The sequence below is a fragment of the Lachancea thermotolerans genome (assembly GCF_000142805.1).
Source record: "Lachancea thermotolerans CBS 6340 chromosome G complete sequence".
In the NCBI taxonomy this organism is placed as follows: Eukaryota; Fungi; Ascomycota; class Saccharomycetes; order Saccharomycetales; family Saccharomycetaceae; genus Lachancea; species Lachancea thermotolerans.
Window position 1 is genome coordinate 1 of NC_013083.1, and position 1,039,732 is coordinate 1,039,732.

At 47.4% G+C, this 1,039,732-nt stretch overlaps 510 protein-coding genes and 27 non-coding genes across 537 annotated transcripts in view, besides 7 other annotated features; 275 read left to right on the forward strand and 262 right to left on the reverse strand.

Moving 5' to 3' along the window:
• Window positions 1-2,466: 2,466 nt before the first annotated feature.
• Window positions 2,467-2,880: a long terminal repeat.
• Window positions 2,881-5,907: 3,027 nt separating this feature from the next.
• Window positions 5,908-7,284, forward strand: ENB1 (Enb1p; the record flags this gene model as incomplete). Its single annotated transcript, XM_002555009.1, has 1 exon — window positions 5,908-7,284. The coding sequence occupies one exon, from the start codon at window positions 5,908-5,910 to the stop codon at window positions 7,282-7,284; it is 1,377 nt and encodes a 458-aa protein (XP_002555055.1).
• A 256-nt stretch (window positions 7,285-7,540) lies between these two features.
• Window positions 7,541-7,756: a long terminal repeat.
• A 273-nt stretch (window positions 7,757-8,029) lies between these two features.
• Window positions 8,030-11,474: a mobile genetic element (DNA transposon of KLTH part of the newly discovered ROVER DNA transposon family of the Kluyveromyces:degenerate copy).
• A 4,826-nt stretch (window positions 11,475-16,300) lies between these two features.
• Window positions 16,301-16,565: a long terminal repeat.
• Window positions 16,566-16,890: 325 nt separating this feature from the next.
• KLTH0G00308r lies at window positions 16,891-16,963 on the reverse strand. The gene has a single exon. It is a non-coding gene; the product is annotated as a tRNA-Lys (tRNA).
• Window positions 16,964-18,022: 1,059 nt separating this feature from the next.
• Window positions 18,023-18,096, forward strand: KLTH0G00330r. The gene has a single exon. It is a non-coding gene; the product is annotated as a tRNA-Ile (tRNA).
• Window positions 18,097-18,838: 742 nt separating this feature from the next.
• Window positions 18,839-19,255: a long terminal repeat.
• A 1,085-nt stretch (window positions 19,256-20,340) lies between these two features.
• On the forward strand, window positions 20,341-20,422 carry KLTH0G00374r. Its single transcript has one exon. It is a non-coding gene; the product is annotated as a tRNA-Ser (tRNA).
• A 787-nt stretch (window positions 20,423-21,209) lies between these two features.
• On the reverse strand, window positions 21,210-22,325 carry KLTH0G00396g (KLTH0G00396p; the record flags this gene model as incomplete). The annotated part of the gene is made up of 1 exon (XM_002555010.1): window positions 21,210-22,325. The coding sequence occupies one exon, from the start codon at window positions 22,323-22,325 to the stop codon at window positions 21,210-21,212; it is 1,116 nt and encodes a 371-aa protein (XP_002555056.1).
• An 804-nt stretch (window positions 22,326-23,129) lies between these two features.
• On the reverse strand, window positions 23,130-24,836 carry HSU1 (cystathionine gamma-synthase; the record flags this gene model as incomplete). Its single annotated transcript, XM_002555011.1, has 1 exon — window positions 23,130-24,836. The coding sequence occupies one exon, from the start codon at window positions 24,834-24,836 to the stop codon at window positions 23,130-23,132; it is 1,707 nt and encodes a 568-aa protein (XP_002555057.1).
• Window positions 24,837-28,631: 3,795 nt separating this feature from the next.
• On the forward strand, window positions 28,632-30,089 carry HXK2 (hexokinase 2; the record flags this gene model as incomplete). The annotated part of the gene is made up of 1 exon (XM_002555012.1): window positions 28,632-30,089. The coding sequence occupies one exon, from the start codon at window positions 28,632-28,634 to the stop codon at window positions 30,087-30,089; it is 1,458 nt and encodes a 485-aa protein (XP_002555058.1).
• Window positions 30,090-30,406: 317 nt separating this feature from the next.
• RPN12 (proteasome regulatory particle lid subunit RPN12) lies at window positions 30,407-31,204 on the reverse strand (the record flags this gene model as incomplete). The annotated part of the gene is made up of 1 exon (XM_002555013.1): window positions 30,407-31,204. The coding sequence occupies one exon, from the start codon at window positions 31,202-31,204 to the stop codon at window positions 30,407-30,409; it is 798 nt and encodes a 265-aa protein (XP_002555059.1).
• A 1,090-nt stretch (window positions 31,205-32,294) lies between these two features.
• RTG2 (Rtg2p) lies at window positions 32,295-34,040 on the reverse strand (the record flags this gene model as incomplete). The annotated part of the gene is made up of 1 exon (XM_002555014.1): window positions 32,295-34,040. One exon carries the CDS (start codon window positions 34,038-34,040, stop codon window positions 32,295-32,297), a length of 1,746 nt encoding a protein of 581 aa, XP_002555060.1.
• A 1,038-nt stretch (window positions 34,041-35,078) lies between these two features.
• On the forward strand, window positions 35,079-36,386 carry RMR1 (Rmr1p; the record flags this gene model as incomplete). The annotated part of the gene is made up of 1 exon (XM_002555015.1): window positions 35,079-36,386. One exon carries the CDS (start codon window positions 35,079-35,081, stop codon window positions 36,384-36,386), a length of 1,308 nt encoding a protein of 435 aa, XP_002555061.1.
• Window positions 36,387-36,583: 197 nt separating this feature from the next.
• Window positions 36,584-38,485, forward strand: RET2 (coatomer subunit delta; the record flags this gene model as incomplete). The annotated part of the gene is made up of 1 exon (XM_002555016.1): window positions 36,584-38,485. One exon carries the CDS (start codon window positions 36,584-36,586, stop codon window positions 38,483-38,485), a length of 1,902 nt encoding a protein of 633 aa, XP_002555062.1.
• A 229-nt stretch (window positions 38,486-38,714) lies between these two features.
• Window positions 38,715-39,512, forward strand: PRE4 (proteasome core particle subunit beta 7; the record flags this gene model as incomplete). The annotated part of the gene is made up of 1 exon (XM_002555017.1): window positions 38,715-39,512. The coding sequence occupies one exon, from the start codon at window positions 38,715-38,717 to the stop codon at window positions 39,510-39,512; it is 798 nt and encodes a 265-aa protein (XP_002555063.1).
• A 767-nt stretch (window positions 39,513-40,279) lies between these two features.
• Window positions 40,280-41,368, forward strand: PDE1 (3',5'-cyclic-nucleotide phosphodiesterase PDE1; the record flags this gene model as incomplete). The annotated part of the gene is made up of 1 exon (XM_002555018.1): window positions 40,280-41,368. The coding sequence occupies one exon, from the start codon at window positions 40,280-40,282 to the stop codon at window positions 41,366-41,368; it is 1,089 nt and encodes a 362-aa protein (XP_002555064.1).
• Window positions 41,369-41,444: 76 nt separating this feature from the next.
• Window positions 41,445-41,825, reverse strand: KGD4 (alpha-ketoglutarate dehydrogenase subunit KGD4; the record flags this gene model as incomplete). Its single annotated transcript, XM_002555019.1, has 1 exon — window positions 41,445-41,825. The coding sequence occupies one exon, from the start codon at window positions 41,823-41,825 to the stop codon at window positions 41,445-41,447; it is 381 nt and encodes a 126-aa protein (XP_002555065.1).
• Window positions 41,826-42,538: 713 nt separating this feature from the next.
• Window positions 42,539-43,120, forward strand: BRR6 (Brr6p; the record flags this gene model as incomplete). Its single annotated transcript, XM_002555020.1, has 1 exon — window positions 42,539-43,120. The coding sequence occupies one exon, from the start codon at window positions 42,539-42,541 to the stop codon at window positions 43,118-43,120; it is 582 nt and encodes a 193-aa protein (XP_002555066.1).
• A 159-nt stretch (window positions 43,121-43,279) lies between these two features.
• KLTH0G00638g (aldo-keto reductase superfamily protein) lies at window positions 43,280-44,221 on the forward strand (the record flags this gene model as incomplete). Its single annotated transcript, XM_002555021.1, has 1 exon — window positions 43,280-44,221. One exon carries the CDS (start codon window positions 43,280-43,282, stop codon window positions 44,219-44,221), a length of 942 nt encoding a protein of 313 aa, XP_002555067.1.
• Window positions 44,222-44,242: 21 nt separating this feature from the next.
• RAI1 (decapping nuclease) lies at window positions 44,243-45,394 on the reverse strand (the record flags this gene model as incomplete). The annotated part of the gene is made up of 1 exon (XM_002555022.1): window positions 44,243-45,394. The coding sequence occupies one exon, from the start codon at window positions 45,392-45,394 to the stop codon at window positions 44,243-44,245; it is 1,152 nt and encodes a 383-aa protein (XP_002555068.1).
• Window positions 45,395-45,679: 285 nt separating this feature from the next.
• GUS1 (glutamate--tRNA ligase GUS1) lies at window positions 45,680-47,794 on the forward strand (the record flags this gene model as incomplete). The annotated part of the gene is made up of 1 exon (XM_002555023.1): window positions 45,680-47,794. One exon carries the CDS (start codon window positions 45,680-45,682, stop codon window positions 47,792-47,794), a length of 2,115 nt encoding a protein of 704 aa, XP_002555069.1.
• Window positions 47,795-47,864: 70 nt separating this feature from the next.
• On the reverse strand, window positions 47,865-49,712 carry RMD8 (Rmd8p; the record flags this gene model as incomplete). The annotated part of the gene is made up of 1 exon (XM_002555024.1): window positions 47,865-49,712. The coding sequence occupies one exon, from the start codon at window positions 49,710-49,712 to the stop codon at window positions 47,865-47,867; it is 1,848 nt and encodes a 615-aa protein (XP_002555070.1).
• A 197-nt stretch (window positions 49,713-49,909) lies between these two features.
• Window positions 49,910-51,595, forward strand: RTF1 (RNA polymerase-associated protein; the record flags this gene model as incomplete). The annotated part of the gene is made up of 1 exon (XM_002555025.1): window positions 49,910-51,595. The coding sequence occupies one exon, from the start codon at window positions 49,910-49,912 to the stop codon at window positions 51,593-51,595; it is 1,686 nt and encodes a 561-aa protein (XP_002555071.1).
• A 155-nt stretch (window positions 51,596-51,750) lies between these two features.
• TAD1 (tRNA-specific adenosine deaminase) lies at window positions 51,751-52,908 on the forward strand (the record flags this gene model as incomplete). Its single annotated transcript, XM_002555026.1, has 1 exon — window positions 51,751-52,908. The coding sequence occupies one exon, from the start codon at window positions 51,751-51,753 to the stop codon at window positions 52,906-52,908; it is 1,158 nt and encodes a 385-aa protein (XP_002555072.1).
• A 49-nt stretch (window positions 52,909-52,957) lies between these two features.
• On the reverse strand, window positions 52,958-53,473 carry ANK1 (ankyrin repeat-containing protein ANK1; the record flags this gene model as incomplete). The annotated part of the gene is made up of 1 exon (XM_002555027.1): window positions 52,958-53,473. The coding sequence occupies one exon, from the start codon at window positions 53,471-53,473 to the stop codon at window positions 52,958-52,960; it is 516 nt and encodes a 171-aa protein (XP_002555073.1).
• Window positions 53,474-53,587: 114 nt separating this feature from the next.
• KAP114 (karyopherin KAP114) lies at window positions 53,588-56,653 on the forward strand (the record flags this gene model as incomplete). Its single annotated transcript, XM_002555028.1, has 1 exon — window positions 53,588-56,653. The coding sequence occupies one exon, from the start codon at window positions 53,588-53,590 to the stop codon at window positions 56,651-56,653; it is 3,066 nt and encodes a 1,021-aa protein (XP_002555074.1).
• Window positions 56,654-56,851: 198 nt separating this feature from the next.
• Window positions 56,852-57,739, forward strand: BNA6 (nicotinate-nucleotide diphosphorylase (carboxylating); the record flags this gene model as incomplete). The annotated part of the gene is made up of 1 exon (XM_002555029.1): window positions 56,852-57,739. The coding sequence occupies one exon, from the start codon at window positions 56,852-56,854 to the stop codon at window positions 57,737-57,739; it is 888 nt and encodes a 295-aa protein (XP_002555075.1).
• A 727-nt stretch (window positions 57,740-58,466) lies between these two features.
• Window positions 58,467-59,195, forward strand: DOC1 (anaphase promoting complex subunit DOC1; the record flags this gene model as incomplete). Its single annotated transcript, XM_002555030.1, has 1 exon — window positions 58,467-59,195. The coding sequence occupies one exon, from the start codon at window positions 58,467-58,469 to the stop codon at window positions 59,193-59,195; it is 729 nt and encodes a 242-aa protein (XP_002555076.1).
• A 144-nt stretch (window positions 59,196-59,339) lies between these two features.
• On the forward strand, window positions 59,340-62,219 carry CSE1 (importin-alpha export receptor; the record flags this gene model as incomplete). The annotated part of the gene is made up of 1 exon (XM_002555031.1): window positions 59,340-62,219. The coding sequence occupies one exon, from the start codon at window positions 59,340-59,342 to the stop codon at window positions 62,217-62,219; it is 2,880 nt and encodes a 959-aa protein (XP_002555077.1).
• A 107-nt stretch (window positions 62,220-62,326) lies between these two features.
• Window positions 62,327-63,253, reverse strand: HAP2 (transcription activator HAP2; the record flags this gene model as incomplete). Its single annotated transcript, XM_002555032.1, has 1 exon — window positions 62,327-63,253. One exon carries the CDS (start codon window positions 63,251-63,253, stop codon window positions 62,327-62,329), a length of 927 nt encoding a protein of 308 aa, XP_002555078.1.
• A 220-nt stretch (window positions 63,254-63,473) lies between these two features.
• Window positions 63,474-64,391, forward strand: KLTH0G00902g (KLTH0G00902p; the record flags this gene model as incomplete). The annotated part of the gene is made up of 1 exon (XM_002555033.1): window positions 63,474-64,391. The coding sequence occupies one exon, from the start codon at window positions 63,474-63,476 to the stop codon at window positions 64,389-64,391; it is 918 nt and encodes a 305-aa protein (XP_002555079.1).
• A 62-nt stretch (window positions 64,392-64,453) lies between these two features.
• MTO1 (tRNA modification protein MTO1) lies at window positions 64,454-66,502 on the reverse strand (the record flags this gene model as incomplete). The annotated part of the gene is made up of 1 exon (XM_002555034.1): window positions 64,454-66,502. One exon carries the CDS (start codon window positions 66,500-66,502, stop codon window positions 64,454-64,456), a length of 2,049 nt encoding a protein of 682 aa, XP_002555080.1.
• A 1,054-nt stretch (window positions 66,503-67,556) lies between these two features.
• On the forward strand, window positions 67,557-69,944 carry ADE57 (bifunctional aminoimidazole ribotide synthase/glycinamide ribotide synthase; the record flags this gene model as incomplete). Its single annotated transcript, XM_002555035.1, has 1 exon — window positions 67,557-69,944. One exon carries the CDS (start codon window positions 67,557-67,559, stop codon window positions 69,942-69,944), a length of 2,388 nt encoding a protein of 795 aa, XP_002555081.1.
• A 67-nt stretch (window positions 69,945-70,011) lies between these two features.
• On the reverse strand, window positions 70,012-71,049 carry MRX20 (Mrx20p; the record flags this gene model as incomplete). Its single annotated transcript, XM_002555036.1, has 1 exon — window positions 70,012-71,049. The coding sequence occupies one exon, from the start codon at window positions 71,047-71,049 to the stop codon at window positions 70,012-70,014; it is 1,038 nt and encodes a 345-aa protein (XP_002555082.1).
• A 483-nt stretch (window positions 71,050-71,532) lies between these two features.
• DUG1 (metallodipeptidase) lies at window positions 71,533-73,131 on the forward strand (the record flags this gene model as incomplete). The annotated part of the gene is made up of 1 exon (XM_002555037.1): window positions 71,533-73,131. The coding sequence occupies one exon, from the start codon at window positions 71,533-71,535 to the stop codon at window positions 73,129-73,131; it is 1,599 nt and encodes a 532-aa protein (XP_002555083.1).
• Window positions 73,132-73,387: 256 nt separating this feature from the next.
• SEC15 (Rab GTPase-binding exocyst subunit SEC15) lies at window positions 73,388-76,018 on the forward strand (the record flags this gene model as incomplete). The annotated part of the gene is made up of 1 exon (XM_002555038.1): window positions 73,388-76,018. The coding sequence occupies one exon, from the start codon at window positions 73,388-73,390 to the stop codon at window positions 76,016-76,018; it is 2,631 nt and encodes an 876-aa protein (XP_002555084.1).
• A 527-nt stretch (window positions 76,019-76,545) lies between these two features.
• TAN1 (putative tRNA acetyltransferase) lies at window positions 76,546-77,376 on the forward strand (the record flags this gene model as incomplete). The annotated part of the gene is made up of 1 exon (XM_002555039.1): window positions 76,546-77,376. The coding sequence occupies one exon, from the start codon at window positions 76,546-76,548 to the stop codon at window positions 77,374-77,376; it is 831 nt and encodes a 276-aa protein (XP_002555085.1).
• An 11-nt stretch (window positions 77,377-77,387) lies between these two features.
• Window positions 77,388-77,933, reverse strand: EMC4 (chaperone EMC4; the record flags this gene model as incomplete). Its single annotated transcript, XM_002555040.1, has 1 exon — window positions 77,388-77,933. One exon carries the CDS (start codon window positions 77,931-77,933, stop codon window positions 77,388-77,390), a length of 546 nt encoding a protein of 181 aa, XP_002555086.1.
• A 265-nt stretch (window positions 77,934-78,198) lies between these two features.
• KLTH0G01078g (KLTH0G01078p) lies at window positions 78,199-78,660 on the reverse strand (the record flags this gene model as incomplete). The annotated part of the gene is made up of 1 exon (XM_002555041.1): window positions 78,199-78,660. One exon carries the CDS (start codon window positions 78,658-78,660, stop codon window positions 78,199-78,201), a length of 462 nt encoding a protein of 153 aa, XP_002555087.1.
• Window positions 78,661-78,893: 233 nt separating this feature from the next.
• On the forward strand, window positions 78,894-79,649 carry IRC6 (Irc6p; the record flags this gene model as incomplete). Its single annotated transcript, XM_002555042.1, has 1 exon — window positions 78,894-79,649. One exon carries the CDS (start codon window positions 78,894-78,896, stop codon window positions 79,647-79,649), a length of 756 nt encoding a protein of 251 aa, XP_002555088.1.
• A 783-nt stretch (window positions 79,650-80,432) lies between these two features.
• On the forward strand, window positions 80,433-81,317 carry ERJ5 (Erj5p; the record flags this gene model as incomplete). The annotated part of the gene is made up of 1 exon (XM_002555043.1): window positions 80,433-81,317. The coding sequence occupies one exon, from the start codon at window positions 80,433-80,435 to the stop codon at window positions 81,315-81,317; it is 885 nt and encodes a 294-aa protein (XP_002555089.1).
• Window positions 81,318-81,485: 168 nt separating this feature from the next.
• KLTH0G01144g (SAPS family protein) lies at window positions 81,486-83,888 on the reverse strand (the record flags this gene model as incomplete). The annotated part of the gene is made up of 1 exon (XM_002555044.1): window positions 81,486-83,888. One exon carries the CDS (start codon window positions 83,886-83,888, stop codon window positions 81,486-81,488), a length of 2,403 nt encoding a protein of 800 aa, XP_002555090.1.
• A 340-nt stretch (window positions 83,889-84,228) lies between these two features.
• On the forward strand, window positions 84,229-86,250 carry KLTH0G01166g (KLTH0G01166p; the record flags this gene model as incomplete). The annotated part of the gene is made up of 1 exon (XM_002555045.1): window positions 84,229-86,250. One exon carries the CDS (start codon window positions 84,229-84,231, stop codon window positions 86,248-86,250), a length of 2,022 nt encoding a protein of 673 aa, XP_002555091.1.
• A 220-nt stretch (window positions 86,251-86,470) lies between these two features.
• On the forward strand, window positions 86,471-87,820 carry SAH1 (adenosylhomocysteinase; the record flags this gene model as incomplete). Its single annotated transcript, XM_002555046.1, has 1 exon — window positions 86,471-87,820. The coding sequence occupies one exon, from the start codon at window positions 86,471-86,473 to the stop codon at window positions 87,818-87,820; it is 1,350 nt and encodes a 449-aa protein (XP_002555092.1).
• Window positions 87,821-88,488: 668 nt separating this feature from the next.
• On the forward strand, window positions 88,489-90,960 carry VID30 (glucose-induced degradation complex subunit VID30; the record flags this gene model as incomplete). The annotated part of the gene is made up of 1 exon (XM_002555047.1): window positions 88,489-90,960. The coding sequence occupies one exon, from the start codon at window positions 88,489-88,491 to the stop codon at window positions 90,958-90,960; it is 2,472 nt and encodes an 823-aa protein (XP_002555093.1).
• Window positions 90,961-91,022: 62 nt separating this feature from the next.
• Window positions 91,023-91,350, reverse strand: OST5 (dolichyl-diphosphooligosaccharide--protein glycotransferase subunit; the record flags this gene model as incomplete). The annotated part of the gene is made up of 2 exons (XM_002555048.1): window positions 91,023-91,268; window positions 91,327-91,350. 2 exons carry the CDS (start codon window positions 91,348-91,350, stop codon window positions 91,023-91,025), a joined length of 270 nt encoding a protein of 89 aa, XP_002555094.1.
• A 138-nt stretch (window positions 91,351-91,488) lies between these two features.
• Window positions 91,489-91,938, forward strand: MTC3 (Mtc3p; the record flags this gene model as incomplete). The annotated part of the gene is made up of 1 exon (XM_002555049.1): window positions 91,489-91,938. The coding sequence occupies one exon, from the start codon at window positions 91,489-91,491 to the stop codon at window positions 91,936-91,938; it is 450 nt and encodes a 149-aa protein (XP_002555095.1).
• Window positions 91,939-91,955: 17 nt separating this feature from the next.
• On the reverse strand, window positions 91,956-92,510 carry MXR1 (peptide-methionine-S-sulfoxide reductase; the record flags this gene model as incomplete). The annotated part of the gene is made up of 1 exon (XM_002555050.1): window positions 91,956-92,510. One exon carries the CDS (start codon window positions 92,508-92,510, stop codon window positions 91,956-91,958), a length of 555 nt encoding a protein of 184 aa, XP_002555096.1.
• Window positions 92,511-92,807: 297 nt separating this feature from the next.
• On the reverse strand, window positions 92,808-94,835 carry YEN1 (crossover junction endodeoxyribonuclease; the record flags this gene model as incomplete). Its single annotated transcript, XM_002555051.1, has 1 exon — window positions 92,808-94,835. The coding sequence occupies one exon, from the start codon at window positions 94,833-94,835 to the stop codon at window positions 92,808-92,810; it is 2,028 nt and encodes a 675-aa protein (XP_002555097.1).
• Window positions 94,836-95,196: 361 nt separating this feature from the next.
• Window positions 95,197-97,431, reverse strand: GLN3 (nitrogen-responsive transcriptional regulator GLN3; the record flags this gene model as incomplete). The annotated part of the gene is made up of 1 exon (XM_002555052.1): window positions 95,197-97,431. The coding sequence occupies one exon, from the start codon at window positions 97,429-97,431 to the stop codon at window positions 95,197-95,199; it is 2,235 nt and encodes a 744-aa protein (XP_002555098.1).
• A 669-nt stretch (window positions 97,432-98,100) lies between these two features.
• Window positions 98,101-99,108, forward strand: VRG4 (GDP-mannose transporter; the record flags this gene model as incomplete). Its single annotated transcript, XM_002555053.1, has 1 exon — window positions 98,101-99,108. The coding sequence occupies one exon, from the start codon at window positions 98,101-98,103 to the stop codon at window positions 99,106-99,108; it is 1,008 nt and encodes a 335-aa protein (XP_002555099.1).
• Window positions 99,109-99,119: 11 nt separating this feature from the next.
• On the forward strand, window positions 99,120-100,518 carry KRE29 (Smc5-Smc6 complex subunit KRE29; the record flags this gene model as incomplete). The annotated part of the gene is made up of 2 exons (XM_002555054.1): window positions 99,120-99,191; window positions 99,325-100,518. 2 exons carry the CDS (start codon window positions 99,120-99,122, stop codon window positions 100,516-100,518), a joined length of 1,266 nt encoding a protein of 421 aa, XP_002555100.1.
• On the reverse strand, window positions 100,515-101,414 carry SDT1 (nucleotidase; the record flags this gene model as incomplete). The annotated part of the gene is made up of 1 exon (XM_002555055.1): window positions 100,515-101,414. One exon carries the CDS (start codon window positions 101,412-101,414, stop codon window positions 100,515-100,517), a length of 900 nt encoding a protein of 299 aa, XP_002555101.1.
• A 106-nt stretch (window positions 101,415-101,520) lies between these two features.
• COG1 (Golgi transport complex subunit COG1) lies at window positions 101,521-103,356 on the reverse strand (the record flags this gene model as incomplete). Its single annotated transcript, XM_002555056.1, has 1 exon — window positions 101,521-103,356. One exon carries the CDS (start codon window positions 103,354-103,356, stop codon window positions 101,521-101,523), a length of 1,836 nt encoding a protein of 611 aa, XP_002555102.1.
• A 1,148-nt stretch (window positions 103,357-104,504) lies between these two features.
• Window positions 104,505-105,005, reverse strand: KLTH0G01430g (KLTH0G01430p; the record flags this gene model as incomplete). Its single annotated transcript, XM_002555057.1, has 1 exon — window positions 104,505-105,005. The coding sequence occupies one exon, from the start codon at window positions 105,003-105,005 to the stop codon at window positions 104,505-104,507; it is 501 nt and encodes a 166-aa protein (XP_002555103.1).
• A 735-nt stretch (window positions 105,006-105,740) lies between these two features.
• Window positions 105,741-107,564, forward strand: ARB1 (ATP-binding cassette family ATPase ARB1; the record flags this gene model as incomplete). Its single annotated transcript, XM_002555058.1, has 1 exon — window positions 105,741-107,564. One exon carries the CDS (start codon window positions 105,741-105,743, stop codon window positions 107,562-107,564), a length of 1,824 nt encoding a protein of 607 aa, XP_002555104.1.
• A 1,106-nt stretch (window positions 107,565-108,670) lies between these two features.
• EDC1 (Edc1p) lies at window positions 108,671-109,738 on the reverse strand (the record flags this gene model as incomplete). The annotated part of the gene is made up of 1 exon (XM_002555059.1): window positions 108,671-109,738. One exon carries the CDS (start codon window positions 109,736-109,738, stop codon window positions 108,671-108,673), a length of 1,068 nt encoding a protein of 355 aa, XP_002555105.1.
• A 321-nt stretch (window positions 109,739-110,059) lies between these two features.
• On the reverse strand, window positions 110,060-110,593 carry KLTH0G01496g (uncharacterized protein; the record flags this gene model as incomplete). The annotated part of the gene is made up of 1 exon (XM_002555060.1): window positions 110,060-110,593. The coding sequence occupies one exon, from the start codon at window positions 110,591-110,593 to the stop codon at window positions 110,060-110,062; it is 534 nt and encodes a 177-aa protein (XP_002555106.1).
• A 99-nt stretch (window positions 110,594-110,692) lies between these two features.
• Window positions 110,693-111,550, reverse strand: NIF3 (uncharacterized protein; the record flags this gene model as incomplete). Its single annotated transcript, XM_002555061.1, has 1 exon — window positions 110,693-111,550. The coding sequence occupies one exon, from the start codon at window positions 111,548-111,550 to the stop codon at window positions 110,693-110,695; it is 858 nt and encodes a 285-aa protein (XP_002555107.1).
• A 152-nt stretch (window positions 111,551-111,702) lies between these two features.
• On the forward strand, window positions 111,703-111,960 carry BOL2 (Bol2p; the record flags this gene model as incomplete). Its single annotated transcript, XM_002555062.1, has 1 exon — window positions 111,703-111,960. The coding sequence occupies one exon, from the start codon at window positions 111,703-111,705 to the stop codon at window positions 111,958-111,960; it is 258 nt and encodes an 85-aa protein (XP_002555108.1).
• An 89-nt stretch (window positions 111,961-112,049) lies between these two features.
• MDM34 (ERMES complex subunit MDM34) lies at window positions 112,050-113,678 on the reverse strand (the record flags this gene model as incomplete). Its single annotated transcript, XM_002555063.1, has 1 exon — window positions 112,050-113,678. The coding sequence occupies one exon, from the start codon at window positions 113,676-113,678 to the stop codon at window positions 112,050-112,052; it is 1,629 nt and encodes a 542-aa protein (XP_002555109.1).
• Window positions 113,679-114,327: 649 nt separating this feature from the next.
• On the reverse strand, window positions 114,328-115,530 carry KLTH0G01584g (alkene reductase; the record flags this gene model as incomplete). The annotated part of the gene is made up of 1 exon (XM_002555064.1): window positions 114,328-115,530. The coding sequence occupies one exon, from the start codon at window positions 115,528-115,530 to the stop codon at window positions 114,328-114,330; it is 1,203 nt and encodes a 400-aa protein (XP_002555110.1).
• Window positions 115,531-116,363: 833 nt separating this feature from the next.
• On the forward strand, window positions 116,364-118,823 carry KIP3 (tubulin-dependent ATPase KIP3; the record flags this gene model as incomplete). Its single annotated transcript, XM_002555065.1, has 1 exon — window positions 116,364-118,823. The coding sequence occupies one exon, from the start codon at window positions 116,364-116,366 to the stop codon at window positions 118,821-118,823; it is 2,460 nt and encodes an 819-aa protein (XP_002555111.1).
• An 838-nt stretch (window positions 118,824-119,661) lies between these two features.
• On the forward strand, window positions 119,662-120,873 carry CLG1 (Clg1p; the record flags this gene model as incomplete). The annotated part of the gene is made up of 1 exon (XM_002555066.1): window positions 119,662-120,873. One exon carries the CDS (start codon window positions 119,662-119,664, stop codon window positions 120,871-120,873), a length of 1,212 nt encoding a protein of 403 aa, XP_002555112.1.
• Window positions 120,874-121,278: 405 nt separating this feature from the next.
• SKI8 (SKI complex subunit WD repeat protein SKI8) lies at window positions 121,279-122,556 on the reverse strand (the record flags this gene model as incomplete). The annotated part of the gene is made up of 2 exons (XM_002555067.1): window positions 121,279-122,466; window positions 122,554-122,556. 2 exons carry the CDS (start codon window positions 122,554-122,556, stop codon window positions 121,279-121,281), a joined length of 1,191 nt encoding a protein of 396 aa, XP_002555113.1.
• Window positions 122,557-122,725: 169 nt separating this feature from the next.
• On the forward strand, window positions 122,726-123,775 carry VAM7 (Vam7p; the record flags this gene model as incomplete). Its single annotated transcript, XM_002555068.1, has 1 exon — window positions 122,726-123,775. One exon carries the CDS (start codon window positions 122,726-122,728, stop codon window positions 123,773-123,775), a length of 1,050 nt encoding a protein of 349 aa, XP_002555114.1.
• A 277-nt stretch (window positions 123,776-124,052) lies between these two features.
• Window positions 124,053-125,174, forward strand: NCS6 (Ncs6p; the record flags this gene model as incomplete). Its single annotated transcript, XM_002555069.1, has 1 exon — window positions 124,053-125,174. The coding sequence occupies one exon, from the start codon at window positions 124,053-124,055 to the stop codon at window positions 125,172-125,174; it is 1,122 nt and encodes a 373-aa protein (XP_002555115.1).
• A 797-nt stretch (window positions 125,175-125,971) lies between these two features.
• ZRG8 (Zrg8p) lies at window positions 125,972-128,509 on the forward strand (the record flags this gene model as incomplete). The annotated part of the gene is made up of 1 exon (XM_002555070.1): window positions 125,972-128,509. The coding sequence occupies one exon, from the start codon at window positions 125,972-125,974 to the stop codon at window positions 128,507-128,509; it is 2,538 nt and encodes an 845-aa protein (XP_002555116.1).
• A 231-nt stretch (window positions 128,510-128,740) lies between these two features.
• FIR1 (Fir1p) lies at window positions 128,741-131,494 on the reverse strand (the record flags this gene model as incomplete). The annotated part of the gene is made up of 1 exon (XM_002555071.1): window positions 128,741-131,494. The coding sequence occupies one exon, from the start codon at window positions 131,492-131,494 to the stop codon at window positions 128,741-128,743; it is 2,754 nt and encodes a 917-aa protein (XP_002555117.1).
• A 626-nt stretch (window positions 131,495-132,120) lies between these two features.
• Window positions 132,121-132,917, forward strand: KLTH0G01760g (Rab family GTPase; the record flags this gene model as incomplete). Its single annotated transcript, XM_002555072.1, has 2 exons — window positions 132,121-132,166; window positions 132,307-132,917. The coding sequence occupies 2 exons, from the start codon at window positions 132,121-132,123 to the stop codon at window positions 132,915-132,917; spliced, it is 657 nt and encodes a 218-aa protein (XP_002555118.1).
• A 77-nt stretch (window positions 132,918-132,994) lies between these two features.
• On the reverse strand, window positions 132,995-133,435 carry CHZ1 (Chz1p; the record flags this gene model as incomplete). Its single annotated transcript, XM_002555073.1, has 1 exon — window positions 132,995-133,435. One exon carries the CDS (start codon window positions 133,433-133,435, stop codon window positions 132,995-132,997), a length of 441 nt encoding a protein of 146 aa, XP_002555119.1.
• A 30-nt stretch (window positions 133,436-133,465) lies between these two features.
• SMB1 (mRNA splicing protein SMB1) lies at window positions 133,466-134,044 on the forward strand (the record flags this gene model as incomplete). Its single annotated transcript, XM_002555074.1, has 1 exon — window positions 133,466-134,044. One exon carries the CDS (start codon window positions 133,466-133,468, stop codon window positions 134,042-134,044), a length of 579 nt encoding a protein of 192 aa, XP_002555120.1.
• Window positions 134,045-135,375: 1,331 nt separating this feature from the next.
• MIG2 (Mig2p) lies at window positions 135,376-136,299 on the forward strand (the record flags this gene model as incomplete). Its single annotated transcript, XM_002555075.1, has 1 exon — window positions 135,376-136,299. The coding sequence occupies one exon, from the start codon at window positions 135,376-135,378 to the stop codon at window positions 136,297-136,299; it is 924 nt and encodes a 307-aa protein (XP_002555121.1).
• Window positions 136,300-136,779: 480 nt separating this feature from the next.
• On the forward strand, window positions 136,780-138,030 carry SIP2 (Sip2p; the record flags this gene model as incomplete). The annotated part of the gene is made up of 1 exon (XM_002555076.1): window positions 136,780-138,030. The coding sequence occupies one exon, from the start codon at window positions 136,780-136,782 to the stop codon at window positions 138,028-138,030; it is 1,251 nt and encodes a 416-aa protein (XP_002555122.1).
• A 330-nt stretch (window positions 138,031-138,360) lies between these two features.
• On the forward strand, window positions 138,361-141,459 carry SPT16 (chromatin-remodeling protein SPT16; the record flags this gene model as incomplete). The annotated part of the gene is made up of 1 exon (XM_002555077.1): window positions 138,361-141,459. One exon carries the CDS (start codon window positions 138,361-138,363, stop codon window positions 141,457-141,459), a length of 3,099 nt encoding a protein of 1,032 aa, XP_002555123.1.
• Window positions 141,460-142,142: 683 nt separating this feature from the next.
• On the reverse strand, window positions 142,143-147,116 carry CHC1 (clathrin heavy chain; the record flags this gene model as incomplete). Its single annotated transcript, XM_002555078.1, has 1 exon — window positions 142,143-147,116. The coding sequence occupies one exon, from the start codon at window positions 147,114-147,116 to the stop codon at window positions 142,143-142,145; it is 4,974 nt and encodes a 1,657-aa protein (XP_002555124.1).
• Window positions 147,117-148,463: 1,347 nt separating this feature from the next.
• On the forward strand, window positions 148,464-150,680 carry POX1 (acyl-CoA oxidase; the record flags this gene model as incomplete). The annotated part of the gene is made up of 1 exon (XM_002555079.1): window positions 148,464-150,680. The coding sequence occupies one exon, from the start codon at window positions 148,464-148,466 to the stop codon at window positions 150,678-150,680; it is 2,217 nt and encodes a 738-aa protein (XP_002555125.1).
• Window positions 150,681-151,116: 436 nt separating this feature from the next.
• CHO1 (CDP-diacylglycerol-serine O-phosphatidyltransferase) lies at window positions 151,117-151,929 on the forward strand (the record flags this gene model as incomplete). Its single annotated transcript, XM_002555080.1, has 1 exon — window positions 151,117-151,929. The coding sequence occupies one exon, from the start codon at window positions 151,117-151,119 to the stop codon at window positions 151,927-151,929; it is 813 nt and encodes a 270-aa protein (XP_002555126.1).
• Window positions 151,930-152,103: 174 nt separating this feature from the next.
• Window positions 152,104-152,175, reverse strand: KLTH0G01958r. The gene has a single exon. It is a non-coding gene; the product is annotated as a tRNA-His (tRNA).
• Window positions 152,176-152,312: 137 nt separating this feature from the next.
• Window positions 152,313-154,550, reverse strand: KEX1 (serine-type carboxypeptidase; the record flags this gene model as incomplete). The annotated part of the gene is made up of 1 exon (XM_002555081.1): window positions 152,313-154,550. One exon carries the CDS (start codon window positions 154,548-154,550, stop codon window positions 152,313-152,315), a length of 2,238 nt encoding a protein of 745 aa, XP_002555127.1.
• Window positions 154,551-155,218: 668 nt separating this feature from the next.
• On the forward strand, window positions 155,219-156,709 carry ARO8 (bifunctional 2-aminoadipate transaminase/aromatic-amino-acid:2-oxoglutarate transaminase; the record flags this gene model as incomplete). The annotated part of the gene is made up of 1 exon (XM_002555082.1): window positions 155,219-156,709. One exon carries the CDS (start codon window positions 155,219-155,221, stop codon window positions 156,707-156,709), a length of 1,491 nt encoding a protein of 496 aa, XP_002555128.1.
• A 68-nt stretch (window positions 156,710-156,777) lies between these two features.
• Window positions 156,778-158,406, reverse strand: JEN1 (monocarboxylate/H+ symporter; the record flags this gene model as incomplete). Its single annotated transcript, XM_002555083.1, has 1 exon — window positions 156,778-158,406. The coding sequence occupies one exon, from the start codon at window positions 158,404-158,406 to the stop codon at window positions 156,778-156,780; it is 1,629 nt and encodes a 542-aa protein (XP_002555129.1).
• Window positions 158,407-158,827: 421 nt separating this feature from the next.
• On the reverse strand, window positions 158,828-161,563 carry GPH1 (glycogen phosphorylase; the record flags this gene model as incomplete). Its single annotated transcript, XM_002555084.1, has 1 exon — window positions 158,828-161,563. One exon carries the CDS (start codon window positions 161,561-161,563, stop codon window positions 158,828-158,830), a length of 2,736 nt encoding a protein of 911 aa, XP_002555130.1.
• Window positions 161,564-162,460: 897 nt separating this feature from the next.
• MCM6 (MCM DNA helicase complex subunit MCM6) lies at window positions 162,461-165,571 on the reverse strand (the record flags this gene model as incomplete). The annotated part of the gene is made up of 1 exon (XM_002555085.1): window positions 162,461-165,571. The coding sequence occupies one exon, from the start codon at window positions 165,569-165,571 to the stop codon at window positions 162,461-162,463; it is 3,111 nt and encodes a 1,036-aa protein (XP_002555131.1).
• A 239-nt stretch (window positions 165,572-165,810) lies between these two features.
• Window positions 165,811-165,881, reverse strand: KLTH0G02090r. Its single transcript has one exon. It is a non-coding gene; the product is annotated as a tRNA-Gly (tRNA).
• Window positions 165,882-166,537: 656 nt separating this feature from the next.
• KRE6 (beta-glucan synthesis-associated protein KRE6) lies at window positions 166,538-168,667 on the reverse strand (the record flags this gene model as incomplete). The annotated part of the gene is made up of 1 exon (XM_002555086.1): window positions 166,538-168,667. One exon carries the CDS (start codon window positions 168,665-168,667, stop codon window positions 166,538-166,540), a length of 2,130 nt encoding a protein of 709 aa, XP_002555132.1.
• Window positions 168,668-169,261: 594 nt separating this feature from the next.
• KLTH0G02134r lies at window positions 169,262-169,342 on the reverse strand. The gene has a single exon. It is a non-coding gene; the product is annotated as a tRNA-Leu (tRNA).
• A 327-nt stretch (window positions 169,343-169,669) lies between these two features.
• Window positions 169,670-170,752, reverse strand: KLTH0G02156g (KLTH0G02156p; the record flags this gene model as incomplete). The annotated part of the gene is made up of 1 exon (XM_002555087.1): window positions 169,670-170,752. The coding sequence occupies one exon, from the start codon at window positions 170,750-170,752 to the stop codon at window positions 169,670-169,672; it is 1,083 nt and encodes a 360-aa protein (XP_002555133.1).
• Window positions 170,753-170,897: 145 nt separating this feature from the next.
• On the reverse strand, window positions 170,898-170,970 carry KLTH0G02178r. Its single transcript has one exon. It is a non-coding gene; the product is annotated as a tRNA-Ala (tRNA).
• Window positions 170,971-171,669: 699 nt separating this feature from the next.
• KLTH0G02200g (KLTH0G02200p) lies at window positions 171,670-172,959 on the reverse strand (the record flags this gene model as incomplete). The annotated part of the gene is made up of 1 exon (XM_002555088.1): window positions 171,670-172,959. The coding sequence occupies one exon, from the start codon at window positions 172,957-172,959 to the stop codon at window positions 171,670-171,672; it is 1,290 nt and encodes a 429-aa protein (XP_002555134.1).
• Window positions 172,960-173,532: 573 nt separating this feature from the next.
• Window positions 173,533-174,849, reverse strand: KLTH0G02222g (KLTH0G02222p; the record flags this gene model as incomplete). The annotated part of the gene is made up of 1 exon (XM_002555089.1): window positions 173,533-174,849. The coding sequence occupies one exon, from the start codon at window positions 174,847-174,849 to the stop codon at window positions 173,533-173,535; it is 1,317 nt and encodes a 438-aa protein (XP_002555135.1).
• Window positions 174,850-175,050: 201 nt separating this feature from the next.
• Window positions 175,051-177,507, reverse strand: CBF2 (Cbf2p; the record flags this gene model as incomplete). The annotated part of the gene is made up of 1 exon (XM_002555090.1): window positions 175,051-177,507. One exon carries the CDS (start codon window positions 177,505-177,507, stop codon window positions 175,051-175,053), a length of 2,457 nt encoding a protein of 818 aa, XP_002555136.1.
• A 1,155-nt stretch (window positions 177,508-178,662) lies between these two features.
• On the forward strand, window positions 178,663-180,597 carry KLTH0G02266g (MFS transporter; the record flags this gene model as incomplete). The annotated part of the gene is made up of 1 exon (XM_002555091.1): window positions 178,663-180,597. The coding sequence occupies one exon, from the start codon at window positions 178,663-178,665 to the stop codon at window positions 180,595-180,597; it is 1,935 nt and encodes a 644-aa protein (XP_002555137.1).
• A 1,049-nt stretch (window positions 180,598-181,646) lies between these two features.
• On the forward strand, window positions 181,647-182,219 carry KLTH0G02288g (KLTH0G02288p; the record flags this gene model as incomplete). The annotated part of the gene is made up of 1 exon (XM_002555092.1): window positions 181,647-182,219. The coding sequence occupies one exon, from the start codon at window positions 181,647-181,649 to the stop codon at window positions 182,217-182,219; it is 573 nt and encodes a 190-aa protein (XP_002555138.1).
• Window positions 182,220-182,449: 230 nt separating this feature from the next.
• NCA2 (Nca2p) lies at window positions 182,450-184,267 on the forward strand (the record flags this gene model as incomplete). The annotated part of the gene is made up of 1 exon (XM_002555093.1): window positions 182,450-184,267. One exon carries the CDS (start codon window positions 182,450-182,452, stop codon window positions 184,265-184,267), a length of 1,818 nt encoding a protein of 605 aa, XP_002555139.1.
• Window positions 184,268-184,382: 115 nt separating this feature from the next.
• Window positions 184,383-185,084, reverse strand: KLTH0G02332g (SH3 domain-containing protein; the record flags this gene model as incomplete). Its single annotated transcript, XM_002555094.1, has 1 exon — window positions 184,383-185,084. One exon carries the CDS (start codon window positions 185,082-185,084, stop codon window positions 184,383-184,385), a length of 702 nt encoding a protein of 233 aa, XP_002555140.1.
• Window positions 185,085-185,219: 135 nt separating this feature from the next.
• On the reverse strand, window positions 185,220-185,769 carry MAY24 (May24p; the record flags this gene model as incomplete). Its single annotated transcript, XM_002555095.1, has 3 exons — window positions 185,220-185,343; window positions 185,400-185,693; window positions 185,765-185,769. The coding sequence occupies 3 exons, from the start codon at window positions 185,767-185,769 to the stop codon at window positions 185,220-185,222; spliced, it is 423 nt and encodes a 140-aa protein (XP_002555141.1).
• A 191-nt stretch (window positions 185,770-185,960) lies between these two features.
• Window positions 185,961-186,716, reverse strand: PRE9 (proteasome core particle subunit alpha 3; the record flags this gene model as incomplete). The annotated part of the gene is made up of 1 exon (XM_002555096.1): window positions 185,961-186,716. One exon carries the CDS (start codon window positions 186,714-186,716, stop codon window positions 185,961-185,963), a length of 756 nt encoding a protein of 251 aa, XP_002555142.1.
• A 269-nt stretch (window positions 186,717-186,985) lies between these two features.
• URN1 (Urn1p) lies at window positions 186,986-188,374 on the forward strand (the record flags this gene model as incomplete). Its single annotated transcript, XM_002555097.1, has 1 exon — window positions 186,986-188,374. The coding sequence occupies one exon, from the start codon at window positions 186,986-186,988 to the stop codon at window positions 188,372-188,374; it is 1,389 nt and encodes a 462-aa protein (XP_002555143.1).
• Window positions 188,375-188,766: 392 nt separating this feature from the next.
• KLTH0G02420g (aldo/keto reductase family protein) lies at window positions 188,767-189,636 on the reverse strand (the record flags this gene model as incomplete). Its single annotated transcript, XM_002555098.1, has 1 exon — window positions 188,767-189,636. The coding sequence occupies one exon, from the start codon at window positions 189,634-189,636 to the stop codon at window positions 188,767-188,769; it is 870 nt and encodes a 289-aa protein (XP_002555144.1).
• Window positions 189,637-189,818: 182 nt separating this feature from the next.
• CAF130 (CCR4-NOT core subunit CAF130) lies at window positions 189,819-193,160 on the reverse strand (the record flags this gene model as incomplete). The annotated part of the gene is made up of 1 exon (XM_002555099.1): window positions 189,819-193,160. The coding sequence occupies one exon, from the start codon at window positions 193,158-193,160 to the stop codon at window positions 189,819-189,821; it is 3,342 nt and encodes a 1,113-aa protein (XP_002555145.1).
• A 992-nt stretch (window positions 193,161-194,152) lies between these two features.
• LSC1 (succinate--CoA ligase (GDP-forming) subunit alpha) lies at window positions 194,153-195,133 on the forward strand (the record flags this gene model as incomplete). Its single annotated transcript, XM_002555100.1, has 1 exon — window positions 194,153-195,133. The coding sequence occupies one exon, from the start codon at window positions 194,153-194,155 to the stop codon at window positions 195,131-195,133; it is 981 nt and encodes a 326-aa protein (XP_002555146.1).
• Window positions 195,134-195,830: 697 nt separating this feature from the next.
• Window positions 195,831-195,901, reverse strand: KLTH0G02486r. The gene has a single exon. It is a non-coding gene; the product is annotated as a tRNA-Gly (tRNA).
• A 756-nt stretch (window positions 195,902-196,657) lies between these two features.
• THI80 (thiamine diphosphokinase) lies at window positions 196,658-197,587 on the reverse strand (the record flags this gene model as incomplete). Its single annotated transcript, XM_002555101.1, has 1 exon — window positions 196,658-197,587. The coding sequence occupies one exon, from the start codon at window positions 197,585-197,587 to the stop codon at window positions 196,658-196,660; it is 930 nt and encodes a 309-aa protein (XP_002555147.1).
• Window positions 197,588-197,768: 181 nt separating this feature from the next.
• Window positions 197,769-198,761, forward strand: SPT3 (transcriptional regulator SPT3; the record flags this gene model as incomplete). Its single annotated transcript, XM_002555102.1, has 1 exon — window positions 197,769-198,761. The coding sequence occupies one exon, from the start codon at window positions 197,769-197,771 to the stop codon at window positions 198,759-198,761; it is 993 nt and encodes a 330-aa protein (XP_002555148.1).
• Window positions 198,762-198,793: 32 nt separating this feature from the next.
• ELG1 (Elg1p) lies at window positions 198,794-201,187 on the reverse strand (the record flags this gene model as incomplete). Its single annotated transcript, XM_002555103.1, has 1 exon — window positions 198,794-201,187. The coding sequence occupies one exon, from the start codon at window positions 201,185-201,187 to the stop codon at window positions 198,794-198,796; it is 2,394 nt and encodes a 797-aa protein (XP_002555149.1).
• A 202-nt stretch (window positions 201,188-201,389) lies between these two features.
• PNO1 (Pno1p) lies at window positions 201,390-202,205 on the reverse strand (the record flags this gene model as incomplete). Its single annotated transcript, XM_002555104.1, has 1 exon — window positions 201,390-202,205. The coding sequence occupies one exon, from the start codon at window positions 202,203-202,205 to the stop codon at window positions 201,390-201,392; it is 816 nt and encodes a 271-aa protein (XP_002555150.1).
• Window positions 202,206-202,424: 219 nt separating this feature from the next.
• On the forward strand, window positions 202,425-204,206 carry MDM32 (Mdm32p; the record flags this gene model as incomplete). Its single annotated transcript, XM_002555105.1, has 1 exon — window positions 202,425-204,206. One exon carries the CDS (start codon window positions 202,425-202,427, stop codon window positions 204,204-204,206), a length of 1,782 nt encoding a protein of 593 aa, XP_002555151.1.
• Window positions 204,207-204,284: 78 nt separating this feature from the next.
• On the reverse strand, window positions 204,285-204,941 carry SPP2 (spliceosome ATPase-activating subunit SPP2; the record flags this gene model as incomplete). Its single annotated transcript, XM_002555106.1, has 1 exon — window positions 204,285-204,941. One exon carries the CDS (start codon window positions 204,939-204,941, stop codon window positions 204,285-204,287), a length of 657 nt encoding a protein of 218 aa, XP_002555152.1.
• A 128-nt stretch (window positions 204,942-205,069) lies between these two features.
• On the forward strand, window positions 205,070-206,398 carry SHE9 (She9p; the record flags this gene model as incomplete). Its single annotated transcript, XM_002555107.1, has 1 exon — window positions 205,070-206,398. The coding sequence occupies one exon, from the start codon at window positions 205,070-205,072 to the stop codon at window positions 206,396-206,398; it is 1,329 nt and encodes a 442-aa protein (XP_002555153.1).
• A 151-nt stretch (window positions 206,399-206,549) lies between these two features.
• On the forward strand, window positions 206,550-207,827 carry RPT3 (proteasome regulatory particle base subunit RPT3; the record flags this gene model as incomplete). Its single annotated transcript, XM_002555108.1, has 1 exon — window positions 206,550-207,827. One exon carries the CDS (start codon window positions 206,550-206,552, stop codon window positions 207,825-207,827), a length of 1,278 nt encoding a protein of 425 aa, XP_002555154.1.
• A 62-nt stretch (window positions 207,828-207,889) lies between these two features.
• On the reverse strand, window positions 207,890-209,416 carry SMP3 (glycosylphosphatidylinositol-alpha 1,2 mannosyltransferase; the record flags this gene model as incomplete). Its single annotated transcript, XM_002555109.1, has 1 exon — window positions 207,890-209,416. One exon carries the CDS (start codon window positions 209,414-209,416, stop codon window positions 207,890-207,892), a length of 1,527 nt encoding a protein of 508 aa, XP_002555155.1.
• Window positions 209,417-209,655: 239 nt separating this feature from the next.
• On the forward strand, window positions 209,656-212,508 carry SXM1 (Sxm1p; the record flags this gene model as incomplete). Its single annotated transcript, XM_002555110.1, has 1 exon — window positions 209,656-212,508. The coding sequence occupies one exon, from the start codon at window positions 209,656-209,658 to the stop codon at window positions 212,506-212,508; it is 2,853 nt and encodes a 950-aa protein (XP_002555156.1).
• Window positions 212,509-212,645: 137 nt separating this feature from the next.
• NCB2 (negative cofactor 2 transcription regulator complex subunit NCB2) lies at window positions 212,646-213,140 on the reverse strand (the record flags this gene model as incomplete). Its single annotated transcript, XM_002555111.1, has 1 exon — window positions 212,646-213,140. The coding sequence occupies one exon, from the start codon at window positions 213,138-213,140 to the stop codon at window positions 212,646-212,648; it is 495 nt and encodes a 164-aa protein (XP_002555157.1).
• Window positions 213,141-214,404: 1,264 nt separating this feature from the next.
• KLTH0G02750g (KLTH0G02750p) lies at window positions 214,405-214,860 on the forward strand (the record flags this gene model as incomplete). The annotated part of the gene is made up of 1 exon (XM_002555112.1): window positions 214,405-214,860. The coding sequence occupies one exon, from the start codon at window positions 214,405-214,407 to the stop codon at window positions 214,858-214,860; it is 456 nt and encodes a 151-aa protein (XP_002555158.1).
• Window positions 214,861-214,897: 37 nt separating this feature from the next.
• On the forward strand, window positions 214,898-216,805 carry UTP5 (Utp5p; the record flags this gene model as incomplete). The annotated part of the gene is made up of 1 exon (XM_002555113.1): window positions 214,898-216,805. One exon carries the CDS (start codon window positions 214,898-214,900, stop codon window positions 216,803-216,805), a length of 1,908 nt encoding a protein of 635 aa, XP_002555159.1.
• Window positions 216,806-217,592: 787 nt separating this feature from the next.
• HPT1 (hypoxanthine phosphoribosyltransferase) lies at window positions 217,593-218,237 on the forward strand (the record flags this gene model as incomplete). Its single annotated transcript, XM_002555114.1, has 1 exon — window positions 217,593-218,237. The coding sequence occupies one exon, from the start codon at window positions 217,593-217,595 to the stop codon at window positions 218,235-218,237; it is 645 nt and encodes a 214-aa protein (XP_002555160.1).
• A 912-nt stretch (window positions 218,238-219,149) lies between these two features.
• Window positions 219,150-220,559, reverse strand: MCH2 (Mch2p; the record flags this gene model as incomplete). Its single annotated transcript, XM_002555115.1, has 1 exon — window positions 219,150-220,559. One exon carries the CDS (start codon window positions 220,557-220,559, stop codon window positions 219,150-219,152), a length of 1,410 nt encoding a protein of 469 aa, XP_002555161.1.
• Window positions 220,560-221,832: 1,273 nt separating this feature from the next.
• Window positions 221,833-222,288, forward strand: KLTH0G02838g (KLTH0G02838p; the record flags this gene model as incomplete). The annotated part of the gene is made up of 1 exon (XM_002555116.1): window positions 221,833-222,288. One exon carries the CDS (start codon window positions 221,833-221,835, stop codon window positions 222,286-222,288), a length of 456 nt encoding a protein of 151 aa, XP_002555162.1.
• Window positions 222,289-222,427: 139 nt separating this feature from the next.
• On the forward strand, window positions 222,428-223,459 carry URH1 (trifunctional uridine nucleosidase/nicotinamide riboside hydrolase/nicotinic acid riboside hydrolase; the record flags this gene model as incomplete). The annotated part of the gene is made up of 1 exon (XM_002555117.1): window positions 222,428-223,459. The coding sequence occupies one exon, from the start codon at window positions 222,428-222,430 to the stop codon at window positions 223,457-223,459; it is 1,032 nt and encodes a 343-aa protein (XP_002555163.1).
• Window positions 223,460-223,473: 14 nt separating this feature from the next.
• Window positions 223,474-224,994, reverse strand: DIT2 (putative cytochrome P450; the record flags this gene model as incomplete). The annotated part of the gene is made up of 1 exon (XM_002555118.1): window positions 223,474-224,994. The coding sequence occupies one exon, from the start codon at window positions 224,992-224,994 to the stop codon at window positions 223,474-223,476; it is 1,521 nt and encodes a 506-aa protein (XP_002555164.1).
• A 928-nt stretch (window positions 224,995-225,922) lies between these two features.
• Window positions 225,923-227,479, forward strand: DIT1 (Dit1p; the record flags this gene model as incomplete). Its single annotated transcript, XM_002555119.1, has 1 exon — window positions 225,923-227,479. One exon carries the CDS (start codon window positions 225,923-225,925, stop codon window positions 227,477-227,479), a length of 1,557 nt encoding a protein of 518 aa, XP_002555165.1.
• A 222-nt stretch (window positions 227,480-227,701) lies between these two features.
• Window positions 227,702-228,217, reverse strand: RPB7 (DNA-directed RNA polymerase II subunit RPB7; the record flags this gene model as incomplete). Its single annotated transcript, XM_002555120.1, has 1 exon — window positions 227,702-228,217. The coding sequence occupies one exon, from the start codon at window positions 228,215-228,217 to the stop codon at window positions 227,702-227,704; it is 516 nt and encodes a 171-aa protein (XP_002555166.1).
• Window positions 228,218-228,481: 264 nt separating this feature from the next.
• MRPL23 (mitochondrial 54S ribosomal protein uL13m) lies at window positions 228,482-228,964 on the forward strand (the record flags this gene model as incomplete). Its single annotated transcript, XM_002555121.1, has 1 exon — window positions 228,482-228,964. One exon carries the CDS (start codon window positions 228,482-228,484, stop codon window positions 228,962-228,964), a length of 483 nt encoding a protein of 160 aa, XP_002555167.1.
• A 166-nt stretch (window positions 228,965-229,130) lies between these two features.
• RPB2 (DNA-directed RNA polymerase II subunit RPB2) lies at window positions 229,131-232,793 on the reverse strand (the record flags this gene model as incomplete). Its single annotated transcript, XM_002555122.1, has 1 exon — window positions 229,131-232,793. One exon carries the CDS (start codon window positions 232,791-232,793, stop codon window positions 229,131-229,133), a length of 3,663 nt encoding a protein of 1,220 aa, XP_002555168.1.
• A 198-nt stretch (window positions 232,794-232,991) lies between these two features.
• MRP20 (mitochondrial 54S ribosomal protein uL23m) lies at window positions 232,992-233,831 on the forward strand (the record flags this gene model as incomplete). Its single annotated transcript, XM_002555123.1, has 1 exon — window positions 232,992-233,831. The coding sequence occupies one exon, from the start codon at window positions 232,992-232,994 to the stop codon at window positions 233,829-233,831; it is 840 nt and encodes a 279-aa protein (XP_002555169.1).
• An 85-nt stretch (window positions 233,832-233,916) lies between these two features.
• KLTH0G03014g (KLTH0G03014p) lies at window positions 233,917-234,399 on the reverse strand (the record flags this gene model as incomplete). Its single annotated transcript, XM_002555124.1, has 1 exon — window positions 233,917-234,399. One exon carries the CDS (start codon window positions 234,397-234,399, stop codon window positions 233,917-233,919), a length of 483 nt encoding a protein of 160 aa, XP_002555170.1.
• Window positions 234,400-234,880: 481 nt separating this feature from the next.
• On the reverse strand, window positions 234,881-236,179 carry ISN1 (IMP 5'-nucleotidase; the record flags this gene model as incomplete). The annotated part of the gene is made up of 1 exon (XM_002555125.1): window positions 234,881-236,179. The coding sequence occupies one exon, from the start codon at window positions 236,177-236,179 to the stop codon at window positions 234,881-234,883; it is 1,299 nt and encodes a 432-aa protein (XP_002555171.1).
• Window positions 236,180-237,156: 977 nt separating this feature from the next.
• On the forward strand, window positions 237,157-238,761 carry PNS1 (Pns1p; the record flags this gene model as incomplete). The annotated part of the gene is made up of 1 exon (XM_002555126.1): window positions 237,157-238,761. One exon carries the CDS (start codon window positions 237,157-237,159, stop codon window positions 238,759-238,761), a length of 1,605 nt encoding a protein of 534 aa, XP_002555172.1.
• Window positions 238,762-238,994: 233 nt separating this feature from the next.
• MTR10 (mRNA transport regulator MTR10) lies at window positions 238,995-241,895 on the reverse strand (the record flags this gene model as incomplete). Its single annotated transcript, XM_002555127.1, has 1 exon — window positions 238,995-241,895. The coding sequence occupies one exon, from the start codon at window positions 241,893-241,895 to the stop codon at window positions 238,995-238,997; it is 2,901 nt and encodes a 966-aa protein (XP_002555173.1).
• Window positions 241,896-243,530: 1,635 nt separating this feature from the next.
• SME1 (mRNA splicing protein SME1) lies at window positions 243,531-243,815 on the forward strand (the record flags this gene model as incomplete). Its single annotated transcript, XM_002555128.1, has 1 exon — window positions 243,531-243,815. The coding sequence occupies one exon, from the start codon at window positions 243,531-243,533 to the stop codon at window positions 243,813-243,815; it is 285 nt and encodes a 94-aa protein (XP_002555174.1).
• Window positions 243,816-243,930: 115 nt separating this feature from the next.
• PET123 (mitochondrial 37S ribosomal protein PET123) lies at window positions 243,931-244,845 on the reverse strand (the record flags this gene model as incomplete). The annotated part of the gene is made up of 1 exon (XM_002555129.1): window positions 243,931-244,845. One exon carries the CDS (start codon window positions 244,843-244,845, stop codon window positions 243,931-243,933), a length of 915 nt encoding a protein of 304 aa, XP_002555175.1.
• A 117-nt stretch (window positions 244,846-244,962) lies between these two features.
• TRS120 (TRAPPII-specific subunit TRS120) lies at window positions 244,963-248,622 on the reverse strand (the record flags this gene model as incomplete). Its single annotated transcript, XM_002555130.1, has 1 exon — window positions 244,963-248,622. The coding sequence occupies one exon, from the start codon at window positions 248,620-248,622 to the stop codon at window positions 244,963-244,965; it is 3,660 nt and encodes a 1,219-aa protein (XP_002555176.1).
• Window positions 248,623-249,620: 998 nt separating this feature from the next.
• PUP1 (proteasome core particle subunit beta 2) lies at window positions 249,621-250,412 on the forward strand (the record flags this gene model as incomplete). Its single annotated transcript, XM_002555131.1, has 1 exon — window positions 249,621-250,412. The coding sequence occupies one exon, from the start codon at window positions 249,621-249,623 to the stop codon at window positions 250,410-250,412; it is 792 nt and encodes a 263-aa protein (XP_002555177.1).
• A 47-nt stretch (window positions 250,413-250,459) lies between these two features.
• On the reverse strand, window positions 250,460-251,125 carry ADE8 (phosphoribosylglycinamide formyltransferase; the record flags this gene model as incomplete). The annotated part of the gene is made up of 1 exon (XM_002555132.1): window positions 250,460-251,125. The coding sequence occupies one exon, from the start codon at window positions 251,123-251,125 to the stop codon at window positions 250,460-250,462; it is 666 nt and encodes a 221-aa protein (XP_002555178.1).
• A 421-nt stretch (window positions 251,126-251,546) lies between these two features.
• On the forward strand, window positions 251,547-254,195 carry SIZ1 (SUMO ligase SIZ1; the record flags this gene model as incomplete). The annotated part of the gene is made up of 1 exon (XM_002555133.1): window positions 251,547-254,195. The coding sequence occupies one exon, from the start codon at window positions 251,547-251,549 to the stop codon at window positions 254,193-254,195; it is 2,649 nt and encodes an 882-aa protein (XP_002555179.1).
• A 61-nt stretch (window positions 254,196-254,256) lies between these two features.
• Window positions 254,257-255,051, reverse strand: STE14 (protein-S-isoprenylcysteine carboxyl O-methyltransferase; the record flags this gene model as incomplete). The annotated part of the gene is made up of 1 exon (XM_002555134.1): window positions 254,257-255,051. One exon carries the CDS (start codon window positions 255,049-255,051, stop codon window positions 254,257-254,259), a length of 795 nt encoding a protein of 264 aa, XP_002555180.1.
• A 264-nt stretch (window positions 255,052-255,315) lies between these two features.
• On the reverse strand, window positions 255,316-256,092 carry VPS71 (Vps71p; the record flags this gene model as incomplete). The annotated part of the gene is made up of 1 exon (XM_002555135.1): window positions 255,316-256,092. One exon carries the CDS (start codon window positions 256,090-256,092, stop codon window positions 255,316-255,318), a length of 777 nt encoding a protein of 258 aa, XP_002555181.1.
• A 157-nt stretch (window positions 256,093-256,249) lies between these two features.
• Window positions 256,250-256,323, forward strand: KLTH0G03278r. The gene has a single exon. It is a non-coding gene; the product is annotated as a tRNA-Val (tRNA).
• A 134-nt stretch (window positions 256,324-256,457) lies between these two features.
• On the reverse strand, window positions 256,458-258,407 carry CAT2 (carnitine O-acetyltransferase CAT2; the record flags this gene model as incomplete). The annotated part of the gene is made up of 1 exon (XM_002555136.1): window positions 256,458-258,407. The coding sequence occupies one exon, from the start codon at window positions 258,405-258,407 to the stop codon at window positions 256,458-256,460; it is 1,950 nt and encodes a 649-aa protein (XP_002555182.1).
• Window positions 258,408-258,856: 449 nt separating this feature from the next.
• Window positions 258,857-259,906, reverse strand: DFM1 (Dfm1p; the record flags this gene model as incomplete). Its single annotated transcript, XM_002555137.1, has 1 exon — window positions 258,857-259,906. The coding sequence occupies one exon, from the start codon at window positions 259,904-259,906 to the stop codon at window positions 258,857-258,859; it is 1,050 nt and encodes a 349-aa protein (XP_002555183.1).
• Window positions 259,907-260,348: 442 nt separating this feature from the next.
• RRP17 (rRNA-processing protein RRP17) lies at window positions 260,349-261,050 on the forward strand (the record flags this gene model as incomplete). The annotated part of the gene is made up of 1 exon (XM_002555138.1): window positions 260,349-261,050. One exon carries the CDS (start codon window positions 260,349-260,351, stop codon window positions 261,048-261,050), a length of 702 nt encoding a protein of 233 aa, XP_002555184.1.
• Window positions 261,051-261,182: 132 nt separating this feature from the next.
• On the reverse strand, window positions 261,183-262,337 carry ERD1 (Erd1p; the record flags this gene model as incomplete). Its single annotated transcript, XM_002555139.1, has 1 exon — window positions 261,183-262,337. One exon carries the CDS (start codon window positions 262,335-262,337, stop codon window positions 261,183-261,185), a length of 1,155 nt encoding a protein of 384 aa, XP_002555185.1.
• Window positions 262,338-262,579: 242 nt separating this feature from the next.
• Window positions 262,580-262,711, reverse strand: SNR53. Its single transcript, XR_002432209.1, has one exon. It is a non-coding gene; the product is annotated as a snR53 (small nucleolar RNA).
• Window positions 262,712-262,808: 97 nt separating this feature from the next.
• On the reverse strand, window positions 262,809-262,930 carry SNR67. Its single transcript, XR_002432210.1, has one exon. It is a non-coding gene; the product is annotated as a snR67 (small nucleolar RNA).
• A 457-nt stretch (window positions 262,931-263,387) lies between these two features.
• KLTH0G03432g (nucleobase cation symporter-1 family protein) lies at window positions 263,388-265,202 on the reverse strand (the record flags this gene model as incomplete). Its single annotated transcript, XM_002555140.1, has 1 exon — window positions 263,388-265,202. One exon carries the CDS (start codon window positions 265,200-265,202, stop codon window positions 263,388-263,390), a length of 1,815 nt encoding a protein of 604 aa, XP_002555186.1.
• A 1,287-nt stretch (window positions 265,203-266,489) lies between these two features.
• On the reverse strand, window positions 266,490-268,082 carry KLTH0G03454g (KLTH0G03454p; the record flags this gene model as incomplete). The annotated part of the gene is made up of 1 exon (XM_002555141.1): window positions 266,490-268,082. The coding sequence occupies one exon, from the start codon at window positions 268,080-268,082 to the stop codon at window positions 266,490-266,492; it is 1,593 nt and encodes a 530-aa protein (XP_002555187.1).
• Window positions 268,083-269,141: 1,059 nt separating this feature from the next.
• RML2 (mitochondrial 54S ribosomal protein uL2m) lies at window positions 269,142-270,296 on the forward strand (the record flags this gene model as incomplete). The annotated part of the gene is made up of 1 exon (XM_002555142.1): window positions 269,142-270,296. The coding sequence occupies one exon, from the start codon at window positions 269,142-269,144 to the stop codon at window positions 270,294-270,296; it is 1,155 nt and encodes a 384-aa protein (XP_002555188.1).
• Window positions 270,297-271,088: 792 nt separating this feature from the next.
• Window positions 271,089-271,919, reverse strand: VMA8 (H(+)-transporting V1 sector ATPase subunit D; the record flags this gene model as incomplete). Its single annotated transcript, XM_002555143.1, has 1 exon — window positions 271,089-271,919. One exon carries the CDS (start codon window positions 271,917-271,919, stop codon window positions 271,089-271,091), a length of 831 nt encoding a protein of 276 aa, XP_002555189.1.
• A 256-nt stretch (window positions 271,920-272,175) lies between these two features.
• Window positions 272,176-274,626, forward strand: SYF1 (mRNA splicing protein SYF1; the record flags this gene model as incomplete). The annotated part of the gene is made up of 1 exon (XM_002555144.1): window positions 272,176-274,626. The coding sequence occupies one exon, from the start codon at window positions 272,176-272,178 to the stop codon at window positions 274,624-274,626; it is 2,451 nt and encodes an 816-aa protein (XP_002555190.1).
• A 132-nt stretch (window positions 274,627-274,758) lies between these two features.
• Window positions 274,759-274,840, reverse strand: KLTH0G03542r. Its single transcript has one exon. It is a non-coding gene; the product is annotated as a tRNA-Ser (tRNA).
• Window positions 274,841-274,899: 59 nt separating this feature from the next.
• Window positions 274,900-275,161: a long terminal repeat.
• Window positions 275,162-275,720: 559 nt separating this feature from the next.
• Window positions 275,721-277,586, reverse strand: RAD30 (DNA-directed DNA polymerase eta; the record flags this gene model as incomplete). The annotated part of the gene is made up of 1 exon (XM_002555145.1): window positions 275,721-277,586. One exon carries the CDS (start codon window positions 277,584-277,586, stop codon window positions 275,721-275,723), a length of 1,866 nt encoding a protein of 621 aa, XP_002555191.1.
• Window positions 277,587-277,903: 317 nt separating this feature from the next.
• Window positions 277,904-278,785, reverse strand: KLTH0G03608g (acyl-CoA-binding domain-containing protein; the record flags this gene model as incomplete). Its single annotated transcript, XM_002555146.1, has 1 exon — window positions 277,904-278,785. One exon carries the CDS (start codon window positions 278,783-278,785, stop codon window positions 277,904-277,906), a length of 882 nt encoding a protein of 293 aa, XP_002555192.1.
• A 733-nt stretch (window positions 278,786-279,518) lies between these two features.
• On the reverse strand, window positions 279,519-280,016 carry RPL12B (60S ribosomal protein uL11; the record flags this gene model as incomplete). Its single annotated transcript, XM_002555147.1, has 1 exon — window positions 279,519-280,016. One exon carries the CDS (start codon window positions 280,014-280,016, stop codon window positions 279,519-279,521), a length of 498 nt encoding a protein of 165 aa, XP_002555193.1.
• Window positions 280,017-280,756: 740 nt separating this feature from the next.
• Window positions 280,757-282,958, reverse strand: MAK10 (Mak10p; the record flags this gene model as incomplete). The annotated part of the gene is made up of 1 exon (XM_002555148.1): window positions 280,757-282,958. One exon carries the CDS (start codon window positions 282,956-282,958, stop codon window positions 280,757-280,759), a length of 2,202 nt encoding a protein of 733 aa, XP_002555194.1.
• A 1,166-nt stretch (window positions 282,959-284,124) lies between these two features.
• On the forward strand, window positions 284,125-285,540 carry AFG1 (Afg1p; the record flags this gene model as incomplete). The annotated part of the gene is made up of 1 exon (XM_002555149.1): window positions 284,125-285,540. One exon carries the CDS (start codon window positions 284,125-284,127, stop codon window positions 285,538-285,540), a length of 1,416 nt encoding a protein of 471 aa, XP_002555195.1.
• An 800-nt stretch (window positions 285,541-286,340) lies between these two features.
• Window positions 286,341-292,598, forward strand: HKR1 (Hkr1p; the record flags this gene model as incomplete). The annotated part of the gene is made up of 1 exon (XM_002555150.1): window positions 286,341-292,598. The coding sequence occupies one exon, from the start codon at window positions 286,341-286,343 to the stop codon at window positions 292,596-292,598; it is 6,258 nt and encodes a 2,085-aa protein (XP_002555196.1).
• Window positions 292,599-292,857: 259 nt separating this feature from the next.
• Window positions 292,858-295,431, forward strand: ARO80 (Aro80p; the record flags this gene model as incomplete). The annotated part of the gene is made up of 1 exon (XM_002555151.1): window positions 292,858-295,431. One exon carries the CDS (start codon window positions 292,858-292,860, stop codon window positions 295,429-295,431), a length of 2,574 nt encoding a protein of 857 aa, XP_002555197.1.
• Window positions 295,432-295,984: 553 nt separating this feature from the next.
• On the forward strand, window positions 295,985-297,880 carry GIS4 (Gis4p; the record flags this gene model as incomplete). The annotated part of the gene is made up of 1 exon (XM_002555152.1): window positions 295,985-297,880. One exon carries the CDS (start codon window positions 295,985-295,987, stop codon window positions 297,878-297,880), a length of 1,896 nt encoding a protein of 631 aa, XP_002555198.1.
• A 54-nt stretch (window positions 297,881-297,934) lies between these two features.
• SIP1 (Sip1p) lies at window positions 297,935-300,064 on the reverse strand (the record flags this gene model as incomplete). Its single annotated transcript, XM_002555153.1, has 1 exon — window positions 297,935-300,064. The coding sequence occupies one exon, from the start codon at window positions 300,062-300,064 to the stop codon at window positions 297,935-297,937; it is 2,130 nt and encodes a 709-aa protein (XP_002555199.1).
• Window positions 300,065-300,733: 669 nt separating this feature from the next.
• Window positions 300,734-302,443, reverse strand: KLTH0G03784g (KLTH0G03784p; the record flags this gene model as incomplete). Its single annotated transcript, XM_002555154.1, has 1 exon — window positions 300,734-302,443. One exon carries the CDS (start codon window positions 302,441-302,443, stop codon window positions 300,734-300,736), a length of 1,710 nt encoding a protein of 569 aa, XP_002555200.1.
• Window positions 302,444-304,241: 1,798 nt separating this feature from the next.
• On the forward strand, window positions 304,242-305,396 carry ERG6 (sterol 24-C-methyltransferase; the record flags this gene model as incomplete). The annotated part of the gene is made up of 1 exon (XM_002555155.1): window positions 304,242-305,396. The coding sequence occupies one exon, from the start codon at window positions 304,242-304,244 to the stop codon at window positions 305,394-305,396; it is 1,155 nt and encodes a 384-aa protein (XP_002555201.1).
• A 668-nt stretch (window positions 305,397-306,064) lies between these two features.
• Window positions 306,065-307,747, forward strand: KLTH0G03828g (KLTH0G03828p; the record flags this gene model as incomplete). The annotated part of the gene is made up of 1 exon (XM_002555156.1): window positions 306,065-307,747. The coding sequence occupies one exon, from the start codon at window positions 306,065-306,067 to the stop codon at window positions 307,745-307,747; it is 1,683 nt and encodes a 560-aa protein (XP_002555202.1).
• Window positions 307,748-308,052: 305 nt separating this feature from the next.
• KLTH0G03850g (kinesin family protein) lies at window positions 308,053-309,474 on the forward strand (the record flags this gene model as incomplete). The annotated part of the gene is made up of 1 exon (XM_002555157.1): window positions 308,053-309,474. One exon carries the CDS (start codon window positions 308,053-308,055, stop codon window positions 309,472-309,474), a length of 1,422 nt encoding a protein of 473 aa, XP_002555203.1.
• A 32-nt stretch (window positions 309,475-309,506) lies between these two features.
• Window positions 309,507-309,907, reverse strand: DYN2 (dynein light chain; the record flags this gene model as incomplete). The annotated part of the gene is made up of 3 exons (XM_002555158.1): window positions 309,507-309,737; window positions 309,800-309,822; window positions 309,895-309,907. 3 exons carry the CDS (start codon window positions 309,905-309,907, stop codon window positions 309,507-309,509), a joined length of 267 nt encoding a protein of 88 aa, XP_002555204.1.
• A 122-nt stretch (window positions 309,908-310,029) lies between these two features.
• SNX41 (Snx41p) lies at window positions 310,030-311,811 on the forward strand (the record flags this gene model as incomplete). Its single annotated transcript, XM_002555159.1, has 1 exon — window positions 310,030-311,811. One exon carries the CDS (start codon window positions 310,030-310,032, stop codon window positions 311,809-311,811), a length of 1,782 nt encoding a protein of 593 aa, XP_002555205.1.
• Window positions 311,812-312,024: 213 nt separating this feature from the next.
• RPN9 (proteasome regulatory particle lid subunit RPN9) lies at window positions 312,025-313,209 on the forward strand (the record flags this gene model as incomplete). Its single annotated transcript, XM_002555160.1, has 1 exon — window positions 312,025-313,209. One exon carries the CDS (start codon window positions 312,025-312,027, stop codon window positions 313,207-313,209), a length of 1,185 nt encoding a protein of 394 aa, XP_002555206.1.
• A 67-nt stretch (window positions 313,210-313,276) lies between these two features.
• BNA7 (arylformamidase) lies at window positions 313,277-314,026 on the reverse strand (the record flags this gene model as incomplete). Its single annotated transcript, XM_002555161.1, has 1 exon — window positions 313,277-314,026. One exon carries the CDS (start codon window positions 314,024-314,026, stop codon window positions 313,277-313,279), a length of 750 nt encoding a protein of 249 aa, XP_002555207.1.
• A 140-nt stretch (window positions 314,027-314,166) lies between these two features.
• On the reverse strand, window positions 314,167-315,009 carry TIF35 (translation initiation factor eIF3 core subunit g; the record flags this gene model as incomplete). The annotated part of the gene is made up of 1 exon (XM_002555162.1): window positions 314,167-315,009. The coding sequence occupies one exon, from the start codon at window positions 315,007-315,009 to the stop codon at window positions 314,167-314,169; it is 843 nt and encodes a 280-aa protein (XP_002555208.1).
• Window positions 315,010-316,269: 1,260 nt separating this feature from the next.
• MRPL39 (mitochondrial 54S ribosomal protein bL33m) lies at window positions 316,270-316,482 on the forward strand (the record flags this gene model as incomplete). The annotated part of the gene is made up of 1 exon (XM_002555163.1): window positions 316,270-316,482. The coding sequence occupies one exon, from the start codon at window positions 316,270-316,272 to the stop codon at window positions 316,480-316,482; it is 213 nt and encodes a 70-aa protein (XP_002555209.1).
• Window positions 316,483-316,664: 182 nt separating this feature from the next.
• On the reverse strand, window positions 316,665-319,922 carry SPT5 (transcription elongation factor SPT5; the record flags this gene model as incomplete). The annotated part of the gene is made up of 1 exon (XM_002555164.1): window positions 316,665-319,922. One exon carries the CDS (start codon window positions 319,920-319,922, stop codon window positions 316,665-316,667), a length of 3,258 nt encoding a protein of 1,085 aa, XP_002555210.1.
• A 912-nt stretch (window positions 319,923-320,834) lies between these two features.
• Window positions 320,835-321,644, reverse strand: KLTH0G04026g (KLTH0G04026p; the record flags this gene model as incomplete). The annotated part of the gene is made up of 1 exon (XM_002555165.1): window positions 320,835-321,644. The coding sequence occupies one exon, from the start codon at window positions 321,642-321,644 to the stop codon at window positions 320,835-320,837; it is 810 nt and encodes a 269-aa protein (XP_002555211.1).
• A 1,943-nt stretch (window positions 321,645-323,587) lies between these two features.
• RAD33 (Rad33p) lies at window positions 323,588-324,118 on the forward strand (the record flags this gene model as incomplete). Its single annotated transcript, XM_002555166.1, has 1 exon — window positions 323,588-324,118. The coding sequence occupies one exon, from the start codon at window positions 323,588-323,590 to the stop codon at window positions 324,116-324,118; it is 531 nt and encodes a 176-aa protein (XP_002555212.1).
• A 49-nt stretch (window positions 324,119-324,167) lies between these two features.
• On the reverse strand, window positions 324,168-324,797 carry ERV25 (Erv25p; the record flags this gene model as incomplete). Its single annotated transcript, XM_002555167.1, has 1 exon — window positions 324,168-324,797. The coding sequence occupies one exon, from the start codon at window positions 324,795-324,797 to the stop codon at window positions 324,168-324,170; it is 630 nt and encodes a 209-aa protein (XP_002555213.1).
• A 278-nt stretch (window positions 324,798-325,075) lies between these two features.
• CYM1 (pitrilysin family metalloprotease) lies at window positions 325,076-328,048 on the reverse strand (the record flags this gene model as incomplete). Its single annotated transcript, XM_002555168.1, has 1 exon — window positions 325,076-328,048. One exon carries the CDS (start codon window positions 328,046-328,048, stop codon window positions 325,076-325,078), a length of 2,973 nt encoding a protein of 990 aa, XP_002555214.1.
• Window positions 328,049-328,844: 796 nt separating this feature from the next.
• Window positions 328,845-330,074, forward strand: NPL3 (mRNA-binding protein NPL3; the record flags this gene model as incomplete). The annotated part of the gene is made up of 1 exon (XM_002555169.1): window positions 328,845-330,074. The coding sequence occupies one exon, from the start codon at window positions 328,845-328,847 to the stop codon at window positions 330,072-330,074; it is 1,230 nt and encodes a 409-aa protein (XP_002555215.1).
• A 573-nt stretch (window positions 330,075-330,647) lies between these two features.
• UBX2 (Ubx2p) lies at window positions 330,648-332,408 on the reverse strand (the record flags this gene model as incomplete). The annotated part of the gene is made up of 1 exon (XM_002555170.1): window positions 330,648-332,408. One exon carries the CDS (start codon window positions 332,406-332,408, stop codon window positions 330,648-330,650), a length of 1,761 nt encoding a protein of 586 aa, XP_002555216.1.
• A 128-nt stretch (window positions 332,409-332,536) lies between these two features.
• Window positions 332,537-333,367, reverse strand: TRM9 (tRNA (carboxymethyluridine(34)-5-O)-methyltransferase; the record flags this gene model as incomplete). Its single annotated transcript, XM_002555171.1, has 1 exon — window positions 332,537-333,367. One exon carries the CDS (start codon window positions 333,365-333,367, stop codon window positions 332,537-332,539), a length of 831 nt encoding a protein of 276 aa, XP_002555217.1.
• A 583-nt stretch (window positions 333,368-333,950) lies between these two features.
• Window positions 333,951-335,507, forward strand: GPI17 (GPI-anchor transamidase GPI17; the record flags this gene model as incomplete). Its single annotated transcript, XM_002555172.1, has 1 exon — window positions 333,951-335,507. The coding sequence occupies one exon, from the start codon at window positions 333,951-333,953 to the stop codon at window positions 335,505-335,507; it is 1,557 nt and encodes a 518-aa protein (XP_002555218.1).
• Window positions 335,508-335,807: 300 nt separating this feature from the next.
• On the forward strand, window positions 335,808-336,875 carry TAF11 (TATA-binding protein-associated factor TAF11; the record flags this gene model as incomplete). The annotated part of the gene is made up of 1 exon (XM_002555173.1): window positions 335,808-336,875. One exon carries the CDS (start codon window positions 335,808-335,810, stop codon window positions 336,873-336,875), a length of 1,068 nt encoding a protein of 355 aa, XP_002555219.1.
• Window positions 336,876-336,900: 25 nt separating this feature from the next.
• On the reverse strand, window positions 336,901-337,896 carry PPM1 (leucine carboxy methyltransferase; the record flags this gene model as incomplete). The annotated part of the gene is made up of 1 exon (XM_002555174.1): window positions 336,901-337,896. The coding sequence occupies one exon, from the start codon at window positions 337,894-337,896 to the stop codon at window positions 336,901-336,903; it is 996 nt and encodes a 331-aa protein (XP_002555220.1).
• Window positions 337,897-338,412: 516 nt separating this feature from the next.
• On the forward strand, window positions 338,413-340,404 carry PPZ1 (salt homeostasis regulator; the record flags this gene model as incomplete). Its single annotated transcript, XM_002555175.1, has 1 exon — window positions 338,413-340,404. One exon carries the CDS (start codon window positions 338,413-338,415, stop codon window positions 340,402-340,404), a length of 1,992 nt encoding a protein of 663 aa, XP_002555221.1.
• A 189-nt stretch (window positions 340,405-340,593) lies between these two features.
• GPI19 (phosphatidylinositol N-acetylglucosaminyltransferase GPI19) lies at window positions 340,594-341,034 on the forward strand (the record flags this gene model as incomplete). Its single annotated transcript, XM_002555176.1, has 1 exon — window positions 340,594-341,034. One exon carries the CDS (start codon window positions 340,594-340,596, stop codon window positions 341,032-341,034), a length of 441 nt encoding a protein of 146 aa, XP_002555222.1.
• Window positions 341,035-341,186: 152 nt separating this feature from the next.
• PSP2 (Psp2p) lies at window positions 341,187-342,656 on the reverse strand (the record flags this gene model as incomplete). Its single annotated transcript, XM_002555177.1, has 1 exon — window positions 341,187-342,656. The coding sequence occupies one exon, from the start codon at window positions 342,654-342,656 to the stop codon at window positions 341,187-341,189; it is 1,470 nt and encodes a 489-aa protein (XP_002555223.1).
• Window positions 342,657-343,551: 895 nt separating this feature from the next.
• On the forward strand, window positions 343,552-344,778 carry KLTH0G04312g (KLTH0G04312p; the record flags this gene model as incomplete). The annotated part of the gene is made up of 1 exon (XM_002555178.1): window positions 343,552-344,778. One exon carries the CDS (start codon window positions 343,552-343,554, stop codon window positions 344,776-344,778), a length of 1,227 nt encoding a protein of 408 aa, XP_002555224.1.
• A 50-nt stretch (window positions 344,779-344,828) lies between these two features.
• Window positions 344,829-345,806, reverse strand: OST6 (dolichyl-diphosphooligosaccharide--protein glycotransferase; the record flags this gene model as incomplete). The annotated part of the gene is made up of 1 exon (XM_002555179.1): window positions 344,829-345,806. The coding sequence occupies one exon, from the start codon at window positions 345,804-345,806 to the stop codon at window positions 344,829-344,831; it is 978 nt and encodes a 325-aa protein (XP_002555225.1).
• A 115-nt stretch (window positions 345,807-345,921) lies between these two features.
• Window positions 345,922-346,668, forward strand: LRS4 (Lrs4p; the record flags this gene model as incomplete). The annotated part of the gene is made up of 1 exon (XM_002555180.1): window positions 345,922-346,668. One exon carries the CDS (start codon window positions 345,922-345,924, stop codon window positions 346,666-346,668), a length of 747 nt encoding a protein of 248 aa, XP_002555226.1.
• A 47-nt stretch (window positions 346,669-346,715) lies between these two features.
• Window positions 346,716-348,611, reverse strand: KLTH0G04378g (uncharacterized protein; the record flags this gene model as incomplete). The annotated part of the gene is made up of 1 exon (XM_002555181.1): window positions 346,716-348,611. One exon carries the CDS (start codon window positions 348,609-348,611, stop codon window positions 346,716-346,718), a length of 1,896 nt encoding a protein of 631 aa, XP_002555227.1.
• Window positions 348,612-348,853: 242 nt separating this feature from the next.
• UNG1 (uracil-DNA glycosylase) lies at window positions 348,854-349,879 on the forward strand (the record flags this gene model as incomplete). Its single annotated transcript, XM_002555182.1, has 1 exon — window positions 348,854-349,879. The coding sequence occupies one exon, from the start codon at window positions 348,854-348,856 to the stop codon at window positions 349,877-349,879; it is 1,026 nt and encodes a 341-aa protein (XP_002555228.1).
• Window positions 349,880-350,034: 155 nt separating this feature from the next.
• Window positions 350,035-351,798, forward strand: DOT1 (histone methyltransferase DOT1; the record flags this gene model as incomplete). Its single annotated transcript, XM_002555183.1, has 1 exon — window positions 350,035-351,798. The coding sequence occupies one exon, from the start codon at window positions 350,035-350,037 to the stop codon at window positions 351,796-351,798; it is 1,764 nt and encodes a 587-aa protein (XP_002555229.1).
• A 170-nt stretch (window positions 351,799-351,968) lies between these two features.
• APT2 (adenine phosphoribosyltransferase APT2) lies at window positions 351,969-352,529 on the reverse strand (the record flags this gene model as incomplete). Its single annotated transcript, XM_002555184.1, has 1 exon — window positions 351,969-352,529. One exon carries the CDS (start codon window positions 352,527-352,529, stop codon window positions 351,969-351,971), a length of 561 nt encoding a protein of 186 aa, XP_002555230.1.
• Window positions 352,530-352,697: 168 nt separating this feature from the next.
• On the forward strand, window positions 352,698-354,323 carry NSE5 (Smc5-Smc6 complex subunit NSE5; the record flags this gene model as incomplete). Its single annotated transcript, XM_002555185.1, has 1 exon — window positions 352,698-354,323. The coding sequence occupies one exon, from the start codon at window positions 352,698-352,700 to the stop codon at window positions 354,321-354,323; it is 1,626 nt and encodes a 541-aa protein (XP_002555231.1).
• Window positions 354,324-354,358: 35 nt separating this feature from the next.
• SSN2 (Ssn2p) lies at window positions 354,359-358,429 on the reverse strand (the record flags this gene model as incomplete). Its single annotated transcript, XM_002555186.1, has 1 exon — window positions 354,359-358,429. The coding sequence occupies one exon, from the start codon at window positions 358,427-358,429 to the stop codon at window positions 354,359-354,361; it is 4,071 nt and encodes a 1,356-aa protein (XP_002555232.1).
• A 134-nt stretch (window positions 358,430-358,563) lies between these two features.
• Window positions 358,564-360,450, forward strand: KLTH0G04510g (putative hydrolase; the record flags this gene model as incomplete). Its single annotated transcript, XM_002555187.1, has 1 exon — window positions 358,564-360,450. One exon carries the CDS (start codon window positions 358,564-358,566, stop codon window positions 360,448-360,450), a length of 1,887 nt encoding a protein of 628 aa, XP_002555233.1.
• Window positions 360,451-360,503: 53 nt separating this feature from the next.
• On the reverse strand, window positions 360,504-362,222 carry KLTH0G04532g (FAD-binding oxidoreductase; the record flags this gene model as incomplete). The annotated part of the gene is made up of 1 exon (XM_002555188.1): window positions 360,504-362,222. One exon carries the CDS (start codon window positions 362,220-362,222, stop codon window positions 360,504-360,506), a length of 1,719 nt encoding a protein of 572 aa, XP_002555234.1.
• Window positions 362,223-363,046: 824 nt separating this feature from the next.
• ECM11 (Ecm11p) lies at window positions 363,047-363,904 on the forward strand (the record flags this gene model as incomplete). The annotated part of the gene is made up of 1 exon (XM_002555189.1): window positions 363,047-363,904. The coding sequence occupies one exon, from the start codon at window positions 363,047-363,049 to the stop codon at window positions 363,902-363,904; it is 858 nt and encodes a 285-aa protein (XP_002555235.1).
• A 134-nt stretch (window positions 363,905-364,038) lies between these two features.
• RPS17B (40S ribosomal protein eS17) lies at window positions 364,039-364,744 on the reverse strand (the record flags this gene model as incomplete). The annotated part of the gene is made up of 2 exons (XM_002555190.1): window positions 364,039-364,446; window positions 364,742-364,744. The coding sequence occupies 2 exons, from the start codon at window positions 364,742-364,744 to the stop codon at window positions 364,039-364,041; spliced, it is 411 nt and encodes a 136-aa protein (XP_002555236.1).
• A 928-nt stretch (window positions 364,745-365,672) lies between these two features.
• On the forward strand, window positions 365,673-366,980 carry ADA2 (chromatin-binding transcription regulator ADA2; the record flags this gene model as incomplete). The annotated part of the gene is made up of 1 exon (XM_002555191.1): window positions 365,673-366,980. The coding sequence occupies one exon, from the start codon at window positions 365,673-365,675 to the stop codon at window positions 366,978-366,980; it is 1,308 nt and encodes a 435-aa protein (XP_002555237.1).
• A 47-nt stretch (window positions 366,981-367,027) lies between these two features.
• On the reverse strand, window positions 367,028-368,365 carry UTP6 (snoRNA-binding rRNA-processing protein UTP6; the record flags this gene model as incomplete). Its single annotated transcript, XM_002555192.1, has 1 exon — window positions 367,028-368,365. One exon carries the CDS (start codon window positions 368,363-368,365, stop codon window positions 367,028-367,030), a length of 1,338 nt encoding a protein of 445 aa, XP_002555238.1.
• A 519-nt stretch (window positions 368,366-368,884) lies between these two features.
• Window positions 368,885-369,649, forward strand: YML6 (mitochondrial 54S ribosomal protein uL4m; the record flags this gene model as incomplete). The annotated part of the gene is made up of 1 exon (XM_002555193.1): window positions 368,885-369,649. The coding sequence occupies one exon, from the start codon at window positions 368,885-368,887 to the stop codon at window positions 369,647-369,649; it is 765 nt and encodes a 254-aa protein (XP_002555239.1).
• Window positions 369,650-370,303: 654 nt separating this feature from the next.
• Window positions 370,304-370,954, forward strand: RPS18A (40S ribosomal protein uS13; the record flags this gene model as incomplete). The annotated part of the gene is made up of 2 exons (XM_002555194.1): window positions 370,304-370,350; window positions 370,561-370,954. The coding sequence occupies 2 exons, from the start codon at window positions 370,304-370,306 to the stop codon at window positions 370,952-370,954; spliced, it is 441 nt and encodes a 146-aa protein (XP_002555240.1).
• Window positions 370,955-371,251: 297 nt separating this feature from the next.
• Window positions 371,252-372,379, reverse strand: YHP1 (Yhp1p; the record flags this gene model as incomplete). Its single annotated transcript, XM_002555195.1, has 1 exon — window positions 371,252-372,379. One exon carries the CDS (start codon window positions 372,377-372,379, stop codon window positions 371,252-371,254), a length of 1,128 nt encoding a protein of 375 aa, XP_002555241.1.
• Window positions 372,380-373,468: 1,089 nt separating this feature from the next.
• On the forward strand, window positions 373,469-375,484 carry PPN1 (endopolyphosphatase; the record flags this gene model as incomplete). The annotated part of the gene is made up of 1 exon (XM_002555196.1): window positions 373,469-375,484. The coding sequence occupies one exon, from the start codon at window positions 373,469-373,471 to the stop codon at window positions 375,482-375,484; it is 2,016 nt and encodes a 671-aa protein (XP_002555242.1).
• Window positions 375,485-375,575: 91 nt separating this feature from the next.
• Window positions 375,576-376,166, reverse strand: TSA2 (thioredoxin peroxidase TSA2; the record flags this gene model as incomplete). The annotated part of the gene is made up of 1 exon (XM_002555197.1): window positions 375,576-376,166. One exon carries the CDS (start codon window positions 376,164-376,166, stop codon window positions 375,576-375,578), a length of 591 nt encoding a protein of 196 aa, XP_002555243.1.
• Window positions 376,167-377,983: 1,817 nt separating this feature from the next.
• USA1 (Usa1p) lies at window positions 377,984-380,380 on the reverse strand (the record flags this gene model as incomplete). The annotated part of the gene is made up of 1 exon (XM_002555198.1): window positions 377,984-380,380. One exon carries the CDS (start codon window positions 380,378-380,380, stop codon window positions 377,984-377,986), a length of 2,397 nt encoding a protein of 798 aa, XP_002555244.1.
• A 360-nt stretch (window positions 380,381-380,740) lies between these two features.
• RCF1 (respiratory supercomplex assembly factor RCF1) lies at window positions 380,741-381,223 on the reverse strand (the record flags this gene model as incomplete). Its single annotated transcript, XM_002555199.1, has 1 exon — window positions 380,741-381,223. The coding sequence occupies one exon, from the start codon at window positions 381,221-381,223 to the stop codon at window positions 380,741-380,743; it is 483 nt and encodes a 160-aa protein (XP_002555245.1).
• Window positions 381,224-381,433: 210 nt separating this feature from the next.
• Window positions 381,434-381,991, reverse strand: GUK1 (guanylate kinase; the record flags this gene model as incomplete). The annotated part of the gene is made up of 1 exon (XM_002555200.1): window positions 381,434-381,991. The coding sequence occupies one exon, from the start codon at window positions 381,989-381,991 to the stop codon at window positions 381,434-381,436; it is 558 nt and encodes a 185-aa protein (XP_002555246.1).
• A 1,530-nt stretch (window positions 381,992-383,521) lies between these two features.
• Window positions 383,522-385,360, forward strand: NHX1 (bifunctional K:H/Na:H antiporter NHX1; the record flags this gene model as incomplete). The annotated part of the gene is made up of 1 exon (XM_002555201.1): window positions 383,522-385,360. The coding sequence occupies one exon, from the start codon at window positions 383,522-383,524 to the stop codon at window positions 385,358-385,360; it is 1,839 nt and encodes a 612-aa protein (XP_002555247.1).
• Window positions 385,361-385,458: 98 nt separating this feature from the next.
• NDC1 (Ndc1p) lies at window positions 385,459-387,246 on the reverse strand (the record flags this gene model as incomplete). The annotated part of the gene is made up of 1 exon (XM_002555202.1): window positions 385,459-387,246. One exon carries the CDS (start codon window positions 387,244-387,246, stop codon window positions 385,459-385,461), a length of 1,788 nt encoding a protein of 595 aa, XP_002555248.1.
• A 125-nt stretch (window positions 387,247-387,371) lies between these two features.
• Window positions 387,372-388,811, forward strand: RAD52 (recombinase RAD52; the record flags this gene model as incomplete). The annotated part of the gene is made up of 1 exon (XM_002555203.1): window positions 387,372-388,811. One exon carries the CDS (start codon window positions 387,372-387,374, stop codon window positions 388,809-388,811), a length of 1,440 nt encoding a protein of 479 aa, XP_002555249.1.
• A 408-nt stretch (window positions 388,812-389,219) lies between these two features.
• Window positions 389,220-398,984, forward strand: TOM1 (E3 ubiquitin-protein ligase TOM1; the record flags this gene model as incomplete). Its single annotated transcript, XM_002555204.1, has 1 exon — window positions 389,220-398,984. The coding sequence occupies one exon, from the start codon at window positions 389,220-389,222 to the stop codon at window positions 398,982-398,984; it is 9,765 nt and encodes a 3,254-aa protein (XP_002555250.1).
• A 261-nt stretch (window positions 398,985-399,245) lies between these two features.
• Window positions 399,246-399,485, reverse strand: KLTH0G04906g (KLTH0G04906p; the record flags this gene model as incomplete). The annotated part of the gene is made up of 1 exon (XM_002555205.1): window positions 399,246-399,485. The coding sequence occupies one exon, from the start codon at window positions 399,483-399,485 to the stop codon at window positions 399,246-399,248; it is 240 nt and encodes a 79-aa protein (XP_002555251.1).
• Window positions 399,486-399,806: 321 nt separating this feature from the next.
• KLTH0G04928g (KLTH0G04928p) lies at window positions 399,807-402,215 on the reverse strand (the record flags this gene model as incomplete). The annotated part of the gene is made up of 2 exons (XM_002555206.1): window positions 399,807-400,323; window positions 400,504-402,215. The coding sequence occupies 2 exons, from the start codon at window positions 402,213-402,215 to the stop codon at window positions 399,807-399,809; spliced, it is 2,229 nt and encodes a 742-aa protein (XP_002555252.1).
• A 256-nt stretch (window positions 402,216-402,471) lies between these two features.
• Window positions 402,472-404,772, forward strand: AMD1 (AMP deaminase; the record flags this gene model as incomplete). The annotated part of the gene is made up of 1 exon (XM_002555207.1): window positions 402,472-404,772. One exon carries the CDS (start codon window positions 402,472-402,474, stop codon window positions 404,770-404,772), a length of 2,301 nt encoding a protein of 766 aa, XP_002555253.1.
• A 14-nt stretch (window positions 404,773-404,786) lies between these two features.
• Window positions 404,787-405,890, reverse strand: PFA5 (palmitoyltransferase PFA5; the record flags this gene model as incomplete). Its single annotated transcript, XM_002555208.1, has 1 exon — window positions 404,787-405,890. One exon carries the CDS (start codon window positions 405,888-405,890, stop codon window positions 404,787-404,789), a length of 1,104 nt encoding a protein of 367 aa, XP_002555254.1.
• Window positions 405,891-406,085: 195 nt separating this feature from the next.
• TFB3 (TFIIH/NER complex subunit TFB3) lies at window positions 406,086-407,054 on the forward strand (the record flags this gene model as incomplete). The annotated part of the gene is made up of 1 exon (XM_002555209.1): window positions 406,086-407,054. The coding sequence occupies one exon, from the start codon at window positions 406,086-406,088 to the stop codon at window positions 407,052-407,054; it is 969 nt and encodes a 322-aa protein (XP_002555255.1).
• A 132-nt stretch (window positions 407,055-407,186) lies between these two features.
• On the reverse strand, window positions 407,187-407,651 carry CGI121 (Cgi121p; the record flags this gene model as incomplete). The annotated part of the gene is made up of 1 exon (XM_002555210.1): window positions 407,187-407,651. One exon carries the CDS (start codon window positions 407,649-407,651, stop codon window positions 407,187-407,189), a length of 465 nt encoding a protein of 154 aa, XP_002555256.1.
• Window positions 407,652-407,808: 157 nt separating this feature from the next.
• On the forward strand, window positions 407,809-408,963 carry LFT1 (Lft1p; the record flags this gene model as incomplete). The annotated part of the gene is made up of 1 exon (XM_002555211.1): window positions 407,809-408,963. The coding sequence occupies one exon, from the start codon at window positions 407,809-407,811 to the stop codon at window positions 408,961-408,963; it is 1,155 nt and encodes a 384-aa protein (XP_002555257.1).
• Window positions 408,964-409,562: 599 nt separating this feature from the next.
• On the forward strand, window positions 409,563-410,006 carry MRPL28 (mitochondrial 54S ribosomal protein mL40; the record flags this gene model as incomplete). Its single annotated transcript, XM_002555212.1, has 1 exon — window positions 409,563-410,006. One exon carries the CDS (start codon window positions 409,563-409,565, stop codon window positions 410,004-410,006), a length of 444 nt encoding a protein of 147 aa, XP_002555258.1.
• Window positions 410,007-410,388: 382 nt separating this feature from the next.
• On the forward strand, window positions 410,389-411,501 carry YMD8 (Ymd8p; the record flags this gene model as incomplete). The annotated part of the gene is made up of 1 exon (XM_002555213.1): window positions 410,389-411,501. The coding sequence occupies one exon, from the start codon at window positions 410,389-410,391 to the stop codon at window positions 411,499-411,501; it is 1,113 nt and encodes a 370-aa protein (XP_002555259.1).
• An 802-nt stretch (window positions 411,502-412,303) lies between these two features.
• Window positions 412,304-413,920, forward strand: STP1 (Stp1p; the record flags this gene model as incomplete). The annotated part of the gene is made up of 1 exon (XM_002555214.1): window positions 412,304-413,920. One exon carries the CDS (start codon window positions 412,304-412,306, stop codon window positions 413,918-413,920), a length of 1,617 nt encoding a protein of 538 aa, XP_002555260.1.
• A 484-nt stretch (window positions 413,921-414,404) lies between these two features.
• On the forward strand, window positions 414,405-419,042 carry SPP41 (Spp41p; the record flags this gene model as incomplete). The annotated part of the gene is made up of 1 exon (XM_002555215.1): window positions 414,405-419,042. One exon carries the CDS (start codon window positions 414,405-414,407, stop codon window positions 419,040-419,042), a length of 4,638 nt encoding a protein of 1,545 aa, XP_002555261.1.
• A 133-nt stretch (window positions 419,043-419,175) lies between these two features.
• ERG11 (sterol 14-demethylase) lies at window positions 419,176-420,786 on the reverse strand (the record flags this gene model as incomplete). Its single annotated transcript, XM_002555216.1, has 1 exon — window positions 419,176-420,786. One exon carries the CDS (start codon window positions 420,784-420,786, stop codon window positions 419,176-419,178), a length of 1,611 nt encoding a protein of 536 aa, XP_002555262.1.
• Window positions 420,787-421,412: 626 nt separating this feature from the next.
• On the reverse strand, window positions 421,413-422,624 carry RMT2 (protein-arginine N5-methyltransferase; the record flags this gene model as incomplete). Its single annotated transcript, XM_002555217.1, has 1 exon — window positions 421,413-422,624. One exon carries the CDS (start codon window positions 422,622-422,624, stop codon window positions 421,413-421,415), a length of 1,212 nt encoding a protein of 403 aa, XP_002555263.1.
• Window positions 422,625-422,843: 219 nt separating this feature from the next.
• On the reverse strand, window positions 422,844-423,530 carry SOD2 (superoxide dismutase SOD2; the record flags this gene model as incomplete). The annotated part of the gene is made up of 1 exon (XM_002555218.1): window positions 422,844-423,530. One exon carries the CDS (start codon window positions 423,528-423,530, stop codon window positions 422,844-422,846), a length of 687 nt encoding a protein of 228 aa, XP_002555264.1.
• Window positions 423,531-423,792: 262 nt separating this feature from the next.
• PKH3 (protein kinase PKH3) lies at window positions 423,793-425,754 on the forward strand (the record flags this gene model as incomplete). The annotated part of the gene is made up of 1 exon (XM_002555219.1): window positions 423,793-425,754. One exon carries the CDS (start codon window positions 423,793-423,795, stop codon window positions 425,752-425,754), a length of 1,962 nt encoding a protein of 653 aa, XP_002555265.1.
• A 158-nt stretch (window positions 425,755-425,912) lies between these two features.
• TDA3 (Tda3p) lies at window positions 425,913-427,391 on the reverse strand (the record flags this gene model as incomplete). Its single annotated transcript, XM_002555220.1, has 1 exon — window positions 425,913-427,391. The coding sequence occupies one exon, from the start codon at window positions 427,389-427,391 to the stop codon at window positions 425,913-425,915; it is 1,479 nt and encodes a 492-aa protein (XP_002555266.1).
• Window positions 427,392-428,401: 1,010 nt separating this feature from the next.
• On the reverse strand, window positions 428,402-429,025 carry TLG1 (Tlg1p; the record flags this gene model as incomplete). Its single annotated transcript, XM_002555221.1, has 1 exon — window positions 428,402-429,025. One exon carries the CDS (start codon window positions 429,023-429,025, stop codon window positions 428,402-428,404), a length of 624 nt encoding a protein of 207 aa, XP_002555267.1.
• A 501-nt stretch (window positions 429,026-429,526) lies between these two features.
• On the forward strand, window positions 429,527-429,799 carry SDC1 (Sdc1p; the record flags this gene model as incomplete). Its single annotated transcript, XM_002555222.1, has 1 exon — window positions 429,527-429,799. The coding sequence occupies one exon, from the start codon at window positions 429,527-429,529 to the stop codon at window positions 429,797-429,799; it is 273 nt and encodes a 90-aa protein (XP_002555268.1).
• Window positions 429,800-429,871: 72 nt separating this feature from the next.
• UGO1 (mitofusin complex protein UGO1) lies at window positions 429,872-431,287 on the reverse strand (the record flags this gene model as incomplete). The annotated part of the gene is made up of 1 exon (XM_002555223.1): window positions 429,872-431,287. The coding sequence occupies one exon, from the start codon at window positions 431,285-431,287 to the stop codon at window positions 429,872-429,874; it is 1,416 nt and encodes a 471-aa protein (XP_002555269.1).
• Window positions 431,288-431,555: 268 nt separating this feature from the next.
• KLTH0G05324g (KLTH0G05324p) lies at window positions 431,556-432,425 on the reverse strand (the record flags this gene model as incomplete). Its single annotated transcript, XM_002555224.1, has 1 exon — window positions 431,556-432,425. The coding sequence occupies one exon, from the start codon at window positions 432,423-432,425 to the stop codon at window positions 431,556-431,558; it is 870 nt and encodes a 289-aa protein (XP_002555270.1).
• A 648-nt stretch (window positions 432,426-433,073) lies between these two features.
• Window positions 433,074-433,824, forward strand: KLTH0G05346g (60S ribosomal protein eL27; the record flags this gene model as incomplete). The annotated part of the gene is made up of 2 exons (XM_002555225.1): window positions 433,074-433,104; window positions 433,445-433,824. 2 exons carry the CDS (start codon window positions 433,074-433,076, stop codon window positions 433,822-433,824), a joined length of 411 nt encoding a protein of 136 aa, XP_002555271.1.
• A 261-nt stretch (window positions 433,825-434,085) lies between these two features.
• Window positions 434,086-435,414, forward strand: DIA4 (putative serine--tRNA ligase DIA4; the record flags this gene model as incomplete). Its single annotated transcript, XM_002555226.1, has 1 exon — window positions 434,086-435,414. One exon carries the CDS (start codon window positions 434,086-434,088, stop codon window positions 435,412-435,414), a length of 1,329 nt encoding a protein of 442 aa, XP_002555272.1.
• A 188-nt stretch (window positions 435,415-435,602) lies between these two features.
• On the forward strand, window positions 435,603-436,429 carry VPS29 (retromer subunit VPS29; the record flags this gene model as incomplete). Its single annotated transcript, XM_002555227.1, has 2 exons — window positions 435,603-435,650; window positions 435,707-436,429. The coding sequence occupies 2 exons, from the start codon at window positions 435,603-435,605 to the stop codon at window positions 436,427-436,429; spliced, it is 771 nt and encodes a 256-aa protein (XP_002555273.1).
• A 327-nt stretch (window positions 436,430-436,756) lies between these two features.
• Window positions 436,757-436,863, forward strand: SNR13. Its single transcript, XR_002432211.1, has one exon. It is a non-coding gene; the product is annotated as a snR13 (small nucleolar RNA).
• Window positions 436,864-437,129: 266 nt separating this feature from the next.
• ARD1 (peptide alpha-N-acetyltransferase complex A subunit ARD1) lies at window positions 437,130-437,813 on the reverse strand (the record flags this gene model as incomplete). The annotated part of the gene is made up of 1 exon (XM_002555228.1): window positions 437,130-437,813. One exon carries the CDS (start codon window positions 437,811-437,813, stop codon window positions 437,130-437,132), a length of 684 nt encoding a protein of 227 aa, XP_002555274.1.
• A 27-nt stretch (window positions 437,814-437,840) lies between these two features.
• TRS31 (TRAPP subunit TRS31) lies at window positions 437,841-438,806 on the forward strand (the record flags this gene model as incomplete). The annotated part of the gene is made up of 1 exon (XM_002555229.1): window positions 437,841-438,806. One exon carries the CDS (start codon window positions 437,841-437,843, stop codon window positions 438,804-438,806), a length of 966 nt encoding a protein of 321 aa, XP_002555275.1.
• Window positions 438,807-440,160: 1,354 nt separating this feature from the next.
• KLTH0G05478r lies at window positions 440,161-440,242 on the reverse strand. The gene has a single exon. It is a non-coding gene; the product is annotated as a tRNA-Ser (tRNA).
• Window positions 440,243-440,282: 40 nt separating this feature from the next.
• Window positions 440,283-442,022, forward strand: AHC1 (Ahc1p; the record flags this gene model as incomplete). Its single annotated transcript, XM_002555230.1, has 1 exon — window positions 440,283-442,022. One exon carries the CDS (start codon window positions 440,283-440,285, stop codon window positions 442,020-442,022), a length of 1,740 nt encoding a protein of 579 aa, XP_002555276.1.
• A 133-nt stretch (window positions 442,023-442,155) lies between these two features.
• Window positions 442,156-444,135, forward strand: DDL1 (putative carboxylic ester hydrolase; the record flags this gene model as incomplete). Its single annotated transcript, XM_002555231.1, has 1 exon — window positions 442,156-444,135. The coding sequence occupies one exon, from the start codon at window positions 442,156-442,158 to the stop codon at window positions 444,133-444,135; it is 1,980 nt and encodes a 659-aa protein (XP_002555277.1).
• A 108-nt stretch (window positions 444,136-444,243) lies between these two features.
• Window positions 444,244-444,882, forward strand: SFM1 (protein-arginine N-methyltransferase SFM1; the record flags this gene model as incomplete). Its single annotated transcript, XM_002555232.1, has 1 exon — window positions 444,244-444,882. The coding sequence occupies one exon, from the start codon at window positions 444,244-444,246 to the stop codon at window positions 444,880-444,882; it is 639 nt and encodes a 212-aa protein (XP_002555278.1).
• A 79-nt stretch (window positions 444,883-444,961) lies between these two features.
• MCO10 (Mco10p) lies at window positions 444,962-445,453 on the reverse strand (the record flags this gene model as incomplete). The annotated part of the gene is made up of 2 exons (XM_002555233.1): window positions 444,962-445,151; window positions 445,380-445,453. The coding sequence occupies 2 exons, from the start codon at window positions 445,451-445,453 to the stop codon at window positions 444,962-444,964; spliced, it is 264 nt and encodes an 87-aa protein (XP_002555279.1).
• Window positions 445,454-446,143: 690 nt separating this feature from the next.
• HSP10 (Hsp10p) lies at window positions 446,144-446,461 on the forward strand (the record flags this gene model as incomplete). Its single annotated transcript, XM_002555234.1, has 1 exon — window positions 446,144-446,461. The coding sequence occupies one exon, from the start codon at window positions 446,144-446,146 to the stop codon at window positions 446,459-446,461; it is 318 nt and encodes a 105-aa protein (XP_002555280.1).
• A 79-nt stretch (window positions 446,462-446,540) lies between these two features.
• PRP3 (U4/U6-U5 snRNP complex subunit PRP3) lies at window positions 446,541-447,809 on the reverse strand (the record flags this gene model as incomplete). The annotated part of the gene is made up of 1 exon (XM_002555235.1): window positions 446,541-447,809. One exon carries the CDS (start codon window positions 447,807-447,809, stop codon window positions 446,541-446,543), a length of 1,269 nt encoding a protein of 422 aa, XP_002555281.1.
• Window positions 447,810-447,985: 176 nt separating this feature from the next.
• JIP4 (Jip4p) lies at window positions 447,986-450,211 on the reverse strand (the record flags this gene model as incomplete). The annotated part of the gene is made up of 1 exon (XM_002555236.1): window positions 447,986-450,211. The coding sequence occupies one exon, from the start codon at window positions 450,209-450,211 to the stop codon at window positions 447,986-447,988; it is 2,226 nt and encodes a 741-aa protein (XP_002555282.1).
• A 198-nt stretch (window positions 450,212-450,409) lies between these two features.
• On the reverse strand, window positions 450,410-451,244 carry KLTH0G05654g (KLTH0G05654p; the record flags this gene model as incomplete). Its single annotated transcript, XM_002555237.1, has 2 exons — window positions 450,410-451,090; window positions 451,167-451,244. 2 exons carry the CDS (start codon window positions 451,242-451,244, stop codon window positions 450,410-450,412), a joined length of 759 nt encoding a protein of 252 aa, XP_002555283.1.
• Window positions 451,245-451,457: 213 nt separating this feature from the next.
• KLTH0G05676g (uncharacterized protein) lies at window positions 451,458-452,087 on the reverse strand (the record flags this gene model as incomplete). Its single annotated transcript, XM_002555238.1, has 1 exon — window positions 451,458-452,087. The coding sequence occupies one exon, from the start codon at window positions 452,085-452,087 to the stop codon at window positions 451,458-451,460; it is 630 nt and encodes a 209-aa protein (XP_002555284.1).
• Window positions 452,088-453,529: 1,442 nt separating this feature from the next.
• Window positions 453,530-455,323, forward strand: SNF1 (AMP-activated serine/threonine-protein kinase catalytic subunit SNF1; the record flags this gene model as incomplete). Its single annotated transcript, XM_002555239.1, has 1 exon — window positions 453,530-455,323. One exon carries the CDS (start codon window positions 453,530-453,532, stop codon window positions 455,321-455,323), a length of 1,794 nt encoding a protein of 597 aa, XP_002555285.1.
• Window positions 455,324-455,629: 306 nt separating this feature from the next.
• Window positions 455,630-457,123, forward strand: HST3 (NAD-dependent histone deacetylase HST3; the record flags this gene model as incomplete). The annotated part of the gene is made up of 1 exon (XM_002555240.1): window positions 455,630-457,123. One exon carries the CDS (start codon window positions 455,630-455,632, stop codon window positions 457,121-457,123), a length of 1,494 nt encoding a protein of 497 aa, XP_002555286.1.
• A 122-nt stretch (window positions 457,124-457,245) lies between these two features.
• Window positions 457,246-458,775, reverse strand: KLTH0G05742g (KLTH0G05742p; the record flags this gene model as incomplete). The annotated part of the gene is made up of 1 exon (XM_002555241.1): window positions 457,246-458,775. One exon carries the CDS (start codon window positions 458,773-458,775, stop codon window positions 457,246-457,248), a length of 1,530 nt encoding a protein of 509 aa, XP_002555287.1.
• A 640-nt stretch (window positions 458,776-459,415) lies between these two features.
• On the forward strand, window positions 459,416-459,970 carry KLTH0G05764g (KLTH0G05764p; the record flags this gene model as incomplete). The annotated part of the gene is made up of 1 exon (XM_002555242.1): window positions 459,416-459,970. One exon carries the CDS (start codon window positions 459,416-459,418, stop codon window positions 459,968-459,970), a length of 555 nt encoding a protein of 184 aa, XP_002555288.1.
• A 164-nt stretch (window positions 459,971-460,134) lies between these two features.
• Window positions 460,135-460,995, reverse strand: KLTH0G05786g (aldo-keto reductase superfamily protein; the record flags this gene model as incomplete). The annotated part of the gene is made up of 1 exon (XM_002555243.1): window positions 460,135-460,995. The coding sequence occupies one exon, from the start codon at window positions 460,993-460,995 to the stop codon at window positions 460,135-460,137; it is 861 nt and encodes a 286-aa protein (XP_002555289.1).
• Window positions 460,996-461,329: 334 nt separating this feature from the next.
• On the reverse strand, window positions 461,330-462,355 carry SFC1 (Sfc1p; the record flags this gene model as incomplete). The annotated part of the gene is made up of 1 exon (XM_002555244.1): window positions 461,330-462,355. The coding sequence occupies one exon, from the start codon at window positions 462,353-462,355 to the stop codon at window positions 461,330-461,332; it is 1,026 nt and encodes a 341-aa protein (XP_002555290.1).
• A 533-nt stretch (window positions 462,356-462,888) lies between these two features.
• RPL43B (60S ribosomal protein eL43) lies at window positions 462,889-463,567 on the reverse strand (the record flags this gene model as incomplete). The annotated part of the gene is made up of 2 exons (XM_002555245.1): window positions 462,889-463,165; window positions 463,566-463,567. Coding segments are annotated over 2 exons (279 nt in total).
• A 553-nt stretch (window positions 463,568-464,120) lies between these two features.
• KLTH0G05852r lies at window positions 464,121-464,193 on the forward strand. The gene has a single exon. It is a non-coding gene; the product is annotated as a tRNA-Lys (tRNA).
• Window positions 464,194-464,596: 403 nt separating this feature from the next.
• On the forward strand, window positions 464,597-465,337 carry IME1 (transcription factor IME1; the record flags this gene model as incomplete). Its single annotated transcript, XM_002555246.1, has 1 exon — window positions 464,597-465,337. The coding sequence occupies one exon, from the start codon at window positions 464,597-464,599 to the stop codon at window positions 465,335-465,337; it is 741 nt and encodes a 246-aa protein (XP_002555292.1).
• Window positions 465,338-465,706: 369 nt separating this feature from the next.
• On the forward strand, window positions 465,707-466,480 carry MED6 (mediator complex subunit MED6; the record flags this gene model as incomplete). Its single annotated transcript, XM_002555247.1, has 1 exon — window positions 465,707-466,480. One exon carries the CDS (start codon window positions 465,707-465,709, stop codon window positions 466,478-466,480), a length of 774 nt encoding a protein of 257 aa, XP_002555293.1.
• A 248-nt stretch (window positions 466,481-466,728) lies between these two features.
• Window positions 466,729-467,355, forward strand: KLTH0G05918g (KLTH0G05918p; the record flags this gene model as incomplete). Its single annotated transcript, XM_002555248.1, has 1 exon — window positions 466,729-467,355. One exon carries the CDS (start codon window positions 466,729-466,731, stop codon window positions 467,353-467,355), a length of 627 nt encoding a protein of 208 aa, XP_002555294.1.
• Window positions 467,356-467,677: 322 nt separating this feature from the next.
• Window positions 467,678-468,493, forward strand: KLTH0G05940g (AIM24 family protein; the record flags this gene model as incomplete). The annotated part of the gene is made up of 1 exon (XM_002555249.1): window positions 467,678-468,493. One exon carries the CDS (start codon window positions 467,678-467,680, stop codon window positions 468,491-468,493), a length of 816 nt encoding a protein of 271 aa, XP_002555295.1.
• Window positions 468,494-468,536: 43 nt separating this feature from the next.
• On the reverse strand, window positions 468,537-469,193 carry GPI11 (mannose-ethanolamine phosphotransferase GPI11; the record flags this gene model as incomplete). The annotated part of the gene is made up of 1 exon (XM_002555250.1): window positions 468,537-469,193. One exon carries the CDS (start codon window positions 469,191-469,193, stop codon window positions 468,537-468,539), a length of 657 nt encoding a protein of 218 aa, XP_002555296.1.
• A 525-nt stretch (window positions 469,194-469,718) lies between these two features.
• On the reverse strand, window positions 469,719-473,642 carry CFT1 (cleavage/polyadenylation factor CFT1; the record flags this gene model as incomplete). Its single annotated transcript, XM_002555251.1, has 1 exon — window positions 469,719-473,642. The coding sequence occupies one exon, from the start codon at window positions 473,640-473,642 to the stop codon at window positions 469,719-469,721; it is 3,924 nt and encodes a 1,307-aa protein (XP_002555297.1).
• A 703-nt stretch (window positions 473,643-474,345) lies between these two features.
• Window positions 474,346-475,611, forward strand: PRO1 (glutamate 5-kinase; the record flags this gene model as incomplete). Its single annotated transcript, XM_002555252.1, has 1 exon — window positions 474,346-475,611. One exon carries the CDS (start codon window positions 474,346-474,348, stop codon window positions 475,609-475,611), a length of 1,266 nt encoding a protein of 421 aa, XP_002555298.1.
• A 363-nt stretch (window positions 475,612-475,974) lies between these two features.
• PIH1 (Pih1p) lies at window positions 475,975-477,033 on the reverse strand (the record flags this gene model as incomplete). The annotated part of the gene is made up of 1 exon (XM_002555253.1): window positions 475,975-477,033. One exon carries the CDS (start codon window positions 477,031-477,033, stop codon window positions 475,975-475,977), a length of 1,059 nt encoding a protein of 352 aa, XP_002555299.1.
• A 1,721-nt stretch (window positions 477,034-478,754) lies between these two features.
• Window positions 478,755-480,350, reverse strand: BFR2 (rRNA-processing protein BFR2; the record flags this gene model as incomplete). The annotated part of the gene is made up of 1 exon (XM_002555254.1): window positions 478,755-480,350. One exon carries the CDS (start codon window positions 480,348-480,350, stop codon window positions 478,755-478,757), a length of 1,596 nt encoding a protein of 531 aa, XP_002555300.1.
• Window positions 480,351-480,648: 298 nt separating this feature from the next.
• On the forward strand, window positions 480,649-481,269 carry ATP5 (F1F0 ATP synthase subunit 5; the record flags this gene model as incomplete). Its single annotated transcript, XM_002555255.1, has 1 exon — window positions 480,649-481,269. The coding sequence occupies one exon, from the start codon at window positions 480,649-480,651 to the stop codon at window positions 481,267-481,269; it is 621 nt and encodes a 206-aa protein (XP_002555301.1).
• Window positions 481,270-481,475: 206 nt separating this feature from the next.
• On the reverse strand, window positions 481,476-482,489 carry SUR2 (sphingosine hydroxylase; the record flags this gene model as incomplete). Its single annotated transcript, XM_002555256.1, has 1 exon — window positions 481,476-482,489. The coding sequence occupies one exon, from the start codon at window positions 482,487-482,489 to the stop codon at window positions 481,476-481,478; it is 1,014 nt and encodes a 337-aa protein (XP_002555302.1).
• Window positions 482,490-482,873: 384 nt separating this feature from the next.
• MHR1 (mitochondrial 54S ribosomal protein mL67) lies at window positions 482,874-483,518 on the reverse strand (the record flags this gene model as incomplete). The annotated part of the gene is made up of 1 exon (XM_002555257.1): window positions 482,874-483,518. The coding sequence occupies one exon, from the start codon at window positions 483,516-483,518 to the stop codon at window positions 482,874-482,876; it is 645 nt and encodes a 214-aa protein (XP_002555303.1).
• Window positions 483,519-483,714: 196 nt separating this feature from the next.
• On the forward strand, window positions 483,715-485,712 carry NEL1 (GTPase-activating protein NEL1; the record flags this gene model as incomplete). Its single annotated transcript, XM_002555258.1, has 1 exon — window positions 483,715-485,712. The coding sequence occupies one exon, from the start codon at window positions 483,715-483,717 to the stop codon at window positions 485,710-485,712; it is 1,998 nt and encodes a 665-aa protein (XP_002555304.1).
• Window positions 485,713-485,949: 237 nt separating this feature from the next.
• On the forward strand, window positions 485,950-487,806 carry HDA2 (Hda2p; the record flags this gene model as incomplete). Its single annotated transcript, XM_002555259.1, has 1 exon — window positions 485,950-487,806. The coding sequence occupies one exon, from the start codon at window positions 485,950-485,952 to the stop codon at window positions 487,804-487,806; it is 1,857 nt and encodes a 618-aa protein (XP_002555305.1).
• Window positions 487,807-488,095: 289 nt separating this feature from the next.
• DPL1 (sphinganine-1-phosphate aldolase DPL1) lies at window positions 488,096-489,781 on the forward strand (the record flags this gene model as incomplete). The annotated part of the gene is made up of 1 exon (XM_002555260.1): window positions 488,096-489,781. The coding sequence occupies one exon, from the start codon at window positions 488,096-488,098 to the stop codon at window positions 489,779-489,781; it is 1,686 nt and encodes a 561-aa protein (XP_002555306.1).
• Window positions 489,782-490,064: 283 nt separating this feature from the next.
• BRL1 (Brl1p) lies at window positions 490,065-491,297 on the forward strand (the record flags this gene model as incomplete). The annotated part of the gene is made up of 1 exon (XM_002555261.1): window positions 490,065-491,297. One exon carries the CDS (start codon window positions 490,065-490,067, stop codon window positions 491,295-491,297), a length of 1,233 nt encoding a protein of 410 aa, XP_002555307.1.
• Window positions 491,298-491,935: 638 nt separating this feature from the next.
• Window positions 491,936-493,657, forward strand: PUT2 (1-pyrroline-5-carboxylate dehydrogenase; the record flags this gene model as incomplete). The annotated part of the gene is made up of 1 exon (XM_002555262.1): window positions 491,936-493,657. One exon carries the CDS (start codon window positions 491,936-491,938, stop codon window positions 493,655-493,657), a length of 1,722 nt encoding a protein of 573 aa, XP_002555308.1.
• Window positions 493,658-494,463: 806 nt separating this feature from the next.
• Window positions 494,464-498,141, forward strand: SSD1 (mRNA-binding translational repressor SSD1; the record flags this gene model as incomplete). The annotated part of the gene is made up of 1 exon (XM_002555263.1): window positions 494,464-498,141. The coding sequence occupies one exon, from the start codon at window positions 494,464-494,466 to the stop codon at window positions 498,139-498,141; it is 3,678 nt and encodes a 1,225-aa protein (XP_002555309.1).
• Window positions 498,142-498,403: 262 nt separating this feature from the next.
• Window positions 498,404-499,123, forward strand: RRF1 (Rrf1p; the record flags this gene model as incomplete). Its single annotated transcript, XM_002555264.1, has 1 exon — window positions 498,404-499,123. One exon carries the CDS (start codon window positions 498,404-498,406, stop codon window positions 499,121-499,123), a length of 720 nt encoding a protein of 239 aa, XP_002555310.1.
• A 65-nt stretch (window positions 499,124-499,188) lies between these two features.
• Window positions 499,189-501,111, reverse strand: MSC7 (meiotic recombination directing protein; the record flags this gene model as incomplete). The annotated part of the gene is made up of 1 exon (XM_002555265.1): window positions 499,189-501,111. One exon carries the CDS (start codon window positions 501,109-501,111, stop codon window positions 499,189-499,191), a length of 1,923 nt encoding a protein of 640 aa, XP_002555311.1.
• A 259-nt stretch (window positions 501,112-501,370) lies between these two features.
• Window positions 501,371-501,807, reverse strand: VMA10 (H(+)-transporting V1 sector ATPase subunit G; the record flags this gene model as incomplete). Its single annotated transcript, XM_002555266.1, has 2 exons — window positions 501,371-501,712; window positions 501,805-501,807. The coding sequence occupies 2 exons, from the start codon at window positions 501,805-501,807 to the stop codon at window positions 501,371-501,373; spliced, it is 345 nt and encodes a 114-aa protein (XP_002555312.1).
• A 270-nt stretch (window positions 501,808-502,077) lies between these two features.
• On the forward strand, window positions 502,078-503,202 carry BCD1 (Bcd1p; the record flags this gene model as incomplete). Its single annotated transcript, XM_002555267.1, has 1 exon — window positions 502,078-503,202. The coding sequence occupies one exon, from the start codon at window positions 502,078-502,080 to the stop codon at window positions 503,200-503,202; it is 1,125 nt and encodes a 374-aa protein (XP_002555313.1).
• Window positions 503,203-503,324: 122 nt separating this feature from the next.
• KLTH0G06358g (KLTH0G06358p) lies at window positions 503,325-504,866 on the reverse strand (the record flags this gene model as incomplete). The annotated part of the gene is made up of 1 exon (XM_002555268.1): window positions 503,325-504,866. The coding sequence occupies one exon, from the start codon at window positions 504,864-504,866 to the stop codon at window positions 503,325-503,327; it is 1,542 nt and encodes a 513-aa protein (XP_002555314.1).
• A 544-nt stretch (window positions 504,867-505,410) lies between these two features.
• On the forward strand, window positions 505,411-507,171 carry SRP101 (Signal recognition particle receptor subunit alpha; the record flags this gene model as incomplete). The annotated part of the gene is made up of 1 exon (XM_002555269.1): window positions 505,411-507,171. The coding sequence occupies one exon, from the start codon at window positions 505,411-505,413 to the stop codon at window positions 507,169-507,171; it is 1,761 nt and encodes a 586-aa protein (XP_002555315.1).
• A 37-nt stretch (window positions 507,172-507,208) lies between these two features.
• HRQ1 (ATP-dependent 3'-5' DNA helicase) lies at window positions 507,209-510,427 on the reverse strand (the record flags this gene model as incomplete). The annotated part of the gene is made up of 1 exon (XM_002555270.1): window positions 507,209-510,427. One exon carries the CDS (start codon window positions 510,425-510,427, stop codon window positions 507,209-507,211), a length of 3,219 nt encoding a protein of 1,072 aa, XP_002555316.1.
• A 133-nt stretch (window positions 510,428-510,560) lies between these two features.
• Window positions 510,561-511,622, forward strand: RTT103 (Rtt103p; the record flags this gene model as incomplete). Its single annotated transcript, XM_002555271.1, has 1 exon — window positions 510,561-511,622. One exon carries the CDS (start codon window positions 510,561-510,563, stop codon window positions 511,620-511,622), a length of 1,062 nt encoding a protein of 353 aa, XP_002555317.1.
• Window positions 511,623-511,651: 29 nt separating this feature from the next.
• Window positions 511,652-512,361, reverse strand: SRB2 (Srb2p; the record flags this gene model as incomplete). The annotated part of the gene is made up of 2 exons (XM_002555272.1): window positions 511,652-512,279; window positions 512,351-512,361. 2 exons carry the CDS (start codon window positions 512,359-512,361, stop codon window positions 511,652-511,654), a joined length of 639 nt encoding a protein of 212 aa, XP_002555318.1.
• A 757-nt stretch (window positions 512,362-513,118) lies between these two features.
• Window positions 513,119-518,251, reverse strand: GCN2 (serine/threonine-protein kinase GCN2; the record flags this gene model as incomplete). The annotated part of the gene is made up of 1 exon (XM_002555273.1): window positions 513,119-518,251. The coding sequence occupies one exon, from the start codon at window positions 518,249-518,251 to the stop codon at window positions 513,119-513,121; it is 5,133 nt and encodes a 1,710-aa protein (XP_002555319.1).
• A 258-nt stretch (window positions 518,252-518,509) lies between these two features.
• Window positions 518,510-519,388, reverse strand: DPP1 (bifunctional diacylglycerol diphosphate phosphatase/phosphatidate phosphatase; the record flags this gene model as incomplete). The annotated part of the gene is made up of 1 exon (XM_002555274.1): window positions 518,510-519,388. The coding sequence occupies one exon, from the start codon at window positions 519,386-519,388 to the stop codon at window positions 518,510-518,512; it is 879 nt and encodes a 292-aa protein (XP_002555320.1).
• Window positions 519,389-522,209: 2,821 nt separating this feature from the next.
• Window positions 522,210-522,536, reverse strand: MGP12 (Mgp12p; the record flags this gene model as incomplete). Its single annotated transcript, XM_002555275.1, has 1 exon — window positions 522,210-522,536. One exon carries the CDS (start codon window positions 522,534-522,536, stop codon window positions 522,210-522,212), a length of 327 nt encoding a protein of 108 aa, XP_002555321.1.
• A 500-nt stretch (window positions 522,537-523,036) lies between these two features.
• On the forward strand, window positions 523,037-523,927 carry INM2 (inositol monophosphate 1-phosphatase INM2; the record flags this gene model as incomplete). Its single annotated transcript, XM_002555276.1, has 1 exon — window positions 523,037-523,927. One exon carries the CDS (start codon window positions 523,037-523,039, stop codon window positions 523,925-523,927), a length of 891 nt encoding a protein of 296 aa, XP_002555322.1.
• Window positions 523,928-524,219: 292 nt separating this feature from the next.
• NSE3 (Smc5-Smc6 complex subunit NSE3) lies at window positions 524,220-525,146 on the forward strand (the record flags this gene model as incomplete). The annotated part of the gene is made up of 1 exon (XM_002555277.1): window positions 524,220-525,146. The coding sequence occupies one exon, from the start codon at window positions 524,220-524,222 to the stop codon at window positions 525,144-525,146; it is 927 nt and encodes a 308-aa protein (XP_002555323.1).
• Window positions 525,147-525,646: 500 nt separating this feature from the next.
• On the forward strand, window positions 525,647-527,719 carry NCP1 (NADPH--hemoprotein reductase; the record flags this gene model as incomplete). Its single annotated transcript, XM_002555278.1, has 1 exon — window positions 525,647-527,719. The coding sequence occupies one exon, from the start codon at window positions 525,647-525,649 to the stop codon at window positions 527,717-527,719; it is 2,073 nt and encodes a 690-aa protein (XP_002555324.1).
• A 150-nt stretch (window positions 527,720-527,869) lies between these two features.
• On the forward strand, window positions 527,870-529,048 carry MRX10 (Mrx10p; the record flags this gene model as incomplete). Its single annotated transcript, XM_002555279.1, has 1 exon — window positions 527,870-529,048. One exon carries the CDS (start codon window positions 527,870-527,872, stop codon window positions 529,046-529,048), a length of 1,179 nt encoding a protein of 392 aa, XP_002555325.1.
• Window positions 529,049-530,733: 1,685 nt separating this feature from the next.
• On the reverse strand, window positions 530,734-531,651 carry RRP45 (exosome non-catalytic core subunit RRP45; the record flags this gene model as incomplete). Its single annotated transcript, XM_002555280.1, has 1 exon — window positions 530,734-531,651. One exon carries the CDS (start codon window positions 531,649-531,651, stop codon window positions 530,734-530,736), a length of 918 nt encoding a protein of 305 aa, XP_002555326.1.
• Window positions 531,652-532,419: 768 nt separating this feature from the next.
• Window positions 532,420-533,409, reverse strand: RNH202 (Rnh202p; the record flags this gene model as incomplete). The annotated part of the gene is made up of 1 exon (XM_002555281.1): window positions 532,420-533,409. The coding sequence occupies one exon, from the start codon at window positions 533,407-533,409 to the stop codon at window positions 532,420-532,422; it is 990 nt and encodes a 329-aa protein (XP_002555327.1).
• A 345-nt stretch (window positions 533,410-533,754) lies between these two features.
• Window positions 533,755-535,428, forward strand: DDE1 (Dde1p; the record flags this gene model as incomplete). The annotated part of the gene is made up of 1 exon (XM_002555282.1): window positions 533,755-535,428. One exon carries the CDS (start codon window positions 533,755-533,757, stop codon window positions 535,426-535,428), a length of 1,674 nt encoding a protein of 557 aa, XP_002555328.1.
• Window positions 535,429-535,473: 45 nt separating this feature from the next.
• Window positions 535,474-536,352, reverse strand: INM1 (inositol monophosphate 1-phosphatase INM1; the record flags this gene model as incomplete). Its single annotated transcript, XM_002555283.1, has 1 exon — window positions 535,474-536,352. One exon carries the CDS (start codon window positions 536,350-536,352, stop codon window positions 535,474-535,476), a length of 879 nt encoding a protein of 292 aa, XP_002555329.1.
• A 194-nt stretch (window positions 536,353-536,546) lies between these two features.
• On the reverse strand, window positions 536,547-539,135 carry AAP1 (arginine/alanine aminopeptidase; the record flags this gene model as incomplete). The annotated part of the gene is made up of 1 exon (XM_002555284.1): window positions 536,547-539,135. The coding sequence occupies one exon, from the start codon at window positions 539,133-539,135 to the stop codon at window positions 536,547-536,549; it is 2,589 nt and encodes an 862-aa protein (XP_002555330.1).
• Window positions 539,136-541,018: 1,883 nt separating this feature from the next.
• Window positions 541,019-542,461, forward strand: YHK8 (Yhk8p; the record flags this gene model as incomplete). Its single annotated transcript, XM_002555285.1, has 1 exon — window positions 541,019-542,461. The coding sequence occupies one exon, from the start codon at window positions 541,019-541,021 to the stop codon at window positions 542,459-542,461; it is 1,443 nt and encodes a 480-aa protein (XP_002555331.1).
• Window positions 542,462-543,395: 934 nt separating this feature from the next.
• On the forward strand, window positions 543,396-544,106 carry FSH1 (putative serine hydrolase; the record flags this gene model as incomplete). The annotated part of the gene is made up of 1 exon (XM_002555286.1): window positions 543,396-544,106. One exon carries the CDS (start codon window positions 543,396-543,398, stop codon window positions 544,104-544,106), a length of 711 nt encoding a protein of 236 aa, XP_002555332.1.
• Window positions 544,107-544,396: 290 nt separating this feature from the next.
• Window positions 544,397-545,965, forward strand: SMF2 (divalent metal ion transporter SMF2; the record flags this gene model as incomplete). Its single annotated transcript, XM_002555287.1, has 1 exon — window positions 544,397-545,965. The coding sequence occupies one exon, from the start codon at window positions 544,397-544,399 to the stop codon at window positions 545,963-545,965; it is 1,569 nt and encodes a 522-aa protein (XP_002555333.1).
• Window positions 545,966-546,218: 253 nt separating this feature from the next.
• Window positions 546,219-546,851, forward strand: RCN1 (Rcn1p; the record flags this gene model as incomplete). Its single annotated transcript, XM_002555288.1, has 1 exon — window positions 546,219-546,851. One exon carries the CDS (start codon window positions 546,219-546,221, stop codon window positions 546,849-546,851), a length of 633 nt encoding a protein of 210 aa, XP_002555334.1.
• Window positions 546,852-547,157: 306 nt separating this feature from the next.
• COX6 (cytochrome c oxidase subunit VI) lies at window positions 547,158-547,610 on the forward strand (the record flags this gene model as incomplete). The annotated part of the gene is made up of 1 exon (XM_002555289.1): window positions 547,158-547,610. The coding sequence occupies one exon, from the start codon at window positions 547,158-547,160 to the stop codon at window positions 547,608-547,610; it is 453 nt and encodes a 150-aa protein (XP_002555335.1).
• A 300-nt stretch (window positions 547,611-547,910) lies between these two features.
• ELF1 (Elf1p) lies at window positions 547,911-548,354 on the reverse strand (the record flags this gene model as incomplete). Its single annotated transcript, XM_002555290.1, has 1 exon — window positions 547,911-548,354. One exon carries the CDS (start codon window positions 548,352-548,354, stop codon window positions 547,911-547,913), a length of 444 nt encoding a protein of 147 aa, XP_002555336.1.
• A 325-nt stretch (window positions 548,355-548,679) lies between these two features.
• CIC1 (Cic1p) lies at window positions 548,680-549,906 on the forward strand (the record flags this gene model as incomplete). The annotated part of the gene is made up of 1 exon (XM_002555291.1): window positions 548,680-549,906. The coding sequence occupies one exon, from the start codon at window positions 548,680-548,682 to the stop codon at window positions 549,904-549,906; it is 1,227 nt and encodes a 408-aa protein (XP_002555337.1).
• A 532-nt stretch (window positions 549,907-550,438) lies between these two features.
• KLTH0G06908g (transcription activator GCR1-like domain-containing protein) lies at window positions 550,439-551,524 on the forward strand (the record flags this gene model as incomplete). The annotated part of the gene is made up of 1 exon (XM_002555292.1): window positions 550,439-551,524. One exon carries the CDS (start codon window positions 550,439-550,441, stop codon window positions 551,522-551,524), a length of 1,086 nt encoding a protein of 361 aa, XP_002555338.1.
• Window positions 551,525-551,718: 194 nt separating this feature from the next.
• On the reverse strand, window positions 551,719-553,536 carry ERC1 (Erc1p; the record flags this gene model as incomplete). The annotated part of the gene is made up of 1 exon (XM_002555293.1): window positions 551,719-553,536. One exon carries the CDS (start codon window positions 553,534-553,536, stop codon window positions 551,719-551,721), a length of 1,818 nt encoding a protein of 605 aa, XP_002555339.1.
• A 444-nt stretch (window positions 553,537-553,980) lies between these two features.
• Window positions 553,981-556,062, forward strand: RRM3 (DNA helicase; the record flags this gene model as incomplete). Its single annotated transcript, XM_002555294.1, has 1 exon — window positions 553,981-556,062. The coding sequence occupies one exon, from the start codon at window positions 553,981-553,983 to the stop codon at window positions 556,060-556,062; it is 2,082 nt and encodes a 693-aa protein (XP_002555340.1).
• A 563-nt stretch (window positions 556,063-556,625) lies between these two features.
• On the forward strand, window positions 556,626-558,125 carry SLT2 (mitogen-activated serine/threonine-protein kinase SLT2; the record flags this gene model as incomplete). The annotated part of the gene is made up of 1 exon (XM_002555295.1): window positions 556,626-558,125. One exon carries the CDS (start codon window positions 556,626-556,628, stop codon window positions 558,123-558,125), a length of 1,500 nt encoding a protein of 499 aa, XP_002555341.1.
• Window positions 558,126-558,368: 243 nt separating this feature from the next.
• On the forward strand, window positions 558,369-559,241 carry YHI9 (Yhi9p; the record flags this gene model as incomplete). The annotated part of the gene is made up of 1 exon (XM_002555296.1): window positions 558,369-559,241. One exon carries the CDS (start codon window positions 558,369-558,371, stop codon window positions 559,239-559,241), a length of 873 nt encoding a protein of 290 aa, XP_002555342.1.
• Window positions 559,242-559,863: 622 nt separating this feature from the next.
• On the forward strand, window positions 559,864-562,326 carry DAP2 (dipeptidyl aminopeptidase; the record flags this gene model as incomplete). The annotated part of the gene is made up of 1 exon (XM_002555297.1): window positions 559,864-562,326. One exon carries the CDS (start codon window positions 559,864-559,866, stop codon window positions 562,324-562,326), a length of 2,463 nt encoding a protein of 820 aa, XP_002555343.1.
• Window positions 562,327-562,721: 395 nt separating this feature from the next.
• Window positions 562,722-565,646, forward strand: RPN1 (proteasome regulatory particle base subunit RPN1; the record flags this gene model as incomplete). Its single annotated transcript, XM_002555298.1, has 1 exon — window positions 562,722-565,646. The coding sequence occupies one exon, from the start codon at window positions 562,722-562,724 to the stop codon at window positions 565,644-565,646; it is 2,925 nt and encodes a 974-aa protein (XP_002555344.1).
• A 162-nt stretch (window positions 565,647-565,808) lies between these two features.
• Window positions 565,809-566,447, reverse strand: VMA16 (H(+)-transporting V0 sector ATPase subunit c''; the record flags this gene model as incomplete). The annotated part of the gene is made up of 1 exon (XM_002555299.1): window positions 565,809-566,447. One exon carries the CDS (start codon window positions 566,445-566,447, stop codon window positions 565,809-565,811), a length of 639 nt encoding a protein of 212 aa, XP_002555345.1.
• A 300-nt stretch (window positions 566,448-566,747) lies between these two features.
• On the reverse strand, window positions 566,748-567,821 carry THR1 (homoserine kinase; the record flags this gene model as incomplete). The annotated part of the gene is made up of 1 exon (XM_002555300.1): window positions 566,748-567,821. The coding sequence occupies one exon, from the start codon at window positions 567,819-567,821 to the stop codon at window positions 566,748-566,750; it is 1,074 nt and encodes a 357-aa protein (XP_002555346.1).
• A 190-nt stretch (window positions 567,822-568,011) lies between these two features.
• Window positions 568,012-569,487, forward strand: MAS2 (mitochondrial-processing protease subunit alpha; the record flags this gene model as incomplete). The annotated part of the gene is made up of 1 exon (XM_002555301.1): window positions 568,012-569,487. One exon carries the CDS (start codon window positions 568,012-568,014, stop codon window positions 569,485-569,487), a length of 1,476 nt encoding a protein of 491 aa, XP_002555347.1.
• A 75-nt stretch (window positions 569,488-569,562) lies between these two features.
• On the reverse strand, window positions 569,563-575,151 carry MYO1 (myosin 1; the record flags this gene model as incomplete). Its single annotated transcript, XM_002555302.1, has 1 exon — window positions 569,563-575,151. One exon carries the CDS (start codon window positions 575,149-575,151, stop codon window positions 569,563-569,565), a length of 5,589 nt encoding a protein of 1,862 aa, XP_002555348.1.
• An 819-nt stretch (window positions 575,152-575,970) lies between these two features.
• On the forward strand, window positions 575,971-577,893 carry KLTH0G07150g (KLTH0G07150p; the record flags this gene model as incomplete). The annotated part of the gene is made up of 1 exon (XM_002555303.1): window positions 575,971-577,893. The coding sequence occupies one exon, from the start codon at window positions 575,971-575,973 to the stop codon at window positions 577,891-577,893; it is 1,923 nt and encodes a 640-aa protein (XP_002555349.1).
• Window positions 577,894-578,556: 663 nt separating this feature from the next.
• Window positions 578,557-579,714, forward strand: KLTH0G07172g (uncharacterized protein; the record flags this gene model as incomplete). Its single annotated transcript, XM_002555304.1, has 1 exon — window positions 578,557-579,714. One exon carries the CDS (start codon window positions 578,557-578,559, stop codon window positions 579,712-579,714), a length of 1,158 nt encoding a protein of 385 aa, XP_002555350.1.
• Window positions 579,715-579,917: 203 nt separating this feature from the next.
• Window positions 579,918-580,442, reverse strand: KLTH0G07194g (KLTH0G07194p; the record flags this gene model as incomplete). Its single annotated transcript, XM_002555305.1, has 1 exon — window positions 579,918-580,442. The coding sequence occupies one exon, from the start codon at window positions 580,440-580,442 to the stop codon at window positions 579,918-579,920; it is 525 nt and encodes a 174-aa protein (XP_002555351.1).
• A 647-nt stretch (window positions 580,443-581,089) lies between these two features.
• Window positions 581,090-581,806, forward strand: KLTH0G07216g (40S ribosomal protein eS27; the record flags this gene model as incomplete). The annotated part of the gene is made up of 2 exons (XM_002555306.1): window positions 581,090-581,092; window positions 581,561-581,806. 2 exons carry the CDS (start codon window positions 581,090-581,092, stop codon window positions 581,804-581,806), a joined length of 249 nt encoding a protein of 82 aa, XP_002555352.1.
• A 294-nt stretch (window positions 581,807-582,100) lies between these two features.
• RSM22 (tRNA methyltransferase RSM22) lies at window positions 582,101-584,224 on the reverse strand (the record flags this gene model as incomplete). Its single annotated transcript, XM_002555307.1, has 1 exon — window positions 582,101-584,224. The coding sequence occupies one exon, from the start codon at window positions 584,222-584,224 to the stop codon at window positions 582,101-582,103; it is 2,124 nt and encodes a 707-aa protein (XP_002555353.1).
• A 134-nt stretch (window positions 584,225-584,358) lies between these two features.
• SRP102 (Signal recognition particle receptor subunit beta) lies at window positions 584,359-585,205 on the forward strand (the record flags this gene model as incomplete). Its single annotated transcript, XM_002555308.1, has 2 exons — window positions 584,359-584,541; window positions 584,609-585,205. The coding sequence occupies 2 exons, from the start codon at window positions 584,359-584,361 to the stop codon at window positions 585,203-585,205; spliced, it is 780 nt and encodes a 259-aa protein (XP_002555354.1).
• A 464-nt stretch (window positions 585,206-585,669) lies between these two features.
• On the forward strand, window positions 585,670-585,741 carry KLTH0G07282r. The gene has a single exon. It is a non-coding gene; the product is annotated as a tRNA-Arg (tRNA).
• A 241-nt stretch (window positions 585,742-585,982) lies between these two features.
• Window positions 585,983-591,001, forward strand: NUP192 (Nup192p; the record flags this gene model as incomplete). The annotated part of the gene is made up of 1 exon (XM_002555309.1): window positions 585,983-591,001. The coding sequence occupies one exon, from the start codon at window positions 585,983-585,985 to the stop codon at window positions 590,999-591,001; it is 5,019 nt and encodes a 1,672-aa protein (XP_002555355.1).
• Window positions 591,002-591,048: 47 nt separating this feature from the next.
• Window positions 591,049-593,816, reverse strand: NSP1 (FG-nucleoporin NSP1; the record flags this gene model as incomplete). The annotated part of the gene is made up of 2 exons (XM_002555310.1): window positions 591,049-593,741; window position 593,816. Coding segments are annotated over 2 exons (2,694 nt in total).
• A 283-nt stretch (window positions 593,817-594,099) lies between these two features.
• MHP1 (Mhp1p) lies at window positions 594,100-598,065 on the reverse strand (the record flags this gene model as incomplete). Its single annotated transcript, XM_002555311.1, has 1 exon — window positions 594,100-598,065. The coding sequence occupies one exon, from the start codon at window positions 598,063-598,065 to the stop codon at window positions 594,100-594,102; it is 3,966 nt and encodes a 1,321-aa protein (XP_002555357.1).
• Window positions 598,066-598,518: 453 nt separating this feature from the next.
• Window positions 598,519-599,649, forward strand: GYP6 (GTPase-activating protein GYP6; the record flags this gene model as incomplete). The annotated part of the gene is made up of 1 exon (XM_002555312.1): window positions 598,519-599,649. The coding sequence occupies one exon, from the start codon at window positions 598,519-598,521 to the stop codon at window positions 599,647-599,649; it is 1,131 nt and encodes a 376-aa protein (XP_002555358.1).
• Window positions 599,650-599,732: 83 nt separating this feature from the next.
• Window positions 599,733-600,476, reverse strand: GPM1 (phosphoglycerate mutase GPM1; the record flags this gene model as incomplete). The annotated part of the gene is made up of 1 exon (XM_002555313.1): window positions 599,733-600,476. One exon carries the CDS (start codon window positions 600,474-600,476, stop codon window positions 599,733-599,735), a length of 744 nt encoding a protein of 247 aa, XP_002555359.1.
• Window positions 600,477-601,375: 899 nt separating this feature from the next.
• Window positions 601,376-602,332, reverse strand: NNR2 (NADHX dehydratase; the record flags this gene model as incomplete). Its single annotated transcript, XM_002555314.1, has 1 exon — window positions 601,376-602,332. The coding sequence occupies one exon, from the start codon at window positions 602,330-602,332 to the stop codon at window positions 601,376-601,378; it is 957 nt and encodes a 318-aa protein (XP_002555360.1).
• Window positions 602,333-603,005: 673 nt separating this feature from the next.
• MCR1 (cytochrome-b5 reductase) lies at window positions 603,006-603,884 on the forward strand (the record flags this gene model as incomplete). The annotated part of the gene is made up of 1 exon (XM_002555315.1): window positions 603,006-603,884. One exon carries the CDS (start codon window positions 603,006-603,008, stop codon window positions 603,882-603,884), a length of 879 nt encoding a protein of 292 aa, XP_002555361.1.
• Window positions 603,885-603,958: 74 nt separating this feature from the next.
• On the reverse strand, window positions 603,959-605,119 carry DBR1 (RNA lariat debranching enzyme; the record flags this gene model as incomplete). The annotated part of the gene is made up of 1 exon (XM_002555316.1): window positions 603,959-605,119. The coding sequence occupies one exon, from the start codon at window positions 605,117-605,119 to the stop codon at window positions 603,959-603,961; it is 1,161 nt and encodes a 386-aa protein (XP_002555362.1).
• Window positions 605,120-605,252: 133 nt separating this feature from the next.
• SDH1 (succinate dehydrogenase flavoprotein subunit SDH1) lies at window positions 605,253-607,166 on the reverse strand (the record flags this gene model as incomplete). The annotated part of the gene is made up of 1 exon (XM_002555317.1): window positions 605,253-607,166. The coding sequence occupies one exon, from the start codon at window positions 607,164-607,166 to the stop codon at window positions 605,253-605,255; it is 1,914 nt and encodes a 637-aa protein (XP_002555363.1).
• A 1,461-nt stretch (window positions 607,167-608,627) lies between these two features.
• AVT3 (Avt3p) lies at window positions 608,628-610,433 on the forward strand (the record flags this gene model as incomplete). The annotated part of the gene is made up of 1 exon (XM_002555318.1): window positions 608,628-610,433. One exon carries the CDS (start codon window positions 608,628-608,630, stop codon window positions 610,431-610,433), a length of 1,806 nt encoding a protein of 601 aa, XP_002555364.1.
• Window positions 610,434-610,688: 255 nt separating this feature from the next.
• Window positions 610,689-612,260, forward strand: RPT1 (proteasome regulatory particle base subunit RPT1; the record flags this gene model as incomplete). Its single annotated transcript, XM_002555319.1, has 2 exons — window positions 610,689-610,802; window positions 611,037-612,260. The coding sequence occupies 2 exons, from the start codon at window positions 610,689-610,691 to the stop codon at window positions 612,258-612,260; spliced, it is 1,338 nt and encodes a 445-aa protein (XP_002555365.1).
• A 157-nt stretch (window positions 612,261-612,417) lies between these two features.
• On the reverse strand, window positions 612,418-613,044 carry RPC25 (DNA-directed RNA polymerase III subunit RPC25; the record flags this gene model as incomplete). Its single annotated transcript, XM_002555320.1, has 1 exon — window positions 612,418-613,044. One exon carries the CDS (start codon window positions 613,042-613,044, stop codon window positions 612,418-612,420), a length of 627 nt encoding a protein of 208 aa, XP_002555366.1.
• A 415-nt stretch (window positions 613,045-613,459) lies between these two features.
• On the forward strand, window positions 613,460-614,911 carry LTV1 (ribosome biogenesis protein LTV1; the record flags this gene model as incomplete). The annotated part of the gene is made up of 1 exon (XM_002555321.1): window positions 613,460-614,911. One exon carries the CDS (start codon window positions 613,460-613,462, stop codon window positions 614,909-614,911), a length of 1,452 nt encoding a protein of 483 aa, XP_002555367.1.
• A 244-nt stretch (window positions 614,912-615,155) lies between these two features.
• Window positions 615,156-615,812, forward strand: MRP8 (Mrp8p; the record flags this gene model as incomplete). The annotated part of the gene is made up of 1 exon (XM_002555322.1): window positions 615,156-615,812. The coding sequence occupies one exon, from the start codon at window positions 615,156-615,158 to the stop codon at window positions 615,810-615,812; it is 657 nt and encodes a 218-aa protein (XP_002555368.1).
• A 138-nt stretch (window positions 615,813-615,950) lies between these two features.
• NOP9 (RNA-binding RNA processing protein NOP9) lies at window positions 615,951-617,963 on the reverse strand (the record flags this gene model as incomplete). Its single annotated transcript, XM_002555323.1, has 1 exon — window positions 615,951-617,963. The coding sequence occupies one exon, from the start codon at window positions 617,961-617,963 to the stop codon at window positions 615,951-615,953; it is 2,013 nt and encodes a 670-aa protein (XP_002555369.1).
• Window positions 617,964-618,183: 220 nt separating this feature from the next.
• On the reverse strand, window positions 618,184-619,878 carry CCT8 (chaperonin-containing T-complex subunit CCT8; the record flags this gene model as incomplete). Its single annotated transcript, XM_002555324.1, has 1 exon — window positions 618,184-619,878. One exon carries the CDS (start codon window positions 619,876-619,878, stop codon window positions 618,184-618,186), a length of 1,695 nt encoding a protein of 564 aa, XP_002555370.1.
• A 331-nt stretch (window positions 619,879-620,209) lies between these two features.
• Window positions 620,210-620,282, forward strand: KLTH0G07656r. Its single transcript has one exon. It is a non-coding gene; the product is annotated as a tRNA-Met (tRNA).
• Window positions 620,283-620,404: 122 nt separating this feature from the next.
• Window positions 620,405-622,822, forward strand: VPS53 (Vps53p; the record flags this gene model as incomplete). Its single annotated transcript, XM_002555325.1, has 1 exon — window positions 620,405-622,822. The coding sequence occupies one exon, from the start codon at window positions 620,405-620,407 to the stop codon at window positions 622,820-622,822; it is 2,418 nt and encodes an 805-aa protein (XP_002555371.1).
• An 81-nt stretch (window positions 622,823-622,903) lies between these two features.
• On the reverse strand, window positions 622,904-623,503 carry MAD2 (spindle checkpoint protein MAD2; the record flags this gene model as incomplete). The annotated part of the gene is made up of 1 exon (XM_002555326.1): window positions 622,904-623,503. The coding sequence occupies one exon, from the start codon at window positions 623,501-623,503 to the stop codon at window positions 622,904-622,906; it is 600 nt and encodes a 199-aa protein (XP_002555372.1).
• Window positions 623,504-624,766: 1,263 nt separating this feature from the next.
• CTK2 (Ctk2p) lies at window positions 624,767-625,741 on the reverse strand (the record flags this gene model as incomplete). Its single annotated transcript, XM_002555327.1, has 1 exon — window positions 624,767-625,741. The coding sequence occupies one exon, from the start codon at window positions 625,739-625,741 to the stop codon at window positions 624,767-624,769; it is 975 nt and encodes a 324-aa protein (XP_002555373.1).
• Window positions 625,742-626,093: 352 nt separating this feature from the next.
• Window positions 626,094-628,388, reverse strand: HCA4 (RNA-dependent ATPase HCA4; the record flags this gene model as incomplete). The annotated part of the gene is made up of 1 exon (XM_002555328.1): window positions 626,094-628,388. The coding sequence occupies one exon, from the start codon at window positions 628,386-628,388 to the stop codon at window positions 626,094-626,096; it is 2,295 nt and encodes a 764-aa protein (XP_002555374.1).
• A 359-nt stretch (window positions 628,389-628,747) lies between these two features.
• Window positions 628,748-629,386, forward strand: PML1 (Pml1p; the record flags this gene model as incomplete). The annotated part of the gene is made up of 1 exon (XM_002555329.1): window positions 628,748-629,386. The coding sequence occupies one exon, from the start codon at window positions 628,748-628,750 to the stop codon at window positions 629,384-629,386; it is 639 nt and encodes a 212-aa protein (XP_002555375.1).
• Window positions 629,387-629,596: 210 nt separating this feature from the next.
• KAR2 (Hsp70 family ATPase KAR2) lies at window positions 629,597-631,633 on the reverse strand (the record flags this gene model as incomplete). Its single annotated transcript, XM_002555330.1, has 1 exon — window positions 629,597-631,633. The coding sequence occupies one exon, from the start codon at window positions 631,631-631,633 to the stop codon at window positions 629,597-629,599; it is 2,037 nt and encodes a 678-aa protein (XP_002555376.1).
• Window positions 631,634-632,432: 799 nt separating this feature from the next.
• TAD2 (tRNA(adenine34) deaminase) lies at window positions 632,433-633,185 on the forward strand (the record flags this gene model as incomplete). The annotated part of the gene is made up of 1 exon (XM_002555331.1): window positions 632,433-633,185. One exon carries the CDS (start codon window positions 632,433-632,435, stop codon window positions 633,183-633,185), a length of 753 nt encoding a protein of 250 aa, XP_002555377.1.
• A 35-nt stretch (window positions 633,186-633,220) lies between these two features.
• Window positions 633,221-634,486, reverse strand: SNX4 (Snx4p; the record flags this gene model as incomplete). Its single annotated transcript, XM_002555332.1, has 1 exon — window positions 633,221-634,486. The coding sequence occupies one exon, from the start codon at window positions 634,484-634,486 to the stop codon at window positions 633,221-633,223; it is 1,266 nt and encodes a 421-aa protein (XP_002555378.1).
• A 783-nt stretch (window positions 634,487-635,269) lies between these two features.
• BRE2 (Bre2p) lies at window positions 635,270-636,652 on the reverse strand (the record flags this gene model as incomplete). Its single annotated transcript, XM_002555333.1, has 1 exon — window positions 635,270-636,652. The coding sequence occupies one exon, from the start codon at window positions 636,650-636,652 to the stop codon at window positions 635,270-635,272; it is 1,383 nt and encodes a 460-aa protein (XP_002555379.1).
• Window positions 636,653-636,889: 237 nt separating this feature from the next.
• PPR1 (Ppr1p) lies at window positions 636,890-639,490 on the forward strand (the record flags this gene model as incomplete). The annotated part of the gene is made up of 1 exon (XM_002555334.1): window positions 636,890-639,490. One exon carries the CDS (start codon window positions 636,890-636,892, stop codon window positions 639,488-639,490), a length of 2,601 nt encoding a protein of 866 aa, XP_002555380.1.
• A 598-nt stretch (window positions 639,491-640,088) lies between these two features.
• CRC1 (carnitine:acyl carnitine antiporter) lies at window positions 640,089-641,063 on the forward strand (the record flags this gene model as incomplete). Its single annotated transcript, XM_002555335.1, has 1 exon — window positions 640,089-641,063. One exon carries the CDS (start codon window positions 640,089-640,091, stop codon window positions 641,061-641,063), a length of 975 nt encoding a protein of 324 aa, XP_002555381.1.
• Window positions 641,064-641,316: 253 nt separating this feature from the next.
• On the reverse strand, window positions 641,317-642,480 carry KTR1 (alpha-1,2-mannosyltransferase KTR1; the record flags this gene model as incomplete). Its single annotated transcript, XM_002555336.1, has 1 exon — window positions 641,317-642,480. The coding sequence occupies one exon, from the start codon at window positions 642,478-642,480 to the stop codon at window positions 641,317-641,319; it is 1,164 nt and encodes a 387-aa protein (XP_002555382.1).
• Window positions 642,481-643,558: 1,078 nt separating this feature from the next.
• NUP1 (FG-nucleoporin NUP1) lies at window positions 643,559-646,180 on the forward strand (the record flags this gene model as incomplete). Its single annotated transcript, XM_002555337.1, has 1 exon — window positions 643,559-646,180. The coding sequence occupies one exon, from the start codon at window positions 643,559-643,561 to the stop codon at window positions 646,178-646,180; it is 2,622 nt and encodes an 873-aa protein (XP_002555383.1).
• Window positions 646,181-646,651: 471 nt separating this feature from the next.
• Window positions 646,652-648,361, reverse strand: KLTH0G07986g (alpha-mannosyltransferase; the record flags this gene model as incomplete). Its single annotated transcript, XM_002555338.1, has 1 exon — window positions 646,652-648,361. One exon carries the CDS (start codon window positions 648,359-648,361, stop codon window positions 646,652-646,654), a length of 1,710 nt encoding a protein of 569 aa, XP_002555384.1.
• A 192-nt stretch (window positions 648,362-648,553) lies between these two features.
• KLTH0G08008g (uncharacterized protein) lies at window positions 648,554-648,991 on the forward strand (the record flags this gene model as incomplete). Its single annotated transcript, XM_002555339.1, has 1 exon — window positions 648,554-648,991. The coding sequence occupies one exon, from the start codon at window positions 648,554-648,556 to the stop codon at window positions 648,989-648,991; it is 438 nt and encodes a 145-aa protein (XP_002555385.1).
• A 187-nt stretch (window positions 648,992-649,178) lies between these two features.
• RPS7A (40S ribosomal protein eS7) lies at window positions 649,179-649,909 on the reverse strand (the record flags this gene model as incomplete). Its single annotated transcript, XM_002555340.1, has 2 exons — window positions 649,179-649,607; window positions 649,769-649,909. 2 exons carry the CDS (start codon window positions 649,907-649,909, stop codon window positions 649,179-649,181), a joined length of 570 nt encoding a protein of 189 aa, XP_002555386.1.
• Window positions 649,910-650,855: 946 nt separating this feature from the next.
• Window positions 650,856-651,683, forward strand: RKI1 (ribose-5-phosphate isomerase RKI1; the record flags this gene model as incomplete). Its single annotated transcript, XM_002555341.1, has 1 exon — window positions 650,856-651,683. One exon carries the CDS (start codon window positions 650,856-650,858, stop codon window positions 651,681-651,683), a length of 828 nt encoding a protein of 275 aa, XP_002555387.1.
• A 299-nt stretch (window positions 651,684-651,982) lies between these two features.
• ARF3 (Arf family GTPase ARF3) lies at window positions 651,983-652,537 on the reverse strand (the record flags this gene model as incomplete). Its single annotated transcript, XM_002555342.1, has 1 exon — window positions 651,983-652,537. One exon carries the CDS (start codon window positions 652,535-652,537, stop codon window positions 651,983-651,985), a length of 555 nt encoding a protein of 184 aa, XP_002555388.1.
• A 1,404-nt stretch (window positions 652,538-653,941) lies between these two features.
• On the forward strand, window positions 653,942-658,783 carry CMR2 (Cmr2p; the record flags this gene model as incomplete). Its single annotated transcript, XM_002555343.1, has 1 exon — window positions 653,942-658,783. One exon carries the CDS (start codon window positions 653,942-653,944, stop codon window positions 658,781-658,783), a length of 4,842 nt encoding a protein of 1,613 aa, XP_002555389.1.
• A 366-nt stretch (window positions 658,784-659,149) lies between these two features.
• ECM3 (putative ATPase ECM3) lies at window positions 659,150-660,802 on the forward strand (the record flags this gene model as incomplete). Its single annotated transcript, XM_002555344.1, has 1 exon — window positions 659,150-660,802. The coding sequence occupies one exon, from the start codon at window positions 659,150-659,152 to the stop codon at window positions 660,800-660,802; it is 1,653 nt and encodes a 550-aa protein (XP_002555390.1).
• A 361-nt stretch (window positions 660,803-661,163) lies between these two features.
• APP1 (phosphatidate phosphatase APP1) lies at window positions 661,164-662,909 on the forward strand (the record flags this gene model as incomplete). Its single annotated transcript, XM_002555345.1, has 1 exon — window positions 661,164-662,909. The coding sequence occupies one exon, from the start codon at window positions 661,164-661,166 to the stop codon at window positions 662,907-662,909; it is 1,746 nt and encodes a 581-aa protein (XP_002555391.1).
• A 151-nt stretch (window positions 662,910-663,060) lies between these two features.
• On the reverse strand, window positions 663,061-664,086 carry TMA46 (translation machinery-associated protein TMA46; the record flags this gene model as incomplete). The annotated part of the gene is made up of 1 exon (XM_002555346.1): window positions 663,061-664,086. The coding sequence occupies one exon, from the start codon at window positions 664,084-664,086 to the stop codon at window positions 663,061-663,063; it is 1,026 nt and encodes a 341-aa protein (XP_002555392.1).
• A 194-nt stretch (window positions 664,087-664,280) lies between these two features.
• On the forward strand, window positions 664,281-665,942 carry PTC5 (type 2C protein phosphatase PTC5; the record flags this gene model as incomplete). The annotated part of the gene is made up of 1 exon (XM_002555347.1): window positions 664,281-665,942. The coding sequence occupies one exon, from the start codon at window positions 664,281-664,283 to the stop codon at window positions 665,940-665,942; it is 1,662 nt and encodes a 553-aa protein (XP_002555393.1).
• A 184-nt stretch (window positions 665,943-666,126) lies between these two features.
• KLTH0G08206g (Rab family GTPase) lies at window positions 666,127-666,765 on the forward strand (the record flags this gene model as incomplete). Its single annotated transcript, XM_002555348.1, has 1 exon — window positions 666,127-666,765. One exon carries the CDS (start codon window positions 666,127-666,129, stop codon window positions 666,763-666,765), a length of 639 nt encoding a protein of 212 aa, XP_002555394.1.
• A 181-nt stretch (window positions 666,766-666,946) lies between these two features.
• On the reverse strand, window positions 666,947-668,986 carry YVC1 (Yvc1p; the record flags this gene model as incomplete). The annotated part of the gene is made up of 1 exon (XM_002555349.1): window positions 666,947-668,986. The coding sequence occupies one exon, from the start codon at window positions 668,984-668,986 to the stop codon at window positions 666,947-666,949; it is 2,040 nt and encodes a 679-aa protein (XP_002555395.1).
• A 3,025-nt stretch (window positions 668,987-672,011) lies between these two features.
• On the forward strand, window positions 672,012-675,770 carry NST1 (Nst1p; the record flags this gene model as incomplete). Its single annotated transcript, XM_002555350.1, has 1 exon — window positions 672,012-675,770. One exon carries the CDS (start codon window positions 672,012-672,014, stop codon window positions 675,768-675,770), a length of 3,759 nt encoding a protein of 1,252 aa, XP_002555396.1.
• An 871-nt stretch (window positions 675,771-676,641) lies between these two features.
• On the forward strand, window positions 676,642-676,743 carry KLTH0G08272r. The gene is made up of 2 exons: window positions 676,642-676,677; window positions 676,708-676,743. It is a non-coding gene; the product is annotated as a tRNA-Trp (tRNA).
• A 1,614-nt stretch (window positions 676,744-678,357) lies between these two features.
• On the forward strand, window positions 678,358-678,921 carry RHO2 (Rho family GTPase RHO2; the record flags this gene model as incomplete). Its single annotated transcript, XM_002555351.1, has 1 exon — window positions 678,358-678,921. One exon carries the CDS (start codon window positions 678,358-678,360, stop codon window positions 678,919-678,921), a length of 564 nt encoding a protein of 187 aa, XP_002555397.1.
• A 232-nt stretch (window positions 678,922-679,153) lies between these two features.
• Window positions 679,154-679,227, reverse strand: KLTH0G08316r. Its single transcript has one exon. It is a non-coding gene; the product is annotated as a tRNA-Asn (tRNA).
• A 226-nt stretch (window positions 679,228-679,453) lies between these two features.
• Window positions 679,454-683,764, forward strand: TOP2 (DNA topoisomerase 2; the record flags this gene model as incomplete). Its single annotated transcript, XM_002555352.1, has 1 exon — window positions 679,454-683,764. The coding sequence occupies one exon, from the start codon at window positions 679,454-679,456 to the stop codon at window positions 683,762-683,764; it is 4,311 nt and encodes a 1,436-aa protein (XP_002555398.1).
• A 388-nt stretch (window positions 683,765-684,152) lies between these two features.
• On the forward strand, window positions 684,153-687,683 carry TCB2 (tricalbin; the record flags this gene model as incomplete). The annotated part of the gene is made up of 1 exon (XM_002555353.1): window positions 684,153-687,683. One exon carries the CDS (start codon window positions 684,153-684,155, stop codon window positions 687,681-687,683), a length of 3,531 nt encoding a protein of 1,176 aa, XP_002555399.1.
• Window positions 687,684-687,893: 210 nt separating this feature from the next.
• On the forward strand, window positions 687,894-688,187 carry SNN1 (Snn1p; the record flags this gene model as incomplete). Its single annotated transcript, XM_002555354.1, has 1 exon — window positions 687,894-688,187. One exon carries the CDS (start codon window positions 687,894-687,896, stop codon window positions 688,185-688,187), a length of 294 nt encoding a protein of 97 aa, XP_002555400.1.
• Window positions 688,188-688,209: 22 nt separating this feature from the next.
• On the reverse strand, window positions 688,210-689,253 carry OST3 (dolichyl-diphosphooligosaccharide--protein glycotransferase OST3; the record flags this gene model as incomplete). The annotated part of the gene is made up of 1 exon (XM_002555355.1): window positions 688,210-689,253. One exon carries the CDS (start codon window positions 689,251-689,253, stop codon window positions 688,210-688,212), a length of 1,044 nt encoding a protein of 347 aa, XP_002555401.1.
• Window positions 689,254-690,274: 1,021 nt separating this feature from the next.
• MKT1 (Mkt1p) lies at window positions 690,275-692,689 on the forward strand (the record flags this gene model as incomplete). Its single annotated transcript, XM_002555356.1, has 1 exon — window positions 690,275-692,689. The coding sequence occupies one exon, from the start codon at window positions 690,275-690,277 to the stop codon at window positions 692,687-692,689; it is 2,415 nt and encodes an 804-aa protein (XP_002555402.1).
• A 1,094-nt stretch (window positions 692,690-693,783) lies between these two features.
• On the forward strand, window positions 693,784-693,856 carry KLTH0G08448r. Its single transcript has one exon. It is a non-coding gene; the product is annotated as a tRNA-Thr (tRNA).
• Window positions 693,857-694,233: 377 nt separating this feature from the next.
• Window positions 694,234-695,820, forward strand: CCT2 (chaperonin-containing T-complex subunit CCT2; the record flags this gene model as incomplete). Its single annotated transcript, XM_002555357.1, has 1 exon — window positions 694,234-695,820. The coding sequence occupies one exon, from the start codon at window positions 694,234-694,236 to the stop codon at window positions 695,818-695,820; it is 1,587 nt and encodes a 528-aa protein (XP_002555403.1).
• A 115-nt stretch (window positions 695,821-695,935) lies between these two features.
• END3 (End3p) lies at window positions 695,936-697,150 on the reverse strand (the record flags this gene model as incomplete). The annotated part of the gene is made up of 1 exon (XM_002555358.1): window positions 695,936-697,150. The coding sequence occupies one exon, from the start codon at window positions 697,148-697,150 to the stop codon at window positions 695,936-695,938; it is 1,215 nt and encodes a 404-aa protein (XP_002555404.1).
• Window positions 697,151-697,856: 706 nt separating this feature from the next.
• Window positions 697,857-700,331, forward strand: AXL2 (Axl2p; the record flags this gene model as incomplete). The annotated part of the gene is made up of 1 exon (XM_002555359.1): window positions 697,857-700,331. The coding sequence occupies one exon, from the start codon at window positions 697,857-697,859 to the stop codon at window positions 700,329-700,331; it is 2,475 nt and encodes an 824-aa protein (XP_002555405.1).
• A 159-nt stretch (window positions 700,332-700,490) lies between these two features.
• KLTH0G08536g (KLTH0G08536p) lies at window positions 700,491-702,065 on the reverse strand (the record flags this gene model as incomplete). Its single annotated transcript, XM_002555360.1, has 1 exon — window positions 700,491-702,065. One exon carries the CDS (start codon window positions 702,063-702,065, stop codon window positions 700,491-700,493), a length of 1,575 nt encoding a protein of 524 aa, XP_002555406.1.
• A 364-nt stretch (window positions 702,066-702,429) lies between these two features.
• KLTH0G08558r lies at window positions 702,430-702,502 on the reverse strand. Its single transcript has one exon. It is a non-coding gene; the product is annotated as a tRNA-Thr (tRNA).
• A 943-nt stretch (window positions 702,503-703,445) lies between these two features.
• SAL1 (Ca(2+)-binding ATP:ADP antiporter SAL1) lies at window positions 703,446-704,993 on the forward strand (the record flags this gene model as incomplete). Its single annotated transcript, XM_002555361.1, has 1 exon — window positions 703,446-704,993. One exon carries the CDS (start codon window positions 703,446-703,448, stop codon window positions 704,991-704,993), a length of 1,548 nt encoding a protein of 515 aa, XP_002555407.1.
• Window positions 704,994-705,082: 89 nt separating this feature from the next.
• REV7 (Rev7p) lies at window positions 705,083-705,814 on the reverse strand (the record flags this gene model as incomplete). Its single annotated transcript, XM_002555362.1, has 1 exon — window positions 705,083-705,814. The coding sequence occupies one exon, from the start codon at window positions 705,812-705,814 to the stop codon at window positions 705,083-705,085; it is 732 nt and encodes a 243-aa protein (XP_002555408.1).
• A 104-nt stretch (window positions 705,815-705,918) lies between these two features.
• PMS1 (ATP-binding mismatch repair protein) lies at window positions 705,919-708,639 on the forward strand (the record flags this gene model as incomplete). Its single annotated transcript, XM_002555363.1, has 1 exon — window positions 705,919-708,639. One exon carries the CDS (start codon window positions 705,919-705,921, stop codon window positions 708,637-708,639), a length of 2,721 nt encoding a protein of 906 aa, XP_002555409.1.
• Window positions 708,640-708,703: 64 nt separating this feature from the next.
• On the reverse strand, window positions 708,704-709,153 carry SWS2 (mitochondrial 37S ribosomal protein uS13m; the record flags this gene model as incomplete). The annotated part of the gene is made up of 1 exon (XM_002555364.1): window positions 708,704-709,153. One exon carries the CDS (start codon window positions 709,151-709,153, stop codon window positions 708,704-708,706), a length of 450 nt encoding a protein of 149 aa, XP_002555410.1.
• Window positions 709,154-709,392: 239 nt separating this feature from the next.
• Window positions 709,393-710,451, reverse strand: EOS1 (Eos1p; the record flags this gene model as incomplete). The annotated part of the gene is made up of 1 exon (XM_002555365.1): window positions 709,393-710,451. The coding sequence occupies one exon, from the start codon at window positions 710,449-710,451 to the stop codon at window positions 709,393-709,395; it is 1,059 nt and encodes a 352-aa protein (XP_002555411.1).
• A 574-nt stretch (window positions 710,452-711,025) lies between these two features.
• Window positions 711,026-711,937, reverse strand: COQ5 (2-hexaprenyl-6-methoxy-1,4-benzoquinone methyltransferase; the record flags this gene model as incomplete). The annotated part of the gene is made up of 1 exon (XM_002555366.1): window positions 711,026-711,937. One exon carries the CDS (start codon window positions 711,935-711,937, stop codon window positions 711,026-711,028), a length of 912 nt encoding a protein of 303 aa, XP_002555412.1.
• A 781-nt stretch (window positions 711,938-712,718) lies between these two features.
• On the reverse strand, window positions 712,719-712,828 carry KLTH0G08712r. Its single transcript has 2 exons — window positions 712,793-712,828; window positions 712,719-712,754 (listed from the first exon to the last, which is right to left on the reverse strand). It is a non-coding gene; the product is annotated as a tRNA-Pro (tRNA).
• Window positions 712,829-713,922: 1,094 nt separating this feature from the next.
• TPM1 (tropomyosin TPM1) lies at window positions 713,923-714,511 on the reverse strand (the record flags this gene model as incomplete). The annotated part of the gene is made up of 2 exons (XM_002555367.1): window positions 713,923-714,390; window positions 714,494-714,511. 2 exons carry the CDS (start codon window positions 714,509-714,511, stop codon window positions 713,923-713,925), a joined length of 486 nt encoding a protein of 161 aa, XP_002555413.1.
• A 995-nt stretch (window positions 714,512-715,506) lies between these two features.
• On the reverse strand, window positions 715,507-716,895 carry APJ1 (Apj1p; the record flags this gene model as incomplete). The annotated part of the gene is made up of 1 exon (XM_002555368.1): window positions 715,507-716,895. One exon carries the CDS (start codon window positions 716,893-716,895, stop codon window positions 715,507-715,509), a length of 1,389 nt encoding a protein of 462 aa, XP_002555414.1.
• A 756-nt stretch (window positions 716,896-717,651) lies between these two features.
• On the forward strand, window positions 717,652-720,354 carry TMA108 (Tma108p; the record flags this gene model as incomplete). Its single annotated transcript, XM_002555369.1, has 1 exon — window positions 717,652-720,354. The coding sequence occupies one exon, from the start codon at window positions 717,652-717,654 to the stop codon at window positions 720,352-720,354; it is 2,703 nt and encodes a 900-aa protein (XP_002555415.1).
• A 258-nt stretch (window positions 720,355-720,612) lies between these two features.
• On the reverse strand, window positions 720,613-721,986 carry NIS1 (Nis1p; the record flags this gene model as incomplete). The annotated part of the gene is made up of 1 exon (XM_002555370.1): window positions 720,613-721,986. One exon carries the CDS (start codon window positions 721,984-721,986, stop codon window positions 720,613-720,615), a length of 1,374 nt encoding a protein of 457 aa, XP_002555416.1.
• A 1,414-nt stretch (window positions 721,987-723,400) lies between these two features.
• OM45 (Om45p) lies at window positions 723,401-725,035 on the forward strand (the record flags this gene model as incomplete). The annotated part of the gene is made up of 1 exon (XM_002555371.1): window positions 723,401-725,035. The coding sequence occupies one exon, from the start codon at window positions 723,401-723,403 to the stop codon at window positions 725,033-725,035; it is 1,635 nt and encodes a 544-aa protein (XP_002555417.1).
• Window positions 725,036-725,515: 480 nt separating this feature from the next.
• MKS1 (Mks1p) lies at window positions 725,516-727,264 on the forward strand (the record flags this gene model as incomplete). Its single annotated transcript, XM_002555372.1, has 1 exon — window positions 725,516-727,264. The coding sequence occupies one exon, from the start codon at window positions 725,516-725,518 to the stop codon at window positions 727,262-727,264; it is 1,749 nt and encodes a 582-aa protein (XP_002555418.1).
• A 375-nt stretch (window positions 727,265-727,639) lies between these two features.
• IMP4 (snoRNA-binding rRNA-processing protein IMP4) lies at window positions 727,640-728,491 on the forward strand (the record flags this gene model as incomplete). Its single annotated transcript, XM_002555373.1, has 1 exon — window positions 727,640-728,491. The coding sequence occupies one exon, from the start codon at window positions 727,640-727,642 to the stop codon at window positions 728,489-728,491; it is 852 nt and encodes a 283-aa protein (XP_002555419.1).
• Window positions 728,492-728,864: 373 nt separating this feature from the next.
• Window positions 728,865-730,604, reverse strand: KLTH0G08888g (KLTH0G08888p; the record flags this gene model as incomplete). The annotated part of the gene is made up of 1 exon (XM_002555374.1): window positions 728,865-730,604. One exon carries the CDS (start codon window positions 730,602-730,604, stop codon window positions 728,865-728,867), a length of 1,740 nt encoding a protein of 579 aa, XP_002555420.1.
• Window positions 730,605-730,766: 162 nt separating this feature from the next.
• Window positions 730,767-730,838, forward strand: KLTH0G08910r. Its single transcript has one exon. It is a non-coding gene; the product is annotated as a tRNA-Gln (tRNA).
• A 296-nt stretch (window positions 730,839-731,134) lies between these two features.
• On the forward strand, window positions 731,135-731,247 carry SNR68. Its single transcript, XR_002432212.1, has one exon. It is a non-coding gene; the product is annotated as a snR68 (small nucleolar RNA).
• Window positions 731,248-731,431: 184 nt separating this feature from the next.
• Window positions 731,432-733,006, forward strand: MSK1 (lysine--tRNA ligase MSK1; the record flags this gene model as incomplete). The annotated part of the gene is made up of 1 exon (XM_002555375.1): window positions 731,432-733,006. One exon carries the CDS (start codon window positions 731,432-731,434, stop codon window positions 733,004-733,006), a length of 1,575 nt encoding a protein of 524 aa, XP_002555421.1.
• Window positions 733,007-733,112: 106 nt separating this feature from the next.
• Window positions 733,113-734,141, forward strand: RNH201 (ribonuclease H2 catalytic subunit RNH201; the record flags this gene model as incomplete). Its single annotated transcript, XM_002555376.1, has 1 exon — window positions 733,113-734,141. One exon carries the CDS (start codon window positions 733,113-733,115, stop codon window positions 734,139-734,141), a length of 1,029 nt encoding a protein of 342 aa, XP_002555422.1.
• A 529-nt stretch (window positions 734,142-734,670) lies between these two features.
• LAT1 (dihydrolipoyllysine-residue acetyltransferase) lies at window positions 734,671-736,086 on the forward strand (the record flags this gene model as incomplete). The annotated part of the gene is made up of 1 exon (XM_002555377.1): window positions 734,671-736,086. The coding sequence occupies one exon, from the start codon at window positions 734,671-734,673 to the stop codon at window positions 736,084-736,086; it is 1,416 nt and encodes a 471-aa protein (XP_002555423.1).
• Window positions 736,087-736,936: 850 nt separating this feature from the next.
• On the forward strand, window positions 736,937-737,866 carry FLX1 (flavin adenine dinucleotide transporter FLX1; the record flags this gene model as incomplete). The annotated part of the gene is made up of 1 exon (XM_002555378.1): window positions 736,937-737,866. One exon carries the CDS (start codon window positions 736,937-736,939, stop codon window positions 737,864-737,866), a length of 930 nt encoding a protein of 309 aa, XP_002555424.1.
• Window positions 737,867-738,009: 143 nt separating this feature from the next.
• Window positions 738,010-738,847, reverse strand: KLTH0G09042g (60S ribosomal protein uL13; the record flags this gene model as incomplete). The annotated part of the gene is made up of 2 exons (XM_002555379.1): window positions 738,010-738,578; window positions 738,814-738,847. The coding sequence occupies 2 exons, from the start codon at window positions 738,845-738,847 to the stop codon at window positions 738,010-738,012; spliced, it is 603 nt and encodes a 200-aa protein (XP_002555425.1).
• A 529-nt stretch (window positions 738,848-739,376) lies between these two features.
• Window positions 739,377-740,039, reverse strand: CSM2 (Csm2p; the record flags this gene model as incomplete). The annotated part of the gene is made up of 1 exon (XM_002555380.1): window positions 739,377-740,039. One exon carries the CDS (start codon window positions 740,037-740,039, stop codon window positions 739,377-739,379), a length of 663 nt encoding a protein of 220 aa, XP_002555426.1.
• Window positions 740,040-741,017: 978 nt separating this feature from the next.
• KLTH0G09086g (KLTH0G09086p) lies at window positions 741,018-743,542 on the reverse strand (the record flags this gene model as incomplete). Its single annotated transcript, XM_002555381.1, has 2 exons — window positions 741,018-743,258; window positions 743,495-743,542. 2 exons carry the CDS (start codon window positions 743,540-743,542, stop codon window positions 741,018-741,020), a joined length of 2,289 nt encoding a protein of 762 aa, XP_002555427.1.
• Window positions 743,543-744,061: 519 nt separating this feature from the next.
• ASG1 (Asg1p) lies at window positions 744,062-746,410 on the forward strand (the record flags this gene model as incomplete). Its single annotated transcript, XM_002555382.1, has 1 exon — window positions 744,062-746,410. One exon carries the CDS (start codon window positions 744,062-744,064, stop codon window positions 746,408-746,410), a length of 2,349 nt encoding a protein of 782 aa, XP_002555428.1.
• A 161-nt stretch (window positions 746,411-746,571) lies between these two features.
• Window positions 746,572-754,329, reverse strand: TAO3 (Tao3p; the record flags this gene model as incomplete). Its single annotated transcript, XM_002555383.1, has 1 exon — window positions 746,572-754,329. One exon carries the CDS (start codon window positions 754,327-754,329, stop codon window positions 746,572-746,574), a length of 7,758 nt encoding a protein of 2,585 aa, XP_002555429.1.
• Window positions 754,330-755,458: 1,129 nt separating this feature from the next.
• On the forward strand, window positions 755,459-758,518 carry MET18 (Met18p; the record flags this gene model as incomplete). The annotated part of the gene is made up of 1 exon (XM_002555384.1): window positions 755,459-758,518. The coding sequence occupies one exon, from the start codon at window positions 755,459-755,461 to the stop codon at window positions 758,516-758,518; it is 3,060 nt and encodes a 1,019-aa protein (XP_002555430.1).
• Window positions 758,519-758,601: 83 nt separating this feature from the next.
• RRT14 (Rrt14p) lies at window positions 758,602-759,195 on the reverse strand (the record flags this gene model as incomplete). The annotated part of the gene is made up of 1 exon (XM_002555385.1): window positions 758,602-759,195. One exon carries the CDS (start codon window positions 759,193-759,195, stop codon window positions 758,602-758,604), a length of 594 nt encoding a protein of 197 aa, XP_002555431.1.
• Window positions 759,196-759,593: 398 nt separating this feature from the next.
• STH1 (RSC chromatin remodeling complex ATPase subunit STH1) lies at window positions 759,594-763,520 on the forward strand (the record flags this gene model as incomplete). Its single annotated transcript, XM_002555386.1, has 1 exon — window positions 759,594-763,520. One exon carries the CDS (start codon window positions 759,594-759,596, stop codon window positions 763,518-763,520), a length of 3,927 nt encoding a protein of 1,308 aa, XP_002555432.1.
• Window positions 763,521-763,753: 233 nt separating this feature from the next.
• On the forward strand, window positions 763,754-764,329 carry RPL9B (60S ribosomal protein uL6; the record flags this gene model as incomplete). Its single annotated transcript, XM_002555387.1, has 1 exon — window positions 763,754-764,329. The coding sequence occupies one exon, from the start codon at window positions 763,754-763,756 to the stop codon at window positions 764,327-764,329; it is 576 nt and encodes a 191-aa protein (XP_002555433.1).
• A 422-nt stretch (window positions 764,330-764,751) lies between these two features.
• Window positions 764,752-766,188, reverse strand: KLTH0G09240g (KLTH0G09240p; the record flags this gene model as incomplete). The annotated part of the gene is made up of 1 exon (XM_002555388.1): window positions 764,752-766,188. The coding sequence occupies one exon, from the start codon at window positions 766,186-766,188 to the stop codon at window positions 764,752-764,754; it is 1,437 nt and encodes a 478-aa protein (XP_002555434.1).
• Window positions 766,189-767,499: 1,311 nt separating this feature from the next.
• On the forward strand, window positions 767,500-770,541 carry KGD1 (alpha-ketoglutarate dehydrogenase KGD1; the record flags this gene model as incomplete). Its single annotated transcript, XM_002555389.1, has 1 exon — window positions 767,500-770,541. The coding sequence occupies one exon, from the start codon at window positions 767,500-767,502 to the stop codon at window positions 770,539-770,541; it is 3,042 nt and encodes a 1,013-aa protein (XP_002555435.1).
• Window positions 770,542-771,060: 519 nt separating this feature from the next.
• On the forward strand, window positions 771,061-771,927 carry AYR1 (acylglycerone-phosphate reductase; the record flags this gene model as incomplete). The annotated part of the gene is made up of 1 exon (XM_002555390.1): window positions 771,061-771,927. The coding sequence occupies one exon, from the start codon at window positions 771,061-771,063 to the stop codon at window positions 771,925-771,927; it is 867 nt and encodes a 288-aa protein (XP_002555436.1).
• Window positions 771,928-773,327: 1,400 nt separating this feature from the next.
• Window positions 773,328-774,662, forward strand: KLTH0G09306g (SUN domain-containing protein; the record flags this gene model as incomplete). Its single annotated transcript, XM_002555391.1, has 1 exon — window positions 773,328-774,662. The coding sequence occupies one exon, from the start codon at window positions 773,328-773,330 to the stop codon at window positions 774,660-774,662; it is 1,335 nt and encodes a 444-aa protein (XP_002555437.1).
• Window positions 774,663-778,061: 3,399 nt separating this feature from the next.
• Window positions 778,062-779,753, forward strand: QDR2 (cation transporter; the record flags this gene model as incomplete). Its single annotated transcript, XM_002555392.1, has 1 exon — window positions 778,062-779,753. The coding sequence occupies one exon, from the start codon at window positions 778,062-778,064 to the stop codon at window positions 779,751-779,753; it is 1,692 nt and encodes a 563-aa protein (XP_002555438.1).
• A 430-nt stretch (window positions 779,754-780,183) lies between these two features.
• On the forward strand, window positions 780,184-781,839 carry AQR1 (Aqr1p; the record flags this gene model as incomplete). Its single annotated transcript, XM_002555393.1, has 1 exon — window positions 780,184-781,839. One exon carries the CDS (start codon window positions 780,184-780,186, stop codon window positions 781,837-781,839), a length of 1,656 nt encoding a protein of 551 aa, XP_002555439.1.
• A 371-nt stretch (window positions 781,840-782,210) lies between these two features.
• Window positions 782,211-783,446, reverse strand: YDJ1 (type I HSP40 co-chaperone YDJ1; the record flags this gene model as incomplete). Its single annotated transcript, XM_002555394.1, has 1 exon — window positions 782,211-783,446. The coding sequence occupies one exon, from the start codon at window positions 783,444-783,446 to the stop codon at window positions 782,211-782,213; it is 1,236 nt and encodes a 411-aa protein (XP_002555440.1).
• Window positions 783,447-784,396: 950 nt separating this feature from the next.
• MTQ1 (S-adenosylmethionine-dependent methyltransferase) lies at window positions 784,397-785,278 on the forward strand (the record flags this gene model as incomplete). Its single annotated transcript, XM_002555395.1, has 1 exon — window positions 784,397-785,278. One exon carries the CDS (start codon window positions 784,397-784,399, stop codon window positions 785,276-785,278), a length of 882 nt encoding a protein of 293 aa, XP_002555441.1.
• A 21-nt stretch (window positions 785,279-785,299) lies between these two features.
• On the reverse strand, window positions 785,300-786,763 carry GCD10 (tRNA 1-methyladenosine methyltransferase subunit GCD10; the record flags this gene model as incomplete). The annotated part of the gene is made up of 1 exon (XM_002555396.1): window positions 785,300-786,763. The coding sequence occupies one exon, from the start codon at window positions 786,761-786,763 to the stop codon at window positions 785,300-785,302; it is 1,464 nt and encodes a 487-aa protein (XP_002555442.1).
• Window positions 786,764-787,196: 433 nt separating this feature from the next.
• On the forward strand, window positions 787,197-789,110 carry NOP2 (rRNA (cytosine-C5-)-methyltransferase NOP2; the record flags this gene model as incomplete). Its single annotated transcript, XM_002555397.1, has 1 exon — window positions 787,197-789,110. One exon carries the CDS (start codon window positions 787,197-787,199, stop codon window positions 789,108-789,110), a length of 1,914 nt encoding a protein of 637 aa, XP_002555443.1.
• A 122-nt stretch (window positions 789,111-789,232) lies between these two features.
• ARP5 (actin-related protein ARP5) lies at window positions 789,233-791,470 on the reverse strand (the record flags this gene model as incomplete). Its single annotated transcript, XM_002555398.1, has 1 exon — window positions 789,233-791,470. The coding sequence occupies one exon, from the start codon at window positions 791,468-791,470 to the stop codon at window positions 789,233-789,235; it is 2,238 nt and encodes a 745-aa protein (XP_002555444.1).
• A 731-nt stretch (window positions 791,471-792,201) lies between these two features.
• KLTH0G09504g (KLTH0G09504p) lies at window positions 792,202-794,076 on the reverse strand (the record flags this gene model as incomplete). Its single annotated transcript, XM_002555399.1, has 1 exon — window positions 792,202-794,076. The coding sequence occupies one exon, from the start codon at window positions 794,074-794,076 to the stop codon at window positions 792,202-792,204; it is 1,875 nt and encodes a 624-aa protein (XP_002555445.1).
• An 854-nt stretch (window positions 794,077-794,930) lies between these two features.
• KLTH0G09526g (KLTH0G09526p) lies at window positions 794,931-800,147 on the reverse strand (the record flags this gene model as incomplete). Its single annotated transcript, XM_002555400.1, has 1 exon — window positions 794,931-800,147. The coding sequence occupies one exon, from the start codon at window positions 800,145-800,147 to the stop codon at window positions 794,931-794,933; it is 5,217 nt and encodes a 1,738-aa protein (XP_002555446.1).
• A 1,853-nt stretch (window positions 800,148-802,000) lies between these two features.
• RHO3 (Rho family GTPase RHO3) lies at window positions 802,001-802,696 on the forward strand (the record flags this gene model as incomplete). The annotated part of the gene is made up of 1 exon (XM_002555401.1): window positions 802,001-802,696. The coding sequence occupies one exon, from the start codon at window positions 802,001-802,003 to the stop codon at window positions 802,694-802,696; it is 696 nt and encodes a 231-aa protein (XP_002555447.1).
• A 109-nt stretch (window positions 802,697-802,805) lies between these two features.
• On the reverse strand, window positions 802,806-803,702 carry KLTH0G09570g (KLTH0G09570p; the record flags this gene model as incomplete). Its single annotated transcript, XM_002555402.1, has 1 exon — window positions 802,806-803,702. The coding sequence occupies one exon, from the start codon at window positions 803,700-803,702 to the stop codon at window positions 802,806-802,808; it is 897 nt and encodes a 298-aa protein (XP_002555448.1).
• A 185-nt stretch (window positions 803,703-803,887) lies between these two features.
• On the forward strand, window positions 803,888-804,397 carry OCA2 (Oca2p; the record flags this gene model as incomplete). The annotated part of the gene is made up of 1 exon (XM_002555403.1): window positions 803,888-804,397. The coding sequence occupies one exon, from the start codon at window positions 803,888-803,890 to the stop codon at window positions 804,395-804,397; it is 510 nt and encodes a 169-aa protein (XP_002555449.1).
• A 541-nt stretch (window positions 804,398-804,938) lies between these two features.
• Window positions 804,939-806,108, forward strand: HIS5 (histidinol-phosphate transaminase; the record flags this gene model as incomplete). Its single annotated transcript, XM_002555404.1, has 1 exon — window positions 804,939-806,108. One exon carries the CDS (start codon window positions 804,939-804,941, stop codon window positions 806,106-806,108), a length of 1,170 nt encoding a protein of 389 aa, XP_002555450.1.
• A 55-nt stretch (window positions 806,109-806,163) lies between these two features.
• Window positions 806,164-810,963, reverse strand: NUP159 (FG-nucleoporin NUP159; the record flags this gene model as incomplete). Its single annotated transcript, XM_002555405.1, has 1 exon — window positions 806,164-810,963. One exon carries the CDS (start codon window positions 810,961-810,963, stop codon window positions 806,164-806,166), a length of 4,800 nt encoding a protein of 1,599 aa, XP_002555451.1.
• A 92-nt stretch (window positions 810,964-811,055) lies between these two features.
• Window positions 811,056-811,901, reverse strand: KLTH0G09658g (porin; the record flags this gene model as incomplete). The annotated part of the gene is made up of 1 exon (XM_002555406.1): window positions 811,056-811,901. The coding sequence occupies one exon, from the start codon at window positions 811,899-811,901 to the stop codon at window positions 811,056-811,058; it is 846 nt and encodes a 281-aa protein (XP_002555452.1).
• Window positions 811,902-813,510: 1,609 nt separating this feature from the next.
• VAC7 (Vac7p) lies at window positions 813,511-815,556 on the forward strand (the record flags this gene model as incomplete). The annotated part of the gene is made up of 1 exon (XM_002555407.1): window positions 813,511-815,556. The coding sequence occupies one exon, from the start codon at window positions 813,511-813,513 to the stop codon at window positions 815,554-815,556; it is 2,046 nt and encodes a 681-aa protein (XP_002555453.1).
• Window positions 815,557-816,433: 877 nt separating this feature from the next.
• Window positions 816,434-817,804, forward strand: SDP1 (mitogen-activated protein kinase tyrosine protein phosphatase SDP1; the record flags this gene model as incomplete). The annotated part of the gene is made up of 1 exon (XM_002555408.1): window positions 816,434-817,804. One exon carries the CDS (start codon window positions 816,434-816,436, stop codon window positions 817,802-817,804), a length of 1,371 nt encoding a protein of 456 aa, XP_002555454.1.
• Window positions 817,805-818,248: 444 nt separating this feature from the next.
• Window positions 818,249-821,470, forward strand: HOS4 (Hos4p; the record flags this gene model as incomplete). Its single annotated transcript, XM_002555409.1, has 1 exon — window positions 818,249-821,470. One exon carries the CDS (start codon window positions 818,249-818,251, stop codon window positions 821,468-821,470), a length of 3,222 nt encoding a protein of 1,073 aa, XP_002555455.1.
• Window positions 821,471-821,735: 265 nt separating this feature from the next.
• Window positions 821,736-822,519, forward strand: KLTH0G09746g (cytochrome c oxidase subunit IV family protein; the record flags this gene model as incomplete). The annotated part of the gene is made up of 2 exons (XM_002555410.1): window position 821,736; window positions 822,068-822,519. Coding segments are annotated over 2 exons (453 nt in total).
• A 964-nt stretch (window positions 822,520-823,483) lies between these two features.
• Window positions 823,484-824,611, forward strand: HPM1 (protein-histidine N-methyltransferase; the record flags this gene model as incomplete). The annotated part of the gene is made up of 1 exon (XM_002555411.1): window positions 823,484-824,611. One exon carries the CDS (start codon window positions 823,484-823,486, stop codon window positions 824,609-824,611), a length of 1,128 nt encoding a protein of 375 aa, XP_002555457.1.
• Window positions 824,612-824,748: 137 nt separating this feature from the next.
• On the forward strand, window positions 824,749-825,912 carry COG5 (Golgi transport complex subunit COG5; the record flags this gene model as incomplete). The annotated part of the gene is made up of 1 exon (XM_002555412.1): window positions 824,749-825,912. The coding sequence occupies one exon, from the start codon at window positions 824,749-824,751 to the stop codon at window positions 825,910-825,912; it is 1,164 nt and encodes a 387-aa protein (XP_002555458.1).
• Window positions 825,913-825,944: 32 nt separating this feature from the next.
• On the reverse strand, window positions 825,945-826,723 carry KLTH0G09812g (uncharacterized protein; the record flags this gene model as incomplete). The annotated part of the gene is made up of 2 exons (XM_002555413.1): window positions 825,945-826,638; window positions 826,707-826,723. The coding sequence occupies 2 exons, from the start codon at window positions 826,721-826,723 to the stop codon at window positions 825,945-825,947; spliced, it is 711 nt and encodes a 236-aa protein (XP_002555459.1).
• Window positions 826,724-827,018: 295 nt separating this feature from the next.
• Window positions 827,019-829,712, reverse strand: KLTH0G09834g (KLTH0G09834p; the record flags this gene model as incomplete). The annotated part of the gene is made up of 1 exon (XM_002555414.1): window positions 827,019-829,712. The coding sequence occupies one exon, from the start codon at window positions 829,710-829,712 to the stop codon at window positions 827,019-827,021; it is 2,694 nt and encodes an 897-aa protein (XP_002555460.1).
• Window positions 829,713-830,049: 337 nt separating this feature from the next.
• On the forward strand, window positions 830,050-832,122 carry KLTH0G09856g (putative metalloendopeptidase; the record flags this gene model as incomplete). Its single annotated transcript, XM_002555415.1, has 1 exon — window positions 830,050-832,122. The coding sequence occupies one exon, from the start codon at window positions 830,050-830,052 to the stop codon at window positions 832,120-832,122; it is 2,073 nt and encodes a 690-aa protein (XP_002555461.1).
• A 132-nt stretch (window positions 832,123-832,254) lies between these two features.
• Window positions 832,255-834,468, reverse strand: PFK26 (6-phosphofructo-2-kinase; the record flags this gene model as incomplete). The annotated part of the gene is made up of 1 exon (XM_002555416.1): window positions 832,255-834,468. One exon carries the CDS (start codon window positions 834,466-834,468, stop codon window positions 832,255-832,257), a length of 2,214 nt encoding a protein of 737 aa, XP_002555462.1.
• A 1,423-nt stretch (window positions 834,469-835,891) lies between these two features.
• MOB1 (Mob1p) lies at window positions 835,892-836,809 on the forward strand (the record flags this gene model as incomplete). The annotated part of the gene is made up of 2 exons (XM_002555417.1): window positions 835,892-835,911; window positions 836,014-836,809. The coding sequence occupies 2 exons, from the start codon at window positions 835,892-835,894 to the stop codon at window positions 836,807-836,809; spliced, it is 816 nt and encodes a 271-aa protein (XP_002555463.1).
• A 276-nt stretch (window positions 836,810-837,085) lies between these two features.
• Window positions 837,086-838,807, forward strand: ALG11 (alpha-1,2-mannosyltransferase ALG11; the record flags this gene model as incomplete). Its single annotated transcript, XM_002555418.1, has 1 exon — window positions 837,086-838,807. The coding sequence occupies one exon, from the start codon at window positions 837,086-837,088 to the stop codon at window positions 838,805-838,807; it is 1,722 nt and encodes a 573-aa protein (XP_002555464.1).
• Window positions 838,808-838,993: 186 nt separating this feature from the next.
• Window positions 838,994-840,952, reverse strand: SLM1 (phosphatidylinositol 4,5-bisphosphate-binding protein; the record flags this gene model as incomplete). Its single annotated transcript, XM_002555419.1, has 1 exon — window positions 838,994-840,952. One exon carries the CDS (start codon window positions 840,950-840,952, stop codon window positions 838,994-838,996), a length of 1,959 nt encoding a protein of 652 aa, XP_002555465.1.
• Window positions 840,953-841,107: 155 nt separating this feature from the next.
• Window positions 841,108-841,497, forward strand: KLTH0G09966g (KLTH0G09966p; the record flags this gene model as incomplete). Its single annotated transcript, XM_002555420.1, has 1 exon — window positions 841,108-841,497. One exon carries the CDS (start codon window positions 841,108-841,110, stop codon window positions 841,495-841,497), a length of 390 nt encoding a protein of 129 aa, XP_002555466.1.
• Window positions 841,498-845,175: 3,678 nt separating this feature from the next.
• Window positions 845,176-845,832, forward strand: YIP3 (Yip3p; the record flags this gene model as incomplete). The annotated part of the gene is made up of 2 exons (XM_002555421.1): window positions 845,176-845,199; window positions 845,326-845,832. 2 exons carry the CDS (start codon window positions 845,176-845,178, stop codon window positions 845,830-845,832), a joined length of 531 nt encoding a protein of 176 aa, XP_002555467.1.
• A 246-nt stretch (window positions 845,833-846,078) lies between these two features.
• Window positions 846,079-847,041, forward strand: BOP3 (Bop3p; the record flags this gene model as incomplete). The annotated part of the gene is made up of 1 exon (XM_002555422.1): window positions 846,079-847,041. One exon carries the CDS (start codon window positions 846,079-846,081, stop codon window positions 847,039-847,041), a length of 963 nt encoding a protein of 320 aa, XP_002555468.1.
• A 36-nt stretch (window positions 847,042-847,077) lies between these two features.
• SHQ1 (Hsp90 cochaperone SHQ1) lies at window positions 847,078-848,544 on the reverse strand (the record flags this gene model as incomplete). The annotated part of the gene is made up of 1 exon (XM_002555423.1): window positions 847,078-848,544. The coding sequence occupies one exon, from the start codon at window positions 848,542-848,544 to the stop codon at window positions 847,078-847,080; it is 1,467 nt and encodes a 488-aa protein (XP_002555469.1).
• A 181-nt stretch (window positions 848,545-848,725) lies between these two features.
• On the forward strand, window positions 848,726-849,997 carry DPH1 (2-(3-amino-3-carboxypropyl)histidine synthase; the record flags this gene model as incomplete). The annotated part of the gene is made up of 1 exon (XM_002555424.1): window positions 848,726-849,997. One exon carries the CDS (start codon window positions 848,726-848,728, stop codon window positions 849,995-849,997), a length of 1,272 nt encoding a protein of 423 aa, XP_002555470.1.
• Window positions 849,998-850,021: 24 nt separating this feature from the next.
• COG6 (Golgi transport complex subunit COG6) lies at window positions 850,022-852,463 on the reverse strand (the record flags this gene model as incomplete). Its single annotated transcript, XM_002555425.1, has 1 exon — window positions 850,022-852,463. One exon carries the CDS (start codon window positions 852,461-852,463, stop codon window positions 850,022-850,024), a length of 2,442 nt encoding a protein of 813 aa, XP_002555471.1.
• Window positions 852,464-853,504: 1,041 nt separating this feature from the next.
• XBP1 (Xbp1p) lies at window positions 853,505-855,454 on the reverse strand (the record flags this gene model as incomplete). The annotated part of the gene is made up of 1 exon (XM_002555426.1): window positions 853,505-855,454. One exon carries the CDS (start codon window positions 855,452-855,454, stop codon window positions 853,505-853,507), a length of 1,950 nt encoding a protein of 649 aa, XP_002555472.1.
• Window positions 855,455-857,049: 1,595 nt separating this feature from the next.
• NCE103 (carbonate dehydratase NCE103) lies at window positions 857,050-857,694 on the reverse strand (the record flags this gene model as incomplete). Its single annotated transcript, XM_002555427.1, has 1 exon — window positions 857,050-857,694. One exon carries the CDS (start codon window positions 857,692-857,694, stop codon window positions 857,050-857,052), a length of 645 nt encoding a protein of 214 aa, XP_002555473.1.
• A 1,049-nt stretch (window positions 857,695-858,743) lies between these two features.
• On the forward strand, window positions 858,744-860,582 carry SGA1 (glucan 1,4-alpha-glucosidase; the record flags this gene model as incomplete). The annotated part of the gene is made up of 1 exon (XM_002555428.1): window positions 858,744-860,582. One exon carries the CDS (start codon window positions 858,744-858,746, stop codon window positions 860,580-860,582), a length of 1,839 nt encoding a protein of 612 aa, XP_002555474.1.
• A 98-nt stretch (window positions 860,583-860,680) lies between these two features.
• FMC1 (Fmc1p) lies at window positions 860,681-861,178 on the reverse strand (the record flags this gene model as incomplete). Its single annotated transcript, XM_002555429.1, has 1 exon — window positions 860,681-861,178. The coding sequence occupies one exon, from the start codon at window positions 861,176-861,178 to the stop codon at window positions 860,681-860,683; it is 498 nt and encodes a 165-aa protein (XP_002555475.1).
• Window positions 861,179-863,150: 1,972 nt separating this feature from the next.
• IDH1 (isocitrate dehydrogenase (NAD(+)) IDH1) lies at window positions 863,151-864,233 on the forward strand (the record flags this gene model as incomplete). The annotated part of the gene is made up of 1 exon (XM_002555430.1): window positions 863,151-864,233. One exon carries the CDS (start codon window positions 863,151-863,153, stop codon window positions 864,231-864,233), a length of 1,083 nt encoding a protein of 360 aa, XP_002555476.1.
• Window positions 864,234-864,734: 501 nt separating this feature from the next.
• Window positions 864,735-866,234, forward strand: FYV10 (glucose-induced degradation complex subunit FYV10; the record flags this gene model as incomplete). Its single annotated transcript, XM_002555431.1, has 1 exon — window positions 864,735-866,234. The coding sequence occupies one exon, from the start codon at window positions 864,735-864,737 to the stop codon at window positions 866,232-866,234; it is 1,500 nt and encodes a 499-aa protein (XP_002555477.1).
• Window positions 866,235-866,252: 18 nt separating this feature from the next.
• On the reverse strand, window positions 866,253-867,242 carry BMT5 (25S rRNA (uracil2634-N3)-methyltransferase; the record flags this gene model as incomplete). The annotated part of the gene is made up of 1 exon (XM_002555432.1): window positions 866,253-867,242. One exon carries the CDS (start codon window positions 867,240-867,242, stop codon window positions 866,253-866,255), a length of 990 nt encoding a protein of 329 aa, XP_002555478.1.
• Window positions 867,243-867,464: 222 nt separating this feature from the next.
• On the reverse strand, window positions 867,465-867,953 carry GPI15 (phosphatidylinositol N-acetylglucosaminyltransferase GPI15; the record flags this gene model as incomplete). Its single annotated transcript, XM_002555433.1, has 1 exon — window positions 867,465-867,953. The coding sequence occupies one exon, from the start codon at window positions 867,951-867,953 to the stop codon at window positions 867,465-867,467; it is 489 nt and encodes a 162-aa protein (XP_002555479.1).
• A 154-nt stretch (window positions 867,954-868,107) lies between these two features.
• Window positions 868,108-869,787, reverse strand: BDP1 (transcription factor TFIIIB subunit BDP1; the record flags this gene model as incomplete). Its single annotated transcript, XM_002555434.1, has 1 exon — window positions 868,108-869,787. One exon carries the CDS (start codon window positions 869,785-869,787, stop codon window positions 868,108-868,110), a length of 1,680 nt encoding a protein of 559 aa, XP_002555480.1.
• Window positions 869,788-869,989: 202 nt separating this feature from the next.
• On the reverse strand, window positions 869,990-871,270 carry KLTH0G10296g (uncharacterized protein; the record flags this gene model as incomplete). Its single annotated transcript, XM_002555435.1, has 1 exon — window positions 869,990-871,270. The coding sequence occupies one exon, from the start codon at window positions 871,268-871,270 to the stop codon at window positions 869,990-869,992; it is 1,281 nt and encodes a 426-aa protein (XP_002555481.1).
• An 858-nt stretch (window positions 871,271-872,128) lies between these two features.
• Window positions 872,129-874,501, forward strand: KLTH0G10318g (Ark/Prk/Nak family serine/threonine-protein kinase; the record flags this gene model as incomplete). The annotated part of the gene is made up of 1 exon (XM_002555436.1): window positions 872,129-874,501. The coding sequence occupies one exon, from the start codon at window positions 872,129-872,131 to the stop codon at window positions 874,499-874,501; it is 2,373 nt and encodes a 790-aa protein (XP_002555482.1).
• A 64-nt stretch (window positions 874,502-874,565) lies between these two features.
• HDA1 (histone deacetylase HDA1) lies at window positions 874,566-876,692 on the reverse strand (the record flags this gene model as incomplete). Its single annotated transcript, XM_002555437.1, has 1 exon — window positions 874,566-876,692. The coding sequence occupies one exon, from the start codon at window positions 876,690-876,692 to the stop codon at window positions 874,566-874,568; it is 2,127 nt and encodes a 708-aa protein (XP_002555483.1).
• Window positions 876,693-876,755: 63 nt separating this feature from the next.
• RCM1 (rRNA (cytosine-C5-)-methyltransferase RCM1) lies at window positions 876,756-878,345 on the forward strand (the record flags this gene model as incomplete). The annotated part of the gene is made up of 1 exon (XM_002555438.1): window positions 876,756-878,345. The coding sequence occupies one exon, from the start codon at window positions 876,756-876,758 to the stop codon at window positions 878,343-878,345; it is 1,590 nt and encodes a 529-aa protein (XP_002555484.1).
• Window positions 878,346-878,374: 29 nt separating this feature from the next.
• LYS12 (homoisocitrate dehydrogenase) lies at window positions 878,375-879,478 on the reverse strand (the record flags this gene model as incomplete). The annotated part of the gene is made up of 1 exon (XM_002555439.1): window positions 878,375-879,478. One exon carries the CDS (start codon window positions 879,476-879,478, stop codon window positions 878,375-878,377), a length of 1,104 nt encoding a protein of 367 aa, XP_002555485.1.
• Window positions 879,479-880,041: 563 nt separating this feature from the next.
• On the forward strand, window positions 880,042-882,933 carry FAP1 (Fap1p; the record flags this gene model as incomplete). The annotated part of the gene is made up of 1 exon (XM_002555440.1): window positions 880,042-882,933. One exon carries the CDS (start codon window positions 880,042-880,044, stop codon window positions 882,931-882,933), a length of 2,892 nt encoding a protein of 963 aa, XP_002555486.1.
• Window positions 882,934-883,190: 257 nt separating this feature from the next.
• EFM6 (putative protein-lysine N-methyltransferase) lies at window positions 883,191-883,946 on the forward strand (the record flags this gene model as incomplete). Its single annotated transcript, XM_002555441.1, has 1 exon — window positions 883,191-883,946. The coding sequence occupies one exon, from the start codon at window positions 883,191-883,193 to the stop codon at window positions 883,944-883,946; it is 756 nt and encodes a 251-aa protein (XP_002555487.1).
• A 90-nt stretch (window positions 883,947-884,036) lies between these two features.
• RSM25 (mitochondrial 37S ribosomal protein mS23) lies at window positions 884,037-884,822 on the reverse strand (the record flags this gene model as incomplete). The annotated part of the gene is made up of 1 exon (XM_002555442.1): window positions 884,037-884,822. One exon carries the CDS (start codon window positions 884,820-884,822, stop codon window positions 884,037-884,039), a length of 786 nt encoding a protein of 261 aa, XP_002555488.1.
• Window positions 884,823-885,261: 439 nt separating this feature from the next.
• On the forward strand, window positions 885,262-885,480 carry KSH1 (Ksh1p; the record flags this gene model as incomplete). The annotated part of the gene is made up of 1 exon (XM_002555443.1): window positions 885,262-885,480. One exon carries the CDS (start codon window positions 885,262-885,264, stop codon window positions 885,478-885,480), a length of 219 nt encoding a protein of 72 aa, XP_002555489.1.
• Window positions 885,481-885,734: 254 nt separating this feature from the next.
• Window positions 885,735-887,978, reverse strand: UTP25 (rRNA-binding ribosome biosynthesis protein UTP25; the record flags this gene model as incomplete). The annotated part of the gene is made up of 1 exon (XM_002555444.1): window positions 885,735-887,978. The coding sequence occupies one exon, from the start codon at window positions 887,976-887,978 to the stop codon at window positions 885,735-885,737; it is 2,244 nt and encodes a 747-aa protein (XP_002555490.1).
• A 1,489-nt stretch (window positions 887,979-889,467) lies between these two features.
• Window positions 889,468-890,892, forward strand: ICE2 (Ice2p; the record flags this gene model as incomplete). Its single annotated transcript, XM_002555445.1, has 1 exon — window positions 889,468-890,892. The coding sequence occupies one exon, from the start codon at window positions 889,468-889,470 to the stop codon at window positions 890,890-890,892; it is 1,425 nt and encodes a 474-aa protein (XP_002555491.1).
• Window positions 890,893-891,103: 211 nt separating this feature from the next.
• SNR66 lies at window positions 891,104-891,198 on the reverse strand. The gene has a single exon (XR_002432213.1). It is a non-coding gene; the product is annotated as a snR66 (small nucleolar RNA).
• A 1,472-nt stretch (window positions 891,199-892,670) lies between these two features.
• SSN8 (cyclin-dependent protein serine/threonine kinase regulator SSN8) lies at window positions 892,671-893,570 on the forward strand (the record flags this gene model as incomplete). Its single annotated transcript, XM_002555446.1, has 1 exon — window positions 892,671-893,570. The coding sequence occupies one exon, from the start codon at window positions 892,671-892,673 to the stop codon at window positions 893,568-893,570; it is 900 nt and encodes a 299-aa protein (XP_002555492.1).
• Window positions 893,571-893,698: 128 nt separating this feature from the next.
• On the forward strand, window positions 893,699-895,000 carry KLTH0G10582g (KLTH0G10582p; the record flags this gene model as incomplete). Its single annotated transcript, XM_002555447.1, has 1 exon — window positions 893,699-895,000. One exon carries the CDS (start codon window positions 893,699-893,701, stop codon window positions 894,998-895,000), a length of 1,302 nt encoding a protein of 433 aa, XP_002555493.1.
• A 161-nt stretch (window positions 895,001-895,161) lies between these two features.
• Window positions 895,162-896,568, reverse strand: AVT7 (Avt7p; the record flags this gene model as incomplete). The annotated part of the gene is made up of 1 exon (XM_002555448.1): window positions 895,162-896,568. The coding sequence occupies one exon, from the start codon at window positions 896,566-896,568 to the stop codon at window positions 895,162-895,164; it is 1,407 nt and encodes a 468-aa protein (XP_002555494.1).
• Window positions 896,569-896,732: 164 nt separating this feature from the next.
• On the forward strand, window positions 896,733-897,644 carry SIW14 (putative tyrosine protein phosphatase SIW14; the record flags this gene model as incomplete). The annotated part of the gene is made up of 1 exon (XM_002555449.1): window positions 896,733-897,644. The coding sequence occupies one exon, from the start codon at window positions 896,733-896,735 to the stop codon at window positions 897,642-897,644; it is 912 nt and encodes a 303-aa protein (XP_002555495.1).
• Window positions 897,645-897,702: 58 nt separating this feature from the next.
• AIM19 (Aim19p) lies at window positions 897,703-898,131 on the reverse strand (the record flags this gene model as incomplete). Its single annotated transcript, XM_002555450.1, has 1 exon — window positions 897,703-898,131. The coding sequence occupies one exon, from the start codon at window positions 898,129-898,131 to the stop codon at window positions 897,703-897,705; it is 429 nt and encodes a 142-aa protein (XP_002555496.1).
• A 184-nt stretch (window positions 898,132-898,315) lies between these two features.
• On the reverse strand, window positions 898,316-898,726 carry HHT2 (histone H3; the record flags this gene model as incomplete). Its single annotated transcript, XM_002555451.1, has 1 exon — window positions 898,316-898,726. One exon carries the CDS (start codon window positions 898,724-898,726, stop codon window positions 898,316-898,318), a length of 411 nt encoding a protein of 136 aa, XP_002555497.1.
• Window positions 898,727-899,310: 584 nt separating this feature from the next.
• HHF2 (histone H4) lies at window positions 899,311-899,622 on the forward strand (the record flags this gene model as incomplete). The annotated part of the gene is made up of 1 exon (XM_002555452.1): window positions 899,311-899,622. The coding sequence occupies one exon, from the start codon at window positions 899,311-899,313 to the stop codon at window positions 899,620-899,622; it is 312 nt and encodes a 103-aa protein (XP_002555498.1).
• Window positions 899,623-899,863: 241 nt separating this feature from the next.
• On the reverse strand, window positions 899,864-901,414 carry KLTH0G10714g (glycosyltransferase family 15 protein; the record flags this gene model as incomplete). Its single annotated transcript, XM_002555453.1, has 1 exon — window positions 899,864-901,414. One exon carries the CDS (start codon window positions 901,412-901,414, stop codon window positions 899,864-899,866), a length of 1,551 nt encoding a protein of 516 aa, XP_002555499.1.
• A 1,484-nt stretch (window positions 901,415-902,898) lies between these two features.
• Window positions 902,899-904,605, reverse strand: KLTH0G10736g (KLTH0G10736p; the record flags this gene model as incomplete). Its single annotated transcript, XM_002555454.1, has 1 exon — window positions 902,899-904,605. One exon carries the CDS (start codon window positions 904,603-904,605, stop codon window positions 902,899-902,901), a length of 1,707 nt encoding a protein of 568 aa, XP_002555500.1.
• Window positions 904,606-905,695: 1,090 nt separating this feature from the next.
• Window positions 905,696-906,700, reverse strand: SDS3 (Sds3p; the record flags this gene model as incomplete). The annotated part of the gene is made up of 1 exon (XM_002555455.1): window positions 905,696-906,700. The coding sequence occupies one exon, from the start codon at window positions 906,698-906,700 to the stop codon at window positions 905,696-905,698; it is 1,005 nt and encodes a 334-aa protein (XP_002555501.1).
• Window positions 906,701-906,877: 177 nt separating this feature from the next.
• TRM12 (tRNA(Phe) (4-demethylwyosine(37)-C(7)) aminocarboxypropyltransferase) lies at window positions 906,878-908,110 on the forward strand (the record flags this gene model as incomplete). The annotated part of the gene is made up of 1 exon (XM_002555456.1): window positions 906,878-908,110. The coding sequence occupies one exon, from the start codon at window positions 906,878-906,880 to the stop codon at window positions 908,108-908,110; it is 1,233 nt and encodes a 410-aa protein (XP_002555502.1).
• Window positions 908,111-908,385: 275 nt separating this feature from the next.
• CRZ1 (DNA-binding transcription factor CRZ1) lies at window positions 908,386-909,966 on the forward strand (the record flags this gene model as incomplete). The annotated part of the gene is made up of 1 exon (XM_002555457.1): window positions 908,386-909,966. One exon carries the CDS (start codon window positions 908,386-908,388, stop codon window positions 909,964-909,966), a length of 1,581 nt encoding a protein of 526 aa, XP_002555503.1.
• Window positions 909,967-910,132: 166 nt separating this feature from the next.
• Window positions 910,133-911,620, forward strand: SAM50 (SAM complex subunit SAM50; the record flags this gene model as incomplete). Its single annotated transcript, XM_002555458.1, has 1 exon — window positions 910,133-911,620. The coding sequence occupies one exon, from the start codon at window positions 910,133-910,135 to the stop codon at window positions 911,618-911,620; it is 1,488 nt and encodes a 495-aa protein (XP_002555504.1).
• A 66-nt stretch (window positions 911,621-911,686) lies between these two features.
• CAB2 (phosphopantothenate--cysteine ligase CAB2) lies at window positions 911,687-912,736 on the reverse strand (the record flags this gene model as incomplete). The annotated part of the gene is made up of 1 exon (XM_002555459.1): window positions 911,687-912,736. One exon carries the CDS (start codon window positions 912,734-912,736, stop codon window positions 911,687-911,689), a length of 1,050 nt encoding a protein of 349 aa, XP_002555505.1.
• A 506-nt stretch (window positions 912,737-913,242) lies between these two features.
• On the forward strand, window positions 913,243-915,762 carry KLTH0G10868g (KLTH0G10868p; the record flags this gene model as incomplete). The annotated part of the gene is made up of 1 exon (XM_002555460.1): window positions 913,243-915,762. The coding sequence occupies one exon, from the start codon at window positions 913,243-913,245 to the stop codon at window positions 915,760-915,762; it is 2,520 nt and encodes an 839-aa protein (XP_002555506.1).
• A 1,354-nt stretch (window positions 915,763-917,116) lies between these two features.
• Window positions 917,117-917,190, forward strand: KLTH0G10890r. The gene has a single exon. It is a non-coding gene; the product is annotated as a tRNA-Ile (tRNA).
• Window positions 917,191-917,603: 413 nt separating this feature from the next.
• Window positions 917,604-918,914, forward strand: PUB1 (Pub1p; the record flags this gene model as incomplete). The annotated part of the gene is made up of 1 exon (XM_002555461.1): window positions 917,604-918,914. The coding sequence occupies one exon, from the start codon at window positions 917,604-917,606 to the stop codon at window positions 918,912-918,914; it is 1,311 nt and encodes a 436-aa protein (XP_002555507.1).
• A 389-nt stretch (window positions 918,915-919,303) lies between these two features.
• Window positions 919,304-921,580, forward strand: UBP1 (ubiquitin-specific protease UBP1; the record flags this gene model as incomplete). The annotated part of the gene is made up of 1 exon (XM_002555462.1): window positions 919,304-921,580. The coding sequence occupies one exon, from the start codon at window positions 919,304-919,306 to the stop codon at window positions 921,578-921,580; it is 2,277 nt and encodes a 758-aa protein (XP_002555508.1).
• Window positions 921,581-921,703: 123 nt separating this feature from the next.
• Window positions 921,704-922,135, reverse strand: EXP1 (Exp1p; the record flags this gene model as incomplete). Its single annotated transcript, XM_002555463.1, has 1 exon — window positions 921,704-922,135. One exon carries the CDS (start codon window positions 922,133-922,135, stop codon window positions 921,704-921,706), a length of 432 nt encoding a protein of 143 aa, XP_002555509.1.
• A 145-nt stretch (window positions 922,136-922,280) lies between these two features.
• YFH1 (ferroxidase) lies at window positions 922,281-922,793 on the forward strand (the record flags this gene model as incomplete). Its single annotated transcript, XM_002555464.1, has 1 exon — window positions 922,281-922,793. The coding sequence occupies one exon, from the start codon at window positions 922,281-922,283 to the stop codon at window positions 922,791-922,793; it is 513 nt and encodes a 170-aa protein (XP_002555510.1).
• Window positions 922,794-923,619: 826 nt separating this feature from the next.
• AMS1 (alpha-mannosidase) lies at window positions 923,620-926,868 on the forward strand (the record flags this gene model as incomplete). Its single annotated transcript, XM_002555465.1, has 1 exon — window positions 923,620-926,868. One exon carries the CDS (start codon window positions 923,620-923,622, stop codon window positions 926,866-926,868), a length of 3,249 nt encoding a protein of 1,082 aa, XP_002555511.1.
• A 121-nt stretch (window positions 926,869-926,989) lies between these two features.
• On the forward strand, window positions 926,990-928,120 carry CDC43 (protein geranylgeranyltransferase type I subunit CDC43; the record flags this gene model as incomplete). Its single annotated transcript, XM_002555466.1, has 1 exon — window positions 926,990-928,120. One exon carries the CDS (start codon window positions 926,990-926,992, stop codon window positions 928,118-928,120), a length of 1,131 nt encoding a protein of 376 aa, XP_002555512.1.
• Window positions 928,121-928,160: 40 nt separating this feature from the next.
• On the reverse strand, window positions 928,161-929,057 carry HEM25 (Hem25p; the record flags this gene model as incomplete). The annotated part of the gene is made up of 1 exon (XM_002555467.1): window positions 928,161-929,057. The coding sequence occupies one exon, from the start codon at window positions 929,055-929,057 to the stop codon at window positions 928,161-928,163; it is 897 nt and encodes a 298-aa protein (XP_002555513.1).
• Window positions 929,058-929,173: 116 nt separating this feature from the next.
• LYS5 (holo-[acyl-carrier-protein] synthase) lies at window positions 929,174-930,136 on the reverse strand (the record flags this gene model as incomplete). Its single annotated transcript, XM_002555468.1, has 1 exon — window positions 929,174-930,136. The coding sequence occupies one exon, from the start codon at window positions 930,134-930,136 to the stop codon at window positions 929,174-929,176; it is 963 nt and encodes a 320-aa protein (XP_002555514.1).
• Window positions 930,082-931,080, forward strand: PEX14 (Pex14p; the record flags this gene model as incomplete). Its single annotated transcript, XM_002555469.1, has 1 exon — window positions 930,082-931,080. One exon carries the CDS (start codon window positions 930,082-930,084, stop codon window positions 931,078-931,080), a length of 999 nt encoding a protein of 332 aa, XP_002555515.1.
• Window positions 931,081-931,286: 206 nt separating this feature from the next.
• NUT1 (Nut1p) lies at window positions 931,287-934,514 on the forward strand (the record flags this gene model as incomplete). Its single annotated transcript, XM_002555470.1, has 1 exon — window positions 931,287-934,514. One exon carries the CDS (start codon window positions 931,287-931,289, stop codon window positions 934,512-934,514), a length of 3,228 nt encoding a protein of 1,075 aa, XP_002555516.1.
• Window positions 934,515-934,625: 111 nt separating this feature from the next.
• INO80 (chromatin-remodeling ATPase INO80) lies at window positions 934,626-938,645 on the reverse strand (the record flags this gene model as incomplete). The annotated part of the gene is made up of 1 exon (XM_002555471.1): window positions 934,626-938,645. One exon carries the CDS (start codon window positions 938,643-938,645, stop codon window positions 934,626-934,628), a length of 4,020 nt encoding a protein of 1,339 aa, XP_002555517.1.
• A 1,511-nt stretch (window positions 938,646-940,156) lies between these two features.
• KLTH0G11154g (sugar porter family MFS transporter) lies at window positions 940,157-941,875 on the reverse strand (the record flags this gene model as incomplete). The annotated part of the gene is made up of 1 exon (XM_002555472.1): window positions 940,157-941,875. The coding sequence occupies one exon, from the start codon at window positions 941,873-941,875 to the stop codon at window positions 940,157-940,159; it is 1,719 nt and encodes a 572-aa protein (XP_002555518.1).
• A 337-nt stretch (window positions 941,876-942,212) lies between these two features.
• On the forward strand, window positions 942,213-942,788 carry KLTH0G11176g (KLTH0G11176p; the record flags this gene model as incomplete). The annotated part of the gene is made up of 1 exon (XM_002555473.1): window positions 942,213-942,788. One exon carries the CDS (start codon window positions 942,213-942,215, stop codon window positions 942,786-942,788), a length of 576 nt encoding a protein of 191 aa, XP_002555519.1.
• Window positions 942,789-944,285: 1,497 nt separating this feature from the next.
• ACS2 (acetate--CoA ligase ACS2) lies at window positions 944,286-946,334 on the forward strand (the record flags this gene model as incomplete). The annotated part of the gene is made up of 1 exon (XM_002555474.1): window positions 944,286-946,334. One exon carries the CDS (start codon window positions 944,286-944,288, stop codon window positions 946,332-946,334), a length of 2,049 nt encoding a protein of 682 aa, XP_002555520.1.
• Window positions 946,335-947,395: 1,061 nt separating this feature from the next.
• On the forward strand, window positions 947,396-949,255 carry KLTH0G11220g (uncharacterized protein; the record flags this gene model as incomplete). Its single annotated transcript, XM_002555475.1, has 1 exon — window positions 947,396-949,255. One exon carries the CDS (start codon window positions 947,396-947,398, stop codon window positions 949,253-949,255), a length of 1,860 nt encoding a protein of 619 aa, XP_002555521.1.
• A 131-nt stretch (window positions 949,256-949,386) lies between these two features.
• On the forward strand, window positions 949,387-950,352 carry PCD1 (8-oxo-dGTP diphosphatase; the record flags this gene model as incomplete). The annotated part of the gene is made up of 1 exon (XM_002555476.1): window positions 949,387-950,352. One exon carries the CDS (start codon window positions 949,387-949,389, stop codon window positions 950,350-950,352), a length of 966 nt encoding a protein of 321 aa, XP_002555522.1.
• A 171-nt stretch (window positions 950,353-950,523) lies between these two features.
• Window positions 950,524-951,666, reverse strand: STM1 (Stm1p; the record flags this gene model as incomplete). Its single annotated transcript, XM_002555477.1, has 2 exons — window positions 950,524-951,297; window positions 951,661-951,666. 2 exons carry the CDS (start codon window positions 951,664-951,666, stop codon window positions 950,524-950,526), a joined length of 780 nt encoding a protein of 259 aa, XP_002555523.1.
• Window positions 951,667-952,540: 874 nt separating this feature from the next.
• Window positions 952,541-953,929, forward strand: STB3 (Stb3p; the record flags this gene model as incomplete). The annotated part of the gene is made up of 1 exon (XM_002555478.1): window positions 952,541-953,929. One exon carries the CDS (start codon window positions 952,541-952,543, stop codon window positions 953,927-953,929), a length of 1,389 nt encoding a protein of 462 aa, XP_002555524.1.
• Window positions 953,930-954,330: 401 nt separating this feature from the next.
• On the forward strand, window positions 954,331-956,385 carry GID11 (Gid11p; the record flags this gene model as incomplete). Its single annotated transcript, XM_002555479.1, has 1 exon — window positions 954,331-956,385. The coding sequence occupies one exon, from the start codon at window positions 954,331-954,333 to the stop codon at window positions 956,383-956,385; it is 2,055 nt and encodes a 684-aa protein (XP_002555525.1).
• A 109-nt stretch (window positions 956,386-956,494) lies between these two features.
• On the reverse strand, window positions 956,495-958,000 carry CDC37 (Hsp90 co-chaperone CDC37; the record flags this gene model as incomplete). Its single annotated transcript, XM_002555480.1, has 1 exon — window positions 956,495-958,000. One exon carries the CDS (start codon window positions 957,998-958,000, stop codon window positions 956,495-956,497), a length of 1,506 nt encoding a protein of 501 aa, XP_002555526.1.
• A 146-nt stretch (window positions 958,001-958,146) lies between these two features.
• On the reverse strand, window positions 958,147-958,743 carry TAF10 (Taf10p; the record flags this gene model as incomplete). Its single annotated transcript, XM_002555481.1, has 1 exon — window positions 958,147-958,743. One exon carries the CDS (start codon window positions 958,741-958,743, stop codon window positions 958,147-958,149), a length of 597 nt encoding a protein of 198 aa, XP_002555527.1.
• A 166-nt stretch (window positions 958,744-958,909) lies between these two features.
• On the reverse strand, window positions 958,910-961,720 carry PEP3 (tethering complex subunit PEP3; the record flags this gene model as incomplete). Its single annotated transcript, XM_002555482.1, has 1 exon — window positions 958,910-961,720. The coding sequence occupies one exon, from the start codon at window positions 961,718-961,720 to the stop codon at window positions 958,910-958,912; it is 2,811 nt and encodes a 936-aa protein (XP_002555528.1).
• A 35-nt stretch (window positions 961,721-961,755) lies between these two features.
• SMD3 (mRNA splicing protein SMD3) lies at window positions 961,756-962,064 on the forward strand (the record flags this gene model as incomplete). Its single annotated transcript, XM_002555483.1, has 1 exon — window positions 961,756-962,064. The coding sequence occupies one exon, from the start codon at window positions 961,756-961,758 to the stop codon at window positions 962,062-962,064; it is 309 nt and encodes a 102-aa protein (XP_002555529.1).
• A 202-nt stretch (window positions 962,065-962,266) lies between these two features.
• SEC5 (exocyst subunit SEC5) lies at window positions 962,267-964,960 on the forward strand (the record flags this gene model as incomplete). The annotated part of the gene is made up of 1 exon (XM_002555484.1): window positions 962,267-964,960. The coding sequence occupies one exon, from the start codon at window positions 962,267-962,269 to the stop codon at window positions 964,958-964,960; it is 2,694 nt and encodes an 897-aa protein (XP_002555530.1).
• Window positions 964,961-964,977: 17 nt separating this feature from the next.
• Window positions 964,978-965,271, reverse strand: KLTH0G11440g (uncharacterized protein; the record flags this gene model as incomplete). The annotated part of the gene is made up of 1 exon (XM_002555485.1): window positions 964,978-965,271. The coding sequence occupies one exon, from the start codon at window positions 965,269-965,271 to the stop codon at window positions 964,978-964,980; it is 294 nt and encodes a 97-aa protein (XP_002555531.1).
• A 272-nt stretch (window positions 965,272-965,543) lies between these two features.
• TRM82 (Trm82p) lies at window positions 965,544-966,875 on the reverse strand (the record flags this gene model as incomplete). Its single annotated transcript, XM_002555486.1, has 1 exon — window positions 965,544-966,875. One exon carries the CDS (start codon window positions 966,873-966,875, stop codon window positions 965,544-965,546), a length of 1,332 nt encoding a protein of 443 aa, XP_002555532.1.
• Window positions 966,876-967,262: 387 nt separating this feature from the next.
• SPE4 (spermine synthase) lies at window positions 967,263-968,144 on the forward strand (the record flags this gene model as incomplete). The annotated part of the gene is made up of 1 exon (XM_002555487.1): window positions 967,263-968,144. One exon carries the CDS (start codon window positions 967,263-967,265, stop codon window positions 968,142-968,144), a length of 882 nt encoding a protein of 293 aa, XP_002555533.1.
• A 28-nt stretch (window positions 968,145-968,172) lies between these two features.
• On the reverse strand, window positions 968,173-968,775 carry RMP1 (Rmp1p; the record flags this gene model as incomplete). The annotated part of the gene is made up of 1 exon (XM_002555488.1): window positions 968,173-968,775. One exon carries the CDS (start codon window positions 968,773-968,775, stop codon window positions 968,173-968,175), a length of 603 nt encoding a protein of 200 aa, XP_002555534.1.
• A 376-nt stretch (window positions 968,776-969,151) lies between these two features.
• Window positions 969,152-971,461, forward strand: ACF2 (endo-1,3(4)-beta-glucanase; the record flags this gene model as incomplete). The annotated part of the gene is made up of 1 exon (XM_002555489.1): window positions 969,152-971,461. One exon carries the CDS (start codon window positions 969,152-969,154, stop codon window positions 971,459-971,461), a length of 2,310 nt encoding a protein of 769 aa, XP_002555535.1.
• Window positions 971,462-971,802: 341 nt separating this feature from the next.
• Window positions 971,803-973,976, forward strand: SEC1 (Sec1p; the record flags this gene model as incomplete). The annotated part of the gene is made up of 2 exons (XM_002555490.1): window positions 971,803-971,833; window positions 971,902-973,976. 2 exons carry the CDS (start codon window positions 971,803-971,805, stop codon window positions 973,974-973,976), a joined length of 2,106 nt encoding a protein of 701 aa, XP_002555536.1.
• A 56-nt stretch (window positions 973,977-974,032) lies between these two features.
• Window positions 974,033-974,980, reverse strand: KLTH0G11572g (KLTH0G11572p; the record flags this gene model as incomplete). Its single annotated transcript, XM_002555491.1, has 1 exon — window positions 974,033-974,980. The coding sequence occupies one exon, from the start codon at window positions 974,978-974,980 to the stop codon at window positions 974,033-974,035; it is 948 nt and encodes a 315-aa protein (XP_002555537.1).
• Window positions 974,981-975,377: 397 nt separating this feature from the next.
• On the reverse strand, window positions 975,378-977,432 carry DPH6 (diphthine--ammonia ligase; the record flags this gene model as incomplete). The annotated part of the gene is made up of 1 exon (XM_002555492.1): window positions 975,378-977,432. The coding sequence occupies one exon, from the start codon at window positions 977,430-977,432 to the stop codon at window positions 975,378-975,380; it is 2,055 nt and encodes a 684-aa protein (XP_002555538.1).
• A 222-nt stretch (window positions 977,433-977,654) lies between these two features.
• PUT1 (proline dehydrogenase) lies at window positions 977,655-979,091 on the reverse strand (the record flags this gene model as incomplete). Its single annotated transcript, XM_002555493.1, has 1 exon — window positions 977,655-979,091. The coding sequence occupies one exon, from the start codon at window positions 979,089-979,091 to the stop codon at window positions 977,655-977,657; it is 1,437 nt and encodes a 478-aa protein (XP_002555539.1).
• A 470-nt stretch (window positions 979,092-979,561) lies between these two features.
• On the reverse strand, window positions 979,562-981,067 carry RRN5 (Rrn5p; the record flags this gene model as incomplete). Its single annotated transcript, XM_002555494.1, has 1 exon — window positions 979,562-981,067. One exon carries the CDS (start codon window positions 981,065-981,067, stop codon window positions 979,562-979,564), a length of 1,506 nt encoding a protein of 501 aa, XP_002555540.1.
• Window positions 981,068-981,213: 146 nt separating this feature from the next.
• Window positions 981,214-983,310, forward strand: SLS1 (Sls1p; the record flags this gene model as incomplete). The annotated part of the gene is made up of 1 exon (XM_002555495.1): window positions 981,214-983,310. One exon carries the CDS (start codon window positions 981,214-981,216, stop codon window positions 983,308-983,310), a length of 2,097 nt encoding a protein of 698 aa, XP_002555541.1.
• Window positions 983,311-984,810: 1,500 nt separating this feature from the next.
• On the forward strand, window positions 984,811-985,374 carry NBP2 (adaptor protein NBP2; the record flags this gene model as incomplete). Its single annotated transcript, XM_002555496.1, has 1 exon — window positions 984,811-985,374. One exon carries the CDS (start codon window positions 984,811-984,813, stop codon window positions 985,372-985,374), a length of 564 nt encoding a protein of 187 aa, XP_002555542.1.
• A 218-nt stretch (window positions 985,375-985,592) lies between these two features.
• Window positions 985,593-986,729, reverse strand: ACL4 (Acl4p; the record flags this gene model as incomplete). Its single annotated transcript, XM_002555497.1, has 1 exon — window positions 985,593-986,729. The coding sequence occupies one exon, from the start codon at window positions 986,727-986,729 to the stop codon at window positions 985,593-985,595; it is 1,137 nt and encodes a 378-aa protein (XP_002555543.1).
• A 107-nt stretch (window positions 986,730-986,836) lies between these two features.
• SSY1 (Ssy1p) lies at window positions 986,837-989,311 on the reverse strand (the record flags this gene model as incomplete). The annotated part of the gene is made up of 1 exon (XM_002555498.1): window positions 986,837-989,311. One exon carries the CDS (start codon window positions 989,309-989,311, stop codon window positions 986,837-986,839), a length of 2,475 nt encoding a protein of 824 aa, XP_002555544.1.
• A 529-nt stretch (window positions 989,312-989,840) lies between these two features.
• On the reverse strand, window positions 989,841-992,941 carry NHA1 (Nha1p; the record flags this gene model as incomplete). Its single annotated transcript, XM_002555499.1, has 2 exons — window positions 989,841-992,789; window positions 992,918-992,941. The coding sequence occupies 2 exons, from the start codon at window positions 992,939-992,941 to the stop codon at window positions 989,841-989,843; spliced, it is 2,973 nt and encodes a 990-aa protein (XP_002555545.1).
• Window positions 992,942-993,341: 400 nt separating this feature from the next.
• SAC3 (Sac3p) lies at window positions 993,342-997,166 on the reverse strand (the record flags this gene model as incomplete). The annotated part of the gene is made up of 1 exon (XM_002555500.1): window positions 993,342-997,166. One exon carries the CDS (start codon window positions 997,164-997,166, stop codon window positions 993,342-993,344), a length of 3,825 nt encoding a protein of 1,274 aa, XP_002555546.1.
• A 180-nt stretch (window positions 997,167-997,346) lies between these two features.
• RKM5 (S-adenosylmethionine-dependent methyltransferase) lies at window positions 997,347-998,351 on the reverse strand (the record flags this gene model as incomplete). The annotated part of the gene is made up of 1 exon (XM_002555501.1): window positions 997,347-998,351. The coding sequence occupies one exon, from the start codon at window positions 998,349-998,351 to the stop codon at window positions 997,347-997,349; it is 1,005 nt and encodes a 334-aa protein (XP_002555547.1).
• Window positions 998,352-998,448: 97 nt separating this feature from the next.
• On the reverse strand, window positions 998,449-999,546 carry HOM2 (aspartate-semialdehyde dehydrogenase; the record flags this gene model as incomplete). Its single annotated transcript, XM_002555502.1, has 1 exon — window positions 998,449-999,546. The coding sequence occupies one exon, from the start codon at window positions 999,544-999,546 to the stop codon at window positions 998,449-998,451; it is 1,098 nt and encodes a 365-aa protein (XP_002555548.1).
• A 392-nt stretch (window positions 999,547-999,938) lies between these two features.
• Window positions 999,939-1,000,163, reverse strand: RPA14 (DNA-directed RNA polymerase I subunit RPA14; the record flags this gene model as incomplete). Its single annotated transcript, XM_002555503.1, has 1 exon — window positions 999,939-1,000,163. One exon carries the CDS (start codon window positions 1,000,161-1,000,163, stop codon window positions 999,939-999,941), a length of 225 nt encoding a protein of 74 aa, XP_002555549.1.
• Window positions 1,000,164-1,000,483: 320 nt separating this feature from the next.
• KLTH0G11858r lies at window positions 1,000,484-1,000,554 on the reverse strand. The gene has a single exon. It is a non-coding gene; the product is annotated as a tRNA-Gly (tRNA).
• Window positions 1,000,555-1,001,788: 1,234 nt separating this feature from the next.
• CPR1 (peptidylprolyl isomerase CPR1) lies at window positions 1,001,789-1,002,277 on the forward strand (the record flags this gene model as incomplete). The annotated part of the gene is made up of 1 exon (XM_002555504.1): window positions 1,001,789-1,002,277. One exon carries the CDS (start codon window positions 1,001,789-1,001,791, stop codon window positions 1,002,275-1,002,277), a length of 489 nt encoding a protein of 162 aa, XP_002555550.1.
• Window positions 1,002,278-1,002,587: 310 nt separating this feature from the next.
• Window positions 1,002,588-1,003,787, forward strand: ENT5 (Ent5p; the record flags this gene model as incomplete). The annotated part of the gene is made up of 1 exon (XM_002555505.1): window positions 1,002,588-1,003,787. The coding sequence occupies one exon, from the start codon at window positions 1,002,588-1,002,590 to the stop codon at window positions 1,003,785-1,003,787; it is 1,200 nt and encodes a 399-aa protein (XP_002555551.1).
• A 99-nt stretch (window positions 1,003,788-1,003,886) lies between these two features.
• GIR2 (Gir2p) lies at window positions 1,003,887-1,004,639 on the reverse strand (the record flags this gene model as incomplete). Its single annotated transcript, XM_002555506.1, has 1 exon — window positions 1,003,887-1,004,639. The coding sequence occupies one exon, from the start codon at window positions 1,004,637-1,004,639 to the stop codon at window positions 1,003,887-1,003,889; it is 753 nt and encodes a 250-aa protein (XP_002555552.1).
• A 756-nt stretch (window positions 1,004,640-1,005,395) lies between these two features.
• Window positions 1,005,396-1,005,811: a long terminal repeat.
• A 16-nt stretch (window positions 1,005,812-1,005,827) lies between these two features.
• Window positions 1,005,828-1,007,309, reverse strand: KLTH0G11968g (KLTH0G11968p; the record flags this gene model as incomplete). Its single annotated transcript, XM_002555507.1, has 1 exon — window positions 1,005,828-1,007,309. The coding sequence occupies one exon, from the start codon at window positions 1,007,307-1,007,309 to the stop codon at window positions 1,005,828-1,005,830; it is 1,482 nt and encodes a 493-aa protein (XP_002555553.1).
• A 1,158-nt stretch (window positions 1,007,310-1,008,467) lies between these two features.
• On the reverse strand, window positions 1,008,468-1,010,303 carry KLTH0G11990g (KLTH0G11990p; the record flags this gene model as incomplete). Its single annotated transcript, XM_002555508.1, has 1 exon — window positions 1,008,468-1,010,303. The coding sequence occupies one exon, from the start codon at window positions 1,010,301-1,010,303 to the stop codon at window positions 1,008,468-1,008,470; it is 1,836 nt and encodes a 611-aa protein (XP_002555554.1).
• Window positions 1,010,304-1,011,772: 1,469 nt separating this feature from the next.
• Window positions 1,011,773-1,012,615, reverse strand: KLTH0G12034g (KLTH0G12034p; the record flags this gene model as incomplete). Its single annotated transcript, XM_002555509.1, has 1 exon — window positions 1,011,773-1,012,615. One exon carries the CDS (start codon window positions 1,012,613-1,012,615, stop codon window positions 1,011,773-1,011,775), a length of 843 nt encoding a protein of 280 aa, XP_002555555.1.
• A 324-nt stretch (window positions 1,012,616-1,012,939) lies between these two features.
• KLTH0G12056g (KLTH0G12056p) lies at window positions 1,012,940-1,014,760 on the reverse strand (the record flags this gene model as incomplete). Its single annotated transcript, XM_002555510.1, has 1 exon — window positions 1,012,940-1,014,760. One exon carries the CDS (start codon window positions 1,014,758-1,014,760, stop codon window positions 1,012,940-1,012,942), a length of 1,821 nt encoding a protein of 606 aa, XP_002555556.1.
• A 634-nt stretch (window positions 1,014,761-1,015,394) lies between these two features.
• Window positions 1,015,395-1,016,090, reverse strand: KLTH0G12078g (KLTH0G12078p; the record flags this gene model as incomplete). The annotated part of the gene is made up of 1 exon (XM_002555511.1): window positions 1,015,395-1,016,090. The coding sequence occupies one exon, from the start codon at window positions 1,016,088-1,016,090 to the stop codon at window positions 1,015,395-1,015,397; it is 696 nt and encodes a 231-aa protein (XP_002555557.1).
• A 644-nt stretch (window positions 1,016,091-1,016,734) lies between these two features.
• On the forward strand, window positions 1,016,735-1,017,574 carry CTH1 (putative mRNA-binding protein CTH1; the record flags this gene model as incomplete). The annotated part of the gene is made up of 1 exon (XM_002555512.1): window positions 1,016,735-1,017,574. One exon carries the CDS (start codon window positions 1,016,735-1,016,737, stop codon window positions 1,017,572-1,017,574), a length of 840 nt encoding a protein of 279 aa, XP_002555558.1.
• Window positions 1,017,575-1,017,757: 183 nt separating this feature from the next.
• On the reverse strand, window positions 1,017,758-1,020,035 carry KLTH0G12122g (M28 family metallopeptidase; the record flags this gene model as incomplete). Its single annotated transcript, XM_002555513.1, has 2 exons — window positions 1,017,758-1,019,860; window positions 1,019,904-1,020,035. The coding sequence occupies 2 exons, from the start codon at window positions 1,020,033-1,020,035 to the stop codon at window positions 1,017,758-1,017,760; spliced, it is 2,235 nt and encodes a 744-aa protein (XP_002555559.1).
• Window positions 1,020,036-1,020,200: 165 nt separating this feature from the next.
• NUM1 (Num1p) lies at window positions 1,020,201-1,030,949 on the reverse strand (the record flags this gene model as incomplete). Its single annotated transcript, XM_002555514.1, has 1 exon — window positions 1,020,201-1,030,949. The coding sequence occupies one exon, from the start codon at window positions 1,030,947-1,030,949 to the stop codon at window positions 1,020,201-1,020,203; it is 10,749 nt and encodes a 3,582-aa protein (XP_002555560.1).
• Window positions 1,030,950-1,031,600: 651 nt separating this feature from the next.
• SLX4 (Slx4p) lies at window positions 1,031,601-1,033,577 on the reverse strand (the record flags this gene model as incomplete). Its single annotated transcript, XM_002555515.1, has 1 exon — window positions 1,031,601-1,033,577. One exon carries the CDS (start codon window positions 1,033,575-1,033,577, stop codon window positions 1,031,601-1,031,603), a length of 1,977 nt encoding a protein of 658 aa, XP_002555561.1.
• Window positions 1,033,578-1,035,433: 1,856 nt separating this feature from the next.
• On the forward strand, window positions 1,035,434-1,036,759 carry KGD2 (dihydrolipoyl transsuccinylase; the record flags this gene model as incomplete). The annotated part of the gene is made up of 1 exon (XM_002555516.1): window positions 1,035,434-1,036,759. One exon carries the CDS (start codon window positions 1,035,434-1,035,436, stop codon window positions 1,036,757-1,036,759), a length of 1,326 nt encoding a protein of 441 aa, XP_002555562.1.
• Window positions 1,036,760-1,036,984: 225 nt separating this feature from the next.
• Window positions 1,036,985-1,038,592, reverse strand: KLTH0G12210g (choline/ethanolamine kinase; the record flags this gene model as incomplete). Its single annotated transcript, XM_002555517.1, has 1 exon — window positions 1,036,985-1,038,592. One exon carries the CDS (start codon window positions 1,038,590-1,038,592, stop codon window positions 1,036,985-1,036,987), a length of 1,608 nt encoding a protein of 535 aa, XP_002555563.1.
• Window positions 1,038,593-1,038,847: 255 nt separating this feature from the next.
• USB1 (phosphoric diester hydrolase) overlaps window positions 1,038,848-1,039,732 on the forward strand; it is a gene marked incomplete at both ends in the record, with an annotated part of 909 nt that continues 24 nt past the window's right edge. The window contains one exon of the mRNA XM_002555518.1: window positions 1,038,848-1,039,732. This exon is cut by the window's right edge and continues 24 nt beyond it. Coding sequence (XP_002555564.1) covers window positions 1,038,848-1,039,732 — 885 coding nt within the window.

A 1,039,732-nucleotide genomic window follows, 5' to 3' on the forward strand; every position in this document is an offset into this window, starting at 1 on the left:
AAGAACATGATGGCAGATGACTCTGTGGGAGACGGCACTCCAGGACCCATTACTGCCTACCTCATATCTGACTACACCCTCACGTATTCAGTGATTACTGGTGCTGTAGACGGTATAGACACAGTTAGAGCACTTCCACAATGAGGGTGTCAGGACACTAGTACTACGCTCACTGCACGAGCTCTACAGCTCCTAGTTGAGGACTTGGGAAATGATTCTTTTAATCCTTCAGTGAAGTCAATCTACGAGCCCACTTTTCATATTTAGGTGTCAGAATATATTTTTCAACGTCCATTTGTCTCGATATAGGAACAACTATAAATGCTAGACAGGAAATGAACACACCGCAGTACTCCCTCATCACCCCTCTTCCATGTGAAGTTTGTCTGCATCCGCTCATAGTCCTTCTTGCCGCGCTCATTCGTAAACCTACCCATACATCTCACGCCCGTACAACCATCTCTACACCATGTGAACCTTCTACAGCCCTCCCCGCAGCTCCTACTCGCATCACCGGCAGTTTGCGCACCGCCCAGTCCTCCGACTTTGGCACCGGTCTGTTGCGGCTATTAACAAATATCAGGTAGCCGTCCAAGTGGTTTGCGGCCTTCTGCATCTCTGCCTTTTGCTCTATGAACTTCCGTAAGAGATGATGTGGTCCCTCGCTCTCAAACACCGAGTGCCGGAGCAGGAGGGGAAACTACGGATATCCAAAACAGGAGTATTTCTAATTAGTGGAGGTGACATTTGGTGGGAGAGGAGTAGGAGGTTTATAGTGAGAGGAGAAGGAGGATCAGGAGGAGAAGGAGGATGAGGAAAAGACCTTTTATTACAGCAGGCAGCACTCCAAGATAAGCCAATTGTTTATCGATAGATATGATTTGTGCAGCCCATATCGCGATCAAGAATGTGCAGTACTTAACGAAATCCACGCGGGGGGAATGGCAAATGGCAAATGGCAAATGGCAAATTACCCAAAAGCGAAAGAATATGAGTCGGGATGGCACCCGGAGTAATCAAGGCACGTGACAGGTGACAGGTGACAGGAGACAGAAGCATGTGACGAGAGACTAGCACGTGACTGAAAAGAGACGCACGTGACGCAGGGACAAGCCACGCCACGCTGTATAAGCTCTACAGGCTCTACAAGCCAAACTCGAGCTCACGCTCTCGCGAGCTTTTCATCAAGGAGTACACAGCTTTGGGTATTCTCAAGAATATACATTACGGAAGGATCCCCCCAAGGGCTGGGCAAAAATACAAGAAAACCCACCACACTCCCCCACTCACCGGCTCGCGCGCACTTATCAGCTGTAAAATCCTTGCTTCTGGGCGGCTAGATATAGCTTGCCAAAGTCTGAGGAGCTACGTTTAAACCTAAAATACGGGCGGCAGCAGCGAAGTACAGACTAAAGCTGTTTCCTAGCACTAGACACAAGAAGGATACCTGGTATCTTGGCAGGCCTTTTTGGATATCTTTCAGCTAGTTCTTCGACGATTAATTGAACTGCTCGGTCTTTTTCCTCATCTGTAAGCGATTGGAAGACGGCAGACATTTCAGGTATCCCAGAACGGACCAAAAGAGTTGCGAGTGGAAGAGAATCATCTAGCTCGACGTAAACTTCCATAGGCTCGATCTTTATATCAATAAAATTTGCTTTCTCAAGTTGTCCCCTGATCCATTCTTCAGACGCCCATTCAGCAGGTAAAGGTGCTGGTTAGACAAAAAAGTCGTTTGAATGTTGACTGTCAGATTGTAGTCAGGTTACCGATGTGTGATAGTGTCAAGTTGCATAATGCCACATTAGTAGGGACGATTTGAAAATCGATAAGCTGTGACCGCAGTGAAAAACCAAACAAGGGAAGAGACAACATTATGACCAGAGGATTATAATTGAACATAGCTAAGATAGATTAATAATAATTGAAGCCACTGCTGCACCTTCAACCTCATAGAAAAGCCCCATCTGCACCTGAGAGACTTGTATAAAGCCCCGATGGTTTAATCAAAGGACAGAACTTTTATCTTGGACAAGAGAAGCCTTGGGGAGATACATAGTGCCATCGCCAACGAATTAGTTGACTGATTTTATCATGGAAAACCTATTCAACGAAATTCGCAGCATCTGAATCAACTTACCAGGCGGCCTATTTAGCTGCTTATACTTGCCAAGGAGTCTGAGGACCGGCAGGGTAGTAATTTTCTCTCATGTTCTGCTTCTTGCAAGGTCCCCTGCCAAGAGACACCGCCCAATATAACTTTGAAATTAGCCACGTCTGCCATACCACTTATGACTTTAAAATCCGAAAATAGTAATTTGCCAATGAAATCCCAAATCAAGAGCAAATGCAGATATTTGTTGGAAAATGCTCATAGTAAACCTCTTCGAGTTACGGTAGGGGACGAAAGAAGCACATTTTCATTCACAGGTGCCAATATAGTCGAAATCCTTTGGAAATTCTTACTGAGGCGAGTCTGGGTCATTGGTCGAAAGGGTCTCAAATTCCTTGGCTAGGGTTTCCATTATGATCTAATTAAACTACTTCGTGGATGATGGTACTAAATATCTCCCCCGTCTTTCTTCAGTCCAAGATTCATGTCTTGCAAACCAAAGAAATCATTCGGATTTATAGAAAATTTCTGGGACGTGGCTGAGCCTTAATCATAAGGTGATAATCGTACTGGTGGTACCACTCCTTACCTTCTCCAAGCCACTGTGGTCTGATCTCGACTATGAACGGTTAATGTGGACCTTCTATGGTACTTAGTTGGGTATCCGTCGTATATATGATATGTCCATGTGCCATATCATTTCATACCAATGTGGCATTATGCAACTTGACACTATCACACACCAACGAACCGATCACAATCTGACAAATCTGTATCAGCCGCAAGATCGCGATGTAGTATAACAAGTATCTGGGTGTTGTGGCACCCAAGCGCTTCGTAAGTGGCTTTATCGATGCGTTCTTACTGTAAGTGGTGAACAGTAACAGACACTTGGTCTCGTCATCTATGAACACGTTGCGGTGTGGACCCGCGAACGTGACTCCTGCAAGCTCTGGGAACCGATAAGAATAGCCACATCCAAAGTATACCATCCAGATTAGGGGCTCCACTACTTCGTCAATAATCCCTAAAATCTCTGCTACTTGATCAGGCGTCAATGTTTCAAGCCGAGTATGCGGCGGTAACAAGCTCTGAAGATACTCGGCAGACAAAAAGGCCAAACAAGGAGCCTCTGGGCTGTAATCGGTTTTTTCTATCAGGGAAACTTCGGAGCAGTGCAGCAGATCAGTTGCAAGTTCATCAACAGAGGGTAAGTGAAAACAGTCCTGTAGCTCCAGCAAGAAATTGTCAAAGTGCGTCTTCATGGTGGCATAAAAATACTTGATTTTTTCTCGCTTCAACAACTTGCCCGATACAGAAACACCATCGGGGCATTTCAGATTGACGCGATAGTTTGTATACGCGTCCCACATAGCGTCATGCACCGCTAGAGGTGAAAAGGGACAATGAGGATAGGCGTCGGTGTGAGTTTAAGCGGCGCGATTGTGGGTGTGATGGACGTGATCGTAGAGTGGCATGGTTGAGACATTGGGAATAATCATCACTCTCGCCATCGCTATCACTATTTTTACTGTCGTCATCATCTTCATTGCCATCATCACAACCACCACCAGCCAGGTCCCCAGCGCACAGTATAGTGTTTATAAGAAAAAAAATTCAAAGAGTCTAGTGTGCGGCGAATCTTATTCATATAATTGAGCTGCGGCTTAAAGTGGCGGCCTCCGTGAACAGGTTCAGACCAGTTGAAAACCGTGAGTTTTACCAAAGCCTCAAGTACTGACGCCAAGCGATCGTAGTCAGTCAACAGATCTTGGCACAGTTTAGAAAGTGCTCTCAGCTTTGTATTGTTGAGAAGCACCTCGAGCGATAAGGGCTGCAGACGTTCCTGCAGATATTCCTTGCTTTCATACACGAAGAAAAACAGTTCGTGAGCATGCAAGAGCAGGAAGTAAAAGTTTGTGAAAATCATGGCATAACTGATAATGGTGACGGCCTTATACCTCTTAAAAAGTGATTTCGGCCGGGAACAATCAAAGTTGGAGGTCTTCATGTATCTAGAGTTCTGATAAGCAATGGTCATCTTATTAAGACATTACGAATATCTTGCGACACTCATTTCGATACCTATCTTTGACGCGATAAAGATTCTGCAGCACTTTTAAGTCAGACTGTTGATTGAATTGGGACGTATCTGCCATAAAGATGGTTTTCAAAGTAGAATTGGTTTTTTCAGCAGCAAGGTCTTGGTGTGGATATTTTAACCGGTCTTGCTCCACTTGGGTACCAGCTGAGACAATGGATAGTAGCGATTTCAACTGCAACTGAGGGTATGCTCTTTCTAAATGTGCTGGCACGTAAATGAGAAACTTTCCACAGACGTTGTGGTATGCAAGAGGAATCACATCCAATATATAAACCGGAAGCTTGGCATTTGTAACAGGATCTCTTGGAATTGAACGGCCCCAGTGCGAAGCTTTGAACCCTACCTTGCCAAACAAACCTGGCCTTTATAGAAGGCACTGCATCAAACAAGTTCTTGAAAGTACAACTAAAAAGGTCACCTGGCTCTTTATAGTATTCAAATATGTTTTTGAGGTTTTGAGTCTCCAAGAACACACGCGCTTAGGCTTGGATGGTCCACAGCACTGGAAAGGGTCGATGGCCGAAACGCGGTGTCTCTGGCGACTAGGGTTCTCGTCAATGATGACAATGTTGCCGTTTACCACGGCAATGCCAGAGCAGGAGGGAAAAGTATGGATATCCAAAATAGGAGTGTTTCTAATTAGTGGAGGTGACATTTGGTACGAGAGAGAACGAGGATGAGCAGGATGAGGAGGAGGAGGAGAGCTTCTTTTATCACCGCAGACAGCTCTTCAAGATAAGCCAATTGTTTACCGATAGATAAGGTTGGTGCAGCCCATATCGCCATCAAGAGTGTGCAGTACTGTAACGAAACCCACGCGGGGGGATGGCAAATGGCAAATTACCCAATAGCGTAAGAATATGAGCCGCGACAGCACCCGGAGTGATCGGAGCATGTGACGGGTGAGAGTAGCAAGTTATAGGAGCACTTGAGCATGTGACGAAGAATAGGGGCAAGCAGACACACACACCCCACACTCTTTGGCTTGCGCACACTTATCAGAAATATTCAAGGAAACAATACGAAAAAACGTCTAAATGCACCATTGCGCTTTCCTTAAATGTTATGCACATGCGGACTTCTCCCAACCAATTAAGTGCCTATTTCCGCACCTTCGTATGTAACTTGGAAACAAAACAGAACTTCGTTTCTTTTTGTTTTAATTCTACTTACACTGACCAGAGGATTCGGGTGCACTTATTTCAGACGCCAAAAGAGCTTGGAAGTGCGCTATCGGGTGCTATATAAGTTGCTTATTGGTAAAAGCTCGCAGCTCTGGCCGTCTGTTCTGATTGGTGGAAAACCGATTATTCATAAATTTAATATGATAAAATCAAAAGGCCAAAATCTTGGTACTTTTCCGAGGCGCGGCTTCTTGAGAGAGTTCCTACGCAATTACAGAGACGAAATGATGCGAAAGTGTCCCATAGTTTTGAATCAAAATCTTCGACACGAAACTCAGCTTCAGTTTCTCCAGCAAGCGAAGAAAAAGTTCACTATTCGAAATTAAAAGAATGCGAGATAATAAAAGAAGTTTGCAGCAGCAATACTTATAAAGTACTGCTGATTACATCGGCTTTTTGCTGTGGTTTTGCCTATTATCTAGACTACAGCATTCGTTCAGTATTCACCAGTTATGCAACAGCATCTTTTGAACTGCATTCACTACTTTCAACCATCATGGTTCTGAATGCAGTTGATTTTGGCTCGTTTATCTGACTATTTTGGAAGATTAGAGATATTTTTGACTTCTACCGTTCTCTATATTGCACGTTCAATAGTAGAGTCGCCGGCTTACAACATAAGTGCTTATGGCGCAGGTGCCGTTCTCTATAACGTTGGGTTCTGTTGTGTTAATATTGTCCTGCTTGTTGTTATGTCTGACTTCTCATCTCTTAAGTGGAGAGTGCTCTACCAGTTCGCACCAACATGGGGTTGTGTAGTGATTCCATGGATATCTGGTGATGTTGTAAATTCCATAGGCCCTATCAAACATTGGTCTTGGGGAATAGGGTTTTGGGCTTTTTCTTTTCCTTTAGCGTCTCTGCCCTTCATTTGCTGCATGGTATACATGATATACACAACTAGAAAGTCAGACCAGTGGAAGTTGTTCAATCAAGAAAAACCACTGAATGAGGCAAAACTACTCACTCGAGTGATGAGGATATTTCACCAAGTTGATTTCATAGGAACATTAATCTTTAGCGTCGCCTTAGGCTGCGTTTTGGTACCATTAACTTTGGCTGGGGGTTATTCAAGTAAGTGGTCACACAGCGATTCCATTGTTCCCCTGGTAGTGGGTAGCGTTCTGTTCGTTTTTTACATTGTTTGGGAAAGTTTTATGGCTTCCTACCCAGCTTTGCCTTTCAAGTTGTTAAAAGACCGTGGAATTTGGATCCCAATTCTAGCAGGCTTTCTGATGGACTTGGTATATTATTTTTCATGTGACTACATGTACCCTGTGCTTATGGTGGCTATTAATGAGTCTACTAAGTCTGCCACCAATATTGCATCCCTTCCTCTTTTTGTCACCACAGTGGCCTCGCCATTCTTTGCCGTGCTATTGAGATGGACTGGAAGATTAAAATGGTATGCTATTGGGGGATTTGCAATTTGGATGGTTTCGCTTGGTCTTTTTTTCAGATACAGATGTGGAGAAGGCTCACACGACGGCATGGTCGCAGCTGTTGTATTGCTGGGGCTAGGACGAACATTTACTCAGTTCCCGCTGCTTACGACTATGCAAGCGAGAGCACCGCACACAAAAATGGCCACAGTTACTGGTTTGTTCCATGTTTGGGGATCTGTAGGAAGTGTCGTAGGCGCTTCTATCTCAGGGGCTGTTTGGACGCAGAAAATGCCTAAGAAACTTCTCAAAATGTTGGGCAGCAATGGACTAGCCACTGCAGCATATGCTTCACCGTACACATTTATAATCTCGTACCCATGGGGAACTTCCGAAAGATTAGCGGTTGTTTTGGCTTACAAAAATGTTCAGAAAGATACCCCATTAAAATCCAAAATTGATAACGATGCTGAAATAGAAATGACTACAAGCGAGGTATGATTGAGTTCAAGCGGATCGGATAATAAAAGTAAAGCTCAACTCAAAGGTTGTCAAATCGTAACCGAATCGCTGATATGTGATAGTGCCAAGTTGCATAATGTTGCATTAGGACAAAGTGACTTAACACGAGAGAAGTTGTGACAACAGTACGACCCAAACAGAACATGATGCACAATTGTGACCAGGAGACAGAACCAGTAGAGACTAGGAAGAGAGAGAGATAATTGACGCCACGGGTGTAGCTAAGCCACGGGTGCAATTCTCATCTTATGGTTAAGCTCAGCCACGTCCCAGAAAATTTGTATAAATCTGGATGATTTCTTTGGTTTCCAAGGTATAAATCTTGGACTGAAGAAAGACGGGGGAGATATTTAGTATCATCATCCACGAAGTAGTTTACGTAGATCATAATGGAAACCCTAGCCAAGGAATTTGAGACCCTTTCGACCAATGACCCAGACACGCCTCAATATTATTGATGTATGTTTTCCTTCCCAAACCGTCCTGCGGAGATCTCAACGTTGAAAAAGAGGCCCCGTAACTTTTCTAATATAAAACATTAGACATGAAGTGCAATGTAAGGATTAATTATGTGCTTGTTGTGAAAGAGGCCGGTCTGCCTGAATACCTCGCGTAGACCTCCGTAGTGCGCATCAAGGCTCACGTGTTACTTTCAAGGGCCATGGAACGTACATAAACTTGTATCGAAAGAAAAATGGTATTCAAAGTCAGCACTGGGGACGAATCACGAATCCAGTCACGAATCCGATCCGTTTTTGATGATTACTGGATTCAAATCCGCTTGTATAAGATGATTTAAAACGGCGAAACCAGTTACGAATCCAGACGATATCAATTCATTAAAGGCGCTATGTTTACGATTCTTTCGTGTTCTGCCATCAAACTTCTAACTAGCCATGCCATTAGCAACCAACAGCTTAAACTCTTGACGGTATATCATAGGGCAATGCACTACCTGCGGGCTAAACGCAGAAAGAACTATAGAGAATTGCACAATGGCTTCCCAAAACGCAAAAAAATTGAAAGAACAGCGTCTGTTGGAGATCTCAGCTCCGCTGACACTCTTGTGGATGAGGGCGTCGAGGACTTGTTTGAAGAAAGAGGACCTGAAGCTCAAGCATGCATCTCCACCGAGGAAGGCAATGAGTAATAGGTTAGAACTAGCGAGGATGAAGAAGAAGCCATGATTTCTTCTGAAGAAGGCGAGGATGAGCCTAGCAACGAGATGAGTGAAACGCAAGGCCAATGTAATACAAGAGAGGAATTTGATATTATTCCGATAGCTGCGCGGCAACGTTTTAGCAGGAGTTCAACTGATAATTCAACTCCAGTAATAAGCCAGACACTGCAACTTCTCCCTTCAAACAACACTGAACCAATAGTGCGCCAGGAAATGACGGGACTTCCTATTCAAAGAGCCAGCACAGCAACCATCAATCAGGTCGTTTCATTCCCTATTCAGAGCCTGCGGTACACTAGCACAAACAAAAGAGTGGTTCATGACCCTAACGTCCAGTCTAACCAGTTTCATCACCATAGTAGCTCAAGTGACTCCGATAGTCGTTCCGAAGCAGATTCCCGAGAAGTATCAGGCAGCGTCCTCAAGCGGAACCTACGCAAAGCTTTGGAAACTGAGGAATCTTTTAGAGAAGAGTTCGGATTTGGTTTCGAAAAATTTTCCATGAACCCTTTGATAAACCATTCATAGATCCCACTTCTCGTTACCATGAGACAAGCGAAATTCAAAATAGGAAATTTAGTTCTTGGCTGGTTACTTCACCTTACGGAATCTGGGTTACAAAGGTAAATAGTCCAGAGCCTTTTGCAGTGTGCAAATTTGAGAAATGTGGCCACAAATTTTCTCTACGGAGAAACCCCACTTCCTCAAATATAATTCGACATTTCAGGCGGCAACACAAAAGCGACTATGATTTATTTCAATGGCGGTTGCATTATGAACAGAAGCCTCTAGACAGTTTCTCAACAGTTCGCTCAGTTAACAAAAAGCCATTCCCTTTACTAAGAGATTCATGTCATTTCTCACCTTAAACATAAAAAAAATTCACCTTCTGAATGTCTTTATTGAGGGCTTCATTCCATTTAGCTTTGTGGAGACATCGGTACTGAAAACGCTACTTAACGCTCACGATGTAAAAGGAAACATGGTAATTTCATCGCGGAAGGGGCTGGTGAGGCTCTTAGCCCAATTTGAAGAGGAATTTAATCAGCATTTAATGCATGCATTGCGATACTCACACAACATGAACCTTTTGCTGGATATGTAGACTTCAACCAGTCAAAAAAGCTATCTTGCGGTGATTGTTTCTTTCTGTCCCAACTTAGATAGAAAGTCACCGCTAATGTTGGAAGACATCACTACAGGCCGAAATCCCAACACCCACATTCTGGATTTCGTGGATCTGAGCGATGAGCGGCATACCGCTGATAATATAAAGACAGCTTTACTGAGATGTCTTTCGAGATATTCAATTAGCCACAAGATAGGTAGCGTCACCTTGGATAATGGCTCAAACAACATCGCTATGCTTGAGGCTCTGGACAAAGATCTTCAGAAGGGCATTGGAACCAGCTCCGAGGGAGGTCTCGTAAAAATCAGGTGCATGCATCATTTTTTGAACCGTGTTTTTCTTGACTTGCTGAAACCTTTCGAAAAACATTACAGCGAATTGTTATCAAGGATCGACAAGCTCACATACTATTTGAAAAGTAATGTCTACATGAGAGGAAAAGTGCGGTCATACATCCCACTCACGATTCCTAAGCATAATAATACGCGGTTTCTCTCGCGCCATCGCCAGCTCGAAGCTTTTCTCAAAGTTTCTAAAGGAGTAAAGGCATTTTTCTTTGACAATCGGTTTGATCCCGATTATCCGCTATCCCAAGAGGATGGCTCAATATTCTGTTATGGGCAAGATGAGGTGGATTCTATCTTATTCTTTGTGCGGCTCACTCGTATTTTTTTCAGGAGTTTACAATGATGCTACAAGATGATTCTATGAACAATCTCCCTGGGGGAATTGAGCATTACTTGCACATTAACCAGTACTTTGAAGCTTGCGAAGCCTTGAAAAATGCCTCGGCCAGTAGTCAGCAGCTGCAAGACATTGGACTCAAACAGTCACATCTATCTATCCCCAGGGAAACACATCATGTCCTGCTATCTGCTGTTTTAAGTGCAAGGTCAAAGTTTAACAAATAAGGGATATAGTGTATGCTGAACCTGACTTCTGGGCTGCACATATCCTACAACCAACTGTTAAAATATGCGTATTGACTAACAGTTCTGATGAGCCATTCCAAAAAGAAGTTTTGCAATCAGTTGACAGATACGTCAATCTTTGGTTCCAGGATTTTAGAGAGAAATATCTTTTTTCTTCTAACCGTACGCATCTAACGTCACCTACAGCCAACTCTCATGGCACCGGAGGCAACAAGTTCAGAGTACCCAAAAACCTTGAAAGATCCCGTGTGAGGAACGTCGCCATGCGTAATGCTACAGTTAGAAGTGAATGACAAATATATTTAGACGAGCCTGTGGAAACTGGAAGTGATTATTTGGGGCACTGGCTCAGTAACAAGTCACGCTTTCGGGCTCTTTGTTCGCTGGCCTTATCTTTCTATCACACGAAGCTTTCGACTGCAGATGTCGAGAGATGCTTTTTCTATCAGCAAGCGAGTCCTTGAGAACAGATTTTCGCTTGCGAGCGAAAACTTAAGGCGAATTATGATAATTCGAAACCGAATGAAATTTTTTGACTTGAGTTCAAGGATGAATAAGGTCAAAGGTCTCCCATTGGAATTTATGGATCAGCGAAGACGAAGAATCTGATTATAACGCCTCAGATTTCACAATAAGGTCAGAATCCCAGCCTGGCCAAATCATAACAATTCCGCCTAACGACTCTAGTGATAGTTCTGAAAACTAACAATAAGGGTGAAGGTTGATTTAATCGCCAAATCCCAAATCTACACAAACCCCAAGTAGCTAACGAACGCACGTTACCATCATCATTGTCCAATGCATCTTCGTACAAAAGTAGTGATTCGCCAGAATTGACGAATCAGGTCCCGTGTAACGTTACTGGATTCGCGAATTCCCGCATTCGCGGTCAAAAAAAGTCGGATTCGCCGGATTCGTCCCTAGTGCTTGTTTATCTGCTATGAGGGCATTAGTTACGGTTACGAAGTTACTGCAGAGGGATGACACTTCCGACGATGGGCCAGGGAGAGGATTATTTACGGTCCTCGGAGATTTGCGCTTAGCCACACTTGTTCCTGTTCATCAATCGAAATTGAAATGGTAACAAGATGTGTAACTAACCATGGTTAGAGCTATATTATGCCAGGCAGATCGAAGCGACTTGTTACATGTAACAATGTCCTAAAATTCGTAGCGAATTCACCTGTTAATACAAGAAACCGCCATTTTATTGTCTCAAAACCGTATAGAAATGAGCCCCAAGGACACAGTGCCAGTGTCTCTAAGCATATTCTCGGCTATTGTTCTAATGCGCGAATAGCAACAAATAGGCATACCAAAAATGCAGAAGTTAACATACCCAGGAAAAGAGCATCTAGGTAAGGAGCAGGTGAGAAAAGTTGACGAAAAGAATAAAGAAGTTCAACAAAGTCTCGCAAAAAAGAAGAGCAGCGACCGGCCAGCATACTGGTTATCAAGGAATGAAGCTGATTTGTTTCTTTCCTTATTCCCGTATTTAGAACCCATTGACAAGCATCTTAGCTACTAAAGAACCTGCCAATATGGGGAGCCAAAAAGAGTACTTCAGAATTTTGTAAAATGCGAATACTGAAACTTTTGATAAAATTGAGCCGCAACCCGGTGCAGGGTTATCAAGGCATTATGAAGGTCTCTGTATAGTTAATACAGTATCTGCTAAAACAGCTCGCATGTTTCATGCGAATCTCTTATTAGCAAGAGAACTGCTTTTACTTTAAAAGTGCCTTTATAGGTCTTGGCATTCATCAACTTGAAGGAGCATGTTCAAATTCAAATTTTAATGGTCGATTACTTCTCAAACAAATTATGTATAAGAATAAAGTTTTATGAATAAAACTTTTATGGTATCCAGTTCATTTTTATTGTCTTTTAGGGCATGAAAACAACTCATTTGATCAACGTGTGCTCTTTCCAGATCCTTGAACAAAACTCATAAACCTTCAACACAGTTTTCGTTTTTTGGCATATATTAATCGCGCTCAAAAATTGGTCACAACACTCCACGGAAGGTGGTCTGAAAATACCGGAGCTTCACTTAAATGCATACATTGTTGGGCAAGTAATGAGCTCAACATGTGTTTTTAGTGGCGCCCCTTTTATTCCACAATATAGTTACAGTTTCTTGCAAAAATCTTAAAAACGGGCGAAAACAGCTTGAAGGTTGCCACGGTTAATTGTTGTGGGACTCTAACCCTCGATCGAAATAGTCACATGAACTGGTACCTATATTACGTGACACCCTAGAAACGATTCGACTTTTCCGTCTTAGAGCCTTCTTTCTAGCCAAGGAAAGAGAGTGGAAAGTTGCTGGGGGTTTCAAAAACTGTACAGTGTTTCTAGGAAACACAGCTTGGCGACAATAGGGTGCTAATACGGCGCTAATACGGAGCTAACGAGGGGATAACGAGGGGATAACGCAGCCGCGTTAAATCCGCGTTAAAGCCGCGCTCTTGGCTGCTTAGCGCCTCGCCGCTTGTAACCATGAGCCTAACTTCAAGAAAGCTCTTCTATATAAGAGTAAGTATGAGATATGGAATTGAAACCCAAACTTTTTTCGGGCTTTAAGCTCAAAGTGTATGAAAGTGCTTATTACAGGTGGATCAGGTTTCATTGGATCTGGTGTGGTTTCTGAGCTCCTCAGTTCAGACCACGCAGTCATAGCTTTGGCGAGGTCTGAAGAGCCTGCCAGGAAGTTGAGATCATTAGGTTCTGGCGTAGAAGTGCTCTACGGTGATTTAAAAGATTTAGAGTCTCAGGAAAGGAGCCGTGTTATCTGAAGGCATCATTCACCTTGGGTTCATCCATAACTTTAATAACTTTAGTGAATTCTGCGCAATTGATCAAAAAGCTGTCGTTTGCATGCTAGATTCAATACAAGGAACAAACAAACCTTTTATTTATGCAAATGGTACACTATGGTTGCCGCAAGGTCGAGTTTGCGACGAGAACGAGAGAAGGAATCCAAAAGTCCACAATGTTCGCGCTCTAACGGAGGATTTAGTTTTGAACTCCCAATACAAGGGCAGTAAAGCAATTGTTGTAAGATTAGGAGCAAGTGTTCATGATAAGAAGAATCATGGATTTGTTACAATCCTTGCTCAAATTGCAAAGTCTTCAGGAAAATCGGCCTACATAGGAAGTGGACAAAACGTTTGGCCGGCCGTGCATCGTCTTGATGCTGCAGTCTTGTTTAGATTAGCTCTTGAACACGGAAGCGCAGGAAAGATTTATCATGCTGTTGCCGAAAGCGTTGCGTTCAAAAGCATAGCTCACGGTATTGCTAAGGGTTTGAATGTTCCTGCAGTTTCTGTGCCTTTGGAGGAATGGCCAGAACAATTCAAGTTCATAACAATGTTTGTAACAAAAGATTTCCAGACTTTTAGCAGACAGACACGAATCGAGCTTAATTGGGAACCAAAGAATTTGAGCCTTCTGGAAGACATTTGTACAAACTACTTTTAGCTGAATATGTATATTTGATTGGAAAAACAAAACCAAAAAAGATATGTCACTTTCATCTCAATACAAACAGTTTTGCCCATTAATAACCTACTTCCGCTCTATACAACAAAAGTGACTCAATTTGGTTTATGTACTTATTCTCTAATAAAGACGTTGATATCAAATCTAGTGTTGCTCAGTACACAACAGTCCAAGATAGATCCAACACGTCGAGTTATGTATACCAATAGTAATAAGGCTTTGGCGCATTTCCCCAAGAATTTTTGAGTTTAAAGCGTCCTTTCTGTAGCTTCGATGTAGTTTCTCCTTCCGTGAGGTGCACAAAGAACAAGAAGTAACATAAAAAAAGCCTCTCTCGCACTTATGGAGGCAAGCCAAAAATGATGAAAAAACAGATTTGAATCTTCTGGAAAATGAAGTTCTAAAGGTTTTAAGATGAAAAAGAATTACGCACATGGTGCAGATTATTATAGCTTAAACGAAAACCATTACATCTTTGCCTCAATCGTTAAATTAAACAACAATCATACAATCAATCTGGCGACCTGGCAAAAATATAGATACAAGTTACTAGATTTCTCTAAAAAGGCATATGTTACAATAATTGGAGGTTAAAGTCTCAAGTCATATCAGATTTATGATCGGCGACAGGCTTAAAGCATAATTTTATATCTGGATTATGATTTGACGGGACGTATTGAAACTCTGATTTACAGAAATTTTTACGGAACAAGGCTGCATAACATCATAATCACAAATCGCTCAAAAATATTCTCATCAATACTCCACAAGACATAAAAGTGCTTGTTCACTGTTTTTATCAAGTTTTGGACACTTGAACACTGGGCCCGTCAGAGGTCAACATGGAATCTTTCAGTTCAACGGGTTTAGGAAACCTCTTATTTGGTACAAATTTCCCTCAATAAATCCTTCACAACAGAAATCGGATCCCTGGCCACTATTCATGTACAGAAATTCTTGCAGTATCGAAACATAGACTTTATTATGGATTTTGTATATATTTATACTTTTAGACTAGTTTTATCTCCAAACTACTCGCCAATGACTTTTACGCATAATAGGCAATCCTTGAAAATCTATTAAATTAGGCAGCGTCATACAATTTTGTTTTTTGCATAAGTACTGACGCATTTTCCTCCCATTTCACTGGTAGCACACTCAAAATATTTTTGTACACTTTGTGAAATCAGTAAAAAAACATTCCACTGTTATTTTACGAAACTAATTAATTTTTTGAAAGCCTTTTTCCCCTTCTGATAATTGCTTTCATAGTCCTACTGGATCCGCTTCACAAAACATAGCTTTTATAGCAATTAAAGAATCGTTTGTTCTCAAAATTCGAGGCCACACAGCCATTCCTTACCAGTAAGCCATCATACGTGTAACAAGAATTCATGCCGCAACAGGGGTTCAACCCAAGTTTATTGGATGCCATTGACCCTATCAAACACAGTTCTGGGGGTGAAGCCAGAAGTAGTAACAAAATCCATTACATAATCGAGTTTCAACAAATTTGGGTATCATTATTGTTCTACTGTCATCTAGGTTCTAACACTCTGGAATAGGGAATACTAAAGGCAGCCCTAAACATTTTCATTTGTTTATAGGAGGTTGCGCGAACAAAAGAATAAAACCTCGTATGAAAACAGAACGTGTTATCTAGTTCCTCCAAATTAGCATACTAATGATAAGCAATAAATCTAGGCCAGCTTGACATGGCCCTATAAAATCGGAAAAAGTCGCTAAATCCACAGAGTAGTATTTTTTTTTAGTTTTTTATGTCCTTAAGGCTGACACTGACGTATTATGTGCTAACTTTATTTTCAGGAGAGTTTGGAGGGTTCTTTTGTTCTTGTTTTCTTGAACCTAAAACTAGCACCGTGCATGGAAAGAACCTTTTAACCTTGAACTAAGTGTACTCAATTTCTATGGAGCACACAAAGTTTCAGAGCCGGACCTTTCTTCACATGATCAAAGTTCCATTCACAGTAATTCCTAAAACCAATGTTTTTTTCAAATAGATCAATTTTTGCTGTTGGAGCGTTCTCCTGCCACCTGTTGTTGAGCTGAAACTAAGTCATTGTGGGTAACACATGTACCTCCGCGTGCAATGACAATTACAACGTCTTCTTCGCCAAGTTCAGACCCAAGAGCCTCTTTCAAGATGCCGGGATGATAGCAAAAGTGTATAGAGGCACCGCATGCCGATTCAATAATAAATCCTGTATCATCTGCAAATCTCAAGCATGTTTGTATTTGAGCGAGTCTGGGTCATTGGTCGAGAGGATCTCAAATTCCTTGGCTAGGTTTTCCATAATGATCTAAGTAAACTACTTCGTGGATGATGGTACCACTTTACATCATATCTGAGCCACTATGGTCTGATCTGGACTATGAACGGTCAATGTGGACTTTCTATGTGCCTTAGTTGGGTATCCGTCGTATTTATGATATGTCCATGTGCCATATCATTTCATACCAATGTGGCATTATGCAACTTGGCACTAATACACACCAATGATGCGGTCGAATTCTGACATTATTGATTAGTACGGATTTTTTTTATAGCATTTCAACTTAACTTCCTCAGGCTTATGAAGATAATTCCGGCTGGCTCAACCTTTCCAGGACATTTCTGAACGAAGTTATTTAAGTTTGAGGGCCCCCTACTAAGGGGTTTTTAATTTTTTGTGCCATCGTTAACGTTGCCCAAAATCTTGAAGTATTTCACAAATGTAAGGTATCAAAAGAGACTTCTTCTTTTGTGTCACACCATATTTGATAGACCATAACCGTTTCAAAAAAATGTGTCAGAGATGGTTTTGTTGATTGAATGAAAATAGAGCCCTGTAGGGGGCTCGAACCCCTAACCTTATGATTAAGAGTCATACGCGCTACCGATTGCGCCAACAAGGCTATCAACGATGTACGAACTTACATAATATGCTACCTGCTTCGCTGTAGTCCCATGACTTGTCGTCATGAAGCAGTAATGTCTGAGACACGGAAGAAACTGCGCCAGAGATAATGAGGCTTGCTATAAGCATCCAGATCTACAACAATAAGTACTACTAAGATCTAGGCGTAACCTGAGATTAAGAGGAAGAGAGAAGAATAAGGATCTTTGGGAAGGATAATCATAATCATATCGGGTCAACGAACCGCCAACTTTATATAGTCCGGAGCTCCAAACCAAGGTACGACACATTTACTTAGTTTATCATGCGAGGCCACGATTCAGTCTTACCAAACCATGAATGTTACAAGATGGAACTAATATCCTAGCTATTTTATAGGCGTATCATTAGTTGTGGACTATACCTTAGGCCAACTGTAGCTAGGGCCATCAATCAGGTCATTGATGCATGCTAATTTGCACCAAAAATCGCAATTAATTAAACTAGCAATACAATTGTTTGCTCACTCTCATTGTACTTCATATTAATTATGGAAGACGGAGTTATATCAACTTTTGCGTATTGCGGTTTCATATATAGATCATCTGACATTTGAAGAATTAGTCTTCCCCTCTTTCTTCGCATTTAGCAAGCTATCTTTAAGCGAGTTTAGTAGTACTAAAATATCACATTTGCTTTTGAAGCATTCACCTTTGACACCCAAATGGAACACCTTTTCTACATATATAAATCATTGTTGTGCTTCCGTCCCAGGTAAACGATTTGAAATTGAGTGGAAGCAAGCACGAACTTCTATTGTTCGGCTATAACAATAAATATGCCAATTTCTATTTAGCATATCTTAATAGCTTAATTCGTGACGCTAGCTGGGTAAGTCTCATCTTTAGACTTTACCCAATAGTCAGCTTTTAACATCACAACTGGGATGCCAGTTTTATCTTGTAACATTCATAACTTATGTAAGGTTTGCTTAGAGTTTCACTTTATAAATTGACTACGAGTCATGAGCGCATTACAAAGCTTGTGGTGTACAATTTCCAGGGAAATTGTCGCTAGTGGTCTCTTGGCCCAGTTGGTTAAGGCACCGTGCTAATAACGCGGGGATCAGCGGTTCGATCCCGCTAGAGACCATATTTTTGGCTTTCAATTATTAGAATTTCACTTATTCCTGACCTGTTTATTAAAACTACTAATGTCGAAAATAGGTTATTCCGACGATATTGTAGACTAAAAGAGCCGAAATTCATTTTTTTGTCCCTATAAAAATATTATGAAAAAAATTGTATGAGAAAAGAACGCCATAATGATGCTAAACACACCAAAATCGTCGATTTTCCTTAGTAGAACGCAACTTTCGTAACAGTGAGTTATAGAGGTTGAACAATGTTTTACGCAATACAACTTTCTAGAGATAATAATTCATTAGTTAATCAAGTGGTTAGTATTGAAAGGATAGTATAATAAAGAAAAATGCAGTTTATGAGCCAGGGAATTAAAGAGAGGGAAAGGTCGCCTGTTTTCGTCAACAAACATAAATAATAGAGATTAGCATTAATGGGCAACTTCAAAAATATATCGTGAGTGGTGTTTTACTCTTGATGTCAGGTCAGCTTTTGAGCGAGGTTTGACATCATGGAAATAGTCAGGAAAGCCAGTATGCGTTTCAATCAGAAAATAAGGAAATTCTGCATGGCTGCTTCAAACCACCTTGCTCAAAAGAGGATAACAGTCTTGGGTAGAAATAAAAGTGTTAAGTTCAAAAATCTTTTTCTTTCTAAGCTTCTTGGATAAATCGAGATTTTGATGCACATTTACTGCATCTGCTGTCAAAATTACTCTAGGACTTGAACACAGTTTTTGTTGCATAAAAATGTATTGAGGCGAGTCTGGGTCATTGGTCGAAAGGGTCTCAAATTCCTTGGCTAGGGTTTCTATTATGATCTAAGTAAACTACTTCGTGGATGATGGTACTAAATATCTCCCCCGTCTTTCTTCAGTCCAAGATTCATGTCTTGCAAACCAAAGAAATCATTCGGATTTATAGAAAATTTCTGGGACGTGGCTGAGCCTTAATCATAAGGTGATAATCGTACTGGTGGTACCACCCCTTACCTTCTCCAAGCCACTGTGGTCTGCCTTGGACTATGAACGGTTAATGTTGACCTTGTATGGTACTTAGTTGGGTATCCGTCGTATATATGATATGTCCATGTGCCATATCATTTCATACCAATGTGTCATTATGCAACTTGGCACTATCACACACCAACGAACCGATCACAATCTGACAATTTTATCCTAATACCTCTCTATAGCTTTTGAAACTTTTAAAAGATTTTTGAGCTAAACCCCTGGATTGTGAAAACACCAGAGCAGGACTGAGGCTGTTTTCATCGAATTGCGAAATCTTTAAGTTGAAATAAATTCGATTATAATCAAAAGGTGAATCAGCCATATTCAACATAAGGTATTTTTAATTGACGCAATATTTTTTAACCCGCCCCCGATCTTAGTTAGATGTTTGCATCTAAGATTTTTTAGCAGAAACATCTTCGCATTTATCTCTTGGCGTGTAATCAGATTGAACATGGAATTGGCTTGAAAAAAAACTCAGGGTCATTGATCTAACAATTTCCACTTTATTTACAAAGACCAATACTTCAAGCCACGATATTTAGTTACCCACATTATTATTACAAACTCACGTCACCTTGAAAGTTATGTTAACTGATCGTGATTATATACCAAATTCTTGGCTTTTTATCACCTCGTCTCTGTGTTGGCAGCCTTTTTGTACTATAGTGAAATGACACACCATTGTGTTCAAGCACGCCTCCTCAAAAAACATTTTCTCTGTCATATCTGTTATGCCGGGACATTAGGGGTAACCCTATATTACACCCCTAAACACTAGGCTTCCCATGAAAAAATTTACGAATTAAGCTATCATCGGCACAAACTAAATCAAAAAAAATAACCTTATCAAACTTACCAAAAAAATTTCCGCTTGCTCGTACTTTTCTTTAGATCCTGCCTCCCGGGCAAAATTACAACATACTGCAATCTTACATAAATAATCAAAAGCGGGGTTAGAGTAAACAGGAAATTCTGTTGTTCAGTTTCAACAATAAAAATGTCAAATTATAATTAGCGCATCCTAATATATTAACCTTGACTTCAGCATTTACACACAAATTTTATAGCCTTTAACTAAGCGTTGGCTTGCAGTATCTTAATAAAAACGTTAATTTTACCCTGTAACATTGGAACTCGGAGACTCAAAGTCAAAAGAGCAAGATGATAGAAAAACAACGCAAGGTCATGTGCCTCTTATAGCGTGTATAGGATATGTTTTGCAAGGTACTAATATCAAAAGGCAATTTGGCCGAGTGGTTAAGGCGTAAGATTAGAAATCTTTTGGGCTCTGCCCGCGCAGGTTCGAATCCTGCAGTTGTCGATTTTTTAAAATTTTTTGATGTCTGCGGCGGATCTTAACAGTGAACTCAATGACTTGACTCTCTGACGTATGTTACGTTTACGAGCAGCTTCAAGCTACCAATCAATAAACTAGTCCTCTTTATGTTAAGCTAAAAAATAATTGCAAATATACTTTCAAACCCACTTAATATTTAATTACCGCCGGCTTACTGAAGCGAATTTTACAAATGTTATGGCCGGAGCCTGAATGCCTGCCTTGTGTGTGAGACGCATATCTTGTCATCGCTGATCTAAGAGGTCTTCGGAAATGAAAATGCATAGAATAAAAACACCTCATACAATGTCATTCTTGTTTTAAGTTATATTCCAAAACTAAGATTTGACGAAAAAGATTGTCCTAGCATTTGGCTTATATAACTGGAAAACTTTCAACGTGCTCATAACTATTTTCACTCCAACAGTCATTACGCGATGTCCGATATAACATGCCTGTATTTCAGAAGACTGAATTCCGAACTTTTACTGATAACCTTTTAAAATCCGGAAATTTCAAGTAAGGTCCAAGAAGCTGCCAAGCACCTATCAATCAAAAATACATAGGTTCGATTAATATTAAATTAAGCTTCTGGCAAATTGCTGAGTAAGCCATTGAGAAGAATAAGCAAGCATTGCTACGAAGAAATACCACATATAGGTTTCATCATTGTGTGCGTTCATATGTGCATGAGTGAGCTGAGCGTTATGTTCAAAAAAAAAAGAATTAGCGGCACACGCAGCGGCATTTTGTAGAAAAAATCCGCATTTCGTTAAGTATCGCACTGTGCCTTGACTTTTTGGTAAACTCTTATCAAGCTTTTTAGGCTTGAATTGTGCTTACAATTAGCGGAGGATATCACGCTGTCAGCGCTTTCCGCAAAGACTGCGTAACCAATCCAAATAATAAGAGCAGCCAGTCTGTTGCAAAAATCCCCAGCTTCTCTAACTTCTAAGATTTGGCTAGGATCTGAGTATTCATCTGTTCGAAAAGCTAAAATTTGAAGGAGTAGGCATATTAAGCCGTCCATTTCATAGCTTTGTATATCACTCTGAAATAGCTTTCCCAGATACCTAGATTTGACTTCTAGATTATAGGATCGACCTATCCGGCTACGAATCGGTGCTCCACTTAGTTTTCCCAAAAAAGGCGAATGCCCGAATGAAAAAATGCCAATATTAACCAACACAAAGTGAAGAAGAGCCACAGTATCTGTGATCTTGTTCATAATGCAATGATCAAGATCAAAATTCTTCAGGTTTTTGTCAAATATAGGGAGCGCGGTTTCAAGGGTCAATACATCTTGGCTGCTCATTTTTGTTTTTGTTTGAAAAAAGGAGAGAAGAGAAAAACACTCTTGTGCATAAAGATCTTGATCAATTTTATAGCACCTTAAAACGTCCAGATCATGGATTGAAAACTTGGGCTTTTTCAGTTCCAGGTTAGTGAACAAGTCCTCTCTTTCCTCAACGAGTGGTCTTGTTGGAGTGTCGCCAGTTTGAAACTGCAGCCCTTTACTGCCCTGACTGAAAAAAAAATACTTTTTAACGTCACTGAAAAAAAAGGCAGGGATAACAAGCAGGCTTTGGGTGTATTTTATATTATTCCCTTTGTTGGCTTCTCTAGTATAGTTGCTGTTCTGAATAAACACTTGAGGGGCTGCGGTCACAATCTCAAATAGTAGCTGGGACTCACACGCAACTAACTTGCTTTTACTTTTCCTGTATCGAGAAAGGTCGCGTAATTTTTTTGCACTTATTAGATCTTTCTCCGCCTTGTTGAGTGACAAGCAACAAGTTTCATGGTCAATAATTACTTTCGTTCCATTCTGTTGGCTAGCAATCAAGAATCCGTCCACAACAGAATATCTGCTTGATATTAACTCCATGCACTATATGAGACCTGGAACAAACTATCATTCAAGCTAGATTGTTGGGTTTAAAATGTTCACTAAGATAAAACCTCATAAGTTCATTAGTGGTGGATTGTGAGAACTCCACAATCCATATCACAATATACGATACGCGCAACATCTTTCTATTACGTTGGAAGTGCCTCTACGCATTGTCAGCCAATATTGATTCAACAGTGGCCAAGAGTTTTGAAGTTTAGGTAACCTCCGTGGTTTCATTTTAGAACATAATTGAAGCGCAAGCTGAACCTTGTGTTGCCTGCCAAAGAAGGCACTGGTTCAATTAGAAGTAAGTTTGAATATGTTGCTTTCTTGTAGTTGACAAACCATCTGGCTACTTAAGTTTACGCGATAAAAACAAGTTTTACCATATTCGAACCCCTTCAGCAGCGCCATTTTCAAATTTTCATTGTTTAGAGCATTGCCGGGAAGGAGGTACGTTGTCACCTTATTAAGGAGAAAAACCGTGAACGAGTATTCGAAGCAACGAAAACAACATGGTTTTTTGACACAGACTAGCCTCTTTCTCTATGGTCCCAAACCAATATTGAATCGGGTCCGTTCTGCAACTATAGTCCCGCCAAATCCCACGTCGGCTGAAATAATGAGTAATATCCCCTCGGTATAATTGGATATCTAATAGATCTTTTGAGAATTCTAAGCCGACTATACCTCTGGAATTATAACAAAATAGAATATTCAAAGCAAAACAGATTCAAGCCAGATTTCAAGCCTTCAAGGTTTCCAGTAAACTCTAATAATCCTTATTTAAGTGTTTATTCATTTCCTAAGAAGATTTATAACGCTCGAGAAGGCGTTCAACAGCCACTGGGTGTTTTCTAGGCCAACGCTAACCCTAACAAGGCTTGAATGGGCTCCAAATGTTGAAACTTCTTCGAGCTCAAAGTGATGTGCCAGGTGAACGTAAGGGCATGCTAATGTGAAGTTTGTGCCATTTGAAGGCCCTTTGAAAACAGTTAAGGAATTATAAAATTTCTTAGCATCTTCTTCGTTGAAGAAAGACAATGAAAACAGGCTACCGTAACCGCCCCCATTTGTACGAACAGATTCGAAATTCTTGAAGGTCTCCTTTGAACTGACTGTTGGATAGTAGACTTTCTTGAATATCTTTCCTTCTTCTGGCAAAAGAACTTCTTGGATAAGTTTCATGGTATTTTCATTGGTCCGAGTTGTTCTCTCTTCAAAGTCTCTAGAATTGGCCTCGAGGATGATAGCATCCTCTAGCCAAAGTAACTCTTCAAATTCGCCGCCTCGAAAGTACTGAAGGGCGCATGAGTATAGGGCAGATTTGGGGTTGAGAATGATGGAGCCTCCCATAACATTACTAGACCCGCTGAAAAGTTTAGTGAGTGAAGTGCACACAATGTCTGCATAAGGCAAAACATCGACGTTTAGGCCTCCTATAGTGTCATCGACTACTATGAAAAAGCCGTATTCATTCGCCATATTTCGAAGTTGTTTAAGGTCGGGCATATTCAGCATAGGATTCGAGGGAGTTTCCAGAAAGACGCCTAGGATGCGTTCTTTACCGCCTTTCAGAAGAGACCTTAATCCAGCTAAATCTCTTGAATCTCCAAATCCAAAAAATTGGCATTTTCCAAATTTTTCCATGATCACCTTGGTATCTTTGAATGGGAATCCGAAAACGGCTGCAGTCTCACAGACTGGATGTTGTTTGTCATGAAAATCTCTGTTTTTGTGTGATAAGGGTTTGCGATTTTTGTTTTTCTCCCAATGAGTAAGTAACTTACGCGCAGTGAAAACGGCAGACATGCCGCTTGAAACCAAGTAGACATCTTTTGTTGCATCAAGTATTGGTCGTTTATCTACGACTTCTCTCTTTTCGCCAAAAGGATTGCAGTGATTATTCGCTATTCTATTTCTCAACAAAACTTTTGCTTCTTCTCCTGTTCTTTTCAAAAGTTGGATATCAGTTCCCGTTTCATTTTGAGAAAGCTTAGAATCAGCTGGTAATTTTTCCAAAAACTTGTTCACAAAAACTGCTAGCCGGCTTGACACGCATTCTCCTGTCAATTTCCAATACTCTTTGACAGTTTCGAGTTCATCTTCAGATGCAAAAATGGCTGCTATTGTTATAGCCAATTGGTAAGAATCCTCACCAGCATCTTTCCCATTGTCATTAAGGTAAAATGTCTCAACTTCCATGCGGGCTTTGCTCTGGGGCCCACTTACCGACTTCACATATTCTAGACAGTTCGAGGCTGATTTCGCGGAAGGAAAAGGGCGACAACCCTCCGAGCCTTCCCCAAACTTTTGCAAAAAATGATCACAAAGTTTTTGTATAGCGGGCTGAGGAAAGTATCTAGGATATCCTGTGACCATCTTGCTGATATAATCTGGGTTCTTCTCCACGTACCCAATGGCAGACTCCCAAGTGGGGATACCGAATGAAACTGCATATTCTAAGTTACTAGGAAGGGGTTGACCAAACTCAATTTCCGTCATGCTGCGCCTTTCGAGTTTATCTTTCGTAGCAGCTAATTTCAGATGTTGTAATGCGCTTTATTGAACTTCTTGAATACATAAATCAAGAAAGTCCGAAAGGTTACAGAGCATAAATATAAAGTTTCTTGGTAGTTCTCTGCCAAGTGTGGCACAAATAACAGTGGCGTTTCCAAGTAAGGCGTTTCTGCGTAAGGCATTCCCTTCAAAACATCCCAGCCTACACTAGAGTCATCATCGGGGTTAACTTTCGTTTAGATGCTCGTTTATAACTTATCTCATGATCGTGTGAAGCGATCATTTGCAATTAGTTCTCTTACTCACTTTATAGAACACTGTGGCATTTTCTTCTTTTTTGAGTGCCGTAAGTTGCTTAGTAACTGGTTTTCCAGACTTTTCCGGAAGGCTCTTTGTCTTTTCACCAGCGACATAAATACCTCCTTTTTATTTCGAGATTGCAGCATGGAAACTTGATCCTCGGAAGTTCATAAAAATAATAGAGGTAATCAGGTGATCAGCTGCGTTTTTTTTGCTCAAGGTAGAGTTGGATCTGAAAATTGAAGAGATCGACGGATATGAACGAGAACGCTACGAACAAGAATCTATTTAATTACGGGGCAACTTTTTGTTAAAAGACATACTTGAAAATTTTAGATAATTTTTCGGTCTCTATTTTTAGCCCATGGTCTGTCACCGAGGCGCTGCCTAATTATGTGGGCATTCTCGATCAGAAATAAAAGAGTATCGGTTGGCAAAATTCTCATGGCCAGTTGTCTGGGGGATGACTTGCATTGATTCCTTGATCTAAGGGAAGATTAGAATTCGGTAAAGCTGCGAGTTGCTTTAATCGCAAATTCCCGGAAGATCTCACATATATTGTATTAACAACTTGAATTTAAAAGAGCTTCCATGACGCTCATGTGAAATGGAGAAGTTATTAAAGTTTTCAACATAATTTGCACAGAACCCAAACCAAAAAAGGATTTTAAAAACAAATTGTTTTATGAAAAAACCTGTAGTTGCTTAATCAATGGTAGTATTTATTCCATGTATCGGACGCTTTCGAAGCCACTTATTCAATGGTTTGTTCAAAGCTTTGTGGGTTCACGTTGGCGTCAACTGAATGATAAAATGATCAACTTTTTATACAAGAAGACTGGACATGTAAAATGATGGCGGATTGTCACGGCAAAAAAGCCATGAAATTTATGATGAGTTTTCCATTATTGCCAGTGTCCTTAAAAAAACTTCAAAATGATATTTTTGACCAGAGTGTATTGTAAAGTAACTCTTTAATACCTCATTTTATGATATAGCCACTTCAACAATTACAAACTAATACTACAATATGTGTATTGTTCTAAAAAGCTTCCCAAAAAAGCTTTCTTCTCTCAAATAAATAAAGATTCTCCCGTTTAAATTGCCTCTTGTTTACGTTAGAACCAATTTCTTTGAAGCTTCGTGACGTCAAGGGTTAATAAAACACTTTGTTTTTCAGACATTGGACTTAAGTCACATAAACATACTCTTTTGTATTGAGGCAATTTAGAATGAATTGGAATTTGAGCATATTTGTCGGTATCACCTTAATAGAGAAATTAGATTTGAAGCCTAAGCCACAATTGTATCAAACGTAAGTTTCTGTAGTTGTTCTTTCAATTATTCAGTAGTTGATTTCAAAAACTGATAACGGTAATTGCGGTCAAGGCAAGTGTGCTTCTCCTCATTGCATGATACGTACGTGAGCTTTTGGGATTTTTTTCGCGAAAGCAACTTTCTAATGAACATGTCCTGACTTTGACCTGCAGGTAGTTATCTCGCCTCATTGTGTTAATTATTGATAGATATATTTATAGACACTGAATCTTAAAAGGCAGTGAAAAAGACAAGGACGCTTACCTTTTCCATAATAACAGAGGGGCAAGTTTTGTTCATACGGGAGCTATCAAAATATAAAAAATTTCTCTTGAACATCCTATGGCCTTACACCGTGCGTAGCTTCAAATAACTCTCAAGTTTCAACCCCCACACAGGCGGAAACATTCATGATTTTTATTATTATGTAGTGAACAATGTAATAACAGTGTTCAAAATGCAATTCCACAGTTTTGAGAAAACTGTTGAACACCCTTTTCCCCTCGAATTGCTGCTCAGTAGCAAATGTGCGTATACACTGGGCCATTTTTTTACATTGGTATGTTTCCAAACAAACTCGTAGCATTCGAGAGTCCTCTGGCATCATAACTTTGATACCAACAATCGAACTACCTCCCCCCATTTTTTCCCTCCTACCGCTTACAAAAGCTCTGTTCCAGTTTTTTGACAGCCTAATGCTTGGAGGTTGAGAACGCGACGACTTAGGCGCCGATAATTCAGCACTAAGAAGAGAGCAAAGAAAATGTCGCACAATCATCAAAAACGTTAGTTGTCTTGAGCACACGAGGAAGAGTCGTGAAACTGGGCACTCTCATTAGAAATTGCTCTCACCCCGTGGACCGCTTTGCGAACATTACTTAAAGAACAAGCATTTTGTAACAACATTGAGGCTGTAACCCCATGAGGTCCTGATTGATTCTGTCTTCGCCTCTCAAACGTAATGCAAACTGGCATAAAAAATCAAATTACGGTCTTTGGGAAACAAAAAATTTACGAAAACAATTTCCGAAGTTCAAACTAACAGCAATGTAGCATTCGGGACTTTCCAAGTGGGCCCAACCAGCATTCATGAATCTTTGTGACCGATATAAAAAGTTTTCCTTGAGTTTGCAGCTACCGACCATCATTTAACAATGCAGGAGTCTTCCCTTTCAAGATTTGATTTTTGAGTAGTCTTGTGCCTCTATAAATATAAGAGATACCCCGATAGCTTTTGCCCCCGCTTAACCGCTGAAGATGCTGCAAACATAGTCACAATTTTATACATGGCACCAAAAACCATTGAAGCAGCTTCACTCGCGGAAAGAATTGTGAAAAAAAAAAGCCTGCCTGAAGAACATACAGACAAGAGAACTCGTGTCTCCAGACCCGGCTGCGTTTCCGGAGCGTTGCCCCAGATTCGCCCCACAATCGGCAACCCCGCATCTGCGCCTGTACGCAACGAGTGATCACCGTTTGCATGAGGATCTCACCATCCGTCTCGCGACGCAACACCCCGGAAAATCAGCAGCATCCGTTGGAATGGCCGGAAAAATGCGGGGAGCCGAAAAAAAGCACGATAATTTTGGGGACGCGGATAAGCCGGAAGAATTTTTCCTCCAACATTTTCTTGGAAGCAATGGAGCTCTATTGACAAAGGTTTGATTTCTGTTAATTCCTTAGGTTTTTGCCGCGTCCGAAATACTGCGACCTTCCCTGGATAACATGCCATATTCAAGTTAAGTTTTGTTTCATGACGTGTTATTTTTTTAGGCGGGTGGGGCATGTTCCTCTCCCCCGGAAAAATTTTCAAGTATCGGAAAAAACCGTCAGTACCTTCCGAGAAAACTCGTACGGAAGAAAGATATTCCGAAAACGGACACCTTAGATCGTACGCATGTTTTCGAAGGCAAAAAGCTGCATCATGCCACTGCGAAGCGAGTAAGCGGAAGTCAAGGGTAAAGGGGAAGCCAGCACTAAAATTTTTCAAAACGTCAGCCGGGTGAGAGGTTCAAGGTATATAAAGCGAAACGCGACTCACGACGGAAATCAAGTTTCTTCCACAACAGATTCGGAATCGCGCAAGATTTGATTAGTTGTTCCCCGATTGTCAAATTTTGAACACTTGATCTTCAAAAGCACTCACTACAGAAAACTAAAACAATGGTTCACCTAGGTCCCAAGAAGCCTCCTATGAGAAAGGGGTCTATGATCGACGTCCCAAAGAACTTGATGGAACAAATTCAATCCCTTGAAGAACAGTTCACTGTTAGCGGTGAGAAATTGAAGGAAGTCACCAAGCACTTTGTGGGTGAGCTAAACAAGGGTCTCTCCAAGAAAGGTGGTAACATCCCTATGATTCCAGGCTGGGTTATGGAATTCCCCACCGGCCAAGAAACTGGTGACTACCTAGCTATTGACCTCGGTGGTACTAACTTGAGAGTTGTTTTGGTCAGACTATTGGGTAACCACAAGTTTGACACTACTCAATCTAAGTACAAGCTTCCTGACCACATCAGGACTTCTTCTTCCGAAGAACTCTTCTCATTCATCGCTGACAGTCTTAAGACTTTCGTTGATGAGGAGTTCCCAGAGGGCGTTACAGAGCCTTTGCCTCTAGGTTTCACTTTCTCTTACCCATGCTCCCAGGACAAGGTTAACGAAGGTTTCTTGCAGAGATGGACCAAGGGTTTCGACATTGAAGGTGTTGAAGGTGAAGACGTTGTGCCAATGTTGCAGGAGCAATTGGTCAAGAGGAAGATCCCAATTGACGTTGTTGCTTTGATCAACGACACTACCGGTACTTTGGTTGCTTCCATGTACACTGATGCCGAGACCAGAATGGGTTGCATCTTTGGTACAGGTGTGAACGGTGCGTACTTCGATGTCGTTTCCGACATTGAGAAGTTAGAGGGAAGATTGCCTTCTGACATCACAAGTGACCTGCCAATGGCCATCAACTGTGAATACGGTTCTTTTGACAACGAGTTAGTTGTTCTACCAAGAACAAAGTACGACATCATCGTTGACAAACAATCTCCTAGACCCGGCCAACAAAGTTTCGAGAAGATGACCTCCGGTTACTACTTGGGTGAACTTTTGAGATTGATTCTTTTGGACCTGCAGCAACAAGGCCTAATCTTCGAAGGGCAAGACCTAACTAAGCTGCAGAAGCCTTACGTTATGGACACCTCTTACCCAGCCAGAATTGAGGAGGACCCATTCGAGAACTTGGAAGACACTTACGATATTTTCAAGAACGAACTCGGAGTCGAGACCACTGGCGGAGAGCGTAAGTTGATTAGAAGAGCTTGCGAGCTGATTGGTACTAGAGCCTCTAGAATGTCTATGTGCGGTATTGGTGCCGTGTGCACCAAAAGAGGTTACAAGACCGCTCACATTGCTGCCGATGGCTCCGTTTTCAACAAATACCCAGAGTTTAAGGAGAGAGCCGCTGCTGGCTTGAGAGACATCTTTGACTGGGAGCCTCGTCAGAACATTGAAGAGTACCCTATTGTCATTGTTGCCGCCGAGGATGGATCCGGTGCTGGTGCCGCCATCATTGCTGCTTTGACTCAAAAGAGACTGGCTGCTGGCAAGTCTGTGGGTGTTGCCAAGTAAGAATCTGGCACTAACGATTGACGAACTTTTTTTCAGTTCATTCAAACGACCGCCTATATGTTATAGTGATGCGTGCATGACTGATGAGTATCTATCAAAGATTTGATATATTATTAAGTAGTTATTATGATAGATATTACGAGACCATCTTTAGACGACACGAAGGCTAATCAGTTTTATAGTTGGGGTTGTATTATGTTAGAGATCAAACTCCTGGCGAGGCTCAAAACGCTACAGCCGGTTCGTTGAAGAAACCTGGAGCAGAGACGCATTTTGCCTCGCTAGTATATGTTTGCCCTGGATGTGCACTCAAATTATTAAACAATACTTTCTAAGTTAATAGCGTAATCTAAAGCCTTTTCAACGATGCTTGTTTGATGATGATCGTCGGCAACCTCTTCTTCGTCAAATACAATGCAACCTCCAGAGACCTTCCACCCTCGAGCTAGCGCAAACTGCTCAGTGTCCTTTTCACTCTCGAAAAAGAGCAGAGCCTTCACGTTAAAAAGTGGCAGCTTATGGTATGCTAGCTCAGTGTTACGTCCTATTTCCTCCCGTATCGCATCCATTAGGGTTTGTGTGAAAACGTTAAATTCTTCAATCTTTGATTCGCTCTTGAGGAGATCCCATGCCCTTTGGTATGAGCCCTCCATCAACCACTTCTCTACTTTTATTGGGTAGGACAAAAACGCATCTTCCTCGAGACTTCCAAGGCGCTTACCCAAAAATTCTAGCTCAGAGTGAAACTTAGTCACGTCGCCTTGCGATAGCAGCAACAGTAGGTAAAGACTGATTAGCTTTGATTTGTTTTCTGATTCAGCCAGTCTTGGAATGCCAGAGAAATAAAACACCCTCAATTGTGAAAAGAAGTTTTCGTACGCTTCAAAATCCGCATTTCTCAAGCTGCATAAGGCGCCAATTTCCAAAACCCTTTTGGCAACATTCAAGTCCTCTAAGTACCTCTCATTCTCTTGTGCTTTGGAAAAGTCGGGTACTAAGAGATGTGATTTAATCAACTCGATCTTAACGGGGCTGAGAAGTTTTTGACAGCTAGAGTTATCCCCATTAACAAAAGCAGTATTCAGGCTTTTAACTAGTTCTAATAAAGTGGGCATAGCTGTCAATTTTGTCCGTGCTTAATGTCTGAAACGTTCATAATGTCTGCCCGCATCTAAGTGGCAAATCAACTAAAGAACAAGTCCTTAATTCAGTATCACTTTATACGTCTATCTTGTTAAATCTACACTTTTACGAATGTTTGGTTACCAAGCCCACGCATGGGTAAAAGAAACCCCAGTATTGACATGAATGACTGTACGCTATAGTTTTTAGTCACATATCGTTCAAAAACCCTAAGACTCTGTCATTTTCGTTTAAGCTTATAAAATCAAGCACTGATCCAGCTTGAAGTAGTTCTCTATTTTGTATTTCTATTCTCTCTGAAATACGGCAAAAGTTAAGCTGAAAAGTGTTTGAGTGAAACCTGTAACCCGAGCTTGGACTCAGCTTAAGAATTCGAGAAATTCCCATACTTTTCCCGTTCTGGATTACCCTGTGGGTTAAAATCATTGCTAGAACACAGGCACAGCATACATGGCAGGTTTTCGACCTTTCAAATGGCTCAAATGCGCTACCGCTTTTTTTTGATTGAGAAGGGGAAAATAGGGTTGAGGGTCTTTCAATAATATCCTTTAACGCGCATCCTCAAATCAAAATAGTATCATAACGAAATGATAAGGCACTAACACCGAAGAAATCATTTCCATGTGCCAAGCAAAGTACTTGAATAAACATGCCTTTTGAGAGTGTGCCCGGTCAACCGTGAATTCTATAGAAGCTAAAGGAACATTCGACGGTTTTTCAATGCAATACGAATAACCAATGCGAACTGGGGATATGTTCTTCTAACAAAAAATTGGATTTGACGGTTGGCTTATTTGAGTTTTAGGCTTCTAATGAAAACATTCGTATATCCCACTGAAATCGCAGCGATTAATGGAAACAAAACAAGAGTGCCCATTTGCAACAGAAGCACAAGATCGGAACGATAATGGCCTAAATACGCAAAATGTTAAACGCGTCCTCCGATCTACGCTCTTTTTGACTTCAAAACGTAATGTTAATTAACAAATACTGAGTTACCAAAATGCATCAAAGCTTCTTTAGCTGGTGTCTCACTATCATTTGAGGTCATACAAGTAAACTCTAAGCGTCCTCATAAAACTGTACGCCTATCTTGACCTTCTCTGAGCTCCCTCGAGAGAGCTTCCGAATTTTTTTTTGTAGAGTAATTATCCTTGCCCTTACCGAAGCACTAGTCTTCAAATCGTCTTTGCTAATTCGAACAATCACTTCAAATTCCCGTTTCTTTGAATTGCTAGAAGCAATTCTCTCGTCAAGGCTGAGGTTTTGAAGCTCTTTATCAGAATCACCTTTTTGCTCAATGTTGAAGTTGAACAAACCATCCCTTATGTTGCCACCTGGGTGAACACCACAAATAACGTACATGATAGTTCCAATATATTGGGTCCACCAAACAATTCTCTCTCTCTCAACCTTGTTGCCGTCCCGAAGCACGACGTCTTCAAGCAGTTTTTTATGCTCTAGCTCTTGTTCAGGAACGTCGCCACCCCATCTGTTACAGAGCGCAATCCCTATCAGCGCTCTGGCCCTATGAGAAAGTCCATGACATCCCGCGATGATTCCAGTTGTTGCAACATGAAGAGCAGCAGTCGGTTGCAACTCTTTAGGGTAAGAAGCATGTACAAACGCCAAGTTGCACAATGCTGGTGCGATTCGAGAATACACAATCTTAGGAACATCCTTTTCCGGAATCGCAGCTCTGAGAAGCTCGAGGTATTTGGGAGCTAGTAGAGGTGCATATGGGCGTGTTGCGACGTGCAAAGGGTCCTGAGCTCTGATTTCACGAGGCAAAATGGAGTACAATGTGCCTTCTCTTACACCTCCTTCACTGAAATGAACAGTCTTGACTTGTGGAAGGGATTCAAACGCAGCGCTCATTAAAAGACCAACAGCAGGCAATTGTTGCGCTCTTCTTTCAGATACTTTAAAGATCTTCTTAGGGCCCGGTAAAGATCCTTTCAAGAACAAGTAGTCGGCCACGCTAGAGAACTCTTCGAATGAACATGAAAAGCCGTTTATAATAGTTTGAATTGGATACTCTTTGATCTTTGACAAAAGCAGATGGCCCATTCCCCTCAGACCTCCGCCACATGTGAACAGATCGAATCCGCCCTTTTGGCGAGCTTCTTCGATCATTTCCTGAGGAATGTCTATTTTGGAAATAGCATTTTTGTACGCTTCCTTAATTTCAAGAAAGAGCTCTCGCTTATCCTCGAGTTTCATTCTTCTAGACAACGCCCCTGCGCCATATGGAAGCGACACTGGAGTGTCCGACATCTTGATCTGGCCGTCAATGCAACTTATCCAAGATATTTGAGTACTTCCCCCTCCAAGATCCATATAAAGCCCTGAAACAGAATTGAACGAGGAGATAACTCCATAAGCGCCTATTTTTCCCTCTTCTTCTTTTGTTAAAAGCTCGACCTCCCATTCGGTGGATTCAAATACAGCACTAATGAATTCCTTTGAATTGATAGCTTCGCGTGTTGCCTCGGTGGCAACAACGCGGACACCGGTCTCTGGAACGCCAAAATCGTCACAAATTAGCTTGAACCTCTTCATGGCTGCGCTAACCTCCTTAATGGTGTCTTCCGGGATAGGGGCCTTATCCAATGAATTGGCTGCATACTGAACTTCAAATAGTGAAATACCAATGCGGTCTTTGAACACGCACGGCATGATTCTAGCATGGTGGGAGGCCTTGGAGGATATACTGAAGCGGATGCCGTTCGATCCTATGTCGACTACTCCACAAAGGTTTCTAGAAACAACCTCCGTTTCGCTATCGCTATCAGAAATGGCAGACATCTTATTGCCAATAACTAGTATTCTGATCAACAGGCAGTCTTGAAAAGCGCAAGTTGACCGTCTATACGCACCCTTAGCTTTCTACCACTTCGACTGGCCCGTATCGAAAATTTTTGATTTCATGAGATACACGCGTAACTAGTGATCTATATTTTTGGGCTTGGCGCCCAATTGGAGGGGGCTAAGGGGGCTTTCCATGGAGGGCCCAGTCTTGCCATGTCCGCCAAATTCATGCTATAAGTGAGTGTTGAGCTGCACAAATCTTGGTGTTTACTAACATGACAACCAAAGTGTAATTGAAGGAAAGACTTCAAACGCCAGAGCTTCTGATGGAAATTTAGTATGTGAGTAGAAACAACCTCCTTCCACTCTTCTTAAGAAGAAATCGCGTTTTTATTTGTATTTCTAAAAGCTATGGTTAGTTGGATTTACGCACTCACGTAATTCTCTCAGTACGCAACGGAGTGTTCTAAACCAAATCTGAAAGAGTTCATAGGAATCTGCGTCGCTGCTCGATATTCCCCAGTGGCTGCATAAATTTATCATTTGCAATTATGTATCTCTCACTGACTGCTCACGCAATAGTCATGTGGAGGTGTTTCAGGTCTTGATACCTCCTTGAACGTTAATTTATTTGAGAACTTTAATTAGCCCTTAGAAGAAGAACCGAGGGGGAGCAGACTATAATTAATATAATTACTGGATCTTGTGAGCGGCAACCTCAAGTTGCTAAAAGAATGGCAGCTAATCGCGTCCTCGTGCACTGGGATGAACCAGCTTGATGTCTTCCGAAGTGTATTCCATCGCACGCGCTACATTGAGTTGGGCGCTACTTCAATAATAAACAATATTTTGTAAGTTTTACGCTTTCTTCAACTGGGTGTCACAGTTTGCGTCAAAATTGGTTACTGTGTATTTTTGTTTATATTGCACTTTGGTGAAAGGGTAACATCTAAATATTTCACATACATTCAGATATACATCAAATTTGTAAGAAACCCCTACCGATTAATTACAGATTTTACCAAAGGAGTCTGTATGGTGGAGGCTTCAGATAGCCCAGCCGTTGTTTCTGAAACCGAGGTTTCTCTAAAAAAAGCTCCGGAAGTGATTGTTGGTTCTTCGCGTTCCCATGCAGAAGCTCTGAGCACCTTTGAGAAAAAGCAGCGAGCCATGGATGGGCCGCAAAAATCCCCAGAAGGGAGCCGCCATCAATCGCCAGAACCAAACTACTTCTCCCTTCAAAGCCCAGAACCACACTCCGAGCGCGAGGTAACTGTGGACAATGATGACAGCAGTAAAATCAATGGTGAAGAACGCAGTAAATTAAAACAGGGATATCAGAGCGATGATGACAATGACTCTATTATAGACATCGTATCAGAAAGTGAGGTTTATGAAGCAGCAAAGCAGCTACTTAGCTCAAAACCCCCTCAAATAAGAGTGAATTACCAAGGAGAATCATACCTTCTACTTGGAGAGTACGACGGAGACAATGCTAAAGAATGGAGCAGCGACAAAATCATCTGTACTGACTCAGCAGATCTACATCGTGGCTGTAATGTTGCATTTGGACGAATGAGGCTTTTTTTTCAACAAGTTCATGGAGGACTAGAGTTACTTTCCAAAGAGCTTTCCTTTGAATTCCCTGACCTTGACTTAGTCATGGAAGAAGATAACATGTACAACAAAGATATTACCGTAAACGATGTGGTATCGATATTCAAAATTATAAAGGACAACTCCATAAAGAAGTGCGAACCTGATGTCTCGAATCATTTGACAATCAATGTCAGCACAAAACCAAGATTTGTGTCCCGCTACAATTCTTTAGTGGAAATGCTCAATGGAGATGCTACTTTCTCCAACATCAAAGTTTTCACCAACGACCGCAGCCATCCCGTTGTCCTAGATGAGTCTGAACAGACACCCAACTCGAAAGATGCTGAGGTGATAATAATGTCCTCTGAGGGGGAAGAGGCTGACGAAAATGAAGAGGCTGACGACAATGAGGCTGACGATGATGAGACTGGCGGCGAAAAGGTCAACGATGAAGAGGCGGGTGACGAAGAGCCTCGTAAAATTGAGCTTGATGGGATGGAGCGTGATGGGAAAGAATCTTTCGGCGTCCACAGAGATGGGCTCACCCCTGGAAATGGAACATCAGTTAGCAATCCAGCTGTATTGAGTGAAGAGCTTGGCCAACACAACGCCTTCAGTCCCAAGAGAGGAGCAGAGAAACCTGAGCATTCGGGAATTCAAATGGCAGAAGTTGATAATTCAGAGTCTGGAGACTCACTAAAAAGGAGAAGGGATTCGGTGTCTGATGGCGACTTATTTGTGTAATAGTTTATGGAACGCGGCAAATGTGATCGTCACATGATCATTTTAATGTATTTACCTAAAAATGTGCTTTAACGTTTAAAATATCATATGAAACTGGAAGTCATATTCCTCACAAGATCGGTTCTCCGCCGAAGTCTTAAATACCATCCTGCGAGGCAGTAGACAATTTGAGCCTTCCCTTCTCAGCCAAATCTTTAATGGTTGAAAAACCCGCCCAAGAATCTGCGTTTCGAAAAAAACGCGATCACCAAAAGGATCGACACACCCCTCAACTAGCTCGGAGAGTTTCTTTGGTCCTCCGGGCTGAGAGTTGTACCTTCTCCGACTTCATCTATAGTCATTCTTTTGCAGAGTCAGGCTCTTTGTTATTCCTCGCTTGTTACACATCACTACATACGCGAAACATATATTTTTTAAACAAACCAAAAGGGACACATATCAGACAGAACTCTCAATTGATCGTATTGAGATTTAGCAAACACAAGATGGTTGTTATAGCGGTTTCTATCGTCACTCGCCAAGGCAAGCCCTTGCTTTCGAGGCAATTCAGGGATATAAGCAAAGATAGAGTTACGGAACTTCTCTCTAACTTCCAAGGACTCGTGGCAAAATCCTCCTCGCAACACACATTTGTCGAGGACGAACATGTTCGATATGTTTACAAACCATTCGACGATTACTACATCATTCTAATTACGAACCGGCAGTCTAATATCATTCAAGACTTAGACACTTTGAAGCTTTTCTCACAGAGCATGAACACATACCTCAGTAGTTTTGATGAGAACGAAATATTTGAAAACGCATTTGAGATTTTGAGCTCTTTCGATGAGGTAATTACCATGGGGTATAAGGAGAACTTATCAATTTCTCAAATCAACACATATCTTTCCATGGAGTCTCATGAAGAAAAGATTCAAGAGATCATTGAACGCAACAAAGAGTTCGAAGCGGCAGAAGAACGGAAGCGTAGGGCTAAGGAGATTTCCAGGAAAGAGCAAGAACGTAAAATGGGCGTTTCCCCAATGGGCCTTGATGCGACAAGATTCCAAGCTTCAAATGACCCAAATATTTCGAATGCGTACAATAGCTATTATAGCCAGGCTTCTGCAGCTGCCCAACAATCATACCTGCAGTCTCAACAAAAGGCCGTAAGCCCAGAGCAGGTTGCAAGCATCGGGACAGAAGTTTCTTCCTCTCTGGGGCTCGGTGGAAGAGGAATGAAGCTAGGTAGGAAAAAGAGCCTCGGCTCACACTTACAGCCTACAAAGCAAGCTCCTGCCCCTGCTGCTTCATTCCAGATCGAAGAGTCTGAAAAGCCCGCCAACAACGGGATTTTGGTATGCGTGAAAGAAGTTGTTAGTGCAGAGATCTCTCGGGAGGGCAATGTGTCAAGTTCAGAGCTCAAAGGGAGCCTTGAATTGCGTGTTAACGACAAGAACCTTGCCCACGCCATAATCCGTCTCGCTTCTCATGTTGACGTGAAGGACAAAGCCTTTCAATTTAAGACACATCCTAATATTGATAAAAATATGTTTTTATCTTCAGGAGTTGTTGGTTTACGTGATCAAAAGAAGGCCTTCCCCTTCAACGACCAAAGTCTGGCTGTACTCAGATGGAGAAAGGTTGGTGGCGCAGATGATAATAGCCTTGTCCCAATGGGTGTATCATCCTGGGTTTCTCCCTCTGACTCTAACACAGGTATGTTTGATGTCACCTTGGAAATTGAAATGAATGAAAACTACGAAAATCCCCTTAACGATGTTCGCTTTTGCATTCCTGTTTACACCGAAAACGTCCATATCAACGATGATTTTAACGATCTGGGTGCCTCAATCGAGAGCGTGGATGATGAGAACGGAATAATCGTGAAGATTGAGACCATAGCGCCCGGTACTACAGCAGCTGTTGGGCTTGCCTTAGAAGCTGAGTACGAGGATGCCCTCTTCCCCATGACTGTTCATTTCAGCAACCATGCCGCATTGTCATCATTTTCAAAGGTTGAGGTGGCCGACGTGATTAGCACAAGCGAGGAAGCGAGCCAGCTGCAATTTGATACAATTTCCAGCATTAGAACTGATGACTACACTATTACCTGAGAAATTTAATTACGAGACAGTAAGATTGTAATGCAAAGGAAGTCCACCGTCAGAGTTACGGGTCTTCCAGACTCCTAGCCTTTAAATTCGTAAAAAGTTATTTTGTAGCTTCAAGTATTTCATTAGTGGAAAGGTTCGCATTCTAGAGGGAACTCACAATTGATGATTTGCCACCCTTTTTCCTGAATACACAAAGGCCCACACCGCAACTTGAATACTACGAGAAGACATGAATCACGATCCACTACAGTGGGGAAGGCCCTCAGATGAACACTATGGTACATATAACAAGAGCATTGCCTCTGCATCCCCATATCCAAGCATGCACACGCAACAACCCATCGTGACCGGTACTTCTGTCATATCAATGAAGTATAAGGACGGCGTTATCATTGCCGCGGACAGATTGGGTTCTTATGGGTCACTTCTGCGTTTTAGTGATGTAGAAAGGCTTTTCCCTGTGGGGAGAAACACCGTGGTTGGTATTTCTGGCGATATTTCGGACATGCAACATTTAGAGAACTTGCTGGATGAAATGCAGACAGAAAACAATTACGACAATGAATACGCAGAGGACGAAGAAGCTTTGAAACCTAGCTACGTTTTCGAGTACCTAGCCAATGTCATGTACAACCGCAGATCAAAAATGAACCCACTCTGGAACGCTTTGATAGTTGCAGGTTTGGAAGATGGTAAACCGTTTTTGAAGTACGTTAATTTACTCGGTGTAACATACTCGGCCCCCTCGCTTGCAACAGGGTTCGGCGCACACCTTGCTTTGCCCTTGCTGAGGAAGATCGTGGATTCTGAATCTGATGTGAAAAAAACCAGTGCTGAAGACGCTGAAAAGTCTATAAAAGAAGCAATGAAAGTCCTTTTTTACCGAGACGCTCGCTCTTCGAGGAATTATTCTATTGCAATTGTTGACAGCAAAAAGGGTTTGGTACTAAACAAAGATGCAGTTGTTGAGGACATGGTATGGGGATTTGCCAAAGACATTAAAGGCTATGGCACGCAAAATGTGTAGGTAAAGTTTTTTAGCAGGCTTCAAGAGTCGTCACCTGTATTTTATAAACTGATGCTAAGCAACGACTGCCGTGTCAAACGGAACTTCAAGCTGTTATGCTCGAGGGGGACAAATCATGACATTTGTGCCCAAGAAACCAAACCCCAGAGTTCAAAGGCCACAGCAGCCCATTCGATGCAGTGCCTGAACACCTTAGTAACCCCATTTTCACCTGCGCTGTGCGCACTAAGTAAAACTCAAAGGAAAACGTATATACAACCGGGATGCGTCGCCGTCCTTACATATTATATACTATAGAGCAGGAAGGAAACTTGGAAGTACTTGAAGCGGACAAGCGAAGCGCTTCAAAAAAAGCGTTTTTTTGTCAAACCAGGGGTTTCTCGAATAGTAAGAAGATATCATGCTTGGTACAAATTAGAAATCTAAAGTTGGAATTGATACTTAAACGGAACTTTACTTCATCCATCTTACGATTCCCAGCAGTGCATTTTCTGTAAAAGGGTTAATGTTATTCGCTTGTCTTAAGAAGTATCCACTGTTGAGCTACATGGGCTTTCCAATCTGCGCGCGATTGAATAGGACTGTTCCTTTGCGAACCCCGAGTTAGGCTGTTCAATTGGTGATACGACATCAACTACCGGAGTTGTGACCAGATCTGAATACTCCATCGTCAACAACGATTCGCATTGTATCGTTCTAGCATTTTGAGATTTCTTAGTACATCTGTTTACCAATTGCGGAGACCTACAGGGAATAAAGAGAAGGGTATGTCAGCTTTCGAGATTAATATACTTGGTGCTTCTGGTGGTCCACTAGATGGAGGTAATCAGGGAATATTGCTATCGAAAGCTGGGAGTGATGCCTTAAAGAAGTATATCTGCATTGACGCAGGGTCCGGGCTTCGACAGATAACATCAATGCTGATAAAAAACGCCAAAATGAAAAATGCACGTCAAGAGTTTCTCTGTCAAGATGATATGACAGAAAGTCTGTTCGAGAACCTGGAGGAGCCTGTGGGCTGCTTTGTGGATAAAAGCAGTAGTATAATGCGGGGACTTGGGCCCAGCGCGACCCCACAAGATGGAGAATCGGTCATGACGTTGGCACTGCGGATATTCAACAAAGTTGAAGAGTGCTACATTACTCATCCTCACTTAGACCATGTGGCAGCACTTGCTATCAACACCCCAGCATGCAACTCAAACGGCAAATCGATATGGGGCCTCCGTCCTACCGTAGAAGCTTTAAAAAAACACATTTTTAATGATGTGATATGGCCCAATCTACTGGAAGAACCCAGAATGAAGCTAAGGGTTAACTCACTGGATGAAGCTCAGCGCCACAGAGTCTCGTGTATACCTAACTGGTTCATAACCCCGTTAAGGTTGATGCACGGAGTAACAGTTCACGGAAGCAACCCTTGCCCCAGTACTGCATATCTGGTTGAAGACGATACTACCAAAGATGCAATCTTGGTTTTTGGGGACTTAGAATCTGACCTTATATCTCGTAGAAGATTCGTTTCCAATATTTGGAGGCATTTGTCGAAGACTGTAGCCTTCGAAAAATTAAAGGCTATCGTGATCGAATGTTCTTGTCCAAACGCAACGAAAGATGAACATCTTTTTGGGCACCTTTCTCCAAAATACTTAGTTCACGAGTTGAAATCGCTAAGCAAGGTGTATGGCCGACCGCTTGACGGGCTTCACGTTATCATAGTACATGTCAAAATGGCCTCTGGAGGAAGGGACCCTCGTCTTGTAATTTTGGATGAAGTCAGGCAGCTTGCTGCTGCCGAAGGTTTGGGCAAAATAGTCATCTCAATTGCAATTGAGGGATACACATTTGTAGTTTAGTAAAAATAATAGTAGTAATAAAACCTGCTGGTTCATGGAGTCATATACATAGGAGTTAAGGCAGCTAAAATTTAACTCAACGAGCACCACCTGCATTGATAACATCGATCTCTGGGTCCTCGAGAGGCCGCACTCTAAATCTCTTAGGCAAATCCAAAACCGATGCGACTTCGTTTTCATGTAGCGCCCTATCCGTAAACGTAAGACGGCGTTTGTCAGTTTCACTGACACCCTTTTTCGGAGTATTCTTAACCTTGTAAGAGACAACTTCAAATGGTTTTAGCTTGCTGAGGTATTCTGCAGCGGGTAAACACTGCGAGGACCCGGGTGCAATACCATCCAACGCACAGGCGTGGGCTCCAGCACCACCAGTGTGCTGAACTACCGGGTGTCTCGCACCCACAAATTTGATCATAGGGGTGTAGCTCTTGGCAAGCCTGACTACTGTTTGGCGCATTTCTTCAGGGTTTGCAGTGGCAGGGTTTTGTCGCGGGGATGGAGGAGTTCTAAGTCTTCCGAGGTATTTGAAAACCGAATTCCGCAAGTTATCGAGCAGTCTCACTTTGGGTTGAGATGGGACCTGGACCTAGCACGATTATCGGTTCTGCTAAATGCCGTATCAGTAACTCAAACTTTGTTTAATTGCATTTCTTACCCTTTAACCAAGATCAATTAATATTTTATCGGAACCGAGATTTGTACGTGACAGAACCAGAACTAAAGTCCAAAATACCCATATAGCGAGGAAAGCCTTCGTGCTACTTCGACAAAGGCGAATAAATGGATAGGAAGGAAGGTCAAAATACTCATGTGGGGTCGCCTACAAGTCTTTTGAGTTATGTTAAGATATATTCAAGAGAGAGCTGAATCTTAAACAAACCTAAAGTCATTTAATATGTTTTGCTTTGTACAATCGGTGAGAAGAAGAGGACGGAAGCATGTCAACCTCTAACTTGGCACTCACGTCTGAGCCGTCCCAAGCTTCGGGAGCTCGAGTGTTTCTCACAGATTATGGGCCTCTGCACACCGAATTTGATTTTTGGATAGCCCTCGTCGAACATCACTATGTACTAGGGAGCTTCATCTTTAATGCTCTCTTCCGGCACAACTTAACAGGAAACTACAGGGCTCCAGCTTGAGAGCCGTAAAAGCCATCGAGCTTCGAAGACCATGTACGATCAGCTGGTGACGAGTCAGAAGAAGAGATCTGTCAGTTCTGCTGCTTCGTCATCGAAAGAGTCGAAGCGTCACTGGTCTGATCCTAAAACTCTCGCCGCATATATACAACTTTTCGTCAATACGGTTATTATATCTGGCCTCTTGTACCTGTGTGTACGCTTCTTACGGCTAGTGAATCGCGATGTTGAATGCAAGTTCAGAAACAAAGTCGCGCTAGCCGCCAAGGCTGCACTTGAGTGCCGAGCCAATTACGAGACCAATCGTTGCGAACCAGAAGAACGAGCGCCTGCTCTCGAGGCCCAATGTGCCGAGTGGGCACACTGCATGAGTCGCAGTCAGGAGCTTTGGGATTTGCAGCACTCGGCTGTTCTTTGGGCTGAAACTCTAGCAGAGATCATTAATGGATTTTTCAAACCCATTAGCATCAAATCTCTAATCATACTATTGACGTTCACTTTTGGCGTTATCATTGTTTCCAACATTGCGTTTGGTTCCTACAGGGTCCATTACTACGGAGCTCTTAATAGTCCACAAAATTCAGACCTTTCCTCGAGAGGTCCGCGACCATTGTAATGTTATTAGAGGCGCCACACAACGCTGTCATTTTGTTATCTTTGTTGTATTTTGAAAAAGATAGTTGTTAATGAGTAACTCTAATCAAAACGCAAGCATAAAAGAGAGGAGCCGAGTCTCAAAACGGGTCTTCCGCAGATAATTTCACAGTGTTAAGACATGGTTGCTGACATCCCCACAGTCGAATTGAAAGGTTCAGGCGACAAGCTTCCAGTGATAGGGTTTGGCTCGGGAACCAAGTGGAGAATCGCGAAAGCAGAGGGCGAGAAGAAGGACCAGTTCATCCAAGAACTGGCCGACCAAGTTTCAAATGCTATTAAAGCGGGCTTCAATCACATTGATGCCGCGGAAGCTTACAAAACTCACCCAGAGGTGGGCGCGGGTATAGCAAACTCTGGTGTTCCCAGGGAGAAGCTTTGGGTCACAGATAAGTACACACCATGGTCTTGGACTTGGAGAAAAGGAAAAGGGCCCTTGGAGTCTTTGGAGCTGTCGCTTGGAAAAATGCAGATGCAGTACGTGGATCTTTATCTTGTACACGTCCCTTTTATCAATCCCGAGACAGCAGGTATCGATTTGAAAGAGGCATGGAGGCAAATGGAAGAGATTTACGATCGTGGGTGGGCCAAAAACATTGGGGTCTCAAATTTCGATGTCGAGAGCCTTGAATATATCCGCACTATCGGGAAATATCAACCTGTTGTAAATCAGATAGAATTCAGCGCATACATGCAGCAACAATCACCAGGAATAATCTCATACTGCAAGAAGCATGGGATAGCTATCGAAGGATATTCTCCACTTGTTCCATTGACGAAGGGAAAACCTGGTCCCTTAGATGACATCCTTCCTTTGATGGCGAAGAAATACGGAAAATCAGAGCTTCAAATTCTTTTAAGATGGGTTGTACAGAATGGTGTTATTGCGATAACAACATCTGCGCAACAGAAGAGAATTGATGAATCTCTTGACATTTTCGACTTCGAGTTGTCCAGCGAGGACTTCACTTCCATTACCGAAGTTGGTAAAACCAAAATCTTCCGAAACTTCATGACTGACCTGTATGGCAAATATGATAGTATACTCTACAAAGACCTATAGTATATTAGGTACAGAATTCTCTTAAAGAGACTTGTTTAAACTTTTCCTCCATTCTCTAAACTCCGAAGTCAAAATGCCTTCTCCATTCACTAGCTGGTCGTATTCAGTATCACTTTTTTCAATCTCGACAAGTTTGAGGTGATTGTTCTCAAAGGTCAATCTGTAAGCTCTTATGTGTTCAGCTGACTCTTCTCGAGGAATACTAGACAGCAGCCACTCTGTGAGTGCACCGTACCACCTAACGGCATCCATACACGCGTTTGTCAACTGAGGGTTGTTGTTCTTAAGTAAAAGGGGAACTTCTTGGGTGGAATACTCTTCAACACTTCGTAAAATGAAATTCTCGTCTCTAAACCCATAAATGACCCGGTTAATTCCAACTAGAAAACATTGTAGCCATGTTTTGAACATTTTTCTTTCAAAAGCGCGCGCTTCTGCAAAAGTTGATACGCCCTTAGTGCACTTTAACTCCGCGTAGTGTTTGAGGTTGTCAGAAGAATCTTCAGTGAAATCAAATACGCAATCCACTTCTGCTCCAAGGACTAGCTTACAGTGTCCAACACCGGACCTCACAACCGTAATGTACTGATCACCATTGCAACATATCCTCTTATGCCTTTTCTCCAAACTGTTTCTCGTGACCTGTGGGAGCGGTTTCGATATGGTTGAAAGAGTCTCAAATTTATAGCCACTGTAGTATGAGCGGTATTCCATCGAACTTGTATTAGCTGGAGGTGGATGTGCTTGATTTGGCTCTCGAATGAAAAGCTGTCCATTAAAAGATAAGACCCGCAGATCGACGCGATTATATTTTGGACTATCGAATGCTGCTGATATCAACTTCCTCATGATTCCCCTGAAAGTTATGATATCAGCTGGAACTTTCTTGTTTTTACGTTCTTCATAGGCCTGTATTGTTTTTAAAAGTCCGCTAAGCGTACATGCATCAACATCGGGGTTCCCAAAGCACTCTTTGAACTTTTTAATCCCGCTACAAAGGTCCAAATTCCTCTCAAGCTCTGTGTCTGGGAGATAGTAGTAACTGAGTTTGGAGCTATCATTCACAAGAAATTGCCCCTCTTGTGTTTTGGAGTAAAAGCCAAGCTCTTTAGGCTGCTTCAAGCTACTAGCCGCGCTTCTTTTCTGCACAAACAAATCTGCAGACAGGCCCATTATAGCTGCCGACGTTTCGCAACAGAAATTCCTGAGGATATTAAAAAAGCTCGAATGTGAAACTATTGAAATCGGAAAGCTTGATAATTTTGAAACTGGAGCTTCAGGAAAGGGAGTATGTGATTCGCCGCTCTTCTTCGCCGGTCAAACGAGCTCACGAGTGGTGGTGACTTGTTTGGCGTATGAAAAGAGCTCTTGACGAAGTTCAATTTGAAAAAAAAAAATTTGATATCTAGTCATAACTCGCCAACAGAAGGGGCAAACATAATTGACCACATAAAAAGAATGGCCAAGCTCATCATTGCCAGTAAGGCGCCTGTTGTGGCTTATTCTGAATTGATTGCTGCCCGCCTTGTTAACAGTGCAAAAACAGATGCTATCGAAATTGAGTTTGTTGAAGACAAAAAAAGCTCTCCTGCTACCTTTGAGGACAGCTGCGATGATGTCCTAAAGAGAATTGTCCAGACTTATCCTGAGGTTTTTAAGCACGGTTTTGAGAACTGTGACGAGTGGGCCAAACTAGCGTCGGAAGAGCTGACAGTCAAGAACTTCCAAAAGCTTTCCGTATCGCTCGCCAAATTAGATGCCTGTTTAAACTTTAGAACCTTCATCCTAGGAGGCACTACCTTTTCTGCGGCAGACATTGCGTGCTGGGGGTCACTTAGATCAAACGGTATGGTCGGGTCAATCATTAAGAACAAGGTCTATGTCAATGTTTCTCGTTGGTACACGCTTTTGGAGCAGATCCCAGAGTTTGGGTCTGCTCACGAGTTCCTTGTCAAGACCTTGCAAGAGTTGAAGAAGGCTTCCACTTCGAACAAGAAGAAAGAGACTCACAAAGCGAACTTCGAGATTGACTTGCAGGACGCTAAAGTCGGAGAAGTGGTTACACGTTTCCCACCAGAACCATCTGGATACTTGCATATTGGCCATGCTAAAGCTGCTATTTTAAACCAGTACTTTGCTCAAGAGTATAAGGGTAAACTCATCATTAGATTCGATGACACAAACCCTTCAAAAGAGAAAGAAGAGTTTCAGGACTCTATCTTGGAAGATTTGGAGCTTTTAGGAATCAAGGGTGATAGAGTCACTTATTCTTCTGATTACTTTCAAGAAATGTATGACTTGTGTGTCAAGATGATCGAAGAAGGAAATGCATACTGTGACGACACTCCAACGGACAAGATGAGGGAGGAGCGTATGGATGGTCTAGCTTCTGCCAGAAGAGATCGCAGCGTTGAAGAAAATTTGAGGATCTTCACTCAAGAAATGAAGAATGGCACTGAAGAGGGATTGAAAAACTGTGTTCGTGCTAAAATTGACTACAAAGCTCTTAATAAGACACTGAGAGACCCTGTCATCTATAGATGTAACCTCACTCCACACCACAGAACTGGCTCTACTTGGAAAATTTACCCAACTTACGACTTTTGCGTCCCCATTGTTGATGCATTAGAAGGAGTCACTCACGCATTGCGTACTATTGAATACAGAGATAGAAATGCTCAATACCAATGGATGCTTGACGCTCTTCATCTAAGAAAGGTTCATATCTGGGATTTTGCTCGTGTTAACTTTGTTAGAACCCTCCTCTCTAAGAGAAAATTGCAATGGATGGTTGACAAGGACCTAGTCTCCAACTGGGATGACCCAAGGTTCCCCACTGTGAGGGGTGTTAGAAGAAGAGGTATGACTGTCGAAGGTTTGAGAAACTTTGTGCTGTCTCAAGGGCCCTCCAGAAATGTCATTAACTTGGAATGGAACCTAATTTGGGCATTTAACAAAAAGGTTATTGATCCTGTTGCTCCTAGACATACCGCGATCGTTAAGCCTGTTAAGTTCCATGTTGAAGGCGCTCCTCAAACGCCTGATGTTCAAATCAAACTGAAGCACAAGAAAAACCCAGCGGTTGGAGAGAAGAAGGTTATCTACTATGCTGACATTCTGATTGACCAGGATGATGCTGACGCCGTAACCGAAGGGGAAGAGCTCACTCTGATGGACTGGGGTAACGCAATTGTCACTAAGAAGAATGCCGATGGATCTTTGACCGGTAAGTTGCACCTTGAGGGTGACTTCAAAAAGACAAAATTGAAGCTGACCTGGTTGGCTGACACTGACGACAAGGTTGATGTCGATTTGGTTGACTTCGACCACCTTATCACCAAGGACAAGCTTGAGGAAGGAGAAGACTTCGCGGACTACTTGACTCCTCAAACCGAATTCCACGTTTCAGCTGTTGCGGATTTGAATGTCAAGGACATGAAGAAGGGCGACATCATCCAGTTTGAAAGGAAGGGTTACTACAGACTCGACTCTTTCGCGACAGCTGACAAACCATATGTCTTCTTCGCCATCCCAGATGGCAAATCCGTCAACAAATACGGTGCTAAAAAATAACTTTAGTGTTAACTTGTTAGCTTTTGTATTGCAATAATATACATTTGTATAGACGAATCACAGAATTATTCTACTCACTGTTTTTGAGCTGCCTTATGATAAAAGACCTGACAATTATTTCGCAAATTGATACTAAAACGCTCACAAAAATGACTGCAATAAACCACCAGGTGATTCTTGCCATATTTCGTTCGGCTACAGAATCAACGCAGATATCAAAAAACTCAAGGAAAACTTTGCACCGGTCATTCAAAACTTGCACTCTCTGATCAATTTCCAAATATTCACGCATTGCCAAATATAGTGGGTGAAGGCTTGGCTCAAAAGACCAAAAGAACTCCGGGGTATCTAGAACGCTTGAAGAGAGGTTTACATCAACTCTCAGCTTAAAAAGCTTACCGGATTTCTTGAGCAGCTGTTCTCTTTTTAGGCCTAACGTCCCATATAAAGCAAGTCTCTTAGGCAGCTTGGACACGGTGCCCAAAATAGGAGATATTCTGGATTCAAACCTTGACAATTTGGTAGATTGGGCGATTGAGTGTGATAGAGTCAATTTTATAATGTGATCACCGGAGCGGAGAGTCACTATATCATTGAAAATACGAGGCCTTTCAACATTCATATCGTACTCAAAATGAAATTGCTCAGTTTCAATGTCTTGCTCGTCTAACGGCCTAATGATCATATTGTCGTGCTCTGCAAACGCAATATCGCCAAGTATATTCTTTTCTTGGATTTCTGTAAAATTCCAAAAAACTACTACACCGTAACTGAAAATGAAGATCTCTGCATGTTGCTGCTTACTGGATCCATAATTTTCGAGTGACTGACTCTCCATATACGGATTTTGAGATCTATTGCCCACAGCGCTTATGTTCTTGCTTTGGTCCGTATCCCGCCCCTCTTCGGCGAAAAACTGAGGTTCACTGGGATCAAAAGAAGCAGTATTATTGCTCGAGTTATTTGGGAGATGATCCGGTGTCGGCAGCGAATCATTTCTTTCATTGTCCTTCCCTGCAGTGTCACTAAGCTCAAAGTTGTTGTTCATGTCTTCGACTGTTTCAACCCCCGAGTAGTATTCATAATGGTGGTCTCTCTGTTCACTCTTGTCAATGAGCCGATCTATGAGTGTTTTACCACCAATGGTCTTTTTTGAAACGTTGGATTTTATCCTAAAGCCATCCTTGCCAGGGAGCAGCGGCAGGCAATAGGGAACATATAGACATTCATCATAGAGCCGCGGCGAGACATCATGAGTGTATCTCAAGAAGTCAGAAGTTGAGCTCATCTCAAAACCCTCCGCAACATTGTAAGCTGTAATCCGCGACATTTCTTCGTCGTAGTTCTCTTGGCCGTCAGGGTCATGTCTATTATATTTGAGCGGCCGTCGTCTTTCCATCTGAAGAGCATTATTTTTACGATCCGAGTCCTCCGGAATCAGCACTAGCTTTTTTGAAGTTTTAGAAGTTCTTGGAGGGAGAGGGTTTATCAACTTAGTATACTGTCCGGGTGAACTATGGTGAGCAAATGGGGCCATTTCATGAGATGATATCGAAAGTCGTTCTTCCCGCCTACCAGAGGGCACATCAGAGACGTCTGAGAGGATGTTATCGATTGAGATATCGCTGAATTTACCTTGTTGTCGTAGCTTAGCCCTGCTTCGACGCATGGGGCCTAGGTCGGAACCGCTTGCAGAATTTCCTCGCATGCTTCCTCTGCTAGAAGCAGAAAACCCTTGATATGTGTCAGATTTCTCTCTCGCTGCTCTGCCGCCACGAAGACCTGCTGCATGGCCAGCAAATGGCGCACCAATCCGCTTCTTACTAGACCGCGCATCAGTCACTAAAATCGAAGGAGACCTCCGAGACATGGAGGTTCTCCTGCCAGGTCCTTCCTGGAATCCCAAGGAGCTTTGCATGCCCGCAATATATCAGTTCTATCGTTATTGAGTTCGACTTACAGCTTGAAGATCGACGAAACCCGTCAGCTTGAGGGAGCTCACCACAAACGAGGGTCTAATTTTTCAAAATCAATTTGTTATTTCCTTCATGATTCTGGAAGCTCTTGACTTTAAGATGGATGCGTGAATAATTAAGCAGATCTTTAACTTCTTTAATGTCTGATATCGATGAGGATCTATTAGCACTGGCTGGTGCCAGTAGTGGCGAAGAAGAAGAAGAGGATGTCCAAATAGGCTCATCAAAAAAAAGGTCGCGGTCGGATCATCAATCGTCGAGTAAAAGGAGAATTGTTGACGAGGACGAGGAGCAAGATGACGACGAAGAAGAGGGAGAAGAGGACGACTATAACCCCGAAGCAGCCTCCTACGATATGGATAGTGAAGAAGACGAGGACGAAGAACCAAATCCTTTTCCCTTGGAGGGCAAATATAAAAACGAGGAGGATCGGAGCTACTTGGAGTCTCTTCCTGAAATGGAGCGCGAAACAATGCTTTTCGAAAGATCACAAACAATGCAAAAGTACCAAGAAAGGCGTGTTTTGAAAGAAAGAGCCAAAAACATTAGAGATCAGCAACAAAAGCGACAGCTGCAGCAAGAAGGAAAGAAGACGCGGTCTTCTACCAGGTCTACACGTACTACAGGACACAGCGATCTAAAGGAATCAAGGCTTTCTGAACTTAAAAAGCAGAGAGCTAAGAAAAAAGGCACCTACGAATATAGCGAAGAAGAAGAGGAAGAAGGCCAAAATGAAGAGGACGAGTATGGGTATCAGGACCAGGAAGATGAAAGCGAAGACGATTATGAGCCCATGTACAAAAAAGGTAAAACAGAAGATGAGGAGGAGCTTAAGTGGGCAGAAGATGAAGATCTTGACCGAGAGCCCGAGCTTGGAGATTTCAACAGAATAAAGATTGGGCGCTCGTTTGTTGCGAAGTTTTGCTTTTACCCCGAGTTTAATGATATGATCAAGGGATGCTATGGGAGAGTCAACGTTGGTGTTGACAAGCGGAGCGGCCAGACCTTATATCGTATGGTCAAAATTGAAAAAGTGTTTTTACAAAAGCCATACAATATGGGCAAGTTTTTCACTAACCAATACTTTGGTGTCACTCAAGGAAAAAATCGAAAAGTGTTTCAGATGAACTTTTTCAGCGATGGTGCTATAACACAACCTGAGTTTGAAAGATATTTGAGGTCTCTTGAAACCTCAGAGATAAACAAGCCCTCACTTTATATTATAAACAACAAATCGAACGAGATCAACAGTTTTGTGTCTCAACCGGTGACATCCAAGTTAACAGACGAGCTGGTTCGTAATAGGATGATCTTTAACAAGAAATTGTCGGGAACCAATGCTGTTCTCGAAAAAACAATACTCAAAGATAAGTTACAGTACGCTAAGGAAAGCGGGAGTGAGCGCGATGTTGCAAAGTATTCATCTCAGTTGAGAAACCTCGAAAAACGTCTTTCCTCCTATGAAAAGCATCATGAAAATGACCAAGCCGGATCTAAAAAGCTTGGCGCATTAACTTCAAAAAATAGAAGAGTCAACCTTGATAAAGGTAAAAACGTCGAGGTCACCAAGAAAGAAGACACGCCTTTTGATGCTAAGACTGATCCATTTAGCAGACTCAAAACCAGGACAAAGATATATTACCAGGAAATCCAAAGAGAAGAGAACGAAAAGGCCAAAGAGCTGGCTAGACAAGAGCAACTTCAAAAAGACGACCTGAACCTAGTAGAGAAAGAACGCAAGCTTTTGTTGGCTAAATTTAAAAACTTGGGCGGGCTGGAGGACATTATTAGCAACATGGACTTCCAGGTAAGCTTAGATGTGTAATACGCCAGCTTCTACCAACATCGCGCAAGTCCGTGATTTTGTTTAAACTTGATATGGCTACCTCTGATCTTTGTAATTTTGTAATTCTAGTATAGTTTTTTTCACTTCTTTGTTGACAATGCTACTAATCACGTATCCTCGACGCTGCAACATCAATGGAAGTCAATGAAGAAGTTGCCGATAAGATAGCAGAGTTGGCTTCCGAGTACTATAGGAAGCTAAAACCCTCGGCAAAGCCTACTGTTCGGTCAAATGGTACCAAAGAATGGAATGTCTTAGCTTGCGTGGTGGCCATTAATCGTGCAAATGAAGACTTAAGATTGGTGTCTTTAGCAACCGGAGTCAAGGCAGCTCCCAACGAGGACTTAAAAAGAAGCAACGGAAGGATTCTTCATGACTGTCATGCAGAAATTTTGGCACTCCGCGGCTTCAATGCTGTGCTTTTGAAGCAGATACAGCTTTTGAAAGATTCACAGTCGCACCCAGTCCCCGATTTGGTTTCATCGTCCAGCGACAATTCGGGCATCTACAGACTTAACGAAGAATGGTCATTTGCGCTATATATATCCAGAGCTCCCTGCGGAGACGCAAGCATGGGGCTGCTGTATGATGAAGGTTGCATTTCGTTTACGGACGATGACCGTTGCCAGTATGTTGATGACAACAATAAAACTATTATACGGGGGAGATTCAATTATGCAAAAAAAGGCTACGTGAGAACTAAGCCTGGCCGGAAGGACTCTAAAGTAACTTTATCAAAGTCTTGCACCGATAAACTTTGCTCGAAACAAGTTTTATCCATTTTGAACTCGTTAACCTGGGACCTACTCGAGGCTCCGGTGTTCCTTGAATACATAGTTATTCCACAATTGCCCCGCGTGGCTGAAGCGGATTTTGAACGCGCATTTGACACCAGAATAAAAGATTCCGTTCCGATGGAAAAAGTGCAAATACTCTCGTGCTCACAACGCTTTGATGATGACAAGACTTACGAAAATCAGCCGCCTTCACTGATGAGTAGTATTCTGCTCAACATTATTGAGGGCCAGGTAACACAACAGCAGTCAATATTAAATGGCGTGAAGTGTGGAGCGTTTGTTAAGCCGCCCAATCCTCTAAAGAAAAACTGCGAGACGGTAGTAAGTCGAGCATCACAGTGGAGCTTGTTTAAACAGATAAAAGGGGGCGTCGACTCTCAAACTTACCGAGAGTTCAAAAGTCAGCAAACCGACAGAAACGCTCTAAAAGAAAGGATACGTCTAGCTCTTTCCAAAGACGGGTGGGTGGGCACAGAATCAGATGATTGTGGTTAACTTTGTATGTCCGGTATATATATGTCTCAGGCCTTTACGAATGTAGGACTCAATCATCATCGGGGCCATCGTCTATAACTTCAGCATCTTCTTCGTTTACGGCGCCCTGGTTCTCTGCCGCCAACTCGGCTCCTTGCAACAAGTCAATCAGGTCATCGAGTTCGTCACCATGTACTAAATCTATGGGCTTTTGGCCAGCTTGATTTACAATTCGGGGATCAGCTCCAACTTCAATAAGGTTTCTCGCAATGAAAGTTCCATGCTCTGGTTCCTCAATCGCATACCTTACTGCACAATGAAGCGGAGTGTCTCCTTCGACTTTGTTCTTGGAGTCAATCTCGATTCCACCTTCTTGGTCGAGGATTACATCTAGCACATCCCATGACCCATACATGCAACACAAATGCAAACCTGAGTTGCCCATTGGATCGTGAGCTGTATTGATCAGATCTGCAATTTGTGCTTCATTATTTCCCAGTTCTTGAAAAACTGTTTCGAGCAGGTCAACGTTGTTTCGCCTCGACGCGTCTAATAGCTGTTCTCGTAACGAGGCTCCGTCACTCATTTTACTTCTTTAACTGATATGTTCAGCACAATTTCTCAATCTTGTTAGTTGAAATAGGGTTTTCCCTTACCTGTAATTTTCCCTCATGATGTGCAAAAAGTTCAAACTTCCGTGATGATTTGCAACTCAGAAAGAACTTTAGCCAAGATGAAGGAAAAGCTCAAAGAAGCTATAGTTGGTGCGCAGTCTACTAATGGCCAAGTAAGAGAAAATTCTGAGAATGCTTTATGGAGCCTGTGCTCGGAAAATCCCAGTGCAACCTGTACATCTCTAATGCAGCTAGCTTGCGGTATTGAAAATGCGGTAGAAGACCGAATCTTTAGCCTGTTGTCCTTAAGGAAACTAATCACTATGTATTGGAGTGCAGGGTTTGAATCTTATAGAGGTCCGCCGGGTATTGGAGACGAAGGGAAACGAATGATTAGAGAATCATTATTGAATTTGGGCCTCGACGACAGCCAGGATACGAGACTGAAAAACTGCTCTTCTTATTGCATTGTCCAAATTGCCGCAGTTGATTTTCCTGATGAGTGGCCTACCCTTGTCGATTCAATCTTTGACGCGATACTGCAGCGCCAATCTCTTAGTGCCCTATATGTGCTCAATGAAATTTTTGATGATGTAGTATCAGAGGAGATGTTTTTCCATCGCGGTATTGGATGGCAGACGATACAGCTCATTTTCAGGATTTTGAGCAACTCAGATAGTTCCACACAGGCCAAAACAGCTTCTGCTAAACTCTATCAAGCGTGTCTTTTACAATTACAATCCCCGATGGCAACTTCAACGCAGGACTACAAATACGCGCTCTCTAACCATATCCAAGAATCAGTTCTCTTACTCATAAAGGTATTAAAAGAACATCACATCGCCAAAGGGATCAACACAAGTGCTCTCAATCTCCAACAAGTTTTACTAAGCTGTCTTAATACCATCAAAACTGGGTTTTCAAAGAAGCTTTTTACTATAGAATCGGCACAGGAACTCATAGAATTTTTGTTCGAGAATTTCAGGAAAATCGCAGAACTTTGTATCGATGTAACGATTGACCCTGATATGAAGCTTGCTGCTAACGAAGTTGGGATCCAGATGGTTTCCCTTTTTGCGACTTTAATGGATACTTTGACAGAGAATCAAAATTGGAACTTTATAGTGGAGAGCTTTGTGATTGCTGGAATGATAAGCGACGAGGACGCAGAGTGCTGGGATAATGACTTTAATGTTTTCGCGAGCAAGGAAACCGGCCTCTCAACATCTTTCACTGTCAGAGACGAATGTGAACAGTTTATGCAGGGACTCTCTGGCTTCGCATATAATTCAGTTTTCAATGCCCTCACTTCAGCCCTAATCTACAACGAATCCCCCAATTGGAAGGTTCAGGAGTCGATACTGTTTTTTATCCAGGCTCTCTGCGGAAATGAAGATGATGAAGTCTCTTTTAATTTTGAGAAAACTCAATCTTTGCTTAACACACTGCGACAGATACTGGAGCTGGAAGACTCGCATATACTCGTCAAGACAAGGAGTTTGATTGCCTTGCCAAAGGTTATAGAAAGGTTTATGGAGACTTTGGAAAGCGTCAAAGCACTAGTGAAGGATTCTTTATTTCACTCTTTTTCATTGGCTCGTCAGACACCTAGTTATACAGTCAAGATAGGCTGCTTAATATCTTTTACTTACTACGCAAGTTTTGCGGAATTGGATTCGGTCTTGGGTCCTGGATTTTATGGGGAAGCCCAGAGATCTGTGTCCGCCATTATTCAAGAACTCCTGGAGGAAGCTGAAGAAGATACACCCAGCATTTTGTTAGAGGCCTTAGCGCCCACTCTATCTTCAAACCACAAAACTACAGAAACAATCTCGTTTTATCAGCTGGCGTTACAACTGATACTTAAAATTTCCTCCAAACATCCTTCCAACATTCAAGTTGGTTTAGAAGCTCAAGATTGTTTGTCTAATCTTCTCAAGAGTACTAGCACGGAGGAATATGTCACATACTCAAAGACTTGCATTCCGTTATTCGCAAATGTTCTCAACGGTATGATAGAGAACAAGTTTGCTTATGCCCCGATAGTTTGCCTTTCCCTAGAAATGCTTACAGTCTTTATAAAAAGAAAACCAAGGGATGGCTGCTTGCCCAGCGATATCACATCATATGTCTTCAATCCTTTATCTGACATTCTTATCAACTCCTCTGATGATGAGATAATGCAGCTTACATCTGATGCCCTAGTGTATCTTATAAGCAATTCTGAGCCACACCAACTTTTTCCTCACCTTAACGTGGTTCTATGCGACCTGGAAAAACTTCTTTCGGCTGAAACTTCTGACTCAGGTGCAATACATGTTGGAAACCTTGTTGTTGTCGTATTAGAAAAGTTTTCAAAGCAGCTTCAGGAAATCTATCCCAGAATACTTGAAGCTGCCACCAAAAAATTTCTTGGCGCGCATAATGTGTTTACAACAGAAAACTTGGCTAATGTGTTTTGCTATCTGGTGTCCCTCAACCCTGCTGAAGTAATAAATTTCTTATCTTCTTTCTCGATTGATCAACAAGAACAAAGTGTACTTTGCCCCGTGCTGTCCAAGTGGCTAGAGTCATTTGAAGTTCTTCGAGGTGAAAAACGTATAAAAGAAAATATTATGGCTCTCTCGAAGCTATTTTTCCAAGCCGACAGCAGAATTGATAAAATTTACGTGAATGGAGATCCTATTCCATACTCTGGGGATATGATTATAACAAGATCGATGGCAAAAAGCATGCCTGAGAAATACACGAGGATTACAGCATACCAAAAGATTGTTAAGCTGTTTGTTGCCGAACTTGACTTTCAAACGTCTCAAACAGACCTTGAAAAGTACATACCTATGAGCGCTAAAAAGACTGAATGCTCCACAATAGCAAACGCTGAAGCTGGTCAAGAAGAGAGTGACTGGGAGGATGTTGATGATGTTCTAGAATACGAGCAGCTTCAACACTTTGTAGACCAGGATACTTTTTCCAGTGACCGAGACGAAGAGGATGTTATCCCTGGAATTAAAAACGTTCAACAAAGCACTCGCGAACTTTTAATTAGCTTCTTCAAAGAAGCTGCCTCTCAGAATATAAATGACTTCAAGACAATCTATGATAATTTGTCTGAAAATGAGAAAAGGATTTTATCAGAGAATCTTGTTTGACCCCAGAAGCTATTGTACACACAAAGTGGCAGTAGAATCAATTCAAGTTCAGAAGTCCTTTTCTAAAAAAAAGGCATCCCATGTTTGTCGCGCTGCTTCTGTTATTCATACATATCACTTTCGTTTACGAAACCATAAATATTTTTCCTCTAAAAGTGGCATTGTACTGACAGTATATCCTGACAAACACGGTAGACAATGCCAGAATTCCAGCACTTGCTTCCCGCAAGCGGTTTGTGGAGACAAGATGTCACCAATTGGCTCCAAGAAGATGTTCCAGCATTCGACTTTGGCGGATTCGTGGTAGGCTCAGATGCTAAGATGGCAACACTGTTATGCAAACAAGCGGGTGTTTTAAGTGGAGTGCCTTTCGCACAAGAAGTTTTTGACCAGTGTCAATTGAACGTGGAGTGGCTGTACAAAGAAGGTGACTTCCTTGATCCAGCATCCACAGCTAATGGGAAACTCGCGGTTGCCAAAGTATCAGGAGAGGCAAGAAACATTTTACTTGCAGAAAGAACGGCTCTGAATTTGTTGAGCAGATGCTCAGGAATTGCCACCGCTTCGAGGGAGCTAGTTAGTACTGCAAGAAAAACTGGGTATCAGGGAATAATAGCAGGTACAAGGAAGACAACACCTGGTCTGCGTAGACTTGAGAAGTATTCAATGTTGGTGGGGGGTTGTGACACCCACAGATACGACCTATCTTCAATGGTGATGCTGAAGGACAACCATATTTGGTCTACAGGTTCCATCACGAATGCGGTGAAGAATGCAAGATCTGTGTGTGGTTTTGCGGTTAAAATCGAGGTTGAGTGCCAATCTGAGGAGGAAGCTGATGAAGCCATTGAAGCAGGCGCAGATGTGATCATGCTGGACAATTTCAGCGGGAATTCACTCAAATCGGCAGCTCAGAGCCTAAAGCAGAAATGGGATGGCAAAAAGCAGTTCATGCTTGAATGTAGCGGAGGCTTGAAGCTGAGTAACATCTCTGAATTCTTATGCCATGATATTGATATATACAGCACGAGCAGTATACATCAAGGCACAGGTGTGATCGACTTCTCTTTGAAGATCAATGTCTGAGAATAGCAGTTTGTGATGAGAAAGATATTTCCCGCAAATGCAAATGCCTTGATGTTTTTAGAGACGCGTATATAAGAGTAGCTCAATGGCAGCGAGACAGCTTCTATTGACTTCCGGCCCATACAAGACAGGGGTACTTACGATTCACACAAATCAAAAAGTTATAACGAAACTCATGTTTCCAACGCATCTATGAAGTACTGAAAGGCTGATTGGTTAGGACATGGATACTGATAGAGGTCCAGCATCTTTCTCAACTAAAAACGAATCGTTATCTAAAATGGAATACCCAAGAGCAGAATCTTCTCCAAGGCGTGAATAAAAGGAGCATTAGCATGATGAAAAATTTTAAAGCTAATGAAGGATCTTTCGAAGACCAACATGGGGTATATCTTTAGAATTTGAGTTAAATATCTACAAAAATAGTGGCCTCCTCTCTTTTTAGGGTTTTTACAGAGTGCTTTCGGTCAAAGTATGCAATAATTTCCATGTTCGCTTAAGAAGGGTTCCTCTCATCCTTTAACAGAAAGCTTACTTTTCAACACGTATTACCTTAGCAAACAGTAGTACATAGCGGTCTTGATAGCCTGCTCCTTAGTTACTACTCACAAAATGCTTTATTGTGCACGTCTTTAAGCTTTCGCAGCTCATGAAAAAACAGCTCTCGATGTAACGTGAAGATCACCATCTTTGTGCACAGCATTTCGAGAACCAAAACAAGCTAATTATGTTAGATAGGTGGCAGGGACTTGTTCCCGATGCTGAAGGCAGGTCTTTTCCAGTGAAGCCCAACCAATACCTTGTATTAGACGATAAGCAAGAAGACTTCGATTCTAATGGCGTCACGTACATCGGGAGACCTAGTGAAGAGTACGATGATGAAGTCGCCACAGAAGCATACTTGGAAAGGTACACACAAGGCTTGGAACTTATGAGTTCCCAGGGCCATATAGACATCACGAACCTAGCATACTGGAAAGCATCATCTCAGAAAGATGGTAATCCTGTTTCTCAAGCTTTAGACGACAATCCAACCACTTTTTGGCAAAGCGATGGGCTGCAACCCCACAAAATCGAAATTAGTTTTAGCAAGCGTGTCGACATAGTACAGTTTGCACTTTTTTTATCTTTGGTTGTGGATGAGTCCTACACCCCACAGATTATAAAAATTTATGCAGGGCACAGCGCATCTGATGCCACGTTGTACAAGACATTAGAAGTCCGTAATGTCAACTGCTGGGTAGCTCTAACTTTTGAAGATAATAGGCCCGAAGACAACTTGCTCAAGTGCCAGTATATCCGAATGATTATTCCAGTAAATCATGAAAATGGAAAGGATACCCACTTGCGAGGCGCTAGAATATACGCACTTTCATTGAAGCCACCTGTCGATAATTCTGGTGTATTGGATAGCTTCCCAATGGGTACGCTCCTATCAGGCTTCAGTGTTCGCTAAGCGCCCTTCACTGTCGTATATCGCAACAGTGTTTGGCATGTGCCCCTCTAGCACCTTAAAAATTTTAAACAAAGTGATCAAAAGACTGCTATCACTTAATTGCAGACTAACTTCAATAAATAAGGAAGGATTTCTGAAACACGGATGGCAGAACTGGAGTCAATTGCACAGCTTCTAGATCAGTCACTTGAGGCTTCTACTGCGAAAAGCGCGGAAGCTAACCTTAAGGCAGTAGAGAACCAACCGGGGTTTGTTTTGACGCTTATGCATGTTGTGGCATCGCGCAACCTTCCAGCTGCCACACGGTTGGCGGGTTCTCTATTCTTCAAAAACTTCGTCAAAAGAAAGTGGATAGATGAAAATGGGGCCTATTTGATTCCGGAAGACGATGTTGTGGCTGTTAAGAGAGAAATTGTCCCGCTCATGATTGCGCTACCGGGCAACCTCCAGGTACAAATTGGAGAAGCTATTTCGGTGATTGCAGACTCAGATTTTCCTCATAGATGGCCCGACTTGCTTGACGAGTTGATAGCGAGGTTGTCAACCGACGACTTCGTCACCAACCGAGGAGTGCTGACGGTGGCCCACTCGATATTTAAAAGATGGCGTCCGCTCTTCAGATCCGATGACTTGTTTTTGGAGATCAAAATGGTTCTTGACAAGTTTGCTGCTCCATTTATGAGTTTACTTCAAAATGTGGACGAACACATTTCTAATAGCGATAATGATCCTGCGAAACTAACCTTGCTTTTCGATGTTCTTTTGATCTTAGTAAAGCTGTATTACGACCTGAACTGTCAGGATATCCCCGAGTTCTTTGAGGACAACGTACAGATAGGAATGGGCATAATGCACAAGTACCTGGCTTACCAGAATCTGGCCCTGGAGGATGCTGATGAAGAAGATCAGCCCAGCATAGTGACTAGAACAAAATCTTGTATTCAAGAATTAGTTCAGCTTTACACTACTAGATATGACGATGTTTTTGGCCCCATGGTTAACGAATTTATACAAACCACCTGGGGTTTGCTAACTACGGTTTCCTTGCAGCCCAAGAACGATGTGCTAATTTCAAAATCATTTAATTTCATGACCGCTGTTACAAAGATACCAAAGTATTTCGAGGTTTTCAACAGCGAGGCTGCTTTGAACAACATCACGGTACAAATTATACTGCCTAATATTACATTGCGCGAGTCTGATGAAGAACTTTTCGAAGATGATCCTATAGAGTACATTAGAAGAGATTTGGAAGGATCTGACTCCGATACCAGGCGGAGGGGATGTACGGACTTCTTGAAAGAACTCAAAGAAAAAAACGAAAGTCTTGTTATTCCAATTGTTCTCGCGCACATCAAAGCTTTCTTTGCGGAATATGCGGCAGACCCCTCTGCTAATTGGAAATGCAAGGACTTATGCATCTACCTCTTTTCTACATTAGCAATACGCGGTACTATCGGTAATCCTGGCGTTTCGTCAACGAGCAATCTCTTGGATGTGGTTGATTTTTTCACAAAGGAGATCACGCCAGATTTAATGGGCCCTGCCGCACACCCTATCCTGAAAGTCGACGCAATCAAATATATTTACACGTTTCGCAACCAATTGAACAAAAGCCAACTCATTGAAATTCTGCCGGTTTTAGCGAACCTCTTACAGGCCGATGAATTCGTGGTTTATACTTACGCTGCAATTACTATCGAGCGCATTCTCTCCATTAGAGAATCAAATTCATCATCAGACTTTATTTTCAAAAAGGCAGATTTAGCAGGAAGTTCCCATGTTTTACTACAAAACTTGTTCAATTTAATATTCAAACAAGGAAACTCGCCTGAAAAACTGGCGGAAAATGAGTTCCTCATGAAAACTGTCTACCGTGTTCTTTTGACCTCAGAAGAACTGACAGCACCTTTCGCTCATGAAATTGCTAAGCAGCTTCTCCACATTATCTCAATTATCTCGAAAAACCCTTCAAACCCCAGGTTCTCTCATTATTGCTTTGAATCGCTCGGTGTTGTGGTAAAATTCAACAAGCAATCTATGAGTGAATTTATGGAGATGATGATGCCTCAGTTTTTGGAGATTCTGTCGGAAGATGTCCAAGAGTTTACGCCCTATAGCATTCAGATTATTGCATATTGTATCGAGCAACTGCCAGCCGCAAGTTCACTGCCTCCTTCAGTTTCCCAATTGTGTCAGCCAATTCTCTCTCCAGCGGTCTGGGAACTTAAAGGAAACATTCCCGCCCTCACCAGGCTTCTCAAAGACATTTTGCGCGTAGATCCAACCGCATATCCTGATTTAGTCCCAGTCTTGGGGGTCTTCCAGCGCCTTATAGCTTCTAAAACCTACGACGAAAATGGCTTTGAGCTTTTGGAATATATTGTGACTTACTTGCCCTTAGATTCCATCGTTCCGTATGTGAAGCAAATTGCAGTGCTTCTTTTGCAGCGGTTACAAAACTCCAGGACCGAAAAGTACGTTAAAAAGTTTGTTGTGTTTCTGAGTATTGTTGCTTACAAGCGTGGATCTGATTTTGTGGTGGATTTTATCGACGGGGTTCAGGTTGGGCTTTTCCGCCAAATTTGGTCCAATTTTGTTATTAACACTCTTCCAACTATGGGTAACCTTTTGGACCGCAAGATTGCAATCATTGGTATTCTAGCAGTTTTGACTACTGGTACAAAATTTTCTGCCAACTACTCGGATCTTTTAGCTCCATCATTGGAAGTTCTAGTTGAGACAGCCACGTCTGATAGCATTGTCAACTTGAACAGCGACTACGTTGACCTTGAGAATTTAGAAGAAATAACAACCTTCGGGTCCAGCTTTAGTAGGCTGACATCCATATCTGAAAAGAGTTTTGACCCTCTTCCCGAGGTCGATCTCACTTCAGGCGTGCGCAGCTACGTGAGGGAAGCGCTTGCAGCTTTCAATGATAAAACCAACAATGGGCTCGCAAGTTTGGCACCACAGCTTTCAGAGAGCGCCAAGAGTGCATTGCATAACCTGGGTTTCAACTAAAGCCGATCTCGAGCCCATTCACGAATTCAATTTAGAATATATTGTTGTTAGCCGACCCAAGAATTTGAATATAAAATTTAACTATCTTCTGCATATATCAGTGTGTCCTATTGTCGTACTACTTCGCTCATGTGCTTCCCGGATGAACGCTTGGCGGTTTGTGACTTCGGTTCTTCAGTTGTTTCCTCTTCAACGTTTTTTGAGCTTTGATCTGCAGGGTCCTGCTGTTTTATGTCGAGGTTCAATTGTAGCTCCTTATGTTGTTTGAGCTCTGCAATTTCAGCTGCAGTTAAAAACCTTCCACCTTGTCCTCTGGGCCTTCGCATGGCGTGTTTGTGCCGCGACTCGTGTAAATATGGCTTGCGTTCCCTTGAGATTTTCAGATTCTCTTCAAGCTTAGCTCTAGCATACCTCCTTTTCAAGATTCGGTAATATTGCTTAGCATTGACGTAAAAAGGCTGCTCAGTGGGTTCCGATAAAGATCCAATTGTCGATCCTGCGACTTGTTCAATCTCTGATTCTGCTTGCGATACGATGGAACCGTCTCCACCCTGCTGTTGTGAGCCATCTCTGGCGCCAATTTTCGAATCTACAGGATATTTCGGTTGCTCAACCGGTTTGATTGATACACCCGAGACCTCAGTCTCCGGGAACTGTACTTCCAAGCTTGCATGATGATCAACCGAAGTGCTCAAGTCTTCCTCATTTAAAGCAGTAGGATCAACATGGCTCTCTGTCTGGCTTTCGTTTCTCGATGCGTTTGTCTGCGGCTGATCGTACAGGTACATATTTGTAGGGCTTTGCTCATCTTCATACGGTACTTCCACGTTCTGCCTCCCCAGAGAACTTCCAATAATATTTGGATTCAGCTCTTCTTTTCCGTTAACATCGCGCCTCTGGCAGGGTTGAGCGTCTGACTCTAAAGGTGGAAATTCTTTCGTAGCATCCATGTCCAAAATGACGCTAGCTTTGATTGCCGCGGTGTCACACTTCTCGCCAGCGCTGTGGTTTCCTCTGGCGTTGTCCATTGTCATTCTCTTCTCTAATTGGACAACTCAGATTTTTGAAGATTTCGTTGAAAAAGATGGAACACCTCATATATACAATGTCAATAGTATCTAGGGAGAAATTCCGTGGTATAGGGTTCATATCAACGATAGAAAGCATTAAACTCATCTCAGATGCTGGTGTAAAAAACTGTCAGCGAGGTGAGCCTATTGACCGCACTGAAACTGCTTTTTCCAGGCCCCGCTAATGAGTTTAGGAAAATCAGATGCGTTAAAACAGCAGTTAAGAGAGCTGAGTTTCCTACTCGCAAAAAATCGCTTGCAAGAACGACAAGATACCTCCTCGATCAATTCTATTAAAAGTTTTCTGTCCACGGAGGTATCGTCTACTGAAAGCTCTCGAGCAAATGATGCAGTGATTCTCAGTGAAGGTGTCGACTGCGGGAAGAGGCCCCTCTCCCAAACACTGGAGCTTTCAATCGACTTTCAACAGAGGAAACACCACAAGCCATCTTACAGAGAATTGGAACTTGAAATTCACGACTTTCCTGTAATAGAAACTGTAGCAGGTGACTTGTATGAATCAGAGGGACAGCTCCATACTCAGGCCGTAAATTCCCTTTCCTATCTTGATTCCGAGGTAGAGTGGTCAGAAAATGCAAGACCAGCTCGGTCAGAGGGCATGGAAACAGGCCAGGTGTTAGCTGAAAACATAAGTGAAGTTGTTGACCGTCAAGATAATTCCTATAAAAACACATCAACCTCGATATCCAATCTGGAAGATAGCAACATAACTAAGAGTGAACAAACAGTCACAAAATCCAATGACACAAGCTCTACCCTACTTCAAGCAAAGCCACTAGAAATCAAAACACTTAAAAGCATTATCAAGCCATTATTAGATAAGGCTGAATTTGAAATGTCCCACGACTCATGGGATTCGCTAAGGAGTTTTTCCGGCTCACTAACCGACGTTGTAGGAAAAATGTTTAAAGATAGTTCCGCAAGCAAAACCAAGCGACTCAATCGGAGATTTTTTATTTCATTATTTCAAGAATGTAGAGTGCTGTCTCAGGGTTCTGACATCAATGACATTTTTTGCGTGTGCTCCGAATCCCTTTGCGCTGAAGAGCTTAGTGAGCTTGAGATTGCGCTTTTCAAGTGAATTATATATTTACAAGTAATACTACCCATACGTTCTCTTTTGTGTAATCCTTAAAATTGCAATCACGGTTCTTGACATTCCATCCGTGTTTCGGCTGATAGATCATTCTGTTTAAACCTGACAAGCTTATAAAGCTCAAAAAGTGATGCTGGAGTTATTCCCTGAATCCGCCTTGCTTGCCCGATAGTTGACGGCTGCACAAGGTTGAGGATGGTTTTACATTCTGAACTCAAAGAAGGTAGGATGGAGTAGTCAAAGTTTGGGGGCAACAGCATCCCTTCGTCTGCCTGAAAAGCTTTTATGAATTGATTTTGTTTTTTGATGAACGGTGCGTATTTTCCTTCAACATCAATTTTGAGTAAGACATGCTTAGGTATTTGAGATGGGTCTATGCCAAGTTCCGGAAATTTGTCACCCAAGGTATTTAAGTCAATGCCATTGAACCTAAGCATTTCCCACGCACTTCTGTTTTTTGCTCCATCTGCAACTGGAACACCTAAGCTTCCATTCCATCTCTTTGCACTGAGTTCGAAGTTCAACAGCTTCGTTACGATTTCAGAGTATAAGGCCTTTTGATTGATATATGATGCATATCGATTGTCACTTACTACTCCCGCTGCATGGCCCAGAGGAGTTAACCTAAAATCCGCGTTATCAGCCCTTACACTGATGCGAAACTCTGAACGAGAAGTAAACATTCTGTAAGGCTCTTCGACACCTTTTGTTATTAGGTCGTCGATCAAGACTCCCAAATAAGCGTCGGACCGCAAAATTTCAAGTGGGGGCTTCCCTTGGTGAGCCAACCCCGCATTAATCCCCGCGAATATGCCTTGAGCACAGGCTTCCTCGTAGCCAGTTGTACCATTAATTTGCCCTGCCAAATACAAGCCCTTTACAGGTTTCGCCTCTAAACTCTTAGCTAAAGATCTTGGGTCAATATAGTCATACTCGACCCCGTAAGCTGGTTGTAAAATTTCAACTTGCTCAAGCCCCGGGATCATTCGCATGAATTTGAGCTGTACATTTTCTGGCATGGAATTTGATATCCCATTTGGGTAAACTACATGAGAGTCCAAACCTTCAGGTTCCAGCCATATCCTATGGGAACTTTTGTCCGCAAACCTGATTATTTTTGCCTCGATTGATGGGCAGTAACGAGGGCCTTTAATGGTTTCTCTGATATGCGGAGCCTGATGCAGATTCGATCTAAGATATTCATGAACCTCGGGCGTTGTGTGCGTACCATAACATAGCACTTGGTCTTTGATAGCAACATCTTCATTCATAAAACTCATAGGATTGGGGGGAGTGTCGCCATATTGCTTCTCTAAACTTTCAAAATTTATTGTTCTGCCATCGAGACGGGCTGGAGTGCCTGTTTTCAGCCGGCCAAGTTTGAATCCCGCCTCGTCCAGGGTTTTGCTCAAGCCATAAGAGGCACCTTCTCCTATCCGGCCTGCTGGAATCGACTTTGCGCCTATGTGGATCTCTGCACTCAGAAAAGTGCCTGTAGTAATAACAACTTTTGAAGCTTTAAGGAGTGTGCCGTCTTCCAGAATCACACCAACGACCGTGCTGTGTTTTTGGTGTGAATCCTTTCCCTCTCCAGCAACTTGCCTGTCAATAACTAAGTCTTGAACCTTTCCTTGATAAAGAGTCAAATTTGCGTAACTTTTCAGCACCTTCTGCATTTCTCGTAAGTATATTTCCCTATCGATTTGTGCTCGGGGCCCCCAAACCGCAGCCCCTCGACTCCTGTTTAGCATTTTGAATTGAATACCAGCCAAATCTGTTACCTTCGGGGCCACGCCATCAAGGGCATCGACTTCCCGAAGCAAAGTGCCTTTTCCCACACCGCCCATAGATGGGTTGCAAGAGCACGTTCCTATTTTATCCAAAAACGGCGTCACTAGAACTGTTGGGGCTCCTGAGCGGGCTGCACCAGCCGCTGCTTCGCAGCCAGCATGTCCACCACCAACCACGACCACGCCTGAATCTGGTAATTTGTCTAGAGCGCTTCGCAGCTCAATATTTAAACATATACTTCGCTGCGCAAGCTTGAAAATAGAGCCCAAAGTTCGCTTGTTTGTGTTAAGGGACGCGGAGAGCATTTTCTTCCGCTACCAGACGAGGAACTCAAAGATCCTGGTACTCAGCTTGCGCGATGAGCTTGCCCGCAGATTTTTTCCAACGTCTGAAAATCAATGCTGCTGTTTCTTGCGGGGGACCAAAACCGAAAAACCAGACTTAAAATCTGTTACCTAGACCTAACCTCGAACGCAACGATCTATTGCAAAATTCCTATGCAGGCTCGCAGGTTAGCGGGCTAATTATGTTCTATAGTCGAAGATAGGAAGTTACACGCAAGTTGTGACTTTCCGGCATCCGGAGTCGAGAATGAAGGTTTCAAACTAGTCGAAAACGCGCTTCAATCAAAGGCATGTTGCTAAGCGTATGATTTGACTTGAATTACAGAGTGGGCGTGCCAGCTCGAACAGTTGCTTAGTACTGAAACAGAGCGAAGATTATAGTAAGCTCCGGCGAGTATCATGCCCGATAAAACCTATTAGTTCTTTTTCAATGGCTCTGCACTAGCTTCGCGGTACCTTTTACAGTGGTCGTTGCAGGGGTTGGTTGACAATGCAATTTACGCACTATGGAACAATGAAACCATAACGTTTATGCCGACACTACTCATGATGATTTTTCAAGACATCCAAGCTTTTGTTATTAATTGCAGAGGATTATGCGTATTCCTGAGTTTTTCTTGAGTTAGATTGGAATCGCTGGCGGCTTTCGCTATTGTTTCAATTTTTGATAAAGATAACCGCCGTCGCCTATTCGAGTCCAGCGCTGCGCTTCTTTCCGATATTCCGAAAAAATTTTCAAATGTGACTCGTTGCTGAGAATTATGAAAGTCATCGTGAAAACTTAAGGTTTATGAGTTAGTATGGTAATAATTCAAGATTTTTAATTGTTTTAGCATCAATATTAAAAAGTGGTCATCACGTAAGTTGTTTGAAGTTTAGCTTGTATTCTTATTTAATTAGCAAGCTACCCCAGCTGTAGTTGTGTGAGAATTGCACCAGTCGACCACTGGAGATTCAGATAAACAGGATTGCATCGACAGCAGTCGTGATATAAAACAAAATTTATCAAGGAAGCATGTCTTTCAACGTTTTAGTGCTAGGAAACGGAGGAAGAGAGCACGCTCTAGCGTGGAAGCTGGCGGCCTCCAATTCCGTAGGTACAGTTTATGTGGCACCGGGAAATGGTGGTACTGCCGATCTAGGCGGGAAGGTCGTGAATGTGTGTGACCTCAGCCCTTCGCCAGCCCACTTCGAGGCCCTCCAGAAATTTGCAGTAGAGAATTCTATTGGCTTAGTGGTCCCTGGTCCAGAACAGCCTCTGGTTGACGGGATCTCTGACGTTTTCGCAAAGGTTGGTATCCCTGTGTTTGGACCTTCTGCCAAGGCTGCAATTTTTGAGGGCTCCAAAACGTTCTCGAAAGACTTCATGGCTAAGCACAACATCCCAACAGCCCGCTATGCGAACTTCGATAACTACGAAGAAGCGAAAGCTTATTTACAGAAAGTGGATTACCAAATTGTTCTCAAGGCCGATGGTATCGCCGGCGGTAAGGGCGTACTGATCCCCACTTCTCAGCAGGAAGCTCAAGAAGCTTTGAAAGCTCTCATGGTTGAAAGGCAGTTTGGGTCTGCCGGTGACTCCATTGTCATCGAGGAGTTCCTAGAAGGCGACGAAATATCGATCCTAACTATTTCCGACGGTTATTCGTACTTCAACCTTCCACCAGCCCAAGACCATAAGAGAATCGGCGAGAATGACACCGGCTTGAACACTGGAGGTATGGGCGCATACGCCCCAGCGCCCGCTGCCACACCTCAACTGATGCAAAGGATGGATCAGGAGGCCATTAAGCCAACTATCGATGGTATGAGAAAAGATGGTCTTCCTTTTGTTGGCGTATTATTCACTGGCTTCATCTTGACAGCTGACGGTCCAAAGGTTCTTGAGTACAACGTCAGATTTGGTGATCCTGAAACTCAAACTGTTCTACCTCTGTTGGACGATGAAACGGACCTAGCCCAAGTTTTCTTGGCTGCTGCTGAGCACAGACTAGACTCCGTTGACATCAAGCTGAAAGAAAACTACTTCTCAACTACTGTTGTTCTGGCAGCTGGGGGGTATCCAGAATCTTACGCAAAAGGGGACGTCATCACTATTGACACCGAGGCTCTTCCTGAAAACGCCCACATTTTCCACGCCGGTACTGTTAAGAAAAACGGCCAAATTCTCACCGCTGGTGGCAGAGTTATCGCTTCTTCTGCTGTGGCGTCAACGCTCAGAGAAGCTGTTGACAAAGCCTACCAAGGAGTTGAGTGTATCAAATTTGATAACTGCTATTTCAGAAAGGACATTGCTCATCGTGCTTTCAAAGCTGCTGAGAAGTCTGCGGCTAACTCTAAATCTATCACATACGCAGAAGCTGGTGTCTCTGTCGACAATGGTAATTTGCTGGTCCAAAAAATTAAGCAGAAAGTTAAGTCCACCAGAAGAGCTGGCGCTGATTCCGACATTGGCGGTTTTGGTGGTCTGTTCGACCTGAAAGCTGCGGGTTATAAAACAGACGAAACTCTTTTAGTTGCTGCGACTGACGGTGTTGGAACCAAGCTAATGATTGCTCAGGAAACTGGAATCCACGACACCGTGGGTATTGACTTGGTTGCCATGAATGTCAATGACCTTGTTGTTCAAGGTGCTGAGCCATTAATATTTTTGGACTACTTCGCCACTGGAGCTCTGGATATTAAGGTTGCAACTGATTTTGTATCTGGTGTTGCAGACGGCTGCATTGCTGCTGGGTGTGCCTTAGTTGGCGGAGAAACTTCAGAGATGCCGGGTATGTATCCCGCAGGCCACTACGATACCAACGGTACCGCTGTAGGCGCTGTTGGTAGAAACGCTATTCTTCCTAAAATTGAGCGTATGAGCTCTGGTAATGTGCTGCTTGGCCTGGCTTCTGATGGGCTACATTCTAACGGTTTCTCCCTTGTAAGGAAAATTATAGAAACAGTTGATGTGCAATGGAGCGACAAATGCCCTTGGGACTCTTCTAAAACCGTCGGCGAAGCCACTCTTGTTCCCACTAGAATTTATGTCAAGCAACTTCTGCCCTCCATAAGGGAAAATCTGCTGCTGGGTTTGGCTCACATCACAGGCGGCGGTTTGGTTGAAAACATACCACGTGCGCTACCAAAGAATCTCCAAGCTAAAGTTGACATGAACACATGGGAAGTTCCAGAAGTTTTCAAGTGGTTCGGAAAGGCAGGTAACGTTCCCACCGAAGATATTTTGAAAACTTTCAACATGGGCATTGGTATGGTCTTGATCGTTGAAAAACAAAACGTGGCAAGAGTAAAGGAACTGCTGGCTGAAGCGAATGAAACAGTATATGAAATCGGTGTTCTGTGTGAGAAGCCAGACGGCGCGCCTGGATGTGTTGTCGAGAATGCTTCAAACCTGTATTGAACCTTAGTGAAAATATCTAGTGTCATTAAAATTTGTACAATAAACACCAATATACATAGAAGGAATATCAATCGTGGCCCATCTCTTGAGGGCCAGCATAAGCTTTCATCAAATTATCAACATATTGATAGACTCCAAATGAAACGCCACCAGAAAGCCCAACTTTCATTAACCTGGGGGCCCATCCCTTCCAGAACTTTGTAAAGCCCTCCTCTACAAAAATCCGGTAAGCGCAGTTTAGAGAGTTTTTGTAATTAACCCAAGTGTACTTAGACTGCATTCTTGTTTTCACCACGTCAATGGGTTGCGTAACTGCCACAACGGCGCAAGAGGAAACGAAGCCCAGAGCAAACGCGTAATATTCATTGATAGGTCCATCGGGAGAAAAAACTTGCTTCAAAGAGGTGTAAGATGTGAACCGTACAGCTGAGTTCGCGGTTTGGCGGATGATTGTCGGTGCGGTTCCTTGCACGAAGCCGCGGAGCCCTCTTGTGCGAAACATCTCCTGAATTGTGGTAAATAGCTGCCGAGAGGGGTGCTCATCGTAGTAAATGGCCCATTTTTGACGGGGGTGCAAAGCTTGTTCTTTGCGCGCATGAAATGTGGGTCTAGACTGTCCTGTCATACTAGTGTGCGCATATGGCACAGTTCGCGATCCTTTTAAAGCCTGAGGATTGTGCGACGATTTAGCCTCACTTCTGGAAAGTTCTAACCTCGATTTTTCAGATAGAGCTAATGCATTTTCAATCATAGTAGTTTTGATGTTCTCGAATGGAATTATAAGTAAGCTTTCCATAAATCCTGTAATCATCCCGGCTGCCAGCAGTCTGGGACCTGAGATTGCAGCTCCTTGCGGCAACTCAGGATCGTGCAACAGCTGGCACGCGCGGTCAAAAGTTGTGAAACGTGTAGCTGTTTTCAGTAGAGTCCCTGCATTCAGAGCGCTGCAACCCGCAAAGTAAACCTTAATTTGGTGCATCATATTGAAAGGAGCCATGTTCGGTAGCGCTCTATGCAGTTGCAGCCCTGTTTTCAAGAACTCAAAAGGGTATGAAACCGTTGTCTGGAAAACTGCCGCTGCGCTGCCAGCAACAATCGAGTTCATTAATGGCTGCCATGATTATTGATTTCTGTTAGTAAAACGGGAGATCCAATACAATAACGTGCGATCATTGTCTCACTTACGTCTGACATAATAGAGACTCCTTGCGAATTGACTGTCTAGGGGCTTAATAAGTGACTTATTACTACTCCTGTCGCTCTGTGTTCACCACTTCTTTTTTGGCGCAATGTGGATTCTTGAATTATTTCAGATTTGTTTCCAAGTTGTTTCCAGATTGTTTCCAAGTTTTTGTTTCTAAAATTCAATCCTGCACCCGAAAAGACAAATCATGTTTTTTTGGACTTCTCTGATAAGGAGATTGACTTCGACCAACACTCCGACAGGAAAACAAGTACTTATCGCACTGTTAATAAGTAAGTACAGCGCATGATGTCGTGCCGCTTGCAGGGTCGGGTATTTTTGTGTCGAAAAATTGTTTTATCTAACTCCGCACTCCAGATTTTAAGTTTTAACAGTTGCAATTGAATGCTTCCAGGGCTCTCAAGCAAAAAAAGTTCAGGTTGTCGATTATTATCAATTGCTAAAAGGTTGAATATAACACATTTCTCATCTGGAATCAGTCACCGGTTGCCGCAAGCATATTACCTTCGAAGATTTCATATTTATCGCAAAATGAGCACAGAAGCCAATTTTCAACAGCTGTTTAATAAGATTGACGAGCTAAAGCCCCGCTTCATCGAGCGTCTTGCTAAAGCCATCGAGATCCCTGCGGTTTCTTCAGACGAAAGTTTGAGACCGCAGGTTATCAAGAAGGCCCAGTTTATTGCCGGAGAGCTTCAAAAGCTGGGCTTTTCTGACATTCAAATGAAGGAGCTAGGGGCGCAGCCCCCTCCAGTGGCTGACCCAAATCTACCACTACCCCCTGTTGTTTTAGCCCGCTACGGCTCTGATCCTGCCAAGAAAACTGTTCTGGTTTATGGTCACTATGATGTGCAACCCGCTGCTCTGGAGGACGGCTGGGCCACAGAACCCTTCAAATTAATTATCGACGAGGAAAAGCAGTTGATGCGTGCGAGAGGTGCTTCAGATGATACTGGTCCTTTGAAGGGCTGGCTCAACGTTGTTGAAGCCCATCGTGAGCTTGGGCTCGATCTGCCTGTGAACTTAGTGACATGTTTCGAAGGTATGGAAGAGTCAGGGTCCATTGGATTGGATGGCTTGATCGCTGAAGAAGCTGGCAAATACTTTAAGGAAGTGGACGCTGTTTGCATTTCGGACAATTACTGGTTAGGCACCAAGAAGCCTGTGCTGACGTATGGTCTACGGGGTTGCAACTACTTCCAGATCACAATTGAGGGGCCTGCTGCTGATTTGCACTCAGGTATTTTCGGTGGTGTGATTTCAGAACCCATGATCGATCTCACCAAAGTTTTCAGCTCTTTGGTCGACTCTCGGGGGCGCATTCTTATCGACGGTGTCAACGAAATGGTCGCTCCTGTTACTGAAAAGGAGAAAGAACTTTACGAAAAGATCGACTTTACTCTTGACGAAATGAATGCGGCGTCCGGATCTCAGACATGCCTTTACGAGAGCAAAGCGGATATTTTGATGCACAGGTGGAGGTACCCTTCTCTGTCCATCCATGGTCTGGAGGGGGCGTTTTCTGCTCAGGGAGCCAAAACTGTTATTCCTTCCAAAGTTGTTGGAAAATTCTCTATTAGAACTGTTCCCGATATGGATTCTGCTAAGCTTGATAAGTTTGTGATTGACCACTGTGACAAAGTGTTCGCATCTTTGAACTCTCCAAATAGGTGTAAGACCGAGCTTATCCATGATGGCAACTATTGGATTTCTGACCCTTTCAATGCATCTTTCACTGCGGCCGCCAAGGCAACCAAAGCTGTTTACGGCGTTGAACCCGATTTCACAAGGGAGGGTGGCTCCATCCCAATTACCTTAACGTTCGAGAAGGAATTGAAGACAAGCGTTATGCTTTTGCCTATGGGGAGAGGAGACGATGGTGCTCATTCTATTAATGAGAAGCTGGACATAAGCAACTACATGCAAGGTATGAAAACAATGGCAGCCTACCTACATTACTACGCAGCATCGAAGGAAAAATGAATTCGGTCCGTGAATCCCCAAATTTAGTCTCGTCATCTAAACTAGGTATTGGTGGTATCTTGTTATCAGGAACTTAGAATTCATGAGTTGGCGCTCTGTTTAGACGAACTGTGGTGCAAGTAACCCACCCACCTTTTGTTGATAGTACTACATATGTCTATATGCTTGTTACCCGGTCAAAATTTAGATCCGTAAATTAAGTGTCAAAAGCTCCAAAGGTGTATATAACAGACTTCAAAAGCCGTTACAGCTATCAATGGAAACTGATGCGCAGAATGTGGTGTCTGGGGAGTTGCAGCAGGTTCTGCTCTCTACCGACTTATCATTCCTGAAGTCGGTTCACATGGACGAGGGCCAAGGTGCATCGTTTTCGGGTGAACATGAGGAAGAGCTTGATTTAGACGAACACACCTTTAATAGGTGGACCCCCTTATTGAGGACAGCCATTGAGACAGACTCGCTTCCTCTTGTGGTAGATGACCTTTTCAGTTCCGTGGAAGAAAATTTCGAGAATCTTGAAGCCCAAATTTTACAAGATTCGCAACTTAGTGACAATCTGGCCGCATCCGTCAGCCAAATTGCGTCTATCAAAGACATCATTGAAGGCTCGCTACTTCATGAAACGGAAGACCTACAAGTACAGCTGGCTCACGCTACCAATGACGTTATTTCCAGGAAACAGAACTATCTCAGTAATAAAAAAACCTCCACCAAAATATCCGAGTCCATCATACTAATAACGAAAGTTTTGCAAATTCTTGAACTTTCCAATAAGTGCCAAGATTTGATAAAAGACTCGAACTTCTATAAGGCTTTACAAAGCTTAGGGGCCCTTGAGAAGATCTATGTGCAAGACTTCAAAAACTACAATTTTGAATTTCTAAAAAAAATATACGCTTCAATCCCTATCTTGAAGTCCAAAATCAAAGATGAGAGCATCAATTTGGTGAAGAGCTCGTTCAATTCCAACCTCGAGAAGAAGTTACTGACAGTGGGCAAAACCTTCTTCGAATTTTACAATAATTTATTACTTCCGGACTGGTTGGAATCTAAAAATGAGCTGAAGCTGAGCAGTTTTAAGTTTAATTCTCCAGTTGAAATCTCTTTAAGAGATTCAGAAAAGCTTGAGTCCCTCAACGTTGAGAAGCTCTACCCCTTGAACGAGTTTTATGACTCAATTCTCATTTTTCAAAATCTCAAGGAGACTGATTATTTACGCAAAGAGTTCAAAAAGGAATACGACTTCAGAATATCAAAAGTTGTTTACCCCTTGGAGATCAAAATTAGCGGCTCGGCCAGCCTTTCGGACCTCAAGAAGAAAACCACAACGTTGTTTGGAGATGACTTCTCGTTGGAGGAATTGAAAGAATACATGCTTAGAATTTTGGGTTTTGTCATTTACGACAGACATCTGAATAGGTCAACCGAATATGTGTTGTCTCAAAATGACTTAAGCGCCAATGAAGATTTTTGGGAGGTGTTTATAGGCAGGTTCTCACCTTTTTTGGAACATTTTGTTAGCAAAATCTGCACTTCCGAAGAAATGCTAACAGAGCTTAAGGACTTTTTGGGGATCTACATATCCATTCTAGAGAATGTGGGCGCTAATATCGAACGGATTTATGAAATTAATGTTCTTGTTTTCAAGAAGTACGCTGCGTTACTTGTTGAGCTTTTCAATAAGGAATTCTCAACTCTTTTGGATGATGATGATTTTATGCCTTTAACTATAAACGACGAGTCCCTCTATGAGAAGGTGCTGAAGATATGCTGGCTGAGAACTGATGAACTGGAAGCGCTGCACTCTCGAGAAAAAACGCCCGATGAATCTTTTTTTGCAACTTTACCATTTTCCCCACTGTATCCAATGACCTGCACCTTGGTCAAGAAAACCTATAACAAAGTTGTGGCATGCCTGAGTGAATTTTATCAATATGATCTGGGCGAGCTAAACAACATCATAGTCAAGACTGTCGATGACATATTTGGGAAGATTGTCGATGCCAAGATAGCTTCAAAGCTAGATACAACATCAAGAGAAGAAATTGCGCAAATTTTGATCAATCTTGATTATTTCATTGTGGCAGTGGGCGAGTTCAGCAAAATTCTAGCCAGAGAAAATATAACACACAGCACTGATGTTGAACTTGGCTTGCAGTCTGCCAAGCTCTTGTCAAAAACCAGAGGCCTTACTGAGACGAAATTGATCGAGCTTATCGACTCCAAGGTTTCGGACTTGATGGAGTTTGTGGAATTTGAGTGGTCTTCAACCGAGGTTTTAAAAGAACCAGATTATTCGATAAAAGATATTTCCCAGTTTTTAGAGATGATGTTCACCTCCACACTTGTCAACCTTCCCGACAGCGTAAAAACACTGCTAATTTTTCGTGAGTTTGACGCCTTGACTCGGAGGTTTCTTGATGTTCTTTTAAACTCTAGTCCTCCTTCCATAAGTCCTCAAAGCGTGCTGAACTTTGAACTGAACATGAACTTCTTGGAATCAATAATTTCAAAGTTATTTCCTAATGATGAAAGCATTCCCTCTACACCGACGTCCCCCGACACTGCATCCATACAACCTTTAGATAACACACGCTCCTCGAACTTGATAGACAACACGATCAGGTCGCTCCACTCAACTTTTTCTGACCTTAAACAGCATATACAATTTTTGAAGTGTCCTGATATGGAAGAGTACAAGGACTCCGGCATTAGAATGAGAAAATACCCGCGCATCAAACCAGAAGTTGCACAAATGCTTCACAACAAAATGGTCCCTCCCTCTTCGGCTGGCACTGACAGCGATAACTCGGCTTCGATAGACCAAAGCTTTGCTGACTCCATCACTTCACACAGGCGGATTGCGAAGTTCTTTAACAGAGCCTGATTTTTTAACGAAAGTCAAGAGGTTGTCTTGAGCTGAATCCTCATGTTGTGTATTACTTAAGGCAAAGATGGTGCTATCGTCTCAACTTAGTTATTTGCGTAAGCCACAAAGTGGCGGGTGCACTGACAGAATTCAAGGGCGCTTGAGCGTGCCCTACCGGAGTAGATAGTTAATCTAATTCCCTAAAACTAATGTATAGACAAACATAGAAATTATTGGGGCCTCTGTCTCGGTTAACCCGGATCAAATAGTACTGTTAGGCATATTTAAACAATTATGCGAACCTTTGGGAAATTTGTTTTTTTAATGTTGACTGTGGTTCGGTACGCAATATTTCAAGATTGGAAAAATAGAGCGATGAGATGAGTATGCAATTAACTGAAGTTATAGCCTAGAATTAAACAAGATTGAGAGGGAAACGATATCATGAGTAAGAGAACAAGGGAAGGCGACAAAAGCGGCTCAAAAAAGAAAGTATGTCCGGACATTTCTAAAAGCGGTTTGTGGGCAATGATGGGCTTTTTCGTATGTTACTAACATCCGCTCAAAAGTACAAATTTTCGACTGGTATCATCGAGCCGTGCGTTTCCGGCATTTATGCGACCTGTGCCCGGAAGCACGAAAAGCAGGCTGCTCAGGAGCTGACACAATTGTTTCAGGAAAAACTCGAAGAATGGTATGGTGACGAACTGCGAGAGTTAGGCCATGGCGAGAGCGACGACGAGTCCGATAATGACGCCTCTGTGGAAGATAAGATCAAGAAGGAGTTAGAAGCTCTTCATGCAAAGAACAATGGGCCAAAGAGCAAAGAGATTTTGAGGTTTGTTGACCTCAACTGTGAATGCGTTGTGTTTTGTAAGACACGTAAGCCCATTGATCCTGAGAAATTTGTTCATCAATTGATGCAGGAATTTGCAAACCCCAAAGAATCTCAAAAGAGGACCAGGTACGTGCAAAAACTAACTCCTGTCACATTCTCTTGTAATGCTTCCCTCCCGGAGCTAACGAAATTGTCACAACGAGTTCTGAAGCCTCATTTTCATGAAGAGGGCACTAAACCTCTTAAATTCGCAATCGAAGTCACCCGCAGAAATTTCAATACGCTTGACAAAATGGACATCATCAAAGAAGTGGCTAGAGTCGCAGGTAATGGAGGGCAGTTGCCGCATAAAGTCGACCTAAAAAACTATGACAAACTGATACTAGTTGAGTGCTTCAAAAACAATATCGGAATGTCTGTAGTGAATAGTGAGTACCGCGACGACTTCAAAAAATACAATATACAACAGATATTTGAGTCTAAAATCAAAGCTCAAGCAGCCAACGCGACTCAAGATGTTAAACTGGAGCCTAAATAAGTCTTTTTTAATCAAAATGCATACGATTTTCCTTTGTAAACGGCTGGTTGCTCCAACAAGAGCCAGTCGCTTCTAGTATTAGGTATCAAACCCATAGAGTTGAGCTTGTGAATACCAATGCCCATGAGGATAATTTGAAAGAAGACGAACATAACCATCGCGACGACAACCTGGGGCTGCGCTTCCGCATTTCCCATCACCGGTTTAAAGGTTTGTCTCATATTCGCAATGCTTTTCACGGGATTAGACACGAACATGAGAGCTGTCATAATCGAAATGATTTGTAACGACGTTCCGGACATGTAAGACATGATCATGTTCATAGGAATTGACTTTGCGGGCTGGAACGCAATTTGCCACGCCTTTTGTACTATTAGGGCAGCAACATCTTGCCGCTGGCCGCTTGCTAATGATGCTTTTGTGTCTTTTGAAGAAGACCCTGAAAGAGACTTGAAGCCCGGGGGAGAGGGAAGAGACTTTGAATTAACCGCAGGCGCTTTTTTTGGATGATTAGGGTCACATAAAGTGTGAGCCCACTCTGGAATAATGTCTGACATATCGACAGCGTTTGACTTCCCCGCTTGCCGTAGAGACCTTTCTGAAAGGAACCGAAAACCTAAGTGATCATTATTTAACTATCAACATGTATCATGTGACTCTGAACAATGTTAGGTCTCTGTAGAAGGGAGTCGTGTCGTGACGAGACAAAATGGACATTCTTCGCTGTGTTCCATCTAGGTATGGATGCCTTTCGTGCAAAAATTGGAGCGCTGCTGTCAATTTGCGAATGGGAAGAGCTTCGATGGCCTTTTTCAAAATGCGCTAAACTTGTGGGATACACTGGGCAAAAAAACTGTAGTCGACGCACTCATCGGGAATTACGCTCGAAGAATACAGGATTCCTTTGCCCACCATTTCCCTTTTTATTATGACAGGGTATATGCATTTGATCGAAAATACAATCAGGAGCAACTGGATCAGAAAAAGAATGATGAACGAGTACTCGTAAACAGCCAAATCCAGCCTAGCAAATATGTGCAGAGAATGGCGGACCTTCTTTTTACAGAAGTCATATCTCGGATGCTTTACGGCCGTAGCGACACCTTTTGTTCCGATTTTGTCTCGAGCGGAGCAGTATTCCTGGCCAACTTCGGAGTCAGCGACGGTTGAAATTGGCATGCAGGATAGCTTTTTTTCAGCTCCTTCAAATGACTCAGTTTCATGAAATTTGCTGCTGTTATTCATTGTTCTTGGTGTTCGACAGTTATTGTCAAACTTCGACATGATCTAAATCACTAAAAACCGTGTTGTTGGCGACCACTAATGTACTAATTCCAAGTCATTGCTCTAAGTACCGTAAGCGAAACCTTGAGCACTTTTCTTGCAGCTTTTGTTGCCGGAAACCTTTTTGATCTTTTTTTAGTTCTTTGAAGGGGATAATTGACAAAACTGAATACTCTGCTAGTTTCACCGGCAACTGATAACTCGATCGACGGACTACCGTTCAGAATATCTCCATGACCACTGGGTTAAGCTTAGATGAGGGGAAAGTTATTGAGGGCCGGCCAAAAGCCCTGAGGGACAAAGTCCTTATTGTTTTCTCTAATAAAGTCTTTAACCGAGAAGAAATTCTCTTCGAAGTATTTGGGGTAGAAGACAACGCAGGCAAGCAAGTTCACCGGGGAGTTGATTGGACCACTAAATATTATACCGTGACTATCGATGTCTATGTCGATAGTTTCTCCAACTTAGAAGACTGGACAAACGAATTCTGCGATCCAGATTTTGATGAGCTGCGGGATGTAATAGCGGGCTGGATAATAGTCTTACCGTTCAGTGGAAATATAGAAGAAGAAACAAAAGCGCTTTCACGACTGGTGAATAATGCGACAAGCGAGGATTTCTTTACAGCGATACTAGCTACAGAATTAAATGTTGGCAAAAATGAAAGGGCGTTTTTGGAGTATAACGTTCTGGCAGGTGCAGTCGAGCTTGTTCACAATGAGTTAGATTCAGATGGCGAGCTCAAAGAAGTCAACGGTGTTGACCGTGTAAAAGAGATCATAGACACTTGTGACTGGCATCCGCGGCTTCTGAGAACCGCACACTTGGAATCAGAGACTGGCATGGAAAGCGCATGCACGGGCATATCGCTAGCACAGATTATGGGAAGTTTGCGAGAAGCAAGGACCAAGTACATGGCAATGGATCCCGGCCTTGACAGAGAGGAATTTGCGAATGAGATGGCAAATGAACTGAGTAAGCTTTTATGAAGGTAGCGCAGAGTCGGTTCACCACAACGCAACTTCTTTTTTTAGGGCATGAAGGCATACTGGGATGAAGACTACTAAAACAATTTTGTTGAGGGTTTCGAGCCAGGGAAATGAGTGGAAGTTTGGTGTTTGGACGTTTAACAAAAGCAAATAAAACTCGCTTAGGTATAGGATTGGCAACGTGGCAAATGTGTCCGCGATTGAGAGAAACGTTTTGCGCTTCTTGCCCGAGCCTTTGAAGAGCTTGCACCAATGGCAGTACGCTTGGCTGGCGCCTAATGTGAGAATAAAACTCGAGTAGCAAATACTTCTAAGCACTAATGCATGTTCGTAATCGTCGTAGAAATGCAGGTTAGCCACGAAATAGAGGAAATTAACGTCTTTCAAGAAAGTTCTTGAGAATAACGTCTTTTTGAAACCTCTGAAAGCCAAAGTCCATACAATTTCAAACAGACCCGCATATATCATTAAGTAGCACAGAAATTCATGAATTCCACCGGGCAAAAACTTGGCACCTACCAATGGGAAAAGAGCAACCCATCTAGCAGCTAAGGAAACGAATAGAAGGGAAGACGACAGTCTAAAGTACTGGTACAGTCTTGACTTTAATGGTGATATCTTTTTGCCACTTTCTGGGGTAGCCCCGCGTGTTTGCGCCTTCTTACTCGCCATTCTTGTTTTTTGTTCTGACTTGTTTTTACGCAATTTGAGAAGATCTTCAATGTACTTTTGGAATATAACAATCTTCTGAGGCCATTCTAAAAATTGATTTTATCTCACATAATGCTTCATTTGCAATGGAAAGCTCTGGTGCTTATTCTGGTGAGTCTGGTGTCACTTTCGATTGCATTCACGCCTGAGGAGGTTCAAATTTTCCAGCTTCACCAAGAGATTCAGAAGTATGGAAAGAATGTTGACTTCTACAAGCTTCTTAAGCTTCCCAAGCTGAAAGAATCGACATCTCAAGAGATTCGCAAGAACTTCAGACAGCTGTCCAAGAAGTATCACCCTGACAAAAACCAAAAGTACAGGAAACTGTATGAACGTCTCAATCTTGCAACCAAGATATTGAGCAATGACTCTCAGAGAAAGACGTATGACTACTATCTCAAAAACGGGTTTCCAAAATATGACTTCAACAAAGGCGGATTCTTCTTTTCTAGGGTCCGGCCTAGCACCTGGTTCACTCTCGCCTTTATTTACATCGCGTGCGGGCTGATACACTACGTGTTGTTGAGATTACAGAACGATGGCAACAAGGCAAGAATTGAAAGGTTTTTGAGAGAGGTTAAGGCTCAGGATGATACTAATGGCCTTGGCGAAAAACAGCTACTTTTAAGACAATCTGAAAATGACGAGGGCAAGAAGATCATTGTGAGATTAGGTGACGTGTTTGTTCTTCAACCAGACGGAACCGAAGCTCTCGTTTCAACCAAGGAGATCAAGAATCCAGGTATTTCCGAAAGCATACTAGTCAGCCTACCTTTTTGGCTCTGGAGCAAGTCTGTTGGAAAATTGACAGGCGGCTTCACAGGTCCTAAGGATAGCTCAAATCCAAGCACTTCTCGCGCATTTTCAAATAAAAGAGCTACACGTAACAAGGGTCCCGGGGCTACTATGGATCTACCCAACGGTAAGGTTCTACATTCTAGAAAGAAAGCGCAATAGAGGCGCGCTTTTTTGTGCATGCTGCTTTCACAACACTGCCATTAAAATGAAATAGTTTCGTAACACATTTAGTACATCTACATTTCTTGCGTTAAGTCATAATTGCCCAAATACTTAAGGCTTGCCCATAACTCATTAGTTCCTTTACGATCCCTCCTCGTGATCCACTCAATTATCCTCTGGCGCCATTCCTAAAATGATTACGCCGTTTTCTTCATTTCGCCGATCAACATCTTCTCGTGACCGGTCTATCAATTTCTTCCTTAGCTTGTTGTGTAAGTCACTAGTAGTTGGAAAGTTAGAAGGATTTGCGGACTGGTCCTGGTCCAGATTACCAACATTTATCAATGACCCTCCCAGCTCAGGATTTTCATTTCTGTTACTATCATTATTGAAGTTGTCGCCATTGGCTTCGTATCCGTTTTCTTCTTCAAGATAATCATTGCCTCCTAAGATCTTAGAATACATGATTCTGGTGTCGTTCAAGACATCTTCCGAATAAAATATCCATTCTTCATCTTGGAATGCTGCCTGTATTTTAGGTGATATGAGTTCAACTTTGTAAACCTTGGAAAATTTCACAATCTCTTCAGCAATTAACACAAGGTGGCCCATAAAACCTAACGCTGTATTGTGCTTCTCATAAAAAGCATATGAGTCTTTGTATCCCTTCAATATCAGGTCGCGCGTGATTTGAAAGTCGCAAATATCCACACGCGAATCCCGCGGCATAAACTCGCTCGCTGACCCATTATTAAAAAGAGAGTAGACCAAAAACGAATTGTACGAAAAGTCCATTCTTCCATTGAACAGTTGTTGGATAATATCGAACACCACATTATGCCAAAAATTATTCCACGGATATTTCAAGAATAAATATATGATCCGGGGAAGGATCTGATTATCATAGAGGCTGATCTTGAACCGATCCCCTATCGTTGGATTTTCCCTCAATTTTGAATTTTGTTTTGGGTTGACATAAGGGATTTCAAATGATTCATCAACATCTTCATCATAAGCGTCGCTGCGGCTTTCAGCAGAGTGGGTATTATCATTATCTTGCACATCGAGATCGGCCAACGCATCCTGTAGACTCTTAGCGACCATTTCTCTGGCCTTGTTGCGCTCGCTAACAATGCGTTCCGCCTTTTTTGAGTTAAGCAGGCCCATATTTGAACAATGCAGAAGCTCAGCAATCAGCTCAACGACTTTGAAACGTTCAAATCCCAAGGGCTTGTACTTCTCGCCAAGCTGGTTTTCAAGTACTTTCGCCGAATTGTTTCGCTCGATGTCGACAAGTATTTGAAAAACATAGGTTAGTTTTTCGGTGAACTTTCTTAACATCACCCCCAAATATATGGGATCCCTCATAGAAGGTGGATGAGAGCTCAAGGTCGTCGACAGTAGGTTGACTTGGTCGTAGTCGGAGTTGTTCTTTCGTATCAGCTCTATTACGATAGATACGGCGTTTATCAGTGCGTTGCTTCTCTTGTTTATTATCGCATCCAACAAATGGTCAATGCATTCTTCGGATGCTAAATCCCTGGTTAAGGAATTGGGCCCGATTGACATATCGTCCAGAGGCGCATTAGCCGATATTGCAATGATCGCTTTAAGCACGTCTGCAGCGCATGCCTGGATATCCGGCTCATGTTTATCGTTATCCAGGTAACACAAAAGTTTGCGAGTGAGCCGCTGCTCGTGGACGAGCTCAATGATACCAGTTGGTGATTCTTGTTTATCAGTCGATATAATCTTCAAAAGCAGATCCATTAGAACAGAAATTTGTATGTGCTTGAGCAGGTCATCGACTAGCGTTGGTTTAGATCTAATGAAGTTGAGATACTGGTCCTGCCGGGTAGAAAGCAGGTTTTGATTGATTTTGAGAAAAATTGGAATTAACGGTGATTTTTCCGATGGAAAGTTTGGGTGGTAAATGATGGACCATATTTTGTTCAGATAGCTGCTGTTTTTGACTAAGGATTCTGAAATTAGCCAGATGTCGAGAGCGAATATTTCTGATATGATAGTAGCCTTGTTCAAGTATGTTTGCTGTGGTCTGGGCGAGTTGTCTGGCGAAGCTGAGCCGCTAATACAATCATCGTCGTCGAATTCGTGCAACGAGCCTCGAGAAGAACGGCCACTCCCTGAAGTGGCAGCATCAAACTCGTTTGCGTCTATGTGACCGACACACTCTATCAACTGGTCGATCAAATATTCAATGTTCTGCACCTTGACGCCATCTGCGGTGTAAAAGTAGCCGAAGCATATAAAGTCCAGAAGTGTATTGTTTTGGCGTGTCAGCTCATTTAGTAGCTCGCTTTCCTCGAGGATTCCATCAATGAATGAGTTGTTTAGCATCTGTATGCTCGGTATACCATCTAAACATTTCTCCAACGCCTCCTGTGCTGGTCCTGGGTCGTGCGGCGTGCCGCCTTCTTCCTCCCTTGTCGCTTGTGTCTCCGCCCCGTTTTCATTGTGTTTCTCCACTGAATGCAGCACCTGGAAGTATTCTTCCAGAAGCCTATTGATATTAGAGTGCTCGCTCTGCCCGAAAGGCCAGAATGACATCCTTCTAGTGCTTCAACCAACGCCTGTGCTCCTCTAAGTCCTTATATTTGTAGACTTAACCATCGCACATTTTATACTTTAAAAACTTTATAAGCTTCTTCTACCGCATCATGTACGAAGGGCATCAAATCTCGATGTTCTTCAAGTCCCGAAATTTTTGAGTGAAGATCATAGTCCCCTCAGAAGATAAAAGGCGAAAGCTCGAGGCCTTGGACGAGATACCTCTAAAAGTCTCGTGTCCGATTCTAACGGGAGACTACGTATTTGTTCTGATATCGTCTAAGATAGGGCGAAGAGCAGAAGTTTCTGGCTGAAATTAAGGAAACACAGACAGCTGAAAATGCGAAGAGTGAGAGGAGTCGGGAACCTGCTTGTGACAATTTTGGTTGTTTTGATTGGCTTCAAGCAAGCAAGGAAATACTGTGAGTCCAACGAAGCAGAATTTTGTAGGCTTACTTCTCTGTCGCGGGCCAGCCCTTGGTGGAATGAGCATATTGACCCTTACTGGGACAGCTATGTGAGTCCGTGCGTGACAAAGATCCACGACTATGAGCACAAACTCGATGAATGGGCAGCTCCCCGTATAGATCGCGCATACTATCAGGTCCAAGATATCGTAGAGACTAAAGTGGTCCCAGTTACGTACAAGTGGTACAAAACCGTCCAGTTCAAGACGCAGGTTTACTACAACGGCCATTTTGTTCCCTTCCTCGGGCATGCGCGAATTTTGGCCAAGCAATGGCTTGCATCCGAAGGCTTTTTCCAGCGGCTGTATCTGCATGTCCAGCAAGGCCTTTTCTGCTTGAGAAACTGGTCGCTTTGGGTCTGGAATGGCTCCTTGGAGGCATTCAACGAAATTCACTCATGGAGCGGCCATGCTTTACAAGAAATTTCGAACAAATTCTCGGTCACTGAGAACCAAAGCGGCGAACCTGTCACAGACGAGGACCCTAGCGACACCGACGAGTCAAAATATTATGATGCCGAATATTTTGAGGGAGAACAGGGTGACTATAACGAAGACGACGAAACAGTGTACTTGACTTCAACTATTATCGAAACTGTTACTCTATCGGACGAGAAGCAGCTTGACAAGTCAACTTCTGCAGCGAACGGCGATGATGGATCATCATTGGATGTTCCTCTCAGAGATCTTGTCCAGGACGAATTCCAAGCATGGTCTAACACTGTGGAGCAAAAAGCATCAAACACCCTAACTCAGTTCGATTCGGAGGTCGAAGAGCTTGTTGAGGCAAAACTGAGCAAAGCGCAGCCTAACATAACTGGTTTACTGCAAGGGATTTCCGAAAGCTTTCAAAGCCATTACCGCATCATTAATCGGGCAATCTTAGACGTTGATTGTACTATGGAGCTTGATCCTGAAACGGGAGAGCAGCTTTACTTTAACAAGGACGGCACTCAGCTACGCAAGTATGTGACGAGGCCTTTGATGCGCGAATTCTTTTCCAGTGCGCATGCGCATGTTGACGAGAGACTTGAAATGGTGCGCGCGAGGCTGGAGAAATTCGTCGCTGCCGTAAACAAGGAAGTTGAACAGGTTAGACAAGAACATTTGGAAGTTTACGAAGAATGGGGGGACGTAATGGTGAGCGAGTGGTCAAAACGTATGGCTTATGTTGATGTGGTGGCTGCAATGGGTGCGGAAGACATGAATCAACAACAACACGACAATTGGAAGAGGTTCTTGAAACTCAAGAAGCAGGTTGTTAACACTCGCGATCTTCTCATGCAGCATCCGGCGAAGCTTGAAAGACTTCAAAAATTCCTTAATGACATTCAGTTCACTCTGATGGCCCTCCAGCGTGACGCTGGCGAATACCTTTTCATTTTGAGAAGCCAAGCAAACATAGCTTTCCAGACACGCGAGAAGCTTGAACGGGAACGCGAAGAAGAGGAGCGCAGAAAGCTGGAGCAAGAGCGTCAGATACAAGAGCAGAAAGAGCGCGAGCAACAGGAGCTTGCCGAGAACGAAGCTCGTGCAGCGCGCGAACGTCTTGCATTGGAGCAAGGACAGGGGCAAGAACAGTTGGAGCAAAATTCTGACGAAGCTTTCTTCTCAATGGAAGATATCACTGCAACACCCCTGGGAGCCGATGATAATACAGACTACGAAAACGCCCTTGACGACGCTGATAGCCAACTTTCTGAGAGCGGAGATAGTGAGGACAATTTCTACGATAGTTACGAGGGTGACGAAGAAGATGCGAGTCGTGAGCTCGAGCGCCTCGAGCGTGAAAGTGCTGAGCGTGAAACTCTCGATCGCTTGGAGCTTGGGCAGCGCCAGAAATTACAGGAGGAACAACATCGAGACGAGCTCCATCATTCATCCCAAGCCAACTAAATAGTTTTTAAAGCATCAAATTATTCCTGGAATCACCTTTAAGCGGCCCCGCCCGTCAATTACCTGTACGAGAGCTCATCGCTTAATACTTATTACATTCACATGGTGAAAATTTTTTTCTGAAGTATAAAAAGTCAGTGGGCATCTACTACTGGAAATCATGATAGTAATACGTATCCTCAAGACCTAAAGACACTTCTTAGATCTCAAACACCCTACAATGTCTTCCCCAGCCCAAAACTGTAAAGTCGCCGACATTTCCCTGGCTGCCTTCGGCAGAAAGGAAATCGAGCTGGCTGAACACGAAATGCCAGGTTTGATGGCCATCAGAGCCGCTTACGCTGACGCTCAACCTTTGAAGGGTGCCCGTATTGCTGGCTGTCTGCACATGACTATCCAGACTGCTGTTTTGATCGAGACCTTGGTCGCCCTTGGCGCTGAGGTTACCTGGTCTTCATGTAACATTTACTCCACTCAGGACCACGCTGCTGCTGCTATCGCTGCTGCCGGTGTCCCTGTTTTCGCCTGGAAGGGTGAGACCGAGGAGGAGTACCTGTGGTGTATCGAGCAGCAATTGTTTGCTTTCAAGGACAACAAGAAGTTGAACTTGATCTTGGACGACGGTGGTGACTTGACTACCTTGGTTCATGAGAAGCACCCTGAAATGTTGAAGGACTGCTTCGGTTTGTCTGAGGAGACCACTACTGGTGTTCACCACTTGTACAGAATGGTCAAGGACGCTAAGCTAAAGGTCCCAGCCATCAATGTTAACGACTCCGTCACCAAGTCTAAGTTCGACAACTTGTACGGTTGCAGAGAGTCTTTGATCGATGGTATCAAGAGAGCCACCGACGTTATGTTGGCCGGTAAGGTCTCCGTTGTTGCTGGTTACGGTGACGTCGGCAAGGGTTGTGCCGCTGCCTTGAGAGGCATGGGTGCTCGTGTCATTGTCACCGAAATTGACCCTATCAACGCTTTGCAAGCCGCTATGGAGGGCTACCAGGTATGCCCAATGGAGGAGGCTGCTTCGATCGGTCAGGTCTTCGTTACCACTACCGGTTGCAGAGACATCATCACTTCCGAGCACTTCTTGGCCATGCCAGAGGATGCCATTGTTTGCAACATCGGTCACTTCGACATTGAGATTGACGTCGCTTGGTTGAAGGCCAATGCTAAGGAGTGTGTCAACATTAAACCTCAGGTTGACCGTTACTTGCTATCTTCTGGTAAGCACATCATCTTGCTTGCCGATGGTAGACTAGTCAACTTGGGTTGTGCTACCGGTCACTCTTCCTTCGTTATGTCGTGCTCCTTCTCGAACCAAGTTCTAGCTCAGATCGCTTTGTTCAAGGCTCACGACAACGAGTTCAGACAAAAGTACATCGAATTCCAGAAGACTGGTCCATTCGAAATCGGCGTCCACGTTCTACCAAAGATCTTGGACGAGGCTGTCGCTAAGTTCCATTTGGACAAGTTGGGCGTGCGTTTGACCCAGCTTTCTAACGTCCAGTCCGAGTACTTGGGTATCCCAAGTGAGGGTCCTTACAAGGCTGACCACTACAGATACTAATCTGTTTGTGAAAGTCTCGCTGTATTCTCACCTCATTGTTCAAGCACTCAACTGTTTGCATTGATCAACAAATCACTTCAATTAAATTCTCTTCTGGGTATGTAAATATACTATCATGGATATATGATAATAAAGAATCTTCAACGGTTAAAGACACTCCGATTGAGCTATGTCTAGAGCTGGCTTGGCTCAATGGCGCGATAGTTGACAATAAAAGATCTTATTGTCGTAGGGCTTTCTCCAAGAAATGAAAGTTAAGCTTAAATAACTTCCTCGCAGATTTTTGTGAGCTAAGCGTGCAAGCCTGCGAATTAAATCGAGATGTGTATCTACATTCGCTTGCTTCAGTACTAGATGATACTGACCCGCTCCTCAAATGGCGCGCTTTTACTGAGGAGTCGAATCTTGGACTGAGGCAGCAGTTTTGAGCCTCATGGCACGATCTAGAGAGGTTACAAAACTACAGTCCTAGACCTTCGTCTTTCTTTAACATTCAGGTTTGTTTTCATAATTAAGATAGGTCTAGATTGTTTCAATTAAGTCTTTGATAGTCTTCCGTTGGCGGTGAGATTAAAAGTTCATAAAGCTGGGAAGTGTTAAGGGTTGGTCTTCTTATCAACTTAAGACGCACAACGCTGGCAACTAGACAGCCTTGACGTGAGTAAGGTATGTCTTTTTGCATGGATCAGGTCGATTGTGCATACGTAAGGGCATTGTTCCCTGCCTACCTGCTTGAACAACCCATTGGACATGAACTGTGGAAGATTTACCTTCGTAATCGGAAGCTCTTTCACAAGCTTAAGAACAAAGGACAGAGTGTACCTGTGCTGAAAGAGGCTCGGCTTCACAAGTTGAAGCCCAATGTTAGTCATGCCACCCGAAAAGAAATTTGGGAAAAGCTGATGAATTTGGGGGTCTTAGGCACCGTCCCATATAATTCAGTAGGGGATGAGTATTTGATGCAGGTCTATCAGTACTTTTACCCAGACATAGACCAAGACTCATTCGGCGACTCAAGACGTAATGAGGCCGCTGATGAGATGCAAATTGATAGTGATTCAGCCGATTTAACTAAGCCGGTCGACCCGATTGCTCATTTGGTTAGACGCTTGGGAGAAGATGACGACGGAGAGGACGATGATGAAGATCTTGATGATGATGACGATGACGATGATGATGATGAAGACGTTACTCAAGCCGCAGAGCGCGATGATCAAGTGGGCGATGATGAAGATGAGGAGGACGATGACGACAATATTGAAGACATTCATCAAACAGAGGAACATCGCGGGGCCTCAGATCAAAAACTTCAAGACTCAGAAAAGGACCAATATTTTTCGCCGCTTACTGAAAGCTCCCATCAAAATAGGCCCAAAAAGAACTATGTGTCTATGGATATTTACAAACTTTTGGGCTACCCTCTTCCCCACGCATGGGACGCGCAGTCTAGCAATAGCATGATGGTTTCCTCGGATGGCAGTAACCAGCTTAAACCAAACCCGTCGTTGGAAGGATTTCCTAGAAGGAGCGATTCGATTGTTGGAAGCGGCTTCTCCGTAAGTTATTCGAGTTACAGCGCTAAGTTTGAGTACGTTAGTGCAAGGGCAAACAATTCCATCTTGTCTAAGAAAATGGCCATCTTCTATTATGAAATCAGGGTTTTATCTGTGACAAGTTCCCAGTCTGGCCAAAACTGCAACATTAAAGTCGGCTTCAAAGACTTGTCGAAATTTCAGGCCGGGTCTGCATCGCCATCAAGAACAGACTTACATGCTGGCGATCCCGTCTCGATAAATCGGCAGTCTGCAAGCATAATGAGGTCGACTGTTGAATCAAGTTCAACCACCTCTACCAAAAGCCGCGGAGATGGTTTTGATAAGGGTAGTTTTGGTTATTGCGGCCAAGATGGTTACATAACTGATGGCACTCAGTACAAAATCTATGGTAAGCAATATGGGCGTGGAGATGTTATCGGCTGTGGTGTAAATTTCGTGGATGGCACAATCTTTTTCACGAAAAACGGTATAAATCTAGGGACTGCTTTCACGGATGTCCATGATCTGGATCTGGTTCCGTTTATTGCTTTGAAACCTGGGAATATGGTTCGAACAAACTTCGGTCTCCATGAAGAGTTTGTATTTGACATATTGAACTACCAACGCATGCTCAAGTCTAAGGCTTACCATCATATTTACAAGAGTATCGATGGCCATGACGGTCGCAATGATTTTGAAAGTAGTATTCATAGTGACCAAGATGATTTTGACGATGACCCTCCTTTAAGTGGTGACAACAGAGGAGGGTTTCTACTCCAAAATGATGAGCGGTTCAGTGGGGATAAGCTCTACCGCCCCGAGGTCGAAAAGCTGAATAATCTCAGCACCGATGATGACTCAATACCGTGTGCTATGCATGCCATGATCAATGACCATCTCATACACGAAGGCCTTATAGATGTTGCAAAGGGGTTTTTGAAAGATCTTCAAAAAGACTGTATTCCCAACAGCGACGAAGAACGCGCTAGACTAGTTATAAGACACAACGAGAGACAAATCATAAAAGAGGAAAACAACTTGAAGTTAAGGCAAAGTATTAGGCGTTTCATCAACGAAGGTGACATAGCGCAATGTTTGGTTTTTATTAATAGCCAATATCCCGGCTTGATCGAAAAAAACGTCGACCTTCTATTCGAGTTAAAAGTCGCTGAGTATCTTCTCATGTTTGTCCAGTTCAAGAGCCATTCCATCGATGAAATTCTTCGAAAGGGCCAAGAACTTACTTCTGAGTTTGTTTATAGCCAGCAAGTGCCCGCGGACTACAAAGATGGCTTTCGGAACCACCTGAATGACATATCCTCGCTTCTTGCATATGACAATCCATTGAGAGAGTGCAATGAGGACCTCGCAATATACCTAACACCAGCATATCTGCAGGATCGGCTTTTCCAACTTGTCAACTCCAGAGTTTTAGCTTTCTTGGAGAAGAAAAGCGAAAGCTCGCTAGAAAGCATGGTGAGCTACACGCGAGCCATGATAGACACCTTGATGGAATATGGAGAAGGAAGTTCTTTGGTGCACAACGATTCAGAATTGCGCTTCCACAAGCTGGTAAATATTGATGAGGATCTTCTTAACATGTGAGAGCAATGAGCTTTGCTTCTTGTTATCACTTTATGCTGGCAGCGATTTTCTAAAACAGATATTTAGGCATATACACCGAAGGAGTTTGTAAGGAATATAGTTGCCAACCCGAAGAATGCACTTCCGGCTAAACTGAGGAAACTGTATTGAACAAACTGAAGCCCCAAAGGCAGGCCCGCTGCCTTAGAAATTGATGACAATGCCAGTGCAATGAATACCAATGCAAGAACTGCGGTGATAGTCCCGTACATAGGCTGAGATTCTAGAGCGACGACTCCCTCAAATTCAGACGCTTGATGGTAAAGTTTCTGGTTGACGGGCTGTTAGTATAGCACGAGAGGTTATCCGTTGGCTGTTGCGACATACGTAAACCTCTTGGTAAGACGACATCTTATCACTTTTTAGTTCTTCACAGGCAGACACGACTTTAGTTTTAAACGTTCAACTTTTAAAAGGCGAAAATCTATGTATGATTAGAAGGTCGTGGAGCGAAAAAGCTACAACTCACCAAACTCTGTATTTTGAGAGATGAGTACATCTTTGAGAAGCTTAAGGCGGAATCTGGGGTGTTTGAGACGTGGTACCTCCCATGTTCCAGCTTGCTTGAGAAGCCTGAGCCATACTAGCTACGAACCGCCTCGGATTGATGATTTGACAGGCGAAAAATGGATAAAGCTTGAAAAAGACGTGAAAGAGGAGATTATGGAGTACTTGGATTGGAAAATGGAAGGCGACTGGAGAGAAATGCCTGCTAATGAAAAGAGGGCTTCATACTTTGTATCTTTTGGCCAATGGGGCCCGCGAGCAAAACCCGGTTCCAAAGAAGCGCAGCTGCAAATGACAGGCGCAGAGATCATCCTCAGGGGGGTATTTAGTGGAGTTTTGTTCATGGCAGTAGCAGTCAGCTTCATGAACTACCAGAACGATAAACGAGTACAAAAGAACCTTAAAAAGCTAGAAGATAGTGCTGAACGCTAATCGCATTTGCATTGAATTTACAAGTCCCTCACGTAATGGGTTGGGCAAGCATAGCCTTGAGGGTTATTGTCTAGATACAACTGGTGATATTCCTCGGCATCGTAGAAGTTGGTGCACATAGTGACCTCTGTTACAATCTTGTTACCCCACTTTGGCTGCCATTGTTCTTTTAGTCGGCGGCACTCTTCCAAATCTTCCTGCGTATGTGTGAGAATTGCGCTGCGATATTGCGTACCGACATCTGGACCTTGAGAGTTCACAGTTGTTGGGTCATGGATGCGAAAGAAGAAGTCCACCAGTTCTTTCAGAGAGACTGTCTTGGGGTCAAATGATATCTGTAAGACTTCAGCGAACTGCGTCTCTCCACTACAGACACGTTTGTACGACACGGAGTCACTCGAGTCTTTCTTAGTCTCGTCACCGTTAGCATAACCGACCTTATAATCTTTGATCCTGTTTCCAAAGTACTTTCTGTAAATGTGCTCGGTGCCCCAGAAGCACCCCGCAGCCACTGTCAGAAGCTTTTCGCTTTGAGGGGAGAACTTAATGCTCTTGGAGACTGCTGATACCATTGTTGCGTTGTTTTTGAAGCACGATGTGCGTGAAGGATATGGAAAGAGACGCAGGGAATACAGGTTCTTATGGATTTGGTGTTACTAATGTATATAAATAGGGCTTCGTTATGCAGCCCAGTACGAGCTCATCGTAGGTCACGTGCGTAACGCCACACCCTGTAAATACTCTGGATCGCGGCAAGCTTCTTTTATTGTATTCTTTGGCGCGCATACCACCACTTCTTCAACTCGCTTGTAAGTTTGGAGTTATGTCCTGTACCCTCTGTCCCCTTGGATTGCAGGCGCGCTGTTATATTAGCCACTCTCTATGGTCAAGTCCACGAAATTGTCAGGAAGTAGTTTTCTTGGGGTAGGTAGCTGTGACTCGGCGGTAGCAGCGTTTTTCTTTAATTTCTTCAATGGTGATTCTTCTGATCCCGCGCTGGCTTCGAGATCCTCTTCTTCACTAGTAGCAATAAAAAGATCTAGTGCCCGCTTCGGGGAAGTGTGCAATATATCGTGGTTGCACTCTCTCTCTGATACAAGTATCAGGGAGCTGGAATTTCCAGGCTCAGGATTATCGAGGTCTTCTTCTACAAACAGCTTTCTCTTGGTATTCATAGGCTCAGTTTCCGGTTCAAGTTTTTCATGTAGCGCTTTAGGGGAATCGTGCTTTCTTGGAGTTCCATATTTCTTCAGAAACCCATCTAAGTTACTCTTTTGGTTTGCTACTTTCCGCGGCGACCCGCGTCTTGGGCGCTTATCACCTTCGGAAGCTGTGCGTTTTTCCAGGTGATAGTTTTTAACTAAAGAGTTGTTCTCTGGAATCAGGCCTTTAGGAATAGATGTCATAAACTTGTGAGAAGCCTTCTCTGATTGTTTTTTACTCGGGCTCCCACTCCTTTTGTTTGGGCTTGAATGAGCAACGATGGAGTCCTCTGTGTCCTGCGGGCTAGCCTCATTTCCAGTTGTTAGAAACGAATTATAACGTATTCGCCAGCAGGGAACTCGAAACTTATTCTGACAAATGCCCGCACACCATTCTTCAGTTATTTTGACAAGCCGTGTCAGTTCTTCGCGCGTTCGGTTGCCGTAGAGAATCTCCTTGAGCAGGAAGGTCGAATGGACCATTTCGTGAAACCATCTTCCAAAGTCCGTTATCCCTTTGAACTCTAACTCTTCTAGCAAATTCATAAGATCAGCAACATCGCCTTTCATGAAATTAGAGTTTCCACTCACATTGATATAATGCACACCCAGGCTTTCTCTATTGACACGCGGGGATAAAATGGGGTGGAAATAGTGCATTATTGCAACATCAGACGGCCAACCTTGAAAGCCAGCACTATTAGACGAAAAGTAGTTCCGGCCGAAAAGCTCTTTACTATGGATGAAGCAGTGTTCAAATAATGCTTTTTGGAATTCCAGGTAACGTTTTCGCCTAAGTTCTGACGGCTGAGAGTGATCCTCGAATATGTCTTTGAAAGTCTCAGCGAAATTTGGCGTTGTAAGCTGGGCTAGCTTCGCTGCTTTTTTAGAACCTAGTCCCCTAATGCCCTGGTTGTAGTCAGCACCCAGTAATGTACAATACAAAACAAGGGAGCTCCGGTTCCAGTTCCTGATCTGCTGCATATCCACAACCGTGATAAACATTTCTTTGTGGTCCTTCTTCTTCAAAGGTCCCGTATAAGTAGCTGGAACGTCTTCCCAGAACCGCGAAAAGTTGCGTAAGACCCTCGTAGCCCCGAAAACTAATGTGTCAGAGTCGTTTGAAAGAACGTAGTCCACAAGGCCTTCTCTTTGCAATCTAGCGCATTCTGCTTCGCCTTCACCGCACGTTTCTATAAAGGAAATGTTCATTGTTTTCAATAGTCTCTTCACAAAGCTCAAGCCGCCCAATTCTTCTGACACCAGTGTAGTGGTACAGGTACCGTGGATCTCATGTTGCTTGCGATGTTCGTTGTATATTGAAACGTATTCTTCGTCATCAGAGGCCAGCTCGCAATGGTCGTTGCTTAACGTCTTGGATGAAAACTTGTTTTTGAATGAAGGCTTCATCGGCCCATCGAAGACTAGCACAAACGTCACGTCAAGGGATAGCAAGCATTTCAGTCGATTCAGTAGTATTAGTGTTGACTGTGCATCAGTCCTGTAACCCTTCTCTGAAAGGCGCTCGCAGTCATTACTGATAAAGCCGCTTTCAAACAGCCAGGTAAAGGCATCAATTGCAAGACGAAGCGGCCTATTGAAGTTGTTCCTAAATTCAACAACAAACTGTTTTAAGGGCAGCCTTCTAAGAGACTCATCACTTTTGATAAGGTCCCAAAATGCAGGGACTCCCATCGATTTTCCATGAGATCTTAAATTTTAGCAGTTTTAATGTTTAACATTTCGAAAGGGCCTTTCGATCATGAATTCCGATAGAATTGGTCAAAATAATACAAAAGAACAAATGACCAACAAATGAGATGAGCCAAGAAGCTCAGAGAAGTAGTATAGAGCTACAAAGCACTTTGAAGCTCAAGATGTTCTAATAATAGCTCAGTATGTAAAATGCAACCTGTGCAGTTGAACTAGATACTTTGAGAAAGTCCATGAAGCATCGGACAATCACTTGAATTGAATCGATTACCAAAAATGCAGAAAATGAGTAGGAAAATAACATCAAATAAGCCTGCGCCCTCCATGTATTCCTTGCATGAACTCATAAGCCAAACTTTAACCACTCCAGATCATCCATAAAAGCGTCTTTTTGCCTCTGCGAACTGGGTGCATTTGCAGCGATGCCGGTAGCATTATTGGCCTCAGCCCTCAAGGATGTGGTCCTCCGGACGCCCGTATCCGAGTGCAGCCCGCGTTGTTGCTGAATAGAATCCATGTAGCTGTTTCTTGGGGAGGCAGTCATAGGCGACCTCTTCAATGATGCGGGCTGCGGAGTGACCGAGCTCGAAAGGCTGCTACTTTGAAAGGTGGCCGGTGTCTGAAATTGAGAAGGAGACTGCGGATTCTGCGGGGAAGCCGTCGCCTGCTGAAGCTGCTGTGATAATAGGGATGTGTGCGTTTTTCGAGAAGCCGGCCTAGACTGGGGCTCTTGCGAGGAGGAGGAAGAAGAAAACAGGTCGAAAGGGGAGCGTGGCGACCTCCCGGATTTTGGGGACGGCGCTGCAATGGTATTGGAGTTCCAGGAATTAGAATGGGCTGAGATGGTCGACGAAGAGCTCCCAGCGGTGTTAGACTGAAAACCTCCTTGCTGGGAATGTTGAGACTGGGGCTGAGGCTGGGGCTGCTGTTGCTGATGGTGCTGGTGCTGTTGCAAGGACGCAGCCATGAATGAGGAGGAGGAGGAAGTGTGCGCTTGACGGGACGATTTGCGTCGCGTGATAGTCATGCCGGGGCGACCTGCGGAGGACGACAGTGTCTGGCCGGCAGAGGTCGGCAGAGGACTAGTAGCAGAAGCTGGGCGCGGTGAGTTCGAGAAGCGTGGCGAAGAGGCCGCGCTGTTGCCGGCGCTACCAGGGAAGCCTGCGAGCTGGAACTGGTTTCGCGCCGAGGAAGTGCCGCCCGGTGAGGGCTTAGGCAGTATAGGGACCATCGAGCGCGATGACGAGGACCGGTTGCTTGAGTTCGAGGCGGAACTGGAAGAACTGGAGCGTCTCGACTTCTTTGAAACGCCCAGGCCAGACGTTGGCAGCATGCGGTGGTTGTGGTTCATAAGTACATTAGAGCTCAGCTGCGTAGTAGTAGAAGAGGAGGATGAGGAGGTGAAGGTGCCATTAACGCTGAGGTTCGTGGACGAGTTGGTGCGTGACTTCGACAGCGTAGACGGAAACGTGGTTGCGGATCCATTGGTGTGAGACTGCCCGCCAGCCACCGGCGTTGACGGCAGCCGAGTTTGTGGAATGGAGGACCCAGAATCCTGTTTGCCACGTACTGGCCGCGTGGTGGCTGTAGCGGCGGCGCCCGTAGCGGAAGAATCCTTATCCTTGTCTTTGGCGGCGTCTGCCTTCTTGCCGCGCTTCTTGGTGTTACGCTTGCGGATCACGTCACTCTTTAGCGACAGCGGCCGCATCGTGCCATGCAGCTTCTGGAACAGACCGCATGCGTTGCACATGGTGTTGCCCTGCGCGTCCCGACGCCAAAGCGGCGTCTTGAATGTTTTGCAGTTAAAGCACTGCACCTGGGGCTTTTTCGGCAGCTCCGGTACCGAGTTCTGGCGATACGAGGACAGCGACGAGGACGAGAGCGGCCTCGTCATAGAGTTCTTGCGCACGGAGTTCGCAGTCGTCGAGTGCGCCAGCGGCAGCCCGCCGTCGTCGGCCATCGCTGCCTTGCTCAACTGCGAAGACGACCGCCTGGTCGGCAGCGTAGGGCGAAAGGCCGCCGCAGACACGCTGCCCGGCGCATCATCCGCAAGCAGCGCGCTCGGCGATGCGAATAGCGGCTGCTGCGAGCCGGGCTCCGAGTGGAACGGCGCGCCCAGCAGGTGGCCCCAGTTGTGCGAGGCCGCCGGCGTACCGGCGCCGAAGGTGCCCGCAAAAGCGCCACCACCGCCGTAGCCGCCCAGCTGCCCTGGGTGCTCCGAGTTGAAACTGTTCGGCGCGCTAATTGTCGCCGAGTCGCTGGACCCGCTCGGCGTCATCATGAACTCGTCCACATTGAAGTCCCACAGTTGTGCGATCTCACCGTTCTGCTGGTCAACCACGTCGATTGGCGGCGTTGCCTCGAAAAGTGTCTCAACGTGTGCGGCTCCACCGCTCGCGGCCCGCACGGGCCCGGCGCTGGCCTCACGCGCCTCGCTCGAGAACCCTTCCACGAAACTCACGTCGATCTCCTCGGGCAGGATCTCCAGCATCGCATCAAACCCTCCGCCGACGCCGCTGCCGGTGCTCCCGCCACCCTCTGCAAGCATATCGAATATATTAGCGCCGCCTTCTGTCATCGATGCCCTTCTTCATGGGTTCGGGAAAACTTTTCCCAGCTGACTTCTGATGACGGAGAACTCTTGAAAGTTTGGCGAAGGAAAAGTGTTGATGTCATTACACACGGCGGACCGTCTGAAGGCGCGTGGCTGGGCCCATGCACGCCTTTGAAAGAGCACCCCCAGTCGGCGGCAATAATGCTAGCAGCGCGTGTCAATGTGGTGCCTTTTGGACTCAATTTCGCGGTGTTCTTAGATATTTGTTTTCCAATCTCGAAAATCAATCCGGGCGCTGGACGTAACGCTTTCGTTGGGCCACAAGGAGGTCCCAGATGACCCTGAACTGCTTGGGACTGAGCATGGGGCCCTTCAAGCCACATAAGGATGCTTGCGGGGCGTGCAATGCGCCGTAAACACTGTTTTGAGTACCGATCGGTGGTGATCGCCGCGGGGCCACGCGCGCCGCGCGCTGACCATGTTTTCCATATAGAAGAGCATTAGCTTGGCATGTGAAGCATGTGTGTGAGCGGTTCGTGGCACTCCGCGTGCGCGGTGTGGTTTTGGCTATATCTTGATTCCAAGGATTCGCACGCGTATCAAAAATTTTAACCTTCTAATGTTTACTTGTCCAAACTTTCCCCAAAGCAACAAGACAAGTACGCTCGCAGATCTGGGTTAGAACGGCGAAAGATGTCTGAACTGAAAGTTGACAACGGCGGGATGTCGCAAATGGCCAACTCCGGGCCGCTATCGATCCTTGCGTACTGCGGTTCGTCGATCCTGATGACGGTGACCAACAAGTTTGTAGTTAACGTGGAGAACTTCAACATGAACTTCGTGATGCTGTTCGTGCAGTCTTTCGTGTGCTCGCTGGCTCTAGTGGTGCTACGGGCGCTCGGGTACGCCAAGTTCCGTCCGCTCAACAAGACGGACGTCAAGAACTGGTTCCCAATCTCCGTGCTGCTGGTGGCGATGATCTACACGTCGTCTAAGGCGCTACAGTTCCTGGCCGTGCCCATCTACACGATCTTCAAGAACCTGACTATTATCCTGATCGCGTACGGCGAAGTGCTGTTTTTCGGCGGACGCGTTACTGCCATGGAGTTGTCGGCGTTTTTGCTAATGGTGCTGTCGTCCGTGGTTGCGACCATGGGTGACCGCCAGGCGCTAGCGAAGAAGGCCAGTGAGCTCGCCGCCGCGGCCACCTCCGAGGAGGCCATGGATCCCACTGCGGGCTACATCTGGATGTTCGCCAACTGCATCTCGTCCGCGTTGTTCGTGCTGATCATGCGCAAGCGCATCAAGCTCACCAACTTCAAGGACTACGACACCATGTTCTACAACAACGCGCTGGCCATGCCTATCCTGTTGATCTCCTCCTTTGTGCTTGAGGACTGGTCCCCAGAAAACCTCACCACTAACTTCACCCGCAACACCTTCACCGCCTTGATCATCTCGGGTCTGGCCTCGGTTGGAATTTCCTACTGCTCTGGCTGGTGTGTCAGAGTCACCTCCTCAACCACCTACTCCATGGTCGGTGCTCTGAACAAGTTGCCTATCGCGCTTTCGGGCCTAGTCTTCTTTGACGCCCCCAAGAACTTCTTGTCCATTTTCTCTATCTTCCTAGGGTTCTTGGCCGGTCTTGTCTACGTCGTGGCCAAACAAAAGAAGCAGCAGCAGCCCGCTGCCAAGGCCTGAGCGCCGCTTCCATGCGCCTGCACTCTTATAGACCGAGCTACGCGCGCGTTGGCACTGCATGCATACATAGGTGTAGTCAAGGTGTTTGGTGCTCTTGTTGTACATATGTAAATGCAAGTATATGTGCATATACATAAATATATATATATATAAAGTGCTTCAAAACCGTCGCTATAGTCCTTTTTTTTAGCCGACATAATAACAACGCGTACCTAGGCGTACGCCAGTGCCAGCATCAGCGACGAACACTCGCAAGCAGAGCCCCGTGCGGCAGACGCCGACGTCGTTTACGACTCCCAGGACTCCGGCGGCGGATCTCCAATAGTCAAAAACCAGTTCCATTACGATGCCGATGATCTCAGTGACTCGGAGCTCAGCAGCGAGCCATCCGATGACGACGAAGCTGGGATTTCCGCACTGATCCATTTGGAAGCACCGGAACAGGCACCCGCACCGCCTCCCAGCGGCTTCGAGGCACCTCAGTTCCGTGAGTTCGACGTTCACTGCAATGGTTTTGACGAACAGCTGCTCTCTCGAACTGCCAAGCTCAGAGAGCTCTCCAGGGAGCTTGAGCCTGAGCCCGCTGTATCAGCTGCTAGCGCTAGCGACAAAAAACCTCCTCTGCGTAAACAGGTTGCTAGCTCGTTCAAGCAAAAGGTTCCGAGGGCCTACCTAGACATGATACTGGCGGAAAACTCGTCACGTAAATTCCAGGATTGGTACTTCATGACCGAGAATGCGCAACCGGCGGAGATCGATCCATGGGCCACGTTTTTAGGCGCCAAGAAGCCAAAAAAGCAGAGTCTCAAAGAACTGCTGAAGTCCCTCGGAGTGCCCTCCCAGCATCTTTCCCCGCAGCTCCAACATATCACGGTTGATATGTACGATACTGTGAACCTTCTGCAGCCCGTGCACGTCATGTGCAAGCAACTACAGCGGTACTACAAGTGCAGGGGATTCGCGCAATCCTTCATCTGCTTCATCCTGGACCGGAACGTGTTCAACTCCCCGGAGTGCACCTCTGCATGGTGTGAAGACGTCTACAGTCGACTGGACGCAAATCATTTCACGGATACATACCTTCAGCTGGTTGCCGGCGACAGTTACCTGCTACACTTGCGAGTTTCGCGGCAGATCCCGGAATTCCACGAGTTGTTGCTTGAAAAGCTGTTTCCGCAACATACTTATGAAACGCTACTGGGCGAATTCGATCGGCTTCTGAAGGCTAAAGAGCACCAGAAGCTGCTTTACTTTACGCTTTTCATTTACGGAACCGCGACCATGCCCTTTGGGGACACAGCGGCGTCGCAACGACTGCGGGACAGCGTCTACGGCGCAGGAAACGACGGGAACCATGTGGAACTGGTCATTATCAGAAGCTATATAAACTTTTTCATTAAAATCGTCTAACGCTGAAATAATTCTGGAATAGCCTTCGGTAGGTCTTCTATGTTGCGAATTACGATGGAGCCCGCGGGTGTCTGGCCCAAGTTGGGGTCCACCTCATCCTCTATCAAATGAACGCACTTCTTGATCCCCAAGGAAATCCCAGTCTTGACGTTGCTGCCGCTATCATCGACAAAATAAGCATTTTTGTAGTCGCCTAGGCCACTTTGGGCCTTGGCCCGCTGGAAAGCCGCGGGGTCCGGCTTGCAAACGAGATTGTCTTTCTGCGAATAGTCGCAATACGTTATTCCATCGAACATGTCTGCGATACCCAACAGGCGCACACATCTAATTCCATGCGTTTTATATGCGTTGGTAAACAGCCATAGCTTATCGACAGCGCCAGACTCCTTCAAGCGGCTGAGCATTGACCGTAGCCCGGCGTCTGGTTTAAGAATGCGCTGCAGCGGTAGCGCGTCATCCACCATGCGATTGTACTCGAGTGCATCTATGTCATGGTGCATAACGAGCCCGCGAATCGCCAGGCCGTACTCTCTGTAGTAAGTGTGATGTAGTTTCCAGGCCTCGTCGTCATCAATATTCAGCTCATTTTTGAAGTACTCGTGGATGGAAACCTGCATGAGATCGTGGATGCGGGTCGATCTTTTGTACAAGCAGTTGTCGATGTCGAAGAAGAAAACCTTCAAGTCCGGATTTGGTTTGGGAGTTTCCGGTGGATCTATTTCGAACGTGACCTGTGAACCGGTGTGTGTAAGGTTGTCGAGACTCTCTTGATTAGCCTTGAGTTGCGCCTCTACCTGATCTCTATAATGCGCGCGCGCGGATGCTGTTGTCGATATTGTCATCTTGCCAATTTTGCTACCGATGGTTGATCCAACTCTCGAGAAATGGCTTTGCATAAGGCTTCCAGCTCGCTTGCGTGTATTGTTTAAATACCTCCTTGAGCCATGCAACGTGGATTATCATATCTGGAGTGGCCCTACGTCGGAAGTGATTAATTTGCAGTTAGAATGAGTCAACCTGGGCGATTTGGCCGCCCAGATACGCGAGTAAGTTATCAGTGTTGAGCTTTTGGACCGCGGCTCGCACGATGTCCCTGGTGAGAGGCAGACTCTCTACAGGTTGCCAGATGTTGCCTTTGTGCATTGTTTTCTCGTAGTTATTGTTCTCTGCACTTGGAGGTTGAGTTTGAGCGCTGGTAGCTTCGGCCTCTGCACTTGGAGTTTGAGTCTCAGTCTCTGCACTTGGAGTTTGAGTCTCAGTCTCTGCACTTGGAGTTTGAGTCTCAGTCTCTGCACTTGGAGTTTGAGTCTCAGTCTCTGCGCTTGGAGTCACAACCTCAGTCTCTGCACTTGTAGTCTCAGTTTCTGCACCAGGAGCTTCAGTCTCTGTGCTGGAAGCCCCGGTGTCCGAATCGTGAGCCTCAGCCTCTGCGTCTGTAGATACCACAGGAGTTTTACGGGCTGCGTTGCCAACGACATCAGTTGATTCTCCCTTCTGTGCCGCTGTCACGCTATCTAAAGGCGCATCCTTATGCTTTAGCTCAGGCCCAGCATCTCCTTGCTGTGATGTCCCGAATTCCGTGTCACCCTTCTTTTGCAGTGCTTCGAGCTGCAGAACACTGTTATCTGATGGCGCCTCGACAACTTCCTTCCTCCGTTCAATAAGCACCTCAGAAAGTCTCTCTTTGACTTTGCTGATAACAGCAGAGTCCGCCTGAGAGCGCTGCAGTTTGCGCACCAGGGCTGTAATGTTTTCCACAAGCGCGTAGAGCGCGCGGTCGCGCGGCGAAATAGCGCCCGAACAGTAAAGATTGGCCTCCGTAACAAGCGCCAGGAGTGACCCGTCATCGAAGTTCATTCTGTAGAGCTCGGGGGTGGGGGCCGAGCCGGCGGCCGCCTCCTCCAGTGCCTGGAACTCCGCGTCCACATCTTGAAGCACGCGCTCCACAAACTTCAGCTTGAAAGGCTCGCCCTCCAGAAACGCCTGCACATCAGCGTCAACTCCGGCGGCGCGTAGGGGCTCCTCGTTGGCCAGCAGGAAGCTAAAGACAAGCGCGTCAAGCTCGTCCACCCTCTTGAAGGGAAACACCTCCGCGTGCGAGTGCACCAGGCGGTGTAGCTTGACCCACTGGGACGCGCTGAACTCAGCTTGCTGCTCCAGAATCGTGTCCTCGAGCGCACGGCAATTGCGCGCCAGCACGGACGCGTACCGTGAGACGTCGTGCAGGCTCAGCACTGTGTGGAAGCCCTGGACCAGCGAATCGAAATGCTTCTGCAACGCGGGCTCACGCGCAAAATCCTTGACGGCGAGCACCCATTCGGATACGGCTAGCGTGGCTTCAATGCCGGCGAGGTCGGGCTGTGCGCCCGGGCCCAGCTCAGGGTCCGCGGTGGCTGCGGCGGGCGCGGCCGCGTGGAACGCAGCGGGGTCGGGCAGCGCCGCTAGCTTGAACTTGGCGTCGTTGAAGCAGAGCTCCATCAGATCTGCGTCGGCGGTCCGCGCCTGCTGCAACAGCTCGTCGACCTGGTCGGTGACCGCGAGCATGTCGGTGTACCTCCGGCCCAGCTCCGTCTCGAAGCGATCTTTGGCCTTGGCGATGTCATGCGACAGCTGCAGGCGGTAGTTCCGAAGCTCGCCTACGGGCTTTTCGCGGAAAAGAGCATCGGCGGTGGTGGCCATGGCAGCTGGTGGGTCGGGGTTCTGTTGTCCGTGGGAAGACGTGCTGGTAGAGGTGGTGCACCGGCAATTTGGCGAGGAAGCGCGGGCTACGCGGGCTGCGCGTGCGAAGTGACAGACAGATGCGCGTACGTAGTGACGAATCCCAATGCCGTGGCACATGACATGGGTCACGTGACTAAACAGCTTTCCCACTCACGCGACCAGAGATCCGCCTCCGAGCACGTGGCAGGTGCGCATCACGCGCCACGGCGCCTCCTCGTAAATGCGGCAGCCTTCGTTTAGCCTCGGCTGCCGCGCTCCTCCCACCGCATTCCCGACTTTGGACCGTCCGCGATCTGCGCCGGCGTGCACAGCCGCGAGCACCGCAGTGCGGATCCCGACATAACCAGCGACTCGCCGGCCTTCAGCCCAGCACGCGCCGCCAGCGCCCTCGGCAGGGCCCCGTGACCTGCAGGAACCGTTTGAAACCGTTGCGTTCCCTCGTGCTGCGCCAAAGCCACGGCCCTCCGCGGCACGCTCCCCGGTCTCCAGCGTCGCGCCCATCAACCTGGACGCGGGCGGCCCCTGCGACCGCCGTTATCTGCACAAGGGTCACGGCTGCTCGGCTTCGGCGCGCCATCTCGTGACGCGCCCACCGAACGTTCCCGTGCGCCCTGCGTGATTTGCCGCCGATCGCCATTGTTCAGGACAAGTGGCCACCTGCACCATAACCGCGCACACACGCAAAGCCCGTTTTGCGTTCCTTGTCTGCGCCAGCATACCCAGCAGAACGGGCGACATACTTCGCAATACATCAGCTGCGGCGGCAAACACCGCTTTCACCGCATGTTTCAAACCTAAAGTTTCGGCTTTCGGGACACATCGTCGAAAAACTGCTCCGTCGGCGTTTAGCGCTTCCTTTTTTTCCAAACACAACAACGGTTTCGCTGCCATACAATGGCGTCACAGTGCCAGCTTTCCTTCTTGTTAGTGCGGGAGCACGCGTATCTTTGCAGGATAATCCCGTTTTTAGGAATGCTCGCGCAGGCAACAGTGCCAGCAATGTGCATTGTCCCAGTCTACACAAGCCGCAGATTTTCGCGCTGATCCGTGCCTTCGGCTTCTAAAACACCTTGTCCCATTCTAGATGCGCGCAGCAATGCGCATCTGCAGCTCAGAAGTGACGCGAAGGCATGCGTCAGTCTGCGGCAGCCTGCAGCAGAAAGCGGCGGTATGTCCGTTCAATGGCGCAGACGCCGCCATTGAGCAGCGATCTTGGGTGCACGCAGGCACCTCACTCATCATGTGTTGCAAGCCTTCTGGAAAGATCAGCCGCCGTGCGCGCGCGGCACACGCCGCACAACATTCTTCCTCGGGCGACTAAACTGCAGAATGCCTCGCTGGCTGCGCAACGGCCTCGGGAATGTTGCGCAGAGAGACCACAAAGAACTGCAGTGCCTGCTCGACGGCGGGGCTTTTCGCATGTTCTTGCACTTTATCCGCTTGTCAGGCCGCAGATCCTTGGCAACGGGGCGTCGGCGGGGGTACAAAGCAGACACGGTTGCAACATCCGAAGAGGAACCTCGGCTGTAAGCCCAGCACCGCGGCAAATCTCGGCTACAAGGTGCGGCACCACACGAGAGCGCGCTGGCGAACGGTTCGCGCTTGCACGGGGCCCTGCGGGCCCCGCGGGGAGCCGCTGAAGCCGGGGCGCGGAAGCTGGGGGACGCTGAAGTTGGGGGTTTACGAGCAGGGAGCGTTGGAGTGTCGGGCGTACCGTTCAGGCGTGCAGCCGAGGGTGCAGCCGGGGGAGAAGCCGAGGGCGGCATGCGAGAGCCGTACGCGAGGGCGAGCGCGGGGTGCGCGCGAGGGGTATAAGAGCATGGCGGGCAGGAGGGGCGCGGGTCACGTGCCACGAAGGTCTACGAGAGTAATGTGGGAGCGCGTGATGTGAGAGTGGCACGTGACTGGGAAACCACGCGCACGTGACATCGCTATACACGGACCGAACGTCGACTACGTACCACCAGGGACGAGAAGCACTACGCACGGACATCACTCTGTACTTGAATCACGTGTGAGCGGTCACGTCCTACGAATGTCCCTACATACGGCGCGACGCCCGCTTTGCGCTCGGACCCTCGATGACGTAACCTTCCTCAAGCCTTTTCCAGCCCGCCCAGCGTGCGTGCACGTGACACCGCCGTCGTCCTCCGCCGCAATAACGGCCGCCGCGTCCCGCAGAAGAAACAAGGCGGCAGCGAAGGCGTGAGAAAAAAATCGAGAAAAAAGAGCAGTCACCCGGCACGGAGGTCAAATTTTTTTATCTTAACACGCCGGTACAGTCCAAGTACAAGAAACCGCCCTCTCTGCAGCTCCCCATCGCAAGCGAACCAGTGCACATTCTCCGTGGACTGAACAAACACAGACCAGCTACATCTCCGGAATCTTCCTCCCCCAAGGACTAATTCCATTCGAGCCCACCCCGCATCGATAGCAGAGACCCGCTTGCATCTAGTTTCGACCGCCTCGCGCACCGCACAGCTCGCAGTACAACCGCCATCATGCCTCCAGCGTCCGCTTCCAAAGCCAAGAGAGAAGCCAAGAAGGCTGAGAGAGAGGCCAAGAGACTCGCAGAGGGTAAGACCGTGCGCTCTTCCAAGAAGAAGGAGGGCACCGAGGACGAGGCCGAGGCCGCCGCCAAGGAGATCGCGCAGATGAAGCTCCAGCTCGACAAGGACGGTATCTCCGACCGTGTCGTGACCGGTGTGCTCGACTCCCTGGAGACCTCGCGAGACGTCAAGATGTCCTCTGTCTCGCTGCTTTTCCACGGTAAGGTGCTGATCCAGGACTCGCAGCTGGAACTCAACTACGGCCGTCGTTACGGTCTGCTGGGTGAGAACGGCTGCGGTAAGTCCACCTTCCTGAAGTCGCTCGCCACTAGAGAGTACCCCATCCCCGAGCACATCGACGTCTACCTATTGGACGAGCCCGCCGAGCCTTCCGAGTTCTCGGCTCTGGACTACGTCGTCAACGAGGCCCAAAACGAGCTGAAGCGTCTAGAGGACCTCGTCGAGAAGACCATCCTGGATGAGGGCCCCGAGTCCGACGTCCTCGAGGGTCTGTACGAGAGAATGGACTCCCTGGATCCAAGCACCTTCGAGAGCAGAGCCGCCGTCATCCTGATCGGTCTGGGTTTCAACTCTCAGACCATCAAAAAGAAGACCAAGGACATGTCCGGTGGTTGGAAAATGCGTGTCGCCCTGGCCAAGGCCCTGTTCGTCAAGCCTACCCTCTTGTTGCTCGACGACCCAACTGCCCATTTGGACTTGGAAGCCTGTGTCTGGCTGGAAGAATACTTGAAGAGATTTGATAGAACTCTGGTGTTGGTTTCCCACTCCCAGGATTTCTTGAACGGTGTTTGTACCAACATGATCGACATGAGACTGCAGAAGCTGATTGCCTACGGTGGTAACTTCGACTCTTACGTCAAGACCCGTACCGAACAGGAGACCAATCAGATGAAGCAGTACGCTAAGCAGCAAGAAGAAATCGCCCACATCAAGAAGTTCATTGCCTCCGCCGGTACTTACGCGAACTTGGTCAGACAGGCCAAGTCCAGACAAAAGATTCTAGATAAGATGGAGGCCGACGGTCTGATCGAGCCCGTCGTTCCAGACAAGGTCTTCTCTTTCCGTTTCCCAGAAGTCGAGAGATTGCCTCCTCCAGTGTTGGCTTTCGACGATATCTCCTTCGCCTACGACGGCAAGGCCGAGAACAACCTGTACGAACACTTGAACTTCGGTGTTGACATGGACTCCAGAGTCGCTTTGGTCGGTCCTAACGGTGTGGGTAAATCCACTCTGTTGAAAATCATGACCGGTGAGCTGTCAGCGCAGTCCGGTCGTGTCTCGCGTCACACCCACGTCAAACTAGGCGTGTATTCTCAGCATTCTCAGGAACAACTGGACTTGAACAAGTCTCCTCTAGAGTTTGTTCGTGACAAATTCCCCCACATTTCTCAGGACTTTCAGTACTGGAGAGGCCAGCTAGGCCGCTACGGTTTGACTGGTGAAGGCCAAACTTCCCAGATGGGTACTTTGTCCGAGGGTCAGCGTTCCCGTGTCGTCTTCGCTCTTTTGGCTCTACAAGCCCCTAATGTGCTACTGCTCGACGAACCTACTAACGGTCTGGATATCGCAACCATTGACTCTCTGGCCGAGGCCATCAACGACTTTAACGGTGGTGTCGTTGTCGTCTCCCACGACTTCAGGCTGCTAGATAAAATCGCCAAGGACATTTTCGTTGTGGAGAACAAGACTGCCACTAGATGGGACGGCTCTATTTTGGACTACAAGAACAAGCTGGCCAAGAATGTTGTATTGTAAACTCACCCATATATATTATATAATAACTGCACCCGAGTTAATTTCCGTAAGCTGTTGTGAGCCTTGTCTGCCGCGCCAGCCCCCCTATGGCAAGATAGTATTGATTATATTGTAACCGCTTTTGCGTGCATTGATCGTTCGGGTCCCAAGAATTCCGTTTGGCCCCAAATACACTCATTATATTTTGTAGTTACCGCGTTTGTCCCGTGCCATAACTAGGACAGGGTGTCTAATCGGACATGAAATTAGACAGTGCATGGAAAGCGAACGAAAAGAAAATTGCTGGCGCGCCAGGAAGGGATAGAACAAGAACTATCACCTGGCTGCCACAACTATAGCTGCCTGAGAAAGCATGGCATGGCGCTTTTTCCCAGCCAAACTTCGCACCTCTCTTGATGCTGCTTCCTCACTATACGGCTAGGTTTGCCCCGCATCATATCGCGTTTTTTGTAGTCATAACGCATCAGCTTCTGTCACAAACTCTGGTAAGTCTGTGGCACTATCGATGCCAAGAATCTACTTTCATTGGATGTTCTGCATGTAAAATTTCGCCGCGACGATACAGTTCACATCTACCGTTAAATTGGCACAGCACAACGAGGCGCAAAAAATAGTTGCGCAGCATCCCGCCGTAGTCCTTCCAATAATTTGTGAGCGTATAAATGGTGCAACGTTTGAATGTCCCATGCAATCTCTCGCATTCTTTACAGCTAACCCATTCACGATTCTAACACTGCCAAGAAATTTCAATTCCGATGACGTGTAATGTCTAATAATGAAAACCACGGAGCTCCAGCTTTCTAAACTATTTTTGGGATTCCCAGGTTCTTCCAATAAATTTTTACCTGTCGAACGGTGGGTAAATACAAGAGTTTGGCCATCAGAGGAAAGCAACCAGCTTCCCTAGAATTAGAATAAAACTTTGAAAAGGTTACTACCGAAGCGTATGCGCGCAGCACATGAAATAGAGTTTTCAAAATCAGCTAGGCGCAGTTCTTAAATAGTGCTATAAAGGTCAAACTAAGTAAGGCAGTGCGACCCCGCAAAAAAAAAATCCAAAAAAAAAAAAAAATCCAAAAAAACCCAAATACGAAGATGCCAGATCTTCAAGTAAAGCTTGGTTTGGGAAGGTTTGTAATTGAGGGTAAGCTTGTGGCAAACGAAGCACCAGCATAACCGCCGCGTCCAAGTTTCCCGCTTGTGCGAGTTTTCTTGGAAGGCTTCTTGGAGCCCGATGCGCCCGTAGAAGAGGAAGTAGAATTGGAAGTAGCACTAGAGCTTCTTGGCTCCTCTGGAAGTGCTGTCACAGGCCCGCTGCATTCCGTTGAGCTTGAAATAGAAGTTGGCGCAGAAGCAGGTGAGAAAGTCTGTTGAAACATCTGAGGTGGAGGAACGTTGTTGAGAGATGGCGGGGTATGAGGGAAATGACCGGGCATTATCGTCACAGGTGGCGGTGGGTGAGGCATACCAAAGAAAGGAGGAGCCTGCTGTGCCGGAAGGCCCATAAGAGGGGCCTGGGGCGACGTAAAGTAAGGCATGGCACCTGTAGACAGGGCATAATTGGGTTGGTGTGCGCCCGCAGGTAGCGGCAACGAGGAAAACTGAGGATGGTGATAAGGATAGCCTGCGTTGAACTGCTGATGTTGCTGGTACTGGTTCTGCTGAAACTGATTCTGCTGATGTTGTTGTTGATAAAGTCCGGGTTGGTGGGGAAGCGGCGAGATTGTCAGCGGCGCGGCCATCGAAAGCGGCAGCGGTGATACCACAGGTGATGCGTTAGCCACTGACTGCGGCGTCAGCTGGCGCACGGCCGAACGCTCAAGAACGCTCGGAGATTTCGCCGGCGTGGTGTCCACGTGACTAGGGCTGCTGTCTTTGCTGCGGTTCTTTTTCTGTGCGCTCTCGCGAGCTTCGTACGGCCTCGGGGCGCTGGAGCTCTCGTGGTTCTTCCTGCCGTACTGCTTCTTGCTAGAGTTGCCAAAGTCAGGCTTTTCGCCGTTGGGCAGTGTCTGCGGCTTTGGTAACACTTCAGCTGCTGAGGCCTCCTGCCGGGTCCGGTTCTTTCGAGTGCTCCTTGTCTGTTTTTTCTCAGGCTTCTGCAGTTGGCTGGACTTGTTCTTTCCAGCTGCAGGCAGCCGCCGCGAGCTGTTGAGGTACATCGTATCCGTGGACATTCTGCTTCGAGCGATAATCCTTTCAGTTTCGCAAATGTGTCAACAAGAAAACGAAAATAACACGCGGAGAATGGCGATTGTAGTACAGTTAAAGTAGGAAGAGTCTGTGCGGAAGTGCGAAAAAACTTGTTATAGGCGTTTGTTCGTGCTTTCCTTTGTGATAATAAGCTTATCTTGCTGTAGTGCATGGAAAGGAGGAGCTTCTTGGAAAGGTAAAGTTATTTTAATTAAAAATTTTTGTGATATCGAACCACGTGATATATACCTAGTTGATAACACCCCTTCAAGCGTTCGAGCCTACGATGGAATAGCCCCGCCATGTCAAATGAGTTCGTCGAGAAAGTTCTGCTCAGACTCAAGCTCGGCTGGCACAGCTGAAGGCTGTGGTTTCGTAGTGCCGCTTGTATTTCCGCCACTCTTCACGGCACTCGATTTGACTGCTGAATTTGGCGCTGAGGAATTCGGCGCCTGTGCCGGCTTGGCGTCCGCATTAGGAACGACATCTCTTTGTAGTAGGCTGTTGAGTTCGGCTACCGTCATTGAATCGAGATTCTTGCGCGTCATTGGCAACACGCTTTTGGCTGCAGATCCGCTCTCAACATCCCTACCTTTCAGTACTTCTTTGAGTTTCTTATTAACGTTCTGCGCGTCGAAATCGTCTTGCCCATGGGCCATGGAGATGTCCTCATGGTACCTGTAGTCATTGGCCTGCAGCTCTGGCTCTGGGGGCGGCAGCTCCTCAGACTTGTTGAGGGCGCGATATTTACGATCACTTGGAGTCGCATGTTTGCGCTTAAGCTTCTCCTTATCGAAGAACTTCTTCCTGTTGTCCCTCTTAAGAGCGTATGGATCCATGCTCTTCGATTCCCGGATACAGCGTTGGACTCGTTAAGCCAAAACGACCATTAGAATTTAGGTATAACTGGTACTTGTATACGGCCTTGCACGCAAGCTTCAAACCACCACCAGCGGGTCGGAGTCGGTGGCGCTCACGATGCATTCCACGCCTGCACGAGCTAGTTCATGCTGCATAACGTGCTTCAAGAAACCGCGCTCGGTGTTTGAGTGATTACACACAATCACGGCTTTGCCCATTTCTTTGAGCCTGAGAACCTCATGATGCGACATCTCACCGGTGAAGTATAGGTCCACATCTTGCTTTAGGGCCTTGAACACACCAGAACCACTGCCAGCACAAAGCGCGACGCTGCGGACTTCGAAATCGGCCAAAGGGTCCTTCACGGCAACTTGCAAATGGGGGATTTCAAGGGCGCTCTTGACTTGGCTGATAATGTCTTTCAGGTGAACAACAGTACTAAATGATACAACGCGGCCGTATCCGACCTCGCATTCAAGCTCGCCTTGCTCGGGCGTAACCTTCTCTATGCTGACACTTGATTTCAGAAGCGATTGGTCACGAACCAAACTATGTGCCAACCAGTCGTTGACGCCGTTTTTTGCGGCGTCCACAGCAGTGTGAGGACAGTAGACACTGATTCCGCTCTGAATCAACTTGATAGCTGAGCGATGCTGCGAATTCGACCATGGACTCAACCGCTTCCAACTAGGGAAAATGAATGGGTGGTAAGCCAGCACCAGACTACAATCATTAGCCACAGCTTCCTCTGCCACTGAAGCCGTCAGATCGACTGTCAGTAGCACTTTAGGTTTCTCCACAGAAGATTGCGGTGCTGAGCAGTCGATTAGCAGTCCAGTGTTGTCCCAACTAGCGTCAGCGTAGCTCGCGGGGTATAACTTTGTGATTTTCTCAATCAAAAGCTTCAATTGTGGTTTTGATAATGCTTTGCTCATGTTCTTAACAGGTTGCCGGTCTATTACTCAGAGGTCAATGGATTGTGTAGCTCAATAAAACTTTCAAGCTTTCTTTGCCATAAGATTATTTTACAAATTATCTACAACGCTTCGGAAATTAACACTCAAAGCCACCTTCCACGAAACAATACATGTCGGTAAGTCAGCAAGTAATCAAAGATAAGCTCCAAGCATCGATCGGTGACATATACCACATTATCATCACTGATACCTCAAATGGCTGTGGTCAATCATTTGACGTGATAGTGGTCAGTGACACCTTCGAAGGTAAGAACAAGTTACAGAGGTGCCGATTGGTTAATGGAGCGCTAAAGGAAGAGGTGGCTCAAATCCACGCCTTTGGTTGCAAGTGCTTCACTACAGCTGAGTGGTCCAAGTTGGTAGTTTAAAGAAGAGAGAGGATTACATGTGTAACATTTAGAATTCAATTACAAGTCGTTAATCATATGCATAGATACGTGCCCCAGGCTTCCGATTTCTAACCTCTGTAAGGCGGGGGGAGGTCCTCACTACCCCAGTTCAAACCATGGGTAAGCCCCACAAAATTGAGGCCTTTGTGCTCCAAGATAGGGCGCTCCATCTCCTTGTTCAAATTAAACCTGTTACTTCTTATTGGGGAGTAGAGACTGGTACGGAGTTTTTGGAACTCGCGTTTGCGATTCAAGTAATGCGCCTCCTCTAGGAGGTTTAGTTTGGGAGCAGATGTCTTGACTGGCAAAGTGTAATGATCCGCCTGCGTTGGTAGAATCAACGCAGGAATGCTTACAGACTCGGAATTTTCTGCCAGTAATTCTGGGGATTGAACAGCGGTAGTGGGCTGCGGCGAGTGTAGAGCTTCAGGTGTAGATACAGCTGATGGTTCAAGGCTTGGGGAGGATGGCATAACAACTGTTGGGCTTGAATTCTCGATGTCTTGTGATTGAGCCTTTTTTGATTTAGACTTCTTGCCCATCTTGATCTTTCTTCTCCTGATAGCCGTGCCGTCGCCGCTGCTCCTTTCGAAGATCCTCGACTGCACCGATGCAATAGTTTTCAAATCGTATGACCTCTCGTCGAGCACCCTTTGAGGAAGAGCGTTATGATGCTCCAGCTTCCCACTACTGATGACATTCGTGCTTACAGATCTACCGAACGCTTTAAGATGCGGAGATTCGACCTCGTAAAAGTCTGGGTAGAAGTTGCTCAGCGCCGGTATTCTGGAGTTGAATCTATGCAGGTTTTGTCTCTCCAGGCAGCCGGGAATAGTGCTCAGCGTATTCATAGCCGTGGGATTCAACGAAAGTGACTGCCGCGAAGATACCAGTGTGGAAAGCCGCAGCATATTTGCTGGCGACAAGTCCTCTAAATCGCAATCCTCAAGGATTGTGCGCGGTGTGTGAGAATGATTTTCAACCTGCCTTCCAGCGCTTTTGTCGTCAGAAGCGCTGTTACAGGTAGATTCTCCGTGAGTGAACCAGCGCTGACTCATGCTGAAAATGACACTAGGAAGCACTTCCTTAAATACTGTTTCCATAGAGCCCTTTAGTCTTTTCTCAATGCTTGATTGCAGCAGTTTGATTGAGCAGTCGAAGTCAAAGTCGAGGTTGACATCATTGAAAGATATACCGACACTATTGTTTTTGACAAAAATGTTCGTGATCGCTTCCAGTTCGATCTGGTTGAAAGTCATCGTGATTGGAACCGTGAATGAATCATTGGAGATCAGGCGGGGAGTGGTGAAAGACGGCCCGTCGTTTGTGTAAAGCAAAAGCAAGTTGGCCTCTATCTCTGTATTGATCTCTAGCATCGCGTTCTTACACGAGACTTTGCAGATGCCCTTCAACAAAGACCTGGATTGCGCTGAAACGTCCAAATCCAAAATCTCAAGTTGAGGGGTTGATGGGAAGTTCACTTTGCTGACGCTGATCCCGCTCTTGAGAATGTCCAATCGCTTCGGGCCCCTGGTTTCCTGCTTGACCTCATCAGTGGCGGCTGAATTAGTTGTGTTGGCAGGTGCGGTTTGCGAGGAGCTTTGAGTTTTTGAGTTGAGCGCACTAGTCAACGCTTCTCGGATTTGCTCGTTGAACGAGTTATCCTCGAAAGCTCCCTTATTGAACCTAAAAGACATTTCCAGACAACAAGGTGTATAAAAGCACAGTTAGACGCGTACTACGCTAAGCCGGACCCTCTTAACTAGGTCTTGAAACACTTTTCTAGGTTTGTGCGGGTCTCAAATTCTATTGGATGCGAATAAAAACTCTTTTGAGTAATGTTAACAAATCGATCAAAGCCGCACGTACGAATATTATCAGTAGCCTCATGAAGACATGGAGTAAGACAATAGGATACGGTTTGTATGCTATAGGCGCAAGCTCCGGTCCGCTTGCATTCTTAAGCCAGCTGAAGGCATGTTGTAAAGACTATCATTTGCAGTTGCCTTCCCGTTGATCGCTGCCGGAATTCCATGCTTGATGCGGATGCACCGATTTCCATGAACAAGTCCACATCGACCTTGGAAAAGTTGAAGATTAAACGGAAGAGGTCCTTTCTTAAGTTCGACATTTTTAGGGATAACTTCAAACAGGACTGCGGCACAGTTCGACAGGCTTCGCGCGATAGCGCAAGGACCAGTGTTTTTGTTACACACGTGTGATATTTGCTAATTACTGGCCCACCGTCAATCATCTTGAGTGTTTCGAAGTTGGAAAAAGAACACCTGCTTGTATATACCATCCTACTCAGCTAATATTCCATACAGAGCAACAACGTGCGTATAGTTAAGCCGCCGCGGAGAGTTTCTGCGCTTCCTCAAAGGTGGGATAATCTACGTAGCCTTTAGCGGTTTGAGTGTAAAATGTGTCTCTGTCGTACTGGTTTAGGGGAAGGCCGTCTTTGAGTCGTAGCACAAGGTCTGGGTTGGCAATAAAGAGTCTTCCATACCCGATAAGCGTCCTGTCATCAAACTGCACATCCTCCTTGGCAGCCTTAGGGTCCAGAGCGTAGTTACCGGCCTTGATTATTGGCCCCTTCCATATGCTTCCCACAAACTCATTTGAACCATCTTTGAACCATCCTTCACCTTCAACAAGCCGTGGGCTGGTGACACGAGGTTCGACCAAATGTATATAAGCAATTCCCTTGCCAGATTTGGCTCTCGCCTCCAACTGTCCTACCACGTAAGCGTATTGTGCAAGGAATAGAGGATCCGAGGCCCCCGACATGTTTCCGAAGGTTCCGTAGGGTGATAAACGAACACCGACATGTTCGTGGCCGACAGCGTCTACAACGGCATCAACAACCTCTAGCAAGAACCTGGCTCTCTTTTCGATAGACCCTCCATACTCGTCGGTCCGTTTGTTCGATTTGGGGTCAAGAAACTGATTCAAAAGGTAGCCGTTGGCGCTGTGGATTTCCACTCCGTCAGCGCCAGCCTCCAGCGAATTCTTGGCAGCTTGCACGTAGTCCTGGATATATTGCTTGATTTCTTCGTGCGTCAGTCCGTGCTGCGGGTTACCGCTTTCGATAGCTTCCTTTTTTGTTTCTTCGCTCATGTAAGGCTCATCGGATGGCGCATCGTAGCGCAGCCCGTCTCTCTTGAGACTCTTTGGAGAAGCCTGCCGTCCCAAAACCCATAGTTGGACCCAGACAAAAGACTTGTTTTCGTGGATTTTGGAAAAGATCTTTTTCCATTCTGTAACCTGCTCTTGCGACCAGATGCCGGGAGCATTGTCGGTTCCACTGGACTGAGCCGATGGGAAAGTGCCTTCTGTTATGATCATAGTACCTGGAACGCTAGAACGCTGGCCGTAGTATTTTGTAGCGAGCTCCGAATTGGGAACATGCCGTGGCTGGCTAGCCCTCAGCCTGGTCAATGGGCACAGTACAGCCCTGTTGCGCAGGACTGTCTTCCCAACTTTGATTGGCTTGAACAGGTTCGTGTCTTTAAGGGCGATAGGTTTGAAGCCTTCGACAAATGTCATTTCGTCGAGTATATGGAATAGGTAGTTTGGGAACTCTAAGGCCTGACTTAGCAACTGCTCCCTCCCAAGTTTGAGTTCTTATATGATTCGTTCTTTGGTTCTTGAGATGCGGTTGCTTATGATATTACTAAGGACAATTGTTTTCGACGCATTGTGGCTTCGGAAGCATATCCAAGGAAGCTGGTGGTTTAATTCGAAGCAAATATCTTGCTGACACATAGGCCGCTGGAAGAACAAAGATTACTAAAGTTGGCTGCACGCAAAAACTAATCGCATCGAACGCAAAACTTAGACCTCCTAAACCTAAAATCTCCGTTCCCGGCTGCTAGATCCGCGTTTTGGAGCTAAGGTAACCGCCTAGTTAAAGACGCGTTCTTAACCCGGATACATAAAACGCGCATTTGAACTCCGCATAAAGTGATTGCACAGAGCATAGAATCTCATGGCGACGAACTAATGACTCCACATAACAAACGATGAATCTGCCTTAAAATATCATTTATGTTTATTCTGTCACAATTCAAGCGACGGGAAAATAATTAACAATAAAAATTGTGGAACAGAAGTAAAAAGTGGTTTGAAGCGACACAAAATACTTCCCTAATAATTAGCTCTACTATTCCACGGTTCTCTCAGCCTCGTAAATAGGACCAAGCAACTAAGTCTCGAACTTTCCATCTCAAAGGACAAATACTGTGATTGAAATATGTAGATCACTATACACGGAATGATTTCGTGTGTTTTGGTTTTCTGTGTAACTACATTTAGCCGCATCTCGATTTCCTCCCGCGAAGAGTATGCGACCTGTGCTGTTCGATCTGGCTTACTAACTAATGGATTCTGAAGCGCCCCATACTCGGCAGTCCTCAATAGTTGTCTCAGTTCGAGTGCGGCCATTCACGGTGCACGAACGGGCCCACCTGGTCAATGAGCAAAACATATTCGGGAATTTGCAGTTGGGCGATCCCAACCTCACGCTGCCGGGAGTCGAAAATTCGACTCCAACCAAGATTGCACCTTCGAGGCACCGGCCTCAAGGCGTACGGCAGATCGTGGACTGCGTTGACGATAAAATGCTAATATTCGACCCTGCAGAAAACAATCCTCTCAGTCGCATTAGCGAGAATGTCCTCAATTCCATTACCACACCGCCTCCTAGTCATGGGCCGCGCTCCATGAACAGTAGACGCAGTGGCGAGCAAAAGTTTGTCTTTGACAGGGTCTTTGACATGCATGCTTCTCAAGAAGAAGTTTACGAGGCGACCACGAGGCCGCTTCTTGATTCAGTTCTCGATGGTTTCAACAGTACTGTTTTTGCATATGGCGCAACTGGTTGCGGCAAGACGTATACCGTCAGTGGAACAGCAGAGAACCCAGGGATCATTTTTTTAACTATGCAGGAGCTCTTTGCTAAAATGGAGCAGCTCAAAGACACCAAAAAGTTTGAGCTCACTGCTTCATACCTCGAGATTTACAACGAAAGCATACGGGACCTTCTGGAACCGGAAACACCAAGCAAAAAACTTGTTCTACGCGAAGACGTGCACCGACACATAACCGTGGCCAACTTATCCCACCATCCTCTTTTTACGGTTGAGGACGTTATGGATTTAGTGGTGAAGGGCAACATTAATCGAACAACCTCTGCTACCGACGCCAACGAAACGTCTTCAAGATCGCATGCAGTTTTACAGGTTCATATTACTCAGAAAAATCGGACTGCTGAACTCACCGAAGACCACAAATTTGCTACATTATCTCTCATTGACTTGGCTGGAAGCGAGAGAGCGTCAGCTACAAAAAATCGAGGCGAGAGGCTTCATGAAGGTGCTAACATAAACAGATCTTTATTAGCATTAGGAAACTGCATAAATGCCCTGTGCGCTGGGGGGAAAAGAGGGGGAGGGTTTCACGTTCCGTACCGTGACTCTAAGCTCACGCGACTGTTGAAATTCTCGCTCGGCGGTAACTGCAAAACGGTCATGATAGTCTGCATTTCTCCGACAAGCAACCATTACGATGAAACGCTTAATACTCTCAAGTACGCCACACGCGCTAAGGAAATTAAAACCAAGATTATAAGAAACCAGCACTCGTTGGATCGTCATGTGGGTTCATACCTCAAAATGATTACGGAACAGCGGCAAGAAATAGAAGAGCTGCGAAGTCGGGAACGCAAAATGATCGACTTGGAGCTGAGCAGGTACAAAATATCACGCGAAAGAGTTCATATGTCTGTTTGGGACAGTGTGCAGTCGCTCCGCCAAAATTACAAAACATCGGAGAAATTTCACCACTTGAAGGTAATCAAATCGCTTATGCTGTGCAAAAGGCGCTTTTTACAGATGGTCGGAGTCGAGCTCGCCGTCCTCCTCAAGTTCACTTCTCCAAACTCTGATATCCACGTCAATTGCATGGCACTTCACGAGCAGTTAGTGCAAAAGGTCAAAAACCTGGAGCAAAGCTTTGACAGTCCTGATGAGCTTGAGTCCGCCTTGGAGCACACACGGCAAGTGGATCTTGTCAAGCTGCAAGAAATGGAAGGGTGGGCTGAGTCTGACCTGGTATGGTACGAATCGCTCCTGAGCTGGGTTTCGGAGTCAGTTCGTAACGAGATTCTTGTTGGATCTTCTTTGATGATGGAGCGGCTGATGGAGGACCATGTTCTGCTGGACCGTCTCAAGTTTATATCGGAGACGCTGCTACGCTTCACGCACACTGCCGAAGGTAGTGATGAACATTCGTTTGATTTTGACAGCCTTACGGAACAACTGCACGGGCAAATTCGGGATCTTATTAACATCGATGACGAATTTGATCGCTTCGCGGCCAGCGTACAGACGACGATGGTGGGCACGAGGGACCGCACACTAGTCAGTGCGGAGGCGCTACAGGAACGTAACTTCCGAAAGGGCGCGCTATCTTTACAAGTGCCGCATCACCGCAAGCAGGCACGTGCAAAGGTGGTCAAATCTAGCAGTGGAACTCCGTCTCCGGTCCAGCGCTCAAGGACAAGCCAAGGTTCAAAAGCCGCCAAAAAGGTGAGGTGGTCAGAGGTCTTACCTGGGAATGATACTTCCTCAATGATGATGGATGATGACAATCCACAAACCCAGCATTCTACTCACATCACCGCTTCAGAGGAGGACATCAGTATGCTCGATGCAGCTGATTCGGCTGTTGCACCCTCAGAGGGAATTTACAATTTGCATCCCACCGTCGCCCCACGGGACATCCCGCCACCACCACGCAAAGTATCTTTAACAGCGACGGCGCTGGTCCGTGGCAAGTAGCCACGTGAACAAAGGGCTTAGAAGATATACTATATAGCACACTTTGTGTACTGTTGCACGAACTATCTCTTATCACGAAAGGCAAAACGGAAAAAAAAGAATTTGTTTTTTGAGCCAGCTGAGTGTTGGTTCGACCACAAAGCTCATTTAAAAAAATTCAGCGAAATTTGTCATTTACGATGATTCCTCCTCTCTAGTCCTTTCAAGAAGTCAACCCACTTTCAAATTTGAATATATTATAAGGATTATCAGTTTACATTACTGTTACCCTTTAATATATCAACTTTTTGGATCTCTATTTCACTTTCTCTCTGGAAGTTTATCTTTAAGATCCTTCACCAGGAAGACCCATCGGACCGTGCATCTGTCTGCTTAAGTGCTGCTATAAGGTTACTGTTTGGATATTAATATCGCAATACAGTAATACGGATCGCGAGTTTGAGCGTTGTATCAACAGGTCGCTTTAAAGATTAAATTCGGAGATACTGAGCTCAGCCCGAGTGAATTAAGAGTTAAGCCTCCTTTAAGTTAGCTTTTCTGGACTTTGTTTGCTCAAAGAACGTTCTTTTACCGAGCGTTTCCATTAGTAAACTAGCCACACGATAAGCGAGTCTTTTTGCCGCAAGTCAAGGACACACCCACTATTAAGACGTTACTGTTCGGAACTCGGATAGTATAGAGTGAAGGTAGTTATTAGGTTAATTTGTCTTACTCGAATCCCTTGATAGGTCCCTGTTTGCTCCGAATCGAAGTTTTTCTACCACTTACTAAGAAAGTCGTCTTCCCGACCCTTTCTAGTTACATTTTTTTTACTAGTACTACGGACATCGTCACCACCATGGCGTCGTACATGTACTATCCAAACTACGCTGCTCCGCAGCTACAACCATTCCATGGGCACTCGCAGTCAATGGGCGCCCCTCCTGTGGGAAATTATGGCTACTATCAGGCGGCTCAGCCTATGCAGCCATACTACCAGCCCCAGCCTCACCGCTCCTTTCACAACCATTCTTCGAGTTACCCAATGGTTATGCCTCCCCCAGGAATGGGTTACTTGGCACCCCCTGCCCCATCCCACCACATGCCGTTGCCACCAGTTCAGCCTCAGCTACAACCTCCTGTTCAGCAACACCCACCTCCAGCTCAAAACCCTGAGTCTCAAGTAAACGGTGGTGTTCGTGAGGTTCTCGACTACGACCTGAAGTTGATGTCAGAATTTGTGGTTAAAAACGCTTATTTGGTTTTTGACAACGATGATGCCATTAATGTCGAGTCGTCCAGCGTCGTGGATGTTTTCACTAAGGGCGTGAGCTCTGTGTTAAATGCAACTAGGTTGCCTTCAGTTACAATCTTCATGGCTCTAGATTTCCTCTGCAAGTACATCTCCAAACTGCCAGCTGGCGTGGAGGCTGTCGGAGGCGATTCTGTCAACGTGATTTACCAAAACTTGATGATTGCGTTGGTTTTGGCCAACAAGTTCAACGATGACAAGACTTTTACCAATAAGTCTTGGTCGCATGCGACTGGTATGGAATTGTCTGTGATCAATCAGTTTGAGAGGGCCTGGCTTGCTGTTTTTGAATGGAGGTTGTTTGATGACAACTTTGTGTTGTTTGATGAGTATTCTAACTCATTTAAACAATATTGTCAAGAAAAGAGTTCACCTGTCCATCAATACAACGCGCCTTCGTTGCCACCTTCTGCAAGCTGCGTTTCTGGGTTGTCACCAGTCCAACAAAACTGTTCTGGCTTTCAAACACCTATGCAGGCTCCGCCAATGGTGTATTCTTCGCCATGCTTTACTGAAGAGAGAAGCACTACTAGCAACTCTTTCTATCAGCCTACATTTGCGTCTCCTATTTCCAATGAGAGCCCAATGACAAAGCAGGGTATGAACGGCTATAGCTACAACTACTACAGCGCCCCACAGCCAGCTCCAGCTCTTGCTCCAATGTCTTCGAATTTGCTATGGAACAATAGAGTTGACGAATTTTATCCACAATCTCAATTTGCTCCTCCAAACAAGGCCTACTACTGTTACTCTAACTGAAAACACGGCTTGGTCACCAAGGTTTGCACTTACCAAAACTGATTTGTTGCAATAAAAATTTGAACTAAACCAAAAAAATTGAAAAAGTTCCTCGAAAACTTCTCCAAAAAAAAAGGTAGCTTCTATTGGAACTGCTGCACTATGCTCAGTCCTGCAAAAGTGTTGTTTATGGCAATTAAGAATGCTTGAATTTTTGCAGGTTTGTCAACATTTTGTCTGATTTCACGGTCATTGTCAAACGTTTAGGGAATTCACTGCGCATGCGGGACCTCTTCAGTGAGTTTGTTTCCATGCTCGATATACTATCTCGTTACTATATAGAATGATTATGCAGTCTTTCAAAAATGTTTATTCTTGATTTTCAACACTAACAGCTGGCGGTTTTAAAGTTACTTAACGACCTATTCAAACGCCTCCTGCTTCCCGAAACCAGCGAACGCTTCTATCTAAGCAGATGCAACTTATTCCCTCATTAGTGTCACTTCCTACACCACCTCTGACACCTTTATTTATAAAAGTCACGCCCATAACAGGTGGGATTTTCAAAGAATCTCCAAACTCATCTTTGGGGACTATGTCCTCTTCAATTTCAATATCTCCAGCGCTGATGTTCAGGGTACTAACTCGTTCTTTTTGTTTAACATCCCAAACACGGATTTTCCCGTCATAACCACAAGTTGCTAGGAACTCACCAGTAGAGTTGAAGCTAATGCCGAAAACCCAGCCATCGTGTGTGAAGTTTGCAATGTTGGCTTGACTGCTATGGGTTGGAACAGTTAAGTTGCCAATACGCTCTCCATATTCAGTTTCGTAAAGCGTTACGCAGCCATAAGAACCAGAATCGTTTGCAACCGCTAAAAGCTCGCCTAGAGGCGAAAATTTGACGTCCCGCACCGTGTTGCTACTTTCTTCAGTGCCCTTTATACCAAAACCCTCAAAGACATAGATGGGCCTCAAAGTCTCGAGCTGAGAAACAGAAACGCTACCGTCTTGAAACCCTGTTACAATGAGTCCCTTGCTTGACACATCTACGCAGGTGGCAAAATTAGGTTCAGGGGAGGGAATCTCTCCCTTCAATACGAGATGTATATCTTTCTCCTCTGCATGCTGGCCATCGGCCTCCTCTTTTTCTTTGAACGTTTTCAGATTCCACACAATTGTGTTACCTTTAACATCTGTTGCCACTAGCTTATGGGAAACGTTCAAATCATCACTTTTGAAGAACCTAACACACCAATAAGACTTCTGTTTTTCGCTCTTTGTTAAAAGATCTAGCTCTTGGAACGCCCCTGACTCAAGATCAATGCTGTAAACAAAAAGTTGCCCAGAAAATGATACACATGCCACTAGAAACACTTCAATGCCTCCTCTTTCCATAGAATGAAAGGCGTCAACATGATGTACACCGGTTTTATGAACGAATTTTGATAAAACGTGTTCTTTGGGCTGCTGACCATCGAGAAGCCTGTTTTTCCATAGTTTCAAGGCTCCGTCTCCCGAAACAGTAATAGTGAAAGGATTGGAAATGGACATGCCAAAGATATCGGCCTCATGAGCCTTCCCGCAATTTGTGGTGGATATAAATAATTTGGACTATTTCGAAGAGAAAAGTGGTTAGTAAATCTTTAAACAACGTGCATATCAGGCGTGTGTAAGTCCTGCGCCACGTAACTAGCATACCATCTATTATTTACCTGGCTTGTTTTTTGGCTATTTAACTTCTAGTGAAGTGTATTTAGGTAACTTTTTCCAATGAAACAAACATATTATCTTACTCTACAAAGGCCAGTCAGATTACTCCTAGAACTTTCAAGAAATAAGGGTTGTCTGAGATTACAGGCACTCTATAAAGATGCTTGGGGACAAGTCAGTTCACGTTGAAGTCCATGTGAGTAAGGGCCAGATTGTTAAGAAATCGTACACTCTATACCTCATAAATTTGAAGATCACCAAAGATGGCGGGTTAGAGAGTTCATTCCATTCTTTGAGAAGATTCTCTGAATTTGTTCAGCTGAAGAAAGACTTGGAACAAGAAGTGGGATGTGAGCTACCATATGAGCTACCTCCGCGCCGCTTCATCGGCTGGCTAAGGCCTGCAAGTTCATGTGATCCGGATGTCATCGAGGAGCGTGTTCGTGAACTAACTACTTTCTTACAAGACTTGCTTAATGACTCTTTCGACACGAGATGGAGAAAAGCGCGGTCCTTATGCCAGTTCTTACGCATCCCAGATGATTGGGATAATTCAGGAGCTGATGGTAAGCACGGCAACCGTTCGCGTGACTTTCATTCGTCCAAAGACCCGCAGGAAGAGGACCTTGCGGACGCACAAAAATGGCTAGAGGAACTCCGCAACTGCAAGATTCTTTATGAAGAAGCAATACAAAATACATCTTCGTTTGCCAAAGCGAGTGTTCAGCTAAGACTGCGAATTCACAATTTGGAAAAAGGGTTGAAGAAAATTGAAGCTGGACAGCTTGTTGGTGCAGCTGAAGTCAACCGTCGCCAGACTCTACTAAATGGCCTAAAAACAGACCTGAACCGGAGCTCTCTCACCTGGGCGCCTCAGAGTACAGAGACTTTCGACTCTGGACTTCTTCCTACAACAAATTCACAAGCCCTCAAGCCTATTGCTGGCAGGAAATTAGGGGAAACAAACCAAACCACTCGCCTGAATAATCAGGAGCTCCTCCAACTTCACAAAGACACCACACAGGAGCAAGATAAGGAGCTAGAGCAACTGAGGAGAATTATACTTAGTCAAAAAGATTTGTCGCTTACAATGAATCAAGAACTCGCTCAGCAAAACGAATTACTGGACTATATGGGAAATGAAGTTGACTCCACTGCCAGCAAGTTACGCTTAGCAAACCGGAAGGCCAAAAAGTTTAATGGGAACTGACCATTTTAATAGCGGCGCTAATTATACTGGGATTTTAATTACTCACCATGTTTTATAGAGGTATGTTGGGCCCACCAGTCTTCAGGCTGGATCTGAAGTTTAGATAGATATGCCTTCTAACGTTAACAAATTATCTTTATATTTATCGTCTACTATAATGTATAATGGTGGAGGAATAGCTAAAAAAAATTGGCATCTCATCTCATCTCATCGCTTATTATTCCAAGCTGAAAAGGCAGAAGATTGAGACAAGATAAAGTGTCCGCAAGTTGCATAGATGTCTTTCACACCTCCTTCGGACCCAAAAAAGCCGAAGAGCATTAAAGTTTCACAACTTTGTGAACTTTGTCATTCCAGAAAAGCCTTGATTAAAAGGCCTAAGAATCTGCAAAAAATATGCAAGCTTTGTTTCTTTCATGTCTTTGAAACCGAGATCCACAACACGATCATCTCCAATAATCTGTTTGAGTATGGAGAAAAGGTAGCGGTTGGTGCTTCAGGTGGTAAGGATTCAACTGTCCTGGCTTACGTCCTCAAACTTCTCAACGAAAGATACAATTACGGAATTCAGATTGTACTGCTCAGTATAGATGAGGGTATCGTCGGCTACCGTGATGATTCCTTGGCAACTGTGAAACGTAACAAGGAACAATACGGCTTGCCCCTTGAGATTGTGTCGTACCGAGAACTTTATGACTGGACAATGGACGAGATTGTGGCATGCGCAGGGGTGCGAAACAGCTGCACTTATTGCGGTGTTTTTCGGCGGCAAGCCCTCGATCGTGGTGCTGCTAAGCTGGGTATTCGCCACGTTGTTACAGGACACAACGCAGATGACATGGCAGAAACAGTTCTGATGAACATTCTTCGCGGGGATGTAGCGCGTCTTGAAAAATCTACGGCAATCATGACCCAAAGCAGTGGTTCGCCTATTAAAAGGTCAAAGCCATTTAAGTACTCTTACCAAAAGGAAATTGTCCTCTATGCGCACTACAAAAAGCTCGACTATTTTTCAACAGAGTGCACGTACGCCCCAGAGGCATTCCGTGGTACTGCAAGGGAGCTCATGAAGAATCTGGAGGCAGTGAGGCCTAGTTGTATTATTGATATCATCTACAGTGGGGAGAGTCTGCGGCTTAAGCCCAAGAGAACGAAAAGAGCGCCCCCAGCTGGACATGTGGAAGTTTGCAGCGACGGTTCTGTTTCTTTGAATGGAGGGGACTTTGTCGATGGTAACAGATGCGAAAGATGCGGCTATTTGTCCAGCAACCGTATATGCAAGGCTTGCATGCTTCTCGAGGGCTTGCAACAAAATCGGGCTAAATTGTCCATCGATCGTGATGTTTCCACACACGGCGCGGCCAGGCTTACTCGAACTTTGGAGCAATTAACTTTTTGAACTTAAGCTATCATTCACCACGCATGAAACGAGGGTAAACATTCTATACACAAAGCGAGGGTATGTCTGTAATTGCCGGCCCTCGACAAAGCATCAATGCCCTTTTTTAGGTCCCCGCCCTCACTAGGGAAAAAAGTTTGTTCAATACCTAAAACTTTCGAGTTTTCCAAGCTACGCCTTCGCTCGGGACGTTAGGCTGTAAATATTTCGGCATATATTTATATCTCAGCTCTTAGCTTTTGTGTTCCGTCAACCTTTGACAGAATGTGGCTTTGAAGCGCTTCTTAAAACTTTTGGTGGTAATTTAGTTTAATTGATACACTATTCTGTTAGTCTAGGAAGTTTTCAGGGACGTGTGTGTTGTATTCCCCATGTTCCCTCTTCTATGTTTCGCCAGTTGGACCCTCAACACTGCTTATTTTTGAGCAGCTTGAAAACAGGCAGACTGAAGACTAAATGAATGGCTTTGGAAACCAGTTTCCAAATAGGTGTTTATGTTCCAATCCTGCTCAATACTAGGATTGCCACGAATTCCTAATATAAATATGGGTAAAACCCTTGCTGATCATTGTTGACATAGAGGAGGTAACATCGAGATACGCGCCACGTGATCAATAAAGCTTGAATGTTATTAGCATGCCAAATAAAGACAAGATGCATAACCCCGCGCAGGCAACTTAGGCATAAGCAAACATCACATAATAGCCTAGTTAGCGTCACACGCGCTTTTGGTTTTATACTTCAGTAAAACCAAATCGGTGAGCGTTATAATTTGATTAGAGATCGGGAACAGTGCGATGAGGTCATTCATAAAGTCCCATAAAAAATCGAATTCTCTAGACAGCAGTCCTTCAAGATCTCAGTCTGATAAGGAGTCGGGACGTTCGAGCTATGAGTATGCTGTACAACCACAAGCTCCACTTTCCAAGAGGCCAGTGCTCGATAAGGGTCCACCTCAGTCTCTGAGTTTTGAATCGTTCCACAAACTCACCAACAAAAACAAGATCTTCTCGACCAAGATTTTCAAAAAGCCCGGAAGCCACACTTCAAAGACGGGCGAACCTTGTACAACACCAGTTTCACCACATGTGCCGACGTTCAGAAATCTTTCTTCCCCAGAAACTCCTCAAAGCTCACACTTCAGTCGCCATTTCCAAGAGGAGTCTAAAGAATTTACAACGATAAAGGGTACTCGGACGCACGAATGGGGTGCATCAAAAGACAAATCCTCATCTGTCATTGTCCTGAATAGGAGCTCTACTTCCTCAGATGCTTCTTCGGAAATGACGGAGTCTGGATTTGGGAGCCAAGTCAAGCTCCAAAGAGGATCGGTGAGTTCGGCTACTTCGAGTTGTATCGACGAGAACCAACGAGGGAGCTTTGACCTTCAGGCGGGGACTACTACTCCACTGGTGAAGTTAGACGATCTCAGTGAAGTGCAAGAAAAACATCCATATTTTAGCCTGAGATCGCACGGCAACAAAGCAAAGAACCGACAAGTAAGGATACATTCACATGAAGATTTTCTGAGTCTAGAAAAGAAGTCCAATGTGAATTTGGACTTTTTGCCTGGGGGTCTGGGAAGTTCAAACAGATTGCGGAACCTGACCAGGCTGAACAGTACAGATGACTCTCTCCACTGCGTTGCCGAAAAACCCTCTAAGGCATATGATCAAGCCCAAAAAGAAAGTACGCCTAATCTTAACCTGCTGGGATTAGGCATAGATGCAAAAAACTTGGTCCAGGGCGAGGAGTCTTCTTTGAGTAGCTCCGATGAACGGGAACAAAGCGTAATAACGAATGATAGGTCGTTTGAAGAAGGTGATGAAAACAGGGCCTCCAGCATTGCGTTGAGTATCACAAAAATATCGGTTAGCGAACATCCTGAAAGTAGTTCTGAGAGAGGAAGCGAACCTGATGAGGATTATTCAGACGGCTCTTCTAAATTCTCTTTCGAGATTGGAGGTGTTAATGGAAGAACCTCCTCGGTCAAGTACTATTCGAAACCAAATCCTCAGCCACACGTCTACATTGACGATGTTTATGAAGACGATGACTTTAATGAAGATATGAATTGCTTTGACGAGGAAGAAGATCAAGAACTTGAAATGAGAGTTGGAGTTAACAATGACAATGCTTCTGGCGTACGTGGCACTTCGAAACTGCAAGAAAAAGTTGGTTATGGTGCTATAACTGATGCATTTTCTTCTGATGAGGAAATTGAGCAGCAAAACAGTAGTAAGGTTAAAGGCTATAATGACTTGTTTGATATTTCTGATGATGAGTCGGAGTCAAATACCTCGTTCCATGGAGGACAAGAAGCAAGTGATGGTAACTCTTGCTTTTCAAATGATGAGGCTCTCTCCGTGAAAGGAAACATCACTACCGAATTTCAAAGTAGCAATTTAAAAAGCTATGGTGATATATTTGACCTCAGCGATGAGGAGCTTTCTAAATTTCCTAAGGCAGATTTGTCCAACACAAATGAAGACATGGCAGCTCATCCCGATGTTAATGTAGATTTTGAAGGAGCTGAAGCCCCGAAACAACCCTTTGGTCACAAGCCAAGTACGACAGAAAAGATAATTCAAAGCTGTATTAAACCTGTTCACAGCCCGAAGTTGTCAAAGCCATCTTCGCCACGCGGCACATTGAGGCTACCATTTCCGGCTGATCCAAGAAGCCCGACACTCGACAGCGCTACTCTGTTCTTGCCTCCGCCTGCGAGGTCACAAGTAGTGAAGTATCATGACCTTAGCTCAAATCTCGATTATGAGGTTCCTGGTGCGATGAGCAACTTGTTCTTCATTGATGAATCAGAAGAAGATCAATACAACAAAAAGCATCAACCCGACGAGCATTACCTCGATGAAATTAATAATTTGCCAGAAGACTTTGCATTCTCCGATGATGATGAGTACTATCTATCAGCTTCGAGGTCGCCTGGGTCCAATGTGAGAAACAGTTCCTTCAAAAAGTCTCACAGCTTTTCAGAGAAGCCAATTGGAGCTGTAAAAGAGAAAACTCCCAGTAATTACAAGTTAGAGCTAAAAGACAGGGTAGTAACCTTTTTCCATGGGCCCTTCGATAGCACACTTACAAGCACATCGCCGCGCAGTCCTGCTGCCGAAGAAGACGACGATACGCCGCTTTCGATTGAGGAGCGTCAAATCCAAGGTGTTACAGGCCTGGACCCACTTCCAGTTACGCCATCTAATTCTTTTAGTAGGCCAAACGCATACTTGGGCCAAAGTAACGGGTTGAGCCCTATCCAAGAGACAAACTCTTCAGTTGACAATTCACCGAGAGTTAAAAGTCGCCTTAATAATAATTAGAAGTACTGCATGACATTAAAAAGTACTTATGGTGAGGAGTCTTCGGGTAGTGTAATTTTTTATTAATTGCAGAAATGCAGGTGCTTTTTAGGTTTATTTAATACAATGCATGGGAATGACTATCGAAAACCCTATATATACCTTTGGGAGTTGAGTCTATCTCAGCAAACTAAACGGAATTATTATGTTTGCCCGGTATGTTCTTTCATTTTAAAGTGCCTTCGGTGAAAGCTAACAATTTTCTCGAAGCCTGCGATCAGGAGAGTTGCTGCGCTCTTTACTAGCCCTTCTTAATTTCTCGAGGTTTGAAATGTATTTTTGTGGTCTTGAGGGCATGTTATTGTTCAAGCTAGTGTGAGCAAGTCCTTTAGGGCTGCGGTTCTCCTTTATAGGCTTTTCGTGCGACTTCAAGTACGAAGGCGGGGGCACTGGTCGTGATAATGGTTCGGACACTTGATTTGTATGTGATGGGTCTTCAACGAGGTTCATTATAACGCTCTTTGCTCTATCTGCGGTCATGTCACAAAGCGCAAGTACTTGATCGTAATGTTGTAAGGCATCCTCGTGGTAAGATCTTGGCCTTCGCTTTGGTGCGCAATCATTGTTTCCAGGTTCATCAAGTAAGATTATGTCCACCAAACGACCGCCGATTTCTTCTTTGGTTACTCTATAGCCCGAATAAGAGGGCTGTATTTCACCTGCAACAAGAGCGGGGTTATTTCCCCTCTTTGCACGGCGACCACTCACAAAGTTGTTTCCGCTCTTTTTGTTGATATAGCTAAACACCTCCATCGACTGTTTCCAATCATTATGAGAATACGTTGTTGCGCTTGACGGTTGTGATGGCATTGTATCCGCTGAGCATTCAGACGACTGGCTTCTATCATTGGAAAGCTGGCGTGATGGAGAAAGCCTGTTGTCATGGGTTAACCTGCACTCAATAAGACTTGGATCATTGGCCGTTTGCGGCGAGTCCAAAGGTGTTTTGAAAGAGTTGTATGTCGACAACGGTGTAATATTATCCCCTGGTTTCGCATTAGCACCAATTAAACTAATACTGCTATCACTTTTGCTTGATGACAAGTTTTTGACAGAGCTCGTACCAGTTGAATGGATAAAATCTGAAGAATCAGCGTCCGATATGACATCGCTGAAAAAGTCCATCGCTAAAGAGGAGCTTGAATTGTGATATGACAACCCGGATTTATGTGATAGCTCATCGGTATCCTGAGCGGGTTGGCTATTTTTATGCGCCGTTTCTAGTAACTCCGCTGGCCTTGCAATAATCCCGGATTCAGCACTATCCTTCTGCTCATGTTCACTGAGTGTAAAACTAAATGATTCTTCTTCTTCTTCTTCTTCTTCTTCTGAAACAGGGCCTTTATCAAGCTCACAATTCCTATTTGCTTGTAGTGTGCTACTCTTTGTCGGCGTAGACTTAGCATTAGCTTCGACATCAGCTCCAGGGAGGCCTTCCTTGAATGTAACCGATTTAATTGATGACCTTTTGGGCGACCGTTCGGGCGCTTCCAGGTTGCTCGATAAAATACCGGACGAAGTCAATTTCGCATTGAACATTTCTTGCGAGTTGTGAAAACTGCGGCTTCTCGCGTGAGAGTGTCGCGTCCGGAAATCATCTGTTGATGCCCTGTTTTGTAGCATTTTTCTGCGCCTTTCAAAGGAATTGTCAAGTTCTCCTTCATTTACTTGCAAATTCTCGTCAATTGGTTGCGTTTCAGTAGTCTTGTCTTCCTGTTGAATGGCTGGGAACTTGAAGAACTCATTTATTTCATCCTTTCCTTCATGTTCGACAGTAACGGGATGTGTGTTGTCTTCGCAATCGACTCTAGCGAAGAATTCAGCCAGCGAATTCCTGTTAGATGATGAAACCGGTTCGTTGAAATCAGGTAATGTGATTGTTTTAGAGGGGCTGGAAAGAATTTTGAGAGCGTAACTTTTCGTTATCTCGACGGGCTTTTCTTCTTGAGTTGGCTTTGTTTTGAGCTGAGAAGGCGGTAATTTAAGTTTAACAGGCTTTTCCTCTTGGAAAGGTTCAACTTTGGGTTGAGAACGCGGTAGCTTAGGTAGCTGGGGCTGTTCCAGCGATAAGAAAGCCTTCTTTGATGGGGACTTGTTCAATAAGTTGCGAACTTGATTCTTGAGGTTCACATTAGCATCCTCATCGATGCCCAATATCTTGTCAATATCCTGGCCGACTTCAAAAGAGTAGTCATGGGATGCCGATGGAATAGATATGTCGCTTCCCTCGCTTTCAGACCTGTCCGCCGAAGAGTTGGGGTCGAAAGGGTCTCTTTCTTCCTGGACGTCGCTGTCTTCGAAAAAAAGACTATAGCCTTCTCCGTCATAGATCATACTCTCGCGCCGCTTTGTCTTCTTGTCTGGCGAAAGGTAAGGCGGTAGCGTAACCTCCAATGGCACGGGGACCTTGTATTTGTTGAGGGGAGAGTCCGATCTGAGGTACAATTCGCTTGGTTTGAGGCGTGATGAAGTGCAACTCAAAGACCGAGAATGCGTATTTTCAGCGGCAGGGCTTTGGTAGCTTTGGATGGTGCCGGCAATTATTGACTGCAGGGACTGGGCGCGGCCGTGCCCCTTCTGTCCTTTCACCGACATCTTTTGTAGCTGTTGTGCATTGCGTTCATTGTGGAAACGCCAAATCTCTTCCGGAACGTCAACCATTATCTTGTTGTGAAGATCAACAAAGTGAGTTGTCATATCCTCCTCCGATCCCTTCGGGAAAACGACCTTAGTGGGAGACACCCGCACGGGCTCTTCATCTTCATCCAGTAAAGATTGAGAGTCATCTTCTAAGGGTAGTGAGAATCTCACTTGAGATGTGCTATGCTTATGGTTGTAAGGTGACGATCTGCGTTTTTCGCTGCTCTTAAGACATGACGGCAGTTCTTGTTTGTCATGCTCAACACCCTGCTGCTTAGTAGGCGTGCTAGGGCCTGGGTCGAGCATTCTTGTGCACCTAGATCCGGGGACTCAGCAAAAATATGGCAAATTCGAAGTATTCTGGTCACAATTCATGGTTCAATTTCTTGTCGATGAGGACAATTTGCAGAATTCCTGTATAGAATGTTTTGTTTATCTTACCGGATTGGGACACAGGTCTTTAATTAGGAACAATAATTTTTGGGAACGAGGCTGTCGCGACAATATTGAACGGCACAGCCGTTCAATATTAGCCGGGGATTGGCATGGATTCATGAGCTCATCAATGGGCTTTATCACGAAACGAAAATCACCGAGAAGTTAGTTCCACGAGGATGCCCAGCATATTTTCTTAATTTTATCGCTACAGCCTCCGATAAATTATCATCTTTCAAAATTTACATTTTGTCAAAATCTGAGCGTCAAACGCCACTATTTTATATAGCATCTGGTCTATCGGGGAGCGAGTTTTCGAGCTTTTGCTCGCATCAGTCGCTGATTCTGATTGTCCTGTTAAATCGCCTCGTCCCTTCGATCGTGTTGTACGCTAAGATCTTTAGACATCAGTTTCAAAATTACAACGTATATCAGATTCCCAAAGGTGCGTGTTTACCGACTTTAAAACTGACAAAGCAGCAAGAGAGGCCCTTAATATGAACAACGAGGACTACGGATATGACTATGACTACTTGTTCAAAAGTATGTTTGACTTTGACGACGGCCTGCGGGCACGGCGTAGAACGTTTTTTAGGGCCAGAACAAAATCGAGGACCCTCAACGCAGAATTTGGCGTTGACCCACGAAACGTAAATGAATACTAACTGGTCAAACCATCGTAGTTGTTTTGATTGGAGACTCGGGTGTAGGTAAGTCGAACCTGCTGTCCAGGTTCACGACAAACGAGTTCAACATGGAATCCAAGTCCACAATTGGCGTCGAGTTTGCTACTAGAACAATCGAGGTTGAGGGAAAGAAAATAAAGGCACAGATCTGGGATACTGCGGGCCAAGAAAGATACCGTGCCATCACATCTGCATACTACAGAGGTGCTGTGGGCGCCCTGATCGTTTATGATATCAGCAAGTCTAGCAGCTACGAAAACTGCAACCATTGGCTCACAGAGCTACGGGAAAACGCAGATGAGAACGTCGCAGTTGGTCTGATCGGGAACAAGTCTGATTTGGCGCATCTGCGCGCCGTGCCAACTGACGAAGCCAAAAACTTTGCCCAAGAAAACCAGTTGCTGTTCACCGAGACCAGTGCTCTGAACAGCGAGAACGTAGACCAGGCATTCCGTGAGCTCATCACTGCCATATACCAAATGGTGAGCAAGCATCAGGTTGACCTGAATGAGTACGGCAACAATGCGGGACAGGCTCCCAAGGGCCCTACTATCAGCCTAACGCCAGCGCCTGCTAAGAAGAACAAGAAGTCAGATAACTGTTGCTAGTTCAAGCACACTTCCTTTTAATATGTTATAGTGTAAATTTTTTACGTGGTTATCCTAACAACACCATATGTAGAGCGCTACTTCTCGGGTTCCTTGAAATCCGCGTCCTCGGCATCCTCGTCCTCCTCCGCGGTTTCCGACTTTTTGGCCACGTCTTTCTGGGCGAGCTCTTCCTTTGGCTCTTCAGAGGCTTTCCCGCTTTCTTTGTCCAGAGCTTCAGCAGTCTTTTTGTAATCAATGACCTTCCCTCTAGTGCGGCGACCACCTTGTATGATGTTCGAGCTGTCGATTTCGGCCAGGTCGTCCTCTTCTTCGTCTTCTTTGTTCAGCATCATATCTAGCTTCTCATCGTCTTCGCTTTCACTCTCGCTGCCGTTGTCGCCCGTGCCCTTGTTTTCCTTCTTGGCCTTGGAGTCTTCAGCCGCGACCTCTTTGTCGTAGTCGTCGTAGTTTCTCCGTCTCTTGACTCTTTTCTTGTCTGGCTGATCTTTCAGCTCGTGCTTCTTTGTTTCTGCCATGGTGAATGCTGATGCCGCTGCGTGTCAGATATGTGGGGTTTCGATGTCTACTACCCACATTTAAGAATATTTTCTCAATTTCAGATGAACTTAAATTCATATCGCAGTAGAGGCAGGCCAGAGATGAGCGTGAAAGTTGGGCACAAGAGCAAGTTAGCGGACCTGCTGCGCTACCGCATCCGCGCAGTTACCAATGACGGAAAGGCCTTTGTCGGAGAGCTTCTCGCGTTCGATGCACACATGAACCTGGTACTGGCAGAGTGCGTTGAGCACAGGATTCCTAGCACACAAGTGCAGAGCCTCAAGGCCAAAGCAAAGGAAGTAGACGCACAGCCCAAAATCGAGACCCGCACACTGGGACTGGTGGTATTAAGAGGTGACCAAGTGCTGACCACCGTGGTCGAAAGCGGCCCCACAATGAGCAAGAGAGAACGCGCCGTCGCGCATGACAGGAAGCAAGCCCAGCTGAACAAACACAAGCGCAAGGGCAAGGGCGTCGTGCGGCCCGGCGCCTCGAATAACGCCGTGGCGCCGGCCCCGGGTTTCCAGAGAACCTCTCAGCCGCAGCCGCGGCCATTCCAGCCGCCTCCGGGCTTCAGGAGGCGATGAAGGCCAATATCTGCTTATTGCCTCAAATTAAGTACTATCTACATACCTAAGTGACGCCACTTGTACAAACGGAAAAACCTGGACAGCAGCCAATTCCTGCTGGCCATCTTGCGCGCTCATGCGAATACGTACATATCTCTTGTCAAGCTCTGGGGGCGACAGCATCAAGCCCACGTGACCTTCTTTCCTGCGTCGATAGTGACCTCTTCTTTTTGTTTCCACATCATTTCCACATTGTTTCCCAGAAATGTTTCCCAGGACCAGGCGTCGGCCGCAACCGAAGCAGCGCAAGAAAATGCCGTGGACGTATTGTTCCGCGTACTTCCTCGCCTCGTTCCTGCGAAAAGGGGAAGCCCGCGGATCGAGCCCTGCAGACCACGTGCGCACTATTCCGTAGCCCTTCCGAAGCTACTTCTGCTCCACGCCATTTGCTCCCGCTTCCGTAAGTTGCTACTTGCCTATATGCCGGGGGATGTTATTGCGCTGCGGGGATCTCTGCCCGTTGCTTTTGTGGCGCCTCCTTGCCCCAGCCAATCGCGCAATTTCTCCGAGGGCGCATCTCGGCAGCGGATTTGAGGCGGGGCGGAGCGGCGTAGGTCAGCCCACTACCCCCTCATCGCTTGCATAGCGACCGGATAAATGTTTTTCCGAAAGTACGTAATTCCATGCGTGCAGTGGAGTGCCTGCGTGCATTAGCGCACAATCCCGTGGAACTAATGCGAAGAGTTCTGTGCGCAGACACCGTGGTATGCGGGGGGGCCCCGGGATTAGAGCGGGTTGCCAGCTCAGCAGTCCCCGGGTGTGCTTTTTTGGCATGGCTTTCGCACCATCTCTCCGGAAAAACTTTTCTGCTGGGTCTTGTGGGTGTTCCCCCGGTGCCGGCCGGAGAGAAAAGTTTTTCCGAAGACTCGGAAGACACGCTGCGACGTCTAGCGCCAGAGAAGAGGCCCCGGCATAAACCGTTGCAGTGCTAAGTTGAGATAATGAGGGCGTGTGATAGGAAGGCAAGATTGGTGTGCCCGGAAAGTATAAAAGAAGAAATATCGAGATTGCCGGAGAAGAGGACAAGAGCTTGAAGAGAGAAGGCAGTCGAAAACCGTCGACGCGTCGTTAAAAAACATCACTAGTTAACACTGAAGCTGGTGCCAGCAAGTCCCGGCACACAGCAGATAAAAGAAGACATACGGCTTGAAGTCGCGTGTAAATTCTTTCCGCCGCACGAACATTCTCCGCATACTAGCGGTCGCTCCACAGACCAGTTTGTCGTGAGCAGCGGTACTAAAACTCAGAAAGCGGGAGACACTTGCATTGTAGTCAGACCTCGAGCACAAATGGGAGTCGCGCAGCAAGAAAGCGACCACAGGCCGTTCAAGTGCGATATGTGCGGCAAGGGCTTCCACCGCCTCGAGCACAAGCGGCGCCACATCCGCACGCACACTGGCGAGAAACCGCACGCGTGCAACTTCCCAGGCTGCGTCAAGCGCTTCAGCCGCAGCGACGAGCTGAAGCGGCACGTGCGCACCCATATGAGCACGTCTCGTGGCAAGAGCCGCAAACGGAGCGGCTCCAGCCCCGCGCTCGAACACCCAGTCGTTGTGCACCAATTGCCCCCTATCTCGGTCCCGGGCGTCGCACAGATGCCGCCGCTGGTTCCGGTGGCCCAGCTTGCCTCAGTTGCGCAGCTAGCCTCTGTGGCGGCCCCAGTGGCCGTAGCGCCGTCCGCTACGGCTTATATTCCTAGAGCTGGACCTTCATCATCCACGTCGCTTCTCATTCCTGGCGTTGTCGCTCCGATGGTCTCGCCGGCGGTTTCACGCGCGGTTTCTCCCGCTGTGTCTCCTGCCTTTTCGCCGCACACCTCGTCTATCCACCTGCATCCAGGGCATGCTTCATTCTTGTCTTCGAGCTCTTCGTCGATGAGCTCTGTTTTTTCAGGTGGGGAGAGTGGGCTGGCGTCCCCGCTTCCATCGTCGCCCGATCTGAGAGTTCACAAGCTGGCTGGCCTGCTGCCATCGGTGCAGAAAAGCACACGTTCTGCCTCTGGTGGAATGTCTATTGCTTCTGCCGTGTTGAACAACGCGAAACGGCAGCAGCCCCTCCCAGCAGCTCGCCCCAGACTTCAGGGGCGCAATTCGCAGCGTGCAAAGTTTGAACTCAACGACGACGACGATAGCGACTCCAGTCAGCCAGCTGATGTGCGTTTGCCTCCCTTGAGCTCTATGTTAGATGGGATACAGGCTTTCCAAGAGCGATGACGGGCCGTCTGTTTCCGCGCCCTGTCGCTACTATGTTATGAAGTTTACGAATTACGTGAAGGAATGGTTTATAGAAGGTTTATATAAGAAAGGGTTACGAATTATAGAGAATAGCACTAGCACTCAACGCAAGAGAACCTTCTTTGTTTTGACGGCATTAACTGGAGCCATACAATCACAAATCCCTCAGAGAAAGCAGCGATCTTGGCTTGGTAGAACTCTGTAAGGAACCATACACTATATCAGGGTCCTGCCGGAAAAGGCCATTGCTTTGAGTTCTTGTTTGTGTTGTGTTGTCCGTATTAGTTAAACTTCTTTATGCTTCTGGTGAGCTTAGCGACGCCGGCGTTCTGAATGATAAGGATTACGACCGCACTTTTTTTACCCGAACACGTTAGAAGTCCCCTCGCTTGAAATTAAACAGGCTATGTTGACAACAAAACTACAGCATACAATTGATAGCCTGCTAGCTAGAAACGTATGGGAAACACGCATAGTAAGCGTGCCATGTCAGAAAATATGAAAGACGTTTCGATGGTGGACGTCAGCAGCGCCGAAGACGAGGATAAAAAGGGCTCTCAAAGAGCTATAGTACAAAGTTTCTCCAAGTTAGACATAGGGGACCATAGCTCCTCCGGAGCCCCACTAATGCGCAGACGATCTACGCTGATCTTCGATGACGAGGATGAGTCACCGAGACATGAGGAGAATGTTGGCGACCAGGCAGATCTCAATGAGTTTGGGGGACCCTCGTCGGAATCATCGTCCTCCGCTTCTGTCTTCCACCAGCGGCAGCAGCAGACACCACCTGCACAAGAAAGCGAGCCGCCAGCGGCTGAAGCTCCAAGGGTTATGGTGCCTGTTGAAATTACGTGGCAGCAGGGCGGAAGTAAGGTCTACGTAACCGGTTCGTTCACTGGCTGGCGGAAAATGATTGGTCTTGTGCCAGTAGCAGACCAGCCCGGAGTTTTCCACATCAAATTGCAACTTCCACCAGGAACTCATCGGTTCCGTTTCATTGTGGATAATGAGCTGAGATTCAGTGACTATCTGGCCACAGCTACGGACCAAATGGGAAATTTTGTGAACTACCTTGAGATTTCTCCGCAAGACTCACAACAGCAGCTGCAGTTACAGCAGCAACAGCAACAGCAACAGCAACAGCAACCGCAACAGCTGCAACCTCTGCAACAGCCTCAGCAGCCGCAACCTCAAGAGCAGCCGCAACACCCCGCTAATTACCCGCCCCGCTCACGGCGCGCGGAAGCAGCGGCAGAACCTCTCAGTGCTCGTTCTAAGCTAGCCCTTCAAATCGAAGAAGAGCCCGATGATATGGGCGATGGATACAGTAGATTCCATGGCGGTGCCGAAGCTACCCCTGCCTATAGCTACACGACTGACATCCCAGCTGTTTTCACAGATTCTTCAGTAATGGAGCAGTATTACCTGACGCTTGATCAACAACAGAACAACCAACAGAGCATGGCCTGGTTGACTCCTCCACAGCTTCCTCCGCATCTGGAAAACGTCATCCTCAACAATTACTCGAATTCTTCTGATCCTGGAGGTTCAGGGAGCGAAAATAACTCCGGCGCGCTGCCTATCCCCAATCACGTTGTTCTAAATCATTTGGCCACCAGTAGTATAAAACACAACACTTTATGCGTGGCCAGCATTGTCAGGTACAAGCGCAAGTATGCTACTCAAATACTGTACTCTCCCCTGCAGTAATACGGATTCTCAATCACATGTATAATAACAACATCTCCGACATGCCGTCGTAGAGATATAACAATCAATTGAATGATAAAATTGTGGATGACTGGGCGCTAAATTACTTGTTTAGCCACCGCTAATCCTTATCTCAAAACCTTGTAAAGCATCTTAAACTCAGTATATGGATATCACACTGGCGCTTGGTTAGAAAAAGTGCTGTTTTCGTATAATGAGACACCAAAACGAGTCGCGTTAGAGAAAATAAAACGAAAAGTGGCGAACTCAGCTAGCGTATTAATTATAATATTATTGTGAAGAAGAAAGCCTACGCTGGCCCTGTCCTCAATGTCGGACGTTGAGATTAATTTCAAGGTATTCCAGAAAAGGTTGACCCAACTCCACTCGGAATTCCGCAATTTCGAAGGTTCACCCCAGTCTTTGTTATTCGTGGTTGGATCTAGCGATGAAGAGGATCCTTACAAAAAGAGCACTATCCTTCATAACTGGCTTCTGGGTTATGAATTTCCAGCAACTTTGATTGCGTTCGTCCCAGACAAAGTGATTATTGTCACTGGTGCCGGTAAAGCCAAGCATCTCCTTGGCGCGGTAGACCTTTTCAAGGATTCGGCTTTCAAACTTGAACTGTGGCAGAGAAAAGCAAAAGATGACGCTCACAATGACAAGCTTTTTGCAGATGTTATTGAGCTTCTCAAAACGGCTGGCAAAACTGTAGGAACTCCTGTCAGCGACAAATACCAAGGGAAATTCATTGCTCAGTGGACGCCTCACTGGGAGGGCGCTACAGGAAAAGGCGAATTTGAAACCGTTGACATCGCATTGGGATTATCGCAAGTGTGGGAAAAGAAAGACGATCAAGAAGTTGCGTTCTTGAAGGTTTCTAGCAAGGGAACAGACCTGTTTATGAATTTGCTTTCAGATGAAATGGTTACGGCTGTTGATGAAGAACTGAAGATCAGCAACGCTAAGCTTTCAGACAAGATTGAAAATAAAATAGACGACCCTAAGTTTCTCAAAAAGCTTGCAAACCAGATGGCTCCGCTTTGTCCTTCTGGAGAAAAATTCGACATTAACTTGCTAGACTGGGCCTATTCTCCTATCATCCAGTCAGGCAGCAAGTTCGATCTGAAAGTTTCCGCACGTTCTAACAACGACCAGTTGCATGGAAATGGCTGTATACTTGCCTCGTGTGGAATTCGTTACAAGAGCTACTGTTCTAATGTAACTAGGACATTCTTGATTGACCCGACAGAGGAAATGGTCTCCAATTACGAGTTTCTCGTATCTTTGCAGCAGGAAATTATCAACAGCTTTCTCAAAATTGGAAAAACTCCTAAAGAGGTCTATGAATCCACGGTTGAGTACGTGAAATCTCATAAACCCCATCTACTCTCAGGACTTACCAAAAATGTTGGTTCCTTGATTGGCTTGGAGTTCAGGGACTCGCAGTTTGTACTGAATTCCAAGAATGAACAAAGAAAAATCGGAGAGCAGGACTGCTTTAATGTTTCTCTTGGCTTCAACAATTTGAAAGACTCCAAAACAGGTGTAAACTATGCAGTTCAGATTGCAGACACTGTGCTAATATCTTCAGACGGTAAAGCTGCTGCCCTTACAGACTACACTAAATTGAAGTCTCAGATTTCGTTCTACTTCAACAATGAGGAAGAGGAAGTCACCACCAAGGTTAAGAAGGAAAACGCCGCAGGTTCTCCTCCTATCCCTATGAAATCTGACGGGAACTCTAAAATCCTTAGATCCAAGCTGCGTGGCGAATCAAGAGTTCAGGAGGACAGTCAAAAGGAGCAGATTCGCAAAGAGAACCAAAGAAAGCTGCATGAAAAATTGCAAAAAAATGGTTTGATTAGATTTAGTGCCGCCGACGCTAATGGCGCCGATGACCAACCGCAACACCAATTCAAGAAGTATGAGTCTTATATCAGAGAGACACAGATTCCTAACAACGTTCGTGATTTGAGGGTTCATGTTGATTGGAAGAATCAAACCATAATTCTGCCAATATATGGTAGGCCGGTTCCCTTCCACATAAACTGTTACAAAAACGGTTCAAAAAATGAAGAGGGAGAGTACACATATCTGAGACTGAACTTTCACTCACCTGGTGCGGGTGGAATTTCCAAAAAAGCGGAGGAGCTTCCTTACGAAGATTCCCCAGATTATCAATTTGTCCGTTCTATAAGTCTCAGGTCTAAGGACGGCGATCGCATGAACGAAGTATTCAAGCAGATTGCTGATTTAAAGAAAGAGGCAACCAAAAGAGAGCAGGAGCGCAAACTACTAGCAGATGTTGTGGAGCAAGCTAAACTGTTAGAGAATAAGTCAGGAAGAACGAAAAGACTTGATCAAATTTTTGCAAGACCCAGCCCCGACGCTAAGAGAGTGCCTGGTACAGTCTTTATTCACGAAAACGGTATCAGATATCAGTCTCCTCTGCGTACTGACAGCCGCATTGACATTTTGTTCTCTAACATCAAAAATCTGATATTCCAGCCTTGCAAGGGTGAGTTGATTGTCATTATTCATGTTCATCTTAAGAACCCCATCTTGATGGGCAAGAAAAAAATACAAGACGTTCAATTCTACAGGGAGGCTTCTGATATGGCAGTTGATGAGACTGGAAACGGAAGACGCTCTAACATGAAGTTTAGAAGATATGGTGATGAGGATGAACTTGAACAAGAGCAGGAAGAGAGGAGAAAGAGAGCTGCATTGGACAAAGAATTCAGGTATTTTGCGGAGGCTATTGCTGATGCTTCCGATGGCCTCGTTGACCTTGACACCACGTTTAGAGAACTGGGGTTCCAAGGTGTGCCCAGCAGATCCGCTGTTTACTGTATGCCAACTAGAGACTGTCTAGTGCAGCTAGTGGAACCTCCATTTTTAGTTATCAACCTAAGCGAAGTGGAGATCTGTGTCTTTGAAAGAGTACAGTTTGGTCTAAAGAATTTCGATATGGTCTTTGTCTACAAAGACTTCAGCAAGCCTGTCACTCACATTAACACCGTACCTATCGAAGATCTTGAGCTTCTCAAGTCGTGGTTGACCGATGTTGACATTCCTTATGCTGTATCCACCATTAATCTAAAGTGGTCCACTATCATGAAGTCTATGCAAGAGGATCCTCACCAATTCTTCTTGGAAGGTGGTTGGTCATTTTTGGTGGCGGGATCTGATGACGAGATGTCAGATGAGAGCGAGGAAGAAATAAGTGAGTATGAGGCTTCAGATGAAGATCCATCTGACGAAAGTGCATACTCTGAAGAAGATGGGGGCTCTGAAGACGATTTTAGTGATGGAGGAAGCGAAGATGCAAGCGCTGACGAAAGCGAAGAGGAGGGTGAAGACTGGGACGAACTAGAGAAAAAAGCAGCGAAAGCAGACCGCGAAAATAGGCAAAATGAATAAAAATATTTAGTTATTTGTGCTGGTTCGAATTAATTCTGTGTGTTTTTACGCTTAAGAAATTTCGAAGTTCTTTCGTAAGCTTCTGATGGCTGATATCCCGGTAAAACACAGCCAAGCCTGTAATTTTTGTGTCCTGGGCTAGTACTTATTAAAGCGCAAAAATTAAGTCTTGCCAAAGGGAGCTGAAATTTTCAGAAATACTTGAATGGGTACCCTTTAAATGGAACAAATAAAAACTATCGGTACTTCATGACAAGCTTGACGCCGTTAACCCAAAAAATTTACACTAAAAGCGGGAAAGAACAACTCGAAATCGTATCTTCAATACCACATTATTTGAAATGCGTTATGCATTACAATATTTAGATTTTACATATTATATATAGGCCATAATAGTCAATTTCATTAAACCTTGAATGCAATAAAAATCGGAGCCCATATTTGTAAATGAGTTTGATGTCACCTATCTTGGTTTATGATGCAAAATCCTTTAGGCAGCTACGGTAAAAGCATCTTGATTCACAGAAACATTCCTAATCTTTTAGGCACGGCGACAGCAGTTAGCATTCGCTCTCGTAATAATACGTTGAATGAGTACATCAATAGTTTATATGAATAAATCATTTATATATATAATTTTAAGATTTAAGACCACAGCATGGAAACTTCATAACCCCCTCAGATTAAGCGTAGTTCCCAAAGGCCTGGCCAGTAGCCTGGTATGCCATAGCACCATTAGTTAGTAATAAAGGTTGATCCTCAGATTGAGCGGCGTCCGACTTGGCACCCGACTTGGATTGTTCGAGAAGCTTTTGGACGTTTGAATACTGTTCCTTCTTAACGGAAATTTCGTAAGGCTTGATTAGATCTTCCAGAGAATTCATCCATGCCAGTTCCAGAACCACCTCGTATCTGATCAAGTGATAAGCAGTATACAACAGGGCAACAAACCCCTCTCTGTTGTTTGTATCAACAAAGTAGTTTAGAAGCTCCTCAGCAACCTCAGTGCTCTGAGAAATAGCAGCCGTCTCAATGGCGTCTGCCCATAGCTTCTCTTCTCTGAGGATAGCTAAACTCTTGGACCACTTCTTATTCCTGCGATAAAGCTGAGCAGCAATCTTCTTGAAAAAGATAAGATCGTGCTTTTCAAGACGCGCAGCCAGATCAAGCTGATCAAATTTATCATAAGAATCAACGGCAACCTGCAAAGCCTTGTAGTCTTCTTCCTCGATCATTAAGTCATGATAAGCTTGGTTGACCACGGAATTGTTCTTGGGTAGAACATTGACCAAGAAAGGCTTGATAAGAGGCAAGTTATCAGACTTGGAGAAAATGCGGATTGTTCTTGGAATATCAAGCTTTGAAGAAAGAACGGTCATTAGATCGATTAATAGTGTTGGATGCTCCTTAACATAGAAATTGATTGCTTTGTAATAAATCTCAAGGTTGGACACCTTGACAATAATTTCCTTGAAATACGAGTGATCGAAATCGTCTGCAGATTTGTCAATCATAGTTAGCGCAGCATTGTCCCATTCATCGTAGTGAGCGTAGAGGAAAATCAGTTCAGTCCATAGATGGGCACTTTCAACAGCCCTTATTACTTTAGGGATATTGATTCTAGACCAGAACAGTTTTAGATGCTCATAGGTTTTACCCATGTCGTACTTCGTGTACAAGATAGCGAGCTCTGTGAACATGCCCATGTGAGCTCTTTCTAGGCCCAAACCGGCTTCGAATAAAGAAATCAACTCCTCAAAGTATCCATGAGACTCGTATTTCTCCACTAGCTCCTCAAGTTCTTCAGCATGAACAATCAGGTTCAAGCCGCAAATTTGTGCGAGCCTGAACTCCTTGTTGTCAACACAAGCATCGCCAACCTCTCTCCAGACTCTGACGTTAGAGGCCTTTCTTGCTGTGTCAACGGCAGCTTGGTAATCGTTCAAGTAAACAAGAGTTGTTGCTAGTCTTGAGTAGTTAGAAACAGCAGAGAAACACAACTTCGCAGCTTTGTAGTCTTTTTCTTCAAATAGTTTATTGCCCACAGATTCCAAGTCCGCAACAGTGGAACCAGTCAATAAGTTTTCAATTTCATGAAGCTTGCCCAGCTTTGCATAAGACAAAATAAGAGCACCTTCGATCTTAGGCTCCTTCAAAGAAGACCTAGCCATAGACAAGTAAGGGATCAACTCTTCATACTTTTCAGCTTGTTCAGCCACCTCGATGACAGTTTCGTAGTTCGAAGGGTCGTTAGCTTTGATGTAAGAGTTTATTGCTTCGGGAATGCGCAGCCCCACCAACTGCGCGGCACCTAGTTGTGACCACAATTCAGGGCTGTTAATCTTGTCAACATAACTTTCAGCACGGTCCAAAGACATCACATCTTCCACCAAAACCTGGAGAGCTTTATCATGCTTTTCGTTTTTACTGTAAATTTCAAAAGCCTCCTCGTTGAGTCCGTTCTCGACACAGAGTGGTGCAATTTCATCTTCATCAAACTTGTCGAGTTTCTCGATATAACTACTGACCTTGGAGGGTTCGTATCTGATGGCGGACAACATCAGTAGGCCTTGCAAAGCAGGATTGTCATTGAATGGAGAAGGTTCAAGAATGATTTTTTCCAACAATTTAATCAGCTCGCCTTTGAGACCGTTACTCATGAATGCTTGAACCGTCAAAGAAACTGGTTCAGGATCGGTCAATTCGCCAATTCCAGTGCCGACAACAGCATCAATGAGTTGACGTCTGTGAATGTTCTCCTCATCCAATACCTTGTTCCATAAGTTGGCGTCAGAGCGCTTCAGCAAATACCTAGCTTGGTATTTGTACATGCTGTTCTCGTTCGTAATCCTAATCAAGTCATCATCGTTAGCGCCTTTCTCATAAGCGATGTAAGCAAGGTAAGGATCTCTCTTCTCACAATAGCGTCCCACATCTAAAGTGTCGTATTGGTCGTTGTCCTTCAAGAACCTCTCAGGAGAGTTGTTAGAATCGATGTAGATCTTGGCCAACGTGTTGTAAACGGCCTGTTCTTGAGTCCCTTGGCGTAAAGTGTCTTCTAAGAATGGGAGCAGAAGCTTCAGCCTGTTTCTCTTTTCCACTTCCGCGGTTAATTCACCAATAGGAACCTGTCCCAGAACACTACCAAGAAGGTTTTGAATGACTTTCTCGTCGCAGTCAACATCAAGCAACGCAGCAACAACCTGTGGTGTCTTTGAAGGGTTGACCTGCTGAACGTACACCTCGATGAACTTGAAATCTTGAGCCTTGTAGAGGTACAAAATCAAGTCATGAATGTAGTTGAAACGGTCACAGACAATAACCAGTGGCATTTGGTCTGCTAATTTAATGTCTTTCAAAAAGTTCTTGACTTTTTCTGGATCGTAAACATTGTTGGTCTTAACAATCCTCTCCACTTCCTTGAATTGGCCAACCTTGGCTGCTGCCTGAATGAACTTGAACACAACATCTTTGTCTTCGGTCAAATTCACCAAAGAGGCCAAGTAGTAGTAAAGGCCTTCTGTTGCCCTGTACTCCTCGAACAACTTGATTAGGACTTGGGAGCCAATCAGATCTGAGTACTTGGTTGCAACCTGAATAGCTATTGGGACATTTGCTTGCAAATTATCATCAAGAAGAGCTCTCAAGCATGCAACACTTTGTTCAACATTCAACTTACCGAAGTATGCAACGAGCCAGTCAATAGGAAGAGCATTAGAGTGGACAATACAGCGCTTAATATCCTTAATGTCTGTATAGTTCTCGAGAGCTCTCTGGTAGAGACCAGCTTTTTCGGCGAGCGAAGCAATGGTGGGTTTGTCATAGTGGCTGAAAATACTGTTTCCCATAATAGCATCGGCAACCTGTGGAGCATGCAACAAGTTGACCTCTAAGACACGCGTTTGCAAGTGACCTTGGTCAGGGGTGTCGCCCTTGAGCGCATCTAACAAAAATGAGGTACCCTGCTGCACGAAGTTTTGCGCAAAAAAGATGTCTGCAATCTTCTCAATGTCAATTTGAGAGGCTGTTTCAGGAGACTGCAGTAAACTCACTGCGAATTCCGACGCCTTGTCGGGAGAGGATCTGGCGAGGTTTGAGATCAATACGATAAAATTGGGTTGGTAACCAACTTTCTGAGCGTATGGAAGAATCTTGTCGAACTGCTGAAGCTCTGCCAGACAAGTGACAACCTTAGAGTGGGCCTCAGCTCTTAGGTAACAAGCTAGGGCCAAAGTTGTGTCGAAAGGCTTTACGACGTCACCCAGTTCTTCAGAGCATTCCAGTTTGTCCTCTTTCAGCCATTTCTCAAAGAGCTGTTTACGGTCCTGCTGTAGCACTGGTCTCGCCAGTTCGATTGTCTCGTACTTGTTCAGCTTTCCTTTGTCCAATAAAGTTGAGAAGTACAAGAGAATTGGCGAAATGGCTCCAGGAGGAGCTTGAATATTCTTCAATCTGTTAATAGTGGTCTGAGTACGCAGCTGCTGAGAAGAGGCTGCAACTTTAGCTGCGTTCTGGTAGTCTCCAGAAGCCAGCAGGGTGTCAAACTGTTTGTTGAAAAGGTCATCGGCGCCGGGCAAGCCTCCTCTGGAAGCCATTTTGAGGGCGAGGGACACATTTGATAATTTGTTGAGAACGTAAGGGACAATTTGGTCAGTAGAAATCTCCACTGCGAGAACCTGGCCGCGTCTGTTGATGCACGCAATACCGTTCTTTTGATTGTAGGTTGTTGCGGTGAAGACTGGCTCAACTGTGATCCTGTTGACAAACAGGTTGGCACCAGTCTCCAGCTCATACAGATGTATGAAACCATGCTTGGTCAGTACGTAGATAACACCGTACTTTTCCGAAACCTGGACGGAGATTGGAAAGTCATTGACAGCGTCTGGGGGAAAGAAGATGTCGACAGTCTTTTTCTGGTAGGATACAGCGTTAGAGGCGTCATGGTCGATTTCGATAATGCGCAGCTCACCGGTACCGGAGGCAGTCTTGTTGCCCGTTACAAAAACTTGCACAGGCTGGGTGTTACCCTCGAGAAGAATGGTGGAAAAAGTAGCGACATGACCCTCGATGGCTTGAGAAATGCCACGAGCCTTGGAGAAGAGCTGGATCTTGCCTGCGACGCGGCCATTCTCCTGTATGATACCGACTACGGCGAACCAATCGAGTCGCTTGTTAGCGACGAAATTGATGATTTGGGCATTATTCAGGTTGGCGTGCCTCTGGGTCAGCTTGGAAGGCTTTCTGGAGGTGTCGCCGTCAAAGACGTTGGAAACGTACAGCGAGTTTGCGGTGACGAAACCGAGAGTCTCCTCACTGAGCCACTTCCAAAAGAGCACAGGCTCCTCGAGCGTGAAAGACTTGAGTTTGGTCTTGGTTTCGAGGTTAAAAATTTGGACAATGGTGCCGTTGGCCCTTACGGAAATGACCATTTGCGATGGATGCATGATGGCGGAATCGCCGCCCATATTCTTGCGGGTGACCTGGTTGCCATTCTGCAGGTCGACAATGGCTACCGAGTTGGCGCCATTCTGGCTTTCTCTTGCGGTGACGAACCTGTCACTTTCGAAGGTGGTAGACCTGAAGTCGAGGGACTGAGGGGAAATCCCGATTGAAGTCAAATCCACCAGCTCCGTGAACTCAATGGGTAGATCACTCATTATGGAAAGCGCAGGCAGCGAGTTGAATACGAAATGAAGAAATCTCGAGCTAAAGGCGCGGTGAGAGTGAAGCGGAGGCGAGTTGCGTTTATGACTCGAGGCGGAGGTTAGTGAAATAGACAAGATCGACATTTAGTTTTGGCCACGAATAGGGGGATATGGGTCACGTGTACGCATGTTACCCGCATATACAAATAAAGCATTGCCGACGCCGGCCACAGGCAGCGAGCGGAACATTAGGAGGAGATCGTTCTGGTATCTGAGACGCTCGAGCAAGCTCTCCAATGGGCGCTAGTGCTTCAGTACCTCGGTGTAATAGTGTCTTTACATACGAACATATCTTCCATTTCTAGAAACCTCGCCTCGATAATGCGGAAATGCCACCGACAATCGAGGCACGAGGTGCATGGGCACTAATTTCTGGGTGATACTAGTTGGGCTATCCAAGTGTGCTCTTCTGCCTAAAAGACACACGTTCGCTGATAATGGTCACTAAAAACGGGTCGGTGCCATTATAAACTAGGTGCAGAGTGAGGTCTGGCCAGCTTTCACGTATAAACTGATCTGTCATGCGGAAACTTTTGGGCGAAATGACCCAAAGTTTCGCGCCGTAAGCGGGTCCTCAAAATTGGTGCCATCGCTTCCGTTTCAGTAAGTTGCGCATGAATGCGCTGGCCTTCACGCGCTAGTTCTGCCATCGGCCCGCAGCCGTTTGCCGCAGGAGGCGTTGCAGTCTATATAATATCATCGCCATATACGAGGGTGGATGGTGACAGTTGAGTAGAAAGCGATAAGGCCCGAGGAGCTATGGATGAGACTCCAGGCAAGAGACCTCTGGCAAAAAGCCTCTTCCGTTCAGTAGCATCGTGAAAGTTTATATGCGCTCAATCAATACGCTGGGCATAGGCGCACATACCCGCGCCTGAGTGCTTTTCGGAGCCAGCTTCCTTGGGTGTCATGTTGAAAATTCAGGTCTTGGTTTTACGCCTGATAAGCAATCTGATGTCCTGAGCTGCATCTTCTAGCATTGAAAAGGACCTTGATTGTTTTCTGCTGCGTTCTCTCATCAGAATAGCATTCTTGAGACTATATTCAGTGTCTCATCCGGGACTTAACTCATTAACTCAGTTCCCCACGTTCGCTTGCGTGACTTCTGTCACTGTCGCCGCAGAGCTAAGTTGGGGAAACAGACCCCTTCAAAACTATAAAAACGGGGTCAAAGTCAAGACACAGTCGTCGACGTTTCTACTAAAATCATTAGAGCCGCGTAAAGTCAAGGTTATTTTCTACAGCAAAGCGCACGGACATTCACAAAAATTTCGAAATCCAGAGCTTGCTATCCTCACGATGACGAGGATCACAACGAATGAATTCAGCGGCCCGACGTTCAAGCCACAGGCTTTTATCCAGCACGAAAGACGCGAGTCTCAGCTCAACATAGATGCGGTGAATGTTTTCCTGGAGTCTGACCCTGCTAACGCACAGCTTACGCACGACCTGGTCACGGAGGTGACCATGGATCCCGTGCTTAAAACTGGCAGCGAGTATTACGACATGAGTAAGGACCAGCATCGCAGAGCAACCGCGCTCAAGATTGCTAAGATGGCCGTGTACTTGGAGCAGGACATAAAGCGGGCCGCCCGTAATTACCGTGGCGGCGCAGTGGAGAAGTTTCAGACTAGTGACAAGACGCCTATTCTGACTGCACAGGACCTCGCAATCTTTGACAAAAGACTTTCTATCATCTCGAACCAGGACCCACAGCTAGGAACCAGGATTGGTGTTCATCTCGGTCTTTTCGGCAACTGCATCCGCGGTAACGGCACCAACGAGCAAATCCGCTATTGGCTCCAGGAGAAGGGTGCGCTGTTCCTGAAAGGCATATACGGTTGTTTCGCTATGACTGAGCTGGGCCACGGCTCCAACGTTGCGCAGCTTCAGACCCGCGCTGAGTACAACATTCAGACAGACACGTTTTTAATAAATACGCCAAATCTGCCCGCGACCAAGTGGTGGATTGGTGGTGCAGCGCACTCTGCAACCCATGCCACTGTGTACGCGCGTCTTATCGTCAAGGGCAAAGACTACGGTGTCAAGACCTTTGTTGTCCCTCTCAGGGACCCGGGCACATTCCAGCTTTTGCCCGGAGTTTTCATCGGTGACATTGGCACCAAGATGGGTCGCGACGGCATTGACAACGGATGGATCCAGTTCAAAAATGTTGTCATTCCTCGCGAGTTTATGCTCTGCAGGTTTACAAAGGTGATCAGGTCTGAGCAAGGCGACGACGCAAAGGTGTGGTCTGAGCCCACTCTGGACCAAATATCAGGCTACAGCGCCCTTTTGAACGGCCGAGTCAACATGGTAATGGATTCTTTCAGGTTTGGAGCCAAGTTTGTGACCATTGCAGTACGCTACGCAGTGGGACGGCAACAATTTGCTCCCGCAGGCGACAAAACTGGAAAAGCAGAGGAAACTCAATTAATAAACTATCCTTTGCATCAGTATCGCGTGCTGCCACATCTGGCAGTTGTTTACTTGATTTCGCCGGTTGCGTTCAACCTCATGGCCACATATCATTCAACCTTGGACCAGCTTTTCAAGGCGTCGTCTTCGGGCGACAAGAAACAGCTAGGGCCTGTGAGCTTGAAGCTGAAAGACTTATTTATCGATAGCGCCAGTTTGAAAGCTACCAATACATGGCTGGTAGCCACGGCAATCGATGAATTGCGGCAAGCATGTGGCGGTTTAGGCTATTCGGCATATAACGGGTTCGGCAAGGGCTTCAGTGATTGGGTTGTTCAGTGCACATGGGAAGGCGACAACAGTATCCTGTCGCTGACTTCCGCCAGAAGCATCCTCAAGAAATTCACAGACCTCTCCAAGGGCAAAGTACAGGAATCGCAGTCGTTCAAGTACTTGTCGCCCAGCTTTGTCACTCAGGTATTGAGAGGCTCTAAGAGCGCCCAGATTCGGTCTCTCGAGGACTATATTGAGGTTTGGGGGATCATGCTTGTCAAGATATTACACTACTGCGTCGATCTTGTTTCTAAGACCAAGAACACGGACTCTATCTCTAAACACCTCATCATGATCTCGCGGTTCCATGCCTTCCACACCATGCTTCAGGCTTACTACGAGAAGCTCAAATCCCCCGAAGACTCGCATGTTTCCGATCAGGAATCCCAAAAGATGCTATGGAATCTGTTCCGTCTCTTTTCGCTTTACTTCATTGACAAGCACTCGGGCGAGTTCCTGCAATTCAAGGTGTTTACCCCAGACCAGATCCAGACCATTGTGCAACCCCAGCTGCTAGCTCTTCTCCCAGAAATCCGCAAAGAGTGTATCGCCCTCACTGACGCCTTTAAATTGCCAGATGCGATGTTGAACGCTCCTATTGGTTACTATGACGGTGACATTTACAATAACTACTACGCGGAGGTGCTCAAGAACAATCCACCAGAGGCTCCTGGTCCAGGCAAGCCCAACTATCACGAGGTCCTTACCACGATGCTCCGGAGGGATTACGAACCCGAGGAAAATCTTGCAAAGCTGGGGAAGTAACAAATTTCTTCGCAGATCCTGGCTTTTCCCCGCATTCGCATTCGCTTTGCTTCTGTAACTAGTTTTCATTTCGTTTTCAATTATGCATGAACAATACGGCGCAATCTCTACGCACTCTGTCACTACTAGCAGCATCTCGAGGATTACCGGTTAGCCGGGGCTGACTTTTTGACACCTGTTTGATATCACATGTTTGCTCATGTAGTTTTCTTACGTTCACATGGCCCATGTGATTGAAAATGCGGGTTAAGGCAGAGCTGGAAAACTCAAAAAAATTGCAGAAGCAAAGGGGTCTGTACATCGTTTTCACTAATAAATAAAGGGTTCAGAACCAGCTTGATTTCTTACAGAATAGTTCCTGCCCGTCGGATCGCTGGATTTTATTGTACATATTCAAGCACCAGGCACAAAGAAAGCGTTTCGAATTCAGATAATCATGAGTAAGAGAGGAGAACAAGTTCCCCGCGAGGAAGCGACCCAAGACCTCGGCGGCGCAGTTAGCTCGGACGCAGAGGACGATGCTTTCACAGCAAGCAGAACCCCAAGCAGACGGGCTAGCAGCATCTTCTCGCTCGACAACCCACCGCTTGAGCCGCCCAACGAAAGCGATATTAGAAAGTTTACCAGCGACGAGTACCACTTCAACATGATCCGCAATTTACACTTGGCAGATTTAATCACCATGATGAACGGGTTCAGCGGGTTTTACTCAATTGTTAGCTGTCTGAGGTTCACGCTCACGGGCAAGCCACACTACGTGCAGAGAGCGCATTTCTTCATCCTCTTGGGAATGTTCTTCGATTTTTTCGACGGCAAGGTCGCTCGTCTCAGAAACAGATCCTCGCTCATGGGCCAAGAACTGGACTCCTTGGCGGATCTAGTTTCATTTGGCGTCGCTCCCGCTTCTATCGCTTTTGCTATCGGGTTCCAAACCACATTGGATGTGCTCGTTTTGTCGTTCTTTATGCTTTGTGGTCTGACGAGGTTGGCTAGGTTTAACGTCACAGTGGCCCAGCTGCCTAAAGATGTGAGCGGTAAGTCCAAGTTCTTTGAAGGCCTACCTATTCCCACATCTCTGGCGCTCGTAGGCGCCATGGCCTACCTCGTTAGCAAGGGCCTAATTCTAGAAAAGCTACCTTTCGGCCTTTTTGCTGCGGGAGAATGGTACGAACTACATCCCGCTGTGCTTTTGTTCGGCATTCAAGGTTGTGGTATGATTTCCAAGAGCCTAAAAATTCCAAAGCCATGATCATTCAGTGAATAGGCACTTTTTGCATTTTATCTTACTACATAAACGAAATCCGTGAGCCTCTGACGATCAATAGTCTAACATGTTCCGATATCGATAGCGACTGAGACAACCGTATTGCGAGCCGCACTGCGTTTCGATCCGCTCAAGATCAGTCAAAAAAACAAAAATAAATGCCATTTCCTAGAATCGAACCAGGGTTTCGTCGGCCACAACGACGTGTACTAACCACTATACTAAAATGGCTTGTTATGATAGTGTAGCTCTATTTGTTAAATATATTTCAGTATAAACGTCACTGTTCCTATTGATGCTCTTATTACGAGATATTGAGTATCACGCATCAAGCTCTTAATACCTATTCCTATATCACCACTGGCGCTTTATAAATTATCTAACTCAAAAGAGTCTCGAGACTCTTGCGTGGGAACACTTGTGTAGGGACCCTTTTTCTTTGCCCCATTTTCAGGATTTGACAAGTCAGCGGCGTCTTGTTCCAAGTCCGCAGCCCAAGAGACAGTTTTCTTGCTTGCCTCAGATCTGTTAGTTGGATCAACGAGAATCGCACGAAGCCTAGGCCTGAAGCGGTCACGGAACGTGAAGTAGAGGCCTCCGATTATGGTACCAGATACCAACAGGCATATCATAGTGACTGCAAGATGAGAACCGCTATTGTGGTCATCGTCCTCATCCTCGGCGCCATCATTATTTTTGCCTTCTGGTTTGTCACCGTCCTTGTCATCATCTTCTTCGTCCTTTTCGTTTTCGTCCTTGTCGTCATCATCTTCTTCGTCCTTTTCGTCACCGTCCTTTTCGTCACCGTCCTTTTCGTCGTCGTCCTTTTCGCCGTCGTCCTTTTCATCGCCGGCGTCCTTTTTGCCGTCTTCTGTATCGTCATTATCGTCCTCTTCGTTACCTTTCTCCCCTTCATCCTTGTCGCTCTCACCATTTTGTCCCTTTGAGGCGTTGAGCTGTTTACATTCTTCAGAAAGCTTATCTTTTCCCTCACAATCTAACTCAGTAGTATCATCGGTCTCGCTGGCGTCGCCGTCTTTACCTTTGTTAACATCATCGGTGATGAGAGTGTCGCGGCCATCTATTTGAACGAGATCCACATCATTTAGGAAAAGGTCAACCACCCCCCGGCTAACAAGGGCATTGTCGAAAGGCACCATGTGGGAAGCATTATAGACGCTCATGAAGGTCAAGTTCCTGTCGTACTTTACAAACCCCGCTGGAGTAATTTCGGAATTTTCTGGGGACCTGTAAACCCAGTCATACAGTTGAACGTTTTCAGAGAAGCCAGTCTCGCCACCCCAAGACATTTGGCTGATTACGGCCTCGACGCCCATGTTGTTGCATATAATGTCTTGATCACCATTGAAAAGCATGACTTCCAAACCGGCTTCGAGCAGCCCCGGTAGAATCGCAGCAGAGGCCCTGGAATCTGGGTTTTTCAAGTAGTTGGAGACCTTGTCATCGCATTCATGCCATTGAGAAACATGTTCTGGGTCCAGGTGCAAAGCCTCCAAAACACCTTCTGTTCCAAAGAACTTGCCTAGGTTAGGAAGGTCTTGAGGCCAGTTCATACCGCAGGATGGATAGGAGTCCTTGAGCCTCAGGTCGTACATGTTAATACACTGCTGGTCTGAAGGTACTTTTTTACCCTCGGAGTCCTTGATTTTTCTGGTAACCTCCAGGAGGTTGTTCAGTATGTTCTCACACTCCTTGAAGGAGAAGCGATCATTCTCTTTTGAATTAATCTTATTTTGACAGTTTTCCTGTTGTTTTAAGAGGTAACTGAAGCTGGGGTCATCCTGCGTAATCAATCCCTTCTCAACGGCGAACGGGATATAGTATAGGGACTGCTGGTTTGGGTCTATCCAGCCATTCCCGATCAAAAGCGCCTGGAGGTTAACTTGGACCTCGTCTTGGTCGAGAACTGCACGAGCAAAATATGGAATAAACTGGCCGGCGTAGCTTTCGCCAGCAAAGACAACCTGCTTACCGGCGTCATCGGGAAAAACCTGAAAGTAGTTGCGGAGGAACGCGACAAAGTGCTCCGACACGACCTTCAAGTCGTTGTCATAGTCATTGTCTGAAGCAACGGTAGAAAAGCCAGTACCGGCTGGCTGGTCAACAAAAACGATATCGCCTCTGGTGTGCCAGCCGCCTCTGTTGAGGTAAGCTTTGCCGTCAGAGTCTATTCTGAGTGCCCCGCTCTCCATCAACGCGCCATCCATAGACGAACAGCCAGGACCGCCGTTCAGCCAGAAGATGAGTGTGTCGCGGGCAGGGCCGCTGGCGCTACCAGACTCATCGTGGAACTTCCAGAAGAAGTAGTTCTTGGTATGCTCATCATTGTTTTCATCTAGAGGAATGTGACCGGCGTGCATCGTGGGGACTAAGGCGCGGTCTTCGGCTTGAGAAAGCCCAGGGATGAGGTCTGGCGAAACCGCGTATTCATCTGCAGCTTTGAGGGCACGCGCAGTCTGGAAACTCAGTAGCAGAGCAAACAGCAGAGCAAGCGGAACTGAGTAGTTTGAGTACATAGCGAATGCGTCGAGCGCGGCAGCGTTGCAGATGTCTGTGGTTTGATTCCTGTACTTGAAGTGGGACATATGTTGTAACTGATAGATATTGATACTGTTGGAAAGCGTAATTGGCCTGCGTCAGAAGTGATGTTTTTCAAGCAAACAACAAAATGCACATCCGCCCGCACAAAGCATGCTGCAGTCGACCGCGTATAGCACAGCTACCGTGCAAGACTGCCGAGTTGCAAGGGTCTCACCTTACGCTTTTAAGCGTGTTTCACCCCCCCCTTGTCGCGTCGTAACTGGTGATTGTATAAAAATACGCTTGGACACGTGATCTAAAAGGAATAAAGTTTCGGAGATCGATATTGTCGCTATGTACGATATTATGTTCCGATGATTGCCGTAATATAGTCACATGATGTTAGGCTTCGAATTCCCGCCGCTTGCCGATACTCGCCGGCTAATGCCGCGCTTTACCGAGCTCTTATCGGTCGCAGCGCACGAAGCGCCGCTTCCAACACCGCCAAAAGAATCGAACCTCGCTTTTTTTTACGATTCACGTTGAAACTCGTGCTCGAAGTAACATAATAAAAGAGTCATCATTGACTTACAAGCTGATCATAAAAGCTCACGATTTTGGAGGAAGCACGGAGTACTCAATCGGAACAAGGTCTCATAACTTTGTCACCACCAAACTTTGAAGTCTTAACAGGACCATATAGGACACCTTAAGCCGTCTCAATCACTACATAATGACCGTTGGAGAATCGCTAGACTTCTCGCACTTATACTCCGAGGAAACCAAGTCGCGTAAGTCCTCGCCACTGAAAACATGCATTCATTTGTTCCAGGACCCTAATATCGTGTTCCTGGGTGGAGGACTACCCCTCAGCAAATACTTCCCCTGGGAAAATCTGCAGGCAGAATCGCCGCTGCCACCTTTCCCCAACGGAATTGGCGCGGCTCCCTCGGGCGACGCCAAGGACACCTGCGTCACCAGCATCCCCAAGGACGGGACTTCCAAGGCGGGCGACACCAACGATATCCCACTGTCGCGCGCACTACAGTACGGTTTCAGCATGGGCCAGCCTGAGTACTTGTCCTTTGTGAGGGAGCACACTCAACTCGTTCACAAAATGCAATACGAGGACTGGGACGTGCTCGCCACCATCGGTAACACGGGCTCATGGGAATCGACGCTGCGTATCTTCTGTAACAGAGGTGACACTATCCTTGCCGAAAAGTACACTTTTTCTTCCTCGGTCTATGCTGCCGAGGCTCAGGGTGTCAACGTCTTCCCTGTGCCACTAGATGCCGACGGATTAATTCCTGAGAGATTGGAGGCCATCCTCGACAACTGGAACCCAGAGACCCCTAAGCCTAAGCTTTTGTACACGATCCCCACAGGTCAGAACCCAACTGGGTCCTCTCTCAGCGACGACCGTAAGAAGGAAATTTACCGCATTGCGCAAAAGCACGACTTCATCATTATCGAAGATGAGCCTTACTACTTCTTGCAGATGGACGCTTACGAGAAGGACCCCTCCAAGAGAAAGGCGATCGAATTTGCATCCCACGATGAATTTGTTAACTCTTTGGCCAAATCTTTTATTTCCTTGGACACTGAGGGCCGTGTTATCAGAATGGACTCTTTCTCCAAGGTCTTAGGACCTGGTACCAGACTCGGCTGGCTTGTTGGTTCCAAGAGAATTTTGAGAGCTTACACTCAATTGCACGAGATGACCATTCAAAACCCATCCGGGTTCAGTCAAGCCATAGTTTCAGGTACCTTGAACCGTTGGGGTCAGCACGGTTTCTTGGACTGGTTGATTGGTCTTCGCCAAGAGTACAATGAAAAGCGTGATGTCGCTATCGACGCCTTATACAAGTACGTGCCCAGCACCCCCGCGCTAACGGTCACTCCACCTATTGCTGGTATGTTCTTCACCGTTAATATCGACGCCTCTGCCCACCCAGAGTTCGCAACCAAGTACCAGTCTAAGCCTGAGTTGGTCGAACAAGCTATTTACGAAAAGGTCATCGCTTGTGGCGTGCTCGTTGTCCCAGGGATCTGGTTCAAGGCCGACGGTGAGACAACGCCAGCCCAACCTAAAGAGAGCAAGGCGGAGCCTAACCCTAACGGTATTTTCTTCAGAGGCACCTACGCTGCCGTTCCTTTGGACAAACTCCAGGATGGTATCAAGCGCTTCGGTATTGCCTTGAAAGAGGAATTTGGTCTATGAAATTAAATAAATAGAAAAGACGGTTTCTGGCCGTTATTCAGTACAGTACATAACACCTAGGAGGATTGTTATTTCGGCGCCCGGTCGCTGTTCTCACTATTTCTTTCAACGTCAGCAATTTGCTCAACGCTAGGCTTTGGTAACGAAAATGTGTCAGCATGTTCCAAGTCGAAGTCCCCAACATTATTGAGGGCGCCCCGAGTGTCCAAGACCCGCTCGTCAATCAAGAGCTCCCCACCTTTGTTTTCTGGACCCAATACTGTCGTTATCAGTAACCCCGCAAACACACAGCCCATAAATATACACATGACCTTACCGTAGTCGTAGACCCCTTCTTTCCCATCAATGGGGAACCGCTCGCCGATAGTGGCTTCAATAGTCGATGATGCGCTGCTTATCATGTTACCCATTTGATATGCCACACCAGTGACAAAAGCGCGAAACTCAACAGGTGACAGCTCGGTCAAGTGAATTGGCACGACTCCCCAAGCACCTTGTACAAAGAATTGCAGGAAGAAAACAGCTGGGTTCAGGCCTTTCGGATTGGATACGAAGCCCCAGGGGTATAGCAACGCACCACCGCCGATGCAACATATGACGATGGCGCACCTGCGCCCGATGAAGGAGGACACATGTGCCACCAAGATACCTCCGACTAGCGCGCCGATGTTAGCCACCGAATTGGTAACTGTGGACGCGTCATCGGAGTAATTATATTGGTTCGTTAGCATCGTGGGGAACAAATCCTGAGACCCGTGGGAGGAGAAGTTGAACATGGCCATTAAAATCACAAGGTATACTAGCGTCATCCAGTGCTGGATGAGCGCGACTTTCACATTCTGCCAGAACTGCGAAGAATTGGTCTTTTCCTGTTCCTGAGCGACCCTCTTGGACTCATTCATGCGCCTCGTGTAGACCTCAGACTCTGGCAACAGCAGCCTCCATACGATGAAAAGCGCAGGAGGACCCGCGCTGAACCAGAAGAACGACCTCCAGCCGTGGGGCGAGTTGTCGACTATTGCCCTCTTGAATATGACACCCAGCAGATAGCCCAGCGCGTAGCCTTCCTGGAATATGCCGGATAAGATGGAACGCGACTCTTCGGGCGCATTTTCGAGCGCGGTAGCGCTTGCCACACCGAAAATGGACCCCATTACAATACCGAAAATAGCCCGGCAGCCCAAAAACGCGGGAAAAGTCTTGACAAAGCCAGTTCCGATTTGCACGACTATTATGAGAAACATGGAAATGCAGTACGGCAACTTTCTGCCATACCGGTCGCCCAGGTATCCAAAAATGACAGCGCCAATCACGCGCAGCAGCAGCACCAGCGTTATTGCATTCGACATGTCCTTGATCGATTTGTCGAGGTCCTTGGCGATCGCGGACATGTTCAGCGACACCGCGAAGAAATCCAACGCGTCCCATGTCCAAGCCAGAAACCCGACTATGAAGAATTGCGTTTGCCGCGCGTTCATATGTCTCAGCGCGGGGAAAGGGTTTAGCGCGTACTTGCTCCTGGCCTCCCGCAGTTTTTGCCTTGTAGGAACGAGTGTCGTGAACCGCGTTCTCAAGTATTCTTGCACCTCTGCCCAAGTCACCTGGTGCTGTGCCCTGGGCTTGCGCTCTACGCAGCACTTACTGCCTTCCGTCTCCACAACTGAGTTAGACGAAGATGCGAAGCTATTTCTTGTCATGCCAAATCAATCCGATTTCTGATTTAATTGGAGAAAGAAGAACGCTCTATGGGCAAGAGCCGCCAAGCATCATGCTCCATTTATTTATACATCAATGACCCGCTTTTCCCAGCGTCCGTCTCCACAAAATCAAGCGTGACCCCGCGCTTGTTGGGCTTGCGCCAAGCTGCATCTGTCCGAGTGCTGCAGCCGGTTCGAGACTTTGCTGCATGTTCTATCGGAGACTCGAAAGTAACCGAATGTCCGGTTTTTTCATGACTTGAGGAGCTGGAACAACGGGGATTTATATACTTCTGGACGGGAACCTTTTGATGATGTAATCTTAAGTCCGGCAGCTGTCACATGGTCAATTTGTTAATTGAGTATGTATCGAGTTCTATGGAGAATAAAGAACAGTCAGGTGAAGCGAGCGTGTTTGGGACTACTCGGGCTTCACAGGCTCGGCGTTCCAGATAGTGTCAGCGTACTCTTCAATACATCTGTCGCTGCTGAAAAAACCAATGTTGGCAACGCTCAAGATGCTCTTCTTGAGCCACTCCTTCTTGTCCTTGTGATAAACCTGGTCTACGAGCTCCTGAGTTGAGATGTAGGCCTCGAAGTCATCGCTGACCAAGTAGTAGTCGCCGTGAGACTTGATGCTGTCGATCAGCGGCATAAATTCGGAGTGGTTCTGGGGCGAAAAGGCGCCGTTCTGCATGGCGTCCAGAACTTTGGCGAGGGACGCGGGGACGCCCTCGTTGTGGAACTGGTGCTTGTAGCGCAGCTCGTCGACGTTCTCGGCCAAGTTTCCAAACAAGAAGATGTTGTCCTCGCCGATCTCGCGAGTTATCTCGACGTTGGCGCCGTCCACGGTGCCGATAATGAGACCGCCGTTCATGACGAACTTCATGTTGGATGTACCGGAGGCCTCGGTTCCCGCGGTCGAGATGTGCTCGCTGAGGTCGCTGGCGGGCGTGATGATCTCGGCCTTGGAGACGTTATAGTCTGGGATAAAGTAAACCTTGAGCAGGTCCTGGATTTCCTTGTCGTTATTGACGACATCGGCCACGGAGTTGATCAGCTTGATGATGAGCTTCGCCATGTAGTATCCGGGAGCGCTCTTGCCTCCGAAAATCGAAACTTTCCGTGGGTACTTCTTTACGACCTCCTCGATAGACGCACCGGATTGCAGGAGCTCCTTCATGGTCAAGTATCGATGAATGACGCCAAAAATGTTCATCTGCTGGCGCTTGTACTCGTGAATGCGCTTGACCTGGATGTCGAACAGGGTATTCCGGATGTGGTCGCGCTCGATAATGTCGACGCCGTTGTTGAGTTTCTTGATGAGGTCCGCCAGCCGCTGCTTGTTGAACTGCTTCACGTCGTTCCACTTTTTCTGGAACTTCTCATCCTCGGCATACTTGCTCAATTGTGTGAGTTTTGACATGTCAAGCAAGTAGTTGTCCTCAGGGTCGTTGATTGTTTCGCTAATAAGCTGCGCCAGTTTAGGGTTGGCCTGTTTTAACCATCTTCTTGGCGTAATACCGTTGGTGACGTTGGTGAACTTGTTGGAACCATAGATCTTCACAAAGTCTTTGAAGATGGTGGTCTTGATCAGGTCAGAGTGCAGTTCAGCCACTCCGTTGACTTTGTGGGACCCGATAATAGCCAAGTAGGCCATACGAACTTGTCTCTCCTGCGAAGACTCCTCGATGACAGAAACACGCGAGAGCAGGTCCATATCGTGTGGGAACTTCTTTTCCACATCCTGCAAGAAGAACCAGTTTATGTCATATATGATCTCCAGGTGCCTGGGCAACAAGCGACCAAGTAAACTGATAGGCCATTTTTCTAGGGCTTCTTGCATGACGGTATGGTTAGTGAACGCGAAAGTGCTGGTCACAATCTTCCAGGCCTCATGCCAGTCAAGCTTCTCGAGATCGACTAAAATGCGCTGCAGCTCAACAATTGCCAGCGTAGGGTGAGTGTCATTGATCTGGATGGCGATGGCGTCTGGGAATTCTGACCAAGCTCTCTTACCCTTCTTGAACCTTCTGACAATGTCGTGTAGCGATGCTGCACACCAGAAGTACTGCTGCTTCAAACGAAGTTCCTTTCCCTGTAAAAAGTTATCGTTTGGATACAAGACTGCAGTAATGGACTCCGCCCGTTGCTGCTCCTCGACAGAGTTCTTGTAGTCACCGTTGTTGAACTTCTTGAAGTCAAACTCCGTTGTTGGTTTGGCGCTCCAAAGTCTCAAGTTGTTAACAGTAGACGTTTTAAATCCAGGAATAGGCATGTCGTAGGGCACTGCTAGGACCCTTTCCCCTCCAATCCAGTCGGAAGGCTCCAAAGTTGACTTCTCGTTCTGGCCACGATCCACGTAGCCATAGAAGTTGATAGGGACCTGAATTTCAGCGCGCTCGATTTCCCAAGGATTGGTAAAGTTCAGCCAGTAGTCAGGGGTCTCGACTTGGTACCCGTTAATGATCTTCTGCGCAAAAATACCATACTGGTAGCGGAGGCCGTAGCCCCACGCGGGGTAGTTTCCAGTGGCCATGGAATCAACAAAACACGCGGCCAAACGCCCGAGACCACCGTTGCCTAGAGCGGCGTCAGGTTCCTCGTCAAGAATGTCCTCCAGTTTGAATCCCAATTCGTTCATTGCATTTTTGATCATCTCTCTAGAGGTGTTGCCCTTGGTAAGGGTCTCATCCGTGTCACCTACGTCTCTTACGTCTGTGTCTGTGCGCATGTTGATCAACGCATTGTCCAAAGCTCTACCCATCAAAAACTCGAGTGACAAGTAGTACACACGCTTCGGGTCGCGCGCGGTCTGGCGCTGCTGCGTCTTGTTCCAGTCAATTACCAGATTATCGCGCACGGACTGCGACGTGGCTTGGTACGCAGCCAAGTCGTCGCAATTGTACAAAGACCGCGCCAACGTCCACTCAACATGCGAGATAAACCGTTCCTGGAACTCGTCAGCCGTGTTGAACTTCTGCACTTTGTGCTTGTTCCAGATTTCGCGCGATTGCGCTGGAATTGTTGTCTCAATGGCCTTGATTTCCTGCGGCAAGAACCCTGTCAGCCTCCTTGTCAGTCTAGGGACATGAGGGGCGTTAGGGTCCTCCGAAATAAGATCGTTACTCAAGCTAGGCCTCCTTCCGAATGACATTGTCGAGACCAAAACTCAATTGCTTCTGCGGTCGCTTTCGTGTTTGCTTGCGCGTGAGCACTCTAATTACAATCACCCGCTCGAACATCGTTCAACCGCTGCGACACTGCTTATATATACCTTGAAGACGCCTCGTCTAAAGGAAGATGCGTGTCAATTTCCCGCAACTTCGTGGCCCTAAATTTACCCCTTGTTGATGCTGCTCTCAACCCTTGTTGAGCTCATGCGGGGGTGCTTTCTGGGCGAACGACCAGAGCACGTTCGCGTCACGTGCTTTATCTTAGGGGAGCTGAGAGTTGTGAAGCAGTTTACGTTATCGATGACTTACACGTGAGCGTCGTTTAAAACGTATTAAGTGCCCTGACCCATGTCTCGAACATGAAGATGTCTGTTTCCGTGCTCGGTGACCCTTCTCGAGGATCTATGCGTATTTTGAAGTAAGCCGAAGGAAATAACAACGTAGTCACATGCATGGAAAGCAGCTACAGTTGGCTATTCTTTTAAGGCGTTTTATTATTGTTTGGGCTCGCAGTCCAGGCGTTTGCTTCTGCGAGCGTGGCTCTTGAGCGGTAAACCGTATTGAAATTATCTAGCATTTGTTGAGGCGGGTGCGGGTTCTGACGACTCTAGCGACTTGAACGACTTCCTCCAACTCTTTGACTCGCTGTGGAAAAAACGTAGGTCTCCATGATGTAGTGTTATCTCAAAAATAACAACTGAGTTGCTGCTTCAAAGACTGGTCGACTTGGTTCTTGCAAAAGCGCCTTCGGAGAGCGCGCCACGGCTGTAATAAACAGCGTTATTTGTTAGAAAGGACGCCTTGGCGCCGCCGTTGGAGCGCAGATTATATGGCAACGGCGAGCTTTATTGCAGTAAATGGCGAACGCTATTGGTGACTTAGCCCTGGCGAGATGGTCCGACAATATTGTCTAGCACGGCACAGTTGGGGTGGATGACGTAGACGACCCTTTCTGATATGGGGTGATCGCCCTCATGGTCGGCCAGAGCTTGCATGTTGCCCTGCACTTGCATGAGAATTTTGTCCTTTACCAGCCTCTTGATGACCTTGAAAGCGAGTTTACGCTCTTGCCAATATTCAGACTCGCTGTTGATCTCATTCTCGCGTTGTAGGAGATACCAATCGACGATATCCGCTGCAGTGAGCTCTGCTCCTCCGTCACGATCTTCCTGAGCAACCTTTTGCACAATCAAATTGATCATGGCGGCATATTTGTCGTACGAGATTGTCACTTTGCCTTTCTTGTCGCCATGCCCGGATTCCGAAGGCAGAGGCGTCTCGCGTGTCTCTAGCGGTTCTTCTGATGACCTCTGCGATGCTACCTGATCGCCGGAGTCGCCGTGACCATCGCTGTCATTACCGCTGTCGTTACCCCCGTCGTTTCCACCCTCGTTCGATTCATCATCTGAGTCACCTGTGACATCAACATCTTCAACGTCGACTCTGATAATACTCTGCCGCAGTAAGTCGTAAGCTTCAGCCACAAAGTTGGGTGAGATTTCGTCAACACAATTTGCCCGTGCGATAGCTTCCGATAGTCTGATCATACTCTCCAGTTGTCTAACTGTGATTCGGTAACTCGACTTGCTAAACCCTTGGGCGTCATCTCTTCGAAGCTCTTTGTATTTCTCCACCAAGTAGTTTCTAGCCTCTTCGTTCATTAAGGGCTTGAAAGTTCTTGCGTACTTGATGTAACGACGAAGCTGATCTGCTGTAAAAGGTGGGTCAATCGCTTCGTCTCTCTTCATGTGCAGATCTACGATATGTGCTGCTAGCTCAGTGTCGATTTTTTCATTGCAATCGTCGAGTACCACGAAGAAAAGGTCAAACCGCGACATAATAGGAGCGGTCATATTCAGGTTGCCTCTCAGTGTAAGCTTCCTGTTGTATCGACCGGCAACGGGATTCGCAGCAGCCAAAATAGAAGTCCGCGCATTCAAAGTGGCATGAATACCGGCCTTGGCTATGGAGATTGTTTGTTGCTCCATGGCTTCATGGATAGCAACCTGATCCGAAATATCCATTTTGTCAAATTCGTCAATACAACATATGCCGTTGTCAGCAAGCATCAAAGCACCGGCCTCGATCGTAAAGTCTCCAGCCTCCTCGTCTTTCACAACTGCAGCAGTTAAACCTGCAGCAGAAGATGCCTTACCTGATGTGTAAACAGCCCTAGGTGCAAAACTGCACACATATTTCAGAAACTGGGACTTGGAAGTAGACGGATCGCCAACAATACAGATGTTGATGTCGCCTCTAAGATTTATGCCTTCTACAGTCGTCTTGTGAACACCTCCGAGCATTTGTAACAGTATTCCTTTTTTCACGGTATTATGCCCGAACACAGCAGGTGCGATTGATCGTACCAACTTGTCGTAAATTTGTTCGTCTTTCACCATCTCTTTCAACTCATTGATCTCCTGAGGGTTCAAACTGTTAAGAAACACTTCCTGATCTCTTTCATCGTCGTTTCCTGAGCTGTTGACTTGTAGGTTCAAGAGCTCAGTACCCTCATCGCGTGTGTCTGCACCGCTGGTAGCGTCCTTTCCCGTGGGTGCAACATGACATGCGAGGAAACTTATTTTATAGGTTAGGTCGCGGACACCCAAGGATTTGAGCCCGCTCACACCGTTGTTCAATCCCTCTGAACTTCTAGCCAGACCTCTTGTGTCCATGGAGGAGCTCGGTTTCACACCTGGTAACCCCAGCTGAGTGACATCAGGAACAACTATTTCGGTCCCTGTAAACTTACATCTGTCTCCAGGTTTCGCACGTTCGACACAGTCACCTCTTAAAATGACATCAAGAGTACGAGGCATTGAACCAGTTGGAATTTCATTTGCGTTTTCTTGAATTCGGGCCTTTTGCCAATCCAGGAATTTGGATCTTCCAACGCTTAGTGTCCAGAAAGCTTGGTTTTCACAGGAAGGGTTAGGACAGTAGGTTGGCTGAGTGTACTTGAAAACCTGTTCAACATTATCTACAACTGCGCGGCACATTTCACATGTGAAGCTTGCCTTGAAGAGCTCTGGGCGAACCTCTGAAGTTCTTGTTACCGTACCTGAGATGCTCATGAGAGAGCCTATCTTTTCAGCCCTAATGTCACGAATACGGTTTATTGTGGGTAAATTGAAGAAACTTATTTGAAACACGCGCTCAGTTTGCTCAGGCGATCCCGCAGTGGAAGCACCCGTGGCGAAACCCGAGCTCGGGTTTCCGCCACGGGGCACCGATTCACCAGTTCCTTGGCTTTCCTGTGTGTAAGAATCCGCATTCGAGGTATTCTGTGTATCAAGCCCCCCTGGGTTCTGTGAAACAGAGTCGGCGGTGAATAGCAGTTGCGGAGCATGTCTTCGAATCACTCTCTTCAGGCCCTTCTGTAAAAACGGCAGAAATCTATAATACTGTTCAGAAATAGCCATTGCCAAGGCACCGTTTTCTCGAGTGGACAAGTGCTGGTAGTCGATATAAATGGTGTTGAGATCATAAACCCTCATGAACTCAATCTGTGATCGATAAGCTTTCACCGCTTGCGGCTCCTGCCCATCGTCCTGAGACTCGATGGTGAAATCTTCAAGAAAGTGCTCGAAAGCCTCACGAACCTTTTCACCTGTAACATCATCAACTTTTTTTATTGTGTTTAAGTTTCGTCTCCTAACACCGTCCAAGGGCAACTCTTCTTGCTCGACATCTCCTTCCTCCCTCTCGAAGTGCTGGCTGCTACCCATTTGCGGTTGTGAGCTCCTATCAGGTCCACCGATTGACCTTGAGGAGCTAGGAAACGCAGGGGTTGCACCAGAAGGTCCTGACCCTATCTCGTCTTCTCCGAAGTGGGCGCTACCTGCATAGTTTCCACTCATCGATGAATATGGAGGTGATGAGTGATGGGTGGGAGGGGCTGACGATGGAATGTTTGGGTTCCCCGCGGGAGAGTCATCATTAAAAGTTGACGACAAATTAGCGCCGCTATTCCTGGGTGGCGAGGACATTCTGAGTCGAAGTTTCGTTTATTCAGTTTAGTATATTTGATGGAATTGTCGAAATCATTTATTTATCGAGTCTCAAAAGTTATTTTTTCGCACCGCTGGCGATGGCAGTATTTCGCGGAAAAACAACCGAAAAAGAAGGACAAACTAGATGCTCTGCGCTCCTTCACAATTCCTAAAGTAACGCTAAGTACTTCGAGCCATGTAAGTGAATTGGATTCTTTCTCAATGTCAAAAAGAAATGCGCAAGCCCGGAATCGAACCGGGGGCCCATCGATGGCAACGATGGATTTTACCACTAAACCACTTGCGCCTTTTATATGAGAGATCGAGAGAAGAATCGACTATATAGATTTATGTTAAGCGTATGTTACGTGTCATGAAACAATAATGTTACAAGGAATTTCTGAAACATAGAAGGAACAACAACAGAGATGATGAGGCTTGCTCTAAGCATCCAGATCTATAACTATAAGTGCTACTAGGCCCCAGGCCTAACATGAGATTAAATAGAGGGAGGAACAGCCCTAATCATACTGAGCTAACGAATCACCAACTTTATATAGTCCGGAGTTCCATAATAAGATACGATAATACGTTGTCCATTCAAGAGTAATTTGCCCCATTATCGAGCAACCAACGATGCTAATGTCGATCACTATTGGTCGTCTTAATTCATAATAATTTATAAGGCCTTCCTATTAGTACATATAAACATCTTTAGTAATTCAGTAGAAATTATACAGTAGCACAGATGTTTCGCCGCGAAAAACAAAATTGAGCGAGAAGAGCACATGCCCAACCCACGTTATTTGGTACTTGAGTTTCAATGTCCTTCTAGGAACTATTCCCTTCCGACTACTCTCCAATATCTTGAGATGAAGGATTTCGAAAAAAATGCAGATGAGCTTCAGATACCTCGAAGCCCGGGTTGAATGATATTTCTTTTGTGTGAGCACACAACTAGAATCAGTAGTCCTTATTCTTCTTAGAGCTCTTACAATTTCCGGTTAAAGTGTTTTTGGGGAAAGTGTAGCCAGCGTCCTCCCATGAAGTGAGGTTAACATTGGAGTAAACATTCAAGTGGTCTTGGATGTATTGGTAAGTTGGGAAGCCTGAAGGGTCGCAAGTTATGCTCGTGGCGTTCTCGGGCTGGTATATTCTGACGTAGTCGATACTCATTGTTACAGGGAAGAAAATGGAGTTCCAGTCGATATAAGCCCAATTGTTGGAGATACCCAAATTTAGAATAATAGACATCGGCTCTTTACTAATAGGCCTCCAATTAATATTACCGTTGGGATGGAGAGCTGTAGAATGAATGGTCATTGTTGGTTGTTGACCTACAAACCATCTGATATAGCCGGTGTCGTGATCATTCAAATATTCAAACCCATACGATTGAAAGTAGCCCGCATCCGGTCCGAACTCGTTCCAAGTAACGTTCAGAGCTGTAACTGCAGACACGGCCTGCTGGAATGGACCACCAGCATACGTGTTCATTGCTGTAACGGTACTATTGTGAATCTCAATAAAGTCGTAGTCTGGCATATACCAGATGTCAAAAGGAGCAAGTTGTAGCGACTGAGATGCTACACCAACACCTGACCCTCCAATGTATGTGTCAGCAGAACCTTCAATAATATCGATTTCAGGAGCACCTCTACCAACACCTTGGTTTGGATGGTCTTCGCCGTCACAGGTACACGAGGAGAGTTTCTGGCCAGGCAGGTAAGAGATACCATCAGGCGAACTTTGGTTAGGAGTGATACCAGCATCACAGGCTTCGTAAGAGTAAGGCCACACACCCTCGGTAGAGGCAAGGTAGCCAGGTCTTCCCAGATTACCCATAGTCCACATACCCGGCCACAGACCGATCACACGACCGTAGTTAGGCAGGTTAGCAGAGGCCTCGATATAACCCTGTGTGAAACATAGCTTGTTCCAACTCTGCAGCATACCGGATCTGTAGTACAGATCGTGGTTCTTGTAAGCATCCATGCGAAGTTTCAAGGTACCGTTTGCAGTGGTAACAGCGTCTGGCGAGTACCACTCCAAATCGTGAGTGGCGGCGTAGTGGAAGTCTGGAGCAGTCCAGAACTGATCGTCACCATCGTAGAACGTTCTTCCTTCAGCATTGAACTCATCTGAAAATGCAAGTGGCCACTCGGAACCGTCCTTGGCCTTCCACGTTTTCGCAGAGGTTGGAGTATCCGGGTCCACGAGCGATGTACGAATAGCAGATAACTGGGGGTACTCGTAGAGCGAAAGGTATGTGATAGTTTGTGGTTTACCGTGGTCGACCGCACCCGTGAAAGTGAGCACAGGAAGGACGACGAACAGCGTTAGCGCACCCAGGAATAAGAACAGGAAGCCGAAAAACCCACCGGCAGATCTGCGGTCCATGTGCTTGAAATCTAGCATGAACTTGCTGTTGTCCAGGCGGGCCTCCTCCTCCGGATCTGGGTTGTGTAAGTAATCATCGTCCTCTTTTTCGTCGAGGTGCAGCGGGAAAGAGGACGTTGGGTAGCCTCCAAAGGGCGAGAAATCCTGGTCGCTTATGAAGGGGTCTGACGAGCTGATGGACGCAGAGGAATTATTGTGAGAGCCATTGTGAGCGGCTGCACCGGCGGCTCCCACGGCAGCAGCACCGCCAACGGGCGCCATTGATGCCACACGAGACCCGACCACCGGATAGCGGTCAAATCCCGGAGGAGCCGTAATATCGTTGTTGGATATCCCCGTGTGGGAGCTGAGTGAGCTGCTGGAGGGCAACGCGGCAGGACCAGCTCGTGATCCCGGTGTAAGGCGCGCACCCGCCGCGCCTTTCGAGTAGTAGCCCTTGTAATCGGAGACGTCGCGCGAGCCGACAGCTGCGCTTCCGGCAGCCCCAGCCGCGTCTGTAGCGCTAGCGCCATCATCGTGGTGTAGTAGGGATGTGTCACTGGCGCTATAGGAAGCGTATGTGTCGTCTTCCGCGTCATCGGTAAACGGATTCCTTACGGGAACGTTCTGTGACGCAGAAGCGTTGCCTTGGTCTCCACCCGAGTACGAAGCTTGCTGCTCACGCGTGTTGCTGGTCAAGTTTCGAACTGACATAGGTACGGAAGTACTGGAACCAGTTGTAGCTGAGAGCTGAGTCTAGGAAGATGATCTGGTAAGTACCGGTCTTCCAGGCGTCAAAAAAATACTGTGCTATGCAAAAGAGCCTCTGTTTCGCTCCTCGTTATAAGTGATCCGCTGTTCACTTGTCGAAGATCCAGAGAAGATATTCTGACCACAGAAGAACGGTCAGGGAGGTCTGTGAGCGAGCGTTTGCGCAAGCTTTCGTGCGAGCGTGTGAGCGGGAAGGGTAGGCGTCGGTACTTAATGATACAGCTTGCTCTCAACGGTATTCCGGCCTTTTTTTCCTAGCTTTCGCTCTCTCCCAGTCCTTCCTTGGAACCACTTTTTTTCGGCACGCTTCATACGGCGGCTTCGTCACACGAAGGAGAATGTAGGCTCTACGTTGGTGTAGCGATCACTGCGCGAACGCGACAACAATTGGACGGTGGCGGGGCGAGGCTAAGCCGCCAGCGTGCCTTTTTTTCGCGTCGCGGGCGGGGCCAGCCCAGGTCTTTCTATTTTTGGACAGTCCCACCGAGAAAAAAAATTAGGGCAGAGCCCGAGTTAGAAAGAAACTCGCAAAAATAATGATACCCGCGAGATTCGAACTCGCGCCTCCGAAGAGACCAGGACCTCGACCTGGCGCCTTAACCGCTCGGCCAGAGTACCAATTCGTTGAAGAAGTGAATGAGGCCTTGCAATATGTAGGTAGTATGTTTTCTTGAATGAGCTTTTATAGTCAATCATTTCTGTCAGGTTGGAGGAATGATTTCAGATCTCTTAGGATGCGCAGATTGCAAGAGGAGTTCGTCAGCTCCCGCACCACACGTAAAAGCACAGACCGGTGCCAAAGCCGGCCAGCCGCCGAACAATACGCTAGGTGTCTCGCAAGCAGCGGCGCGGCGTGTAAACTTATTTAATGTAACTGTTAACGAAAGCACCATTTCTCATGCCTCCTCTGCTCTCCGGGAAGTATTACCTTGCTATACAGTCTATCTACATTGAATCGGCTTGGTTGGCAGCCACCACAGCTGACGCCAGCAGCGCCGCTAAATTCCACGACCTGTCTGCGCTGTACTTCAAAGGGAACGCGGGCATGCTACGCTTCCATTCGCGGTAGCGATGCTGTAGCACGTGCGAGTCATAGCGCACACCGGCGACGACGCAGTAGTCAAACTGCACGATGGACTGCAAGAACTCGCTCTCGGAGGCGCCGTCTGGCACGTGACCACACACCGTTGAGTCGATCGGCGCTCCGACCGCGTCCTTGTGCAGCGCCATCGGCATCAGCACGGGCACGGGTACGGGTACGGGCACTTGCGATTGTTTGCCGATCCCGCCGCCAGGGTGCATTTTGCGGAAAAACTCGCGCCGCCTCGCGGTGTCGCCGTCAAAGTACAGCTCTGTGAGCGCCAGACAGAAGCAGTCCAGCACAGTCAACATCAACGTCGTGGAGACTGTGGGCGAGGGCAGCCCGTCCTGGAGCGTCTTCTCCTGAAACTGGACGGGCTGCGGCACGTATAGCACCTGATCGACCAGGGCGTGCAACGTGGATTGGGTGCTTGACGTCACCAAGACCTTGACTGAAGGTTCGAGCACGCGTCCGGCATGCTCCAGGAACTGTACCAGCTCCTGTGTCTCGCCGCTGCTGGAGCACACCACCAGGGCGTCTCCGGGGCGCACTGCGCCCATGTCGCCGTGTAGCGCCTCGCTGGGGTGCAAGTATCGCGAGTCAATACCGAGAGACGTTAACATCGCCACAGTCTTGAGTATAATCTTGAACGATTTTCCGCTACCCAAAAATACCAGCTTACTGCCCTTCTTCAGCACCTGCACCAGTGTGTGTAACAGTTCGCTGACCCCAACTTCTTCAGTGGCGTAATACACCGAAACGTGGCTCATGGCCCTCGCGTGCTGGTATAGCATATCCTGGAACGTGCGTACACCATCTTGTCCCATCAGGCTCTGGCTCTTGGACGGCATCTTGAAAGACTGAACAAGTAGTTCTGAAGGCCCTTGTGGCTTTAATATTCCCAAGACAATGGCACCTATAAATGGTGTGCCTGCGGACAACCACATGGGCTCCCAGCGGCAGATAAAGCCCACGTCTCCCTGTCCTATATGTACCAACTGTGACGCAATGGCTCTTCCCGCGTTTAACGTGTGGCAATTCGACTCGGGTCTTCTCCTTCCCTGACTAATGCATGAAACGCAAAAAAATAAATGGACGAGACCGGAGTCGAACCGATGACCTCTCCCATGCTAAGGGAGCGCGCTACCAACTACGCCACACGCCCAATTGATGGAAGAGGTAAATAAAGGTATCGATATAACGTAGTCTCTAGGTCAGGTGCGAAGCTTTTGCCTTGTTAACAGGGCTATTTTGCTCCTGCTGCATGGCTCAATTAGGAGCACCAAGGCAACCTCGTATCAGGGACTCGCAGCAGGATTCGCAGGATTCGCAGGACTCGTAGGATTCGCAGGACCCACAGGGTTAGCGAAATTCGCAGGACTCGCGGGGATCGTGCCTCTTCGTAACTCTTTTCTGCTATTTACGGTTGATCGTTTCCTCCTCTGCTCGTAACTACATTGTCACGAACTTATGAGACGCATCCATGGTTTAAGCCTCGGATCATTTAGACATTTGGGGCCAAGTGTCCAGTTTTTCATGCATCGAATATTGCGCGGTCACTGGTTACATGCTGGCAGGCTTTCACCTGGCAGTCTGCACTTACTCTTGTTCGTAAGACCTTGCAGCATGCATTATTTAGAAAAAATCTCTTGTGCTGATTCGTGGACTTCGCAGGCTTTAAAAAGCTGCTGGGTTTGTGTTACAATGCGCGCGCATCTTGCAGCGAGTACCCTCGGCTATCGTTTTTCTTGACGGTAGTATGCAGTGAGATCAAAATTCTAATGCATCAACAGCGTTGTTTGCGCCAACAAAGTCGTGTTAACAAGTCTATGGCATGATAATATTATTATTACGTCTATGTACATTACATGTCGTCGATGATTGAGGATCCCCGTGGAGACTTGTCAAGTGATCTGCGGTATCTAAATTCCTCTTCGTCGTCAACATCCTCCAGAACAACAGGGGAGCGAGAGCGGCCGCGAGATTTCTCTGATGTCTTCTCGCTAACGGCGTTTGGGAAGTTGATGTTGATCACAACATTATGAGGGGAGTCACTTGGAGAGATGTTCTTCTTCTCAGGTTGTTTTTCGTTCTTCTGAGACTTTGCGCGCCTTTGTCTTTCTTGCTGGCGACGCTTCCTCTTTTGCTCAACCAAGAATGCTTTCTTTTGGGAAATAGCGTGTCTTTTTTCCTCGCGCTGCGCGGCTTCTTGCTCTCTCGCACGTTCTTCCTCTTCGTGCTTCTTAAGAGCGGCCACTTCCCTCTCGCGTTGCTCCTCGCGTTTTCTCAAAGTTGCTGCTTCAATCGCACGCTGCTCTTCGCGTTCTCTCAAAGCAGCTCTCTCCTTTCTTGCAAGCTCTTCCTGTTTCTTGATCTGAGCATAGTGAGCGGCCTGCGCTCTTTCGCGCTGCTTTAAAGTGGCAGCAGCTTCCCTCTTTGCAAGCTCTTCTTCTTGCGCAGCCTCGATTAGCTTTTGCTGCTCTTGCTGTTCTATCTTCTCTTGTTGTTGAGTGTCGTTGGAGGATGGTTGAAACTCAATATGGTACATTTGAGGGACTTCTTTCTGAGCCTTCTTGATGCCGATTTTGAGAACGGCCACGCTCTCGCTAATCATGTCGAAGCCCTTGACAGATACATCCTCGAATTCTATTCCGAGCGAAAATTCCTTGAACAGCCCGTCCTTTCTGCTCATAAGAACAAGCTCGTCGCCTCTGTGGTTCAATGTTATTTCGTAGTCTCTGAAAACCTGCCTGGCGACCTGGCGCTTAATAGGCGACAGATCCAGGTTGGCGATAGCGTGCCTCATAAAATCTTCGTCGTCCTCATGGTCTTGGACATAGTACTCGTTGCCGAAGAAGTCTCTTACGACGTGGTAGGTTGGGGGACGGTCGTTTCTAAGCTTTTGAAGTTGGTCGCAAATGGCTTTAGACATTGTATCTTCGGCCACGTTCTTGTAGACCGAAAGCACATACTCTTGTTGGTTTTCTGTGACGTCAAACCTTATCCCTTTCCTGTCACGTTTCATCGCGTTGTTGTAGAAAGGCTGGCAGCAAACCCTTCTTCTCTTCTGATCTGGCGCCACCGTAAATGGCAAAAACCCTTCGACCGCTGGCTCACGGTCGAAAATGCATGGAGATTGGTTAAAGTGAAACATTAATGTTTTGATTATTTGAGTTTGTTGTTTCCTGATTGATTAGAAACAGTTGAGTTGAGACGTTAAGATATCCCATTATGATTCCTTTTATATATTTAATCTTGGGCGGCTGTGATATTCTACCCTTTTCTCGAAAAGTGCAGAAATGTATAGAAGCTTATCGCATTTTGTAGTCACGTGACCGCACGTTGTCAGCGTTTATCTGTCAGCGGCAATTGATCAGCGCTTCCCCCAAAATATTCTCCATTTTGGTCTTGATAAGACGACTGGTCAAAACCGGTTCTGTTATGCACTTTCGTGCTTACCAACTACTGAATGTCGTTGTTGTCGCTGTATTCCTAAGTTCAAGTCAATTTCAACTGTTTATGTTTAGGACATTGTCTTGGAATTTCGTAAGACAGTAATTTAAATCTTTACATAAAAATTGACACATACATCACAACAAAGCTCCTAAGCCTCCTTGAGTCCCATCAACGAATGAAGTGATATTAAAAGAGCCGAATGTTTACGGGTTCGTTTCGAAGATGTATTATAGTATTTGGTTACACGTTTATTTATCTTCCCACTAATCTTCTATCCTGTAAAATAATCCATTATGAAGCATGCAATACCACGCCACATTATCAATCTCATTAGTGTACGCAGCCATTTGGGTCTTACCCTATAAAGTAGAATCCCACAATTGTCTCCCACAAGGTCATTATGTTCCGCATCTAGCCCCTGTCCTCTCTTAATTTTCCTCCTAGCAGGACAGCCCCCCCAGAAATTGAACCACTTGCTTCTTTGGCATAACGAGGTTCTCCCAAGATTCTTAGCGAGTGGTCCACGGGGCCCGTCAATGTAGCGCCATTGGACAGGGCACCACCTTTGGCGCGGATCACTCCATGGAAGTTGTTTATCGCCCCAATGACCCATGTAGTGCAACCACTTAGTTCCCAACTCCCGCTCTCGATCAGACACAGGTGTGACAACCGTCCCATTATAGGTGTAAGCGAGGTAGTTGAGAGATGGATCCCAAAGAGGGCCCCTGTCTGTAAAATCGCTCAGGGCGCTGAAGAAAAAGGGCACATCATGCGCGTGTTGCCCCACGGATGCGTAGTTGGCGTGTGTGCCTCTCGCGCTAAATATTAAAGGCCTTTGCAAAATCTTCGAAGTGCGATGGTTGTTTGAATACTGCACCCGAGTCTTCTTTTCAATGGCATCAAATCGGTAACAGCCTCCCCCGCCATGCGCACTCATCCATAAATACTTGGGCTCACCTTCGAAGAATCGCACGAGGGAGTGCTCCCAGTCCCCAACATGGTTGCCCCACGGGCCATAGCCCATTATAAAAGGCCCCAGGTTGAAGGAATAAAAGTAAAACCAAAAAGCATCCACCCACCCGTTTCCTTTGTCAACGACAATAAGAATGGCTGGTGCGTTCTTTATTTGACCAGAACCATAATCTGGCTCGTGGCCGAGCAACCAGCGAGGATCCTTGTCGAAGTCGTCCACGGAGCTCAGGTATGTTTCCCGGCCAGAGATGGCGCCTGCAGGTCCTTGAATTTTAGACTTGAGGTCCTGTAGGTCAAGAGGATGCTCTTGTAATACTGATCCGTTTGAGAGCTGGATGTTGAAGTGCCTGACGAAGTCGGAAATGTCTGCCGGCCAATACTCTTCTTCGCTGTAGAGATGTACTAGAGGACAGTTATCTATGACAAACTGCGGTACAAACCCTTCGTGTGGCAAACTGCGAGTGTCATCGGTAATTTCGTCAGGGGACAACACCGGCGGGTATCCTAAATCTAGTTTATGTGTTTCCGTACTCTCGGCAAAGGGGTCGTTATCCAACCAGGGCACTATTACAGCACAGACCCCTTGAAGGAGGAATAACAGTAGCGCTAGTGACATCAGAATCAAAAGTTGCCTTGCAGTTGATCTACTCGGCTTCCTTGAGCTTCATAGTACGTCAAGCATAGGGCAGTAGTAAGATGGCACTAAAGCGTTATTAATATTTCTGTATACGCTTTCCTTTCACATCTTCAGAGGCTTCATCATCTAGGACGAGATGATCGTTTAAGGTTGTCAGTAGCTTAATCACGCATTCAACTGTCACCCCAGACCGTCGAAAGAGTTGTTGTGGCCCTTTTTCCAGCTTTTAAGCATGTTACTGAACTCTTGGATAGACGCGTTGTCTCTCAGCTTTTCGCAAACCGCAACGGCCTCGTAACGATCCATCTGGCGCTGATTTACCAGGCATATGTAGAACTCAATGATGAGTTTGCGTTGTTTGTACAAGTGGGTCGCTTCCTGGGAGCCCGCTCTCCAAGTTTTGCCAAATTTCTTGTTCATGGTGTGGACACATTCATTTCCCTGCTCAGGATTTGGGGTAAACCACTCCAGTATAATATCTTCAATACTAGTCAACTGAGGGGACATCGCGAAAGTAGACTCTCCTGCGGTGGAGGGTGGCTCCTGCTCTTCTCGTGGGCGCTTGGGCGCTATGGTCACAGGTTGCTGCGAGGGTTGCGGGGTTGGAGTAGAGGATTGCTGATTGAGCAAATGGGCAAGTTGCTTGCGGACCTCCTCTTTGACTTGGGCGCTTATTAAGCTCTGGACATGGCGTTCAATTTGAGCAGTTTGCTGTTCCACAGCAGATTTGAACCTAGTGTCCATGACTTGAGAAACAAGCGCCTGTAGCTCATTTTGCAAGTTAGGGTCCACTTCGTCGTCGTTGTCTTCGTTATCGTCCTCCTCCTTGTAGTCATCGTCATCTTCGGCATCGCTATCGAATACGGCTGGCCTAGAGAGTTTTCCAGCAGGAAGTGATTCTCGTGTTTCTTGTTTGGGGCCATTTGTGGAGCTGCTGCTTGTTTCCTCTTCTGTTTTAACATCTTGAGGTTTACTCGCAGCGATCTGGTCTTGCAGGGTCTGCTCCAGGGATCCTAGCTGGTGAATGATATATTCACGATTGCTCTTTTTGGTCTCCAGCTTCTCAAAGATGCGGCTCAGAGACTGGAGAAGCAGGTGAAAATTGGAAGTTGTCTGGAACTGGACCATGCGGAAAGTTTGATCACGGAGATAGATTTGCAGGTCTTGCGTGTCAGCGCTAGGGGGAACATTGAGAGCCTGAGGCGGTTGAGATGGAGCAGCAAAATCCCGTTCGGCTTCGACCAGCCCGAAAGCAGCAGGATCATAGCTTTGAAGCTGGTCGGTGGCGCGCAGTTGCTCTATTTTTTGGTGGAAATAGCCCTGGAACTCCGCGTTCTGGAACATAGGGTCTTTGAACAGGTCGTGCTCCGGAAAGAAGTGGTAAAAGAGTGGAAGGGCTGAAACCAACGCACTTCTCAAGAGCTGGAGAGCATCAATGAAGTGCTGCGCCTGCTCACCCAGAGGTATCGAGCTTCTCTTGTACTCTTCGATCTCAGGGAACACCTGAACGAGAAGAGACTTTGGCACGTTCGCCAAGTCTGCGTAGTGGTTCTCGGAGGGTGGCTCGTAGACCGGAAAGTGGTTCATGTGTCTTAAAAAGTCGAGCGGGATCAAGTGTGGGAAAAGCTCGCGCTGCTGGGCGGGCGCGATCTCCTGCAGCTGGTCCAATTCCGTGCGTCGTATCTCGGGGTATTGGCAGTAGTCGACACTTTTGTTGTAGAAGTACTCTCGCCTCTTGTAAGGAAGGTGGCAGTGGCGGAAGACGTGTGCGTAGTAATTGGTCATAGTCTCCTCGCGCGGATACTTGTCAAGCGACTTTCCGCGGACCATGGGAAGGAAGGCCCACTCATCGGCGCCTAAAAGATCTGGGAAGCCGTCGCCCTTGTAGGCCTTGGGTGCGCCGTAGAATCTGAGATAGAGATAGGCGGCCAGGCTCACAAGAGGGCAGATCCACGGCACCCGCTGCGGCAGAAGCGCTAACTGTTGGACGGTTTCAGGCGCGTCCGCGCCGTGCTGCCCCTGGCGCACGACGTGAAGCATGCCGGGGTCAGCGGCAAAGCGCAGGTCGCCGAGCTTCAGCCGAGCGCGGTCGGCAAAGGGCAGGTGCCAGTACTGCTGGACGTGGAAGTCGACAAGAAAGCGCAGCCGTTCCAGGCCGCCCTTGAAGTATTTCTCGGAGAGCCGATTAGAGTGCGGGGTCCACATGTTGACCGAGACAAGATGGAGCGGCGAGAAGGGCGGGTTTTCGGCAGAGGCGCTGACGTGCAGGCGGGCGACGGCCTCGAGGTAGTCGTGGTCGAGCTCATACGGGTAGTCCGGCTCGTAGGCGCAACACACGCGGTGGAGGAACTTGAACGCGCTGATCATCTTGCGGAGCACCGAAGCGCTGAACTGCGAGTCCGAAACGCACACATACTGGGACAGCACGAAGCAATGCACAAGGGTAGCGGTGACGACGATGTCGCGGTACGGGTGGTCTGCGCCGGGGTCGCGTCGCAGCAGCTTGTTGTCGCGGCACCACTGGATGAACTTGGTGTGGTAGAGCTTGTACTGGTGCGCGGTCCTGGGGGCCAGCGTGTCGACGAGGGCCTTTATGTGCAGATGCGGGTCCATTGGACGGGAGGGAACGTCGGGCATGCAGAGAGCGGTCGGCCTGGCGGGAAAGCTGGCTCGTCTTTTCAACACAGCGCGCGCGCTTACGCGCACGCGCGTTGTAGTTCTCCTGCAAGGTCGCGATGCGGGCGCGACCGATGCGCGTAGGAAGTGACAGCTGTGTGGATCGCTTTGGTAGTCACCTGACGTCCACCTGACAGCCGCCCTCCGATCACCTGACCAAATGCACACACGCACGTGACCACAAAGGGTCACATATCACGGACCCCGGGAGCGCTGTCCCGGGAGCGCCGTCTCCGGCGACCCGCTTAGTCACCCGCCAAGGGTCCCCTGCGCTCCGCGCCCTTCCAGCCAGCCGCCGCACACGCCGCCGCACACGCCGCCGCACCCGCCGCTGTACCCACCACTGTACTCACCCGCTATACGCGGCGCCTCCACCTTTGCCGCCATTGCCGCCACCGCCGCCGCTCCCCTCGAAGACTGCGCGCAGCGCGCTGCGCGTCTTGGGCGTCCCGCTTCGCCCGGCTTCCTAGCCGCGGCCTGATCCAGACCCATAAAACCCTCTTGTCCCACGTGACGAGGCTGTGCGCTGAATCAGCTGCGGGCTCGCACCCGGCCTTTTCTGTTGATTTTCGTTCCGTAATTGCTCACTGTTGTCTTTTACCCGTTTTCGGCAGTGCCAAGCTGCTGGCGGCTGCGGTTGCCATGCCGTCCGCTGCGGCGTTTAATGCACCCGCCACAAAAGACCCTGTGCGGTCTTTCCGAGACGCGGTCTTTTCGTTCTGCGCGTGTTTACGCCTGGGCCGCTTACCCGCAGCGGTCGCCGGGGCTACCGCTGCCGAGGCAGTGTCTGGTCACGTGCACAAGGCCTCGGGCCGGGGTCCACCCAGACACCCCGCGCGAAATATGCATGCGGCTGGTCTCGCCAGCGCAGCGCAGTGCGCGCTCGCGGGCTCCGGGCTGAACCCTAGGCAAAGAAAAAAAATAAAAAAATGTCGCCGCCCGGCGCGTGCCTTAGCAGCGGCCCGGGTTGCGGCTTTTTCCAGCGCAACCGCGACCCTGCTGCGTTGCTGGATATATATAAGCGCAGACAATGCGCGGCTAGGTGTCTTCTGGCCTGGCTCTGACCTCCACTCCATCGCAACCCATACACACACACTTGCGCTATCGCAGCTCCACATGGACTCGGATCAAGAATCCATCAACTCCTTCAACTCGCGCGACTCATACACGCAGGTGCCCCAGACGTACGTGCCGTCGGACGCGACCAGCGCCCGGCGCGCGGGGCGCCGGTCGTCCGCGTCAGCTTCGTCCGCGGTCGGCTCCGACCGGCTCCGTCTGGTCCCTACAGAGACCGTGAAATCGCTACAAGACATGGGTGTGACACCCGAGGCGCCGCTGCCGGACGTCAACGCGCCCACGACTGGCAAGGGCGGCGCCGCCATCTTCCCTGAGGAATACACTCTGGAGACCGCCACGGGGCTGGTGCCCGTGGCAACGCTGCAATCGCTGGGCCGGACGCAATCCGCGGTGTCGCGGACGCGCACGCGCGTGATGCGCGAGGGCGCGGCCGCGAGACGCCGCGGGTCCGATGCCGGCTCCGAGAACGAACAGAAACTCACGCTTTCCGACCACGGGTCCAAGTCCGGGTCCGGATCCGGCGAGGGCGAGGGCGAGGGCGCTGCCGCCGGCGCGCCCGAGCTAGACCCTGAGATCGAGTTTGTGACGTTCGTGACAGGCGACCCCGAAAATCCCCACAACTGGCCCCTGTGGCTGCGTTGGGTGTACACGATCCTGCTGTCGATCCTGGTCATCGCGGTCGCGTACGGCTCCGCGTGCATCACCGGTGGTCTGGGCACGGTGAGCGACAAGTTCCACGTGTCGCAGGAAGTGTCGATTCTGACCTGTTCGTTAATGGTGCTCGGTTTCTCGCTGGGTCCTCTGATCTGGTCGCCCGTGTCGGACTTGCTCGGGCGCCGTGTCGCTTACTTCATCTCGCTGGGTCTCTACGTCATCTTCAACATCCCCTGCGCGCTGGCGCCCAACATCGGGTGCCTGCTCGCGTGCCGGTTCCTGTGCGGCGTGTGGTCGTCGTCCGGGCTGTGTCTCGTGGGCGGTTCGATCGCAGACATGTTCCCTCCCGAGACGCGTGGCCGTGCCATCGCGTTCTTCGCGTACGCGCCCTACTGTGGGCCTGTGTTCGGCCCGCTCGTTAACGGGTTTATCTCCGTGGCCACGAACCGCATGGATCTGATCTTTTGGGTCAACATGGCGTTCGCAGGCGTGATGTGGATCATCGTGGCGCTCATCCCCGAGACGTTCGCGCCCGTGATCCTGAAGCGCCGTGCCGCGCGCCTGCGTAAGGAGACCGGCAACCCCAAGATCATGACCGAGCAGGAGGCCCAGGGCCTCAGTGTGCGCGAGATGGTCCAGGATTGTCTGCTGCGTCCACTGTACCTGGCCGTCACGGAGCCCGTGCTGGATCTCATGTGCTTCTACGTGTGCCTCATCTACTCGCTGCTGTACGCGTTTTTCTTCGCGTACCCCGTCATCTTCGGCGAGCTGTACGGCTACAAGGACAACCTGATCGGCCTGATGCTGATTCCGATCCTGATCGGCGCGTCCGTCGCGTTGGCCACCACCACCTTCTGCGAGAACCAGTACATCAAGATCACGCGCCGCCGCAAACCCACGCCCGAGGACCGTCTGTTGGGCGCCATGATAGGCGCGCCCTTCGCGGCCATCGCCCTGTGGATCCTCGGTGCCACCGCCTACAAGCACATCATCTGGGTCGGGCCCGCGTCCTCGGGTCTGGCCTTCGGCTACGGCATGGTGCTCATCTACTACTCTCTGAACAACTACATCATCGACTGTTACGCGGTCTACGCGTCCAGTGCCCTGGCCACCAAGGTCTTCCTGCGTTCCGCGGGTGGAGCCGCCTTCCCGCTGTTCACGGAGCAGATGTACCACAAGCTGGGCCTGCACTGGGCCAGTTGGTTGCTAGCCTTCATCTCGACGGCCATGGTCGCCATTCCCTTTGCATTCTTCCACTGGGGCAAGGACCTGCGCGCGAAGCTGTCCAAGAAGAACTATGCCTTCTCCGGCATGGAATAGAGCAGCACTGCTGCCGGCCCGCGCGCGCCGCACGCCCCGCGGCTATAATCCTTACGTAACCGCCGCCATCACCACCAGCGCAACGTTAATAATCAATATGTACGAAAATATCCAAGATCCTGCGCTTTCCACCCCACAAGACTATCTATTTCTCTCCAGGCTGCTGCCACGTACGCACTCACGTGACCTCGTGCAAGATGATACGTCTTTCGCCATTCAATGGCCAGGCCGCGCGAGGGCCCGCTGAGTACCTGGTGAGCGCCGGGCGAAAACCCACTACATCAAACAGAGACGGCGGATCCGCTCTCTGCGCCGCGCCCGCGCGCCTTCCGGCCCCTAGTCATTAGCCGGACTTCCTGCCTGCACACCAGCCGCGCGGCTGAGCATAACATCGCATAGCCCCATCTACGTCATAGAAAAAAAAATAGACCCTTCAGCCCTGTGTGCGTACAAAGCGACGCATCGAGGGTCTTGGCCTCGGAACTATCAGGATAACGGAACCCGGCGCAGCCGTGGCAGAGACTACAGCGCGCTCGAGTCGGCGGTTTGCCCAAGCACAGGGGAAGTTGGCGCCAAAGTGGCCACGGAAAGATGGTGGTTGTCGTGCGTCTGTTTGAAGATAGACGTGGTGGTGCGAGATTCGGGCCGTGCGGCTTGGTCGTTTCCCACGTTTCTCGCAGTCCCTGTGTTTTTCATAAGCCGCACCATTATCGCGGCACTTGCAGAGTGTTTTTTTTTCCGGCGTGTTTCTCCGTCCGCTGCTGCAGCCAAGGAAGAGTTTCCGGCGCTTCGCAATCAACAAAGAACAGGGCTGATTTACCAAGAAATCTTGCGCTGAGATCTCGAGACCAGGCTTGGCAAGTACCGGTACTTAGCCTCATTTCAAGAAGCAGGAAGTCGCATCCTGGGCGGCGCGGATAAGCATTTATAAGCACACGGGCAGACGACAGGGCATTGAGTTGTGGAAGTTCAGGTCCCATTGTAACCCATCTGATCGGCAATCTTTCAGCCGAAAACCAAAAGAAAAACCTTCATCTCTTCGTTCCCACATGTTCAGAAACCAAAGTCTCATACCCAGCTGCCACACGCTTGGCGCGTCCGGGGCCGTTGTGCCGGTGCTGTCGCCCGAGTGCGGGCTGCCGCAGCCCGAGATGCGCAAGGGCAGCGCGGGGCATGCCAGCGCCGGCCACAGCAGCAGCGGCAGCAGCGGCAAGGGTGGCAGCTCCAGCGGGTCCAGCGGTAGCTCCAGCGGGTCCAGTGGTTCCAGTAGTAAGGGCGGCAGCTCCAGCGGGTCCAGTGGTTCCAGTAGTAAGGGCGGCAGCTCCAGCGGGTCCAGCAGCTCAAGCAACAGTGGTTCTGGCGGCTACTACGGCGGTAGCTCCAGTGGCACCTACGGCGGTAGCTCCAGTGGCACCTACGGCGGCGCTGCCGGAGGCGCCGCGGCGGGCGCCGCAGCCGGTCATGCCGGCACCCGCGGCCACCATAACTCAACCAGCGGCAGCAGCCAGAGGAATGGCGCCGCGGTTGTGAGCCCGTCGTGGCCCCGCCTTCTAATTTTCGTTTTCTTACTCTGCTCTCTTACCGGCGTCGCGCCGCCCGCGACCTTGGACGCGCACAACTAATGAACAAAATCGCACGGCTCACATAGCCCCCGCTATGCAATGCGAAGGCGCTGCAGCTACATAATAAGCATAGTTAATAGTAAACTGCTCTTCACCACCATTCGTAACCCTCCCGTGCGCCGTGATGTTCTTGTATTCAATTTTTCGGTCCCTTGCTCTACCTGCCCTTAAACATTGTTCTCAATCCCAGAGGAGCACAACGCTTCAGCCGCTGGAAACGCTGGCTAACGATGTTCACAGACCAATTTGTGCTAGACGCTTTTGAAGACATAGACGCAAAGCTGGAGCTCGCGCTCCAGCAGTCTTCGTTCGTGGGCCAAGACCACAGTAGCAGCAACAGCGATCAGTTGAAGAAGCTGCAGGACCAGCTGTGGCTCGTGAAAAACGAGGTGGTGGCCTTGACCGCGAGCCTTCGCCAGAGACGCGTCCGCCTCCCCAACATCAAGCTCTTGAAGTCTGTTCTCGAGTCCCTCCAAGAGGATGCGCCCTCCGATTTCGTCGCCGTCTCCGACAACGTGGAAGGCCCAGTGCGGGCGGCTATCATCCAGTACGTCACCGTCTGCCTTTATTACTGCGTCGTGCAAAAGTCACTCGACCAGCTGCCGCTGGTGCACGACACGGCACAGTACTACTCCGAGATCCACGATAGCACGCGCTGGTCACTTCTCTATGCCCTGCAGGTCGCACCACAACGCCTGGTCCACGAGGCCAATGCCGTCAAAAACGACGTCTCACGAAGCGCCTCTTGGCGGGCAATGGGGTCTCTGGAGGCTCGCTCGATCGGGACGGCCTGGTACCATAGGCTGGTGGAGCAGTGCAGGAAGATGGTTATGGTCCACAACTTCCAGCTTGTTGGGGTTCCCCGCGATGCAAAAAAAGTTGTTTCCTCCCTGTGGGCGCTGCCGCTGGCGGCCGTGCGCGATGAAGTAGGAACCCGCCGGCAGGCGGCTGACACGCTTTTCAATAGTACGGCGTCCCGGCTTGGCGCGTTGATGACGCAGTTCCCTGCCACCCGTGACACCGAGGCCCGCGTCGCCCTTCTCTCCACATTTTTTAACCATAGTCGCGCGAGCTCTCCTGGCGGTTCCGAAAAAGCGCTCCTCGCCGTAATGCCCGAAGTAATGACACTGGCGCCAGCCTCCAAAATACAGGCGCCAGGATTCCTCACCCGGTATTGGCCTACATTGCTATGCTCACTGGCCTATGGGCCTTCCTCAGCGTTCGCTTTGTGGCAGTCCAGGGATAAAATCCTTCAGTTCTTCCAGGAGAACGTTGTCGACTTTTGCGCGGGTTTGATTCAAAATTGGATTTGGACACCCCTCCAGCAAGTGTGGAGCACTGTTCGTCACGATGAATCCCAGCCGTCGATCGCAGTTGCTTCCAAGGGCTCTCTAGACTCTGAGTTTAGCTCTTTGACAAGAATGGTAGTCCAGTTGGTAGCAGAAAACTCAGATGGCCACGTCAACACTGACGCCTTAGCGGTGCAGGTGGAAAACGGGGATCTCACAGAGTTTATGCAAATATATGAGCGTCAAATCCACCACCCGGTTAAGAACATTTTGACCGGGAAACTTGTGCGCTCTTTGTTGATACAAATCCAAAAGACCAAAGTAGATGCATCATTGGCACTAAATGGTATCGACAAACTGCTATCTTCGCAGCAACTTGTCTTTGGGGTTGTGGCTATGTCTCCCGCCCTATTGATAGTCTACAGCATCTGGACGTGCATCTACCGTTTGAGCAAACTCGGCCGCATCTGGTCGAACGTTGCTCAATTCAGATTCAGACTCATGTCCAGCATGAACAATATCGAGAGACTTTTAAACTATAATGTCTCTGAAATCGAAAGCTCTGACAAAGATCTTAACACTGGTTTGTTAGCATTGGAAGTGGTGTCTGCCCGGCGCTACGGTGAAAAGCTAGTGCCCAAGAAATACAGGGGCCAATGGACCAGGGATGTTGGCGAGCTCGTCGACCCAGGTCTAAACAACACAGCCCGGTTAAACGTAGTGAACAGAATTTATCATGTGTACGGCAGGTACCTCTGAAGGAAACGTAGTTGGCTTCTATATATTCTCATGACCATATTCCACATAAAGCTTATCCTAGCATTTAATATCTATGTCATATTTGAGTATATTCCAAAAGGAAAGATCCTAGAAACTAGAAGATGCTATTCACGATATCAGAGCCAATTGTAGCACCAGCACCGAATACCGCAGCATTTCCTAATTTACCGCCAAACTTTTTGAACGCACTACTGGCCTGAGAGCTGTGGCCCTGTTGTGCAGCAGGCGCTGCAACAGGTGCTGCAACTGGCGCCTGTTGCGCTTGATAGTATTGCTGCTGTGGGTATTGCTGTGGGTATTGCTGTGGCGGAGGTTGGTAGTAGTTTGTTGATGAAGGAGGAAAGGGTGGTTGCGAGTAGGCTGACTGCGCGCTCGCATTCGTCTGCTGAGGGACAAGCTGCTGCGACTGGTACTGTGGGGGTGGTGGAACAACAGGACGCTCAGTTGTGGTAGAGCCAGAGAAGGCTGGCTTCACATAGTTCGAAGGAAACATGCCAACACGACCGTTGCACTTACCCTTAAACCATTCCGGAGAAGGCTTCTCTAAGACCTCAACTTTATCTCCCACTTGCAAATTCAGGTCTCCATCCTGCTGCGCTTGGAAAGCGTATATAGCCTCTACGAACTCCCCTTGCGTGGCTGATGGCTGCTGTGGGCCACGGCTAGGGTCGTAGCGTTCAGGCAGCGCAGACAAAATGTCCCTGTACGAGTTCTCGGTTATCACATCAGACTCGCGGAGGAACTCAAGCTCAGTTCTTACAGTAGACAGAGAACGGTTGATAGAAGAGGCAGACATTTCTTGGTATCTTCGGTGAAGAAAGTTCGACAAAGCTGATTCCCTGTAAACTTATTCTAAGAAGTTCTAAGTACGGTATTGGCATAGCCCTGACTTCAAAAATAACCGAACTTCAAATGCGCATCACGTGCTAAATTATATGATGATCCCGGCCATCGAGTACGTGGTGCTCACATGGAAAAGAATAAGGACAACTGCAGAGCACAAAGGAATCCATGTGGACATTTCAAATAGTCCTGCCTTATAGGTGACGGCAAGGCTTTGTAATAGTTAGTATCGCTGAGCCAATCTAATCATCGACAACAATTCACATACATTAAACCTGTAACAGTGCCTGCAGCTAGAGCTTGAAACCCGCCAACTAGGATGTAAAACGCCATGATCCACAGGCCGCTGGCTTTTTTTCTGTGAGATATGCTGGCCCACAAGCCAGCAGCTGTATAAAAACCCATGAACAATATCAAGGTCCAAAAGACCGTAAACTTCCAGATGTCATTTGTGTAGTAAAGGTAAGATAACGTATACCTTTTGTTGTTGATAGGCCAAAACAACGAAGGGAACTTCGGGGTAGTATAGCCAATTGGAACATCACCTATGGTGACAAAGGACCTGCGCGCAAAAACGTTAGTTGAAATGAAGCGGAAGGGACAGCAAGAGGCCTGTGTAACCTTTAGACATACTTCATATGCAGTAACTAAACAGCATCAATCTCTTCAGCAGGCGCTCCGCTAACCGCCAGCCTTGCTCAGCCAAGCAAGAAGTTAAACTCAATAAAGAAAAGTGCTTTAGTTTACATATTATATGTATCGCTAAGAACGATGATAACACAAGAGCAGGAGATTCAGGCTTGAGGCGTTGTTTGCATATATGGATGAATTACTCATCGTCGTTCTCTTTCTTCGTGACACCTGTTTTGTTCAACAGAGTCTCGATCTCCTGTGGCTTGAAGATTTTCTGTGCGATTTTGCCATTGTCGAGCTTCGTGATTGTCGAAAACTCAACGCGTTCTGGGGTCAGGGTGCTCGAGTCTGTGGTTTTAGACAGTGTTTTGAGCGCAAGCTCTGTGGCCTCCTCAACTGTAATGTCATCTTTGTAGTCCATCTGCAGCAGAGTTTGAGCAGCAGATGTGTTAGCTCCCACACTGATCGCCTTCCATCCAGAATAGTTGCCTGATGGGTTGGAAGTGTATAACTGGTATCCGTAGCGGTCGTCGTAGCCCGCGTAGATAAATGATGCACCAAAAGGTCTCAGACCACCATGTTGCGTGTAGCCCTGCTTGACATCGCTGAGGCGTCTTACCAGAATCTCCACGGGAATCTCCTCGTTATAAGACTTCAGGTAGTTTTGTGCGAATAGCCGCGCCGTGTTTATTAGGATTTCGGCATCTGCGGTTAGGCCTGCGACAGCCACTGTGATGTTATCGTTCAACTTATAAAGCTTTTCGCTCGAGCTGCCCTGTTCCAGCAGTTTGCTTGTGACCTTTCTCTCTGCTGCCAACACGATCCCATCCTTTGCCATGACTCCTATGGCTGTCCCTGCGTGTGATATGGACTCAAGGGCATATTCAACTTGATACAAACGCCCTTCCGGAGAAAAAATAGTTGTTCTAGAATCAAACCTCCTGGATCCCATGTTGGATATTAAGTTCGGTAAGATAGACTTCTGTCAATGCCTTGATGCGAAGCCTTCAAATTGAACTTTCGCTTGATATAGGGTACGTGAACTCGTGTGTATTCGCCACCTTCTTGAAATTTCAGGCTTTAGTGAACATCTTACCCGGATCTGGTGATATTTCATTTTGAACAAAAGAAGACGTAGAGCCGAGAACTTAAACCCTGCAAGTACTCGTTATAAATTTACTTGCAAAGCGCCAAAATGCTTCTGTAGAAGCTGCTGATTTTATGCACCCGAGGAAAATGCCGCGGTACTGGCGAGAGTACAAAACGCCTGATGGCACAAAGTATTACTACAATGTGAATACAAAGCGTTCTACAACTGACAAACCAGACGATTTCGAGGAATCTCAGAGCTTCAGAAGTAAGAGTCGAAGAGTGGACCCCGGTGTTACATTTGTAGTGCCATTGTCAAATGACTGGGTTTTGTCCGTCTGCGAAAATGGGCAGCGGTTTTTCTACAAGAGCTCAACAGAGGAGTCGCGGTGGGACATCGAGGACGAAGAATCTTTAAGAATCTTGTCACTCGTCGATAAAAACAAGTTGGTTTTACTTCTGGCAACGGCCAGGGGGTTCGACATAGGGGAAAGAGATGTGTATCAAGAGCTTCTGGAGGATATCAATAACCTGAAGCAAAGCAGGGGTGTTCCCGAGGGCTCTGAAGTTATAGAGGCTGCTGAGGAGCCGTCACACACTGCCGGGGAGCCCTCAAATGCTACTGAGGAACCTTCACAGGCTGTTCGGACTTTGATTTCAGCCTATGAAAGCTCTGACGAAGATGGGGACTCAAGTGACGAGATAAATGCTGAAAAAGAGGTGCATAGTGACAACGAAGGTTCCAATTCAGATATTGAAGACCTCAACGCCGCATCCCATCAATACAATGAAGCAACCAAACAGATGTTTACTTCTCTTTTTGATGAGTACGATCTAGACCCATACTCAACTTGGAATATGCAGTCAAAAAAGATCTGCGATAATCCATTGTTCTATCAAGTTGCAAGTGATGCGGAACGCAGAGAGCTTTTTGAAGACTGGTGCGTTGCAAAAGTCAAACTTGAAGATGTTATAGAGGATCCAGCGCACCAAGCTGTCTCCTCGGATGGTGATGGTGATGATGACGATACAAGCACCGATGAATTAGAACCTACTCGTTATCATTACTTGGCGCATATCGTGTCTAAAGCAGAAGTTGCGCCCTCTACACTTCCAAGAGACTTAAGAAGCGAACAGAAGCAACTGTTCAAGCAGTTCAAGATAAAAGAATCTCTCGGCAAAAAGCAGCAAGACGAATTTTTATCAAAGCTGCTGTTTTACTATAAAAACATGACAGAGGAACAAAGGTTAGAGGTTTTAGTGAAGTTTTTGAAGACCAGGAGAAAGCTTATCATGAAAGGGTTTCGAAACATAGAACAACTAGAATCTGTTCTCTCTCAGCAGGATCTGCCAACTAGCGGGTTTGCTATTGAGTCCCAACTGCTAAGGCTAGAAGATTGTATTGACATACATGGGGTTAGCAAGGCACTTCAAGACGAAGTTCAGTATTATGTGTTGGGAATTAAACAAAAAACCACCGCCTTGAAGGAGTTTCTAAAACAGCTAAATAGTGAAGTTTGAAATGTGCGCGCAGATGTTTCTTTCATAAGTTTTTTTACTGGGGCTATCAACGCGAAATACAACCAAGTTTAATGCGAGACGGCAGCTCTAGCAGCTCTGGCCGTATCTAGCCTCCCATAGTCAGGTGTCCTGCCTGTGCTTCAGTTTCTTCATTAAGGGTTGCGGCCGAATGTCTACGATGCGCGCTTCTTGTCCTTATTGTGAATAAAGTTACCCGCTGCCATAGTGGTCGGCTTTCTGGAAGTAAAACAACTCAGAAGACACTTCGGAATATTTGGGTGGAAGCTGCATTAACAGCCAACCCAGAAGAAAAGTTTTAACAATTCAGTCATGATATCGTTGAATTCTATTCAAATACTTAAAATGCACATTGGCCCTGTCATAACTCTTGTTTAATCCTCGGTTTCAATTGGGTCGAAGCCCGGTTGAGCGAGGAAGTGTTCGCCATCATGTGTCAAAGTCTTCATATCTTCGGCACTGATCTCGAAGTCGAGTGCATGCAAATTGGACTCCGCGCGGTCTTCGTGGACGGACTTAGGCAAAGGAACAAAACCCATCTGCAGCGACCATCTGATTAAGAGCTGAGCTGGGGTGCGGCCAGGGTACGACTCTTTCAGCAGCTTCTGTACAACGGGGTCTGAGAAACGCTTTGATCTGGTAATAGGAGAGAAGGCCTCAATCACGAGGTCTCTCTCTTTACAGTACTTAACGAGATCTTTTCTTGTTAGCCAAGGATTCAGCTCAAACTGGTTTACCATGGGCTTGACCTCAAGTCCCTCCCAAGAATAAAGCTCCTCCAAGTGCTTGATACTGTAGCTGGAAACACCGATAGCCTTGATTTTACCAGCTTTGTAAAACTCTTGTAGCGCTTTGTATGTCCCAAGACGCTTTTCAGTTTCCGCGCAAGGGTTGTGAATCAAGAAGAGGTCCACGTACTCGAGCTCCTTAGCCATCTCGAGCGACTCAATGATCGACTTCTTGGCTTTCTCATAACCGTGGTTGTCGCCGGCGACCTTGGTAGTGTAAAACACCTGGTCTCTAGAAACCTTTGGAGATTCTTTCAAAAATTTGGCAACAGCAGTGGCACATTCCCTCTCGTTCTCGTACAGCTGAGCGGTGTCGACATGTCTGTATCCTTGCTTGAAAGCAGCGTGCACAATGCTCTCTGCCTTCTCTTTAGGTGTTTCGTAGGTACCAAACCCTAGAACTGGGATTTTGACTCCGTTTGTCAATGTTTTTGTAGTGGATGCGGTGATGCTCATTTTGATAGTTTATACAATCTAGTAACTTGATCGATAACCTTCAAGCTTCGACAGGCATTATTCTTCTCATGTTCGGCGGTTTATATACTTAGTTTGCTCAAGAGCAACTTTTCGGCAACCATATTATTCATCAAGAAGAAGTCTTCTTAATAGCAACTTCTATAACAAATATCTCTCATGACCTAATCATACACAAAATCTGAATCGTAAGCTCCATCAACAAAGTCGTTGTAGTCAATACCGAACTCGGCCAAGAATTGGCGGTTGTCCATTTCTCTGTCAGACATGTACATGGGCATAATAGTGTCGTCTTGACTAATTACACGACGTCCAAAAAGAGCTGTCTTCGTAGTTAAAGAGTGCTTGCTGATGAAGCTTCTCAAGGCGGTGATGGCGCTATTTTCGGTTCCCGCTGCCGGCGGCAGCAACGACATTAACTTTTTGTTGTATATGGATACTGCATGTGTTGCTTCGGGTTCAAGTTCCGCGTGAGTTCCTTGTGGTAATTGAGGTTCGGACTGGGAATCGGGCTCGCACGCAGAAGCGATTGATTCGGACTCCAGTTTTATGTTTTGTGATTGTTCGTCCACCAGGGAACGCAACGCAAAAAATAGGTCTCTTGCCTCTGGCAAAATGCATATCCAGCTCATGAGAAGAGTTTGGAGCTCGAAGATATAATCGGGATCTTTAAAGTCAAACATCTCCTTTTGCATGAGGCTCTTCACCATGTAGCAAACAAGCTTCATGAGCCCGACAACATGTGGCGAAATGCCCGACCCTTTCTCATCATCTCCTTGGTCCTCATCATCTTCCCCATCGCCTAGCGACTCTCGCAGCTGCTTAGAGAAGAAGATGGCGGCATTGGTGAAAAACTCCTGCAAAAGCATTTTTATCTCGATGTCTGAGAGGACAATAGCGCCCTGCCTTGAAAAAGGTACCTTGGCGTAGTCCCCGTCAGAAGCTGCCTTTTCTCCTCGGTTTCCCAAAACTAAGGTGTATATGTACTCTATCATGGAATTGCTGACCTCCAAATGAGTAATAAACCATATCAGCACCCTGCGGTACCCGCTGCACATGAGCATTTCATCCATCATTCTCCACACGAGAGTCTCATTATGAAACAAGATCTTTTCGAACATAGAGTTCTCGCACCACTTTTCGTAGACAAAATCTGTAGTCAAGTCACCATCTGCGACCAGCGTGGAATGGTTTTCTGACTCCGGGGTTTCCCCCAAAAGAAGAGCAGAGCGCAAGACTGTGAGCTCCTGTTCTTTGGCTACGCATGTCGCGATAACCCTCAACAGCTGCGTCCCCTCCTCCAAGGGAAGCTTCTTTTCTGCAGCGTTGCACATCAATGAATGGGCCTGTCCTGAAGACAGATGCTTCTCGAACTCGTAGTTTTCATTGAAATAGAAGTTCAGTCCGCGGGGAATGCCCCTCCAGTCGCGGCCATTAAAGTCAAACTCGACGCTGTCTTTCTGTGAACGAAGTGCCATTGGCTTCGATGTGTTTGATAGTTTAACATTATTATCTGGCGGCGCGTCTCTAGTCACGCGATAAGGGGAAGCGTCTGGTCGGCCGTCTTCCTCATCCTCAGGCAATAGCTCGTCGTCGTCGAACTGGCAATGGCACCGCTTGTAGTAAGCTCTCATTTCTTTGATGCGTTCGCGGGATTCAACATCCTCAAGTTCATCCTCGTCTAGCTCCTCTGTATCAACCTCGTTATAGTTGTCATATTCGTAATCGAACATATATTTGACATCCTCGTCAAATCTGTCACCCGGCTGGAGGTCGCTCAGTAAGTTCGTTACGTCCTCTAACTCTATTCCGAGAGCCAGCATCGCCGCAGCGTGAGAACGCACATCGGTGTATAGCGCGCCATGACACAGTTTTCGTCCATGTGGGGACATGAATATATTTATAGGTTCATGCTGGAAGTCATGGCGTTTGTACTCAACGTGGCCGTTTAGGATGGTTGCCACAACGCTTCGCAGCGCCGATGAGCCTCGAATAGCCGCCCGGACCAAAACCGGTGTGCTGAACGTCTCCTGCTCTTCCTCAAAGCGGTCGATTTCCAGCCCAAGAAGAACAACGAAGGTGAGGTTTTTCCAAAGGGATATCATGGATGCTAGGAACGGATTCATCTGAGCAGGAAGGTCACGATAAAGCTTGTGGATAATGTATATCGCCAAAATGTCGATCATATAAATGAGTTCCAGATCCTGCGTGTTGAGGCCTTGCGGGAGCCATTTGTGCAGGTTTCGCCTCCAGTCAATGGAGTCGTCACTGTTGTTGACAGAGTTGAGCCTCTGGAAGTCGTGGCAGTTCAGTCTCGGTAGTGTAGCTTGTACAATTTTTTGTAGGTTAAAGCACACATGAAACCGCCAGTCAATGTGCAACTCATTGATCTCAGAGTACAGCAGCCCGAGAAACATGTCTGAGAGCAGGTCTATCGAGACAATGTGCGAGTCGTTCGGGGTAGGCTGGGTGACTGGGTCGACCAGCGCACACAGCGTGAAGAACTGCGAGCTTAAAAGAGGCGCTGTGTTCTGCTTTTGCAGGTTCAGAACTTGGTAGAGGGCTTGGTGCCTCCGGCGAGTCCTGTTGAAAACATTGGACGCTTCTAGCGTACCGTCGTCTTTCAAATCAAACGAATACACGCGTTCTTGCGCCGATAACCTTTTCTGAGGCCAATGGTCCGAGTCGCTGTTTGAATCGCTTTCTGGGTTCTCTGTGAACAGACCGTCCCCGTAAACCCAATGGCTGGCCTTGCTGGAACTGATGATTTCAAACAAGGGCTGGATCTGCGGTATGAGATCTTGCTGCGCGGTGAGTTTGTCGGTCAGAACCGACAGGTATTTGTAGCAGATATCCTGCGCCTCGTCGAACTGCTCCGCGCTAAAAGTGTACCAGACGTAACGACCACAGAGCTGGAAAAGTCGGCCGTGGCCGTAGGCGCACTTGGCGAGCAGAGACGGCAGGTCTATCTGATTCAGCAGCTGCTCCACGAGCGCGCGGCACTGGAGTGCGAAATCGAGAAGCAAGTTATACTCATCGTCGATGACCAGCACTTCGGTCTCTGGATCGAGGAGGAAGGCCACGGACAGTTTGTGCGCAGGCGAGTAGAAGCTTGCGTAGTCAAGGGCCCAGTTGTCGTTCCGGAGAAAGTGGTCCATGAGCAGTCCGACGTGTTCCGTGGAGCTCGTCCACCGTTTGACCATTCTCTTATACGCCGCATCGGACACCCTTTGTGGCTTAGACTGCTGCCACTTCTTGTAGCGGAGCAGGTTCACCCGCCCGCACGAGAGTTCATAGTAGAGCCTCAGCGTGGACAGGCCGGGCCGCGTGGTGAACAGCCCGAGCACTAGCTTTTCCTGGGCATCGATGTCTGTGAACGCACGTGGCTCGCGCGACGGTTGACCTACCGGCGAGCCCGGGGTACCGTTTGGTTCAGCAGGCGCCGGGAGGGCTGAAGGCCTCCTCGGAGGATCGCTAATCACAGCGCTTCTCTTCTTTCTAACCATGGGCGGTTCGGCTCGCCGAAGGATTGGCCTGGGTCCTCGCCACTTTTGGTTTTAAGCGCGGATACATCACTATACACGCAACGAATATACCACGTGACAGAATACGAGGTTCGAGTACAGGTCCCGAGTACCTGTACTCGAGTACTCAACGGCTCCCTCGCTAATGACGGCTCTGTTTCCGGAAGAGAGATCACGCGGATCCAGCAGCGATGTGCGCCGCATGGCATGTCACGAAGAACAATGCATCGCCGCGCTATATAAGAACTGGTCCAGGAATAATGCCAAATAACCGGCAAGTACTGCAGATTCATCAGCGTGGCAGCGTTAGTCGACGAAATGCGCGGGAACCGTACCACAGGGCGCGAACCACGCTGCGGCGTAGTGCTTCCCACCAAAAGCACGTGACAAGAACCTTTTCTAGGACTCCATCTGTGTTTACCACAGCGCTCTCAGCGCGCCGCCTGACTTCCCAGGACGCGTACACTGTGATTTCTCCGTCGCTCAGATCGCTTGGCGCGTTCCCGGCACTGTGGAAACATCGAGCAGGAAACATCCTGGAAACATTGCGGAAACATCGCGGAGGTCCGACGGAGGCGGGACGGAGATAAGAGTTCGTCACGTGAGTCACATGCATCGGACGAAATCGGAACAATCACGTGCATGGTCCCTTTGTGCTTTGGCCCGCCCGATATCACTTTATCCTCCACTGGCACACCCCGTACGACCGGATCTGCGTTCCCGCACCAAATGAACCTATCAGAGACTAGCTGGAACAAACAGGCCCCAGAGAAGTTAAAACGCGACAGGTACAAGGAAGTTCGAAGATTTTGAACAACCGATCTCAAGCCAAAGGTCAGGCCATTCAACAGTTCCAGACCAACGCAGTGTTAGCGTAGTTATAGAGCGGTCGCGATAGATTTCAATTGCTCTAGCGATTCGGATTGCAGAATCACTAGATACCCCGTGCACACACTACCACCGCCACCAACACCATGCTCAGAACAGCCGCCAGCAGGAGGCTCGCCAGCAGATGCTTCTCGAGGGAGACTGTGCCATACGACAAGACAATCGGGAACCTGCGTCTCACTAAGGATACTAAGGTGATCATCCAGGGATTCACGGGCAAGCAGGCCACGTTCCACGCGAAACTGTCGCAGGAGTACGGCACCAACATCGTGGGCGGCACCAACCCCAAGAAGGCCGGGCAGACGCATCTGGGCCAGCCCGTGTTCGCGACTGTGGCCGAGGCCATGAAGCAGACCGGCGCGACCGCGACCGGGATCTTCGTGCCCCCACCCATTGCGGCAAAGGCGATCCGCGAGGCCATCGAGGCCGAGATTCCGCTGGCTGTGTCCATCACCGAGGGTATTCCGCAGCACGACATGCTGTACGTCGCGGAGATGCTCAAGTCGCAGCAGAAGACACGTCTGGTGGGCCCTAACTGCCCGGGCATTATCTCCCCCGAGGCCCGCGTGCGTATTGGCATCCAGCCCTCCAGGATCTTCAAGCCCGGCAAGATAGGCATTGTCTCCAAGTCGGGCACCCTGACCTACGAGGCTGTGCAGCAGACCACCATCACCGGCTTGGGCCAGACGCTAGTCATCGGCATGGGTGGTGATGCCTTCCCAGGTACTGACTTCATTGACACGCTGAAATACTTCATGGAGGACCCTGCCACCGAGGGTATTGTCATGCTGGGCGAGATCGGCGGTAAGGCCGAGATTGAGGCCGCCCAATTCCTGAAAGAGTTCAACTTGACGCGCTCCAACCCAATGCCCGTTGCTTCTTTCATTGCGGGCGCCGTGGCTGGCCAAATGAAGGGTGTTAGAATGGGCCACTCGGGCGCTATCGTCGAGGGTTCTGGCACTGACGCGGAGTCAAAGAAGGCTGCTCTGAGAGATGCCGGCGTCGCTGTCGTCGAGTCTCCTGGTCATCTGGGTAAGGCTTTGTTGGATGAATTTGCCAAGTTGTAACGCATTGATGTTCGTGTTTAGAAATGAGTATCATGCGAGTCAAAAAAAAAATGCTTTGTATCGATTGAGTGTGCATGTAGTTCTTAGGTGCGAAGCCCTCTCTTCGCCACGAGCCTGGAAAGGCTATTTGTGCTGGTGAGAGCCCTCGCGTTGCCGCAGCGGGCGAGGGACTGTTAAGTGATTGCACTTCTAGCAGAATTATCATGCTCGAGGCGCGACAAAACTCCAAGGTCGGTTAATGCTTGTCAGCTGTTGCAATTGCATCCACCCTATATAGGTTTAGTATATGCTGGTCATTTGTTTCGCATCATTGACCCAGAACCGCTTCCAGTGCAGTTCTTTAAGAGGTTGGCATACACCAAGTCTGTCGAATTCCACCCGGTCGGCAAGAAACTACTTCGCGGCTATGAAAAGGGACGGACGCGCGAGAGACGCTGAGCAAGGTATGCTAATTGTTCGCCAAATATGTTCGGAAGGACGAGCGCCAAAAAAGCAATCGATCAAAGCCTAGCCTGTCTTCATGTCAATAAGTTATGCACTGATAAATGATCAACAAGAATGAAAAAAAAAAAAACTAGGTAGTAGCTTAAGTCCAAGCTTTGGCCATATTAGAACCACAACTTCAGAGATGGCCCCCGCTCCGGCGCATACACTTCTGGCCGAACAATTATTTGATAATTAAAAATGAAAAAAAATTTGCGCGAACCGGGAATCGAACCCGGGGCCCAAGTATGGGAAACTTGGATTTTACCACTAAACCACTCGCGCGCGTTATTGCAATAAGTTGCGCACAAGGGGGATTATAAGAAAACAACTAAAGTAGTTAGTAAGGACTCCAATAGAACACGTCCCCCCCCTTATTGTACTGTTACTTACGCGCGGAGTTGAGGTCTGAAATAGAAGTATTGACCGCGAGCAGCAATTCACCTATTTCGCTCGTATCTCTTTGGTAATAAATTATAGCGAGGAAATGCTCCCTCGCACGTATATCTTGGGTATCTATATTTTGGACTCCGAACGCTGAAGGATATCTGTTTTGAGAACTACAGTTTATTATTCTCGCGCTTCTTTTATCTCTCGCATAAAATTCACTTGCTAGACCTGAATGAGCTCGATATTCTGAGCAGAGCAATAATAGACACGAGGCATAAGCTACTTACAGCGTAGCCAATAATAGCCAAACCACAAACTTCAATGCACGCTATCTGGCAAATTGACCGTTTGCAGCTCCTCACTTCGGGCTCCTTGTGTCTAATAAATACATGTAATTTTTATACGTGGAATACCCTAGTGAAGTTCGTTCTGAAAGTGGCATTTATGGGCAACTTCCTTATGCCGTGTTCCTAGCACGAAAAATGTAGCTTGAGTACCAGAAGTACCTAGCCAGCTAACTGGTACGTCAGAAAGTAGCCATAATCTCTATCAGCCCATCTTATCAAAACATTTGTCCATTAAATTACAGTCGAGCTTGAAGCTGTATATCTTACACTATTTCAGCACCGCATATTCCTCGGTTTCACGTTATCACATGAACATCGATAGCTTTTCCAGGTTGAGCTCGATATTCAAAACCATAGGGTCTTCCACGTCAAAAAAGCAGCAGGTATCCCCTACAAATCTATTGCTGCTACTGACCTTCCCGGATATGATGCTTGTTGGCCAGTTTTCGACATCCCATTTCAGGCCGCGTGTTGCCCTGATAACCGACGGCTTCCCAACAGGTAGGAGGCCACAGTTTTTTATACATTCTTCTTTGAACTTTTTGCTGTATTTGATTAGAGCCCCGCCTGTAGGAACAAGCATTATGAGGTCCGTTGTTGTCAGGTAGCAAAGACGATAATACGCATCTGTTCTGGCAGTGGCATACAGCTGTGTTATGGAGTGAATAGTCTGGTCAAACCTCCCGTCTATGGCATTAAGAACCAGGAGATCCACGTCACGGTCTACCCAGATTTTTCGCTCCGAGTGGTAAAGCGTATGAATACCGTGGCAATCTTCTATACCATAATTCGTGTCTATCCCCGAAGACCGTGTAACCTTGTGAAAAGAAGAGGAGAAGAAATGAAGCGAGATCAATTGAAGACTCTTCGTAAAGTCCGTCGCATACTGCGACGTTTGACGAATGATGGCTACACCCTTCTGAATATAAAAGCGCAGAACATCTTCTCTAACAGAGTCTAAATCGCCAACAATGTAGTCGGGGATATGTCTCGAGCGGTCCTCATCGTTATCAAAGTATTCATACAGTCTGTTGGCGCCTCCGTCTGCGCAAACATGCAAAAAGTAGTTTCTCCATAGCTTTTCGAACACACCAGTTACCATGATCTTTTGATTCAAAATCAACAATGCAGAGTCATTTTGATGCGGTGAAAGAAACCCATTCAAGTCAAGAACATGTGAGTAAGCTGGCGGCTGGAACTGCAGCTCCTCTGTATTCTCCACAACGCTTTCCATTCCTGTGCAAGCGCTGTTTAAAGATTGAGTAGGTTTGTATTAAGTAGTGCAGTTGAAAAAAACTGATGTTAAGTAACTTTAAGCTCAACGAGGTTGGCTTTATAAGTTTATCATACAAAGCACAAAAAGCTCGCACGCTTAAGGCAAGCAAGGCTCGTGCACCACTTCTTTTGTCGGAAAGATGGACAAATATAAATACCGAGTCGAAATCCAACAGATGATGTTTGTCTCTGGGGAGAATAACGATCCGCCAGTTGAAACTACATGCTTAATAGAGGATATTGTGCGGGGGCAGGTAATAGAGATTTTGCTACAATCAAACAAGACAGCGCATTCAAGGGGAAGTAAAAGCATTCTGCCCGAAGATGTTATTTTCTTGATCAGGCATGACAGAGCGAAGGTTAACAGACTTAGGACGTACCTATCATGGAAGGACCTTCGTAAAAACGCCAAAGATCAAGACGCCAATGCAGCAGCCGGAGGCAACAGTGGAGGAGGGGGAGATGGACCTGAAGGTGCCGTCGAGGAGGATGACAAGAAAGGCGACAAAGACGGGGGCAACATGATGCGCGTCAAGAAATCTCAAATAAAACTTCCTTGGGAACTACAGTTCATGTTCAATGAGCAACCTCTAGAGACAAACGAAGATGCTGATGATCTTGACGAAGATGAAAGAGAGGCCAATGTAGCGACTTTGAAGAGACTGAAGATGGCCGACGATAGGACGCGTGACATGACCAAGGAGGAATATGTGCATTGGTCTGATTGTCGTCAAGCAAGCTTTACATTCCGTAAAGGCAAAAGATTCAAGGACTGGTCTGGGATTACACAGTTAACCGAAGGAAAACCCCATGATGATGTGATCGATATTCTCGGGTTTTTAACATTCGAGATCGTATGCGCTCTTACTGAGACTGCATTGAAGTTCAAGAAGCGCGAAGAGCTTTTGCAATTAAAGAAAGATAAGTCTCAAAAATCACAACCAGACGTTGTTCAAGACTCTACCAGGGAACGCAAAAAAAGACTATTCGATGGTCCGGATAACGTGGTGAATCCATTAAAACCAAAGCATGTCGAAGACGCCTGGCGCGCTCTACAGACAATAGATATGAAACACAGGGCACTAACTAATTTCAAAGGCGGAAGATTAAGCTCTAGGCCAGCTATTATGTGAAAAAAACCGTGTACAGCATCTTGTATCAATCATTACAGAGGACGAAAGCTCCAAGCGCTCAACAACAGGTCTGGTTCCCCTTTGAACCAAATTGGGTAAAAGGCATGCTCTTGGAGAAGCCTTATTACCACCTCCCTTTCATTTTCGGGAGGCACCCCTGTCATGGCATTTTGGTATATTAGTCTGTTCTGCGCCTTTCGCGCTTTATCATGTTTAGCCACTTCACACACTAGCGGTATGACATCTTGGCATATTTGGCTTCTGGTCATTACGGATGTGAGGTTCATAAAGTAGTCATTAAACGATGACCTTACGTGATCGCCGTTCTCCGAAAATCTATCCATAATTTCTTTAACTTTTCTTGAGTTCCTAGTCATTCTAGCATTTCCTCCATGATCTTCGTTGAAGGAGGCCGTCTCGGAGACTCTGCTCTTTAGGTAGTGTATTGTTTCCATGGCAGCTTTCTGAAAAATATGATTACCGCATTCTTGTTGTTCGTTGGGATCGAAAACCCTGCTGCGAAGGTACTCCGTAACGTCCATTTCAAATGGCATGAGCGGGCGCTTCAAAGAGTCATGCAAATGTTGTTTATAGTCGACCATATAGTCGAATGCAAGTTTTTGCTCGTCAGAGAAAGACACAAAATCTTTGGATTTACTCGCGAAATATACGGTGGAATCACGATCTTGCTCTAAATTAGACTTCCACTGAATACCTCTCAAAATAACATCCTGTTCTGATAAGAGAGTAGAGCTGAATAGCGCAGAGGCGATATCCTGCGGCGGCACCACAGGTTCCACTGTTCTCTCTGACGTGTGGTCAGATAGAGACATCCATTGGAGCTCCATAAGGCACTTCCTTATATCGCACATATTGAGTTTAATAATGTGCTCTAGAAACTCGCGAGGCCACAAGAGACCTCGAGATGTTAAAAATTGCTGCAATTGATCTACAGCTTTTGGAAAATCGATTGCCTTGGCTTGGAATAGCGAATTTTCTTCTTGTGCAACTTGTAGAATATTCAGGGGAATATAATTGATATCTCTGCAAATTAAAACCACTGGCCTCCTGGCCTTGATCAGGAGCTTTTCAACTGCGTTCCAAAACAGCTTGTCTCGCTCTCTAAACAAGACATCAACATCATCAAAAAGAATCAACCCTTTAGATCCTTTGTCCTTAACATAATGTGTTGTTGAGAAATCTAGTACACTCTGTAGGAAGTCCCTTTTCCCTCGGTTCCCTGATGCATTGATTTCAAAGATCTGACCAGAGTAGGAGTTCATCAGAGACTTCAGAAGCGTGGTCTTTCCAACAGCCTCTCCGCTTAAAATCATCAAAGGCACGAACTCTTCCTCTTGTTCATCACCCTCCTCGAGATCGTCATCGACCACAAAAAAGTCCATCTCGTCATCAGCCTCAACCTTCTTCTTCCGAAGCTTGTTCCTGGTAGTTTTCTTTCGCAATTTTTTGAAAGCCTTATCCAACCAGCTATGTACATCACGCTTGAGATTATCATTCAATATAACATTCTCGACATCGTGAGGCTCGAAGTCCTCTGTCCATATTTTGTTTGAGCATCGTCTCCCTGACGCTTCCAAACCAAGAGTTTGTAGTGCCGTTTTGGACTGCTTGTTTGATAAATTAAGCGACTTGTATTCGTGAGGGTCGAAGTTGAGTACCAGTTCAGGAGCGCTTTTGTTCTTCTTTTTCAGTGACAGCGGGCGAGCATTAATGTAGTCAGTATTATCAGTGACATTCTGTGACGCTGGTAGTGGCGTTTCCATAGAATCTAGCGACGACACTTCATGTAAAGGCTTCACAGGTGTCGTCGATACAAGTTCGACCTCATCAATTTCCTGATACTCTTCCTGATTTCTGTTCCGCTTTTGAAAGTTGTCAAATAGCTTTTTTACTGAAGTCTTTTTGGTGCAAGTGAGCCCTGACATTATGCGTTCGTGTGTTTCTCTGTTTTTGCCGGAGTCGCTAATATGAATCACTTCCAGATCTTCAGACTTGGAACAGCTAGTCTTGGAAGAAGGCTGTGTTTTTTTGTTGCCTAACCCAGGCTGGCTCTTACCGGATAGGATTTGTTTGACCGTGAGTTTCGGTGTTCCTGGCTCCGCTATAATCTCACAATCACCCACAAAAGGCAAGCTAGTACGGTGTGGCGGTTCTCTTTGTGGTAAATGAACATCGTCGGTGGCGCAACTAATTTTCTGGTTGTTCAGTTCAATTCTAAGAGGTGAGGAATCGCCGGTGGTCCAGTTATTGTCGTAGTCTATAATGCCTGAGGTCTCAATACTATCTAAGAAATCGTCTGTTGAGACGTCAGAGTGCAAGTCGCTGGCCAATTCAATTTTAGGCTTCCGGTTTCCACTCAGTAGAGTCCCCAACCTCACCGTTTTCCGAGGCGTGGGCGAAGTCATCACTACCTGTGGTGGATAAGTAGATATGTGTAATACCCGGAAGCCTTGATTATTTTAACGCGATGAGACGCGAAAACAGTGCTGTAGCTCTGGCACGTGACGAATTACCAAAACGCCTTTAGCGTTGATATTACAATGACTTGAACCTAGTGTACATAGCTAAATAACGCGTAGGATTTACCCGCAACCATCCCAGAGTTACTCAATAGCGCTCTTTTAACCTAGAAGCCACGGTACGTAGGTTACCGTATACCTTTCCTGGTGGCGAACCCAAGATGAGACTGACCACGGACTCACGGGCCATTCTAATATGTGTGAAACCACCCAGTATATGAATCTTGGAGTCTGCGAGCACGATTCTGGTCCTGGTAGCATTCTCAATGGCGAATTTTGTTTTACCGTCTTTACCCGCGATTCTACCGATAGCTCTGGAGAGATGGTCACCGTTTAAGGTCTTGACGTCTTTGATTTCGAAAGTCTCGATGTAAAGGTCATCCAACCTCAACAGTGCGATGGCATCGTCCAAGTCGAAACCCAAGGTAAAGGCCTTAATGAAGTCTGCGCCCTTCTGCAGTGCACCAGGGTCTGTAGTGTGCTTAGGATGCGTTCTTAACTCCACAGTCTTCGTTTTGAGATTCATACGGACTTGTAGCTTAAGGTGGTCGACCAGAGGTGGGTATATTTTGGTCCAGTTGTTTCTTAGCGGCGTCATTCTGTGTGGGGGAACAGGGACTTTTCTGGATTCCGGCTTCACTTTCATCTCGCCAGAGGCCGCCGCAGACGCAAACCTAGGCTTTCCTTGCTCATCAAGGACCACTGAATTTGATTCCACGGTTTTGTCTTCTGGAGCAGCGGCGCCTTCTGAGGCCTCTTGTGCATCTACCAAAACCTCATCGTCATCATCCTCGTCAATCTGCTGAGTGTTTTCGAGGCCAAATATTCTGGAGTTTGTGCTACCTGCGGTATTGGAGCCCGCAGTATCGTTTTGAGCCTTTTTCAGAGCCGTAGGTGCCACCATAATGTCAGCTTCTCGTCCCAAATTTTCCAGATGCAGAAGCTCATCGGATCTTTTTCTATCTCATCTCTAAAATTTTTCTTCGCTTAGGATGTCTGCCCTCGGTATAAGGTTGAGCACCAAGCTGCAAAAATAGCTATTCCGAGGGTAAGATATGAAAAAGGTGCTGAAGAATCCCATTATTAGTCCACAGATGAACGACCGCGAGGGAGAAAGGCTAGCATGATATCAAATGCTAGAAGACATCTACGGGTTTTATCGACTCGCCCTAATGTATCGAGAACATGCGTCTACGGCTTATGTGGTCTGAACAAATACTATAATCTTAGGCCCCAGGCCAAGCTATGTGTCACAAACCGACTTTACTCCACGAAAAAGGACCTGAACGAGCTCTCTAAGAACACAGACTTCTTGCACACGCAAAACATTCTGCTACAGAAGAATCAGCAACGATTGACGAAGCAGAAGTTGCTTTCTGAAGCGACAAATTTCTTTGAGAGATTCACAATAAAAACCAAGTGGTTCCTGATACGAGGCAACAGGCCGTTTAGTACAGATGAGCTCAGCACAATATTCTCATGGCTGGTTATTTCTCAGATATTGTGGGTGGTGCTGGGTACCACTACGTTTGTATCGCTGCTTCTGTTCACATTCAACACCGTTTTTGCCAAGGAAATGGTCGGCAAGTTTGTTGGAAATCTACTGAACGACTACGTTGACGACTGCGACATTCAATTCCGGGACGCTCTGGTCCCAGAATGGAGGAGGGGGTGTATTAGCTTTAAACAGGTGAAGCTGAAGAGCTCGAGTCCTTCGCAGGGCGAGGGACTGAGAAAGGAAGATAGCTCAGAAGCCTTGAGCTTTTCTCTCGATTTTAACCAGATCGACATCACGCTTTCCTTTACCAAGTGGTTTCGCGGCCACGGACTTATAAACGATCTTACTCTCTACGGAATGAAGGGTGAAGTGGCGCTGGGCCAAGGCGTGGACCAGGATCTCTTGATCTCTTGGTTTTCCAACCCGCGTTATCACCTTGGGAAGGTGAAGGTTCGTGACAGCTGCATCAATGTTCTTGATAGAAACCTGAACCAGAATTACAGGATGTCGATTTACAATATGGACTTACCGCAACTTCGCTTTAAGTGGGCGTTGATAGACTTTTTTAATGCCAATGTTGTGACAGGCGCTATTAACCACTCGCTTTTCAGTGTCCACAAGCGCCAGCATAAACTTGCATACTTACAAGATTTTGAGCATGACCTATCCCCTTGGAAACGAATCACTCGCTTACGATTAGATGAGATATCCGTTAAAGATCTTGGCCTCGACAAGAGCAACTCGTTCAATTGGGTTGAAGATGGCCAAGTCGAAATTATTGCAGATGTAATGCTCCCAGATATTCCTGAAGACGAAGACTACGATTATGACGAGAACAGGTATATTGTGATGGATATGAAGTTCAAATTTAAAGACTTGATGGCGCGCTATCCTTCAGAGGAACCAAAACTGAGCAATGGAGATGCTCTCGCAACTTTGGATGAACTGAGGCCTCTGATTGCATTCGTTAATACCCAGAGAGGCCTGTTCCACTCTTTCATGGACATCCAAAACACAAATTCAATTTGGAACAACATAGCAAATGTCTCCATCAAGAAAAACAAGTCATATCCTGACACAACTGTTATTCCATCGAACGTCAAGTGGCCAGAGTATGAAGACCCCAACCGCCCCGGCCAAGAAATCATCAAATATCATGACCAACCCGTTCATAACAACAACGAGATAGTACTAAGGTCGCGTATCGTTAAAAATATCGATGAGCTAAAGGATTTGGTCCTGTTCCGGGAAACAGGGATATATGATACATTAAGCATGGAGCTCCATGTTGATTTGATGCGGATGGTGGAAGAATGGGAACACAGGAAAAAGAATGATTGGAAGCGAGTCTGGGGCACCACAGTTGCTTCACAACTGATGATTTTGGGTTTAGGTGCGATGGTTTGAGCGGATTTCCGGAATTCATGGATATAACGAAGTAACGCTGTGTATATGTCAACGTTTTAATAGCCTTTAAATGCACGGCTAGGTCAGCTGCTGCTCCTCAATGGGTTTTCCCCTCCGCCTACTCACTTTGATAATGGGTAGAAACGGCTCTGACTTATTTATTCCTTCCGACACCGTATTTTGAGATGCTTTAGCGCCAAGCCCAAGCAAAGATGGCCGAAATTGTTCGTGCGGAAGAACTGGTTTAGATTTGCCTGCTGATTTTGCTACTACCTCATTTTCAAGTTCGCCATTCCAACCCATTCCGCGGAGAAGCGCGTCACCAAACTCTTCGACAGGGACAGTCTCATATTCTTCTTGCGCTGTTTCTGTTGGTAGGTGAACAACAGAGTTTGGTTTTCTTGATAGCGCTAAGGCTTCGCGATTATGTTGCCTCCTGAGGTCTCGCGCTCCAGATGTGCTTTGATTCAAGCCGTATCCTAAACTCTCCTCATCTCGTCCATTTTCGTCTACAATCGGCACGTTCCACCCTTTGTTGGCAGGTGGGGGTTTTATAACAAGTTGTGGCTCTGCTGAATTTTGATGCTCATCGATGTGAGTGATTCGTATTTTAGACTTCGGTACTTTATTTGCGTCGGCGTCATTAAAGATATTTGCTCTCTTCTTTTTCTTCTCTGAACTCGCTGTCTTCTTGCTTACTTTCCCAGCTTTGAGGTTAATCGAGAAGCCAACCATAGCTCACTCTTTGTAATGTTTTCTTTGGGTATTTTCATGAGACGAGATAGATAACTTAGAAGTACTTGAATATCAACTTGATTTGATTGAAAGCCCGAAAGAACGGAAAACAAAAACTTCATTGAAAGATGCTTGTGCGCCGGCTAATACTGCTATATCCGCGAAGGCTTCCTAGGCAGATTACTAGCATCAGGCTGAACAGTACGCTTCCTGAAGGCAGCAAGAAAAAACATGATAAAGTTGCCAAAGACTCTAACTTTCCAGCCCTTGAGCCTGCATGGTCAGAAGTCCGAGCCAAAATAGCAAGCGCAAACGCACAAGCAAAGCATTACACGGGCCAGTTCAAAAACCAGATTGACAAGGCCAAAGCGGCGATTCAAGAGGCCAATCGCAAGCTAGCGGAGGAAGACCGTAGTGCGTCTGACTCGAGATTGGGATTCGATACCGATGTAGAAACCAAGGGTAGAATCGAGGGTCTCCCATCCGCCCGCGAGCGTTCAAGGATGCAATGGGCTAAGAAGCTTGAATTCTATCTAGACTCGCTACAAGAAACCATCTTCACCGCTACAAAGGCTCTAAACGATGTTACAGGCTATTCCAGCATCCAAAAGCTCAGGAAAAGCATAGAATTGATGGAGAAGGATTTAGAAAAAAGGAAGGAAGAAGTGCGTGTGGCGAAAACCACGTTCAATGAAGCGATCGTGGCCCGCGCTGAGTCTCAACGTGAAGTCAACGAGCTTCTTCAGCGTAAAAACTCGTGGTCCCCGGCGGATCTCGAAAGATTTACACATCTCTACACCGATGACACTTTGAATCTCAAGAAGGAAGAAGATGCTAAGAGAACACTACAGTCAGCGGAATCCCAAGAGGAGGCGCTGTCCAACAATCTCTACCGCGCGATATTGACGCGGTATCATGAAGAACAAATATGGTCAGACAAGATTCGAAGGACCTCAACCTGGGGCACCTTCTTATTGATGGGTATGAACATTTTCCTGTTCCTCGTCTTTCAACTGCTTCTAGAACCCTGGAAGAGACGACGCCTCGTGGGAAACTTCGAGGACAAAGTGAAGAAGGCACTTGACGAACAAGCTTTGGTGCAAAATAACAGATTGAACGAAATGTCTGATCACATATCTACAACCTTCGACAAGAAGAACGCCGCGCCAGAGCCAATAGTGCCCGCGACTTCAAGGGACACGGCGGAGTTTATGGAGCTATCCCCCAAAGAACCCGACGCGCTAGTTCCCATCAAATGGAAATCGTGGCCAGAAATCTCATATGTGTTCAAGCAAAATTTCAGGATACTGAGGAATTGGACCCACAGGTTCTTTCAAAAGCTTCTCTTCATCAAGAAAACAAATCTAAACTCGACAACAACCTTTACTACCGCAGAACTTTATGTTTATTCTGCCCTTGTTGGAATAGCAGGTTACCTAACATGTGCTTGGATCTGATTTCGTCAAAAATGATAATAAACTAATTTCGGTGGCAAAATAGGTACTAGTGTAAGTACATCTAGACGCCTTCATGTACATACTTCGCACACCAAATTAAACATTGATCGTGTTTCGGCTAACTTGTTAAAGTCAAGCAGTACAAGTATTGATGGAAGAGCTAGGCATCTTATCAACGCCTACTAGTGGAAGCGGCGAAACCGCCCCTATTGGTTCTTATGGGTCTTTAGTTGCACAACTTAACAGCAATGCTGGCAGTGCCATCAATGGGAGTTCGGACAACTACTTCAGGCTCAAGAAGCTGGAAAAAGAATTGGAACTTTTGAATCTTCAGGAAGATTACATTAAAGACGAGCAGCGCCACTTGAAGCGTGAGCTGCTAAGGGCGCAAGAGGAAGTGAAACGGATTCAGTCTGTCCCCTTGGTTATTGGACAGTTTCTAGAGCCTATCGATGAAAACACAGGTATAGTCTCAAGCACGACTGGGATGAGCTACGTGGTGAAGATTTTGTCCACGTTGGACCGCGAGCTCTTGAAGCCCTCGACATCTGTGGCGCTGCATCGTCACTCCAACGCTTTGGTCGACATCCTTCCACCAGACTCTGACTCTAGTATATCGATTATGAGCGCAAACGAGAAACCTGATGTTAGCTACTCGGATGTGGGTGGTCTGGACATGCAAAAACAAGAGATAAGAGAGGCTGTTGAACTGCCTTTGGTGCAAGCAGACCTGTATCAACAAATTGGTATCGACCCTCCAAGGGGTGTGCTTTTGTATGGCCCACCAGGTACCGGTAAAACTATGCTGGTAAAAGCAGTAGCTAACAGTACAAACGTCGCGTTCATTAGGGTCAACGGTTCGGAGTTTGTCCACAAATACCTGGGTGAGGGTCCTAGAATGGTGCGCGATGTGTTCAGACTCGCCAGAGAGAATGCGCCTTCAATCATTTTCATAGACGAAGTGGATTCTATCGCCACTAAACGTTTTGACGCTCAGACGGGGTCTGACCGTGAAGTTCAACGTATATTAATCGAGCTTTTGACACAAATGGACGGTTTTGACCAGAGCATCAATGTCAAAGTGATCATGGCAACCAACAGAGCCGACACTTTAGACCCTGCTCTGTTGAGACCTGGAAGACTCGACAGGAAGATCGAGTTCCCCTCTCTAAGAGACAGAAGAGAAAGGCGTCTGATTTTTGGCACAGTTGCCGCAAAGATGGCGTTGGCTCCAGAAGTCGATTTGGACTCTCTCATAATCAGGAACGATCCTCTTTCTGGTGCCTTGATAGCAGCCATCATGCAAGAAGCAGGTCTGCGCGCTGTCAGAAAAAATAGATATGTCATTCTACAAAGCGACCTGGAAGAAGCTTACGCATCGCAAGTGAAATCTAGCAGCGACGTGGACAAATTCGAATTCTATAAATAGGTTCTCTCAGTATTGTGTACAGTAACCATTAAGCATTGTGATGATCTTGCAGAGATTCAACGTCATAGCCGATCGATTTGGTATATCGTCATACCAGGTTGAAGCGTGCTGAGATCGGTGAAATCAATGTGGTCTAAATCCAAGCTAAAGGGTGTCTCCCATAAAACCTGGAAGCGCACATCTTCGTGTTTAGTTCTGAATTTTTGAACTCCTTTGTCTGTTGATTTTGGAATGATCAAGCATATGCCGTGTGAGGTCGAATTCAAAAAGCTCATCAATCCAAACTCAAAAAGCTCATAATCGCAACCTTTGAGGTCTACCACATGGTCTACGGTAATTCCAAAATCGACATTGTCTAATCTTTCCGCGCTATTCACAAAGTTTGTCGTTGACACGGTGAGATTATTGTTCATGTAAAGCCATGTCGGTGGCGAGTACGTCTTCCACCACAGATGAACATCAACGTGTTCTTGCTTTTCAGCAAGCCTTTGAATCGCAGTAACCACACCCCTCTGATGGAGGGATCCCATAATGATCCCAAAAACTATATTGAATGCAACCCATGTCTTGGCTATCAATTTCGGGTATGGAAAGGTGTTCAACTTCTCCAGATCTATGGAGATGCAAAACAGTGGAAAGAGAGGAACCAGGAAGCGTAGCTCTTGATGCCGGAACAAGGACAAAATTAACAAGCCGGATATACATGAAAGCAGCGCCAAGTTAATTTTCTGTTTCTTGGAGACAAAGAACACCATAATGGGCCCTAACATTTGGGGTACGTTCACAAGCACATGAGTATAGCGTGGATGCAGACCATGTTGCGCCAGATTTGCGTCCTGGAGATTATAGAGCAAGTTGTTCAATGGAGTGACGCACCAGTCGTCAGATCCATAGATAGTTTTATCCAAGAAAACAAACAAAAGGCATGAGCAAATGAAGGATATCGCACTCACACAGAGGGACTTCAAATGCTTTGAATAAAACAAGTGGAAGGTTGGAACGCATGGAAGTAGGATAAAAGCTAGGAAAGTAATTCTGTTAAAAACTCCGAGCGTAACGAGTATACCGAGCACAACGCATGTCTTGTAATGATTGAATGAACGATCACTAGAATCTTTGATTAAAATGCGGAAGAGAGACAACACAAGAAGCAGTATAATGCTCTCCAAAGAGTTGGAAAATGAATGTGTTTGATAGGCCCAGATGATGTAGGACGTTGAAATGTAAAAGCTTGCTTTTTTTCTGTCTAGTTTTGAATCAAGTAGGAACTGCAGCGCCAGCTTGCTAAGGTACATGAAGACAATGTAATTTTGTATCCGAACCAGGTACATTAATGCAACCCCTGATGAAAGATGTAAGATGTACTTGTTTAGGTAAAGCAAAGGCCCATATGTAATGTAGAGAGGAACAAAACTCCTTGCGGCACTTTCTGGCTTGAACTCCCAGGGAATTGTCCCTTTAATGCCCATTATTTTGATCATCATAACTTCTAAACTCTGGAAATGTTCATCAGGGTGAATGTAGGAAGGCTCAAGGGCGACGATTAGGCCAAACAGGTACCCTAGTACATGCCAAGTTTTCAATCTCATGGCTCTATAGACATGAGACTCTTTGCTACGGTGTCTGAGAGACCCTTTTCTGCAACTACTCAAATACAAGGCGATGAGCTTCTACAAGAGAGAAACTTACATCACGTGATGCAATGGACTGTCTGGACCTTGTTATTAACAAAAAAATTTTCGATGTTGATGAGCTCCCGCTTAAAGAGTATTTGGTAATAATTTAGGGCGGAGTTCAGGCTAATACCGTTGGCTTCGACAACTAAAAGATGCTAGACCAAAATGCCATTCTAAGCGCGTTTAATCGCACGATGGCGTCCGATGCCGTGGCCATTAAGCAAGCAGAACAGGAGTTGTTTCAAATGCAGAAGGAGCCGGGATTTACCGCGTTTCTTCTCAATGCTGCTACCGATGAGTCAATTCCCTTGAACGTGCGCATTTCGTGTGCGATTTACATGAAAAATAAGATACAAAGGTGCTGGAGCTCTAAGAGAGACGATGCTATCTTGCCCCAAGAGCAAAGCGTATTAAAAGACACTTTAATTCAAAGTCTCATCAGAAATTCTGAGAACTCACACATAAAACCATACTTAACGGAATCAGTTCGCGGAATTTTAGAGAATAACGAGAAATGGGATTTGATCCTTCCTATCAACGAGCTCCTTTCCAGCAATGATCCCAAGTTTGTGTACCCGGGTCTGCTTTTACTATTCGAGGTATGTATCCATCACAGGTGGGAAATGCCTGACAACAGGGGGTATATTGATGAAGTGATTATGAGGGTTTTCCCAGTAGTAGAGAGAATTGCCTCGCAACTAATTCAGGAGAATGACTACAGATCTAATGAGCTTTTGTATTTGATCCTGAAATCCTTCAAGTACGCTTGTCTGAACAACTTTCCACGCTATTTCACAAACACCGAAAAACTGCAATCGTGGATTCGGCTTCACTTGTTCTTATGTTCCAAACCCTTACCTCAAGAAGTGTTGAATTTGGAGCCTGCCGACAGATCTCTTGATAAGAGAGTAAAATGCAACAAGTGGGCCTTCGGAAACCTCTCAAGATTTCTCATGAAGTACAGCAGAACGACAAAGACAGTTACTAAAGAATTTGTGGGTTACATTTTCGATCAAATCGTCCCCACAATCCTTGGCGAGTACTTCAAAACGATCGAATCGTGGGGTAGTGGCTCCTTGTGGTTAAGCGACGCTTCGCTCTACTACATGATCGAGTTTCTGGAAAAGTGTATGACCACTGATTCTTTGTGGTCACTGATACAACCACATCTGGAATCAATCATTACTTATGTCATCTTCCCCTGTCTGTCAGCCGATGAGGAAAGTGTGACGTTGTTTGAGGATGACCCCGAAGAATATACAAGGCGTTACTTCGACGTTAACAAGGAGGGGACTACCGCAGATGTTGCATCGACTGACTTTATTTTTGTCATAGGACATAAGCGTTTTGAGGAAGTCAGCAAGATTCTGCCACTTATAAACAGTGTTTTCAATGAATTTGCCGAAAAGAAAGATTTGCCTAGCGCTTACCGCGAAGAAGGTGCTCTGAGACTTTTGAGCTCGCTTTGTGGCTTTTTGGCCGAAAACGACTCTCCAGTGAAGAATGAGCTTGAAGGTATCTTTGAACACTACGTGCTGCCACTACTCACACAGCAAAAATACCCGTTTCTGATAGCGAGGGCTTTGGAAACTATTGCGATTCACCAGCAAGCGTTCATAGACATGAACGTGTTATCAAAGATCTACGAGGCAGTGTATGTCAATTTCATGAACTCAGAATACTTGCCTATTCAAGTGGAAGCTTCTGATGCTTTGAAGACTTTAGTTGTTTCTAATCCAAGCATCCATCCACACATCTCATCCCAGGTGCCTGGCATCATGGAGAAGCTGCTGAAACTCTCAAAAGAGTTTGAAATAGACATTTTATCGGAAGTTATGGAATCTTTCGTTGAGCGGTTTGCAGACGAGCTAACTCCATTTGCGCAAGACCTAGCGGCTAACCTCGCCGAGCAATTTGTTATGCTGGGGCAGTCAATCGTGGAGAGTTCTAGCGGAAACTACTCCACTGCAGACCAAGATCAAGAGATTCAGGCCAGCGCGTTGCTTCAAACCATGACTACCATGGTTATGTCGATGAACAAAGTGTCTCTGGTTGACAAATTCATGCCCGTAGTGAAATTCATCCTGGTTCACGCGCAAATCACATTTTTGAGCGAGGCCGTCGACCTGATGGATTCCTTGGCGCTCTCTTCCAAGGCGATGTTCAACAAATTCACTCCTGAAATCTGGGAGATGCTGCACGACGTTCTGGACTCTTGCCAGACTTACGCGTTGGAGTACTTCGAGAGCTTCCAAGTGTTTTTCGAGACAGTTGTAACCTACGGTTTCCCAACCGACAACACCTACGCGCCCGCTTTCTTGGAAGTTCTTTCGCACGCCATGGGCAGCGAAGTCGACTTCGACGTGGAAAGCGCGTTCGACATCCTGCTTTTCTACGTTTTGGCTATGAAAGAGAACCCTCTGTTCGAAAAAGCGCTAACAGTCGCAGGTAATGAGGACACAGAGCTGGAACTGGACGACGCGCTCATTGTCAAGTTATTTTTGGCAGGCCTTTTCACAACGCCGCTGGAGACTCTACAGATTTGCGAGCAACAGGGCGTCACTTTAGATCTACTGCAGAAGTGGTTCTCCTGCAATTTCAGCAGCGTCTTCACAATCAAGCTGCAGCTAGTGGCTATAATCTCGGTTCTAGGGCTTCCTGAACTACCAAGCTGCGTGAGCGGCTTCATCCCACAGCTCTCCGACAAGCTCGTGAGCCTGACTGCGTCTCTCCCAGATGCTATCAGGAAGAGAGACGCGGTGTCTAAGGGGGAACTGGGTGGAAGCTCCTTCGACGGCGAAGACGGGACCGACTTTTTCGAGGAGCTTGAGGACGACTTCAAGGAGTCGTGCCTGGACGACATCAGCTGTTTCCAACAGGTGCACGTCCTCTTCTCGCAGCTGCAGTCTGGCAACCCCGGACTATACCAGCAGATCACGGGGTCGTTGTCGGACGACAAACTAGACACCCTTAAGACCATTCTAGAGTTTGTAGCACATAACTGAAAGCCAGGCGTCTGCGCGCGTTCGTCATTGTAAATAGCCCCGTGAAGTGTCGATGTCAAATCATTTATTGAAGGTGTCATTACATTACAGTTTCATTCTGCACAGGATCCCGAAAATCAAAAACAATATACATAACGTTACAGTTCCTCGGCCTTGACGGACTCGGAACGAGAGGAGTCTGCCTCGGCCTCGAGGCTTTCCGCGCCCTCCGCGCCGTCGCCGGGCGTGGTCGAGGTTTGCTGGAACCTGTTCCTGGACTGGCGAAACAGCTCCTCCTGCTGCCGTAGCAGCTCCTCCTCGGAGAGGCCGGACTTCTTGAACTTGGCGTCCCGGCGCTCCTTGATGCGCTGCGTCTCCTTGTGCTCAACGAGGATCTGCTCCAGGTACGGGATGAACTCGTGGTACTCCAGCTCCTCCAGGGCCTTGATCACGTGATCGGGCGCGATCGTCTTTTTGGCCTCCTTGTCCGCCATCTCGGACGCCATCGACGACAGGATCATGATGAACTCGATGCCGGACTCGATGATGATTTCGCGCGCCTCCTTGCTGAACGTCAGGTCGCTTTCTAGCACCTCGGAGATGATTTTCTGCACCGTGGCCTTGGGCAGCGAGATATCCTCTTGTTCGCCCATGGGTCTTGCGAAGCTTGAATTTTTAGTGCTAGTGCCGGGATTTTCAGACTAATGGTATCGGGTCAGATCGCAGATTCCGGTCCATTGCCCTTTTCTTAACATTGTGCGCCCGATGCGGCGGCCGGTTCAGTATCGGTGCATTCGATGCCTTTATATGTTTTTTCGTGTGTAAAAAACGAACTACGTGCGCCGAAAAGAAAAAAAAGGTTCTGACACGGATACAGAAGTACTTGACCGCGACCGTCGCCTGGAGAACGCGTTTGGGAGCCGCGCGCCGCTGGCGCGCGCGGCTCCGTGCCGGCTGCGCGCTCGTCACGCAGCCGCCACGCCCGTTCCGGGCGTGGCCCTGCGCGACAGAAGGCCATCCCGGAACACCCTGCACGTGACCGCATTCTCTTCAACGCCACGTGACTCGCGCTCCCCTCCGAGCCAAACCCGCGTTTCGCGAGCGAACGCGCCGTCCACGAAGCTCTGGCGCCGCTCCCCGCCTTGTTCCTTCCAATGGAAGCTTGTCGTTTACTGCCAGCACGTGGTACGGCGCCACAGGCTGGAGCTGGGCGATCAGGGACTCTTCGCCATGCGCAGAAACGACACAGCAGCCCACAAGCCTTACTGAAGCGTCGCCCGGGTCGGCACGCGATTGCGTAAGCGGGGAGGTTGCGTTGTACGAGACTGCTGCCCGCCGTTTGACGGCACAGTTTAGGGCCCAGCCCGCGGCGGTTCCGCGCGCCGATGGAGCGGGGAACGAACCCGCGGGACAGCCTTTTTTCAGCTGGCGTTTGGGCGGTTCGCGGGGATACGAGGCTGTCACGTGCGAAGGGGTGTTTGCGCTTGCGGTTGCTGCGGGATACGCAGCGAGGACTTACGCTCTGGGCTGGCTGTCTGGGTCTTGGAGGGAGCGACTCGTTGGTAGTGAGGATGACGAGATGAGGTCACGTGGTAAGAGCAACGAGGCACGTGAGTGTGAGCTTAGTGGGAGTGAGCTGGATGAGTCACGTGACTAGATATCACGCGGGACGGCAGTTCGGCGGCTAGCCGCCGGGACACCAGGGGCCAGCGCGCGGACGACAGTGTCGACGGCGCTTGGAAGAGTAGGAGCCGGTGTGGAGTGCGTGGGGTTTTACGGGGAAGTGCCCCTGTTTCACTGCTGGCTTTTTTCGCGAGCTCGCAGGGCGAGAAAAACAAGGCCTGGGAATGGCCCTGTGGCGAAACTGTTGAAGAATTGTCGCTGCAGTGTGAGGGCTGGAGGGCGAAAGTGACGGTTATGCTGCGAGATATGCTGAGGGCGCGGCCTAACGCGGTGTGCGCGTGGGGAGGGAGCCTTTTTTTCGCTGCCGCTCATCGCAGCGCCAGAAAGTTCTGGCTGGTAAGGCGCCGCTCTCGCACCCCAGTGGAAACACACACGCTTGGCAAGGCGCAGCGTCCCGGCTCAGGCGCTGGCCTCTGCCAGCGCTGCGCGACCCGCATGTCAATTCACACTGGAGGACGCTCCTCTATGCGCGAGTGGCGCGAAAGTTTAGTAGCAAAAGCCCCTGTGGCGCCCCGCCTCTGCTCGGCCACGCGCTTCCCGGCTTCGTGGATACGCCCTCTAGACGTCCGACTGTCGCTCGGCGCCCCGCTCGCCTGTTGTCGCACATCGCTCTGTACTACAGAGCCATCTCCTCCACATAGGAAAATTTTCCAAAATTTCAATGCGATGCAATTCGAAAATCTGCGATGAGCTCTGATCTTCTCGACTTCTGCACAGAATACTAAGCATGTCAGAGTCACCAGTGGTTCTTTCTCAGTACGATCCGAGCGGCCAGTTTCTGGCCTATGTCACAGTAGCTCTGGACAAACACAGGGTCTCTGTGGAGCCCACGAACGCCGGCAAAGCAAATGGCCTGGTGAACGAGAACTTTCTCTACCTCGAGGACTCGCAATCACGCGTGACGTGCCTGCAGTGGGTCCATCTGGCCTCCAGCGACGCGCAACTTGTCGCGCTGGGTCTCAATTCAGGTGAAGTCTGGCTCTACGCTCCTTCGGCCAACCAAGTTGTCTACAAGCTTTCCACCGGCGCCTTGCACGCCATCCGCGACTTCCAGTGCAAGGGCCAAACCGCCTGGTGTTGCGACCAAAGCGATACCGTTTACCAGTTTAACATGACTGAGTTCACCGTCGCGGCAAAGTTCAAAGTCGAGGGCTGCGAGAACCTGCAAAAGCTGTGTGTCGTGGACGAGCAGCACATCCTGCTGGCGTCGCACTCGATCTCACTTGTCGATGTCCAGTCCAAACTAGTCGTCCAAACTTTCCCCGGTCATATCTCCGCGGTTTCGAACCTCATAATGCTCAACTCATCTGCTTTCCTCACGAGCGCTACCAACGATAGATTCCTGAACATCTACGACCTCGCTACAGGAGGCACAAAGTCGGTACTGGTGGCGCAGTCTGACGTGCTACAACTGTCCCACTACAATGATTCGACAGTCGCTGTCACAACCGAGGACGGAACAATTGAAGTGTTCCCAGATCCATTGGTGAACACGAGTAAAAAGAGACGGAGAACAGTGTCCAAACAGTCTACGCACCTGATCAAAATCCAACGTCCAGAGAGCGAGGAGCGCGTTGCCGCGATGAATGTGTTCATTACAGCAGACACTTTGAACTACGCTTGGCTGGAAAACGCTACAATTCCATATTTCGACCAGCTCCAGTGGGCTGAACTTCCAGCAACACATCTAATAACAAAGTCACGGCCTTCGGCAACTTCGAAGCATGCCAACCGCACTCTTCATGGGGAAGACGTTGCGGCCGCTAAATCCTACGTGGAGGGCAATGCCACTGTCACTTCAGGAGACAACTTCAAGCACGTTCATGAGGCAATCGCTGAGCTCGAAAGAGGCGGTGCAGATGCAAGCGACTCTCTGGCGGACAGAATGGCCTCTTCTTCGCTGGGGGACGACCATGCAGGATCAAAGCGTTCCAAAAAGCGTGTCACCACAGGCACCCTGACCGTGGTTCTTTCCCAATCATTGCAATCAAACGATCATTCGCTTCTTGAGACTGTGCTCAACAACCGTGACGAAAAAATAATAAAGGGTACTATAAGCCGACTGCAGCCATCACTTGCGGTACTACTATTAGAGAGACTTGCAGAGCGTATTGCCAGACAGACGAACAGGCAAGGGCCCCTAAACGTTTGGGTCAAATGGTGTCTAATCATTCACGGTGGCTACCTCGCCCGCATGCCCAATCTGATGTCGAGTTTGGCCTCGCTGCACTCGACCTTGAGAAAGCGTTCGGAGATATTACCGCGTCTACAGGCACTAGAAACAAGATTAGACTTTTCATTGAACCAACTTGACGCCTACCGCGCATCTCACGTTAACCTTGGGGAAATGAGCGCGAGCGCATTCGGAGTTGGCGAGGACAATGAGGAGGAAGTTGAGTATTGTGAAGAGCTTGACGATGCTGGGCTTATCGAAGACGGCGAGTTGGATGACGACGAGGATTTCAGCGATAGCGAAGACAACCAAAGCGATAATGATCAACGCAATGGCAACTTCGCTGAAGAAGACGGTATTGACGGCGAAGGTGCTAGCGAAGGTGAGTTGGATGACGAGCATGGCTACAGCGATGTCGAGGGTGACGACGACAGCCATCCTAACGGTCACAAAAGAGTGTAGCGCCAAATAACATAGACAGTATAGAGTCAGATTCAAGGATGCACTTGTGTACATAGCTTTCAGAACCTATGGTCAATGCCGTAGCGTACTGAGACACTTCCATTGTGACAAACCCCCAAAAACTGCGAGATCGCATTTCATGAAATATGGAAAAGCCGCCTGGGAGTTTTCAGGCAGATTCATTCTGTATAACACTACGAACACTGCCTTTGACTCGCGCTACAATTTCGGTTCCAAAATTAAAGGTCAACATAACAAAGAGCCATCTCCTAAATGCTTTGGCAGTCAATCAAGAAAAGCTGCTAATAGGCCCTGTTACTATTCCATGTGGCGGTGCATTCTTCAGTGTCTCAGGAGGTTAAAAGAGGCGCGCGACAGGAAGGAGCCACGAAAGGCCGAACCACGACCTCCTGTGGTGGAGAAATGCACCAATACCGTCTAAGTAATTTAAAGCTGTCCGGTTTGAGCGTGCTGAGGATCGAGAATTACCGGCGTCAAGCGTCCCATCCGATCCGATCGGCACAGTCGGCTTTTAAAGCTAAAATGTGGTTCTTATCTTTAATTTTCGCTGCAGCTAATTGCAGATCGAGGTCCCATGATTACATGGTTTATCTCGAAAAAAAAGTTAAACTCAATTTTCGAAATTAGTTATAAGCTCATCTCAGAGTCAAAAGAGCTTATTAGAGGTCAAGAAACTAGGTTTTTGCCGAGCTTCCAAGTCCAGCAGTCACGACGATTTGAACATTGCATATAGCAAATCTTCCTCACAACGTAGCCCCTGTCGAAGATGAGTTTGGAAAAACAATACATCAGTTATAACAATGTCCACCAGCTATGCCAGGAGGCAGCCGTGAAAATCAAGAACTTCAAGCCAGACTTGATCATTGCTATCGGTGGTGGTGGCTTCATTCCTGCAAGAATCCTGCGTACTTTCTTGAAGGAAGAGAACGTTCCAACAGTGAGAATTTTTGCTATCATTTTGTCGCTGTATGAAGACTTGGCTTCTGAAAGCTCGATGGAAGAGAAGCCCGGTGTGACCGTCAACAGAACTCAGTGGATCGACTACGAACAGTGCAAGCTAGACCTCGTGGGCAAGAATGTCTTGATCGTAGATGAAGTGGATGATACTCGTACCACTCTACACTACGCGTTGAACGAGTTAGAGAAGGATGCTGCTGAACAAGCCAAGGCTAAGGGTATTGACTTGGAGCAGCAACCTGAAATGAAGACGAACTTTGGTATCTTTGTGCTGCACGACAAAGTGAAGGCCAAGAAAGCTGATTTGCCAGCCGATCTTCTCAACGACGAAAACCGTTATTTTGCTGCGAGAAAGGTTCCAGACACCTGGTACGCATACCCTTGGGAGTCCAAGGACATTGTGTACCATACCAAGATGGCCATAGAGCAAGGAAACGACGTTTTCTTGCCTTAAGGCCTGCTCAAATGATTTTGCCACGGGGTGCAATAGTTAAGTCTAAGCTAGTATTTTAGATACCTCAATTGACTAAATTTTAGAGTGTGAATTATAGCGTCCTCTTTTAAATATGAGAGAAGTCAGAGCACCAATATGCTAGACTGGTAGTGCGAACTTGAATTTGACACAGTAGTAATTTGACGTTTTCTAAATACCCAGGTGTTCAAACAGAGTAACTGCTCGTCCAAAAGAGGTGTACCTCGAAGATAACCCGCGCGGAGGGGTATGATGGACTACAAACAGGATTTAAAGGACAGTACAATATAGCGTACGTTCACGTGACACATATCATGAGTGAAGACATCGTCGGCGGCTGGCTAGAGAGGGAGGGGTGGGCGAAGTTGAACTAGGAAACGCCATAAACAAAACCGAAAAACAACCAGCGTTTGCTTTTAATACGTCTTTTTTAAGCTCTCTTGGGTTTACTCAAACACGGCGTCTCACTTTAGACGCCTATCATCTACTACACTCCACATTGGTACGGATGCACTGCACCAAGGAAATATGACTCCAGAGTTGATTCATTGTTATATTTTGCAGTTTTTGATTTATTATATGTTGTGACAGACAGTTTAATTGAGAACTATGGGGTTGAATTTGGTCTACAAATCCTGGCTTTTGCAACGTAAAAGTGTGGTGTGTTCAAGAAATTGACACATTAATGCTGCTGGATACAACGAAGGCGATGAGTTTCAACTGATGACGGAACAAGGTTGAAACACATTAAAAGAAGCTTCAATTAGAATGTGTCTCCCCGCATAACAAACCCTTGGGTTTATAATGACCTTTTTCGCCAATCAATAATACTCATTTCCACTTGAAGTACTTGCATGCGGTATATTTGCGGACGGTAATGGAGGTCATTTCGTGCTATATCTGTCTTGGAAGATTGCGCAGTTTGAAGAGACCTTTCGCCCAGCTTTTGAAAGTGATTTGCAGGTGGAGTTCACCTTCGTCCGATCCTGTTTTAGCCTCTGTAGCAATTTCATCCCTTGCAATAAGAAGCGCTCTTAAAAACCACAACGCTACCACCGAGCCAAAATACATCATACCGGCGAAGATAGCGGTTCTGATGAAGTTATTACCAGTGGGATTATTTTCATCTCGCAGAACAAGACCTATAATGGGCGCAGTGATACCAAAAGCGCTTAGAAAGGTCCATATCATGCCCATGCACACACCCATTTTAGGGAGACCAACAACTCGCCCAATTATTGGCGCGATCAATGACCAAATGCTGCCCATGAAGAGGCCAACAATAAGCGAAAAGATCAGGGCGGTCGCAAAATTCCGGCATGGAATCCACATGGCCAAACTAAAAATCGCTACGATCAAGTGTGCAACAATTGAAACTGTGACGGCTCCAAAGCGGTCAGCAGAGAAACCCACGAACGGCCTTCCGACAAGAGCCCCAACACTTATCATGCAGGAAACGATAGAGCCCTGATTTTGCGAGTATCCTAGGGAAACTGTGAAAGCCGACATTGAGTACAGTAAAACCACATAGCCCAACATGGTCATGGATACATATAGCACCACGAACCAGTACCCCCAGCTCTTAATTATTTCGCGATCAAAGAACCAAAATTTTGGCTTCTGGCCTCTCCAAATATGCTTCAACCGCGTTCTGGTAAGGCTGAGCCCAATGCAGCTGAGCGCAGTGCACAGTATACATTGCACTATCAGTGCCCACTTCACGCTGCGCGCGCGCATGACTTTTTCCATTCCCAAATTGAACACTATACCACCTGCGCCAGAGCCGCCGGACGCAATGCCTTGTGCCAGGTTCCTCTTGTAGCGGAACCACTGCGGCACCAGCGTTATGCTGGGAATGCTGATAAAAGCAAGGCCAAATGAAATGAGCACGCCTTGCGTCAGGTATAGCTCCCAGAGGTTAGCAGAGAACGCCGCCAGCAGCAGCCCCGCGCACTGCAGTGCTATTCCCACGGCTATCACCAGCTGTGCGGACGTGATGTGCACAAGATACGAGATCGCCGGAGCGAAGAAAAGGCCAGCACCGAACGCCAGGCCCCCGATTGTAGCATAGTCCAGAGCGCCTGCGTTGGCGAACCGGCCAACCTTGAGATACTCCGCCAGATACACGCTGAACCCCGCGTTCGCGCCCCACGTCGAGATGTTGAAAAGAAAGTACGCTGCCACCACTCCCCACGCCCTGAGTCCTCCATCTGGCACCTCGATTCGGTTAACGTTTTCCGTAACTTTCGTTTGTTCCAGTTTTTCCTCATCGGAGCCGTTGTAGCTTGAATTTACACTAGTCATTGCTTTAAAGACTCTTAAAAATGAAGCCTTCAGCTTTAATAAAATGTGAACAAGTATCCCAGCTCAAATTGTGAACTGGATCGTGGCTGTTAAGAGATTTCGCAGAGCTTGCAATTCTCACGTCTATTCCATCAACTTTACTCGCTGGTCTTATACCCTTTTGCTAAAAGCGTTAAGTGCGGCTTTGACTCCCAGCTTGATTACCAACGAACCGCGCTGAACACATCGGAGGTAGTGAAGTTTAGGTTAACATAATGTGCTTCTACAGTGATGATTAATAACTCGACTGTAGACTTAGACCGCCAAGCGCGGGTGGCGCCGGCCGCTTTTCTCCGCCGCTTATTTTCATAAGAAAGCGGTTCGGCCGCTCTCGCCCGCGCTCAGCCGCTCTATCGTTTTGGACGCAGTCACGTGAAGTTTAGAGGAGTAGGAAGTCGGACTCTAAACTGGCGAAGTTAGCAGTGCGAACGTCCAGTAGATTCATCGCATTTACTGGAATTTTTGGGCTGCAGTTTGTTTGCTGATGTCTGGGAGCATGGAGACTAAGCTATGAACCGAGGAAGGGTGTCGGACGCGCCAACGGGGTACTGAGATGCGAGAGGGACTGGAGGTAAGCACGGAGTGCATGCTCAGATGCTGTATAGAAATATACCATCAAGCTGGATACCGGGCTTCCAATCAAAGTGCGAGAGGAGGTTGACGGGACGAGATTAGGAACGTATCACATCCAACGTGGGTGTCGCCGCCGTCTATGTCACGTGATGTCATATCTGGGCGTAGTTTCACGGATGCGACAGGAGTAGCTGTGGGAACGCTGCAACGATTCTGAATGGTAGCTATTGCTCAAGCGCCTTCTTGAGCTTTAACTTAGCATGCCCTTCTGTACTTGGTAGAGGTGACTATCGCGGCAGTTCAAATGTTTGACTCGCCGTTGCCGTTTTCTGCTAAGATCACGGCCAGCGCCCATTAGCCACGTTTAATGTATAAACAACCTCAGGGTATTTGATCTAGTTGTTACAGAAACTGAAACGTAGTACACGTATATGTTCCTTGGAAGCCCAGTTTTGGGCCATCAAACTCCTGCCTTAATCCTCCCCGTCTTCCAGAAAGCCGCTGATGTGCTCAATCGAGGTTAGAGACGACCGGTGCAGAAGGGCAGTCTAAACCCTATATCAACGCAATACTTGCACAACGTTCACCCAGTGACTAGCACTGGGGCTTTCACAGCCATGTCGAAGCCGCGTTCTTGGCGTTTTCTCGAGAAACCGTTTAAATGACTAAGCACGCGTCATTGTGCATAAACGCCAAGAACACCGCCATTTCCAACGGTTCTCCACAAGCAACACACTGGAAACCTCAACCTTTCAAAGGAATACAGGTACAGACTCTGCTTGCCTGTATGCTCGACAGCGGCTGCCGCATCCTTCACAGAGCTGCACAGATGTTTCACATTCGCTTTGCGAGCATCCTCAGCGCATCTTCAACGCTTTTCACAATTCTTCTACCGGCTAGGCCGGCAAACGCTAGCAGTTTATCCGGTTTTCGCATACCTCATGCCGCTGTTACACTACCTGTCGGTCATTTTTGGCTACCCGTCAGTCTCTTGTGTCCCTTTTCCTTTGACCTTTACGCCCCGATGGCAAATTTTCGAAAAGAGAACTTATGTATACTTCTCGATCAAGTGACGGAAAGAGTCAAATATTTTATACGCCACGTTGCTTGCTTCTAAATCATCCCCGTGCTCCAAACGAACTTGAGGACTAATGAACTTGTTCCTGCCTCGTGACTAGTTGATCTTATCAAACACACTCTGATCGAGATACGGCTGTGCACAAAAAGCGAGCACGCAGCTACTTATCGTCGACATCATGACTATAGACCAGACTCCAAGCTTTGATAGAATCCCAATCTGGTTGGACTGTGATCCGGGCCACGACGACGCCGTTGGTGTCCTGATGGGAGCGTTTCTCCCACAGTTCGAGCTACTTGGGATCAGCGCATCCTACGGAAACGCGCCACCGAAAAAGACAGCCTACAACACGCTCTCGCTGCTAACTGCGATGGGAAAAACTCGAGACATCCCAGTTTATGCTGGAGCTCAGAAGCCTTGGGTGCGGGAGGCCAGATACGCACCGGACATACACGGCGAGTCTGGTCTTGACGGAACTACTTTACTACCGATCCCAGATGTCCCGCTTTGCACTGACGTGAGTTATCTATGCGCCATGGAAAAAGCCATTGAGGCTCACGCGGGACGCATCTCTGTCGTCTCAACGGGGTCGTTGACCTCAGTCGCGACGCTCCTTGATCAGAGGCCGCACTTGAAACCAAAAATAAAGTTCATCAGCATAATGGGCGGAGGAATCCACCAGGGTAACAGCAACATGAACGGCACAGCGGAGTTCAATATATGGATTGATCCCCAAGCAGCAAACTCGCTTTTCAGAGACCCTGCTGTCAACCACAAATGCATTCTAGTGCCATTAGATTTGACTCACAAAGCTATTGCAACTAAGTCCGTCGAAGAAAGAGTCTTGGGTGATGGGTCATCGAACCTGAGAAAGCTGTTCTACGAGCTCTTTCTCTTTTTTGCCAAGACGTATGAAAATGCTCAGGGGTTTGAGACAGGTCCTCCTGTGCACGACCCGCTGACTTTAATGCCCCTTTTACAATTCTATGGTTTAAAAAGTCCAAGAGATGTTGGTTTTGTTTACAAACGCTTGGATTTGCTCGTTGTTGAAGATGAGAGTGACCAGAATTTGGGCCAAACCAAGGTTTTGAGCGAATACAGCTCCGAATCGTCACGAGGAGCCATTGTAGGGTTTGAACTCAACATTGACTACTTCTGGGGCCAGTTCCTTTCCGCGCTAGACAGCGCCTCCATAAATTCTCCATTATAAACATAAAACCTATATCAAGCAAGTTCAGTGAATTTCACCTTCAAGCCTGCGGGGCATAAGGGGCCTGCGGGCGTCACCTTATCGGCCCAGTTGGGCGCCAGCGACCACTCAAAGCCTTTAAGGGCAGCAGACATTGCTATCCGCACCTCCATTAATGCGAGCTTTTCACCCAAACAAGCACGGCGCCCGCCATGAAACGCGCTCATAGCGCACGTATTCTTCCTGTGTTTCCATTCTTTCATAATTTCATCAATATTGTCTCCCCATCTCTCTGGAATGAATCGATGAGCTTCTTTGCCCCAAGCTGATCTCTGACGACCAGTGGCAAGAACGTTGTAGCCCACATATACATCCCTTGGCAGTATTATATCTCTTCCCAGTCGGCACGGCTTTGAGGTGCAGCGATTTATTATTTGGGACAGTGGTGGGTACATGCGAACACACTCAAAGATAAAACTGTTCAAAAGAGGAAGTTCTGAGAGGTTTTCAACAGCGCAACCTTGAACTTCTTCCCTAACTAGCTTCTGCCACTTTTGGTTTTTGGCGAACATGTAGAAGCATGTCGTCAGTAAAAGTTGTGGATTCTCATGGCCGGCCACCATTATTATTACAACGTTGTCAATCAACTGCTTCTTTGAGATTTCCTCTTTGTTGAAACTGCGGATGAGGTCGGAGGAAGAAAAAGCTGTCTGTTCAAAAGTATAATTTTGGAGCAGATTGGTCTCAACCGCTTCCATCAAGCACTCCCTAAAATCTTCGACAAACCGTCTCGCTCGCTGGCGCGAGGGGATAGGCAGTTTGTCAAGCAAAGGGAAATTTAGGTATAGAGACTTGAATATGTGGGATTTGACGTTCTTTAATTTCACATGAAGTTCGGAATTTTCTTTTGTCAGAGTTTCGATATCAAATCCGAGAGCTACTTCCGAGATATTCGCAAGACTAAGCCTTTGAATAAGTTCTGGCATCAAAACAATACCAGACTTCTTTTCTTGTAATTCCCATGGTTGTTCATTGGATTGTAAATGAATTTTCTCGTTATTATCGGAATCACTGGTCGTCAGCTGTTTTGAGATGAGAGAGCAGAAAATCTCTGCATTTTTGATCATTGGCGTGTGGTCAAAGATTTGCAACCCAGGTGTAATTGCTCGGCGAAACGTTTTCCAGATCGCCCCATGCGCAGATATTACGTTTTCGCCTGTATATGCAGCAATCACCCCGTATGGAATCTTCTTATGGTTCCCACTCTTAGCAAAGGTATCTTCGTCTTTGAAAACCTGTGCCAGTAGCTCAGGTCGAGAAACCACAATATTCCAGCGTGACCCAAAGTATAGCTTTACAGCACCGTATTTTTCAAGAGGCTCTCGTAAGTAAATTTCATAGATGTCCTCCTGATCAACATCCCATATTGTCGCCAAAAATGTGACATAAAACGGGATAGTGGGGATATTTCTCGGAAAGTTCCATGGTGGTAGCACAATTTTCAAAATACCAAATGTGATAAGGCAGAACAAAAACGCCAAAATAACGAGATCCATTACTATTTGGTGATACTGTTGATTTGATTGAATACTCTAATTTTGGAACAGAAGCTCTGACCTACCTTTATAACACATCTTGCAGATTACTATCTCGCACAAAAGTGAAACTTGATAGTTTTTGCGCAAGCTGGCGCTCATCCCTCAAAACCTCGTAGCGGGAAAATGAGAGTAAAAATGTGCTCTGAGAGAATAAATCTTGAGGAAGCCACCCTTCTGGGTGCTGGACTCCTTGGGTTCTATTTACAGTCCCCTTAGCGCTAAGGTTCCAAGTTTTTTTTTTTTTTCGACCTTGTAAACTGGACCTGAGAACAAGTTTCACTTGTCAGTGCCGTGAAGGGGACATTACGGCTACCCCAAGTAAGCAGAATAGGCTGATGGGGTTGAACCGCTATCATTTTTGCAGCAGCAGGTGGTAAGGATACTAGACTTAGCTGCATGAAATCATCTGTTGCTTTGGGCCAGCCATGACCCTCTTCCAGCCGTCAAAAATAGCCGATAGGCTGCTAGCATCCAATGATTATTTTGGGAAGTCAGCTAGAGCTATCTCCAAGTTTGCCTCGGCTTCAAATTTCTTGGTTGCCACCCACAAGGTCCAGAGCGGGAGCCTCGGGTTGTCATCGAAAGTGCTTTACGCAGAAACCTTTTGGATTTAGAGCATCAGCATCGTATGTTCAACGGATTTCCCGAAACGCCGAGGGTTCTGCACCAATCTGGAATTCTTCCGCCGGACTTCCTCTGAGAAATTTATGCATGCATCGTGCTGGACCAACTGACGCGTGAATCCAATACAGCCCTCCAAAAGTACCTGTCGCAATAAGTGAAACCACCACCAATCTCAATCTGCCAAATTATATAAACGGAGTCGTCTTTGTAACCCTGCTAAACTCAAAGCTTTTCTAAATCCAAAACTAATCAAACTTGCCCAATGAAGAATACCGAAGATACCTCAAGTGACGAAAGCGCCACCTGTTATAAAACAGAAGACTTGTCCACATACAGTAAGGTGCTGTGTCTGTACACTAGGGAACCTGATTCCTATCAACTGTATGCCATAGAAGATAAACAAAGTGCTTGCTTTTCCCAAAGGTGGGAGAAATTCCTTGAGCTTTTGAAGCATACGGTCAGCAGAGAAATTGGGACCTCAGGCATATCCGAGCGTACTATTGAGGCGGAGGCGGCTGTTGAATTTACGTGTCTTCAGGGAGTACCAATAAAGGTAACAGAGTTACGTCGTAACGATGAAGGACAAACTCGGGGTATCATTACCATAATCGAAAACGAGAATGACTTTAGTCATTGGATGATTTCTCATATTTTGGAGCAAACCAGAATGGATCTCGACGAGAAACCCGCGGTAGGGCATGGTAAGCTCTATGCTGAAATGTTCACGGACTATTTTGCTCAGAATCTCAAAAACACAACAAAAAATGATCAATGGGGGGAAGGCGGACGCGAATATTTCCTTGAAAAAACAAGGTATTTTACCGACAGATTCTTGAAAATAGAGTGTATTCTACCAGCATTTCCTTGCAAGTCTTCCAACATTGAAAAGGTACATGGTGTCTTCCCTGATAAAGGCGAGGAGTTGGCGCTCAGAAGATTAGCTGCTGCCACGCAGGAGGTGCGCAAATTTTATCCTCCTGGGATGAAGATTTGGATAGTCAGTGACGGCCACGTTTTCAGCGATTGCATTGGTGTGGATGACGACGTTGTTGATGAATACACTGATCGGCTGCACGGATTTTATCAAAATTTGGCTGTTCCCGGAAATGATGCCATTGGCTTTGCGGGGCTGAAAGAGCTCTTCTTTACAGGCGAAACTGTGTTGGATTTTGACGAAGAAATGGTGTCAGACATCGAGCTCCCTCATTACACAGGCTCGAAGATTTGCGAAAACTCTGAACTATCCAGAAGAATCCTTATGAAGGGGTTTGATACTGATGATGGTAGTTTGAGAAAACAAATCCTTATTCCAGGGCACCCAAGATTGCACTTGTTTAGAGGCTTTTCAAAGTTCATGATCGACGACCTCTCTCACTTGGCACATTTCAAAAATGTTTCAAGAAAGTGTTTCAAAAAAGTGGTCTCCAAGGTGGCATTCGAAATGATCAAGAGGAACGATGCCTACTCAAACCTTGTGGAACTTTTGTTTCCACACCACATGCGCTTCTCTATCCACGCGCACACTAATTCAGGCCCAAAGTTCGGAGTAAAAATAATTTCGGGTAACCAGTGCAGAACTGTCAAGTCTTTAGAAAGTCTAGACGAGCCGTCCTTCGAGGATTTGCTACACATCCCAACGCCATGGCACAACTGCGTCATAAAACTAGGAGACGCGTATTATCTGACAAAATCGAAAGTTGTCTTTGAAGCTATTACAAGCGGTCTGTATGAAGGGCAGTGGAAAGAAGGTGGAGAACAGAAAAACCTTGGAGGGCACTTTGTCTTGAAAAAGAAAATGCATGTCCAAAAGCAGATGTAAAGGCAACAGACGTGCTATTAGCTAGCGTTTTCCTCTCTTGTCTTTTACAGTAAAATTGGCTTGTTTGAGTATGCCAATTGACACTTTGTATTTCCTAGTTCGTAAACCTGACGCCTGAGGCTTGATTTTTGCTTCATTGTCCTGTTTTAATATAGTTGTTAATACACAAATAGAATTTAAGCGGCAGGGTTCAAGGACAACGGCAGGCACAAAATCACGGCTTCATATAACACCAAGGTAGTCTTCCTTGATACTTCCGATTGCGTAAATCGAGTTAACTTCGCTTCTAGCACCCACAATTTTTAGCCTTACTCTGGAGCCTTTGGTAATAATCTGTTCCGAACTTTGGTATGAGGGTGGATTTGACCCACTGTTGTATGAGAGGTCTTCAGGCATGAGGAATGGCGATACGAATACCGACAATGGACCTACATCGACCTCAAAACCTAAGTTGGTGCAACTAGATACCACGCCATCCACGACCTCACCCTTGAATGGCTTCCATACCACTGCTCTATATTTTACGGTAAACTCAGCAGATCCGTCTCCCGGCAGAATTCTTCCACGTTCTATTTCCACGTTTTCACAGTCCAAAACGCACAAAATGTACCCGAACTTACCAGTACATGTTCCTTCCACTTCCTGCAGCAATTTCGTCCTCAGATACTGCTTCATTTGAGGACCGAAAAAGGACGGATGCAGAGTGATGTTAAGGGAAAGATCTTTGAAGAAAAACATCTGGGCTTTCTTATATGCCAATTGAGCCCAGGGGAAATCTATGCTTCAAACTATCCAAGCCGCGATGCTGTTTGGTCAACCTGGCCCTCCATGTTTTCGTCGAACATTAAACAACATTTGCATTAATTTAATACTCATTTTTAACGAAGAAAATTTTTAGGTTCAGTTTCCATACTGTCTGAGTTTAGATGTGCCTTGGTAAATCGTACTGGATTTTGAACAACCAGTTGACAGTCGAACTAAGCCACATATTGCAATTATAGCATGTCCCAAAAGCTCGGTCATACAGGGCTTGCCTTTGCGCGTCTTTGGCATCATGTTGATATTGCCCAAGACAAAAGAACCCTCGGAAGACTTGCTTCTTCCATAGCCCTCACTTTGATAGGGAAACACAAGCCAGTATATCATCCAACCCAAGACTGTGGAGACTATGTTGTGGTTACAAACTGTCAACAATTACGTGTTACTGGCAAAAAGTTCGAACAGAAGACGTATTGGTCCCACTCACAGAAGCCTGGCCATTTAAAGCTCACTACAATGCAAAAAATGGCGGAGAACAAGGGATATGGAGAGATCTTGAAAAAGGCTGTTAGTGGTATGCTGCCCAAGAACAAGCTGCGGAAACCCAGACTCGAGAGGCTCAAGGTCTTTGATGGCAGCGAACACCCTTATACTAGCAACGTTACTGCGTTTGTAGATCAGCAGCCGAAGATCGCTCAACAGTTGAAGAAGCTTGAGGCGAAGTAGGTTTCTGGCACTGGAATTCAACACTTGTACATAGCACAATGCATAATTTAGAAATTCTCGGCACGCCCGCGGCCTCTTCTTTCACTTCTCTAAAAACAAGATTCGCTATATTACAATACCTTTTAATTAGTTAATTTTTTATATTCATGTCGTGTCTTTTGGTACTCTAGAAATCCCTAGAGCGATCAGTATATAGACGCGGCGCGATGTTCATCGCCATCAGCTCTTGGAACAGAAGCTTAGCAGCGTAAGGAATGTGGATCTGATATATGTCAATCTTATTTTTGCAGCCGCGGCATTCGAATTGGTTGTGTTTGAGCTTGGCAACTACAGTCATCAAACCGCAAACACCACAGATGTGAACTCTAAATGCGTCAGAGGCTTCCATAAGTCTTTCTTTCAAAAATGCGGCAGCACCATGTGCAATCATACAGTCTCTCTCCATTTCACCAAATCTCAAACCACCGTCTCTTGATCTACCCTCGACTGGCTGTCTTGTTAGGACTTGTACCGGACCACGTGCTCTTGCGTGGATCTTGTCATCCACCATATGTCTCAGACGCTGGTAATATGTTGGCCCGAAGAATATTTGAGCCATCAGCTTTTTACCCGTATGACCATTGTACATGACTTCAAAGCCACGAGACTGATAGCCGTGCTCACGCAGTAACCTAGAAATACCATCCACAGTAATGTCAGTGAACGGAGAAGCGTCACCCTCATTACCTGAAAGTGCCGCGACCTTACTCAGAAGACATTCAATCAAATGTGCGACTGTCATACGCGATGGAATGGCATGAGGATTGATGATCAAATCAGGTACAACACCTTCCGCAGTGAAAGGCATATCTTCTCTACGGTAAGTGATACCAATGGTACCTTTTTGACCGTGTCTAGAGGCGAATTTATCACCAATCTGTGGAACTTTAGTTGTTCTCACTCTGACTTTCACGAATTTCAAACCTTCTTGATTGGTGGTAATCAACACCTGGTCAACAATACCGTTTTCAGTACTTCTAAGAGGTGTTGAAGCGTCACGTTTAGAGTGGAATGCAGTTCTTTGACCCAACTCTTCGGCATCGGGAGGAATGGGTGTTGTTTTACCGATAATCATATCATCACCAGATACTCTAACACCAGGAGCAATCAACCCGTCATCATCTAGCTTGTCATAAGTTCCGTGCTTCATCCGTAAGGTATTTGTCCGCTGAGGCTTTTCAAAGGATTCTGTGATGGACATACCAATACGTTTCTCTTGGTCCATGTAAGATCTGAAAAACAATGACCGGAAGAGACCTCTGTCGATCGAGGATTGATTCATAATCATGGAATCTTCCTGGTTGTAACCAGAATAACATGCAATAGCGACAATCGCATTCTGACCGGCGGGCAGCTCTCTGAACTTCAAGTACTCCATTGAACGAGTTGTACCAAGGGGCTTCTGAGGATAGTACAGAATATTTGCCATAGTATCCATACGGACACTGTAATTGGTCAAGAATACACCCATAGCTTGTTTACCCATAGCAGATTGGTATGTGTTACGAGGAGACTGGTTGTGATCAGGGAAAGGAATAATAGAGGCAGCGACACCAAGAATCATCGATGGGTGAATTTCACAATGCGTGAATGTGCTTGAGTGATGAATAGCCTTGATACGTTTGGCAGGATCAAGTTCCTCCTCTGGATCAGCCGCCTCAATAGTTGGATCAAGATCTTCGTGTTGCATGGCAATCAAAATTGTTTCTTCTTCTTCAGCATCAATGTACTCAACCAAGCCTTCATTCAACAGTGAGGACCACGTATAGTTAATGTCTTCTTCTTCAAAGCCACCCTCGATATCCTGATACTCAGTCATCATCAGTTTTCTGATGTGGCCTTTCCTCAGCTTCAATTCTTTCACTCCAGTTTCCTCATTTTCATCAACGATAAACAGTGGTCTGTAAACTCTACCGGCGTCTGTAAAGATTTTGAGTTCCTTTTCACGAATATCTCTGACGATGGAAACTTCAGAAGTAACATCACCTTTTCTTCTCAGCTTTCTAATTGTGTCAACAAGCTTAGCTGGGTTTCTGTGGATACCATGCCACACACCATTGACAAAGACTCTAGTAGCGTCAGGGGATTGATGTGGAACGTAATCCTCCAGCGGTTCCATACCCCACTCATTCAAAAAGGTTATAATTGGCAATGGATCTGTGCCGACAGAAATGCAGGACATCAGCGACAAATTTTTCACCAGACCACATGCTTGACCTTCTGGTGTTTCCGCGGGACACACTAGACCCCAATGTGTGTTATGCAATTGACGAGGCTTGGCAAGTTTACCATCACGACCGATTGGTGTGTTGGTTCTTCTTAAATGCGACAGAGTAGAAGAATAAGTGTATCTGTTTAAAACTTGAGAAACACCTGCTCTAGAGGTCATGGCCTTCTTTTGTTCACCCCAGTTACCGGTGGCTAATGCGTATTTCAAACCAGCAGTAATAGTAGTTGCTTTGACGGCCAACTTCAAATTGAAGTCTTTGGCCTCTTCCACCGATCTTTGCATAAACCGAAGAATATCTCTCGTAAGTTTTCTGAACAAGGTCTTGAAAAGCTGCGCTAATAGTGGACCAGCCAAATCTAATCTCTTCTTACCAAAATGATCACGGTCATCTTGATCCTTACGGTCGAGGGCACACAGCAACAACCTGTTGATCATGTAACCTAGGAAAAATGCTTTTCTACTTTCAAAACCTTCGAGCTGAGTAATGTGAGGCAGGAACTCCTTTTGCAAAATGTCTTTAGCGTACTGAATTCTCTTTTCTTTCTTGATTCCCAAAGCGGTACCACGACGACCAATAAAGTCTAACGCGGTTTCTCTATCCTGAATGACAAAACCCTCCTCAACACACGGCTTCAGGAGTTCTAGCATTTGCCAGTCATTGACGTCGTAACAGATATGCTCTAGGATTTCACCATCGGGAATGATGCCAAGGGCTCTGAATATGATAACGATGGGAATGTCTTGCTTGATGTAGGGAAGAGTGGCTTTGATGGTACGGTTAGTGCTACCCTCACGTCCATACAGCTTGACTTGAAGCGTACTGATGAATCTCGACCCTTTTTCCAGCGCGGACCGTATCTCTGCGATATGTGAAATGGGCGAAGGCGCGGACTTTTTAAAGACCTGGACGATGTTACCTGCGGAACGTTCCTGAGCAATCAGGACCTTTTCGGAACCGTTGATGATGAAGTAACCACCCATGTCAAACGGGCATTCTTTCAGCTTGTATAGATCGCTCTCTGTCAGCTCGTCCAGTAGGCAGTATTTGGAACGCAGCATGATGGGTACACGTCCGATGAAGATCTTGCTTTCATCCGACATCTCGCTCTCCTCGTCAATTACCTCATATTTGAGGTCACGACCAGGAATGTCCACGGCTTCATAGGTCCGCTTGCGGATCTCCACGAACAGACCGGACGCGTACGTCAGGTTACGCAAACGCGCCTCTTGTGGGTACATTGCGTGTGAGACGCCATCGGACTCTGTCATCGAGGGCTTTGCCAGATAGATTTTGCCGAAGCTGATTTCATACTTGCGGCTGATGTTGTCAGCCTCCGTTGTATGCTGCGCCAGCTGTTCCAAAATCAGCGTCGAGTCCTCCACAATTGAGTCCTGGATCGTGTAGTTGATGAACTGGTTGAAAGAGTCCAGCTGCTGTGACACTAGACCCTTCTCACGGAAAAATGCAGATATCACAGTCCAGGAATCTTCCGCCGTGATTGAAGCCTCATCATCCTCGTATCCGTATGGGTCTTCCTCATAAAACTCCTCGGTCGACATCTTGGACACTTAAGCTATGTATATCCCCCAGTCGATACACACTTACACGCCAAAAGACCGTGTTATGACCAGCTTCAAGTGCTTTCTTCGGCGTTTGTAGATTGGTTTGCCACCGTGAAAGTTTTTTACTTGTTAGTAAAGAGCGCGAAGCTTTGACTATTTCTGTTACCCGGATGCGATTCAAGGCCGGGTCACATAATGAAAAAGCGAAATGGAATTTTTCAAGAGCCTTTTGATGAGCAGAGGCAGAAATTCAAGAGAACTCAAAGGCGATCAGAGGTGACTGAGATGCCCAGGCTGGTCAGAAAGTGGTTAAATGCGGTTCCCACCGCTGTGAAGAATAATTTCAAAATCAGGAGTTTTGCTACTGTAAGCGAAGTGAGGGATACTACAACGATAAACGTCACGGCTACAGAGCCAGTCAAAGTCAGTGACAAGATTCTGAATTGGTCGCGGGAGGCAATCGCTCAAGGCAAGCCACACTTCAAGGTTGGCGGAACACCTGTGTTCTTTCCGAAGGCGCGCGTCGTCTTGCTGAGGCCGAATGCCAAGCACACGCCGTTCCAGGCTAAATTTATCGTACCTAAGTCGTTCAACAAGCTGGACCTCCGCGACTACCTTTTCCACGTATATGGACTGAGGGCCATGAACGTGACTACGCAACTTCTGCATGGCAAGTACACGCGTGTCAACCAAGTGATGCCGCGTTACAGATCGGCGCAAATCAAGAAAATGACCATCGACATGGCAGAGCCTTTTGTGTGGCCCGCAGAGCCCGTGGACAAAGAGCCCTGGGCCGCGACGCTGGTGGAGGACCTCCAGAAATATCGTGAGGAGCAAACCCGTATCGGCTCGGACAAATTCAAGCCTGGCACCGCGTTCGATGGCGCGCTCGGGCCCTACCAGCCTCCACCACAGCCTTTTGTACCCAAGTTCCTTAAGCGCAGAATAACAAACAGCAGGCGCCGGGCGCAGGCGCGTGTGTCGCAGCTGGAGAGGTTACTGAAGGTGGACAAGTTTGCTCAGGCCAGCTCCTGAGCATGAGCCTTGCACACATACGATAACGAACCGGTTATACCTGTATATACGAACCCCGAAAATTGAACATAACCCCCGCTCTTACCTACGACTTTTTAAAGTCCCGTAGCACGTCTTCCAGAAGATCGTACTCCTCTTCACCCGCGGCCGTGGGCTGGCTAGTACTTGCCGAAAACCATTGGTAGGTCCAGGCCCAGCTCTGGGACTCGGTGCTGGGTTGCGCCCTACGTCCCAGCCGCCCGATCCAGGCCACGACCGCCTGGAAGCTGGTGTCGAGGATTTTGATGTCTAGAGGCCACTTCTCGACCGCGCGAAGTACGAAAGTGGTCAGCTTTCCAAAAACGTATTTATCACGATTAGCTTGGCTCGACATATTCTGAAGGTAGCTGATCCACGTGCTCTTCTCGGCGCCGTATGCCGGTCTCTCGAACCCAGAGAACCCGCCCCGGCCCGCCTCCATCTCGCAAAACCGCCCGAGCAGCTCCCTGCTGATCACAAGCCATGCGGCGAGCTCCACAAAATTCGACAGTGGAAGCGCTTGAAATACATATACGATGGGATTTGGCATCCCTCTGACTAGTGCATGCAGGCACCAGAACTGGAGCAGAAGCCGCCCGAGCTTGAAATCTTGGTCGATGCTGCGCGAGTGCAGATATTCAACCGTGAACTGAAAGGGGATTAGCGTAGACGCCAGAAGCCTGATAGAATGTTAGCTCATCGCCCACTCTGCCTTGAGAATCCTGCTGAAACCGTGCTTGTCCACGGTAGAAACATACGTAGCCGGCGAAGTTACCAGTTGAAGCATTATAGTCGGATCAAGTGCCCTTATGACACCTCACAAATTTGATTGTCTCTGAACTCCTGTCAGTGCAAGGGGTCAAAGAGATGAGATGAGATGACGACAGTAATGATTGTGGTGGAAAGGTCCCGGGTTGTTCGTATTTAGTTACTCGTGAACTCAAGAAAGATGAGCAGGTGATTAAAAGTACGGCTTACAGGGCCCGAAGACCGGGCGAGTGCATGTCTAATTGCATGTCCAATTACATTGCTTACGTTTGGAAGTAGTGGTCGAAGCCTGCTGTTAAGCAGCGAAGCACTTCAACAGTCTCTTGCGGAGATGAAATCCATAGCGTGCAGCCCGAAAGCCGTGCTTTGAAGTCATTTGCAGATCCCATGGGCGCGAACTGGTCGCCGATGTGCATCGTCTGGCAAGGCTTGATTGGGTTGTAGGGATCGAAGTAGTGCTGTAGTGCTGCAACACCCAGGTCCTTGCCTCCGATGTCGCACCAGACGTCGCTGCCTCCGTCAAAACAGCTGAACTGGATGCGGCGCGCAGGTGCGAAGTCCTCGAGGCGGTGTTGCAAGGTGAGTACCATCTCCTCGAGCTGCTCCCGGTCCATCTTTACACGGATTGTGCGCTTTGTCTCAGGGTTCCAGCGGTTGCCGGGGACAATGCCGACGGCGCGCGGTTTGCGGATGATGGTAGACTCTTCCGGCAGATTCAGGGTTGTACGGAAGTCGCGGAGAAGCGACTCAGCGAGGTCGAGCGTCTCGGTCATGTCGGACTCACTCCAGTGGCACATAGGCGGCTTGATCCAGGCCTTGTTCTCGATGGACACGAGTTCGTGCTGGGAGGGCTCGTAGCGGAACAGGTAGTTGGACTCACCGCCCAGCACGACGAGATTGCGCTTAAAGTCTGCGCTAATGGACGTGTCGTCCTTCAGGCTGGTCATAAGGCCAAACAGCCGTTCCATGTACTTCTGGGCCTCGTCGTAGCCGGCCGCCGTGACGATTCCGACGCAAATGCCGGAGCGCAGCAGCGACAGCAGGAAGGGCACAACCTTGCTTGTCGCGGTGAGCGAGCCGCCATCTTCGTAGAGGGTCACGTCACCGTCGAAGGTCACGAGGCGGACGTCGTGGCACTCGCGCATCTGCAGGATCTGCGCGGAATTCAGAATGTGGCGGATGTCGTTGAAACTGGGAGACACCATGGTTCTGGCGGAGATCGCACGCTTGTGGTCCTCGTGGAGAAATGCCTGTCGTAGCGGGAGCCGGGTAAAGAAGGGCCCGATTGACGGCACAAGCTGTGCGAGCCGCGTTCTGCCCACGAGGAACTCGCGATCCTCAGACTGCCGCGCCAGCTTGCCGACACTGACCTGCTCGTCTATCAAGGCCTCGACGGCCACGAACACCTCGGCGTAGCGCTGGCGGAGGATCTGGCGCGCGGCGGGATCGTGCGACGCGGAGTGCAGCACGAACGGTACGGCGAGAAGACCCTTGATCCACTCGATCAGTTCGTCCTTGCGGTGTGATTTCAATTGGTATTCGACTCTATATCTGGACGGCATGGTGCGAGAATTGTGCTGGCGAACGCTTGGGTGGCCAGGTGTGTTCGTCGAGATAAAGGAGGGGTACTGATATGTATATATATTAGCATAGAATAAAGCACATGCGCGGGCGAGATAGGGTCACGTGACGTAACAAGACATGCTTTATGGCGTTTGCTGGAGCTCGCCGCCGCTACGTCCCAGCATCGCTCAGCACACTGCGTCTGCCTATTGCTCGATCTATGGGGTGTAGCCACCGTGGCATAGCGTTCAACCGTGTCCGGCCGGTACCTCCCACCGGCGCAACGTCTTCGATCTTGAGATGTATCACTTTATCATTTCGCGTCGCAGACGCTCGTGACCACATGGACCACGTGCGCGGAAGATGGTGTATGGTCTCTCACGTGACTGGTACCCCACTAACTCACTAACTCACTAACTCACTAACTCACTAACTCGATTTATGCATCCGTACATCCAGGCGCTGATGTCAGAGCTGACGTCAGCGACTGCATCGAAGCTCACTCACTATTGACGAGCCCCAGCCACGTGCGGCTGCATGGAAGAAGGTTCCCAGGTCACGTGTTTCGGAGCCTCCGCTCGCACATCGCCTGGTCTCGTACGCGTGGGCGCAGTCTGGAGCCTCTTCTTCCATGTCCACCATATCTGCCCTCCCAGCGCCCGTCAGTCAACGTGCCCGTGCCATGTGTTCCCCGCGCTTTAGGCGTGTCAGAGCGCTGACGTGCGCTTCCAGCCCGCATATACAGGACTCATCGCAATCGGCTCGCGCTCTATGCGTCGAAAAATAAATATATATAAATATAAAGAAGTGCAGGTCGGGGTCCAAGCGACGCAATCCACAAGTCAAACACCAAGCGTTTCGCGGCCATTGACCAGTACACGACACGCATAGACCCTCAGGGAAGTCAAACACGACGTCTGAACCATCTTATCGTCGCTAGCACGCCCCAGTTCACCAGTTTCTCCCCGCCCGCGCAATGTCCGAAAAGTACAGCAGGCCAGCGCAGCCCCCTCCCTCGTACGCGCCCCAGCAGCAGCAGGATCAGCAGCAGCCTGAGCAGCAGCAGCAGCAGCCCGACCAGGACTACCAGTTCCGCCAGGACCAGTACTACAACCTCAACTCGAAGTCCGACGGCGCTCCCATCGGGTCGTTCGAAGAGAGCTTTCCCACGGAGAACGACAACAAATTCCGGCTCAACGACTGGCCGTTTACCATCTTCTTCCTGCTGACGGTGTGCGGCTTTATCGCGATCGCAGGCATCACGCTGCGAGCGTGGGCCAACACTTACTCGCTCACGGGCTCCGGCATCTACGACGGGCAGAACACGGGCACGCTTAACACAAACTCCGCGGTGCTCCTAGTCTTCTCCTGTGTCATAGCGCTCATCTTCTCTATGCTCGGTCTCGTCCTCATGCGCGCGTCGCCCAAGTGGTTCATCTACTGCGGCATGGTGTTCAACATCATTTCCGGGCTCGGGACCGCCATCGCGTACCTCTCCATGCGCTACTGGTCCGCGGGTATCGTCTTCCTTGTCTTTACCCTTATCACGGCCTGGTGCTACTGGGGCATGCGTTCCCGCATCCCTCTCAGTGTCGCCATCCTTAAGACGGTCGTCGACGTCATGAAGAGGCTGCCTCAGGTCTACTTTATCTCGTTCCTGGGCTCCATTCTCGCCAGTGCATTTGCGATGCTCTTCTCCGCAGTCATCGTGGCCACTTATATGAAATACGATCCTTCGCAGACAAACGGCACATGTGCCCAGGGAGGTGGCTCTTGTACCAAGTCGAAGCTCATCGGTATCCTCGTCCTTGTCTTCTTCTGTGGGTACTACATCTCCGAGGTTCTCAGAAACGTTATCCACTGCACTGTCTCCGGTGTCTACGGCTGCTGGTACTACATGTCTAAATCTGACCAAGGAATGCCTCGTTGGCCAAGCTTCGGCTCGCTTAAGAGAGCCCTCACGGTGTCTTTTGGCTCTATCTGTTTCGGCTCTTTGATTGTGTCGCTCATTGAAACTGCAAAAACTGTGTTCAATCTTCTCAGAAATGGGCAAATCACGAACGTCTCTGACAGCGCGTGGGCACAATGTCTCTTCATTGTCATAGACTGGATTATTGGTTTCCTTGAGTGGTTGGCCCGCTACTTTAATCACTACGCCTACTGCTTCATTGCCTTATACGGCAAACCATACCTCAGAGCCGCCAAGGAAACGTGGTACATGTTGAGAGAAAAGGGCATGGACGCTTTAATTAATGACAATCTCATCAACATTGCCTTGGGATTCTTCTCTCTTTTCGCTAGTTACATGGCGGCGCTATTTGCGTTCCTCTACCTTCGCTTTACAAGCCCTAGCTACAACTCTGGAGGCGGCTTCAACGCTCCACTGATGGCGTTCTCGTTTGTGATTGCTCTCCAGATCTGCAACATCGCCAACGAGACTGTCAGATCTGGTACTGCCACATTTTTTGTCGCTCTAGGTAACGATCCCGAAGTCTTCCGCGTGTCTTACCCTCAGAGATTTGACGAAATCTTCAGAGCCTACCCAGATGTTTTGAAGAAGTTGAGCCACCAAAACGTCTAATATGTATGTTTGCGGTCTTGTTAATGGGACATCTCCGTGACAGAGCCCTCTATCCTAATTATATACGTGTGACTCAATTGAGTATAATCAGCTTACACTACATCTTGATGTAGTCGAATTAACATTCTCGCGCACCCTTGATCATATTGAGGCATGCCAAGGCTTTCTGAGCTGACGTATCGTACAGCCCTTATGCAAATTATTTGTAGGAAACACAGAGCCCCATGCAAAAACTATTTGTAGAGTCTCGGCGATACATTCTTCCTTGTGTACCAGCTGACAAAATCTTTCAAACCTGTCCGCACCCTCCTCATGTCCTTTTGTGGAAGCGCATTTCCAACTGTTGAAACGAGATTTGTCCTTTCTTGTGCGGAGACGTTACCCAAAGTATCCATGGCTTCGTTTAACCATCCTAAAGACACTGTCGGATCGTTAGCGGAACAATCCTGGCAGAGCCTCAAGCACTTGACAAGACATCCAATGGCATCTGGATGGGCATCTGAGCTAAAGTTTGTAACAAGTCCGATTAGAAGCGTGCGCACCAAAAGCGAGCCCTGTGCTTGAACAACTTCTGTGAGGATTTTTTGCCTCCATTGTTCGGGTACAACATCTAATGTTGCAGTTGATATAGGAGGCGTTTCAAATCCCCAGGATAAGACATCATCCAAAAAGCGCACGATCGTGATATATGCGTCATAGTTGGTGATCTTTGTAACGCAGTTTAAACCGATCGAAAACACCGGTGATAATAATATGTCAGATGTCACAAACCTGTCAGGGAAAAACATTACAACATCGGTCATCATCATGAAAAAGTCTTGAATAGCCTCATGATACGATTCTAGTTTTGTTGCTTCAATACCTGTGAAGTTATTCATGAATGTCACACATTGGGTGCAAGTAAATTCCCACACAGCCTCTTTAGTTTGTTGATCGATAGGGAAGGATTCATCGTCACCAAAAACAGCTATAATTGACCCTGAACACCAGAGATAAACTCCGAAACCAGTTGACGCGTAGCTCTGAGCAAGGAAATTGGCAACTGATGGCAATATTGGAGCAATAAATATGTGGAAGTTCAATGCAACTTTGCGAACCCACTTCATAGCTATCTCCGCCACATCAGGGTTATTAAAAGCTTCTTGGTTCACTAGCAGGCTCTCGAGAGTTTCCCAAATGGTACAGATGTAGGGCTGCAATGGTTCCCTGCCTTGCTCTGGAGTTTCATAACGAGGCTTCAGCTCCTCAAAAATTGCAAAGATTAGATCTATCTTTCCGCACACTTCAGCCGTTGCTTTCTTGTCGTTATTATTAGCTTTCCATACCGAAACTGCATCGACAAGTTTAGAAAGATGAGGTTTCAAAAAGAGCTCCAAAGATGCGCCGACTTGATCATCAGTCTGCCGATCAATGACGCAACTGAGTCCTTGGCAAACTTCGAAGAGCGACTCGCTTTCCACCATTGTTTCAATTTTCCAGTAAAATTCGATTAATTGACTGACAAAACCGCTGAGCAGGGAACTACAATCCTGGCAGAAATACATCAAAGCGTGCGAAGAAGCTGTAAGAATTTCAATACTTCCATTGGCATGTTGGAAGCCATTGAAAATGTAGTTGAGTTCCATTTCAAGGAAATCGGGGTGTTTTGAGGTCCATTCAGTATACCTTCCCAAAACTAGTGTGGTCGCGTATCTCACCTTAGGGTGCTCTGGAAGTGTGCAAAGGAGGCGAAATAGTTGGGGCAAGACGACGTTCTCGTTTTTAGATATTTCTTGAGCCATCGTCCTGAGAGAAAACAAGGGAGCTTCTAAGTTCTGCCAATTAGCCAGAGGATTGGGTTCGTTTAGAGCATTGGTTATTTTTTCATAAGGGCGACTGAGGGCGGTGGCCGAGCCAACAACTGCCGTGCAATCTTTCAAGACACCTCCCATATCGTAACGGAAGTCCCTAAATTTATCCTCCTCCTCCCTCGAGGAGAAAGAACCAGTTGGGTAGTGCAGATGTGTAATAATTCCATCCACTAGCTCAGTAAAAATGTCCTGATAAGCGGCTCTTTGGTCTTTGAAGCGTGGCAGAACAAGCATTTGTTTCAAATTGAACCAGAACGGAAATGTGTACTTGACTACATCCAGATCTGTGTTTTTGCATGTTAGCAGGAGCAAAACAGATACCAAAGGTTTGAAAATTTGAGGATTCTTTGCGATATGAATGCACCAGGCTTCTCCTGCCTCTACAAAAACACGTGTCAATCCGTCCATAACCTCAGCATAGTCTTCGAAGTCAGAGATTTGATCGACAGGCAGTAGCGTGGTCTGCATCGATACAAGCTGTTCGTATAATGCCTTTATTACCGCCTCACTAGGAACATCTCGAGTTTCCTTCAAGACTGTGCACATACACTCAACTGCGACATCGAACACTTCGGGGTCACTTTCCTCCCCTTGGTTGAGAGCGTGAAATATCAAGGACATCAAGGTGTTAACAGAAAGTAGTTCTTCTATAGGAATTTCATAGGCCCACGAGTTGACGCAGTTGAGCAGTTGAGACACTGAAACTTCAGTTGAGCCTGAGCGTAAGCTTTCGGCTGCGCTTATCAAATATTGCAAGACGTCCCCGGCAATTTGATCAATAAGTTCATGCGTTCTTGACCGAAACTCGTCTTCGCTTAATGGGGTGGATTTGATGTCCAGGGTTTCCTCGGGCAGAATTTTAAGAAATTCAAGTAATTTGCTAGGGAACTGCCTCAGACTCCCAATTATTTCGGCAATAGGCTCTCTCCATTCAAGAAACTGGATAGCAAGCCTTGCTAGCGCCACCGATAACTGTGTGACGATCAACTTCTGGGAATGTTGAGTGATGAGCTGTAGCAGAGAATCTTTGAAAGTAAACAAATGGCCATCTAGTTGCGAAAGGTCATAAGTGACTTTATTTCTTAATGTCTGGGCTGAAAACACCTGAAGCTCAAGGCTGATTTGGCCGCCATTCGAAGCCAAGGCCTCGTGGCATAGATTCCAAGCTTCTGGAGATTTCTGAAAATGCTCCAAAAATTGCAAAGCTTGCTTCTTGGTTTCTTGCTCCGATGAGGAGGTAATACATTGTAACGCCGTTCCTATATCGCCGATGTTATAGGACATGGCAACTGCGCTTGGATCCTATTGGAAACCTTCAATTTATTTGAGCTTGAAGTTAGTTACATCAATTTCTAAATTTTTCGTTCCAACTTAATAAAACAATTGACAATACATCAAGAGCCCTCAAACCGCAAAGGGCGTCTGCGTCTACCTTAGTTAACCAGCTTAGGGGCCTGGGGTACTTATAAAAACCTTCATGCTTGACTTCTATACAAATCTTCAAGGTTTGCTTGCATGGTCAGCGCCCGTGGGAAAAGATTGCTCTTTATTGAGAAGCGGTAGAAATGCGAACTCGCTGCCTTGATTTTGATTTTGCAGCGTCTGGTTAACTGTCAACATGTCCCAGGGACTACAATCACTTGAAAGTCTTTTCTCATACAGGTCTCTGGCTAATTTCCAAATGCTCGCAACGTACCTATGTTTAACTTCGAGCTACATTGGTTTATTCGACAGTTTGGCCGCACCCCAAATTTGAAGTTGCTTTACAAGCGAAATTATGTCCCTGTCTCTGCATATTGACGTTAAACAAAGTGCGAGGAGGGCGCTCCGATTGCCCTCTTCTTTAGAGTGTTAAATTCATCACAACCTTGCGACATCCAAAATAAGACCACTTCGCTTCCTTTAGTTTTGACATTAGCATTCTACAGAACCTTGTCATCTCCTTCCCTTTCTTACCTTGGATAGCAGACAATTGGGGAAAGAGCCCTAACATAGTGAGACATGATCGGGTGAACTCTTCATCCAAAAAAATGGTCATTCTTGGTAGTTCTTTTATTGATAAAAGTCAAAAGAGTCATGCGTTTCCGCTTAAGAAGCCATGCACAATATCTTCCCAGCTCAACGTACCAAAGCAGCCGCTGAACTTGTCGGGAATAACCAAAGCCAGGAGCTGAGGTACATCAAAATATGAAGCAGGGAGCCGCGTGCCTGTCGAAGTGCCTTGACCAAATTCAGGAGCATTCCTTGTAAATCGCGAGAAGGTTTCTACCGTTAAGATGACTCCAAAATGCTTATCACTATTAAGGTAATGCAGGGTTGAAGCGGTCCTCCCCGTATTAACCCGCTGACCGGAAGTACCGCAAACAACATCTAGATGTGCGCATCATGCCAAAGATATCAGAACGCTCAAAAATGTGCACGTTAGGCATGACATTGGGTGGTCAAGGCGCTCAGCACAAAGCACAGAGCAACGCTTCGCGCGCGGCACGGCGTGTATTGCTGTAAGATTGCTATACTCAGAATAAATAGTATCAAGTATCAAAAAGGTACAGCAGTAGAAAATCTGGTGCGGATCTCATATACTACCAAGATATTTACAGATAAAGCGGTCGAATCGTTCTTTGGTGCACAATGTACGTCCGTTTAACTTGAGGGCCACGAACCTAGTGTGGCATCACCCAATTACTTGGCCGTTTTCTACTAAGCCAATACAAGGATCTGAAGCATACCACCAAATATACGGCAAAATCAGCGCCGTCTTTTTAGCCCGGAACAGCTGATTTAACTTTTATTGCAAGTGGTGATGAGCTGCGAACTGACTATTCAAACTTTATGAAAAATAATATTTATTTCACCAGAGAATAATCAACTTGGACAAACAAGTTCTTAGATCACATTAGCAGCTCGGCACTTGGTATAATGGCACCAAATAACCCTAAGGTTACTGTTCCTCCAATAAATTGCATATTCAACTTCCTTCAGCAGCAAACACTGGTAAACTTCTGGCTCTTCGAACAAGTTCAAACAAGAATTAGAGGAAGAATAAGTGGTTTCGACGAGTTCATGAATGTTGTGATAGACGATGCAAGCGAAATACCTATTGACACAAAAACAGGGTCTGAGCTTCCCGATCAAGCCGTGAAATTAGGACGAATTCTCCTGAAAGGCGACAACATTACCCTTATCACACCAGTGTCTGACTGACCGCGGCTCACTGCAGGGTTGATCGCAAACTGTAACATGTATAATATCACGCTTCAAATCCGAACGTTAACTTGTTTAACTATGTACAGAGGGTTGATAGCTAACGGTTCAATAATCACAGGATTGTATCCAAATTCTCTTTTCTCTGTTGCAAAAGCTGCTTATTCCTGTCTTCGACCTCATTGGCGAAGGTGTGCATCTCTCCCGAAACATATTCCTTGATAGTTGGAAGACCCACAAACTCACCACCGCCCAGAGATCCAAACAAAGCATCTCCGATATCCTTCTCGCTCCTCGACCTAGGTCTTGACGAACCAACACTTAATTTGGTCCGAAGAGCTTCGGAAGCCTCGTTTGCGAAAACCTCATCTATCTTTTTGATGAGTTGATCTTCGGTAACAATGAAGTGATCAGTGACATGGAACAATTTGAGAAGCTTTTCAAGCTTGCGTTCTTTTGCTTGAAACTGCTGTATATCTCTATTGTGCTTCCTTTTCATGTCCAGTATTTTCATTTCCTCTGGAGTACGCTGCCTCATTAGCGGGCCTTGCAGCGTATTCTCCATAGTAGGAATGGTCAGATCACTGGAGCGGCTTTCATTTAAAGCCAGAAGTTCCTTTTGCCTTTCTTCAGCATGCGCAGCCTCCTTTTCTTGTAGCATTTTTTCTTGGTGCAAGAGCCTCTTTTCTTCATTTCTAAAGGATTCGGATAAGTATGATCTGCGTAGTTGTGCTTTGTGTAGCCTAGCCTCTTGCTGTACAGTTTTTGGAATTCTCGTATGTTGTGGTTCAGGCACTGTTTTTGAGATGAGCTCTTCAACATCAATGAATTTAACATCAGGTGAATCCCTATGTGAACCTTTGGGGTGCGCGATGTTCTTGGCGTATCCAACACCATGTGGGCCCTTTGGCTTAGGAGCCTTAACTTTTTCAATAATGGATGTCTGCTTGATCGTGGGGTTTTTCAAGATCGAGCGGGCATTGGGGAGAAGACCACTTTGGAATCCGAACTTTGCCGCGCCTTTTCCCATCTTTAAGTAACCAGGTAAAGAGATAGGCGTGACGCGATTAGAGCTTCTAGCTTTACGACCCGTCTATACAATGCTAAAGTTTGTCTACTGTAAAAAATTTGAATCTAAGTGATGATCTCATATTACACGGAAATAGACAGGAACATCGTTGAACACTGACTCTAAGCAACAACCCACCTCGTAATCGCCCTTATCGATCGGAACTAATTCTATTTTAACCTCAGAGTCATATTTGGGAATAATACGCTTTGATAGCTGACCGTTGTAAAGGATGCTAGTATTCGATCTGGGCAAGAGTTTTCCAGTCCGGCGGTTGTAGATCAGAAACTCCAATTTTGCTGGCTTTGTCTCAGAACAAGGGAACTTCTGGTTAAAGCCTATTTTTGCGCAAATGCTTAGAGTCTCACCCAGGCGAAGCTCAGATCTTTGAGTTGATATTTCAACGTTGAAAGGACTATCTCTTTGAGTATAAAGGATGTCGACAGTCCGAGCATCAAATTTATCCAGGAACTGACGGAAGTCAAGGGACCCCGCTGTTTGGCTTGCATCTTGAAGCTTCCAGTCACATTTCAAACCCTTCAAGATAGCTTCACGACACCAGAATTTGCGCCGCATAATGGTGATTTCATCCTGGGCCATTCCACTACTTACAAATTGTCGACCGCTTACAAGTTTTGGAATTTCTTTGTGATCCCAATCATGATCAAAAGAGTATTTTTTGATCGGTATCACAAACCTTTTTGTATTTGTAGAGGCCAAAATTTCCTCTTCGCTTGAATAGTCTTCGAAGTGGACTCGTAGCTTTGCCCCATCATACCATGAATTCCGAATATCCAGTAAGAGAAGGGCAGAACCTGTTTTTGCGGAATGATTACTTGTAGCTTTATCATTAATACGATCAGTTGAAATTAGGGCGCCGTCCTCTCCTCTAATATGCTCTATCAACGGTATAACTTCCAGGCCTGGTGCTTCTAAACTTCTCTTTAGGGTAACATCAAACGGAATGCGTAAAGTCTTGGTGAAAATGGAACGTGCTGTTCCATCCGGCTTATAACCATACTCCAAAACAATTTCAAACTTTGAAAACTGGAATGATGCTTTGGTAACGTCAAGGTCTAAGCTCAACGTGACTGAGGTGTTAGGAGGAATTGTATCTGGGGCGTTGCGAATTTTGATACAGTTGTTCTGCATCCATTTCAATTGGTACTCGGCATCATACAAATCATCAGGTGACATGTTCTTCCAGTAATCACTCTTCAAGTTCATTTCAACGTTCGTAATATGCGTGAACTGTAGATAGTTGGCTGATCGGCAGAGCGATTGATTTCTCAGTACAATTTCGAAAGTTTTCTTTGTTCCGTCCAATATCATGCACGTATTTTCATTGAGAGTGCTCGACATAAACTCAATTTCAGGCTGCTCGGCTATTACTTGGAACTCAAAGCTTCCAAGCTTAGCTCTTGAGGTGGTGTGTTTTTCTGGATTTTTGAAATTCTCAGCCAGTACAATATTCAATGAGGTAGGTTTCAAGCTAAGGACGCCCACGTTAAGACGTTTGAGCAGATGGGTTTTTCCACCAGTCTCCTTAAGAAATGTCACTGGAAGGTGCAGAGACCGCATAGAATTGGCTTTCACTCTGAATGGAAGCTCACGTATGGTACTGTCCTTCAAAAACTGAACAAGCTTTTCGTCGTCAGCATCAAATGACAAGTGGGAAATCTCGAGATTGAACTTGAAGGGGTTCTGGAATGTCAAGACCAGCTCAGCAGTTTCTCCAAGAAGAAATTTTTTTGCTGTTTCCGAGACGCGTTTCTGATCTGTCACGCTATTTATGGCATTTTGCTTGAATGGATTGAATACTTGAGAATGGCGCTGCTTCGTTTCTCCAGGCTCCTCGGCTCCGATTAGCTTCTCTTGTGGAACTTCTCGACGATTCTCCAGATGTATTATTTGAAGATTTCTTAAGAGAAATGGGTCCCAATAACCGAGTATATTGGTATCGCCTGCGGCAGGGAGAATGTTATTCTGGAGCAGACTATTCTGCTCGCTTTGGGTCAAAACATGAGAGTATCTTTGGAGCAGAATTAATGAATATTCGCAAACTTTCTGCTTGTCGTAAATTTTTGAGGCCATTGAAATGCACAAAAGCAGTATGTTCTTCTGTATCGTGACCCAAGAACAATCTGCAGCGTCTTCTATCAGGGTCTCTGGTTGACGATGTATGCCATAAGCACCAAGCAGTGATTTCAATGTCTCCTCTTCTGTCTCTTTCCAAAAGTTAAAAATGGCTTCTGACTCCAGCTGAGGTAGCAAGCTAACAAGGAGAATGCGTGAAACAAAACTTTGCTTCTTGTGAAACCCAATGTCTCGGTAAATACATGCGAGTGAAGTGTAAATTTTAATTTGAGACACCAAGTCCATTTCTTTTAGTTGCAGCTCAAAGAGCTTATTCGAAAATTGACAAATCTCCCATTTCGTGAAACAGTCAGCTGAAGAATCTTGGGTCCACAAAGGGTTGGAGTTCCGGGGAGTTTGTATGCCATCCGACTGGGATGGTATTTTGCTTGAGGTGCGAGGGTAGTGATAGGAAGTCATGTAGCTCAAGATGCGTAACACATGCTCGCAGTATACAACTTGAGGAGCGTATTCTGTATTATGTGATAAGCTGACTTCGTAGTAGTGTAGGGTTTTCTCGCTAAGAGCCTTGATGAGAGGAGGCAATGCGACATTCTGGACATCCACAGTATGCACTTTTGAGGACATTGAGCTAACAGAATTCCTCGGGGACTGCATTGGAGCAGAAGACAGGCTGTTCCTTTGCGAGCTGGTAGCTTGAGGCAATTGCTCAAAATCTTTTATTTGGCATAGAAGTGAGACGATAGCGGGAATCTGGAAAGACACACGCAACTGGCTGAGCAATACCATAGAAATTATGAGGCCCTCCAAGGCACTTCCTAACCAAATGTAATCGTGGTATTTGTGCAGGGTGAAAGCGGCATCGGCAAAATTGTTCAGAGAGTCCACATACCTCCCAGCCAGAAGCTGAAAGTTGGCTAGAATTTTGCACTGTCGCGCTTTTGCCCTTTGTTGATCCGCCGAAGTCGCATTCAAACCAAGGGATTTGATTGAGCCGCTGCGCTTGAGACCGGAAGTGGAACTCGTATCCATTGAGGCAACTCTAGATACTGCGGACGCGGGCGCCGCGGCCGGCTGGCGCATCAGAGAAGTTTTGGTGACTGATGCACCACCTACAGCACCAGGAGATCGCAGTGTAACATGTTTGTAGGATGAGTAATAGAGACTCAATGCCTCCAAGAAATTTCTCCCAATGTCGCATACCGTGGTCTCCACGTTAGAGCTAGTCGCGCAGTATACATTCTTGGACTCTGGGGCACTAACTCCAAAGTACACCAGGTTGTGAGATATCGAGTCAGGGTATCTTTTCTGCAGTGCCTCGAGTGAGCTTTGCGGATCTTGGTCCAGGGTGTTAACAAGGCCTACGACCACGAACGTCTTTCTGTAAGGCTCAAAGTCATGCAAGAAAAGCATCTGCTCCTCGTTAAGCATGTTGGTATGAAACCAAAACATAAGGCGGCCTTGAGGAAACCCTTGGGGATTGAAGGTTGCATCTTCAAGCGGCGTGATATCCACTAGTCGAGCTTCAAAGCGTTCTTGGTACAGCTGCACCTTCTTCAAAAAGCTCTTGCGCTCCCACTGCCCTATAGGAACCACTAGCGTTCGCACTGCAGCTGGCCCCAGCAGCGAGTACTCCTTCATCGCTTTACCAGTGCTCGTTTCGTTTCAGGGCTGCAATCAGAACGCAGTTTCCTAGAATATATGAATGTCGATCCAAAACCATCACAAATTTCCTTCCAGTATGACGAACACAAATATAGGCTTGAAGCGGCCATAATGAAATCGCGGCTACCTTAGGACATGAGGGTTATGACATGAATCACCAACAAGCAGCCATAGACTCGGTGATGTGCTGTTTTGACAGCGCAAGTGCTATGCTATAGAGCTGTTGATCTACATACTCCGTGGTTGGTGACTGTGATGTCCAGGGCAGGTGCCGCTCCATTGGAGACCATGAGGCTATGGTCTTACCAATTCGACCATCTTCTGGTGCACTACTTCTCGACCAGCATTTTACAGGCCGGCTTTTGACTTAAAGCGCATTACTAAACGATATTCTAGCGAGGCGCGGGGCAAAATGCAACGCTGCGGAAGATCATCCTGGAAATAGAACCCACAAGCGTCACCGCGCGTTACCTTTCTCAAAAGAAAAGGCTCCAAACTGTTCTTGTGTTAGCTTTTGTCCTCTCCAAGGTAAGCATATCGTTAGGTCCGCAATATCTTCAACTTTTCGAGCCCCATTGATGAGACTACTGATATGTAGAACAGCGTTAGTGAAGTGGAGGTAATTGGGAGTATCTCGAGGACCCATGGTGGCCGCTGGCCTCAGCTATGGCGACGATAGCGAAGCTATATATAAGTAACTTTATACGTATGTTCAAAGGTATTAACAGCGGTGCATCCCTGAGACACAGACACGTCCAACCCGCCCACGCACAATAATGTCATCTTGTATAGCATCTGAGCAGTTTCTGCGCGCTTTGCCCTTTCAGTGTCAGCGTTTGTTAGTAGTAGCGGTGAGTTTGCCTAAATCATTAGAAACGTAATTGTTGGCCTTAATTAGACATCTTCAAGAACTTGGACCTTTTTGCCACCTTTAGAGAGTGAAGGTTAATCATCGGCACACAGACGCGTCTAAAATGGCTGGTCTCTCGTTTGATAACTACCAAAGAAACCAATTTTTAGCGGAGCGGTCGAAGACCGTGCCCCAAGCCACCTCAACAGGTACCACAATTGTCGGCGTGAAGTACGACGGAGGTGTGTTGATCGCGGCCGACACCAGATCCACGCAAGGCCCAATTGTTGCCAACAAGAACTGTGCAAAACTCCACAGGATCTCTCCCAAAATCTGGTGTGCCGGTGCTGGTACCGCTGCAGACACGGAAGAAGTTACAAAGCTGATTGGGTCCAACCTGGAGCTGCATTCGATGTACGCTTCAAGGGAACCTAGAGTAGTGTCCGCGCTGCAAATGCTCAAGCAGCACCTTTTCAAGTACCAAGGCCACATCGGAGCGTATCTGATTGTCGCTGGTGCAGACCCTACAGGCACCCACCTGTTCTCCATACACGCACATGGCTCTACTGATGTGGGCTTCTATCAAAGTTTGGGGTCGGGCTCTCTGGCGGCTATGGCTGTGCTGGAAGCAAACTGGAGGCCAGATCTGAAGAAAGAGGAAGCGATGCAGCTTGCCTCCGACGCTATCGAGGCTGGTATCTGGAACGATCTGGGGTCCGGGTCTAACGTTGACCTGTGTATCATGGAAACGGGTAAAGATGCTGAGTACCTAAGAAACTACAGGACTCCAAACGTCAGGGAAGCTAAGCAAAGAAGCTACAAGTTCCCAAGAGGTACTACGGCTGTCCTCAGCGAGCGTGTGCTCGACATCTGCCAGGTTGAGGAAGAAACTGTTGACATCGAGCTAGAGGCTTGAGTGCATTTACAAAATCTATCTATATACAATTAAAGAAGGTTTCAAATTTAGTGTTGCTTCTCTGTGCCTGCCGACTCGCCGTTGGCCTTCAAGACCTTTTGAACCGCCTCCACTATCGCAACGTGCTCGGCGGCATGGACTCTCTCTTCGTACTTTTCCAGCGATTCCTCACCAGGCATCAGCTGCAACTCTTTGATTACGACTGGCTCCCCACGGTCAACTTCTTCGATCACGAAATGCACCATGCAGCCCGCAATCAGAGGTGCGCCCTCATCTTGGCACTTCTTCCAAGCCATTTCGATAGCGTGTGTGGTGCCGTCGAAGGCGCCAGGCAACGCTGGGTGAAGATTGATAATAGGCACTCCATTAACACGCTTCAGAAATTCAGAGCCCAAGATGAGAAGCCAGCCTGCGCACACTATCAGGTCTGGCTTATCCTCTAGTACTACAGACGCGAGGTCTATTTCGAAGTTTTTTCTAGCGTCAGCGCGCCCGCTCTTGTCCTCCTTTGCAATCCCCTTTGTGTACGGATAGAGGGAGTGCACCCGTGTTGGAATCCCATGCTTGCTTGATCTTTCAAGCCCGTATGCTTTCTTACTTGACGAGATCACTCTCACGATGTCTCCAGACAAAGCGCCTCTAGCTTTGGCATCAATCAAAGCTTGAAGATTTGAGCCAGATCCGGAAATAAGTACGACAATTCTAGCGCCCATAGTTCTTGTTATTCGATATTTGGTTGGCTGGTGATGACTCCATATTCTTAAATTCGGTCAATTTTTCAAGATTTTACCTAATAGTACCGAAGTCAAAAACGCTATAAAGACAGGACAAAAATTCGAGCTTCAACCAGGACAGCAAGGATGGAGCAACGAGTGATGCCAAAGATTCCTCAGTAAGCACTAACCAATAGCGGCCTGTGAGCGTGCTTGAGGCCCCAGATGCTAGCTATCCTAGCGTGAACAAGCTATTATTGTGCGTGTATAGTGATATCAACACTCTTGAACATCGCAAATCATCTTAGTAAAACCGCTTAGTGCCAGATGGCGTAGAGCATCGACAGCACCAAATCCCCATACGTGAATAAAACGCTGTAGCCGGCATTAGCTTGCATTTTAAAACGGAGAATATTCCATCATGACGGCTTCTTCTGGTGGTCTCCACCAAGAAATCGATTTCTGCGTTCAGGAAATGGAAAAGCTTCGAGTCGCAGAGCTTAAGGCTGTCTCGCGTGCCATAGGGCTTTCCCTGAGCGGAAGGAAAGCAGACCTGCAGGACCGAATACGGGCGTATTTGAAGAACTCTTTCAGGCTTGGGTCAATCGACCCTTGGCGACCAAAAGCCATTTTAGTATTAATAGACAAGGCAAAGCTCAGCGATCCTTTACCCACTTACGAGTCTGTGTGGCAAAGCCTGCGGACAGGTGCCTTCCGCCACCCAGTAGCCACTGGTCACCAGCCCCCCAGTGCATTAAACCCTAGCGCTATAGAGGTTCACAAGCCACCGCCTGTACCTAGGGCCCCGAAAACCAGGTTGGCGCTACAATTCGGTGAGTCTCCTTTTTACAAGCTTCGACGAATGCTTAATGGCTCGCCCAAGCTTGCGGCTAAAAACAATGGAAGAGGTGTTTGCATTTACAGGTTTCTTCTGAATCAGGAAGAATCTTCAATCCTTGGGAAGGGCCCACAATTCAAGCTCTACCTCTTTAGTGGAATTTTAGATCCATTGGAAAATCGTGGAGATGCACCTATTCAATTCCCTCATCCCAATGAAATACGATTTAATGACGTCCAAGTCAAGGACAATGTCCGTGGTCTGAAGAACAAACCTGGAACTGCGAAACCCGCAGATTTGACTCCCTACCTGAGGCCCTCCGGATCAGAAAACGTTTTGCAACTAATCTATGCTTTCACCAAAAGTGACTACCTGATGTACTGCTATTTGGTAGAAGTGATCTCGCCCGAAAAGATATTACAAGAAGTTCTTCGGCATCCTAAAATTGTCAAGCCAGCAACTCTGCAATATTTGAAGGAAACCCTAAGTGAAGATGAAGACGAGGACTTAGTCACGACTTCGACAGTTATGACTCTGCAATGTCCAATATCGTATTGCCGGATGCGTTATCCGTCTAAGTCCGTTTATTGCCAGCACCTGCAGTGCTTTGATTCACTGTGGTTCATTGAATCACAACAACAAATTCCAACTTGGCATTGCCCAGTATGTCAAAAGAAGATCAAAATTGAAGACCTAGCATTATGTGAATTTGTTGAAGAAATTATACAGCAATGTGATGAAGAAGTTGAGCAAGTCGAAATTTCTAGAGACGGCACATGGAAGCCTGTATTTGAAGATGATCCTCCTGCACCTCAGCAACATTCGGCTACTGAAGTTAAACTGGAAAACGGCCACAGCTTAGAAGGCATTGTAAGGCCGGGTTCGGAAGACAGCGATGAAGAACCAATTTCGTCAAGACGCCGGAATTTGCCACAAAATGAGCCTGTTGTTATTTCTCTGGATAGCGACGATGAAGAGGAAGAAGCTCCGAAAGCGGCGCCTCAGCCCCCAGGGGAAAACCAAACCCCCTCGCAACCAGGACAAGAGTTGCAGGAGCGACCTGGCGGAAGAACAGCCCCCAGCAACTCGACGCTACCACACGAAAACACTTTGGCAAACATTTACGGAACCTACATGGACATAAATTCTGGGCACGAGCCCCAAAGAAGCTTAGATCCGAAAAATGCAAACACAACACCGTCATCGGCGCGATTCAACTTTAATCACGGCACTCCTAACAATTCTGAGACCCCTAATAGCTCACCGTTCATCCAGCCGCACCATCAAATTCCAAATCTGCTTGGAAAAACACCTTTAAACAATAATGTAAATGAATCTTACACTTCAGGGCATGAGCAAGGGCAGAAATCACCGAGTCCTACAGTCTCGGTACAGCAAAGTTCATCAAGGGTACATCCTTCATTCGGCGAAGTCAACGTTCCATTGTTAAATGCGCATAACCAAGGCCCCAACATTCAATCTGGCCACACTCCTGTACGCCGCCACAGCGAAAACACTTCAGCATATGGACAGGAAGTCCGGCTAACTTACAGACCGTCAAGCTTTGCCAACAACACGCTCCCCCCGCCATGGCAAGATGTGCGTGGGCAGCAGAGCTTGTTAGGACTTGGTGGAGATACTAGTCAAATACATCGCGAAGCAAGAAGGAGTAGTACGGGTTCTTATAATGGCGAAAACTCTTTGGAAGGGGTTCAAGACCACAGCCGGTCCCCGCCTCTTGTCGCTCGCCAACCGGTAATTAATGGTGCCCCAATCCATAACTCTCCACATAGTGAAAGAGGCGCGACGAGTTCTGCCCCGCCATTTTCGAAACCTCCAGCACCAGCTGCATTGGCTTCAACAGGGCCATTAATATCATCTCCTAGAAGCCAAGGCCAGCCACCCCCGCTTCCGCCTGTTCCGCAATCTATCAACAGGGCAGAGTCCGGGCAAAAGCCCGCTTCGGCATCTAATGCGCGCTATAGAAAACCAATTGTTTCTCCCTTCATACCGAAAAAGCCATACGTCAATATGCTTCCGCAAAAGAGACAAATCTCAAGTACCTCTATCAACAAGGTCGCACCTACCGGGCATAATGCTCATAGTTCACAAACAAGGCAGCCTCAGCTGGAGAACGAGGGAGTGTCTGTATCAGCGACCTCACCTCCACCTCTACTAGCGCAGTCTATGGCCAATGAGCTGGACTTCATTGACCTGACTTCCGACGAATAAGGTATGTAGAAAGAGTTGTATTATTTGAGGCAGTGATAGCTATTAAAGTGCTGAGTAAGATTCAGCTGATGAAAGGTATCCCTACTCCAACATTTTGCGTGTATTTAGTGTATTCTTCGCCAAAGAAACTGTTGAGATACCTTTCCTCATAATTTATGCGAGAATGGAAAAACTTCCAGAGAACGTAGGCAAACAATGCAAATGAAACAGGGTTCATGAGCCATAGCTGAGTACCCAATGCCCACCAAAAGTAGCCGAAATAACTAGGGTGCCTTAGTTGGGCATAGATACCCGTTGTTATTAAAACATGATCAGGGTTCTGAGAAGTCTTCACTTGGTGTGAAAAGGATCTCCCCGCGGTTATCATAGCACTAGTTCGGATATATTGACCCAAAAGCATGAGCATTAGCCCTATTATAGCGGCTGTTGTATGGTACCAGGAGGAAAATCTTGTTTTCCAATCAAAGAAAATGCTCTCCAACAAAGCCTCAGAGACAGCAAATACGAATGAAAACGTATAGGCTTTGCCGTTGTTAAAGAGGAACGAATCGGATGTAACTTTTCCTGGGTTATACTTCGCTGTAGTATAGAATTCCAGAAAATGGAACACCGACACCGCCACAAGATAGATATTGAAGTTTTTGAAAAACGAGTGAGGCAAGAGACCAATTGAAAGCCCCACAGTGCCACCCAAAAGAAACCCTGTTAATGAAATCGAGTCAAGAGGATTTTTCTCAATGTAAGGATAAACTTGGCCTTTAATTATCACGCCAACGTCTCCCACATCATCACCATCGTAGTCCTGCGGCAGAGAGCGTCTGCGACTTTTTGGTTCACCTGAGTCTTCTTCAATCATATCTTTGAGGCTCCGGGCGCGCTTTGGCCTATAGGCGATGCAGTGAGGCGAATCCTTTTTGTATTCGTCAAATAGGGCATCGGAAAGAATCTCCAAGTTGAAATTGGGCCTCACCTCGAAAATTCCCGTTTAGACACTATCAATCTAATCACGTGATTGGAATGTGCGTTCGCTCTTGCCATTGACCTAGTCTCATTGGAGGCATTAAGATGATCCCAAAATAACTTGGTACTATCAAATCGACCATGTATGAAGCTACCATTATTACATGGTGCACCTCGCCTCATTATGCAAATTAAAGCACCTGAGGCTGCATATTTTGTTGCCGCAACGGACGCATCCCGAAATACTGTTGTAACCGCCACATATTGAGCAAATAGTAATAACAGGCAAGACTTTGAAGAACTTCTTGTTGTAGACATTGTTGAAAATAATGCTGCGGTTGACCTGGTCCAAGGCGTCCAGGTAGCTTGTTAATGGTCTCCGTGAAGAAAGAGTTTTTTTTAGAGCCACTACTCTGTTAGTGTTCTTTTTCTTCGGCACCGGGGGCTTTGTAGACCTGTACATAAGCTCCATGTTTTTGGGCAGCTCGAACTTGTTTCTGTGTGATCTGTTGACATTTGATGACGCTCCGCCGCTTGAGTTACTCCCGCTACTGGAATCTATGCGGTCTTTGCTGATGCCTGTAACGCTGCTCATAAGATAGGAAACATCTTTTATGTCGAGCACATTCTCAGTATCGAGTTCCATGAACCTCTTACGAGATTTCAGCAGCTCCTCTGGGGTGTACCTATCGAGGGCACTGCTAGTTGTAGTGATCGCACTAGAGTTGGAAGCCTCGCTGTTAGACCCGTTTCTTTGCGCATATATTTTGGCTTCGAGGTCAGGAAGCGAGTAGTTGACTCTCTTATTGTTACGAACACCAGAGGCAGCTGTTGTCTTTGTAATCCGGTTACGCCCCGATGGGCCGGCTGCGTTCACGCTTGTGAAATACACATCTGGATTGTAGCTTTTCCAGTTGATCTCCTCCACAAATGGCATACTCCTGATGTGTTAAGACCGCAGGGTATTGTGCTACAATTGGATCTTCTCATCGCTATATTTCCATATATTCATATGACATTGTAAGTTAACATAGCACATGACTTCAATTATCATGTATAGACCTCAACCAATCGCCATTCCTCAACAAGTAACTGGTTTCGTGGTCTAGTCGGTTATGGCATCTGCTTAACACGCAGAACGTCCCCAGTTCGATCCTGGGCGAAATCAATTATTTTTTTTGCAACTTTGGCTCTTGTAAATCATTTTGTAATCCTATGACACCGTGCTTATTACGATGCCCTGGAGTCGTTTTGATATCATATTATCTGTGTGTTTACTTATGATGCAATTGCGCATACCACCTAGAGCTTGGAATGATGCTTTCTGTCACTATCTAGTAGCTCGAACATTTCGTCAGCAGCTTGTGTTAAATAGTAGTGCAGCCTTGAGACACTCAGACCGCTCGCATTCGGCTTGTTTACGATGTTAATATGCATCCAGTCTTTGTTAAGCATGTAGGCCAACCCAAAGCCATTGTCGTTAACCTGAGACCAACCGTAGCCGTCAAAGTGTTCTGACGAAAGTTGGCTGGTGGAGACAAGCCACGTAGAGGAATATATGAAGAGCGGATTTTTAAACAGCTCAGGCATATTCTCTCCTGGCTGAATCATATTTTTCAGACCGAAAAAGTGACGATCGACTCCATGACCGGCGGATGCCATTTTCAAGTATGTCGAATGCGCCTTCGCAGAGGAGCGAAGTGAAGCAACTTTCTGAGAGTCAGCGACGTCTGGATTCTCCCAATCCGCAACGAACTTTGCTGAGTCTGTACTCACAGATCTACCAGTTTCCGTACGGCCCTTGTAAAACCTTCTTGTGGATGCAGCCTCGTATGTGGGGAGCTGCTTACCAAAGTACTTATAAATCGCCAGCTGTATCACCTGTTGCAGGAAAGCATCTGGTGAAAACCCGACATTCTTCATAAAGTTCTTGCCGTATTTGTTGTAGTGCCAAACTTTTAGGTGGTGCTCTCCTATTCTCTTGTGAAATCCGACCTGGGCCGCTTCGATGTGGGAGCGCGTCGCAGGGGTCACGAAGAAAGGAAGATATTGAGGTTTGTTTTCATTTTGCGCTACTGAGCAATTAATTTGGCCAAGGAACTCCGCAACATTGAGAGAATGCATTTGCTTGCATACGTAGTCGTTCAGGTGCAAAGTTGGGGTTCCGTCCATCTTGGAATGTTCTGCAAGAAATCCCGAGTTACCGTTGCCGGCAACGAAAAACTGCAGCGGCTTGTCGTAAAACCTGTTGATTCCGTCTCCGTGCCATGCGTATCTCGACTTCTCCTCCAACGTGATTGGCTTTGTGTCCAAATCTAGGCATACCATAAAAGATGACTTGTAAATCGCCTCCATAGACTGCGCAGAGAGCGGGTTGGTCACCAACTCTTTGTGAGCCCTTAACCACTCATCACGGGGCAGTGAAGTCAGGGACCCAATTCCGACCTTGTTGTTGTCGCGCACCTGGCCGTCGAGGTTCGCCGTGATCTTGTAGAGCTGCTGCCAGATATCCGCGGGCCCAAGAACGTCCCCGGAAGCATTGTGAGTCAGCACTTTGTAAAAGTTCCCCTTAAATGCCACCACGATGAAGTTGTTCTCATAGAGAGAGTAGAACACGTTCGAATCCCTCCCGTCCCCAGGCACTCTGGAGTTGTTGAACATCATCTGGAAGCTGTTCATGCACAAAAGCGTGTTTCCGGAGTGCTCCGAAGGCAGCGCTTCGTCTTTGACAGCCTCGAGGAATTTGAGCACCGATACTATAATGGCTGTCGCCTTGATTAGCGGATCGGTTTGGATTTTCGCATGGCTGGTAGGCAGCGGCTTGTGGGCATAGAAGTACGATACATAGGGCACCACCGGGTCATTGTACTCGAGGTACGCCTGGTTGTCCCAGAACTCGGAGAGCCAGTTGCGCGACTTCTCCGAGTATCTGACGAGCCTCTCTTGGAGCTTTGCGCCCTCTTTCTGTACAAGGTCCTGGCACAGCCGTTCTTGCTCTTCGAATTGCTCTGCATCGCGGCAGAAGGGCTTGACGCTCTCCAGGTACTTGGTCAGCGTTTCTTCTAAGACAGGAACCGGGAGCGACGGCAATTGATTCTGGTGTGAGAAAGTAGTTCCCTTGAACGTACTTCTTTTTTTCTGATAGTAGCTGTTTGGCCGCAGAGCGGAATATGATTCGCCATTGCGAGTTTCGAAAGAAAACCTCTGTAGAGTCGACACCATTCGTCTCACTACTCTAGATATTTCTCTCATGCAGGGTTTTAATAATTAGATCAAGACAGCTTCTAAAGTATCTGCTTTTAACCTAGTGGAAAGGATCCATGGTCATGCAGCATTCGCTTTTATGGGTTTATCACTTGTAGCATGGTCATTCGCCAAACATGACACAAGACGATGACGCTGCCACTTTACTACTCCATTAATCCCCAAAATTTCAAAGATTCGTGCAGTACGATCTTATGCTTTGAATCGTCCGCCGCACGCCAGCGATAGGGAACGGCAAGATGTCACGCCGGCGTTGCGGGCTTTAGGGCCTGGAAGTCGAGTGACTTGCGGGATTTGGTATTTCGAAGGTTTGAAGAGTTTTTAGTATCATTTAGGTGCTGTGTGGGCCTAAATATGCGAAAAATGAAAAAGGCTGAATTTGATTCTCTGTCTCGCGTGAGGCTCAACCTAGGCTTCGGAGTACAGGGTAGATAGGCTTAGTCTTTGGACCCCACACGCTGGCCTTTACCTGGGAAAAATCCGGAAGCGGTTGTCTTGTGGTTCGTTTGCACTGTAGTTGTCTTGAAGCGCTCAGCCCGAGCCGCGGCCACGCGTGCAGCATCCGCTGCTGCTGCCTTCTCACTGCCCAACCTGTGTCCCTGTCCTTGGTAGCTAGTTGTCTTGTCGATTATAACGTTAACCTTATGCTTACTCTTGCCGAAAAACTCGCATACAGCCGAGAACCACCATGGCGCGCGGAAGTGGCCGCAGTCCGCCAGCCCGTAGCTCGAGGTTTTTCCAGCTATGTATCCGTAGAGCGGCCCCAGGGTCCTGGTGTCCAGACAGACGTATAGGTAGCCCACGCAGTAGCCGATCAGCGTGAGCATGAAGCCGCCGGGGTGATTTTCAAACACAAAAGCCAAGAATAGCTGGAAGAGCGGATCGTACTTGCCCTTCAGGGGGAACAGGCCATAAAACATGAAGGTGACGTTCCAGTTCTTGATACTCCAGATGCAGGCCAACGCGCCCATGAAACTGTTTGTCAGATTGTAGCTCAGGTCCAGCCGGAGCGCCGTAACACTAACGACAATCGCCCCAATGAGCGACCATAGCAGAAACAAATAATCCACGTTGTTTTTGCTGTAGAAGTGCGCATTTTCCAGGTGTGAGGAGTAAGAGTACAGGTTATACATCCAGAAAACGGCTGCCATCTTGTCCATGGGCAGCAAGAAGCAGCTTGTGTACATTCTCCATAGCTGCAGCTTCATAAACGTTGGGTACAGGAAGAAAAGTAGCCACTCCCGCGGCACAATGCCCATAGATGACACGATTGTCATTGCTACGACGCCAGCCAGCAGCGTGCGAGTCACCGGCGGGATCTGGGAAACTACCTGAGCCAATTCGTTAGAGTTTGATTGTTTCTTGGGAACTGCCATTTGCAAAGTTTGATGGTTCTCGCGTGCTATAAGCAAAGAAGAGATAGACGTGTTCGAGAGCACTCTGTTCGAAGTGGTAGTTTCCAGATATAATCGTACTACTGATATCATCTCTAACGATAGAATAAGCCATCCACGTATGATCAGTAGAGAAGCCGATCAAATCTAACGCCGAAGAAAGAGAATTGCATCTCCCTGGACAAGCAAGTGATGTGGGTGGCATTAAATTTATATAAGCTTCTATGATTCTTGCGGGTCGATAGTGCTTTGAAGTCCACCGCAGGGCTAGTACGGATTTATTCCCAACTTAAATACCTCCTTGAGCATCCTTTTATATCCTCGAGGTTCCTGGGAGAATCGTTTCATTCTAGCAGCCCCTGAGAGAAGGCCGGAGTTTTCTATTCAAATCTCTCTGTTTTCTTGTTCTTATTCTGACACTGGCACGACATGTAATTTGTATGAAAATTTTCCAGTAGTAGCTCATCTCATCGCTTCCAAGGCCATCGCCCTAGCTAAGCAAATTCAATTATATCGGAACTAAAAGCACCATCCGATGGGCCCTCGCACAAATAGACAAATCCTTACTCAGGGGAAGAACTATGTTGCCAAGCAAGCTAGGAAGTTCGGGGCTGACGAGGTCAATTTCGACAAAGACTCGCGGCTGGAGTATTTGACAGGGTTTCATAAGCGTAAGTTGGAAAGGCAAAAGAAGGCACAAGATTTCATAAAGGAGCAGGATCGTCTAGCCAAAATCGAGGAGCGTAAGCAAATGCGTGAGCAGCGCCGAAAAGAGGCAGAGGAACAGATGCGGAAATTCAAGGAAACAATGAAAGAAGTGGGTGACTATATTGGTAGCGACCAGGAGCAAGAGGAGGATGAGCAAGATGGCAAAGACAAAGAAGGTGTAGACGGCTCTGCGAGCGAAGAATCATGGAACGGGTTCTCCGATGACGATCAGGAAAATGACGTAAAACCTATTCTCAAGAAAACGAAACAGGTTTACGAAGACGACACACAGGTTGATATTGAACCGCTCGAGCCCAACGAGAATTTCGAATATTTGGCGACGCTGAACAATGTCAAGTTGGAACAATCAAAAAAGGTGTTGGATGACAGCATCGAGCGCGCCGCGAAATATGCTAAGTTCTTGGGCATGGACGAAAAGCCCAAGAAGAAGAAGAAGTTTAGATATCTGAGCAAAGCAGAGAGAAGGCAAAATCAGAAAAAGGCCAACGATAATAAGCGCAGGAAGTAGTTACGATGTTTGCGATTTCTGTCTTGTAATTCAATGAGGAAAGGGCTAAGATTCTATTTATGCTACATCGAAAATGATAAATAATGTTTTCACGGGACTTCTTGGTGGCACAGTGCGCGCTATTGTGTTTTTCTATTCAATATTGTAGTTTTTTTCTGGGAGGTCAGAATTTATCGCCTCCGCCTCTAGCTTGATAAATATCCAAATCCATCTTCTTAGGATTTCGAGAGACTGCAGGAAAAAGATGTTTGCTTCGCCCTCAAAAACACTTCTGCCAGCAAGGAGCTCCCAGAGCCAAACAAACCTCAGCGCGAAATCTGCGCACATGGCGAAATAATACATGTAATTAGGAAAGACCTTGCGACGGCGTAAAACTTCATTACGATTCATACCGTGGATGGAGAAATCAAAAATGCCTAATTCCCAGTCCATTGTTAAATCCCACCATAAGCTGTATGAAGAGTTTACTAGCATCAGCCAATAAATGTGGTTTCCCGGCTTTGCAGTTGGGTAGCTTCGTGAATAAACTGTACATAGCACGATCGGAATGTGCAGGGAGTACTTGAGCGCATTGAATAGAGAGCTGCGCGCGTCTTTTGCGTACTTAGAACGCCTCCATTCTCTCAAACATTGTAGCAGTCTCAGTAAAACAGGTGTAGAGCCAATTGCAAGATCTAGATTGATCGCTGTTCCGATAGGGCTGCGGCTGATTATGCACGCTTCATTTAAAGGATCCAGCACTAAGTGGCAGAGGTAGAAGCCGAAATCTATCAGAGGCTTGCTGTAGGAGGTCAATGAGTCTGTAATTAAAATGTAGTTCAGCCTCAGCGGTTTGGCCTCAATGTTTCCAAGGGGCATGATTTTTCTGAGGCACCGAGAGACCATAGGTGAGTAGGAGCATATCGTAGCAAATATGAAGATGAATTGGCAAAGTGATTGGATGTTGAGAAGGCACACTGCCCAGACGGGCGGCGAGTATGCTTGTATTTTGGTACACTCCGAAAGCAAGACCGATGTGGCCGCGCACCAAGGCAAAATGATCTTGGTGAGCCTCGAAACCACGCGACGCGTTGCTTCTGTTTGCCTTGTTGCCGACTGTTGGGGAAGAGCTTCGTGAGGGTCATGAGATAAGACCAACTGTGATACATCGATGTGAAAGAATCGGTGCATAATCGTTATCTGCCATAGCCATAGCCACATACCTACTATAATGAGCAGAATGCATCTCTGGGGAAGCGGAAACAGTGTCAAAAACCCAGAAGGCGCGTCAGCGATTTTGCTTACCATCTTCTGCGAAGAAGCCCAATGTCGACGATTAAGAATACTTACTTAAACTTGACCCAGTGTCAACAAATGCGAAATTGTTCCTAAAGGCACGTAAAATGTGAGTACGTGAGCGCCAGGCGCCGCTCTGCTAACCTTTGGCACGCATATGACTTTAACGCTACTACGAGCTTACTAAGACGCCTATTTACCTCTAGGCAAACCGCCTACGCAGGTTTGTGCAATGCGTTAAGCCAAGTTCAAGAGCGTTCAAATTGGCTAAGGCCAGTCCAAACTTTCAGAGGTTTTCGATTTCTAATCTTGAGCAGGTAGGACCCGCCATATCATGATTAGCATGGAATTCTCGATTCTTGTTCATCACCAAGTATGAGGACCAGACATTCGTCCATTGCGCCTTTCAAGAACAATAATTTTACAGCTGGTGAGAGAAAAATAGAAGAGAAAACCGCAGGAAGCGCTTTCAAGCGTCCTTTCTTGTACTAAAGCCATTGATCAGATATAATTGTGTTTGGCTAATGTGTCGAATCGTTCATAATTTCGAAATCCGTTTGGGGCGACAACTTGTCATCATAATGGCTCATTAGTATCGTGTCCTTAAGGTATTCTCTTCTACAAAAAACATCTGTTTTTCTGAGCTTGACTCTCTGAACGCCTGCTGGCCTAGAAAAGAGTCACTGTTTCTACCCATTTTGGAAGATTCTTCTTGGTAAAGTTCTCTAGTGAAATTCTTTCACTTTATATAGTATCCAGAAGAAAAAATAAATGTGGACCGACGACAAGCCCTGTTAGGGCTGAAAGGATTAGTGCCCTAGCCTTAGTGGCGCGAAGAATAATCCTTGGTCATTACCAAGAGCCCTCAGTCACAACACTCGATGCTGCGCAATCTAGCTGCATTTAGAGGCTCAAAGCTTTTGCAGGGTAGCATAAAGCGCAACCTTCGATGTGTTGTATGGCACACAGTAACATTAGGTAACGGATTTCTGGAGGCTATTGTATAATTAGTTAATTTTGATCTTTGTATTTATGTGCCATGATTAGTTTATGTAGATGTCTTTATTCTTGACTGCGAACGGCGAATGCCGACGTTATATCGCCTTTGTCCCCTTCTCCCAACCTTGAAGATACAACTCCAAGACTGTAGTCCGCAAAAAAGGCTTCTCTGTCCTCTTCGAAGTACTCAACCTCTGGATATAGTTCCATCCATTCACTTTTCTGTAAACAATTAGCCACGGGAGCACCTGGCACCGGGAAGAAGCGGCAAAGCCCCACGTAGACTACGAATGAAATTGAAAACCCAACCAGGTAGTTGAGGTAATAGAGACGCAGAGCACCGGCCGAGACATGGATGTTGTCACCAACTGTACTCACGAAGCCTGGCATGTTTGGCGCAATCCCGACCACATAAGCCACCAGAGCTCGCCAATTGATGCCGAAGCGATTGCCATACATGTAGATGGACACTTCTTTGTTGGCGCAAAACAAGTGTTGAATTTCGATCTTGCCTCTCCTGACAACATAGTAGTCCGCAACCATGACAGCAGCAATGCAACTCAGGAAAATAGCGTACGCACTCAGAGCGGATGTGAACTTGTTAGAGCTTGACATCAGGTTCCAGGGCGTGATACAGAGCGCTAGAGCTGCACAAATAAACCCACCTCTTCTAATGTTGATGTATTTGGGCAAAAGGGCTGTCATGTCTGTACCCGCAGACAGAGAGTTTGCGCTAATATTGGTACCCAGCTGTGCAATGGCGAAAATTAGCGATATGAGGAACACACCCGCACGTTCACCCCTAGTGAAGCCATCACCCAAGAACCGGTCAAGCACGTCTAGCGGAGACCAGTAATTCACACTGTAGAGTTTGTATGCAGCTGAGGTCACAATAATACCAATCAAAGACGTGATTGAAAAGAAAAATGGAACTGAGAGGGCTTGAGACCAAGTAGCAGATAGTTTGGTTTTGGAAAAACGGGAAAAGTCCGGGGCGTTGATAATTAAGGCGGCAAAGTTACCAATACACACCAGAACAGAGCGCATGAAAGCCCAGCCACGCTCGCTCGACGTCAGTTGAGGGCCTTCGACCAAGGAGTCTAGAGCGATTTTACCATCAGACTTTACGAGTGCCCATATTAGAAACCCGAAAGCGGCGAAGGGGATCAAAGCAGCCTTAACTGTGAACAGATGGCGAATCTGGTGAGGGTGCACGTACACAAAAGGAAGCTGGCATACCCAGAAGATGAAAAAGCACATGAACTCGTAGGTGGTTGCATTGGGCGTGCTGATGTGGTCTGGAATACGGTTTGGTAGGTTGTATCCGAAAATACTCTTCAGCATCAGCGAAATAGGGGACGCGGCAATCCATGTTTGCACAGAGTACCACACGATAGCCATCACGACTCTATTGATAACAGGCCACAAGGAAAAGAAAACCCCGAAAGAGGCTCTTGCGGCGATAGGGAAGGAAACATGGTAGGAGGAACCTATTCTAGCAATGGCCACGATTAATAACGCGGGAATTGCGTACCCAATCCACACGGTCAACCACGTTTCCCACCAGTTGAGGCCGAGCTGCAGCCCTGTTGCAGCGACTTGCCAGGTGTTAATGTTGAAACAGTCCGCAAGCCAGAAGTAAACGAAGTTGAACCATGACCACACGCGACGCTTCTTCTCTACAGGCCTCAGGTCGAAGTTGTAGAGAAACGTTTCTTTGATGGTCTCCTCGCGTGTAGACTTTTGCACCTCCAGAAACGTAAGGATGCGGGTCCACCAATTCTCGGACTTGTCGTGGACTTGGCCGACGTCACTCGACTGCTCAGAGTTGGAGATTATTGCGTCCGACTTGTCGCCTGTTTTGCTTTTCTGGTTCATGCTGCTTGCGCTCGCGAGCTTTATTGTCGAACAAACCAAAGCACAAGAGAACAAGCAATCCGATGCTCTCCTTCAAGGGATATTCTGCCTCCTTTAATACACTAACCGCTCACGCTTGAGAACATGCGATGAGATACTTGACGGCAGAATGCTAAGCGAGGTCTAAGAGCCGTACACTTTTTTCTAAGACGCCATCTTACCTAGATGGCGCCGACCGCACTTTTCAATTTATCAGTGCCCTTATCACGGCTGGGTATAGCCCTCAGAAATACCCTGAAAATTGATACAGTGCGCGGGATTCCCTGTTCTTTTCCTAAAATTCCCCACATGATGGGGAAACAACCAAAGCTGTCAACGTTTCTCCTGTCAACGTCCACCTTGAGGCTGCAAGGTTTGGCCTTTAGCTTTGATAAGCCTCGAACAATAGAGAATATCATATCACCTGACCGGGTCACTGATTACGTGAATACGGAGCTGGCCGAGCCGCCTGAGAGCGAGCAGCCGCTCCTCGAAGGACTCTAGCGCTGACTCCGACCGAACGGCGGGAGCCGAACCCTTCAGCTGAAGTGCGCCTAATCTAGGCAGCTCAGATCTTGGCCTCAAACGACACTAATCGGAGTTGTGCAAATACTCTGGGCAGAAAATTGGATGACATTGAACTATCGGTACAGAAAGTGGAGAGCCGATGCAAAATGGCGTGCGTTTGCAGCGCATTGTCAGGAAAGCGCGCAGCTTCGGGAACCGGTACGTCAACCTTCGGCATCGGGTGAGTAAGGAAGGTGTTTTTTTTTTTAGTGAGAGGCGCGTGGGTCGCGAGAGTCGCAGTGAACCTCGCTGCGTGAGTGTGGTGTTATTTTCCCCTTTACCAGAGCCCTCGGTGAGACTTTAGCCGCTAGGCCTCGTTTACTGTGTTAACACTTTCGGTTTATTTTGAAAGCACGACTACTTGGCGTCATTTTCCACTTCGTGGAATGTCTGAAAAATCGATAAAGACTTGAAATCAAGGAAGTATAGAAGATTACAAGTTGCGTTTTTAGTGATATCGTACGTATATGTGACGGCCGGCACCAGCCGTATTCTATCAATGCAGTTTTTGCTTTAGTTGAGCGGCCAGCGCCGTGGGCACTGGCCGATGCTTTTGAGGGCTGTGGAGAGTTGACACGCCAGGCATGTTGTAGAAATATTATAGGCTTAGCAGCCGTGCCAGCAGGCAGCCATGGAGGAAGGATTGTCTGTCATCTGCGAGCGTCGCCTTTCTGTGTTTTGTAACTTGCAGGGGACCCCTACTCAGGCCTCGGCCACCAGGAAAGTTCTTGCAATGTAGCATTTGAAGGTAGGCTCAAGAAGCCTTGAATACCTTTGCCTTGTTTCCTCCGAGTATTTCTCGTTTCTTGCTCTTGCAGTTAAGATCCGTTGCACCTTCAGCTCGCGATAAGGCAATAGGCATAGCAAACCTGCAAAGTACATGCAGGCAACAAATATCTGGCAGTGCAGATACGGCTTCGCAGATGAGGGCTGTCTTAGATGCAAGCCAATCACCTCCGCAAAAATGCTTCCCGCGCCGTTACCGAACATGCCATACCCGATGCCAGCCGCGAATTTTTCGATGCCGACGACGTCAGCCACCAGGGGGACGATGTTCACTGCGCCAACACCGGCCCCGAAGCCGAGCATGATGCAAAAGGGTATCAGCTCTCTGAACTTGGTCAAAGTGAACCAGAATGGGAGCAGAATTATTAGGTTGTAGACCATGATGATTATGGTGGCGTTGCATCTCCCCACGGCTTCTGCAAACCAGCCCATAAACGGCCTTCCAAATGCCTGCGAGCCATTGAACACCGCAAGAGCGACGGTCGCTTGCTGGGAGGTCATGCCAATGGAGGTTGCGTAGTTGGACATCGAAAACATGAGGATCACGTACCCGACGTTGGCAAGCCAGGACCACAAAGAGCAGAAGTGCAGGGCCTTTATCTTCAAAACAGAGACGTTGAACGCGGCCTTGAGAATCTGGCCTGCAGACTTTCTATTTTGGTCAAAGGCGGTCTTTCGTACGCGGACAAAGCAGAGCGATATCAAGTTGAGAAAAAGAGTAACCGCTGCGAGCATGCGCATTGCCCACCTATGGTCGCCGGTACGGTCAATCATCGCGCGGACTGCGAACGAAAAAACTAAACCTCCTAAGCCGACGCCAAAATGGCCCGCGCCATTGGCAAGAGCTCTCTTTTTCAGAAACCAGCCAGGGATAATAATAGTGCTGGAGCCAAAAATGAGGCCAAATGAGATCCCAAGCATAACGCCATAGGTCACGTAAAGCACGCCCACGGACTTCGCGAATGAGCTAGCCACAAACGCGGCTGCCTCCAGCAAAATGGCAAACGTCAGCGTGGGCTTGTATCCAAAGAAATTCATGCAAACGGAAGCCAGAGGCAACAAAAGGAGAGTGAGGCCGATTACTAGTCCACCTATCAATGCGAAGTCAGTGGGAGTTGCGTCCGGAAAATAATGAGATGACAGGAAATACGAGAGAAATACACCCCAGGAGGTGTTAGGGCCCCAGGTTGCGAAATTGAAAACTGCGACACATGCGCAACACACCCAGCCATACCCGCCATCGGGAGGGGGGTCGACGTATTCGTCGCTGGCATATAATCCGCCCTGCTCTTCCGATTGCGCTGCCTCGGCTAATTCCTTGCTACTCAATGGCGTGGGGAGAATTTGAGCTTCTGTTTCTGCTTGAGTGCTGAGCTTTTCGTTCGTCCTGTCACCCTGTAGATTGTCAGAAGAGGCTAGAGTACAGTCGCTCGAGGTGACAGTATCGATGCCCTCAGTGTTATAATCTATGTTATGCAACGAGCTGGATGCACGGTTATCTTGCGACATAGTGGAGATTTGTACTGCTTGGCGAAGATAGCAACTCTAAAAACTACCAAACTCCCAGGCATCTGGAGGCGCCAAGATCTGTGCCAGATCCATAGCCTTTTAACTGTATTCTTCTTTTACACAGAGCCATATCATAAATCTCTGTCACCGGTTATGCGCGGTTAGTGCCGGCAAAAACGGCTATTCGAGGCAAGTGTCGGAAAGGCGACAGAAACGTGACTACCCGACACGATCCTTTTACACGAACACAATAAAAGTGTGCCAGTGGCGATCTGCCATCGATGACAAGCCAGCGCACAGCTTGCCAAAGCCGGCGCGCGTCTTGAACAACAGTTTTGAGGCCGAAGAAGAGAACGAAGGGAGTCGCGTTTGCACTCATGACTTCGAGCGAAGATGGCAAATCTGATCACGTGATATAATGCTTAGCGTGGATGGCGGTGTACACTGTCACCAGAACGGTGCACATACGGCTGTGGTGAATACCAGGACATTTCAAATAATAAGGTGCGTACTGAAGTTGTGATAGTGCCATTGCAGGCCGATCCCTTGCCCCAGAATCGCGCTCTTTGCTTAGCTCAGCGACAGAAGGCGGCAACAAGACGCTTTTCATGGCTTTTGAAACGCGGGATTTGTTTCTGTTCGCTACTGCACATGTATAGACAGCTGCTTTGTACTGAGTTGCTATGTTATTTGCTCACTGCGTTCGAAATCGACTTCTTAGAATAGGGAAAGGTCATCACATGCTTTAGGTGCGCGCTGTTCGCACAGTGCGCAGAATGTTAAACCTAAAGAGCACCCCGTCAGTGCTACTCGCAGAATAGCAACCAGTACCCTTCTTGCTTACAGGCGTGAGTCGTAGCGGTGTCTATCCTTGATCTCGCTGTCGTCTGCTCACTTCGAATATTTAAGTGTCATTACACGTGACCGCAATCTAGCCCTTAACACAAGTACATATGTACTCGATTACTTCTGCACTCGAGACTGCTGTGAAGTTCGTCTACATTGAAAATTTTGTGGGAGTTTCGCTATGACATAGTGAAAGATACGCTATAGACCGACATGTTTCTGCTCAGGTGTCTAGAAGCGCCCACGCGGCGTTTCCCGACATGTATGTCGTTCTTGGGCACCCGCACGCTATCAACATCTGCGTCTTTTTGGCAACAAGAGGCCAAAGTCTCTCCGACCCCTGTCACTGCGCAGATGCTAAAGATCATTCCTAATGAAACAGATCTAGTCGCTCTGGAAAAGCAGGACGCACTCATCAAACGCAGACGGAAGCTGTCTAAGGAAATCACAAAACTCAAGAAGCTGAAACCTGTGTCCCCGGGTCTCCGTTGGTACAGAGCGCCAATTTACCCATACTTGCATACCGGCAGACCTGTGCGTGCCCTGACTGTGGCCAAGCGGTCCAATGGTGGGCGTAACCATAGTGGTAAGATTACTGTGCGTCACCGTGGTGGCGGCCACAAGCGGAGAATCCGTATGGTGGACTTCACACGTTTTACGCCTGGCGAGCAGGTTGTGCAGAGAATTGAGTACGACCCCGGGAGATCTGCCCACATTGCTCTTCTCAAGCACTCAGCTACTGGTGAACTCAGCTACATTCTGGCCTGTGATGGTTTGAGAGCTGGCGACAGCGTCGAATCATACAGAAAGGGTGTGCCAGAAAACCTTCTTCAGGAGATGGGGGGAAAAATCGACCCTGCCATTTTGAGTGTCCGTACTGCTCAAAGGGGCAACTGTTTGCCTATTTCCATGATTCCGGTCGGCGCCATTATTCACAACGTCGGAATTACCCCAGTTGGTCCTGGAAAGTTCTGTCGTGCCGCCGGCGCTTATGCTCGTGTTATCGCTAAGCTCCAGGACAAAAACAGAGCTATTATCAGACTACAAAGTGGTGAACAGCGTTATGTCGCCCTTGAAGCGTGTGCAACCCTGGGCGTGGTCTCAAACATTGACCACCAAAATCTCTCTCTAGGTAAAGCCGGGAGATCCAGATGGAGAGGCATTAGGCCTACAGTCAGAGGTGTGGCTATGAACAAATGCGATCACCCTCACGGTGGTGGTAGAGGTAAGTCCAAGTCTAAGAAGCTATCAGTCTCGCCTTGGGGCCAACTAGCTAAGGGTTACAAGACTAGAAGAGGCAAGCATCAAAACAGGATGAAGGTCAAAGACAGACCTAGAGGCAAAACCGGAAAGGCCCTCAGACAGTAAGCCTAGCCGCTTCAATATTCGCTGTCACGATTGGTTTAATAAATCAACATACACCCCAGTAAGTTCAGGGGCCCCACGCTTGCAATCTAAATGGCAAGTTTTGTTAGGTGAGACTTTTTGTCATGAAATTAAAGGATACGGATCTGCTTACTCGAGAGTTGCCAAACTCCGCGGTAGCCCAACATATTGTGCTGCAGAATTTCAACAGCGCCGGTCTTGTTGGAGATTGAAATACTAATTCTAACAGGGGTCGGTCTGTCGGAAGTACTGTCATCTGGGAGGCTTTAGTATCTGAACTGGCAAAAAGCAAGCACCTTACTTACTTTGTCAACAGCAGTTGTAGACTACGGGCATGGTAATGCGTACATGTATATAGTGCTAGCAAAGCTAGAATGTGAATATTATTTCGTTATACGTCCATGAGGAGCTTATAGTGCTGTTGTGATTGCAAATCTGCAATACAGCGACAGCCCGGGGCGCAAATTTTAGATTCCTCTTTTTGGGGACGTCAACAAATCCCAAAAAGCATGCATTCACTTGCCTTGACTTTAATATGACGAGCTGTTTATCATTACCGTAAGCAAAAGGCGATCACCAGTGACAGTTTAAGAGCTGCCTACGATAGAAGACTGCTCGCAGCTTCAGAAGGCAAATTTTTGAAAAACCGTTCGGTCATTTTACCTGCTTGAGGCCGTCTAGCTAAGCTTAGAGGTGACATTCAGTACAGCGCATGTATAGTCTTACGTATTCCTGTATGATATATAGTGCCACAGTAAGAAAACACTTGCGATTTCAGAAAATAACATCATCTTCCTGCTCTGCCAAGAGGTCTGGGGCTTCTTGTGAAGGAGGCGCGTCAGTTGGTTCCTTGGCGCTACTCTTCGGATCTGGTTTTTTAGAAGCGTCCTTGGAGGTGGTGCTGGCTTCATCTTCTTGGGCTCTCTGGGCCTTCGCCTTCTTCATCAAAGCATCAAGCTCGGCAGTCTGTTGCTGCTTCTTCTCCTGCACCTTCTTCAATCTATAAAATTCCTCTCTGTCTAGCTCGTCAAGTTCACTGTTGATGTAAGCAATGGTATTCTCCGTTCTTGGGATAATCACGTGCTCAATAGCATTGACTCTTCTGTTGGTGACCTTGATAACCTCGTCAAGAATCACAAACGCTGTCTGCAACGAAGCTAGTTCAACTAGCGTCTCCACAGCCTTGGAGTAGATCTCCTTTGCACGCTGCACCTGCTGACCACCACGGCCCAGACCTGTCAATTTGAAATCGTTGATTTCCTCGTCAATGTAGCTCTCAAACTGGGGCAAGTAAACACCGCTGACGTTTTCTTGGCGCGCTTTGACTCTGAACCTGGCGGTAGACACGTTCTCCTGCACCTGATACCCTATATTCTCGCCAGTGGCATAGCTCACCTCTGCCAGCGAGAATGCGGCTGTCTGCATTACACGGCCCATCTTTTGCTTAGCGTCATCAATTCTCCGGGTGATGTCACGGAACCTCTTAGTTAGAGCCTCCGACTTACGCTTCAACAGCGAGTAACCCTGGTTCGCTCCCTTTAACTTCGCCTTCATCAGGCCCAGCGTCATACGCGTGGGAAAAACCTGTTCTCTATTCGCTGACATCTTATTCGAATGTGTTGACCTTCACACAATCGCTAGGCGTTCTTATTCCTGCTAAGATTGCTGAGCTTCGTTGTGGTCTGTCCTCTCATGATCAGATAATCATCCCTTTCCACTTTTCAATTTTTTAGACGAAAAATATTTTTGAGTACAGAAGTACTTGGACCGTTGATGTCACTCCGTACGCTCAAAAATTCTTTTTGACGAGGAGAGCTGAAGTCAGGCCGATGTGGGCATTAGGACATGACAGGCATTGGGTATGGATACGGGTTCTATCGCTCGTTTTGTCACGAGTAAAGAAGATATTGCATATGAGTATGAGCTCCAGAATGACGGGGACAACTTAGTGGTCTGGAAGCGTTACTTGGAACATAAAAAGGCACAGGAGAACGATAGCGCACTTGCATGGATCTACGAGCGCTGCTGCTATCAGTTCCCAGGCTCCGCCGAAATGTGGTTGGAGTACATGACGTGGCGAATTTCTCTTCTGTCAGGTGCAAATTCCATTTTATACGCAGAAGAGTTCGAGAAGTGTAATAAGCTTTTTGAGAAGGCGATGTATCTGTGCCACCAGAGCGTGGACCTTTGGGAGCTTTACCTGCGCCACGTTATGGCACAGAGAAACCTACAGCTTATTCGTGTCTTACTCAACAAAGCCCTGCGGCATCTTCACCTGGAGCACCATATTCGTGTATGGGGTATGGTGGTTGAGTTCATCGAAAATGCTGTACTGGACCCCCGAGTAGCATCAGAAGTTGAAGAAGATATCGATGGGCTGGTGAGTGAATCATTTTTCAAAACCGACGACCAGAGTGGTGTTGCGGACGTGTGGAGCTCACACATACTATCCAGGTACCTACAAGTTGCAGAGGATCTAGAGCACGCTCTTTATTTGTTAGGCCTTACTCAGGATCATACAGAGATTATTAAAGCTTACCGGAGACATATTTTCGACGCGTCGTTTTCGCCAACCACCCACACAGCATTTGAGTTCCACTGCACCTATTTACAAAGCCTCGAGAAATCGAGCTCCCACTCAGAGTATATCCAGGCTATGTCACAGTGCATGAAGTTGTTTCCCGAGCAAAAGTCACTTCTCATAATTAGGCTCGCCAAGTACTATATTGGAAAAGCAGACCTCCCTGCGGCAAGAAGCACGCTATTGGATGCGCTTGCCTCTACTGTTACATCTAAGTCATTTTCGGAGATATATGAGTTCCTCGTAAAACTACTGGAGGCCTTCGCCGCGAGCAGTATTCAGCATGCGCAAATAGCTGCCAGTTCTGAGGACCGCGAGCAGCTAGAGTCCGACTTAGCCTTTAATATGGACTTGCTGGAATATTTAATAGAGTCGCATTCATTGTTACTGAACGACTTGAAACTAAGGCAGAATGTCAATGATGTCGGAACATGGCTAGAAAGAGCCGAATTTTTCCGTTCCCCCGCAGAAAAGGCGAAAGTTTACACAGACGCGATTACCAAGATTGACCACTTAAAGACAACAACCCCGGGCTCTTTCGGCGAGCTTTGGTGCTGCCTTGCTCAGCTTTATACCATCTCTGGGAAACTCGATTCTGCGCGGGAGACTTACGACCGCGGCCTACGAGTCCCGTATAGGTCTTTGAAAGACTTGGAAAATATATGGTGCGCATGGGCTGAGATGGAGCTTGAGTGTGGCCGAATTCAAGCGTCCATAAAACTATTGAGAGAAGCACTCAAAGTACCAAAAAACGCGGAACTCGTGGTTGATGCATTCAATACCGGCAATGGTGCAATGCCTGCCAAAGCCATAACATTTATGTCACAGCGGCTCTGGACTCTTTTCATAGACTTGTTAGAATCTACTTCTGAATCTTCTACAGGAGCCGAGGAAACTGTTCAAGCCTACGAGCAGCTGATTGCTTTGAAGCTAGCAACACCACTGAATTTCATAAACTACTCTCACTTCCTCCAGGAACAGGGACAATGGGACCAAAGCTTCAAAATTTATGAGCGCGCTATATCAATTTTCCCCGGACAAACACGGTTTGAGATTTGGTCTTTGTATTTACAGCAGTCCTTGGATAGAAAAAGGCCCACTGAAACTATGCGAGATCTTTTCGAGCAAGCTTTGAAGGTTGTCGAAGAAGACATCGACTGCCCGTCACTATTCATATTCTGCAGTGATTTTGAGCACTCCTGCGGCCTTGAAAAGAGATCTATAGACATTCTCCTTCGCGGTTGCAGGGAGTGCAAAAGCCTGTCCGCAAAGGTGACGCTATGGGACGCCTGCATAAGTTCTTCCAAAGAGCGTTTAGGAGCTGAGAGTTCAAGACCTCTTTATGAAGAGTGTATCAAAATGCTTCCCAACTCTAAAGCAACATCTTTCGCGCTTGAATTCGCCAAAACTGAAGTCGTTTTAGGAGACTACGAGAGGGCACGCGCCGTCTTAAGGTTTGGCGCTAATTTAATACACCCTGACCGGAATGTCCAGCTCTGGGATTACTGGGGTGAATTTGAACTCAAATACGGCGATAAATCGACTTATAAGGAAATGTTGAAATTGAAAAGGGAGCTTGCAAGTAGCATGAAAGTGTCAACGGAAGCGGTCTCACAGAGGAATGGTAATATTGCATTTGTGTCCTCAAACACTCAACCCAAGAATTCAGAAGCGCCTCCCACAACTGCTCAGAAAGCAGAAAATCCCGAAGAGATCATCTTGGACATCTAACAAAATTAGAAGGTTACGGTTATTATAATAATTCTTTATTAATAAAAATTCAGTATAATGTTTCTTCCTAGGCCAAACCTGCGTAGCCCTCAAAGGGTAAAAAAGTTGATCAAACTGTCAAAAAGGAAATAACGACAACTGCAGGATTCGAACCTGCGCGGGCAGAGCCCAAAAGATTTCTAATCTTACGCCTTAACCACTCGGCCAAATTGCCTTATTTCTCTTGAGTCCCTATTTGATAATAATATATTGTACATTAGTAAATGGATGAACTGTCATAAAACAATAATGGAATAAGGATATTCTGAGACAACAAAGGGGAACACCAGAGATGTTGAGGAACACCAGAGATAATGAGGCTTGCTCTAGGTCTCCGGATCTATAACTATAAGTACTACTGCATCCAAGTCTCAGTATGAGATTAAGTAGAAGAAAGGAAAAAGGTATCCTCGGATAGAAGAATAGTCGCCGACTGTATAGAGGCTACTAACCGCCAACTTCATCATAATTCAGAAGCTCATAATAACATACGACATGAACCTTATTCTTCTCGTTTGCCTGTAGAGACGCTTACATACGGCAAGGTCAAAATGCCAGATCATGACTCGTTAAGTAGGCTCAGGCATATCCTACGTATGAAGCCTTACTGCGGGTTTTCTTAACCAATTCCAGGCACCGGTTGTTCCTTCAAGTTATAAGGACTTGTAGTTAGAAGCTCTTCTCGTTCCGATGAGAATCCAGCAATGGTCGCGATGCTAAGATGATGAACATGATGCTTTTGATACCATAAGTTTGACGCTTCCACCTCGGTTTTCGGTTCCCACCTGGTTGAGAAAAAGACCTGCGATATAACTCCGTCTGGCGGGGAGCCTAACCCCAAGCCTCTATGCTCGCGTTTTCTTCAATGCGAAGCTAAATGTTGGCATCTTTGTGGAGCGCCTCTGCCCCAGCCTTCGCAATCTCGGGAAGCTGCGAGTTCATAAGTTATGGTTGGCGATGAAATGAAAGACGCCAGTCTGAGTCTTCACTCCAGCTGTACTTTTCCGAATTTTTTGAATTCGGAAGGCCTCTTAAGTTTTATCTTTTCGAGACGCCTACTTGGAAAAATACTTGTAAATGTTACCGCTCTTCGATTGCGAGTTCTTTTTGTTTTCATTTTGCTTTATGCTTGAAGCAGGCCTCTTCTTCCCGGAAAAAAGTAGCCTGCGTTCGCCGAGTGAAAGATTCTTGGAATCTTCTTGAGCACCATTTAAGCTTTCAGAAAGTTTTAGAGCGTAGTGAAAATCTGTGTGTTCTTTGAACAATGATTCGTCATCAAAATCTATATTACACGGCTCGCAACGTAGTGACTTTGTGAAAGACACATGGCTTTGGGGCTCAGGCTTAGTAAAGTCCTCGCCACTTTTTCGGACTACTTGTGTTTGGCGCCCAAACATGTCAACAATGGTCCTCCCCGTTTCGTGAATTTCAAAATTGGATAGGGACATAGCAATTCCTGTTAATGGGTAGTAGGTGTCCGATCCTCCGTACAGGGATTCAAGTTCTCGAATCAATTTGGTACCAAACTCCATTAAGTCCTTCGATTTCACTTGACCGCCCACTGTTAAAGTTGTTCTTCGAGTATGTCTTTCGTAATTACGCGTTTTCGTCATAACGGTTATAGTCTTCGGAACAATTATCCTTTCATACTCCTGCTCCAGTTCCTTGATTCTTCCAATAAGGTCTCCGCTGAAAACCTCGAGCCACGCCAAACAATCCACGTAATGTTTGCAGGAGTTTCCTGGCAAGTTTTTATTTGACATCATTGACTTTATCACTGGCCTGGGGTTAAAAGGCATTTTGAAGTCACCTCGAGCAAGTTGAAATATTTTATCAGCCATCTGCTGCACTTGAGCATCGTCTAGGCTGTAAAGCTTCTCTTTGCCAGAGTTGAGTTTACGTATCTTCTCTCTCATATGCGCACCTAGTTCCCAACTTGAGACAGGCCAAGAATCACGGATATACTTGAGTGATCTCTCGCTGGGTAAGTCCAAAAGTTGAGTCACTTCCTTACCAAAAATGCCTCCCATACTCCAAAAAGAAGTGAGCTCCAAGCTTTCATTGTCGAGGAAGTCTTCAATATTACAATTTCTTACAATAGTTTGGGCATTTGGCTTCTTAAAGTTTGAGGCAAGCTTGGCGACAGTCTTGGTTCGAGCAATCCCACAAGATGTAGTATAACCTAGAACTTCTTCAATTTGATCCCGAATTTTTTTGGTAATTGTGGACCCGAGGCAGAATAGTACATCGTCCCAGTCATCATAAAGCGTTCTTTTTTGTGGGTTGTAGTCGCCGGCCTCAATGTTAATTTCTACGTCTTTCGGAACACCAGGAAGGTAGTCGTCCAAGTCGTAGCTTCCTTCTCGAAATTGAGTTCGTATTGACTCAAAGCCCTTCTGAGATTCATCAATTAGGAGCAGAGAAAAAACATTGCGGCCCAGGTCCAAGAACACCTCGTCCACACTAGCTTTTTCTACCAAATCGCACCATTCACTGAATATCTTCAGAATCTTTCTACTTTCCCTCCTATAAGGATCTAATGAAACCTTATGTAGCTCGGGGGACAGTTTCTTACTTTCGTCAGTATGCCAGGAGCCGCAGTCATCATGATATTGCCAAAAATCCTCACCTTTCTTGAAAACTGCAGTATGAACTGGCATAAGGCCCTCACATTTTTTGAAGGCATCAAAAACAGTGTCCATACGACTAATGCCAAACTTCTTGGCAGCGTAAGAGACCGCTATGATCGAGTTCCACTGTACACATACTACTGGGTCATCCCTGCTGTATTGGCACCGGATCTGCTCAACTTGAGCGAAAAATGCATTCACATCTATATGCGCAACGCAAGCGAGAGGGGACGAAAAAGCCTTTTTCGGTGAGTTTATATCAAGTAAATCTCTCCATTTGAACCTTGACATTCGCGTGGCAGGTACCGCGGCTGGGCTTCTTCGGCTTTATTCAGTTTTACGGTAGAAGCCTAAAGATGCGCCATCTCATCAATCAGTATTTAATTAGTACAGGATGATCAGCGCTGTTATGGGTTCGAAGGTAAAGGTTTGAACAGTGTGCATTCGACATCTTCCATGCCCGTGAAAGCAACGGCAATATTTCTTTGAGTCGGGAAATACTACAACTTAATCAAGCGTGGCCCTGTAAGTTGTCGAATTAAATACAACCAAATTAATGTCTTTGAATAGATGAGCGACGTTTATTATGTGAGATACCCTTCAAGCTTTTAAATTACGCTAATGTAAATATGATGTAAATTGAGATGCAAAGTACGATTCACATATTCGAAGGCAGCACCGAGTCCGTTGCGAATATATGACAGAGCCTTGTAGCGTGAGCCTTTGCTAGTAGTGTTGAAGTTTTTGTTCCTAGGAATATTCAAATCAATAGAGAGTGGTGAGAGATTCAGCCGCTTTGCCAAGACCAGTGCAGCCAAGAGGACTGTTCCCTGAAAAATCATAGCTTTAAACAAATTGATTAGCTTGCGGCAAACGAAGATAGTGACCCATCGCAGAATCTTACGAAAGCGAGGTAATCCTCTGTCGGGATCTCTCTTGTAGCGCTTATTTTGAACATCAAGGTCGCGAGAGGAGCTGGCTTTACTTTCATTCAGGGCAAAAAGAGTCTCATAGATTTCTCGGCGCAAGCGCAGAGACTTATAGTCCTGTTGATCATCTTGCAGAGCCATTGCCATGCTGTTGCTCTCCTCGCTATCGCCAACATTCTCGTGTGCTACTTGAGACCAAAGAAACTCAAGGTCTGCTAGGAGTTCGCGCGCTGCAAGAGTTCCAGTGGCATAAGATCTCATTGTAGAGATAAGCTTTTGGATGTACTGCTTTTTTGCTTCTGTTTTACTTAGACCTGTTTTTGTCCTCCAAGCCTCCCACTTCCTTAATGCAACGCTGTATTCCGGCAGATCTGATCCAACAGTTGGTCTTTGGAGCACTAGGTCCACATCTCCCTCCGTAGATTGTTTGAATAAAGCATACAGCTCTGTTCTGATTTCAGCAGGGGGACGAGGCAATGAATTGTAACCTTTCAAGGAAGAAAGGGTGTGGATGGTAGATATAGCTTTCTCAAACACCTGGTCAACTGAATCAGCTGACATTTGCCAGCCCTTTGTTGTCCTTCAACTACGATTCATTAACTCCAGGGATCGGTCATATTGACCTTGAAGCGTCACTTAGAACAAGAACGTTAAAAACGACAAATTTCAAGAGTACGCCTTCGTAAGGGTCTACCAGCGCGCCATGCTGCCCGCCAGATGGCGCAACAAGCTACACTGCTACTGGCCCAGTGCCAAGTTCAAGGAGCGCCAGTACAAGAGGCTAATTTACAAATGGGGTTTTCTCTACGAGGATGTTTGTCATTGAAATGGACCAATATAACCACAGCGAGGATTGACCTCAGCATGGTGTATCTTGGTGAGTAATTGACAGGTAAATCTTGTTTGCTATTAAATTGGATCTCAGCATGTAAGCAATTTCGAAAGAACAGAATATCAATGTGTACTCACCACCTGAATGATTTTCCACGTCGATAATCCATTGCATTCGAGCCGAGGCCCAGAGTGTAGACAAACTGGCAGGAACAAGGAAGAGGAGATACTGTGCATGGAAGTTAGCTTGAACTTCAACCGCAGTAAATGTTAGGTTTGATTCGGCTTGGAGCCAAAGTTAAGAAAACTGTAAGTTGTTAAAATCATTTTAGTAAAACCAGGACAAAGCCAATGAAACGGAAGATACATTAAGTTTTCTTTCTTGCTGATAAAAAACCCTAGACTAGAAAATACAGAAAAATGATGGAACAGGATTTTTCTTTATGCCCACTATGTTTGGAGTTTAGTTTTCTGGAATTTCAATTTCGCCAGCATCGATAGCCTCGATGATGTCGTGTGGGTTCTTGTAGTTAACACGGCAGCCAACGGACTGGGCAGTACCCAAAATCTCCTTGGCAACGGAGGCCAAGTTCTTACCGAAGGACTTGTCCTTCATTTGCTTGGCAATCTCGATGATGTCCTCCAACTGCAAGTTACCGCTGTGCTTGACGTTCTTCTCCTTCTTTCTGTCTCTAGGAGGCTCCTTCAAGGCAGTGATGACCAAAGAGGAGGCAGATGGGACAACAGAGGCGGTGGCCTGTCTGTTTTGGATTCTCAACTGCACGGTGACCTTGATACCCTTGAATTCCTTGGTGGCCTTGGCAATGTCTTCACCAACCTTCTTTGGGGACAAACCCAATGGACCAATCTTTGGGGCCAAGGCGGCGGAAGCACCGACTTCACCACCGACGGCTCTCAAGTACAAGAACTTGACTTCATTTGGATCAAACTTTGGAGGCATCTTGTCTTATCGATTATCCTTATGGGTACGGTGGGCTATCCAAATCACAACTATACACTGATGAGTGTTGAATGGTTAAAATCTTTTAGAGAAGTCTCGGTGTGTCCGCGCTGCGCGCGCTGCGGCCTCGTCGCGCGCCCATGCCACCGACGGTCTCACACGGGTCCTTCCCAGGCCGAGGCAGAGAGTCCCTGCCTAGCTCCAGGCGGAGGCTTCTCGCGGCTCCTGCCTGGGTACTGGCGAATAAGCGGGCTGGGCTACTGCCATTCCTGCCCAGCAGCAGACGCCTCCAGCCCGTCCTAGGCGGGCGTTGGTTTTCTTGCGACCCACGCAAAAAAGTTGACTCAAAAATGTGAACACTAGATCCATATCCAGAAATAACCCAGAAGGAGCCGCAGGGAGACGCCGCTAGCCCTCGAAACGTATATAAAGACCAAGGCTTCGATACAGAGGCCTCACAAGATCACGTAGCGTCTCAAACGTTGCGTGTGATCTGAACTTTTCGTATAGCCAAGTTTTTTTCACGAACGATAATTTTTGGATTATTAGCTTTGTTGTGGTTTATGGGTGTAGCAGTCAAATAGCGTTTTTCATGTGACTGAAACTCTGCAGCGTTAGTTGGTACACAGTAACTCACGTGGGCCCGCGTCAGTTTGAAGTGTCAGTTTTCCAATGCGATTTATTAATGTGGGTCTATTAAATGACGTAGTGCTACTTAGATGCAGAAAGCCCTTTGGTGCTCACTGGTTCTCGCTCAGCGCGAGCACTGGGAAGTAGGAGGACGCGCCGTCGGGACGCGAAACATTGACGTGATATCTTGCGGCGGGGCTACCGTCTTTGACGCTTCCGAGCTTAGCTTGCAGGCTCTGCCCGTTTGCGACTAACGCTTCAAAGGTGCGCAAGAGAGCGCTATAGTGTGCGTCAGCCTGCTCCTTTACTAGTCTTGTGCCCGTGTTAACGCTCAGGTTTGGCTCGCCGTCGCCTACGTGGATAGCGTGCACGATGGTGTCGATAGCGGCCTTGGCGCCTTCGAGCTCTGATTTGGTGAAGGCGAGCGATCTCGCCAATTTTGCAGTGAACATGGGCTCTGCAATTGTGAAGTCTTTCAAAGAGTTCTCAAAAACTTGGTAAGATGGCAGCTCGGGGACACCAATGGACGCAAAAGTCTTGAACCTGAGCTTGTGGATGAACTCAGGCGAGGTAAACTTGTTGCCGCCTGGGGGCTTGCTGTCTATCAAGCCCGATGACTGGAGAACCGCAAAGTGGAAGACTTGTGACAAGGAGAGGACCTTCACTGCAGTGCACTCCATCAAGCTATAGGTGACGAATTTGAGGTTTGCATTAAGCTGCGGGATGTCGTTTTCCATGCTCCACCGGTACTTGGCGCGCAACTTTTCCTTCTTCTCGCCGGCTTTCAGCTTCTTTAGCTTCTTGTTCATGTTGTGGATGGAGGTGATCAGCTTTTCGATAAATCCCAGGGTCCTTTGAAGGCAGTTCTCGAGGTGCTGGGCCAAGTAGTAAGCATACCAGAACATTGAGAAGAACTCCCATGGCTTGTACACGTCTAACTCAAAGCCCTTCAGAACAAAGTCCAGCATCGCTCGCAATTTCATATAGAACACCCAAGTGGTCAGGGGCATGAAAGAACTGCTGTCTTGAAGCTCATCTTTGATACCTTGGGCCTCCAGCTCCAGCTCGAACGTCTCAATTTGGGCCTGCAGAGAGTCCCACAACAAGAGCTGGCGATTATAGCCCTGTCTATACCTGCATCTATTTTGAGCCGTGTTTTGGTACCATTCAAACAGAATTCCTGAGACTTCTTGCATGAACTCGTTGAACTTTTGCACCAAAGCCGAGTTTTCAGGGGCATCGAGCAGCTCGTGCGCAAGGTTTGTTCCACAGAGTGAGAAATCCAAAAGATGTTCTTTTGAAAAATCATTGAATGTGTATTTCCCAAGCACTGTTTGATCATCCCTCATTAAGTACAATGGGAAAAAGGCCCTGGCAACAACATGTCTTTGCCTAGTTCTGTTGAAAAAAAAGGCAAATTGTAACGTCTCGGAGGCAGATCTAGCACTCGTAACAGCCAGAACCTTTAGCATATCAACGCACAGTTCCACATATGCCTCGTATTCCTCTCCAGCGGATTCCACGATGTCTCTCGGTGGGAACTGATTTGAAAGCCGTTTTTGGATGCCGGGTGAGAACGCGCCAGTACACACTTCGGGAGCAACCGGTGCGTAAACCTTGAGTTTCTGCGCGCATTGCATTAAATCGAGCAATGGCTGCTTGTTGGGCGCAGCGAGATCTTCAGCCTTGGAAGGCAAATAGTCTTGAAACTCAATTAGGTTTCTGAGGAGTTTCAAAATGAGTACAAGCTGGTCAGCGTGCTTATACTCGGCTTCCAACAACGCGATGCTGCGGTCCATGTGTTCTCTGATAGTAGTGATGGGAACCATGGATAGCATATTTAGACCCATGGTGTTGCAGTTCAAGTCCTCCTCTTCGAAAACGACACCGGCCTTGAAGAGCGTACTTACAAACTTCACAAAGAAGCATGATCCAACTACGCAACTGGTTAGAACCTGATCAAAAAGCGGGTTGCCTGTTTGGAGTAAGCACGAGGATAAATCCGTGCTGGGATCATCAGTATATCGCCTTACTGCGTCTTCCACGTAGCGGCAACTCAGCACAGTCGTTGGTAACGTTTGGAAGCCGGCCAGCCACACCATAATAGATCTACATAGACGATCCGCGACAGCAGTAACAAATTTCAGTTTCTCCTCCTCAGAGCCACCGTAGGGGGTTGAGCAATCGAAACGCTTTTCTTCTGGCGAAAGTTCCAAAAGACTCGAGTCTAGCTTCAGGTTGTCTATCTCCAGCGAATGTGTTCCTTCAAACAAATCAAATGATGGGTCCTTGATGATACTCTCAGGTTTCATACGACTCGCCAGAGAGGAGAAGGCATCGGTGACATCTACAAGCTTTCTCTCGAGCTTGAGCTGCGCCAATTGAGCTTCGAGGTCTTCCATATTTGCCCTAGGGACGACGCAGGTGTGCCATTCTACATTTCACCGTTTTCATCTAACGCGCGTGTGCTTTGTCACTTTTTCCTGCAGGACTTGCAATAACTGTGTACGTCGGATAAGTCAGCTCTTATCTTGACCTTGTATTTGAATCAGCCACTAGCGTAGCCACAACAATACCGTCAAATGAGGGGCCCCACTGGATGCTGATTTCCTGACGGTAGCTTCGCTTTTAGTTTTTTCGTTGCGTGAAGGATGCGTGATTTGCTTGCAAAATGAACCCCATGGTATATCGAAAACCTTGAGTTGTGAATTGTATTCAAGCGCAATGTTTCTGAAAATCAGACCACAGCTTCAATATCTCCCTCGCTGTCTTACAGTCGATGGCACTTCTGGGTTATTATCACCAGCCGTTTCGTGGAAATGAGAGAAGTCACTATCAACGTTAGTAATTTAGCCGCCAATACTACTGGAGATAAGCTCGGCGGTTAGAGAATAGAGTATGAAAGAGTCGCACTGCGTTCAATTTCCGCAGCTCAAAGAACGGCCTTTCGGTTTACTTCGAAAACCAAGTACCACCGCTCGGCTCATCGGCTGCCCCTTCCCGAGGTCCAGGTTACCGGTTATCCAAAATCCAGGTTTGCACATCTGGAAGTGATTTGGCGCGCGGCAACAAAGATTTGTTGAGCCTTGATGGGGTGCCTGTAATTTGAGATGCACTCACATCCAAGGGAGTTGGAGTGCATTTATCAGCCTCCCGTTGCGCTTCACTATAAGTGTTATCTTAGCTACCGGACGTCGCTCTTCAGCCAGAGGGACGCGGGCACAAATACTGAGTCAATATTCCTTCGTCAATATTGTGAGGAAAGCATGACATATCCGAGAAGGCTTCAAACTCAGGAAGGCAGACCCAGTTTCGGAGCTACTTTTCTCGAGGGACTGTTCGATCACATGCCTTGCGATCTCGGAGCCTGAACCCGTTTTAAACGCGGAAAGTAAAAATGTTGTTGATACCCCAATCAATCTCACTGATAATGAACCTCGCTTGAAGAGACACACATCACGACGGAGCAGAAACTAGCATGCTGCGACAAGCCTGCCCAAACTTTCTCAAAGTTGAGGGAACACGGTGCTTTGGTTTAAGGTTCAACTCGAGCCTACGGACACCACTGCAAGAATATGAACGTTTGGTACGAGCCGGTAGACTGAGCGATGACCCGTTGCAAAGAGGCGTAATCAGCTCTCTAGGCGGATTGCACCAGTCGCTAGTAGAGTACAAGCCCTTCAAAATCAAAGATCCCAATCCATTGGCTCAAGTGGGTTGGCGAAACTCGAAATTGGGCCGACTGCTGTTGCGACCAAAATATTCTACTGAGGGCATTCCGAAGGGCATCTACCTCTACGGTGACGTGGGGTGCGGCAAGACTATGCTGATGGATCTGTTTTATTCTACAGTTCCTCCCCATCTGACCAAGAGACGGATGCATTTCCACCAGTTCATGCAGTACGTGCATAGAAGGGCACACGAGCTTCTGAACGAGCTCAACTTGGACGCTTTGGCTGACGCTAAACACAAGGATATAGACACGATCCCGTTTCTCGCCACGGAAATTGCTCGCCAATCCAGAGTCTTGTGTTTTGATGAGTTTCAAGTTACCGATGTTGCCGATGCCATGATTTTACGGCGCTTGCTCACCGCTCTTCTTTCCAGGAAGTACGGTGTGGTGCTTTTTACTACCAGCAACCGGAAGCCGGACGATTTATATCTCAATGGAATCCAGCGCGAGTCTTTCGTTCCATGTATCGAGCTACTGAAAGAGAGAACCGAAGTTGTGAACTTGAACTCGCAAACAGATTACCGCAAAGTTAGCAGACCGCATTCTGCAGTCTATTACGCCCCCAAGAACGGTATAGCGTACATGTCGCAGGAGTGTCAACAAGCTCGCCAACAGCATGTCGAACAATGGTACAAATTCTTTTCTCAGATGGGGCCGCATGGCCAAGCCACTTCGACCGCAGACACAACTGCTCATGAGACGCTCACAGACTTCAAACTGAGAGTCTGGGGCCGGGAGCTAAACGTGCCCAAGTGTACGCCAGAACGAGTGGCTCAATTCACATTCAAACAACTTTGCGGGGAACCATTAGCAGCTGGCGATTATCTCGCACTAGCCAGCTATTTCAAGTGCTTTGTAATAACGGATATACCGTACCTTTCAATACACGTCCGGGATGAGGTAAGAAGGTTTATCACGTTCCTTGATGCTGTGTATGATAATGGCGGTAAGCTCGCAACCACTGCGGCCGCAGAATTCCAGACTCTTTTCGTTGAGCCAGAAACTATCCTCAACAACTACCAACTGAAGGCCTCACAAAGCAAACTAGAGTCTGACAAAGCTTCGGCAAACTTCTTCAAAGTTGATGAAGAACGTTTTGCGTTTGCTAGAGCCCTCAGCAGGCTCTCGCAGATGAGCACCTCGGACTGGGTTGAAAAGTAACTCAGGTGCAAGACTTGAAAAGCACTGTGCCAAGACTGAAAGCTATTGAAGCCAAATACTGACAAGCGGAAAATGTGGCTTGAAATGACGAAAACAGCTACAGGAGGACAGAAGTAATATATTGAAATATTCTTCCGGATTAGCTGGCTTTCTTGGGCGACATTAACGGACAAAGCAATAACAGGACGCAAGGTGTTCTTTACGATATGCGTTAGCCTTCCTCCCCAAGTTAGGATTCGTTGCGCAGTTAGAAACAATTAATGAGCTTCCTAGACTCCTGGGAACCTACCATATTTGTATTCACATTAAATACCAAAATACCGGCCTGAGATGTAATGTCACAGGTCGAGCTAAATCATTAAAATATTACCCGATAGTTCTCGTGTTGTCAACAGTTTGGTTTTTTAGACTTTGAATACTGCATTGCTTATGTTTGTGGATCTACGGAGGCTCGAGGCTAGCATAAAGAAAGTTCTCATACCTCTGAATATTCTAGTAGCCGCCTGTTGCAAGTTGTTTAGTTGCAGATTACCTCATCCAGATCATGTGCTGTTCTCGATTTATGTCGATGCAGATGTTAAAAAAAAATATGACAAGAATGCAGAGTAATTGAGCGGTACATTCTAAAAGAAACATATCAGTGAGAAAGTAGTTGACCAGTTTATCATACGGAGGCTTGACTGTGCTCAAAGATAGTCAGCAACTTTGGTCCTTGCCGAAGCTTCGCATCGCATTAGGCATATTAATCATTATAGAAAAATACTTATTCATATCGATAGGTGTTGATCGGCAGGGCATTGATGTATCTAAGCGTTCTCGAAGTTGGGCCTATTCCATTTCTGTTATGGACACATTTGCTGTTTGAGTATGCTTCTGCAGGGGCGCTTCATGCTAGAGCAGGCGTGGCGACGGGGAGCTACGATATATCCTCTCAATCCGGGGTACGATCGCTCTCAGAACCTACTCAGTCAATCCCCGCCGAGACTGTTTCTAGTGATGGCAGGAGTAATTTCCTGACATCGTACGCATCTTCTGGGTCGACTCGCCCTGTATCAACAGGGGCCGTTTCATCACAGGGTACTATGGGTGCTTCAACCACCGAGAGCCCTCGGTCCATATCTTATTCTGACCTAGCTTCTTCCCTCTCACAAGCCACTGAAGCAACTTCCTTGTACTTGGCTTCATCATCGAAAGACGTGCTCGAAACGAGTGGTCTTAGCGGACCTTTGCAAACTCGAACGGCAGATGCCAGCTCATCTCGTCCAGATACAACTTCTGCTCTGTCATCCTCTCCTACTAAAAGCATTTCAGGAGATACGAGCACAACTCGGTCCAGCGAAACAGCTTCAGCCGAAAGCGGCGCTGAGAGCAGTCCCCTCTTCTCAAGTGAAATATTAAGCTCAATGATTCCTCAATCCTCGGGCCACATTAATACTCAAACTAGTACTCAACCTACAACTCGAAGTTCAGCTGAAACTGACGTTAGCACCCAGTCAACAGAGGAGAGCCAAACTTCGTCTCCTATAGGAATAACTTCGGGGCAGGAGAGCTCGACCGAAGCTGGCGCTAGCGCTCAGTTAACGGAGGAGAGCCAAACTTCGTCTCCTACAAGAACAACTTCGGGGCAGGAGAGCTCGACCGAGGCTGGCGCTAGCGCTCAGTCAACGGAGGAGAGCCAAACTTCGTCTCCTACAAGAACAACGTCTGGTCAGGAGAGCTCGACCGAGGCTGGCGCTAGCGCTCAGTCAACGGAGGAGAGCCAAACTTCGTCTCCTATAGGAATAACTTCGGGGCAGGAGAGCTCGACCGAGGCTGGCGCTAGCGCTCAGTCAACGGAGGAGAGCCAAACTTCGTCTCCTACAAGAACAACTTCGGGGCAGGAGAGCTCGACCGAGGCTGGCGCTAGCGCTCAGTCAACGGAGGAGAGCCAAACTTCGTCTCCTATAGGAATAACTTCAGGACAGGAGAGCTCGACCGAGGCTGGCGCTAGCGCTCAGTCAACGGAGGAGAGCCAAACTTCGTCTCCTATAGGAATAACTTCGGGGCAGGAGAGCTCGACCGAGGCTGGCGCTAGCGCTCAGTCAACGGAGGAGAGCCAAACTTCGTCTCCTACAAGAACAACTTCGGGGCAGGAGAGCTCGACCGAGGCTGGCGCTAGCGCTCAGTCAACGGAGGAGAGCCAAACTTCGTCTCCTACAAGAACAACTTCGGGGCAGGAGAGCTCGACCGAGGCTGGCGCTAGCGCTCAGTCAACGGAGGAGAGCCAAACTTCGTCTCCTATAGGAATAACTTCAGGACAGGAGAGCTCGACCGAGGCTGGCGCTAGAGCTCAGTCAACGGAGGAGAGCCAAACTTCGTCTCCTACAAGAACAACGTCTGGTCAGGAGAGCTCGACCAAAGCTGGCACTAGTTCCCAGTCCGCACTTGGGACTTCAGTACATTCGACCACAGGATCGCCATTGGGTGGCGCGAACTCTTATTCTCAGAGCTCTTATTCAGTGCCAAGAAGTTCTGACGAATCTTACCCTTTGTCCCAGTATAATCCATCCTCAACAAGCATCTTTACATCTGAACCTTATGGTACGGCGGCAACAACTCTCTCCGATGGCGAGCCAGAGACAATAACATCAAGTTTTATTTCTGCTCGGCCTACAAGTACGGTGCCTTCCCCTTCGATAACTACTTTTATTTCCAGCACCACCACTGGTTCACCACTCCCCTCCGGGACTTTTAATTCGGCCTCAACCTCACAGGTCGTGACACGAAGCCCTGAAGGGAGTTCAATACCAGAAACTTCAAGCTCATCAACAATGAGTAGTACTTCCCAACCGAGTAGATTAAGCTTTCGTACAGAAGACATGACTACAATGCTAGGGTTTTCAAGCGGAACTTCGGAGCACTTATCGAGTTCTCGCACAGCAGGGGTGCCTACCGACTCAGGATCTTCAAGCAACCCAGGCGCTTCAACATCAAGTCCAAACGACCAGACGAGTATCAACTCACAGCCCGTGACAGCAACTTCACCCCAGCCCTCCTATACAAGCTTGTCCCCAACTTATGAATCAAGGTCCGCCCAAACCATGACTTCCGGAGCCTTGACGAGCGTCCCTGGCGAAGTTTTGCCTTCGTCTTTGAGTGCTTCCTCTGCACCACTCACGGAGACCCCGGTGCCAGGGAGAACAGATTTCTCGCAAGTCACATCCTTGTATTCCTCTGTCATGCACTCAAACGAGAATCCAGGTAGATCCGGGAATTTAGTAACCTCTTCGGCCGCTCCAGAAGTGGGCACAACAAGCAGCTTATCATTCATCACATCAGCTTATTCTGAAATAAGTGTTAGCTCTTCGGGACCAGCTGCTATATCGGCAACTCCCTCAAGAGTGCCTGGAAGTATCTCTTCATCTCAGACGCCTTCTCCCTCCGAGCCAGTTGTCTTAATGACCAGCCAGAGTTCTCAAAAATCTCAAACGACAGCGCAACCTTCTGCCGGTGTTTCTGCTTCTCAAGTATTTTTAACGAGCTCCCTCAGTCAGATGAGCTCTGCTATGTCAGCAGATAGTCTTCAGATTACTACGCGCTTGTCAGCTAGCAATACAGCTAGCAATACAGCTAGCAATACAGCTAGCCCTTCGCTCTCTGAAACCTCAGAATTAAGGGGCACCACATCAAGAGTTACAGCTACCACTGGATCAGTATCCGAAGCATCTTCCTCTTCGCTATCGCACGTTGGGATAGAGAGCGGTAGTACCCTAGTAATTCAGCCAATGAGCTCTTCACAGATTGAGAGAACTTTCACAACCTCATCAGCAGCGACCTCTAGCATACCTCAAGCCTCTGGTGAAGTTTCTAAACTCTCTTCCATCCTAATATCAAGCAGCCGCTACAAGCCCACTGGTTCCACATCAGATGCTACTAGAGCTTCGGGAACAACTGCCTTTTTTTCTAGCTCTAGAAGTTATACAATAGCAGCCTCAACCGTGTCTGCTCAAAGCACAATTTCCACAGGGTCTATGGGAACCTCAGAAAATCTCATTTCAACTGTCTCGTCGCCATCAAGCTCATTTGAAGCTAGCGTTAAGTTGACATCCATTTCTCACGGAAGCTCACAAAGCTTAACTCGCCTTCATTCAAGCAAAACTCCCGTGCCGGGATCTTCCACACCAACTGGCGCCTTGCGCAGCTCCTATGTTGAATCTAGTGCCAGCAATTTCGTCGCTTATACTACATCATCTTCTACTTCACCCGGCCTGCAAACGACGTCAAGCGGGTCTCGGCTGCCTGAAGCCGAGTCCACAAGCACAAAAACTCAAGCAAGCCGCTTTTCGCAAAATTCACAACATCCAGAGTCTCTAACCACAGCCTTCCAGCCTATCAGCTCCCAGTCTGAGAGCTTTGGAAGTGTTCAGCCGTCAAGAACACCATCCTTGGCAACGGTCTTGGCACCGAGCAGTACTAATTCAGAGGGCTCTACAAGCATGGATTGGCTACCATCGAATATTGTGACTGCATCCTACACAGGGAGTGCGCATACGCAATCATCTTTCGATGCTGACGCTACCGCTACACTCCCCCAAGCTATCATGCCGCCGACCCCCGTTACAATGCCACCAAACTATTCGCAAATCACCATAGGGTTCAAAGAGTCATTGAATTATCCGTTTTTGATCGAAAATCCGCTTGCTTCTGCTCAGATTTTTGGGTTCTTGCCAGAGATATTGAGGTATCCTTTTTCTGTGCGGGCTTCTCGCTCAAATTCATCTACCAGTAGCGTGAAGCGAGATTTGGTGGGAGATTCTGGCAACCTATTGCTGGATAATAGCACGTTGATTCTGGATAAACTTAATTGGAAAACTTCTATTATGAACTCTCTCTCTAGCAATGTGAGTGTATCTCGAAACGGTAGTCACAACGCATTCCGGGCAAATTTTTCCGGAGTTGCCGTGAGTTCAATAGTACCGTTGATCGTGTCTGGAAACGATTACATCACCTCTGTGGCCGTAGTTTATTTCCCAACGGAAGCAGTTGAGGTTCTTCAAAAAATGATCATTAACGGCGCATCGCGCATTTATAAGAACCCTGACCAATCCTTACGGGATATGGCACTACTAATTGACTCCAAAATCCCAATAACAGGTATCATAAGCAGTGACGGTTCGGGCCAGGGTAGCGGTTCGTCCGGAGGTTCTGGATCATCCAGTGGCTCCGATGGAACGGGTTCAAGTGGCTCAAGTTCGGAGTCGGACTATGAGGATGTTAAAAATGACAATTCCGGCACCCTTGACGGGTACAAAAATTTTCAAGTTAAGTTCTTCACTACCAAGAGGCTTGTTATTTTTCTACCAGTGTTCATAGTCGCTGTCACAATGTGGATTTCACTAGGACTTCTTTTTTTTGGAAGCTTATTCAGAAAAGGCTCGCTGCAGGGTATGGCAGGTAATTTGGAGAAGAAGTGGAATACTGACCAAAAAACGCTCGATAATTACTTTGGAATCACTGAATTCATTGGAAAAAGGCAATCTGCTGACCTTGAAAAGAATCTAGCTGGATCATTTCATAATGATGAAAGTAGCTCTGACGCTTTTGATGATGATGATTTACTTGCCGTTGGTAATGGGATGTTTTTCAGTAAGAGTACAGGTCTAACTTACCACGTTGATCGCGAGGGGAATTTCTTTTATGCCGGTACTGCAAACAAGGCTGTTCTGCCACTGAAATCAAAGTCTACTTCCAAACTTGAAGCTTCAAATATGGTTCCCAATGGAGAATCTGACCCTAAAAATGAGGCAAACGAAGCAAACGAAGCAAAAGAAGAAGGCGAAGAAAACGAAGAAAGAAAAGAAAACGAAGAAAAGCCTTGCTCAAACGGTGAATTCCGGGACGATGCAGAAGTCGAGGAATTTGATGTTGATGAGGATGGAAATGTTGAGCTCTCAGTTTCAGACCTGGAACGTTTATCCCTTGACGAACACAATTCAGACACAATTGAAAGTTACAACAACCAGCAGTATTACAAGATGAAGCAGCTGCTTCAAAATTTAAACAATGATGACATCGAGGGCGCTTTTAGCACAGAAAATGAGGGTGCTGCTGGAAACATTTCCAGTACTGGAAACGAGTCCAAACTTATGCCACTTTCAAGCGAGAGCTCGAAGTTACTTGTGCAGCTATCAACAGATGATGATAATTTGGAGGAGTACTTTTACAGCGAAGAAGCTCAACTTGAGGGGATTGGCAAAACAACTAGTCCACAGCCAGAGCCCGAATCGGAAGATAATGATGATGTTGAAGATTTTAATATCGATTCGGATTCAGAAGAGGAAGGTGAAGATGTGAATGATGTCCACGTTGGAGAATTTGATGAGTTAGATGAAGTGATGTATCGCCGCTTTTCTAGCGCCAGCGGTTTGACGAGATTCCAGGGGGGGAGCTCAAGTTCCAACACCTTCATAAGCTTGATGCAGCAACGTAATTCAAACATGCTGCCTTTTAGCACTCACGCATTGGGCTCAACATCTTCGGAGGGCTACCACGAAATAACAGCTTCTGATGGACTACAAACTGACTCCTCAAATTTTGCGAGTCAAAGCAGCCCCGAAGACCCCGTCGAATTGCTTGGCAGCAAGCCCCCAATGTCTGCGTCGCATACGAAGTCTGCACCCAAGAGACCCAATAGGCCATCATCCATAATTAGCCTGGAGAAAGATAGCATCATAGGACAAGCGCATTCGAAAGCAGCGTTGAACACAGTCAGGAGACCAAAAATACAACCGCATCAAAAACCCTCAAATCCTCGAGAGACGGCTGGTCCGCCTTCGAGACATGAAACGATTGCTGTTGAAAGAACTCAAAATATAAAGATATCGAAAAAGGAAAAGTCGAGAAGGTCAAGCTTCCGGAAATCTGTGGCAGAGACACTTCATAGTGCAAACGTATTCAGCGGGAGTACTCGCGGAAGGTCATCAACTTTGAACGACGTCGGTCCACGAGGCCACACTCGAGAAGAGCTTAATAAGATCAGAATTTCAGGACCTATCTATTCGGAAAATTCTCTCGGATGAAGCTCGCCAAGCATTTAGCAAGCATCTAACAAGCACACAATAATCACCAACATACATATACCCCAGCTTCGATGCTTAAGTAATTGCATAATTATTTGTTTAGTATTATAATGAAGTTGCACATGAATCACGGCTCAGGATAGTAAGTAGCGATAAGTGATTGAACTAAAGTGAGCAGCGAACGAAATTGTAAGTTGTATAGAGTCTCTGTACGTTGGTCAGCGTGTTACTTTCTTTGCAACCTCTACGGATTCTCCTCATGAAACGTTTGGCAACTGGTAATGATCTAGAGGTTTCGAGCCAAAAGTATAGAAGAGGGTACAAGGCCTGTCTAAATTGCAGGTCGCGCAAAACTAGGTGCGACTTGGGCCCTCCTGACAGTCCGCGCGACCCTCCATGCGTTCGGTGTAAAAGAGAGCGCAAGGAGTGCGTATTTTTGGAGAATAGTAAGCGTGGAGGAAGAAAGCGAATTGAATGGACTGTAGATGGAAACACTGATGTCAATGCCACAGCGCGTTTCGAGGCTGAAGACAAGTACATCCCAGTTGCAACACTGAAAGATACAACTTCGATTAAAGAAGGCAGTCTTACACCTGAGCTCAATAGCATGCACAATGCGCTCGAGTTTTTGGCCAAGGCCGCGGGCTCTGCAGCGAAGGAAGACTCAAGAAGCCGTATACCTTCTTATGAAAGGCAAGATAAAACAATCCGTGAGAAAACTTATCACCGCGAAGAAAGTCCAAATCAACACGCCTCAGGTAGCAAAAGGGCAAGTCTTGCCACACCCGGTAAATTAATTGAAAAGTTAAGTGATTGGAAACCTGGCTCGCTGTACGACCTTGGGGACGTTGAATACATTGGGGGCCACAAACTTCTTACAGAAAAAGAAGCTACGCGTTTAATAGACCTTTTCTTTCTCAACATGCATCCATTCTTCCCCTACATTCCATTTCAGCTTCGATGCTCACAGGAGCTTAAAAGATACCCGATTCTACTCTGTGCCATACTGACAATCTCAGCCAGATATCACAACTTCGCAGAACACAAAGTTAGCGAAGGAGAACGAAGCTCGCGTAATATCGAGGTTCATGATAGGTTATGGATTTATTGCCAGAGACTAATTTCCCAAAGTGTTTGGGCTGAAGCAAGCACTCGTTCTGTGGGCACTATACTGGCATTTTTGTTATTTACAGAATGGAACCCAAGAGCAATCCACTGGCACTGGACAGACTATGCTAACGATACGTCTTTAAGTGACATATCCCGGAGAGATTATCATAGTGAAGCAAAACGGTCCGACAACACGAGCCTAACTGGGATGGGTGCAATGAGGCGTAGTGACCGGATGGCATGGATGCTGACTGGAACTGCGGTCCGGTTAGCGCAAGACATGGGCTTCATGAACAACAGCCCTAAAATATTCACGGCGTTACATATTACAGAGACTCAAACCGCTATGAATATGAATCAAAGAAGCATTCTCTCGCAGTCTCTTGCAGAAGTATCACTTAATGGCCACGATGGAGACTCTGGTCTCAGTAGTGCTTGCATAGAAGAGATATTCCGTAATGAAGACAGTAAGAGAAGGTGGAAAAGTTACACACAACAGCGCGATAGTGTTGAGGGAAAGAGCGTAGGCTTTTGCGACAATGAGAAAGAGTTTTTGATAGATGAATATGCTTTTTTTCACAATGAAGATAGCGATGCGTACCGCGACCTTAGCAACCTTGGAACGCATGAAAAGTCAAAACTAAGTGCAGCTGACAAGCTACTTTTTACCCCCAGGCAACGAGCCAAGGTTGAACTTTTAAGAATCATGTCAATTGGCTATGAAGCAATATATTATAAAGATACGAAGCTTACTTTGATCGATCATAAACATAAGCTTGCTGTACTCGGCATTTTAGCACCCATGATAAAAGGGTGGCACAATACTTACAAACACCTGTTAGTTCCTTTTGCTGGCGGCCAATGCCCGCCAACACGAGATGAGAACAAGAACGCGACTTACGATACGCCCAGCAAAATTGACTCCGAAAGCCTTATCAGCGATTACTTTTACTGCCAATTGTACATCTACTCACTCGCTTTGCAGATAGAAGCCGGGACAGAGAAGGATAAGAAACCAAATATCAACGAACTCACAAAAAGCGCAAAATATGTCGAGCTTGCGTACAACGCAGCGAAAGAAGTACTTCACTCTGCAATAAGAGTACACAAACTTCGGGCCTTGAAGTACATGCCAGTAAGATGGGCCGCGAGGATTATCCGTGCCGTCGCCTTTGTCGTCAGGTGCTACATGACGTTAACCGGAAGCGGCTTAGGGTCTGACCCTCGGGCCACCACAATACTGGCTGTCTGCGTTATATCCGCCGAAGAGATTATAGAAATGATCCAAAAAGCTGCAATTACTTTGCGTGAAGCGTCTCCCGATGAGCTCCATCTATGCTCGCGCTTCTCAACTGTTCTTATGTTTTTATGCACCGAGATGAAACGAAAGCAACATTCAGAGCCGCAAAACTCCGAATTACGAAGGAGCTCTTCGCATTCGCTGCACAACCCAACTGACGCACCTGCACGCATGCCCACCACGCCTGCGGAAAATTATGCGGCAACGGACTTTGCAATACCCGCATTTTTGGAAACCCCGCATCCATCTCATCTTCCGAGCGAACTTGAGGACTGGTTCTGCACGAGCGATGATGTGGGGCTTGATTTCGTCGAGCCGTGGGCTGAGATGCTAGAGCAACAGTTCATCAATAACGATAAGAACATGACGTTTGAAAACCTGTACAACGAGGCTATGGGCTACGAACACCTACCGAAACAATAAAAGTATCTCGAAAGTCCTCAATGGAAGACTGGTACGATACGCCAGAGTCCAATCGTAACTCTTATGTGCCCGCGCCAGGCGCTCGTTCCATCGTAATACAAGCGTCAGTTTGTCGTGTGACGTTACCCGGCCTTACTTTGAAGCTGCGGTATTTTCAATAACGCGCTGCCTGGAGTAAAATAAAAAATCAAGATCCGACTCATATTGAAGTGACCAAAATTGTCCATATCGCTTCTTATCGTCAAGGAAACTTTAAAGTTTTAAATACAGGCGATTTTTAAGCCTAGAGGTCGTTATCGAGAAGCCCAAGAATCTTCAAAAAATTTTCCGCGGGTCCTTTCTATTGTGTGTTTACCGTAAAGTTCAAGTATTCGCGCAGCTCAGACAAAGATTTGCGCAGGTCGTTCGAGAAGTCGAAACTGAAAAATTGCCGGTTATCATCAGGTCTGCAGGGTCTTTTCCTTGGGCATCATTCAGTGTTTCGTCGTGGTTCGGGGTCCCGCAACGAAAAACAATCTTTAGTCGAAGTTGAACAAGATTTAGGGCAAATTCGATGCTAGAAAGCTCCGTCAAAGTTGACGATTACTTCGATAATGACGAGAACGGACTGTGGTCTTGGTACCTCTGCAATTTAAGGCATGGGAATTTTGAAGAGCTCAATAATAACCAACTGAAGTTTGCACTGCTGAGAAGATTTCTCAACGAGCAGCTTTTGTCGGATTCAGTTCTTTTTAATAAGAAACTGCTACTTGTGTCAATTCCAGACGCTATCCACGAAAACACAAACTTGTTGGAGAATTTCCTGAGAGACTATTTCAATCTTGACGATCTACAGTTCATACAAATTCAGAAGCTCACGCAAGACCGATGCTATAACCACGAAAACCACTACTTAATAAGTGACAGTCTCAGCAACTTTAATGACAAGTCTTTTCTTGAGTTTGGTGCTAAAAGTCGCAGACCTCGTGATGATACCGAGATTTTGGGACAAGACTCTAATAATCAGTATAGCATCATCAGTGGGGAAACGGAGGCCGACCCTGCTCTACCAGCCGCGATTTCCTCAGAATCGCCTGCTAGCGTGCACCTTTCAAAAGTAGTTCAAGAGGATGTTCCGCTGCGAACGCATAACAGTTCGTCAAGACTGTTGATAGTTGACAACCAAGAATGTGCAAGTTCTACCGATGAAAGCGATGATGCAAGCACCGAGCTTGTGTTGAAGTTTGAGCACCGTGGGATGCTCGGAAAACAGAGGCTCCACCCAGAAGTTAGAAAAATGGCAAGCACCGAAGAGGCCATTGATACACCTTCGACTGGTGTATCCCTCCGTAGCGATGATGTCTCGTCATATGACGGCGAAGTGCTCACTCAAACAATTACAAGAGATGAGGATTCTGTGTCTTTGATGATCGAAGATGACAGCATATCAGAATTATCGAGTGTTGACCACTCGCTCAAATCCTTAAGTTATGACTCGGAATACTCTCAGGGTTCGAGTTCGCTAACTTCCATCTTCCCGTCAATATCTATTTCGGAAAAATTTGGTCGGTTCAGGCTGGTACTGCAATCAATATTAGTTCATCAACCAGACACACGCCAGCTATTCACTGCGGTAAGACAATCAAACAACGATCCTACCGTCGCACATGTTAATGATGATTGGCTTTTATACGATGACAAATTTTCCATGAATAACTTGCAGATTCTTGCGCTACATGACGTTCTAGAGATGAACAAGTTCTTCCCAAAGATTCTGTTTTACAGCTTAGTAATGATATCAGAAGAGGTAGCTGCAGATGCACAAGACTACTACCCAAGCAAGCCTAGCAAATCTCCACAGCCCACTGCTTCAAATTCAACTATTTCAGAGAACACTTTAAAGGTTCAACCAACTCTAACACACTCTTTGACTAACACTAATTCATACTTGAGCACGGGCGCATATAATTCATCCTTGTCGCCCTTTTATAGCTCAGTGCAACACAACCACGAACAGGGTGAAGAGGATGACTACTATGATGATGATAAGAACAGTGAGGGAGTGGTAGTCCCGCTTTATTCTGCGACCCGCACGAACTCCAATAAGTCGACCGCGCATAGGTCAATTAGAACTATAAAAAGTATCGGTGATTGGGCATTCCACCATGACTCGTCTTCCAGGAAACTAAGTCCAAATGATTCTACTTTAGAAGATAGCTACCAATCTGTTGAGGGAAACCTGATGAAAGTCAGGTCCAAATCTTCAGTAAAAAGCGGCCTTACAAAAACTCTCACTTTGGGCTCCCTAAGTACTGTTGAGAGATCCAAAAGTGTTCCACTGCCGAGTGTTCTTAAGTCATTGAGTAATTTTGATGAAGAGGCGCTATACCTAAAAAAGAAGGTTGAAAAATTCAAGAGAAAAAGACTAACTAAAAGGAAGAAGAATGAGCCAAACTGTTTGCTTATGTAGTAGAAACACGCTGCAAATAGAGATTGTACATATATTCAGGGGTGTCGGGCGAATTCAATGCGCCCCGTCCTTATTGCTGTAATAACACGGCGTGTAAATTATCTGCGTAATAAACTTTCCTTCATATCTTGTTGTGCACCCAACACTTATTATTTCGTCACGGATGCTGCTCGTTAAAAGATGATTTAGGTTGACGTGAGGGACAATGTGGTTGACCCTAGTTTTGGAATCGGTTTTGTCTTGAAAACCGCTAAAAACTGCATTAAGGAAAGATGAGTCCAGGTACACAGGCAGGTCAGGCGTTGGATACTGCTGAAGGAAAGCCTCCTCAGCAGCTTGGGAATCGATCTGACCGTTTTGTTGTAAATCTGCGAATAAAACGTCCTGATTACAGTCTTGAACGCGATGTAAAAAGCTAGGTGGCTTCTGACTTCCATCTTTGGTAAGCTCTCTCTCCTCATAGGGAGGCGGTACTAACGATCCATCAAAATTAGCCTTGAAAAGCTCTGGGATTTCGTCAGTGTATTCATACTTTGGGCGCGGGACTGGAGCTAGCAAATCATAACTGCTAGTGTTATTGTGACGGAGCTCGGGTTTTGTTAGCTCTGACCTGCTACAGAGACCGGTATAATCTGAAAACGGGGTTCCAGAACGCTCGACATGTCTCGACGAACCTTTCCAGTTAGACGACGAAGACCCGTCTGAACCCAAAGCGGGTCTCTCTGGGGCAGGTTGCTCAACAGCGATTTGATCTTTCGATAATTTGACGTCCTCAGAGGAAATTACATCTCTTGAAGGTTCAATACTGTCATGCCCTTCAACAACTTCGAACCAGTTCACACAGTTTCCGAAGGAGTCAGTAGCTGTGGGTAGGTAGTCCGAATGACGTAGCTCACCATTAATCAAGAATTGAAATTTGTAAACACCCGAAGGTAGGTATAGGTCGTGAGCTGTCCAGCAGTTCCGTTCCATATCAAACACCATTGGTATTTTACTAAATTTTTTGTGGGGATTCAATGTCGACGAAATATCCTTACTCACAATGGACATTTTGCAGGTCTTCGGATCAACAATGTTGTCTTTCCAATTCAATATAACATGCGTTCCCGGGCCTCTGTCTTCGTCTGCGTCATCGGAATCGCGCATGTCCGATGAAGTCAAGTTTTGGGAGCTAAAGCCGCTTTCGTTAGCGCCCTCGTAGTGCTCAACAGTCCCCTTTTCGAAGGAATCGATACGATTTAGGCTATCCGTTATAAGCCTTGGTATTGCTGCCGAATCTGGCCCAACGTTGTCTTCTGAAGGTCTGGGATGCATTGCACGGAAGTGAGGGAGGTCCCTTTTGTCTCCACCGTGTTCTAAAGGTTTCAGCTTCTTCAAACCGGGGTAAGAAATATGCTCGTGTGATTCAGAGGAGGCTCCAACGCCTTTATTTTTCTTCGTGCCTCGTTTTCTCTTCATAGCATTTTCAAGCACTGAATTATTGATAACAACGTCGTTTGTGCCTTGCAAGAGCGATTCTTCGTCATCCCCGTCATCGGAGAAGTAGGCATCTGAAAGCGCGGCGCTTGGCCTCCTTGGAATGTCAATCGAGGTAGGCGGTGGATGGATGTTATCGCCCACGCGCCCCTCAACTAGCATTTTTTTTAGCGAAGTGATACTAGAAATTTGATCTGAAATAGCATCGTGCTTGGTGTACTTCACCACAGGGGTTGAAGGTCCAGGGCTGCGTAATACTGGCGCCGGCGCCGGCGCCGGCCCCAGCCCAGGGCTGGTCTTTCGGTTGGGTTGGCTTTCTGAGTTCTGCAACGAAAGTTCCGCAAGGTGGTCTCTGAGAGATGACGACGACGACTCATCCGCACTAGCATGCGTAGTAGTGCACATCGGTGGTGCTGGGTTTCCAGATATGCTCTTCTTGAGGTTGTAAGGCGCTGACTCAGTCGTGACTTCCAATGTGTAATTTTTGCGGAAGGGCGACTGAACCGGCGGCGTGGACGCTGGGGAAGCACTTGGTCTATTTCCATGGAGGACCCGGCTTTTCCAACCTACTTTGGACTCCGGGTTGCGTCCCGATGTCCTGCTTGGGAACAGCTGTGACGTAATTGAGTCTTGGCGCCCCCTGGGCTCCTGGGCCAGCTGGCTTACCCTTTTATTCTGCATGTTAGCAGTAGAGGGATTATTTCCCATCGCACTGTTCAAATTTGAGCTTGAGTAATGGTTGCAGCTCTCGAGTCTGCGGTGGCTTCTTGCTAGACAAGTTTTCCTTGCTTTCTTTGCGGAAACCGTCAAAATAAGGAGAAATACGGTTTTGGTTCAACTTCACCAGCCAAGCAATTGGATATCGAATCACGATCTAAGTTCTTAAGCGTCCAATTCTGTTCTTTTGACAAGGGTCCTGTGCCCTCCAAAGTGGTTTGCATTAGCAACAGTTAACTTTTTTCCCCTGTTGGAGAAAAAATCACTTCCCCGCATTAATAAGACACAGTTGGTAACCTAAAGTGTGGACAAGCTTGTCATAATAAGCTTCGTTCAAGCGACATGCACAAGCAGAGCCGTACTCTGCTTTAGCTACGAAAGAAGACATTAGCACAAATATCCATTCCATTTATACAAAAATCCGAAAAAAAAAGAAGAAAAATAAAAGAAGCTCTATTAAGCTGGAGAGGCCGGCCCTATCGAGTCCTTAGTTAAGACTCCGTGCCTTTGGTTCAAGGCTAGTCGCGCGTCAAGCCTTGAAGTTTTTTCACCTCGCGTAGTTCGTGCCAAACATTACAATGTGTATTATCGAGAGTGCAAAGCTCAATGCGGAAGAAATTGAACGTAAAATTATCGTAGGATGAGAGACACATGTAGGTATCATGACATGTGCTTCGCCAAGGCGCTCTGGACATCATCTGAATTGACCACCACACCTTTTTCTGAGCACTTAGCCTTGGTACGCAGTTCCATACACAGCCCGTCAATGTCAATGTCCGAGTACTTGGGATGAGCAGTAATGCGATCCCAAATCTCAGAGCACTTGAGTAGTAGGCCGTCGCGTGCCGGCACCACGTCCGCATCCTCGGCCGCGAGAACTGCGGATGGAACGCTGGTCTTGTCTATTGTGTAATTGGGTTCCGTCAGAGCGGTCGAGGCGTTGGACTCCGCCCTTGAGGGATCGGAATCGTTTGAACAGGACGAGACTGAATGCTTCGAAGTTTCGGAGTCAGCCGAAGGCTGCAGGTCTGGCTTGAAAGGGTCATAGTTGCTTTCCTCAGTGGTGAGTTGCGACACGATAGGGTCTTCTTCGAAAAACTGATTCAGGACGTCATCGGAGTTTTGTGGTAACAAGGCATCGGGCTGGTCGGTGGGGAAAGCCATCGACGTGTCGATGAAAGGAACCGAGTCGATTTTGGCGGAGGGAGCTCGTACTGTGCTGCTCATATTGCCGCTACTGAAGTCTGGGAAGAGCCAGCGGTTAGTGGGATCTTCGGTTCCCATGCCAAACCCGGAATGACCGAATTGCGGAGAGTCCCACGCGTTCGGAGGCTGCTGTTGCTGCGCCTGCTTTAGGAAGGCGTCTGCGGCTGGGATTTTGGCTTGTGCGGGTTTAGACAGCTCTGGTTGCTCCTCTTGTATTGGAGATATGGGCCTAGGCGTTACAGAAGCAGCTGTGGAAGGTGGCAAGGCCTGGGGCAGAGGACACTCACGAGTGCCACATACCTCGTTCATTTGAGTACAAAAGACCGAGACCTGCTCGTCGAAGTGGGTGTTGAAGTCAAAGTCACCGTTCCCTGATTCCGAGGTTGGGAACTTAGGTAGACTCTGGGTGTTGGACGCGCTGTCGCCCAGAAAATCTAGCGAGCCTGAAGAAGTTCTGGGGGTATTGCTCAGCTGAGAGAACGGACGGTGTGAAAAGGAGTGGTTTGACGTCGTGGAAGTGCTACCAGATGGCGAGGGGAAAGCGCCGTTGGCGGGCGGCATATCTTTGGGATACTCAAAGGTGAAGTTCATTTTACGCTGCACGTTGGCGTTGATTTTAGCAGCTTCGTCCTGGTCGGCAGGGCTGGAGTTCTCGCTATATCTTTGCGGCCGCGAAGTATCAAGTGTGTTGTGTTCCGATAGACTTGTGCTCCTGCTCCTGCTCCTGCTTGCGTTTTCTGAGTCGTCTCTGTTGCTAGTGCTGATGCTAGAACGAGCAGCATTTCTTCCAGTTCTCTTTTCGACTGGAGCGGCCTTGCAGCGCTCCTCGGCTTCCGCCAGGTATTTGAGCACCTGGGAATCCGAGCTCTGTTGGGGGCGATACTTCTGAATTTCTGCGATGAGCATCTGGAGTTGGGACCGCAGGAACTCGGACTCCATCTCACTTTGCTCTCGTACTTTCTCCAGGCGCTCGACCTGCTCTTCTAGCTCGCGCATTTTGCGCTCTTTCCGCTCGCGGAACGCGCGCTGCGCGGCGCGGTTCTGCGCTGTGCGCTTGTTCTTGGCCTCTGTGTCCAGCGGCTTGCGACCTGGCTTGGAGCCCTTGCGCTTGGGAAGGTCTGCGGGTGGGGTGGAAGCTTCCAGCTGGCGTTTAACGGTAGACATGGCGGAGTGTTGTGTAGGTTCAGTGGTGATTGTAATTTTGGAGCTACTGCTGTCTTAGCTGTTGCTGCTGGTGGTGCTACCGCTGGGGTGGTCGTTGCTGGCGACGAAATAGTGGGTTCTGGAGCTACCTTTGCTGCTAATCTCTTGGCTCTCGCTAATGGAGTCTAACTGCTTCCGGCGTATCCGGTCCTGGAGTTCTTCGGCCGAAGTCTGTGTCTTGGGGTGTGGGCTAGCACAGTTCCAGGCGCTGTACACACTAGGTTCTGTGGTGTCTCTATTGCGCACAAGTTGTCCAAATCCTGGAGGCTGGCGTTCTGTCCGGCGAGTGATCTACTGGTGCGTTGAGTTGTTGGTAGCGGGTGGCAAACGAATAGTCATCACAATGCGCTCACTAAGCATGAGTTCTAGAAAATCTCACGGCCGTGAGTTAACTCGGGAGCTGCGTACATCGTCAAAAGTTATATACATCTATAAATTCGAGGGGTTATTCACGTGATAGGGGATGCCCCACGCTTGCCAAGTATCACATCAGACGAAATATCTAGATCACGTGAACAGTAGCATAGGTCATGTGACGTGATGAGGGCATCTCAGAAAGTACCGCGGTGAAACAGAAGTCCACGCAACTCTACAGAGGTGGGCATTGGCTCTTGAATAAACGCCAGGAAACAGCCTCTGGATGGGCAATAGAGAGTGGGCCGACGCGCTTCGGTGGAACGCGCTGCCTAGCTTGGAAAACAGGCGGAGGCCTCGGGCACGTGATCCATAAACAATACGGTCACGTGCAAATATGTCACGTGAGCCGAAGGGGCTCTACGCGGCCTCGAAGGAACGCCTTTCAGACTGGGACTTCCCTGCCTCGAGGAAATCTTGTTTTTGTAGTCTCATCGCTTTCTCTTTACCACCTTTTTTTCAGCCTGTCTTTCCATGCGCGCTCCTGGAGAATATGGGGAAAATTAATTCTGGCTCTGACACTCCCTTTGGCTTCTGTCACGGAGTTTTAGCATACAAAGCCACGGCGACGAGGCTGACAAGCTGATCATTGCCATTTTAAATCATCCGAAAGCGCTACATTAGCAGGTGACATACAACTCCTAGCGCTGCTTCCTCCCCATCGCGGCGCCAGCCTTCTTCCTCGCGCTTTGCCGCCATCGCCCGCGCTATAATGGGCATCCGAAACCACCAATGGAACAAGCACAAGCCATTAAAGCAAGCAGCCCATGCACAGCTCAGCAAATGGCAATTGAGCGAGAACGCTCTGCGCCTAGGACGAGTCCGGGGAGAGCCAGAGGAACTGGGTCACGTGACCGTATACCCATTACATAAGCTGGAGATCGGTGCCTCGAGATCACAACGCGCACAGGGTGCCAGACCCTGCTGCGCACTGCCGCGTACCACCCATCAACGTGCCGGCGGCCAGTGCTCATCCGCCACTAGGGAATCAGTCAGATGCTGCTTGGTGCTTCGCCACTGCGCATATGCTGGACGTGCGCGCAGTGCTGTTCCCTCAGCGCAGCCGGCTTCCGCGCATTATACTGCCCCGATCACGATAGTGCATTGCCAACTGTTCTACTAAGTGCTTTGCACGGGTTTGTTTGCACAGTATACACCCTCGTTTATCAACCGCCAGATTGTTTCGTTTAGTCGTTCCGTGGAAAACTAACAAAAATAGTGGGCCGCCTCGAAAAAAAGCTTTGAACGATGCTAGTGTATAAAAAGCAGGCTTTAATCTACAGCAACCATCTCAATTGGACCTGCGCACTTTGTGTCCGAGGCTGATTTATAACACAAAGCGACAATGTCCGACGAAGCTCAAGAACTTAGAAACAGACAGGCCACCTTCGCCAAAGAACTGCACGGTGACGACGTCGGCTCGAAGACAGGGCTGAAAGCGCTGTTGTCCAAGAACAGAGAGGCACAGAAGGAAGCTGTGACCAAGTACCTGCGCCACTGGGACGGTAAGACAGACAAAGAGGCCGAGCAGCGTCGTCTCGACGACTACAACGAGGCCACGCACTCGTACTACAACGTGGTGACAGATTTCTACGAGTACGGCTGGGGGTCTTCATTCCACTTCAGCCGCTTTTACAAAGGAGAGAGCTTCACGGCCAGTGTTGCCCGTCACGAGCACTACCTTGCGTACAAGGCCGGGATCAAGGCCGGAGACCTTGTTCTGGACGTCGGCTGCGGTGTAGGCGGGCCTGCGCGCGAGATCGCTCGCTTCACAGGTGCGAACATCATCGGTCTCAACAACAACGACTACCAGATCGCTAAGGCTAAGCACTACGCGAAAAAGTTCAACCTCGCGGACCAGCTAGACTTTGTCAAGGGCGACTTCATGAACATGCAGTTCGAGCCATCCACTTTCGACAAGGTGTACGCCATCGAAGCCACCTGCCACGCTCCTAAGCTTGAGGGCGTGTACAGCGAGATCTACAAGGTCTTGAAGCCCGGCGGAGTGTTTGCTGTGTACGAGTGGGTCATGACCGACAAGTACGACGAGAACAACCCCGAACACCGTAAGATCGCCTACGAGATCGAACTCGGCGACGGTATCCCCAAGATGTACCCCGCGCAGGTCGCGCGTGACGCTCTGAACAATGTCGGTTTCGAGATCCTTCACGACCAGGACCTTGCCGACTCGGACGATGAGGTCCCATGGTACTACCCGCTTACCGGTGAGTGGAAGTACGTGCAGACCTTGAGCGACCTTGCCACCTTCTTCCGTACCTCCTTCATTGGCCGTAAGTTCACTACCACGATGGTCACTGTCATGGAGAAGGTCGGTGTCGCGCCAAAGGGTTCCCGCGACGTCACTCTCGCTCTTGAGGAGGCCGCTGTCGGCCTGGTCGCCGGTGGCAGAGAAAAGCTTTTCACCCCTATGATGCTCTTCGTCGCCAGAAAGCCAGAGGACCAGTCTGAGAGTAAGTCCAAGGACAAGTCCAAGAAATAACCTGCAATCTCCTCACGCAGTAACCCGAAGTAATTTGGCTCCGGCCTCACGCCCTGCCATCTGTATATATTCGCCTACAAAAACTTGACCTTGAAGAGGCAGAGCCGGTGCATCCCGTGGGGCTCTCGTCATTCATTGCTGCCAAGATTACGCCTCTTGGCTTGCAGCCCACAGTTTTTCAGCCTGGTGACAGCCCTAAAAGAAAAAATTTAGTTAAACTCGAACTCCGCTGGACTCGATTCTGCTTAATGCCAAGGTTATTCTCCACGTGGCTTGCTCGAGCTCGCACGGACCGTGCTTGCTCACATACGGACATTTAGGACGCTTGACGCGCATTTGGGCTTTTCGCCGAAAAATTAATTGGCCTCATGCACATGTGAATTTGGGCTGCAATCTTGATAACCTCCGGACCTTGTATAAATTGAGAACGTCGATGAGAATGCCCAGTAAAATCGTATTTCTGATGAGGTTTAGAATTCGTGTAGCCGAAATTCACCGTGAAGAAACTTCGAAGGGCGGCCGACTCAGCAAAGACTCATCAAGCACACTTACAAGTGCTGGGTTTATTTATTTCTGAACTCGAGAGAAAAGCATTCAGTTGGCATAACAGTTGATTTAGATCGCAGCTGAGCATTTTAGGCACGCCGTTTTAACTCAAATCTTGTCGAATGTATCAAAGACACATTACTTCGCCCTTTGTCAGGGACTTGCCGCACTCGGCCAAAGAACTGACAGTGGGATGGATTCCACGCGTGAAGAAAGAGGTCACGTGGGGACGGGCTCTGGTGCCGGACGAGCAGGACGAGAGCGACCGGACGGCGGGAGTTCACGGCGCAGCCGGCTTAAACTCTTCTTCAGACTCTGAGATGCACGCGGCAGACGGTGTGAGTACAAGCGCTGAAAAGACTCAATTTCTCGCGGACACGACGCGCAACAACTACTGGGCGATCGTAACGACGGGCGCGGGGCTTTTCTCAGATGGGTACATCAACAACTCGATTAGCACGGTTAACGCGTGTTTGTCGCAGATCTACGGAAAGCAGTATTCTGCGTCCAATGCGATCCAAAACGTGTCGTCAATTGCGTTCGCGGGAACCGTGGTTGGCCAGCTCTCATTCGGATATATTTCAGATTACCACTCCAGAAAGGTGGCAATGATTGTCGGCACCTCTATCCTGATTTTGTTCTCGATTCTGGCCGCGGGTGCGTGGGGCGTGGGCACCACGGGCACACAGGCGGGTGGGCTTTTTGCTGCAATTACAGCGTACCGTTTCTTTCTAGGTATCGGTATTGGCTCCGAGTATCCCGCAGGGTCAACTGCAGCGGCCGAGGCCTCTAACTCGCTACCCGCAGGCAAGCGTAATCGTTGGTTTTGCTGGTTCACAAATTTCATGATTGATGCAGGATTTGTAGTCAGTTCCGTTGTGCCATTGATCTTGCTCCGCATCTGCGGCGACAATCACCTGCAACCCGTGTGGAGAATTACCATCGGGCTCGGTGCGATTCCACCAATCTCGCTCTTTTTCTTGCGTCTGCGCTACAAAGAAAGCAAACAGTTTGAGAATACGAGATTCAATCGTACTATGCCTTACTGGAGAATTTTCAAATTTTACTGGTTCCGTCTCCTCATTGTCTCGCTGATCTGGTTCCAGTACGATTTGATCGCATACTCTTTTTCAAGTCTCTCTAGTTTGATTCTTGATGGCATCCTGGGCGACAACGCCACGTTAACCAAAACATTCGGTTGGAATATCGTCTTCAACCTATTCTACATCCCAGGTGCATTCTTGGGTGCCATTTTCGCAGACTATTGGGGCCCTCGAGTCACCTTAGTCTCAGGAGTTCTGGCGCAAGCTATCATAGGCTTCATCATGGCCGGCTGCTTCGAACATCTTAAAAAACACATCGCTGCTTTCACGGTTGTATTCGGTATTTTCACTGCCCTTGGAGAGTTCAGCGTGGGCGATAACATCGGTCTGCTAGCTTCCAAGACCTGTGCTACGCCTATCAGAGGACAGTACTATGGTATCGCAGCAGCCGTTGGCAAAATTGGTGCTTTTGTGGGAACGTACATCTTCCCCGCAATTATCAAGAAGTATGGGGGATATGGAGAACTCAAGGTACCATTTTGGATTGTTTCCGCAATATGTTGCTTCAGTGCGTTCCTAGCTCTGTTTTTCCTGCCTCCGCTTGACCAGGATGCTAACATTATGGAAGACCAGTTATTTTTGGAGTATCTCGAAAGTACTGGCTTCGACCTTGCACAGTTGGGAACACTCTCTTCGGACAGCGATGTCGAAAGAGTAACTATCCAGGATATTCCCAAAGGCGAGTTGCCCCACGAAGATTAATCTCGTTCTTTCCGAAACTGTTCTTCAATTAAAGTTGAGGAAGCTGTCGCAACCTGGAACACCGATACAATTCGCAGACACATCATAACACATTGCTCATAAACACAAACATATTTTAATGCTTTAATTCTGATACATAGAGCTCATGATGCTTATTTTTTGTCACTTTGTAGTACTTTATAGTTAGGGTTTCAATACACAGATATATATCTTTCATATTATATTGTCTTTTCAAGCGCATTATGAAATAAGCGCTCAGTTCATGAAACACAAACTTCAAGTGTTTGAAGGTCGACAATAATTCAATGTCCGACAACATCAAGGTCTCTGTAAGGCTACGAAAGCCTCTAGAAAGGGAGAGCGCTGAGAGAGTAATAGCCCAGGTCGTGTCAGAAAATCTGATAAAAGTCGAGCAGCGTGCTAAGCGGGAGGAGACAAGGAACTTCGAATTCGATCTTTGTTGCACCTATTCTGAATCACTAGAAGAAGATCAGGCACAACTTTATGAGCAACTGGCGCGTGACTATCTCCTCCATGCCTTAGATGGCTATAATACCTGCATATTCGCGTACGGTCAGACGGGGTCGGGCAAATCACATACTATGACGGGTTCTGCGGAGCTCCCCGGCATCGTCCCTCGAATGTGCCAAGAGCTATTTGAAGTGCGCGAAATGTACGAATCATCGGATGACCAGGCGTCTACACAATTCAAAATCCGATGCTCATACTTAGAGATTTACAACGAAACGGTTCGGGATCTACTGGGAGCTAACAAGTGCAGGATACGTGAGAGAGCAGACAAAACAACATTTGTAGAGGGTCTTCAAGAGTTTGAAGTGAACAGCGTTGATGAAATCTTGGACTACCTCAGACAAGGCAGTGAGCGAAAGACCGTTGGTGCGACCTTAGTCAATGAACAGTCCAGCCGAAGCCACACCATATTTACCATCAACGTCGAGCAGAAAGAAAATTCTCCATTAGGACATGTTTTAGAGCGTCGGTCTAGCATAAGGCTTATTGATTTAGCAGGAAGCGAGCGTGCCAATGCCTCAGGAGCAACCGGTGAGCGCTTGAAAGAAGGCTCTAACATCAACAAATCTTTGAGCACTTTAGGAAGAGTGATTGCCATGCTCGCTAAGAAAAAGCAGCCACGGTTGATTCCATACCGAGATGCCGCATTAACTTGGGTATTGAAGGAGAGCTTGGGCGGAAACAGTAAAACATGTATGATCGCTTGCGTATCTCCGTGTGATTTCGAGGAAACAATGTCCACCTTAAGGTACGCTACACTGGCAAGAAGCGTCAAGACATTTGCTCAACTGAACACTCAAGAAACGGTGGATGGTAAGGTGCAAATGCTTGCAATGCGACAACAGCTCGATGAGCTACAAGGCGCACTGTCCAGGGTTGGGGACCAGCGGCTGGTCCGCGAACAAATGGAGAAAATTAAACTTACCAATCAGTTTTTGGAAGCGCGCATCGAACGGGAGCGGAGGGCAGCTGTCGACTATTATAGTCAATATGCTCAGGCTTCTAGCGAAAGAGATAACCTTGTGCAGGTTTTAAGTAGCATCGTGAGCAGCCTGCAGTCATTTGATGGTGGAAAAATACGCGAGTCATTAGTTGCGCTAAAGCAAAGGTCAGAAGAAATAGGGAAGCAGCTGGAAGCCGACCACCTCGAAATCCGTGGTGCCATTGAAGCTTGCCCAAGCATCGATTTGCAATAACTCTAATGTGAAATATACCCTTGCTAAGATACCTAAGCAGTTTTAAATACTAAGAACGCCAATTGGCCAATGTAATAATACATGAAGTGGCCTTTTTCATGAGTCACGTAGCTTCCAAAACTTCTCCCTACTATAACATGCCATGTACTACCGTGCTTGACGTCAAGTTCTTTTTTCACGACCCCTGCTATTTCTCTTTCTAAAGAGAACTCTTGAACAGCTTTTAGGCTAATGGCGAATATGTCATTTTTCAACTCAGGCGACTTGTATGATTCTTCAGTTAGTGCTAAACTCAGTCGTTGTAGAAGAACCCATTTGAACATACGATATCCGAAGCTTTCAGGACAGCTTTATTCTCTAAAGTTAGTAACACTCATTCAAAGGATTGCTAAGAAGTTTTCCCCGTGATTAACTCCATACGTTGCATCGACATGGTTTATGTTTTCTGGTGTTTTTACTTTGCTTAATTGATTGATTGTCTTCTGCTAATCATTATATTCTATTTCTAAACATTGATAGCAGTTCTCTGACAACAAAACCTCAGGAACCCAGGCAATGAATGCTTTTGACGAAAGCGACGAGGAAGATAACAACCCTTTCTCTGGTACGAACCACTTGTATGCGTCGGGAATAGCTGCGGTTCATGAAGGCCAGGATGACTTCGTTCCGCCAGCAATATTGACAGATATACAGGAGAAGGAGGAGTCTAGAGAGGAGCTCATGAATCAGCTCTTTGGCGGCGAGACTAGCAACATAGTAGACTCGCAGCAAGACTCCGTTATAGGCTTGCAGAGTGAATACAGAGAGCCAAGCTTGGAAAGAGAACAGCCTCAGAGCGAAAGCCGGATTCCAACATTTTCCTCGCAGATTGAGGATCGCAAAATTAAAATAATCGATGCAGGTCACTTTAGGGACGCTTATGGAAAGTACGCAATTGGCTACACTATAGAGTTTGCTGGCAAGCAGGTAGTCCGGCGGTACTCCGAGTTTGATACCCTCAGGCATGCTTTGTACCGTCTTCTACCAACAGTCATAGTGCCTCCAATCCCCTCTAAGCATCCATTAATAAGATACTTCCTAAATCCACTGAGCGCTGAGAAAGACATCCGAATCATTGAAAGAAGGAAACGACTTTTATCCTTGTTTTTAAGCAATTGCTACGCCGTTGAAGAAATAAGGGAGCACGTCGTGTTCACTAAGTTTCTCGATCCCGAGCAGAACTGGAGGAATGTTATCAACTCGCCTCCAATATCTATTATTCCCACTAACAACTTGCTTGCCCCGCCTCTGCAGCCGACTAAGCCAAGCCCGTTACATCTACTGCTTCCAAATGTCACTTTATCAAGCAATCGCGGCGAAGACTACGAAATGTCCGAAGAGATGCTTGAAAAAGAGAGATGGTTCAAGGATACGGAAGATATTCTCAAAAAGTTCGAGAAGGTTTTGCAACCGCTTGAAAAGACCTCTAAACAGAACCGGGTTCACTTTCAGTCCTTAGCGTCGTCACTAGCAGAGCTAGGCGCATATTATAATGCATTCAGCTTAGAGGGGAACATTTTGACGATTAAAGATAAACTTCAGCTCGTGGATGAGCTTTCAAAAGGGATAGAAAAGGTGGGACAGGCCATTGACGTTAACTATGTGAGTACTGAAATTGTGTCTGAGCACGTCATGACCCTAATAGAGGAGCCAGTTGCAGAAATGCTTCAGTTTATAGTGGAGGCTCGTTATGTGCTCCGCTTTCGGGCTTTAAAGATGACACAGTTTTGCATTGTTGATTCTACAATCAAGAAGAGGAAAGCCAGAATCAACGCTCTGCAAGAAGCACAGGAGCAAATGCAAAGACTCGAAGAAGCACTGCGTCAAAATGCAGAACAGTCACCAACGGTCGCGCAGGCAGTTAAAAACATGGATAATAACGGCGCGGCGACGGCTGGCTCCGCCTCCTCGCCAAACCAAATGCCCCAAAATAAGGAGAGAGGCACGAATGGCTGGACAGACCTTTTCAAATCTAAGGGATCTCATAGGCCGCGTTCGTCCTCAACTGCCAAGGAGCTTGCGCCTCACCTTCTAAGCGACGACCAACGCAAAGAAGAAGTCGCTAAAATCACACAAGAGCTTCAAAAACTGAATGAGTGCTTTAAGCTAATTACAAAAGACATATTACAGGTCAACAGCTCCGTTTCAAACAGCTTTCAACACCTTGTTAGCTACTTGAAAGACAGGTTTTCTGTAATCTTCAAGTCATTTGCACATGTTCTCCTTGTATGGCTCAAAGACTCCCTGCTAGCTTGGCAAAATGCCAGGGCAATGATCAATAACATACAAGTTACCTAAGGTTATTTATTTACAATGCCTAGCTTTTGCATCTTCATCGGCGCTTCATTATATGTTATCCCAGGACATAACTAAATACGTAGTCTTTTTAAGATGTCCTTTATAGTTGGTGAAGTTTGGGAACCTTAACAATTTTGCCACCTTAAGGAAAACATTGAAAACGGTGCACCAGTTACTGACTTGGGCTCAATTTCTATCACTTCATCTTTCTCCATGTCACAAGATATTGACACTATACTGAGCACTCTGAGGACCGAAGCAGACCCCGAGCTGGCCGGGCTGTTTTACGAGTTCGAGGATTTCTATGAACAGAAGCTATGGCATCAACTCACGGAACGCCTGGACGTCTTCTTTCATGATGAACGTTCATTACCTCTAAGATTAAGAGTTTACGACACTTTTGTGTCTAAGTTTCAAGACAAAATCAACCAACTAAAGTTGACCAACTTTCTGCTGCTGTCACTCAAGGACAACAGTGAGTCGCAAGATGCATTGGATTATCTGACAGATCTGCAGAAGAGCTTCAAAGAAATGGATGAGAAAAAACAGAGAAACGACGGGCTGAAGTCCCACTATAGTGGAATTCTTCTGATAGACATCGAGATTGCACGGATTTACTTGGTTCAAGGAGACTTGGTTAAAGCTAGAGACTCACTAGATGAAATTGAGACCACCCTTGAATTCCAGGATTCGCTGCCGCTGCAGGTTATCAGCGCGTTCTACTCGACGAGCGCCGAGTATTATTTGGCTAAGAAAGACTTCAACTCTTTTTACTACACAAGCTTGTTGTATCTATCGACAGCTGAGACTCTGAAGTCCTACCATGAGCTCTCTCCAGTTAAGCGTCAGCAGCTTGCTTACAACTTGTGCGTTGCAGCTCTTTTGGGCGACAAGATTTATAACCTAGGTGAATTGCTGAACCATCCTATCATGGAGAGCATCTCCTCTGACCCTCAGTATGAATGGTTGTCTCAATTTTTACAAACCCTATCGAATGGTGACTTTGATCAATTCGATAAACTTTCGAAGGAACGTGTGCCTCACGTACCCATATTGTCGGCTCACGAATCGTTCTTGAGACAAAAGATTTGCCTAATGACCTTAGTGGAAAGTGTGTTTGTGAAAAATATCAGAACCTTATCGTTCGACGATATTGCGGCTGCAACTCACCTGCCTAAGGACAATGTTGAACACTTGGTTATGAGAAGTATCAGTCTTGGTCTTTTGAAAGGCTCCATTGACCAAGTCAATGAATTGGTCACTGTTGCATGGGTTCAGCCACGTATTATCAACGGGGACCAAATCAACAAAATGAAGCAAAGGCTTGTGGAGTGGAACGAAGAGGTTTCCAGCTTGGGCAAAAAAATTGAGGCTCGCGGAAAGAGCATCTGGGTCTAGAGCTTTGTTACGAATGAAAACGGTTCTAGGGCTTTTTCTAATAGAAACGAGGCCGCCTCCTCCTTCTTCAATGCATCTGCATCGTGTGTAGAATATATTGCGCTACCTTTGCGTTAGAGTACACCTCATTATGTTCACCGAAGTCACTCCAGTAGCTTTGGAATGGTTGTTTGAGTTTCTGTAAGGTAGCGCAGAGGTAGTTGCTCTGCAGGGGAGAAAGCAGCTCGTCACGATACGAGTGGATTACATAAATATCAGCATTTAATGGGATGATCACTTGAGACTGTTCGGGGTCATCGTAGTCTTCAATTTGTTCAAAAGCCTGTGAAACAAAGTAATCGTAACTAGGATACTCCTCTAGCAACTTTGAAAGCGAATAGATGCCGTCAACTAGATAGCACTTTTTTAACAATTTCCTAAGGAGCTTCAGCTCTGCAGAAGATGCGAAGGATTCTGCGTTAGCAAGACCAGGGATCCCACTTAGCACCTGCCAAACCAATGTAGCGCCCACTGAGTGTCCCATTAGATTGAGCTCCTCGATCCCCTCTTGTTCGACTAGCTTCACCAGATTTTCAATGACATCGTAAATGTGAGCCGGATGTTTAACTGCTGGAGAAAGACGGTACTCAATGGCATAAATAGAGAAAGAAGGGTTCCCATTAGCTAAATCGAGCAGACACCGCGAGAATTCGTCAAAGTCGTGAGGTGTATTGTTCTTATCGATCCAAGCGCCGCCATGGATGAAGACGATTGCGCAATGAACAGGGGATGTCTGTTGAGATCTGTAGAAGGTGACGGTTTCCTCGAATTTCGCCATTGCCAGTCGACGATCGGGCGCGATCTCGAAAGTATCTTAAAAAACTGAAAAACTAACGTAAATGAATCATTTCGTTTATGTAACACGTATATGGTACAGGTTAAAGGCTCGGTGCAGCTTTATATGGTGGCTAGAATCTCTTACTCCTTAACTTTTGGCTTGGACCAGTCCGCGTTCAGAATCAAGTTCATGAAACCTCTGCCGTTCAAGAAGTTCAGAGCGGTCTCGGCAATCTCTTCGGTCTCGAAAGTGACGTAAGCGATACCTCTGGACCTGCCGGTTTCCCTATTCCTCACGACCACTACCTTTGGAATTCTGCCGAATGGGAACAGCAACTCGTACCTCAGAGTGTTCTCATCGGCGTTCTCGTTCAACTGCATGATCTTCAAAGTCTTAGCGTCATCACGCTCTCTCTGGTCCCTGTAGGCATCAAAGTTGTTGTTCGAAGATGGATCTCTAGCACCGGCACGGCGAGAAGGAGGAACGTACTTGCCACCAATGATGCTGCCAGTTTCGAGGGCGCCGGCGGCGGCCTCAGACTCGACTGCAGGGTCGGCCGCAGCGGAGCTCGCAGCGGCAGCAGAGGCGTCACCCAAAGTGTCCTTGAAAGGACAGTGCATGGTATAATGGTTACCACCACAGGTTCTACAGGTGATCAGCTTCTCGCCACCCTTGGCCTCCTTCGCCTTTTGCTCTTCTTCCTCTTCCAATTTCTTCCACGACGTGCCCAATCTAAGCAACAACTCTTCGCCAAGCTGTGTGGTCGAGTAGTCTGGGCCTGGTGCAGAGTTAGCTTCCGCGCCAAACTTCTTCCAGTGCTTTCTTGATGCCACAGACTTGTTCACTTTTTCTGTCACTTTTATTTCACGGACCTTCTGCGTCACTCTGAGCTTCTTGCCATTCTCGACCCTGTAGGAAACGACGGTCTTCGTTCCATCTGGGTTCTCCAACACTTGGGTGGGGGGCACTGATACTTCCGACATGCTAAATGCGGGATGGGCTTCGGTTCCTTATACTCTTACAAAAAGAGTCGATCTTCATCTCACCTCTAAGAAGCTTTTCCAAATTTTTTTCGCCCGCATCTTAAAATTTTTATTCGTGACCGATGATTAGACTTCGTTGCTCGTTGAAAATGAAGTCAGGCACGTGACTGCAAGATATATCTTCAAACATGGCTTCGCGATGCCAATCGTACCATGGTCTCACGCAAGCTCCCAATGTCTCACATTTAGTGCCATTCGTTGCTCTTCACGTGCTTTGTTCGCGTGTGCGGGTTTAACATGGGTGCGTGTAGACCTCAAACAACGATCGTTTTGTTCTGTTTGCGCTCTAGGTGCATTAAGCGCTCCACACCGAGTCCTTCTAAATATTTCTTCTTGTTCGCGCCAAGGCATTGGTGGGCCCAAATAAGTCTAGCCGATGTTGCTTGCGGTAGGTACCATCGCGCCAATAGCCCAGTTGCGGTTGGTAACAACGTCCGCTTCCCTGCTCCACATGTAATCACGTCTCTGCCACAATGAAGTGCAAGAACGCATGCTGAGCACTGTCATATTTCGTTTTTCACGGTGTTTGTGATGGTGCTCAAAACTCACAAGTTTCACAGGCTCTCCAATGCTTGAAAGATCGACTGTCATGATTGTGAAAGTTGCCCACAAATGATCCAATTTTGATATCAAAACAACGTTGGTATTCCTCTAATGCGTTTCAGGTTTCAAACATGCACATTGAACTTTATTACTCACGCTTCCGGATATTAGCCGCCGACACCTCCGATTCTGTGAGAAGTCAAGTTTCCTTGAGGTTGAAGAGATAATGAAGCGTGAAAAGAGTAAGCTTGGAACATTTAGTCATTTAGCAAGTGCGTTGGCCTCAAAGGAGTGTGGCGTGGCTAATAAAATTAATTGAGCGTAGCGCTCCCGCCTAACCCAGGTCTTTGTGCACCGCTCAGCCTCAAAAATCACAAATTATATGCTACTCAAATCAAAGAATCTCCCAACTAGCACTTTCTGAAGGTGCGGATAGTTTGTGAAACTAATTGGCAATAGAGATGGTACTTGTAGCCGCTGAAGATTGGACAACTTTCCATGTCGAAGGTCAATTACGTTGGTAGCGATAACTCAAAAAATTTCATACATCCATCGCCAACCATTCAGACAAAATCCTTCAAGATCTCGACAAATTAGCCCTTATTGAGCCTGCCTTCCCCGAGCACCGAGCTTGTGCATTGCCCTTTCCAAGTTTCCATGGCTAAACAAAAATCGAAGAACTCTGTCATCAAGCTTCTTTCCACCGCGGCGACCGGGTTTGCAAGACAAATTACTATCACAAGAGGTGCGCCTCTGGTAACGCAGGTGCGGTATGATCCAGTCGCCAAGCGTCATGTCCTTTTCAAAGAAGCCAAGAAACGCAAGGTTGCAGAGAGAAAGCCTCTCGATTTCCGCAGGACATTTAAATAGCCTTGTATGCATTGCATTGCCTTTGCGCTTCGCCTGTACATAGAACACCTACTAGGGCCTGGAGCTGCGCTCCGCGGTCTCAGTTAATTAAAACATTACACTATAAAATAACAGATACGTTAACTACTACTCTTGACTTGGCAAGAGCAAGATGCCACCACTGGCGGGAGCGGGATGCGACCCTAGCGGCCGCCCCACGTGCTGTTTCCACCGTAAGACGACACGTTGCCTTGGTCGCCCCACGCGGATTTGTTGCCACTATTCTCATTCCTCCACGTCGAATTACCGCCCTCACGGTTGGCCTCTCTGCTAGTGCCGCCTCCCCATGTCGAGGTGCCGCCATCGCGGTTGCCCCACACGGATCCGCCGCCATGACTGGACTTGTCGCCGCCCCAGGTTGATACTCCGCCATTGTTATCGCCTCCCGAGGCCCATGTAGAAGCACCCCCCCAGCTGGATTTGTTTCCCCACGCGGATGCTCCGCCCCAGGTCGAAGTAGCACCTGCGCCTTGGCCACCCCAAGCTGAGGCGCCGCCACCTTGGCCAGCGCCGCCCCAAGTGGACGCACCTCCCTGGCCACCCCAAGTAGATGCACCACCCCAGGCAGAAGCGCCTCCTTGGCCTCCGGAGTTAACTGCTGGCGTTTTACCTCCATCGAACGAGTTCCAGCCAGGTGTCATGCCTCCTGACAATGCAGAAGAGCCTGGTCCGCCGGCTCCGATAGGCATACCGCCTGTTGCCATGTTTCGTGGCGCACTGACATAGCTGGGACCAATTCTGGCATTTGGCGTCCTACCACGCCTGTTAACGAGCTCATCATACGTGATACCATCGCCACCTTCTTTATTGTAGTACATCAGCTTGCGTTTGTCCATCGTAATGTGCTTGTTTTTGGAGTGTAACTCGATAGTGGCTTTTTCCCCATTCACGTCTTTTACAATACCAAGTTGGCCCTTGTAGCCTGCAGAGCGAATTCTTACAGTCTTCCCAAGAGCAACGTCGCGGCCAACACTAGCTTGTTGAGCGGATTGCTGAGGAGGGCGCATTTTCGCTACCACGTCAGGATTCATCCTACTGAGGTCCATGCTACCAACGCCCGCTATCAGATTGTCCTTTGAGGCAACAGCTTCCACGTTCATTGGATTCACGACAAACACACCGGCATTTTCGGTTATCTTTTTCGAGACAATAAAGATCTGCTGGGTTTGAATGTACAGCACTTGACCTTCTCTACGCGCACCGACCTTTTCTACCACTGTGTCACCAATTTTGATTTCTCTGCCTTTATTATCCACAGTAGTGAGCCTTGAACGGGCAGTGTTGATTTTTTTCAAAATAGAACCTTTGGTAATCGTAGAAACCTTTCCTGTGTCGTCGAGGATTTTGAAGATATCGTGCCCAGCTTGAATAACACAAGCCACGTTTTTCGCACTGAGCTCAACTATGTCGTGGAGAGCATATTCACTTGAGGTTGGGGTCGAATCCATGGACTTGCTTAAGTTGTTTGCCGAAATGGTCAAGTTGGCTCTGGTTTGGTCAGAGACAAAGGTTACTTGTCCATTCTTCACCGCTAGCACAAGACCTGCATCTCCTTGATGGTCACCTCCTACAACTGTGACGTGATCACCGGCTTCGAAGATTTTCCGCAAGGAGGAAATAGGGAATTCTAGCGCTTTCATGCCAAGTTGTGGCAGATTCACTGCAATAATGTCCATTGATGTTCTTGTCACAAAACCTTTGGAGCCTTTTTGTTCTCCGCTCAGAACCTCAACTCGGTCTCCTATCTGGAAAGTAACCTTAGCGGCTTGCGCCTTCTTTATTGTTTGGGAAATGGTGGTCAGGTCTAGGTTCCCCTCCTTGCTACCAAACCTGGCCAACTCTTCAACCGAGGGCTGGATGTTCTTAGTTTCCAGGTATTGAATTCTAAAGGACTTGAACAAATAACCATCGACATAGTCATCATTTCTGTAGGTGAAGTGCCTGTCGTCTCTTTTGTACAGATTGGCCTGGTCCATCCTCAAAGCCATCGTAGGGTTAAAGAGCTGGGGCGGAGGCCTCTGGGCAAAAGTAGGTCTCTTCTGTTTTCTAGTGTTCGTATCGGCATCGATCTCGTCGTTCTTACCGTAATCAAGACGAGGAACAATTTTGAGTAAAACCTCTAAATTATTTTCACTAATTTGGTCCACAACAGCCAAATCTCCCTTGTAAATGCCCCTCTTAATGCGCACGTAACTTCCCTCTTCAAGTCTAACATCATCTGACTTATCTGGCTTTAACAGTAGCGGCAGCTCCTGAACCGGAATTAGAAGCTTTTGAGCAGGATAAATATCTGGGACACCTGTGGTGAATTTCTCAATAACAGACTGCTTGGGAGCTTCAATATAGATTCTTCCGGAATAGTTGTCTCTCTGAAAAATAGACATGATTTTCAACTTTTTGTTTCCCATAGACTTGTCAAGATTGAACTTCTTTTTCAGCAGCTTTCTAACAATCTCTTTTTCTCTTCCAGGTCTACACCTCACACCCCAAATTGTAGCTGTGTCAACACTAGGCAGCAAGAATCTTTGGGGGACATACCCATCCTGAGCTGCCGCACGATATTGCTTGGAGCTGCTTCTTCCGTAACGCTCTCTCAATTCTTTGGCAAGTTTTTGCGCATCTTCTTCTGAGCTCTTGTTCAGGTTCTGGTCGAGCTGCCGGTGGAGCCGATCGTCTCTACCAGTTGGTCCCGCGGTTTCTTCTTCTTCTTCATCGCCACGAGTGATGAAACCCTCGCGAACTAGTTCAGATTCTTCGTCATCCTCTTCGTCTTCTTCGTCATCGCTGACTTCTGCTTCGATATCTAAAAATCTGTTCCGCTCGCGGCGCTGCTTCTTCCTAGGACCAGCTTCGTCATCGTCATCTTCGTCGTCGTCGTCATCTTCGTCGTCGTCGTCATCGTCGAGTTCGCCTTCTTCCTCCCCAGCAGCTTGTTCATCCTCAAGTGCTTTACTTTCGGGCCCCGTACTTTCTTGGTTGTCAGTAGCTGCGCTAGAGCCCTCGTCTTCGGACTCACGAGGCCTTTTTTTATCGCCCGTTTGTGACTCTGCGTTTTCTGAGCTTTCTTGCTCGCTAGCCTTTGTGTCTGGCTGTTCTGCGCTTTCTGCTACTTGCTGACCCGCGTTTTCGGCTGTTTCTCCATTGGACATTCTCGCTTCGTCATTGCTAGGTTCATTCGTTTCTATTTTGGGCTCATCTGTGTCGACTTGCTGTTGCCCAGTTCCTAGGGCGCTTTGTGCAGCCTCGCGGTTCTCGGCTGTGCTAGCGTCTGTCAAAGGCAATTTGTTTTCGAGTTGTGACTGGTCCTCCCCTGTCTCTTGCTGGTGGTCTTTGACGTTTGGGTTTTCAACATTTCCGATCTCTGTTGCCAGGCTCGGCTGTTGATTGGTTTCTTCAGCCATTTTTGGTCTGTGAAACCTGTCTGAAACTGCGTAGTTGGCCTGTGGTAGCTTACACTTTACCAAGAGTGTTGAGATATATTGAAAATTTGACTATTTGGATGTTTAGTACACAATGATATCACCAACATCATATTGATATAATAAGGATAGTTTAGAACCATTGAAAGAATGTACGCTTCGCCATTCCCAGATTGGCCAGGGACTATGGAGAACGCTAGACTGTTGCATCAGAGCCGAAAAATTTTTCGCTTCAGGTTCGAAAGATGAATCTTAACTGCGCTTCTTTCCCGATTTGCGCGTGGCATTTTAGAATTTAGCTGAGCGCCTAACGTCTAGAGAATAAGAAGCGCAAGCTGCAGCCACGCGCAAGTACGCCACCTTTTTTTGTCACCGTTAGACTTTGATTAGGCTCTCGTCTTGGAATGAAGTTTAATTCGGATAATGATCAAGTTCTTAGGTAAAAAGAGTTGGTGGGCTTTTGTAAATTAGGCTTCGCGTAGGGACACACGTTCCGGCATAGTTCTTGGTTTTTGAAATTCGCCAGAATTCTTTGCTGCGCACAAAATCTTTGAAAGCCCTTATCACACAACGCCTGTAGCTGGAAATTTTGCTTGCGATGAAATGTAGTTTGTATCGGTCAGCCTCCTCGAGCTCTACATGTTGCAGGTGTGTGCGCCATGGTCTCAAAACCGTGAAAAACTCTTTGCGGAGAAGTCAAGAGCTTGTGGATTCAAGTGTGAGAAAAATCGCATTCTTAGGTTATTTAATTATTAAATGTTGTTGTACCAATTCAAATATTATGGATGTAGTCGATGCGAACGCCGCCGCATCCGACCAAGCCAATGACTAGTGTCACCCTTATAAATAGTCCCTCGTTACCGTCAGACTCTCTCAAGCCTCTCTCGACCGCCTTCAAAATATCTTGCGATGAGATATCTTCAACCGCGATTTCCTCGCGTGGACAAAAGAACTGAATTCAGGAGACCGAATAGCCTTTCTTACACCCTTGGGTACCTTGGTTGCCGTAACCTGATCCAAATAGTCAGTGCGGTAGTCTTGAAGTAATAAGTATTCTTTCAGGGCCTTGGAGCCTAACATTATATCCTCAAACCACTGGGTGTTGTCTGCAGCAAATCTTTGAATCGCGCCAATAGTTTTGTAGTCAATTTGAAACACTACTTCGTCTAACAGCCCGGTTTTATCAAGCGTCTCCAGCAGCTGGTGAAGGATGCAGTCCAGTGCCTGAAAATTCAAAAATGCATGCCGGAAGTGAAAAACGTTTTCACTTAATATTTGCCTGTACATCTCCGAGCACATCGGCAGTTCTATTTGACTGCTCATTTGTTTTAGTAGATGCACTAGCGTGCTGCGCGTGTCCTCTAGAAGCTCCAGGAGCGACCAGGCAAAGTCTGGAGACTCTGTCAAGCTCTGAGATTTTATTTTGTTTAGCAGATGCCTGGCATACACCATCCCCAAGAGGCAGTTGTGGCCAAAATCTTGACATTCATACAACTGCTGGTGGTCAGTGGGAGAGCTTTCCATACTCGTCTCCCCTCTGGCGCTCGCGAAGAGGCTGCGATTGCCTCTAGGATACATAAAAGACTCTATCAGAACATCAATAAACTCTAGCGTTGGTCCGGTCAGTGAAGCTGATAACTCATTGGCGATTTGATTGAATAGTAGCTGGTTCGCTGGCGATATTTTAGACGCTAACTCCACCATCTTTGCACAGGATGCCCGAAGCGTATGATTTGGGTAATCACAAAAACTAGGTATTGGTGAGGATCTGGCATTGCGCTAAAACGCCCTAAATGGCCCACATCTTTGAGGTGTATATATGCCACTTTGACTTCCCGCCATGAGCTCCGGTCTCGATGTGTCATTATGCATATCACAATGTACGCATTGTATACAAGTTAATTGCTCGTACGAGACAAGCGTTGAAGAACTTCTTATCTCGGCAGAAGAGAGCGCGCACTTTAGCCGGCCGTTCCTGTGAAAGATGTGTCATCTTTCGGGAAGCCGAGGATATTTTAGGTTCCATGATTCACCGATCCATCTAACGCCGCAGCATCAAAAAGGTTCCTCATCAATCTTGTGAACAAATGAGAGATTGGTACTGCGTTTCTGAGATATGTGAGTGGGAAAAACCTGCTAGAATCAAACAGCAAATTGCCCCGATTTCTTGACATTAGCCTTTTCAGCTCTTACATGGCTATGGTGTTTAATGCATTTCTCATGTGCTCAAGAACGGGGATTCACAAATGCTCGCGACAAAAATAACACGCTCGTACATGATGCCGTTTCGGAGTTCAGCGGCTACAGTCGAAAAATATGAATTTTGACATTCCAGGGCGCCTATAAAATGCCAGTGCCAGTGAGAAAGATCTTCTAGGCTGCCAGGGATGAAAGTCCTTAAGGATCTTTTGCACTCTGCTTAATTCTCTTTCCGTTTTATTACATCTTTCATCTTGTTGGAAGACCCGAGCGGCCATACGCGAAGACCGCAGTGCGTCTGGAATGGAAACGAGCTTATATCGCTAGTTAAAACACATTCGCCACAGTCTTTGTAGCAAGTAATAACGGGCTGCGCGATAAGGCTTAAAGGTTGCAGAGTTTGAAGCTCGTCCATTAATGTTCGAGCGCCACTGTTTAGGGTTCGTTATTACTGTGAACATCTACCCTTTCAAGAGACAAAGTTTGCAATAGTACCAAATAGGTGATATGGCTTCGATTTTAGGTGCGTCTCACGAACTGAATTCTTGGAACTTTATAATACCTGTCAGACTTTAAAACAGGTACAACTTGGTTTCGAAAATGAGCATCTGGAGGAAAACGCAGGAACAACCCAAGAAACACATACATTGCAACTTGATTCAAATAGCTGGCTTGCTAGAAATTCAATTTCAAGAGGTGGGCAGGTGGGTCGTGCAACACGCAAAATCCAAGTCGAATGAAAAAGTCCAGCAGAATGGCAGAGGATGTGAGTCTTTCGCTAACACTCGGCTTGCCGTCAGCGTCAGATACCAGATGTCTATTTCGTAGATGGGACGTAGCGTGCTGTTTTATCAGCATGCTATAGTTCAAATAATCCTTGAAGTTTACGACGACAAAACGTTAAATATCAGGAATTATGCAAGGATTTTCATTGACAAAACTGCATATCACGGCAGACATTATCTCTGCAATTTTGTCGCCGAAAGCTGCCTGAGAAGCATCTAGTGGCTCTGGCACCGTTCGCAAGGGACAGAAAAACATTCGCGTTTTACCGCTATTGAGGCTTAATAAAAGCTGTTCTTCCCAAGCAAAATGACACGTCCATCTAGACATCGAAATAAAGCCTTCGAATCCGCTTTAGAGAAGCTACATGTCTGGGTCTAAAGGTGTTGTTGAAAGGTTTGTCGTGCAATCAGCAATTCGAATGAAAACCCCCCTAAACCCCACAGGGCATTCAGAAATCCAAACTTCGGCGCCACCGAAATAGAATTAAACGTATCGCTTGAAGAATTTATCCAGAACAGTGAGTATTCGGGGTTTTAAGTTACAGCTACACTTTACTCTAATATCTCAATGGACGAAAAAGCTCCAGAGTTGAGCAAACAGCGGCACGCTTACACGTTACTTGACGCAGACCGTTATTTGTATCCTAAGGCTCAGACTTGGCTATGAACAGGACCAAGAGCAAGGCATATAACAGTGTTTCAGAGTTCCTCAATCCAAAGATCCCTCCTGAAATAGAAGATGACATCTTAGGGGCCTTTGCCAATTACAGTATCGAGTCCGACATGACTGCGCAAGACCTGCCAGAATACTTCAAAGAACTTCAAATGCCCACTGAAATGACAAAACTGGTCCAACCTCAGGACCTTTGCATAGAAGGTACCAAGGTAGTGGACTTTGATAAACTCCTAAAAACCACATTCCATTTGTTGATCTTTATGAACAATGCTGAAATCATAGATACACAGTGGCTAATGCTCGTTCAAGGCTGCGGCAGGGATACACAGTTTCCCCAAGTCACACTGAGGAACCATGTTCTTAGCATCAAAGACTTACAGAAGATTGCAAATAGCATCAATGTTGATGGCGGACACTTGATCGACATGATGAGCTGTGCAACACAGGGGAAACGGGTTTATATAACATGGATGGATTTTGCATATCTACTGGGCAAGTTAGGGCATCTAGTGTTTTGAAATCATATATTTGTGCAGCTAGACATATTTTGTATATGAACTATATGGGTTAAATGATATGCTTTGCCTTGAAGTAGTTGTGCAGATAATTGATCTGCCAAGCTCCGAGACTCACCAACACACAAATAACCATCAAGGAGAAGTTCCTGACTCTTCTGTTGGTCGACTCGTTGGTATCTCTGAGGCGCTCCTCTCTTGCCTTCAGGTATCCAAGTTCGTCCACAATTTCGTCCGTCAATTCTTCGATCCTGCGCAATTCAACTTCGACAGGCTTCAACTTTTCGCTCGATTGAATTTTGTTCCAGTCACGGGCTTGCGACCCAGTTTCGACATCCAACTCCACGGATCTCTTCAGGCTGCGCCCATGGACCTGCAAATGGTTCTCGAAGCATATGTCGAAAGCACCAGATCTGGCCGCGTGGAAAGCAACGTTGGTAGTGCCAGCGATATCTTTGCTTCTACGGGGTTCATTTCCATTGCTGTCGCGGATAACGAGGTTCAGAACCTGGCCATCACCCACAGATCCGTCGGTCTCAATTCTCACCACCACCAATTGCCCTTCGTTAATGAAGTCACGAACACAGACGGGCTCTGGATTTGAAGACGCCGTGATGTCGAAGTGCAGCGCTAGACATGTGCTGAAGAGAACACACAGCAGTGGTAGAATGCTGAATTGCATGCTGTTGTTGTATCTAGGTGTTTCAGAGAATTGTTTGTTTAAAGCTTTAGAAGCTTAAATTTTTTTATATTGTAGGCGTGTTATTTTATTGTGAACGCGTAGACTAAACAAAAAGCTATATGCGCAAGACAGGCATGCTCTAGTACAGGGACACTGAACAGGTCTCCCACAGAACTCGCGTTTGTCAACTTGGAACGAAGCTTTAAAAGCACCGTGTTGTTGATTCAAGAGGAATCTTAATTCTTGTTATTAATATGAATTTATTTACAGGTAAAGTTTCACTTGGCCGGTTGCAAATCCTTGATCTGCCACTTGCCATCTGACATTTCTGCCTCAATACGGGGCCCGACCACAGCAGTTACAGATGGTTTTTTGAAAAGGTATTTTTCTGCTGCTGCTCGGACGTCTTCAAGATTTACGTCCAGAAGCTGTTCTCTTCTAACTTGTCTCATACTGTCGGTGATTCCGTAGTTAAATAGTATGCTCCCTTCGCTGCTGGGGCTTATAGGGGCATCGACTTGCTGAAATATTGTCAACTTGGCTTCATTCAGATCGTCGTTTTTCCAGTTTGAGTTTTGCAAGACGTAATTGCCGCTCTCTGCGAAAACTTGCAGAGAGTTTAGAGGATGTGGATCTCTATAGGAATAGAAGGAAAACAGTCCATCCAATGCGCTGTACGTAGCGCCACCGCCGTATGCTCCGCCCTTCTCTCTAATCTCACGATGTAAGTGCTTAAAGGTTAGCATATTGCTGAGAACTTGTAAACTTGCTCCATCTCTGTGAGTGTATGGCACGCCAACCAGCGATTGGGCTGAGTAATGGACCTGGAATGGGAATTCAATAAGGGTGTGCTTTCCTTTTGAGTCAAGCAGTGGATAATCTCTGGAAGAAAATGTCATCGATGGACTGTCTTCCGGAAGAGTCTGCACAAATTGCTGAATCTCGTTGTCAGTTTTGATGGCTTGCTTTTCAGAATCTGTTGTAGTGAAGAATTCAAGGCCCTCGCTTGAAATAACGTAGCTCTTCAATTCATTCAACTTGTCAACAACTTCTGCCTGAAACAAAGCCGGCTTTTCTAGAATTGTGGACAGGTATGTGATCAGTTTTAGTTGCTCAACGCCGCTCAAGCTTTCATTAATTGCCTTAGCAGTTGTTAAGTGTGCGCCCGTAAAATTCCGAGCGAATGCATGCCCGCCCTCTGCAACAGATGCTGTATTCGATGCAGCTAAGGAACGGATCAGCACCTTCAACTTCTCAACATGTTTCACAATGTCTGTTTCTACCAAGATCTTTCTCCAGATGTCAAACACACGTTCTGTTTTATGATTCAGGGAGTAGCCTTCACAAATAAAGTTCAGACTTGGTTCACAAGTAATTGGGTCAGAATGAACTGCGACATGAGCGGAGACGCCTCCAGTGTGAAGCTTCATTTCATCCTCAATTTCACTATAGTGCTCTTTGGAGGTACCCAGACTAGTTAAGCAATCGGCAAAAATTGGCAGGTATGGATAGAGGTCCCGAGGGATAACCCTGTCTAGCGATCTCTTCAGCCTCAAATATGTGATTCCGTTTGTGTCCGAAATTCGGTGGAAAATATTGTCAGCTCTCTTGATCTCGTATGAATCTCCAGCACGAGGAATGTCTTTGATCTTTAGACTGGGGAGGCAGCTCAAATCCTCGGTAGCGTTTTGCTTCGCTTGAAGTTGCTTTCCGCGTTCCCTAATAACTTCACGGTCATTGCTGTCTAGCTGGCTAACCTTTGTTTCCAGACGACGTGCTTCCTCTGAATCCAGCATTCCTGAATATTTCTCATCTGCTTCCATGGAGAAGTAGAAGCAGGGCTTCGAGAGAATCTGGTCTCTGATAATCTCGCGGAAAACCTCATCACCCTTTGCAGCCCAGTCGGCTCTGAATTGAGACAGAATATCATCAAAGACTAAATGATCAAATGGATCAGTTTTATTTGTCCATCCAGGGACAAGTGAGTATAGAAGCTGTAGCCCAAAGTCAGCCTTTTGGTTTTTCTTGGAGAGCTCCAACTGTTGGATAATAGCTTCGATTTTATCGCTTTCGAATGGTTTTTCTAATGCTTCTTGAAAAACAGATTTCACAGTTTGTTCGAACAGGATTGTATCACTGCAGCCCTGAACACCAACCGTGAAAAAGTTGGTAGCTGTAGTAGACTCAACACCTGAATTGACGGAAAACTCATAACCAACACCTGACTCGATCAGCTGTTTGTATAGAGGAGTAGAGTGGCCCTCCATCAAAAGATTCCCAAGAACTTTCAAGAGAAATGTCCCGTAAACGTCGGCAGGATCGCCGCATAGCCAAGTCATCGAAGTTTTCAGCTGTTTATCTGGGGGAAGCATAGGGTCAACCTGGCCCTTTTCAGTCACCCTAACATCAGAGTTCATTTCTAGAGGCTTGAGCTCTTTGTACCTGTTTGCTCTTTTTCCATACAATTTGAACTCTTCATTTAAGCGCTGTAGGGTCTCATCGAGCGGAAAACTTCCATAGGTAAACGTTTTTGCATTCGACGGATGATAGTTCTTGGAGTGGAAAGAAACCAAATCGGAGTACTGTAGGTCTGTAATCTTTTGTGGGTCGCCTCCGGAGTTGTTTAGGGACGGATAGATATTCTCTTGAAACTTGATCCAGAACTGGTAGTTCGAGCTTGAGGTCTGCCCCTTCATCTCATTGTAAACAACACCCTTGAATACAATGTCGCTCTTTGGGTCATCCAGATTGGTGTGCTCAAGCCTCCAGCCCTCTTGTAGAAAGTCCTCGTGCTTTAAAAGCGGCTTGAAAGTGGCGTCCAGGTATACATCTCTCAGGTTAGCAAAGTCTGCCTTGTTTGCAGTAGCAAAAGGATAGAACGTGTAGTCATGGCCTGTCATGGCGTTCATGAAGTTCGCCAAGGATCGGTTTAGCATCTTGAAGAAAGGGTCTCTTACAGGGTATTTCTCTGACCCACAGAGGGTGGTGTGTTCCAAAATGTGGGGCACGCCAGAGGCGTCCGGGGGGTTGGTCTTGAACGCAACGCTAAACACGTTGTTCCTGTCGTCTCTGTCGATGTGGAGGTGTTGGGCTCCTGTCTGCAGATGCTTCAAGTCTACGGCGACGAACCTCATCTCAGGCACAGGAAGAACGCGGTTGATTTCATAACCGTGGAAAACTCCGCCCACAGGGTACTTACGGAGCAGTTTAGATTGGTTGAAATGAGATGCATACCTCCGAAATCGTAGCATTTTGTCTCTATCAGCCGTTCTTATTAAGTTACTTTAAGACTGAGAGATGAACCGCTCTTTGCCAAAACTTTCGTAGTTAGGTATTATAGCTTGGTCTAGCCTTAAGCACTACTAAGACAAATGACAAATATTTGCCGCCTGTCAGCGTCGCTTTATGTGCGCTATTGTTAATTCTAGGGTGAATTAAGCCACACGCCAACAGCATGGTGCCAATACAGCAGTTAATCAATTTTTCTCCTAAAAGTTCTAGGTTTTATGAAGAAATCCCAGTATTCGCGGTGCAGTCTCTATCTAGCGGCTTGTAGGTGCAGATGAAAGAGAAAATTAGCAGCTAACAAATAATTTTCTTTGGCTCTAGCTCTAGTCAAAGTTGCCTTGTTCCAAATATTAAAGCTTGAGCTCTCAAAAACAATTAGTTTTCATTATAAAACTGTAGCCATCGGCACCGCGAGTTGAAGCTCAGAATCACATACTAGAAAGGCTGGGAAATCATGCTAGATTAACCAGCGGGTTCAGCATGACGATGGTATAACAAGATTATTGTTGACACGGTTTGATCAGAAAGGAGAAAAGCACCCTCTGGAGGTGATTGCTAAAAGCCATTAGCGTTCATGGAACGCTATTTTCGTGCTCTCATCGGTGCGCCGCGTGCTTGGCGTCCTCATTTTGGTTTCGCATTTGCTTTCTACGCAAGCAGAGCTCGCTCGCCAATTGGCCCACCGGAAACAAAGGTGTTAAGCGGCGCTGAGAAATAATCTCCGCGAGAACTCTCTTGGTCACGTGTATATCAGAGGCAATGGAAAATCCGTACTTTACGAGCCCTCCAGAGGCAGCAAATTTTTTTATAAAAGCGCGATCTTCTACCATCTGTCTTGCCACCCATCTCAAACACTCTTTTCAGTTGAATCAAGTACACATTATGTCCGAAGAATACCAACAACCTCCTGTTGAGGAAACCGAGCAACAAGCTCCATCAACCATCGAGTCCCAGGGTGCCCCTGCCGCTGAGGCTTCCGAAGCTGCCCAGGCCGCAGCTCCCGTTGAGGCTTCTGACGTTCCAGAGTCCCACGAGGCTCCACAGGCCCGTGCTCCAGCCTACCATGACAGCCACAATGACTACAACGATCACCGTGGCCAGCCTCCCCACCGTATGATGGACGGCGAGCTGTCGACTACAAGACTGTTTGTGAGACCATTCCCATTCGATGTCCAGGACTCTGAGCTCAACGAGATCTTTGCTCCTTTCGGCCCTATGAAGGAGGTCAAGATTCTCAACGGCTTCGCCTTCGTTGAGTTCGAAGAGGCCGACTCGGCTGCTAGAGCTATCGAGGAGGTCAACGGTAAGAGTTTCGCAAACCAGCCTCTAGAGGTCGTTTACTCTAAGGTGCAGCCTCCTAGATACCGCATGATCCTCAGAAACCTGCCAGACGGTGTCGCTTGGCAAGAGCTGAAGGATTTGGCCCGTGAGAACAACTTGGAGACCACTTTCTCCAGTGTCAACACAAGAGAGTTCGACGGTACTGGTGCGCTAGAGTTCCCATCCGAAGAGATTTTGGAGGACGCTCTGCAAAAGCTGAACAACATCGAGTTCAGAGGGTCTGTGATCACTGCTGAAAAGGACGACAACCCTCCTCCTATCAGAAGATTTAGAGGCGGTCCAAGAGGTGGTGGTTTCGGTGGCCGCGGCGGCTTTGGTGGCCGTGGCGGTTTCGGTGACCGCGGCGGGTTCCGTGGCCGTGGTGGTCCAAGAGGCGGCTTTGGCGACCGTGGTGGCTTCCGTGGTGGCCGTGGTGGTCGTGGCGGTTTCGGCGACCGTGGTGGATTCCGTGGCCGTGGTGGTCCAAGAGGTGGCTTCGGCGACCGTGGTGGCTTCCGTGGTGGCCGTGGTGGTTACGGTGCTCCAAGAGGTGACTCTTACGGTGCTCCAAGAGGTTCCTACGGTGCTCCAAGGGATGAGTACAGAGGCAGAGGAGAAGGTGGTGACTACTATGGTTCTGCTCGTGAGAGATCTCCATCCAGGCAGTGAGCTGCCCTCTTCCTCCCAAGAATAGCACGAGAAGGAGGAAAAAATTAGGAATACAGGGAACCTCAACCAGTTGTGAGTTGTAAATTAAAAAAATAAAATACCCTTTCCTTCGTGCTTTGTTTGTATTATCTGGAATATGTCCCGTTTTGTTTGTAGTGGTTTCCATTTTGAGGATTTCCAAGTTTAGTGAACTAATATGAATCTCCGAGTGGGTGTGAATTAAAGGCTTCATGAAAGTTTGTTGAAATTCCCGTTTTTGAAGATTGTATTTTACTTGTTTCTGAAAGATCTCTATAAAATATTTCCCTTGCATAGAGTCAGGTTCCCCGCTACTGCTCCCTTTTTGGCCTTAGTTGAACTCTTGATACAGTCTCTTCCGCGACATGCAGTGATGCGGACGGCAGAAGTTTCGGTCCATGTTTTGCCCTACTAACGCATTTATAAAAGCAGCATTTATTTCCCGTAGCTGGTCTACAATGGTTGAAGCTGGCCTCCACGGGGGGCCCTGCTTGAATCAACTTGTGTATTATACGTAATCTAGTCAAGCATGCATTTTTTGACAGTATTCAAAGCTTATTCACTTTCGTATTCAGCATCCTCTAAATACTCTACCAAAATACTACCGTTGGGCCAAATTTGTGAGGTGTCTTTGATCAAAACGTCTTTATCATTAGGGAGCTTGAACCTGGGGAATGGCGTAACTAGCTCAAAGTCAATATCCAGCTCAACTTCGCAATCGGGCGTACTCCATTTTGGCAATTCATTTTGCAGTATTTGAGACAATTCTTCAGGCTGGCTATCAATACGCAAGTCTTCGATATTACGCTCGTCTTTGAAGCAAAGGACATCCTCGTCTTGTGCCATTTCCTTTACCTTTGTAGCCATGCATTGTAAAACATGGTCCTTGTTGAAACTTTCGAGATCCAAGAAGAGAAAGCACTTCGCAACCCTGTATATGTACTCAAGCGTGCTAACGCCGGTGAACTTCTTCACAAAACGCCTTCCATTTGGAGTTCGGATTTGAAGAGTAGCGTGTTTTTCCTGCGTTATATTAGAGGAAGTCAAGGACTCTAAATGCTCCAGACAAAAGCTCAAAATACGAAGCTTTTGAATGGTTTGAGTAGTTTTAAACTCCATTTCCTTTATTAATTCAGCTTCGCGCTTGAGTTTTGCCTCTTCTTCAGCCGCTTGACGTCTCTGCTCCTTTTCTTGATCCTGCTTCAGGGATTCTTGATAGGCTTGATCTTGCATCTGCTTTATTTCCCTAGCCATCCTCAGTTCCTCCTGCTCACTTCTGCTAACAATAAGTTCTGCGCTATGTCTCTCAACAATAATTTTGAGTGAGTTCTGGAATTTTCTTAGAGTGCTAACCTTCAGCCTACTCAAGACTGACATTCGCGTAGCTCCGTTTACGGAGTCTTTAGAATTTAGTACGTTACCAATGAGAAGGCACTCGGGTGTATATCTGAGTTTCAGCTGTTTGGTAAGACTCCACATCTCCATGTCTTGGGCTAAGCGCATGTAGATCACCAGGTTTTCCGAATGCTCACGGAGAATTTGAAGAGTAGAAGGATCGTTGAGTATTGATTCAAGAAAGAGCCGCGAATTAGCGTCCCTAGCGCCAGCCTCGTCCGTCTCCACATCTCCAAGGCAGACAACCAACAAGAACTTAAACTCTTTTTCGCATTCGTCATAAACTTCATTAAAAGGCTTTGAGCTGACGAGCGATGACAGCTCCGTGTTCCCGTTGAAAATCGATTCCAGTGTCTCATGTATTGATCCCACATTTTCTGAAGGACTTTCAGGAACTCTGTGGATGTGGTTTGTATTCACACCCTCTGTTCTGAAACCAAAAGAGATGATGCTCCAGAGTAGAGTGAAGATTCCGGTACCGATCTTGAAAAGAACTTTTGGGAGGAGCACTAACAGGAAAAGGGCTGGATGTGTACTGAATTCTTCGGGTCGCTTGTCCAAACCTGCGTAGCGGAACTTTTCTTTGAAATCCAGGGGGAGCCTTTTGACGAGCGGCAGGCGAGGCACCAACGAAGCAGTGTCGCCAAACATAAACGGCGTGACAGGGTTCGAAGGCCGCTGCGGAATGGGTGGAGTGTGTGGGCGCGCAGCGACTGGGGGAGGGTTTAGGTTTTCTTGCCAATTGCCGTCAAAGTAGCGGCTCAGCGCCGGTTCAAGCTGCCAGCCGTGATCTTGCAGAAGTTTGACGATCTGAGGCAAACTCTCTTCGGGAAACGTGGTAATTACCTGGAAGTTGTTCAGTTTCTCCTCCTCATCGTGAGAAAGGTGGATCTCTTGATCGCCATGCTGAATTACGGGCATTTGCGATGCTTATTTTCTCAAAAGTACACAGTTAGGGTTTCGCCCTGCACCTTATATAGACCTCATTGTTGAACATTATACGGCGAAATCAACAAACACGACGTGGCATCATTCTGGACATGCTAGACTTATTGGCGTTCCACGATCACATACCAGTTGTCTTTCTCGTAGCCGGCACCTACTACTTTACCTCCGGCACTCACGCAGTCTTCCTCGAGTTCGCCTTCTTTGTAGAGATGGTAATACCTATACTTGGTGTTCGCATTGTCCGCGTCGACTTGCTCGCGCCGCGCGCGTTCTTGGGCCTCATTCTCGGCAGCTCTCTTTGATTGCTGTTCTTCTCTCCAATGCGCCAGGAACGCAGCCCTGTCTTGCGGAGCAACGGTGCTCAAATCCGGCTTCTCTGGCTTGGCTTTCTTCGTGGATTTCGTCTCCTGTTCGTTCTTGGCGTGCTTGCCCTGAAGAACCCACGGCACTAGCACGTCCTGCTCCATTCCCTCGTGATAACCTCTGCGCGAGCCAGCCTGCTCAAGGGCCCAGCAGTAGATGAGCGCTCGGCCCTGCGGCCGCACTTTGCTCAGAATATGATTTATCGCCGCTACCCGGCGCTCGCGCGTCGACCAGTGGTGCACGACAGCAATGGAGATGGCGAAGTCGAACGTCGCGTCTCTGTGCGGCAACTGCATCCCATCCGCGACCAAGACATTGAATTTGCCGTCCAACGCGTGCGCGCACTCAATGAGCCCGGATGATCGGTCTGAGCCTATTATAAACACATTGGGGTTCACGTTCAAATACTTTCCGTTACCACATCCAACATCGATGCCTATGCTACCCATTTCCTGCTGGTTCAAAAACCTTGTCACCACGGGCCATGGCTTGTATCTTGTTTGCGAGAAGTGTGGAGCGATCTCGTTGTAGACCTCGTGCACAAACTGCTGTTCTCTAGCGGCTGCCATCTTAGAACTACTGTTGATGTCAGGATATGGGCCTCTATGCTCGCTACAGCTCAAGAATCGAAGCTCATCGCCTCGAATCGCGGTCGATTTTCGAGAATACTATTTTTCAACATTGACAGAAAAGACAGTGAGAGTTTGGAACATACATTTTGGGACAGAAACCCAGGTGGCAGTGCAAAGTTTCTGCGCAAACCACTGGAAACGGCACATTGTTTAATAGCGCTCGCATACACTTCAAATCCACCAAGAAGCTACCAACATCATTATATACGCGTCTACAGTAGCGAACCACCAGACAGAGAATGTAGTCTTCGTTCCAAACTGGTTCCACCAGATCTACCAGCAGTATTTGTCACTGGCCAAATACCATGCAAGGAACACGTTCGAGACTGAACGAGGATGCGTTCCATGCGCGCAGATTACGAGAATGCCGAGAAACAGTTCGGTCATGTTACACGTGAATGTTGGTGTTCAATAAAATTGAGGCTTGTCCTATTATTAAGTGTCAAAAGGTAAAAATTGCAGCTTTCGAAGAACCTTGAAGCCAACACACGAAGCAAGGCACTCTGAAGGCCGCACCACGATGTCAAATTTATGGTTGCGTAGGGCTGTAGCCTTTTGGTTTGTGGCGGTCTTTATTTTGGCGGGACTTCCGGCATGGTACAAGCTGACGACGATATACCGGGCTCCCTTACCCAGCGAATACATCAGATCGATCCATCAAAACATGCACTCGGATGTGCATATTGTGATTCCTGTATATGTCAGGTCAGACACGTACAGGTTTCCAGACGTGCACGACGCAATCCAGGTGCAGGTCAACGAGCTTCTGCGGTCGAGGCCCAGTCACGTGCAGTGGTCGCTGCAAGTCCTGGAGTATGACGAATCTGTCGTGGATCAAGACTCGGACTACGTGGCGACCCTGGTGCTCGATGACTTTGCCGGCTTCACTCTAGCGTACGATTCGAAGGAGACCCTGGTTTTCTTCAACAATGAGGCCGTGATGGCCAACGATGTGCCGTTTTTTGCGGCGCAGACGCTCGTCGAGCATACTTTTGGAGCCGAGTGGGAGGAATTTTCCGGTTCAAGGCCCGAAAAAAACACAGGATCTTCAGAGATGGCTATCTCCTACAGCCCCAACGTGCACTTGTCGATCTCGCTCTTGACTGGCGACGGCAGGCCAATAGGTTGGGACATCGACACCACGCTCGACAATTACTTTACGCCTCTGCGCAGATTCCTATCACCACTCGTCAACTTCACCGTGGACACCAGTATTGTGCAGTTCAATGATTTGAATGTCGGGTCGATACATTCAGGTGAGAACACAACCTGGCAGGACCTAGCTCACACGATTGACCTGTCAGAGCTTTCCTCCATGAACTACTACAAGGAAAAGAGCGTTTTGAACTTAGCGATCGTCTTCCCAAGTCTCGAGGCGGGTGAGCTATCATTCGTTAACGCGACCTCCCAGCGTCCTTGGCAAACTTTCATGGTACCCCGCTGGGGATCGCTCGTTTTGAACAAAGCACCTCTGCCTGATAATGTCCGGCTAACCGAGGAATACCTCGCGCCTGTCATCTATAATTTCGCAAGAGAGCTCTTCCAATTTCTGGGCCTCGCGACTCAGAGCGCTGACCTCACAACCCCATACGCCACGATAGATTCGTTTAAAAGGGTGACAATTATAAAGAACCTCGAGCATGGTGCAGAGACCCTTTGGTCCCTGACAAAGTTGACTGAACAATTTCCACAGATGTCAGTCCCCAAGCAGGTGCTGAGTGATGTGGAAAAGGCACTCGACTTACGCTTGCAGCTAATCGAACTCCTCAACAACCCCGAAAAGGGTGGCGATCGTACGTGGAACCAGGCGCTCTTGCTAAGTAACGAATTTGTTCGGGTTTGCGAGAGAGCATTCTTCCATAAGGAAATGGTTCAGCAAAACTTCTTCCCTCAAGAGCACAAGATTGCGGTTTATTTGCCTCTGCTAGGCCCACTCACCGTCATTATCCTTTCGGGACTGCTGAATGCATTACGCGAGAAAGAGGGCCCTCACGTTGCCAATAATTCTTTGACAGAGAAGGAGAGGTTACAAGACGACGACACTACGGTGGATTCCAGCGAGCGTTCTGCCGAATAATGCGCGAAACTGCAATATTAAGACATCTTGGAACACAGGAGCACCATTCCTTTGCCGCTAATTTATTGGCCCATTTGAAAAGTTGACTCAAATTTCTGCATAATAAGCCGCGTAAATTTGCACTCCGCTCTCCAGTAGCAGATGCAGACTTCGATGGTTTTCTCTTTCGCTCACTTTAAATTTAATATCATTTCACTGTTTATAAAAGCATATACACCAAAACTCACGTGGAGACTTACATCAAATTCACTTCGAGGTTGAAGGAACTTGTCATATCGTAACACAAGCGCGCTAATCATTATGGTTGAGCCCCAGGGGCCCTTGGATACCGTTCCAGAAGAGAATTATCCTCCTCTGCTGACTCAAAACAATTACTGGAACACTAAGCAGCTCATAAATCAAGTTATAAGTGAAGACCAGGAATATGTCACTTGGAAACTGAAAGATGTACGAACTGGTGGCACCATGAACGCGTATCTCAACGACTTTATGAAGAACGAATATGATCAAGAGGACGGCAGCTCGGCTGAAGACATTGCTGACGCGCATACTGCTGAAGCCCCGCTTCAGCGTGTGAGGAAGAGAAACGGTGGACCCACGGGCAGAGTGAGCAAAGCGTCTCCCATCAATTCTGTGCCCAAAAACGTGCAGTTCCCAAGGGATATATACGATTCACAGCTTGCGGCCCTACCGCAACCGCGAGAACTAGATCAATCCGAGCAACTGAACCTTCTCCTTACAAATTTGGACGAGGAACAAATGAACAGATTTGAGGTGTTTCGGAGAACCTCTCTGGCGAAAAACAACATCAAAAAGATCTCCAGTATCATCACTAACCAAACAGTGGCTGCAAACATCAATCTGCTCCTCGCTGGTGTGGGGAAAATATTCATAGGCGAGATTGTTGAGAAAGCACAAGAGGTTAAAAAGCGAAAGCTAGCGGCTCTCATGGCCTCCAGGTTCAGAGACAAGCAGATCACGGCCTACAGGCTGAAGAAAATACTGAAAAAGCTGACTCTAATGGTTGAGGGGCCTGATGCCTCTTACGATGATAGCGTAGATGAAAACGAGAGCGATCTCTGCGAAGATGACGAAGACGAGAACCTCGTGAACGAGGTCAACACCTACAACAGGCTTATACGATCCAAAATTAATTCAGAAGCTAGCAGGCTTGGTATTATTCGACACTACAACAAGCTTGTTAAATCTTTCAACGCATTGGACGTTAGCGTGGAGAAGTTCACAAACTGCCCGCTCCTTCCAGAACACATTCGTGAAGCTTGGAGACTTTATCGTGCGGAAAACGATACAGTTCCACAGGCTACATGGAGAACCCAGGGTGAAGGAAACGGATGGATGTTTAGATGATACATAGGTACGTTTTTGTGCAAGTTTATCGCCAGGAAGCTTCGGCCAAGATGTAGTGGGAAAGGATAATTTCCAGCTCCTCTATTTCATCAAGAAATTGGAGCGTCTTCAGCCGCATTTTCTCTTCGTCGGGCACGGATTGGACATAGTATTGCCACATTGTTACTATGCTTGTCGAATGCGGTGCGGTATTGAAGCGCTGCGCGTATTTTTCAGGGGAATTATACACCATGAGCGTAGGCATCTCCAGGTGCCGCGATTCGCGCAGGTTGGTTTGCATGATCTTTCCAAACTTGTCGGCAGAATCATCACCACCGATAGGGTCGTAAGAGATCCAGGTTCCCATTTTGTAAAAGGATTCGATGCAGTTGATAAGTGCCTTCGACTCTGCAGACTTCATATAGCACAACACGCACTCGCTTAGCACTAGGGTTGGACAATCTTGTGTTGTAAACTTTTTAAGAATTTCCGCTACCTGCGCGATATCATTGAGATCACAGCTTGTAAGGCAATACCGGTTCGTTAAGTATCCAGCCGTTTCCACTGACTCTGAGGGTCCGAGTTCACGCTGGAACAAGGGGTTGTTCTCTAGAATCCGAGACTTGAGCGCCACTGACTCTTTAAAGTCCAAGTCCAGCCACTTCAAATGAGGCACTTGCGACAGCATTTGCGTCATCCGTAAATCTGATCCGCATCCCAAGTTAACGACTTGAACCGGCGCCTCAGCGCCAGATTTGACGTGTTCTTTCAGAAAGCACGCAATTGCTTCGTCAATAGCAACGCTCCGGAGGTACGTGCCGTAGTTCATCACCGGCTGCGCCGACTGAACGGCCCTATCAACCTTTGAGTACGCCCTACGGCTTACGCTTTTCAAGCCTTGCGCGTAAGCCATGTGCAGCTGCACAAACTCGCCCTCTTCTTTTTCCTTGCCGGACACCTGCCGCGGCAGGTAATGCTTTGCAATCGCGCTGACTTTACAGGAAAATGCATCGTAATCCGTCTCTTGCACGGCTCGATCCATTGTTTATATGCGAATTATCACAGACAATTGAATACAGGGGGGGTAAGAAAGTTGTCGCCTAGACTTTGTAGACCATTTATAGTACCCTACTGGCCTTTTCTATTCTACTCCGGACTTCTCTTTCGAACCGCGATGAGCTTTACTATCAGGTTATTTTCCCGCTTTCCATGTTCATTGTTCGAATATCCATCATCACCAGATCCGGGTAAATAGTTCAGGGATTTTAATCTTTTTTTAATTTAGAGAGGGAACTTTCAGATGAGAATAGTTGCTAGTAACAGGATTGTGACCAAGTGCAAGCGATCGAACGCCTAGAGCTACAAAAGAAGCTCTTTAAGGCATACATTCAAATAGCATAAAGGTTCACACAAGTTCTGCCTGTTTTTTTTCGGGCTGTACGGAGAATTATTTCGCGTAGTTTTTTTTGCGCATTTTAGTTGAATTTGGGTTGCAGAGTGCGCCAAAAATCAGCAGTTCAAAGGCCCTTAGCAGCATTAAGCTTCATAGACCGCAACAATGGGAAACACAAGTTCAAAAGTGTCATCTAAAAAAAACAAAGTTAGTCGTGATAGCGCACCGCCCTTCGCGCGCACCGACACGTCACAATCCGTAAGGTCTGGCAAGTCCACGCGCTCCGTGAAATCTTCTAAATCAAGGCGATCGCAGTCTTCGCAGAATGCCGGTGCATCCGGATCTCTGGATGCCGCAGGTCCTGCGGATCCCAGCCGAGCCACGGCCGCAGCAGATGGAAGCGGCTCGGATGCTGCAATTGAGCAGGAGCCACTGCGGGCTACGGGCTCTTTTTCCAGAAGAAACAGTGTGGTCTCCGGGTTACAGCCGCCTCTGTCGAAGCGAGGAAGCAGCAGCAGCGTGTTTCGTGAGTCCGCGAATGGGGCCTCGACATTACAGAATAAGGTACACACGGCCACGTACGCGAGCAGCACCAATGGCGATTTGCCGCCTTCTATGATCCAGATGGCACCAAAATCACCCATCCTGAAAAATTCTACGTCTATTGGAAATCTTGGACCCAACACTACCTATCATGAGAACGCGGTGACAGACGACGAAAATGACGAAAACGAGTCGCATCACCATCGCCGTAGGTCCAATGACTCCAGGCGCTACTCGCAAAAATCGCCGGTTGCTGGCAGCAGAAGCAATAGCTCTTCAAGTAATCGCCGAAAGAGCGGGTCCCACCTCGAGCTACCAGATAGCAGTATGACGTCCGTGCAGCCCAGCAGGACGTCTTCGCATTCTTCTGCTGGAAATCATAGTAGAAAGTCGTCGTTCAACAGCTCTTCCGGCAACACCGCATATAGCACTCCTATGAACTCGCCAGGAGTCACGAAAAATTCGCAAGACGAATATTTTGAGGACAGCTCTGAAGCACAGAATGACCAAAGCCTACAGGCTAGCCGCCCTAGGTCGAGAAGGAACTCCATAGACGAGTACCCTCACGAAGTTTCGCATAGCGTTGATGTTGATGAAGACACCAACGCGTCAATCACCACGAAAACCATCAAGCGAAAGAAGTCTTTGAGACCGCTTGACATAGATGAGACTATTCAAAAACTACTGGATGCTGGCTATTCCGGTAAACGTACAAAGAACGTTTGCTTGAAAAACTCAGAAATAGCTCAGATCTGTAACCAAGTGCGTGAGATTTTTCTGTCACAGCCGTCGCTGCTAGAGTTGTCGCCTCCGGTGAAAATCGTCGGAGACGTTCACGGTCAGTATGCAGATTTGCTAAGGCTCTTCACTAAATGCGGGTTCCCACCGTCTGCCAATTACCTCTTCCTGGGCGACTACGTCGATAGGGGTAAGCAGTCTCTAGAAACCATTCTCTTGCTTCTATGCTACAAGATTAAATACCCCGAGAACTTTTTCCTTCTACGAGGCAACCATGAATGCGCAAACGTCACGAGAGTCTATGGCTTCTACGACGAATGCAAACGTCGTTGTAACATCAAGACCTGGAAGATCTTCATTGACACATTCAACACTTTACCTCTGGCCGCAATTGTCGCCGGAAAGATCTTTTGTGTTCACGGCGGGCTGTCTCCGGTTTTGAACTCTATGGATGAGATCAGACACGTCAGCAGGCCAACTGACGTGCCCGACTTTGGTCTTATCAACGACTTACTATGGTCAGACCCGACCGACTCGCCCCATGAGTGGGAGGATAACGAGAGAGGTGTTAGTTATTGTTACAACAAAGTTGCCATCAACAAGTTTCTCAATAAATTTGGGTTCGATCTGGTGTGCCGGGCGCACATGGTGGTCGAGGATGGATACGAATTTTTCAACGATAGGAGTTTAGTAACCGTTTTTTCAGCCCCTAACTACTGCGGTGAATTTGATAACTGGGGCGCAGTTATGAGTGTGAGTGAAGGTCTATTGTGTAGCTTTGAGCTCTTGGACCCCTTGGATAGCGCAGCTCTCAAACAAGTCATGAAAAAGGGAAGGCAGGAAAGGAAGCTGGCTAACCAGCAGCAACAGTCTTAGAACAAGATATAACTCAATAAATTATACAATGTATATACACGCTGCGTAGAGAATATTCCACCCTGGCGGAAAGAGCGGCATGAATTCCGTTCACGTGGATTCATATTTAATGTTAATAGGAAATCATCACTGATTAAACGCGATGAGATAGATGATGGCACCTTTTTTTGAGCCTACAGTATCCTGTTAATGGTCAAAGGCGTTCCCCGCAGAGAGTATTTTGGGTTCTCTCAGTTTATCTTTACAACATGCATTCTGTTACTGACTTTTGTGTGGTCTTTGGCACCAACTTTGAGCGCGTTTAAAACTGAAGATGCCAGTATAAGGAACGAAATAATAACGTTTACTCAAGAGCTGGTAGGGCTTTTGCCTCAGAGGTACTGGATTATTGTTTTCGAGTGTGTAGTTTTGATGGCAATGCTTTTTACCTACCTAGGATTGTGGATGTACAACGAGGATGTTTTGACGGCACCTCTTGACGACATGAGAACCATTACAGATAGCCGCGCGAATGTCGTGAAGTTTGCGTCGCATCAAGAATTCTTGGATAAGTATGCTTTCCGCGAAAGTAGCGGTGTAATGGATTTACCTATCACTGAAGTGTGCCGGGTTTTGTATGAAAAGGACTGACTTGGGTACAAGAAATGAAAGGTGGAGCTGGAAGCTGTCACCGCGTTGAATTAATATAGAGTGCACAAACGGTCAATTTAATATACATACATGCAAAGTGAAACTGAATAATTTTATGATGTTTTGGTCTTAGGCGCGCTCCTCGGGCCCCTTCAAACAGCCGTAAAGCCACGGCGGTCGCCACGACCCCCACGGCTCCCGCCTCTCCCACGGTCTCCGTTGAAGCTGCCGCGACCACCTCTGCCTCCTCTGGATCCATTGGAGCTGGTGCTTTCGCGCAAGAATCCACTGGCGGGACGGAATACTGAGTATGGGTTGTCTTCTCTGTTACTCTGAAATTTTCCCCTCGGGCGAGAGTCGTCAAATTTGCGGTCGGAGTCGCCCCCTCTGGAAAATCCCCCGCGACTGCCGCCACGGCCACGGTAGCCGCCACGTTCGCCACGTTCGCCACGTTCGCCACGTTCGCCACGTTCGCTGTGATCCCCGCGTCCCCCATTGTCGCTGCGGCCACCACGGCCTCCACGGCCTGTTCCGCGGCCGCGAGTTCCTGATTGGTAGCCCTTACGTTGATTGTCCTTGAAAGTAAAGTTGCCGTTGGAATGGGACTGGTCGTCGTCGTTCTCGTCCCCGTTCGAACTGCCCTGGTGTGTACCGTCGGCATTATCTTCGTCAATGTTCGTGTTTGAATCGGCCTCTGAATGGCCTAAGGCGGATGTAGGTACAAGAGAGACGGGAGTGGAGGCAGAGGCAGCAGCATCCACGGATTTCTTCAGCATGGCGGAGTAGCTCAATGGCTGGGGCGCTGCGGCTGACTTCTCTGGTCCAGCAGCAGCAGCAGCGAGAGCTGCGTCATCGGGTCTGGTCTTGGTCTCGGCCCCACGCAGGACCTCGCGTGACTTCGAATCGTCGTGCACCCTCATCTTACTAAGCTTGACCTGGACGTCGCCGGTGGGGTCAACCTCGTCCACAGGGTGGGCAGTGCCGAATGGATTGTTCTTGGTCTTCTTGATATCACTGCGGGTCTTGAGGCCGTCTTTCCGGGGCTTGTAGGGCCGGGTGGGATCATCGGCCTCGCTCAATAGCTTGGTTTTCTCCATGTAGTTCATGAAGTCGGCAAAGTCCGCGGGCGTGACGATAATCTCATAGAGCTCCTTGAGCGGCTCGGTCCAGTAGCTGAGAATCTTGTCAAGGTCGCGGGCCGAGTAGAGCTCGGTGAAGGCGACTTTCGAGGCGCGCGTGAAGTTGGCGTCGAAGACATTCGAGTTCTTGAATGCGACGCCCATGGAGGGCTTCTTGTTCAGCTCCCAGAAGATCTTAAACTTGATGAACTTGGTGCACTTGGTCTGGAAGAGGTCCTCGATCTCGGGGCCCGTGAACTGCGAGGGCAGGTGGGCGAACTTGACAATGTAAGGCGGACTGCGGGTCTGAGCCGCACCTTGGAACCCGGCGTGGAACTCGTGGTCCTCGGGCGCGCGCGTTGCGATGCGGAGGGGCGTGTGCTTCAGCACGTCGATGCTGGTGGTGTTGGTGAGTGGCGAGGAGATCGCGTCCAGGTTGATGTCCTCCTCATCCCACGCAGAGTCGCCGAGTGAGTTCTCGTTGAAGAACTCCTCGAGCGACATCTTCTTCTTGTTCGAGCTGCCATTAGTTGCAGAAGCTGGTAAGAACCACCGTTGGGTTAGTATGAAAATAGAGAGAGAGAGAGAGAGCGCCGCGGCGCGGGGCCGGCGGCGGCCACCGCCGCCGCCGCCGCCGACGCGCGCGCAGCGTTGCGTGCCCACATACCCATTGTAGTTTGCCTGTGCGCAGTGCTAATAGTGACTGTGTCTGGACGATTAGTGCTGGGCTCCGGGAGCGCATCTATCTATGTTTCCCTGGGTTTCTTGGCTTTAGTATTTTTCGACCGCGCACGGGTGGCGTTACCCGGCAGGCGGGGCGCATGTGACTGTGCGGGCTGCTGACATAAGCCGCGGGGACCCTATATCACGTGTCACGATAACCCGTCATGTGACATTGAGTCACGTGTTCTTAGCCCACCACGTGACATCCTTTAGTCACGTGCGTTCACGTGATCAGGGGATTTCTAATTGCTTTTTTCGATTGCATGACCGCCGGACTTCGCACGTGACCCCGTCGTCCTCGGTTTCACGTGACGTCAGCCTTCCGCTGTGGCGCGCCCGCACATCTGTGGCGTCTATGGCTCACGTAAGCACGCCGTCCGCCATCGCGGCTTACGTCAAAAGCCCGGCAAGCGCCGCTGACGAGTTTTTTTCACGGGTCGCGCGAGCTGACTCGTAGAGCGGTGCTGGAGATTTTTGCAGTATATGTAATTTTGGACAGAAGATGAGGTCCGAGTTTGGGTTCTGCATCGAGAAGTTTCAGTCCACTGTTGGATGCACCATAACGGGTTTCCAGGCATAAGACCGAAGCAAAGCAAGCAGCAATAGCAGTCCTTTCTGTGAGGACAGGCATTTTCAAGTCGGGCGTATTCTTCCAGCAGGCGTAACGCTATCAGCAATGGGCATTCGGACTAACAGCCAGAAGTGGACGCTGGGGCTGATCTTCCTGGGGGTAGTGGTGATCCTGTGGGTGCTCTCATCGTTTCTGATCAACCAGATCTTCGAGGACGGGTTGTATCGCAAGCCGTTCCTGCTCACTTACATCAACACGGCATCGTTCGTGTTCTACCTGCTGCCGACGTTCCGCGCGGTGTGCGCGAACTACTGGGCCACGGGCAGCTTCCACATCCGGCGCGAGCTCGTGCTCGAGGAGGAGGGCCCGCACGAGGAGCGCGAGCTGCCACTCGACGAAGAGCAGGGCGCTGCGAGCGCGGCCGCCGGCGCGGCCGCGGCGGCGACCACGCTGTCGCCGCTGATACCCAAGGACAGCGCCGAGGCGCCCAACGATGCTTTGACCGGCGCAAAGCTCTCTCTGCGCGCGACCATCCAGCTCAGCGGCCAGTTCTGCATTCTGTGGTTCCTCGCTAACCTCGTGACCAACGCCTCACTCTCTTACACCTCCGTCGCGTCGCAGACCATACTGTCGTCGACGTCGTCGTTCTTCACGCTGCTGATCGGCTCGCTGTTCCACGTTGAAAGCGTCAACCGTGTCAAGGTCCTGGGCTCCGTGATTTCCTTCGTCGGCATCGTCTTCGTCACCAAGTCCGACGCGGACAACACCGCCAGCGCGGGTGAGGTCCACTCCGCGGTCCCCTACAAGTTCCACAACGGCATCTCTTCAGACAACACCGAGGCCTTTGTGATCTTCTGCGGCAACCTGCTGGCGCTTGCCGGCGCGCTGTTCTACGGCCTGTACTGCACGCTGCTCAAGTGGCGCATCAGAGACGAGACAAGGGTCAACATGAAGATCTTCTTCGGGTTCGTGGGCCTCTTCACGCTCGTGCTACTGTGGCCCACCGTCGTCCTTCTGCATTTCCTCGGCTGGGAGACCTTCGAGCTGCCCCCAACGCCCCAGGTGCTGGCGATTGTCCTGTTTAACTGCGTCATCACCTTCATCAGCGACTTCTGCTGGGCTAAGGCGATGCTCCTGACGTCCCCGCTGACCGTGACCGTGGGGCTCAGCACCACGATCCCCTTTGCGATGCTGGGCGACTTCTTATTCAAATCCAGGCCCATGTCGTTCATATACCTACTGGGCGCGGCCCTGATATGCGCAAGCTTCTTTATCGTGAACAAGGAATCCGAGGAGGAGTTCCAACTAGATGAGCACCAAAGTGTTGCTTAAAATGCATATATAGACCTCAATATTAATATTTACACTTCGGACAGCATGGCCTACAGTATTGCGAAAGGGTATCCGGGATCTTTGACCTTGAAGCAGCTCGTGAAGTAGGCGAACACGTAGAATCCCAGTGCCAGAAGCGCCAGCGACACCGCGTTCGAGAGGAAAGGATTCAGCTGCTTCACACGCGGTATGAATATCAGCGCTATGACGCTGGACCCCATGGCGATGTACATGGTGCTCACGCTGAAAATCTCGATGCCAAACTGCCATCCCATGCCACCGCTGAAAAACATAATGTTTCCCTTCTCGTCCTTGGCTAGCAAAGGTATGTTGTTAATCTGCGTGAACTTCAACCCCGTCACAGACGCAAGCACCACGCCCAGAGAAAAGAGCAAGCTAAAAAACCATGCTTTGTTGGGGATCAGAGGCAAGATCTTCTTCTTCAAGACAAAGAAACATGCCAAAGACGCGATAAAATACTGGAAGAACTCCTCCTTGTCGAAGTCCCGCGCGACGCCGAAATACACATTGAGGATCTTTGCCAAAAAGTCTGCAAACAATACAGGGTCCTTGGCACTTTCAGGCGTAATTTGAAACTGGTAAAACACGCTTTTGGACCATGCGAAGCTATCTTCGTCCTTAGGTGGGGGGTATATCAGCATGTGGGGTATGGTTTGTAGGCCGATTTCTTTCACAAAAGAGGAACATTGCGAAACGTCCAGTTTGAAGAAGACCGCTTCTCTGTTGACGTCTTCGGGAAGCTGCTGTTGCATGGCATTTGAGGCCTTCCGCACATTGCCCTCGAATATATCGCAGAGCTCACAATAAACGCCTCCCGACGTGACTTGCGAGGTAGTCACGTACAGGATTGAGTAGAAATTCCTCGAGCCCTGGGACAGCTTTCTGTAGTTGGATTCAGTGACTTCAATAATCCCATCTGCGTCCCTAAGATCGCTAACGTCATCCCATTCCAAACAATTGCCCAATCCTATAAGCGTGAACAGCCAAATAAGCCCGCTGATCCTCATCGTCCTGGCTACTTCGACGGCTTTGCGACCTACTTTAGGAAGATAGCGGTTTAAAGTGTCAAAAAATTCAAGATCATAAACAATTTGAAACTGAACCTTACTGAACCCGCCATAGATGAGCACGCTAATCCAGCTGCTTGCAAATTACTACGAATCGGTCATTGAGTGCGAAAGGATATACTATGAGCATGTAAATTGCAGTAAGGTCCAGCAGGAGCCCATGCAGAGGGACTCATTACTCGTGAAGGAGACAATCAGCTTACAACGGCAGATTGCCCAACTGACAGCTGATTGCAACCAGCAAAAGCGTGAAAATGAACGGCTCAAGCAAGTCCACAAGACCCAGCTGGCACTGCTCGAGTCCAAACTCGAAAACGCGCGAAAACATTCGAGGCCCAAAACCCCTGATGGGGCTACGCGTCGCGACAAAGATTCAAAATCAGTGCACCTATTAAGCCCGATTAGCAAGAAGAAGCCGAAAGCAAATGGAAGCAGTAACGGTATTGCAGGTGCTCATGGTACACCCTCTGCTGGTCAGAGTAATGGCCTGCGACATGCTATATATAAAAACAAGCCGACTCTGTTCGACGAGGACGCAAGCGAAGTTGCTGAGAATTCAAACGAGATATCGTTCCTGACCTCAATTAAGGGCAAGGATAAACTAGCTGATATAGTGCTTCCAAAGGACACATTAGATTCATCCAGCGACCTCGAGGAAGAAAGCAATGACGACGCGAATACTGCCAAAAAGAATCCCGAACCCGAGCAAAAACAGAAAAAGCGCAGGCTCACTAAGAAGAGAATACAGAGGGTAGACAGTGATGGTGAAAATCATTTGCTCTCAACACAGGGCGAACAATGAGGAGGTCCTAAGCTCAATTTATATCTTCATTCCTGTACACATTACATCTAGAGTTTCGACCGAAGACCACTGAGCCTGTACTTTACGTCTTTCAGCAGCTTTGTTTCGGGCTCCCAAACGTCAAACTCATGAAATAGATCAACTATTTGCTCTCTGCCTATGTGGAGGCCTGTTTCATAAAGCAAGCCGCGCATGCACCACGGCAAATGGTAAGGGTTGGAGCCCAACTCATCAACTTGATATGTTTTATAGGCAACAGCTTGGGGAGTTGGTAATTCAGAGGTTTGTAGTGCGAATTTGATTCCCAAATCATAGACCTGTCCTTCGTTGTAAATCTTGGAGTGTCCACCGCCTGTAAGGGTGCCAGCCAGTGATCCACTCACTTCCTTTATGATTCCGTGATCATCATATCCCAGGTTATTCAGGTGATTGGCGATGCCCACTATGCGAGTTATAAAATCAGGAGTTTTGGAGTCCTTGTCGATGAAGGTTGCCTTAAATATGTTTGGATGATGTGCGAATAAGCATGTTGAAGAATACAAAGGAACCAACTGGTCATTGATGGAGCCAACAAATGTAACTTTTACATTACTAGCGATAATAAGTCTCAAACTCTGAATGAACTTCTTCGCTTGCAAGGAGTGAAAGTTTTGGAACTGAAATAATTCCCTCATCGAATCACTTTCGATAGTGGAGTAGGCACGGACAAAAAGTGTCTGGTCAACTCCGTAAAAAGGACCGTTGTTCACGCCAGCCATTGCAAGCACGCTTACGATTTTCCGTCTCTGAGACTGGCCACTTTTCTTGCCCGACTGAGCTCCATTTTGGTCTACTTCAATAACCCCAGCTTCAATTAGCCTTGCCAGCAAGATTATTGTCACTGGGCAGCCCTGAGAATGTGCTACAAAATAGACAAAGTCTGCTTTGTTGATCTCATCGGCCCATTTCTTAAGAACTTCGAAAAAGAATTCAACGCGATCTAGGACTTTTCCCTCTCGTTCAAGTGCTATTTTGCTAATTTCGACAGGGGTGTCTTGTTCTCTAAACCACCGTATCACCGCTTTTTCTGCCTCTGTTATGAACTTAGTAGAAGTTCCCGTGGGCTCGCCAATCAAGGGCCGGATCATTTTAGTGGGAAAGAAACCATGAACTCCAATCAAGAGTACCCTGACGGGCTCTTTCGCATTGGCTCTTATCGAAGCAATACTTGCACTCGGTTCTATGCGATATAAACTTTTTGGCTGGAATTTTTCTTTTGACAGAAGATTCCATTTGTGGCCGTACTTCCCAATACTCGAATAAATAGAGGCCATTGTGGTGAGTTCGGGCAAAATTTCGAACTGAGGAGTAAGAATATTGGAGGAATAGCCTTGTTCCTCGTTTTTGCTCTCCAGGTTTTGCTCGCCGGCTGTGTCATCCTTAGATCTTTTCTTGTATAAAAGAGCATCATCTGATACTCCAGTAATAATCTCATTTATCACAGGCTTCGCAATATTGGTGCTGCTTCCAGGCGAATTTAAAACCTCTGCGGGCTGTTCGTTGCCGCACTCGGCGCTTTTGCGATTCCAAAAGGACCATGCTCGCTTTCGAGGTTCAGCACAGGTTTTCGCCTCTTCGGACTCTTCAGGTACAGTTGCGGTATCTTTGTTGGCTTGATCCGCTGATGGATCGTTTTTAACAAAAGTGCGAAGTGAGGTTATGGATGGTTTGCGCCACCAGCCCGCACTTCCGCCCGCTGTGCCTTGCGTCTGATTGCCGCTCGGTAATTGCTGAACCCCTTCATTTCTGGAACCCCAGAGCGACCAGCCTGCGGGGGGGCTAGTAGCTCTTTTGTCTTTGCTTTCGCCACTTTTGATGCTCTTCGCCGCCGCTGGCGTGCTTCGGTCGACGTTCTGAGATTTTATCGATGATACGGATGACTTAATGCTGGACTGCGATCCCATCGACTGTTTGTGTAAGTGTAAGTGAAGTTGTCGAAAACGCCACGTTTTCTGCAAGCACCTTTTTAGAACCTGTATCGCCTTGGGGTTTGAACCAAATATCCAAATAACCTATTGATTGCCTTTTCGAAGATTTGAGTTTACTCTTAGCGTTTTGATTTTACAGGTAGGAATTTCCTTAAATTTCGATAATGATCAAATGTTTCGTTCGTTCCTGCTTTCGACGCTTCGACCAAAGGAAGACGATGTCTGCGAACGGAACTAAGCGCCTAAGAACGGAGGGCCCCCCGGGGGAAGGAACTAAGAAGCAGAAGACTTTGATGGAGTTTTTTGGTGGTAAGAAAGTTTCCCCAGCGAAGAAGAAGACAGATGCGACTACAGCTAAAGTCTTGGACACTGGGACGGTGGCAGCGGCAATCCCAAAGCGCGATGGAGCAAGCTTACATCAAATTGGTCAGCAAGACAAATCAGAATTTAGAAAAAGTCTCACAGAACGCCAGTTGAAGCTGCTAGGGCTTGAATTGGACACATTGGATGACGAGTGGTTTGCCAAGCTGGTTTCAGAATTCACGAAGCCATATTTTCTCAAATTGAAAGATTTCGTTATTGAGCAACAGCAAACCGCCACGGTCTTTCCGCCTCCGCAAGATGTCTACTCTTGGAGCAGGCTAACACCTTTCGATCAGGTTCGTGTTGTGGTTATTGGGCAAGACCCATACCATAATTTCAATCAGGCGCATGGCTTGGCTTTCAGTGTTAAACCACCAACTCCGGCTCCACCTTCCTTAAAGAACATTTACAAAGAGCTCAAAGAGCACAATTACGCGGATTTCCAAATTGACAACAAAGTCGGAGACTTGACCCACTGGGCCACCCAGGGTGTTCTACTGCTCAATACATGCCTTACGGTAAGGGCGCACAACGCTAATTCACACTCAAAGAGAGGTTGGGAACAGTTTACGAAGCGCGTCGTCCAGCTTATTATTGAGGACCGGAAACGTTCTGGAAAACCGATAGTGTTCTTGCTTTGGGGCAGCAACGCGGGAAACTTGGTTAAGGGGCTTTTGGGCAGCCCCCCTGTGAACTTCCTGATGCTGAGCTCTGTCCATCCATCGCCACTTTCTGCGAGCAGAGGTTTTTTCGGTAACAAGCACTTCAAGAAGATAAATGAATGGCTATACGACAGAAACGAGCCAATGATAGACTGGAGCGTAGTACCGGGTTCGAAAATCAAAGAGATTGAGAATAAGAATCTAGTATTGGACATTTGATGAGCTTTCCACGAGTTATGACCGAGCACTTAAATTAGTCACATGCTTCATTCGCGCGGCCACGAGACAGAATTTATCTGAAGTTCTTGATAGAGGCCTTTAATGTGATGGGGTATTTATAATTACAGCCATAGTGTGTTTTGTGAGTCGCAGTCATGAGCATAGAGACTTCCTTCGAAACAGGCTCTGCAAAGCCTGATGAAGCAAGTTCATTACCTGTGGCAAGCCCATCGAAAGATGGCGGCAGAACGACAAGTCACGTACCGAAAAAGAGAGTAAATAAAAGCCTTCTCTCGCTTCTCAATGACGCTTGTAAGTACTCTGCATACAGTGAGTACTCAATGCCTAGCGGGTTTCTGAGAAGAAAGGGGCCAAACAGTTGTGAGACCACTGCAAAAGGTGATGGATTGCAGAAGGAGACACAAGGCAGCGATATTAGCTCCAGTTCCATTTCAGTTGCTGTGCGGAAACAGAGACCAGCCAGTAAGAAGCGACAAGCGGAGCTATTGAACAATGGTTCAAACGAGAATCTTCAGGAAGCAGCTACCAAGAAGAGGCCCTCACGAATCAAAAAGGCGAGTCATCAAAACAAGCGTTCCTTTAAACTCGTCTCCGAGACCGCACATACGCCAGAGGTTTCAATGGGCCTCCAACCGGACGTTACCAGCTCACAAAATGATTTAATGGACCACGGAATCTTGCGTAAAGAATTAGTGGTTTCACAGCGAGCCAACTCTTTCATAGAAGACCCAATTGAGCATTTCACTTGCCGGCGCGATTTGTTCGACTCCGACGCTTTGCAGAGCAAGGAAATGTTTGAGGACGAGCTAATTCATTCTCGTTCATTAAGCGATCCCCCACACGTAAACCCAAATGTGGTAAAGTTACGGTCGATATTGTATCCCGATTATGAAGAAGAATACATCGTTGATTTCAGTACGGATCTTTCGAAGTACAACCCAATGAGCGAGATTGGGCGAATAATTGAATACACCCTGCAAATCTATGTCCCTACAAAATTTGCCAATCAATTGCGTAAGAAGGTGGTTCAGCCGCTCAACAAGGCATTTGATGAACAAAATCAAAAAGGTTTTATTCAGGCTGTTGAAGCGTTTAACGAACTTGTAAAAAAAATACCTAGAGCAGACATTGTCGAGCGCTTGCGTCGCACTAAAGCAGTCCCCACATCCTTTTTCCACAGCCTACTGCACATGGTGTATGTTAGAACTATTCATCCGAAGGCGAGATCACTCAAAGAGTACCGAGCTTTCAGTAATAATGTGTACGGTGAATTACTTCCAAACTTTTTGACCGCTGCTTATGCACAATGTGGCCTGAAGCCTGGTGATATTTTCATGGATCTCGGCTCAGGTGTGGGCAACTGCGTTTTGCAGGCAGCATTAGAGTTTGGATGCAGTTTAAGCTTCGGTTGTGAGCTCATGCCCAGTGCCAGTGATCTGACGACGACACAGGAATCGGAACTACAGAGAAGGTGCAGACTCTGGGGGCTAAAGCTGTGTCCTACCCAATTTTCATTGCGGACAAGTTTCGTCAATAATTCAACTGTTGATGAGCTACTTCCAAAATGCGATGTGCTGCTCATCAACAATTTCATATTTGACGCGAAGCTCAATCTGCAGATCCAGAAACTTATTCAAGTTCTAAAACCAGGCTGCAAAGTCATAAGCTTAAAAAACCTCAGGCCCTTTGGATATACGATAAACTTCGACGATGTGGGCAACATCATGAACCGTCTCACTGTCAAGAAATACGACCTCCCGGAAAACAGCGTTTCTTGGACACATCGCGGCGGTGAGTATTATATCTCCACAGTAGGAGAAGACATTGACGAGTCCATTTTCACGACTCACTCGAAGGGCCGTGTAAGGATGGGGAGGAGGGTCAAGTACACACGTTGAAAAATATGACCGTGTCAAGTATTTACATATGATACAACCACCAAGCGTAACTCGGAGAAAAGCGAAGGCGTAAAGGTGAAGAATGTAGATTATAGAGTCCGGAAGAGTTGACGATGTGGCGGGAGCAGTCCTGGGAAATCCTCATGAGGGCCGTTGCCTATTCGGGACGCTTACTGGAGGCCGTGTTCCTGGCCAGTCAGCAGGGTGAACACTGGCGCTTGAAGCTTTTCTCTACCCTTCAAAAAGTCCAATTCCATAAAGAAGGCGTACTCGAGCAAATTAGCGCCAAGCTTCTCAATCAACTCACCAGCGGCCAAAGCAGAGCCACCAGTCGCGATGATGTCATCCATAATCACGACATTTGAGCCTTCTGGAATAGACTCGACTTGGATGTCAAAAACGTCACTGCCATATTCTTTGACGTACGTGGCGTGGAGGCACTCGCCTGGAAGCTTGCCTTGTTTTCTCACAGGCACGAAACCAGCACCTATTTCCAAGGCTACAGCAGGGCCAAATAGGAAACCGCGTGCTTCTAGAGCCACAATGTAGTCGATTTTAACGCCAGCAAACTTTTCCTCAAAGTGGGTTTTGAAAGCCTTCACCAACTTTCCAAACAACTGTGGGGATCTGAAAATGGGCAAGAAATCTTCGAACAAAATTCCCTTGCTAGGAAAATTTGGGTATTGGTGTAAAGCTGATCTTAGCTCTTGAGCGACGGAGCTGTTAGGCATTCTGAACTGGCTTTGATTCTGGAGGCTGACTACTTCAACTAGTTGTTGAAAAGTCAAAAATTTTTTTCTGACCTCATCGCTATCATTTCAAGATATAATCTTTAGGGGCGCAACGCGAATTAGGTTGGGCTTCTTATTTTAGCTCAGTGTACTAGCGAGACTTGTTGAATGTCAATTCTTTCTCACGGGAGCGAAAAGGTCGGTGTACCTTATAACGTTGGGCTGACTACAGAGAGTCTTTCTGTGTTCGAAGTATTGAATTCGCTGTGCGTTGTTGAAAATTATGATCAACTTCTATATTACTTGGAAGCAAGGCGATCCGCACTGGCGGTTCCACCCGCTGACGTCTTGATAGTTATGATGACTTTGTCAGTAATACCAGATTTCGGTGCTGCAACCCTGGAGGCAGAGATGGATCCCTACAACGTGGGAAGGGCGTCTCTGGCAACGCGTAGCATAAAACTTCTTAGGCATTTCACAGACATTTTGCTGTCAGAGCATGCGGAGGAAGAAAACCATTATTCTCTTGCGCTGCTACGGAGTCAGTTTTTTATAATGCTGGATCAATTGTCGCTGCGTGGAATAACAAGCACCAGAGTTCGTGAGCGTGATTTTACGAAAAGGCGAAAGACTAATTCCGGCGTACTCTTAGAGGCTTCCCCTAGTATATTTCGGGATGATCAGTCACCGCCGTTGCTATCCTTCAAGAATCCTTATCCTTCCTACGTGAGTTGTTTGGAGCATAGACCAGAGGTCTTGAAAAATATGCCTATAACGAGTAAGCTCAGTCAAGAAGGGGAATTCTGGAACTGCGTGGGATGGGCTTTATATGCCTCGCTGTCCGATGACTCCCATATTTACGAGCGCAGCAAAGTGTGGTTTGCAGTGTTAAGTGTATTATTTGACGCTTTCGAAATGCGAAACAAATACTCCATTGACAGCGAAACTGACCCGACGGCAAACAACGCAGCTCGCCTATCTTTCATCGAGAGAAGTCCCCTTGTAGCACTATTCCGTTCACTTAATTCGCAAGGTTTAATCCAAGCCTTTTGTGACATACTATTTTTGGGATGTAGCTATGAGCTGGCGGGTAAGCTTCGAGTTCATTGCGTTTACCCCAAAGAATTAATGCAAGTCGATACATACGTACCAAAGCTTTTGGCACGCACCTCTTGCAAGTTCACACAATCCATGAGCTTCCGGCATCGTCTTTTAAGCCTTTTCCTGACCATGCTGCGGTCAATTCCTGAAGGCGTTGAATTCTCTAAACCCTGTCTTTCAGAGGCAGGCTTTGTGCGGCATCTTGGTAAAGTTTTGAGCAGCTTTGAAGATACATCCCAGCTTAAACAATTTTTTAGTGTGACAAACCCTTATGAGTTTTTGGATTATATGCCTCTTTTTGCCCAAGCCGCTGCAAATGAAAGCTTAAAGGCTTTTGACGCAAATTATACCTTGAGCTTAGTGGAAAAGCTAGCAAACAACGATCTAGTGATTGAAGAGCTTGGTAATGTGTTTGAGGCAGGCTTTCCTCCGTTGGATGAGAATTATGACAGCCGCCCTGAACAGTTTTACAGCTCCATCGAGAAATGTGATATCTTTTTACTGGTGATACTTAGGTACTGGGAATATATTCATGGAGCTCAGCTAAAAATGACGCGTATGCGTTGTGCTATACGAGCTTTGAGTGTCAGCGACCAAAAAAGGTTGGAGTTTGCCAAATTGAGGGGATGGGATGTATTACATGTACCTTCACTGCACGACCATTTTCTTAGTGTGCTCTCAATTTCACGTTAAAGTCATTTTTGGCACTAGGATGCTTATTCCTCCCTCTATGGATTGTCCTTGACCTTTAAGTGCACCATAGTTCTGAGCATCTTCTTGACCGCAAGCACATGCCAAGGCACAAAAGCGTCCTTAGACTTTGAGATTCCGAACCATGGGTTTAAGGATGCAAGGTTTCTAAACTCTTGTAATATAATTTTCAATAGCTTCGTGCTATCAGAGTGCGGACAGTTCAGCAGGTTGACTTCCATTTTGTCCAGAATTTCGTCACAATCTGCGGCTTTGAACCTTACGAGAGCACCTGTATTTATTGCGCAGCGGTGTTGGGAATTTGCTAGATGAAGGGGGCTCCGGAAGACGATGCCGTGAATCTCACTGCCTATGTCAACGATTTCATAGTTGTCTAGGTTTGAGGTGTCGATTTTTTGAGACAGCCTGCCGTCTCTAAAAATTGGTTTAAACGAAGGATAAATCCTGTCTTCGTCATACAGAGACACTTTTGTGTTATCGCCCACACACACAACAGCTAAATGCAAGTTTCTGGAGGTTGAGGACAACCTTCTCCAATGCATGAGTTCGTCATCTGGTAAAACGCTATCGAATCTGGATAACACAAGACAAACTCTGCCGTACTTGTTAGACGCGAACTTCAGAGTAATTCTCCACATTCGATTGCAAGCGTCCTCGAACGCGTTTTTTGAGTTTCCAATGTACCACGTTTTTACGCCATTTTCGCTACCATTTGAGTTAGACCAAGCTGCACAAATCCAATTCCTATCCACACTCCTTGCGTACGCCAGATGGATATACACATCGAAGTGCGAGGTTTGACCATTGGTTTTTTGAATAGTTCTGAACTCAATTTTTTTTGGAACTTCATCTGCAATCGAGGTGAATTTATCACTTTTCGGTGGCAGAGTGTTATAAATTCCAACACAAAAGTCGTAATACTCCTCAATGGAAGTTAGAGGGTCCTTGACGAAGTCGAGCGGAATGAGCTTCAGACAAAGCTTTACGCTTGGTAATTTTGACAGAATCTCATTTTTAATAAATTGGAATTTGAGCGTCATTGCAACTACTTCCGAGAGGTTTGAACTCATGATTGGTAGGAAAACAACTAGCGGAACTGACATTGTGTTCAAAGTGTTAGTCGAGCAGTATGATACAATTTGGGCGGAAAGTAGCGATAGTGTACTCTCTTCTAAGTTCACGAGGTATATGAGACCTGGGGTATCAGCTGAAGTGAGCTTTACTAACTCACAAAATCCCAATTCATGACTTGAGTAAATTTGAGACATTGTTGACAGGAATTCAAGGCAGTCATTCTTCAAGATTGTTGTTAAAAACAAACCCTTGAAACTTTTTATGCCTTTGTAAGGCTTGAGGTGCAAATACTGGGAAAAGGGTTCTGAATCACTCTTAATTTTAATCACTTCATCGTTTTTCTTGACGTAGACGGCCGGCTGTCTAATAGGGCTTATTTCTTCAATCAGCTCGCCACCATGAAGCCTCTGAAATTTTGAAAATATATCATCGATGGTGGTTTTGACGACACCATCGCTGCACGCTTCAAAATTATTATACGTAGCTGTTCTGCACTTTAAGTCGCCCATTTTTCCCTGGTCAAAGACGATTTGCTCGCATAAGAGGTCTAATAAGCTCGGAATGTCATCATTCGCAGCCAAGGAGGGGTTGTTAAGGAAAAAAGCATCTGGTATTGAGAAAAGTGGCATGTGTCTGAGCAAGAAAGGCAGGCTGTTTGAAGATTCTGGAGTTGGCATAGACTCAGGTGATAACGAATCTCCAATTTCTTTATCTACACCGTTTGTTGAGTCAACGTTGTTGTCATTGATGGGAAGGTAAGATTTGCTTGTTTGCTCGAGTAATGGATTCGTGTTATTAGGTTTCAAAAGATCGTTGGAGCCATTGCCTGCTATTTGAAATTGCGAAGGCCTTGCACTGCTCGAGCTGGAATGGGTTTTTGGAGAGCCAAAATCCTGTGACGATTGATCCCGAGAGAACTTCCACATCTCCAAGCTGTTATCGCGAATGGCCTTTTCATTGTTGACAGAATTGTCAAAAATCGGTAAAGGGGGCGTATCTTGTTGTACAAACTCCGGTACATTTCCGGTTTGACTCTCAGCAGCAAAGGCCGTTGTCGGAGCATTAACGTCGGTCGATTTGAAATTGTCGCCCCCCGTAAACATGTCGTCAAATTCATCTGCGCTACTACCAGTCTCGTCGTCCTCAGAGCTTGATACGTTTGCAGTTGACACGTCGAACTTCAAAGACTCTTCGACTTTGCCGCCATCAAAGGAAAACTTTCCACCATTTTTATATTTATTATCAACATTTGACTCAATAATCGGGTTAAAATTTAACGGCGCAAAGACACTTTTTTTGCGATCTTTCGGTGTTTCCACTGGCAAGGGTGCGCCCGGGTCTGTGTATAGTGGGGTGCTTGGAAGGGTCATTTCTTCGAGCGGTATGTCAAGGTATTTTCGTTTAAAGGGTGAACGTCTTAAATCAAGAACTGCCGGCTGTTTTGCAACTTCTGATTTATCTTTAGGACTGTCGCTTTCATCTGCCATGTCGAACATTTCATCTGTTATGTCCTTCACTCCTTGCTCAACTTGCTTGTTTTCGTCACCTTTCAAGTTGCTGTTGCCCGGTACTTCATCGTCAGCATTGTCATCTCCAAATAGCTCCGCGTCTAGGTCAGCATCATCTTTTTCGCTAGCAGTTGAAATTTCAGTATTTTCTACCGGCGTGTTAAGCTTGAGGCCGAACCCGACGTCTGAATCCTTCTTTTCGCTCCATAATTCACTTCTCAACTTTTGAGGAGAAACACCTAGCATAATGTCGTCGTTGTTCGCGTCGACGCTTTCGTTGATGTTCGGAGTTGTCAAGAATCCATTAATATAAGCATCAGGAGGATGTGAGGCTGGCTTGTTGTTTGCTGGGGTTAAATTGGCAGCGTTGATGCTTGGCGACTGTCTTGCTCCAAGTTGATAACCCACGGGTCCAGCAGCGGACATACTACCGCTTTGCGAACGCTTGTGGAAAGCCTGGTATTGTTCACCATAAGTTCCGCCAGTGCTCAAAGCCTCATTTCCCGTGGCTGTACCTATGCTAGCTCCTGTGCATGTGTTTCCGGGAGACTTGAATGCGGAAGTTAACTTTAGTTGAATGAAATCATCGATTATGTCAAAAGTACCTTGCAAGTCCGGAACGCGTGGCGAAGGGGGTGTTTGAGTGGAAACTAAGGAGTCGGCTAGCTGAGAAAAGCAAAGCTCAAGAGGCCATATCGCTGTTTTCGTCGCTTTTGGAGGATCTAAGTAGCCAGATATCGATGGGGTGTATCCGTTTAGGTGGTCCAAATTTGGCGTTACTTTGACCCATGTTATGTCCTTCTTTTTAGTCAAATCAATCCCATGAGATACCAACAAAGTTATAAGCAAAACAGAGGCACTTTTGGGTGGGGGTGACACACATTTCTTGATGTCGGAGGATACCAGGTAAGCTCGGATTCCTGAAGGCGCCAAATAAATTGCATTTGATTTCATAAAGTTTTCGTTTATTGTTTTAGTATTGAAGCTTCGGAGGTTCACATCCTTAGTGCATATTGAAATGCAAAGATCGCCGTTTTCAAATAATTGCGGCTCAAAATGGATAACTTTATTGGTCTTTTCATTGGTATTGTAGAGACAGGAGTTTCCAAAGGGAATGATGCGTTGATGAGACTTGAGGCATATATTTATGTGGATCTTCCGTCTTAAAGCTTTCAAAAACACTGCATATGCAGTAGGCAGGTTAGGCTTCGAGATGTTGGGCGTGAAGTAGCCTATTTTTTCAGGTGAGGGCGGGTTCCCTAGCAAGTCCAGGTTCAGTTTTGGGAGTTCTTCCTCGTTTATACTGAAGCACCATAGCTCTCTCGAAAACAATGATACTAGTATTTTGGGGTTGTGTTTGCGCAGCGCCAGCTCTGCTTGTATGCTCCACTGTGCATCTGGTTTACTCGGAATGTACTGCACGTAGTTGATTTTATTGATATTCTCAACCCTGTAAAAGCTGGTCAGAAGATCTTCCAGTCGATATGGAGTTTCCTTGTACTCCATTCCATCAGTTTGAAAGATCTATGCTCAAAAACCCAGGTCTTTGCAACCTTTTTCCCTTTTAGCGTGATGATCATATTATTAACTAAACAGTGAAGTTAATTTTTGTACCGTGTGATCGATGTGTACAAGAACTCATGACAGTGAGCAGCGAGGAGGGCCTACTTCTCGTAGATGACCGATTGAGTTTAAAGCTCGGTCAATTGATAAGGTACAAAATAACTGTGGACAAGAGTCTTCTGGAACCTCACCTAACTTCAATTTCAGAGCTTTATCTTGCTTTTAAAAACACTGAGAGCGCCCTTTTAAAGCCTGTTTACTTAACAGGACCCTACTCATTTTACGTGGACATCCAGCCGTGCAACTACAATGAATGGGAAGGATACGACGAAGAAGTCGCGTTTTGTGATGACGTGAAACCTAATGACGAATATCGAGCGGTGCTGAAATTGAACAACAATTCAAGATTTGAGAACTCCGAAAAGTTTGTATGGCAGATTAATGTGGTGTCTCAGTTATCAGTCACGAACCTCCCCTCCTTACGCTTTCGGTTATGCCTCACTACAAAGCCGACCCCTGAGATGCCCAAAGGGCCAGTGGAATTTCCCAAGGGGGTGGTTTGTGAAAAGTGGGACACACACAGATTATGGAACCTTCCACCTCGATCTCCAGATAAACCGGTTCATTTAGTTATTCTTACCCACGGAATATTCTCTAACGCTGGCTGCGACATGGTATACCTAAAAGATCGGATTGAAGCTACCGCCAGCACTGTCGGTAACGGGTCAGAAACATCTAATTTGATTGTTAGAGGGTTTAAAGGAAATCAGGGCAGATCTTCAAAGGGCGTCAAGTCTAATGGAATCGCGCTTGCTAAATACATAATCGAGACGATCGACAACCTCAAGATACGGTATGACCTTCGATATATTTCATTTGTGGGGCACTCCCTCGGAGGACTGACCCAGTCTATGGCCATTCGTTATATTTGCATTGAGAGGCCAGATATTTTCGACAGCTCAAACGGCTTGGAACCCCTCAACTTCATTACGCTAGCGAGTCCATATCTCGGTGTAGCTGGAGAAGTTCCCCCGTTTGTTACTGCCATATTAGACATTGGAGCTTTGGGGCAAACAGGTGTTGACTTGAACCTGAACCGGACATTTTTTCTAAGAAAAGAAGGCATTGTTAGAAAAGATCAACATCTGGGCTCCTATAAGCGTAAACCGCTATTGGAAATTATTCCTTCAGAGCCGCTGAAAAGTCTCATGCATCGGTTCAAAAATCGCACTACATACGCGAATATTCTTCACGACGGCATTGTTCCCCTTAGAACCGCGGCTCTATTGTATCTGGACTGGAAGGCACTGAGCGACGTACGCGGCATAAGAAAGGAAAATGGAAAAGGGGATAAAGGAACTCCCGATAGCACTAGCAAAAACGATGTTACCGGGAAAATCCCTGAAGAATCAATGGATAAGAAGTCGGCGTTGAAGTACCTTTTGCCCCAAGGTGCTATAAGAAGAAAGTACAAACGCTACTCAAGAACGCAAATACGAAATCAAAACGAAGATGAATCAAAACAGCAAGGTGGAGAGTCTGGAGGGTTTACCCCTCCGCCAAATGCGAATCCAATTATATCAGCAGCTAACGTGATAGTAGCACCTCTTCCATCCCAAGAATATTTCAAAGACCCTAAATCTCGAGAAGACAGGATCGTCCACGATAAGGTTTACTTTCCCGATGAACTACCACCAGCACATTACAAAAAACGCGAACTTATCAAGAAAGTCATCTACCCAAACGACCGCATTTATAGAGTTCAAGAGCGCATAGCGAGGCAATGGCAAGAAACCCTAACTTGGCGAAAAGTACTTGTCAGTATTCAACCCGACTCCCATAATAACATAGTTGTTCGACGCAAATTCGTTAACGCTTTTGGTTGGGTAGTCATAGACCATCTAGTTAAGGAACATTTTGGCGCAGAAGGAAAAACTCAGTCTGTGAGTGACTCTCGAAGTTAGTTCAATTCGATTTTGGTGTATTATTATTTATCTCAGGTTTAAGCCTGTATTACTTATTCGGTACTTGCATCCAAGGGATCTATTTTGAAAACCTTGTCTGGATTCAGAAGGCGCTTGGGATCGAGGGCAAGCTTTAGTTTGCGCATCATGGAGATAGTATCTTTACCAAGTTCAAGTTCCAAAAGAGCTCTCTTTCCAGAACCAATGCCATGCTCCCCTGAACACGTTCCTTCATTTTCAATGGTAAGTTTTGCCATTCTGTCTACAGCTTCTTTGCACATTTCGAGCTGGTCGGGGGTGTAGAAAATGTCATAGTGCAAGTTGGCATCTCCGTGACCTAAAACCATGTGATGTAATGGGTACTCCTTCATCATGTCATTAAGCTGCTCGAGAGTCGAAGCAAGCCGGGAGAGCGGTACAGCGCAATCTGTGATCCACATTTTAGCGTCGGGGCTTATTTCATTAAAACCGTAATCCAGCATAATATACAATGCATTCTTTCTTGCGAAGAAGAGTTCTTCAGCCTCTTCCGCCGTCCTTGCAAACTCAAATGTGTTACAATTATTGGATTTTGAGATGGCACTCACTTCCTTGACATACTCATCAACAATCACCTTGTTCAACCCGCCGATCTTTATAAATAAGGTGGGCAAGTTTTCAAACTTTTTGGAGACCAGATCACTGTAGTTGACGCACCGCATCATATCCGCATCAAGTAGCTCAACTGCATTCAGTGGGATTCCCTTTTTGAAAAATGAAGCCATAGACTTTGTACAATCGTTCACATCTGGGAACTGAACAACGGCGACTGTTTCGTACCCAGGCTTGACTTGTAGTTTTACAACAACTTCGGTGACAATGGCCAGAGTTCCCTCACTACCCACCAAAAGACCGGTTAGATTATACCCAGCACTTGATTTACGGGGACGGAGCTTCGTCTTAATAACTGTTCCGTCTGCTAGAACCGCCTTTATGGAAACAACGTTGGAAGCCATGGACCCATAGCGAGTAGCACCAATACCAGAGGCATTTGTGCTAATCATACCACAAACGTGAGCACCTGGTCCACAATCGCAGCCCAACATTAAGTTATCCATTCCTTCATGCTTCGATAAGTACTCGTTCAAGTCTTGCCATCCAACACCGGCTTGCAAAACTGCATCCAGATCGTCGACGTTGACCTGAAGGATCTTGTTCATTTTGGAAGTATTGAGAACAATCCCAGGCCTCGTTGAGTAAGTGTGGCCCTCAAGGGAAGTCCCACCTGAATACGGCACAACTGGTATATTGTACTGGTTAACAATCTTCATGATCTTTGAAACATCCTCGGTCGACAAAGGGTAGACAATGTATCTTGGCTTTTGATGCGGCAAGGGCTTAGAGGGGTTGAACCCATTGTCCGTATGGTAGTCGATTTCCACTGGGGTATTTTTCACGAGCTCGTCGCCGACCACCCTTCTAATCTCGTCGACACACTTTTCCAGATCCTCCTCAGACCCATACCGGGGCGAATCAAGCTGCTCCAGAGGAGTTGTTGAAGCTAAGGGGAAAGTCTGGACCTGCGCATCCTGCTTAGGAATCACAAGTGAGCTTACGGCCAAGCCCAGCCCGAACGATAATAGAGCAAAACCTATCGCCGACCCCAGAAATTTCGGTCCGCTGATAGGTGAAGTGCTAAAGAGCCTGATACCACTTCGGCTAGCATTTGTCAGGGAGGTCTTCGTGGAAAACCTCGAGCCTCCCTTGATAACGAAGCGGCATCTCGAGAACATGCTTTGATCTGCTGAGTTGCTTGATTGGGGCGGTTGTGTTGTGCATCGGGCTCTTCTCAATTCTTTTATATCGCAGAAGCCACACTTTTTACAGTCGGGCTGCACTATTTGTAGTTATGCCCCTTCGTCGCTACAGCTGTAGGTCTGTCATATCATTCACGAACAAAACACCAGAACGCTTGGTGGAGCCGGTTGGGGTTTCTTGACATTTTCTGCGCTTGCATGGTTTCTCAAGATTTTCAAACATCTTAACATTGTCAATCTTGGCAATTCTTGAATAACGAAACTCACATATTCTGCTGCATCAAAGGAGCTGTAGCCGTGGCGCTCCCTGTTCTAAATCCTGTTCATTATGCCTCCGAAACAGGATTTCAGCCCTTTCAGACAATGTTTGGAAAGGCTAGATGCTCATCTTCGCAGGGCCGTGACATTGGTCAGTTGAAACAGTAGTTTATAATTTTGACATGCGTTGCGACTACCACCTCTCATATTTTGTCTTCAGTGAGCCATTTTGAACTGGAGATGTCAATAGTTCGAATCACGCATTTGGGGTTACCAGTGGTGGGATTAAATTCTTAATGTCAAATCTTATTTACAAAACTCGAAACTGATGCGTGCTAGGATATGGGTCAACCGTATCCTTATCATGAAGACTCAGAATCAATGCAACATAAACCAGCGAACTTTGGGCATGCTTTTGTCTACGTTTTCTGTCCTCCCGGGGCTACTAAATATTTAAGAAGGATTAATTGTCTTCTCCATCTTCTGTCACTAATGGAAGAATTAAAAGAGGGATACCATATCCGCAGTAGCGCGATTAAGCAATGGATGATATTAAACAAGAGCCAACAACGCGGCTTGACCTATTTGGCAGCAGTCCGGCAAAAACTCCTCCAATCGTGGAGAAAATACGCGAGGAAAACAATAGCCGCTCAGCTCTCAAGGAGAAAACGGTAAACATCCAGGCAATACTAAAGAAGCCTACACCAGTGGATGAACAAAGGGACCAAAAGGCCTCTAAACGCTTTCAGAACCATGAGTCTCCAAGCATATCCGCACCAACAAGCGCCATAAAAGAACACAAGCAGCCAGTTGTCAAGGCGGAGCCGTCTTCCATTTCCCTCACCCATCCAGCTCCGACTTTTGAACAGGACCTCGCGCAGTCGCCTACAGCCAAAAAGCAAAAGAGGGCTCAGACCCCAAGCTCAATCCCACTTTTGAAGCAGGAGGTCGCTCCTCTGACACCGAACATGCCGCCTGCCCGCAAACAGACAAAAGAGAACTCAAAGGCAAAGACATCAGCACGTGTGCTATCCAGCGACCCCGGCCCATACAAGCCCGTGGTTTCTGCACTGCACGAAGTGAACCCCAACGTCGAGACGCGCGAATACTACTGCGAGGTCTTTCAGGAGGTTCAAAACAATACTGAACGCAGCGCCTGCGTCGATTTCGCCAAGATGGACTTGAAGTCGTGGATCAGTGCGGGTCAGGTTTTACAGCAAGAGCATGCCGCCATCCTAGGCCGACTCGTGGAAGCGCGCATGCGGCTAAACAGCAAATTCAAGGTAATTACAGACTTGATCAACGACCGCGCCGCCGCTCTCAACGCGCAGGGAGGCATCTTGGACCAGAAGCTGCGCAGAATACAAGATCTTGGAAAGGAAATCCTCGACATAATCTAAACTCCGCGACTGAGCGTGGCATTGCTAATGATTTAATAATTCCTTCGTATTGATGTGATGTTAGGTTAACTGTACACATGTGGAAAAAGAGCTATAGAATTTTCAGACACGGCCCCTGAGGGGCGACCGCGCGCTTAGTTTCTTCTTCTGTAACGTCTCTCTCTTTGAGCAGAAACGTTGGAGACGGACAATGGCAACTTCAAACCCAAGTTCTTGACCAAGTCGGCGGTTTGGTTGTCAACGTTCAACACACCCTTAGAGTGGGACAAGTCCAAAGCAGAGACAGCTGGGACGTACTGGTCCTTTCTCTCTCTCTCCTCCTCTTGTAGCTTGAAAGAGATACCTCTGACTGGGCCCTTCTGGATTCTCTTCATCAAGTGGGTGGTGTAACCAGCAATCTTGTTTCTCAATCTCTTGGACTGGATGGTGGCGATCTCGTCACACATTCTCTTGTTGGTTTGGAAGTCCAAAGTCAACTTTGGATAGTAACGCTCGATCAAAGCCTTGGAGGCACGCTTGACGGTCTTGGTTCTAACTCTACCCTGTTCAAATGGTTAGTATAAGGCTTGAAGCCGCGCAGAAGCCTCAGCTCCAGACATTCGAGGCGGAACTCAGCGCTGGCTAGAACGTCTCGGGTGCTGGCTCTTCTTTGGAAAGCCATAAGGCCAAATTACCTCGCTTTATCTTTCCTGAGCGCTCAATTTCGTTATCCATCGCGGGTTCTCTGTCTGCTTGCGCGGCGCGCAAATAACCATAAGTTCACCCCCGATATTCGTTCTAGCTATCCGCTTCCCTTGAACATAGCTGGGCCTCCGTAATACCTCAAAATAAACGTACCATTTTGTATTGCTGGTCTTGGTGTCTGAGTTCCAACTAGACGTTCAAATTGCCCGGCTTCAGTTTTTTTCATCATTCATCAACCACAACCGGCTGCCGTACGGGAACCAAGGCGATGCCACGCCGTCCGCGAGGTCTGCCACCGACCGATCCACAGCGTGCTGCGTCCCAGCGGGAGCGCTGCCCGGATGCTCACAGGTCCAGGCAGAGCAAGGCAGTATCCCAGCCTAGCGTCCAGCCTAGGGCTCAGGCCGAACCTAGCAGGGAGCCCGGGGTCGTTTTTAGTTGAGCTGGAGCGACGCATTTTTCTGAAAAATAAAGTTCAAAAATGTATTGAGTAAATGTATGGGTTTATGAGATTGAGCAGTCAAACGTTTGCTAACGATATCACATGCTCTAAGCTGATTTGTATATGACGATGAAATAAGATATATAATGATAAAGTAGCCGCTCATAAACTAAATAGGGCCGAAGCGGCTACAAAGAGTGGCACTGGGGTAACAACTCCAATTGATTTTCTTCACACTGGAGCAAAGTGGCATGGAAAGGGAAATGTCACTTCTGGGCTGCGCGAGTTAGTGAGCATGGTGGCTTTCCTTGGCCGCTGTAGGGTCGAAAAATCGCCGGTATAGCCAGCTGCCTAGGATTACAAATTAGTACGCTTTGTGAAGCAGACGCACTTGATCTATTGCTGCGGTTTGACCCCCGGATCTTGCCAGCTGAAGCGGTTACAGCACCACCGGAATGTGGGCCCGCTTATGTAATCCGGGCCTGCTTGTCACGTGCACTGGGCAGCCAATATGACTAAACGTTTAGCTACGTCGTTCGTTGTAAGCCTAATTCAGGTTGATTAGACGACAAATAAACGGCGGGTACATCGGCTAGCGCGCGGGCGAGACTGTAGGCTAGAACTTTGGCCTCCAAGCAAAATATGTCTAACAAGTTCCATTGCGATGTGTGCTCCTCGGACTGCACCAACAGAGTTAGAATTTCGTGCGCAGAGTGCCCCGAATACGACCTCTGCGTGCCTTGCTTCTCGCAGGGGCTCTACAATGGCAACCACAGGCCCTTCCACAACTACAAAATCATCGAGACGAACTCGTACCCCATTCTGTGCGAGGACTGGGGTGCGGACGAAGAGCTAGCTCTCATCAAGGGTTCGCAAACCCTCGGCCTCGGCAACTGGCAGGATGTTGCAGACCATATAGGAAACAGAACCAAGGAAGAGGTTGACGAGCATTACACCAAGTATTACCTTAACAGCCCATATTATCCCATCCCTGACATCACGCAAAACATCGACATCCCTCAGGAGCAGTTCCTCAACGACCGCAGGCGCAGGATCGAGAGGTTTAGAGGACAGCCCTTGCAGCCTCCCAGAAAGCCCATAGCTTCGGTCCCAAGCTGTCACGAAGTTCAAGGGTTTATGCCAGGGCGTCTCGACTTTGAAACAGAGTTCGAAAACGAGGCAGAGGGACCTGTCAAAGACATGGTTTTTGAGCCTGACGACCAGCCGCTAGACATTGAAGTCAAGCTCATTATTCTCGACATATACAATTCCAGGCTCACTACAAGGGCGGAGAAGAAGAGGCTGCTGTTCGAGAATGGTCTCATGGAGTACCGTAAGCTCCAAGGGATTGACAAAAAGAGAAGCAAGGAGTCTAAGGACCTTTTTAACACTCTTAAAGCGTATGCTCGCATAATGACTCCCCGGGATTTTGAGGAGTTCAGCAAGGACGTTTTAGAGGAGCTGCGGTGCAGGTCTCGAATTCATCAACTGCAGGAATGGAGAAGCAACGGCATTACAACGCTTGAGGCTGGTCTCAAGTATGAGCGCGATAAGCAGGCGCGCATAATGACTCTGGAGCGCTTTGGTAGCTCCTTGCATTCTTCTTCTAATGGAAATGGAAACGGTCGCCATAGGGTGTCTTCCGCTCATCGCGCCAACGCTGACTATGGTCAAAATTACAACGAGGCAGCTTCGCGCAAGAAGGCTTTGACTACTGGCGACATCCAGCATGGCGCCGACTTTGGTCTTCTTTCTGGTGAAGAGCAACAGCTGTGCATTCAGTTGAAAATCCTACCCAAGCCATACTTAGCTATAAAAGAGGTCATGTTTAGAGAACTTTTGAGGGCTGGTGGAAATATGAAGAAGAAAACATGTCGCGAATTGCTGAATATTGACCCCGCGAAGGCAAACAGAATTTACGATTTCTTTCAAAGTCAAAGGTGGCTATAAAATTACGTCACATGCATTACCTCTTAAATTAAGATTTTACCCACTACTTACAACTTTTTAATAATAGCATTTAATATCTTGTACCTTGGGTCCTCGTCTTTGTCCATTCTCGAAAGAATCCGTTCCTGAAGATATGAAACAAACGACAAGGTCAGTTGACGACGCAAGTCCTCAGACACCTTGCTCTTGTAGGCGACGAACTTGTTTACAGAAAGCTGCAATTGGTCAACGTCCAGTTTTTCGATATCAGTATATCTGAGATTCAATGTTATTTCGAGGGTTAGGAGCTTCACGTACAGGTCTGGCATCGCTTTATCAAGCTGAACATCGTAGGGGTTACTCTTCCAGTACTGCAAAACGTGGTTAGTTAAGTAGTCCCTTTGAAGGTCAGGGAACTCGTGGAATAATGCAATGTAGCTCATAGAAATATCAAAGAGGTATTTCACCGCAGCCGCGTTAAGGTCGGCATCAGGCTTGGAATCGATGACCGCATAGTAACCTTTGTGTCTCTCGAGAAAGCTTTTGCCCAAGCTCTTCATTGCGAGATCGAAAATAGTTAGGGCTATGTCTCCGCGTAATGCTGGATTGGTGTCTTCATTGCCCAACATATCCATGTCGGCTTCTGGGAGTTCGTTGAGCTTGTCCTTCATAGCGTCTCCCGTGGAAATTCCAGTGCTTTCAGTCCCCTCTTCCGAGTCCGATTCAGCTTGGGCTCTTGCTTCTTGCTGCTGTGCTTGCATATCAAGTTCCTGTTCCCGCTCGTTAATAAGACCCAAAACGCGGCGTCTGTTAATGAGCTTCGTGATGAAGTTGAGCTCGAACTTGACGTACTCGTGCCATAGTTGTGGCGAGTCAGGATTGAATCTAAGCCCCGTTTGGAAGACTGTTCTACAGCTCTTAAAGTTTGCGTGAACCTCGTATTCGTATTTCGCACAACTGACCCAGATATCAATGTTGGTTGGATGTAGCTTTAAGAGTTGGTTGTAAACATTGTGTATCTTACGGTAGGATGTTTTGTGCCCTCTTGATTTAAGGTGATTCAGGTATAGAGACCAAAATTTCAAGTCTTTTGGGAACTTGTTGCAGCCACGTTGAAAGATGAACTGTATTCTCTGCTCGATGGACCAGTCTGATACACTATTGGTTTTCACGCCTTCAAGTATTCTTTTAACCCTTTTTTGACGAAGCTTTTCCAAGGCTGATTCATACTCAATATACTTCTCATAGTCTTTGATCCTGGATCCTCTTGAATTCAACCTGTGCTCGAAGTCGGTTCTTTTCTTCATGATGGTGCTGACCTCGTTCTTGGTGAACAGGCCCTTGTTAATAAGGTCATCGACCTCTGGAATAGCCTGCTCCAAGTAGTATCTTGCTTTGGAAGACATTCCGTACTCTTGTCAGTATCCAGGTCGTCAATTGATGTATTTGACCGCGTAATCCTGCACCTTTCAGTGAAGCGATGAGATGCGATGAGCTATAAAATTTTCCTATATGTGGCAATTTTCACGTGATGATTAAAGGCTGTTCAACGGCGCTGATAGGGAGATGTCCACAATACATACTACCAGTATTCTGCATGAGGTCATGAATGTTAATGCTAACTGAGGCATTCGCAGGCGCTAAAGTGCGCATGTTGCTCTCAGTTCCACAGCTGTTCTTCCTTAAGGTGTTGATATCATTGATGACGAATATAGTACAGGTCCAAAATTTTCAAAACTGATACTTCATAGGTCAAAGCCGTCTTTTAGACGAGGAAACTGGAATAATACGGATACAGCGCGGTCGCAATGTCATTCACGCGGACTAGCGGGCTTCTTTCGAAGGTATGTTATCTCTTTTTGATTCTGAGCACGAACTTTCCGTTCTCAACACGTAAGCGTACTTGATGCTAACTTCTACAGTGCATGCGGGGCATCAGAATGCAATCGTCGCAGAGCAAGGCCCTATCGGGTGCAGCCTTGCCACCAGCCTTCACGTTGGCTACCCTTCGGTCATTTCCGTCGCTTGAACCTCTGACGTTCGTACCGGTCCCTGCATCAGTGCTGGACGCGCCCTTAAGAAGGGACATATTATGGAAAGCGGTGGTCTACGAAAACGATAACAAGCGTGTGGGGTCCTCGAATCCCCCCGGCAGAAGCGAGAATGGGTACTCGCGGCGCAAACTGCTGCCGCAAAAGGGCTCGGGTAAGGCCAGAGCTGGTGACGCCAACTCGCCTACGAGGCACAACGGCGCTAGAGCGCTAGCCCGGAGCGCGCCCAACGACTACACCACAAAGCTGCCACAGAAGGTATACTCTCAGGCGTTCATTAACGCGCTGAGCTACCAGTACAGACGCGGCAATCTTTTCATCATCGGTGGCACGCATAGCTTGTGCGAGACGCACGATCTCGACGTTAACGAGCTGGAGGTTCTTCCTACCTCGCTCGAAAACGACGACGGCGAGCTGGTATTTGAGAAATTCCTCCAAGAGCACGAACTACAAAAACAAAACCTGCTGTTCGTCATAAACGCGCCAAGAGGTGGCCTTTTCAGGTACTCCGAGCCTTTCAAGGAGAACGTGAACATTGTTCAAAAGGAATTTGTCGACGTCAACGACATTTTGAAGGCGCGCCGCATCTTCATCGAGCTCGAGGCCCTAGAGTACCTTGCTGTCACACATTCCATATAACTGCATACCTCTTGTATATAGTAAGTCTTTGAGAGACATGGGTAAAGTCTACTGGGATGCTTACTGTTAATTATCGGGCACGAAATAACATGGCGTACATAACTCCCATCCCTTCCTTTCTGCTTCGTTCTTAGACGTCATTAACTACAATCTACAAATTTAAAAGCGCCCACAGTAGAAACGATCTACCTGGCTCTCAGTCATGTGCTAGATCAGATCCGGACCAAACACTTGAGACATCAGTCCACGAGTTTCATTTCTTGTGACTGCTTGCCCAACATCCATACATCCTGTAAAACTGAATAATTTTACAGATTTTTGTTTTGTGGAATTTTTCGTAAATTTTACCGCGTCGTCCCGCGCACGAGCCTAGAAGGAAGCTAGGCAGGCGGCAGGCCGGTACAGTTTCGCCTCTGCACGGAGCCGGCGTGCGCTAGGCTGGTGGAACCCACGCAGTTCGCCACCTCCGGGCTGGGACGCGCTCTGCCTAGGAAAGGTTTCGGCAGGGTGGCGGCGGCCAATGGTGGGTCTGGCGACCCGCGATGCTCCGCAGGTTGGACGACGGGAACTTGCAAGCGTAAAGGTATTGATTTTTTTTCCAAAAGAGACCCAGCAAGAACGTACTAGTGAAGCAAGCCAGGTAAAGCGTCAAAGATGTCTCTAGTTATCCAAGAACAAGGTTCTTTCCAGCACATTTTGCGGTATGTGGCAATTAAGAGTGATAGATGAGTGATTTCCAGATCAGCGAGCGCGTTTCATGAGACAAAGGGCGGATGAAGATCTTCCATGGGAAAGCAGCATATGCACAACCGTGAGGCTGCGGAATGCAGTATTGAATCCCCTGAGCGAAACGGGCTCGTCTGCTGGCGCTTGTTCGCGCAGTCCGGCGACATGTACTAACTCCCTCGCAGTTTGTTGAACACTAACGTCGATGGTAACATCAAGATCGTTTACGCCTTGACCACCATCCGTGGTGTCGGTCGTCGTTACGCCAACTTGGTGTGCAAGAAGGCTGACGTCAGCTTGCAAAAGAGAGCTGGTGAGTTGACCCAGGAAGAATTGGAGAGAATCGTCCAGATCATGCAGAACCCAACCCAATACAAAATCCCAGCCTGGTTCTTGAACCGTCAAAAGGACGTCAACGACGGTAAGGACTACCACAACTTGGCTAACAACTTGGAGTCCAAGTTGAGAGACGACTTGGAGAGATTGAAGAAGATCAGAGCTCACCGTGGTATCAGACACTTCTGGGGCTTGCGTGTCAGAGGTCAACACACCAAGACCACCGGTAGAAAGAGAGCTTAAATCCGGTTATACATATACGTTGTCTTTTCCACTCCATGGGAGATGTTATTTTGATTGTATTTTAAAAATCACAAGTGTATATCGTATTAACTTCAAAAACCCAATGTTAATTCCATTAGCATGATATGCGTTCTCGGTTTCTCTTGTAGCTGTCATCACTCGCTGCTGTGGAACGTCTCCAATAGTAGTAGAAGTGCCTAATTTTAAAATGCTAAATACAAAACATATATACCTCATTGCCATGACCTGCGCAAAACAGGAAATCCCCCGTTTTGAACCCCAAACACCTAGCTGCCCTCAGCTCCTTAATATGTTGACATTGACCTCCTCGAGAGCAGAGCGCTTATGGGTATCTTGATAGGCCTTGAAAGTGCACTTCGATTTCCGCGTTGGCGAAATATTATCACTCGATGGAGATGGCCGTTTATTGCCATTTATCAGCTTGTTAACCCTATTATTAGGAGATGTTCTAATGGGCGTCAAGGTTTTTGTGTCGTTCTTCAAGCGGAACGTCAATGCTTGTCCGCGGCCGAGCTGCTGATGAGATTGCTGCTTCGAAAGTGTCGGGCTGCAGTAAGCCACGTCTGAGGGAGGTACACTTTCAAGAACAAGGTTGGAAGTGTCCAAAATAGATGATGACGGAGTTGCTGGGTCTTGTTTGAATGCATGACCAGGCCGCAGCGTTCTTGTCGCCAGGGGCGTCACTGTGTGTGCTTCAGGGCGTTCCGTGGATGGCGCAGAAGTGTCCGAAGATGTGGCCTTTTGCTGGCGTTTTACGCTCTGTCTTTTGTTCTGAAACCAGATCTGGATGGCTTTTTCAGACATGCAGCAACGCTTTGAAAGCTCAGCACGTTTCTGCTTGTCAGGCGTAGGGCAAATTTCAAATTCAGACTGCAGAATGTTGAGCTCGTGCTTCGAGGTTCTTCTCCTCTTGCGCCTGGCAAGCGGAGCGTTGTCGATGGAGGGTTCTTTCGATGGGAAGGTATCCTGTGAATGCGTGATAAATGCAAATGCTTTTCTGTGATCGGCAGCGGGTGTTTTAGTCAAAGAGTTTGGTGTCATGGCTCTAGTGTGTGCAGGTTTGTTGGTAACAGGGGCGTCTGGCGTTTCGGGCACGCTGCGGTGCGCGAAAATGGGAGAACTTTCTATTACGCTAGAACATGACTGTGCTCTTTTTAGGCTGGCTCTAGGTGTAGATATTCCAATCACGTTAAGGTCCTGTACTGGAGCTAGTGTGCGCGCCATTGGCGCAGGTGTGCATGGTTGACGGGGCGTCTGGCCAAGAAGAGGAGGCAGTTTAATGACGCCCTTGTCGTCCAACTTAAAGGAGTTAAGCCTTGCGGGGCTGAAAAATGGGGAGCAAGGTTCGGATTGCGATCTTTCGCCACGGTGCTCCTGCAAAAGGCTGTTGATAGGTGGCAGCATGACTGTGCGTGTCCAAGAATCTGCTCAATGCGGTGTGTCAGCTAAATCAGCAAGTGCGCAAAACGGCTAAAGAGGTTCCAAAGGAAGCATACCATGCGTTGAACGTAACTCATATATATCTGTCACCTATGCTCCACAACTCTCTCCGCCGAAGACTTGGCTCTTCTGCCTGCGTCTAAATTGGTAAACAGACGCCAGCCGCGACCTAGTTTCATCCGTGGCATTGCCACATCGGGTTAGACGCGTTTACAAAGAGTTAAATGATGAGCTTCAACCGGTCCATTCTTGAGAATGTTGTCCTTGGAGACATTTGTCGTCGTTGGGTTATTGTTTTCATTTCACTATGAAGGGTTGTTTTTTTCGCGTTTTCACTACAGTTTTCGCGTCCAACGTAAACTCCAGTGAAGAGAAAAGCCCGCGTCGCGACACTTCTTAGGTCGAATATTTTTGCCTGCGCAGATCGCGTCTAAGAAACCCATTTAAAGCCCAAAACGGTTCGCATATGGGTCCCTCCTGCCCGCTTTAAATGAAACGGTCGGGATTGATCAAAATGTCGACGAAAGTTGACGCGAAAATATGACTCTTGGTCAGTAAACTTTTCAAGAGACTCCTGCGAAAATTGGGAATTCGACAGTGTATGCCTTTTAGAAGCTATGACGCAGAAACTTGTCCTTATTATCACATAATTATTCCAACCTTCTTGGCTCTTCAAATAATTGTTGGGACGTTGTCAGAGTCCAGGGTTAACAATTCACGCCCTTCCAATATTAGCCATTGTTGTAACTCTGGAGCCTCGGTGACTTCAACGCTTAGTTCCATTTTCATCAAAGCCGTGGAGGACTTCTGAAACGTCCAAGTAGAATTAGTTCGGTAATGCTCACGTGAGCGTCACCTCGTGCCACGTGCTTACTTTTGAGTGAAGTGCTCACCCTTTGCTTAATTTTAGCTAACTCAATAAAATAAGAGCGTCCGAACGTCGTGCTACTGGAAAGCGTGTGAAGAGCATAGGCTTTTGGCGAAAAGTCTGCTGCATTCTTTTTGTCCCCAGGAAAAGAGGCTTTCTCGAGCCTTTCATTAAGTGCTTTGCCGATGTCTGAGAAAAAGGCTGAATACGAGACTCGAAGCTCAAACTGCCGACAATGGCGCCTTCGAACACTGTTATACATTATTCTAGCTTTCCCATTGCTTGTAGTAGTATGTGTTAAAAAGGAACAGCTTATTCACATGCTGCGAGCCCCATCCGGTCAGCGCTTGTCTGTTGAGGAAGTCCCCAGCGAGCAGCTTGCGGGCCACCTAGAAGCATTAGGACTCAGTCCAGACTCTTCCGTAAAGGTTGTCCGTTTCTCGAACGGAAAATCCCAAAAGCTTCGTGGGCGGTTTTTGCATATCACTGATATACATCCTGATCCCCTTTACAAGACGGGGTCATCAATCGAAAATGTGTGCCATCGCGGTCGACCTGAGGGCAAGAAGGATGAAGCCACCCGATTCGGTACCGCCATGGCGGGTTGTGACAGCTCAATGGATTTAATGGAGTACACACTAAAGTGGATAGAAAATAATCTTCGCGACAAGATAGACTTTGTTGTATGGACGGGCGACAACATTCGGCATGACAATGATCGTAATAATCCTAGAACGGAAGCAGAGATATTTGACATGAATTCCAAATTAACAAAGCGGTTTGAAGCCATGTTTAGAAACCCCGACAGTGTGGACCCTCGCGACTTCGACGTTAGTATAGTACCGAGTGTTGGAAATAATGACGTCTTCCCCCATAATTTATTCTCGCTAGGACCCACCTTACAGACACGCGAATTCTACAACATGTGGGCGAACTTGATTCCTGAGGACCAGCAAAGGGCTTTTGCCAGGGACACCTCATTTTTTGTCGAAGTCATCCCTGGTAAACTCGCTGTTTTGTCAATTAATACGCTCTACTTGTACAAGGCGAATCCCCTAGTAGACAACTGCAACTCCAAAAAGCAGCCTGGATACCAATTGCTTCTATGGCTTGGTTATGTTTTAGAAGAGCTCAGGGAAAGAGGCATGAAAGTCTGGCTAACTGGGCATGTTCCGCCTCTACCAAAAAACTTTGACCAAAGCTGCTATGACAAGTATACACTCTGGACGAACGAGTACAGAGATGTCATAATAGGTGGTTTGTACGGCCACATGAATATGGACCACTTCGTTCCTGTTGACGGCAAGAAATCCTGGAAATCGGTAGAGGCGTCTACCAACACTGTCAAAAGGGCGCTAGATGACGAAGATTTCTCCTTCGAATTCAATGAAGACGACGGCGAAGTATTAGAAAGTGCGATTGAAGCCAGTGATGTTAGACTTATGGGAGCAAAGCCCGTGAACAAAAACGCGTATATGGATTCGGTTCGCGAGGGTTTCTATAAAAAGGTTGCATCGAGGATGGGGAAAGTTGGAGCTAACAAAAAGAAAGGCAAGAAGGACAAGAAGAAGAAGAAGAAGAAGAAGAAGCACCCTAAGGATACGAGCGTAGAGCGCTACAGTATTGTCAACATCGCAGGTTCCGTGATACCGACTTTCAACCCCGCTTTCAGGGTTTGGGAATACAACACCACGGGCCTGGAAGAAGGCGTAACACAGGAAGCCCTCAACTCATTCAAACCCTGGGATGCGTTTTTCAGACAATTAGAGTCTCAAATTGAGTACGATGTCTCGAACAAAGCTGAGGCTTCTGCGTGGGACGGTCTCTCAAGTATTCTGCGGGGCTCGAAAAAGAAGAAGGTCGACAAAACAATCCCCAAGCGGATGCCTTCAAACCTGAAGCCCGGTCCAGGCTACGCTCCGCAGCTCTTCTCGCCAACTCGGTTCGTTCAGTACTACGCGGACCTGGATGTTATCGACAAAGAATACAAAAAGGCGCTGAAGCTCGGCGCATCCGAAGAGGAGGCCGCGGAATCCGCATTCAAATATCAAGTGGAGTATTGTTCAGATTCAGAACCTTACTCCATGAAATCGCTGCTAGCGCAGGACTACATCGATCTTGCAGTCAAGCTGGCTCACGACGACACATTGTGGGAAAAGTACACAGAGCGGGCATTTTGCTCAACAGGGTATGACGGTTAAATTGATTCAGCCGTAAAGGTTTCATTCAGTCGATCATTCTATATTCAAGTAGAGGCATATATCGTCGTACATAAAGCTAAGCTAATGCCACTTATTTGCCGTGGGCGTTGAAGTACTCCTTGGAGCCCTCGACGTCTGGCTTGATGGTAGCAGCACCTGGGGTCCAGTTGCAAGGCAAAACGCTGCCGTTCTTGTCGGTCCATTGGAAGGCCTCAACCAATCTCAAAGCCTCCTCAACGTTTCTGCCGACTGGCAAGTCGTTGATGGTGATGTGTCTCACAATTCCCTTAGGGTCGATCAAGAAAAGACCTCTCAAAGCCACACCGGCCTCCTCGATCAAGACACCGTAGTCTCTCGACAAAGAGTGATTGGTGTCAGCGACCAATGGAATGTCGATTGGGCCCAAGCCACCGTCCTTTCTGGCGACGTTGGTCCAGGCCAACAAAGAGTACTCAGAGTCGGTGGAGGCGAACAGAACTTGAGCACCCAAGTCTTCGAATCTCTTGGCAGCGTCGGAGAAGGCGACGATCTCAGTTGGGCAGACGAAAGTGAAGGCCAATGGGACGAAGGCCAAGACGACGTACTTACCCTTGTATTTGTCCAGAGACACTTCGTCGAAGACACCGTCAACGACGGCAGTCTTGTTGAAGGCTGGGGCTGGCTTTTGAACTTGTGCGACCATTGTGTATGTGATTTGGGTTGGTTTGGAGCTTGAAGAAAACTAGTATCCTGTCGAGCGAGATTAGATCGATACAGCACCCTTATCCAACATCGACCCTTGGCTTATATAGTTTTTCCGGCGGTAGCTGTCTTTTCCACAACTAAACGTAGTTACCCGGACAGGGATTACTAAACTGACGGGCCTGGCCATGGCCACGTTGAAGTTAGTTAATGGGGAGCTGATCCAGGCGCTGAGTGGGCGTCAGCGCGGCCAACAGAACAATTACTAAGGTAACCAAACTAACTGGTTACAAACCCAAAATATTACCGGGCGCCACTTAATGGCCAGGGCAACAGAGCCGAGACTCGAGACATGATTAGGAAATGAGTCTGAGGCCAGCCATAACGTGAAGAAAGAGCCAGTCCGGTGATATTTATCAGCACTACTTATCCCTGCCGACAAGAACCCGTATAGCTGAGGGCGTTCTGTTCACCAGCCGGGAACCTCAAGTTTCCCGAGCTGATGAACCTTCGAGAAGATTAGATAAGATTTTCAGCGACCTTAAAGGGAATGAGTTAATGAGTTAAAATAAGCTTACGGAAAGTATATCCAGCGAAGTCGCGGAGCTTAACTGGACATACCTCGGAGGCTTTGGACAGGAGCATTCCACGACAGCAGTAGCACGACGAGTTCTAGGGAGCTGAGCTTCGAACGCAATTAGTTTATGCTCACATGCCGCTGGTATTCGGGATGCCACTTAACAGAAGATGTGATGTCATGACTTTGGTGCTCAGTCGAAAATATCGAGTCAATAAGGGAAAGCTTAAGCTTGCGCACTGCCAATATCATCCAAACTGTACGTATCACGTGAATAAGTTTCCCGCTTGCTTCTAGATTGTTTCGCGGCTTTTGTTTCCGGTTCTTTTCGATATTGATATGAACAATGTGCCTAGCCGCGTTTCTGCGCCTGTTCAATATGACCTACGACTTGTAGCTTGTGGTCACGTGCTCTTGTTTCCAACTTGTTTCCCACCTGTTTCCTGGCTCTTGTTTCCAAATACTATTTGCAACCAAATTATTAAACATTTTAAATGTTGGACAATTTTTGTCTCACGACTAGCTGCTCCCGTTCATAGGGACTAACGAAGCGGCTATCAATTCACCTATAATTCTCAAAGCTCACGTGAATTTATTTCTTGCTTGTTTCCAGATTGTTTCTCAGACTTGTTTCTACGATTTGTCAAGCTTTGGGATTTAGAAGATGGCGAAAAGCTCTGCGAAAACGAAAAATGGCGAAAAGCTAGTTAGTTAGTTAGTTAGGTGGACAGATAGAGGCAAAAAATGTCAGCAAACTAAAGAGTGACTTTGAAAACCAGAGACAGATGCTCCTAGCGAAAAATGAGACCAAGTAAGTCCAGGGGAGCGACTTCACGCTCTCGAACAAAACCTGTAGTGTCGCATCATGGATGCAACACTGAAACAAGATTTCTTGCAGGAAGTTTGAAAAGTTAAATAATTGTTTTCTCTTGCTTTGATGATATTCAAAATCTTAACCAACAGATAGTGGTAAGCTGTGGTTCAGCGATGTTAAAAAAGAACAATATAACTAAAACATGATGCTTCTAAATTAGCTTATATACGTCACGCCGGCAAATGGGTCGAGAGCGCGCTTCATGTTCAATGCCCCGAGGGTTTGCGGTACGCAAGCGCGCACGTTATTCAAGACCATAAGTTTGACCTGCGTCTAGTCCATTATCATGAAACGATATTCTCCTGTACAAAACTTCTTGTCAACATATCCCACCCGCACTAGAGCTCGTCTCACAAGGGGCGCTAATTCAGTCCTGGTGCTCCTCGTCGGTGGCAACACGGTTGGCCATATCTGCTGCTTGAATCTGAAATTTGGGTAGCACAATTAAAACAAAGAGACAGGAGAGTTTGAGCAAGTCCCATATGATATGCAAAACCTGTCTTATCCCTGCCCCTCTTCTTGTCCGGGGCACACGCTCTGGCATTAACCATTCAACAAGACCCCCGTTGTACAAGCTGCTACTTTTGTGCGAAACCCACCGGATTGCGCCCTTGTACCATGGAAGTTTCGACTGTTGGTACGCGTAAGCACGTAGCAGTTTCAAAGATTCTTTACCAGCTCCTGAAAGCCCTGCGGTGTTATCTAAATGGCCTGCTACTTCATTGAGAATGGGCTCAAATAGTTCTGTTAAAGATTCAGGTCCCACTTGGTCGAATTGCGTGGCCGTACAGCTTTCGAAGAGCTTGGGGACCGAAATTTGAAGGGATTCTGTATAGTCCAGTTGAAATTCCCCGGAAAGCTTTTCACGCAGTTCCAAGTCATTTTGTAGCCGATCAATCAAAGCTTCAGTGACTGCTTGATTGCCTGTAAATCTGGTGTAAAACTGTTTGTCGAATGGCTTCGTGTTCAAGATTTCTCTTAACATAACCTGCTCTTCTTCGCCCAGCTTATCGGCCTGCTCCCCCCACAGCAAGTCCCGCCACATATCCCAAATCTCTGTTGTACTCCAGACTGCCTTTAAAACAATCAGGGCTATCCCAAGAAAGAAATAGAAGGACGGTAAGAACGATACCAACTGAAAAAAGATCACAAAGTAGAAAACAGAGTTTCGCAACAACAAGTACACTGTCCTCATGATTGTTTCGACCCATTGGCGAATCCTCGCCATTCGGCGAGTCTCAGGCACTATAATTGCCTGGCCTGCACTTGGGTGGGGAGAACTTGAAGTTGGAGTAGGTCCCAAGCTAACTACCACTGAATGTGCCAGCTTGACGCCTAGTTGATCTTCTATTCGCTTAATTGCCTGAGTCGATAAGCAAAGTGAGCCGCCGGATAGGGAGAACTCATCTGGCAACAGTTCGGTCTCAATGCCTGCTATCTTAACTATGCTTACAGTGGGTTCGAATGCGTTTGGGGGTATGAAGTGCTCCGATCCTGATATTAAAACTCTTTCGAACCTTTCCCCAGTGCGCTCAATGTGGTAACCAGATTCCGTGAAAAAGTCGTACCGCGCTGGCGTGAATTCATCGGCTACAGAGACTGCTGAATTTGGAAACTGGGTTAGATTTTCTGAAGTATGCACGGCATTGGGAGTTTGAATACTAGGCATGCTAGCTGGCCGGTTCGTTTCTGAAGTAGTCCTGCGGGGCTCTTCGGCGCTTATGCTCACGTTTTCAGACGCACTTCTACTCATGAACGTGAACCTCTCTGAGCTATTAAAAAGCTCATTCCAGAAACCTGGCCCGGGTTCTGTGTATTCTTGGTTTATGAAAACATGAACTTTGGCCCCTCTACTTTCGGAAATGTACTCCAACACTTTCGAGGGTTGACCTGTCGAGTTCGCCTCTTGCAGCAACTGGCCTTTGTAAACCAGTTTAACATCTGCCGGCGTGAGCCGTAGAGTGTGGCCGTAAACAGTACATATGAACTCCTTCATTTCGTGTACTGTTGTTTCCGTGGAAACTACCATCCGATCCATCGTAAGGCTGGCTTCCGAAATAAAGCGTACGCTTATCCCGTCTTCAAGCTCTTGATCGTGACGCGTCCTGAACATGACACAGCAACTTCCAAATTTGTCAGGTGAAAAATCGAATCCCAAAAGGTCGTAGAGCCGCAGATCGTTGTTGGAGTCATCTGTAGTCAAATATGTGGGATGAAGACGGCCTAGAATGTCAAAACCGACTAGGTCTTGTACGGTATGTTGTTTTATGCTGCAAAGGTTGCGTACGTTGTGTGTTTCATAGTCATTCAGATGCCCAATTGCCGCTTTTTTGAGTTTTGCCAGGGTCGAGTTCAATGACACCCCTCTTTCAAGTCTGCTCATCAATTTGTCGGTAGAGAGCACATTCAGCTGGAACTCTACGTTGGTTTGTGCAAAGTCTGATTCTCCGTGATATCCCAGAGATGTACCGGACTCTTTGAGGATACCATCATTCCGCTGCATTTTTAGCTTAATCACTCCGCCGGAATGCGCGCTAACCGTCTGCAATGGTGTGCTTAATGTCAGAGGCTGGTCATCAAGCACCAGGCAATACTCCTCAGTGGGTAGCAGCGGCGATTCAGAGCGCTGGCTAAGTTGCCAATGGACATACTGTAGAAGACGAGCAACTGTCGCTTGTGGGGGTGCTCTGACAAAGATATTTGTAGCGCACGGCTCAGGAGTCCAAACGCTGAAGTTTATCGCAGAGCCTGCCAAATAGCGCATAACGACCTCAAGTCTTGCCAGTAAAGCTTAGAGTGGTCGCGGTAGCCTAAATGGCTTTTCACTGTTAATCCAGAAATCAAGTTTGGCGAGTAGGTTGCTTATACAGGTGTTATTACAAGGAAGTCCGAATCGCACTGTACGTTGAAGACATAATAAAGATATTCACAAACCTACGAATAAAGGAGCTGCCAGCTGGTTGACCTAGCACTTTGCTCCCTGCATATAATTTAGATTGACATGTTATTTTTAGGGGTCCCACTGCCCGCGAGCGCCCCCGCCCCCCACATTAGAGAGATCATCAACATAGTTACTAGTTAACCCCTGGATAGATAAATCAACTTCGCTGCACGCTCTAGTGAATTATTTGCTAGAGGATGTCTTGGCTTGAAGGTCGCGAAGTTCTTGCTGCAATCCTTGCGTTTCTTGTTCTAGCTCTTTCGCTCTGGAGCGCGCGAGCTCAGCTCTCTTTTTGCGAAGTTGCGTCTCCTCGTCACGACGCTCAAGCTCCTGGATCCAAAGCTTTTCTCTGAGTTTGGCCTTCTCGCGCAGAGCATCTTCTTTGGACTGCCGTTCTTTCTGCGAAGTGCCGTAGATAAAACTGCCCGCGACCAGGGCCACCAGCGTGGCTCCCTGAAGGCCCACACGCCACCTGAAGTACTTCTGGGCCTTACGCTTGTTTCCGGACCTCACATTCTGTGCCGCCAGTATAACGGCCACCGTGGTTGCTAGCGTTCCCAAAGGTACCAATGGTTGCTGTTTGCAGTGGAAGGTCATCTTCTCTAAGAAAGTCATTTCGTCCACATCTTGCTCAGCACCGTCGAAACTCGAAGGTAGGTGTGACATATCTAGCGGCTCCGCTGCTCTATTGTTTGATTTTGTTTTTGATTTGTTTTACTAGCAGCTAAAGGACTCTGAAATTTTATCGGTATGCCTTTATATATCTATACACAGATGAGCAAAGACAACCGCGCTATAGAGAGCGCAGCTTGCCGAGATGCCCATGGTCGATACTAATGAGCGCAAAGCTGCGAGAAGCAAGTCGTAACGGCCACTTCACTCGGAGAAAATGAACTCCTTCATCTGCGCGTAAGCGACGTCAACTTCGTCGTTGACAATAATTTTGTCATGAGCGCCAGTCTGCGCGTAGTCCATCTCGGCTGTGGCGGCGTCAAGACGTTTCTGAAGCGACTCTGGGGTCTCTGTGCCACGGCCCGTCAGGCGTTCCCTAAGGCTATCGACTGAAGGAGGCGCTATAAACAGAAAGCGCGCATTCAGGTCAGTCTTCTTCACGGCCTTGACACCCTGCATATCAATGTCAAGAATGCAGCGCTTGCCGCTGTTGGTAACCTCGTTGACGGACGCGATGGTGGTCCCGTAGTAGTTGCCAGAAAACTGGGCCCACTCGATGAACTTCCCGTCAGCAATCATCTCCTTGAACTGCTCCACAGTGACGAAGTTGTAGTGTGTACCGTTGACCTCGCCTGGTCTAGGACTTCTTGTGGTGGACGAGACTGAAAACCCAAACTTGTTTGGGAACTCGTTGAACAGCTTTTTCAGCAAAGTGGACTTTCCGGTACCGCTAGGACCTGAAATAACGATAGGACGAGACATGCTGCTGCTGACGTAGGACCTTTGCGGGCTTAGTAGTCTGTTAGACTCACGGAAAAATCTGGCGTTTTGTTTGAGTGTTCGAGTAGCCATCGCTTTTCACTTGAATCTGGCGCTACTTTTTTTTTTCTCCGCATCATTTGGAGAGGTTGGTACGGGCACGTGTGCAACAGCTTAAACGAGTACTTTCAAATGTACTCACATGCACGTGACTTAACGTGACGTGCTCGTGACCTTACTCTAGCCGCCAACTTGCACTTGCAAGAAGGGCAGGAGCGCGAGAAGTACTCACTTCTAGTAGAGAGAAGTGCAGACGACCTTCCTCGATGTCTGCCAGCAGCTGGCTGTGATACCGGCCATATGTGACAATCTCGATGCATATTCTTTCCGTAGACGGAGGACGAACTGCTGCTTTAACACTGGAAGCCCCCAGATTTCCCTTGGGTACATCGTACGCTTTCGCCACGTTGGTCCTAAGCTTTGGAGGACAAGGCGCTCGTTTTACTCGAGAAGGGTCATTGTGCGACCCTGTCCGTGGCCGTCCGCAAAGCGGCAAAGCGTGTTCCTCAATGTGACAGCAAATCCTTAAATCGAAGCCGCGGCACAGCTCTCTCCGTCAATATTATTTTCGGCAATCCAAATGACGCCCGCGGCCGCTGAGTCGATTACTTGGGGCTCTCCGTATGATGCATATTTCCTCGTATGGTACAGGCAGGCTCTTGGGTAACATCTATTCGAAAGATACACTTTAAGTTAGCTTCAAGGCCAAGCTCGATGCAATGAACTGTCAAAGTTTCTCGAGCGGCTTGCTACTCTTCCGCTCATGGTTCAAACTGCTTGCTTATAAAACGTTATATGGCGCTTAATCAAATATTCAGCAGAAAAATTGAAGTGGCAATACTCGCATTTTGAGGGCATCCCATCCCGCCCATCTGCGGGTCTTATCAGTGCTCAATTTTCTCAGTGCGGTGAAATTTCCTTCCTCTGACCCTACGTATTTTGAGAAATAAGGTTCTCAAATTCCTCGCGATTGTTACAACAAAACTAAGTCATACAAAGCTGCAATGCGGGGTTCCTTAGGGCTCTCCTAGGCTTCCGATGTTCTTCGATCCGATGATCATCGATCCACTCTCGGTCTTCGGCGTTGATTGGCGATGTGATTAATCGTTGCTTACGGGTTATCGATTTCCCTGACTTCTATTCCGCACCGGGGAAAATGAAGGTGCCATATCATATGTACTAGCATTGCAGTGAGAGTATTTCCAGTGCGAAACTCGGTAACTGGGCGAAAGTTTAGCTATAGCAATTTTTGGCGTGACTATTTGGACGAGGTCGATACCCGTTATCTTAGTGGTTCAACCGACGGCTAACATATAAAAGTCAACTTCACGTTCACCAGCACATTTCAAGACCAGACTACTCATCGAGGGTTCGGCACTTTTGATCAAAGACTCGGGGAATACGAAGTATTACACCTCAGCCTTCCCTTTTTAGTTGAGTGGCAACCTCGGGATACTCTAAATCCGTTTGCATATGTCAACTACATTTACACAGCTGGTGCTTGGCCTCGCGTTTCGCGGCGCTCTTTGCTGGGCGAAGGGCGTGAACACGGACCCAGATGATCAGGAAGGTGTTTTGCCGGGTGATGAGGATCCACCTGCAGGCACACTGCCGGGCGACGAAGTCAGCCCGGTAACCGAAGAGATATTCTCATCTTGGGCTCTTTTCATCATGTTATTTCTGCTGATATCAGCATTGTGGTCGAGTTACTTCCTTACACAGCGCCGCATCAAGGCCGTCCATGAAACAGTGCTCTCAATTTTCTACGGTATGGTCGTGGGCCTTATAATCCGGCTTTCTCCTGGTCATTACATCCAGGACGCGGTCACCTTCAATTCCTCATACTTCTTCAACATTTTGCTGCCGCCTATCATTCTGAACTCAGGCTACGAGCTTAATCAGGTCAATTTCTTCAACAATATCGTCTCAATTTTGGTATTTGCGATCCCCGGCACTTTTATCTCATCAGTGGTGCTAGGTGTGATTCTGTATATCTGGACGGCGCTTGGGCTGGAAAGCATTGATATTTCGTTTGTGGATGCACTTTCAGTTGGTGCTACGCTTTCTGCCACTGACCCTGTCACTATTTTATCGATATTCAATGCCTACAAGGTTGATCCCAAGTTGTATACCATTATTTTTGGCGAATCCTTGCTTAATGATGCCATATCCATCGTCATGTTCGAAACTTGTCAAAAGTTCCACGGTAAACCTGCCAAGTTTTCCTCGTTTTTCGAAGGTATAGGGCTTTTCCTCATGACCTTCACAGTTTCGTTACTGATAGGGGTAATGATTGGAATTTTAGTTGCATTACTTCTTAAGCACACTTTGATTCGGCGGTATCCTCGGATTGAGAGTTGCCTAGTACTTCTAATAGCATACGAATCCTACTTTTTCTCCAATGGTTGCCATATGTCAGGAATTGTTTCGCTACTGTTTTGCGGCATAACTTTGAAGCACTATGCTTACTTCAACATGTCCAGAAGAACCCAGATTACAGTGAAATACATATTTCAACTCTTGGCCCAACTCTCTGAAAATTTTATTTTCATCTACTTGGGCTTGTCCCTATTTACCGAGGTTGAGTTGGTTTACAAGCCGCTGCTAATCATAATAACAGGAATTTCCATCTGTGTCGCACGTTGGTGCGCAGTGTTTCCACTTTCGAATTTCGTTAATTGGCTTTACAGGGTCAAAGCAAGAAGATCTATGGGGATATATGGCAACGACGCTGCAATTCCTGATGAAATACCGTACCAGTATCAAATGATGACATTTTGGGCTGGCCTGAGAGGCGCAGTGGGTGTCGCACTGGCAATGGGGTTACAAGGCGAGTTCAAATTTACTTTGCTTGCTACCGTATTGGTTGTTGTGGTGCTTACAGTCATCATATTTGGAGGTACGACGGCTGGCATGTTGGAAGTTCTAGGAATCAAGACAGGGTGCATTGACGAAAATGACGAATCAGACGATGAATTTGATATCGAGATGCCTAAGCCTATCACACTCGCCACAGGACCAATAGCTTCATACACTGATGAGGTTCCTAGCGTGGAACCAATCTCAGTGCCTATCTCTACTGCGACAGCCACTAACCCGCTAAGCTCTGACACTGTTCAGTCCTCTTCCCGAGTATCATTGGACAAGCAGCACCTGCGGGAAACTCTGAGCACTATATTTTCCGCAGATTCTCAGTGGTTCACAAATTTCGACGAACAAGTTCTAAAGCCTGTCTTTTTGGACTCTGACAACTCTCAGTCAGGAAAAAAGAGCGACTCAAGTACCCCCAATATAATGGGAAATAGAAAGTAAAGGAATAATTGTGTTTAAACCTAGAAGCCCGCATTTCAAGGCATAAGCATTCTACGTAGCGCATTTATATGCACTTTTTTTTTAATTTATGAAGCTAGCTACTCGTTACATATTTCCAGAACCCATTTGCTCAGCTTGACAACATCTTCATCAAGGTAAACATTATTTAGTAGTTCGTTGTAACCGAGCACAATTTCAAGGAATGCGTTAATCGAAAGATCGTAAAGAATAGTAACAACATCTGGAGTCGCTGTTTCTCTGGAAACAAGTGAGTCTTTCCATTCAGCGAAACCGCCCAACGAACCTACCGATCTTTCTAAAATCTTCAAAACCTCGCCGACTGATGAAACCACGCCACCCTTTGGGTCTTCCTCTAGTGACTTGATTAAGAGGCCCATTAGGGCAATAACGCACTCAGCGTAACACACCGGCAGCGGAACAAGCTTTTCTGCTTGCATTTTCTTGGACACACGCCAAAGCTCAAACAGACTGAGCTGCGGAGATGAATCCTCGTCCTGAACTGGGAAAAAGAAACCAAAGAACGTGTCTTTTAGCTGTCTTAGACAGTCACCGACAATATCCGTAATAGTGGTCTGGCGTGTGAGTATGGGGTTGTTTGCAACATCAGAGAACTGAAAGGGGCTTGATCCTACAGTGTCGCCATTCCCCCTTGCAAATATATTGTTGTTTTGTAAAGTGATTCTATGGGTTAGTGTTTCGGAGGTTGGAGGGGAACCTGGCAGTCTTGACTGAGAACTTGAGGTGATCACGTAGTCGTTTCCAAAGAGCCCATTTTCGTTAAGACGTTCATCTAAGGACTCTGGTCTATTCGCGGTTGGTTTCCGCAGAGATTCTTGCTGTTGTTCAACACTTTTCATAAAGGCAGATACGTTACTATTCGTACTTTCAATGGTGTTCAAGCACTCTTTCAAAATGCTAGGCCAAATGTAGACATTCCTGTGGCGCGTGTGGTAAATAGGTAAGCGAAGTTGGATATTAGGAGACGTGGCCCTATATGAGAGTTCCTGGAAAGCAGTTAGCTTTGTGAATGGCTTTTTTGATGAAAGGCCAGAAATAAGCGTCTCCATTGGAGTGGAAGAGAGTGACGATATGGGTTTGCCTTTGTGTAAACACCCGATTGACAAGTACGCATTGAAAGCAAGGTTTACTAGATCCCAAATGACAAAGATCATAAATGCCAAAATCACGCACTGGAATGTACCTGCAACACCCAAAGAGCTTGTGCGTGGGCCAAGGTATAGCGAGCCAACCGGTAGTACAAGTGCGACTGCTATTGCTAGCACTCCGCACTTCGCAAACACATTGTGAATTCTTGTTATAATGAATTGTTGCGGGTGTTGATGTTGTGCGCCATATCTGAAAGCGAGTCTGCCAAGGTCAAAAGCCACATGTTGTGCGGTGTACAAACCAGGCACGAGCAACCATACGGCCAAGCGATATCCAAATACACGTTGGGGCTGTAGAGCTCCAGTTACGGTGTCCCTGAGCGCACTTGCAATGCAAATACTGCTTAAAATGTGAACTGCTAGCTGTACTAATGCTTGTCCCGAACATAGTTGCCAGTACGCTTGTGATAACGCGCTCGAGTACCCTGGAAGCCGCACATGAAGATAGTTTTTGCGCGCTAATACCACTGTCAACATTCCCACATATACTAGTATACCTTTGCCGGGTGCAGAGAGGGTACGTTCCCATTTTGAAGCGCCGCGTTGTGCCAATGCGCTCGCCAACGCTCCGATGCAAACAGCCATACTGAACAAGAGCCGTGCGACCAGATGACTAAATCTGGTTTTACACACATCACTAAATATGGCATGGTAGCTGTAACGCGAGCTCAATGGACTCGGAATGACAGAGGATTCCATCGTTATCTTCCGATCTTTGTTTGGTCGCGCTCATCGGGATGGCATTCAGCTGGTTAAATGCTGTTTTTTAAATCAATGATATTGCACGTGACCCGATTTAAAAATCAGCCTTCTACACTGCAACAATGATTGAGAAGTCATTGATACATGTTGGGATCAAGAGTGCGAGGCCTATAGGGGTATCACAGGCAGCGATGGATGCTTCAAAGACAAACGGATCAAGCACCGAAGATATTCAAGCAAAATTAGATAAAAAGTTAGGACCTGAGTACATTTCTAAGCGAGTTGGATTTGGGGCGAATCGAGTGGCATACATTGAAGGATGGAAGGCAATAAACCTAGCAAACCAAATTTTTGGGTATAATGGTTGGAGCACTGAGGTCAAGAGTATAACAATCGATTTTATGGATGAGCGGCAAGGGAAGTTCTGCATAGGGTGCACAGCGATCATCCGCGTCACGCTAAGCGATGGAACGTTTCGCGAGGATATAGGCTATGGGACGGTGGAGAATGAACGACGCAAATCATCAGCATTTGAAAGAGCTAAAAAGTCTGCTGTCACAGATGCACTGAAGCGTAGCTTGCGCGCATTCGGTAACGCGCTGGGCAACTGTTTATATGACAAATCCTTCCTGGCAAAGATTGATAAGGTGAAGTTTGATCCTCCCGATTTTGACGAAGGAAACCTATATCGCGCGACAGATGAATTTGCAGAAAACTCGCGCGCAGGAGACAGCTCGCGCGGCGCACCTACTGGTTTACCGGTTGGCACTCCCAGAAGTGACCACGAGGCGCGCGGCCCACCATATAAACGCCGGAACATCAATCAAACACCAAATGTTGTACCGCTACCGGCTCCAGCCCGTGAGCTACAACCACAACACGCTCAGCAGCCTCAACCACCATCAGACCAAGATCCCGACGAATTGCTGGACGATTCTTTCATGTTTAGCGACGAGCTCCAAGATGATGACATAATAGCTGCGGGCGAAGCCCAGCCAACAACGCCCGCTTTAGATCGTCCTGTTGAAAGCCATCCTAACCCCCAAGCTCAGGTCCAGACGCCAGTTGCTTTCGTGACGGCCAAAGCAGCCCCAAACCTACAAAATAAAGCTCCCGTCCCGCCTGGCAGTGTATTCGACCCCAAGTTTCGCGCCCAGTCTATCAGGCATACAGTTGATCAAACAACTTCCGCCCATGTTAAAACAAGCGTGCTCCGGGAAAGGGGCCTTCCAAACAACAGAAGTGCTATTTATAATCAGTACGCTCCCAAAGGTAAGTTAATAGGAGACACCAATACCGCACAGGACTCGTCAGTGCCTCCTCGGGAGCGCCAGCCTATTTTACCTGCAGTGGCTTCTACAGCGACGACAACTAACATCACCCATCACGAAGCATCTGCTAAAGAGGTTCAAAATAATGGGTACGCCAACGCAGGTCAACCCAATGGCACTTCAGTACATGCTGGGAATGTAATACCACCTGCAGTGTCTTCGCCTGCGGCGACAGTTAGATCAGTGGGTAAGCCCAAGGCCCATCATCCGAATGTTAGGAATCCCTTATAAGGCACCCCCCCCTCTCTGGTACAGAAAGCCAATCAATAGCTCTATTCTTTCAAATATAGGATTCACTGAGTTGCTACGCCTTGAAGAAAGAGAAATAACCACTGCATTATTCTTTAATTTGGCGGCATATCCAGAAGCTGCTTAGCGGTATTCGTGTAACATGATATCCACCAAAGGTAGCTGTAATATAATTTTAAGTATGCGATCTGTAATTTCCCAAATCGAAGGTTCTTTGTGAAGACAACGATCACAATCAGAGCGAGAGATCGGCAAAGTGTTTGATTCTATCTAACAAAACTCTTTTAGAAACTCAAAAGAAACTGATAGTTCACTGCTTCACAATTTCCCGCTTATTGTTGAGGTCTAAAATTCGACACTTTTTAGCAAACCCTATCAAGTTTTGGCAAAATGGTGACTTTGACCAAACTTGAGAAGTTCAGGAAAGAGGAAAAGGCCAAAGGCTTCAAGCCTTTGCTTGACGATCTCACGCAGTGCTCCGAAGCCGAGTTTGTCAAAAAATTGACTAATATTATCACTTGGGACAGATCTCGAGATGATTTATACATTTGGATCCCGGTTTTGAACAGAATTGATGATATCTTGAACAGGCTCTTGGCCCACTACAACTACAAAAGCACCAACCGGAAAACACAGCCCGTGAAGCTGATAATAATGAGTGCAGAAGATGAAACGGTCACCAAGGAACTACTTTGGTTCACTTGTCGTTTGCTCAATAACACATGCAATCGGTCTTTATACTCATCACTCGACGTCATGACTAACTTACTCAACTGCCCAAACTACGTTGTAAAGCTTGGAGCTATGAAAGTTGCTGCGATCGTGGGAGAGCAGCAAGTCATCGCCAGGCAAAAAATTGATAGTAAAAACCTTTTGAGTAACAAAGAACTGAAGAGGAAGACATTAGATTTGGCCTTGGCACTTCCATCTTCAACAACTGACGACCGCATGGATCACTTTGCTTTGGTCGATCTTTTTTTCGACAAAAAACAATATCCCACGAAGTGGTCTAAAATCGACTTCAGCTACTACGCAGCTGCGCCTAAAGTATATTTGACCCAAGGCGCATTAAACAAGACTGGCACTGGTTCTGTGAAAAGATTCATAATGAATGCAGAGGAATTGTCAAGCCTCTCTCTACAGCAGGTGTTTGACAAAGGAATGGCTGAGATTCCAGCAGAAAGCTGGTTTGACTTTTCACTGCAAGCAACGGTTGCTAAAGCATTCAGTGATAGCACATATGAAAATCTACAACTGAGGAATTTGATCATACAAACCAAGTTCAATGCTATTGCTCTTGCCAACGTCATTTATATTCCGGCCCAAGTTAGCTCTCAACTTTTCGAGGTTGACCCATATGCATTTAACAACTTAACAGACTTCATCTCTTTATCAGAGCAGAAGCTCCCCAAGGATCTTCGAGTTGATGCGCTTTTTTCCCTCGAGTGCATTTCTCTCAAACACATTTGGTGTTCTGACATAGTAAGAAACTTGGGGGGTAATATGTCGCATGGACTTCTTTTCCAGATTCTGAGGTATATCGCTAAACTTTTGAGAGATAATAATTCCAAGGAACTCGATGAAGAGTACAACGTACGATTTTTTTATCTTGTGTCAAATTTGGCGGACGTGAAGACATTACAAGAGTCTATGCTTGCCGCTGGCTTGATACCCAATTTACTAGAAATTATCTCCATTAAAGACTGTGCCTATAAACGCACATTGGCGTCAGCGACACATTTGTTGGAAGTATTTATCGACGATGCCGACGCGACAACGGAGTTCATCGGTAACAATGGGTTCAACATACTAATAGGTTGCGTTAATGAGGAAGTTAACTTTGCGCTAGAACATCCGGAATTTGGGGAACCTCCAAAATATCCGGTTGTCTACTATTCAATTTCTTTTCGACAACTTGGTTACATAAGGAGCCTTTTAAAACTTGTTTTGAAACTTCTCAAAACTGACTCTGGCGACCGGATCAGAAATCTCATTGACTCTCCAATTTTACTTTCACTGAATCAAATACTTGAGAACAGACCTGTATTTGGCTATACTTTGGTGACCTACGCATTGGATGTAGTCCAAACCATATTGAACACAGAGCCTACAATTTATTCAGTTTTGGTTGAGTCGAAAACAATTCCCTACATCATTGACAACTTCAAACATTTTTTGGGGCCATCGGGAGAGCTGTTATGCCTACTACCGGAGGTTATATCCGCTTTGTCTCTGAACAATGATGGGCTGAAGCAAGTTAAAGAAAAAGGCCTCATAAACTGTTTGTTTGAGATCATGACCACTCCCGAATTAGCAAAAATCATGTCGTGGGACGATTCGGCCATTGACCTCGGAACTTCGATTGATGAGCTTGCGAGGCATTATCCCGAACTCAAGCCGGTCATTGAAGACTGTTTTTATAAAACAGTGAAGGCCCTGCCGAGCATAATAAGCTTTAGTCACCCGTATGTTTACAGATCAACAATTTCCAATGGCGAATTCTATCATTCAAGGGATGAAACAGTAGTTGACAACGAAGAGGGCGGATCGGAAATTGAATCAGGAGAAGTTCAAGTCCCTGCTGCTGTGTTGGACTGTTTCTCTGCCGTTTTTTATGGAATGACGTTAGAAAACGTATCGTGGGCTAGTCTTGCAGAAAAAGTTGATATCAAGGATCTTTTGAAGGTCATCATTATCGAACGACCACCATATGATTATGTTGGTTCCCAAACCTTGCTAAATTTTTCAGACATATTGAAACACTTTGACGATGAGCGCAGGAACTACGCCCTTCCTGCATTATTAAGTCTCCTCTCAGAGAAGCTGGACGGGGTGAAAGATTTTCTCGAATATAACTTTGAAAAGCCTTATGTTCTTTCAACGCCCTATGAAGTGCTAGATGAGACACTTCGGAAGTTGACGGTTATCAACGTACTGCTGTACGTGATTACTGATATCTACATTAACATTGCGTCCCTTTTTCCAATTCGTGTTTTACAAATAATGGAGTTTTTTGAACAAAATGGCTTTAATCTTATTGTCAAGCTGCGGCATCTATTTCAAAGAAGCGCGTTGGAAGAGCTTTATATGCGTAACAGATTGCCAGCCTCAGTTACGGCTGAAACCACTATGAGGCCCATAGGAAATACACCGCCTTTGACAATATACGCCAGCAAACCAAGCAAGAATGACCCGAAGGATGACAAGACATCTGCCAAATTCAAGAACACCTTACAAGATAGGCAGCTCTTTATCAAGATGCAATCCTGGACGTCTATGTTATTCAGATGTTTCTTAAGACTTACCCATGCCCGAAAAATGACAGTTGAGGCTTCTGACAGAGCGCTCGAAATTCGGATCTTTGATACAACAGTTAATGAAATTGTGAAGATGATGGACTTAAAGTATCTGCTTTCTCACCTGGGTTACTTTCTTGTTGTGTTTAATTTCAACACATTCGTGTTCACTTTCCCTAATGTCACTACTTCTGTTGGTGGTACCGTTCAAACCATACCTGCGCTGCTTTTCTATCAGGCAGGCGGTTTCAAGATATATTACGAAGCAATTAAGTTGTTGTTTGCCAACCTTCAAAAGTTCAACGATGTTGAGAACATCGAAAAGTTTGATTACATCAAAGACTCTGAGGATATTCTTACAGCGAGTGCACTTATAAACGCCCTTTCATTTTTCAATAAGTGCATACAAATGGAAACCATGGAAAATATTAGAAACACGAAAGAATATTACCCATATGACGAGGTTTACTACAATCTCACAAGTGCTTTGATTATTCCCATCAAGGTTTTGTCTCTGGGTCTGGTGGATGAGCTAGTCAATGAATTTTCCATCCTAGAACAGGGTACAAGGCGACTTCCCTATTCTGTTTTCAAACAGTTATTGACCATGATAAAAAACATATTCAACTCCACTGCTGAGGGTGAAGATCATGATTTGTATGAATTGCGCTGGGATCTGATGCCTCCATCCCATCGCAAAATAGAAATGCTGAAATCGTGTGGAATTGAAGAAGATATTGCGAAGAATTATCTCGAAGAGCAAAAGGACGATTTACCAATTCATGTTAAACCTGATGTATTTTCTGATGGTGAATGGGAGACATACAAAGCACTTAGAGAAACGGGGAAATGGAAAACTGACTTGAGCTTGTTAGAACCACAGTATAAGAACTTTTCAACAGCAAGTGATCTATCCGAAATGAGATCTAGTTTTTATGCCAATGGTTTTGAAGACCGGATTCTCCAACTACTTCCAATGTATCCCAAACTTATAAACGCTATATCCCACATGATTCTCCAATTGCTCCAAGAAGCTGAGGAACCACCTAAAAAGGTTCTCGGTAAACTACTTCAAATGATGCGTGGGATAGACCTTAGTGATGCGTCTGTGCTTGCACCCGTAATACACCTCTTTGGAATTTTGTTAAATGATAAAGCAATGTACGAGAAATCTGAAGATTTTATACATGAGTTTGTTCAGTATCTTCAGCAATCGCTCCGTCCAGAGTTTGTCAATTCGGCCTGGTTTTCGAAAGCCTTGTATGTCTACGAGATAATATTTGCAAAATCTGAGGCGCCCAGGCTTGACCCCCTTCCTGATGGTATTGAGGAAGGTGTCAATACGCCTTGTCCACCGCTTTTCAAAGCATTCACCATTTCAAGTGATGCAAAAAGCAAGATATTCGATTCTCTAATCCGAGTCCATGAGATTTCAGACTTTTACTCAGCATTGGCCATATCCAGAATTCTAATTCTGTATACACGGGACGAGCATTACTCTCATGAAGTACCTCAGTCAGGAATACTCTCAAAGATTTTGAAGACAATAGGAATTTTCCAAAAATCTGAAAAAATCAACTACCTTGAATCTTCGTTTTTACTGCTGGCTAGAAGGTGCTTTGAGACTAGCGAAATTGTTAGCAGCTTAATTCAATACGAGCTCTCGCGTGCTTTCACTACGAGAGCAATTGGTGACTCTAAAGAGAACTCAAGGGACCTCACGGGTCTTGTCTCAGAAAAGGCCAATGTAGTTATGCGAGACCCTGCTTCGTTTGTCAACTGTCTGTGCGAAACGGCTCGGTTTGAGGATTTTGTGCGACCTGACAAACTAGAGAACCTTATTGTCCGAAGGTACTTGAGTGAGCGCGACGAGGAAATGAGTGATGCTAATTCACAAGCTGATGGCAAGTTGAGTCTAAGTAATAGAACTGGAATTGTTCACCTTTTACTCTCGCAACTGATGGCAGCTTACAAGAAAGATTGGACCTCAGAGCCAGTTAAAGAAGAGAGTGTTGAAGACACCAAAAAGAAAGATGATGTGGACGTCGCAAGAAATCCTGTATGCGCTTATATGATATTCCTGCTAAAAGTCTTGATAGAATTGGTTGGAAGTTACAAACAAAGCAAGCTTGAATTTCTTACTTTTAACAAGAGGAACATGTACGTTGAATCTCCAAAACCGCGCACTACAGCACTCAATTTTGTATTGTATCAGCTTCTGGACACTGGGGGTCGCGATCAGGACAAGCACTATGTCGAAAGAAAGGAGGTTATTGGGAAACTTGCACGCGATCTTGTAGTTAGTTTTGTTTCATCCGTTCAGGATAAAGAGGTCCAGAAACAAGATCCTAAAATTGTCAACCCCGATATGACTTATATCAGAAAGTTCACAATAGAAGCTGTAACAAAGGCACTCAAGAGTGTGGCCAAATCTCCAAAAACACTAGAAGCCAACGTGAGTAAGCTTTATGGATGGCTGCATCTTGTGACTTCTTTCTTGGTCAGCGAGCGCAGCTACTTGCATTCAGTTCTTGACTCCAATAAAACTTATGTGGACAAGTATCAAATTGGTAAGCTGATGCTTGATATGAATGTCCCATCCACCATCGCCGACTGCATGGCGTCTCTCGACTTAAACTATCCCTTCTCTAAGAAGCTCTTCAACAAGAGTGTCGAACCATTGAACGCAATAAACGAGATCCGCAGCAGGTTTTCGGATCTGTTTAAGCTTGAAAACACCGATGAAGACGATGAAGTTGAGGACGAATCTGAGAAAGAAGAGCATTCAGATATGTTCAGGAACTCAGCTCTAGGGATGTATGATGTCGAGGATATAGAGGAAGACGACGATGATGATGCTTCTTTGATCGGCGAAGATGAAGACATAGCTTTTGTTGAGGGTGAAGATGGCGAAATTGAAGTAGTCTTTAGTGAAGACGAACGCGGCCATCATCATGGTGGCTCTTCGAGTTCCGATGGAATGAACGATAGTGATCAGATCGATGACTCCGAAGGGAGTATGGATTATGGCTTAGATGGAGAAAGCTTGGACATGGACATTGCATCAGGAGAGTCATCCAACTCGGACATTGGCAATGGCGGAGATGGAATTGAAAGTGATGACTCCTCATACTATACCGACCACGAGGGCCCGCTTGAATATGTCCATATCGATGATGGTGCTCCTGCTCCAGTTATCGATGTTGAACTAGATAGCTCGGAGCTTGCCGAATCTGACTGGGAATCCCGCCTATCAGACTTATCCGGCTCTGACTGGGAGTCTGGGCTTTCCGAGCTATCCGGCTCGGAAGATGGCAGCTCAGAAGAGAACTTTAACGACGAAACGCATCCTGGAAGCAGGTGGTTGGCTGATGAAGTTGATATGGATGATGATTCAGATGAAGAAGGAAGAGGCGTATTTACTGGAATCCAGCATGTATTTTCTCCTGAACCACAGTATTTCAGAGTTCATGGGGAAAATCACAGAGGTCATCGGGGACCTCATCACCACAGCAGCCGTCGTGCTGATTTTATGATGGCTACACCAATGAGTCTTTCAACTGGTAGTAGAGGTACTCGTGGCATCTTGATGAACCCTCTTGGTCCCTCAGGGCTAGAGGAAGTTGAAAACGGGATACTTAACCAGTTAACCAGCACAGGTAGTTCAAGTCGTCCTAGAAATGAGCTCCCTCACTTGTCAGATATTTTGTTCAGTGGAGAATTTTTTGACGAGAAGTCATCAGTGGGCATCGTTCTGAAGTCTACAACAGCCAGATGGAGCGATATTTTTGATATGTTCTATGACTCCAAAATCTATGCTAACAACGTCATTCCAACTATCATTGGGAGAATATTCCAGCCTAGTTCTGACTTGTACGTGAGAAAGCGCGAGGAAGCGCTAGAGAAAGAGAAGGCAGAGAAACTTCAGAGGGAAGAAAACTTGAGGAAACAGAGTGAATTTAAGAAAAGAAAGCTCGAAGAAATGCATACTGATGGTTCAGACGAGGGCGAAAATGAAGAAGAAGAGGACGAAGAAGAAGGTCAAGAGCATCTGCCTCCAATTTACGTCAATATCGGGGGAGAAGAAGTCAACATTGCTGGCACCGATATCGACCCTGAGTTTTTGGATGCTTTACCTGACGATATGAGGGCAGAAGTTTTTGCTCAGCATATCCGAGAGCGCCGAGCAGAAGCCCTTGATCAAACCGTTGATTCAAGAGAAATTGATGCCGATTTTCTGGAATCTATCCCTGAGAACCTTCGCGAGGAAATATTAGAGCAAGAAGCTGCAGAGTCTCGTTTCTCAAGGCTAATGGGCTCGCTCAATGACGAAGAAAACGCTGAGAGTTCTGGAGATGTTGGCGAAGAAAACGATGCTGATGAAAGCCCCGACTCAAAGAAGAAGAAACCTGAGAAGATATACTTTTCGCCTCTAGTTGACCGGTCTGGTATATCAGCCATTATGAGGTCCTTGTTCATTTCTCAGCCCTATCTGGCCCGTGAAGTGTATCATGAGCTTTTTTACCGTTTATGCTCTAGCAAGCAGAACCGCAGCGACATCATGAACATCCTGATGTTGATTTTAACCGAGGGCATCAACGACCATCAATCACTCGAAAGAATTTACAATTTGATTTCAAACAGGGCACTCGGAATCGCCAAATCAACAAGTGCGCGCATGCTTCCTCTGGATTGCACGCCCTTAAGTGTGGCAAATCAGACAATTGAAGTTTTACAGAATCTTTTGGAAACTGATAATCGCTTGAAATTCTTCTTTATCACAGAGCATGAAAACTTACTGATCAATAAAACACCGCTGAAGAACAAAAAGGACATCTTTACGAAAAACATGAAGTGGCCAATAAACTACCTGTTTAGCCTTCTCGACAAGAAAATTATTACTGACGAAACTGTGCTCTTGGACCTACTGACAAGGATTTTACAAATTATCACAAAGGCTATATCTGCAATTGCGAAAAACGAAAACTCCCAGAAGAAGTTCACGGTGCCTGATATTGAAACGAAACACTTGGAAGCTGTGGTTTCTATAGTAAAATTGGATGCATGCAATACTAAAGTGTTTCAACAGACACTAAACATAATGACCCATCTCTCGGTTATTAAAGGCGCTCAGGATATTTTTACCAAAGAACTTTGTACACTCGCCATTCAAACAGTTGAAGTTCTCAAAACTGATTTGAGCAACCTAGACTCTGAAATTGGTGAAGTTGAGATTGGCACAGAAATCAACTATGAGACTTTCCAAAAATTTACGGTTCCTAGCTCCGAGCAAGCGAAGTTACTCAAAGTATTAACTGCAATTGATTACATCCATACGAATAAGAAGAAGGCCGGGGATATAGACGTAGAGAAGCTTATGGGGCTTTATGATCAGATAAAGCTAGGTGGCGTATGGACCTCTTTAGGTCATTGTTTGGAGAAATTTGACGAGAAGCCCGCTTTGAGCTCTTCAGCTAACATTCTGCTTCCTCTGATTGAGTCACTAATGGTAGTCTGTAAACACAGCAAGACGCGAGACTCCAGGGATGTGCTAAAGTATCAAGCAAAGAAATCAGATTTTAGTGAGGTCGCGGCCGAAAACATCTTTTTCGCGTTTACTGATTTGCACAAGAAGCTATTAAACCAGATGATCAGGTCTAATCCAAAACTCATGAGCGGGCCATTTGCTTTGCTTGTCAAGAATCCGAAGATCCTGGATTTTGACAATAAACGGTATTATTTCATTGCTAAGCTTCGTTCCGGTGCTCAAGAGAAACCGAAATTGTCCATCTCTGTGAGACGAGAGCAGGTCTTTCTTGATTCATATCGCTCCTTGTTTTTCAAGTCGAACGAAGACATCAAGAATTCAAAGCTCGAAATCACTTTCAAAGGAGAAGCTGGTGTGGACGCTGGTGGTATTACAAGAGAGTGGTACCAGGTTTTGTCACGTCAAATGTTCAATCCCGATTATGCTCTCTTTTTGCCTGTGGCTTCAGACAAAACAACGTTTCACCCAAATCGCACTTCAGGTATAAATCCTGAACATCTTTCGTTCTTCAAATTTATTGGAATGATTATTGGTAAAGCCATTTGTGATCAATGTTTCTTGGACTGCCATTTTAGCAGGGAAGTCTATAAAAACATTTTGAGCAAGCCTGTGGCACTAAAAGACATGGAGTCTCTTGACCTTGATTACTACAAGTCTTTGATTTGGATCTTGGAAAATGACATTACCGATATCATTGAAGAAACTTTCTCTGTTGAAACCGATGACTATGGAGAACATAAAGTCATCGACTTGATTGAAGACGGCCACAATGTTCCCGTCACAGAACAAAATAAACAAGAGTATGTGAAAAAGATTGTCGAGTACAAGTTACACACCTCCGTCAAGGAGCAAATGGATAACTTTTTGCTTGGATTCTATGCCATTATCCCGAAGGATTTGGTTTCTATCTTCGATGAGCAGGAACTCGAACTACTCATCAGTGGATTGCCTGATATTGATGTTGACGACTGGAAAAACAACACCAACTATGTCAACTATACTCCAACATGCAAGCAAATCAGTTATTTCTGGAGGGCAGTACGCTCTTTCGATAGTGAAGAGCGCGCAAAATTGCTACAGTTTGTTACAGGTACAAGCAAGGTACCATTAAGTGGATTCAAAGAATTGACGGGTGTCAATGGAATTAGTAAGTTTTCGATTCACAGAGACTACGGGTCTACTGAAAGGCTGCCATCTTCGCATACTTGCTTCAACCAACTGGATCTTCCTGCCTATGATTCTTACGAAACATTGAGAGGGTCGCTCCTTCTTGCGATCAACGAGGGTCATGAGGGTTTTGGTATAGCGTAAACAGTTTTATATTGTGTTATCTTATATTTTCTTACAGATTTAATGGAGCTAAAGTTAACGCTCTCGGCCTACAGGTCATTTCTCGGGGTGAGCAGTTTGCGTCAATCTCGGTATCAAATGTCCATCATTATTTTCGAAAGTCGCCTTTTGCTATAAAAACATAAACATAAGAATGCCATAAGCACTGACTCGGGAACACCAGTTCGACCTCCCAGTCTCCCTCGGAGATTTTCATAAAAACAACAAGGCATTCAAGCGAAATCATTTTCGCCCCGCATAATCGTGTTCCAAATTTTTGACGTGTGTCTCGAGATTTCTAACCGACCGGGTCAGTTCTGTCATGCTATCTGTCCATTCCAGCTCCTTCCTCGTGCGATCGACTATTCTCACAGCTACAAACGAAGCCAAAGACACTCCAACCACGAACCCTAAAGCTCCACTAACAACATGTCTCGCCCCCGCATTCTTTGTTACCCTCAAAAAGTCTCTAGCGTCTGACATTTTAATCTGACGAGCGCCTCACCAAACCAGCAACAAAGCCAAATAGAGTCCAGTAGCGCTTCCACAACTTTAAGTCCGGCTGGTGTCCCTTTTATAAGAACAATCAATAACCTCCCTAAACCGATGGGGTAAGAGGTCAGCTGTCCAGGCGACAGATTTGCAGAAAGCAAATAATACAAAAGTTAATGAATACTAGATATTACATAAACTATACTAGATGCGTTATGGTCTGTAAACGCTTTCATACATAACAAAGAACCATTACACGGGGTCGTCGCCCGTTTGCTCATGCAGTGAATCTGGCTTGAGGGGTGAGGTGACTTAGTCCTGATCCTCTTCCTGAAGTGGGCCAACCCATTCCCAACATTTCATGATTTCACCGTGAAGCTCCATAAGCCTAGATTTGACATTAGTATTGTTGTGTTCCAATTTCTTAATGACTGAGTTCCACAACTTGTTCTTAAGCTTTAAATCTACAACATCTGAGAGCAGCACGTCTCGTAGCTGCACTGTGCTCATGTATGGCGGGCGGCTCTCACTGGACTCTTTTGCACTTTTCTGGAGCTTGGCAACGACCTGCTGAGTCAAAGCCTCAGTCCTCTGTTGCCTCTTGAAATGACTGCGCAACTTGAAGGTGACAGTCTTAATTATGACAGTGAGCGCAAAAGCTATCCAAATCACGTACTTGAACCTCTGGTAAGTTTGATGGACTTCTTTTTCAAACTTGCACTTCAGGCCGATGTACTTCTTGGATGTCGAGCGAAAAAGCCGGTCTTTCCGGAGGGGTTGAATATGCTCCTCCTGTTGCGAAAGGTCATGGGATTCAGCTGGAATGTCGCTGTCTCCTGCAGTGTCAGGCCCAAAGGTTTGAATCTGTTTGTGAATGTTAGTATGCGCTGTCGTAAATGAGGTGCTGCTTGGCACCACTGTTGATAATAAATGTAAACTCACTTGCCTCCATGTAATTTCAGGCTCGTTTTTCAGGTCTTCAACAACCTGTAGCCATAAGTTCTCATACTCCTCATCGCTAATGGATGGCGCTCGAGACTCAAAGAAAATTTCGTACAGGTCCTCCTCAGTAATACCGCTCTCAAAATCATTAGCTCCTTCTCCACATTTGACGTTCGCATTTTTGGTCCTGAGCAGCTCAAGAGATTTTCTTACGACTTCTGCAATAAGCTTCTGTCTTTTAGTGTCCTTAGCACAGTAGTCACTGACGGGAAATATGCCCTGCAGACTCCACTTTGACTGAGTAACCACATAGTCTGGCCTGCACTTGATTTTCATGTAAGGGTAGCAAATTGCATTTTCTGGACAAGGGAGGCATTGAGGCCTGTGATTATCCAGGAAGTTCTCAAGAGCAATTAACAAAGGTGAGTCGTTTGTGTTCTCGAACGTCGGCAGATTTATTTCGTGACCGCAGTATCCAATTTGTATTCTTTCTTCCCTGTACCATAGACCAAATAGGATAGGTATCATAACCATGAGAAAAACGGAGAGGTTCCATATGCCTTTTCCGAGAGCTCTGAGCCATGCTCGTTGTGGAACGGGGTGCTCTTTCGCCTTCTCAAGAAGAAATTCCTTGGCGCTTTCTTTGGCTTCCTTAATGTTGGTTTTTATTGATGATCTGGACTTCGAGGTATTGCTTTCATCTTGCTGTTCCGATAGGTTTTCAACAGAAATGGACTCCTCGTCTTCTTCGGCCTCCGAAGATTCGACAGTCTCGTCTTCTTCAGCGGAAAATTTCTTATCAGGAGATGAGGGTCCTTCAGAGCCGGCATCTCCCGCGACTTCCTTGAAATCAGGCACGGATAAATGCGGGCTAGATTGGTGAGAAGACTGGGCGGAAGGGCCCCGCGTAGGAGTACTTGCACCTGAAGGTTCTTCTTCCTTCGATTCACCTTTTACTTTCCCCTCCGGTGCAAAAGAAGGCAAGTCCTTGAACGACCTGTCCTTCGGCTCGCTGCTCTCGCGAACACTTGACTTATCGGCGCTTGCAGAAAGGCGCTGGGGCGTTGTTTCCATCTCGGATTCCCGAGAGGCGCCTCTACTAGATTGGCTCCGATTTGACCCCTGTGAGCTTGAAGCCTTTGCTAGCTTCTTTGCGAATTCTGGACTGACCTTCAACTTAGAAAGATCTGGCGACGCCGCTTTGCGCCTCAAAGAGAAGTCTAGGTCATCGCTGCTACTGGAAGCCGCGTCCGAGGAAGACGAGGACGAAGACTCAAAAGCCTCAATGGCAAGTGGCTTCAAGGGAGACTTCTTGGAGGGGCTTTTGCTGCGGAGCTTGTTGACCAACGGAGAGCTCGTATTATCCTTGCTTTCCTGCTTTTTGGCACGTGCTGGCTCTGCAGAGGCCCTTTTCTTCGACTTCTTACCACTCTTTTTGCGCCCTGTGCTCTCTTCCTCAATCTTACGTTTGCGAGGCCGCGCGTTCTCATCGTTTTGAAAGTCGTTTACGTCTGAAAATGGCGACCCAGACTTTTCGGAAGATGCTTCGTGCGAGAAAGACGAATCCGTAGCCTTTTCGATCTTCACCACCTGGCCGGATTCCCTTTCTCGAAGCAGCTGTTCTCTTTTAGCTTTGATATGTTTTTCGAACAATTCACATAGCTCAGCTTTCTTTAGGTGCGATTGAACTCTTACACCGTGTTCCACGAGCACCCTTCGTAGCTGGGCCACCCTCAAGCTTTTAGGTTCAAAGCTTTCGCCTAAGTAGTCTTCTTCCATTGTCAAACTGCCCGTTTGACCTGATGAAGCTCTGTCTTGGGCAATTTCCAAAGCTGTTCAACAATATTCAATTATTTGTGTTGTGTAAAACTAGTTTTGTCGTGGATGACGAAATCCGCAGATCTTGGGTTTCAAAGATCTTAACTATGACTTAACGGTATTACTATCCTAACTAGCCCATTAAAGTGAAGAGTTTGAGCTGACCTGAGCACCATTAGTTTGACATTACCATTTGAAGAAGAATAAGTGAACGGTCATGTTAGGTCGGAGCTTAGAGGACATGTCGAACTTGTCGCTCGTGAAGGAAGTGTCTCACGAAAATAGCAGTGAACCATCGAGCGGCGCGGGCGAAAGCGAGGGCCAGGCTAGAAGGCTGGATCTCGACAAGTTGAGCCTAGAGGATGAAGAAGATCCCGCAGCAGAGCCCACAAATTTTTCGTTTCTTGAAGACAAGAAGCTGTACGAACATGATAGCAAGAGGGAGGCGTTAAACCACTTGCAGCAGGCTTCGCAGTCACCAAAGGGGGGAAGACGGCTGTCGGTCAGTGCACAAATGGCGCTTCCAGAACCTCCATCCCTGCAATTCGCTCAGGACAACGACCGTCATGTATCCGCTCGCTACAAGATGGGGATGGTTCTTGGTGAAGAGCAGCAGTTTTCAGACGTGCTCTCGTCCGAGCTGGTGGACCTGTACTCCAAAGTTCAAGACTGCCGTAGACTCAGAGACAAGTACCAGATACTGTCTCTTCAAAAGCACCCTCACCAGAACCCAAAGAATTTGCCTTCCTGGAAGATATACCCAAGTCCTCCCAAACCATCCTATAGTGCGGAGACTAAGACCGTCATAAAGGTTGAAAACAAGCCAGACTCTGAAGTTTTCGATTTCTCGAAGATTGAAATCCCAGGAGAGGATCCAGACTGGGACTTCCAGGCTAACAGCGACGATGCTTACACCGTTGTGTCAAGCTCTGACCCTCAAAACGTTCTTGCCGAGGTTCCAACGCTACGCCAGTACTACAAGGATCTGGATACAATGGTTACTATCTCCTCTGACGGTCCTGCAAAGTCTTTTGCTTTCAGGAGATTGCAGTATTTGGAAGCGCGCTGGAATCTATATTCCTTACTAAACGAGTATGAGGAGAACTCGGTTTCAAAAAAGAACCCCCACAGGGACTTTTATAACGTCCGTAAAGTGGACACTCACGTTCACCATTCCGCCTGTATGAACCAGAAGCATCTCCTGCGGTTCATCAAATACAAACTGAGGCACTCAGGCGACGAGAAAGTCATTCATAGAGACAACAAGGTGCTAACCTTGGATGAGGTTTTCAAATCTTTAAACTTGTCCGGATATGACTTGTCAATTGACACCTTAGACATGCATGCACACAAGGACACCTTCCACAGATTTGACAAATTCAACCTCAAATACAACCCAATTGGGGAATCCCGTTTGAGAGAGATTTTTTTAAAGACTGACAACTATATTAATGGTACCTACTTGGCTGAAATAACCAGACAGGTATTGTCAGACTTAGAAAACTCTAAATACCAAAATTGCGAGTACAGAATTTCAATCTATGGCCGCTCAATTGACGAGTGGGACAAGCTTGCGTCATGGGTAATTGACAATAAGGTCATTTCTCACAACGTGAGATGGCTCATCCAAGTCCCAAGATTGTATGATATTTACAAGAAAACTGATACTGTAAAGAGCTTCAACGACATTATCAGAAATCTATTTTTACCCTTGTTTGAGGTCACAAAGAATCCGCAGTCCCATCCTAAGTTACATGTGTTTTTGCAAAGGGTCATTGGATTTGACTCTGTCGACGATGAGTCGAAGGTTGACCGCCGGTTCCATCAAAAATACCCCAAGCCTTCTCTATGGGATTCCCCCCAAAACCCGCCATATTCCTATTACTTGTATTACTTGTACTCAAGTATGACATCCCTCAACCAATGGCGAGCTAAGCGTGGCTTTAATACTTTTGTGCTCAGACCTCATTGCGGTGAAGCAGGCGATCCTGAACATTTGATTTCCGCTTACTTGTTGGCTCAAGGAATTTCTCATGGTATCTTGTTGAGAAAAGTTCCATTTGTGCAGTACCTATATTACTTGGACCAGGTTGGTATTGCGATGTCCCCGCTATCAAACAATGCCCTTTTCTTGACTTATGACAAAAATCCGTTGCCCTTCTACTTTAAAAGAGGGCTCAATGTTTCCTTGTCCACTGACGATCCATTGCAATTCTCGTATACAAGAGAGCCTTTGATCGAAGAGTACTCCGTGGCGGCTCAAATCTACAAATTGTCTAACGTCGATATGTGCGAGTTAGCGCGTAATTCGGTGTTGCAGAGTGGCTGGGAATCGAAAATCAAGAGACACTGGATTGGTAAAAACTTCTTAACTGAGGGGATCGACGGAAACGACGTCGAAAAAACCAATGTACCAGACATTAGAATCAACTACCGTCATGAGACGTTGTCTACGGAACTAGAGCTTATTGAACACTACGCCCGCTTCAAAGTGAAGGAAGGGGAATCCACAGAATAAAATGATTTCGTCTATTAGTTTTCACCCATACTTCTATCTCCGAATGCTTTGAAAGCAGCTACATAATTACCAGCTTCGATCCTATGCTGGAGTTCATCCCGCAAGCGTTCTCCGCATTTTTCCTGGTATGGGCCTAGAACCTCGGCAACGTCTGAAGAGTGGGGATGAGAGTATTTAATATTAGTTCCGAACGGTATAAACCACATCAAATAGTTGTCTCCCAAAAACTCCTTGAGATTAGTCCAGATGTTCCGCTTGTTCCAAAAGTCCTGAGCTTCCAGCGCCTTGAACTCAAACACGTAGCGAATCCCGTCCACAGCGTTGTAGTAACAGAGCCATGTATTTGTGGCCCTTGACCGACGTTTTGTAGCAATGATCTCCAAAGAGGTGCGATTAACCATCATGTAATAAGTGTGCGCCAAAAAGAGAGGGCCAACCATTAAAGTGGCCATTCCGCATAGCCCCATCATGATAAGTATATTCGGGTTTACGCGGGGTACGTGAGGCTGTGATCTTATTATCTTGGGTAAAAAGCTCGCCGTGGAAACTATCACGAATATGGCGAACGCCCAGAAGTAGAAAGCAAACTGAACAAATAGACGGTAGTTTTTCCTCCCAACCACTGTACCTATCCAGACGCAATAATGGTCAAATCTCGGAATACAGTAGCCCAATGTCGATGAATGATGCGTGCGATTCGCTTTGATACTTTGGCAGGCGGTGCACCATATTGGATAGCCCTGTGGATCACATTGATAGATACGGGGTGGGTTGGTCGACATTTGCGTACCTTGTGAACTTTCTTTTGCCTCGCTGTCTGTGTCACTTTCATCTTCAGGCATGATTTTGAAAGGTAATAGCTTTGGCTGCTTGCCGGGGCCTATCAAGACCATCTGAAACCAGATGCCAATCAATATTAGCACCAAAACAACTTCACCCACCATTAGGCCAATTGCCACAGAACGCTGGCCAAACTTGCGGTAGATGGCATTATAACATAGCTGATGACAAAACGACCATGTGGCATTCGTCAATAGCCCTAAAACAACGACGGGAGTAATGCATCTGAACCATAAGTGCTCCTCCAGCCTGACTGAGCCCGTAGATAGAAACCCCATCCAGGCTTCTAGCTTGTATTCTAGGTCTGGATGTCCTCTTTATTAATCTGCAAAAAGCGTGGTATTTCAAATATTAGAAATTTAGGCCTTTATAATCATTCATCAGAGCTCATGAACAAACAAGTAACTCGAAAGTAAGTCTCCCCGTCGTTGTGAATACAGCCTGAAGCCAAGCATAGGAACTTTGCTAACAAAATGATAGTGGACGATGATGAGAAGAAGGATATGTGTCCTATCTGTAAGACAGATAGGTATCTGTCCCCAGACATGAAATTCTTGGTGAACCCCGAGTGCTACCACAAGATATGTGAATCGTGCGTTGATAGAATCTTCAGCCTGGGTCCTGCACAATGCCCATACGAGGGGTGCGATAAGATTTTGAGAAAGAACAAGTTCAAAACGCAAGTCTTCGATGACGTGAACGTCGAGAAAGAAGTAGACATCAGGAAGAGGGTGTTCAATGTATTCAATAAAACCCTAGACGATTTCGAGGGCGACCTGAAGGCTTTCAATAAGTACCTGGAAGAGGTCGAAGATATCGTCTACAATCTAGATAACGGGATTGATGTGGCGAATACAGAGGAGAAGCTACGAACATATGAAGACCTCAACAAGCAGCTCATTATGGCCAACATGAAGCGCAGCAGACAGGATTTGGACAACTTTGAGCAACGACAGAAGTTTGAGAAAGAAATGAAGCTCAAAAAGAGACAATTGGAGCGCCAAATTGAGGAAGAAGAACTTGCTAACAGAGAATGGGCTCGCAAAGAGATCGTAAACCAGCTTTCCACCGCAGACGACGCAGAAGATGTAATAGCGCATGTTAAAAAGACTGTGAAGTTAAAGAAGTCTTCTGCGAGAAGAAAGCTCGAAGAGCTGAATAAAGTGCTAAAAAACAATCCATATATGACAGTTTCGAATGGTCTCATGAAAAAGAAAGAGTCCGTGCCCTTTACTCCTTTCAACGGAGACAGAGACCTCAACAAACGCTACACACTCTCCGAGTCTCAGTATAACGATCCCTTCATCAAGAGCCTGCAAACTAAGAAAGAGTACATTGCATCAGGTTTCCGTGCAGATTATGTTTATGACCGGATGCTGACCGAGGCTTTCATGGGATTAGGTTGCATCATTAAAGAGGAGCTACGGACCAGCGTCAAATAGCTCATCGGCTTTACAAGCCTCTCAATTGGATGGCATTGACGAGCAATTGGGCTAGCTCCGGGGTGGTAAGTTTGTCGGCAGTGCCACCTAGTTTATAACACTGCATTTATTGTTAGTAACACTCGCATAGAACTACTGGAATACTTTCAAAGGCCAACATACCTTCTTTATCATTTCTAGGTCAAACATGGAGCCGAGGTTTTCGTCTGAAAGTTCGACTTCTTCTCCATCGACAACATCAAACAACTCGGAGGTTTGGGTTTCATTCTTTCCAACTACCGCTAAGCATATGATATTTCTAGTACCTTCTTTTATACCAAAGCGCCTGAAGGCCTCGCCGATATTGGAGGTCGGCGACAGCGAGAGGATGCACTCTGAATGTAGCGCTTTTGTCCTGAGCCTGTTGTACTTCCACTCAATTAGTGCTTTGTAGACCGCTGAAAACAACTGCTCACGGCAGCAAACGCACGATGCGTCGATCACAGCGAAAGGCATTGTGCCAACCTTGCTGCGGAGCTCCTCTATGTTTTTGACGTCTCGAAAGAGTGAAACACAAACTCCGCGCGTATCGAACTGCGGTATGGATTCGTAAGGCATGTTTGGGTTAACGCAACAGTCTGACTGGCACGTAGATGGCAAAGTGTGGCCAGTGTATGTTGCCAAATTATAATTCAATCAAGTATTAGAAAATTTCAATGCAAATAAAACCTTCTAGATATGTGAATCTCTGAACGCCAACTTAAGAGTATGAATTATGGATGATACGGCAGACGTTTGGACCGAGGTACTCGAAGAGAAGAAAGTGGCACCGCCGACGGGCCCACAAGTTGCTTCCCACGTCTTCAGCGCTCCCATGCCCAAGGCTTCGGAAGAGCTTGAAAGTATGATGGGAGTTGCAATGCCCCAATTGGAATCCGGCGCCAGAAAACCAGCTGGCGAGGACATGAACCTGTATGGGCTGCTAGATATGGTACCCAAAGGGAGAAAGCTCCTGGCCGAGCTGCTCTCGGGTCCTCATACAACCGGTGATGTTTTCCAGCACTACGATAAGAGCGCCATTCACAGGAAACTGGCCGATAAAGTCGACCAATGGATTACTGAGGAGGAGGCGCAGGGGAAGGAATCTAACAGGAACCTTGCAGGGCTTCGCGGTGAATACTCTTCGGCTATTTTTTCCTGGAGCTCTGCTAACAAGAACAAGGAAAGGGTTGCATCCGCCGGCAAGAAGAGTGCTTCTCCCAGTACTGGGTCGCAGAAGACTGTTAATGAGCAGTTATACAGCAAAGCTTACGCAGCAATAAGCGGGCTTATTGCACAGAAAAGGGACGAAGAGCGGAGGAGAGAAAGAGAGAGAGCGGCCGCCTCCAAACCGCCTGCATCACCAGCAGTCTTTAAAGCCGACCCGCTGCAAAAATTCGAAGCGCGCGCTCTGCCCCGAGAACACAAGAAAAAGCCCAAGCAGGAGAAGCACAAGCGGTCAAGTATCCTCTGGTTCTGGAAGGGAGGGCCGCAGAAGAGCAAGGATCAGGCAGGCAGATTGCGGGACGATCATCGCGACGCAAAGCCAGCTAGTGAGCCTGGTATTACTAGCACGCCGAGAGCTTCCTCAGATTCCACGCCACGCCCTAGGAGCGAGTCGCAGACACCTGAAGCAAGCGCCTCTAGCGTCAGCGCTAGCCAGACCCCTCAAACATACCTTCCTCCAAGTCCACCGCACACCGGCGCTAGTCCTGCGGGGGCCTCCAGCGACGAGGAATCGCTTTTCGGGGACTTCGAGTCATCTACAGGACTGCAAGCTGTGGACGCACCAGTGACACCGCCGGTAGCGCCTGAGCACACGGGCACAGGCGCGGCTCAGGCTATGCTCTCTTTCGCTCCCCTGCAACCCAAGAAAAGAGACAATTCGTAATCATAACTACCTGCATAACATATAAAAAAACCATACACACTGCGCTTCACGGCTGCTTGCCGAACGTCAGCTCTCTGTTTCCGGGAAATGAAGAGTGCCCTCGCGACGCATGGGGCTTAAACACATATCGTGCCGGATTCTCAGACGCCGCTCTCACTCCCGAGACCGGTTTTTCTTCCAGCCTAGCTTGCTTGACGGCCTCTTCGTATGACGGCGGCTCACTAGGCACCTCGGACTTCTTGCGATCGGCTCTCATGTCGCTTGCTTTAAAGCCCGGAATGTGCAATATAATACTTGTCACTTAACTTTCAAGCTGAGTTACTAGAACTTGAACCTTACAAACAGCAGATGAAAGACAACTGCCCAGTCGCAAAGTCTGGAGCAAACACTGTACTTAAACTTAAACGGACCTACGCGGCGGAGCTTTGCTTAGAAACCACTGACGACCCTAAGTTACCGAAGTCACTACTTTCAAACCTTCATACTGGCACGTGATCGGGCATCGCTGCTAGATGAAGTCAAAATTTTCGACAATGTACAAGATTTCGCTAGTGTAGTGAGAGTTGGAGCATTGAACCCAGGATACATCCGCCGCCAATATGTCTTCTCCGTGGTCGAATAACTCTAGAAAACTCAGCCAGCCCGTCTTGCAGTTTGTGCGTGGAAAGAGAACCAAGGCCAAGGGAGCTCTGTCACCCGCTGTGCAGAGAGTGATCACGCAACTGAGCGTGATGTCTGCGGGCCGCAAGCAGCCCAAGATGTTGAAGCTTTCGCGCGAGGATCTTATCAAGCACCAAACCATTCAGAACTGCTGGTCTATGTACCAGAGAGAATTGCGCGAAAAACGCAATGAGCAGCTGAGGCTGCAGTACAAAAGCACGGAAAAAGCCATGACTCTGCTGGAGCAGCTCGACCCAGAATTATTCGAAGCCGCGAACGCGAGCGAGGCTGGAAAGCGGTTTCCCTTAGAACTGAAGGTCCCCACCGAGTTTCCTCCCGACCAGGTATGGTACTACAACTACAAGCCCAAGGAAGAGCAGTAAGGCGCGCGCCTCCCCAAGTAACGAGTATCACGGAAAAAACGCCCTGTAAATAAACCCGGAAGTCCGACACACCGTGGTGGGTCCCCGACTATCCACCCGTCACCACCTAGTTCATAAATTTTATCGCATCCCTCGCCATTGTGTATAATAAGAGGAAAACGTCGTAGCGGCCGAGTGCGCTCGTTGGCTGCCCGCACAGGGCAGTCGCACTGCTGCTCCCAATAGTACAGACGCCTCGAATCCTAGCCGGGAGCGGGCTTCTCGACCGGAGAAGAGCACGTATCGAGCGACTACTACACAGATAACTATCCGAAGAATTTGACACTTTACAGACAATCAAGAGCACCCTCTTCTCGCGCGCTCATAGGTTCATTGTTGCAGGATGGCCCGCACGATCCTGGGATATATTGCTGGATGGTACGTCTGTTCCATTGCACTATCTTTATACAACAAATGGATGTTCGATCCTGAGCGCGGTCTGAGCGTACCGTATCCCATCTTGGTAACAATGATGCAACAATGGATTTTGTGGGGCATCTCGTGGGTATACCTGAAGTCCAAGGGCATAGAACAGGTGGTTGAGCAATCGCGGCAGCAGCGGTGGAAGTTCTACCTGAAGTTCATTATCCCCGCGGCACTAGCCACGGCGGGAGACATCGGGCTTGCAAACGTGTCCTTCAAGTTTATCACACTGACGATCTACACCATCGTGAAGTCATCAAGCATTGCATTTGTGCTATTGTTCGGGTGCTTGTTTAGAACCGAGATGTTTCACTGGCGATTGGCGTGCATTGTCGCGGTCATGTTCGCAGGCGTGGCCATGATGGTATACAGGCCTAGAAGCGATGGCGGCGGACCCGCGGACGAGCACATAGTCCTGGGTGTGATGCTAGTGCTGGGCAGCAGCATGCTCTCGGGGCTCCGGTGGGTATACACGCAGCTAGTCCTGCGGAAAGTTGATGCTAACGTGGACCCAAGCGTGGGCGAAAAGAAAAAGAAGAGTCCCGTTGAGACGATCCACCAATTGACGCCAGTCATGGGCCTCGCGCTGCTAGTGACCACGCTGGCCGTGGAGAAGCCTTTCCCCGCTGTCTTTCACTCGCCTCTCCTCCAGATTGAAGACCACACGTCGGCCCTTTCGCTTGTGCGGGGATTTTTCCTGCTGCTAACGCCTGGAGTTTTGGTATTTCTCTTGGTGGTGTGCGAATTTGGTATCCTACAGCACGCGCAAGTTCTCACTCTGTCCGTGGCCGGCGTATGCAAGGAGGTGATCACTATTCTTGCCAGCATGCTTGTGTTGAGGGAGACCCTCAGCGGGTTCCAGAACTGGCTGGGGATGGGCGTCATATTGCTTGACGTATGCTACTACAATTTCTACCGGTTCAGCCAGAAAAAGGGTGCTTCACAAGAGTCCAGTGACGACGCGTCCGAAGTTCTTCTTCAAGAATTTGAACTAGAATCAAACAAGCAGATCCCGGAGCTGCAGAAAGTCTAAGCATAGTTTCCGCGAGCACTTTCCTGAAGGGGCACCCCAGTGATACTGAGAGCGCTCTCTGCTCTGGCGAAGAGCCTCTATTTCCGGCACTTGGCGCCGTAGGGCGGTCATTATACGCCGGCTTTGCATTCCCAACCCGATGACAGCCGTCGTCTCTCCTCTCGCAGATTGCCTCGCCAGCTAAAAAACGTGCTCCGCGAACACAATATCATAAGGTGGGGTCCTGCTGAGACTCATGGCAAACAGAAGGCAACTGGCGCATTGTGTCATGAGTCAAAGAGCCTCTGCGGCGCGCAACGGGTAAAGCGCAAAACACGCAGAGCTCATACGTTGGCCTTACTGCACACCGAGCTTCTGGTCCGCAGTTACGGGCTGAGGAAGCTTTGGACAGGAGTTTATCCGCCGCAACGACCGCTTCGCCAAACGCAGCGAAACCTCTCTTACAAGACACAGTCGTCCCCAAATTGAATGAAAAGCTTTAGCAGAGTCATTAGAGCCTACGGCTGCGCTCCAGCAGAGAACCTGGCTGTGATCCGAGCCTGAAGAGACAAATCACAGGCCCTCGCGGACTTCTTTCTTGCACGTGAGGCCCGATGCTCGTGTGCCGATGAACGAAATATCTCTCGCATAGAAAGACAAATTTAGGTCTTTGTCTCTGTACATCGTAACTAGTGCCGAGTAAGCTAAGTAAGGTTGGGTTTTTAGAAAATTTTAGCTCTCCCCACCTAGATAAGAGGACGAAAGCTAGGTCTCCAGTAATTATAACATCAAAAGAGCACGAGAAAGAGCGAAAGCTGTCAAGATGCCTTACGTTTCGCTTTTAAAACCTAGCCAAAACAAGATCCTGGTGTCGATCGCGGAGAAAGTCAAGGAGTTCTTCCGAAATTTGGCGGATTTTGTGGTTGCTGGTGACGGTAACTCCAAGGATGCGAAGAAGGACGTAGAGGAGGGAATTAACGAGGCCGAGGAGGTTAAGAACAGCCCCGAGAAGTCCAGATCTCTCTTTCCGGCGCAGAATAATGTGGACAAGAGCCTCGAGCTGGCACCGACGATTGTGCCTTGCGCGTTGGACCTCTCAACTTTGCAAAGCCCTATTTCCATGACCAAGACCCCCGAAGGGCACCTGGACTGGCAGCTAATGGCCCCTTCGATGACGGGCGACGCAGCCGGACCCAATGGTCCTCCGAGCTTCGCTCCCACGCTGAATTCCCCGGAGAGCATTGAATGTAAGACCGAGGACGACGAACACGGGTGCTCGGACAAGGACCAGAAAAGGTTTGTGTGCCACTACTGCAATGCCAAGTTTTACATAAGAGGGTACCTGACTAGACACATCAAGAAACACGCGGTCGAGAAGGCTTACTACTGCCCATACTTCAACGCGGACGCCCCCAAAGACCAGCGCTGCCACACGACGGGCGGGTTCTCCAGAAGAGACACCTACAAGACACACCTGAGGTCTAGGCACTTTATTTGCCCCAAGGGCGTGAGAAGCCAAGAAAAAGCAAAGTCTTCGGGCCGCTGTGCCCACTGCAATGAGCAGTTTGACAAAACTGACGACTGGATCAAGAGCCACGTCGAGGCAGGCGAATGCAAGGGCCTTCCTGACGGCTTCAAGGTGGCAGTTAAGAGCAGCAGAAAGACGGGCAAGTTGAAGATGATCAAAACCTCAAACGGTCACTCGAGGTTCATTTCCACCCAACAGTGCGTCATTGAGCCCAGCGTCATGCACAACAAAGAGGCGCTTGAGGCTACTGCCATCGTGATTGACCAGTCTAAGAATAATGGAAACCCCCTTGAGTCTACCGTGCTCACCACCAATGATAACAAAATTATGCTAAACTCGGAGCATTTTCAAGGCGCTTCTAAGACAAAGAAAAACAACAAGGTTTCACCAAAGAAGCCCGAAGTGGCGAGCCTGGACGGACCACAGGACAGTTTTTTCAATTATCCCAACAGCCAGGCCTCCCTGGGAACTGCACAGCCTCACCTACAAAGCTATCCCTTCAGCCAGGTCACGCCTGTCAAAGAGACTTCTTTGGATGAAGGCTGCTTGTCGATGGACCCATCGCCGACCGAGGACGCAGGCCTTGAGGCGGTTAATTCTTCATCGTCCGCTTCCTCACGTGTGTCTTTCCACGACCATAACGTCAAGGACAACCAAGCCAGCTCTATGCCTTACCCTAATGCCCACGACGATTTTTTCCAGTTTCCACTGGATATTGACCAGTGCCCCATGAACCCCATGTACTACGAGCGCCCTGTGCAGTCGCATAACGAAGGGCTTGCAAGTGAAGGCTCTCAAATTAACGAAACACTCAATAAACAGATGGATGCAGTTGTGCTCAGTGAAAGACATTTTAGAGAGAACCAGCAGTACTTGAACTTTTACAACTACACTTTTGATTCCCACCTTTGATGAACGAGTGCACTGACGTGCCAATGCAAAAAGCCGGCCCGTTGGCTCAGCCATGCTGCAACTAGCAGCTCAACGCTGTTACGGGAATTCATTTCGTTACGATTTTGTCGTTATTCTATTGGTTTTAAGATAATTATTTACAGGGTGTAATTAGGGTTAGAGTTTTATTTAAGAGCTTTCAGGGGTGTCGCAAACAACAAACAAGACATCTTGTTGGATCGAAACGGTTGTTCGAACCAGTACAATCAACCACCATGATTCCTTCAAGTCTTGCATATTCGCTGCATGTCAGGCGCGTTCGTAGCAAATTATCTGTAATCGTTTTTGGTAGAGATGAGTACTTTGCTCATCTACAGATAGGTAGGTAATACACGTAAAAGAACTGAACAAGGGCAAGCAGGAGTGCTTGACAGATTCCGGGCAAGCTGACTGGTGTGCGAAAACATCTTGGGATATTAGATTTTAAGGACTGCATGGTAAACAAATGTCAGAGGACCAGGAAGAACTGAATTTGAACGAGCTCGTGGGTAACCTACTCGCAGCACACAACGAAGAGGCTGAGGCTCCGCAGCTGGAACAAGGCTCACTTGATGAGTTAGACGAAATCCCCGAACTCCCGGAACAGACCGGAAGTCAAGATGCAGAACTCGGAGACGATGATTTGGCCGCTGTGGTGGCCCAAGCTATTGGGGGCATGGAGGAGCCTGAAAGTCAGAGATCGGCTGAAGCTACGACGGAATTACACGGTGACCAAATACAGGAACTGTCTGAAGAAAAAGACCAGCCACAAAGCAAAGAAGAAGAATGGGCCCAAATTCTTCAACAGGGTCTTTTGCAAGAAAGCCAACAACAGCATCCTGATCAGTTGGAGGAATCCTTAAACACCGGCGATGGAGCTAATGAGAACTTGGACCATGAAGATGAAGCCCTGCGAAGGGCTATTCTTGATTCCTTGCAAGCGCTCAGTGTAGGCGAAAATCAAGGCGTACCGACAAAATCGCATGATGAGCCGAAAGTTAAGCACAAGAGCAAGAGCAAGGATACTCACAAGGACAAGTCGAAGGAGAAGAAGAGCAAGAAGAAAGACGCTAAAAAGCCCACAAAAAAGAAGTCTTCGAAGAAAAAGAAGGACTCGCTGAAGAAGAACAAAGAGGCTCCTAAAAGTTCTTCTTTGACGAGGCAAGGCGGCGATGATGACATCCTGAACTTCGAAGATGTAATCAAAGGCTTTATGGAGCAAGGCGCAGTCGAACCTGCTGACCAAGAAACTACCAACGCTAGTGGGCGTCGTACGGCGGGGACGGGAGACGCAACTGACGCAGAAACACAAGCCTTTGTCGAGGCCACGCTGCGAGCTTTTGAAAGCGAGCTGCTTTCTGGCACAACCTCAGCACCTAGTACCAAAACAAAAAGCACACAGAAAAAACCACTGTTAGCCGAAGATCGATCTGTTGTAGCAAGCACTCATGGTCACAAGACTACGAGAATACCGTCTCATAATTCGTCGGCCTCCAGTTCTAAGAAAAAGAGCTCAGAGTCATCCAAAAAGAAGAAGTCTTCGAAGGGAGATAGTCGGCGAAAAGAGGGTTATAACGAAGATGACTTCTCCAGAGCTTTGGCTGAAATGGTCAATCAGGTTGTCAATACTTCAATTTCTGATGTACAACCAAGAGTTTTGACACAACCTGAAGGACCACTGGTGCCGCAAGGCGCTTTACCTCACACGGCTGTTGAGCCGGCCTCTGATCAGCAGAATACTGAAAGGACTGAGGCAGCCGACGCGATGGGTGGAGCAGGAGATATATCAATGCTCAATAACTCCCAGTTACTTCAGGAGCATGAAAGTTTTGGAGCAGACTCTACTTCGAATACGTTCCCGCCCTCTGGAGCTTCTGCCGGAACACAAGTCGGAAATGAGGTCCTGGACACAGCCTTACCAGAAGGCGGTTCAATCAGCAGAAACCCTGACGTTGACTTGGTGAGTTTAACAGAGGGTTTGGATCTCAATCAAATAATGCAAAACGCTATGGCTTTAGCTTTCCAGGGGCAGTCAGGGGAGCAGATGAACCAGTCTGCTGTTGACGACTTCAATCGCCAACTTGGTGGCATTAATTTGTCGCAGCTGTTGGATAGCTCGATTGGGTCCACCAAAGCGAAGAAAAAGGCAGCAAAAGCTTCCAAGAAGAAAGATGCGACAGAGAAATCGAGTTCAAAACTTCAGTCGCCTAAGAAGCATAGTAGCAAGAGCAAGAAGCATGGGGTTTCGAATCAAGAGTTAGCCGCAGCTTTAGAAGCAGGATCTTTTAGCATTCCGGGGTTCACTCAAGGTTTACCAAAAACCCTCTTAACAGCGAAGCCCGAGAAGCTTGCTAGCTCTAAAAAATCCACATCCGCCCCTCAGGTTTCTGAGAGGCAATGGAGGAAGAAGTTCAAAGCGGCAGCAACAGAAGCTGCGGCGAAAGCCAGGCGGCAAAGAATGGACAGAAACAAGGCGCAGCGCAGCAAAATGAAGGAAGAACGTCGAATAGCGCGTCAGGACAAACAGCTCAAGAAGAAAGAGAGACAAGAGAAAGAAGAGGCGGAGAGAAAAGAACTGGAAATAATTGTTGCAAAAGGACCACCATATCCTCCCGATTTGCGCCTGACGAAAAGAGGTAGACCAAAGAAACCCTTCCGTAGATACACTGCAGAAGAGATGAAAAAACGGGCGTCTATGCCATCCTTAATTGACACTGAATCTTCAAAGAGGGTAAAGAAGGACAGGAAGAAAAAGGAGAGGAAGCCTAAGAAAATTCCTCTTTCTGCCCTCAGGAAGATACCTCTATTCAATTTTATCAAAAAGCAAATGCCATTGGGCTTGCAAAGTAGGCTCAACGATATTGATGGCACTTTGGCTCGGATACCATTAGGCGGAAGCCGTGAGCTACCTAGTAGGGAAAACACACATCCCCTTCTGTCGAGCGCCCTTCAAAACCACTTGTTCAACAGTCTTCAGAACGCAGTTTTTGATGATAAAACCGCCGAGAGGGAACATGAGATCGAAACAGTAGAAACTCAAAAAACCATTATTCATCGCGAGAAGTGTTCATTCCATCCTCCATGGGCTATTCCTGAGCATCCTCCATTTGTTTTACCCACAGCCAGAAGAAAAAAGAGAGGAGAGGACGTTGATGGGAGTCTGAGAAAGTCCTCGAAAGACCGCAAACATAGATCTAAGAGTAAAGGCGCCAATTTTGTTTCTGGTAGTAAAATCATTCCAGCTTCTCTTTTCCCAATAATTAATACACTCAAGGCAGCCGCAATGGCAAGGGCAGCAGCTGGAGCAACACCTGAAGAAGCTAGTAGGCATCTAGGAAACATGTTGCGAACAGCCAGAATGACAATAGCCCAAACTCTTGCCAACGCACGGGGACAAGGTAACAGAAACTATGGCTCTCTCAAAAACTTCGATGACATCAAGCAGATGCAAGAGAAAGACCAGGCGTTGAAAAAGATTCCGATCTTCAGTTTGAGCAGCATCAAGGCCATCAAAGACGATAGTAAAAAAGACAGTTCACAGACTGCGGAACCTTCTACTATTCCGCAAAACGACGACAGCAAGGCTGTACCTGCTGTCAACGAAGTTTCTTCGAATACTGGTGAAATGCAGCCAGAAACCACTTCATCGCCGCCCAAGCAGGTAAGTAGCGAGGCGGTGGCAGATGAAAAGGAAGTATCTGAGCATGATCCTACAGCGGCGATAGGGAGCCGTTTGACTTCACCTAGTGATAAAGAGGATCAGGTGTCACCGCCTCCTAAAATTGGACTTCGGCAAAATGATGAGGATCATGAGGCAGTAAAAAGCCAAAGCAGCGTCGACTCTGATGAAAAATACTTAGTTGGAAAGAACCAAGCTGAGGAAATATCTCAGAATGCAGAGCCCAAGAAAGCTGAATCAGAGGGTCAAGGGTCCGCGCCTAAGGAAGTTTCAAGTGACCTGACCAAACCACAGACAGGAATTACACTTATCAAGACAGAAACAGGCGTTAGGTTGCCACCAGAAGAAGATGGCCCAAGGGCGAATTCGAAAGAGGGACTAAGCCAGCCGGACGACGAGCTTCCTGCTGAAATTAAGAGCGAGCTCACACGCGCAATAAACGACTTGATTATCCCGTACCCAAAGGTGAAAAAGAGGTATACAAAAACACCTCCAGTGTTGAATCTAGAGGGTTTGGTTCCCCCTGGTTCAATACCCCTCTTCAAATCTGAAAACTCTGACATTCGAACTATTGGAGGTCAACGGGAAACAACAAATACTGCAAATATTGACACTACAACAAAAAGAGCCAATCCAGCTAAACAGCCCTCCGTGGTCGAAACAAAATACGAATTCAGCCTCCCAACCAAAAACATAAGAGGGGAGCCTCTAAGAGCTATCTCCATCTTAAGAAGAGCGAAGGATTATCTGACTGGCGAAGAGCTCACGAAACTCAAGAAGTGTATCACCAACGAACGCAAGAGAAAATGGCGAGAAGCAAACGCAAAAAAGAACAAAAACCACGACCTAAGGGCGCGATTGAAAAAAAGAGCGAACGCGCTTTTCGGCGAGCAGGACTCTACGGCCAAATCCGAATGGTGTGAAACTGAGTATACCAAAAGAGCTGTGAAAGTCGAGAATGAGTCTGGGGAAGCGCTCGCGCAAGGTTCTTCCGAACCAACTACGAGTGTTTCCGACGCCGAGGTCCTTAATATGATTGCATCAACCTTTAACAAGGAGAGCGTATCCCGATCAATCGAGAAAGACATTAATGACGAGGCGAATTTAATCTTGGCTGACAAGAAACCCACTAAAAAAAGGACTACCGCTCCCACGAGGAAGCCTATTAAAATAGACGCGGAAACTACTGTACCTGCAAGCGATGCATTACACGAGGGAAACAATTTTAGGGAGAACAACACCAAAATCGCAGGCGAGCCTAATGCAGGCGAGCCTATTGATCCAATATTCATGCAAATGGGAAAGAGAGGCCGCGAAGAAGGCCACGAGAATGACACAAATGGAGCCAAGCGCGCGAAGACTAAGGGCTGCCTCGGTGCTAACATACTGAGAAGGCCTGCATATATTAATCTTGAAAACAAGTAAATAAAAGAAGGTTTTACGGAGTTTATTGCATAAATACGTCAAGTACAAATTGGAGAATGTGAAATTTATCAGAGCCGAGCATGGGGAGAAGAGATGAATGGCTCAATAAATAGGCTATCTCACCCATGAACGCTTAAAGCGTTTGTTGAGGGTTTCTCTTCTCCCATTCAACCTCTGCAGGGCATAATGGCAAGGTGACCATACTCTGGAAATCTGGCTTTGGCACCCCGTGCATGTTTGGTGTAAACTTCCATTTCACAGTTCTAATGTAAGTGGACAAAATGACACCAAGCTGGCAATAAGCGAAGTGTTCACCGATGCATCTGTGTCTTCCACCACCGAATGGCAGGTAAGGAGACGAAACACCCTTGGAGATCTTACCGAAACCATAGTCGACTTCCTCGCCGGTAGCATAAGAGGACTGGTAGTCGTTGTCCCAACGGTGGGGGTCGAAAGTGTTTGCTTTAGGGAAGTACTCGTCCTGCAAGTGGCAGTAACCTGGTGATACTAGAACAAAGTGACCGCGAGGAATGACATAGGGGGTATTAGGCACAGAGAGGTTTCTCTCAACTCTACGAAAGATGGAGTGCAATGGGTGGTGCATTCTCAGAGTCTCCTTAATGGTCTGGTTCAGCAGTGGCATCTTTTGTAGGGCTTCGTAGGTCAGCTCGTCCTTTCCGTTGTTGAGAACCTCCATCTGTTCCTTGTACAGCTCTTCTTGCAAGTCTGGTCTCTCGGCCAAATGTAGAAGCAACCAGGCAGAGGTGGCAGCAGAGGTGTGCTGGCCACCCATCAAAACACCAATCAGCAGGTTAGCGATCTCTTGGTCGGTCATTGGGGTACCGTCTTTGTAAGTGGAGTTCTTTAGTAGAGAGTCAATGAGGTCTCTGTCCTTGATGTCGTTGTTCTGTTTTCTCTTCTGGATGAGCTTCATGTAGGTGCCAGAGATGGTCCTTTGAGCGTGGTCACGCTTACGGTAGTGCTCTAGGGGCAGGTGCGAGAAGACAAAGTTGATGGGCTTGAAGCCCTTGTCTAGGTCGGAATACAGGTAGGCAAAGTCGGTATTTAGCATCTGGCGCATTTCTTTGCCGAGCAGGGAGCGCGAGGCGGTGAAAATGGTCATCTCAGGCTGTGTCTCCATGACATTGATGGCGCCCGAGTTGTGCTTGTTCATTTCGAAGTTCTTGGAGTCGCGGAAGTACTGGAGGATCTCCTCGGAGATCATAGGCACGTACGAGCGGAATGCATCTGTGCTCAGCGCGCCCTTGACGAACTTCTTCTGCTCCATTAGACGTGAGTTGGGACAATCGTAGATCACGCCCTTGCCGAACACTGGCGTGGTCAAGTGTGTGTACGCGGCTTCCGCGGACACGTCCGCGAGCTTGGCGTTCAGCACGAACTCGTGGCCCTTAGGGCCCAGGTACACGGTCATCACGCGGCCCAGCAGCATGAATGAGAAAACATCACCGTACTTCTTCTGGCATTCCGCGAAGAACTCGTATGGCCGCATGCCGTAAGACACCGCGCTACCGACCCAAGGGATCCAGTAGAACACCAGCGGCACGCGGTCGCGGCGCATTGAGTACAGTATCTGCCATGTGATCACGTATAGGAAGGGCGCAGCGATAAGCAGCGATGCCTGCTGAGCGATTGGTAGCGCTAGGAACCACGTCAGCGCAACCTTAGCGGCTTCAATTCCCTTTCCCACGAACTTTTCTACTACTGAAGAGCTTCCAGATTCCATATTCGCCCGTTAAGTCCGCGTTTCTGTCAACGCTTTCTGTTCTTCGAGAATAAATTAGCTATCTTGAGCCCTCTGGTCTTTTCCTCGCTTTTATATACTGAACGTTAGAGCGTGTTAAACGAGCCATCGCCTGATCTTATACGAGTACATAGCCCGATACACAGAAAATTGGACAAACGAGCCTGCACGAACAATGCGATGCGCCGACTCGGACGGGTCGTGCAGATACGAGGCCCAAAAGCAGCCGACTTTTTTCTTGTCGTTCCAACCGTGGTTTTAGTGTCGTTCTAGCGCTTGTGAGAGCCGAGCAGGTAACTGGGGCAGAGACGGTGGGCGCAGCGCGCAGGATGGTAAGCAGTAGCCACGAATATTGAGCGCGGGATGTGCGGAAGCATTGGGGTCGAGTACGGCGGGGGAGAGCGCAGATTCGCGTGCTACAAGCGAAACCAAACATGGTCTGGGTCACGTGATTAGGCGATGAGGCGATGAGCCCTAAGCGATGAGTCTGGGACGGTGGATAGGGCCATGGAAGGGGCCCTAAGTAGCTGAATGTATGATTCTTGAGATCATTGGCGAGGTCCCCGGTGTGGGTTGTGGCACACCGTGGCTCGCAGGCGCCGCCCGGTTCAGGCGAACCTGATCTCAGGGTGGTAGTACCTGTCACACGCGAAGTAGGAGCGGCGCACGCCGGCCCAGTCCGGGTTCTGTGGCAGTGGTACGATCGTGTACTTGCAATCCATGCCGTAGTTGCGCACGTCGAGCTCGACAATGCGCTTGTAGACGTCGTAGCACACCTGGCGGTCGGCACCCAGCCCGTTGAAGAAGGAAAACAGGCCCTCGGGCTTGATCAGGCCCACAATGGTGTCGTATAGCTCAAGCATGTCGCTGTAGTGCTCGCTGAAGGTGTCGTAGTAGATGGCGTCGAAGAATACAGTGCCCTCGTCCAGCAGCGCAGAGAGCGAGTCCTGCCAACGTCCCTCCAGGACCACGACGTTTGGCTTGTCGTACCAGCCCTCGCTGCGCATGTGTACGAGCACGTCGGGGTGTGCCTCGCAGATGTAGTGCTTGGCCGGGCCACGCTCCTGGATGAAAGTGTCGATGATGCCCATGCCGAAGCCGATGTTAAGCACGACGGCGCCGGAGCCGCAATGTTTGAACATGGAGTCGCGCGCCAGACGCATGATGTCTGTTTCCCAGTCCATCATGACGCCGTCCTTGTTTTCCTTGGTGACAAGCGAGCCGTCGGTATACTCGAGATCTGCCTTGAGGTACGCATCCTGGTGCTCGGCGGTGTCGCGCGCGGGCGCGCCGTGCTTTTCGTCTGCCTCAGCAGTCGCATCCGCAGTCGTTTCTGCGGCCGCGGGCTCCTCGGTCTCTTCATCTTCCTCGTCCTCGTCCTCCGGGCCCTCGATGAACTCAATGTCGTCGTTGAGCTTCCGCAAAAGCAGCTCCGCGCACACGCCGGCCTCAACAACCCGTTCGTACAGTGGATGCCCGCAGCTATACCCCTGCTCGACAAGCAGATCGCCAGGGCTCTTATTCTCGTAGTCCAGGAAGTTCCAACCGGCGCCGAACTCGAAGAGCACGTCCATCAGCCGCAGCACAACCTGGCACTCCTCCTCGCTCAGCTCGTCTGGCAGTGACCGCAACAGAACGTGCAGCGGTGTGGTATTTGAGCCCGTATCGTCAGCCTCGTCCTGGCCAGCCTCGTGCGCTGCAACCTGTTCGATAGTGTATGTCGCTGGGATTCCGCTCTTGAGGAGCCGCGTGAGCTCTGCCACGTACGTCCCGTCGACGGGCAGCGTCTTGAGCGTCAAAAGCTCGTGTAAACTAGCCATTCTGGAGCTGTGCTGGCCGTGCGCTTGTGTGTGCGGAATTGGCTCTGGGATAAGCTCATCGCTCTGAAAAATTGCACGCTCAAAAAGCGCACAGCACGTAGAACTTCGGTGCTCATGTATACATTCAGGCTCGTCGAGCACGCTAAACACATATACATATCTGAGTCATTGGGAGTGAGTGTTCGAATATATTAGACTGGCGGCCGCGAGTGGCACGACTTAGGCCGCGTCGAACCGGCGCTCGGCCTCCTTCCAGTTGATCACGTTCCAGATCGCCTTGAAGTAGTCAGCCTTGCGGTTCTGGTACTGCAAGTAGTACGCGTGCTCCCAGGCGTCGATAGCAACGAGTGGCGTTAGAGGGCCCGAGACGGTGTCCTGGTTGTAGGTCTGCACCACCTCGATCTGACCGCCGTTCTCCGCGTTCTTGACGATGAAAGCCCACCCGGAGCCCTGCACGCCGGCCAGCTTTGCGTTGGTCAGCGCCTGGAGCTTGTCCAGCGAGCCGAATTGCGACTCGATTTGTCTGCCTAGCGCGCCTGCGGGAGCTTCACCGCCGCCCTGCGACTCGGGCGCTAGGTTCTTCCAGAACAGACAGTGGTTCGCGAACCCGCCGCCGTGGAACTTGATGTTCTGCTGCAGCGCAGCCAGCTTGCGCGCTAGTGGCGCGTCCTGCTGCGCGTCCCCGGTCAGCTTCTCCGTCAGCTCCCCGAACTGCTCGGTCGCCGCGTTGAATCCGTTCACGTACGTCTGGTGGTGCTTCGAGTAGTGCAGCTCGTTGATCTGGCCCGAGATGTGAGGCTCCAGCGCCCCAAAGTCCCAGTCCAGGTCTGGCAACGTCACCTTGGTGCGTCTCCCCAACACGGCCGCAAAACCCGGCGCTTTTTGCACAATTCTTCTGCTAAACATCTTGTTCTGTGTTTCGGTTACTTGATACTGCTGCTGCTGCTGTGTCAACGATCCGCTGGCTTTCTCTGTCCGTGTCGAATCGCTTTGCTGAGGGAGTTTGTTGAAGTTCTCGCGGCCCCGATAGGTTTCCTGAATATATATAAAAGACTGGGAGGTGGATGTCACTATGTACTAAGGGTCTAAAGTTGCCAAAATATAAGAACTCGGACCCGGAGATGAGTTAGAACAGCGGAGAAGCGCAAATAGCACAGGTTAGCAGGCCATGGCGAGCAAGAGAACGCCAGAAAGCTATGTTTTTCTGGAGAAACTGGGCCAGGGCTCGTACTCCACGGTTTTCCGTGCGGTGGAGCGGGCCAACGGGCTGAGAAACTACGCAATCAAGGTGTGCTCGAAGAAACACATCATCAGAGAGCGCAAGGTCAAGTACGTGACGGTCGAGAAGGACCTACTAAACCTTCTGGCGGGCGGCGGGCACCCGGGCGTGGTGCGGCTGTTTTGCACGTTCCACGACACGGACAACCTGTACTACGTGCTGGAGTTCGTGAGCGGTGGTGAGTTGCTCGGGCTGGTGCGGCGCATGGGGCGGCTGCCGGAGGAGTGGTGCCGGCGCATTGCGAGCCAGCTCGTGGACACAGTGGACTATATGCACGCAAAGGGCGTGATCCACCGAGACCTAAAGCCGGAAAACGTGCTGCTGTCGCAGGAGGGCCGCATCGTGATCACAGACTTCGGCGCCGCGTGCTGCGCGAGCGAAGGCGGCAGCGCGCCGGGCGCGGCGGACCGCGCCGCATCGTTTGTGGGTACCGCGGAGTACGTGTCGCCCGAGCTGCTGCTCCACAGCCAGTGCAGCTTCGGCAGCGACGTGTGGGCCCTGGGGTGCATTATCTACCAGCTGACGCAGGGCGCGCCGCCCTTCAGGGGCGACACGGAGCTGCAGTCGTTCGAAAAAATCGTGGCGCTGGACTATAGGTGGGTGTACGCGGCGCCGCCGCTCATCGTGGCGCTGGTGCAGAGCATCCTGGTACTGGATCCTCTGCAGAGGCCGTCGGCCAAGCAGCTCAAGCAAAATCCGTGGTTTACTTCAGTCAACTGGGACGACCGCACCGCGCTGTGGAAGGGCATCTGGGAGGTGCCGAACAAGGGCAAAAGCGGCTCTGCGCACCTGCCGAACGCGCCGTCGGGGCCTGACGCGCCTGCAGGCGGTATTAGGGTCACCAGGCGGAAGCCTGTCCAGGCAAAAAGTACAGACGCCATTGTCGAGTGGAGGAAAAAGCTTGGCCTCGGCCCCGGGGCACTGCCGTCGCCGCCTGCGTCTGCGGGCGGCGACATACCGAAGTTTGGCGGTCCTGTGCATCGTACTGTGTCCCCTGCTCCAGCTCCTTCTCCAGCGCCATCTGCTGCATCTCCAGCGCCTGTGTCGGTTCGTACTACGTCTCCAGCTCCGGCTCCCCGCACTATAAATCCAACTCCCCGCGCTATACATCCAACTCCCCGCCCTTCGCTTCCAGCTCCTCGTTCGGTATCCTCTACATCTGCCCCGCGCACACCGCCACTCGCGGCACCGCCCGTGTTTGTCAAGCGCGACATCGTGAGCATCCTAGAAATTCCCTATGACCCCAGCCAGCGCTCGATAACCCTGGCGGGCTATTCTAAAGTGGAAGATTCGGGCATTACAGCGTTTGTTACTGAAAACAAGACCAATATTCTAAAGCACTCTGCGAATCACATCGTGGCGTTAGACGTTAAAGGCCTTCTTTCATGTCAGGGCCCCAACCAGCCCGTTAGGTCGATGGTGTCTGTGTCCGACCCAGATTTGTCCATGTATGACTTCGAATTTGACGAAGTCAACGGCAAAGGGTTTTTGATACTGGAAAAATTCAAGTCGAAGCTTTGGTTCTTGTCGGCAGCATCCTCGGAGCAGGCTCTTCCAGTCAAGTTGCGCTCAATCAACAAGGACAAGCCATGGGTAGAATGCTTCTTTGCTGCTAGGAAGATGGTCGCTGAAGCTGAAAGTAGCAAGCCCAAGCCCACACGCCCTTCGAGTGCGTCGCGCCCAACATCTGCTACAAAATCGCGTCCAAAGCAAAAGATTAACTCATCTCCGAGAATGGTTGTGAGCTCGAGTCGATACGAGGTGCTGCATACGTTGTCGGGTTCTGGCGTCAAAGGCGGCGATGCTACGAGCGGCGCCAGCGCCGCGTTCAAGAGCTTAACAAAGAAGTAGACATTCACGCCTCCCTGAATCGTGCGCTTAGGCAATCGGACATTTTATTTCTCGGGGTGCAAAGAATTACATAACGATAGCTGATAGTCACAAGGTAATAGTAATGGTGGGCCTTCGGCGACGCGGCCGGACCGGTAGGTATGCAGACAATCTCTCCTCTAATCCAATACGCTTGCATCGAAGTACAAGCCTGGATCAAGAGCGGAAATGTCTGCACTCTTTGCCGCACCGTCCAATAGAAGTTCACTCATAATTTTACCTGTGCCCGGAGCGTTATTGATGCCCCAGCAGGAGTGGCCGGAAGCTACATACAGGCCTTCCATGTTGGTCTCGCCAATTAGAGGCCCGGAGCTAGTGGGCACGTTGAGGACTGGCAAGTAACACGCCTGCCTCTTGAGGATGTGACCCTGTGATAAATTGGGCGACAGCTTGGACACGTAGTGGTACAGCTCGTCGCACTTTTCACGGACAACTTCCACAGCATCACTTGTCTCTGGTAGCTCCACCAACGTGTCACCCTCACCACATACGTAAACCTCGTCCTTGCGCGCGTACATCTCGGGAGAAAAGTAGTTGTTGTGAGCGATCTTCAGCTCTGTGAAGATAGCATAAGGTGACACTGTGCCGGTGGAGGGCTTGATAGTAATGGAATGTGCTCGTAGGCCCGAGATAGGGCAGTCAGGGAGGATCTTGGACGTCCAGGGGCCCATGGCCAGCACGATCTGCTGCGCTTCTAGAGTTTCTACAGCATCCGGCTCCCCGTCGTAGTCGTCGGAGGTCGGTATGTAGGAAATTCCGGAGGCACAGCCAACGTCATTGAACTTGATTTCGTTAACTTTCCCCAGGATGAGATCGACGGCGCCGGTCTTCATGGCTTCATGCAGAATAAAGTGCGTGAATTTGTAAGGATGCACTTGGGCGGTAGAATCCGCGCCACCCAGCGAGGACCAGTCGCGCACAAGCTGTGTCCGGATCCAGTTAAGATCCTCGGGGAGCACAGGGGCGGGAGGCTGGTTCGCACCCATGCTGTAGGACTCCTGCAGCCCTTCGGGGCCCATTTCTTTGCTTTCCAGCTCGTCGTTGTCCTCGTCGTCGCTCTCATCGTCACCGTCGCTGCCGTCCCGGTCGCTTCTTGTGGTCTGGGCACATCTCTTCTTTTTAGGCACAGAACTGCGGGGCTCTTTGTTCTTCTTGCGCGTGGACAGGGTATGAGATCTGCTGTCCGCGCTCTTGGTGGAGTTCGCGTCGTCCTTGTCGGTTGCCTCCGAAACATGCTGCACGTCTGCCTCCAGCGAGACAGTGGTCAGACGGCGGTAGTCCCACTGATTCTCACCGTCGAACTCGTCGCTCAGCTCCTGGTGGAGCTGGAAACTCAGCGGCACGATCTGCTGCGGGAACGCCCAGGTGGCCAAAAGCCCACCCGCCTTGCCGGACGCGCCGCCTGCGACTCGCTTGGACTCCAGCACGGTGATGTGGTGCTTTTTAGGGTCGAACGATGGGTGGCGCGTCAGGTAGTACGCAATGCACACGCCGATGATGCCCGCCCCGACGATGACGATATGGTGCTTGCCCTCGGCCTTTCCAGAGGGCCGCGACAGAAACTCGATCTGATCAACAGTATGGGTGGAGGGGCTCATGGTATACAACTAGTAACACGGCGCTCACCAGGATCACGCGGCCTTCTCAATAAGCGTGGAAACGACTTCGAGTGCTCAATTCCTCGACTCGCACTCCAAACAGTCAAAAACGAAGCGCTCTAAAAAAAACGCTAAAACTTGGACGCCTTGGCAAGTTTCGAGGTCTTATTGCGCTATCGGACAATCTTCTTAAAAACGGTTCTGCGCGCTATTTGACTTCTTTTCTCCCTTCTGCCGCAAGTGCCTTTTTCTGCTCAGAACATAGGTAATGGTTTTTCTCTCCAACCTCTTGCGCGTGGGCCCTCGCAAAAGTGGCGCCATTTCCCATTGCAAAATGTGCTGGGTAACCACAAGAGACTGCGTTAACACAATAGCACTGGAACGAGCACGTGAATTAAACGAGTGCGGCGTTAAGCGGACAAACGACGAGCTCTCCTTGTACGAGCCATGGTGAAGTTATCGTATACCGAACAGACAGCTTGAGTCACGTGAAAGGGGGCGAGTGGGAGCTATGCCGGAGGCGGCGGTTCTGCGCAGCGGCATCGCGTAGCGGCGTGACTTGGACTTGAGAGTGTAAAGCTGCAATTCTGCTATGCAGCGAGCATGTTTCGTGACCCGCGGTTCTCGTCGGCTTCCGCGAGTTGCCTTGTATCGTGGCGCGGGCGAAGTAGTTGGCAGGATGGTTTTAGACAGCACGAAGTGGTTGCGAAGGGAGCCGGACTTCTAGCCTTTCCAGCGGCGCGGTGGGATTCAAACTCAGGGCTTCACATGACTTGCAGGCGCTTCTGGCTGTGTTTTTACGCAGCGTGAGCGCCGGCGGCTATTTGGCTTGTGTTGATCAGAGGGGAAGATAGTGATTTTCGTGAACTACATTTATGATGGCTAAGTGCGTGTACCGTTGTACGGGGCGAGCAAAGGATACGACTAGCGTTTGATAACGGAGCTTCTCAGGCGCTCCATGATTGCCCTGGGGCACTGAAGGCCCCTGAAAGCGAGCCCGCTTCAATTTCTCACAGCACAAAGGCCAGGACCAGTAGTACTATCAGAGCGACGATCAGCAGACCTATGCAGCAGTCGTTATATTTTTCCTTGTTCTTCTCGTAGACCCACTCGAGTTGCCTGCGTCCACGCGAAAGCTTACTCATGACGTTGTCGACGCCGCCGTCCATCTCCTCGAGAAGCATGCCCTGGTCCTCGAGCTCCTGGCCCATGGTTGATGCCTGCAGGTGGAGGTTTTGCATGGTCTGGTGGATTGTGTCCAGGTGTTGGTCCTGCTCTTCCATCATCTGCTCCTGAAGCAGGTTGTTTCTGGGGGAAGAAGGGTCTTCAGAGGTTTCAGGGCTGCCGTCTCCCTGTGCGCTTCGGGAGGACGACGTCATATGCGTCTTTAGCCTGGCTAGCTCTCGCTTGAGATCCTGCATGCGGTTTTCTCGCGCCAAGATGGTCGCGTTATCGACGAATCCTTCTCGTCTCATTACCATGATACTAGAGTCGAGTTCTCGTACGGTCTCTTCTAGATCTTCCAATATGTCCCGCACCTCTTGGTCGAGTTCGTGCCCTGCATCTAGGTACTGGGCCAATCGGCTGGCCTGCTCACGAGTGTCGTTAAGGACCTGCTCAAAGGGGTCATCCATGGTTGAAGCAGGTGGAAGCAAATGTTAGGTTTCGAGAGCCTCCCCGAATTGTGAACCAAGTCAATAACTACTGAGATGCCAATACAATTTTAGAACAGGGCATCTTGTCGTGCAAGACGATGTGAGCGGCTCGTTCTCCTCGCTTGGGCTCTAATGCCTCTCGTCTTCGTCAGAGCCCCGTAGAATCGGCGCTTTGGGCGCCAAGCGCTACCAATGATGCGTTTTACCCCGCAAATCTAACCCACTAACCGCAGGCGTTGTTTCGGACGCAAGAGCGTAAGACCTTGTAAAAATTGTTGTAGAGAGCAGAACTAAGGTCCGTGGTCTCCATAGAGCTACAGAATTCAAAGTATGTTACACTCCTCGGAAGCTAGCGGGTCGGCAGTTAGGTTTCAAACTCTAGGAATAAACAGCTGTCGTGGGTTGTTTGCTTACTTTAAAATTTACTAGTATTTAGGTCAACTGAACGTTTTACAAACTGAAAATTCACAGATACAAGCGATGGATCCAGAACAAGCACCAAAGCAGGAGAGCCCACAACCATTCAATGCCGATAGAGTCGACTTTGCCGAGACCATCGGTGGGTCTCACACCCGCAAGTATCTAAATCAGCATGTAACACCTGCCCTTCTTGAAGGGATGCGGCTTGTTGCCAAAAACAAACCCAGCGATCCGCTCAGATACCTAGGTGAATACCTTATCAAAGCGGGTGAAGACCAAGACCAGCCTACAAACAGCAGCAGTCAGCCAAACGGCTCTGCTTCTCAAAACTAAATACAGTTGACGATAGAAGACGTTATTATATTCATCACTCATATAGCTTTAATACTTCCTCCCTTTAAAACCTCAGAACCTTTCCTCCTCCAAAGCCTCAAGGTTCATCATTTTTAGACCATAGCCGCAGAGCATGCTCAGAAGCCCTAATCTCCAGCCGCGCCAGAGTTCATGTGTGCGTTCGCGCTCTTGCAATGTAGCCCAAACCCCCTTGTACTTCCTTGGGATTATTATCATGTTGTCTTCGTGAACAGGGAAAGGATCGCGTGCTTTGCCCCGCAGCAGGTACCACGTCTGCGCGCGCCTTGAAAGGTTTTCAATCGGCAGCCTAACAAACAGCTCCACCATCTTTGACATGAACTCCAAGGTGTTGTACCACATAGTTTGAGAGTACTTGTCAATGTTAAACAGATGGTAAAGCGTAACACTCGTCAGCTTGCTGAAGAGGGTAGTGGCAACAGAGTCACCGACTTTGAGGAGGACCAAATCCAGAGGAAGGTTAAAAGCATGCTGTCTCCAAGACCATTTTCTCAACAAGTTTCGCAGACTCCGATCTCCGACCTTCACAGACGTAATAGTTAGTCGCGTGCGAATTATGTCAACAGGCAAAAGTACCAGACCTGTGAAGACGCTAGCACTAATAGTCAGAATCACCGATTTCTGCGTATCTGTGGAATGCACTATGTCAATGAAGAAGGGGTCTGGTACCTGGAAAACGGGACTGAGCAGACCGGTGAACCACGCGTCAAGCGTAACAGACAAGAAATTGTAGATGAAGGTAGTGTTGTTCGCTCTCCAGAGACCGCGAGTGCCTTCCTCATCCATCACAGAATTCAGCATGTCCATGGTATGGAGGGACTCGGGTTGTATTTTCTTCGTGAGGGTGGGCACTGAATGCTCAGTATGGTGCTGATGGCTTGCGGACCCCTCGATTTCTTCTGCTTGGTTACCAATGTCCGCTCTTGGGAAGTATTCTATTTCCTCTTCATCGTCTTCCACTGAATCATCAGCCTTTTCCTCTTCAACCTCCAGAGTAATCTTTGAACGGTCGTCGGGTTTGATGAGATTGAACTCACCTACTTGCAGAAGGAATCTGGCAACCTCGAAGGGTTGCTGGATCAAGTGTCTGAAGTAACGCTTCAGGAACTGCTCTAGAAGCTGAGTACCGATGGCCCTCCACGACCTCCAATTGAGCAGGTCACTCCACTCCATGTCGGCCAAGGATTTTTGTGCTTCTTCTGCGGAGGACTCAGGATCCCGCGATGGGTTTTTAAGGCCCGTAGTAAGCTGCGAAAGCATTCCGGATTCGCGCAGTTTCTTAGTAACCTTCGATTTTGATTGTGACACTATGTTCAGCCTGGAAGCGATGCTGAACCCATGATTATCGATGACCCCTTGATCTGGCTTGAAGACCGAACTGTAGCCGGCGTTAAAAGTATTCGGATCATAGTAGGGTCTGAGCTGCTGGTGAGTGTTGACCTCATCCATCTCGCGCGCTTAAACTGAAAACCCCTCTCCACCTTAGCCAGCAATTTCAAAGGTATCTTCGATTCAAAATATCATTATTAGTTGAGCTCGTTAATTTGTCGCCGTCCCAAGGTACTACGCGGAGGACAATAAGAGATGAGCCCGCAGAACAGGGCGTAAATAGGGTGCCCAGGAAAGAATGCGAGCTCGCAAGCGCCCGCGCAAGCACGCCTTCCGTGGCACCAAAGACTAGCAAATCTGTTTCAATGCAGTGACCACACAATCGCAGCTAATCCGAGCCGTCGTCGGAGTTGTTGGACGGCGTAAAGCCGTAGTTATCGGCCACGTTCAACGAAACTACGCGTCTACCGTTGGTGTGTTGGTTGCGTAGCATGCTAGTAATGCGATTCATTTTTGTAACCGGCGGTCGCCCAGCCTGGGTGAAGGTGGCAGCCGAGAGCGCCAGGTTGGTTTCGACGGCCTTGTATTTCTCGCGCAGGGCGTAATCAATGCGCATGTCCAGCTCCAGGTGGTCCTGTCGCAGTTTTTGTAGGTCCTCAGCGCGTTCGTGGAGCCTGGCGGTCGCGCTGGCGCACCGCGTCTCGAGCACGGCAAGCTCCTGCTTCTTGGCGACTACCTGCAACCCGAGAGCCTCGAGCGAGCCATGCTGCTCCTTGAAGCGCCCTAATTCTTCATTTAAACGCTGAACCTCTGCCGCAGCCCCGTGCTCCGGCGGCTCGCGCTCTCGCGCGTGCTCTTGGGCAGCAACCGCAGCATCCTGTTGCCGCGCGAGCTGCTGTATAAGCTCTTCGAGCCGCCTGACGTCCTGCGAGGACATCAGAAGGCTCTTCAGGTGCTTGTTATTGTTGGTGCTGCGGGTCACAAGCCCCTCGAGGTTCAGCTGCGTTTGCGTGAGCCTGAGGTCCATCTGCGAAACCTGAGAGTTCAGAGACTCATTGCCATCCAGTAAGTGCCTGATACCTACCACAACCTCGCCTAGGTCCTCTTGGTAGCCCTCTATGGGGCTGGGCGGCACATCACGTGCATCCTCACTCCCGTACGCACCGTTCACTGCTGCGTCCTCGCTCGAGGCGCGGCTAATTTCAGAGAGGCCACTCCCACTGCTGGGGACTTTTTCGTCCGGCGCTTGTTCACTCATGCTCGGGCGCTAGAGACAGCTTCTGTGTCACTCGACAAGAAGCTGGGTGATAATCCGTTGGCTAGATCCATATTTGATTGTCATGGCCTAGGAATGCAGTTTCTATGTTTCCGTATTATATGATTATACATTCCGGGGTTTAGATGTGACTGTTTTCATCTTAGCCCAGACATCATTTATTAACCCATACATTCAGTGAAATATCGCTGTTGAAGAAAATTAAATAGAATTGATGCGTGGGCCAGAACGGAGTCATTCGTATGCCACAGTCAGCGGCAGACGTCTACGTACTGAGATGAGGCAGTTCTGCGGGGGTTTCTGAGCAGTATCCCTGACCCTGGCACGAGCCACTCTTCAACGCCCGCCTAGGGACCTTGGGCCAGGGAGCTCCTAGGCGGAACTCCCAGCGGGTCTCCTTCGTGCTAGGCAGAGACTCGCCAGCTGCTTCCGCCTGGGACTCCTCGCAGCTGCCTGGAATTCCACCCTGCTGGGCTGGACCGTGGAGGCCGCCGCGAGCGAGATCCTGGCAAGCTCCGCTACTGACTGGCCGACGGCGCTGTAGCACCATGACAAAATTTTGTAACATTTGGTTAACAGCACAGCTCTGATTCTTTACTTCACGAACACAGATAGAAACCATCACCAAAAATGGCTAAGTTCTTGAAAGCTGGTAAAGTTGGTACGTATCAGCACAGATTATTGAATAGGACGAGAAACGCAGGGGATTGGAGTGCCAGAGCGTGAGATATTGAAGGTTGTGGGAAAATGGAGAAGCGGCGCATCAGAACGCCGAAGTTTGAACCAGGTATCTGCAATTACCAGAGGAAGACCACTGGGGATCAGCGCGCATGGCGTTAAGGGGCCAAGGCGCACAGGTATGGAACTTTCGGCACAGCCTAGAGCTGTTTGCCGAGAGCAGTGGCAGCAACTTCAGAAGCAACTTCAAACTCGCATAAGCGCGCAAGGCGTTCCACTCCCAGCAGCTCGCACATTTACAGCGCATACTAACTTTCACTCAGCTGTCGTTGTTCGCGGTCGTTACGCCGGTAAGAAGGTCGTGATCGTCAAGCCACACGACGAGGGCTCCAAGGCGCACCCATTCGGTCATGCCTTGGTCGCCGGTATCGAGAGATACCCATTGAAGGTTACCAAGAGACAGGGTGCCAAGAAGGTGGCCAAGAGAACCAGAATCAAGCCTTTCATTAAGGTCATCAACTACAACCACTTGTTGCCAACCAGATACACCTTGGACGTTGAGGGTTTCAAGTCTGTCGTCTCCACTGAGACTTTCGAGGAGCCTTCCCAACGTGAAGAAGCCAAGAAGGTTATCAAGAAGGCCTTCGAAGAAAGACACCAGGCCGGTAAGAACCAGTGGTTCTTCACCAAGTTGAACTTCTAAGCATTTTACGTTGCATTGGACTTTCTTCGCGCCGGAACTTATGTAATCTACAAGCTTCTATAGTCTTTTAAATCGTCACTCACCAAAAGATCTAATTTACACGTTTGCGTCTCTTGTAATGAAGGGACACTTGGAGTAGTCGCTCCTGCTCGTGGAATAGTGTTTTCATGTCACAAATTGTGCGAAAGCTCCTCTTTATGTTTGTTCGTTTCTTCCCCGGAAATTTGCTTCTTGAGGGTTCATTGGTGAAAAAGACCATCGATGCAGCTGAGAGCGCTTTCCACAACGGCCTGTAGGGCCCTGCGGAAGCCCCAGTTCGATGTCAAAGGCATTTCAGGCCGACTAGAGGCCTATCTGCACTCCATTAAGGCGCGCCAGCTACTGGCGAGTCCACAACTCAGCGCCGAGCTACAAAACCTCCCAAAGCAGGAAAATGAGCTTAAGCTACTCAATCAGCAATTCGCAAGAATCCAAACTGCTCGTAAAGACATTGAGCGTGAGATCAAGGAAGACAAGTCCAAAATGCTGCAGTCCCGACATCGGCTTCAAGAATTGAAGACAGAGGCCCAAGCTGTAGCTGCGGACCTAAAACACATGCAGGACAAAGTTCAGGAAACTTGTATGTCCCTTCCCAATCTCATACATGGCGACGTACCACTTACCGAACCGCAGGTTCTGCAATGGCTCAGCCCGCAGTCTGAATTTAGGCCTGATCCAAAGCGCGATCACCACGACATCATGGTACGCAAGGAACTAGTTGACTTCCGCTCTGCCGCAACTGTGACCGGAAATTCGTGGTACTACCTCATCAACGATGGAGCGCTCCTCGAGCAGGCTCTGGTGTCGTACGCTACCAAGAAAGCACGGGACCGCGGTTTTATAATGTGCAATCCTCCAAGCATAGCCAAGAATGAGGTCATTGACGCCTGCGGTTTCAGGCCCCGTGATATGAATGGTGAACAACAAATTTACCATCTAGCCGATACACAATGGGGTCTCACGGCCACGGCAGAGATAGCTCTAGCAGGACTTGGAATTGATGCAGTATTGGATCTCTCCCGCGGCTCCAAGAAATTATGCGGCGTGAGTCGCAGTTACCGCGCAGAAGCTGGCGCCCGGGGTAAAGATACCAGAGGTCTCTACCGTGTGCATGAATTTACTAAAGTTGAGCTGTTTTGCTGGGCAAGACCGGATGACAGCGATCAAATGCTAGAAGAATTGCGGCAGTTCCAAACGGAGCTCGTAGAGGAGTTGGGACTTCCAGCGAAGGTCCTCAACATGCCCGCCAACGATCTGGGTGCCCCAGCATACCGTAAGTATGACATCGAGGTTTGGATGCCTGGAAGAGGCTCCTTTGGCGAAATCACCAGTACTTCAAACTGCACTGACTTCCAAAGTAGGCGCATGAACACAAAATTCAAAGACCCCGTCACAGGGAAATCCTCGCATGTGCATACACTCAACGGTACAGCAATGGCCGTGCCTAGAGTCATTATGGCGCTTGTTGAGAACTTCTATGATCCAGTTTCCAACTTGATCGCGGTTCCGGCGCCATTAGTACCGTACATGGACGGGAAAACACACATATAGAAGCGATTAGTGTCCAGATAGCATTTAGTTAGTGAATGTTATTTGCCAAGGCTTCCGGAGGGAAGTTGTAGATGTGATGAGAGTAACCTCCGTGCGCAGCGATGGTGCGCCGTTGGTCAAGAGTTTAGCATTATTGAAGGGCTAGGGAAATATAGCTTCGAGAAACTAAGCGAAGGAGACAAGCCAAGATGTTGCTGCTGGCCCTGAGTGATGCGCATATTCCAGAGAGGGCGATTGTATGTTTCCCCGTACTACTTTGTTCCCTGCGACTGTGTTCGTACTAACACCTTAGAAGGATCTCCCTCAGAAGTTCAAGAAGTTGATTAGTGTACCCAACAAGATACAGCAAGTGGTACTTTTAGGTAACTGCACAAAGAGTTACAGTTTTCTGAAGTTTGTGAACCAAATATCGTCCAACGTTGTTGTAGTAAGAGGTGAATTTGATAACAAGACGGTAGCCAGAGAAGAAATACCGCTGAATACGATCATAAAGCAAGGGGACTTTACCATCGGCTGCTGCAATGGCTACACCGTGGTACCTAAAAGTGACCCGCTCTCACTGCTAACGCTAGCGCGGCAACTGGACGTCGACATTGTTCTTTGGGGAGGAACGCACAACGTGGAGGCCTACACACTTGAAGACAAGTTCTTCATAAACCCTGGCACCTGTACCGGAGCATTCAATCCAGATTGGCCACTTCCAGATGCAAGCAACGACTCCACGCTTGAGGCGTCCGCAGACTCAAGTGAACCACAGACGCAAGCATCTGAGGGTTCTACAGATAACGCAAATGATGCAACAGTTCCAGCACAAGACGGAAAAAGTGACCAAGATGACGTGGCAAACAAGGAAGACGAAGACACAGACTCTGAAATTGACGATTTTGAGGTTGATGGACGCTGCATTCCCAGCTTTTGTCTACTGGACATTCAAGGCTCTACTTGTACATTGTACATCTACACGTATGTTGATGGCGAGGTGAAGGTCGATAAAGTGGTGTACAACAAAAAATAAGACAGATCTCCCAGGGATGCTGCCCGGAGCTCATTGGCCGGAGCTCTTTTGAGCTCATTGCAGCCCTAATTGGCACTAATCAGCCAAGTTAGTATAACGTGATGTAACTATTTCGCTTAAAAAATTAGTATATAAAGAGAAGCTAGCGAGATTTCTCTATGACCCAAATAAAGAATCAAGTGCCGACACTGCGGCTACAGTAATTCTTGAGAGAAGGGGTTGGAGAAGAATCTCCATAGGATGTATGCGGAGGTTGTGTGGACGCTGGCAGTGGTATCGCCCACTGCCTCTTCACGCTTGCCTGGTACACTCTACTCGCTCCTGAGACTGCGATTTTTACGTGATGAACATGAGTGCATTTGGCTCGAGACGTTTTTGTCGGTGTGGAAAAACCCAAGCTACCTTACTATTTTTTGTCTGACATGAAATCGCAGCAGTAGTGCTATTTAGTAGTTTCTTGTTCAGCGCCTGAGCAATAAAATTCATACTCCGTGCCCTGGTAGTGGAGGTGTGATAAAAGTGCGCCGCATGTTGGTTTGCGGTGCGGGGAGCGTGCCCTCAGTGGGACAGTTACGTTGTATCGATGGTTCGTTATATACAAAATGAGCCCTTGGAGCGTCGAAAGACGCGGAGCATTTGTAACTATATTCGAGCGTCGTAAAGCACTTTTAAAGCACTAAACGCTTGCCTCGTTTTTGGATCATGCCTCAACTTCTGCGACGCCCTCGCGCACCAGGTCCTCGAGTAGGTCTGAATCAAGGTCGTCCTGTTCAGCACCGCGTTGGAAGTTGGCTGGCTGTAGGGCTTCTGTATCCAAAGTTTTCTTCATCGCGTAGGCATCCTCGCCATCTTGATAGTAGCTTTTCTCGACCTTGAGCACCTCGAACTCCAGAGTGTCCCTGTACAAGTGCAGCGCAGCGCGGTTCGATTGCCGCACATGTAGCGACACCTGCTCTGCGCGGTAGACCTCTGACAGCGCGAAGAGTGCTTGGCGCATCAGCTTTTCCGCAACACCCATGCGTCTGTAGGTACGCATCACACTCAGAGACGTAATGTGGCCTGTAAGCGCTTCGCTTGGCTGCGAAGGGTCGTCGTTCATCTTGGCCAACACGTAGCCAACCAATTTCTCGCCGGAGCGCACGTAACAGGGATCGCCCTTCGTCGCGCTAACAGGGCCCTCACAGCAAGCAGCCAGTTCCTCGAGCGTGGCGTCCGCGGGCCCGCCCACGTCGTCTGTTGTCGTTGCCACGAAGGACGCCTCAGGCCATGACAAAATGTGGTACATGTAGTATTTAAACAAGTAGTTTTCAGGCAGGTTGTTCAGGTTGGCATTCTGCATGCACAGCATGTCCTCGATTGTTGCTCGGCGGATTGTCACAGGCATCCTGGCGCTTTTATTTGTCGAGTTGGGATGCTAACAGAAGCGTGGAATTTTCCAAAATCTTTCACTTTCTTACTCTTGAAGCTTCAGAGGGCCTCTGCGAAGCACAACAACACAAACCTCGTCCTCTACCGCATGAGCCACAAGATAATCAACCCGTCGACCTCTGTTGCTCCTGCAAATGCGGCAGGTTCCACTGGCTACGACTACACTATTGGCCCGCAGCAGACGCTGCCCAATACATCTGCACAGTCCGTAGCGAGCACCCTGGCTGGCACACGCTCAGTGTATCATGAGTCGCTGCATCCGGGTGCGCATGGCTCGCATGTCTCGGTGGCTGCGTACGCCTTTTTGTTTCAGGAAATGGTTTCACAAGCTCGAAACGCGAGCAAAACTGTCTCGGAGATCGAGCTGAGGCTACATCGGCACGGCTACCACATCGGGCTGCGATTGCTTGAGCTGCTAAAGTTTCGTAGTAGTGTGACACCTGGTTCCGGGCGTAGCTTCTTTCACAAGGCCGGCGGGCCGGCGGCGGCTACCGCGGGCGATGCCGCAAGTGGGGCAGGCAATGCCTCGGGAGCCGTTGGCGCTAGCGGCGCTAGCAGTCTAGGTAACGCACAAGACGAGTCACTGGCCAGCAACATTACAACCATGAAGCGCCGCGATCTGCGACTTCTGGAGGTTTTGCAGTTTGTCCATGGCCCAGTTTGGCGCTACCTCTTTGACCGTGCCAGCGACGACCTAGTGAAGTCTTCAGAGCGCGAAAACGAGTACATGATCATCGACAACACGCCCTCTATCACACGCTTTATTAGCTCCACTAATGTTCAGTGTGATTTTTTTGTGTGTGGAATCATTGAGGGCGTTTTAGACCTTGCTAGCTTTCCTTGCACTGTAACGGCGCACTCGGTACCAGAAGACAAGTTCAATAGGCGAGTAGTATTTGTGATTCGCTTTGACCAAGAAGTATTGGAACGTGAGGCGCTGCGGTTCTGAATCAAAGATGAGCGGCACAAGGGGTTCAAGGGCGAGTACGACAAGCCGGGCCAAGCCTTTGAAGACAACCTTGGGAACACGCAAGCGTTTCAAAGTTGACGACTCTATTGACTGTGTGGCGGCTCTGCCGCCGCTACAGGCACGATCTACAAACGTACCGCTGAAACGCGAGAACGGCAAGCCGCGACGCACCGATGATTACAAGAAGCGGCGCGTAGCTGAAAAGAGTGATGGTACAGCTCAAGCCAAGAACAATGTATTCGACAACGAGCATGTGGGTCTGCGACTCGTTGACACGCCATACCGAGCTGTCTCACCCCACCCGCTGCAGCCGCCGGGGTCGGCGGCTGTGGCTGTGATGACGCCGCCAAGGGATCGTGGGCGTCCGCGGCAACTCAAAATAAAGACAACCGGCCTCGCTCATCGCGAGCTATTTCTGGATGCAGACCGCTCGATGCAGCTCGATGAGTTCGACCAGCCGCCAGATTCAACGTCGACGCCGCTTTTGGGCAGCCCAGGATCCAGCGCGGGACGCTCGCGTCCGTCATCGCAGCTTGGGTGGCCAGAAGGCCCGACGCCTCCTCGCCAGTGGGTCGCAGACCCTGTGCTCCCGGACGGCTGGCCGAATGATCCTCCAATACCCAATGCCTGGTTTCCAGGGGCTATGTTCTCTGGTGCTCCCCCAGGATATGCCTACGTTCCAATAGCTATTCCCACAGGAAGATCGCCTCTGAGTTCACACGAATCGCCGCTCAAGCATAGAGGTGCGGCCTTCTTTCCGCAGCCCCCACCCATCTACAATGGTGTGTCCGCCTCCGAAGCGCACCCGTGGTATGCGCAGCCAGCGCTGTACCGACCCACACATGTATCGCGCTATGGGAATTATGAGCCAGCACATGGTTTGCGTGGTGCGCACAACGCCCAAGACGCGGTTCGAAGTACGCAGACCTCTCAAAGTTACAAGTCCAGCGGGGGAGACGCTACATGCCAGTCCAATAATACTTAAAACTATCCTATTTTGTTTTCCTTGCTAACTTTATGCACAAAACTGGCTTTCTCACGAGCTCAACTACAAACGCCCACCATGCGCAGTGCATTAAGTACCGTATTTAGAGTATAGTCATCTAACATCGTAAAATAGTCACCCTCAACCTTTCGCATCAACCCAATGTCGGTGTTTCTCTCAACAACAAAAAAATAGAACAAACAAACTCTGGAATAAAACGCAGGTTCAAATAGGCACAAGTGCAACGGACGGAGCGTGGCGACGCGATGCCGAGAGTGTAGAGGATGCTAGTGTGCTTTGTTCAAATAAAAATAAATTAGGTTTACTCAGAGGCAAAAAAGAAAATAACGACAACTGCAGGATTCGAACCTGCGCGGGCAGAGCCCAAAAGATTTCTAATCTTACGCCTTAACCACTCGGCCAAATTGCCTTATTTCGAAAGAAGCTACCTACTTTAAAAATATCACATCATGAGTATCAGACGCCACCTTAAATTTATGTATAGGAAGTTGATGAAGCTGCGCCGTACAGCATCGATCATCTCCCATGAACACACAACGGAGCTCCCAGGCGTAATGGCGATACCTAATTTACGGAGTAGAGGTCAGCCTAGGTCGTCCAGCGTAGATATGAGGTCTACGGAGCAGGACGTGGGAGAAGAACCCGCAGATGCTCCGCAAGTCTTGTTCATGGACAACCAGGATGTGGGCAACCGAACAGGCCATCCGCCACCCAGTTACTATCAGGTGGCAACGCCAAAGTCGCCACACGAGCTTTCGTTGGTGGACGAGAGCGAGGAGCGGCCAGAGTCTATAGTGGGTAGCGTACACCACGAAAGCGAGGAGTCAGAACGCTTGAAATATGAAACGGCTAAACGCGAGATTCTCGATTTGCTGAATCTGCATATAATGCTCAGTAACAACGAGCATAATGAAATCGACACAGAGCTAGGCCGCGTTGAAGCCCAGATGAAGGTTCTCGAGCACATGCACAAGGACAAAGATCTATTAGAAAAGGTTAATCAGCACCAGGAGGAGCTTTACCAGCGTAGCAGGGACAATTTTCTGAACAAAAAAGAGGCTGAAGCATCTCAAAGCCCAACAAACATATCATTTGGTTTCCTTTTCGGCGAGGCTCCATCGTCCAACGCTAGTCAAGGCAACTACTTTTACCACACGCGCAGCAAGAGCTCGCATAACATTACCAATGCATACCAGTCGCGACTGCGACCCGCAAACAACGGTACCATGGACATGCGGTTAACCGGTGGGAAGCAGCCGAACAAAGGCGATCAGCCGCCGGCAGCAGGTTCGTCGGGGAACGAATTCGACTTGGCGCGTCCGCCGCTCCTTAACCAACACCATAGGAGAAACTATAGCAGCACCTGCCTCACCAGCAACAGCGGAGTTGTTGGATCTAATGAAAAGAATGAGCCTATCTTCAAACGGCCCGATGGAATTTTGGTTATAATTGCATGCTCATTTTGTGAGCGTAGTGGCTTCACGTCTGCGCAAGGGATTGTCAATCATGTTCGGCTAAAACACGCGAAGACCTACTCCAGTCAACCGCTCGCGGTTCTGAATAATCAGCACGTCCTACCCAAGACCCTCCAGCCGCCAGAGGTTATGCAACAGTTCAAAGAGCTTCATCTTGACCCCTCCAACGATTACCTTCCGAACATTCTAAATCCTCAGGCAGGGGCGAGCGCAAATACCAATTCAGACCGCAAAAACAGCACAAGAGAGTTGTCGCCTAAGTCTAAGTATCTCGCTACGCATTCCCCCTCGAAAGCGGCAAAGAAGTCTACTAAGCATTTAAAAAAGCTATACAACAGAGATGACTTCAAGGACATTGTCGACTATGTAAGTGAGGCTCAGAGAGACCTGGACGCGATCCTGAAACAGCAATCCGAAAGTGAGGCCAATTTCGAATCTGATGATCCAGATGCCAAAGATCTACAAGGGCCGCGCTCCAGCTCCAGGAGTAGTACCAAGAGCTCTTTTGCCGCACGCTCTAGTCCAGAAAATACCAACGAAAGGAAGAGAAGCTCTTCACCAGAGATGGACGCAAAGAAGAGGCACAAGCCGGCAGAGAAAAAAGTGCGTCCTGATGCCATTGCATTGATGAACATTCCTGAACGCGATAAGCGGTCGTCACACTACAATTTGCGTGCTAAGTCGAAGCTCAGGGGCCACAGTAGATACGAATAAATAATGAAATTGAGACGAATTATCCTTCTTTACCATTTATCACGGATTTATATCCTGTCCTGCTTCTTACAGATTTCAAGAAATTATATTTCGAACTCCACTGACGCTTATAAAGGGCGACTAAGCTCATCTCATGCAGAAGAGGTTGTTATGCGGGGTTTACAGAAGCTGTCGTTATGTGAGCACGAAGCCGGAGGGGTCTAACGTGCGCTGGTTCTATGCCACTGACTTGCCTATTCGCAAGCCATTCGAGCCCAAGTACGCAATTGGCGATAAAGAACCATGCAAGTTCCTGCCATTCTCAAGGAACGACTCCATGCGGCTAGAGCGCATGAATCAACTGATGGGCGCCGAAGAAAGCAAGCGCTCGCCGAATTACCAGGCGGTTCCGGTGAACGAAGACTATTTGTTCGAGGTCAACTTAAGCAAGAGAGAGATCAAACCTGCATTTTGGGAAGGCCCGGTTTACGAAGTCAGGCGCGGTATATGGTTCAATTCCGACCATAAACCACTTAGGAACGACCTTACCACTGAGCTTGAAAAGTATCGCCAAGAGCTATTGGCCGACAAAAACAATCCCCCTGGGTGTCAAGGAGGTAAAGAACGTCAATACCGTGATGTCTTCGCTCTTTCCTCCAAACACAAGGAAGGGAAGATGGTGCTTTATGCTGACGAAAAGACTGCATTTATACTTCCAGATCTTTACGGTGGTAAACTTCAGCTGAACTGGCTGAGGAGCAACATGGCACAGGCCGTACAGTTCGGTGCCTACAAAGTTGTAAGGGGTGCGGATTCAGAGTGCTCCATTGGCGAGGCTGTCAAAGGTAATGTAGACGCAGAAGTTAAGGAAACCACCAGGAGTTTGGGTAAGGTTACTGACCTCATAAATTGGCAGCTTCTTGGCTCACTCTCAGGGCTCAACCCATTCTCTTCGAAAAGTGAAGATGCCAACAAAGTAATGGAACAAGAGATAGAAGCTGACTACGCTAGAGAGAATGAGTCCAAAAAGACGTGGCGTTCAAACCATCGTGATGTTGATCACTTAGTTTTCTGCATACACGGGATAGGCCAAAACTTAGGCAAGAAATATCAATACGTTAACTTTGCCCACACCGTGAATGTATTAAGGAGCAACTTAAAGAAAATGTATCATCAGAGCGACCAACTGAAAAACAAGAGCAAGGATAAAGGATTTGAAGACTGGCAGGAGAACTGCCGCACTCAGGTACTACCCATCACGTGGAGAAATAAAATAGGATTCAATACTGATGATGCTGAGTTCAACTCAGAAGATCCGAGCCTCCCGACCCTAAATGACATAACCCCCGATGGCGTTAGACCCCTACGAAAAATTCTCGGTGATGTTGTATTGGATCTCCTCTTATATGGGGAGCCTCATTACAAACACAGAATAATGAAGGAGGTCACCAGCCAACTGAACCATGTTTACCGCTTGTATCGATCACGCAATCCCAACTTCGATGGTCAAGTGCACATTATGGGCCACTCTCTCGGAAGCCTCTTGCTTTTTGACATCCTTGCAAACCAAGACCGTTATCCATTAGATTTCGAGGTTCACAACTTCTTTTCCATTGGATCACCAGTAGGCGTATTCAAGCTAATTCAGAAAACCAGGATCGGACAGCAAAAAAACTCGCGGGGAAAGTTTGAGGAACTGAAATGCCATAACTATTTTAACATCTACCACATGTGCGATCCAGTAGCATACAGAGTTGAACCTTTAGTGGACAGGTGCTTTGCAAATTTTCAACCGACTTACGTTCCTCACTGGAGCAGTAACGACATCGCGGCCAAAGTTCTTGAAATCGGCGGATCTCTGATCAGCAGCGATCCTACTAAAGAGGGTTCTACCACCAAAATGACAGACCGTCAAATCAAAATGCTAAACAAATTAAACTACACAGGCAGAGTCGATTATTCTTTCTTACCAAACTTCCTAGAGGTTGATCTGATTTCAGCGATCAAAGCTCACGTAAGTTATTTTGAAGAGATGGACCTGGCGGCTTTCATTCTGAAGCAGGTGCTTTCCAAGCACCGGAGAGTCGAAACCGATCTCGCCGTGCAGAAGCGCTCTGCCGTACAAACCGACTAAAATATTGTCAATGAGATTGGTTGTCGAGCTCCATGCGATGAGCTAAAACATCAAGGTTGGAAAGAAAGCTAGCAAGCTCTGCATTTATCTCCTAGCACCGAGTCCATCATGAAGTACATTATCGAGCACATGGAACAAGGTTTCAGTGAGTGGGTGACCCTGGAGTACGCTCAAATTATAAGAGACTTGGGTGCGTCTAATCTGATTCTATCGTCGCTGCCAGAGGGAACAAAGGAGTCAGACATACCCCTGAAGCTCCGTGAAATGGGCCTGCAGTGGACAACCCGTCCTTTAACAGAAATCAATGAGGTTTTTCCTGAGCTCCCAAAGCTGAAGGAGCAGCGGGTGTGTCTGCTGGACCCTCGCGCTAAAACCGATCTTGAGCCCTCCGACGCGCAGACATACGACTACTTTGTGTTTGGCGGCATTCTAGGGGACCACCCACCAAGAGACCGTACAAAGGAGCTCATGAACGCCTACCCAAACCTCCTCGTCGGAAAAAGGCTAGGCGATAAGCAGATGACAACCGATACTGCTATCAGAACTACGCAGATAATCATTGAGCGTCAAACACGCTTCGAAGACATCAAGTTCATCGACTACCCGGAATTCAGGTTCAATAAGAACGAGGCCACAGAAATGCCTTTCAGGTACGTTTTGGATGGCGAGGGCAAGCCAATCCTACCGCAGGGGATGTTGGAGCTCATTAAAAAGGACTCCGAACAGAGTCTCGACGACTTGCTGTAAGTTAGGCTATGTGGGATAGAATATATTATTTCATTATGTATCAGAAGCTTAGAGGTCTGCGCGAACGAGGGCAAACAACTTAATTCTTCTCGCTTTGCTTGAGGTAGTTGTCAATCAACTTTTCCACGTCTAGGCCTCCCGACTCTTGAGTGCTCATCGCCGAAGCGGGCTGAGGTGCAGCTTCCGCTTTCGATCCACTCATAGAGTACGCAGCAACGCCGACAGTACTGGCGATAGTGGCGATAGCCAGAACATGTGGCTGAATAGTTCTACCGAAGATGGTGTAAGCAGATCCCATTGAGGTGGCGTTAGTGTTGTAAGAGCCGGCGATTCCTTAGTGTGAGATGCGCTATAGGGGATTGGTCCTTCAGAGTTGTTAAAAGGTGCGAAATAATTACCGTGTACAGTGAGAAAAAACGAATTCATCGCGATTTGAGAACCCATCGCAATGTGTCCGAGTTATTTTGAATGTGGGAACACCCTCAAGAGTCACTCACAAACATCGCTCCACTTCGTCGCCTTGCGCTGGTTTAATTGCGGACGCAAGCAGTATCCTCTTGGGAACAAGCATGTGACCGATGCCGAGTGTCGTATTTACCAACAGGATTCTTTCTAACGGATTGTCTCGCTTTAAATAAGTGTAAGTTATCGTGGAGATCACATACCCGGTAAGGTATCATATCCATGGATGTGAGACGCTCATATTCTCTTGGCCCAATTAATGAATAGTCACTATTGACGAAAGAGATAGCAGCGTCTAGCTCGCTTAAGCGCGTGTTTAGAGAGGGCGGGGTTTCAAAGAAATGATTGAGCTAGCCACAATGAATTGAATGCTTAAGACCTTTGCTCGCCACACCGAATACCAAGACCGGTCATGGCAGACTAGTGAGATACGTAAAAAGTGATATATTACTATAACCAGTATTCGAGGTGCGACGGTACCGAACAGGACGCATATCCACTTGTTTAGCGCAGTGGGTCCCTTGGTCAGCTTCAGCGCCTTATAGCGGGAGCTTGTGCTTATCTGTGTTACCCGGTCCTTCGAATATTCTAGTCATAGTCAAGTCCGGGTAAATTGATAATTTCCCGGGCATGATTATTAGTGAAGTCTTCCAGTAGAAGCACATAAATATTCATTTCATGATCCAAGCTACGCCAGTTCAAAAGCCAGGCAAAGTTTCTTAAGAGCACCTGTTCTAGTCCCTTAGAGCCCAATTGAGCCTTTCTATTTCCGTTCCCCGCCCCCCCAATTAATTAAGCTATGTCCACTCTCATCAAGTCCGCCAAGTCGATTGTTCCTCTGCTAGACCGTGTTCTGGTCCAAAGAGTTAAGGCCGAGGCCAAGACCGCCTCTGGTCTCTACTTGCCTGAGAAAAATGTGCAGAAACTGAACCAGGCTACAGTGTTGGCCGTCGGACCCGGGTTCACGGACTCTAACGGAAACAAGGTCACCCCTCAGGTCCAGCCTGGTGACAACGTACTCATTCCTCAATTCGGTGGTTCCAGCATCAAGCTCAAGGACGACGAAGAGGTCATTCTATTCAGAGACAGCGAAATCCTAGCTAAGCTCAACGAGTAAGTTAGACAAATCCTTCCGCGCGCACGCGCTCCGCACGTACGTACCTGTAAATATTAAAGTCACCTCCAAAGCTTATGTGTCAAACCCGTAACAGCCAGTCGGCGTCAAACTGGCTGAGCACAGCTTGCAATTCTGACTCGTCTCGGCATTCCTTCATGAACCACCCCCGAAAACGGGTGTCCTTGACAACTCCCTCCCACAATAGCTCCGCTTCATCCCCACTGCAATCCACAAACTGTTGCGAGTCTTTGTCCACGTAAGACTGCGTCCAGTCTATCCGCTGTAGGACCAATTTTGAGTAAAAACGGCAGTTCTTTTCACTTCCGATGACAACAATAATGCCGGCTCCGTCTCCGACCCTGAGGCAAACACCTCTTAGACCTAGCTGTCGGCTATTCTTGGCAAGCTTGAACCTAATTTTTGGATTACGCAGACTGCTGAAGCGAAATACCCGGCAATGCAACTCAGCCTGAGCGGGTGGTGCTTCCTGTGCCTTCTCTTTTTTCTGCTCTTTGGCCTCGTAATGACGTCTGATGTTTGTCTCTACATGCTTTTGATGTCTTTCCTCTGCTTGCGCTTTTACGGTCTGCTCCCAACTCGTAGGATCAGTAATATTTTCATTATTTTGGTAAACACTCATCATATTGCTGAGCTTGACCTTTGGGGCAGGCTTAGGCTCCAGTCCCAGTTTGATCTTCTGCTCATGCTCTTCTTGGAGTAGCTTCCTCCTATTGCGGCGTATCTTCTTTTGCTCTCTTTTCACAAGGTATATTTTGGGTTTTGATGGTGCATGCTCTGCAGCTTGTACAGGCACAGGATGTTGCACATATCGGACACTAGGTGATTCTGATTCGGAGTCTTGTTCATCATCAGAATCCTCATCCATTGTACCATAACTTTTGGAGTATTTTGTTTTAATTGTCCAGTCTTCAGGGCTCTGCACGTAAATTGCATCCCACCACTCTATCTGAGGCACATCCGTGATTAAGTAGTTCTGTTCACCAATGGACTCATCTGGAAGCTCACCGGCACGAACCTTAGCCTTTCGAAGATTGTCCTGCTCTTTTTGGAGCTCGCGCTCTTTTGCGAGCCATGCCCGTTTTTCATCTAGCTCTTTCGCCAGAACACCGGGCGTGCGGAACTTAAGCCCTCTTGAGTACCTTTTAGAAACCTTCGAGGCGACCGTGTCGAACCTCTCGCGCGACAAGTACGGGTTGTCGCGATGCTTTATAAGGTTAAGATTCTCGGAAAGCAAAGCAGGATGGATGTCGATATCCAAACCAGCCCCAAACCTAGCCGAGTTGCCATCTCGCGAACTCGAATTGCCCTTTTCTTTCCTCGCTCTCATGATAGATGCGTCAGAGCGGCTTAATTTGACAAGGCTAATGAAATTATGCCACTTTAACTGATAAAGTATTAGATTTTGAAGAATGAAGACTATAGACAGCTAGAGAAATAGAGAAAGAGAAGACAACGCAAAAAGAGATGACTTCGAAATGCCACTTACGATGCGCCAGTCTGGTGCTACGGTTTTACAAATCCAAAAAAGCGTGATCTTTTTTTCTTGTGCGGGGTGCCCACCACTATTCCACTGCTCTCGCTACCAACGCTGCTCCTTCTGCTGGAAACCGCACTGCTAGCAGGGCTGTTGGAGTTGCTTTCAGGCACCTTGAAGAAGGAAAAGAACCCTTTCGACTTTTTCTTTAAGTAATCGCTGCTCGATGAACCGGCAGATTTGGTAGGCTTGAGGCCGCTGGCACTTCGCACTTTTCGCAAGTCCATGTCTCTCGAAGAGCTACTTGTCCCCTGAGAGGACTCCGGCCGCAAAGCTAAGTCGTAGGACAAGGTTCGCTCGATGGGCCTTGAATCTGGAGGGAAGATGCGGTCTCTGCCGTCCCTTGATTTCACCTCAGGAGCAAACTTTATTTGCGATTTCCTGGATGGTGAAGTGCTCTCTTCGACTTTGATTGAAGGAGTTTTGATTTTCTTCACCTTTTCAGATGGTCCTAAAACATCAAGCATTGATTTCCTATGTCCTCCAGTTTGTGGCTTACCGTCTCCAGTGAAAACCCTTTTAAGTTCAGCAAATGATTCTGTACTATAATTCATTTCGTCCAAACGGTTTGTGAACCGTAGTGACGACTCAGTGATTGCGTCGACTTTTGATATTAGCTTTTGATCGTGGTCTAAATGTGGATTACGCTCGATTTTGTCAATCTCGTTTTGAGCATTTTTTCTGAAGTCTGCTAACTTCCTCTGCAAGCGTGAGTCTGTTACCCCGCTACTTGCTATCGAAGAATTCATAGACTCAGTATCACTTCGCTCATCATCTGAAAGACTCTGAGAACTGGACTGTTTAGAGGCTGTCTCAGGCGGCTGAAATTTCTGACTTTCTTGTGAGATATCTTTGTCGCCACGGGCAGGATTCTGGATTTGTACGCCCTCTTTCTCACCGACCTTTGAAAAACCCTTCATAACACGTAACTCGTTCAAGATTTCATCTTCAAGATCTTTCATCTTTCGCACAGGTACAAGAACAATAGGAACAGGGCATGTTTGACAAAACCTATCGATCGTTTTTCTTGATCTCCATTTAACGATGCTCTCATTTGGCTTGTATCTCAGAGAGCTCATAACGATGAGATCAGGACTGTAAACGTTGATAGCGTCTGTAACTATTTTCTGAATTCTGCCAATAACAATTTCAACTGTGACTTTGACTGCGCGATTTTTTGGCAATATAGTAGTCACATATCTTAAGATATCGTTAAGCGTCTCTTTTATCACAGCGGCATCGTAGCCCGAGGCCCACTCCAGCCAATGTTCATGTTTGTGCTGAGTTTTGTCGCGTGGTCCATCTGCAGATTCGCTTCGTGGCGCTGCGGACCTTGATCGTGACCTTGATCGCGATCGGTGATTAGACATTTTCGGGATGTTTGCAATAATCACTAAATGGTCAACATCATGTGAGAATTTCTTGAGGAGCCAGTCCAAAGGTGTCCAAGTATGCTTACGGCCACTAATATGACAAAGTAAGGTTCTTGGGGAATTCGGAAAACCAACCTTCTTGCTAATGACGAGAGCCTTTCTTTTCTCCTCCTTGGAAAGAGGCGTATAGCCATCAGATGCGGACAATGCAGTCGGCTTTTCAGAGGGAAATAATATTTCGGGGAAGACAAAATGGGCAGCGGGAGAATGGACCCTCTGCTCAATCTGTTGTCTTCTTGTTGACCACAATGCCGGCCAATCTTTATGCGCTCTGTTTATTACTATTGCGTCATTGACGATTGTGGGCCGAGTTGGGTAGTCTGTTCTTGTGATTTTACCATCTTTCCCGACATATATCCCATCCAAACCGTCGACAGTTGAATTGATCATAGATATCGATGCGTTAGATTGACCTCTGAGCTGGGAGCCACTGAATCGTGTGAAAGGTACCACTAGTCGATCACCCCCATCATAGTGATGCGCAAAATCGACCGTGCTTTCGTTATCGTAGAATTCGTCCTCAGTATAGTCCAAAGAGTGATCATTGCAACACGGCTCGTGCGATTCCTCGCACGCGACTCCTGCAAGTAAAGGTACGGTGTCGAAGGAAACACTGCTTAAAAACAGAGAGGCACCAGAATCCTTATTTGGGACCTTTAAATTATCCCTCGCCTCAATCCCCTCGGACTTACCAGACGACTTGTTCTTCCGGCTTCCACCCGCATCACTTGGCTTGCTATTTTTCTCATCGAAATCAGTCATAAAGGTGCTGATGTCGTTAATTTGAACAGGGCCTTCCGTCTCAGCGCACCTTCGCCTGAAAGTGATCCTCCGGTATAAAGAAGCTCAATTCTATTTTGTTATATTACCTATCTTATTATTATGTCGCGAAGGTTACACAGGTAACGTGACAACAAAACAAAAAGCTCTCGGAGATATATGCTCCAAAGTATCCTTCTATCAAAGCTGGTTAACCCAATTCAGTACATCCTGAACGTACTCCCCGTCTTTGCAACTTATGGTAAAAACGGCCAGATCCCTATCGAGATAAATTTGAGATTCGGGCATGTAAAGAATGCCGTTCTTTAGATCAATCCCTAGCTCTTTAGACAAAGTCTCAACGTTCTTGAGTACGTAAAGATTCGAATCTTCAAGCTGGTAGGTCGGAATATCTTCAAATTCGTAATTCCTTAGCAGGGGGGCCATGTACTTCCACTGCTCGATAGCGCTCAAGTCCGCGGCGCTCCTTTTTTGATTCTTGCGATCATTCACGCCTTTGGAAATATCTGGTATATTTATAAGGTCAATCTTATTCCCTAGGATCAACATGGGTATGCCGTCGCGGTTAGTATCCACAATGACCTGATGTAATGTGCGTTTGCACTCTTGCCAGTTAGTTAAGTCCGACAAGTCTATAACGTAGATTATTAGGTCCGCTCTTTCAAAGTACCTCTTCCAGATATGGTGAAAGCGATGTTGCCCTGCGAGGTCGAATATACGGACAACGTTGAGCCCCAGACTAAATTGTTCCATACGCATCCCTAATGTTGGGATTGTGTCCTGTTCGAAAGGCCTACCCAGTAGAACTGTTGTCAAAGACGTCTTCCCGGAGTTTTGAAGTCCCACAATCACAATGTTTAGCTGGTGGAGTTAGTTCGTTAGTTCATAAACTCATCGCCGAGATGTCCCATGGACCCGCTGATGCCTTAATTCATACCTCTTTTTGATAAAAAATGGACAGGATATATTGCCATATAGATGTTGCCCATTGTTTCAAGCATTCTACCCCGAGCATACGAAATGTGCTACAGATCGATTATTATCTTAACCTTTACACCGTATCTGTGGTTTTTGTTACATAAGTGGTGAAAGCTAACTATGAAAAATGTTGATCAAGTTTCTCTACTATGGTTAAAGTTTGCCCTTGAAACAAGTGAAGAACTATCCGCTTCTTTTCTAGAATTTACTTAGCAAATACAGAACCTAAAACCATGCTGGGAAATCTGGTTTAATGCACCTTTCCCTTTGCCAGCTCGTCAAATCTCCTGACGGGGCCATACCCTTCCAGCATGCCAAAGAGGTACCATTCAATGAGGAAATCCGTTGGCACTCTGTAGAAGTCAAGCTTAGGTTTCAGGAGGAAGATGCACTCCAAAAAGTGAATAGCGAATGCTGCTAATTGGATACCTAAAAGCAGGGCGTCGTTGTCAAAATAGGGTCCAACAAATGGGACGTAGTTCAGTAGGTCGCGACGCATGTAGCATGCCAGAGGAAAGAAGACGAAAAGCACTATCACGTAGTCCACTAAACTGTTGGGGTAGCTCATTTCGTTGACCTGAACGTGTGAATAGCCGCGTTTCTTAGCCGCAGCCTTGGCCATTTCAGCAAGACGCGGACGGGCCTCAGACCACTCCTTCAGCGGTGGTTCAAATAGGATAACCTTCTCTATCTCGAACTCAACATCGAAGTGGTTGAATAGTATAGTCATATGCGTCAGGCTGATGGACTCGAGTCTTACATGTGCGATCTTCTCATCCATACGGACGTGGCCATATGCAAACAGGTAGTCTTCAAGCGCGATTTTGTGCGACTTGTTCATGTGGGCCACAATGCCCTCAGGCGAGGATCCCGAAACCATTTTTATAGACAAGTGCGAATGAGGTGTCTGCGCAAGTGTGAAATGTATTAAGCCATCTCTTCGGAGATCGTTCCTTAAATTAGTAGAACTTTTTCCAGTTTGAAGGTGTTGTTGGGCGAGAGGCAAAAAAAGGGCCAGAAGACAAAGAGAAGCGAGTCTAGAGAACCACCAGACTTACAACAGGAGCCCAGAGACACCGTGAAACAGCTGGCGGATTTCAAACTGACGAATGCTGTGCTATTCAACTTTAAATGCGCAGCCTCGAGTCCGCTTTCCATGTAGATAAAAGCTAGCGCAAAAGCCAGCAGCTAACAAACCGCTGCTTGAGCTATCTAGAGCTGGGAAGGGTGGTTCCTCCCAAGGAACTTACCATGCTGAAATTTGTGCAACGAAGATTGAAGGGCTGCGGTAACACACAAGGTTCAATTGAGCTGCATGATTGCGGCCGCCCATATGGAGAACTGGAGTACATCACCAAAACGCTGTCGTTCTTTCACAGAGGCAGAGCTAATCATGAGCCTTGGTAGCTCTGAAGCCAGCAAAAAAAAAACTCTAGTGACGCACAGCGTGTGGATGCCTAGACTTTGCTTCGGCAAAACTGCACCTGCCTCAACTGCCCAAAGAGAGCTACCCTGGCAACTACTAGCCAGGCAAATTTATTCATATTTCAAGGTTGTAACTTGTCACTACTGCAAGGGCCTTTGATTCCAAACCGGGCTCTGATTAATTTTCTCAACGCTAGCCATTCTCAATTCGAACGGCTAGCGCAAAGACTTTGAACGTCACCAACAGCAAGTTCCTGCAGCTCTGATCTACTTCTTAACAGCTGGAAACTCTACCTGTACTTACTCTACTAACAGCTCGATGTACTTTGTGGCGGCATTATGTACGGGTAGTGGTTTACAGAAACCTTTTCTCCTCGTTATTACACTTTAGGCATAATCAACGAAAAGTCTCGTTGTCACTTGGAGAAACTTTTCGCTACACAAAAAAATCGGTTTCGTTGAAAGTGGCTTTACATACCTCTATACGGCACGAGTGTGGGGAGAGAACACAAAAAGATTAAGGACAATCACTTGAAAACACTATAACTGCTTGCCCTTTATCGCTGTAGAGATTGGGCAGCGGCCCGAGACCCGACAAGAACACTGGGGAAAAACAACAGATCTTCGGGAGAAGCAATTCCGTGCTTCCGATATTTTGAAACTTACCAAGAGTCTTGACAGAATTCACACCGCACTAACGTACAATGATTTCGTATATAGTAACGTTCCACGTGACTTTAAAGGACCCGTGTCCGGTGCTGGTTGAAGTAGTTTGGCATCACATTCGACGAAGAAGCACTAACTCCACGTCGTTTTCAAAAGGGGCTGCACTCTATGGAAACTTCCCCAAGTTGGCTTGCTAAACCAACTTAGCTTGCATCTGACTAGCGAGCGAGGATGTCTAGTCATTCCACAGGATATGCGCACCACAGTACTCACCATCATCACCATAGTTCACATGGGCAGGACCAAAGAATTGGTAAGTACCAGATTATCAAGACCCTTGGTGAAGGTTCGTTTGGTAAGGTGAAGCTTGCTTACCATGTCACCACGGGCCAGAAGGTGGCGCTGAAAATCATCAACAAGAAGGTGCTTGCAAAGAGCGACATGCAGGGTAGAATCGAGCGTGAGATCTCCTACCTGCGCCTGTTAAGGCATCCGCACATCATTAAGCTTTACGACGTAATAAAATCGAAGGACGAGATCGTGATGGTCATTGAGTATGCCGGGAACGAGCTGTTTGACTATATTGTGCAGCGCGACAAGATGAGCGAGAGAGAGGCCCGCCGGTTCTTCCAGCAGATCATCAGCGCCGTGGAGTACTGTCACAGACACAAGATTGTCCACCGAGATCTGAAGCCCGAGAACTTGCTTTTGGACGAGCACCTGAACGTTAAAATCGCCGACTTTGGGCTTTCTAACATTATGACCGACGGAAACTTCCTGAAGACGTCCTGCGGGTCGCCCAATTACGCTGCCCCTGAGGTTATCAGTGGTAAGCTCTACGCTGGACCGGAGGTGGATGTCTGGTCCTCCGGCGTTATACTCTACGTGATGCTTTGCCGCCGCTTGCCCTTCGACGACGAAAGCATTCCAATCTTGTTCAAGAATATAAGCAATGGTATCTACACCTTGCCCAAGTTTTTATCGCCGGGAGCCGCTAACCTGATCAAGAGGATGCTGATTGTCAACCCGCTCAACAGAATTACCATCCATGAGATAATGGAAGACGAGTGGTTCAAGGTCGACATACAGCCCTACTTGATACCTCCGGACTTGAAGTCGGAGACCGACGAGCATCGTCAAGAGGGTGAACATCCTGACGGGGGCGAGGAAGGAGAGGAAGTCGACGACTCGCTGGTAACCATGCTGTCAAAAACAATGGGTTACGACCGAGACGAAATCTACGAGGCGCTGGAGTCCGAAGAAGATAATCCAGCTTTGAAAGAAATTCGAGACGCATACCTTCTGATTAAGGAGAACAAGTCGTTAATCGACGACCTCAAGAGTAATAAGGACCAAAGCAACGAGCTCGACACCTTTCTGTCGCAATCGCCTCCAACCTACGACCAGAGGCCCCATCGCTCTTCATCATCTTCCGGCCCCTCTAGCTCTCGCAATCATCGCCACATGAGGAAAAGTCAGCAACGCACATACCAGTCTCCTTTTGTTGACCAACAAAAAGACGAAGATAGTACTATTGCGATTCTGCCTAGTTCCTTGCCACAAATACACAGGGCCAATATGCTTGCTGAAGGCTCCCCTGCGGCAACCAAAATATCGCCTCTCAGCACCAAAAAGTCCAAGACAAGATGGCACTTTGGCATCAGATCCCGCTCTTATCCGCTGGACGTCATGGGTGAGATCTACATTGCTTTGAAAAACTTGGGAGCACAGTGGGCAAAGCCCTCTGAGGACGACCTGTGGACAATTCGGGTTAGGTGGAAGTACGACATGCGTCAACCGACGAACGAAAAAATCCCAGACCTAATGAAGATGGTCATCCAGCTATTTCAAATCGAAGCCAACAACTATCTTGTAGACTTCAAGTTCGACGGCTGGGAAAGCAGCTACGGGGAATTTACTCCTGCCGCAAACGAGGATGAAATGAGCACATTCTCCGCGTACCCTTTCTTGCATTTAACAACCAAGCTAATCATGGAATTGGCCGTCAACAGTCAAGGGGGATGATCCTCTTTCTCCGTGCGCTAAAAAAACTCTTCGTACATATCATTACTTAACATCCAAACATGGAGGCTCAAAGCCATCCGCCAAGGTTTCAAAGATTTGCCGTTTATCACATCATGGATATATGATTTTCCGTGCCCCGCTTTCTGCAAAAGGCAAAATATCAACTAAAAGGTGAATTTCGGAAAATCAAACCAAGTTGTGAGGAAGTCCAGGCAACGTTGAGCACAAACAGAGTAAACAAACGCGAACTCAGAGGGTTATAGAGAGTACACGGGTCATAGCTGTTTTTTTTTGCGAGAAGTGGAAATGCCCTGTCTGATACTGAGCCAGGAGTCGTTCGACGAGAAGGTGCCGTCCTCTCTGAGCAAGCGAGTTGCAAACAGACCTGACCTGAAAACATCGAAACTGAGGCACCTATCGATTACTGAGCCTTCAGAAAAAGACAAAGAACTGCTGAAGCAGGTCAACAAGCAAATAAGCAAATCCAGGAAGATCTTGGTTCTCACAGGAGCAGGCATTTCATGCAATGCAGGGATTCCAGACTTTCGGTCGTCTAGCGGGTGCTACGAGCTCGTAAAACAAGAATACCCTGACGCCGCTATAAGGTCTGGTCAGGAAATGTTTGATATATCGCTTTTCCGTGAGGAGCAGAAAATCTGCATTTTCGCTACTTTCATGGAGAAACTGTACAGTAGTGCAAGGGTTGCACAGCCAACCAGAACTCACCGTTTCATAGCGCACCTGAAAAACCGCGGAAAGCTTTTACGTTGCTACACGCAAAACATCGACGGCCTGGAAGAGAATCTAGGTCTCGAGATGTCGTCCGAGAGGGACTGCGATACCAGCATGGCTAATCAGTGGAGGAACCTTGATGTTGTCCAATTGCACGGAGACCTAAATAGGCTGAGCTGCACTCAATGCTTCAAAACCTTTAATTGGAACAGAGGTCTCTCACGCTGCCTGCGAAGTGGGCAGCTGCCGAGCTGCCCGCGCTGTGAGGACTCTAGCACGCAGCGCAGTTTAATGGGCAAGAGAAACACAGGGTCGATCGGTCTTCTGAGGCCCAATATTGTGCTATATGGCGAGAACCACCCCAGCTGCGAGTTCATCACACAAGGGCTCAATCTTGATATCGCACGAGGAAGGCCAGACTTGTTTTTCATAATGGGAACTAGTCTCAAAGTCGACGGCGTCAAGAAGCTCGTCAGAAATTTTAGCAAACAAGTCCATGATCGCAACGGCCTTGTGGTTCTCATAAACAAAACAAGGATAGGAGATTGCAACTGGCACGGGATAATAGATTATCAGATCCTTTCAGACTGCGACGCCTGGGTCGACCACCTGAAGGAAGATATCCCTGAGTTTTTCAAGACGCAGCAACAGGTTGAAAAGGCCAGACAACTCAAGAGAGAGAATAGCATACTTCGTAAAAGGCAGCGAGAAGAGAGGAAGCTAACGCCTCCGTCGACGCCAAGCAGGAAGAAAGCAACTGCTCAGAAAAGCGTCAAGAGCGAGATACACAAATCTAACGATGGCGCGTCGACACCCGAGGATTCGTGCCCCACGCTGTTTACTAAAGGAGAGAGAACTAGTCAAGAGAGTGTTCTCTTGAAACTACAAATTGAAGATCAGAAGTCAGAGCCCTTGAGTCTACTGGATGCGAGTTCCTTGCCTTCTCTTGGAGGAGATAATTCGATGTCCAATCACACGGACACCACAATTGAAGACGACCCAACCGACATAGATGAAGACTTACCTATTTCTTCATACTCCACGTTATCTCGCAAGCAGACTGTGTAATTCACGCCGCCTTCACACATACCCCATGTAACACAACTGATAGCATATTCCCGAAATATCCTTTCATGACAACTACATTTACATTTAATTAAGTTTTATCCATTATGTGAGTTAAAGAGCTCTTATGCGGCTACCACGCGAAAAGTGAGTTTTGTGACTATGCTTCCACTAGCGGCAAGCACTAGCTTCGGCAGCACGTCATCAAATATCTCTCGCGACAACTCCAAAGGCTCTTTCTTGTCATTGACATATGAAATTGTGAGGGGACAGTCCGCGCTGGTTAGGCAGCTCTTAAGCTTGGAGCGACATAGAGAGTCCAGCTTTTCATATGATTCAAGCTCCGAAAGAGTGCATTTTGCGGCGTAGCAGTCATCCTTGTGGAGAATTTTCACCTTGACGTGGTCAGTGCCGACTTGCTCGGGAGAAGGCGGCGCGGATGTTGGGGTCAGACACTTGGCAAGCGTGTTTGTGATAGGCGTTGTGGGCGCGGAGTCTGCAGAGAGCTTCATGAGGGGCTTGCGCCTTACGGGCATATCGGTCAAAGAGGGTGCGCGTGGAATTGGCGGTTTCGCTTTTGGCCCCCCTAGAGCGCCTAGGTTCCAATCCGTGGGCAAAGGCGACAAGTCGCGGTCTAGCGCGTCGATGCTGGTGGATGGGTCCAGAGACTCCCAAGTGAAATCTTCGCGGCTTTCTGAGGCAGCCTCATTCACTTTGTATAGAGAGCCACGCTGTGTCTTGACCAAGTCGCCCGGTCTCAGAGATAGCCACTTATCCAGAACGACATCGCGCTTAATGGACTGGGAGATATGCTCGGAGCTTATGATCTGATGCAGGTATTCGTTGAAGACGTCCAATCTGTTGGTGACCTTCGAATCGTCGACCTTCCTGGAGGGCGATGGAAGTCCGGGGAGCACCTCCTGGGGATCCTCAATGCCTTCTTCCACCATGCGGTCCCGCAGCTGGAGCTGCAAGGAATAAAAGTCTTGGTAGAATCGCGACAAAGCACGGCGGTGGCCGGACCTCATGATGCAGTCGATGCGGTACAGGATACGGTTCTCCCACATGTGTATGCCCACCACCTGGCACTTTTCGACAGCGTTCAAGCCGGACGCCGGAGCCTGTGGCTTAGGAGACTCAGACTCAGATTCGGTTTCCGGTTCAGACTCCAACTTCTGCGAGAGCGTGGGCGAGCCCGGCTCGCTGACCTCGAGGTCCTCCTGGGAGCCCTGTTGGGCCATCTTGGAAGGCGTGAGTTCCACATTGACCGCGACGCAGCGCGCGGGCACGAGACCCTGGCCCAGGCGGTTGACGAGGCGGACCTTGACCAGGTTATTGGGTGCGGGCTCAAGCAGCTGCACTATCTCGCCGCGGTAGATATTGAGGAAGCGCGATCTGGCGGCGGAGCCCGCGCTCTGCGCGGGCTCGTTCGGCAGGTAGTCCTGCAGGACGTCCAGGAACACGCGATCGCGCTTCGCGGAGAGGTTCGGCTTGGCGAAGGGGAACTCGGCCCGTGGGTTCGAGATCGTGGGCACCTTGCGTTTCGAGTACGATCCCGCGCTACTGAACGACCGGAGAATCCCTGCCAGCCGCGATTTGCTACGATTCGCGGCTTCATTGTTTTCGAATTTCACCTCGTCGGCGGTTTTCATCATCTGCGGCGCCTACGTGGAACAGCCGCGTGGATGCAGGAACAAAAAAAGCGAGAGCGGGCGGATCTGTAGGCTCGGCTGCGACTCAGGACCCACTAGCGAGTGTTGGACGTGTTGTTTTCCTCGAGATTAAATACACTTTGCAACAATCCGCCCTGGTGGATCGTCGCGGTGGTTCCTACTGCATGGAAGATGGTTCCATGCGTTATTGCTTACCAACACGCCGCCATTGCTGACCTAATATAGTCACTGGAAGAACGGTGTTTATCCGGCGGTCGAGGATCTCTTCCGTAAAAGGTAATGGTAAACATTACTTTTTCCAAATGTGGTAATAGACATCAACCGTTCTGTAGAATGTACTGTTTGTGCTAAAGCGCGCCGCGCCGCGTTCCAAACTGGACAGTGACTGACACGCAGGGTGTTGGGTGGCCTACGACCAACGGTTTATGGCGTCGCGTTTTTTGAAATTTCGGGCGCCCATCGTTCCGTCAGCGGAGACGACAAGGGCCTGCAGCGTGATAAGGAGCTAACGGTAGAGCCCGAGCACCGTTTCCTAGACAGAGAAACGCGTTAACAGGCATTTTTTTCGGAGTAGGCGACGCGTGAAGGGAAAGTACCCGTGCCGCGGGACGCGTAGGCGTGAATGCGCGCAGAATGTCGTAGGAAAGATGTAACAAGCGTGGAACCGTCGACAAAGCAGGCCGTAGCCCGCGCGCCGGACCCTCGACGCATCTGGGCCTGCGGGAGCGGGGCTGGAAGAACGGCGGGGAGACCGAGCGAGTGCATGCGGGCGAGCGATGGTGCGCCGGTGAGTCGCCGAAGGCGAGCTCGTGGTGCGCGACGATCGTCGTGGATGGTGACAGACGTGCACGTATGTATCACGTGCGCGCAAGAGGCGTTGGACGAGAGTCCGTCAGCTTTCCTACTCTCAAACCGGCGCTACAACATTTCTACTGCGCGGGCCTCCGAGGGCCCTCTACGAAGCACGCTAGCGCGCGCTAGATGTTTCCCCAAAGCGAACCGAGGAGCCGTTGATTTTGTATACGGCGACTCGGATTATAAAGGGGCTGTAACTAACGTTTTCGTCTACTTCCGGCCATTTGCGCCAGGTACACATGTCTTCAAGATCGCGTCCCAGCTGGTATTCCAGAAGATGATTTATAAAATATGTGGTTTTTTAAGAAAGTTGTGGGCGTGAGGAAGAGTTTAGCGATGGCGCGACGGTTTTATAGGCCGGCACGGTGCGGGTAACCCCGCATTGAAATAGTCAGTCTGCCCTAGGAGCCTCTCATCGCATCTCATCTCATCTCATCTCAAGTGACAGGTGTTATAGGTACATATATCTTTATATTGGGCACGGGCTCATGGCTCGTTGGTGCACTCCCAGTCCGTGGGCTCGTAGGCCTGGGGCTGGTCCAGGAAGGTGATCTGCTCGGGGCTAAGCTCGAAGTCGTAGACCTCAAGATTGCCCTTCAACCGCTCCACAGAGCGCGACTTGGGCAACGGCACGTAGCCGTGCTGCAGCGACCAGCGGATCAGCACCTGGCCCGTGTTGCGGCCGACCTCCTCGGCGACGCGCACGACGTTGGGGTGCTTGATCTTGTAGCCGTGCGTGAGCGGCGAGAAGGCCTCGACCACCAGTCCCTTGGACTTGCAGTAGTCGGCCAGGTCCTGGCGCATGACCCAGGGCGAGATCTCGATCTGGTTGACCACGGGCTTGTGCTTGAGCTCTTCCCACGCGAGCAGCTCGTCGATGTGATGCTTGCCGTAGTTGGACACGCCGATGGAGCGCACGATGCCCGCGTCGACGGCCTCCTGCATGGCTTTGTAGGTCTCGAGACGGCGGCGCGTGCCGCTGAGCGGCGAGTGGATCAGCAGCATGTCGATGTATCCGAGGGGACGCACCTTGTCGAGGCACTCCTGGATCGCGCGCTTGGCGTTGGAGTACCCGTTCTGCGAGTTCCACAGCTTGGTCGTGTAGAACACGTCGTGGCGGCGGTGGTTCTTGGGGTCCTCTTTGAGCCACTTCTCAACGCCTTCTCCGACCTCGCGCTCGTTTCCGTACAGCACCGCGGTGTCGAGGTGCCGGTAGCCGGCCTTGAGCGCCTGATAGACCACTTCTGCGGTCTCTGCTCTGGGGATGTCGTACGTGCCGAGCCCGAGGCTGGGCAGCACGTATCCGCTGGAAAGTTTGTATGCTCTTGGTACGCTGGTGGAAGACATGTTCCTTGGCTTGGCTTGGCTTGGCGTGAAGGCCGAGTGGCGCCCGGTGGCCTGCGTTATATACTCGTCGCGGGCGCCGTTAGGGATGCCTGCGGTCTCGTGCGATGAGGTGCTGTGCTTTGCGATTAAGGACCCAAGTATTGCAAACGGCTGAATGTCATATGATCTGGGAAGCGCTCCATCTGCGAGACGGGGCCCGGTAAGGACGCACCAAGCGCACGCGCACGACCCGTGGATTCGGTTCTAGTTGTTGTTTTGTCAAATGCATATAGGCTCTACGTAGGTGGCGGAGGGCGCACCGCTTGCTCGCGGCCAGCTCGTAGCCAGCTCGCAGCTAGCTCGTAGCCAGCTTGCGCGACGCCGCCAGGCCCTCCAGCTGCTCGCGGATGAGCTCGTAGACGGTGAAGGTGACGGCCTGGCCCGGCGCGACGCGCATGACCCGCGGCGTGATGCCCTTGTACAAGGCGCGGAAGCCCTCCTCTCGTATCAACTGGCGGCCAATGGCAACGATGCGGGCCCAGCCAGAGTCCTTGGACACGGACTTGTCCTTCTGCAGGCGGGTCTTGATGGTGTCGAGCGGGGCGTTGGAGAAGGGCCCGACAGCGCCCGAGAGAAGCCCGATCAGCGAGGTCTCCCACGAGGGCAGCATGTCGGTCTGGTGGTACTCCTGCAGGCGGGTCTTGAGCGTCGAGTACACGGTGAAGTTGGCGCCCTGGTTGGTGGCCTGGCGCGCCGCGGTCAGCGACACGCCGCGGTACAGCGCGCGCGGACCCTCCTCCTTGACGATGACGAACGCGGCCTGGATCGCGTTGCGGTACTTGGGCGCCGCGGGCACGTTGGCCGTGGCCGTGGACGCGCCGGCGAGCGACGCGGTGTGCGGCGAGGCCGCGCCCGCGAGCTCCGCGGCCAGCGGCACGTAGCGCACGTGCTGCGCCTGGAGCCGGATCTTGACCACCTCCATGGGGTTCACGACGAGCACGGCCTCCGTGATGCCTGCGCCGACGCCCGCCAGGAACGTGTTGCCCGTCGACACGGCCCCGGACCCGGGGTCCGCCAGCAGCGTGCGGAAGAACTCATACGACGTGAACCGGATCGCCATCTTGGGGATGATCCCGATCACCACCGCGCCCAGGCCCTTGTAGAACGCGAGAAAGCCCTCCTGCCGCGCGATGTCGCGCGCCGTGGACACGAACCCGGGCGCGCGCCGCGCGTGCTCTGCGATTTCCTGTGCGCGCGAGTAGATCTGCATCCGCACCTTGATTGTGTCGAGCGGGTGGCAGCAGAGCGCTTCGAAGAGGCCCGCGGTACCGCCGGCGACGAGGTTGATGGCCGGGTGCGACGAGTTTTTGCGAGAAGACATGGGAGTGCGAGTGCGAGTGCAAGTGCGAATTCGAGTGCGAATGCGCGTGCGGGTGCTGTGCTGTGCTGGCGGCTACGAATCGACGCTGCTGGCCCGGCACCCCCCCCGCCGTTATATACCCACGCGGCTTGGGGTTGTGCTGCTCGGGTGAATTGCATGACTCAGCTGGCAGAGCGCTTCAAAACCGCTCTTGTACCACGGGGAAGGCTTATTGGGCTGGGCGTGGGCCCTTTGGGGCCCGGGGAGGGCCAATGGAGGAGTCCGGGCGCGGGCGGCAGGGGCGGCCTTTGAGCCGGGGTCACGCTGGAAGCACGTGACGCGTGTGACCGTCACGTGGATGTCGTGTCGTGTGATGATGATAGTTGCACGTGGCTCACGTGTAGTGTGATAGTATTGTTTGCACGTGACCGCGCCACGTGACTTGTCTCGCTTTTGTGGCAGGCCGCCCGCGTCACATGACTGCTGCGCTGCGCCCAGCGCGTCCCTTAGACGGCAAACATTATAGTATATGTTAAGTAGATGCTACACAGCGCTTAGGCCTCGGCCATGTCCCTCAATCTTCTGATGGTGGATCTGACAGTGGCGGCGGCGGCGGTGGAGACGGTGTACGCACCACCGGCGACGGTCTTCTTGCAGCTGGAGCAGGTCCAGATACCAGCGGCGCCTCTCTTGACGGTCTTCTTACCGCAGAAGGAGCAGTCGTATCTGGAGTGCTGTTGAATTTCCAGCTTCTTGACCTGTCTTCTCAAAGAAGAACCGTAACGCACACCGTACTTACCGGTGATACCAACCTTCTTTGTTCTCTTAGCCCTGCGGTGAGGTTAGTAAGTGTGTTGGGTGGGGTGCTTCGAGGGGGTGAGGGAGTGAGTCGGGTGCGGGGTGAGGCCGGTGGCCTGCGAGCATTACGTCTGCGGCCCCTGGCGCCTGGCACTGTGCCAGCGGTCGAATTCCGGGGTTGCGCTGCGCCCGATCGCATGCAGCAATATTCCATGTCGATCAACTTTCCACTTTATAGCCTGGAGCATGCATGGAGCTTGGAGCTTGGAGCTTGCCCGGAGGTTGTGGCCCGTAACTTTCTGTTTCTCGCTCCTCTCGCGCTTCTCTCGCGCTTCCCCCGCGCTTCTCGCTCGCCTGCCACTCGCCTGTCGCTAGCTCCTCTCTCGCCTCGTCTCGCCCCTCTCATCGCCCGTCTCTCGCGTCTATACCATACATTTTTGTCCTTGGGTTGTTGGTCTATCCGAATACTAACTGGTAGCACGCTTCTCCATCAACCTTGAAAAACTACTTTTCACCCACCGGCGAGTCCCTGTGTGCGTGGCCGCGCCCGCGCTGCGTGGCTGAGCGCCGGACCAGTTTTTTTTCGAAGGGCACATTTGTCGCGGTGTATGGGCGCGCGCAGTCCAACGGTAGCGACTGCTCATCACGTGGCGGAACGTCTTTCGAGACATACTGACGACTCACGTGCTCCTCACGTGCTCACACCATGCCCACGCGCCTCCCGCGCACAGCCTGTGTCCCTTTCGTGGTGAAGCCTTCCCTCAACCACATGCGTCACGTGGAATAGCTCATCACCACGTCATGTGCCGCGTCTCACGTGCCTCTCACGTGCACTCCACATGCTCACACAACCTTCATGCGCGATCCACGCTCTTGGCAGCTGGCTCGGCCTCTTGTCACGTGCCCCGATACACAAGTACGGCGCCATCCCGCCGTGCATACGCACACGCGTTATAGTTCTATGCGCATCTCGCCCTCCCATCAAAGAGCCTTGTTGGCGCAATCGGTAGCGCGTATGACTCTTAATCATAAGGTTAGGGGTTCGAGCCCCCTACAGGGCTTCTATTTTTTGGATCCCCGGCCTCACGTGGTCATGGTGCACGGGCCATCCCGCAGGCGGGCTGGCGCCCCAGACGCGCCCGCAGCTCGCGCCGGTGACACGTCCTTAGCGTCGCCGCCATATACCATTTACCGCTCGATCCCGCAGCTATATAAGCTACTCGAGCTACAAGAGGCGCGAACTTGAGCCCGGCTTGGCCAGCAGCATCGCGTCGACACATCTTCCGATCCACGCACCGACCAGACGCGCCGCCTGGAAACTCGCAGCATCGCAGGCCCGCCGACGCAGATAGAAGCAGCGCGGCAAACAATCAGCGCACGCGTCCTCGCCGCAGTCTCCCGACCCCCACAGTCTCCACTCCACGCGCTACACCTGCGCACGTTCCCCGCCGACTCCCCAGCCGCATGCTTCGCAGCGGACGCAAGCTTGCACGCGCGCCGGCCGCCGGCAAGACCCCGAAGAGAGCGAGCGCGGCTAAAACCACGCGTGGCCGCGGCAGGCGCGCGCTGCGGCGCGCGGCGCGCCGCGCCAGGAGTGGCAGCGCCAGTGCCACGGACCGCCGCCCGGTGACAGAAGAAGCGGCCGTTGAGGCGCGCGGCTACGGCCGTGGGCCCGACGCGCCGTCGCCAGGCGGGCCCCCGCCGGACTTCCTCGACGAATACGTCCACTGGGACCTGGCAGATGCCACGGCCATCTCCGGGCTCGTGCACACGCAGCCCGTGCACGCGGCGCCCGCGCTCGCACCCGCGCTCGCGCTGCTGGACCGGCTCGACGAGCTCGCGTCCCGCTCCGTGTCGCCCGCGTTCTCCGCGTTCTCGGACCGGCTTCAGGACTCGCTGCCCGAGCTGCAGCTGCCGCCGCCGCCGCTCGAAGCGACCGCGCACGTGCCCAAGAACCCGCCCTTCCAGCTCCAGGAGCTCATCGAGGTCGCGTCCCACATCGCGGAGCCGAGCCAGCACTTCAAGCCCCGCCCCGCGCGCGCGCCGCGCGCCGCGGCCCGCTCTCCGCGCGACTCCTTTGTCTCGTATATTTCCCACAAGCTGTCGCGCTACTGCGGCTACCTCGCCGCCGATTCGCACTACCACGACAAGCTCCGCCTGCAGGAGATCACGTACCGCTTCAGCAAAACGGACTTCCGCAGGTAGCGGCGCCAGGCCCGCGGCCATTGCTATGTCACGCGAGCTCCGCCGCTCGCTCATCCTCGAGATAACTAGCTATATTTCGTGACATCGCCCCAGGCGAAAATGCGGCCTGGGGAAACGCATAAGATAACAAAATCAAGAAAAAAATCATCCCCGGGGGCTACGAGGGGATCGATTCAGACCAGCGCCGTGGCCTCCGCGCAGCGCGCCAGCCGCTCCCTCTTCGAGCGCGCACGCTCCCCCATCTCTTCTGTAATTAAATATTCGGTATCTGCAGCGTAGTAATTTTTCGTGCATTTTCCATGCTCATCTCCCGGATCAACTGCCCAGCGAAGAGTGTACCGCTCCCTCCCCGTCCGCACACGCAGCCCAATGAGCGCCCCCCAGCTAGACGAGCTCCAGTGGAAGTCGCCCGAGTGGATCCAGTCCTTCGGGCTCCGCACCGATAACGTGCTCGACTACTTCGCGGAGTCCCCGTTCTTTGACAGGACTTCCAACAACCAAGTGGCCAAGATGCAGCAGCAGTTCGCACAGCCCCGGCCCGCGGGCCAGGTCGCGCCGAGCATGAGCCTCGAGGACCCTGACCCTCACAGGAGATCCATTCTGTCCACCTACATGGTCCACGCCCTGTGGGAGCAGGAACTCCGCAAGCTCAAAGGCGTGGAGTACATCCTGGCCTACGTGCGGGAGCCCGATTTCTGGATCATCAGAAAGCAAAACCGCACGGGGCCGACCGCCGTGTCCCCGCTGCAGGACTACTACATCATCGGTGCGAACGTGTACCAGGCCCCGAGCGTGTTCAAGATCGTACAAAGCCGGCTTCTGTCTTCCAATCTGCATCTCTCCAAGGCTCTCTCCTCGCTTCGCCGCATGACAGAGTTCCAGCCCTCTCAGGGTGGCCACTTCGTGAAGACGAGCTACCAGGCCACCCCGTCCTCGTCCCAGCAGCCCATGACCGTCGCAAGCACCAGCAACGCGGCCAATTCCGCGGCCAACACCGGCCCCGCCACCGCGAATGGCCAATCCGGCCTCACGGGCACTGCAGACCCCATAGGCCTCGCTGGTCAGCCCTCTGCTACAATGAACCAGGCCCAAATGGACAAGCTGCTGGCTACTAGCATGAAGTCCAGTCCCGCCTACCTGTGAAGAGAGATGCCAAGCGGCCAACGGGCTCCCGGGAGCTCAGTCAACCCTTAACCGCACCTGTGGATCGACCTGGAGGCTTCGAAGTGGCCTAGGTCTTCGAACTGCCCTGTCAGAACCCACACGTACCTTTCCACGAAGGACTTGTGGCGTAAATTAATATTATCTTCACAGCATGAACACATCATCTTTGATCTGCCCTTTTCCCAAGTCAATACACAAAGAACCGCCAGCTTTTCAATCCCGTCGACATGCTTGCCCTTCGCTTGATCGCTTCTGTTTTCGCATTTTTCGTGTGCGTCCGTGCCGCCTCCGACGCGGTCGTGACCCACAAAGTGTACTTTGATATCCAGCATGGCGACAAGAACGTGGGCCGCATTGTGCTGGGTCTTTTCGGAAACGTAGCACCTAAGACCGTCCAGAACTTTTACGAATTGAGTACCTCCGAGGACCCCTCAATGGGTTACCTCAACTCCACGTTCCACAGAATTATCAGCAACTTCATGATCCAGGGTGGCGACTTCACCGACCACTCCGGCATTGGCGGCAAGTCCATCTACGGCAACACCTTCGAGGATGAGTCTTTCGAGCTCAAGCACGACAAACCAGGCCGTTTGTCCATGGCTAACAGAGGCCGCAACACCAACGGTTCTCAGTTCTTCATCACCACCGTGCCAACCCCTTGGTTGGACGGCAGACACGTGGTCTTCGGTGAGGTCATCGACGGCATGGACGTCGTTGAGTACCTCGACTCCGTCCCCACCGGGCGCGGCGACAAGCCCAAGGAGGTTGTCAAGATCGTTGCGTGCGGCGAGGTTGAGACCGTGCCTGTCAGGGAACAGTTGAAGGAGGAGGCAGGAATCCGCGACGAGTTGTAGTCGGCTAACGCGATATGCACAGCGCGCGCGGCAGCGTGTCTCTTCTCTCAGATGTGCTCATTATACAACATCACATTATATACGGAAGTTCAACTCTTAACGCAGGCTTTACCTGCGAGCCTTGGCACCACAGATTATTAGCGCCATTGGACCTGATATGTATTGCACGACAATCCATGGCGATACAGGCTCGTTCTCCCACTCTTTATAGTGCCATCTTTTAATGCCTGTTCATGTACTGGTGACATTTTAATATTTCTAGAGCACTCAATGATTGGTTATTAAAACTATAATCTTCAACCGACACGTCGACCAAAATCAAATGCTCAGAATCTCGTCGAAAACCCGTTTTCTGCCTGGTTGGGCTCTCAGAACCCGCAAATTGAACACGTTGGTGAACATTTCGTCGAGAAAGTCTGGAAGTTTTGGCGGGCCCTTTTCGCAATTGCCAGAATTCACTCCACTACAGGACAGCATCTTGATCTCTCTCCCCTCTTCATGCACAGTTTACACAAAGACAGATAAGGTCAGCGTGATAAGTGCGGATCCCAATGTGAATGAAAACCCTGTTATATTCAAGGACGCGGTACCGGGCTCGGGGTTTTCAAGGCTCTTTACGCGAGAGGAGCCTATAAATGCGATGCTTGTCTCTAGCACACCTATGTCAAACGTACTGGTCCTCGAGCTTGACGACTACAACGAGGGGTGGTACTTGGCTGATCCTCAAAACAGCGTCATTTGCTACAGCGGGGACCTAACTTTTGCATCAGACGGACGTCATTTGGTCGGCCGCGGGGTTGTGGCCGTCAGTGGAGAAGGACCCGTGTATCAACTGCAGCTGGGCGAAAACGAGAGCATCATAGTCAGCCCTGACGCAATCCTGGGCCATGATAAGAAAGTTCGCTTGGAAACGTCAGTCCTTGGCTCTCACGCGGGAATACCTGAAATTATCAAGAAATCGCTTTCCCAATATGCCCAAAGCTATCTTGACACCCTCAATATAACGTGGCATAAACTATTTGCCAAAAGTCGGACTTTTTACCAGGCAACAGGCCCTGGTACGCTTCTCTTACAAACATCCTTCGTCCCGGAGACGAAAGTGTTTACCGATGACGACTTGTCTAAGGCATTGAAGTGAGATCACCACTCTAACTGTACATATTCTTATACATTGTTCTATTTCAAAGGTACGGACATAACGAATAACCTACGAAGGCTCCGGCATACGCACCCACGATCAATGGAGTCGGCCACTGTTGCCAGTCCCTATCCCAGTCCAGTGGGATCACAATGCAACTAATCCAGCAACCAATCGCAATGCTAATGAAGTATTTCTTGAAGATGCCGACTTTGAAATCACAATTAAACACCGAATATACCGCGGGGAAGGCTAAGAAGCAGCAATGAGCCGCTAGCAGCCACGTCTCTCTCAATAGCATGCGCACGGGTGCTCCCATCAGGATTATGATCAACATACAAGGTAGTGTCAACAGCAAAGCTGCTCCGAGAGAAATAGGAACCAAACTGAGCTTCAATTTCAGAATCTTGTGGCCATATACTGTGCTTCTGTTAAACTGGGCAGCTAAGTACGCAATTTGCATAGGAATGAGCCCATACAGAAGCCTTACATCGTCGAAGTCCTCGGATAGCTTGATATAGTAGTATAGTAGTGCTACCAGATGAACAGGAACGGTAAGCAGTGACTTCTTCACATAGACAGGCGGCCCGTAGATGTCTGTTTGGTGTTTCTTGCTGTTCAATTGGCGAGCTCTCGTCATGTTTTCATCGTCAGAGAAGGATACAGTCTTTTTGGGAGCTACTCTCATCCTTGGCGGCATGATGAGTCTCAGTCTGTGCGTCTTTGTTGGTTAGCTTCACTAAGATACGATCTTGAATGACAGATATTTTTCAGAAAGGTTACACCGGCCTAAAAAGCATAAAATACACATCTCTCTTGAAAGCAGAGCAAACATTCTACTGAGGTTTTGAGCTCGGGCGTTGTGTGCGTTTATTAGGGCATATCATGCGTTTTTTCGTAGTCGGGCAAAGCAAAGCATGAACCATTAGAAGTCTGATATTCATAGTAAAGTTAGGATCAAAGAATTTAAGAGCTCAAGTGGAAAGTGCTGCTATGCTGCGATAGCAGGACGGTTGCTAAAATCAAGTACACACCTTAACCCCTACGAGCGCTGCTGTTTAATGTAAATAATTACAAGTTTATTTACGAGATTGCTAGAAAATCACACAATAAGATCAAAACATGAACTTCAATCATCAACTATATAACGGATAGATTCTGCACATTTAACAACACAGTGTATGTACGAGTTTTTACTATAGGTACAGCAACATTGATGACATTTTCAACATAAAGAGCGTGTTGAATACTCAACATTGATGAGATCCCTCCAAATTTCAAAATCCGCCTGACGACCGGCTTTGGCTGCAATTTGTTTTCTCTTATTCAATGGAAGCGTCGCAAAGCTCTTGATCACTGTAAAGTCCAACATTGGCCTCATCAAATGGCCCAGCTGGTAAAAATCATTTTGAAGGCGCTCCATTTTGGGGTTGAGACCGCAAAGATGGACGTCCTTTTCTATAAGTTGTTGCTGGACCATGTAGAGCCTACGGTAAGAGCTTTCACTCAGGGGCACTACGTTAAATAGAGAGCCGTCTGTTTGCGCTCCGATGGCCTGAAAAGCCGGAGGCTCGCCGAGTGTTGGAAACTCATCGTTTTTTAGAAGAAGTTTCATGCAGGTGTTGGTAGAATGCAAATTAAAGCTGGTGCAATGCACCAGTTTCTGCCCAGAAAGCGAGTTCGGCTCGTCTGGGGCATATTTAAGGATATGCAAAATATTGGAACGGTCTGAGACCAAAAAGTAGATGCTTCCATTATTCACAAGGAACTCAAGGCTCATGACCTCAAATTTCGAAACACTTTTACCAAGTGGAATCATGCGGTATGGCTCTGCGTCGAAGCCAACAAATTGGAATCCTTGCATCGCATCTCCAATTATCAGCAAATTCCCACAGCTTTTCGAGTCTGTAACAAATACAGGGACGTCCAAAAAGGCGACTGGAACCACTGAATTATCCTCTTGAACATCGCGCACAAGGACCTTCTGGCTTTGGCTGATCAAAAATCTTCCGCTAATTTCGCACACACTAGAAACCGCGCCCCTGAACTCTTCATAGAAAATCTGCTTCAGTTTGTAATTTGTGTCCGGCTTCCCAGGCTCAGGCACCACTTCAGTAATGTCGTAAAGGCAAAAGGACCCCATAGTGCCGATATCTTCATCCCTCACAAAGGTATTTCCAACCACTAAGTACTCTCTTTTTCTCCTTGTCCTTGAGTTCGTTTGTATCAGCATAGTCTTCATGTCGTTGATTAAGGAATTCTTCTCGTAATCTGCCTTATCAATGATGTTCCAAGACTTTGGATTCAACAGCAGAACGCCCGACTGGAAGCCTCTAGCATGCGGAACAGAATCGTCACTTCCAACCGTTTTCTCGCCTTCTTCGCTTATTGCCTCGTATTCAATTTCCTTGGTGTAAGAAACAATGTACATGCCGGATCTTTCGTGATAAGCCACATTGTTCAAGCACCCATAGTAATTGAGTGGGTCTTCGATTGGGACCCTCTTTACCGGTAAGCGATTGCCATATGAGAAGGTGGTGTCTAAGGTAACTATTCTCGCGTTCTTTATGTCATCTACGCACAAAACTGAGTCCGTTCCCCATGGTGCTAGAGAAACCAATGGAATGTTCGCAAACTTGAATATCTTTGGGGTGGAATAGTCTTCTTTCACAATCATATAAGGTGTGCTTCCAGTGATGAGAATGATAGAATAGCCGTTATAGTATTTGACATAGTGAGCAATTCTCTCGATTGCACTAACTCCCTTGGCATAAGCGTTACCAGGTGCGCCTGTTATTTGAAGATCGTTAGATTGCATTGATTTAAAGAACTTGTTGCCTGTCTTCCTGTACATGTAAATTTCACCACCAAACGTTAGAATCGTCAAAAACTCTTCTTTCTTATCCTTTCCAAGTTTATTTATCATAACCTGTTTGATAGAGGGATCGGGTACGATTTCTTCTGGTAATTGATAGGTGCTAACGTAGAGCATTTCGCTCAACATATCAACACCGTTCAGCTGAAATACTCGATCGTGATGTTCTTTAGGGAACATAATAATTTGATTATCAGCCCCAACAAATGTAAACAACAACTGGTCTTTGTCAGCGTTTTCAAGACCGATCATGAACTGGTTGCATATGCTACTCTTTAAAATTGCACCCGAAGTGATGATCATTTCCTCAAGCACTTCAGGAAGGGGTACTTTAGTAAGCTTCTTTCTGTGCTTAGAATCAAGCTCATAAATTTTGATCTCACCTTTTGAATTGGTTAAAAGAATAAAAGGGTCAAGAATTGAAACATGGACCACTTCAAAATCAAAGCTAATAGTCATTAGCTTTTTGAAGCCCAAATTAAAAAGATAGACGGCCTTTGTGGTGACCTGAACAATTCTTTTGCCTCCGCCCAAAATTGCAATTTCCACGGTCGTGACATTCCGCTTGAAGTGTTTTGGCTTGATGGACGCAATTTTCGCTCCGATTTCATAGACATCACTTTTCTCAGCACCGGAATCTGTAGTAACTAGATACTTGTCCTTCTTTCGGATCTTAAGATTCCAAATCTTGGTTACTGAGGTGAACTTAAGGGCTTGCTGAACAAGCGGCCGAACACTTGGCTCCATGACATTGAGATAGGTGCCGCTATCATGCCCCGAGGTGCTGACGATCGCGAGCTCGTTTCGGTTGGGATTTGGCAAACCTTCGATAGTCGCATTAATAGATGAGACCCGTCCTGTGCATATGCTTGTGATCGGCCCAACGTTGATGAGAGAGTCCATGAGCTCTATCTCGAATGGAACAGCTGTTTCAACCGTGGCTTTATTGTCGTTGACGGGCCTTGCAAGATCTTCATCGTCACCATACAAAGCGTCATAATCTTCGTCCTCGTCATTCGGGAGTTCGATTGCTTCTCTATACTGAGACTCAAATGCAGAACGAAGGTTATTCGACTTAACAACAACAGCATCCCCAGAGGAAAAGCCAATAAAAAATTGACATGTTTTCAACCTGATCCCACCCGAGAGTGCAACTATGCAGGTTGGAAGATTTTGGTCCTTAAAGATATCATTTACGATGGGCAGCCTGACTAAAGTGAAATCGATAAGCAGTCTGCCCTCCGACTGCAGGGTAATGGAATACATGTCAGCCTTATGATCCATCAGTATTAAAATTTCTCTATCTTTACTCACCATTGCTGATGCCCACACAATCGGTTCAGTAAACATGACCTCTAGAGATGAGTTATCTATTTGTTTGGACCCAGTGAATTTAGGTGAAAAGGAATTCAGTTGGATCGTGGATTGAATGGCACCGGTATTGTCGACGCTCACAATTTCGTTCACCCCAACTAGCACGCAGGAGTTTGCAAGGGGAATGATGGTATGGACATCATGAGGTAATTCTTTCACCTGATATATTGTAGTATTCTTCTTTTCATGTGGCGTTATAGCCATGAGCCGCATCGAGCCTTTACCGGCAACTTTATCGTTTCCACTCCAAGCGAGGCGAGGCTGATATAGAACGGCGAGTGTTGGTTGGCTGAATGAATTTAGAAATTGAATGTCGACCACGTTTTTCAGCTCCGCACTAAGGTCTGAAACATGGAGCACTGAACTCTGTTTCGCAAGCCTTCTTGCGTCTCCATTTTCAACTTTTCGCTTTTTGGCCTGATGAGTTGGTTCCTGGTTATCGTCTTCATCCTCCTCGTTAATATTCAGCGGTAACAGCGCGAGTACATCGCTGTTAAATAAAAGAACACAGCGTCTCTCGGGATCTAGTCTCAATTTAGAGGTTTTTGCAAGCTCTATCAAGTTCTTTCGAGTGAATTCGGCTTCATAGTAGTGTAAGCTTAGGGTTTCGAGGCACATTGGCATGCTCGGGTCAAATCGAACCAATGAGAGCTTTGCTTTACCCGTGCTAACGACTAAGCAATCGAGCGGGCCCTCCATTTGGGGCACCAATGCCATTCCTGTGATTTGACCGTGAAGTTTGAACTCATGCAGTAAGACCAGCTTCCCATCCTCGGTTGTATAAACAGAAAGAATATTCGTCTTGGCAACGATCAATTGCTCAGTTTTTTCTGAAGTAAAATGGCCCAAGAGGGCATGCGAGACCTGTGTGGCATCGAAAATCTCATTATAGATATTCATAACAGGCCCGCTGGCGACCTTTTCGTCCTGTGCAAGCTGATGCTCTGACCGGGCCCGCCTCTAGAGAGAAGCTTGAAAGAAATATCAAGAAATTTAGAGTAAATCACGTGCTTACGTTGGAGTCCTTGTTTGCGAGATCTTCAGCGTACAGATTACGTTATCCTACGACCTGACTTGAATCACTCGGAATGGAACGCGCACTTTAGAAAATGCCTGGCTGGGCTTCTGAACGGGGCTTAAAAGTTCTAAATTTTTAGCTGAACTTGGGCTGTCATTGTCCACCGAGCACATCTGCCATGACCATGCGCTTGTTCGGATACGTTATTGATTAGATTGCGATGTATTGTTCTTTGCATTTATGTGTTAGGGTCAGCTGCAATGCATACAAGTGTCCCGAGTTAGCTCGGTTAACACATGTCCTGCTTTTGTTGCGTCTCAGATGCACTTGCTTTGGTTTTGGCCTTGGTTCCACAACCTGAACCCTGCTATAAAGAATTGATATATACGCGGGACCCAGAAAATTCGTTGTTGAGAAAAGTGTCAGGCTTTCTGCGAGACCCTAGCTCATGTCATTGTCTTCGTATTTTCGACAATAGGCTGATTCGAGCGTCAATTAAATCAGATGGTCGCTGAAAATTGAAAAAAGTAGCTCATCATCGATTTTGAGAAGATAGAGAATCACGGGAAAACCTTGAATTGAGCCATGAGCACTTCGTATACTATTGTCATTAAGCTTGGATCTTCGTCCTTAGTCGATGAGAAAACCAAGGAGCCCAAGCTATCCACCATGGCAATGGTTGTTGAAACCGTGGTGAGACTTCGCCGAAACGGTCATCGCGTTGTGCTTGTTTCGAGCGGAGGAATCGCGGTAGGTTTGAAAACGCTCAACCTTGAAAGGAGACCCAAGCATCTCGCACAGGTCCAGGCTATTGCGGCGGTTGGTCAAGGAAGGCTAATCGGGCGGTGGGACGCTCTTTTCTCCCAGTTCAGCCAGAGAATTGCACAGATTCTGATCACGAGAAATGATATTGTAGACTGGACTCAGTATAAAAATGCACAGAACACGATCCACGAGCTGCTGCAGATGGGCGTGGTTCCTATTGTCAACGAAAACGATACACTGTCCGTTAGTGAAATCAAGTTCGGCGACAACGACACACTTTCTGCGATTACTGCTGCACTCTGTGGCGCAGACTACCTGTTCCTACTTACAGATGTGGACTGCCTTTACACGGATAATCCAAGGACAAATCCTGAAGCAAAACCTATCCTGGTTGTGCCCGCGACTTCGCAAGTGTCGGAGGGCACGCTTGGTGTTAAAACTTCAAGCGGATCGGGTTCCGACGTGGGTACTGGCGGCATGACCACCAAGCTAATTGCTGCAGAGCTAGCGACCAATGCGGGTGTGAATACAATCATCATGAAAAGTACCGAGCCCAGTAACATCTCAAAGGTGGTTTCTTATATGCAGAGTCGCGAATCAGCGACGACTTCTGCGAACGGGGACATCGAAGAACTACAGAAGCTCGAGCTTTTGTCGCTACAGGAAGGGGATGTTCCTTTGCATACAAGGTTCGTGGCCGATAAAAAGCAGATGCACTTGAAGAACAGAGAGTTCTGGATGTTGCATGGTCTTGTCAGCAAGGGTGCCATCATTATTGACCGCGGCGCGCATGCTGCCTTGACAAGGAAGAACAAAGCCGGATTATTGCCCGCCGGCGTTATCGAAGTGGAGGGAAACTTCCACGAGCATGAGTGTATTGATCTGAAAGTCGGAGCGCGGCTCGAGAACGGAGAACTGGATCCGGCATGTGAGCTGGAGACAATTGGACGGGCGCGCTGCAATTACACAAGCCTCGAGATAAGCAAGATCAAAGGTCTACAGAGTGATCAGATTGAGAACGTATTGGGCTACGCGGACAGTGAGTACGTAGCGCACCGGGAAAACTTGGCGTTTCCACCACATTAGACAAGAATTAGTAGAAGAATCGTAAAGGGGTTAACTTTAACAATAATAACAACATTATAATAACTTTCAGCATACGCGAACGGCCATTGTGCAAATGTTATGGTATTAGAAAATGAATGCTAGTAACAACTTGAGGCCCTGCTCGTGCAAAAAAGATGCCGAGCAGGTGAACCTTCTGTAAATGCCAAGAAAACGGTGCCAGTAAGTATTGATAAAACCGCTATGCTGCTCATCGTGATTAAAAGGCAATAGCGTCGCTCAACTTTCATGCCTCATGCCCGTTAGTAGAAGTTAGCAAAACAATTCAGCGCTGCTTACTACCGCCCAATAAATGCATCCCCCGCTCGGCACCTCTCCGCCCTTCTATAAGTAAATAGCCATGGTACGACTCCCTGAGTCAAAAGAGGTGGAAAGTTCAAGTTCTTGAGACGCCAAGGCATGGGGCAGGGCAATTGCTATCTCTTTAGGAAAGTAATGCTGCGTGTCGTTGTGCGAAATGATGAGCGAGTTGTCCCTGGACCGATAGGCAACGAAATAGTCGTCAAGCGAGGCGAGTTCGGACTGGACCTGGACCTTGAGTCTCGCCTGTGGGCGGTCCACGGGTCTGCCCATGTGAACATCAAAAGATAAGCTTCTACGAGGGCCTGGCGCCGGTATTCGGACCGGATGGGAAGTTGAGGCCGATGCAGCGGTCGCGTGCGCGGCACCGCAGTCTCCGACCTCCTCTATAAGCGGACGCACGGCAGGCGCAGGGAAAAGCGGCGGCAGCGGCGGCGTGCTGCTGCTCTCATCGGTACCGTTAAGTACGTTCAAGGGCCCCGAATCCTCATCTTCATCGGCCAGGCCGCGGCGCAGCTCTAGCAGTGTAGCCGGGTCACGAACCTCGGCTAGCTCTTGAGCTTCCTTGCGGAAGTCGGCGGCCAAATCTTCGGTCAAAACTTCGAGCGGTGGGATACGATCGCCCTTGAGACGCAGTTTTGGAAACGCAAGGTGCTCCCGCGAGATTTCCGCGCGAAGCCGAAGTTCGCACGATTCCACGCACCACTCGACCAGGATCTCGCGCAGTTGCAGGTCCTTGCGCACCCACTGCATGCACGTGGTGTTCACGCAGCAGTCGCACACGTAGCACTGCTCGCCCTTCTTGTCCTGGTCTACGCGTGCCGCGGACGTCACAATCGGGATCTCCCACTGGTTGCTCATAATCAGCGGATACACCACCGACGGGCTGAAAGGCACCTCCGGCATGGGGATCTGGTCGTCGTGGCACACGTTGATGAATATTTTCGCACCCAGGCTATAGTGCCCGCCGCTGCACGACACTAGCTTTGACTTGATTGTGAACGCGGCCTGCGGCTCCACGCAGAGCGATGCGGGCGCTTGGTCACCACCGCTGCTATCCAGCGCTCTGAGTAGGAACGCCATGACTGGAAGTGTCTGAGTGGGACTAGACGGCTCTTGTGCGACCTAGCTGGATGCCTTCTTGGCTCTGACGCCTTTGCGATGCGTTCTTCGCCCTAGGATACTAACTCTTGCGCCTGTGAGGAAAACAAAGTAATAACTATGACGTTCACATAGCTCTGGCACTGCGCGCGCGCAAGAGAGAGAGGAGTGAAGCAAGGCACGTGGAATCAGCATGAACGCTGCCAGAAAGGGTAAAAGTCACGAAACAATCGGGCCCGACGATGTTGAGACGCATTCTCCGTAGGTAGTGACATACAATCGCAGGAAACAGGTAAATAGCACTTAGTACGGACAAACCGTCATGATAGCGCCGTGCTTAGTAGGTTACTCATCCACTACAGTCACGTGCAATATCGCAACCTCGCGCTCACTGGGTACGGACGCTCAGCGGCTAGAGGCTGAAGAACGCAGCTGGTCATGTTGCCCAGGAGTCGAGCATTGAAGAGTCGCAAGCGCCTGTCAAAACACTCAACAAGCTCACGCGCAGCATACAGGGCAGTACCTGAGCGGATCGCGTTTCTGTATCTGTTTGAGGCCTCAGAATTTTGACTTTAGCGCGGGCGTTCCGGATGAGCGAACACTACCAGGGCGCGATAATTGGAGGACTTTTGAGCAGCAGTGCGGCTTAAAGCCCACCGAAAGACTATGAACTGAGTTCCGAGCTTGAGTAACATTTTTGGAGCGCCAGTGTGCTGTGCGTTTCCCCTTGTTGGTATCAAGTCGGAGATAAGAGAGTCTCAAGTGTTTGAAAATCTCAAATACACTAACTGGCCAGGGAAAAAAATATGCACGTGTCGGGCAGATATTAGAAGATCCGGAGACATGTGGCCCAAGTGCAGATAGCCTTGAAGCCAGCAAGGAATCAACTGGCTGGCACTGCACCCAGAGCCAACTGATGTCCTAACTGCGCCAAATTTATTTAGTTCGGTAGCGCAGCAACGGCATCTCGAGCTCGGCTCGTTGAATGCTGGCGAATAGCTTAATTTAGTTTTCTTTGAAAGAACTGCGCTCTTATAAGTCACAACGTCTCACACTTTCTGCCCTCAACGCAGCCTGCTGTTGATTTTGCGTGCCAGTTTCCCTGAAGCGATCGGAACATTGCCCAAAGCGCCCACGTGGTAACACTCCGGTTACCATAAATATGGTCCAACCTCTCATCGTCTTAGCGTTACTGTGAGAGCTTTTGGACCTAGCTATAATTTACAGACGCTAATAGAGATCCTGAGGCTGCCAGGCTCAGGGCGTGTTAATCCTTGAGGGCAGAGAGGTCACACCTCACACACGGCGCTGGCTGAGATATGCGGCTTTTATTTAAGCTCACACATAAGCCGTTGAATTGAACTTGGGCCTTGGTACCAGAGAACCCCAGCAAATTAAATATGCCGAATCCGACAGTAGCCCGTTTACGATGTCATTTATGCATTTTCGCTTCAAACGCTCACTATATCAAATACTAAACCCAGGCCCACCTGGAAAGAGCACAGGCCCCTGGAAATCGCCCTCTACAGAAAAGAGATCTTTCTTGATGGCGCCGGATACCAGCTTAAAATACCCTCAAGGCCCGCATGGCAAACGGCGCGCACGGGCCGCTTATAAGAAGTCCTGCCAATCTCGAAGTCTGGTGTACGGTATGCGACACCATCACTGTGAACGAAACCAGCAATGAATGTAGCTCTAGGTGCTCAACCGAAGAGACGAATACCGTCTGCTTGCAACAACTCACCATCCGCCGTTTCTTCAGTAGCGTCGCGGTCTTCTTCCTTTTCATCCTCTGCGAAACTCACGCGCTGGCCAAGCAGCCCTGCGCAGAACTCGTCAATCTGCTCGTCCGACCACCGCAGTCCCCCATTTGCTGGCGCCTCGTAGTTGGCAATCGGTTCCTGCACTGTGAAGTTTAGCTTACGGCCCTTGGATGCCTTTGTGTCGACGTTCTTGTGCAGCTTCTTGTTGGCAGTAGCACGTGATGTTATAGCAACCGCGCTATCGCCACTGGCGCCCGCAACCTTCTTATCCACGAGGTCATTAAGCAGAACACGGTAGAAGTCCTCGTCATCGAACACGTAGGAGTCAGTGGTTGTGTCGGCAGTGCGTCCACGACGTGCGTTCGCATCGAAATCACGTGGGATATCGGGCTCTGGTCCGTCACTTATAGCTGGCGTATCGTTTGATACGTCTCCGCCGCCAGCAATGTTATGCTCTGACTGGCCTAGCGGGGCGACGTCGCGACGGTTGAGAGCAGTACGTCTCAGCAGACGTGGCATATCGGCTAATTGAGTCTCAACTTGGACGTGGGCAGGCTGGTGGATGGCCTTGAACTTAGACGCGGCGAGGACAGATTGGCCTGACGCGGCTGCGACACGCTGAGACCACTTGCTGAGAACAGCGACGCGGAACTCGCGCAGCTTCGCGTCGAGGCCGCGCGAGTCTTCGCACAGATCTGAAAAAGTGCGCTTGCGGGTGGCTGCGGCATCGCTTCCCGTGGGCGCGGCATCTTGCAGCTCGGCGCGAAAGTCGAGGGTCTGTGCCAGCACCTTTTCAAGCAGGCGCATGGTCTCGGACAGTAGAGCAGCGTTTGTCTCAGACTCGCGCAGATGGCCGTCCCAGGCCTGGGCTGAGACCGGCAGGCGGTTCGCGGCGGCAACGGCCTTCTGTAGCTTGATACGGGCGTCAAGGATGCGATCGAACTCACGTGTCTGCTGGAGTACGGCAAGACCTTTGGCGGCGTCCCGACGGGTGGTGTCTGAGAGTCTTGCCACGGCGTCGCGAGCGTCGCGCTGGACCAGCGCGGCGAGACGGCGGCGCCGTTCGTCGCCCTGATCGGCAGAAACGCCCTCATCCGCGCTATCTTCGCTGCTTTCGCTATCCCCGCCATCATCGCTTTTACCGTCGCTTTCGCTGTTGCTGGAGCCATCACTCTCATCTGCAGGCTCGCTACCTCTCCTTTTGTTTTCAGTTTCGATCTCGCTTTCGCTCTCGCTCTCAATCTCACTTTCGCTATCGACCTCGCTCTCGCCTTCACTCTGGCCTTCACTCAGTGCCTTACGTGAACCCTTTTGGCCCGAGTACTTCTCATCTTTAAGCGCGATGCCCTGATCCCGCAGCCGTGATTTGCCCACCGAGACATAGTGTGACTTGGCCTGTGTGTCGTCCTCAGACTCACTTAGCTCGTCTCCACTGTGCTCACGGTGCTGAAATACGTCTTCATCTTCGATATCATAGTCCGGAACTGCCGGCTCGTTCGCTATCGCAGCGATCTGGTCCGAAATAGACTTCGCCATTACCCACTCGCACTGTCGATGCCAAAGCTCATCGCGCACTCGAGCTCATCTCATCACTTGAAATTTTTCACTACTGTCCAAAGCACGTGATGATATATAATATTCCACGAGCGAAGAAACAGATCATGTGATCGAGATATTAGTCATGTGACCGACGCCCAATAACGCTCCGCCATCTAGCTACGGTAAGGTGCTCTCTCAAGCTACAAATTTTTCCCATGCTTTAGGAGACTTGCAAAGGGCACGTCTCGACTCGCTTCGTTGAAACCACAGCATCGTACCCCGCCTCGCGCACGCCATGTTTAGCAAACTATTCACCCGCTCCCTGGCCACTGCCTCTAAGTCCGTCAAGCCCCCCATTCAATTGTTCGGCTTGGACGGCACCTACGCGACCGCGTTGTTCACGGCCGCTGCCAAGACCACGTCCGTAGAGGCCGCGTCCAAATCGCTGTCTCAACTTACTGAGACAGTTACCAAGGACTCAAAGCTCACCAGCATCCTTGCCAACCCAGCTCTCTCTGCCAACGACAGGGCGATTGTTGTTGACACTCTCGCGAAGTCCCAGCCAAACATTGACCAGTCCGTTGCCAACCTGTTGAAGGTTCTCGGCGAGAACAACAGACTCTCCCTCTTCCCTGACGTCAGCATCCAGTTCACCAAGCTGACCGACGCCTACAACGGTCTAATCCAGGCTACCGTCACCACGGCCCAGCCCCTGGACTCCAAGCTCTTCAAGAGAGTCGAAAAGGCGCTGGCGGGTTCCAAGCTTGTGGGCCAGGGCAAGACCCTGAAGCTCGAGAATGTGGTCGACCCAGAAATCCAGGGTGGCCTTATTGTTGAGGTTGCGGACAGAACCGTTGACCTGTCTATCTCCTCCAAGATCAACAAGCTTAACCAGCTGCTGAAGGAAGCTGTCTAAAGGTTCCAGCCGCTTCGAGCACCAGCCTTACGCAGCCACCGCTGCGGATAGGACCACAACTACACACACAACCACCGACGGAAGGCATCTACGTATGACCAGCATAACTTTTTATCTTTTATATTCATTAATGACTTGACCAAAGAGTAACACAAAAATTAAATTCAGCTAAATGCTATATACCTAAACCGTTTGCCTGGCAAACCTTAGTTATCTTTCTTGTTTCCAAAGCCCTGGTCTATTTTGGCCTGCTTTTCTGCCTCCCTTTCCTTCAAAAACTCCTTGTATTTGTCAATCGTAATGCGTCTCTGGGCCTTCTCGTACTGCTCCAGGCCGTGGAACTTAGTGCCACACAACTGGTCCCATAGCGTGAAGAAAGGTTGCGCAAAGTTTGTCTTAATCCCAAACTGTTGGTGATGAATGTCGTGGTAGACCGCGTTGTTGGGGAAGATCCACTGAAAGGGATCCCAGGGTAGTGCGTATCCGCAGTGGTCATCAACCGTCTTCAAAGTCGCAAATGTGAAAAGCGCAATCTGCTCTCTGTGTGTCAACTTGGTAACTATCGCTGCGATACCGGTCCCTAAGGTGTCCAGCAAAAATCCCTCTGCAGGAGAGTTATAAAGCGCACCATACGCATATGGAACGTACAGCCTGTGATGTCTCGAGTGATACATCTTGTACAGAGTCTTGTTGTTGTGCATCAACCGGTGCAGCCAGTACTGCCATGAATCAATGATGCAGAAGCCAACAAAAACCTTAATCAACGAGATGCCGTACATGTATCCGTAGTAAATGGCCTGGTTGGGCACCCAGAAGGGCAGTGCGCGCTTCCACTCCCACATCGCACGCGCCTCAAACCCTGTAGTGGGCTCGGGGTCGAAATACACAAGCAGTCCGCCTGTGACTGTCTGCAAGAAGTGTTGGAACAACACCTCGCGCAAGACCTCCATCCTGCCCGCCTTGTTGCGCGACGCAACCTCTTGCGAGGGATGAATACGAAACTGCTCAGCCAGCCGTAGCGTATCGATCGCGTGGAACATCATGGAGAAACTCCAATACGCGATGACCGGCAGCGCCAGCGACAAGCAGCCATCTGAAAGCCAGGGAAGCAGTGATTCTTTAGGCCTTATTGTGACCTCAGGAGCAACGTCCGAATCCATGAACGAAAAGCTCCCTTTCTGGCCACTGAATCCCAGATACGTTGCGTTTGTCATGTCCATCTTTGTGTTGAATTGTGTAATTGGATGAAGCTGGGCCTCTCGTAATTTTTCACCTCTTATATATGTAGAGAAGCGATGCTTAATAAAGAGAAAAGGCTCCAGAACAACGATATCGGGCGTCGGAACTCGAACTCAATGTATATACACGAACTTCGGCTATAAAACCTAGGCTTTTAAAGTATCCGATGGCGGCCGGGCCGATGGTGATTTTCTTGTCTTTTTTTTTCCACGGGGCGGTTGTTGTAGATTTCGAGAAATCGACTGACTCTGCTAATGTGGGATGATGCGTGGGACAGGAAAATAAACAGTGACCGTAGGGTTTATGTTGATAGATTATTTACAGAATCTGGAGATGATGTGAGCGTTGCCCTAGCTGCAGGCGGCTCACACGGATAGCTCACGGGCCGCGTTTTCTCGCTCACGAAGCTTAGCGAACTCCTGCTTAGCCCGCTCGCCAAGCTCGCGCATGATCACGGACTGCTCGCGCGCGGAGTTTCCCAGGCGAGAAATCACGGAGTGCTGTAGCTGGGGAAGAACTGGACTCCAGTGCTTCTCGACGTCGCCCATCCGCCAGCGGTCCTCCCAATGGATTTGGCCCTGCGCTACTCCGGCCTTACTCAAGGCCTCCCGCAGGTCTGCGACAGCCTCTTGAGTGTAGGTGGGGCGGTACTGCGCGCTGTACCATACGTGTCCGTCCTCATTTTTCTTTCTGAGCGCGTCCGCCTTTTTGACCTGAGTTACATCCCGCAGGTAGCGCAGTCGACACAGGTTCTGGTACACATGCACTCCCTCTTCGTAACTACGCAGATCCACTACCGCCATGCACCTCCAGATGTCGCGTCTTGTAGAGGGCTTCTTGTTGGCCCAGTCTGGGCGTTGGAATAGGGCATCAATCTGATGCTGGTTGAACACCGGCACTTGCGAATATATCACTTGACCTGATTCCAGGTTACGAAACAGAAACACTTGTGGAGCAAAACCTGCCTTTTTTAGCCATTGCGCAGTGCGAAAACGTGCTGGAGCTACCATCCTGACCTCTGGAAAGCGCGTTTATGCCGTCGAGTTTTCTGCTTTACCTCTACGGCAAGATGGCATGCCCAAAATTTTCTTGTAGACTAGTGTATTCAAGGAAAGTACTCGAGAAATGAAATTTAAGGTAATCACTGGTAACAATGAACCGCTATCTTGATCTCGCATTACACAAGCATCCGGCTTCTCTAGAGCAATGATAACTCCATGCTTCGCCGTAATACCGACATCCAGGCTAGAGGCTGAGCAACAGCTGCCTTACCTTCTAGAACCGAGCCATGTCGACGTACTTTACGAGTCAAAAGTTGATGGGACTGAGGCTAGAACGCAATATCAGATTTGCGGCTTCTGCGGGGCTGCGATCATGGACAAGTGTGTAATATTTGAAAACCAATGGGTATGCGGCTTCTGCAACAAGTACAATACTTTACTCGAGAAACCGCGCTCGAGCTCATATATCTCTGAGGTGCCAGAGAGCACTGAAGGCCAGCACATGGGCGAAGGAAATGCACAAGTTCTGCTGGTAGATTTGGACACGGATGGAGCCGAAGAGTTGGGGAATCTCATAAACTCAATTTTGTCATGTCTCGAAAATTGTCCCAACGCGCGGTTTGGGCTGGTGACTTTGTGCGACGGGCAGGCAACGGTGTACACACCTTCTGGCAGCCAGACGCTCTCCAGCGATGATCCCACAACCCTTTCGAAAGCCAAAAACCTGGATATAGAGTTTTTCAGAGGGAAAATTCAGGGCTCCTCCCCTCTCTGGCTTGACCAGAACCAAACACTAAACCTCATCAAAACGCTCAGCTTCAAGCCCTCCCCAATGCACAATCAACGTCCAAAAAGAGCCACCGGTTTAGGGCTCATCTTAGCGAGTCTTTATCACAGCGGGTCTGACTTTCCGACTGTCGTGACAGCTTTTATAAGCGGTCCCTGTACGTCTGGCCCAGGGAAAGTTGTTCCAAAGAGTAAGAAACACCACATTCGTCAGCATTATGACCTAGAATCAAACCGTGATAAATACTTTTACCCTGCGAGGAGCTTCTACCAGTCGTTAATAAGAACGTTGTCCGTTAATTGCTTCATAGCCTGTTTGGACCAGGTTGGGATTGTTGAAATGGCCCCACTACTTGTGTCTGTATCTCAATTCGACACCTTCAACGACGAATCTTTTCGCGTTCTCTCTAGGAACTGCATACACAATGTTTCAGTCGACCATCAAATTACTGTTTTTGCGTCGAAAGGCTTACTAGTTGACGGTTGTCTCGGTCCGGTATCCAGACTTGACGCTACCCAGCCTGTTTATAGCGACACACCTTCTGGGGTATCGGGCACTAACCGCTGGAGATGTCGAGCTTCAGGATTGTCGCTTTCCTTGGCATTTTCATTTCAAATAGACACTACTGCAACAAAAGAAGAGTCCCATGACAAGACACCGGCTCACTTAGCAATCCAGATACACGATTTATTTCAAGATCAAGGAAAGCGTTACGTCAAAGTGGACACAATTGTGATATGCACTACCAACAATAGCGCTACATCCGCCACTCGTTCAGTTCCAAAAAGCTTCGACCATATCGCAGCATTAGGATGTCTCATGAAGCAAATCGCCTATGATCAGTTTTTTAAAAATCATACTAACGCTTTTAGTCTACAGCAGTGGCGAATTAAAATTGACAAGCTTGCTGCCCGGCACTCCAAGGTTCAATCGAAACATTTCTCGGAGTTCCTGGAAATGATTTACCGCCTTAAATGGACAGTCCTGTTGCAAAAGCGCAACACTTCGCCTGATGAAGCCGCTGTTTTTCAGCACACGATTTTATCTCAAGACTCCAATATATGCGGATTGCTATGCAAGCCCAAAGTTATCATTTTCACCAATGAAAGTCAGTTTGAGCCTTCCAACTTAAATGAGCAGCTATTGACAGCGCGAGAAGCGATGTGCGTGGATTTTGGTACCTCAATTATGGTGAGATACCTCGAAGACGATTCTTTGATTGTGAAAGCTGAGCAATTTGCGCAATCGCTAGCTCAAAACAACCCTTTAGCACCAAAAGTACAAAAGACTAGGATAAAAGGATCTCAGGATCGTTACTTCATTTCCAAACTGCTTCCTCAAGGAGGGCTGAATACCGAAGACATGTCTCTAGAACAGTTCTCTGCAAATATCAGAAGGATGTCTCAATGTATGTAGCAAGCGTATATCTTGGTTAGAGTGCATAATAATATATAGAGACAGCATGAACGCTGACAGGCACTCATATTGTTGTGTTGGTTCTCGACTTCTTTTTTTATTATTTCTCCGACGCATTGTCATGAAATTTAACCTCGTTTACTTGCGTTAGTCGAATAACAGGAACCAAAAAATTAGCACCATTGATTCCACCAGGGCTGCATTATCGCTCGCTAAAAAGACGCTGGGTATTTCACCATGAGCGACTCGAAGGGCCTTCAGGATACTTACTATCTTCCAATAGGGCTCACAAGCCTGCAAAAGGATCTAGTCGAAATATTGATATCGATCCACACTAAATCATTGTTACAGTACTGCAAGTCGGATGCCTTATCTAGCTTCCCTGAATGCAAGTCAGATACAGAGTTAGTTTTGCCGCCCTTATCGGCGGCCCAGCTCACTGGAATGTTGGCTGTCAACATTCGTGCCGCTGCTAACCATCCGTGCCTCTTGGTTGAACACTATATGCCTCGCCAGTTACTTCTGATGGAACCAGGTGAGCGCCTTATTCGGGCTAGTGACAAGTTCCGCAAAATGGCGATGCTCCTGAATTCAATTTTCACCAGAGACCGGAAACGCTTTCCGCAGCCAATGCACATCACCATTTTGTCGCATAGCGTCAAGGAGTTGGATATAATAGAGGGCTACCTTCTTGGTAAGCCTATAAAACTCAAGAGAATATCAGGTACAAGTTTGTTCAATGAGAAACATCTTTACAGTGATGCGGACACGAGTAGTAGTACACCAGTACCAACTCCGACACACACCAAAGATGAGTACGAATATGGAGAGAAAAAGTTCAAGAGTAGGCCTAGCGACACAAGTGACTGGCTATTTTTAGCCACCACGACGCACTTGTCGAGGGCAGCTGATCTTCTTGATGACTACAATATTGACATGGTCATTGGCTTCGACCCATTAATTGATGAAAACTTAGAGTCTTTTGAAAGAATGAGAAGAAATGGCAAGCACGTTCCGCTGATCAAACTTTTGGTTAAAGACTCGCCAGATCACTATGTTCTTGCCCACAGCAAAACAAACGGTCACGAAGGGGACCTTTTTCTCGATTCTCTCCTGCATTTTGTTCATAATAGACACGAAATAGTCGAACAACGCCAAACAGAATGGATAGGGGACTTTGTCGAGGAAATTCTAAGTGGAAATTCGCAGGCTAGCTTGAAGCTGCCACCCTGCAATTTAGCCAACGGTGAGAAAAATGCATCTCTCCTTGATGACTTAGTCAACTACACAGGCCACATGAAGCTTTCGGGCGGGGTATTTGACCTCAAAGCAGTGAATCAGGACTTGGATCTCAAACTTTATCAAAATAAGATTATGGACCTCATTGTACGAAGGCTGATTGAGTGCGAGCAAGCATATGCGGTCCGACAAGAACAGGTGTTGGGAAAAAGGCTGCGCGAAACTATGCGACAGAACGAGATCGACCAGATCAAAGTTGAGAGCGGGCAAATGTACAAGAAACTCAAAGAAGGCGAAGGTCCTCTGAATGACTCTACCAAGAGGCTAAACAAAGCCCAGAATGACGTCACAAAGTTGAAAGAGCAGCAGGAGCAAATTGAGCAACGGAGATTAGCGCTCCAAACTGTTGCAGAGGATGGGAACGCTTCCGAACAGCTAGCGCTCAAGCAAGAAAAGCTGATGAACTTGAGAGCAGAGCTGAATACACTAATCCAGGAAAATTCACGCCAAGCTGCTGCAAACGACGAACTACGTTTGCAGTACCAAGCTAGGTCTTCGGAGGCTGCGAATGAATCTCTGGTCCTGAAAACACTACAGAAGAACAGGGACGAGCTCAAGGCTCGACTCGAGGGCCCCACTGTGTCCATCAACTCCAGCGGCGCGTTGGAACAAGAATCTCGTCTTCGCGAAGAGCTAGTGCGCGTTGTTCAACAGTCCCACTTCCTCCAAGGGTACATCAAGAGGATACAGAAGCAGTATCCAATCAACGGTTCCCAGTCATCCAAAAAACCCGCAACTGCACCGGGGAATTCCAGAACAAGAAGCAGCAGATCCTCTGCACCTGTCTACACCTGAATACTTCCACAAAGAACAAAAGTTGCTCAGGGAAGTCAGAATCCAACCGTCTTAAGGCGTTCCAATGGCGCCTTACTTAATATAAATGTCACAACGTACACAGAAGCCAATAAATTAATCCTTTATGTAATATAGATCACATCCGTCTGCTTTTCAGTTCATCTAGCTATTATTAAGACAAAAAATAAATGTCTCATTTTCCTTTGAAGATCGAACTCCGGTCAGAAGCCAGGTGCTACGTTATATCACCAAATCTCAGGCGAAAAGGGTCATTCTGGTAACAAGTGCCATGTTTGGTGGAACTGAAGACAGCAAACTCCCGCGCTGGGGAAGCTGGATTAGCAGTGTCCAGGAAATTTTAGCAAAACAACTACAAGAAAACCTACCTTTCTTTATACTTGCGACCTTGTTGATTTACAAAGCAACCTCTTGTATATGGTACTATGTGGGGGGTTTTGGAATCAAGGAAAGCTCTCGGATGCTGCGTAATCGCATAGGCAGGCCAATATTCAAAATAATAACTTCTTCCTTCATTCTCAAGTCGTCCGTCGACAAAGAAGTGGAGAAATCACTTAGAGCTGTGGAGAGCAGCTTGATGAAGGATGACGCACGATTAAAAAATTTCGACCAACTTCCTACAGATGGTCTTCAAGATCAGACGGTACTCGAGGAGCTAGACCTCTCCCAAAAGGTTCTTGCACATTCTGACTGGGAAGGTGGAAAAGTGTCAGGCGCAGTTTATCATGGCGGTCAAGAATTAATCCATTTACAAAGCCAAGCTTTCGAAAAATGTTGTGTCGCAAACCAACTTCACCCAGACGTGTTTCCTGCGGTTAGGAAAATGGAGTCAGAAGTAGTGTCAATGATTCTAAAGATGTTCCATGCTCCTGAAGTTACAGGGTGTGGTACAACAACATCAGGCGGCACGGAATCCCTTCTGTTAGCGTGCCTGAGCGCCAAAATGTTCGCGCTACGGCAGAAGTCTATTTCAAAGCCCGAAATTATTGTTCCCGTAACTGCGCACGCGGCGTTCAATAAGGCTGCATACTATTTTGGACTGAAGCTGCGGCATGCCCCTCTCGATCCGAAGACTTTCAAAGTCGATTTGAAGAGAGTCCGGAGGTTAATCAACTCCAACACTGTCCTTATTGTGGGCTCTGCACCAAACTTTCCCCATGGCATAGTTGATGATATCGAGGGATTAGGCCAACTTGCAGAGCGGTACAAAATTCCGCTGCATGTTGATTGCTGCCTAGGCTCATTTGTCATTGCATTCATGGAGAAAGCAGGCTATAGAGACATCCCTGCATTCGACTTTAGAGTGCCAGGTGTAACTTCGATTTCATGCGACACGCATAAGTATGGGTTTGCTCCTAAGGGGTCCTCTGTTATCATGTACAGGAACAGGGAACTTCGGATGAACCAGTACTACCTTCTGTCTGATTGGGTCGGTGGCTTGTATGGCTCGCCAACGCTAGCCGGTAGTCGACCTGGTGCACTTGTTGTTGGTTGTTGGGCAACAATGCTCCGCATGGGTGAAAAAGGCTACATAAATTCATGCAAGGAAATAGTCAGCACAGCACGGGAGCTTAAGAAGTTCATCCATGAGGAAATTCCTGAGCTTTGCATTATTGGAGACCCCCTTTGCTCTGTGGTGGCATTCACGTCTGACCAAATTGATGTTCATGAGCTGTCAGACAAGTTGGCAAAGCAGGGCTGGCACTTAAGCGCCCTTCAAAATCCACCAGCCCTTCACCTCGCAGTAACATGGCTGACTAGACCCGCATTGCCAGAGCTAATGCGCACCCTACAAGAGGTTGTGAAAGAATTAAGCTCTGAACCTAACAAGAAGCCATCATCAGATGGTACCAGTGCACTGTACGGTGTCGCAGGCAGCGTAAAAACTAGTGGCGTTGTAGACCGACTGCTAGTTGGGTTCCTGGACACCCTTTACAAAACTAAGCGCGACTATTGAAAAGTAGAAAAAGCTTACGTGTATAGCAACTGAAATAACAGCTAAAAATCTATTGTCGAGAGAAGGCAAACTGGGATAGCTTCAGAAGCATTAAAGCGCTTATGATGTACTAAGGCTATAGATACTACGCGTCAGTTATGGCTACTCTCTATATAAATTTGTGAAAGGTACAAGTATTTAAGATGGTCTTCGCGTTAATGAGATTTTCTTGAAATTTCATCTTAGAGTTATATACCAAGAACGTTAATAATGGGATCCCACTTAGAAAGAACTAAAACCTAGCATGGATGAGTTCAGTAAACTTTCGCTAGCCGACCCTAGTACTACTGTTCAAGAAGAAGATCTACAGGCAATACTCAGTCTCAACATTTGCGAAGATGACTCCAAACCTATAGGCAATAAAGCCCAGCTCTCTCAAAAGATCATGGACAAGTTCATGCCACATGTTCCATCTAGCCCGTCTCCCCTTAGGCAAGCGGTCCTAGTCGATGAAATCCATGACGAGATGGACATCGACGCGAAAGAGGAGTCGGACACAGAGAGATCCGAAATTAACAGCGCATTTATTGAAAACGATCTGCTGCATGAATCAGAGGCAGAAGAGGAAGAACCCGCTCAAACCGCATCGCCAAATAGTAAAGCGGTAATCAAAGCGCTTCTTTCACCTACCAAATTGGGAGTTGCTGCCGCAACCAAGCTGGACGATTACTCCAGCGAATCGAGCGTTCCAGCAGCTACGCCTGCCACCGATGGCCAAGCATCTCATCTTCAGAAATCAACAGAGATTACGGGCGTAGAATTACCTCAAGAGACTTTAGAGACGCTGCGACAGAGATCGCAATACTCGCCAATACAAATTTCGATAAACAACAATCACTACTACTACCCTCCAGAATCACAATATATCGAGGAGTCTGGCATTCGAAAAAGATCGCTGAAGCTTCCGGATCCATGGTCTCCTCAATCGCATCCCGCGTCTCGCGGCTCATACTTGTTCACCTCGTATCTCCAAATTTTTCTCAACCTATTGACAGCATTGATATACTTTTCATTCGTCATGATATTTATGCGGGCCATCAAGGCAGACTTGAGATCCGAGTGGCAGACTACCAAGTTGGAGCTGGTCCATGAATCTCTCCAGTGCCGAATCCACTACAACGCCAACAAGTGTGAAAGAGCCACGCGCGTGCCGGCGCTCGAGAAGCAGTGCGACGACTGGGAGAAATGCATGGGCCGGAACAACGAATTGTTTTTCCGAGCCCGATCCGCGATTAGCGCTAGACTCATCGGCGATACACTCAACTCTTTCATCGAACCATTGGGCTGGAAAACACTTGGTGTTGTGCTAGCAGGTCTGGCCATCTGGTGTTTTAGCTCCAATTTCATACTCGGTTTCGCAAGAGCAAAGAGCTACTACGGAGATGAGCAGAATCAGAGATCCTCTCACCGTCCCTGCGCACACCAAGGCATTCCTTCAGGGAATTTGCTACAAAACAACGATCAGCTACAAGAGTGAAGAACCGAGCTTGGCTTTTCAAACACAATGAGCAAACTCCGAGAGATCTCATGGGCGTCACTAAAACCTCCAGCTAAAGGCTTCCACACATTATATTTAATTTTTCATAGTCGTTGTGTTTGTTTAATTCGCGGAGACCTGCGGTTAACTCATATTCTCCACCCACGCAATCGCTAACGCCCTTTTGGCGTTGCACGCATAACAACCGGAGTCAGAGGCTTCTTTGTCGGAATCAAGAGCCGTCGAAATTGGACCAGTTTTTCTGTTCAGGTGATGACATTCGATAGGGAAGGGAAAACCGCGTTACGCGGAATACGAATCCCGATGATTACCCCTTCAACATGAAAAAATAGGGCCTCTCATGAATTAGGAAACAGAGCGCGATATCAACTGCTGACACAGCAAGTATATAAACTAAGGATGTGCAAAACAGTTTATTCTTCGTCGCCTGTAGGAAGAATTAAGTTTTGATAGAAGCTGACAACAGATCCGTGACGCGAGCTAATATTCTGAATTGTTTTGGCTGTTGTCGAAACACTATAAAAAATAAAACTAGTTCAAACTAAACGAACTAGCCGGTTCACAATCTAAGCGAATTCCAATCCTTACCCCAATTTACTCACAAACGTCTCTTCGCTATGTTGAGCAGAGCCCTTTTAATTAGACAATCTAAGAGGTGCGTGGCGCAACTCTCGCACGTCAAGCCTCCGAAACAGATCACTAATGAGCCTGTGAAGCCCTTTTCTAACAAGGATATCCTTGACTGGGATCTTTTGCGTGCTTCGATCTCCAAGTTTAACAGCGCATCCTTGGACGTGCCTCTGGTCATCAATGGTAAACGTATCTACCATAATGAGGGCAGCCGCCAGTTCTTCCAGCAGACCAATCCTGCCAAACACTCGCAGGTGCTGGCAAATGTAACGCAAGCCTCGAAGCAAGACGTACGAGACGCAATTCAGGCCGCCAAAAGCGCCAAGGAAAAGTGGTACAAAATGCCCTTTTATGATCGCGCGGCCGTGTTCTTGAAAGCAGCAGACCTCATCTCAACCAAGTACCGCTACGACATGCTCGCTGCCACTATGTTGGGCCAAGGTAAGAATGTTTACCAGGCAGAAATCGACTGTATTACTGAATTGGCCGATTTCTTCAGATTTAATGTCAAGTATGCTACAGAGCTCTACAATCAGCAACCTTGCGAATCCAGCCCCGGTGTATGGAATAAGGCGGAGTACAGGCCGTTAGAAGGCTTTGTTTATGCTGTCACACCCTTTAACTTCACTGCCATCTCCGGCAATTTAATCGGAGCGCCAGCATTGATGGGTAACACTGTCGTTTGGAAGCCATCCCAGGCAGCTTCGCTCTCCAACTTTTTGTTGCTCACTGTGTTGGAGGAAGCAGGTCTCCCCCACGGTGTAGTGAACTTTGTTCCAGGGAACCCTGTTGATATCACCAACGAAGTCTTGGCAGACGAAGAGTTCTCAGCGCTGCACTTCACAGGATCTACTGCTGTGTTCAAGCAACTTTACGGCAAAATCCAGAGCGGCGTTGTCAACAATCTTTACAGGGACTACCCTCGGATTGTTGGTGAAACTGGCGGAAAGAATTTCCATCTCGTTCACCCAAGCGCGAGCTTGCCACATGCTGTGCTAAGCACTTTGAGAGGCGCTTTCGAATACCAAGGACAGAAGTGTTCTGCTGCATCCCGTCTATATTTGCCCAAGTCTCAAAGTACCGAGTTCCTAGAAAATCTGGTTGGTACTTTGGAGTCCGTTAAAACAGTCAATACCTCCGCTTCTAAAATCAATGGTGGCGATTTGCATGGATTCGTGGGTCCTGTCATTCACCAGCAGAGTTTCGAAAAGTTGGCAAATGCTATTGAAGAGGCAAAGAAAGATCCAGAGTTGGAAATTCTATGTGGCGGCAAATACGACAAGAGCAACGGATGGTTCGTCGAACCCACCATAATCAAAACAACCAACCCGCTTCACAAATTCATGTCTACCGAGTTTTTCGGCCCAGTGCTGACGGTTTACGAGTACCCTGACTCCGAATTTAGCCAAATTTGCGAGACCATTGACAAGACCACAGCTTATGGTTTGACAGGAGCCGTGTTTGCGCGTGACAGAGAGGCTATTATCCTGGCGGATGAAAAGCTCAAGTACAGTGCTGGTAACTTCTACATTAACGACAAATGCACCGGCGCTGTTGTCGGACAACAGTGGTTCGGCGGTGCTAGAATGAGCGGCACTGACGACAAAGCCGGTGGCAGCAACATTCTAAGTCGCTTCGTTAGCATCAGAAATGTCAAGGAAAACTTCTATGAGCTCAACGACTTCAAATACCCTTCCAACTACGAGTAATCTTTTAGCGCGGTGTTTTGTAACATATGTGCTCAGGTGACCGTTCTGGAGGCAGTACTACGAACGCTATTTTAGGCTCAGCAAGATATTTCACAAGTTTCACCATTTCAAGAAAAGCGCCCTACCTGGCCATGAGGGCTGTGATTACAGCGCGAGATCATTTCTTTGGATAGCACAACGGGATTTGTAAATACTTAGTCCAGAAATATTGAGAGTTGAATAATCATTTGCTTTTTGCGCGGCCGAGACTAACTGTTAAAAGGTTATAGCGGTCATGCAAAAAACTCGGGGCGCAAACAAGCTTCTAAATCGTCCTATATATTCTTGCAATAAGAAGCTGCTAAGTGTCAGCTGGCTGCGCGGTAGCATAGTCAATCAGCTTTGTGCCAATCGTCACTTATTCCGATACTTCTGTGATTCTTCGTCATCTCCTCTTCTACGACTCTTTGGGTATATAGAAAGCTTTCCTTAAAAATCTTTTGTTATATTTCCTCCTATTAAAGTCACCAGGACAAACCTATTTGAAAAGGGAAAATCAAGGAGGAGAAGCTTGTAAACGGGGCTTGCAGTTTCATTCCTTATTTTTATTTGGATTAGGCCACGAGTTAGATACCACCCCTTTATTATAACAGCTAAATTATCGTGGATTTGTGATATTCCAAGCAAACCCTTATTGCTGTAAAGAATTTTGCCACCTTTAGGAACAAGCCGTTTGCAGCGTCATAAGTGAAAAGTCTTAGCGCGCTTACGAGGGTAACATTGTATCAAGGATTGACTCGCTCCTTAAACCTTGTTTCACTGCCCGCATGAGCTCTTCCGATAGGAAAAACGAAGACAGGTTCGTCGCCACGACCGGGGGCAGAAAAAATCCTAAACAAATTCACATAGCGCACCGGCGTTCTGCAAGCGAGCTGACCAATCTCATGATTGAGCAGTTCACACTACAGAGACAGTTGGAAATAGTTCAGGCCCAACAGCAGCAGCTCATTGCTCAGCAACAGCAGCTAGCTCAACAATCGGGCCAGTACCTCAACCCTGTCGGCTCTGGAAATGCGTCACTCGGAGCTCCCGGGGGACCCATCCCATCTTTCGTTCCGCAACCTCCCCACCCTCATTATAACGCCCCATCTCCTTCCCCTAGCCAGGGCAACCGGAGCAGATCACATTCTAGAAATAGTTCTGGCTATTACAATAACAATGAGTTTGCCCCACCTGGTCACCGCAAGACTGGCTCTCAATCCAGCGTCTACGGTCACTCGAGAAGACATTCCTTAGGATTGAGCGAAGCCAAAAAAGCAGCTGCCGAAGAACAAGCCAAAAGAGCAAGTGGCAGCGGTATCTCAATCAAAATTGACGATGCAGAAAAAAGCGAATCCGTGGAATCACCTCTTTCAAATGCGATAGAGCAATCAACCTATAAATTCCCCGCAAACACAGGAGATGCGCAAAGGGGAACAACACCTCAAACCTCCAGGACCTCCCACATGTCACCTCAGAAATCTTTTCAATTCCCTTCCGTACCATCAAACAACAAGGAAAACCGCGAAGAATTCAGTAATGTTAGCACTCCTAACCGTAACGCAAACGCGAAAGGCAAGGACGTCAGCGGTATCAATAACAATTGGCGCTTGCAGCAGCAGCCAACCCCGCAAAGCAACCAAAATACCCCCAGCCACCCTTTCCATCATAAGAAGAGCCAATCTAGGGAAGCACCTTTCGGAGGCCTTGAGCCCCCTCCAGTTTTTCAACCAGGTCACAGATCCCGCAACTCTAACGCTTCTACTCACAGCTTTGGATCTGGTAACAATGGAAGCAACCAAAATGGCCGCAAATCTTTGTTTGCACCATACCTGCCTCAAGCTAATATCCCTGAGTTAATTGAAGAGGGTAGACTTGTTTGTGGTATTTTGAGAGTCAACAAAAAAAATAGATCTGATGCCTGGGTTTCTACTGATGGTGTGTTGGACGCAGATGTGTATATTTGTGGTTCCAAAGACCGAAACAGAGCTCTTGAAGGTGATTTAGTAGCTGTTGAGCTACTGATGGTAGACGATGTGTGGGGTTCAAAGAAAGAGAAAGAGGAAAAGAAGAGGAGGAAGGACGCCAACAATCAGCAAGATATTTTGAACAGCAACGACGATTATCACAATGACGCTTCTTCTCGAATGGCTAATCCAACCAACTCTTCTTCTTCCTTCGGTTCCACGGAGAAAGAGGATCAAAGTTCTCCTTCTAAAGGAAGCGTTAAAAGAAAGGGCTCTCTAAAACAGCGTCCAACGCAAAAGAAGAACGACGATGTTGAGGTTGAGGGACAATCTCTTTTATTAGTTGAGGAAGAGGAAATCAGCGACAGCTACAAACCTCTCTATGCTGGTCATGTGGTGGCCGTTTTAGACCGTATCCCAGGACAGCTGTTCAGCGGAACTCTTGGTTTGTTGAGGCCCTCACAGCAAGCCAATAACGAAGCCCATAAGCCTCAGAAGCCGAAAATTGTCTGGTTCAAACCAACTGATAAAAAGGTTCCTTTGATTGCTATTCCAACCGAGCAAGCTCCAAAGGACTTTGTCGAAAACGCAGACAAGTACTCGAATAAATTATTTGTTGCTTCAATTAAACGCTGGCCTATAACCTCCCTGCATCCTTTCGGAACTCTTGTTTCACAATTGGGTGAAATCAACGAGCCCGAGACAGAGATCGACGCTATTCTCAGAGACAACAACTTCCTATCTGACGAATATTTGGATCCTCACGACCGCTCAAAGGAAAGAAGCACATTTCAGCCAACACCGCTCTCTGAAGAAAACATTCAATCACGCAAAATATTCTTAAACACTACCGCTGTGTTTGAAACAGATTCTCTCTCAGATCTTGCTTTGCACACGAAGGTGTTGGACGATGGGTCTTTGGAAGTTGGCTGCCACATTCTTGACGTCACTGCACACATTGAAGAGGGTTCATCGCTTGACCGGAGAGCGAGGAAAAGATCTTCAGGCGTTTTTATTCCGCAAAAGGTCGTTCACCTTTTGCCACAAACCCTGAATGACGCATTGACATTGAAAGAAGGTAAAACTTCGGCAACTATCTCTGTGGTCCATCGTTTTGATAAATCGTTCAAGGTTCTCTCAACCTGGATTGGCGAGACCTTGATCACACCTGAATCTTCAATTACGTTCCAGGAAATTAATGAGCAGGTGAGCTCCGGCTCTCTGTCTCGTTTCGTCTCCCAAATCCAAGATGTTGCTACTGCATTGTGCCGCAAGCGTTTATCATCACCGTCTGTTAGCTTGAAACCGGAGCTTTGCTTATTAGAAAGTCTTGACGATGAGAAAGTCAAGGTTGATCTAAACATTTTCCAGTCAAGCGCTGCGACATCGATCGTCACAGAAATTGAGCGCCATGTCAATAGCATTGTTGCTGAGACTATTTATCAAAAATTGGGAGACCTCGCGTTCTTGCGTAGACAGTCAAAACCCATTGCGACTAAGCTGGCATCATTTGAAAAGAAGGTGACAAAGCTGGGCTATGAGGTTGACATTACTGATTCGCAATCCCTACTTTCGTCCATCTTAGCTATCGAAGATGAAGCTACAAGGACTGGTGTCGAAATCCTTCTCTTCAAAGCCTTAAGCCGTGCTAAATACTTTGTTGCTGGTAAGGTTGAGTCCGACCAGTACGATCATTTTGCGCTTAACTTGCCGCTATACACACACTTCACTGCGCCATTGAGAAGATACGCTGACCACGTTGTTCACCGCCAGCTCAAATCTGTCTTGAATGATTCCTCTTACAAAGAAAATGATGATTCTTTGAAGATAACGTCAGAGTACTGCAACTTCAAAAAGGATTGCGCTCATCATGCTCAGGAACAAGCTATTCATTTGCTTTTGTGCAAAACAATAAACGACATGGGAAATTCTACGGGTCAAATTCTGACAATGGCAACAGTGTTGCAAGTGTATGAATCTGCGTTCGATGTTTTTATTCCTGAGTTTGGAATTGAAAAGAGAGTTCATGGTGACCAATTGCCCTTGATTAAAGCAGAGTACGACGGAACTAACCGTGTTCTTGAATTGTACTGGCAGGCAGGTGTGGATAGTGCCACATTTGTCCCTGCCGATGAGAAAAACCCAAAGTCTTACAGAAATTCTATTAGAAACAAGTTCAAGTCTGCCTCAAACGAAATTGCCAGCATTCAATACCAAAAAACCCTAGAAGGCGAGAACCTTCTGACCGAAGAACTCGCAGGTCAGTTAAGCAACTTGCATATCGACCCCCCAGCTTTGAAGATGCCCGATCCACGTAAGGACACGGAACCATTAGAGCGCTTTTTGAAAACCGCTGTTACGAGAACCGAAGGCGACAAGGATATACAAGTGATCCGTGAACTTCAGCAGGTGCCAATTTTGCTCAGGGCGGAAGTTGGAATGGCGCTTCCCTGCTTGACCGTCCGCACCTTGAATCCATTTCAATCTAGAAAGGATTAATTGAACACAGGCCCCTCGATAAAACGAGCCAACCAACTAAATTCAACAATTGCATTCATTCTTTTCATTCATTAGTTTTTATCAAGGTCAAACATTATCTGGCTTGTATGTAAATTAGTTATTAAGACCTCTATCAAATTTTATCTTCCACTAAATGTCTTGTGGGTCTTATTCGCGCACAACTGAAAAATATACGATCTTGACAGAAACAACTTCTGTACTGCTTGAAGTTGAAATTTATCAAACATCCTAAAAGAAAAAAATGCTCGCAAGTGTTAAACTTGTCAGTCCGTTATACAGAGTATTGTCTCAGAAGGGCGTACAATTTAGACAATTTCAAACTTGCTATAACTTGTTGAAAAAAGCTAGCAAGAAATCAGGGAAGGGCAAGATAGATGAAGAGGAGCCTACTGAAGTCGTGGATGTTAAGCAATATGTTCTAAAGGCCAAAACACAGTTCAGCGTAACGCTGGATTTACACAAGAAGAAGCTCAGCGAAATCAGGGCCGGGTCCGCGAGCCCTAGCATATTTGATAAACTTTCAGTCGGTAAGGAAAATAGCAAGTTCACCGATGTTGCTACCACCTCTATGAAAGGCAAAAACAGCTTAATAGTGACAGTTTTTGATCCTAAGGACACTAAGTCTGTCGTCAGCAGTATTTTGGCAGCTGGGCTCAACTTGAATCCTGAAAAGATACCCAACAACGATCAACAACTGAAGATCTCCCTACCGCCACCAACAACTGAGACACGTAAGCAGACCTGCAAGCAGCTAAAGGAAGTTTTTGAAGAGTTCAAAAATTCTGCAAATAAGAACTCGTTAGGTCATATTAGAGGCGACATCCTTAAACAACTGAAAAATATTGACAAGAAAAATGATTCAGTGAAAAAAGTTATTCAGGACCTTGACAAGCTTCACAAAGAGTATACAAACACTCTTCAGGAACAGTTGAAGCAAGCCGAGAAAAATGTCTTAGGATGATATATATCTTGAGCCACTAAGTGCGTGAACCACTATCACTTGTATATACTTTGTAGTCCCCCCATTCAAGCTTCTTTAGCTAACGAAATTACCGACTTTATTCTCTTCCAGGTGGAAGTTGTGTAAGCTCCAGTGTTCAAACTTTTGACGAAGTTCCAAGCCGAAGCATTGCTCTTGATTGGATAATCGAGAGGCTTTGGAATCTGTGTGGAAATGAACGGTAGTTTGTCATAACACACACTCTTTGCATTACAAAGGCCAGTCAATCCTTCTTCGCCACCAAACTTACCATAACCCGAACCATTAATTCCTCCAAAGGGAAGCTGGCAAACATAGAAAGTGGCAAAATCATTGATCGCGACATTACCTGTGTTTAGATGGTTTGCCACATAGTTGCATTCAGCGTAATCGTTCCCGAAAACGGAGCCTCCAAGTCCGAATGGGGCGGAGTTAGCAAGACGGATACAGTCGTTGGTGTCGCTAGCACGCATTACCGTAAGAATAGGACCGAAAACTTCGTTTTGGGCAATTTCCATGTTGGGAGTGACATCAACAAGAAGAGTGGGCTGAAAGTAGTGGCCTTGAGGGTAGTTTGGATGAGTGTAGCGAGAACCACCATGGAGAAGGCGTGCACCCTTAGCAACTGCATCTTTGATCATGTTTTCGAGCTGTTCGAATCTGTTGTCTGATATCATAGCTCCCATGTCCACATCTTCTAAGTTGTCAATGTCAGATCCAAGCCTGAGCTGGCCCACCCTCTGCTCTAGTAGCGAAACAAGCTTATCGTAGTTTTGAGCAGATACAATGACCCTCTCAATCCCGATGCAGTTTTGACCGGAAGACTGAAAAGTTCCACGCATTATAATTGAAGACAAGGCATTAATATCTTTGACAGAGTCAAGGGCAATCAGAGCGTCTTTTCCTCCCAATTCAACAACAACAGGGGTCAAACTTTTGGCAGCGGCAGTTAAAACATGGTGGGCAACAGGCTTGCTCCCAATAAAAGTCAAATGCTTGAGGCCAGGGTGAGAAGAGTAGTAGTTAGCGGCATCATCAGTAGCACTTGGAGGGCTGCAGTAACATAGTTGAATAATGTCAGGATCAAAGCCATTTGCTTCCAAACACTTTCTACACAAAGCTGCAAAGAACTCCGAAGACCAGACCACCTGCTCAGAGCACTTTATCACAATAGCATTACCAGTGAAAATAGCTGCGATAATAGGGCCAAGCAAGTTGTGGAATGGGTAGTTCCAGGAAACCAAAGCGCCAACAACGCCTAGCGGCTCGTATCTAACTTCAGCGCCCTTATACCATTTCATGAAGAAGTTGCTTGGACCAGAACGCTTGGATGGTTGCAGTGCGCTTTGGCCATTTTTGATGATCCATTGCAACTTCTCAAGCGTAACCAGGATCTCGCCCATTGACGCATCAAGCATGGTCTTACCCGAATCCCGACAGGCCACACGCGCGATAGAGTCCTGGTTTTCGATAATGTATTCCTGAAGGGAAAGAAGCACCCGGATACGCTCTTCAAAAGAAGTTTCGCGCCATTTCAATTGCGCTTTCGTAGCTTTGGAAACAAGTGTGTCAATGTCCTGCTCGGTCATCGAAGGATACGACCCGAGATATTGGCCCGTGGCAGGACAGTAACATTGAATGCGGTTGGGGCTCTCGCTATTCGAAAGAGATGCTGGAAACAAGCGCTTTCCTTTCCAGTTCTTTTGAGCGGCCTCGGGCAGCGGAAGTTCAAATTTAGCAGGCTTTTGCCTAACTCTCTGGCAAGCTGGGAAAAGCCATCTGTATAAAACAAATGCTACGAGAAGCGTAACCAGGAACGTCGTGGAATTGGTCTTCATTGCAGCCTGGCTATTGGCGAGCTTTGTGTGGTTGAACGTGAGCTGCTGCATTTTAATCCAGTCCGAGAAGTACGCCTGGACCGTATGATTCAATTGACGCAGCATCGACGAATTTAAGTAGATCTGCGACATCTCAAGGTGGTAAACACGGTTCGCAACGAGTGATACCAGTATCCAATCGGCCTCTGTACAAAGCGTGATGGTGGTGAGCTGAGCTCGTTTAGAAACTTTAGCTAAATGAGTATTCACGTGAACAGGCGAGAATTTTCGACCGCCGAGTATTATATCGCGAGCAAGCGACCGTCGGTCGTGTTTGTAGCCGTGTGGGGCCGCTAGCAACCTGTGCTTTTTGTCTATATATTAATTTCTTTCTAAAAGGTGCTCGGTGCTCTCACGCTGCGTTGACATGGACCTCGGCAACAGGAGTCGTCACCGCGTCCACCAGTAGCTTGACAACGTTCTTCTTCTTGTCCTTGCCGATCTTCTGGATCTCCTGGATCTCAACCTGCACCTTGCCTTCGGCGTCCTTCTCCAAACCGCCGACACCGCCAGCGTTCTTGGCCTCAAAGTCCTTCAGCTCCTGCTCCTTCTTTTGCTTGTAAGCGTTAATTTCGGTGGCAGCGTCGGACTTAGCTTGCTTTAGTTTTTCCTGGCGGTACTGTCTAGCCTTAGACACAATCTCATGTGCCTCTTTCTCGGCTTTCAAAAGAGTAGCGATACCATTTGGTTGGGACTGAAATGAGAAAAGTAGCCTGTTAGTACACCGTTCTTGTAGTTTTTCGAAACATAGAATCCTAGCGGTTGCAAAGCTTTGAGCGTACATACCATTATGCTGCTGAAGTGCTTGACTATTAGTGGCTCTGTGCTCTTTAGCTCTTGTGAGGGGTGTGTAGAAAGGGTTGAGTGTACTACTTTCGCAGAATCATCACGATATACTCCGTCTCGGGCGATGGCGAGGTGCGCATCGTGAATAGGGAGATTAACTGTTTAACAAACGTACACAGTGACATATACATCACGTGAAAGAAGCGTATATAACGACAAACTTATACGTATTTTCGTGCGTAGTTAGCATCAATTTGAATATTCGAAGCGCTCATGCATGAAGAGATCAAGCTCATCGCGCCCAACAGAGATAGGTCAGTTGGACGCGACATGACTACGGCTACATGCGAAATATGCAAGGAGCATGCACACAAGTACAAGTGTCCCAAGTGCTCGAAAAAAACGTGCTCTGTAGCGTGTATCAAGGAGCATAAGAGCCGCGACAGTTGCAGTGGTACTTCAGCGGAGCCCACTGGCTATGTGTCTCGCGAGAAGCTCAAGGCCGCTGACACATCAGAAGAAACGAACGTGATGGTACAGCGTGACTATAACTTTCTTTTGGGCATGAACAGGCAGCTGGAACTGCTTAAGCGAGATGGGAAAGTGAAAAACAAGCGTGTTCTGGGCACTCACCATCGTAGCCAGCCCCAGCAGAAGTGGCCACGCTTGGAGCAGCCATCAAAAGTCATACGGCGTGGTGTGTACTGTATCCTTGTACCGCGGGGGATGCAGCGCTCGTTGCTGAACAAAAGCAAGTGGGACAAGCCGCTGGATATGTTCGTGTGGTCGATTGAATGGTGCTTGTTCTCAGAGGAGGGAAAGATAGAGTTCGTCCATACCAACCACCGCAACAAGGAGACTGATCCACTTTTAGAGTGCGTCGGCAAGGCTGTGTACGAGCAGTGCGTCAGGCTCTACCAACTCGAGGCTCTCCCAGATGACTGCACGAGGCAAGCGCGGATAGACTCCTTGAGCGCTGGGGGGCTAGAATTCTTCATGAAGCATTTGCCGCAGGATCAACAGAACTTCGCAGACTCCAAACAGCTCATTCCTGTGGATCCTGCAAAAAGTTTAGGAGAAACTTTCAGAGACAAAACAGTGATTGAATACCCTACAATATTCATTGCTAAGAACAGGCAGCATCTTGGAGATGGGTACAGCCTTTTCGGTTCCAAGTCCGAAGATCCCTCCTCAACTGATGATTCTGAGGATACCAGTTCAGATGCTGCTAGTACATCAAGCAGTTCTTCAGACAGTGATGACGAAGAACCTCAAGAGGCGTCAAGCAAACAACCGACGTCATCAAATCTTGTTGAGAGTTCTAAGGAGGATGCCGACGAAGATGATGATGAAGACGATTATACCCCAGGTATTTCTTTAGACTTCCTGGTAGAGTGACTTTAAGTAATATAAACCATAAATACAAGACTAGCACCTCGCACATAAACCGCTGACGCCGAGGACAAAAAAAACTGGGAAAAAGACCAATGGAGCGAGTGTATCATAAAGCTATTCGCACACTACGCTGCACCTGCAGCGTAGTGGTTTTTGTTTGTAAATGTGACCTGTTGTTTATTTCTAACTATTTCGCGGCCTTTCGTATCATTTTTCCAGTTGCTACTCTCTAATATGTGCTTTTCCCAAACTGTTGATTCTATTCCCATATGCCCACTTCCGATGACAGCAATGCGCATGGTCGCTAACAAGTTGCGTGCAGCCTGGGAATGTAAGTAAACAGCACCATTGAATGCTTGTGTTGCATCTTTACCAATACTGGTTTCCACAAGAGCCACACCACCGGGGTGGTCGTGAATGAAGGGCGTAACATCATGCACTACGCCTTCAATGGCGACGAGTGCTCTTCTGTGTTCTTGGAACTCTTGTTTCGCCATTCTCACGAACACCTCGGCAGGCATGATAGGAAGTTTATCGAGCGGGATGCCCCACTGTAATTTTGAGCGCTCGTCGTCAAGCAGCTTCTGCTGTTGTTGTACCAGGCATTTTTCAATTTGGTCTTGACCGGCAGAGTGTAGTTTTCCAACGAGACCAAGGTAATACAGCACTAGTATTGCAAACTTCGCTGGATCCCACTGGTACTTCCCAGGCCCATTTCTATAGTCGCCAGGAAACTCGTGGTGGAAATTGTGATTGGATTCGCCAAAAGTAAGAAGGTCCATAATGGTTCCGAAGGGCAAGTCCACCGCAGATCTCGAATCATCGAATGGCTGTGAGGCCAACGGAAACCTTTTGGTATGACACAAGGAGCCAATGAGTAACCATTGTTGTTGAATAATCGACATCCTTACCAATCCTAAGTAAAAGACACCGCTGAAAAATGGAACTTTGCAGAACTTCGCCAGTATACAAGGTATCAAGATTATTGTCAGCACGAGAATTTCTGCGTAGTTTTCATCTTGCCAACGAAGTAGGGCGTAGCTAGGTGAACTGATGTAGTTTGTCTCAACTTTGCTGGTGGATGCCTTAGCCGTGGACTCTAGAGTGTTGCGACACTCTTGAACTGCCCTAGCCGATTTGCGGTTGCCATGAAATAGCTTGTGACCCCACTGTGCGAATAGCCAGCCATGCACAACGCAGGCATGAGGGTCCCGCTCTGTATCAACATAATGATGGTGCGCCAAGTGCTGGCTTGAAAAGTCGAGTATCGAGCCAAGGCCACAAGACCCGCCCAGGATAGCAAATATTGATTGAACCATAAGGTCACACTGGAAAGCAGCGTGCGTAAAGAATCGGTGATACCCGGCGACAAGGCTCACCTGGGAGATAAACATGTAAACAGCGAGACATTTAAGGAGTTTCCCGTTCCACTCTGGCTTCGAAAGAATCAATTTGAAAAGGGAGAATAGCGGTAAGACGACGCACAAAAGCGTGCTTTGGAAACTAACCTTCTTAAGCAGGTGGACCAGTTGTGGGTCTCTCTTTCTTTTCTTTGTAATTTTCGATGCTTCCGACAGTTGAGGAGAATTCGCAACTGGTTCCACATTCTGTGAGTCCCTTGATCTCACGATTTCAGTGTAATCGAACTCTGGTATAGCATCGTTCATTGCGGGTTTGTTGACGCGCAAATAGCGACTGCTACTGTGTACTACACTGTTATCGATGACCTGCTTGTAGTTGTACGAGCGATAACTTCACATCTACGTTTCTAATATAATGGTGAACGAGCCCACTGCCTCATTTACAAAACTTGTAACCAATTAGCATCAAAACACCCTCGAGGGGGCGAGCGTGCGTGTCATTCATGGGATCCCCTTCTAGACGATGTAGTACTTTTTAGCGTCCTTCTGTGTCCAGAAAAGAGCGTCTAGTTTGAAAACTTTACTTAGATGCGACTCGCAAAGACGCTGTATCAGAGGAAGAAACGAAGAATTCACTGGAAGCGAAGGTTTTCAACTCGTAGCTACGTTGTATTGACAGGCTAGCTGGGGGCCTAACAGAGATGATCTTAGAGATTCCCTCTTCACTCTCTTCACTTCGTCGCTCTTTCATCCGTGATTAAATCTTGAAAAAAATCAACGAACTATATTGATAGAGCGTAAACGCATTGATAACTTGAACAACTGGTAACCTGTCGGCGTCTAACCCACCATGATTGATCAATTCGTAGTTTTCACGTTGAAAGGACAGGTGCTATACCATTTCAATCCCCAAGGTAGAAAATTGGCCGAGAATCACATCAACAAAGTGATCTCGCATTTGATAACCTCGCCATCAAAGAAAGAGGAGTCTGGGAAATACTTGCTTTTCAAATTGGACAATTTCGCGGCTGCCTGTTTCATCGGGAAGCAGCCACCCCTGGTGTATCTGGTGACATATGCTGCGCAAGACCTAGAGCTTAACCAAGAGGCAGAACAGGTCTTGGATCTTGGTTTCGGTTTGTGGGATTCGCTGAAGCTGAACAATTCTGTACTCCAAAATCTGAGTGGCAAAGGAGTTAAGAACCGTCACAACTACACATGGATCCTGGAAGGATGTGATTCAAACCTAAACAAATTCGACGAGTATTTTAGAGCCAAATTTAGCGTTATCAAGCCTGGAAAGGCGAAAGGCAAGCCAAGTGTCGAGGGAAATGCTTCTAAAGGGTCTTCATTAACTGGAAGCAAGAACAATAAAAAAACTGTCCAGAATGCTAAGACCAGGAAATGGGGTCGGGACGGTATCATTGAAGAGACCAACGTCGGAGACTCCTCAGCACTTGATTTTTCAGAACTTAATGAAGAAGCCAGAGCCAGCTCTCTGGCAGAAGTCGATAAGGAAGCTTTTGGAACTTTCACTGAGAAAGGTGAGTTTTTGATAAATGAGATCGATGAGCTCTTAAATAAAAACAAAGCCGAGGCCTCAAAAAAAGGTCAATCCACTGGAGGTGCGTTTGGGTTCCTGCAGAAGCATTTGCTCGGAAACAAAAAAATCACCAAGGAAGATCTCAGTAAAGTTTTGGAGAAATTTAGACAGAAACTTATCTCTAAAAATGTTGCACCCGAGGCTGCAGATCATCTAACATCAAGAGTTTCCCAAGACCTTGTGGGATCTACTACTGCCAATTGGACTAGCGTTGAGTTGACTGCGAGAGATTCTCTTCAAAAATCATTAACCGAGATACTGACTCCCGGGGTCTCAGTTGACCTGCTTCGTGAAATACAGCAAAAAACCGGCAAGAATGGAAAGAAGACCCCATACATATTCTCCGTTGTTGGAGTCAACGGTGTCGGGAAATCCACTAACCTGTCGAAGCTGGCATTTTGGCTTCTTCAAAATAACTTACGAGTTCTTGTTGTTGCCTGCGATACCTTCAGATCGGGGGCTGTTGAACAGCTAAGAGTTCATGTGGAAAACCTGGCCCAGTTGACAGACGAAGCACACATTCGCGGATCAAAAAACAGAAGGGGAAAGTCAGGTAACGATCATATTGAGCTGTTTGAAGCGGGATATGGTGGATCTGACTTAGTGACTAAAATTGCAAAACAGGCTATAAAATACGCTAGTGATCAAAATTTTGATGTTGTGCTTATGGACACAGCAGGAAGAAGGCACAATGACCCTACGTTGATGTCACCTTTGAAGCCATTCGCCGATCAAGCTAAACCTGATAAGATCATTATGGTTGGTGAAGCACTAGTTGGAACAGATTCTGTTCAGCAAGCCAAAAACTTCAACGCTGCTTTTGGTAAGGAGAGAAACCTGGATTTTTTCATCATTTCAAAATGTGATACAGTTGGCGAAATGTTGGGCACTATGGTCAACATGGTTTACGCCACCGGCATTCCGATATTGTTCGTGGGTGTTGGTCAAACCTATACTGACTTAAGGACGCTGAGCGTCGAATGGGCAGTGGATACGTTGATGTCATGATTAATTGTAGATAATAGCTTTAATAAATGTTTGATTTTCAAGTGAGTTCCTCATTTTTGATTAGGCTTGATTGATCACTTGTACGCTGAGCACTTCTAACATCAATTATTTGCACATCCGGAGAAAACTTTACGGACGCAGAAGCTGGGACAATAGTTTCGACTTTTATGTCTGGCATATTAGGCTCTGGTCCTTCCTGAATTTGGTCAATGTAACTAGATTCAGGGTGACCCAGAATAGCATGGAGGATAATGAGCGAAGCAGGCTTTGAAAGAACAAGACTGTTTTCCTTACAGAAAGCAGCTGCCACACATTCAGGACAGCCGTAGTCACATGGACATTCCTCAACCCGTTTTAATGCACCCTCCAAAATAACATCCATGTGTTCAAACGCTTTTATGGAAAGTCCAGACCCGTATTGTCCTCCTTTTGAATCAAAAAAGATTAAACGGGCGGGTCGCTTTCGCTGCGTTTGTCGCTCGGCAAATTCTTTTTCTGGGGCTTTACACTCTGTTTGGATTTCATCAACGCCAGCTACAATAAATGCGGGTAAAAGGCCCATTATTGCATGTTGAGCAGCATGAATTCCTCCTGCGACATTGAGTTGCTTTTGCTTACAAAGGTTGACCGAGTTAGGAGGTATATCAATCCAAAGGCCCTTAGAATCAATGATAACCGGCGGATTATGTGTCTCCACTGCATCCAAAATTCGTTTGTATTTGTCAACTTTGAAATATCCGAAAACAACGATCGTAGTTTGGATTTTCCCGAAATAAACGGGCACGTCGCTATCTTCCAATGATCGTATCATTTGAATCTCTTGGGGGTCCACGTCTGTGAAGTCTCTTTGGCTGGTGGTCCAATCCACATCAACTCTCTGAACTTTGGCGTAATGCTCGTCGGGATTGAATTCTTTCACAAGGTATGGATAGCCTTGATGAATAAAAATCCCTCCGTCATAAAGCGTAAAGCTTGTTCGCGTTGCCTCGATCTCTTCGATCACAACATTGCGACCATTGGTTATATCAACAACCGCGTACTGATCTTTTTCCGATCCGCGCAGAGAGACAAGCTTAGCAGGCCAAGGAAGAAACTTATTATGTGTATGATATCCATTCGAATCATGGTGTAATCTTTCTTCACATGTCTTTTCTAAGATTTTAGCTTCAAAGTAAGCTTTGTCTCTCTGAATAACAATTGGTAGTTCAAATGCTGCACATTGAATATGTCCTTCAAGAATCAAGACATTCTCGAAATCCAATACAAGCTCTTGAAACAAGTCAGTGTTCTCTCCATCTCTGAGGACCTCAGAGTGACTTACATAGTGTTGATCAACAGGCGAATCACTAGCAACCACAAGGGTCATTGAATCCCTGTTTCTTCTTCCGGCTCTGCCACTTTGCTGATGGAAGTTGGCTAAGGACAATGGGAAGCCACACATCAACACAGCATCTAACCCCCCAATATCAACACCAAGCTCTAACGCGTTTGTGGAGATAACAGCTTTTAGGTTACCATGGAACATTTCTTGCTCAATTTTTCTTCTATCGGAAGGTGAATAACCACCTCTATAAGACATGACCTCATTTAGCAAATCCAACCTATTCATCTCCTTGAAAATTGTCCTGACCTCTTTCATGAGCAGTTCACAAACACGACGTACGTAGCAAAACGCAATCGTTCTAACATTTTCTAAGACCAGTTGTACGAGGATCTTGGCGCTCTCTTGAATAAAATTCTCTCGTCTACGCATATGTTGCGGCAGCACTGGCGGGTTCCATACTACCAAATGCTTCTCACCTCGAGGAGATCCATCTTCATGTATAAGGGTGACGTCCTCAATTCCGAATATATTTTTCATATGGTCGACGGGATGCTTTAAGGTCGCTGAACAAGATATAAATCTGACATCGTTGTTTCCATAATATCCTTGACAAAGTCTAACTAACCTTCGCATTACGAGAGCGACATGTGACCCAAACAATCCTTTGTACATATGCAGTTCGTCAACTACCACCAATTTCATATGTAGAAGGAAATGGCGCCAGTTTGGATGATTGGGCAAGATACTAGCGTGCACCATATCAGGGTTGGTGAAGATAACCCTGGCATTCTTTCGAACGTATCCGCGCTTTTCTTGCTCCGTGTCCCCATCATAGTTGTCAACAATGATGTGTGATAATTTAGGAATCTTTGACAGCAAAACTTGAAAAGCTCGTTTTTGATCCTGGGCAAGCGCCTTTGTCGGAAAGATATACATGAATGTTGCCTGAGGATCTTTAAGCAATATGTCAATTGCTGAAAGTTGGTAAATGAAAGACTTACCCGATGAAGTAGAAGTAGTTACAATAACGTTTTTTCCTTCATGAATTGAATTTATTGCATCAGCTTGGTGTGAGTAAAAGCTATCGTGCTCAAAAGCAGCCATAGCCTCTGGCGCCAACTCAAAGTTCAGCTCTCCGTAATGAGCCGATCTCTCAGGAATGATCATGTGGCTGACAATTTGATTATTGTAAAGCTCAGACATTTCGAGTTTCTTCAGAAGAGTAGACATTGACAGTCGAGTCATATTGTTTTCAGGATCAAGAACAACCCTAGAGTGAGCACTGTCCTTAGAGTTAATCATAGCTTCAATGGGGTCTTCGAATACCTTTCTTTCAGGTACAACAGCCGAGGCCTCAGCGGTTAGAACACTCCACGGATCACGATTTGTGACTTTTTGTTTAGCTAAAAACGCTTTCAAGCTTGTATCGAACAACCTCTTTCTTTTGTATATCATTTTGCGCATTGATTCTGGGCTAAAGTCTGGCATGCTCACTTGGGTCTTAAATTCATATCGAGATTGATTCCTGGTCATGTTCCCATCTGTAAATTCAAAAACTAAGACTTGAGGATCCTCAGAAGCATCAGTCCCGTCATTCTCGGGCTTCAACTCAAAAATGTCGCTAGATTTTTGCTGGAAACCACCTCGGTTGAAATCGAATACCTTAGTTTCAGTTTGAAATTGATTGCTGTCCATGTACTTAAAAACAACATTTCTAGGCAGTAGGCAAGCAATCCTTGCTAAGTCAATGGGCTCCAAGGATCTTCTGATATCTTTTTCAATCGGTTTCTTTAAAGTATCAAATGTGGTTATGACATGCTTCCTGGACATAAGAAAGGTATAGAAAGTGTTGAGGCGAAAAAAGATTTTTTGTAGCTCTCTGATGCGTACATCCTTCTGGTCTACATCAGTACTCTCCTCAATCTCAACCATGCCCCTCCGTGTCTTGTTGCTAGCTGGGATATCTTAAGCTACGCATTTTCATCATCAAAAATATAAATCAAATTGTAGAGTGAGAACGACTCTAGAGAACATATACAAGGCAAGACAAAACCTAGCTACTTTAATGTCGTTCTCCCAAGAGCAACTTACCTCTAAGCTGAATGCTTTAGATGAGACACAAGAATCTATTGTAAGCGCGTCTAAATGGCTTCTCTCCCAGTATAAAGAGGCTAGTCAAGTCGCACAATGTTGGAGACAGTTCATACTGAAGTCTTCAACAAATACGAGAAGAAAGCTTTTGGCAATTTACCTCGCTAACGATGTGATTCAGCAGTCAAAACACAAACGAGTCGGTGAATTTGGTACAGCTTTCGGTGCTATAATGCCTGAAGTTCTGGGGAAGGTATACCCTGAATTTACGCAAGAACTACAAAGGAAAGTTAAAAGGGTAGTCGACATATGGAGAGAGCGCCAAGTATTCTCTGATTCCGTGTTTAAAGAGCTATACCCTCAGTTAAAACAATCGAAGCGACCTACGGAGCCAAGAGCATTACCGCTCGACATAGCCCCAGAAATAAAGCGCCTTGTGGAAGTATTTGCGAAGCTGACAAAATGCCAATCCAGTACTTTCGCAGCCAAAACACGTTTCGATACCTCCTTAGAGGCACTGGATCCAAATAGTGTTGTATACCTGGAAAATTATAAGACAGTGCAGAAGGTTGGACAAGCAGCGAAGGACTCTTTAGACAAATCAGTCAGCTATAGGAAGCAAGCAATAAAAGAATTACAGATCATGTTAAATTTTCAAGAAGAACAGATGAAGCAAGATCAAAGCTTGATAAGTGAAATAGATCAAGTATTGATATCAAAAGATCCCGCGAGCGCGACAAGCGATCCTCTCGGAGAGACGGATCTATTACCAACTTACGAGGCTAGTGATGGAAGCGATAGTGACTCAGATAGAAGTATTGGTGGCGAGGGGGAGCCCCCTAGAAAGCGACAATCTCTCGGCACTGATAGCAACGAGCTTAAAAGAGCGAAAACCGAGACTGGCACAATCGACGAGGTGAGGACAGAAGAATATGAAACTGAGGCCTATGAGCCTACTCCAGCAGAAGTGGCCGCAAACTCCTCGCTTGCTGTGACCTCGAGTATTCAGGACTTGTTAAGTAAATTAGCTAATTAGGGTTAAACACAGCCAACTATCCTTATATGCTACACTTCTAAAACTTTCACATACTGAAAAGCAAGATCGCAAATCAGGTTGCGGTTTTTTGGGTCCATCGATGCGCTACAAACCCTGTATTCACCGGTTAACATGTCATCCAAAAGGTGTCGTATTTTCATGACTCGTTGTTCAAATTCCCCGTCTGATACATCGTCTTCACATTCGAGCTCAATCAAGAGACCTTTGAACCCACCATAAGAAAAGACATTTGTGGCTCTCACAGTCAATTCTGTTGTCTTAAATGTGCTCCCAAAATCGCCCTTTATGTTTTGTCTCTGAGTCCACAAATTTGAGAGCTTGGATGCCAGAAGATTATCAAATGTATCAAGAGTTCCTGCTGAGCACCCATTTAGTGTAAGAGATGGTTGAACACCTTCTGTTGCAGGAGATGTGACGATGGCAGAATTGTTTTTGATTATAACAGATTGATTGTCTCTATTAGTAAAAGTTATAACGTGCATCAGTTTAGAGCTGCCCTGAGGAAGATTTTTGACAGTCAACCGATAAGTTTTAAATTCAAAAGACCATTTTTCCTTTATTGAAACTAAATCATTTGAGAGTATGTCATGAAATTCCGTTATCGAAGCTGGAGTTGCCTTCTCACTAAATATGACCCTGTTTAATCCAAACGGGTTAGTTGTTTTATTTCAAAATACTTCGGTGTTATATGCCTTTTTGGAACATACGTTGAGTGCATTCGTGTGTACCATTTGGCGTGATAAAATAAGGTGTAAGTTATGAAGTGTTGTATTTTGAGGTAACGCTAACGATCAATATCATCTTATACGACACAAAACTTTATGAGGGTATGACGAGGGCCTGAAATATACTAAACTAATGAAGTGTTCGAGGCCTGTTGATCCTTCTTTATATATCATGTATGTTCAATAGCATAAGCCGAGTTTATTAGTTTTTTCCTTTCAGTAATTCAAAATTTAATTTTGTGAGTTTATGGACATTATGCTGATTTCTTTACTCACTTGCCTGGAATATAATTTCACAATATCAATCCATATAGCGCCTGTCAATAGACGAGCTTATAAATAATTTTCCGATAGTCCCCTATTGAGATTCTTATAGCTGTGCAGACTTCCGCGATTTATTTACCATTTGCCTATAGTTGAGGATTATATCTATCATTTTCTTATGTTTGGGGTATTATTGAATCAACTTTTTTTGCGTGTAATTTATGTTGAGAGAGCCATAGCCTCTCAGAGGAAAACGCTGCTCAGAACTTTTCAATTAACCGCCTTTGTTCTTACTGAATCCCTTACTTATTTTTCATTTAGGTTACACATCCACTACAGATCCCTCAAATTTTGTAATACAATCTCAACAATGAATTCCCGTCTCAAAATAATTAGCTCTCTAGGAGAAGCTTCATGCCTTTAACAAATATTCTCTTTTATCATCTAATGCTATAAATTTATAAGCCAGATATTGCAGTTGAGTATTTAGCGCTGGAGATCTACCACGCATGATTTCCCCGTTTTATCACAGTGAACTATGGCCCATTTTCCACCCTTGGATGCTTCTTTGGCTAAATTATTGTAGATGCTCGTAGCAAAGCTCCTTGGGGCGGAATTGTTGCCAACCCCGAAAATCTTTCTAAGCCATTCATCTTTTTGAGCTAAAGAGGTGACTGATATAATCTCCAAAGTTTCATCCCTTACAGCATCAACTGCAAAAATTGGAGCAGTTGACAAACTTGAGATGATGGCCCGAGATGCGTTTCTTGCCGAATCTTCGTACACCCATTTGTCTTTTTTATTTGACTTTTTGGCTCTGGTTGCCATGTTTGGAATATAAACGACCTTTTGGGCGGTTTTGCCAATTGCAGAAGTATCACTAGCACCGTCTTGGCTCTCCTCTGTGCTGGTGAAGTCTTCCCATCGCTTATCATCTGGGGATACTGGATTACTCTCTAAAATTTGAGGAAAATCACTGCTAATAAATTTTGACTCTGCCTCCTGCTGGTAGATTGCCAAAAACTCATCAAAGTCGAGATCAACATCAAGCTCACTTCCAAGCTTCTTTACTTTGAGGGGTTTGTATTTTCTCTTGTTACTTGGGGCCGAGTACTTTTGTTGTTTGATCAAAATAATCCAATTGACGCCATCTCTTTGAGCCGCCGAAACAACATCGTCGACCGTGTAGCAGCTGTGCACAAAATCCGCGCTGATTCCAGCCTTCCAGAGCTGGTTCAATGTTTCGACGCCTATAGTGTTGAGAATAGTTTTCGAAAAGCTTGAAACTAGCACTTCACACCTCATAGGTTTCCATTCCAATGGCACATCCTTCATCAAAGAGCTCCTCTTTTTGGTGCTTTTCCCAGTTGCTAGCTTAAAATAGTTTTGCGCAACGGCTAGTATTGTCTCCCAAGCCAGGTTGAAGCCCACGGCTCTTTGAATGTTGTTTATTTTACCTCCAGAAGGCCTAGCAATTAAGGATATCAAACTGTCGTAACGCCCTCCCGCCGCAATAAGGCTTCTCGATTTGTCGTCGTCATAAATCGCCTGGAACATTATGTTACCCTTGTAAAAGCCCCAGTTGTAATTGCTTATAGGGCAAATGATAATATTACGACTAACCTTCAATGGCTTCAAAAAATTGATAACTTTGGAAATATACTGCAAGGACTCTTCAACCTTAGCCAGAAAAGGACTATCCATCATGACCTTCTGCAATCTCTTCCTAGCACTTTCGAAATCAAGGCGAAAGTCAAATAGCTCAAGGTCGTTGAGTGAAGTTGAAGAGATGTTCAACACTGACTTTAGTTCGTTTTTGACGTCTTTGAAAGTTTTTGCGAACCCAACTTGCGAAAGCATATGCGAAACTAAAGATCGCTGCGCTTTATCAATTGAGCAAAAATTGAATACACTTTCTAGGATATCTGCATGGTTGACGGCAAAAATCGTGTTGGTTTTCCCAAAAATAGGGAGTTGGATAATAATTTCGTCGATCACTTTAATGCTTTCAGCGTCATATAATGGTGTCTCAGAATTGGGCGGAGTTATGATGTCAAAATCAACTTCCACAAATCTCCGCGGCTCAGTACTTGGCTGGGCGTGTTGAGGTGGTCGATAAACATACTGCACTCGGTATTGCTTAGAAACACAATTAGGGCCTTTAGAGATATACCGCGCCATAGGATATGTAAGGTCATACTGTAGTTGTAATACAGAGCCTCCCTTGTCCAAAACTTCGTAAACATTTTGGGTCGAGTAAACAGGTGCTTTCGGAAATATCATCGGAGGCTCATTGTTCTCGATTCCTCCATGTCGCTTGAAGATTTTTACGATCTCTTCCATCATTTGTGATTTTAACAGTTGGTTGAAAGGCGTTGAGAAAACTTTATGGTTATCAAACAAAATGTCATTGGTGACGCTGTAAGGTTGAGCAAAAAGGCTCTCTTTGACTTGTTGCTGCCATGGTGAAGATGGATCGGCAAGGTTTCGTAATGCCTCTTTAATCACATCATCTTGATGCTTCACTGGGAGTAGCCCACTACGGAGGAGTGTTTTTGCGTCCGGTCTCTTTTTAGGATCGTGGTCAAGAAGCTGCTTTATGATCTTTTTTTCGACAGCCAACTTGGTGTCATCAAAATCAGAAGGAAATTCAATCGAACTAGACCGTAACTTTTTTATGTCATTAACTCGTTCCATGCCAGTATTGAATGAGTAGACCATTTCAAAGAAAATGATGCCCAATGAATACATGTCAATCTTTTCGTTATAGTTTCCGCTCCCACTTAGTACTTCAACCGCGACGTACAGAGCTGTTCCGACCGCCGAAGTAAGATCTTCTGCACTCGCCGCACTCATATGAGAGTCCATTCGTAAAAGGTCGACAGGTTTGTTGACATTCTTTGCAAGTCCGAAATCTCCAATTTTGATATTTCTCGACTCATCTATAAATATATTCATCGGTTTGAGATCTCTGTGGATAATCCCCTGCGAGTGGATATAACTTAACGCGTCCAAGATTTCGCGGAAAAGCTTCCAATACTCTTCCCTTTGAGCGCTCAAGTTTTCATTATGAATGAGGTCGAAAAGTGTTCTGTTCTCGCAATATTCCATTTGAATGAAAAGTGTGCTTTTTCCTCCACGTCTAGAAAACCTTCTCTCCGCCTGAGTCTCTTTGCCCGCATAACGAGGCGCAACTTTGTCATCCTTTCCGCTATCATGCTTGGCCCCTTGTCTCATGTCGTGAGTGCCCGTACATGCGCCGGCAGAAAATACTCCTTTCCGCCTTGTTTGCTGGCCTTGATGGCCTTTACCATCACTCCTTTTCTGCTCGTCTAGAGAAAAATCCGCCGAAGTCCTAGCACAAGATCCGCCTTCGCTACTTTCAAAGTCTTCGCTTTCATATTCTTTTTCTTTTTCCTCTTCATTCTCCGAAGAACTGTTAGCAAAAACGATTTCTGGATAGTTAGAAGCCTGAAGAGAATTAGATATGAAGTCCCAACCATTGTTAAAAGCTTGCCCAGTGCTGTTGAATGTGCTAGATTCCGTGTAATCCTCTATTTCTGATGTTTCTATCGAGTCTGTTTCTTCCGAATCTGAACTAGCAATTGCTTGCTCTTGAGTATCCTCTTCCAGCCATGCCGCGTAGTAACGTACAACGTATTGATGATTCAAACTTGCCAGAAGCATGACTTCACTCAAAATGGACGACAATTTTTCTTCTGAATGCCTTATCTTTTTAACAGCATAGTAGCGACTATCCAAGGCATTCCTTGCCTTAACGACTTGTCCGAAAGCCCCCTTCCCTAGCACTGCAATTTCTTCAAAATCTGTTGCATATCTTGAATTACTCGATGGGTTTGTTGAAGAATATCTCGAGCTGACGTTAAAACTGCGCCTTCTAATATCTCCTGAAGTTGTTGAAAGAGACATGCTGGATCTTGGCTCCGGGCCAGATGCGAGCGCAGCACTAGAATTCATTGCAGATATAGAAGTGGAATCTGGGAACAAATTTTTATTAATAGTGGGATCTAAATTTGTTCTCAAAAACTTCATTGGCAAAAGTTCTAGTGGTCCGAACCTCTTTTTCAGATCTGGCTCCAAAAGCTTCTGCAGGAAATCAAATAGACTTTCATCCATTGGTACATTACTCAAAAATTCCTGCGGGGTGGGAAATTTTACAACTGTATCGGCACCATTGATAGTCTGTACAAACAGCACACCAAGTTCCCAAACATCAGTTTTTCTTTGCGGTTTGCTGTTATTGAACCGAATCAGCTCAGGAGCTACCCATGGCTGTTCTATCATCTCAATTTTGGGGCCTGTTTTACTTGGGTGAGCGGAAATCAGGTTCAAGATTGTATAGCCATATCCAGAATGAAGGAGCTTCGGAATAGTGGTGCCAAAATCTGCATCCTTTGCGAGCGTGACAGTCTGTAAATTAACGCTTTTGTGAACCACACCTTGCTTATGCAGACTTTCCAGGCCTTCTATAAGTCTTAACACCCAACCCCGAGCGGTGGCTATGTTTACGTAGCCCACCGAGTCGACAACATCGCCAACAAGGGAGAGAGGAGAGTATTCATTTAAAATTCTTATCTTCCAGGCGTATGAGGAATTACTTCTGCCTGTACGTTCAACAGCAAAAGCATAAAGCCTGTTGATATTATCATGCCTAACATGAAGCAAGGAGTCCAGCTCTTTTTCGAGATTCGAAATATCCTTTTTACCATTGTTTGTGTTGAAGTAAGGGTTATCTAGAGTCACAATAGTCAGTAGGTAAAAGAAATTGTCCATAATATCAGAGGATGCCAGGGTGTTTGCTAGAGGCGACTCTGGAGGAATATATGGCTTTACGAGGAATTGCTTTGAAAACCCTAGAAGATCATTGCTCAGTTTGATTTGCTGAGGATTTACTACAGCTTTGAACTTGTAAAAAGAATTGTTTGGGAGCTTGGCACGAATCATTTTTGGAAAAACGTACGCTTCCCCCGATGTTATCCAGTCGATGGGTGGGTTAAAATCTATCGTGCTATCGGGTTTAAAGCTCAAATCGTCATCCTGCCTTTTTTCCATTTCCTTGCGAACAATTTCATCAATAAGCTTTTGTTCTTTTAGTCGCTCGACCTTGACGTCCTCTTTCCGTTTACTTTCTTCCTCTTCCAGCTTTTTTTTCTCATCCTCAATCCTTTGAAGTCGCTCGTCCTCTAATGACTGCGTGTTCGCAGAGCTTTGAGCTTCATCTAGTTTTTCTTGGACTAATGAGGTGATTTCAAAGATGATTTCCTCACGCCCTTTTGAACGTTTGTGGATCTCGTTGATTTCGGCTTTGATAGAAGCAAGGTAGCTTCCCAAAACATTTTGTATATTTTTGAAACTGATAACTGGTGGTTCTTGCGGGTACTTAGCAGGCAAAGTGACATCAAGAGTCAATGAAGATTCTGCAGGCTCTTGGTCTGTTGATCTTAGCGAGATTTCAAATTGTATCAACGGATGCTTGTCCCAAGAAGACTTTTGAACTGTTTTGTCAGTGAAATCATCCATGTATATACACTTGATTGCCTCCAGTTCATTTTTCTGTAGTTCATAGTTCTGATCGAGGGTAAAACTACCGGGTGCCATGTCTTTTATAAATTCTAGCTGAACACATCAAAATAGAGCAGTATTGCAATTGGCTGCTCTGAAGATAGGGCTATTATGCAAATACTAAAGGTTCAATTCCTCCAGAAACGAATAAATTGTCCAAAAGTTCTGCAACAAGCTGAGCCCTGAGACTCTTCTAAGGGAGATTAAGTTTGATGCTCATCAATAAAAGATTCTTTAGAGTTCTATTGTATCTTCCTACGAAATGTTTACAGAAGAATGATAAATATCTTAAATTCATGCCTCCCTCAATGGTGTGGCTTCCTCATCTTGAACTTCGTTGATAGCGTGAAAAGCCTCGAGACTAACGTCGCTATCATCAAGAAGAGGCTTGAACGGAATTTCACTTGACAAAGCAGGAAAGTTCCTGAAATATGTCTTATAGGCGATGACCAGTCCGATCAAGCTGCCAAGCAAAACATCAACAAAGTGATGCCTGTAATCTTCTGTGCGAGAAATAGCAATAGTTGCTGCGCCAATCAAGGGGCCGTAAGCCACAATCGATCTCCAATAACCAACCTTGGGGTTCTCCGTAAGTAGTTGACCGCTCAACCATAGGTACAGATAGCCCAAACCCGCAAAACTCTCACTAGAGTGACCGCTGGGTGTTGAACGGAAGCCATCCATTAATCGTGGCAAATTTTTTGTCATACAGACATCAGCTGCAGTCACCAGTGTATCAAGAGGAGTTCCTTTCTTAGGTTTGCAGCGTGCGATAAAGTCAGGACGCGGTCTACCAATCCAGTTTTTGAGATAGTCTGTCAAAAGTGAAGTGAAAGTCCAGGAAAGAATAAGCCCCAAAAGAGAAACATATAAGAGATAAACCTTGTGCTTAGGGTCAGCAATCAGGAGCGTTACAACAATTATAACAATAGCTGGGAGAGCAAGACTGTAAGCCAGTAAAGCATTTTCATTTACTCTTTGGGTGGTTGCGTGAGGGTGCGACAGGGTTGGGTCGTTCACGTAAAATTGCCTTTGAAAAGGATCTGCATGATATATAGGAATGTTAATCAGGAAAAATAAAACACAAAGCAGGGCATCCGAAATTTTCCACTTCCTCAGAACCGCATATCTTGACACTCTCTCCATTCCAAATGTTAGCCTATTGACGCCCATGATGCGCTTTATTTCCAACCTTTCCCTGTTTCCTCTTTGATATCAATATATAGTTCAGTTTTTTATCTGAAATTATTACCGGATGATAATAAAAGAACTGAACGTGGGAAGTAAACACACCTCTATAACCAACAAGGTAAAAAGGTTTTGCTCATTGAGATACCAACTAGTACGTTAAGATAAGTATTCAACATATACATCCTTGTGATAATAGTCAAATTGAGGCTTGCATTCGACTAAAAAGCTGAAGTTCTTTAACGGCGGCTAAAATGTCAAACTTTTTAAGGGATGGCGGAACTGGTTACAAAGTCCGTTCTAATATCTTTTCGAAGTTCAGAAGCAAGGAGTCTGTTCAAGAATCTGATTTCAGTGCTGAGAATGATGCCAATTCGTTTGAAAGCAGCATGACGCAGGAGAAGCCCTCAGGCCACCTTGACTCCAGGCTCTCAAAAGATGACACTTCTGTAACCACAACGCATAGCCTTACGGAAAGTACACCCAAGGGGAAAAGATTCTCTCGAGATCCTAAAGCGTTTCGGTCAGGAAAAGATGAAGAAGAGCTGGAAATTACAGAAGTGAGGCAAGTGCTACACCAAGATTTGAGAAAAATACTGAATAGCGACAACAGCGTTAATGAGAAACTCGCGACGCTCAAAACCACAGATGTCTCCAAGGATACGTCAACAAACGATGTTTTATTAGATGCGTTCACTAATACCCAAAAAATATGCTCTAGCCTGAGGGTTGAATTGCAACGTCAGAAATCCGAAAACCGGGAGCAGGCTCAAACTATCATGAGCTACAAAACAGAACTGGGCACCATCGAGGACCGAATTGCCCGGTACAGGCAGCTTCTATCAGTAATCGAAGAAAAATCAAATCACCTTCAAAAGCAGAAGAATGATAGTGAAGGGCAATTAAAAGAGCTGCAAAGAAGTTACGCCGAGCTGCAGAGTAGAATTCGAGACTATGGGAAAGATTGCAGTACAATAAAAAAGAACTTGGAAGAAACGCGTCTCATGCAGAAAGAATTTGAAGCCAGCGTCTCGAAAAAAGCCAAAGAGATCGAGTACTTGAAGAAGGAATTAAATGAATCCTCTGGGCAGCTTTCGGAGGAAAAGTTGAAAAATAGAGAACTCTTGCAAGAGCTTCGAGCTTTGAGAAAACAAACAGAGAGTCTGGCAGAAAATGCCATCAAGAATCTGGAAGATGAGGTTAAAAAGGAGTTAGGCGTTATCAACAAGCTGATCAAAAGGGACAATCAAATACTGTCTCTTTCAGCAGAAGACAAATTGGAGTTAGGCTCAATGTTACAAACTATGCTCATGGTCGAGATAAAAAAGTATTCACCAACACAAAAACACATACCCTCATTTACAAAAGTTGGATCAACCGACACAACCTTACAGCTTGCTAACAGATATACAGTGAAAACAGGGACCTCATAAATGATGTCAGTCAAGTTTTCGAGCAGGGCCTCTCGAGAGTGGAAGAAATATCAAGGGATACTATAAAATCAGACTCTTATACCTTTACTCAGCAGATGACAATCCTAGGTGAGTTAAAAGATTCTGCCTTGTCCCTCTCAGAGAAATATCAAAATTTTGACACAAATTCTTTCAATGAAGGGGTAGTACAGCCCATTTCTGGTTTGGGTCAGGCAATGAAAAAGGTACAATTGTCTTTAACCTCAATTGCAGAGCGTCTAAATCAGTACAAAATCCAAGTTGACACTGGGTTAAAATATGAGCAAAAGCTAGAAGACCTATATGAAAAGCTTCAAATTCTTTCAATGCAAAAAAGCGAAGCAGTTGCTTTAATTAAATCGAAGGACCTTGAGATTGAGGAACTTAGTGACCAAGTGTTTACCAAAACGAATGCCCTAAATGAACTGACTACAAAAGGAGACGAAGCAAGAAATGATTCTGGTAGAATACGAAAGGCACTTCAAGCCAAAACTCAAGAGCTCGAAAAATTGAAGCAAGAGCTGAACCTACTTACAGCGAATTCTAAGAGCAAATTGATGGCCCAAGCAGAGATTGCAAAGATTGTAATGCAAGAGCGCGACTCTTTAAAACAAGATTGTAAACAACTGCAGGCCAGCAAATTCGATATTGAGGAAGAATGTGTTAACATCAAAGAAAAAGCAAAAAGGGCCACTGAGCAGGTACAGGTTTTGAATGTTGAAGTTGTGCAATTAAAAGCTCGAGAACTTGAATTGGATGAAGAAAATCGCAAGGTAAATAATGTGCTTGAGCAACTACATTTCGACGCAAAAGAGAGCAGCGACCAGCTCCGGGAGTACAAGCAGCATATTTCGGTGCTCGAAAATGACAAGAAGAACTGTGCTAGTGAAACGCTTGAATGCCAAGACAGAATCATCTTCTTGGAGCAGCAACTGGAGAATGCACAAAAAGAGATTCAAGGGCTTAAGGGAACGCGCCAAAACCTCCATATGAAGAGAAAGACCTATTCTGCAGTGGAAGGCGCACAACGCCGGGAGTCCCCTTCAGCTAACCATTCTAATGACGGGTTCGATCTTTCCTCGTCTTCGAACGATGACCTTGAAATGACGAATCCATCGCCAGCTCCGCCAAAGTCTTCCCGAGCACAGGTTCAAGCATCATTCGGAAAGCCGCTGCCTTCCACAAAAAAGAGCAAAAAGATGCTTCTCTTAGACATCGACAAGTCAGAGCACAAAAGTAAAAATCGCAAAAAGCGGAAGACTTGACTCAGTTGGCTGCGGTGAGAGCACAAATTGAGACTCTGTTAGCTGATACCATAAATTTCAACAAAATGTTGAATGCACTCTTGCTGCTTATTATTGAGAATCCTGCACCTGATGTTTGACCTGATCAACATCCAACTTGTGGAAGATTTTTGAAAGCGAGCCTGGATTCTTCGTATTTTCTATGTGCAGTACAGGAACGTCTAGGCAGTACTTCGTCCACCACTCCTTGTTTTGGGGTTCATCAATGTCAATAATTTTGACTCCAATGTCAGCATATGGCTTTTCAGCCAGTACTTGGCTTAACACACCTTTAGCTTTGTCGCACAGACCGCAGTTGGCTTTTGAAAAGAGCGTTAAGTTAACATGCGCGTAGTTAGCAAGGGCGCTTGCGGCGTGAAACCTCCGAATAAATAGCATGAGTACTGCTAACTTGATTGTCCGTCAATCAGAGGAAGAGCGTAAAGTTCGTGGGCTTGTTAGAAGAACCAATAGTAACTAGACACGAGTTTTTTTCAGCTCTTGTGTAGAAAACTTTGGTTACAATATTTATTATAATGTCATTTTTAAGGCATGTAACTGCTTGGATTTCTTTCGAGCCTTCGTGGGCTATTAATTCTGACAAAAATCGTTGTCAGGAAGGGGAAACTCACGAAATCATCTTTAATGTCGTCTCTCTGAATTACTCTTCTTCGTATCCGACATACTAATTTACCGAATTAGTGTTCTGTGACGTACCAGAAGGATTGTACTCATTGCTAGGTGCATACGGCCTATGCTTCGTATATAATGCTGGAGATGTGAACTATTATTGCTACAATTAAATAGGCAGTGGCTCACCATCAATTAGATCAACTTACTGGTTCTAACCTCACTATCAATTGAGTCGAGCCACCTCTAATAATACATTCGCGCAAAAAATGGCCCTTACAAAAGAGCAGCTTAAAGACATAGAGACCAGTTTGGTTGATTTAGCGTCAAAGGAGGTAGGTCCCCTATTGAAAGAGAAAGCCGGCACTCAATTTGACGCCTTCGATGACAAAGCAAACCAAGTTGACCTTGTGACAGCCGTCGACAAGAAGATCGAGGCTATTATTAAAGAATCTCTCAATAAACTGTACCCAGACTTCAAGTTTGTAGGGGAGGAAACGTACCAGCCGGGAACTACCGAAATCGGCAAGGAACCAACCTTCATTGTGGATCCTATTGACGGCACTACCAACTTTATCCATGGCTATCCTTATAGCTGTACCTCACTCGGGCTGGTTGAAAACGGAGTCCCTGTAGTTGGCGTTGTTTACAACCCTCACTTGAACATGATGTTCCATGCTTCTAAGGACAACGGCGCAAGATTAAACGGTGAGCCCATCAAGGTTCCTGAGAGAGATTTGACCCTTCAACAATCTATCATTGCTTTAGAGGCCGGCTCTGAGCGTTCCTCCGGCTCCTCAGGGGATGACAACTTCGACATTAAACAAGCCACATACAAGAACCTACTGAGCGACAAAGGTGGGTATATTCATGGAAGCAGGAGTTGCGGTAGCGCAGCCATGAACATGTGTTTAGTCGCTACCGGTAAGTTGGACGCCTATTGGGAAGGTGGATGTTGGGCGTGGGATGTATGCGCAGGCTGGTGTATTGTTACAGAGTGCGGCGGCATGGTTGTCGGAGGAAATCCAAACGCATGGGAAGTCCCAGTCGACGAGAGATGCTACTTAGCGGTTAGAGGTGGCTGCACAAATCCTTCTCAAAAGACTTTTGTTGAAAACTTTTGGTCTCACGTTGCCGGAAAGCTAAAATACCACTGGTAGACGCGGAGCCCAGATTTTGAATAATATTTCGTGCGACAGGTCGCTAGAGACCAAGAGCCGCGCCAGCAAGAAGGACACGTGTGCTCTTACTCGCCGCGGGTTCAGTATACATACAACAGTAAAGAACAACATTAGCTGCTATAATGGACTTTTCATAGTTTTCCTTAGAATTACATTTTTACTGAGTACAAACGTACTTTCAATATCAACAACAAAGTTTTAAAGCCAGACCTTTAACGCGTCTAGCAGAAAGCAGCGCTGAATTGCCGCCCAGCTTCAAGTAGCCAGATTAATGAGCGATTCAGAATCTGAAGTTAATGACTATGGTAACGAGAAAACCATAGTAGTTGCCAAGCGAGTTCTTCGGCGATTTCTATCCTTATGCGAGTCGCAATCTACCATCATATCAAGAACTAAACTGTCGACCATAATTCGAGAAGTTTCGAGTGAGGAAAACACGCGTACAGTCAAATTTGGGGCCATCTACAAAGCCATGAACTCCCTGTTGCAAAACTCTTTTGGGTATCAATTGTGGGGCTTGTATTCGAAGCCTCCCAAAAACACAAAAGGGGGGAAGAGACCAGTCCCTTCGCGGGACCACACGCCTGAGATCAATGAGATCAATAGTGGCGGTGGCGCTGTTAACTTAAAAGAGAGAGCTCAGTTCTTTATGCTCGTATCAGAACTTCCTAAAGCGCCTACAGCATTTCGTTCGCTTCTACTCGAGGAAGGTACAAAGCTCTACGATGACCGCATTGTCGATGATGACTATATAGGAAACGACTTGTCAATGCTACCTGAAGATTCCTTTGAAAACGCCGTTGCAACAGATGAGAGTCTGGTTGCGCAAGGACTCACCTTCGTGGTACTGGTGCTTATCCTTTTTTCTAAGAATAGCATTTTGCACCAAGAACTAGTGCAACATCTGCTCAAGTTTGGAATTCCGCAGGACGGCCAGAAGATTCCTGTTCTTGACATCACGCTAAATGACTTTTTGAGTTTGCTTATCAAACGGGAATACATTCACCGAACAGACGAGCGGGCACAAGATGGAGCTCAAGAGGTTAGCTTTTACCGAATTGGTCGTAAGACGCAATTGGAGTTCGACAAGAAGTCCCTTTTGGCCATGTGCTTTAAAATAATGGAACCAGATGCAGCGCAGATGGCTCAGCTTGAAAAATCAATTGACTTGAGCATCGCAGACGCTTACGGAGTATAACAATTTCATGGATTTATCAAGCGGAGCGAATTACAAAAGTTATAGAGACTCATGTCAGGCTTTTAACTCTCAAGGTTCGAACGTCGACTGATATTCCAGCGGCGGATTTGTTTGTCGTCAGATATGACTAAGCTCTTCTTTTTGATTCTTCTTTTCGGTTCTTCTTTTCGGCTTCTCTCGTACCGGTGTCGTTTACGAGCATCTGGATACATCTCGTTCAGTGCACCTCGGTGCCCAAAGAATACACCCTCCATTGTTATTCTTGCGTCTATGCCTTGTGGAACTGGTTCCATTTCTCACCATACCACTCATTGAAAAAGGCGGCTTGTTAACGAACGGTCAAAAATTGCCTTTCTATCAATATATCGTTCCAGCGTCGCTTCCCTCGCGAAACTTTCAAAACTTTTGTCGTCATTAATCTCGAGCTTTTTCTTTGAACTAACCTCACAGAGCTCGCTTTACAACATTATAGGATAGAACATCATCTAGCTCTTGCAGGAATGCCACTTGGATTAGATACACTAGATTTCGCCGTGCTGTGCGCTCTAGCCTTGGCTGTTTCAGCCTACCTAGGAAGGGATACGCTCAAGCAGCTGTTCGCGTCCAATGACGAGTCCATTCGTGTGAACTCGGACTCCAGGGATATCGTGCAAACTCTAAAGGACAACAATAAGAATTACCTGGTTCTCTATGGTTCGCAGACAGGTACCGCCGAAGACTACGCTAAGAAATTTGCAAAAGAGCTCGCAGCGAAGTTCTCTCTCAGAGTTATGTGCGCTGATGTCGAGAAATACGACCTTCACGACCTGAACGAGCTTCCGGAGGGCGTGGTGGTCTCCTTCTTCATTTCCACTTATGGCGAGGGTGACTTCCCAGACGGAGCAGTGCCATTTGAAGACTTCCTAAACAGTCTAAACAGCGATGATCTAAACAACCTTAGATACACGCTTTTCGGACTAGGAAACTCGACCTACGAGTTTTTCAACGGCGCTGGAAAGAAGACGCACAAGTTGTTGAGCGAAGCCGGCGCTACAATCTTGGGTAAGTATGGTGAAGCAGACGATGGTGCAGGCACCACGGACGAGGACTACTTGGGATGGGCGGACTCGTTGCTAGAAATTTTGAAGACAGAGCTCAGCCTTGATGAGCATGAGCAAAAGTTCGAGCCTAGCTTTCATTACTCTGTTTTGGAAAGTGGTGTCACCGACAAAGTTTCATTGGGTGAACCTACCACTCAATATTTGCCTGACGGAGAGTTGACTTTCAGTCCCGACGGAAGGCAGACTGGGCCTTTCGATCCATCTTATCCATTTGTGGCTCCAATCGTGAAGAGTAAAGAGTTATTCAACTCGGACGATCGTAACTGCATCCACGCTGAGTTTGACATCTCAGGCTCTAATTTGAAGTATTCTACTGGTGACCATCTTGCTTTATGGCCATCCAACTCTGATGAGAAGGTTGAGCAATTTTTGAGCTGCTTTGGTCTGGACTCGAGCGTTGTCTTTGACCTAAAGCCTTTAGATACCACTGTTGAAGTCCCATTCCCTGTCCCAACGACAATTGGAGCTGCTGTTAGGTACTACTTGGAGATTACCGGCCCAATTTCAAGACAGTTTTTTAGCTCGTTGGTGCAATTCGCTCCAAATGATAAGCTGAAGGACCGCCTCAACGAGATTTCGAAAGACAAAGATGAGTTCGCAAAATCGATAACGGCTAAGTATTTAAACCTTGCCGATGCTTTACTATATCTTTCAGATGGTGCAAAGTGGAACTCAGTTCCATGGAACTTTTTAGCGGAGTCTGTTCCTCGTCTACAACCTCGCTACTATTCTATCTCTTCTTCTTCTTTGAGTGAGAAGCAAACTATCAGTGTTACTGCCATTGTTGAAAACATGCCAAACCCATCGTCTGAAAAAGCGGAGCCAGTGACTGGTGTTGCAACAAACCTTTTGAGACATGTCCAATTATCCCAAAACAATGAAAATGTCAAATCTTCCAACTTGCCAGTTCATTACGACCTTGCAGGTCCTCGCAACTTGTTCAGTTCTCACAAGCTTCCTGTTCATGTGCGCCGGTCGGCGTTTAGATTGCCGTCAAACCCTGCTACCCCAGTCATCATGATCGGCCCAGGCACAGGTGTTGCACCTTTCCGTGGTTTTATCAGAGACCGTGTGAAGTTTGCCGAGCAACAAAGTAACGTCAACTTGGGTAAGCACCTGTTATTTTACGGCTCAAGAGACCAAAATGATTTCTTGTACCAGGAGGAGTGGCCTGAGTACAGTAAAAAACTTGGTGGAAGCTTTGAATTAATTGTTGCTCACTCCAGACTACCAGGAAAGCCAAAATGCTACGTTCAAGACAAAATAAAAGAAAGGGATCAAGAAGTCTTTGACCTTATTTCGAAAAAGGGTGCCTTCATATATGTTTGTGGTGATGCCAAGGGAATGGCTCAAGGTGTCCACGCAACCTTGGTTGATATCATTAGCAAGCATAGTAATGTTGACAAGGCCGAGGCCACTGAAATGTTGAAGCTTTTCAAGACGAGCGGTAAGTATCAAGAAGATGTTTGGTAATCTGAGGTTAATATAGCTCAATTTTATAGTATTTTATAAAGTTCACAGGATTCCCATTAAAATTAATTGGTCAGACGAGACGAGAAAAAGAGCCTCGAGTTGATTTTCCGTTGCGCAAGTTTTGACGCGAAACAAGCCCCGCTTGAAACTATGTTAAGATGCTTCACATTCTCCCGCACTTTCCCCACCAATGTGCAGCTTCTCGTCCCCAAGAGGATTCTTAGCTTTACTGTAAAGATTCTGCAAGCCAATAATGAGATTGGGACGTCGAAGGTTCGGTCTGTGAAGGTCCCAAGAGGTTCTTTGAGTGCAGCGAAGAACCTCAGAAGGAGCTTCCTTCCCAACAAAAAGGGGACACATTCTCAAATGGTAGTAAATAATCCCAATACCAACAAACTGGCGTATTTTTTGAAAACAAAGCCCTGCACGACAGTAACTACCAGCGAGTCTTATGACCTTAACAAAGTAATAAGTAGCTTGAATGCTTCAGGCTATCATGCGATTAGCTTGGTCCCAGATGAAATCATCACGTTCAAGTACTTCTACAACGGATGCCATTCTGACATAATGGTGCTAGGCAACAGTGGAACTGTCGTTGCCTGGGGTCTTGAAGAGTCTTTTGTTTTCGAGAATATATTGCCATTGATTGAACACGGCCGAGTGAATCCCTTAACTGAGGAATGTGTGGAGAGCGAGGACTTGGACTTTCTTCAGGTTGAAAATGCCGAGGACTTGGAAAAAGTGCGTCAAATTACGAACAGAAGCGCTCCGGAAAGTTTTGTGGAAGGCGATCTTATCATTGTCAATGCAATCGATTCGGATCTTGGACTGCTTGATAAAGCGGCCTTCTCGAGCGGAATGTCTCGCAGCACTAGACTGGCTGTTTTAGAGCACTTACTAGAGGCTCATATAGAAAAAAGCAGAAAGTTCACAGAATTGCTGTCCCAGGGAAAGAAGCTAAGTTTAACTGAGTCAGAAGTCCTGCAGTCAACAGGAAGCTTGTTTCTAATCAGGGGCAAACTTAACTTGTATTCGGAGCTTATTGAGACTCCCGACCTGTACTGGAGTGAGCCTCAGCTTGAGAGAATTTACAAACAGATGTCAAGGAGCCTTGACATTCAGCCTAGGATCAGCATTCTGAACACCAAATTGGACTACGCTACTGAGGAATCAAGAGCTTTTATGGCAGTCTTGAACGAAAAAAAAAGCACCCATCTGGAATGGATAATCATATACCTGATAACTGTTGAGGTGTTCTTTGAACTGCACCATTACTATGAGAGATACTGGGTAGATTCTAAGGAAGACTGCGTACGCACTACCAGCTAAAGAAAAAAGGACAAGATTATTATTTGTATTCAAAACGGTTTTACAGAACCATCTTTTCCGCAGCAGACGGTTGCATTAGGGGGCTTTAATGCGGGTTTCTCACCTTCCTCCCCCATCAAACTCATAACGGAAACTCTTTCCTTGAAGTCAGTTTCATTCTCTAACCCTTTCTGATCCCTCGGACTTCTTCAACCATCAACTACGGATAATGGGAGAGAGTGTACTCCTTCTTTTAAATTGGGAAAAAGCCATTTCTTACATTATTGCCAGGCAGCTTCGACCGGTTTGGCGACACACGTTAACTTTGCTTATGTTTCTTACTCGAATTTTTCAGACCAGTTATCCTTGCAAAAGATGACTATCCTAGACACAATAACTACATTGATACAAAAACAGTAGACTACTTTGAACGCCTTCATTTTTAGACCGTTGGAAAGCGCCATAACGCACTAGAACATATAACAATACGTTCGCTTTTCTTGCAAGGTTCCCACAATAGAAGTTCATAAGCTGGCGCTGCAATTTTGTTTCTTCAACCATTGCAGCAGCTCAACCAGGAGACTTTATAAATACAATGTTTCATGCTGACATATTCCTTTATCATATTCAAAGCTTTGAAGAGCTACATAGAACTAAGGATGGACTTGAAATTGAATTACTGAGGGAAAGGTATCGTTGTACTGCCATTCATTCGAAGCTTGCTCGCGTTTTTGAATTTTGGAAGAAAGAAACGCAGGCCTGGGTTCAAACTGAGCAACTATCCATTTGATATCCAAAGTTTGCATTTTGCCAAATTTGGTTTAATTATTTGCTTCACTAGGGGTTTGATTCTTAAGTTATTATAGCCAATAGCCTAACTGTCCCAATTTATATACTACTATTCCATTTTATACTTCGCTTACTCTGATTTAAGCACAGAGGCTTGAGCACAAGCTTTATTCACTCTAAAACTTGTAATTTCATTAATCTCCATGAAAAAAGCTTATTCGTATATGGTTTTCATGCGCTGGTCCTCGGCTGGTTACACAAGGACTATGGAATGTTTCTCAGCAAACCTCCCCCGCATTTAAGAGCGTCTTACCATAGTTTAGATGATTTAGACAGCGCAAAAGAGGAATTATTTATTGAAAATACATCATATTGGCGTTTTGGTAGCTCTTGAAGGCAAGTTGCTGTTGTAATCTATTTCTTTTAATTGCCATAAGCCCCAACTATCAATAACACTAAATCACATCATAAAACTCAGGATATAACATTCAACATATCAAAGTTCAGGAGTAGAGACCTACGTATCTCATTTTCTTAAATTAGGAGATACGATATGTAGCGCTACTCCAGCATGATAAGGGCTTGATCTCCAGCACATTTGGTCTTTGCGCGATTGACACGGAAGAGAAGCTGAGCACGCGATATGAAGCTGTACTCTGTTTTAAGTGATACCGTCAAGTCGCGTGTTCGCTGGGAAAATCAAGCAGGTATTGCGAAACTGGCACCTTTTATGTCAACTTTAAAACTTTGTCTCGATAATTTGAAAGTAGCGATCTTAATTTCTATACATCCCAATATTGCAGGAAGCACTTTTATGAGGGGAGCGCGAATGAAATGATTTTGGTACTGGTCGCGATAAGTATGCATTAACGTCTATCAGAAGAGCCTTTATCTGTAATCACAACACCTTAAGGTCGTTAAGACTCTCTTGCATTCTCGGAGCTGAGAATTGCAGCGTATTGATTCCTAGCTGTAGCATCCGCCTTCAAGACGTTGTTTATCTGGTCTGTAATCGCTTCAGTAATTTTGTAAGCCTTGTGGCAGCATTCCATCAGAGTTAAAGCATCCATAGGTAGCCCACCTGCTTTCGAGACCTGGACCACCTCTCTGTTTTTATTAAGTGTAACCGTAAGTGTACCGTCTCTCAAGAGTTCCTCCTTCAAAGTTGCGTCAATGATGCAAATTTCACTGTTAGACTCACCCTTTATGTTTTCCTCTGCATCTTCGGGGTTAAAAAAGGAGAATGAAACACAGATAGGTACGTGTAATACCCCCAAAGGTACGGGTTCCCTTTCGTCAACTGGGTGGATTGTTACTTGTTCTCCTGAAACCGACACATCAGGCTTTTTGAAGTGCAGCAAACCAACCATCACGGCTATGCAACTAGCGTCTATGAAGCCACCGTCGCAGTTAAGAAAATGCACATCTGCTCTCACAGCCCAACATTTACTGCCTGCCACAATACAAAGGCCTTCAACGTCCAATGCACCTGATCTCCGAACAGCTTTTTCAATGATCCGTGAACACAATACTTCGTCCTCTCCCGTGTTGTTTCCGTTTTCAAATTGCGGGCCCGCCATTGGGGACGTTTCTGTCGAAATGAAGAATAAGCCCTCGAAGGGGCGATCTTCGTAAGGCTGCGTAATTGTGCAGCTTATGCGGCAATGAACTTTGGTCTTACCCATCGTCACAGTGACATCTCCATAGTCGTCGCCAAGCTCTATTTCTACACTGCGAAATTCGTCAAATTTTCGAGAGTCAAGTCTCAGGTTCTGTCGCAGGCACTCAATCACGAATTTTGACTCAGCAGCTGGTATCTCAACTTCCTTGGCCATTTTACTGTCGCTGGGTTAGATGAGTTGGTCGGAATGAACCTTATTGATCTTTCAGTAAGAAGTGCATCTTTTCATTTGTACAGACGTCGCCTAAATTTTTAGCTTCCGTCTAAAAGTATCTTACAACTATTAAGCAAGTCATTCATTAATAAAGTGATAAAGATGCTCAGACACGCGCGATGGAGCTAACAATCTGGGCAACTCTAGTGCGAACGGTAATATACAAGACCTGAGAAAACAGTAAATACTTTTTCAGTTAAGTTTATCGGAGATTTGGGCTTTAGGACAAACGAGAGTTCGTCATCTCCAAGGAATTTAAGCTTACCAAAATAATGACCGCGAGCGTATTCATTTGAATCGAAAAACTGCGACAAAATCTATACGGCTCAAAAAATCAGCACAAAGCATAATCAAAGTGTGTTTTTGTGCAGACCCAAAATCTCTATGCTGAGCGTGTGACACCCAAGAGAGTCGATACCAAGAAAACAACGAATGGACGACCGTAAAATCAATAATTTAAGAGTGCCTAATTGGTTTCTTTGTGTTGCAGAGAAGAACCGCAGGCCTTGGTTGCTGTACATATAACATTGGCATCTGAAAACTCCAGCGCTCCTGCGCTTCGAGGTCGTCAAATCTTGGCACGCATTCCCTTCATTGTTAGTTATGCAGTAACTTGGACCTTATGCCTATTTTAGCGTGATAGCTCGAGGGCCAGTTTTATTATAAGGTCTTTCAAAAGACTTTGCGTTATTTTGCAGTCGCCTTTTCTCACTTTTTCTTCGAGAAAAACCCATCAATTGCTCCTTTTGAAACCTTAGTGACCTTTTTAGTAACAACTGGCCTCTTGGTAACCAATGCTTTTTTCTTTGTGTTACCATTTCCCATGCCAACCTTCATTGCTGCATTAATTTGGAGCTGTTGCTCTCTTTCTTTGACTGCTTGATCTTGTAGATATTTACGATATTCCTGGAAGGCTTTTGCAAAATTCACTTCCTCATCGGAATACTGAATTAAGTTTTGGTATGCAGGCTGGGGCACGAGTGAAATAAGAATGTTACAGGCAAAAACAAGCTTCGCATGCCCTGCGACTTGCTCTGGAAGGTCCTTTTGCAAGGGTATGCTGGCAGGCAGAGATCTCGAGACCTTAACGGCCTTGTTTGCTAGCCATTTTGTTATCTTCGAAGGTGTCATTTTGTAGTAAGTATCGCCACCTTCCTCTATTGTGTCACACAACTGCTGCAGAGAGTTCTGCAGTATTCTGGTGGGTATATTAGACCATCCTTTGTCGTGATTGTCGATCAAAGTTTCATGTAAATCCCTCGTCATGAGAAAGCGGCTTTCCAATTCCAATTCATTGAATTGTCGAGGTTCCTGCTGGTATTCGTTTTCATCTTGTGATTTGGCTTTTGAGAAAAGCGCTCCGCACAAACTAAAGCAGAGGTCATACTTTGTAGTAAATTCGAAATACCCATCTTCCAAGAGCCACCCGTCCCTGCGTTCATCAGCGTTTGTCAGAATTCCAGATTTTAGTGGTTTGGAATCTGAGCAGTAATGGTACTTCTCATTTGAAGCGTCCCGGGTCTTGTTGTACGCGCAACCCTTGCTAAACATTTGTCTTTTGATCTGATAAATCTTGTCATCAGAGCAAAACAGTCTTAACTTCGACTTGGAATTGATATTTGTACTATGCGGTAGCTCGAAAATGTGCAACTCCTCACAATTGCATTCCTTTGAGAGGGCAATGATTCGTTTGGACATTGTTTGTATGGTCGTCGTTCCTCTCTTCGTCCTTCGATGAGAAGTTAGAACTACTTTTCGCGTTCATATAAAATGAGTTGAAGAAATAACCTTCGGTTTCGAAGCGACACCTTTAATGAGGCATTCTATTGAGGTTTAAGCGCCAAGAGGAGACGCCCATCAGACGAAGCGAGAAATTGAAAAGGTGCTCGATTAAAATTGTGTCGCGCTGGAACTGATTTACCTATCTTCAAACTATTGTATTGGAGACGAAGCTTCGTATAAGTGAAAACATCGATTACTATAAGAGTTAACGTTTTTCATCTTTCCCGCAGGACACAGCTAGCCTGAAATACCCCTTTTACAATGCTGTATGTCAGTTTGAAGCTTATTACCACAATTTCTCTCGTCGTGGTAGCTTCCGTATGGTTCGGAAGTAAGCTAGTCATCAACTCTAGGAGAGATTTGCATCCCATTGCATTGAATGGACAAGCCAATGTCGGACCCACAAGGAAGGAAAAGGAAACCGCTGTGTATCGTAACTTTACTGTCCCACCAGGATTTCCTTTGAGCACCGGCCTTGGACTAAGCATGGGTTACAAGTTGAGAAATGGCAACTTTGGAGACATATGGTCTAACATAATGAGCCTCTCGGCAGAGAACTTCGTTGAACTCTCGGGTCAAGAGTACTCAGTGAAAAAGATCAATGCAATTTCGAAGTGTCTATCTAAATATGTTGTCCAACATAGTGAATCAGGGCGTTTGGGAATTGCAGCTCCCATTTTTGAATTGCCTGGCTTCACAATTTCAATCGCTGGGCTCATGAGTTCTTTAAACGACGTGATCCCTGTTTTCCTATCATCTGTACCGCGTTCGAAACAAGAGCTTGATATTTTGGCCATAGACTCATGGACTACATTTCATCAGATGAACGGTAGCCACAAATGGTACAAGATCGTTATTGTGTGTAATGATCACTCTGGACAGCCACCGCAAACCATACCTCCAAATGTCGTGACTTGGAAGGACATCGTTTCAAATCAAGAAGAAGATACAGTTTTCGAATATGAGCCTCCTAAGGACAATAGCGATGACACAAAACTTTTGGCAATCGTTTCATCTCCATGGAACCTCAGTACCAGCTTCTCGCATATGGCTTTGGTGAGCAGCGTTTCAGCCTTTATTAAGTCTTTCCCAATGGACAACGAGCTCAGCGGCAAAGACCATTTAACTGTTGTTATTGAAGAGGCTACAAAATACTACTATCCAATTCAAGTTTGGACAAAAATTCTCACTACACTACTTCATGGGGGATCTGCTTCGCTACTATATGCCGAGCCAAAGCAGGTTGACCTTCAAAGCTGCATCAATGAAAAGACTTCTTTGCTACAAATAGATAGTAGCTCGCCACTGCTAGATTCCATTCTGCAATCCTCCACGGCAGTTCTCCAGGAACTTAAACTTTCATGGGCCTTGAGCCTTCTTAGTGAAGGAATATTCACGCCTAGTGCCCTCAGCTGTTCAGCATTTCATAACATCAGGTGTCTGTTTCTGTCAACTACAGTTCTCGACGCACGGGCTGTCACAGCAATGGAAATGCCATCGCGGAAAGTGCAAACAAAAGCAAAAAATTCACGTTCAACGCTAACACTTAATAAGTTGCGTGCTCTGATCGGATCGAGGCTAGTCGTTGAGTTGTACAGCCCGTTTATGGTCATGGGTCCAATAGCTTGTACTAACTTTTTCGATTACAGAATTCTTCCAGATTCTGTAGACTCAAGGCTATCTCACTATGGTCCAATATCTACATCCTTGGAGGCAAAACTAGTTGAAGATGAACACAGGCCCGAGCTGCAGTCTTCGAAGCGTCAAGGTATGCTTTGTATACGTGGGTTTACGATCGGCAAACCGGTCGAGCCAGAGCGCTTGGAGCGCGCCCTTCAAATAGTTGAAAAGTTTGACGGAGGCGAAGGATGGATGCCAATGCTGGGAGTTTATGGTTTATTTGGAAAAGATGGGTGTTTTTATGAATTCAAGTAGATAGGTTTGTTCGTTACACCTAGTTATGACTATTCTTACGTTCTATCAGTATTTAAGGCTTCCTTTGACACAAGCCCAAAAGTCTTCGATGTATTGTTCTTGCTGTTTGGAACTTTCACAGGCACGGACTGCAAGGTATGTTCTATTGTCAACTGGCACATCCCATTCGCCTGGGTTAGCACCGACTATGCGGCCTCCGGTCTCTTTTAAAATGCACCATCCTGCGCAAACGTCCCAAGAATAGCACCCTCCATCCCAGTAGCTATCCAAGTACCCCAGGCAGATATAGGCAAGAGTCATAGCGCTTGAGCCAAGGTTTCTAAAGCCGTGGACAAATCCTTCATCACAAGACAATAATGCCTCGTACGTCCTCATCTTGGTTTGGAAGTTCGATCCTTCCCTTGCAGAGCCGGGCTGCAATGCCACTACAGAAGTCTTTAGTGTCAACGGGCCCATTTCCTTTGTTTTCGCACTAAAATCAAAAGTTTTACCGTTGACCCTTACGCCATTATTTTTCGAAGCAGACACAAGCAGGTCTAAGTGTGGGTTGTAGATAACCCCGACGACCGGCTCCTTATTTAACGCCAGCCCAAGTGATGTGCAGCTAAATGGAAAGTCATGCACGAAATTTGTAGTTCCGTCAATTGGATCAATGATAAATGTTGGCTCATCTGTGATTGTCGTTTCTCCCGGGACAAAACTCTCTTCGCCGACAAACTTGAAGTCTGGGTACTTTTCTTTGACGTTGGTCCATATCAGTTTCTCCACCTGCTTATCGATCGCAGTGACTATGTCGACTGCGCGAGAGCCACTCTTCGCATCGTAAACATGTTGAGTTCCGGATTTTGCCTTAATTATCGGTCCTACCTTTTCTTTAGCAAGGGAGCAAAGATAGTCTTCGATTGACCTTAAATCTAGCGACATGTGTGTTGAAGTTTCTCTCTTTAACCTGGTGCTTCCAAGTAAAAACAGGGGAAGGTCTTTCAACTTAGGTATATTTATTCTTTTAGAAAACGTTTAACTCAGCTGATGGCACGTTCCGCCACCAAAAATAAGATGTGACAAAAGACAGGCTTGCAAAGGCCTCCTTTTCAACTAAGAAACTCAACGCTATAGAGTTATTTGTTTTTGTAGTAACCGTGCTCCTTGAGGTAACGGTTAATTGTTTCGCGGTCTCTGTTTATCCACTGAGCCTTAGAGGTGACAGTGTCTAAAGCTTGTGCCAGACCTTGGTCGAAACCTTTGGTAGACTTGTCCTTAAAAAAGCCTTTGATTTCTTCAACAGCTTCCATAGACGTGAAACCTGATGATGAGACCTGAAGAACAGAGCCAAGCATTGATAGCCCTGGAGGCAATCTTTTGGTTAATTCGGCCCAGTTTTCTTTAATCCAAGACCACAGTGCTTTGATACCAGCAGGATGTCTTCTCAGGCCCTGCATAGGGATGTAAATGTCTTGTGCAAGGACAATTCCATCGAACAAGTAGCCCAGGGTTCTCTTGATAAGTTGAGGATCTTCAAAGCGCCCCAAGCATCTTAGAGCGGATATTTTTTCGTCCGTAGATGATGGGTTCTTGTAAATGTGGTACAGTTTCTCATAGTATTTCAAACCTCCTTTTTGAGCGGCGACGTTGAAAACTACCGGCTTCAAAAGGGCGGGAATTGCATTCTTGTCGCCCGATGAGTATTTGTCGAACATTTCGAGGGCAGCTTCGACAACAGCAGAGTCCTTGGCAGAGCAGGCTGTGCTGAAAATTTCCACCTTCATACGCTGCGTAGCAAACGAGTCTGACTTTTTGAACTCCCAGCCCAACTCACTAGCTTTGCTCGAGATGAGCTGTCTGGTAAACTCATCGAGTGCTTCGTTCACTTCTTCAGGCTCAAATATCCACGTGGCCCTCAAAGACGACAGACTATTGATCATTTGTTCCCACACAACAAACGAGGATTCACTCTTCCACTGGGAAATAAGCTCCAAGAAGTTTGTTGTGGAGGTGTATCCCGATGTAGACAGGGCCTTCGCATCCGCTACCAGGCCTGTACGGTCCTCGACTGATAGTAAGTCCGCCTGCTTGCCCAGTTTGGCCCACCTTTCATCTGAGTAAGAGGTGATGAATAGGCCTGCTTGATCAGCGTTGACCTTGAAGAAATCAGTGTCCTTCAGAGTAACCTCCTTTGATCTTTGGTCTAAGGCTAAGGAGTGGTCAACGCCGTTTTCGCCTTTCAGCGCCAAGAAAACAGGGTATATAGTCTTATCCTCTTCAGGCTTGACATCTTTGGTGGTCAGGTAACGATTCTGGGTGAAGGTTAGCTTCTCTCCTTCTTCTGCGACAGTTACAACAGGGAAGCCAACTTTTTTGGTCCAGATGTTCATAACTTGACGGACGTCTTTGCCAGAGGCAGCCGCCAGAGCGTCCCAAAGGTCGTCGGTCTTGGCGTTGCCGTACTTGAACTTGTTCAGGTATTGAGAGACACCCTTGATAAACACGTCCTCGCCCAACCACTTCGATATCATTCTCAGAAGCGAGGAACCCTTAGAGTAAGAGATCGCATCGAAAATTTGGTTGATTTCGTCAGCTCTTTTGACTGGCACTTCAATTGGATGCGAGGATCTCAAGGAGTCCAGCATCAGAGCTGATTGCAAGTTGTCAGAAACATACTGCTCCCACACCTTCCACTCGGGCTCGAATTCATTGCAAGAATACCACGACATCCAGGTAGCGAACCCCTCATTCAGCCACAAGCCTTCCCACCAGTCCATAGTAACAAGGTTACCAAACCATTGGTGAGCCAACTCATGCTGAACAACTTCGGCAACTCTCTGAACCCTTTGCAAGGTCGAGTTTTCGCGGTCAAGCAGCAAGTCAACGACTCTGTATGTGACAAGTCCCCAGTTCTCCATGGCACCAGCGCTGAATTCGTGAACAGCCACGTTGTCCATTTTTGGGAGAGGGTATTTGATACCGAAGGTTTTCTCGAAGAAGGCCAAGGTCTTGGCAGTGAGGTCCGCCGCAAACTGACCGTGTTTTTCGTCGCCAGGGGTGGCGTACACTCTGACAGGGATACGGAAGTCGTTGTTTTCAACGTAGTTTAGCTCTGCGACAATGAACGCTACAAGGTATGTGGACATTTTAGGGGTCGTGTTGAAGAGGGTGTACTTCTTGCCGTCCTTTACAGACTCTGACTTCACGTCCATGTTTGACAGGTGAGTGAACTTCGGATCCGACACTAGGGTGATGGCGTAAGTGGCCTTGAGGTTAGGTTCATCGAAACATGGAAAGGCTCTTCTGGCGTCAGTTGGCTCCATCTGAGTGGTGGCCATGTACTTTGTGGCGCCTGTGGCCTTGTCGGTGTACTTGGCGCGGTAGAACCCGGCCATGTTGTCATTGAGTGAGCCTGTGAAGGCAAGGTCTAGCGTGACCTGAGACTGGCCCTCGAAAACACCTTTTGGGAAAATGATGGTGGTCACCTGGCTCTCGGAGTCGGCCTCCCACTCGACCGCCTCGCGGTCGCCGATTCTGGCAGAGTGGATGTCAATCTCGACGGTGTTCAGTTGCACGCGGTGCTGCTTTCCATCGTTGACCGTCAGGTCAATCTTCACGCGGCCATCGAACTTGAATGTCTCGAAATTGGGCTCCACTGTCAGGTCGTAGTGCACAGGGGTCACGTACGTGGGCAAAACTTCGCGGTCAGGGGTTTCGCTGCTCATAAGTTTAATTCTCGTTAGTAAAAGTTATAAAGCGAGAAGCACAGTTAGGAAAAGGTTCTGGCAGTTGTAGCACGCTGTCCGATGTGAAAAGTCGCTTCAAAACAAGGCGGCTCAGCTGTCTTGTTTTGTTTGTGACTTATAGTCGGGAATATTGCCCTGTTTTCATTTGCCACCTAAACTCTAAAACCCCGTTTGGCGGCAAGGCACTGCAAAAAGCCATGTGACCCCGCGGAGTCGCCATTCGCTTCCGCATGACAGAGCGCTTCGTGCTGATCCGTACGCACTTAGGGCACCAGGGCGGGCCGCTTGAGCTCCAATTCCAGGCACGCGGTAGGTGCGCTCTTCTCTTTCAATCGTGTGCGCCGCTGCGTACACGGCACTGCCTTTAAACTATACATACGTTTTGTGGGCGAGGCGCGCCTTTATGCTTTCGCACTTCGCGCACGGAGGCCTAGTGGGAGTCATCAGGGTTCTAGCCGCGGTAGAGGCCAGGCTAGGACTCGCCGCTACGGAGGGACCCCAGCGCAGCCATTGCTGGCTGCTCCGCATCATCGGCCTCGCGGCTGAAGCCGCGCGCAAACACGGACGAAACAAAAACATTCAGGGTGTAGCGCCGGGCGTGCAGTTGGTTGTGGCAGCGGTCCACATCGAGCTTGTTCATGGCCATGGGAAGTTTCAAGAAGCCAGGGCGGAGCGCGCTCGAATCGTATTCGTGTGTAGCGATCTCGTTTCGAATAGCGTTAAAGCTCCAGCTAAACGCGGCGCGGGACCGGGGCACAAGCGGTGCACCCGGGAGCCACCGATTCCAGGCGCTGAAATCGCGCCATCTTGGGAGAAGTTCTCTGGGTGGATACTGCAAACATGATGTTGAATATCACTATACACGTATTATCAATAGCTCTCTATGCGAAGTGGCGGTACGGGCGGTGCGGGCTAGAGAGCATACATTTGTAGTATCATGAGCCTTTCCTCTTGCATACGTTTGGTATTACATGCCCTCTCGCGCACGCCCGGGCGCGAGAACAGCGCCCAAGATCATGGGCTTTGTATTACGTAAGCGGCGAAATCGTGAGAGTCAGCGCAGCAGGAGCTTCCTAAGTGGCTGTGGACGTCTCCGCCTCCCTGATACGATGGCCATCATCCCGTGGAGCCGCATTCTGCGCGTGTAGCTTGCCAGCTCGCAAGCAGCACTCAAGGCCTTTCGTACATGAGCATAGTTTTCGCTAGTGCATGATATACCACGTGCTTACCACGTGATCTAAATCCGTGACAAACGATGTATTATGTGTTCGTCACGTGAACAGAATCTTCACAACCGGCACGAATACACGTGCTCCAGGCAAGACTTGCCGACTTGCCGACTTGCCAAGGACCAGCGCACTGCATCACAGCGCGATGTTAGCTGTTTGTGCGTACTGTGACTCACTGTTACAGTGCCTGTCTAAACTCCACAGTGGTACGGCGTTAGTCATCTCGAGCGGAACTAGGCGGCCTGTTTAACCCGCACTTGCGGCTATAAGCGGCTTTAGGCGGCAGGTCAAGTCCGCGCCAAACGGCGCTAGCAGGCCATCCAAAATTATACTGGTAGTTTTCCCACCGATTTGTCATAGCTCATCGCTCTGCCATCCACGAACGAAACATAACATCCTTCTATAAGAAAAGGCAAGACTCTCATGCCCAGCTAAGTTTGCTTCTTTTTTGAACAATCTGGTTCAGCGGATCCTTGAACCAATTCGGACGCATCTTTGTCATTTGCAAATCCATTCCTGTCCTACTGCGAGCTGGAGTTTGACAACAGCCCTTAGATATTTTCAAGAAACGCTGAACAGAGGAACTCTAGTACACAAGTAACAACATTAGGCGTTTTTTGGCGGTTCTAGACGATGACCTCAGTTTCAGAATCCGAGTTGGAAACTGAGGCTAAGAAAGAGCAGTTTGAGGTAGTGCTTGAACCCGATGACCCGGAAAACGTCGAAACCCAAATGCGAAATGCCAACAAGTGGTTCGTTGCGCTGCTGGTGACGGTCACATCCGCGGATATCACAATGACCTCTTCGTGCTGGTCGCTCGCGCAGGCCGACATCAGGCGACGCTTCCACATCTCGCGCGAGCTCTCGGTGCTGGGGCTTTCACTGTACATCTTCGGCATGGGCGTCGGCCCTCTGCTGCTGAGTCCGCTCAGTGAGCTATACGGGCGCAAGCCCACGTTCATCTCCTCACTTTCCCTGAGCATCTGCTTCCTCTTCCTAACGGCCTGGGGCCCCAACATCGGGGCGGTTTTCGTGGGCCGGTTCCTATCCGGTTTCTTCGGCAGCGCGTTCCTCAGCGTGGCAGGAGGCGTCATCAGCGACATGTTTTCCAAGCACCAGATCGGCATTCCCATGACCATCTACACCACAGCGGCCTTCACGGGCCCAGCCATTGGGCCTCTGATCAGTGGAGCTCTCTCCAAGCACTCATACCGCTGGACATTCGTTGTAATGATCATCGAATCGGCCCTCTTTTTGGCGCTTTTCGTGGTGGCCTTCAAAGAAACCTACAAACCCGTTCTTCTGCTGCGCAAAGCAAAGCGGCTGCGCGAAGAAACCGGCGACGACCGCTACTGCGCGCCTCTGGAGCGTATTCGCCGAGAAACCTCGCTCCCTAAGGCTATCTTACTCTCGGCAAGTCGGCCTTTTGGGCTTCTGACACGCGACCCGATGATGGGCGTCCTCTGTTTTTATACAGGCCTGACCCTGGCTATCATCTACATGTTCTTCATTGCATTTCCTTTAGTTTTTGGATCTTTATACTCCTTCACAACAATGGAATTAGGTGTATCCTATATGGGCATGCTGGTAGGGATTGTGTTGGTGGCGCCCACCAGCCTGTGGTTTCAGCGGCGCTATGCACAGAAGGTTATCAACAGCGGCGGCCAGCAAGTGCCGGAACTGAGATTCGAACCACTATTTTACGGAGCATTTCTGACGCCCATTGGTCTGATGATATTCGCTTGGACTAGCTACAGCCACGTACACTGGATCGCGCCCATCATTGGTACCGCTGTTTTTGGAGCTGGTGTCTTTTTCGTCTTCACAGGCGTCTTTAACTACACCGTCGATGCTTTCAGGCTTTATAGTGCATCGGCCATGGCCTGTAATTCTTTTGTGAGATCAATGATGGCAGGAGTCTTTCCCTTGTTCACCACCCAGATGTACGAGGGCATGGGTGTCAATTGGGCCAGCTTTCTGTTGGCCATGGTTTCTATTGCTATGATCCCAGTGCCGTTTCTGTTCACGCGGTACGGAGCATACCTTAGATCAAAAAGTCCATATGCTTGGGATTAACTGGCATGAACACCTGTTGGACGACCACCCCCCTCATTTGAGAAGCAGACTCCGTCTTGGGTAGCATTCAAGGAATTGAGGTCAAGGCCTTTCAAATGATCCTCTTTAGCTATTGAAACCTGCATTTTGATAATTACATAATATCGCACTAATCTTTTCTAGCTTACCCCGTTACGAGGATCTAAGTGGCTTTTTTATCAGCACCTAGATATAATGACGGCATGATAGAACGGAAAGAATAATATTTGCGACATACCCGTTGTTTCGTACCATCTGAATTTCTTCCGCTCAATGGCTCAGTCCGTAAACCGAGCTTGCTAAAAGGTACCAGGCTACATGAAGTTGCTCAAAATCGGCAGGTCCAAACCGCGTCTAAAGTTAAAAACAAACCGATCGACGCTGTGACGCCTCATTTGCGCTTTGGCAAATTAAACGCTTGGCTTACCTCTTGCACAACTTTGTCCTGTTAAGCTACCTCAGCGACTAGCTAGCATGAGGAAAAATGAAGCAATCTCAATGTCATGGTAGCCTTTCTTCGCCAAAAAATACAAGAAATATGTAGTAGAGTGTTTTTGAGTTGGCCAGCGGACTCATGGAACACAGGTCAAGATATAAACCGTCTTCATCGAAATTGCACGGAGGCTCTTTAAGTCAAGAGTGATTTTTTTTGCTGTTCATATCCTATATTCTACAAGCCTGTCGCTATCGGGCAAGCGAGTCCCATTTAGAGGTATGCTTACTCCGAGCACCTTACCGTTGGCCTATGTCACAACTGTGGGTCCTCGGCTTTTAGAACAATACTTTCGGATTTTGAAAAATATATTTCGGCGCTTTAAATCAACTATATTTTATTATTCTGCGCTCGAGATTTACATCTTCAGCAAGACACTGCCTGGAAGTTAGGATAAAGTTGTTATAGATAAAAGACCAGAAAATGTCAGCTCCAAAACTGTTATTTTTGCATGGATTCTTGCAAAACGGCAAGGTTTTCTCCGAGAAGTCTTCCGGAATCAGAAAGCTTTTGAAAAAGGCTAATGTGCAATGCGACTACATTGACGGGCCTACTACTTTGGAGCGTAAAGACCTGCCTTTCGAGATGGATGACGAGAAATGGCAAGCCACTGTCGATGCTCAGTTGAACAAGTCGTGGTTTTTCCACAGTGATATCTCTAAAGAGCTGGACCTGACAACAGCGATCCAGACTGTCTCCGATCACATTAAAGCCAATGGCCCTTACGATGGTATAGTTGGATTCTCCCAGGGTGCTGCCGTGGCCGCCATCATCACAAACAGAATTACGCAACTGGTGCCAGACCACCCACCTTTCAAGGTTAGTTTGATCTTCTCAGGTTACTCGTTCACAGAGCCCGACCCAGAGCACGAGGGACAGCTCCGTATCACCGAGAAGTTCAAGCAAGATTTCACTCCCGCTCCTGAGAGCCCAACAAAGATGCTATTTGTATACGGTGCAAGTGATCAGGCCGTCCCTGCCACCAGATCCAAGTACCTGCAAGAGATTTACGCTAGTAGTTCTCCCGAGAATGTTAAAGCGTTCGAGCATCCCGGTGGACACATGGTGCCCAACAAGAAGGACATCATCAGACCAATTGTTGATGAGATCTGCTCCGCAGTCCAATCACAGTAAGCATGACGCATAAGCTTACAATTTGGGAGCCTATGTAAGGCTAGCTGGTATGGACTCTTTCGAATACAGAGCTTTTCTCTGAGCTAATGCCGTTCGTCTATGCTCGCTGGCTTCTTTCGCCCGGAACACGTGACTTTCTTACACCCTGTATGTGTAAACATATATATTTCTTGGGTTTTTACATGCCATGTAACTTAGGCCCGGAGATGAACAAGATAGTTTTCAAAACTGCTCGATCATCGGGTTAGGGTAAATTCGTGGTTTGATTAGATTTCCGTTAATATCGTTTTATGTCTGCATACGCGCCTGTGCGACGCTCCGAAGCCAATGAAGACGATGTACCGCGGCCAAGCCTCGCTGAAGAGCCGGGCGTCAAACAATCGAACAGGCTGGTCGCAATCATTCGAAAATACGGCAGATTCATTGGGCCTGGACTCATGGTATCAGTGTCTTACATGGACCCGGGGAATTTCAGCACAGCAGTTGCAGCAGGCTCCGCACACCGTTATAAAATGCTTTTCTCGGTGCTTGTGGCTAACCTTCTGGCTGCGTTTTGGCAGTGCCTCTGCGCTAAGCTCGGGGCAGTAACAGGGCTTGATTTGGCACAGAACTGCAGGAGGCATTTGCCCCCAAATCTAAATCTCGCGCTTTATATTTTGGCCGAGGTGGCCATTATCGCAACAGATCTGGCGGAAGTGGTTGGTACGGCAATCTCACTGAACATCCTGTTTAACGTGCCGCTGGCATTCGGCGTGGTGCTTACTGTTGTTGACGTTCTGATTGTGCTCATGGCCTACAAGCCCAACGGATCGCTGAAGTTAATAAGATGGTTCGAAATGTTTGTGTCTCTTTTAGTGGTCGCAACCGTTGTGTGCTTCACGATAGAACTGTTTTCAGTGAGCATCTCAAACGTCGGCGATGTCTTCAAAGGTTTCCTTCCTAGTAAGGCCGTGGTCGCGGACGATGGCATTTACCTCAGTTTGGCTATTCTGGGCGCAACCGTCATGCCGCACAGTCTTTACCTGGGCTCTGGAGTAGTACAGCCAAGACTTCGCAACTACGACATTAGCAATGGTCACTACAAGCCCAATGAGACTGATGTGGACAACAACCACGACAACTACAGGCCCTCTTTCGATGCAATCAATGATACGCTAAACTTCACCATTGCGGAGCTGCTGGTCTCGCTCTTCACGGTAGCGCTCTTTGTGAACTGTTCCATTTTGATAGTGGCAGGAGCTACGCTCTACGGTACTTCTGAAAACGCTGTCGACGCAGACCTTTTTAGCATCTACGACCTGTTGTGCAAAAGCTTGTCGAAGGCTGCGGGGACAGTATTCGTCTTAGCATTGCTGTTTTCGGGCCAATCTGCAGGAATCGTGTGCACTTTGAGCGGTCAGATGGTCTCAGAGGGCTTTTTGAACTGGAGTGTCGCTCCAGCTCTCAGAAGGTCGCTGACGCGGGCCGTGGCAATCACACCTTGCCTGATCCTGGTCTTAGTTGCCGGCCGCAGGGGCCTTTCAGGGGCCCTGAATGCTTCACAAGTTGTCCTGTCTCTACTGCTACCCTTCGTGTCCGCGCCCCTCCTCTATTTTACAAGCAACAAGGAAATCATGCGCGTCGAGGTCGCTAACAACTGCTACTACGATATGCGCGACGTTGGTATTCCGCTGCAGGATCTCTGTGAAAATGCCGAAGACAATACCTCAGACGCCGTGCCGGAAACACAGCCCAAGTACGTGGACATGAGTAATAGCATGTTCACCACGGTGTGCGCTGTGGTGCTCTGGGTTTGCATCTCGGGTCTGAACTTTTACTTGCTCGCGAGCTTTTCCGTGGGCCAAGAAACGCATCTGTAATTAGAACATAATCGGACCCAACAACACCACTATATTCTTTGGACCTCTAGGGGCTCCTAGTAGCGCCTCGTGGCTCTGCTAGCGCCTGATCTTAGGTGTAGGTAGCCTCCCCCACGTCTAGAGCGATTCCAGATTTTTCAAATTCCTGCTCACTCAGCGCTCGCGCGCTCTGAGCTACTGCGAACAAAGCCTTGACAGGCGCCATAGGAACAACGTTCTGGCTCATTACCCAGCTTATTATTGGAATGTGGTAATGGCCACCAATACGCTGATTATTACGTCGGACAAAAAAGATGTCACCCAGGGCGAAACCGCGGACCAGGTTCGCAAGTTTTTAGAATCACAGGTGCTGACCCGCTACAGCGTTACACGAGCCGATGCAATGCAGCTCGTGGCTCTCCCATCACTACAAAGATTGATCCTGGTGTGTCCGAGTGTAGAGATAGCACAAGAGGCCATGACGGCCAAGGCGCGTCACCCAGATCTAGAATCGCTGCAATTTCGTTTCTCGGTCGCAGACACCACGCTTGATTCGCGCAAGCAGTATCTGAAGCTGCCTCCAAAGCAGTCCATGTTCTTGGTGTCTCCGCCCACATCGCCCCCACCTGAATTTGACTACTCACGCCTGGAGGAGACACCCAACCGTGAAAAGGGACTTGCTCCTGTAAGTCACCATTCTCAAACATCTGCGGCCCAGCCGGCTGAACAAGCGCTCCTGAGCACAGGCCATTACGTTCTATTGGAAACTCCACGGGCATCTATTACATTGGACTGCTGTACCAGAGATACAGATGCGGGCGACGAGCCGGCAACTGATCACGTGAGTGTATCTGGAGTTCGCACAGGCATGCCCCCACGTTCCATATTTGATGATGTAGAGGACTGAATAACACACATACTACCTGGTGCGAGGAGCCGCGGTTTGGCGGCTAGCTGCCTGGTTCGCGCTCTTGCTATTGTGTATCTTGTCCGACGAACCAATCACAGGGACGAATTTCGTCGATTTTTCAGACTTCTTCTTAACTATGGAGCGCTCCGAGTAATGCCGATACAATGAAAAAAAATTGGCGGGCATTTGACCATCAATCTCTTCAAAAATTCAAAATCTAAACTTCTTGGATTCTGGTTGAAAGGTCGAGGCAGGCATTTGCAGGAAACTGAAGTTCACTATCAACAACCCAAACTGATTACAATGTTTTCAAGAACTCTATTGAGAAGCGTGCGCGTGAACAGAAGCTTGTTGTCCCGTCAGGGTTCAAGCGCTGTGAGAGCTATGCCAAAGCTAGCTCAATTCCAGGCCATAAGAAAGTACTCCGACCACTATGAGAACGAAACCTTCGAGGAATTTACATCCAGATATGAAAAAGAATTCGAGCAGGCGTACGACTTATTCGAGGTGCAGAGAGTTTTGAACAACTGCTTCTCGTATGACTTGGTGCCAGCTCCAGCTGTGGTGGAGAAGGCCCTGAGAGCGGCGAGAAGAGTCAACGACTTGCCTACCGCCATCCGTGTTTTCGAGGCGCTCAAATACAAGGTCGAGAACGAGGACCAGTACAAGGCTTACCTGGAGGAGCTGAAGGACGTCAGAGAGGAGCTCGGTGTCCCGTTGAAGGAGGAGCTTTTCACTGAAGAGGAGGCTCATTAAGTGCGGGCGATCCTACATCGGGCCCCTTTCTAACCCCCATTCCTAGATCAGCATCCGTCATGTTTCCGTCACAACCCACGCACATATTTAAACGTCCCCTATCCCGGAAGTAATAAAGAGTTTAGTCCAAGGCAACCGCGCATGCTAGCCAGAGCGAGTTAGGGCGCACGCTCCTATCGAGCAGACCTCGAAGATTTCGGTGAGTAATGTTAGGAACTATTAAGAAATATTTATATGCTTTTATATTTGCATGCGGACCAATGTTAGCAGTACAGGCAGCGAAGCCGCAGCGCTGTTCCATCAGTCGTCCTCGTCTTCGTCAGAATCCACGATCTTGCCCCTTCCCCGTTTGGAGCTCCCTATGGCGTCTTCGTCCTCTGAGATTTCTTCCTCGTCCGAGTCAATCTGCGCACGCCTCTTGTCAACCTGTTCTGCGTCGGAATCGCTTTCATAGTCGCTTGCAGAATCGCTTTCGCCCTCAGATTCACTCACCTTGCCCGCGTTAACTTCCTCGACCGCGTCAAACCAGTCGCTATATACATCCACCGGTTGTGAGAGTGCATTGATATGTGTCTGGAAATTTTGTCCGCATACTTTGCATGACAACGACCCTATGCCGTTCTTCTTGTCGAGTGTGCACGTAATAGATTTCTCGTGATTGCAAAACAAGCAGTTAAACGTCAAATCCAGCTTCTGCACCACTCTTTTTGCTGGACCTCTTGAAGACTTCTTTCTCTTACCCATTTTGCCACTTTTTTGGTGCTAAGGTATGCAAGCAGCGTTCAAAGATGGCCTTGATACTTTAATAACTTTAAAATTAACTTGCAATGGTTCTCTCATTGTGATTGAAGGATTGATTATATCGATGCTCGAGTTTATCCAGATCACGTGACTAAAAACAATTTCTGGTCATGTGACTAATGCGTGATCTTTCAATGCTGTTTGAATCTGCTAGGAAAATTTTTTCCATGGTAGTGAAGTTCTTTGAAGCTCATCGCATCTCATCGCACCGCGGCTTTCACTTAATTCAGGCGAAATATTGGCTCTGTGAGATCCCCAAACATCTGAAATGGCCAAATCAACACCTGTCAAAAAGAGAGGAGGTTCCAAGTCTACGACTCCAGTGTCTACGCCTCCTGTGAAGACCAAAAAAGAGAGTAGAAGCGGTACACCAGCTTCTACAGCAGGCTCCACTCCCGTCTCTACTCCCTCCAAGAAGAAGAAGAGAGCTAAGAAGCCAGCAACCTCCGTAAAAGTGCAGGAGGCTGCGAAGCCCAAAGAGCCAGAGACTGTTGTGCCCAAGGACAGAATTAACAAGGCTGTCCAGGAACTGTCTAAATTCACTTCTAAAAAACAAGAGGATTCCACTCAGCTTTTGGATGATGACGATGAGCTCGACAAGCAAGTCGAGTTGATTGCAGTCAACACTGGGTCGTTCACCGGCAACAGAAAGGTTTTCAAGCCTAAACAGTTCAAAATTGAACACTCCATTTTCAAGCCCTGGAAGAAGGCTAGCGAGACCTCTGTGAAAGACTTCAAAACTCTTTTGATTCTCAGGGACCAGGATGCTGTCAAGGTGTCCGAGGATGAAATATATGACCAATTGCGTGACTCCGGTATTACCATCGACACCGTGATCCCCGGCGCCGATTTGAAGACTAAGTACAAGTCATTCGAAAAGAGAAGAGCCTTTATCCAGGATTTCTCGCTGATCTTGGCTGACGACTCTGTGGTTACCACACTACCTAAGTTATTAGGCGGTAAAGCTTACGAAAAGGTTTCTACGACCCCCGTTCCAATCAGAACCAACAAGAAGGGCGTTTTCTCTCTCACCATACTATCAAACAGTATCAAGAAGGTCTTCGAACACTCCCTGCCAGCTAAGATGCCTCGCGGCACAACACTGAGCGTGCACCTAGGAAATCTCAACTGGTTCACCGCTGACGAGCTAACGCAGAATATCCTGACGGTTGTCGAGCAACTTGTTAAGGAATTCCAGGTCAGATCTGTTTTCCTCAAGTCCAACAAGTCGCCAGTGCTTCCTCTTTACTACAACCAAGCTGTGCTTGATGACTTGGCTAAACAAACTAAGGAAGACTCTAAAGATACCGCCACCCGCAAAGTCACCATTGATGGTACTGAGCTTGAGCTATCTGCTTTTGAAGCTGCCTTGATGGAAATCGCCAATCCTGACGAGCTAGATAAGGTGTTTGCTGGTCGCATCAACAGAGCTAAGAAAAGAGCGGCGGAATCCGAGGAAGAGAGCGCACCCGACTCAAAGAAGGCCAAAGCATAAAGCATCTACCCAAATTGTATAATGTATTTCACCATGTAAATTAAGAATTCGTAGCACCAATTTAAGCCGTGGTCACGCTTAGCTGAACTGCTTACGCACCGCTCCCCCACTGCCTTGCCATCTGAGGCGCCGCTATCAGCGCTTGTGTGCGACTTATATATTCTGATCAAGTCGATTACACACTAACATCGGCTCTTGGCACCTCGCAGTTAAGTACGTTAAGTTTCCGCGGCGTATTACAGCTATTTACCTCACGTTGGCCAACCTTGTGATAATAAAATATTATACTATTAATTTTCTTTTCAAGGAAATACACAAACTTGAATAACCAACTTTTAGTGACGCTTGATATACTGTGCGACACAGCACGATAAATAATAAGGAATTTGGAAATTTCGTATACTCGAAGTGGTTGGTATCAGATTCCAAGTATTCATACTGAATAGTACTGTAACTCCAAGGTCTGCATTAACCTTTAAGCTAAAAGCATCTTCGGTGTCCTGGAGTATTTTGTGACATCCACTGCCCTGAGATGGAAGCTCCGATGAATTTGGACGAGGTTGTGAATTCATTCAAAAATAGAGTCGATCAGCTTTCTCGAGACTGGGACGCAATTAAGTCATCCTTCGTCGGCTCTCAAGATGAAGAACTAAAGCAGCTCAAAGTTAAATTCGATTTAATACAGGAGCAGAATTCGGTAATACTGATTGATTTGTATCAGCTCAAAAAATTCCTAAACTTGGAAGATAACAACTATAATAACGTATTCAGCACAGTCTTAGACTCTCCTGCTGGCGCGCTCCATTTTCCAACAGCATCTTCGGAGCGCTATGCGGAGAACGCAGTACCTGCTACCTCTGGAGTGACATACCTTGGCTCTGTTGAGCAGCCCCGGATACATGACACGCAAAGTGCGCTTCGTACTCAGCAGCTCTATAGTTCTGCGTCATCAAAAATTCAAGAAAAGCATCCCGTTCATTTACACTCTCTGTGGTCTGAGATACACTCGCCCTTAATTAATGATGAGATCTCCTATTGGAAAAAGACACGGAGCCCAATGTCGCCACAACTTTTCTCGCACCTACGCCAACAAAACCCAAAACCAACCATAAATGATGAAAATGACGCTACTGAGTACTTGGGACTTTCAAAATTGATCGGCGTTGAAACACCGTCCAAAAACCCTCGTGAGAAAACTCATGGGAAGCTTCAAATGAAGCCTCTAAACAGCAGCCTCCTCAAAAGCGGTCAGACGCCATGCAGTTCTAGGCACTTAAGGTATGCCAAAGACGCAAAGGATATTAGTGCATATGTTTTAAAAATGAGCGGCAATCCAAAAACAGTCGGGGACATGTATTATGAATACGAACATCAACTTAGACCACAAATCCTTGAATTTGAGAAAAGATACGGCAAGGGCCAGATATCGAGGCTACCTAAAGTTCGGACATACCAGCGGCGCCGCGCTTTGATAAATGAAATTGAAAAGTTTGCAAGACGAGAGGGGAAGTCCATTGAAGAAGCAGTGCAGTATTTTGAAGAAATACGAACTCAGAACAAGAAAACTGTTCCATGGCTATACAACAACTTGAATCGCATCTTGCAAAAGTATTGTTAATGATGTATATGCTAACTAATCCGGTCTTCTTGCCAGTTTCAAGACCCTGGCAAAAAATTGAGGATCAACGTAACAAAAAACTTCAGCCAGCTCAAAGAAGATGAAGTCGAAGAAATGGTATGACTTAGATTTTAAAATGCATTAATTAATAGAGGCTTTATGCGACTCACTACGACGAATTGAAGTCCGTGACCTCAAACTCTACTGCCTTCAGAATTTCTTGATTTAGCAGCCTGTATGGCTTCTTTCCAGTTACAAGAAAAGACGGCATAGCTCTGGAAAATGCTCATAAACACTAAGGCACTTGTGATACCGTACCAAAGACCAGCCATACCCAAGCCGCAGTTGAAAGTCAAGAAATATGACATAGGGATCCCAACGCAGTAGAAGGCCAAAACGTTTATATAACCGCCAATTTTTTGCTGACCTTGGCCTCTCAGACAGCCAGCAGTGCACGCATTGAAAGCATCAAAAATTTGCATGAACGCAAGCAAAGGCAAAACACTCACAACCAAGTTCACGACATCAGGCTCTTTCGAAAAAGCATTAGCTAGTGGAACCCTGTATGCATAAATAATTGTCATGTTGAAACAGCTGGCAACGGCAGATAATAGTAATGAGACTTTGCAAGTTGCAATACAATTTTGATAGAGAGATGCTCCAATGAAGTTTGCAACACGGGTACTTGTGGATATTGAGATCGAGAATGGGACTTGATAAGCCAAAGAAGCAATTGTAGAAACAATGGACTGTGCTCCCAATTCGCGGGTACCCAGGTGTGAAGCAAAGATAGTCAAAATTTCAAACCCCAAAAATTCTGCCTCAACCATCACGATACCTGGTAGGGCCAAGCTGAACATTTTTCTCCAGTTTTTGAAAATCTGATTAGGTTTGATGGTTCCACTCCAACACTTGCGAGGGTTTATTTTATGATTCGTAAACATAGTGTAGAGCAGCAGCCCCAACGCCATCAACCAGTAGTTGACTGCCACGCTGATAGGAGCCCCCAAGTACCCAATACCGAACCTTTTGTCAAGTACGAGCATGTAATTCATAACAGCATTGAAAGGAGCGCAGAACAAAAGAACAATTGTGGAGGCATGGAAAATGCCTTGGCACTGCAAAAATCTTTTACCGCACTCAAAGAATACAAATCCTGGAACACCAAGGGCGACAACCTTTAAGTAGTTTGCCGCAAGTCTGCAAAGCTCGCGTTCGGGTATAAGAGCAGCAAGGATAGCTTCTGACCAAAGCCACCAAATGCAAAGAATAGGTGTAAAAAATATAATCGTAATGAGAGCGCATCTCTGTAATAAAATGCCAACCAAATGGTAGTTTTTGGCACCATAAGCCTGCGAACACAGAGTGTCAAGACATGTGCACAGCCCTTGAATGGCAGCAAAGCCTGTAATGTTGGCAGTCATAGATCCTAACGTGATTCCGCCAAGCTCTTTGATCCCCAGATGTGAAGTAGTGAAAACAGAGGCCAGCGATAGAGAATTCTGCAGGACAAATGTGAAGATTAGAGGGAAGGCATTTTTCATCAGCACTTGGCACTCTCTGCGGTAAGTGGTGCTAATGATCTTACCAGAGTTGAGAGCATCCTCCCAAGTCTGGCGAATCTGTTCCTCTTCTTCCTCTGGGACACTGTTCAGAGGGCCATCGTCACTGATGAGCTTGTTGTCCAGCAAGAGGTCGCGCTCCTCTTCGAGCAAGTCACGCGAGTATGAGTTTCGTGAGCTGCTCCGCTTGCTAGCGCCATTGTTTGAGTCGCTGGTAGCGCCATAAGAGGATAGACCTTCGCCTTGTAAAGTGTAGGCGTTGTTGGAGTCGAGAAGCGATTCGTATCGGTTTTCCCCGTCGTCGGAGTCCACGTCTCCAATGGCATTTTCTTCTTGTGGAATGTAGTCTACAGGCGCAAAGATCCCACCCTTTATGATGCCGCTAGAGTGGATTACAGACGATCGTCTTTCGCCTGTAGTGTGCGTAAACTGTTTCGAAGGAGGGGCCATTCCGCAGTCAGAAATTGATCAGGAACAATCTCAATCAAATCGGTGTTGGGTAAGCAATTCAAAAGACCGTCGAAGAGCCCTTAGCTTTGATCCGTCACCTCAAGTTTCGTTAAGTCTTCTTTCCTTTCGGTGTTTAAGAAGTCATCTTAATGAATTTTTTTCCGATTATATAAACCCACTCCGATATTTTCCTTTTTCCATGCATGTGACCCTGTATAGCTAATTACGGAAGAGGGCATCGTTAAAAAAAAAAAGAACGCTTCGAATTGACGCGTTTCGCCACTTATTGGCAAACCTGGAAGATATTTGAGCTATAGATTGAAGACGGGTTTTGGCCAATTGGACACTCTGGAACGGTCTAGCGGACTGGGATATTATTTGTTCGAGCTCAACTGTGCTTGGAAACTATTTATTTTTACGCGACTTAAGGGTTTATTTTGAAATATGTTTTCTCAGAGGAGTAAAAGGACGAAATCGAGTCATGATAGCTCAAAAACTGGTCCAAAAAGTCATATTTCAAGCTCTGACGCACCAACGATGCGCCAGAAGACAGTCACGAGCTTTTTTGCAAAGAAAACACGTCGGTTGGTTGGTACATCGAGTTTAGCCGCCGAGCCGCACAAATCGGTTTTAATGGGAAGGAAGCCGCTTTTCGAGTCCCAAGGATCTTTTGATGAGGAGAACAGGGACGAAGAATTGAAGCACATGCTTAACGAGAAACCTCTCAATAACTTCAAGTCGCTATCGCGATCACCGTCGTCTCTATCGACAAGTTCAGGTCAGGTTACGGCAACTCAAGCATCTTTGACTAGTTTTGGTTCCTCTCAGCATTTCGTAAAATACTCGCCATTTTCGAGCTCGTTTACGGAAGGACTCGATGGCGGAATGGTTTCTTCCACACAAAGAGCTCCTGAGAAGAGGCCGCCTCCTTCACACTTTTCGTTTTCTCTTAACAAAAAGATCAAGTCGAGCCGAGCTGGTCCTTCGACTTCTCAATCCTTGACCAAAGCCAGCGGTAGCAATCCGCAGCTGGATCTGACAAAAGAACAACGCCAGGTTATAGACCTCATTGTTTCTCAGCGGAAGAATGTTTTCTACACGGGGTCCGCGGGTACTGGTAAATCAATAGTTCTTAGAGAGCTAGTGAGGCAACTCCGAGCACGCTATGGTGATGCCGCAGTAGCTGTCACAGCTTCAACTGGTCTGGCGGCAGTCAACATTGGAGGGATGACCGTTAACAGATTTTCGGGGATCAACATTGGTATAGGCAGCGTCCAAAAGCTAGCGGCACAGGTTAAGCGGAACAAGACAAATAGCGAAAGGTGGAAGCGAACTAGTGTTCTCATCATTGATGAGGTTTCCATGATTGATGGAAGGTTTCTGGACAAAATGGACTTCGTAGCCAGAGACGTTCGCAGAGTTCATGATAAGCCTTTTGGTGGTATACAGCTTGTGATGACAGGAGATTTTTTTCAGCTGCCACCGGTAGCTGATAGGGACCGTAGCGTACCTAAACCACCGTTTTGCTTTGAAAGCAAAGTTTGGCGCCAGGCGATTGATAAAACAATCTGCCTAACGCAGGTTTTCAGACAAAAAGATCAGGAGCTTGTTGATTTGCTGAACAGCATAAGATTTGGTGTGATAAACACGAAGGTTGCACAACAAATTAGAAGCTTCGAAAGAGAAGTTAACTACTCGGATGGTATTATGCCCACTGAACTGTACCCCACTCGTCGTGAGGTTGAAATGTCAAACAAGCGAATGCTCGACCGATTGCCGGGAGATGTTAAAGTCTTTCACGCGCAGGATCAAGCAACGAGCGACAATCCATACTTATTGAAAATCCTGGACTCACTGATGGTAGAGAAAAATATAGCGTTAAAAGAAGACGCGCAGGTTATGATGATCAAGAACATGGACGAAACACTCGTGAATGGGTCGGTGGGAAAACTTCTTTTTTTCACGACCGAGCTTCTCCACCAAAAGATGTTAGAGCTCTTCCCTGCAACTAAACTGAGCGACCCTGATCTTGTTTTAGACATGAGGCTAGTAAGCCGCTGCATTGGAGTGGCTTCTCAGAATTACCCACCAGATATAAAAGCGGCCATAAATCAAAGGCCCTTGCACAGAACGGAACAGCTAAGTCTTCTACTCAAAGTTGCAGAGCGCGAAGACAAGGGCTTGGCATTTCCTTTTATTCGTTTTACTACGCCGTCTAATGGCTTCAGATATGAACTTATTCTTCCGGCTGAATTTACGATAGATGTTCCAGCACAAAAGACAAGTGTCAGCAGGACTCAATTGCCCCTTATATTGTGCTGGGCTCTTTCCATACACAAAGCGCAAGGTCAAACGATAGATAGATTAAAGGTTGACCTCAAAAAAGTCTTTGAAGAAGGACAGGTTTACGTGGCCCTTTCTAGGGCTGTCTCCAAAGAGAGACTTCAAATTGTTAACTTCGACCCTCGAGTAATAAAGGCAAACGAAAAGGTTAAGAGCTTTTACCAAACGTTGGAAGTTCTCTGATCTTGAACAAAAAATACGTTGCGTTGTGCTACAGTCTAAATCACCAAACATCTGTGTCAGTGTTGTCTTCCAGTTTTCCCCGGAGGAAAAATCTGAATTCTTGGAAAAATTTCCCTGAATAATAATCCTATTTTTAGCTCAACCTCCAAACAATGTTCCTATACGTAACGCATCTCGAAAGGCAAATGCGCGCTCAGACCACAGCTATGACACCGCGGTCCTTCCTGGAGTCGGTTACTGAGTCTCGCGCACAAAAGGTATCGGCCCAACCAAAGCTCAGAAAAAGAGGGAAACCTTGAACGGTCTTTTCAACTAATTGAGTTACCGAGCGCCTCTTTCATAGAAGAAATTGCTGGTAAGTCTTTTATTCCTGGGAATTCGATGTCTTTTTGAGCATCGGTTGGTAAACCTTCAATCTTCATCACTTTGACCGGAAAAAAAATTTTATTGTATGCTGCATGTCCCTTTACATGCAGTAGAAGTTATTTAAAAGAATAGGAAACATAAGGGCCTGATCCACTGTACACAAATAGTTTCGAGAGCAGCAGCCTGAATATCCGAAGATGGTGGAGAGCTTAGAAAGACACACTTTTAAAGTCTTCAATCAGGACTTCACCGTGGATAAGCGCTTTCAGCTCATCAAAGAGATCGGACATGGTGCGTACGGAATCGTATGTTCCGCTAGATTCGTAGAGGCAGCGGAAGAGACAAACGTTGCTATCAAGAAAGTTACGAATGTCTTCGCCAAAACACTGCTGTGCAAAAGGTCCTTGCGAGAACTTAAACTACTGCGGCACTTTAGGGGTCACAAAAACATTACTTGTCTGTACGACATGGACATAGTGTTCTCACCAGACAATTCCTTCAATGGTCTGTACTTGTATGAGGAGCTGATGGAATGCGACATACATCAAATTATTAAATCTGGGCAGCCTCTGACGGACGCGCACTATCAAAGTTTTATTTACCAGATACTCTGCGCTCTGAAATACATACACTCCGCTGACGTCTTGCATCGTGACTTAAAACCAGGTAACCTTCTGGTGAACGCAGACTGCCAGTTGAAGGTTTGTGATTTTGGCTTAGCCAGAGGATATTCCGAGAATCCTGTCGAAAATAACCAATTTTTGACGGAATACGTGGCTACAAGGTGGTATAGAGCGCCCGAAATTATGCTGAGCTATCAAGGCTATACAAAGGCTATAGATGTTTGGTCATGCGGCTGCATTTTGGCTGAGCTATTAGGTGGGAAACCCATCTTCAAAGGAAAAGACTACGTTGATCAACTCAACCGGATACTTCAGGTTCTCGGCACCCCCCCTGAGGAGACGTTAGAGAGAATCGGCTCCAAAAATGTGCAAGATTACATCCATCAACTGGGTTACATCCCCAAGGTTCCGTTTGTGACGCTATATCCACGCGCCAACGCCCAAGCGTTGGACTTGCTTGAAAGGATGCTTACGTTTGATCCTCAAAAGCGGATCACAGTGGAGGAAGCTCTGGAGCATCCATACCTCAGCATATGGCATGACCCTGCCGACGAGCCAGTGTGTGCCGAAAAGTTTGATTTCAATTTTGAGTCCGTGAATGAGATGGAGGACTTGAAACAAATGATTCTTGACGAAGTTCGAGACTTCCGCCGATTCGTCAGACAACCGTTAATAGAAGAAGAGCAAAACCAACAGGAGCAGCAAAACCAACAGGAGCAGCAACAATTACATCAGCAGCAGCTCGAACAAGAGCGGCAAAGCCAGCGATTTATGGCGAACGAGCCCACTATAACAGATCCCTATGCAGATGGCGATTTTAAACAGCATGTGCTTTTCTCACAACCTCCCTCGGTTTCGGCAGAACTGCACGATCAATTCATTGGTATTCATTCCGATAATCTTCCCGGCCATGATACAGATTTTCCGCCGCGGCCACAGGAAAATCTCCTCATGTCACCTATGGGCTTAGAAGGTGCTGGAGACACTAACTCTTTGGAGCCAGCAGGATCTCTAGATGACTTTTTGGATTTAGAGAAAGAGCTAGAGTTTGGTCTAGATCGCAAATTCCCTTAGATCTAATAGTTTATGGTTATAGCGCATGTAGGTTTCGAACCGGGGACTTGTCGGAATATCAATCAAGATCTCCGTTATCGTATCCAGATTTGGCGTGGGCAAGATATCAATGACTAATTCAGCTGTGCATATTGACCCAATTAATAAACTGGTCTTTCGAGCATAGACTTCAAAACCTGCGTTTAAAATCCTAAATGAGAGACTAGAAACTGGATATTTTCTCAACCCACCAATTGCATAGAAATGACTATTACAGTCCCATTTAAACAAGTTGACGTCTTTACATCAAAACTTTTTAAGGGGAATCCTGTTGCGGTGGTGAACTTCCTCGACGTTGAGGAAAGTAGCATTACGCAAGATACGTTACAAAGTATTGCTAGATGGACAAACCTGTCTGAGACAACATTTTTATTCAAGGCTACTGACCCTAAGAGTGACTATAAATTAAGAATATTTACACCCATGTGCGAGCTGCCATTCGCTGGGCACCCTACTGTCGGATCTTGCCAAGCATATTTAGAGTTTTCCGGTAGAGATGCCGTGGGCAATATATACCAACAATGCGGCGTGGGAGTTGTGGAACTAACCGTTGAGGACAAAAAAATATCTTTGAAGGGTCCACCACCCAAAGTGATGGAAGTACCCTCTGCGGAAACTAGCGATTACGAGGGCTCTTTGTCCGCAGAGTTCTTCCAGAAACCTATGTTACTAGATGTTGGTCCCAAGTGGATTGTAGGTCTAATGCGAGACCCGCAGTCGTGCTATGAATTGGAGCCCGATTTCTCGAAGATGAAGGCTTCTACCATTAAGTATGGAGCTATCGGTCTAGTTGTCGCGGGTAAGTACCCTGGCGAGGATAAGTATGAAATGAGGGCATTCGCGCCAGGAGATGGTGTACTGGAAGACCCCGTGTGCGGCAGCGGTTCTCTAGCGCTAGCCGCGTATTTACAACAACTGAACAACTACGAATCTAACTATGAGTTTGAGATTTATCAGGGCAGAAGATTGTATAGAGATGGGAAAGTCTCCGCTAAGATCGAGCACCTTGGGGGTGAGGTGGAGTACTTTATAGGCGGTGAGGCTATCACCATTGTAAATGGTGAGATATCCGTTTGAAAAGCGGAAGCTAAGTTAAAGCACAAGCTTATAAGCCAAGGAATAAGCCCGTAAATACAATTTAGACACCATCGAAACCTAGCTGGCGGTTTTTACGTTTTGGAAATTTGGACGATTTGACGGGGCTAGTTACGCATCTTCCTTTCCTCTCTTTAACTGAAAGACAATTATTTAGACTAAAACTTGAATATAGTAAACTTTTGATATAGAAGCAATCTTCGAATCGGCGAAGGCCCTATCACGGTGCGAGTTTTTAGCTTGAACGCTACGGTACAAAAGCTCATCAAATGTGAAACTTACTAATATGTTGCATATATGTAGTTGTTAACTTGCACGCTTGTGGTCCGCAAAGGAACAGTGGTGAAAGCTTTGGTAAAGAACAGCACCAGGACGGATATACCTGGGTTCGGGACTTACGCCCTGTGTGCTCTCGTTGTTTTTATTGTTCTTGCTCGAGGTTTTTGCCGTCTGTAGAATTGGCATGAAAACCCTAATTATTTTGAAGCTTTTGTTGTTGAACTAGAAGGGGGTGAACATCTTCTAATCACCACCACTCGACTAGTAACAGCGCCCTTTCGATAAACGACACAGGTGGACACCCGAACAATTCCTAGAGAAGATCATGTTCAGTGAAGTCTCAGACTTAGAGAGCTCCGAGTGCGCAAGCTCTATTAGAAAAAAGAGGTTTAACTCGCGTCTTCCTCAATTAGGACTCCTCACTCTCCTAGTGTGGGGCTCGGTAGTGTTTCTCAAAACCTTAAATTCCACCATTCATGGTGAGCCGGGCTTTCGAAGGCTGCCTACAGACTGTCCGCAAGTAACTGAGGATGGTCTTTTAAAAGTATCTTTTGAGAATGTCCGCAACTTCACGTTCAATCCCACACTTCAGACCGTACAGTGGATCGGCGGCCTCAACTCCCCAAGCGAGGACATGGGATTGTTCTTGAGTGTTGAAAACGGTTCCTACGTGATAAAGTCAGTGTATGACCAAGAGTATTCGCGCTTGCTACTCAAAGGTAAGGAATTTTCTTACAAAAATCAAAACTTCACAGTTGATCACCTTCAAGCTTCACCGAACTTGAACCAGATGCTAATTAGGTCAAACACCGTGAAGCACTGGAGGCACTCTACATTTGGCTCCTACTTTTTGTTTGACACCGAAACGTCGAGTTTCAATTTCATTGGTGACAACATTGCGAAGGCCGAATGGTCTCCAAATTCTGTGGATATTGCCTACGTGAAAGAAAACGATTTGTACGTGTATTCATCGAAAAAGCACGCCACCGTTAGCAGAGTAACGGACGACGGCAGTGCCCAGGTATTTAATGGGAAGCCTGACTGGGTTTACGAGGAAGAGGTCCTTGAGGGTGACTCCGCAATGTGGTGGTCCCCGGAAGGCGAGTATTTGGCCTTCTTTAGGATAAATGAAACAGAAGTCCAAGAGTTTCCTATCCCTTATTTCTCGCAACACGAAGACGACTTGTACCCAGAGGTTCGCCTCATTAAGTATCCTAAAAGCGGAAGCCCCAATCCCTCTGTTAAACTGATGATCTACTCTTTGGAAAACGATAAAACAACAGCTGTTGCCGCTGGGAACGAATCCTCTTTAATTACCGAAGTTCTTTGGGTGGGGAGCTCGAAAATTCTTTGCAAGGCTACAGACCGCTGCTCAGACATTCTTTCAGTAGTTCTGGCGGACGCAAGAGTTGAAGGGAAACATGAAGTCTCAAGAATCGAGTCTTCAGAAGATAGTTGGTGGGAGATAACTCACGACACCATGCATATTCCTAAAGACGAGTCCAGGGGAAGAGAGCAAGATGGGTATATAGACTTGGTGCCACATGATGGCTATAACCATTTAGCGTACTTTTCCCCCACTAACCGGTCGAAACCTTCTTTTTTAACGCGCGGCAGTTGGGAGGTAGTGGATGGGCCTGCAGGATTTGATCAGGACACTAATGACGTTTATTTTGTTGCAACCAAGAAATCGTCAACAGAAAGACACTTGTACCGTGTGAATTTGCATAAACCATATGAACTCACAGAAATTACGGACACTTCCAAGGAGGGCCTTTTTTCAGTTTCCTTCTCTTCAGGAATGAGATTTGCTCTGCTATCATATCTGGGCCCCGATACCCCTTACCAAAAGATACTTGATTTGAAATCAACTTCCTCTGACACACATGCGAGAGGTAACGTCGTCGGCAAAACGCTCTACTACTTAGAGGAAAACGAGGTTTTAAGAAACAGACTACACCAGTATGCTGTCCCAGAGAAGACTTTTAGGGAATTAAATCTTGGCGAGGATGAAAACGGTCAAGACATCCTAGTCAACTCATATGAAATATTACCCAATGACTTTGACCCTACTTTAAGAAACCATTATCCTGTTTTTTTTTACGCGTATGGAGGCCCCAATTCTCAGCAGGTAATAAAAGCGTTTTCCGTAGGATTTAATCAAGTTGTCGCCTCTCAACTTGACGCAATCGTTGTTGTGGTGGATGGCCGTGGAACAGGCTTCAAAGGAAAACAATTTAGATCGTTAGTGCGCGATAACCTTGGCGATTTCGAAGCAAGAGACCAGATAGCAGCTGCGAAACTGTACAGTGAGAAATCTTTTGTCGATTCAGAAAAGATTTCACTCTTTGGGTGGTCGTACGGCGGCTATCTAACTCTAAAAACGCTCGAAAAAGACGCAGGGCAGACATTCAAGTACGGCATGTCCGTTGCTCCCGTGACGGATTGGCGGCTTTACGATTCAGTTTACACCGAGAGGTACATGCACACACCCCAGGACAACATGTCTGGGTACAACAGGTCCAAGGTGCATAACGCAACCGCGCTCGGACGGAGTAGGCGGTTCCTTCTAATGCATGGCTCCGGGGATGACAACGTACACTTTCAGAACTCACTAAGGTTTTTGGACTTGCTAGACCTTGCGAATGTCGAGAATTATGACATGCATGTTTTCCCTGACTCTGATCACAGCATCCGCTACCATAATGCAAACACAATAGTTTATGATAAGCTTTTAAGTTGGGCCCGCCAGGCGTTCAATGGTGACTTTGTCACTGGCTTCTACTGAAAGAAGCAGGTCGTGTTACCAACGAGCGCTATGCTTTTAAAAAAGGCTGGAAAACTAACTAATATACAACTTTGCCAAGCCGAAAATCCATACATTTTGTAACAAGAAAAATGCATCAGAATTTGTGACATGAATGAAATCAAATTCAACATCTTAGAGTCCCGCTCGTTGACCAGGGGGGTCAACATCTACTACTTGGTTCACTCCACAGTATTATGGCAGGTACGTAACCGGGTAACGAATATAACGTATAGTATGACTTGACTTTACTAGATCTCAAAAGATGAATTCGGTGGCGAACTTGAACCTAAAATAAGAGGCCGTTAACTATTGAGACATTTGGCCTACTTACGTATTGACATTAGTTACCGTTGAATTGCGATAAAGGGCTAAATATGGTAGAAGAAAGTTCTCAGCGAGAGGATAAACAGGCACAGCCCTCGAATGGATCGCAACAAGCGCTGAAAGACGAGAAAGTTGCAAAGACGCAGAACAATAAGAAGGAGGAGGTGGAAGAGCTCTCTGAAGAAGACCTCAAACTCAAAAACAACCTTGAGACTCTCGTTGAAAGGCTTTCGGAGGACGATGCTAGCCTTTACGAGCCATCCCTTATCCAATTGAAGGAGCTAATCAGGGATTCCACGAGTTCTATGACGGCGGTTCCTAAACCTTTGAAGTTTCTTCGTCCTTCTTATCCACAATTATGCGGCGTTTACGACAAATGGACGGACAAGAAATTGAAGTCGCTAATGGCCGACGCTCTGTCGGTATTGGGAATGACATATTCCGATGAGGGCAAGAGGGATTCACTAAAGTTCAGATTGCTCTCTGACGAGAAGAATATCGAAAGCTGGGGCCACGAGTATGTGCGTCACCTGGCTTTGGAAATCGGCGGCGTTTATAACGAGCAAGTGGAGAAGGAAGCCGGAGACTCTTCGGAAGCTTCCCCCGAGCCTTCCAAGAGTAGCATCGACTTCGATGTATCGAAAGAGTCTTTGATTCAGCTATCTTTGGAAATTGTTCCCTACTTCCTCAAGCACAACGGCGAAGCCGACGCCGTTGACCTGCTTCTAGAGATCGAATCCATCGATAAACTACCTCAGTTCGTTGACGAGAACACTTTTCAGAGAGTGTGCCAATACATGGTTGCCTGCGTCCCGCTCCTACCACCACCTGATGATGTGTTCTTTCTACAAACTGCATATTCCATCTACTTGAGTGAATCGCAGCTGACGGAAGCACTAGCGCTGGCGATAAGGCTTGATGACGAATCCTTGATTAGAGCTGTCTTTGATGCTACAACGAACGCTGTAGTACACAAGCAATTGGCTTACATATTGTCTGCTCAGAAGTCTTCTTTCGAATATGAAAATGTTCAGGATATCATTGGCAATACACACTTGTCGGAGCACTTCCTTTTCCTGGCCAAAGAATTGAACCTAACTGTTCCAAAGGTTCCAGAAGACATATACAAAAGCCACCTGGACAACTCATCCAAGGGCGTATTTGCAGGAACAGGCCTTGATTCTGCCCAACAAAATCTCGCAGCATCATTCGTGAATGGCTTTTTAAACCTCGGCTACTGTAGCGATAAGCTAATCCTCGGGGACGATAATTGGGTTTACAAAACAAAGGGCGACGGCATGACATCTACTGTCGCTAGCATAGGATCAATTTACCAATGGAATCTAGATGGGCTACAGCAGCTTGACAAGTACCTGTACGTCGAGGAAACGGAGGTGAAAGCGGGTGCTTTGTTAGGAATAGGTTTATCAGCTTGCGGTATTCATGATGGCGATGTTGAGCCAGCATTGCTACTTTTGCAAGACTATGTCACAAACTCTGACAAAAAGATCTCCACAGCCTCTATTCTAGGTTTAGGCATAGCCTTTGCTGGCAGCAGAAATGATGAGCTGTTGGGCTTGCTTCTTCCAATCGCCGCGGACACAAGCCTACCTATTGAGACTTCTGCTATGGCGTCTCTAGCTCTGGCCCACGCATTTGTTGGCACATGCAATGGCGACATTACTGCAGCTATTGTCGACAACCTCTTGGAGCGTACAGCTTCTGAACTCAAGACTGAGTGGACAAGATTCATCACTTTGGCTTTGGGTATTCTATACATGGGACAGGGTGACCAAGTCGAAGATGTTTTGGAAACGATTTCAGCTGTCGACCATCCTATCACTTCAGCAATTGAGGTGCTGATCAACGTCTGTGCTTACACTGGTACTGGTGATGTTTTATTGATCCAGGACCTTCTGCATCGCCTAACTCCCAAGAACAAGGAAGCGGAAGAAGAGAGAGAGGATGACGAAGAAGATGTCGAGTTCGCTGAAAGTATAAATGACGAGTTAACTGATGCTCTCAACATAGGCAAGAGCGATGAACCTCCAGCAACTGCCGATGCCGAAGACAAGATGGACGTTGACGAGAGCAACAAAGATCAAAGCAAGAATGACAAAGAAGAAGATACAAAGAAGAAAGAGGAGGAAGAGAAGAAAGAAGAGGAAGACGAAAAGGAGTTTGCCCTCATCGACGAGTTGACATACTCGGTACTTGGTATCGCAATGATCGCAATGGGCGAGGAGATCGGCAAGGAAATGTCTCTCCGCCACTTTAGCCATCTGATGCATTACGGCAATGAGCACATCCGCAAAACCGTGCCGCTGGCGATCGGGCTTCTCTCAGCCTCCGACCCTCAGATGAAAATATTCGACACACTATCGAGATTCTCGCACGACCCCGATTTGGACGTCTCAATGAACTCTATCTTCGCCATGGGCCTTGTAGGCTCCGGTACTAACAACGCCAGACTTGCACAATTGCTAAGGCAACTAGCCAGTTACTACTCTCGCGAGCAGAATGCATTGTTTATAACAAGACTGTCGCAAGGTCTGATTCACATGGGCAAAGGTACTATGACATTTGATGTGTTCAATGACGCCGGCGTTCTCAACAAGGTTGCCTTGGCTTCCTTGTTGACCGTGCTGGTTGGCCTAGTCACACCTTCGTTCATGCTTGACCATCACTACCTATTCTATTATCTGAACAGCGGCGTAAGACCAAAGTACATCCTTACACTAAACGAAGACGGCGAGCCTATCAAAGTTAACGTGAGGGTGGGACAGGCGGTTGACACTGTCGGCCAAGCAGGAAAGCCCAAGACAATAACGGGCTGGATTACCCACTCAACTCCAGTGCTTCTAGGCCACGGAGAAAGAGCCGAGTTGGAAACCAGCGAATACATAAGCTACGCAAGCCGTCTAGAGGGCGTGGTGATTCTGAGGAAAAACCCAGATTACCGCGAGGAGGAGTAAATAGCGAATCTCCCGTCTCCGATGTATAGATGCAAAATACTACATTTATCAACGTGTTATATTTTCAAAGTTCTGTTTAGTGAACTACTTAAGGTGCGCGTCTCGTGAGAGCGCGGCGCGTGCGCACGGCGGGTTCCAGAACTTGCACTGCAGTCGTTCTGCTCATTGGAACTCAACCGCCTTACCGGCCATCAAAAGACCCACGATCAGACCTAGCAAGCCCAGAACAGAGCCGAAAATCTCAATCACCAAAATTTTCACAAACAACGAAGAGTCAGCAGCATCAGACACAGCAGCAGTCGCACCAGTAATACCCACAGCGACACCGCAGATCAAGTTCGAAAGTCCGACAGTCAGCCCAGCCCAGAAAAGGGAGTAGCCGGTGTAAAGGTTGGACTTCGAGAATAGCGTCTCCTTGGAAGCTACTGTGAGCTTCGAGGAGAATACAATAGCCATGATCAGCCCGTAGATAGCCACGACTTCGCAGAAAATAATTGAGATCAAGTTCTTCGTGGTGATTCTGGGGGCGCGAACTCCGGCACCGATGATGGAAGAGCCTGTGATGAAAATACCCCACGCCGCACCGACCACACTGAGGCCGATGCACATGCATATACCGAGGTTGGCCCACATGTAAGGCGACGTCTTGCTCAAAAATCTGCCAAAGTTGATGTCTTCACCATGTCCGGTGAATAGCTTTTTACCTGCGTACCACACGGCCACGGTGATCACCAGGAGCCGCAGCCACTGGCGGAAGGAGGGGAGCGAAATTCCCATAGAAGACTCTGACTTTGAAGACATCTGAATAACTAAATTGCCCGTGAAAGCCTTGCTTAACGCTTACTGGAGTTCAATTTGGTCTGTTCATCCTTATAACGAAAGTTAAGGTCTACAAATTTGGGTATTAGAAAATCACCAGGTGTTTCGTATGTACGTATATTATTCATGTGAACGGACGGGTCGAGCCGAAGCGACGAAGAGCGATCTGATGAGCATGTCGAGCAGTGCGCCAAAGAGCGCTTCTTGGCCCGTCCTTGGGTTAAGATTATCTATCAAGCACTATTTTTTCGTTTTTGGGACCATTCTTGACGCGGTAGTCCATTACGCCTGAGTCACCTCAGCACCGTTGTAAGCTAGGTCAAGCAGCTTCCAGTTGCAGGCAACGTTGTTCTTGGAGAAGCGGTTCATTATCTCCTGAGCAATGTCATCAAAGTTGCCAACAGCCAGAGCCAAGATTGTAGGGCCCGCACCGGACAAGCAGATTCCTAAAAGACCAGGGTAGGTGGATGGGGTGACGCTGGACAAGATTTCGGTCAGCCCTGGGATTAAGGTTTTTCTGTAGGGCTGGTGCACGCGGTCTTGCATGGCCGGGTAGATGAGGTCGGGGTTGGGAGGAGACTGAGTTAGCGCGGTGGTTAGCACAGCGAGCCTCTGCAGGTTGAAGACGAGGTCCTTGGCGGTGTAGGCCTGTGGAAGGACGCCACGCGAGTCCGCAGTGGAAACCTCAAAGTTTGGAATGATGGCAATGCACTTAATGTCTTTGTTCCAGTTGTAGCGCACGTGGCGACCGATGTCGGTGGGAGGACTTGGTGGGACGAGGCCTGTGTCTTCGCCGCCACTTGGCGAGCCCAGCACCTCGCTGAGAGGAATCTCACGTCTCTCCATTTCTGCAGGTGTGAGGTCACGCAGGAAGGATCCCACAAACCCACCCATCATGGCGGCGGTGATGTTGTCAGGATGACGCTCAATCATCAGGCAGTAGTCGAGCATGCGCTGTTTGGAGTACCCTAGCTGACCAACCTCGTTACCTAGCATCACACCAGCGACTACCGCGGCACCAGAAGAGCCCAGCCCACGTCCTAGAGGGATAGGGTTGTGGATGTGCACTTTCGTGCCCGAGGGAAAGCTGCGGATGTTGTTGCAACGGAGCACGTACAACGCGGTTCTGGTGATCAAGTTCTCATCGGACCTGAGTGGCACACTGTCAAAACCTTCACTGTCCTCTGTGTAACTCAGTTTGCAGTTGTTGGGGTCGGAGTTGGTGTCATTCGCAGCTTTTGGGTCTATTTCGACCTCGAGGGTCAAAAACAGCGCCAGCCCAATGCCCAGAACATCGTAACCGGGCCCAATGTTAGCCGAGGAGGCTGGTACACTAATCTTGAAGCTACGAGGCATATTAAATGGATAGAAAATGATCTTCTTGACCTCGCAAATTGGTATTAACACTTCAGATGACCTGACTATTAGCTAAATTTATAAAATTTTTGACAAAATCTACCATCATAAATTAGTCACTAGGAACCTTTGGAACGGGCTTTAAGATACGATCGAGTGACGAACACTATTCAAACTCCGTAGCGTTGCCATGTTCAGAGCTAGAGCGCCGCTTCAAAAAGCCTTCCGCCGCCGCTTTTGTTCAAAAGGCGGCGCCGAAAACTTTGAGATGTCGAAACTTAAGAATGGCGTTAGTGTCGCCACCAGTAATGTTCCGGGCCACTTCTCAGCGCTAGGATTATACGTAGGAGCAGGTTCACGGTATGAAACGAAGAATCTACGCGGCTGTACGCACATCATGGACCGATTGGCTTTCAAATCCACAGAGCATACATCTGGGCGTCAAATGGCAGAAACGCTGGAGTTATTAGGCGGAAACTATCAATGTTCGTCCTCGAGGGAGACTATGATGTACCATGCTTCTGTGTTTAATAGAGATGTTGAAAAGATGTTCTCGTTGATGGCCGAGACTGTGCGTTTCCCCAAGATTAGCGAGGAGGAGCTTGAAGAACAAAAGTTAACCGCGCAGTACGAAATAGACGAGGTTTGGAACAAGCATGACTTAATACTACCCGAGCTGCTGCATGTCACCGCGTATTCTGGTGAAACCCTGGGATCGCCTCTCCTATGTCCCCGCGAGCTGATCCCTTCGATCTCGAAGTATTATCTCAATGACTATAGGCGCAAATTCTACACTCCCGAGAACATGGTGGCTGCATTCGTTGGGATTCCTCACGAAGAAGCCGTGAGTTATGCAGAGAAATATTTCGAGGACATGGCTCCGGGAAACGGGAGGCCCACGATAAAACCAGCACATTACACCGGTGGCGAAACATGCATTCCGCCTGGCCCTGTGTTCGGCAATTTGCCCGAGCTTTTCCACATCCAAATCGGCTTTGAAGGCCTCCCTATTGGACACTCTGACATTTATGCACTGGCCACTCTGCAAACCCTTTTGGGAGGAGGAGGCTCCTTCAGTGCTGGCGGTCCCGGAAAGGGCATGTATTCGCGCCTGTACACACATGTTTTGAATCAGCATTTCTTTGTTGAGAACTGCATGGCGTTCAACCACTCCTACTCAGATTCAGGGATTTTTGGCATATCAGCATCGTGTGTGCCGCAGGCTGCTCCATACATGGCTGAGATTATTGCACAGCAATTTGCGAATACCTTCGCCACAGACAAGCTAAAGCTGACAGAAGAGGAGATTTCGCGCGCCAAAAACCAGCTTAAATCCTCGCTTCTTATGAATCTCGAGTCCAAGCTCGTGGAACTTGAGGATCTGGGAAGGCAGGTCCAATTGCATGGTCGCAAAATACCAATTGAAGAAATGATATCTAGCATCGAAAAGTTGACAGTCGAAGACATTAGGCGAACTGCAGAAGCCGTCTTTACCGGAAAAGTCAACAACAAAGGGGAGGGCACGGGCAGGGCCACTGTTGTTATGCAGGGCGAAAGAGAAGCATTCGGAGATGTCGAAGGAATACTCAAACACTATGGTCTTGGGAACTATGAGAAGTTCAACACATCAGCTTTGAAGACATCTAAGAAGAAGGGATGGTTCTGAAGTCAGAAATCAAGAAAACAAAGTAAACATGTACATAGCCTGTATTAACTTAAAACATCAGTTCAAATTCTTGTGCTATATGAAAACTTCTTCAGACGCGTGAACGCTTATTTTTTCTCGCCTTGTCGAAAGATCGCTGTACTTCTCTTTCCAAAGCTCAACTTCGCTTTGTAAGTGCAGTATGCGCTCATCTTGATATGTTTTGTCACGCTCTATCCTCTTCATGTCAATCTCCTGTTTCGCGATATGCTTTTCAAGAGCTGCCAAGCGTTCAATCTTTTCGGACAGCTCATTTGAGAATTCTAGCCTGTCGTCGTTCGCCATGTTAATGGTTTCTGCTTGCTTTTCATTCACAGCCTTGAGCTCTGCAACTGTCCGCTCTAAAGACTTTGCTCGTTTCATCTCCTCGAACTTTGAATCGGACTCTTTGGCCACCAGAACCTCCAACTCTTGAACCTTCGAAAGCCATGCTTCCTTTTCAGAAGTGTCCTCAAGTTTGGCTTCTAAGGCTGTTAACCTCTCGCGTAACTGATTGTTCGACTTACCAAATGACTGGTTCTCTTCATGCAATACAATATTTTTATCTTTTTCAATGGCAAGTTGAGATTTAGCCTCAGAGACAGAAGCTTGAAGTTGTTCAACGAGCGCTTCGTTTCTATCGTTTTGTTTTCTCTGGAGCTCCATGGACTTCTCGAGGGCAGACACTTTACCAAAAGCATTTTCCCGTTCTTTTTCGGTGGCGCCAAAAGTAGCTTTAGATTGTTCAAGCCGAGTTTTCAGATCGTCATTTTGATGCTCTAATTGACGCTTTTCGTCTAAGAGACTTTTAATAGAGTCATTGAGAACCTCAACTTTGCCCTGCAAATGTTTCAGGTTTTCTTCTAACTCTTTCTGAATGGCACTAGCTGCATCCCTTTCTTCTATTAAAGAGCCAACGACTTGCTCATAATGATTCGTCTGGCTTAGCAAATCATTGATTTTGGCGTCAGAATCAATCTTCAGGCTTTCTAAGCTATAATTCAAAGATGAGACCTCCTTCTTCAACTCAGTTTCGCCTCTCAGTGACAAATCAAGATCCGCTTTTAATTTTTCGATTTCTTCGAGAAACTGAGTTTTATCTTCGGCAAGCCTCAAGCGATCTTTAAAGTGTGACAGGTCATCGGTCAAAACTTGGATTCTGGAACACAGCTTGTCGTTGTCAATTGCCTTTTCTTCGGTCTCTGACTCCAAAGTATTGTTTCGTGTCTCCAGTTCCCATAATTGTTTATCCTTCTGCCTGTTTTGAGATTTCAATCGCTCGATTATAGCTGTCATTGTCTTAATGTCATCCTCTGACTGCCTGAGGGCGTGGATTACATCTTTAAGCTGTTCCTCAGTAGCATGTAGGTCATCAATACAGCTTTCATACTGAACCTTGTGGTTTTTACTGCTTGTTGCTAGTAGCGCATTCTGTCGCTCTGTGACTTCAAGATCTTTCATTGCCCTAGTTAGTTGTTCGCCCAAGACGACTCGGTCAGCTTGGTTCTTCTTGACACACTTATTCAAGGCATTGATTTGTTTTTCGGACTCAACAAGAAGGTCCTGGAGCTTGTAGTTTTCCAGCCTATAAAACCTCAGGTCCTCTTCGTATTTTGATATGCTTTCTCTGTGAGTAAAAATCTCCCGACTTGCTGTATTTGTTCTGTCTCTCAACGGGTACGCAGTCATTTTAGATTCCAGTGATTTGACACGTTGCTCACTAGCCTCGTACTTAAGCCGGAAGATGTCAGAGGATGAGTCAGACCTCTGAATTTGTCTAAATTTCGTGTGCAAAGCAGAGGCTGCGTTTTCAGCATCGAGCCTTGCGATTTTTTGCGCTTCAAGTTGTCCCTTCAAATACTCGACTTCGAGAATTAGTTTTTCGTGGTTAATTTCTACAGGCTCGATTTGGCCCAAAACTTCTTCCAAGTTCACATTCAAATTAGCATCATTGATAATGCTTTTGAGTTTCTTCAGCTGAGACGACATCGTTTGTATTTCAAAAGAGGCAGAAGCTAGACGTGTTTCAGTAAACCGAAGTTTAGAAATCAGATCTTTTTTATTATTGATTTCTTTCTCGAGTCGATATGACGTCTCTCTCAACTCTTGCTTGAGCTCATCACAGGCTTTGTAGATATCTTCTCCGGACACAGAGTGAGCGGTTTGCAGCTCAAGAAGAGATCTGGATTGAGGGCGACTTGAAGAGCTATCCACTAACCGCTCGTTTAAAAATTTTGTAAGCGACTTTTCCCTCACAAGTTGTTCTTCGAGCGACTGGAACTTCTTCAAGTCAACGCTAGAATCCCCATCTTCGCCACTATTAGATTTTGGTTCTTGCAAGGAACGCTTTAGATCGTCTTTCAGGCTGCTACAAGTCTCTTCAAGCTCTTGATACCTCTTTTTGTAGCCCGAAGCTTCCTTCCTTAACTCTTTGGCTTCATTCAATATCTTTTCATGCTCTGCTGCAAGATCAGCCCTCTCTTTATTTAGTGATGCAATTAGTGTCTGATTTTGATCTGAGCGTTCATTTAGCCTTCGCAACTCCTTTTCCTTGGCCTGCAGACCATTATGAAGCTCATTTTGCTCCTTTTTCGCTCGGTCGACGGTCTCTCGCAAACTTTTGTTTTCTTCAACCAATGAAGTAAGTCTTTTGCTTGTGCTTGTGAATTTTTTCTCTAAACCTTGCAGGCTCCTTTCTAATTCTTTATCTGAGGCTGATAGCTTTTCCTTAAGTTCGCCGGTAATTCTATCTTTCTCTGAAATGCTGCTCTTTAGTAGCTTAATTTGATCAAGGAGACCATTTTTGTCGGAGTCCATGTTCTTTTGAGAGCGCTCACTTTTGTCGACTTGTTTCCGAAGCTCTGATATTTTTTGTTCAAGTTGAACCTTCTCATTTTGCAGACTTTGGAAAGATGAATGTGACTTAGAAGCTTCCTCATTAGAGCGAGTCAGCTCGCCCTGTAGGCTTGCATGTGCCTTTTCAAGAGCCTCCTTCTCCGCTGCAAATTGGTCTCGTATTTTTTGGGACTCTTCAAGTTTGAGGTTGAGCTCAGCTTCTTTTGAAGCTACCAGACGTAGATCATTTTGACGCTTTTCCAAGTTTTCGGTTTCTGCAGCGAGCTTCTCTCTCACCGCTTTCAGTTCTGCAGATATATTCTCCTTTTCCTGCTGCAGTTTTTCGTTCTTTGATTCAACTATCTTGAGCTTGGATTCGAGGCTCTTCACTTGCTCAGCAATCTTGCGTGTTTTGGATATCTCCTGAGTAGACTCAAGAAGAGGTTTTATTTTAACGTAGAGATTAAACCAGTGGTCGCCCATGAGATTGTCGTAAGTCTTGAATGCCGAACTTAAAACCTGTGCAGCTTGTAGCTTCTTGAGCTTGTGGGATGTGCTACGTCTAACATTGGAGCCATTAATCATCGCGTTAAGCCTAGACATCATATCAGAGATTCGGCTCTCCTTCTTCGCTTCCAAGGAAGCTAGAACGCCCGCTTTAAAAAACAGCTTACTGTTTCCAACTTTGAAAACACTAGGGTCTAAGTGAAGAGATGACAAGACTATTTCGCAGTTCTTCTTGGAGTTGTTAGAGAACCGATATTCATCTGTGAGAACCTTGTAGCGCTGAAAAAATTCTTTGAAGAAAATACGGTTGGGGTACCCTTCACGAGCAATTCTGATACCTTCTAGCACACCGTTGCATCGCAGTTGATCCAAGATCAAGCTTCTATTAAAGTCATGGGCTTTCTTTTTATCATTTGGTATGATACAACGAACAAAATGAGGTTCTGTTGAGGACAGACGGTCCAAAAGCGAATTTAGTTGACTTCTGTGCCTAATTGATGTCGTTTTAAAAGAACCGCCTCGGGAGTCTTTGTCGTGATAGAATTGTTTTATTAGATCATTCTCTGAGCTTGATAAGACCTGCAGGAGATTCTCGTGAAGTGGATCTTTGTTTTTTGACAGCCATCCTTCCACGTTATATTCAACATCTCCTGCATAATGCTTCAAAATAAAACACTTGTCTTTCTTTGACCGCTTAAATTTTGAGGATTTATCGTTGCAAAATGTATCCAACTTCGAATAGAATGACTCGTCCGTGGACTTTGGCAGAATCGACTCCTCGTCAAGCAAGGGCAAAACGCCTGGGTTTTGGTCCTTCTTCTCGATAAGATCTATGGTAGACTGCAAATCTTTACCATAATCGACAAAATTCCATTGGACGTTCTCTTTCAGATATTCGTTTTGTTCCAGGACAAACATGTGGTGGTTGAAAAACTGTTGCAGCTTCTCGTTGGTATAGTTTATACAGAGCTGCTCAAAAGAATTGTGTTTGAAAATTTCAAAGCCAGCAATGTCAAGGAGACCAATGTAGTTCTCCGTCATAGAGCCGTGGTCCAAATTGCTGTTGATCTTCTGGACGATATGTGCGAACAAGTTCTCATACAGTGATCTGGAAAGGGAATTTAGAATAAAGCGCGCTTGAAGCGCGTTCTTTGACTGCGACACCCAATCTTTGCCCGCCTTTGCCTTCGGCCTTAATACTGCAACTTTGAAGTCAACCTCCGTGACGCCCAACAACTTACAAAGAACCTCGACGCTGCCACTTATTGATGCTTGCTCAGCTCGCTCAGATACGAACTCAATATTTCCAATATGCAGAATAATTGCTATGCATGTCATCACGGCCTGAACCTCAATACCAGTAAAACCAACAACATTGAAAGATGTTAGAAGGGTGTGAAAGTCTTGTGTATCGTCGACTCCCGGAATACTTGAGTTCGAGTTGCGCAGGAAGCCGTAGTCTTTGATTGAGTTTGATTCCAAGCCGTATTTGCGCAAATCTTGAGCAGACATACCAGAAAGCATTTGATAAAAGATATGGTAATTACGCTCTCTTGGACTTTGTTGAATAATCCTCGATTTTTCCAAAAGGTACCAATCGACGTGCGCACCGTTGATTTTGCCCAGCTCATCGAACTCAATTTTGATGAACTTTCCAAATCTTGAGGAATTGTTGTTTCGTACAGTTTGTGCGTTACCAAATGACTCTAAAATGGGGTTGCTCTGTAGGATTTTACGCTCAAAACTCTCGTGCGATGTGTCTGGAGATAGCTTGTCCTCCGAGGTAATTGAGGCGAGATACTGCAGTATTTTTTTGGTGTTCTCAGTTTTCCCTGCTCCAGACTCACCAGTAACCAGGATTGACTGATCCCTGCGCTGGCTGAGTAAATTCTGATAGGCTTCCTCGGCGACCGCGAAAATGTGTGGTTTGTTGTCTTCTTTGGGCGATCCGTGGTAGAGGCTGATGTAGTCCTGTGTGTAAATGCGAATATTGCTATAGGGATTAATTGCAACAAGGAAGAGACCTGAGTACGTGTAGATGTTATCGTCTGCGTACCTATTCTCAAGGTTATGCAAGACCGAGGGCTCGTTGAGGTGCGTCAGCTCGGACATGTCATCGATGCGATCGAACGTGCCCGGGTTAACGGCGAAAACTTGGCCAGCTGGAATTTCCTGTTCACGCCCATCTCGCCGCACAACTGCCCACTTCTCATCTTTGTTTTGTTTGTTTCTCACTGTTTTCTCGCCCACAAATTCTGCTTGAACAAACACCTGCTCGGCATCCGGGATCCACACACTTTGCATTTCCGCGCAGTTTCCACCGCAAGCCGTTCAGGTCTTGGTTCGGTACTTCAGAACAACCTACCGTAACTGATCTGGTGCTTCTGCTACCTCGAGTATTTGATATGTTTTGTATACAAGAACTCCAGATTAGTTGACATCAGATCATGACCGGGTAACGTCACTAACCAAAGGCGTAATAGCGAAGCGATGCAGCGGTAATCAACTCCTTGTGCTCCAGCTTCAATCCGTTGGCCGCTGTTTTCGTATCGCACTGATCTGGGCCTAGGGAATGGGCGCTCTAGGCATTGCTTCATGTCTTTTTCGCGATCTATTTAAACGGTACAATGTAATGATGATACATGATCTCGCAAGACTAACGTCGCTATCGAAAAAGAGCTAAACCTTATGTAGTTGACACGGATCTGGGCCGGAAATATGCTGCTGATCTACGTGGCCCGCCTGCACAAGCTGCGCTCCTACGAAACAGTTAACAAGAACCAGGCAGTGTTAGAGACTCGCATAACAGCCTTAGGCCTTCCGGACTTAACAAAAGAAAGCCGTTCCTGTAAGCTGCGGCACGAGTTCCCGACGTTCAGCACGTAGCAACTTGGTGACTGGGCTCCGGGATCTCACGATTCAGGTGTTTCCCATGAGGGTATAATTTCACGTGACTGTCACTGTAATGATCAGTAATGGGTGCCAGCAATGACAGGGTGCTTAATGAAATGCACACCCGTAAAACAGAGCAACAGAGAGGGTGTTCGAGACGGTTTCTTGGTGCGATTCGGAACCTTTTTGCCGCGGTGAATGCCGAAATACTTCTCAATATACGCGATTTAAATGTGTGCTCGCATGGAACCCCGTTGCGGGGAAGTTTGCGAGGAGATGAGCGAAACGGACGCAATGACGGAACATGTCAGTGTATTTACGCCTGTGGGCCACGCAGGAGCCCCACTGCCCCACGACTACTTCCAAGACGCAGAGTATGGTAACTGTAGAAGCAGCATCAGCAGCAGCACTCAAGACTGGTGCCGCGCAGACCCGGGGAGGTGTTGCGATAACGAGGCATCGGGCGTAATGTCGCGGCTGCCGACAGAGCTGAAGACACAGATCACAAGCAAGCTGTCTCAGTACGATCTTGTGAATGTCGCCAGGGCGTGGCCGGCGTTTCGCGAGGCCGCGACGGCGTCCCTGCACGAAAAAGTGGTGGTGGACGCACACTACTCATATCTGAAAGACGACTGTGAGCGCGCGACTTACATTAAAACGCGCTACAACCTTAAAAAATTTCTACAGCTAGCGGCGACGGGGTGCGAGCCGGGTGCGGGCGTGGGCCCCTTGGTGCGCTCCTTCGAAATCGTTAACCTCCCTGACGGCATGAGCCATGCTGAGGCCCGTGCACTAGTTTGCGGTGGGCTTCCCGCTATGACGGGGTTGAGCAAGTTCTATTGCGACATCGATGCGCTAGCGCTACCCCCGCAGATCCTGAAGCTGATGCCCAACAAGCACGAGTTGCAGTCGCTGGCTGTAAACGTGGACTTGCGGCACATGTGCGAAGACTTCGGGCGGTTCGAGCAGATCCGCAAGCTCTCCGTGTCTCCCTTCTGTGACTCGCGCAAGCTGGCGTCTTTTCTTTCGCAGATCCTGGTGCCTGGAGTTGTCGAAAACCTCTCGACGCTCCGCATGGCCCGTGAGACAGCGTCGCTGCTCAAAAAAAACGCAACTCAGTCCCTGGTGGTAACGGGATACATGCTTGATAACGGTGCCGCACGACCCGATGCCTCCGAGGGTCAGGCTCAGGGCTTGGCGCTGCTGAGTCAACTGGACTTGGACTTCTGGAAGTTTCTGGACCGCATCACGGCGCAGGGCACCCGCCTATCCAGCCTCACCAGTCTAGAGGTCGATGACGTTAACGTGGTTCCTGAAGACTGCGGCCGCGTGGCCCGCGGCCTGGCGTTGGACAAGCTGGAGTTCCTCTCGCTCACAAACGTACGCGAGTTCCAGGTGCTGCCCGCAGTGGACTACGAGGTGCGCGACTTCACCAGCCTGGCGCTGGAGCATTTGCGGCCCAGTTTCCTGCTCGGGGTCGCGCCGCGACTCCGGTGCCTGCGGAAGTTGAAGCTGGACTACCGCGAGCCCATCATGGACTCCGGCCCAGAATTCCTGCGTCTGCTGAAGTCCGACGCCCACACGGCGCTGGAGGAGCTTGACGTTTCCATCCATTGGGACGAAACCAAGCTGGCGATGTGGCCCAGCTGGCACGCACTGGCACGGCGCTACGTGGCAGCGATCGCCGCGTATGGCGCATCGCTCCGGAAACTGTCGCTGGTCGCCTATCAGGATTCCAAATTCTACGAGCAGCCTAAGCGAATCCCAGCTGACCTGCTACCTCAGTTAGCGGCCTGCAGCTCCCTGCGCAGCTTGCGCGTCCACGGTGAGTTCATGCAGCTTGCCGGCAGCCCAGGCTCGCTTCTACCGTTAATTGCGCAGCTGCGCCACTTGCAAGACTTAGACCTCGTTGGCAAGACAGCGCCGCAGCACATGGGTTTGATGGTCGTTCACGACGGCGTTCTGGACCGCTGGTACCGGGTAATCCACGTTGCCATCGCCCTGGCCCGAGCAAACTCGTCCTTACGCTTGGTGCGTGTCGACAAGTGCTTATTCGAATGCCGCCGCGACGGCACGGTCACGCCGCGCACCACAGACTCCGACGCCTGGTTCGACGCTCGCACTCGCGTGCAAATGTCGGCTGGTGACTTCTAGAAGCCGGCGGCAGGCACAGCGGCGATGGCCGTGGCACATTTGTCGCATAGGCACTGCAGGCGTTCCCGGCGAAAGTCCGTCCTGTACAGAAGCATGTGCATGCGTCGAAGCATTATCAATGCACAATGTGGTATCTCGCGTGCTGCTCGTATGTTGCGGCTGTTCACGTTTCTTTTCTCTAACTGCGCCGCCACGTAAGCAAACAGGATAAGTGTCACGTAGCCGAGTTCCTCCGACACCCAGGGCTGGTAGATTCCCCGCGCTTGAGGCTCGAAGTGGTAGCAATATGTCAAATTTCGTTGCGAAAGCCCGCCGAGAGGCCTGGCTGGTGACTGGGAAAGCAGATTCAGCACATGAAAAATTGGAAATAAATAAAAAAAAAAAGGAACGGGCAGGGCCTTCCATGGAAGCATTAGAAAAGCAGCTTGCATAGAACACAACATTTTTCGACGTAACTCAAGAACAATCGAAGCAATCTGAAGCTTTGATAACACTGCAAAGAAGCGCTGAGCTTTTCACCAGGCAAGCAAAGAATTGATATATTAGGCAAGCACGAAGAGTGTACGCTCGGCGTTCGTCTCACCTAATAGTGCACACCCGCTAGAACCTCAAGCCACTCAGTACCTCACAGCTTAGCGCCGCACCACAGCGCATCGAAGTACAATGTCCATGCTTCTCTATGACCTGGGCCCGCCCGAAAACGCCGTACCGCGGGAGTTTGACCTGTCGTCCTCGCGCATAGCGCTGGTGGGAGACCGCGGCTGCGGTAAGACGTCGCTGGCACTCCGGTGGTGCTACGGCAGCCTGCACTCGACGGGGGCGCGCGAGCACCTCACGTCGGAAGACATCTGCCACCGGCGCTTTCTCCGGCCCGCGCTGCGCCAGTCACGCACCTGGGCCGAGTATTTCGAGCTCCAGATGCGGCTCCGCAGCAACTTCTCCGGGGACGGGTCGGACGCGGGACGCAGCGCGAGCTTCGACAGCGCGGCCATGTCGCAGTTAGACTATGGCTTCGGGGCTGGCAACAGCGCCACCTCCAACGAGCTGCGGCTGCGCCATAAAGACACGCTGGACGTGCAGGTGCTCGAGGGCGCTGACTTTGAGCAGATTGACTACTCCGAGCTAGCAGCATTGCAGACGTTCCAGACCGACGGCTTCATGCTGTGCTTCGACGTGACTAACGCCAAATCGTTCGAGACGGTGCAACTCATGTACCAGCAGGTCTGGAAGTTGCGCGGCGACGATGTGCCCATGGTTCTGTGCGCACTCAAGGCCGATGTGGCTCAGGAGGAGCGCGCCGTGGACCCCGAGCAGGTCGCGGAGCTTTGCGACGAGCTGGGGATCGACATCGACATCTCATTCTTCGAGGTCTCTGCCTTCGAGGACTTCAACATCAATGAGGTCTTCTACCGGCTGCTCCGCGAAATCGAGTTACGCAAGGATACGCTGCGGCGGACGCGGCTAGCATCGAAGGACATGGTCTCCGAAGAATCAGGCACAATGACGGCAACCACCTTGGCTCTGGACCACAGCGCTGTAGGCGAAACATCCGCTGCAGAGCTAGACGACGAGACGATCCCCACTCTGCCAGCTTGTACCGCGCCCCCTGCCGCGTCGAAAGCCGCTGTTAGTGCGCCGGTCCTGTCCGGCTCCCCTGATGCCTCCCCGGCCTCAAATGCCCCGTGCGCGACGCCCGCGCCAGCCTTGAGCACCAAGTGCAGCACGCGAAGCTCACGCCCACGAAATACGACCCGTGCCCCGCCTATTCGCGGCGGCAGCGCCGCCCCTAAGACAAAACACGCCTGCTGCGTGATATGCTGACCCTCTTGGAACGTATTCTGCATATGTCTTGCAGTTACCATATGGCTAACTACTTGATAAACAGGGCTCTGCCCTCCAAATTTGATAGAGTGTACTTACGTTTATAATACCCATACACATTAACTTACGGATGCTAAGAAATCTCGTTGTTCTGGGTGGGCGGGCCTGCTTGCTGGCTACTGCGCTGCGATTCGGAGCTGTTGTCATTCTTCTTGATTTTGACATTGTAAGAAATTAGGAATATTTCCAATGACTTGTAATCTAAGCGAAACATAAAAAACGAAACTAAGACAAGAGCCGAGGCAAGAGCCGAGGCAAGAGTCGAGACAAGAACCGAGGCCAAGGTAGGAAAGTTTTGGCAAGATAGTTATCGAGCAATTGCGATCGGAACCCTCATCCGTGGCTCCATCCGGAGCGCCGCACATCGGCAGAACCGCGACTCTGCATACACATACTCCTACAACAGTAACTTGCATGAGTGGAGGCAAAGCAGATAATGGTCTGAGGTGCTCTGCAAAAGCAAGAGCCGCATGTGTCCGTTGCATTGTCCTTGGCATACTAACAGCGCATGTCACGTGATTACAAAGGGCTTTTGTAGCGCGGCGCATTCGCGTACGGAGTTCCGATTGCGCCGCTAATATTGCCTCACACACACGCACACACACGCACATTTCCGGCGTCGCAACCAAGGCCACCTTGCAGACGTTTTGCCGATTTCTAGCTGGCATTCTGCTGCTCGCTGCAGCTCAGCACCTTTTGGGTGTGCATCTGTTACCCTATTTTTAGACGTCTTCTAGGCTCGACAACAGTTCACAGTACTGCACGCACCTACTGTACGCCGTTCGTCTTCCAAATTTGATCTGCGTCAGCGCTTGTTGGTTTCCGAGAAACCCCCGCCAAGAAACAGCTTGGAAACAACTGGGAAACACATGGTCCAGCCACGTGATATGTATTTCACCCGTAGCGAGACGGTATGGCCCTGCAAGTCAACGCTGCGTGCCACCCGAACTTGGAATTCGCCGAAGAACGTTCCACGCACAGAAGCATTGGAGATGACGTCTGAGTCGTTTCTACTTCCGCAAGTCCTCCGCAACCAAATCACGTGATATTATTGACATTTGACTGCTTCTTTTAAAACCCATACACTAAATGTAAAGCCCAGACATCGCAACATAATTTCCTTTGCGTCGCTTTTTCTGAAGTGTTCTGGAACATATAATTTTTCACTTTTTCAGACGCAGCGGGGCAAGGGCGCCACGGCGCTGATGGAGAGGGAAACGGGAAAAGCGATGATTAACATTCAGTATATAGGAAAGAAGGTTGGAAAACTCGACAGATTCGAACTTTGAAGTAAAATACACATATAGAACGAATTATGGTATGTGACGATTAAAATGGTGGATAGAGAACCAGAGACGAGGAAGCAAATACACACGCGCACGCAAGAACACCAGGGGAAAAGCAGAACAAGAGACATGGCTTCGCAAGGATAGTACGAACATCTGAAGATCAAGACCGTCGACCCGACCAGAGAAGAAAGAACAGCAGCACTGGAAAGAATAGCGTGAACACCGAAGCTTCGTGGCATCGATGTGCTGCTGCGGGAATAGAGCAGCTCCGTCGTTTGAGGCACTGTGAGGTGCAGGCGGCGCGGCGGCCGCTCGAAAACAGAAATCCTAGCTCGCTGGAAGCCCGGTGGCAAATCGAGCTGCATCGCCGGGCCACTTTGAAAATTCTAGGGCCAGCTTGGAGTACACCGGACTATCGGCTTGTCCTGCGCAGCGTGGCGCCCGTCTCACCGTGGTTTCTGATCATCTTTTAACAGTTTTACTAACCCCCATCACAGGTTTTAGTTCAAGATTTGTTGCACCCTTCTCCTGCTACTGAGGCCAGAAAGCACAAGCTAAAGGCTCTTGTTCAGGGCCCAAGATCGTACTTCTTGGACGTCAAGTGCCCAGGTTGTTTGAACATCACCACCGTGTTCTCTCACGCCCAGACCGCTGTCACCTGTGAGTCTTGTGCCACCGTTCTGTGCACCCCTACCGGTGGTAAGGCTAAGTTGTCCGAGGGTACTTCTTTCAGAAGAAAGTAAACTATAGGTCACGTCACTATTTAGGTAATTTTCGATGCTGTACATGTTAGTCTTATAAAACTATACTGTTGAGTTATAAGTGCCGGATGCCGCTCGGTGCGACTAGTACACCAGCAGCTAAGTGTTAGAGACCCGCCTACGGAACTTGTCCAAGCGGGCCTCCCTAACTGTCGCTCTAGCTTCAGATGGTCCCTTCCGTTTTGAAACTCTTCTATCCATATGTACACGCACCGTTACGTCTATATACACGATGTCCTCATAAATACTACTTATATGACACAATACTATGCTGTATCAAGGTTTCTTGTGGCTTTTTTCAAATTCGCTACCGTACATAGCGGCCATAGTGTCCACGGTTTCCTCGTAAGAAAGCGGGTCTCCATAATCGACGTTATCGACCGCTTGCTTCATCTCACGATCTTTCCGCTTCATTTGCCTTTTGGCTTCTCGTATCTTTTCTCCTTCAACCTTCTCAAGTCTTCCAACATTCAAATCCCCCATTCCTCTGGTCTTTGTCTTTGCTTCAAGCCCCCAAAGGTCTCCTTTCATGGCTTTCCTAGCATCATGGTAGATTTCTTTGGAAAACGACCTTGGTACAGTCCATTTTTCCAGTTGCCCTGATGCCCCGCACATGTCCATAACGACGTGCCCCTTCCTTTTCAAAGGCTGCCTAATTATGCGGGGCCATGTTGATGGAGTGTTGTCACCTAGAGAACCGACGCCATATTTATCTTGCTGCTGAGAGCGTTCCATATTGATGCGCTGTACCGTTTCGTCGTCTGCTGGTGAACGTTCCATTATTAAGTATGAGTAGCTCAGGATCTCGAAATTTCTTCCATGAGGTCTTCCTGTCCCTGGCTTGGCCATTCCTTTGATACCTACTGCTTCTGCATTGTTCTGCCATGGCGTTGCCAAAACCCGTCCCTTTTTTAGCTCTATGGCGTATTTGGGCCTTAGCACGGATTTTTGGAAGTTGCAAAACTTCAAATCTCTGCCTTCTCCATAATCATAGTACTGGGGCTTGCCTATCTGCAAAGGGCACTTTTTGTGATGTGGGCATGGTGCAACAACTTTCAAAAAGTAGCTTTCTCCCGAAGGCTCCCCAGGTTGAGATGACTCTTGAACCTTTTTTGCCCCAGAAACTTCTTCATCCTCCGGAGCTCTTTCGAAAAAGTCCGTACTCAAGTCTTTCTGGGGGGTTTCGTGCGAGCTCCCAACTTCTCTTTTGTTGAAGACTTCTGTCGAAATTCCTTTTGTCCACGGGCGCGGTATCTTCCCATGCTCTTCGGCGAAGTTCTCTGGTCTAAGCATTACTTGTCTTGCTCTCGCAATGATTTCAAACCCCATCGGGTTACCACGTTCAATCAAGATGATGTGGCCGCCAGGGGCCAGCATTTTTAAATACCACTCAATGTTCATATCCACTTCGATTGGGAATTTTTCTTCTGCTTTCAGTAACTGGTGAGTGAGGATGATGAGGTCATAGGATTTGGAGCTTGGAACACTGTCTCTCAGCTTTGTTACAGTCTTGATCTTTTTCGTCATCACTTCACCCACCAAATCATTGTCCACTTCTATCTGGTCGGTTTCGGCCGCTTCAGCGTCACTATAAATATTAGGATCATTGGGGGCTTCATTGGCTTGTCTGCTCAAAAGTATCTTTGCCCGCTTCTGCATCTCTATATGGCCTAGGATAACCGCTTCCTTTGAGTAAGGACGGAAATCTGGCCCCATCAAATCGTTCAGCGCAATAATCCCAGTGGCAGGGCCGTAGCCCACGTCCAAAATCCTATCAGGCTTAAATTTATCGCCTAACCGTTTTTTGAGTTCACTTAAACTCTGGAAAATGGATCCATAATTCTGTAAAAATAGAGACGCGATATGTGAATCAACTTCCATGTTCGTTCTAGCAGCACGGTGAACTTTGCTTTGTTTGAGTTCCACAAAGCCGCTGCCTGCAGATCTTCTCAAATTGCCAGGCATATGTAAACTGAGGATATTGTTACGAATTGCTTGTGACACTGTAGGGTTGAGTTCAATCTGATCCCTAGGCGCCCGCCCTGTTATAGTCTCAGGCAACAGTCTCGCTTCCCTAGAATTGGTCCCAGGAGGGAGGGTGCCTTGCCCTTTACGGAAGGAACTCACATACTCATTTCGCAACAGCTCGTCTCTGTCGACGACTTCCTCATTCCCAAGCTGGTTATCTTCCACAACAAAGCCAGCGGCGCCCCTTGTGCCACCGCCTTGTTTGTCCATCGTGAATACGTCCAGGTCCTGCCGGGAGAAAGAAGCCCCAGTACCTTTGAAACGCTTCAAAATTCTTGTGTAAGACGTAGGGAAAGCCAAACGGAACCTAACCATACTAGAATAGCTGATATGTGCCCTGCAGCTTTGGACAAGTGCCAGTCTTAAGCTCATCGCGCCCAACTCAGTTCTTCAAGATTTTCCGAAATGATCGTCAGGCGCGACAAGTGGCCAAAATCAACATCAACGTTCTGCTAAAAGAAGATCCAAGTCAGTTGATACAACGGATTGAGTGATTGAGAACAACGATGTTAGAATTGAGTAACTCTGTCTTGGTGGCATTGCTGGTTGCGCTGATAAGCAGTGCCGTTCTGCTCATTGTACAAAAAAACTCTGCTAATGTTATCCCGGGCTACAAAGTTTCAAACAGGGACCCGACTTTCATCATCGCTGGCCCAACTTACAGTGGGAAAACGGGCTTGTTCAATTTAGTATGTTTCGAAGTTTTATGCTGACACGTTGGTGTATATTCAGTCTTGCTAACCTTTCTTTTCTCAGTTGACCACAGACGGGCATAAACCGACCGTGATGTCCCAAGAGCCCAACGTGGCCGAGGATTACATGCTGCCATCAACCGCCAAAAGCTTCAGGTTTAAGCTTATGGAATTCCCAGGCCATTTCAAGTTGCGGTATCGCCTTTACGACACACTCAAAGATTCAACATCACTGAAAGGCTTGATTTTTGTTGTGGACTCAACTGTCGACCCTCAAAAGCTCACTGAAACCGCAGAGTTCTTGTATGAAATACTTGGACTAACTGAGAGATTTCCTGACGGTGTTGACATTTTAATAGCTTGTAACAAATCCGAATCTTTCAGCTCAAGGCCCCCTCTGAAAATCAGAGACGCTCTTGAGAAGGAGATCGGAAAAATCATCGAAAGGAGGGTTAAGTCTTTGGCCTCCGTTAAGAAGGCAGACACAACTTCTGGCGTAGAAGATGAGGATGGTGCTCCCCCTCAATCAGTTGAGTTTCAAAGTAACCACGAGTTCAGATTCGATGCTCTCGATGGCAACGTCGACGCTATGGATGGCAGCGTCCTGAAGGGCCAAATCGAGAAGTGGGAGTGCTGGATTGATGAGAGGGCCGTCAATTGAGCAGGTAGTTTTAGGGTGTTACTATTCCTTTACCTCATGCCGGTGTGCTAGAAGCAGCCCTAGAAACGAAACGACCAGAAATACGCCCACATTTACCAGTATTATGGGCAAGATGACCGCATACTTTGATGACAACGGGAACAACCACACTTTGTTTTCAAGCTCGAAGATGGGAAGTAAAAGCCATACTAAGTAATAAGTGAAAAGTACCACCAATATAGCAAAACGATTCATCACCAACTCAGAATTAGAGTTTCACAGAACTTCTAGTGCACACGAACAAAATTGGTAGTATGCGAATGACGGCAGCTGATGTGTTTAGATCTACTGATGGCGTTGAAACTCATCTGCTAATCCTAATTCACCACGGTTGACGTGGTTGAACAAAACACCATTTTTATGTCTCACGTTGTTGAAACTACGAATATGAAAGATATTTTCTTTGTGCTCTTCAACAATTACTAGCTCGCGTGGCGTAATGGCAACGCGTCTGACTTCTAATCAGAAGATTGTGGGTTCGACCCCCACCGTGAGTGTTTTTATTTTTGCCAGTCGACTCAAGTTAATCAACCTGCTGCAACCTCGCGTACTCCTCGTCCCCCAAACTATGAAATAAACGCCGCATTCGCTGACCTTTTACTCTACTGTTGGATTTGTAGGGGTCCGCCTTGAATTGGTTCTGCTATTAAGCATTTACACTAAAATTTTCAACTTAAAAAATATCAAGTAAATAGAAGCTCGAATCACTGAAGGCTTCTTTCAGGCTGTCAAAATACGATGATGGAGTGGGCCACGGCACCATTCGAGGTTGTCTATACGTCTATCGAGACCGACACCTTCGATACATCCAAATATGAAGAAGTCTTGCCCGATTTAAAGACACTCAATGTACTAGATGGTAAAGCAAAGAATAGCGCCAGCAGAGCTCAATTAGAAAAGGGCCAAATAAAGGTCCCCTCGGGGGATACCTACCAAATTAACCAAGAGTTTGCAATCGCCGCAATAACATTGTCAGACGAGCTCAATCTCGATGAGCTGTTGACCGCAGAGATAATGTTGCAAAACTGTGATCTGGATTCAGTAAGCGAGAATTCTGTGATCAGTTTGGTCAATGACGCGAAAGTGGCCTTTTATGTTAGAAGGCAGTATATCCTTCAAATTGTATCCTTTATCACAAACTGTTGCAGTTCTGAAGATAAGGTTTACATCGACCTAGTATCTGACGGAACTTTAGCAAAGAATATAATTCCCGCTTTCAAACAAATAGAGAGTCAGCTCGGGGAAATTAAAGTTCTAGTGAACAAATCCGCGATACTGGAAAGCTACGATACGTTTGCTCAACAAAATGTTCGCTTTAGAAGGGACTTTCTCCTCAAGGAATACGATACCCTAAGTCAAATTCTATATGGCTTAGTCAAGAACGGCACTCTCATGAAAAAGGATATGCTGCTTGAGCTGATCAATTGTGCCTCAATGATGGACTCAGGCGACTTTTTCATCATTTACTTTCTACCTGCATTGTTTTTGGCTATCTCCCAGCTTCACCTTCTCCCCGACGGTCACGTTCGAGAAATGCACCAAACTCTTCTTCTCGAGCTTGAAAGTGATACGATAAGCGTACAGCCTGTTAAAGCCTCTCTAATTTTTGCATTTCTGGCATTCTTTATAGGATGGTGCAAAGCAGCACCCTCTCAAAGAGCCAAATCTTTTAACTTCGCCACAGACGTCGATGAACCAATGACAAAAGCGGTAGAATTGGGCGCGATTGAGCAGCTAATGGCATTTGCTGCGGACACCTCTGAGCTAGACAAAGACGAAAGCATAGAGCTCTTTTACGATATCAGATCTTTGTTAGAGAGACATATTCCGAGACTTTATCTCAAACAACTTGTTGATGGGGACCAGCCATCTCCCGATGCCATCAACAACCAGCGATTGCTCACAAATGCTTCAATGTCACAACAAAGCTTGTCTTTTTTTCTTTCGGCCTTCCATCATTTATTACAAGTTGTGATAACTGATTGCGCTTTTCTTCTAACAAAGATGAAAGATGCTGAAGAGGATTCTCTTCTTTCTGGAGAAGATCTGTTTTTGGACGAAATATCCGCGAAGGCTGATCTCGAACGATTCTTCATTACTGTACATTACTTTTATGCATTCAGACCTGACTACTCTGCAGTATTTTGGCAAGATAAAGAATCTAATGCATACGGGTTCATTGAGTGGGCAATGAAGTGCACAGACACACTTATGAGATCTTGTGTGTTCATGATGCTGTCGAGCCTTTCATTTGGCCCAGAAAATTCGGCGAATGTCTACCACTATGTGAATCTCAATGCCAATCTCTCCTGGAATACAGTTTCGCAACTTATTAGCGACTACATCGTGAAAATTTCCGAGTTGGAAAGGAAACTTCTCGATGGCCAGCAGAGAGATCGGGAAGAACAGGATCCCACTACCATAGCCCTCAAAACCGGACTTAATGAAGAGGTCATCATCCTTCTCTCATCACTGTACACTTTGATTGGATGCGTGGCCCATGACTTGAACGAGGGAGCAAAGGCGCAACTCTCATCTCTATTTACCGACATTCTCTTTGAATTCGTGAAGGTCGATACACCTCTTGTGGGTGCTGCATTAAAGGTCTTGAGTAATCTTGTCCCTTATGATGAACTTGAGAGGAGTAAGTTTTGGTTCAATCTAGACTCATGGATATTCAAAGGCTTTAGGCTCACCATCTCGGATGACTCTTACCGAGAGGCTTTTGAAAGTATCTTGACCCACTTTCAAGATATCACTGGGTTCCTGCAGCTCTTGAATAGCCTTTTAAAAGTGCGCACGAAAAGCACAAACGGCTACCTCGAATTTGGTCTTTTGCAATTTCCCCCAAAACTAGGTCATGGTTACAGAAAGCTGGGTATTTGGCCGTATTTTGATTATGTCTTCCATGGGATCCTAGCTCAATCCAACAAATTACCAAATCCGGCCGAGCGTGCCGCTATCCACAAGCCAATTTTGGAGATATTAAGCAGCGCTTTGAGCTCGTTCGACTATAGCGTGATTCTGAACTCAATTCCATCAGGGTCCAACCTTGACGAACTTGTTGTAACTGACAACTTTCTCACTTACGCCATGGAATCTTCCACCACAGCTGTTCTCAATTATCTTTTTGAGGAAAATGTTTTCAAAAACCTGCTTCAAAACGCCTCATTTGGGGTTGAAAAAATGGGAAGTATAACAGAGGAAGACTGTCAATCACTAGCATTACCATGCCTCGCCTTAAGCACCATCAACCAAGTTCTAACTATTCAGGAAACGTATGTGGAAGAGCTCTGTCCAATTGTAAAGAAAAGTGCAAGTAAGAATTACTTTATTCCAAAAGACTTTGGTTTACATGGTCTGCGCTCATTCTACGACGCTATTTCTTTTGATCTTCCTTTGATTGTCGGTATCGGTCTCTATGTTGGTCACACTAACTATAAGATTGCATCCAACTCGCTTGATATCTTAGACAAGATATCTACAGAAATGAAAGGTAGAGATAGCCAAGCCATTGTCAAAGACAAACTCCTCAGCGTTTTCGATTCAGTTGATGAATCTGCGCGGATAAAACAAGCCTTCATCAATCAATTACAAACTTCAATTACCAATTATGAAAGTTTCTCTATTAAAATGAGAATCCTTGATTTTATCTCAAAGAACTTGTCATACACAGACAAGCAGCCAACAGTCGCACACTTCCTATTAGGTTTACAAATAGGCAATACAATATCGTTAGGCCCCGATTTGAGCACATTCGTTACTTCCGGTTGTTCTGTTTTGACGTCAATCATATACCTGCTTCAATCTTCCCTGATGGTTCTGAGTTCAGAAGAAATCGAATTTCTCCCAGCTAAGTTAGCATCTTCATCAATGGAAATTCTTTTGAAGTTATGCAAGAATTCTGCAACTTCAAAAATAGTCTTGAGACATATGAGTGAGTCTGATTTCTTCGAAACAATACTCGCTCGTGACCCAAAGGTCGACGTTAACACAAGATGGTCCGGTGAGGTTTTCGCCGGAAATTCGGCTGGCGACTCTCTTGGATTCATCAAACAGACTTCAACTGGTGCATTTTTGTCTTTTCTAAGCTACAGGAGTTTTGCGTTACAGTATTTGAGTCTTGACATTCACGGATTGAGTGGCGAGTCACTCAAAAGCAGAATAAAATCAAGAATTGATCTCCTAATTTCGAATTACCTACAACCACCTCGTCTATTTTCGTTTCTTGATGCCCTAAACTTCGACGCCAGGCCTTCGCCTCACGAGACTTTAAAAGGCTTGAAAGTCCTCTCAGGGATAAATTTTAACCTGCCTTCCTTACAAAAAGTCACACCTTGTACAGAATTGATTTACGATTGCAGTGAACTTGAATCACTCATTCGCTTAAGGACGCAATTTTTAGGGAAGCATCTACCCTTGAACTTTCATGAGGAAACAATCACAAACAAGGAGACGCTCGATAGAATTTCAGGTGCAGAGGCCGCGACTATTGAAAAGCACCTGACAGATTATATGAGCTTTGAGCAGTTCAAATCCTTACAACTTTCTCTACTACACTCTTGGGTTCAACTTGTTCAAGTGGTTGTGCTAGATGGAGCCCTCCCACAAGTGTCAATTTCAGACTTTATTTTACGACTCTTTGAAGCCATTGTTCCAAAGATCAATGATTACGTCGAGCTTGATGTGTGCTATTCGGAAGAGCTTGTTTCCTTATGCGTGTTCCTTTACGATCTTTACCAGAAAGACCAAAAGCTGAATAATGGCGAGCACACAGCCGATGGGCGCCTAATAGCTTTGTTTTTGGCTTGTATTAATGGCATACGATCTCCGCTTTCCACTTTGGCTCTTAGGTCTGATTTTTACATCCTTGCTAACCGTTTCCTAGTTAGCATCATGAAAGAAGTTAACACGGCAAAACAAGTTCTCAAAACACTGAAACTGACCAGTGAACGGCTCGTTGAAGTGGTCTGCAATGATGCAATCTCAGGCGAGGGATCCTCTAGAATTACTGGTATTTTATTCCTGGATTCACTGGTTCAAATTGCTGGTCTCAATAAGGTGAATTTCGTCTTAGAAAGCCTTGTCAAAAGTAACATGCTCCTCCTCATCAGTCACTCAATCAAGACTACTGATGACCTCCTGAGCTCAGGGCTAGAAGGTATTACTCTGGACAACCTACTATATGAGCTGACTGCCTTCAAGTCAACCATTCATTTCCTTATCCGCATAGCTGAATCACGAAGCGGAGCACAGGCTTTGGTGGAAAATGAGATTTTCCGTGTCATAGAGTCTTGTGAATTCTTAGAGGCCGATCCAGATTTAGGACTTGAACTAATTTTCACTGAAGTCAGGACTCAAGAGTCGCAGGCAGTCCGCGTGACCTTTAGCTTGGACAAATCTTTAAACCTCAGCAAAGATGCTTGCGGTTTATCGCTGTTCGAGATTATCGTCCCAGTGTTCCAACTAATGACGTCTATCCTCATAAGCATGGGTAGTGCAAATAAGCCTGTTCTCAAGAAAACAAGGAATCTTTTAATTCACTTCAGGAAGCTTGTGCAGGGTGTTCTAAAGAGAGATGCTCTTATTGAAGGTAGCGACGAAAAACATTTGGACCGTTCTAATAGTGAGGGCTTACAAAAACTTGTAAAGCTTGTTGTCCTGCTTTGTACCTTGACTGGCTATAATGGAGGGTCACAAAAGAACGGCTTGGATCCCAAAATATACACGTTGCCTCAGTCATATGGAAACAAGTAGTTAATTAAGTAATGCACACAAATTTTTTACAGATTAATCACCAATACTTAAAGCTTTGTAAGTTTTTGTTCTAACAAGTCAGAACTATTGTCAAGGGATTTCAATGCGTCAAGATGAGAGTTCAATAATTTAATGAGTTGTGTGTTTTCGTCTTCATTGGTAACGCTCATGTTTGTAGCCTTATTGAAAGTATCGCTCACCTGGTTAATCTCTGAAATCAGTGCTGAAAGGTTCATGGACAATGAGTTTAAATTGTCGTCCAGTATTTCTGCTGTTTGGTAAGCTTGTTGCCTTTTCTGGTCATTAATGTTGCCAGTCGATCCGTTAGAGTTCGACAGTACACCTGATAGCAGGCCCTCTGCTTTCTTTTCATAGTTATCCAAAAACGTTTCCAATTCACTTTGTTGTCTTTCGATGTACTGTAGCGACTGGTCAACCCTGTTCTGTGTCTGTTCCGCCACAAGAGCGTCCGAGTAAAGTTGACCAATTTGTTCGCCGCCAAGCATCAACACTTGATCCCACTCTTTAACTTTATCCGCATATGTGGCAAAGTGGTCCACAGATCCTCCTAGCTGAGATGTCCATTTTGTGACAAGATCGTCAAGAGTTTTGTTATCCAAAGACACGGGTTGAATCTCGATTGGCTTTTGAGCTTCTGTGCCCGTGCTTGAGGGCGCAGCCTCACGTTGAGTGCCATCCTTTTTTTCGGCCTCCTTTTTAGACCCAAAGCCAAAATTGGATGGTTTTGACGTGGAGGATCCGTCAGTGTCTTTCCTAAAGCTTAGTGTCGTCTTGGGTGCGTCCTTTTCTTCTTTGTCTTTGTCTTTTGCACCAAATGAAAAACCGCTAGGCTTTGATGATGTTGCAGACTCTTTGTTTTGACCAAACGAGAAGCCAGTCGCACTAGGTTTGGAGTCAGAACCTGTGCCCGAACTATTGGAGAAGCCAAAAGATTTGTTTTCTTTGTCTTGCTTAGGATCTTTGGCTCCGAAGGACAAAGATCCTCCCTTGTTTGCATCACTTTTTTGCTGCTGCGCGCCTAAACCGCCAAAGTTAAAGGAGCCCTTGCTAGCTTCAGAAGTCCCTGCGCCCAACTTGTTTCCTTGTTCTGAGCTATTTCCAAAACCAACCCTTTTGTCAGAAGCATTCGTGCTTTCAGCCGATTTTCCAAAACTGAAGGCAGGCTTTCCACCGCTCTTATTCTCCGATCCGGCAAGAAAACCGAGCGATGGCTTTGAGCTCGCATTTCCGTCGTTAGTCTCAGGCTTGGACGATACTGGTTTATCGGCGCTCTTCTCGCCAGGGGCGCCAAATGCGAATGTCGATTTTGGTTCGTCCTTTTTTTCCCCGAGACCGCCGAGCTTGAACGCTGGTTTGGCTTCTTCTTTTTTGTCATTATTAGCTGTACCGAAACTGAAAGCCGGTTTTGGGTCCTCCTTTATATCGGAAGAAGCAGTCCCCAAGCTGAAGGCTGGTTTGGAAACTTCATTCTTGTTGGTTGTGGTCCCCCCCAAACTTAATTCTGGTTTCGACGCTTCGGTCTTGTCTGCTGTGGCCCCCCCGAAGCTAAGTGCCGGTTTTGGGTTTTCTTTCTTGTCGGAGGCGGTAGCTCCGAAGCTGAAAGCAGGTTTTGGATCTTCTTTTTTGTTGTTTGCAGCCTCGCCAAAGCTAAAAGCTGGTTTCGAATCCTCTTTTTTGTCGCTGGGCGCTCCTCCGAAAGAAAATGCAGGCTTGGAATCCTCTTTAGTAGTGCTCGAAGTCCCACCGAAGCTAAAAGCCGGCATTGGTTCTTCTTTCTTTTCAGACGCGGCAGTGCCAAAACTGAATGCTGGTTTTGATTCTTCTTTCTTGTTTGCAGCAGAGCCGCCAAAGTTTAGGGAGGGAGAGGACTTAGGAGCCGCAGTATTGGTACCTGAAGTACCGCCGAAGCTAAATGCCGGCTTAGCGTCATCCTTTTTCTCAACCGTGGACGTACCCGGTCCCGAAGAAGCATTTGTTTCTGTACTTTTTGCTGTACTAGCGCCAAACGTGAAAGGAGATTTTGAACCAGCAGATGATGTTTGTGCTGCGCTTTCTAAAGTTTTAGTTGTGTCCCCTAATCCGCTCTTGGCGTCGCTAGCGCTAGCTGCGCCGAAACTAAACGCGGGCTTTGAATTACTTGAGCTTCCAAAATTTAGCGTTGGTTTATTGGTGGAACTCTGAGCTGGTGCTGAGGTTCCTTGATTGGATGCCGCTCCAAATTGGAAGGGCGATGCGCTACTAGCACCACCAAATAAAGGTTTATCGTCTTTACCAGTCGCAGCAGGTGTAGTTCCGAAAGAGAAAGGAGCAGTTGGCTTAGCGTTATTAGCACTGGCTGTGTTGCCTCCGAGGTTGAATCCTGTGGACTGGGACTCTTTTTTATCATTCTCATTTGCCGGGGTGGTAGTGGCAGGTTGAGCCCCAAACGGGGAAGAGCCGCCAAGAGACCCAAAAGGTTTTGGCGCGCTCGAGGAACCGAATGCGGGAGTAGTACCACCCAATGGTTTCCCAAAAAGACTGCCTTGTTGCCCTTGAGATGCACCAAACCCAGGGGTGTTTCCGCTCGTTTGTTGCGCATTAGTACTAGGATTAGAGGAAAAGCCTGAGAAGCCTGAGCTTTGGGAGTTTTGATCTTTTGTCGGCGCGCTCGCACTGCCAAATGGAGAGTTTCCTCCGAAGTTAGCGCTAGAGTTGCTGTTGAGGTTAAATTGGAAACTCACTGCGCAGAATGATGGTTAGTATGGAGACTTTTCCAAAAGCTTTGCGTTATCACAAATGAACTGGTGCACATACTTTGGGTGATCTATACCCTCAGAACCCTGTTGATTGGGTGAAAAGGCTTCAGTCTCTTCTTTGTTTGTGCGATGGTCTCTAGAATTATAAAAATTGATCTTGAATTACAAAACCCGTAGGTAGTAACATTATGAAATATCCGGGTAAGGTACAACTATGTTACAACAAGTGCCTTGGTAACTGGCGCATAACATCCGCCAGACTATCATTTTTTGAATAGCCGTCGCGGCGATATGTTAGCAGGCAGCTCGCGAATTCAATATTAAGTATTGAGTATAACTGACTTAACTTTCAGTATTAGTCCTGACGCGCTGAATATTATCAAGAACCTCGTCGTATACCCGATCAATGGCTTCGCCCTCACGCTCGTCCTCTGAACTCGACTCAGAATCTAGGGCTGGACCAGAGTTTGCTAACCGCTGTTTTTCTTCTTCCAGATTGGCTTGGACCCCAACCACTGCGTTGTCGCTGTTCGAACTCTTCTCACAATCAACCGAGGCTTGATTGTTAGAATCGCTACGGTCGTGGCGTTTCTTAAAAATATCATTCAAACTTATACCCCGGCTTTTAAGATCCTCCAATACGCCTGCGACGGAGGATATGTCGTTTGAAAGAATAAATTCCTTGATTTGCTCGCTGTCCAATTCCGATGCGGCCTTCCGCAAAGCTTTTTGGTCAAGTGTGATATGACATTCTCTATCATCAGAAGTTCCCTGGTTGCTGGCACTTTGTACACGTCCCATTATCCCGCGAGTCCCGCGCAAAATGCGCCCCTCTTCCCTTAGCTGATCACGCGCGTGCTGATCTTCTGTGTCTGGGCTGTCCCACTTTATTTCAACTTCATCGTCTGCGGGATCTGAGGATTCAATGGGCGGATAGTGGAAGGGTAGAAGGGCTGCGTGTCCGCTGTCTGAGAAGTGCTTTGATGACAGTGTCGCAGAAGATGTCTCTTTCTTTAGGGGCAGTCCACTAGCGCGCATTTCTGGTCCAGCGTCGGTACCGGTCTTGGAATTAGCACACAAAGACCCCGAACTGAAGCTCAAATTACTATATCTTTGAGCCAGCAATTTCAGACCTCTCTCGAAGGTAGCATCGATGAAGCAAAATCTAATTAGAGTGTCTTTTCCTTCAGTACTCAAGTTGCCCTCAACTCTCAGTTTGAAAAGATCTTCGGTCACCTTATTAATGAAAGATCGGGCCCTCGAAAGCCTGTGAAGAAAGCTTTGAGCCGCAACTTGAATTTCTTCTTGTTTAACAGGTTTTTCAGTCAGCAGGTCCGAAAGCTCCTTTTGTAGACAAGCCAATGTGTCAGACATCTCAGGCGAAGTCGACTTGTCAACTTTGTTTAATGCTGCTTCCATGTTTTTCATACTGTAGAGTGAAATCTTGTCTCTGATCTTGTTTGGTAGGTTGTCGCAATCCAGGTCTAGCGTCAAAAGAGAAGAACTCTTCCTCATGGCGGCAACTAACGCGCAACCCGAGGCGTAATCCAGCTTGCTTCCTCGTATCGAGACATGAGTTAGTTTCTGGCATGTAGGCAGAACTTCGGCTATTTCCACAATTGAAGTTGATGGAATAGAATTGTTATCCATATGAAGGCGAATCAAGTTAACAAAAACTGGCAAGTAGTTTGTAAGATGATTGGTGACATGCGGGAACAGCTTCGGATTGTTGGATATGTCCAGTAGTTTCAAGTCTTCACAGTAGGCCAGAACGCTGATCAGTTTCAAGACGTCACTATTTTCGGATGAGGAATTCTCAGACACTTCAAGGTTAGTGCAATTGAGAGAAATGTACTTGAAGATGTTCTTTGTCTGTCTCATTTTGTTGATAACAGTAGCAGAAAAAGGGCCAAGCTTCCCCCTCAAATCATTGAAGCCAATATCAATGCCCGTGACTTTTGATTGAGCAAGCCATTCTGCCAAAACGCAACATTGATCAAGCGAAAGTTCATTATACGCCAAGCCTAGTCTTTGTGTGTGTGCACAACCCAACTCAATGAAATTTTTGAACTCTTTTAAAGGCATTTTCGCGCCAGACGCGATTATTTCTTCCAGACCGTTTCCACTAACCAGAGACGCTGCAAGGAGATTCCAGTTCATGTTCTTCCTGTCGTTCATATCGCAAGTCATCCTGATATCACGAGATTTCAAAGAAGACTTTGAGGGCTTTTGGACATTAATGGCTATGCCTGGCACCATTGTCAAATCCAAGGAATTCAGACTTTCACATTGGGAAACAAAATAGCACAATATCCTCCATCCTTCGTGGTCCAAAGGTGTGTTTCTCAAGGTCAGCTTCTCAAATTCTTTTTTGTGCATCAGCGAACAAAGTATTGTCTTGAGCATTTTGATACTAAGGTTGACACCATCAAGGGATAGACAGAGAACGGGTGAAATGCTCAAAAAATCACTGAATGAGAGAACTTCAATGAGAGAAGGTTTCGGATTCCTCATTTGCAGGAGCGGAATTGGATCAGTTGATCCCTTTTTCAGCTGTTTAAGTGTAGCTGGAATAGGCAGAATCTCGCGAAGATGACAACAGCGCGTATATACAATGTCGTGCGGGATCTTCATATTTGTGGGTGGAAATGGTGTTTCTTGTTCAACCTCATTGACCGTTATTGAAGAACCCAGCGAGCTCATTGATCGTCTACTAACCATTGGCTTATCAATAGTCACCTCCGAAGCTGATTTACTAACCTTGACGTCTTCTTCAGTGTCCTGATTATTTTCATGCGCTACCGAATCTCCACCTTGGCCACCTCGGCCAACATCCTCCTCATTATTCAAAACTTGCGAACCGTCTTCTTTAGGAACTGAAGGTTTCTTCTCCTCGTTTCTCTTCGCTTCTTCTTCGCTGACACTCGGGTCACTCAGAAGTTTAAGGTGACCAGAGCCCCCTACCACAATGCCCGAACTTGTTTTCTGCAGAATCTCTCGCTTTTCCTCTGGAGTGAGCCTATGAATAATTACTGAACCATCGGATTTCACCTCAACCTCACCTTTACGTGGGTTCTTGCTGCATATTTGCTGAGGAGGGTCGTTGAAGTAGGTGTTAGTGGCAAATGAGACTTTTTTGAGAGGCTTTATGTCTTCTAGACCTGGTATAAAGGCCGGGCGCTGATCTTCTGAAATCTGAGGCAAATCTTCGTCGCTGGAGTCTGATTCAGAATCCGTGAGGGACTGTTTTGAAGAATGTGAATGTTCTTCAGTATGTGAAGTGACTCTTTTAAGGAAGGCGCCGAACTTGTTTGTGGTGGACGAAGTATTTGTGTTGGTTCGCTTAAGTTTTCCTTTATGATGCTGAGTGCGTTCACTTCGCTTCAGGGCAGGCAAGAGGTCTGACTTGCTGGGGTGCGGAGGAATAGGCCTGCCCTTTGCGTCGAAATGCGTTTGAGTTTCACTGGAGGGCTCCGTTGGACTAAGGTTGTCATCGATGGAAAATGTCGCTTTGTGTCTTGGAATTTCTGGCTTAGAAGTCCTGGTGGCCCGACTTGATGAGCTCTTCTTGGTGTCCGAGTCTAATGGATGTTCTCTGCAATGTTGCAAGAATTCGTCCAGCCTGACTTCAACGTTTTCTGTACTAATGGGTGCGGTCTTCGATCTCCTCACAGGAGGCATATTCGCGCCATCCCTGGTTACGCTTACCGAGTCCTCACCGATGTTTGCAGGCGCCGACCTTGGAGGATTTGGGGGCTCAACTTCCTTTATTGGCGCAGAGAAGCTGCTTCTTCTGAGAGCTGGCTTAGTGTTGGTATTCGTAGACTTTGAGTCATCCTTCTTTCGTCTACCAAACAAGGATCGAAAGAAGCCGCCCTTTTCGCGTTTAGGCTCCTCGATATGGCCATTGCTGTTCATCGAAAGCGATTTAGTTCGGCGAATTGTAGTCCCTGTATCGTATGGGTTCAATGCTGAATAGCTGGGGGCTACTCCAAACTCGTTCTGACTAGAAACAGAGCGTCTGCGCTCGCGAAGGATTCGATTGGGGCCTAGTACCCTCGATTCTAAAGTGTCGTCTGCATCCGACCGCCTTCTGCTGTTGCTATTACCCTCAGGCACTGGGTCCTTTGCCTTTGGTGCTTGTTTGCCCATATCCCCGGTCTTCTTGAACTCTTCGACTTGTGCTTCCGGGGTCCCGTTCACGTAGCTATTCCTCGAGAGCCAATCCACGTGAAGAGAGTCTGAAAAGCGCTTTTTGACCGGTTTCTCTATATCAAGCGTGTCTGGGCTGTCGAGAGTCCCCGACATTGTAGAATATTCTTTTATCAGATTTGAACCTTCTTTGACCTTGCCGTGTTTCTGATGTGTATGTACCCTTATGTCAGTTTCGTAGTTACCAAGCAGCAGAATATGGAAGCACTCCGTACGGGGAAAGTTTTAGCCCGAACCAAACGTCGCAAACTTATGGCTTCGCGTGGGCTCTCAAGATCGTGCTTGGCGCCAAGGCCGTCCAGTCCTTCCGCTTTCTCGGTCTGAGCTTAGTCTTTATGCCATCGCTTGTTTACGACAAGTTTTTATAATATTCGCTACTGGGCGGTTTTGAGGTCGACGTAAACGAGGTAGATTTATAACGGCCTCGAATGGGCCTCAAAGCCGTGGTTGGCGTTCTTGATTGTGTGATTCTTTGTTCTACAAGATGTTTTTACACAAGTTAATATACTAGTCCAAACGAAAATATTGAGCAATCCGGAAACAAACAAAATGGAGCGGTCAGGCAAAATCGAACACCTTGTTCAGCGCTACGGAACACGAGAAGAGCTGATCAAGCGAGGGGTGTGGCGTGGCGAACTTTATCGAGCGGAGGAAGCAACTTTTTTGGACCGCGGATGGTGTTGGAAGACTCTTTTACTCGACAGAGAGGATGAACTGCTGGTAACTGAGCTGGTACCAGTGCCCACGAACTTTGAAGATACTGGGTGCAATTATGCAGAAGCTGGGAGACTTGGCGTGCGAAAACTGACGACAGAGCTGGTCCAGGATCACCCATTAATGGAGGAGGACGACCGTCTCAAAGAAAGCATATCAGTTGAGGAAACTTTGGACATTGTGAGATTGGACATATCGAGGCTTCTGCTCGACCCGGTCTTCAGTGATCCTGAATGCAAGGCTGAAATGGTGCAGATTTTATACAATTACGTGGCACACAACCATACGAGCTACAAGCAGGGCTACCATGAACTTTGCGGAGCCGTTTACCTTCAAATGCTGGAAGAGGAAGGAGAAACTCGAAAGCTCAACACTCTTAACATATTCAACAAGCTTATGGCACAAGTGCGCCCGGTTTTCTACGAAGAAACAGCTTTGTTGCAGTTTTCAAAGCAAAAGTTTGACGCCGTCTTCAAGCTCACAGCTCCCATGCTTCGCCATCTTCTCACCGCGCACCATGGTCTAGATCATGCCGTGTGGCTAATACGGTGGACAAGACTGCTCTTTTTGAGAGAGTTCGACACCGCGTACGTGTTGCGAATTTGGGACCATCTGTTGACATTCACAGTTCCAGTCCAGGACCTCGTTGCCTGCTGTACGGTAGTTCTGCTGATAGCTGTGACACAAGATCTGTACGCCTGTGAAGATCAGGGTGAGGTGATTAGCATTCTTCTGCACTACCCCCAGGATAAACTGATAAACTGCGTGGATCTCATGAAACACAGCGCCAGTCTCTACGAGTTGTACGTGACGCGCCAGTACTCGGACATGCGCGGGCTAGGCGAGAATCTGTGCAAGGTCTACAATCGCAGCTGGTACGAGAAGCAGACGCAGGTGGCTGACCACAACCGCTTGCGGCTCGAGGAAAGGCTGAAAAGGCGCGTGGAGCAGCGCCTGCGTAAATAGAGCAAACAAAATCTAAAACAAACTAGGGTTTATCTCGTTAACGTTATGTAAGTAGAATATTCCGCAGTGCGGCGTTAGCATACTTATTTCTTACCTTGGTTGGCAACAGCGGCGGCACCGGCGGCAGCGGCCTCTGGGTCCAAGTAGTAAGATGGCTTGGTTGGCTTCAATTTCTCGTCCAACTCGAAGACCAATGGGATACCAGTTGGGATGTTCAACTTGGCGATGTCGGTGTCGGAGATGCCCTCCAAGTGCTTAACCAAAGCTCTCAAAGAGTTACCGTGAGCAGCGATCATAACGGTCTTGCCCTCCAACAACTCCTTGGAGATGGTGTCTTGCCAGTATGGCAACAATCTGTCGATGACCAAAGCCAAGGACTCGGTCTTTGGGACGGCGCTTGGGTCGACGTCCTTGTATCTCTCGTCGTTGGTCTGAGAGTACTCGGAGCTGTCGGCGATGGTTGGAGGTGGGACATCGAAGGATCTTCTCCAGGTGGTGAATTGCTCCTCACCGTACTCGGCCAAGGTGGCGGCCTTGTCCTTACCCTGCAGAGCACCGTAGTGTCTCTCGTTCAACCTCCAGGATCTAACGGTTGGGATCCACAATCTGTCGGCAGCGCTCAAGGCGATGTTGGCGGTCTGGATGGCTCTGGACAGCTTAGAGGTGAACAGAATGTCTGGCTTGACGTTCTTCTCCTTCAAAAGCTCACCAGCACGGGCGGCCTCCTTCTCACCGATGGCGGACAATCTAACGTCCACCCAGCCGGTGAAAAGGTTCTTCTCGTTCCATTCGGATTGACCGTGTCTAACTAGGACTAGCTTTGGCATTGTGTGTTATTAGTTACAAAAGTAGCTGGGGTTTTGAAAGAGAGACCTGATCTTGAACAACCTGCGAATCCACGGTTCTCTTATAGGCGGTCTTGAGTCGAGGCTACTGCGCTCCAACGTGGGTCTCACCACTCCCCGTCACCAGATGAGGGCTCTTACACGTCAACGGCGCGTTTGCGAACCAGTGTGGTGATTATAGACGCCATCGCACGAGGGAAGCTGGTGGAAGCTGGACACTAGAAGCCACAGGAAGCTGGAGTGCGAGAAGGTGTTGATTAAGTAATACGCCTGATTCTCGATTACCTTCTGTAGGCAAGGTGCGGTGTGTGGGTGCGCGTGAACGAGGGGATACGCGGCACGTGGGCGCGCAGCCTGGATCACGTGACAGGGCTGTTATTAGTATCTCTGGGACGAGTCTATGGTGTATGAGTGGGATACAAAATTCTCCACGTCACATGCCGATGCATAGAACTCACTCCGCATCAGCATGTGACGCTTATGATTAACCACGTGAGAGCACGTGAGATGGCCTACGCGCGCCCAGACGCTGCGATTCAACTGTGCTTTTACAGGTTCGCGTACCATATTCTCTGACCCACTCCAGTGTCTGCTCTGCGAGCACGCTCTTTCCGGGGTGGTTCTCGTACACGGGAGAATGTCCGAGTGTCGACCCAATATTATGTAATCAATACATCGGCACACCACTACTAAGGCGCTGTGACCAGGCGCTCCGCACCCTCAGCACCCCAGCCGGGGCGGCGTTTGCCACGGTGACCTTCGATGCCACGCGTCAAGTCAGCAATTGAGGTCCCCTTGCGCCTCTGCACTCACACGCTTCGGTTTTCCGTCATAATTCATCATTGCATACACACAACCATAAATATTTGTACTTGTATCGCTCATTTGACGCCCAGCAAGGCGTCGTAGGCGTCGCCCACGCGGTCGTTGACGTCGGTAGTCTGCATCGCGCGGCCGTGTCTCTCGAACGCCATGTGCGAGCACTCGCGCGTTATCGCGCTGCCTACGTAGCAACTCGCGACGACCATCTGCATCCACTCGATTTTCTTGGAAGGCTCCCATATCTTGAAATCGTGCGTGGCGCGGCTGAATGCCAGCATAGTCGCTATCACACCCGTGAGCGTGTCGCCCTGGCCACCCACGCGCTTGTTGCTGCCAGGGCTCGAGCACTTAACCACCCCTTCATCGTACCAGATCTGGTCGTCGCCGCCCTTCTGCACCACTACGCACTGTAGCTCGCGCGCCACGTCCTCGCCGGATTTAACTCCGAGCCGCTCGATTATGCGCTTGAACTCCACGACGTTGGGCGTCAGCACCACGCGCCCGGGCTTGAAGCTCCGCAGCAGGTCGCACACCTTGCGCGAGTAGGTCTCGTCCGAGACCAGGAACAGCCCGTCGGCGTCCAACACGACGGGCGTCTCGCCCTTGTGCTTCGTGGCGAGGTACTCCAAAATCTTGACCACGGACTCCAGCATCTGCTGGTCGCGTCCCAGGCCCGGGCCCACGACGCAGACATGCATGCGGTCCAACAGGCCCTGGATCTTGTCAAACGGCGTCTCGCCGACCCCGGTCTCCCGCAGGTACGGATGCACCATGAGGTTGGGCGAGTAGCTCTTGATCACGGGCGCCGCGTTCAGCTCGCACATAACGTGCGTGAGGTCTGCGCCGAACAGCGCCGCGGAGTGCGCGCTGAAGTATGGCGCTCCTGTGTAATCCTCGCACCCACCGATCACGCATACGCGGCCGCATTGGCCCTTGTGAAACTCCGGTTTCAGCGGCGGGATCACCGCCGTCTTTGCCAGCTGGAGAATCTCCTTGTGCGACATCCTGGAGAGCATTTTGTCGCAATTACCTGGATTTTAGTCCTGTGTTGCAAAACTCTGCGCTTTCTCTGAAACCAGCTGCTTGAACAACAACAACTAGTCGATAACGAATGCTTTAATCACGCTGCTGCGACCTTGTAGACAAACTCTCGTACAAGGAAGGCTTCAACTTGTATCTTTGCGCAAACTAAGCTTCTTAGTTGTAGCGATGCCTTTAGCTACGAACAAGTTTAGAAATAGGGATTTAAGTTCAAATGCAAAAGAGACCGAGAAAATCCTTTGTTCACTACGTCTTTCAACTTTAAGCTAGTCGAAGCACGCATAACTTCGTCTTATATATATACATTCACGCTACTTCATGGTGGCCTTTAGCTATTGCTTCCACCTTTGCTCAGCTGCTCACCATATGCTTACCATGCACATCCTTGTAATCAAAAGTGAATATTGGAAGCTCGCGACCCAGCAAGATCACGTTCTTGATCTTGACCAATGAGAGCAAAGGCTACGTCGAACCTGCAGCTTTCGGTAAGTTGGCCCTGTGTTGCTCCGAGTGACATCACATGCGCACAGGGACCGTCGATATAAGAATGAGCCACCACAACTTCCTGGAACATACGACTACACGCCCTTCATCAACTCAACCACGACGACGTTAGTAGGAAGACCCCTTGTAAACCTCGAACCTACAATGTTCTCTAGAGTCCTAAGATCCAGAAGCGCTATCCCACTAGCCGTGGGATCGGTCACGATCGCTGCTGCGTTCTACCACTCCACCTTGATTAGAAACGAGCCTCTCAAGACGTTCACCGGCGACGACAGCTGGGTGGAGCTGCCTATTGCTAAGATCGAGGAGGTGTCGCACGACACGCGCCGCTTCATCTTCAGCCTACCCCAGGAAGAGCAGGTTTCGGGCCTGGTTGTAGCATCAGCTTTGCTGGCCAAGTTGCAGACGCCTAAGGGCTCCAACGTGATTAGACCCTACACGCCCGTCAGCGACGTGTCCACCAAGGGCCACATCGAGTTCGTCATCAAGCACTACAACGGTGGCAAAATGACCGAGATGCTGTTCGACAAGAAGCCCTCCGACACCGTGGCGTTCAAGGGCCCAATTCCTAAGTGGGAGTGGAAGCCAAACTCCTTCGACTCCATCACCCTGCTGGGCGCCGGGTCCGGTATCACGCCGCTGTACCAGCTGGTGCACCACATCTCGCAGGACCCTAAGGACAAGACCAAGGTCCACCTGCTGTACGGTAACAAGACCCCTAACGACATCCTGCTGAAGAGGGAGCTCGACGCCATTCAGGCCAAGTACCCTGACCAAGTCAAGATCCACTACTTCGTCGACAAGGCCGAGGGCTCCTTCGACGGCCACACGGGATTCATCACCAAGGAATACTTGGAGAAGAACGTGCCAAAGGCGTCCGAGAAGAACCAGGTCTTCGTTTGCGGTCCTCCTCCATTCATGAAGGCCTACTCTGGCCCCAAGGCTTCTCCAAAAGACCAGGGCGAGCTGACTGGTATCCTGAAGGACCTGGGCTTCACCAAAGAAAGCGTTTTCAAGTTCTGAATGCGCCAGCAGTTCAGGCCTCGCTCTCGCGATATGATTTGTAATAGAAAACACTTACACACTACATTAAATATTCAAGCATAATTCAGTCTATAGCTCTCCCAGTCGATCTCCCCTAGCTCGCCGCGACGTTCACGCAGGCTCTCGAAGCTTATGTGCTCGAGTCTCGACTTCGGAGGGTTTTTCTCGAGGAATTGCTGGTTTGCAACAAATTCGGGGTCCACGTATATTTGTACGGCTTCAGGATGGAATGTGGGGTGGGAGGTGTCGGCCTCGACCGTTATGATTTCCATATGCTTTCTGTTGCGCCCGCACTTGTCTAATGCCAGGAAATTGGTCTTTTCAGAAGTCTCTATATTGGCGTCGTCGTCGCCGTCGTCTTCGTCGTCGTCCAGGCCCAGATCTATCTCATTTGAGTCTGTGTTCTCGGTGCTTTCGTTGCGAGCACGCTTGTTTAGTGCTACCTGAGCCTCGAATTTAACGTGCAGGTGCGCACTCAGCCACCAACAAGGAGTTAGTTTCCTCAGAAGTTGCCAATTAACAGGGCTTCCGAGGTCATTGTTGAAGATGTCTCTTTTAAAAAACGGCTTTTGTTTGAGCAGCTTTTTGAGATCTCCGTGATGAGCAATTCCATTAGGCCAGTCGTGAGACAGCATTATGTCAGTCTGCGTTAGCATGAAGAGGGGCAAAACATCAGTCTTCCTTACGTGGTACATGTTTCTGACATGTCGTCCCCATCCTTCAGCTTTTATTTGCGAGAGCGAGGCGCGCGGTCTTTCAAAATCGTGACTCTTATATATACCACTCAGCCCGCTGATTCGTACGCCCTGGACTACAATTGACCCACTGTAACCCATGTAATAAATGTTCTTGGCGACAAACCCTCCCCGTGGTAGTTCTGCAAGGCCACGCATGTTCTCGTGGTTTCCGCCAATAAATATAGTCAGTAGAGGAGCTTCCAGCTCTCCAGTAAAGTACTTTGGAAAGTCTCCCAGCTTTTTGTACTTGTCTGGCACTGCTATCGAATCCATGTCGTCCTCATCTCTCAACGATTGGAAGTCTCCCAGCACTATCAGAATGTCCGGCATTTCGGAGGCATATTGACGGGCAACATGATTGTAGATATTCACAAGTTCCCCGTGAGCACAGCCCTGAACAGCGATCCTAAGGTGTGTCATTACTGCTCTGTAGTTACATTCTTTTTTTTTTGATAATACACCGATGGCGACGTTCATCAGTAAAAACTTCGTGGTTCACATAGAGATTAGCATTTACATCGAAATAAATAAGTAATGTAGTTCAAATAAATAATATAGGTTTACGGTTGTATTTTAAATGTTTCGCTGGCAACCGAAATGGGATGCGACCTCAGTAAGCTCTCACAGTTGGCAAAACTGGAGGACACTCAGACTCGTCCAGCGTAGTGGCGATCACACTTCTGTAACCCAGCTCAACGTTGCCTTGGGGATGCTTTTGCCAAGACAGAGTGTGCTTCATCCACTCTTTGTCGTCTCTCTCAGGGTAGTCCTCTCTGGCATGAGCACCACGAGATTCCTTTCTGTTAGCAGCAGAAACGGCAGTCTGTCTTGCATTCGACAACAGGTTCTGTAGCTCCAAAGTTTCAACCATGTCTGAGTTCCAGATCATGGATCTGTCGGTGGTGCCGACGTCTTCGAAGCTCTCGTCAATGGCGCCGACGTTTCTTACACCTTCGTCCAGGGACTCCTGGGTTCTGAACACCGAAACGTCCGCTTGCATAGCCTTCTGCATGGCCAGCCTTATCTGAGAAGTTGGCTTGGAGCCAGTGGCGTTTCTTAGCTTGTCAAGATTGGCAATGGATTCCTTACCGAGATCAGATGGCAATGGCTTGTGTGGTAGACCTGGCTGCAGGGTGTCGGCAACAGTATGAGCGACTGCACGTCCAAAGACAACAAGGTCCAGTAGAGAGTTGGCACCCAGTCTGTTGGCACCGTGAACGGAAACACAGGCAGCCTCACCACACGCCATCAGGCCAGGGATAACTTGGTCGTTGCCTTCTTCGTCAACGGTCAAAGCCTCACCTGTCCACTTGGTGGGGATACCACCCATGTTGTAGTGGACAGTGGGTAGAATTGGAATAGGCTCCTTAGTAACATCGACGCCGGCGAAAATAGCAGCGGTCTCAGAAATACCCGGCAGTCTCTCCTTCAGGACGCTGGCGGGCAAGTGGTTTAGTTGCAAGTACATGTGGTCCTTCTCTGGGCCAACACCTCTGCCCTCGCGGATTTCCATTGTGATGGCACGGGACACGACGTCTCTGCAGGCCAAGTCCTTGGCGGTGGGGGCGTAACGCTCCATGAATCTCTCACCCTCAGAGTTGACCAAGAAGCCACCTTCACCACGGGCACCCTCGGTGATCAGACACCCGGAGCCGTAGATACCGGATGGATGGAACTGCACAAACTCCAAGTCCTGGAGCGGGAAGCCGGCTCTGGACACCATCGCGTTACCGTCACCGGTACAGGTGTGCGCGGAGGTGCAGGAGAAGTAGGCCCGCCCGTAGCCACCCGTGGCTATGACGGTCTTGTGGGCTCTGAACCTGTGGATGGTGCCGTCCTCTTGGTTGTAGGCAATGACACCGACCACCTCGCCGTTGTGGACCAGGAGGTCCAAGGCGAAGTACTCGATGAAGAAATGCGTGTTGTGTCTCAGCGCCTGCCCGTACAGGGTGTGCAGAAGGGCGTGGCCGGTTCTGTCCGCGACGGCGCAGGTTCTGTAGGCCTGGCCGCCCTTACCGTTTTCCTTGGTCTGGCCGCCGAAAGCACGCTGGTAGATGCGGCCCTCCTCGGTTCTGGAGAAGGGCACGCCGAAGTGCTCGAGCTCGATGATCGAGTCCGCGGCCTCACGCGTCATGTAGTGGATTGAGTCCTGGTCGCCCAGCCAGTCCGAGCCCTTGACGGTGTCGTACATGTGCCACTTCCAGTTGTCCTTGTGCATGTTGCCCAGGGCGGCGTTGATGCCGCCCTGCGCGGCGACGGTGTGCGACCGCGTGGGGAACAGTTTGGAGATGCACGCGGTCTTGTAGCCGGCCTCGGCCAGCCCGAACGCGGCCCGGAGGCCGGCGCCGCCGGCGCCGACCACCAGGCAGTCGTACTCGTGGTCGACGACCTGATACTGGCCGCCGAAGGGCGCGCTGTTCTGGCCGTCGACGTCGCCGTTGGCCGCGAACGCGCGCAGCGCCCTCGACGTGCGGCTGAACAGCCTCCTGCTCGTGGAGAGCTTCATCTGTCTGACGGAAAGCATGGTGCGGGTGATGTGCTGTTTAGAATGCCGCTTGTGGTGTTTTTTCCTGGAAAATTCCGGGGTTGTGTTAGCGCGTGAACTGCGGGGTGCGTGCGGCTGTCTGTGGAACCTGGGCCCTCTCGGTGCGCGTGTGTGTGCGGGTGCGTGTGCGGCTGTGGATCAAACCTGCTGCGTCTCTTCAAAAGCGCTCAAACCTCGCGATCTGGTGTATCCCTTGTGGTGGTTGAACGTGGCTCGATTCAACTTCGAAATCCCACGAAACTGCTGCGCTCAATTGTCGTAGATGCTCTGGCGGACACGCTAGCGGATACTCTAGCTGATACTGTCTCTGAAGTGTTACGGACTTGCGTTTCACTACGGTGCTCCGCGATACCGGCTCCCGCGCTCCTAAACCCGTATATATATACATGCGATATGTCATTGACTTTTTCAAAAATCCTGACCATTACCCGAAATGCTCCGAGACGCGGGGCTGCCGGGTAAGAAAGAGATTAGTTATCGGCGGCGACATCGGATGACAGAGGAGAGGGAAGCGAATCGAAAAGACGGGCGTGGCAGCGGAGGAGGGGACCCGCGGTAACCACGGGGGGGCTAAAAGGCCAGCGGCCTCGGCAGTGTTAGAAGAGCGGCAGCGGAGTCAGAAATACACGGCCGGGATTCGGGCGGGCGTGTTGTGCCGGGCCCGCCAGCGCGCTGGCGCCAGCGCGCGCCCGGCCCCCGGCCCGCGGCTGTAGCGTCACAATGGGGCGCTCTGCTGACTAAGCAGTGGCTCACGTGCCTAGCACGTGTGTAGCCCTCTCACGCCGCGGGCGCCCGCGGGCGGCGCCCGCCGCCCGCAGTGCGGGTCCAGCTGTCGAGCGCGGCGTCGCTGCCGTTGGAGGCCCTGGCCCGGCGGATCGCGGTTTCCGAGCGCGCGAGATATCGAGATACCGATGCCAAGAACCCGCACGTGACCAGATAGCGGAGTGGTGTGTTTCGGGCTCCCGCAAGCGTTGCCAGGGCTATCGGGGAGATGGCAGGGGCGCTCGTGGGGCGTGCTTTCGCCACCGGACACCGCCCAGGGATGCAGAAGTGCGTTTCTGCTCGAGAGGAGCACGTCTATACGAGAACAGGCGAGATAGCGCAAGGGCGGGCGGAGTGGGTGTGCGTAGAGAGTGACGTGAGTGCGGAGCGACTGCACGTACAGAGTGAGTGGCGCGTGGAGAGTGAGCGGCTCGTCGAGAGGGATGTCGTAGGAACTGACCGCGTGGCAGGTGACCCCGTAGGTGGTGATGTCGAAAAAGACGAGACCGGTGTCACGTGCCGTCGGCCCCACGCGCTCCGCGCCGCGGGCCCAGATGGCTCATAGTATCACGTAAGCACAGCACGTGCCCGGAGAGTCCCTCTGCAAAGTTGCCCAGGCTGATCAATCGCACTCGCACTGTCCGCTCGCCGCCCATCACGCATCGCCCGCGAGCACCCATGCCTGTCAATCTCAGAAACTCGCCGCAGAACAGCGCCCCGGACCTCGCGCGCTCGCAGAGCAGCCGCCGCCCGTCCGCCGTGGCGCCCAAGATGAGCGTATCGAGCTCCTCCGACCAGCACACGCTAGATATCGTCTCCCGCAACCTGGTCAACCCGCCCGACAACCCTGCGGCCGCGTCGTTCAACCCGCTGCAGCTGCAAGGCGGCGACATCACGCGCGAGCTGTACCGGTGGCAGGACCACAACCAGGAGCCTGGGTCCGAGTTCCCAGCCGGCAGGCTGGAGGCGCCCCGACACAGACGCTCCATCAGTTTTTCCGGCAGCATCACGTCGCATGGGTCGCTCCAGCAGCCCGAGATGTCCGCGGAGCAGATTCGCGCGCCGCAGGGCTTCCGCCGCAGCTTTCTCGTCAACAAGAGTCTTCAGGAGAACAACGGCGTGCCTAACTTCATGGCGCGCAACTTCTTCGAGTTTCTCACGCTGTATGGCCACTTCGCCGGCCAGGACCTGAGCGAGGACGAAGACGAGGGCGAAGACCAGGACGGCGCCATCGAGGACGAGGAAACGGCGCTGGTCGGCCGCCGCGCCAGGCACCGCATCTCCCACCGCCAGCCGCATAAGTCCTCGACCTTCAAGGCCGTGCTCCTGCTGCTCAAGTCCTTTGTGGGCACCGGCGTGCTGTTCCTGCCCCGCGCGTTCCACAACGGTGGCTGGGCGTTTTCCACCACTTGCCTGTTGGCCTGCGGTGTCATATCCTACTACTGTTTCGTGCTGCTCATCAACACCAAGCTCAAGAAAAACGTCAACGGTTATGGTGACCTCGGCGCCGCTGTGTATGGCCGCAACATGGAGCTCGCCATTCTGGGTTCCATCGTCCTCTCGCAGATTGGCTTCGTGGCAGCCTACGCCGTGTTCACCGCTACCAACTTGCAGGTCTTCTTCTCCAGCGTGTTCCACTGGGAGGCCTCCATGGTCTTCTGGCTTGCCGTCCAGCTTCTGCTTTACCTGCCTTTGTCGCTGACACGGAACATCGCCAAGCTGAGCGGCACAGCTCTGCTGGCCGACCTTTTCATCATGTTTGGGCTGCTTTACGTCTACTATTACTGCAGCAGATACGTGGCTCACAACGGAGTCGCCTCTGACTCCATGCTTGTTTTCAACAAGAACGACTGGACTCTTTTCATTGGCACTGCTATTTTTACCTACGAGGGAATTGGGCTCCTCATTCCAATCCAGGAATCCATGAAGCACCCTGAGAAGTTCAACAAATGCCTTCTGGGCGTTATGGTTTCAGTATCTATAGCGTTTATTCTTTGCGGGCTGTTGTGCTATTCCGCTTTTGGCAGCTCTGTCGAAACCGTGATCCTGCTGAACTTCCCTCGCAAGTCTGCTATGACCGCTTCCGTTCAGCTTCTATATGCATTGGCAATTATGCTGTCCACGCCCCTACAATTATTTCCTATCATCAGGATCCTAGAGACGAGCATCTTTCCAAAAAACGCATCCGGGAAGTACAATCCACGGGTAAAATGGATGAAGAACTATTTCAGAATCGGCATTGTTCTGGCCAATACGCTGATCGCTTGGCTCGGTGCAAATGACCTCGACAAGTTTGTTTCAATTGTTGGGAGCTTCGCCTGCATCCCCCTCATCTATATCTACCCACCAATGCTGCACTACAAAGCTTTTTCTAATGGAGGAGGTTCCAAGCTCTCGTTGGGATGTGACGTGGCTATTGCCTCCTTTGGTGTTGCCGTGATGACTTACACCACCTACCAGGCAGTACGTCTCTGGTTTATTTAAAAATTATTTAAGATTTGCGAGGTATAGCCGGTATAGAGACACGCAAGAAAAGTTCAATAATCTCAACTATTCAGCCGACCCCAGCTGGCGATCTTCAAGCTACTTGCATAGCTTGAGCATTGTGTCTGGAGTTTACCCAACTGACAAATATCCGGGTAATATTTATTTTATTAACCCAAGTATGAAATCTTAGAAAATACAACCTTTAAGGACAATCTGTTTGCCACCCACGAACAACCGAGAACCAAGTCAGCTATGCCACCTAAAGAGGACTGGGAGAAGTTCAAGGCACCCGCAGAGGAGGAGAAACAGGAGGAGAAGCCCAATGTGCCGCTCACCGAGGGAGATATCCAGGTTTTGAAGACATACGTATGTTTCTTTGTTGAAATAGCGCCTTTTTTTGGGTAATGTGGACCACAGTTATGCGCCGCGTCGCTATTGAGGGCTTGAGTGCTTCATAGATCACTCAATTGTTTCGTGTGTTTTAAAGGGGAAATGAAGGTCGGGATCCCCGAAGAAACTTTCATCGAGAACTTGGCTCACAAAGCAGACGCAGCCACAGATCCACTTTGAAAGGACACCGTACTAACTTGCTTCACACAGGGAGCTGCTCCGTATGCCGACAAGTTAAAAGAGACCGAGAAAGACCTCAAAGACATCGAGGCCAGAATCAAGGAGAAGGCAGGTGTCAAAGAGAGTGACACAGGTTTGGCGCCTTCTCACTTATGGGATATTATGGGTGACAGACAAAGACTTAGTGAAGAACATCCGCTGCAGGTAGCGAGATGTACCAAAATTATTAAGCCTGAGGCCAGCGACGAAAGCCCCGCCGATGAAGACGAAGAAGACTCCAAATACATCATTAACCTAAAACAAATTGCCAAATTTGTAGTAGGGCTCGGAGAACGTGTCTCGCCAACTGATATAGAAGAAGGAATGCGTGTTGGTGTGGACAGATCCAAATACCACATTGAGCTGCCTCTACCTCCTAGAATTGATCCCTCTGTTACAATGATGACAGTGGAAGAGAAACCTGATGTGACATATAGTGACGTTGGAGGTTGTAAAGAGCAGATTGACAAACTCCGTGAGGTTGTGGAGCTACCGCTACTATCACCCGAGAGATTCGCCGCGCTTGGTATTGACCCTCCCAAAGGAATTCTATTATATGGCCCCCCAGGGACTGGTAAAACACTTTGTGCCCGTGCAGTGGCCAACAGAACAGATGCAACTTTTATCAGGGTTATAGGCTCAGAGCTTGTGCAGAAGTATGTCGGAGAGGGTGCTCGTATGGTAAGGGAACTTTTTGAAATGGCCAGAACACGGAAAGCTTGCATTATTTTCTTCGATGAAATTGACGCTGTAGGAGGCGCACGCTTTGACGATGGAGCGGGGGGCGATAACGAGGTACAAAGAACTATGCTGGAACTTATCACACAGCTTGACGGTTTCGACCCCCGTGGTAACATCAAGGTTATGTTCGCTACGAATAGGCCCAACACCCTGGACCCTGCATTACTGAGACCCGGTAGAATTGACCGTAAGGTCGAGTTTTCTCTACCTGACTTAGAGGGCCGTGCTAATATTTTCAGAATTCACTCCAAGTCTATGAGTGTTGAGCGCGGAATACGGTGGGAGCTTATTTCAAGACTTTGCCCTAATTCCACAGGTGCAGAGCTGAGATCTGTGTGCACAGAGGCTGGTATGTTCGCCATTCGTGCCAGGAGGAAAGTTGCTACTGAAAAGGACTTTCTGCAAGCAGTCGAAAAGGTCATTAACGGATACAAGAAGTTCAGCTCCACTTCCCGTTATATGCAATATAATTGAACGCGTATTTAGCACCACAGTAGATTCATAATAAGGCATTATCCGTATTTCCTAGCGCCACTCTCCAGCGCGTATGAGAAGTTCTGGCCTTTCTTCGTTTCGAATTAAAGATTGTATATTACACTAAATGCATGTCTATAGGTTTAAGCGCGTCTTCTCATTCCCACCATCCAACCAGACCCATGCCGTCGGTTTGACAACTGCCAAGGAGTGCATACGCTGGTGGCTTTTCGATCTTAGGCTTCTCCTCCGAATCCTCATTTTGCTCCATCTGCTCTTCTGCTTCTCGCTCCTTCGGCGACTTTGGCTTCACGTCAACGAACACTTCTTGCTCTACGCGAAATCTTATCTTCTCGTTAACGTCGAAGTAAAGCTTTGTTTCCTCATCCATGGGCCATACCCATGCATTGTCATCTGGAGAAAAGTAACATCCTTCGAAAAGCATCTTTTGCGGGATGAATATGTCATCGAAAACACCAAGCAGTGACACTTTTATTCCCTCCGCAGTGCACTGAGAAATCCAGCCTGTGATGATTTCTCCCACGAAGGGCTTGAACACCAGGGCGCGGAAGGTGGTATTTATGTATGCGGCACCATCGCCTGGCTTCAACTGACCCTCTCGAACTTCCAAAAGATCATAAATTGTTATGCATAAACCTAGGTGAGGGATCACTTTGTTTGCATATTTGTTGTTAAGCTGGTGAAAAATCGCCGCTTTAGTGTGTCTATGAAACTGGTCTGGTGGAACCCGCACCAGATCAGAAATTTTGGACAAGATAAACATCAACCTGGCTGGCCGAGTGCCCTATATTCGCCGGTCCTTGCCTGACCCGTTCGGGTGAGTTTTCTAGTTGCTGAGAAAAGTGAAAATTTTGAGATGAGCTCTCAGTACCTGTGATTAAGTAAGCAACGAGCCAGTCTCGGGATTCTCTGCGGGCAGAAGGTCTTTCAATAGTCAATTTCCGTAGGGTTTTGATTACAGCTATAACCTAAAAGTTATTTCACCATTTGTGTAAGGAGAAACGTACGATTGGAAGGATTCCTCCAGTATTTTTGGCTTAGCTAATAGGCCCTCTCCCATGAATTAATACAGCGAAAAATTAAAATTTGATACCATCAAGTGCGCGATGAGCTGTGCAGAAAACGATCAAACACAACACAAAAGGTGACCTAGTCTTCTAGTATCCAGTTTTACTAAGATGTCATCGAAAGGAGCATTTAATAGGAATAATGCTCAGAAGTTTGCTGTCGTGCACAGGCCACACGACGACCCGCATTTCCACGATCCAGAAGTAGGAGGACATGTGTTAGTGCCCGTCAATGACCCAAAAGCGAATCGAGCACAAGTAAAGGCCAAATCTCCACTCACTAGAAATGTGGTTGGGCAGTCCGCAAGGCAAAGCAGAAAACCCACAAATGATCACGTTGGAGAAGCAGCTCTTTATGGAATTGGGTTTGATGATTCAAACTATGACTACACAAAGCACTTGAAGCCCATCGGGACGGACCCCGAGAACTCTTTTTTAATCAACGCCTCTAAACCAGCTGAAAAACCGCAAACTGCTAAAAAACTCAATGTTGAGGATCTATTTGTCGAACCCGAATACAAGGAGTCATCCAAAAAGAATGAATCGATGTTTCAGCGCGGTGTGGCGAAGCGCGAGTATCTGATTCAGCAGCAAGATATAGAAGAAGATCTTCGTGGCTTTAAACCAGACTTGAATCCCGCTCTAAGGGAAGTTTTGGAAGCACTGGAGGACGAGGCCTATGTTGTAAACAAGGACATTGTTGTGGAGAAACCTAAAAAGAAGAAGACAGCTGCTGAAGAAACTGAAAGTATTTTTGGCGCGGAAGAAACTGGCGATGAGGACATATTTGCCGAGCTGCTTATGAGTGGGCAGGCCGGCGACGCTGATGAATTCGAGCAAGAGTTCGACGAATGGGACATGGAAAATCTTGAGGACTACGAAGACGAGCATTATAACAACGAGTTACAGCAGTTTCAGAACATCGAAAACCTTGAGGACTTGCAGAACATCGATTACCAGGCTGACGTCGCAAGGTTCAAGCAACACAAGTCCAGAGCCGGGCCTGAAGACGGTTGGGACTCCGTCGACGAGTTCGAAGATGACGGGGCGAGCCTTTCAGCAGCTTCTATTGAAGAGGAAGAGCAAGACCAGCTGGGAGACCTTCCAGATCTCAGCGCGTCAAAAAACAAGAACGCTAAACAAAAAAAGCGCAAAGATCGCCGCAAGAAAGGAGCCATGTCTGACGTTTCAGGGTTCTCCATGAGTTCAAGTGCCATTGCACGTACTGAGGTCCTCACAGTACTGGACGACAAGTATGACAGGATTATTTCGGGCTATGAGAACTATGAGCAGGAGCAAGAAGAAGAAGAGGAGCAGAGTTACCAGCCCTTTGACATGGCGAATGAACGTGCAGACTTCGAGTCCATGCTCGATGATTTCTTAGACAACTACGAGCTTGAGAGCGGTGGCAGAAAGCTTGTGAAGAAGAGCAAGGAGATCGATCGCTTGAAAAACGCAGCCGACGAGGTCAGTAAAGGAAAACTTTCACAAAGGAGATTGAAGGAACGCTCCAAGGGTGGTGTTGATGGTATTACAGGGAGTCTGAGCAGCCTCAAGTTCTAGCTAGGCACATCTCAAAGCCAGAGCGTCTTCAATCACATGATCATCCAAAACTAATAATCACTATCTACGTTCTTCTGCCGAAGAGGCTTCGTCATCAACTTACGCCATAAAAAACCAGGGAAATTCAGGGCGCAATCTACTATTATTCCTTTAGGGTAGTAAACACAAAGTTTTCAAACTTAGATCATTTTGTTTGTTGGCCAGTACATACTGCTAACATCAATAAGCACTAAACCCACAAATAATGTCTGACGAGGTCGCCAAGCTAAAGTCTCAGGTCGAAGAGCTGCAACAGCTGGTCAAGAAGCAAAATTTGTTGATCAGCAAAACGGGACAGTCTGTCCTAGAATTGCAATTGGCAAAGCAGAAAACCGACGTTGAGGAGTTCGACTCCAAGTTTGCTGGTGCCAAGAGCGGCAAGCATGCCGCCTCTCACGGAGACAACACTGACTACGCGACTAACGAAGATCTGGTTCAACTGGTTGGTGAGCTTCAAGGTCAACTTGACTCGATCGAAGAGAGATCGATCAGAAGACTGGTTAACTCAACCAAGTCCGAGAAAAGGGATTACTTGGCACCTTTGCCAAATGCTGATGGCGAGATCCCTAGCGCCACCGACAGCATATTCCCAGAATCTCTCGAGGACTTTGAGAACATCACTAACGTCAAACTCTTCAAGCTGGCCAAGTACTACGAGCTTTTGCCTCCTAGCTTGAAAGAGCAAGAAAAGTTCGAGGACTACTTGGAAGGCAAGCTAGACAATTTTCATATTAACGACATGACCGACGAAGATGTCGAGAAGGAGCTCAAGAACTTCTCTGAAGACCAGTTGGTTGAAGCATTCAACGATGTCGCTAGATACCTCGGTGTGAAGTCAAGAAGAGGAACCGACATCTGGTAAAAATAGTTTGGAGCCGAAGCCTCGGAATGCAAATTTGACGCTAATATATAAAATTTATGGCTTTTTTCATTAATAAAATATAAAAAAAGGCCAGTAACTTTGTTCCCTTCCAGATGATCACACTGGCTCGCATCCAAGTCATCTTCTAAACTTCTTTTCAGGTCTATTGTATGATGGCTTGTCGCCTTTGCGCTTTGTCCCAGCGTCACCCCCGGGCTGCAAGGGTGTAGCATCTGGGAACAATTCTTGCTGTTGCTCTCTTATGAGTCTTTTCCAGTCGAATTGTTTTCTTAAGAACTTGTCCATTGACCAGTTTTTCCAGGCCTGCCTTCCGTAGACGCTGTTTTTCACCTTTTCAGAATCACCAGCCATACTTGTTGCAATCCTCTCCTTGTACATTGGAAGTTGGGCAGTGAAGTCCCAAAGCTTATCGACGAGGTGTGAGCCGTATGCATTACAAGACAAGTTAACAATGTCCGTGCAAAACACGTTTAACAAACGCTTGCGTTTGATTTTGTCAACTCTTTTCACTTGTAAAACATGCTCAACAACGTGAGAAAACACACCGTGGTAGCACATTTGAAGTAGCCTTTCCTCTGGCAAGGCGAGCAGACTTTCGATTGTTATGTTCAGGAATCTGTCATCGTAATCTATTAGCTTCTCCAAAAACAGAGACCTTCTTCTTTCTTCTGCAGTAGGCCAGTCATCTCTCGTGTTACCTAATGTCGAAGAGTTCAACGACAAACAGCTTTCTAAAATATTCCTATCCTCTAAGCCTTCCGGATAGAATTTTTTGATAAGTTGTAGTACAATTTCCTCTTTAAGGTAGTCACCATGTTGTATACTAGCATCCAAGATACTAATACAGAACTCCATGTTGGAATTAACAATTAGGCTTAGCTCAGGCACTATGTCGTTTAAAATTGATTTGACATCATTTTGGCGCAAATGCTTAAGGAGTGCTTGAACCACAAATGCACCGGTGAGATCTCTTTTGCTGAGCTTCAAAATACGATCTCTCATATACATTTTGTAGAGCCGTTCAGTATATTTCGCTCTTGTGAAAGAAATGACATTCTCCAAAAAGTGAGAGCCAACGGGGTCAGATAGCAAGTATTCCACAAACGCTTCCTCTTTAGCGTTCTTTTCTTCACTTGAAGAGAAGATCAAATGCCAGAACGACCTATCTCTGTCAAAGATACCTTCGACTTGGATGATGAGTTGCAAAACTGGTGACGCCACTGGGTCGATGCAGAGCTCTCTGACTTTCATCATAGAAGTGACGCTGATGTTTTTGAAGTTAGAAGATCCCAAGTCGACGCCGCCAGTTAGCTCTTTATACAACGAAGATAATATTTCACGCAACTTGACTTTGAAGGAATCCGGAGTCTTGTATGTTTTGTCGAAATCTTCGTTGTCCTTGAGATCAATCATTTTACGTGCAATTTTGGATCTTTTGGAGCGCAGTGCTGAATTGCTCATTGTTGTGCTTGGGAGAGTCTTCGAAGAGAGAATTAGAATTAGCAGACGAAAAACATGGGAGGCATACTTGTGAGAAATCATGCCTCTAACGCTCGGCGTTATTTCATTAAGCATGTAAAGAAATAAATCTTCCATCGGAGAGTAAACATCGTCGCCGTCTTCGGTTGCCCCTGGTTCGTCAAACGATGGAGTCAAAAGTTCTTTCTCGACCATTGCAGCTCCTCTAACAAACAAAGTCTCAAGGACATGAGATGAATATTTTTGACAGGCCAAGCCATAGAAGAACCCGTTGAAGCTCCGAAAAATAGCCTTTAATTGTTGGTTACTTCCTGCTAAAATGATTCTTTCCATAAGCTTTGAGCAGATTTGGGAAGTGGCCAACTTGAGTTCTTTATTCTTAGTCTCTTCAATAACGCTGCTAATAAATTGTTCTTTTTCTTCTGCGTTTTCGAAAGTGTCAACTGCCAAGGTTGATTCCGCTTGCTTGAAGTATTCGAGTTCTTGAGTATCTAGTACACCGAAGAATGTATTAGGTTCTCCATTGCTTCCTGAAGAAATCTTCTCCGGGATAGTATCGTTAGTGTCATAGGGTTGAGGTTCCACATGACTTGCTTCCTCTCCCTCGGTGTGATGCTTTTTCAAAAGCTTTCTTCCTCTCGGTTTACCCATGCTAGACGACTGGAACTAAGTTTCTGCCAGAACCCAACACTATTGTTCGTACTAGTCGAAGTCCTTTAGAAGTTCAACAGCTCATCTCATCTCATCTCATCGCTTAAGACAAAATTTTCTTTATACCGCGAAGGAACATGGCTCTATCACGTGTATTATATAGAAACGACTGCGTAAGGCAAAGTGATTTCTTTATGTACAATTACTTAACATGCTATTCTCAATCATCTTGGTCCCAGTTACCAGGTTTTGGCCCTTTGGGCACTTGTGGACCACCAGCTCTCTTTGCCATGATAATTTGATCAATTGACAAGATTGTTGTTGCAGCTTCAGTAGCAACATTAACTGCAAATTTTTTCACAGCCAGCAAGTCGAAAATGTTTTCCTCTCTAACATCCTTGACACCTTCTTGATTGTCGCCATCTATGTCAACGCCGTAATAAACATTGTCACCAGCACTTTCGCCGTCTGCTGCAGCGCTAGTGTGAGCGGCGTAAAGGTTTGGAAGAACTTCATTCACGTTCAAGCCAGCCGTTTCGGCCAGAGTTCTGGGAACTACCTCGAATGCAACGGCGAACTGCTTAATTGCCAATTGCAGCAGACCTGGAGTGCGTTCGCCAAACTGGGTTATTTTTGATACAAGTTCTATTTCTGTAGCACCTGCGCCAGGTAGTAATTTGCCACCATCTGGCTTCATTAACCCTTTTATAGCGGACACTCCGTCGTCGATTGCTCTTTCAATGTCCTCAAGGTTGTTTTGAGTAGCACCTCTCAGAATAATTGTTGCAGTTCTTGTCACTTCATCGTCTTCTTGCTTGAAGACGGTCACTCTGTCTCCGCCGATCTCGATAGTCTTTACAGTTTCTACAACACCCATCTCCTCTGGAGTTGGAGCGCCTAACCTAGGCATAGGAGTGGCGCCGCATACACGGCATATTCTTCTCAGTTCAAATTTACTTGGTACCTTGAGGACCAGGATATTGTATCTGTTCAAGTAATGAAGAGCTAAGTCATTTACTCCATTCCCAGCAACAACACAGTTAACGCCGGCGTCTGCAATCTCCTTGATCATTTCGTTCAATTGCTTTTCTTCACCTTTGGTAAAGTCCAACATCTCCTGTGCGTTATGGAGAAGCACAGTTCCTTTTGTTTCTGTAGTGGAGATGTCAATAGGGCATGTAAAAACGGCCACTTTGTGCTTCTGCCCTGGTGGAAGAGACTTAACGTGGCCTTCAGGCTCTCTGTTGAAGACCATACCCTTGACAACCTCTGAATTAGCCAGCGATCCACCCATAATCTTCACAACTCTGATGGAATCAACATTGAAGCTGTTTGATTTGGATGGAAGGACATGAGAAACGGCCTCAGCAACTAGGTCACTCAAGATGTCCTCCGACCCGTACTGTTTTGATGAAATTACAGGCTTCATGATCTTCACAAGCTCTTGTTTACTGTGCTTATCCGTCACCTCCTGCACACACAAGTTGTCAAGCTCTTTCAATGTGAAGTTCTTTGCCATGTTGTAGCCTTGGATAATTTCAACAGGAGACAGTCCTAAACCGATCAGCTTTTCACTCACGTTCAAAAGTTCGCCGGCCAAAATCAACACCAAATTAGTACCGTCGCCCATGTCAATCTTTTGTTGCTCTGTTGCCATAACCAATACCTTGACGGCTGGATGCACGATATCCAGTTCCCGCAGCATAGTAGCAGCATCATTGGTGATGATAATCTTGCCAAGATGGTTTACGATTATCTTATTACGGCCACAAGGCCCCATTGACGTTAGACACATCTGGTGAATTTCACGGATTGCCGAAATAGATTTGTTGATCTGGCCATCCGCGTTGAGGTAACTGTTGTATCCTTGTTTAAACAAGCCCGCATTCGGGTTTTGAGGAAGCTTCAAAGACATTGTGTGTCACAGAAATGCTAAAAAAGTCCTTTAGCACCAACAAACGCTCCCAAGGAATCTATTCTAGCTGGCGTTGTTTGCCACCATCCTTCAATTCTTAAAAAGTTTTCCAAAGTTGAAGCTTAGACATCAAAAGAATTCGTCGCACATGACATGTTCAAAATCCAAAGCAGTGGCCTCCTAATAGAGAACCATTCAGTTAAAGGTGCCAGAGTTCTAAATCCGAGAGACACAATCGTATTACGACGAGCCAAGTCCATGATATTGACCCTTGCATGCCTTTCAATTATCATGATGAATACCTGTTAAATTCATTGCATTCACATACGAAGCTTCTGTAGCTCAGTCGGAAGAGCGTCAGTCTCATAATCTGAAGGTCGAGAGTTCGAACCTCCCCAGGAGCATTATTTTTTTGTATCACAATTATCTTAAGTACAACCCGGCCTCATTTGTTCGATAATTCGGAAGTGGACTAATATTCACCTTGACGATTGTTTTTGGCGCTGTCAAGACTGCTCAAAAGTCAATGGCGATTGACCTTCCTACATATGATGCAGTAACTGCTCTGAAAACTATATTGTCCTCTGAGGAGTCTCTTCAGTCCATTGATGATCTCATCCTTGCAACGAGAGCTGCCAAGCTTCAGATTGAGGACGAGATAACAGTGGGGTCAACGACTTCGCAACCTGAACTTGAAGATCCAAAGGAACGCGAAAGCTTTGGAAGCTTATTTGAAGAGATTAGCGAAGTTGCGGTTCTTTCGAAAGGTACGGAGAGAACAATTTCGCAACTAACCAAAGACATTTCGTATTTAGACAATGCCAAGCGCAACTTGACACAGTCCACAAACTTGTTCCAGAACTTAAAGCTTCTGAGCGACTCTTATTTCCAGTGCCAGCACTTCTTGAGTCTGAGGGACTTCAAAGCAATGCGGGCGCCATTTGCTGTAATGAGTGGTCTAGTGAGCTCTTTCCACCAGTACAAATCGGTCGACGAGATCGGGAAGCTGGTTGCGAGGATTTCGCGACTTCAAGCAGAGACTCACGCTCAAATCAAAAAGGCTTTTGAAGGATTACTTGACCAAAAATCTTCTCAGGGAGACATTTCCGATGAAACAGTGCTAAGAGAAGGGGCTTGTGAGCTTCTAGAAAGCAGCCCCGGGGCAAAGTCAGAACTTATTGACTGGTGCGTTCGAAAGATGCTATATGATATTAGAGAGATATTTCAATTGGACGATGAGGCAGGCTCCCTGGAAAACCTGCCGCGGCGCTATGCATATTTCAAGAAAGTTCTGAACAATTTCAATGCTGAATTCTCTCGGTTCTTCCCCAAATCGTGGAACTTATCCTTGGAGTTGACAAAGGGCTTTTACGATACAACTGCCTCGGACCTCAAAGTCCTCCTTGAAAGAGAACTTCGCGACCATCCATCAATTGATTTGTTCATGAGTTCCTTGCAAACGACCTTAGAATTTGAGAAATATATCGACGTGAAGTTCTCCAATCGCCTTCATAACGAAAAAGGCACTGAGAAAATATCGCGCTGCTTCGAGCCTTACCTCACCCTGTGGATTTCTCATCAAGAAGCACTTATGAACTCTAAGATTCTTGGCTATATGGCAGAAGACAAGCTTTCGCAGTCCTCTGAATCATTAGTTTTGCCTTCAAGTGCTGATCTATTTAGGACGTACCGATTCCTATTAACACAAACTCTAGAGTTGGTAGATTCTGGGAGTGGAAGAGATACAATACTTTTTGAGCTCGCAAAATTCTTCAATACTTGGTTAAAAACGTACTACGGCAAAGTTCTTCAGCCACTGCTCCTCCCGCCTGGATCCAAGATCGAAAACAAAGAGGAGGCCACAATATACACTTTACTTGTCCTTAATACTGCCGACTACTGCTCTACTACTACTCGGCAGCTTGTTGAGAAGCTTTCAGAGTATCTAACAGTGGAAAATGATATTTCTCAGCTCTTTGATAAAGTTCTATCTCACTATGGTGCTCTCATCTCTAGCGGGATGGAGATAATACTGAATTCTATTGTTGCTCCGGACCTTAATTTCATTTGGAGGGAATTCGACAACACTGACTGGAAGTCTGTCGAAGTTGAGGATTATAGCAGGTATATGGTCACTATGAAAGATATCTTACGTGATGATCAGTCAACTATCCGTAAGATAGTGGGACGTTTCAACAGGGAGGTCTACAGTTGGAACTTTATGGACAAGCTCATAGAACTATTGTTTTCGGGATTCCTCAATTGTATCCTGAGGCTCTTGGAACCCATTCCGCCATTTGCAACGCTCAATAAGCCTCGTAAGTTGCAGCTAGCACAGGTTATTAATGTCGGGGAACAGCTCCAACTAGATGCAGAGCACATGCGCCAGACATTGAATTTCTGGACTGACGACATGGCGTCTTTAATCAATGGTAGCAATGCTTCATATAAACGTCTCAAAAAACACATCGATCAAAAATGTGAAAATTTGGTCAAATTCTTAAAACTGCTAGTCGTCCCAATCGATCCGCCTGAGACATACCAAGAAAATTACGCAGCAATCACAGGTAACAACAAAAATATTCTTTCCTGGTGCTATATTTTAACGCTAAAGGGATTCCCTTGGGATCTTGCGGAATGGAAAAAGCTTTTTGCAGCATTTCAAAATGCAAGCGGTGATTTTAATGCAAGCCCATTGCCGGTTTTTGAGGGCTGTCAGCGCGCCTTGCTACAGTTCGAGCAAAACATGTCGTCCGCAACTGACCCAACTTGGCGTAGATTTATTCACCAGGAATTAGGTATGGATACACCTAATTCGGTACAATCTTCTTCAGCTTCCTCTGCAAGCCCCAGCTCCCCAACTCAAAGGCTAAACGCTGGTAAGTTCAATGGAAATATTAAAAATCTCATGTCTAATACTGGATTTTTTGGCAGAGGTAATTGAAGGGTGTATTGGGACTGGTCTTGCCGCGTAGGGAGCTCTGAGCGGGGCAATACTCGAACGGTGGCGTGAGTTAGAGGATTATCAGATATTCATCTTATAGCTAACCTGTGTACGAATCTTGTGGTTGTTTGTGGAAAAACTTCTGAACTCAACTCTTTCGCCATCAGGGATATCCATAGAATCTGAATCTGCCCATTCGAGAGGTACCTTTGCGTTGGCGTCGGTATAAGCTAAGACATTAAAGGTATAATTGTCATTCTCTTCAAGTTCAGGCAAAAAAGTAACGCTTGCTGTGATTTGGCGCATCAAGGCCCTTATTTGCTTTTGGGTCTCTGCATTCTCAACTTCCTTCGTTTGTTCTGTGTAACTTTCCTGGCCATTATGCTGGACATCAAATTCCCAGCGCTCCACAATATCACAGGTTGACTTATCCACTATGCATAACACTAGTTTGTTGCACTTGCCGCCTAACAACCACCTGTGAACCTGTAACAAGATTTGGCGGATATAACTCTTCAGTTCATCATCGTGTGTCTTTAATAAGTTGAGGTCATACTTCCTAACTGTAACGAAATCTTCAGGCGGGTAGACGGCTCTCTGATAGAGTATCGAATTGATGCTGTACTCAAAGAATTCAGTCACTATCCTCGTAGATCCTTTAAGAGAAAGTGAGGATGCCATCCTTCTTTTCTGTTCAATAGCTACCAGATCATGCTAAATTCAAAGAATAGAATCTTGCATACATAATTAATTTTAACAGGATCTGCCGGAAAAGACAAGGAACACAACAAGGATACAGGCCTTGAAATGGTAAGTTGAGTTTACCAAAACTCAAATAATAGTTAATGACTAACCTTTCCTACTTCAGCATGGGGTCAAAAGGAGGGAATGGACTCAAGAGCTTGTTAGACAGAAGAGACAGCGCGATGTTGAAAAGATTGTAGCATATAAGACACTGACAAATGAGGTGCTCAGCGCTAAAAAGAGCGGTGTATTTACGCATCAGAAACTTGACACTAGTCGCAGGCTGTTAGAGCTCAATCCAGAGTTCAATGCTGTTTGGAATTACAGAAGGGATCTAATCTCAGCACTAAAGTCTGAACTTTCCCTTGTATTTTGGGACAATGAGCTTGCATTTACGACACAGCAGCTTAAACTGTTCCCGAAAGTCTACTGGATATGGAATCATAGACTGTGGTGTTTGAACGAATACCCTCAGTCGCCGGTTGAAAAATGGCGACAGGAGCTGGCAATCGTGAGTAAGCTGCTCACCATGGATGCGAGAAACTTTCACGGCTGGCACTACAGAAGGATAGTCGTTGGACGCTTGGAACAGATGCTTCATACAAATCTGAGTCAGCAAGAGTTAGACTACACAACGGAAAAGATCAATGAGAACATTTCAAACTTCTCGGCCTGGCATCAGAGGGCCAACTTGTTACCTCAAATGTTTGAAAAAGGCCAGATTTCAAATGGGAAAAGCTTTGTTGAGCAAGAGCTTCAGTACATCATCAACGCGATGTTTACTGACGCAGAAGATCAGTCGGTTTGGTTCTATATAAATTGGTTTGTCAAAAGCAGTATCGTCACTAAAAGCTTAGAACCAGAGGAGTATGGGACCTTGCTTAGAGATCTCAAAGAGAACGTCACTCTGATAAACGAAGACGAGCTTGAGTTCTCTGGCAAAGAAAATATGTGGTGCTTGAAGATTCTCTGCGTGCTTGAAGAACTACAGACCAAGCAGCTTGGCCTTACTGTGGAGCCTCAAAGGTTCAATATCTTGGACAAGTTGACAAAAATTGACCCCATGCGTCGAAACCGGTACCTCCATCTTGCCCAGGGCAGCAAAGAAAACGTCGACTAAATAAATGCATTTATTTTACATGTTGCTACAGCTCTCTATCTTCACGCGGCCGCAATGCTGTCCGCAGCTATTATAGTTTACTAAACTTTCTCCTTTTTTGTTTCCTGTTTGATGGGCTTGTTTTCGTCACTTATTCGCTTACCATATAAAACATATCGTCTTTCCTGTATCGTAAAATCCCTCTCCTTCACGACATAGGGGTCTGAGGAGACATTTTCGGGTTCCTTCAGGCCCTTTTCAAGGCCCGCTTGTTTTTTTAGTTCAATGAAAGTCTCTATTCCCACATTTCGCAGATTGTTGGGGACGTGGGCTCTTAAATCTGAAAGATCGAAAACGTTGATGAAGAAGTTTATGATATCAAAGTAGGCCTCGCCAACCGACAACTCGTCACTCTCGAAAAGAGAATACCTCACATTAGGCCAACTCACTCCCTCTGTGAGCTCGCATGCAATTTTTAGCACAGCTATCGCGATAGTGTGCTGGGGAACCATTAGTAATATTTCAAGCTTCAAAGCGTCGAACGCAATGAGCCATGCAAGGTAACAAACTTCGTGGCTTAGCTTTAAATCTTTTCCAATCTTAACTAGCAGGTCGTCGATATGTACCGAATTGTTGACCCTGTAGTCGAAACAACACGTCTCGAGAATACGCAACTCCATTTGAAATATCCGCTTTTTGCAATTGTCTAGTAGTTCGGGCGAGACCTTGACAATACTTCGTAACCGGAGTGAAACAGTGGCAAGGTCCGCGACCTTCTTCATTGTCTCCACTTGTTTGCAGCTGAGGAAGAGACAGCTGGTAGCTACGTCGTAACACAACTCCGTTTCGAACTTATTGAATAAGTAGAACCGCTGATAGAAGTACATTGCTGTTTCCAGTGTTCTTCTTGGAAACTTAAACTGGACACACATATCACATAGGTATTTGAACACTGATATCCTTTTTTGGTTATACACCCTTCGGTCTGATATTGTGTTTTGTTGCGCCCTTTTGATTTGCTCTCGCGTCAGGTAGGGCCTCGAGAGCATAATCTGTGTCTGGAATGTCCCTGACATGTTGCAGGAATATTCTTAATCAGAAAGGCCTCCACTATCTACTAAATTGACTTGGTCACCGATATGAAGCCTTAAGATGTCATTTTCAACTCATCGCTTGACTAGACAAGAAGCTCACTAGTAGAGCTTAAATTTTTCAATCATAAAATACGAAAACTATCCGTTTCAGTGGATCTTCAAATTTCATTTCGATTGAACTGGTACTTTAGAGGTAGGGAGCGGTGGGAACAACCCTGATAATGTTAAGTTACTGTCTTGATATTATGTAGTACTACCGATTTTATGCTTTCAAAGATCAATATTTGCGAGTGAGGGGATAGTTGAGGGCGCCAATTTAGACTAGCACCATGCATTAACTTTGAATGAGTCTGGACGTCAGAGACTCCAGGTCTTCCAAAGTCTCAGGCTGTTCAATCTCAACAATGTGACCACTGCCTGCTCTTCTGTCTTCGCTCTCCTCGATTCTTTCGGGGAATCTCCGTCTTTTGTCGGGACGACGATCTTCGTCATCATCTGAAACCATGTCATCACTCAAGTTACCTGTGCCAACAGCGACTTGGTAGCCGCCTTCTTGATCGTCACTTGACTCTTGATCCATTCCGGCTTCTGCTTCACGCCTCATTGCTTCTAGTCTCTTTCTCTTCTTCTCTTGTCTCTTAGCCTTAGCCAGTTTCTTGTCTTCCACGTCAACATGAGTCATCGTCTCGGTCTCCTTCAGCAAAAAGGCGTTCTTTTGCTCCTCTGCGTCGCCCTTTTTGTGGAAGTCCTCCTCTCCTTCAAGCTCGTAGATGGGGCGTGCATGGCCATCCTCATCAAAAACAAGCTTAGATGGATTTCCTTTGCCCGCCATAGAAGCTTTCTTGGATGTAGCTTTTCTCATGGCTCTTTTTGATGTTGGGGCAATCAGCTGAGGTAGTTCCTCTTCCTTGATTTCGTGATCCTGGCGTTTCATAGTCATGAAGCCATCTTCCTCATCTTCGTCCGCTTGAGCCTTGGTAATGTTTAGATAATGTTCACTTAACACAGTTTGGTTCTTACGATTGAACATCTTGTCATGTTTGGTCCTCACTTCTTTGTTCTGGTTGATAATTTCACCATCGTCGTTGGCTTTGGATAGTGAGAGCAATTGTCTTGAAGTGTTTTTCAATTCCTTGGCTTTCTCTACTGACTTCATACCTTTCATTTTGATTTTAGGGGCACCTGGTAAACCCAAAGAGTTAGCGAATTCCTCGGTAGGAAGCTCTTCAAACTTGAAAACTTCCTTGTCTTTTTGAATGAAAATGGATCTCACATAAGAAATAAAAGCTTTTTGGCCCAGGTACTTAAGCTCAGGATCCTGGAACAGGAGCGATTGCAATTGAGGCTTTATCGACTTCTTCCTTGATTGCTTGATGGTGAGCTTATTGGGCTCGATATGTCTCTGCTTTAATCTTTTCAAAAAGCCTTCCTCCTCTTGTGGCGTGAGCATCACAAGGGATTTTCCCTGTTTTCCGTAACGAGCAGATCTCCCCACTCTGTGGATGTAGGTGTCCACGTTCTCTGGGCAGTCTGCCTGAACGACCCAATCCACCGCAGGGAAGTCAATTCCCCTCGCAACGACATCTGTAGCGAACAAGCATGTATGCTGAGCCCTGCTGAATTTGTCCAGGGTTTCAGTTCTCGCGGTCTGCTTCTGCCTTCCATGCAGATGCATCAGAGATATACCAGGCTGGAGCTTTCTGAAAGTTTCGTAGACAAAGTGCACTTGCTTGGAACTCGACAAGAAGACAATCATTTTACACTTGAGATGAGTCTTGATGAAACTGAATAAAATGTCGAGCTTATCTGGTAATTCAACGCTGATATAAGACTGCTGCAGCGTGTCGGGAGTGGCCGAGCTATTGCTATCATCTTTAACTTCTGCGGTACCTACTGACTTGTAGTCGGTCAAGGAAAGTCGGGCGAGGTCCGCTAGCGATTGTGATTGGGTGGCAGAAAAAAGTAGTGTCTGTCTCACGGGTGGAAGATTCATGACTATAGCATCCAAAGTTTTCTTGAACCCCATATCCAGGCACCTGTCAGCCTCGTCGAGTACCAAAACCTGCAAATTAGATGTGTTGAGACCAACGGCTTGATCCATGTGTTGCAAAATCCTCCCCGGGGTGCCAACGAGAATATTAATTTTGGAAATTCTATCAAGCTCGAATTTTACCTCTTTGCCGCCAATGACGAGGCCAGCAGAGAACGATGTGTATCTTCCAATTTTTGTTAGGACCTCATAGGTTTGCATGGCCAGTTCACGGGTCGGAGAAATAATCAGCGCCCCCAAACCGTCGAACTCAGTCCATTTCTCTCTATAAAGTTTTTCGATCACCGGAATAAGAAAAGCCAGAGTCTTTCCGGAGCCTGTCTTGGCTGCTGCAAGTAGATCGTGGCCCTTGAGCGAGACCGGTATCGACATCTTCTGGATTTCTGTCATCTTGATGAAAGCGCTGTCACGCAACCCCTTCAAAGTTTGGTGGCTTAATGGTAAGTCTTTGAAGAGCTCGCCTCTTGATGTCTTAGGATCGAATTCCTCGATTTTTGTTTCCAGCTCTTTGATATACGCATCTTCTTTTTGTCTGAGCTGCTTACGAGCGGCCGTTGATGTCTTACCCTTCTTAGCCATGGCTTCGAACAGTTCTTCTTTAACTAATTAGTAGGCCTTTTCAATTTGAGAAAATACGGCTTGCAGTCCGAAGCTAGTTGGCGTGCTTGTTGGTTATCCGCTGAAATCTTAAGTTTACGTGATAGAGGCGATGAGCATTGAAACTTTTCTAAACTTCTATTTCTTTTAGAGAAGAGCATCGAAATTTTCGTGGTTTTTGATTTGTATCACGTGCTTGACAGCAATTGCACGTTAGCTAATGTGAGTTTAGAGGTCTTTAAGAACTGATGAGCTGAGCTTTTTGATATTTTAATCGAACGGCATAAGCACTCTGGGTTGAAGTTGATCCTAATTGTTTTAGCCCATGAACCTATTTCTTGATGCGGCAACAGGAATTGGGAAAAAGGGGACTTGATTTAGAGACTGCGGGAGCCCTCCAACCAAAGAGGTTCCGCTCGCAGAGAGCGAGTGATTTGCCAAGGAAAGCGATCCTCCCAATATTCGGGCCTTCAGGGCTTCTGGAATTAGAATCGCATAGCAAGAAGGGCATTCAGCTTCAGCATGTTGAACCTCATGACTCAATTTCTCCGAATGCATATTTCGAGAAATACAAAATACCCATTAGGAAGCAAACACACTTTCAAGCGCTGTTATACAGTGAAAAGGACGAAGCCTATCATGAAAAGTTTGATCTTCTCGAGCGCAGTAATTATCTGGTAGGAAGGCGTGTCAGGGAAGATCCTGAAAGCGAAGATGAACAAGAAAACAAAGAGACAGTACTTGCTGACATTCCAATAAGGGAGGAGACTTGTTCAAAACAGCACTGCGTCATCCAATTTAGAGAGCGGGAGGGCATACTTAAGGCATATGTTATAGATCTAGACTCATCCAACGGAACCCTTTTGAACGATGTTGCTCTCCCCCGTGCACGCTATGTGGAGCTCAAAAACGAAGATGTCCTCAAATTTTCCGCTGATGAATCCGACACTTGCTACTTTCTAATATTCGTTGCGGCATAAGGTTAGTCCAGCCGCGAGCAAATGCCGAAATATCTCTTTTTCGCATGGAACAGGTCAGTTTCCTGGCAGTCGTACTATTATAAAGCTGCAAAGCATTAATACTTATGTAGACAATACCAAAACGAAAATACACAAAAATCAATCATGCGTGGTTATTTAACTATTAACTCGCCTCTCTCTACTCACCTTTTGCTAACATTCGAATCTAAACTACAATTCGTCGTGGTCAAAGTAGTCATCATCGTCTTCGTCATCCATATCCTCTTGACCGGTCGCACCAGCGCTACCGTACAGCTTAGAGGTAATTGGGTAAGCAACCTGCGATAACGATTCAAACTTTTCTTTGAAGTCTTCAGCGGCAGCTGAGTCCGAGTTGTCCTCCATCCACTCCAGAACGTCGTTCACGGCATCAAGCAGAGTCTCTTTGTCGTCCTCTTCGAACTTATCAGCCAGCTCACCGTTTACTTGGTTCTTCAAGGAGTGGGCGTAGTTTTCTAGCTGGTTGCGAGCCTCGATCTTGGCCCTAACTTCAGCATCCTCGGAGGCGAACTTTTCAGCATCCTCGACCATCTTTTCGATCTGCTCCTGGCTCAATCTACCCTTGTCATTTGTAATGGTGATAGAGTTAGACTTGCCTGTGCCCTTGTCGGTGGCGGAAACCTTCAGGATACCGTTAGCATCCAAGGCAAATGTCACCTCAATTTGAGGAACACCTCTTGGAGCAGATGGGATGCCTGTGAGCTCAAATTGGCCCAATCTGTTGTTGTCCTTAGCCATAGCCCTCTCACCTTCGTAAACTTGAATCATGACAGTAGGCTGGTTGTCCACAGCAGTAGAGAAAATTTGAGACTTCTTGGTAGGAATGGCAGTGTTTCTCTTGATCAGCGGGGTCATGACACCACCAGTGGTTTCAATACCCAAGGTCAAAGCGTTAACGTCCAAAAGAACGATGTCTTCGACGCTTTCCTCACCAGATAAGACACCTGCTTGAACAGCGGCACCCCAAGCAACAGCTTCATCTGGGTTAATACCCTTAGACGCTTTTTTGCCGTTGAAGAAAGATTCAAGAAGAGATTGGACCTTAGGGATTCTGGTAGAGCCACCGACCAAAACGATGTCGTCAATGTCCTCCTTGTTGACACCGGCGTCAGCCAAAACCTTCTCGACAGGCTTCAGGGTTCTCTTGAAGAGGTCCAAGTTCATTTCCTCGAACTTGGCTCTGGTCAATGACTCGCTGAAGTCAATACCATCAACAAAGGAGTCGATTTCGATACGAGTAACCATTTGACTCGACAAAGAACGCTTGGCTTTTTCAGCCTCTCTCTTTAGCTTAGCCATGGCTTTGTTGTTGTTGGTAACATCAATGCCATGCTTCTTCTTGAAAAGCTGGGCAAAGTGACGAACCAATTTGTAGTCGAAGTCCTCACCACCCAAGTGAGTGTCACCAGCGGTTGCTTGTACCTCGAAAACGCCACCCTCGATAGAAAGCAGGGAGACATCGAAAGTACCACCACCCAAGTCATATACGATGATCTGGTGCTCCTCGCTGGTCTTGTCGAGACCGTATGCAATGGCAGCGGCGGTTGGCTCGTTGACAATTCTTAGAATGTTCAAACCAGCGATGGTACCAGCGTCCTTAGTGGCTTGTCTTTGGGCATCGTTGAAGTATGCAGGCACGGTAACCACGGCGTGGGTCACCTTCTTTCCTAGATAGTCCTCGGCAATCTGTCTCATCTTACCCAAAATCATGGCAGAGATCTCCTCAGGACTGAAGGTCTTTTCTTCACCCTTCACCGTGACCTGTACATTTGGTCTGTTGTTCTTGTTGACCACCTTGAATGGCAAATGCTTGATATCTCTCTGGACAGATTTGTCGTTGTATTTCAATCCGATCAGTCTCTTGATGTCGAAAATAGTGTTTAGAGGGTTAGCGGCAACCTGGTTCTTAGCGGCGTCACCGATCAATCTCTCGTCGTCCGTGAACGACACATATGATGGGGTGATTCTGTTACCTTGCTCATTGGCCAAGATCTCGGTCTTACCGTTTTTCATCACGGCAACACACGAATATGTAGTACCAAGGTCGATACCAATCACTGTTCCGTAGCTTTCTGCGTCATCAGCAGCTCTGGCAAACACGCTTGAAGATTTGGACTGCGAAGTGAGCGGCAGCGCCACTAGAAATAGCGCATACACAATAGCCGCGAATGATACCAACCATCCGTTCCTCGACCTGTTCAAGAACATTCTGTGTATTGTATTCAATTGAATCAAGTACCACACAGACTTCGAGAGTTACTTGTTGATAAACGATGGCTCAACCTCTGCGACTGTGGGCGTTTTGTGTTATTGTCTTATATAGGTGGCAAATGTTGAGAAAAGACACGTTGTTAACTTGAAAAACTTTTCTAGAACCTTAACCAATTTTCGCGCGTGTCACGTGTGTCACGCGTGATGCTTGCATTACTTGCCAGAGTGTAATTAAAGCCTATTTAGCTTACGAAATATGATTCATTAAGGTGTCACTAGAGAGTGCTTCTAGGCTCAAGAACACTGACACGCTGTCCGGCTACAGGTTGAACAGCGTAGCACAGCGCCACTTAACGAAGATTTGCTTCCTAGGCGCCTAGTTTCAGGCGTGCTGGCCTGGGCTTCTACGGCATACGTGTCATAATAAGATATATTAGTCAAGCAGGGACTAAACACATAAAGCGCTCGATAGATATTCTAGAAAGCGGCTAGAAGCTTCTGTTTGATCACGTGAGTATGTGTTCAGGAAGGCGATCTTGAAGCCTCGAGTTTCTCTTGCTTTACATTCTGATACGTTACGCTTGAGGAGTTTATTCCAGCGCTTTGAGCATGGCGGGAAACGTGGAGGGAAGCGTCTGTGTAGTAGTTCCTTGCAACGTCACTTCGTTAAATATCACATCCAGCATGAAAAACGTTCATCAAGCCTGGTACTGCTCATCGCTAGTCAGTTAAAATCTTGAAAAGAACAAAAGAGCGACACGATAACCTCGCAGTAATTCTGCTTTGTCGTCCGACTATGAGTCTTGACTCCTATGTGCATTTTATGCGTATGGCCACCAAGCTTGCGCGCTACGCGCTGGACCATGGCGAAACGCCTGTTGCTTGCATTTTTGTTCACACGCCAGCTGACCAGGTGGTCGCTTATGGAATGAACGACACCAACAGGTCACTGACAGGCATAGCACATGCGGAATTCATGGGTATAGAGCAGATCCAGTCCAAGTTTGGCGCTCAAGATACCTCAATATTTAAGGACATCACACTCTACGTGACAGTTGAACCTTGTATTATGTGCGCGTCGGCTTTGAAACAGCTGGGGATTCAAAAGGTTGTATTTGGATGTGGTAATGAGCGCTTCGGAGGCAATGGTTCCATTCTCTCTATTCAAAAGGATAGCTGCACGGCCCCGCAGAATAAACATATTTCTGTGCCAGGCATACTGCGAAAAGAGGCTATCATGCTTTTGAGGTATTTCTACGTAAGAGAAAACGAGCGCTCACCCAAGCCTAAAGCCAAAGCTAACAGAAAGCTCGACGTTTCGACATTCCCGCCCATAGACTGGAGCTTATACCTCACTAGAGAAGAGTTTAAGGATATACTGGGTTCGGAATATCTATCTCACTACGACGAAAAGTTGGACCTAAGCAAGACAGTTGATTGGGGACTTATAGATGGGAACTACGATGACTTTTTTCTGAACATAAAGCAGCAATGCGATCAATTCTCATTGCAAGTTCCGAAAAAGCTCAAGCAGGAAAACTGTAGATAGAGGCATAATATATTACGAAATTAAAGCACGCGTGTTTATAGACCCTCCTCTACCTTCGTCCAAGTATCTAGCATTTTTTTGTAAAACTCGATTTGGCTGTCGGCGAGTGACGCCAGAGAAGCTTTCAGCTCTTTGGTCTTTATTTCTTCGAATATGCCCACCTCTTTAAGCGCCTCTCGCTCGAATGCATCAGCGACTTCTTTGGCGCTGTCAACTTCAGTCGTCAGAGATGTAATTTTTGTCTCTAACTTTGAAATCTTCTCACGTCGTGCAGCCTCTTGGTTGATCCCCGCGAGCTCTTCGAGCTTGCTCGTGAAAAAGTTGCCTCCCCCGTAGCCGGAGATCAAGTTGCTCTTTTCATTTATAGACCTCGTGAGATAGTCACTTAGCTCCTCATAGTCAATCTGCTTCTGGTCCTTTAACCGTACTGTTTGGTTAACGCTGTCGATGTAATGCTCCAAGTCCTTTAAGTCGACAATGTACTCGTAGTCTAAGAACTTGCTTAGGTCTTTCAATCCGTACGATAGTTGAGATATTCCGTGGTTGAATAACTTAACTTTGGACCTGAGTTCGTCATCTTCTGATGAATTGCTCGCCACAAGCTCCTGTAGCTCCTGCAGGTGTGCACTGAATTTGCTGTAATCTTCTGAAATAGAATCCTGTTTTTTAACGACACGGTGAAAGATCTTATCGATTTTGGAGACGTTGTGATCGAGCTTGTCACTCTTTTCCTTGATCTCAACAAACTCTTCGCTCTGGTTGTGTACCGTCTTAAAAGCGTTCATAAATGTATCACTGACTTCCTCTTTATTGTTGCCCAGGGATCCGGAAAGGCTCCGACGATATGCCTCCCAGTCGCTGCTTACAAGGAAGGTCATCAACACCTGAGACTGGGACAGCGTAGGGTGTTGAGAGATTCTCCGGAGAAAGTTCTGTAAGCTATGACACCGCTTTTGTGTGAAGCTCTGGCTAAACCGATCACCGGCGATATACTGGAATACCTTCTTATCTGGAAGTGGAGGAATGACGCATGTGGCGTGGTCTTGGCTGAGGATGCTCTGTAGTAGCAGGAAGTCGCTATATCTTCTGTGAACCACAATTATGTTGGCTTCGTTGGCTGCTGCAGCGTCGTGGGGCCGATTCTTGAAATGTGCTTCGTGGTATGACTTATCGTCTGTCTTGGTCGAGATCTGGTATGTTACATAAAATGATGACTTTCCCTGTTCACCTCGCTGCTTTTGGGGATCAGAGACGATTATGGAGAGCTGGCGTGGAAGCCCTGCGTTCAAACTCTCTACCATGGTGTATTCTTAATTTGCGTCGACCCCTCTAAACTTGCTTCCCGGTGGCTCAAGTACGTAAATATTCAACCCACGGACTTACTCTACCAAGTTTCACGGAAACCTGCAATGTTGACTAGAAAAGCGCAAAGGTGTAGCAGTTGCTGTGCTGGTTGTTCGAGCGTCAAACTATTTATTACCGAAGAAGTGTTGGTGATGTGAGGAAGACCCCTAGAAATCTGATGAGCTTATTTAGTACATAATGATAACAATGAAGCGAGATATGGTGAGCTAAAATAACGCACTTAGATAGAACGGCTCTCAAACCCACTTGATTTGATGTAGCTAGATCGCTTGGCTGGTGTTCTTTTTTTAGAGTTGTTTTCTGTAATCAAGTTACGTATTCAGCCGCGCCAGTCAGGGACGCCCCATGAAAATAGATTGTGTTGAAGATAGAAGAATGGCGTAAAAAACGCATCAGAATATGCTGAAAGGACGCAAAGCTTTGCAATACAGATCCCACAGAGATTTGCAATACTAAGTCAGGGGAGATTAGTTCATCGTGTTTTTTTTTCTCTTGTCCGTGAGAATCGTCTTCGCAAAGTAACTCGAACACGAAAGATCGGGCCGTTCGCCAGTGTGATGCCTTGTAGCGATTTCGTCAAGCAGCTTAGAGGAATTGAATGTTCTCTTAACACCGAGTTCAAAATGTGTTTTAGGTGCGTTTTGAACTAAGAAAATAAAAGTTGGCCATAGCTCATTTTTCGATCTCTAGGACAACTTTCCTTGATGCGACAGTTTCATTCATCGGCAGAGCATCTCCGCCTCGACCTCATCTATAATGTCCCATACAACATCTTCGGCCACTTGCTCCTCGAAGACGTCCTGCAGTGTCCTTGCATCAGGAGTTGAAGCCTTTAGAGGATTCCAGTGATGCATATCGTTAATGCTTGTTACCAATCTACCGCTTCCTCCATTGAAGCAGCTTATGGTAGCGTAATATCCCAACCTTCCGTTGTTCACGAACTTGTTCCTTAGAATAGACTTCTTTCGTATAGCATCATGCCCTGATTTAAGGTTATCTGCATCTCCAAAACCCGCTTCGTTTTTCCAGTAGTTAAAATTAAGCTTCTCGTTATATTTTATCTCACTAAAAGGCGGTAAAAATGGATTAAGCTTCTCAAACGCGGTACCAAGTTCTTTGCCATTTAAGAAGACTTTGAGGTAAGAGTCTTGGAGAGTATAGTAGTCGTGCCTCTCTCGTCTATCGGATGTATAGTACTCAGGTTTCGTGGTCTTGACGTAGTCAGTAGCTTCGAAGAAAAGTTGGTTTTTGTAACGTATGGCAATCTGGTCGCGCACCACATTGGAGTGCTCTTGCTCACGGAGCAGCTCTTTTTGAAATTCCCGGTTAAGCTTTTTGGCTTTTTTCCTAAGGGGCCCATCGGCGTTGGCAGAGGCGTTGCTGCCCGCACCCGCTTCATACGAAGACAAAGCGTCTATCTTGAATTTTGTGTAGCTCTGTGCCTGAATCACCTGTTCTTGTATGGGCGGAAGATGGAGCAGAAAACCGAGCCGGTCTCCAGCCTTGATCTGGCTCACTGGGAGCATCTGCTGTAGTTTGCCATCGTGGACAGACTCCAGACAAAAGTCCCGGATCCCGTAACCGTATGCATCGAAGCCAACAGGGGCCTCCAAGGATGCCTCCCGTCTAGAAACCCCAACGCGCACGTGCGGAGTGCTGTTGAGCTTGTCTTTTACTAGCTTCAGCGACTCTGCTCCTTGGCTATCGGGGACACCGCCGTTCACTATCTCGACCTCCCAGTATACTGTTCCTTCTTTAATACACGCGTCACATCGCCCAGTTCTCCATCCTAGCGATTTCTGAACAGCGACTGTATCATTGGATCCTGGGGCCAGGCATAAATCATCCGCTCTGTCCATATAATTGAGCCCAGGCTGCTCGAAAGGGTACTCGGTAGTGCTGTATTTGAGCTCCGGGAAAAGAACGTTTGCAGAACACGGAGTATAAATGAAGTTTCTTCTATTCAGCGGAATATCCTCCGGTTTGATGAGCCCGTCACTCAGCTCCAAGAAAGCGGGCAATTGCGGACGGTCCTGATGCTCATCTTCTCCCTGGTATGTAAAGTCGGTATCAGACTGATAAGGAATTGTCGTAATCTTCATGTTTGGCGCATATCCCTGGCGCTAGTGCTGTCTGCCGCTCAGTACGAGGCCGATTCATAGATAAAATATCTTTTGAGAGTACATTCGTACTCGAAAACATCTGGATTGGATTTCCTGATATGTTATGTCACGTGTGCGCTTTTTTGAGGAGTTCGGTGAACCACTTAGTCCTCCAATACTAAAAGTACGAATCGCAGTTGATTTCAAAATCGACATGTTCACTAATCGATGTAGGCGATGAGCACCGCAAGAAAAAGAAGGGGCAGCGCTGCCAATGCTGAAGAAAGTGTAGACAGGAAGAGGAGGCCTACATCTGCAATTATGGGGATATCAAGGTCGATTGCCGCGTGCAAGCGGTGCAGGGTGAGGAAGGTGAAGTGCGACCAAAAGTTTCCAAGTTGTTCGAGATGTGTGACGGCCAACGAGCCCTGTGTATCTGTAGACCCTGCAACCGGGCGAGACGTTCCGCGGTCCTATGTCATCTTTCTTGAGGATAGACTTGAAGCCTTGACAAAACGACTTCGAGAGTACGGTGTGGACGCAGCGGAGGTGCAAGGAAACATCCCTGCTACCAGCGACGACTGCCCTTGCGATGTCAATGTCTTCGAAGAAAAGGTCCGGGCGGAACACCAGGTGCCGCGCGATAACGCCATGGCGGGGTATATCATTAATAATGGCACATCAATACAGACCGGGGTAGCGTCTCGGGACCAGAGCGATATAAAGACGGTTTCTGAGCTGCAGGAGTCTGCTAAGAGCCTCGATAGCCTCGGGGCAATGAAACTCTCAAAGAAGAACGGGAAACTGTCGCTGGGCGCAGCATCCAACTCTTATCTGGGCGACTCATCCGGTATCCCTTTTGCCAAGCTCATTCTTACGGCTATCAACTTCGCGCCCGAAGCAGTAGAAGAAACATCCGAAGAACCGGTCTCGGCAACGGATCAGAGAGAAGGACCTCTGAACGTGTCATATCTTCCGACAAAAGAAGAAGCAGAGTCGCTGGTGTCACAGTATTTCACGTACTGTAACTCGCAGCTGCCTATCTTGCACCGCGAGTCCTTCTTGAAAAGAGTCTTCGAGCCGATATACGGGCCTTTGAACGAGGGTGTCTCGCTGAGCTCCGACAACACCATCATCAACGGGAATTTCAAACTCCCACAGGATAAAGCCGACTCCGAGCAATCGGGGGAAATCTGGTACAAGCCTTCTTTGTCGCAGCAAGAGGTTGAGAATTCGGAGCAGATTCCACCAAAGTACCACATCCCGCTCTTTTTTCTAAACATGGCCCTAGCGATAGGCGACTCGGCGAGGATACTTGAAACAGATGAAGCGAGGTCTGTTGCGTTCAAAGATAGGGCATCCGAGTTCAAAGAAGCACTTTTCCGGTCCAATGACCGGATGGAAGCTCTTGCCGGTACGCTATTAATCGCCAAGTATTCGATTATGAGGCCAAACGTTCCCGGAGTGTGGTACACAATGGGGTCTGCACTGAGGCTGGCAGTTGACCTGGGACTGCACGCTGAGAAACTGAATAAAAACTACGACCCATTCACGAGAGACCTTCGACGGCGCTTATTCTGGTGCACCTACTCGCTGGACCGGCAAATATGTGCCTTTTTCGGACGTCCGTTTGGGATTCCGGATGACAATATTTCCACTGAGTTTCCCAGCTCGCTGGACGACGCGCTGATCACAAACACAGCTGACAACATTGAAGACTATTCCCTGGTGAAAAGCTCCATGGCGTCCTACAAGTGCATATCATTGGCTTTTTTCAGAATACGAAAAATCCAGGCTCAGATTGTGCAGGAGCTCTACGCACATCGGACGTCACTGCCGGATGGGTTCGAAAGCCTTGACGAGTGGCGTGAGCTCATGAACGAAGAACTCGACGAATGGTATGAGAAGAGAGTTCCCAAGACACATCGCAAGATGAACTGCCACTTCCCGACCGAGCTATTTCAGCTAGAGCTGTGCCACTCGAAGGTCATGTTATATGGGCTATGCCCCAAGGCTATGACGCTAAACGAGCGTGGCTACGAGATGGTGTATCGCAACACCAAGAGCGTCATTGCGATATATTATCGGCTCTGCCACGACGGCAACATTATGCACACATGGGTCACAGTACACAATTTGTTCATGGCGGGAATGACGTTTCTCTATGTGCTCCACAACGCTAGGTTCGATCTTCGCGAAAGCCTGCAGAAGAGCCAGAAAACTTGCTCGACGCTGATCTACGTGCTGGAGCAGTTGACAAAGGAATGCGAAGCGGCCCGTAAGGGCGCGCGCATTTTCAAGGTGCTATCTGCAGCGGTTTTCAAGCTGCGAAGCGAGCCGAGCGAGGGCGCAGCGCCGGCTGAGGACACGCCGGCACTCGGCGGTGAGGCGTCCCCCGGCGCGGAAGACAAGGGGGGCGGTGACGGGCCTGAAAATGAGCATCCTCTGGATAGCGAAGTATACAGCGGCCGCACCGCCGAAGCCGGCGAAAAACAGGAAGAGCTGGAGCTAGAACTTGATGAAGAGGCCCACACGAGCCGGCTAGGCGCCGCGGCGCGCGGTCTGTCGGTCCCCGATCTGGACGCGAGCGCTCTGAACCAGTTTTTTATCGAGCTGGACAAGCTGTCGCCGTTTTCGGACCTAAGCAACGGGCACGCTAGCGCAGGCGTGAGCGCAGGCACAGCAGTGCTCGGTGAACACAGCGAGTCCAGTGAATCCAGCGAGCCAGCCGCGCCGCAGGTGCGGCCGCCGGCGAGCTCGAGGGACGGGCAGCGCGTCTACGACATGATGAATCAGTTCAGCACCGAGACCATATGGGACCAGGTATTTAGCAAGTAGGTTTGGACGTAGCTGGCGTTGTAACAATCGGTTAGCATTACAGAGCCGCCGGAGCGGCAAGCGCGAGACCCCAACGCGCCCTGCCACAAAGGCGCCCGTCCCGCGACGGTACACAAGCAATGAACGCTACAAACAGGACGCGGCTCGCCGGGCTCGCTGCAACCGCATCCACACCACGCGGGATAGTCGGTTCCCAGCTCACCCGCGCCCCTTTTATACCTTTCTTGCGTTCGTCGCAGTTCTGCTTTTGTGGCACTTTTGTCTTTGTGGCATTTCCCCTTCCGGCCTCTTGTCCCTGGCACCCCTAGCTCTCCGCGCTAGCTGCCGAGCGCTCGCCCCTTCTCTCGCGTCACAACCCCTACACGGAACTGCCAGCTCGGCGGGCTCCGGCGTTCGACCCTCCCCGCAATCCTCTTTCCTGCGTCTCCGCTCCCGCCGCCGCCACCACCCCTAGCTATCCCCACGACGCTGTCACCCATGTCATTCAGAGGCGATGACACCAGGCCAGTTGTTCTATAAGAACACCGTCGCAGCACGAACCGCCCCGCAGCTATAACGTGCGACATCTTCTCCATTGAACCCTTTAAGGAAAAAAAAAATGTCTGCAACACTAGAACAAGACTCGGCGGACTTAGAGGCTAGATTAGCATCTACTCCGCCAGAAGCGCACGCCGTGCGCGACAATCTAAAATCACTTGCCGCTGGCGGCGTTGGTGGCGTCTGCGCTGTACTAACAGGCCACCCTTTTGACCTGATCAAAGTACGCTGTCAATCTGGCCAGGCTTCGGGAGCACTTGACGCAGGTAAGCGCGTCCTGCGTGAGGCGCGCGCTCAGCCTGGTGCGTTACCCCTGAACCAGATGCGCGGCTTCTACCGCGGCGTTGTGCCGCCACTTCTGGGCGTCACGCCGATTTTCGCAGTGTCATTCTGGGGATATGACGTGGGGAAGCGCTTGGTCGCCTGGGGTAACAGTCCCGCACCAGAGATCGCTGGTGCCGCTGTCGCTAGATCGCTAACCACGGGACAACTGGCTCTGGCCGGATTTCTGTCGGCTATTCCTACGACCCTCGTGACCGCGCCTACGGAGCGGGTGAAAGTAGTGCTACAGACGTCGGATAGCGGTTCTTTTGTGGGAGCGGCCCAGAAACTCGTGCGCGAAGGCGGCGTGCGCTCGTTGTTCCAAGGCACGCTGGCGACGCTAGCGCGCGACGGGCCTGGGAGCGCGCTGTACTTCGCGTCGTACGAGGTGTGCAAGCGGTATTTGAGCGGAACCAACGCGGCCACGGCCGCGTCGGAGCCGCTCAGCGTCGCCAGCGTATGCTTGGCAGGTGGCGCGGCAGGGATGAGCATGTGGATCGGCGTGTTTCCAATAGACACGATCAAGACGAGGCTGCAGTCAGGCTCCGGCGCGCAGACAATGGCGCAGGCTACGCGTGAGATATACGGGCGCGGCGGGATCCGGGCGTTTTTCCCGGGGCTCGGCCCGGCTTTGCTGCGCAGCTTCCCGGCCAATGCAGCTACGTTTCTCGGCGTGGAACTTACGCACGAGCTGTTCAAGAAGTACAACGTGTAGGAAGGAAGGTGTGTATTACAAAAGCTATTAAATTCCGGTCATTTCAGACGAGAGCGTCGCCGCGCGCTTACGTGCGCGGTGTTCTATCGCTTTGTACGCGTGGACCCTCGAGCCTTCGCTCTAGCTGTGTAGATGTTCCTATTCTGTTGATGACATAAGCCGATATATATGAGGCTGCAAGACTTAGAAGAGGACAGAGTCGCGGAGCTAGCGAGAGAAAGAGAGACTGGCAAAGAGAGAGAACTCCGGACGCTTAGTCCGCGTACTTCTGCCAGCCCGCAGGCCGGTCCTTGCCGCTCACAGTGTAGAACTTGGAAGTGCAGGAGTAGCCCTTCCAGGTGAAGTCCTGGTTGGGGTCGCAGTTGCAGCGGTTCTCGAGACGCGTGTTCAAGTCAATTGGGCACGCGTGGAATGGAATGTGGAAGTATCCCAGGTCACCGAAATGGTGGATCTCGGAGCGGTCCAAGAACAGCGCGGCGCCGATCGAGTGCACGGGCGCGTCACCCCAGCGTTCGTAGAAAAAGCCACCCGCGTGGTCCAGGTGGTCGAAGTAGGCGGAGTAGGCCGGTCCGCGCCACAGGTCCAGCCAGCCGACTTCGAAGTTGGACCAGAAGTGGCACAGGTTGTATGACAGGCCGCCGTCGTCCGAAATAAAGTCCATCATGTTGTTGGGGTGCACAAGCGAGGGGTTCTTCTCCGTGAATTCCAGCGTGGTGTTCCACAGCGTCTCAATCGTGCCGACGTACTCCTTCAAAGAGATGGTGAAGCCGTATTTCTTGCCGTTGTCGCGCATGAACTTGAACACGTCGTAGTCCACGTCACAGTAGATACGGGTGTCGGGCTCCACTCTCCAGTACCAGTCGTAGTCCTGGAGCAGTTCGTGCCTGTAGAAAAACCCGGACTCGTACCGGCACATGTGGCGGTACGACTCCGAGTCACCGTAGATGATCTTCTTCTCGCGCATTTCCTCGCGCACTGCTGCCGCCTTTCCCTTGTCAATCCAGCTAGGGTAGGACCAGTGTTCTTCTGGCACCAAACCGTACTTGGTCTGACCGCTGACCATTGCTGTGGTCACCCGCTTGAACTCCTCGCTGAACTCTTCGTCGTTCAGGAAAATCCAGTCGTACTGGAACTTGCTGTTGAACCGGTCCTCGATGCTTGCGATGGACCCGAGCAGCGAGTAAAGATCCTGGTTCCGCGCCAGAGTCACAAATGTGGCCTTCTCTTTGGGTCCTGTGTACTTAGGCTGTGCCACCTTGCGGTACTTGAACCCGTCTGTGTGTTTCACAACAGTGCTCGTGCGCTGCGCAGAGCTGCCTCCGATGGACGCTCCACGGACCAAGACCCATAATGTAATTGCGACAATGCACGCAGCTCCTAGCGCGCGCCGCGCTCCATCTTTGCCGTTCAGCTGCATTGGCAAGTGTTCCTCGAGATTCCCTTCGATGCGTTCGGTGAGAAACTGGGAATATATACGTGGTCAAGCGTACTTGCACTCTTTTTTTCGTCCAGCGCGTATCGGACACGCTTGTACATCTGTACGGGAACACGAAAATCCTCTGCGGAGTGCAGAGGCGCAGGCACATTATCAGTGTAACAGTGCAGGCCTTCAAACCTATCTTACGCGAGGCGAGACGTACGTCGATCATGCACCTTGGTGCAGGAGAAGCCTTCGGGCATGTCTCCGCTGGTTTCAGCTCAGCTGGGATTCATAGTTGTGTACGAATATTCCGCATCACGTGAATTGACCACATTCGTTAGCGCAGACGCAGACAATTCCTAGGTAGGAGCAGGGCTGATGGGTGAATGGTGTATTCTGGGTCTCTCTATAGCCAGTGGGTTTCCGGTTTATCAGCGGCCTATTTGTTTCTTACAGCTTTACACATTGGATATTCCCCATATTTGTCAAGGCGGGTCAAATCTCATTTTCGCCCAGAGCTACGTAACTGGCCTTGCTTACGTGGGTGGTAGTGGGACGCAATCGCTGAAGGTTCTCATTTACAGCTTTTTTGTTAACCAGCATGTATCTGTTGCGTAAATCTAATTAATTTTTCTTAAGCGCAGTGTCAGCCTCCGAAACATTAACCTGTGAGCCTAAATACTTCAGTTGATGTACCATTATTTATCATTAAAGCTGCCGCAATGTTATCAGTATGCAAAGATTTATTTCTGGTCTGCAGAGGCCGTGGCCTTTCAGTATAAATTTGGGTCTCGCGGAATACAGGAATTTGCTGCAAAAAAGCACTCCGGCCTGAAACCCAAATTCAGTGTTCGCTTTGCCCAGCAGGGACTGCTTGGATAGCACAAGCAAGTAGCTGACATGACCGCCCGCCACTGCCCGGCAACTTGGATCTTGAGAGCTTCAAAATACTGTTAAAGACCATAATCACGTGACACATCTCAAATTCGGAGCATTCAAATTTTACGCGCATGTAGAATCAGTTATCAATCTTTGCAAGCACCGTGATTAGCGCCTAAACAGAGTACTGCCACCGATGTCCAGCGCGGTGTCACGTCGCGCAAACAAGCGATCGATCTCTTCGACCATAGTCAACTTCTTCAAGAAGGAAAACTCGCCTGAATTTCGCGAATCTAGTCCTATCGATGGGCCTGATTCGACTACTGCCGGTTTTAAAGAAGGAAGAACCCCAGAACCCCCGGTCCCAGACTTGATTTTGTACGAAACAGACTACAATACTAGACCTCCGTTGCTGCCTATCCTCCCTGTCCAGAGACTAAAAATCCTGCGCCACAAGCAATACTTACGCCGTCTCAATGACAACCGCCTACTAGAGACATTTACGGCCCCCGCTTCCAACGAAATGTCCGGGGACTTTGACAGCAGCCACCTCGTCACACTGCGTTCACTCAAAAGACGCGCTAACGGAAGGCCGACGTCTAAGAAAGTCCCACCGAAATCTGTTTTAGGGAAGCGGTGGTGTGGGGACCTTCAATATGATGTTGCCGAGTACGATGTTGCCAAAAAACCGAAGATTTCCAAACCAAGTGCTGGCACGGACCCAACTGCTGCACTGGAATCGCCACGTCTCTCCTCCGCGGTCCTCAAGAAAAGCACCTTGGAGCAAAACAGTTCTTCCTCTGATGGATTGACTAACACAGAAGCCAAACTTTTGAACGGCAACGCCCTCACGGACCTTGCGTCGAGCAAAATCACCAAAAAAATTAAAAAGGGCTTTACGGTTGATGATCAAGATGACAAGCCTAAAAAATTACTAGCTTTGCCAAGTTCAGGTTTTGACTTCTTGAAGAGCAATGCTGAGAGCAGTAAAAACCAAGATTCTGAACGTCCTGCTGAAGCCGGTAATTTTGGAAAGAAGCTCCTTCCTAGTAGCGCTGAGGCAACTGACAGCCCAGCCCTTGCGAAAGTGCCGTCATTATTTGACAAAGGAAAATCATTGGAGGGCGCTAGTCAAAACGCGGCTAAAGCTGAAAAACCTGAGACCCCCAAACCATCCTTTTCGATCGGCAAAGCTGATGGCACTAGCAAACCATCATTTTCTTTTGGTAAAACTGATGACACGCTAAAGGAGGGCAAACCTCTATTTTCTTTCAAGAGGCCAACGACCTCTGATCAGGATGAGAACCCCGCTGCAAGCTCACACGCAACAAAGTCACAAAAGCCAAGTTTTTCGTTCAGCCAGAGTGTTGGAGCTTCAGGTGCATCCCAGGCGGCACCCAAACCTGCGAAGCCCGCCTTTTCATTCGGAAAGCCGGCTGAAAGTCAGCCACAGTCTATGGAAACCCAAACTGAAAATGCTACTGGGGCGGCGGATGCCCAAGTTTCTTTCAATAATAAGCCAAAGTCAAATGCAGGATTCACGTTTGGGTCCGTAACTACAAATGCTGCAAACTCTGGTCTTGCTTCGTCTGAGAATGACCCACAGCAGAGTGGTGAGAAACAAACCGAGGGCGCAAGGAACGTTCCCTCGTTTTCATTTGGGAAAGCTGGAAAGCCTGCGGCTGAAGTACAAGCTCAAAGCTCCTCCTTCAAGTTCAATACAACAGAACCAGCAAGCTCTGGAACTGAGAAAAAAGCTGCCCCCGCTTTTTCGTTCAGCAATCCAGCCACTGAGGCAAAAGCCGCGACACCTGTTTTTTCATTTGGTACTTCCAAAACTTCCAATGAGCCCAACACAAATGTAGGAAAGGCCAAGTCTCCATCGCTGACTCCTTCTGACTCTGCGTCAATTGGTTCAAAGCGATCATTCACTTTCGGCGTTACCCCAGATCAGCCTTCTAGCCAAACTGCTAACGCTCCCCTGTCTACGCAGTCTAACTCTAAGACACCCGCCGCACCAAGCAAGCCTTTCACATTCGGAGCGACCTCGGAAAAAAAAGATTCTACTCCTCCAGCATTTTCATTCAACACGGCTGGTCAACCTGATGGCCAATCCGCAGCTTCCGCAGCTTCTTCAACTGGGTCTGGGTTCAAGTTCGACACCAGTGGACTCAAAGTTAACGAACCCAGAGATGCCAAGTCATCATTCACTTTTGGATCCAATAGTGCCGCTCCAAAGCCCGCATTTAACTTGGGATCCTCTACGCACTCATTCAATGCCCCCCAACCTCAGCAACCAAACTCGGCGTTTACGTTCAACAACCCATCTTCTGCTCAACAACCACTTCAACAGCCTCAGCCCAACGGCATAGGCTTTCCCTCAGCTTCAACAACAAGCAATAATTCACCTGCATTTGGAAACACTACCAACCAACAACTTGCATTTAACTTTGGCACTGGAAATGCTACAGCGTCATCAACACCACCCCCTTTCGGATCCGCATCAGCACCTGCCTTTACACCTAATCCACAAAGCAGGCCTTTTAGCCCATCACACACTGTAAATCTGAATTTTGGGGGTGTTGGATCTCAACCTCCTAGTACTATCTTTGGCGGAGCTGCTAACCAAAATCCAGCACAAGTATTTGGAGCACAGCCAAACGGTAGTCATCCATTTCCAGGAATGTCTCAAGCACCATCTCAAATATTCGGAGGTTCCAGCACCAGTTCTATACCTCAACCACAAAATCAACAGACGCCTATGTTGAATTTACCCCCTGGCAGGAAACTCGCAAGAATGAGAGCAAGGAGGACTTAAGGCACTTCGAAGGCCTGAATAGGCATTGGCATTTTTAGGGAAGTTAGAGACGCTTATCCTTGTAATTATACATATTATCCGTACTGCTTAAAATCAACAGCTAAGGTTGTCGGCAACCGAGTTTTACCGGAAGTGCGCAAAGGCGGGCATATTTTAATAGTGTTAAAATTTATTAATGAAAACTTGAGTGCATGTGTGAGTGTGTAGCTCCTTGATGATTTTTCAGCAAGGCTTTGAATGTTAAAGTCAAGTGAGATGAATCATAGCCTGAAAATCAGAGGGACCCAATGCTTGTTAGCGACATCTTATATGTGACACCTCCAGTACACATCAGTAAACGAACGCTCGAAGACGCCCCTTAACCTTTTGCATGTAAATAACAACCAGTTGCTGGTGAGCTAGAGCCTTAACTTCACCCACTATTACGCTCGTTGGTTTAGTGCTTGCTTTAGAGCTGAAACAAACAGAACTTCAGGCGCGAAAATTCAATTCAGCTTCCGTAGCGCTCATCCAGGCGTTGCCGATCTCCCGCATCTTTTTCTGCTCTTCAGCATTAAAATTGATAAGCTGCCCACTTCCTGGAGATACTCTAGCACAGTACCTGTATCCGATACAAAGGTCCGCGAATCCTCCAGTCCATGGGTTCACGGATATGTCGGGAAGGACTGCCGCTTTTATATTTGTCATGGACTCGTAATACTCTCGAGCTTCTTGGATGGAGGCAAATGTTTCGTGCAAATACTCTTTTGGATATCCTTCCCAATCGGTATCAATCGCGTCTGCAAACTTACACACTCTAAACCCGCTGTTAAACCAAAGCAAGGTTCCATGAGAAGATGTATGCCCCAGTTGGACAGAGCAAACCTCGCCAGAACCGTCATCTTCTCCGATTGCACTAGCCTCTTCTGGATGAAATCTGTAAGCATGGTTCGTCAACAAAAACGCAAGCCAGAACGTCTCTTTGTCTCCATGCGTACATTTTGAAAGTTTCGGCGCCAGGTTTAGAAAAACCCCCGCCATGAGTGGCATAAGATGTTTTGACTTGTCAACCGCCAAGAGTCCACTGTCCATTTGGTGACGTTGTCCACCCACAAAGAAACTTTGAACAATCCTTTGTTCTAGAGAGGTACTATCAGACATCATGAGTTGTTCGTCGATCAACCTTCTCTGACCAAAATACAGTGTTTCTAACCGACTTGGCTGCAAGGCTTTAAGGAGTGGAACGCAATATTCGTAGTCGAATTTATGTGCAAAAGCGCGGTCTCTGAAGAAAATAGTTCCAGACTCTACGTACGCCTCAGATTGTAGGTAGTCCTCGACTGGTTGCACAGAAACAGCGTCTGCATCAATAAAGATGGGTGTAGAGAAAGTATTGAAAATCATGGCCAGCCACTTGTTTCGGTACAAAGAAAAGTCGTCAATAAAATGTGGGTCAAGCATTGGCTTGACATTGACAAACCATAGTCTTTGATTTGGCGGTAGTGACCGAGATATTAAAGATCTTGAATAGTCTGATAAATCACCCTTATGAATGATCTGGATCGGAAGTCGATTCCCTTGGTGCTCAAGTACTTTTAAGAGCCTAACGACAAGGGAGGCATGCGCATCAGGAAAAGACAAGACTATCCCACGAGTAGGGCCGCTAGTTTCTTGCGAGGTCCGATTCCAGTTGGCTAACCACGACTGCTGGGGATTGTATCGATATTTGGATATAGCGCCATTTGACATCGATGGGAACTGCCCATTTTGATAGGCTTTTTTTAGGTCACTGCTCTCAAAGATTGGCGATTGTTCTAACCTTATAAAGGGGAACATGCGCTTATCAATATCCTGAATATTAGAGGGAAGAGCCCCAATTTCAAGACATTTTTCATAAGTTCGGAGGCGTTCCATAATCAGTCTTAAGTTTTCTGTTTCGTAGTCCGTAGCCGCCAATTGCCAACCCTCAGAATAGCTGTTCCACCAATTAGGCTCGAGTTCGTAGAGTTTTCGGAAGTACTGGCTACAAATCTCACTGGGAGAGGAGAATGGCTCCTTGTCCTTGACAAGATGGGCCGCGATGTCTTCAGTTAAGCTTTTCGAAACATGATTATGTAAGCTTGACTGATACGCATACAGCAGGCAAATGACGCATACAGCAGCAGCGCCAACCTTCAGAAGTTTCCTGGTGAAGATCCTCATGGCTTAATAGGTTGCGCCTCAGAGCATTCCGACTTCTTATGTGATACTTCTAGGCTGAGCACTTCGCTACTTTCAAATACCTCTTTTGATCGAGAAGCTGTCATCTCTCTTCACGAAACCCAAACAACGATTTATCACGAGTTTGAGCATAGCAAGCTCAAATAATGGCTCATTAAAGCTAAGACGAAGCCCATGGATCAGGCTAAAGATGCCCTGAGCGCTTATTATAAGAGGCTGGAAGCGGCTGTGGGAGAGAGCAGCTTCAAGGATGTCCATCTCCCATCATTTTTACTGGGTTGCTTCGCAACTATACTATTATTGGTGCTGGAGCCAGTTTTCAAAGCGCTTGTTGGAGGAATCCTTGTAAGTGTGGTTACTGTGGTGAAATACCTGGTCGTTGTTGGCGGGGTTGTTCTCTGTGGGTTGATTCTGACATCGAAAGGCACCGCTCAGGAAGCGTCGCAGCCCGAGCCGCTAGTAGATCCGCGCGATCACTTCATCAAAAACGCGAGTCCCGATGACCTCAACGTGGTAGGGTACAACGAAATGAAGACGGGAAGAAGGAGGAGGAAGCCTAAGCCCGTAAAAAACACGTACGACACGTTTGTGCGCCAGGCGGGCGGCACGTAGCATCTATCTTAGTTTAAAACGCTTTAAATTATACACCTATTAAAACATTTTGGTTGTTTTGGAAGGGGAGGGGAGATTGTTGATTTAAAAAGGCAAGACATAAAAACTGGAAATTTCTAAGCTTGACAACATACTCGTGTTGCGGCCGCCTAGATGCTCTTGAAATGGTTCTTTATAATCCAGCAATTTAGTGGGATTCGCCTGGGATTTCAAACACGATTTGCTTGCCAGTCAACTTGTTGTAGACAGCCTGGAAAGACTCCAGCTTGTAGTCGACCTGCTGGACATCCTTGGAGTCCAACAAGACCTTCTGGACCTTGTTGCCACCAACCATGTATCTGACTCTCTTACCGACGATCTCGGTAGGGAAAACCAAGTCCTCCAAGATCTTGTCGTGGACGGCAGTCAAAGTTCTGGATCTTGGTCTCTTCTGGAGCTGTCTAGATCTTCTGGATGGCTTTGGCAAGATTCTTCTCTCGGCCAAGAAGACGACGTGACGGTCTGGGAACTTCTTCTCCAACTCACGGGTCAACTTGGTTTGGACCTTGTGGTAGGCAGCCAAAGATGGGACTGGGACGAAGATAGCAATGGCCTTCTTACCGCCAGCGACATCGATCTGAGAAATAGCGAGTTAGTACTGAACGGAATCTCATTTTTCAGGACGCGCATCGCGCGCAGCAGAGCCCAGAGCGAGCCCCCGTGACGGCTGCTCCCTGCGGCACTCGACTGCCTCGCCGCCCGCGCGCATTTCCAACATTCCACTGGGCTTTAACATACTTCTCTGATAGACTTGAATTGCAAAAGTCTCAGGTCGGCCTTGACATCTGGAGAAGACGCTTCCAAGTCGACGAAAGCTTGAGCAACTTGCAATTCCAACTCAGTTGGAGCTTGGGACAAAATCTTGGCTTGAGCAGACATTGTGATGACGATCTTCGGTTCCTTGACTGGCTTGAAACACTAGAGTTCTGGTATCCAGTTATGTTTTGTCCTGCAAAAATTCGCCAGTGTCCGTCAATGCGCACGACACACTCACCACCGAGTTTCCACACCTGCGAGCCCTCGCCTGCTTCCGGAGTGCGCCGCGCCAGGCCCGCCAACCAGCGAAGCTTCCCCCGAGAGACCGCTGACCGCCCAGCGCCAGTAGGGGTTCCCGCCCAGGACAGAGGGTTCCAGGCGGAGCGCGTTGCGTCCGCCTGCGCGGGAGCCTCGCCCATCCCGCCCAGCGCACAGCATTCCACCCACTCACAAGAACACCCACGCAAGTTCTGTCCCACGCAAAAAAGTCCCAAATATTTTTCATCTGAAACTTTTCAGAAGGTAGAACGAACATATGTATGGGTTTAGCACATAGCAGTCACACAATGTTCCCCACACAAAGAAGGCTGTTGGCGGAACCGACATGGCTTACCAAACACATAAGACATCGTGGGTACAATTGAACGACAGCTCGAGATTGTGGCTCGCAGGGGTTACAGAGAATTGAGCATGCTGCTACGGCAGTGAGAGGGGCAAGATGGTGCCACGTGAGAAAGCTCAGGATCCTCGAAACCAAATCACGTGGCGATGGAGGTGAAGATGAGGCTGGATCGCTACGTACGGGAGAGTCGGGATTGAGCCTATCGCGGCCCAAGGCGGGGAAACAAAGACTAGCGCTCCTTGAATAGTTTCGTTTGAGGGGAACAGCTAGCAGTTGCGGAGTTGTAGCTGCCTCGGGCTCATAGTGTTTGTGGAAGGACAGGCTTTTGCGTCGAGGGCCCAGTAGCGGTTTTCGCATTAAATTTTTCTGACGCTGGACAGCGTGCGCCTGTGGTGCACCTGCAAAAATAGAACTCTGCGCATATTTCATTCCACAACGCACGTTCAGATGTTTCGAAATTTGAAAAGTCTGGTTCACACGAGCGTGCGCCGTTTTGCTGCCAAGATGACCTCCATACCCGATGTCAAGAACCTTCCCACACTCCACAGCACTCTCGAGGAAGCCAAGAGAGTGGCAGCATATAGGGCCGTGGATGAAAACCTGGACTACGCGAACCACCGTGTTATCGGCGTTGGGAGTGGGTCCACAGTGATCTACGTTGCGGAGAGACTGGGCCAGTACCTGCTCGACCCTCAGTTCTCGATTTACGCGTCGCAGTTCATTTGCATTCCCACTGGGTTCCAGTCCAAAGAGCTGATTCTCACCAACGGCTTGAGGCTCGGCTCGGTCGAGCAGTACCCGGTGATAGACATCGTGTTCGATGGTGCGGACGAAGTGGACGTCAACCTGCAGCTCATCAAGGGTGGTGGCGGGTGCTTGTTCCAGGAAAAGCTCGTCAGCACCAGCGCCAGCAAGTTTGTCGTGGTCGCAGACTACCGGAAGCGCTCGCCCAAATACCTAGGTACCAACTGGGTCAAGGGTGTGCCAATCGAGGTAGTACCCACGAGTTACATACGAGTCCTCAACGACCTCAAGACCAAGCTAAAGTGTAAAAATGCGGTCCTGAGACAGGGTGCGCCTGCAAAGGCTGGCCCTGTCGTTACTGACAATTGTAACTTCATCATAGACGCGCACTTCGGCGAGATTGAGCACCCCGAGAAGCTGCATCAAGACATCAAAATGCTGGTTGGGGTGGTGGAAACGGGCCTGTTCATTGACAACGCGTCTAAGGCGTACTTTGGGAACCCGGACGGGTCGGTTGAAATGCTGGTATGAGGCATGTCGCGTCAATGACCTCAGGCCGTCCAAAAAGCATCGAGTAGGAAAGAAACAAGCTCTATATTTGTACAATATCAAACGATTAGTGTCATTGCAAGTTACATGGTTTCGCACGGCGCGCATCATGTCGATCTTATATATTCTTAGTGGGTTCCTTCTTTGTGTCGGAAATGTAATGTTAACACCCTCTCAGAGGTTCAAGGAATCACAGAAGATATCAATTCGGCCCAATGCGGTCGCTTTTGGCTAATATTACATACACAGTACGCCAGGGCGCATGCGTCGCGAACGTTGCTCTATTTTTTGTCCTTTGTCTTGGTATTGTTGGTGATCCACGATAAGCCCTCGACTAGACCCTGGCCCGTTAGGGCATTACTTCCAATGACACACCACAGTTGGCTGTCGAGATGCGACTTCAGCTCAAGGTAGTCGGAGATTTCTTGTGGGTTCATGGAGCCTTTCAAATCCTGCTTGTTGGCCAGAACCAGCAACACTACTTCCTCCATCTCTTTGTCACCTATAATACTGTAGAGTTCTTCCTTGGCCTCATTGAGTCTCTTCATGTCCTGTGAGTCTATCACGAAGATAAGTGCAGTCGTAGCTGGAAAGTAGTGCCTCCATAAAGGTCTGAGTCGGTCCTGTCCTCCCACGTCCCACATGTTAAACTTGACGTTCCTGAAAGAGACTGTTTCTACATTGAAGCCTACTGTAGGGGCTGATGTTTTTATCTTGTTGAGCTTGAGCTTGTAAAGAATCGTAGTTTTGCCAGCATTGTCCAGTCCGAGCATCAAGATCTTCATTTCTCGATATCCGAACATCTTGACCATTACCCTCGATATTGAGTTGCCCATGTTGCTGCTCTTTGCCTCTTGTCCCGCAGAAGCACTGATGCCAAGATCCAACTGCGGATTGGAATTTCCAAATAAACTATTTTCTAGCTTCTTTTACCTATCAAATTTTATACAGCTCATCATCCCGATTATATTGTTGCCAACGGTCCAAAATCATGCAGGGTCATAAAACTCCACCAGGTGGCATGAATATCACGTGCTATAACTGTACATACTCCTGCTGATACAAGGAATGTGCTATCCGGACTCTGGGAGTTGGGAAACAAGGTATTTGGGGTGGTACAAAGAAAAGCATAGAGAAATCGGTAGGAAACCAACGTGGGGTGCAGAATTTCCGGAAATGAGATGAAATGTTGTATATTCTTTTATATCAAAGAAAGGTGTATGTTAAAATTCAGCGTTGCGCGCTAAGGCGCCAAAGGGCAGGTAGCAAACGTTGGAATTTGTGAACCAAATTAATACACGAGGGAACTGTACCTTGTTAGCGCCTTTCGCGAAACTTGGAGAATTTCCTACATCGCTTTGAAGTGCTATTATTATGCTGGCGCGCGAAGTCATAACCTACGTTCCTGTCCTTGACATCAAACGCAGCTGAGTGGGACTTGTATCTTGGATATAAAGCTAGCTTCTTTTGGAAGGCCTTCTTGAACTCGCAATAAACTTGTATAATTGAGAAGCTAGTTTGAGGATTATGTAGCCACTGGCGTGCAAAAGTACCGGGCCAGTCGACCGAAACCATTAAATTCAGTTAAATCGCTACTTGCTTGGGGTTACGGGCGTATTTTGTATTGTCCAAGAGACGCATTGCTACAGGGCACGAGTGCATCATAGTGCCAAGCTCTAACAATTCTTTGCTAGACTTATAACTTAAGGAGACGTACTGTTAACTGTGTCACAAAAGAGTAACTTGTCGAGTTCCTATGAATTAAGACACAGCTTAACAAAACGCCGCGATTTAAGCAAACCTGAAACCGAAATGAGTGGCACGAACCAAAAAATCTCCAAAAATTCCCTGAAAGCAGGGAAATAATGCTTCCTTACTTAGCCGTCCAACATTGGGTTTCACACGCTGGCAATCGTCTTAATAATTACCTCAAAAGATAGCGAAGTCCTTTCTCAATTTTTTCGCGATAAGCCCTTATTAAAGTTGATTTAAGTCTTAAGGGACCCTAAACTCAATAGCGCAATTGTTCTTTGCCAGATTCATCGCCTAAAGGACCATGATCGCAGAGTAGCGACAGCGCCCGCAGTGTCATGTGCCGGGATTACCTGACTTGGAATATGGAATGAAAGGCCTGGACGTCACGTGAGCAAAGTGTGTATGTATTGACATTTTGGCGACCGCGGAATGAGCAACACATACTACAACCATCTTGGAAGCCGGCCATATCTTTCCTCCTATCCATGGACTTTCACATCCCTTCTTGTCTGCCCGAAGAAGCTGGTAATCGGCTGCGAGAGCTCATCAAAGATTACCATGATGGCGACGTAACAGCAAAAGGATATTTGAAGAAAAGGCAAGAAATCCTGGACAAACACAACCCGACTGCGTACCCACTTGGTTCCCCAAACTCTGCGCAGAACCGCGGATCGACGCATATTCGAAACCACAGTCTCGCTTCGACTATTAGATCTCAAAGATCTAGCGTCGCACAAGGCAATGATAACTACTCTATCGACACCACTTCAATACTCAACTCGAGAAACAACTCTATATACAAAGTCACAACCAGAAACTCAAGCGTACTCAACAGTAAGTCAAGTGCCTTAACATCCCCCGCTAAAAGCTCAGGAGGCGACACTTCGGGACCATGCTACAACCCAATGATTCCCCTGCTGCCGCGCACAGAAAGCCCACCTATGACAGACTCGCTCCCTGCTATTCTCCGCGCCAGGTCACAACTTTATGAACGAGAGACTGCTTTTATGAGTATCAACAACAAGAACAAGGAAACCGGGATTAGTTGGGACAAGCTCTATCTGCGAGCTGAAAAAGTTGCTCATGAACTTGGAAAACATAAGCTTTACAAAATGGACAAGGTACTTTTGTGGTTTAATAAGGAAGACCTTGTAGAGTTTACGGTCTCCCTTCTTGGGTGTTTTATAGCAGGAATGGTTGCGGTTCCTGTTTCTTTGGAGACTTACTCACTTAGCGAAATATCCCAGATAGTGGGCCTCACTAACGCAGGGTTTACTTTGATTGCTGAAAACTGTCTTAAGCAAATTGACAGCCTGCGGTTTGATGGCAATAACAAGGTGCGACTGACGAAAAGTGGATTTTTATCGGACATTACCTTTATAACCACCGATGACCTTGGCACATATTCCAAGGCTAAGAAGAGCAGCCCTACGTTCGATATACCTAGTGTATCGTATATCGAATTTACAAGAACCCCTTTGGGGCGCCTCTCTGGCGTCGTAATGAAACACAAAATACTATCCAAACAGTTAGAAACAATGGCCAGTATCTTAAATTCGCGAAGAAAAGCTCATTGGCCAAAAGGAGATATCGAGAGATCTTATAAAAACAAAAGAACTGGATCAAGGTACATTATGCTCAGTAGCTTAGATCCCACCCGATCCACCGGCCTAATCTTCGGCGTTTTGTTCAATATCTACACCGGCAATCTCCTCATGACAGTAGATGATCGCTTGTTGCAAAAGACAGGCATGTACGAAAATATCATCAACAAGCACAGGGTCAATATTTTGCTGAACGATCAACTACAACTCAAGCAGGTGGTTATTAATTACCTCGAAAACCCTGCACTTGTAACTAGCAAGAAAAACAAGATTGATTTTAGCTGCATTAACTGGTGCATTACATCTTGTACAAATATTGACACAGAGGTTACTGACATGATCGTGCACAAATGGCTAAAAAACCTTGGGTGTCTGGATGCTTCGCAATGCTACTCGCCAATGCTCACACTTCTGGATTTTGGTGGTATATTTGTGTCTATGCGAGACCAGCTTGGAAACCTCGGAAACTTCCCAGTACATGACACTAAACTGAGACTTCAAGATGAACTTTTCATCGACAAAGAGCTCCTGAAAGAAAACATTATCAAACCAAGCATAACCGCCATGATTAACTCTTCAAGCTCAACAAAAGACTATTTGAGATTATCGTGTTTTGGATTTCCTATCCCTGACGCAACTGTTTGTATTGTTAACCCCGACGATGGTACTTTAGCACCAGACTTAACAGTTGGTGAGTTGTGGATCTCGTCGCCTAGTATCACTGACGAGTTTTATCAAATGGAGAAAATCAATGAATTTGTCTTCAACGCAAAACTTAATTTTAAGAAAATGACAGAACTTTGGCAGTTGGCTGCGTTTGGGCCAGATGGTGGTTCTTTCAAGTCATCTGAAAGGTTAGATACAATCATGAGTGTCTGTCCCCCCACAAAGTCGTTTATTCGGACTAAACTGATGGGGTTTGTTCACAATGGCAAAATATATGTCTTGGCATTGATTGAAGATATGTTTTTACAGAACAAGCTTGTTCGGTTGCCAAACTGGTCCCATACCTCTGATGTTACCAAAGCCAGAAATGTTGATCAACCGCAAAATACCGATGCGTCTGACAATCAAGAATCACTTCTTTCCAAAAGAGTGGTTCAAACATATTATCTGCAACATATCACCGAAAATGTTGTAAGAATGGTGGAAAAAGCCTTAGAAGTATCGGTATTTGAACTGCCGCAAAACAAGAATGAACACTTTTTAGTGATGGTAGTGGAGACTCCTCTTGCATCAAATCTATCGGCCGCAACTGTGCAACCCACTCTAGCCTCAATAGCTCAACGGAGAGAACAGTACGAAAAAAAGATGACTACGATGGTTGAACAAATCTATAAAATCCTGTGGATCTTTCATAGAATCCAGCCTATGTGCATTATTCTTGTGACACCAAGGTCCTTACCAAGAAGATATTGCTCTTTAGAAATTGCCAACAGCACAGTGGAGAAAAAGTTTTTGAGCGGCGGTCTGAACTCCAAGTTTGTGAAATTCCAGCTCGACAATGTGGTCCTTGATTTCATTCCCCACTCAAGTTATGTTAACGAAAGTATTTTTTCAGAACATTTGTCGAGCTTAAGGCATAGCGCTATTGGCCAGGAAAATGCGATGCTGAGCGGCAATTCAGGAGCTCTGCCTTGGCAAACTTCTGGAATTGACTACAGGGAAAAGTGTATGGACAACAGAAACAACAAAGACCTCACTACGTTCTCTAGCATCATTGATATACTAGAATGGCGCTCTGCAAAGCAGAGCGATGAATTTGCATTTAGCGATGGAATCGCAGGGTCTTCAGTGGCAAACTCCAGCCCAAATAATGTGCATAGCAAAGTTTCATGGAAGACCTTCAGTTCCATTGTGGGAAATTTTGTCAAGAAGATAGTTCAGTCTAAAACTCCCCTGAAAAGCGGCGACCACGTAGCCATTCTGAGTGGCAACTCTGTTGAATATGTTGCTACTGTAATAGCATGCTTTTATTGCAATTTGGTTGTCATACCCATTGCTCCATTAAACGAAGCTTATCCTAATGAAGAAGTAAACTTCTTAATGAGTGTGGTCAATAATCATAATGTCAAACGTATCTTCGTGGACGCTAAAATGTACGCTATGTTAGAAGATGGGACCTCTATTAGCAGGCAAATAAAGAAATTCAAGCACCTTCTTCCCAAAATTACTGTATTCTCAAAGATTAAAAAGAAGAATGATATATCGCCCAGTAATTTCAAGGACGTACTGAAAAACAGACGAGGCTCGCTAACCAGTGAGTCAAGCCCATGTGTCATATGGATAGATCGCGAAACCGATATCCATCAAGAAATAAACGTCGTGGTGACACATAAAGTTCTTCTCAATATGTGCAAGATAGTCAAAGAAACATTACAGCTTACGAGCGACAGCCCAGTCATTTCCATGTACAAGCATACGGCTGGCTTAGGATTCATTCAAACATGTCTAATTGGGATTTATGTGGGAACAACGTCCTGTTTTTTCAACTACCAAGACATTTTAGGAGACGCAACAAACTTTCTGATATCACTGCAAAACTTTAGTGTGAAGAACTTGATTTTGAGTCCAGAAATGCTTTACCTAATCCTTGACAGGGCAAACTCCATAATTGAGAGAGGGCGTGCCATTGGGTCGGGCAGGAAAGATTCGAAGCTGGCAAAAACAATGCTGAGGCCAGACTTCTTGAAAAAAGTCCGAAATATAATGATACCATTCAAAGGAAGGCCCCTCACTAATACCATCCAGGCGTGCTTGGAAAAGTACCCTTCCATTGTTATCAACACCTCGCAGCTGAATTATGTTTACCAGCACATTTTCAACCCTCTAGTCGCGCTCAATCCTCTTAATGTCCCTTCACTGGATATATATTTGGACCTCACCTCATTGAGAGAAGGGCTTGTAAGAGACATTAATCCAAATGGCCTTACTTCTTCAGATCTGAGCCAGTATCTGCATTTGCAAAGCTCTGGGGTTGTTGCAGTTTGCACGGACGTCCCAATTGTCAACCCCGAGACGCTGGAGCCGTGCTACGAAAACGAAATTGGGGAAATATGGTGCTGCTCCGAAGCTAATGTCTACGACTACTGGATTAGCAAAGTAACTTCGCCTGAAAAACAGGTCAGGTTTTCGGGCAAAAAAGCCAACCTACAAAAAACTTCCTTCGTATCTGCGCAGTTCAAGTCCAAGCTAGGAGGACAGGCCGACAATGGGCTTTCCTATCTGCGGACAGGCGACTTGGGCTTCATTAAAAGGATCAAATGCACCGACTCTCGCGACAATACCCTCGAATTGGCAGTGCTTTATGTCTTGGGTAGCATCAATGAAACTGTCGAGATTCTAGGGTTGACGCATTTCGTTAGCGATCTGGAGGCCACCGTGAAAAGCGCGCATCCCTGCATTGCGAACTGCATGGTTGCCAAGGTAGGAGGACTTCTCAGCTGTCTCGTAGAATGCCGCAATAGCAGGGGATACGAGCATTCAAACATAACCCCGCTCATCGTTGCTGCACTCCTTAAGAAGAACGGTGTTGTCCTCGATCTCTGCTGCTTTGTTAAGCCAAAGTCCGCGCGTATCACGGGAAATGCATGGCAAACTAACCGCATGACGCTGCTTAAGGATTGGCTTAAGGGGCGCCTTCAAGTCGAAGCCCAGTTTGGAATCAATTACGGCGAGAATAATTCAATTTATCTTCTCTCTGACTTTGCAGAAAGGAAATAATCTGCAGATCCAATGACGTGCCTGCAATTGCAACACCTGTTGCCGTTACCAAATTCGAGGCGTTTTTAAGGTACTCCGAATGCCACCTGATGCTTTTGCGCATGCATGCCAAGAAATTTGAGCCACATGCCTCGATATAGAATATTTTCGTATGTCCATAACTATGAGTAATGTGAAACTTAACGAGAGCCAATTTCAAGAATAAATATGGTTCTGACCTTAAGATAAGAAAAAGCGAAGCACTTCTAAGGGCCACAAGAAGCACAGAATCGTTCGTTCGAGACTCTAATAAGAATAGGTTGACACAAGCGAGTTAAAGGGCTGAGAAAGAGTAAGATCATAGCGGAATAGACCAAAAACAACGGGATGAGTCTCACGTTAGGGCAAGCCATATGGGCCTCTGTCAAGCCAATAATCAAGATCTATCTTATTATGGGATGCGGCTTTCTGCTTGCCAGGCTAAATATACTGACAGTGGAAGCCACGCGAGCCATCTCAGACATTGTACTGACGCTTCTGCTTCCTTGTCTTTCGTTTAACAAGATTGTAGGGAACATAGAGGATCAAGACATCAAGCAGGTGGGTATAATTTGCCTATCATCGGTTTTAATCTTCGCCACCGGCTGGTTCTTTGCATATGTCATCCGGATGTTCCTACCTGTGCCAAAGCAATGGCGGGGTGGAATCCTGGCTGGAGGCATGTTTCCTAACATCAGCGACTTGCCAATCGCCTACCTGCAAACAATGGATCAAGGCCTAATCTTCACCGAGGAGCAGGGGAATAAGGGCGTGGCCAATGTCATCATCTTTCTAGCAATGTTCCTCATCTGCGTCTTCAACTTGGGAGGGTTTAGGCTGATAGAAAAGGACTTCAACTACCACGATAAGGAGAGTGCATACGTTAACGAGGATTATGAGATGGCAGATTCTCACAAGGCTGAGGACTCTCGGAGTTCAAGCGATATAGCTCCGGGCGGTTCTCGCGCGACACCTACGCCTACGTATCGTAGTAACACAAGGGACCAAACCAGTTTGAACTCGCTCACACCCGAAGAATCTACTACCAACTCAGGGCCCTCTATTGATACTAACCAACCGGTCGCTTTGACTAACGGGATCCAGAGAAACAGGTCTGATAGACGAGGATCTTTAGCAGGTTCAGTCAGGGCCCTGGAGCTTCGGGAAATGCCGTCTCAGGACATCACAGACCTGGTAAGAGAATATTCCAATGTTGACCAGTTCGGCCGCAGACGCAGTTCGACGGCGCACTCGCAAACGGGGTCAGGGAGGAGAGCCTCGCTTGTTCGCCGCATTCAAACATCGGACCTTACAAGGATGGTGACCTCTGATGCTGCCGTGACGGGTAAGGACGTTGAAGAATCAGGCAAGTCGCTTCCTCATTGGATATACAAACTCGTGCCCACTCCTTACATTGTCTTTTTCCTGAAAAACTGCTTAAGGCCCTGCTCGATGGCGGTAATTTTATCTCTTATCATTGCATTTATTCCATGGGTTAAAGCGCTTTTTGTAACGAGTGAAAACACCCCTCACATAAAGCAAGCGCCTGATAACCAGCCTGCCCTGTCCTTCTTCATGGACTTTACTGCCTATATCGGCGCGGCGTCTGTGCCCTTCGGTTTGTTGTTACTGGGCGCAACGCTCGGGAGACTTAAATTAAAGAAACTATATCCTGGATTTTGGAAAAGCGCAGTCCTTCTTGTCGTTTTGAAGTTATGTGTAATGCCCATATTCGGTGTTCTGTGGTGCGACCGGCTCGTGAAAGCAGGATGGGCCAGTTGGGAAAATGACTCGATGCTCCTTTTTGTCATTGCGATCGACTGGGCGCTTCCCAGTATGACAACTGCAATTTACTTCACTGCAAGCTATACGCCACCGGATGCTGTGGAGACAGTCCAGTTAGACTGCGTCTCTTTCTTTCTAATGCTGCAGTATCCATTAATGGTAATCAGCCTGCCATTCTTAGTGACGTATTTCCTCAAAGTTCAAATGAAAGTATAGATAGAACACTCAAGCATACATAAGTTTTTAAATTCCTCATACCAACGCAAATTGGCACTTCATATTCTTGCTTCTGTTACTTGCACTTTATATTAATTGTCGTTTATAAACGTAACAACCCTCAAAATTCACAAAGTTGAAGCTCATCGAAGAAGAGATTTTGCGCAAACCCCTAAATAAGCCATAAAGAACATAGATCTTGTGGCCAGTTTTCGTTGATTACTCTTAAGTGCTTAAGACTGGACCAGAGCGTATTATAGCTGCCGTTTTGTTGGATCTAAAGAGCGTTCTATACCAGACAAGATCTATATCTTTGTCCAAAAGGTTCAAACGTCGTAGATTCCTGAAGAAGAGGACGAAAATGAATAACAGCGATGAATATAGAGGAACAGGATCGCTTAATCGGCGGCAGAGACTTATGAATATCATGAAGACTACGCGAGACGCGTACATCCCGGCATTTACAACAACTCTTTCACAGTTCAGATCAGAAGCCAGTAGCACCATAAAGGGTTACTATGACAGTGCGAACCACACTGGAGCAACTCAGGGCGTGCGCACCTGGCCGGTCGATATGAAAACACTGATTTACCCATCGTACACGCGCATGGTGGACCAGAGGTATTTCGAGACACATATTAGGGGTCTCGTTTTCTCACCGGGGACTATGAACCGTAAGTCGAGACTCATCTTATCTCTGTGCCGGCAATTAGTTCGCCCTTCTTCGCCTAGCGAGAGAGCGGCTTTAGAAGAGCAGCTGGAAGCACCACTGAATGATTCGCAGTCAATCTCAGATAGCGCATCTACACATTCATCGCTTAGCCTAGATAACAGCGATGATGATACCCTCCGTTCCAGAATTTCTGGATTTTTGCATAAGCACATCATGGGAGTGACACTGACTATAGACATATCAGACGGGTCTTCCTTGAAAGAAAGAACATCTGTTGTTACAGACAATTATGGGAACTACGATGTAAAAGTTGCAACTCAATTCCAACCCCAAAACATAACCATTAATATCGATACCAAAGATGGCTGCACCGTCAACTGTCCTATCAACATTGTAAAAGACCAAGGCTTCGCTTTAATAAGCGACGTGGACGACACTATTAAGCACACAGGAGTAACAGGGGATAAGAGGTCGATGTTCAGTAATGTTTTCGTGCATGAATTTAAAACATGGGCGATCCCTGGGATGTCCCTGTGGTACAATACACTCAAAGATTCCGAAGGTGTTGACTTCTTTTATGTTTCTAATTCTCCATTTCAAATCTATCCTGTTCTTGAAGACTACGTGTCCAAGCACTTTCCAATGGGCCCACTCTTTCTGAAGCAGTACTCTGGAAATCTAGTCTCGAGCCTCATGTCTTCCAGTGCCAAAAGAAAATTAGGAACCATCCTTGGAATTCTGGCTGATTTTCCTCACAAGCGTTTTATCCTTGTTGGTGATTCTGGGGAGGGAGACTTAGAAGCCTACACTGAGGCAGTTAAGCTGTTTCCAAATCAAATTCTTGGAGTATACATTCGTTGCTGCAAGGACTCGATGAGTGATGTCGCAGCCTATGGCCACAAAGTGATAGATGAACTCAATGCCTTGATAGAGAAAAAGTATTACAGCAAAACCAATATTCCCTCGACCAGTGGAGAAGTTTCCAGCACTCGAAAGGATTTGACAAAAAGCCCAAGTATTCCTGACCTCATTCAGCTTGATGATGTTAAAACACCACCTTTGAAACCCACAAAAAAGCCTATGCTGACTTCAGCGCAGAGGCAGGAAATTGAAAGTTCCAAGAAAGCTCAACCACCGCTTCCACCGAGAAAACACCGTACCTTTCCAAGTAGCATAAAAGAACCTAGTACTGTAAATCGGAGCGCCACCGATGACGCTATATATTACACACCATCATCGCAGAACGACTACGGTTCTTATCCCACGTTTTTTGATTCTAAAGCAGATTCATGGCGCCAGAGAGTAGTACAAACAATAAAGGAACTGAAAAACTGTAATGCACAGACACGTCTCCAGTTCTTTACAGAACCAGAGTTATGTTTAGAAGACAGCATCGAAACCATCAGGAAAGAGAAAGCGCGAAACATAGCCTAGTATTTCTTGATCTAAATAATAGCAAAAGAAAAAGCTTCCGCGCAGACCTTTGACATAATAATCACAGCTTCGACTATGTTGGAAATGACTTTGATTAGGTGTACAAAATATAATATATTTTATGTAGGGGAAGATCAGACTCAAGAGATCTTCATGCAGATGCAGTGGTTGTCGTTTTGTTAACGAGATCAAAAGTCGGGTTACTACCGTCACCGTAATCCTTAATGCCATCACCAGTGTTCGCTTCGGCATCTTTCAAAGCCCTGGTAAATTCAGACAAGTCCCAAGCCGAGCCCTTTGTCGCGTCCATGTCATCAACCTCCGCAAACTTCTTGTCCTCCGTGAACTTTTTCAGCACGACTTCACGGCCAGTGGGCTTTCTCTTAGCTTCGTCCCTCTTTTCTGCGTTGATCTTTTGGGTGATATGATCTTGTTTCCATTTTGCGAAATTTGCAACAGTGATAGGAGTCAGCTTGGATTTGTCCAGCTTGTCTCTCTCCGTTTCTATAAATTCTTCCAAGGTGATTTTGGGTTGGCTGTCTAGGGCCTCTTTCTCCAATCTCTTTTGCTCTTTAGTCTTCAACACGAAACCTTCAGGCAGAGAGTGCCTGTACATACATTTATCACCGCCATTGGGGCACACCCAAAACCAACCGTATTTGCCGTTTTCCACAGCCTCGATAAAGAACTTGCAAACCTTGTCCGTGGTTGTACGAAGGTTCCCGTGCTTGGATAAAATGACAGACCGAAGCTTCTCTTCGTCCCACTGATCCATAGTATCGGCTTCCTTCTCGGCTCTGGCATCCTGGTACAGGTCCTTCTTCTCGACACGGCGTCCTACGTTGGGGTCATGCGAAAACTTACACCTAGCGCCCTTGTTACAGTTTCCAATTTTGAACATAGCGCACAACACGGTCTTGGGGTCTACACCAGACTTCACAGACTGATCCATCGCAGGGTTGAATAGCGCTCTTCTCTCGGCTTCCTGTCTTTCCCTCAAAAGTTTCTCTTCCTGCTTCTTACGCTTCATTTCCTCCTTCTTTGGATCCACCTGCGTCTGAACCTGCTGAATGAACTTCTGGACCTTAGTAGAACGGTTTTTGTTCTTCATACCGAACGTCTTGTCGACATTGTCCTTCTTCTTCACTGGCTGCTGCTGCTTCTTCTTTGGTGGCATTTCTGCTAATCAGTTGTATTGTTTTATTTCGGCCTCTCGGAAAACTGTGCTGCTGAGAATGACGTTAATCGAACTCTCTCAAACTCACCTATGGCTGTTCTTGAAACTTTTCCTCAATCATTAATCAAGACTTGTCGAAAGTTCCACTTTTTTGCAAAAATTTTTAAGAATCTCGATGGAAAAAAAAAGTGTTGATGTCACGTTATACGTCCGAAGGCTTAAATGTCAAACTAAGGAAGATCTTAAAGGACCTAGGAATTCCAAGACTTATATTTCGAAGAGGGAATAAATTGGCAGCTTCTATGAACGGCATTCCGAGACTTACGCGCGGATACGCTACCAGAGTCTTGCGCTCGAAATCTGGAATGAAGAAAGGCGCATTGCTCGCCGGCAGTTCTTTACTGTTAACTTATATGTGCTGGGACACTAAGTTTGTGTCCTGTGAGAGCATAAAGGGCATAAAACAGTACAATTCAGGCCCAAGTGACTCTGATCAAAGCAACACTATCTCACTGCTCTCTGATAAAGAAGTCACGCAGCGCTTGAGGCAGATGGAAAAAAGCTACTACGTACAAAGAGGGCGCGGAGTGCTACGTTACGACCTCGCCCAATTGCCCTCTAACGCACCAATAGAAGATAATCATATCGAGCAAGTGATCACGGTCCCAGTTTCTTCTGGCGGCCAGGAGGAAGCGGACCTGTATTTCTTCGGTGTATTCGACGGTCACGGCGGGCCCTACACATCGGCGAAGCTTTCGCAGAGTCTGGTGCCATATGTGGCACACCAATTAGGGCAAATTTATGGTGACTTTTCTCTCTCTGAGGGGGGTCCAGGGGCATTTTCTGCCGCGACTGACTCGGCAATCACCACTGCGTTCAAAAACCTAGACAGGGACCTTGTGTATGGAGCGCTAGGTAAGCTGTTCGAAGAGCCCACCAAGCAGAACCTAGTGAGCGCCTTACCTGCGATCTCAGGGTCCTGCGCGCTTTTGACAATGTTCGACTCCAACGAAAATACCATTAAGTGCGCTGTAACAGGCGACTCGAGGGCCCTACTAGGCTCGCAAGACAGCAACGGTCAGTGGACCGTCAAAGCGCTGTCTGTTGACCAGACAGCTGACAACACAGAAGAAGTCGAGCGCATTCGCGCAGAACATCCAGGGGAGCCGGGCGCAGTGCGCAATGGCCGTGTGCTGGGCTCGCTCCAGCCCTCACGAGCCTTTGGCGACTATCGCTATAAGATCAAGGAGCTTGCCGGCAAGGTAGTCAGCGATCTTCCAGGCCATTTGAGGGTCTATTTTCGCCGCGAGCCCCGTGATTTCAAGACGCCCCCTTATGTGACCGCAGAACCTGTCATCACCTCCACCAAACTAGATTCCAACGCCAAGTTCATGGTCTTGGCTTCCGATGGGCTTTTTGAGCTGCTTACCAACGAAGAAATAGCAGGCCTGGTCGTGAATTGGATGCAGCATAGCAAGAACGCGCACTTCGGAAACTCTGCGGGCATTCAAAAAGACTCGCATGGCGCCAAGTCCATACCACCCGTTACTGACCTGTCAACGCATAAAGAGCAGCAGAGACGCGTTTTCTCCAGGACTGGCCAATCCTCCTCTCCCGTGTCTATCCTCGATGACGCGAATGTTGCTACACACCTGATAAGAAACGCACTCAGTGCCGGAGGCAACAAAGACTACGTGTCGACCCTCGTTAGCATTCCCTCGCCCATGAGTCGCAAATACAGAGATGATTTGACTGTAACCGTGGTTTTCTTCGGTGAAGGACAAGACCTCGGCAAGATCGACGGCCAATTGATACCCAACTATGAAGCCACTTCTCCTCCGCGTCCTAAACTCTGAAAAAGGCTCATTAGGGCTAAACAGCAGCATTCGTTTTATTCCTAAGCGCACTATTCTTGTTCATCACTATATACGAACGTAATGTCCCATGTACAAATTAGAAATCGATCAAGATTACCAGGGGTATCGCAAGACATTACGAAAGATTAAATAGTACTAACCAAAGGTACTTGTAGGATTCGATATGAACAGCGCTCTGACATCTATCAAGCTGGTTCTGCTTGGTGAGGCTGCAGTAGGGAAATCGTCCATCGTTCTGAGGTTTGTTTCGAATGATTTTGCCGAAAATAAAGAGCCCACTATCGGAGCAGCGTTTTTGACGCAGAGGGTTAACATGGGAGATCACACTATAAAGTTCGAGATCTGGGACACTGCTGGTCAGGAGCGTTTCGCATCGCTAGCCCCCATGTACTACAGGAACGCCCAGGCTGCTCTGGTGGTATATGATGTGACGAAGCCCCAGTCGTTTATCAAGGCCCGCCACTGGGTTAAAGAGCTACGTGAGCAGGCATCGAAAGACATCATCATTGCCCTAGTCGGGAACAAGCTGGATATGGTAGAGACAGGCGCTGAGAGAAAGGTGGCGCTCGAGGAGGCAGAAAACTTAGCATCACAAGAAGGACTGCTGTTCTTTGAGACAAGCGCTAAGACAGGAAGTAACGTCAATGAAGTGTTTCTGGCTATCGGCCAAAAGATTCCACTGAAATCAGCACAGCAACAGCAGCAGGGACAGGGCTCTTCGGGCCTGCGAATCAACGACGATTCAAGGGTGGACCTTCGGGCAGCGCAAGATGGCCCTGCTCCCAGCAGCTGTAACTGCTAGATAGACTCAACGTGGTTATAAGCATATAAAGTGTACCGGTATTCAAGTAAGGCTTAATCGCTTCAAGAAATTATATAAGGGCTGTAAATGCTGATTATATAAGAGATTACAGATCCCTGTTACAACAAAAGAGTAGCTGGACAAAGCGTTCATCTAGCTTTCTGATATTTATCGAATGTTACTAAGTTTTGCTCTTTGGGTTGGAAGGCGACATCTCTTTGACTGCCATGGTTAACTCTTGTACCATTTTGGTCAGTTCTTCAATTTTTTTGTCAGAGTTGTCAGCTTTCTCAGTAATCTCGCGATAAACATCATAGAATTCCCAGCCGATGCCTGAGTCAAAGCCTTGGTCGACTGGCTGGACAGCCCTTTTGACGCTCTTGAACCATGAGGCCTTAACTCTGAAATCAGGGTCTGCAGTTTCAGCTTCTCTCTGTAGGTTCAAAGATCTCTTGTTCTTTACTTGAGTCGCTGCAATTCCTGAGTTTCCGCTGTGAGGGATCCATCCGTCTGCATCATCAACATAGCCATCTGTGAGATCCCAAGCGGTGTCCGTTTCGTTTGCATCATCTTCAAGTTTTCTCATCCTGTTGTATGCCACACGTTTCGCTTCCCTAACTTCTTTGACCGCAATAAATACTAGCATAGGGAAGTATGCCACCGTCATAACGAGGTGAGTCAAAGCCTTAGCCGTTTTCTGTGGGAGCATCAGCATAAATGGCATCAACATCAGCTCGATGAGATTAAGGGGTGGTACATAAACGTCTTCATCCGGTGCTCTAATGTACCTCAGGGTTTTTTGAGCCATTAGAGCCATGTACTCGTCAAGCGCGTTGTCAATCACCTTTTCATAGGCGGTACTGTAAAGCGCAATCAGGATATTCAACAAAATCACTGATACGATGAAGCAGTAGACGTAATAGAGTATTCCTGCATATGGGGGCGCAAAATCTTTGAACATTTTGAAGTCTCCAGAACCTAAAACTGTGAGCATCAAGTTCGAAACAATAGGCCAGGTAATTTCGCGGTTTCCGTCAGAGGAATCGAGACCAATGAACCCTTGCAGGAAGCCGATTATCAACAAAAACAGCAGAAAGAAGAATACTATCGATTCTTGCATCATATGCTTCAAAACAACTAGCAAAGCACCAACAAATCTGCTAGATTCTAAGTAAAGCAAAAGCCGAGCCCAGACAAGGGGCGCAGCGCAGGATAGAACCCTGTATGAAATTTTGTCCCAGTATTCAGCTGGCATTGTTGTTTTGATAGGGCTAACGCTAACAATTCTCAGAACCATAGATGTTAGGATTGTGAAGTACATTGTGTCGTTGAAGGCATTCCAGAACCCAATGTAACTTCTCCCGACGTGATAGATTTTGTTAAGTTCATCCAGAGTACTTCCAATGGTAAAGAAGTAAAACAGCCCCTCGCTGAACTCGATACCATCGACGGCGGTAGAGTCTTTGCCATTAACCACAGCGGTATAGAGGATTACGAATATGAGCGAAAACCATATCTGTAGCCAATTTTGATACATTGGTGTCTTCAACCGGTCCGGATGGAAGTGGCTGCTAAACCTAGCCGAAGGAATTACGTCACAAAGCACATATGCTTTGGAGTCTTGTCTATGCTGAACAATCCAGCCGCGCCACAACCATTTCAGACAGCGCTGGTATCCGCTCGACCCAATTACAGTAGTACAGTGCATGTCCATTGCGAGCTCAAGCGCATTTTGTGCTACACTATCTTCATCGTTTTCGTTTATCACATAACGACGACAGAGCATCTGGATGAACAAAAATTGCGCGTCGCGCTGTTCCTCCTGTTCTATGATAAGCTTGCATAGCTGTTGGGCAGCAGAAGCCCTCAGGTTGTAGATTTCGGCATTATGTAATTCTGCCGCCGCCAGGTCCCAGTACCATGCGCATACTTTGAGAAGACAAAAAATGAGCGCAGACTGATACTTGCGCAACGACTGCTGATTTCCTTTGCTTCCGCCACATGCTTCGCGGGCAAGCGCTATCACACGGGAATTTAGAATTCGAGAGTGGTCACACATTATTGCCTGTTCTTCATAGAGAATAGGCACCACTTTGTCAATCAGGTATTTCAGGTTTAGTGAGATTCGTAGAAGTTGCCTGGGATGTGGTGCCTCACATCCGGGCGGGTGATCTAACGTCCAGTCGACGCCGGCAGCCGTAGGAAGTGCATAAGTTGGCATGTTCCTTTGCGCCTAGGAACCTTGTATGAAACTGGTGTTAAAGTTCAAAGGCTCACACTTATTATAACCCTGTTTTCGCGATGGAAGCAGCGCGTTTTCGTCCAGTGAGACATTGCGATAAGTACTTGAGAACAGAGCGGAGTTTTATCAGCGTCAAAGTCACAGTCGTATGCCCGCTAGCTGGTGGTACGTCCGTTAGCTGAGGATCTTCTTCATAAGTAGTAATGAATCCAGCACCAAGCGTAAGGTTTGAATCTGGGCTCTCAATGACTTATTATTTGAGCACTGGCGGCTCTTGGACCTCCATGATAGCAGGATGCGAAGAGCGTCTCATCAAGCGCGTGCACGCAACCCCATTTCGCTATATCCCCTGTATCAATAATCGTGTCCGAAATATGAGGGCAGTAACCTGCGAGCATTTCGCGAAAAGTTAATCACTTTTGAAATTTGTTTGCCAATAAGCAGCCGAAACACTTGCGTGAGAAAACGCAGGCGACTTTGCAATCCTAGAGTGACCCAGTTTTGTGACTACTTGAACAAGCAATTCTTCACACTTGGTTTTTGGTGTGGAAGGCACGCGCACTCTCTTCAGGTCTTAAGATATTCTGGCGAGGCTTCTCATAGAATTCCATCTAGTTTCGCGTCTCATTATGGAGCAGAGGCTCGCAAACGGCTCTGTTTAATTTTCTATTTGACATAAAATTCGAAAGGACCCAGATGCGCAGCTCCATCCAGTTGGTGCATTGTCTGTTACGCGGTATTCTCAGAAATTCATTTTATCTTCGGGCTATTCGTCAACTGGTCCGCTCTATATATATTAGCCAGGAAATTTGCAAGAAGATGCAAAGTGGGCTCTATAGCGCATTAGTTAGTCATACTTTTGCAAGTAGCTTTGATGATACCGCAAAAATCCTAAATGCATTCCCAAGCTTCTCAAGTTCGAGGTAGGGCTTCGACCAGAATGCTTACGATTGCTCCGGAGCTGATTTTCGAGGTACTGGAATCATCATAATGGAAAATTGGAAGGTTGAAATCGCGAGCCCAGGAATTTCCAACTAGTTCGAGCATCTGTCTGTTTTTGCTATTGTTTCTGTTCGCCCGTCTTCTGATTTCGCGTACAAAAAACTAGTTTGTTCTTTGGGTTGTAAGACCCACCTTTCCGACTCTTTCATATTCCAGGAACACGGCGCGTTTAGCTGTCACTCCTAAAGCGTAAGGGATAGACCCCAAGACTACGCCTAAATGTCATTACTTCTGATTAATGTGTCAATTCATTTTTTTTACAGAATCAAAAAATAGCCGCCAAAATGTTTGTATCATCATGTACGTAATACGCGAGAATCGTAGATGGCATTTGAAACTACTACTCTGTGTATTCGTGGATATTTTTATTACTCACCGATATTGGGGTGCTGGCTCGGATCTTTGTACGCTGAGCAACTGATGGCAGCTTGTCTCCCAGTTCTATTTAGGAAGGCTTTGTCTTCGGCTGGAGTCTTTTTCAAGCCTTTCTTTTGAGATATCACACAATAAAATTGAGAAACTATAGTTCAGCATTAGCTGACTGTGACGTTAGCAGAGTTTTTTATACCTTATCATTTGCTGATGTTCGATACTTTCTATAAAGTGAAAGAACTTGTTTTCGATAGCCTAAATGGAATTTTTATAAATAGCATGTATATGCAGCTTGCTCAGATGCCGCGGATCCAAGGCTGTGATAAAGCGACGACAACGTATCACAGAGGGGTTGAGCCAAATTTTTGTTGGCGCAAGGACATTATACGCCCAATGAAGTAACATCCACACTATACGAATCGTGATTTCGAATAAAATATGAACTTCGAATTTTTGAAAGGGATCTGAGTTGCACGAAAGCTATAGGGCGGCTCAGGTCCTCTCCAAAGAAAAACCCAACCAGTGGCTGGTACCCACTTTCAAAGGAGGTCTTGAATTAAGGCTGGCTGCTGACAGATAAAGGGCTCAATTTTGACCCAATCGCGCAAAAACTCTCTTCAAAAAACAAGACCAATGCCTCCTCACAACTCGATTTTGAAGTGCCAATGGCTTTTTCTGTTAAGATCGCAACCACGCAATTTTCGCTCAGAAGTTATGATGTCAACAGGCCTGCCAGATTTTTCCAAGACTATCCGTTGCAAACTAAGGACATATTCATTTAATGCAGCCCCAAGGTTACGGAATTAGTCCTTCGGTTCTTTTTGAAGAGTTAAGCTTTCCTTTAAGGTGTTGCCATTTCCTCAATAATGGGAGTTTGCGTTGGCCCTAATTTCAGCCTTATTTGCATAAGCAAACGAGGTTGTGAAGAGCTTTGGGAGGAACGCAGCAAAGCTGTGACTAGTGGTGAACAGCTCGTTTGGAAAAACAGTACCCCACATTATTTCGAGGAGATAGCGCGAGGCTCATGCGGTGCTTAAAAATCAGCTTAGGCAGGTGACCTCAGACATATGATACAGGCCTAAGCAACGCGGAACTTGCATAACCTAAAGCGATCAAGTGTGTATTTATTGGCGGTTATTTCCCAATTGTTTTCAATGCTATCTATCAAAACTCTTCGACCGCTAACTTGAAAACGCTTTTTAGGGAAATAAGGTTGAGGCCACGCAAGCATATGCGAAACACTGCTGCAATGTTTATGAGATATACAGCACGACTGGGGCCATACTATCTTCAGCCAGAGCGTTATCAAATAATGTTTGGCCTCTGCGGTTCCCGCTCGGGACGGCAACTTGATCTACCCATCTCCTGTTTCATCTCTCTACTCAAAGTTAGAAGCTTATACGCACGCCATTGGGAAGCGAGCCAAACTGTTTTCGAACGAATGCGTTTCTTCTGGCACGGCAAACCGTTGTCAAAGGCATCGCGCGCGGATTCAAGGTTCTTCGTCTACTTTTAGTTTTTGGAGTTTACGCTGTTGGCGTATCATTATATACCAAATTATTCAATATCTTAAAAGTTTTCTCAACTTAACTGTAATAGAGGCCGAATATTAAGAGTTCAAACGGCTAACATGGGGAAGAAACGGCAAGGCAAGAAGATAAGTGAGCCCTTGAATGAAAACCCAACTGTAGTTAGTGGAAGCGACGTTCATTTTGACTTTAGTGAGGAGAACATGAGCGCTTCTACAAAGAAGAAAATGAAGAACAAGAAGAAAAATACGGCGAAGGTTGCGGAGGCTGAAATTTACGATAGCGAGGCAGAATACCCTAGCTCCCGGGTAATCAAGCGCGCTCCGAATGGAGACGTTATCGTTGAGACTTTGGCAGAGGAGGAAAAGCCTAAGCCGAATCCTGATCTTGGAAGGTCGATTCCAACGAAACTGGACTCCCATTGGGAGTCGCTCAGCAGCGAGGAGAAGAAGCGGATTCTGCGCATTGAGAAAAACGAGGTATTCGAAGTGATCAAGAACTATCAGTCAAATAACAACTGTAACTGCTCCGTTTGCGGACGCCGCAACGTGGCTATGGAGCAGGAGCTGGAACAAATTTACAATCGCCTTTATGATAGTGCGAAACAAACCAATTCAGATACAGATTTCGTGCTTTTCCATTTGAATATGATTAAAGAGCTTCAGCGCGCGAATGCAACCGCTAACGCCGTTCCCAGCGTTGAAAGGGTAAATGCGCCTTCGCAGGAGCCCACCTCACCACAATACCTCGAGGACATGCGGGATGAAGCTGTCAAGTACTGCTTGTCGAACAAGGCTGTTGAGTCTTTGAAAGAGGAGGTTTTACAGTTCAAGCACAACAAACAGCGACAGCAGCAGTTACAACAGCAGCAGTTACAACAGCAACAACAGCAACAGCATCAACCGCAGCTTAGACTTCAAGATGAAGCCAATCGCATTACAGAACAGCGGTTTGAGCCATTAGTTTCTCAGCAAACCCCGCATGATCTCCAACCAACTAGAAATGATGAGCAATTGAATCATTACTCGCTGCATGAGGAAGATACCAAGTTACAACAAGAACTTATACATGATGAGCATAAGAATCTGAGTTCCACGGAGCACCATGACAATGAGTTCCTTGATCTTCCAAATGCTGCTGGCACAGACAACAAGAAACATGTGGAACCAATGTTTACAGGAGAAGCTGTGGCATCGCTGCCGACGGGACCGCTGCAGTCTCAAGACATGGCCTCAAACGACGATGTCAAGAATAGGTACATGGACTTTGCGAAGGCATTTGTATCATCCCATCCAAAAATCGCGCATGAGTACGTTAGTCGAATGATGATGTACCCTGACATGCGAGCTCTCACAGAGGATCTCATGTACAATAATGGACAAAGCTTCATAAAGGCAATGGAAGATTATGTTGTTCAAAAGGACAAATCCCCTGAACAATCCCAAGAAAATAACCATATTGGGTCTCTCTTCGAGGAAGGGGCCCCATTAACTCCTGATCAGTATGCTAACATACAGCGGCACATTGCTCAGGGCATGACAGATCGCATGAATTTCGAAAAGGGTGATTTCAAAGGAGCTTTGGAAGGTGAGGGGAAAGGCCTGTTGGAACAGTTTCTTGCGGGCGAAGACCCTATCAGCATGCTCCTGAAATCATTCACAAAACAAAACGGTGTTTCAGGAGACCAATTGATAGCCAATCAAAATATTCAGGAGGAGATTGATTATGATGATGAGGACGAATATGACGAAGAAGAGTACTCTGATTATGAGGACGAGGAGGAATCTGAGTATGAAGACGACGTGTATGAGGAGGAAAACAACAATGGACAATACCACCACCACCAATACCACCACCACCACTCACATACACACCATCATGAGGAGGAGCTAGAACTTGAAGAGGAGGAGGTCAGCACCGCCGGAAATGAAGAAGAATATGACAGCGGGATAGATGAACAGGAACGCCTGGAAGAGGGGAGGAGATTGATTCAAATTGCTATAACAAAGCTGCTACAAAAAAAGCTTGTTGATTCTTACCACGAAAAGCAGGCTGAAAACAACAGACTAAGGCTTCTTCAAGAGCTTGAGGCCGAAGAACAAAAAAAGCGTGAAAAAGAGGAGAAAAAACAACGCAAGAGAGAGAAGGAGAAAGAGAAGAAGCGCGCTCAGCAACAAGCTAAAGAGCAAGAGAGGCGCAAAAAAGAGGAAGAGGATGCAAGGCTCAAGAAAGAAGCTGAAGAGCGTGAAATGCAAAGAAGGGAAGCTCAACGGCAAAGAGTTGAGGAAGCTAAGCGGAAGAAAGACGAGGAGAGACGAAAGAAATTAGAAGAGCAGAGGCGTAAAGAAGAGGAGCAGCAGAAACAGAAGAAGTTGAAAGAAGAGCAAAAGCGTAAGCGTGAAGAAGAAAAGCGCCTAAAGGATGAGGCTAAGAAACTAAAAGAAGAGGGAGCAAAGAGGCAAAAGGAGGAGGACGCTAAGAGACAAAAGGAGGAGGAATTGAAGAAACAAAAGGAAGCGAAGAAGCTCGATCAGGAACGAAAGAGGCAACAGCAAGAAGAAAGCAAGACACAATATCAGGCCCAGCAGAAACATATGGCGGAAAGTAATTTTAATCGACGCCAAAGTACGCCCCCTGAGGCAGTTCCTTATGGAGTTCCTAATGCGCCTTTCAATGATGAAAACCATAACGACTTGTTTCACATGATCAATGAGGCAGCTTCAAAGTCTCTCTCATCTTCTTCTTCCCACCTGCAAACGCTGCTTCAGCCACAATTATCCCAGCCGGACCTCCAGCACCCCCATACAGGTGTCGCCTTGAGCGGAGCGCCTCAATCCAACTGGCAAACCTCCGGAAATTATGCGCCACCATATGAGCCTTTGGCTAGTAATGTTAAAGGCCTGGATAACTCTTGGAGTAGCAGAGGTGGGATCTTCCAGACCTCCCCAAGTGTTACTCAACCCCACCTAAGCGCCCAGCAAAGCTCTTCAGCTCAGCCTTCCTTACCACAGTTTGCTCAATTTGGTAACACGGCTAGCGAGCGCAAGAAGTCTTTCAACGACGAGCTCAGCGACCTTACGAATTTCCTATCTTCAACTTCTTTGAGCGGAAACCCGGGTAGCTCTACCGGAGCCCCTGGTTACAACATTCCAGACACTCTATGGTCTTCGGTAGACCAAACAACGCACCCTGCTAATGCTCCCTTCAGTGGTACGACATCATCTGTTCCACCTTTGAGCATTGGTTCTACCGCTCACCGAAAGTCAATATGGGAGAACGAAGCCCCACTGAACCCCACCAACGCCAGCCCTGGTTTGAGGAACCTATCAACGAATATTTGGGGTGACATTCAGTCTAACCCAAACCAGGTTCCTTCTGAGTCTTTAACTGACGTCGTTGTGAAATCCTACGCTCTTTTGAGCCGCGAGTTCAGTACAGACTACGTGGACGTCGAGAAATTATATCACACAGTGTTCTCTCTGATGAAAGATAGCTCAAATCTGGCGTATTCAAATTTCCTAGGTCATATCTTGACGATGAGAGCAACCCACAACTGCGACGTGGTTTCTAACCAAAGCGGCGCGATCACTCACGTAAAGATTCCTTATGCTTACTTGCAATCTCAGCAGCCTCAACCGGGCTTCTTGCCCAGCTCTGAGCTTCCTCGCAATCAAAGTTCCTACAAAGGTGGTGACTTTTCTAATGTTTTGTTTGATGAGCTATACAATGGCGCTTCAGGCACCATGCCTCCAGTCCAAAGACCATTGCCCAATTCCACACCTGTCACTCAAGGTGGCTCCAATCAATTTAGCTATAGCCAGCCCTTCAGTCAATCAGGCACTAACAACATCTGGGGCTGACCTAATCGAACCTAAATAGAGCTAATTACGAATTACAAAAGGCTGCGCAAAACAGCCTACTTTCATTGATGTCAACATTTTGTTTTTAACCCGGCGCGACGTGCATGTTGGCTCTCACTACGGGCAGCGCCTCAACGAAGCTAGCAGCGCTCTGGGTCTCGAATTTATGATGTACTCGTGATCCATAGGTAGGCTGCGCATTGATGGAGTCTCGCCCGGGAGTATAATCTAAGATTAGAGTAATATTTGCCACTGCTTGGCTTACGGCTTTAAGCATTCAATTCCCAAAGACCCCCGGCCGCGGCCTCTACAGCGGTCGCATTGGCTAATCATAGTGTCCGTTACGTTAAGTAATTATGCTCTCTGTATTTTTATGGCTACATATTTCAGACTTGTCGCTCCCTTTATCGCTCGCACCCCAATCTTTCCCGCACACATGTTTTATATTGAGGAACGCATTCGTGCTACAGCCATAAAAACTCCAAAAACTTGTCCAGAAGAAAGCTGTTTTCTGCGTTAGTCACCATTGTGATTTCTGGACTACCTTAATAATGTCTCTTGCTTCGTTTTTGGGGTTAAGCCGCCAAAATCTTAACCTTGCATGCAGGTGAGCCCTTCATGAAGTACGATTACACTTGGACTTGCTAGTTTTGTTCACTTGGGCGATACGGGCTTTGAACAAAGTAGGGCTGTTACCACCTCACAAATCGCTTGCAAACTCGATAGTAAGAACGCAGCATCAAGTTTCCTCAATAACAGGTTGACACTAGAACCTTGAAGTCATGCAGAGTTACTAGCAAGGCCGCCAAAGCGTTAAGTATCATGGTAAGCTGGTATTGAAATCTACTTTTCGGCTACTTCTTTCAATAATGAAGCGGTGGCTCAATGGTAGAGCTTTCGACTCCAGTTAAATCCTGGTTATGAAGGAAAAATTGCAATCGAAGGGTTGCAGGTTCAATTCCTGTCCGTTTCATTTTTGCAATTTTTTAATGACTTCTCACAGATGGAGTCATTATTTACGTTTCAACAGTTGATGCCACAGCAGTGGCTCACTGATCTCTAGTTGGTTACGGGTCTTCATTTCGTATAGCGGGCTAGAATCGACTTTGGGCGGCTAAAGTTGTTATGTTAACTCAAGAGCTGAGGAGGTTTTCTAGAGACCCGACAGCTACTAAGCTACGCGAAGCTGGAGGCTATCGCCTTCGATGTTATCCGCCTTGCTGGCTTTCGAGCTTTGCGCAGTCGATTCTACAAAACGGCGTGCCAACATTCAGCACATTCAAGGGGTTCTTAGGTAACGCTCAATGGTATTTTGGTACGTACATCAATAAATGAGCCCAATTTGGCGGACTTCCAGGCTGTTGTTGGAAATAAGCAAAAAGCAGTCGTTGAGTACTTGGTCCCTAGGTGTTTCATAATTGAAGAATTGGAACAGTAGATATGGGCGCTTAGCCCTAATATATATACACTAGCGTATACTCCGAGGTCTTATGACGATGAAGTTGTTTTCATTCGGTGTGTCACAAGTACAGTTGGGTGGCTGTTTTCATGATGTGGAAGACGATAATATTAAAAATGGACATTGAGTCAAAAACATTAAAGATTAGTTTAAACGTCATGTTTGATAGAAAAGGCAGAAACACGCAGAGTTTTTGCCTTTAGAGGGTCACAACTTTTGATAGAAGTTCCCCGCCCATCCTGGTTTCCCTCCGGTGCATCAAAACGATTTCCTATAGCCAGCCCAAAAGCTCGGAGTGCGCTTTTGGATCGAAAATACATACTCATTTTAGCAGGGTTTTTCGCATGATGTCAAAATAGAGCCAGCGAGAAACTCGAATGCTTAGAGAGTCTACAGCGCGCCAGGCAGTCAATGTGACATAGAAAAGCTACCGAGTCCAATAAAAAATCCAATCCTGCACGCGCGGGAAGCGGAGCCCGAACTTTTGAGGTGTTGAAACTTTGCTTTCCTTTTTTGATAAAAAAGATAGTACTTCTAAGGTTAATTAATGGGGCGCCGGTTGTACGGCCATTTCAAACCCATGTCTTTCACAGTTACGTCACCATAAAAGCCAAGAGTGTGGGAGATCAAATCGCAGAACTACAACACGAATTTTATTTCTCCTAATGCCACTTAAACCTCTGAGACCTCCATGGATTGTAAACACACGTTAAACTATTTCATAGTGCACTAGGACACACCACGGGGCGGCTGAGCGGTCACGGACGGGCGCTCAAAAAAATCTCAGATTTTTGAACCAATTGAGGCTAGAACTCCACGAACATTTAGGAGGTGCTTTCAGGATCATTTATATAGTACCAGAAATATTGTCTCCTCTTCGAAAGGCTATAAGGAGCACCACAGTAGGGCGGCAGCAGCGTCACGGACTCTACTCTATGTTGTTCGTGGTTAATGCTATTTTTAGGAAACTACGTTTAAGGGCCTTTTCCTTCAATATATGCCGTAAGAGGTCAAAGCTGGGTAAACGGTTCTCACCTTGAAACTAATACTATACTCATTTACAAGTGAAAGGTCCGCATAAGGCACCCCTGCAGCTGAGAATCGAGACAGGTCACATATACTCACGTAATGACAGAGAACGTGGTGAGAAGGAAACTAGTCATCATAGGCGATGGTGCATGCGGCAAAACTTCTCTTCTATATGTTTTCGCTCTTGGAAAGTTTCCTAAAGAATACCATCCCACCGTATTTGAAAACTACGTCACGGACTGCCGAGTCGATGGAATAAAAGTGTCTTTGGCGTTATGGGATACTGCGGGCCAGGAAGAGTACGAGCGCCTACGGCCATTTTCCTACTCAAAGGCCAACGTAATACTGATAGGTTTCGCGATAGATGATGCCGAATCGTTACTTAATGCACGCACAAAGTGGACTGAAGAAGCGTTACGTTACTGCCCTGAGGCTCCGATCGTCCTTGTGGGTCTCAAGCGGGACTTGAGAAAGAGCGAATCGTCGCACAAGTTCGTGACGAGAGAAGAGGCCGAGCAAGTGGCTCGCGCTATCGGAGCCAAGAAATACATGGAATGCAGTGCCCTCGATGGCAGCGGCGTCGATGACGTTTTTGAACTAGCAACTCGAACTAGCCTTTTAGTTAACAAGGAGCCGGGCCAAACTTGCTGCCTAATTGCATGAAGGCGGCATGCCTCTACACTACCATTTTGAGTCTACGAGAGCTTGACATTAACATAGCATGCCTTCCTTCGAATAATAATAGTACTAATGAATGAACATATCCAGATCGCTTATAATTAGTTTTAAACCAAGCCGAGACCAACGGTCGAGTTATCAGCACTGATAATGACCAGGATCAACGCGACGAAGCAGCGTTTCTATGGAACAGACACATTTAATTATTAAAAAAATTCGACCTCGGTGAGGATTGAACTCACGATCTTGCGATTAACAGTCGCACGCCTTAACCAGCTTGGCCACGAAGTCTTGTATGATAACATTCCAGATATTGTAGACCTAATACTACTGACACATTTCACGCTGTCTCTCATATTAACTTGGTGCTTTGTTTACCACATGAAAGAAAAACACGAAACACACCGCAGAATGAATAACAATATAAACATTTGTCGAACAGACTTTTATTGCGCAGTCTTGTTATCTAACAGCACATTCTGGCAGTGACTCCTCATTTTAGAAGTGTTGGGCTACTATGTCAGCTGAAAAGAGTGCCTCCGAAAGGTACCAGAAGATTTCTCAACTAGAGCATATTCTTAAAAGGCCCGACACTTATGTAGGTTCAGTGGAGATCCAAGAGCAAACACAGTGGATACATGATGAAGCGACTGACTGCATGGTGGAAAAGAACGTCAAAATCGTTCCCGGTCTTTTCAAGATTTTTGATGAGATCTTAGTGAACGCTGCAGACAATAAGGTTCGTGATCCTTCCATGAAGAAAATAGAGGTGAACATTAACAAGGAAGAGAACTTTATTGAAGTGAAAAATGACGGTAAAGGGATTCCCATTGAGATTCATGAAAAAGAGCAGATTTACATTCCAGAAATGATTTTTGGCCATTTGCTAACCTCCTCGAACTACGATGATGATGAAAAGAAAGTCACCGGTGGCAGGAATGGTTATGGGGCTAAGCTCTGTAATATATTCTCTTCTGAATTTATTCTGGAGACTGCAGACCCCATAAAGGGCGAAAAGTACTTACAAAAATGGGAAGCTAACATGAGTATTTGCCATAAACCAAAAATTACATCATATAAAAAGGGTCCTTCTTACACAAAGGTGTCATTTAAGCCTGATCTTCAGAGATTTGGTATGGAGCATCTGGACGATGACATTGTGGGTATTATGCGTCGTAGAGTTTTTGATATCAATGGGTCCGTGAGAGACATAAGCGTTTATTTGAATGGTAAAAGTCTTCGGATCCGCAATTTCAAGAATTACGTTGAGCTTTACCTCAAGTCGCTTGAGAAGAAGAAGTCTGAGGAGCAGGGAGCTGATGTCGGGAAGGCCCCTACTATTCTTTACGAGCGACTCAACGACAGGTGGGAAATTGCATTTGCAGTCTCAGACGTCGCTTTCCAGCAAATTTCATTTGTCAACTCTATAGCCACTACTTCTGGTGGCACCCATGTCAATTATGTGTCTGATCAGATAGTTAAGAAAATCACAGAGCATCTCAAGAAAAAGAAGAAGGGAAAAACAATCAAAGCCTTTCAAATCAAAAATCACATTTTCATATTTGTCAACTGTCAAATTGAAAACCCTGCATTCACGTCTCAAACTAAAGAACAATTGACAACTCGGGTTAGGGACTTTGGCTCCAAGTGTGACATCAAGGATGAATTCATTAACAAGATCATGAAAACAGAGTTAGCTGAGAGAGTGTTCGAACTTGCAGATCAAAACGAAGAAAAAGCTCTACAAAAATCAGATGGAAGCAGGAAGAATAGGATCACAAAGTATGCAACTTTGGAAGATGCCAATTGTGCTGGCACAAAGCAGGGGTACAAGTGTACTCTAGTTTTAACAGAAGGTCTTTCTGCTCAGTCTTTGGCTGTCGCGGGTCTTGCGGTAGTTGGACGTGATTACTATGGCTGCTACCCATTACGTGGTAAAATGTTGAATGTTAGGGAGGCAAGCGCCGAGCAAATAAACAAGAATGCTGAAATCCAGGCAATCAAAAAAATCGTTGGTTTGCAACATAGAAAGAAATACGAGGATACCAAATCATTAAGATATGGTCACATAATGATCATGACAGATCAAGATCATGATGGATCACACATCAAGGGTTTAATCATCAATTTCCTTGAGAGCTCGTTTCCTGGCCTCCTAGATATCCCGGGCTTCCTGATCGAGTTTATTACACCAATCGTGAAGGTCACAATAACAAGACCAAAGCGCGATGTGATATCATTTTACAACATGCCAGATTATGAAGAATGGAGGGAGAAAGAGAGCCACAAGTATAGCTGGAAACAAAAGTACTACAAAGGTTTGGGTACCTCTTCTTTGCAGGAAGCGCGAGAATACTTTTCTGATCTAGACACACATCTGAAAAAGTTTCACGCTCTAGAAGGTGAAGACAGCCAACTGATTGACCTGGCCTTTTCAAAGAAAAAGGCAGACGATCGAAAGGAATGGTTGAGACAATACGAACCTGGTAACACTCTAGATCCAACCTTAAGCGAAATCCCTATTTGTGACTTCATCAACAAGGAACTAATCCTTTTTTCCTTGGCAGACAACGTACGATCCATCCCTTCTGTATTGGACGGGTTTAAGCCAGGACAGCGCAAGGTTCTCTATAGTTGTTTTAAAAGAAAGCTAAAGTCAGAAATCAAGGTGGCCCAGCTCATTGGCTATGTTTCAGAGCACACTAGTTACCACCATGGCGAACAGTCGCTAGCTCAAACAATTGTCGGAATGGCCCAAGACTACGTGGGATCAAACAATATCTACCTTCTAAAACCAAATGGTGCATTTGGTACAAGGGCAGCAGGCGGTAAAGACTCAGCTGCTCCCAGATACATTTTCACCGAGTTAAACAACATTACTCCAAATATTTTTAATCCGCTCGATAACCCGCTGTTGACCTATTTACAAGAAGACGATCAAACAATTGAGCCTCAATGGTACTTACCTGTGATACCCATGATCCTAGTAAACGGTGCAGAAGGCATTGGCACGGGCTGGAGCACAAATATACCTTGCTTTAATCCTCTTGAAATTGTTCAAAATATCAAGAAACTGATGAACGGAGAGCCTATGGATGATATGGCGCCATTTTACAGGGGCTGGGAGGGGCGTCTTCAAAAAATCGATGGTCAGAGGTACAGAATGTATGGGAGAATCGAGCAAGTTGGTCCAAGAACCCTCGAAATTACTGAACTGCCGGCCAAGACATGGATCTCAACAATTAAAGAGCACTTGTTGTTAGGATTAGCTGGAAATGAAAAGACCAAGCCTTGGATTAAGGATATGCAGGAGAACCACGGCGCAACTATTAAGTTTACAGTGGAGCTGACTGACGAAGAGATGCAAAATACGAGAAGAATTGGGTTCTACGAAAGATTCAAATTAGTATCAACAATCAGCTTGGCAAATATGGTGGCATTTGATCCGAACGGTCGCATCAAAAAGTATGAGGATGTCAGGGATATCTTGAGTGATTTCTACTATGTCAGGCTTGAGTATTTCCAAAAGAGAAAGGATCATATGTCGGAAAGGCTTCAGTGGCAAGTTGAGAAACTTTCACAGCAAACGAGGTTTATAAAGCTGATTGTTGAAAAAAAGCTCACCGTCACTAATAAGCCAAGATCAGCCCTCTTCAGAGAGCTTGAGGAATTGGGCTTCCCTAAGATAAACAGCGAAGGCAGACCCTACTATGGCGCAGTCAAAGGAGAGGAACAGAGCGTACTGGATGCAGCCTATAGTGATGACAACGAGGATCCCGAGGAAGAAAGCAATGAGGTTAACGGACCACAGGATAAGTATGGTACCTTTGAATATCTCCTGGGGATGAAAATCTGGTCCCTGACTAAAGAAAAATACGAGAAATTGCTGAATCAAAAGCAAGAGAAAGAGGTTGAACTCGATAACCTTTTGCGTCTATCGGCGAAGGACCTTTGGTGCCAAGATCTAGACGCCTTCTCTAATGCCTATAAGGCCTTCTTAGAATATGATGAGAAAAAGCGCAACAGCATAATTCCTGATGCAGCCAGCACTAAACAGAAAGGCAAGAGGAAGAGAGCCAAAGCAGACGATGACGATTATAAGCCGAAACCCAAAAAGAAGGCAAAAACTGCATCAGCTGCGAAGCCAAAAACCGAGGATTCTCAGTTTGAGAACGTTTTGATCGAACAAAAAGTGATTGAAAAGCCTAAGCGTGTTGTGAAGGTTAAAGACGAAAAGCAGCCTACCATCGAAAGTCTTGTGGGCAAGAACAAAGGAGCTACGATTGATAGTTCTGCGGCCAATTCAGCGTCGGCAACGCCTCCGCCACAGCCCCCTAAAATGATCAAGAGCGAGGACTCGAGCCAGTCTAGCGCCTCTGATAAGTCAGCGGATGCTCCCAAGGGTGGTGAACGTGATCAAATGAGCGTCTTCTCCAGTAAGTTCAGAGAAGCAAGCGCGTTGTTTGACAGTTTTAAGCCGGCGGAAGCTACAGCAAGCAACCATTCTCTTTCCGAAAAACCGGGTACAGAAAATCCTGATGCCGCAGAATCTGAGGTTGCAAAACCTAAGAAGCCTGTGACGAAAGCCACAGCCCGAAAGCCTTCAAGGAAAAACCAGATTTCAGACGAAAGTGATTTTGAGATATCTGACAATGGTGAGGCGAGCCCTGTCATAGAATCCACAATATCCCAGCCTCCTAGAAAGCGCGCTGCCAGAGCTAAGCCCTCGAAGTCTTATAAAGAAACTATTGACTTATCGGACATGTCTTTTCAAGAGGAGGTCCCGGCAGAAGATGAGTCCGACGAGTCTTTTCAGGAATCTGAATAGTGCTTTTCAATACTCCACTTCCATGCAGGTTGTCTCGATCACGTGGAATGATTTTTTCGCGTCTGTAGCCAACCGTTCATTGCTTCTATACCCATCATTGATCTCTTAGCTATATTAAAGACTTACTTTACGTTGCTAGTTTGCATATTCATTTAACTAGGTTGTTTATACGAACACTAACCCCTGTATTTCTGCTTTCGGAGTTGGGACGTCAGCTTTGTAGGGTAGGCTTATAAAAGGGTTCGGTGCTTGAAAATTTCAATTGCATCAGCATCAAGAATTTTCAGAATACAGCTCGCAACCCCTTCATACAACAAAGCAGTATAAACAAGCAAAAGCACGGGTACTGTCTGTAGCGTCCCTGAAGGAGTCCAATTAATAGTTCAAAATGGCTACTACAGGCTCAGAGGTTGTGCTGCCCACTGAAAGGGACCAAGTTGCGGTCGTCGACGGTGTTGACAAGCTAGCTCCTCCACAAGCCAACGAAGAAAAGGTGAGCAAAAATGTTTCAGAAGATCACACAAAGAACGTGAACGCTTCAGAGTTCGAGAGGCCTACGGTGGATGCGTCTTATGTAGGGTGGAAGCAAATTGGCGGCTGGGAGGAAAAGGATGAACTGACATTGGAAGATGAATTGATGGATCTTAACAACGAGACGTTCTTGGACAACGTCATCCCAGATAAATTTTACGGTGACTGGTATCAGACCGCGGGTGTGATTTTTTTGGGCGGTTCGCTTTCCTTTCTAATAGGAAAACTTGGTTTTTCCTTAGGGCCTGTTTTCTTTGTTGTTTTGGCGATGAGTCTCCTCTACCGGGCATCGATTAAACGCTATAGAGCTACTATTAGGGATCAGGTCCAGAAGGAGTTCACTGTCCAGAAAGTTGAAGGTGACTACGAGTCCATGGAGTGGCTCAATAGCTTTCTGGACAAATATTGGGCTCGACTAGAACCTGAGGTATCTCAAATGATCGTGCAGCAGGTCAACGAAATTTTGGCCACGAACCCTGCTATTCCTGCTTTTGTGAAGGCTTTGTGGATAGATAAATTCACTTTGGGTGTCAAGCCTCCAAGAATTGATCTAGTGAAGACCTATCAAAACACTGATACTGACGTTGTGGTTATGGACTGGGGCGTATCCTTCACTCCACATGACCTATCGGATTTGAACTCTAAGCAGCTCAAGAACTACGTCAACCAAAAGGTCACCATTAACGCCAAAGCTTTTGGTCTCCCACTTTCTGTTTCTGTTTCAGATATTGCTTTCAAAGCTATGCTCAAGGTTCGGTTCAAGCTAATGACACCTTTTCCCCATATTGAAACTGTTAATCTCCAGTTGACAGAGACACCTGATGTTGACTTTGTTGCCAAGCTATTAGGCGAGAGTATTTTCAACTGGGAAATCCTGAGCATCCCAGGCCTTTATCCACTAATCCGGGAGCTAGCAAAGAAATACATGGCACCTATATTGATGCCTCCATTTTCTTTGCAACTGAACATTCCTCAACTTATTTCAGGGTCCGCAGTATCTATCGGTATTTTGGAGGTCACTGTCAAAGACGCAATTGACATTAAACGCGCTCGGAACATTCTTAATAGATCTGTGGACCCATACTTATCTTTCGAGTTTAATGGCGTCTGTGTTGGTAAAACGAGAACTGTACGCGATTCACTCAATCCCGTTTGGAACGAAACCTTGTTTCTATTATTGAACTCGTTCACAGAGCCTCTATCAATTGTTTTGTATGACAGGCGCGAAAATGTCAAGGACAAAGTACTGGGAAGAATTGAGCATAACCTCAGTACCCTTCACGATGAGAATACTCAAAAGAACTTGAGTGGGTGCTTCTTGAGAAGTTCCAAACCAGTTGGTCAATTGAATTTTGGGCTAAAGTTCCATCCTACCTTAGAGCCTAAGCAGCTCCCTGACGGCACTGTTGAAGATGCCCCCGACTTGAATGTTGGTATCAGTAAATTGATCATTGAAGAAGCTAAGGAATTGTCTGAACCTGGTTCGAAGGTCTCCGCTTACGTGGAACTGTATGTTAATGCCAAATTAGTGTTGACAACGGGTAGTGTTAAAAACACAGAGACTCCATCTTGGTTTCAAGAGTATGAAGCTGTTATTGCAGACCGCCGGAAGACTAGAACTAAGATTGTGATTAAGAACGCGAAAGGCGAAACTATTGGTAGTACCGTCCAAACCCTGAGCGACCTGATTGACCGTTCTGAAGTTGGAAAGTGCTGGATTCCTTTACAAAACGGAAAGGGCCAAATCAAGGTCACAACTTATTGGAAGCCTGTCGAACTGGGAATGGGAGCCAACTCTGTGGCATACACGCCTCCTATTGGCGCTGTGAGAGTTTTCATTAGCAAGGCCGAGGGTCTCAGAAACCTTGAGAAGTTTGGAAAGATTGATCCTTATGCGAGGGTCCTGGTCAATGGTATCCCAAGAGGGCGTACAGATGTTCGGGGATCCACTTTGAATCCAGTGTGGAACCAGGGTATCTATGTCGCTGTTACGTCGCCTAATCAGAGGATCACCTTGGAATGTCTCGATGTTGAAACCGTTGGCGCTGACCGTACCCTCGGCAAGTTCAACATTGATGTCGCCAACATGTTTCAAAAAGGCAATGATGATAAGTATGTTGAAAACGTTGATGAAGAGCCTAAAGTGGGTCGTCTCGTTGACAAAAAGGGGGCTAAGGGATCTGTGACTTATTACGTTTCCTTCTATCCTACAGTTCCTGTTCTGAGCTTGGAGGAGATCCAGGAAGTTGATGAACTTAACGAGAGAAAGAAGAGGCTTCAGATCCAGGAAAGCGAAAAGAGTGACGATGAACTGTCTAAACAAGCAGAGCAAAAGAGAAAGGAAGAAGAATTTGAAGTCAAGGAACTTGAAGACCTGTTCAGTAATAAGTTGAAACTGGACTTAGATGAGCTTCTTCAATATAAGAGTGGTGTTTTTGCTTTCTCTGTATTAGGCGGCGAGCTTCCACAGACTGGTTGCTATGTCCAAGCGTTCTTTGACTCCAACGGATATCCCCGTTATGTTAGCCAAAAATTTGGTGGTAGAACCATCAGAAATGGTGCTACAGGTGACGTGATAATAAAAGAACTTGATTGGTCTATCACCACCTTTAGAGTGACAAAGAAGGGTGATGCTAGCAAGGCAGAGGAGTGTTATGCTGAAGTTACTATCCCCACTATCGAACTAGTGAAGAACTGTTACTACAAGCCATCAATTCTGAACCTGACTGGCGGTAACAGTGCGAAACTGATGCTTCAAGTTTCTTGGTTCCCAGTAGCCGCTTCAAAGCTCCCACAAGCAGACTTGATTACCAACAGCGGTGATCTAACGATCAATGTGCTTGGTGCCAACAATTTGATCTCTGCAGACAGGAACGGTAAATCTGACCCATTCGTCAAATTCTACATTGACAACAATGAAAGTTCTTTCTTCAAAACTCATCACAAGAAAAGAACGCTGGATCCAGTTTGGAATGAAAAATGCGAGGTGCAAATTAACAATCGTGTTAACAACTACCTCAAAATCAAAATGATGGACTGGGATGCAGGAAACAAGGACGATTTGATTGGCGAAGCCATTTACCCGTTGGCCAGTGTTGACCCTGAAAACCCCAGTGATGTCGACATCCCCTTGATTGGTCCTGAAGGTAAGGACGGGGGTGTACTGCACCTAAGTTTCAGCTTCAGTCCAAGATACACGCTATCTGTACGCAAAACGGAGAAAAAAGTTGGTGACTTAGCTTCGAAGGGTATCTCGTCAGGACTGCATGCCGGAACATCTGTTATCGGCGGCGGGTTAGGAGCTGTTGGTAAGATCAAGAAGGGTATTTTTGGTGGTGACAAGAAGGACGATAAGAAGAGTGACAAAAAAGATGGCGACGCTCATTAAAACACTTCTTTCAAAATCGTGAAGCTGTCTTTTCAAAAGACACCTTTGTATTATTTTCTTAAATATATGTTTATTAAACAGCTAGCTAATTTTATTTCGCCGTTAACAAATCCATAACTACCCTGAAACTTTTAGCCCACAAAATATACAATAAGATTAGAATCTTCTCCGGCTGGAACCGCCTCCTCAGGGAATACAAACAGGTGATAGATGGAGCCCCAGGAAGTTGCTGCAGCAGCCGGTGTGCATCCTATAGAGCTATGCGTTTATTCGATTCTCTCCAACAATTTAGATGGAATATATCAATCGGTTAATGATTTAAGGGAATCTCAAGCTTTACTTGTAGTTCGGCTAAAGCAGATTCGCAACTTGCTGAAAGAGGAGCAAGAGTACTACAACGAAGAAGAGGGATTGGGAGTGGAACGCGAACGCCTTGAAGAATTGGAGTTGCGCGTTGAGAAGCTAACACAGAAATATAAAAAGCTTTTGGCGGATTGTGTATAAAGTTCTAAGGCGAGGATAAATGCTAGTGGAATGGGAACTTGATGAGCTTAAATGGGTATCCTGGGCTTTTTAATTTGAAGACACCGGTTAGGGCGCCATAAACCAAATAGAGAGTGACCAAGAACGATAGCGTTAAAGAAAACTCCACAAAGCAGGCTTTCGAGAGCGTAGGTCTGCCCGATTTATCGGTCGCATAAAACTGCTTGGCGTAAGGGACAAACAACACAAGGCCTGCTACGCAAGACGCGAGAACGCCGTAAATGACTCCCACTATCTGGGTCTCGATACCAAACTGATTCTGCTGTTGCCCCTCCATGAAATAGATGACAGCCGAGCCGTCCTGTGTCATACCGGCAAACTGACTACCTCTGATTGAGTTGAACATATAACCAGCATTCCACAGAATGATGACAAAGACAGTGGCCAAGCCCCAGACGTATTTGGAGGTAATTAATTTAGCGGCCACAGGTTTGTACTTTTTAACTAGTAAGGTCACAGCAGCTGTAGCGAACGCGGTGACGAAAACTGACCCCCAGTTGATTGGCTGGTAGATCTTGAAGTCCGAAATCCCGGTCGCGTCGCGCAAGGTGTTCACAATGGCGAGCACTCTGGTCATACCTCCTTCACCAGGCAAATTGATCTGACTGAAAGAGCTGGGGTCTCCCTGGGGAGTCAGGAATAGGAGTCTAGGCACATTGTTCACTTTGAAGTGCATGAAGACATCACTGTTCTTCTTGGGGTCGAAGTCAGCTCTCGCAAAGAACATTCCAGTCCCGCTTTCCGACAAACCCTCGGGGTGATCTTTGTACCAGGAATCAGCCATCATGCTGAATTCGGGGTCCAGTTCCATGCATAGCGTACATCCGACCTGAGCGTTGGTCGCAGTGAGCAGCACAACTATATAGGCCTCGCGCTTGCTATCCAGAATCCGCTTGAAGTTGTTGTTGGTCAGCTGGATAATACCTTTATACCTTGACGCTTCCTTAGAAAGCTTCTCATTAGAAATTGCTGAAATGAACGGCAGGAAGAATGCTGCAAAAAATACTGCAAGCTGAGTGAACCTCATGCTGGGACCTTAGTGCTGCCTATAGTCAACGGGACTTGTAGCTGTTGTCTGTTCTGAAGACCCGATGTTATTCGACACGTCGTTTTGAATCTCATTTCTATTAACGTCGATAGTGATTCAAAATACCACCTGCGGAAGTGACAACGCTCTGACACCGTTAGCAAAGAGCGCGTCAATTGGCTGAAGAGAACAGTTCATGCCAGCAATTGCACTATATTAACTCGACCTCTGGGGCCTCTAAACAGGTCACCATGATTAACTTTAGTGACGTTGTCGAGAGCTCGTACCAAATGCGATAATATGTCCATCTTCATCGTAAAGCCCAAACGTATCTGTTCAACGAAGAACACACTCAAGTGAGGTGCGCATTCGCCTGCAATTGTAAACTACCCAAGAAGTAACAACCTCGCCCATTCGGTAAAGCCTTAGCCTAAGGTTACTCTGCGACAGTTGCGTACATAATGATTGATACTCAAACACTGGGTTGGTAGCCTGCAAGTGATACAATCGGCGTGCTAGGGCGTTCATTTCATATTCAATATCGACGGGTTATAAGCGCTTGATTGCGTACCGTCGTAATAGCAGGCATTCTTAGTCATTTCTTACAGAATATCAACCTCTATATATTAGAGATCTCACAGAGTCAATTGAAGTGCGGGGTACGCGTTTTGAAAGTGAGGAGTGCGCAATATTTGAAGCAACATTAGCCATGCAACCCAGCTTTTTTACGCGTTTAGCAACTCAGCACCCAAGGATATTGGGGAAAGCTGTTAGCAGACCTCCCAAAAGCACGGGTTCAAAACTATGTGAAATTTAAGAACCAGTAAGCTCGTGCGAGCTCACTCCCGTTGAATCATGACCTAGGCGGTCTGAATTCCAAGTGAGAACACTAGTCCTCGGGTCACGTGATACAACTAATTTAGTTGACAGATCTAAATGGTGGCGAACATGCTCACGAGTACTAGGAAAGCGCTTTTGGAATAAGCAGGGACAGAGTTTCTGCTAAGAAGATCGAACGCTCATGCCTGTCAAGTCCTTAGAGTCCTTCCTTTTCGAAAGGGGTTTGGTGGGAACGTACCCGATAGAGTCCCTCAAAAATGCAACTTTAGGGATTGATGTGGACCACTACGTGTCGCGACTCTTGACCTCGAAGCGGGAGCAGTACTTGGACGCGATTGGAGGGTTTCCAACCAGCTTGAAGCTGTATCTCGAGTCTGATTTACAAGTATTCCGGGAGTTCGATATTACGCCGATTTTTGTTTTCAGTGGCTCTCCTGTTGCCAACCAATTGGAAGCAAATGGACATTACGCAGCAGCAGCTCCCGAAGCGGCCGCTGCCGCCATCAATGCTTCCAATTCCGGCCCCATGAGCTCATCTGCCACCTCTACAACCAGGACTGCCAAGGAGGCTATTCTGGCTCAGAGGCACAAGGGATGGACGCAATGGAACAACATGCATGCAAACAACCAAAGTTCCTACATCGACCAACCCGTTCCGCCATCGGAGCCTTTCAAGTATAGTATTCCTCTCGATACTAAGCGGTTTCAAAGCGATCTAATTGACTACTTCATTTCACTTGACATCCGCTTCCAGGTGGCTCCTTACTCCTCATGGTTTCAATTGACTTATCTTTTACAAAACGAATACATTGATGCGATCTATGGTCCTACTGAACTCCTAATGCTGAAGTCTGTTGAGAAGTTCATTTTAGGTATGGAATTCCCCAACAAGGAATATCGTTTCGTAGACCGGGCCCGTGTCTTGTCGGAGATCAATTGCTCTCCAGAAGAATTCGTCGACATTTGTATGACTGTTGGGAATGACCTGCAGCCTTATACGCTGTCGCCCCTCCGAATGTACCCTGTCCAGCAACTTTTTGAAGTCGCGCTGGAGATGGTGCTTACCAGCGGCACGGACTTTTATGCGTATCAGCTGATGAATCCAATCAAGAGTGAAAGTATACAGTCTGTCGCGCGCTACCAAAAGGGCATTTCTGCTTTAAAGTTCATGCCCGTGTTGAAGGAAAACGGGAAAGTCGAGCTGTACTCCCCAGCTGAGCGAGGAGAAGACCGGATGACATATTCCGCAGGGTCCCCATACTCACCAGCTTCCTCCACGGGTTCATTGGAAAGTATTCCTAATGATGTTCATGATGTTGTTGCACAAAGGCTTCCACATGAATACTACTTCTACCAGTCTATCGGTCTGGTAAGTGGAAAGTTGATGGATGCTATCACCACCGGCGTCTATCCTGACGAGCCTCCTTTGGATGGCGGGTCTTCCGAATCTTACAGAAAGCTAGTGAAAAACTCAGTGGAACTGTTTAAAAACAAGGAGATTAACCTTCTAACCCAACCTATAAACCGTTACTATCAAATCAAACCCATAAAACATGTCAAGTGGTTCGCCCCAGATGACGCAGTCACTCTTGCAAATAGAGTAACACCTCCGATTTTTGATAGAATTAACCATCTGATTGTCAAGATTAGCCAGCCTGAACGTGAGTTTTCGCTTGCACAGTTCCTTACAATGGTTAATGAATCCGGTGATTTAACAAAGTCCTTTGTTTCGGACAAAGTTTTGTTTCCAAATTCTGTTCCTCTCAACGAGAAACTCGCTACTCCTTTCGATGTCCTAGCTACCGCATTCATTCGGTTTCTGTCTCTCTTGGGATTTTTTGATTTTGATTCATCCCAGAAAACTCTGAAAGTGACTCCATGGGGTCGCATTCTACTTGACATGACTAAAACAGGAGTGGATTCTGAATCTATCGAACCGGTATTCGTCTTGCTTATGTTTTTGAAGACTGGCGTCTTGTCACTGAGAGAGGAAACTGTGCCAGCCACTCCTTCTGCTCTGTCAAAAGCTACACTGCGCTCATACTCTAAAGAGTCATCTTACATCCTAGTATTAACACGGATTCTCAGCATTTTCCGCCTACAGCAGAAGCCATCAAATTACCACGGCCCTATAGATAGAAAGACATTGGTGTTCAGAGACCACCTCGACTACGTCAAAGAAAATTTGAACGACCTTTTCGAAGTCACTTTGGTGTCTTCATTGGCCGCGGGAGAGTTTGATAGGCTGTCACTGGACAACACAGGATGGCAGAAAAAGATTGTGGCTGCCATGCCCTTCAAGCTATCTACTCCTAGTACGGTTATGGCTATGATTTGGCAGTTTTACTTACAAAAGTTTTTGCATAACGGTAATTCTAAATCTGATGCTTTGAACTTAATAGCGTCTACCTTCAACACCAGCAAAGTCGTCCCCAACCTGGACGAGGAGCTAAAGAGGTCGTTGGATTTTGCTCGTCAATTCGGGCAGGTCCTAGGGGCGCTTTCAAAGGCCAATCTCTGCGAAAAGCAGGACTATGAACTCGTCGTAGAAGCTGTGGAGTTTGCTGAAAAAGCTTTCGCGGATGAGCGTGTATAGAGTATATACACTTAACTGACGCCTTCGGTGCTTCAACAGGTAGGAGGATCACTCGCACATAGCCCGGCCTCAGAGGGCGAAGAGTTCAAATCCGGGCCCGCGCAGACAAGTTCGGTCCACATTAGCTCTAACAACGGGAGACATTTCACGAGAGTGCAACGCTCACCGTCCTCTCAAGAAGAATGGGTCGGCCTCTTAGCCCAAATAAAAAGCACAAGCGAGATGATTTTATCAGCTCTTCGATACTTGAGGGCCCTTAGGCTGCAAATGTTTGCGGTTGAGCTTCAGAGGCCGCCAGAACACACGGCGTGCTTCCGCAACTAGTGGAGACGAAAACAGGAAAATAAAGTAGTACTAATATCTGGACAAGATTTCGAGACCTGAGCTACATAGAATTTATCAAGCCACACTATAATTTTCTGACGGGGAAATTGAAGGAGGAATAAATTCTCCAGCGCTCAAGAAATGCGCAAATGTTAGGCCTCGAAAGGAACATAGGCCAGAACATATTTTGGGGCATAGCGAGAAGACGTGCCATAACTACTCACGATCCCACATTCTAATTGTTTCGGGCTTTCCACGGACTTCAAAATAAAGAAAAGGCGCCTTGAACTGCATGCCCACGCAAATTAACATGAACAGCCTGGTTCAAAGCCATCTATATTTATGTGTAATACCCTAAGCATCACGCTTTAGTGTCAGTAAATCTCATTGCATGGCACCTAGCCCACAATAGTGATACTAACATCAAATTACCAGCAAGTTTACTTTACACATAATAAACGGAACACAAAACCTGTAGTGAACGCATGAGTCTGATGGCACGATGCTTAGTTGAGGTTCCGACCTTGACCTCGTTGAAACTAAAATTTCACATTGGTGAGACTAACAACTCAATAAGACGCAAGAAAATAACGCTTAGTTGGAAGCTGTAAATTGAGGTTTCGAAACAGAAATACTCATGTTCACCTTGAAACACCTCTATAGCGGATGCTGATATGGCTATTGTCCATTTAAACAGCAGAATTTGGCACTATCCCGCTTTATAGTTATTTGTTTATGTAAGATGAAGTCCCCAACCTCACCATCAAACAGCTTCTATGGCCAAGTTGGTAAGGCGCCACACTAGTAATGTGGAGATCATCAGTTCAAATCTGATTGGAAGCATTTATTTTTGTCAATCATATATATTTTGGAAAATATGACAAGCAGGTGCTTTCGACCATTGGAACGATTGAAGACAACTCTCTGATGGCAGGGCTGCCTCGAACTCTGCCGGCACTTCCTATTTCTCGGCAGATACTTCGACATCCTTTGAGCACTCGACGATATCATTATTGACGGGTGGCAAAATTTTGGTATCGATCAAATTAACATAGAACGCATTGATGATGCGGTAGCTTATACTGTAAAAGGCATCACTAATAACTTCGAGTTACTTACCAGTTCCACGAATTTGAATAATGGTATGTGGTATTTTGCAATCAAAGAGCAGGGGAATTGATAGCCCTTCAAGTTTGGGCCATTACTAACAAGCGGTTTTCATGCAGAGTGTTCAGATATTTGGTGACCAGGTTACGGAAGAAAGAGCCGAGAATGCACGTATGTCTGCTTTCGTTGGCGCGATTGCCGTGGGCGACCTCGTGAAGACAACTTTGGGCCCCAAGGGCATGGATAAGCTGCTTCAAAGCGCTAGCAGCGACGCCTGCATGGTGACGAACGATGGCGCTACGATCCTGAAATCCATCCCACTAGACAACCCAGCTGCAAAGGTTCTTGTGAACATCAGTAAGGTCCAGGATGATGAAGTCGGAGACGGCACTACTAGTGTGACAGTTCTGAGCGCAGAGCTCTTAAGAGAGGCTGAGAAGCTGGTCGAGCAGGGGAGAATCCATCCACAAACTATCATTGAGGGGTTTAGAATAGCTTCCGCTGCTGCATTGGGCGCCCTTGAAAAGACAGCGGTGGACCATTCTAAAAACAAGGAAAGCTTTTACCAGGATTTGGTTTCCATCGCCAAGACAACTCTGTCATCCAAGATTCTGTCCCAAGACAAAGACCATTTTTCTAAGCTCGCTGCGGACTCTATCATGAGGCTGGGTGGATCCACGAATTTGGAGCACATTCAAGTCTTGAAGATCATCGGTGGTAGACTATCGGATTCTTTCTTAGATGAGGGCTTCATTCTTCCAAAGAGATTCGGGAATAACCAGCCTAAGCGTGTCGAAAACGCAAAGATATTAATTGCCAACACTTCTTTGGACACCGACAAAGTCAAGATTTTCGGCGCCAAATTCAAAGTTGACTCAACATCCAAGCTAGCTCAACTCGAAAAAGCAGAGAAAACTAAAATGAAGAACAAGATTGACAAAATCTCTAAATTTGGCATTAACACCTTTATCAACAGACAGCTAATCTACGATTACCCCGAACAGCTCTTCACAGACCTGCACATCAACTCCATTGAACATGCTGACTTCGAAGGCGTTGAAAGACTAGCACTGGTTACAGGCGGTGAGGTCGTATCTACCTTTGACAGCCCAGAAAAGTGCAAGCTCGGAAGATGTGATCTTATTGAAGAAGTCATAATCGGCGAAGACACTTTCACAAAATTCAGTGGCTGTCAAGCCGGTGAAGCCTGTACCATCGTTTTGAGAGGTGCCACTGAACAGGTGCTCGACGAAGCTGAAAGATCTTTGCACGATGCTCTTTCTGTGTTATCTCAAACAACCAAAGAAACAAGGACGGTCCTTGGTGGTGGTTGCGCTGAGATGATAATGTCGAAAGCCGTGGACACAGCAGCTCAAAATGTCAGTGGCAAGAAATCCCTCGCTGTCGAAGCTTTTGCCCGCGCATTGAGACAGCTGCCAACAATTCTCGCCGATAACGCTGGTTTCGACAGCAGCGAGCTAGTTGCTAAGTTGAGGTCTTCAATCTATAATGGCATGACCACTTCGGGTCTGAACTTGAACGATGGAAGTATCGCCGACATGAGAGAGCTCGGAATTGTTGAGAGTTACAAGCTGAAGAGAGCTGTTGTCAGCTCTGCTTCCGAGGCTGCTGAGGTGCTGCTAAGGGTAGATAACATTATTCGCGCCAAGCCAAGGACAGCAAACAGACAGCATATGTAAGGTAGCTTAACAAGTTCGTGTAAGTAATGCAGAGGATCCTCACACTCGAAAAATTATAAATGCAGTACGTTAATATAGTATACAGAGTCCTATTACAGTCCAGCTAGATACCGGGCTATGCACGCCCAGAGTAGTTCAAGTTGCGCGATTCTGACTGTAATTGCTGAAGCTCTTGCTTCTTGTTGGCAAGGAACTGCTCCAGAACCCCGACCTGTTGTGCAATAGTCTTCAAATCTTCTTTTATGCCTTTCACATTGATAGACCCATTATGCGTGTTTCCTGAGTAGCGCAACTGCTCCTCCCGATACCTCAAAAGCTCCTCAAACTGCTTTCTCGCCGTGTTTGGGTCTGATGGTACATCCGATGGATTGCTGACAACCTGGGGGGTCCCAGAAGGTTGAGCATCGAGATCCGCGATCTGCTTCTTTATCTGTCCCACCTCACCTTCGGCACCTCCTCCGGACCGGAAATTAGAGCTCCGCTCTCTAACACTTGCAGATGCGTGGTAGTCGGCCGGCTTGGTTGGGGAGGAAGAGCGCTTCACGTCCGCCTGGCTCGAGTTCAGATCATATGAAACGCGGTGCTGGTTACAGATTTCTTTGATAGCATGCGGTAGTTCGCTTGGCAGCTCGCAGCCCATGTCATTTCTTTGCTTAAGCGCATGGATCAAATAAAACGCGGGGTCTCTGTTGATGGAGGGCGATTTCTGAGGGTTGACTAACAACCACATGCGATCCACTTCGCTAGAGCTCACATTTGGGAATACCGACCGCACCACGCCAGCTAACGCTGGGTAGGAGACGGTGCCATCAGTGAAGGTGTCGCAAGCGTCATAGGTTGAGGCGTACAGCTCCTTGTTCGCAGGAGATATGTACCAATCGAGCTCCGGCGCTTTCTGCTGGACCGCTGGTGTTTCTGGTGTTTCTGGTGCTGCTGGTGCTGCTGGTGCTGCTGGCGCTGCTGGCGCGGGTTTGGAAGCCTCAGGAACCGCGCTTTGTGCCTCTGCGGACTCTTTTTTACGACGCTGCGCGTCCAGTTTTGCCTTGCTACCAGGGATCAGCCAGTCGGGAAGATCATCCGGCACCGTGTCGATGTTCTTGTTCACCATGTCAAAGATGAGTCGCATACAGATCACGAACTCCTCAAAGTCTAGATTGTCATCGTCGTCAATGTCTGCCAAAAACCAGATCTTGTTGAGGATCGAGGAGTCGAGCTTCGAGTTATACAGGATTGGCAGCACCTGGTCATGCGTCACTTTGTTCTCCTGAGGCTTCAGCCCCAGGAAGATTTGCCAGTACTTCTTGATTTCAAACTGCTCCAATTTGGGCATCTCCGTGTGCTTTTAGATCGTATAATGCTCAACCTGTCGCCAGATACCGCTGCCCTTGCACCTGTTTCTTCTGGGAATACTTTGCTCGTTAAAGGGGCTCTGATTCCAGTTCTGAAAAAGTGTTGATGTCATTGTAAACGGTCAATCAAAAAATCGCCTAATCATCGAAGACAATTGACCTTAGTTCAGTGCCCCTGCTCCTTATCCTCGGGAGACGCTTAAGCCCTTATCCTCGGCCAGTTAGGTCCATTGCGGTCTCAATTAGGGTTAGCACACCGTTGGAAGCGCTTTAGGCATACGCTTTACCTCTTTCAGCCATATAATCCTTGGCGGTGCGGCAGCTGACCTCCGGGGTCCTCAAGTCGCGAGTCATGGGTCAATACCCCGGGCAGGAACTTCTGGCAGAGCGAGAGGATCTTAGGAGGGAGCGAAGAGAACCAACGGCGGCAGATTGCGCGGCGTCGGACGCCAAAATTTCGTGTTCTAACTGCTTTTTCGAGTGTAAACGCGAAAATAACAAGTAAAAAAAAAGGTCGCGCCGCGTCCCGAGCATCGCAAGCACAGCAGGAATGTAGTTTAAAAGAACGGTTGTCCAAATTCCCCAGCCATGCTGAACAGTGCTCAGAGCGTTTGGCCCATCACTAGTGCTACGCAGCCTTTGTTTAGATAGCTTTACCTTCCCCAGTTTAAGACGAGAAGAAGTGCTATGCGTGGAGCTTGGGTACTTCTTGTAGGGTTTGTGGCTAGCCTGGTGCGCACGCAGCCGTACGAGGCGTACGCGGCCAGTAAGCAGCTCCCTCCTGTTGCCATTGCCGGCGAAGCTTTTTCTTTTAAGCTATCGAACGACACCTTTAAGTCCAGCGTCGATGAAGCGACGCAGATACAGTACGAGGCCTACGGCCTGCCCTCTTGGCTCGAGTTTGACTCTGCGAACCGCGTTCTAAGCGGAACGCCAGCGCAGGACGACCTGGGCCAGGACTCGGGAACCAGTTACGTGAGTTATACCCTCCAGGGAATCGATCCAGCGGACAACGGGACGCTGAACAAGACATACCAGCTCGCGCTGTCAGACGGAACACAGCCTGCGGTGGCCCCGAGCTTCAACCTGTTGAGCCTTTTGAAAAACAGCGGTTACACGAACGGGAAAAACGCGCTGAAGCTATCACCAGGTGAAATATTTAACGTCTCTTTTGACAGGGACACGTTTACAAACTCCAGTTCCGCTACTACTTTCTACGGTCGCTCTGCCCTTTACCATGCCCCCCTGCCTAGCTGGATTTTTTTCGACGAGAGTTCTTTGAAGTTCAGTGGCACAGCGCCTGTCGTGAACTCAGAGATCGCGCCAGAGTCGTATTTTTCGTTCTCACTAATTGCTAGCGATGTCACCGGCTACACCAGCTCGGAAGTGATGTTTGACCTGGTAGTTGGGGCACACCAATTTACAACCTCGATCCAAAACACTCTGGTAGTCAACGTTTCGAGCTCAGGGTCATTCAATTACAAGTTGCCGATGAATTACGTCTACTTAGATGACGAGCCTGTTTCGCAATCAAATATCAGCTCAATTCAGCTTCTAGATGCGCCCGACTGGGCCTCCGTATCAAACCAATCGTTGTCAGGAACGCTGCTTACGGGCGAAAGCAGCGAAAACTTGACTATCGCTATAGAAGATGTTTACGGTGATGCGGTTTATTTGAATTTCCTAGTAGAGTCCACCAGCAAGCTCTTTGCAGTTTCGTCCTTACCTAACGTCAACGCTACTAAGGATGAATGGTTCCAATACTCCTTGCTGCCTTCACAATTCACCGACTACGACAACACAAATGTGTCCGTAAGCTTTTCTAATTCTTCGGACTCATCTTCGTGGCTTTCTTTCCATTCTTCCAACTTGACGCTCATGGGCAAGGTACCTGATGACTTTACATCCTTGGCTGTTGACGTGAGCGCTAAACAGAGTTCCGACGAGCAGAAGCTATCTTTCAAAGTCCTTGGCGTATCTTCACTGAAAAAAACGTCTTCCTCAACATCGGCGCAGTCAAGCAAAACTGCCACATCCTCTGCGACATCTTCAGCATCTTCTCCAACAGCGACATCTTCTCAAACACAGGCGGCTTCGCCCACTAACGAAACCCAGAAAAAGAAGAGTAACAATCGCACTACAGCAATAGCATGTGGCGTGGCCATTCCTGTTGCAGTAATCTTAGCACTCATCCTATTCCTGCTACTATGGAGAAGAAAGAAAAACAAGTCTGGAGCGGCTCAAGATCAAGAGAATACCCCAAGAATCGGCAATCCCCAGCTGGGAAACCCTGCTAACAATCCCAATGTGATTGGTGCTGTTTCGCCCTTTGGAGACGAAAATTCTCTAGATGATACTTCCACCGCCAAAAGATTGGCAGCCTTAAACGGGATGAAGTTGGATGCCCAAGGGGGGTCGGGATCTGAAGGATCCACAATAGACGAGAAAGCAGAATGCGGGTCGTTGAGCTCGTCGTCCTCTGACTCATATCACGATGCTGCTTTCACCGCCAGCACAGACGCCTTGGTACCGCGTGATGAGAGTGATCAGTATTTCGACTCCAATAAGCACACTTCCTCCGTATACCTCAACAGTGAGCCAACAAACCGCAAGTCTTGGAGGTTTTCTGCAGCTGGTGCAGCTGCTAACAGGAATACAAGGGAGAGTTACAACTCCCTCAACACTGTCAGCACTGCTGAATTATTCAGTACTCAGATCGCGGGCAACAAAAGTCTACCTAAAGACCCAAGGAAGTCTTCTCTAGGTATGCGAGACTCAGTGTTCATGGGGAACCTTTCAAACCCAGCCCGTGGGACAAGAGACGGCTCATCATCCAACTCAGGGTCCCTGTCAGCTTCAAATGTGGCGAAGAGTAGTGAAGGTCTTAAAGAAAGCACCTTGCCTCACTTGAAAGAAATTCCTCATGATGAGAATTCTTTTCACTCTCAGATTACTGCCAGTAGCTCTGATGATTTTATTCCTGTGAAAGATGGAAATAACTATACATGGATAGAGCGCATCAACAACGCGGAGGTTAAAACACCAGAGAGAAAGAGAAGTTTGAAGAGGCTAGTGAGTCTTCCCAACAAGAGTGGGGTTGGTGTGTGCGACGCTAACGACATACAAGGGCAGGAACCTGAAGTGGATGCGTCAATGGATTAAGACATTCGCTATGAATTGACCCAGTGTAACATTACTATAAGCATATCTAATATAAATAAATCAAAAAAAAGCGGGAATCTAATAATCGGGCTGCAATATTAGCAGGCAGCTATAAGCTATTTGCGTGCTAAGTTGAGGGTGAGCTCTGCTTTTACGCGGTCACAACTTGTTGTTCCTTCTCAAGGTGTTGGCGTATGCTGCTGTATCAATAGCACGTCTTCTAGCACTGATGTACTCAATCATTTCAGAGTAAGTTTCGGGAATGACCGTGGTGTAGCCTGGCTTACCAATAGTCTTCTCATCAGCGTCCCGGTGGACATAAAATGAGTAAATGAAAGAGCCAGATGAGTTCTTCTTCTCTGACGCAAGCTCCTGGACAATAGTATCGACCTTAACCTGTATCAATGTACCGGGCTTGGATAACAATGCACCCTTTTGGGTAGAGAGCTCATTGACGGGTGAAGAGTCAAAGTGGAAAACTGTATTGCCATCTGCAGATTTGTGAGTGACAGTTGTAACCTTTGGCTTGGAGCTTCTATCAAATAAGTGTTCCGTATGAACCACAGTAGCATCCATGTGCAGAATTGAGCCAACTGGTACTGGCGCCTTAAAATGAGTAGAGTCCAGAGACACAAACCTTGGGAAAGCATGGGAGAAAGATGCAGCAGCACAATAAGCTAGCTCAAAGGTTTGTCTCATTAGGTACCCGCCAAATATCATATACGAATGTCTGTTTCTGTACTGAGGCTGCATGAACATTGTAGACTTGGCGTTGGTGTCCTTCATAGACATCACATTAGGAGGCTTGTGAGATAGTTTGGAGAGCTCTTTGGAAGCGACCCACATGTTGTGGATGATTTTAGATTCCTCTCCCGTTGGTGGATTGGTGTCCAAGCTTTCATTCGAAGCGCGCAATTTTTTCGCAGCGTTGTGCGACTCGGCGCGCCTGAAGTCCATCCACTCCTTCTCGTTGAGGGGCAAGAGCTTGTTCACAGCTAGAGATTTGTGAGTTTCTGGGTTTCTAGCGACAAACGTGAAGGACGCAGTCAAGAACGTATCTTCTGCAGCAAGGGAATCTTCTGTAATTTCTGCGGGTAGGTCACCCTTAATCGCAGTGGCTTTAATGGCAATCTCCATAGAAGATCTGCCGGTCCAAACAACAGAACCGGAAAGCACGATGTTGTAATCGGCCATGAAATCAATGCTCTTCAGCAGGTAAATACGATCCACCGATGCTGTGACAATGACAGGCTGAGCAGGAGAAGTGTGTCTGTAGGCAATTCTACCAGCTAGAGCATCCAAATCTTGGAAAATTTGGCCCATTCTGAGCCTACCCGCAGCGTTGACATAGAAGTCCGCAACAGAAGCGTCCTCACGGAACGGCAGAGCCAAATACGCGAAGGAATCCTTCCGCGTCTTCTCCCCGACCTCCGTGGACTTGACAGAACTGTAAACATAGGAATCGATGATCTTGCCTTGCGCGAGCTGTTTCTGGCGCTCCGCGAGAGCGTTAAGCCATGTTGCTTCGTAGCCCTTTGCGGTCTTGGGCACGTTAGACAGCCTCTTGTGCTCATACTTATCGGTCAGTGTCGTGGCGGCGGCATCCGGCTGCGTGGAGGCGTCGGTGGACTTGCCGTCGTCCTTGTGGTGGAGCATTCTAACCCGCTGTTGGGGCATCGATGGTTTCAGGGTTTTGAGGGCAGTTCCGGACCTTGGACGTAGCGAGCGGAGCATGGCAACGGGCAACTAAAAAAGGTACAAGTACAGCTGATAGCCTCTTGTAACTTGCTCTAGGGCTTTGCTCCCAATAAATTTATTTGTATGATTCCGAAGAGTTCAATGTGACTCTTGAAATACGCCAAATCGAATGGATTGCAGTACCAAAAACAAGTGCAGCGCTCTTTCAACAGAAAAGCGGTAGTGGAAGAAGAATGTTATTAATGATGCACCGGCAATTGCACCTGGGCCCCGAAGTATTGTAACGGCTTCACAAGTATAGTTCGTCGGACCTGTCACTATTATACTTATTTACCCAACAATCTGGCGATAAGGTGGTCTCGTTAAAAAGTACACGAGACCAGAACTCACCAAAAAAGAATGCTTCCAACCAGATTTGAACTGATGATCTCCACATTACTAGTGTGGCGCCTTACCAACTTGGCCATAGAAGCTTCTTGGATGAAAGTTGGATATCTTGGAATACATACCAGAAACACTAGCGCACATGATCGAGTTGATAAGATTGTTTCAATGTTACATCAATCAAATTAACTGGAGCTCGTGATCCAAACTGATTGTGGGGTAGTTGCGGGACGTTGAACATGCAGGAAACAGATAGCGGCCAATGGATTAGGACCCTTGGGAGCGCTACTATCGCTGCAGATTGGGCGCATGTTGGATGGGACTCATATCCAAAATTATGACCTACTCTGTATAAGTACTTGTAGCTACGGGCGCGCAGCGGCGATTGCGTAAGTGCTCACCGATATGCCAATTTTTAAGGAAAGCTGACCGCGCTTTTAATTTGAAACTGAAACGCCTTCTAGCAAATGGCCACACCCGAGCCGCTCTTGCACTTAACGCGCTAAGATACTAGTGTTAGCCGGCAATTTACAAGAAGAGTGCAGGAATTATCTATAGAGAGTTGGGCAGATTTTGAGGCAATGAGCAATAACCTGTTATTCATGTAACTTTCCCGGAAATCTCGAGAGCTCTTTGCCTCTTAACTTGAAAAGTTTCCTTGCACCAACCATATTTCAGCTTTTTCAAGGTAATATAATTCCTTCGAGTGCTTCGCAATCTCTCGACGCTGCGAGAACAATAAAAGAAAGCTTGCGCGGGGCCAGGTCTTGGCCAATGTTCGAGCCCAAGCTACAAAGACTCCGGACGGCGATCACAGGGCAGCGAGATCTTGACTTGGCCCTAACAACCGCCCATCACCTTAACGAGATCTGGAATCGCGTTAAACGAGTAGAAAAATTTGATTTCGAGAGATGCCCTTACGGGCCATACGGGGAAGATGCTCCGAATGTCACTTGAAGAAGTGTGGACAAGCGACTGAGGCCTGACCTTTTGCAGCCGCGCGCACGTTCTAGTTAGACACTACATCTCGCCATGACCCTTCCTGAGGAGACAGAGGAACAGCGAGATCGCCGTTTCAAAACCCTCTTCAGCACCATTGACATCAATGGAACTGGCAAAGTGAGCCTAGAGGATCTAGCTGAAGCGTTCAAAAGGACCAATCACCCGCTGAAGTCATCGCCCGAGGCAATAGACCAGATCTTTCGTTCCCTCGACTGCAATGGTGACTCAGTTGTGGACTTTGATGACTTCAAAAAGTACGCTGCGACCGCAGAGAGCCAAATCAAACAAGGCTTTCTGCGGCTCGACCGTGACAATGACGGTAGAATAAGGACCAGCGATCTGTCAACCTATCTGAGTAGTCTTGCAAGAGGCAAGGAGCCCCGCCCTGAGAAGCCCTCAACCTTCAAAGAGTTCGTGAAGTGGGCGTTTGTGCCCAAGAAGAAGGGGACAGAGAACTCTCCTTACATCACTTACGACCAATGGCGCGACTTCCTCCTGTTTATGCCCCGGAAAAAGGGCTCCAGGCTGCACACCGCCTACTCATACTTCTATCTATTCAATGAGGACGTCGATTTGTCCTCAGAAGGTGACGTGACATTGATCAACGACTTTATACGCGGTTTTGGCTTTTTTGTCGCAGGCGGTATTTCTGGTGTAATTTCGAGGACTTGTACAGCTCCCTTCGACAGAATAAAAGTCTTCTTGATTGCCCGGACTGATCTATCGTCAACGTTTCTCAAATCTAAGGATACCTTGCTCGAAAGAAATCCCAATGCAGACCTATCGAAAATAAAATCACCGCTAGTGAAGGCTGCCACGACACTCTACAGACAAGGCGGAATCCGCGCTTTCTACGTGGGAAATGGCTTGAATGTTATGAAGGTTTTCCCCGAATCTGCTATCAAATTTGGGTCTTTCGAACTCGCTAAAAGGGTCATGTCTAAACTTGAAGGAGTTAAAGATAACTCTGATTTATCCAGACTGTCTACTTACATTGCAGGTGGTCTCGGTGGTGTCATGGCCCAATTTTCCGTGTACCCGGTAGACACTTTAAAGTACAGAGTGCAGTGCGCTCCATTAAATGCACATTCCAAAGGGAGAGAGCTCCTCTTCAGTACGGCACGGGAAATGTACAAAGAAGGAGGTCTGCGACTTTTCTACAGAGGCGTAACCGTGGGGGTGATGGGTATCTTCCCGTACGCTGCTCTAGACCTAGGCACTTTCTCGGCTCTGAAGAAATGGTACATCACCCGCCAAGCACGGATTTGTGGTTTACCCGAGGATCAGGTTACCATGAGCAACATGTTCGTGCTTCTCATGGGCGCTTTCAGTGGGACAGTCGGTGCTACCGTAGTTTACCCCGTCAACCTTCTGAGAACTAGGTTGCAAGCGCAAGGCACATACGCTCATCCACACAGATACAATGGCTTCAGGGATGTGCTTCTCAAAACAGTGCAAAGGGAGGGCTACCAGGGTCTTTTCAAGGGACTCGTTCCAAACTTAGCAAAGGTATGTCCTGCTGTCTCGATCAGCTATTTATGTTACGAAAATCTCAAACGGGGTATGAATTTAGAATGAGGCCAACCAGCTTCAGCTCTATTATAAACCCTATAAGTCAAAGGCATCCAAAAAAATGAACAAAGAGCTAAATAATACAGTAATAATATTCAAGAGAAGAGAACCGAGCTTTCACTCGTTTGTGAACTCTCATACACTTGGGACAGGCTTTCGCCAGTCGGTGCAAGAAGCCTTTCCATAAACTGATATATTACTAAGGGGCCCGAATCGCATCCTGCTAAAGCTATCATCTTGATGCGGGGGTCCTGAGCTTGCGATCGTTTTGGTCTTGGCTCCGCAGTGAAAGAACCTTCTGAGCATTTCACCCAGTTGGTGTCCTGCTCCTGTTCTAGCCTTTCTTTGAGAGTATGTACCCGGTTCATTCTGTGGCCCAGATCAAGGCCTTCAGAGTCGATAACAATTTCAAATGTGACGCTGCCTGGTCTGATTTTCGGCAGCTTTTCAAGTTGAGCGATTAAACTGTTCAAACTAGAACGCATCTCGTCAAATATCTCTAATTCCGTTGTGTTTCCTACTTCTTCATGTCGGAATTCGCTAAAATCAAGGACATACCGTTCAATACAGGCCCCATCTTCCTGGTTCACAATCCGTAGGTTGAAATTTTTGATATACCCTAATTTTGAAATAACATCTGTGACAAGAGTTTCCACGTATTCTTGTAGCTGAGGGTGTCGATTTAGCGGTATATGCCGTGGTAAGTTGAATGCTTGATATGTAGTCCAATCGAAAGACTCTTTAGGATATACGTTTCTGTAATACAATACCACATTTATGATGCATTTGAAGTATATTTGAAGCCACTTTTCGACCACTTTGAACATATTTCATGGTATAAACTCTTATCTCAGTGTTGGCTTTTTACGCTTATTATAACCAAAATTATGAACTTGAGAATTCATGTGCTTGTAAAATTTAGTAGTCATCGATGAGCAGCAAAATAGCAGCAATCAACGATGCCGACGTTCACCGCATCACGTCGGGACAGGTGATCATTGATCTCGCATCTGCCGTAAAAGAACTTTTAGATAACAGTATTGATTCTGGAGCAGACCAAGTGGTGTGCACATTCAAAAACTACGGACTTGAATCCCTCGAATGTAGTGACAACGGAAGTGGTGTACCTGAGGATAGCTACGAATCCTTAGCACTCAAACATTACACATCGAAGATATCCTCTTTCGAAGATGTTTCTCAAGTGACGACTCTAGGTTTTAGAGGAGAAGCGCTTTCGTCTTTGGCAGCCATTGCGAGCTTGGTCGTTACAACAACCACTCAGCCTCCAAAAGCAGCGAGGTTGGAGTACAATTTCAAGGGTGAGCTGGTTAAGAAGACAGTAACCTCCCGAAACAAGGGCACAACTGTACATGTTTCTCAACTTTTTAACAACTTGCCTGTGCGGAAGAAGGAATTTACGCGCAACCACAAGCGGCAGTTCAGTAAGTGTATTATGCTGCTTCAGGCGTATACTATAATTCAAGAACGCATGAAAATATCTGTCTGGCACATAACAGGAAATGGCCGAAGGTCCTTGGTGCTCTCATCAACAAAAGACCGAGGAATTCCAAAGAGAATCATCGGGGTTTTTGGGTCTAGTGCTATGCAAGGACTGTCGGATATTCACCTAACTCTTCAGATCTCACCCAAGAGATCTTTCTCTTCCCAGCTATCTGGCGCAGAGGTTTCTTCAGGTTCCCCAGAGTACATTATTGTGGTATCAGGTTATATTTCGAGAAACACGTTTGGGTGTGGAAGAACCGCCAAGGACAGGCAGTTTATTTACATCAACCAGCGGCCTGTCATCTATCCGTCACTTGCAAAAAGTTGCAACGAAGTCTATCGCACACACAACAACGTTCAGTATCCAGTGTTTGTTCTCAACTTTGAGCTATCACCAGAATTCATAGACGTAAACGTAACTCCTGACAAGAGGACTGTTTTACTACATGCCGAAAGCTCTGTCATTGATGCATTTAGAGAAGCTCTCGCAGATTATTACTCCGAACAAGAAATGGTACTACCAATCTCAAACACACATACTGTTAAGGTTGATAATGATAATACAGAGCCGAAGGTTGCGAAACCTGGTGTTATGAGTCAGGAACTTGATGGCGAGTATAATAATGATGTTGGAGAAGATAGTAGACAAACTCTCGATGGCAGAATCGATACTGGTCCGTACAGAGAGAATGGTCCGAAAACCGAATCTCCCGAAAGTGAGGAACGTGAAGCTCTTTTTGATCTTTCCAATGCCAAAGTATCTAACAAGATGATCGAAAAAAGTCTCCCTCAACCGAACCTTTTTGTTGATGAGCCTGATTCGCCCAGCGAGAATAATGCCACTACTGCAAAAGCTCCCGCTCCAGAGGCTATTGTGAAGGAAGTTATAGGCACGGACAATGAAGAGAGGACAGCAAAGCGAGCCGCTGATTACGAGTTGAACATAAATAAAAAACAGAAGACTTTAGACCCCTTTGTTAATCCATCGCAAGAACAAGACTCTGACCTCTATTTGAGAGGCGAAAACTCTATCTCTCAAGAACCCATCACTTTGCAAATTGGCGATAAAAAGATAGAAGAAAAAGCCATCCTTACTCGAGACAACCGTCTTTTGTTCTCTAGTAATCCAAAGGCTCCTCAATCCTGTAGCTGCTCATCCGACAATGAAGAATCAGACTCCGAAAGTTTAAACCAAAGTGCCATCACGAATGTCATAGGAAGTGAAAGGGCTCCTTCTGATACCGGCGCAGAGAATAGTTATCCAATCATAAGGCCGAACGCAGATTCTTATGCAAGAAAGGCGCCAAAATCGTCTTGGGAGAGTGCTGCAATTCAAAAGTCATCCAACGACTGCGTCTCGTTAACCACCGCTATAACAGTTCGATTGCAGTCAATCAAGAAGTCTTTCTCTCATATATACCAACTTATGGAATCAAGGAAGGGAACACAACATGAGACGCATTACCAGAAAAACGACAAGCTTGACGATTTCGAAGAGGGAGAGAGATACTTGACGTTGAGTGTTTCTAAATCAGATTTCAAGAAAATGGAAATTGTGGGTCAATTCAATTTGGGATTTATCTTGGTAACGCGAAGAAAGTCGGGCAAATTCGATTTGTTTATTATCGATCAACATGCGAGCGACGAGAAGTACAACTTTGAAAAGCTCCAAAAGAATACGGTATTTAAGTCTCAAAAGCTTCTTGCGCCTCAAATTGTCGAAATGAGTATCATCGATGAACTCGTCATGATGGACAACCTCGAGGTGTTTGAGAAGAATGGATTTAAACTCGAAATTGATGAAGAGCAGCCACAAGGATGTAGAGTAAAGGTAGTAAGTCTTCCAGTATCAAGAAAAACATTGTTTGATATGAATGACTTGCATGAACTAATCCACCTGGTGAAAGAGTCTGACGGCCTTAGTAAAGATTCTATTAGGTGCTCCAAGATTAGGGCCATGCATGCCATGAGAGCCTGCAGAAGCAGCATAATGGTCGGAAGGCCGCTTGTCAAAAAATCGATGCTCCGCGTTGTTCGAAACTTAAGCGAGCTCGACAAGCCCTGGAACTGTCCTCACGGCAGGCCCACGATGCGCCATTTGATGGAACTACGAGATTGGGACTCTTTTAATGAGGATTACAAGCTATAGATTTGCGATCCGACGCCATCGTAAATAGTGTATGTACAGGAACTGGGAGTTATTGTATGAGGCGCTAACTTGTGAATTTACGGAGAGAAGTCCACAATTTCCGAAGCGAGGATTTGGGTTGTTCAATGGCTTCCTCACGCAAGGTGTGGAACCCTCGTCTGTCAACTCTATTCAGCCTTCTCGCAGTCTTGGCATTATTTCTGGTATGCTGGCCGCGGACCGGCAGGTTCAAAGCGTGTCTCATACCCTGATATGATCCGATTCTTCTCTTCAGTGCGATATTCTCCTTCACAACGGCCCTTGCGTTACCTTCTATTGTCATAGTAGAGAGCTCACTAGTGATACTCATAATTTGCGGCTCAGAGAGCTGGTGCATCCTCATCCATGGGTAGAATCCAAGCTTTGCACATAAAGTTTCAGATGTTTTCAAGCCGATGCCGTAGAACTTCGACGCGAGCGCAATTTTTATCACTTCTTTGCCCTTGAAACCTTTCCCCAAGATGTGAACAACCATGGCGATCTAAAGAGAGTCTCCGGAAGTCGGAAAGAGTTTTGCTAGAGGTTTCTCAGGTCTGCGCTGAGACATCGAAAGAACTCCATCATTGATACATAGTTTAATAAAAAACTGAGAACGATCCGTGAAAAATGCTACTTAGCGCGGTAAACTAAAACGTGATAGTCGCGTGATTTATATGAGGTGAGACTGAGGTAAAGCCGCCTCTAGAATACTTGGCGCGGGTTAGAGCAGACCCTTCAGTCGTTGTAGACTTCTCTGATAATACGCTCCAGTTGCTCGACATCGAGCCTTTGTATTACAAGGTTCCGCAACAGGCCGATCATGGTAATGAAGCTCGCAAAACCAACAGGGACGACACAAAAGACAGTAATGTTGTAAAAGTGAATCTGTTTGTTCTTTGCGAAGTTGAAGACGGTATGCGCGTTCTTTTTCTTGCGTGACGCCGTTTGCGCTAGGTCTTCCTGGGATGCATTTGTGGGGTCAGACAGCGCGGATAGTGAATGAGATGACGAGGACCGACGGCCGTACGCGGAAGTAGAGCCAGCTGAGATAGGGTTCTGTTCAACGTAGCTCAAGTCGGAGGTCAAGAAGCTCTGCCATATGTAGGCGCCTGTGAGCACACAACTGATGAGAATCCAGGTGTGTAGGTAGTAGTCGCCCTTGGGCGACAGAGAGGAGAGCAGAAGCATTTCCACTGTGATGATTAGAAGCGACATTGAGAACATGCGCAGGATGGCTGCGATCGTGGAGTACTTGACAATCCAGCGCACCATCAGCGAATCGAGAATTGCGTAAGTAAGATATGCAGATACCACGCACCACAGCGAGCACAGTATGTACTCTGAAGAACGCGCGGTGATGAGCTGAGACGAGAGATCCGTGCCCCCTGAGGACGCCTGCGTCCTCAAAGTCCGGTAGGTTTGCCACAGTTTGGTGAAACTCATCGTGAGAGAGCCGCTGTTGTTGTCCGTGGCGTAGAGCATGTCCTTGCGGTACCACAGCGACCATGCTTTTTTAAGAGAATGCGCGAGCGACAGCAGCGGCGGAAGCAGCGACACATCTCGACACACTGCGATTAGAAAGTGCTGTCTCGCATCCAGGTTGTTTAGCGTCAGCGACTTAATGGACCGGTATGTGTTTTTCTTGGAACTGCCTGCCTCTCGCTTCCCCTGGGACCCACCTTCGCTGGCTGTTCGCCGGTGGTAGTGATGATGATGGTGGATGTGGATTTGGGACGACCTCGATTCTAACGGGACCGGCAGTTGCTCCGCGTTTCTCTCAAGGGTATCCTCCATACGGCGTCAAGCTTGAACCGCGTCCTTCGTTGCCCTTCTTATGACTTGTGTTAGCCCGTCTGGGCATAATCGTGACAAAAACGTAGCTTAAATTTTTCCGCGTAACAATAGTCTGAGTATGGGCCGATATAAGCAGACAAGGGACGATCGCCAAACTTTGAAAGAAGATTTGAGTCGGTTAGGGTCCTAAGCTTGAAGGCAGCGGGCTCTAGTAGCTCTCAGCGCTTTCAGACGCCTTGGCGACTACTGTAAAGAACTCGGGCTTTTTATACGACGGCTTGTAACGCGAATTGACGAAAACAGTAGCGAGATTGTTCTCCAAGGGTCGGATTATGGAAGCTCGGCAGCTAAACGATAGCACCAGTGAGACAACAAATTCCCGTTTGCAGCGAGCAATTGATGTTACGGTTCTGTCTATGTAATTTCACGTCGAATGCAGGGTTCCTGTTACGAAGCGGCAGGTCCCCAGCGGTAGTCACTTCGTGAACTTGTTAGCGACATAGTTCCTAGGTTCCTAGGTTAAATCAATTTATACATGGTTGTGGGCACGCCGATTTGAGCAAGGCTGTAGTAGCTATACTTTGACACCCCAGTGGATGGCACAAACTCCAAATGTCAGTTTCTCGTACCCTGCAGACTCGAAGCCGGCTTTCTCGATCATGGCCTTGAATTCCTCTGGCTGAGGGAATCGTTGGATTGACTCAACGAGATACTGGTAGGAGTCGTAGTCGTTAGCAACTAGCGAGCCCATTACGGGGAGGACCTTCGACCACTGCTGGTAGACCAGGTCGACCAGCGGATTGTCCACCTTGGAAAACTCTAAACAGTAGAAAATCCCGCCTGGCTTCAGGACGCGGTACGCGGTGTTCAAACCAGCCTGGATGTCGGTGAAGTTACGGATACCGAACGAAACAGTGTAGACATCTTTGGAGTTAGATTCGATCTGGTCCAAAGTTTCGCCGTTCTGAACCAAAAATTTAACACGGGGATCATTGTAGTACTTGCCCTGGTTCAAGGCTCTTTTCTCACCCTCTTTCAGCATATCAGCGTTGATGTCGACGATGTGCATGGTAGACTCTGTGTCGTGGAACTTGTGCTCAGCATGGTCCAAAAGACCGAAGGCAATGTCTCCGGAGCCACCAGCAACGTCGATGAAGTGGAGAGGCTCCTTTGAGTTGGGGCGCTTCCCCGCGTCGAGCTTGTTGATGAAGTGATCTTTCCACAACCTGTGGACCCCCATAGACATCACATCGTTCATGACATCGTACTTAGCAGCCACGTTGGAGAACACACTGCCGACCAACTTCTCCTTTTCTTCTTTTGCCACTGTCTTGGACCCGAAATGTGTTGTTTCGGCAGGCCCCTCTTTTCTCAGCAACATGCCAGCGTGAAGGCATCTAGAGCTGGACAAGAGGGCACATTTGCTACTCCGGGCCATAATGCCCGCTCTCAGAGCAGAGCCACTGGCTATTCTAGTGTGATACATTAGGTGAGCAAGCCGAGTGGTGCCAATCGGTTGTCAATTGAGTCTTGAAGAGGATAAAACGAGAATCCTTTTGCTCGTTCACTTTTCGGGAAGCTATCTTTTACTGCTTTTTCAGCAGGGCAATGTCACAATATGATAAAGTGTCAAAGGTAAAATAGACCCATGCGAGCTGATGAAGCCCGGAATCAAAGCTAAGAAGAGCAAGCGTCTATGTGTATTGGATTTTAGAAAAATGGAGGAACATTAGACAGTTTTTGGCTTGTGCTACTGTCCGATACAAAAGGTGCCAATGCTCCTCGCGTATCCCGAGCTCAATGATGTGAAACAAGATGCCAGAATAACCAAAAGTAATCCCTTAGCCTCATCTATAAAGCTTGGGTTTTTTCGCAAGGCCGAAAGCGCTTCAGGTCGTCAAGCATATTTGCGCAACAACATATTCGTCTTTAAGGGGTACTAACAGTCAACAATTCCTTGTCGGCCCGCGCAATCTGCAAAAGCTAAAGCTGTTAAGGCTTCAAGAAATTTGGTACGTCCGATCATGCATCGGCGCTTTCACACACATGCCACTGCGTTCGAAGAAAATAGCAGGTACTGACACGTTCAAGTCAAAATGCCTGACAAAGGGGGGACGGCAAAAAGTACACTTGCAGCTGGATGTATGTACATGTACACAACTGGCAAGCACCATTCATTCGGTTAATAGCATTGGCGTGACATTAGCATGCCGCGAGAAGATTGTTGTTACCTCATTCAGGGTTAAGAAGGTAAAAAAATATCAATCGGGGCGAGCTGGGAATTGAACCCAGGGCCTCTCGCATGCTTGTGATTTGTAGTTCGAGTGTAACTCAAACTTCGCCCAAAGCGAGAATCATACCACTAGACCACACGCCCTGTTAATCTGATGGAAGTTAGACTGGAATTTTCAAATATATTATAATTTACATGTCAGTTGGTTTCTCAATGAACCGTTCCTGAAGCAAGAGTACCAATGAGGATGCCGGAGGAATCAACGCGAATCCATGATTCTCTTCCCTCCCTGTATATTGCCCAGTAAACCAAATGCTACACCATTAACCTGCATGGTGTCTTCATCACCTTTAAGCGGATAGAGCACATATCCTCGACATTAATTGTGCGGCGATCCTGCGCCCGCGCGTGCAAAAGTAAATTAGGAAACGCGGCATCTTCTCATTGTTGGGTCAATGCGTGTTCCTTCTTTTCAGTACACGCACGACTGTATAGCCTCCATAGAATAAAGTGCTAGTCAAGCTTTGGCTTAATTCCTTTAGGTCAGAAAACTCTCGAACGATACGAGCCATATATAGAAGTCCAGTCTTCTGAAGGAATCATCAAACCTCATTTGTGGCATCATTTGGTTAATATGTTTTGTTTTTAAGATGGTACGGGTTGAAGTTCACGTTAATTAGAGCATGAGAATTGAGCGGCAAAACTGTGGTATGAGAAAACACCCGGAGCCCGGGTGCAAACAACATGCGGCTGATACTCCACCCCTATCGTGTGATCACGCACCCGTGATTCAGTATTCAGGAGAACATTGACCCTGCAGTTGTCCTGACAGCGCCTCTACGACGGCATGTGTTACGCTGTTACATATAAACCCTTCATGTTCCTGCCGCGCGCCGGGCCCTGCTCTCGCCGTGCAGGCGGAACGGCTACGTTCGTGGGTTTTCAATAACGTTACGTGATTTAGGTTGTATATAGCTTGAATAAAAGCAGCATCAGCAGCGCTGCCAGGAACCACAGCTCGAAGGGTTCACATGCGGGTAGAAGACGACTGCGGTCCTCAGCGGGATTCGCGCTCGTGCTTGCGCCCGCGCGGGGCTGGAACACCGCAAGGGTCTCGCAGGACGAGTGCGCCGAGGAGACCAAGGGGTGCTTGTAGCAAGGCTCGAATGAATTGTGGGTGGCAGATATAGCTGTTTTGGTAGAGGTCGACGTGGATGGAGGGGAGGCCGACATCACAATTATAAATTTTCCAGCGATGCAGCAATCTCGTCGAGCTCCTTCTTGGCCTCGTCGTACTTGGCGGTGAGCTCTTCATACTTCTTCTCCCAGTCGTCGCGCTCCTGCTCCAGAGACACAACCTTGCGCTCAAGTCCCTCGGCCTTGAGGTCAGTCTCACGCAGCTTGTCGGTAGTCTCCTTGAGCTTGGTGTCGCTCTCCTCGAGCTCCTCTTCTAGCTGCTGGTTCTTCTTGGTGAAGTTCTCATTGTGCGAGCGCAAGTTGTGCGAGTCCTCGGAAAGCTGCTTGTGCTCAGAAAGCTCGCCCTCGAGCTTTTCGACCTCGTCTTCCAGCTGCTGGTTCTTGGTGGTCAGTGACTTGATCTGGTTCTCCTTCTCGGTGTTTTCCTGCTCCAGTTGCTTCATCTGTTCTTTGACCTCCTCGTACTTCTCTTGCCAGCTCTCGGCCTCGAGTTTCAGGTTGCTGAGCTTCTGCGGTGTGTGTTAGTAAATCCGTGTACGTCCTCACCCCCGATTTTTTGTTCTCGGTCTCCAATGGCTTCGTTCACGAGCCGGTCCACATCCTGCCACATACCTCTCTGATTTTGTCCATTTTGGTGTTTAGTTGTGATTTTTCGATTTACTGGCTGCTGTTCCACGGTTCTATGGTTGAATCAAGCGGCGACTGTCTTAGTGTAGTCTCTTGAGTCTTCGAAAAGCTTTACTTATGCTTCTAATTCCCAGATCAGGACCGAAAGTGCTGGCTTCTTCTGCCACCTCAATCCCGCTCCCTTTTATACTCTGCCCAAAAAATGAAAGTAGTTGCCGTGTGTCGTGATTTATGTTTTTGATCGCGAAATAAACAAAAACAAAACAAAGACAAAGTGCGGCATCCACAAGATTAACGAGCTCCGGGACGATACTATTTCATGTTCGTGGGCTGGACGCTTTGTGCTCCGACTTTGCGCGATCATCGGTTTGGGCGGGCTTGGTCACATTGTAGTAGAGGTTGAGCATGACCGTTCTGCCAGATTTACCGTGTATTTTGAGGCGCCCGTTGTTGGGCGTTTCCAACGGTTAGAAATTACAGATCTGACAGAAGTAACCCAATAGGCAAACAGGATTGCAGGTTGACGCTGTCGAGCAAGCTGCAGCAGTAGCCAGTAGTATCAGTATCAAACTGCCGGGTCACATGAGGTGCTATACGCCGGACCTAGCTACTAGTGCGACAGGGTTGAGATCTACAGGCATCGTATATTTAGGTATCTGAGATGGCCAAGACGCCCGTAGCCATGGGGTCATTTTTTTAACTAAGATACGCACTTTGAAGAATCCTGTTTTCTGTCACTCAATTGTTCGCGCAAGCGTTTTAATGCCTGCGTTAACTGATATATCAATCACGGGACCACTTGCACAAAATATATCGTGCGCTCCCGTGGGAGCCGCAGCAAGAGCAGGTGGACCTTTAAAAAGACCCCCTGATCCTTTGGCCAGGACAATCGAGCGCCTGCTCTTGTGTTGCAGCACGCCGAAGAGTTTGAATGACAATTGAAACCAACTATATTAAATATTATACCGTAGATGCTTTTACCGTGCTGAAATTTCAAATCAATGCACTGTGCAGCCGCCGTTCTGCTCATCGGCTACATCGCTGTCGTTGCTGTCGTCATCCGCATACTTGCGGCGCTTGCTCGATGCACTTTGTCCGCGGGCCTGCCGCTTCCGATAACTGTCTCTAGACAGCTCGAGGTCCGGAGCAAAGTTGCTGAGAACGTGCTCCTCAACCTCCCTGCCCTCGACAGCGACCGCTGGCTCTCCTGCGCCCGAGTTCGCCCCAGGTTCCTGGCCTAGCGCGGCTCTCAACGCCTCAACGGTTTCCGGCTTAAGTGATTCAGGGAAAGCGACATCGAACCGAATGTACAGGTTACCAAACCTGCCGCCACTCTTAGGCATCCCCATGCCTTCCACGCATTTAATTGCTCCCGGTTTCAAGATCTCCCCCGGCAAAACGTCAATTTTCAGCAGTTTGCCGGAAGGATGGGAGTCCACCCACACAGGGCCGCCGCACAGGCTGGTTTTCAGGTCAACCTTACAGTGGTCCAGCACCAAGCTAGCATCGCGATGGCGCCAGAACGCTTTGTGCGGGAGCTGTTCCAGAATAATGATCACATCTCCAGGTATCACATGCTCGCTACCAAGCTCTGAACCAACAACCTCATCCGCCTCCCCAGGCAGTACAACCTCTTGGCCATTTTCCATTCCCTTGTGAACCTCGATGTCAAATATTCTGCGTTCTCTGATGCACCCCTGCCCGTTGCAGTCCCTACAGATATCTTTCTGCTTCATAAAACTGCCGCGACCGGCACAGTCGCTGCATGTTGACGACCATGTTTGGACCATGGGACCATGCCGCTTCGTTTCTGTCCGTATACCGCGTCCACCGCATGTGTAGCACTGCGACGCCTTCAAGCCGCCCTCGCCTTTGCACTTTTTGCAAAGTCGAGTTCTTTTCAAAGCAAGTTTCGCTCTCTTACCATGATAAACCTCTTCTAGAGTACACTTGAGGTAGTGCTTTATGTCGGGGCCGCGAGGCAACTCACGACGCGATGGCGCTGTATGAGCGCCCTGTCGCTTTCCAAAGAACGACATGTCGTCGTTGAAGAAGCTGCCTGTCGTGCTTCCTCCGCCGAAAAACTGCGCGAACAGGTCCCCTGCAGACATCCCCGATTGCTCCTGGTAACTAGTGGATTCTGTATGCCACTGGCTTTCGTCCGCTGTTCCGAACCTGTCGTACATCTCGCGCTTTCTTTCGTCCTTGAGAATTTCGTAAGCTTTGCAGATCTGCTGGAACTTGAGCTTCGACTCCTCTGAGTGTCCGTTTTTGTCAGGATGGTGTTTCAACGCGTTGACGCGATACGCCTTTTTTATATCTTGGCGCGATGCGCTAGCAGAAACGCCTAATATATCGTAGAGTTCACTATTCGACACCGACTTCATCGCACTTCAGTATTCTGTTATCTGACATGCACAGTCCTCTTCCAAGTAGCTTAAACAATTCCTGGAAGATGTGCCATAGATATGCCTTCCGCGCAGCATTGCCTCTTATAAATTCGAAGGTCTTCCTCTAGAAACAGTTTTCCATAAATTTCCATGGTCACGTGTATGCGGCGAAACTTGGATAAGAGATTCGAACCCTTGAGTAAAGAAGCGTGCTCGTTCTGACTACCCCGGAGGCGTTTCGGAAGGCCTGAAGGCTGCACCGGACTCCACCGAGCTACGAGATACCATCGTAGCAACTCCGGAAGTGGGGACTTCTCCTCAAGTCAAATTCCGAGGCTAGAATAAGTATTTGGAGCAAACGCTGGGAAACTATCCGAGTATCATGCATATTCGCGTTTGAATATAACAACGGAAGGAACTCGAGAGGCAGCGGCAAAGTATGCTTGTGTTTTCTCTTTACGTTACCTGCTGTTTTGTCACGTGATCCCGATCAGCGCTAGATGTGTTTTACGCGCGTTTGCGGGGCCTTTGTTTTAAGTGGCTTAAGAGTTCATAAATTCGCGTAGCTCGGTGTGTATTATTATACGTTTCGTTCTTCCTTCCTTAACGGTTAAGTCGTTGCCGGAACATTCCTCTCTCTAGCCCAGCTCTGTTTTATAGGAGGGAAAAATATTGAAACTTTTGAACGCTGTTTTCCCTCAAGAGCAAACGTCAAGAGTCAGTGTCCAGGTGGAAACCAGGAAACCGTCTTTAATGTTCTCGCTGACCAACTGTGTGGTACCCAAGCGGTATAATGCCTCCCTAGTTTTGGACCATGAAAAGGCTAATTTCCGCGGTGTTCTGAAGGTCGAACTTGAGCCTCGCCAGGGCGCCAAGGAACTTAGCGAATTTTCGCTACATGGGGAGAACCTAATCGTCCTTTCTGCACACATAGGAAATTTGAAATTCACGGTGAAGTACGATAGACCGGGAAAAGCTATCACTTTCTCGACAGACAAGCCAATTGATGTCTCCAACGGACAGCGAGTGGAACCTCTTATTCTAGAATACATCGGCAAGATCAACGCTATCAAGACGTACAAAGATGCCACTAGGGGAATCTTCAAGACCAATTACATGGACTCAGAGACTGGCAGCAGCGATAACTACGTGATCGCTACGCACTCACAACCTGGCTTTGCTCGTATGATTCTTCCATGTATCGATGAAGTCAACCATAAGGCACAGTTCCAGCTCGATATTACTGCTCACGAGCGCTTCCAAATAGTATCCAATACCGCCGCGGTTTCAGAGGAGAGGATCCCAGAGAGCCAGCAGAAGCGTGTGTTCTTTGACACGACGCCGTTGATGACTCCATCGCTGTTGGCCTTTGTTTTAGGTGACCTACGGTCAATTGAGTCCAAAGTTGCGCTGCCTCAAGGAGAGCTCCCAGTTCGGTTCCTCGCTGCTCAACAAGTCGAGCTTGCAGCATTTGGCCTTGACACAGTCTGCAAATACCTACCTGCCCTGCAAGAAATGTTCAAATTAAGCTTTCCTATTGCCAAGCTCGACTTTGCACTGTTGCCTTTTCTAAGTGACATGGCTATGGAGAACTTTGGTCTCATAACCATTCAACAAGACAACGTGTTACTGGGTCCTACTAATTTGGCCGATGCAAGTGTCCAGTCTCGGGTTGAGCAGCTGCTTGTCCACGAGTTGGTCCACCAGTGGATGGGAAACTACATCTCTTTCGACTCCTGGGATCATTTGTGGTTCAACGAGGCCTTTGCGACATGGTGCGCATGTGAAGTACTGAGCAACGTTAAGGGGGCAGATTACTTTGCTTCAGATGACTACTTGTTTCAATTAGAATCATGCCTCAAGAGGGACTCTATCCCAGAGAGTCGAAGCATTTCAGACACCTGTAAATCGGACCACGTTGCGCAAACAGCCGACGCAGTTGACCCCCAGAACTATGCTAAAGGAATATCTTTAATAAGGTCTTTACAGTGTAGCGTTGGAAAGGAAAATTTCAAGCTAGCCCTGCAAGAGTTTGTAAGCGACGAAAAATTCCACAATCGGAGCATTAAACCTTCCGAAATATGGACTTTCTTTGGAAAGAAGTTGCGCTCGGAAAACATCCCCAACTATATGTTTTCATGGGTACACACCCCAAGCTTTCCTATATTGCATGTAACGCAAGAGAGTGGAAAAACCACCTTGCAACAGCACCGAGTTAAGTCCGCTCCAGATCAGCAGTTCGAAGACGTGCCTTACCACATACCCCTCTTTACGAGGCTGCCAGATGGGTCTCTGGACAAGAACCATGCTCTCCTCACGGATAGGACATTGAGTCTGGATTATCCTGTTGTGTCTTTTAACTCAAACGTTCAAGGGTATTACAGGGTATCCTACGAATCCGCCTCATGCTATGAGCAAATAGCACAAGCTATCTCAAGTGGCGCTCTGTCCGAGCTTGACCTTTACGGAATAATGCGCGATCTCAACGACTTTATTGGTAATGAGATTTATCAAAATAAGGAGCATCTTGACGGACTGATCCATATCATTTCAAAAACGGTTCCCAAGATTGATAATGAGACGCTTTCAAAGTATTATATTGGTTGGAGCATGGGCTTAAAAATTTTAGAGCAGCTTGACTTGAGTGTGATGAGATTTGCCAGCAGTGGCAAAGACTTGGACCTCGAGAAATTGATCATTGCGCCCTTTTTCAAGCGGATAGATTGGCCGGAAAGCTTTCATGGATCCAAGCGCGATGCCTACGAGATAGATGTGATGGCACAGGTTTTGTCTTTGGGGAAGAAACTGCCTGAGGTTCAAGCGTTGTGTGCTAAATATTTTAAGAAAGTACTTCAGGGCCCTAAAGCTGCCATACCATTTGAACTAGTTGGTAGCATCTTCACAGTTGTATCATTCCAGAACACTACTTTGAAACAGTGGAAGAAACACTTTGAGCTTGCAAAGTCCAGCCAAGGGATAGCACCTCATGTAACAGGTTGCTCACCTGCTGACTTGCAAACTGTGGCCTTGGAAACAATAGGCTTTTCCACATCATTAGAACTGGTCCAAAAAGCCTTGAACTTTGTTCTCACAAATATCAGCTTAGGAGGTAGTGAGAAAGCCTTGTTTGGAATGTCTTATAATGCAAAAGAAAAATGCGGTAATCAATGCGTGCGCGACGTGGTCTGGGAATGGTTCATTCAGCATTACGATCAGTGGGCTAGAAAATCCTTGTCGGGCGGCTCGCAAGAGAGCGGGAAGATAAAGAGCACGTTGATGGCTCTATCGGTTATCGTTTTTGAAATGTGGCTGGATACCCCAGAGAAAATTGACACTTTTACAGCCATGAAACAGAGCGCTTTTGGAACGACATTAGGCGTTTCGGAAATTTGGGCATCCGTGAAGGATAGCCAGCTTTCGAAAATGAAGATCTATCAGGGTCTTTTGGGATTCTAGACAAATGTTTGGAATGGAAAGCTCACCAGGCTTTTCAACCGGGCCGTGACTGATCGGGGACTTACACCGTGTAAATATCCGTAAGCCAGAACGATAGTTCAGAAGACTTATTGTTACATATAAAGCTTACGCCCATACTTATAGAGACTTATAGAATTGGCAATAGCGGGTGATTAACTCTAAAAGTTGCGGCTCTTCTCGAGCACTTTGCTGAGCTAGATCTCAAGTTATTTTCTATCAATTTATGCACGCTAGACTTTAAGAGACCAGCCTTAGTCTACGTATGCCCTGATGCCTTCCCGAGCTTGAAATTGAGCTTGCCTCGTCCTTACAAGAGCCTGCGTAAGTGTCATCGCCTCGAGTGTTTCTCGCGCCAAAATCGTTAATCCAGGAAGCTTGAAGCGCTAAGCTAGAGCACCTCGATAATGGCTGGCTGGCATCGCTTTCTGAAGTCGACACTTTATCTGAGTTGGAGCTGTTGACGAGATACATCCGAAACTGGATCCGCTGAAGAACAACACTCATAACGTAGTGTCTCCATACATCGTAGAGTTGAGGGTTTTGTAGTTGAAGAGTAATGTTCTTGCGGGAGCCTGGCACAGATTTTGACCTTCGTAGCGTCCGCACCCGCTGAGGTAGGGGGGAGGGCCGGCGTATGCTGTTCCTGTGTAAGCCCTTCTGAGAGTTCAAGCTCTGTCTATATAAAGAGCCAGCCGAAACGAATTTGTACGTAAACTTCGGATGAAGCCGCAGCACCTGCCAGAACGCAGGAGGTTTCAATTGCATCGTCAGAAAGTGCTGTGACGTCGTGAAGTCTGTAACGGGAGTGCTTTCCGGCGCCACATAGTCCATAGCAGAAGCCAGCTCGGCGCGAGACCGGTACTTGTATCTTGGGGGCAAGCCCGGCGCGCGGCGCAACGAGAATCCACGGTGGAAGATGAAATTTCCTGAACTCGCGAAAGACGCCATTTCGCTTTTGTTAGAGAAGTCCTTGCGCTTGGAAAGCGAGGGGGCGCGCCGGACAGAGGAGGCACTCCGGGCAGAGGGGGTCCTCTGAGGACGTTTCTGAGCACGTTTAGAGTAGCGCGACCACTTGCATACTTTGTCTAGGATGCCGAGGGTATTGTTAGAGTCACTGTTGTGGGCTTCCAAGGCCTGCTGCCGAAGTTTGGCACGCTGCTCAAAGTTCCTAGTTTGCTGGAGATCGAACTGGCTCATCGTCAGCTGCTGGCTGACAAAGGGCTTGCTTTGCTCGGACTCGGACTCGTCCAGGATGGTTACCGTCTGCGAGTGCTGCGGCCTGTGGGTGCGGTAAGGCACCGGGACTCTTTGAGGCAAAGCGGTGGTCGCGCAGGTGGTCTTGAGCCTCAAGGGCTCATCAGAGCTGCGGTTGTGAGCGTCGATGAGAGGTTGGATGAGCGACTGCTCTTGCTCCTCGTCAGTCATATCTTCGGCGTCCTCAAGCGCGCGTGCTGCGTTGGTTCGTTGGTAGAAGGGCAGCCGGTCCGAATCGGGAGAGGATGGAGAGGTGCTAGTGGGGTAGCAGTGAAGTGCATTGGAGAGGCGAGGGTTTTGAATACTGAGGTCTACCACGATGGACTCCTGCGACAACAGGGAGTACTCGGAACACATCAACGTGCCTTGCGTTCGATCTTAGCCTCGCCGGGGTATGTTACGTGCATTCTGGTTGTTGATGGACGGTTCCCGAGTTGAGGCTGAGAGGGCCAGACGCAGAGGTTGCGGTTGGCTAAGGTTGAGAACCAGCCATTTGATTTTTGGTGATATTTCGAATGGCTGGTTTCCTCAAGATGAGCTCAGTGATATTTTTCATGTTTTGTTCTGTAGGTGCTATATTCAGAACTGCGAGTGTCTGGAGAAGGGTAGAACCAGAAAAGTCAGTGGGCCCCTAAACAAAGCTGCCACACGGAAGGCCACAATTGCAACGGTGAGTGAGCGTGCTACCAGAAAAATTTGTAGGCGTCCTTAGCGGCCCTGGCCGCCCCTACCAGAATCCGCGATTCCCACCAGGGTAGCATCGCGTCGCCGCAGGCGCGCGCGTCCGAACCCAGCGCACGTGACACACATCACGTCTCCCGAAACTGTCACCACCACTCAATCCACTCAACCCACGTGATCAACTGATCTCTCCGCTGTCACGACCAACGGAATCATAAGACACGAAGACGATCACGATCCACGCATTATGTACCTGCGCACGGCGGCCGATCCCTTCGACAGCCTCGTATCCCACGTCACGTGTATGACGCATTCTCTCTGCACCTTTTCCCATGCACTGCAGCCCGTCCGCTCCGGACCCGCGATTCTCGGCGCGTGCTTCTCCGCGCCGCCTTCCTCACGTCAGCAGCACGTCTCCTACGGAACGAGGCTTACGAGGACGCCAGCTTCCGGGATCGCCCAGGACGGAAGTGACGCGTGCTCAAAGCAAGTGTTAAACGGGCCGCAAACATACGCAGGACAACGAACGCCTGAGGAACGCCACGAGCAGGGGTTTTGGAGTGCCCATTGGACACACACAATGTTCGCAATATGGGAGCCCTAGCAGTGGCGGCGACCGGGTTTCTCGCCGCCCAGCCGCGTCGGAAACTCAACCTTCATTAGCACGTGACCTACCGCGTGCGAAAATTGCGGACCGCGACGTGCGTACCGCACGTCGCACGGCGGCCGGCTCCGCTCGTCCACAGTGACCCTACCGGTTGTCTCCAGCAACCTCTAATGGCAATAACGCAAGGGCAAAGGCAATGGCAAAAAAAGGGACACGGAGATGGGGCAAAAGTGTTAGCCGGATTCAGGGGCGCGAACGAAAAACGTATATAAAGAGGCGGGTTCAGCGGCTGGGGAAGTCGGTCGCGGGCTTTCATCTAGATTCAGTAATAGCATTGTCGGGATTTATCGGAATACTAGGCAACAAGGTTTCAAGAACAACCTCGTTTTCCAAGAAGTCACTGTATTGATAGCGACGGGTATTGTATCTGGACAGATCCGACTGAGAAGCTGAACAAGCGGTACACAGCATAGCATAAGAAATATGTCGTCCAAAAAAATCATCGGAGGCGCGGCCATGGTTGCCGCGGGATACGCACTGTACGAGTACCAGGTGCAGCGGCAGCAACGGCACCTCAACACCGGGGCGCTGACGCAGGCGCCCCACAAGGACGCGCATCTGTTCGAGAAGAAGGGCGGCGAGGCCGGCTCCAAGCTCGACCAGGTGACCAACCAGGCGCGCGACCAGGTGGCCGGGTGGGCGCACGACGCGGACCGCAAGGTGTCGTCGACGATGGCGGACGTGGAGCGTGCCAAGGCCAATAGTTCGAAGTGGATCGGCGACCAGCTGGGCGAGGCTCAGGAGGCCGTCACGGACCGCCGCGACAAGTACCTGGAGCGCTCCGGTGAGCTTAACGCGATTGTGGAGGAGACCAACGAGCGCAAGCGCGAGGGCCAGAACCGGATCTCGCGCCTGGTGACGGACGCGCGCGACACGATCTCCGCGGACATCCGCAACATCAAGGATGGCGTGTCCGAGGACGCGTCGAGCATCAAGGAGGCCTTTGTGGGCGCCAAGAAGGGCACGCAGGATACTGCGGACTCCCTGAAGCGCCAGGCCTCGGACGTGGAGTCCGACATCAAGAACAAGGCCGGCAACGCGCGCGACACCGCGGTCGAGGCCAAGGAGTCCATCTTCAACTGGGGCTTCAGCAAGGCTGAGAAGGCCAAGGCCGTGGCCATCCAGGAGTACGACCAGGCCAACAAGCACTTCAACGAGCTGCGCGACAAGTACAACTCAGAGAAGGGCCTGTTCTCTAGCGGCGACCAAGAGCTTAAGAAGCAGGTCGACGAGGCCAGCAAGAAGCTCGAGGAGTACAAGAAGAAGCTCGAAGATGCGTCTTCGCGCTACGCCAAGTACACCAACGACAACATCAACGAGCTGTCTGACAAGCTGGAGCAGGAGGACCGCAAGCTGCGCAAGAAGGGCTTTTTTCAGTGGCTGAGAGGCGACACCTCCGGCAGTGACAAGTCTAAGGCCCACGACGTGGACGAGGTCGCTACTAAGAGTGTTGTCGGGTGGGGCGAGACCGCCGAGGCGCTGGCCCGCGAGGAACTCGACGAGCTAGTCCGCAACAAGAAGATCGGACGCAGCGAGGCTCAGAGACGTCTCGATGAGCTGAAGAAGATCAAGGACGAGGGCTGGTTCACCTACAAGGGAAGAAACGACGAAGCGCTCGCCAAGAGAGCCGCCAAGGCTCTAGAGGGCTGGGGAGAGACCGCCTCGGAGCTGGCACAAGAGGAGTACGAGGAGGCCAGGAGAAAGACCTCCAACTTCAACGCTCCCAAGACTATCTCCGACGCTGTAGACACGGCCAAGGAGAAGCTGGACGCTGCGAAGAAGAATCTCGACGAAAACGCTTCCGGCCTGTGGTCCTCTGGTAAGGAGAAGTCCGAGGAGCTCCGTCAGAAAGCCCAGCAAGAGTACGAACAGGCCCAGAAGGATTACAGCTCCTCTCTGCAGAGCCTCTCTGAGTGGTCCGAGAAGGCCAAGGGGAAGTTCTGGTCAGGTGCTGACACCGCCCTGGACGCTACCAAGTCCACCGCTGACACTCTGCATGCAAAGGCAAAGGAGGGGTTGAACTCCGCCCAGGAGTACGCCAAGGATAAGAAGGAGTGAAGGGGGCGCACGAACGCGTGACTACGCTCGCCGCGTGATGCGCAGTACTGTTCCTTCACAACCCTTCATGTTGAAAAACCATCCTTTATCATATGTATACACTTAACGAATCATTTAACGATAACATTCGAATCTATAGCTGTTTTCATGGTCACAACGCACTATCATCGACCTTGGACGCCGTTTGTCGGGCTTCCTTTGGGCCGTGGTGCCTTTCTGTAGTAGTTCTTCCCTGCACTCTTCATGCATCTCATGTCACACGCCCTAATGTGTGCGCCTTCAGAGATCACTTTAATATATACTTCAAGGCTCAAAAAATTAAGTATATTGATGAAGCCGTGACCAATGGGTGCTCGAACCGATTAAGAGTTTAACAGCCCTTGGACCATATAGCTAGGACTCGAGAAAAAGCTATACCTTAGGGTAGACCGCCAAATTTCTTTTAGGGGCTCTCCGAATTATTAAGATCCAAGCGTGCGCATGATGGAAGAGACCAGGTCGAAAAGTGCCAGCGGAAAACACCAACCAAGCAAGTCTAAAGAACCATCGAATGACCCACAAAGCAATAGCGAGGCCGATCTGAGCCGACAAAAGTTTTTGAAAGTTGCTCCCAGTCTTTTCACTCCTGAAAAGCTGCCGCTCTTTGACAGCTTGGATCTATACACCGCGCTCATCCGGAGCAGTAAAGCTCTGGAGCAAGGCGAAAGGCTACACAATCTGAGCTGGAGGATCATGAACAAAGCGCTCCTCAAGGACCATGAACTCAACAAGTCAAAGAAGCGAGACGGAGTTAGGAATCTTTACCAAGTCCTCAACCCAGCTAACAGCGGGCAGTTCCAACGCCAGCAACAGCCGCGCCAGATACCCACTCCTCCACGGACTCATCAACGGACGGCTTCTGAAATGCAGCCTATGCAGGTAATGAGCGCAATGCAGGGTACAGCCTCTGAAGCCAAGACATCCCCAGAGCAGCCGCGGTTCCCGCACATACATCATCAGAAACTGCCGGTTCGTGCCACCAGCGACCTACAGATAAAAAGAGGCCTACACAGGGCACAAGATCCAAGGCCTGGCCACCAGCCCCAACAACCGCATCTGCAACAACTGCATGTGCAACACGCGCAATCCAAGCACGCGCCCAACAAGCAAGGAGCCCGATTCACTCTTGGTAACGATTCTAGCGTTTCATCGCCGGAGTCATCGCAGATGATACTGGCGTCCCCAGATGCCACTGTCTTTGCTGGAAAAAGAGAAGGATCAGCTCAGGCTAATTCGATGGATGCGAGCGATGCTCAGAAGCGGAAAAAGAATCACAAGAGAGTCGCTCAGCCTACGCGTTCGGCCGGGAGCTTATTCACGCCGCGGCCCGATGACGGGCCCACAGCTTCTGCATTGCCTACCAAGGCCATTTCTCATGACCACATACCTAAATCTCTGTTTGGCAGGAAGCCAACCGCTCATCACAAGCCAGCCGCGCCCTCCTCGGAAAACAAGGTGTTTTTCAGCAGTGACGACGATGAGTCTGACTGGAACTCACTTTCTGACGATTCCGAGCTGTATGATGACGAAGAAGATGACCAATACTATCAAAAGCAGTGGGACAAGCTCATGTTCAGCCGCAGCGAACAATCGAAGGGTGGTTTTCACGCTGGGCGTAATACAACACCACCACCTGCCGACAAGCATGACCCTAAAAGAAGCTTGCTGAGCGGATTATTCCTAAACGAGCTGGCCAACAAGGCTCCCACCCCACCTATCATGACGCCGTTGACTGCACAGCACCCTACACTTGGGGAGAGCAGCGTTGTTGCTGTGGGCGATGTCACACCAGCGAGTTTGCGGGCAAGCACGTCCAGCTTCTTTCCCGAAGGAACACAAGAAAAAGCGCCCGAGCCATCTGCTCCTTCCGCTATTCCACCGAGATATCCTCGAAGCCGGGGAAGCTTCAGCAGCATCATATCCGATTCTACGCTGCAGAGATACGCCCACCAATCCAATGCTCCACCTACAGCTCAGACGATTTTACCAACGGCTTTATCTACTCACATGTTCCTGCCCAATAATGTTCATCAACAGAGGATGGCGCGATCTGTTTTGTCACGTTCTGCTCTCAGTGAAAGACGAGAGTCAATCGACATACCGTCTAAGAATCGCAACAACTCATTTTTGAAGACGCGAATGGAAATATCAGAGGAGGAGGAATTTGCTAGGGCTAAAACAGGCAGGTAGGAGAGCTGTTTTGAGCAAAGGAACTTGATAGGGGCCAGATAGACCTAGCTTTTAACGCTCACGGCTTTTTCGATGTTGTAAATTTGGCGACCAGCGCTTGTCGGGTGTCTCTCATGGATATGTGTAAGCGCCGCGCTCCAGGTACTCTACTTCTTCGAGTACAAGAAACAACAGACCTTGCCTACGCTTTGGCTTCCAAAGCATCTCGAGCCAATGCAAACAGCATCTTCGCACTACGTTGTCGTATTGCACGTGACACTGATACCTTAATACTTTTTTGGGTTTTTGAAAAATTTTTGGAACTAGAAAAGTTCATGCGATGAGGTAGAAGAGCTCCAGACACCTAGAGGATCAAGACATACCACGGACTGAAAGATGCTCAGGAAACAGGCGCGTGAACGTAGAGAGTACCTGTATCGCAAGGCACAGGAGTTACAAGACTCTCAGTTGCAACAGAAGAGACAGCTCATAAAGCATGCACTTGCGCAAGGTAAGCCCCTGCCCAAGGACGTGGCGGAGGATGAGCAACTGCAAAAAGACTTTCAGTACGACCAGACGATTCAGGAGACCATAGATGACGAATATAGCGCGACTAGTGGGCTAGCAGAGCCCAAAGTGATTGTCACGACATCCAGAGATCCCAGCACAAGGCTCTCACAGTTTGCCAAGGAAATAAGGCTACTCTTCCCATCCGCGGTGCGTTTGAACAGAGGTAACTACATCATGCCCAACCTAGTGGACGCATGCAAAAAGTCCGGCACATCAGACCTTGTTGTTCTCCACGAACACAGAGGTGTCCCCACATCGTTAACAATATCACATTTCCCTCACGGGCCAACGGCTTACTTCACACTGCACAATGTCGTGCTGAGACACGATATTTTGAATGCGGGAAACCAGAGCGAGGTGAACCCGCACTTAATCTTCGACAACTTCACAACGCCGCTGGGTCAGAGGGTAGTAACCATTCTCAAGCACATTTTCCCACCGGGACCCAAGAAGGACTCGCCGCGTGTCATAACATTTGCAAACCGTGGTGACTTTATCAGCGTGAGACAACACGTTTACGTAAGGACCAGGGAAGGCGTGGAGTTGGCAGAGGTTGGGCCAAGATTCGAGATGAGGCTGTTCGAGCTAAGACTGGGCACGCTGGACAACAAAGAAGCTGACGTGGAGTGGCAACTAAGGAGATTTGTTAGAACCGCGAGTCGGAAGGACTATTTATAAAACTAGGTTTTTAATAGCATAGATCCACATCGATGTCAGAAGGGCGTGGAAGGCACGTGTGTTTTTTTTTTACATGCTTTCGATCTGCCAAGATAAACACCGCAGGTATGTATGGCGGCCGACTGCAGAGGTACAAGTAAAAGATCAAATTATAATGTCTGGCGCTTGGCATGCTGGTCAGGAATATTGTGCATGTGTCTGCGAGCGTGTATGTGCGTGTGAGTGTGGGGGAAGCGGGGAGGATAATATAACAACCAAAAAAGATAGAAATAAAACAAAAATCATAAGCAAACTGAACCGAATCTGCAAAGATCATCGATTAACAACCAAACCTGTGTCTCGATCCCCATGACACAGTGTCCCAAATAATTACTTAAACGTCCCCTGCGTTGCTGACCTTTTTCCGTAGCACATCGCCCACCGAGCTCGTCTGTAGACTGTCGTCGTAGAGGACGTCATTGAGGTTCTGTGCAGCGCCCTGGTTGGAGAAGGAGGCCCTGCTGGCGTGGAACAGCGGCGACATGGAGCTCGCGCTGGAGTAGGTCCTCACGCGGTAGGGCGGACGCGCTTTCTTGAAGCTGTTTTGCGTAGAAGCCCTGGTAAGACGGGGCCCCGTGACAGTGTTGTAGAGGGGCTGCGAATTAGCGGCAGATTGCATTAGGGTGGGAGAGTTGGGCGAGGTGGCCATGTCCTGGTCGGACTCCTCGTCGCTGGTGGAGCAATCGCTGCCGCTGCTTTCCAGGTGGAACTTGTTCCGCTCCTTGCGAGCTTGCGGGCCCGCGGCCGGGAGCTGCGTGGCTGTAGGCGTGGGCTGGCCCACGGGCGTGGACGCGCGCAGCGTCGGGGAGCGCGAGCAGGTGGTGAGGTGGTTGGGCAAGTGGCGGGAGCTCAGGGTGGGCGCGGCGAGGCCCGGGCTGAGGCCCGAGGAGTTGGAGTTGCGCCTGTTGGAGGGCGAGAACGGGTTGGAGAAGGAGGGCTGCGGGGACTGTCTGAGCAGCGAGGACGACGTGGACTGCGTCAGGGACGGGCGGCGCGAGTGCGCGTTTTCGTCGGATAGCATGTCCGCGTAGGAGTAGAAGCGCAGCACGCGGGGCCGATCCGTAGCGGTCGCGTTGGACGCATTGGACGTGCACGACGCGCACGAGGCGCCCGACGCAGCCGACGCGGCCGAGCTCATGCTGATCGCGCTCGCAGTGCTGCCCGCGCGCGACAGCGCGGGCAGGTTCTGGAACGAGTTGGTGCGCGTGCGGCCCAGCGCGAGATCGAGCCCCAGCGTCGAGGGCCGCCCCGAGTATATCATCTCGACGTTGTCGAGGTCTGTGTCCTGGTCGTTGACGATCGACGCCGAAGCGTCGAGCGCGGGCGCGACCAGGTCCTCGAGCGCGTGCCGCCCGCTGGCGCTGGCGCTGTCGCGCGCCGCGCGCTCGCTGTCGTGCCCGCTGCCCGCACTCGTAGTGCTGGCCGCCGGGGCGGCCGCCGCGCCGGGCGCCCGTGGCTCTTCCACGTTGCGCTCGAAGATCATCGACCGCTCGCTGGCCACGGGCGAGGGCAGCTCGCCCGAGGCGTCTTCGTAGGTGTCGTAGGTGTCTTCGTCGAAATCCATGCTGGTAACGCCGAGGGGAAAGGCGCTGCTTCGAGTCTTGGGTGAGTGTGTCTGTGTGTGTGACAAGCGCTGGCGCACTGGGTTTCTGTCGCGTCGCAGGCTCTGGCGTTGCTGGCGGGTCGCTGCTGGATCCGTGGGGTTCTGAAAGCTGTCGGAACTTTTCAAGCTTTTCGCCCTATTGTGTGTGTCAATAACGCTGCTGCTGCTGCTGCTACTGGAGCAGCAGGTCGAAATTGAGCAGGTGGAGGCTGCTAGGGGGTTCCGTGCACGACGATCGAAACAGTCTTTCGTGCAACGCGACGTCGAGCCCGTAGCGCCCGCGCGGGCCGCGAGCACCGGCCTGAGTCGTGCGCTGCGGCGGCCACGTCTGAGCGCGTTTGCGGCTCTTTGGGAGCGTGGCGTGGCGCGCTGCGGGCGCGCGCAGCGCGGCGTGTCGTTGCGCGCGATCGCGGGAGCTAGCGTCGCACGAAAGAGCGGCGGTGTGGCGCAGACTCGCGTACGAAGCGACATACTCGAGCGAGACAGGCCATCGCACGTGACCGCGCCAAGCACGCACGTGGGCTTGAAACGTCACGTGCAAAGCACATCACGTGACGTCTGCTGCGCCTCGTTTGGCCGCGCCCTTTGGCCCGGCCCATACATCCGCGCCTCCCGCCAAGGTTCCCAACAAGCGGTTCTATAGTGTAGTGGTTATCACTTTCGGTTCTGATCCGAACAACCCCGGTTCGAATCCGGGTAGGACCTTCTTTTTGGCGGCCCGAGCACTGGTCACGTGAGTGCGCCGGCCCTCGTGCCCTGTTCAGCGGGTTACCCGCCCGAGCGCCGGCGCACGCTACAAAAAAGCCAGGCGCCGCCTGGCGGGTTCTTTCTACTGGGTAACTTCCACTGTACTACTTCCACGATGCTGTAGCGGTACTCCCGCACACACAGAGTCACTCTCTCACGTAGTCCACCGGCCCCGCCGGCCCCGCCAGCGCGCCCACCCCCGCCGTGCCGGACAGCTGTCCGCGCGGCCGCGGTGTGCGCGTGCGCGCGCGTCTTGTGCGCTGTTCTCGCGTGATGATCATGTATACTGCGTTATCGTCTTGACGGCTGTTTAACTACAGCACTCGGAAAACAACTATAACACCTAGCTGAGCGAGAGCGGCGCGCGCGTGCGGAGCACGTGCCTGACACGTGCGGGCATCCTGATGTCACGTGCTCGCACGTGACGCTCTCTTTTCGCGGCGCTCATCGCGTTCGCCAGCGATATTTCGGTGCGTCGTCAGAGCGCTCCGCCGCCCCACCGCTCCACCGCTCATCGCTCGCCGCTCGCCATCCACCGCCCTCCGCCCCGCATGCTACGTCCCGCGAGCCCCCTCGCACGCAGCCTCGCCCGCGGGCTCTCCACCGCGCTCGACTTCGCGCGCAGAAACGAGGCCATCGCGGCGCGCGCCCGCGACTTCTACCCGTCGCTGTCGCGCGTCGCGCCAGCGACAGCCACGGTCGCGGGCTTCGTCCGCAAGTACTGCGACCTTGAGCACGACCGGCCGGACCTTCGCGAGGTGCTGCGCGCGCGCGTCGACTCCGTGCGCGTCGCGGGCAAAAACATGTGCTTCGTCGACGTCTCCAGCGCGCGCTGCTCCACGCAGCTCATCCTCAACTACAACGTCATGGCCGCGCACGCGGCGCCCGGCGCCGCGGCGCTGTCGCGCCAGCAGTTCTTCCAGCACGTCCAGGACCTGCGTCCCGGCGACCACGTCCAGGCGTGCGGGTTCCCGGGCCGCTCGCAGCGCGAGCGCACGCTCTCGCTCAAGTGCACGCAGCTCACGACGCTGCTGGCGCCCGCGCTGCGCGCGCTGCCGCCTCGGCTGTCGGACCCCGCGAAGCGCAACCAGAACCGGGTCCTGGACTACCTGGTCAACGGGCACGACGCGCTGCGCGTGCGCCACAGCGTGCTCTCCGCGCTGCGTGAGTTCCTCGACGCGCGCGGCTTCCTCGAGGCCGAGACCCCGGTTCTGTCGCCCAAGGCCAACGGCGCGGCCGCGGAGCCCTTCACGACGCGCACCAACGCGACCAACGCGGCGCTCCAGCTGCGCGTCGCGCCCGAGCTGTGGCTCAAGCGGCTCGTCGTCGCGGGCGTCGACCGCGTCTACGAGCTCGGCCGCGTCTTCCGCAACGAGGGCGTGGACGCGTCGCACAACCCGGAGTTCACGACCCTCGAGTTCTACCAGACCTACGCGTCCATGGAAGACCTCATCGCGCTCGCCGAGCAGCTCCTGCTCCACGTGCTCGAGCGCGCCGACACCGCGCGTGCGCGCGAGCTCAAAGCCGTGCTGCTCGCCAACGGCGGCCGCTTCGCCCGCGTCGAGTTCCTGCCGACCCTGCAGCGCGAAACCGGCATCGACTTCTCTCAGCTGGACCTCGCCGACCCGCGCGCGCTGGCTGCGGCCCTCGAGGCCCGCGGAATCGAGCTCGACACGGCGGACCGCTCTCCACAGCAGATCCTCAACGCGCTGTGCGCGCGTTACATAGAGGATCGCCATTGCCGCGGCTCGCTGCCGACGCTCATCTTCCACCACCCGACCGTGATGTCCCCGCTGGCCAAGGGCAACCCGGACGACGACATGCTGACCACCAAGCGCTTCGAGGTCTTCATCGGGGGCAAGGAATACATTAACGCCTACGAAGAGGAGAACTGCCCGCAGGCGCAGCTACAAAAGTTCGAGGCCCAGCAACAGGCCCAGGAAGCCTACGGCGACAGAGAGTCGTTGGCCATTGACCACGCCTACGTGGACGCCATGAAGTGGGGGATGCCCCCTATAGGCGGCTTTGGCGTCGGCATCGACCGGCTCTGCATGCTGCTCACCGGCGACACGCGCATTGAGCGCGTGCTGAGCTTTGGAACCATTGACGATATAGGCAAGCAATAGAGGCAAGAGACTGCAATTGCGCCGCGCACGCGCGTCCGCGCCTTGTCCCGATGACCTTCATGTACATACGCGGTATTAATATACACACATATATATATATATATATATGTATATATTAACTACTGAAAAAGCTAGCTCATCGCCGAACTTTCCAGGGCTCACCAAGGCCATAAAACGCAAGAGATCCACAACAATGAGCGCCAATTGCGGGTCATATCGCACCCCCAAATCACCAGAGCCGCTCGCCGAGCTGCCGCCAACCGTGCTCGAGGCAAAGGACTCGCTGCACAGCCGGACGTTCTACTCTGAAGTGCCACAGCAGATCCGCGACAGCGGGTGCGCGGTAATCCTCGGTGTCGACGAGGCGGGCCGCGGGCCTGTTCTGGGCCCCATGGTCTACGGCATCAGCTACTGCACGCGCGAGTACCAGGACGAGGTGCTGAAAAAGCGCTACGCGTTCGACGACTCGAAAAAACTGACGGACCCGGTGAGACGGGACCTGTTCCAGAGAATGTACACGGGCGAGATCGACCAGGTGGGGTACGCCACGACATGCATCAGCGCGTGCGACATCTCGAGCGGGATGCTGCGGTTCCCGCCCGAGAAGAACTACAACCTGAACGAGCAAGCGCACGACGTGACCATTGCGCTGATCCGCGGCGTGCTGGAGCGCGGCGTGGCCGTCGAGCACGTCTATGTAGACACTGTGGGCCCGCCTGCGACGTACCAGCGCAAGCTGGAGGGCCTGTTCCCCAGCATCAAGTTTACGGTCGCCAAAAAGGCCGATTCTCTGTTCTGCGTCGTGAGCGTGGCCAGTGTCGTGGCCAAGGTGACGAGGGACGTGCTAATAGAGCTGTTGCGCGCGCGCCCCGACGAGGTCCTGGGGTCCGGCTACCCGTCCGACGCAAAGACGACGGCGTGGCTGCGCTCGAACCGGACCGCGCTCTTCGGCTGGCCGCTGCAGACTGTGCGCTTCTCCTGGCAGACATCCCAGACGCTGCTAGACAGAAACCCGGACGCCGTGCCCATCGAGTGGGAGGACGACTACATCGGTAAGGGCTCGCAGTCGATGGCCGCGATGTTTCAGCCCGCTGAGAAGGCTGTAACGCTGGACAACTGGTACAGTGTAGAGTGAGTGATGAACGTGGCACGATCATTGTGCCGATGTGCGTGGCCGGCGCGAAGTGACTCGCCTACTACGTCGCCAGAAGCTTTCTGAAGAGGCCTTCTGGACCCTGTGATGGGTCCCGTACACCGCACCGGCCCCAGAAACTCCCAATGTCCCGCTACGAGAGCAGGATAAACACAGAACACACACATGGGCGTGCTGCGCGCGACCCAGGCCCAGACACTGGTGCCAGGGCCTCGGCGGCTCCACCTCGGCGGCTATTTCCAGGGCCCTGGCCCATGGCACGTGACATGAACCGCCTATCTCTTATCTCATTGGACGATTAAAATTTTTTCGATCCTCAACTTTCGTGACCGTTGCAAGTATAAAAGGGAACATGCCCTAGCGATTAAGGTCTACGAAGGGCCAGCCAAGGGAACGACACTCGCAAGTTAGCATCCACCAACGCAGACCCAGCCAAACTTCCAGCAGAAGGTCAGGCAGCTATCGCAACAGTCGAAATAAGAACAAGTGGAAGCAGCGCGAGGAGCAGAAAATGTCCAGTTTCATTCGCACAGTACCCCGGATTAGAAGCGCAGTGCTGCGCAGCGCAAGACTGCAGCTGCGGACGTACGCGTCGTCGTACCCACCACACACAGTGATCGGGATGCCTGCGCTGTCGCCCACGATGACGCAGGGCAACATCGCGGTGTGGAACAAGCAGGTGGGCGACAAGCTGGAACCCGGCGAGGCCATCGCGGAAATCGAGACCGACAAGGCGCAGATGGACTTCGAGTTCCAGGAAGACGGGTTCCTGGCCAAGATCCTGGAGCCTGCGGGCGCCAAGGACCTACCCGTGGGCAAGCCCATCGCCGTGTACGTGGAGGAGGAGGGCGACGTGGCCGCGTTCAAGGACTTCAAGGTCGAGGAGACCGCGCCCGCCAAGAGCGAGAAGCCTGTCGCGGACGCCAAGCCTGCTGAGGACAATAAGTCCGCCAAGGATGACAAGCCCGCCAAGAAGCCTAGCGCCTCGAAGCAGGCCGCCTCGGGCAAGCCTGCCGGCGACCGCATCTTCGCGTCGCCACTGGCCAAGAACATCGCGCTGCAGCACGGTGTCGCGCTCAAGTCCGTCACGGGCACCGGTCCCCACGGCAGAATCACCAAATCCGACGTCGAGGAGTTCCTGAGCAAGTCTCCAGCGGCCTCTGCAGGTGGCTCGGCCGCCGCGGGCACTGCGGCCGCTGCTGCCGCGCCAGCGGGCCCTGGCGCTCAGTACGAGGACATCCCTATCTCCAACATGAGAAAGATCATTGGCGACCGTCTGCTCGAGTCCACTTCCGGCACCCCCGCCTACATCGTGTCCTCGCAGATCTCAGTCTCCAAGCTGCTAAAGCTCAGACAGTCGCTCAACGCCTCTGGCAAGGACCAGTACAAGCTCTCTGTCAACGACATGCTGATCAAGGCTGTCACCGTGGCTGCACAAAGAGTGCCTGACGCCAACGCCTACTGGCTGGCCAACGAGGGCGTGATCCGCAAGTTCAAGAACGTCGATGTCTCCGTCGCTGTCGCTACGCCCAACGGCCTCCTGACCCCTATTGTCAAGAACGCCCACGCCAAGGGCCTCGTCTCCATCTCTTCTGAGATCAAGGAGCTCGGCAAGCGTGCCAAGATCAACAAGTTGAAGCCTGAGGAGTTCCAGGGCGGTACCATCTGCATTTCCAACCTGGGTATGAACAACGCCGTTTCCATGTTCACCTCCATCATCAACCCACCCCAGTCTACCATTCTGGCCATTGGCACCGTGCAGAGAGTTCCTGTGGAGGACGCTGGCGCTGAATACGGCTTCATCTTCGAAGACAAGATCAACATCACCGGTACCTTTGACCACAGAACCATCGACGGCGCCCGCGCTGGCGACTTCATGAGGGAACTCAAGAAGGTGGTCGAGAACCCTCTCGAGATGCTGCTATAAGGCCCGCACATGTATTGAGAAGTCTCCGAGTGCCTCCGGTCGCTGAAGAACGGAAAATTGTGTTGAAATCAAACGCAGGAAAACGGCTTGCTGGGGCCTGCGCGAGCAACTACATGTAGTTTAATCACCCCCCGGATATGAGTACGTACCAGCAGATGCTATGAATGAATGAACTTCGAGCCGGAACCTTTTATAAGCTGAAGAACTATGAACAGGCTTCCCAGATATCCTGTTCACTAGACACGGCAGGTCTAAATATTCAAAAATCTCACTGCAAAATAATTCACACATATTTATCTTTGAATAAAAGTTCATCTTCACCAGCCTAATCAAGCCGTGAATATCTCCTCCAAGACCACCAAGCACTTTCAAAATGGCATACCTTCCATCCTTCATACTTAGTGACGAGTCCAAGGAACGTATCACAAAGATCCTGAACCTTTCTCAAACGGTGGCGCACTACGGCTGGTTACCCTTCGTCCTGTACTTGGGCTGGGCGCACACCTCCAACAGACCAAACCTGTTCAGCTTGCTGAGCCCTCTGCCAAGTGTCTAAGGTGCTGCTGTTCCATGCGGCGCCTCGGGCAGCCACCGCGTCCGGAGCGTGAACACTTAGACCCCAGGACTGCATGTAATGTATTGTATTGCTTGTATATATGAGTGAATGAACAAAGAATTGCTCAGCGAGACGGCACTGCTTGCCGCAGCGGAAATGGAGTGCTACACCACTGCATGCTTGGGATTGAGAGTCTTGCGCGAGCTTTCGCGACGACTTGCGCGAAACTAACGGAACCTTAGATTGTAATCACTCGTAATTTCAGCTAAAAACCACCAAATACAGGCGCCCTTGATGGCTCATGAGTTCACGCCCTTGCAAAGAGAGATCATTGCCGGCTTGAGCGCGGGGACCCTGACCACAGTTGCTACGCATCCCCTCGACCTCGTCAAGCTTCGGCTGCAACTCTTGGCAACGTCGCATCAGTCGCACGGTTATACAGAGGTCATCAAAACCATTGTCACGGACTCGAAAGCCAATGGGACCTTTATCCGGGAAGCCTACAGAGGCCTGGGGGTTAACCTGGTAGGAAACTCCATCGCATGGGGCCTGTATTTTGGCCTGTACCGCTTCTCCAAAGATGCAGTCTACCGCATGTGGACCAAGGACCCTGATTCGGACGGCCAGACATCCTTCCAGAAGGACAGTACCATGGGGCCACTATTCTACCTTGCGTCTGCAGCGCTTAGCGGAATTGCCACGGCGGTACTTACGAATCCGATCTGGGTCGTCAAGACCAGGATCATGTCCACCAACGCGCGAGCTGCTCACGGCTACAAGACAATGTGGGACGGTATCCGCAAGATATACACACAAGAAGGGCTCACAGGGTTCTGGAGAGGCCTGCTGCCATCTCTGTTTGGCGTCGGGCAGGGTGCTATATACTTCACGGCGTATGATTCGCTCAAACACCGGTATTTCGCGAGTAGAGGAATCCACAAAGAACAGAAACTGGACAACCTAGAGAATATCGCACTCACATCCGTTAGCAGAATGGTCTCAGTGTCGGCGGTGTATCCCCTGCAGCTACTCAAATCAAACCTGCAAAGTTTCGAAGCTGTAAAACAACAAAATTCGTACAAGCTCTGGGCCCTGATAAGGTCGATCTACTACAAAGACGGTGCCAAAGGGCTATACAAGGGACTCTCGGCAAATCTTGTTCGCGCTCTGCCCTCCACATGCATAACGTTTTGCATCTACGAAAACATGAGGCACTGGCTATAAGCCGGGGCCGTTATTTATATTGAGTATATGTACATATTCCAAGGACGGGTTGAAACGAATAAAACTTTACAATTTTATTAGTGGTTAAGTTATACAAAAAACTTTAGATTGGTGGAGGTTTGTTTATACACACTTGATGAGATTTAGTAACCGAGAGTGGCCAACTTCTGAGCAGCTTCGGATTCAGAGGTGGCGGCCTTGGCGGCAGTGACCTTCTTGTTGAAAGCCTTCTTCTTGGCGTAGTATTCGGCAGATCTGACCTTTCTCTTCTCTTCCAACTTGGCGACGACGTCCTCGTACTTCCAGCCGACAGAGGTAGACAACTTACCGACAGTGGTGTACTTTCTGCCTGGCTTCAATCTCAAGACTCTCAAAGCCTGTGGGACGACAACTCTCTTCTTCTTGTCGTATGGAGGTGGAACACCCTCGAAAACCTTCAAGCGCTCCATGGCGGCCTTACCACGGGCAGTCTTGTGGGAAACCATACCACGGACAGCCTTGTAGAAGATTCTGGATGGGGCTCTGAAGTGGAATGGACCACGGGTCTTGTTGAAGGCGGTAGCCTTTCTCAAGAAGTCGTGGTACTTCAACTTGTTTCTGAAGAACTCACCAGAGATGTTCAAAGACTCAGCTCTGACAACAACGATCTTTTGACCGTTCAACAATTGCTTAGCAACAGTCGAGGCCAAACGACCCAACAAGTGGCCCTTACCTGTGAAAGAAGTTAGTAAAAACGATCTGTGTTCCCGGGAACTCGACGAGCGTCTGGCAGCGGGCACAGCCACAAGCGTGTGTTAGCGTATGGACTTTGGTCTCAAGCCTCACTGCATCCTGCGAAAAATATCCCCACAATTTTCATCGGTTGACCACCCCAGCCATTGGTTCGCAAATGGCTCCAGCTCGCTCATCTCGTTCTCCCAAAATCCTAGCGTTTATCTCGAACGTACCATCAATAACAACAACTGGCTCGAAAGAAGACATCTCTATTGGTTGTGCTTTGCTGCTTCTGCTGTGGAACAAGTAAACCGATGGTCAAATTCAATCTTGTTTTTTCCAATCTACCGTGGTCAGGTTACTGCAGGTCTGGCAGCTACCAGGTAGCGGATACTGCGGTGCCAGACAGAGTCCAGGCAGGTTTCGCAGAGAGCTAGGCAGGGCCTGTGCTGGCCCCAGAGGGAGGTTAGGCAGAGTCTGCCGGGATTGCAGAGGGGTGGGAGCCGCAACCGGGAGGAACCTAGGCGGACGGCTCCGGTTGGAGCCGCGCCACCAACGGGGGAGGTAGGGCGAGCCCGCGCCGTTTCGCCGCCCGCTCACAGAGCTTCGCGATGCCTTCTTGGCGACCCACGCAACTTTTCCACCCACGCAGAAACAACTTTTTTTGGCTTGTGACAAAAATCAAAGATGTCTGGGTTAAACAGTCCAAGAATGGTATCATTGCGAACGTAAATCGCGCGTATCACTTTGTACTGGATCGGCTCATATGTCCAGTCACGTGATAGTCAATAACGGCTTATATCACCCGATCTGCATAGAACTTCATTAAGTAGACAGCGATTGAGTTCAGGTTGTTCGGGGCACCAGAACGGTAGTCAGAGCGAGGCCTCTTGGATGGTGGAGGAGCGTTTTGGCTCGAGTCGTTTGAGCCCGGAAGGTTTATTCCGCGCGGCTTTTGTTGCACTTCAAAAAGCAGTACCGCTTTCAGCAACAGTGGGTCCGTGTTAGCCATCATGCGCACTCGCAGCATTATGTCCTTCAGCAGCAAGTGAGCACGGGCCTGGTCTTTAAGAGCTGTATTGCGGAAAATAACATCCAGTCCGCGGATAACCACGCAAACCTGGGGCTGGGGGGCCGAGGGGTCGCGCAGGCGCGTAGAGTGTGACATTTGTGCCGAACTTACCACCTGGCTCACTACGCTGGATAGCTCTTCCATGTCGAGACTTGCCATTATTCTCACGTTCTCGTACACTGCGGCGTTCTCCTTAGGGGGAACTAGCCTGCAGAACTCCTTAATGGGGAAGCGGTCCATCGCATCGATGAAGTACAGCGTCTTGGCCGACTGCTCTGCGGAATCAACGGTGAGAAATGTTGCCATCATCTTGGAGATACATTCCTCGTCGGAGTCGAACCAAAGCACAACCTTGTCATTGGGCAAAAGGGCTGGCGCGGGTTCCATCTCTTGGCGCCCATAAATACACACAGCACCAATTTCGAACTACCGAAAGCTGATTATTAAGGCCCTCATTTTTCGTCTCCTGGGACGTGGGGGTAGAGCCCCATGGACAGATCAGGGGCCAAAGAGTACCGCTTGCTCGTAGTTGTCAGCCACTTCTTCTGGGACCTCGTAATAGTGATCCTCGAAATGACTATTAGTAGCATAAATCCACCCTAAGGAAACTGTGGCCAGACAACCAAAGCAAGCCAGCGCGTAACCAAGGCTATGGCCGTTGTGGTGGGGTTGGTCTTAGGAGCCCAGTTCTCCTCGACTTTCGCGGTTTGCGCGTGTGGAGACAGTAGTTCTATGGGTGCGGTGCATTGGAGCGGCAGTGGTATCGCAGATTTCTTGGAGTATCCCATACCGCTTGTTTTAGTTAAGCAGAGACGAAAGAAGCACCCAGAGCGTAAGCCGCCAGAAAGCTCGCTATGCTATTGTTAGTCAGGTATTGCGTTGCTGTTGGCGGGCTCTCTTTCGTGCATTCTTCTTTTCTCCCACCAGGTGCTAGACATCAGCCTCGAGCTGAGTTCAGAAGCTCTCTCCTCCCCTACTCATTCCCGACGCCCATGTGGAAGACTAGTGCTGCTTCAAGTAGAAAGCGAATTTCAGGATTCGCTATAGGTTGACATTCGTTCTGTAATCTCGCCGAAGCCCCCTGGCCTTTTAACCCGGCTCTGTACAATTTAGGCGCTGAGGTCCATTAGCAACGCGATAAACTGATGAGCATGTGATATGGAGCTTCTATCTACTTACAGCATGTAGAATCGCCAGTGTTGTTGAACCGCTAACCAGGCGTTTCAAATCAAACAAGTAACAACCGCCAATAACGGCGACCAAACCACAAAGTCTTGCTGCAAGGAGAATCGCCCATTCTATATCACAAAGTGTTCTATAATGCTTGGTTTACTATAGTTCGGGACTAGCGTTATGTAAATTATATTAGGTCCGCTCGTCAACAACACTGATTTTGGCGCCCTCACGGTCCAGCATAAGCTCTTTTGACCCCGGGGCATCGTCCCGGTTATGGTTTTTGATGGGCGAAGACACGTATTCAGCACTGCTGTTGCCTTTGCCGCTTATGCTGTTGCCTCCCATATCATGTTGTGCCCTCATCTTATCTGTTTCAGCTGCGGAACCATTAATGTGGAGAGTCGGTAAGTTAGGATTGTCCTGCGTAGCCCTTCCCATTTGTGGTCCCGTCTGCAGGGGCCTTGGCCCATCTCCCATATTGTTCGCCTGTGCAGCCTCCTCCATGGCCCGGAATCCCGCAGGCGTGTTGTTTACAGAACTAAATTGCAGCAAATTCCACACACCAGGTGAACTTTGTGCCGTCTGCGAAGCTTGTCTTGTGGAAAGCCTAGAATCTGCATTTTGCTGGGAGTTTGAGCCGGTCGGTGATCTATTAACGTGGGAGCTTCCCCGCTCAGGTGTATAAGCCTCCATTGCAGTGATGTGGAAAGGCTTAGTTGGGGATCTCAGAAGCGTGTCCTGCGTGGGTGATATTCTGGCAGCGGACCCGGGGAGACTGCTCCCGCTCGTTACAGAGTTGTGGGTGCGTGTCGTGGGTCTGGGTAGCGTAGGATATGTGGAGGTTGGTTGCCTCGAAGGAATACTTATGGGTGGTTGCATCTGGGGTGAAGAGGGTCTCTGAGGCACTAAAGGTGAAAGCGAAGACGTTGGGGGGAGCGGCACATTAGGCTGCAGCGTGCCGTAGAATTGGGATGCCGGCGCCGACTGCTGGAGCTTTTGGAGGTTTTGTCGCTGAGACTGATCAGGGAGCTGATCTGAAGAAGTGTGCAGTTGCTGCAGGTGCGGCAGTTGCTGGGGCCTAAACTGCTTCTGATGGAATTGCTGCTGCTGAAACTGTTGTTGGTGCTGCTGCTGGAGCTGCTGCTGCTGTTGCTGGTGTTGGAGTTGCTGTTGCTGGAGGTGCTGCTGTTGAAGGTGCTGCTGCTGCTGCTGCTGCTGTTGTTGGTGCTGGTGCTGTTGGTGCTGACGCTCCTGTTGAGACTCATGCTGCTGCTGCTGCTCCTGCTGCTGCTCCTGCTCCTGCTGGTCGCTCAGGGGAGGCTGTGCTGGAGACTCAGACGATGTATCCTGAATAGGCAGGCTATTGAACTTTGTCATGTGAAGCTGCAGCTGCCTTGCAACTGACGATCCCCTTCTTACCTTTGATATCTTCCCGGATTGCCACTTATCCAAAAAGTCCTTCTGATAGTCTTTACTGATGCGCCATTTCATGCCCTTTCCTGGTTCATTAGGTTTTCGGGGCACTTTCTCAAAGGCCTTATTTAGTGAAAGGTTGTGGCGAATGGAATTTTGCCAGCCCGTCTTGATGTACCGGTAGTACGCGTAGTTGGATGAGATGTACTTGTAGATATCGGCAAGCGATAGTACACCCTCCGGATTGGACAGAATGGCTTGTGTGATCATGGTGGCGTAGGAGAATGGGGGCTTGACATTTTTGTTTTCGTCACGAGACAAGTCCGACGCGATGTCGTTAGCCGCCAGCAGACCAGGGTCCATTATCGAACCGTAGCCGGCGCCCATCTGCGGAGCGTTGTAAGAAGATACCGCGGAAGGCGCGTAGGGATTCTCATACGAGTTGTACATGCGGAAGGCCTTGACGGCGTTTTTGGGTTGCGATGCGTCCCGCAGCGCGTCCTGCAGCAGGGGATTGGGGTTGCCAGTAGCGTTTCCAAATGCAGCGTTAAGTTTCGGCGCCAGATGGTCGAGCGCCCTTTGCTCCACGTAGGGGCTGCGGTCCGGCAGGATGAACATCATCTGAGTGCCCCCGATGTCCAAAATGGAGCCCGACTGCAGCTGCACTGGATCGGCCTGCGGTCCGGCGCTGACACGCTGAAAGTCCACTTTCGCACCATTGCGGCCCTGCACCTGCAACTCCCAGAAGCCCTCGGCTAGGTTGTACTTGATGGTGGCATGTTTTCGCGACACGACCTTGGCGGGGCCCAGGTCGATGTCCACGGTGTGGTCCTGCGGGTCCGTGTTACGCCCGATGGTGATCACCAGGTGCTTGACGTAGAAGGTCCAGTCGCGGCCCGCGATCTTGGCGTACGCCTGGACCTCGGTAGCCAGGTTGCGCTCGTTCGAGAAGACGCTGGCCACCGTGGTGGGCTGTTCCGGCGTGCCCAGCACCGAGATTACTGCGTTAACGAGATCCTGCAATAAAGCGCGAGCTTGACGTTAGTATACCTGACATTGCGTGCGAAAAAGAGCTGCCGGCCGCGGAGCACTGCGCGTCCCGCGGCCTATGGCTCTGCTAGAGCGCCGTGTCTTTCTTCAGCGCTGGAGCGGGCTCCGGAACCGTCCGCACCGGACCGGCAGGGCCATGGGCCCGTGGAGCGCGCTGCTGCGCGCGCGCCGAAGCGCCGACGCTTAGCCGTTAAGTCACATACCTGATTCTGCTGCGGGTTACCCAGCGGTTGGCCCTTGTGGGCGCTCATGTTTTGATCTGCGTGCTTCCTGGACTGCAGATTCGCCACTCGGTAGTTTCGCGGGGGAGCCTTGCGTGCGGTTCGCGCGATGCGGTTCACAAATGCCCTGGTAACTCAAAGTGCGAGGAGTGCTCTGGGCATTGTTATTGTTTGTTGACAAAACATTGCTCAGGAAGCCTTTTTTTTTCTTGAGCCTGCCCCGTTACGTACATAGTTACTACCACCCTTTCGTCACGTGGAAGAAATTTCTAATTGTCACGTGACTTGGGATTCGATCACGTGTTGCTGCTTGCTGCGAGCGCCTTTTTTTTAAATCACTTATTTTTTTCATTGTGCTTCTACGAGTGCCAAAAATGCCTCAGCTACCTTAATGCTTAGAAGGACTTCACCGAAAAAAAAAGTCCACCGGCGACTATATATATATCGCCGAGCAGTTGAATCTACGGTTTGTGCCGCGGTGCTTCGCATGACGTTCTAGTACTGTACTTAGAAGTTGTACCCTGTACTAAATTTTTCCCATTGTTCCAGATGTCAGATCTGCAGAATAAGCGGCGGCGTGTAACGCGAGCGTGCGACGAGTGCCGCAAGAAGAAGGTGAAGTGCGATGGGCAGCAGCCCTGCATCCACTGCACGGTGTACTCGTACGAGTGCACGTACAACCAGCCAAGCAAGCGGGTGGCGACGGCATCCGCATCGACGGCGGCGGCAGCGCTGACGCCTCCGTACGGAGTGAGCCAGCCGTCGCGTGTCAAGCCGCACAAGGCGCTGCGCGACGCGAAGCTGCAGCTGTCGAAGTACAAGATGTTGTTCGGACGGCTGTTCCCACAGATGCCACCTATCGAGCAGGTGGACGTGGCGAGCTTCGCCAACGCGTTCCAGGGGTTCGTCGCTTCGAACGAAGAATTCCAGAACGCCACGAAAAATAGTCACGTGACTGTTCCGGTGTCCTCTGCCAGCGGGGCCGGGTCGCCGGCCACCGCGAGCGCGACGCCCGAGGGTTCGGTAGGCGTCGACGCCATCGAGGGCATAGACGGGTCGATCCAGTCGCACGAGGGTCGCGAGATCAAGATCATTTTGCCGCCTAAGCCCGTGGCCCTGCACTTCATCCAGGTTACCTGGGAGCAGTGCTGCGTGCTTTTCCGGTTCTACCACCGCCCCAGCTTTATCGCGAGCCTTGATGAGCTGTACGAGACCGATCCGCACGACTACACGCACGAGCAAATGCACTTCCTGCCGTTGTGCTACGCGGTGATGGCCGTCGGGGCGCTTTTTTCCAAGTCGATGCAGAGCACCGGGACGCCTAGCGACACCGCGTCTCCGGGCAAGTTCATGCAGGACGAGGGCTACAAATACTTTGTGGCCGCGCGCAAGCTTATCGACATCACGAACGCCCGCGACCTGAACTCCATTCAGGCCATAGTTATGCTTTTCATTTTCCTGCAGTGCTCCGCCAGGCTTTCGACGTGCTACACTTACATCGGGGTGGCCATGCGCAACGCGCTGCGTGAGGGTATGCACCGTAACCTGAACGCCGACACGCACAGCTACAACCCGATCGAGATCGAGATGCGCAAACGGCTTTTCTACACCATCTACAAGATGGACGTGTACGTCAACACCATGTTGGGCTTGCCAAGGAGCGTATCCCAGCGCGACTTCGACCAGGCGCTTCCCGCAGAACTAACCGATGAATTTATTACGAAAGACGGGCTTCATTTCGAGAAGCAAGGCAATGTTTTGTCATCAGCTGGCATTGCAAACCAACACACGAAGCTTATCATGATCCTGGATAATATAGTGGCAGAGCTCTATCCAGTTAAAAAAACAAACAATCTCATTTCGCACGACGTGGTCACCCAGCTCGAACTCAAGCTGAGGCAGTGGCTGGATAATCTCCCTCCGGAATTGGCCCCGGGATCAAACGATGTCCCTCCAAAATACGAGAGAGCCAACCAGCTTTTACACCTTTCCTTCCTGCAAGTTCAGGTTATCCTGTATCGGCCCTTCATACATTACCTGTCGGCAACTGTCCCTACCAAAGCTGCGGACTCTCTTTCAATCCGGCGGGCCCGCAACTGTATTTCGGTAGCCCGAACGGTTGTCAAGTTAGCTAAGAAAATGATGGAAAAAAAGACACTGACGGGTTCCTACTGGTTCAGTATTTACAACATCTTTTTCTCTGTCGCAGGCCTTATTTTCTATCTACATGAAGTGGCCCCCACAGACGAAGCTGGCGAGCTCGAGTATAGTGAGATCCAGAAAGATGCAGAACTGGGCAAGGGTGTTTTGCTGTATTTGAAGGACACCAGCATGGCCGCCAACCGGACCTACAACTTGTTAAACATGCTATTCGAAAAGTTCAATTCTAAAACTATCAAGTGGAGTCAGGTCAAGCAAGGCGAATTCAAAGCCTCAGCTCCTGAAAGTTCCCAACAAGCGCCTATCAAAACTCCTCCAGTAAACATGGATACGGAGCCTAGTACTTACAATTTGGACCCCGGGAACATGGACTTGCTAGCCTTCGAAAACCCTCAGGATGCTACTTTACAGTCAACTTCTACGATATCTGGAGTCAACACCATGAACACCATCAATACTTCCAATATGTTGATGAACAAAGACTTTTTTGGAGTGAACGACTCACTTGAGATGGACAAGTTTTTCAATTTGAGCGAAAACGGGTCGCTGGACGAAAAAGCAGCCCCGCTACAGCCGCCCGATATTCAGTTGAAGGAAGAATACGAAGTGCCGTCTGAGCAAAACATGTCCGAAAGTTACGTTCCTGGAGCCTTTGACCAGCTAGATGTTCAACTGTTTGGCCGGTACCTTCCGCCCTACATGTCACAGCAAAATGAATCGCCCAAGTTTGGCTCTTAAGCATCCCCTTTGCAACCATTAATTGATGCTGCTTAAGACTTGGGATGACGAATTTGGCCTTAATAAATAATGACGTTACGAAATCTTAAACAGTTATTGACTAACTTCTAATTAGAAAGATGTAATTTAACGAAGGAAAGCTTAAATCGATTGCCCACTTTTTAAGAAGAGGGTTCGTTACTAGTAGATCTATTTTGTAACTCGTCTTGCAAAGAAAGCAATTGCTTCTCAATGAGCAGATCGTCCTCAAGATTTCTGTCCTGCATTAGCTTTTGTACTGGCGTGCCTTGGTTCAGAGGGGATGTTTCAATTACACCATTTCCTGATTTAGACTTACCTTGCCCACTTTTGACCCTCCTGGAAAACTGACTTTGTGAGCTAGCAGGTGCGCTTGAGTTCGATGCCTTGCTAGATCTTGGCGAAGGTGAAGAGCGAAGAGAAAACGCGTTTGAGGAACTCGAAAGCGGCGGAGTTAATTTTCCATCTGATAAGCGGCTAGAGAAATGTGGAATATGATAATGATGCTTTTGGGTTTTTGGTTTGGGCTGATAGCCCTTGTTCTTTGTCCCCTCTCTGAGAGCAGTCGGGATGTTTTTATTGCTGTCAGACAGCGTGGGTGATAAGGGTGGACTTCCTTTAGTACCGAGACCTTGAGGCAGAGAAGTAGCAGAATCCCTCTCAAAGTGGTAATTCACCGATTCGTCGTGAAAGCTCTGTGCCAATAGCTGCTGCTGTTGGTGCTGTTGCTTCTGCCACTTTTTCTTTGTTCTATGTGGGTTTCTCAGTATTCCCTCAAATCTAAACAAGAGCTCTTGGTTTTCGGGGTTTCGAAGTCGTGCTGGAGAAACTGTTTCCAGACCATGATGTGTTGCAGTCTGTGCTACCTTTGAATGGCTCCTGCCTCCGGAATAATTACCGGCCGAGCTAGAACGTATAGGACCAGAATTAGCACGACTGTGCGAACTTAGGTTCTCCACCATCACATGAGGCCCGCCATGCATGCTGTTCCCAAATGAGTCCGCTAGGTTCGTTTTGAAAGAGACATTCGAGGGTGTTCTCGTCAAACTGTGATTGAGGATTACAGATACCTTTTTATCATAAAGTTGGGGCGCACAGTCGAGAGCGCTAGTCTGGTCAGCATGCATTGTGTCCTCAGAGTTGGTGTGCGCATGCTTGAGGAACTTTCCATCAAAGTCAGGTTCTGTAATCCCAGCTTCAGTTGTAAAGAAGGTATCAAGGTTGTCAAGTTCCGCCCACATATGGCTCAAAGAACCGTCCTTGTCTTCAACTAAAGAGTTCGTGTCGTAAGCCTCAATCGCAGCTGCTGCTGCGTATCCTCCATCCGCATGGAATTCCACGAGGTCTTTTAAAGTATCGGGTTCACGTTGAATTGGATCATCACTGGAATTGTCTGAACATGTGCTAAAAACCGCATGAACGTTGTGACGCGTGGTAGCTGCCGTTACTGTTGGCATTGGCACGGACCAGCCGCTCTCCTCCGGAATACCGAACAAAGTTGCGGTTCTGCTGTAAGCAATTTTTGCGTCCTTGTTTCCCATACTTATTCTTAAGACATCCTTGTCCATTTTACTACCGGAGACGTTTCGAATGCAATTTAGCAATTCCAAGGCTTGAGACTCATACTCTGTTAGGAGGAGTCTCAAAACTGGAGAGATTAGATCTGCTCCGACTCCAACGAATTCTGGGCGACGCAAATCTATTAGCGGAACGATATGAACCAGCAGCTGTAAAGTTTGTGTCCTTACCCAATCAATTTTGTTGAACAGAAGCCCTAGTAGGAAAACTAGGGTTTGAGCGGAGTAATCCGGGAAGTAAACCCTTGATATAAAACTCACAGTTTGACTAACAAAGTCTTTTTTTGAACGAAACTTTTTCTTGGCAAGCGAATCGACCAAACGAGCAAGTGAGGGCTGATTGTTACTGGTCGCAAGAACAATAAGTGAATCTGCAGCCTTTTTCAAATGATCATCGAATTCGTCGGTGTCCATTGCATTCAAAAAACGAGGCAAATTAGCAAGCAAAGCAAAAAGGATTCTGGATTCACTATTCGCAATGATTCTGCTATCTTTGAACAAGTTTAACCGGTCGAGAAAGCCTAAAGCAATATCCCATGAGTTTGATGATCGTAGACCACACATGATGGTTTGCTGAAGCCCATCGAATTTTCCTTCCCAAGACGACGGGAAGGTCGCAATCAAGCACTGAACAGTATCAGGAGAATCTAAGTCAATCTTGGATACAAACTTAGTCAAACTTGAAAGTACTTCAATGAATTCTTGCTCATGGACGCTGTTCAGACACGCTACCAATGCCCAGAACATTTGAGGGAAATCAATTAGCTTTGCCGCACTAAGCTCTGCCGTGACTGCGTTTAGTGTCATAAGGATTTGCATCGCAAAACCTTGTATTTCAGGATTTTCATCTGAAATTGTATTTGAAAGACGGTGTAACATGTCTCGTAACATCTGCTTGTCTAAAAATGTTAGCAGCGATCTGAATATTTGGAAAGACCGACAAGCAATGTGCCTAACTGGACAGGATGTAGCCCACTTTAAAGCTATATTTTGCCAGTCTCGCTGTAGTGTCTCAAAATCAGAAAACAAAGAGACAACATTTCTGATGAGAGAGTCCATAGCTTTTGGACTTCGCGCACCGTTTTTGTCTTTCATCAAATTATCGTAAGACCATATTTGTGTCCGGTCCTTGATCATTGCTACAGTTTCTTCGGATTCCTCATGCGTCGGCACCAATCCAAAAATCAAATCAGATAGGATCTTAGCGGCGCTTTCTTGTATAATGGGAACGTAATGGTCCAGAAGAGAAAAACAAATGTGTAAAAGCAGGGGGACTTTGGTCAACATTGATTCATTGGGGATTGTCAGAAGATTCACCAAAAAAACTATCGAAAGCTGAGCTTTTGAAAAAACGACTTCTCTACCACGGTAGCCCAAAAGTTTCCAAACGTTTGCCACATATGCATATTTGTCTTCGACGGCCGGATTTTTTTTGGAAGGAGCGGTTTCTGGTATCATATGTTTTGGCTCTAAGTTAATCATAAATGAATCAATGACTCCCATTCCGCCCGGTACATTTGCCAAGTAAAGAACAACATCTTTAGCTCTCTTGACAAAAGTTGGATTTCTTGAAGATGTTGACGTGATCAAAATGTAATCGAGAGCAACATGAATATTTTGAAATCCGTTTCCCTTACCTAAGGATATCCAAAGTTGTTCGATTTCCATAGGGTATCTATTGTTGTGCTCAACGGTCATTGCGAAAAGATTGTTCAATATCATGAAAGTTCCTCCATCTTCTATTGACTTGAGAGTAAACTTATGGACCCATGGAACAAGCAGGGTCAAGATGTCCTGCTTGAGCTCTGACTTCAGGTAATTAATGCTGCGGCACATAATTGAGAATATTTTAAGGCGAACTTCGGTTGACGGAATTTCTGCAAAAATTGTAGATATTTCTTTCGCAGTCGACTTGTAGACCGTTTTTGAATCATTGGCAAGCCTTTCCTTGAAAACTTTTGTGTATGATGATTTGTAGATTTTTGTTTCTATCGCGGAAAGAAGATCAATTGAGTAAGAGCGAACCTCGCTGCTTTCATTATAGATCCCGCTCAGTCCCAGGGAGACCATGTCATCTTCAGGAAGGATAAATGTTTCCATCTCAAGAAGTGACGCACATACCGCAGTATAGTATAGGGTGGCAACCCTTGTGTCGAGATTATGCAAAGAGTATTGCATTAAAGTGTCTTTGTAAAGTTGAGCATTTTCTTTATTGTTTTCAAGCAGTCCTTTCAAAGCTACTGTTCCCAGTTTGCATACCCTTTCGTCCTGAGCAACGAATAGAGAATCAATCCAACAAATCAGGCCTGAAATGTCAAATGAAATGATTATTGGTGAACCAGGAACGTCGTTGATTTTTTTTGTAATAGTATCGCAACATAGGTTTGCCATTGTTTCAAGTGTGATGAGCTCAAGACGCGATTTTTGAAATTCAATCGCGGTTGACAAAGTTCCGTTATGTCTAAACTCATCCTTGTTCCTCATCTCGTTATACCTCCCATTAGACATCGAAGAATACTGGCCATAGCCACACCATTCTTTTAGGAAATTAAAGCAAGAGGCCCGTGCTTCAAAAGGAAAGAGATCCTCGACAAGCGGGAGGTTCTTAACTGCCAAATAAAAGCTTGATAAAAGGCTAGCAAAGTAGCTGCGGAGCTGCTGGTAATTAAAAGATGTCTGAACTTCCTTCTCCTCCAAAAACTTTTTAGCATCTTTCAGATATTGTGAAACCTTCCTTAAAATCCACTCATCTTCAATTATTGTTTCATGAGTAAAAAATGGAGCTAGCACTGCTAGGATGTGAAACATCTCAACCCTCATTCCATTTGAGGAACTTCCGACCCTCCAGCTGCCAAGGAACCTGTCAACGCTCTGCAGGTACGCTTTGAATATATTCACATTCATTGAGCTTAGACCGGTAATGATTGCGTCTTTCACAAAAGAGTTCTCGCAGTTTAGAAGCGGTAAGACCATTTTGAAAATAGAAGTGGCGGACTTGATTTTCTGGTGCTGGACAGTGAAAATTTGCTGAGATTTGTTTCGCCCATGCTGGTAGTTGGTTGTGGGTATATGCAGCTTTTGGTCAGTAGTTGATGTGAGCGACGAGCAAGCGACTATAAGATATAGCTTCCACTGATTAACAATAACCTCTGGAGAGACTTCTTTGGGTGTGCTCAGGGTATTGCTTGCGATGGATAAGACTATTTCATGAAGTTGAACCAAGCGTATGCACACGATTGACCGGCATAATGCCATCGTCATTGGAGACTGGTCAAAAACAAGGGTAAGTAATTTTGGGAACGCTCGCATCCAGAGTGCAGCATCTACACCATAATCAGATTCCGCAAGTTTTATGAGTATTCCATTTTTGTATTTGGCGTTGAGCTTCCCAAGCCGCGCTTTTTCAGCCACGCTAATAGTCACCTTCCTGCTTTCAAGAAGATTGGAATAGTTGTAACTCTGAAGTAAATCTATTAGCCTTGTCCCGCTCTCTGCAACAAACCTCGAAGATGATCTTGCATGGTTTTTTTCTAGCCCGTGTGTTTTCTCTAGCATTGCCTCATCGAATTTGGAAACAATTCGCAGAATTTGTATCGCCAAACGTCGAATTGTGTGATCGTGAGAACAAAGGAAAAAAAGGCCATTCCCTTCAACGTCTTCGATTACTGTAGCAATGTTTTTCCATTCATATTTTTCTGTATCTTTGGTGTCGGTGCCCTCGTTATCAATAATCGAAGGGCCATGGCCACCGAGACTCGTTTCAGCCGCAGCTTTCTTCTCTGCATCCGCCTTAAACTCACTTAACCAGCACTGCAAAAGCTCAATATAAAGAACGAGTAATTTGCGGTATTCTAGAGATGACAGATAAGCCATGTTGTAGCTAGACTGCGTCTTTTCGTCAAAATCAAATGAGTACTTTGCGAACCAAGTGATAAGTGTGTAAGGGTTTTTCTTCAAGGCTAGCGCCTTAAGAGCGCTTTGAGAACTTGACGCCACTAAGAGATTGCGGTGAACAGCATTCCGCGCAAGAATCTCAATTGTGGACTTAAAGGGGATAGAACTTGAAACAGTCAAGCAACATGGCATTGCTTCAATCAAGGCAGCAAACAATGCCGCATTGAGGCTGCGATTATTGTTGCTGCTGTTATCATTTGAAAACTTGAAATTGAAGGATGAAATTCCTGAGAAGGGTGTTGTTGGCTGCCTTTGGTGCTCATTTTCTGGAGACCAAACTTCGGATCCAATGCTGGAATCCAAAAGAAGAAATAAATGGTAAAACGTTTTGCAGACTTCTTCGTGATCGCTGGCTACAGCGTTGCCCATTTTCCCAGACACTTTGTTCAAATTAAGTTCATAAAACCGGCAGTCGTTTTCTGGGAATTCTGGACGTTCTGATGACACAAGGAGACCTCTATATGAATCGATAGCAAGGATGAGTTTTTCAAAGCTAAGGTTTTCTAATGTAGACCCATTAAAAGAGGCTCTCGTCAGCGGTATTATTATGTTTTCCACTATGAATACTGGATGCAGTGAACCTATGGTTACTAACATGTCGGTCAGTGGATTAATCAAATCCATATCAGTTGTAATCCAGTTGTCTTTTTTCTTTGTACTGAGGAATAGGGAAAACAACTTTTTCAGTCGCCTCTCTGTATTATTCAAGGTTTCTGTACATCTGAAAAGGTAAACCCACATTAGTCTTGACAATCCTGTTGCAAAGACGACGCGCTCATCCAAGCTCTTTGATTTAACTTTTATAATGTTGTTTTCCAAAAGGGGCATCCAGTGCTCGGAGAACAACTCCTGAGGTGAAACACACAGGATTGTAACGGTTAGTTTGAAAGAGCTAGACCAAAACTTGTTGTCAGTCTGAAGTTTTTTGCAGGTGTCTAAAATCAATGCCATTGCTTCTACCCAGGTTGGGTGATTAACTTCTGCTGTCAAAGATCCAGCCAAGGGCAGCAGTAGTTGGCTGATGACTTCAGCATATGCTAGCCGAATAGAGTGGTTTTGGGATGTTGCAAAGAATTTCGCTAGCGACTTTATAAAGTCTGCACTCTCCTCGAACTGCTCAAGTGGGTAGTTTTTCAGTCTCAGGTATCTCATGCCTAATATCAATAGATGTACGGAGGGCTCTAGCTCCCGTGGAAGCAGTGATGGCATTTTCTCTAAGTCGGCAATGAAACGGTCACTGACAGCCACGAACTTTGTCTCAGACATGCATCCAAGGAGCTCTGCAAACGAATTCCAGTTTGAAGATTTTATTATACTTGAAGAAATGGAAATAGGATCCGTCGTCTTCAACTGCGTGAAAACAATTTCTTCTAACTTTTCGTGAAGGTCATCGTCCGAGGAATCTGGCCCCTGCCTGACTATCTCAATAAGCACGCGGCATAAGATGTAGATACTGATCAGTGACTTTCTGTCAGCCTGGAAAGCGGTCTCTTTGGCAGCTTCTATTTGATCCTCAACCACGCGCAATCGTAACTCAGCTGCACTGTTGGAGCTGGCATATGATTTGGAAGAATTGTTGCGCTTGTGTGAAAACTTGCTGCTGGAGCTACCCGACTTAGCATTTGTTCGGTGAGTCGGTGTTCCAGAGTGTGGACTCTTCGCGCTCTCTTGAATAGCAAAGCTTTGTTTAATATGGTCGTATTCTTGGAGAAGTTTCTCGACATTTTCCGCGGCAACAGCAGCCACTTCAGACTTTGTTTTCCTCCAAAACATCATTGCATCTATAACCGGCTTCGGCTTATTTTTTGAAATGTACCCCAAAGATTCAATGATTTGGTCAAATGCTTGGTCGACGCCTTCGCCCAGGAGATCGACGATGGGAGGCTCAGAATCAAGAGGATATTGTAAGCACAGATTCAATTTGCTCCCAGCATGTCGAACGAACTTTGTAAACAGAATATGCAGCGCGTACTCTGAGGGGCTTTTCCAATCGGTGGCCAAATGCTGGCGCATGTTCTCTGCGTACTCATTGACGAAAGATTTGCTGGTAGAAGCGGCGTTGATAGGTGCCTGAGTAACATTAACTTCAGAGGAGGCAAGGCCAGTTGGTTCATGAATCTGCTCAGCTATTAGCGGTGTTGATGCTCTTATAATGCCAGGTGAAGTTTCTGTTGGTTGAGCTGGATCATTTGATTCTGTTACGGCATTTTTGTCATCTGACTGAGCTTGTTGTTCGACATAAGGGTCCGGAGTCGCACTTTCATCACCGGCAGATGGCTCTTCGGCTGCATCATCTGCGCTTGGTGGAAATTTGAAGCCTCCGATCTTTGATTCGCCCTCGTTGGGCGGGAACGTGAATCCAGTGTTCATCTTCACTCCAGCAGGAAACGGTTGCAAAAAAACTTGAAGGGTCGTGCAGTACTCCACAGCCCTTTAATTTAATAGGCTACCGCTTATTTGCCACTCTCAAGAGATGAAATCGCCTCTTTTGCACGGTTTTTCGATGAACGATCTGCCACCCAGACTTGTTTTTCAAGAAAACCTCATCTTCAGAAATCCTTATAATTTGAAATTAACATCTGTTTAACTCGACATATATCAAGAGAAACAACCAGAGAAGCACGGTCTTTCCAACGAAGGGGTTACACAATAAAAGAAGCTTCTTTCAAAAGGATAAATGACCTTTTTGTAACAGCTTTCACCCCTTAAAGCTTTACGAAGCATGCATAAGCCGATTTGTTAGCGTTTTATAGCGGGCGAGATGCCCTAGCCGTAACCGCTCTTATTTTAGTTGTTGCTTACTCTAAGAATGTAGATGTTAACACAGCTAGAGGCTGAACTTCTGTCTTAGTCTCGCGGCATTTGGCCCCTAGTGACAGGAAAGCACAAAACAACAGCCGCAAAGTTTCCGGCTTTTGTAATGTATCACAAGAAACACGCCTGCTTTTAAACATTCCCCTGCTGTTAGGACCATGTTTATCATTTGATGATTTCAAATAGATTTTGAGGCCCTGTCTAATTTGATTACGTTGGCGCGACTGATAGTAATCAAAAAAGAGCAAGAAGGACGCAGACAATTTGTTGTGGATAGCTATCGTTACTATTTACTTTGCAGGCAATGGGAGGAAGGCGCTTTGTGATGTGTACTGCCACGGGTGTTGCCAAGGCAAGCGAGTTTATTAATTTAGTGCCATTATGGGACATTTAGAAAATGTGAAATACTTTGTAAGTTATTAATCAAAATTCGAGCAATCCTGGAGTTGAAGTCTCACAGGTAAAAAAGGAGCTTAAAGCCTAGCACCATTGCTTTAGGAGTCTAAGGTTTGGTGCCACAAGGGGCACGTTCTGTTGGATGACAGCTATCTCTACTGTGGGCCTTAACACCCAAGGGTAATATCGAAAGTCATGTGACAACAATTCAAGTGTAAGTTCTAAGTTCTTTCTTATTCATCTCAAAAACTCTATAGATTGGTCTTAAATATTACAAAAGAGGTGTCTCATGTCACACTCGTATTCCTCGCAGAACCTACGGGCGGATGTGGTATCCATAATTGCAAACGTTGAATCTGATGAAGCTAAAGCTCTTGAGCTATCGAAGAAAGTTGCTTTGAAGGTTAGTGAAGGCCAGCTCAAATTAGTCGAGTTAGTCATTTGCTTAAGAGAATATATCACTTCCCCAGAGCAGATTGAAAGACAGCATGCCCTGCACTGCCTTTCTACGATTCTGGGGGAGTTGCCTAAGCATACGCTATTGAAAAACGATGTTTCGGTTATTCTCGACTTCTATTTAGGTAAATTCGATGACATTTACTGTATGAAAGAGACCTTGTATGGCCTAAGTCACATTGTCAACATGAAATGCTTTTACAGTAACCAGGTTTCTTCTGTACTGAAGCCACTGAAGGATGATTACCAATCTACTCAGTATCTCGCTGCAACGCGCTATTACGCGTTCCTGGTTTTGCAACATCTGCTAGAAAAGTTCCGAGAATCCATGTCAACCAACCTACCGTTAAACAACTTATTCATTGAAACATTTTTATCGATTGCAGGAGGCGAAAAAGACCCTAGAAATTTGCTGATTTCCTTCCATCTAAACTCCGCTATCAGTTCCGCTTTAGAAAACATTTCTCAGTATAAGGAAGACCTTTTTGACACTTTGTTTTGTTATTTCCCTATCACTTTCAAACCACCCAAAAATGATCCTTACAGAATCACCAACATTGACTTGAAGGTCGCACTACGAAGTGCCATATCAGCTAGCCCTTATTTCGAAGAAGACGCATTTGGGAATCTAATTGACAAAATGACCGCGTCTTCTCCAAGTGTGAAGAATGACACTTTGTTGACTATGAAAGCATGCATTGAAAGATTTGGAGGCGAGGCTTGTATTAAGAATTGGGTACCCATCTGGAATGCTCTGAAGTTTGAGATAATGAACAACGTGGACGCTGATGAATCTGTGACTGAAAGCAACGAACCAGAATTTAATAACTATGAAGAATCCTTAAGAATAATAACATCGATATCAGCTCAACTCCTCAACCTCAAAGAAGGTGCGTTTGACAAGTTCCAAAGCCACATATTTGATGAGCTTGAGCCTAATTTCAAGTATGAAAAAGACCTTAAGCAGAGCTCTGCCATCCTGGCGGCGGTGGCGAGAACGAATGTCACAAGCTTCAACAAAGTAATGGATGACGTTTTGAAACTGTTTTTTGATAACGTCAGTGACTTGGATGTGAACAAGCTGAAGCTTCTTATTCTCAACCTCTCGTTTTTCTTTGACGCTTACATCGAAGTCTTCAGTCCTTACAGCAATAAGGCACAAAACAAAGCCGTTCCAGATAATAAATTGGCACAATACAAAGACCAGATTTTGATGATTTTAAGCAAAAGTTTAAAAGGGAGCTCTAAAAGCGAGGTAAGCTTGCGAACTTTGTCTGTCGTTCAACTCACGAAACTAGTCAAAATGCCGGGCTTCTTAAGTGGGGAAGAAGTCAGCTTGATAGTTCAATATCTCACGGAAACAATTTTGACAGACGACAACAAGAATGTTTACTTTGCATGCTTAGAAGGTCTCAAAGTCACCAGTGATGTTTCAGAAAATTCTGTGGTTGAGATCTCTCTGAATCAAATGTTGAAGCACCTAGAGAAGGAAGGAACTCATACTGTGGTCCTTGGTGAAGAAGAAGCTGTACCAGTTGAAAGGATTCTGAAAGTTATTCTGGACTTTACGACCTCTCGACACAAACTTGTGGTTGAAAGTATTATCGGGATTTCAAACATAATCTGCCATTTTTCGAAATACGTGGAGGAGAAAGAATACTGCTTCATGCTCGTGTCCTGCCTATATTCTTTATTTGACAACAACCAAGAAGTTTTAACGAATGATGTAGCTTCACATCTCAAAAAATCTATTGAAACAGAACTACTAGCGTCTTCAAAGAATGTTGCAATCTACTCCGATGATCACAATCTCCACTTAATATCTGCTGTTTTTTATTTCTTAAATGTGAACGCCCCACAAGCAAACCATCAAATTGAATTAGACAGATTCTTGGTCCTTTTTACTGAAGACACCAAGGTTCTAAAGTCACCCGCGAGATCCGTAATCATATTCGCAAAATTACTCTCTGCTTTTGACAAAGCTTGCAAAATCCCCGGTGGGCTGTTACTCAATGAAAGCATAAGGCTTCTCAAAGTTCAGCACGAAAAGTGCTCTGAATTTGAGAAACTTGCTTATTTAGAGCTGCTTGCTGTTTTGTCGAATAAGTGGTGCACTGAGGATAATGTAAACGCAAACCTGGATATTAGCAACACAGCACTAATTGACCTTGAGATCGAAGCTTGGTGCACGAAAGGGCTGGCAATGAAGAATTCCAAACTGGCAGAAACTTACACAGACAAATTTGTGAAACTACTGGGGGACGCTGATATAGGTCCTGCGAGTGCTAAGCTTTTTGGAGTTTTTGTGATGGATATACCAACTCTTGACAGGATTAAAGGTATTTCATGGAATAACAACGTCCGACTACTCTATAAACAAAAACTTTTTAGCGACGTCGCTCCAAAGTTGGTGTCAGGTTACAGTGCTACCAGTGATATGTCCTTGAAGGCCAACTACTTACTGGCTCTCTCCCTTTTGCTGAAAAACACTCCCAACAAAATCACGATCAATTACATTCCAAATCTACTTTCACTGCTCTTGCAGGCTGTTCAATTGAATAACAGTGATGTACGGGTTTCAGCACTAACTACAATCAGAGGCACTGTTAACCAGGCTTCTCAACTTATCACAGAGCACATACACAGCTTAATACCCCTATTGATGCGCTTGACAAACCCTGATAAACACAATGCATACTTGGTAAGATTAACGGCACTTGAGATTTTGCGAGACTTCACAGATCATGTTCCTTTGAACTACTTACTGCCCTACAAAGACGATATCATCAAAGGCCTAGCCGTCGCATTAGACGACAAAAAGCGCAGGGTCCGCAAAACATGCATCGATACAAGGCAAGCATATTTTGAATTAGGCCAGGTTCCTTTCGAATGAAGACCAGGAACAATTCATAAAATAACAAATTTCAAAACCAGTTTGGATAATGTATATAGTATACAGTTGCTTAGGTATAGCGCCTACTCTTCATCTGAGTCCTCTTCATCGCTGAGACCGACAGGAGCCAACCCTGGAGTAAGGCCTGGGTACCGGTGGTCACCAGATACAGGCTTTTTGCTTTCGTCGAAGTCATCTCTTCTTTGCTTACGCTTGCGTTTCTGTAAGCTAGAACGTTGGGAGGTGTTCCTCAAAACACTTTCCTGCAATTCATGTAACTCCTCAGCATCCACATCCCAACTTTTGAGGTCCCGAACATTTTTGTTGATGACTTTGTTCAAGAACTTTCGTTCCTTGGCCGTCAGCGAATCCTCCTCTCTGTGTTTTCTCAGTATATCTAATTTTGCTTGCTGGTCCACTTTGTCTTCAGCTAACTGGCGAGCTCTCTGAAGCTTCCTTCTGTTTCTCTGTTCGCGTTTTTTAATCGAATGCGCATCCCTCTCTCGTACTCTTACGGCCTTTTTAAGGTTTGCATTGATAAGCTGGGCTTTTGATCCTTTAGAATTGTTTTGGCGCTTAGTGGAGTTGTGGTCAATTTTCGCGCTGCCTGGAAGAACCAGGGATAAGACGTTGTTAACTGCGGCAGTAGCCTGGGCCTTCGCAGATGCTGACGACATCTGGCAAGCGTTTAATTTCAGTCCTTGAATCCTTCTCGGCAGACAACGTTAACGCTCAGACTGGCGATGCTCATCGCCAGAATTTAATGAAATTTTTTCAGGTCACATGCTGGCAATGATCGTACATAGGTATTTGACCTTTTAGAATTTGAACATTTTCGTATCAATTACATGGCGGTCAAATGAACACCAGAAGTAAATAGTATTGGTTGGCAGAAAAAGAGCGAGGAGCCGCGGTGATTAAGAAACAACATATTGGGGTAATAACATTGGCACGGAGGCACAGACCAATCGATTTTCCAAGGCTCTATAGGATTTTGTTTACTTGAAATCACTGATCCCCACTATTAAACAATATTTTCGCCACCACGATATAACCCAGCACTTTAACGTCAAAAATGAACACAGCTGAAATAGATGTCGTGATGCCATCGGCGGCTAGCCAAGGTGAAGCTGAAAAAGTTACAGTGAATATCCCTGCCCCTGAAACGCTCGCACAACTAGACCAGCTCTTGGGTCGCTATCGGGCAGTAATACAAGAACCCGAGAAAAATAAGGTTGAGATTGATGCTCTCGAACGCGTCCTTTGTTCTATTTCCGAGCAACAAGATGAATACACAGTCAAACTCCAGAAGCTAAGAACGGGAATGCAAAACCAGCCTGCATATGACGAGCAGCTTTTCAAAAGCCAGCTCATTGCTTTACAACTTCTGAGTAGAGACGTGGATGTTCCTGATGGCCTCTTGACTGAAGAGCAAACGGAAGATGACAGAACTGTTGGCTCCAGTAATCATACTTCAACCCTAGAAAGCACTGAAAGTAACCTGAAGCCCGTGAAGTTGTCATTGGATTTTGATTCCAACGCAAAGAGTTTTGGACTGTATGACAAGTTTTCCAATTTAGGCATGCCCAAGGGAAAGGAAAGTCTTGGTGCTATTTCTGTTGAAGGTACAATTCTATCCAGAATAGCTGAGCGTATCAAGGAATTGGAATCTCTTCCAGCAAACCTGGGCACTTACTCGTTGGAAGACAGCCTACTCTTCACAGCCAAAGATGATGTGCCCTCAAGCATAGACGATTTGAAGCTTAAAGCTATTGTTGAGCTGAGAGCTTTGAAGCTGCTAACCAAACAAAAGTCTCTTAGACAAAAGCTGATAATGAACGTCACAAGCCAAGCTCATCACACTATCCCTTCCTTAAGAGACTCTCCTTTCACGATGGCAGCCCAGAGATCTGTGCAGGTTAGAAACAAGGTTATTGTTCCTCAAACCGCTAGGCTGGCCGAAGAGCTTGAAAGACAACAGCTCCTAGAGAAGCGGAGAAAAGAACGTAACATACACATGCACAAAGTTAACGTGATTATCGATTACGTTCAGGACCAGCAAGTCACACATACTTCACCAAGAGAGCGAGGTGCCCAGTTTGGTAAGTTGTGCCTCTCTCTACACAACCAAACTGAAAAGGACGAACAGAAGCGCGTCGAAAGGACTGCTAAGCAGCGTCTGGCTGCTCTTAAATCCAATGACGAGGAAGCATATCTGAAGCTACTCGACCAAACGAAGGACACAAGAATTACGCACTTGCTGAGACAAACGAACTCTTTCTTAGATTCCTTGGCTCAAGCTGTTAGAGTGCAACAAAACGAAGCTAAAATCAGAGAGGGTGGTGAAATAAGGCCCATGACCGATGAAGAGAGAGAAAAGATAGACTACTACGAAGTGGCGCACTCAGTTAAAGAGAAAGTCGAAAAGCAGCCTTCCATTTTAGTTGGAGGGACGTTAAAAGAATACCAGGTTCGAGGCTTGGAATGGATGGTCTCTCTTTACAACAATCACTTGAACGGTATCCTGGCCGACGAAATGGGGTTGGGTAAGACAATTCAATCGATATCCCTGATAACTTACTTGAAAGAGGCAAAGAGTGAGCCAGGTCCCTTTTTGGTGATTGTGCCGCTTTCCACCATAACGAATTGGACTCTAGAGTTTGAAAAATGGGCCCCTTCACTCGCAACTGTTGTTTACAAAGGGACTCCAAACCAAAGAAAATCAATGCAGCACCAGATAAGAACAGGGAACTTTGAAGTTCTTTTGACCACGTACGAGTACATCATCAAAGACCGATCTTTGTTGGCTAAACACGATTGGTCGCACATGATCATTGACGAGGGCCATAGAATGAAAAACGCTCAGTCTAAACTCTCTTTCACCCTCACAAGATATTATAGGACAAGAAACCGTTTAATTTTGACTGGTACGCCGCTACAAAACAACCTTCCTGAGCTGTGGGCTCTTTTGAACTTCGTTTTGCCCAAGATTTTCAATTCAGCCAAGACATTTGATGAATGGTTTAACACACCCTTCGCAAATACTGGTGGTCAAGAAAAGCTGGAGCTTACAGAAGAAGAAACTTTGCTGGTAATCAGAAGACTTCACAAGGTCTTAAGGCCTTTCTTGTTGCGCCGTTTGAAGAAAGAGGTCGAAAAAGATTTGCCGGATAAGGTTGAAAAGGTTGTGAAATGTAAACTTTCAGGCCTGCAACACCAACTCTACCAGCAGATGCTGAAGCATAACGCTCTTTTTTTTGGCGCTGGAACTGAAGGTGCCACAAAAGGCGGCATAAAGGGCTTGAACAATAAAATAATGCAATTGAGAAAGATCTGCAACCATCCGTTTGTGTTTGATGAAGTTGAGGGTATAATCAATCCTACGCGGGGTAATAGTCCGCTGTTGTATCGTGTTGCTGGTAAATTTGAACTTCTGGACCGGATTCTGCCCAAGTTCAAGGCAACCGGACACCGTGTTTTGATGTTCTTCCAGATGACTCAGGTTATGGATATAATGGAGGATTTCCTCCGAATGAGAGACTTGAAATATTTGAGGTTAGATGGTGCGACAAAAACTGAGGAGCGTACTGGCATGCTAAAGCTTTTCAACGCTCCTGACTCTGAATACTTTTGCTTTTTACTGTCAACAAGGGCTGGTGGTTTAGGTTTAAACCTACAAACTGCCGACACGGTCATTATTTTCGATACTGATTGGAACCCACACCAAGATTTACAAGCTCAAGATAGAGCCCACAGAATTGGGCAAAAGAATGAAGTCAGGATCTTAAGACTTATAACAACTGATTCGGTCGAAGAGGTTATTCTAGAAAGGGCCTTACAGAAGTTAGACATCGACGGCAAGGTTATCCAAGCAGGTAAATTTGATAACAAGTCAACAGCAGAGGAGCAGGAGGCGTTTTTGCGGAGGCTCCTCGAAAATGAAAATGTCAAAGATGAAAATGACGAGGCTGAGCTTGATGACGAAGAGTTGAACGAAATACTCGCTAGAGGTGATGATGAACGCAAATTGTTTGACAAGATGGACGAAGAGCGGGCTGCTATGGAGCTCAAGCAGGCAAAATCGCAGGGGCTTTCTACCCCGCTGCCAAGGTTGATACAGCTTGACGAGTTACCAGAAGTCTTAACGGAAGATATCACCAACCACTTGCAGACGGAGCCAGCGGCTGTCGGGCGGATCAGGGAAAGGAAGAAGGTGTATTATGATGATGGGCTGACAGAGGAGCAATGGCTGCAAGCAGTCGACAACGATGAAGATTCATTAGAAGACGCAATTAATCGGAAGCGGCGCTCAAGAGAACGCAGACAGCACAGCAAAGAGCTCAAAGACTCGGAGCCAGGAGAGATCGATACACTAGACAACAGCTTAGAACCGACACCTGAAATTGAATTAGCTAAACCTAACGGTAAACGTTCAAGAGCTGCAAGAAAAGCGGCTGCTAGCGAAGTCAAGAATGAAAACGAGCAAGACGAACAGCTGGAAGAAGAAGAAGAGGACGGGCACACGCCGAAAAAGCTAAAATTGAAAGTAAAGCTTTCTTTGAAGAGTGATCAACAAAAGTCTACGCCAGGTGAATTGGATGGACCGACGGTTGAACAACCCCAAACCTCAGCTCCCAAACCCAAAAGTAAGTCAAAGAAAGTCACCACATGCGAGTTCACGCCCCAGGTCGAACATCTCTTGGAGGAAATGCGGGCCCAAATTGACCCTACTGACGAGCATGCACGCACTTCCGTTTTCGAGATTTTACCTTCTAAGAAGCTCTATCCGGATTATTACAAATTAATTTCAAATCCTGTAGCTCTCGACACAATCACTAAAAAATGCAAGAAGGGCTTGTATGGGTCCTTAGAGGATGTTAGACAAGATCTGGAAACGATGTTCGGGAATGCTCAGTTCTACAATGAGGAAGGATCCTGGATTTTTAATGACGCCGAAGAGCTCCGTAAATTCGTGAGTGCTTGGTTCGAATCCAATAAATAGTACAGGTGTATTATAATTATTTTAGGTTACACGAGAAGACAAGCAGTCCCGCTACGGAGGCTTCGCCAGTTGCCATCTAGCCGCTAGAACCCTCAGGTGTTCCAACATAACGAAACGTATGCGGTGACCCAAGCGAGAGCTGAGTGGTGAAAATTTTTTTCATGTATATAAGGTGAAGTGAAGAAATTTTACAAAACATCTTCTCAATACTTGAAGCAAAGAAGTTGCCAACAATGAAGTACATCCAGACTGACCAAACCCTAGATATTCCAGAAGGCGTTACCGTCAACATCAAGTCGAGAGTCATCAAGGTCACTGGCCCAAGAGGTGCTCTGACCAAGAACTTGAAGCACATCGACGTCACTTTCGCTAAGGTGAGCAACAAGCAGGTCAAGATCACCGTCCACAACGGTGACAGAAAGCACGTTGCTGCTTTGAGAACTGTCAAGTCTTTGGTCGCCAACATGATCACTGGTGTCACCAAGGGTTTCAAGTACAAGATGAGATACGTCTACGCGCATTTTCCTATTAACGTGAACGTTGTTGAGAAGGATGGTGCTAAGTTCGTCGAGATCAGAAACTTCTTGGGTGACAAGCAGGTTAGAATGGTCCCAGTCAGAGAAGGCGTCTCCATTGACTTCTCTACCAACCAGAAGGACGAGATCGTTCTGTCCGGCAACTCTATCGAGAACGTCTCTCAGAACGCCGCCGACATCCAGCAAATCTGCCGTGTCAGAAACAAGGATATCCGTAAGTTCTTGGACGGTATCTATGTTTCCCAGAAAGGTTTCGTTGAGGAGGAAGCTTAAGTTTGACAAAACAAACAAGACGTGTATAATAGTATTTAGGTGTTTTCCCCCGGAGTTCACCTCCAATTACAACGGGAGGAACGTTACTAGTGCTCGCTGAAATAAAGAGCCATTATACGTTCCTCATTTTTCTAGGTACGCCCTTTGACTGTTTTGTGTTTTCTTGCCGTAGTGTGTTCCGTTGATTGCCGTGTCATTTGACGGAGTCTTGTTTGACGTTGAAAATTTTGCAATTTCAGACGAAATTTGGAGTTCTCATTGTTTCTGTAAATGCGTGAGCTTATGCATTCCCACTAGCTCTGTTGGATAAAATCAAGTGTCGACTTCTATCAAAACCACATTATTATAAAAATCCTTAATTAATATCGTGTCAAGAAATGAAGAAATAAAGAACCGCCTGATATGGCTTCATAACAGTGCCTTTAGACACCGTGAAAGACGTGAAAGTTAATTTCTTTCTCCAAGGCCTCTTCAAGGTATTTAAATTCCATGACTGACAAAGACGAATCTGAGCCGAAAGGCCTTTTATTAGTGTAAGCCATTATCTGACCAAACGTCCCCACAATGAATGACTTGTGGCTTGATATGGTTTCATCGTTCAGCAGTTCGTGAGCACTCTTAACAGCTTTTCCTTCAAAATATATCTTGGCATGCGACCTAGTCCGCATGTCATGCCTTTTCTCCGGCGATATGACCTTTCCGTCGCTACCTCTAGTCTCTCCAGTTTGATTATCGTTGAGATTAAAATCATACTCTTTTCCAAGCATAAAGGAGACAAGCTTGAAATATTCAAAGCTGGTCAAAAAGTGGCGCCAGCAATATGTGTCGCCTTTTCTAGTCTCTTTCTCTCTTTCCAGTTCTTCTTGGACCCTGTTGAGCTTTTTCTTGACTGCGCCATGCGGTCTTCCAAAGCAATCGTATGGCAAATACCTTGAAATTACAGAGAACTGATACTCATTTTCGCCACATTTGCTTTGTTCGTCTGTCAGCGAGAGAGTCAGTATTATTGTGGAACCCTTTTGCTCTCTATTATAACTCCAAATTGTTCTAAAATGGCAAGCGTCTTGATGTAGGGTTGCCTGGCTCTGCAGGAAAGTCTGAACGTCTTGAAATCTTGTTCCACAAAACTGGAGTTGCGGAGTCGCCCCCTCTCCTTCAATCGCGAGCTCCTTTGCTACATTTCTGCGGACCAATATGCCATGTTCATACGTTTGCTCTAAGCGAGTCCTCATCTGCATCCTGGAGATGAGTTTCTGTAGCAAGGCTCGTTTTGCGCTAAGGTTGAACTTGGAGCTCCTCTTGCCGCGAGAAGCCTGTTTATTATTTGGTTTGGAAACCTTCCCAGTACTAGCGCGTGCGGGAATATGCCCAGGTTTCTCTTGCGGTGGATGACGCTGAAATTCAGCGAAGCACATAATTGGCGGCTCTGGCACCCGGGCCAGTACATCCTCGATGTTGCTTTGTGTAAGTGATGGAGTTGAGAAGGGACTGCTGTTCAAATCTTTACTCAGAGCCTCGTCGTCGCTCCAGGCCCCACTCCACAGGGACGACTTTTCCGGAGTACAGTCTGCAAGAATGTCGTCCACGGACCACCGCAGAGAGTCGAAGTTACTGGGCATGGTCGATTCAAACCTTTTCAGAAAGGGCTCCCCGTGGAAACTGACGTCCGACAAAACAGGGTCTTGCTGTGCAAGGTCGAGATATAGCTCAGGCGTCTTGCGGTCCTCGTGGTCTTCCAAAAAAAACAAGTATCCTGGCGTCGGTGGGAGTGCGTCCTCTTGGTCACTGTTATTCTCGAAGATTGATTGCAACACGTCGTTGCGAGTTAGATGTTGCGCTTCAGCGAACAGCGCTGGCATGGCGGTTTTGTTTGTGCTTTAGGGACAAGCAAGGAATCCAGAACTAAATGAGCGAATGTTGGTCCCGGAACCAGCTGCGAAGGAGGGCAGAAGTGTTATAGTTTTGTTATCTGAACAAGGCTAGCTCGCTGGCGACTTAAAAACCGGTCGAGCAAATTAGGTCAGGGCGCCTGGTTCCTTACAAATATACCTGGCTGCCTAAACTCTCTACTCTCTCGATATTGTGTTGGTGAAATCGAATTTTGTGTCGCCGGTGGCACGCGTGGCGCCAGAAAAGGCGAAACTACTGACGCAAGTGGCTACTGTAATGAGACATCTGCCCCAGTCTGGCCTTCTGCGTCCCGTCAGAGCCCTACGATATAATTAGGCTTGCAGGAGACGGCTAAAAATGTGTCACGTATGGACAGAGTGATCTCCACGACGGCTATTCCTGGCTTCTCAAAAATAGGCGGATTGATTGTTAGGGTACAGGGAGCAGAGCTGGAGCCCCGTGGACGCTACACACAACTCCGTCACTACGCGACCAGAAATGCCGCAATACAGAGGGAAGAAACCTTCTAGAAGGTTTTCTGCGAAGGCCCTTAGTGCGGCGTCACGGCTAAGCTCTCGGGCCCGAGTTCGGGGCGCTCTAAGCCCCGCAAAAAATTCTCGGGCCGCTTCTCTTGATTTGATAATCAATATCGTCTTATGTGATATTCTTGGCAGCCCAATAAGCAGTCGAAGTACGGGGCGAAGCATGTGATCACAATTTCCTGCTCCTGGCCTCACGTTTTAAGGTAACCGTCGCCTTGTATCCATCCGAGGGTTCACATACCCAAGGTCGGAAGCGGCTTCAGTCCCAGAATATAAGGCATTTTGCTCTTCCTATCATCATAATATTTTTCAGACGCTCCCACGAAATTATCATAATTCTTTATCGCAGACCCAAACAAAATTCCGTGGCTTTTCAAGAGCTCAAAATCACATCAAAACAGATCGAAAAAGGTGCAAGCAGTTTGTGCCGTAGTCCTGCGGTTTCCGCCCTTCCGGCTTGCATAGTCCTCCACGCTGATAGATTATCACTTAATCAAGACAGGGTTTTACGTCGGAAGCGATCACCGTGTCGCCCCCGGAAAGGGATCCCGAAACAGAAGTGAATTAATTGTACGGCATCAAAACCCGGAGAAAACTGAGTCATATATATAGGGAGGGTACTCTATTTTCTAAACAGTTAGAGAGATCTTGTTAGGGTTTGACATCAGCCGCAAGATATTCGAGTTAACTTGAAGTGCTTAGGAGCTCTATTAGCCAACTACAAGGCAATATTTAAAGATGTTGAGAGGCATCAGCCGCTTTTCTCAACAATCGGTCGCAAAAAGGGCGCTGTACCGTAGTGGAAACCAATGTGTAAGGGGAAACTGGGGCACTAGGTGCCTGGCGACCAACAGCAGCGACAACTTCCTGTCGACAACAAATGCGGCGTACATCGACGAGATGTACGAGGCGTGGCAGAAGGACCCCACGTCCGTGCACGTCTCGTGGAACGCGTATTTCAAGAACATGGGCAACGCCGGCATCCCGGCGTCGTCCGCGTTCGTGGCGCCTCCCACGCTAGTGTCGCACCACACCGGTGCCCAGATCCCACAAGACATGGTCATGGGGGCCTCAGGCACCATGGATCAGGGCATTCTCACACACTTGAAGGTTCAGCTGCTCTGCAGAGCGTATCAAGTGAGAGGCCATCAGAAAGCCCACATCGACCCCCTGCAGATCTCGTTCGGCGACGACAAGTCCAAGCCCTTGCCTAAAGAATTGACTCTGGAGCACTATGGGTTCACGGAACGCGACTTGGACCGCGAGATCACGTTAGGTCCAGGTATTTTGCCCCGCTTCACTCGAGAAGGCAAGAAAGCCATGACCTTGAGGGAGATCATCGCGGCGCTGGAGAAGCTGTACTGTTCTTCTTACGGTATCGAGTACATTCACATTCCTTCTAGAGCCCAGTGTGACTGGCTCAGAGAGAGAATCGAGATCCCTCAGCCTTACCACTACACCATCGATCAGAAAAGACAAATTTTGGATAGACTGACCTGGGCAACCTCATTCGAGACCTTTCTATCCACCAAATTCCCAAACGACAAGCGTTTCGGTCTAGAAGGTCTAGAGGGTGTCGTGCCGGGCATCAAGACGCTGATCGACAAATCCGTAGAGCTAGGTGTCGAGGACGTTGTCCTGGGTATGGCTCACCGTGGTAGACTGAATGTACTGTCTAACGTGGTGCGTAAACCAAACGAATCTATTTTCTCAGAGTTCCAAGGCTCTGCTGCTCCTGAGGAGTACGAGGGCTCGGGTGACGTGAAGTACCACTTGGGTATGAATTACCAGAGACCTACCACGTCCGGGAAATACGTCAATTTGTCGCTGGTCGCTAACCCATCGCACTTGGAGTCTCAAGACCCTGTCGTCCTTGGTAGAACAAGAGCTATCATGTTTGCCAAGAATGACTTAGATAAATATCAGAAGGCCATGGGTGTTTTACTGCATGGTGACGCGGCTTTCGCCGCCCAAGGTGTCGTTTATGAAACTATGGGATTCAGCCATCTTCCCGATTACTCATCTGGTGGTACCATCCACATCATCACAAACAATCAGATCGGTTTCACCACTGACCCAAGATTTGCAAGATCTACGCCATACCCATCTGATATCGCTAAAGCCATCGATGCACCAATTTTCCACGTGAACGCCAACGATGTGGAAGCTCTAACTTTCATTTTCAACCTAGCTGCAGAGTGGAGAGCCACATTCCACACAGACGCTATCATAGATGTAGTTGGGTGGAGAAAGCATGGTCATAATGAAACTGATCAACCATCTTTCACCCAGCCGCTAATGTACCAGAAGATCAGCAAACAGAAGTCCGTCATTGACGTTTACACCGAGAAGCTAATTTCGGAAGGCTCTTTCACCAAAAAGGACATTGACGAACACAAGCAATGGGTTTGGGGCTTATTTGAAAAGGCTTTCGAGAAGGCAAAGGATTACGAACCTACATCTAGAGAATGGTTGACTGCCGACTGGGCCAACTTCAAATCTCCAAAGGAACTTGCGACCGAGATTTTGCCCCACGAACCAACTGTAGTCCAGCAAGAAAAACTGAAAGAAATCGGAAAAATCATTTCCTCTTGGCCAGAAGACTTCGAGGTCCACAGAAACTTGAAGAGAATTCTGACTAATAGGGGTAAGTCAATTGAGAAAGGGGAAGGAATTGACTGGTCTACAGGTGAAGCTTTGGCGCTGGGTTCTTTGGCTACGGAAGGCTACCACATCAGAGTTTCCGGTGAAGACGTCGAGAGAGGTACTTTTTCTCAAAGACACGCGGTTTTGCATGATCAAAAGTCTGAAAGAACCTACACTCCCCTGCAGCACCTGAGTGACAAACAAGCAAACTTTACTATTTGTAACTCTTCTCTTTCCGAATACGGATGCATGGGTTTCGAGTATGGTTATTCGCTTACTTCTCCAGATTTCCTTGTCATGTGGGAAGCTCAATTTGGTGACTTTGCTAACACGGGACAGGTCATCATTGACCAGTTTTTGGCAGGCGGTGAAGCTAAATGGAAACAGCGTTCCGGATTGGTTCTGTCCTTACCACACGGTTACGACGGACAAGGTCCAGAACACTCTTCAGGTCGTCTGGAAAGATTCCTGCAAATGGCTAACGAAGACCCTAGATATTTCCCTTCGGAAGAGAAGCTGCAGAGACAGCACCAGGACTGCAATTTCCAAGTTGTCTACCCAACCACCCCTGCTAACTTGTTCCACATCTTGAGAAGACAACAACATCGTCAATTCCGGAAACCTTTGATTCTTTTCTTCTCGAAACAGCTTCTGCGTCATCCTTTGGCTAGATCCAAGCTGTCTGATTTCAGTGATAATGGGTTCCAATGGATCATTGAGGATGTTGAGCATGGCAAGAGTATTGCCTCCAAGGAAGAGACCAAACGCTTGGTCATAATGAGTGGCCAGGTATACACTGCTCTCCACAAAAAGCGTGAGTCTCTCGGGGACAAGAATACTGCCTTCCTCAAGGTTGAACAGTTACATCCATTCCCATTCGCACAGCTACGCGACTCGCTGAACTCTTATCCAAACTTGGAAGACATTGTGTTCTGCCAGGAGGAGCCATTAAACATGGGCTCCTGGGCCTACGCGGCACCAAGGTTGGGAACCGTTCTGAAAGAAACCGACAAATACAAGGATTTCGAAGTGAGGTTTGCTGGTAGAAACCCAAGCGGAGCTGTTGCTGCGGGCTCAAAAGCTCTACATGCTGCAGAGGAAGAAGCATTTTTGAAGGAGGTGTTTGGTCAGTGATCTGTCTCTATGTGAAGAGCACCTGCTTATATTCTAAGAAATCAATTAATTAAGTATTATTTATGATGCAAGTATTGGCCCCTGTACATAGGGCCCACCACTAGCTTTTAAGTACAAAATATCGAGTCTTTGTTGCTCACCTGTTTGTCAAACTCTTGCGTTGTTTGAACAAGCCAAAACATGGTCGCCTTGGATATCCCATGACAAGAAACCACTCCAGAAAACTGTCAGGTACAAAATTAAATTACACGAAGAAGCACCTTATGCAGCTCATTGGAGTCACCACATCACGTTCAAATTATACTCATTTGAGTAGTGTCGCGAGTCAACGACAGCGATTGCTAACACGCTTCGTTGGGGTTGGCTGTCTCATACCCTTTATCATGTGACATGCTTTCTTGTTTTCTCTCGCAGCTTTTCATATATCAGAGCGTTGAATATCCTTAATTATTCACAATAAACCTGGAGTAATTCGCCAGTAATACCCACTTCTCTGTATAACTTACTCACGTCCAAAACATGGCAGAAGGCAAGATAGCTTTAGTAACCGGGGCCTCCTCGGGTATTGGATACGAATTGACCAGGCAACTGGCTGGCAAGGGGTACAAGGTTTACGCTGCGGCTAGACGCGAAGAACGTATTGCTCCCCTTCAGAAGGAATTTCCTCAGCTAGTTGTTCCCATCAAACTTGACGTTTCCGAGCCAGAACAGATTTCTGCTTTGCGTGATCGCTTGGCCAAAGAGCTGCCATCGCAGAAGCTAGACATATTGTACAACAATGCGGGACAAAGCTGCACGTTTCCCGCCAGCGATGTGACCAACGACGTCTTGGAGCAGGCTTTCAAAGTGAATGTGTTTGGGCCCATCAACACGTGCCGTGAACTACTGCCATTCGTGATCAATGCACAGGGCACCGTGATCTTCACAGGCTCGCTGGCCGGAATCATCTCGTTTCCTTTCGGTTCAGTTTACAGCGCTACGAAGGGTGCTATCCATAGCTATGCGCGCGGCCTGCACATCGAAATGAAACCTTTCGGCGTGCGTGTACTGAATGTTATCACTGGAGGCGTGGGAACCGACATCGCCGACAAGAGGCCGCTGCCCGAAGACTCCATTTACAACATCCCTGAAGCTAGCGAGGCCATGGCCTACCGCCGCGAGATGGCCAAGAACAACAAGCCTATGGACGTCGGCAAATACGTCTCGTCCGTGGTGCGGGACATCGAGAGCTCACGTGATCCAGTTGATATCTACCGTGGCACCTTTGCTGGGGCCGCGCGCTGGATTTCCTTGCTGATGCCTTACTGGATGCTGGACTGGATTCTTGCCCGCCGCTTCAAGCTTACCGGCATGATCAATGCACTGCAAAAGCGCAAGCGCGAATAAGTGGTGGATGCCCGCACAGTGCCGTTGGGTGTGCCAACCACTATCTGCGATAACCTATGACCGTTATGTTACGTTGCTATAACTTCTTCGATTTAGTTTTTAGAAACCCGCCCGGCGACTGGCTTAACAGCCGGCAGCGCCGGTCGTTTTGCGTTCATGCATAAACTCTTAACATGCCAACCAAAGCCTGCGCACTAGTTGCAATGCCTAGGCTTCTCCCGTGGTCGAAAGGCGCTAGTAACTTGTTCTGGCCACGGGGAAGGTGGCATCAGTTTGTTCAGAAGCTGGCTGGGGCCCACATCCCAATGCCCGAACGCAAGCGCCGGGCACAGCTACGCCTGAAACAATGCAAGGGCGTTAGATACTGGCACTTGCGCCATCGGGGGGCGCAGAAGGTGTTGCGGCTGGCGCATGGCACTTCCTCGTAACTGCTGGTTCTCTAACAAGCTGCGTTAACGTTACGTAATCTTTATTGTGCAAACAACCTAATTAGGTGATTAAATTTTTTTTTTGCCAAAATGGCAGTTCCAGGTGGATCAAGATGCTCGCTCGAGATCTCGATATATAAACAGACAGACATTTTTTCGATCGCGCGCTCCGCGCTTCAGTAATTTTGAAACAAATTGTATCAAATCTTCAGCCAGTAAAAAGTTAAAAAAGACAGGGACAAACTAACAGGTTTCCAGCAAGTCCATTCTAACTACATACATTCTTTTCATTACTTTTGCTCCAACTACGTTCATTCATTGAAAACTCTGGCTTGAGATCCCAATACATAAGCTTCAAGACTTATCATCAGCCCAAATTTGAGATTAAACCGAAAAAGGTATGTTACACGATAGATTCCAAGAGGGACCTCGTTTTAGCCAGAATAGGGATAAATGCGTGGGAAGACCGCGAGAACGGTTGGGGGCCGTGGCTTGGCCCTGCAAATTTGACCGTACGGTGCGGGTACCAATGACGTGATAAGTGACACGACGGTCGACGCTACTCTACCGCACGGGGGCAATTTGAGATACCGAGCTCCGCTGATGCGCTATGCGTGGTTTTCAAGTATGCCAAGCAGCTCTCAGTGGCCCAGAATGGTGGGGCAACGTCACCCTTTACGTCCTGCCGTCTCAACATTTGCCTTTGGTCTTTTTTTTTCAGAAACCACGGTCGTGGATCGACTACTGTTTTGGGACGGACCAAAGTTCGCGTCGCGTTCCCAGGCGCGAAGGCCCTAAATTCGAAACAAATGCAACATACTCTGGCTTATAACAGAAGGACTCCTTCTTGTCGATGTTTCGACACCGCCTCTTTACTAACTCCAGTCACTTGCAGTCCACTCTTTTCGATTTAACACTTCACCCTTCAGTTTCGATCTTTGATAGAAACGCATTCATTCCTTTATTGAAGTCATGAAAGTTTCCGCTGTTTTAGCACTTTCCGTCGCGGGCTCGTCCCTTGCTTCCGCTCTGCCCCACGCGCACAAGAGAGCCGCCTCCCAGGAGCCTTGCAGCACCGCGCACGCTCACCGCGCTGGCAAGCGTGCTGTCGCCGTTGAGTACGTGTACCAAACTGTCACCGTCGACCACCAGGGCCAGACTTTGAGCTACCCAACTACGACTTTGACTAGCGAGCCAACCAGCTCTGCTGCTGCTTCTTCTAGCTCTGCTGCCGCCTCTAGTTCGGCTTCCAGCCCTGCTACTGCTTCTTCCTCCAGCGCTGCTGCTTCTTCAAGCTCTGCTGCTTCTTCAAGCTCTGCTGCTGCCTCCTCCAGCTCTGCTTCGAGCTCCTCTGCTGCCTCGAGCTCCGCTGCTCCATCCAGCTCTGCTTCGAGCTCCTCTGCTTCCTCGAGCGCCGTTTCTTCTTCCTCCAGCTCCTCTTCTTCTCCATCGTCTACCTCTACTGGTGGTTCTTCTTCTACCGGTATTGATGGCGACCTATCAGCTTACTCTGGCCCAAGTGAAGCCTTCCAGGATGGCACCATTAAGTGCAGCGATTTCCCATCCGGACAGGGTGTGATCTCTTTGGACTGGTTAGGATTCGGTGGCTGGTCTGGTATTGAAAACTCTGACGGCTCTACCGGTGGAGACTGTAAAGAGGGCTCTTACTGCTCTTACGCTTGCCAAACTGGTATGTCTAAGACCCAGTGGCCATCCGAGCAGCCATCCAACGGTGTTTCCGTCGGTGGTTTGTACTGTAAGAACGGCTACCTGTACCGTTCTAACACCGACGCCGAGTATCTGTGTGAATGGGGAAAGGACATGGCCGAAGTTGTTTCTGAGATAGACTCTGATGTCGCTATCTGCAGAACCGACTACCCAGGTACTGAAAACATGGTTATCCCAACCTATGTCAAGGCTGGCGATTCTGTTCCATTGACTGTTGTCGACGAGGACACCTACTACCAATGGAAGGGTATGAAGACCTCTGCTCAGTTTTACGTTAACAACGCTGGTGTTTCTTTGGAAGACGGTTGCGTCTGGGGTACCGCTGGCTCCGGTGTTGGTAACTGGGCTCCATTGAACTTCGGTGGTGGATACACCAACGGCGTTGCATACTTGGCCCTGATTCCAAATCCTAACAACTATGACGCTTTGAACTACAACGTCAAGATTGTCGCTGCCGATGACGACAGCACAGTTTTGGGTGACTGTAAGTACGAGAACGGAAAGTACAACGATGGTAGCTCCGACGGCTGTACCGTCTCTGTCACCAAAGGTAAGGCTAAGTTCGTTCTGTACAACTAAACATACCCACCTAGCCAAATGCAATAGCTGGATCACACTCTTTTAAGGTTGTTCTCAATCAATCAGGATCTTTTTTTTAAACAGTTTATTTTAAAATGGATTATCTTACTTAGAAAAGTTCATATCATCTATTATCCACTAAGTAGTTGTACTATCATAAAGCGAAGGCCCGGGCCTGTATATAATAAATGTTGTCGCCCACCACTAACTATTCAGTGCTACAAAATTTTGAATGTACTCAATACTGCGTTTGGATTGCCGCGGATGACTGACCCATTGGTGGTTCCTGCCAATAATTTGTGTGATCCTTCACGTTTCAATAAGCTTTTAGGATAACGCTTATAACGTCCGTGGAAAGATAGGGTGCCGTTTCAAACCACTTCAGTCTCCCGAAAAATGTCTTTATTATTTGCGAACGCAGCTGGCCTGCCGGCGGGAGGTTCAAGTTAGGAGAAATAAGCGTCAAAGAACGATAGTAAGCTGCTTGCTTTAAGGGTTGCCAGCAATATATATATTTCATGCATAATAGCTGCACGCCTCTAATTTCTTAAATTATGATGTACCAGGTATTCGATTTTTCGAAATGGTATTAGGCCAAAATTCAGTTCGATACTTTCAGAACTCGATCTCGCGGTGTAAGCTTTTTCACACACACGAGGTGCACTCTGGGCTCGCTTAAATGTTATGTGATGCTCAAATTAACTTTAAACACTCACGAAAAGTGTCTCAAGACAGAGCTTAATTGGCGTAGGAGGACCTCCTCCTCATATGCGGGCCATACTTCTTATAGACAAAAGGGATGGTAGCCAAATCAATGCTGTAGAATCTCAATAAAGGAGAGCCCCAACCAGTTGAACATTTTTCTGATTCCAGATTACCGTACATTGCTCGACCAAAGAGCAGGAAAGCACATGCAAAAACCACACGACAAATACTGTTCCCTGCAAATGCGGACGCCATGTAGCGTGAGTAGCAGATGGCCAGGTAAGCAGATGTGGCTTGGAACAAGTTGAAAATGCACATAATTAAGAACACCTCCGCAATCATTGGGAAAATCCAATGAACGCTGGCCGCCCAGCCATATCAATTGCCAGAAGGCCCAACGCCAATAGTTTGCCACAACCATACAAGCACCAAATAAGGGAGCAAGAACTGGAGCTATAACTGCACCCGCAGCTCACATACCGATATGATGGGCACGGGTTCTGGGGAAATGAAGTCGCCCTTGCTTCCAGACTCAAAGAGAGGCGAGAATACGAAGTGCCTCAGACCTTAGCCCAACACGTACAGGGAAAGATTCAGTGTGCCGGCGACGTGCCCCATGCAAAACTCTCACTGGATGCGTTTCTGGGTAGGTGTATAGACGGAAGCGCCCATGTATGTGACACACGTGAAGATCATGATCTGAACCGCCACAGGCTCTTTCTTGAACTCGCTCCAATTATAAGGGGTTTCAGGGCCTTCAGGTCCGTTCCAGTCAACTAAAACGGCGCTTCCAGATTCAAGGTCCTTCTCAACGCCCTCTTGTTTAGAGGACAGTTAGACTCGGGAAGCCTGCGCTACTTGCGGTGCACAATTCTGGCCGACTTTGACCAGTCTGAAATATCCCAGGACGTCGACAACAAACGTGTTTCGATAACCGTCGCTATACATGTCGCGTAACGTCAAAAAATCGATGAGATGTATGATATGAAGAGCGGCACGTCCTTTTACGGCCTCATCGGTCTATTCTCTACTTGTAAATGCCTTGGAAGCCCCTTCCAGATGACAAATGATTTCTGGTTCATGCTGGCGTCTTTGCTAGCCCTGACCGCGCTCTTAAAGAAATACTCGCTTTTGTGGTAACCTGCGCAACCCGTTGAGATTTTCGAGAGATTTCATCCCAGGCTTTGTGTGAAATCCTGCGTAAGGTTTTCGATCGACTAATTAGACGCGCACCTAAAGAAGGCGCCGAGCACTAGTTAGATTCGTTTGAAAAACCTTGCAGATAGTTAATAGGGCACTTGCAAGTTACAAGTGCCCTCATTGCAACATGCGCTTCGCTTCAATTAATGACATCTGAAAGAATACTGACCAAGGCAGCAGCACGGCTTGCATATCATATACTTATAAACAGTAAAGGCATCATTTCGCATGCTTAATGCTAAGAAAATCACGCAGCGTCTGATGAGAGAGATAAAGACACAGTGATACAAGGCGCAAGCCAAAAGAACGTCGCTGACAGCCAAGAAACTGTTCAGCTGACAGGTCTGAAGCACGAAGGCCTTGGTGAGTAAGAGCTAACAAATCCCCCAGCCCAGCGGCGTATGTGCATTCACACAACATCAGAAATACGACGTGCGGCTTTGAATGTGGAACACCGACTCGCCTAGCAGCGCCAGAAATACAAATTCAGTTACATCCGCAGGGGGAAGCTGTCAGTCAGGCTTGCCCATTTAATTTTGGCTTCTCAGATGATTTTTTGAAATCTGTTGGTGTGCTCTCCTGGACGTGAAGGAATTAGCTGACGATAACCGGTGAGGCTCTTCTACTAGTGAGGGCAATCATTCTTCCGTGTATGACGCGCCAGTGTTAACTCTTAAGGCCCTCTGTGGTCTTGAGTGTGTACGAAAGTGCTGGATTCGTTGTGCTTTCCAAGCGCACGGTAGCATGTCACGAAGCAGTATCTTTTTGCTGAGTAGTCAGCGGCACGTACAAGCCAGCAGACCCTGACCCAATTCTCCGATCTCATGTGACCGGGACAATCGAGTTAGTCTTTTGATGATCAAGCTGACGTAATCCACTAGCTGGTCAATCTTCGTACGGAAGGAGGCCTTCAGCACTTGGGCATCTGGTACAGGAGGATCACGTGAGATATACCTTCCGTAGACAAAGCCAACGACGCTCGCTCGCTATTGTCAGCGACGCCTGAGCGGGCAAAGAAACAAACTCTAGCTGGCGTTGAAAGCGCAAAACTCTCGGCCCCCACCAGCTTTCCTGCAGTTTTTTACACAAAGTTCTTGCCCAGCTGCTGGTACTGCGGCAATTTGCTCCCAGCCTCCTCCACTGTCGCAGGCCACACAGCTTGGCTCAGAACTACTGCCTGACTAGATCATCATTTACGCTCAATGGTCATCTAATCTTATCTCTTTTCTTTTAATAGCCATCATGGATGTCGCCAGCTTCAGTCACGCAAGAGAAAAGAGCCACTACAGCTTCGGTTCTAAAGCGCAATAAGGTTCCGTCCAAGTCCCGTGCACACGCGGTTCATTCAGCTTGTCAGGAGCGCTCGTTTCCCGTTACTCAAGCCGCCATTGTGAAGACAATTTGTCGTACAATCTAACTCCAGCGCCTCGACCTCCGATTACGGATTTTGCCAAGACACAGAAGAATTACTAGGGACACCGCGCTCTCCAAATCATGGGTGAAAACTATATAAACCAGGGAAAACAAGCGGATCCTGTTCCTGACCTTCCCCACATGAAACCAAACATGCCCGACCACGATCAGGGTGCTGTACCGTATTCGCGGTTTGGCTCCAACGAGAAGCTTGTTCTCGTGGCTATATGTGCAGCAAGCGGTATCTTCTCCACTATAGCTGGCCCCATATACTATCCTGCTCTGACTACAATCGAGAACCAGTTCCATATAAGCACGGAGCTCGTCAACGTGTCGGTGGTGCTCTACTTTCTGTTCCAAGGCCTGGCTCCTACGCTCATGGGCGGACTCGCCGATTCTTTCGGCCGTAGGCCAATCGTGATGTGGTCTATCGCGCTGTACTTGGCCGCATGCATCGGGATCGCCTGCTCTCGGACGTATGCCCAGATCCTCGTCCTGAGATGCTTGCAGAGCGCCGGTATCTCGCCTGTCATCGCGGTTAACAGCGGCATCATGGGGGACGTCACTACCCGAGCGCAGCGGGGCGGCTACGTCGGGCTTACGGCGGGCTTCCAGGTTCTCGGGTCTGCTTTCGGCGCCCTAATTGGAGGCGGTATCGTATCGACCTGGGGCTGGCGGGCCATCTTTTGGTTCCTGGCGATCGGTTCCGGATGCAGCCTTGTGTGCAGCAGCCTTCTGCTGCCCGAGACAAAGCGGTCCGTTGTTGGTAACGGCTCCATAACGCCTCCGGCAATATGGTCCAAGGCGCCTATACTGGCCCTGCCGCAAATCCGAAAGAAACTGCACTTGGATAGCCCCGATTACGAGACGCTTGCTCCAAAAGAACGACTCAATCTTCTTGCACCTCTCGATGTTTTCCGGAGGCCTGAAATCGCTCTGTTGCTGCTAGTGACTGGGCTACAGTTTTCGCTCTGGGTCTGCCACCTCACCGCACTGTCTTCTCTCCTGGAGAAGGACTATCACTTGAAAGTGGCTGAGGTCGGTTTAAGCTATTTACCAAGCGGCATCTGCACGCTCATTAGTGTTGTGGGAGCGGGCAGGGTATTAAATTGGAACTACAGACGCCGCCTCTCGAAACACAACCTCTTCATCGAGGAGGCTACTCAGAGGCTACTAGCTGAAAATGACAACGACGAAAAACGAGTGGACAAAATCCTCAGCACTGACATCTCCTACACCTTCAACATCTTCCGTGCTAGGTTGGAAATTATGTTTGTGCCCCTGCTGCTAAGCGGAGGCGGGTTTATGGGGTTCGGATGGTGCTTGGATGCTCACACGCCGTTAGTAGCTGTGCTTGTGTTCAGCGGATTTGCGTCGCTGTTTTCCAACTGCGTCATTGCGTGTGCGACAACTTTGGTGGTTGACCTATATCCTCAGAAATCCTCGACGGCGACGGGCTGCGTCAACTTTTCTCGGTGTGTTTTGGCTGCAATTTTGGTTGCAGCTCTCAACAAGATGCTAACCTCGCTGTCAGTAGGCGGTACTTTTACGCTTTTGGCAGGTCTTACTATATTATCGACGGTTACACTTATCATCCCGATCAAGTACGGCCCTGGGATGGCACACAAGAGAGCTGTCCGGGATCGCACCGCGGCTGACGAAAAAGCCGAAGCCGCAGTCAAAGAAGTCGACCAACAGCGCCAGTCCTCGGAGTCTGAGGACCTTTCGAGCCTTAACACCATCTCACAGCCTAGATCACGTGCAGGAGTGTAATCGCGGGACAAGCCGGCCCGAAAATTCCCGACCACACCGGGCTTATATCATCTGACGGTCACGAAAAGTGAAAAAAAGAAATGTCTTATTTTCCCTCGAGGAATTAATGGGCCTTGAGTGATCGGGTTTTTCCGGCGAGTTTTTCCGAAAAAACACATGTTGACGCATAAGTCGCCAGAGTTACTCATTTGGCGTGAACAAACCGCCAGCAAACCACTATACGAAAAGTCCCGAGATTTTATTTCTCGAGTTGGTTTATAAGGAACTTGCAAATCCTGTACCCCTACTAAGAGTGTCCAGATCCGATGGACGCGCGTGAATACCATTTAGGCTCTTTGCCTTATTACTATTAGCTATTATCATCCGCTGACAGACCACTGGCAGCTATATCCAAGTGCTACAAAGGAACTAGACAAGATCGTAAAACAGCATGGATAACAACAGCATTCACTCTAGCTTATCGAGTGAAAGCGATTTACAGAGCACTATGAAACTGGAGAAACCAGTACTAGGTTTAGAGGGAGATAATACCAAGAAGCTGCTGCCGCAGGATGCCGCCTCTAGGGTCACCACGCGGGAGATGCGCGAGTCCTCGTCGGACTCGAGGGATAGAGTAGAATCTTCGGGTGTCAACTCTAAGCTGCCGCAAGGCGCCCCATTCACATTGCTGAGTCATGGCCAAAAGTGGTTCATGGTAGCGCTGTTGACTTCTGCAGGGTTCTGGTCCTCTTTGGGATCCCCCATCTACTACCCCGCGTTGAAGCAGCTAGAGAAGAAGTTCAATGTGAGTGAAGAAATGGTGAATATCACTGTGGTGGTTTACCTCATTTTCCAGGGTATTGCTCCTACTATCAGTGGGGGTTTGGCCGATGTCTATGGCCGTAGACCAGTAATATTAATGGGGATGCTCATTTATGTGTGCGCGTCTATCGGCTTGGCGTGTTCCCAATCTTATGGAGTCATTGTGTTCCTACGTTGCCTGCAAAGTGCGGGTATTTCTCCCATTATCGCTATCAACTCGGGTGTTGTTGGCGATTTCACGCTGAAACACGAGCGCGGTACTTTTGTGGGAGCGGTTTCCGGCTTTACACTGATGGGGCAAGCATTCGGTTCGCTGATAGGTGCTGCTTTGACGGCAGCGTTTGACTGGAGAGCCATTTTCTGGTTTTTAACCATCGGTTGTGGTACCTGCATGATCATTAATTTCCTAATTCTCCCAGAGACAAAGAGAACCTTGGTCGGCAACTTGTCGATTAGGCCCAAGAGACTTATCAACAGAGCGCCCATCCTTCTACTGAAGTCGGTACGCAGAAAGCTCCATTTTGATAATCCCGACTACGAGACTCTAGATCCAAACAAGGGTAAAGTCGATCCAATCTCTGCCTTCAAAATCATTCTTCATCCAGAGATCATTTTGTCGCTGATGCCCGCTGGCCTACAGTTTGCCTTGTGGACGATTACTCTCGCATCGATCTCATCCCAGTTATCTGTGACGCCTTACAACTTCAAGCTTACGATTATTGGTATTTGTTACTTGCCTTCAGGCATTGGAGGGCTGATTGGATCTTTTGTTACAGGAAAAGTTATTGACATCTACTACAGAAGAGCCCTCCGGAGATTTGAAGAGAAGAAGGAACAAGGTATCATTCCTATCGACAGCAAATTCAATACTTTAAGGGCACGTCTATTCACATCGATTCCCCAAAACTTCCTCGCAGTCATAGCGTTTACGCTATTCGGATGGAGTGTTGAGAGAGGGTGGAATATTGCGGTGCCTCTAATAACATCAGCGATTGGCTCGTTCTGTGCAATGAGCACCTTGTCATCGTCCAGTACTTTGCTCGTCGATTTGTACCCCAGCAAATCATCTACCGCAACAAGCTGTTACAATTTCATTCGGTGCTCCTTGAGTGCCATCTTTATGGCCTGTTTGTCCAAAATGAATAACGCCCTCACAGTCGGGGGAACATTCACTCTCATAAGTGGCTTTGTTTTCATTGGAAACTTCGTCACACTAATCCCTATGTTCTACGGCATGAAATGGCGTGAGAGAAGAGCTCTCAGGGCCGAGAGAGAAAAGCCATAATGGAGTGAAAACATCGTCATTTCAACGGGTCTTACCGCAACTTAGCATTAGATAAATACATTCAGAAATTTACTGCATATAATAAAATAATTCTTCACTACCGACGATCGTCTATAGATGGATGGAGTGGTCCACTAAAATTACATAAATCGACGTTCCCACCTTGAGCTCGAGGGGCGCGAATGCGAATGCGAATGCGAATGCGAATGCGAATGCAATTGCAAATGCAATAAGGGGGCTTGACCTCTCCTAACTGAAATCGACCATTTACTGTACAGAGCAAAACAATTTATAACTTCGTTGAAACGAGACTGAATTCCAAACACAACAGAAAATTGAGAAAAGTGTGATTTTAAAGAAAAGTAATGAGATTACTGAGATGCACATTGAACACCTTCGGCGCCACCTTGCTCCTCATCGTCAGAATCGTAGCTGCTGGCGCCTCTGCCGTTAGACTGTCTTCCGGAATGCTTAGCAGGGTCATAGTCGTTCATCACACACTCTTCAACGTCAGCGCTCTTTGGAAAAGATGGCTTAGCTCTTGGTGGCAGGATCTCTTCCAACTTCTTCAGAGACTCCTCGTCAGCGAAGTGGTTTGTTGGGAAGTTGACCTTGAAGGTAACGATCAAGTCACCGAAACCGCCGTATTTCTGAACAGGCATACCCTTACCTTCGATCACCTTAGTCATACCTGGAGAAATAACCTCACCAGGAACGATGCCAACCTTCAGCCATTCGCCAGAAACGTGCTCAATAGCGAATTCACCACCAGCGATAGCGGACAGCAGGTCGACCTCAGCCTGGTAGTAGAGGTTGTCGCCCTTTCTTTCGAAATGCTTGTGTGGTCTCTGAGAGATGACAAATATAACATCACCTGGAATGACACCTGGAGCCTGGTCGGCCTCGCCCTGGAAAACAATTTTTTGACCGTCCTTCATGCCTGGTTCGATGTGTACCTCCAAGATCTTTCTCTCGTTGTCGATCTTCTTACCGTTACAGGTCTTACAGCGATCCTTAGGGTCAACTATGTCACCAGTACCGTTACAGGCGTCACACTCGGCCTGGAATCTCTGAATCATGGGGCCCATTTGTCTAGTGATAAACTTCACACCCTGGCCGTTACATGAGGCACACTTCTTGACGGCACCTTCTTTGCCACCACGGCCTTCACATGTCTTACACAAAACTTGCTTGTTGAGGGCCAGCTTGGCTGTTCTACCTTTGTAAAGCTCCTCCAAAGAAGCGCTCATTTCGTGCTTGATGTCTCTGCCCTTCTGAGGTCCTCTAGGCCTCGAGGCGCCACCGCCGAAAAACTGAGAGAAGATGTCCTCGCCGAAACCACCGAAGCCACCGAAGCCACCAGCGCCACCAGCGCCACCGCCACTCAGACCCTCCTCACCGAGCTGGTCGTAAATGTCACGCTTTTGTGAGTCGCTCAATACTTCGTATGCCACCGTCAGCTCTTTGAACTTATCCGCGGCCTCCGCGCTGGGGTTTTTGTCAGGGTGGAACTTCAACGCCTGCTTTCTGTACCCCTTCTTGATCTGTGCGTCGTTGGCGTCCACGGGCACGCCCAATAGGTCGTAAAACTTAGTTTCCTTGACCATTTTATTATGCAACTTATGCTAGAGATCCGAAAAATACGCTAAACCCTTTGATGATAGAGACTAGTGTCGAGCACGATCTGATGAGCAGCTATGTTCTCGTTCTCAATCTTAAATATCCATCTCATCTCAAACTCGACTTTTCATTTTCTTGGAAACTTCTCGAAAAAATTTCACATCTCTCTGGACGGCAGGGCATTAATTTCACGTGACGATAAGGAAAGCAAGTTGATATCAAAGTGTCAGTTTGGAATAAAGTGATCCCGGAAAGCTTATAAGAGCTGGACCCAGCACGGTGCTGAGGTGACCGCTAAAGTCGTGTTCAAGATCGCGGAAGCATGCCTGAGGCTAGTAGCGGATTGGTTTCTTATCAAGATGATGGTCCTGACGTTATTTGTTGCACTGCTGTGATGCGCATCCTCTCCAAAACACTTTGGAGAGCGTTATGTGTGTTTATATCACAGCTCCGAACATCAATCGAAGTCGTAGCCTAGCGTCCTGAGATGGTTGAGTTTTTTAAGACTTGTTGTGCGCCCTTTTCATATTTCGCTGTATCACTCATCTTTAGTAGTGTCATGCTTAAAGAAGGGCACGCGGCCTGCAAGGTTGGACGCTCCTGGGGATACTCTTGCTCTTGGAAATGCACAGAAAACACGACACCACGCATGACACCTCGATTCGGGTGTCAAATGCCAGCATTGTATAGGGATTAAGTCCGGGACCTTGTTGCTAGCCAGTCATGTGGACTCGTGAATAGAGAGTTTGCTAGAGCTGCGAGACTGAGACCAGCCGAAAGAAGGCCAAGGCAGAGTAATGTTTCATGAGTGAACATGTTTTGATGCTGCTTGATTATTGCACGATGACCGGGCTTTGTTTCGCTGCTGTTTCACGCACATGTTCTCGAAATTACAATTGTTCCAGATAAAAGCTCCAATACTCATCGCGCGCGAGACATGGTGAGAATAAAGCCATCCGTGCTCAAGAAAGCATGCCAGATTAACCCGCTGCTTCCACTTCTACTACCAGAGTGCCGAACGATTGAAGCTGCGCAGCAAGAATTGCGCTGGATTCAAAACGAGGTCAGCGACAAGAAGCGCGTGCGACAGTGTTGCATGCTTCGCGCTCGTCACTACCCGTTACAGTACCTACTGGGATCGCAGCCCTTTGGACCGCTGGACGTGACCTGCCAGCCCGGAGTCTTGATACCGCGCTGGGAAACCGAGGAATGGACTGTCTCGTTGGCTGAAAAGCTACCGCGAGACATGGCCTTCGATATCATGGATTTGTGCACAGGAACAGGGTGCATTCCGTTACTTTTGAAACAAATGTGTCCTAAGTGCTCAGTATTCGCGGTCGATCGATCGCCCCTCGCCTATAAGCTTGCAACTCGGAATTCTAACACGTTACAAGTTCCATTAAAGATCATCAAAAAGGATATTCTCGAACGCAGCTCTGAAATTGTACCTCGAACCGTTGACTTGATTACTTGCAATCCACCTTACATACCGCGAACAACTTTCGCAAGGGAAACGGCACGATCCGTCAAGCTATTTGAGCCTAAACTCGCGCTATTAGGTAATAAAGAATTCTACGCTAATTTGGTTGACTGCTGGATGAGCCGTACGGACGCATTCGTCTACGAGGTCGGTGACTTGTCCCAATGCTATTACGTCCTGAACCGAGTGACTGGCGACGTTGACTTGTCGAGAAAGTGGCGTATTGGCTTCAGGCACGATTCATGTGGTAGACCGCGTATCGTATATGGATTCAGAGCAAGCGGCTCACGCCTGAATTGGGCCTCAATTTTGGTGAAATTCGGGGATATGAAGCACTAAGTACATATTTATAGAGGCTATTTACTCGGTCTTCTGCTTCTTGGACTCTGCCTCAGCGCCTTGAGGAGCCTCCTCTGGGCGGGGCTGCAGCGCAGCGTCCGCCGCGCCCACCGGTATTACCTTATGGCACCACATCATGTATCCTCCACCGCCTCTCATTGTCATGACAGGGTGCAGTCTTCCCCTAATGGTCTGGAAAGGCCGACAACGCGTTTCTACGATAGTGGGCGCCAAGTAGCGTAGGTCGTTATATAGAGTGTGAGACAGCTCCAATACAGTTTCCTTAAACTGACTGTAGCACACAATTGGTCTTGACCCGTGCACACGCTCCCCCAACTTCGGTACAAACGTGGGCAGGTGTAGAGTTGATGCGACAACAAGCCCATCGTATTGCTGTTTGGTGGCCCATTCAATTATTTCCAGCTGCGTGTTGTACCACTTTAAGCGCCGGTAGTAAGCACCCTTTTTATTGCTCTTCAAGCTTTTCAGTTGTTCGTCCGTCAAAGGCGTGAAGGCCTCCTTGACTTCCTCAGTCACAGGCGGCTCGAAGTAATCCAGGATGGAAACCGTCTTTACGTGCTGCTGAATGAACTCCTCGGTGTAGTTGGAGAATTTGAGCAAGTCGAGGTTGGGGTGTTCGTTCTCGTGCACAACCACAATTTTCCCCTGGGCAGCCGAATCGTTCTCCCCACCAAACATCCGCTCCAGCAGCGCGTAGACCAAGAGCCCGCCCGTTTCGTCCACGCATAGGTAGGTTCCGTTGGACCTTATGTTTGCCAGGTTCAGAATCATGCCCATACTCTCCTCCGATAAGTCCATTGCCCTGAGAACATCACCCTTATCGATGAGGTACTGTAGCAACCCGGAGCTGCTCATGTATTCAACAGTGAAGAACTTAGCAAACTTCTGCTTTTTGCGCTTAAGATACTTTTCCTGAGAATACACGGTTTTTTGGTGAAAGCTTCCGTGGGCCTCAATCATTTTGGAAATGATCTCGTTACTCGAGACGCTTTGCTGCTTTAATTGCTCAATCTCCTCGGAACTCAGCTTCTGAATGCTACTACCAATATTAATGAGGTTCTTGTTAGAATCGCTGTTTCCCACAAGCTGTAGCTCGCGCTGCGGAGTCCCCTCTTCCTCAGACCCGAGGCCCGTGGCGGCGGCGTTCGCCGTCAGTCTCGACTCGATAACACTGAGCCTGCCCACAGGGATCTTAAACTTATTACGGGCACCTTTAGACGATGTTCCCTCTTGCGCCGCGTCGCCCGAGGGGCCCGCGTCCGGAGCTGATGCCTCAATTGCGTTGTCGTAATGTATTTCGAACGTGGTGCCAAAAGGGTACCCAATGATATCGTTGACCTTGAAAGCTCCAAACTTGCCAAGCGATACATCACTGTTGGGCTTTAGCTCGCAAACCTTGAGGTTGTTCGAGGGAAGCCTTACCAGCACATGGTTGTAATATGTGATGTGCTTCAGGGGATCCATGACTAAAGATATCGTATGTTCGATCGGTCAGTTAACTGCTTGCGTGGCGCAATTTCTCTTGGTCTTCTCCGTTGAAACCCTTGCTGACCGCCGTAAATAACCCTGTGAAGCGCGATGCGATGCGATGCGCTACGCGAACCGCTGTTGATTGTTCACGATTTTCTTGAAAAATTTTGGATTGAGGGCTAATTCGTTGTGAGCGATCTCCATTTCTAGTCATGTGTTTTTGTATAGTCACATGACCTCTTTTTACTCACGTGACTAGCACGTGGGATCCTGTCCCGTGTTTTCTTTTGGTTGGCGCTGTGGAAAATTTTTTGGAATGCTCATCTCATCGCATGAAAAGGTAGCTAATTCGATAGTTTAAAAACTTCGAGGACCAAGCGACCGGCCATTGATATCCAACTCCCGGAAACCCTGGCACTGAATCGTAATGGGAAGCAGACGCCATAAGAACAAGCAAGGCGCTCCGCCAAGCCTCGATGAATTTCAGGCAAAGAAAAGCAATAAATCAGAGCACAAGGGCAAGAGCAGAAGCGAAGATGTCGACGGAAAGAAGCACAAGTCGAAGCGCAGAGCTGAAAATGACACAAAGTCTGGCAACAAGCGTAGCAAGACCGAACGCGTTGAAAAGACCAAGTCTAAGGAGCCGGAGCAGACAGAAGAAGAAGAACTACCCGAGGTCGACCTAGAGGAGCTCTCGAAGGCAAGGAAGACTTTGTTCGATGACGAGGAGGACGAAGGCCAAGAAGAGGATGGTGCGGACGAATTTGACGAAGATCTCAAGGACGAGTTCGACTTGGAGCAGGAGTACGAAGGTGAGGACGACGACGATGAGGGCGGGCGCCCTGTGTTCTCAGACGACGAAGGAGTCGATATGGAGGACCTGAACGCCGCCAACATGGAGGCGCTCTCCATGAAGCTGGATCAAGAGCAGGCCCTTGAGGAAGAGGAGGCCGAAAAGGAACTTGCAGAGGCTGCGCAGCTTCAGCCTAGAGCCGAAATTTTGCCAACGGAAGAAGAGGAAGAGGCTCTCCGCGACCGTCCTACTGACTTGAACGCTGTGAGGACCCGTATGATCGAGATTGTCAAGGTGCTTGAGGACTTCAAGAACTTGGGAGCCGAGGGCCGTTCGAGAAGCGAATACGTTGACCGTCTGCTGAAGGACATTTGTGAGTACTTTGGGTACTCTCAGTTCCTGGCCGAAAAGCTTTTCAACCTGTTTTCGCCAACCGAGGCCCTGGAGTTCTTTGAGGCTAACGAGGTCTCCAGACCAGTTACTATCAGAACCAACAGTTTAAAGACAAGAAGAAGAGATCTCGCCCAAACTCTAGTCAACAGAGGCGTGAACTTGAAGCCTATTGGTCCATGGACCAAAGTGGGTTTGCAGATTTTCGACTCGCAAGTGCCTATTGGTGCGACTCCTGAGTACTTGGCAGGTCATTACATTCTACAGGCAGCCTCATCTTTCCTTCCTGTGGTTGCACTGGATCCTCACGAAAACGAGAGAATCCTCGACATGGCTGCCGCGCCAGGTGGTAAAACAACTTACATTTCTGCTATGATGAAAAACACTGGGTGCGTCTTCGCCAACGATGCAAACAAAGCAAGAACCAAATCTCTAATTGCCAATATTCACCGTCTGGGTTGTACCAACACTATCGTCTGCAACTATGATGCTCGCGAGTTTCCTAAAGTGATTGGTGGGTTCGACAGGATTTTGCTGGATGCGCCATGTTCTGGTACTGGTGTCATCGCTAAGGACCAGTCTGTCAAAGTCTCTCGTACTGATAAAGATTTCATGCAAATTCCTCACTTGCAAAAGCAGCTGCTTCTTTCGGCGATTGACTCAGTTGACGCCAACTCCAAAACTGGAGGTGTCATCGTTTACTCTACCTGTTCCGTTGCTGTCGAAGAGAACGAAGCCGTCGTTGACTACGCGCTAAGGAAAAGGCCCAACGTCAAACTGGTGGACGCTGGTCTAGCTATTGGTAAAGAAGCTTTCGTCAGTTACAGGGGAAAGAAGTTTCACCCAAGCGTTAAGTTAGCAAGAAGATACTATCCCCACGTCTACAACGTCGATGGTTTCTTTGTGGCCAAGTTCCAGAAGATTGCTCCCTCCAAGCACGACGATAATCAAGCCAACGCTAGGGAGAAGGAGAATGCTGCCAGACAAGAGGCTTTGGAGGAAGGTATTATCCACGATGACTTCGCCGACTTCGGTAACGAAGAAGACAAAAAGTACATCGAAAAATCCAGAAAAGTTAGTCTCCTCAAAAAGGGTATTGATCCTAAGGCGACGAAGAAGAACCAAGGTTCTAACTCAACCCCCAACAAATCTGCATAAACTTTAAGATCTCTGTATATTGTATAATTAGTCCTTGCCGAAAATTGCTGTAATGAAAAGCACACTTCCATCAAACAAAATGCTATTATTCTATTAATGCTCAACACGAAAGAGGGTAGTTGCTACAAAAATAAAACATTGCCCAGGTTATGTTCTTTTATGTAGTCAGCTCCGAGCTCTTGATATTCTTTGCGGGTGATGTAGCTCCCTTTGTACTGACTTCCAGCCTGCGATAGTTTCGCCATTCCTCTCCATGCGTCAACTGCAGAATCGCTTGCCATCCTAACATTTAAATTACTTCCCATGGGCAACATACCGGTAAACTCGCGAACAATTCTTTCCCGGACTCCAGGCAGGCGCATATTGCCGCCTGTCAAAAAGACGTTGGCGGCTAACTTTTTGCTGCCTTCGCTCAGTTGACTTCTTGTAGAACCGAACTTTTTCAAGAAGTTCGTTTCGCAAATTTCGGTAACGCCAGCTTGATCAAGGCCCGCCATCGAGGGCTGGAATATTACTTCTGGGACCCTGATGCGCTCAACGTTTAAATGCATCTGGTGCTGCTCGTTGATGTTCTCGCTATCATGTGGTCTAGGGCCCCTCAAGAACAAATGAAGCGTTGAGTTTCTCCAGTCATATTGTGCATCTAATGTATCTTCCTCTGTGAAGTTTGGATCGTATTCGAGAAGTTGTTGCTCTAAGCCAACAATGACGTTATATTCTTCTTCAATTGCTTGGTCTAGCGCCTCAGGGTTCGAAGTGATATCGTTATAAACCAACCAATCTTCATCATTAGCACCAAATGTATCGTTAGGATCGTTGTCAACAGTGGATTGCTGTCTAGAGCGCTTTGCGCTGGATCTCGACCTCTCCTCAGCTAAAGTAGCTATGTTCTTCATTCTTTTTTGAGCAGCATGCGACTTGCGATCTTTCATGTCATTTTTGATTTTCAATTTCTCCTTCCGAGTCTTGATTAAAGCAGTTAACTTTTGCCGCTTGTCCTTGATCCATCCCTGCAAATCTTCGGAGCGCCAAGCTTCATCCTTCTGCCTGGCTTCTTCTTCTTCTTGCTCCTTCTTCAGTTTCTCTTCTTTTGCCTTGACTCTTGCGTCAAAGTTGGCCTTCAAAAGTCTCTGTTTTCTTTTCTCTTTTATTTGCTCTTCATTCAACTGTTCGTCTGGGACATCGACAAGGTCAAACTTGTCTGCCAAGCTGACTTCTTCTTCTTCGCCTGCTTCAAGGACCTGGGCGCGCTTCAGTGTCTTTTCCAAGCCAACCAAATATTTTTTAAAGTCTTGCTCATCATCGAAACCAGCACTTTGCAAGGTCGATAATACAGCTTTTTTTGATTGGTCTTTCATTTGTTCTTTTAGCTGAGTATAGTACTCATATTCCTCTTCTTTCTGCGCCAGTTTTTCTTGGCGTCTTTGCTTGGCTTGCTCTTGCAATCGTCTACCTGTTTCCCGTCTCTTTTCCGCTTGTAGGCGCAGCTCCTCTTCGCTCTTCTCGGGCTGCACTGTCTCAGCAAATGGAGCTTCAACGACGATGTTCTTAGTCTCAAGTTCTTCGAGAGTGAGTATCTTGCGGATTTCATCCTGATAGTCAACCGAGACGTAACAAAAATCCTCGTAAAGGGATTGAAACTGATGCGTGGATGGTTTTATTGGAAAATAAGGGTACTTCAAAGCTAAAAGGTTGGATAAGTACTCGACGGATTGGCGCCCACCCCAATTGATTCTCTTGGCTTCGCTGAGGACGCCCTTTCCGTTCATTACGGGAATGACATGTGTATCTTCGTTGCCGCTGTTGATGACCAGACCTGAAGCCGTTGCATCATTGTTTGCATAGAAAGAAAACAAGCTGTCTATGCCAAACGTTACCTGGGGCACCCCAAAACATTCAAATAGAAGCTGGTACCAGTTTTCTCTTTGAGATTGAAGCGTTGCAAGCTTTTCCGTCATTAAGATAGGGTTTGAAACGCCGTCGTTTCCGTTAACTCCAAGATGATGAAAAGTGTACTCCATGATCTCTTCGGTGTAGTCCCAGTTCGAAACAATCGCGCCGTCATACGGGCTTTTAGCTTGTGATCTAACACTAAGATCGAGGTTTGTGTCATTGCCAATGAAGGTGAGATTCCGGTTCTTCCTTCTATCCCGCCACCTGGATATTCTGTTAGTGAAAATATGCGAAGGTTGGTCCTGGTTTCCAAACCCAGCTCTAACTTCGCTCGATCCAAAATCGATAGCTATTGGAACATTAGGATCATAGTCCGCCGCGTCGTCGAATGGCTCTGGGGTGTCAGACGCATCAGGCTCACTCAGCGTATGAATCTTCAATGGTGGCAGGCTGGAGTCGCGGGGCATGGAGCTGTGTGGAAACGGTAGTTACTGCTCGTTGTGGGTCAGTCGATACAACGAAAGCACTCCATGTAAAAGTGGGTATACATTGACATGTGATATAGTCACGTGACTATGCCAAGACTGTAAGGTTCGCGAGAGAAGCGCCAGGTCTGCAGGGGTGTACCGAGGCCTGGTCTACATCAAGTGTAGACGAAAGGTTCACTTTAAGTGTTTTTGTCCTTGTGAGCTTCCATTTACGGTTTCTACAAAATAATAAGCTGCTCGAGAGAGCTGTTGGCTTGTATAATATCGATCTATGCCTGCCAACTGCTTGAGAACACTTGATGCCTATTTTTGAAGTCTTTGCCACGGTTTTATGTTGCATAAAGATGTGAGATTCATCGCTTAAGACTAGATAAGGCCGGCTGTGTTTACGTTGGCTGTATGAGGTTAATTATGATATATGGTCATAGTGTTAACCCACCTTTTCACGACAAACAGACGTATTCGAAGCTCGTGATCTCGGGCGTGCAGACGTTTTTGGAAGCCGTTGTCACTATATCCAATAGGACGCGTACGCTCGTTGATGCGTTTGGCACTTTAAGTTTGTTATTTAATGATACTTTTTTCAAGTAATTAAGTCTAATGCTGACAGCGGCAAGTTACCGCATTTGTGTTGTTACATGGCCCCATTTAGTTGTTGGTTAGTTACCTGAATTACAAGCTCTCCCAACTTTTTGCCTGAAATTCACAGTTCAAGCGGTCACAGGGTTGTTCTGGACTCTGGTGTTAGAAGATTTCTCAGACTCATTGTGAAGCTCATTTTCCGTGGAACTCAGCTCGTGAGAGGCCCCTGCATCTCCGGTAGAAGACGCGGACTCGGAATGGCCATGTTCGAGCTCTCCCAGAGCGACAACCTCGCTCAGCTTTTTGTCCCGTAAGAGGAAAGCCGCAATGAGAAGAGTTACGCAGAAGCACAGCGGCACAATGCACAAAATCCTCTGCACTTTCTGGTAGGCATGCACGACGGCAACTCTCTGAGGAGTGCCCCATTTATACTTGATAATAAATTTGAAAGGAGACGAATAAGCGAGCGTAGCAACCTGCTTCTCGGTGATTCTCTTGTTCAGCTCCTTTGGTAGCACGTTGGTCCAGATCGCGCCTGAAATTGCAGATGCGAAAGCGGAGCCAATGTTGTAGCACGCCAGATACAGCGAAGTGACAACCGCCAAGTCCTGGTGCGCGGCAGTAGATGCCTGCATGGAAACCTGGGCGGAGTAGTTGAAGAAACCGCCTCCGAAACCCAGCAGACACAAGGCGCCGATGATGCCGGAGTGGGAACTCTCGTCGCCGCGGAAGTGCACCAGGAGGCCGAAGGCCACAAACCAGACACACACACCGAACAGAATAAACTTCTTGGTTCTCTTGACATACACGATGACAAACCCGAGCAGCGTGCCGGTGATGATGGACACGAAGTTGAAGAGCGTGGTGATGCGCTGCGCGGCCTTCACGGATTCGTGCACGGCGATGACAAGCACCGTGTACATGTAATCAGCCTGCATGTACACGCAGAAGTGGATATGGAAGGCGATGACCAGCGCCGCGATCACACCGCGGTCCTTGAGTACGCTGCGTGGCGTCAGCGGAAACCTAGCAAACTTGGCCTCCCACAGCACGAACAGCGGCAGCGCCACGCACCAGCCGATGACCTCGGGCACAATGATCTGCGCGGTCCGCCACTTGTCGGACAGGCCGCCGGCCAGCGTGAAGGGCACCAACACGCAGCCGAGAGCGCCGACCACAAGAATCAGCCCCACGGAGTCCAGACGCCAGAAGAAAACCTCGATAAGGTACTCGGACCATGACGCCATGCTGTAGAGCTGGCGCTGCTTGCCCAGCTGCTCGGGCGCGTGCTTGTGCGCGAGGTACCTCATATGAACCAAGCAGCAGAAAAGTGGAATACACGACAGCGGGATGATGAACGCCCACATGCCGATGCCCCACTCCCAGTCGCTGCCGATGGCGCTGATCACGTCGCCCGAGACCCACGTGTTGATGATCGTGGGCAGCGCGGGCACGTACAGCGCGACCATTCTCCAGTTCAGGTTCGAGAAGTCCACCGCGATCACCTGCAGGATCAGCGCCAGCCCGGCCTTGCCCAGCTGATACAGACACGCGCCCGTCGCGAACTTGGACACCGTGTCCGACTGACACTCGACGATCGTGCCCACCACCACCAGCACGATCGAGATCGCCAGCATCTCCATTCTGCCGAACATGTCCGACGCCCGCGCGTACGCGACCATGCCTCCCGCGGCCATTACCGTCTTGATACAGTTCACGGTCGACAGCAGCGAGTGGTTGCCGTACGAGTCCGTGGCGTACGCCTCGAGCTTGCTGCGCACCAGCCCGTCCAGACGGTACGCGTACGCGATCAGGAACAGCGAGAAGAACAGCGCCACGCGATACGCCACGTGGTCGTACTGCGCCGCGTATACCTCGATGTTCTTGACCCCGACGTCCTTCTGGCGCCGTAGCGCCTCATCTGCACGCCTGCTGCGCTCCATAGCATCGCCTGCTTCTTTTTCTTCAGGGCCCTTGTTGAACCCTAGCATTTTCAAGCTCATCGCGTACTTCTATGTACTGTTGCACGAGCGCTATGAAAAACACAACGGTTTAGAGTAGTGTTATTGTTTGAGTGGAAACGCTAATAAAAAAAAAGGCCTGCTCATCTCCGGTTCCACCCCGCCTGCCAGCTGCCCTGTTAAATATATCCTATGGTCGCCTCCCAGGCGCCGAGAAATGTGGGTGCACAACTGTGCTTGTTGCGTGTCTGCGGTGGGTTTTTTTTTTAACTTCTTGGGCATCTTCTCATGCCCGTTGATGCCCCTTCCAACCTTCCACGCCGAATGCTGTTCTCGGTTCTTGTTTTACCTGTAGCTGGCTCGATCTCCCTCAGGTGCTTGACACACTGCCAGGGACCCTGGCGGACGACGTGCCGTGCGATAGTTTCTAGTGCCCCGTACTACCGTGCACCAGGAAAGCCTACACGCTGGCCTAGGCGTTGCTTCCACCTGCAATTTTCCGATCCTTGGGGTGTAATCGAGCAGGTAGCACGAGCGCGGCATGCGAGACCTACGCGTTAAGCCAAGCCCTGGCGAATAGAACAAAGCACGGCAGTGTGGGCATAAGGTTATACGAGGATGTCCGTAAATACGGCGGGATCTGGCGCACCTAGAGCGCGTCGCAGACGTGATTGGCTTGAACAGCGCCGAGAATTCTCGATGCGGTGTGGCGCAGACGCGCGCGCAGCGAGTGCGGCTGGGCTGGAGCGGGCCTGAGCGGACACCAGCGGGCGAAAGCGGGCGAAAGCGGACGAAGGCGGGCGATAGCGGGCGACGGCGGGCCTACGCGGACGATGGCGGGTCTGCGCGGGTCTGCGACAGCATGATTTTTACTCGTATATGACAGTACAAACGTTCTATGCAGGACCGCGTGCCTGGTCGCGGAGCGGGCGAACGCGGAGCTCGTCGTCCGCTCGCGCAAAGGGATCAAGATACACGGCCTCCTCGTGGGCGGCTGAGAACGGCGCCTGGTCCTTAAAGCGACACGTGGTGTGGTGAACCAGCGCATCGGCCAGGCGGCGCTGGGCGCGCGCTTCGCGCGCCCGCACGCGCGCCGCGTAGTGTGTGTACTCGGACTCGGACAGCGCGGCGAGCACGTAGTTGGCATTAACAAGCACGGCCATGGCACCCTTCTGGCCAAAGCCGAAGGAAGTCAGGCACGCGGCCTTGACGTCAGCGACAAGGATGTTCTCCGAGGGGTACAACAGGTGCTCGAAGCGGCGGAAGCCCTGGTCGATGTTGTCTGCGTTACGGTTGCCCGGGACGACGCGATCCTGCATGAGCTGGAGTAGGCCGTTCGCCATCCAAGCGCCGGCCGCGCCCTTGGGGTGGCCAGTCAGGTGCTTCTGGAACACTGCCAGCAGCGGGTTGCCCGGGGTTCTGCCCAGGTGCTGCATGATGGTGTCGAGGATCTGGGACTCGTTGAGCTCGTTGGCCTTGGTTGAGGTGCCGTGGCACGAGGCGACGGTGAGGTCGTCGACAGTGAGGCCGAAGGTGGCCAGCGCGCCCTGCAGCGGCGACACGCGCGGGTTGTCGTGCCAGAAGTAGTTACCCCAGTGCTTTTTCGCGTCCGCGGCCTGGCGGTGCGCCAGCTGTTGCACAAGACGCGCCTCCGCGGGCCCGACGTCGGGCGCGCCGGCGGCTAGCTCGTTCTGCGCCCAGTCGTCGATCTCGCGCAGCCGCGCTTGCAGCTGCCGTTTGCGGTAGCGCGCGTCAAGCTTGGCGCTGCGCGCGCTGCGCGCGCGCGGCTGCTGGCGCGCACACGTTAGAATGCCCTTCCCGGGAGCCGGGAGCGAGCGACCGATCTTGTCCGAGGCCGTCGACGTCATGGCCACAATTCCGTAGATAGGAACACCCATCTCTATGGCGACCTCCGCGGACATCAGGACCTGGATCCCCGCGCCGTGCGCTTCCAGAAACCCGGCACGTGTCGAGGTCGCGGGCCGGCACATCTCTCGGGGGTCCCTGCCGCTCTGCAGCTCCTTGTCGCTGTTGACGGTGGCGCCCATGTTGCCGAACTCGTGGCTCACGTGCCCCTCCAGGTCGTCGTAGCCGCCCGCGATGCACACCTTGGCCTGGCCCGAGCGGATGGTCTCGACTGCGTTGTCCAGCGACTCCAGTGCGGTCGCGCACGCGCCCACGGGCGTCTTGATCGGCCCACTCGACGATAGCAGCAGCATGTTGACCCACGCGGCGCTGGCGTTGACAAACGTCTCCTGGATGATATCGTTCTGTACGTCGGTGTCCTTCAGCCGCTCCTGGCGCATCGCGCGCAACGAGTTCATGCCGCCGATTCCGGACCCTGAACAGTTCCCGACCTCGGACACGTGCACGTACTGGTACATTTCGTACGGGTCAGTGATACCTGAGGAGATGAGCGCCTCGGCGGTAGCGATCAGCGCATACAACGTGACCTGGTCGACCTGGGACGTGATGTCCTCGCCAATGCCGTAGCGCGCGGGGTCCCAGCCCGTGGGGACCTGGCCCGCCACAAACCTGTCGAGCCGCAGAGCCTTGGGTATCATTAGGGAACAGCCTTTTAGGAACTTGACATGGCACTCAGAGTTGCCCGTCTCCGCGATTGGGTACACCTCGACCAGCTCGCCGTGCTGCAGCTTGTACTGCTGCGCAGAGGCCGCGTCCATCTGGATGGGGCTCAGGTCGTGCGTAATAATAACCTCGTGTAGCAGCTGCTTCCTCTTCGGGTCGTAGCCTTGGAAGAGCTCGGGCTCGATGATCCGGATGCCGGTGTGCTCCAAGATCTGGGCCTCGTAGCGCTGCTTGATGTCCACTTCCTCGACGGGCAGCCCGGACTTGCAGTCGACCCAGCCTGAGCGCTCGGCTGAGCTCTGGTACTCGATCAGCCCCATAACGCAGGCCAATTCGATGCAGCCCTCGAGAGAGAACTCGCCCGACTTCTCCATCTCCCAGCGGGTCCGCGCGCTGCCCCATGGGCCGATCTCGGCGAATCCCGTGACGACAACCACTTGCGAGAGGTCCAGCAGCCCTGAGAGCTGCTCTCCGTTGAACTTGGCCCTCACCTCGTGGTAAGGCAGCATTTGTGGGAAGTCGGAGCGCACATTGCCCTTGGGCTCAACAAACTGAACCTCGGGCTCCTTCACGCCCCGGAGCTCCCTGGTTATCCGGGCCTGCTCCTCGATTTCCTCCCTGATTTCGACGGATGTGGCCATTTCCTTCTGTAGCTTTGACACAACTGAGCTGATGTTAGGAAGCGTCTGCAACCCGCCATTCAGGTCTGCAATCAGTGGACTCTCTTGCGAGCACTCGACAACGTTGTACGAGAGAAGCCCCAGCATGTTCAGAGCCATTTCGTTGTTCGCAAACGTCCTCACGCCCATTTTCTCCAGTCCGCGCGCTACGAGGTCTCCCCCGTCATCGTTGGTCCACCCGTAGACACACCCACAGATACTGAGCTCTGTAGACCAGTCCTCATCGTACCATTTCTGGAGAACAAGCGCCAAAAATGTATCCTTGAAGTTAGACTCTTCGTATATGTTAGCGTGGTTGGGCGACAGTGGGAGAAGGACGTGCGTAGGTCTAGTTTCCATTGCGTGGACACGCTTTTCTTTCACAAAGCATCCTAGTAATCTCAAAAGGTTGACACTCGAGGACCTGTGCGTGAGTTCCGCTTCGGAACTGTAATCCAGGATGGATCCCGGAGTAGCCTTGACATTCATTGGCAGCAAGAAGTCAATGTCGCCAATATTCGAAAAGAGGTACTCTGAAAACCGGAAAACGTCAATTTTAGAGCTTATGTTGAGCGGAAGGACGATTAGCTTCGATCCGCTGGCACCATATTTCTGGTAGCTTTTTTGAAAAGCGCTAGTCGTTTCGTGGTCGTAGCGCTGTGTAGCTACGACAACCACGGTGCCTGCCTGGAGCAGGGCGTTTATAACCTCCAGAGAGAGATTGTCTTTGGCGTCTGAAACTAGGATGAGAGCTCTCTTGTCAGAAAAGGATACACCAGCTTTACCTATTCTCAAGAGATTATTCAGGTACATCTGCGTCAAAGCTTTATCATAAATCCATTCGCCTGAAACATGCGACCTTCTTTTTAGATGCAGAAAGGGAACAACACCAGTGGGGATTGACACATTTGGCTGATGCGTTTGCCGCACTGGTTGAGGGGGCACGTCATCTTCATCATCGGAGGAGGATATTTCGCAGTCGCTAACAATAATATCCTGCTCATCGTCTTTAGTCGTAATCAAGCTTTTATTCACCGAAAAAACAGCTTCATTGATAATTCCACGAAAAAATGAGGCGACATGGTCAGAGTTCCTTAGGAAAATAAGTAATTGCTCGTAGATGGTTTCAAACTGCGCGCGAATATTATGGGGAGAATTATTAGACGCAAGCGAGTACTGGATAATTTTTGAATAAACCTGGAAAAGTTCTTTTTCGATTTTGTAGTAGCTGCTCATGTCGCTGTCTAATTTTGTCGACACAATAGAAGTTTCAGCAGAGCTCTTTGTTGTCCCGACCGACATTTCTTTGATATACTGGGATGGGTCATATGATCTAACATGCTGCATAGTTGCATGCTCGCTGCCCAGGGGCTCATAGGATGTAAATTGAGTGGCAGAATAGACGGGTTGACTCGAAATGTCTCTCAAGCAAGCTTGGATAATACCCTCGAAACGTCTTTTAACAGACAATGAAAATGGTTCTGTTTCAAGCTTGTGCTGAATAATCTTAATGATGCTCAGGTCTGCTCTGTTAACCAAGTTGTGTATCTCATTTGGGCTGAGGATTTCGACTGCTTTTTGAGGATTTAGAAGCGCAGCGTGAAGCAGCTGAAGCACAGATTGTTTGCCCCAGTTCCATGCTGAATCATATACACGGATCTTGAGTGGCGAGAATGAGCGCGTCAATGACTTTTCAATGTAGTCCAGGCCAAATTCTTCCCCTATCGCTGACAACTTTCCTTCCATTGCCTCAAGTTTGGATTTTAGAATTTCTATTTCGCATTGAGCATCTGTTACCTTAAGATGTTGGCCCATGACATTGTGCTGCTCCTTCTGCAGTTGCATCAAATCACTGTTACACTCGTTGTAAACTTCAATGTCGACAGTTTTCGGTTTTTCATCGGTTTCAGCGCTACATCCTGCCCCTACGTCATTCGTTTTAGCCGATTCTAGGGAGTAGTCTATTTTTTTGAATTTGGCAAACTCAACACACGAGTTGTCGATAAATTGCTGGGTTTCTTCTTCGCTTGAGAATCTAGTTTTCAAGTCTCGAGAAGCAATGAAAAGAAGAAGAGGGGCACTGTTGTTGACGCCCCAGGAACGACTCAAGTACTCCTTAACAGCGCTAACGGTACCCAATTTGCCTGCAAACTTTCGGGGGATAAACTTCGTGACCTCGCCGAGCGTCACAGGTCCTAGCGTCTTGGGAGATTCCACTTCCTTGCATATAGATTCCAAGCTCATGTCTTCGAGCTGCGCATCTTGCAAGCCGGGTAGCTCCTTGTAAAGATCACCTTTGATTTCGTTCTGGAGGGTTGACTTACCTTTGCAAAGCTCCTTCAAGGTGTGGGAAAGTGGTAGAGTTTCGATGGAATAGCCCGCTATTTTGTTGGCAACCACAGATTGTACAACAAGTTCTGTAGTGAGCTCTGGTTGAGTTGAGAAAGAGCGGCCTGAAGTGGCGCCAGATGAGTTGCAAGATGTTGAGATTTCTTGGGCGCGTGGTATCTCAGTTCCGTCGTTTATTTTTCCTTGTGCGTTCTCCTCTGGGGCGTCAGTCTTCTCAACAGATTGTGCAGGAGGGTCATAGCGGTAACAGATTTTGTCCATGTCACCGGCTACAGAAAAAACTTCTCTGCGAGTTGAAATGGTGGTAGCGTTTTCATAGTTCTCATTTTGCTTTAGGGTTCTTTTGGCCATGTTCGCAAGAATAGGCTGCGGGCCGATCTCTATGTAGCGTTCGGTTTGACGCTCGTTCAAGAGCACTTCCTGCGTCTCAACCCACCTAACAGGCCAGGCAAACTGGTAGGCCAGTAGCTCAGTGAGCAGCACGTGACAAAGTTCATCTTGGTTCTCGGGCGACATTACAGGCGACAACAATGGTTTCTGTATTGATCAAAACTTGGAGCCGAAATAAGCTACGGTACTCTTCGGACGCTTGCATCTATATATACGCTCAAAGGGGCGTAAGGTTTAGTAACATAATATTAAACGATTGCCAGGTTATCTCAAGAAGCTGGATTGAATTTTCCAACAGTTGGCTTGCAACCCCAACATGAACCGCCCTGGAAAGATCTTCCATGGCGCGATCCTGCGTCCCAACATGACACCTGTATAGCTTATACGAGAAGGAAAACATAGTTTGTTGATTACCTAATCACATGACCCTAGAGGAGACTCATCACCGCGTGCTCCGATGACTCGTCCAGAAGACCGGCGCTAGGACGCGGCGCGAGCACTGAAGAGCTGGAGTTCGCATTTAAGCCAACCGGAGAAATAGGGCTAATGCTCTTGTTGCCAGTCGTTTGACGCTACCATGCGCGCGTATATCCATGCGATGAGAAGTTCTAGCACTTGGCTTGGATTTTTGCCACTCGCTATCGAAGACATCGGGAAACATGTCTGGCGTTGCTAGTATTTTTTACTACTCAGCGCTCGATTCTTCTCTTAAATGCCATCCTTTAACGATAGTGGCAGAGTTAGTGCTCTGCGGTATGAGTGTTAGAATACTAAAATATTAGGATATTAGTGTATTCAGAGGTAAAAACCAACAGGAAACAGTCCTAGACCAAATAAGTCGCATTACACAACACAAAATCAAATGTTTATCGTTAATCTCGCTTCGTACTATCAAAATATGAACGGCGGAACGACCGGCGATAACACACCCTAGTGCAAACCGAACACAGCAGGCATGAATATGGATACGCGGTCGCTGGGCTGCCTCTCAATGAGATGTGATACGTAACTACGCGATGGTGGCAGGCGCTTCTTGGGTTGAACTCAGCACTTATCCCATTGTTGAGTTTATATTGCGTACACGATGATGTTGAAAAGGGCTCTCAGTAAAGTTAAGAACTAATCAAAATGTTCCGCATCTCCTACGACTAGTGTCATTTGACCGGGTTTGCGTCTTATTGAAAGAACTTGTTTCTGTTCGAGCACTCTTCGAAATATGCCGCAACATTCTAACCCCTCTCGCAAATACCTAAGAGAGCGTTTTGTCACTTGATGTCCTTTCGCGCGTCTCTAGTAAACCTGCGAGGTAAAGCACCTTTTTAGAAGCAGCAATGAGCCCGAAGGCTTCTCAACAAATGTTGGATTTAGGTACAATCACACGTTGTAATGAACTTTCGGTTTGCATGTGCTCTAATCACTAAGCTCAAGCAATGCGACCCTTGGTCACACTTTCCCACTATAGATCCACGCGGCCAAATGGCCAGGAGCTATTTCTTCGTTTTCCGAGAAAGCCATTAACCAACAAGAGCCTCGAAAATCGCGATCTTCCGCTAGCACGAAATCTTTCTCAAGCAAGTTGAAAATACACAAGGGGGCACGAAACACGCGTCGAGAGAAGAAGTACAAACGAAATTTGTGCACATCAGCTAAAAAACACAAGCGCTTAGCTTAGAAATGCATGAATGAGCGCTGAGGACTGCAGTCATGTGGATGTGAAGCCTTCTTTTCGTTGGTTTGTAGTGCCTTCTTCTTCGGAAGCATTGGTGCTAAGCGCTTCTAAATTCTCGCAGGTGATGTTTAAGCCCGCCGGCGTTCCACACACAGACCAACATTTCTTTAACACGACTTCAGCGCGTACAATTATATTCGTTGAAAACGATATCCGCTAACCTGGAAAACTTCATTTTTCAGGCAAGAGTTTCGCAATTCACGAATAAACAATCGTTGAACGGTTAACGTAAACAAAGAAAACCGCACAGATGCCCATTTGTGGAGGAAGTTCGGCGTCAAAAAAGCCTATAGAGCGTAAGATTGTCATTCTGGGTGATGGTGCGTGTGGTAAGACGTCTTTACTGAACGTTTTTACACGGGGATACTTCCCTAAAGTTTACGAGCCAACGGTATTCGAAAACTACATACATGACATTTTCGTGGACAGCCAGCACATCACGTTGAGTCTTTGGGATACTGCGGGTCAAGAAGAATTCGACCGTTTACGGTCACTCTCATATTCCGACACTCACACGATCATGCTCTGCTTTTCTGTGGACTCTAGGGACTCGCTGGACAACGTACAGCACAAATGGGTTGGGGAAATTGCGGATCACTGCGAAGGCGTCAAGCTTGTGCTTGTAGCGCTGAAGTGTGACTTAAGAAGCAACGAAGAAGAGTTCGCGTTGGACACCGCCATCACACCAGGGAACATCCAGCAGCAGCAGCAGCAGCAGCAGCAATCCTCAGTGCAATCTGGTGGCCTAATATCCTACGAGGAGGGTTTGGCTATGGCGAAAAAAATCGGTGCTCTTCGTTACTTGGAATGCAGTGCTAAAATGAACAGAGGTGTTAACGAAGCCTTTACTGAAGCTGCGAGATGCGCTTTGACAGCGACTCCCAAGGGTGCCAAAGACCACGCTGGCGAGGAATCGAAGAAAGGCAGTAGCTGTACCGTTATGTGAGGGTCTCGCAACTCTTATCCCTCCATTGCAATGCTAATATATTATAATTTACATAAGAGTTTTTCCCGCAACTAAAAAGAGATCAATGGCCACCGCAGTTGCTTTCCGTTCAACTCTCGTCTTCGAACATCTTGTCAAGGTAAACGGAAGGGGTTTTTGCTCTGTCTAAAGGCTTATCTCTGAGCCCTGATTTCACGGGCGAAGTACTTCTGCTCTTGGCTATGCCGACCGCACTGCCCATGCTGGACTTGTTTCTGGCTTTGTACATGGCCTTCCTTGTCGAGGGCGCAGCTTTTTCGGGCTTATTCAACTCTGCGCCCGAATCGGAAACCAAAGATGAAACAGAGTTGTTCATATTTTGCAGAACTGCGCTCTTACGCTGTTGGTTTACAATTTCAACGGTAGGGGAAATAAAAAGAGACTTGCGGTTTTGGGCAGCAGTTTGATCACGAATTGACGAGTAAAATTCTTGTGCCAAAGAAGTACTAGAGTCTTGGTTAGAGAGAGCAGGAGAGGGCTGTTGAAAATCAGGGCGATCTAGTAAGCGTGCAACGCTTCGCGATTGGGGTGTATGTACCGCTTTAGAAAGAAAGCCAGACTTCTCCGGGTCATCGGAATTCCCGAGCTTGGAATAAGACTTGCCGCCCACATGAGATTGAAATTCTTGATCTATGGTTTCAAAGCGCAGTTTCTCAGTTTGGCGACGAGATATGTAAGCCGACACAATGTACGCTAGTGCGATGATGAGGAATATAAACCCTACAACGCTTCCAACCGCAATGAAAAGTGTGCCAGAAGGCTTGTCGGAGCTCCAAATGTGCGGATTCCCTTTGATGGAAGGAGGAGTAATTGTGGGCGTTGTGTAGGTTTTGGTGGATGATGCTTTTCCGGCATTCGTTAATGAGGGCATTGCCCTCTCGAACATCGTCGCATGAACCAGAGATGTGCTCGCTTTTTGAGTCTTCAATATCGCGGTAGAGCTTATAAAATCAGTCTGATGAACCATGGCCGGCTGTTGCTGAATACTCAGGAGCTATACCAGCTTTTTGGCTTCCAGGTTTTCGCTTGTTCTTCGAGAATGTCTAATAATAAATTATTGATCTGTCCAATTTTCACACAAAGCTCTTATAGAATATGTAAACAGTTCATTGAACGCGAGAAATTAAAGAAAAGACGACAAACGCGCATCGCATGGTCTACATCCCTCCTTTAAACTTTGCACCGGTAGTCAGCACTGAGGTTTCGCTGTACCGGTCTGGCTACCCGATGCCGCTTAACTATGCTTTCATTGCTGATCAGCTACACCTCCGCACGATTATATACGTAGGCGACAAAGAGCTTTCTGAGGATTACAACGAGTTTTTAACTCAGCATAACATACAATATCACTTTGTGCATATGAACTCATGCCGTGATAAGAACGTTCAGGAGCAAATGGATAAAGTGCTACGGCTGATAGTGGATCGGGCAAACTACCCCATTCTAATACATTCCAACAAGGGAAAACATCGAGTTGGAGTGGTGGTAGGCATTATTCGCAAGTTGCTTCAAGGTTGGTCTACTACAGGAATTTATCAAGAGTACGACATTTTTAGCGGAGGACTGAAAGGCCAGGTTGACCTCGAGTTTATTACAATGTTTGATACAGAGCTAATAGTGCGCAGAGACCACTTGCCCGATTTTGTGAAGTGGGAGCGCTGATATAACCTTCTCTTCTCGTCGGAACTTTGCTGTACGCATATGTTGCCATAAGGCGGGCGATTCAAGCAATTTCACCATTTGGAGGGACTGCGAAGTCACCAGACATCAACACTGAAATTTGTACTTAGCACTTCCCCAAGAAGACAGTCTTCATCAATTGCACTGCCAGTGGAGGATTTCCTAACGTGATTAATTCTTGGTGCTAAAGAAGTCCGATGACACTGACTTTCATGTCGGCGAAAAACAGCAGCCTATGGGTTTGCCAGATTCAGAGTTATTATTAGACAACAATTCTGGGCCGAGTAGACGGGCCGGATCCAGTAGACTCAATTCATACATGTGATGTGCCGTGGACCCTTACTATCCCGTGCGGTGTTTCCACGTGATGTGAGTCATATTACAGTGAACGAAGGTAGATTGTTTATCAATCAACGGAATTGAAGGTACCGAGTTTCACCTAAAGTAACAACTGTTGACCTGCCCACTGGTAAGCAATTGACACCCTAGTCTCTGCTTTGGTAACTCCTGTAACTCAGCAAACATGACATTCGACCTCTCAAAAATCGTAAGGCCCAAGATTTTTAACTTGGAACCCTACAGATGCGCTCGAGATGATTTCACCGAAGGTGTCCTGTTGGACGCGAACGAGAACCCGCATGGACCAGTTGTCAAAGATTCTAACCGTGAGTTCGTCCTCAACCGGTACCCAGATCCCCACCAGGTTGCTTTCAAAACTAAAATGAGTGAATTGCGTAACTCTCAATCTGTTTTCAAAGACCAAAAAATAACTCCGCTGAGTGCTGACAACCTATGTTTGGGCGTTGGATCCGATGAAAGTATTGATGCGCTTATTCGCGCGTGCTGCGTTCCTGGTAAGGACAAAATTCTGATTATGACTCCTACCTATGGAATGTATTCGATTTGCGCTGATATTAACGATGTTGAAATCATTAAAGTCCCATTGATAGTCGAAGACAATTCTTTTCAGATGAATACCGACAAAGTCATTGAAACTCTTCAGGGTGACTCCAACATAAAGATAGCCTTCGTCACGTCACCTGGTAATCCTACTGGTGCACTCATTGATATCGCCAGTATTGAAAAGATACTTTCTCAGTGGCAATCTGGCATAGTTGCTATTGATGAGGCTTACATTGACTTCTGCTCTACAGGCGGTTCGGCAGCGCCTCTCGTTAACAAATACCCTAATCTCGCAGTGTTACAGACTCTCTCTAAGTCCTTCGGCTTGGCAGGTGTTCGTCTGGGTGTAACTTTCACTTCAAAAGACCTGTCGCGCGTTTTGAACGCTATGAAGGCTCCTTATAATATTTCATCCATGGCATCTAATTTAGTTCTCAAGGCGCTGAGCTCAGAATCCGTACAAACCATGAAAGACAACGTTCAGGAGATTGTTGAAGAAAGGGAGCGCGTTTTGAAGGCACTTACTTCGATGGAAAACGTTCAAGATACTCAAGTTGGAGGTTTGGACGCGAATTTCATCATGGTCAGAATTGTTGATGGAGGAAAAGGCAACAATGAACTTTCCAAGGCTCTATACTACAGATTAGCAACCGAGTCTGGTGTGGTGGTTAGATTCAGGGGCACTGAATATGGCTGCACTGGCTGCTTAAGGATCACGATTGGTACTCATGAAGAGAATAGCAAGCTTATCAAGGAATTTGAGAAAAAACTCAAAGAACTTACCGCATAAATTTTAAACCTGCTAGCACTTGTTTAAATAAAAGTTCGTCAATTAATATTTTCCTCTATGTATTCTGTAGTCTGTTCATCAATACTTGCCCGATTTGCTGCTTAGTGTCAAGTTTCAGCTTCAGCTCGCTGATTGGCGCCGTTCGAGTAGCACTATCTGCGTCTGAGAACTTTATTAGACTACGATCCCTAATCTTCAACTCTGCAACTTCACTTCTCAAGGCTTGGATGGCTTCTAAAAGATCCCCTCTTCGCGAACTGCTCTCAATTAGCCTACTCACGAGGGGTGTCTCTTTCACATCACCCGTGGAGGCTTGAGCCTGCAGAACCCTTAAGGTACCTCCCATGTTGTGAATCAGGTTTTGCACGCTTGAAATCTTACTACGAAGCTTTCGCTGAAATTGGGTCTGGCGGAACGTCAGGCCTCGCTTAAAGGTTTCATTCTGCTCACAAAGGGTTTTCAATTGACAGAAGTATTCTCTTGTCGAAAACTGGTTGCTTTTTAAGGAAACCAAGTCTTTGTCCCGAAGGTTTTCGGCGTCACACATAAGAGACGAGACCTCGGCAAAGGTCGGGCCTCCTTCTTCAAATAATTCTTTAACAAAAGAGTTTAATACTGATGCCTCTTCTAAACGCCATGTATAGTTCAGGAAAAGCGTTTCGGCTGTTCTAGAAAATGGGTTCTTAGATTGATCATTGATGAATTCGCCAATATTTTTCAGGTTGCCCTCCAACACTTCAAGTTCGCTACTAACAACGTTGAACGTCGCTTCTATTCTCTTCATTGTTTCATTCTTTGACAAAGAGGGCTTTTGTAAAAGCTTTGCGCCTATGAAAAAGGTTCCAATCTTTTTTGGTGCATACTGTTGAGCAAGATATTTTTCGTCATTTTCAAAGGCCTGGACATCTGCGTGGTCGACGGCATTCTTTTCTGTTCCAACTTCTGCGTCGTGTACTTGGCGAAAGGTTTGAGTCTTAGCATCGAAAGTTTCTGTTGAACTGTTTCCCAAAGCAAAGCGCGGATTCGTGTGAGCGGGCTCGGTTGCATGTTCACTAGAAGTAGGCATCTTGATTTTATCAGTGTTCGTTTTGATGTGCTCCAATTCTTCCTTCAAGTCGTCAAGGTCGTCAAAAGACTCGCCCTCGGTGCTTGTTTCGGTCCTTTTACCAGGGTACTCTGTGTCGGGTAAATTCACCGGAGATTCTTCGCTGACTTCTTTTGAGGCCTCCTTGGAATCCACTTCAGATGAACAATACTCGTCTGTTGTTTCCTTTTGCGAAACTGCAGCGCTAGGCTTCCAGGTATCACTTTCACCCAATTCGTCGGTTTCTTTGCCACTCAGAGTTTTTCCTTCTCTTAAAACGGCCTCGTTTGCACCCTTTTGATCAAAAGATCCTTCACTCTTGTTAAAAGTGGTAGTTGCTTCACTTCCTTCTTCTTTCGCAGCCGATTGATGTTCACTTTTTTTGGAATCTTGAGATTCTTTTCGGTTAACCTTGCTATCCTTTTCCGTATCGCGCTCACCCAGGGTAGAGCGCCCTAAGTTGTTTGAAGAATTTGTCAATTTAGAATCGGTATTGAGGGATTGCTGTTTGCCAATGTTCGCGAATGAAAATGCAGGTTTAGGAGATTTTTGCAGGCCTTTGGAGAATTTTGAAAACGCAGAAGCACCAGTTTGCGACGCTTCTGGCTCTTTTACGGTCATTGACTTGCTGAATGCGTCAGAAAACGAATTCCCGTCAATGTTGGCAACCTTTTTGATTCTTTCCGTAAGAGAACTGAAGTCCGTTTTGTTGCTTCCCGGTTCAAGCGAGTGTTGTTCTTTTGAAAATTGGTCACTGTTGCCTGAGTCGCCTTCTTTAGTGAGCTTAAGTTGCTCATCATGTTCCGGCTGAGATTGAGCGTCCTCTGACGATTCCGTGCTGCTTGCATCGTCTCCGGTACTAGTCTCTTTGTCGGAGTTGCTGTCACTATCTTCTGCTTGATGGCTTTCGTCGTCGTTGGTACTTTCTTCATTGTTAGTAGCACTAGGAACTGGTTGATTCTGGAATTGAGAGAAAGGACTCTGGGACTGTTTGTGCTCTGCTATTTTGTCATTGAAGTTTGAGAACAGTGAAGAAGCATTGTCTTTTGAGTCGCTTTTGCTAGCTGATGAGTTTACTGAGCTACTGTTGGAAATAGCTGTTTTGCTGAATAGACTTTTGGAGGGAATACCAAAGCCATGCTCGCTTCCGATCGATGAGGATTCATCAGGCTTAGATTTTAGAGTCTCTTTGCCCTCTGACTCATTTGATTCTGGCTTATCAGCAACAGGTTTGTTGATAAATGGCGATGGTCCCGAACTGAGCTTTGAAAAGGGTGAGTCCGTCTTTGCAAAAGCAGAAAAAGCGCCAAATCCGGACCCTGTAGAATTCTCGGTTCCTGTGACTTGGGGCTTAGATTCGTGGCTACCTATTGAAGTTTGACCAAAAGCTGGAGTTCCGAAAGCGGGAGCCCCAAAAGCCGGGGCCTTGAAAGCAGGTTGACTAGAGGCAGTATCCTTGCTACCATCTGAATTTATTTGTGGGTTTGATGTCCCAAACTGAAACCCGGAACCAAACGCTGGCTTCCCGAATGCTGGTTTCCCAAAACTACCAGCACCAGCTGTGCTCATGGAACTGTCAGTAAGAGGCTTCGTGGGTGTCGACTGCCCGAAGGTTGTGTTACCAAACAATGGCTTGGTTTGAGTGAGCTGACTTGAAGTATCCTTGGCGCCCGAGACTGCTTCGCGATCGGAACCCAACGCTGGTGTCTTTGATTCAAGAGATTGGGCGGGTTTCGTAGCCGAACTGTCGACAGAAGACTTCCCGAATACGGACTGGCCAAATGCAGGTTGTCCAAAAGACGGTTTTCCAAAAGCTTGCTGGCCGGCTACAGGCTGTTCGAGTGAAGGTTTCCCAAAAGCGGTCTGGCCGAAAGAAGGCTGACCAAATGTAGACTTTTCAGATGCAGATTGCCCGAATGAAGATTGCCCAAAAGATGGCTGCCCGAAGGAAGATTGCCCAAGGGAAGATTTTCCGAAGGAAGTTTGCCCGTAGGAGGATTGGCCGAAAGAAGACTGTCCCGAAGATGATTGCCCAAATGATGGCTGCCCAAAAGAGGGTTTACCAAATGATGATTGCTCTGAAGCGAGTTGGCCAGTAAATGGAGATGACTTTTGCTGCCCTTCAAAAGGTTGCGGAGAGCTCGATTTGATGCTTGGCGAGCTGGGTTGAGCAGTGATACTAGAATCATCTGAGCCAGATATTTCTATGCTAGTACCTGTTGAACTGTCAGTGGGAGGACGCGAACCGCCTGAGGTTTCCGACGACCCAGTTTCTTTGTCTGTCGAGGTTTTTAGTTTTATACTTAGCATTTCTTCGGAGGCCTTCCATTCACTTTGTAATGCATTAAAAGCGCCCTCGGCTGTAAACTCGTTTTTCTTAATGCCTGAAGAATTGAACAAGGCGAAAACCAATAATTCACCTTCGCTATTCAAAACAAAAACTATGGGCAGATTATTGCTGACATTGACACCTTGACAGGGTTCTGCAACTTGTAGCTCGGAGGTTAGGTCAACTGCCATCCCAACTGGGTTAGTATCGTTATCGGTGTCTTGGTTTATAGGCAGAACGGCCCGATCGCTATCTTGATTAGGCTGTATAACCGCATTGTCATCAAGCAGAGTAAGCTCAGAAGAGGCAGCCGAAGAGATGACGTATAAGTGGGGGAGAGAGGGCATCAGTTGGTTAAGAGAGATTCGATAATAGTTTGGAGTCCTGAGGACGCTTCCAAATGCAGGAGCAATGTCAAAACTCTCTTGAAATTTCGCTTCGTTATTTCCAGTCAAAGTGACTAGAAACATCCTGTGATCATACATTACATCCTCGTCACTTTCTGTTACAGGATTGCCAAATACAACCAAATAGCGTAGTTCTGACAATACCTCGATTGCGAGGGGTACACACTCTTCAGAAATCTGTTCCAATACGTCGTCTGGAGGTGTGAGAGTTTTTGGTGATTGTTCTTGGAAATCCTTGTGAATTTCTATAGTGCCATCTCCATGCATGAGCACATACTGGTTATGGCCGACATCGAAATCAGTTATGTCGTTAGCAATAACCGAGCTTGCACCAGAAATTTCAACTTGATAAAGCTGGTTTGAAGCTTGCACTAGGAGGATTTGCAAGTCTGGCGAAAGAGGTTTCACTGATGTCACAGTCAATTCCTGAGATGTGGGTAGCGAGATATTGAGAGAGCTCCACTCCTTTTGAGATACATCAAATCGAAACAGCCCAAAGTCCTTAGTAATGCAAAGAGCAGCAGTTCCTGCTGAGTTGAATCCGACGTATACCACGCATTCAAGATCTTTTTCACTTAGGAACTGCAACTGTCTGGGCTCTTCTGAAGCGTCGGCATCAGTCCCCGCTGCATCAGGAAGCTGACTTCTGAGGTTATGGAGGGTGCCGACGACGACCTTTTGGTTTGTTGCTGCCGCATATAGCTTAGAGATGTTCGATATCGCTAAATTTTGAAGTTTGGAGAAAGGTAGTTGCTCCTCGTAACTTGGAAGGATATCAATCTTACCAAGCGGTTTAAAGCCAAAGTCTTCGGACGTGGCGGTAGGCAGCTCGTCCCCTAAGACTGACATTAGAGTGCAAAGATCCGGCCTTAGATTTTCCTTTTTGTATTGGTGATGAGATGCAATTACTTTGTTGTGGGAGTTAAAGAAAAAGATCAGCCGTAGAGCGCGAGGAGGGGTACACGCGCACAGACAGAGGATGAATAACGGTTGAATATATACAGGACAAACCCTGGTGGGGAGGCATCTCCTCATACAATGGTTTCTGTTATTTAGTAGACATTAAACTAATATGTGAAAAGGCCTCGCTGGGGGAGTGAACCGCTGAGGCACGAGTCACGATGCTCTTAAGCAGAGAAGGATAGGGACCAGCCAAGCTTGTGAACGGGCTCAGACAACTTTAGAGCGTCGAAAGAGGCACCAACACCCAGGTCGACGCCGGGTCTCAAGGCCTGCTTGTAAGCCAGAGCGACGATACCAGAGTCGGCAACCTTTGCCTTGACCTGGGAGGTAGCGTCCAAGGTGTACTTGGAAGCAAACTCGATGTTGACGTTGGAGCCAGCCTGTGGGTTCAAAACAGCCTTGGCACCGACGTCGAGCAATGGGCTGACCTTCTGGAAGAAAGAGGCGGTGGTCAATTGAGCGTTGTTGATGGACAGAGCAACGGAGTAGGCGCCAGCGGAGTAGCCGAGGGCGACAGCGTAACGGGAGACAGCGGCGGCCGCGATGTCGTAACCGACCTCGGCACCACCAACAAAGCCCTCGTGGGCCAGGGTCAAGTCACCCACGAAAGATGGGCCCTTCAACAAGTCGAAGGCACCTCTGGCGGTGAAGAATGGCTGGATGAAGCTGAGGTTCAGCTTGGCGGCCTTGGAGGCGCCTGGCACGAAGGTGGTGGCGAGCTCGGACTTGAGGCCTGGGGTCAGCTCGGCCAGCTCGATCTTGGTATCCAGAGCGTTGGCGGAGGACCAGCCCTGGGTCAGGGTCAGACCGGTAGCCTTGTCGGTGACCTTGGCCTCGACGTTGGCGGCGATGGCGTTGTCCTTTGGTGAGCTCTTACCCTTCACGGCGAACGCGACACCGTTGGGAGCGGTGGTCTTGATGTCCACGGCGGCGGGGGTGCCGTGATAGAAGTCGCGGTTCAACAGACCGTTGATGTCCTTGGAAATGTCGCTAAAGAAAGGGGGAGCCATGGTGCTTGTGTAGGGCGAAGAATGCTTTGTGCGTGCGGGTCAGGCGTGGCTTGTGTCCGGGCCTGTGCCCACAACCCGATCCCCTTATATACGTGTTTTCGTCGATTTTTTTTCCCAAGCTTTGTGTATACGTGCGCAAGGCCAATTGTTGAGTAATATGCGATCCACTGCCATGTGCGTGCGCCAGCGTGTCCGCGTACCACAGCGCACGCCGCGCACCTCCCGCTGCGAGTGCGCAGCGACCGCGATGTATGCAATACACCAATGCAACAGACCAATGGGAGGAACGCGTTTGTGGCTTCTGGAGGGCATGACCGAGAGCGGTGAGCTCATTCGAAGCGATCCCAGCGTGCCGGCACAGACAATTCCGCGATCGGCTCCGCTGCGCGAACTTCTCCGTGGCCCAGACTGGGGCTCTGACCACGTGACTGACCCTGGCCTTTCGTCACCCCGTACCTCGCGATGCCCATATGTCGTTCATGGTGACTTCGCCTCCCGTTCCTAGCGCATTCGCCCGCCAATGCGGAGGCGTGTACACAAAAGCGGGTTTCCCAGGTTGCTATTGGAGCCGACTCACTGCTAGGGGCTTCGACTGAGCCGCCTGCGTCTCAACAGAGCACACTTCGCTGCAGACGGCGCCGTGACCATTCTAGAATTCGGCCGGCACTGATGATGAAGCTGCGGGGTTAGCGAATCAACTACGTCTCCCTTTGGCGCAAGACCCGCTGTATTTATACGTTTTTTGGAAGGGGGCGGCTGTAGGTCGAATTTAGTGCGGCGGGGGCAGCGGACAGCGGGGCAGCGCAGCATTACGTAGTCCTTCAATGCTCGAGGCGCGCGTCCCCAATGGCGCAAGCTATTACTGAGCAAGCGGCGCACTCTACGGACCAGCTATACCAAGTGCACAGGGTGAGAATGACCGGGTGCATCTATCACGTTTCACGATGAGAACCCGAGCGCATGCTGTGTAATTAGCCGCCGATGTTTGTCATGATGTACGTCTGTTTTGTTCGTATGATACGACCTCGTGTGATAAGACTTGGCGGGCAGGGAACCCTGTGCCGAGCCTAGAATATTCTGCTAGATCATGATTTTGTGGGTGGCCCGCGTCGCGTTAAACGACAAGCCCAAAGCCAAGCATTCGTCGCTAGTTAACAGACGCAGCTGATTGCTCGAAGCTCGATGTGCATTTCCGCTTCTCAGCACGCCGGCGTCCGGTACTCGTCTGGCCGAGAAAGAGCGCCTGTATAGCGCAGTTTTATCCGCCCCCCGCCGCGCCCACCACGGCGTGATGCGCCTGCAGACGGTCTTGGTCACGTGCCCGCCTTCTAGACGGGCATGCGTTTTGCTATGTAGTTGTTATCGCATTGGCGACAGTCCGGCGCGCAAGCCAAGTCTTTCCCGAAAGTTCTGCAATAGCGCTTCGTCTTTCCGCCGCGGTCAGGCTTCGGTTCGCTACACGCTCTGTTCCTGCTCTTTCTGTTACAAGATTTCCGCTCTTCTCATCTTCGTCCGTGTCAAGGTCCACGAGCTCCAACATTAGAAATCCATCCGTAGAAATAAAGGTCCCTCCGGTTGCTAACACTCCAAGGCGACAACGCGCACCAGAATGAGCACCGAAGATGACAAGCGCATGATAGTCGAAACGGAGACGGTGCAAACGCCTGCGCAGAACCTCCTGCCGGTGCAGTCCGAGGATAAAGCCGAAGACGAGGCCACGAGCATCATAACGCAGGGAGACGGGCCTGCAAACCTGATCGACCACAATCCGCTGTCCATCCACAACGGCAGCGGCGCGATCCGCAACAAGAAGTCGAGCCTGCTGATAGACTCGTTTCTGGGCAAAGAGGCGACGCCGTCGAGCACGGGGCTCGCAAGCACACAAGGAACGGCCAAACCGGCCGTGCAGAGCACGTCGCATTCGAAGCCCTCTCACAAAGAGCTGCTGGAAGAGTCGCAGCCTCGTCTTGGCGTTCCAGAGGATCACAAGCCGGAGGCGCTTAGTCCTCGCGCGTCAGGCCCCATAGAGCATGCAGAGGACGGCACGGCGCGCAGAGCGCGCGATCCCCCCAATAAGGCGGACTTTTTCGCCGCAAGACTGGCCTCTGCTGTTGGTGAAAATGAAATAAGCGACTCGGAAGAGACCTTTGTGTACGAGTCCACTGCCAACTCGACGAACAATGCAGCGCCTGGCGAGTCGCGTGCCTACGGCATCCCCGCAAAAATGAGCGCGCCCCTGCTGAATCACAACACCCCAAACGCATCGACTTCGAAACTTCTCAACCGCGCGAAAGCCACCCGCCACACCAGCATTGCCGCCATACCGCCCGCGCAGCCCTCGGAGCAATCTGACGATCTGCATAGCTTGCGCTACGTCAACCGCGCCAATCCGCAGGAGATTCGCTCCGTAAGGTCATACACTACCATGCCACGCTCCCCAGGCAAAAGGCTCTCGTTAATATCTTTGGCCCAGAACGGCGGGGCCTCGGCGCCGCGCAAGACGTCTCGGCTGGCGTCCAGTAACTCTAACGCCAATGCCCGTCGCAAGGTTTCGCAAAAAAGGCAGCTAAGAACAACGGCATCCAAGATATTTGACGCACACGGCGCCTCACTGCGGCGGTATTCAGGTGTCCCAGATGATGTGAACCTTGAAGACTACATTGAACAGACGGGAGGCGAGTTAACGCCCAAAAAGTTTGCCTATCATTCCGATTCCGAGTTCGAAGACGAGCCAGTGAGCTACACTCAGAACGCAGACAACGAAGAAGAAGATAATCATTCGATGTTTTATTACTCGCATCCCAAAAATGATTTAGAGGCGCGTCACGTACTCTCCGACTATGATGAGGCAGAAGAAGGAGGTCATCCCGTGCAAGGTCAGCATTTAGGATACCAGCCGGAGCTTGACTATTACGCTGACAACTATTATTTACAGCCCACAGAGGCAACCGCCCTCAAAAAAAAACCATCGCATTACAACGGCTATTCTCCGCACAACTTTTATACCACGAAAACAAACTGGGCACGGTTTCGAAATTTTGTCTATTTCGCCTTTGTGGTGTCATTTCTGCTAACTCTAGGCTTCATTTCAGGTTTCCTACTCGCAACAAACAAGGAGCTGCACGATCTGCAACTTTCGAAAATCACGTCTGTGTTGGTTAGCGCCGACGAGTTGGTCTTTGACGTTATTGCGACAGCTTTCAATCCAGGGTTCTTTACAGTTGAAATTCAAAAGGTGGAATTGGATATATTCGCAAAAACATCACACCTAGACCCAGATGGTGGCGCCTTAGGGACCCCCTATGAGACTATTTTACTAGGCACCGTCGAAAACTTGGAGAACTCTTTGCAATTTCAGGGCGGCTTTTTCCGGAGAAACTATGACCATTCCAAGTCAAGCGTTAAATTGATTCATCCGGGAAGCGTTGACGAAGAAGGTCGTGATGACGCTCGGCCCCATAAAGAAAACATAGAGGACGGAATCGCCAAATGGCGGCAGCTAATTCATTACGAGTTTGACCTTATTGTGCGAGGCAACATGTATTATAAAATGCCTTTTTTCAACAGCGAAAAAAGTGTGGGCGTACAATGCGTCACTTTGGTAAACCCATACAAGGGCGGCAACGGGAACGAGCTATTAGGGAATGAAGCATGATTTATACTAGAGTTATTTAACGTAGCATCACAAAGCAATACCAGGAACGGATCAATAACATTTACCATGCGAACCGAATATGCGGTTTTCTCGTCCAACATTCTTTCGGTGAGACAATAGTCAGGATATTTGCGGAATTATCAATTGTAGGACAAAAACTTTAATTTCATAAGATAATGGAGAAAGCCTAACCTAAGGTCGCTAGTGATGCAAACTCGTCAACAAAGGGCTTGTCCACTCAACTTATTGTCTTAGCCGGCAAAACCTCTTATGTCAAGCTGCATCTCGAGTACTGATCAAACTTCAGCATGTGACTTACGCAGTACTATCGTCAAAGCCAATCGTACCAAAAGCGGTCAAGGCTGTCGATTTCGAAAGATGACGGTCCAAGATGCCGAACCAAAGTTACAACACACATGCACTCTTTTACGGGGCCTGAGATAGAAGCCCATAATATTTCAGAGAATATATCACTATACACGCATCCATATCTCATCCAATTTTGGGGTAGGAGAAGTGCCCAACAAGATCCTACAAGTGTTGGTGAGTGAGTGCGTAGCTCATGGTCTGGGCCTCTTTAGGACCTGACAGGTGACTATAGATTCACCTTTGTGGATATGTTATCATCACTTTGTACGCATATGTACATACTTGGTCTCTGTGTTACTTTTTCTATCAAGAATAAATACATGAAACGCACATCTATAATTGAATATACAAATAAGAATCTAACGTTTTCCGACTTTATTCTATTATAGCAGAGGAGCGCCCCGTGGCATACAGAGCTGGCTTTGGAAGCTACTTAGAAAATTCAAATTTGCAATCGAAATCACCCTAGATTAGCAGAAACCATATAGTGGTTGCGAAAAGCTCCAGAATGCTGAGAACCACTGGCAGTGCGGCCGAAGGCAGCAAAGAGTCGCCAGACGGAAGCACAGGTCCTAGGTCGCCGCGCCACGTTAGAAACAGGAACACTAAGAACCTTTCGCTGAGCATAAGCAAATCTCCTACGCAGCGCATTTCGGCCATGGAAGAGCACTTCGGAGTCACCCCGCAGGACACATTGCAAGGTCCCGTACAGATACCGAAGCCTACACCAAATCAGAGGGAAGCACAGATATTCACGCTCTCCGGTGTAATGAACTCTTCTGCAACATCTCCAGTGTCAGCCACGGGCTCACAGGGCGCCAAAAACCGGCTCAAGAGGGGCATGTCTTTGCCGTTATCTTTGAAAACAGCAAACGTTCGTAGCGCAGCGGCACACAGCTTCTCGCACCAAAGCCCAGGTGCAGAGCGCACCTCCTCTAGCATAGAGGCCCAAAGCTTGCTATTGGGATCTCAGCCCGACCCCCCGCAGCCGATAACCTCCTGGGTTTATCACAAGAGCTCATCTCTATCGTCCTCACCATTGGATGAAGAAAATGGGCCCTACACGTATACAGAGGTTTACAAGGAGAACGCCTACCCGGCGGGTCCACTGTTGGTGTTTGGTTCATACATCTACTTGTATTCTGAACCGACAGTTGAGGACATGTCAAAATTTGATGTGGTTATCAATGTTGCCAAAGAAGTACAGGACTGCAGGGCACAACTTCAACCATCTGAAAGCTTAGAATACCACCACGCTGAATGGACTCACACCACCAAGATATGTACGGATCTGCCGAGACTTACGCAAATCATTCATCAAGCAGTTATTGCTAAGAAGAGAGTGCTGGTACATTGCCAATGCGGGGTGTCGCGGTCTGCTTCTTTGATCGTTGCATATATTATGCGCTACCAAAACCTGGCTCTCAACGACGCTTACAACAGGCTTAAATCAGTAGCCAAGGACATAAGCCCGAATATGAGCCTTATTTTCCAACTAATGGAATGGAACGAGGCGCTCAATGCCCAGCGACAACGCACTGCCCAGGAGGATCTGAAGGTTGCTCGCAATAAGGCTTCCTCGCTAGACCTGGATAAGAGCAACAGCGATCCCGTTGAAATTGCGAATATGATATCACAACAGAATGCACTGGATCTTTCCAGCCCTAATTGCTCCAGCGTTTCTACCGAAAACACTCCGTGCACGCCTAGTGAGTTTCTGAATTGTGACCAGTTAACGTCTACGGCTACCAGCTCAAGTAAACTCTTCGGCACTGCTAGGCCTCTGGTGCCCGGCCCCCCTCCGCACCTATCAAATTTTAACTCATTCGCCCAATCTCCGGTAGAAATAGGTGATAAAGGTCGCTCTGGTTGGGATTAACTTGCTGTAACGAGATCGCGCATTCATTTTCTCACCCTTCACCTTGCATTGTGTACAATTTTCAGCACAAATCGTGTGCTCACCACCTCACTATTGTCCGCCTTTAACAACTATTCTTCAACGTTCTTTATCTCAAAGATATTTTAATACCCACGAGCGGCTTTGCTTCTTGCCAGCCCTCCATAGATGACATTTAAGCTACTGTAATTCTAGTATACTCAAGAATCTAAAAATGTACCATAATAACTCTGTCAACTAGATATAAGTGAGACCCTTGCTGATCTTATGGAATAACATTCATTTTTAGATATCATTTTATACAAAATAAATAAGAAGCACAATATTCATCTCAACGAGATGCGCGTTCTTATTAGCTGTAGCGCTTATCCTAAATTAATAATTTGTAGTAGCGCACTTACAAGGTTCTGAACAAGGCCTAAAGATATGAGTGATGGGTCCAGAAGCTCAAGTAATGAACCAGGGCTGCCTACCGTGAAGAAAAGATCACTAAGCAATTACCTTTCAAACATACAAAACCGCAGAGAGGAGTTGGGGAGAGTTGTTAAGAAAGAGGAGGATAAAGCCAAACATGGAGCAGCCACTAGCGGGGCAAATTCTACGAAAGAAGCTGGAGTGAAGGAGGACGCACCGAAACATAGTGATAGCCTTGGCGTTAAAAAGACCGAAAACGAGATGAGGGATGAACTAAGAGAGAAGAGTATGCTGGAAGCTAGCAGAGACCTTGGTAATACAGATTCCTCAGCTGGGCAAGAAAAAGTTTCTAAGGGTGCGCCAAAACCACCGGGTGATGAGAATGGCGGAAAAGAAGAGAACAAGAACGGGAGCGGTTCGGACCAGTCTTTGTCGACAACGCGTGCTCCATCAGAGAGCAAAGACAATTGTACTGTAAAAAATAAATCAGAGGATCCGAAGAGCGAAACTGTGGGGGAAGCTTCTGAAGCTGAAAAGGATAGCCGAAAAAATGCCAACGAAGATAGTTCTGATGTCAAAACAGCACCTAAAGGTTCTATAATAAAATCAGAACTTATTCAGCTAATTGAAGAACCTGAGAAAGAAAAACCAAGAGAAAAAAACGAAGAAATTGAAAGCGAGCTGAGTGAAGTCGATAGTGATGCACCTACAGAGCCTGCTTCGCCCCCCAAGCCCAGGTTAGGACGACTTATAAGAGGTGATCAACTGAAATCTCCAACAAAGTCCAACTCTCGTTATTTCTCTACGGGTAATAGCGAAGAGTCGGAACTTTCTGATATAGAAGACTTGAATCACTTACCAATTTCGAGCAGTATTCTACACGGTGACTCGTCACCGCACAAGCCTTCACATATTGGCCTAAATTCATCACCCGTGAACCTTGTCCATTCGAAACCTAAACCGACTACTGCGGTCAAATCGCACGTAGCCATCAGTAAAACCACGAAAACCCGGAAGTCAGGCGTTCATAGGGATGCTGGGGGCCGAACCAGGTTACAAATTGCCTGCGACAAGGGAAAACACGATGTCGCTAAAAGACTCATTCAGGAAGGTTATGATGTTAACGACCAAGACAACGCTGGAAATTCGCCGCTGCATGAGGCTGCTTTAAATGGCCACCTGGATATTGTAAAGCTATTGCTAAGCAATGGAGCGGATGTGAATATCCAGTCCCATGAGCCAGTCAAAGACACACCCTTGATTGATGCCGCTGCGAATGGCCACTTAAAAGTGGTTAAACTACTTTTGAAATATAATGCTGATCCAACAATTTCAAACGCCAAAGGGCTCACAGCTTTTGAGTCTATTGATGAAGATTCTGATTTTGACAGTGAAGAGCGGAAGCTGGTGCGCGACCTCAAATACGAGTTACGAAAAGCAGCCACAGAATTTGGCAATAACCCCGGAAGACAAGCGCGCTCGTCATCCAAAAACGGTTTCTCAGAAAGTGAAAGGTCTTCCTCTAATGCTCGAATGGAAGAAGAGTTTTTTTGGACAGACATATCATCAAAGGCGGGCAGAGAAAAGCTTTTAAGAGCCTCGCGAGAAGGGAAGCTTTCTTATGTTGGAGCGTATCTCGAAAATGGTGGCCGTGTTGATTTCAAGTCTTTCACAGAAGCTGTGAGATCAGGACACGAGGACATTACAAGTTTATTTCTTGCTTTCGGTGCACAGCCTAACTTGGTTCTGCGGGATGGCCAAACTCCTTTAATGATGTCGTTGGGGCGTGGTCATATAGGGACTGCTAAACTTTTACTTGAGGCGGGCGCGAATCCATTAGCGAAAGACAAGAAAGGCAAGTCGGTGCTGAGCTATGCCAAAAATAGCGAATTGGGGCTTGTGAGTGAAGACGAAGTTCAGCTTATTGAAAACGCGATAAGAAAGGAACGTCGATCAAACGAAGAATTTTGGAATAGAGAAAGTCCAGGGTCAGAACGCACCGAGAAAAGCCAACAGCAGGAAGAACAGGATGAATCAACCAAGGCAAGCAATCAATCACCACAAAAGGCCCGTTTACTTTCAACTAAATCCACTGTTCCTCAAAAAAGACCTCATTCCTACGAGTCACAGTCAAACACAAACATTTCAGACGTTAAAGAACCCTCTCCAGAGGTGGATGCCGGCTCCAGAAACCCCTTTATTCAGGATAGCTTCGAAGGTTATGCAGGCAATAGAAGGTCTCCAAGAGATGGTTCACTAAGTCCAGGGACAGTGCTGCCTATGTCAGACCCACCGAGAAGCCAGACCTCAACACCGGCATATCCGGGAAGTGTAAAGGCTGTCGAGACTACCGAAGAGCGTGAACAGAGATTGAAAGCGGAAGAATCTTACAGACAAAAGAGGTTGCTTAATAAAAAGAAGAAGGAACAAGAGTTTTTACAGAAGATTGCAGAGGACGAACGGAAACGGGAGGAAGAGATCGCACGACAGGATGCTGAGCGTGCCAAAAAGCTTGAAGAAGAAAAGGCCAAACAGGCTGAGAGAGAGATCCAGAAGCGCACTGAGGCTGAGCTCGAACGCCGTCGTAAAATTAGAGCGCAATATCCGTTGGGGCTTCGCGCCATTGATTTTGACAGAAAAGACGAATTTCAAAGATTTCTGCCAATATATTATGTGACAATTGATGGTCTCAGACATGTGCTGGATTTACAGGTTTGCATCCTTTTAAAGGATGAGTCGTTTTTAGCCAAGTGCGAGAATGGCAGAGACATCCCCCAAGCACAAAAGGAGCAGATTTGGAATATATTCAAGTTCATATTCCTCTACGGCGGGAGAAAATCTACCGATAAAGCGTTTGGAAGTCAGGCACTTTCAGGTATTGATAGGCTTTCGTTTAAAGACCTCGCTGAGCTTGATAATGCCGAGCGTCAAAAGTTTGCAAACCTACCTCTACGATGGATACCGTGGAACTCTGTCTCATTCCCCGAGGGGACTGAAATTATAAAAGAAGCTGCTGAATCTCAAATGATTGAAGTCAGTCTGGAGCAACATACGACGAGCTGGCTCGGCGCTCAGACCAATTCTACAAATGCATCACACTATAATTCACATCAAGTCCCTCTTTCTACGGCCATTCGGCAGATCCCGCAAGAAGTATATGGGGACCTTCCACCACGGCTCCGCAATCGCTCAAGCATTTTGAAGGTCTTAAAAGGTCCCCGCCCCTCATGGTAGCTTGCTACCCGATTTCTCACATTGTTATATAACAACCGCACTGACATGCTAGAGCTGTCATAAGGCACGTGATAATCGTTATAAATTACCAACATTTCCCGATCTATGATTGGCTATTTCCAAGAAATAGTTATATATGAAAAATTTTGGGAACAAGGAAATGAGCTCTGGAGTTATCGATTGAATAATATTTCAGCTCTTTCGTGATAGAACTTTGCAGTTCAAACAAAAGTTGTTTCGATCACCAAGTGAAGTCTATTTATCAAGTATGTCAAAGAGTACTATAGGAAACCAAGCCATTCGTTAGTTGTTTGTTGCATCCATCGCGCTCACCACCAAGGTGTTGGAATAGAGGGATGTTGAAGTTTTTTAATAAAGACGCGATTGGGTTCTACTGGGAGCAGACGTTCCTGTTTCATGTGTTCCGGAAGTCATTCTGCCAGGTCATTTTTACGGGCCGGAGTTCTTTTTCTCGACGCCCTTCGAGCATCTAGTCTGAATGCCTTTACTGCATTGCAAACCTCTATCGGTGGCCATTGCCCCTCTGCACATTTGATTGCCACGGCTTCCCAAAAAACACCTACTAACTTTTAACAGTGTTGCGTTCCTCTTTTGCCAGAGTAGCTCGCGTAACGCCCGCGAGATTCGCCCAAACACAAGCCATTTCCAAGGCCGCTATCGTCGACCTGCACTCTAGATGGGAAGATCTGCCTGCTGTTGAGCAACAAGAGCTCGTCAGCAAGCTGACTGAGCGCCAGAAGCTTCCCTGGAACCAGATGACCGAGACCGAGAAGCAGGCTGCGTGGTATATTTCCTACGGCGAGTGGGGACCAAGAAGACCAGTTCACGTCAAGGGTGACGGCGCTTACATTGCCAAGGGTGTCGCTGTCGGCTTGGTTGGATCCGTGGTGTTGTTTGCTATAATCAGACAATTCGGTGGGGAGGAGCCCAAGACCATGACCAAGGAGTGGCAGTTGAAGTCTGATGAGTACCTAAAGTCCAAGAACGCGAACCCATGGGGTGGCTACTCTCAAGTTCAATCCAAGTAAAGCATTTTCACACCATATCGTACACCTTTTTGTTTTGATGAGGAACTCATTTCAGAGACCTGAGTGCATATTCATAAGCCAGATCTATGACTGGTCGAGTTCAAACCCGGTATGAGCTGCTGACCCTCGTTACCATCGATCTTTTATCCATGAATCATCTATCCGTATCTATATTTTTATTCATTTCAAGAATACACACCGATAATATAAGGAACCCCCGATAACCGAATATTGCTGACTATCTCTCATATAGGATACCGCTATTTATTTACACTGGACCATAAAGGCCGAAAAATTGCCTTGGCCGAAAGGATACATTTTTGGCACCCACTGAACGCGACGCGCCAGAAATTTTCGATCAGATTAGACCTGGCTTATCTCAGAAACATTAATTGCGCCTTTTTTGTGGTAAAATTCTTCTGGCCGCTGACCGAGTTAAGCAAATCCAAGATGCGTGGGTCAATCGGGAATATAATATGTAAGTTCAAGAGCCAACAGTTAAAAACTCTTGCAGCTCCTCCTTGTTCGGCGCGGCCTCAATTAAACAAAAACTGTGGGGAATTCCATTTTCGTTGAACCAAAGAGCTTGAAATATAGCCGCAATTGAAAAAAAAGTTTGCTTCCTATTCCCTTCAGATGCAGACCTCCTCGTTAACTCTTCACACACTGTATGTTTTGCGGACTATTTGTAACTGAAGCTCTTTTTAGTTGCAGATCGCTCGCTGAGCTCCTGCTAATTTGGCATCTTGAAGAACCGCGGAAACAGTTTGAAGTGGAATTGACATATAGATAAGTGTCTTGGGACGGTGTCAATTGAAAGTCCAATCCCAATTCCAGTGACTCGCAAACAATTGCAAGTGCGACGCACTCAGTTGTTTCGTAGGTAATTATACCTAAACCAAAAAAATTAAGCTGAAGTTCGCTTCACCAGAAGCATCATCAATGGTGGGTGTGTACTTCAAGGATGTCATTCCAGTTCGCACTATCAAGTGCAGATCTCAGCGACGACGAGCTGAGTGACTCTCAAAACAGTCACCAAATTTCAACAGGTGACATCACGGGCGCCGCTACCCCGGCTGTAAACCCATTAGACGCACCTCATCTCAGATCCAACGAGCTTAAGCAGCCCCAGTGGGAGGGCCTGAATAAAATCCTAGAGAGCCTGAAAGATGTACGAGTTTCGTTCGAAAAAATCCATACACCTGACAAGGGCATTCCTCTTTACCGGAGGGAGCTTTTCGACGTCAAACATCAATTGATGACAGAATCAGATGAGAAGGATGACGAGCAAAGCAAGGTCGAATTGGAGATACTTATGGGCGAAACAAATGAAGACGTCCGCAAAAATGTTTATGAGGGTGGACTCAAATCATGGGAGTGTTCCATTGACCTTGTGGATGCTCTTTCGACTGACTTTGGCAACGGATTTAGCTCTGGCACGATACTGGAACTCGGTTGTGGAACATCTCTGCCGTCTGAATACCTTTTCGCACAGCTGCTAAAATCAAACAGACGTTGCGATGCCAAGCTCATTCTGGCGGACTACAACGATTCTGTTTTACGCTTGGTGTCAATCCCTAACCTCATCATCACCTGGGCGCTCTTGACTTTAGACGAACAAAAACTCACCACACTCCAGCAGGGTGGAAATGAAACTGTGCCAATTGTTGAATACGAACTTATTTTCACATCAGAGCTCCTGACGGCTTTCGAGGAGGACATCGTCAAGAGAGGCATCTCGATACTTCTGGCATCTGGGACTTGGGGCCGCGATTTGTGCTCCCTATTATCTCCGGAACTTTCCCGATCGGAAGAAGTTCTGCTTCTCTCTTCTGAAACAATCTATCATCCAGAAACACTACCAATTATTTCAGAACTCATTTTGGAACTGATGCAGCTCACTGCTCATGCCTCGAATTCTACGATAAAGACGCTTGTGGCTGCTAAAGACATATATTTCGGTGTTGGAGGGAGTGTGATTGAGTTCGAAAGGTACATGCAACAAAGAATAAAAGAGCGCCGCTTAGGCTTAAAACTCTTTACACAAAAAGTTCAAGCTGGGCTGAAGCGGTCAATTGTATCGATAGAATAAGATAGTGATTAATTAACTTCGCAACATTATCTCAAAATTCTGGATAGTCGTTTGAAATGATACAAATACAGGTGTTAGCTAATGTAACCAAAACTTGGTGATTAGTTCCAATCAAGAGCCATTAAAAGAGAATAAGCATGTCGGATCCCCTAGCTGCATTTGAAGACTATTTGACACCCGATTTCAATGCAAGCAGGACATGTAATAAGCTACTGAAAGCGTCAAACCCAGATTTGCAATGTGAAGAACTTGATTTAGTGACGCCTTTAAAGAAAGTTAAATATCATATCGAAGAGATTGAGCGAAGAAATGATGATGTTATAAAAGCAAATCCTTCACACTTGATAGAAAGCTTCGATAGCAAGAAGATTGCTCAAGTGCAGACTCGCGATGCATTGAGTTCTTCTCTTGAGTACTTAAGCATGTCTTATAAAAGGTTGGACGCTGAGGTATTAGAGCCTTACCAAAAGTGCTTGCTTCTGAGGTCAGCATTGAGCAAAATACACCAGACCTCTAGCATCCTGAGAGACGTGTCGATATTTCTGCATCTGCTCAGGCAAGTTACAGGCTTTGGTACATTGGACCAAACTGACCCCTCAGCTCACCAAAAAGCCCTTATCCTTGCCTCAATTCATTCTCAAATCCAGACGGAGCTCAGTTCAAATCCAAATCTGGGAGCATTGGAACTGGTAAAAAAATATGATGTTGAAACTATTCTCCCAAGCCGACGCAATACTGTAAGGTACCTATCTGATAGGTTGTTCAGCGACTGTGCAAATAACCTTGAAGTGCAGTCTAAGAATTTGGATGTTACTCAACTCGCGAAGGCTCTTTACGAGCTGTCTCAAAAAGACTTCATCACGGTAATTGACAGGGTGCTATTGTCTAAAATTACAAACAGCACCCAAACGCTATCAAAAACAATCACCTCAATCAAAACGCTCCCTGCAGCTTTAGAAACAGTTATGAAGAACGGGAGAGATGTCAGGGCATTGGGAAGGGCTCTGAATGAAGCTGCATCTACGAAAAGTACTCTCCTGAAGGACTACTTATCGCATAAGAAGCACAGTTGCATCTCCGAGATGTTTTGGAGCAGGGTTTCGAAAAATTTCAAAAGGGAGTTTGAAATATCCTTCAATAGGGGAGGCCCTGTCGGAAAGTCGCTTGCCGCAAATTCGTCAGTAATATTGGAAAGCATAATAAATGCCATGAAAGACTCCACTGAAAAGGAAAATGGTGAGTCTAACCTGGAAAAAATGCTAGATTCTGTTGCTATACTAAATTTACATACTACAAGGTAATCGAATTTTGCTTGTAAGCAAAGATGAGCCGGTCATTCTGTGCGAAATCTTGGCTTCGATGGCCCATCACTTTCCGTTTTTTTGTTCTTCTTCCCACCCCGCTTGTGAAACTTCTTTTTAGCAAGCTTCTTTAACTCCTTTGCTTTTTCCAATCGCTCTTGAACCCGCTCACTTCCAGCCTTTTTAGCAAGGCGCTGCTTCTTGCCAGGCCTCCGACGCTTAATTTTCAGCTCTCGTAGCTGCTCGCGCTCAATTTTGGCATTATGACTTTTCAGATCCCAGAGCCGTCCTCTGAACTGTGACCACCTCAAGTTGGGAGCCGCAGCACTTTCTCGAAGGATATCATTAGCTTCGATTGCAGCGGTTTTGAAGTTATTGGTCTGTTCCACAGAATACTCTGCGAAGTAGAAACTGCGAGGCCTCTCTTGCTTAAAAAAATCTGGAGAGGGTTCTCTAAGCGACACCTTCATTAGTCGAGTCGATGTCCGGCCTCGGCTTTCCTCGGCATCATCCTTCTCGCTATCGTGGCTAGCGCTGTTCTCCATTGCCCCAAAAGAAAATAGCGGGAACTCAAACTCTTGGGCCCCCTCAGGATCGTTGTCTTGTTTTGAATCACTTACCTGGACATCATTTACTGTGATGAATTCCAAATCTGGCTCTATCAGAGGTTGCTCCTCTTGTAATGGTTCATCTGGATCATTATCGAAAAGTTCCTCTCTTGTAACCCTGTTTTTTTAGTTAGTACAAATACTCAAAGCACTGAAAGAGCAAGGCTCTTAACACACTTGACGTACCGTCTATATTCATTCATTACGGTGCTTTACTTAACTCATCGTTGCTTTCAAAATTATTCTCGTTCTCACAAGTGCGTAAATATCAAAAAACTTAAACCTAACAAATTGGAAAATACAAGTCGTCTGGTAAAAGATGAAGGCATACAACTCGAAGAAAAAAAGTCGGACTTCACAGAGTAAGATGTGGTCTTTTACAGAACGGACATACCAGCCTATTATGCTTGTTAGGAAGGATTGACTGAAATTATACAGAGTTTATCTATGCTTGTCTTTTTAATTTAGCGTTCTGAAAGACGTTTTTCAGTCAAAACATTATTTAGTGATCCTTGTCTTCATATTTTGCAAGAATTCACGGTATGACTGGCTATTGAGGATCTTGTCCTCGACCAAGGTGCTGCTGGCCCACAACCTCAAAGTGGCAACCTCTCTCGCGGATGCATGGTTGACTGGCTCACTCAACGAAGCACCACGAACAATGTATAGAGGTTGATAAGTAATGACGTCGTCGTGTTCTCTAATCTTCGAGATAATATTTCTCACCCTACTGTTGAACTCGGAGTTATCCAAAACTGGCAACTCCTGCTTGCCAATTGGAATTTCCAAGATATCAGGTGTGCCAAACACATCCATGGTTAGTTCATTCACAGCATCACCGCCCATCCAGAGGAATAGCTCAGTACTGTTGTCAATCAGGTAAAGACCGTAGCGCTCTAGCAAAGACGATGTTGCATTGATACGCTCTGGTAGAACAATTTCGCCATTTTCGTCGGGCAATCCGGCTTCATCGGGCATGTCATGCAGCGAGTAGACCTTAGCGTAAATGTTCTTGATCAAGTATGGAAGAGGGCTGGATTCCAAGAAGTTGAGAGCAGAAGCTCTGTGATCACTAGGAACAAGTCCTGCGCGGAATGCCATATGTTTGGTGAGAGAATGCGTTAGCAGAGGCAACATTCTCAAGTTAGCACAAAGTCTCAGCGGGGCGCCACCAGCCGTGTTAGAAACAACAATTTCTTTTTTGTATGTTGCCAAAATCTCTTGCACTGATCTGTTCAGGTATTCGCGAGCTTCTTCCAAGTTTGTGTAAGCCTTTTCAACTGCCTTTTGAGTAAAGTAGTTAGTGATAGCCAACTGGTCAGCTGAAGCATAAGTTTCGGCTAAAGAGTCTGTTGTAGGAATAGCCATAGTGATGACTCTAATTCTACGTTGGCCAGTGTTTAGCGACAACAAAACTGCAATTTGTAGGTATGCGTAGTCGCGCACTAACTGCTCATCTATGCTGACCTCAAAGACATAAGATTGGTCTCTTGGGAAGGTTGGGAAAGCACACAAATCAGACGACCTGTTGAAGAAGTGACCGTAAAAGCGCGTCATTCTCAGACCAGAGGAACCACGTGCTCTCATCACAGCCTCCATAGACAAATCCATTGACAAGTGCTTAGAGAATTCTTTTGTGAATTTGGTAACGTCGGTCAATTTCGCTGCAGACCAGCCGGGGTAGAAGTGTGTCTGGCCACCGGTAAAACGAGACAAATTTGACAGAGAAGCAACATCAATGTAGTCCTCAGAGGCCAAGAAAAGATCAATGGTGATCTGGTTCTTGTTGCAGTCAATTGTGAAATTTTTGTAGAAAGCATCTTGACAGCCTAGTAATTGTGCAGCTTCTTTAGCAGTATTCGCAACATTGGTTTCGTTTCTCCTTTGTAGCTTCCCGATGCCTGAATTAGGCAATGTAGAGGCGACAACAATGATCTTACCACCAACACCCTTAATCAGGTTGAATGCAGACTTCAGGGCAGGGCCTAATGCCAACTTGGACATGATGTTGTATTGGAAGATTTCAGGCAACTGATTAAGCAACTTCTCAATATTGGATCTGCAGCCTTTCAGGGGAACATACATGGAGCTTGGCATTGGTAAGAATGGTTCATCTAAGTCGACAACATCAAGCATCTTGATATGGTCGCCCTCCTCATCTAATGGAATGGAGAAGTAATGAATGGAATTGTCAACAGCAAGGATCGTAACCCTTGTTCTTTCGTCGTGGTTTGGCAACGAATCGAGAGTTTCGAGAAGAGTCCTCGCAGCAGTGGCCAAAAGCCCATTCTTAATCGCATTTTGGGAGACGTCCAACACAAAAGCGTAGGACGATGGGGGTGGCTGTCTCACTGCGTATTCTTTTGGAGCCAAGTATTCCATAACGGCATGCTGTATTTCGTTCCTCTCGTAGCGGTTAACTGGAACACCTTGCTGGGAGACGTCGAAGGCCATTGGAACGTCGTTGGCCAAGTTACAAAAATTACACCTCCATCTTCTGCCGCCTTCTATGAAGGTAACGAAGGGGTTCATGTAGGAACGACAACGACGACAACGGACGACTAGACCGTCGGTGTTCAATGGCACGGTGTCGTCAGTGTCTTGCAGGTGCTGGTAAGGTCTGATAACAAGGGCCAGAGGCAGCTTGGATTTCTTCAAGAGCGAATTGGACTTAGGCATCGCATTGAGCGTGCACCTTACGAAGTCTGAAGATGCATTGGCCGTTTCCACAGGGACCACAAATTTTTCTGGCTGAACCATAAGGGGTGGAGGAGGCAACGACAGGTCCGAAATTGGAGGGGGCAGTTCCGTCAAGAGGTCGATAGGGTACAGCTGATTCATGGGCCTGCCCACAGACACTGGTTGGCTGAACCCAGGACTAGCAGCCGGTGCCTGCTGTTGGTATGGAGCTGGCACCCCTGGCTGTGGCACCGCGGGAGCTTGTTGGTACGCGTTTGGGTCCATAACCGGCACATTGTGAAGCTGCATGCCCCCCATAGACTGCGAAACCTGGTCAATCTGCTGATGTAATTGCTGCTGCGCAGGCGTCATGAATTGAGGCTGCTGCTCCGCCACAGGCGTGTTAATCTGCGACGGATAGCTAGGCTGCAGGACCGGCGAGCCAGCCTGCCCCACCGCCTGTCCGTACTGCAACTGAGCCTGTGGATACACACGCTTCTTGTGATGTGACATTCCGGTCTATTGAAGGCCTTCCTAGCTGCTAACTTTCGCGTTTGAAGTGCAACAGTATTCTTTGCCACCTGTCTTTTCAAAATCTCATGTTGACATTTCGTTGCAGTCGATTTTTGAAGAGCGAATGGGAGCCGGGTAAACTGTTGATAGCATCCGGTACGAATAATGGCTTGGAACCGTGTAAAATCGAAGTGCACTGCATATTCGAAGGGCTTAGCCCGCGTTTCACTGCAATTCAAAGCTTTTAGTGCACCGGGGTTAGAACTGACACCTTTTTACAAAAATTGAGCTTTAGGAGTAATTGCGAAACGATCTCTTTAGTTCAATAAAGTCAAAAATGGGCGAAATTGTGCTGTACAATCTGCAAGATGGAGTGGAGGTGTATTCCGCATGCCTGGTCATTCATGGGAAGTGTTCCTCGAGTAACACAAGTGTGATCGAGGTCAGGCATTCTCAATTTCCTTGTTTAAGGTATGAGGTGCACAAAAGCGGGTTTAAGTGCCTTGTCCAGCTGTCCCCGGGTGAGAACAAATTAACATTCGCTACTGACCAGAAAGAATCGAAAACAGTTACCTGCCATTACACGCCTTTGGTACAAAATGAACCAGTGCACTTGTGTCTATTAGTTGCGCGCGATTCGCCTATGGTTTTTGACTCGCCCAGCAGTCAGCAAAAGAAAGAAGGAGGTAACAACCTGGATCTTGCTGTTCGTAAGTTACGTTTGGGCGCGCGGCTCATGCAGGCTTACACAAACGAGCAAATGTTGCGGAATGGCTTTGGACCAAGAACGTTCCAGTTTGTCGAAGAGTATGGTTTGGACACGACGTTTAAGCAGCCTGAAATGCGTAACCGCGTAAAAGTTCACATTGTCCGTACAGAGAAAAGCGTCAAAGAACTTCGTGATCCTGATCGTGCGCAACAAAACCCACATGCCAAAGATGCCGGTGGCCTGTTTGGGATTGCGATGGAGGCGCTTCGTAAATATGGAGGACCTTTCGCCTCCAGCAGCGAGCGCCCGGTCCAGGCCGCCGTGATGATACTCGACGCACACTGGGACGCTAAGCTCAACCTGATTACTGCTCACGCCGCATTGGGAGGGGGCGATGACTCGCTAAAACTCGCAATTTTTGGCTCTCATGGCTTGTACGCATGGCCTTATTTCATTGAAGATGTTCCAAGATACTTCACTGACGAGACCCGCAGTTCCACCAAAGAGGTTGCGAATGACTGCAATGAATGCGGCTCACACTGGGAATGTTTTACACTTACACTTGGAGCATTCATGCATGAAATTGGCCACTTATTGGGCTGCCCTCACCAGGAGAACGGTGTCATGTTGCGTGATTATGTTCGGCTTAACCGCTCTTTTCTAAGTAAAGAAGCGTTTTCAACAAGGACAAATTCTAACGGTGCTCAACCTCCAATATATCCTCGTGAAGAATGCACATGGCACAGACTCGATCTGCTCAAGTTTTTGTATCACCCTTCATTCACTCTTCCACAAGACTTTTATGACCCTTCAATGATGAGACCCGGCTGTATTGGCGGATTCAAAGCCCCTTCCCCTTCCGTTTATGTTCTGCCGAACAACTGCTGTGTCCTGAGGTCCGAAACCGGAATATATTGCATTCAAATTATATGTGGTGATTTGGCGAGAGCTCATATTGAGTACTTGCCCATCTCGCTCGGCGGAACGGGCCCGCAGAAAGAAATCTTTCTTTCACTCGATGATTTAAGGTCTCGCATTCCGCCAGAGCACTTAGAAAAATATCGCGACTCTTTCAAGATTAAAGCTTGTGCAGTCAATTCACCTGAAAGTAACTGGGAGCAGTTCCCACGCTTCTTACAGGCTTCTCAAATTCCGATGGCTAATTACGGCTTCCCAAAACACGTTGTTGGGATGAAATCGAGTCTTTACGGCGGTGCAGACAGAGGGAAAGATGTCGGTATAATCGCTTTCGATGGCAGAAGAGTTACGGCTGTTCGCGTATTCCATGGTGCAGCTTTGGATGGCATTATGCTCTTCCTTGACGAGGGCAACAGTAATCCCGAGAAAGATCCTCCCCTGCCACCCAGAACTTACATGGGGAAACTTACAAATGCAATGAAGTCCGTTTCCATACAATCAACTGACCGCCAAAGTGTGCTTTTTGGGAAGCAGACAAACTCCTACAGTGATTTTGAGATGAACTTTGGTGAGCATTTGCTTGGATTCAACCTTCGCTCAGGTTGTTGGGTGGATGGCGTCCAGGTCTTGACCACGCAGGGCCGCGCAAGTAAGTTTTTTGGAAACAATGGAGGTGGCAGCCAACACCAAATCATTGCGCCAGGTGGACAACACATCTTGGGTTTCTACGGAAGAGTCGGACAATGGGTCGATGCTATCGGAATTGTTTATGGAGCAATTTAAAATCATCACATATCATGTCATTAAATACTTAGAACTAGAGAAGACACACTTCAAATGATAGAGCATCAAAAGCGTATCTAAGTTTTACCTCCGACTTGAAAATTCTATAAAAGGCCGTGAGGTAACACTGAGCTAAAGTTCGCTCTGGCTTCTGCTCATAACCGGTTTGGATCCTGTATTTTCCTTGCTTTCGGATGCATTCAGTTGAGCCAGCTTTTCGTTAAGTTTGTTTAATTCAATCTCTTTACGTCCACCTGTTAGCGGCGGGGTTGAAATAGACCTTTCGCTCGCCCCGTCTTTATTGTTTGAATTGTTCCTTGCAAACCTGCTTGAAGTTGCTGAAATCAACTGTGGTCTTCTACCTGGTCGCGCAATAGATGTTCCACCGCCAACAACTGGAAGCCTTGGCAAGGCTGTTTTGGCCAGACTCGTGGAGCTAGCGTTATTGGCCAAGAATTCACCTTTTGTGTTCGCAACACTTGGGGGAGCAGTTGGAACAATTGAGTAGCGTCTTTCAGAGTGGACTAGTCCGACCTCTTTGACTTTCATGGTGTTGAGCTCTGTGTGAGGGACTTTGAAGAAATCATCTGTGCTCTCGTCATACTCATATAGAGACCAAGTAACCCCATATGGTTTAGGCTCCAGGCAATAAACACAGTGAAGAGGAACATCGAGATTGGCTATGATGTCTCTGCTTAAATTCAAAAAATATCCTAGTAACACGCGCGCCACGACGCGGTGCGTGACTATCAATAAGTTTTCTTTGATTCTTTCGATTTCGGTAATCACTGGTCTCAAACGATTGATAACGTCCATGTATGACTCCCCGCCGATACCTGGATATCTATATCTTAGCTTGTCGTTCAATCTTTCCTCAAATTCGTCAGGGTGCTTTGCTTGAATTTCAGCATAAGTCAGGCCTTCGCAATCACCAGCACTTAATTCATCCAACATACGCATTTGCTTGATGGGATAATCATCTTCATTGAAGTAATTGCCCGTTTGCACAGCTCGATTCAACATCGAGGTCCAAACGAAAAATTCGGTAGCACTGAAGTTTTTACCGTCTGGGTTGCTCTCCATGTGTGCCTTCATTTCGTGCTCCGTAAAACTTATTCTTTGCTTGTCAATAAATCTGGACAAAGCTTGTGCATAACGCTTCCCTCGTAGCGTTAAATCTGAGTCTCCACCTATTTTTCCTTGAACGTTGTACTCACTTTCACCGTTTCTTGTAATCCATATCTGCCTCTCTGCCAAATTGAAATTCAATAGATAGTAAACTGTCTGTGATGCAAGGAAGCCCTGTATATTATATGAAATGACTTTTTTTCCAACGTCAATCATTTTAATATATTGAAGGTCTTCATCGTCCTCAACAGGTTCATAGGCTCTCACATAATTCGAGAGCCTTTCTTTAAAGTCCTGTAGGGAAGCTTCGGGATCTTTGCCTTTGTAGTCTGGCCCAAAAAGCTTGAGCTGGATATTTTTCTCAACTGTTGTCTTGTCAGAGCAAACACTTTCCAAATAGAGCACTTTGATCTGGTTGTTCCTGGAATAAATTTTTTCCAAGACTTTTTTGCGTCGGTTCTTGGTGGAGTTGGTCGCATCGAATATACCTACAGAACCAGGACCGTCTAGCAGGTAGTCCAAAAGCTGATCTAAGGTATCCATTGCCCATTTCTCCCGTAGCTTCTTGCTTTCAGGGTTGTTTGGATCGAAGAAGTTTGAGTCTTGGTCTTGTAGATTATGCTCTTTTGCAAACTGCCGGCGTGTGTTGCCAACATTGAAGACTTTGCAGTAGTACATGGAATAATTCAAAAATCGAGAAAGCTTATTTGTGATAAATGACTTCCCTGTAGCAGGTAGTCCAACCATTACAATGACGAGCTTTGAGCCTGGGTCTTTGTTGGAGATGGTACCATCAGGCGATGTTCTGGATTTTGTTAAGCCGGGCACATCGATGGTAGTAGGCCTCACTTTAGGATGTATAAAATGACTGTTGTTAGATGTTTTTGATTCACCATCCTCTCCTAAAGCTGTTTCGAACTGGCGCAGGTTGCTGGAGCTACCGTGGGGTGATGGAATAGGAGTAGAGTCGCTCGAAGTCTCTTGCGAATCACTGGGTGAATTCCAGTATGACCCGACGGGCGTATCACTCAAAGGACGCTTCTGGAATTCTGGTAGGCCATTCTCAGGTGCATTTGGTGATATGGGAGGAGAGTTTTCTGAACCAACGTCCAGGCGGACGTGTTTTTGGTGCTCGGACTGGTGACTTTCTAGGGGTTCGACTTCTGAGTCTGAACTTGGTGCAGTGGTGCTATCCGAGAACTGCACAGGCTTGAACATAGTAGAGCGAGATTAGGGCCAATCTAAATGCCCGCTGAACGGCCTGAATTTCTGAACTTTTACCTTTAGCGTCTTTCTTGAAGGGCGCTTTGCATTTAAGGTATCTTCGTTAAATTTCTTCAAATACATTTAGCTGTCAGTAGGTGATCAAATGACAGAGAAGAAAAGATGGGCTAGATGTACTATGGGTGAAGCTGCTATGGTTAGTCTATTCCTGAGAGCTACCTATCTCCCCATTCTCCCGCCTGGTGGGCCTGGGAGGAATCATTCATCGCTATGCCCTCAAAATGCTAATGGGCTTCGCAGTTGCTGGGGAACTCAGCTAAAGCAAGACCTTCCATGAAATCGAAGCTTGCTGGCCACCATTTTCGATTTCTTTGCAATATTTCAACTCTTCAAAAGCACTCAATACTGGGCTATGTCCATCCAACATAACATTATCAGCGGGGCCACCTTAGATGTCACTGTTGAGCGCAAGACATCCGCTAAATGCAGCCGCGGAGTACAGCGCTCGCATTGCGCTCGAAGAAAGTGAAGAGCAGCTAAAGACTTTGAAGTGACGTTCTAGAAGAAATCCTCAGGTCTCACCTTTTAGCGGTGAAGAGCTCAAGACTCATTATAAGAACCGCCAGCAACAAGGGCCTAAACGACCAGCTAAAAATAACTACGGGAAACTCTGCGACGCTTGAAGCAGAGCGCATTGTTTCTCATAATACTACGGAATGCACTCTCTCAAAGCCTAAAGGCTGCCTTGAAATTAAGATTTACTTGCCTCCTCAACCTAGACCACCGTGATGGCAACTTGAATTTCAAACATAGCAGCGGCCGTCATTACAGAAACAAATTAATGCAAGATATAAAAGAAAACAGGGGCGATATCCAGTTTCGCCTCAATCTTTTCCGGGACAGGCAAAGGGCTAAAGTTTAAAATTCAGAGAAAACCGCAATCCGAGCATTCTGGATCAAACTTAAGTGGCAAAAAACCCATGGAGATCTATGTAAGCAAAACGTTGTACACTAATGAAGTTTGCGTTTTACAACATTGCTATTAGCTGCCCGACGGTAGCTTTTCTCCACCATTAGACACTAACAACGTTCCGCTAAAGCCATGAAAGGGTTTGTCAGAAACTTATGTCTCGTTGTAAACGCATGCACAAACCAAAACCTGAAGCCCCTCCTCCATTCTTTAAATAGCTAGAATCCCTTTCGTTTGTGTTCTTCCGTGGACCAAGATTTCTCAGAAGCACTCCACAAATAATGTTCTACGACAGTAATGCTTATATTTAGCCACTTATGGTTAAACCATAATACCAACTTGATTCAGTGCTGATCTTTGAATTGCATTCCATAAGTTTGGTAAGGGCAATAGTGAACGCTTCAAACCTCTCAAGCTGCAAAAGCCTCATAGGGAACCGAGCACACTATGTCGTTTCTTCAAAATTTGTATGTATCAGTTCTGTGAAAGTGGCGATCAGCGGACCTCTTTCATGATTGCACAAGTTTCGGATCAGCGATTAACATCAATGCGGTCTTTAGCCATCTGAGCCCTGGACAGACCATAAGATCCACAAGAGGTTTCAAGTGGAATACGACCCGGGCGCCGTTCCATCAGGATGGTCAGTCAAGCCCAACGCTTGGCGAGAATGGTCCTCCAATGTTCCAAACACCGCAGAAGGCTAACAATCAAGCAATCACCGACTACAATTACACGCCGTCACATCAGAAGCCTTATCTGGATGCATCGCAAGGAACCACTGTTTCTTCTCATAAAGACCTCAAGGAAATCGTAGAGACCACTCTGGGTTCACAGGGCGTCTTAAATCAGGCTGTCAAGCTGCCAAAGGGAGAAGATGTCAGCGAGTGGATTGCCGTGCATTGTGTGGATTTCTACAACCAGATCAACATGTTCTACGGAGCAATTACAGAATTCTGTTCTCCAGAATCTTGTCCTCGCATGATAGCCACAAACGAGTATGAATATTTGTGGTACGTCAAGCCGGGATCACCGCCTTTATCGGTCTCGGCTCCCAAATACGTTGAGTACCTCATGAAATGGTGCCAGGACCAATTCGACGACGAGACTGTCTTCCCTTCAAAGCCCAATGTCCCATTTGCCTCAAATTTTGTCGAGTCCAATGCAAGGCCTATACTGAAGAGGTTATTCAGAATTTACGCCCACATTTACTGCCATCATTTTAACGAGATTTTGGAGCTCAACTTACAGACTGTGCTGAATACAAGTTTTAGGCACTTTTGTTTGTTCACACAGGAATTTCAGCTCCTCAGGAAACAAGATTACGGACCGCTGCTTGAACTCGTCCAGGAATTAAAGGACAGGTAATTGAGGGGATTTTTCTTTGTAAGTTATAATGGTTTATAGTTATATCAAAGGGTGTTTTTAGTCTACAGAAATGCTTACAACGGAGGAGGAAACGCTTATCTGGTAATAAGTTTATAGTTATATCAAAGGGTGTTTTTAGTCTACAGAAATGCTTACAACGGAGGAGGAAACGCTTATCTGGTAATAAGTTTTTTTTTGGTTACAGACACCATAGTCAAGATCTAATTTTGAGGCCGAAAGAAATTCGACAAGAACGCGAGTACTAGCAACGGTAAGATGTCGATCAATGAGGTTTTGGCAATCATTGCCACTGCATTGGCGGCTTCCGTCTTTATTGCCAAGGTTCTTGCTGGCTTTTTGCCTCACTTCTTTCGCGCACCACCCGCTCAGTGGAGGCTGCGAGTGAACAAAGCTATGATGAGGGCGGAGAACAGCCCAAATAAAGTGCCGGCACTCGACTTTGGGTGGAAAAATGGCAGCGTAAGGCGCCAAATGATCAGGGCTTCGTATCAGCCGTCAGCGTACACAAACAAGATGTCAACCCAAAAATTAGTTGTGGGTACTGAGGATCGTGCCAACAGAGAGTCGTTCGTCAACCGCCTCGCGCATAATCTAAGAACCTTCGATCGAAAAATCTACGGCTACTTCCATCCCTACTGTAACGCTGGTGGTGGCGGCGAAAAAGTGCTCTGGAAAGCCGTAGAGACTACTCTACAGAAAGACCCCAACGGTGTAGTCGCCATCTACACAGGCGACAATGATGTGAGCGGCGAAGAAATTCTAAGCAATGTTATCAAAAGGTTTGAGTACAATCTTGACGCCTCGAGAATTGTGTTCATATTTCTCACTAAAAGGGATTTCGTTGACCCTAAAAAATGGCCACGATTGACACTCTTGGGCCAGGCCTTCGGTTCTGCTGTCCTTGCTGCAGAGGCACTTTTCAAGTTAACACCAGATGTTTGGTGTGACACAATGGGATATCCATTCACCTATCCCATTGTTCATTTTCTTGTAAATGTTCCAGTCGTGACTTATACTCACTATCCAGTAATTTCCTCCGATATGCTGCAGAAACTCGTCCTTACTCCTGGGTTCAAGAACAATTTGAAGCTGAGGCTGAAATACTACTACTGGAAAATATTCATGCTCTTATACACATTTACTGGCAAGTTTGTTACTATTGCTACAACCAATTCAACTTGGACTCAAAACCACATAAGTCGCATTTGGCCCCAAAAATCTAAAAGAATTATCTATCCTCCTTGCTCAACTGAAAATCTGGCTTTTGGTGAGGATGGAAGCAAATGGACGAGAAAAAACCAAGCAGTTATCATAGCGCAGTTTCGACCTGAAAAGAGGCATAATTTGATTATAAGATCTTTCGGCTCTGCGCTGAAAAAGGCATCCGCTCAGGAGCTTCGTGCCATGCCAAAACTCATTTTTATTGGCTCTACAAGAGGACAGAATGACCGGAATTATGTGGAGACGCTCAAAACTCTCAGTTATGAGACATTAGGGATCTCGAATGACCTAATAGAATTCAAAACAGACTGCGAGTATGAAGAAATGAAGAAACATCTACGCACGTCTTCATATGGAATCAACGCAATGTGGAATGAACACTTTGGAATTGCGGTCGTGGAATACATTGCATCTGGGCTAATACCGCTTGTCCATGCATCAGCAGGCCCTTTGCTTGATATAGTCGTGCCTTGGGACTCCACTCAGCAAAAGCAAGCAAACAACGCTACTGAAGATAATAGAACTGGGTTTTTTTTTAGAGACCCAAGCGACCCAGATTTCTCATCGCAACATAACTCTGAGTACCCGACATTAGAAAGTCTCTTTATCAAGATCATGAGCCTTACAAACGACGAGAAGCTTTCGATAACTCGAAGAGGCAAGAACTGTGTTCTTAACAAATTCTCTGATCAAAAATTTGCTGAGCAATGGAGGTCAGTGCTGGAAGACATACCACCTGCCGATTCAGCAATTTGATGATTTCATTTAGTAGAAAAGTATTGAAGATTATTAATATTATACGCAAGGGAAAAAACTAGTGAGGGAATATACATAAAATTTGTCCTTCCTTTATAGATAGCCCTTGACAATGATAAAAGAATTTGAAAAGTGTAATGTTACAGGGCTCTTCGAGCTTAACAACGAGTCTGACTTGACAAAGGCCTATTGAGACCTTGGCGAATTTAGTTTGTTCTCACGATAGTGATCATTATCCCTGATCGTTTCAATATAAATATTACCGTTGTATGCACCCTCCCCACTATCCTGAGATACTCGTGGCTGGTTTATGTTCATGGGATGACCGTTGATTTCAGTGTCTGGAATTGATATAGAAGTGTTTGTGTTGGTTTGATTGTCCAGGTTAGGAGTTCCGTAACTGGTTGGGCGGCCTCCTTGCACAGGGGTTGACATGCGTTGCGATGTTTTCCCACCAGAAGCTTTTATCGAAGGGTTCCTTTGGTGATGCTTTCTGTTCGCATCGAGGCTGAGTCTTGTAGTAACAAATTTGGCCTTCTCCATAGGATTGGAGGTTGAAGTGAGCTTCTTCAGGTCTTCGAACCACATCATCATTGATTCGTAAGACTCCGCTCGAAAAACCCAGTTATGGCCTCTATGAATGATTCCGTTCTGCTTGGCATGCAGGATGAATTTATGCTCTGAAGAACCCTTTTTAGAGTGCTCAGCAACCGTGCAGTCGTTAAGAGATAAAGACATCACGGGAATAAGATCTCTTTTTCTATCAGGTGTCTTGAATTCATGCAAAAAACTTGGTGTTAGTAGGTAAAAGCCCTTTGAGTATGATTTAAGGAACTTAGACCTCCTCTCCAAAAAGCCTGACTTGACTTCGAATGTCAATGGATCATCTTGATATTTGTAAACAATGTCCCTCGCGTGTCTAGAAGGCAGGTTAGGCTCGATGAAATTAGGGTCTTTAGAGATAAAATTATCCCATTCGAAAACGGGTTCCTTGTTGAGGAATCCAACGTCAAGCTTGGAAATCAGGGCGTCAAATACAACCTGGGCGTTCTGGCCGAGGAGTCGGGCGTAGATTGACAATGCATTCTGAATTTCCATCACAACGACCTTCTCCAACTCCCTTCCAGACCCCTGAAGGTTATCAAAGGCTTCATGCAACAAGTTCTCTTCATTCAGCTGTCTCCTAATTTGCTTTTCGAGGGACATCTTGACAAGGTGAGGATCATGTTTGGGAGCGCCATAACGAGCTGCTTCTACAGCTTCATTAAAATGCTTGAGGCCGTGTCTTGTTTGCTGTAATTCCTTTGCGCACGCGTTTTTGAAATCCGATTGAAGACTCTTGATTTCCTTGATTTTAATCAAAAGATCCCCCCTTAGGTCTTCAAGCCTTGGAATAACATCATTTGCTAATTCCTTCGACATTTTAAGTGCCCCGTTAGCCATTTGCGAATGGTACTGGGAAAGAATGCTAGGCAAATCCTGTATAGAGCCATTTCCAAGAGGCAAAAAGTATTTTTGAATGGCCTTTTCTTCAACAGTTGACGGTTGATGCTGGTTCTCAGTTGAAAAAAAAGGGAAGTTCACTGCATGTGAGAGTCGGAGCTGCTGCCTCACGATTTCATCCTGTATGGACACAGTCTCAGTTAAGTAGACAAGGATAGAACGTATCACGGACCTCCAGGCCGCGAAGCGTTGCGCGAGCACCTCGGTGGGGTTTGCAGAGGTTGGGAGTAATATTACAACAGGTGATCTGGGGTCCAACTGCTTGGTTGCAGAATGAACCCACTGCTGTGAAACTCGCGGCCTGCCCGTCTCGGACGTCGAGCCACTGGCCAGGGACGCAGCATGGCTCTTTTGGTGTTGAAACATACCTGTCGGTATTTCGGGACTTGCGGGCCCGTATTGAGCTGAGTCTCGAGCGCCGTCCACGGATGATCCGTTCTCCACAGGATATGGCGTATGGGACGCTGTAAGTTGCCCGTTGTCTGTCCGTTGCATGTATGTTCTGTGGTCGTGCGAGGTCATGCTCTTTGCACCGCCCTCCACTCCTTGTGGCGCAAAATTGGAGGGAATTCGTTGCAGCTCCTGTTGTTGTTGTGTTGTGAGATCTGAGATGCCAGAATTCATCGTGTTGCGATTAGACATTCCGCTTGTTGATCAAGAGTTGTTAAGGTTCAGTATTAAACTCCTTGAAATTTTTTATTGATGCTCAAAATATGCAAAGAACTATCCAATGGAAAGCTCTGCTACGGTGATGTTGAATAGCCTACAACAGCTCAAAGCCTGCGAACCAGAGCTCAATGGGCAGGGAATCCGTCCAAAAAAGTGGGTTTATACGTCACAGGGCTTTTCATGGACTTTTAAAGCGGGGAAGCAGCAAGGGTAGCATGAAAACAAACAACGCGTTTAAGGGATACAGAAAATGGTGGAAGTGCTCCCCGAAGGAACTAAAACCGGACCCCAAGCACAGAAGTGGCCATAGGGTTATTTATGGGGCAGAGATATCAGTTGCGGCGGCCCTCGTATTGTGCTTTGCGATGTTGATGCTGCTATTGATGGTGAAAGAAGTGGGGCTAACAACGAGACACTGCGCCAGGTGGGAATTTTGGACTCTCCTTGCAAGCGGTGGACGAAGCTCAGTGATCCGACTGGCACGCGACGCGGGATCTCGTATCCTTCAATGGATATAAGGTAATCTATATGAGGCTGTCTGGCGGCGGGGCACGAATGTACACTATTCGAAAGCCCTAGGGTCTTCATGCTTTAATAAAGCGCCATATCATTAGAAGAAATTACATCAACTAGAATGAGCTAAAATACCGCGAACCTTATCCCCACGCGGCGCACTAAACATCAAATACCAAAAATGTGCGTAATTCGTGAATCGCGAGCCTCCAAGCTGTTTGCTCGTCATGAGCTGCCACTGAACTCGCTAAGCTTATGCAGGATACCGTCACTCTTGCTTGCTTGCGAGCGACGGCCGTCATTAGTTTTCTCACGGCGCGCCCGTGCTCGCTTGGAATTCCGGCGGACGCTGGCTCTTCCGCTGTCCCTTCCGTACACATTTGCGATGAGGTCACAGCCGATGAGGAACATCGGACAGAGCCACAGCGTGCTTCTGGGAACATATTGTACAAGAGCCATCGCAGCTTCTCAAAAGTGGGCAGCTATTTACAAGGCCTGAGACTACAGATACGCGAGGGACGGTTGGAACGCTGAAGGCATTAGTAGTACTCAGCGCAAGATTTTGCATCTTTCAATACTTTTTGACACCTGAAAAGATGGTGCGATAGTCGATCACGAAAAACGAAAAAACCAGTGAACTGTTATCGACCGAGGAATCCATCGGCTGGAATGGCGCTGGCGAAGGGTATTGCGACTGTCTTGTGTCTCTACACTCATAACCAATGCATGGGTCTGCGCAGCTGCTCCAAAATTGTCTCGAAAACGACCATGCGCCAAGGCATGGCACAACGACGCGCGGTTTCCAGTGATGCTATGCCCTCTATTAACTTCGGAAACTCGGGCGTATTAATGTAAGCTGTATTCAAAAACTGAACTGTTTAACCCACTGAAGTCCTGTCGCGGACACTTTATGCGCAACTTTCTATGAAATTATGGCAACGGTGAATAATACCACTTTCGGAAGCGTATATGCAGTAATTTAAAGCTTTGAAAGCTTCTCCGTTAAAACTACGGTGCACTTGTACAGAAGTAAAACACTGGGACTCAGAAAGCACTCCCAACTGTCATGGCTCAAGGGCCACATATGCCCGAGGGCCCGGCTATTGCAGCGGCTCTCTGTGCTGCGCAATTTGTATTTAGCCAGATTTCAAATACTGCAGCGAAAATAGTTATATTTAGCGGTGCTTCATCCTTCTTAGCCTCCAAATGCGCTAACGCTAATTGCTTCTGTGGGCGGTAATTACTCGTGACAGACACCTTTTATTTGCGCCTTTGCATAAGACGCTCGCAGTGTTGGACAGTTTGGAAAAACGGCTATTGTGTTGTCTGACAAATTGCTCTGCAGTAGTTTTTAGCACAAACTACTGACCTTTTCGTAAGATCAGTTAACTACCGTCCATCCTAGAAACGATCAATATGTCTTTATTGCGCAGTGCGTATAGTTTTGAATACATACGAGAATCCATTGGAAGTCCAAACACAACCAAAGCTAAAATTCAAGACGTTGTATGGACCCGAATATGATCCCGATACCTCCGAGAGTTGTGAGACAGATATTTTCGGACTCCAAACACACTTAGGACGTAGCGCCTAGATTTCATGAGCCATGAAAAATCGTGCTAACGCAGTTCATTATTTCAGAGGTCCAAACTGCTTGCAGACTGCGACATATAAATTGCTAAATAAAACCTGAGAACGATGGTTTTCAAGCGGTTGCTTTACCATCTCACAAACACAGTCGTTTGCATTCCACTCAAAGCCGAACCACAGGTTTCGGCTAGTAGTGGAAAGCAGAAACATATCGCAGTACGCTATCGATCGCGTGGGTGCCGTCAATTTAGTCTCAAAATCGGTAATAGCTCGGCGTTTTATCCTGACATACAGATCAATCACGTGCCTGTAACTCATGGCAATTTTATTCTCTGCATGCTATGTATGACTTCTCCACGTTGGTACCCAAAGTTCATTATGAGCCAAATTTAGGCCCGCCAAGGAAATGAAATCATGCATTCATGGCTCCCAGAGTCTATATGACTATTTTTTTTATCTTGAGCGATTCAAGTTTTTTCGCTATTGCTCGGCGACCGAGAATTTTGAAGCTTTGCAGTGGCTAAGGTATCGCAAGACATCTTGAAACCCGTTGACCTTTTCATAGTCGGGGGCGGCTTATGACGAGGGCTTTTACAAATACCTTGAACTGTCGAGGGAGATTACGTTCGAAGCTCGCTTTTGAGATGGCTTTTTTTCAGGATTCTTTTGATAAATGATGTACAAACACTTGCAATTACAAGTAAGAGAACCAGGGTCTGCTATTTGTATGCGCACATTATCGTGCGAAATAGTATTTAAAGATTCAGCGGCTAGTACAAAGGCTAATGCAGAGCCTCTTCGACTCATGAACCGTGAATATTCCGTGGAGAAGACAATAAACCCTATAAGACTGGCGAAATCACCGCTCTCATGAATAGGTGGAAAAACATGTTGTTTTATTTTAAAGATACAGTTGCGCCACGGTTTTGACATCAGAAGGCTCTTTTGAGCTGTATTGATGTCTCTGCCAATTCAAACAAAATTAATAATGGATCTTTGAACTTTTGGTAGGGCTTGATACCCGCAGTTTTTGGTGAAGCGTGTTTTGCAGACTTGAAATTATAGATATATTTCGAGGGCCTTTTTTGGCGGTAAAAAAGCCGTAAATAAATTCATGAGCTGCATTTCAAGTTTGCTTATCTTCCAGTCGTAAACAGTTTGCCAAGCTTCTGCTCAGAAAAGAAAGCTTAATCAGACATAGAAAACAAAGATATATAAGGCTTCCAGCCCACTAACATGCAACTTTTGTGGAGCCATGTGCACCTCTGTTCAGTTGCGTCAGCACTTCTTGAAAGCCACAGAGTGGCGTAAAGGCACGACCTTCACACTTAATAGCAGTTTTTATTTATGCAGTTTTTGGCTAAAACGGAAACTCTTGCACCCAGACCCAATTTTCTTGGCATTTGGAACTCCTAAACAATGCAGCCCGAAGTAATTCAGCTGGCCTGGCGCTAAAGCTATACATGCTCCGCTAGTCATTTTTGGCTACCATAATAATCAGTTGCAAGTTACTTGGATATGTTCTCAGAATACTATTTTACGATTAGACATCAATTTACAGAGGACGTCCCAGATTTTGCCAAATGAGCTGAGGTTTGCTGATAAAATAAAGTTCAGAAGCCTGAATACACAGTATCCCAGTCAAACTGACAAGTCTTTTATGTTAGCACCTTCGGCAAACCCAAGAAACCTCACCTAAAAGTGCTTTAGGACTACCCGGTAAAATTGTGATGTCTCAAACTCGTCTGGCTTCGCAAATATCGAAGAAGATTTTCTGGCAAAGAACGGCATGCAAAATACTTCAAAAAAACATAACGAGTAGTTCCTTACAAAAGCTAAGCCGACAAATTTCCATTCAAAGCACCACTCCTGAAAGCCTATCGGATGAAGCTCACTTGCGTTATATTGGGGGTTTCCCTCTTAGACTTTGCCATCAAACTTCCCCTGCTGTCAACTCATTTTGTTCGTTTCTGGCACAGTGCAGTATTTGATGATATCTTTTTTTAGTGTATGCACCATAATAAAAAACACAATGTTAAGATGATCTTCCTACGTAAACACCGAAAACAGCCACGAAACAAAGCACGACAAAAATGAACCAGTTATCTCAGCTATCAGTAAGTTAAAACAATTTTCTGAGCGCCTACAAAGATGAATGGGGTGGCACTTGCGACCTTTCTGCGATACGCTCCAAATGGTTTCAGCGCATCAGCCAAAACAACTAACTAACACAACAAACGCAGGGCCTTACTCGCTACGCGGACAACTTCTCAATTGAAAATGTCAAGTTGGAACTGCAGTCACTGCAAAGCAAGCTCGCGACTCTCCGTCCCGTCCAGGAATTCCTCAACTTCAAGAAGGTATCCAAGCCTCAAAACTTCGGCGACTTGCAATCGCGCGTTTCCTACAACCTGAGGTACTTCTCTACCAACTATGCCCTGATTGTGGGTGCACTCAGCATCTACACACTTTTGACCAATCTTCTGCTTCTCTTCGTCATAGTCTTTGTGTTTTTCGGTCTTTACGGTATTAACAAGCTCAATGGTCAAGACCTAGTGCTTCCTTTCGGTGTTTTGAAAGTGTCACAGCTCTACACGGCTCTAACGTGCATTGCAGTTCCTCTAGGGTTCGTTGCTTCGCCATTTTCAACGCTGATGTGGCTAATTGGTGCCTCTGCCGTATCGGTTTTGGGACACGCTTCATTTGTTGAAAAGCCTATTGAAACTGTTTTTGAAGAAGAGACAGTCTAAGTTGTTATCGTTCACAAGGACTCTAGAATCGAATTGACGCGGATGGCTACAAGGAGCTGTAGACTGGCATGGATGTAAATTAACCGCTAGCTGATGTTTATAGATCGGTAAATACGGATCCAATTCGTCTGAAGTGACACCACTGTTCAAGAATCTAAATTATCTAAAAAGTGCGCTCGAGGCGATGTGCAAATCGATCCGTTGAAACACGGGATTCACGGGCTAACATCACTTTGTGCTTGAGCTATGAGTAATCCGAGGGGCAGAGAAAGAGCAACGAACAATGTGATGTCTTCTCTTTTTGGCAACGAGTGCTCGGAATGGCCTTTTTCCGACGCGTCCTTGACACAGGCCTTAGAGTTCAAAACACAACAGGAGAAGACAAAACAGCAGTTCTACAAGCTCGAATGCGTCAATCGGTCAATAGAATTACTAAAAACAGCTATGGCCGCTAATGTCCCAGGACATATGGTCACGCAGCTTTTTCAGGGCGTATCGCAAGGGACCGATACGGGGCGTGGACCGTCAGAAAGAGCCGAGGAGAAGCTGCCGAAGGTTACCATATCGCCTAGGTCTGGTGAGTCTGCGCCACTCAACTACAAATTTCCACCAAGCAGCAGCTCCGTGAGCATGCATCGCAGAACGAACTCGCCGGCGAGGATTGGTGCAGCTGCAGTGGCCTCCCTGGCCGAAAATAACCAATTGAAGGAAGAAGATACCAATGAGCTCCCCAAACCTCTTCCTCAGCAACGCTCTCCATTGCAGTTTCGCACTCACAGAAGAAATTTATCGCTTCCTGTAGCAAGACCTGCTAGTCTCCTTCAACCAGACATGTCCGCGTCATACGGCACTAGAAAACCCCAAGAACCAATGACTTCGGTGATCAGCTTTGGATCGTGGCAAAGTTACGATCCTACCTCGCATTCGGTCATGAGGAGAAACGGCTCTGTAAGAAAGCATCGGAAAACAAAATCCGCAAGCACAACACCTAACTTTGGGGTTATAGATCTAAACATGGCGAACCAGGTTCGGCTCCCGTCAATCTCTAAAGAGCCTCCTCTGCTTTCGCACAACGGCAATAGCCTGAACGAGGAAGAAAACGAGTTCGACGACCAGAAGACTTGCAGTGAGCAGAGTAGCAGAGAAACTACTCCGCTACCACAAGTTACGAAAGGCCCAAATTTCGCAAATAATTTACTGAATAGTTGACAAAGTTAACAAGTGTAATACCCAAGGACAATTTAATCAGGTGGGTCTCCCACTTTGTTGCAAGTACTCCTGCTCCGATAAAATTTCCATCTCTTCAATATTCATGTTCTCCCAAGAGACTTCGCCAGACGATTCATCAATCCCGCAGACACAGTCAAAATCAATGTCCCTCTTTGTAACTTGATCGAGTTCTTTCTTCAATTCTATTGCAAGGCTCCTGATAACGTTTTCGTTTCCCGCAGTGATGAACCAAGCACACAAGTCGCTAATAAGGACTGTATTGTACACATAGTACACGTCATGAAAACGGAAAACTTCATGTAAATCCAGAAGGGCCTGGATTACGAGTCTTTTCCCACCACGTAGGGTATAATAAACATAGTTCCATACTTTGATAGACAGATCGAAGTTCCTGTGAAGCGGATAGCTTAAACTCCGTCTAACGCCGGTTAATATTACCGCCTTGATTATCGAGAAATCACTTGTATCGCTCTCAGGAATAACTTGTTGGTCAAGGAAGGAGAGCTGAGGAGCCAACTTTCCAATTGTCCAAGCAGACTCCGTATTGTGAACACCCTCGTTTTCAACTTGTTCGAACGCGTAAGCGAAAAGTAGAGAGAGCATGGTAATATAAAGTTTCTTGACATCGTCTACAAGGTAGTTTTTCTTTGGAAGATTTTTTTGCATTTGTTGTTGTTCAGCTTCTGTGAATTCCACGCTCATGACCGCCTCCTTGTCGTCCGCTTGCTTATACCATTTCAAGAACTTTTTGACTAACGGAGGGGTAAACTTTATTAGTGACTTTATCCCGTTGATTTGTATATCGTCTTCATTGCCGTACTTAGCAGTCATGTATTCTGAAACATAATATTCAGGATCAAATTTCAGATTCTCTTTGCGTAACCTTTCTTGAACGCGGTCTTCACCACTACTCTTTTCAGGATCGTCTAGCTCATTAATGTCATTTCCGTTAGCTATTGATACCCCAATTACAGAGCTGTAATTATTGTCAAAGCCATATTTGGATGTCAATAATTTAGTAGCATCAGAGGGCGACGCCGGTGTCTGGCTAATCTCCCAACTAAAGTCCTCTCCTTGCTGTTCAGAGTTTGTATTCTCCCCGGGTGCATCAATTTCTTGAATCAAAGGCCCTGCGCTGTTCTTTGGAGGCCCCTTAACCGCATCTGCGCCCAAAATGTCTCCCTTCCTTGCTAGAAGTTTAGTTGGCAAGTCCAAATCATCAAAAAACTCTCCTTTCGTAGCCTTTGGTATTTTGATGCGAATAGTTTCATCTTGTGACCTAAATTCGGCGTTAGACCTCTCGTCATCAACCAGGTTTTGGGCGAATCTTAGTCTCAAATAGTATGGAGAAAGGTGGAATATGAAAAGGTTTTCATCGACTACCATTTCTAAACTAGCAGCGCTAAATCGTATCGCAGCAATGTTGATGCAAATGAATAAAAATTCTTCATCTTGGGTGATGCTGAACTGTGGTGTCAACATGGCGACCACCTATCTAAACTGTCGATTCTATTCAATAATTACAGTCTCTCGCATTTACCATTAAATTTCAACTATGCGATGAGCTTGAAAAAATTCGATGCGATGAGTTACTCTTTCTCTCAAGAGAACAAGAAACACTAACACAGCAACTTCACCTGTTTGGATTTAGCAAGCCCGTAAGATGCACACATCGACTGCAACTACGAAGGGGCCAAGAAGGAGATTTGTCGGTGCACAAGCTGGGTCAAGAGCTACTGTTGTGAAGAGCGAAAAAGGAAATGAAGTTGTGCAGAAGCCGCGCGCACGTACAAACGTAAGGAGAGCAATCAACCAGATTCCAGATGAAATCTTAAATGATGAGGCACTTAATGAAGCTATAAAGCTCCTCCCTTCTAACTACAACTTCGAAATACATAAAACAATTTGGAATATCAGAAAGCATGAAGCGAAGAGAGTAGCATTACAGATGCCAGAGGGTTTATTGATTTACTCCCTTGTTATAAGCGATATTCTTGAGCAGTTCTGTGGCTGTGAGACTATCGTGATGGGTGACGTTTCCTATGGTGCGTGCTGTATAGACGATTTCACTGCCCGTTCGCTGGACTGCGATTTCATTGTCCATTATGCGCACTCTTGCTTGGTTCCAATCGACTTGACTCAAATCAAGGTGCTTTACGTTTTTGTGACTATTAATATGGACGAATCCCATCTCATAAGAACCCTGCAGAAGAATTTTCCAAGCGGTGCTAGAATTGCAGCCTTTGGAACCATTCAATTCAACCCCACAATACATAGCATCAAGGATAAACTACTTGACTCTGAAAAAGTGATTTACATCATTCCTCCGCAAATAAAGCCACTTTCCAAAGGTGAGGTTCTTGGTTGCACCTCTCAACGTTTAGATAAAGAACAAATTGATGCAATGGTATACATCGGAGACGGTAGGTTTCATCTGGAAAGTGCAATGATCCACAATCCTGAAATACCAGCATTTCGCTACGACCCATACAGCAGAAAATTCACCATTGAAAAATACAACCAAAAACAGCTCGTCCAAGTCAGGACTGAAGCTCTTAACGTCGCAAAGAAAGGGAAAACTTTTGGGCTTATTTTGGGAGCGCTTGGGCGCCAGGGAAGCATGGGAACGGTTAACAATTTGGAGAAGAAACTGAAGGACGCCGGAAAGACTGTCTGTAAAATCATTTTGAGTGAAATTTTTCCTCAGAAACTCGCAATGTTCGATGACATCGATGTATTTGTGCAAGTCGCATGTCCCCGTTTATCAATTGATTGGGGTTATGCTTTCAACAAGCCTCTTTTGACGCCATACGAAGCTAATGTGCTTTTAGAGCAGGACCGGATGTTCAGTGAAGCTTACTACCCGATGGACTACTACGAAGTTAATGGTTATGGACGTGGCAAAGAACCATCCCACGAGAACGTCAAAATATAAAGTAGGATGCCAAGTTACAAGTATTTAATTTAGACCTATTAGAGTATCAAATTCCTCTTCTGAAAAGTTTAGAATAGTGTCAATGTCTTCATGGTTTTCGGGGTAAAGCTTCAAAAGAACTTGTCTAAAGACTTTGTAGAATTTTGAAAGACAGGAGAGACATTCAGTGGAAATATGGTCCGCAATTTTTGGAGAAACAATGTGGAATAACAGGTTGTCTTGAATGTCACTGAGCAAGATAGGTAGAAAGTCATTGAGCTTAATATGAACATTGGATCTTATTGTGTCCCTTTGCATTATAGGGTTCTCAAGAACTGGAAGATACATATCGTAATCCAATTCATCTTGAACTGACTCCACGGGAAAAATCATGTTGAAAAGGTTGCTGTAGAGATCCAGCCCCAGCTTTTCTAGAAGTGATTTTGTTTCAAGGCCGATCAAAGATTTGGTAGAGGCTTGGAGATGAGAATCAATATTTTCATAAACTAAATGCCTGTCGCCCTTGGAAAAGATTGTTTCACGGTATGGTAACATCCTAGTTTTAATCAGGTCTATGCAATTAATCTCGGATAAAAGCAAATGCTTTTTCACTTCTTTTTCCTTTCTCGCTTGCGGGAACTTAGATTTATGATATTCAGGAAGCTTTTCAGTTATCAAACACGCAAGCGCTTCTTTAAGGAAGTTTGAGTCAATTAGGGTTTCGGAATCTTTGACAGATCCGCTTTTTTCGAATTTAGTCAAAAGTTCGCAGAGTTTGGCCAAGTATTTAACAAGCCATTCAGCGGGTAGAAGTTCTTTCTCCAAATTTTGTGTGATGTTGGCGTCATCGAGAATTTTTGTCAGACCGGTTAAAATTTTAGAGCTCGAGGTGTTTCTAAGATTAATCAACTGCAGTATTAAGTTAGAATCGGGACGTAATCCGTACTTGATGAACATCATTTGGTAAAGGGCTAAAAGCTCATAGATTTCGAAATTTATTATAGGATCATCTTCAAATCTTATGATCTGTTCCAATCGAATCCTAATAGAATTCTCCACTGGACCGAATGTTTCATTTAGAAGTGAAATACTTAAGCCATTCAAGAATTCTCGGTTTTCTTGTAGTATTGATGTTGGAGTATCTTGAATATTCCAGTTCTGAAATTTGAACATCGAGTCCATGAAGTCCGCTTCATCTACTATGAGTGAGTGTACATGCGCAAGAACATCACCAAGGTAGCGAACTGGGTCGTGGGCTGAGATAATAATCGGCCTTGACGCTTTGGCGGAGCTGACATCAAACTGGGAGAGGAAGTCATCCAGAACTATCTGAGATCTGGCCTTTACGACTCGTTTGATAAACTCGTTAAAAATTGGCAAGTCATTGGAGAGATAAAGCATTCCTTGTTGAAATGTTATTAAAGGCTTATCATTAGAAGAGAAAGCGCGTTCGCCAAAAGTCTTTGATGCGCTTTGAAGATCATACAAGAAGTCAACTAAGTAGTTGAAAATGCGCTTGTTGGCCTTTTCTATTTTTGCATTGGTTTGTTCCATTAAAACAGTGCCTGCTTTCGGATTGGGAAGCGCCAAGAGGTATGTTGCAGTTTCTTTTAATCTCATGAGCTTTTTCATCACTTCAAAGAATTCGGGTCCAACATTGGAGTTTATCAATGCATCTTCTTCGACCTGATTGAGAGTGAGTTTATCACGGAGCATAACTAAGATTCGTTTTTTAAGTCGATGCTTGAGAAGAGCGTTTTGTAGAATGTAAACAGTGTCCATGTAAGTTTTCGTTTCATCATGGGCCATTTCGCCTTGTTTTAAGAGAGCGTCCCCCATTTGGTGTATGTTTTGGACCGGTTCGGAGAGCCTCTTTATGCGCCTCACTATAGGCTGGATGTCGTCGAGAATCATAAGATGTGACTTCAGTAGTTCGCTTTCGAGATTGCTTCTCAAAGAGTTTCGCGCAAGCGAGCCCACAAAATCAGGACGCACCAATGTCTTGCTGTTAAAATGCAAGCGATCCTGATTGTCTTCAAGAACTTTGAAAGACCTTCTTAGCTGCGTGTCGCATTGTAGAGTATTCCGGTGATGCGCGTCCAATATCCTTGAGAGTCTCTTAGAGAGTAGTGCATCTGTATTGTCAATGGTCTTCTCCCCATTTTGTACCAATTGTTCCAGGGTTTTCTCTCCTAGAGATGTTCCTTGAGAGACTACCGGGTTCTCCATCGAGGATTGAGGTGGCAGTCTCTTTAATGACAGGGCTGATAACGATAGCGATGCATATTTCTGCATTTTATCTTGTAGGTTTTCAGTGCCTTCAGCATCAAGCTCTGCGTTCGCGAGACGAGGCATCGAAAAGTCCTTGTCAAGGTCTTTCGATGACTGCTGAGACTTTATTGGCAGTCTGGACGCTGGTTCTGGAAGATCGTAGTCTTTAGCATTAGCTTCATCAAGCGCAAAAGTTTGGTAATCAAGGAAATCCATGATAGAAGCTAATGCCTGCTTGTATTCCCAATGCGCTTCGATACTGTTTATCCGAGTTGTAGTCGCCAGAATACAGAATTATACATTTCACTATGCACGAAAGAACAAAGTTCCCGCGATGTTGCATGAATGTCGCACTCGGGGAATAATTCTACTAAAGAGTATTTGTGTGAAGGAAAATCATCGCACTAATGGCTCACTTTTGGCTTTAGTATACTGCTATGCGGGCAGGATATGGCTATCAATCTAGGTTTTAACCTTCGTGTATTTTACATAAAAATATATTTCTCAAGGTATTCAATGGTCTACTTGGAAAAAAGCTTCACCTTCTAAATTGTTTGTATGCCACATTAGAGGAACCTACCGATTACTGTAAGATGAATTGCTGAACGCTATTTTTGAAAAATTTATGGCTTCTATTCCCTCACAAGACAGTTAAACTTAAGATATATGGATGAAGTTACGTTCGATTTGTGCTCTTATAGATTTATTAGATACCAAGAGAGGCAAAAAAGTTGCCATGTCAGAATTAACTATAAGAAAACCGGCAATGAAGGCCACAATTGATTTGGGCATAGCCGAGCTTTCATAGTCTTGACCTTGTGAATACCACAAACAATCATGCTTGACATTTAACAATATGAAAGCGGCGCGTTTTTGATAGCAGACTCGTGGGTCAAAGCGGGCGTTCCTTTGCGCCTTTCTCAATTACACAAATCTTCTTTAAATCAAGTACCCATCCAATGAAAGAAATTGTCCCTTGTGTTGCATACGGCGAAATTTAAAAACACATAGTACCGTAAGCGCCTGTACTTCGCCACTAATTCGGATTAAAAGATGATGAGCTGAGAGTTACTGTATATTGTTCACAACATATTTCTCTCGGTGATTCATTCTCTTTACTGCTATTCTCAATAACAAACAAACAAGTAAATGTCTTTAGCGGCTATGAATACCTACTGCTATACACGCGAAAAACAGTTTCCATGCCCAGTAAAAAAGAGGGTTATGATAGGAAACAAAGAACGTTCATAAAAAGTCCTAGACGCCGACTTGATAGTTGCTCATATGAGCACGTCTTGTTGGCTGCTGGGGAGTAGCCGGTGGAGGATTCTGAGGGTGGAACATGACCTGCATGCCGTCAGGATACGAATATTTGTGACCGTTGGAGTTGTAAAAGTGTGCGACACCGTTGAGAGGTATTGGGGGAGCAGGGGTGTTGGTGGATGGGCTGAAGCTGAGTCGTGGCTCCGCCAAGTAAGAATTAGATGGAACTGCCACAAAATGTGGATCTTGATTTGGTACTGCACCCATGACTTGGTTTTTCTGGAACCCTTGGTTAAAACCGGGAGAAAGAGGAGGGCTGGAATAGTGGGTATCTGCACTTCTTGGAGACAAAAGGGGGTCTGAACTCAACACCGCATGCCCTGGCGGGAAATGGCGGTATACAGGAGGTTCCAGCGTTTCGAGAAGAGAACTGATAGGGGGGAGCATTTGTCCGCGAAATGCTAAGTTCTGGTTTGATGTGTCCGGGGCCCAAGAAGAAGCGCGAGTTCTAAACGGAGGTACCTGGACCTGTGGAAAAGGTGAAAAGCCAACGCGCTGGCCCCGCGAATTCAGCTTTCGAGAGAGCTCCAAAAGGTTTTGCGAGGCGTCAAGCAGCTCCACGTCAACTTTTGCTCGCTTGAAAGTCGCAAGACTAGAAGTAGTTGTACTGCCACGGCGAGGTTTCTTTGAGAGGCTAGGTATCGCCATAGATGAAGACCGAGGCGATACTGCGCTGGCCATTGGACGGGGCTGGGGTTGCGTAGCAGCACTATTGCGCACCTTGGGAGGATACAGCGCTACATGCCTGGCGTACCAGTCGGCGCATTCGTTGGGGAAGCTCGGACCGAAGATGGGCACCAGCATATAACGGATGGGGTAGCAGAAGCGCATACAAAGTGCCCTTGCGACTTCAAAAGGAAGCCAGGTACCCTGAATCTTGATATAGCCGCCGCGAATGCGCTTCAAGAGATCATGGAACTCAAAGTCGTCCTGCACGTGATGTGCTGAGCGGTAAATACTGCATAGCGACTCCCTCAATTCGTTGTCGAGGGCGTACCAATGAATATCAGAATAATGCAACGCCGAGGCTGTGGTATTACCGGCAGAAGTGGCGTTCGAAGCGCCCCCAGCAGAGGTTGATGGCGCTGAGACCGAGTGGCGGTATGCACGCTTTGGCGGCACGTTGCGACGGGAAAAGTGTTCGGGCGAGTCTGCGTCGACGGCGCGCTCGTACAGCGACTTGGAGACCGCGTAGTCCAGCTCCAGCTGGCAGTGCGCCTTGCGATCGATGGGCTGGGGAGCCTGCCCCACTTCTGGACGAGGGTCCGGGCGGCCGAGCGAGACCAGCGCGTGCATCACGTCCTGGTACAGCCGCCAGATGCCCGTGAAGAAAACGTAGCCGGTCTGATGGTCCCACAGGACGCAGTTGTTGGGGTTGATGGCGCGGAAAACGCGCTGGTCCGAGTACTGGATCTTGCGCAGGCGGAACTGCTGGTTTTTGGTCAGCGAGTTGAGGTCTTCTGAGCTTGCGAGCGCCTGCGCTGGTGGTGCCAGCACGTTGGACGCGCCCTCGCCTGAACTGGGAGATTGTGGGGCGCTCGCGGCCGCGCGCGCCCCGTCGGACTGCGCTTGCGCCTGCGCAAGCACCAGAACGTCGGGAAACAGATACTCCGAGCAGTCCAGCGAGGACCGCTTGGGCGGCAGGCCGCCCGCGGGCGTCTCTGCGGCCGCGGCGCCAGCCGGCGGCCCAGGCGCCTCGCGCTGTAGCACGTCGTGGAAGCGCTGCACGGCGCATGTGCGATACTTGGCACGGGTCACGTGGAAGTCCGCGCCGAGGTCACGGTCACGGTCACCTCGTACGGCGAGCCACGTGCGCTGGTAGTCGTCCACGGGGTTGGTCGACAGTTCGACGGTGTGCGAATCGAGCGCGTGCACCGGGTACATGGGGGACGGGCGTTCGGGCGAGTGGAATGGGTTCAGATCGAACCCTCGGATGAAAGATTTGCGTACGAGTAATCGCGCGGCAGCTTGAGTCTGCGCTTTTTACCTGCGTTACAACCGGCGGTCCTGTGATTACCCTAGCTGACTGAGCGGGCGGGACAAGCTTATGGTTGGATGCTTACCTCTCCTGATCGACCTTCTGCGCATCCCACGAACCTGCCGCTTTTATACCGCGCTGCAGGCCCCGGGAGCACGAGCCCATTCTGCTGCTTATTGTCTCGAACAGGGGCGGGCGCAGCGAGGTCGCTCCCCTATGCTGATCCCCGCGTGCCCTCTGGGGAATGTCTGCAACAATAGGCTCCTATATGCAAGGTTTAGGTCTGAATCGCAACGTCTGCCAGCATGGAACCGAAGTTCTAGACCCCGCATAACGGGTTAAGCGGTAGAAACAGCTTGTCCGCCCATAGCCCGCGTGAGATGGAATTCACATGCGGCTTTCGGGATAGCCAAGAATTGCATCATTGCCAGCAGTCTTTCTGCAGGCACGCCACACGAGGCGGCTTGTTCGTCACAGAAGTGTCGCTGCAAACAAGAGCGCCCGCCGCGCAATTCTGCACATACTCTGCACCCGCACTGCGCTCATTGTAATATGCGCCTCCCCCCTTGCACTCTAAGCCGCTGTTGCTCACACGGAGCCGTTGCCATGGCACCCGAGGTTGGAGGCGGGGCTTCTGGAGAAAAATTTTCGGGCCAAAGGCAGCACAAAGGGCGGGGACGACTTCAGAGGAGCGCGCGCTGCGACGAAGGATATTCGCTAGGAACAGAGCTCATGTTGACGAAGATGAATTGAGGTTTGCTGTTGCCGGGGCTACGGTGCAACAGGTCTGCGGGTCTCGTACGCAGGAACGGCGCAAAGGTGCATTGAGGCGACCGTGGTTTCGGTGCTGCTCGCGGGGCCAGAACGCATGAAGTCAAAACGGCGTAGGCCCGGCGCTGAGATTGTTGAAGGAATCACGGCTGGTTCAAGGGTACAAGCTTTGGGGCAGCAATTGCGCGGATGAACCCAGAGAACTTTGTTTGGCACGCGCTAAATTCCAGACCTACCCAGGCACAGCATGTGGTGGCTGTAGAAAAGCGCGGGTGCCTGGCGGCGATGATATCAAGGGCGGTTTTGTTTGCAGTGTCAAGCTAGCTGCAAGGGGCTTCCGAGGGCCGGGCGAGGGGGGCTGGCGCGGTGCGTGCCGCAGGCAGCGCATGTTCTTTTTTGCTTGGTGTGCTTTGTGACCACGGCTGTGTCGCCGGCGGTTGGAACCAACGGCCGTGTGTTGCACGCTGACGTCCCAATCCCGGGCTTGGCAGCGGGGAGGAAGCACGTGACCTGCGTATATAATGAGCCGTATACTCCCGCCTGTAACCGCCCGCGCTGGGTGCGCGGCTGCGGAGAGCACGTGATGCGCGCCAAGGCTCTGTGGAGGCAGGGCGGCGGCGCAGGCATGGCGTCCCGGCGCCCAGACCCTGCGCAGAGCGCACGTGCCCGCCAGAATTTCCTAGTAATATGCTTTCCTTTCTATGATACGTTATTTATATGGGGTTCTTTATTAGCTGCTGACTTTCTCCACGCGACCAGTCGCGACGTCGTACAGCAGGCCGTACACAGCGATGTCCCCGCGGGCCAGCGCCTTCTGTACGGTGTCGATCTCCAGCAGGCGCTGGTACTGCTTGGCCACGTTCAGCCTGGACAGCATGCGGCTCTGCTGCGCCACGTCGCTGGTGGCGGCCTTGACCTCCTCCTTGTGCTCGTGGTACAGGTCATCGACGTCCTGCAGGTACTGGTACAGGTGCGAGCACTCGCCGTCGTTTAGGGCCTCGCGCTTGAGCGCCAGGCACGTGTTGATGCCGCCGCAGTCGGTGTGGCCGCATAATACGACCTTATTGACCTTGAGCACGTTGATGGCGAACTCGAGCGTGGCGCGGCACGTGAGGTCCTTGTCGCTTACCACGTTGGCGATCGTTTTCCACGTGAAAATCTCGCCGGGGATCACCCCCAGGCACTGCTCGTTGTAACGCGAGTCCGAGCATCCGATGAACAGTGTGTGAGGCGCCTGGCCGTGAGCGTTGAAGTCTCTGAACAGCGTGGGGTGCGCCTCGGTCATCTTCTCAGACCATGTGTTGTTGGCCTCCAGAAGGTCCGGCAGCTCCGAGTTGTGTGTGAGTGTGAAGATGTTGGTAGCAGCTGGTGACATGGCTATTGGAGGGGCTTGTGTTGTGTGTGTGCGTGTTTGCCTGGCGAGCTCGAACAAGACAATGAATCGACCTTTCACACCCCACCACCTATATACTCATCGCCGCTGCCTTGGCTCGCTCGACTCATAGCATTGATGTAATGCTTTCGACATTGTTGAGCTGATGTCGTTGGAAAGTGACCATTACCATTGCTGACGTCAAGCCCTCTAGCATAGCGCAGTCTTGTAAAGCCCGATGGGTAGTGCGTTGGATGAGCTGCGCGTGCTTCTAAGTAGCTATGCACGCCGCTGACTCTGACTTGAGGTAACCTGTCGGGCCCGCATAACAGCCTCTCATGCGCTGTTGCCTCTTCTGCGGTGATTTCTACGGCGGGCGCCTCGGTCCGCTGCGGGGCGCCAAAAATATTCCGCCGGGCCCGGCCCGCAATCGCACGTGCTGCGTCATCCCTCACGGTTGGTGATATCGCTGTTATCGTATCGCTTTTCGAGAGGAAAAAAGCGTTGCGCCAGGCAAAAGAATGCGCTGGGGCGCGTGCACGGCCGTCGCGAGTACACAACAGCCGTGAGTACGCGGGCGGTTATTGCGAGTACATCGGCGCGCCCCTCGTGAACAGCGAGTACCTCTCAAGGTACTTGCGCTTAGTTAATCAGGAAGTACAAAAGTACTTGTGCAGGGACCTGGCCTAATCTTGGGCTCGGAGCCCTTATCTTGGTCGCGTAAGGCGACGGCGCGCCCCTCCAGGTTCGCGCGCTCCGCAACACCGCGCCCACGCGTACATTTCTTTGACTCTACAGGACGCGAGATTAGTGTGCCAATTCGATGACGGTTTTTTGTGCTGCGTCCGGGACCCCTTTAGCGCGACCGTGTCGTGTGCGTCGCAGTAGTTGCGCAAACGCGCTCTGGGTGACATTTTCGGACTATTTAATGTGACAACCGCGGCGATTTTCTGTCGTTTTGTGTGCTGCTAAGGCTAAGATCTACTTTTCTTGGCTTGTGTGGAGCCCCCGTAAGTGCCCGCTTTCTGCAACGCAATAACAAGCTCCCAAACATGGGCAAAAATCAGTGCGAACAAGGTTTCCGCGATGGAGCTCGGCGCAAGTGGCCAAGGATTTCGCTTCTCACGCTGGGTGCCGGCTACTTATTGTGGGTTTTCCTCTACAACTCCGACGCCCCCTCGACCAGTGGCGGCGCCGGGCCCCGAGGCCGTGCGAATTTCGCGACGGGCCAGCCCGCCACTACGCACAACGTTACTATATCGAATTTCAATCCGCAAGGCTCTGTAAGCCCAACGTCGGCCCCCGATTACTCCTACTACCAGCAGCGGATCCAGCTGCGACCCTTGATTTCGTCCACCGTCGCTCGCGACGAGTTCGAGGCCTGGCTTCAGAAGCAGACCACGGTGAGCTTCGAAAGGCTGCTAGCCAACATTGGCGACGTCGAGCTCAACAACCTCTCGAGCACTGACGGCGTGGCTGAGGGGGGCGTAATCGCGTCTCCTTCGAAGCAGGCACCCAACTACTTCTACCAGTGGGTCAGAGACAGCGCCATCACCATCAACACTGTGGTGAGCCACATCTCGAATTCCTCCCAGAGCTCCGGCCTGAACTTGACCTTGGTGGGCACCGTGCTCAAATATATCAACAATTCTTGTATCTTGCAAAGAACAGCGAACCCATCGGGCTCTCTGCAGCCAGAGCTTGAGGGGCTAGGGGAGCCCAAATGGGAGGTTGATGACTCTGCGTTCACCGGCAGCTGGGGCCGCCCGCAGAGCGACGGGCCCCCACTGCGCGCTATTACCACTCTCAACTTCCTAAGCACCCTTAATCAATCGGGGCACTCGCTGGAAAACGTCATCGACTTGTACCAGAAAGAGTTCAAAACCGATCTAAGACTGTCATTCCAAAGTGAGCGCGAATTAATTGAGCAAGCACTGGCGCTGGACCTAAATTTTGTGGTTAAAAATTGGCGCAAAAGTGGTTTTGATCTGTGGGAAGAAGTTAACGGCCAACACTTTTTCACGGCGCTGTGCCAGCTAAAGGCTGTCAGTTTGGGCCGGAATTATTACACAAATATTCGGCCTGAGTTTGACAACGAACAGAAATCTATTTCGGGCGGGCTGCACAATAGCTTTGAGGATATCCTTAATTTCTTGTTGGTCGATGGAGGTTTTCTAAATCCGGCCAAAAACTACATAGTCGAGACCCCCCAAATACTGGGTCAACGCTCCGGATTGGACATTGCAATTCTCATAGGATCATTATTGACACACGACTCCGAAGAAAACTCACCCAATTCAGAAAAATTTCCCTTTGACGTGAATGATAGTGGCATTTTGAATTCCTTGTATGGCTTGGTGAAGCAAATGGAAATCCTGTACCCGGTCAATCACCAAAGGGCCAATCTCAACCTTGGCGTTGCACTTGGCAGATACCCTGAGGACATTTACAACGGCGTGGACACATCTGAGGGAAACCCATGGTTCTTGGCAACATCTGCAGCCGCCGAAGTTCTTTATAAAGTCATATGGCACTACCAAAGCCTGAATCAAGACCTAGTGATCCCCCTGGATGGCTGGCAGTCCGAATTCTGGAGCCTGATATTTGAGAGGATTGACTTCTCATTGCAGGGCCAAGACACCTGGCAACTGGTGATTCCTTATCACTCACCCGCTTACAATCAGACTATGGTTTCGTTATTTACACTAGGAGACTCATTTCTAGACAAGGTCAGAGAGCACGTGAGCGATGAGGGTGAGATGTCTGAGCAGTTCAATAGATACACTGGTTTCTTGCAGGGTGCGAGACACCTGACATGGTCTTACGGCGCATTCTGGAGTTCGCGCCGCTGGAGAGACCAGGCACTCAAGGCGCTCAACGCGCCCAACTAACTGCTTCCCAGACGCTGCTCCGGCATCCCAATGCACCGAGGAGCTCTCCAATTTGCCAGAACGTAGCTTTTTTTACAGAATATTCATAAAATTTTTGATTAAATATCGGGCACTTGCAGACCGACCTTCGCAGCAGTTCTTTTTACTTTCTCTTCCTGGTCCATTTTCAGCCCAGGGTTGTATCTTTCCACGAGTTGTTCGAATTCCATCTGGTTTTGAAGGAATCCCGCAATGTCTCGTAGGTGCTCGAGCTTCTTTATTATCGTAGAAGTCTCAGCAGACCTGTCCTCCATAATCAATTTCTTCAGCTCATTCGATTTGTCGTAAAAGTAAAGTTTCCTCGATTTTGACGGATCATCTTGCTTCAGATTATCGATCTTCTTGTTGAGTCCGTTCAAATTCATCATTGCTTTGAGCTTTTCCTGAGGATCAGGGTCCTGGCATTGCCTGATGAGGCTGATCTTTCTGTAAGTCAAAAGAGCTATTTGCTTCTTGTTGTCTTCAAGCTGCTGGACAATCTTGGACCGCCTGTTAGATTTTACCAGCGCCCTGACCAATTGCTTGTAAGAGCTTAGAAGCTCGACTTTGCTTGCCATTTTTTAACTAGTGGCCAATTTTAATAGGTAACCGATGCAAATGGAAGAGTGAGAGGTGCGTATATATGATCGCGCCATTGCAGCACTACTTACGAATCTTTCACAAACGAGTGGTTCATCAATTATTATAGACCTAAGCTTTTTCTACTGACGGGAGAATGAGAAGAGCTTCACGTGCAAGGTAAAAACACACAATGACACCAACTTCATTCTCCAAAGCTCTTGTATGAGTTACGAAATAACCGCGTTTTTTAGTGAAAATTTCAAAGCTTTTTGCCGTGAGATCCAGTCTTAGATGGCGTGGCCTCTTGAGTTATACACCTTTCGGTTCCGTAACAGGCCTTAGTAACCGGCCTTTCATTCTACCCGTTTTGCCATTCAGTTGAGGTTAATCAAAATCGTAATCAAATCAATAGAAAGCCATTTCTTGGGCTTGAAAGCCTTTACAGCCGCAAGCATACGCACTTACGACTAAAAGTTTTCGTATAGAATGCTACAAACTAACCTTGGCGGCTAATAGTCCATATCGGGTGGTGAAAAGCCTGCCGCATGGCCTAAATACCAGAACCATCGGGGCGACCAAAAAGTGAGTGCTACGAATAATCCTTTCCGGGGTGGGCTTGATAGAGGCCTCGAAGTCACTCTCAGAGTTATTGTTGAATAGCGAAAAACAGCTGCCTCGGGGATGATGAATATTCTGGAGCCCTTTAACGCTTCATAGGTGGCAAGGGATTATGTTGGCCAATTCCAAACTCTATGTGTAAGTGGCTTAGCCTTGATGCTGCGGTTGTCATTTTTCTTATCAACGACAAAGTATGCGCTTTTCTTTGGCTTACGAGCCATGGAATATTGTGTGCAGCCCAAAAGCTGAGGATCTTTACAGTGTTTTGTTCCAAAACAGCGCTAATTCTTCAGCGGCAGGTATCAGCTCCATAAATAAAGCACATTAGTCATGGCTTCGAGCCCCACCGAGTATATACACGGGCGTCATATCGGTAACGCCCCTCTTTGCTATCGCACCGGCTTCCAGAAAGGCCTTCAACAACGATCGTGGCATTCTTGATGCCGCGCTTATTCCCAGTACAGCGCGGGTGTGATTATGTAAGCGCCCAGCGGCATAACGTTATACTGAGGTCTGCTCAATCTGTCAGGTCGAACGGCGACGTCAGGTTATGAGTATTCTCAAAGATAGACTCACGAGAATCACGCGAAACCGCTGATTCTTGGGCTTAGCTCGGTGCCAGGGCGTATTTTAATACCAAACTTTGCTGAAACATGGCTTTGCCGAGAGTTTTTTGAAAGAAAGCCGATGAGGTCCAGAGGAATTTGAGCGTTTTGACCTTCCATTTGGAACGTGGTTTTATTTGCGGTGAGCGTATGTGTAATCGCACACTTTGGGCAGCCGAAGGTCATCATGCCTTCATTTTCAAATCTTTGCGGGAGCTTTGTTAAACAAATTTAAAAACGATCTAACCTAAGTGGCGGTAGCGTTCGCAACCCGCATTGTCCACATGAAGAGTGTAAATATATAACTTTCTTGCCTATCTACTGCGGCAGCCTCGCTTTTGGCAGCAATCTTTCACGAAACTATTTAGCCAAAAGCATTCACAAGCAGTGCCAAAGTTAGAGCTCCTGCGACATTTTCCCAACACCGCATGCTCTATCCCATGCTTTCTGAGGTCGCAGAGACATTCAAATCAGCGTGAACAGCGCGGCTTTCTTGGCCAGCTTCCAATTCTCGTGTGTAGTGCTAATCTGTTTGCGAGTCGGCGCCGAAGTGTCGTAGACGGATCCGAAAAGTTCATCATGCAAGTGTCACAGGGGTTCATATAAAAACGCGTTCGTGACCATGCGGAGAAGTGTATATAGCGAGATAACAAAATCAAGGAAGTATTGAGTTTGGATCTCTGTATTAAGAGCATTTCGCAAGGGTATTCCAATAGGGCTTTTCTTCCAATTTCTCGAGATCAACATGCTAAGAAACGGTTTTGGCATTTCTAAGAGGTCGCTAGCGACCGTAGCAGAGCAACTGCTGCCCAAGAAATACGGTGGACGCTACACAGTTACGCTGATCCCTGGTGACGGTGTGGGAAAGGAGGTCACGGACTCCGTGGTGTCGATTTTCGAGTCCGAAAACGTGCCAATTGACTGGGAAACTGTTGAGATTTCTGGTCTCGACAACGAAGAGGGAGTCCAGAAGGCTGTGGATTCGCTTAAGAGAAACAAAGTGGGTCTAAAGGGTATCTGGCACACACCTTCGGACCAGACAGGACACGGCTCCCTCAACGTGGCGCTACGTAAGCAGCTCGACATTTTTGCCAACGTTGCTCTTTTCAAGACCGTTCCCGGCGTGCCTTCCCGCCACTCTAACGTCGACCTGGTTGTTATCAGAGAGAACACTGAGGGTGAGTACTCTGGCCTGGAGCACGAGTCCGTCCCAGGTGTCGTCGAGTCGCTAAAGATCATGACTAAGGCCAAGTCTGACAGAATCGGTCGTTTCGCGTTTGACTTCGCCCTCAAGAACAACAGAAAGTCTGTGTGCGCTGTTCACAAGGCTAACATTATGAAGCTGGGTGACGGCCTGTTTAGAAACTGTATCAACGAGATCGGTGCTAAAGAGTATCCTGAGATCGAGGTCAAAAACATCATTGTTGACAATGCTTCCATGCAAGCCGTGGCCAAGCCTCACCAATTCGATGTTCTCGTTACTCCAAACTTGTACGGCTCCATCTTGGGTAACATCGGCGCTGCCTTGATTGGCGGTCCAGGCCTTGTTCCTGGTGCCAACTTTGGTAGAGAGTTCGCCGTTTTCGAGCCAGGCTCCAGACATGTCGGTTTGGACATCAAAGGCCAAAATGTCGCCAACCCAACCGCCATGATCTTGTCGTCTGCCCTCATGTTGAGACATTTGGGCCTCAACTCTTACGCCGACAGAATTTCCAAGGCTACTTATGACGTAATTGCTGAAGCCAAGAACACTACTAAAGATATCGGTGGCTCCGCTTCGACCACGGACTTCACTCAGGCTATCATCGAGAAGTTGAGAGCTCTTTGAATGCTTCATGCTGAGATGGTAGTAGTTTGCTCGAAACAGGGTATAAGGCACCTATGCAACCAAGTCCAACAGTATTCGGGTTCATTTCACCATTAATTCACAGATAAAAAGTCACGTACATATAAATGAATACACTGTAACCAAACGCTAGAAGGGAACGCTGCTGGGAACACATACTATTTAAAGCCGGAAGTCCGGCCAAGCCTAGATATGTATCGGGCGTAATGAGTTGGATCTGCGTGGCGATTCACCGGTAATAACGTCAGCTTCAAGAGTATAAGCTCCGTCTTGTTCCACGCCTACTCGTATATCACGATCCTTGCACTCTCAACTTCTCGTATCCAATAGTTGGTTGTAGTAAAATTAGGGTTCTCAATAATCGACAATTGTTGGGCACGCATCCTCACAATAATCTCGCCCGTCACTTTGGGACGACAGACGGAGGCTCTACCCATCCCAATCATAGCCCAGCCTAATCCTTGATTGGCGGTGCTAACTCAAATGTCGCTCATTAACGAGCCCAGCGTCGACTTTCACTTAAAGCTCAATGAACAATCCTTCCATATCCCCAACGAGCTCTTGAAGAGGAACGCGAAGCTTGTCAACAAACTGATAGAGAAGGAAACTAAAAGAGTCAGTAGCCTCTTCGAAGATGTGAATACGCTCATGGCAGGCCATGATGACCATTCCGCAATGACTAAACTTGGCGAAATCATTAAGGCCGTTGAGTTGTTAGAACGGAAACTAGAGAAAAGAATCACCGTTGAATCAGAACTTTTACAACGCATCGAGTACAGAATAAACTATTTCAAAGAGCTAGACTCTTTAAAGGGAAACGAGGACAAGGATGGACTTGTTGAGTGGTATCGGAGATACACCAATATTTTGGTAGGCGATTACCTCACCCGGAACAGCGAGATTTACGAAAATGAACTGACTGAATTGGATCGCAGCGCTCATACGCGGCAGAAGCGCAAGCTTTCATCTTCTGGTGGTAGTACCCCGCCCTTGAATGCAGGAATACAATTTTTGAGGTCTCAGGGGCTCGAACATCATCTTGACTACGACATTCTGGTGACAGCCAACCGTATTTCCAAAAACTTAACATCGAACCACGACTTATCATTATTGGTGAACTGGATAAAGGAGAATCAGGCATATCTTGTTAGCAAATCGTCCCCATTGGAATTTGAAACTAGATTACAGGAGTATATTGAGCTTGTTAAAGACCAAAACTATCCCAGCGCTATAAGCTGCTTCCAAACCCATCTAGTCAAGTTCATAAAAACCAATTTTGAGGAGCTGAAGCTAGCCTCGGGACTGTTGGTTTTTATCAAAAGCTATCAACAACAAATGCATACGCCTGTTGATGTCGAGGAGAAGGACGTTTCTAACTTGAGTTCGCGCTCAGGGTTTTTTCGTTATTTTTTTAATAGGCCATCTTTGAAACCGCCACGCGAACTCAAACAGCCAACGACGAGTGAGGTAAGAATCAAGAGTGCTAGCCACGCAAACTTTGAGAGATACACCCAAGTTTTGAGTGATGAGAGATGGGATGTGTTGAAAGACCTGTTTCTTCAGGAGTATTACTCTATGTATGGAATTTCCCAACATGAGCCCTTGCTGATATATTTATCGCTTGGAATTTCGACTTTAAAAACAAGGGCGTGCATGCACGAGATGGAAACTCATGGTGGGAGTAATGACTCGCTTACTAACTACTTGCGTGGTGAAATAACTAAGACCAATTGCCCGGTTTGTAGCAAAGAATTTTCAGCCATATCAGGCAACCTTCCCTATGCGCACCACATTCAATCAAGTCTGTTTGATGACCCTGTAATGCTTCCGAACGGCAACATCTACGACTCAAAAAAGCTGAAGCAGTTGGCTGTTGAGCTGCGCAGCAAAATGCTCTGCGAGCTTCAATCGGACCAAATCCTTGATCCGATTGACCAGAAAGTTTTCTCTGAGAAGGATTTTATTACTATGTATCCGACATAAAAAAGCTCTGGATTTCACTTAATTTTCGTCATCACTCCCAGCGTTTTGCGACTTCTTCCCGTTTTTTGCGTGCTTTTTTTTATCGTACAGTTCAAAAATAAATGTTCGTGCTTCCCGTTCTGCAGCTGGCTTGGTGGTTTCTTGCTCGCTGTTGGTACGCTTATGAGAGTATTCTGGATAATTCTCCCATTGAAATTTGTTTGACCGCTCAACTTTCCACCCAGATGTCTTTGCCAAAATTTTGATTTGCCATGAATCATATGGCTCGCCATTGAACACAGATATCAACACTTTTCCTTGGCTATCACTTGCGGGGGTACCATTTTCTTGACTTTTGAGAGTATACCCTTGCGCAAATTTATCGAGAATTGCGCTTGAAAGGTTTTGGTTGATCTGCTTGAAAAACTCTTTGCTACTCCTGAAGAATGCTAAGATTAGCTCCTGGTGATCGCGTATATTTCTATCTTGATCTTTGATCCCTTTCCCCGTGTGTGGAAAATTGAACATAATGTTTTGGAGGCCCTTTGACGCCAACTCGCTGCTAACAATCTTTTGCCAAGTGGTTTTCTTGCTCAGTTTGAATGATTTGATTAAATTAGTGGCGTCAATTTTGAAGAAAACCTTGGTACCATGCTCCATCAAGAAGTCATAATTCTGTTGAAAGCTTTTAGGATACTTCAGATTAAGTTCCTTCGGGGAGTTGTCATAGCTGGTTACTACGAGGTTCGCAGGCGAAATGTATTCATTTTCAATAATAGAACGTGCAAATGAAAAATCTCCTTCTCCTATCAACAGAAGAGTCGATTCTTTTTCGAAGGGTATGAACTTCGCGGCAGTTTCGCGCTGTATTTTTTGGTTGTTCAGTACCGCTTTGGTTGGTCTGTTTTTCTTTACAGCATGTTCTTGCTTGCTCGTGATTTTCTTGTTAAGCTGTTCTTGAGCTTGATGCCTTAGTAAGGCACCTTTTAGACCTTTAGAGGTGGTTTTTCCTTTGAGTTTACGCGCCATGTTCAAGTTTCAAGGCTTTGGGGATTCGTGCATAAGCTCATCGCTTAAACTTGACACAGTCAAATTTTCAATACCTAACGCGTGTGCACATATACGAGATTAACCATGTAAGCACCTTCTCGAGCGGTTATAGATGAGCTCAATGTCACGTAGTCGAGGCTGTGTTGTCTGCAATATGTACTTGTTAGTAAAGGGTTCTGACTGCCATATCAACACCGGGGCTTAAAATCGGTAACATACGGGAAACACTAGTTGAAGGCGGGATGCGTCCTTCAAAATGATTGCGAGGTAGAATATCACTTTGAAACCTTTTTGGAAGCCTTCATTGATTATAATGTCGCCTATTTTATCTTTTGGAATGAATTTACGTTGCTCGAGTAGCTTTTCATTGATGAACGTGGGAAGTAAAACGCACCCCCGCACCTCCGATATTTGGATGCCCACACTTCTGAATACCGACAGGGACTCGATTGGGGGATTACGAATCAGCGCAAGCATCGATAGAGCGACCAGCGTCTCAGCGGTACGTATGTTCTGTAGTGACCACGAGGTCGTCTGTTCAATGAAACCAAAAATTCCAGCATTTGCAACAATGTAGAACAGCAAATTTAATCCACACGTTCGCTTGTAGTTCCGCGGCACGACGGTAAATCTCATGTGCGATCCCGACGCATTGCCCTCAACTTTTAGAGAGTATCTCTTTGACGACATTCGCCTTTGGTTTTGTCAATGTTGGTGAGTTTTTCGCTATTGCACATTCAGTGCCTTATTGATTTGGGAACTTTTTGGAAGCACCCGAATAAACGTCTTACAACAAATACTAATACAGTTTTCCAATTGTTTACATTAACCGCTATTTAATATTTTAGGGGCCAGTTACCTCTTGAGGCTCCTGAGCCCTATGTCTCTTCATCTGATCTATTGTACCCAGCACAACTTCAGTCTTTCTATATGCGTTAAGCTGATCTTGCCTTAGGCCACCAGAAGCCTTCTTATTAACATTGTCAAGTTCTTTAGCTTTCTGGCTTTGTAAGTCTTCTTCTTTCGCGCTTTGCTTTGAGACTTCGATTTGCTTCAAATGTTCTTCGTGTTCCTTCTGCAAACCCTGGAGCTTTGTGTTGAAGTCTTCTAGCGTTATGAGCTCTTTGCGGATTTCTGTACAATAATGATCAAAGTTTGGGGGAAGTTTTGAACGTAATGCCAGTTCAATCATCACGGGGTGTTTCTTTTCCTCGTTGACAAATTTGGCTTTGATCTGCCGTCTTGTCCGGTATGGAAACATTTGTGATATTAGGTTAAAGTCTGTGCCCCACATCGACAAGGCCTTGTAGAATCTCAAAAGCTCATCTACAGTCCACGGGTCCGTATATTGCTGTCGGCCGTAAGTCGCCGAGTTGAACAAATTTTCAAAAGGATTTTCGTCCAGTCGAAGTTTGTGGGCGTGCTCCAAAGTCGCATTTTTATGTCTGTCTACTACTGTGGACTCTTCGTCGACAGCGAAAGTGCCGTCTGACTTCATGCGTAACTGAATCGCTGCATGTTTTTGGTCTGCTTCAGGAATATCAGCATTCATTATTTCCTCAGCAGCTTTTTTACGGCTCTCCAGCAACCGCTCTGCTTCTTCCTTGTTTAACTCGCTCAAAGGCTTGAAGTTCTCGCGGGCTCTAGCTCTCAAAATCCTTCTCTTTTTCCTTGTCTCTTGTTTCGCTTTTATAGCTTCTTGTGCTCGCTGAAAGTTGTCCGATGTTTCACCAATTGGTAGGTGTGGTTTGCATAGATCAGCAATAGTGAAGCTGTCTTCGTCTACCATATATCGGGAAGAGTCTCCATCTGCTATATTTTTCGGTATTTCCTTCGCATTCGAGATGGTGTACTTCTCGTACAAATTGTCAGTACGCTGAAACAGATCACCATTGGTCTCATTCTTTAGGTTTTCATCGTCTGCATCGGCAGATGCTAAGTGTTCGTCCATGTTATTCATATGAGATAAGATACTAATCCTTTGCGCGGATCCTGTCTTTCGAGATATGGATGACCTAGAAGACATTCTTCTCTTCTTTATGGCTTGAAAAGATGTATCTGACTCGGAGATACTACTCATTCTCTTCTTTTTCCCCTGGTTTCCAGTAATGGTTGATAGTCTACGGTTCTTAGCGGTTTCCGCTCCGCTAGGAGCGGCAGTCTGAGACGGTTCCATAAAACCTGATTTGAACATATTGTTTGCCCCGCTTAGTGAATCTAGACGACTCGAGCGCCTCCTCTGGCCTGGGGGCAAGGAGGCTGGGGGGCTAGCCTGGGTGGATCCAATTTCTTCGTCTAAGCCCTTTGTGGTGCTTTGGCTCAAGGGGTCAAGTTCATCGCGGCGTTGCGGCTTTTCTGATTCAGGCTTCTCAATGTTTCCTTCGCTTTCTGCAGACGCAGCTTCGTTAGCTTTGTCATTTGAGGTTCCAAGAGTCTTGGCTCGCTCTGGTGCACTAACCACTGGTCTGCGCTGCCTAATTTTTGGGGCGAAACGCGTCCCACTTTTATTAACCACACTACTCATTGTTCAGAGCAAAGAACACCAATCGTTCCAATTTGATGAGTAGGCAAATACTAGAAGATGTCCTTTTCACGACGCGCGATGAGATGGAATATATAATACTAGTTTCGTGGTATTTTGTAAAAATCTTATATAAAGTCATATAATCACGTGATTTGAACGTTGGATGCGATGGCGGTTTGTATAATCGCGGGAGAATTTGTAGCTAGTAAGGTTGATATCTATGATCTTTGGAGCTGCTCTTTGTTTTGCTCTTGCTCTTATCTTTGGAGCGGCGTTCGTGCTTACGTTTTCTCTTTTCATCCTGATCCTTTGACACTGCATCAACATCACTAGGTTCTTGACGGAGCTCAATGTCTGGTACCTCGGAGTCCATCATCTCAACTTCAGCCACGGTACCGCTGAAGACGTCGATCTTCTCAGAGTACTGCCAAAATTCTTGTGGGACGTTTAGTGGTCCGGCACTGGATTTCCACACTTTAAGACTCCCATCCTCTCCGCATGAGTATAGAAGGTCCTCATGCTGGAACGGGACAAGAACGTCTCTGACCACTTCATCATCATGTGCGGACGGAATAGTTATTGCCGACTGTAGTTCAGGTTTCTCGTGATCTAAAGGTATCAGCTTCAACTCACCGCGTCCTTCCTCAGATTTTCCTGTCGCAATGAACCCGGGGTAAACGTCGATAACGTAATTGCAGTCCCAAGGCTTTCTGACGTCACCAAAGTCGACAGGTTTAGGCTCAGTAGGTTCGTCACGCTTGTCATTGAGTTCGTGAATACCGTAGGTTTCCATATGCGAAAGAGTGTAAATTCGCTTAGGCGACAACCATCCGCAAGAATGAATGGATGCAAAGTTGATGACCTGATGAAGAGCGTCGTCTTCCTCCTGCTGAGTCAAGTCGTAGATGTTAACGTAGCCGTCTGTAGATCCGCTCAACAGGACATTGGGATCACTGGGATGAAACTTGATACTCGTGATGTCGTCATGGTGTGAATCTACAAGCGACCTCAGAGGCTGCTGCCAAGACCTGATGTCATATACATGCAGCTCTGCATCAACTCCGGAGAGCTCTGTCCCACAGCCAAGTAAACCATGTCTCGAGTCAAGTGAGAGAAATGGGGCAGATTTTCCATTTTTGAGAGTTGCTACGCAATCGTTTGATTTCAGATCATAAATCTTGACAGCATCCTCTGCTGCAGTTGCAATTAAGCTCCCATTCATTCGATCATTGTTAATGATAACCATGTCATTGACCGATGTAGCATGAGTTTGAATTTGCAGAATTGATTTATGGGTAGCCCAGTCAATTAGCTCAACCCTTCCATTGCTTAAGGAAGTCAGCAAACCCGAATTATATATTGGCTGAAGCTTCAAACACCAATTGTTGGGCCCGAATTCAATGCTTTCGAGTTTGGAGTAAGACATCGAGTACGTTGTCCTCGAGGTTCGAGAACTTTGTGAGATTAACAAATTAATTATCATTTTGTTGATCTATTTTCCGTGACAGTAGCAGCAAAGAAGTGATACATTTCAAAGACTGTTTTATCTACGGGAGCCATAATACAATGCTTGTTTCGATTATGATTTGACGTGGGCTAAAAGCGGCGGGAGCTTTGCGAGAGATTTGCGAGAACTTCAATTCCGAGCTTTTCGGGCAATTTCCCTACATCATTTAAGATTTGAAGCTCTCATATAACACAGCATGGACGCAAAGGCACGATGATTTAACCTTTTTTTCCATCGATGAATTACGACACGAGTTCATCAATTTGAATGGCAACTTTAGAGCGTTTGTATAGTCCGAAGATTGTGCTCTTTTAAAAGAAGACATCGAAAGCAATTTTACAGGTCACACAAGATAAATTCGCTATTCTCTCGATACCGAGAAGCTCTAAATGATGTTCCCGTGTGAGGGTGAGTAGCTGTTAAAATGCTTACTCAGTTTTTCTTTGCGGGCCTCAAATTGTTTAGAAACAGCCTTTAGCTTGCCCTTCGGCTAACATAGTACGCACTGTATCTATAACTAGACGGTGCAGCTGATTCGAGGTATGCTAGAGCGGCGCTAGTCGTTTTACTCACACTTGTCTTGTGAAGATCTTTCTCTAACTCGTATATAGCTATTGTAGGCGCTGTTAATTCGATCTTTAATGGGCCCCTTTCCGCCTTCATAGGCGCAGGGTCCATCAAAATTCAGGAAAATAATACACGGCGAGCTCACCCTTCCTTTAATTGCGAAAGCTCTAGCTTTTGAAACAATACTGATCATTCATTTTTGTATTTTTGCTCGCCAAATTCAGCCATTCAGGATCACCCCGGCTATATTAGAATAGTCTGCATGGAATGAATCAGTCGTTAAATGACATATACCAGCCAGGAACAGAGCTCACTGTCGGCTCTCACCGAGCTCGGATCATCAAGTACCTTACAAGTGGTGGGTTTGCTCACATTTATACAGCTGAAATCTGTCCGGCAGATCTCAGCAGTCCTGCTAAAATTGCATGCCTAAAAAGAGTGCTTGTTCCGGACAAGCCAAGTCTTAATGTGCTACGGGCAGAGGTTGATGCCATGAAATTGCTTCGTGGGAATCAGCACGTTGTATCATATATCGACTCGCATGCCGCCAAATCGGGAGTTCACGATGGCTCATACGAAGTTTTTCTACTAATGGAATACTGCTCTGGTGGAGGTTTAATAGACTTCATGAACACTAGGCTGCAGAACAGACTCCAGGAAGGGGAGGTACTTAAAATAACGAGCGATATCACTCAGGGTATTGCAGCAATGCATGCTTTGCAACCGCCGCTAATTCACAGAGATATCAAGATAGAAAATGTGTTAATTTCGGACGACAGAACCTTCAAGGTCTGCGACTTTGGCTCTGTGTGTGGCGTTATTAGACCTCCAAAGAATCCTCAAGAATTCAACTATGTTCAACACGACATTTTGAAAAACACAACCGCTCAATACAGAGCACCAGAGATGATCGATCTCTACAGAGGCTATCCAATTAATGAAAAGTCTGACATATGGGCCTTAGGTGTTTTCTTGTATAAACTCTGCTACTACACCACGCCATTCGAGAAAGTTGGTGAAGCCGCCATATTGCATTCGAGATTCCAATTTCCTTCATATCCACAATACAGCGACAGTTTGAAGCATTTGATAAGCTTTATGTTATCTGAGAACCCCACTCAAAGGCCTAACATATGCCAAGTATTGGAAGAGGTCTCCCGCATACAAGGGACTCCGTGTCCTTTGCGCAACTTCTATGTTACAAGAGCTATGCAGCAGCAGCAGCAACATCAGCAACCAAAAATCAAGTTCGATCATTCTGCGAGCCAACCGAAACTTGATTCAGCAAACAACATAATTAATGTGCCTTTTAAAATGAGCCATAATCAACCTCTCAGGTCCACCCAAACTTTCGCTGGGGCCCCTGTTAATGCAGCATCTAATGGGTATTTGCCCGCTCTGAAGCCACTCCCAATCCAGCCTGTGAGCTCAAGTTTCACAAATGGCCCCTTTAAATTCATAGAGGGAAACAAAGCTTTGCAAAGCAAACAAACGCCGCACTTCCAGCCCCCAATTAGCCACGACTTTAACAGACTTGGGAGGTCTCAAACTTTCACACCAACAAGCACTCTTGCCTCGAGGTCTTCTGTAAGCCCCCCTTTGGCAGGCAGAGGCGATATTTCCAAAATAATCAGCGCAAATCCCACTAACGTGGAACCTTCTCCGATATACTTAAGCTCTGGAACTCAAACGGACGATGGATTTGCCTCTAGCCACGCTCTCAAGTTAGAGCGGACAAAATCCATTGCTTCACTTTCGTCTTCGGAGTCTGTTGAATCACAACACACTGGCGGGAGCGCCACTAGAAGGTTTGGCCAAAAACTGAAGGTTTTCACAGGTGAGAGAAGATCAATTTCTCCAATAAAATCTCGCCAAAACACTGGCGACAGCGTAAGGTCTGCTTTCGCTACTCTACGTCGCGGCTTTTCGGGCGGAAGTTTCAAAAGCGAACTACCCAACAAAAGGAACTCTTTAGACATCTCTTCAACATCTTCCCATTCAAATGGGTTCAAGTTCCGTGTATCATCATCCGAGTCTATTGAAGAGGAGAACGTTTATCCTCGATTTTCACACTCAAGAAGCAGCAGTAGCGCATCCATTGTGTCCGATTTAGATCAATTACAGCAGGATGATACCGGTGCGAAGAATTACTACAAAAGCCACTCGCCAGTTAAAGTTTCTGCAACACAAGGTTCTCGATCCTCTATACAAAAGCGTGTTCAAGACTTGCTAAAGAATTCCCAGGACTCCCCTGTCAAAAAGACTGCACATGGCTATGGAATGCTCTCTCCGGGCGATGAAGCAGCAGAGCTTGCCTCACAGCTTACGAATGAGACTATGCTGCAAAATGTCCATCAATCCACAGCTTCAACACCAAAAGTGCTATCACCAGCGAAGCGGAACTCTAGTGTCGTTATTAAGGCGGGGCAACAAGTCTCCAAAGACGCGGAAGAGGTTCCCTCTTCCCGTAAGCCAGCGCCACCTAAGCCCAAGCGGCCGAAAAAGCCTTCGCATCTGAAAGCAGATAAGATCATTAAGGAAGCGGAAACTTCAGCATATGAGCACTCAGTTGACATAAGTGATATTGAGATTGACGAACTAGAGAAAGACTTTAAAAGACGATTTCCGAGCGCAGTTTGAATGCAATCAGAGCGGAATGAACGTATATAAAAACTCTGAATGGCGGGAATCTCGAATGACCGTCTCATTCGCTGTCGCTCCATTCTTCGAAAGTGTCAAGAATAAAATCTGTTGCCTCCTCAAACCTCTCTTCAAGTATGTTATTTATCCCATCGGAGTCGCACTTAAGTACTCTTCCAAATTTTTTTCTTGGTTTCTTGTTCTCATTACCGTCGTTGCCCCAACAAGTGTGTTCAGCACTTGCAAAAACCAGTGAATTTTTAAAATACCAGTCAGCTAACGTTTCATCAACAAGAGGAATCAACGGTCTTAGTGGCCTTTGATCAACAAACGAAACAGCCGACTTGACAACACTCCTCGTGTCCCTGTGACCAAGAAGGTGAACCACCCCGCTGTGTGCATCTCCTATTGCAACAAAGGCAACCCTGTTAAGGCTTGGGAAGTATTTTAGGTAGTTATCCCAAATGTGTACAAGGACCTCTTGCGCTGTTATCACAGCAGAGTAGTTGTCTTGTTCATGAAGCGACTGAGGTATATTGATGTCAATGACTCCGTAATTTCTACTCGAAGCCCATTTTATCACATCAAGGGTAGTATCGACTATGATGGATGTTGAGGGATCAATTGTGCCTGTGGCTCGACTTCTTTGAGCCCATATGCTGGGAGTATCATGAACACACACTATAATCGCGGAAGCATCATAAATGTTTGGAGAGCAGATTGCTGTGTCGTCTGGTAGCTCTTTCTTGAAAAGCGGCAAAGTAACAAATCTGAACTCGTTTGCCAACAACCGCATTTGTTGCTGCCGTATTGCGTTTTGTAGAGGAAAGTTTTTGTTGATTGCAGTATCGGTAGCCTGTTCCTTAAAAGAGCAACCATCGTTGCCATGTGTACTCTTAAAGCACTTCCAGTACTTAGATTGGGTTTTAATAACGGAATCAATCACTTCGACGGCTTCGAGCTTGGGTTGTTTAACTACAGGCAACTCGTCTGGTGGCTCTCCTATCAAAACCTTGGCTACTGCTAAGGCACTTTTAGCAATAGAATCCAAGCTATAACCACCCTCAAGAACGGCGCAAAGATTGCCTCTGGCCAAAGATTTCAGCATATGCGTCATATGCCCATAACAGCTGGGAGTTACGTGACACTGGCCAACGGTATCGCCATCCGCAGCATCAAACCCTGAAGATATTATCACTAGATCGGGTCGAAATTCACGCCCCATTGGCATTATCACCTGCTCAAACGCCCACAGATACTCGGAATCGCCAACTCCTTTCCAGGGCCAGGGTATGTTGCAATTAAATCCCTCGCCTTTCCCTTCTCCAACTCTGTCAGAGTTCCCGTGAATAGTCCCTGGGTAGTACTTTCCCAACTCGTGTCTATGAAGTGAAATGTAGAGCACGCGGTCGTCATCGTAAAAGGCTTTTTGAGTTCCGTTGCCATGATGGACATCCCAGTCAAGAACCATAATTTTGCGTACGCTTTCGGGGTAGTTTTTTAAAATGTTCTGCGCAGCAACTGCAACATTACTAAAAAGGCAGAATCCACCTGCCACTTCAGGTTCAGCATGATGTCCAGGAGGCCGCACGACTGCTAATGCATTTTTGACACGCCCCTCAACGACCGCTTTACAAGCTTCAATGGCGCCACCGCATGAGAGTTTCGCACTAAGATATGAGTCGTTGTTGAAGTAAACAGAATCACCTTTTTCGGTTTCCTTCAGAAGCTGATCTCTTGTCATGCTGGTGGTCTTGGAGATAAATTCCAAGTGCTCTTTGGTATGGACTTGCAAAATTTCCTCGTCGGTAGCCTCTCTAACGGGAATTTTGAGCATAAGATCGCCAATACTGTCAACTCCACTGAGGGTTGGATCGTCTATTAGGCCGTTTTCTGCTAATATCTTGTAAATTCTGTAAATTCGCCTAGGGTCCTCTGGATGAGGATCAATGTATTCGAAGTAGGATGTAAAGATTTTTGCATGGTAGCGCATCCTGACATCATAACACAGTCCAGTTTTGAGAGGGGTGTAGTGTAATTTTGGTCGGCAAGCTGGCACTATCGTTGGTCTTTTGGCAACCGAGGCTTGGTTTCCCGTCCCGTCGTTCAATGTGGCGCTTTCGTGATCTCTTTTCAAACCATTTATTTGCTCTGATGGCTCTTCCTGTTTGACTTCAGCGCTCTCAGTCATTGTGAGCTTGCCGCTAGGTGGTCTTGAGGCAGAGTCTTCGTATCTTTTTTGAACAATTAGCCGATGGACGCTCAGGTGTTTCTGGTAACTACACAGTTCATTAAAAATTTCATAGATAATATGAAATCAAAGCTCATCGCCAAAAAGCATCTACTATTGAAAAAGCCCAACACTGCCGACAAACGACTTGACGTGCCTATAATGAACTTCTATAGAGACGCTACTTGGGTGCTGGAATATGTTGAAAGTGCAGAAAAAGGTGGTCGGGTTGCAGGTTCTTTACAAACCCTAGTATTGAACAGTTGTAAAAAATATCAGCTGAAAACCAACCCAAAGCACATATATGCAGCAGTCTACTCATGCTGGCGATACAATGAATTTCTGGACAAACTGTTAAAGCGATCCGGAATTCTGAAGGATATCCCTAAGAAGAAAGGTAAGGAGGTTTTCAACCCAACAACTATTAAACTGTTGGTACACGATCTACTGTTTTCGAAGAACAAAAGAATACAAATGGGCAAGCATCCTTTGAAGGAATTTGTTTTGAAATATAAGGCAAGGCTCAGTAGCGAGCTAGTAAGACTGAAAATCAAGCTTAAGGTGACTGATTTGCAGCAACTACTAAAGGACGACAGAAACGATATGACGCCTGTGAGATGGTTCAGATTAAACCCCATACGGTGCGGCGCAAAATCAGAAGACATACTGCAGGAATTGTCTAAGAAGTTTCCCACGCGTGTTAACTCGTGGACTAATATAGCCCCAGGTTGCATCTATCACGACGAATATATACCCGGCCTATTTGGGGTACATCCAGCAGACAAAATAACTTCCCATGAACTTTACAAGACGGGCAAAGTTATAATTCAAGATCGTGCCTCCTGTTTCCCTGCCCATATACTTAATGCCTCCTCAGAGGATCTCATCATTGATGCATGTGCGGCTCCTGGCAACAAAACAACACACGTTGCCGCGCACATTTTCCAAGATCAAGCAGTCGAGTCTGTTCGTATTCATGCGTTTGAAAAAGACCCTGAGCGTGCGAAGACTTTGCGCACCATGATCAACACAGCTGGTTGCACCAAAGGTATTGAAGTCCATGTCGGAGATTTTACACAACTGGCGAAACCTGGTAAATTCCCAGACGTGACGGGCTTTATTCTCGACCCTAGTTGTTCTGGAAGTGGCATATTTGGTCGTAAGATGATTGACGACCGTAATAAATCCAAAGCAGATGGCGCCTCACCTGTCGAAGAAGAGGAAAAAGAAGAAGAACGCGAGGACATTTCAGATAAGGATCTCAAGAATAGGCTGGAGAAACTAGCTTCATTCCAGTTTGAAATAGTAAAGCATGCAATGTCCTTTCCTAGTGCCAAAAAGCTCGTTTACAGTACCTGCTCAGTCCATGCTGAGGAGAATGAACGTATTGTCGTTGATCTTCTGCTTGATTCCAAAGTTAAGGAATGGGGCTGGCGCGTAAGAAAGAGAGCTGGGGTGATTCCCACATGGTCCAGAAGAGGATTTTATAAGGAATTCGAAGAAGTGTTTCGTGACGAAGACACTGCCAAAGAATTAGCAGAAGCCTGTATCAGAGTGGCACCCAAAGAAGACGGTGGGATTGGGTTCTTCGCAGTTTGCTTCGAACGTGACTAAATCTGTTATTACAATAAATCGTTTATACATTACATTCTGGAGAGAACATCTTCGACTACTTGTTGGGTAGTTGATTTGCCGCCAAGGTCTGGTGTCTTGATAGAGTTGTCACGCAGGTTTGCGTCGACAGCTTTGTGGATGTCTTGAGCAGCTTCTGGATGGCCCATAAACTCCAACATCAAGGCGGTGGATCTGATGGTCGCAACAGGGTTAGATATACCCTTGCCCGCGATGTCTGGGGCAGAACCGTGACATGGCTCTCCGACTACAAAGTCGAAGCCAACGTTGGCGCTTGGCACGACACCAAGCGAACCCACGAGCGCAGCAGCACCATCGGACAAAATGTCACCATACAAGTTGGGGGCAACAATAACGTCGAAGCACTCTGGCTCCCTGAACATCCTGTAAACCATTGAGTCAACAATCTGTTCGTTGTATTTGATAGAGCCAAACTTGTCTTTGTTGCTTTCGTAAACTTGTCTGCAGACTTCTCTGAACAAACCGTCACTTTGAGAAAGCACGTTGGACTTGTGTGTAACAGTCAAAGTGGCCTCTCCGTTAACCTTCTGCCTTTGCAGAGCAATCTCCAAAGCGATGTTGGCGATGTTCTTGGTAGCAGTCTCTGAAATTCTTTTGATGGCCTCAGCAACACGAGTGCCGGTTTTTTCGTCAATGTAGGTTTTCTCAGTCTTGATGTACAGATCCTCGGTGTTTTCTCTCACGATAATCATATCGACAGGTCTCTCTTGTGGCAAGACGGACTTGACGGGACGTACGTTGGCATATAGCCCAAGCTTTTTCCTCAGAGCCACAATGGGTGACGAGTAGCCTTCAACTTTGTTAGTTGGCGACTGCACAGCGCCAAACAGAGCACCTTGGCACTGATTTCTCAGGATGTCGATAGTTTCATCTGGCAGCGCTTTTCCAGTTTCCTGGAAAGTCTGCCACCCAGCCTGCAGGTCGATGAAGTCGAATTTCAGACCGTGCTTACTGGAAAGGTTCTCCAAAACTTGTCTGCCCGCAGGAATCACTTCTTTACCGATACCATCACCTGGAATTAAACCAATTGTTAGAGACTTGGAAGCGGACGCGTAGGAGCGACGCGCCAGTTGGGTAAAAGAAGCTCTCAGCATTGTCAAACCGGATACAAATATATCAAAGCGTTGACCTTTTGAGGAAAGTACCCTGCTGGAGGTGAACCAGGGTGATGCTATGCCTTATATATATAAATATTCAGATGTTCTCAATCAGGTGCCGATGTTAATTTCCCACAGGAATTTTGGCTTTATGAGTCTTCACAACGAACAGACAGAAAAGTCAGAAGAGTATGCCGCAGCCTGATCGGCGCTAGCGAACACCCAGGAAATCGAAGTTGGTAGACTGTGGGCTGGGAAAAGAAGCTCTTTCAAACGCTGAGAGAAATGATTGAAGTGTCTGGGTCACGTGTCGCAGTTTAATTACAATGGTTCCCGCCATCACAATGCTTAACTCGCAAGATCAATGCAGTGACATTGTGCCTCGCGTTGCGGCTTCATGCCATTACGGTTCTTTTGTTCTTTGACAATGCAACTTGTGTACTGTACTCACAAATAACTGCGAAGTTCACGTGTACGCATCGCCGTGATCTTGAAAAATCGATCTCATCGGTATCGTAAACCTTTGGCCACCCGACTACTCATAGGCCAAGTACCTGGAAATGACTTCAGGCCAAGACCAGATCGCGGAAGCAGAGTTCGATGAGGGCTACGTAGTAGTCAGGGCTGATTCCGAAACTTCTGAAGCCTTCGAAAATGTTGGCGAGGATTTAGATGAACAAGATGAGCAAGATGAGCAGGATGAGCAGGATGAACTAGATGAGCAAGGCGATACGTATGACCAGCCGTATTATGAAAAGACAATCAAGGAGATTGCAAAGGGTGACCGCTACCCTTGCATGATTTGTACGGTCGAGATGGATTTTACCTGCCATATGTACGCGTGCCCAGAGTGTTATAGGGTTTTTGACTACGAATGTATACGCGAATGGGCTGTCAAGTCGACACAGAAGAGTGTTACTAAGACGTGGAAATGTCCCAACTGCTACTTCGAGAAAAAGGACGTTCCCCTCAAAAACCGGCCCACTTGTTGGTGTGGGAAGAACATTCACCCAGAGCCAAACCCGCTAAATCCAAATAGTTGTGGTCAGACATGTGATGCCCCAATATGTGTCCATGGGTGTTCTAGCACTTGCCATCTGGGACCCCATCCTACATGTATGCGCATGGTTCAAACAAAATGCCGATGCGGCAAGAAATCAAAGGATGTCTTTTGTTCGGAGGCTCGGAAGCACCAAGAGCTGTTCCGCTGCGGCAATCCTTGCGGCTTAACACTGCCGTGCGGCGTTCACAAGTGCCAGCGTGAATGTCACAATGGCGTTTGCGGTGAATGTCCTGAAACGATAGCGAAAGAGATCAACTGTTACTGTGGATTAGAAAGCCTGCCTTCTATCAAATGTCAAGACGTCAAGATCCAGAGCAAGTCACAAGATGGCTCCGGCAAAAAATGGATCGGAGCATTTGCATGCAGTCGTATACGTACTGTCGAATACAGCTGCAGAGAACATTCTTTCGCTGAACCATGTAAGGCGCCACCTTCAATCGCCGGACGAATTCCGTGCCCATACTCCCCGAAAGCTTTAAAGACGTGCCCCTGTGGCGAAACTCCTCTGGAAAATATGGAAACTCCACGCACAAAATGTACGGACCCCATTCCTACTTGCGACGCGACATGTGGAAAGCTACTCAGTTGTGGACGGCACAGGTGCCCATTTAAATGCCACACAGGCACCTGTATGGAAATCTGTACCTGTTCTGACAAGATCAAGTGCTCATGCAATTCGAGACCGTTTATTGTCCCTTGTAAATTTCAAGGGCCGCCTCGCTGTAATACAAAGTGCGAATCGCTTATGTCTTGCCGTCGCCACAGGTGCGCAGAAAGGTGCTGTGACGGGAGAAGCCTCGCCCAGGTGCGCGAAAAAAAAGTGTTCCTTACGCGCGACAAATTGGACGAGTCATTGGTCGAAGCTCAGCACATTTGCCTGAAAAAATGCAACTTGAAGCTGTCTTGCGGCAGGCATTTTTGTCAAAGGAAGTGTCACCCTGGAAACTGTCCTCCCTGTTTGGAGAGCGATTCTAATGATCTTGTATGTCCATGTGGTAAAACAGTGGCACCCGCTCCGGTGCGCTGCGGGACAGTGCTGCCTCCGTGCAGAAATCCATGCATCAAGACTCTTCAAGGGCCTCTGGACTGCGGACATCCGCCAATGCCACACGCGTGTCACTCTCTCGACGAGCCATGCCCTTCATGTACAGCGCCCGTGTTTAAACAGTGCAAATGTGGAAAAAACAAGAAAGTCAGAACTTTGTGCTTTCAAAATAATGTCTCTTGTGGTCGTGTGTGTGGCAAGCAGCTTGTATCATGCCACCACAGCTGTACTAAAACATGTCATCGAGAGGGCGAGTGCCAGTCCATTTGTAAACAAGTGTGCGGTATTTCAAGATCAAACTGTAGCCATATTTGCAGATTCAAGTGCCATACTGGAAGCCCGTGCCCAGATGTCCCTTGCAATGTCACAGTCGAGGTCAAGTGCGGATGTGGACATCGCTCTTCGTTTGCTACATGTGCTGCCCACGAGGGCCAAGATCCCGCGGATCAACGCCCTCTCGAATGCACCGAAGATTGCGCCGCGGCAAGAAGACGGCTAGAACTGATGGAGGCATTTGGTATGAATACTGAAACAGTTCAGCCAACTGAAGGAATAGTTGATTTAGCGGCTTTGGCCGAAAAAGTTACCACCTTTCAGGAGCTCATGCTGCCTTTTACCGAGGCTTCCTTGTCGATATTTGCGAAGCAAAGCAACTGGTGCTCTCAGATTGAAGAACACCTGAATAGGCTAATGAGCGACATTAGCAAACCAAGTCTACACTTCAAGCCTATGAAACCTCCTCAGCGCCATTTCATTCATGAGCTGGCTCAGGCTTACAAGCTATACTGTGAGTCGCAGGACAAGGAACCTAAGCGATCAGTATACGTGAAAAAGACAGTCGACTCTCGTAAGCCTTCACTATCCTTAAAAGAAGCACTCCCTCTCTACCAATCTTTCAAGAATGCCCAAAAAGAGAGGAAACTGAAAGAGCTTGAAAGATCCACCACAACGAGGATCTTAAACTACACCTCCACAGGTGAGAGTTCTCCGCCGGTCGCGCAGATCAACGGCCTTTTGATCCAGAAGGTCTTTGAAGGCACGGACGAAAAGACTATCGAGGCTTGTTTTGCGGACTATCTGAAGCACACACTTATCAAAGATCCAAACTATCTCAAGCTAGACTCTGGTGACGTTATGGTTTTTGCGGAAAATTACGCTACGGCAAGCATTAATGTTGAACGCGACATCAACAGGGTTGTTGGACATCTTGATCTTATTGCAAAAGACAGCTTTCTCGCGGAAGGCGTGACAGTATGCCGCGTTGAGCAAGTAATGGCAGAAGAGACTAACCGCTCCGATGAATCAAGCGTGGCTGAAGCGCCGGAAGATCCTTTATTTGTTTAACGACAAGTTTTGGCCAGAAGTCTAAATTTCTCACAAAAGCCTCGCATTGCTCGTTTAAGTCCCTTCCGCAGAAAGACATGCAGCATTAAGTTCCGACTCCATTCTTACTTAGCCCCAATTGCGCGAATAATACTTCAATCACGAGGCTCTTCCGGGTTCTCAAAATGTCATCTAATTAAATTGTGGAGAACTTCTATAAAAATTTATATAATCCAAGAGCGCGTCAAGCTCATCGATCAAAAGCACGCTTGGAAAACATGGCAGAACTTCTTGATTTCACGGCTCAATTCACTGATCTGGTCCCCTCGCGGCCTTTGGAACATTTTGGCGATTCGGATCTCACTTTTGGAGGAAGGATCTTTCCCGCACTCAAAATTCATGAGGATGGTGGCGAAAGCGGGTGTGGTGGCAAGTTATGGATAGCAGGCGAGCTCCTTTGCGAGTACCTCTTAGAGAACAGCGATGATAACGGCATTCTATCTAAGCAAATGAATTTGCTGGGAAGAGATAAACCGTTCGTGAACATCCTGGAATTGGGAAGCGGAACAGGTCTAGTTGGGCTATGTGCGGGATCTTTGGCAAGAGCGAATGGCGGAAATGCTAAAGTTCATATCACTGACATAGATCAGCTTGTGCGTCTAATGGAAGGAAATGTGGAACTGAACGGCTTGGCGAGCGTTGTATCTGCAGAAAAACTTTGGTGGGGTGAACCATTGAAGTATGAGTTTGGACCAGACGCCATAAGCAATAAGACAGATCTTGTGCTGGCTGCAGACTGTGTGTACTTGGAAACAGCGTTTCCGCTGCTTGAGAAAACGCTTCTGGACCTTACAAAGGGAGAAACGCCCCCGGTGGTTCTCATGTCGTACCGGAAGCGAAGAAAGGCAGACAGAATCTTCTTTAAGGCAATCCGCAAGAATTTCAAGGTGGTACCGATCACTAGCTTTGATCGTTGTGACGATTTCCTTAAGCAACGTACGCACTTGTTCCAGTTGATAAGAGTACAAAAGTAGCCGCTTCCCCGCTCTAAAAATGCCGTCTTATTCTATTTACATGTAAAGAGGTTATTATGCCTTGCCCCCAGGTCTTAAACCTCTCGTGGCCTACAGTTGCAGTTCTTTCGTGTCCTCGGCCTTCGCGTCGGATTGGGGTTGAGACTCTTGAGCGGACCAGGATTCCGAAGGATTGATGTTTCTGGCAGACATAACTTCCGTCTGGTCGATAGCCTTTTGCTTCCACACGTCAATGATCTTTTGCTCCTTCTCAAGACCGAAGTCGATAGCAGATGGGCCGAAAACACTGCCGAACATCTCAGCCTCCTCCTGCGCAACTTGGTTTTGCACTTCTTCTTGAATTCTTAGTCGGTAAAACTCAAACCGAGCTTGGTCGTATGCAGCAAGGAGCTCCTGGTGCGCCTTTGTTCGTAGAAGATAAAGTGTTCTTTGGACTACGCTCTCGCCGTCCAAAGGCTTGCCTAATTGCTGGATTGTGCTCCAGTCGTAGTCGTGAGTTCCCGAATTTTCTACCAGCATTTTGGGCCTAGAAAGTTCCCATGGGTGCTGCTCGTAAAAAACTTCTCTCAGCTTATCCTCTGCGTACTTTAGCTTGGGTGCCGCGAACAGCTTGCTGCCGGAAACCTGCCTTTCACTACGGCTGGCCCGAGTCTTGTATGAGCGATTTTCCACACTATACTGCTCAGCAAACTCTGAGAGTTTTGCAGTTTCCTTGTTGGTAGATGGATTGACCAGACGTGGCTCACGCACGAATCTCTTGGAAGGCGGGACGAATGCTACAACATCGTACCAGGCAGGTGTTTTTTTTAGAAGACCCGCCTTTAGGTACGAAGAAGTACGCTCTAGAACATTGACGGCATTTTGCTGCACCTTCATGGCCCCAGAAGTTTTAGAATGTCGGTAAGACGCCTATTCCGATCATCTCGTTTTCCTTAGTCCTTTAACATCTCATTAATTTCGAAAATTTTGCATAGCACGTGATTTAAGTTACTAAAGTACTTGTACTCAGAGACTTGAAGATGTTCTCACGTTTGTATATCATTTTTGACGTTGATATATGACATAGCGCCAAGATGCTCACTTCCTCAAGAGCTAGTAGAAGCGTTCTGGAGCTTTAGGCCATGTCCGCTCTGAAGGGGCCTTGTTCTCCAGACAATTGTGTTTGCCTCCAGCAAGTTGCGAGTTGCGAGTTCTTTTCGAGTTGTTTCGTCTACGGTAACTTGAAAATATACTACAATTAAGGTCTTCCGCACGAAAAACTAGCAGCAAGAAGAACGAAAACCTCCAGCTTAGACCTCACGTTCGACCTCCCGACATGAGTGCTCTATTCAATTTTCAAGCGCTGCTTCAGGTTCTGCTCCTACTTATCTGTTCGTGCACATACATTCACTCGCAGTGGCCATCTCTGTTAGACAGGTACAAAGAACACAGCATGCTAGGCGCCTTCTGGAAGTGTGCTCGCATTGGCGAAAGAGCTAGCCCTTACGTGAGCATCGCCTGCATAATTATGGCGGTGAACCAGTTTCAAACATGAGCATTAAGTACAGTATACAATTTAAGATCAAGGATTTTTGTGGTTAATTGTGCTGTGATTAGCGTTACAGTGCGCTTAGCAACATTTTGGGTGGCCCGTATGTTCTCTCTGTTGCCTTGAAGTGTCTAAGTGCTAAACCAGGAAGATTCTCTATTCTCAGTCCCAAAGCAACGAATGAGGTTTTCATGTCTGAGAGCTAAAAGTGAACTTTAAATTACGGTATGTTGTATAATTTTGTGAATGTACATAAAAAGTTACTTGAACTCGTACGTCTCGTTAGGTCCGTGAGTGAGCACAGCTGCTCTTTCTGTCCCCACAATCCTCTCCAACGAGAGACCGTCCAGTTTGGAGAACAGACATCTTACCACAGATATGTTCAAGTCCGCAAGGCCCAAAAATGCGCTCTTCCCCAAGTACCTCGCCACTTCTTCGAAAAACTCTGGGTTAGTGGGTGGCTTGTAAAAGATAACGGTTTTGACACCTTTAATTTCGTACCGACGGAAATGGTGCAACCTTTCAGTGTAAAGTAAGACTTTAACGCGGCCTTGTTGAAACATGGCCCTGTTAGACGTCAGTTGCCGTTGTTCAGAATATTCGTTGATATCGCCAAACAAGATCGTTGTTTTCTCCCTCAAATAATTCCTAACGCGAACAAAGTCAGTGTAGTCTGGAATGTACAGCAGAATTCCGTCTTCATAACCAGTGGACTTGACAATGTTGGGTACTATCACACTGCAGAAGTGTTTAAATCTGGAATCAGGCTCCTCTGAGACGCTCTTTCCCACTAAGTCAAACCTCTGGAATATGAGGCGTGTACGCATTCCCAGCTGTCCTAAAGAAGAGTTCTCTGGAAAGATGACTCTATGGTTTTTCCATCTACCGGCGTAGTTTCTGCACTTTCCGTTAATGAGAGAATTGGCAAACGGACTGGAGAACTTTGTAAAAATCAAAGTCTGGCGAAATAGTTTCGCCTGGTCATTGATATACCACATTTTGATTCTGCTAAAATCGGCGTCGTGCTGCTGTTGGGGAATTTTGTTTATATGCTCAAAAATGGACGTTAAGTGTAACATGTTCTGGAACTCAATGCTGTGAAGTTGGTCGACAACCAGCAACTCTATGGATGACAGAAAGTCATCTTGCCTTTTTTTCTTGTCGGTGTTCTCTAGAATTAACTGAATACCCAGTGGGGAGCAAATTATAATGTCAGATTGATAGAAGTTGCTGTAAAGTTTGATAGTTTTTCTGGTGAACTTTGCTCCCAGGACAAAAAAATCATTCGTGTTACCCTTGAATAGCTGTTGAAAAGACTTGGGTTTGTAGCTGGGTGGAAGGGCTTCTTGGAAAAATTGGTCTTTGAACTTGGCTTTTTTATCCACTTGGTCTAGCCCAGACTTTTGAATAATTTTAGAGAGAATATCGTACGCCGCATCCCTTGTAGGAGCGACAATAAGCACCTTAGGTCTGGTGAACCCCTGGTCTAAAAGTTCTTGGTCGGGGTTTTCTTGGAGACGTTGATTGTTCTTCAAAATCCGATCACGCGTCTTATAGATGTGATTTAAAACATGGAGAGCATACAAATCGCGGTACTCGGTCTCCTTATCATAATCTTCATACTCGTACAGCAAATCTTGGTACTGAAACATTGGATCAACGATCTGCTTTTGCAGTGGGGTGAGCTTGTCCTGGGAGTCAAGTAGATCATTTTGGATTTTTAATCTTTGCTTTATGAAGTATGAATTGAGAGATTGGCTTCCGTCAGGCGCACTCACAGCGCTGGCGGGTTCGTTCACGAGAGTAGGGCGAGAGTATATGAACTCTTGGTTTTTATCCACATGTAATTTACAAGATCTGTAGCGCACCTCTTTCGCTTTGAATGCGGCATCTAGGGCATTTGTGTCTTTTTCAGAAACGGAGTTGAAGTGGATTTCCAGAGTGTCCGGCTTATCTTCCTCCTCAAAGCCGGCAGCCAATTCTGTAGCATCTCCGCCTTCGCGAGTCACCCCGTTAATATCATCTTGGTGGCTACCATCATCACCTTCATCGTCTTCGTCGCCGCTAGTGTGCTCATCCATTAAGGCATTCTCGATCGCAGCCTCCTCATCCTCATCCTCCTCCTCATCCTCGTTGTCTCGAGATTCGCTTTCTTCCTCATCCTTTACGTTACTCGTGGGATCGGCCGAGGTTTTCTTGTCGTCGGTTTTAGTCTTGCGTCTAGCTGGCCCGCCGTGCTCAGCTTTCAGCAACGTCAGCAAAGCAGCGTAGGCCTCGCCACCAGCTCTTTGGTCCTGCGCCGGCTCGTTCAGTTCCGGCGCGGCCAATTTGTCTTCAGCTTCAGTTTCGCTGCCGTTGTTTTCCTCGTTCGCACTTTCTTCCGCAAGCCCGCGTCTAGGACCACTTGCTTTTCTAATGGTTCTGAGCTGTTTCCTGCCGCTCTTGGAAGATCTATACTCGTTGGAGCCTTTTATAGCGCTAGAAGAGCGCTTAAGAGAACTCATGCCGATTGCGAAGCCAACGAAAGCTACTGTAGATCGATTCTTTGGCGCCAACTTGTCAGCTCATCGCCGATGAGAACTTCAAGGTTTTCTTTTATCTGCGAGACCTCGTTAAAGACGAGATCACATGCCTTGACTTTAGATCTTGTGTCAGTTTCTACAGTCAAGAGGCAAGCCCTATTCTGGGCAGAAAGCTCGCTAGGCATTCACGTCTTGATAGATATTCTTGGCTAATGCCCAGTGTTTCTCACAGTGTTACTTCTTGGGAGGTGCTGCTTCCCACACATGAGTGTACATCCATAAATTGGCCGACGTCAACCTCCACAACAGACCTTACGGAAACAAGATAGATTCAGAAGGACTTGTTTGATTAATTTGGAGGTTCCCTTCAGAAAATCCTCTTTCACAGGCGTGCTTCTCTTACTCTCTTTTGTCTTGTGTATTTTATCAGTCCGCGACAAGGATGTACAGAATGACAAGTGGAATGTAAAGCGGAGCGTCACTGTAAGGCGAGAGCTGTCTTAGCCAATAGCTGAAAATACTGTCCCAGAACAGATATGCAGGCTCAATTACAGGAGCGGAGCCGTTTAGAATCCCCGCAAAACCCAATACCCTGGCTAATATCAACTTCTATCAGCGAATAGCGCAACTTAGCAGGGGTACAATGAAAGAGGGTCCCAAAACAGACACAATAGGCTTTGTTAGTTAGTGTTCCTTTTTCAATAGCATTTCAGGCCGCTATGTCTAGCCTGGCCCGGCCCAAGATTGGGCTAAAAAAATGGCAAAAGGCAGCCTCACCACACTTCAAGTCCTCTGGTACCGTCTCACGCGGCCTAATCTCTTGATTAATGCACGAACAAAAACACGGCTGATTGTCTCGGTTCTTGCTAATTATATGAAGCCTGGCTTCAACATCTGATCCACAGTTAAAAATTCGAACACCGCACTAACAAAGAAAGAGTAACTGCAACAGTTTTGGCTCACTCCAGTAATGGATGACACGTTTTCAAGCTAGCATGCTGGTTTTTATTCTTGGGCCGTTCAGAATTTCTCACAATTAACTCGGGCGCAAGACCACGCGGTGTACGCCCCCCAACATCAAGTTAACCGCTCATTAAATTGAAAGCGTTGCAGCTTTCCAGACTCTACAGAGCATTACACAGTCCAGAATTCCAGGGGAGACGCCTCTCCAGGGTGAGCTTGTCGATACAGAGTGGCTCACCTTAGAGCCACACTGCGTATAAAGCGATGAGCTAGCACTCCGAACGGACCGTTACCCAAAACCTAAAAATCCGTGTGGATGTTTTGGAATGATGAGACGACGCAAGACATCAGTTAAGGATAGTTAGGAGCGCGCACCGCTTTAAAGCACATCAATTCACTAACTACTTCTCATCTTACTGTTCCTAGCCTCGGAAACGACTGTCGCCCCGCCCCCTACATCGTCCGTTTTTTTTGCAGCATCCTACTTTGATTTGAGGTCTAGTGGAAAATGTTTCCCCGAAGCGTTATCCAGAGCGCCCGCGTGTGTCTCACGTCGTTCTACCTCCTCCTGATCTTGATCACGATCCCCATATCATTCCAGGTGGGAGGACTGTACTGTGGGCTATCATTCACTGTCACGCTGTTCAACTTGTATTTGATAACCACCACACTCAAAATCGCGGCTCGCGCGCGTGGCCTAGCAAAGCTCGCCAGCGCTGCATACTATGCCCAGCACTTTTTCATCCCGTCCCTGCTTTTTCTGTTTCTTTCGGGATTCTCCAACGACGAGCTGAAGCGGCAGATCGATACTAACACCCGGCCCGATGAGTCGCTAATCGACCTTTTGCGCAGCACTACACAGTCCCAAACGTGGGTGTTCTACTATTATTACTACCAATATGTCGTGCGCCCCTGGCAGTTCATGCTTTTGCGGTCTACGCCTTACTTCACGCTCTTGGAGGGCTTCTTCACCGTCCTGGGCATTCAGGCCGTTGGAGAGACCAACAGGTGGCTGTCGCGGGGCAACGGTTCCAACATGTGGGTTATTTCGGGTCTGATGGCATCTGGAGGCGTCATCACGGCTGCACTTTACTACTTATACCGCATCTACGTGACGCCCATTTGGGAGCTCTCTGTCCAGACTGCGTCCTTGCTAGGTTTTACCTTTTCAATCGTCTCAGGTTTAGGGATCTACGGCATTGTTTCAGGCCGCGGGTCCACGATAGAATCTTCGCTGTTTTTTGCGTACATAGTACGTTGCCTGTACGAAATATCTCCACAGCTTGCGACGAGTGCCATGGACGAGATATTCACGCTTGTCAAGGAAACTTGGCACAACCAGCACCGCAGTCTGCGGTCGTCGGATACTTTGCTAACATACTACCGCGATATCATACTGAAGAATGGCGAGATGGTTTGGGACGCGATTCTGGCTCGCACCAACGTCAACGTGGGTGCGTCCGGGACGCCAGTATGGGCTTCCTGGAACCGCGTTCAGCCCCTGTGGAAGTTTGTTAAGCACTTTACATCGAGCGTTCCTAGCTCCATCCAAGAAATATTTTATTTGACCCTCGAAATGGCTCGCGAAGCGATTGCACCCGCTGTCGTGATTAACTTGTGTTTCCGCATCCTGATCTTCTACTCCGCCACGAGGATAATACCGGCGCTCCAGAAAAAACACAAGCGCCGATCACGCAGGTTTATGCGCATGCTATACTGGTACAGCCCCTGCATCGTAATCGCCATGTACACGCATCTGATTCTACAATACTCAGGCCAAATCAGCAACGACTTGTGTCTGTGGGGGTGCTTCCCGTGGTCCGTCCCGGACACTCCTAAGGTCGTCGTAGATTCCTGGGGTTTTTGGAACTGGTGCAACATATTTTGCACAATGGCCATTTACGCTTCCGAGCTACTGGGCAGCAAAAGCTGATAGACATGGATTGGCCAACCCAATCCGTGGCAAAGGGGTTCGTGGGCGTGGGCCAATGGATTCCGCGGTGTTCATGTGTTAATATTATTAATTTATAGACTTTCCAAGATGGCTTTTTCTCCCTTGAGATGGTCTCTTCAGCCGTTTACGTATTGTTGTGCTTCCAGCGTTAATGTATAGTAGTATTTTTGTTAACCAGGTATGCGGGTAGCTTCAAAAATCAGACTATAAAGCAAGTCTCGTCCACGTTCGCTTTGGAACTCAGAGCTTGACTCAATGTTGCATAATTCAATCATCCCGTAGAAGTCCACCACATATCTGGATCAAAAATAGCTCGACACACTAACACTAGCAGTGCTCTCCTGAGCACGCAAGCTATTATCCCAGCCCGGCATATTTGACTATGCGGCAGCGGCCAAGACCGCCTCGAGCTGCTACAAATTGGCAAATCCATGAGCCAAGAAAAGTAAGCTCCATTGGGTTACCGCGCAGTTGCAAGCAACAGCACGACAATCGTCATAACTATGTTTTGGAATCCAAACATTCGATTCCATTACCGAAGACACCACCGGAACCGCCAGGATCCCGGGGGACAGGAAAGCAAAGAGAGGCACAAGCCGAAGCCCATAACCTCTCTCAACTCTAATGAGTGGATTTAAACAATTTTAAGATTTTTAAATCTCATTGCGTTTTCCGCATACGACCTGGTGGGAGACTTTCAACCCAAAGCTTATCATGGGACTGAGCCCAGTTTGCAAGCTTCGATTAGTGACGATTCTTCGACCATGGATTTGCAAGGACAGAAGAAGAACTTATCAGGATGCGAAAAAACTCCATTCTTTATATACAATTTAAAATGAAGGTTACCCGGCGAATAAGTATAACCGCCATCGAAGGGCATCGACTGGGGAATCTAATCAACCCCACCAAATGGAAGTGCTTGTGTTCCTAGAAGTTGCGTGGTCCTATGGACCGCTATATGAGCTACAACTTGAGATTAGTATTCGTGATAAAACTATACACTTTTCATATTATTTACGCCCCGTGCCTTCTTCGTAACTAGCGGCTGGGAGTACTCGCTAAGTAGCCACAGCGAGATTCAAATGGCGGCTACCCAGTTTAGGGGCTCGGAAGCGGCTATCGGAGCTCTCAAAAGACTTATGGCTTCTTCCTTTTGAACTTGATGCTGCTTGCCAAGGGAAGAGATAGTATTGGCGACCAGATGCTCGAAAGAGATGGAGGTTGTCGCTCCGGGCTCCATACGGTGAAATGACTTTGCCTGCAAATCACGGTGGGATATTAGCGGCCTGCGCCTCGCAAAGCTTGTAACTTGTGCGCTTTTTTGGCCAGCGTTCCTGTATGACACAGTGGTAACAGGGATCAACGAAGTGGGCAACAAGCTAGCTATATCGCTTAGTTTGATCTCCACAATACACTGCTGTCAATTCTGGATGTTTAATGATGTACGCACAGGGTAGTGGGTAACGACTTCTGCTTTATCATTTCGGACTTTGCATGTTTGCTAATTTTGCAGTTGCTCGCGGTAAAAAGCGTGCATTTCCACAGGGGAGTTCAATACTGCAAAGCAGAATCCAGCTAATGGAACCGTGCCTCTGTTAAGAGGTGTCCTGGGACTTTGTTGGCGTTTATGTTGGTCGAAGCTTAAAGTGATTTATTCACGTGACTTCACGCTCTTCATAACTCGGATCCATCAGCCGTCACTTACCGTAACCAACAGTCCACGTCGAAGACAGCACCAGTCGTCAAATCACCGGCGGATGTCCGCTAGTTACTGGGAATCCACACAGCGTCAGAAATGGCAGTACACGCGTGAAAGCCTTTTTCGCGAAAGACACCAGCTATGGCTCATGGAGTGCCAGCTTTTCCCACAGGGTCTGACCGTGACCATGGAGAACAACAAAGCCGACGGCGAGGCTGTCACACGTAATATCCCCATCACCCACGTTGACTTGCACTACGGCAAGGACTACAATCTACGCATCTACTGCTATTTTCTCATCATGAAGCTAGGCCGGCGACTGAACATACGGCAGTACGCGCTGGCTACGGCACACGTATACTTAGCGCGGTTTCTACTATGCGCCTCTGTGCGGGAGGTTAACCTGTATCTTCTAGTGACCACCTGTATCTACTTGGCGTGCAAAGTCGAAGAATGTCCGCAGCACATCCGCGCGCTAGTGAACGAGGCGCGCTCGTTATGGCCCGAGTTCGTGCCCCCTGATCCCACCAAGGTCACGGAGTTTGAGTTCTACCTGCTCGAGGAGCTGCAGAGCTATTTGATTGTGCATCACCCATACCGCTCGATGGAGCAGATTGTCAGCGCCCTGCGCTCCGAGCCCTACGGTCTCGTGCTCTCCGCAACTGACCTTCAAAATTGCTGGTCCCTCATCAACGACAGCTACATCACCGACCTACACCTTTTAGTACCGCCCCACGTCATTGCCATGGCTTCCATGTTGATCATCGTGTCTCTACAGCGATCACAGCGCCCTTCCCTACAAGAAACGTTCAACTCCTTCATGGCCCAGTCTCAGGTTGATCTGGCCGAAGTCATGGACACAATTCAAGATTTGATTACCATGTATGACTACTGGGACAAGTACAACGAACCGTGGGTTAAGTTCCTCTTACATTCGTTGTATCTGCGCTCGACGTAAGCGTCAACACTGCCTAATCTAAATCGTAAGCCCATATTCGCGCGAAATCGGCATCTGGTTGACAGGGAAACAAAAAGATTCGCTTCCAACCAAAACTGGTTTCCCTCAAAACATCTCACCAGACTTCAATGCCTGTTATACACGGCCCAGCGCCCTCGTTCATGTATCAATGCTTGCCTGTCGTAATGCGAGTTTGGTCGTACAGTGCGAGAAGGTCTTCGAACCTTTTGTCGGTTTCAACCTACGTGAAAAAAAAGTTTATGGTGGGATCTAGATCACATTCATGTGTTCGATATAAAGTCTTGGACAAGCAGGAAGACGGCACGCGTTGGCCTTCTAAAGAACTTGGAAAGCCCGAGATGAGCAGCGAACTGAAACAGCGCAAGGTGCATGCGGGCCAGGTGGCAACAGGTTCACAGGAACCTGTGGAAAAACAAAAGCATCGCAGACAGAAGAAAGTCGCATCGCGCGTGGATAGATATTCATGCATGCTCTCGACAGCATTCTTTGCACTTCTTTATTTGGGGAGCAAGGTCAAGCCTGAGTTCACAAGCAAGTTCACTACTTTGCAATACAAATACGCCGACGTGGCCGACGCGTACGACATCGGCATTGACGATGCGTACATGGTGGTCACGTGCATTGTGGCTTTGGTGATGGTGCGTTCGTTTCTGCTGGAGTTCGTGTTGAAGCCCATTGCTTTGCGCCGATTCCATATCCAGTCGCGCAAATCGCAGCAGCGTTACGCTGAGCAGGGCTGGTCGCTCGTCTACTACACTTTTTCGTGGGTGCTTGGATTTTACCTATACTGCCAGTCCCCTTACTTCCTAAACTGTGACCATATCTACTTGGGGTGGCCGCACGATCGGCTTTCGTCAACCTTTAAGATGTACTACTTGCTACAAATTTCTTCCTGGCTACAGCAAATTGTGGTACTCAACGTTGAGGAAAGACGTAAGGACTACTGGCAGATGTTTGCCCACCATATCATCACATGCTTACTCACACTGGGCTCTTACTATTACTACTTCACCCGTATAGGGCATGTCATTTTGATTATGATGGACATTGTCGACGTTTTCCTCTCGAGCGCGAAAATGCTCAAGTACTGCGGCTTCACGACCGCTTGCGACTACATGTTTGCGGTATTCCTCGTGTTTTGGGTTCTTTTGAGACATATTGCATACAACTACATCTTCTATCACGCCGGCACTAAGGCTCCTGGGCTTATGTCGCACGGCCAATGCATGGCGTCTGCTGTTCAGAAAAGATGCTGGACGCCTCTCGTCATCGACATATTCCTGTGGCTATTGGGAGGTTTACAGGTCATTACCATCATATGGATGGCTCTCATTATAAAAGTTCTCATCAAGATTCTAAAGGGTGGAAGCGCCGAGGATGTTAGGAGTGATGAAGACGACAGTGACTAAAACCGCAGCGTAATATATGTACAATAGCTACCGCGTGGCTGGACTTTTTATCTTAATCTAGACTGTATACAGACAAACACAAGCATTAATTGGACTATTGGTAATAAATGATGAGGCAAAATGGCGATGCAGCAAGTTCTCTAGTAGGAGGATTGTGAGAATTATGCTCCATATTTGATAGTGACGTAAAGAGAGAGGAACATGACTGCCAACCCGTAAATCGCCAGCGCCAAACTGCAAGACTTGAGGAATTTGTCAGAGCGTGACATGAGTTGCCCGTTTCTCGCAGCCTGGGAGCCAATAAGTTTATACCCGAAAAGACCAGGGAGCGTAAAAGATATAGCAGTAGAACCAGTTGCGCCGACAAGAGCCAAGACGAGAGCAAAAGAGCTAACGTTCAACGCCAAGACGTACAATGAAATCACCAAAACCGCAGTGATAATGTAAAATCTTTGATTGGGAAAGGGAACGACTTCAGTTAGGCTGTCTTCGCGGTTTTCCTCGACTTCTTGATATGATGGACCGTTTACTGTAGCTTCGTAGTTTCCTTCAGATCCCAGCAGCAACCTGTCTTCTTCATCTTCAATAACCATCGTTATAGGGGACGTAGGGTGTTTGTGCTTGTTGCGTGCTTCGTGGTGAACTTCACATTTACCGTAGGTTAATAAGATCCAGTGCATCATGTTGTTGGCAGCGATACGGCATGGGTGAAGCAATAGTGGGAAAGACAGGATGACCATCGTCCCCAAACATAGTTTACCGATAGTGGTCCATATGGATTCTGGGTCATAGTTGAGCATGATGTTTCCAACGACATTGCTTCCAAAGGTCAAGTAGCCACACACGCCGACAGACAAGAATAGAGCTGCAGAAGTGCTGATGCTTGAGGTGATGACTTTGTTAATATTTTGCATGCTGTTATCTTTGAGCTCATTAATGATGCTGAACAGGTTCATGGAAGCTGTGAAGGCAAAAACAATGATGGTGAAAGTGCTGACCAGACCCTTTTTATCGTATACACCAATCCACGACACATCACCGCGAAACTCCCGATAGTTCTCCGACAGAACCACATCTTTCAGGAAAGATCCCAGGATCAAGCAGACAAGGTAAGCAACAGCAAACAGACCCAGGATACTAGAGTATTTCAAACCGTCCAGCCTTTTGATTAGAGAGAGCGGCACTGTTGCTAGAGTACTACCTATGATCCAACCTCTGCGCGTACCTCCAACAACGCCGGGGAACAGGTCTCCCACCAGAACAAGATAGCTCAAACCAACGCCATAGCATTGGACGAACATAGCAAAGTCAAAGATGAGCGAAAGCGAAGGATACGTGATTGAGCATAACGTAAAGAAGGAGGATGCCCTTGGATTGATAAGGGTTTTTGAGCATTTTGCGAGAACGAAAAGACCAAAGCCGGATGTCACGGCACCCACAATAGTGAGAGCTGTTCCCACTAGGATACCATCGCTCTTAAAGGCATAAGGGACGGCCAGCATCCCAGCCCCAACAATGGTTTTCACCATGTTGACCGTGGAGAAGAAAGCTGTAGCACCGGCATCCATTGGTTGCTGAGTTGTGATCTGATATCAAACGAAGATCGAGCTCCCAATAGCTTTTAAAATGGTTGTCAAACCTGGCTAGTTTATCTATATCTGCTGATGTTATTTTGGCGAAATCATTCGTTATCGTTGTATTGTTTTTAAATCCAAAAAGTTCGATATCCATAATGGAAGCCACAGGTGAAAGGCACAAGGTGAAGTGGTTTAACGGTGGAATGGTCCAGAGAATGGAGGACAGGCTCCGCGATATTCTCGAAAGAGACTCGAATAACTTGTTAAGGCTATTAAAGAGCGAGGATGAGGAATTGGAGCTGAAGTTCGGGCTGGATACCGGAGCGTACGACCTTCATCGGATGATAGATGAAGATGCCGGCATGAAGATGCGGGTCGAAGAGATCATCAAAAGGTTTTACATTGATGCGGTACCTGGTATTTCCAATAGGGAGGCACAGCGTGAGAAGGAAGTGACTGGGCAAAAGAACACGGAAAAGCTTGAAGAAGACGTAGACGACGTTTACGACGCCGAGGAGCACAGAGGAAAATCAGACGCTATACGTCAAGAGACCTGCGAAGAAGAGGTAATACCTCCGGAGAACTTTAGTCACGTAGTGGGCGAGATATACCGGTCGAGTTTTCCACGACCGGAGAACTTTTCGTTTCTGCAGCAGCGCATAAAGCTGAAGTCGATCATGGTGCTGATCCCAGAGGAATACCCACAGGAGAACCTGGAATTTATGGCGCGGGCCGGCATAAAGCTGTTTCAATTCGGCATGAGCGGGAACAAGGAGCCCTTTGTGAATATACCCTCGGACCTGCTCACCAGCGCACTGGAAGTGGCCATTAACCCAGAAAACCACCCTGTGCTCATACACTGCAATCGGGGTAAACACCGTACGGGTTGCCTGGTCGGGTGCATCCGCAGGCTGCAAAACTGGTCCCTGACCATGATCTTCGACGAGTACCGGCGGTTCGCGTTCCCCAAGGCGCGCGCGCTGGACCAGCAGTTTATCGAGATGTATGACGAGGACAAGATAAAGAGGATTGCACAAGAAAAGCAGTGGCTGCCGATCCAGTGGTGACAACATGTATTATAGAGAGATATGGAGGCTTCGCGCGCGCGAGGTCGCCCTGCTATAGCTATGTAAATCCTCCGGAGATAAAACGACGCGCGTAGAGGAGAGTGTTTGACAAGGCGGCCGCGGACAGCGCCAGCGGCCACACGCGGCCATAGCGCAGCGCACTGATGGAGCCGCGCCCGCCGACAATTAGATACAACGCGGACCACGCGCCCAGGAACCCTGACCCGCTCTCTAGGTCACCGTCGTAGATTATCCAGCTTCCCACCGCCTGCGCGGCGCCGAACAGCAGCGCGGTCTTGGTGCTAGGTCCCACGAGCTTGGGACGGCTCCAGAAGCTTCCGAAGCGCGACCAGCCCGCGCCCTGCGCCGCTTGGCGCGCGGGCGCGTTGGCTGCCGGCGAAACCACGGGCGTGGCCAACAGCATGAGCGAGTTGGCGAGAGCCGGGTACGGGGTGCTAGACAGTTCACGTACGTCGCTGGCAGACATGAGTGTGCGATATCTGCGGTGCGTGTGGTGGCCTTTTCGGACTTGAAGCGCAATCGCCCTGAATTTTCTCGTAAACCTAGGTCATGTTATTGATACACACGGCGGGCCGACGTACAACCTGCACTGCGCTACACTATACTATACTATACTATACTACACTAAACGGCAACTGGAGAGACCTGCTCTAAGATCTTTCGCCTCTCAATCTTCTGGCCAGCTTGATGTCCTTCTTCTGGATAGTGACACGCTTGGCGTGAATGGCAGCCAAGTTGGTGTCTTCGAACAGCGACACCAGGTAGGCCTCGACGGATTCCTGCAGCGCACCGATGGCGGACGACTGGAAACGCAGGTCGGTCTTGAAGTCCTGTGCGATCTCTCTGACCAGTCTCTGGAAAGGCAGCTTTCTGATCAAAAGCTCAGTAGACTTCTGGAATCTTCTGATTTCTCTCAGCGCGACAGTACCTGGCTTGTATCTGTGAGGCTTCTTGACACCACCGGTGGATGGGGCGGACTTTCTGGCGGCCTTGGAAGCGAGCTGCTTTCTTGGGGCCTTACCACCTGTAGACTTTCTTGCTGTTTGCTTGGTTCTAGCCATTGTGTAGATGCTTGTTGTATGGAAGGATGCTATAGGATAAAGACGAACTAATTCCCAAATTCTTCTACGCCCGTGTTTTTATATCTTTCCAACCTCCTGCGCCCGTCGCCTGCTGTGGCCCCACAAGCGACAACCACCCCTGTCACGCCCTGCCTAAAGTGCTGAAAAACCCCCTCGTACACCGTTCAGCTACGCCGACGCGCGAAAATCGTAACTAATTGCCTTGCTTATTGCCTAATACGCAGGTTTTAATAGGGTATATCTGGTCACGGGCGCGAAGATTCCGGTCCATTTACCCAAAGAGGCAGAAAGTCTAGCAAAACGCGTATCATAAGCGAAGAAACCAGGCCGTTGGCCGTGCCAGGGTGTGCACCCAATTAATTTCTGGCGCGAAAACCCGGGCACGGCGTCGGGACTGGAATGTTCAAACAGCCATAGTAAACGCGTCCCGGCGTGAGCGCAAGAGTATGGGGCACTTCGGGAGGTGTTTTTCGCAGACACGGCGAAATATATAAGGAGACAGTTTGCCGGGGGTAAAGAGGGAAATTAAGTTAGAGAACCATCACTATCAAACACAAAGAAACATGTCCGGCAGAGGTAAAGGTGGAAAAGGTCTAGGAAAGGGTGGCGCTAAGCGTCACAGAAAGATTCTGAGAGACAACATCCAGGGTATCACCAAGCCTGCTATCAGAAGACTGGCCAGAAGAGGTGGTGTCAAGCGTATCTCCGGTCTGATCTACGAGGAGGTGAGAGCCGTTCTCAAATCGTTCTTGGAGTCTGTCATCAGAGACGCCGTTACATACACCGAGCACGCCAAGAGAAAGACCGTCACATCTTTGGACGTTGTCTACGCTCTGAAGAGACAAGGTAGAACCTTGTACGGTTTCGGAGGTTAAGCACGTGCTTAAACCGTGCTGTTGTTTTGTACGGGGCGCGTCCCAGGCGGCGCGCGTCACGTGGTTTTGTACTATAGTTTATATGTAATAATGGAACGTCCATCTGAAGAAAACATGAAGTGTTTGGAGCAGCGCGCGGGATCGGGCTCTAGTCGGCGGTTTCCTGGTGGACCGGCAGTGTTGGCTATTAGATATTATGTGTAGCTGTTTAGGGTATCGGCGCGGGAGGAGGGTGCGCAGGTTACGTGCTATAGAAATCGCCGCGCAGCTCGTGCAGCAGCGCGGGCGCGTCAACTGGCGTACGCGCCACGCGGTCGTCCCGCGTCAGTTCGTACCAGCCGCCGAAACACGTCGCGGACGTGTCTTCTATGTCGCGCTTCCGCGGACACACGCACCGGCAGCCGGTCCCGTACGTCTGTTCGCTGCTACGGGCCCGCCCCAGGCGGCCCAGGCGGGCGTACGCGGAGCGCTTTTTCCCGAAGATTGTTGCGTAGTCTGGGTTCTCGACGTACGGCAGCTGCCCGCCGCGCTTGTTGGCGGGACAGTGCGCCAGCGTTGAGTGCTGGTAGCCAATGTCTCGAAAGTAGTGAACGTCACGTGCGTCGAGCATCATGCCAAGCCCAAGCGAGTGGACGGGCGCATCGCCCCAGCGCTCTGCCCAGAAACCGCCACTCTGCTCTAAAAATTCAAAGTACGACGCGTACAGCCCTGTGCTGAACAGGTCCACGCGCGCGATCTCGAAATTGCTCCAGAAATGGCAGAGGTTGTACTCTTCGTTGTCGAATTTATCCTCAATCACAGGCGGTTTACGCTTTGCGCGGCTGACCAGCGTGCGCACCAGCTCTTCGTCCACATCTTCCGCACTTGTGTACTGTGAGGTCTCCAGCAGGTGCTCTATTTCCACGCGGTCCATCAGCTCGCGCTCCACCTCCCACTCATGATTGGCCAGCTTGTTCAGCAGCTCGTCGCCTGCGGCAACGTTGTAGTTATCCACAAACAGGTCCCAAAGGTCCCCGACTTTGACTTTGTTCTGCCGGATAAAGCTTCTGGTGTACCGGAACAGATTCGGCACGGTCCAGTATAGCTCTTTGATGAGCACCGTGAAGCCGTACTTCTTACCACGCCTTTGCATTTCCCAGAAAGGATCGTACGTCACGTCGCAGAAAAACTCTACATCGGGCTCAATTCGCCAGTACCACTCGTGCCGCGACACCAATGGGTGCTTAAAAAACGCACCTGAGTAGAATCGACACATCTTGTGGTAAGACTCCATGTTCCCGTACATAATTCCGCGATCGCCCTGATCTTCGATGCTGTGTTTGAACACGAGCTGCTCACGCACTTCAGTCGGAAACTCCCATTCCAGCTCGCTCAAAACTCCGAACTCAACATCAGCGTGAGTTGCCGCCCTTACTTGGGCAATAAACTCCTCAGAAAACTCCTCATCGTTCAGAAACACATACGGATACTGGAACCACTGGTTGAAGTGCCGCTCTACACTGTACATCGAGCTCAATACACCACTTAGCTCCTGGTTCCGCGTCAGCATTACAAAGGTAGCATTCTGTCTTTGATAGCCCGGCTGTTCTTGATAAGCATATGGGTCTAAACAGCCTGCGGAGAACGTATGGTCGCGCCTCGAATTGATGCCCATTTTCGAGAACGGCTCATCACGGCTGGATCGCAGCTTCGATACGTGGAAGAGGCCCCATATAGCAAGCGCGAGGCACACAAAGAGACCGCGCTTTCTAGCTCGTTTTGGCCTAGCAGCTTTAGAAGTCCACGCCCGCATGTTCAATGATTTCTGTGTGCCTTGGCGTGAACATCATACTGATATTTAAACGCGGAGCCTTTGTGGAACCAAATTGTTAACATATAACAAAAACAGCACGTGACCACAAACAGATTATTGAAATAGTCTTGGTTATCACATGATTCTCGTGTTAATCCTGATATATCCTTCGTGATACAAGGGAGAGTGGCCAAAGATCCGATCCATGTGGCAACCGGTCAGTTGCTTGCTGGATAGGTCCCTTTCTATGTGCGTGATTCAGTGGCGTTAAAAATCTTCGAGCGCCTGCGGCCAGAGGCGAGCAAAGCCGTGTTGTGGCAGATAAAACAATAGACTTGCATTGCTTAGAGCTCGTTTCTTCTTTTGGTGAGAGTGCTAGAATTCCCACCCATACAGAGCGATCACCGCTGTCTCTGCGTCTGTTTAACCTAGTTCAACTCGCTCGAAATATGATCTTGAAAGAGTTGGTGCCATTGATAACGAGGTTGTCTTTGGAAACCACTACCCCTGTGGAAGTTACCTAAAATCTTACAAGGAAACCAAAAAATGCACTTAGGCATTATTAAATGTCCTTCTCAAAGCTCGTGGGCGCTTTCTGTAATAGCCAGAATCTTAATGCCGTGAACTTTCGGCAGTAAGCAACTAACTGCAATCTCTGGCCGTAATAAGATGTACCGATTTTTGATTTCCTAACTTCCGCTTCTAAGTTAGGCCCTTGGCCGAAGTTTTCTCTCACTTCTTGGGCTTATAAACGAGGATCATGGCGCATGATCGACACAATTGAAATACTGCTCTGAAGCATCTCAACATATAGTAACAAAATAAAAGCCTAGCTCCTTTCGTTTGAGCATTTTCCGTTAGCCATCAACCCTCTCTGATATTTAGTACTTATCCTCGCGAAGAGATTTCATTGGAATGCATACCCGCTTCATTTTAGGTTTCAGACGTTATTCATAAGCCTATATATCACGTGCTTTTAACTTCTAACCGCCGGCGCATCCCCGCAACGCGCGACCTTGCCAGTAAAACAATGATGTTCAGCTTTGAGTCATCTAACGAGATTGAAGCTGCTCCGCGATATCCATCTGCATCGACTTTTGCTAATTGCTAATTCTTTCCGTTGATCTTAAGCAGGGCGATACAAATTGACGTTGACAAAAACTGATGATAACCACCAGGCCTTCTAAACAAGAGATCGCAAACTTTGAGTTGTGGTTCCCGGATAAGGTACAAGAAGGCTCTTCGCATTAAAATATTCAAGATACTGTTATCAACATGGAAGGCTTTTAGCATTTGCGCAACACAGCGATCATCGTTGTAGCTTCCGCAAAGGTAAAAAGCTTATGATCCAATAGTAGCATTTTATTCGAAACTAATCATTCGTACATAAGAGCAAATCTGTGCTGAATTATCTGCACGTATTTGCAAGATTAACCTGCGTCAGGATACCACCCGCCGCGTTGAAGATACGTATCCCATAAAGTCTAGCCACTTTTTTGGTGCGACAGAATCTGGTCGATAACGTCTTGTCCCACGGCATCCGCATACTCTTCGTCACTGAGATTCGACTTTGGACCGTGGAAAGCCTTCTTTTTGTATACCAGGAAGTAGACAATGCTGCCAATCCAAACACCACCGCAAATGACGACTGTGTAGTTCATGGTGTCTGGCGTAATGTCCTTGCTGTCGGCGGGAAACATGATCATGATCAAGATGAAAGTTTGGAAAATAATCGCGATCCAATTAACAATAGGAGACCACAGCTTGCCCATGAAGAAAGCGCCTGGCCTGAATAGATCCTTGCCTACTGTCATTCTCAATAAATTAGGTGTCATCCACGCGACATAATTGCCCCCGATAGCCAAGGAGAACAGAGCGTTTGACGCAGTGCTACCAATTAAACACAGCAAGCCAATGACGAGCGCGCAGAGGGCTCCAAACCAAGTCGCTCTGAGGGGAGAAGAAAGCTTCTTGTTCACAACCTTGATGTATCTGGAAAACATGAGACCGTCGTCACGGGCAAAGGCCCAAATTTGTCTAGAAATGGCGGTTAAGATCGAGCATCCCATCAGGAACTGGCACGCGGCGATCAATGTCATGAATGCAATTGTCCATTTTTTGCCAAGGGCGTTGAACAGAATTTGAGGAAGAGGAGAACCGTAAGAGCTTTCGAGAATGGCATCAATGTTTGGACCCATGCAGGCTGCAATGACAATACAGACGATGAATCCCAGAATCCAGCACACGCCAATGGACGAGATGATACCTACAGGAACAGCTTTGGTGGCATTCTTCGCTTCTTCGGACATGTGAATACAAGAGTCAAAGGCGCCAATGGTCCAAATAGCGGGCTGGAGACCAGCCATCATGAATTGCCAACCGTCGGGCCAGCTCGTTTCGTTTTGCCACTTTCCAAAGATAAAGGACCCGTCGTTAAAATTAAGGCCCTTTGTGTTTGCCACACCGATAGGGAGCACGATAAAGAAAAGCACAATCAGGCCCACATTAGCCAGGATACTTACAGTCTGCAGCTTGGACACTGCAACGGTAGCGAGAGATGTAACGGCCGTGGTTGCCGCAATGCCAGCAACAAACACACCGTAGGTCTTGCCGCTTGTAATATTAAAGTCGCCATCCTTGGCAACCACCACGATGGATAGAATCTCCTGGGCCAGGCCGTATGTGATAGAACACAGACCAGCGACAAGCGCCAATGAGTTTGTGTTTCCTATCACGAAACTCAGAAACGCCTTGTATTTCTCGGGGGAGTAGTAGTACGTGTAGTAGTAAAGGCCGCCAGAGGTGGGGATAGCCGATGCCAGCTCGGCCATTCCGCATCCGACTGCTAGGATAAAAATGCCTGCAATCAGCCACCCCCACATCAGGGACACCATGCCTCCTGGCATACCAATTGCTAGCACAGACGCAATACTAGGAAGAAGACCCATAATTGAAAACGCTACACCGAAAACTTGTATCGTGCTAAAGTGCCGATTCAGCTCCTGCTTGTAGCCGATCTCAGCCAGAAGCTCGGAGTCACCATTCGCCCCCTTCGCGTCGATGAAGTTAACCTCACCGGCTCTTTTCGATGTGATGGTTCTCAACGACCCGAACTGGTGGAGCCCGTCCGCCGCCGGCTCGATGGATGAGCTAACGTCTGTGGTATTCGCAGCTGCTTGAACTTTTTCCATTGCTATGGCTGTTGGTTGGTATGTTCTCGTGTTTGGCACAGGCTTTGACCCTCATCTGCTCTTATAGGGCATCTTGCTTCTTCAACTCCCGCCCGTTGGCCATTGCAGTATCCAACTCCCGCCGAGAAGACACATCCCGCCGAGACAACACATCCCGCCCATATCTTCTTATCAACTCTGCACATGACTTATTCAAAACAAAATCTTGCGTACAACATACTACAAAGAACTTTTGTAAGTCTGGCGCGGAAGTCTTGGCAATCTACCACGACTTCATGAATTCCATAAGCATCCTACCACCGATGTCGGCCATTGCTTTCCTGCGTAAACCTCTAGGGTTTTGCCACTTTTAACAGGCTCTGCCATTGCTACTGGGGGCAACCAATGCCTTTGCACTTCCAACATGCTGGTTTGGTAAACGATATCACCTGTTATCGGTAAATCTTTTCCGTCTATCTGATAAGGATATTTGTAAAGTGATATCTAATGATATCGGCACGTGACAGAAAGTTGGAAAGCCTATAGGATTCACTTACCATCGCGTGACATCCAGTGCTCTCGGACTAGTACATGTGAGGGGAATCGTGATGCCGTAAGGCTGAAAAAAGCCGTCTGAAGAACCACCAGCAAAGCTCTTGAACGAGGCGGTAGGGAAAATGATGTGATAGCTAATAGAAACGCTGTTGAAGGGTTCTCGGAAGGTTGGCCCGAAACAAAAGGGACCTGTTTAAGCGTGTGTAAGGTCAGGGTGTATGGAGTGGCAACATAGAACCATGAAGCCAGAATGCACAGGAACGGGAATCCGAAGTGCAAGGATGACAATTAGAGTGCAAAAACGGGAGTTCACCGTGTAGAGACGGAATTTGGTAGCGCAGGGTCGGGAATCCAGGGCGCATGCGCCATGAAAGGCGTCGGAGAGCACTGCCGGTATCGCTAATCTAGCTTGGGTCAGGGTCCAGGTAGGGGTGGCGCAGACTTGTTAAGCGACTGTCGGGGTGCGTTGCTGGTGCAGTTCTGCAGTCGATATCTCGAAAGCTGCAGAGCTAGCGACGATGTCGCGATGCACGAACCTCTATCGGAGCCTTGTGATTCACAAATTCTTGAATGGGGCAGGCGGTTGGCCTGTCAGCGACCTTATAAGCGCGATATCTTCAGTGACCTCTTCCGGCTTCAGGGATTGTAGTGGCGGGGCGGCCTTCGTGGAGAGGCGGTTTGTCGCGCGGGTCTTTTTGACCTCGCGATCCTTATCACCGAAAAGCAGGGCCTGGAGATCTGTGGAGTCGCTGATGCCTTGCAAGAATCGGGACTCAGAGCTAGTACTGTTGTAACTGAGAGGGGCGGGCGAGTCTTTCGCGGAGGGCGCGTCTTGCTCGTCGCTCATGGCGCGGGACGCCGCGGTGGTCGCCAGACGGCGCCTTAGCGAGCGGCGCTCCGTGCCCGTGTCGGTTGCGCTCTCATTGGCCGAGATCTCCTTGCCAAACTCGTTGGGCGATGAGTCCCACGCAGACGCGGTCGCACTGCGTGTAGTCTTCTGGAACTTTGTGCGCGAGTAATCCATGGAGTAGGAGTGTGCGTTGGCCACGTCCATCAGCAACCGCTCCTCCTGCAGTTTTTTCATCTTACTCTCTAACGACTCGTAGAGCTTCTCCTTACAAAGCTTGATTACTTTCTCGTGCTCAGCCTTGGTCTTTTCGATGTCCTCCTGGAACTCGATGCCGGATCTGTTGACGCGGTACTCCTCGAACAGCCGCAGCCGCACGAGCTCGTAGTCGCGTTCCTCTTCCAAGTCCCGCAGCTTGCGAAGAAACTGCACGCTATTGCCCTGATGCAGCGTGGTGAGTGTGGTTTGCAAGGAAGTCAGCCGATTACGGTAGTGCGTGTCGCGGTCGAGCGAGAAGTTCTGCGATACCTTGCGTACTTTCGACTCAAAGTTGTGTCGCCTCTTGTCTTTTCTCGAGATTGCTGGTAAAGTATTTGAGTTAGTGACCTGCTCCTCGCTTAGCGATGGGGAACTCCTTCCACGCACTGCGCTCCCGCCGGACCCTGCTTCATTAGCAGCGTCGCGAGAGCGATTGCGATTTGAACATACTTTCATGATGGGGAAGAGCGTTACTCATGTTCTTTGAATGCAGCAAGGCGCTCTGAATTTAGGCGGGGGCCAAGTGTTTTGGGTAGTGCGAGGGAAAGTTTATAAGGTAAGTTCATATACCTCTATAATCAAAAATTTCTCTACAAAATAGAGGCGATGAGATAGGAAAGAAGGTCAATCGAGATGGGCAAAGTAGAGCTTCTGGTGGCAGAAACGAGCTATTTGAAGCTGATCAAGTCGTCTTTAGAGGCCAATGGCGCATTCGTGAAACCTATCCACTTTGAGGATGGATGCAAGATCGTCAGGACTGCCTACGACATGGACGATGCGCGAGTACAAGAGATTCTGGAAACCTACAAAGGCGTGAAAGCCAGGGAGTACACAGTACAAGAAGCGGCCATTTTTGACCGTGTGTCTCGTTTTACAGACGAGTACCTAACAAAAAATGGAATTAGCGCTGCGGATCGGGTGGAACTTGCGGCACACATTCCGCTTCGCTACACGTTGTACCACCCTGTAGTACTGTTCAATAACTCTGCCGAGCGCAGCTTCCTCCATGCGAGCTGGCAGAATGTCCTGCAGAAGCCTGAGAACAGTCAATTTTTTAAGTTGATGTTGCAGGAGCTATTCCCCCAATACACGCATGCGGCCACGAATATGCCTATAGTGGAGCACGATGTAATGCGCCGCCCGTTCCACCTTGTACCGCTCGAAGGCTGCCTTTTCGAAGGAGAGGCCTGTGAACAAACCTGGGACGAGCCCACGCCGCGCGACTTTACCCGTTCTGTGTGGTGCCATGTGGTTCAAAACGGCATACACCAGTTCTGGTCGCCTGTGTTTACTATGTTCAGCCGCGGCAACATCAAGGAGAAAAAACGAATTCTGGACACATATCCAGACATCGGAGGCCGTGATATTGTTGACCTCTATGCCGGAATCGGCTACTTCACGCTAAGCTATCTAAAGGCTGGTGCCCGCCGTGTCTTCTGCTTTGAGCTGAATCCGTGGAGCACGGAGGGCCTCCGTCGTGGGGTTGCTTTCAATAACTTCCGTGGCGAATGCCATGTCTTCCAGGAGTCTAACGTGAACTGTATTGCCCGGTTGGCGCAGTTCCAGAATCTGGAAATACGTCACATAAACCTCGGGCTTTTACCGAGCAGTGCTCAGGGTTACCCGCTGGCACTTTCTCTTGTACGCGACCGAAGCGCGCTCTCTCTTACGACGCTGCATATCCACGAGAACGTGCATCTCGATAGCTTGACCTCAGGCCAGTTCACCGAGCAAACAGTAAATCACCTTCAAGAAATCGAGCCGCTCTTCCAGTACCGCGCGCGCCATCTTGAAAAGATTAAAACGTTCGCCCCAGATGTGTGGCATGTGTGCCTCGACGTTGACGTCCACGTTCCAGGTCGCTGAACCTCCCATTAACTGGGCATCGCTCTCTTCTTCTGCTCGGTATCTGCCGAGATTGGCGCCAAAGCACGTGACAGTGAGAGAGGCCTATGTGTCAGATCACGTGGTCTCCGAGGGTGAAGACGTCACCTCCGCCAAGGCACCCTCGGATTAGAGATTGAAAATAACGGGCGTGAAATTTCCAGCTTCAGAAAAGGCAGGGCCGAATAATCCAAAGTGCACTAGCGAGCGTAAGAGAGCGGGAAGAGGGGCTTTTGAAGTGACACTACCAGTAAAACATGGACTTCAACCAGTTTATGAGTTACCAGGAGAAATCCGGAGAAAAATCGAATACAAACAGCCCGAAGGATACACCCCAAGGCGGGAGTGGCTTATTTCCCGGCTCAGGCGGGCGTGAGGAGCCAGCGCAGCTGACTCTTAACACCGGGTTCAACGGATGGGCTGGTACGTCCCGTCATGTCAGCGAAGCGGAGAGCATATTCTTGTCGCCGCTGAGTGAGGACTCGCCGCGGGGGTTTCCCGTAGGCCAGAGGCTTGCAACTCCGACTATCAACATCGAGCAGACGCAGGAGCCCTTCGATGAGAACGACGCGATGCGTGCATTTGTTGGAAATATACAGGAACCGTTCGACAGTCTGGGACTCGGGTTTCAAAACGAGCTGCAGGGAGCGCCCTCAAGCTTCAGCCCCGCCCATTCGATGCTGTCGCCGCATTTCAACGACGATTTTGTCTCTACTCGTTCAGCATCCGTACACTCCGCAACATCTGACAGTGGTCGCACTGCGGGTGCTCACCGCGTAGATATCGCACTGTCACCCGTGGCTTCGCGACTCACCACAGGGGATGATGAACTGGACGAGATTCTAAGCGTGCGATCAGGACCCGACCCCTTTGGCGATATAGATTATCCACAAGAATCCCAGAGCATCCCTGCACAGGACGTGAGCAGTTTCCTGAGCCCCGTGGACAACATGTTTGGGTTTGGTGATTCATCCGCGTACAGCGATCCTGCTCCGCTGCCCGCAAACTTTTCTAGGCCACAGATATCGGTCCAGGAGTTTCAAGTAATAACACCTGCTGAAATGTCCAAGAGCCCGCAGGTAAGCGCTTCACCATCGCCATCAAATTCTTTCCAGGGTGGGCCTTCGCAGCAGAATACAAATCTACTATCTGTGGAACGAGACGATGTTGCGGTCACTAGCGATGATGAGGAGGTTCACGACCTGATGCGGCAGGGACGCAAAGTTCGGCGCAAGTCTGCACAGGGGTTTGTGCGCTCCCCGTCTAGAGGACGAAGCTTATCTGTTGACGAGAAAGCCCGGTCACTCAGCGAAAACCGCGAGAGGCTATTAGAACTAGCTGCGCTTAAGCCTTCAAAATCCCACAACGACCGCTCTGAAGAGCAGTCTGATGGGTACGATTTCACGGAAGAGGACAGCTTACCAATGAACGTATCAGGAGTAACGAGGCGCAAGAGCATCCAGAAAAATCCAGCCGTCTATGCATGCGAGCTCTGTGACAAGAAATTTACAAGGCCCTATAATCTCAAGTCTCACCTGCGAACCCATACCGACGAGAGGCCTTTCGCTTGTGCCATTTGCGGGAAAGCTTTTGCTCGTCAGCATGACCGCAAGCGACATGAAGACCTCCACACGGGAAAAAAGCGATACACATGCAAAGGCAAGCTGAAAGACGGTACGCAATGGGGTTGCGGTAAGAAATTTGCCCGAAGCGATGCTCTAGGGCGTCATTTCAAGACGGAGGGAGGTAAACGATGCATCGCTCCTCTCTACGAAGAAGTCACCAGGGAGCGAGAAGCTGGCCGTAAGCCTGAGATTGACCTGCCTATAGATATATGACATATAACGGACTCAGTACATAGAGACTCGCATTGGCATATCTAATTATTTCTTTGTAATAATAATAACAATTCAAATTTCATTTCATCTTCGCATCTTGAAAAACATTTGAAATAAGGTCTCTACGAAAATAGCATCAGCAAAATCGAGACACAAAGTTGAGACGATGAATGGCCCTGCGAGCGATAACGAGGAGCTGGAGACACGAATCCTAGAAGCCTCTCAGAGATCTTCAAAGCTTGAAGAAATTGACCTGGAACATCAAAAAGTGTTGCAAAACCAGCAACTTTTGTACGCCAAAGACTTGTTTTCCAATAAGGCACATACTCCTGTACATGTTTCCAGCGTTGTTGTCAATAATGCAGAATGTGTAAGGCCCTCTGTCCTCCAGAACTACCTAGATCAAACCATAACTCGCGCAACAACGTTCGAGCACCTTTGTGAGCTGTCGGATATTTTGAACATGAAACTCATTTCTAATGGCCTAGTAGAGAATTGCACTCAGACTTTAGACAGCCGCGGTGTACTACACTATGAGCTACAGGATTCTGATCCGAAACCCAGCTATGCGACGCCCCATAGCACTGGGCATACAGTGTCCGTTGTTGACATCGTGCCCATCGTCAATCTTCAACCGCTCAAAAAAATCTCAGCCAAGACAGGAACAAACATTGGAAATGGTGAGGGAGATGGGTACCTCCAGCTCCAGTGGCGAAATGCTTTGGGCGGAGGAGAGAAGTTCACTTTTGATGCTACAAAGGGCACTAAGACTCATTCTTCGTACCTTTTCGATTACTCTCAGCCTTTATCCCCCTGGTGGCTGTGGGATTGCTCTGTTTACAAAAACTCTAGGAGCTTGGGAAACATGGAACTTCTAATGAGAGGAACCCGTGCATCGGTGAGGTCAGCATTCGAGAAACATAAACACCTTAACTACGAGCTTGGTGTGGAGAGCCTATGGCGTAGCACCCAAGCCACTTCTACACACAGCTCTGACTCGCTGCTGTTGCTAGCTGGCGATGAAGTCAAGAATTCTCTGTCGCATTCAGTTTTTTGGGATACTCGAGATAGGCCGATTTTCCCTCTAGCAGGTAGCTTCTACAAACTCACTAACGAACTAAGCCCCAGCAAGTATTGGAAATGTTTTTTTGAAGCATCTAAGGTCAAAAGTTGGCGCAAGAATGATTTTTTTACAGCAAGCTTCACATTGAAAGGAGGGTACATTAACAACTTCTCGGCGTCAAAGCCGCTCCATATCAGCGACAAGTTTCACAATGGCGGAAGCAATGATGTTCGTAGCTTCCAATTGATGGGACTTGGTCCTAAGGACCTCCACGATTCTTTGGGTGGTGACGCTTTTGTATCTTACGGAGTGAGTCTCTTTAGCCGGCTTCCTTTTAAGCGTTGGTCAGACTCCAATTTTAGACTTCATGCATTCTTCAACGGCGCAAGACTGATCAACACAAACGGAGACCAACTGAAAAACTGCATCTCAAGCCTAGCACGCGAGCACTCCACCTCGACCGGGATTGGCTTAGTCCTCGGGCACCCTGTCGCAAGATTCGAGCTGAATTTTGGTATTCCTCTCACCGCACACACCAGCGACTCCGCGCGGAAAGGTTTTCAGTACGGAATCGGGCTATCGTTTCTGTGATGCATTACTGACTACGTTTCATTAATACACTGTAAATAGCGTTTTCGGTTACAACTGATAGATGTACTACTGCGTCTGGTCCCTAATCCACTTATCGTGATGGCTAATGACTTGCGGTATGATGAGTTCCTCAATTGCCTGCTTGTCGTCCGGTACCCTAATCCAATCACCTTTCCGATTTTGTTCTGAAACAAACACTACCTCCTTGTTTCTGGTTTGCAAAAGATTTCCAATCACCAGTTGATGATTGTAGCGGTCGAGAGCTTGTGTCGCTTTTTTGATAAGGATGCTTTCGTCCGTCTCGAGCTTGAAAGATACGATCATAGCCTGAGCTGCCCAGGATACTACCAGTCTCCGCAAAAATTTTGGCACTGGATCTAGGTCAACGATAAGCTTTCCATCTACGGAAGTGTGAGCCGTAGAGTTGGGGAGAGTGGATGGCTGGCTCACTTCTTGTGACTGGATCTTGTGTTCGGGGAGCCTTGAGTGTGGGACGAAAAAGTCGCTTACAGCAGCTGCCAGGTAGAAAAGACTGCCTTTGCGATCTAGCAGCTTAGCAACGGATTTTAGTGACCACAAGTACTGATTGACGGTGGTAAACGGCAGTAGTAGCAGCCGCCTTTCCTCGTGCATATAGCGTTCAAAAAGCGACTTCGCCGAGAGTAAATCCTGTCTGAACTGCGGTTTTACAGCACCACTATTATCGAAGTAATCCAGAAAGCAAACATCGCTATTGTGTGTGAAGTTGCGGTTGAACGGCGTCAGTGAAAACTCCCGGTGAAGGAAGATCACCGCGTATCCCTGGCGCAGGAACTGCTCAGCGCTGGACGCACCCCTGGTACCCGCAGAAAAATTGTCGATGAAGCGCACCGTGTTGTTCTCCAAGGGCACGGTGGTGCCGCCTGAGGTTACAAGTACAATGCGCGAGCGCCCCAGAGAGTACTGCAGCTCAATGAAATCGCGCGCCTGCTGAGTGAGGTCGTCGAGATACTCTGGTCGAGGGTTCGTGAGAAAGAACTTCTCTTCGTCTGCCGTTTCTGCGGGTGGAAACAGCTCTGCATTGAGAGATCTGTCTATCGCCCGCGCAACCTCAGTTGTCGATGTGTGGATGGGCATTGTCGATGGAATCGTAACACACTCGTGCTTTGAGCAAACAATACTAGAACGTAGAGGAAACCGTCTCCGTAGATGGGAAATGGATAAATTTGCGCCACCTAGCTTTCAGCACTCGCCAATGCACTTCAACCGAGCCTTGCATGACCGCTGCCTTCAACAAAACATGTGCTATTCGTTCGATGACCTTATATACGAAGGCCTGCCTGGCGCTCAGGATACCTTCCAACGAGAAAAGAGTGCCCACGTGATAGAATGTGACCTTCTGATCACGTGCTGAACTAAGAGCACATGACATTAAGACGATCACGTTCTGAACTTCTGATGACTAAGCAGATAAGCCCTTTCTTTCGCTTCGTTCGCAGGCATGCGAACCCCATTATTCAGGGACCACACACCTCGGAAAATGTTGAGAGCATCGAGATAAGGTTTAGTTGATGTAAATCTCAGTCCAGAGCTCAAGCGAATAGAGCGAGCGCAGAATTCCCATTGGATTTTAAAGGACTAAGATGGCGTCTTCAGTTGGTGGTGTGCTTTCCGGAGTAAATCCGTTTCACTACAACGCTAGCGCTCCTTACACCCTTTTTTTAATACAGGCGTGCATTATCCTGGTGCTCTCGAATGGAATACATGCCGTTATGTCTAGGATGAGACAGCCGAAAGTAATTTCGGAGGTTCTCGCAGGAGTCATTCTGGGCCCAACCGCATTTGGCCAAATCCCACACTACACAGAAACCATCTTTCCCAAGAGCTCGATATCCGGGCTGACGCTGGTTGCCAACCTGGGTATCATCCTGTTCATGTTCTTCCTGGGCCTAGAGGTTGACAACGGGTTCATCAGGCAGAACGGGCGCACAGCATTGTCCATCGGGCTCGCAACGCTAGCGGTGCCGTTTGGGTTCGGGTGTTTGTTTGCGCTGCCGCTGTACAACAATTACATGAAGTCGGATGACACACCTGAAGTCAAGTTTACCGTTTTCATGGTTTTCATCGCGGTATCATTCGCCGTCACGGCATTTCCAGTTCTGTGTCGAATCTTGGCAGAGCTGAGGCTCGTAAAGGAGCGCGTGGGGGTCATTGTTCTGACCGCAGGAACCATGAATGACGTGGTAGGCTGGACCCTGTTAGCGCTGTGTATTATCCTGTCGAACTCGCAGTCGGACCCCGTTAATGTGGTTTACATTCTCCTGTGTACTGCGGGTTGGATATTACTTTATGTGTTCCCACTGCGCTACGCGCTCAGGTGGTGTCTTGTTAAGACCAATGAGCTAAAGAGGGAAAAGCCTTCCTCTCTGAGCACGCTCTGTATCCTGGTCCTGGCTTTTCTTAGTGCCTACTTCACAGATATCATCGGCGTGCATCCGATTTTCGGTGCTTTTATAGCAGGCCTTATTGTGCCCCGGGAGGAAGGCTACGTCATCAAGCTTGCCGAAAGAATGGAAGACATCCCAAACCTAGTGATGATTCCAATATACTTTACGATCGCAGGACTTAACGTCAACCTGACCTTGCTTAACAAAGGAAGAGACTGGGGGTTTGCAATCGCCAGTATCGCCATTGCTGTCGCGACGAAGGCGCTTTCCGGGGCATTACTCTCTAAGTTCCATGGGCTCTTCTGGAGAGAATCATTTGCAGTCGGCGTCTTGATGTCTTGCAAGGGTATTGTTGAAATTGTCGTTTTAAGTACTGGTTTGAATGCGGGAATCATTTCTGAGAAAGTTTATGCCATGTTTATATTCATGGCGCTGATTTCGACCTTCATAACCACACCCTTAACCGTTTGGATCTTGCCTGAATCCTACAGAGATAAAGTGGAGGACATTCTCAGCGAACAGAGAGCCAAAGAACATAAGGAGTGCGAAGTAAAAGGAGAGTCCACCGGAGCTTTTAGCTTTCCAGAGAAGTGGCCAATTCAACGCATTGTCGTTGTGCTTAATGACGCCGAGAGTTTGGCTGCAACTCTGTCAGTTCTGCAGTGTATCATCGGTGCACATCACAATCACTTTTATACGCCGTCCAAAGAGTGTGTGACGCGGATCATCACGAAGGATGAAGAAGCTCATACGTTGTGTGCGTCTCCGACTATAAAGCATATCGAGAACGAGGCCGATCTGGTTGTCAAAACGTTGTACCTCAGGCAGCTCACCGACCGTACCACGGACGTGATATCAACGTCTTCGGTCGAAAACTCAAAACAACTTTTAGCTAGTGACAGCACGCTCAGAACCTTCAAAATTTTCGCTGACTTGTTTTCCATTAGATATGATAACGAAACAATGTTCTCTAATGCCAGAGAAAAGGTGCTGAATATTGCCAGTATCCCATTTTCTACCTCAGACATACTTTTGTTTCCACTAAAAGGGAACCTTGATGTGAAAGAGCCCTGGCTAAGCGATGGATTGGGCCAGAAGACGTCGGATATCATGCAACGTCTGGGTTCTCAAAATGAACTTCCTGAAGACTTCGTCAATAAATTGGCCACTTCGGTGAAAACTAACGTCGTTTTGTATTTTGCAAATCAAGATCAAGAGCTCACTACGGAACAAACGAAAGAGTCGGAACAAATTATATTGATTCTGCCAAGTTCGAGCCTTGTAAGTTCTGACTACCTTGCGTTGTTCTTGACGCTTATTGTTTATCAAGGGCATCGGAGAAATGGAAAGCTTGCGGAGCTTTTCATCCTTTGTAATCAGAAAAACAAAGACTCAAGGCGTATACTTGACCAATGGTTTGCGGCATTTGAAGTTAGCGATGCGCGCTTGCAGGGGATTGAAGTAGCTGGAGATTTGGATTGTGATGACACTGAAGGGGAGTCGTCCTTAAGTAAAACTTCAACGGCAAGCCCGAAACTGATGTCCCTGCTAAGCAATGACGCAAGAACCGTTGTTTTTGTGGGTGATTCTGAATTTTACAGAAAGGGTAAGCTCAATTCGTGCTCCCTAGACTTAGTGTCAGCTGCTTCACACTTTAAGGCAGACCTAGTTATCTGCAATCATCCGCCAAGCCTGACCTGCTGCGAGCAAAGTTGATGAAATTTGCTTCTATGCCAAATTGATGTCTACTTTATTCTTCAAGACACTATTGCGCTAGCTATTTATCGATGTCAACTGCTTCAGAGCGGTTGAGGCTTCACTTTGCTGCTGTCTGGTTTCTTCCTCACAACTTCTCCATCCAGCAAAATGACAGAACCAGCCGTGCCCGCTCAAAATGCTAAGACAGAAGTTGGTAGCGGAACATGAGCGCCATGTTTTAGGGAACTGATAATGTTTGACCGTAGGGACTTTCAATGCCGCAGTTTCAATCACCGCCATATGTGCAGACACCAGCCGTGAGTCGGAAATTTGCCATAGCTTTGTTGCTAGCCAACTAGTGAGACCAAAAGTACGTAAATTTCCAAAGCAACAAATTGCGACTGTCTTGGAAAATCATTCCTAATATGTTGTAGCATACAACTTTGTAAGCCACCCGTCTAAAGAAACCAAATCGGATAACGAACTACCCTATAATGAACTTGTAAAACATATATCTTCGAGGAAGTTTAATCGGGGCACCTTGCCGTAATCTGGGTCCTAAAGCGCCGAGCTTTGACGCCTTATTTGTGTGCTATTTATTTTTGTTAGCACCTGTACATTTATAATGCATCCAGGTTTATCAGCGTGGCTTCTCCACAATTACAATAAAGCCGGCACGGGAAGAGTGTGCGTTGTTTGCCACCTTCGAGAATTTTCGCGATGTGGCGTTTGGGTATTGTTTTCCCCAGGATTCTACAACTAATAGACTACTACTTATGACAGTCAATAAGTGCGTCGAATTATGTTGGAAATTTCGCTGAGGGATAGGCTTGTTGGTTTAAGACCCTTGGGCGCCCTCTTCTGGTATTTTTTTTAGTAAAACTTACTGTGTGATCAACAATAATATTCTGACGCGCTAGAAATTACCGCTAAATTTTTCTCTGTTCTGGCAAAGACCTTCGTGGTACTTGAGTAAGAAAATTCTAGCGATTTGGAAGCTCTGGTGAAAAAGCCCTCAATGCGCTATCCCAAAAAAAACAAATGGCAAGCTTTAGTGGAATTCCATTTCTTGCGCTTGACAATTCATGGGCACCCATTACAATCCTCAATGAGAAACACCAAAGGTGGCGGTCTAAACCTCATGGAGCCCGAAATGAGCTACTCTACGAATTTCCAAGCCCTAAAAATATTCCCACCCCTTCTAAAACGGCAAATTTTGTAGTCTCACAAAACCTGACCGCCTGGCTCCACTCTTCTATGACCTTGATAGACAAGTACTAACACACTCCAGCCCAACACGAGAAAATTGTTCGATCTTCACTCCCAGCATCTGTGATATATAATGCTTCAACAGCCTCTATTACACATAGAAGGTCTCTTGGCCCAGTTGGTTAAGGCACCGTGCTAATAACGCGGGGATCAGCGGTTCGATCCCGCTAGAGACCATCCTTTTTAGTCTTTACACTCCTTTCTCGTAATAAGTGACCATTCGCGACCTCGAAAATTTTTTTCCCTACGCTCTCCCAATTGAAGAGAAGCGGGCAAGGGCTTTGATGCATGGGTAAAAAAACAAGTCGGGCTCAGCACATTCAAGGTTTATCCGGTTTGTAGCAGGAATACAAGGAATTGAAAGTGGTTGATTGTGGGGAAAACGCGGTTCGAACAGTCAGAAATCAGATACAACTACTGGTTTTTTTTTCACTCAAGGCCGTCTTAGCTAAGTGCATTGGAATTCCTCAACGCTCATTTTTCTTTTTCTTGAACCGAGTTCATCGTCCAGCGATCGGTTGACCTTCGTTGATTAGTTGAACTGAGACTGAATTGTGAGTATTCAGAGGCTCGCAGAACATCAACACGGCATGTCAGAAACAGTGGCTGAAACGAGGCCGGAGCAGCCCCCAGTGACAGCTGACGAGAGCGCAAGCTCAACCCCAGCGCCAGCGCCAGCGCCAGAAGTCGCGCAAACGCCAGTACAAACCCCTGAGAGCAGTACCAAACCTGAGGAACCTACTGTGACGCCCGCAAACGCGTCGAGAGGAGGTAGAGAAACTTCGGACCGGATCCTGTACGTGGGCAACCTGGACCTCGCAGTCACGGAGGAGATGCTGAAGCAGTACTTCCAGGTCGGTGGCTCCATTGCCAACGTCAAGATCCTCATGGACAAGAACAACAAGCAGGCGAATTACGCGTTCGTCGAGTTCCACCAGCCCCACGACGCTAACGTGGCGTTCCAAACGCTTGACGGCAAGCAAATTGAGAACCACGTGATCAAGATTAACTGGGCCTTCCAGTCGCAGCAGGTATCGTCCGAGGACACGTTCAACCTGTTTGTGGGTGACCTTAACGTTGACGTCGACGACGAGACTCTCGCCAGAACTTTCAAGGACATCCCCACCTTCATCCAGGCCCATGTCATGTGGGATATGCAGACCGGCCGGTCTAGAGGGTACGGGTTTGTATCGTTTGGCGAGCAGACCCAGGCGCAGAAGGCTATGGAAGACAACCAGGGTGCCGTGGTCAACGGCAGAGCAATCAGAATCAACTGGGCTTCCAAGCGCGAGCACAACAGTCACAACAACAACCCAATGAATAACCGCGGCGGAGCGCGTCGCGGCGGCTTCCGCAACCACGGCAATAACCAGCTTAGACACCAGATGCCTCCAATGGGCATGCCAGGTCGCGGTGCTATGCTGCCCAACATGGGGATGCCATCTCAGCCTCCTATGCCCCAAGGTGCTCAGCCTCAGGGTCCTATCATGCCACCCCAGGTGCCTCCACAAGCCGTGGAAGCTATGATGAGAAGTGCCCCACCCAGAGTAACTACCGTGTACATCGGCAACATCCCTCACTTTGCCACAGAGCAGGACTTAATCCCTCTGCTCCAGAACTTTGGGTTCATTGTTGACTTCAAACACTACCCTGACAGAGGTTGCTGCTTCATCAAGTATGGTACGCACGAGCAGGCTGCGGTATGTATTTTGACTTTGGGGAACTTTCCGTTCCAGGGCAGAAACCTAAGAACTGGGTGGGGTAAAGAGAAACCATCTTACATCCCTCAGCCTAAGCCTGGCCAAGGTGCTTCGAAGATGGAACAGTTGCCAACTCAGCCCATCGAGCAGGATCCTCAATCGAACACACCTGCTGAGCAGCCTCAGGAGGAGGAGCAATAAGTTTCAATACCAGATAGTTATTACGTACAATTACTGTGCTAACCTTGTGCTAACGACGTGACAGCCAGGAAGCGCTTTTGAAGCTTAACGAACTCAGTTAAAAGTGCTCTCAAGCAGTTTCGCATTGATAAACCGGCTTGTAAGTAGGGCCAGCCGTTTCCATTTAGCGTTTAAGCGACATCGTCGCAGGGTATTGTATTGCTGCTCACGTTACCAAGATCTATAAAATTTTATTCGACAAACAGGAAGAGCTAGAAATTGTTCACTCAGTCGAATAGAAATAATCGGACTACCTCTTTTGAACGGGCTACGCTTTCTTGAAATCGTTTTAGACAAGAGGCTTTCTGAATTCAAAGGACAGCCGGTTGTAAGATCCTTGCACTGATTATATGAATTTTGTTTTGGAAAAACTGTCCGCATTATTTAGTACATTGAGCATCTTCGTTAGAAACTTGAGCCATATCGATAATAAAAGCTCAACATTAATTGTACTTATTGCATCAACTGGAATACTACTATACAAGAACAAAAGAATTTTCAGAAATATCATGGAAAATATAGGAACTGTGGGCGGCGATCTAACCCGAAGCTTTAGGAATAACTACAAAGGAAGTATGTTCAATAAGTGGGGTTCGAAAGATCCAGAGCAAGAAGCTGCCATGCTGAAGCGTGGCGGCTACGTTGGTGGGCTGGTCAATGACGGTAATACTTGCTTTATGAACTCTGTGCTGCAAAGTTTAGCATCTTCAAAAACTTTACTGCAGTTTTTGGATAACGAAGTCATCCAAGCGTATAAGGAAGCCGAAGAAAGTGAGGATGAGCATGTAGCAGAGAAAGAATTTGAGAGCGAAAAAAAGCTTTCTGAGTCTAAAACAAAGCCTAAAAAGAAGGTTTATGGCAAACGCAAGAAGAGGCTGACTAGAAACGCCGAAAAGGATGCATTGGATGACGACCAAGATGCAAACATTGAGTTCAGTACCACACTGAAGGAGCTTTTAAACAAGCTGAATGCAAAGCATTACAGGGATAGGCCCTACTTCAAAACAAACAAACTGCTCAAGACTATGTCTAAAGCCCCAAACAAAAGCATTATTCTTGGGTACGACCAAGAAGACGCACAAGAGTTTTTCCAGACCATCTTGTCAGAACTTGAAAAGAACGTGAAATCTCTTTACGGGAAATCATCCAAGGATGAAGAAGCTCCAGTGCAATTCGATCAACTGCCCGAAGATTCTATGGTTGGTCAAGAAAGACTAGGCGAAATGGGCACTGTCTATATTCCCACTGAGCAGATTGACCCTAACTGCGTACTGGCTCATGAAAATAAAAGTCTTTATTCCCCTTTCAAGCTCATCACTCCCTTGGATGGTCTAACGGCAGAGAGGATAGGATGCTTGCAGTGTGGTGAAAATGGTGGCATTCGTTATTCTGTGTTTTCCGGGTTAAGCTTGAACCTGCCCAGCGAAAACCTGGGCTCAACTTTAAAGCTTTCGGAGCTTCTTCGTGAGTGGATAAAACCTGAAATCATTGAAGGAGTTGAATGCAATCGCTGTGCTCTCAATGCAGTGCTTGAACACCTCGAGAAAACTTTGATTCAATACGAGGGCTCAGAGCATTCTTCGGAGAAGCTTGTCGCCGCCGTCAAAGCTCGCGTAGAGCAACTGAAAGACATATTGGCCAAACCTGCTATTGATGACGATGACTACAAAAAACTGCATACCGAAAACATGGTTCGAAAGTGCTCCAAGTCTAAGCAGATAATTATCTCTCGTCCTCCACCGCTACTCTGCATCCACATTAATAGATCTGTTTTTGATCCCCGCACATACATGATCAGAAAAAACAACTCCAGAGTTTTGTTCAAATCTAAACTCAATTTAGCTCCATGGTGTTGCGCGCCTGATGAAATAAACCTCGATGCCCGTCTCCCCATGTCCAAAAAAGAACAAAAATCGTTAGAGTCATCTGAAGACGAGAATGTCGGGGGTGAGTACTTCGCCAAATTACACAGACACTTTGAGGAGGAGTTTGAAGACAGCGAAGAAGAAGAGGGCAACTTTGAAGCATCTAACAGAGATGTATCTGACTACGATCCTCTAAGAGGCGAAATAGAATCTTCGAGTGACGAGAACGAGTCGTCCTCGGATGGCGAGTATGAAGTTGATGCTCTAGGAAACCGCGTCTTCAAGCAAAATGGTGCCCAGACTGAGCAGGAGCTAGTTGATGGAACCTCTGCTGATCCAGAGGTTGCCTCTCTTGAGGGCTCGGATGCCGCGGAAAGACTTGATGGTATTGAGCCTGAGACACTTGATAACGAAGACGAAGAAGACAGCGAAAGCGACCATGAAGTTAAGCAGCCACCTTCTCTTTCATCTTTGCACCATGCTCCTAGCTCCTCAACCGTTCCTGTCGGTCCTTTGACCTACGCCTTGCGGTCTGTCATTGTACACTACGGGACACACAACTACGGACACTACATTGCATTCAGGAAGTTTAGAGGCCTGTGGTGGAGAATATCTGATGAGACGGTCTACGTTGTGGACGAAGCAGAGGTTCTCTCCACACCAGGAATTTTCATGCTATTTTATGAGCACGATTACAATGAGTCGCTTCACGCAATGAACGATGACCTGGAGTGGGAGGAGGAAAACGAGGACAGGGAGTGAACACCTCGCTTAAAAAATCCTCAACGCCTCGACTAAAGGTTCTGCATAAGAGGTTTTCAGGCGCTCAACTATTGAATAATTAATAAAGTTTAGTATGTAACCAACTAACAATCTTTGAACCTATCACACAAGCGCTTCGCTCTCTTCTTGCTCTCTGCCAGCGAATTGCTGATACCTTAGCTCGTTCTCCTTTTTTTCTTCGAGAACGTCCTCCTCGATCAGCTCGGTTAGGTCGTAATCAAACTCGTTAGGGTCGGCACTGTATTTGCCGATGGTGCGCTTTTTTAGTCCGGTTTTACTATCGACCTCGAATGGCTTGTTTCGGCTCGAAGTGCTCGCATTGTCACGCAACTGAAATTTGATTGGATTCTCGTCCTTGGAGAACTCTAGCTTTTCCTTAAGCTTCTGGGTTCTCGATAGATGTTCGTGATCAGTCTTTCCCGCTCTTGCCGCGGGCTTCCGGAACTTGTATGCGAAAGTTCCAGACAACAGCGGAAGAAGCAGAACAAACGCGACAATGATCACAAACAACACAAGAAACGCGTAGAAGTCCATGGCTCGTTTTCTCTCAGCGTCTGTCTCTGCCTAAATCGAAACTATGCGCTACTGGACTCGCCGAACGATTTTGAAAAATATCTGCCATATATTGAGCCACAGCAGAAAAGGGCACTAACCTTACTTCAAAGCCTCGGATATCGCTATGCTTAAGAGATCGATTATAACATTTGGCACTGCAGTAGCGAGGCGCCCTGTGCTAAGGCCCTACGCCGCCTGCGTCCGCGCCTTCAGCAGGCTCCAAGTGATCCCCACCGCGCGCGGTTTCGCGTCGGGCCCGGGGTCCACCGATGGCCATGAAATACCGAAAGAAGTTCTGGAACTCAGCGCCGATGCTTACCACATATCCTCGGACGCATTCCTAGATTCCTTGCAGGAACAGCTCGAAGAGCTGAGCGATGCCTACCCCGACCTTCTTCCCGACGTCGAGCTCACCCAGGGCGTGATGACCTTAGAGGTTCCTGCTGTCGGCACTTACGTGATCAACAAGCAACCTCCAAACAAGCAGATTTGGCTCTCCTCGCCGGTCTCGGGCCCTAACCGTTTTGACTTCTACAAAAATCGCTGGATCTCGCTACGTGACGGCCAAGACCTACTGTCCCTTCTTAACATAGAGCTGAGCGACGTTCTGCCAAAGCCCGTGACCATAGAGGCCTAGTACTATTCATCTACGTATATGTGTAACGCCAACTTCTGTCAATAGCCTACGATCCATCGGTGCTCTTCCTGATCTCCGCCGCTCTGTTCTGTTCCCGTGATGAGCATCTCCATCTTGCTTTATACGGGTTGCGCTGTGCAACCATCTACATAGACAAAAAGCCCCCTGATAACTCTGTCTTTTGCTCTTTAAAACACTTAAAAGCTGGCAAGTTTGATCCTCGCTCGTCTTTTATCGACAACCTTTGTACCACAAATCTCCCGCGCTATGACCTCCAAATCCTTCATTGTAACACTCAAAGATCACGTTGCCGACGTCGATGTTTCCTCTATCAAAGACTCCTTCTCCAAGTTGGGGGGCCAGATAACCCACGAATTCTCGCTCATCAAGGGCTTCACAGTTAAGATGCCAGAATCCAGCGTTGCGAGCGCCAAGGAGCAGCACGCTGATGCAATCGCCAACATTGAGGAAGACAAGGAGGTTTCCATTAAGAAATAATCAAGAAGCGCTCCTTAAACAAATGGCAGGCGTATATATGTGATGTTGAGCAGATGAGATCGATGTATATTGTGATACAGTAACTAAAAGCCATCTTCCCGCTTCAGCGTTTTTTCTTTAGGCTCCCTATCGGAGGGCATTTAAGTTTCCGAAACATCGAGTCTTTCGTTCTTAGTGACATCTCCACATTGTCAGTTTCGAGGGGCTACATAACGTCCCTAAAATGACAGCATTCCCCATACGCTTGTATTAAAACTCAAGCATTGCAGGCTATTCGATGGACAGTTCGAACCGTTGGGTGCTTTAAACAGACAACTCTTGAAATAAAATGAGCTACGCTCAATTAAACAGTGACCCGCAATTCAAGCCCGTTCAGGGTATTTACGAGGGGCGCCTTCGTCAGTTTACTGACGGCGGGGGTGAATATAAGGAATTGAACCTGCCCAAGTTTTACGACAAAAAGCGCATCTCGTTGGACCAGGACAGCGTAAAGGTCCAATGGTACCAGGTGCGCTTTGAGAAAGGCTCTTCCCCTGTGTCGCCTGACAAGCGACCTCCCTGGAGCGAAATTGTGGAGAAAGACAAAAATAAAGAGCTTGAATTTAGGGACGCGCAAAAAGGCCAGCCTTTCGGACCCAGCTGGTCAACAACGTGGTTTAGAGTCCAGGTGACAGTGCCTGACGAATGGCTGGCAGCCGAGGAACAGCTCATTTTCGAGTGGGACTGCAGCAACGAAGGCATTGTCATTGACCCAGAGACGCTGATCCCAAAAACGGCTTTTTCTGGAGGGGGAGAAAGAAACGAGTACATGCTTCCCAAGGGCCAGAAGCACCACGTCTTCTACATCGAGAGCGGCAATAACGGAATGTTCGGTTGTGGTGCCGGTTCAAGTATTAATCCTCCGGATAACAACAGATATTTCCACCTCAACAAAGCGGACTTGGTTTGGCCTAACTGGGAGGCTCGAGCCCTCTTCATTGATTTCTGGATGTTGTCGGATGCGGCCCGCGAACTTCCTGGAGACTCCTGGCAGAAGCATAAAGCCCGGCACGTGGGTAACTCGGTGATGGACTTATTTGACCCAGAAGACGCCAGCACTGTTACAAAGTGTAGGAAACTTATTCGCGAAGAGTATTTTGATCAACTGGCAGACGATCCAAAGGTTTTCCAGGCCGGCGATAGCTCTGTGAGGGCCGATGTTCATGGGGTGGGCAATTGTCATATTGATACCGCGTGGCTATGGCCTTTCGCTGAGACTCGTAGAAAAGTGGTGCGTTCTTGGACGTCGCAGTGCACCTTGATGGACCAGTATCCCGAGTACCGGTTTGTTGCGTCACAAGCTCAGCAGTTTAAGTGGTTGCTTAAGGAGCACTCGAACTTTTTTCATGAAGTGCTCATTCCCAAAATTCAGCAATCGCAGTTTTTCCCCATCGGCGGTTCGTGGGTCGAAAATGATACTAACATTCCCTCGGGGGAGTCGTTGTGTCGCCAGTTTTTCTTAGGCCAGCGGTTCTATCTTAAACACTTTGGTAAGAAAAGTGACGTTTTTTGGCTACCTGACACCTTCGGTTATTCTTCTCAAGTTCCACAAATCGCGAAGATATCTGGGATTGATAAATTTTTAACCCAAAAGTTGTCATGGAACAACATAAATAGCTTTCCTCACACTACTTTTAATTGGGCAGGCATTGATGGCTCCCAGCTTCTCACACATATGCCCCCGGGAAACACTTATACTGCAAGTTCCCATTTTGGCGACGTCCTGCGTACTGCAAAGGGAAACAAAAATTCCGACGTTTATGGATCCGGTCTAATGCTTTACGGAAAGGGTGACGGCGGAGGAGGCCCAACGGCAGAAATGCTGGAAAAAATGAGGAGAATTAGATCCATAAGCAATCGTAATGGAAATGTCATTCCAAAGCTACAAGTTGGAACTACAATCGAGGAATTTTATCAAGACATTCTCGAAAAAACTCACAACGGATTGGACCTCCCAACTTGGGTTGGGGAGCTATATTTTGAGTTTCATAGAGGAACATACACTACTCAGGCCGAAGTTAAACGGCTTATGAGACTTTCTGAGATTAAAATGCACGATTTGGAGTGGATTGCAACTAAGGCTTCACTCGTTTATCCCGACGAGTATGAGTACCCAATCAACAAAATCAACAGGATCTGGGAAGACATTCTTCTATGTCAATTCCACGACGTTTTGCCTGGTTCTTGTATTGAACTTGTTTACAAATATGAAGCACGCCCTATGTTGAAAGACGCCATCACCGAAATCGAGTCCTTGATTAACGATGCGCTCAAGTTTTTGAAGAAAAAAGGGAAAGGAAACTCGTCAATTGGTACCCTTGAGCTTGTTGAAAGCGACGCAACAAACTCGGCGAAAAACGAGAGAGAGTTTGTAAAGTTAAAGGATGAAGCTAAGCACATCAAAATGACAAATGATGTACTCGAAGTTACCATAGACAAAGAAAAAGGTGTTATTTCGTCGATCAAAGACAGAGAAAGGGAAGTCGAATACCTAGACCTGGATGGAGGCCGAAACAAGCGAGGTGCAAACCAGTTTGTTTTATTCGATGACAAGCCTCTGGGCTGGCAAGCATGGGATACGGAGCTTTATTCTGTTAACCAGTACAAGTACATCACAAGTTTGGAAAGCGTGGAAATTGCTGAAAACTCTTCTGAAAAGTGTGCTGTTGAACTAACCTTCAAGGTTTCAAATGATTGTGAAATTCTCACAAGCATCTCTTTGGGCTCGAGAACTCAGCATGAAAGCGGGGGGCTGATTGAAATAAAGACATCTGTTAAGAACTGGAATCTCCGGAACAAGTTTTTGAAGGTTGAGTTTCCTGTAAATATTCGTAATGACTTTGCTTCATACGAAACTCAGTTTGGTATCACAAAGAGACCTACACATTACAATACATCTTGGGATGTTGCCAAATTTGAAGTGTGCCACCACAAGTTTGCTGACTACTCGGAATTTTCGAAGGGTGTGTCTGTAATCAATGACTCAAAATACGGTTTTGCGACTCATGGAAACCTGATGCGTCTTTCTCTGCTGAGGTCGCCAAAGGCGCCTGATGCACATGCGGACATGGGCTCCCATGAAATAAGATATGCGCTGTATCCCCACAGAGGAGCGCTTTCTTCTAGCACTGTACATGAAGCGCTGAAGTTCAATTATCGCCACCATTATTCCATTCCAGAATCGGTTTCTGAGGCCTTTGATGGCGTTATTGGAATTGAAGGTGATCCGAACGTCATATTGACAAACATCAAGCGTGGAGAGGACGACGAAGGACTTGATTCGGAGTACTCCACTACCAAGGGTGAGAAACGAAGCTTTGTGGTAAGACTTTATGAGTCTCTTGGTGGGGAATCTTTTGCGGTCCTCAAAACCTCTCTTCCTGTGAAAAACGCGCTAAAAGTCGATAATTTGGAGTTGTCTGAAATAAACTCAATACCCTTGACAACGAAATCCTCTGCCTCCTCAGACAAATCCACGTTGGAGTTCAAAGTCAAGCTGAGACCATTTGAAATTGCGACTTATAAGTTGGTTTTGTAGATACTAGGTTTTTATGTTACGTTATGACTATAGGTTTATCTTATGATTTTTGATTATGGCTCTTTGACTTTCAATTTCGTAACATTCTTATCATTAATAAACAAAGGCATCTGAATAAGAAATGTCAGCGGCGCCCATACCCGATGGGAGGCTGACAATCCAAAAGCACCGGCGGTTTTTACAGCGGCACCTCGCTATTCTCCCTTCAAAATATCAAGAATATGAGGCAAATAAGCTTGCCATTGTCACCTACGCCTTGATCGGATTGAGTTGCATCGGTGACCCTGTGTCAGAAGAATACGCTGCTAGCAAAGAGTGGCTCAGAAGACATTACAGGGTCATTGGGCGAGGCGAGACCTCACTTGCTGGCTTTTTCCCAAGCCTTTACATGGAAGTTGAGAATGCGCTCACTCTCAGCTTGACTAGCACTCTATTCGGGCTCATTAGCCTGCTTTGCCTAAACGACCACAAATTTTTTATTAGCGATGTTGACCGCGAAGGAATCTGTAGGTTTGTTTCAAAATGTCATAAGCCTGAAACTGGCGGATTTGCTGCAAGCCTCGATGTTGTTGCGGAAGATAGCCTCGAGCCATCCAAAACTGACCCAGATGACTTGAGACACACATACATGGCCATTGCAATACTCTATTTAATGGGCTGCAGAAACGCATCCGAGTTTGGGCGCTATGTCTGCCTTGAACCACTTTTCAGTCATTTCGAACAAAAGGCATGTGTTAGCGGCGGCTTCGGTCAGTATGGTGAGCCACATGCAGGATATACGTCATGTGCGCTCTCTATCCTCGAGTTAATATCAGATCGGTGGGACATATTTCCGAATTCTTTCTATGACAAGACCATAGAATGGCTGCTACAGCGACAAGTTTCAGATAAATGCCCAGAAATGAGTGGAAACGAATACTTTGATCCAGAGGATGATGGTGGGTTCCAAGGAAGGGAGAACAAGTTTGCTGACTCCTGCTATGGATTCTGGTGTGCTAATTCACTGAGCATCTTAAAAGCCCCACATAAGGTAGGTGATGCGTATCAAAATGGTCTCAGTGAGTATCTGCTCAACAAAACCCAGAACCTGCTGTTGGGTGGGTTCGCGAAAAACGACAATGAAGACCCCGATTTGTACCATACCTGTCTTACTTTAGCCGCGCTGTCCATGATGTCTGGCGAGTTCGACGGAACCTTGTTTTTGCCCCGCAAAGTTGCAGATACGGCCAGGAGCCAGTTTATTGCACCCTGATGGCTGTAATGAAATGCTTTATGCTTTTACAATTTCCTAATTACATGAACTTTTTAACTAATTCCTCGTATATTCCCCATGCTATCCCAGCGCTCAGCGCCTTCCTTGTAAGCCTCAGGCTCAGTCCATCAAACAAGTTCTTGGGACGCTCCTTTTTGAGAATAGTTGTCAATGTTTTTCCAAAGCTAGGGAACTTTGATGGATTTAGTTGCATCCGAGTTTTGATGGTATCAAAAGGTGCTGTTATCGAGGTCGCCAGACTCGCTGAAGAAAACGCAGCCAAGCAATTGACTATCGTGGACGTTTTAGTGGAAAAGGATCCGTTATCGTCCCGCACAATGAGTGCGGAAGGCAAAATCTTGGGTATTTGCATTTTAGATTGCTCATAGAACAAAACGTATATCCCCGCATAAGGCGCGTCTCGAAGGATCGTAGCACCGCAACCACTGAAGAGCCCTCGTATACCTTCAGATTTATAAATATGACGAGCAGCCTCTCCGAGGGAGCTGTAGTCGTACATTGTAGATTCAAATCGCACTTTCAGCACTGTAATTGGCATTGTAGCGACCCCAACCGCAGCTCTCGTTATAGCACCTGAAAGAAGATTTTCGTACATTGACAATTGAGGGAGAAAACTGCTACTACCGTTTTTCGAGGCAAGTCCGCGGACTCTTCTGTCTGCAATAGCCGACCTGACGATATTCAAAGTTGACAGGAAAAGTGCGCTACCCACGGAAGTTCGCAGAGCGGATGGCAGTGTACCCTTCCAGAGCTGTTTCGGGGATTTGATAGAATGCACGACGTCCATCAAGTTGCTATTCTTGCTTTGTTGAAGTCTGGTCTTTAGCAAATCAAAGGGTTGCAACACCACTGCTGAAGTCAGGCCACCGACAAACCCTCCCACTAGATGTGAAGTTCCTCTTGGTCTCTCTGACATGTAAGTTTGCCGTTTTTGAGGTAGCAAGAAGTATCGCTAGAGTATTATCCTTACTCGAATAATCAGACCCTTTTGCTAAAGTCAGTTTGTTTAAAAAACAGGCGACAACACATCAATCATTTCATACTATCCAAATAGGACAAGATATCAGCTACTTCGAGCTCGTACAGCGGGAGTTCATCATGTTCGGCAGTACTATTCCCTGAATCCTCGCATACCGAAAGTACTGTAAGGTTGTCGATCCACTTTGACTTGAAAGTTATAGGGCTACCATTTATTGTCCGAACGATTTTAGCAGTTTTATCAGCTTCGAGCGGTTCGAGAGCTCCTAAATTTATTGCAGAAAGACAACAGTTTAGGCCTGTTCCCGTGAGTTTTGTGTATGCCTCTTTCAGAGACCAGTAGTAAATGAAAAGCCTGTCTCTCTGCAAACCTTGTTGTGTTTGTTCAAGGCATTGCAGCTCATCTGAGGAAAAGATATCTTGGAAGAGCCGTAAATAACCAGGACCCCAATTCTCGCAGTCCTTGGTGCTTGCTAAATCAATCCCGATGCTTCCATGGCTTCTTTTGACAAACATAGCGACCTTTCCGCAGCTGTTGGATAAGTTGAAAATGCATGGATTTGCGCTCTCGACGTAAGGCTTCCCCAATTTACTCATTTTGAACTTTAGATCACGCCAGTGTATACCACAGGCCGCAGACGCACCTGCTATCTGCAATATTTGATTGCATAGTGCGGTGTTTCGAGCGTCGCGCTGCTTCCTGCTTAGTATTCTTTGCTGTTTTTCTAGCGGCAGGTACCGCATTCCCATCTCAAACTCAAAGTCGTCGTGTAGGATACCACGATGGTCATCGCAGACCAGAACAAATGCCGGCAAGCCGGTGCCCGCTGAGAGTAACCATTCCTTACTCATTTGGTTGAACCCAACTGGAGTTCGTCGTGATTGATCAAAAACGATTGACAATATATATCCCAGAGACAATTTATTGATAAGACACAACACCTTTGAGGGTATCTCACAGAATGGCCCAACCGACAGCTGAAGACCGTAAAGGACTTTACGAGTCAGCGATTGCATTCTTGAATGATCCCAATGTTTCAGATGCGCCCCTCACCAAAAAGATTGAGTTTCTACAATCCAAAGGGTTAACTCGAGAAGAGATTGACCAGGCGATAAAAGAGGCGAAGTCAGGGCCTTCTCCTAATAGTGCCGAACCCAAGGATGCAGCCGTCGACCAGGGCAGGCATGCAGACTATGTGTACGAGGCAATCCCACCGCCATTACCAAAACGTGATTGGAAGGACTATTTTGTAATGGCCACAGCTAGCGCGGGACTATGCTACGGGGTATACCAACTTGCCAAGCTTTATGTCATCCCTAACATCTTACCTGATAGCAAGTCCAAACTGGAGCAAGATAAGGAGCAAATCATGCAGCAATTTGACAAGATGGAACAGCTTCTCTCAACGGTTGAACAGGACCACAGCTCACAAATGAAGAAAGAAGAACAGAAGTTCAAAGAGCTCGATGAGGTAGTAGTAGAGCTACAAACAGCACTAGAAGGAAACGCTAGGACGAGGGAGAAACTGGAAGACGACGTACGAATCCTAAGACTTGAAATCGAGGGACTACAGAAGAACTTGAATTCCTTCATCCTTGAGAACACGGACAGCCCAGCTATTCGCAAGCTCAATGATGAGATCTTGTCCTTGAAGAACCTCATGAAGAACAGCACATTGCTCAAATCTGCCACGCCCTCTGAAAACGACAAGTCGCCAGTCCCAGGAGCCGAGGCTATCCCCTCAGCCTCAGAAATTTTGGCTAAAATGAACATACCTAAAAAGAATGATAGTGAAGCGCCAGCATGGAAGAAGAGTAGAGATGCCATGGCCGCTCACAAAGACACTGCACTCCCTGAGTGGCAGAAAACAGCCGCTGAAAAGGCGCACACGCCCATCCCAGAATGGCAAAAGGCTATGTTCAATGCGGAGTCGCCAAGCCCAGAGGAGTCAGTTTCTTAATGGTAAGGATTGTTGGCATGAAGGCCTTCCTATGTAATGTATAATGAAGTAAGTCGTCGTGTACGGATGGTCTTTTTCACGCATTGTAGATCTTGAATCAGTCTAGGATATCGCCTGTTCGAATTGATTTGGACCCACTCAAAGGGAAGATTGAACCAGAGGTTCGCCAACTGCCTCTTTCTAGATTATTTTGGCTTGAAAGCAGTATGGATGAAAATCAAGACCCAATTTATTCATTGGCTTTGAATTGCTCGAGAAGGCGACTACCTTCGAACCTGTTCGTGAACTTTTATAATGAGCTCGTCAATGAAAAGTATGGGTCCATGATCAATAGTGGAGAGGAAACAGATGCTGACATAAAACAGACTAATGTTTGCGAGAAAATATCGTCAAGCCTCCTGCGACTGCTGGATGCAGAGAAGCACTTTTTGATCGTTGATTATGTTGTGGAGGTTCTTTTCATCAACTATAATAAAGAGCTTGTTAAGGAGCTACTGCCTCAGCTTTACTCCATTAAGGATAGCTCGCAGCTTGTTCTTTTCCTTTCTAAAGCTAGCGCCTTTTTTTTGCGACTTACAGATAAACTTGTAATTGACCAAATATGCGGCGACTTGGGCAACGTAATTGTGCCCTCAATTTTATCCTCTAGCTTCAATACACAGGGTGAGGAGCTGATAGTGGCGATTGCCAAATTCCTACGGAACGTTTTAAGCCTTTCAAGCAACCCCATTGCTATTTCAGATCCTAAAGTCGGAGACAGGGTTCGGGAATTACTGAACTGTCTCAGCAAGATAAACCGATTGTTGTATAAAAAGGTTGCGGGCGACTTCGATTCACTACTAAGGCTTGGGGGCTCTGCGCCGCCTACTGCTAGGGAAGAACGGCATGGAGTGAGCTCGCCATCCATTATATCCCCTAGGTATCTTGAAAGTCCTATCAATGTTACAAAACAGCCTCAATCCCTTATCCCTAGTTCAGTAAATCATCAAACTGTTAAACTGGCTAGGTACTGTAAAAATCTATGGCTAAACAGCAGGATAATGGGCTGGCGTACAAATGACGTGGCATTTGTTACAAAATATTCTAAAATTGAAGCAGAGATTATGAAGAAAACTTCACCTTCACAACTAAACGTCGAAGCAGCAATGAAAGATCTCATTGAAACAGCATTCACCTCGTTTGCTCAGTTCGTTAGCAACAAGCAGTATCATCAAGCTAATTCTGCTTTCAACCTTTTAGAACGACAGTGGAATATTTTCATAACCAAACAACTTCCACTTCACATAATGGAGAACGCATCTGATATGCCACACATAGTCATTAATGCGCTCGAAAATATTGACCACAAGGTTGTTAAAGCGTTGAAATCATACGCCTCTGATAAAGATGATGCCAAGAATAGAGGAGAAGACCTTTTCGATGATTTGCCTAACAAAAACACAGACATTAGGCACGATTTTTTGAAAAGCCTTATCATGATAGGACTGCAGCCAGCTGCTGTTTTGAATGACTTTCTGAGAGAAGATCAGGTAGTGGACACCAAATCGCTTCCCACTAATGATACTGTAGTCATCAAGAATGCGCAAGGTGTCAAAGAAACGGTTGACAACTTCTCTCAGTTCATAAAAGACACAATAGAAGACCTCGACGCGGAGTCCATGTTTGAAGCAACAGATGGTTCATTAGGGAACGCAGACAATGGGATTATGCAAATTTTACGCAAGTTCGAGACGCTGGCTGCCACTAAGCAAAAGGACCTCGCCAATGTTTTCTATGATCTTTTCCGCGAATCAGTTAGCTCGTTTGACTGCAAAACTTTCTCCAAGACGTGCTGTTTAATGTGTTTTAACATGTCACATTCTTTAACCACAATGTTTGCGTTCGTTAATCCACAAAAGTTCCTAGCTGTTGCCATTGAGTTTGTTGATCAAATATGGGAAAGCAGCGTCAGGAAGGCAAGTGCTGGTTTGAATGATGAATCTGACTTCGAGCCTAACACTGAATTCGTATGCTTTACTTATGCATTAATATTCATCGTACAAGTGGTAGGAACCTACAACGTTTCGTTGATTGAGGCCTTATCGACTTCGAGCTCGGACCCACAGAGCTCTTTTATCGTCAACTATATCACGAAATTAGGAGATATTGCACCTGCTTTGAAACTAAACTCCACTCTTGACTCCTCAGAAGTCTTGAAAAGTTGGGTTAGAGATTTGTTTATCAATGGTTCAATTTCTGATTCTTTGATGAAAAGCGCTAACGTCAAAGACTTGGCGGTCCTTATCCCCTTTATTTTTAAAGAAAGCCTTTCAGCTGTTGAATCAGGGTCAATACGAGACATTTCGGCCCTAGTTGGAGGCTTTGAGTATTTCCTCCAGCCGTTTTTGATTGTTGGTCTTATAGGTATCGTTTTCTGGACAGAACAGTACCTGACCACGCTACGAAGCAAGGATCTCGCTAAAGATCTATTAGAGTCAATATTTGATATGCTGAACTCTGTACTGAATCCTTCCACTTTAAATGATGAGTCGAGACCACTTCATACCCTTATATTGAGGTTGAACACTGTTCAGTTGTTGAAAGCCACGAGGGCTTTCCAGACGCAGACTCAATCTAGCTATGGAACTTATTCTTCCGATTCTGAGGGAAGCACTAAAGTCGATTCTTTAATATCACACCTAGAGCAAGTGGCTCGCTCTAGTATCCTATACAACGTTGATTCGAGTGTGATAAACTCTGAGATTGGTTATCAGAGAAAAGACATTAACTACACTCCCTTCGCAATCACGGCTGACAACTCGATAAACAGCATTTTGACGAATCAGGTCAATTCTTTCTGGAACTTGCATAGTAGCACCTACTACAACATTGACTATCTTTTTGCATTAATAGACATTATCACACCACAGAGGTTCTTGGAGGACATGTTGGTCGTTCTTCAACATAAAACTACAGATGCTGCTCTCCCTAATTCTAGAACCAAGGGCTCTGATGGGGAAAACCTCTTCTATCTCGACTATTTTTTTTACTTCTTGGTCAGCCATGATGTTATGAAGGCAGAAAATAAGACAGACATTCTTCAGTACATGAGCTCGACAGCAGAGAGTGATTTAATTTTTCGAAAACCAGCTCATGAATTTCAACCTTCGGCTAAGGTGGAACAGCCTTCTGACGAGGATTTCGATATGCTCTTTGGTGAGGACACAAGTATACCCGGAAATGAAAGCGAAGCTAATATTAATGAAATTAAGGCGGATGAGATCTCGCCAATAAATCCTGAATTTCTGAGGTGCTCATTTGCAGCGGTGTTGCACTGTTCGCTACTAGCGAACAAAGCTGCACTGGAGTCGGGGCATACCAGTGAGGTTGCAGTCGATCAACTGACTCAGTTACATGATAAATATATTGAGATTTTGAAATCGAGCACAGTTTGATTACTAAAATTGCATTTCAATGGACTGACTTATGAAGTTCTCTGAATTTTATGTAATGCCAAAATACTAAAATATCGTTAGAATTTACAACATGCACTTTTGCAAGATTCCCTAGCCGCTTGCATCGACTGTTTGAATATCCTTATCCTGTGTTTTGCCTTCCATTACGACCTGTTGGACATGCTCCTTCTGCTTAGCTCTATCACGCATCCGCTCTTCGATGGTCCCGCGTATTAATAATCTGTAAACAGTAACTTGCCTTGTTTGACCAAGCCTGTGAGCTCTATCCATGGCCTGCGAATCAATTGTCGGGTTCCAATCTGAATCATAAAATATAACAGTGTCCGCAGCTGTTAAGTTTATACCCAAGCCGCCTGCTCTGGTACTCAGGAGAAAGATGAATATATCAGGCTTTGTTTGCCAGTCATGAACAAGGTCCCTTCTGTCTTCAAGTTTAGAAGAGCCATCCAATCTGATGTGTTTATACTGTCTGTAGGTCAAATACTCCTCCATTAAGTCCATCATTTTGGTCATCTGGAAATATATCAAAACACGATGATCGCCCTTCTTGAGGTCGACCAGAAGTTCATCCAGCTTTTTGAGCTTAGTGGACTCTGTGATAAACCTGTCCATTGAGGGCATGGATATAGCAGATGAAAAATTCTTGTTGAGCGCTTCTGGATAGCATTCTGAAATTGGAAACTGAGAAACGGGCAGTTGGAACTTTGTGCGTAATTCGTATTGGGTTTGAGCGGGTATCCTATTCAAAGCTTGGCACAAAAATGGATCAAATAGCTCAAGGTGCTTCTCATGAGAGAAATAATTGGAGTTTGATACCTCTAGGTTGATAGGTGGAGCACTGACAGCAGGATGGTAGGCTGGTTGCCACGAGTTCATGTATTCATCTTCGTAGACTCCCTGCTTTATATTGAGTAAAGAATCGAGGACCCCCTTTGTGGATGATTTGCTCAGAGTAACAAGATTTCTCCTCTCATCTTCAACAATAAAGGAGTTCTTATTTAGCTCCCTCAGCTGTGTCTTGTCATCGTAAACTGAGAGTAATTTGCTGCCCTCAGACAGTTTATCTTCATTTAGTTTCAGAGCCCTCTGGACTATCGGCTGGTGCGATAAGTCCTTAATTTCCCCTTGTGAATAGCCTGTTAGGCAAGATAAAGTCATGCATAGGCTTCTGGAGTTAGAAGGATGGAAAATGTTAAAAGTGTGATTCAAGATCTTATTCCTAACATCTGAGTCGTTTTGAAAGTTGGGGGCAATCAGTTCATCAAAAACCAACCGAGGAATCTGATAAGTGATGGAGTTCCGTGCAGAGTAGTCGACATCAATCAAATCTCCCTCCCTCAGAAGTGAGCCACTCTTACCGAAATTGGTGAATGCTAGTGGAGAACGAACATCTTCTCTCTCAAATAGATCAGGATGGTTACAGACCTTCCTGAACTGCATGACAGTGTTGACAATATTCTGGTCCGAGGAAGCTTCATCATTACCAGCGGCATTTTCTATGGCGTCATATGCTGCGGACATCTGGGACCTCAAGACTTGATATAACTTATTTTGTCTTCTGGTGAGATCGCACATAACATCGATTTCAATCTTTTCGCCCAGTTCAGACTGGACGTTCTTCTTTATACGCCTCAGCATGAATGGTTTCAATATCATATGCAGTCGGCGCAACTGTTGCTGGTTCAACTTTGTATTTGACTGGGCATGCGATTCAATATCTTTAGAGAACCAATCGCTAAATTCATCATGAGAATCGAACAAAGAAGGCATAATAAAATGAAGTAAAGCCCAAAGCTCTTGCATACTATTTTGAATCGGAGTTCCGGTCAAGAGCAATCTGTTACGACAATGGAAGCTTAACAGGTTTTTCCAGCGTGATGACTGAGATGACTTAATAGCCTGCGCTTCATCAAGAATCATGTACTGCCATTTCATTTTTTGCAAATAGGCTGCGTCCGATACAACCATCTGATATGAGGTAACCATAACATGGAAGGGTGCATCTTTTCCGTAACGGAATTGCTTCCTATCCCAAAATCTTCTCAAAATTTTACGGTCGTTACCGTTTCCCCAATAGGGCAGAATTTTGAAGTCTGGAAGAAATTTCGAAATCTCATTAACCCAGTTGTGTAATGTGGACGCGGGAGTAACCACAATAAATGGGCCCCATATATTATGGTTTTCTGCGAGATGTGCTAAGACCGATATGGATTGCACAGTTTTCCCTAAACCCATTTCATCGGCCAAAATACCGTTAATACCTTGGTCGTATAAATTAGCCAGCCAATTAAGACCTTTGAGCTGATATTCTTTTAGTGTGCATGTAAGAAGCCTTGGCTGATCAATAGTGATCTCACCAAGGGAGGTCGGATTTTGGAAATTGAGCTCGTCCTCCTCGTCAGGGTTGGAGTCGAATTCTCTTGCTTTTGCTTGTGTGGCTAACAGGGCACTAGAAGCATTTTGAGCCGCTTTGAGTCTTAAGTTTTCGTCATCTTCATTGTCGAAGTCTATACTGTGGAAGTCTGTTTTGGCAGCCTGTGTCTTCGAAAGGTCAATATTGTGGCCGCCGCCATTTGCTTGCTTGAGGTTGGAATCAGCCATTGAACCTTCGATTTCATCAGTTTTTATCTTGCGCCCAATAAAGTGTGAATACAGTTCGGTCTGAGTTATTAAAAAGTTCAATTTCCTGGCTTGCCGTTTATTTTCACGTTCTTCTTCTTCTTTTTTAGCCTGGTCAAGAGCTTCTTTCTCGGCCTTCTTTTTGAGGTCTCTCTCTTCACGCTCATTCTTCTTCCAAAAGCTTGACATCTCCCGTACACCCCTACGGGCCTTTGTTTGGAAATCTTTCAGCTGGCGGAAATTCCTCAACTGCCATTTTCTAGCCTCTCTGGCGACAAGCGAGGAGGTTTTTTTGAAGTTCACGTTTCTACTGGACTGGGTTTGTTGTACCAAACGTGCGACTTTCGCTGAGTCTTTCCTCGCCATATCTTTCCAAATGGTAAAGTAAGTTGTGTCATAATGCCTCTGGATACCACGAGCTTCTTTTATGGTCATTTTCAGGCCGTAAGTTGGTAGACCCTCAATGGAAGAGGGGATTTGGGCCTCGTCGCCCTTGCCCCCGACTTTGCGCTTCTTAGCAGTCGATTCGTTGGCGTCTTCCTCCTGCGCCCGCTTGTTTTCGGCTAGCAGCCTCTTGAGCTGCCTTACGTGATACTGTTTCAGCGTTAGCTTGACCTCCAGCTTCTCGTCTGACACATACTCTATAATGGTGGAATTCGTGAAGCGCCGCTTCTTTGCCTTAACGTTCTTGTTTTTGTTGACCATGCGGGCGATCTCACGTCTGATCTTGGCGCGCTCTGATGAAAGATCGACCTTTTTCGATTTTGATGGGAACTCCCCCTTTTCGTCCTCCAAGTAAAAGTCCTTGTCGTTGTCGTCGTCATCAGGGAACAGAACTTCCTCGTCATGTTCTGGCTCTTCTTCAATCTCGGCCTCTTCGTCTTCATCCTCATCAATCTCTTCATCGTCTTCGTTTTCGTCTTCGGCGCCGTCCCCATGCCCATCAAAGTCTGTAGAACGGCTTTGGGGGTTCGAGTTTCCATTCAGTGTTTTGTTGTCTTTTGGTTCGCTCTTGATTGCAACCCGGCTTCTGTCGCCGTGCTGATTTTGGCTCTGCGCCGCCTGCGCCGCTTGCGCCGCTTGCGCCTTTTTCTGGTGCCGCTCTTGTTCTAGAGTTTCCTGGCGCTCTTTTTCCTGCTGAAGGCGTTCCTGCTCCTGTTCCTGTTGCTGCTTAAGTCGCAGCTCACGCTGCTGCCGGATCACCTCTTCTTTGCGTGCCGCGTATTCTTGGAACTGCTCCCATTCCCGCCTTGTGGAATCCATATTGGAAATGAGTTTTTCGCATCCGTTAGAGCCCAGCTCGCGCGACTGGTTGTTCCATTCCGTCACAAGCTCGAACTCCTGGTAGCTGAGCATTTTCCAGTCTTGATAGCGTTGTTCCTTGATGTCCCGCGCTCCTAAAGCTCTGAACTCCTGGTTCAGATCCTTCACGAAGCTCTGCCTCTGTGATGGATTAGCGTCATCCTCGTTAAGCAATGCGGCTAGCGACATACTCTTGCGTGCTCACCCTGCTGATCCGTAGTTCTCTTACTGAGTAACGGTCTAGGGGCCTTGATCTGATTCGGTTATGCTACTGAATCGCCACCGCTGCTAGGGTAGTGTAATGCGAGAAAATTTTTCGTAGTTCCCGTTCTCACCGCGCCGGGTTCGTACCTTCAATTGTTTGATCCTTGTGGTTGGAGAAACAACAAAACCCGAAATCCTATTTCATCTTTAGGAGCCACGCTACCTGGACAGACCTTGAAAAAAATTTTGCGTGTGCGCTCATAGAGATGTTACGATGAGAGTTTAAAGGCTTAACCACGGCAAAAGCAAGGAGGCCGCTTACTGCGCACAAAACACAAGAATTAAAAGACAGCATGCGGATGAGAGAGAGAGCTCAAGGAGTGAGTACCAAGGGCTTAACAGAGCCGCAGAACTACGGAAAAGCCATCAAGAGAGTCTAAAAGACGGGAATTGCACAGGGTTAACTGGAAGACAGATGATGGCTTTCTTTTGAGACGCAGTCCTCTCTTTTTTAACTTTGGACCTGTTCTATGTTACGCTTGTGCAATTCAGAGGGGGGTCGAGTTTGTAAAATGTTGGCATGGGAATCATCGTTCGTTTATAGTGATTCGCATATGTCCTACTTAAACAAGTAAGCTGAAGGTCTCAACAGGTGGCGCCTGTTCGCAGCTAGCGCGGTATGTAACTCATTACTCAGCAAAGCTTTGTAGGACAGCAGGGCTTCTGTACCTGGCTAAATAATTCATATCATTACGTACGCATGTGAGACTCTTATTGAGGGAAATCAGCCATTGAGATCAACCTTCGCTGGTAACCACTAACATGCGCTACTGATTCGGTATCGACCATGGTTGGGTTATCCATGTGGGGGTGTGTTACTATGTGCTGCTCATCGCTTTCGTCGCGTTAAACGGCTCGCGGGATGGATGGGCAGTCATTGCCATATCTTAGAGAGGTGATAGCCACAGTTGCTGCCTGGTTTCTTACGGCTTGTCTTTGCTTCGGTGTGCGCCTTCTGCGGAAGGAGTGGCTACGAACGGTCAGGTTTCATTTCTGCTAATGTTAGCTGAGTTGCTAAAACATGTAATTTATCTAGTTATCAGGCGGGAAAAAATTCCAAGGGGACAAAATTCCTGATTACTCCCCGCGTCACTTTTAGGAAACCGCTAATTCCACGACTTAGACAAAATCTTTCATGCTCATGCCCCTGCACTGATCGTAGTTTCCATTTCTCTAGAATTCGGCTCTTCACCTCTCTCTCTCTCTCACAGGTTGCAAGGGAGATCACTGTACGATAATTCCTGACCATTTTACGACAAGGACCCATGAAGACATACGGAAGACTTGCTCATACAATAAGGGGTTTAATTTCATTAACATGATGCTATTTAGATTATATCCTTCCAAGTTTGCCGGACAATGCGATTAGCGGTACGTGTGAATCATTGGAAGTGATTATTACAGCGTTGGCGAAGAACGTGACTGAGCGCGCCCCATTAGCGCCTGAATACCCGCGCGAAGTTTCTTTTCACATTCGCAGCATTCTCCCTCACGATGTCTATTGTTGGTCTGGAGAAGATGTCATCAATCTCTTCCAAGGTCTTGTTCTTTGTCTCAGGCATGAACAGAAGCTGGTATGGGATACCGATGACGATGGCAATACCACCGTAGAACCCAAGGGTTAAACCTGTGTACGTCATAGCCTTCTGCATTCTGTCGAAGTTGTAGGTCACTGTCCAACTCCAGAGATACAGCATGGTAGAACATACGGTCATACCCACGGATCTGGTGGCCAGCGAGAAAGACTCAGAAGGCAAAACCCACGTCAGTGCAGAATAAGAACCAAACGCCATGTTATACAGAATTTGGCCTGTCAGGTAAACACCCTCTGCGGCTGGCAGATTCGTCTCCCTATTGATCTGGTACCCAACACCCACGAGAACCAATCCCAATGTGAATAAGACAATTGTGTTAGCCCAGGTACGTCTCCCGAACCTGTCCATATACAGGATTGCTGGAATAGTACCCAGAAGCAATGCAGCACCACCGACCATGGACATGGCCACCGATCTCTTTTCACTGAAACCGATTTGGCCCATTAGAGTGGACATGTAGTACATGATGGCGTTGATACCAGTCAGCTGGCCTAAGGAAACCATCATCACGGCATAGACGAGAGCACGGCGGTTACGGGGAATGCGAATAAGGTCAAACCAAGCTTGGAAACGCGATTCATTGGCGCGCAGTTCTTTGTCTTGAGCTGCGGCATGCCTCATTTCCAAGAACTCCAGATTGTTGTTGTCATGTTTCACATCCCTGAGACGTTTCCAGACGTTCCAGCCTTCGCCGATACGACCTTTGTGAACCAGCCAACGAGGCGACTCAGGCAAAAAGAACATTCCGACCAGCAGAATTGTTGAAAAGACAAGCGAGGAACCAACCATAAAACGCCAACCGCCGTGGACGTCGAAGAAAATCACACCGACGATATACCCAAACAGTTCACCCAGGGCAATATTGAACTGGTACATGGAGACCAGGTTACCTCTCACTGTCGAAGGCACGGACTCCGAAACATAGATACCGACACATCCACCCTCAATACCCACACCGACACCTAGAATAAACCGGCCCGCGTACATGAGATGGTGGCTCGTCGAGGCCGCGCACAGGATCGCGCCCACGGTGTACCATATACAAGAGATCATAATGGACGACTTACGTCCGAACCATTCGTTGAGGGGCGACATGATGACAGAACCAGCCATGGCGCCCAAGGGCATCAGCGACGACACCATCGAGGCCTCGTGAGCCGACAGGTGTAGCGCCTTGTTCATCCCGATAGAAGCACCGGAAATGATAGACTGGTCGATACCGGACAGGATACCTGCAGCGGAGGCAAACGCTCCCAGCATATATACCATGTAGCGTTTGTCCTCGAACTCAAAACCGAGGTCGAGCGAACAGATTCTCCTCCAGAGCGAGCGTTCCTGCTTGAAGGAGTCTCCCAGCTCGTTGAGCTGGGCCACCTCTGCGTCGAGGTTAAACTGCCTGTTCAGCACCGAGTGTGCCTTTTCAGCATCTTGCTCGATGTCGATCTTGGCGGCAGAGGAGTCCACAAACACATCTTCGTCGTGCTTGGTGACAGGCTTCAATTCATCTCGCGAGAAATTGTTGACAGAGTTGAGCTCTATGCTTCGAGAAGAGGAGCTCATTTGAATTGTTGATTGTATCTTTGATACACTTGTGGTGAGTGGGAAGATTCAGAGAATGAGTTTCTCTACCGCGCAAGGACGTTTGGTATTTATACTCGACTGTCGCGATCGATTGGAGGGAGTCTTCAACAGAGCCGGGAGTTCGGCTTGGCTGTTGGTTCCTGCAGCTACATGACGCTATCGCCGTCAGTGCGAAGAGGCCATTCAGGTGCCCCTAGAGGAGCTCGCGGCAGCGGCGAACTTTGGGCGTCCCCAGCGCTTGCATTTTTTTTTTTTTGTTTTTTTCTTCGCCACCTCTTCCCCACACCTGGCGCTCCGTAACCGGAATCCCGGAGAAATGCAGGCTGCAGCAACCATCACAAAATCCGGGGTAAAACACTTCAGAAAAGCCCCGAGAAACATTTCTTGGGTGATTAGGGCTGCATATTTTGGGTTCGGGAAGCCACGGTTAAGGAAGAATGTTTTTCCATATCGGCAAGTCACCCCGCGAGGGGGCGTCAGACGCGCGCCCGTCACCCCGGAAACCAGCGGCGGCCCGGAACAATCCAGGTGCTGCCGGAGAAACACGGCCTTCATATTGAGGCTGGGCACACTTGGCGGTCTGGAACATAGGGTCCGGGCTTACGATAGGATACTGATACAACCACTTTTGCCAACGATTTCTCCCTGGACAATGGCGTGCTCGGCACTTGGCACCGCCGCGCGTGGCCACGCCACTGCGCGCTGGCCGCGAAAAGCCAGTCCCGTACTTTTGCCCCGTATTTCCACGCACTTCCAGGGGGCGTGCGCTTCTCCGAGGAGCCGTATCTACGTCTGCTGCCGGGCACGCTCGCAGCCTCAGCGGGACTTCACACCATATGGATCCCTCGCTCGCAAGTACGGGCTCGAGCCGCGGCTACGCGCGCTATTCTAGCGGGGACTCCCCGCATTCTCGAGCCTCCGGTAAGCTGGCGTTCCGCGGACTTGCCTGCGAACTCTGTGCCTGCGCAGCGGTGTGCCGTGAGAGCCTCTACGTTTGGCCCTGGAGGGCAATGGGAGCCCTTGCCCTGCGCGTGCGGCCATCGCCATGCACGGCGAGAATGTACTCTCGCCGTAGGGCGTGGGGGCGCGACGCTTGAGGCTACAGCACTTAGCACGAATTCGCTCGATCCCAACAGCGCACGCGCACGTGACCACTTGAGGCGCGGGTTTTGCGGGGCCACAAGGGGCTTTGTGCCGCTGGCGCTGCTCCTCGTCGTTGGAGGCGTGCGTGCCTCAAGACAACGTGCGCTGTCTGCGCTTGTCTGGGCTGGCCGCAGGGCTTCGCCCCAAATGGGCGGACGGTTGGAATCGCTAAACGACGGATCACGTGAGCGAGACTCACGCGCTTGCACATGTCGCGGAATACGAGCCACTAACGCCGGGCCGCCCGAGACCGCAGCTGATGCGCTGTCGCACTAAACGGAGATCTCGGCCTCTGCGTGAAACTCAATATGCGCCCGGCGCTTGTTCACCGTTAAGAGCGCGGCCGATACAGACGCAGCCCGGACTTTTCGGGCTTCAGGATATTGTCGTATTTATCGGACACCTGTGCTCCTTCCGCTATTACCAGAGTGCTCGAGTGCCCGATAGTCTGTTGGGACCTCTCGGAGTTTTGCGGCTCAAGCTAGCCGGCGAGAAGTTTCGGAGCCACCTTCTCCAACCGAAACGTTACTCCAAGTTGCTGGCCGAATTTCAGCCACAGGCCCATTCACCCGCGCGCGAAGGCCAAGCCCTTCGCTCGTGGCAATGGATTACTAGCGCCGCTGAGGGCTCCCCACCTCGTGGGAAACAACATTGAGCAGACCCGTGAGCGCCCTCGACACAGAAAGCGCGCTCGCTGGCTGAGTTTGAGCGCGCTCGGCGGCTAACGCTGGACGTTCATCGCTTCGTACGCAGACGGACGGACCGGCAGCTCTTCGGTCGAATCCGAAAAAAGCGCAGGGCACGTGCTCAGAACTCTTGTCGCCTCTCTTGTCGCTTCTCTCGTACCTTCGGACTAATCGCTCATATCACTTAAATCCAACAGAAAATTTTTCCATTGGAAACTAATAGTGAAGGGCTCGCCGTACAAGTATTGGACGATTCAAGATTGAAAACGGTTACTGAAATGGGCAGGGTACTTTTCAAGTGTTTTATCTAACACTACGAAGTACAAAGCACAAAGTACTAAGTAGCAAGTAGCAAGTACCAAGTACCAGTTACAAACGCAGGATAGTCCGAGGATCAGCGCTTCTAGGTTCGAAACAGCAGAATACAGGATCAGCACAGAAGATCAGCAGTTCTAATTTAAGGGCATTTTCAGGTCGGTTTCGAGTGTGCAAATATTCAGGTTTAGCATTCTCCGAGGAAGTTTATAGCGTCCTCTCCCCACAGATACAACTCAATTGCAATGACCAAACAACACAAAGTGGTTCACGAGGCTCACAACGTGGAGCTGCGTGAGGCACCCGAGCATTTCTACAAGTCGCAGCCCGCCCCGGGTCACGTGACGTCCATGGACCAGTACCGCGAGATGTACGAGCAGTCCATCCAGGACCCAGAGGGCTTCTTCGGGCCCATGGCGCGCGAGCACCTCCACTGGGACCGTCCCTTCACCAAGGTGTGCGCCGGCTCGCTCGAGAACGGCGACGCGTCTTGGTTCCTAAACGGTGAGCTGAACGCCTCGTACAACTGTGTCGACAGACACGCCTTCGCTAACCCTTCCAAGCCCGCGCTTATCTACGAGGCCGACGACGAGAAGGACAACCGCGTCGTGACCTTCGGCGAGCTGTTGCGCCAGGTTTCCGAGGTCGCCGGCGTGCTCAAGAGCTGGGGTGTCAAGAAGGGCGACACCGTCGCCGTCTACCTGCCAATGATCGCCGAGGCTGTTGTTGCCATGCTTGCGGTTGCCAGACTTGGCGCTATTCACTCTGTTGTCTTTGCCGGGTTCTCCGCGGGCTCCTTGAAGGAGCGTGTGGTCGACGCGGGCAGCAGAGTCGTCATTACCTGCGACGAGGGCCGCAGAGGTGGTAAGACCGTCCACACCAAGAAGATCGTGGATGAGGGTCTAGCTGGCGTTGACTCCGTCTCGCACATCCTGGTGTTTCAGAGAACTGGCTCTGCCGGCATCCCAATGAAGCCAGGCCGTGACTTCTGGTGGCACGAGGAGACCGCCAAGCACCGCGGCTACCTACCTCCAACCCCTGTCAATGCCGAGGACCCTCTGTTCTTGCTATACACTTCCGGTTCCACCGGTTCTCCAAAGGGTGTCGTCCATTCGACCGCCGGCTACCTGCTAGGTGCCGCGTTGACCACCAAATACGTTTTCGATATTCATCCACAAGACGTCCTATTCACTGCCGGTGACGTGGGCTGGATTACTGGCCACACCTACGCTCTGTACGGTCCTTTGGCTCTCGGTACCGCCACCATCATTTTCGAGTCAACTCCAGCGTACCCAGACTACGGTAGATACTGGAGAATAATCGAGCGTCACAAGGCCACCCACTTCTACGTGGCTCCTACCGCGCTACGACTAATCAAGCGCGTGGGCGAGGCTGAAATCTCGAAATACGATACCTCTTCGCTCAGAGTGTTGGGTTCTGTCGGTGAACCTATTTCTCCTGACTTGTGGGAATGGTACCACGACAAGGTCGGTAACAAGAACTGTGTCATTTGCGATACCATGTGGCAAACTGAGTCCGGTTCTCACTTGATTGCGCCGCTAGCCGGTGCTGTCGGCACGAAGCCAGGTTCTGCCACTGTTCCATTCTTCGGCGTTGACGCCTGTCTCATCGACCCAGTTTCTGGTGAAGAGCTCAAGGGCAACGACGTTGAAGGTGTTCTGGCTGTCAAGTCTCCATGGCCATCCATGGCCAGATCCGTGTGGAACAACCACTCGCGTTACATCGAGACCTACTTGAAGCCTTATCCAGGTTTCTACTTCACTGGCGACGGTGCCGGTAGAGACCACGACGGCTACTACTGGATTAGAGGTAGAGTCGACGACGTGGTCAACGTTTCTGGCCACAGACTTTCTACGGCTGAGATCGAGGCCGCACTGGGTGAGCACGACGGTGTCTCGGAGTCTGCCGTTGTGGGTATCACCGACGAGCTGACGGGTCAGGCCGTCATTGCTTTCGTGTCTTTGAAAGACGGTTACTTGCAAGAAAACGCTTCCGAAGGCGACATGGCCCACATTACTCCCGACAATTTGCGCCGCGAGCTGGTGCTCCAGGTTAGAGGCGAGATCGGCCCATTCGCCGCTCCTAAATCCGTCGTTGTGGTCAACGACTTACCAAAGACCAGATCCGGTAAGATTATGAGAAGAGTCCTGAGAAAGGTGGCCTCTAACGAGGCGGACCAGTTGGGCGACATGTCCACCCTGGCGAACCCGGACTGCGTTCCATCCATCATTTCTGCCGTGGAAAACCAGTTCTTGATTCAAAAGAAGAAATAATCGAGTACCCCCAAGAAAACATTTCGCAGAGAGAATGACAGTGGGTAGCCACATGTAACTATCAACTGTAGCGCACTCTTTGCATTGATTTATTCATCTCAATACATGTGCAAACCAGTACACGAAGCGCGCGGCAAATATTCAGAGCTATTGAGTTATATGGATGCTTTCTTATTTCTCGACTTACGTAAAGTATTCTTAGGAGATACGAAGCCCCGCTTCAACAATAAACTCACGTTGCTAAAGACATAAAACCTTGAGACAAGAATACTGTCAGAAACAGTGAAACAGACTCTGCAAGTCAAGCCGAAGCTTGACAGAAGATGATTAGCTACCGGGGAACTCCCTCCGGGCCCCAAACCAAGTGAGGTTGGATCTTTTAATCGCCCTCAAGGTATGATATGGCTGCAATGTTCAGAGTTCTGAGCCAGACCTGTTGATTTTTCACTGTAAAACGCCAGCGGGCATCTTCTTGCGCAGAACGGCTGTTCTTGGACCCATAATCCGCTTTTGTCTACCTTGTGGCCTTCTTTGGCTGGGTTGTAATTCCGATGGCTTGCAACGTTACCTTTCAGCTTCTTAGATCTTGTGGCTTACTGCATTGCTTACAAACAAGACTACCGATGCCTGCATATACGACGCGGTTTCTAACGATGGTCCAAACGTGGACCAAGAAAAGGCATTACGGTATTTTAGCCTCACCAATATCGGTATCTCCAACGTTTGACGTTTTTATCTTTGTCTTTTCAATTCGTGTCTGATTCGTGTGTAATGCGAGGCGGCTTCAGCAAAGTATCCCGCTTTGTCAAAGCAGCTTCTCCGCGCGAGCCGATACTGTTAAACTGCGCTATTCTGACCAGGGAGAACCGTTTGTTTCTGTATCCGGTTACTTGCCATTCATATACCGAGCCTCTCTTGCAGCGAATACACAAGCTTTGTTCAAGTGAAGAATAACTGACTTAGCCGCGTGAGAGCACAATCATCAATGGTGCAGGTCGAAGTCAAACCGTCAGCAATATCTTTAACTGAGTTTATTTCAACATAACTACAAGCATCAAGAAATGTCTATTGGAGTTGGTGTGGCGATTTACGCCGCTATTAAGCCAGTTCTAAAGATATATGTTATCATCCTAGTGGGGTACCTGCTGGCCAGATACAACCTAGCCACAGTAGAAACCAGCAGGGGCGTTTCCAATATGGTGGTTAATGCGATCCTGCCGTGCCTAACCTTCAACAAGATTGTGGGTAATATTTCCGACAAAGACATCAAAGAGGTCGGCGTTCTTGTACTGACTGCGTTTCTCATTTTCGCTGTCGGCGGGGTGGGCGCGCTCATCACTAAATGGCTCACCAACTCGCCGAAACAGTGGTACTGGGGGCTATTATTCGCAGGAATCTTTCCCAATATCTCCGACCTCCCCATCGCGTATGTTCAGAGCATGAGCAACGGATCTGTCTTCACATCAGGGCAGGTTGACCGCGGTGTCGCGTATTGCTGCATTTTCTTATGCACACAGAGCTTTCTCATGATGAACTTCGGAATGTTCAGACTTGTGGGACTTGATTTCAGGGAGCCCTCGAAAGACGAGGAGCAGCTTTCGGAAAACAGTGATAATTCCTCGCATCTCAATTCAAAGTTGAGGGAAGGTGAGTTTACAAAGACACCGGAAAACGATGTAATTGCAGACAAACAAGGGCCAGCAAGCTTTCATGGTGATCGGCAGCCTCAAATGCTTGCCAGCGACAAGGGCAGTGTGGACATGCCAAGGTCTCTTTACGGTCAAGACGAAAACAGCAGTCAAAGCGAGGCGGATCTTGGAGATGAGCCGCAACACTTCCTGAACACTGTGAGCACGGGTAGCAGCCTCAGTAGTTCATCTGGTGCTACCGCATCTGACGTATTCCGTAGTGGTTCTCGGCATTCTGGATCGGAAAACAGCCACAGCCGCGCTGGCGTACCAATTTCCATTTCAGACACAATCCATAGAATGACCACCGCAAGGTCCACAGCCAGTGCGCTGTCCATAGGTTCACAGAGAAAGTCTCGCGGAAGGCAAAGACGTCTATCACAAACCGCAAAGGATGTTATCAATGAATATAGTGCCGTCCAGAAAATTAAAACCGGGGAAATGGACCTCTCGAGACCTCTGTCTCTTACTCAAGAATTTGGAAGTGGCAATGCATTTCCCAGTGACAAGAGCGATGACGAAGATGAAGAATACGACGGGTCTCTTCCTGCCGAAGGCGACAGGCGCGCCTCCTACACTAGCTCCTCACAACTTTCAAGGAGGAGAAGTAAGAAATGGAAAAGAAGTTTAGCAAGCTTTGTTGAAAGATACAAACTTGGATGGCTAGTCTACATCATGGTCAACTTCTGCCGGCCGGCGTCTCTGGGCGCGCTTTTAGGCATTATATTCTGCATGATTCCTTGGGTCAAAGCTTTGTTTGTGCATACAGATGTGCATATGCACCAAGCACCAGATGGTCAGCCTGTGCTAAATTTCCTCATGGATTTCACTGCCTATATAGGCAATGCTTGCGTCCCCTTAGGTCTGCTTCTGCTTGGTGGTACACTAGCTCGTCTTGAGATTGGATCATTGCCAAAAGGATTTTGGAAAACAACAGTTGCTATGACGGCATTTAGGCTTGTAATTCTTCCAATTGTAGGAATTGCTTGGGCAAACAAGCTTTACGATATCAACTGGATTGAAAACGATGTCGCTAAGTTTGTAGTGATATTAACGTGGGCGATGCCAAGTGCTACCGCGCAGGTATATTTCACCGCTTTCTACACTCCCTTGGAAGGAGAACACCTACAGATGGACTGCCTATCAGTTTTCTTCCTCAGCCAGTATGCTGTTCTTTTCATCACTTTATCAATAGTGGTAAGCTACGCGCTGAAGGTTGACTTAAAAGTATAATAATGCTTTCACGTGACACACTGTTCGCTATAGAGTACTTTTAATTATTGCATTTGTTTATGAGATACTAGGCGAGGTATTTAAGGACAACATGAATCATCAGTACGCACAAGCTGAGCTTCTTGATCAAGATGCTGGAGCCGACAGCTTTGATCAAGAACCTTGGGAACTTCAAGGTTCAAAATGTACTACCATTGACAAGCGTTTGGCCTCCAAATAGACGGGCTGCAACCTTAGTTTTGTTGTTTATTGGAAACCGTGGGGAACTCCGAGTGCTTTTGACCAAGCGGTGTAGGAATCTTCGCAGTTTTTCTGGACATGTATCACTGCCGGGAGGTAAGAGCGATAGCCCGAGCGAGACTGCTGAAACAATCGCGCGACGCGAATCTGAGGAGGAAATATCGTTGCCTAGCGATGATCTTGTACTCCTCGAAAAGTACAAAATGACAATAGAAAACGTCAGCTCAAATATGCCCCACTACCTAGCTCGTACATTTCTCAGCGTGAAGCCTATCATATGCTTCTTGTACAACTCTGCTACCCCGAAAAATGAGAGATACCAGCGCCCGCTAGAAGGTACCAAGTTCTTTGGCAAGCTAAATCCTGGTGAGACATCCTCAATGTTCTCCGTACCGCTTAATGATTTTATTGCGCACCAACGCTTGTGGGCTCAATACAAAGTGGAATATGTGAACCGCAAAGAATATATGAAGAGATGGGGTGGTTTGACGTGGCGCATTGAGCATTATTTTTACCCTAATTCGAATCCTGGTGACGCGGAATGGCTCAACAACATACTCGATACCAGTTCTGGAGATGAAGATCTCGAAGGCATTCCATGTAAGGACGTATGGGGGTTAACAGCTAAAATTTTGCACGACATATGCTGTATTGCCCATGGAGAAGTTGCCGGACAGGAAAGTTTAGGCCATGATGGGCTTATATATGGTTTGCACGAGTTTGGAGGCCAGATGAAGGAGCGGTCTCGAAGTGATTGGGAAAACAAAATGCTCACCAATCAGAGAAGCGTTATGTTTGGTGATGTTATTCCATCTTTCCAATTGAAACCAATAGTAAAGCAAGCGCGGGAGTTCTAAACACAAGCTCACTGGCGGCAGAGGGAAGCTCTTGTGTAGTACTCATAAACACCCTTCCTAGAGGCGTAAGTAAAGACGTTCGTGTTGGCGGCTTACATACAAGATTCAGCACTAACAAATAGATTTTTCTAAACAAGTTAAATGGTCGACTTGTGGACGTTCTTACGACAATTAGGCCAAAGATGGGAAGTTCTTGGCGTTGACAGCAGGCTTCTTCTCACCGGCGTTCTTAGCAGCAGGCTTGGCCTTGCCACCACGTCTTGGGCCGTTGTTGTCGAACTTTCTTGGCTTGGCGGTGGAGTCGGCGAAGTTGACATCGAAGTCCAAGTACTGCTTGCTCTTCAATTGCTTGCTCTTAACGTTCTTGACCTTAGTTGGCTCGGCGTAGACCTCCTCCTTCTTGACCAACAGCTCGGCGTCCTCCAATTGGTCGACGCTCTTCTTTGGGGCTGGGGTCTTGTTGAGGGAGTTGTTGTTGACCTCGTTCAAGTAGTCCTGCAAGGACTTCTTGTTAGCAGCTGGAGCCTCCTCAGAGGCCTTGTCGGCCTCAATCTCGGCCTGGGCGTCCAACTCAGCAGCAGCCTCGTCGGACAACTCCTTCTTGTCGTCACCCCAGCCTTGTCTGACTTTCTTCTCAGTGTCAACCTTACCGGATCTAGATTGACGGTCGGTTGCTCTTCTGGCGGCGTGGGTGGATCTCTTGGCGCCGGTGGTCTCGGCTGGAGCGTCTCTGGTTCTGTTGTTCTTTCTGCCGTTGTCTCTGTTTCTCAAGGCACCCTCGTTGCCGGTTGGCTTAGGTCTGTTCTTGGCTTTAGATGGGTCGGCGGATGGAGGAGGAACATCGGCCTTCTTAGAAGAAGTGTTCTTCTTCACGAGCTCCTTTGGAGGAAGAGGAGCGACAACATTGGCGTCCTCGACGTCGTTTCCTAGCAAGTCAAATGGGTTCTGAACCGCGTTGTTGAAGGTTAGTATGTGCGTGCCAGTGAGGAGTATGTCATTGGAGGCATTTTCGTCGTGTCCAAAGAGAGACCCACTTCAAGAGCCATGGCTCGCGGAATGCGACCCAGAAGCTTAGTGCGCAGGCCCGAGACCTGGCAACATATGCAGCGCAGCCCAAACGCCCAACTGCCAGGAAATTACAAGCGCAGCCCAGAGAGCCCGGCCCAAATCCTGCCGGTTCTTTCCATCTCTCTAAACCCTCATGGGCTGCCTCATCTCTCGTCCTTCTCTGTTGCGAAAAGCGGGTCTCAAGCTTTGCACGCTACCGTCCTAGAGCAAAGTTCCACAATCATTATTCCCAATACGTACAGACATAAGTACTGATTCCTGATCAATTGACAAGTCAATTTCCCAACTACTACTCAAGATACCATACTAATTAAATAACTACAATTGTTTTCCTTTAGCAAATCCTCGGCTGCCACAGGAGGGATGCCACGGAGAGTAGCCTGCGCAGGCTGTAGCGCAGGGGTTGCGCACCGTGCCCAGCGCTAGTCTTTGAAAAATTTGGGAAAAAATTTTCGCTTGCCTTGAAACAACTCTAAGAGTAGAACTGAGAACGGGGTGCGCAAAAAAGAGTCTTTGCGAAAAGGCGCGAACTCATTAATTTTCAATAAACGCGCGTTCGAACCTCCGTGGAAGCAGAGATAATAGTTTACCCGGACAAAAGAACCATCCTCTCTGTCAAATGTTCGAATCCCGCTGGAGCCCTTTTATTATATATTTGGTGCGAAAATTGTGCAGTTCTAACTTTGCCGCTACTGCCCCCCGCAGGAGAACAAATTAACACAGAAGCCGAGAATCGTGCGATGTGGGACGTTTTGTGCACTCTTAACACTTTATGAAGATTTGGACAATGGATTCGTAGCTTCCCGCCTCTGCGATTTAGAATCAGCGCTTCGCTAAACCAAATTGCTCATTATTGATGATGGGAATGCGCTTTTTAAAGCGGCCCCTAACGCCAGAGACGAATCTGCAAACGAAGTCCCGAGCTCGCAAGCGCTGAGCTGTCGCTGCTATACGGGGCTTTGCAATGGTCAAGATACCTGCAGCGGCGGGAAGTGAGGCACGTGGTCTGGCAGAGTCACGTGCGCGCGTACTATACGTGCACTTATAACACAAGAGTGACACAAGATTAATTTAGCACCAGCGCCCTCAAGATAACTGCAGTTTCTGAAGGGATCTTTCAATGGGCGAACATCAAACGGCCGCTGCAGGCCAGGTCGAAACAGCACTGCAGGGCAGTACAAAGCCGAGGCCTAAACCAAGTATTTCTCCGCCTAGAGAGAACAATGGTCACGTCGCCAAACCAACCGCATTAAGTCCTCAAGCAGTCCCCCCCGAGAAAATGTCGCAATTGCTGCTGGCAGAAGGCCCATTGGCGATTCGGTTCATCACGAAGGCGCTCTGTAAGGAGGTTGATGGGTTTAAACATCTTTCTGCGTCGAAGCAGAGACGTCTGATCATGGGTGCCTTAGAGGCGGGAGATCGTGACAACTCGGTGATATTTGCCAAGATCGGCTGGGGTCAATGGTCGGCTCGCAAGGTCGGGGAACGGGACTTCGAAAAGGAGCGCGAAGCCACCAACATCGCTAACAGCAAGATCAAAGATCTGGTGTCGCAGGAGCGCCGCAGGAGCAGCAACGGCGGTGCAGGCGTCAAAAAACCCTCCGCGCCCGTGAAGCGCGAGTTTGAAGTTCACGAGCGCCCAGTGTTCCTGGACGAAAACGCGGTTGCCTCGGAGGATGAAGACGACGACAACGGCCCCTCCACGCGCGACGAATTTTACGACGAAAACGACTTGAATGAAAACCCAACGATACCATATGATCACTTCAAAAGACGCAAATCTAGCGTCGTCTACGGAGACTCGCCTCCGGAGGAGCCTGGCCATGAATCAATTTCTCAGGCCATCCGTCCCATTTTGAAAAACTACGGCCGTAGGCGGTCATCTTCGAAGCTACTCTCCCCATCGCTATCAAAGCGCGGCTCATACCGCGGGTCAAACGGCAGCTCGGATCTCATATCTGAAACTTCGAGGAGACGGCTGTCGTCCACGACAGACGAGTTCCCTGGCCGGAACATGATTGACTTGCAGGTTAGAGCGCCGAAGGACCCTGAGTTTCTGGGAGAACATAGTCGCGGCCGGGAGCCGCGCTCCTCTTTCTCTAAAGAATCAAGCATTAGGTCTACCTTGGCGGCCCACTCCGCATACCGCACTAGCCCCGCTGGACGCCTGGCGGCTACCGGCAGTGACATAATTCCGCGCAAGGACTCTGCGTACCAGCTAAGCAGTCCTTCCCCGCGCGAAAGTGACCATCCAGATCGCTCTGACACGGATGAGGAGGACTGGGAGCACATTGGCGCCGAATCTTTGAGGAATAGCCGCGCACCCTCTCTAATACGATCACCTAACATGAATCCCGCGCCAAACCTTCCGGCTGACCACCAGCCCTCACACATGTCACTGAGTCCCCCCGCTATGAAAGAATCGGATAAGCGTGAAAAAGCGCAGCAGCAGGAACCTGTTGCGGAGACAGAGGATGCGGCAATACTTCTTATGAGCCTCAAGTCCTAAAAGGAATCCACGGGACGCTACCAAGTTCGCGACAAGATGCACCATTCAGAGTGACGCTGGTGTCTGTGCTCCGAAGACCCAAGTCACGTGAGGAGGATCAAAAAGTAATCACATATTACGGGATGAGAAGTCCTGTGACACGGCGTGTTTTAAGGGGTGTGTCCTTGCGAGCTTACAAAATATATGGCCAGAGTCCCCTTCCAATATACATTGAAGTGGGCATTTATCAAACGATCCAGGTTCAAATTCTCACTGGGCTACTTGGCTCATCAAGAAGTGGCTCCGAAGAGTTACACAGTTATTCAATATTTACTACCTGCGTATCTGTCAGACAAGGAAGCCTTCGTTTTGGTACCCTGGAAGCGTCGCAATACATTTGCTAAATAATAAGTTGTGCGATCATGACCATATCCGAGGACTCCGGAAGTCTAGATTTCGAAGATGATGGTAGTCGGGGATCTGATAAAGTGTTCCAAAACTACTTGATGCCCACTCTTAAACTGTATGATACGAGGGTCTCAATCAACCACTGGCAACTGCGCGATTGTGTGAAACACTCATCCACAGAGCCGGGGAAAATATATTATATTTACGAGCATTCTATTCGCGTCTTGGACACGCGTCCCCATCGGCAGGAACCAGGTTCTCGGGTTAGAACCAAACCCTTTGGGGAGCGCAAGAGGAGAAACAGTTCACCGAAGTGGCCTGTGAACAGTCAACTGCACTCACCATCGCAGGAGGTTGTCCATCTTGACTTCAAATCGCGCTGTTTTCAGGAAAACAGCGGGATACTAGTATCTGGGGGACTCATTGGGCCGGACGATGCCGGAAATTGGGGTCACTATGCGAGGCATCCACCGTCAAGGTCGGGTAGCGAAAGTAACACCCTCAATACATCTAATCGTGTCTCGCCAATGAGAATGACTAGCAGCACAGTTCTGTCTGACCACAGCAGTTACAGTAACCCAGATTCCTGGAAGGGTGTGGTGTCGATTTACAATGAGGAGAATGATGCATGTGTAACTTATCGACTCGGTCAGTACATTAACAACTGCGTTTCGATTAACCGACGGAACTCACAGCAATATGATCTTTTTGCATGCAACAACGACGCCCATTTATATCAATGCGACATCAGCAATCGCGGCGTCGAACTCACAAGAAGGTATTCTGACCTCAAGTTTCCGCTGAACAATGCAACACTTTCTCATGACGGAAAGTCATTGATAACATCAGGGGATTCATGCAAGTTTGCCATCTATCGTCAAAGTCAGGTAACAGGCTTCTATTCTCTAAAATATGACTTTCAGCCCGAATGGGGAAGCTCCTTCATAAGAAGTGAGCGTATCCCCAGATATGCGATGCCTGACAGATCGGGCTTCGTGGACCATATATATGAAGTCCCAGGTGGCGACCATGGATTTTACACCAGCTTCAGCGAAAATGATATGATGTTTGCCACTGTATTTCAAAATGGCACATGCTGTGTTTATGACACCAGGAAGCTGGAAACTCCGTTAGCTGAGTTAAGCTCAACAAGAAAACACACCCAAAATGGAGCTTTCCGAGTTTGCAAGTTTAGTAAGGGCCTCGATGACTTGTTATTCATCTCTGAACATCATGGAAGGGTCCATGTTATTGATACCCGAAACTTTATGAATCATCAAGTCATAATGATTCCTGACAGAAACGATTCTTCGACGGAGCAAAAAATCACGGCACCTGCTGGCAGAAGAAGCTCTTTGCCAGTTGAACTGAACGACCCTCATGTTACATTTGCAACAAGCATTCCCGTCAACGAGCTTCAGCCAAAATTGTTGCCATATCCTAAACTTGTGAATTGCATGGACAATAGCATAGAAAATGATCAAACCGAGAATAAGCCTACAGAGGAAACACCAGCACTCAGAAGAGAAAGGAGAAGGTCAGAGTTCAGGGTGAGAAGGTATTCAACTTCCAACAACCACCCTACTTCGTCATTAGAGTCCATCGATCCATCTATTTTGGACACAAGGTATAGCGAGCAAAACTACAGGGCTGTTGACAATTATAATTATGTTGGAGCAAGCAGTAGGGGAGGAGAATATAGCTATGAGCGCTTACTTCAGTCAAGAGAAGACACTGAGAGTGGCATCTTATTCGATAACGAAATAGATTTCGCGGAGGCTTATAGTGATGGCAGCGACTCGACCACCCAGGCGGTAGTTCAACGCTCTCAACAACGCATTCCCAACCAATTTGGTCCAAGGGTAACTCAATACACGGGGGGAACAGACCGTACAAGGATTGGGAGTAATCCCGCTGTCAGTTCTGTTGAAGAAAATAGTATTTCAGGAATAGATTGGATGGATGACGAAGAAGGAAGCTCCTTGATAATCGGAACAGATTACGGAATAATGAAGTGGAACATCAATTCCTGGGCTCGTAGATCGTTTCCTAGCTATGACTTTTGTTAAGCGTCGTTTTGGCAGTTTTTAAGTTATTCGCAGTTCTTTGGAAAATATTGGTACATACACTAAAAGCTATAGTCTTGAGCAATATACTATGTTACCGTAGCAACACCATTCAATCAACCACATCTGCTGTGCTGATTTCGGTTTGGGGGTCGTTGACAGAGCGAGTGGGTTCGGTATCATGACTCTCGGCCTGGCCTTCAGCTTCAAGCTTATTCACCCCTGCATCGCTCTGGTATTTCTCTTGAAGTTGTTGAAATTCGCCTTCATCTTCTAACAAGGCATTGATGCCAATGATGGACCCCTCATTGAAAATCTCCAGAATTTCCTCACCTTCTTCGACTGGCATCTCGGCAAAGACCTCATTGATCGCATCAAGACTTTGCGTCTTGATGGCGTTTTGCATTTTCAATGGAAGCTTTTTGAAAGCGTTTTGCTTTTTAATCTCTTCAGGGTCCTTGGAGTCAAAGTTTGGCAGATTGACCTGTAGCTCCGTGGAATCATCTAAAGATTTCAATTGAATAGTCTCAACACCTTCTTGGGGTTCTTCTTGCTGCATGACCTTGACTCTTTTCTTGACGTGTTCAAACTTAGCTTGTACAGAGTCCAAAAAGGATTTCTTGCCTTGATTGTTCGACCTGTTGTAAAAGACTTTCAAGAAGAACATTTTCACCACCTCCGTCAGCTCGCCAACGTGCAAGTAAGGAATCTTTTTCATGTCGTAAATTTCTCTGATGTATGAGATTAGCTCAGATTGATGAATGACCTGATAAGCCTGTTTGCTGTAGCCCTCCATTTCAAATTCAAAAGCAGACATCATCAGCGCGTCTTTTTGTTGTTCTGACATTATTTGCAGGTTCTTCAGTAAGAAAGACTCCGACCCTTGAATGTTGTCTGGAGAGATTTGGCCAAACGCTTTGGTTTGAGGTGCAAGTTCCATCACATCATCTTCGAAGCTTACAAAGTTGAGTGGAGGAGCAGGTAAGCTGGGTTCCGACGGAGCTGAGGATTGCGTAGATGTTAAGGCTTTAGCAGCAGCATTTTCTGCTTCCGCCTTCTTGTTCACAAACCCCTTGTCAAAACCTGTGCGGATATCATCAGAAGATATGAGCGAAGCCTTCTCCTTGTACAGCTGAGATAGCTTTTCCTTTGCCTGTTTTGTGACTGCATCAATCTTCTGTCTGTGCTCCAAAATTAACTTGCGAATGACAGCACCATCCTTAGGGTTTGCACCGACTTTCTTAGCATTGATTTCCAGTTGTTCGAAAAGGTCCTCTACCATCTCGTTGTAAGGCGGCATGTTAGGATCAACGTTGTCCTCCTCGCCCTTTTCCGTTTTATCGAAGTTGGCGTTTAGAAACTTTCGTACAGCCTCGCGATCCACTAAGTCTGCGTCTTTCAGGTTTGCCAGCATCTTGTCCACCCTTTGGTTGAGTCGCCCATTCATGTTCACCTGGAACTCCAGGTTCTTGATATCGTTATTTCTCTTGGCTCTCTCCTCGTGAATGCTTTGCTGTTTCCATCTGATAAAGGAGCGCTTGTCAACGTTTGGATGAACTTCAATATCGGAATCGTCGGACAATTCAATCTTGTCCCATTTCGAGTAATCAATTGGCATTTTGAATATACCGTAGTTAGCCTTTGGATATACTATACAGAGGATTGATGCAGGCTTTTAACTCCTGTTAATTTTATTTCTGACGAAGACGGATCACACTCCCCACCCATCCTTCGTGGAACTTTCTTGAAGGACAAACATCACTTTCAACGGTAAAAGTCTGGCCTTGATACGTTTAGGCCATACTCGGACACGGCGCTGCTTAGGTCGTTCACTGTCAGCACCACTTTGTTGGCCTTCGTCTTTTCATTTTGTTGCTGTTGCTGCTGGGTTAACTGACCAGGTTGCTGCTGGCCTAAGATCAATTGGCGAGCACGTGCTTGCCCATTGTTGGAGTTGTGAACCGTGATTGCGGAGCGGATTCGAGAATACTCGTAAGCGTCCGTGGCAATATCGCTTACAAACTTTTGCGTTGCCAGAGCAAGTAGTCTCTTCACCCTAACATCAGCACAATCAAAACCATTTTTCGTCAGGTAGTAGTCTATCACCGCGTCCGGTATGATTGGTGGATTATTCTCCATCATATCCAGAATTTCGTTCAATGTTTTGTCCTTCCTGGTGAATTCTGGTATCTCGAAAAGCTTCCCTGATCCGTTGTCAAGCTTGGGCCCTTCTTCGTTATTATCTTCTGTATTTCCGAAAAGCTGAGCGTTGTCGATTGGGGCTTCCTCATTGTCATCAAACTCGTTCATCTCCTCATCAACATTAAGGTCCTCATGATCAACTTGTTCGTGCTCGCTCATCTTTGGCTTCTTGTTGCGCTCAAGCTGTAGCTTTATTAGCAGCGATAATGTGCAAGATAATGATTATGAGCTATTGGATCACATCACTATTCACGCCAGTATATGGTATTAAAACCAGAAGGAACTCTACACTATGCTTATACGCCGATGAAGTGGTGTGGGCGAGTTAAATCTCCCAGGCGTGCCTCTCTTTCTCATCAGATTCAAGAGGCTCATCTATGCTGTTTATCTTGATGTCGCTACACAGACAGCACTTTGTCGATAGAAGACGATCCAGTTCCTTAAGATTATCCAATGTCATACCTTTGGTGGCACTTCTTTGGATAGTTTCTATCTTGCTTCTAAGCGCATGGTCTGTTGATTTCAAGATTTCTCTCACAAGGCAGTCTGTGTGGAAGGAATGTCCACAGGGGAAAACATAAAACTTCCGAGTCTGAAGCACGCGGTCACAACAATCGCAAGACGCGCCAGGCTCTAGCGTCTGGAACCTAGCTTTTAATGTCTCGATGTCCTCCACGATCTCTCTCTTGATCTTGATAGAGTTTTCTATTTCATGGGAAACGCGTGCCATTGTGCTGTTATGTTTCTCTAGGCTTTTTATGAGTTCGTCTTTAACATTCGCGATTGTTGTGAACTCTCCAAATAATGGGAGTAAATCTTTTATTCCAAGAATACCGTTGGAATCTTGTAAAATTTCCCTTATAGTTTGCTTAGTATCGTTTTGTTGCTGTATCATGCACTGCGCTATCATGAGCCACAGTTTCCGCCTGAGCTTCGAGTTTCCGTCAAGTTCAGGAGTGCTTGCTACAAGCTTGGCATCTTCCAGCAAGTCCATTTTTATCGCAAGCGTCACAGCCTCTTCGTATAGTCGCAGCCACGAATAGACGTAGATGCATGTCTTGTACCTCTTGAATTTGATGCTCAGTCTCAACACAAAATCGCTATCAAAGCAGCCGCTGTGCGCTTCGATGAAATCAATGATTTCGTTTTCCCTGCCTTTGGCATCAAATCCCGCAATCATCATAAAGATAGCTGAGTTAAACACAATCGGAGCCAGGTTTTCAGCATCTTCTGGCTCTTGAATACACCATTTAAGGTATTTCAATGCATAATTTGGGATTGATCTAGAAGAATCGGCTGATGAATGCATTTTTTGGAAATTGGAAAAATAAGTGAGCAATGAGCTGATAAGTTCAGAAGGATTGACGCCCTTGATTTGCATCCAAGTATTGACAGTGGAGTCTGGCGAATTGATCAACAAGATGGTTGCGTACTTGTAAACGCACTCCAAATCTTGAGTCAATGCTAGCACCTTCAAGGCCTCGTACCAGTTTTTTGATCTTATCCAGTAAGATAAAACGTACTTATAATCATTGATAAGCCTAGCAAAGCTGAGAACCTCAAGTTTTCTGTTTTGACGTGCCATTATTTGATAAACTGTGTCTCTGTCAAGAATCTCCAGGTTCTTTTTGAAGAAAGCCATCAATTCTTTGCCAAGGCTCTCTTTTTTCAAGCGCCATGACTCGAGATTTTGATCGTCTTGTTCAGATGAAATCAATTCATCAACATCATTCAACATTTGCATGAAGTTCCAAACAACCCAGTCTGAAAGTAAAGTAATTTGCACGATGCTATTTTTTCTTTGTCGGGCGGTATTTAATTTGGCGGTTAAAAACGCCTGCAACGCAACTAGATCGGATTTCTTCATCAGCTTGAGCGCAACTTCAGCAGTGGTTACAGAATCACTAACACCGTAGCATCTAGCAGCTTCAGTAAACTCTTCTTCGGAAAACAGATAGTCTCCCTTTTGCTCGAGAATAAAATCTTTTTCGGCAGGAGCAAGACCTGGTAGCTTGAGCGCTTCATCATATTTCCCCAACTTGCTGAGAAGTCGCCAAATCCCGTTATTTTCCCCTTCTAATACAATTTCGTAGATATTGCTTGTCGAGTAGCACCAGAAGGTCGGAGGACTCTGAGAATAATCAACTACAAGCTCCAAAAATTTTTCGCTCCCTTGGTTCCAAATTGTTTCCTGAGCAACCACTTCATTATTGAGCTTGTTGATAATCAGGATTTCATTCCCACGTAGTAATAGCAGGTGGTACTTACTCAGTGCAACACCCTTTACCCTGTGATTCGACGGAGGAAGCTCAACATTAAGCAATACTGTAGCAGATTTCAATACATCGCCAGAGCCCTTGACAGTCCCAAAAATTGTACCAGAATCAATAGTCCATGCAAACGTATCTTGAAAAAACACGAATTTTCTGCTTGATGTCTGTTCAATCTCTTCAAACTGCTCAGTCTCCGTAGGCGGAAGCTCTTTGAGAGTTGTAAGTGGATCCTTTGGGTTGCTCCAGTACCGAAGTGTGTGCCCTGTGGCTAAAAAAGCACATTTTTCAGCTCCGGGGGAACTTGCAAATATGAGACCGTCGATAGAATGAGGAGATGAATACGCCTTAGTTGCGGAGTTTTCACTTTGAGTGTTTACGACGTACACTTTTCCTTCGGTTGTGCCACACACAAAGTTGTTCTTTCCTTGCCACATTACGGAAATAACATCTCGGTTCTTCTTCGACAGCTTTTTCAAGGGCGTCACCGACTCGTTGCCTTTCCCCAACGAATCCACTGTCAAGACGTAGTATTTGGCGAAGTTCGTCTTCAAAAGCAGAGTTGTGGCCGAAGGATCCATCCAAACCCTCAAAAGCTTCTCTTGTGGGCTTGAGAGCAACGCAAAATGGTATTTTATTACATTCGAAGGTGATTCCAGATCAATAAGGAACATATGCCCAGTTTTTAGTGCAAAGCACATAAAGTTACTTTCAACCTGGAGGGAGCAGACATTGTTCTCAATCTCTTTTATGAACTGTAGCTGCACATGCTCAATAGCCACTTTCATCGCAGCCCACCCCTTCAGAGTGTTTTTCGTCAAGTGTTTTTCGAGATACTTTAGAAATTGAAGTATTTCAATGCACATCAAAAATACTACGTGAAGCTACAGAAAGCCCAAAAATGAGCTCCAACGGAATACCGATCAAGCTGCTCACGGAGTCTCAAGGCCACGTAGTGTCCCTAGAACTCACAACTGGTGAAGCCTACCGCGGAAAGCTTGTTGACAGCGAGGACAATATGAACGTTCAATTGAGAGACGTCACGGCAACTGCTAGAGATGGCAGTGTGACACGCATGGATCATGTATTTGTCAGAGGATCACATATACGGTTTTTCGTGGTACCAGATATCCTCAAGAATGCGCCGATGTTCAAGCAAGGTCCAACTTCAAAGCCTCCACCGCCCATCCGTGGACCGAAAAGAAGGTAAGGTCGCGCCTAGCATGAAGAAAAACCCTTTTGCTGAGCGGGTTTTTGCAAGCTCTAAAATGTATAATAAGAATAGAAGTGTAACTAAAATGCGATGTATGTAACTTTCCATAAACCGTTTTTTAGTCGTGGTAAAACAAGTTTTATAATTATCCTCCTGACAATCAACCTAATATATTACTCAATTAAATTAAAGAATCGGCATGGGAGACAGCGCTTTCACCTTCGGAGCACGAGAACTTTGCGACTTCTATCAGCTTAAAGATTTAGACCCCAAAGTTTCGTGGGCCGAGGACTCGAGTGTAGTGTATTCATTGAGTCAACCCCAAAATGCAGACTCGATTGACTCGTCATACGTGGTTTTGAACGAGCTTTTGAGACAAGAGCACGAGCATAGCACTGAAAGAAACGACACTATTGAAACAGCAGGATTATCTGATCCATTGAACTCAAGTACCCGGCTTGAGGATCTCCTGGATCACTATCGTATCCCTCAAGATGAACGCTACAAATACTATATCAACAGTAAAAAGTTCAATTCCAAACTCTACCTTAAACAATTGCATGCACAAGACTCGTTTAAGGATCTCAGTTTATCTTTGGATCACCTTGACCAATCGCTCCAGGCCCAAAGTGAGGACTTGAAGCAGCTGGTTCAGAGGAACTTCGTCAAGTATGTGAGGTCCAAGAACAACTTGGACCGTATTTACGAGCAGTTCAATAAGTTTTCCCTGGGAGAAAGTAGGGATTTTGGAACCGATGACCTTGGAGAAACTGTCGACGAGTCGATTCGTGAAATTACGATAAAGGTGAAACCGATTCTTGATATCAGTACTAAGCGAAGAAATGCTCAAACTACTATAGCATTTTTACAAGACCACAAACAGTTCTTTGATGCGCCAAAAAAACTGAAACATTGCTTGATAGAAAAAGACTTTGCTAATCTCGTTGTCGAATACAACAATGCTCACTCGACATTTAAGGACCTACAAAGACGGGGATTTACGTTTCCAATTTTGACCAAGATCTGGGATGATATTGAGAACACAATATGTCACTATAGAGAAGTGATATGGGATTCACTTGTCAACCTTGTTGCAGGCGAGACGCAAGAGCAGATCCTGCCTCTAATATCGAAACTTCTAGATCTGAATTATGCAGGAAATCCCATTATAGAATGGATTAACACAAAGCTTGATATATTTGAGCGGAAAATCGGAGAAGTTTGCTCACAAATGTTTACCAAAATTATTCAGTCTCAGAAAAAAATTGTGGAAAGCGCTTTAAATGAGAAGGTTGATCTAACGTTCTATCTTTCTATCAAAAACCTAGCTGATAAATTAAATGATGGTCAAGTTTCGCGATTTGGAATTGTTGGTAGCTCATTCCTGAAGAACCCGGGGCTTTGTGATACGGTTGTGGTTGTTGAAATGTGGCTATTGATTTCAAAGTTTATCAATTTATTGTCAAAGGAATCAAGCGATTTTGTGGAATTTTGGGGACACGTTGAAAAATTCCTAGATGGAACATACCAGACTTCATTAATGAATGATAAAAGAAAAGATGACATACTTGGTTCCAATACACAAACTCGCGATGATTATGGCCAATTCTTGGAGATGAAAAATGAACAAATTCGATGCATTAGAAGGAGAGGTGAGGATTTCCTCAAGCGCCTATGTGAGAATTTATCAAATTTCTTCAACGCTTCTCAGGATACTCTCAGTACTGGGTCAATACCAGAAAAGGAAACGGGAATACCTTTGGACTACGGTTTTTTGCCGCCAAATTCTAACTGCTTAAGCTGTTTGCGATACCTTCCCCGAATAGTCGAGCCTATTTTAAAGTTCACGACTGAATTAGCCCAGTTGAATGTCAGTTCAAGCTCTATTGAATTTTTAAGAGAAACAAATGCGCTTGTTTTGGAAAGATCCATTTCTGCTATCTCAGCAACAAAACTCAGAGATATCTCTTCTTTTCATACACTCGAAGATTGGTCCATGTATCGTACATCTGGTTCTGAAGAGTATGGCATTACACAATTTCCAGAAGTTGTTCAAACTTTTCAAAATCTCAGCATAACAACAGTTAGAAACATGTTGTATTCGTATGAAAAGTTGCCTGTTCTAAATGGCATTTATGTAGTGACGCATCCGTCACGCAAGATGCTAGCAGGTATTGAGGTTCAGCAAATTGTCTCAATGGAAGCGGTTCTAGAATCTATTTTGAAGGAGGCTGCCAAAGAAAAGGAAAACCCAAGAAACCCAAGGACTATATTAACACTGACTAACTTACAGTACATCAAGGGCTCAGTCTTCCCGCAAGTTCTTCGTTATTTTGACGAGTCTTTCGAGACACAGCTTTCGAGAAAGAATCTCGAAATCTTCACTTTGCTGGCAAAAATGGAAACATCTATCTTGGGAAATTACTTGTCAGATCTGAAAGTAACCCTAAGGGATATTCTAGAAGAGCGTTTTTACGAGATCAATTGGGCCGCGTATAACTCGAACTCTTTTAGAGTCGGCGATTACATTATAGAGGCACTGATGGTTTTGGTAAGGGTCCACAGCGAATGTTTCAAAATCGCGCCGCAGTTGATTGGGCGCATTCTCAGAGAATCTCAAGTGTTCATATCAAAATACTTGTTTGAGGCTTTTAAGCCTTACGCCGGTAACCTCTCTTCAGATGGCTTGCTTCAGGTCGTAGTAGATTTGCAATTTTTCCTCAGAGTCTTAAGCAACATGCTTGAGACCACCACAGAAGCGACCATCAATGCAACTCTTCAGAATTGTTTTGAGAACGATCTTGATCGGATGCAGCGCTGTATCAAGGAAACAGAGCCCATCGTATCAGCTAACTTAGAGAAAACCAGCGTCCAGTTCGCTTCATTTAAGTAAATTTAAGTTTGCCTTCATCAAGTTTGAAACTCGTGGAAGGAAGAGGTAGCGTTGGAAGGACTTAGGTCATTCTCTCCTATAGAACAAAAGTCTTGGATGTCTCGGCGAATCTGTTCGTTGCTCTCCTTAAGAGAGCTGTGTAAAGCAACGACTTCACTCTGGAGCCCTGTTAATTCTTTGAGAATATCTGAGATCTGAGAATCTGCTATTGAAAGGGAATGATCGGATGAAGTCATTTCTCCTGCCAGTGACTCACCCTCCGACAAACGCCTAACCTTTGGAGAAGACAAGGAACTGTTCGAACTAGACATGCTGACAAGCTCTAGCGCTTTTCACAGGATTGTTGAGTTTGTAATGTTGTATCTTTTGCTATATATACACTTCTTTAATTTATCCTTTGGAGTTTACTGTTTTAATTACAAAACTTTCCCAGCATACTCTGATGATAAGGCGCCGAATAAGCAAGCTGCCCACGAATACGAGACGGCGCCACTGAGTACTGTTTGAACTGTAATACAAATTTCCAAGAGGAATTGCGGCGTGATGACCAAGCTTATTAAATGTTACGATAAAGTATACAGCATCACGAAAAGTGTTCTCCACGTTTTCTAAGAGAAGCAATGTGGTACAGAGGGTATACGTCCCGAGGCTCGACGTTCACAATAGGGTCGTTCTCAAACTTGTGTAGAACGCATTTCTCAAACGCATTATTCTTCTCGGCATCGACAAGAAATTCGGTTCCATCATAGGAAATGAAGGCTGCGAATCTTGAGTCGTCTGAGTCACGGTTGTCAAGAGTCAAAGTCAGTAAGTTTGCTGAAAGCGCAGAGGACAATGATATGATATTGAATGGCATCTCAATTTTCTGAGCTAATGTAATTGCCCCTATGTCAGGGTCAACTCTGCAGATCAGAACAACCTTTGTTTGTTCCACAAAAAATGCAATGTATGGAATATTTGCAAATGTGACAACTTTAGCCACAGCATACTCTATCAGAGAGTTTGTCTCGTTCTGGAACTTTTCGGGAGCTAGTTGGGCATCGCCAAGATAAGGCTCAACTATCTCACTTATATCCAAGGAATCTAGTAATTTACCGGACTCCCAGTTCCATGAATGAACGAGACTGTCCCCACCACCGCTAAATAGCAGGTTTGGCCCCCAACTAGGAAGACAGAGGGTTGACACAAATTGTTTGGATCCGTAAAGCCATTTGTTAATGACAAATGTTTGTGGATAGTGTGTGATGCGGATATGCTCATCTCTGTCCGCTGTTATTATCAGTTGTTTTCCATCAGCCTCTTTTGCGACAACTATGTCTGTGAGCAACGATACGTGGCCCAGAATAGGCTCAAGAGCAGCTTCTTGAACAACGCCTTCTTTTGTGCTCAAAGCATAAACGTCACCAAACTTGTCTGCCACTAAAACAGTTTTATCGTCGGTTGTTGTCGTCAGTGCGTTGGGCCTCTTAGGGAGAGGCTGGCGTTTCCTTAGCTTAAGGCAGTTCTCGGCGTTTGTATAGTCTAGCTCAAAAACAACAAGTGCCTTGTCAGAGTCCGTGCAGGCCATTAGGAGTGTCTCGTCTCGCGAGAGCGCCATGTTACGAATGTGTTTGAAAACGGGAGGAGCGCCCTGGCCTGGCACAGGAACCTTAGCCTCCTTTATCGAAGGTTTGTTGCTATTGCCATCGTTGGTTTTTTGTCTTTTGGCTTCATTCTCTGCCAACTGTCTCTGCTGTTCCTCCCGAACCTTTGCCTTGATAGTGTCGCTATTGTCTGCATCGTCCACCCACATGCCAATTGCAACAAACTCCCCTCTCCCCTCTTCCCACCGAAGGGTGTGGATGGTATTTTTTACTACGAAAAAAAGTACAGTACCGTCTTTGGTAGCGAGCGATGATTGAATGGGGTGAATCATGGTATAAAATCCTCGGTCCTGATCAGAAACTTTTGTTGGCTTTGCATCTTGTAGCACTCCGTCTCATCTCATCTCATCTCATCTCATCTCATTGGCATACAAACTGGAGTCGAAAAATTTTCGAAATCACTTTAAACGTAAACGCAAGCTCAATGCATTCCTTAATTACACAGAAAGCCAGATACGAAGATCCAACAAGAGCTACGAAACAGTTCAAGTCCTTCGCTACCAATCCACGGCTCTTCGTTGTGTCAGAGGCCTTGTAAACCTTAAAGGCGTCCCTTAAGTCATCCTTGTTTCTCGAGACTTTTTTTTCGATTATTCATCTTCGGCTAAATCTGAAAAAAGACCTCGAAACCTCGAGCATTACAACAGAACAAACAAGAGATGGTAAATTCGGGGCTCATCAAAGATGGTTGGTTTTGTGAAGTGAACGACAATAGTTTTCCGGGCCAAGGTCTCGCTTTGAAGGTCGAGGAGGTTCTTTACCACTCGAAGAGTGAATTTCAAGATATTTTGGTATTCAAAAGTTCTTCATACGGCAATGTGCTGGTCCTTGATGGTATCATACAGGCCACCGAGAGAGACGAGTTTGCTTATCAAGAAATGATTTCATGCATTCCTCTTTATGCACACAAGGCTCCACGCAAAGTTCTGGTTATAGGCGGCGGTGACGGCGGCGTGGTCAGGGAAGTCGTTAAGCACTCAAGTGTAGAGAGTGTTACTCTCGTTGAGATCGACGAGTTTGTCATTGACTTAGCTAAGGAATATTTGCCTGGTATGGCTTGTACATTTGGTCATCATAAAGTTCAAGTTAAGTTGCAGGACGGATTCCAATTTTTGCGCGATGTGGCAACACGCGAGCGGTACGATGTAATTATAACAGACTCTTCAGACCCAGAGGGCCCTGCTGAAGCATTTTTTCAACAGGAATATTTCGAGTTGCTGCACAGCGCCCTCAATGACGACGGAATAGTGATTGCACAAGCCTCAGAGAACGTCTGGCTCAACCTAGGATATATCCAAAATCTCGTGAAAACTGCAAAAGCAGTGTTCCCACAGGCTAGATATTGTTACACCACAGTACCCACGTACACATCCGGCCAGCTAGGTTTGATTGTGTGCGCTAAAGACAAATCTGTGAATCTCGAACACCCTATGCGTTCTCCGAGCCTCGAGGAGCAGTCCCAATTAAGATACTACAACGCCGGAATACATACAGCGTCGTTTGTCCTTCCCACTTGGGCGCACCACCAAATTTATAGATAAACCTTGAGTTTTAGTGCATATTGAAAGTTCAACCAAAAATATCATCAATCGCAGACTTTTTCTTCTTCTTAACCTTCTTTTTAGCCTTCATCTTTTGTGTAGAGATGAGCGCAGCATTTGAGTTGATTTCTGTTTTCGGGAGCGGCACCATTGATTCGTCCACGACTTCACCCAATTCCTCGTTCACAAGTGACTGAAGCTGTTTTTCCACAGGAGATTCTGCCGCAAAAATTTGTTCAAACCTGATGAGCGCCAAGTTCTTAAATTCACGCTCATAGTCTGCATATATCTGCCGATACAAGGCATTTACTCTAGCCAGTAACCCTATCAACACAACTCCAAGTGTCACAAACTGCCCTAGGCCGACTACACCATTAAAGCTATAATACATCCGTGACAGCTGCTTTTTTTGGAACTTATTCAGGAGACTGTATAGCTTCCTAAGTTGGACCGCATTCAGCTTCTGATGTTGAAGCAACTCTAAAACCTGCGCTGAGCTTCTTTTAAGTTCGTTAAAATGCTTCCACCATACAGCCATTCTGTGCTGGTTTTTATTTCTGTGGTTAATGAGAAGCACATAGCGGACTTCTTGGTGTAACTTATCAACCACTGCCACACCGTCTGGCTTCATCTTTTTGTTTGGCAAGCATTGAATCTGGTTTTCAATGATTGTTTTCTGAAATTACTTTCTTGTAGTTTAAGGTATATCATTGAAGAAGGTGCAGAAGCGAAGTCCGAACACACGCAGCTCCCAACTTTGGAATTTCTGACGCTTCATTTCCTCACTAATTGATGTGGAATACTATCTACCACTAAAAATTCATTCATTGACTCGACAGATTGTCCGCCATTAAGACTGCCACAAAGATTATTTTACGTCTAAAATCCGCTTCCCAGAGACGTATAAATAGGCTTCCACAGGCCCAACAATTCTCAGGACACATTCATCATATCCAACCATATCTGCTCAAGCAGTCGCAGTACTATAAAAAATCTCTACAAATAGTATGTCATATCAAAGACCAATGATGCCCATCCCGTCACAGGGAGACGGCACATATGCCAGACCCGCAATTCCCCCACCTTACATTCCAACAGCGGCTCGTGATGGTCCACCACCTTTACCTCCCCGACCGGGGCAGCAGCGTTTTGACTTTCAGGAAACACCAGCCACTAACAAAGCTCCTGCCAACAGTCAAAACCTCGAAATGCCTTTTTCTACAGAGGCGGCTGATATATTTTCTTCGGCTATTTCAACTGATCAGCCTCTGAGCGCCTTCTCAAGAACTTCTCATCCCGTTTCTCTTCCAGTCAACACATCTACAGGCGGTAAAGCTACAGAAACTAACAAGTTTTATGGAAATATGTTGCTTGGAGATCAAACAAATCCAGTTTGGACCCATCCTTATTCCTTTTTTCTATCAAAGGACTCCAACTTGGGTATGGCGGTCTCATACGTGAGTGCTTCTCAAAGAGTTTTTGCATCTGGGTCCCCACCTGAATACTTTTTTGGTCCCGCTGGTATAAAATCCTTCGTGTTTGGCGCGGTTGACTTTACAAGCGCAAACCAAGTCTCGCTTGGCCTTACCAACTTGACGCACTTACAAGCACATGTTCAGGTCAGAAAGAACGCCAACCAGTTTATTCTGGTGCCCTTAGTGCAAGGCATGGGCTTTGCTACAGCTGTCTACTACAACATGATCCCCAAGCTTTCCTCCGGTGTTGGCTTCAAAAGTGTTAATGGAGTTACGTCGCCTCGCTCTGGCATTCAAAAATACCAAGTTGTATTGCAGAATAATGTAACATGGACTCTCTACGTTACTGTCCCATCTGGCCAGTCCTTAAGCTTAGCTCTTTCTAACAATCAAATTATTGGCAACAAGAGCGTTAATGGTTGTATTTTCCAGCTGGTTCCTGATACAAATTCTGCGATTGACGCTGCTGCGGGTTGCTACCCCAACAGCGGCACTCTCTCAGGATCTGTTTCTGGAACTACTGGTCAATACACCATAGCTTACGGGCTAAGTGGCTCGAGCAATGGAGGTAAAACATTAATGTATGCATGCCCTCATCATGTCAGTTCATTCACCACTACAATGGCAAGCAGGAAGATAAATTCAAGCTTAGACTCTGTCAGTATGGGAAAAATGACTGGCTACATTACAAATACCTTTGAAATGCAAGTCAATGTGCCCTCAAATGTTGGCTTTGATCCATATTCGACTATTTCAGGTAAATCAACCCCCAAGTACTCGAGTGACGTTTTGAATGCAATCAAATCCGCTGCATCAACAGAAGCTGTTGCGGATGTGGTCAATGAATCAAATGTCGACTCCATGTATTTCGGTGGTAAGGTTCTCGCGAAGTATGCATGGATCCTGTACTGCTGCCAATACGTGATCAAAGACAAAGCTCTAGTCAGCACCTTGACAAATAACCTCAAAACTGCTATGGCCCGGTTCATTAGCAACAAACAGACTTTACCTCTAAGATACGACACAACCTGGGGTGGTATTATATCCTCGGGCTCGGAATCGCAGGACTTTGGAAATTCTTACTACAACGACCACCACTTTCACTACGGGTACCATGTAATCGCTGCGGCTATTTTAGCCAAAGTTGACAAAGAAAATGGTGGTAATTGGCTGAGCCAAAACAAAACCTGGGTTGACAATCTAGTCAGAGACTATTCCAACCCTAATTCTGCTGATTCCTACTTCCCAGTGTTTAGATCTTTTGACTGGTTTGCGGGTCATTCTTGGGCTAAAGGTCTGTTTGCAAGCGGTGACGGTAAGGACGAAGAATCCAGTTCTGAAGATGTCAATGCTGCTTATGCCATAAAATTGTGGGGGAATGTTACGGGAAACACTAACTTGGAAAGCATTGGTAACCTCGAGTTGGGAATCATGCGCGGCTCCCTCAATAGCTATTTTCTTTATCTCGACAACAATACCGTTGAGCCTGCCAGTTTTATTGGCAATAAAGTAAGCGGAATATTGTTTGAGAACAAAATAGACCACACTACCTATTTTGGAACAAAGCTGGAATACATCCAAATGATACACGCCATCCCCATTACCTCGATTTCATCTTTTATTAGATCTCCCACTTTTGTTCAGCAAGAGTGGGATCAAAAATTGTCGTCGATTGTAAGTGGTGTCCAGGATGGTTGGAGAGGCATCCTAATGTTGAACCGTGCTTTGTCGACTCCCACTGAAGCTTACGCCTTTTTTTCGGGATCGAGCTTTAAAACCCAATATTTGGACGGTGGCCAGAGTAAAACATGGTCTTTGACTTATTCAGGTGCTTTCATATGAATAACTGAGCGCTATTGTTGTACTGTCCAGCGCCACCCCTAAAGTATACCCGCAAGAACAAAGTCACGAAGTCAGAGGGCAGAATCCAAAGGGAATAAAGTTGAAATTATAGATATTTTGTATGTGTCATAGGTATTTAATCGAGTTTTCCGATTAGTCCTCGCGCCATGTCTAGCGGCTTCAACTAAGCTTGTACGTGCATTAGCAGGATATCACGTGCTCGAGTGCTTGCTTGTCAATAACAAGAACTTGAACTGTAGTAAGTGACGATTCGCAAACACTATACCTAAGACATCCTCTCACGGATTCAGCAGAGCTGTTTTCGACCCCAAAAGCTTGACATGTCTGACCTAATTGAGCTCCAGAGAAATTGTAAGTTTCCAAAACCTGAAAACTCACCTATACTATCGGCACCTTAACCCATACTAATGTTGGAACAGATATACTGTCGTTTATCAATGACATCAAAACAGAGCACAACCTCAAATTCCTAATCATCGATGATTGTGTTAACGCCCTTTTGGATTCATTATTTGCAGACAAAAACGAACTTCTTCGAGCTGTCACAGCTATCGACTTGATAGACTCAAGCAAGAGGAAAGGGCAACCTTCAGTTGAGGCAATTTACCTGCTTAAGCCCACCAAATTTAACATTAACTGTATGGATGCGGACTTTAGTAACAGGCCTCCAAAGTACAAACGGGCCCACATCCGTTTTTTGCCGGGATTTAGAGACTATTTGATCAAGCATTTTCACGGCAAGCAATACCTCCCACAGTATATATGCACTTTAGCTGAGGTTCAGTGCGCATTTACCCCGAGAGAATCGCTGGTATTTCAGACGTTAGGTGTTGACCAGCCTCTGCAAATCTTTTACAATAAAAAGTGCATCGATCTAATAGAAAGAAACATAGACAGAACAGTACAGTGCATGCTGAACCTATGCATTGTTACAGGAGAATACCCAATTGTGAGGTATTCTCAACCCTCTCCAGAGGCTTACAAGATTTGCCCAGCCACAATGTTGGCAAAAAAATTAGCATTCCAGTTTCAAGAGGCCCTCGATGACTACGCTCGGAAGGACGAAACCTTTCCACCACCTTCTTCAAGACCCAGAGCGGTCTGTATCATAACAGAACGCTCTTTGGACCCGTTCTCTTTGATACTCCATGAATTCTCGTATCAATCAATGGCGTATGACTTGGCTCCCGGCGTTGACACACGCACTGATATTTATCATTACTCTGCTGAAACCGAAACTGGGCAGAGAGAAGACAAGGTTTCCAAACTAAGTGAGCTAGTTGATCCCGACTGGGCTGAGCTAAGGCATCAGCACATTATGGATGCAAGTGAGTACCTTACCGCAAAAATTAATGAGCTCATTGCCAAAAATCCTTTGTTAGTTGACCGTGCAAACGTTAAAACGTCAACTGATTTGTTAAGCGTAGTTGCACACTTGAAAGACTTTGATGAAGAGAGACGGCGGATCACGCTCCATCGATCTTTGATTGATGAATGTCTTAAAATTAATGAACAGAGGCAATTGGCTGAGCTGGCCGATTTCGAGCAAGCATTGGCCGGTTTTGGGTTGGATGCAGACGGCAACAAGTTTAAAGGTGTAACAGAAAAACTCCTGGAAGTTTTAATGAATAAAGGTGCCAATATCACTGATAAAATCCGCTACATCTTAGCCTATGCCCTTTATCGGGGTGGCATTATCAAGGAAGATTTTGTTAAGCTTCTCTCATTCATTGGAGTGAACGCTGGACACCCTTTCTTCCAGCATTTTATGACCTTGTTTTCAAACTTCGGTTATTTGGGCTATACACTCATAAAGGAGAAGGCTGGCGACAAGCCTTACAAAAAAGAGTGGCATCACGAAACTATATTGAATGACCCCAATACCTATAACACATCGCGCTTTGTTCCTGCTGCCGCGAATAACCTCTCAAAGGTTATCACAAATCCTTTGTTCCTAAATGAGGAAGCGTTCCCTTACGTTAAGGATAAGCCGATTGAAGTGCTAGAAGACGAAACACCTGACAATATCGGCTATAACTACTCATCAACTTCTCTGAGAAACCCGAGACATAAGGCTTCTTGGACGAAAAACACTCAAAACAGGGCTCCAAGGCAAAGATTCTTTTATTATAGCCTTGGCGGTTTGACCTACGGAGAAATACGGACAGCTTATATGCAATCACAACTCAAGAACAAAGACATTTTTATTGGTACTGACTGTATTTTGACGCCTCTGGATGTGATGCAGAGTGTGGAAAAGTTGTCAGAGCCAAGAAATGCACTAGGGCTCCAAGATGACGCCAAAGAGAAGGAAAAAGTACCTGACTTTCTTTTTGATAGAGCTGTGGTAGCTCCCGTAGTATCCCAGCACGTTCACAAAGTATCTCATCAGAGGCCATCCAATGATGCAAAGCCTGTCATGCCAACTCCGCCTCCTCAAGAGAAGGAGAAAAAGAGGTCAAAGTTTTCAAAGTTCCTGAGGTCCAAGTCGTGATTAAGATAACAATAAGTAGAATTTAGTCGGATGAGTATGCTGGTTGTACCTAAATGTCACAGGCCATGCTTCCGAGCAACGTTTTCCATCTTCCGGAGGGCTTTCGGCGTTTTATTTTTGCTACTCTGCTCCGCTTCGGGAAGTTGCCGTGGTGGAAGCGTCCCTGTTCGTGTCTTTTTGACTGTTCTAGGAGGGATTTGATATTGTTGGTGAGAATGTGCGTGAATTTGTGGAGGAGAGCGTGAGGTAATTTGTTGGGTCATGTTTAGAACTTGCTGTTGCTGCATGTAGCCATATGTGGGTACAGCATTTCCTGAAAGACTTCTTTCATATTGGAAAAGTTGGGCCTGGTTGTCGGGGGAAAACTGCACTTGTGCTTCGTGCGCAAAAGCATCAGGGTGCGTTCCAACTTGGCGGCGCTTGGATTTGCTTCGGCTATCATCGCTATCGCTTTCGGAACCATCACTCAAGATCTCAACTTCCCTCTTTTTTGATATATGAATACCATTGGAACTTGCGGATTGCGTATCAAGCATCGATTTGACAAGCGCAGTATTTTTTCTTGCGTTCAAAACCATTTCTTGTCCTCTTGATACGTGAAGTATGTTACCGCTATCCTTGTCGTTCTCTAACTCTTTAGAAACCAACGTTTCCATAGTTGCAGCTCCGCTCTCTGGGGATTCCAATTCATCTTGGTCTGATGATCTCAGAACGCTGGAAGCCCCTTCTTTTCTGATTTTCGCTGGATTGTAAGCAACACCCGCAGTTTTCAAATCTTCATAATCCATACACATTATGCGGAGGTACTCCGGACTGACCTTGTCAAGCCTTCCCAATTGGAATGCATTTTCGTTCTTCAAATGTTCTTCTGCGGCTTCTTTGATTCTTCTTTCAATCACTAATCGCTTGCACAACAAATCATTTTGTGCGGGCTCTAGGACCTTCTGATCGCGAAATTTGATTAGCTTCTGAGCCTCCTCTGACCAATCGTAGCTTTCATTCATTATTTTGTTAGTCTAATCAAGATACAAATTTAGTAAGGAACTGATAATTTAATTTCAACATAAAGGTATCATGTATTTAACACGCCTGATAATTTTCAAGGCGGATCTTACCCCAACGTCGACTCAAGGCATTCTTTGACACATGGCGAAGCTTCAAACTGTGAATGGCGACATTCGTTGAAATCCTCCTAGTTCAGTTGGCTCTTCAACTTCGAGGTAATTTCTCGTCATTATCGGAACATATCAATTCTGTTGCACAAAATATCTATTTCTTAAGAATCTAAAAACACAACGCCTAGCGGAACTTATGGTATCACGTTTCGTTAAGGCTTCTGCTCAATTAGAGCTGCCGGTTAACCCTACTGATACCTACGTTGAAGTGTTTGAAAAACTGGTACTAATACATCACAAACAGACCCGCCAAACGTTCTTTTCCTTTATAGTCGTAGACTTTTTCTACTGGAACAAACTCAACATTTTTAGCATGGAGAACTTGGTTCGAAGGTTGGCAGAATAACGTTACTTGCGAATGGCCCTGATTCTTAAAAAATTTGTTGAGTTCATCTTTTGAGTCCACGTAAAGCGTCTTGTAGCACCTGGTGTCCCCATTGCCACGAACTGTGGCCTTGAATTCGTTCCCAGAATCCTCCTTTATGCTACTAAATGGGATTGTATCCTCATCGTCTTCTTCTGTGACAAACCTGCTGCAGGTAACTCCACCCCATTCGCAAAGCGCATCTTTAGGAAGAGAAGAAACCTTGGCTATGATTAGGTTTCTTGGGTCCGCAAGTTCTCTGTGAAACCAGTGTTCTGATTTGGAAGCAAGCTCTTTACAATACAAAGACCACGTTCTTGCAACAATAGAAGCCATATATTTTTGAGAGACGTAGCATACCATGCTTATCTGCTTTTGCGACCCGATGGTTTGTTTTAACGTGTCGAAGTGGCGAAGAGACAAGACACTTTGTGAAACATATTGTGACGCCCCTGTTTTTAGGGACTCTGCCAGTTGCATGGAAGATGGAATCAAGGCAATCTGACCGCTGATAAAACTGATTTTGTTTGCATCATTAGCATTCCAAATAGCCTGAGAGTATGGCCCTATATTACACGGTGCCCAGTAAGATCGACCTTGTACATGCAGCCCGCCTTTCGACTTGTTAAGCGTCATTGTATGAACTGTATCAAGCTGAGATGCCAAATCTATTACCACTGAAAGTTGGAGCGAGTTCTTTTCTCCTATCAAGCTGCTCCCCACACATGCTCTTGCGGGCGGCAACGGACCAACATGTTTAACCTGGAAGAAAGCGCTGTAAATCTCGTTAACTTGATGAAAATCGCTCATATCTGAAAGAAGCAATGATGAAGCCATTATTTGCGAGGGTGATACCTTCTGATCAGCTAATAGAGTACCAAGCTCATCTAATATGTTTTGTGCTTTTTCTTTTACAGTGGAACCTTTCCTTGGGGTTATATTTGACACATATAATAGATTCCCGACCCTATTCTTTGAGGTCTCAGGAAAATAAAGAGAGCTGGGTTGAGTTGATGAATCTATAGCGTTATCATTAGTCTCGAAGCCTATGGTGCTCATTTCTTTTAACATCTCCATCCAAGACTCTTCCAAAGGGGGAGGTACTGGAAGGTTTTCGAGCATCTTTGACATAGTTAACTTGTTTGGACGCTCGACATATGTAGCCCCCATAAGAGAACTAAAAACGCCATCAGAACTTTCGCGCCCTTCGATTTGTATTACTTTTGGTGCCAAGTACCCGTTAAAGAAAAACGGCGCATCAAATACCATTGTTTCAAACTCACCACCTTCGCCACAAATGTGAACATCATATAATTGGTTGAGTTTTTGAAGGGCTGGAAATACCTCGGGCAAAGATTTGCCTAAATGCCTATCGTCAAGCCCAACTGCAGCTGTTTTGATTATTCTTGCATCCATCTTAGGCGAGCGTTCTTCACCTGGCAGTTTTGACATGCCACACATTTCAGTCATAAGTTGTTGCTGATCTCTTTGCCAGAGGTAGCTCAAAGCAACAAGGCCAAGTCTCGAACAAACGTCTTCGACCCTAGTTCTCTGGTAAGACGACAATATCGCACCGGCATTAACTGCTTCAATTTCTGGCATTTTTCTTTTGGCCTCTTTTAGTAGTTCCAATAAGTCTTCGATTTCGTCTTCGTCGGTGGGATAGTAGTGCAACGCTACATTTCTGGAAGTTTTGGGGCGAATAGCATGGCGAAATAGTGGAAGCCCGGTACACTTTTCATACATATTGACGATGTTATGACCAACAGTTTGGAACATGAAGCTGTCCAGCTCCTGTTGAGACTCATCGGCAGGATATAGATTGCCGAGCGCCACAAGCTCATGACCTTGACGTATGCTATGGAGTATACTATAACATGAGTCTTTCCCTCCCGAGACCAACGCAATAAATTTCATGGGCTTTCTGAAGTTGACCGTTTCTCTGGTTTTTTATTAAGATGGACAGCGTTGGTGAAACGTTAACTTTTTGACATGTGTATAGGTAAGAACAATACTTGCCACGACACTTCATGAAAGCACTGCGAATTGAGTTGGGGGAGGGGGGAGCACACCAAACTGTCAAATAGCTGATCATTAACGATTTAAATGTCTCTATATCCTGAATATGTTATAATGCAATTATGTAGTCTGAGGCTTTCCGAATAGCGAGCGAAGGAGAACCTTAGTAACAGACTTTACCAATGGAAAGCCATTGTCCGCTCTGACAGCGTCCCCGTTCTCCTGCATTCTTCTGAACAAATAATCCTTGGTCTCAACTGGTGGACCCCAGGGAACATACTTAATAACGTTCTTGGCCTTTTGATTGTTAATCAGATCGTGGGTCACATTGTCAGCCATGCCAAGCAATTGGCCGAGTACCACATTTGCCTTCCCAATATTACCATCATGGCCTTCGAGAAGTTTAGTGGCGAGGGCGTTCGATTCGTAATTGTGAGATGCAACAACCAAGTGACCGTATGTGGATTGGTCGCCTTTCTCAAGCAAGTCAGTGATGACGTTCTTCATGACGGTGTTGAAGTTCGCGTCCGTGCTAGCTTGGTCTGGGTGGATAACAGTTGAACGGTTGGGCTCAGAGTGAATGTACGCCCCGCGCACAATTTTCAAGCCCAGCTTGTATCCTTCCCTTTCAGCACGCTCGTACTCTTTGGCCAAGTCAGAGGCAGAGTCAGTAAGGTAAAGTTGCCACGTTCCCACGCAAGAGACTTGACTGGAGTCTCTTGGGTTGAATTTCTGGAATAAAATGCGTTGCAACTCGTAAACACCTGCCTTTTGCAAAGAGTACTTTTCGGCATCTATCACGGAAACGAAGAACGGGATTTTTCTCTCTGGATATTTCTTAGCGAACTCTTGGTTGAGTTTAAAAATCTCCTCAGTAATGGCGACACAGTTGTTGACCAAAGCCTCACGCTGAGCCTTCCATTCGGGGTCGTTAAAGTGCAATAGGGTCTCGTATGGGTTTGAAACGAGCGCGGAAGGTTTCAAAGCAATGTATCCAGGAGGAATGCTGTTAACATCTTCAACCGTGTCGAGCTGCTCTTGCAAGTTTGGCTTCAGGATCTGATGGATGGAAGCAATAGTTTCTGATACAATGCTGCCGATGTTGATGTTCTTGGTGCCCTCGGCATCTTCGATGGTTAGCGACAACATCATGTTGTTGATTCCACGCTCTTGTAGTCTCTTGCCGGTCTCGCGGACCTCCTGGAAGTTGTCACCCCCACAGTAAAGGGACGACACAAGTAGCTTCATAAGCCACACAGGCACGAGCGGGAACATCTTCAGCACCAAATCCAGCATGGGCTTATTGATGGTAGCGAATCCGATTACACCTAGGGAAATCAATTCTTTGGTAGAAAGAGTCTGTAGGTGCGCCTCACTAGCAGGGGCGCGAACAGCGGCAGGCTTTGCCGTTGCCGTCTGAGGCCGCGCGGCCTCCATCTTCAAAGTCGCCTTGTTTGCTGTGCTCTGCGACATCATACGCTGTGTCATGGCCATCGGCCTAAAGCCCGAGGCCAAAGCTCTCAAATTTCTTGCTGCAACAGTCTGTCTGCACAACATTTCGATCTCTATTATTCAATTTAAACCTCGCCGTCTAAACAGGCAACACAGATTCTTCTTTAAGATGAAAGTGTCCGTAGTATGTCTCCAAGTTCAAGACGATTAGGTACAGTATCTTAAGAACCAAATTGAAACCATGAAACGCTGAAGCATCCTAGTCTCATTTTATACTCACTTGGTTTTATCGGAATCTGCTTCCGATGCGTCCGCGGCCTGTATCTGCATTGGATACAGACTGATGCTTTAGGATGGTCATTCACTCGCGGGGCTCAATCGGTTATCGAAGACTTGATACGGAAGTGATAATACTTTAAGTGCAACGGAAACCGAGATCCGCAATATCGTGTGGAGCAATCTGACGGGATAGGATTTCCGAAAAACGGCCCCAGATAGTCACGTGATTGAAGAGGCTCCTTCACGTGTTTACACGGCATTTGTTTTTGGGTCACGTGATATACAAATAGCCGCCCTCATTCGAATTGGAACTCGCGATGTAGCCAGTGGGGAATCCTGGATTTCCGTGGGGGTTCGACGTCTGGCACCTGAATTGCTACGCGTTTGAGTGGCGCATGCCCTCCCTGCAAAAAGCTTAGCATTGCGTGCTGGTACTTACGGGACCGGTACATGTCACGCGCGTCGAGATTACGGGTCTCTTCGTCGCAAAGCTCCTGCTCTAAAGGGTTGTTGATGATGTCAAGCTTATCACATTCCACAAAAGGATCTGAGTCAGCTCTCCTGCCATTGAGGTTGAAAAGCTTCTTGTGTATGTGCAGGAAAAGGTCTTCGCCTACCGTGCTGCTAACAGCATGCTCGTCCGATGCAACACGACCGTAGAGCTCCAGGTCGTGAGCAGCCTCCGCGTGCTCTAGAATTCGCGGTATTACGCCACTTGCTACCTGCGTGGTCCTGAAGAGCCGCCCCTCCTCATGCTGGATGTTGAATTTTTGCAAAGTCGAAAGGACGGCCTCGGCGAGCGTCGGGGCGACAAGCCCCTCTTGCCGCATGACGGACAAGCCCTTTAGCACTTTGTCACGAGAAATTATCTGAGGAAAGTGCGTCTTACCTCCTGAGTTAACTGTCACGCCGTCGTAGTCGTTCACTTCTTGTTCGCCCCCAGATAAGCCTGCGTCTTCTTTAAAAAAACTGGAGGGGACATGCTGCGTTTCCAATTGAGAAAGAACTGTGAACCACAGGAGCCTGCGTAGGTAGCTTCTTGCACACTCTTCGAGGTGTCGAAGAGACTGTTCAGACATCGGTAGCGCTTGGCGGCACGCTGGTTGACACTCCTCAATGCCGTGCCTAGAGTACATAGGACCCCATCGCTTATCCCAATTTTTTAGGTTTATAAGGGCATTTTCGTCAGCCTCTTGCATTTCTAGGGTATCTCCAGGCAGCTCTTGCAAAAGTTGGAGCTTTTGCTCTGCTTTACAGCTCATCTCCTCTTCCAAATCTACGAAGAACTCGTCCATCTCGTAGGCAATTGGTAAGTCCACTTTTGGCAAAATCCGGCCGTGGCGCTTGCTATCCAGCTGTTTGAGCTTAATAAGGTTATTTTTTAGTACTTGATAGTACGCTATTATCTCAAACTTTGATTTCTCAGGAAGATGCATATGCCATTCTTCTAGCCTATGAATTGACGATCGCGACAGATGATGGAAAAATAACTCCTTTTCCTCGGCACTCCAAAAAACTCCGAGCTCCTCGTTCTGTATCTCATCCTCGTCTTCCTCGCTTGACCGCTCATTCTCCTCAATCAAAAGATGCCGGTTTTCGTCATCCTTATTGTTTTCGGCATCGACCCATTTAACCCGGCTCTTTGTGTGTACAAATGATCCCGCGAGTTCGGAGCTTCTACTCAAAGGATCCATAAACTCTTTCAATTCATTGTTGTAGACGGCGAAGTAGTCTGCAAGAACATTATGGCCCTCCACATCCATAGTTTTAGCCGCGCTTGTCCAATGCTCTTTGATCAACATGTCCCGGAAATGTCAATTTTGGCCCATCGTGAGAGTTGATTAAAAAAAATGAGCCGAGCTCATCGCGCGCCAACTCTAGGTCAAGTTAAGCAGAACTTGCAAGAGGGGTGCAAAGCAGCCGTGTGGAGATTGTGAAGCCAATTGAGATGTTTTCACGATGTACACAAGCGGTCATACGCTGTCAAAGAAAAGGCTTTGATGGTTGCTCGAGATTTCCAAAATTACCATTAGGTCTCAACAGAAGTAATTCGACCACCACAAAGGTCTTGGTTAGCGATAAAGCCCTCCACTCTACTCGTGGCAAAAAACTGAAACCTATCAAGGCCCAAATCGTGGTTTTGAATCCTAGAGAAGCTGGACTTTTCAAACGGAAGCGGACCCCTGCATACTTCAATGGTAATGAGAGACCACGGGAACGGTTAAGTGTATTAGAGGGTGTTGAGTTCGACAGTGGCGGCACTTCCAATAACCGCAAGCAGCAGTCTTCCGGTGACATTCTACAAGAAATTGAGTCTCAGAGAAGGAAGCTGCTGGTTTTCAAGAGCTCGGTGCCCAATGAGCAGGTCATTAAATCCATTCACGACTTGAGACCCTCCGATGATACACGTGTTATGTCCACCAAGCGTTATACGCAACTCAAAGCGTTACTGGAAATGGCTTACACTCTTCCACAGCTCAAAGCATACACTCGGCAATACTACGACCAGCGCGTGCCAAAATCTGTCACCAAGAAAAGTATCATTCCTAGTATCCTGCATAAGCTCTGGAATTGTGAAGTTGATGCATCTATGAGTGACGAACAGGACTTGGTTGTGGAACGTATTCTCGATTCCCAAAGCAGAGATATTTACCTGTTACTTCTCACAAACAATGGCAAAATCCTTCACAACTTTGCCCGTTTGGGTGCAACAGTTGCCGTTGCACTTGGAGAGAACAAAATTATAGTGCGCGCTACTAGCTCCTTGGTCAAATATGTGGAGGTGTCCCTTCGCAAGATTTTGGACAATGTTCAGCGCGAGGTTTTACCGATCCAAAGCATCATCGATAGCCACAGCGCCTCTAATTCGCCTCCTATTTCACCTGAAGACTTAGTCAATCTAGTTCAAAAAGAAACAGCCACCTTTTTTGAGAAACTACTGGAAGATGATACCAACAGTTATGTGGTTAGTGGGTTTGGTGGCAAGAGACTCGCCAAGGCTGAAATTCTCCTTCTCTGGGCTCTTGATTACAATCCACAGAAAACAGAACTTGTAAGGTTTCTTGGTGAACGCGGAGACTGCGATTACAAGCTTTTTCCGTTTACGGACAACCAGTGTCTTGACTGGATCGACAGAAGCAAAGAGTGGTACAGACTCCAGAAGCCTGTGAGCAAAAACCAAGAGCCAGGTGAAATCAAACCTTTGGTGTTGGATGAAAAGGCTATTGATGAGCTCTACCATGATATGCTCACCTCACAGAGCGCCACGACCTCTAAGGTCAACGAAGGCCTCGAGACAAAGGTTATTAGCATAACTCTTGGTCAAATATTAAAGACTTTAGATGGCAAAAGTTCCACGTTTCAGCCAAAGGTCCCGGGTATTACGAAAAAATTGTTACAATTACCGCTGTACGATGGTATCGCTGCCGAGGACGAACTATACACTGTTGACCAACATGAATATCATGTTCAGCTGAAATTCATTCCAAACTTGAGTAGTGTGGGCCATATCAAGGATATTCCGCCTCTAGAACTTTGGTTTGAACTAGATGATTATGATAAAGCTATCAGCAGTAGCGTGCGCTGCTTGCTTCATACAGAAGATAGAAGTTTGCTCTTGCAAACACCTCAAATGTCGCACGACTATAAGGTTAGCGTTGACCGTACGCTTGAAGCTACTAAGCCCTACGAAGATGATCCGCAAAACTGGTTGAAAGATCAGCCTGGCCTCAAAGAATTCCTGCTTCGAGCAAGGCTGACGTTCCAGGGAAGTGAAAAACTGTACGTGCCCAAAAATTTAGAAATGAACCTACGCCTTGGAGACTCTGATGTGCTTCAGCCTGTGATATTTGACTACGTCAATGTCAAATACCGTCGCGTGCTCAGGCTGAAATACATGGACCATTATCTGGTTCAATTTTCAGACCTAAATGGCGGCACCAGCGGAGGCAAGTACACGCAAGTCGACTTTATTTGTCCGGAATCAAATATGATTTCTCGCGAGGCGTTTGGATCGTTTATCAAAGACGTCCTGAAATATGTCTAAGAGGGCACCAAGTCTGTAGGAAAAGCCATCTTGTAAATAGCATATATGCATACCAGGATTTCACTCACCTCACGTACTTCCGGAGAAAATCATCATGGAATTTGCTTCTGGTCATGTCGTTGCTGTATTCCTGTTTGAGATCCTTTGGCGTGTTTCTGTTTGAGGACTTATTAGACCTCAGGCCTCCAAAGACAGTCTGGGAGCGCCAGCTGCGCTGCACCGTTGGGGCTTCAGACGGCTCTTCAACTGAGTCCTGCCTCTCCCGCTGTTCCTTCAGCTTTTGCACCATCCGCTCCTGCCGAATTTTGTTAAGCTCTCGCAATAAAGCTTCTTGGTCCTCCTCGTCAGATTCGGCATCTTCGCCTTCTGAACTACCACCAGCTTCATCATCATCTTCTTCTTCTTCTTCTTCTTCTTCTTCTTCTTCTTCCTGCTGCAAATCCTTGTTCCTTTCGCCGCTCTCACTTTTGTCCTTGTTTTCACCCTTTTTGCTGTTGGAGCTGGCTTCTTGGTCCGGCAAACTGCTGCTCATGCTGCGCCCATCAACTTCCTCACTTGCATCATCCTCCAAAATATTGGCGGCTATTTTAGACGCTTTGGGCTTGTCTTGCTCCTCCAGATCGTTCTCAGCAAGCTTGCGCTTGCGATACTTGAGTTTTGTATGACCAGGAAGAAGTCTCGCATGCTGAGTGCTCGTCGGAACATAGCTTCCCTTAGCACCATTACGCGCCTCTAGCTGTGGCCTATGTGACGTGGTCATTGCTGCTCTAAGGTGCTTCAAATGCGCAAATGATTTCTCGCAAACTTCTGGTCGGAGGTAGTGATGAGATGAGCTATCTTTACTTAATTTAGTCAGATTGTTACTCGTTTGTGATGATATACCCCGGTATTATTAATTTAGGACCGACTCTTGGAGCTTCCAAGAGGATTGAATGCTGCGCTGAGGCTAGTTTCCCCTCTTGTTGCATAAAAATCAGAGTAGCCTGTTAGTCTGGAGACTTTCGTACTTCTCCTCCGGAAAGGCTGCGTCTCCGCAGGACCCTTGACTCTTTATTTCGAGGATAAAGGAAGCCGGCAATACCGCCTCTCCCTGTAAACATGTACATATTGACATTCTCTTCACGAAGGACGTTCGCAAACCAGTTGGCCCTGTTCGAATGCTTGTAGGTCTCAATCCTCATGCTGAGAAGAATATCGTATGAAAGCACAGCCCTCATGCTGATGTCATCTGGAGACTCACTCTAACTCAGTATTACGTAGTCAGGATGATATCATCGCGTAACTCGTTTCCAACCTGTTTTTAACTCACTTTGAATCACCTCACATTCAAGCTCAAATAATGTGGTAGACATGAATTGTCCCAGCTAAAAGTTGAAGACTGCGATAAATCAGAAGAAGCCTGAAAACAACACAGCGACACCACCGGCCTCAGTGGATCCCTGGGCGCTTCTACCATTTACGGCACACGTGGGAAACAGTAACAGGTTTTTGATAGCTCGAATGGATCATCACCAGGAATGCAGCAGCGCCGATGAGGTGGCTGAGGCAGGCTACATATCAATAAAAGACTTTGCGTACGATAAGTCCAATCCTCTGCACTTTGGGTACTTTGGCGAAAGCAGTGATGACGAGGAGGGCTCAGAAGAGTGTGAGAGCGACTCAAGGCGACAGAGCATAGTACTGCCCAGCGAGTACATCGTAAACCGCAGGGCTGTGGCGCTCTATGACTTTGTACCGGAAAATGACAATGAGCTGGAACTGCGTGAGGGCGACGTGCTGTTCATAGGCTACAGACATGGCCAGGGCTGGCTCGTGGCCGAGAACGCAGAACGGACGCGCACCGGCCTAGTACCGGAGGAGTACGTCTCCTTGACAGAGCCGGGCGATGGCGACGACGACGATAGCGAGAGCGGCGAAGAAAGGCCGAGACCGTTTTACTTGACTCACATGATCGCGCAGTCCATGAACAATTCACGGGGGGGCCAGAACGACGAAGAATGGGAAGACATTGATGACCTCGAATCGCATTTGAACGAGCATCTTAGAATCTCAAACTCTTCGTGACAGGCGTCTGTAAGCCCGGTGGGCTCAGTGATACAATGCGCATAAACGTCTTCAATTCTACAACTGTATATTACCAAAAATGTATTTAACCATGCAATGTTTTAGCCGGGGTCAATGGCTCCGCAGCACGTTACCAATAGTCTATGAGTGCTTTTGCATTACGTGAGTACCTTGGGTTACAAATTACTAATCTATGTGAGGCCGAAGAAGTGACAGCCTCATGCTTCCTCTATTTCCTCGAACTCTATGTCCTCGTCATCGCCGACCTCCTCGCCCTTTCTCGATCTTATCAATTCAGTGATATCAACAGGACCACCAAGTTCTGTGAGTAGGCTGTTTGCGCCCTCTGTAAGTTCCATCATGACCTCGTCGCGTATGTCCGAATTTTCCGCTAATTTTATCATGTAAGTTAGAGCTAAACGCGCCTCTCTCACGTGTTCGCCTATGGACTCGGTGGATAGTTCGAGTGGCAGCTCTGGGAAGTGCTGGTTAAATTCGTAAACATTTTCGGAATTCAATTCAATACTAGGATTCTTATGTTTGAAAAGCTCGAGCTTGCAAATGAGGTAGTGTGTAAAGCCTTCCAAGTACAAACCTTCTAAGTTGTCTTCATCAACATCTTTTATAGCAGCCAAAATCTCCAGTGAAATTTCATACAAACCCATCTCGATGCACATTTTCGTGAGGTTTAGTAGAGGCTGCAACAGATCCACAAATTCTGAATGAGTTGCATTTCCACTTTCGATAGCCTCCTCGATTTTTGTTTTCTTCTCCTGGAAAAAACGCCAAGATTGTGTGAAAGCTTCGACAGCGTCGTCAAAACGCTGCTGTGATATTCTGATAGATCCTAGTGTCACCCAAGCCTCCGGAGACTTGCTGTCAGAAACTTCCATGGCTTTTGCAATCAACTCTTCGCACTGGCTCTCAGCGTTGGGTTCCATGCAGAGATCAGTCATCCAAATCTCGATCATGGACAACAGGCCATTGACTATTTTGTCAGCTTGGTCCTGTCTCAAGACATCGCCTGCTTGTTGGGAAACGCTCTCAATACCTTGCATTAGCAGCCTGATTCCATCTTCGCCGCCAGCAACTTGTCCCAGCGTAAAATATTTGTCGCTTCCTCCGATCGTACCATTCGGATCAAGCTCACATGCCCTTACCAACAGCGGATATGCTTTTTCAAGCTGACCGTCGTCCAAATAGGCATCAGCAAAAATCTGATGTAACTCAACATTAGACGAATTTGAACTTTTTAAGGATTTCTTCAAGGGCTTTAGCGCCTTCAGGGCCTCCTTACTATTATTTTCCTCAAGAAAGCTTTTGGCTTGCGCAACAATACTTCCCAATTGACTCATCGATGTGGCCTCTTCTTGCTCTAGGTTGGTAAATATCCCGCTGCTCATCGCGGATCTCAAATTTTCAAATATGTTCAATTAGTACAAAACGATCTTCTTTCTTAATATCAAAAAAGCCACGTGACGAACCTCGTTACCTTCTCACGTAGTGAATTCGTGTACTCCCGATGTTCAGTCCAAATCATGCGGTCCATTTCCCTTCTTCCGCTATCTAGGTCGAGCTGATCAAGTCTTTGTAATTTAGATGTTCCGAAAACCTTGTAACCAAGGTAGCATATCGTAAAGAACATAAGACCACCATATGAGGAAAAGAACATCTTAGTATTCCAGAAGCCATGAAGAAAGTTCGAAAATCCCATCAATACAACAATCAGAAACGAGCCTATCAAACCATAGCATGCCACATAAGGTTGAAAGGGCGACCTGTATGGAAATGATGGATCGTCTCTTGATATGATATCAGTTCTTTTTCTCAAAGCGTAGTAGAAGCGTAGAAAGGAAACATTGAGACCCAGCCATATTATAGATATCGTTGCGCCCGAAATGTTTGCTAAGGCCTGAAATATTTCCAGCGAACGTGAATTTATAGTAAGGTACGCCAAAGCACCAAAAAGTCCCGAAAATAGTACTGCAACATAAGGAACACCATTGCGAGAGCATAGTTTGAAAACCGCAGGAGCCTTTTCTTGGGTAGCCATTGAATAGAGTGTCCTGCTGGATGCGTATAATGACGAGAATTCCGATGTTACACCAAAGACCACGAGAATGGCATTGAAAACAGAGGAAAAAGTACAGAGCCCAAAACTCTCCAATGCAAGAACCCACGGACTTTGGCTTCCATTACTAAAGTCAGTAGAACTAAAAATCACATTTTTGTTGCAGGTCTCGTCGATCTGCCAATTTGTATTAAACGCGTGAAGTAAAACAGTAGTCGGCGATTGGGTAGCAGCTGTGTAATACCTCAAAAGCCTCGAGTCTCCACTGTAAACATTCAAACTGACCACGAAAATCGAGAGAAGATACAAAGTGATGATTGTAGTGAAAGTCCTTTTTGTCGCTGAAGGAAGTGACTTTCTTGGGTTTGCCGCCTCACCACAGGCCACGAAGCCCAGCTCAATACCACTGAAAGAGAACGAGGAGACAACAATAACAACCAGCACAGAAAGAAATCTCCCTTTCGCGCCCGATATTCCTTTTTTGCTACCACTCCCAATATCCCGTAGGTCAAAGGTTGGCCTAAAAAGCCCATATGTCAAGTTCTCTGGTGACTTTGAAGCATCCCAAAATCTGAAGCCAACTGCTGGGTGATGGTGGCGTCCTGCGCCTGCATTCAAAACAATCATTGCAAAAATCATCATGGCAGCAACCAGAATCTTGAAGAAAGTAAAACCATAAGTCAACTCGGCTAAAATTCGGACGTCCAGTAAGTTTCCCAAAACCGCAATAATAAGAAAGAATGTCACAAACCCGACAGTGGCGCCTCTTTGGTCGCGCATGTTCTCATAATAGCTGAGCATGAAATTGCTCGCTACGATTTGGTTTGCGAAAGTTATGGCGTAAGTGAGCCAATAAGACCACCCAAGCGCGAATCCGAATGCATCCTCGACAAAGCGTGACGCCAATCCAGAGAATCCAGAAGATATTGGGATAAGGGCAGCAATTTCAGTAAATGACAGCATAGTAGCCAAAGCTACACTTCCACAAATGGAGAATCCAAGAACAAAACCAAATGGGCCGGCTATAGAAAGGGCTTTGCCAGAGTTGAGAAACAGGCCAACGCCCATCGTGGCCCCGGTAGCGATCATCTGAATATGGCGAATGCCCAGCTTTCTTTGCACGGAGTATTGTTCCTCTCCTATTCCGTGAGGGAATATGCTTAATCGTCTTAGTATTGAATGTGTTCTTTCGGGACGTTTTACAGCTAGCCCTGGCTGATATTCATAAGATTGAGCAGGAATGCGTTCATCAATGATCCCGTCATGGTTCTTTTCAAGGTCAATTATCTGAGTGTCCGAAGTTCCGGTTCTTGATAGTGAGTTCTTGAATAAAGACGGCAGGGACTTCTGTGGGGATCCCACGATTTTCTGTAGCCGCTGCCGCGCCCTAGATGGTTTAATGTTTGATTGAGAAGCATCGTCACCAGCCACAAAGTTAGAGTACAGAACATCCGAACCAAATACTTCGAGAGGTTCTCTTCCTTTGTTCTGAATGAGGCTCTCCATTTTTTTTCGCAGCAGGTATTCTCTCTCAACTTTCCTATTGTATGCTTGAAAATCAACAGACTCTTCTTCAACCTCAGGCTCTAAGTAGGCTCTGTACTGTAACGCCATCATTCTTCTATCGATTTCTTCGCTCAAGTAGAACTTCTGGCCTCCTAGCTGTGCTTTATAATCGTCGAGTTCGTGGCCCTTGAAGCTCGATAAAAGCTCCTTTAGATAATTTGTATCAGAGCTTTTTCTGTCATCATTTGTGTTTTTGCTTCCTAAAGTGTGAGATTCATCGGCAGAACAGGACGCGTTCTCATCGCTGCTTATGTGGAGGTTGTCGGGAAAAAGGTTGGGTATTGGATTAGCCCCAGCCATATCCTTTATTTGAGCACACTTGCAGACTGTCGATAACAAGAAATGAAGTATTTAGGAAATAGCACATGTAGGCTCACTTGTAGCTTGTTCCAGGAAGCTTTGCCAGTTTGGTTATGGCTGTCACCTAAATCTCCATTTGCTAGTGATTTTAAAGTTGATAACTGATATACCGCCGGAGAGAAATAGTTGAGCTATAGTAATAGACACGTGATTTGATCGCTTCGGTTAACAGACACTAGCATATGAAGACACTTTAATCAGAAGCGGGTGGACCATTGTTGGACTGTTATGTGAGCTGCTGCTTGGCTAAGGTTCAGGAGTTCGCAGACCCTTGTTGTTCCCCAGAAACACTTTTCATTGATGAACAAAATTTTTAAGCAATTATAAATAAGCACAAAGACAGTACCTTGTTTCGTCTTCCTGTAAAGACGCATGTTGGCGCTTTCTATTAAATATGTCCTTATTTTCTGAAGTATATAAAACTCAAATATCTAACCAACACGTAATATACACAACAATTTCATATTGTTTATTGTTTGCGGAAGGGGCGCGACAAAGCGCTTTTGACTTTGTTAGATGGTCCACTGCTCTCGGCATTCTGCGTTTCTCTGTTTCCAGGAACAAACTCTTCATCATCTTCACGTCTTGGCGCTGACACGTGACCAAGTGCCGTTAATCTTCTTGCCCTTTCAATAGCGGTTTCGGGCTCCTCATCGCTGAATCCTTCGTCAGTATAAGATCCGTCCTCGGAGCCGTCATAATCGCTAGCGCTTTCAGGTTCATCGTCTATGGCTCTTTCAGATTCTTCGTCTGAGCTGCCATCTTCTTCGCTCTCTTCTTCCTCATCTTCAGATGAGCCCACGTCCATAGCACCGGAGGTTGGAACTGGAGTGAGACGGCGGTCGCGGATCTTGGCAACAGAGCTTTGCGGCTGGGCTACATCGCCCTGTGCTGAGCTACCACTTGTGTTTTCTGAAGGGGCACGGCTAGAGCCCTTAGAAAGGCCAACTGCAGAGAGTGCCTTTGCTACTACACCCGTAGGCTTACGCTTGGGCGCTGGCTTCGCGCCGGCTTCTGCATGTGGATTGATTTTATATCTTCTCAAAACGTCACCGTCATCATTTTCAATGATTAGTTGGTCATCAATTTTGTATGCAAAGTATCTCTTATTAGCTTGCTCATCGACAAGCGTTTGTCTCCTCATGCGTGGAGGTGTGAGCGCTCTCTTCAGCGAATTGATACTGTAAGAACGAGAGCGGCTTTTGCGGTCTTGAGGTGTAGTGCTGTCAGGGCCCTCTTCTTCGTCCCTTGGCTTACGGTTCAGCTCTGCCTGATCTATAATTTCACCGTCCTTATTTTCGACAATGATCTTGTTGCCCTCTGTATAGGCAACAGCCCCCTCCTCTTCATCTCTCTTAGCTTCCATGTCTTTTCTCAATTTCTCCAAGTCGCGAGCGTAGCTGTCCATGGATGCCGCAGACGCTGCTTGCGACTCCCTGTCAAGTTTTTCTTCGTCAAAGTTGGAGGATGAGGTAGTAGTCGTGCCCTGGTTGGGTGACTGACCTTCCAATGAGTTGCTCGGGCTTGGCTCTGGTTTGCTTTTTTGTGACTGGTGGCCAAGTGATTCTGTGTCAACCTTTTCACCATGAGAAATAGCATCAAGGCGATTGATGGTATGAGAAGCCTCCGAGGGGTCCATAACATCAACCAACTCGAGTGGTTCCTCGATGGTGCCTTCTTCGGTCTCGGCATCCGTCCCAGTGGCCTCTGCGTCTATGTCTGTAGCATCTGATGCATCATCGTCGTGATGGAGTTCGGCGCTTAGAGCAAAAGCGGCGGCTTGGGCTTCCTTCTCGCGCTGTAGCCGCTCACTATCCAGGTTTTCAGAGTCCTCGCCGTTTCCTCCATTGTTGGTGCGTGACCTAAACAAATCTTTCTTTATTCTGTTTCTCAGCTTTCTCCGCTTTCTCTTCATGCCTCCTGCAGGTTTAGCAGGCACGCCACTAGTCTCGACAGTTTCTTGGCGTGCAAGAGTTTCTGGTGAAGCCTTGGTATCGATTCTCTGCAAAGAAAATGAACGTCCGGATTTATCCAGCGAGGGCAGTCTTTGCATCCATGAGTTGCCTTTGCCATTAGTGGTATGTGTGGTGAATGATTTCGTCAAAGTTATGGTGTTCAAATGACGACCCAGTGTTATGACGGCAACGGAAGATCCGTGCACAATAATGGAAACAACAATGAAGAAGCAAGTCATAGGCCATATCAATGCAATCAGCCTCCAATATTCAGAGCCTTTCTCCGGCAATTGCTTGAGCGGCGTTTCTTCGCCTGTCGCATGCCCTTCAAGTTCAGAACGTGCCAAGATAGCGGCAAACACGGCACCGACACCAATAGGACCAAAGTGACCCACGAATAAAGCCTCTCTCCATGATTTAATGTCTGGAATAAAGGCTTTGAAAGCCAGAACAGCTGGGATTCTACGGAGTACGATTACCACGATAGCGAGGATAACCAATCTCCATGCGTTAGTGCCAATCTCTGGATCGTTAAATTGCTGCCATGGGATAATGGCGCCAAAGTACACAAAGTAAGCGAGATTCAAAAGTAAATCTATAATAGTCGAAATCTCACTTTCCTTCGTTTTCTTGGAGAACCATCCGTCCCACGCGAAGGCTGTTCCTGCCGCGAAAGAAACTAGCAAGTCGTCAACACTCAACATGGAGCCAAAACCGGCACAGATGAAGGCCAGCACCACATAGAAGGCCAGAAACGACTCACGATCTATCAGCTTTTTCTCTTCCGCGAATTTGATTGCTCTTCGCCCGGTGTACCCGATGAACGCGCCCAATATGCATCCGAAGAGACACTCGTAAAGTATGGTGACGCAGATCCAGTCTTTGACAATCTCCCCGCCGTGCCCGCTGTGAAACAGAAGGTTCAAGGAGAGATAGATGAAGGGGAACGCCATACCGTCGTTGCAGCCACTTTCCGCGGTAAGCAGGTTTCTCAAGTGGCCGGGGACACGCTGCGCAAACTTACCGGATACCACAGATTGCGCCAGGATCGGATCCGTCGCCGTGACGCACGACGCCACCAGCAGTGCCTCGGGGAAGCTCACGTGTGGGATAACAATCCACACAAACAGCGCGAGGATGAGCCAGCCCGCGGTCATCACCGGCAGCAGCAGCATCGTCACCGACAGCCAGTGCTTCAGCATGTACTTCTTGGGCAGTTCCACGGCAACCGCAAAAATCTGCAGACACAGCACGATTCTTGTGATCTCGAGCGTGATCGAGTCTGTGTTTCCCCATTCGATCGGGTTGAACCAGTCCAGGCAGTGCGGTCCGACGATCAGCCCGAACACTACCGCCACGGTCGACTCGCCGATGTATAATTTCTCCTTTGCGAAAAGCGACACCAGCGAAAAAATCGCCGAGAACACTCCGACGCACGCGTAGGCTACATGCGACTTGGTCACCTATTATGCTTTAAAGTTAGTACTCGTGTTTCCAGATTCCGTCTGCTTCCGCTGTTTGCTGCCTCCGTGACGGCGCCACAAACACATCTCCTCTCGCTTGGCTCCATTCTGCCAGCACTCTAACATACTTCTAGGTGACTCCAAACGGCCATCTTCCTGTTTGACCTTGCAACTTTTGAGCAAGCCACTAAAGTTACTCGGAAAGCTTTTTGTCCAAGTAAGGACCCCGACTGCTTTTAAGTGCAAAAGCCTCTTCTGTTTTTTTCTTATCCCCCGTAGCTACTTGCAAAAACGCTTGTTGCTGGACCCTTTGATGAACTGCGGGTAACACAACCGGTCTGCGGCGGAAGCACTTTATTGGTAGTCAGGGGAGACGATGACACATATCGCCGGTGGAAAATAGGCGCCAATGCCACGAGCTGTGGAACGCGGCGATGCCGGGACAGGGAAGTAAGATTAAGTTATAGGATATATTCACTTGAGTGTTTATTCAGGTCCAAAAATTAGCGGTTGAGTGCTTAAATTGGGTGTATTTGTGGGAGGCAGAAGGCCTCAACGTCTGTTTAGCTTCTTCTTTACGGACGCAATGAGATCTCTGAGCTCCACTACGCTGGACGAAGCGTCGCGGACTGGTGCTGCTGGCGATCCAGCCGACGGTAGAACCCTGGCGGACGGAGTGGAGTATGGTGACTCGAATGTGACGTTGGAAATGCCGCTTGTGTTTGCAGCGCCCGGGTAACAGCGCGCGGACGAGCCTAGCGAAGGCGTAGCGGGTAGCACTGCGGCGGCGGTGGCGGCGGTGGTGTCGTCTTGGTTGCGCGAGTAGGACGGCGTCGCGTCAGCAGGCAGCGGGAGCGCAGCGTCAGCGGGGGCCGGGCCGGGCTCGCGGGCCAGGCGGGCCTTAGCGGCCAGGTGCGACGGCACCGAGGGCACAGAGTAGGACGAGGTGCGCTTGACGAAGGGTCGCACCGCCAGCGGTGTTTTAAACCTGTTTCCGTGGGACTCGGACAGCAGAACAGGCAGTTTTCGCATGCGCGTGCGGGGCGAGGCCGCTATGTGGGACTGCAGGTATGCATACGTGTTGTTACGGTTCCGCTCCTGCTCATGCTTCCTCCGCTCCTGTTCCAGCGCGCTGCACAGCTTTTCGTCGATGTCTCGGGAGGAGCGGTACGCACTCGTGCTCGCGGAAGGGCTCTTCAGCCGCAAAGATCGATTATATGCACCGCGCTCTGTGAGTTCTAGGTTGGTGTGGCGCGCCACTTTGTCGAGGCTGCTCTCCAGCACCTTGTGCGGGGCGTCGCCTGTGAGCTTGACCACCTCGACACTGTCCAACGCCGCGGCGAAAACCCTCGATATTTTGTTAAGCTTGAGATACTTGGAGATTTCGTCGTTGAGCAGAGGGTTCTCGGCGGACTCCCAGTAGATAATTAAGATTGAAAACCTGTAATTAGTGTTGAGAGCAATACCATGAGCTAGCTCGATGAGTTTTTCGCCGTCTTGCTTGAGCTTCAGCTCGAGGTCAAAGATATTGTCCTCTGTCACTCCGCTGTTGAACACTAAAAGTTGTAAATTTTCGAGTTGCCTTGTGGAAAAGTTCGGGCGCGCGCTGTTAACTTCAAGTTCGACACGACCGTCGTCGGAAGTGTAGGTTTGATGGGGGCTAACGGGAAAGCCAAACTTGCTCGAGAGCCAGCGGGATGAAACGCTGTCCCAGCTTCGCGAAAAGACGAATATGCTGATTTTGGATCGCTCCTCTGGAGCTTTCTTCAGTTCTTTTAGCTTCTCTTTGAAGCGTTCTGCAATGGGGTCGCAGTATACTGTTTTCAGGTCTATTGGGCTCCAGATCGCCGTATTTTTGTGAACAGGTGTTCTAAATTGACTCTCCTGGTTGTTGATCGGAGTGTGCACCAGGCGGTTTCTTGATGATGACGGCAGCGTGAACGAGAAGCTACTCAAAGGGGTTTCCGTTCTTGGCCGCTTGAATTCTGGAATGCCAAGCCGCTTGCCCACCTGGGTCAATTCATCGAGCGTTCGCTTCTGTTGCTCCCTTTTTTGCCTTCTTGCAGCAAGCTTGTTGCCCCAGGAATTCCAGGCTGCTTTCAGTGTTCTTGTTTGAAGTTTCAGGTCGGCTTTTGTTTCCAAAGATATAAAATAGAGTTTTTCATGCAAAAACGCTTGATAAAGCTCCTCGGCCAAAAGCTCATTGCGTTTTTGGTTTGCTTTGCTCTGGGCTAAGCATTCTTTTGCAAACTTTTGCAAGAGTTTGCCAACTACATCTTGTATTAGAGAGCTAGCAACGAGTTTGCTGGCCTTATCTTGTAACTCTTTCTGGTCTCTCGCGAGGCGCCTTGCTTCTTCTTGCTGGCGGTTTTGCTCTTGTTGAATTTCATATTGTTTCTCCCTCTCTCTTTCTTCCTTTAGTCTTCTTTGTTCTTCAATTTTTTGCTGTATTTTAAGTTGTTTTTGTCTTTGTATTTCGTCTCTCTTTTCATTTTCTGTTTGTTCTTTGGCCTCTACATTGCGGGCTATACTGCTTCCATTCCCTAAAGCTCCGAACTTGAGTGAAGTGCCAAAACCAGTGTTCATCTCCGCATTTGAAAATGGCGCTGGCGACTGTATCGTGTAGGTGGTCGCCTGCTTTTCTGGATTATTTTCGCTCAAACTAGAGATGCTTGGCAATGCTGTGTCGCCTTTGCTGGAGTTGTTAAGTGACTGAGCTTGGGGTAAGGTATCAAAATTTGGCTTCCCTGCGTTGATCAAATCGGATGTGGGGGTTTTCTGTAACTTCTCTTCGACACAAAGTAAATAACTCTGCTTCAGCGGCCTAGTTTCTGGTATGTTGTGAGAATGATGAGAAAGCGTGGAAACTTTGACACCGTCGGGACCGAGTTCAATGGAGTAGTGCTCGCAAAAAGCAAAAAGTTCGCTCTCGTTATTGAACATCAATTCTTCTTTCAAATACTCAATAGGCATTGGTTTGTGCTTCCTGTTAATTGAGTGCGACAAAGACTTCAGAGCGTAAAACCGGATCTCATTGACGTACACTTCTAAAAAGGAGCACATCAGAAAGGGTACGCGGTCGGACTTTATAAGCTGGAAAAACCTATTGTAAAGATTAAGACCATTCTCTGTCTTCATATGGCCTCTTTCAGAATAGCCGGAGTTCGAAATAATACGTCTAAAGCAGAGCGCCAGCTGCACTATGTCATCGTTGAATATATCCTGGGGCAAGGATTGCGCCATCTTGTCATATTCTGGATCTCTGGGTCTACTCAATAGAGAATAAGCTCTAAACTCAGCCTCATTTGGAGATTGTCCTCCGCTGCTGCGGATCTCGTCGTAGATCTCTGATAACGTAATTAAAGCTTTGTGTAATTGCTCCAATTCTTGCTGCATACTGTATTCAACGTCGCTCTTAGCCATGACGTGGAGAATAAGGAGGTGAATTCGAACAATTCTTTCGTTGCAGTCAACTGCCTCGGGTCCACTATAGTTCTGGTAAGTGAAATCTTGCCTTATGGATCTCATACGATCCCACAAAAAGCCCTCACACTGTGGAAGATGGGGGACTATATTGCTGACAATGTAATCCAGAGTCTTGACTAGCACCGCGGGTGGCCTGACGTCTGAAGGAAGGGAAGGGGCAGCGGCAGCAGCCGGCCTAGCGAATACCTTGAGAGCTTTGAACCTGGATATTCTTTTGCTATTCTGGTCTTCTTTCTCATAGCGAACAACGTTGTTTTCCACACTTCTCCTCGCACGCTCAAAAACGGGACACATATCTTGGCATGACCCTTCGAATACAATTGCATCGTTTAGGTCTTTTGCGGAGTCTGCGCGGTCTACTAATCTTTTGTCCTCCATGACGCCTCTTTCCACCTCCCGCATCTTCTTGAGGGTTTCCCACAGCTGTGTCGGGTCAGATATCTCATTTTCGATTGCGAGCATCTTCTGCTGGTTTGCAACGTCCCAAGGGTCGGGTGTGAAAGCACCAGGCTTTAGTCTTGGCCTTTGTTGTATGAGATAGCGAGGGGCACTTCTTGGCTTATGCGCAATCCTCTGGAATCCCAACTGTTCGGGTGGAACTTGAGAATAAGGACCGGCTGCGTTGACTTTGGAAGGTGATGTCCAGGGGGTTTCTTTGACAGATGTCGCAGAGCCACCAACTCCAGCACTAGTTGAAGCATTCTTGTTGGGTTTCGAGCGGCTCAAGTTTTCGCGCGATAACTGCTTCCCTGGTCTGTTCTGCTTCCTACCTTTATCCCGTTTTTGCGGATGGCTCTTCTTCGTGAAGCCATTGTGACTGCCGTTGTTTCTGGCATTATTGAAGAAGCTGAACCCTGACGATGGAGCCGATGCCCTAACAGCAGAGCTCATGCTTCGGCGTGGGTCTCTAGCTTGTTCACTGCGATGTACAAAACAAACGTTCTTGAACGTTGTGGTTTTTTTTATTGAACAAAAATGTCTATTTAAAATGAATGGGGAAGTTGATATAAGTGGAAAACCGAGCGAGAGCTATACTCCATAGCGCATAAGTCTTTTAGCTAAATAGCGCCTTTATTGAGTTGTAATGTAGTATAAACCAAACCGCGTTTTATCAATTTCTGAATCTACAATAGCGCAGACTTTAAGTTCGAATTGAACTACTGCTGTAGACAAAAACATCTCAACGACATCTTGGTCACGAAGCTGTATGCCCAGTATTGCAAACGATGTGTTGCCAGATTTTTCGTAGGTTTGAAGCAACTTCTTGAGAGTTCGAAGGTAGGGTGCTATTAGGAATTCGTTGTAAACCACATCCATGGACAAAATGCACACGGTTGAAGGGCCTGCTGGAGTTATCAGCGTATGGAAGTTAGAGCTTTTGAGACCAAAAGACTCCCAATCTAAATCCAAGACATCTAGCTCAGTCTTCAGTGCTGTCCTTCGACTAATTTCGAAATCAAGCGTGCTGGATTCCATATTTCTAAGTCGCAGCTCATCGATGTTATGCTTTATATTGCGCTTGAGACCGTTAAGAAGGCCCTTTTGGTCTGTACACACGTATTTGTCAACGTAGTTTGCCAACGCGACACAGAGCATACCTGCAATTCCAGCACCCAGCTCCACAATAATATGCTGCGGCGCGGCAGGTACATCAGAACTTTCGTCAGTGTCAACTGTCCGCGAGCCAAATATTGCGGGTAGCTCGTAGGCCGAATGGGAAGCGTCCCCCTCTACCTCAATTGTTCCACCTTTCCCAAAAATGGCGCCTGAGGGCGAGTAAAGTAGCCATTGCAGAAAAAATGGAGTAGTGGACCAGACGACGTACCCAGTAGTGGAATTGTTGTTATCTCTGGATGAATTGAGGCTCGATAAAGACTGTGCTATTTCGAAATTGAAGTGCTCTTTGACGTGGGAACCTGGCTGAGGTTCGAACGAGACTTCCAGGTCGCCGCTGCTTCTCGACACGATGCCCAGGTCTTGCTTCAGCTCATTAGCGTGCTTTTGGAGAAGGCTGTAGCGCTCGAAAAGATGCTCATATATGCCGTCTTCGTCCAAAAGTTTTAGTTTAGCGGTCATGGTCTCTTATATTTGATTTAGAGTTGTGATGGTGAAAAATGGAGTTGGATATATCTCTATACAAATTCGATACAATCAGAATGATTATGAGGCGTTATTAAATGTAGTTCTTGGCCAAGAGGATCTCAGCGATCAAGATACCGGCACCAGCAGCACCAATAACGGTGTTGTGGGACAGAACAACCATCTTGTAGTCCAAGACAGGGTCCTCTCTCACTCTTCCGACGCTGACACCGTAACCATTGTCTCTGTTTCTGTCGAGTCTTGGTTGAGGTCTGTCGTTCTGTTCCAGAACGTGGATGGTCTGCTTAGGAGCCGAGTGGCAGCCGAGCTTGGAGGCTTCGCAAACGTAGTCTCTCATGGACTGCTTGACCTGCTCCAGAGATGGAGGAGGTTGGTTCTTGAATCTTAGAGAAATGCATTCGGTGTGACCGTCGGAGACCGCGACTCTGTTGCACTGAGCGGAAACCTTCATCTCGTCGTCGGACAAGAGGTTAACGGTGGACTTGTCGGCAGAGAGAGGGGCCAAGATCTTCTTAGTCTCCCACTCCATCTTGTCTTCCTCGCCGCCGATGTAAGGGACGATGTTGTCTAGCACGTCGATACCGGAGACACCTGGGGAGAAACCGGCACCAGAGATAGCCTGCAGGGTGGTGGTGGTCAACAGGTCGATGGGGCCGAAGCTGTCAACGAGAGGCTTCAATGGAGCGACCAGACCGGCGGTGGAACAGTTGGAAATGCACACGATGAAACCTGGCTTGGCGGCACCGGCCTTCTTGGCGGTCTCTAGCTTCTGGCCAACGATCTCGAGGTGCTCTGGGTTGACGATAGGCACGACAAGAGGCACGTCGCTCTCACGACGGTAGTTCTTGGCGTTCGATACCACGGCGAGGCCGGCGTCTCTGAACTCCTTCTCAATTGGGCCGGCGTACTCGGCGTCAAGTCCTGAGAAGACCACGGCACAGTCTTTGAAGGCGGAGGCCTTGCACTCGCTGACCACGATGTCCTTGGCGAACTCGGGCAGCAGCTCGGTCTGCTTCCAGTTGACGGCATCGATGTACTTCTTGCCGGCGGATCTTGGGGAGGCGCCCAGGAACTTCAGTTCGAAGTCTGGGTGGTCTGCCAACAGCAGGATGAATCTCTGGCCCACGGAACCAGTGGCTCCGAGGACACCAACGGCTTTCTTTGCACACATTTTTTTTAAGGTTTGCAAGTGCGTATATGCGATACTAATGCTTCAACGAGACTGTTGCAGCGGCGACTTGAAGTTTGGTGCTGAGTTGATAAAATAGTGTTAAATCACGTATGTACGCACTGACTCATTTTTCGAGCTTCTTGAAAAACTCCCAACTGTGGAAAAAGAAAGCGAGCTCGGCGAACTGAACATAGCAGCGCGTGATGAGAGCCGGAGGGACCGCCAATTGTTGGCGCGAGAACCTCGAAACATCTCTAACCAGCCCTGCCTAGTAGACGTGCTTTCTGGCGCGGGCGCTGCCGCGCCTGCTCAACTTGATGAATTATTATAACGTATGTAGTGATATCTGGTATATGGTCGACCGGGACGGCGGCCCATCTGGGCAACCTCCGCTACTCGGTGTCGAGAACGGCGGGGGGAAGGCCCTTGAAGTTGCGCTCGACACGGCGGAGCTGCGCGAGGGCGCCCGAGGCGTCGGCGTCGGCCTCCTCTTCGCGCTCGCGGATGAAGCGGCCAAGGAACTGCATGGCCTGCTCCTGCGACACGTGCTCGCGAGGGCCCGCGTGCATGACCACGGGGTGCGCGAGCGGGTTGTGTGGGGATCTTCTGCTTCTCATAGCGGTGGCCTGCGCGGTGGATGTGAACGGGTCGGGTGCCGCTGCGAAATGAGTTGCGATGAGATGAGACGAGATGAGACGAGATGAGATGAGAATACAGAGGCGGAACGCAGAAAAATTCGTGCGAAGGGACGGGAGGGCGGCGGCGGGAGAGCGCCGGGGGAGTCGTAGGAGTGCGACAGGAGGGCAGCGTGGGCTGCCGCGACTACTACACAGCTGTGACAAGCTCGCCGAGCGTAGCCGTCGCTTGTAGACGCTGCACGTCGGCGAAATTCGAATCACGTGATACTATTTCGACATATCAAAAAAAGTCAAAACAATGCGCAAGCCCGGAATCGAACCGGGGGCCCATCGATGGCAACGATGGATTTTACCACTAAACCACTTGCGCTTTTTGTTGGAGGAATGCATGCAGAAACTGGTTCAGTGTTTGCCTCGTCAAATGGCATCGTATCTAGCTATAAGTGGAGGCTCTTGACGCAGAGCGATGGCACTTCAGAGCCTATACGGTGAGCGTCTGTAATTGCGCATCTGTTCTCAGCTCTCTGTAAATAGAAAAAACGCACCCCCGCTCTGAAGTTGAAACAAACGTTGGCTTCGGTTTCCCCTGGTTGGAACTTTTCCATTCCGTATCATAGGGGTCTTGCTCGCGTAGCCCAGTTCTGGGAGTCTCTGCGACAAAACCCTCGCGTAATACTCCACGCTTGTTGCAGCCCTTTTCAAAAAGCGGAGCACAGGTGGTGAGACGGCTGGGTCTGGAACCCGCAGGATACGCGTCGCTAGCGCCCCTGCCCAAAAACGGATGTTCTAGACGCTTGCACTGCCTCGCGTCATCACCGGCTTCCGCTGCACCCACGTTGGCCATTAGCTGCTGGCCGCTGGGGAACGACGCGCAGAGCGCTGCGCACGCCGCAGAGTTGGGTGGTTCACGTGACTGACACGTGACGTGTTGGCATCCTGCAGCTGGGCGCTGCGTGGTGTCGCTGGGCAGTTTTGTGCACTAGAAGAGCCCGACTCGCATGCTAAGCGTGTCGAGTTCGCCGCTCTATGCCATCTCCCGGTCTCTCCCGGCCTCTCCCCGCCATCTTCCGCCTGGCCATTATTCTAGTTTTCTTGCTTCGTACTGACATTCGAAAACCTTAATTAAACTTCTATTTCGGTGCAAGAACACATGCCGCGAACACGCCTCATAGCTTCCGCGTTCGCTAACGGAGCAGGCTGGCTGCCCAGCGCCTGGCAGAGCTACACCCTGAAGGCGGCCCCGCTCTAGCGCGAACTAGCCTAGCAAGGTCGGGTCACGTGATATCCGTAGCACCTCCGTCGAACATGACAATGTGAAACTCGCTCCGCCAGAGTCCCGCGCCAGCGTGCTACAGCCACATCTTCAGCCCCGTGCTCGCCCACACTGTCTCGCCGCCCATTCCTGCAGTCTCGCTCGCCTTCCCGCAGCCCCTGGCGCGCCTCGCGACCTGAGATGCAAGGCACGTGTCAGATGTTACCCGGACGTCAGCCGCCACCCCTCGCAACCCTTTATATTTAAAGAACAAGTCAATGCAAAGTTTTCTGGCTTTTGCCACACTCCTCCAATCTGCAAGTTTAGCTCGCTAATCATCACTGCAATTACCATGTCTCAAGTGTATTTCGACGTCGAGGTTGACGGCCAACCATTGGGCCGCATTGTGTTCTCTTTGTACAACGACGTTGTGCCAAAGACCGCCGAGAACTTCAGAGCTCTCTGTACCGGCGAGAAGGGCTTCGGCTACGCCGGCTGCCCATTCCACAGAGTGATCCCAGACTTCATGCTGCAGGGTGGTGACTTCACCCACGGTACTGGTGTCGGCGGCAAGTCCATCTACGGCGGTAAGTTCCCAGACGAGAACTTCTCCAAGAAGCACACCAAGCCAGGTTTGCTGTCGATGGCCAACGCTGGCCCAAACACCAACGGCTCCCAGTTCTTCATCACCACCGTGCCATGCCCATGGTTGGACGGCAAGCACGTTGTGTTCGGTGAGGTCGCCGACGGCTTCGACGTGGTCAAGAAGATCGAGTCTTTGGGTTCCCCACACGGTACCACCAGAGGCCGCATCTTGATCTCCAAGTCCGGTGAGTTGTAAGCTGGCTTCCCTGCCACGCATCGCGCTTGCTCGCGAGACAGGACTCTAACACATGTGTAGAACGCTTATGTACGAAACTTAGCACGTGACCAGATGTCACGTGAAAATCACACTTTTGTATTCAGATCCTCTCCGCGCTTCCATGGCGAGAAAATTTAGATTTAGTTTGTCTGTCCATATCGGAACTGGCAAAAAAAATGAGACCCCTGGTGTAAAGCTGTCCTCCTGAACCTGCCCCATCTTTATCGCGCCCAGATTTGTTTCCTGCCACCAACCCGCTCCCTATCCCGCTTCTTCCCACTCAACTTGAATGGACTCCCTATCTAAAAAGATCCAAAACCTGGGCATCCACGACATTAGAAACGCGGCACGGTTCGCCCAAAATGTCATAGTACAGTACGAGCCCTACCAGGTTGACATCAGGCGTGCCACCAATACCGACTCGTGGGGTCCCACGCCCAAGCACCTCTTCAAAGTCATGCGCAACAAGTACCAGGTGCCGCTGCACCTGATGACCGAGTACACGCTGAAGCGCCTGGTGGACCACATCGCGTCTCGGCCCAAGAACTTCTACGAGAAGGCGCGTAAACAGTACGTCAACTACGGCAGTGAGTGGCGTGTGGTGCTCAAGTGCCTCGTGGTGCTTGAATACCTGCTGCTCAACGTCGACAACGGGTCTGAGCTGGATCAAGTCACCAGCTGCCTGCTAACGCACAAGCACATCTTAACGCGCGACGTGATGCAGTTCCGCGTCGACTTCAGCGCCGACGGAAAGATGGAGGTGCACGAGCGCGGCATCAAGAAGAAGTGCGAGCAGATGATTCAGTATATCGAGGACCCCGCGTACCTCAAGCGCGAGCGTGCCAAGCACAACAAAAACGTGGCCAAGATCCACCAGTCATCTGCCACGTTTTCCACGGTGTCTACGCCCAGCACCAGCGGGCGCGACGCCGTTTATGGGTCTTACGACGACGAAGACGACGACGACGACGACGGCGACTACGAAGATTTCCGTTCAGCTGCACCCGCACAATCAGCAGCGCGGCGTAGAACGTCAGCTGCGGATGAGCAACGGCGCCAGAAACGTGAGATGCTCCGCGAGAAGATTAAGGCCAGCGAGCTGCAACGCAAGGCCTCGCTCAAAAAAGCACAGGAACCACCCGCGGACCTGCTGGACTTGGATGACCCTGAACCTCAGCCTCAGAGGCAGTCACAACCAGCAGCCAAGCCCCAGGCTTCTACAAGCCTAGGCTTTGACGACGACGACGATGACGACGAATTCGGTGACTTTCAGAGCGACAGCCACCCACAAACCACCGCTCCAACCTCAAACAACACCACCGGCACTGTGAGCGGCTTGGACTTGCTAGATTGGGATGGCCCATCTACTTCAGCTGTTCCCGCCGCTAGCGGCGCTGCCGCAGCTTCAACAACTAGGAACGGTTCATCCAGCAATACTCAAACAGATGCCTTTGCAGACTTGTTTTCCTACTCTAAATCGCACGCGTAGTTGTAGCTACATTAAATCATCCTTTGTGTAAATTTGATATTTTCTACTCTGTACTTTACATCCTCTTATGTCATCTCGAGTGGGCATGCAGTGGCACACTTATTCTTCCTCTACATCCTCGCTACCATCTAGACCTTGCTCGAAGATTTGTCTTCCAGTCAACCTGCCGCTATGGGCCTCGACCTTTCTTGCAGCGTCACGCTCGTTAAGTCCAGTTTCCTCGCGGAATTTTGCCCTCCACTCCAAATATGATTCGCTAGTGACCTTGGTCCCGCGAAACTTCTTCTGCTCTTCAGCCTCACGGTCCAGGAGTTTGCGCTCGTGCTCACGCTCAAGTTCCGCAAGCCGCTCTTGGAAGTGGTGCTCACAAGATTCTTTAATCCAGGATACCAGGGCAAAGCACATTTGCATGCCAATTAGCATATCCTCACTGGCCTGTGATTCAACCTGGGATTCAAGCACTTTAACGTACTCGTCGAATTGAACCTGATCTGGCAGGTTGGCGAGTTTCGACTCGACCGGATTGCCGTGCTCGTCGTATTCGACCTCTTCGTCTTCTTCGCTGTCTTCAGAGTCATCGTGCACATTAGCTTTGCGCTCCTGCTCACACTCTATTGTAATCTCTGGTACTGTCTCGGGATATGTTTCAGGAAGTTTGAAGTTGAGCACCAGATGGTGTTCCATGTTGATAGAGTCCTGAGTGAAAGAGGAGGACTCCAGCGGTACCAAGTCCAGTGGGAGACTCACGCTGAACTGAACCTTGGGATACTCGTCGGACTGAACGGCAAACTCATCTGGATATATAGATTCCAGAACTTCAAGTTCCTGACTCTGTTCGTCTTTGTAGTCCATGATGTCAGCCGCGATGAGCTCTTAAGTTAGTTCAGAGAAGCTGATGTCGAACTTCTCAAAGAACACTTTTGTCATGGAAGAGTGTATCACGTGCTTGGACATAAGTGCCTAAGCTAGGACTATGAGCGAGTACACCATATAAAAACTAAAAGTTCCCTAAGAGACAGCAGTAATTCTAGTGAGCTCAACAGCTTTCAATTTCCAGGCTGATGGCGTTGCCTTGTCTTGAGCAGTCTGTGGATGAATCGCATTGTTGAGATGTGGGGAGAGCTTAGAGGAAGGAATCGAGCAAGAGGATAGAAGTCTACTCGTTTTTTTTAGCTAAAGAGATTCCAATTAAAAACGAAGTTGAAGTCCCGAGGCCGGTTTTCGAAAGCGTGTGGTTGAAGATCTTACGTCGACTGATCGAGTTTTGGCCTGGCGTCACAGGCGTACGCCGTGATCATCCTAAAGAACTTCCCGTTCATTTGAAAGGTTTGAGCCTTTTCATGACTGCAAATGCTCCCTCAATAGCACCGCAGAAGCCCTCATAGCTTTTCAAAGTATTCTGTGATCAAGAAATGAGACCTTATATTTGTACGATATAAGTCATGGCTCTTTAGACCGTCTATGTCCCTCAAAATTACGTCCACACTTTATTGAATAAGGGAAACTAAGCTACGTAACTAAATATCGATAAATTTCTGAGCCAGACTTCAAGTTTCAAAGTTCATAAACTTAATGTTGAAAGGCCAACAGAAGGAAATTAAGTAATAGTGTCAGATTGTGATCGGTTCGTTGGTGTATGATAGTGCCAAGTTGCATAATGACATATTGGTATGAAATGATATGACACATGGACATATCATAAATACGACGAATACCCAACTCAGTCACATAGAAGGTCCACATTGACCGTTCATAGTCCAGATCAGACCATAGTGACTTGGAGAAGGTAAGGAGTGGTGCCACCAGTACGATTATCACCTTATGATTGAGACTCAGCCACGTCCCAGAAATTTTGTATAAATCCGGATCATTTCTTTGGTTTGCACGACGTATATCTTGAACAAAGGAGATAAGGGGAGATATTTAGTACAATCATCCACGAAGTAGTTTACTTAGATCATAATGGAAACCCTAGTCAAGGAATTTGAGACCCTTTCGACCAACTACCCAGACTCGCCTCAATAAATAGTAACATATAGCTCACCCAAATAACCTCTGGTTTAAATGTTCAAGAATTCCGCTTAAAAACCCGTTTTGTCTATCCGGTAAACTTTGGAGGACCTCCTGATTGTCGATCTCAAACCCTTTGATGTAACCTGCACCGTGATCCGGCGAATTTTCTTGCCCAGTCCTCTCAGAAAAGTTTAGGATATAAAAGTTTGCAGAACCGCGCTCAGGATTATAACAAACCACCCCAAAGACAGAACTAGAGCCGTCTGTGGAAGTTGGAATAAGCAGATAGTGACGAGCTGACTCTTCCAGTACGACCTCGGACCAAGTGCTACCCTGGTCTGTGGAGTAAAAAATTGGCACGCTGTCAACGTGTCTTCTATCCGGAAAAGCGTCAATGATATTGCCGGAGCCTCCGACAACTAACTTTGCTGAAAAATCCAAGAGTTTCTTCCAAGATTTGCCCCCGTTCTTTGAGGCAAATGTCATAGGCTCAGAAACTGATGCACCTTCGTCAGATTGCTTGGCAATGTAACCAACAAACGCCGAGATTGGAAAAGTCGATTCCCGTCCGTAGGTACCCATGATCTCAATAGTTCGAGACACCTCTAGAGAGCACGCTTCAGGTTCGGCGTCACTGCAACCAAACTGAACAGCTTCAAAATCTTCAAGACAAAGCTTAGACCATGACTTTCCTTCGTCGAATGTAATGTTAGAGCGGGAAGCGACAGATTTATCGGGTCCAGATAAGCCTGGGGTAAATGTGACTACAGCAATTTCACCGTTGGCGTTTTCGATAGAAAAATGCGTTTCCTTGAGGGACGGGAATGTTAACACAGGAGCAAATGCCGAGAGATTTGAGTTTGAAAGCATCAATGAAACTTCTCTTTTGCCGCTCTCTGTAGAAGTTGGCACCCTTAAAAGCACTCTTGAGGAGTTGGCTAACGGCTTTATGGTGCCAGGTTCCTCGACGATTGGTAGTGCATTTGAGACGAGTTCGTAGCTCTGCAAGTCGCGCGAGACCCAGATTTGGAACTCCCTGGCAGGCTTTACGGGCGAATTTTTAGTCAAAACTATATGGAAGTCCCCTGAAACGTGCGACGACACTATGTGGAGATTATCAAAATGATGAATTTTCTGTAAAGTTTGCCCACCGTCACTAGAGTAGAGGATACGCCCCTCTACATCCATTAAAGTGTTGGCTTCCATCCGCTGAAAAGCAGGCGATTGGCATATAATTTTATTCTGGTTTCCGCTACCAAAGTAGTTACAATGGAAGTTCGCATCGAATGAATAAAACCTTGCAACACGAAAGTTTTCGCCATCGCTAGAAGAAAAAACCTTTCTCTCCGTTTCGGATACAATACCAGAGCTCGGAACATTGCGGAAATTAGTCACGATCAATAACAGGTCTTGTTTCAGCGAGAGATTCGATTTGATAGAAAAGAATCTTTGCCCGTCCGAGTTGCTCTCTTCTCCTTCACCTGTCACTAGCGAAGGATGGACTTGCATCTCAGACCAATTTTGGCCACAATCTACTGTCTGAAAAATACGACCATGCTCTTCGTCATAGGCAAACGCACGGGAGTTGGGATAGTTTTCGTCGATCTCAAACCTCGAGATGCTGCGCCCGACTTGGTCTACAGTGGTCCATTTCCTATGTGTGCAATTCACAATCTTTAGATTTCCATCGTCCACCGTTAGAAAAGTTCATGATCCCACGAACGCGCTAACTTCTCTATTCACTGCACCAACAGGGGTTATCAGAAGGGTTCTCTCGGCTATGACTGCGGCAGTCCAGAATGCTGTTAGTATGGCGAATTTCAGCATCACTCGTCCGCGATGCAAAGCTCTTGCAGCGCGATACTGGAAACAGGAAATCAGGGATGGCACTTGTTCTTTTATAGAAAAAAAAAAAAAAAAAAGCTGCAACTCTAAATGGATAAAGAATTGCAATTTCTAAGAAATGAAGTGTCGTACACTGAAACAACAGTGGAAAATTTACACAAGAAGGACCATTTATTTTACCTCCAATTAGGTGGCTTGATAGTTTTGAGTATTATGCAGAGTTTGTTGGCCTTCGAGTGTGTTCGTAAGGAGTTATTTCCTTTATAATATTTGGATTGTTGTTACCTCGAAGAGATGAGCTATATTTACGGAACATGCTAGCTAACACATAATCCAGCTTGTTCTCATTGTAACTTGTTCTTTTCGATCCTGCAGAGATTCACAAACCTCTTTTCTGATGACAGTGCGTCCCTTACAAAGAAAAGCTCACTCAATTGGTGTAACTTGTACGGCGTGGTTATCGAACTGTCAGCTTATGTTGGTTCGCGCGGACAGCCGCTATCCCCTCAATGTTCATTGAGGCCTCCTTTAGTTACATTGCTAGGTTATTGGCCAAACAGTAACGTAACACTGCCTCTAGAAAGTGCAGGGCTCCTAACCTCGCGCTTGTGACCAGAGGTGCCTCGTCCTGTGTATAAAGACGTTACGTTCAATTTCTTGATTAGACTTTTCGCGCTCCCGCCTAGCGTTCCATCCCATAATCGCGTCCAGTTTAAAGAGCTGCAAGGGTGCCGTTGTGGTGTCATAGCAACCAATAGACCAGTGATTATGTCACCGATTTATTTTCTGTTGTCGCACTCACGCCGTTTAGGACCACGCTATCTACGTAGGCTCGCGGTGCGTAACGGTCGACTGTGAGGTAGTAGCCCGGAAAGCCCTAACCGGATCCCTCGTTTTTGTGACTTTCTGCCCCTCAGATATTGACCCAGAGGCTTCTCCGGAGTAAGAATTAAGCTGCTGTGCGTTCGCAATCACATCCGAAAAGTCTATCGCGTAGCGTCTATGGCCGTCTTCCGCAGATTTTGCTGACATTATGAAGATCGCGCTAGAAATGTCTGCGGAAGCTCGAGAAATACTGAGCACCTTTATGGGCTTTTCAAACCGGTGCAGGCTCCAGGAATTGCCCCGATCGGTGGAGTAATACAGTAGCGGACTCTCTGAATCCGTTCTTGAAGGAACGGCTACGACGACATTGTCATGGTCCCCAAAGGCCACAAGCGCCGGAAAGTCTAGGAGTTTGTGCCAGGTCCTCCCGCTGTCTCTTGTCACAAACGTTATGGGCTCAGGCTTTGAGCGAGACGGGCCCCCAACCATGGCTACGGTGCCTACAAGTGCCACGGCCCCAGGGAATTCGTGCAGCAGGCTCTTCTCAGGCGGCAGGAGATTAAAGTAGCAGTCGTCGTTATCCTTCGGGTTGCAGACAAGTTCGCGCGCAGGGCCGTGGAGATTTAGTAAGCGAAAAGATCGACTGGCGTCAGATGTTGAAATAGCGCGACGCTCCAATCCAACGGACATTTCATGGGGGAAAGTCTTCAAGGGATGTAAAATGGCAGTTACACTATCGGAAAGTCCGTTAATGAGAGAAGCGGTCTGCGTGTTTGGTCTAAACCTCACCAGATACTTGAGATATGGTCCGTGCGAATTTGCAACCAATATCGTTTCTGTGAGTTGTCCATCTATAACACTCCTCAAACGCACGAGTTGCCTTTTGAAGGAATGATCCAAAGACTCGACCATAGGCATTCTGCGGCTGGTCGCTTGGTCAACCCTCTCAAAGCGGCTCCCGTCACGTGACATCCACAGTTCGAAGCTAGGTTCAGTTCGGTACCACTTCTTGGGCTTGACAGTTATCACGGTGCTGAAGTTGCCGATTGCCTGCAGACACCATACCATCTGGCGTTTAAACTCCTCAAGTGCAACGAAAGTTTTTCCGTGGTTGTCGGAATAAAACAGTCCAACATCTTGGCCCAGAAAGCCGCCCTTAGGAGATGGCAGCAAGACGCGCAGTTCGCAAATCACTCTAGCTCCCGCATCTGAGCCGGAGAAATAGCATCGGTAACTGATCGGGCATCCGTCGGGCGCCTTGATCTTTGCTCGTCGACGGAAATGCTTGCCGTCGACGGACACGAACACGCTTGTGGAAGCTTCACACGATGATACTTCTTTTGTGATGCTCTCACACCGTACCACAGTTACAAGAATGTCTTCAAGGGCGAATGCATTCGTCTGCACGTGAAAGTTAAGGCGGACTTTTGGATTGTTCTTGTCCTCGGCGCTGTCCCAAAATGACTCTTTGTTAGTCATTTGCGTCCAGGTGCGGCCCTGGTCCATGGTCTGGAAAACTCGGGCGTACGTGCCATCGAAGGCAAACGCGCGGAATCCAGGGTTGTTTTCGTCGAGCTCAAAACTCGAGATGTTGTGCCCAACCTGGTCAACGATGGTCCAATTGCGGTGCGTCGCATTCGTAATTCTGAGAAGACCACCTTGTAATGTTAAAAGAGTAGATGAACCTGCAAAGGCGCATGATGGCCCCGTTGCCTGGTCACTGTAAGGAAAATAATACGAGGGTCCTGTTCTGCCAGACCCCGAATGGGCCAAAACATTGCCAAGAGCTAGAGCTCGAGCATTCCAACATATCGCATGCAGGTCTTGCTTCATCTAATGATTTGAGCGAAGACCTAAGGTCCATTTCTTTGAAAAGTCCGATGCCCTCGAGGATGTTCGTCGATGGCGATGTCGAGTTTTGGTTCTTCAGGCTGCGTCCCAGGAACGTGCAGTTCGCCGGTATGGAATGTCAGTTTGTAGATGGTCCTTCGTGCTATTGCCAGGCTAGCGTTTGGATTAGTGTGCGAAAATGTGGCACACTCGGTTTTACGATATAATGGTAATATGAAACTAAAAGTTGTGTTAGGTTTTTAACATATTAATGTATAAAAGTGTACATGGCCCAAGTAAGAGACGGAAATTCAACTCGAAAACCTGTCGCAATGGATAATGGCGGAAGGCAGTCTCAAAGCCGCATTGCTTCATCGATATCCTATAAAGACTCCCTTAATGATAGAAGCCCATTTAAATAAGAGCTTCTATATGATCAGCCTATGAAGGGTCCAATACAAGGCGAGAGACTTTGATGAGCTTTTGTGTCACCGCCGTACCGTTCAAATGTATATGTATCAGTCGTGAATATATCTAGCCTTTGGGCTGGAATTTTTGGCCCCCGACTCAGCTCAATTATTTAACCTCTCTAAGACCTGCTGAGCGCCAGCCGTCAGCTCAAAGGCGGCACCAGGGCCGAAGTCCAAAGCCATATCAGAGGCCGCAACAGACGACCGCGAGTCCTCAAGCATTTCAGAGAAGTCAATAATGTACCTAAATTCTTCCATCTCGTGTGTTGCTAACACAGTAAAAGCCGCGCCTGAGCCGCCGCTGGAGATAGGCGCAAGCGAAAACACCCGCAAGGGTTGGTCAAACTCACCCGTGCTTCATGAACTACCTTGATCTATGGAGTAGTAGAACTGCGAAGTCTTTGGACCGTTTGAAGTTGGCGCGGCCAGAATCAGGTTACCGTAGTTCCCGAAAGCAACCACAGCCGGAAAGTCCAGAAGCTTTTGCCAAGAGTGGCCACCATCAGTTGTTAAGAACGTCAGCGGGTTGGACCTAATGCGTGAGGTATCGTTCACTGCAACTGCAACGCCCACGAGTGCCGATAAGCCTGGAACGCCGCTTGCAAGGTGTGGCTCAATTGGCACCGAGTTCACAAAACAGTTTCCAGCTTGGGTCAAATCGCAGCCGAACTCGCGCGCGGGGTCACGCAATTGCAAATTGGTCCATTCATGACCGCCGTCGAACGAAATACGCGTGTCGCCGCCGTGCGTCCCGGATTCACTCTTGCCGTACATGATCCAGGGGTGTAGGATTACCGCAGCATGATCCTCACTCGTGTCAATGAAGGAAGCCGATTGCGAGTCCCCGTTGAACGCGACAAGTGGCGTAAGAAGCGAACCGTTGATGTTTGAGACCAGTAGTGTCTCTTCACCCTTGTTGCTAATCGAGCGGACTATCAATCTTTCAGAAGAGCCGCCAAAATTCTGTTTTGTCAGTATGTGGTGATCAACTGGCGATCCGGCTTATTCGTAATGGCTCCCGTCCCGCGATAACCATAGCTGGTACGCGGACTGCTGGTGACTCTTCTTTGCCTCGATGGTGGTGACCGCATCGAGACCACCAAATGTCATCGAGGACATCACTGAGCGGTGCTCGAATTCTTCGAGGGCAGCGAAGGTCTCTCCATGATCATCTGAGTAGAAAAGCTTGACATTCAGGCCTTGGTAGCCCTCCCCTTGGGGTTGTTGCGAAAGGCGCAGCTGGCATATAACTCTTGGCCCGGCCTCCGCGCCGAAAAACCGGCACCGGTTGTCGAGCAACTGCCCTTTGGGTGCTGCGATTTCCGTCGCGCGGCGGAAGTACTCGCCATCGGTGGAGATGAATGCATTCTTGGAGGCATTGCATCTTCTAACATACTCGTTCTCGAGACATTGTGACAGAGTCACAACGACATCTTCACGCGCATATGGATTCGTCTGCATACTAAACCACAGGGACGCCAGCGGGTTAGCTTCATCTTCTGGATTGTCCCAGAATGAAGCGTCACTGAGCATTTCCGTCCAGGCGCGGCCCTGGTCCACGCTTTGAAAGATACGACCGCGCTTGCTGTCAATGGCGAACGCGCGCGATTCGGGGAAGTTTTCGTCAATCTTGAAGCTTTCAATATCGTGGCCAAGTGAGTCAACCGTAGCCCAGTTTGCGCCACCGTCAGTGCTGACGGAGACGCTGCCGTTGTTAAGTCGCCAGAGGTCCGCAGAACCCGCGAAAGCGGAAACCCGTAAATCATCAGTTAGAGATACGCGAGGCTGGCCCGCAGCAAGTGTGAGACCCACGCACGTTAGGGCGAGAAGCCTAGAAGCGAGCATGTTTGAGGAAGCTGAGATTGTCGCGCGTGGAAGAGATTGTTGGAAGGCCTGTAAAAGAAGATAATTAGCAAATATATGTCGCTTCACACGCCGTCCATAGTCCGCCGCAGGGTAATTGGTGGGCACGTCATTGGAATCACGACCTGCAGGACGCGGCTACACTCCGAATCACGTGAACAAAGCTCGAGGATCGATGACGAGGAGCCCACGTGACATTAACGGAATAACGTCCAATGCTCCGTAACGCCGTGCACGCCTGCTGCGCTCGAACTCTCAAGCACCACCGGTATCGCGTCTTCTACGCGTTTAGACTTTCAGCCCTATTTACCCACTCAGCAGCTTCAACACCTGCTGCTCATCGACGACCGGCCCACGGGCTGCGTCAGAACCGCGATCAGAGGCCGCGTTAGGGCCCACGAGCATCTCCGAGAAGTCGATGATGTGGTTTCTGCTGCCGGAATCCCACGCCGAGACGAGAAACGCTGTGCTGGAAGCGTCGCCAGGAACCAGCGTAAGCATGAACGCCCGGAAGGGCCTGTCAAACTCGCCTGTGCTCCACGTGCTGCCCTGGTCCATTGAGTAGTGGAACTGCGAGATCTTGGGACCATTAGAGAACGGTATCGCCACAAGTAATTTGCCGTGATTTCCGAAGGCGACCTTAGCGGGGAAGTCTAGAATCTTCTGCCAAGAGCGGCCGCCATCGGTCGTCAGGAACGTCATCGACTCGGACGTGGAGCGCAAGGTGCCGTTGATAGTGACCGCGGTTCCTATAAGCGCCGACACGCCAAGCACGCCGCTCTGCCGAGGACAATCCGTCAAATGCGATAGATACTCCCAGTATGGGGGGCCCGACGTGCCGTTAGAATAGAACCCGGACCTTCCAAACTCCTCCCTGTGCATCTCAAGAATCTGAGGCGACATCGTATTCACAAAGCAGCTGTCCGTCAGAGCTGGGTCGCAGCCAAACTCGCCCTTGGGATCGCGCAGCTTCAGCCGAGACCATTCGTGACCATCGTCAAATGTGATCAGTGCATCGCCTTTGTTCGCGGGGAACGCGGTCATGGATTGTAAATGCCAGGGATGCAAGATCGTGGCGACGCGATCTGCGTCAGTGTCGATAAACGTGACCGACTGCGAGTACGGATCCAGAATGACGAGAGACGTGAGCAGCGGGCCATGTGCGTTCGAGACCAGCAATTCTTCTCTCAGCTCATCGTCTACGATACGCGGCGTGCGCACGAGCAATCTCTTAGGGGAGCCGCCCAGGGGCTCGAGTGTCGGGGGTCTATAATCAGAAAGCACTTCCGCCTTCTCGTACTTGACGGCATCTCGTGATAGAAACAAGCGGTACATAGGGACCCCGCGAACCTTTTTTTTCGCGTCGGTGAGGACTACGTCGTAGCCGCTGAGCAACCACCGATTTAAGACCGTGCGAAGCTTGAAATCTCTGGGGACTTTAAAGGTCTTACCGTGGTTGTCAGAGTGAAAGAGGAAATAGTTTTGGTGATAACCCGTCCACGATGATACTTGCATTTGGAAACTGCAAATGACTTTCTGCGCTGGCGCGGCGCCGAAAATATCACAATGTTTGAAAAGCAGTTGGCCCTTTGGCAGCTTTAGCCCCGTCATTAAACGGAGGGCTTTGCCGTCGGTGGACAGAAACGCGCTCTTTAGCGCGTATCTGATGATATTAAAACGCTCATGCTTGGGGTTCACAACAATATCATCTCTCACGAAAGGATTTGTGGCTACATTGAGCACTAGGGTTGTGTTCGGGTCCGCCTCGTTCTCCGCGATGTCCCAGAACGAGTGGTCGCTGGGCATTTGCGTCCAACTGCGGCCCTGGTCCACGGTTTGGAAGAGGAGGCCGCGCTTGCCATCTACGGCGAATGCGCGTGATTCGGGAAAGTTTTTGTCAATCGTGAAGCTCTCGATGTCGTGACCTAGCGATTCGACCGCATTCCAGCTGGCGCCTACGTCGGTGCTGACGGCAATACTGCCATTGATATGTCGCCAGAGGTCCGCAGAGCCTGCGAAGGAACGCAGGTGAAAGGGCCACAGATTCGCCGCAGGGATTGTACGGGGCTGGTTAACGGCGATTGCAAGGCTCGCGCAAAGCAGCGCCAGAAGCCTGGAAGCGAGCATGCCTGGGAGATTGTTAAACTGCGCTAGGCGTGCGATGTGTGCGAGGCACGGGGCGCTATAGCGATAGAATTATCGTTTTACTGCCTGAAAAAAATTCAGAGACGCGCCTGTACGTCATTGGCGCGCAGGCCACCGTGAAGTCCGTGGAAACAACAATACTTGAAGATACGGGCACGTGATGCGATGGATTAGGGGCTTCGCCGGGGCGTTGTGGGCCTTATTGCCTGGCGTGGGAAGAGGCAGCGAGCGGTGGTCCATTTTGGGCCCTGGCGTTGAAAACTGTAGCTTAGGGGTCTCGCAGCATTAGACGTCGACGACGAAGGACCAAATTGGCCTCCCTGGCGCCTTATGTGAAATCCACCCGGTGCTGTAGTGGGAGTCGGGCTCGCGTATCCTCACTAGAGATGCCAGCGTAACGCGGAGGCTTGTTCAGAACGCAGGTTGCTAGCTGTTAGCACTGCGAAGGCTCCGAGCGACCCTCGCATCACTGTATGCTTCCACATCTAGACCCTGCGCCCTACGTCGCCGCTTATGTAATCTCACATGACGAAGCGTCAACGGAACACAGCGTTCGGGATCGTTGAATGCGCTACAGAAACAAGCCTCTGTCACCGCTGCGCATTTGATGTAGCCACTACGAGCTCGGCAGGCCCCACAGACCCGTTGCATACAACAAGCACTCCCACTCAGCTCCCAAGCGCCTGAGGCATTTGCTGCCCACCACGCGTTTCTTCGAGGTTGGAGCGGAGCTATTTCCAGGTTTCTTTACTTTGTTAAGCACCTCTGAAAAAACCACAACGTAATGTTCAGAACCGCCTAGCAAGCATTTACTACGTATTTCAAAGGCCGGGCCAGAATCACCGCTCGTGACAAGAGCAGTGTCGTAAGCGTCGGAAGAGTCTCCCAGCTGGGGTGGGCTCCAATAATTACCTTGGTCTGTGGAGTAGTGCAGCGCCGAGTTCCCAGGATCCCCATATCCCAGCGATGGGTTTGCAACGAGGATGTTGCCGTGGTCGCCAAAATGGACAAATACAGAGAAGTCCAGAATCTTCCGCCAGGACACTCTGCCGTCTCGGGCTAGAAAAGTCTTGTTCCCAGATGTCAAGCGCAATGAGCCGTTGAACGTGACTGCCCGGCCCACAAATGCAATGATCCCGGAAGTGCCACTTAAGGCCGGCCTCGAGGTAACTGCATGTTCATGAAACAATTGCAGGCTGTGTTGGATCGCACCCGAACTCTGGGTCCGGATCCTTGAGCTGCAGTCTGGACCACTTGACGGTCCCCTTGTCGAACACCATATTTGAAGGGCCGTCGGCTTCTGCAGTGTCATCGTTGCTACGTCGCGGTGGCCTCGTTACTTCCCCTGCATATGACAAAGTGTCTTTGCGGGCGCTCGCACGTGACCAAATCTGTGAGTAGCGGGCCGCTCAGGTCTGAGACAAACAATGTTCTTACCGTCTTGCTCAAAAGCCTGCGTGTCACGCCCACAACCGACTAACCACGGGACTTGCCTAAGGGTCCGACGGAAGCCCTTCTAACACCCTCGTTCCGCACATCATGGCCCGCCATAACTCCGGACTACGCCAGCTCACACGTGCCCAGTTCAAAGATTCAGATCACCTTGAACGCATATCGCTTACGCAATCCGTAGAGCACGTGATACAAATATTCACGTGACAGATACATATCGTTCTAGACGCACCATTATCACATGCCCTACTCCATGTGACATCATAAGCACGTGACCGGACTGCACCCGTTTCGTTAAGATGGCACGGCGCAGTCGTATTCACACCCAGTTCGGCCGCAGGTCGCGCCCGGAAACGCGTTCTTCACAACTTGGGTGTAATAACAAAGAGTCTCGGCCATATCAGGTGCAATGTGTTGAAAGCGCCGGACTTGACATATATGTAGCAGGGCCACCGCAGGCAGCGCCAGCGTACGGACGGTAAGTAGCAGAAGAACATAGCAAGTATGCAGGCTCATAAGTTGTACCCAGGAAGTGTGTCGTCGCAGTCGACGCAGACGTCGTCAGTGTTCTCAGCGGAGGAGGAAGATTACGACTCGCGGATCAAGGAAATCGAGGCGTACTATATGCGGACGCTGCTGGCCGAGGACGGCGACGGCGACGGCGGTGCAGGCGCGGGTGCCAGCGCAGAATCGCCGACCAAAAGCACCGCGGCGCAAGCTAAGCCCGCGCCCGGCGCGTGGGCCAGTGGGGTGTGGAACCAGGCCGCATTGGTCTCGCCTGCCACCGCGGGCACTGCGAGCGGCGCCGGCCGCGCGCTCGAGGTCGAGATCAACCCACAGTACATGCCCGCCACGGGCGTGATGCCTCTCACCAGCGAGAACCTCAAGCTGCTACAGAACCCCAAGCTTGCTCCACACAAGCTAGAATGCGTCGCGGAAAAGCCCGCGCGCAAGCAGCAGTCCTCGCGCAAGCCCGGGGAGCAGCCCGCGCAGCAGCAGGGCCAGCCCCACGAAAAGTGCAACAAAGTGCTCTACAAGACCGAGCTCTGTGAGTCCTTCTCGACCAAGGGCTCTTGCAAGTACGGTCACAACTGCCAGTTCGCGCACGGGCTGCAAGAGCTTAAGTTCAAGGAGCGCAACAACAAGTTCCGCACCAAGCCCTGCGTCAACTGGATGCGCACGGGCAGCTGCCCCTACGGCCAGCGCTGCTGCTTCAAGCATGGCAGCGACCAGGATATCAAGGTTTACTTGCAGGCCGGCCACATCCCACGCGGCCGTGACACAGAGCCTGCGCGCAGGAACATGCACGCGGACGTCCAAGCTCTCCAAAAGATGGCGTGGTAGAGTCCCAGCGCGTTGCGCAGGCTTGGCGCCTTTCATATTTATTCTCGAGAAATGAACTTTTCTGCCACATATATATATGTGCATATATATATATGTATCTTCAATCGCTTATACAAACGAACAAGGTCATGAAATCTTGCCTTGGTGGGTCAAGTGCTCTGCGCGCGTTGTAGTCTCCGTGCATCAGTGCTTTGCATGTCCGAGTCTCTTCTCTAAGTGCTTGATCGTGCGCCCAATGATACGTAGCCACTTCCCGAAAGCCACAGGGTCGTCGTCGTCCAGCGCCTCCTTCAGGCCGGGGAACGCAAAGCCCTCATAACCTGTGTCTCTACCCGCGGCGTAAACAACATGTTTGAACCATGGCCGGCCCTCTAGACCCTCCTCGTGGAGGAACATACGCTCCAAGAACCTTAGTTTGTAGTTCAGTCCGACAATACGGTAGTGCAACGCTATCCTCTTCCACCACGGCATCGGCTCATCCCACAGAGCTTGAAGTTCTTCGGCGCGTGCGTCAAAAGACGCGGCGCGCTTCTTTAATCCCCCCAGTCGGTCTCCAAGGATCACTAGGGCATCTGCTATTGTCTTCTTGCACCGGCCTGCAGGAATGTTCAACCATCCTATAGGCACACGGTCCTTTAATTCTTCAAAGTATAGATCCAACTCTGCCGCGTAGTCAAAAACCTTAAACCCAGTCACTTTGCGCTCGGACAGCTTGAGTGTCACAAGCCCCAGATACCTTGCAAGGGCATTGTGAAGCTTGAAACCTGGATCGCACATGGTGCTCATCCAGTGGAAGGAATCATAGTTGGAATGGTAATGGTATACAGGCTCTTTGAAAGACGAGTCAAACCCCATGTCGACTGAGGCAATGCCCAAGTGCTCCTGGAACACTGTGTAGTCGGAGCCGCTTCCCAAGATCCCAAACTTTTCCTTTCTACCGAAGTAATGATCGTGTAGTGTTCCGCCCTCAGGATATTGAACCAGATGAAGCGCCTCTTCCAAAACGTAATTCAGAAGGGGCGATGAAGCTACGTTCAGAGTCTTTCCACTCACAGAAACATCCACGTTCAGGTAAGCCAGGCAGTTTGCCTTCAGGTCGTCTGCGTACTTCTCGCCGAACTCTGTGGATCCTAGCAACGCGTATTCTTCCCCGTCCCAGGACGCAAATACAATGGTCTTGCGTGGCTTCCAGCCTTGCTCCATTAGCTGGCTAAAAGCACGGATCACTTCCAGCATCGAAGCTGAACCACTATTTGGATCAGATGCACCACCCTTGATCCAAGCATCGCGGTGGTTGCCGACCAGAATGTACTCTCCTCCGGCATCTGTCCCGGATATATTACCATAAACATTGTAGATTGGCCTGATGTCATAGGACTGGTTGTTGTAAAGATTTAGAGAGTATCCTGGGGCAGGTCCCGTCCAGTAATCGAAGCCCTTTAGGGCGCCCACCCATTTATCTCCTCCGATGCTTGTGACGTTCAGCCCGTGTCCATTCAAGCGTTTCAAAATAGGCTCAACCTCACGCATCGATATTGGCAAGCTTGGGATTGAGGGGATACTGTCATATGGATCAACTCTCTCGACGTCTCCCTGCGAAGCATACCCGGGCGTTGTTGGGTCTCCCGGATTCTGGCTTAGAAATTGAACAGACCCTCTCTGCAATGACGAGGGGTTTCTAGCAGGTCCGTCGGGATAAGCTTTATCACCTTTTGATTCGCGGTAATAGTCGTCGCCAGGATCTGAATATATCAAAACCCCAACACAACCTGCCTCTTGTGCGAATTTCACTTTCAAGCCTCTGAATATCTTGCCATACCTCGCAACAGCTATTTTCCCGGTCAAGTCAACCTTCAAGCTTTTCAGAAGCTCAAAGTCTTCCTTCGTACCGTAGTTCACATACACGTACTCCGCTGTTACGTTTCCGGAAGCACTGTATCCATGGAAGGCCTGAACGAGATCATCTCCATCCGTAGTAGGATCATCAGGTAGCCTATCTTCTTCTAAGGTAGCAGTGTACTCAACTCGAGTTCCATTGCGCCCATCTTTCAACAACTGCAATCCGTGCTCTACGGGGTAATTCAAATAGATGTCAAATGACTCGACGTCAGTCAATAGCCCGTACTCACGGAATTTTTCGGCGGTCCAGTTTACTAGCTCCACGCCTTGGCCTGCCAAGTGTGGTATGGAGGTATATTTCTCGGACCAATTACCTGCCAAGTTTTCATCCAAAGCCCCGAGAAACGCGCTTTCTAGGGGGGAAGCAATTCCTAACTCACCTGGGCCCTTTGCTTGGAACACATTGTCCGCCGGGATTTTGTGCACGAACGGGAAAATGAAGTCTACGCATAAGGAGCAAGGCAACAATGGTTAATTGCAGAACCACTCCCCATCGTCTTGTACTTCTGCGAGAGTTGTCGCTGGAAGCGGCGATGGCTTTCTCAACGTCACTGGCTACCATATCGCTAAGAAACCAGTGCCTATAGCTTCGGAAGTGTACTGCAAGTGAACCTTAATCAGTTGTTTGTATTCCCTTTTATATATTGGAGAACTCAATTGCTGATAAGATAGTTACTCTAGTATCACGCGACAATAGTTTAAATTATGTAACATCTTCACTATCTATCTACCTCCTAAGTGTCCGAGTCGAGCTGGGCCGGTTGGCAGAGCCGGAAGAGGTGAGTCGTCTGGTTGAGGACAGTCTTTGGTTCGTGAGTTTGGCCGTTTCTCCCGGAAGTTGGTAAATTTTATTCGCATCATTGGGGTCGGTTGCGGTATCATCCAAATTGATGCCATCCATATTGCGTTGAAGCAGATAGCGCAGAGAGTTGAACCAAATGTTGTGGCGCTGTCTAGTAGCGCATGTTATTTTGATTGGACGCGACTCTGTTGTAATAAGGATGCTCTTATGATATAAACCAGCGGGGTAAGGATTTGAATCTTCGACGCTCTCAATGCCTAAGATTGCAGCTGCTCTTGTTTTATTAGATGCAGGGTTTTCAAGCACTGGGTTGTTAGTGGACCAGTATAGCGTCATAGTGTAGGGGTGCACCCAGAAGTACCGCTCGTGGCGTGAACTTATCTGAGAAAATGCACCCAAACGACGGTAGTACTTATGGAGGTATTCTCCGATCACAGTTTGAGTTAAAGCGGGAATAATGCTGGGCTCGCTCAGGGATGCGACTGTTGCAAGAGAGATTCCTCCGTCAAATGAGGTGTGCCGAATGTGAGGAATATCTACATCCATCCCCAGCGCCGTTGGCTTGAGTGTAGATGCAGAACGTGAATGTTCACGCGTTCTAGTACTGAACATCTCATAATCGTTATAAGCAGCAGCAGCCGCAGCCTCAGCCAAGCTTCTTCTGCTATTTGAGTCTGAAGAGCCCGTTGATTTGATGGTGTTTTGTCTGCTTATTTTCGCTTGTCCGAAAGGCGAAGCCATCGAACTCGCATGCGCAGAGCTCTTGACGCCCATGTGCAAGCCACGCCTCTTAGCCTCAGCTTGTAGTTCATCGTTAGTTGTCATTTTAAGCGCCTCTTGTTCTTTAGCAAGAAGGTTTTCGTAATAGGAAGAAGGTAAAACAACGACATTGTTGGTATCTATTACGCTTGCCGTTGTAGTTACAACAAACTTGTTTTCAGGAATGCACATCAAACCAAGCTTCTTGGCAAGGTTGTAGATTTCCCTTCTATCTTCACTGTTGTCAGTTACTTCGCTCCCTCCGATTCCTGATGAAGTCAAATCATCGTCTTCAATGTCTGTGGCTCTGGAATCAGAGAAGTGGCTTAATCTTTTGAGTTCCTCTTTGTCCACAGCTACCAAACCAAAGTCAATTGCGCTAGCAATCACCTGATCTTTTGTTAGCGTTGGGTTTGAGAGCTCTTGTTTTATCTGCTCAAATTGGGCTCTCTGTATTGGAACTAAGCCGAATTCCGCAGACTTTATCATGATATCATCTAGCGTCAATTTACGAGCACTACCCGCAAGCTCCTCCTTGATTTGAGCAAAGTGCTCAGCGTTTAAGGCAACAAGACCATATTCATGAGCTCTCTCAATCAGTTCCTCTTTCGAAGGGTAGTAATCAGTGACAGAAACTCTACGTGGACAGCCTTCAACAGGATTTTGGAAACCGCTTTCATCTTTCTCAACTACAGCGCTGACTTTTTCGCTGACAGATGGCACGCTTTCTTTTTGGACTAATTTGAAGCCGAGTATAGAGGCTGCGTCAATGAGGTATTGCAAATTAGGTCTCTCTTTGCTAAAGTCAAAGTCAGTATCATCGTCCGTTGTTTCCCGTTCGACAATCTCTTGATTCTGGTAATCAGGCCCTTCATTGTTTTCGGCCTCAGGTGTTGATCTCAAAACAGAACTTGAAGTTGCCGGCAGCTTTGGTGATTCCGCCATATTTTTCTTTAAAGATTCGTATTCCGCAAGCTCTTCACAGGTTATGATGGTCATGCCAAACCTAGCCGCTTGTGCTCTTAACATATCATCAGACAGGCTGTAATTTGATATGCTCTCGAAATCCTCTTGGTTTGAGCGTGCTTCATTACCCGAGCCTTCACTTAAAGAGGGGGCTGCCAGACTGCCAATTGGCTTAGACATGCCCGAAGATCTTCCGTGAACTGTGTCATCATCTTCTTTAACTAGGATGTAACCTAGATCCTTTGCAAAATTACTTACCTGGGAAAGAGAGAAACCCTGGCTTAAATGACCTCCGCGCACAGTCGACGTGCGAGATAAGGGCTCTCCATCCTCAGACAATGTTTGGTCTCGGGCATCCTCATATTCGCTAGGCCCCACGCTAAAGGTTGCGCTGGAGTTATCAAACGATATTGATTCGGCAAAAGATTGTTGTGCGTCATAATATTCGCTCTCATTGGTCGAAGTGTAATTTAAGCTGCGGTAGGAAGACCTGCTATTGGCTACTGAAGGCAGGCTAGCTTGTGAAGAACAGCTCAATAAAGATTCCCGTCTTTGCCTGGCGTCCATTTCTTCTTGAGAACTACCAAGCGCCCCGTGGGGTACAAGTTGGTACCCAGATTTTAAAGCTGCTTCTTTGAGCTCTTCCACTGAAAAGGTTAAACCACTGTTTGGGAGAAAAGATGCTATAACTCTCATAGTCTCTCCCGTTTCAGATTCGAATGTTACTGAATCGCCATTTAAAGCCATATTGACCACGCCGTTATCCGAACTGCTCAACAAAAGGTCAAAATCTTCAGGCTTTAAGAGCACAACACCTTTCACAGGCAGACTGTCGGAATGTTTCCCTTCATCCTGAGAAGCCATTATATGGCCAGAAGCACTCTTTGGAGATTGTGACTCTATTTTGATGAGAGATCGAGAGCAGCCCTGTTCTGTTAGCCGTCCAGAGAAAGGATCCCTTGAGTCACGCCTAGCTCCTTGAACTAAAATAGATGATCCTTTGTGGGCGCCAAAATCATCATTTGCCGAGTCGACTATACAGAAGTCTATCGACTTCATGATCTTTTGCAAGGTTCCAAAGAGGATGCCGTTTCTCTGGTCAGTAGAGCTTTGCTTACTAGCGGTTTCACTGTTGGACAAAGATGAAGTTACGAATTGTTTCAAATCTGAAGGCAGAAGTTCAGTAGAGATCAAATCGTATTCAGTTTTGGTTACCGGCAACAAAGAGAACTTTTGGCAGAACTCTGACAATTGGTTTTCTGAGAGATCCATGAGGCTTGAAAGCTTTGGCACCCTATTTTCATGTGTCAGAATCAAGAAATCATGATCTTCACTTTGAGGATGTGTTGAGTCGTTACTATTCAAAACATTTCTTTGAGGCAATTCAACGACAGTGTTCCCGGTTCTCTGCGCAACTTGCTCGACTTTTTCTAAGCTTGAGTATTCGGAGTTGGTCTTCAATCGATCATATTGCACCTTTGTTAAAGATATCAAATCCAAGCTCTCCAACTTCTTCTCAAGCAAGTCAATGGGAGGTGCCTCCGAACTGTTTTTCAGCTTTTCGTAATCCTCTTCTGAGAGTAGCACTTGGTTGCTTGCTTTGATGTTTCTTTCCAAGACATCGAAAGAAGGATTCAATGACTCTTCTTTGAGATCCTCGAATTTTTTCTTATCAATCAAGACTTTATTGTTTTTGAGAGCATGCTTTTCCAAAAATTCATCAGTGGGATTCTCGTTTAAATGCTCGAGGCATTCCCAAGCCTCGACATCAACTAGCACCTTTCCATGAGAAGTGGCATTGACTTTTAAGAGTTCCAAAGGAGGATTAACAGCATTTTTTTCAAGCAAATCAAATTTGTTCTTTTCTAGTGCCACATATTCAGGGTGTTTTTTAATCTTTTCTAGTAGAAAATCGAGTTCAGGGTCATCTCGAGTTTTCAAAAGATCACTGTAGTTAGAAACAGGTACCAAAATTCTCTCAAATTGTTTTGCGCTGCTTTCTAAGTATGAAATGTCAGGAGATTGCGTTAATGAGACCAAGTCACTATAATCCTTTTGGGAGACGAGTTTCAAACCCTGGCCCTCAAGATAGGATGTCAAGGGACCTATCGGAGGATTCTCCAGATCATTTTCCATCTTTCTGTATTGAGTTGATGGTAGAACAACATGATCTATCTTTGACCCGAGGGCGGAGACAAAATCTGCTGTTGGATTTTTAGCGAGGTCAAGAGTTTCCCTATCTGTGTCATAATCACTCTTCTCGACGAGGACTTTCCCTACTGTTTCTGACTTAGTCGATAGGAATTCCTCCGAGGGTGAATCAAGTTCGCTTTGAAGTTTCTTTAACTCAGTGGCCGAAACAACTGTATACGCATGCTTTGCGGCAATAGAGTTCAGTTCATCAATGCTCATCCGTTCTCTGACGCTTTGAAGAGCTTCAAAATCCTCGTTCTTGATCATAGCATAGCCAAGTTCGTCAGATTTTGACAGTAGGTATTGGATGGATGGACTTCTTATTGTTTCAAAGACCTCGTAGTCAGCTTCAGACAAAAGATTCATTCCCATGGTGCTCGCTTTTGCTTTCAAGTCATCTACAGATGGTGAGCAGTCTCTTCTCTTCATGTCTTCGAGCTCTGAGATATCCACCAAAACCTTATCTAAAGCCGCAGCTTTTGAGCTCAGGTAGTCCTGAGAAGGTTTCTGAATCGTTTCGCTGAGTAGCAAGTACTCAGAATTAGGCAGGAAGCAGTAATTCATTTCCTGACATTTCTCTTTCAAAAACTCGGTAGAGGGGCTTTCAGACAATGCTTTCAGAGTCTCATAAATATTTTTATCAACGACAACTTTATCAATTTCATTAGCATGATTGATTAAAATTTCCAGTGATGGATGATGTAATTCTTTTTGCTCTCTGTCATAAGATGCCTTGGAAACCAGAACCATGCCAATCTTCCGTGCCTCTTGCTCTAAAAATGAAAGTGTAGGAGAGATTGCTTTTTCAAGTAATTCATTATAATCTGTCAGGGGTACCAATTTACTGCCAGAACTTGCCGCAAGGTCTTGCAGCTCATCGAACGTTAAGTTAGTTGTGGCGTTCTTTAAGTTGTCGTGCTCCACAGTAGTTAGCACCAAGAGGCCGTTCTGCTCGCAGTAAGATGAGATAGTGTCTATGTCAATCTTTTCCAGAAGTGGTCTTTTCAACTCCTTTAGGTCGGCAATAGAAATTATGGCCATCGCTTCGTTTCTCAGACGCTGCTCAATGTCAGAAAATTTAGCGTTGTCAATAATCTCATTTTCAAGTTTTGCTAGTTCTTCCAAAGTAAACACTTTGTAACCCAGCTCAATGACTTTTCCGAGAGCAGCATCATCACTCGCAGCAGAAATCAAAGATTTATAGTCCTTCTGAGAAATAGCGCAGAGATTATAAGTCTCGAGATGGCTTAACAAGTAATTCTTAGGAGGGCTGTCATGGTCTTTCTTCATTTTCTCAAATTCGTCAATTGTAAGTAATATTCTGTTTCTTTCAGTAGCCATGGTATTTAGTTCCTGAACTGAAGGTTCAGTAGCTTTTTGTAACAGTGTATCGTAGTCCTTTCTTTCTGTAACTGCAAAGCCAGCATCTTCACATTTGCTTCTGCAGAGATCAATTGCAGTCGTACCCTCAAAACTTTTCAACCTTTCATACTCTTGAACTGGTATTAGTTTATGCCCTAAAGCTTTAGATTCCAAGTATTGGATGTCTGGCGTCTCAATTTTTTCAACCATCTTGTTGTAATCTTCTTGAGAAGTCAACGTAAACATCAAAGCTTCCGCTTTTTCTTTCAAATATGATAGAGAAGGTTTCATAAGACTCTCTTGTAGTTTCTGTAGCTCTGTGGCTGCAATTAAGATGAAATCCAAGCCTTCGGATTTTTCCCTCAGATAGGAAACGCTAGGAGACTCGACCAGGTTCTTCAAAGTCTCGTGGTCCTTCTTAGGGACCAGGACAAAGTCCAATTGGCCCGCCTTTTCCTCAAGGTATGAAGCGTCTGGCGTCTTGACAGTCTTCTTCATAGCTGCATGGTCCTTCTTGGGAACCAGGTCAAAGTCCAGTTGGCCTGCTTTCTCCTCAAGAAATGAGACATCTGGCGTCTCGACAGTCTTCTTCAAAGTCTCGTGGTCCTTCTTAGGGACCAGGATGAAGTCCAGTTGGCCCGCCTTCTCCTCAAGGTATGAAGCGTCTGGCATCTCGATAGTGTTCTTCAAAGTCTCGTGGTCCTTCTTAGGGACCAGGGCAAAGTCCAGTTGGCCCGCCTTTTCCTCAAGAAATGAGACATCTGGCGTCTCGACAGTCTTCTTCATAGCTGCATGGTCCTTTTTCATAGTTTCGTGGTCCTTCTTTGGAACCAGGACAAAGTCCAGTTGGCCCGCCTTTTCCTCAAGGTATGAAGCGTCTGGCGTCTCGACGGTCTTCTTCATAGCTGCATGGTCCTTTTTCATAGTTTCGTGGTCCTTCTTTGGAACCAGGACAAAGTCCAGTTGGCCCGCCTTCTCCTCAAGGTATGAAGCGTCTGGCGTCTCGACAGTCTTCTTCAAAGTCTCGTGGTCCTTCTTAGGGACCAGGACAAAGTCCAGTTGGCCCGCCTTCTCCTCAAGGTATGAAGCGTCTGGCGTCTCGACGGCCTTCTTCATAGCTGCATGGTCCTTTTTCATAGTTTCGTGGTCCTTCTTTGGAACCAGGACAAAGTCCAGTTGGCCCGCCTTTTCCTCAAGGTATGAAGCGTCTGGCGTCTCGACGGTCTTCTTCATAGCTGCATGGTCCTTTTTCATAGTTTCGTGGTCCTTCTTTGGAACCAGGACAAAGTCCAGTTGGCCCGCCTTCTCCTCAAGGTATGAAGCGTCTGGCGTCTTGACAGTCTTCTTCATAGCTGCATGGTCCTTCTTAGGGACCAGGACAAAGTCCAGTTGGCCCGCTTTCTCCTCAAGAAATGAGACATCTGGCGTCTCGACAGTCTTCTTCATAGCTGCATTATCCGTTTTCATGGTTTCGTGGTCCTTCTTGGAAATTACCACACATCCGAGTAGTTTCGCCTTGGCTTCGAGATATGAGAAGTCAGGCGTCTCCACCGTCTTCTTCATGGCTCTATGATCATTTTTCGGAATTATAATGCACCCAAGCAGGCCAGCCTTTGCTGCAAGATATGATGCGTCTGGCGTCTCGACAGCCTTCTTCAAAGTCTCGTGGTCCTTCTTAGGAACAAGAACGAAATCTAGTTCACCAGCCTTCTTCTCAAGGAATGAAGCATCTGGCATCTCGACAATCTTCTTCATGGTTGCATGGTCCTTCTTGGGAACCAGGTCAAAGTCCAGTTGGCCTGCTTTCTCCTCAAGAAATGAGACATCTGGCGTCTCGACAGTCTTCTTCAAAGTCTCGTGGTCCTTCTTAGGGACCAGGATGAAGTCCAGTTGGCCCGCCTTCTCCTCAAGGTATGAAGCGTCTGGCGTCTCGACGGCCTTCTTCATAGCTGCATTATCCTTTTTCATACTTTCGTGGTCCGTCTTTGGAACCAGGACAAAGCCCAGTTCACCCGCCTTCTCCTCAAGGAATGAAGCATCTGGCGTCTCGACAGTCTTCTTCAAAGTCTCGTGGTCCTTCTTAGGGACCAGGACAAAGTCCAGTTGGCCCGCCTTCTCCTCAAGGAATGATACATCTGGCGCCTCGACAGTTTTCTTCAAAGTCTCGTGGTCCTTCTTTGGAACCAGGATGAAGTCCAGTTGGCCCGCCTTCTCCTCAAGGAATGATGCGTCTGGCGCCTCGAAAGTCTTCTTCATGGTTGCATGGTCATTCTTAGGGACCAGGACAAAGTCCAGTTGGCCCGCCTTCTCCTCAAGGAATGATACATTTGGCGCCTCGACAGTTTTCTTCAAATTCTCGTGGTCCTTCTTTGGAACCAGGATGAAGTCCAGTTGGCCCGCCTTCTCCTCAAGGAATGATGCGTCTGGCGCCTCGAAAGTCTTCTTCATAGTTTCGTGGTCCCTTTTAGCAATCAAAACTAGGCCCAGTTGACCTGCTTTGTCTTCAAGATATTTCCTGTCTGGCAGTTCGACTGTTCTCTTAAGGATTGAATAATCATCTTTCTTGATGGGGACGTAACCCATCTCTTTTATCTTCTCTTCCAAAAAGATGAAAGGTGGGCTAGTAATTTGCATTCTGATGGATGATAATTTCCCCGATTCTATCAACTCATAATTGACCAACTTCGCATTGGACCTCAGGTAATCAATACTAGGGTTTTCATGTTCCTCATAGAGCTTATCATAAAATTCCTTATCAACTAATGTCTTTCCATGCTCGAGACATTTGGAACTCAAAATGTCGAGGTCATCACATGCCAACCGACGTTTGAGTTCGGAAAGTTCCTTTTCCTCGACGACACAATAACCTCGGTCTGATGCTTTACTGCTCAAATGTTCCAAAGTTGGGTTTCGGCTTAAATTAATTAGCTTTTCGTGCTCGTCTTTCTTAATCAAAACAGAATCAAATTCGCGGCCTACCCAGTCAGTGAAACCATCCATGGTCGAGGATTCAATACACTTTTGAATGACGTCGAACTTGGGATTTTTTAGCTCATCCTGCATCGACAAATATTGACTATCATGGAGGACCGTCAGTTTTAGCTTCTTTGCACCCAAGCGAATTTGACCTTCGTCTGGTGATTCTACACATTTTTCAAGCTGCCGTAGTTCCGTTGACGAGATAACCGCAAAGTCCTTTTCTGCCGCTAGTTCCTTCAGCTTGGATATCGACGGCTCACTGAGTTCCTTGTGAACCTCTTTGGGAACTAAAATATTATCAAGCGCCAATGATTTTGTTTTGAGTTCCTCCATTGATGGGTGCTGAAGCTTTTGATACTCTTGCTTACTAACAAGAACAAAGTTATGGCTTGATGCTTGTTCTTTTGCCCACTGAATATCAAAGTTTTTAATTTTATCGAAATCTTCTTTAGGAAATGTTACGTATCCGTATTCCGAGGCTAGATTAGAAACAGCCTCTAAAGAAGGATGAGAAAGGGCCTCATATTCCTCAACTGGTTTGACTACCTGACCTCTTCCCTTGGCTGCATCGGAGAGAAAATCCAAGGTTGGGTTATGCGCAATTTCCTTTATAGAAGCCCAAGATTTGGTGTCGACCAGTTCATAGCCCATTGTTTTGGCATATACAGAAATGCTATTCACATCGGGATGAACCATTTTTTGAAAAAGCTCTTCTTTTACTGGCATTAATCCATGCCTTTGAAGCCCTGCTTTCAAAATTTCCAGATTAGGGTTCTCAGCCCTGTTTTGAATTACTTGATATTCGTTAGCCTTAATGGCAGCATAGCCTGCTGCCGTTACTTGGTCCAGCAACCAAGGTAGCGGCGGATTCTTCAAGTTGGTATATTCGTCGTGTGAAATAAGTTTTTTGTCAGCGCTTGCAGCCAGTGATTCGAGTTCACAATGTGACGGTTTTTGAGAGATTAAAGAGTCACACAATGTTTCGAACTCGGCTTGTTGAAAAACTTTATAGCCCTGGTTTTTCAGTTCTTTGATTATATCATTTTGGTTGCGATCGCCACTGTTCTTGTGTGGTCCATTGATAACATCAAACTCACTTTTATGAAGAACAATAAGGTTATTCTTCTCAGCATATCGCCTAAATTCTTCAGGGTCAATTTCGTATTTGCTTGTATCAAGCTCATCTAAGATTGGATTCCGCACAATATCAAGCGTATCGGAAACATCGCTTTCAAGACCTTCGTCATCAGTACCAGTTTGTGCACGTATGCATTCAGAAGAGATGGAGAAATTGAAATCGTCAGAACTTTGAATGCTGTGTCGTCTTTCATGGTTTTTGCTCTTATGGCGCTTGATTGATTTTGTAGGCGTCATGTGCTTATTTGAAGTGAGTGTACCAGTAAGAGGGAGAGGAGAGCTGCTCAAAGTAGAAGATTCTTGATCATGAGCACCTTGCTTATTGGTAAAAGTGTGACTACGTGCAGATTTCAGTTTCGAAATTTGCTTTCGAAGGGTTTCAATTACCTGGTTGGCGCTTTCAAGGTCCGCAACAGAGCTCTGCGAACTTGAATCGAAAGCAAGGTCACGCACATTCTCACTGACCTTTGTTATATTTTTGGCCAAGGTAACAGGCTCCGCGTTCGCGCCGGCGCTTGAGAGCGTGGGTGACGTGCTGTTTGACATGTCCTTTCTCAACTGTAAAATTTGATTATTCATACTATCCAGCTTCTGCTGGAGCTCGTCATTCTCCTCATTCAAATCAGAAACATTTTTCTTCAAATCCGCGATTTCTTTCAAATAGTTCTGATGAACAGATTCAAGCTCTTTTTTGAGGCCCAGTCTATCCAGGGATAACTCCTCAAGTTCGCTTCGTGTAACGTTGTATGTATCCAATTGAGCACGAAGCTCTTTTTGGGACTTCTCTGAAGCGTCCCGAAGTAGCTTTAATTGCTGTGACATCTGCTGTAATTTTGTTTCTAGTTCCCAATTGGAGTCCTTTAACACTGCACTTTCCTTCTCCGTGCCATGCAGTCTTCGAGAAAGCTTCTCAAAGGTCGCCTTTAGAGCTTGATAATCTTGCTGCAATGATCTCAAACTGCTTGCCTTGCTTTCATTATCGGCTTGAAGGCGACGACACTCGAGAAGTAAGTTCTCGCTTAGCCCAACAACGAAATTTACATCCTTAGACGAAGTGCTATTAGCGACATTATTATGGGTAGAGCTACCAGCAAAGACGGGCATGGATGTCCTCTTGTCGCGCTGGCTCAGTATATTAGAAAACGGTGCACGCCGCTTGGAGGCTCGCTTCGAAAGCGCCTCCTCTGTTTCATGGTCAATTCTCCTTTGGATATCTTCAAGCTGCGTCTTTAGATCAGCCTCTGGGGGTTTTTCCCGTTCCTCTTTTGGTAAACCCATGATGGGCGATTTGGAGAGGTGCCTTGTTTCGCAAAGGTGAACCAATAGTCAACATCAACATTTTTATTTTCTCTAGACTCCATACTTAATAACTACTCTCACTAAGTCATGTGACAAGCACCCCTCTCATTTGATATGGGATAACTTATCCATTTGGTATTATTGCTCTCAAGAGATGATTGAAAATGGTCTGGCGCCACTTGCTATCTACGCCATAATCGGCGCTATAATTAGTGGCTCGCTTTCTTCATTCAGATGAATCAAGTTAGTGCCGATGCCTCAATAGCGATACTCCAGGATGCTCAAATAGAGCGCTAAATAAATATACAAGATTGCAGTATCTTGTTCTAAAGAGAGCATGGTTGATGCGAGTGCTGAAAAATCCATAAGCAATGTTGAAGCGATGAATCCACACCAAGCAACTTAGTCACTTTCTGTAGCGCCCGCTCCCATGTTTCTCCTAGTAATGAAAAGATATGACTCGAAATCTCTTACCTTAAATGCCATTGAAAAAAGGATCATTCCTGCTTTTAGAAGACAGAAAGACCAAAAATCCAAAGAGTGTGGGATCTACCATTGGGATCTAAGTTCTAGTTAGTCGGTTTGCACATTACTAAAAAACGCAAAAAGGAAACGGATTCCAGTCTGATACTAATCTTCAGCTGCACTTCTCAGGCAGATCCCCATTTGGTCTGCCCACTGCTTTATAGTAGAGTCATCAATCTTGTCGATAAATGGGTCCTTTTGAACCAAGAAGTCAATAAGTTCACTAAGAACCAGAGGCTCAAATGTGTAAACTTTCTCCAACAAGGAAGGTGACTGCTCCACTAGATGGGTGAACTGGTCGAACAATCCTTGCCTTTGTTCTTGTGCATTTTCCCCGATCAAGTGCTGTGACGCACAACCCATTTGTTCCGCCATCTCTGATCTAGTTCTAGCAGGCTTGAGTCCGATTGCTCGAAGACTTTCTCTAAGATTTTTGGCAGATAGTGGGAGAGAGGGCGGTACAGAAGCATTGCGCTTCACCGACACTTCAAAGTCGCATAAGTCACCTGGTGAGGCGATGCTTGTTGGGGATTTTATCACGGACAATCGATGGTGTGGCGCAGTTGACAGATCGACTTTTGAGTCCACGGTTTCAAAATCTAGCTCGAGGAGTTGATATTTCGTTTCCTCTTCGCTGTCTTGCAAATCAAAGTCCTGCAATCGCCAGACGACTTGACGAGAACGCAGTGTAGAGTAAATCTCAGAATCTGCAATGCCTCCACATAATCTCAACTGAACTTTTTGGTGAAGTGCTCCGTAGTTTTGGGGCCGCGAGTGATTTTTGTCATTCCAGGTTGTTGTTCGTGTTGCGGGAACCTGTACTTCGGACTTTAGCGGAGAAATTAGTGATTTCACTGCATTAAAAGAGCATTGAGTTAGGTCAATTAACTGGTCTCGCCCAGCGAGTCCAGACGGCGTCCTATAAGTGTGCCGTTGCAAAACTTGCGGCCCGGAGCGAGGTTCTGGTGTGGACGTTGGGGATTTGGGGAAATTTTTGGTAGCATCATCAACACCGTTATAAGATAAATGAAGCCAGCGCTGTTCTTTTGGGCGGGCCGCGCCGCTGGAACTTTTCATCAACTTATCTCCAGATACTCCAGGTTGTTCCTTCATTTTAACATCCTCTCGGAGCCAGTAGGGCTGAAGCATTCGGGTCCTAAAAGCTCGGGCAACGTCCTCGTCGATTTTAAGTTCAACACCAGTCTCATCCGTTGTGTCTGAAATGCACTGTTCATCTAGGAAAGAGGGGCCTTTCATTTGCTCCCTTCCGAAACTTTCCGAGATTAATGCCGGTGACTCGGCGTCGACAAACTCCTCTTCTACCGCTTGAGATAAGCTGAAAACCATCGGTTGCTGAGCATTGTAGTGGAATTCTTGGGACGCTTGAGTTTCAGGGTCAGACGGCGGCATTTGCGATGAATACCACACGTTATCTTTTTCGGCTCCGCCGTAAACGTATTTGTATACAGCTTCGACTTGACCAGGCGGGCACTTAGGGAACTTGGATTTGAGAAGCTGAAGAATGTGGGACCATTCGTGGGGGCTGTAAGTTGAGAAGTGACTTTTGGATGGGCCGGGTGAACCACTGGCATCCTCTACTTGCAAGCGGTCTATGATGTCTTTAATCTTCTTTTTTTTGCCCGATAAAAGAGATACCACATGGCGGCTTCGGCGGTTGTCAGCTAGCGACTCGTAATTCTCTGTATTGAACTGAGTAATACTTTTAATAGAACTTGGTGTCCTTTTGCGCTTTTTGCCAGTGCCTGTGCTTGTGCGGCCAGCCGCTTTCGTAGACTTCTTTCGCTTAGTGGCTTTAGCAGGAGGTGTTGCAGCCCTGCTAGGCGGAGCGCTCTCTGTTGCGCCTAATGACTCAAAAGCGAACTGAGTAAGGTTCTTTTTCATAACTTTTTTCAGTTCCATTTCATCCAGTTTGCTTTGCACCTGAGTGCTTATGAGCACGTTCGCACTGGAGTCGCCCGGTATTTGCGTCATGGGAAGCTCGTCCTGTTCCTGCATGGGCGAGTCCGAATCTACAACATCATCCGCTAGACTCAGACGTCGTTGCACTATGTCGAAATTCATGCCCCATGTACCCGTTTGGCGCTCAAACAGAGGGCAGTGTTCGATTCCTTTAAAGTTGTAGCTGAGGGGAGAAGATGTCTTGGATGAGGTTCAGCGAACCTTGAAGCTCTGGTCACGTGGTATTGATGAATTGCACTCTCGCGTCTTCACTACAACGACCGAGATCAGGCTGGTAACATACGGAAGGGCAAGCAAACAAAAAGCCATATCCGAACCTCCTGAGTGTGGCAGTATTGTCTAATTCAATTCACACGCGCGTCTCTTCTAACCAAGAACTTCACTACTGCACGCCCACTCGAAGCATATCGTATTAAGTGCCGTGAATAAAATGAACAAGACGTTTTACATCGGTGGCGCCTCCAAATAGAATAGAATATTTTGGTTTTAGAGGGGATCATGCGACAAGAGGAAGCTCGCGTTAAGATTTCAGAGCTCCAGAATACTGTAATGCTCTGCACGTAAATCGCGCTCTCCTGTACAGCTGGCGTATCATCTAATTCATTCATTAGCGGCCAGCGCTTAATGAAGATCTGCTTTCATCACGTGTTGCATCACATGCGGTTTTGGCCCACGACATCCCCCGCTTACGCTGTAGCCCTTCAATCTAAAGAGTCTGAAATTTGTTTTACAACGCACGCCAAGTCTCAGATATTAGGATCGCAAGAGCTTCAGGCGAGCTCTTTTCCTGCGAAACAAAGTTTCAAGCCGTCCATGGGTGCGCGTGGCTCCCCGCCAAGGCGAACCAACCCAAAGCACCTTGCGGCGCTTATAGAAGTTAACTTTTGATTACAGAATCAACACCCGTACGTTGAGATGTTACAAATGCGGCGGGGTCGTATAGCCGAGCAAGACCCTCGAAGGAGGGTGCCAGCAGACATGACAGCGCCTCGCGGAATATGAGGCTCAATCTTATTTTTCTGGCATGAACAATCAGGGTTTCTTCCGCGGCGCCCGAGGCTCGTCGGAAGCTTTGCACACTCTGCCCCAGCAAAATGAACACAGTAAATAAACAGCTATGAATGCATCGCCGAACCTTCCCGATGTTTCCGCACCCTGATTGACCCGACACGTAAACATCACATCCTTCGCAAACCGGGACCCTATCTTCTTCTTGATAAGATCAAAGCACCTCTTTCACGGCTCTGGCAAGCATCGTCGGCCAATTTTTGAGCCGGAATTCCGAGAGCGGATCTGCGCACGTGATCTATGCGCCGCATGCAGGTGTATCACGTGATTTGGATCTGAAGTGCTTAGCTGCGCAGATCGAGTCCAATAAAAGGCGCACCGCTCCTGATGTGAGCACTGTGCTTGTACTGGAGCTTTGCACTGCTGAGTTCAGGCCCTTCAAGGCCAGGAAGTTAGCACCTCCCTTATTTCGTCAAAAGTGATATGAATTTACCCCATTTTTTGTTTCTTGGCTGGCGCTTCATGCCTGTCTGGATATCTCGCCCGCCCCTATCATTAATATGCGAGCTTACCTGCCAACAGGTAGTGCACGCTCTCTGCATTCTTTTTGTTCCATTCTTGAAGCTCTTGCTGTACTTGCAACTCCGCTTCTCTGCGTGCTCGGGTCCGAGAGAAGTGTTTTCTTATAGGCTCAATTCTTAATTAGAGGGAAAAAAAGCCAACTTTGAGTTTTCAACCCTAATAATGTATATAAGTGCAGTCTCGGATCCGTACAACCGCGTTTTTACAGCAATCCCAGAGATATAGGAACCTTTGAATGGGTATTTATTGATCGTTTACGAGATAGAGCACTGTAAAAATTACGAAACAGTCACAGAAGGTCGCCTCGTCACCACTTTGTGCGTATATTCACTTATAGTCAATATCCAAACACAAACCCCAGAAATACCATGTTCAGATCTAGCCCCAGAGTTGCGAGACCTATCGCTTCGTGCGTGAGCAAGAGAAACCTGGCCAGAGTAGCCAGTGGATTCGCGCTCCCCCAGTCTAGCTGTATCGCTAGTCAGTTCCAAAACTACTTCCTTGTCCAGCGTGTCGCGGCATCGAGGATGGCCTCGACCACTGTGAAAGTACCACCTATGGCCGAATCACTGACTGAGGGATCCCTCAAAGAATTCACCAAACAAGTCGGCGAATACATCAAACAAGATGAGCTCTTGGCTACTATCGAAACAGATAAAATCGACGTGGAAGTTAACGCTCCAACGTCAGGAAAAGTCACTAAGCTTCACTTTCAGCCAGAGGACACTGTGACTGTGGGCGATGACCTTGCCGAGATCGAGCCTGGCGCTGCTCCAGAAGGCGGCAAGGAGGCTGCCCCAGAACCCGCCAAGGAAACCCCTAAGTCGGAGGAGCCTGCTCCCAAAGAGGACCAGCCTGCCGCCGCTCCCAAGCCACAGGAATCAGCTCCAAAGGAAGAGCCCAAAAAGGCTGCTGCTCCACCTCCTCCTCCTCAGCCAAAGAAGGAGTCTGCTCCTCAAAAGGAGTCAAGTCCTGCACCTCCATCCGGAAGCTTCTCTCGTTCCGAGCAAAAGGTTAAAATGAACCGTATGCGTATGAGGATTGCAGAGAGATTAAAGGAGTCTCAAAACACTGCTGCTTCTCTAACCACCTTCAACGAATGTGACATGTCTGCTTTGCTGGACATGCGTAAGCTCTACAAGGACGAAATTATCAAGAAAACTGGTGTTAAGTTTGGGTTCATGGGACTTTTCGCAAAGGCCTGTACTTTGGCTGCAAAGGACATTCCAACTGTGAATGCTGCTATCGAAGGGGACCAAATCATCTACCGCGACTACACCGACATTTCCATTGCTGTGGCTACTCCTAAAGGCCTTGTCACACCAGTGGTACGTAACGCCGAGTCTCTGTCGGTTCTAGAGGTCGAGCAAGAGATCACTCGTCTTGGAAAGAAAGCTCGCGATGGTAAGCTCACTCTTGAAGACATGGCAGGCGGCACCTTTACTATTTCCAACGGTGGCGTTTTCGGTTCCCTGTACGGTACTCCAATTATTAACATGCCTCAGACCGCGGTTTTGGGCCTTCATGGTGTCAAGGAGAGACCCGTTACCGTTAATGGCCAGATTGTTTCCAGGCCAATGATGTATCTAGCTTTGACTTACGACCACAGACTGATGGATGGTAGAGAAGCTGTCACTTTCCTGAAGACCGTCAAGGAACTGGTTGAAGACCCCAGAAAGATGATGCTTATGTAGGAAGCAAAAACCAAACTCTCTCGCATTTACCAGCGGTTCTGGTAAGCGCCAATGGGCTTCATTGTTTCTCAATAGGTTTTCTGGTCCTAAAATTGCCTTTATTCGTTTCTCCAATTTGAGATACAACGTCCGATTTGTTCGGATGACTGTCAACTACACTATCACCTATTTATCAAATATTTCTATCCTCGTAATGCCATTAAATTAATGAATAGCGAGCATGCTTTACAAGAACGCTGTATCTAGTAACTTCAATTTAATACCGTTTGGTAGCTCTTCCTTTTTCACTAAACCCAGCTGGAGAAGGTCGCCCCAGAATATAGCTATCTTTTCGGTAGCAAATCGTATATTGTCGAAGGTATCAATGTCCACGCCGTCCACGCTACTGTCAGAATCCTCAACTGCCCCCTCGTCGTCGGGGTCCACAGTGATCACGTACTTCTCGCCACCGGGGCCCTCCTCAATGACTTTATCTTTCTTGGCATCGTCAAGTTCGCCGCTCTGGATAATGGCCCACATGCACCAGTGCAGAGAAACACAAGCGCGCTGTCTTATAACGTCATTGTAAAGCTCTCTTACTTCTTTGTCAATAGTTCCATTATGCGACGACCTTCTGTGAGAGGCATAGGAGTAAAGGAAGTTGAGCAATTCGGCTTTTGTGGGGTATTTTGTCTCATCTGACTTGTACGCTTCGGAGCAGTTATAATCGCACATCCACTCGCTGAAATGATTTGCTAGATCGAAAGCAGGGCGGTTGGCTCCCGAATATTCAAAATCAATTACAACTAGTTTGGAATCTTGTGCCTGTTCTTGCTGAGGGGGGTTGATAATCTGGTCAACCGAGATGTTGGAACTTGTAGGGAACAAGGAGTTCGAAGATTCAATCGAGGCTGCGGAAGATGTAGGAGCTGTCACAGGAGGAGCCACTGGTGAGGTGAACAGTAAGTTACCGTACTGGGCGTCGTTATGGCAGAATGCCAAATCATCTTTTGAGCCGCGGTAGGCTTCATCCAGCCAGTTCCGGTATCTTTGAACCATTTCAAGAAAACGAGTGAAGCTATCCGCGAGTAACACCTCTTGAATATTAGAATCATTACGAGACCATTTCGACTGCTCGAAAACCTTTAGCCACTTGTCCATTCTGAACCATGAGATAGGGCCTTGCTTTATTTCAAAAGGAAGTAGCGGAACACCTGTATGCAACTCTTTCATTCGGCGAGCAATCCTCTGCGATGTGTGCCAATCTCTGATATCATGGCGGGTGAGGGTAGTTGAGTTTTCTAAAAACTGTTCAAAACGGCCATTAGTAAAGCACCCGTAAAGCTTGGGCCCCACATTATGCGATGATAATCGTGCCAGCACTTTTAGCTCATAGTCGCGATCAATGATGCTCTCCACCTGTGGACCGTACACTCGAAGTAGCAGCGAGGGCAGTGAGGGATACTCGACTTTGAAGATTGCGTTCGTGAGAGCACCTGTAATCTTGGTTAGCTTGACAAGATTGGGAATCAAATGGGTGGTACTTCCTTTCTTGTTGTGCCATTTGGGCAGCTTCAAAGCTTGTGCCAAGTTCAACACATCGGCGCGGAGATATTCGTGCGGCAAACTGGCATTTAAAACGCCTTTCACAAACGGTACCCATATGCTATCCTGCGCTCCGCCGTCAAGGCTCAAATGACTCACAGCTCGTGTAAGAGTTTCACTCTCGGCGCTAATAGTGCGGACTAATCTTGGCGAGCTTCTCAAGCGGGGTAGGGATGGCCTTCTCACATTACTTGAGCTCGACCTTGATGTCTTGGCTCCTGAACTTTTCCTACCTGTTCTTTCTGACATATTTCCGACAATTAGAACTCTCAATTGCTGCTTTGTATTCGCTAAAGGGTCGTTTACGTGGTCCCTAAGTCAACCACATCCATTTTCGCTTTTATACATTTCCATGTTGGAACATGTGAAAAAAAACCAACCACAATCCAGTTCTGGAGAAATGGATCTCCACAAGAAACGCCAAGATCAACCGGTCTAGTGGGCTACTATTACCAAGATCTAAGGACTTGAAGTCAGATCTAGAGCACACTGCAGCACTAGGGGATGAACCAGGTGAAAGACCTATACTCTAGTGAGGAAGAAGACGACGAACAGCTGGACGAAGGACTAAGCGCGGGCCTGCCCTCTGAAATTTTGGATAAATACTGTATCTCACCCAACGTTGGGAAATACGAATACGCACGAGAAAGCGACATGCGAGGCGTGAACTTTGCGGTAGGCAGGTGGTCAAGCTTTGTTTTCATCGAGACACGCCCTTCGCGGCGGCAGCAGGCCCTGTTGGATGCAGTATTGCAAGGAGCGAACAAAAGACTAGGTCACGTGAGCAGCATGCTCGCACCCTCGTTCAACCCACTGCATGTCAGCGAGCTGGGATCGCCGCTGCCTCTGCATGTGTCTCTGACAGCAAACTTCGATTTTGGAAGTGTTCGTGAGCTTGATAACTTTGCCAAAATGCTTCAGGTGGAGATGCTTCAGAACTTTCCCGCAGGGCCACTGGAAGTCACCTTTTCGCCGCGACTGCGGGTGTATGACAACATTGAGCACAGCTCGCTGTTTCTGGCCCTGGATGTAGCGGCTGAAGTCAAGTCCCGCTCCATCTCCCGACTCTGCACCCTCATATCGGAGTCTTTAGACTTCTGCCGAAGCCACGAGCCCACGGAACGCGACGCCGAGCGCTCCAGCGCATGGAGTTTCGAAAACGCACATTTGTCTATAGCCCGCTGCGATAACAGCATCATCACCAGAAAATATGCACATCAGTGCCATCTGTCACCCACAGCCGCAACTGCGGCCCTCCGAAGCTACAGACAAGAACTTGCCAATCTCAACCGGCTTTTAGAATCTATGCCACTGGAATCCGAGGTTTTAGATGAGCTGAAATTTCAGTGCAGCGGGATTAAGCTCACTAAAGAGCGAGCCAACATCTGG